General features: G+C 44.8%; 5 protein-coding genes, 1 long non-coding RNA gene and 1 other non-coding gene across 18 annotated transcripts; 4 read left to right on the plus strand and 3 right to left on the minus strand.

The window, feature by feature from the left end:
• Positions 1–547: 547 nt before the first annotated feature.
• MFSD8 (major facilitator superfamily domain containing 8) lies at positions 548–112,722 on the minus strand. Of its 4 annotated transcripts, none has more exons than XM_029590646.1 (13): positions 112,447–112,722; positions 91,276–91,367; positions 84,938–84,981; positions 80,842–81,082; positions 69,908–70,021; positions 64,855–64,999; positions 49,596–49,654; positions 46,475–46,583; positions 40,512–40,646; positions 18,654–18,757; positions 18,311–18,567; positions 10,190–10,355; positions 9,319–10,020 (listed from the first exon to the last, which is right to left on the minus strand). In XM_029590646.1, exons 1-12 carry the CDS (start codon positions 112,494–112,496, stop codon positions 10,233–10,235), a joined length of 1,473 nt encoding a protein of 490 aa, XP_029446506.1. In that variant the 5' UTR covers positions 112,497–112,722; the 3' UTR covers positions 9,319–10,020; positions 10,190–10,232. The 4 variants fall into 4 exon arrangements, with proteins under 4 accessions (XP_029446336.1, XP_029446592.1, XP_029446506.1 ...); XM_029590555.1 differs by having other exon boundaries at positions 9,319–10,025; XM_029590476.1 differs by lacking the exons at positions 9,319–10,020; positions 10,190–10,355 and adding an exon at positions 548–1,021 and having other exon boundaries at positions 112,447–112,720.
• Positions 112,723–112,803: 81 nt separating this feature from the next.
• On the plus strand, positions 112,804–351,544 carry ABHD18 (abhydrolase domain containing 18). Of its 4 annotated transcripts, none has more exons than XR_003854765.1 (13): positions 112,804–113,246; positions 140,634–140,742; positions 147,633–147,717; positions 178,224–178,324; positions 190,060–190,138; positions 190,237–190,321; positions 194,944–194,971; positions 223,101–223,239; positions 269,747–269,836; positions 287,751–287,852; positions 319,015–319,399; positions 319,498–319,625; positions 339,697–339,825. XR_003854765.1 is itself a non-coding variant. In XM_029590941.1 (13 exons), the coding sequence occupies exons 2-13, from the start codon at positions 140,651–140,653 to the stop codon at positions 350,782–350,784; spliced, it is 1,383 nt and encodes a 460-aa protein (XP_029446801.1). In that variant the 5' UTR covers positions 112,808–113,246; positions 140,634–140,650; the 3' UTR covers positions 350,785–351,544. The 4 variants fall into 4 exon arrangements, 3 of the variants coding, with proteins under 3 accessions (XP_029446801.1, XP_029446710.1, XP_029446929.1); XM_029590941.1 differs by lacking the exon at positions 319,498–319,625 and adding an exon at positions 350,751–351,544 and having other exon boundaries at positions 112,808–113,246; positions 339,697–339,859; XM_029590850.1 differs by lacking the exon at positions 319,498–319,625 and adding an exon at positions 350,747–351,544 and having other exon boundaries at positions 112,813–113,246; positions 339,697–339,859.
• A 9,184-nt stretch (positions 351,545–360,728) lies between these two features.
• LARP1B (La ribonucleoprotein domain family member 1B) lies at positions 360,729–940,574 on the plus strand. 5 transcript variants are annotated; one of them, XM_029591184.1, is made up of 19 exons: positions 360,733–362,207; positions 377,927–377,988; positions 487,279–487,338; positions 526,629–526,803; positions 557,672–557,815; positions 580,517–580,654; positions 620,760–620,928; positions 653,462–653,606; positions 663,613–663,787; positions 665,650–665,822; positions 761,237–761,593; positions 792,922–793,048; positions 829,333–829,502; positions 854,721–854,827; positions 867,133–867,293; positions 885,886–886,030; positions 890,084–890,193; positions 890,317–890,444; positions 938,477–940,574. In XM_029591184.1, exons 1-19 carry the CDS (start codon positions 361,880–361,882, stop codon positions 938,717–938,719), a joined length of 3,117 nt encoding a protein of 1,038 aa, XP_029447044.1. In that variant the 5' UTR covers positions 360,733–361,879; the 3' UTR covers positions 938,720–940,574. The 5 variants fall into 5 exon arrangements, with proteins under 5 accessions (XP_029447302.1, XP_029447386.1, XP_029447131.1 ...); XM_029591362.1 differs by lacking the exon at positions 360,733–362,207 and adding an exon at positions 362,314–362,388; XM_029591271.1 differs by lacking the exon at positions 487,279–487,338 and having other exon boundaries at positions 360,732–362,207.
• TRNAP-UGG lies at positions 758,079–758,150 on the plus strand. The gene has a single exon. It is a non-coding gene; the product is annotated as a tRNA-Pro (tRNA).
• Positions 843,841–854,523, minus strand: LOC115085504. The gene is made up of 3 exons (XR_003854873.1): positions 854,273–854,523; positions 852,039–852,196; positions 843,841–843,962 (listed from the first exon to the last, which is right to left on the minus strand). It is a non-coding gene; the product is annotated as an uncharacterized LOC115085504 (long non-coding RNA).
• Positions 940,575–996,322: 55,748 nt separating the features above from the next.
• On the minus strand, positions 996,323–1,082,106 carry PGRMC2 (progesterone receptor membrane component 2). The gene is made up of 3 exons (XM_029591734.1): positions 1,081,507–1,082,106; positions 1,016,270–1,016,425; positions 996,323–997,589 (listed from the first exon to the last, which is right to left on the minus strand). Exons 1-3 carry the CDS (start codon positions 1,081,880–1,081,882, stop codon positions 997,492–997,494), a joined length of 630 nt encoding a protein of 209 aa, XP_029447594.1. The 5' UTR covers positions 1,081,883–1,082,106; the 3' UTR covers positions 996,323–997,491.
• Positions 1,082,107–1,128,412: 46,306 nt separating this feature from the next.
• Positions 1,128,413–1,131,751, plus strand: LOC115085600 (histone H2A, sperm-like). 2 transcript variants are annotated; one of them, XM_029591946.1, is made up of 2 exons: positions 1,128,413–1,128,565; positions 1,131,093–1,131,751. In XM_029591946.1, the coding sequence occupies exon 2, from the start codon at positions 1,131,105–1,131,107 to the stop codon at positions 1,131,516–1,131,518; it is 414 nt and encodes a 137-aa protein (XP_029447806.1). In that variant the 5' UTR covers positions 1,128,413–1,128,565; positions 1,131,093–1,131,104; the 3' UTR covers positions 1,131,519–1,131,751. The 2 variants fall into 2 exon arrangements, with proteins under 2 accessions (XP_029447806.1, XP_029447721.1); XM_029591861.1 differs by lacking the exon at positions 1,128,413–1,128,565 and adding an exon at positions 1,130,319–1,130,390.
• The last annotated feature ends 21,682 nt before the right edge of the window (positions 1,131,752–1,153,433 follow it).

The following is a 1,153,433-nucleotide window of genomic DNA, read 5'->3' on the forward strand; positions in this document are numbered from 1 at the left end:
GACGTTGGTGATGCTGAATGGCTTCCACAGGCATCGGGGCAGGCTCCTGCCTACCCCTCCCGAGTAGTATTGAGGAAATAAGCTGCCGATTAAGGCAGGAAGAAATCAGCTGAGTAGAATAGCAAAAGTCCAGCTGCCTCGGGTAACCAAAGTAAGCTCTCCTCTCCTCTCCTCCTCCAAGCTTCTTTTTTTAACTATTTTTCAAAGGTGGTAGGCAATCCTTTTGCCCGAGGAAAGTGCAATTTTAGTTATTGTAATGCATTAAACCCCAGAAATTACAGTTTCAAGTTAAGTGCTGATACCTACTTGTTGCCTATTCAACTCATTAAACTCACCACTCCCCAAATTAATAACACTGTACAAAAACTGCAGTAGTTACATTTAGTTCTAAAATACCATTTCACAAGATGCAAAGAGCCTGAGTATCCACACTTCCCTAGGACTTTCTCTCCATCTAGCCCAGGCATGGCAGCATGAGAGGTGCAGAACATGGTTTCCTCTGCAGAAATTTCAGATCAGTATATTTATGGAATTTGTAATACCAAGCTTGCAGCCCAGAATGTTTCATATTTATTACTGAGCTATTTTATTAGGAACACAGCTCACTTATATAGCAAAGAGAAAAAGTGAATATGCACAATCCTTAATTCAATTTCATGTGAGAATTCAAACAATTTATATCAACTGTGTCAATGGGACTAAGTGCTGCACGGTTTTATTGATCCTGATTCATGGACTGTGGAGATCCATTAAATTAAATAAAAAATCTGTTCATTTTTTTTTTTTTTACAGTTCGCTTGGTAGAAAGATTACTTCATTCTTGTATTAGTCTGTATCTGACAGAGAAAGCAACAAGTCTCTTGTATACTGCTCCCAAAAGTATTATGGTCAGTAAAATGATTCCACAATTCAGGCCAAAGACCCAACGGGGTCCCAGATGAGTGTATATCTGGCTGACAAACACAGGCCCAAGTGTGCGTGCGCCACTTCCTGAAGCTGTTAACCAGCCCATATAAAGTCCCTGAAAGAGAAAGAAGAGGGCTGGGCTCAGGAGGGGCAAGATCTCTGCCATCAGTGGTTAGTACAGATGCATTTTACTCCTGAGCACCAAAAGGCATTTTCAGCATCTAGACTTCTGAGACAAACACCAATATCACTGGCCTCATAAGCATCTAAGCGAGGGCTAATCCTCATTTACTTAGTACAAAAAGACAGGCATGCTAGAATCAATCAATCAACATATTTCTACTATTCTTGTTCTGTCCCCAGCAGTGGGTACATGTTTGTATCTGTATATACTGTAGTTTAACTGTGTTTAGTGCAGTCCTTCCTTCTGAGGATTCTTGATACTGAAACACTTTTTGTAACCCATGATAAACATCTGTGAGCCTTGCCTTTAAGAGAAGCCTTTGCCCTTAAGAGAAGCTCCCTCCCCCCTCCACTTTCTCTCACTATCGGAAGAGCATGAATGCCCCTCAATCTAACTTGAGTCATCCTAGGTGCCTTATAGGTTCAAGGGACTGCCCTTCATACTTCCCCTGCGTCACATGGTTCTTAGGCTCGCTGCCATTGGACCTTGCCCCCTGCCCCCAGCTTGTGGAGGCCTTTCCTTCAGCAGCTCTTGATGAGAGTTCAGTTCACCCCACACTTCCTTCAGAGCCAGCAGCGCTCTGTAAAACTCCCTGAAACAATCGAGTTTTTACATTTTCTCTTACTGCCTTCTTCTGAAGACTAAATCAGACTCATATCCCTCATGCTTCCTACCTCTACCATAAACTAACTTCTGCAACATAAAGACTCCCTCTCCCTCCTGCTACCCTGTCTCCAGTTACCAAAGATCTTTGCCTTGGGGCTTACATTTGAGATGCAACAACTGTAAGTAGAATCTACCTGTACAATAAATAATTTCAAACTTAAAGAATCTTTGTCTTGAGGACTGATTGGAGAACAGGTTTAGCTGCCTGGATGGCAAACTCGGATGTCTGCCTGACGCAGAACAGTTCTATTACAATACAGTAATTAAAATGACTTGAAAGAAAACTGACAAAGCAGCTGGAATGACAACTGATAAAAGCCTAACAAATGTTTGAAGACGAAAGATGTCTGAATAACTAAGGTCCCTTCCTTAGGAGTTGAGGCTTGTGTGCACTTGTATGCAAAAGATTAGGCACCCCTGGTCAAACTGTATGTTTCAATGCAGGGATAACGACAAAAACATAAGGAATCTATACTATGTCATATCAATCTTTTATTTTATTATGTAACTAACAATTCCATTGTTAAACAAATGTGCAACACTAATGCAAACAATACTTTGAAAGGCTAATCAATTTTTCCAACACCAATATTTTAAATTAGTTACCTCTTAAAAACAATACATCATTCATACTATCCTATCCATATCACATTCATACATCAATAACTCGTTAAAATTGCACAAAATACTAACCATACAAATATTGGTTTTATATTGATTGCCCTTGAGATAGCAAATGTTGCTTACCTGTAACAGGTGTTCTCACAGGACAGCAGGATGTTAGTCCTCACATATGGGTGCCATCACAGGATGGAGCCCAATCACGGAACACTTCTGTCAAAGTTTCCAGAACTTTGACTGGCCCCTACTGGGCATGCTCAGCATGGCACTAACCCTGCAGCCAGCAGGGGTCCCCCTTCAGTCTTGTTAAAAAGCTACAGGTAGTGCCGAAAATAGAAGAAGAAAACGTTACGAACCCAACACCGCGGGGTGGCGGGCGGGTTTCGTCCTTGAGAACACCTTCTACAGGTAAGCAACATTTGCTTTCTCACAGGACAAGCAGGATGGTAGTCCTCACATATGGGTGAGTACTGAGCTGAGGATGTCAGAGTATGCACCAAATGCAAGGCACTAGGTCTGGGATGAAATTTGGCAGAGGGCATCCTGCACCCCACCCGGCAGGCGGAAGGGTGTTGGTTCGTCACATTGTAAATAGGTTGTGCAAGATAGACTGGCCGAAGATGGAACCTTGTCTTCCGGCTTTGTCTAAGCAATAATGGGCTGTAAAGATATGGATAGAACTCCAGGTGGCAGCCCTGCAAATATCAGGAAGCGGCACCGAGCGTAGGTGAGCTACTGAAGTTGCCATGGACCTCACAGAATGTGCTTTAACACGGTCTTGAAGTGGAATGCCCACTGGCTGATAGCAAAAGGATATGCAGTCCAACCAGGAGGAGAGAGTCTGTTTACCCACAGGCTGCCTCAATTTGATAGGATGGAAAAGAGACAAACAAAAAACTGTGAAGGACTTCAAAGGGGCGTGGGATAAACACTGTGGATCCATCAAGTCTAGAGGACGTGAATGAAGAGGGGGTGGCTCGCGGGAATGAAGGCTACTACCTGGAGATAATACCCTTATTCAATATACATACACACGGTTAATGCGACTCCAACATTGCTCTAAGCTTCAACGATAAGAGGAAATGTGAAAAAAAAAAAAAGAATTTGCATTCACAAAAAAGCGGGGTGTAGCTTGCTTGTTACGGCGGTTACTACCCCCAAACCAAATAAGCCTGATACTTTACTTTCAATGTATATCTAGCATAGCTCTCTGCTTCAACGGCAGGGGAGAAAGTCTGTTACTTCACTTTCAACGCTTAGCCAGCATAGCTCTCTGCTTCAACGGCAGGGGAGAAAATCTGTTATTTCACTTTCAATGCATAGCCAGCATAGCTCTCTGCTTCAACAGCAGGGGAGAAAGTCTGTTACTTCACTTTCAACGCATAGCCAGCATAGCTCTCTGCTTCAACGGCAGGGGAGAAAGTCTGTTACTTCACTTTCAACGCATAGCCAGCATAGCTCTCTGCTTCAACGGCAGGGGCAATGTAGAAAAGAGGATCTATATATAGGCAACAACCAACAAGGACTGAATTACATAGTCGAGTAAACAAAAGCATGGGTGTAGCTTGCTTATTGAGGCGGTTACTACCCCTAACTAAGCTACATATTCAATTAGATACAGTTCCAACACTGCTCTCTTCATTAATGGTGGGGTGGAAGGGAAATAGAACTGAAAGGTACTAAGAGCCAAGCGTAACAAGGAAGAGGGAAAAAAAGTGTATAGCTTGCTGGGCAGACTGGATGGGCCGTTTGGTCTTCTTCTGCCATCATTTCTATGTTTCTATAATTGAGTGCTTTTCCTGTGGGCAGCTGTACGGTCTAGGTAGAACGCTAGAGCCCGTTTGCAGTCAAGGGTATGCAGAGCCTGCTCTCCTGGATTGGAATGGTGCCTGGGAAAAAAGGTAGATAGTATAATGGATTGATTGAGATGAAACTCTGAAACTACCTTAGGTAAGAATTTAGGGTGAGTGCGGAGTACTGTCCGGTCCTTCAGAAGTTCAGTGTAAGGTGGATAGGTAACTAGAGCCTGTAATTCACTAACTCTTCGAGCGGAAGTGATTGCCAAAAGGAAAATCACTTTCCATGTGAGATATCGAAGGTCACAGGATTGAAGAGGCTCGAATGATGGTTTCATGAGCCGACCCAAAACTAGGTTGAGGTCCCAAGAAGGGGCCGGAGGATGCAGAGGAGGCTTGAGGTGAAGCAAGCCCTTCAAAAAATGTGTTACAAGGGGTTGTACTGATATGGGAAAATCCCCGATACCTTTATGGAAGGTGGCTACCCCACTGACATGCATCCTGATGGAGGAAGTTTTTAGACCGGACTCTGACAAGTGCCAGAGATAGTCCAGAAACTTCGTGATTGGACAGGTAAAGGGGTCAAGGGACAGAGAAGAGCACCATGACGTAAACCTGATTCATTTGTAAGAATAAGATTTTCTCATGGAAGGCTTCCGTGAAGCAATCAGGACACGGGAAACTGGTTCAGAAAGGTTAAGTGGCTGAAGGATTAACCTTTCAACATCCATGCCATCAGGGACAAGGCTTGAAGACTAGAGTGGCGTAGGCACATGCCGTTTTGAATGATTAGAAGCGGGTCCTTTCCCAAGGGAACGTGCCTGCGAATAGAGAGATCCTGAAGTATTGGAAACCACACTTGGCGTGGCCAGTGAGGTGCTATCAGCATCATTTTATTTATTTATTTATTTATTTATTTATTTATTTATTGTTTTTGTTATACCGAGTTTCATGACAGGCATCACATCAACCCTGTTTACAATTAACAGAGTGTGTAAAGCATAACATAACGTAAAAACAATGTTCTCAATAAGAACCTTGAACTTTAAATACAGTGAATCAGATAAAGGATGTGAGAAAGTTACAATAAATCAGGGAAATCAACTTGGGACTGGAAAAGGGGAGAGATTGTACAGAGCAATATTTACATTTTGGCCTATTAATGTTCCCTTGGTTCCCTTGTCCTGACGTAACTTCACGAGAGTCTTCGAGAGAAGTGGAAGTGGAGGGAATGCATATAGGAGACCGGTTGTCCATGAGAGGGAGAACGTGTCTCATGGCTGATAGAGTTGGCTGCGAGTGAGAGAGCAGAAGTCTCTACTTTGCGGTTTTGAGGTTACGCAAAGCGGTCTATTTGAGGATAACCCCATTGTTGGAAGATCGAGTTTGCAACTGAGGAGTTGAGAGACCACTCGTGTGGTTGAAAGGTGCGACACAGCTTGTCTGCCAACACATTGTCCACTCCCGGCAAGTAGGTGGCCTGAGGTACATCAAGTGGGAGAGGGCCTCCGCCCATATCTGTGCAGCTTCCTGAAACAGAAAGTAGGAGCCCGTCCCTCCCTGTTTGTTGATGTACCACATGGCCACCTGGTTATCTGTCTGAATCAGGATGACTTGATTGGAGAAGCAATCCTGAAATACCCTGAGAGCATATCTGATTGCTCGAAGCTCCAGGACATTTATTTGGTGTTTGGCTTCCTCTGGAGACCAAGATCCTTGTGTCTGCAGATCGGCCATGTGGGCTCCCCAGCCGAGGTTGGAAGCATCGGTGGTGAGAGTTATTTGAGGGTCTGGAGCCTGGAAGGGTAAGCCTTGGAGGAGATTGACCTGATTTCTCCACCAGGCGAGAGACTGACAGAGTAAGTCGATTATGTGGACAATGTTCGACAGGGGCTGAATGGATTGAGTCCATTGTGACCTTAGAGTCCATTGCATGACTCTCATGGCCAAGCGGGCCATTGGGGTGACCTGAACTGAGGACGCCATGTGTCCCAGGAGGATGAGAAAGTTGTGTGCAGTCATATAGTGCTGAGACTGCAGCTGGTGTGCAAGAGACACGAGAGTGAGAGCTCACTGTCGAGGCAGAAAAGCCTTTGCCTGCAAGGTCTCCAAGTCTGCCCAAATGAACGATAAGGTTTGAGATGGGACTAAGTAGGATTTGTTGTAGTTGATGAGAAATCCAAGCAAAATTAGAGTGTGAAAGGCAAGATGTAGGGACGACAGAGCAGCTTGCTGAGTGGGAGCCCTGATTAACCAATCGTCTAGATAGGGGTAGACGTGATCACCTTGAGTCCTGAGGAAGGTTGCAACTATGACGAGGCATTATGTGAAGACTCGTGGTGCAGATCTGATAATCTGTCTTGTACTTCAGGGCGAAGGTCGGAAGACTTGAGCCAGGCCCATTGTCTTGCCGAGATAGCAGCTGCAGATACCCTGGTAGCAGTGTCAAAGATATCATAAGATGATCTGATCTCATGCTTGCCTGCCTCAAAACCCTTGTTTACTAGGGTTTGGAGTTGATCTTGAAATTGCTGAGGCAGGGAGTCTGTCAAGTCTTGTGTCTGCTTAAATAAGACCCTATTATATTGGGTCATATAGAGCTGATAAGAGGCAATTCTGGAGATGAGCATTGATCCCTGGAAGACACGGCGACCAATGGCATCTAGAAATTTCTGTTCCTTGCCTGGGGGAAAGGAAGTGTGAGGTTTTGATCTCCTTGATCTTTTCTGGGAAGATTCTACAACCACAGATTGGTGATCCAATTGAGGTTTGTGAAAGCCTGGAGCTGACTGTATGAGATAGGTGGTGTCAGCTTTCCTGTTGACTGGAGCAACAGAGCCAGGATGTTCCCAGTTCTTTTTGAGGAGATCCAGAAGAACCTGGTGGATAGGGATGGAGGTTATTTCCTTGGGAGCATCCAGGAATTGTAGCAACTCCATCATTTGATGTCTATCATCCTGTTCCGTCTGTAATTGGAAGAGAACCAATTCAGACATCTCCTTCACAAAATTTATAAAGGAAAGGTCCTTTGGAGGAGAATGCTTTCTGCTTTCAGTAGGTAAAGGTGGTGAAGGCAAATCATTGGTGTCTGGTGAAGATTTATCAGTCCAGGTATCATAGGGATCAGCACCTGCTCCTCTAGGGACTAGAGGAGGACGGGGCAGTGGGATCCCTGAAGGTCCTGGTCTAGGCTCCGAAGGACTCGAAGGAATAACTGGAGACACCAATGAAGGCATCGAAGGCACTGGTGCAGGCATCGAGGACATCGATGGATCGCTCGGTGGCGCCGACGGACATATCGGCATTGATGACTGAGGCATCAGCAGAACTCCTGATGGAGGGATGCGGAACGGTGTTTCTCCTCCCAATGACAAAGTAAGCGGGGAGGGCACCGGAGCCATCGGTGACCCAGGGTCCATCGGTGGAAAAGCAGCCATGAGCGCTTCCATCCTCAAGAGCAGCGGTGCCAACGCTGCTGGAATCGGGTCGGTGGTCAGTTCCACAATTGGTACCGGTGTCGGTGCCGGAGGAACTTGGAGTCAATGCATCGCCTTGTTGATGGCCTCCTGAACCATTTTATTTATTTATAGCTTTTCTATACTGGCATTCATGATATGATTGTATCATGCCGGTTTACAGGTAACAGGGGGTGCAATAACCTTGAGCATTTAACAAGTAGAAAAGAACAATAAAGTTACAATAAAACAGGGTTGCTGGAACTGGGGGAGGAAGAAGACAGTTCTTCTCGGAGACCTGGAGCAAGCAGCCCCGGCTCCGGAACAGAAGGAGGCAGAGGCATAGCCGGAGGGACCACAGTTAAAGGCGGAGTCGCGGAGGGTTGCCTCGGTGACCCGGTCTCCGAAAAGGTCGGTGCCTTTTCTGGACGGGGTTTCTTCAATGGCAGCTCGGATGATGGTGAGGTCGATGATTTCGCTCCCTCAATGGCCCGAGACTTTCGATGCCGGTGGCAATGTTTATCTCTACGATCCCCACGGTCCTGAGGGGGAGTAGAGGGTGTTAAAGGCCGAGAAGTCATCAATGCCGGACGGTCTCTGGCCAGAAGTCGATACTGGCGCGAAGTTGACGGTGCCAGTTCTGACGACGTCGATGCAATAGTCGGTGTCGGAGTTTGAGCATGGAAGAGAAGTTCCATCTTCTCCATTCTGGCCTTGCAACCTTTTGGTGTCATTGGGGCACATTTGGTGCAGGTTAGAACATAGTGCTCACATCCGAGACACATTACACAGACTTTGTGAGGGTCTGTGATGGACATGGTGCAATTACAGTCCGGGCACCGGCAGAACCCTGACGCCATGGCCATGAAAACGTTGAGCCATGGTACGGTCGACGGCCAGTAGGCCGCGAGGGCCAAACTCGACGGTAATAGACGGAAAACGGGTAAAAAAATTACTGGAGTACCGCGGCTTGAAAAAGTTGAAGGAGGGACCCCTGTGGGGTAAATTAAATTTTAGTAATTCCGTGAGGAAAATTCCTGTCAGGAATCTCTGCAGAGCTCCTTAACCGCGTGGCTACTGCTAAGCGGAAAAAAAAAGACTGAAGGGGGACACCTGCTGGCTGCAGGGTTAGTGCCATGCTGGGCATGCACAGTAGGGGCCAGTCAAAGTTCTGGAAACTTTGACAGAAGTGTTCCGTGATTGGGCTCCATCCTGTGATGTCACCCACATGTGAGAACTACCATCCTGCTTGTCCTGTGAAAAAATATAATGTACTCCATAATTTATAGAATAATATATATATGCTGTTACATTCTATTAATTATTCATCAAAATTGCAAACACTACAAATAATTTTGATCAAATTACCCTTAAAATACTAGAAAACACTTTATAATTCATCCAATGTCTACATGAATATACATGAGTATATTTGCATGTACAGTCTCCAATGTATGCAAATCTTTCTCATGCATATTCATTGTGGATGTAATGAAAACCAGACCTGTTTGGGGTACTCCAAGAGCAGGAGTTGCTTCATCTACTCTAAGTACACAGAAGCAGACAACCTCTACATGGTACTGCACAAAATTAAACAGGACATCTTTCTGCAATGTTTAATGCAAAATTACTATTTGCTAATTTTACCAGATTGAAAATAATAATAATAAAAAAAAATGCATGTGCAAAGGTTTGGATACGCTTTTGGCAGGAATAGTTCTCAAATGTTTCCTGTAACCAGCAAAGAGACTTTCTATTCTGCTTTTGGAATTTTTTTCCCCCCCAGTTTTCTTTGCGGAAATCTTCTAACAAAAACGACAAGAGGCAGGTGGCACCTTATAGATTGACCAATTTATTAGGGCAGGAGCTTTCAAAGACAGAGTTCACCTTGGTCATAAATCTTCTTAGGTTTCCTTGTAGGCACTGCGTGTTTGAGATATTCAGGCAGTATTTTCATTAATATTCAAGTCTGGGGACTATGCAGGCCATTTTCTTTTCTTTTTTATGATTAACTTGCATTTAATACATTATGATATAAAAACAAAAATAAAACAAAACCCAGGAAAATGTTAAATTAATGCACGACAAGTCCACATCCAAAAAGGAAGGGGGGGGGGGGGAGGAAAATAGAGAACAATTTCAATAGAAAATCATTATCACATGTAAAGCCAAAAAGAAAATGAATTCTCCACATATTTATCTGTAAGAAACATTTCCAAATGTAAGGAATCAAAGAAATAAACATGTTCCCTTATAACAGATTAAAAAAAAAAAAAAGCTCCCAGAGCAACAACCTGCTGCTTCAACTGGAGGAAAGATTTAAGCTGGGTCACCTGAGCAACATGCGGGAACATTTGAAACGTCTGTCCTCAACAGGAAACATCTTTCTGTTCTGAGCTGAAGGAGAGAATAAGCGCAGCTCTAGTTGTGACCTCATCTTGAGACAACTGCATGAAGGCAGACAGATCAATACTTTCAGCAGTGTCCAACATTCCCTACACGTCATTCATCCCTTGTTTTATAACAAGAAAATAATAAATACAAGAGTAGAATATGCTCACGAGAGATTTTCAGTATGTCTCTGGCGCATCTTAAACTCCTCTGTCAACAGCCACCTTGATTCTGAAAGTTGAGCAGACGCAGATTCTGGACTCTAGCTACATTCTCCAGAGCCTCCAACGTTTTATGGAGAAGCAAATTGTCTTCAACATGGGCCTCCCTAGAGGTCTGTAACACAGAGATTTGGGTGCTCACAGTTTGCCACCTTGGCCTTGCACAACTCACTGACAGTTCTCTGAAACACATTGCTAGGACACCAGCAGTAAAACAGCTTTATTTCAGACACTGAAGTTCTTTTCACACAAGTTTTAACTCCCTCTTTGAGATACCAGTGTCATCCCAGTAAGGTCCGTGACACTTCGCCGTATGCTACCCAATTCCTCAGCACTATCAATAAGTTACTTCCCCGACAGTGCCTTGTTGCAGATTCAAATCCCTAACAAAAGGGCTGCAGGGATCTCTGCTTCCAAGAACTCTTTACTGGCTGTCTCTTTCCTTCTCCCCCTTTCTGACTGCAGGCACAGCTTAAGAGCTTCGCTGATTGCCCTGCAGTTTCTAAATCAGTCTCAGATGTACTCCTAATCAGCACCAGACATTTTGTTGGCTGGATTCTGTTTAATTCTCTTTTCAGGACTACAATTCCCAACAGGCTTGTGCCTCCTGTTCTGTCTGGCTTCATAATCTCCTAGCCAACTCTTATTCAATTCTCTTTTTCCTTTTGAAACAGTGGTCCATGTGGACCTGCCTTCAGCACTTCATCTACCTACTGGAGTTTCTAGATGTCCTGTCGCTTTAGGTAGCTTCAGCATCTGTGAAGCCCCAGCTTCACCACTCTGTCCCTCCATATCTCCCAACATCTGTTCCATTTCTCTTAACTTAGGAGCAGCTTGCTTTCAAAAATCACAGAGTTTAACTATAGACTGAGCCAGTGTACTCTCAGTACATGTCTCCACTCTCCATACAGGGTTTACAATGGAAGGGGGAGACGAATGCAGCCCTTTGCAAGGTCCTTCCAGTCCTGGCAGAGGGCAGACTGCCCTCTTTGAACTTCGGGGTTCCTCACTAGTACCTAGTCCTTGGTGTTGACACTGACAAAGCTCAAAATCATGCAGGAGTCTTTCCGGGTACAAACAGATCATCCATGGCTCACAACAGGCTCAACACACCATTCACACTACCCCTCATCTGGGTCTTCACTCATCTTAAGGTGCTAATCTTACAGGACACTCATCCTATCAGTGTCCAAGAGTTCATTCAGGTTCTCCCAAACACCAGACCCAGCAGCCGCTGCCTGATCTCCGGATACACCACCACCAGTTGGTGTATCCAGAGTCTCAGGAAGTCTAAGAGCGAGCACAATCAGTGCCTAATCATGGAGGTGGAGGAATTCTAATACCAGAGATTAGTGAAACCTCTGTACCAGTCAAAGCCCCTCCGCTATTATCCCCTTGGGTATTAGAAGGCAAACGCTGATCATGCTTGTATATTGGACTCCAAGCCAGTGTAGAAACCATAGGTAAATCCCCAGCCTTCCCCTTCCTGTCCATACTAGACCACAAAGAAAAAATGAGGAAAAAAGAAACTTCGAGAGCAAGTACAGTGTTTTAAATTCAGCATCTGTCTCAAGCGGCTATCTTGATTCCTTTCATAGAAACACAACAGCAGTGAAAGACCATTATGGCCTACCTAGTCTGCCCAGCCACATCAACTATTCAGTTTTACAATCCCTACCACTCCCTCAGAGATTCCCTGTGTTTATTCCACAAATTCTTGAACTCAGATACTGTTCTGGTCTCTCTTTCCTCCACGGGGAGGCTTTTCCATACATCTAATGTTTTCTTTGTAAAAAAGTATTTGCTTAGATTCCTCCTGAGTCTGCCACCTTTCACTCTTATCCCATGATCCCTTGTTCTAGAGCCTCCTTTCCATTGAAAATGAAAATATTTAAAAGTCTCTATTATATTTCCCCTATCCTGCCTTTACTCTAGGATATATAGTATATGTTTAGATCCTTAAGTCTGTTCCCATATGATTTAGAACAAAGACCACTGATCATTTTTGTAGCCACCCTTTGGACCAACTCCAAGTGGTTTGTATCCTTTTGAAGATGAAGTCTCCACAATTGTACGTAGTATTCTAAATGAGGTCTTACTAAGGACAATATCACCTTTTTTCTGTGGACCATTCCTCTCGTTATGCAGCCAAGCATGCTTCTGGCTTTTGCCATTGCCTTAGCTTCCTGTTTGTCTACCTTAAGATCATCAGATACGATCATCCCCAGATCCCGCTCTTTTATGCTTAGAATGTCATCCCTTATATAGTACCTCTCCCTTAGATTTTGCATCCTAAATGCATAACTCTGCATTTTTTAGCATTAAATCTTAGTTGTCAGACCCTAGACCATTCCTCAAGCTTCACTAGATTCCTCCTCATGTTTTCCACACCTTCCTGGCTGTCAACTCTATTGCAGGTTTTGGTATCATCTGCAAAGAGACAAACCTTTCCATATAATCCTTCCGCAATGCCACTTCTGAAAATGTTTAAAAGAACCAATCCAACAACCTATCTGTGCAGTACACCACTTATAGTGCTCCTCTCCTTGTAGTGAACTCCATTTACCGTTACCCTTTGTTGCCATCTACTCAACCAGTTTCTAATCCTGTCAATCACTTTAGGGCTCATACCAAGGGCACTCAATTTATTTATAAGTTACCTAAATGTAACCATATTAAAGGTCTTACTGAAATCCAAGTATCTAATGTTCTCCTCTGATCCAACTGTCTGGTCACCCAATCAAAGAAATTGATCCCATTCATCTGCCAAGACCTATCTTTGGTAAAACCATGCTACATCGGATCGCATAATCCAGTGAATTCCAAAAACTGCACTATTCTCCATTTTAACAGTGATTTCATTAAACTGCTCACCACAGAAGTCAGACTAACCAACCTATAGCTCATTTTTCTTTTCTCTAAGTATTTCATGGTTTGAGGTATGTTTCAGATCATTGTCTTGCTGAAATATCCAACCTCTTTTCAGCTTCAAATTATTTATCGACTATGGGACATTAGCTTCTAGGACAGTGATGGCTAACCTATGACACGCCGAGACGTGTTTGCTGACACGTGCAGCGGACTATCGGGATTTTTTTTTTTTGGCTGTGCCGAGCCTTTTTTTTTTTTCCTGCTGTGCCGATCCTTTATTTTTTTTTTTTTAGCGGCTGTGCCGACCCTTTAAAATTAATTTAGTATTCCCCCCCCCCCCCCCCCCGGGTGCAGAGAGGCTCATGCGGCGCAACAACAGGCAGATAGGGATTGCATTTAAACGCGCTGATGCCCCTCCTCCTTCCTGCCTGTGCGGCCCGGAAGTAAACGTTGCCGGAGCCGCGTGGACAGGAAGGAGAGAAGCATCAGCAAGCGCAGAAGAGGAGCAGCACTTGAGCTTACGGGCCGCCGCGAATCCCACCCAAGTCGCAGCGGCCTGAGAAGAGGAAGAAGCCCGGTAGCAGGGCCGCCGCGGCCCGAGAAGATCAGGGCCGCTGCAGAGCCCATCCTGCGGCGAACCGTGAAGAGGCGGCCCAGAGGTGAGAGAGGCTGAGGGTCTGTAGAGGGTGTGTGCGTGTATGAGACGAGTTGAGAGATTGTGTTTGAGAGTGAATGTTTGCAGAGACAGCATGAGACAGCATGTGCTTGAGCAAGACAGCATATGGGAGTGAGAGAGAGCCTGTGTGTGTGAAAGTCAGACAGCATGTGCCAGTGAGAGACTGTGTGTGTGTGTGAGAGAGAGAGAGAAATGCATGTGAGAATGAGAACCTGACTGTGTGTTTGAGGGAAGAAGATGGAGAGAAAAGAAACAGAAAAAAAGACACTATAAAAGGAATTGGCAAAAAAAAAAAAAATAAGAAAGGGAAGGTGGAAAAAAAAAAAGCCTGTGACCAATCAATTAGAAAACTAAGATCAGACAGCAATGGTTAAAAAAAAAATATATATATTTTTAGTGATTGGCACATGTAATCTTTGGGAATGTGCAAGAATAGTAACATCCCCAATAGTCATGTGGCAGCAGTGACAGTGGCAGCAGAGGAATGAGAGAGGTTCCGAGGTTGCTGGCAAAAGAGAGGGGGGTCTGCCTTTAGTGTGTGCATATGAATGAATGGGACTCTGCCTGGGGGTGTATGTGTGTGTGAGAATGAATTGGTGCCTGCCTGGAGGATGGAGCGGGAGTGGTGTGAAAATGAATGGGAGCCTGCCTGGGTGTGTGTGTTTGTGTGTATGTGAGTGAGCCAGTGAGTGTGAGAGCATGAGTGTGTATGAGAAAATCCAGGGGAGTAAGAGTTTGTGTGGGAGGGGCGGTGGGGGGTGGAGGGGGAGAGAGTGTTTTAATTGAAGATTTAGCTGACGAAATTCAGCAACAAAAAAGTCACTAAGCAGGCAAGGTAAAGAATTATTTGGTTTTGCTTTATTAATAAATATAGTACATATATTAAAATTATAACTTGTTATTAATTAGAGCTACAAATATCACAATTATGGATTTTTCTAGAAGTGACACACCACCCGAGTTATGCTCGGTTTTTTTATGAATTTTGACACACTGAGCTCAAAAGGTTGGCCATCACTGTTCTAGGACATGTTGATATTTAGTCAAATCAATTCTTGCTTCCACCAGCACAATACTTCCTATGCCACTGGCTGCCAACACAGCCACAAAGCATACTAGATCAACCTCTGTACTTAACGGTTGACAAGATGTTCTTTTCTTTAAATGTTTCACCTTTTTTCTCCAAATGTATCTTGTGTGATTGTGGCTAAACAGTTCAATTTTCACTTCATCAATCCTAAGCAGTTTGTTTCAAAAGTTTCAGGCTTATCAAGGTTTTGTTTTGCATAGTTTAGATGACTTTTGTTTTGGGGTTGTAGAAAACGTTTCCTTCTGACAACTCTCCCATGAAAATCATTTGTTGTATAAGCAATGCTGAGCAACTATTCCAATGTCACCTAAACATTTCAGCAGGACGTTTGCAGTGATCTGTGGGTTTTGTTTTGCAGATCTGACCAGTTTTTGAGCAGTTAAGAGATTTTTCTTGGTTTTCCATATCTTGCCTTGACTTCAACAATTCCATGTAACTTCCATTTCTTAACAATGTTTCTGAAATTGCTACCTGGAAACATTTGGGGATTATTTTATAGCCTTCACCTACTTTGTAAGAGTGAATATCTTTGTTGTCAAATGCTCATACAACTGCTTTGAGGAGCCTATAGTTGTTGAAAGCAGACAGAAAAATTAGAACCTGAGAGGTTAGAAGGGTCAACGTATTTGTTCAACCATGGAATTGTTTTCACCTCAGTAACTGATGGCCTAATGAGTCAATCAACTTTTTGGGCCTTATTAACTTTTTAAAAAAAGGTATAATGTGGAAGGGTGCCCAAACTTTTGCACGTGCCAAATTCACTGTTTTATTATTTTCAATTTGTTAAAATCATCTAATAAATAGTAATTTTGCATTACAAACTGCAGAATGATGTTGTGTTTAACTTTGTCCAAATACAAAGAGATGGTTAAACACTTAAATCAATACAACTATAATGGATATATATAATTTAACAAGAAAATTATTATATATTGAATAAACTTTGGAATAAATCACATCTGAAAGATATAGTACATAAATACATAAATGGAAAAATCAACGCCATAATACATTTTATACCAAATAAAACATCAACGCAACAAAACACAACACATTATAAATGGAAAATATAAAAATACAAAAATTCCAAGACATGTAAACTTTACAACTCACATTTGCATAAAAGGTTACTCCACTTTTAAGTGAATGAAATAGCTGTTTTCACAAAGATGAAAGGAATCCTGGCTGTAGGTGCTTCCAGCTCAAATCTGTATAATTGCCTTCATTGTCATTAAGCCAGTGAAGAACAGACATCAAGCAAATGGAGAGTCTCAACACAAAAGCTGCAGACACATTCAAAGTTCCATCAAAAGGACAGCAAAGTATTTCTAAGCGATCAGTGTGCAGTGCTGCCCTCCTGCCAGTAGAGGTCCTCTGTGGGCTATGGTCTTGGCTGCTCAGTCTTCAAAGACCTATGGCTTGGAGGTCCTGCTGGCAGCCATGTTTGCAGCATGACTCGGCATTGCCCCACCTTTAAAAGCCTGTCTCACTCGCACCTTGCTTCAGCTCGGAGTCAACCTTGATCCCAGCTGTGGCTTTTTCTCCTAGTCCTTGTTCTTGCCTGAGTGGTTGACCCAATTATTTTGGCTTCCTGTCTATCCTGTGTCTTTGTGTGCTTTTTGTAGCCTGCTTATTTGGCTTTAGTTTTGGTCTTTTGATGTCCTGCCTGTTTCTGTTCTTGTTTTGGATTTTGCTCTTTTTGCCCTGCTTTTGGCCCCTGCTCTGTCTTCCGGGTTTTGTTCTGTTTTGTCTGTCCTATGATGCACTCCCAGCTCCTTGGTTTTTTGTGGACATTTTTAAGTATCCTGCAGCTCAGCTCTGCCTCAGTTGGTGTCCTTTAATACCCTGTTTCCGTGTGCACCTCCTGCCAAGTCCTGCCAGCTACCAGAACCTGAAAGCTCAACTCAAGGGCGGAGATGGCTGATCAGGCAGAAGATCCTACACAGTCAGCTGTACCTGGATCCAGCCTGCTCCTGCTTTAGAGGTTATCTTTACAAGCATGCAGTACTCTGACAATATTTAACTTTGTACCACTGAAACATACAATTTGACCAGAAGTGCCTAAACGTTTGCATACAACTGTATAAAAGGATCATTCTCTAACTACTTTGCTAAATTTTTTTAGGTGATTTAAATTCACAGTGGGCTGACATGACATTCTCGCCTGCATAATTATGAATAAAGCAATTTTAGAGTACCTGAAGCAATTAAAAAAAATAATAAATTTAACAAAAAGGCAAGAAATCCAGTGTTAAGAGTCATAGATCCTGATCAGGCAGAAGACCCTACCATCATACCATGGTTACCCTATATTTTATTTTTATTTATTTAAACAGTTTTATATACCGACAACCGTTTGCACATCGTGTCGGTTTACATGTAACTTACTAACCAAAGTATATATATAGGCATTGCCTTTACAAAGAACAGAGAACAATAAGATGCAGTAACAAAGCGAAGGCTAGATAAATTAATAGGTGGGATTCAACTGGGAGTAACATAGGTTGGGAGCAGGGAGAGAGTAAAAAACAATAATAATAATAATGAGATAATATATATTATCTCATATATATTAGCAAGTGTTTTCTTATGTTTACTATTATGCAACTGTTCCCCCCCGCCCTTTTTTCTCTTCCACCTTTCAGTAACCCACGTTCAATGTAACTTAACTCTTGTCTCACCTCCTCCAGTAGCCTCCTAGCTACGATTAATGTTAAAGTTCTCTTTACCCTCGTTCAATGTAAACAGATACCCATCATGAATGTCGGTATAAAAAAGGTTTAAATCGATCCTAAACTCTCTCATCCAACACTCACTTTCAAGCTATAGCATAATGACAGTATCCACCACAAAAAGCAATCAATTCTTGGTCACTTTATAGCTAAGATCTGAACTATGAGCTAAGGGTGGTTCCTTCATGGTGTTTAGCAGAGACTGAAAACCTGTACAATATGGCAGGGTTACTACCTGCCATCCTTCCTCACTTAGAACATAATTATGTTACAATCCTTGCCAAAAGCAGCAAGATTAAACCTCCTGTAAAAAAAAAAGCAAAAAAGCAAAAACACCCATCACAAAACCAAATAATTTCAAAATCCTCATCAAAATGTGCCGCTGATCAACTTTTTACTGCTGTAAATTTAAGAGCAATTAAACATACTGCTGTCTGGCAGACCAAGCTGGAGCTTTATTTCAAGAGCCACCCTTAGGTCTCTCGGTACTCACTGCTACTGAGCTTCAAAACGCTGATCCTCAAGGTCTACAAACAAATATGGTTTTCCGAATATCCACAATAAATATTCATCAGATATATCTGCAGATATCTAGCCTAAGAACAAGGTTATTTGCAGAGTTTGGCGACCCTAGAAAGCAGACCTATGATCAACCCTGAAGGATTGCAGTTGGAAACTTCTGCACTGACATAGCAACTTACCTGAGGCTTTGGACCAAGAATCTTGGAGTATAATGTATATGACATCACATGACACATTGGGTAACCCAAACCTATCAGAATGCCAGCTGTAAGGTACTGTGCCATGTAGATGATTGGTGTGTACAGACACCAGGACTGCTCTGCTGGGCATCCTGTTGGCTCCATGCTGTGATTGGACGGTGGCTCTGTGGTTGCTACTTGCAAATCTGTGCCATATATTGTGTGAACCGGTTTGGGAACGGAGCTGTTCTTTAAATCTGCAAGAGAGCCCAGATACCCAGTGCTTAAAGAGGCCGGAGGAACACTTCCGAAAGTGGCACGTTAAGACATGTTCATAGTTTACCTGCCCACTGAATCTGTGGAAACACTTTTCCCCATGGCAACAAGATAAAAAATCCAACAAAGACAATTATCAGACCTGCGAGTAAAGTAGCACGTTCCCCAGTTCTGTTAAAAAAAAAAAAAAACACAGAATTAATATTAATTTTGTACTTACATCTGTAAGGAACCTAAATGATCCAAATAATTATGCTAGTTTTAAAAAACAATGGTGTCAATATTACTAAGACCAGGTGATTCCTAAAACTGAGCCTCAATTTGTACACAAAAATGAAGTGGAATGGTAGAGAGGAGAAAATCTAGGGCTGGGTGTGAACTGTGCAGGAGAGGTGGAGCAGATGTGAACTCTCTCTCCCAAACATACACACACTCTCACTCTCTTCCCTCCTTACTCCCAAACCAGTGCTCAACGGTGGGCGAAGGATGGCTGGGGGGATGAAGGATCACTGGGGTAAGGAAGAAGAGGGTAGAGAATATAGGGCCCTTTCTCTCTATTCTCCTCCTCAATGCCCAGCCCCTCCCCCATGATTCTCCCAGTGATCCTAGAGGTCCCAAGTCTGACCCCCAATCCCCCACCCAAAACACCATCTCCAGCCGTTCTCCTTGGCTGGTTAGACACAGGCCTTCTCTTTGACTTGGAATCAGTTGGCTCTTCTCTGCCATGGGGGATGGGACAGGCTGGCATGCACTGTCTGCTCTCCTCAGTCTCCTTGGACCAGGGGCTGGAGGAGGTGTGGATGAGGGACTAGAAATGAAAAGTTCAGCATGTTCTTTGCCTCCTCTCCCACCGAAACCCCTTCTGGACCCTCCCGCCACTCTTTCCCTGCTCTCCTCACTCCAGGATCAATAACATTAGGGGAGACGCCCTCACATTTCCTTTCCCTCCCCTCATTAACATCCAGCGTTCACTCTCCTCCCTTACTCTCTTGCCTCTTCCCCCTCCCTCCAGTGTGGTCACCAGTGGCAAGGGCGGCAGGGCATGGGAAGCCAGCGTGAAAAGGAACAGGGCCAGGAAGCCAATACACCCAGTGGCAGAAGCATCGGAGCTGACAGGCATTCACTTCATGTCCCTGACCTTGTCCATTTTTTCCTCACAGCCTCCCTCAATTGTGCTGGAAAATCATGCAAAAATCAAGGCCAGGTGGCTACTTCCTTCTCAGAGTAAACAGCTCCAATACCTGTGGCTTGATTTTGCTTCCTCTGGGGGTTGGGGGGGGTGCCGTGCTAGCCAAAACTGATTTACACTGCCGGCTCTGCATTACTTCCTTTGTGCCTAGAAAAATAGTGATGAAATTCTATTCCAAATTGTTCCTCAGAAATTAAGTCCTAGGTAAATCACAAAAGGGGGTTGAATTAGCACAAATTTTAAACCTGTGAGCAGCAGTGCCAATAATCAAGGCCAGGATTGAAGCCTTGAAGACTGAACATAAGAAATGCCAGACTGGGTCAGACCAAGGGTCCATCAAGCCCAGCATCCTGTTTCCAAAAGAGGCCAATCCAAATCACAAGTACCTGGCAATTACACAAACATTAAATAAATCACAAGCTACTATTGTTTATTAACTAATAACAGTTTCTGTATTTTTCCTCTAGGAACTTATCCACACCTTTTCTAAACCCAGCTACACTAACTGCTATAACCACATCCTCTGGCAATGAATTCCAAAGCTTAACTATGCGCTGAGTGAAAAAGAATTTTCTTCGATTTCTTTTAAATGAGCTACTTGCTAACTTCATGGAGTGTCCCCCTTGTCCTTTTATTGTCTGAGAGAGTAAATAACCAATTTACATTTACCTGTTCAAGTCCTTTCATGATTTTGTAGACCTCTATCACACCCTCCCCTCAGTCGTCTTCTCCTTTAGCCTTTCCACATAGAGCAGTCATTCCATGCCCCTTTATTTTGGTTTCTCTTCTCTGCATTTTCTCCAGTGCAACTCTATCTTTTTTGAGATGCGGTGACCAGAACTGCACACAGTATTCAAGATGTGGGTTCACCATGGAGCGATACAGAGACATTATGACATCCATCCTTTGATTTGCCATTCCCTTCCTAATAATGCCTAACGTTCTGTTTGCTTTTTTGATCGCTACAGCAAACTGAGCTGATTTCAATGTATTATCCACTACGATGCCTAAATCTCTTTCCTGGGTAATAACTCCTAAGATGCACTGGTCCAAGTACAGATCCCTGAGGCACTCCACTGTTTACATTTTTCCACTGTGAAAACAGAATTTAATCCTACTCTCTGTTTCCAGTCTTTTAACCAGCTTGCAATCCACAAAAGGACATCGCCTCCTATCCCATGACTTTTTAGTTTTCTTAGAAGCCTCTCATGCGGGACTTTGTCGAACGCCTTCTGAAAATCCAAATACACCACATCTACAGGTTCACCTTTGTCCACATCTTTATTCACCCCTTCACAAAAAATATAGGAGATTTGAGAGGCAAGACTTCCCTTAGGTAAATCCATGTTGGTTGTGTCCCATCAAATCAAGTCTATCTACATGTTTTCTGATTTTATTCTTTATAACAGTTTCCACGATTTTTCCGGTATTGTAGTCAAGCTCACCTATAGTTTCCAGGATCACCCCTTAATCCCTTTTTAAATATCGGGGTTACATTGGCCATCTTCCAATCTTCAGGTACAACGGATGATTTTATATACCTTCATTCCAAGTGAATATCACAAAGGTTTACAAAAGTAACAATTGTCCATTAAGTTATTACATATTATGGTGTAGTATTTTTATAACATATTTTTGTAATATACATTTTGGTGTTACATATACTTTGGTAAGAATCATATTTTAGTATGATAAATATATTGGAAGAACTCAAGTGGGTCATATGAATCTAGGTAATGTTCTTATACGTTTCAACTGAGGATGGGGACAACAGGTTAGTCAGATAGGTATTCTGTTTGGTAATTTACATGGTTATAAGGGAGTTGTCATGAGCTACTTTGTTCTCTAGTTACTTGATTTTTTATTTGTTGCTGTTCTTGTTAATGTTAACTCTGCATTTGGATAGAATTTAAGTTTAGATATAAGAACTTGTTGACATAGCATTCTGATAGAATTTAAGTTAGATTATAAGCATTTTTAAAAAGCCAAGTTTTTAGTTCACGCTTGAATATTTTTCTTCCTGGGATCAGTCGTATTGTCTCTGGTAGTGAATTCCACAGTTTAGAGCCTGCTATGGAGAACACACGATCTCTTATCTGTGACAGGTGTGTGCTCTGGATCGTAGGTACAGTTAATAGTCCTTTGTTTTGGGACCTTAGGGTTCTTTGTGGAGTGTAGTCCTGGGTTATCATTATGGATGATTTCAAAAATTAAAGTTAAAACTTTGAAATATATTCGGTATTATATTGGTAGCCAATGCAGTGCTATTAGCGAGGGTGTGATGTGATCAAATTTCCTGGTTTCAATTAAAAGTCTTGTAGTACTTGTAATTTTTTTTAATAGGCTGGTTGGGAGTCCTAGTAGTAGGGAGTTGCAGTAGTCAATTTGAGAAAATTAGCGATTGTAAACTGTACGGAAGTCTTTGGAGGTTAGTAATGGTTTCAATCTATGTAAAATGCACAGTTTTGGATATCCTGTTGTGATTAATTTGTGTGTCTTTTCATAGTAACATTTTCATCTATCTGGATTCCTAGGTCCCGGACTTGATCTGCGGGTGTGATATCAAAATTACCTAGGTTTAGAGATGGAGATGTAAACTATGAGTTTGGGTTTTTTTGTATTTAGTGTTAATTTTAATTAGAGAGTTCTTGCTGTATTGCCTTCATATATTTTGATGCAGTATTTTCAAAAGATGAGTCGAACTGAATGTTGTCAGCATATAAGAAGGTGATTCCTAGTTTGTCAGTAATTTACACAGAGGAAGCATGTAGATGTTGAATAGGGTTGCTGAAAGCGCTGAGCCCTAGGAGACACCTGTATTGATGGGGAAGGTGTCAGCTATATTGATTCCCAGTTTTACTTGGAATGTCCTGTGAGACAGGAATGAGGAGAACTGTTTGTGGACTCTGCCATCTATTCCAATTTTTCTCAGTAGATGACATAGCAGGGTATGATCCACAGTGTCAAAGACTGCTGTTGGATCTATTAGCACCAGAATGTAGGATTCATTATTAAACCTGCGTAGTATATGGTCCATTAATGATATGAGTAAAGTCTTGTTTGAGCTATTTTTTTCTGAAACCGAATTGGTTTGGATATAGAATGTCATGGTCTTCTAGGTGGTTTTTCAGCTGGTGTAGTACTGTTTTTTTCAAGTATTTTTGAGAGGAAAGGTAGGGTGGATATTGGACGATAATTGTCCCAATCATCAATTCTACCAGTTTTATTTTTAAGGATTGATTTTATCACTGCTTGTTTTTCCAAATTTGGGATCAGTCCTTCTGACAGCAAAAGTCTGATAGTTGTTGCTATTGTTGGGGTGATTTCTTTACCAGTTTCAAGGAATTTGCTGGGATTGGCTTATGTAGATGTGTTGCAGGCTTATATTTAGAAATTATTTGACTGATTTCAAGTTTAGTTACTCTGTCAAATGTGGTCCAATTAGCTTGTTCATGATTTTTATCCAGTTCTTTTTGTTTGTGAGCTGTTGGTGTTTTCCATTTTTAATTTTTTGATTTTGTCTAATAATGAGATTGCATAATCATTGCAGGTGTTCTTTCAGAAGTTGAGGTTGTTTGAGATGGAGGAAGACGGGTCTTTGATAAAGGGGAAGATTTTAAAATATATGCGCGGGCATACATTTGTGTGTACATTGTACAGCCGCGTGCATGTTATAAAATCAGGGCTTGGTGCGCACAAGGGGGTGCCCACTACTGCAAATTGCGCGCGCCGAGCCCTTGGGGAGCCCTGCTGGCTTTCCCCGTTCCCTCAGAGACCGCTCCAAAATCGGAGCGGCCTCAGAGGGAACTTTCCTTCCATCCCCCCTTCCCCTCCTTGTCCCGGGGCTTTACATGCTCCGCCGGGCCTTTTGAAAATAGGCCCGGCGCGCATAGGTCTTTGAAAATCTATCCCTAAGTGTTTTACAACTTCAAAGAATAGTTTGGAATTGAATATGACTCCGTGTATCTGTTTCACATAGTATTCTTTTTTTTGCTTTATTTATTAATGTAAGGTATTTTGCTAGAAGGGATCTGTATTTTCCTAAGGAGTCTGTGGATGGGCATGTTTCTCATGTTTTCTGTGTTAGTTTAGTGCATCTTGGCTCTTCGTTGTACCATGGCTTCTTCTGTTTAGTGGCATTTTGTTCTTTTTGCACTATTTTTTCTGGACTGGGCTTAGATTGTCAGCTATTTCATTGACAATTTTATCCCAGGAGAAAAATGCTGAAGAGGCATTTGCCTGATTAAATTCGGTTTGTGTTTAATTGCTTCTTCTAGTACGTCTGATTCTATCTTTTTTCTGAAGATGAAAGGTTGATTCTTAATTATTATTTTTTGCATTTGGTTGAGGAAGGTTATTTTTGTTTTAATTAGTTGGTGATCAGACCAGGGCAGTATACTGTAAGAGATATTGATGAGACAGTTGTTATTTGCAAATATTAGATCGAGAATATGGCCTGCTTTATGCATTGGATAAATAACAAATTGTGACCATCCCATTGCTTCTAGGAATGTTTCATAAGTTGTAGTTTTTGGTGATCTATCTACATGTAGGTTAAAGTCTCTACTATTAGGGTAGAGTTAAGAGATGGAAACACTTTTGTAAATATTTCAATTAGTGGTAAGCAGTCGTTTTGAAGTATTCCAGGAGGGCAGTAGACCAGCCCTATGTTAAGTTGTGCTGATTTAGTATTGCTACCTCGTAGGGTGGATTAATCTCTAGTCTGTAGGGTTTTAGTTTTTTTTTTTTTTTTTACAGATTATTAATAGACCTCCTCCTTTACATTTAAGTCTTGGGAAGTGAAAGACATAGTTGGGATGTGTAATTTGATTTAGTATTACATTGTCTTTATCATTCAACCAGGATTCAGTAATGCAGAAGATAGAAGGATTTAATTCCTCTAGTAGATCGTTAATCAGTGGAAATTTTTTTTGACAGGGCTTGAACATTTAACAAAATCAGTGTAAATGTTAGGCAGGAGGATAAAGTGGGAGTGTTGTTACAAATTGTTGGTAAGACTATCTTAGTTTTCTTTCTTTGGTTGTTACTTGTGGTTCTTCTTGGGTTTCTATTTATATCTTGACCTAGTGTGGTTTTGATATAGGTCTGAAAATTCATGTTTTAGTTCTTTCAGAACCCTGGGATGTATACCATCCGGTCCAGGTGATTTACTACTCTTCAGTTTGTCAATCTGGCCTACCACATCTTCCAGGTTCACCATAATTTGGTTCAGCTCATCTGAATCATCACCCATGAAAATCTTCTCCGGAATGGGCATCTCCCCATAATCCTCTTCAGTAAAAACCGAAGCAAAGAAATTGTTTAATCTTTCCGCAATGGCCTTATCTTCTCTAAGTGTCCCTTTAACCCCTCTATCCTCTAACGGTCCAACAGACTCCCTCACAGGCTTTCTGCTTCGGATATATTTTAAAAGGTTTTTATTGTGAGTTTTTGCCTCTATAGCCAACTTCTTTTCAAATTCTCTCTTAGCCTGTCTTATCAACATCTTACAATTAACTTGCCAATGCAAATGCTTTATTGTATTTTCTTCCTCTCTCACCTCACCTTTTAACCATGCCGGTAATCGTTTTGCCTTCCTTCCACCTTTCTTAATGCGTGGAATACATCTGGACTGGGCTTCTAGGATGGGGTTTTTTTTTTTTTTTTTTTAACAATGTCCATACCTTTGGCACACTTTTTACCTTTGTAGCTGAACCTTTCATTTTTTTTTTAAACTACTTTTCTCATTTTATCAGAGTTTCCCTTTTGGAAGTTTAGCGCTAGAGCCGTGGGTTTACTTACTGTCCCTCTTCCAGTCATTAATTCAAAGTTGATAATATTATGATCACTATTGCCCACAGTTACCTCTCTCACTCCACTGAGAATAGGATTTAAATTTAAAATTGCTTCCACTCTCGTCAGTTCCTGAACCAATTGCTCCATAAAAACCGTCATTTATTCCATCTAGGAACTTTATCTCTCTAGCATGCCCTGATGTTTCACTTACCCAGTCAATATTGGGGTAATTGAAATCTTCCATTATTACTGCACTACCAATTTGGTTAGTTCTCCTAATTTCTCTTAGCTTTTCACTGTCTGTCTCACCATCTTGGCCAGGTGGTCAGTAGTATACACCTATCACTATACTCTTCCCCAACATACAACACACGATTTCTACTCAAAGATTCGATTGTGCATTTAGTCTAATGCAGGATCTTTATCCATCCTGGACATAAAGCGCCACACAGATGCTCCTCTCCTCTCTGTCACTGCGATATAATTTTTACCCCAGTATAGCACTATCCGATTGGTTATCCTCTTTCCACCACAACAGCTGGCTCCTCTCCAGCACGGTCTAAAATCCTATCTAGGAGACTGGCCAGAGGCGTAGCGAGGGTCTCTGGTGCCCGGGCGCCATTTTTTATTTATTAAAATCTTATATTAAGCAACTTCCTTGCACAAAGTGTTCAGTGTTGCCTCCCCTGCGGGGCCCCCCCTTTCTCCCCCCCATCATCTGCCAGTGCATCACCACAGGGCACTGCCATGCAGGGCCGGTGCTAACGTTTCTGCAGTCCGTTGCATACAATTACTGGGCTGGCCCCTTCTCATTCTGCTTTTTTTGGTATTTTTTTTAACATTTAATTTATATTTTTACTAATCAGGGTCAGTGCAAGGATATTTAGGCACTCTAAGTGAATCTTACAGCTTTGTGCCCAGCCTTCCCCTACCACGACCTTCTTCACATACAATTTACATGAAAAACACAATCAAAATACAGTCTTTTGAAGTAAAAATATAACAGCATGTATATTATGTTTACATGTACAGCTGTGGTGTCAAGCAGAAAACCCTGCATAAAAGCCCCTAGTAACACATATGGTATTAGGACTATCGTAACACATGTTGGGTGTGGGCTTGGTCCTCAGAAAGCTGTGAGAAAGCTAAATTATAATTACAATATAATAAACCTACCATTCCAAAACAGCACTAATCGCCAGCACTCAACAGTTACAACCCTATGAAAAGGTGACACTGCAAACATTATACCAGGTCCTAAAACCACCAATATATCTCCTAATATATATATATATATATATATATATATATATAGATCCCTACATAGAAATGATACATTAGCAGAATACATAACCTCAAACACACATGCAAAACACAGACAGATCCTCACCAAATACAGAATAAAGTGGCCATAAAGTAGTAATACAAATGTGCAGACAATAACTGAACTGTAAACCATAATAGGCCAGACCTATATATGCAGTGCAACAATGGAAAACCAGAAACATTACAATTCCTCATGGAACATTAAACAATAAAATCAGGAAATATATATCATCAATAAAAATAAAACCTACTAATAAAACAAATATTTCAAAACAGCTAACAAAAATATAAAACTTATATTAGACCAATAAAATATTTCAAAACATCAGACACACACACCATCCAATAGTAAAAAAAACCAAAAAAAAAAACCCCTGCTGTCCATACCTGGGATCTTTTGATTTCCAGATACCCTGAGATTGTTGTGGGATAGCAGAAGAGAGGAGAGGGCTTGTTACTCAGTCTTTCTCCTCACTCATATATACACGCACTTGCTGAATCACAGAACATGCTCTCACACACACACAGACATACTTTCACACATAGATATATTCTCGCAATCATACACAGACAGAATCCAACATGCATACACACAGATGTACTCTCAGGCGCATTACATACTCGTACTCTGACAAACTACATACACACACAGAGACATGCTCACACACACGCACACACACAAACGCGGTCACATGCTCACACACGGTCACACACACAGACAGACATGCTCACACACACAGACAGACATGCTCACACACACACACACAGACGCTCAGTTCCTACCCCACCTCAACAGGACACATTCACTTCCTCCCAACAGAAGCAGAAGTCCAGCGGGCGGCCTCCTCTTTTTGAGGCCGTGCAGGATGATGCTGCACTGTTTACTGCGTCTGCGGGGGGGGGGGGGGGGGGGGGAACAGCGCACTGTTGCTCCTACTGTGCTCCCACACTGCGAGGGCCCAGGGCTGATGCTCTCTCTGCCTGCTACGGATTGGAGGACACGTTGTTCTTTCCTCTAGCCATGACTGCATGGTCTCTCCTTCTTCCTTCCCACACAGACCCACCATTGCTTTTCCGGGCTTCGTGGTAAGGAAGGGAGACCATGCTGTCACTGCCCCCAGACTGGTGGCACTCTAGACCAATGGCTCCCAACCTTTTTCCCCCATTGTGACACACCTGACAGATAAAGCTTACATAAGTGACACTCCGCTCATTGCAATCCACAGCGGGGAAAAAAAAAAGGCCCAGTATTGTTTTCATTGTTAAGAATGACACAAGAGAAAGATAAGTACTCTCTCTGAATAGAAATTACATAAATGGTAAACCTCCCATACCAGAACATCACTAACTTCCAGCACTCAAACAGTAACCACCTTACCTAAGAAAAGGCAACACTGAAAATATTACACCGGATCTTAAAACACCAATATTCCTCCTATTAGGAAAACGGAACAAGCCAGGCTGCTATAAAGCCCTACACAGAAACCTCACGCCAGCAGAATACCTTACTTGACAATTTTACTCACTTCAGTCTCAATTGCAGACCCTCACCTAACAAAGAATAAAGACTTCCATCAGCAGGTGAAGCCGAATAGAATAGTCCTGAGACTGTGGGTCCAATGAGAAAGCAGAGTGTGCTGAAGAGGACGCATATTTATTTATTTAGCCATTTTATATACTGTTGTTCCAAATGAAGATCACAGCGCTTTACATCATGACATACATAATATGAACTGACAAATACAATCACTGTATCCATATAACATAAGTTTAAAGACAGACACATACAATCATTAAAGTTCTCAGGGGCACATACGTTGACTAGTGTTATCGGGGGAGAGAAGATATGCAAGGATGAGCTAGCATTTTTAACTCAAGATACCACAGGGATAAGAGGCTGGTGGAAAAGAAAAAGATTTCAGTTTCAGGTTGATTTATTTCGGAGGGTTTGGGAAGTGATGTGATATTGAGGATTGAAAAGTTCTGTGGTATTGAGTTCACTAGTTAATGTCTTAATACATTTACCCATGTAGGGGTAAGAATTGAGATCAGAAAAGTTTAAGTTGGATTATAGGCATTTTGAAATAACCATGTTTTTAGGTCCCATTTGAATTTCTTTGTTTCTAGAGTCAGTCGTAGGGTCTCAGGTAGAGACCCTGCATTGGAGAACATTCGGTCTCTTATTTTTGACAGATGTATATTCTGTAATGATAACCAATAATCCTACTATTAGGGCTATTCTTTCCTCACAATGTATGCCTATACTCAATATTCAACACAAATGAGGACTACCAAACTTCTCACTCAATTTCACAAAACATATTTCATAACTCAGGGAATTAGTATCAGAATATTTGTGCTCAATCGTTTAGGCTCTTGCCCTTACAGGGCTACAACCATATTCATGGCAACAACAGCACTTGATTGTTAACCTCATTTACCAATTCCCATTAAAACACAATTTTTATTTATCAATTTTTAAAAACTGCAATGATGGCACAGCTAGTAATCCTTTGTTTTGAGATCTTAATGATCTCTGAGGCTTGTATGGTTGTAACGCTACCCCAGCCAGACCTATACTGTTAAGAGTGGAGGGTGGTATGTATTAAGGTTGGGACCTTGTAATGGATTCGGAATTGCACAGGTAGCCAATAAAGCGCTATGAGTGATTGCGAGATGTGATCAAATTTCCTGGATCCTGTTAAGAGTCTAGCTGCGGAATTTTATAATAGTTCTAGTTTTTTTAGAAGACAGTTAGGTAGTCCGAGAAGAAGGGAGTTGCAGTAATCTAGTTTTGAAAAAGTGAGGGTTTGCAGGACCGTACGGAAGTCTGCGTGAGTCAGCAATGGTTTCAGTCTACGTAGTACATGCAGTTTAGCATAGCTTGATTTGATTAATTTATTTACGTGCTTTTCCATTGATAGGTTCTCGTCAATCTGTATTTCTAGGTCCCACACTTGGGGGCGGATTTTCAGAGCCCTGCTCGCGTAAATCCGCCCAAAACCGGGCGGATTTACGCGAGCAGGGCCCTGCGCGCCGGTGAACCTATTTTACATAGGCTCACCGGCGCGCGCAGAACCCCGGGACTCGCGTAAGTCCCGGGGTTTTCGGAGTGGGCGTGTCGGGAGGCGTGTCGGGGGCGGGGCCGGAGCGCGCGGCGTTGCAGGGGCGTGTCGGCAGCGTTTTGGGGGCGGGTATGGGGGCGTGGCTACGGCCCAGGGGCGTGGCTGCGCCCTCCGTACCCGCCCCCAGGTCGCGGCCGGGCGCGCAGGAGGCCCGCTGGCGCGCGGGGATTTACGCCTCCCTCTGGGAGGCGTAAATCCCCCGACAAAGGTAGGATGGGGGTTTAGACAGGGCCGGGCGGGTGGGTTAGGTAGGGGAAGGGAGGGGAAGGTGAGGGGAGGGCAAAGGAAAGTTCCCTCCTAGGCCGCTCCGATTTCGGAGCGGCCTAGGAGGGAACGGGGGTAGGCTGCGCGGCTCGGCGCGCGCAGGCTATACGAAATCGATAGCCTTGCGCGCGCCGATCCAGGATTTTAGCCGATACGCGCGACTACCCGCGTATCTACTAAAATCCAGCGTACTTTTGTTTGCGCCTGGAGCGCAAACAAAAGTAGGCTGTTCGCGCTCGTCTGAAAATCTACCCCTTGGTCTGAGGGTGCAATATTGAAGTTGCCCAGGTCTAGTGTCTGCGGAGTCGCTATAGGTGGGTTTCTTCTTAACAGAATGATTTCAGTTTTTTTGTGTTTAGAGTAAGTTTGAGCTTGAATAGTTCATGCTGAATAGCCTTCATGTGTTTTGTAAGAGTCTGTATTGTATTTTCAATGGAGATGGTGCATGGTATGCAGAGCTGAATGTCATTGGCGTATAGGTAGGTAGGTGATTCCTAGATCAGACAGCAATTTACATAGGGGAAGCATGTAAATATTGAATAGAGTTGAGGATAGTACTGAACCCTGGGGGACACCTGCCTTGATTAGGAAGGTGTCAGACATATGGTTGCCCAGTTTGTCTTGGAATGTCCTTTTTGATAGGAAGGATGTGAACCACTTTAATACATCACCATCAAATCCGATTTTTCTCAGCTGATGGCATAGAAGTGTATGGTCAACAGTGTCAAAGGCTGCTGTTAGGTGAATTAGTACCAGGAAATAAGATTCGTCATTGTTGTATCATGTAATATGGGGTCCATTAAGGCTATGAGTAAGGTCTCAGTTGAGCGATTTTTTTCTGAATCCGAATTGGTTTGTATGTAGAATATGATGGTCATCAAGATAGTCTTCTAGTTGTGATAAAACTGCTTTTTCAAGAATTTTAGATAAAAAGGGTATGTTAGATATAGGTCAATTTTCCCAATTGTCAGAACTGCTGGATTTATTTTTTAGGATAGGTTTTTTCACTGCTTGTTTCACCATGTCTGGGGCTAGACCTTCTAAGTGAGATTGATTGATAAAGGATGTGATTGTTGAGTGATAGTGCTATGTATGTTTTAAGGAGCTAGCTGGAATGTGCCCTCGCTCACGGCATCACTTCCAGGGTCGCTGCCATCAATCCGAGCACCTGTAGAAAGGACCATACTGTCGGGCACATTATATTCATCAACAGACGCACCTGCACCATCAAGCTTCTGAATATGACCCTCCAGAAGGAATACCCTGCTCTGCTTTGTGTCGAACCTGACACGAGGTACTCTAGAGACTGAGATGGCTGAAGACTGCTCTTGGCCAGGTTCACTACCCAATCTAGCTCTTGCAACAAGGAGATGAACTTGCACAACTCCCAGAGGCTCTCTTTCATAGTCTTGGCCGAATCATCCAGTCATCCAAGTATGAGTGTACCAGAATCCCATACTTTCTCAACCCTTTCGCCACCACCACCATAACCTTGGATAACGGTTTGGGCACAGTGGTCAAATCAAAAGGTAGCACTTAAAACTGAAAATGATGCTCCAAAACCACGAAGCGTAGAAATTGTTGATGCTCTAGCTGGAGGGGAATATGCAGGTTCGCCTCAGACAAATCCAAGAACGTCAGAAACGCCCCCAACTACACTGATATTGGGCACAACAAAATAAATGGAATATTGGCCCATATTCTTTTGAGACATGGGCACTGGGACCATAGTCCTCAGACTGAGGAGTCTTGACAATGTATACTCCACTGCCTGCCTCTTCTAGGGAGTTGCAGGGAGACACCATGAATACATCCCGAGGAATATTGTGAAACTCCAGCACATATCCATCTCGTATCACCTCCAGAACCCACTGGTCTAACATGATTTCGACCCACCTTCAAAAAAAGAGAGAAAGGCGACCCCCTATCTCCTGTTCCTGGGGATGGGTCACCACACCTTAACTGGGAGGTTTGGGGGACTCCACTACCCAAACCTGTGCCTCATATGGGCTGTCCGGGAAGAAAGGACGGAGACTTACCCAAAGGTTGAAAACATTTGGATCCCCTAGTATGACCTCTCATGCTAAAGGACTGAGGCATCTGTTTCTTATCCTCCGGTAACCAAGGAACATGGGATTCGCCCCAATTATGGGCCATTTTCTCTAGCTCGCTCCCAAACAACAGCGAGCCTTTAAAGAGCAATTTCGTAAGGTTAGACTTGGAGGTTGCACTGGCTGACCAATTTCTCATCCATAACTGATGCCTGGCCGCTATTACCGAAGCCACCCCTCTGGCTGAAGTGTGGACCAAATTGCAACTCGCATCTGCCAAAAAGGCAGCCGCTGGTTCCATCACTACCCTGGAATTCATACCAGAATCATCAACCTTCTGAGTGAGAATTAAACAAGAGCGAAGCACCAGAGAACAACAAGATGCCATCTGCAAAGTTATTGCCATTGCTTCAAGGGCTTGCTTAAGGATGGACTCAATTCCCTGATTGTGTGTATCCTTAAAGGCCGTCCTCCTGGTGATGGCATACACAAGTGCATCCACTTTCAGAAAACGTAATTGCTCTCTTGCTGATGGATCCAGTCCTTCCAGGGGATACAGTCCTTCCAAGACTCATCCCCCCTTTGAAATTAGAAGAAAAGGCAAAGGGATCCATGCCAAATCCAGCTGGCATCTGTCCTGTGCCTACTGAACTACCTTTCCTGCTGATGAATCAGCTAGAGGAGCTTCAAAAGTCAGGCAACCCTTCTGGCATCTCTTTACCCAGGCCCGCATCAGGTGGAAAGAACCAGGCTTACTAAAATCAGATGAAGGCAATTCCCCCTGGGCTTCCAAGCAGCGCTGACATAAGTTAGAGAACGCCAGGCTAAGATGCCAAATATGACAAACAGCACAGAGGGTAAGGTGCTTAGGTTTCTTTTTTATAGGCGCCACCCATCTGTCAGTACGACTGGGAAGTATGTGTCCAGCTGTATCCGTGCTGCAAAAAAGTATGTGCCCAAAAACTGAGCTCCTATAAGGCTGCTCAGATTGTGTGTGTAGGTACGTGAGTGCGCATAAATGCTCAGATAGATGCTCCTATCACTGGACGCCCAGGCGCACAAACTGGGTGCACAACTGGACGCAAAGCTGGACACACTCACATGAACCAACAGAATTGCAGAGGGCAGCCTAATGTGCAGGAAAAGCATGCGTAATGCCTCCATGCCCTACCACACGGCGAACAAGTAAAACCTGAGAGTAGAGCCTAGCTAAAAATGGCTGCTCAACCCATCAGGTTTGCCCACGGTTCCTAAGCTCCTCCGGAGGCAGGAACGAACATCAGATTGGCATGTGGAGCACGGACAGCGAAGGGGAAAGGAATCCCTAAAAAAAAAAAAAAAAAGCCCTTCTCTACTTTTTTTTTTTTTTTAATTATTCTTTACCTGAGCTCAGCCCGTTCCGGCTGAGTACACAGTCAGTCTGCGGCTGCAGGGGGTGAGGGCATATACATTCACCGCTGTGCTAGGCTTCCTGCACTCGCGCTTGCCTTTCAGCTGTTTGTTTATTTTTATTTTTTTTTACAGCTAAGTCCACACCAGTGAAAACCACTTACCGGACCAAGGCACTCGTCTGAGGGAGGAATCCAATATATTTCACCTCAGGAATTCTCAACTGAGGGAGGGAGTGGGCGAATTATTTTCCTCCTTCTTTTCTCCTTCTAAAAACTTTAAGCAATCCCCAGTAAGGAGATGCATGTCCACCATCTGCTGGAGACGGAGAATACTGGCAGGCTGATGTCACTGCAGGGGTATATATACTGTGATGTCAGCTTTCCTCCATCTCCATCTGCTGGTAGAGGTGCATAACTCACTTTTTCTGGATCCATCTGTCTAAACACTAAGAAATATACAGAACTGCCACAGAATCTTGAAAAGTCTGCCACTGAAAACCAGAGGCCTTTAGGTTTTGTCCAAGTATATTATATTTTTCATATAAGCTTCTTTTTTTGGAATAAAAAGATCTCCTTCCCTCTCCTCTCCCCAGATGTTCATATTATACGGTGGCACTGGTGGTTTCTGATGAGGGTCAGCAAGACAGCCCAGTGGAAAGGACATCAGCACGCCTGCAGGGAGAGAGGCGGTATCAGCAGCCACAGCAGAGAGAAGGGTGCTGGATAGCTGGGAGAGAGGCAGTGCAGGACATGGCCAGCCTCAGCAGGAAGAAGGGCACTGATAGCCCTTGCAAAGAGACAGTGTCAGCAGTCCAAGCAGGGAGGAGGACGCTGACAACCCCAGCAAGAAGAGAGGCAGTGTCTGCAGCCTAAACAGAAAAAAGGATACTGAAAGCCCCAGCAGGGAGAAGGGCAGTATCAGCAGCACAGGCAGGGAGAAAAATACTGACAGCCCCTGCAGGGAGTTAGAAATTTCAAACAATTCTCCAGAGGAAATCACATTTTGCATCAAGAGGTCAAATTCCATAGCAATTGCCATTTCTGCAGAAGTACAGGAAATTGGGGTATTTGACATTATCAACGGTAAAAAAAAAGGTGTTATTAGCAATGTAATTACCAAACAAAAACAGGTTTTCTGCCTGTACTCTTAATTTTTAAGCACCTACATATCCCAGCAGGAAGACTCCTGCCTGTGTATCTATGTCTCTCTCTGTTCCCACACCCACAAGCCTCTTTCTCTACTTCTAATCTCTATCTGTTGCCCTCAACTTTTCTCTCTCTAGCCCCCTCCTTGCACTGCAAATCTTCATCCAAACCTCTCTCTTCATTCAGCCTGCATCTGCTCCATCCTCACCTTCCCCCTAAATTTCTCTCTTTCACATTACAGACTCTTCTTTTCCCCTTCTCCCCTCCTGCTCCTAGCCTAGGCTTCTCTTTCCTACACACCCTGATCTGTTGCTCAGATTTATCTTGATTATCTTCCTCTTCTTTAACCCTGTCTGCTTCCTACTTCTCTTCCACCCCATCTCTGTCTCTTTCCACCCCAATATATCATGTCTCTTTTCCCTCCTTTGTTGCTCTCCTCTGCAGGGTTATTTCCTCTTACATCATTATCTTTCAGCCTCCTCTGCTCCCATCCATGACTAACCCCAGTCTCTTCTCATCTCTTTGTTTCTAAGCCTCTTTCCTTTTTACCAGCTGGAAGACTCGGCCTCGTCTACTAACCAGCTTCTCTTTTCCCCTTTAGCCTACCTCTCAGCCCATTCCCATCTCACAGATTTTCCCCATCCACTTGAAGGCCATTACATTTTCATGCCTCCTGCCCTCGTCTGTAAAAGAAAATTATTCCTTACCTGCTAATTTTCGTTCCTGTAGTACCATGGATCATTCCAGACGGTGGGTTATGTCCCCTGTCCAGCAGATGGAGTCAGAACCAAAAACTCCCAGGGGAGGAGCTATATAGGCACGCCTCCCTCGCCTCAATCCTCAGTAACTGGACTAGCAAAGCCAAGACGAGAAGAGACAGAACCAGAGGGATCAATTAATCTCAAAATATAGAGAAAATAACAGCTGAAAAACGACAGCAACTAACTTGTACTCAAAAAACAGTAACTGAGAACTTGCAAACAGTACTGTGTACAATGACACAGCTCGCAATAACTAGAGATACAGAGTGAAAATATTGTGAAGACAGGAAAGCAGGGATGGCCCAGAAAGAACCCCCAAGTAAGGGAGGGGTCTGGAATGATCCATGGTACTACAGGAACGAAAATTAGCAGGTAAGGAATAATTTTCTTTTCCCTGTACGTACCAGGATCATTCCAGACGGTGGGATGTACCAAAGCTTCCCCATCATGGGTGGGTCCCGGACAGCCCTGCCTGTATGACCCTGTCTCCAAGCTGACCGTGAGACGGCGCGAGGACGTCTAGACGATAATGTCTTGCGAAAGTGTGGAGCGACTTCCATGTGGCCGCCCTACAGATTTCCTGAGAAGAAACTGCAGAACTTTCCGCCCACGACGTCGCCTGAGCACGGAGAGAATGTGCCTTAACAGCTAAAGGTGGAGACTTACCCACTCCAATGTACGCAGCTATTATCGCTCCCTTCAGCCAGCGAGCGATTGATTGTTTGGATGCCATGTAACCCTTCCTGGGCCCTGACCACAGTACAATCAAATGGTCGGAGAGTCGAAAATCATTGGTGACCTCCAAATAATGTATCAAGGAACGTCGAACATCCAGCCGACGGAGGTCAGATGAATCAGAGGATACAAATGACGGAAGCTCTATAGATTGGTTGAGATGGAAAGCCGAGACCACCTTCGGCAGAAAAGATGGAACTGTCCGCAGGGAAACTCCCCCTGGCGTGAAACGAAGGTATGGCTCCCGACATGATAGAGCTTGAAGTTCAGAGATTCGACGTGCTGAGCTGATTGCCACCAGGAAGATGGTCTTAAGGGTGACATCCTTGAGTGTGGCCGAACTCAGAGGCTCAAAAGGCGGTGCAGATAGAGCCCGGAGTACCAAATTGAGATTCCAAGAAGGACAAGGTAGTCTAATTGGAGGCTTCAAGGGTTTTACCCCCTTTAGAAAACGTAGGATATCCGGATGTGAGGCCAGGAGCCCGCTGTCGTTACTACGTAGGAAGGCTCCCAATGCCGCCACCTGCACACGAAGAGAATTATAGGCAAGGCCCAAATCCAGACCAGCCTGTAGGAAGGAAAGCACTTGCGTCACCGAGGCCTGCGTTGGTAGAATCGATTTTGACTCGCACCATTCCTCAAAAACCTTCCATACTCTGACATAAGTAACTGACGTGGATGTCTTCCTAGCTTTCAAGAGCGTCGAGATGACAGATTCTGGATATCCGCGCCGTCTCAAATGACGCCTCTCAAAAGCCAAGCCGCAAGACAGAAGCGATCTGCCTCCTTGAAAAATATTGGTCCTTGGCGAAGAAGACATGGCAGATGACTGAGCCGAAGAGGGCCCTCCACTGCCAGATTGAGGAGATCTGCAAACCATGGTTGACAAGGCCACTCTGGTGCAACTAGAATCACCGGACCGTGATGCACCTCTATCCGTCGGATAACCTTGCCCACTAGAGGCCACGGAGGAAAGACATACAGGAGACAGTGTCGAGGCCAGGGAAGAACCAGCGCGTCGACTCCTTCCACGCCGCGCTCTTGCCTGCGGCTGAAGAACCGGGCGGCCTTTGTATTTGTCGCGGTTGCCATTAGATCCACATGGGGTCTCCCCCAACGCTGTACTATCCTTCGCATTGCGTCCACCGAGAGTTCCCACTCTCCAGGATCCAGGTGTTGTCGACTGAGAAAATCTGCCTGAACGTTGTCCACGCCCGCTATGTGCGAAGCCGCTAGACGCTGTAAGTGTAGCTCCGCCCATGTCATCAACTCGTCGGTTTCCAACGAGACCAGATGGCTCCTGGTGCCCCCCTGGCAATTGATGTACGCCACTGTGGTCGCATTGTCCGAAAGAATCCAAACCGCTCGACTGCGCACCAGTGGGTGGAACCCCTGCAACGCTAGACGGACTGCCCTGGTCTCCAGCCGATTGATGGGCCAGGTGGATTGATCTACCGTCCATCGGCCTTGGAGAGACCTGTCTTGACAAACCGCTCCCCAGCCGGAGAGGCTGGCATCCGTGGTGACGACCACCAATCCAGGTTCTGCAGAGACACTCCCTGAGCCAATCGTTGAGGGTACAGCCACCACTGTAGGCTGCTCAAGACAACACCCGGAATGGGCAGCACTGCCTGAAAATCTCTCGACACCGGGTTCCATCGTGAAAGTAGGGATCTCTGGAGAGGTCGGAGATGGGCAAAGGCCCACGGTACCAAATCGATGGTTGAAGCCATGGTTCCCAGCACCTGAAGATAGTCCCATGCCGTGGGAGCGACGAGAGCCATAAAACTGGTTACTTGAGCACGTATAGCCCGAGCTCTGTCCGGGTGCAGAAACACCTTGGCCCGGTTAGTGTCGAAGTGTGCTCCCAGAAAATCCAGCGATTGGGACGGTATCAGTTTGCTCTTTGAGAAATTGACGATCCAACCCAGAGATTGGAGAAGCTGTACCACTCTGTCGACTGCACGGTAGCCCTGCGCTCTCGACTTTGCTCGAATGAGCCAGTCGTCTAGATAAGGATGCACTAGGATACCCTCGCTGCGAAGTGCCGCCGCTACCACCACCATGATCTTGGTGAAGACTCGCGGAGCCGTCGCCAGGCCAAAGGGGAGAGCACGAAACTGAAAATTTTGTCCCAAAATCTTGAAGCGTAAGAAGCGCTGATGATGGGGATGGATCGGGATGTGAAGGTATGCTTCCGTAAGGTCTAAAGAGGCCAAAAATTCTCCTGGATGCACAGCTGCTAACACTGACCGGAGCGTTTCCATACGAAAACGAGGAACTCTGAGACACTTGTTGACCGTCTTGAGATCCAAGATAGGTCGAAAAGTGCCCTCCTTCTTGGGAACCACGAAGTAGACCGAATAATGTCCTCTTCCCAGTTCGGAGGCCGCTACCGGGACTATCACCCCTAGCTGTAGCAGACGATCGAGAGTCTGCCGAACTGCTAATTGTTTGAGGCGGGAACCGCAAGGAGAAAACAGAAAACGGTCTCGGGGTTCGTGTACAAAATCTAATACGTAGCCTTGTCTTAAGATGTCCAGCACCCATTGATCCGACGTAATTTGGACCCACTCTTTGTAGAAGAGAGTAAGGCGACCCCCCAGGTAGGGGATCTCCTCGAGGGTCCCTCTGGCATCATTGTGAAGCTTTTGAGGAGGCACCTGCCCTTTGAGTATCCTTACCGTGGCGGCGTCCACGAAAGGACCGGTTCCAGGTGTGCGATCGTGTAGAAGGCGCCCGAGGTGCCTGCTGTCTGGTAGGACGCGACCTCCGTTGATTCCGGTACCTGTTCCTGGAGGAATAAAAGGATCTAGAAGAACGTGGACGATCTTCTGGTAGCTTGTGCACCGCATTCTCATTAAGAGATTTGATGATCTGATCTAAATCTTCCCCAAACAGGCACGTCTTGGACGAAGCATCTGCCGCCCAGTTGCGTAGCCACAAAAGACGGCGAGCGGACACCGCTGCCACCATGGATCGAGCGAGAACCCTTAATAGATCATAAAAGGCATCAGCTCCATAGGCAACCACCGCTTCAAGTCTATCAGCCTGAATAGTCTCTGCCTGTGGCAAAGATTGGGATGTGAGAAGCTGTTGTACCCAACGCAGAGCTGCTCGCTGTGCTAGTGAACTGCAGATAGCAGCCCTCATCCCCAACGCTGAGACCTCGAAGATACGCTTGAGGTACACCTCGAGCTTGCGATCCTGAACATCCTTCAATGCCGTCCCACCCGTGACCGGGATGGTGGTATGTTTCGTGACCGCAGATACCGCCGAATCAACCGCAGGAACTTTAAGAATCTCTAGGAAATCAGTAGGCAGAGGATATAACTTTTCCATGGCTCTTCCGACTCGAAGATTGGCCTCAGGAGTATCCCACTCCCTTGAAATCAATTGCAAGATGTTGTGATGCGTGGGAAAAGCTTTCGCTAGGGGTCGTAAGCCCGCTAGCAGAGGATCCCCTTTCTTAATCTTCGGATCCTGAGCCGGGCAAGGAAGAGGAAAACAAAAGAATAGAGAGAGAGAAAAATGAAGTGACAGGCAAAAAACACAGCCTGTCAGCAAGTTCCTGACTGGAAAACAGTGTCTCTCTTAGAATGGAGTGGTCCTGGCAGTAAACACTATAAGACCTATTCTAAAGAAAAAAACCTCTCTTTCTTTTTTTTTTTTTAATTGATCCCTCAGAGAGAAATAAATTTAGAAAAGTGCTGGGGACCACCGTGTCCCCTGCTCACATCTGCTGGAGTCAGAACTATACTGAGGATTGAGGCGAGGGAGGCGTGCCTATATAGCTCCTCCCCTGGGAGTTTTTGGTTCTGACTCCATCTGCTGGACAGGGGACCTAACCCACCGTCTGGAATGATCCTGGTACGAACAGGGAACCCAGCCTCCCCTCCATCTCTCCTGCAGCAGTCTAGAAAACAAACAAACAACAAAAAAAAAATAGCCAACCCTGTGAGAACTGCACTGGTGCTGGTAAATGGGAGTCCGCACTTTGGGCACATGAGCTCCTGCTGGCAAGAGACCAAGCAGAATTACTTTTCCTAGGGAGGGAGAAGGGGCACTGATCTTTCCCTTCAGGTCTCACTGTTAGAGCTAGGCTGAGCACCGACGTATTTAATACAGTCTGGTGACTTACTTTTTTGATAGTATTTTAACTGTCAGGAACACAATCACTGATTCAACACCAACTGCGGCAAGGATGATGCCATTGTAAAACACTGCTTGTGTCCTGGTCCAGGAATACATGTCCATCGTCAAGGGAGTGACTATGCTGGAAGAGAAAACCAAAGTCAAAGTGAAAGCAAAGAGACTTGCATGCAAACCCCCACAGCAGAATATTTTCTTCCTTGCTTCTGCTTCAGAACTACTTAAGCATTTCCCTTTGGTAACTGGTTTGGTGCTTGGGACATAACACTGCCTGTTAATAATAATTTAAAAATCTTAAACTTTATGAAGTGCGAGGACTTCTCTCAGTAACAGCACTGTAAGAGTTAGCAGGGTACCCCACTATCCTCTTCCTGAGCTAAACTAAAGGAAAATTGGTTCTTACCTGCTAATTTTTGTAGTATCACAGATCAGTCCAGACTCCTGGGTTTGCCTCCCTGCCAGCAGATGGAGACAGAGAAAGTTTCACTGACACTGCTACATAACCCAGTGTGCCACCTGCAGTCCCTCAGTATTGACCTGTACCCAAGCCAAGATGACAGCAACAACCATAAATTTCTAACCAAATTTCTAAGCAAACGCCCTCCCCCTTCAACGAGCCGGAAGAAAGTGAAGGTGCCCAAAAAGACAATGGAAAAACTAATTTCCTAAATTTAACATAAGCGAGCATCACTGAAAGCCTCCAACAACTCTATGCTATATACAAAGCATTAGTATGAACGGTGGCCTCTCCCCCCTCCCAATAAATGGACGGGTCTCTGGACTGATCTGTTGGTACTACAGGAACGAAAATTAGCAGATAAGAACCAATTTTCTTTTCCCTCTACATACCCAGATCAGTCCAGACTCCTGGGATGTACCTAAGCTCCCCTTAACTCGGGTGGGTCTGGAAGAGTTCCACCAAAGCACATGGAAACCAGAGCCCCGATATCCAAGTGATAATACTAGTAAAAGTGTGCAATGATTTCCCAGTAGCCACCCAGCAAATTTCAAGTGAGACTCCTGTTGTGACTTAGCCCAGAAAGTCTCCTGAGAAGGTGTCGAGTGCACCCCTAAACACCTCAGCAGCGGGCACCCTTTAGAAATGTAAGTTTGACTTGATCACTTCCTTCAGCCATTGCACAACTGTAGCCTTAGACACCTTACCTCCCCTTTTTTGGACCACTCTAGAGTACAAAGAAGTGATCCGATCTACGGAAATCATAAATGTCCTTTAGATACCTCAATAATGCATACCTCCCATCTAAGAGCTTAAGCTCCCCTGGTTTAAGGCGTAGAGGAATCCAAATCCAGAGAAGCTGGAAGTTTCATTGCCTGACTAAGATGAAATGCTGAGTCTATCTTAAGAAGAAAAGAAGGCACCATGCACAAAAATACCCCTGAATCGGACATTGGTAGGAAGGGATCTCAACATGACAGTGCCTGGAGCTCCGAAATTCTCCTGGCTCAACAAACAGCCAACAAGAAAACCATTTTAAGAGTCAAGTCCTTAACCGTAGCCCTCTTTACTGGTTCAAACCGAGCCTCACACAATCCTCTAATGACTAGATTCAGTTTCCAAGATGGATAAATGTTACGCACCTGAGGATGTAAGTTCTTAGTTCCCCAAAGGAACCATATAACATCCAGATGTGTGGACAGAGGACACTCTTGCACCTTACCCGAGAGACAACCCAATGTCGCTACCTGGACTCAGAGTTAAAGACCAGTCCCTTGACTGGAACCTTTCTCTAGAAAAGCCAAAATATGTGACACCATAGCCTGAACAAGCTGAGGCTGCACTCCGTCAACAGCAGACCAGGGCTAGAAGATACTCCAATATCGCTCATATGACAAGGATTTAAGAAGGTCACTTAGCCTCCACAAAAGGACATTGCCTCCTATCCCATGACTTTTTAGTTTTCTTATAAGCCTCTCATGCAAGACTTTGTTAAACGCCTTCTGAAAATCCAAATACACTACATCAACCAGTTCACCTTTATCCACATGTTTATTAACCCCTTCAAAAAAACATAGGAGATTTGTGAGGCAAGACTTCCCTTGGGTAAATCCATGATGGCTGTGTCCCATAAAACCATATCTATCTAAATATTTTGTGATTTTATTCTTTATAACAGTTTCCACAATTTTTCACAGCACTGAAGTCAGGCTTACCAGTCTATAGTTTCCCGGATCACCCCTGGAGCCCTTTTTAAAATATCGGGGTTACATTGGCCAACTTCCAATCTTCAAGTACAATGGATGATTTTAATGATAGGTTACAAATTCATTGAAATAGGTCTGAAATTACATGTTTTAGTTATTCCAGAATCCTGGGGTATATATCATTCCGTCCAGGTGATTTGCTACTCTTCAGTTTGTCAATCTGGCCTATCCCATCTTCCAGATTCACCATGATTTGGTTCAGTTCATCTGAAACATGACCCTTGAAAACAGTCTCCAGAACGGGTATCTCCCCAACATCCTCTTCAGTACACACAGAAACAAAGAAATTGTTTAATCTTTCTGCAATGGCCTTATCTTCCCTAAGTGCCCCTTTAATCCTTTGATCATCTAACGGTCCAACTGACTCCTTCACAGGCTTTCTGCTTCGGATATATTTAAAAAAGTTTTTACTGTTTTCCCTCTACGGCCAACTTCTTTTCAAATTCTCTCTTAGCCTGTCTTATCAATGTCTTACATTTAACTTGCCAATGTTTATGCTTTATCCTATTTTCTTCTGATGGATCCTTCTTCCAATTTTTGAATGAAGATCTTTTGGCTAAAATAGCCTCTTTCACCTCACTTTTTAGCCATGCTGGCAATCATTTGACATTCCTTCCACCTTACCTTTTTACCTTTGTAGCTGCACCTTTCAGGTTTTTGGTTTTTTTTTTTAAACTATTTTTCTCATTTTGTCAAAGTTTCCCTTCTGAAAATTTAGTGCTAGAGCCGTGGATTTACTTACTGTCCCCCCTTCCAGTCATTAATTCAAAATTGATCATATGATCACTATTGCCAAGCGGCCCCACCACCGTAACCTCGCTCACCAAATCCTGCACTCTGATGAGAATTAGATCTAAAATTGCTCCCTCTCTCGTCGGTTCCTGAACCAATTGTTCCATAAAACTGTCATTTATTCCATCCAGGAACTTTGTCTCTCTAGCATGTCCTGATGTTTCACTTACCCAGTCAATATTTGGGTAATTGAAATCTCCCATTATTACTGCACTACCAATTTGGTTACCTTCCTTCATTTCTCTTACCTTTTCACAAACACACACATTTTTGTTTTTTGCCTGCCTTTCTGACTACCTATTCAATACAGACACACAAATACACTAAATAATATACCCCAATAATTTACTTCTCCCCAATACTTTTAAGTTTTGAAAATGTCCCCAAGCAGTACTTAATGATTCTTTTCAGCCACCAGCAAGGGGATCCTCTCCTCTCAGTGCTGCCACTGATGGGTGGTATAGACATTTTATAAATAAATACAATAATTCATAGGGAACAGGATACTATTTCTAAACTGTGCAACTACCATATCAAAAATTATTCCAGTTGGAAAACACTCTAACCTGGCATATGCATATTCCATAGACTATCTACGTTATTATACACCGGCAGCAGAATCCATCATAAAGATTTCACAGCCCAGTTGATTATAAAGCAGGAAACTGCAAGGAAGTTACTTACTGTTCTTGATTGTTTTATACCTCTCAGTACACCATGGGTGAATGTCACTGACTTGCCACATATATATAAAGCTGTGGGTTATTACTCTTGACAGCCAAATCTCAATTTTCAATTAACATTGTGCTGAATCTATAAATAATATATTTCCCTCAGAGTCACAATCTATAAACCAAAGTTCTAACCTGTAAAAATCACTTGGAGTACTTAGTACCTGCATGTGGGGGTAGAAAGACAATGGACTCCTTGTCTTTTCCATCTCTCCCTCACTACCTCACAATATGTTCTTTATTCAAATTCACAGTTGAAATACAAACTATTTTAAAGTTCTTCCAGAGCATACTTCATTTATTGTATATCGTCTTCTCTGTGATTCACTTATTTTACTCTTTTGATATTATATTATTAGGGAATAGTTGCATTTATCTTCCTATTTAGATTGACAGTAACACCTGCTCATACAGCGGAGGTGGCTGGGAGACACCCATAAGAGAATGTATATCAGATTTGTATTACCTAGCTTATATGTGCTTTGCCTGAATGGCTGATAGACAAGAGGAGAAATCTAACATGTAAGTGTACCTGTTATGCTAAGAAACAGATTTGCACCCTGTCTGGAGACAGACCAGTCATCTTGCTGAGAAAAATACAACAGATACAATATGGAGGCAGGTGTGTTTCCCTTTCACCCTCACCCAAGTGAAGAACTGAACCCCAGAACTCATACCTAAGAAAGTGTCACATAACTGCTATGCAGCACCAGACAATTCAAGCGATCCTATGATTTTTCTCCCTTTTACAGAGTAACTGACAGCAGATAAAGACCAAAAAGGATCATCTAGTCAGCCCAACAGCGGTTTTATGCACACCTACTCAAAGTAGATCAAATTCCCACATGGAATCCAACCCTCAATCCCGTTGCGTCCCTTTAAGGTTGAAACTGCTGCTCCATACAAGTTACCTCATGCCTTCCAGAAAGCACAAGGCAGACATATCACTTGAACAGCAATTGTCACTCAGTGTTTCATTATCATTCTCGTGCCACTAGGGTATCTATGTGCTTATCCAAGGCTTGCTTGAAGTCTGTTAATGTCATTGTCATCACCACCTCCCTTGGGGGGGGGGGGGGGGGGGGGGGGGAGGCATTTTCAGGCATCCACCACCCTCTCTATGAAAAAAAATACCTCCTGACATAGCCCCTGAATCTAGCCCTTTGAGGCTTCATATTGTGAACCCTAGTTCTACAGCTTCCTTTCCACTGAAAAAGCATGGTTTCCTGTACATCAATACCTTTCAGGAATTTAAATGTCTGTATTATATCCCCCCTGTTTGTAAGAAGTGGAGACAGCACATCCGACTGCAGCTTAAACGATATGCGGATGTTTTATCGAGAATTTAGGTATTACAAGTAAGATTGGTTTAAGACCATACTAGGTCCAAATTCATTATTCAGAGCCCCTGAGACAGCCACTAGATGAGGGGCGAAACTCGGCTGAGTCGGGCTTTTTATAAAAACACGTCTCCACTACAATAAATACGTTCAAAGATATCTGGCGTCTATTCTTCTGTTGTTTCCTTCCTGTACATCAATACCTTTCAGGAATTTAAATGTCTTTATTATATCCCCTCCCGTCTCGGCTCTTCTGACTGGGAGCATGATATTTGTGAAAACAAAAACTATGTACTAGGGTTTGGGTTTAGGATGGGTTTGCAAAGGGGTTAGGTGTGTTAGCATGGTTCGAGGGTTTAGGGAGGGTTTGTATGAAGATACAAACTAGAATGCTAACCTTGAGAAGCCAGACTCTGCATGCAGTACAACCCTGGAGCACTAGAAACACATGCATTTCTTCCTAGACTAAGCTGGTCCCCCTGCATTGTTCTTCTGGGGAGTGAGGGCTCTTACATAACACCCCACACGAGAAAAACGACAAAATCTCTATGGTGCCCAAATAATTTGGTATTATGTTGGGGTTGCTGAGCCTTTGTCATTTTTCTTGTGGAACTTAGGTAGGGGTGGGTCCAGGAGAGGAATGGGACAAGGGTCGAGAGCAGGAGGGAGATGGGGAGGGATGTGGGGTGCTGGAGGGGGGATGGTGAGGGATGTAGATGAGGGAGTGATGTAGAGTGCTGAAGAGAGAGATGGGGTTGGGGAGAGAGGTGGTATACTGAAGGAGAAGGGATATGTTCCTCGAGGATAAATCCATAAACTGCTATGATGGTAATCTTTCCTCTGAAGACTGTATGAGATGCACTTACGTTTCGAAGATGGCAAAAATAAACAAGATGACAAAAAAAATAATGTTGCTTGCTATCACAGCGACTTGATCAATTCTGCCCTGTTCATCTGGAACCATGTCATCACTGTCTGTGTAACAAAAAAAAAAAAAAAAATCAAAACATTTCATGTACAACAGTGTGCAATTCTAGTAAATGTAAACATACACATTTTCACTAGTCTCAAAAAACAGTAGTATAATGAAGTTTTCCAATAACAGTAAAATGTAGTTTCCTATTGTGTCAGGGGAATTCATTTAGGGATTTTGCAAATTATTTTTAAGTTTGCATTTTTTTTTTTAATCTCTCACCCATTTCATAAGAACATAAGAAGTTACCATATTGGGGGAACCTCAGCAGAGGAGAGGGAGAGAGGTCCCCAGTGTGCTGAGACTGTGAGCGGGTCTTGTTTTACCATCTTTGAGCCTTGGAAACAGCTGAGCCCCGTTTTGGAGGGGCGGAGCTAGTGACGTCATCGACAAGAGCCGGCCATAAAATCGCCGGGCCTGTGGCGTTTTAACTGGGGAACCTCAGCAGAGGAGAGGGAGAGAGGTCCCCAGTGTGCTGAGACTGTGAGCGGGTCTTGTTTTACCATCTTTGCGCCTTGGAAACAGCTGAGCCCCGTTTTGGAGGGGCGGAGCTCGTGACGTCATCGACGAGAGCCGGCCATAAAATCGCCGGGACTGCGGCGCATCGCCGCTGCCGGCGCACTCCTAAGCCGCGCGCTCCAAAGGGGCGCGCTTGGCTTTGCCCGGCTTAGCCCGGTGAAGACCAGAAGCCCGGAAGATCTATAGGTGAGTCCCAACACTGAAGACTGGATATTGGAAACTTTTTGCATCTTATTCGATCCATGTAATGGGGAGGAAAAGAAAAGTCAAAAGTTTCCCCATATCCCCTATAACACCTAAGGGCCCAATGGACAATCACGTCTTTTGACGTGTAGAATCGCCAATAGGGGATATCTCAGGAGGTCAGTTTTCAGCCTCCTTGAGCCCTGGCGCGGGACCATCACCCCCCCTCCAACCTTTGCCTTCATTACCAGAAGGGTTTCTTCATTTAGAGACTGCTAGTCAACCTAAGGGAAAGGACTGTGCAGTACCTAGTGATGCAGAAACTTTACAGAATCTGGAAGGAGAGTCAAGAGTGCCATATCAATGGCCTATTGACCCCCCTGAAGATGTTACATTAAAGGATATTTGGACAATGATGGCAAAAATGAATGAAAATGTTAACCAAATGAATATGTCTTTATCGGTCATAGTGAATTCAAATAAGTTGCAAATTGGTGAACAAAAACAGGATATTACCTGTTTAAAGGAAGATCTAGGAAAGGTAAATTCTAAAATTAGATTGTTGGAGGAAACAGAAACAGCACATATAAAAGATAGTCTATCTGTACATAGGGAGATGGAGAGATTGGAAAATATGATGAGGTATAAAAACCTACGCATAAACAACTTCCCACAGACTAGGCTATTATCCCCAATGGAAATGTTTAAAAAGTATATGAGAGATATATTACAGTATGAGGATAAAGATCTACCCTTGGTATCTAAGATTTTTTATTTTATAGATAAAGCTGAGGTACAGAGAGGGGAGAAAATAGAGACATCATCTATAGGTGTCTCAACATTTCTAGAAGAATCTATAGACCTTATTCAGAAAAGGGCAACTTTATTTGTATCATTGCAGTTAGAGTCTGATAAAGACAGATTGTTTAAGGATTTTCTTAAACATAAAGATCTTAGTTTCTGTGGTCAGAAGATATATATATTTCCTGACGTCTCTAGAGCCACTCAGGCTAAGAGGAGACATTTCCTCTCCCTGAAAAATAAATAGCTAGCAATTGGGGCTAGTTTTTTCCTTAAATATCCAAGTACATGTTATGTAACTTTTCAGGGAAATAGATTTAGTTTTTCTGACCCGTCACATTTGGAGATGTTTTTACAGGATAAAAATACAGAAGGTGGAAATGTAGATGGTCAATAAGTAAGAGTATTCTCCCTCTCCTCTTGAATTTCTTTATGTTATGGATTAAATATTTGTTTTTTTCCCCCAATTATAAGGCGTAATTAGTGAAACTAAACTTACTTATGTTGATGTAAAAGAATTATCTTAATTTTATTGTATTCACTATTACATACGGTATATTTTTGTTTGAAATTGTTTTGAATGAAAATTGAATAAAGAATAAATTTTAAAAAAAAAGCAGTTACCATATTAGGTAGGACCATGGGTCCATCAAGCCCAGCATCCTGTTTCCAACAGTGGCCAATCCAGGTTACAAGTACCTGGCAAGTACCCAAACATTAAGCAGACCCCCATGCTATTGATGCTGGTAATAAGCAGTGGCTATTCTTTAAGTCCAATGTGTCTTTTGGCAACAGAAGCAGGACTGATTACATGGGCCAACTTAAACACAGCCGTAATGTATGTCTCAGATTTTCATTTGAAGTCATGCTTCTCTTACTGCTTTATATGTCATGTCAGTTCCTATTGGTAAAAACAGCATGACAGGACTAAGTATGATAAAGATGCCTTGGGCAGAAATGGAGACAGAAGAGCAGCAGCTACTGATCTCAGTGGGACTGACCAGGAGAAGACAAATGTTGCAATATCACAAATTAAAACAAATCAACAGAAAATCTGCTGGGAAAAGACATTTTGGAAACATATTTAAATATGTCTCTAGATATTGCACTGCTGCTTCGAATTGTTCTTCTCCTTCAAGATCAGAAAGTACAAAGGCATATATCTCTTTAGGGTGCTCCTGACGATGTGCATACAGGAAATTAAGTGTGGTTGCCATGTTAGTCCATTTAGATAGGTAGAATTAAGAGTAAAACAAAGACATAGGCTATACCTTTTTAATGGACTTAACTTGACACATCAGTGACTAGCTTTCAAGAGTTATCCTCTCCTCATCAGGATAGTGAAGTCACTGACCTGATGAAGAGAAGATAACTCTAGAAAGCTACTCACAGATGTATAATATTAGTCCAGTAAAAAGGAATCCCCTTCAGCTTGTTTGTTGACCCTGGATTCTAAAAATACAGGAAATTCGACTCAACAGGACAGTAAGATTTCAATAAGAAAAGGTTACCTTCATCTTTTATGTTAATACTTTTACACAGTCGTCCAAGGTCATCCATATGATGCTCTCTTATAAAATAAGACAAAGAAAACTGAGTCAGTATTTCTGCATAAAGCAGACAGAAATCCACATCACATGTGCCTAAGTCTACATTAGTGTTTAGGATCAATGATTAAAGCCATGCCAGTTATCAAGTATATAAAAGCATTTTAGACCGTATATAATTAATAACTGGATAAAAAGTGCTACATAAATCCAAAACAGGATCATTCTGCATTTTAGAAGGAAACTTCAGAAGAAGTGTGTTTCAACAAGGCAAAGAGACATGTTCAGTAAAACTCAGAAGTCTCCCCAGTTTACCAGTACTAGGCCACATCTTCATATAAGAAAGTTATCTAGTGCCTGACATGAAAATTGTACTGCTGGGTTTCCAAACACCAAAGTTTGCATATCAGGCACCAGAAGTTTAAGATCACAATACTAATCTAAGTGCCAGTAGATCAGATAAGAATGCTCTTTTATACAACCACTCCAAAATAAAAAAGACTATTTTCAGCTGTCGTATAGGTTAGAAGGATTATAAAATTAGATTCCATCAAAGTCCTTATTAGATAATGAAGACTAGCCAAAGGCAAGATTTATCTGCATTCAATTCCGGTATATGACGAGAATGGAAAGGCTAGCACTCTTAAACTAAGCTCAGTATTGGTAGTTAGTTTGTTTCCTGGTATAAAAATGTGGTTCTTTAAAGACTCTTCCCTTTTTGGTTTTTACGGTAATTAGTATTGCATGAACTAGTATTAGTTCTGCTCTTGAAAAGGTCAAACATACAAAAGATAATTGGTTTCTGAAGTTTGTCTCTCTCTATAACTTTCAGGCACTAACACTACCCGGCCAAGCTACACCCCAAACATTACTAAATCGCAAAGCTTCCCCTTACAAAATGTCAATGAATTTAGGGCATGCATATTGATCCTAAGCCTCCACCATCTTCTCTCATATGGGCACTTTACTGCAAGCAGTTCCTTCCAGAATTATGTCCTGTGCAGTTGTGTGTGGCCATAAACAGAACTGCCAACTAATGCCCCCCTCATCCCCCAATGATCTTTTTTCAGGCCCTCCTCTCCCACCTAAGTAATCTCTTACTCATTCCCTCCTTTCTACCCCAGCACATCCATGATCCCCTTCCTCAAGTCATCCCTCCTTTACCGCTGCTGATACAGGCCAGAGGAGCAGGAAAGCAATGATAGTGCCTTGGGCCCTGTCCTTCTCTTCTGCCACCCTGGGTCTAACTCCTGCTTTGAACTGCGTAGTCATACAGTGTCCCACTTGGTTCAAAGTGGCAATCGGGCTCTGGGCAGCCGAGGATGACACAGTCTGAGTCACCACCATAAGAACATAAGACATGCCATACTGGGTCAGACCAAGGGTCCATCAAGCCCAGCATCCTGTTTCCAACAGTGGCCAATCCAAGTCACAAGTACATGGTAAATACCCAAACATTAAATAGATCCCAAGCTACTATTCCTTATTAATAGCAGTTCCTCTAGGAACTTATCCAAACCTTTTTTAAACCCAATTATATTAACTGCCGTAACCACATGCTCTGGCAATGAATTCCAGAGCTTAATTATGTGTTGAGTGAAAAAGAATTTTCTCCGGTTTTAAATGAGTTACTTGCTAGCTTCAGGGAGTGCCCCTTAATTCTTTTATTGTCTGAGAGAGTATATAACCAATTTACATTTACTTTTTCAAGTCTTTCAAGATTTTGTAGATCTCTACCATATCCCCCCATAACCATCTCTTCTCCAAGCTGAACAGTCCCAACCTCTTCTGCCTTTCCTCATAGGGGAACTGTTCCATCCTCTTTATCATTTTGGTAGCCCTTCTCTGTACCTTCTCCATCGCAATTATATCTTTTTTGAGATGCGGCGACCAGAAATGCACACAGTATTCAAGGTGCGGTCTCACCATGGAGCAATACAGAGGCATTATTTCATCCACTGTTTTATTTGCCATTCCCTTCCTAATAATTCCTAACATTGTTTGCTTTCTTGACCGCCATAAAACACTGAGCCGACAATCTTTTTCCTGGGTGGTAGCTCCTAATATGGAACCTAACATTGTGTAACTATAGCAAGGATTATTTTTCCCTATACTCATCACTTTGCACTTATCTACATTAAATTTAAACTGTCATTTAGAAGCCCAATCTTCCAGCCTCACAAGGTCCTCTGCAGTTTATCACACTCCGCTTGAGATTTAACTACTCTGCATAATTTTGTGTCAACCACAAATTTAATCACCTCACTTGTTGTACCCCTTTCCAGATCATTTATAAATATATTAAAAAGCACTAGTCCAAGTACAGATCTCTGAGGCACTCACTCCACTGTTTAACTTTTTCCACTGTAAAAACAGACCATTTAAACCTGTTTCCTTTCTTTTAACCAGTTTTTAATCCACAAAAGGACATTGCCTCCTATCCTATGCTCTCTTCCTCCTGCTGATTCATAGTAACATAGTAATGATAGCAGATAAAGATCACATGGTCCATCCAGTCTGCCCAACAATTTGCTTATGGTATTAACTGCCACACCATGCAGGTTACTACCATAAATGTGGAAAAGAGGATGTGCATTCAGACAACAACCAATAAGGACTGAACTTCACAGTCTGGGTAAACAAATAAGCGTGGGGGGTAGCTTGCTTATTACGGCGGTTACTACCCTAAACCAATTAAGCCTGATACATCACTTTGAAAGCATATACAGCATTGCTCTCTGCTTCAACAGCAGGGATTAATGTGGAAAAGAGGATTTACATTCAGACAACATCCAACAAGGCATTGATCTGTGCAGTCTGGGTAACCAAGCATCAGGGTAACTTGCTTGATGCGGCGGTTACTACCCTTAACCATTAAGCCTTATGCTCACCTTTGATACAACTCCAACATTACTCTCTGCATCAATGGCAGGGGATAGCAGGAAATTTGAATCAAACAGTTACCAACAAGGGCCCTGAATTTGGTGGTTGGTGAAACAGATAAGTATGGGGAAATAAGTATGGGAGCTTGCTGGGCAGACTGGATGGGCCGATTGGTCTTTTTCTGCCGTCATTTCTATGTTTCTATGTTACCCCATGCGTTCTGTTAAGGGTAGTAATTGCCACTTTATGCAGGTTACCCCCATCCCTTTCTTTATGCCTTTAGGGATCTGCAGTTCAGATCAATAGTGATGACATATCACTAGGGGAATGAAGAGTATGGCCCATGAGATTAAAACCTTTGGCCCTCACAGGCTACAAACAATTGGAGGGTGTCGGAGATAACATAAGCTTTGGTGCCCTGTATGCTACATATGGAGGGAAAGGGTTGTTGCCAGCAGCCAAAGGCAATGCAAAGTACTTAAGACTGAATCGATACCCAAATGGGCGTATCTTGACATTTTGATAATTAAGCTCAACAATCACGAAAGGCATTTCCTCCCTCCATTCAATCCTACAAAAATATAGAACATGAGCATAACTGAGATCCTCCTGTCCTTACAATGTGTACCAACCATGCAGGCAAACAACTGCACTGGAAGAGCCAAGGAAATACACAATACCGGTTGATTCTTACATGATCAGTGATATGCCTCCAGGTTTGTTTGTTTTTTAATCAAGGGGCACTTGCAAGCAATTTCACTTTCTCTCTCTGCTTCAGCCTTATCCCCACTCTTCTTATTTTCTGCAGAGAAAAGAAGGGGAGAGGCTGGATTAAGGAGCACAGCAGCTCTACCTTGCTATGTGCTATCTGTTTCAGTTAGAAACAGATAGCACATAGCATTGCTATCTGTTTAGGGGAGGGTCATAGCATTGCTTGGACCCTCCCCTTCTGGGTCTCTGTATACTGTCCGGGAAGGGAGAAGCTGAAGCAGAGGGCTGTTCCCTGTGGAGTGAAATTCAGTACAGCTAGGAGACAGCAAATCTTCAGCAGGCCTGCTGCCCCCAGATTTCCTTTGCCCTAGGCACAGGCCTGCCTGCAAGCATCAATGGCCATGGCAGAGGCTCTCAATACCATTTCAAAAAACATTGTAGGCTGTGAGGATCAAATGCTTTTTACACTCTGCCTGTTCTCTTGCGGGACAAAGGGGGTGAATTCCTGAGCCCCTTCTAGGACTGTGTCATTACTGCATCATGCAAATATGGGAGGAAATTTTCAAGACTGAAGCATAGTGTTCGGGTAATGCTTCTTTCCAAAAAGGTTCAAAGTTTGATATTCACATCCGGTGGGTACTGAGGCATGGGTTCTCAACTTCTTTGTCCTTATTAGGGCAGACTTGACTATCACACCAGTGAGGTAACTGGATCTTGTTGAATCCCTTAGACACAATACTTTGTGTTTGCCTTCTTACGAACAGAAAACTTGGTGTGTGGGATCTCCCACATTCTCTTCCATACCTGGTGAAAGAGAGGGTGGATGGGCACTGTCATCAACTCTTTACATATCCAGGTATTTGAGGAGGCTAAGAAGAGGTGCCCTGGACTCACTCTCAAGCTGTAACCCAAAAGGGTCATTCTTAGCCATCTTCTGGACAAAATCAAGAAAGGACAAGTCTTCAAGTAGAGACCTGTTTCCACTTGCGTCAATGCAGGTAAACAAAGATAAGGCTTACTCTCAGTCCAGATAATCAATCCAGGTCTTAGCACAATAAAATCCTTCCAGTAACAGCAGCTACACAATTGTAAACAGACTTTATAACTTGACAGTACAATATCACATTAATACATAGCTTGGTAAGAACTCACGGGTCTCCTCTGGAATCCCACAACGTCTAATTGCTGGAAACACCTGAGAGATGTCTCAGCACTCCTTTTGAGCCTCCTGACCACCAATCCAGATCCTCAGGGGCGGGGCCAAATGGCAAGCTTTCCCTGACTCCTCCCTGTGGTTCAGTGCACAACACACCCACCTTGAACCTGGTTCAAAACCAGGAAATATATCTTTTTCCCTGACAAAATATAAGCTGAAACAAACCTGAAGCTAAAGATCTTTGTGGTCTAAAAATCAATTCTTTGGTAGAGACAAAGCAGCATCAAGAGCTAGAAAAGGCTTCCCACTACAAACCTGCAATGACTTAAATCAGGGCTGGATTTAGGTATAGGCAACATTGATACGTGCTTTGGGCGCCAAATTCAGAAGATATCCAAAAACTACGACTTCACCCACTAAACTCTGCTTTCCAATGCGAGAGAAAGGAGCGAATTCTTTTCCCTGCCTATGGGCACCATCATCTTAAATCCGGCCCTGGACTCAGTGCAGATGCCGCTAAGACAGTTTGGGATGACAAATCTGTATTGTCATCAAAATGCTCAGCATTAAATGGTGACGGTGAGAGGAGGATCACTCAGCATACCAAAAGGCACTGGAACCTCAATGTGCTTGATGCACTGTTGAGGGATGGGCCCTTAGTCACAGTGAAACACTTTTTGACATGTCACAAAAGAAGTCAGTATTTCTGTTCTCCTATGTTTTTTTTTTATTTTGATCATAGGTAACCTTTAACAAGTTTAACATTATAACATGACATTTGTGCTACAACCTCGTACTTGTTTTCCTAGACAGATGGACGCTGTAAGCTAGATAAAAATGCAGAAAAATTGGACCACGAGGTCATAGAAACATATTTAGAACAAGGACAAGGCCAGTTGACATTTCATCTAAGGTTATAGAAAATATTCTTAGAACAGACATAAGGCTACTAATGCTGCAAAATTACAAGAAAACATTTACATATGAGGCAAGGATTAAATAGCAAGGAGACAGAGAGAATGACCATATGGCCATTTATAGGAGAAAGCCAATCACAGAAATTTTTGAAAATTATGTAACCTATTTTAGGGTTTGGAAATATACAACTGTAAATTCTATATAATGCTTTATCAGTAAAATCATTTGAGAGGGAGTTTATGTTGATGCTTCTCTGCCTCTCCATAAGGTACCTTATTATTTAATGTTTAAGATTTATATGATTTTATAGCATTTAATAAAAGCTTTTCTCTACAGCTGTTAGCTCTAAGCGTATATTTTCAGAGAACTCCAATTGCACTAAGTATTCTGGCAATTCTCCCTTACAACTCTAAAGATAACTGCCTTTTAGGAACTCACAGGTAGGGCCTGGTCACGAGGGAGTCAGTGCAGCTCTGTGGTTCTCATGTCGAGCCTTTGGTGCCTGCTTCGAGAAGTTGGACTTTTGTTCTATGGTAAGGTAGGCAAAGAGCCTGATTTTCTGGGCCCAAACCATTCCAAGTGGCATGCTTGGGCAGCTGCCATTGCCAGAGGCATAATGGCCTTAATCCAGACACTTGTTGTAAATTTAATGATGGTCAGTGATGGACATCTGTTTCTATGTTGGTCACAAATTGGACTGCAGTTCTGCTGTTCTGATACTGTGAAAAAAAAAATAAAAAATCAATGAGGCAAAATCAAATGGCCACAAATTTAAAAACTAGTATGGCATGGAACCTAGAATGACCAAATGGGTTAGACTCTGGCTGAGTGGGAGGCGACAAAGGGTAGTAGTAAATGGAGTTTTCTCTGAGGAGGGAGTTGTTACTAGTGGTTTGCCTCATGGATCGGTCCTTGGACCGGTTCTTTTGAACATTTTTGTGAGCGACATGACGGAAGGATTGTCAGGAAAGGTTTGGCTTTTTGCCGATGATACGAAAATATGTAACAAGGTGGACATCCAAGATGGTGTGAAAAACATGAGGATGGATCTAGTGAAGCTTGAGGAATGGTCTAAGGTCTGACAGCTAAGATTTAATACTAAAAAATGCAGAGTAATGCATTTAGGATGCAAAAACCCAAGGGAAATGTACAGTATTGGAGGTGAAATTCTTCTAAGAATAAAGGCAGTGCGATATCTGAGGGTAATTGTATCTGGTGATGTTAAGGTGAGCAAACAGGTGGATAAAGTGACGGTAAAAGCCAGAAAGCTGCTTGGCTGCATAGGGAGAGGAATGGTCAGCAGAAAAAGGAAGGTGATATTGCTCCTGTATAGGTCCCTGGTGAGACCTCACTTGGAATACTGAGTACAATTCTGGAGACCGCGCCTTCAAGAGGATATAAACAGGATGGAGTCAGTCCAGAGGGGGCTACTAAAATGGTCAGTGGTCTTCCTTCTAAAGCATGTGGAGATAAGACTTAAAGATCTAAACATGTACACCCTGGAGGAAAGGCGAGATATAATAGACATTCAAATATCTCAAAGGTTTCCATGCACTGGAAGTGAGCCTCTTTCGATGTAAAGGAGGCTCTAGAATGAGGGACATGCAATGAGGCTGAAAAGGGGTAGACTCAGGAGTTATCTTAGGAAAACTGTCTTTACAGAGGGTGAAGGCGGATATGTGGAATAGCCTTCCAGTGGAGGTGGTGGAGACAAAAACAGTATGTGAATTCAAGAAAGCATGGGATAAATACGGGGGATCTCTTAAGGAAGTGATGAGAATTATAATGCTAAATTATTTGGACAAATGGGCAGACTAGATGGGCCATAGGGTCTTTTTCTACCATCATGCTTCTATATTAAACTGCTGACTCAGCAAGATTTTATTTATTTAAAGCTTTTCTATACCGACGTTTGTGTACACATCACATCGTTTTACATAGAACAGGTAATATAAATAAGAACCGAACAATTACACGGAACAGTAGGTAACGTAACGCTGAGTAAGATGACAAAGAAAAGAAAACCTACCTGAAGTGACAGACATGCTAACTAGGAAGAACAAAGGGGAATTTTATGCAAAGCCTGAAGGAAAAAATGAGCAGTCTTAATGCAGCAGGGAAGCTGAAATCCAGGCTGTATCCAATGGTTTCAGTGGACAAAAGGAACTGAGAAAAGCTGTGGCCACATGGAACTCCTGTACCTGAGCAATGATAAAGGCCTTTATGCTTTTCTAGAAAGCTCCAGAACTATCCATCTGTCCATTCAGTATTGAGTGTGGTCATGTGATCCACCTACGAGACTTGGTGAACTAACTTGTCTTCAGAGGAAAAAAAAAAGAAGAAAAGAATGCTAATGATTGTGTGTTTGTTTCCACCTCAGTCATTTCAAATTCAAAAACTGCACAGTTTATTCCCCCCAAATCTCTACACGCATGAAGAAATTCTATTACGCACATTCCAAAACATTCTCTTGATATTTTGAATAAGCAGGCTGAGGTGGGTAACTGTAATTTACTACGCATACAAAAACTGACTAACTACTTCTAATGCGTAGGGAAAGCTGATTTAATTTGATTTTGAGGAGTACTGATGAAGGTTGATATGCCTTTAGAATGAGTTTTTTGTTTACAATATTTCATTAAAAAGTAGGTAAAGCAAAACACAACTGTGTTCAGACAAAAGAAAGGATATTTGCAAAGCAAGAGAAAAAAAAGCAAACTATGAAAAACAAGTGCCAAATGCACAAATATAGCAGGAAATAGTTACTTTAACAACCATTATGCAGATGGTTAAAAGAGAAGTGAACTTAAATGTAAAGATAAGATAACTACAGTACAGGAAAGATGACTACAGACAAGATGGTTTATAGCCAGCATAGAACAGCAGCAAAAGAGCTAAATGCAGATTCTGTAACACAGAACTGAAAATAATTACTCATCTTGTTGCTGGTGTGATGTGATGCCAGAAAGCCTGAACACCGATAGACATAAGGTGGCACGGCTTACCCAATAGAAACTGTGTAAGCACTATAATACCACAGCACCAGAAAAACACTGGGCTCACGACCCTGATAGAACTGCAGAGAACAAAGCAGTTGTGAACACTTGGGACATTCCCATTCCAACCAATAAAAAAAGCTTGATGCTAGAAATCCGGACATTGCGGTAAAGGAGGAAAAAACCCCCCAAGAATGACATTACCAATAGACATGTCTGAACCATTCGGCTATTCTATACTACATAGGGAGGGAGAGAAAAGATCAGATATCAAAAGATGCAAGCAAAGTTCCAGAAGACGTGACAGAAAGAAACAGAAATAGTCCCAAATGTACAGGATACCACTAGCTTTATTAAAAAGAACTTCCAAGCTTACTCTGATAGACGTTTGAACATATTACACTCTATGAACTGCAGAAGGAAGCTCTTTTTGGCACAATGCAAATATTGAGGTGATCACTAGCAGTAAATTAGTGAGATTGAGATTGTACCCAACACAGCCTGGCTTAGGAGTGAGGTTCATTCCTGTCATAGTGTGCGCAAAGCAAACCCATTTGGAAACTCTATCCCAAAAAAAGACCCTGTGGTCTTTGTTAGCTGAGAATATTCCATTTGAAGAGTAATTTTATAACAGCTTTCAGAAGATTGAAGTCTATATAGAAAGTAACATGGACTTCAGCCCTAATTTTCAAAGCAGACTTATGCATGCACAGTCACTTTGAAAATTAGCGGGAGCAAGGGGAAACTTGTGCAGCGAATGCACACATATTTATGCCTTCTTGGGTGTGGTGTAAACGTGGATGCATACATTTATCTTGCCTACTTTCGAAAATTTAAAGTATATATGCATATGGTTTCCCCGTCCCAACACCATCCCTGGGAACACCTCTTTGAAGTGCGCAAAGAAACAAGTGCAAAAATGCTTCCATGCATATTTTTATACAATCACAACCCCCAGGGTTTTGTGATTATCTGAAAATAAAAGTTTATAACCAACAACTGTAGAGAAAGCAGAGATGCTTACCTGTAACAAGTATTCTCCGAGGGCAGCAAGATGGCAGTCCTCACACGTGGGTGACATCGGATGGAGCCCGGTCCAAAACTTTGATCTCAAAGATTCTAGAACTTTCAACCATGCCCTACTGAGCAGGTGCAGCTGTAGTTATCACCCGGCCCCCCTAGGCAGAGTCCCTCGGTCCATGATATAGCTCATACATGGAGAAACCAACTCCCAGGGGAGGCGGGTGAGTTTCATGAGGACTAACACCCTGCTGTCCTTGGAGAACTCCTGTTACAGGTAAGCAACTCTGCTTTCTCCGAGGACAAGCAGGATGGTAGTCCTCACACATGGGTGATTCCCAAGCTATAGGCTGTCCAAGCAGGACAAAGTGGAAAATCACACAGTGCTGAAAGCATCACCTCTCTCCCTTTTGCCTGTGAGGCAGCAGACCCACAAAGGGATCTAGGTGGGAAAACAGTTGGGCTCTACAAAGAGAAAATCATAGAAAAGCCTGAGACACAAAACCCCAATGTGAGAAAGAGGCACTTAAGGCAGGGAAGTGATGCAAATGCTAGAAAACATACTTCGCATAACGGAAAACATTACAAGCAGGATTTTGTATCAGTAAACCATGACGACAGCAAGTCTAGAAGCTCCCGGATACAGGAAAAAGTCTAGAGATGTAAACAAGAAAAGAACTCTTGGACAAAGACCACATAGTTTCCTTTGGTGTTACAAGACAAACGAAAAACCAACTAGAGCCAGAGAGCTTTCCAGAAACAAACTGCGATCCACTGGCATCTGAAGGACAGAATGAATCTTCAGAAGTGTGCCCCATATTTAGCTGATAGGCACAATGGGTAGAAAACCCAAGCAACACTTGGAAGGATAATCAGCAGCAATGGCAGGGTCTGTGACAGATCCTACATGCCAAAGAGTCAGACATAGCTGACCATGCAGGACAGCATCAAGAGTTTCAGGGGTTGAAAGTCAATCCCTGAATGGGATGGCTAGTCCAAGCCCTCGAGCCTGAAGTTCACCCATACAGTATGCTGTCAAGGGCAGGGCTATCCAACCTGTCTACAGGATAGTTTAGGTGAGCAGGAAGGCACTTTGGACAACCCAGTGAAGTGAGAAAAGCTAAAGGCAATACTGGTCATAACTTGGCAAAACTATAGGGGAAAAAGTGTGTATCTTTCCCTGCAGGTATACAGTAAGATAAACCACGAATACCCTAGTTTTTCTTCCCCTCCCCTTGACATTCCAACTGAAAGTCGAAGGAGCGAAGAACATAAGGAGGCAGACCACTGGACTGCAGGGGTAAGAACAAGATATTATTTATTTATTTATTTAGCACTTTTATATACCGATTTTCCAGTAACAGAATTACTAATCAAGTCGGTTTACATTTTAAACAATAACCATGACAAAATGTTATCTTACAATAAACAGGAAGATTGAACTTGGATACAAATAACTGGGGATAACAACATAAAGTAAAAAAGTTATGGAGCCTAGTGTAGGCTGGAGTTAAGAACAGATGTTAAGATTAAGGCAAGGTTTTTAAGATTAGACTGCATAGAGATAAATAGCAAGAGCGTTCTCTTGGCGGGGTTACCAATGAAGAGGGATCATTGGTTGGAGTTCTAATAAAATGCTGAAGTTAGGAGGCTTGGTTGTATATCTTAACCCCAAGTGAATAACTCACTGCCGATGCCAGTGGGGAGTTACCTATGAGAGAGAGAGCCCTCAGCCTGCTTGGAACAGCTGAAACTAAGAGCAAATCCCCCCAGGAAAGAAATCCAGAAACACTCCACCAAGAGACAGGAAGCCAGGGTGTCACCAAGATTTATTCAACGGCCAGGAAACAATAAGGGTAACAAGGGCAGGGTCAGTGTGATCTCGGAACAGACTGTCCACCAACCTGGTTTAGATATTACTACCTCAGCTATGATTACAAACAATTCCAGTAAATGGAACAACCATTGCATGAACCTGAACTCTCCTGTCCGCAGACAGGGTTCTCCCTAAAATGGGGAAGTAGAGCTTGCAAGCCACGGCAACCAAAGAGCAGTACCTCTGTTGCGGGGTTCCTCATCCCACAACTCCCTCAGCCATGGAAATGGCAATAGATTGACAGGTAAGGTGCCGCAGGTGAGAATGACTGGCAATAGTAGTCCTCCATGAAAAATGCCCATTGAGCTCAGCAGGTATCAAAAGGTGACTCACAAATGGGAAAAACCCTAATTTTCACTGGGGAGCTACCCCGAAGTGGAGACTCCTAGTATGATGGGGAGGCCAAATCTGGAATGGCTCCCTCGTGAAATAAACCTGCTGTGCCTTAGGACAACCTAAGGAGAGTACTACCGCCCGACCATTTCTTGGAATTTGCGAGGAACACAAAGCAACTACCAATCAGAAGCAGTAACATCCCTTCTCCAGGAAACGGAGAATGAGGGACACCCACTGTAGGGGTAGACAACCAGGCATCCAGAGGGGGACCCATAAAGGTCACCCTGGAAACCCAGTCGTTCCTCCCCTTCCTGAAGTGACAGGAAAGCAACGGGAATCGGGGCCTCCCGATCCAGAAAAACTTTTCAATTCGCCAGGTGAGAGTTGGGTTATAGTTACTGATTGCTGAAGTTCAGAAGCAATTAAATCTGACACTTATGGCCACCCTCAGATGGGGCAGGCCACCATGGTAATCAACGGAGGGACCCCAGCAAAAATAGTTTAATGACCGCTGCTCGTGTCCCCCGGTCCTGGCCTACAAGGAGATACACCGATTCAAAAGAAATGAGGCTCCAGTTCGGCGATAAACCTGCAAGGGACAGAGCCCTAGGGGCTTCCCCACAAAGGGGATTTGTAACACGTGAGGGGTCGAAAGATTTAGTCCTCTTCTTAGGAATGGGAAGACTCCCGGACACTACCCTCCTGGTATTCACTCCCATTGAGGTTTGACCAGGAACGCAGTCTTAGGTCAGTCCCGTGGCTCCAGCGCACAACCTGTTGTGCTTGCCATGCGGGAAACACACACCCAGTAGAGGGCAACTGGAAGAATAGTGTTCTCCACTGTAAAAGCACGCTGACCAGTACTCATACAATGGTACCTCATCCTACAGATGATGGCACAGCTATGAACCCTCTTGCCGTGATTGTGGGTAGAATCCCATGACACAGCAAGCACCAAGAACCACATATTAAGAGTCAGTGGCTGCGCACTGCCAAAAAGCAATCACAGAGTGTGTGATGGTGTCTTACTCGCCAGTGCTCCCTAGCACCTTATGGTACAAAACAGAGGCTGCTATCTTGATGCGACAATGGCAGAACCCTGACATGGATGTGTACTGCACCAGCAGAGAGAATGCTGCCTGCCAACACCTGAGGCACTGGAGTAGATGATCCCTGCTGTACCCAATTGCGCATGCGGTGCTCCACTATCGCACTAACTCCCAATAGAGTGAATAGGAACAGTGTGATGATAGCGTCCCCAGTACCACTGGGGCTCTGATTATGGCATGTGGTGGGTGGTGTTATATGGCGTCACACCCATGGTACCCTCAGTAGCTGATAATAAAATAAATAAAAACTCATAAATAAATAAATAAATAAATAATGTTCCAAGAGGCTGAACAGAACCCTTGAAATTACGTCAGGAATGGCTCACCACTGTTTCGTTTATGGAACGGCAGCAGCGAAGTCCATGGCAACTAACGATGCCCCTGGTGTGTATACTGCTGAACTGGTCAAGACACGGTCAAGTGCCGAAGCCCTGAGTGCAGCATCGTTTACTGCTATTGATGCAATCCATCATTGGTAAGCATGAGCACGCTATGGGCCCCACAGGCTTCCCGGCACCTCTACAGCATCCTGGCACATTGATGGCGTCAAGGGTGACCATGGCGCTCAATGGCAGTCCTGTCCCCGACACGGTCCTGACATCGATATGACAGATCTTCAATGCACTGGTCATAGATATGCATGGGCAACCGATAATGGGCATGGCACCGAAGATGCAGCAGCAAGCTGCTTGCCCAGGTTCCTGCTCACCCTCTCTCACAAGCAGACTGTACTGCCATCACAGGCAAGTAGAAGGGGAGGCTACGTCATCCAGGGCTCCTGTCCGTGGAGACTAGTTCCTCTGAATGTGGGGAGGATGAGCTCTCCCCCTCACAGGAACGGTGTGGTCCTCAATCTCTTCACTGTCAAACCTCCACTGATGCCTATCAATCGGTGAAATGACATGGAACCCCTGCCCGGGTAGAACTCAAGTGAGTCCCCAGGCTCAGTGGCCTACACGGATCACCCACAAACTGCCTTCTGCAGTCTTACCAGCACCTAACAAAGGTACAAAACCAGACAGAGCAAGGAGAGGACACAGAAATAAATACTGCACCTGCAGTTTACCCTAAAGGATAGAATTAGACTGTCAGGCTGCACACCGACTAAGGTCCGACATGTAGCTGGCAGACAGTGGAACAAAGAGGAAAATAGGAAAATAAATAAGAAAATAAAACTACCCTAAGGTAAAGGAAAAAAACACAGCAGCAGCTCTAGAAAAAATAAATTTCAAAAACTGTGAGGAGAGAGCAAAACTGAATACTGTGACTGGGCTCCATCTGATGATGTCACCCATGTGTGAGAACTACCATGTTGCTTGCTCTCAGAGAAAAGTTTATTTAAATGCTATAACATAATATAAATCTTAAATATTATGTAATAAGGCACCTTGTGGAGAGGCAGAGTGCCATGCAAGACATCAAGAAACATAATGCATCAATGATTCACTGATAACAAGACTTTATATAGGTTTTAGAGTTATACCTTTCCAACCCCTTATCTAGGTTACATAATCATCAGGATTTCTGTGATTGGCTATCATAAACAAATAATCTGAATGGCCAAATGGTAATTTGCTCTCAGTCTCCATGCTAATCATCCTTGCCTCGTTTGTAAATGATGTTATCTAGGGTTCGCAATTAGTTGGAATGTCAACTGGCTTTGTATCTGTCCAAGAATGTTCAAAAATCTTAGATGGAATGTCAACTGGCCTTATATTGTTCTAACACTTTGTAGCTAAGCATCTTTATCTAACTTAGTGTCTGTGTCTCTAAGACAACAAGTCCAAGGCTGAAGCATAAATGTCACGCTTATAATATTGTTAGTAATTATAAAACTGCCTATGATCAAAAATGAAAAACTTAGGAGAACAAGAATAATGACATGTGTGACTGGTCAAAAAGTGTTTCACTACCTCTTCACCGCTTTCCTTCATAAGCCATGTCTGTAATGGGGGCTGCAAGCACCACAACAGGGGTAATTTTCAAAAAGCCTATCTGTGCGCATAAATGCTTTTGAAAATTACCCCCTTGCTGTATATAAGTAAAAGAAAGAATATTTGAATGCTGTTTACTAATTGTAAATTAAGAATGTGTCACTAGGGCGATGTAAAAAAAAAAAAAAAAAGAAAGAAAGAAATATTAATGAATTTGTAGATAAACTGTATGAAAAAGAAATAATTAGTAAAATCTGACTTTTTGGTTCAGAATCTCAAAGTACCTGAACTTAGCGAAGATTAAAACAACATTAAGAATTCCAAGGAGAGCTCCTAGCAGTGCTGGTGCGGTGTACATGTTCACTTGGAGATTCACAACTGCCAGCGTCACTCCCTTTTCACCAATCAGTGTAAAGCAAGCCTGAAAAGCTGGTAAACAAGAGACAACAGAACACCACAAAGTCATGAGTAACTTACAATTATAAAAATAAGCAAATCTTTCATGCATATGCCATCAGGGATACAAAAATTCTTCCATGACTTCCTCACCAGGGACGAAATGCACGCGCCATGTACTCCTTTCCCCTCTTCCCCAAAATAATTTGTTTTGGACAGGATTGAGGGAGGGCAATGGGGGAATATGAGTGCATTTCTATCCTGATAAATGCACCCCCCCCCCCAATTGTGCATCCCTTTCACTCTCCTCCTCCTTTCCATACCCCACCCCAGTACAGCCCTCACTCTCCTTCCCACCTCACCCGATCCATACGCAGCCCCTCTCACTCTCCTCCACAACTCACCCCACCTCTGTGCAGCCCTCCCATTCTCCTCCTTCACTTCCCACACTTCCTCTGTGCAAGCCCTCTCACTCTCCTCCTTTACTCCCCAGCCTACTCCTATGTGGGCCTCTCCTTCTCCTCCCCTACTCCCCAGCCCTCCTCTGTGCAGCCCTCTCTCTCCTCCTTCACTCCTCACCCTACCCCTGTGCAGCCCTCTCTCTCCTCCTCTACTTCCCAGCCTATCCCTGTGCAGCCCTCTCACTCTTCTCTCCTCCCTAGCCTACCCCTGTGCAGCCTTCTCATTCCCCTACCCTACTCCCCAGCCTCCCCCTTGCGGCCCTCTCTCTCCTCCTCTATTCCCCACTTTACCCTTGTGCATCCCTCATCATATCCTTCACTTCCTCCAGCTTCTCTCACTCTCCTCTTCCTCTTCCCACCACTCTCAAACTATTCTTTTCTTCCCCCACCCTCAGCCCTCTCACTTCCTCCCTCTCATCCTCTAGTCTCCCACTCCTGCTGCAGCTCGTTCTCTCCCCTCTCTGCAGCACTCCTACTTCCTCCCAACACCCGACTGAAGCCAAGGATGCATCTTTCAAAATGCTTCTACCCACCTCCCAGGCCCTAGTCGGGGGGTTTCTCTCTACCACAGCCAGCTCTGCCACACGGGGTGGGGAAAGGTTGCTCTCTATGGGTGATTTTGCTGTGATACTTCCTGTTCTAAATTGCCGCAGGGGTGTTTCCCATGGCAAGCTGTGCCAGCTACTTCTTCCTCTCAACTGGGCATGGATTCCTGGGCCTCACACTTCTTGTCAGCAATCAAAGTCTACCCCTTTTCCATTTACCTGCCTCTCTATTGTTCCTCCTCCCTTGTGCCTTTTCTGTCCCCCCTATCCTTTAATTTCTACTCATTAATTATGGATTTGAATCAGTTATTTGTTATTATGTAACTTTATTTCTTCCCTTCCTTTCCTCCTCTCTATCCATTTTATGTAAACCGATGAGATGTTCCATACGAACTTCGGTATATAAAAGTGTTAAATAAATAAAGTCAACTCTCCAGCAGCAAGCGAGAGAATTTTCAAATTCCTGATATCACTGTGAATCTGAGCTAAATACCCAAGTATCTTAGCAGATTGTATTACAATTAACCAAAAAATTCAATTTTCTCTTTGCTTCAGCAGCTGACTAAACATCAATTGTAATAACGTTGCCTTAGCCGCCCTGACCCCAAGCCCAAAATAGTGTCACTCATGTTAATACCAGGATTTAAGATGCTTTGTTGAAATCTGAGGTTCTCCATATTAAATAGACAGGTCTTGTTGACTGTTTGGATCAGATTGCTATCTTTAAGGACTAACCCAGATAAGTGGGAGACGCGCTGACCTACAGTTGTGTTGGTGGTGTGGCTGCATGTAGGCAGGCAGTTTTAGAAACATGCAGTAATGAAAGACATGGGAACTGAAATATATTCATCTGTTAGATTAAAAAACCTCATGGGCTGCACCAAGACATTGGCTTCATGAAGCCATTAAGGGATTTCTGTTAATGTATAGTTACACCATGGCATTAACACTGTTATTAAGTTATTTTGTATGAAATATGAAGCGTATGTCTTATTTGACCTAACAGTTTACCGATGTGATATCTCGATCGAATGTTGGTATATAAAAACAAATAAGTAAATCTTCTGGTACGTGCTGCTCTTAGTCCTGAGTCAATCTGTCTAAATGCTAGGAAAACTAACTTTTAATTAAGAGGTCTGAAGTTATTTTTAGTTTGAGATAGATAATTGCGATTGCTCTGAATTAAATCTGTGCAAACTTGCAGTTGAAAAGCTGTGAAACTGCCTCTATTTATTTAAAGCTTTTATATACCGATATCCGTTTACACATCACATCGGTTTACATGGAACGGGGTGATTAAATAATATAGGATAACGTTTACAAGGAACAATTGGTAACATAATATTAAGTAAAATATAAACATAATAATAAATGTAAAAATAGGGTAATGTGAATAATATCAGGATATCAGTACCTCTAGCTTTCTATATCACCTAAATGATTGTTATATCAATTATATTTTAACTGATAAAAACTCAATAAAACCTTTAATGTTAGACAATCTGAACGAGTCCCTAGTCTGAGTAATTAATTCATAAATTCTGTGCATGATACAGTTGGAGGTTCCAATATAATAATTACTCTAGATATGTATTGTTGTCATTTCCTACAGCCTGGTTTCATTCTCATCTCAACCATCATGCACAGTGTGTCTCTGTAGCAGATAACCAACATTGTGTATGCCTCACTTGTAGGCTTCTGGCCGATCTAAATTTGGGCTATAAAATATGCAGATGACACAGTTCTCTCTACCTATTTTGACATCAATAAAGAAGACTTTACAACAGGTGGGACATTTATTGATGTTATAGGGCAATAGCTTCTGAGAAATAAACTGGAATTAGACATTAAAAAGATGGAGATTATAACTTGGGTATCATTTTTGATACCAAGCTGTTAATTTCTCACACTAAGTAAATCACCCAGAAGGCATTTTTTAAACAGAAAATGCCAAGTAATCTTCAGCCTTTATTACAGATTGACCATTTTCATTTGATCATTCAAAATTTGTAATCGGTGGCATTGATTACTGTAATGCTGTCTATTTAGGTCTTCCAGTGACAATTATTTTATTTATTATTTATGTTATTAAAAGTTTTATAGACTGCCCAAACCAAACATATTCTATTAGGCAGTTTACAAATACACAAACATCATTTAAAAAAACCCCAAAACAATTCAATAAATAACATACAATAAAATTCATAACATTCAAGTGGTTCAGAATGCAGCAGTCTGATTGTGGATATATCCCCCATGTTACAGTCATTGCATTAGCTTCCAGTTATGTGGCATTGTAAATTTAAGGTAATATTAATGGTTTCTAAGGCTTTACATGGATCGGTGCCATCTTGTATCACTTTGGCCTTGACACTATGTTCCTATTCATCACTTCTGCTCACAAGGATGAAATTTCCTGGAAGTTCTTTCTTTTCATTATATTGGACCTTATAAAACAAGGGAACAACTTTATGCTGTCGCTGGCCCAGCTCTCTGAACTCTGAGGGTTTGAGGGCAGAGACCTGGATAAAAAACTTTCAGAAAAAGATTAAAGGCTTTTTGTATGAAAAGACTTACAGACAGTGATAGACCTGGTATTCAATTTGCTCAGCACAGCTAATTACATGATGGTTTCTAGTTTTGTCATGTTTTAAGTTTGATTTATGTTGGTTGATTGTTTATTTTATGTGATTATGTATATTTTTTATTGTAAAACAGATAGACAGATTGGCTAAACGTCCCAAGCGTGTACAATAAATTTAATCACCGTGTATTATGGAATTTTTTCTCATTTAATGGGCCTCATATGTGGGCATAGGTATCAATGCATATTAGCAGAGACTCTTAATGCCAGTAATATAATCATAGGACCAAAATGATTTTTTTTGCTGCTTGTGAATTCACCGTCCATTTATGATCAACAGTTCAAATGAGCCATTTCTCCATTTATAATCAACAATTCAAACGAGCAATTTCTCATATTTGACAGTAGATTAGTAACATATGGTAAATGTTACTTAGCTGGTGCGTCGCCTGCGGTAGAGGAAACGCATTACTAGCTGGAAAAAAATGCCACTGTTACCTCAACACGTCAGTATCACATCGTTTGACTTATTTTTTATTGCATTAAACATTTTGATCATTATGTTTATTTTACCTTTTGTAGATGAATTCGGCCCCTTGAAGAAGGCAGACGCCGAAACACGGTCCGTGTTGGGCTTGCACATCTTTTAGCCTCCTGACCCTGATAACAAGCGTTTCTTTGCACAATTCAGCTAAGTAACATTTACCATAATATGTTACTGATCTACTGTCAAATATGAGAAACTGCTCATTTGAATTATTGATTATAAATGGAGAAATGGCTCGTTTGAACTGTTGATCACAAATGGACGGTGAATTAACAAGCAGCAAAAAAATCATTTTGGTACTATGATTATATTACTGGCATTAAGAGTCTGCTAATATGCATTGATATCAATGCCCACATATGTGGCCCATTAAATGAGAAAACATTCCGTAATACACGGTGATTAAATTTATTGTACACGCTTGGGAAGTTTAGCCAATCTGTCTATCTGTTTAACATATACATGGCTAACATTCCTCTTTAAAAAGTAATTTGAGAGATTTATTTTTTATTGTAACCTGCCTAGAATAATAGACAGGTGGGATAGAAATATTTGAAATAAATAGTATCTAGTCACATCAGCACAATCTCTATGTACCGAATCATATAACTGTATTCATAATGTTTATTATTTTTCTATTTCAGTTTCTCAAATAAAGAATCATTGCATGCTACCACAGAAGAGATCTGAGTCATTTCTGTTCAGTGTTTCTCCCGGAGATGGGGGGATCCACATTGATCCTGAACAATTAGACTGGGCCAGACTGGTACTTAACAAAACCTACAAATGCTGCACAAATTGTACCTGGTCCCAGGATGAAACCTAGAGCTTGAAAAGCACTGATGTTGGCCATAACACTGGTTCTTTCTAACAGAGAAGTTGCACCAGCTACATAGGATCGAACGACTGCTACATTTCCTGAAAGAAATTTTAAAACAAAACAAAAATAAATGTTTTAGGACTCCACAGTATATTTTCTCCAATCACAGAAAATTCAACGAACTTCATCCTGACTACTAAAAGACAGTTACGAAGACACATTTACAGAAAAGGAAATCACCTAACCACAATCTGAAGTTCCAAGACGGCTCATCCAGTTTCTGCATTTTATCAAGAACTTAGTCAGCCTCTTTACATCATTATACAATTTATAGAAAGAAAGACAGCAGAGTTGCTTACTTGTAATAGGTATTCTCTGAGGACAGCAGGATATGAGTCCTCACACGAGTGACATCATCAGATGGAGTCCGGCACTGAAAAATTATGTCAAAGTGTCTAGAACTTTGACAGAGCCTCACTGAGCATGCTCAGCATGCATTATACCATGCATCCACGCGAGGTCCCCTTCAGTCTTATAATATAGAATTGAAGGATAAAAATAAAAAAGAAGAAATCCATGTAGTGGAAACCCCAACTCCGCGAGGGGCAAGCAGGTTTCATGAGGACTATCCTGTGTTCTCGGAGAAACCTGTTACAGGTAAGCAACTCTGCTTTCTCCGAGGACAAGCAGGATGGTAGTCCTCATACATGGGTGAATCTCTAGCTACAGGGTGCCCCCCCAACAAAAAAGGGGACAGAGAAAACACCTAAACTAGATGCCAATGGGCACAAAAACAGGGTTTGTTGGTAACCGGGGGGTAGCCTGAACACAAACAATGGGCCCTAGGCAGGAACAGATTTTGGTTCTATATCTCAAACAAGTTCTGAAGGTCAGACTGGCCAAACCTACTATTGCGTCGGCCATCCCTATCCAAACAATAACGAGATGTAAATGTGTGGAGAGAACTCCATGTCACAGCTCTGCAGATCTCCTCCATAAGAACTGCTTGCAAGTGGGCCACCGACGCTACCATGGCTCAAACAGAGTGAGACTTGACATGGCTCCCAAGAAGCAGTCCCACCTGAGTATAACAGAAGGAGATGCAGTCTGCCAGCCAACTGGAAAGCACTTGCTTGACAATGGCAATGCCTAGCTTATTCCTATAAAAAGAAACAAAAAATTGGGTGGACTGTCTATGGATTTCTGTCCGCTTCAAAGAGAAGGCTTAGGCTCTTTTGCAGTCCAAACTGTACAGGTCTTGTTTGCCTTGGTGCGAATGGGGCCTGAGAGAGAATGTTGGCAGGGCAATGGACTGGTTAAGATGGAAGTCCATCAACTACCTTAGGCAGGAACTTAGGGTGCGTACGTAAGACCACCTTGTCATTGAAAAAGTTAATGTAAGGTGAATAAATTACTAAGGCTTGGAGCTTGCTGATCCTGTGAGCTGAAATGACTGCTACCAAAAACATGATCTTCCAGGTCTGGTACTGCAGGTCACAGGAGAGCAGCAGCTCAAAGAGAGCTTTCATCAGCTGACATAACCCCACACTGAGGTCCCAAGACACAGCGAGAGGCCTTAGGGGAGGCTTCAACTGAAGCAGACCTCACATGAAACATACAACTATAGGCTGTTCAGAGATGGGTGTACCATCTACACTGTGGTGGTATGCGCCAATTGCACTCAGATGAACTCTAATGGAGTTAGTCTTAAAGCCAGCTTCCAATACATGTAGAAGGTAATCAAGCAGTTTTTGTGTGGAGCAGGAGACAGGATCTAGGGCCTTCTGCTCACATCACACAGAAATTCTTCTCACCTCAGTCCACAGGACTTTATAGTGGAAGGCTCTCTCAAAGCCACCAGGTCCCAAAACATCTTCTGAGGGATCAAGCGGTTGCAATATTAATCTCTCAACATCCAGGCTCTAAGCGACAGGGCCTGGAGGTTGGGATATTGCAACCTGTCTCTATCCTGTGTGGTGAGATCTGGGGAAGTCCCCAGACTGATTGATTTCCAAATGGACAACTCCCGCAGGAGTGGAAACCAGACTTGTTTCGGCCAATAAGGGGCTATGAGGAATATGGTCCCTTTGTCCATGCAAAGCTTCTTGAGAGTCTTTGTTACCACTGGAGCTGTAGGATTCTCGTAGCAAAGACCCTCACCCCAATGCTGGGTGAGGACATTGAGGCTGGTTTGCCACATGTCCTGTACAGGGAGCAGAAGTGAGGACCCTTCCAGTTCCAAGGTGCTGCGAAGAGATCCACAACTGGAGGTCCCCACAGGTGGAAGATCCGATTCGCGACCCCTTGGTCCAGAGACCATTCATGGGTCTGAAGGCACAACTCAGTCTGTTGGCTATCACATTCTCCTTTCCGGCCAGGTCTGTAGCCCTGAGCACCAACCCGTGGGACAGGGCCCATGACCACATCCGAACCACTTTCCTGGCACAGGACATACGATCCTGTACCTCCCTGCTTGCTGACATACCATATTGCCATTTGGTTGTCGGTTTGGATCAGATCAATTTTGTTAGACAGCCAATCTCTGAAAGCCCATAGAGTATACCTGATCACCTGGAGCTCCAAGAAATTGATTTGATAGTGACGTTCCTGGGCGGACCAAAGACCCTGAGTGCTGAGCTCATCCACATGAGCTCCCCAATCCAAGGTGGACAGAGCCGTGGTTAGGACAATTTGGGTAGGAGGACTTTGAAAGAAGATCCCTCTTTCCAGATTTGAAATTACACGTCAATAGGACAAAGAGTCCCAGAGAAGCGAGGTGACTCGGATGCGATCCTGGAAGGTTCTGTATGGTCTGGCACAACTGCAGCCTCAGGGTCCATTGGACCTTTCTCATGTATAAATGTTCCAAGGGTGTGACATGAACTGTCATCACCATGTGGCCCAACATCCTCAACATGTGCCAAGTTGACACCTGCTGACTCTGTTGAATCTCTGCCGTGATGGTCATCAGGTTGATGGCCCTTTGTTGAGGCAGGAAGGTCTTAGCCTCAGCCATCTCTAGCAGGAAACCAATAAAGTTCAATTGAGGTGACGGGCTAAGATGGAACTTGAGGTAATTGACGATGAACCCTAGTATCTTCAACCCCCAGATAGTCGAGTGCATGGACCTGTTGGCCCCCACCTGAGAGGTGTTCTTGACTAGCCAATCGGACAGATATGGGAAAACATGAACTAATAGTCTGCAAAGGTGCACCGCCACCACGGTCAGGCATTTCGTAAAAAACATGGGGCTGACACGAGGCCAAACAATAGAACGCAATTCTGGAAGTGCCGCTTTCCCACCACAAACTGGAGATACGTCCGTTGAGTTGGGAAGATCTCGATGCAAGTGTACGTGTCCTTCAGATCGAGGGAGCATAGCAAGTACTATTTTTGCAAAAAGGGGATCAAGGTGCCCAGGGAAACAATCTTGAACTTTTCTTTTTTGATGAATTTGCTCAAGGCCCTTAGGTCTAGGAGGGGACAGAATCCTTTTGTTTTCTTTGTTATCAGGAAGCACTGGGAATAAAATCCCCGCCCTTTTTGCTCTGGTAGAATGGATTTGACCACTCTGGCCATTAAGAGGGAGGAGAGCTCTGTTAGTAGTAATCCTGATGTGCAACTGGGCCCCAAAATGGGCTCAGGGGCAATTTGGCGAGGCATCCAATAGGTTCACAATCAGTACCTATGGTGGATGATGGACAGAACCCACTAGTCTGAAGTTACACTGGGCCACTGGTTCGCAAAGAACTGCAGCCTTCCCCTGACCAGCAGCTCCATTGCCAGGTGACTGGGCTTTGCTCCCTACAATCCAGTCAAAACCACATCCCTGGAAATGACTGATACTTCAAAGTAAACATTAACAACCACTGCTCTGATCCCATTCCCCCTGAAACCGGAGTACCCCAAGGATCAGCACTGTCAGCCACATTGTTCAATATATATTTAACGCCCCTCTGCCAACTTCTCACAAGCCTCGGCATAATATACTACATGTATGCCGACAACATACAATTAATCATACCCGTAACTGACACCATCGAAAACGCAATGAAAACTTCAGCTACATACCTCAACACAATAAGAAATATGCTAAACCACTTGAAGCTATGTCTTAACATGGAAAAAACGGAGTGTATACTACTCGAGAAAAAACAATCCGGAATCAACATGAAACACACAATACAAATAGACAACTCACACATCAAACTAAGCGACAACGTGAAAGACCTTGGATTATAGAGGCTCCCTCCAAGTTCCCCCAGCGAAAATGACCAGACACATTACCACAAGAGATCGCGCCACCTCCACAGCTGGCCCTCTTCTGTGGAATTCCATTCCCACAGACCTCAGACAGGAGCCCTGCCTCCTAACTTTTAGGAAAAAACTCAAGACTTGGTTATTCAAGCAAGCTTTTCCGGACACAACCCAATGACACAATCCAATGACTCCAAAAACACCATTCTCTTGTATTTAACATCTATTTTGTATATTAGTTTGTACACTATATTTAATTTGTATATTGTTTAACTATTTCTCTTCTCTCCTTTCTCTTCCTTCTCCAAGTTCGGCTTCCCTTGTTAAATGTAACTGTACCTTCCGTCACCACAGTTCTAGTTTTTGTATATAATGCACTCCTGTTCTATGTAAACCAGCAAGATATGTCTTCATGATTGCCGGTATATAAAAATCCTAAATAAATAAATAAATAAATGGTTAGACCCTGAATTTAACTTCAAAAAACACATATCAATGAAAATCAGAGAAGGCTTCCACAAGCTTTTAATACTCAAGCACCTAAAACCCCTTCTATACCAACCCGAATTCCGAACCATTCTTCAATCACTCATATTCACCAGCTTTGACTACTGCAACTCGCTTATGATAGGATTACCCAAATCTACAATCCGACCACTCCAACTACTCCAGAACGCAGCAGCCAGAATACTAACAGGACACAAAAGATCAGACCACATTACCCCAATCCTAAAAGGTTTACACTGGTTACCTGTGAACAGAAGAATCGAATATAAAACTCTTGACCATAATAAAAAATGCAGTTCACAACAGGGAAAACATAGACCTACATAACATAATTCAGATGCATGTCCCTCAACACAACAAGATCAACAAACAAATTAAAACTCAACATCCCAACAATGTCAACCGCAAAACACACTACAGTAAGAAACAGAGCCATCTCCATCGCAGGTCCCCACCTCTGGAACTCACTACCTGATCAACTAAGATTACAAAATAACATCAAAACATTCAAAAAAGAAGATGTAAGACCTGGCTATTCAGACAAGCCTTCAAAGACGGGATTGGTTAATCTACCCGTCTCAATCAACACCCATATCCTCACGGACACTTAATACTCTCAGACATATCTACAATGCATACCTTTACGGTCATCTAAACCATATAGCGATATACCCAATATACCCCTAGAATATATGCTAACCTGAACCCATTCTCACCCACTGTCCTGATCAATACCACAACATATTACCTTCTGTTGTATACTAATCGTTGAACAACCAGTTCTCAGGTTATATTGTTATAGTTAATCATTCTATTTTACCTTGTTTGATCTCGTTTTATACTATATCATCATATATAACTCCCGTCACCGCCAGTTTACAGTATTGCATTTCTATGGTTTCTTTACATGTATTGCGTTGTTCCAAATGTAAACCGGAGTGAAGGCATCTAGCTAAACTTCGGTATATAAAAACGCTTAAATAAATAAATAAATAAATAAATAAATGACTGAGGTGCTGGCTGGAGCTTCGGGCTCTTTGCTGTCTGGGTTGGCCGCGAGAGCACTGGTGTTGTTGAAGGGAGCAAGAGACTGGATGATGGTAGCTTCTCGGGCGGAAGGAAGACTTCCTTGGCCCCAATCTCGCCAACCTCAAATGAGGTTGGCGATATTGGTCCGGAGTACTGGTGGAGAGCTGATGAAAGGTTGCATGGTGGTCCCGGATTGGGGCCATTGTGTCCTTAACTTTATCTCCGAAGAGATTCTCTCCAGTGCACAGCACGAAAGTGAGTTGCTCCTGCACCTCTGGCCTGAGATCCGAGGCCCGCAGCCTTGCAATTCTGCAGGCACCATTCCTGCTGCAGAGACCCTCAATACAGTTTCAAACACATTGTAGTTTGAGTGGACCTCGTTTTCCACACTCCATGCCCTTATGCACCAGCAACAGGAATGTGTCTTGCTGCTGCTAAGGCAGTTGCTTAGCAACATCCTGCACCTGCTTTCGGAAGACCCGCATATACTGGCTCATACAGAGCTGGTAGGCAGCTATGTGAACAATAAGCATAGCCTTTGGAACACCTTCCTCCCAAGAACATCCATCGCACTGTGATCCTTCTCTGGGGGCACAGAGGAATGGGTCCGAGAATGCTTGGCTTTCTTGAGAGAGGATTCGACTACACCAATTGGTGGGGTAGCCAATGCTTGTCGAATCTGAGAGCCTTCTGGATGAGATAGACTTCATCCGCCTTCTTATTCATGGGAGGCACTGTGAGGGGTGTTTCCCACAACCTCAACAAGTCTGCCACAATCACCTTGGGAGGCTCCACGAACTGGAGGATATTGAGCATTTTGTGCCTGGTTTCCTCTTCAGTCATCAACTGAAAGGGTATGGCTTCAGCCATTAACCTGACAAATCCTGCGAAGGATAGGTCCTCTGACGGGAACTTCCTTCACTCCTCTGGAGGAGATCTGAGGGCATTCCATCAGAAGCATCATCAGAGGCCACTGATGATGCTTCTGATGGAATGCCCCCAGGGGTCATAGGTACTTTCATCCCCACTGCCATCAACTGGGGGTGGTGCCCTGGGCACCTGGCCTTCGTCCAGCTGCGCAGGCACCAATGGAACTGGACATGTGGCCAGAGGCCTCATGCCTTTGCCAGTCTGAGGGGAGCTGCTTCCTCCAAGGAACTGGCAAAGACCAGACTGGCAGGGGGAGATGGTAGTGCCACACAGGGCATCGATGCCATCCCAGCTGGGTCGGTAACATGCCAATGAGTGTGTGTAGAGATTCTAGCAGTGGCTTGAGGAGCAACAGTGTCATCTGTGCTGCAGCTCCGATGCCCCGCATCACCCTGCACACGCTTCTCCAGTTCCTTCTCGAACACTGCTGATGTCAAGACAAGTGGAGACAGAGGAAGTGTGACCAGATCCTCTTTGGAACCAAGAAGAGGATCAGTGGCTGGCATTATGACCGATGGAGTCTGTAACGTATGCCTGGCATCAAAGGAGGACTGACTCTCCTCGCCGTGGAGTCGCTTTGGAGGCATCACAGCCGAAGCTGGTGCATCCCCGTGCCCAGCACCATACACTGACAGGAACTGATACCGATGCTCCTCTGGCCTCCCTCGATGATTGACATGGTCCTTCCCTGGTACCGGGATCAATGACGAGGAGCCCGACGATGGTTGGTCTCCAGCATCCCTTCCAGCTGATGACGTTGACGAAACAGATGGCCCTATCAATGATGATGGCTCAGTGTCCATCGGTGCGGCTCTAAGGTCCCTCAATGCCAATGGCTCGGTCTTCTTCAGCCTGAAGAGACGCGCCATCTTATCGAGCCAGATCTTACGGCCCTTCAAAGTCATCCGGGTGCACCTGATGCAACCCCAGACATCATGCAATGCCCCAAGGCAGAGGACACATCTATCATGGGAATCCGTGATAGACATGGTCCTCGTGCACCAGTGGCATCGCTTAAATCCCGAGATGGACATGTCATGAAATAAAAGGGACGTGATGTCGAAATTGATGGCGGCAGCCATCAACAGCTGGCGGGCACTGAACGCATCGAAAACCCTATCTAGATTTCTAAACGGAGGGGTACCCCATGTCGACCGCGCAAGGCAGCGAAGAAATTGCTTGTGAAAACGAAGTTTAAAAAAACAAAAAACAAACAAACAGGACAAGTAGGTCAAAAGTTAGAAAAACTGAGACTCTCACCCGACTGTGAAATGACAGGCTCCACGGAAAAGAAGAGACTGAAGGGGACCCCACGTGGATTGGTGGTATAATGCATGCTGAGCATGCTCAATGAGGCCTAGTCAAAGTTCTCAAAACTTTCACATAAGTTTTTCATGCCGGGCTCCATTCAATGTCACCCATGTGTGAGGACTACCATCCTGCTTGTCCTCTGAGAATGATAAAAACACTAGGGATGTGAATAGTTTTTTGACGATTTAAAATATCGTCCGATATTTTTTAAATCGTCAAAAATCGTTAAAGAGTGCGATACAATAGAAATTCCCCTGATTTATCGTGAAAAATCGTTAATCGGGTTTGTTTCCACTAACGGGAGTTATTTGGGGGGGTGGGGGCGGGAAAACCGGCACACCAAAACAACCCCTAAACCCACCCCAATCCTTTAAAACTAATCCCTTACCTTCCCTCACCCTCCCAAACCCCCCCAAAACGTTTTAAAATCACCTGGTGGTCCAGTGGAAGCCCCGGGACCGATCGCCCGCTCTCGGGCCGTTGGCTGCCACTAATAAAAATGGCGCCGATGGCCTGATAAAAAAAAAAAACCCACCCCGACCCTTTAAAACTGACCCCTTAGCCTCCCCCACCCTCCCGACCCCCCCAAAAATGTTTTAAAATTACCTGGTGGTCCAGTGGGGGCGCCAGGAGCGATCTCCCGCTCTCGGTCGTGGCCCGCGCCATTTTTAAAGATGCCGCCGGCCATCCAGTGCTCCTACCATGTGACAGGGGCCGGCCAATGGCACGGGTACCCTGTCACATGGTAAGGGCAAAGGGCCATCGGCGCCATTTTTATTAGCGCAGCCGACAGCCCGAGAGTGGGAGATTGCTCCCCGCGCCCCCACTGGACCACCAGGTAATTTTAAAACGTTTTTTTTGGGGGGGGGGGGGGGGGGGGGGGGGTGGGGGAGGCTAAGGGGTCAGTTTTAAAGGGTCAGGGTGGGTTTTTTGTTTATCGGATCGGGCGCAGCTGATAAACAAAAAAAAAATCAGGCCGGACGATAAAAATTATAAGATTTGAATCGGAACCGGAACCGAACCGATTCCAGTTCCGATTCACATCTCTAAAAAACACAAAGCTAAAGCAAACAAAAGAGGAAGAAAATATTGCAAGAAAATGTTAAAGTGAAGTTGCTGACTTTTTTTTTTTTTTTTTAAAGATTCAGTTACTTGCCTTCCTAAACCCATGCTCCAGGTAAGTTACAAATTCAGATAACTTGCCCGGAGCATGGTCCCTGCCTTAGCAGGTTTAGAATCTAAGTTGGAAATCTGAAAAAATGGCAGGTGAAGTGAATTGTCCAAGGCCATGAGGACAGGATTTGAACCCTGACTTCTCTGGCTCTCAACTCATTGCTCTAAGTACTAGGCCACTCTTCCACTTGTAACAGATGCTCTCTGCAGTCAGTTGTTCACCAGTTACACAAGTGGGTCACATGACTGCACTCTGCACCAAATGGGCAGATTCTTCTATAGCTTTTTGGAAAGGGCAGATGCCTTCCGTTGCCTGTGTGTGATATTGTCCCTGTATAGGTCTCTGGTGAGACCTCATTTAGAATATTGCGTACAATTCTGGAAACTGCACCTTCGAAAGGATTTAAACCAGCTGGAGTTGGTCCAGAGGGTGACTACTAAAATGATCAGTGATCTTCAGTCTAAAGCACATGGGAATAGCCTTAAAGATCTAAACATGTACACCATAGAGAAAAGGCAAGATAGTGGCGATATGATAGATACATTTAAATATCTCCAAGGTTTTCTTGCACAGGAAGTGAGCCTCTTTCAATGGAAAGGAGGCTCTAGATTCGAACAAGGGTTCATGGGATGAGGGTGAGGGGGGTAGACTCAGGAGCCGAAAAGCAGAATATAAATAAATAAAAAATAAAAATCTTAGGAAATATTTCTTTACAGAGAGGGTAGTGGATGCATGGACTAGCTTCTCAGTAGAGGTGGTGAAGACAAAAACATTATCTGAATTCAAGAAAGCATGGGATAAATAGCGATGAGAACTGTAAGGGCTATATAAATTGGATGGATGGGCAGACTAGATGGGCCATGTGGTCTTTTTCTACCATCATGCTTCTATGCTTGTGGTAGCTTCCATGTTGAAGCAGCCCATCAGTTTCCCCTTAGCTTCATGAACCATATTAGCTTCTACTGGTAAAAGAAAAATTCTGAAGGGAAGGAGGGAAGGGACATCTTTATTTTTGCTGTGGTTGAATTTTCTTTTAAGATTGCATTTTGAATGTCATTTTGTCATTATTTGATTTTTTTTTTTTAAACATCTTTGGCGCTTTATCCTTTTAAAATACTCATTATGGGACTTTATGTCTACTTTGTTTTATTTGATATGGATTTATTTATGAAATTTTAAAATAAATTGCTTGTATTTGATATAATTTTATCAACAGAATCAGGAAAGAAGAGTCTTCGGGTGAAGTCTTTACAGCCAGTGGTGGAGCCAGTCAGTAAGTATTCCTCTGTGGAACAATACTCCTCTGACAAGGACTCCTCAAGACATTAGATTCATGGTAACCAGAGACTGCATCAATCCAAGAAACGAGGATCTGTGGCCTACATTTTGGCTTGTTGGGCTTTGGGAATGAGAGAAATGGAGGGACAGGAGACGTTTCCTGACAGATTTGGCCGAGATGATACAAACTCAGGCTCAGGAAGCTGTACACATGCCAGATCCATATTCATTTTTAACCATTTTTTTAATAGATGAAATTCGCAAAGTCTCCTTTGCTTCTATGTTTGCCTTGATTAGATTGCAAGATCTATGAAGAAGAAATTTTCTTATTTGTTTTTGTGTACAGTGCTGCATATGTCTAATAGTGATAGAGAAATAAATAGTAGTAAGTAGCAGTTGTAGTTTGCTTAATTGAATATCCCCTAACTTTACCTGCTCCAAATCCAACAAATGTCCGGGCAAGGAGCATGTAATATTTGTTGTGAGAAGCTGGCACATGGATATAAGAGTAAAGACAGCTGGCTGCGACGGAAATGGCAATGGAGACAGCAAGAGGTTCTCTTCTGGGCCTGTGGTTAGACCACAAGCCGAACAATGGTGCGGCTATCATCTGGCCAAGGCTGTACGAAGCAATAACCCAGCCTAGGAAACTTGCATCTGCTGTCTGATCAATCTGCAGGAAAGAAGCAGAAAGCTTTAGGAAGAGAACCACAACACACCAGATCCCTGACAGAATTATATCAACATACCGTTCCATCCGAACATCAATTACAACTGCAAAAACGAAGGGCTCTTTGAATAGTGTACGTCCAGTATAAAAAAAGGTTCCTCACCAAAAACTATAGCTATATCCGGGGCCTCAAGGGCTTTCACTTCTTGCTTGCTGCCAGTCATTTCCAATCCAGGCATTAGGTAAGTGAATGTGTTTTATTATACTCTCCACTTTCGATAGATTTTTTTTTTAAAAGATGACCGATTTATAAATGTGCTAATTCAACCCTTTTTTGTGTCTGCATGTTAAGTGCAATAGTACAATCACCATGGTATTGTCATTTTCAGTTGGTCTTTAAAGCATATTCGATATTGCCAGTAAATAAGCATGACTGTTACTATTGATAGCAGTCACCATAAATCGTAAGCATTTCAGGAAAACCTACAAAATCTAATCTCACTTGCCTGTTATAGAAAAGGGAACTAACAGTTTATCTGTCTTCATCCAACCTCCTTTTAATATGCAGGACTGAACACCATCCCAACTCCTGCCTTGAACAATAAGGCTGCAGGCCAGACCCACTGCACTTTCTGGTTAGAAATAAGAGGCAGAGGAGGGGCAGCCATAGGGACTGTAATTCACTCTGCCACTCTCTCCAGTACAGAGCCCTGGCAGTGGGATAAGGATGGAGAGGGCAGTGTTTGTGTGTGGTGGAGTACAGAACGGAAGGGGATATGGGAGTGAGAGACAGAGAAGGAATCGGGAAGAGAAGTGAAGGAGGGATGGAGACCAAAACAGGGATGAAAATTAAGAAACAGGAAGAAAGGTGGGAGAAAAGAAAGGTGAAAAGGAGAGCCAGGAGGAGGAGAGCTGAAGATAGAGAAGATGCTGGAGACTGGCAAGATACAGCAGCCATGAAGAATGTGCAGTAGAGAGAAGAATGAAGAAGAAAGAAGAGAAAGAAAAAGAAATGAAATGGAAAAATGAAGAATGAAAAATATAATGAAACAAAAAATGAGTCATTTTTTTTAAAGAAAGGATGAAAAAATGAAGAATTGCAGCTATTGTGTCAATAAACAATTACTTTAGAATGAAGGAATAAGGTGCACATTGTACAAAACCGAGGACTGTGCATGCAAGCCTGACAGACGAGTTCACAGGGAAGAATCAGGAGCAGCATGCAGAGGGTGCCCTGCTCAGCAGCACTGGACAGCACCTCTCTTCTGATTCTGGCATCCACACATTTATTTTTACTGCTTTATCAGTGCTCAGAAGGCTGCCCTGGGCAGACTATAAATCAGTGGTGGGCAAACTATGGCCCGCGGGTCAAATCTGGTCCTTAAAGGTTTTTAATCCAGCGCACCTATCTCCATTATGTGCGGCCCGCCAATGCTCCAAGCTGCCTACCCGCCGTCATCATCAAAGGCCAAGTTATCGCCCTTGATGACACTTGATGCTTGAGCAGGGAGATCGTAACATCATCGCACTTTAATGCTGCACTAGCAGGATTCCCAGCAAGGAAAGGTCCCATTTGTCAACGCATTGGCAGGGTTCCCACCCTCCGCCAGCAAGGAGACCCCGCCCCCCCTGTTCGTCGGCACTGGTGGGGTTCCCACCCCCTGCTAGAGAGAAGAGACGCAGCAGTGTCACCCACCAGAACCCAGGCCATCGGGGCCAAAAGATAAGAAAAGAGACGCAGCAATGGTACCTGCTGGAGCCCAGGCCAGCAGCGCACCCCCCAAAGAAGAGAAATCATATGGTCGGCTGCCGCTTTAACCCAGGCCAGCAGGGCTGAAGGATGAGCAGATGTACAATTGTATGTTTGAAAGCATGCTTGTGTATGTGCCTGTGAAAGATAGAGATTGGGAGCTTGCAAGTGCACCAGTGAAGGAAAGGGAGAGGGAGCCTTCCTGAGTGTGTGCCTGTGAGAGAGAAGAGAGGAATTAGAAATCTGCTTATGTGTTTGGGTGCCTGTGAAATAGAATGAGAGGGAGCCGACTTGTGTGTGTGCTCGTGAAAGAGAGAAAGACTGGGACCTGCTCCTAGATCAGGCCTCCGGCCACGTGAACCTAGCGCTGGGCTGCTACCACATGTAACTGCACAGTTATCTGAACTAGCTGCCACTGCTTGCTGTCTGCTACAGCCTGCAGCATTGCCCGCATCGCCCTCCCTTCCCAAACTGTGGGTTGGGACCCCAAATGGGGTCACAAAACCTCCAGCCGAGGTCACAAATACCTCAAAGGGCAGTCCTCTCCAGACATCACCAGCAGCAGAAGAAGTGGAAATCAGCATGGGATCTTTGAGCTAGCATGCACTCTCAGGTCCTGCAATGGTCCCACGTTAACAGGAAGCCACGTATGAGGAGGGACTGGGGCCACTGCAGGGCCTGTGAACTTTTACTGGCTCAAAGATCCTGTGTTGAATTTGATTACTAATGTCGCTGCCAGTTGCAGATCATCAGGCATTGGACCAGCCATTGGGGAAGATGGGCAGAGTGTGCATGGGTCTGTGAGGGTTGTCACTTGTTCTCTATCCTCTCCCATCACTGAGAAAAATGTTGCCCTTGTCATCAGCCTGCCCTCTCTTCCCACTAGCTGTCATCTACTTATCGCCTGAGGCCCAAAGGAAAATGTTGCTGCTGATCCTAGACAAGGGGATGTTTGGATGGGGCTGTTTGAAGGGAGGGATCAGATACAGGAAGGGTTGAGGGTTGGATCAGTGGGAGAAGGATTGGATGTGGAAGGTGAGAGGGGGGGTCACATTGGCTAAAAGTTTGGGAAGCTCTGCTCTGGAGTCCAGCAGTTCCATCTTTCTTCCAGCAGATGAGAGTTGCCCTGTGGGTTGCAGGAGGAAGTGCCTAAAAGGTGAGTGACTTGAGAGAGAAAAGTAATAGTGGAAGAGAGGAGGGTGAGTGACAGAGGGAAGGGAAGAGTGTGAGGGGATTGAGTGACAGAGGGAAGGAGGGTGAATGACTGAAGATGAATGAGAGGGAAGGGAAAAGGGAGGGAAGTAGAAGAGGGGAGTGAGAAGAAGAGAGGGTAGAAGGGTGCATGAGTGTGAGTGAATTAACATATGTGTATAAGAGAGAGAAAGGAAGTTTGTGTGTGCCCACCCTCTGGCCCTCATTGCGCTCGGTAACTTGTAATGTGGCCCCAGCATAAAAACGTTTGCCCTCCCCTGCTATAAATAAACCTGCCACTGAGATACATGTGGGTGCTTGAGGTTCTGTCAAAAAAGGGTGCCAACCCCCCAAAAAATGTTACAGATCATTTGATCACTGGGAAGTGCTGTCGAGACAATGTCAATGATTCTGAGATATACTTTTGTCTCTGACAAATAATATTACTGTAATCATCGACACAGGGAATCCAAAATCCTTATTCTTTTATCTTTTTTATTTGCATACTCAAAATGTCTAAGTAAGTGATATAAAACAGTTGAACAGGTTGCAGAATACTGATGAAAAGTAAATAAAGCTGGACTGCAAACCAACAGCTTAAGAGCCTCACCCTATGTGAGATCCGAGCAGCAGCAGGGAGGGAGCAGAGCCCTCCGCATCAATTAAAGGGGAGGGAGGGAGGGGCTTCCTGGCATCAGTGAGGGAAGAAAGGATGGGGCTCAGCATCGCCGAGTGTGCGTGCATCGAGGTGAGTCGCTATGACAAATATTTTGCGATGCTTGCACATTATTTTTCCATCTTATTTATAAAATATAATTAAACAGATATAAAGCATCCCGACCTCTGGGATATAAACTTCACATTTCTAAGAGCTTATCTAATAAAATAGTAAGTAAAAAATCGCAAAGTTCACAAACCTTTTGAAGATATGGCCATATCGAAGTAATAACAATGGAAAAACCTGTGGAAATAATAATTGCCAATGATGTCATCTGCTCCAATTTACTTTACCTTAACCCATAATTAATTGCATGCCTTCCTCAAAATAAACGTTCCTTGATATCAAAGAGCTGATAGACTTTGAGAAATATTTGCAAAACCCTCACTATTGTCTTGTAAAAAAGAAACTCCAAATCTTGGTCTGTCTGGTCAAAAGGGAAGGATTCAGTGCACTAACTAAAGACACCGTGCATTTTCTGAAATTCATTTTTACAAGATGAAATCTGGAATAGTTTATTGAGCCCTTCTCCAGAGTCTCACAATGCCACTTTTGCACTTATTACCACCAACATGCCTTTAAAAAAAACAAAAAAACCCACACGTCTTCTCTCCCCCCACAGCCTCCGATTTCCCATATTTACTCTTTTTTCTTCCATTTCCATCTTGGCTCTCCTATTTTCCCAGCTTCTCTTAACTCTTCCAGATTTTGTTGCCTCTTTCTGAGATCTCTTGTAGTTTATGAATGCTAACCTTTTATCCCTTACCTTTTCAATTACTCCTTTAGAAAACGTCATCAGCCTCTTTTTCCTCTCACCTTTATTTACCTTTCTAACCGAAAGGTTACTTGCCTAGAATTTCCCATCCAGCTGACGACTGCTTGAGGTGCTCCCCCCGCTTGGTCTTCCTGAAGTCTGGGACCTCGCCTGTGCTCTAATTCTGACACACAACCTAGTGACCACTGAATCCCAGACGATCGATCGTTCAGTACGACTCCAGAAACAGTGTCCCCCTCGGTAAGCACCAGCGCCCTCCCGTTTGAGTCCCATTACCAATGGACAGAACGGTTCTCCCTGCCTCTAAAACACATCCACAGCCAGAATGTCCCAATTAACACCTGACAGGCTGAACTCACCTAGCAATAATTTGAGATTTGGTGGGGAGGAGCCTGAGGGGGAAGCAGGAATGGGGAGAAAGGAGTGAGAATTAGGAGGTGTGGGATGAGAGAAAAGAAGAAAGGCCTGGTGATTGAATAAACACACACACACACACACACAATGGTAAAGGACGACTTTGGGAATTGTGTGTATTCTATGGAGCATAAGAACATAAGAACATGCCATACTGGGTCAGACCAAGGGTCCATCAAGCCCAGCATCCTGTTTCCAACAGTGGCCAATCCAGGTTACAAGCACACGGTTGCAATCTTATTTCTCATTGGCAGTAGCATTAAACCGTATCAGGCCGATGCAATATCGACGCGTGTTAAACGAATGCTCGTGATCCAGCGTCCGCTCCTTTAAAGCGCGCCAATCCACCTCTCCTGGGAGCCCAATTTAATATGTAAATTAAGTGCTATGGTAAAAAGGAGGCACATGGAGAAATTGGGCACCCCTAGTGCCTCATCGGCAGCAGGTGCCCTGGAGAGATGGCGGTCGGGTTAGAAAAAGGGACGCTCAATTAACGAACATCCATTTTCCTAACCTGTGGCTGTGCACAGGTTACAAAAATGGACGTTCATGAAATTGAGCATCCCTGTTCCTAACTTGACCGCCAGCATACTTTTTTTTTTTTTTAATTCTATTTCAGTTCCCCCGACTTACCGCAACGATATTAAGTCAGAGGAACCGAAAAAAGGAACCGAAAAGCAGTATTTTCTGCTTTTCTGTAATTTTTTTGGGCTCCTCAAGAATTAATGCCTATTCTGGACAGGCGTTAATTTTTGCAGGTTAAAATGTGCGCATACATTTTTTTAATTTATTTTTTTAAATCAGGGGAAAATAGGTAATAGCCTCATCAACATGAATTATATGTGATAAGTGCTATTACCTATGCAATCGATTGGACACGCGTTTTGGACATGGTAACCCCCATTTTGCATCGGGAGTTATAGAGCGCGTGTCTAGAACGCGCGTTGAGCTCAGCACTGTGGCCAGCGCACTGTATTGCATCGATTTGTATGTGATTTTCACTGAACTCTATTTAACAAAACTATACGTTGGATCCAAATACCATTAGAATTCCCTCATTAAAGCAAATCCTCACCTAATAATAGAAGAATGTTTGATGCCCCCACCAAAAAAACAGCCCTAAAAATACATATTGGGCTACTACATGTTCTACAGGATGATGGAAAAACACCAAAACCGGAACAGCAGATGTAGCAACACTCATGCATACTAAGAAGTCTAATAAGAGAGCTCCTGAAGAATTTGCCGAGACGTGGACCCAAACATGTGGCTCATTGCATCTGCTTGCCATCGAGGACAATGCTTCTTTTATTTTAAAATAAAACCAGACAAACAATTTTACCCTCTATCCTTTGGTTCTTCTAATTACATCTATCTTAAACTGATACATAGATTTCTGTATGCTAAGAATACTTGGAGAATATTTTCTTAGCCCCTTCCTGACCGCAAGTGAAAAAAATCACTATGACAGAATCAAAACTTGGAAAGATTATTTCAGGAGCTGATATTAAACAATAGAGAGTCATCATCAAATGACGGCAGCTCCTGAAAGAATCATCCAATCAACTTTAGATCTAATTCTCAGTGGAGAATAGGACTTGGTGAGAGAGGTAACGGTGGTGGGGCTGCTTGGCAATAGTGATCATAATATGATCAGATTTGAATTAATGACTGGAAGAGGGACAGTAAGCAAATCCACGGCTCTTGTGCTAAACTTTCAAAAGGGAAACTTTGATAAAATAAGAATAGTTAGAAAAAAACGGAAAGGAGCAGCTACAAAGGTAAAAAGTGTGCAAGAGGCGTGGTCATTGTTAAAAAATAGCATCCTAGAAGCACAATCCAGATGTATTCCACACATTAAGAAAGGTGGAAGGAAGGCAAAACGATTACCAGCATGGTTAAAAGGGGAGGTGAAAGAAGCTATTTTAGCCAAAAGATCTTCATTCAAAAACTGGAAGAAGGATCCAACAGAAGTAAATAGGATAAAGCATAAACATTGGCAAGTTAAATGTAAGACATTGATAAGACAGGCTAAGAGAGAATTTGAAAAGAAGTTGGCCACAGAGGCAAAAACTCACGGTAAAAACCTTTTAAAATACATCCGAAGCAGAAAGCCTGTGAGGGAGTCAGTTGGACCGTTAGATGATTGAAGGGTTAAAGGGGCACTTAGAGAAGATAAGGCCATTGTGGAAAGATTAAACAATTTCTCTGCTTCGGTGTTTACTGAAGAGGATGTTGGGGAGATACCCATACTGGAGAAGGTATTCATGGGTAATGATTCAGATGGACTGAACCAAATCACGGTGAACCTAGAAGATGTGGTAGGACTGATTGACAAACTGAAGAGTAGTAAATCACCTGGACCGGATGGTATACACCCCAGAGTTCTGAAGGAAATAAAAAATGAAATTTCAGACCTATTAGTAAAAATCTGTAATCTATCATTAAAATCATCCATTGTACCTGAAGTCTGGAGGGTGGCTAATGTAACCCCAATATTTAAAAAGGGCTCCAGTTAGCCTGACTTCAGTGCCAAGAAAAATAGTGGAAAGTGTTCTAAATATCAAAATCACAGAACATATAGAAAGACATGGTTTAATGGAACAAAGTCAGCATGGCTTTACCCAGGGCAAGTCTTGCCTCACAAATCTGCTTCACTTTTTTGAAGGCGTTAATAAACATGTGGATAAAGGTGAACCGGTAGATGTAGTGTATTTGGATTTTCAGAAGGCGTTTGACAAAGTTCCTCATGAGAGGCTTCTAGGAAAAGTAAAAAGTCATGGGATAGGTGGCGATGTCCTTTCGTGGATTGCAAACTGGCTAAAAGACAGGAAACAGAGAGTAGGATTAAATGGACAATTTTCTCAGTGGAAGGGAGTGGGCAGTGGAGTGCCTCAGGGATCTGTATTGGGACCCTTACTTTTCAATATATTTATAAATGATCTGGAAAGAAATACGACGAGTGAGGTAATCAAATTTGCAATGATGCAAAATTGTTCAGAGTAGTTAAATCACAAGCAGATTGTGATAAATTGCAGGAAGACCTTGTGAGACTGGAAAATTGGGCATCCAAATGGCAGATGAAATTTAATGTGGATAAGTGCAAGGTGATGCATATAGGGAAAAATAACCCATGCTATAGTTATACAATGTTAAGTGCCATATTAGGAGCTACCACCCAAGAAAGAGATCTGGGCGTCATAGTGGATAACACACTGAAATCGTCGGTTCAGTGTGCTGCGGCAGTCAAAAAAGCAAACAGAATGTTGGGAATTATTAGGAAGGGAATGGGAAATAAAAAGGAAAATGTCATAATGCCTCTGTATCACTCCATGGTGAGACCGCACCTTGAATACTGTGTACAATTCTGGTTGCCGCATCTCAAAAAAGATATAATTGCGATGGAGAAGGTACAGAGAAGGGCAACCAAAATGATAAAAGGGATGGAACTGTCTGATGTATTATAGGAAAAAAAAAAAAGTACAATATAAGGAGGAATGAAATGGCAACAGGAGGGCGGGGCCAGCTCTGTTTTTATCAGTCTTCAAATGCCACAACACATTGCAGAGGAGGATGTGGCCCCAATACCCACAGAAAGAAAGAGGAGATGTAGTAGAGGAAGAGAAGGTGAGCAGAGCGGGAGCAGGAAGGGATGGGATGGAGAGGAGTGGAGCTTGGCCCCCAACCAAAAAGGCGTTTCACTGCCCCTGGTCAGTAAAATCCATTGTTGATGCCAGCCTAAGATACATCAAATAGAAAAGAAAATTGGTGAATCACCTCTTTAAACACCATTAAGCCCATTTTAGCAACCAAATAGCTTTCTCAGAAGGGAATCTTCAAATGAAATAAAAACGAGTGGCCAGAACTTTGTTTTCTTGAAATTCTGTTGTAAATCTGTTCTTAAGTTTGCTGATCGAGATGATCTGAATCAGTAAAGAGGTTTACTTTTAACAATCCAGATCATCTCAAAGTACTTTTACAGGATAAGCCCCTCGCAACCAGCGAGACAAGGACCTAGGACCTGGATGTGTCAGTCTCCTTAGTTAGAGGGATTATAAACCTTTAGCTGCAGATTCATATGTAATTATTAGACTTTTTTTACCTTTTTAAGTAATTCTTCTAAGTTGGATTGCTCTTCCTCTCTCTGTGAACGTTAATATTCATTCATATCTATTCCTGATTTGTATTTCTAAATGTTTTATGATTCATTTGATATTCTTCTTTGATGTATATTTATTGAAATTACATTTAAAATAAAATTTTAAAAAATGATTGGACTTGTCCTGCGGCTCAGGCTGCAGCACTGTGTGCTGTGATGCAATACTCTAGACTAAACCCACTAAAGTTGAACGTGCCACAGAGATAACACACTTACAGTCCCAGAGGCTACTGTAATGGACCCTGACCACGGAAGGCAAAGCTTGGAGATCTAGTCTCAGAAGAGACTTTCCTCCACCCATTGGCCAGAGAGAGGTCTGGTGTTACCTGAGTTTTCTGTCTGTGGTACGGGGGGCTTACAGAAAGTAAAACAGAAGCAAAAAAATATCCAGAGCTTCATGCAAATGTTTTGTCTGTTCAAATATTGTCTAAACAGAGGGCTGAAATCACTAGAAAAGCCTTACTTGTGCATGATTCCTGTCCAGACAAAAAGCACAAATCTGGTCATTGGTAAAGAGATCTTTCAACATGACTCATGCTTTCACCAGCTGTCAGTGAAAAGATAAACTGGCAGTGCCTCAGAAAAGGACACCTATGCACACTCGAAAATTCATGTACAACACATCCACTCCAACTCAAAATGGAACCCTCAACCCAAACCTTCAAAAAACACCTCAAAACATGGCTATTCCAGAAAGCCTTCCCAGCAGAAACCTAGCCCACTAATTCACTCCTCAGCTTTAACCAACACCTTCAAGTGAAAGCAGCCCCGCCAGCCCAAACCATGCAAACCACCAGTTTCACCTTGGCACATGAATTATAGCTAGTCTTCTTGTTATTCTATTCTGTCCTAAGTTATGCTCTAAAAATCAACCTTTCCTAAGCCATGCTTTCATATGCTAACGCCAAACTGGACATTAGCACATGTATTATAGTTAGTTTCTTGTTAACTGTTCCAAGTTATACTGTAAAAATAAGCAACCCATGTCTTATTTACTGTTCAGTTTGTAATGTGAACCAATGTGATATCTTGATCGAATGTCGGTATACAAAAAACAAATAAATAAATATAGATTATTGTTATGCTAGGCCAATAAACAGTGTCACAGCTTGCAAAGAATCCAAGTTAACCCAGTTATAGAAATGCAATGTTGTATTTCTGCAACGGGAATAATAGCAAGTTTACTCACCTATGCTGCTGAGAAACATAGTGAGGTACATAACCCGGATGGACCACCACCTGCTCCTGTGCTGTTCGCTGGTTTCTATCACATTCCCACTACTGGAGTTAAAAAAAAAATAAAAAAAAAAATAGATAAGCCTGAACTCCATTTGTTAAAGCATTTGAGAAATTTAGTAAATGTTACTCTTCACACTCTCTGTTAACTATCCTGTTGCTATAAGCCATACAACATGCAATGTCTTGAAAAAGTCTTCACACTTGCAAATTTTTCCCCATTCTGCTGTCTAAAAAATACAAATCAAAATGTATTACAGCATGAGTGTGTCACTGATCTATGCAATATACTCTATGCTTTCCTCATGAAAGAACAATTATAGAAATAGTGTAAAAGTAAGAATAAAAACCAGAATTTTGATTGCATAATTCTTTATACCTCCTGACTCAATATTTGGTGGAAGCCCTTTCTTGCAGCAACAGCAGCCATTAGGGATGTGTGTTTGGTGACCATTCGCTCATTCATTACAATGTTTTGCACGTAACTTAAAGTGCACAGTTACATGCGCAACAGCGAGACGTATGAACAAATGGCTGCCGAATGCACATCCCTAACAGCCATACATGAATAATTTAGGATAAGTATTACCAAGTTTGCACAGTTGTATGGTGCAGTTTTTGCTATTCTTCTTGGCAGAAGAGATCAAGCTCTTTCAAATTGTCTAGGGATTGTCTGTGGACTGCAGTCTTCAAGTCTTGCCAAAGATTTTCTATGACATTAGGTCTGGGCTTTGAATGGGCCACTCGAAGGCATTCACTTTCTTCTTGCTGAGCTACTCCATTGTTGCTTTTGCTTTGAACTCAGGATGTGAAGAGTTTGCAAGGCACACTAGATAAGCAATTGGCACTGCTTGGTACTGGCTGGGGTAGGAAGCTAAGCATTGATATTAGGGGGAAAGAGGCTGAGAAGCTGGCTAATAGGGCTTTTAGAAGTGAGAAAGACAGATAAAGATAATAAGGAAGTTATGAGGACAGAAACAGAATGGGGAAGTTCAGTATGAAGCATAGGGAAATAGGAAAAGAGAAATGAAACTGAAAAAGGGGGATGAAGAAGCTGGGAGGTTAGTAAAATAAGAGAAAGAGAAACGAACTAGAGAGGAAAAAAAAATCAGGTATCACCTTTCTGGGTAACTTTGCAGTATAAGAGGGATATTAGGAGTAACAAAACTTTGTGCTAGAAGGTTTTGTCACTCATTCTTAAGAACAGCATTCCGTTTGACATTAAGTGATAGAAAATGAAACTTGGTACTTTAGTATCTTCCCCTAATTTGAGTACCTGAAAAAAAGATAACACGCAACCTTGCTCTTGGATCCGATTCCCTTCTCTCCCATCTATCATATGTTGATGAGACGAAGACTGAACAGGACCCTGCTTTTCCCCCTGTTCTAAGATCAACTGCAGATGTACTTGTGAACAACTACTTCTCCTCTTGGCTATCAGTGTTAAAAATCTTTAGTGAAAGAGCAAGAAGACTGGGAAACTCTCGGGGATTTAGTAGTTCCGTAGTGAGACAGTGGGAGCCGCAGGGCACCACTAGGAACTGGCGGGACAGTTCCAAGTAAGGCCACCAAGTGGGAAGAAAAACTGAAAAGATGAAAGAAGGCATCTGTAGGAGCGTGGTAAGATATACAGTCCTCTTTGGAAAAAGGACTGAACCATGAAAGAGATGCTTTTAAAGACAAAGATGGCAATTGTTACAGCCGCAGCCAGAACTGGCACGCATAACTGGGGGGGGGGAGAGGAATGAAAAATGCATGCTCTGAAACTAGGAGAAATCTCAAAAATCATATGACATGGAAAAGGCCTGGCATAAAAGACTGAGAATTATAAACTTATTACTTATGGCGTCTCAATAATTTATTTGTCCTATGGGGTAGGGGTGAGCAGAGATCAATCATTTCACTTTCTGTAAAGTACATTAATACTTGTTCTATTGGTAATAAGTCCAAAGTGTACCATTTAACCACTGATTCTACTTCCAAAACCAAAGGAGGAGCATTCGTGGGGGTGTCCTTAATGGTAGTACTAATCTTGGATAATTTAAGATTACAATATCGAGCAAAGGCATCAAAAATCCACCCTCTGATTCCTCTGCCCATATGGATACTCAGTTAAACAAGAGACTAGGATGGTTTAAAGAAGTTTTCAAATGAGAAGTAATGTATAATTTCATCGCTTTTTCAAAATCAGTTTTAAAGGCCAATCTGGCAGTGACAAACTTTCCCCTAGTCTCCGACCTAGGCTCTTTCCGCCAAGCATTTTCTGCTTGCCACGTTTCCCTCTTCCTATTTACCAGTGGGGCATTATCCCATGGAACACATGGTCTCACTAAAAGAAAGTTAAGAGTCTTTAAAGGCACTGGCAAGCACACCGGAAGAACCATACACAAGCTTATTCTTAACCAAATCCCATTCCAGACCAAATTTAGTTACATCCTCCTCCCAATGTGTTTGTTTTGACACCGGTTGAAATGAGAGGCAATGAATACATCTCCAGCTTAAATTTAAAGTTAATGAGAAAATGATCAGACCATAATACTTCTTTCAGATCTATGTTTGAAATAACATTCTTTGATATTTGGTCCGTTGGGTTCAGTAATAAATTCAAAGTATGTCCAGCATGGTACATAAGATGATCTATTAACTGAGATAAGCCAATCAATGCAACAGAAGATAAAACAATGTCTTACTTGCCCAATTGATGTACAATCCACACAGATATTAAAATTCCCAACCATCAATAAATAATGATAACAGAGATTTAGGGAAACAAAAAAAATCTAAAATTGGCCCAGAGGCTAATACACCTGCCCAATTGCCCATGACAAACTACTAAACTTCCCCACCAGAGCTCATTCTGGGGTATATTTAATAGATAAAGTGGAACGAAAAATAAGAACCAGCCCTGTGCCTAGTCTTAGCATAATGAAAATAGGAATTCCCAGGAGGGCAAAGTTGGTTCAGAGCCACATCATCAACATCGGTATGCCAGGATTCAGTTAATAAAACCATATAAATATTACTTGTCAGACAGTTGCCTCTACTGAGATTAGTGTCGCAATTGCTAAGTTAAAGTCTTTATGCTGCCCCCCTCAATGCGTGCCCTTTTTGGCTATTACATAGCTTAAGTGATAGCTTTTTAGGAATTCAACTGAGTTAGTAAATCTTTCTTTGTCTGGGGGGTGTTTCCAGATCACTTTAAGAGAGGGATTGTTCACTATAAAACTTAAATAATTGTAGTCTTCCAAGTAATGTACCCCTCCAGTTATAGGCCTATCTACTATGTTCTTTCTTCCTGTGGTTGAGAAAGTGATTTTCACCCAATTAGTTGATTTTCTGGATAACAGAAAGATAAAAGAAAATTATTACTTACCTGCTAATTTTCGTTCCTGTAGTACCATGGATCAGTCCAGACAGTGGGTTATGTCCCCAGTCCAGCAGATGGAGTCAGCACAAGCTTTGAGGGGGCGTATCCATATATCCTACTACCCCCTCTGCAGGAGTTCAGTATCGAGTATATCAAAGCCCGAGTAGAAACCCCCGAAGGATCAAGTTTGTGGAAACAGATAATTAAAACAATTGTAACCGCAACAAGTAACTGCAAACATCCTACCAACTTGTAGGGAGCTGTGAAAAACAGCGAAAAGAAACGACTGTGAAGACACAGAGCACTGTGAACAGGAAATAGCACAGAGCTGAGCAGGATCAAGAACCCAAATGCGGTGGGCGTCTGGACTGATCCATGGTACTACAGGAACGAAAATTAGCAGGTAAGTAATAATTTTCTTTTCCCTGTACGTACCTGGATCAGTCCAGACAGTGGGATGTACCCAAGCTTCCCTAAATCGGGTGGGGTCCTGCGAGGCCTGCTCGGAGAACCTGCTCGCCAAAGTGTCCAGAGACCAAAGAGGCGAGGTGCAGACGATAGTGCCTCGAGAACGTGTGTAACGATTTCCAGGTGGCTGCCCTACAAATTTCCTGCGAGGATACCGAGTGAACCTCCGCCCAGGAAGCCGCCTGAGAACGTGTAGAATGCGCTACGATGCCGGGTGGGGGAGTCCGTCCCGCCCCAATGTAGGAAGCAGCAATGCCAGCCTTCAGCCATCTGGCAATGGTAGTCTTCGAGGCCTGAGACCCCTTCTTAGGACCGGCCCAGAGTACGCAGAGATGGTCAGAGGTCCGGAACTCATTTGTAGCCTCCAGATAGAGGCGCAGAGTGCGCTTGACATTCAAGAGACGGAGAGACTTCGGCTCTGAGGAAGAGAAGGACGGCAACTCCACCGTCTGGTTCACATGGAATGCAGAAACCACCTTCGGAAGGAAGGAGGGAACGGTGCGAAGCGAGACTCCAGAGTCGGAGAAACGGAGATAGGGCTCTCTACACGACAGAGCCTGCAGCTCCGAGATGCGTCGAGCGGAACAGATGGCCACAAGAAATACAGTCTTGAGAGTGAGATCCTTTATCATTGCGCTGCGCAGCGGCTCGAACGGTGGTCCCGATAGGGAGCGAAGCACAAGGTTAAGACTCCAGGAGGGACAAGGGCCCCGTAACGGAGGACGCATATGCTTGACACCCTTGAGAAAACGAGCAATGTCAGGATACTGTAGAAGAGAGCCCCCATCGTTCAACAGCGAACCAAGGGCGGCCACCTGAACCCGTAGTGAATTATAGGCGAGCCCTTTTTCCACCCCCGCCTGTAGAAACTGAAGGATCTGAGGTACAGAAGCCTTAGCGGGTCTCGTGGCCTGGCTGGTACACCACAGCTCGAACACTTTCCAGACTCGAACATAGGCCGCCGACATCGATGTCTTTCGTGCCCGCAATAGCGTGGATACTACCGCCTCCGGGTAGCCCCGACGCCGGAGGCGGCGCCTCTCAAAAGCCAGGCCGCAAGACAGAAGAGTTCTGCCTGCTCGAAAAATACGAGGCCCTGATGTAGGAGCTGGGGGAGGTGCCCCAGCCTGATTGGCCCGTCGATCACCAGCTGTAGCAGGTCCGCAAACCAGGGTCGCCTGGGCCATTCTGGGGCGACGAAAACCACGGTCCCCTGATGGCTTTCTATTCTGCGGAGTAGCCGGACGAGATGATGCTCCGCCCATTGCATCAGCAGCTCCGCCTCGAGCGCGACCTGCGGGCTGCGCGTGCCTCCTTGTCGGTTGATGTAGGCCACGGTGGTAGCGTTGTCCGATAGGATTCTGACTTCCCGGTTCCGAAGAAGAGGGAGGAAATGTCGCAGAGTTAGCCGGACCGCTCTGGTTTCCAGACGGTTGATTGACCACTTCGCCTCCACCGTGGACCACGTCCCCTGCGTGGCAGACTGCACCCCAGCCTGCTAGACTGGCATCGGTGGTCACCACCACCCAATTTGGCAGATCGAGGGACACGCCACGGGCCAGGTTCGGCGGATCCAACCACCAGCCCAGACTGTCCCTGGCATTCTGCGGGAGCGGGAGAATCATCTGGTAGTCCTGCGATACTGGTTTCCAATGGGAGAGGAGCGCCCACTGTAAGGTCCTGAGGTGCGCGAAAGCCCAAGGTACAAGGTCGATGGTGGACCCCATCACTCCTAGGAGTTGCAGGTAGTCCCAGGAGGTGGGCTCTGGTAACGCAGAGAACCGTCGTGTGTGATCCCGCAAGGATTGAGCTTTGTCCTGGCGCAGAAAAACTTTGCCCAGTAGGGTGTCGAAGGTCGCCCCCAAAAAAAACCCAAGCGTTGCGAGGGCATGAGGGAGCTCTTGGAGAAGTTCACTACCCATCCCAGGGAATGTAGAAACCGTACTACTCAAGTCACCGCTGAGCGTCCATGATTGAATGACTTCGCCTGGAGGAGCCAATCGTCCAGATAAGGATGAACCAGGATGCCCTCCTTCCGGAGAACTGCCGCCACGACTACCATGATCTTGGTGAAGGTGCGCGGCGCTGTCGCCAATCCGAACAGGAGAGCCGTGAACTGAAAATGCTGGTCCAGAATTTTGAAAACGAAGGAAACGGTGGTGGTCCGGGCGGATGGGAATGTGCAGGTAGGCCTCCGTTAAGTCCAGGGAGGCAAGGAACTCCCCCCGATGCACCGCCGCAATCACTGACCGGAGCGTTTCCATGCGGAACCGAACGACTCGAAGGGATTTGTTGACTTCCTTGAGGTCTAGGATAGGCCGGAAGGAACCGTCCTTCTTTGGTCCGACGAAATAGATGGAATAGTGGCCCGAGCCCACCTCTCCGAAGGGCACGGGCGCAATAGCGCCTATCTCCCGGAGTCTGTCCAGAGTCAGCTGCACCGCTCCTCTCTTGAGGTCCGAGCCACAGGGGGAAAAGATGAACCCTCCCTGCGGGGGGCGGACAAATTCCAATGCGTAGCCGTGTTTTATGGTATCCAGGACCCACTGGTCCGAGGTGATCCGTGCCCACTCCGCGTAGAAATACGTTAGTCGGTCCCCAATCCTGGGGACAGGGGAGTGGGCGAGACTGGCATCATTGTGAAGACTTGGTATAGGGGTTCCCGGTTCCGGGAGTAGTGCGTGCGGGCCAACGCCCGCAAAAGGAGCGCAACCAGGGCTGAGACATGGGGGCGGATGACCGGGAGCCCGCCTGTCTGTATCCCCTGTAGCGCCGTTGCACTCTGGCTCTGGTCCGAGAAGAAGAAAATGCTCTGGATGGTCGAAACCTATCCTCCGGCAGCTGATGAACAGCGTTCTCCCCCAGGGACTTGATGATCTGGTCCAAATCCTCCCCGAAGAGGAACTTGCCCCTGAAGGGAAGAGAGCCCAGACTCGACTTAGAGGACATATCAGCCGCCCAATTACGTAGCGACAGTAGTCGTCGTGCTGCCACTACCGAAACCATGGATCTTGCGAGGACCCGAAAAAGGTCGTACGAGGCGTCCGCCCCATACGCCACTGCGGCTTCTAGCCGATCTGCCTGGGCAGCCTCATCGGACGGCAGGTTCTGAGACGTGAGGAGTTGTTGCACCCAAAGGAGACTAGCCCGCTGGGCAAGCGAACTGCACATCACCGCCCGCATACCCAGAGCGGAGACCTCGAAAACCTGCTTAAGGAAAACTTCCACCTTACGATCCTGTGTGTCCTGCAACGCCGCACCTCCCGTCACTGGGATAGTCGTCCTCTTCGTGACCAACGACACTGCGGAGTCCACCTTTGGGACCTTGATGAGGTCCAGAAAATCTTCGGGGAGCGGGTACAGTTTTTCCATAGCCCGGCTGCTCTTCAGGGAGGCCTCCGGGGTGTCCCATTCCCTGGTGAGAAGTTGTAAAAACGAGTCATGAATGGGAAAAGCCCAAGCCCTCGGCCGGAGTGCCGCCAGGACAGGATCTCCCTTCCTTGAAGAAGTGACGACAGCGGGAGCTACTGGGGCAGGCGGGTCTGGTGGCGGGTCCAAATCTAATTCTTGGATGATCTGCGGAATGAGGTCGTCCAGCTCTTCCCTCTGGAAGAGGCGTAGGGTACGCGGATCATCCCCCTCCTGCGTGCCGTCCCCTTGTCCCCCGTCCGGGAGGTCAAGTCCATGTCCCGCTGGGTCTGGCACCGCCCCCACTGCCGCGGGCGTGGATCGGACCCAGGTAGGAAGGCGGGAGGCCCCCACTCCCGGAGGGTCGGGGGGGGGCCGGCGTCGAGGGCGACATCCGAGGGATCTTAGGAGGGGGGGGGTCCCACAGGTGCTTCCAGCCCCTGCAGATAAGTGGTATGCATGAGCAGGATAAACTCCGGAGAGAACCCCGGCCTGCTCGGGTGCGCTTCGGGGGCGGCGTGGTTCCTGCTCCCTGGCTCTGGGTGCTTGGTTCCTGCACCAAAATCGGGGGAACACCCCCGCTGGTAGAGTCCTCCAGGGATCCGTTCCCCCTCATGGCCTGCGCCTCAGGGCGCTCAGAATGTAAAATGGCCGCCGTTCCCGCCAAAAATGGCGGAGTGGCCGGCCCGCGCCGCCCGGGCAAAAAAGAGAAATCAGTCAGGGACTGTGAGGTACCTTCCCCCCCGGGAAGGCATCGTGCACAGATGTCCGGGAAATCCGGGACCCCGGGTCTCCGCAGGCCGCACAGCGGGACGGCCGCGGCATCGCTGTAGGAGAAAAGAAAAAGCCACGGGGGGGGCCACGCGCACAAAAGCGCCGCTGCGGGGGGGCCCGATCGGCCCGCACTGCCCGCTGTCCGAAAATAGAGGAGGGTGCCGCGGGGGGGCCTTCCTGGCCACACGACCCGCCCCAGACATCTTTCCCTAAATGGCTCAGCAGCCCATGAGGAGCTGTAAAATGCCCGCGGGTGAGGGAGTAAAAGCGAAGAGGCCGGGTCCACCGGCTTTCGCGGGCACCGGGGGCTGAGCTGTGAAGGAAAAAACTACAAAGGAAAAACAAACTTACCCCTGGCTGCAACAAGAAATAAACAGCAAGGCCGCAGAGAAGAGACAAGGAAGAGAAGCCACTCCCCAGAAGTTGAAAGAACTCTGCCTTTTTTTTTTTTTTTTTTTAAACTTAATACAAACTTGATACAAACTTGATCCACAGAAAAAGACAACAACAAGCCATAATCAAGCAAGAAAGTGAAGAAAAAGGAAAAGGAGGGGAAGCCTGATTCCCCTACTCGCATCTGCTGGAGTCAGAAGATACTGAACTCCTGCAGAGGGGGTAGTAGGATATATGGATACGCCCCCTCAAAGCTTGTGCTGACTCCATCTGCTGGACTGGGGACATAACCCACTGTCTGGACTGATCCAGGTACGTACAGGGAACAGAAGAAATTTTCAATGTGGGTTTTGACAAGGTCACGGAGCTGAGACCTTGTTACACTCTATGACTGATTTTATTCTGCACAAATTAGATCAGAAACATCCCTTTGTGTTATTATATGTATCTGCTACCTTTGATTCTCTCTCTCATTCCATCTTGCTGCAGAGACTGACAGATATAGGTATGGTAGGGTTTAGTAGGACAGTGGTTTGCCTCCTTATGTAGTTGATCTGAGTAGGTTAGAATGGACAGCAAACATCTGCATGGATCCTTATTTGTTCTTGTGTGCCTCATAGTTGATCTTTATCTGCATCTTTAATATTTAGTTGGGTCCACTTTGTCGTTATCTAGAAGAACTCGGGATCTTTTTTTTTATTACAGTGTACGCTGATTATATTCAGCTCTTGTTTCCTGTTGTGACTACTATGGCTGATGCATTTGAAAGAATCGTCAGTACTGCATCTTTTGTGAATTGGAGGTTGAATGGTTTATTATTAAATGTGGCTAAAACTGAAGTATTATGGATTGTACAATCTCCCCTTTCGGCCCCTTCTCCATTTTTATAGTTTGAGGGGTTCGTAATTCCATTTTTTAAATCTGTATGGGATTTAGGGATTCAGATTGATTCAGCATTTAATTTTTATTTTCAATTGTGAGCTGAAGTTAAAATTGGATTTTTTAAATTGCGTAAGCTACGCTGTTTAAAATATGTCCTTGATAAAAGTAAACTTAGATCTGTGATTCAGGCATTTGTCCTGTCTACACACAACTACTGTTAGGACTCTTTATATTGGTTTGTCCAAGTGTCAACTATGAGCCTTATAAGTTTTGTTGAACGCTGCTACTCAACTGGTGTCCGATTGCCCATTGCGAGAGCATATTTCTCCGGTTTACAGGCCTTCCATTGACTCCCCATTGAACAAATAGTTAAATTTAAAATCCATGTACGATATCCTACAGATCTTGCAAGGGGGGTAACCAGCCTATTTGAAGAATTTGCTCACTAGTTATCACCCGATCCGTGCCTTGCATTTTGCTAGCCTACAGTTTGTTTTTTTTAATTTTTATTTACAATACTTTTATACTGTGCAATCCATGATTCCTGGCGGGTTACAACAGGTACATACATAATAGTAAATTCCAGACATAAAATTAAAGCAACGCTTATATTAAACAAACATTCACACACCACCATTTCTATCTTCAGACAGAATGACATATTAAAATGCGTATACCTAGCTACTTCCTATCCCCAAATGCCTGCTCGGAACCACCCCCCCCCCCCCCAAAAAAAAAAAAAAAAACAACCTTTGCTTGTTTTCTAAAGGTTAAGTAACATCAATGGACCTAACTTCATCCAGCAAACGATTCCAGATTAGTGGCCCCGTGACAAAAAATTCCACTTCCTGATTGCGGTTCACCTATCTTAGCATTCACCCTAGTTTATACCCATGAGGCAACAAACTATCACTGAAATATGGTTTAAAGTACGATGAATCAAAGTCACTATTTTTAATTGAATTCTCTAGTAGACAGGCAGCTAATGTAAAGATCTCAGCGCTGGAGTAATGTAAACATATAATCTTGTTAGAATTATCAGTTATCAATCCCAGTTTTCAATTGCCTGACATCTTAATATTACTGCTGGTATATCAAAATAAAGAGAGTTGCAATAGTCTATCTTTGACAAGACCAAAGACTGCAGAACTACTTGGAAGATACTAGCTGTTTAATCTCAACATCTCTACACCAAACAGATTCAGGCAAATTAAAGAAAACCTAATTAATGCTATCAACATTGACTTTGTTAGCTATTCCCAGTGGAGACGAATCACCAAGCTTTTTCCCAGATTGCACAGGCCTCCTGGAATAATCTTCTTAATTGAGTTATGTCAGGTTTCAGAGTATAAGATTTTTAGAAAGCTTTTAAAATCATAACTGCTCTATGAGACTTTTGTGCCTGCATAAATAGGGTATTTTTACTTTTATTGTTATTTTATGTTTTAATATTTCTTTATTGTTTGAATGTTTGTTAATGCAATTATTTATATGATGTAATCTGCCCAGAACAGGAGTGCTGGCAATCGGGCAGAACTATAAATTGCTATAAATATATAAATAAATCAGTTATATAACAAGTTAGCAAATATAATTTACATTACTAATAGGTGTATTCAAATCTTGCCTACAATTGCTTAAGTACGTCATAGAGGTATGTCTTAAAGTTATAGGAAAGGGATTCTGTCACCCAGAAGCTGCAATCTGTGACTAATGAGATATAATAAATGATACAAGAGAGCCAGCTCAGTAGTTGGCAGAAGGTTCCCATTTTGATCCCTAAATCAAGTCTTCCGCTGTCTGGGTCAGCTGGGAATAGCATTCACAGCCCCTTGGTGGGGGAGAATGTGTGTATGTGGGGGTGGGGGGGTGGGGCAAGGAGTTATAGTCATCGCTCAAGGGTGACACCTAGTGGTTGGATTAAGGGCCCATAGTTGCATGGTTCCTGGCAGTAAAACTGTCACTTGAATGACTAACCCAGCCATGTTGGGCAGGGGGGGAGGAGAGTGTGGAAGGAAGTGTTTATAAAATAGGGGAAAAATTCCCAGAGTTGTGTGAATGAAAGTTCATGGTACCAGGATCCCAGCTCTGGTTCCAACTGAGCTGGAAGCCCAAAGGAAAAGCAGGAAAATGAAGTGTTAAAAAAAACCTGGTACAAGAATAAGAGAAAAATAGTGGAAAACAGGGGTTTATATACACACACTGTCACTTTTCTGAATTTTGTCATATTATATTCAAATTTGCCTGGGGATTATAAAAAATATTGTGTTTCAGTGTGTCTGCAAGGCATTTTGCCAGCCAGAAGCTGCAACCTATGAATAAGGAATTTATAAAAAAAAAGTACTTGAAAGAGGAGAGCCTGGGAATTGCTGGTAAATAGTAGATCACATGTATGTGAAGGATAGCTGAAATGCATCCGACTGGCATAGATGGGAACAGGGCAGACTGGATGTGTCACTTGGTCCTTATCTGCTGTCATCTGCTATGTTACTGTGATCAGTTTTCTAAGAGCGACCATCAATATCATTGCTCAAAATTGCCTGAGTATTATAAAGGAGCTATAACAAATAGTGAAAGTATGGGAAGGGAATGCTGAGAAACACTACGACTATTAATCATCACTTCTATAGTGCTACTTTATGTATGCACTACTGTACAATCCCTGCTCGGCAGAGCTTACAATCTAATCAAGACATACATGCAGGGAAAAAAAGACTTTGGGAATTTAATTTAATCTACCTTATAAATGGCCTGTGACCGACGGCCCGCAAATGCGCGGTAGAGACCAGCTCTACCGCGCATGTGCGGGCGAGCACGTCGCTCTGAGGCAGCTTCAGAAAGAAAAAAAATGGCGGCGTCCAGTGGCAGCAGCGGGCGGCGGCGGCGGTACCGGCAGCGGGCGGCGACGGCGGTAGCGAGCGGCGGCGGTAGCGAGGGAGGGAGAAGAGAGAGAGAGGGAGGGACGGAGAGAGAGAGTGGGAGGGAGTGACTGAGTGGGAGGGAGGGACTGAGTGAGAGGGAGGGAGTGGGACTGAGTGAGAGGGAGAGGGGGGACTGAGGGAGGGAGTGGGACTGGGAGAGAGGGAGGGAGTGGGACTGAGGGAGAGTGAGTGGGACTGAGTGAGTGAGAGGGAGGGGGGAGGGAGTGACTGAGTGGGAGGGAGGGATTGAGTGAGGGAGTGGGACTGAGGGAGAGAGAGGGAGGGAGGGAGTGGGACTGAGGGAGAGGACGGAGGGAGTGGGGACTGAGTGAGTGAGAGGGAGGGAGAGAGGGGGGAGGGAGTGAGTGAGACTGAGTGGGAGGGAGGGACTGAGTGATAGGAGAGGGAGGGTGGGGAGGAGTGGGTGAGGGAGGGGGTGGTGAAGAGTGAGGGGAGAGAGAAAGAGGGGGAGGTGAGAGACAGAGGGATGTAGCCCGTTTTAACGGGCTTAACGGCTTGTTTATTAAGAAAATGGTTAAAATCAATAAGGCTGTAAGCACAATTATTTGGTACACTGATCTCCTCTCATGGCTACCAGTGCTATCTTTATGGTGATAATTCTCAGATTTACCTCTCTGTACCAGAAATTTCATCCGGAAACTTGCCTGTCTGACATTGCTGCTTGGATGTCCCACTGCCACCTTAAACTCACCATGGCCAAGACAGAACTCCTTATCTTTTCCCCCAAATCCATCTCCCATTTTCCTCCTTTTTCTATTTCTGCAGGTAACACTGTAATCCTTCCAGTCCCCTCAGTCGGTAACCTTGGAGGTCTTCTTCACCTCCTCTCTCTCTCTCTCTCTCTATATATATATACAAACACACATATATATACAAACACACATATCCAAAACTCTGCTAAAATGTGTTTTTTCTCTATATCATCAAAATGCATCCCTTCCTTTCTGAACACACTACCAGAAACCTTATCCACTCTGATCACCTCTTACTTAGACTACTGCAACCTGCTCCTTGCAATCACTAATGTAAATTGAACCTCTCTCCACTACAATCTATGCACAAAATTCAGCTGTGCGACTTATCTTTCACCAAAGTTGCTACACCCCTGTAACCCTTCTCAATACACCGGCTCCCTACTCTGTTTCTGCATACAGTTCAAGCTCCTCTTACTCATAAGAGCCTTCACTCTGCAGCTCCTCACTACCTTTCCTCTCTTATCTCTCTCTGCACCCCTCCATGTGAATTCCACTCGTTGGACAAATCACGCCAGCATGACAGGGGCTTTGCCCGTCACTAAATTCAATACCCAGTATTTTTCCATCATTAGGCACTGGGCGTGGGTTTTGCTTTTTTGAATTCTCCCCTTGCCAAAACCCCACCTTTTGGGGGATAGGCTCTGGGAGCATATAATCCCTTGCAGCATGCCCAGTAGCTTAGATGGTTAGGCACTGCTGAAGAAGCCAGGAGTAGGAGCTAGAGATCCCTTCAAGATAGCTATGGTGTGGTTAAATATTTTTTGCAGAGAGAAGCAGGAGATCTCCTCAAAATCTCAACCCAGCGATTTCTGGATTTTGACTTTGAGAAGATTTTTGGAACTGCGACCAATCTGGAAGGATGGGCACCCCCCCCTCCCCCCAGTTATCTAGAAGGGCTGGGGTCATTTTTGTTCTTTTTGCCCAAGCGACCAGGAAAGAAAGGGTGAAAAGAATAGTATTTTGGACTTTTGAACTGGAGATAACAAAGATGACAGTTTGAACTCTTGTACTGGATACCTTTGAACAAATCTGAATTTGGATTGCAAGTTGAGAAGTTTTGACCCACATTTTGGGAGTTTTGCTATTTATCTTTTTTCCTGGTGGATAATTTATTTTTTTTTTTTTTATATACAGACATTCGATCTGAGATATCACATCGGTTTACATTCAGGTACTGTAGGTATTTCCCTATCCCCAGAAGGCTTACAATCTAAGTTTGTACCTGAGGCAATGGAGGGTAAAGTGATTTGCCCAAGGTCACGAGGAGCGACAGCGGGACAAGGGATAACATACCTCATTTTTGTTACCTGGTTGATGCTGATTTATATTTTTGTACTATTGGGACTGAATACTTTTTCTTAATTTACAGTAAAGTATTTTGAAACACCACTTTTGGCATCCTTGCTCTTATTTTGTTGATTGCACCAGGGGCCCTTGTGATTAACTTCTCCCTCCCTCCCAGACTCAGACCCAAACCCATGGCCATTCCTGAATTGTCTTCACAGCCCAAGACAGGGGCCAGCTCCATCCATCTATGTCCTTCTCTTCGGCCAGCTCTGCACCACATGCCTGAATAGACCTCCTGAATTGAGTGTCACACTCCCTCTCTTGCCTTATTCAAATCCAGTCTATAATCCCACCTTTCTGAGGCTGCTTTAAAATCATAATCCCTGGTTAGTTTACAAAGAAAAAAAAAAAGAGGGCCAGGACAGAGCCTTGAAGGATGGCAGTAAAGGAGATCTTGAATTTCAACACAATAGCATTTGAAAAATTCTCTCTTTAAGGCATACTCATTAGCAGCACAAAAATATTTAAGGAAAAAAAAAACCAGGAACCATCATACCATCCGTGTGTAGAGTGGCTTGCAAAAGTATTCAACTCCCTACAAGTCAGCAGATTTATATGGATTACAAATGACACACAGATTGTTCCAAGCAGTATGTTTATTGCAAACCAGTATGCTCATAAAGTACATTTTCATAGTCACAATTCATTATTTTTCTGCATGTTTTGTAAAATAAAATTAAAAACTGAAAAAAGCAAGTTTGCTTACCGTAAACGGCAGAAGACCAATCGGCCCAACCAGTCTGCCCAGCAAGCTTCACACTTCTTTCCTTTCATACTTATCTGTTTCTCTTGGCTCTTAGCAACCCTTGGTTCTATTTCCCTTTCACCCCCACCATTAATGCAGAGAGCAGTGATGGAGCTGCTCTCTGCATTAATGGTGGGAAAGCAGGATGAATTAGCCATGCTGTCATGGGGACTGTCAGTCTTGCGTTGGAGGCGGAGCTTCACAAAGCTGATACAGAGCTTTGCTCTGTGCGGCTGCGCGAGTGTTCCCGCGCAGAAATCAGCTTCTCCTCAGTCTGTATTGTAGCAGTTATAAATACATGAGGTTGTCCAGGGAGGTGGGAGGGTAGATAGCAGGATGAATTAGCCATGCTGTCATGGGAGTCCCAAGCTCCCTTGTCACGCTAAGAAAGTGATGTACCCTTTTTTTTTTTTTTTTTTGCGTGACCTGTCTTGAGTGGACAGCCGACCTGGAGTTCTTAAATCAAATTGTCCAATACCACTCGTCCCAGCTCAGCATCTTGAGACTTCTGCTCTAAGCAGTAATGAGATGTAAAGGTATGCAGAGATGACCAGGTCGCTGCCTTACAAATGTCAATAGGTAAAACTTGATTTAGGTGGGCTAAGGACATGGAGATTGCTCAAAGTTGATGAGCATTTGGTTTCACAGGTAGTGTCACCTGCTTTTTATTGTAACAGAACTGAATGCATTGAGCTATCCAGCTAGAAATTGTTCGTTTTGCATGTGCCGAAACTAGAGGCTCAAACGGGGAAAGCATTAGTTGCTCAAGAACTAGGTTAAGGTTCCAGGCTACTGGTGGCTTAGAAATCGGGGGTCGAAGGTGGTAGAGACCTCTGATGAATCTAGAAACATTGGGTGTTGTGAGATTGGTTGTCCCTGGAGCGGCCTATGATAGGCTGCAATGGCCCTAAGATGTACCCTGACTGAAGCAGTCGCTAATCCTGACGAATATAAAGAAAACAGGTAATCCAGGAGATATGTAGGAGCACAATGAAAGGGATCATGGTGATTGGTTGAACACCATGATTCGTAATGCTTCCATTTATATTGGTATGCTCTCCTGGTAGAAGGTTTTCTGGCCACTAAGAGAATTTTCTGGCTATCCTCAGATATTCCCTGTTTCCTGAATAGTGACCATTCAATCTTCACGCTGTCAAGTGGAGGGAGTCTTGCATTGGGTGGAGGAGAGCTCCCTGGTCCTGGGACAGGAGTCCTTCCTTGTTGCCCAAGGGAATGGAGGTTTCGATCGAGAGACAAAGACGGTAAGAGTATCATGGTTGTCTTGGCCACACCGGGGCGAAGAGGATGAGGTCCGCCACCTCGGCCATGCATTTTTGTAGCGTGCGAGTTATCAATGGAATTGGAGGGAAGGCATACATTAGACTTCCTGTCCACGCAAGTAAGAAGGCGTCTTGAGCTGTCCTGAGATGACTTGGAAACAAAGAGCAGAAATGAGGTACTTTCTTTTGCTTTCCGTGGCAAAGAGGTCCATGGAGGGTGTTCCTCAGTGTGCAATAATGTGGTCAGCTACCCGCTGGTCTAGAGCAGTGGTTCTAAACCTTTTTCCCATTGTGACACACCTGACAGGCCACGCTCAAATGTGTGAAACACCGCTCATTACAATTCACTGCGGAAATAAAAAGTAAAGGTCCGGTAATTATTTTTATTGTTTAAAATGACACAAGGAAAAGATACGTATTCTGTCTGAACAGAAATTGCATAAATAGTAAACATCCCACACCAAAACAGCACCAATTTCCAGCACTTAAAACAGTAACCACCTTACCTAAGAAAATGCAACACTGAAAATATTACACCAGGACTTAAGACACAATAAATCTCCTATTAGGAAAACGGACCAAGCCAGGCTGCTATAGAGCCCTACACAGAAACTACACACCAGCAGAAAACTCACCTAAATCACATGTGCTGACCCTCACCTAACAAAGAATAAAGAGACCAAAACACAGAACTAGAAGCATGCAGAAAAAACTGAATTGGAAACTGCAACAAGCCAGAGTCTCTTTATGCAGTGTAATAAAGGAAAAAAGAAACATCACCCATCCTTATAAAACAAATCAAGAAATATAAAATCAGTAGCAGTAAAACCATGTTAACAAAAAGAACAGATTATTTCAAAACAGCATATGAGTGGAATATCCAATAATTAAAAACTCATATGAAAATTTTCTAGATACCAATAAAGTATTTCAAAATAGCAGACACAAAGACCCATAATGAAAAATAAAGATACAAAAATGTTTTTGCTCTGCATACCTGGGAACGTTTGATATCCAGGTGTCCTGAGATTGTTCTGAATTAGCAGGAGGAGGGGTGGTTTGCTTGGAACTTTCTCCTCTCTCAGTCACATACCAGTGCTCTCTCTCACACTGGCTCTCAATTACACACCTATACACACATGCTCTCAGTCACTCACATATACACATGCTTTTTCTCTCACTTATATAGGCTCTTAATTACACATTTACACACATGCTGTCTATCTTTTCAGGCTTACACACAGGCTTTCAATCACACACATACATGCTGTCTTTTTCTCTCATACACAGACTCTCATTCACATGCTTACAAACATGCTCTCTCTTTCTCTCATTTACACACAGGCTCTCAATCACATACTCACATGCTCCCTCACCTAAACCAGCTCTCAATCACACACAGACACACATGCTCTCTCTCTTACTTATACACACAGGCTCTTAATCATACATACACATGATCTCTGTCACACACAAAGGATCTCAATCATACACACATACTCTTTCACACAAACAGGTTTTCAATCACAAACTTACACATACAGGTTCCCAATCATAAACTTGTATTCATGCTCTCTTTCTCACAGGCAGGCTCTCAATCACAGACATGCTCTCTTTCACATATACAGGCTCTCAATCATTCACATACATGCTATCTCACTCACACACATACACACACAGGATCTCAACTACACATGCTTGCTTGCTCATTCACTCTCTCTCCCTCCCTCTCTGGAACTAGCGGCAGCAGCAGCCTCCTCCCAACCCTAACCTCCTTCATTTTCAGCCCTCTCGCGGAGAAAGGGTCCCATCGGCCTCGGGGGTTGACGCTCTTCTTCATTTTTCTCTCAGCCGCGCTGCTCATCGCTCAGGGCGCGCCTCTCTTCTGTTCTTTGGGCCGACACTGACCACACTAGCATGGTCTCTCCTTCCCGCGCACGCACCCGCTGCTCACCACTTCCTCTTCCGGGCCATGGGGGGGGGGGGGGGGGCGGGAAGAAGAGAACATGCCGGTGCCGCTGACTCCAGCTGTTCTGCCGCGTTCCGCCCGGGCTGACAGCATTTTAAGCCTGGGTGGAGGAAGACCAGGGAGCAGCTGGGTTAGTGGGGGACCGGGAAGTGTGGCGACACACCTGCGTGTTCTTGGCGACACACCTGTTGGGAACCACTGGTCTAGAGACCATTCGTGAGGGTGAAAAACTCGACTCAACCTGTCCGCCCTCGTATTGGCTATACCGAGAAGATAAGTTGCGTGCAAGTGGATTGAGTGACTAGATGCTCAATCCCATATGAGAAGGGCTTCTCTGCAGAGTATCCATGAACCGGACCCTCCTTGTTTGTTTATGTAAAACATGGCCACTTGATTGTCCGTATATACAATTACTCTTTTCCCTTGTAGTTGCATCCGAAAGGTTCTGAGGGTATAGCGGATTGCTCTAAACTCGAGGTTAATTTGATAAGAAGTTTCGCGAGGAGTCCACAGTCCTTGCGTTTCTAGGTGACTGAGGTGAGCTCCCCATTCCTTGTGGGAAGCAACCGTTGTGAGTACGATGTTGTTAGGTGGTGTTGTAAATAGTGCACCTCTCTAATCAACTTGTCCTCTGAGTCAATAGGTGACTCTGGTTGATGAGTGTCTTGTCCATGAAGAGAGGAAGCAGAAGGTGGAGTGTCCTCTTCTGGGTTTGGAGGACTTAGGTTATCTCTTGAAGAAGAAGGCCTAGGGGTATTTTCCAAGGTCCTCGATCGATAAGGAGGATGAGTCGGTGCCCCGTGAGATAACGGTTCGAGGGCATAACTAGAGTGCCTTGACTGATGTAACTTCAGTTGTTTAACTGGATGCTTTGACTGCGTTGATGACTTCGGCTGTAGTGTTGAAATGTGCATCGACGGCTGTGATTCCTTTCGCTTCGATGCATGCGCCGGAGTATGCATCAAGGTCTGCGTCGGGATCTGCGTTGACCGGCGCTTGCTTCGATCCCTGCATTGGCAAATGAGTCGCGCGATCTTCCGCTCGGTGAGTCGATAGGCGCTTCTGAGTTTTGGATGAGTGCTTCGGATGAATCGACGCATGTTGTTCCCGAGCATGCTTCGAGGATTTTGACTCGGAGAGCCCGATGCTTGTAATCGATAACTGTACTTTTTTCGACGCAGAGGAGGACTCGGCTGAGTCTTCCTTATGATGCGTCAATGATTTTGATGTTACTCATTGTTTTGAGTGGATTTTCTCTCTCTGAAGTGCCTGGCTCCAGCGACGCAGCACGTCAAATGGTTGGCACATGCTTTGAGCTTGGACCCGGGGAGGAGTGGGCCTCCGACAGGGGGCATAGGATCCAGAGAGAGAGATATTTTCTAAATTTCTCAATTTTAGCCGCTCTTTGGCATTGCGCCCGCGGCGACATCCGACCACAGCGTTCACAGACTTTTTGGTCATGATTTGGGCTTAGACAGAGGTAGCAGGCCTCATATCAATCCGTTATGGACATTATTTTCCCACAAGCGCATGGCTTGAGACCGAATGGTCTCGGCATACTTGTACTTGTTGTCTTCACCTGTAGGATCAATTCAAATAATTTTCTCTATTTTTTAAACCAAAGCTGAGGAGAGTCGTGGCTCCACGTGCGTTCCCGCTCGCGGAAAAGACAGACTGAGGAGAACCTGTTTTCTGCGCGGGAACACACGTGCAGCCACACAGAGCACAGCTCTGTATCAGCTTTGTGACCTCCGCCTCCGATGCAAGACTGACAATCCCCATGACAGCATGGCTAATTCAGCCCTACTATCGACAGAAAAATGTTGCTTTCATAAGTATTCAATCCCTTCTGACTAGAATTTGAAAGAAGCATCTATTGCCAGTCTCTTGGGGTAAGTTTCTACCAGCTATGCACACTGTTTGGGAGTGATTTTTGCCCACTCTTCCTGGAAGATTTGCTCCAGGTTGTTCAGGTTAGTTGAATCATGCAAAATTGCACGTTTTTAACCCTGGAAATAACTACACCTTTTTTCTTGGCATTAAGCTATGCCCGAAGCTGCTGTAATGCAATTTGCAATAAAGATTGCAATTGCATTTTGGCCATTTCTGGGCTTGGGAAGAGAGAGAGAGAGAGAGCGAGCCTCTGTTATAGAGTCCATCAAGTTATAGTGAGCGAACATTGTAGAAATCTCATCTTTGGGAGACTTTCCTCACTCCAAATGACCTCAAATCTTCACTGAGGTGTACTGTGCTGTTCGTAGGTCTCACTCTGCATGTCAAACTGGCTCCAAAACCCTAAACCACCACAAAAACCTAACCTCAAGTTATTAGCTGACCCTCCTATATTCATATACATAGCTGACTACCGTGAAAGCCGCCTTGTCGCGGGTATTATCCATGCGAAACCACAGCATTTTGATTAATCTAGGGGTATGTTCTTGAAGTAAAAGGCAGATTGAAGCAGTACTGCAGTGTCAGGACCATATGACAGCTATTATCATCAAACTTAAGTCAGAAAATCATTTTGATTTACAACTTGGATCTTTTTCTTTGGGGGGGGTTAATATTTTGCACCCTTTTACATTATGTAAGTAGTAACAGTAAAAATGTCAACCTGTCAGTAAATATGTTTCTCGGGAGTTAGCAACCTGTAAAGGAGGAATAGGACTCGCCCCCTGGCGGAAAGCAGGGGAGCGAGGAGGGAGAGTCCCCTAGGGACCAGAAACGACTGGGAGGTGTGAGCTCCACTGTCCCGTCACTTATTGCAGTGCAGCGGAGGTCCTCTGCTCCTTACCTGACGGCCTCATCCCCCAGCAGCGGGGTTCTCTCGTCAGCCGACGCCATGGCCGCAGCGCCTCCCCCGCGGCACTGGCCCGGGCCGGACACTACCGGTAGCAACGCGCGAACAGCAAGGCACCTGCCTTAGGCACCGCAACAGCATCGCTGCCGGGCGCGCGCGCGCGCGCCAGACCACACCAAACCCCGCGAGATCCGTTGCTCTCGCGCACGAGCGATCCTCAAGCCAATGGTAAGCGCAGGCGCTTAGGCTAAGGACTGCCTCCGGCGCGCATGTTGGCTAGGAGCTAGCGCTGAACACGCGCTATTTCTCCCCTCCCCGCCCCGCCCCCCGCGTCAGAGCGTCCAGTGCTGTGGCGCTAGCTCTCTCTCCAGGCTGATCTTGAGACGAGGGGGCGGAGCGTAAACGGGACGGTTGGAAAGTCGCGCGGTCTGTATGTGTGTGTGTGGGGCACGCGCCTCCCTTCCTCCGTGACGTTGTGCGCGGCGTTCATGGTCTCCCGAGAGGCGGAGGGCTTCTGTCTTTGCCCGCCCTCCTCTCCTTTCTGTCAGCGGTGGCTGCCCCGTCTCGGTGAGAGTCCGTACCCTGGGTACTACGGGGCGGAGCTGGGCTCGCCGACTGTCACGCAGCCCTCTGCCCTCCCCGCCCCTGGCGGGAGGTGAAGGTCGGGGCCTTGCGGAGCTGCCCCGCGGGTGCCAACCGCAGACTGCAGCCAGATCTGAGCGTAAGCTCCTGTTTATGGAGAAATGGTTGGTGCACAGTGGCCCCTTGGCAAATAATTTTATTCCAGGGCGCAGGTAAGGGGGTCTTTTATTTCTCTCTCTTAGGTTGTATTTTTTTTTTTTTTGTAACTTTTTGTTTAACTTTTTTTCATTTCAAAGCCTTGCAACATTGTTTATGGAATAGTCCAGATTCAACTCCACTGTCTTATTACTCAAGTGTTAGAAAACATTTGTTTTCATCAAATTTGCCGTTCGCTGACCAGTACCATTGGTTTCTTGACTGCTATTATAATCGTGCATTTTTTTTTTTAATATGCTTGGCATTGTAAAAGATTTGTTACTTAGAATGATTTTAACTCCGGTGGAATTCAAGAGACAAGAATCGTGACACCTTTCGGCAGACAGTTTGCACTTCAGCCGTAAGTAGACTTTTGCAGCTTGAAGGGGAAATACCGTCTGCACAAGCTTTTAGAACTGTTGCAAAAAGTCAGAATTTTTTTTTTTAATAGAAGATTACTAAACCTTTAGATCAGCATACCTATAGGCGTCTTGAATTCTAGTTGCTGATCCCAGGGAGCACGTATCTTTGAGGCAGTATTGCTGCAGCTCTGGAGCTAGCAGTCTGTGTAAAAGCATTTCTGTTGTTTTTAATGATTTTAGAGTGAATTTTGTTTTTTCTGATAGTAGGGATGGGTAGATGCCTCCTTCACAAACGTGAAAGTAGGGAGAAGGCTGGTACCTACAAGTCAGTTTGATTTCAGTGGTCTTTAAATTATTGGAGTCAGTAATAAATGAAAGGAAAATGGAGCATCTTGTAAACAGTAAACTATAGTATCTGATAATTTCTTTGGGTGATCAAATAGAGCAAGGGAGAGAACTGCATGGTTTGCACTATAGCTGTTGATACTGTTCTGCTCAGAGACTAATAAATAAGATGAGAATTGTAAGGATTATTATAAAGGTATATTGTAGCTCCTGCAATACTGCCTGCTTCCCTTCTCCCTCTCTTGTAGGGACTGGCAGTGCTGCGAACAATCACCACTTATTTCACCTTTCTATACGACCCGATCAGCCCAGGAATTCACACCCGTTTGTTTCAGAAGAGAGATCTTTCTATTGTAAAGTATAGGTTACCAAAGTAATACCAACAACATATGGGCCGATACAGAAAGAAGCATGGGAGAGCTGGCGAGCGTGCTGGCCAGTGTCCTGGGTGCACGATTCAATATCGGCCTGCATGCAAATGAGGGCCCACAGTAAAAGGAGGCGGCGGCTTTCAGCGGGTTTGACAGCCAACTCTCAAATTTTACCAGTGTCGGTTCTGGAACCCACTGACAACCACGGGTTCGGAAAACGGACGCCGGCTAAATTGAGCATCCGTCTTCTAACCCGCGGGCAGATTTTTAATTTTTTTTTTTTTTTAGGGCCTTTTTGTTTCTGCTTTTCTGTACACTTTCCTGGTGCCGGCCGAAATTAACGCCTGCCTTTGGACAGGCGTTAATTTCTGAAAGTAAAATGTGCGGCTTCGCTGCACGTTTTGCTTTCTGTATTGCGCGGGAATGACTAATAGGCCCATCGACATGCATTTGCATATTGTGGGCGCTGTTAGTTTCGGGGGGGGGGGGGGGCTGCGTGTTTTCGACGCGCTGTTACCCCATACTGTATAAGGGGTAAAAATAACGTGTCGAAAATGCGCGGCCAAACATGGGCTAACAGTGCGCTCCACTGGAGCGCATTTTACTGTATCGGCCCGATAGTGATCTTAGAAACTTGTAATAAATCATTAGCATAGAATACAGTTCTGGTAATTAGCTTAGCAGATATGAATTTATAAGAAGAAATATAATTAATCACCTTGGCTGCAACTTTCTCATGCTTTAAAACAGTTCTAACTTGCTAGCCCATAGATAAACCAGGAATTAACCCTTTCTCACCACTTTGAAGATCTCTGAACTGTGAGGGAAGCTGACAGTGTGACCTCTCTCTCTCTGAAGCAAGATATGGGTCTCGCTCCTGAATGAGGGCAGAGAACTCGGAACTTGCCTATTTCCTTGGGAAGTGTGACTCAGGATACCATAGCAGGGCTGGAAAGCTCTTCCATACAGCACTTCAGGACACTGGATCTTGTCAGCGCATGTTAATTTAGTGACATAAGTCCAATTCTGTTGTAGTCCTTTTATGTAGACTTCTTGACCCCCCCCGCTTGACCAACAGGCAGGACAGAGCGGACAAGGCCTTCTGACAGGGCCTTGTCTAATAAGACTCCTTTTCGTGATTGGAGAGTCCCGTTTCCAGGCAGAACTGGGCCATGCTGACAGGCTTGGATCTGTTTTTACACATATACATCTGGTTTATAATGTCTTTCTGAGCCCCCTTTTTGAAGGACTCAGCATCTTAAGTACAGGCTTGCTTGTGCTCTCTGCTGTGTTTTCTGGAACAAGGCTCCTGTCGTCATCAGTGACCCATGTAAATAGTACCTGCTTGGCAATCAGCCAATTCAGTCACAACTGCAGCTAGTTAGAAATTCTGCATTTGTGTCTCTCTGAAATAGAGATCAAGACTCCATTAGAGTCAAAGAATCAGTTTTGCTGCATGTACAATAGTGAAACTTAGGGTTTTATTCCTACAGAACCCTAGGTAGAAAGGTAAGAACATGCCATACTGGGTCAGACCAAGGGTCCATCAAGCCCAGCAACCTGTTTCCAACAGTGGCCAATTCAGGCCATAAAAACCTGACAAGTTCCCAAAAACTAAGTGGAACTTAGGTACTGCTGCTAGTAATAGCAGTGGCTATTTCTAAGTCAACAATGATGGACTACTCCTCCAAGAACTTATCCAATCCTTTTTTAAACCCAGCTACTCTAACTACACTAACCACATCCCCTGGCAACAAATTTCAGAGTTTAATTGTGCGTTGAGTGAAAAAGAACTTTCTCCAATTAGTTTTAAATGTGCCACATGCTAACTTCATGGAGTGTCCCCTAGTCCTTCTATTATCTGAAAGAGTAAATAACCGATTCACATTTACCCGTTCTAGACCTCTCATGATTTTAAACATCTCTATCATATCCCCCCTCAGCCATCTCTTCTCCAAGCTGAAAAGTCCTAACCTCTTTAGTCTTTCCTCATAGGGGGGCTGTTCCATTCCCTTTATCATTTTGGTCGCTCTTCTCTGTATCTTCTCCCACGCAACTATATCTTTTTTGAGATGCAGCGACCAGAATTGTACACAGTATTCAAGGTGCGGTCTCACCATGGAGCGATACAGAGGCATTATGATATCTGTTTTATTCACCATTCCCTTTCTAATAATTCCCAACATTCTGTTTGCTTTTTTGACTGCCGCAGCACACCAGTTATTTCAATACATATTCCTGGGGGAATTCGCACAAAAACTTAAAATTCTGGATATTTTATATTGGTCAGAATAACGCAATTTACATGACAGTCTTTAAGTAATTAACTTTTTTCTGTATTGATTTAAAATGTATTACTTAAAGATGCAGAATTCACTGTAAGTCTCTTATACTCGCTCTCCCTACTCTTCTGGCCACTTTGCCCTCTCAGGTCCAACTCCTCCACCTCTAGGTTCATCCGCTTCCACTCTTTTGTCACTCCCAGAGTTTGACCCCATTCACAATACTACCCCTCACATAGGCTCCCTCTGTCACTCCTTCTCTCTAGTGCACATACACACACCCTCATACAGGCTTCCTCACTCTCTCGCGCACACACATCCCCTCGTACAGGGTTCGTCTCTCTTGCATATATATACCCACACAAGCTCCCTTTCTCTCTCATGCATACACCCTCACACAGGCTACCTATGTCTTTCTCGCACACCCCTTCACATAAGCTCTATTTCACAGATACACAATCCCTTCACACAGGCTAGCACCCTCACATACACACAATCCCTTTTTCATACACACCAGCTCCCAATCTCTCTCACTCCTTCACAATTTCCTCATATACACTTTCTCTCTTTGGCACCCCCCTGCTCTCTCACACCCTCTGCTCTTTGTCACACCCCCATGCTTACCCTCCCTGCTCTCTCACACCCTCCTGCTCACCCCCCAGCTCTCTTTCTCTCTCTCCTCCCTTCCCCTGCTCTCTTTCCCCCACAGCTCTCTACACACATTCACTCTCACCAGTGCCTTCATCTACTCCGCAAGCAGAGCGCATCCCGCTGGGGCCTTCATCTTTGCGAACGCACATACTCCATTTGCAGCATGCCAGGGCCTTCATCTTCGCCACACATGGTGCGCTGAGGCCTTCATCTTCACTGTCAATGGTGCACTCGGTTCGCAGTATGCCGGGGCCTTCATCTTCTATGCCATTTTCTGCAAGGAATTTGGTGATTCTGCACCGGGGGGGGGACTCTGAGCTCCGCAATAGTGCAGAATTTCCCCAGGACTACAGTACACTAGACAGGAGTCTAAAAACACTAGATTAACTAGAGATTTCAAAACATGCAACAGGCAATATAGGAGAAAAGAGAACGGTGTCAGCAAGAAATCAGTCTATATTATGGCAAGCAAAGATTCTGGACAAATACATCTTGAAATTTGTGTGGAGGAGTGTGAAACCGAGAATTCCCATGTCCGAGTTAAAATATTACAGGAAGAAGTGAGGGATAGGCCTTCCAAATATTGAAATCTACAATTTGGCCTGCATTTCCAGGCTACTTAAAGATTGATTATAAGTGAAACAAATTATCATAATCTGCAGTATCCAAACTTGTCAATCTGTGCGACTTACAAAATTAACTATTCATAATCTTCCACACATAAAAAAACAAACAATTTTTAAAAGACAACCAACTATAAAAATTATGTAGCTAATAAGGTTTTAAAGATTTCCTAAAACATTTCTTGTCCTCCATTTTTCTCAAATCATTGTTAATTTTATTCCACAAATTTGGTTCTCTTATAGAAAAGAGTGTTTTGCATTTCCTGATAATTATAATCCTTAAAATTTGGTTCCCATTTAGCTCCATCAAGCGTAAAATGTGAACATTACTATAAGGTTGAATTAACTTTTGATAATGAATAGTTTTTAACGTGCAATGCTTTAAACAATACCAATATTTTAAAATTTATCATTCATTGACAGACAGTGTTTGTTGTGTAATACTGGAGTTATCCCAGGATAAGCAGGATGCTAGTCCTCACATATGGGTGACGTCACCGATGGAGCCCTAGTGCGGGAAAACTTTCTGTTAAAGTTTCTAGAAACTTTTGACTGGCCCTGTGAGTCCACTGAGCATGCCCAGCATGCCATGATATTCTCTGCCACAGGGGTCTCTCTTCAGTCTTTGTTTTTCCGCGCTGCTATAGGCATCGCGGGACAGGAGCCGTTGCGAGTCTCTCACAATTTCTGACTGAAAAGTCACATAAATTTCTCTATATTCTCTCTCATCGGAGTCTCTCGGGGTTTTCCACCGGCTGGTGAGTACCTTGGTCTCATATTTTGCTCTTTGAGTAAAATAATTTTTTTTTCTCACGATCTCTCATTTTTTCATCGACGGACATCTATTTAAAAATGGCTACAGGCTTCAAAAAATGCCCTGTATGTAACCGAACAATGTCTATCACCGACCCACACTTAGAGTGTGTCATGTGTCTCTGTGAGAAGCATGATGTTAATACTTGTCCAAAATGCGCAGAGATGACGGCGAAGGGAAGGAAAGCGAGGCAAGAGAAAATGGAACATTTGTTCCACCTACAACTTATACCATCTCCCTCGACGTCATCGAAGTCATCTCCGGCCGGAGCTACTAAGCGCGTCTTACTTAAAAAACCTCGCCCGGAAGGATCGGGAGATCATCCTTCCCCACCGTCGTCCACAGCATCGACGAAGTCTGCCGATCAACACAAAACCAGACATCGACGTCCAGTTCCATTCCCCAGGAGGAATCGACAGCGAAGCGGCCACGGAACCAAGAAACATCAGTTCCCTCAGTGCCTGAGCCTCTTCTACCGCAACCATAGACACCAGATCCTCCACAGGGCTCTGTGCAGGATCTGATACCTCAGCCTCTGCCACCACTTACAACTGCTCTGGTTCCATCAGTTGTAACGCCGGAATTGTCTGATCTCATCAGACAAGCGGTCATACAGGCTTTAAAAGATCAACAACCAATTCTGGCGGTTCCGCTGATGCACACAGCACCGATGCCAGTAAATATGCCGGTGTCTATATCGACACCGACAAGCATGGAATCGATGCCTGCATCGATATTCATCACGGCATCGACATCCATCTATGCGCAAATACCATCGACCTCCTCGAGGCCGATCTTGATGCCAACACTGTCAACGTCTTCGACACAGTTACAGACACTTCTAACAGCGCCTGCATCGTTACCAACTACTATTCCATCGATGCAACCACCATCTGAAGATCCTGAACCCCATGATCTGGCATTTTTTCAGCGTCTCTTACAGAGATATCAAGATGTCATCGACAAACTTCCACCAAAAACGCTGGAGGGAGTTTCTCCATTAATCTCCTCTGATGATCCACAGCCAGGCCCTTCAGGCCTTCATCACCCACCTAGGTCTCCCCCAAGATCTCCATACAATGCTCCATACAAGGCAGAAATGCTCCATACAAGGCAGAAATCTCCATACAAGGCAGAATACATTAACTTGTGTTAATGTATTCTGCCTTGAGGCGACTGTTTTAATGTATTTCCGCCCTGGAGGCGACTGTTCAGTTCCTTGTAAACCGGTGCGATATGTATTCTTTACAGGAACATCGGTATATAAAAATTAAAAATAAATAAATAAATACAGAGACGATCCAGATGACTCCTGGGATGATCAGCAGACTGACACATCTTCTGAGGACTTCATGTCTGAGCCTTCACCTCCAGACCAGAGAAAAAAGTCCCCACCAGAAGATTTGTCTTTTTCCAACTTCATACAGGACATGGCAGACACCATTCCCTTTAAGCTGACTGCAGAACAAGATACAAGGCAACAAACTTTAGAAGTCCTGCAGTTTGTTGACCCACCAAAGCAAGTATTTGCTATTTCAATACATGAAGTACTCTTGGATCTCCAACACCGCATCTGGGAACACCCATGTTCTGTCTCAGCAGTAAACAAGCGTGTAGACACTACATAGAAACATAGAAATGACGGCAGAAGAAGACCAAACGGCCCATCCAGTCTGCCCAGCAAGCTTCACACATTTTTTTCTCTCATACTTATCTGTTTCTCTTAGCTCTTGGTTCTATTTCCCTTCCACCACTATTTCCCTTCCACCCCCACCATTAATGTAGAGAGCAGTGATGGAGCTGCATCCAAGTGAAATATCTAGCTTGATTAGTTAGGGGCAGTAGGGGTAGTAACCGCCGCAATAAGCAAGCTACACCCATGATTATTTGTTGTACCCAGACTATGTTATACAGCCCTTATTGGTTGTTTTTTCTTCTCCCCTGCCGTTGAAGCAGGGAGCTATGCTGGATATGCGTGAAGTATCAGTTTTTCTTCTCTCCTGCCGTTGAAGCAGAGAGTTATGCTGGATATACGTGAAGTATCAGTCTTTCTCCCATGCCGTTGAAGCAGAGAGCCATGCTGGATATGCATTGAAAGTGAACTATCAGGCACATTTGGTTTGGGGTAGTAACCGCCGTAACAAGCCAGCTACTCCCCACTTTGTGATTGCGAATCCTTTTTTCTTCTCCCCTGCCGTTGAAGCAGAGAGCTATGCTGTATATGCATTGAAAGTGAAGTATCAGGCTATTTGGTTTGGGGTAGTAACCGCCGTAACAAGCCAGCTACTCCCCTCTTTGTGAGTGCAAATCCTTTTTTCCACATTTCCTCTTGCTGTTGAAGCTTAGAGCGATGTTGGAGTCACAGTAAGCATGTGTATGTTTATTGAATAAGGGTATTGTGTCCAGGCAGTAGCCATCATTCTGGCGAGTCACCCACTCTTCATTGGCGGCCTCTTGACTTTATGGATCCACAGTGTTTATCCCACGCCCCTTTGAAGTCCTTCACAGTTCTGGTCTTCACCACTTCCTCCGGAAGGGCATTCCAGGCATCCACCACCCTCTCCATGAAGAAATACTTCCTGACATTGGTTCTGAATCTTCCTCCCTGGAGCCTCAAATCGTGACCCCTGGTTCTGCTGATTTTTTTTCCTACGGAAAAGGTTTGTTGTTCTCTTTGGATCATTAAAACCTTTCAAGTATCTGAAAGTCTGTATCATATCACCCCTGTTCCTCCTTTCCTCCAGGGTGTACATATTTAGATTCTTCAATCTCTCCTCGTACGTCAACCGATGAAGATCCTCCACCTTCCAGGTCGCCCTTCTCTGTACCGCTTCCATCTTGTCCTTTGTCTTTGTCTTTTTGTAGATACGGTCTCCAGAACTGAACACAGTACTCCAGGTGAGGCCTCACCAAGGACCTGTACAAGGGAATAATCACTTCCCTTTTCTTACTCTATATTCCTCTCTCTATGCAGCCCAGCATTCTTCTGGCTTTTGCTATCGCCTTGTCGCATTGTTTCGCAGACTTCATATCATTAGACACTATCACCCCAAGGTCCCTCTCCTGCTCCGTGCACATCAGCCTTCCCCCCCCCCCCCATCGAATACAGTTCATTCGGATTTCCACTCCCCATATGCATATATGGGGAGTGGTACAGGCAGCTCCAGGATACCAAACACAACAACTACCACACCAATCTGTAGTAGTGGAATCTGCCCAGAAAAAATCTAAGCGTATCCGCCCACACTCATCAACCCCCACCAGGTAAAGAGCACCGGTTTCTAGATTCCCTGGGAAGAAAGGTGTATCAAGGTGCCAGAATCTCTTCCTGTCAACTGTATATGACACAGTATCAGAGAAATCTCTGGAAGCAGATGGAAGAATTTGTCACCTCTTTACCAACACAATTTCAAGAAGCAGCACAGGCCATAGTCCATAAAGGCCTAGAAGCCAGAAAACATGAGGAGAGAGCGGCCTACGACAGTTTTGAGACAGCTTCCAGGACAGCAGCTGCTGGAATCACCGCTCGTAGATGGGCAAGGCTCAAGGCCTCGGACCTCAGGCCTGAGGTCCAGGATAAACTTGTTGACTTGCCGTATGTCGGGGACAGCTTGTTTGGCGAAAAGGTCCAAGAGGCAGTACAACAGCTTAAGGACCATACAGAGACCTTACACCAGTTGTCACAGGTTCCACAAGAACTCTCTTCACAACCTCCTCGTCAGCAACCTAGGAGAGAAGCCAGATGCCCATACTACCGACCAAGGCGATGATACCCCCAAGCCTCTCGGGGTAGGTCAACCAGACCACAACACCGTTCCCAAACCAGACAGCCAAGAACCACTCGCCCACAGCCTCCTCCACAGACAGGCCCTGCTGCGGGTTTTTGAAATACACACCAGAGAACAAGTCCATCTCCTGAATCCTCGACCAGACCTGCCAGTAGGAGGAAGAGTGTCCTATTTTCACACACATTGGCTAAGAATAACATCAGACCAATAGGTACTCTCCATAGTCTCTCGAGGTTACAAACTCATTTTCCTCTCAATTCCTCCAGAATCTCCACCGAGCTTCTTTCCACAGCAAGAATCTCAACTAATTCATCTACAAACAGAATTATTCATCCTTCTGAGAGCCAGGGCTGTAGAGTTAGTGCCCCGGACTCAGCAGGGCAGAGGATTCTGTTCCCATTATTTCCTCATTCCAATGAAAACAGGAGGCCTACGTCCCATCCTAGACCTCAGAAATCTCAACAAATTTCTGAAAAAAGAAAAGTTCAGGATGGTTTCTTTAGGCACCATGCTTCCACTTCTTCAAACAGGAGATTAGCTTTGTTCTCTGGATCTTCAAGATGCTTATGCTCACATTCCAATATTCCCTCCTCATCGCAAGTATCTGCGTTTCATGGTGGGCCATCAACATTTCCAGTACAGAGTTCTGCCATTCGGTCTAGCCTCTGCTCCCAGAGTATTCACAAAATGTCTGGCAGTAATAGCAGGACACTTGCACAAACAAAGTGTCCATGGTTTTCCATATCTAGACTGGCTCATCAGAAGTCACTCTCAACAAGGAGCTCTCACTTCTCTGTCGAACGATTTCTCTACTTCACTCCATGGGTTTTCTCATCAACTATCAAAAATCCCATCTCACTCCGTCTCACCTACTTCATTTCATAGGTGCAGTCTTGAACACTATCCTTTCGAGAGCATTTCTACCCGTAGATCGGGCAAAGACACTTTCACTCCTGGCAAAATCCATTTGCTCACAGAAACAAGCAACAGCTCATCAGTTTCTAATCTTACTAGGCCACATGGCCTCCACAGTTCGTCACTCCTATGGCACGGCTTGCCATGAGGGTTACCCAATGGACTCTAAGATCACAATGGATCCAAGCCATTCAACCGCTTCATTATCCAATTCAAGTGACCCACCAACTAAGGTTATCTCTACTTTGGTGGGCGAACATGGACAACTTGCGCAAAGGCCTCCCTTTTCAGCAACCAGTCCCACAGATCATGCTAACTACAGATGCATCCACCTTGGGTTGGGGAGCTCACATAGACAATCTCCAAACCCAGGGTACGTGGACAAAGCTTGAAGCAACTTTTCAAATAAATTTCCTAGAGCTTCGAGCTATACGTTATGCGTTGCATGCGTTCAAGGACTGCCTTTCACACAAGACTGTTCTGATCCAAACAGACAACACAGTAGCCATGTGGTACATCAACAAACAGGGAGGTACGGGCTCGTATCTCCTGTGTCAAGAAGCTGCTCAGATTTGGGCCTGGGCCCTAACACACTCATTGTTTCTCCGGGCCACTTATCTGGCAGGCATACAAAATGTAGTGGCGGATCGACTCAGTCGTCAATTCCACGCACACGAATGGTCCCTGGATCCCTCAGTAGCGACCAGGATTTTTCAACATTGGGGTCAATCAACAATAGACCTCTTTGCGTCACACCTGAATCACAAAGTGGACAGCTTCTGTTCTCTACACAAACAGAAAAACCAGCCAGCCAAGGACACCTTTGCTCGCCCTTGGAACTCAGGCCTACTATATGCGTATCCTCCGATACCGCTCATAACCAAAACTCTAGTGAAGCTACAACAGGACAAGGGGTCCATGATACTCATAGCCCCATGTTGGCCTCGACAAGTATGGTTTCCCACACTTCTAGACCTCTCGATCAGGGATCCCATTCGCCTGGGAGAGGCTCCCACTCTCATAACTCAGGATCAGGGTCTGTTGCGCTATCCCAACCTTCAATCCCTATCCCTGACAGCATGGATGTTGAAAGCTTGATTTTGCAACCACTCAATCTTTCCACCAATATATCTCAAGTGCTTCTAGCTTCACGTAAACCTTCAATACGTAAGAACTATTCTTCGAAATGGAAAAGGTTTACTTTGTGGTGCAGGCAAAAGAATATTGATCCTTTCTCCTGCTTCACAACTTCTCTACTAGAATACTTATACCATCTTTCAGACTCTGGTCTCCAGACTTCATCTGTAAGGGTATATTTAAGTGCAATCTCAGCTTACCATAACAAGATGGGAGATGCACCAATTTCCACCCAACCTTTCGTCAGTAGATTTATGAGAGGTTTAATGCACCTAAAACCACCAATTCGGCCACCAGTCATAGAATGGGACCTGAAATCTGGTTTTAACAAGGCTCATGCGTTCTCCTTTTGAACCCATAGATTCCTGTGATCTTAAATTTCTCACATGGAAAGCTATCTTCCTTATAGCCATCACATCAGCTAGGAGGGTTAGTGAGTTACAAGCACTTGTCACGTACTCACCCTCTACAAAGTTCCTACATGACAGAGTGGTTATCCGTACACATCCAAAATTCCTTCCCAAAGTAGTTATGGAATTCCACTTGAACCAATCCATAGTTTTACCCACATTCTTTCCAAGGCCTCATTCCCATCAAGGAGAAACAGCCTTACACACCTTGGACTGTAAGCGTGCACTAGCATTTTACATAAACCGCACTGCAGTCCACAGGAAATCTACACAACTATTTGTTTCTTATGATCCAAACAAACCAGGTAAAGCAGTGGGTAAACATACTCTATCCAACTGGTTGGCAGATTGCATACAGTTTTGCTATGAAAAAGCAGGCCTTCCTCTGCAAGGGAGTAAAGGCACATTCAGTAAGAGCAATGTCAACCTCAGTAGCACACTATCGTTCAGTGCCAATCCTTGACATATCTAAAGCAGCAACATGGAGGTCTCTTCACACCTTTGCAGCTCATTACTGTTTGGACAAGCAGGGACGACGACAAGATTCAGCCTATGGATAATCTGTTTTAAAGAAATTGTTTCCAGTTTAATCCCAACTCCTTCTACATCCAATCTGCTGTGATCTTCGGCTGACTCATTTTCAACAACAATACTTTACTGGTGCTTCACTACAAAATGACTCAGCTTCTAGCTTGCTAATCACCCATATGTGAGGTCTAGCATCCTGCTTGTCCTGGGATAAAGCAAAATTGCTTACCTTGTAATGCAGTTATTATGTGAACCGGTATGATGTCCCCACTAATACCGGTATATAAAAGTTCCTAAATAAATAAAAATAAATAAATAGGTGTTATCCCAGGACAGCAGGATGTAGTCCTCACGAAACCCACCCGCCACCCCACGGAGTTGGGTATATTATTTTATTTTTGCTAAAGCTTATTGCTACATAAGAGACTGAAGAGAGACCCCTGTGGCAGAGAATATCATGGCATGCTCGGCATGCTCAGTGGCCTCACAGGGCCAGTCAGAAGTTTCTAGAAACTTTGACAGAAAGTTTTCCCGCACTAGGGCTCCGGTGATGTCACCCATATGTGAGGACTACATCCTGCTGTCCTGGGATAACACCTATTACAAGGTAAGCAATTTTACTTTATATGCTCATGGGGCTGGGATCCCATAATCACTTTTTCTGCCCCGTTCATAACTAACTGCAGAACCTTTAATAGGTTTTGTGGTATCCCCACATTCAAAGCAGTGCAATAGTTAATTTTTCTAATTACTAAAACCTGGACGACTGTCCTAAAATTTGATATAGATAATAGAGGCTGCTTTAGCTATGAAGCCTCAAATACAGAAGATAGCTAATCTTGAATCTAAAATCACTCCTAAGTTATGGACCTCTTCCACAATTGGAATAGTTTGTACCCAATACATATTTCTTGTCTTGCATCCTCATCATTTCTATTTACTTTTAAAACCTTGAAAAGACAGGTGACGAGAGAATTTGAAATGAAGTTGGCCATAGAGGCAAAAACTCATAATAAAAACTTTTTAAAATATATCCAAAGCAAGAAACCTTTGAGGGAGTCAGTTGGACCATTAGATGACCGAGGGGTTAAAGGGGCTCTTAGGGAAGATAAGGCCGTTGCAGAAAGACTAAATTAATTCATTACTTCCATGTTTACTAATGAGGATGTTGGGGAGATACCAGTTCCGGAGATGGTTTTCAGGGGTGAAGAATCAGACGAACTGAACAAAATTTTTTATTTATTTATTTAGACATTTTATATACCGAACATATTGTATACACCTCATGTCGGTTTACAAAATTTACTGGGCAGTCTTTAATGACATGTTCATAAATTCATTCAAGAAAATAAAATAACAATCAATAAAATTAAAATCAATAAACTAAAAAAATAAATAAAATATATAAAATAATAAAATCACTGTGAACCTGGAAGATGTAGTAGGCCAGATTGACAAAGAGTAGCAGATCACCTGGACCAGATGGTATGCATCCTAGGGTACTGAAGGAACTCAAAAATGAAATTTCTGATCTATTAGTTAAAATTTGTAACCTATCATTAAAATCATCCATTGTACCTGGAGACTGGAGGGTGGCCAATGTAACCCCAATATTTAAAAAAGGCTCCAGGGGCAATCCGGGTAACTATAGACCAGTGAGTCTGACTTCAGTGCTGGGAAATATAGTGGAAACTATTCTCAAGATCAAAATCGTAGAGCATATAGAAAGACATGGTTTAATGGAACACAGTCAACATGGATTTACCCAAGGGAAGTCTTGCCTAACAATTCTACTTCATTTTTTTTTTGAAGGGGTTAATAAACATGTGGATAAAGGTGAACCGGTAGATGTAGTGTATTTGGATTTTCAGAAGGCGTTTGACAAAGTCCCTCATGAGAGGCTTCTAAGAAAACTAAAAAGTCATAGGATAGGAGGCGATGTCCTTTCATGGAATACAAACTGGTTAAAAGACAGGAAACAGAGAGTAGGATTAAATGGTCAGTTTTCTCAGTGGAAAAGGGTAAACAGTGGAGTGCCTCAGGGATCTGTACTTGGACCGGTGCTTTTCAATATATATATAAATGATCTGGAAAGGAATATGACGAGTGAGGTTATCAAATTTGCAGATGATACAAAATTATTCAGAGTAGTTAAATCACAAGCAGATTGTGATACATTACAGGAGGACCTTGCAAGACTGGAAGATTGGTATACAAATGGCAGATGAAATTTAATGTGGACGAGTGCAAGGTGTTGCATATAGGGAAAAATAACCCTTGCTGTAGTTAACACGATGTTAGGTTCCATATTAGGTGCTACAACCCAAGAAAGAGATCTAGGCGTCATAGTGGATAACACATTGAAATCGTCTGTTCAGTGTGCTGCGGCAGTCAAAAAAGCAAACAGAATGTTGGGAATTATTAGAAAGGGGAATGGGTGAATAAAACGGAAAATGTCATAATGCCTCTATATCGCTCCATGGTGAGACCGCACCTTGAATACTGTGTACAATTCTGGTCGCCGCATCTCAAAAAAGATATAATTGCGATGGAGAAAGTACAGAGAAGGGCTACCAAAATGATAAGGGGAATGGAACAGCTCCCCTATGAGGAAAGACTAAAGAGGTTAGGACTTTTCAGCTTGGAGACGGCTGTGGGGGGGATATGATAGAGGTGTTTAAAATCATGAGAGGTCTAGAACGGGTAGATGTGAATCGGTTATTTACTCTTTCGGATAATAGACTAGAGGCACTCCATGAAGTTAGTGTGTGGCACATTTAAAACTAATCGGAGAAAGTTCTTTTTCACTCAACGCACAATTAAACTCTGGAATTTGTTGCCAGAGGATGTGATTAGTGCAGTTAGTATAGCTGTGTTTAAAAAGAATTGGAGAAGTCCATTACCTGCTATTAATTGAGTTGACTTAAAGAATAGGCACTGCTATTACTAGCAACAATAACATGGATTAGACTTTAGTTTTTGGGCACTTGCCAGGTTCTTATGGCCTGGATTGGCCACTGTTGGAAACAGGATGCTGGGCTTGATGGACCCTTGGTTTGACCCAGTATGGCATGTTCTTATGTGTTGTTGGAATCTAGGAAACAGTCAACTAGGCGCAATTATGGGTTTAAGTGGAAACACTATACCAACTGGTGCACATCTAATAAAATTCCCCACTTGGACTGTTCCCCGGATCAACTCCTGGACTACCTTTATACATTATATGCTTCGGGCCTCGCGATCGCCTTGATTAAGAGTTCATCTTAGTGCAATTGCGGCTTACCATAGGCTGTACCAGTATCAGCCCATCTCCACTCACCCATTGGTGTCTCATTTCATCAAAGGCCTCATGCATCTTCGCCCACCAATCGCTAAACCACCAGTGCCATGGAACCTGAACGTAGTATTGGAACAACTAATGTTGCCACCATTTGAGCCCATGGACTCGGCTCACATAAAATACTTAACCTGGAAAGTGGTATTCTTAACAGCAGTTACTTCTGCAAGAAGAGTCAGTGAATTGCAAGCCTAAGTTCATTACGCTCCCTATCTACAGTTTTTCCACCAAAAAGCAGTTCTTTGAACTCATCCTACTTTCCTTCCAAAGGTAATATCACAATTCCATTTAAATCAAATGATAGAATTACCAACATTCTTTCCCAAGCCTCATTCCAGTGACAGGGAGCTTATGCTACCCACGCTTGACTGCAAACGGGCATTAGCATATTACAAAGAAAGAACGCAATCTGCTCAACGTGCTTCTCAACTTTTTGTTTCCTTTAATCCTAAAGCACCAGGGCTACTGGTGACCAAACGAACAATATTTAGCTGGATAGCACAATGTATAACCTTTTATTATGACAAACAAGGTCATACTTTACCCATGTTTCCAAACGCTCATCAAGTTGGCTTGTTACGGCGGTTACTACTCCAAACCAAATAAGCCTGATACTTCACTTTCAATGCATATCCAGCATAGCTCTCTGCTTCAACGGCAGGGGAGAAGAAAAACTGATACTTCACGCATAACCAGCATAGCTCTCTGCTTCAATGGCAGGGGAGAAGAAAAACTAATACTTCACGCATATACAGCATGGCTCTCTGCTTCAACGGCAGGGGAGAAGAAAAACTGATACTTCACGCATAACCAGCATAGCTCTCTGCTTCAACGGCAGGGGAGAAGAAAAACAACCAATAAGGGCTGAATAACATAGTCTGGGTAAAACAAGCATGGGTGTAGCTTGCTTATTGCAGCGGTTACTACCCCTAACTAATCAAGCTTGATATTTCACTTGGATGCAGCTCCATCACTGCTCTCTACATTAATGGTGGGGGTGGAAGGGAAATAGAACCTAAGAGCTAAGAGAAACAGATAAGTATGAGAAACAAAATGTGTGAAGCTTGCTGGGCAGACTGGATGGGCCGTTTGGTCTTCTTCTGCCGTCTTTTCTATGTTTCTAAGTTAGAGCTATGGCAACATCCATAGCACATCTTCGCCACGTTTCACTAGTAGACATCTGTAAAGCGGCTACGTGGTCATCTCTTCATACCTTCACTTCTCATTATTGCTTAGACCAGCAATCAATAACTGATGCGAAATTAGGTCGAGCTGTACTGCAGTCCTTATACATGTAAACAAAAAACATAGAACTTATGCAGTGCAACAAAGGGCCGACTACCATTCCAAGACCACGCTCAAAATGGTCTCAAGTATGACAGCGTGATAGGGAGCTTTGGACTCCCATGACAGCATGGCTAATTCAGCCCTGCTATCAACGGAAACACCGTTTATGGCAAGCAAACTTGCTTTTACATCCTTATTGACTAACAGAACTCAGATTATAAAGATTGGCGATAAGGTATCCTCATGATAAGTGAAAACCAGGGGTGCTACAGAGGTCATTCTTGTCCTCTCTCTTCAACATTTATCTGAGCACAATTGGTAAACCTTTTCAGAATCTGGATGTTCAGTATTTCATATACATGTATTATTTGCAATTTTGTTTTATTATAAGGTTCAGATGAAGGATTCCCTGAAAAAATTTTTAAAGAATGTATAGAAGAGATACCCAATGGGGTTAATTGGAGGTTAGGACTGAATGTTAAAACAAAAACAAAGCCGAGCGCACCATACTCAATCGGCCTGCTAGTTCTTAAAACTGCAGGGTTTTTTACATTTTTTTTTTTTTTTAAACATTCAGTCCTAACCTCCAGTTAACCCCATTGGGTATCTCTTCTAAGAACATAAGAAATTACCATGCTGGGTCAGACTAAGGGTCCATCAAGCCCAGCATCCTGTTTCCAACAGAGGCCAAAGCAGGACAAAAGAACCTGGCAAGTACCCAAACACTAAGTACTTAGTACTAAGACATTCTTTAAATTTGTTTCAGGGAATCCTTCATTTGAACCTTATAATAAAACAAAATTGAAAATAATAAATATATATGAAATACTGAACATCCGGATTCTGAAAATTTTACCAATCGTGCTCAGATAAATGTTGAAGAGAGGACAAGAATGACCTCTGTAACCCCCCTGATTTTCACTTATCATGAGGATACCTTATCGCCAATCTTTATAATCAGAGTTCTATTAGTCAAGAAGGATGTAACCATCTTAATACTATAGTAGAGATCCCTAGCCCCTGAAATTGTTCTAATAGCTCATGAGTCGAGGTCGTATACTGCTGATATATTCAGCTGTACCAGTAGTATTGTTACCCTTATTTATTTCTCCATGCAAAAAATCAAGTACCGATAGCAACAAAGGTTCACTTCCACCATTTTTTCAAAACTCTAGTTAATGAAAGGATAATGAAACCATTATATCCTTGCTATGTGCTTCATGCAGAGTTGAGTAAATTGCCAACCCTATGGGCCCTCAACAGGTACCTCCAGCGAGAAAAGTTCAAGATGGTCACCTTGGGTTCGCTTCTTCCTCTTCTACAAAGAGGAGACTGGCTCTGCTCTCTGGACTTCCAGGACGCATACACCCACATTGCGATAAGTCCAGTTCATCGCAAATACCTGAGATTCCTAGTAGGCCTCAAGCACTATCAATAACAAGTGCTTCCATTCAGCCTAGTGTCTGCTCCACGAGTCTTTACAAAATGCTTTGTAGTCGTCGCAGCATTCCTCAGGACACCAGGTGTTCACATCTACCCCTATCTGGACGACTGGTTAATCAGGGCTCCCACTCAGCAAGCTGCCTTGTCGTCCCTCAATCTAACCTTACACACTCTAATTTCAACTACGACAAATCCTACTTAGTCCCATCTCAAACCTTATCATTCATTAGGGCAGACTTGGACACCTTACAGGCAAAGGCTTTCCTGCCTCAACAACGAGCACTAACCATCTTGTCTCTTTCTCACCAACTGCAGTCTCAGCACGCTGCGACTCCTCGCCAATTTCTCATCCTTCTGGGTCATATGGCGTTCTCAGTCCATGTCACACCAATGGCCCGCTTGGCCATGAGGCTCATGCACTGGACTCTGAGGTCTCAATGGACTCAACCTATTCAGCCTCTGTTGACCATTGTCCACATCACCGACTCACTCCATCTGTCCCTCGCCTGGTGGAAAAATCAGAACAATCTCCAGGGATTGCCCTGCCAGGTTCCGCATCCTCAAATCATTGTCACCACCGACGCTTCCAACCTCTGGTGGGGAGCCCATGTAGCCGATCTGCAAACACAAGGCTCTTGGTCTCCAGAGGAAGCCAAACACCAGATAAATTTCCTGGAACTTCGAGCAATAAGATATGCTCTCAGGACTTTTCAGGATCGCCTGTCAAATCAGGTCATCCTAATTCAGACGGACAACCAGGTGACCATGTGGTACATCAACAAACAGGGAGGCACAGGCTCCTTCCTTCTGTGTCAGGAAGCTGCGCAGATTTTGGCGGAAGCCCTCTCCCATTCGATGTACCTCAGGGCCACCTACTTGCCGGGAGTGGACAGTATGCTGGCAGACCAGCTGAGTCGCATCTTTCAATCGTACGAGTGGTCTCTCAACCCCTCAGTAGCGAACTCCATCTTCCAACAATGGGGATATCCTCAGATAGACCTCTTTGCTTCCCCTCAGAACCACAAATTGGAAAACTACTGCTCCCTCATTCGCAGCAAACGCTCTCAGCCTAGAGACGCATTCTCCCTCTCATGGGCAACCGGCCTGCTTTATGCATTCCCTCCACTTCCTCTTCTCTCAAAGACTCTCATGAAGTTGTCAGGACAAGGGAACCATGATCATGATAGCACCTCACTGGCCACGCCAAGTGTGGTTTCCAATATATAAGGATCTCTCCATCTGCAGGCACATTCCCTTGGGAAAGGACCCGCTCCTGATCACTCAAAACGACAGGAGCCTACGCCATCCCAATCTTCAAGCCTTGTCCCTGACTGCATGGATGTTGAAAGGTTAATACTTCAACCACTTAACCTTTCAGATCCAGTTTCCTGTGTCTTGATTGCTTCGCGAAATCCTTCCACGAGAAAATCTTACTCTTACAAATGGAAAAGGTTCTCGTCATGGTGCTCTTCTCAGTCCCTTGACCCTTTTCCTGTCCAATCCCGAAGTTTCTGGACTATCTTTGGCATTTGTCAGAATCAGGTCTAAAGACCTCTTCCATCAGAATGCATGTCAGTGCGATAGCCGCCTTCCATAAGGGTATTGGGGATGTTCTTATATCAGTACAATCCCTTGTAACACGCTTTTTAAAAGGCTTGCTCCATATCAAGCCTCCATTACGTCCTCCGGCCCCTTCTTGGGACCTTAATCTAGTTCTGGGTAGGCTCATGAAACCACCATTTGAGCCTCTTCACTCTTGTGACCTCCGTATCTCACATGGAAAGTGATTTTCCTTTTGGCAATCACTTCAGCACGCTGAGTTAGTGAATTGCAGGCCCTGGTTACCTATCCGCCTTGCACTAAACTTCTGCAGGACCGGGTGGTACTCCGCACTCACCCTAAATTCTTACCTAAGATAGTCTCGGATTTTCATCTAAATCAATCCATCATACTATCTACCTTTTTTCCCAGGCCCCATGCCAACCCAGGAGAACAGGCTCTGCACACCCTTGACTGTAAATGGGCTCTAGCTTTTTACCTAGACCGTACAGCGGCCCACAGGGAAAGCACTCAATTGTTCGTCTCTTTCCACCCTAACAAGTTGGGAAAGCCTGTGGGTAAGCAGACTCTCTCCTCCTGGTTGGCGGACTGCATATCATTTTGCTATCAGCAAACGAGCATTCCATTTCAAGACCGTGTTAAATCACGTTCTGTGAGGGCCATGGCGACTTCAGCAGCACACCTACGATCGGTGCCGCTTCCGGACTTTTGCAGGGCTGCCACCTGGCATTCTCTCCACACCTTTGCAGCCCGCTATTGTTTGGACAAAGCTGGAAGACAGGATTCCATCTTCGGCCAGTCTGTCCTTCGTAACCTGTTTACAACATGACGTACTAACACCCTTCTGCCTGCCCAGTGGGGTTCAGGATGCCCTCTCCCAAATTCCACCCCAGTTGTTGTGCCTGTTGCACGCCTTTGGGTACATTTGGTGCAGGTTCGGACATCCTCAGCTTGGTACTCACCCATATGTGAGGACTACCATCCTGCTTGTCCTGTGAGAAAGCAAATGTTGCTTACCTGTAACAGGTGTTCTCACAAGACAGCAGATGTTAGTCCTCACGAAACCTGCCCGCCGCCCCGCGGTGTTGGGTTCGTAACATTTATTATTTTTATTTTTCAGCACTGCCTGTAGCTTTCAAATAAGACTGAAGGGGGACCCCTGCTGGCTGCAGGGTTAGTGCCATGCTGGGCATGCCCAGTAGGGGCCAGTCAAAGTTCTGGAAACTTTGACTGAAGGTTTTCGTGATTGGGCTCCATCCTGTGATGTCACCCATAACATCCTGCTGTCCTGTGAGAACACCTGTTTACAGGTAAGCAACATTTGCTATATGCCCCATGAGACCATATAACATTAGACCTGTTTCCAGTAGGTCTAAAGTTATGCAGCTAACGTAGCCGGATATACCCAATATTCGGCTAAGTTAGCTGGATAATGGGACCCCTCCCCAGAATGCCCTCAAAATGTCCCTTTTATATCTGGCTAAATTATAGCCGGATAATAATATATTTTTCCCCTCGATAGCAGGGCTGAATTAGCCATGCTGTATGGGAAGCGCTGCGATCCCGGGTAGGCGGAGTTTCTCTTAGTTAACCACAGAGTTTTGAACTCTGTGCGTCTGCGCGGTCGTCTTCCCGCGCGGTTCTCTCACCTCTTCAGTTTCTTTTCTTCCGCGAGCCGTTCACACGCGGGGTTGTTTTCTCTTAGCGAATTTCTTATCTGACTGGATTTTTTTCGCCGCTATTTCGCATTTTTTCACAAGATTTCACATCTCAGATAGCTCCGAAGCCATCCGGATTTAAATATTGTCAATGTGGCAAAATTATGTCCATCACGGATGGACATAATTATTGCTACATTTGTCTAGGCCCCGATCACGATCAAAAATCATGCCGGGACCGTGGCAGGATGTCGCTGAGGGCCCAGCGGCACCGGGCCATGAAGATGGAAAGGCTCCGCTTAGGATCTTTGGCTCCACCACCATCCTCCATCCATTCCTCGCCGGGACCAGCGAAATCGGGTAAGCTACACCCGAAGAGAGCATCCTCGCTGGGACCAGCAGGACGTGAACCACCCGAAAAGAAATTAAGGCCAGGGTCTCACACACCCTCAGAGCCTCGTTCAAAAGCCGGGGATCCGGCGGGTGAGCCACGGTGCAAAGTATCAGAGAGTACTTTTTCAAAAACGGCGCCATCTGCGCCGAAATCGCACCACGATGCTTCAGGAACGAAGCACGGACACGGCGCATCGAAGCGTCATTCAAGGCACAAAGCATCTGCGAAGCACGGAGCACCTTAGACACAAGGGACAGTTTCAATGCACAGAGTTACGGTGCACGGAGCAGATACGGCGCAAAGCCCATTCCACGATGCACCTACGGAGCATATATTGATTAGGGATGCTCCAACAACATATGGTGCCAAAACAATGCACTTACAATCAAGTGTATCACAAAAGCATCAACAGAAGTCTTCAAAATCAAGAAGTTCATCAAAAATATCATCAACTTCTGAAATTGATATTCAAGGCCTCTCATCATCGGGATCTTCTCCTAGTGGTAGCTCCTTCGTGAGTCTCTCATCACTTTCCAGAGAGAAGAGACGTTCTTCTTCATTACAAATACCATTAACAAAACGTATTCGACCTTCCCCGGTTATACCTCCTCAAAGTCAATCTAAAGGACAGGTACCAAAAGATATTTTGCTTGTGGCAATTCCAACACGAATCCCAAAGCAAAAGATTCACATTCCTCCACAAGGTACTTTGTCTGCATCAACTATGACGAAAATCTCAGATATTCTCTCCTCTTTTTTCCAAGAATTGGAAACCACAAGGGAATTACCACCTCAGCATTCTCCAGAAGATTCTCCTGAATCGCCTACAGGGTTACAACCTCTAAAACCCGCAAAAGATGATAGCATGACTCAACCCATCAGCCCAGGCTCTCCGGAATCAGTCTATTCCGAAACTTCCTCAACGAGTATGCCATCTGACCCTCAGGAAGGTTTACCTGAATCATATTCTCCTCCGGAGGATCTCACTTATTCAAAATTTGTTGAGAAAGTAGGCAGTCTTCTTCAAGTAGAAACGGGAAGAATTCCTGATCCAAGAGCTGAAATGCTCGGTATCTTAAAGATCTTCGAATCTCCTCCCGAGCCCACCGCTCTCCCACCTCATTCGGTATTAGAAAACCTACTCTTCAAGATTTGGAAGACTCCTTTCTCATCACCGGCTACCTCTAGAAAAATTGATATCAAATATAGGATGCGTAATTCAGTAATTTACGAGTCTGCCCAACTACCACACCAATCAGTGGTAGAATCAGCCTTATCCAAGGCAAAACGAAATAAGTTGCACTCAAATACCCCACCGGGCAGAGAAAATAAATGCCTTGATGATTTTGGAAAAAAGATCTATCACTCCTCTATGCTTACGAATAGGATACAACATCACCAATTTTACACCACGCAGTACTTATTTGAAACACTCCAAAAACTGCATCCACTGTGTATATCGGAAGACAACACACCACATCAGTCTTTCTTGGACATGGAAGAAGGACTTAGGCATTTATTACGCTCTAATTATAAATAATTCGAATCTTCAGCAAGAGCGTCTGCTTCAGCTATTGCGGCCAGGCGTATGGCTTGGCTTAGAGCCAGCACTATTTGGACAGATGTCCATGAGAAGTTGGCCGACATCCCTTGTATGGGTGACAATCTCTTTGGAGATAAATTCGGAGATATAGTATCACATTTGAGAGAACAAAGTGCAGTGGTGCAATCTCTCACCACTCCTACAGATCCTCAGAAGTCGCAACATCGATTCTACCCTTACCGTCGTCGGTATTATTCGAGACCTTACAACAGACCTTATACGCAGTATAGGTCTCAACAGTACGTACCTGCGAGAAACAATTACCAACTCTTCAGCAGAAACCTACTTCCTCTTTTTGAAATTGATGCAGCCACCACAAATACCTGCTTTCATAGGAGGACGCCTTCAATTTTTTCTCCAAAATTGGGATTCCATCACTTCAGATCAGTGGGTACTCAACATTATCAAAAACGGTTATTCTCTGAATTTTCAATCCACTCCATCTCTTCCTCATATTCCTCCGAAGAGGATGATATGCTCCCATTCCACATTCCTAACAGCGGAATTGAACAACCTACAGATTCAACAATCGATACAAATTATCCCCTTTCATCAACACCAAGGATTTTATTCCCAATATTTCCTCATTCCAAAGAAGTCGGGCGGCCTACGACCCATTCTAGATCTCCGACTTCTCAACAAGCACAAACAGAGGGAGAAATTCAAAATGACTTCTCTCAAAAATATTCTACCACTGATTCAGCCCAACGACTGGCTATGTTCCATCGACCTGAAGGATGCATATTCCCATATACCAATTCACCCGTCTTCGTGGCGTTACCTATGTTTCCAAGTTCAGAATATACATTACCAATACAAAGTTCTCCCTTTTGGTCTATCTTCAGCCCCAAGAGTATTCACCAAATGTCTAGCAGTGGTGGTGGCTCACCTCAGAAAACTTTCGATCCAAATATTTCCTTATCTGGACGACTGGCTAATAGTAGCATCGGACCAATCTACACTGAAAGAACACACGATACGCACGATCAAATGCCTTCAGAAGTTGGGATTTCTAATCAATTTCAAGAAGTCTCACCTACAACCGACTCATATACTTCAGTTCATAGGTGCTCTCATACACACCGTCAAACAGAGAGCATACCTTCCCCAGGACAGGATGCAGAACATACAATCATTGGCACACAACCTGCTTCACAGAAACAGAGCATCAGCACACCAGGTGCTTCAGCTTCTCGGTCATATGGCAGCAGCAATCTATGTGGTTCCCCACACCAGACTCCACATGCGTCTGTTGCAATGGGGATTAAAAACTCAGTGGACTCAATACACACAACCACTCAACACCAGGATTCAAATTACAAACGCAATGAAAGAGGACATTTGATGGTGGCTCCCTTCCAAGAATCTTTCCTCGGGTGCTCCATTCCGTCTACCACCTCACCGAATCACTCTGACCACAGATGCCTCCAACAAAGATTGGGGAGCACATCTGGGCGAACTGAAAACTCAAGGTCTGTGGACCCCTCAGGAATCTACATACCAGATCAATCTCCTGGAGCTGAGAGCCATATGGCTGGCACTTCAAACGTTCTCGGATCAGATAAGGGGATCAAGCCTCATGGTATATACAGACAACCAGGTATCCATGTTTTACATAAACAAGGAAGGAGGGTCCGGTTCCTGGACTCTGCTAGGAAGCAACACGAATTCTGCATTGGGCAGTCAAGGCCCAAGTATCAATTCAAGCAACATATCTTCCAGGTCTGGACAATGTGACAGCAGACCGTCTCAGTCGGATTTTTCATCCACACGAATGGACCTTAAATCCACAGGTGGCACAAAAGATCTTCAAACAGTGGGGATTTCCCATAGTAGACCTCTTTGCCACGGAAGCAAACAGACAAGTCCAAACCTTTTGCTCAATTTACCCCAGCAATCAAAGGATAGCTCCAGATGCCTTTCTCATTCCATGGACACCCATCCCACTCATTTCTCGAACAATTCAGAAATACATCCAGGACGTATCAGACATGATTCTAATAGCCCCGGCATGGCCGAGACAGCCCTGGTACGCTTATCTCTTGAAACTCTCCATTCATCCACCGATATCACTTCAAAACCTTCCACATCTTCTGACACAGGAAGAGGGGGCTCCTTACTTCACTCCATGAACCAATCACTTCATCTCACAGCGTGGAGATTGAAAGGCAAATACTAACTCCCTTAGGGTTATCTTCTCAACTAGAGGATATTCTTATTGCATCATGTAAACCTTCAACCAGACGTAACTACAAAGGAAAGTGGCAACGCTACTTGGACTGGTGTATTCCAAAGAACATAAACCCTTTCTCATCCACAGCCACTCAATTGCTACAATACCTACACACTCTCTACGAAGCAGGATTAGCCACCACTTCGGTACGAGTTCATATCAGTGCTATAGCAGCCTTCCGTGATCCTTTTAATAACCTCCCAATGTCTAACCATCCGTTGATTTCTAGATTTATGAAGGGAATGATCCGACTTTGTCCACCAGTGACTAAGCCTCCAATTCCATGGGACTTAAATGTAGTACTTGAACAACTAATGTTTCCGCCTTTCGAACCATTAGAATCTAGCCACATCAAATATATGACATGGAAAACAGTTGCCATAACTTATGTTGCCATAACTTATGTTGCCATAACTTATGTTGCCATAACTTCTGCAAGGAGGGTCAGTGAGTTACAAGCCTGAGTTCATTACTCCCCTTATCTTGAATTCTACCATGACAAAGTGACCCTTCGTCCTCACCCTTCTTTTTTACCTAAGATGGTAACATCTTTTCATCTCAACCAAACCATAACTCTACCTATTTTTATGCCAAAACCACATAATAATGATCGTGAAAGACTCTTACAAACGTTGGACTGTAAAAGAGCGCTGGCCTACTATAAAAACAGGACTCGATCAACTGCGAGACCTTCTCAACTATTCCTTTCCTTTAACCCGAATGATCCTGGTCAATCGGTCTCAAAAAGGACTATAGCCAGCTGGTTATCACAATGCATACTTTTTTGCTACAACAAACGCTCCATCAAACTACCCTCTAAGCCTCAGTCGCATCAAATTCGCGCCACTGCAGCATCAGTTGCACACTTAAGTAAGGTTCCATTGATTGATATCTGTAAAGCGGCAACATGGTCATCACTTCATACTTTCACATCGCATTATTGCCTCCAACAGCAGACTACCTCTGATGCAGCACTGGGCACAGCAGTCTTATCACTAAAAAGAACATGAGACTGTCTACCACTTCAAAGGTTGATGTCCTAACCTAAAAACAATAAATATACAAGGACACAACTGGATAGCTGGGGACTCCCATACAGCATGGCTAATTCAGCCCTGCTATCGATGGGGAAAAAGCAAGTTTGCTTACCGTAAATGGTGTTTCCATAGATAGCAGGATGAATTAGCCATGCTGACCCACCCACCTCCCTAGACAGTCTCGAACAGTCAGACACACCTCCTAAACTTACCTCTCGCTTGGCTGCAAAGAAACTGAAGAGGTGAGAGAACCGCGCGGGAAGACGACCGCGCAGACGCACAGAGTTCAAAACTCTGTGGTTAACTAAGAGAAACTCCGCCTACCCGGGATCGCGGCGCTTCCCATACAGCATGGCTAATTCATCCTGCTATCTACGGAAACACGGTTTACGGTAAGCAAACTTGCTTTTATTTTAGTGCATCTTTTATGTAGTAGTGCAATAACATTTAAATATGGGAAATAAAAAGGCACATCAGGAAATAATACATTGGCATTCAAGAACATTTTTTGGAAGCTTAAACATTTTAATGATTTCCTGCTGGGATTTGTGTTCTCAAAATGGATTAAAATGCAATAAAGTCCTAATTGAAAAATTTACCTTTTATTATATTTTTTTTTCTTCCAGATGTTTGATTGCTGCTAATGGGTGTTAGTAAGCTGGATGTATTATATAGAAGATTACTTCTCACTAAACTTTTTATACAAGGATGGGGGAAACCGGAAGATCTCAAAAGGTTTGGCATTGTCAGTTTTTTTTATGCAGCTTGTCAATTCATTGTACATAAATCAATAAATGCTTTATTTACTAATTACATTTATAACTTATCCCAGGACAAGCAGGATGCTAGTCCTCACATATGGGTCTCCCTTCAATCTTCGTTTTTCCGCGCTGCAGTTAGCATTGTGGTGAAGGAGCCCTGTGTGAATTCTTCACACACCTACTCTGAGAGTTAAAGTTAAAAAAAAAAAAAATCTCTCATTTCATCTCCTACATAGGGGTCTTCCTACTCTACTGGCCGGTGAGTACAATTTTTCCCATTTCGATCCGGGTTAAAGTAATTTTTTGGTCAGAAGACCATTGACAGCTGTCCGACCTTCACCATGTCCACGGGCTTCAAAAAATGCCCGAAATGTCCTCGCACAATGTCTATCACCGACCCGCATGTCGAGTGTGTTCTGTGCCTGGGAGAGTCGCACGATGTTTCTTCCTGCTCTCAATTTGCTGAAATGACCCCAAGGGCAGGAGGACCCAACAAAAGATGGAACATCTCTTCCATATACAGCTTATACCATCGACGTCGACTCAATCGTCTCCGGCTGGAGCGTCTAAAAGATTGGTCATCCGCAAATGTCGCATTGTCTGCGCCGGAGACCGGCTATCACCAACTCCATCCGCGACATCGGTGAAATCGACATCCGGGCTTGAAAAAGCCACGGAGCATAAACAAAAGTGTCATCATAGGCATCGACGGACGTCGACGCCAGAGGCCTTACTGTTACCAAGAGAGCCATCGCCAAAGAAATCTTGTCTGCAAGAGCCATCAAGGCCTTCTACTCAGAGGCGATCCCCCACCTGCAAAGGTGCTGGGCATCAAGCTACTACAGGGATCTGTGGAAGTGCCGATGATGCCTTCTCTGCCATCACCTATAGCTGCTTTGACCTCACCAGCTATCAGGGAGGAACTGGACGGATTTATCTGCCAGGCAGTGAAAGAAGAAGCTCTCCGGGATCTTCATCCATCAACACCGCTGGAGCCTGTGCTGTCACCGATGCCTATGCCTGCTCCGATGCCGGTACTGGACTTTTCAATATTCCAGCCTCTGATCTCAAAGTTCGATGCCCTAATCGGAGCTCTTCCAGTGCAGCCTATTACTCTGATTCAAGTCGGTGATGATGATGCCTCAGGGACTTCTCTACCTTCTGAACCCCAGCCAGGACCCTCTGGACTTTCTTGACCGAGAATCCCAGTCTCTCTGTTGATACCATTCTTTTCCCCACAAAAGCCACAGATACCATTGTTGCCTCCTCATGTTTCTCCTCCAGGATGCCTTCCATCAGACTCTTGGGAAGACAGGGACACTGACACATCTTCAGAAGACATCCTATCTGAGCCGTCCCCACCTGAAGACAGAAAAAAGTCACCCCCAGAGGACTTATCTTTTACCAATTTTGTAAAAGAGATGGCTGACACTATTCCTTTTAAACTAGTGTCAGAAGAAGATACCAGACAAAAGACCTTAGAGGTTCTACAGTTTGTGGACCCTCCTAAGGAGGTACTAGCAATTCTGGTACATGAAGTCCTAGTAGACCTACAACACAGGTTGTGGGAACACCCATGCTCAGTACCAACGGTTAACAAAAGGATGGATACCACATATCTGGTACAGCACATTCCTGGGTATCAGAGGGCCCAACTTCCACACCAATCTGTGGCGGTAGAATCCGCTCAGAAAAAATCAAAGAGAATATGCCCTCGTTCATCAACCCCACCTGGCAAGGAACAAATGTTCTTGGACAGAAAAGTCCTAAGCAGAAAAGTCTTTCAAGGCTCAATGCTTGTTTCCAGAATAGCGTCATATCTGCTTCATATGACGCAGTATCAGCATAATCTCTGGAAACAAATGCAAGAACTATCTGAGACTCTGCCTCAGCAATATCAGGATTCAGTCAATGACATCATTCACAAAGGTTTGGAAGCAGGCAAGCACAAGGTCCGTGCTGCTTATGACAATTTTGAGACCTCTTCATGGGTAGCGGCAACTGGTATCTGTGCACGCTGTTGGGCCTGGCTCAAAGCTTCTGACCTCAGGCCTGAAGTTCAAGAGAAGCTGGTAGATCTACCTTGTGTAGGTGATAACCTTTTTGGAACAAGAGTTCAAGACGCCGTAGCCCAGCTTAAAGAACACTCTGAAACTCTGTGTCAACTGTCTGCTATCCCACAAGATACGTCATCTGTCACATGTTGCACAGCACGTAAGGACACCAGAAAGCCCTACTATAGACCACGTAGGTACTATACTGCAGCACCCTGTGTTAGAGCATCCAGACCAGTGCAAACAACCCAGCCTAGACAACCGAGAGCTTCTAGGCCTCAACCTCCTCCTCAAACCGGCCCGGCATCAGGCTTTTGAAAACCAGCCAGAGGGCAGCAGCCACTCCACCAACCCGAACCCAGAGGTACCAGTGGGAGATCGGGTCTCTCTCTTCCAGCCCCATTGGTCAAACATCACAACAGATCAATGGGTACTATCAATTATAACACAAGGTTACCATCTGATTTTTCTCACAGTACCAAAAGACTCCCCACCAAAGTCTCTTTGGATACACAAGGATCATACCACTCTTCTGCAAGCAGAATTATCCACCCTTCTGAGAGCCAGGGCCGTGGAACTAGTTCTCCGACTTCAGCAGGGCAGAGGATTCTACTCCCGCTATTTCCTCATTCCAAAGAAAACAGGAGGCCTACGACCCATCCTAGACCTCTGAAATCTCAACAAATTTCTATGGAAAGAAAAATTCAGGCTGGTCTCCTTAGGCACCATGCTTTCCCCTTCTTCAGACAGGAGACTGGCTCTGTTCTCTGGGTCTACAAGATGCTTATGCTCACATTCCAATATTCCCTCCTCATCGCAAGTTTCTGCGTTTCCTAGTGGGTCATCAGCATTACCAATACCGGGTCCTGCCATTCAGACTTAACTCAGCACCCAGCATGTTCACAAAGTGCCTAGCGGTAGCAGCGGCTCATTTGCACAAGGAAAGTGTACACGTTTTTCCTTACCTAGACTGGCTCATCAGAAGCCAATCAAAACAAGGAGCTCTCACCTCTCTCAGGCTCACAATCAATCTGCTCCACTCGCTGGGATTTCTAATCAACTACCAAAATCCCACCTCATTCCATCTCGCCTACTGCAATTCATCAGAGCAGAGTTGAACACCATAATGTCAATAGCGTTCCTCCCGGAAGACCAGGCGGAGACACTCTCCTCATTAGCAAACTCTCTGCGTTTAAAGAAACAGGCGACAGCACATCAATTTCTAACTCTGCTAGGCCACATGGCCTCCACAGTTCGTCACTCCTATGGCCAGATTAGCAATGAAAATAACCCAATGGACATTAAGATCACAGTGGATGCAAGCCATTCAACCGCTGTCGTCCCCAGTTCAAATAACCCACCAACTACGTTCGTCTCTCCTCTGGTGGGCGAGCAGGAACAACTTGCGCAAAGGCCTACCCTTCCAACAACCAGTTCCATAAGTAACTTTAACTACAGATGCATCCACCTTAGGTTGGGGAGCACACATAGGTAATCTCCAAACTCAAGGTACTTGGACAAAACTCGAAGCAACGTTTCAAATCAATTTCCTGGAGCTTTGAGCTATACGTTATGCTCTACATGCATTTAAGGACTGCCTTTCACACAAGACTGTTCTGATACAAATGGACAACACAGTTGCCATGTGGTACCTGAACAAACAGGGAAGTATGGTCTTGTATCTCCTTTGTCAAGAAGCTGCACAGATTTGGGACTGGGCCCTGATACATTCCATGTTTCTCCGGGCCTCTTATCTGGCAGGAATTCACAACTTATTAGCAGACCGTCTCAGTCGTCAATTCCAACCTCACGAGTGGTCCTTGGATCCCTTAGTAGCGACCAGGATATTTCAACGTTGAGGTCAACCAACGATGGACCTCTTTGCATCCGAGCTGAATCACAAAGTGGACAGATTCTGCTCTCTGCACAAACAAACCAACCAGTTAGCCAGGGACGCCTTTGCTCGCCCCTGGAATTCAGGTCTTCTGTACGCGTATCTCCCGATACCGCTAATAACTAAGACTCTAGTGAAGCTGCAATAGGGCAAGAGGTCCATGATACTCATAGCCCCGTATTGGCCTCAACAAATGAGGTTCCCCATGCTTCTCAATCTCTCGATCAGGAACCCGATTCGCCTGGGTACAGCTCCCACTCTCATAACTCAGGATCAGGGCAGATTGTGCCATCCCAACCTTCAATCCCTATCTCGAATGAACAGCCTGGATGTTGAAAGCTTGATCCCTCAACCACTCAATCTTTCAACTAATTTCTCTCAAGTGCTTGTAGCTTCACGTAAGCCTTCCACACGAAAAAACTATAGTTCGAAGTGGAAAAGATTCAGTATTGACTCTTTTTCCTGCCCCATAACATCTTTGTTGGACTATCTCTGGCACCTTTCAGACTCTGGTCTCCAGAGATCGTCAGTAAGGGTACACCTAAGTGCAATCTCAGCTTACCATCATACAATAGGGGATGCACCGATATCAGTGCAACCCCTTGTTAGTAGGTTTATAAGAGGTTTAATTCATCTAAAACCCCCTATATGGCCACCAGTCACAGATTGGGATCTTAATGTGGTACTAACAAGGCTCATACGTTCACCTTTTGAACCCATGAATTCCTGCGATATTAAACTTCTTACATGGAAGTCTATATTCCTAATAGTCATTACATCTGCTAGAAGAGTTAGTGAGTTACAAGCACTTGTCACATACTCAACCTATACAAAATTCCTACATGATCGAGTGGTACTCTGTACACACCCAAAATTCCTTCCCAAGGTAGTTGAATTCCATTTGAATCAATCCATAGTTTTGCCGACGTTCTTCCCAAGACCTCACTCTCACCAAGGTGAGAGGGTTTTGCACACCTTGGACTGTAAATGTGCACTTGCATATTACCTGGATCGCACTGCAGTACATAGGAAATCCACTCAACTCTTTTTGTTTCTTTTGATAAAAACAAACCTGGTAAAGCAGTGGGCAAACAAACTCTCCCCAACTGGCTTGCAGATTGTATAGAGTTCTGCTATGAAAAAGCAGGCCTTTCTCTCCAAGGACGAGTCAAGGCGCACTCAGCACGTGCAATGTCAACCTCAGTAGCACACTGTCGTAGCTGCAACATGGAGTTCTCTTCACACCTTTGCAGCTCATTACTGTTTGGACAAAGAAGATGGCAAGATAACTTATTTCCAGCATAATCCCAACTCCTTCTACATCCAACCTGCTGTGATTTTAGGCTGCCTCAATTTTTCCAACAGTACTCTAGTTGTTGTACCCATTGCACAAGTTGTTGCTGTTGGTCCACTACAAAATGACTCAGCCTGTAGCTTGCTAATCACCCATATGTGAGGACTAGCATCCTGCTTGTCCTGGGATAAAGCTGTCCTGGGATAACACCATGTAATAGGTGTTATCCCAGGACAGCAGGATGTAATCCTCATGAAACCCACCCGCTACCCCGTGGATTTGGGTCCGACACGTTTTAGTATTTTATTTTTGCTAATGCTTATTGCTATACACTGAAGGGAGACCCCTGTGGCTCGAGAGATCATGGCATGCTGGGCATGCTCAGTGTGCAAGTCAATAGTTTCTAGAAACTTTGACAAAGTTTTCCGTGATAGGGCTCCGTCCAGTGACATCACCCATATGTGAGGACTACATCCTGCTGTCCTGCGATAACACCTATTACAAGGTAAGCAATTTTGCTTTGCCTTTCCCAAAGCTCAAGGTGAGGTAGAAAAGAATTAAAATTACAAAAACATTTGCTAAGTACAACATTTTAGATTTGTTGTGATGGTGGAGTTAAGGTCTGTTGATTTTACTGTTATAGACAATGCAAAACATTTATGTTGTAGCAGTTGGCATATAATTAATTGTCATTAAACAGGTTTTCTATTGCTAAGCAAGATATCCATAAGAGAATTTTTTTTTAAGACCAGCAGCTCAAGCCACACAAGTGAGTCATGTAATCCGATAATATATGAAACACTTTAAATAGGATCCCATCATGCTTTACATGTTAATTGTAAAATATACATGCAGCCACTTCTTAGGTGGATGAATGGCCAACACCTTTAACACTTGTCCCAAATAAAAGCTTTCAAGGAACAGAACAAACAGTGATAATGATCAGTTTCATCTGAGTGAAGCAAGTGTTGGTGCCTTTCTCGATTTTCCTGGAGAGTCAACAGTATTAGAGATTTGACCCAGTTCACTGATGTGGTTTAATCCCTGAATTGCATCTTAAAGAACATAAGAACATGCCATACTGGGTCAGACCAAGGGACCAACAAGCCCAGCATCCTGTTTCCAACAGTGGCCAATCCAGGCCATAAGAACCTGGCAAGTACCCAAAAGCTAAGTCTAAATCCATCTTGCTCCTACCTGGCTACTAGTCAAAGGCAAATTAATATACTATATTCTGTAGTAACAAGTTCCATTTTTATATATTTGTAAGGTTAAATTCTCATGTAATAAACAACCATGACAGAAGTAACTTGTGCCAAATGACTTGCATCATGTCATAGGATGCTGTGTCTCAAAACAAAGAACATGAGGGTTAAAATGAAAATCAGGTAATACAAACAACAGATGTTAATAAAAATGATATAAATATTACAATATTAAAGCATGTTAATGTCTTATTTTGGAAATTACAAGCCCAGTCGCTCTGGAAAACCTAGCTGCTCAGTTGTACAGCTTGTGTTGCTGTCTGTAAATGAGGCCATGCTCTAAAATGCAAACAGTGTACAATTGCTGATTCAAGAATGATTCTGAAATTAAATTTTTGTATATACCATTTTTTCCAGAATATTTGAATTTAGAAAGATTATTGGGAATAGAGAAAAATGTCAGCATCTGGTTCCACAGGACTATCCAGTGTCCATTGACAAGGTAAAAACTTTCTTGTACCCTGCAAGCAAATGAAACGCATATCCTAGGATGAGGTAGAATTATGGGAAAGTTTTTGTTCACGTGCAACAGGTTGGTTTTTTTTGTCAGCACCCACTGCAGCTCACCCTTGTGGCAGAGTTGAATCCTGCTTTGCCTTAACATATTAAATAAAATTAGTTAACATTCATAATGGCTACCAAAATGGTATTCAAAAGCTGGAATGAAAAAATATTAAGCAATTAATGCTTCAGTCTAGATATGAACTGGACACACAACAAACCCTGCAGAACAAACAAACATGGTTCTTTCTTCCCTACGTTTTTTTTGCCTGTTTATTGTAAATATTTTTTTCCTGCAGATAAGCGGGCTGAATTAGCCATGCTGCCTGGGAACGTCCTCTAGGTGGCAGAGCTTGTCAAAGCACACAGAGTTCTGCTATGTGTGTCCTCTCCCATGTGGCTCCCAGCTTGCCTCAGTCTTGATCTTCTGCATTGCAGGCTGCACATGGAGCTCCTACACTGTTAAATAATAAGATACTCTTTTACGTTTTTGATGATTGTAAAGCTATATATTCAAGATGACGTCAAAACAGAATTGCCTTTATATTAACTATAAGAACTATATTAGAATCCCAACATTCATGAATTTCTTATGTATTTCAAAGACGACCTTCATAACACCCTGAAGTATTATTGGGCATTACTGCTCCATTATTAAACTGCTAAAGGGCCATTTTCAGGGCTGGTGCGAGGGGATTTGGCGCCCTAGGCGAGCCTTCTCCCTTGCGCGCCCCCCCCCCCGGGCTGCGTCGCCACCCCCCCAGTCTCGGCCCCGACTCCTACCTCATTCTCAATCACGCCTACCGACTGTGTGGTTTTCTGGGTCACAAGCAGGTTAGGCACTGCTCGCGGCCTGCCAAATCTCCACTCCTCATTGCCACCGCTTGCGGCCCCATATGGCTCGCACCCAGTGGTGCACCAAGGGTCTCCGGCGCCCGGGGGTCAATGCATTTGTGTGCCTCTCCAGCATCCCCCCCCTTAATCCTATTGTACTAATGCTTAAGATCACAGAAAATCAGTGGCGTCTCTAGACAGAAGAATTGTTGGAGGAGGGGGGGAGTCAAAATGACATTTCTTCATCACACCCACCTCTATAGCATGGATCCTGCTTTAAAATTGGTTATATAAAAAAAAGTGTTGTTAATGTCCAAAGGGTCTTCTGCGTAATTTTAAAAAGCTGGCCAGTTTCACACTATAAAATTGTTTGATAGTCTCATTCAACTAATTCTATATGGCTATTAAAAGTGAAGTCTGGAATATATAGGAAGGAACAGAATGTCAATACAAATCCTGCACTTCCAGTTCTGTAACTCTGTGCATCCACTGAAATTCCCCCAAACAATGGAGCTTGGATGTTTCCCTTACAGCTCATCATACTAAAAGCTATTTTCAAATTCTGGTGTCACCTCATAGTAACAGCAGCACAAACACCTTCCACTGCCAGGCACATTGTGAACTAACACACAACCCCACAAAAGAGACACTCAAAATCTATACTGCAAGGACTCAAACAACAATAACCCTACCTGTGAAAAAACAAGGGTAAATATTACACTGGGTCCTAGAATACCAATGCACCACCTACTGAGGAAACAAAACAAACCCGATTGCTATAGATCCCTATACAGACACTATATGCTAGCAGAATTTCTCATCATGGTCATACACACAGAGCAGAGACAGACCCTCACCAAATACAGAATAAAACCACATAAAGGAGAAATAGAAATGTGCAGACAAAAACTGAACTGTAAAACACATCATGCCAGACTCTATACAGTGTAACAATGGAAAAACAAAAATTTCACCATTCCTCGTGAAACAAATCAATAAAATCAAGATATATAAATCATTAATCATAATTATAAAATCATACAAATAAAATAATTTCAAAACAGCTGATGAATAGAATATCCAATAATTAAAGACTCATGCAAATTTTGAAAGCTTTACCAAACACCAATAAAATATTTCAAACAGCAGACACATCACATATTACCCAATAATTAAAATGGTAGTCAATCAAGAAAAATGAACTTAAAAAGCCACCTTTACTTACCCTCTCCAGCAGTTCTCCTACTCCTTTCCCTTGCAGGCCATACCAGAAGCAGCAGTAGCTGCTGAGGCTGTCCTCACAGTCCTCTTCCTTAGGGACCACAACCAGTCTCTTCTCTCTCTCACACATACACACACCAGTCACACCCTCAGGACCAGTTTCTGTCTTTCACACACCAATCATCTCCCCAACCAGTCTCAGTCTCAGTCTCTCTCTCTCTCTCTCTGGCTAGTCTCTCTCAATCACACAATGCTCTCGCTCTCTCTTACTTACACACAGGCTTTCACTCACACACATGCTCTCTCTATTTCACTTACAAACAGGCTCAATCACACACATGTTCTATCTCACAGCCACAAGCCAGCCAAAAACATGCTCCATCTCTCTCGCACACACACAATGACACACACAAGCACCCTCCGATTCACATATACACCACACTCATACAGAAGCACCCTCCCTGTCTCACATACAATTTACACTCTCACAGAAGCACCTTGCTTTCAGACTTGCAGCATTTTTTACTTTTACTAAAAGTGAAAGTGATGATCCCAATCGTTAAATAAGAAAACCACAATCCTATCAGAAGGCGAAATGACACCCTTCCTTCAGGTTATGTCCTTCCAAGGGACAGCCACCCACACCGTACAGCTTCTCTTGTTTTACGCTTTCAGGCAATAAAGCAAGTGTCTTTCTTCAAACTATCAGTCATATGATTATTCATGTGGGTGAAGCTTGCTGGGCAGACTGGATGGGCCGATTGGTCTTCTTCTGCCGTCAATTCTATGTTTCTATATGGAACAGAAAGACATCCTTAGTCATCTTCCCTTTTAAATGGGAAGATTCCAGTCTTAGTCATTTAAAAATATACATTTTCTAAAGGCTTAGAGAAAAAAAAGCAAAACCATTTCAGGTTCTATTCTAGTCTTCATGCTTAAATTATACTTAAAAAAAAAAAAAAAAAAACCCCACCTGGCATCAGTATCTTAAATTTGTGATTTTGCTGAGATGAACATTTTAAATACTTTAATTTTTTTTTGCTTTAGTATTTGTCTCTACCCACTTTAAGTTAAATTTTATTTTCCAGAAGAGGGATGCTTAAAATTCAATAATTTTATCTTTCATCCAACTTTTCAAAAGTTCAGGTATATGTATTATCATATTTCATTTTTTTAAACTGGCAGATTCCTTTCTCACATACACACACACTCACAGAAAGAAGATCAGCGCCGAGACTTAGGGGGCGCCGCGGCAGGCAGCCAGCTCCCGACTCGCCCTGCCTCCCCCCGAGTGTCACCCTCCTGACACCCCCCTAGTGGTCCAGCGGAGGTCCCGGGAGCGATCTGCCGCTCCCGGGGCCTCGGCTGCCACTAAGCAAAATGGTGCCGGTGGCCTTCAGCCCCTACCATGTGACAGGGACTAACGGTGCCATTGGTTGACCCCTGTCACATGGTAGGGGCTGAAGGCCACCGGCGCCATTTTGCTTAGTGGCAGCCGAGGCCCCGGGAGCGGCAGATCGCTCCCGGGACCTCCGCTGGACCACTAGGGGGGTGTCGGGAGGGTGACACTCGGGGGGAGGCAGGGCGAGTTGGGAGCTGGCTGCCTGCCGCGATGCACCCTAAATCTCCGCGCTTGGTCTCCATCTAGGCGAGTCGAAGGCTGGCAGAATTTTGAAAGGGCACTTTTTGCCCTTTCAAAATTCTGCTGCCTGCCACGGCGCCCCCTAAGTCTCGGCGCCCTAGGCACAGGCCTAGCTCGCCTAGTGGTTCCGCCGGCCCTGGCCATTTTTAATCATTGGTCGTGTACTGTCCAACACTCAAATATTTTTTCTTTTTTTAAATTATATTAAAACTCTGTTATCATAATGCACAGTAATTTTAAAGCATTTGCTATTCGCCAATGTTAGGTACTTCCCTTAAATGGCGGAGCTCAGTTCAGCTCTATTCAGTATGAGTTCGAATGTTCCTCTTGAGGAGATAGTAGAGCTCGGTCCAACATGATCCTGTTTCACATCCCAGCTGCCTCAGGGACCTCTCTGATATCAGGTTTGTATTCCGGTACTCTGGGTTTCAAGGGATTATTTCTCGATTTTATTTCATATTGATTTCGTCCATGGGTGTTATCATTATGTCCCCGCGGTATTGGAGATACCTCCTACTACACCATCTACCTAGTCTCACTTTTATACACATGGCCGTGATTTGGTCTGGAGGCGGGCTGTTCATGATTGTGTGCAGATGATTTCAACTGAGATTATTTGAGTTTGAGAGTGAATTCACATGAACTGTGTCCATTCTATTTCTCAGTTGAGCCCATAGGGAGAAACGATACGTAATTGAAAAATCCAGCGCTGTTCTTGTTAGCAAAGCTGCTTCACCCTGCCCCCTCTGTGCCAGTGTTTTGGAATGTATTCTAGGATGGTCCATGTCAGGTCCATGAAACTGTGTTGATGATCCAAAAAATGAGCCACTAGTGGTGCCTCCATTTTTCCAGTTTTTTAGCAGCTTTTGTGCTCTGTTAATCTAGTTTTAATTAGCCTCTTAGTCATTCCAACATATATCAGCTTGCAAGGACAAAAAATTGCATATACAACATAGCTGTCTTGGCAAGAATTTTTCTGGTAGGTTTATTTGGCGACCCGTGGCTAATCAGATGGTGGTCTTGGAAGATTTCAAGATGCAGAGACTGCAGCCCTTACATTCAATCATTGGTGGGGGTGTGCTAGTAATTTTTTTTACTAGCAAGTACAACGTGATTTTTGACGTTCGAGCCTCTGCTATATGTAAAACGTTTAGGCTCTTTGAAAATCGGATGCATTGTTTGTAAAATTTTCCAATGGTCTCGGATGATCTGGCTTATGTTAGCGGACTTTATGGTATGTCTTAAGCCCATGGTCTGTCGTTGAGTTGTCTCGGCTGACGCCCCTTTCAGAAACAAATAATCTCTATTTGCGTACAGTGCCCTCCAATACGCCTTTTTCACGTGGGGGATAGGGTAGCCTCTCTGTATAAACCGATGAGCCATTCCTATGGCTTGATGTTTGAAGTCAGCTTTATCCGTGCATAGGTGCCGCAGTCTCAAAAATTGTCCCACTGGCAGATTCTTTTTAAACTCAGTGGGGTGAAAGCTGTCAAAGCGCAACAGGTTATTTCTTTCATTTTCTTTGCGGTGAATACTGGTACATATTCTAGTGCCCTGTTTCATAATAAGGATATCCAAGTATGCAATTTGTTGTTTGTGATAATTAACGGTAAACTTCAAAAATGAATCAAGGGAATTGATCTATGCAAAGAATTCAAGGAGTTTGATTTGAGAGCCATTCCAGATCAACAGGACGTCATCTATGTATCTCCTCCGTTTGAAGCAACACTCATTCAGAATTGTGAATGGCAGAAATATATGCTTTGCTGGAGGAGATACATAGATGACAATGAACAGCGCTGGATTTTTCAATTACATACCGTTTCTTCCTATGGGCTCGACCTAGAGTTAGAATGGACACAGTTCATATGAATACACTCTCGAACTCAAACAATCTCAGTTGAAATCATCTATACACAATCATGAATAGCCCGCCTCCAGATCAAATCACGGGTATAAAAGTGAGACTAGATAGGTGGTGTAGTAGGAGGTATCTCCAATACTGCGGGGACGTAATGATAACGCCCGTGGACGAAATCAATATGAAATAATTCCTTGAAACCCGGAGTACCGGAATACAAACCTGATATCAGAGATGTCCCTGAGGCAGCTGGGACGCGAAACGTGATCACGTTGAACCGAGCTCTATCTTCTCAAGAGGAATACTCAAACTCATACTGAATAGAGCTGAACTGAGCTCCGCCATTTAAGGGAAGTACCTAACATTGGCGAATAGCAAATGCTTTAAAATTACTGTGCGTTATGATATAACACAGAGTTTTTATATAATTTAAAAAAAAGAAAAAAATATTTTTGTGTTGGACAGTATATGACCAATGATTAAAAATGGCCCTTTAGCAGTTTAATAATGGAGCAGTAATGCCCAATAATACTGCAGGGTGTTATGAAGGTCGTCTATGAAATACATAAGAAATTCATGAATGTTGGGATTCTAATATAGTTCTTATAATTAAAGGCAATTCTGTTTTGACGTCATCTTGAATATATAGGTCCTACACTGTTGCCATTTTTTGGCTACAAATTTAATTACTGTGCTGCAAAACAGCAAAGTGATAATACCAAGGTCGCCTGGTTTTAAGTTTTGCCAGTGTGGCAAAGTGATGTCTGTAACGGATGCCTGGGGCCAGACCATGACCCATCCAGCTGCAGGGACTGTGGCCGCATGTCTCCAAGAGTGCGCAAGCAGCGGATAGCGAAGATAGAGAACCGGAAGCAGGCAGCGACAGGATCCTACGCTCCAGAGCCATCTCGAGGATCCACGCTGTCCTGTCCGGGGCCCAGCTGGGAAACCCCGAGACTGAGGTCAAAAAGGGCCTCATCAGCAGGCCCCTCAGGTGACCTAAGGGCCCTGCAGAAGCACGCCCATGCTGTCTCAACACAGGGAGCGCCAGAAGATCCGCAGCTTCCACAATCCAGGCAAGTCTCGGGCGATGCAGACACATCGACACACAATTCCACGCCGATGCACATGCGTCGAGGCATAAGAAATACGACGCAGGATCAAGGCACCGACGCAGGGATCCATCCCTGAAACACTATGCATCAGCGAAGAGTGCATCGAAGCATGGCAGACCCACAGACCATCTGATCCCATGTATGTCTCCGGCAAATAAGGGCTTGTCACCTACAGCTCAGCCACCAGCCTAGCCCGGGGCCCCTGTTCCAGATCTGGAGCTTGTATTCTCAAAGGTGGAACAGACATCGGTCGACGGGATCTTCCCGTTCATCCAGGGTCTTCTCCAACCTGTCTTCAGCGTCAAGGCGCAAATGTGAAAGGTCACATCTTCAAGAGCCCTTGGGGGGAAAAAGGCACAAGCGGGGCTCCCATTTGACCCAGAGGCCCAGACTCTGATATTCAACTGGTGGCATTGCTCCCCCAGAGGGCTCCAAGGGAACCCTTCCCTAGACCACAGGGAATCCTGGCCTCCCAGGCAATGACACAAATCTCGCAAATACTGACACAGTTTCTGTCATCGCTGGAATAACATTACAGGCAGGGAAGAGCGTTTCCCCACCCCCCACCCCGCAGGATTCCATCTCCACTGAGTGAAGGTGTCAACCAGCTGGCACTAAGCCCCCCCTCAAGATGCACCGCAGGAAGCTTCTGCATACGAGTCATCCTCTATATCTCCTGACTGTTCGACAGGTTACCCTCACATGTGGTCCTGGATGAGGTAATGACCAGAATGTGGCAGTCTTCCTTGAGGGGGCCAGCGACATCCCGCAAAACAGACCTGAGGTTCCGGATGCGTGCATCACCTTTTTAAAGTACAGTCCAGCTCCGCCACTCTTCCATTCTTGTGGAGTCAGCCGTGAAGAGGGCGAAGAAGTCACGACTGCACTGTAATACCCCTCCAGGGAGAGACGACAAGTATTTGGATAGCTTTAGAAGGCATACTTTCCAGGCTGCAATGTTGAATGCCAAGATACAGCAGCACTAGTTTTATATCACCCAATATGTGTACGAATGTCTCCAGTCCCTGAAGCCTGTAGTGATGAGTGCTTACCCGGATGGCAACCCACTGGCCCAGCTGCATGTGATGGAGGAAGGCCTACGCCACTTGCCATACATCAGCTAGAATCTCCGCGGTTGCTCTTGCAGCCAAATGTTTGGCGTGGCTGCGGGCGAGTGCTATCAGGGAGGATGTCCATGAGAAGGTTGCTGACCTCCCCTGTCTCCCAGACAACCTCTTTGGAGATAAGCTATGGTAGACGGTGGTCCAGCAGAAAGAACAGAATGCCGCGGTGTAGTCCCTTACTTCTCCAAAGGATCAATCGTCAGGTAGAAGATATTATTATGCCCCGCCCGGAGACCACACGTTCAGTCGCATACGGGCAGACTTTACCCCTCCTTTCACCCGCAGTTGTACCAACCACCCAGGGGACCGCAGCCACAGCAAGCACAAAGCCATGGTTGACGACGCAACTCTCACCTTCTACATGGCCACACGGACCCAACCAACCCCAAACCCCCAGCTGGGGTTTTAGCGGTGGAGGTGGTTTGGGTATTCCTAACCATGGGAGGAAACCTCTCCCATTTTTATTAGTCCTAAGAGAAAATTATGACCGACCGCTGGGTACTTCAGATCTCAAGCGGCTATAGGGGAATGGAGCATACAGTGGGAATGCCCTCAAGGAGGAAGTCTCCAGACTGCTTCACCAGGGCTGCATCCGCTGACTTCCCGGCTCCTCATGGAATCCGGGATTTTATTCTCCATACTTCCTTGTTCCCAAGAAATCAGGAGGCCTTTGCACCATCCTGGACCTATGGATGCTCAACAGATTCATTTGCAAGGAGAAGTTCAAGATGACTTCTTTCAAGTACATCCAACCCTTTTTACAGCCCAACAACTGGATGAGCGAGCTAGACCTAAAAGAGGTGTATGCCCATATCCCCATCCACCATACCTGTTGGCAGTACCTCTGCTTTCAGGTCAATGAGAACCATTTCCAGTACAAAGTACTCTCATTTGGACTTTCGTCATCCCCGAGAGTCTTTATCAAGTGCCTAGCAGTGGTGGTGGCCCACCTGAGGAAACAGGGAATACAGCTGTTTCCTTACCTTAACGACTGGTTGAGCTTCCATTCTTGGGGATGGAAAATCCTGCTGAGTGTGTCTGCTCTGAGTTTCCGATACCGGAGAGGTATGTTGCTTGGAGTGCGCAGCCTACAAATCGCCATCCGATTCCTGGAAGAGTTGGGCTTGCTGGTCAACTACGAAAAGTCCAACCTACAACCAACCCAAACCCTTCAATTTATTGGAGCAGTAATAGACACAAAAGTAGGCAAGGTGTCCGTGCCGGAATCCAGGGGGCATGCTCTGTGGACCTAGGCTACACAACTGCTGGCGGCCGCATACACCCCAGCCTGACAAGTATTGACTGTCCTAGGACACATGGTGGCGTCAGTCTATGTGGTGCCACACACGTGCCTACATATGTGTCGACTACAGTGGGGCCTGATAACAGTGGACACAGCATCTGCGCCCTCTGTCACGACAAGTCAAAGTCACCACGAGCATGAAAAGGGATCTTCAATGGTGGCTATGCCCTATGACACTGGTCATGGGAATGCCTTTTCGACAGCCAGCTCATCAGGTCATCCTCACCACAGGCGCCTACATAGATCAGTTTCAAACTCAAGGCCGATGGTCGGACTGGGAGAGAATGCAGCAAATAAACCTGTTGGAACTGCAAGCGATCAGGTACACCTTGCACACATTCGGGGACACCCTACAGGGAACGACAGTCATGGTCGACACAGACAACCAGGTGGCAATGTTTTGCATAAACAAAGAAGGGAAATCCGGTTCACGGAAGCTCTGCTGAGAAGCTGTACGCATCTTGGAATGGGCGGAAGGGGAGTCCATCGAACTCCAAGTGACTTACTTCCCTGGTATAGGAAACTCAAGAGCAGACAGACTTAGCAGGATTTTCTATCCCCACGAATGGGAACTCAACCAGGAGGTGGCAGACCTCTTTCAAGTGTGGGGCCACCCCTCCATAGATCTCTTAGCCATGGAAAATGACAGGAAAGTGCCCGCGTTCTGCTCAGTCTACCCCAGCAAGCACCGCCTAGCACAGGATGCTTTCCTCATCCCATAGACGGAAGGACTGCTATATGCCTCCCCCCCACCCCCCCCCATCCTTCTCATTTCAAGGATCATCCAGAAGTGCATCACGAACAGAGCCAATCTCATTCTCATAGCTCTGGTGTGACCCCCGACAACTGTGCTACACCTACCTAGTCCGCCTGTCAACCAGGCAGCCAGTGCCCCTTGGGCATGTTCAGAACCTGCTTTCACAGGACAGAGGGGTCCCTTCTTCACACCATGTGCTCCTAAACTTACCACTACCAATTCGAGATGTATTGGTGTTCTCCAGGAAGTACTCCACCAGGTAAAACTATCAATCCAAGTAGATCAAATATTCAAAGTAGTGCGGAGAGCACAGAGTAGACCCTTTCTCCTGCCCTCTGGAACGCCTTTTGGAATACCTCCACTCTTTATTCCAGGCAAAACTGACAACGGCATCTGTCAGAGTACATGTCAGCACTATTGCAGCTTACCACCTCCCTCATGATGGCTTCCTGGTATCATGCCACCCCGCTTGTCTCTAGATTCATAAAGGGCATTCTACGGCTGTGCCCACCAGTTCAGAAGCCACCAGTTCTGTGGGATCTCAACCTAGTTCTACAACAGTTGATGCTCCCATCCTTCTAACCTTTGGACAACAAGTCACATGAGGTATCTCTCCTGGAAAGTTCTCTTCCTGGTCACCCTCACCTCAGCAAGGAGGGTCAGCGAACTGCAAGCATTAGTCCACTATTCACCATACCTTTAGTTCCACCATGATAAGATGACATTAAGAGCTCATCCTTCCTTCCTTCCCAAAGTGGTATCAGCATTCCACCTTAACCAGACAATCACCTTACCGATCTTCTTCCCGAAGCTGCACAAATCTGAAACGGAAAGATGGCTTCACATGCTGGATTGCAAGAGTTCCTTAGCTTACTACAAACGCTGCACACGTTCTGAGTCTAGGGCCTCCCAACTCTGTCTCCTTCAACCCAAATACCCCCAGACTCCCTGTCTTCAAGAGAACCATATCATCTTTATCTCCCAATGCATCCTTTTTTTTTGTGGTGGGTGTGTGTTTTGGGGGTTTTTTTTGTTTTTGTTTTGTTTTTTTTTTACAACAGAAAACTGGAAACCCTGTCCACCTAACCAAAGGCCCACCAAGTCAGAGCAATGGCAGACTCCATCACCCACCTAAATGAGGTCATCACTGCATACTTTCACTTTACACTACTGCCTCAACCACCAGGCGGCTGCAGATGCTGTGGTGGGTCAGGCCATCCTTCTGGCAGGAACAACTAAAGAGACTGCGCGCAACGGAGTATCAGGTTGAGCGCACCTACTACAAGAACCGGAATGGACGGCACACCACTTCCAGAAACCATGTGGTGCTCAACCTTCCAGCTGGGGACTCCCAGGCAGCATGGCTAATTCAGCCTGCTTATCTGCTGGGGAAAAAAGCAAATTTGCTTACTGTAAACAGTGTTTTCCATAGATAGGGTGAATTAGCCATGCTAACCCACCCACCTGCCCAGATGGTCTCCTAACTGTACAGTACAAGCTTGGATAGCAGACTGAGGCAAGCTGGGAGGAGCTGTGTGGGAGAGGACACCTAGAGGCCCGGAGGACATTCCCAGGCAGCATGGCTAGTTTGCCCTGCTATCTACAGAAAACAAAGTTTATGTTAAGCAAACTTACTTTTTTCTATGCCTTATGTGCTCTCTTTTTTTTTCTCTGGTGGGAGCTGGAGTGAAGTTAACAAATCAAACTTTTTTTGTTTAAAAAAAAAAAAAAAGTGCTGAAATTGAATTTGTACTATAGAGCATTGGTTCTCAACCTTCTTTTTTCTGTTGGGACACATGATAGTTCTTACTTGTGTGACACACTGAACACATGATAGTCGCAAGCCTAAATGTACACCTTTGCATAAACAGGAATCCCACCCCTGACCCTCAGCAATGGGTATAAAGCAGAACTAGAACATTCCCTGTACAGCTCACTGTACAAAAGATATTTTGATATCTGAATAACAGCAACACAAACTCCAACTACTAGGCACAGTAGGCTGACTTTTAAAAAGACAGCTGTTCACCAATGCATGTCCTATTGAGGAACCTCAACAAATAAGATTGATATAAATGCCTACATGCTAGTAAAATTCCTCACTTCTGTCATACATACAAAATCAACCTTCAAGTACAGAAAGACCACAAATTAAAAATATGGAGACAAACTGGAATGGAAACCCAAAAATGCCACTCTGCAAGCAGTACAAAACTGAGAAATAGAAACAGAAATATAGCAACTAACACAGTACCAGGATCTGCAATAATGTACACAAACTCATCCACCTGCATTCGCATCTTCTCAAATGGAACAGTCCTACCTATAAAAAGGCAACACTACAAATATTAAACCAGGCCCTAAACACAGATACACCTCCAATTAGAAAAATAGAAAAAGCAAAGCTGCTATAGATTCCCACACAGAAATAATTTGTAAAACTATATGGTTAAATGTTTTTGTTTTTTTCCAAACATTTCAATTTAACTCAAGAATTCCTTGCATAGAAATATTGAGAAGGTATACAATATAATATAGTCAGCAATACTGTAAAAAGAAAATATTTTTAGTATACACACTCTCTATATAAAAGAAAATTGGGGGGGCGGGGGCTCATATCAAGAGCAATTCAAACTAAAAATCACAAAATAAAAAGGAAATAAGGGATGATATAATAGCTCTAATCGTCACGGCCGTACCTGCAAAGAATGATTCTAGGTGTGCGTATCTAAGAACGCCCGGAGTTGTAATGGTTCAAAGAAAATATGGTTGCATTCTGATAACTGATATGACATTTACAGGGATATCGAAGAATAAATTGAGCTCCCCTGGATATCACCTTGGGGTGCATGGACAGGAAATTTTTTTTTTCTACAGGATAGCGTTGATTTGGTCACATCTGGATACATCCATAATTTTTGTCCATAAAATATGTTCTGTTACGTAAGAAGAACTTAAGAATATTATTCTGATCGGAGAGAGAGGCAAAGGAAACCAAAAGAGCTTTTCTATTAATCTCAATATCATGTGATGATTCCAAAATTCCAGGAATAAGTGTAGATGCCTGAGATGCTTCATCTGCAGCATTCAATGAAGCTTGTGGCAAATAGTAAACCTTCGTCAAGAGAGGCATCGCTGGTTCAGGTATTTTAAGCACCAGAGAGACATAAGATTTAAACAAATCTAACGGAGATATTAAATGTATAACTGGGAAATTCAATATTCTTAAATTATGACTTCTCAGAGAATTCTCTATATTTTCCAGTTTTTTTGAATAAATCTGTTCAGATTGAGCCAGTGACTTGTATTCTTTCAACTGTAGTCAAACAAACATCAATACCTTCCAATTTAGAGCCAATAGATGATATTAAATTTGCATTTGCAGAAACTTGTTGATTAGTGTCCAAAGAAATCTGAGATAAAGAAGCAATAGATGATTCCAGTGACTTCAGTACTGTTCAGATCACCTCCAGTGTAATTCCGGGGGAGCCTGTCAGATTTTTTCTTAGGTTCCGAGCATCGAGAGACACACTTCCTACATTCAGAGCAGTGCTTGCTCCAGAGTCGTCAGTTATAGATGTTACAGCCAAAATAGGGAGACCAACTGAACTTAAGGACCCCTGACTCAAACACCGACCTCCAGTTGAAGTCAGGGATCCCAACTCTGTAAATGTCATCCGGCCTCCAACTGCAGCTTCCCACCCCCGTTCCACTCTCGGGTCACCTCTATACACCTCTGAAGGGGTTTCAATGAGGCCCAAGAACACGGAGGAGTCTTGATGCGATAGAGAAGGCGTGTTCGGCGCTCCGGGGCTCAATGAGATGTCGACGGGTCAGCGGGGACTGCATTCACTCTACTGCAAACCCTGCAGTGACCAATGCTCCCAGGACTGTAGCCGTTGTTGCTGTTATCCTTCGATACGAGGCTGAGATGGATCCAGTGAGGGAGAACTTGTAAGGTTCTCCCTCAACCTTGCTTTCCGCTTAGTGTAAGTAAAATACAAAAAGAAGAAAATCAAGCAGAGAGTGACCCTGCAGCATTCCTCACTTGGCGGCTATCTTGGGCTCCTCCCCTGTGAATAAATGTTTCAAAGCAAATGATGAATAGAATAACATCTAACAAAACAATTAAAAACTCTTAATTATTCTCCAAACACGAGAGAAAATATTTCAAAACGGCACACACATCATATAATACCTGTTTGAATAAAGCTAGAAGGAAAAAAAAAAAAAAACCCAAAAAAGAAACCTCCAAGCAGACAGCTCTCCAGCTTTTAAAACAGCTTTTCAACTCTCCCTTGGAGTTAGTTGGCACAAAAAATCGGTTCAAACTAAAAATTGGGGCATAAAGACTGTTTTTTAAAACAATTGACCAAAAGCAAAGGCAACAGTCCAGAAGTGCCCTACTTTACCCAGCTTGTCCCAGGCTAAACTATTTGACTCCCTCCCTCCCTACCCCTCTACCCACCCACCCCTGGGGCTTGTTTTCTAATAAAGACTGCCTAACTTCCCATTGGCAGCGAGATAAATTAGTACATTGGTAACAGTCAAGGAAATACAAATCACAAACTACCAAGATGAGGACTATCCAATGTAACTGCTGTGGAGCCTTTATTCTGAGGGAAAGCATCTGGAAACTTAGAGCTTGCCCAATTTGTGCACAACTCTCTTCCTTGAAAATGGAGCTGACTGAGATAAAAGCTCAATTAGCTTCAATTAAAAGTATTACACCCACATTGCATTACACAGATAATAATTCCCCAATATCACGGAAAAACCAGGAGTCAAGAAAAGGAGATCCATTAGGCTCAGGTAGGACCCACAGTCATCCATTCTTGACAGATGAGCAGCCAACAGGTACACCCTCCCACTCAAACAGGTCATTAAGAAATTCTTTACAATCCAGGATTACAGTGGGCTCTGGTAGAATTAGACCTGTGATGAGGAGACACACAATGTACCAAATGCAAAAAGAACAAGCCCTCTCTATATTAAAAACTGAGGAAGTTCTTGAGAAAAACATTGCAGTATTACCAGAAAAGAGAGAAAAAAACACAATGCATGCAGTATTTCAAGATCCATAACCAAAAGAAAAATCTAATTGAGATGGATAACTCTGTCAACAGTGGCACAACTACAAACAGAAAGAGTAAAGTGAATAACAAATCTCAACTAATATCTCATAAGGAGTCCAGGAAAAGCAATAACCTTAAAGAGAGTACCTGGAAGGCTATGACCACAAATGCTCATAGTTTGGGAAATAAAATCCCAGATCTGCAGGCCCTAATGGCTGAGGCAGAATTGGACATTGTTGCTATCACAGAAACATGGTTCACAGAATCTCATGAATGGGATACAACAATACCAGGCTACAACTTGTTAAGGAAGGACAGAGAGGATAGAAATGGGGGAGGTGTGGCTCTTTATGTCAGAAACAACATCCAAGCATCTGAGCTACAAGGAAGTTGGGGTAAAGAAGAAGCTCTATGGGTCGACCTAAAAAAAGATGACGGAGTGTCCATTTATATTGGAGTGGTTTACAGGCCTCCAAACCAAAAGGAAGAGCTGGACAGAGATCTGATTGAAGACATCCATAAGATAGGCAGGAAGGGAGAAGTGGTGATCGTGGGTGACTTTAATATGCCAGATGTAGACTGGAAAATCCCATCTGCAGAAACTAAAAATAGTAGAGCAATAATGGATGCCATGCAAGTATCTTTGTTCAAACAAATGGTTTGGAACCCACGAGAGAAGGTGCTATACTCGACTTATTGCTCAATAATGCAGATAATGTCTCAGATGTCCAGGTGGGCGCCCACCTCAGCAGCAGTGATCATCGAACGGTATGGTTTAATATCACTAATAGAATAGGGAAAAGAACCACAAAGACCCGAGTTTTACAGTTCAAAAACACAGACTTTGAGGAAATGGGAAAGTACCTGGAGGAAGAACTTAAAGGATGGGAGAACGAGAGAGATGTGGATCAGCAGTGGACCAATCTAAAAGGAGCAATCACCAAGGCAACTGTTCTATATGTTAGAAACATAAAGAAAAGCAAAAGAAAATTGAAACCTATCTGGTTCTCAAAGGAGGTGGCTGACAAAATTAAAGCTAAAAGAACAGCATTCAAGAAATATAAAGGATCCCAAAGGGAGGAGCACAAAGAAGAATATTTGTATCAACTGAGGGAGACGAAGAAAACAATCAAGTTGGCAAAAAATCAAGCAAAAGAGAGGATTGCCAAGGAAATAAAAAATGGTGACAAAACATTTTTCAGATACATCAGCGAAAAGAGAAAGGTCCAAAGTGGTATAGTGAAATTGAAAGGTGGTAATGATCAATGTGTGGAGACAGACGAAGAAATGGCAGAAATATTAAACGAATACTTCAGCTCTGTGGTCACTAAAGAAGACCCTGGAGAAGGACCATCTCTACACAACAAGAAACTGGAGGGAAGTGGAATAGATGAAAATCCTTTTACAGTAGAAAATGTGTGGGAAGAGCTAAAGAACCTGAAAGTGGACAAAGCCATGGGGCCTGATGGGATTCATCCAAGGATATTGAGGGAGCTCAGAGATGTTCTGGCGGGTCCGCTGTGTGACCTGTTCAATAGATCCCTAGAAACGGGAGTGGTGCCGAGAGATTGGAGAAGAGCGGTGGTGGTCCCGCTTCACAAGAGTGGGAACAGGGAGGAGGCTGGCAACTACAGGCCGGTTAGCCTCACTTCGGTGGTGGGAAAAGTAATGGAGTCTCTGCTGAAAGAGAGAATAGTGAACTATCTACAGGCCGGAGAATTGATGGACCAGAGGCAACATGGATTCACCAGGGGAAGATCCTGTCAGACAAATCTGATTGACTTTTTTGACTGGGTAACCAAGGAATTGGATCAAGGAAGAGCGCTCGATGTCATATACTTGGATTTCAGCAAAGCTTTTGATACGGTTCCGCACAGGAGACTGGTGAATAAAACGAGAAGCTTGGGAGTGAGTGACAAGGTGGTGACCTGGATTGCAAATTGGTTGACGGACAGAAGACAATGTGTGATGGTAAACGGAACCTTCTCTGAAGAGAGAGCGGTTTTAAGTGGTGTACCGCAAGGATCGGGTTTGGGACCGGTCCTGTTCAATATCTTTGTAAGCGACATTGCGGACGGGATAGAAGGTAAGGTTTGTCTTTTTGCGGATGACACTAAGATCTGCAACAGAGTGGACACGCCGGAAGGAGTGGAGAGAATGAGACGGGATCTAAGGAAACTGGAAGAGTGGTCGAAGATATGGCAGCTGAGATTCAATGCCAAGAAGTGCAAAGTCATGCATATGGGGAGCGGAAATCCGAATGAACTGAATTCGATGGGGGGGGAAAGGCTGACGTGCACGGAGCAGGAGAGGGACCTTGGGGTGATAGTGTCTAATGATATGAAGTCTGCGAAACAATGCGACAAGGCGATAGCAAAAGCCAGAAGAATGCTGGGCTGCATAGAGAGAGGAATATCGAGTAAGAAAAGGGAAGTGATTATTCCCTTGTACAGGTCCTTGGTGAGGCCTCACCTGGAGTACTGTGTTCAGTTCTGGAGACCGTATCTACAAAAGACAAAGACAAGATGGAAGCGGTACAGAGAAGGGCGACCAGGAAGGTGGAGGATCTTCATCGCATGACGTACGAGGAGAGATTGAAGAATCTAAATATGTACACCCTGGAGGAAAGGAGGAGCAGAGGTGATATGATACAGACTTTCAGATACTTGAAAGGTTTTAATGATCCAAAGGCAACGACAAACCTTTACCATAAGAAAAAAATCAGCAGAACCAGGGGTCACGATTTGAAGCTCCAGGGAGGAAGATTCAGAACCAATGTCAGGAAGTATTTCTTCACGGAGAGGGTGGTGGATGCCTGGAATGCCCTTCCGGAGGAAGTGGTGAAGACCAGAACTGTGAAGGACTTCAAAGGGGCGTGGGATAAACACTGTGGATCCATAAAGTCAAGAGGCCGCCAATGAAGAGTAGGTGACTCGCCAGAATGATGGCTACTGCCTGGAGACAATACCCTTATTCAATAAACATACACATGGTTACTGTGACTCCAACATCACTCTAAGCTTCAACAGCAAGAGGAAATGTGGAAAAAAAGGATTTGCACTCACAAAGACGGGAGTAGCTGGCTTGTTACGGCGGTTACTACCCCAAACCAAATATCCAAATTACTACCTCCACCTTCCTCTATTCCTGATGCCTTTCAACTAGCTTGATCACTCCATTCTTATACTTCACTTTCAATGCATATACAGCAAAGTTCTCTGCTTCAACAGCAGGGGAGAAGAAAAACTGTTACTTCACACATCCAGCAGAGCTCTCTGCTTAAACGGCAGGGGAGAAGAAAAAAGGGTTCGCACTCACAAAGCGGGGAGTAGCTGGCTTGTTACGGCGGTTACTACCCCAAACCAAATGTGCCTGATACTTCACTTTCGACGCATATCCAGCATAGCTCTCTGCTTCAACGGCAGGGGAGAAGAAAAACTGATACTTCACGCATATCCAGCATAACTTCAACGGCAGGGGAGAAGAAAAAAGGATTCACACTCACAAAGCGGGGAGTAGCTGGCTTGTTACGGCGGTTACTACCCCAAACCAAATGTGCCTGATACTTCACTTTCGATGCATATCCAGCATAGCTCTCTGCTTCAACGGCAGGGGAGAAGAAAAAAACTGATACCTCACGCATATCCAGCATAGCTCTCTGTTTCAACGGCAGGGGAGAAGAAAAACTGATACTTCACGCATATCCAGCATAGCTCTCTGCTTCAACGGCAGGGGAGAAGAAAAACTGATACTTCACGCATATCCAGCATAGCTCCCTGCTTCAACGGCAGGGGAGAAGAAAAACTGATACTTCACGCATATCCAGCATAGCTCTCTGCTTCAACGGCAGGGGAGAAGAAAAAAACTGATACCTCACGCATATCCAGCATAGCTCCCTGCTTCAACGGCAGGGGAGAAGATAAACAACCAATAAGGGCTGTATAACATAGTCTGGGTAAAAACAAATAAGCATGGGTGTAGCTTGCTTATTGCGGCGGTTACTACCCCTACTACCTCTAACTAATCAAGCTTGATATTTCACTTGGATGCAGCTCCATCACTGCTCTCTACATTAATGGCGGGGGAGGAAGGGAATTAGAACCAAGAGCTAAGAGAAACAGATAAGTATGAGAGAAGAAATGAGGGAAGCTTGCTGGGCAGACTGGATGGGCCATTTGGTCTTCTTCTGCCGTCATTTCTATGTTTCTATGTTTCTATAATTAAAATGGTAATCAGTCAAGAAAAATGAACTTAAAAAGCCACCTTTACTTATCCTCTCCAGCAGTTCTCCTCCACCTTTCCCTTGGAGGCCACGGCAGAAGCAGCAGTAGCTGCTGAAGCTGCCCTTGCGGTCCTTTTCCTTAGGGACCACAACCATATCCTCCCCCTCTTTCCTCAGAACCTGTCTGTCTGTACATGCACCGATCTGCAGGTAATACGTGACACGCGGGTTGAGAATCGCTGCTGTACAGCATGTGGCTGCTCTTGCTCATTTCTAGCTTAATGTAAATTTCCCTGTACGTACCAGGATCAGTCCAGACTGCTGGGTTATGCCTCCCCTCCAGCAGATGGAGTCAGAGAGAAAACTGAAAGCACCCCCTAGATATACTGGTGTGCCACCTGCCAGCCCTCAGTATTTCCTCTGACTCCAGCAGATCGGGAGACATAACCTGCGGTCCTGTTCTGACTAAGTTTCCTATCAGGTGTTTTCTTCTATTTTTCTAATTAGAGATCCCCGCGCCGCAGCAGGACGCAGATACATCTACAGGGGATGTAGCGATGGCGGGTCTGAGGGCCCCCCCTCGAACTTTTCCCTTACATCCCAAGGTGGTACAGCTTGTATCTAAAGAATGGGAGGTCCCAGAGGCATCCCTGCGTGTTAGCAGGGCAATGAATAAGTTATATCCCCTGCCCTCACATTCTGGTTGAGAATCGCTGCTGTACAGCATGTGGCTGCTCTTGCTCATTTCTAGCTTAATGTAAATTTATTTAACAATTCTTATATTACACAATTCTGTTTTATTAATTTCATTACTTTGAAAAAGTAACAGCCACCTTCTGTAATGAAAATGTATAAAACTGCTTCCCAAACTGTAGGTGGAGACACCAAATGAGGTCATGAGGCTCAAACAGCAGCACTGTTCAGGTACCAGCTTCAGCCTTAGTAGTGGAAGTCAGCATTGGGGGGGTTTGAGCCAGCAAACACGGGCCCTGTAATGGCACTGCCTTTGCATGAGTTTCTGTGATGACAGGAAGCCCTGTGAGCCCCACTGCAGGGCATGAAAGCTTGCACTGGCTCATAGACCCCATGCTGACTTTCATTGCTGCTGCTACTTACAAATCACCATTGGTCTAGGGACCAGCCATGAAGGGAGATGAGGGAGAGGGCTTGGTATGAAAGGGCTAATAGAGATTACCACCACTCCTTTCCCTTCACCCAACACTGACCCTACCCAAGAGAAAAATGTTGCCCCTGTCAGCCTGCTCTCTTTTTTTTCCCACCAGTTGTCAACCACCTTTGGCCAAGGGACAATAGGAAAATGTCACTGACCCTAGCCAGTGGGATGTTTGGAGAAGGGGCTGTTTGAAAGGAGGGATCAGATGGAAAAAACTGGCTGTGGAGGCTGAGAGAGGATGAATAACAGAAGATAGACAGGGGAGGAGAGGAGATGAGGTTGGGAGGTTGATGGGTGATGGAAATGAGAGTGAGGAGAAAGGGCATGATAGAGGCTCAGTTGGAGTTAGAAAGGGTTTTTGGGGGGGGGGTTGACTGAGGAAGTGCTGGTGGGATATGAAAAGGGCTGGAGGAGGTTGGGGAGGTAAGGGGATCAACTGGAGGGGCAGAGATTGGAGAAGGGGGTCCTTTGGAAGGGAAGGAGGTTTAAAAAAAAAAAAATCCACTGGAAAGGGATGGAGGTTGAGAGAGAATTGATTGGAGATGTTGGAGGTTGAGAAGGGATGTGCAGGAGGGAAAATTGTGGACTGATAAGGGGGGACCACATCCTTGCTAATTTGTTTTGGTCATCCTCTGGGGACTTGTGAACTTTCAAGTGCTAAAATGGGGTCAGACAGATCATATTTATTCACTTATTTGTAGGTTTTTATATACCGACCATCATCAGAGATATGCCGGTTTACAATTAACTAGGGAAAAAGAAAGTGGGAAGATATCAGTTACAAAAAAACAGGGGTCTTAAAACTGGGGGTGCGAGAGAAGAGGCGCATGGGCGGGATAGAAGAAGGCACGAGGATAGATAAACTTAATACTAGGGTACAAATAAGGATATACAATAGCTACACAATAGCTGAAACTAGCTGCTGTGTGGTTACGTGCGGTAAACGTAACAAATGTTAACACAGTGAACCTATTTACAGGAGAACAATTCTATAACATGGGAGGAAACTTGAGAGTTAATAGTGCAGCAGCAATTTAACAAGGTGTAACGTCATAAAGAATTATCAGGAGTACAAAGTACAAGGTTATATTTACAGCCAGATTTGCGATTACAGTATTTGAGGTTCCAGAAATTGAGAATCTGGATTTGAGAATCTAGTATCTGTCAATGTGTTCTGCATTAGGAAATTAACGTTGCAACGATTAATTTTGTGACATAGTATCTACATGTGAGTTCTGCAGCAGAGAGTTACATGGCAGGGTTAGGGGAATAGAGGAGCCGATAGCGGGGGTGACAGAGCCAGGCAGCCTGTATGCCACATCACGGTACATCAGAAGAAATGGCGAAGTGACCCCCTAAATCAAAATACAGGGAGGCCTCGATGCACTCAGTGTATGAGGCATCTGCACCCACAAAACAGGCAAAATTGTCGACGCAGCATAGACCAAACGCCCAAGGCAGGAGGCTCAACATCGGGAGCTGAAGTATTGGTGCCAACGCAAAGCCACACGCTTCATCAAAGCCAATGTACTCTATGCATCCTCCAGCTTGATTTACTCCAAAAAAAAAAAAAAAAAAGACGACACTCAAAGCATCCAATTGTTAGGCCCAAGGCGCATCCCAGACCAGCTTCAACACTGCCAGCTCATCCCATTTTAAATGCTAACCCTCAGAACAGGCTTTGGGTATATCCACCAGCTTGGATAATGAATCTGACCTATACCCGCCCCCCTCCCAATCACCACGTTCCACAGCGTTGAGAGGATCACAGCAAAGGGACCTGTACTACCCTGTACTCCCGGGAGAAGTGGCTAGAGATTTTCTGGGCTGCACTATCAGCGCAGAGATACACAGCTCTGCCCCCTTCCACAGCATGATCCTTCACTGCATCTGCCACTGCTCATCACCAGGGCCCTTTCCCAATGCTGCACCTTTTATCTCAAGGTCTCTACCTTTAGGCTCTGAACTCCCAGTGTTTTATCCTCCCATTGCCTGAGAACCCATACTGGTTTCCAAGGAAGATGCCCTTCCGCTGACCCTGGTACAACGTTCTCAGCATGCAATGGAACAATTCAAGGACATCATTCGTACTTTCTTTTCCTCGCTGTTCTCATTACTGGAGCCTCCAACTTTTCCTCCATCCTATCCAATAGTACCAGCCTCTATGGAAAAAGTCAGATCAGGACGCCGCCTTGATCTCCCTGCTTACAGCCTCGTTCCTCAACATGGGGGGGACACAGAACTAATTCACTACTGCCTTCATCTCCGCGGAGCCCTCTTATGTCATCTTCGCTCACTTGACACCCATATTGCCAGTTAAGAAGCTTGACTAGTATCCCTTCGGATCCAGCACCAGAGCCACCTGACCACTCTTCCCCTATGGAGGATCTTACATACTTCCATTTTGTGGAGAAGATGGGAGCTGCACTGAAAGTGGAGGTTTGGAAGGATCCAGACCCAATATTGGAGGTCTTAGATATCCTGTCAGAACCTACTGCGCTACCCACATATCAGGTTATGGACACTGTACTGCGGAAGATGCGGGAGACCCGCTTTTCGGGACTCTGTTTCCCAAAAACTAGATCTGAAATTCCACATGAGGAATGCCCCCAGATATGGGGTCGTCCAGCTACCCCACAAGTCGGTGGTTGTAGAATCTGCTATGAAGAGGGCAAAGCGACCTTGATCACCCTCCCTGGGAAGGATAACAGGCTGCTGGACGAATTTGGCAAAAACGTTTTCCAAGGATCCATGTTTGCGGTCCAGATAACCCAACATCAATTCTACATGGTCCAGTATATCTATGAGTGCATCCAGAACCTAAAACCACTTTTTTTTGTAGAGTTGGAGCTGATCACTTCCATGCCATTATATGACCTGGAGGAAGCCGTATGTCACGTGCTTCATTCTGTGTATGAGGATTTCAATACCTCTATCGCACATCGGCGGCCTCCATAGGCGCTTACCACATGGCCTGACTACAGGCTAGCGCAATTCGAGAAGATGTACATGAAAAACTGGCTGATCTTCCCTGCCTGGTGGACAACCTCTTTGGTGAAAAGCTCCGAGAAAGTGTCTCAAATTAAGGAGCAGAATGTGGCTGTGTAGTCCCTCTCATCCTTGGGGGGGGGGGGACACGACGACAAATCCAGCTTCCATACTTCGCATACAAGGCCTTGCTACCCCAGGAAGTCTTACAGACCCTATTATCAATATTGACTTCCCCCTCTGTCACAGGCCAGACAGGCTTCTCAGAGACTGATCTCCCAATCTTGCCCCAGAGAACGCTGCCAACCAAAGCAGCCACAGCAGCAACTACCCTCCAAACTGGCATCTAGTTTTTGACCTCCTTGCTCTGGCGCTGATTTCTCGAGTGGGAAGGAAGATCCGCTTCTTCTTTCTGGCCTGGCAACTGGTCACCAGCGACCAATGGGTATTGAGCATTCTGGAGCACAGATATCGCTTATCCTTCATGTCTTGGCTGCCTGCTCCGCACATGGCCATGCCTCCAACTGATACATCCCAAACTCCTCTTCTAACCCACGAGGTTCACCAGCTCCTTCAACAAAGTGTAATCCAGGAGGTGTCCTAACCCGAGGTCCCCAAGGGGTTCTATTTACAGTACTTCCTCATCCTCAAGAAGACTGGGTCTGCGACCCATATTGGATTTCCACAACCTCAATCAACATGTCCACTGGGAGAAGTTCCAGATGGCCCTCTCTGGGATCCATCCTCCCTTTTCTTCAGCCCAAAGATTGGATGTGCTCGCTGGACCTGAAAGATGCTTATGCTCATATTTATAGCCACCCATTTTACTGGCGCTTCCTCTGCTTCTAGTTGGCCGATCACCACTAGCAATACAAAATGCTATCATTTGGCCTCTCCTCTGCCCCGAGAGTCTTTGTAAAGTACTTGGCAGTGGTTGCAGCGCACTTCAGATGTCAGGAGATTCAGGAATTCCTACGTCTGGACCATTGGTCATAGTGGCCCCATCACTCATATGCACTCCACTGTTTGCCTCCTTCAGTCACTAGGAGTCCTAGTCCCTGTGCAGAGATTTCAATTTGTAGGAGCACCCATAGATACAACTCTGGCGAGAGCATTCCTGCCCCCAGACAGGATAACAAATGTTCACAGAGTAGCTACACCACCATTTCACTGTTCTTGCACAACAGCTCGCCATGTTCTCAAATTGTTGGGTTATCTTGCTGCGGCTATCCACATGGTGCTGTTCACACATTTGCACATGTGATGGATCCAATGGAGGGAGGAGGAATAGCCTAGTGGTTAGAGCAATGGACTATGAACCAGGAGACCAGGGTTTGAGTCCTGCTGTTGCTCCTTGTGACCTTGGGCAAGTCACTTTACCCTCCATGCCTCAGGTACAAACTTACAGGTCGATCCAGTAACGTGCAGTTAAAGATTTCCCGTCTGTAACGTGCTGGGAGCACACAATACAGACGAGTAAGGCCATCCAGCCATACAGTCTCCAGTTTCACGCGTCCTTAGCGCTTCCTAAAATAAACACCTAACCCTTTCCGCACCCAGCATGTAAATGAACGAAAAAGCTGTATAATGAAGGAATTAGCTATTCCCCTCCGATACTGTAACGGGCGCTGATATTATCTCCTTAGGAACGCGCTGTTTTGCCGCGGCCTTAACCTGTTAGTTTACCGCCTCCCCCTAGTAGGAGTTAGGACTGTGTAACGAATCCATCGACACCGCTTAAGATACTCAAACACAATAAAACAATAAGCCTGGCACCTTCCTTGATGTAGTACGTCCCGGATGCCCCCCCCAGCGCGCCCGCCACTACCCCTTTCATCAGCTGCATCCACCCATTATGCCCCTCACGGGCATGTCCCGCTTCACAGAGCGCTCCCACTCAAATCCGTTCATGGGTATATACCCTTTCGCCCCCCTCACAGCGCCATGCTACCACTGCGACCCGGAGGAGGTGAGGCACAGCGGCGAAGACAGACGGGAGAGGAGAAAAAGCAGAGCCGAGCAAAGCGAAAGCGTGCAGCAAGCCGGCGAAATAGACCTGCGAGCAGAGGCAATAGCAGCGGTTCGGTAAGCCTGGCACCCTCCTTGATGTAGTACGTCCCGGATGCCCCCCCCTCCCCAGCGCGCCCGCCACTACCCCTTTCATCAGCTGCATCCACTGTGACCCGGCAGTCCCGTGAGGCCTACAAAAAAAAAAAAAATCCCCGGCTCCCGCGCCCCCACACTGGCCCGCCGACTCTACCCCCCCCCCCCCCCCTCCCGATCGGGCAAGGAGGCGGCGGCGACGAAAACCAAAGCAATTTTTTTTTTTCAAAAAGCAACATCACACATTGCATAAAATAATTTCTCCAGCCTTAAAGCGACTTACTTTTGGGATCTGTCAAGATCCCAAAAGTAAGTCGCAAAAGTAACTTACTTTTCTGAAGCCATCAGGAACATGATCTTAGCTCCTCCGGACGAAGACGAAGATGGCCGCCTGCACGGGGAAAGCGTGCAATTGGCCGCTGAAGACGTCACGTCTTCAGCGGCCAATTGCACGTCACATCTTCAGCGGCCAATTGCACGCTTTCCCCGTGCAGGCGGCCATCTTCGTCTTCGTCCGGAGGAGCTAAGATCATGTTCCTGATGGCTTCAGAAAAGTAAGTTACTTTTGCGACTTACTTTTGGGATCTTGACAGATCCCAAAAGTAAGTCGCTTTAAGGCTGGAGAAATTATTTTATGCAATGTGTGATGTTGCTTTTTGAAAAAAAAAATTCTTTGGTTTTCGTCGCCGCCGCCTCCTTGCCCGATCGGGAGGAGGAGGGGGGGGGGGGGTAGAGTCGGCGGGCCAGTGCGGGGGCGCGGGAGCCGGGGATTTTTTTTTTTTTTTTTGTAGGCCTCACGGGACTGCCGGGTCGCAGTGGATGCAGCTGATGAAAGGGGTAGTGGCGGGCGCGCTGGGAAGGGGGGGGGCATCCGGGACGTACTACATCAAGGAGGGTGCCAGGCTTACCGAACCGCTGCTATTGCCTCTGCTCGCAGGTCTATTTCGCCGGCTTGCTGCACGCTTTCGCTTTGCTCGGCTCTGCTTTTTCTCCTCTCCCGTCTGTCTTCGCCGCTGTGCCTCACCTCCTCCCGGAGCAAGGCTGCTTTCGCACCCTGCTCCGGGAGGAGAGACATAGCGACGAAGCAACAAAGACTTTTCGTGTTTTTTTACACTTCCTGGTTCCTGTCATTCCAAATGCCATTTGAAATGACATTTGAAATGACAGGTACCGTTGCACCCTGGTTACTGTATAGGCGCTGTATTAAGCGCCTATACAGTAAAATGGGTTACGCGGCCATAACCCTTCCCTACCGCTTTAAAGCCGCGGCATGCATTTGCATGCGATTAGAGGAGAGTATCGGGGAGTTAGTGAAGAGAACTGTGGGTGCGGGGAGGAAGGGTGCGCCTGACACTGCCGCACTGTTTCTACCGCGGCCTTACTGGATCGACCTGTTAGATTGTACCTGAGGCATCCCCTCTGGGGATAGAAAAATACCTACAGTACCTGAATGTAAACCGGTGTGATATCTCGATTGAGATCGAATGTCGGTATGTAAAAATAATAAATAAATAAAAATAAATAAAAAAACAACTTCTCCAACCTCTCCACACCAGAGTGTGAGATGGTGCAGGAGATTTGTTGGTGGCTCGGTCCATGCTGCTACAAATCCAGTGCCCCACTACACCCTCCTCCTCGTCAGATGGTCCTAAGCATAGATGCCTCAATTTACAGGTTGAGCTCACACAGGGTCCCTAAAGTCACAAGATCTTTGGTCAGGATGGGAGAATCAGCTACAGGTCAACCTGCTGGAATTCTGGGTCATTCTCTGCACCCTTCATGCTTTTGGCCATGTCCTCCATGAGAAGAACATTGTGATCTGGATGGACAATCAAATAGTAATGTATTATATAAACAAATAAGGGGGCATGGGCTCTTGGAGTTTTGCCAGGTCTGGCAGTGGGTAGTGTCACACAGGGACTCACTGTAAGCAACATACATTCTAGGTGTGGTCAATACAGAGGCGGACAGACTCAGCAGGGAATTCCACCCCCATGAATGGTCAATGGACATCTGTCCTCAATCAGTAACAGAGTGCTTTTGAATTTACAACTACCCATGTGCCCTTACTTGGTTATTTGAAAATCAAAAAAAGGCAAACAAAATAGCAAATAAAAAGGGGAAACAATCTAAACTAATGCACACTGTGAAGTCACTAAAGGCATGCCACTAAATAGTGGGGTTTCATGCAAAAGAATAAGATCAAACATGGAAAAGACACACCATGGAGAATATTCAGCAATCTATTTCAACACTGGAAAACACCATGGATAGATCTGCTCGTCACAGAGGATGATAACAAAACTGGATCGCTTGTGCTCCGTGCTCTATAGCCACTAGAGGGAAGCCTCTATACCTTCCTTCTATTCTGGGAAGAGGGCGTAGTATACATTTTTCCTCCCACTCATTGCTCGCACTATCCAGAAACTCATCAAAGACTGAGCCAGGATGATACTAATAGTCCCTGCTTGGCCCAGACAGCCAAGGTTTGCTTATCTAGTTTACTTATTTGTCAAACCTCCTATTACGCTCTGAGAAAGCCCCTTCCTATTAACTCAGGAGGGAGGAACCTGCTACACCTCATGCTTCGGTTGCTTCACCTCATGACGTGGATGTTGAGCAGTCTGTCCTGAGTCAATTCTCTCTTCTGGAGCCATTTCAGGAGGTTCAACTTTCGGCTCGGAAGTCTTCAAAACATCGTAATTATTCCTTCATGTGGAAATGTTATGAAAAATGGTGTACCACACGTGTGGTGGATCCCTTTACTTGTGGACCTGCATTGCTACTTGATTACTTGCTCCAGTTATCTAAATCCGGTCTGGTGGCTTCCTCTGTCAGAGTCCACATGAGTGCCATAGCAGCATATGTGCATGATAATGGAAATCCCATCTCTCTTCACTCTCTGGTATCCAAGTTCATGAAGGGGCTTTTGTGACTTTGTCCACCGGTCACGAAGCTCCTGGTGCCCTGGGACATCAGTGTGGTCCTTGCTGCTCTATTGAAGGCCCATTTTGAACCACTCAAGTTGGCTTGTCTCAGATACCTGATCTGGAAAGTACTCTTCCTGGTTGCGATCATATCTGTTCGCTGCATTAGCGAACTTCACGCTAACTTTCCACCCTACCTGCAATTCTTTCAAGACAAAGTTGTGGGCAAACGCATCCTGAGTTTCTCCAGAAGGTGGTCTCCACTTTCCACTTAAATCCATTAGTATGCTTCCCACCTTCTATCCAAACCCCATGTGCATGAAAGCGAAAGACTCCTCCATGTGCTTGATTGCAAGCAAGCCTTGGCATATCATAAACTTACACAGTCACACAGACTCCATAGCTGTTCGTCACTTAAGTCCTTAATAGATTGAATATAGTGGTATTCAAGAGGACTCTGTCACATTGCATTCAGCATTGCTACACGGCAGATGACCTTGCTTTACCAGGACCAGTAAATGCTCACCAGGTGTGTGCGACTACTGCATCTATAGCGCACCTAAGGAGCATTCCTATGAGGACATCTGCAAAGCTGCCATCTGGTCATCTGTGCATACATTCATCCCCCACTACTGTCTGCACACTTTCGCTTCCCGAGTTGGTACAATGGGACATCTATCTTGCGACACACTGAATCCAAGTAGTCTGCTCTCCATGGTGGAGTCTGGGTTGCAAAAAAAATCATTCAAAAGGAAATCCATCTGGCAACGCAAATTACTGCAACCCCCAGTTATTGGACTCCCCACAGATCATGCTAATTTAGCCCTCCTTATCAACAGAAAAAGCAAGTTTGCTTACCGTAAAAATTTTGAAGGGTAAAACCTTTATACATTAAGCACTGTATAAAACATTGTTTAGTGTATTAGCTAGTTTTTCCTGTATTTGTTGTATCTCGGCATTAAGCAAGGGACTTATGAGACTGGATGTTAGGGCAATGGCCATGCTAATATTGCAGGCTATTTAGATTACAGAACTTTGCGGTTAGATATAGAAAAGGTGTGGTGCGGGAGGGACCTAAGTAGAGATCTGGTATACTCTTATACTTAAGATGGTGAAGTACAAAGGAACAAGACAATAAAAAGATTGTTCTGGATAATGCATGATACCTTGCAGGCAGTCGCACTCTCTGGCTAGCAGTTGTGTGTACAGAGTAATCAGGCAGGGAAGGTCATTTAGTATTTTTCTTCCGTCATCTACTATGTTTGAATGAGACAGTATTTGCCTCAAATGCAGTCTCTTCAGCCCCTTTAGCTTAATGTCTTTCGTTACTTGGAAGGCTTTCTTATATCAACAGTGGTAACGATCATGTGTGTGAACTGCCAACGTTGACTTGCTGAGGCCTACAGAGATATGAGATGAGACCTAAGAACCTATGTATAGCCTAGAGAAGAAGAGAGACAAGATGGATATAATAGACGTTCAACTACTTTAAAGATGTAAATAGTGCACAATTAGCAAACCTTTTTCAATAGAAAGTTCTAGAACTAGAGATCACAATATGAGGCTCAGAGGGGATAGACTCAGAGTACCTTTTCAGTGTACTGTTTTACGAGCACGTGGCTATCTGCTCTCTGACGTGCTAGAACCTCATCAGGCCCAGAATAGAGAGGGTGTATACCATGGAGGGAAGGAGGTAAGGTAGAAACATTTAAATACCCCCAAGGAATAAATACACAGGAAGCAGGCCTCTCAATGGAGTTGAAGGTCATTGGAATGAGGGTAAAAGGAGAGAGAGAATCAATAGTAGTCTAAGGAAATATTCCTTTACAGAAAGGGTAGTGGATGCATGGAACCATCTTTGTTTGGAGGTGGTGGAGATGAGAACACTTAAGTTCAATAAGACATGGGACAAGCACAGGGATCTCTGAGGGAGAGGAAGGGACTATAAAGCTTAACAGGAGATCTGTATAGTCTTTATCTGTTGTTTATATTGTATGCTTCTATGAGATCCAGATACTAGCTACAGTGCTGCCCCCAAGTCAAAACTGTAGCCCCAGGTGCAAATTTTAACTCCTCTCCCACTTGTTTTCTCCTCTTTTAGGTGGAGGAACAGACAGACTGTAAAATCCTTGATGGACATTTTATTTCTCCCTTGGCTCATTATGTTCCAGAGGTCATGCCATCAGAATGCATTACAGCAAGGTATTGTAACTGTGCTTTGAATTTTTGGCAAATGTTATTTTAGAAAATATAGCAGTCATTGTGTTGTAGCACAATTAAACAAGAAATCATTTAAATTGTAAATACTAGTGATATTGTCAATATGAGAGAGGCCCATCATACTAAGCACTACTGGTACTGTAGACCTTCATTGTTTTATTAATAAGCAGTCCTGAAGTTCAAATTGTATTTTTTGGTATTTTTTATGCAAATAAAATAAAGTTGTGTATCTGATATTATGCAAGACCGTCCCGTGAGGCAGAGTTCTAACTTGAAACACAGCGTGTGTCGGGACTAATGGGATTTGTTTCACCAGATACTTCATGGATTATTTGAAAACAAGCTAACAAAGATAAGTGGTGGTTCAACTTTATTTTATTTGCATAAAAAAATAACAAAATACAATTTGAACTTCAGGACTGATGATTATTAATAAAGCCATGAAGGTCTACAGTACCAGTAGTGCTTAGTATGATGGTCATTTCTCCTATTGTCTATCACTAGTAATTACAATTTCTAAGTGATTTCTTGTGATTTTCTAAGTGATTTTCTAAGTGATTATTTTAGAACATTCCTATGCTGTTAGTGTGACACAAACGTTTAAAATACCATCTATGATCTTAGGAGGCTTACAACACAACATTCGTAAGTTTTTAAAAAGGCATAAAGCAAATACCACACAAAAACGGTGTCTTTACATTGTATATAACTGACAGCATTGAATAAAACTTATGTAAAAGCCTTCTCAAATAGTTTAACTCTTTCTTTAATGCTTGAAAATACTCTTCAGACTGTAAAGAATCAAGCAGGCTATTCCATGCTACTGCACCAGCTACTGCAAACATCCTCGCACATGAGACCATGAGTCTATCTGCTGAATAGATGGTACATCCAATAAAAATAAATACATTTCCCAGCTGATCTTAAGGTCCTTTCTGGCGTGTATAAATAATAAGCAAAAAATTGATACACTGTGGAGCTTTGTTATTCAACATCTTGTGAACAAAGGCCGGTATCTTTAAAGTAATTCTGAACTGAACTGGCAACCCATGAAAAGGAAAATAAAACGAGTATTAGGATCCAGTAAAAATATATGCTGCAAAATTCTGGAGCGCATGAATTGTACTTCAGGGAAGATCCAGAAAATTACGTTTCAGTAATCTAAACCAGCTAATACCAGTACCTGTAAGACTGAATGAAAGTCACCAGGACTTAAAAAGGTTTAATTTTTCAATGCATCCTTAATTAAAGAAAGAGCTCTTCAATACTAATTTGATATGGGGCTTAAAACATAGTGCACTATTGAAAATAATGAAACTGCAAACTTGATCTTTAAATGTAATTTGAACTCCTAAATAATTTCAGTACTCCAGATTTGTTTTATATATATATTGTACAGTACCTTGCAAAAGTTTTCATACCCTTACACATTTTTGTAAGAACATAAGAAATTGCCATACTGCGTCCGACCAAAGGTCCATCAAGCCCAGCATCCTGTTTCCAACAGTGGGCAATCCAGGCTACAAGTACCTGGGAAGTACCCAAACACTAAGTAGATCCCATGCTACCTCTGCAAGCAATAGCAGTGGCTATTCCTCAAATCAACCTGATCGATAGCAGTCAATGGACCTCTCCAAGAACCCATCCAAACCTTTTTTTAAACCCAGCTACACAAACTGCTCTAACTTAATCTGTAGTAACGAATTCTAGAGCTTAATTGTGCGTTGAGTGAGAGAATTTTCTCAGATTTGATTTAAATGTGCTACTTGCTAACTTCATGGAGTGCCCCCTAGTCCTCCTATTATCTGAGAGAGTAAATAACCCATTTACATTAACCTTTTCATGACTTTGTAGACTTATCACATCTCCCTTCAGTCATCTCCCTTCAGTTGGCAGCCAGAATTGCACACCGTATTCAATGTGTAGTCTCACCATGGAGCACAGATCCAAGTACAGATCCCTGAGGCACTCCATTATATCTACCAGTTAATCTTTATCCCCATGTTTATTAATCCCTTCAAAAAAATGAAGCAGATTTGTGAGGCAAGACTTCCCTTGGGTAAATCCATGCTGACTGTGTTCCATTAAACCATGACTTCCTATATGCTCTGTGATTTTGATCTTTAGAATAGTTTCCACTATTTTTCCCGGCACTAAAGTCAGGCTCACTGGTCTATATTTTCCGGGATCACCCCTGGAGCCCTTATTAAATATTGGGCTTACATTGGCCACCCTCCAGTCTTCAGGTACAATGAATGATTTTAATGATAGGTTATAAATTTTAACTAATAGATCTGAAATTTCATTTTTGAGTTTCTTCAGAACCCTGGGATGCATACTATCCAGTCCAGGTGATTTGCTGCTCTTTAATTTGTCAATCTGGTCTACTATATCTTCCAGGTTCACAGTGATTTGGTTCAATTCATCTGACTCATCACCCTTGAAAACCATCTCCAGAACTGGTGACTCTCCAACATCCTCATTAGTAATGTAGGTAGGTTGGGGGGTGCAGAGATCTGTCTGCTACAGGACAGTGCTAGCTGCCCTCCCACCTTCCTTGCGAATCTAAGTCAACATGTATGCTCCTTGGAAATAGACTTTTATTTAGCAGATTTTGGCAGATTTAGCATTTAGAAAATAATAATACCTATCTTTAACATCCTGGCTGCTAAGCACCAGTTTTCCCTTTAATAAAAAAAAAAAAAAAAGGTCTGTATCATGGATGGTAAAAAAACATGCCATAAACCTTAGCCCGCTTGAGATATTAACACTAATGACTGACTAACTTACCCCTGATTCGAACTTTTAGGTGATTCTTCTGATCATCTCTGAAGCAGGGTCCGGCTCATGGGCAGGGGAGAGGTTTGCTTTCTGGGCTGATTCTCACCCTTCGGGATAGCAGGGAGATCTGGTTGGTCTTGGACCCTCCTTTTGCTTCCAAGGAAATCTCCGCACTGGTTCTCACTCTCAGGGTTTTCTCCCCGAGTTTGCATTCAGGATTTGGGACTCCTCTTCCTCTGGTGGTCCGTACCTTGCTTCCCAGCTCCCTTTTTGGCTTCCAGGTTGCTCTGCCAGAAGGTTCTTTTCTTTCTTCTTTTTCCGCCCTTTCTCAACCTTACCTCCCCCGTCTTATACTTCCCAGCTGATAAATATGCATAAGCTCATGCATACCCTCATGGTGGGTGGAGGGTCTCTTGCCACATTGCAGGCCTTTTTCTCCCTCTCCCCATTACTTTGGGAGGAGTCCTGCTTGTTGCAGGTCCTTTCTCCCCCCAAATAAATGGGAGGGGGAAACTGCCATGTTGGCATACGAAGCTGTGTCAGTGTCAACATTGTCTCAGGTGGCCCCCCCCCTATTGCAAAGTTAGAGGTCTCTGCTTGCCTTCTTGACCCTTGTTTAGGATCTTAAGTCGTATTGTTTCTTCTGTCTGGTTTCTTTATTTGCACATGAACTGACAAACAGGCACAACTGATAAGGCATCCTTCACTGCTTTAGAACAAAACCTCTACTTTCCATTGATGCAATGCAGTTTAAAGTTCACCTGGGTATAATTCCTTCTCTTGCTGTAGCAGGGTTTGGGCCTGTCAGAATTTATCCTGTACATGGCTATTATAATTCAGAATTGGTGCATTGTTGGTAAACAGGAAATATCGCCCTACAGTAAACACAGAAGCAAAACATTCTGCAATGGCCTTATCTTCCCTAAGAGCCCCTTAAACCCCTCAGTCATCTAATGGTCCGACCGACTTCCTCACAGGTTTCTTCCTTCGGATATATTTTTAAAAGGTTTATTATGAGTTTTTGGCTCTATGGCCAACTTCATTTCAAATTCTCTCTTAGCCTGCCTTATCAATGTTTTACACTTAACTTGATAATGCTTATGCTTTTTTCCTATTTTCTTGAGATAGATCATCCTTCAAATTTTTGAAGGATATTTTTTGGCTAAAATAGCCTCTCTTACCTCACATTTTAACCATACTGGTAATCGTTTTGCCTTCCTTCCACCTTTCTTAATGCGTGGAATACATCTGGACTGTGCGTCTAAGATTTGTATTTTTAAACAATGTCCATGCCTGTTGAACACTGAGCCTTTGCAGCTGCACCTTTCAGTTTTTTTCTAACTATATTCCTAATTTATCAAAGTTTTTTCCCTTTTGAAAACTTAGTTAGAGCTGTAGATTTACTTATTGTGCCCCCTTCCAGTTATTAGTTCAAATTTGATCATGTTATGATCACTATCGCCAAGTGGCCCCACCACCGTTACATCTCTTACCAAATCCTGCGTTCCACTAAGAATTAAATCTAAAATAGCTCCCTCTCTCATTGGTTCCTGAACCAATTGCTCCATGAAGCAGTCATTTATTCCATCCAGGAACTTTGTCTCTAGTATGTCCTGATGTTACATTTACCAGTCAATATTGGGGTAATTGAAGTCTCCCATTATTACTGCACTGCCAAATTGGTTAGCTTCCCTGATTTCTTCTAGCATTTCATCATCTATCTGACCATTTTGGCCAGGTGGACAGTGGTATACTCCTATCACTATACTCTTACCCAACACACTTGAGATTTCTACCCACATAGATTCTACTGAGCATTTAGTCTCTTGTATGATCTTTATCCTGTTAAACCAGTGGTGGCGAACCAATGGCACGCATGCCAGAGGGGGCACTCAGAGCCCTCTCTGGGCATGCGTGCCGTCGCTAGGTTTACCAACCGTCCAGGTTTTCTCCGGACAGTACAGCTGCCTAGCTCCACAGCTGCCTACTGTCCGTGCCAGTGGCGGTAACTGCGCTGCCGTCACTGGTTTTCCGACCATCTGCGCCTGCGCAGCAGTCTGCTTCTCTTCCTGCGCCTCCGCCAGTGGCGGATGTTGCCAGGCTGCTGTCTGGCTCTTCTTCCCTGGTGTTGGTGGCCACAGGTGGCCAGAATCTGGGCACTCCCCAGCATCTGCCCCTTGCTCCTCGCGTAGGTAGTGTAGATACCTGCGCTCTCCATTTTCTGATATTTAAAGCCCCCGGCATCGGGGCAGAAATTGTTGAATTGAATTTGTTGTAAATCACTCATCTTCTTGTTAGCTTCCTGCCAGCCAGTGCCCACTTTCTGATAGTCTTGGTAAATTAGTGCGGCTATTTCAGGAGCTGCAAGTCTCTTCATTTTTCCAGTAATTTTTTTTTATATTGAACAGTTTTATTGATGCATAGAAAGACAAAATACAATGTTGGCAAGAAAAAACATATAGCAAAGAATACAAGGCATCCCTGTGTTTTCAAAGTATACAACCCCTCCCCCCCATTTTTCCAGTAATTTAAGGTCACACTAAAGTTGTGCTGCCTTCTTATGTATATAATCTCCCTTGGGAGGGAGGAATCTGAAGTTGAAAACTGGCCTAAAACGTGGTCACCCCTTTCCTAAAACATGATCACCCAGTTATATTAGCGTGCGAGGAGTTCCGAACGTGTATTTAAAAAAAAAAAAAAAAAAGAAAAGTGGTGGTCTCTGTTTTTTTTAGGTTTCTAAATGCTCATGCAATGTTTTTCTGTTGTTAGCCCAAATTTAATAATGGCAGGATTGTAGCAAAAGCATTGGAGCAGTAGCTGTCCAGTTTACTGCTCAGCAGGAACTCCTCCCCTCGATACTCTCAATCACAACTGAGGAGACCTTGCTCCCTGAGAGTTGCTATAACGACAGCCAATCAGTGAGCTGCTGCGCTTGTCAGTACTTGCAGAACGTGCTGTTGGTATCTTACGTAGAGGTGGACTATTTTTGAGGCCTTGTAGGTTGGCGCTGTCGCAGTTTGAATGCTGGCCTCGATTAGGAAGAGCTTACGGTAGTTCGTGGCAGAACTAAACTAAAACCTCAGTATTCAGGTTAAATTGCCATGTTGGCACTTTGCGATTAAATAAGTGGGTTTTGGGTTGCAGTTTGGGCACTCGGTCTCTAAAAGGTTCACCATCACTGCTCTATACCCTCCTGGACATAAAGTGCCACACTCCCACCAAGTTGATTCTCCCTATCATTGCAATATAATTTGTATCCCGGTATAGCACTGTCCCATTGGTTATCCTCCTTCCACCAAGTCTCTGAGATGCCAATTATGTTAATCTCATCATTTACTGCTTTACACTCTAACTCTCCCATCTTACTTCTTAGACTTCTGGCATTGGCATACAGACATTTCAAAGTGTGTTTTTTGTTTGTATTAACAACCTGCTCTTCAGATGATAGGGATAATTTGGAATTTTTTAGCTCACGTGATTCTTTACTTATAGGCACATGAAATGTTTGCTTTTATTGGAACCTCTCTGTTGGGAGGCCCTAATTCTCCTGTTTCATTAGTATCCTTCAAAGATACATTCCTCCGAACCATGCACTGCTGAGTGACTGTCTGCTTTCTCCCTTGTTCTAGTTTAAAAGCTGCTCTATCTCCTTTTTAAAAGTTAGTGCTAGCAGCCTGGTTCCACTCTGGTTAAGGTAGAGCCTGTCCTTTCGGAAGAGTTTCCCCCCTTCCCCAAAAGGTTGTCCAGTTCCTTACAAAACTGAATCCCTCTTCCCTGCACAATAGTCTTATCCACGTATTGAGACTCTGGAGCTCTGCCTGCCTTTGGCAACCTGCACGTGGAACAGGGAGCATTTCAGAGAATGCCACCCTGGAAGTTCTAGATTTCAGCTTTCTACCTAAAATCCTAAATTTTGGCTTCCAGAACCTCTCCCACCTTTTCCACACTCTCTCTCCCTCTTCCCCTGAGCCTGCTAATGAAGGAGCAGAAATTATGCTTCTGGTCAAAAGGAGTGGGAGCACAGGGAGTATCGTCTGCCACAGGGGTAGATGGAGGCTGGCTAGGCTCAATAGTTTAAAAAAAAAAAAAAAAGGTACAGCTACAAAGTTTGTGTGCAACAGGCGTGGACATTGTTTAAAAAAAAAAAAAATCTTAGCACAGTCCAGATTTATTCCACGCATTAAAAAAAGGTTGAAGGAAAGTCAAACAATCTCTAGCATGGCTAAAAAGTGAAGTGAAAGAGGCTAGTTTAGCCAAAAGATTTTCATTCTAAAATTGGATAAAGCATAAGCACTGGCAAGCTAAATGTAAGATATTGATAAGTCAGGCTAAGAGAGAATTTGAAAAGAAGTTGGCTATACAGGCTAAAACTCATAAAAACTTTTAAAAGTATATCCGAAGCAGAAAGCCTGCGAAGGGAGTCAGTTGGACTGTTAGATGATCGAGGGGTTAAAGGGGCACTTAGGGAAGATAAGGCCTTTATGGAAAGACTAAATAAGTTCTTTGCTTTGGTGTTTACTGAAGAGGATGTTGGGGAGATACCTGTCTGGAGATGGTTTTCAAGGGTGATGATTCAGATGAACTGAACCAAATCACGGTGAACCTGGAAGATGTGATAGGCCAGATTGACAAACTGAAGAGTAGTAAATCACTTGGACCAGACGGTATATACCCCAGGGTTCTGAAAGAACTAAAAATTAAAATTTCAGACCTAACATTAAAATCATCCATTGTACCCGAAGACTGGAAGGTGGCCAATGTAACCAATATTTAAAAAGGACTCCAGGGTTGATCCGGTAAACTATAAACCATTGAGCCTGACTTCAGTACCAGGAATAATTGTAGAAACTTGTAAAGAATAAAATCACAAAACATTTAGATACACATGGTTTAATGGGACATAACCAGCATGGATTTACCCAAGGGAAGTCTTGCCTCACAAATCTCCTACATTTTTTTGAAGGGGTGAATAAACTGTAGAGAGATATCACATGTTTTACCACTGAAAGCAGCAAATATGAATCATAATAGCCAAGAAATATGCAGGCCAAGGCACTGTCGCAGTGAAAGAGAGACCTTGCCCAGATGAGAACTTTACACTGAAGGATACTTAATCAAGATATGCCTGTTTGTATGCTCCTGTGTAACTAAAAAGAACAAGACAGACAACGCAGCAGCTAAGCTCATAATCACGAATCCAGAGGTCAGAAGGACCCCCCACCCTTGAAAGAAGGGGGTGGTCTGAAACAGAGAGAAAAACACTGACTCTGGCATACAGCTTGGCGTACAGATGTGGCAGTACTTCCCCTGAAAAAGTAGGGAGAGGGAAAAGACCTGCAATGTGGCAAGCACCCCCCTTCCCCAAAGAAATGGAGGGGGGGGAAAAGACCTGCAGTGCAACAGACCCTCCACCCACCATGTTGATTATGCATGAGCTTATGCATATTTATCAACTGGAAAGTATAAGACGGGGGCAGATTAGGAGAAGGAGTGATCCTGAAAAGGGCTCCCTGAAAGAAAAGGAACCAAAAGAGTGAAAGGGGAACCCGAAGCATACCATCACCCCTTGCTATCGAGGAGGGAGAAGACTAGGTGTACCCAGGAGACCGGAGAGAGGAGTTCAGAGAATGACATGGAGTCTGAGATGGTAAGGGCGAGAGTAAGTCCCAGATGGACTGGAAGTACCAAAGCCAGAAGCAAGTCTCTCTCTTGGACCTCCTGCCGGCGCTGCCAGTACCAAGCCCAGGAAGCCAGCCTTCTCCCCTACCCACCTTCTCCAGACCTCTAACCAGAGCTGCTTCAGAGGTGAACAGGGGGATATCGCCTGAATTTGGGAACAGGGATAAGTAAGATAGCCATAAGCATTAATATAAGCAGGCTAAGGTTTATGGCATGTTTGTAACCACCCATGGTACAGAACTTTCTTTAGGGTAAACTGCTGCTTAGTGGCCAGGATGTTAGAGACAGGAATTGTTGTTTTCTAAATGCTAAATCCTGCCAAATCTATTTATTTTATTTATTTATTTAATTTCTTTTACTATACCGATGCTCAAGACTAGGTCTTATCGTACCGGTTTACAATGTAACTAAGGGGAAACCAATTAACATCAAGGTAGAAAGTAAAGTTACATTAAACAGGGAGCGTAAAACCTGGGCAATGGAAGACAGTACAGAATTTAAACTAAGAAACAATTAGAGAGAGATAAATATATCTGATGAATCTGATGAATAAGTCTATTTCTGAGAAGAACGTGTTGTCTTTTTCTTGAGCTTAGGATCGTGAAATAAAGTGGGAGGGCAACTGGAAGTGTCCTGTAGCAGACAGGGTCCTGCACCCCTTAATTTGCTTACAAAACATGGACAAAGGTGAACCGGTAGATGTGGTGTATTTGGATTTTCAGAAGGTGCTTTGACAAAGTCCTGCATGAGAGGCTTCTAAGAAAACTAAAAAATCATGGGATAGGAGACGGTCCTTTTGAATTGCAAACTGGTTAAAAGATGTGACACAGAGTAAGATTAATTGGTCTATTTTCACAGTGGGAAAAAAGGTAAACAGTGGAGTGCCTCAGTGATCTGTACTTGGTTCAGTGGTTTTTAATATATTTATAAATGATCTGGAAAGGGGTATGATGAATGAGTTGATCAAATTTGCAGATGACACAAAATTTTGCAGAGTAGTTAAATCTCAAGTGGAAGAAGTAAATTGCAGGAAGACTAGGCTTCCAAATGGCAGATGAAATTGAATGTTGTCAAGTGCAAGGTGACGCATATAGGGCAAAATAACCCTTGCTGAAGTTACACGATGTTAGGTTCTATCTTATGAAAGAGATCTAGGTGTCATAGTGGATAATACATTGAAATCGTTGGCTCAGTGTGCTGTGGATGTCAAAAAAAAAAGAAAACAGAATGGTGAGACTGCACCTTGATACTGTGTGCAATTCTGGTCGCCACATCTCAAAAAAGATATAGTTGCACTGGAGAACGTGCAGAGAAGGGCAACCAAAATAGGGCAGCCGTTCCATCCCCTTATGTGGAAAGGCTAAAGAGGTTAGGCTGTTCAGTGTGGAGAAGAGATGACTGAGGAGGGATACAAAATCATGAAAGGACTTGATCAGGTTAATTTAAATTGGTTATTTACTTTCTCAGATAATAGGACTAGGGGGCAGTCCATGAAGTTTAGCAAGTAGCCCATTTAAAACAAAAATTCTTTTTCGCTCAGCGCATAGTTAAGCTCTGGAATTCATGGCCAGATGATATGGTTATGGCAGTTTAGTGTAACTGGGTTTAAAAAAGTTTTGGATAAGTTCCCAGAAGAAAAATCCATGAACTGCTGTTAATCAATAAGGAATAGTAGCTTGAGATCTGTTTAATGTTTGGGTATTTGCCAGGTACTTGTAACTTGGATTGGTCACTGTTGGAAACAGGATGCTGGGCTTGATGGACCCTTGTCTGACCCAGTATGGCATGTTCTTATGTTCTTATGTAAAGCTTGTACTCTGATGAAATGAGACAGTGCTGATAAAGGAGGTGGAAGTCTGGCACAGCAATTGTGTGATCCCACCTGTGTCTATGCCCCTGCCTAACCTTCCACTAATAGCATTATAAAAAACAACCTATCCCCTGCTCTAGCCCCTCTCATTTCTCCCACCTGGAGCATAGCTAGGGGAGGTAGTAGTTCTTTTCTTTTCTTTTCTTTTTTTTTTCTTCTTTCATCCTCAACCTCTAAAGGGGTTGGGATGTGGCAGTTTGGAACAGGTTAGAGGAAGAGTGGGTACTGGACTGATGTTTGCTACTAGTACCTTCCCTCCCTTTCCACCCCTCTTCTGTTGTGCTGTTCTCATGAGAGCAAGGATTCAGGCAACAAACGTTATCAATCTTCTGCCCGCTCTTTTCACCATGACCATCAGCTCTAGTATGCTCTCCCTCTCATTGTGACCACTGGTTCCAGCATGCTCTGCTTCCAGTCACTCAGTGGTCAGGGAAGTGAGTTTAGTGTATTTAGTTATAACCAAAAATGCAACCCCCTCACTGGGGGGTGTTTTGTTGATGTTTTTGAGAAGCCTTGATTTTGGCTTGACTTCACACAGGTTTCTCCCTAATCCCTTCTGATTGATCTCTATGGATTCTGGAGTTGAACCTCATACTGTAGGAGTGACATTTTATGCTTTGCTGATGGCAGTAACCATTGGGGGGGGGTGGGCCCTTCTGTGTTAGATGCTCACAGTGAGGGTAGATCGTTTTTCGGGCAACCTCACAGTGAATAACTTATGTTTGCAGCTTACGGCTGAGCTTTAATAATAATAGAATAGAACATAAGATTGCCATACTGGGTCACATCAAAGGTCCATCAAGCCCGGTGTCCTTTTTGCAACAGTCGCCAGTCCAGGTCACCAGTACCTGGCAGGATCTGAAGGGGTACATAGATTCCATGCTGCTTATCCCAGTGGATTTCTGCAACTCCACCTTAATGGTTTATGGACTTTTCTTCCAGGAACTTGTCCAAACCTTTTAAAACACAGCTACACCAAGAGGACAAGAATAATAAAAATGTGTGGTAGAGATGAGAGCATTTCCCTTTATAAAAAAAAAAAAGCAAAGAAAGCTAGTGTCTTTTCACCAAGACTTGGAGTGGCTTATAAAAACAAAGATTATAGCATAGAATAAAGTAACACATTTATAAACCACAATATAGTAAACCGTTAAACTTTTTTTAAAATAGAACAGTATTTCTTATTACAAAGTAGCTAGAAATAAATCCATCTCAAGTCTCTTCCCTTCTTTATCCCAACCCTCCTCTTTCACAAAAGGGTTGGGGCAACCTCTCCCACCACTTTCATAGAGGGAATGGGACAGAGGCTTCCTCAAATGTGTAACTTTTTTGTGTGACTTACTGTGAATTTGTTCTTACTTGGTGTATTCTGCTTGAATTATGATAGATTCCAGTTCATTGTGCCCAAAGAATGGAAGAGCAAATACAGACCAGTATGCATTCATCTTGCAGGCACAGGAGACCATGTAAGGAAACAAGACTTCTATGATGTGTAAATGCATTCAGTTCGCATCACTACTAAAATAAGCTGCATCTGATTTCTTTATTATATTTCTCCATTCAGCATTATTGGAGACGACGCACACTAATGGCTCGCCCGATGATCAAAGAAGCCTGCATGGCTTCCTTGTTGCTAGAAAATCCATATTATATCCTTTTTGTTGAATAATAAAAGTTCTTTCTTGTGGAATGGAGGGTATGTGCCAGAGGAACCTTCTTTTATGTGGAGATGGTGCAGACTATTTCCATCATTATACAGTTCTGGTGTGCTAAGGCAGTGGTTCTCAAATTTTTTTTTCGGTCGGGACACGCCTGACAGATGGTTCTCACATGCATGACACACTGAAAACATGACACTCACTGGGCTAAATGTAAACATACACTCTGCATCCACAGGAACCCTCCTGATCCCCCAACAGTGGGTGCAGAGCAGAACTAGGACGTTCCTTGTACGATTCACCATACAAAAAAAGATGTTCTGGTGTCATCTCAGTAACAGCAAAACAAACTCCCTCTACTACCAGGCGCAATAGCTTTCCTTATGAAAAGGCAGTAATTTACCACGTATGCATGTCCTATTGAGAAAACGCAACATTTAAGACTGATACAAATGCCTACTTGCTAGTAAAATATCTCACCTCTTTTACACATCAAAAACGACCTTCAGGTACAGAAAGACCACAAACTACAAATATGGAAAGAGAAACTGAAATGAAAACCCAAAAAAAGCCACTCTGCATGCAATGCAAAATTGGAGAAATGGAAACAAATATAGCACCTAACATAGTCCCAGGATCAGCAATAATGTACACAAACTAATCCACACAAAGTTACACCTGCATTATGGAACACACTCAAACAGTAACAATGCTACCTATGAAAAGGCAACACTACAAATATTAAACCAGGCCCTAAGCACCAATACACCTCCAACTAGGAGAAAAACATGGCCTATTATAAACAAGTAATCCTCAACGCAAAGAAACAACATTACAGTATTAAAATAGAAAAATTTGCAAATAACCCAAGAACACTTTTCAACATTGTAAAAAATCTCACTAATGATAAAACTGATGCTCCCCAAAACCTACCAGTAAATAGATGTAATGAAATAGCAACTTTTCTCAATGAAAAAATTATAAACCTAAAAAATAAAAGTCCAAAAACAACCAAACAAAATATTAAAATGCAAAAAAGAGACTTTAATCAATGACAGAATTCAATGAAATTTCAGAATTAGAAGTTGAATCCATGCTAAAAAGAAATAAACCCCGCCCCACATGCAGAAGACACAATACCAACCATGGACATAAAAAAAAGTAGCCAATACAGTATCCCCGATTCTAACAAAGATTATTAATCTATCCTTATCAGAAGGATCCATGCCAGACACACTAAAAGGGGCAATCGTAAAACCGATTTTAAAGAAAAAAAAACAGTGATCCGAGCATCCTAAGCAATTATAGGCCAGTATCTAACTTACCACTAATCGCAAAATTAATAGAAAAATCAATACAAAAGCAGCTAGCTGAACACTTAGAGAACAACAATATCCTTTACCCATCACAACACGGCTTTCGTAAAAACTACAGCACAGAAACCCTACTGCTTGCCCTAACAGATAACGTCATGAGAGGTTTTGATTGCGGTAAACGGTACATCTTAATGATGCTAGATCTATCAGCTGCATTCGATACTGTAAATCATAATATCCCACTAAATAGTTTAGAAGAAATAGGATTAAGTAACTAAACAATCAAATGGTTCCAATCATACCTAAACAATAGATACTACCAAGTACAGGTAAAGGACACAATGTCAAAAAAAATAAACCTTCAAACAGGAGTCCCACAGGGATCAGCCTTATCAGCCACTCTATTTAAACATATACCTACTACCACTATGTCGCCTACTAGCTGGTCTAGGCATCTCACACTACATATACGCCGATGATATTCAACTTATCTTACCAATTGATGACACAATTGAAGACACTGAATATAGCCAACATGTATCTGGATATCATCAAACAATTACTAAACCAGATGGAATTAGTTATTAACATAGAAAAAAACAGAATTCCTACACTTGGAACGTAAAAACATTGAAATCATCCAAAACCCAATCACACTCAAAAACAACCAAAAAATAGAACTAGCGGAGAAAGTAAGAAACCGTGGAGTTTAATTGACACAGAACTTAACCTGAAACAACACATATCATTAAAATTAAGGGAAGGATATGCCAAACTCATTACTCTTAAAAGACTAAAACCCCTGCTCACAACAAAAAACTTCCGATCAGTATTACAAGCCCTAATTTTCTCTAGCACTGATTACTGTAACGCCCTCCTACTTGGTTTACCATACACCACGATTAGACAACTCCAAATACTGCAGAACACAGCCGCTAGAATTCTGACGGGAAAAAGCAAAAGACCATATCACTGAAACCCTAACTGAATTACACTGGTTACCCGTTGAACAAAGAATACAATACAAAACACTATGTACCATACATAAATTAATACATAATGAAAAAGCTGAATGGCTCAACACTGCACTCCACGTACACGTCCATCACAGAAAACCGGAGATCAGCAAATAAAGCTTTACTGACCATCCCCTCAATTAAAAACAGCAAGGCTAACCCAGGTAAGGAAAGAGCGCTTTCCTTAGCAGGACCTGTGCTATGGAACTCCATGCCTGTCGAGATCCGCTTACAAAGAGACATCAAAACCTTCAGAAAAAATTTAAAAACATGGTTATTTAAACAAGCGTACAACATAGAGAAAAGAGAATAGAATACAAGGAAAATGGGAGGCAATCTGAAGAACACACACGAACACCACCCGTGTGATACGGGTATGTATGTTATTTTTATGTTTTATATTTTTCACTCTCTTCCAAAGAATAAGATATATAAACTCTCTATTTTAATCTGTCACTAAAAATAATGGACATGATGTATCACATCCACCTATAAGTAATTATAACAAACTGTTACCGTAAATAATTTCTTTGTACACCCCTGTTATTTGTAAACCGGCATGATGTGTTTGCAACATGAATGCCGGTATATAAAAATTTTAAATAAATAAATAAATAAATTGTTGGCACCTGTTTAACAGATTTCATTTTTTCCAACATTGTTTGTGCCTTGTTGTGAACCGTTGTGATGGTACCTAACTTAACGATGGTATAGAAAAGTTTTTAAATAAAATAAATAAATAAGCAACCAGCCAAGCGGCTATAGATCCCCACACAGAAATAATTGTTAAACTGTACTAATAAATAGAATAAATGTTTCAAAACACCTGATGAACAGAATAACATCCAACAATTAAAAACTCATAAAAATTATTAAACATTGTCCAAATACCAATAAAATATTTCAAAACAGCAGACACATCACGTAATACCCAATAATTAAAATGGCAAGCCAGAAAAATAAACTTAAAGCCACCGTTACTTACCCTATCCAGCAACTCTCCTTGCAAGTCAATAGTACACACCAGAAGTAGCAGTAGATGGTGAAGCTCTGTCCTCATGATCCTCTTCCTTAGGGCCCATAGCCAGTCTCTCACACACACCAATTATACGCCACGGCTAGTCTCTGTGTCTCACACACCAGTGACCTCCCCGACCAGCAAAGCATGTGCAAAGAACGGCATGTATTTCCCCGGCAGGAGCTCACCATCGTCCCGCGCGGGTAGAGAAGATTAGGAGTAGTAAACTTTCTGTGGCTGCGAGACACTTCCTGGTGCTTCACGACACCAGTTGAGAACCTCTGCTCTAGAAGAAGGAAGGGAGAGAGATGATACACACATTCAAGTATCTAGCAAGCTTTGGTAAGGTACCAGAAGATAGCATATTCCATAGAATGAAAAACTCAATGACAAGGGAAGGCGGCTGAAAAGAAATGTGAGAAAATGTTTTCACTGACAGGATGATGTACAGCTGGAACACATTTCTAGCAGCGGTGTGGCAGAATCCAAGCATGCATGGGATAGACATTTAAAAGGTTTTAGTAGCAGGAGGGCGGCAATCGGACTAGTAGGCAAATACAAATGAGCAAACTTGGGGGAACAAATTGAAATAAAACTGTAAATATTTAATTGATAACAAAAAGTAAGGCTTTTTAGTAAAATGAAATCTAGTTCATCTGTGAACCTTCTTTCGAAGATTGACTCAACCAGCTTTGTTCCTTTCTGGAAAAATATTTTTTACCCTAATTTTCTCCTGCTTAAATCATTCTTCCCAGATAATTGGGCCGGGTGACTTGAGGTCACCCTTGCTTTCCAAGGACTGGAGAGGAAATCTGACACTGAATCCCTCAGCTCCACTGTTGTGCTAACAAGTTTGCTCAGATAGGTACTGTTGCAAGGCCTTCAACCTGGAGACTGGTGGTGGTGATGTTACTATCTCAAAAATAAGTGCTACACAAGGCATTTTCAGAGTGTCGTGCCATAACCTGTGAGCTATGCTGACAAGGCTGTAGTGAACAGTATTGATTATTGCAGAATAGAAATATTTTAAATAATCTTGCTCTTATTCAGCTAAAGTCTTTGTTTGCATGATAATAGATATTTACCATTTTAAGTATAGTGCAAGTATTGTCAGTTCTAAAATGTAGTGACCACTTATTTTGTTTGACTGAACCTCTTGATCTGTTGAGTTGAAATGTTCTCTACTATATGTAAAATAGAGAAGTTCTGTTGATGCTTTGAAGGAAGAAACATTGAATCATTTTCTTTAACTCCAATCCTTACATGGCTGCAGAAAACCTAAAGACCAACTGTGAGTATTACTTTGTATGTGTGCATATATATGTATTTTTACCTGTTTTTAAAAATTGTTAAAAACATATGGGATGCATAAGTGCTCAGTTAAAACCTTTCCAGCTCAGAGCTGAAGCAGGAATATTATTCCTGGGGGAATTCTGCACAAAAAAAATGTAAAATTCTGTGCCTAAAATATATAAATTCTGCAGACTTTATATTGGTCAAATTAACACAATTTACATGACAGACCTTAAGGTAATCAAAACAACTCTCCAAAAAAAGGAGGAAATATACTTTACCCTTACTACCACACAGAATGTTTTGGGAAATTGTATCAGAATAAATGTGCCTTCACAGTCACTTGGCTCTTGCCCTTACAGGTCTACAACCAGTATCGTGTATATAGCATACACAGTCACCTCATTTACTCTTTCCCAATTCACTTTTTTTTATATTTTAAAACCCCATCGCGTGACCCACTACTTTCTAAAAGACCTGTTTCTCATTCACTATTTAAACTTTACCCACACCTGAGTGCTCCACACAAGTCCTCAAAACGTTTCTTTCAAATTCTCAAATTTTTGATCATTTTAAATCTTAAACACGTTAAAATGCTTCTCTTTCTTTTGCTGTTCATTCAGCTCACAATCTCGTAGTGCCGCCATTTTTGAAGCAGAGCTGGGGAAAGGAGCCGGTTGCGGCCAGTACTGAAAGAGAGATCCCCTGAAGAAGGCGGGTGTTTCCGCCGAAACATCGTCGATGTCGGGAGGCACGGGAGTGTGTATATAACAGCAGCACTACGGTGATAATGGGCACCCTTGCCTGAACCCCCTTTGAATATGAACCACCTCTGGCAGTCTCCCATTTGCTAGAATACGTGCCTTCGGGTTGTAGTACAGTAGGGTAATATAATTGAAAAAATCCCCTCAGATTCCATATCTTTGTAATACTGAGGATAAATACGGCCACGCTACTCGGTCGAAGGCTTTCTCCGAATCAAATCCAGTGGCTAAAGCCGGTATGTCTTGGTGTTGACAGATATTAAGGGCCGTAAGGAGCTTAATTATATTAGCATTCGGATATCGGCCCCTGACAAAGCCTGTCTGATGATGAGATATCAAACGAGGAAGAAAAACATTCAAACGTTCTGCTAGTATCTTAGTGAGGATCTTTAAATCGCAGTTGAGGCAAAGAATTGGCCTGTAAGAGGACTGATGCTGTGGGTCCTTACCGGGTTTGGGCAGGACTGTTATATATGCTTCATTAAAGGAAGCGGGGAAGGATTCTTGTTTTAACCCATCTGTGTAATACGCCGTCAATGTAGCCCCGACATTGTATTGGAGTATTTTATAAAAATCATAGGACAGCCCATCGGGACCAGGAGATTTCCCCGCTTGTGTGGCCGTAATGGTCTGCAATACTTCGTAAATCTGAATGGGACGATTTAGAAATCAAGTTGAGAGGTAGTTAGAGAGAGGCAGGGTCAGATCTTGGAAAAAGGTGTCCTCCTCCACCTGTCCCCCTGAGATATCTGGTGTATATAATTTGTTATAAAACCTCGGAAGATTTCACAAATCTCCTTTTTCTGTAGTTACTAACCCCCCTGATTGGGACTTTAAGGGACGTTATAAAGGATTTTCGTCTTCGTATTCTAGTGAGATTGGCTAGTAATCTGCCTGGTTTGTTACCAAATTTGAATAAATGATGTTCCCCCTTACGTAGATATCGTTGGGCTCTGGTGTCAAGAAGGGTATTCAAACGGCCTAACACAGTGTAAAACTCCTTTCAGTTGTGGTCAGAGTTATTCCGGATCAAGGTAGCTTTTGCTTGATGAAGTACTTGCTCCAGGTTGAGAATATGCTTATTTAGTTGCTTATTGCGGAAATGAACATAGGCTATAATCTCTCCCCGGAGCACTGCCTTCCCAGATTCCCAAAATAGCTGGGGTGTCGTTATGTGTTGCTGGTTGTTCTTAGCAAAATCATTCCATTTCTCCCGAAGGAAAGCCTGTAAATGAGCATCATCCTTGAGGAAGCTTGGAAACCCTGGAGCCCTTAAATATTGGGGTTACATTAGCCACCCTCCAGTCTTCAGGCACAATGGTTGATTTTAATGATAGGTTACAAATTTTTACTAATAGGTCTGAAATTTCATTTTTTGAGTTCCCTTGGTAGAGTATACTCAGTTCTTCTGTCAGGGCAGTGGTCTGTGTGTTGACTCCCTTGGTAGAGCAAGGCTCATGACTCCTGGAGCAACAATTCATTTGTTTTCCTAGTTGAGCAGAATTAGTCTGGGCTCTCTGGGAAGTCCCCCGCCCGGTTGAGAAGGTTCAGGGTTGGCTTCATGGTGCTTTCAGGCCCTGGGGAGGGAGGTGTCTCTGGTAGGAATGCTGCGGCCCGCATGTGTTTTGTGCCTGGACTGAGGGGAGCAGGGCCCAATCGTGCAGTCCAGCAGCCAGAAAGTGTATAAGATGTGGGAGGAGGGGCAGAGTCAGCCTCAATCCGTGGGGGCCATAACAGATTATAGATATCATATTGGCAGATGTGGAGACTGGCACATCTCGTGTGGCCAGCTTGTTCTGCCCTGTTTGCAATGTAGTAGGGATCCGGCGCAGCAATCCCTGGCTTCTCTCGCATGTGGAGAAGCTTCTCAGAAGGAATGTCTGGCAGTTCCCGTGATCGTGATGGACAGGGCCGGCTCTAGGCTAACTAGTGCCCTATGCAAAAACCCCAGGATGGTCTGCGTTTGTGAAGACACGCCGCCAGGACCCATTGGGCGGCCCACAACCACGTGACCACTGCCGGACCGGACTACCACCACAACCTCCCAAGGACCCCGCCGAACCCACCGCGACCGGCACAGGACGCCATCCACCCCCACCGCGACCAGCACAAGCGGAGCTTCAACCCCAAGGCCTACCTGATCGCCGCTGGAGCACCGACGAACTCAAGGAGCACAGAGGACCACCCCCTCCTGACGTCAGAGGAGGCGCCGATTGAATGAGTTAAAGCTTCCGTCACAGCAGGCCCTTTTGCATGCCCCTTCGCGCTGCCACTACTCTTCTCAACCAGACAACCAGCCCTAGCTCAGGAAAACACAGAAAAACTACCATACCAATTAAAATAATGCAAACTGCCTAGGCAACCATCAAACGAAACAACGATTTCAGCCACGAACACTCCCAGCACTCCCATTCATCAAACAAGACCGTTCAACCTCAACAAACATGCACCCATTTTTCAACATCTCAACTCTACCATACTACGAGAACATCACTAAGATAGAAAATCACAACCTCACCAGATCATGCTCCCTGACCAAAGTCCCAATCCACAACAACTCATACCTCACAGCCCTAACATTCCTCACACTCACACTCATCAACGCACAATCAATCACAAAAAAACTACCATTAACACACGATTTCTTAATTGACAATCACCCTGATCTCCTCTGCATCACCGAATCATGGCTCAAAGCCACCGACTCAGTGTTTATCAACCAGCTACCCACAAAAACCTACAACATATTCTCACTCCCTAGACCTAAGAAAAAAGGTGGTGGCCTGCTCTTCATTGCATCAAAGAAACTCAAATTTAAACTACATCCCACCAACCTCTCTCCACCACTCGAAGCAGGGCTCTTTAAATCAAAGAAGCTACAAATCCTCCTCATCTACTTTCCCCCAGGTCACCTAAAAAATAATCTATCCCCACTAATAGAAACCATTGCCAAAAACATTGACATGAACGTCCCAGCAATAGTACTGGGAGACTTCAACTTACATATGGACCAAACTCCCCCCACAGCCACCTGTCAACTCCTCTCTGACGCCATGAATGCTATTGGATTCCAACAAATAATAAAAACTCCCACCCACAAAGCGGGCCACACACTCGACCTCATTTTCACAAATGAAAAAATTGCGAAACACACAACAGCAACTGCTATTTCTTGGTCAGACCACAAACTTATACAAACCAACCTACAACTAAAAACCCCCACCCAAGAGCTTAATAAGCAAAACAAACAAATCGAATTCAACAAGTCATGCACCAGCGAAGACCTAATCGAAACACTTCCAAACTCCCTCAAGTCCCTAAACACAACAGACACCAACTCCGCCATAGACTCATGGCTCAACATCATTTCATTTTCATTTATTAAAATTTATTAATCGCCTAACACTTAACAAGGCCTAGGCGATATACAAGGGTACATACATAATAAAAACAAAATAAAATACAAACAACAGATTTCAGCTTCACAGAAACCAAGCCGCAAAATACCAAATATTAATGGTACATTTACTATTTTAGACATAAGAGCATATTCCAAAAATTGAATATTCAATTAATAAATCGTCATATATCTTTTAATGAGCAGATTAAGAACATTCATGCAGCCTCATTTATCATTGAACGCACGATGAAGCAGATATTCCTTAAATGCCGTTTTAAATTTTTTAACATCTTCTAAAGATCTGAGGTCAAAAGGAAGAAGGTTCCATTGAATGGGTGCCGCAATGGAGAAAGAAGTCTCCCTAGTACAGGATAAACGGGCATGGCGAATTGAGGGAATCTCTAGCAAATTAAATTGTGAAGATCTCAAACATCTAACTGGATTATAAATCCGTAACAGTACATTAAACCAAAAGGTAGAATCTGACACACGAAGCTTGTACACTAACATGCCTATTTTGAACACTATACGTTCATTCACTGGTAACCAGTTAAGTCTACATAGGGTTGGCGAGATCTTTTCAAAGCGCTTTGTGTGAGAAACCAGCCTGGCAGCTGAGTTTAGCAAAAGTTGTACTGATTGAATTAAACACTTCGGTAAACCAATATATAACCCATTACAGTAGTCAATGTGCGGAAAAATAATGGCACGAACAACCATCAAAAACTTTGTCATACAACAAATGACGAAGGCCTCTTAACAGCCGAAGTTTAAAGAAGCCTGTTTTAATCAGCAATTTTATTTGAGGTTTAAAAGATAAGGTAGAGTCAATCATGATGCCTAGACTCTTGATAGGTTTAGTAAGAGAAAATGAAAAATTGTCTATTGAGATAGTGTCTTGTAAAGGTTCGGAATGAGGTCGATGAATTAACAACATTGTGGTCTTACCAGTATTTAGCAACAACTTATTGTGCTTCAACCATCGCTTAATAGTATCCAAACACAAGGATAAAGAATTCACTGTGTCCTGCCATGAATTCTGAACTTTTATATAAAACTGAATGTCATCAGCATAGATCTTATACCCATCTGAGATGGTAGCTAGCAATTTGGTAATGGGGGCGAGATATATATTAAACAACATCGCCGAAAGGGCTGAACCCTGTGGCACCCCAACCTTCACCTGCTGAGACAAAGAACAAGAGTTATTAAATCGAATGACTTGAGAATGCTCAGACAGGTAACTCTCAAACCAATCAAGTACTGTTCCTGAAATACCACATTCCCGAAGACGAAAAAGTAAAATTTGATGATCGATGGAATCAAAAGCAGAGGAGATGTCAAGTGAAACTAGAAGAAACTGTTGACCATTATCAAGACTCCGTTTGATAGAGTCGACCATTGAGATCAGGAGTAATTCCAGTACTAAGACCACGGCGAAAGCCGAATTGATGAGGGCTCAAAATTTCATTCTTCTCTAAGAAATCCGTTAATTGCTTTAAAACGATCCCTTCAATTACCTTTGCAATAAGGTCAATGCTGAAGTCGCCAAAATCAAATGCCCACTCATCAAAAAAGAAATCAAACCATTCACCAAACAGAAAGCACCATGGTATACCCCTGAACTGAGGAAGACCAAACTCCTAAGACGAGATGAAAAGAAATGGAGACGAAAACCCACCCCCCAGCTAAAAGACAGCTACAAGACCATGCTATACATCTACCAAACTGATATTGACACAGCCAAGTGCAACTACTATGCTGCCAAAATCCACAAATACCAACACAACACAAGAACCCTATTTGCATATGTCAACAACCTCACTCAACCAATCCAAAATTCACTCAACAGCCAAGCAGACAAACACCAGCAACTTCCTGGCCCGATTCTTCAATAACAAAATTCTAAATCTACTTGCAAAAAACCCTAACCCAAACATAGAGGCCACAACAGATCCACACACAAACAACAACAAATGGACTCACTTCGACTACATTGCTTCAACTGAAATTGAATCAATCATACAAAACATTAATCCTGCAGCTCATCTTATTGACCCAATTCCTATAAAAGTCCTTAAATACCGAACCACATTGCCAAACCAATAGCAACCATAATCAAACTTTCACTCGACCAAGGCATCTTCCCCGAAAACCCAAAATGCGCCATCATCAAAACGATTCTCAAAAAACCTCATCTCGATGAAACTGATCTAGCAAATTTTAGACCAATATCGAACCTACCCTTCATAGCCAAGATCCTTGAGAAAATTGTAAACCGCCAACTCGTTGAACACTTGGACTCTTACAATATTCTCTTCCCCACGCAACATGGCTTCAGAACCTTCCTCAGTACTGATACACTACTACTCTCATTCTCAGACACAATCCTCAAAGGACTCGACTGTAACACCTCCTACCTACTCATCCTCCTCGACATATCAGCCGCATTTGATACCGTCAACCACAAAACGTTAATGCACAGACTACAGGAAATCGACTACAAGACACAACGCTCAACTGGCTTAAATCCTACGTATCCAAAAGGTCATTCAAGGTCAAATTCAACGACACCGAATCCAAGCAAATCCCCCTCCTCCACGGAGTTCCACAAGGCTCTTCTCTATCCCTCCACCTTATTCAACATCTATATAACCCCACTATGCAAACTCCTCAATGAAGCAGGTCTGTTGCATTACGTATATGCCGATGATGTACAAATCTTACTCCCAATCAAAGACTCCATCGAACACACCCCCCTAGAGCGATGGAACACACCTTTCATCTATAAAACACCTACTTTCACAACTATCTCTTACTCTCAATCACGCAAAAACTGAAATCCTATACATATCCAACAAACCCCCCCCTACCACCCTCCACCGACCCCCCTCCACACAACATCTTACAAACCAAACACTCTCTACAGTCAAAAACCTTGGCATCATGCTTGACAATCAACTGAACTTCAAGAAACACATGAGCAACATAAAAGGCAGATTTTACAAACTCCAAATCCTAAGAAAGCTCAAGCCACTGCTATACCCTCAAGACTTCCAAACAGTTCTACAGGCTCTTCTCTTAACTTGACTGCTGCAATGCCCTACTACTATGTCTCCCAGCCTCCACCCTCAAACCCATTCAACTACTACAAAACGCTGCAGCCAGAGCACTCACAAACAGCAAGAGATCAGACCACATCACACCCATCCTCAAAGACCTACACTGGCTTCAAATCCCTCAGAGAATACAGTACAAAATCCTAACCATCATTCACAAAATCCTCTACAACAACAAAACCAAGTGGCTGCCCACCTCCCTTCTCCTCCATACTCCCACACGGAATCTTCGCTCATCAAACTCTGGCCTCCTACAAACGCCGCCCCCTAAAGCCACTCAATGGTTATCAACAAGGGAACGAACATTTTCTTTTGCCGGCCCCACCCTATGGAACAAACTCCCCACGGAACTAAGAACAGATCCATCCACCCAATCTTTCAAGAAAAATCTTAAAACATGGTTATTCTGCCAAGCTTTTCGAACATCACACACGAATCAACCCTAAACTAGACCCTAACCCTGCACTCAGAACAATCCCTCCCCCCCCACCACCACACCAATAAATTCACCCCTCCACTCAATAGACACCCTCCACTCCTCCCCATCAAGCTCCCTCAAGATAATCCCCCTATTACTGTCTTTGATACAAAATATACCTAATGATAATTGTTGTTACTCTGTTACTATAATGCTAATTATTGCTATTATATTACTGTTTATGCTATCTATTCCTGTTTTGTTACACTATTTATTTATCTATTCGTCCATTGATGCCAATAGTTTCCATTATTGGCACTGTTTTTACCCATGTTGCTGCTATAACATCTTATTACATTTCTCTAATCATTTACTGTACCTGTCAAAAGGAAAGGACTTCCTTCCTGCACCCCTCAATTTATTTGTAAACCGATGTGATATGTAAATCGAACACCGGTATATAAAAACAAATAATTATTAGCGGCCTCTTCCACATCACCAGTAAAAAAAAAAAAATCATAAGTTCACCCAGGGCCAGCTCTGAGGCAGATGGTGCCTTAGGTGAAAATCATTAATGGTTCACATCCCCTGCAACTGATTGCTGCTTCTCAGGGGCAAAGGGTAAGGTAGACAGACTGAGGGGCGTGGGGAAGGGAGAAGGGCGACCCCCCCCCTTCAGATTCCCATGGATTAGCAGCAGTGAGTGCACTTGCTGTCTTTCCCTGACCTCAGCATTCTCATCATTCCCCCACCACCATTCCAGTGGTGGCTGTAGACACACAGAAATACACATTCTCTAGAGAGAGAAATGCTACATCTACAAAATTTAAAAAGGCATTTTTTTCATTTTCTGTCAATCATGTATCCCTGGATCACACATCAGCAGAACTGAACAAAAAAAATATCCAACACAAATTATAAATTTCCTGTCGTGAAGCCAGATGGACTCAGAACAAGTGGGTATAGTGTGCTCGTGCTAGCAGTTGGAGACGGATCTGACGTCAGCACGGGTACATATACCCCACAGGAAGTGAAGCACTTCAGTAATTTCCGTCTCCAAAGCAGTTTGGAGAGCCTGCACGCTCGCTGAGCGTGTTTCCAATCTACTTTCTATTTTCTACTTTCTACTTACTAAATTTCTACAGGAACATCGAGCCCCGCACTCCTGCGGTGATGCCCTCGGGTCCCTCCCCCAGTTGAGTTTCCCGGGGTGATTTCCGCGATCCCTCGGAGGTTTAGGCCTCCGAGGGAGAAGGGCTTGGGTCGGGCTGAGAGGCGCCTCGGTCCCAGCATGGACCTAGAAGCAGCGGGTGCATTTCCTCAAGCGCGGCGGTGAAGGTATTTCCCCTCTCCCCCCGCAGCCGGAGACCGCCCGGGTTCTAGCCGGGAAGCGCCGAGGATCAGGTAAGGCGTACATCTCTTACTTTTGGTCTCCGAGGTACGAGGATCGGCGGCGTTGCCTTTTGCAGCACGCCGCGGAGGTCGCCATTTTGTCGACCTTGTTAAGGTATTGAGCGCCCATGATAGGCGCCTGTATCGTATTGAGCGTATATTTGCTGATTTAGCGTATATTACTGACCGCATATTATTGAGCATATATTGTATTAAGCGTATATTGCTGACCGCATATTATTGAGCGCATATTGTAGTGAGCGTATATAGCTGCCGCTTATTATTGAGCGCATATTGTATTGAGCGCATATTGCTGCCGCATATTGTTGAGCGCATATTCTTCAGCGCACAATGGAACATTCGAATGCCCCGGCGTCTCTGGCAGCGGCGCCTCCTGATTCCGGCGTGAAAGCTCTCGGCCTCTGCTCAGCATGCCAGCGAAGAGCCACGCACAGCGAAGAGCCAGACTCCCTTTGTGCCCAATGTGAGGAGGCAGTGGGAGCCTCGGGCCAGGACCAGTCTCAACCGAGGTTTGCTGACAGTTCCCCAGGGCCACCCCGGATCTAGTGGGCAGTCTCGAACAACCTGGGATCCCGGGGGACCTGGTACCCCGACGACTTGAGACCGCTTCCATTTCCTGGGTGGATCTCTTTAAGGGGATCCATGCCTTTGTACAGATGCAATCAGCTTCCCGTCCAGGCCCTGCTGCTGCTGCTCCAGCGGATCCTGTCCCTGGACCTTCGCGCCCTTATCGTGGGCAAGAACATCCACCTCCGGGCAGTCCGGTTCAGGCGGACCCTGATGTTTCAGAGGACGAATCCGAACCCTCCGAGGAGGGGGAACTTCCCTCGGGGATTGAGCCAATATCGAACCATGAGGCGGTTCTTTCCCAAGGAAGGTCTTTCCGACCTAGTATCTCAGTGCCTGGCGGAGTTGGATATTACAGGCCCCAGCACTACGGTGCCATCTACACAGAACCCTCTGCTGGAAGGTCTTTGTCCTACAGCCCGCCATTTTCCCTTCTTGCAAGCCGCACAGCAACTGATAGATCTGGAATGGGCTGCACCAGCGGCCTCATTCAAAGGGGGTCGGGCCCTGACGGGCATGTACCCACTGGATCCGGCAATCAAGGAGATGCTGGCGTGCCCTCAGGTAGACGCCTTGGTTAGTGCGGTGGTCAAGCGCACTACCATTCCAGTTGAGGGGGGGGGGGGGCGGCCCTCAAGGAACCTCACGACCGGCGACTAGACGTCATCCTGAAACAGATATTTGAGGTGGCAGCTCTGTCTTTGCGAATCGCAACCTGCTGCACTGTGGTGACGCGTTCCTGTTTGTCACAGGTCAGGAACAATGCTCCAGCAGCGGACATGGAGTCCGCTCTGTCATTCCTCACGGATGCTGCATCCGACCTAGTCCGTACAACAGCCAAGGGGCTGTTGTACGGATCCAGAGCTGCCAGGAGGCAGCTCTGGATACGGAACTGGTCAGCCGATGCTCCTTCGAAGACATGCCTCAGCAGAATGCCCTTTAGGGGTTCTCTCCTGTTCGGCAGCGACCTTGATAAACTGGCCAGCACATGGGGTGCCTCTCCAATACCTCGCCTGCCGGAAGATAGATTCAAGAGGAACCAGCGCGCCTTTCCGAGGCCTTCCAGAGGCAGAAGCTCTCAGCGCTTCACTCCCTTTAGGAATCGCTACCAGGCACCCCGTCCTCAGGCCAGGAATCAGTCCTTTCGGACCAAGCAGCATAAGAGGGGAGCCGGCTCGGGTTCAGGGCCCGGCCGTGCTTCCCAATGAGAATCAGCCGATCCATCCGGGGGACGGAGCCATAGGGGGCAGGTTAACCCTCTTCTACCCCAGATGGGTCGAGATTACGTCAGACCAGTGAGTCCTCGCCATTATCCGAGAGGGGTATTATCTAGACTTCCATCATCTCCCTCCGGACAGGTTTGTGGAATCTCCGTGTCCAATCCACAAGACGGCAGCATTGGAAGCTACCCTGGCGAGGCTCCTGTCCTTGAAAGCCATAGTCCCAGTACCTGCATGAGAAATGGATTCTGGACATTATTCCATTTATTTCATGGTACCCAAGAAAGAGGGCACTTTCCGGCCCGTACTGGACCTCAAGTCAGTCAATCGATACTTACGGGTCCCGAGGTTTCGCATGGAAACTCTGCGCTCAGTCAAGACCGCAGTACAGCCAGGAGAATTCCTCACGGCCTTAGACTTGTCAGAAGCCTACCTGCATATCCCGATCCATCCGGAACATCAGTGCTTTCTACGCTTCAAGGTTCTGGGACGCCACTTCCAATTCCGGGCTTTGCCCTTCGGGCTAGCCATGGCACCGCGGACCTTCACCAAGGTGATCGTAGTGGTAGCAGCGGCGCTCAGACGGGAAGGAATCCTGGTCCGTCCCTACCTAGACGATTGGCTGATCAGGGCGAAATCACGAGAGGAGAGCCATCGGGCAACCAACAGAGTGATCGTCCTTCTGGAAAGCCTGGGATGGGTAGTCAACCTAAACAAGAGTTGCCTACAGCCTTCCCAATCACTGGAATACCTGGGAGTCCAGTTCGACACCCAGGCAGACAAAGTCAGTCTCACCACCAAGAGAAGGTTAAAACTTCAGACGCGTCTCCGGTCCTTGATGGGAGCCAGCCGGCCCATAGCTTGGGATTATCTGCAGGTTCTCGGCCTCATGGCATCCACCCTGGAAGTGGTACCCTGGGCAAGGGCCCATATGAGACCTCTACAAAGCTCCCTGCTCTCTCGCTGGAGTCCCCGCTTCCGGAACTACTCCGTGCATCTACCTCTACCAGCCAGAGTGCGTACCCAGTTACGGTGGTGGTTGCAGTCCAACCACACCAGCAGGGGGTCGAAGATGTCCTCCCCCACGTGGATTCTGCTCACCACAGATGCCAGCCTGAGCGGATGGGGAGCACACTGCGAAGAACTCACCGCCCAAGGGCGGTGGAACAGAGAAGAAGCGGGGTGGAACATCAGCCGCCTAGAGGCACGGGCAGTCCGGTTAGCCTGCCTGCAATTTTCTCACAGACTGCGGAACCGGGCAGTCAGAGTGATGTCCGACAACGCCACCATGGTGGCATACATCAACCGCCAGGGCGGAACCAGAAGCCGACAAGTGTCCCTAGAGATAGCCCCGCTGATGGCTTGGGCAGAGGCGAATCTTCAGGACATCTCCGCCGTCCACATTGCCGAGAAGGACAACACCACGGCAGACTTCCTCAGCAGAGAAAGCCTAAATCCAGGGGAATGGCAGCTGTCGCCCACAGCCTTCCAGATTGTGGATCACTGGGGGATTCCAGACATGGACTTACTAGCGGACAGGTCCAATGCTCAAGTACCCAGATACTTCAGCCGCAAGCGAGACCCGTTCTCTCACGGGATCGATGCCCTGGTTCAGCCATGGCCTCCAGGGACCCTGCTATACGCTTTTCCTCCGTGGCCCCTGCTGGGCACCCTTATCCACAAGATTCAGAAGCACCGAGGCCTAGTTCTTCTAGTGGCACCAGACTGGCCAAGAAGACCCTGGTACGCGGACATGAGAAGACTACTGGCAGGGGAGCCCCTTCCCCTGCCTCCGCTCAGGGACCTGCTACGTCAAGGTCCCATCCTTCACGAGGATCCAGCTCAATTCTCTCTTACGGTCTGGCCATTGAGAGGGCTAGACTGAAGAAAAGAGGTTACTCGGAGCCGGTGATAGTTACACTTCTCCGAGCTCGCAGGTTTTCCACATCCCTCACCTACGTCAGGATTTGGAGAGTGTTTGAAGCTTGGTGACTCGGTTATTTACACTTTCGAATAATAGAAGGACTAGGGGGCATTCCATTAAGTTAGCAAGTAACACATTTAAGACTAATCGGAGAAAATTCTTTTTCACTCAATGCACAATAAAGCTCTGGAATTTGTTGCCAGAGAAGGTAGTTAGTGCAGTTAGTGTAGCTGGGTTCAAAAAAGGTTTGGATAAGTTCTTGGAGGAGAATTATACTTAGGGAATTATACTTAGGGAATAGCCACTGCTATTAATTGCATCAGTAGCATGGGTTCTTCTTAGTGTTTGGGTAATTACCAGGTTCTTGTGGCCTGGTTTTTGGCCTCTGTTGGAAACAGGATGCTGGGCTTGATGGACCCTTGGTCTGTCCCAGCAAGGCAATTTCTTATGTTCTTATGGTGCGACACTCATGGCACCAATCCACATGCGACTACTATCCCTATTGTTCTGGATTTCCTGCAGGATGGGCTTCAGAAGGGTCTCTCCCTAAGCTCCATCAAGGTTCAGGTGGCTGCGCTGTCTTGCTACTGTCCCCGGAGGGATGGCAAGACTATTGCCACGCACCCAGATGTTTCTTGCTTCCTGAAAGGAGTCAAGCACATTCGTCCGCCACTGAAGTGGCCAGTACCTTTGTGGAACCTCAACATAGTTTTGGATTTCCTCACGGGATCCACCTTCAGACCCCTTCGGGACCTATCTCTCCGTTCTCTAACTTTGAAGATGGTGTTCTTGCTGGCTGTGTGTTCCGCACGCCGCATTTCGGAACTACAAGCGTTGTCCTGCCGTGATCCCTTTCTTAGAATCACTCCAGAGGCTATCCATCTTCGCACGGTTCCCATCCTTCTTGCCTAAGGGTAGTCTCACAATTTCACCTCAACCAGACCATATCCTTGCCAACCACGGCGGGTCTGAAGAAATCAGAAGAAGGGCGTTTGCTACGCCATCTCGACATCGGCAGATTGCTGCCCAGATATCTGGAAATGACAGAAACAGTACGAAAGACTGACCATCTGTTCGTCCTTCACAGCGGGAAGAAACAAGGAGAAGCGGCCTCTCTGCCCACCATTGCCCGCTGGATTAAAGAAGTTATCAGAGCGGCCTACGTAGAGGCCGGGAAGTCACCGCCTTTACAAGTCAAGGCTCATTCTACCAGAGCCCAAGCAGCATCTTGGGCTGAATCTAGGATTCTGTCGCCTGCAGAAATATGTAAAGCGACGACGTGGTCCTCCCTCCATACCTTCTCCAGGTTTTACCGTCTGGATGTCCAGGCCAGGGAAGACACCGCATTTGCGAGGGCAGTCTTACACAGTCCTCACGCAGCTTCCCGCCCAGTCCGGGAGTAAAGCTTTTGTACATCGCACTTGTTCTGAGTCCATCTGGCTACACGACAGGAAATGTTGAGATTACTTACCTGATAATCTCGTTTTCGTTAGTGTAGACAGATGGACTCAGCATCCCGCCCAGCTGCCAGTATACATTGGTTTCACCGATTCAAGGTGAGCCTTATCACTTCTTACGTGAGTGCGTCCACTCTGCCAGGTGTCGACGCCTTCCGGTTGGGAATGCTGGCGGTTTCCAGCTACTATCAATCGGTCAGGGGAATCCTGTTTCACTATTTCATTGATCGTCAGTACACATATATCCATAACAGCTTTTGCAAGGAAGATTACGGAAGTGCTTCACTTCCTGTGGGGGTATATGTACCCGTGCTGACGTCAGATCCGTCTCCAACTGCTAGCACGAGCACACGATACCCACTTGTTCTGAGTCCATCTGTCTACACTAAGGAAAACGAGATTATCAGGTAAGTAATCTCAACATTTTGTCTAAATCACCAAGAATAGCATACACCCCTAGACTATTTATACCTTGGCCTGTCATTAACTTTATCTGGCATCTTGGTTGTAAGGCATTACAAGAAAAAAAATCCTAAGGGTCCTATATGCAATGAAGAAAGCCCTAGACAGTTTTAGCCAAGTAGAACTATTTTAAATAGTCTACAGCACTGCATAAACAATTTTAGAAAATGGATACAAGATCTTATTCAGATGATATATTAAAACCTCAGAGGTTACACAAAATATACCCACAAGTGTCCGTTAACTGTTGGAGACAAATGTAGAATAAAGCAAACAATGTTAGGAAATATTAGGAAGGGAATGGTGAATAAAACATAGAATGTCATAATGTTTCTGTATAGCTCCATGGTGAGACCGCACTTTTTATTCAATTCTGGTTGCTGCATCTCAAAAGATATAAATGCATTGGAGAAGGTGACACTCACTCCAGAAGGAAAAACTATGTGGCCAAGTGTCACAGGCATCGCCGCTGGTCCTCATCGGTGACTCTTGATCCTTTCCAATTTTCGCCAGAGCAACTGCTCCATTACCTGCACTTGCTCTTCAAATCTGGTCTTGCAGTTTCCTCCATCCGTGTACATCTCAGTGCTATAGCAGCATACCACCCGCTGACGCAAGGTGCCCCATCTCTACACACCCTTTGATATCTCGCTTCATGAGGGGGGAGCCTTGCGACTATGTCCCCCAAGACTGCAACCTGCCATGCCTTGGGACCTAAATATAGTCTTAGAAACCTTGATGCTCCCTCCGTTTGAATCTATGCGGACATCCGCGTTGAAATACCTCATATGGAAAGTGCTGTTCCTAGTGGCAATAACATCAGCACAGCAAATAGGTGAACTACAGGCTTCGGTGCACTATGCTCCACCATTACAAAGTAACCTTGCAGACTCGCCCTTGCGGTAATGGGACGAGAAATACTATGTCATGTTGGGGATCCTCTGTGTGGCCAGCTCTACGTAGACCAGAACACTCAGTGTTCGTTCTTTCAGGTCTGCGCTTACTGCCATGCTTCGTAACTTTGGGGCTGGGGACTCCCAGACAGCAAGGCTAATTCAGCCAGCTTATGTATGCGGAAAAAAGCAAGTTTGCTTACCGTAAATGGTGTTTTCTGTAGATAGAATGAATTAGCCATGCGTTCCCACCCTTCTCCCTGGACAGTCTTTATCCTTTCCGGTCCTGCTCTTCTTCTGGCAATGCATTCTTTCTGCGTTTTGAGATCAACTGTGGCAGAGAGGGCAGTCGTGCGATAAGGCACCGTGCAGGAACAAAAGCTCTGCACGTAATTGGAGAAGTTCCCATCTCGAGCTGCCAGGGGGTGCTCCCAGACAGCATGGCTAATTCATACTGCTATCTACGATAAACACCGTTTATGGTAAGCAAACTTGCTTTTTCATGGGCTACAGTAGCTACTTGGATTAAGGAGGTAGTCATGGCCGCACATGTGGATACTGAGCAGTCGTTGCCTAGTCAGGGCTCTTTCCACTAGGGCTCAGGCAGTGTCATAGGTAGGGTTAGATTATTTCCCGACGACATTTGCCAAGCTGTGTCGTGTTTTTCCTTAATCACCTTTTCCAGTTATCTGGATGTGGAGGCCAGGAGGATGCAGCCTTTGCATATGGAGGTTTTGACTGGACCGTGGGCAGCTGCCCACCCTATTCAGGAGTAGCTTGGGTACATTCCACTGGTTCTGGATTCATCTGTCTAGACACTAAGCAATGAGAAATTACTACTTACCTGATAATTTCCTTTTCTTTAGGATAGACAGATGAATCCATCTTCCCCGATAACCTAAAATGCGCCATCATCAAACCTATACTCAAAAAAACCTCATCTTGATGAAACTGATCTAGCAAACTTCAGACCAATATCGAATCTACCCTTCATAGCCAAGATCCTTGAAAAAATTGTAAATCATCAACTCGAACACCTGGACTCCCACAATATTCTCTTCCCCGCCCAACACAGTTTCAGAACTTCCCTCAGCACTGAAACACTACTTCTCTTCCTCTCAGACACAATCCTCAGAGGACTGGACAGTAACACCTCCTATTTACTCATCCTCCTTGACATATCAGCTGCATTTGATACAGTCAATCACAAAACGTTAATACACAGACTAAAGGAAATCGGACTTCAAGACACAACCCTCCAGCTGGTTTAAATCCTACCTCTCCAACAGGTCATACAAGGTCAAATTCAACGACACCGAATCCAAGCAAATCCCCCTCCCTCACGGAGTACATCCTCCACGTTGTTCAACATTTACATGACCCCACTGTGCAAACTCCTTAACGATACAGGACTGTTACACTACGTATATGCTGATGATGTGCAAATCCTACTCCCAATCAGACTCCATCGAACACACCCTAGAGTGATGGAACTCTCACCTATCATCAATAAAACACCTACTCTCACATCTATCCCTCACTCTGTCACACTAAAACTGAATTCTATACATATCCAGCAACCCCTCCACACAACCTCTTATAAACCAAACACTCTACAGTTAAAAACCGTGGCATCATGCTCAACAACCAATTAAACTTCAAGAAACACATCAACAACCTACTAAGACGGTTTCCACAAACTCCAAATCCTAAGAAAACTCAAGCAACTGCTATACCCATAAGACTTTCAAACAGTTCTACAGGCTCTTCTCTTTTCTAAACTCGACTACTATAATGCCTTGCTACTAGGTCTCCCAGCCTCCACCCTCAAACCCATTCAACTACTCCAAATCGCTGCGGCCAGAGCACTCACAAACAGCAGAAGATCAGACCACATCACACCCATCCTCAAAGACCTACACTGGCTACCCATCCCTCAGAGAATACAGTACAAGACTCTAACCATCATTCACAAAATCCTCCACAATGACAAAACCAACTGGCTGTCCACCCCCCTTCTTCTCCATACTCCCACACGAAATCTCCGCTCCTCAAACTCTGGCCTTCTACAAACACCGCCCCCAAAAGCCACTCAATGGATATCAACAAGGGAACGAACACTTGCAGTTGCCGGCCCCCACCCTATGGAACAAACTCCCCACAGAACTAAGAACAGATCCATCCACCAAATCGTTCAAGAAAAATCTTAAAACATAGCTATTCCGCAAAGCTTTCCCAACAACACACACGAACCAACCCCAAACCATGCCCTAACCTTGCAGTCAGGGTAAACACCACCTACAACCACCACAACAATGAATATTCATCCTTCCATTCAATAGCCATTATGCTCCCCCTAATACATATCCTCCACTCCGTCACGATCTATTCAACATAATTCCCTTGTTACTGCCTTCGATACACCATATATCTAATGTTATTTATTGTTATTGCTATTATTTATGCTGTTTATTCCTTTTATTAATACTGATTATTGCCATTGTTAACACTGGTTTTTTTTTACTCATGTTACTGTTATTCCATCATGTTACATTTCTCTAATCATTCTTTGTACCTGACAAAAGGAAATGCCTTGCTTCCTGCACCTTCAAGTTATATGTAAACCGATGTGATATGTAAATCGAACACCGGTATATAAAAACAAATAAATAAAATAAATAAATTATACCGGGAATTGCAGACATTTTTACAGGGCCAGTCTGCTGAAGTGGCAGTTCCTACTAAGATAGGTCCAGGCACTCTGAGTGCTCCTCTGCCTGTCTCCATGATCAAGTGCCATAGTGCAGTATGGTCTAACAGATCTCGAATGCAGGTGGATCAGGATGATACCAATAATGAGGGTAGGGGCTCTCCTGGTGAGGAAGAGGATAGTACCCCAGATTTGGAGCCATATACAACTCTTCTATGTTACTTTCAGATAGATGAGTTGCCGAGTCTGATATCTCAGACCCTGAAGAACCTAGGAATAACTGGGCCTGACTCCTTGGGAATGCAGAAGGAGGATCCTGTTTTGGACACCCTGCACAAGGCTGTTTGTTTCTTTCCTCTTTTGGATGTAATCCAGGAGTTAGTTGATCTGGATTGGAGTGCGCCAAAGGCGTCTTTTAAAGGTCACGTCTTAGCAAGTTTATATCCCTTTGAACCACAGGCCAGAGAGCAATTGTTTCCCTAAGCTGATTGCCTTTGTATGTTCTGTCATAAAATGTACCACCAGAGGGAGGTGCGGCTCAGAAGGATGCTCGGGATAGGAGGATTGAGGCTATTCTGAAGCAAGCCATTGAGACAGTGACAGTGAACTTGCAAATTGCTTCTTATTGCACCTTGGAAGCTCGGCTACCTTGCAGCTTTGTCAAGAGTCTGGTGGCGTTGATTCCGATTTAGGGCCTATGGTAGAACCAGGGGCAGCCTTCTTGGCTGATGCGGGCTGTGATTTGGTACGCACAGCCGCCAGAGGAACCACTAAAGCTATTGTGGCCAGGCGACAGCTGTGGTTGCGCATTTGGTCCACAGATACTATTTCGAAGTCCAATCTTACTAAGCTGCCTTCCAAAGGCTGGCTTTTGTTTGGCAGATAATTGGAAAAAATGGCAAGTAAATGGAGAGAGACGCAGGTCCTGTGTTTACCGAAGGATAAGAAGCCAGTTTCCCAGACTTCTCAGGCCAGTGGTCGCTCTCGAGACTACCAGCGTTTCAGGCCTTATAGGGGAGATTCTTCCCAGAAATCCATCCCTTCTATAGATCTGTCCTTTCGCCCCTGGGGTCCTTGAAAGGATATGGGCTCCAGAGGTAGAGCCCCTTGGTCTTCCCAATGAAGGTTTGAGGGCTCACCTGATGATACGAGAGAGAGGTGGTTATTTATCCCGGTTTTATCACAAGTGGGTCCAGATTGCTACAAATCAATGGGTCCTTGAAATGGTTCAGAACGACTATGTTCTAGAATTTCTTCGCGTTCCTCCAGATGCCTTCATGGTCTCTACATATAACTCCCTCAGAAGATTGTAGAAGTGGAAGCACTATTACAATGGCTGATTCTGAAAGCGGCAATTCCCATTCCTGAATCCCAGTGAAATATGGGCCGATATTCCATTTATTTTGTTGTGCCCAAGAAGGAAGGCTCGTGCCCTGGATCTCAAGGGCATCAGCGGACATCTACAAGTCACGCGTTTCAGGATGGAAATGGTGTGCTCTGTCATAATGATGGTTCAAGCATGGGAGTGCCTCATATTTCTGCATCTGATGGAGGCGTATCTGCATATTTCTATCCAGCAGGGACATTAACTGTTCCTCTGATTTGTCATCCTGGGTCGTCATTGCCAGTTTCAGGCCTTGCCTTTCACACTAGCCAGGTGCCCAGGACCTTTTCCAAGGTCATGGTAGGTAGTAGGCAGTGGCCCTTTGCAAGGAGGGTATTGTAGTTCACCCCTGTCTGGATGGCTGGTTGATTCAAGACAAGACCATGGAAGAGAGTCTTTGCATTTCCCGCAGGGTGGTTTCCTTGCTACAAGAACTAGGCTGGGTGGTGAATCTTGCCAAGAGTAATTTGCAGCTGTCTCAGACCCTTGAGTAACTTGGAGTTTGATTCAACCAAGACAGAATGTTTCTGCCGGAGGCTCGGGACCACTCGTGATGCTGCAAAGTCCGATCCCTGCGGAACTCTGTTCGTCCGACTGTGTGGTCTTATCTACAGGTCCTGGGGTTGATGGCTGCCACATTGGAAGTGGTTCAGTGGGTAAGAATACATATGCACCCTCTTCAGCGTGCCCTACTCTCCCGATAGAGTCTGCAGTCACAGAACCATGTGGTGAGGCTGCTCCTTCCATTAGAGGTGAAATCCCAGTTGGACTGATGGTTACATGCAGACCATCTCAGGAAGGGAATTTCCCTGATGATGCCGGATTGGATGGTACTCACGACAGATGCAAGCCTCCAGGGCTGTGGGGCTTATTGGTGTGGTGCAAAGTATTGGAATGCAGTGGAGCGGCAGTGGAACCTCAACAGATTGGAGGTACAAGTGGTTCGGTTGGCGTGCCTGCAGTTCACCGAGCGACTAGAGGCTCAGGTAATCAGGATAATGTCAGACAATGCAACAACGGTGGCTTACGTCAATTATCAGGGTGGAACCAAGAGATGACAGGTGTCTGAGGAAATAGATGTCCTCATGGTATAGGTGGAGCAGCATCTCCTAAGCATATCTACCTCTCACATTGCCGGAAAGGACAATATCAGAGCAGATTTCCTTAGCAGGAGAAGATTTGACCCAGGAGAATGGGAGCTGGCGGATGAGGCCTTTCAGCTCCTGATGGACTGCTGGAGCCTACCGGATCTAGACCTGTTGGCGAACTTCAGCAACGTGAAAGTTCCACACCTCTTCAGACGCAGGCAGGACCCAAAAGCAATGGGTATAGATGCACCCATTCAGAACTGGCCACATGGCGCCCTACTGTATGCGCTCTCACCTTGGCCTTTGATAGGCGGGCTGCAACAGAAGATTGCAAGTCAAGCCAACACCATGCTTTTAGTGGCTTTGGATTGGGCTCAAAGGCCATGGTACACTAAGAACATGACATACTAGGTCAGACCAAGGGTCCATCAAGCCCAGCATCCTGTTTCCAACAGTGGCCAATCCAGGCCAAAAGAACCTGGCAAGTACCCAAAAACTAAGTCTCTCCCATGTTACTGTTGCTAGTAAAAGCAGTGGCTATTTTATAAGTCAACTTAATTAATAGCAATCCTTTTTTAAACCCAGCTACACTAACTGCACTAACCACATCCCCTGGCAACAAATTCCATAGTTTAATTGTGCATTGAGTGAAAAAGAACTTTCTCAGATTAGTTTAAATGTGCCACATGCTAACTTCATGGAGTGCCCCCTAGTTCTTCTATTATCCAAAAGAGTAAATACCTGATTTACATTTACCCGTTCTAGACCTCTCATGATTTTAAACACCTCTATCATATCCCCCCCTCAGCTGTCTCTTCTCCAAGCTGAACAGTCCTAACCTCTTTAGTCTTTCCTCATAGGGGAGATGGTCCATCCCCTTTATCATTTTGGTCACCCTTCTCTGTACCTTCTCCATTGCAACTATATCTTTTTTGAGATGCGGCGACCAGAATTGTACACAGTATTCAAGGTGTGGTCTCACCATGGAGCGATAAAGATGCATTATGACATTTTCCGTTTTATTCCCAATAATAATTCCCAAAATTCTGTTGCTTTTTTGACTTCCGCAGCACACTGAACCAGCGATTTCAATGTGTTATCCACTATGACGCCTAGAGCTCTTTCTTGGGTGGTAGCTCCTAATATGGCACCTAACATTGTATAGCTATAGCATGGGATATTTTTCATTATAAGCATCACCTTGCACTTATCCACATTAAATTTCTTCTGCCATTTGGATGCCCAATTTTCCAGTCTCACAAGGTCTTCCTGCAATTTATCACAATCTGCTTGTGATTTAACTACTCTGAATAATTTGTATCATCTGCAAATTTGATTACCTCACTCATCGTATTCCTTTCCAGATCATTTATATATAAATTCAAAAGCACGGGTCCGAGTACAGATCCCTGAGGCACTCCACTGCCCACTCCCTTCCACTGAGAAAATTGTCCATTTAATCCTACTCTCTGTTTCCTTTTAGCCAGTTTGTAATCCACGAAAGGACATCATCACCTATCCCATGACTTTTTACTTTTCCTAGAAGCCTCTCATGAGGAACGTTGTCAAATGCCTTCTGAAAATCCAAATACACTACATCTACCGGTTCACCTTTATCTACATGTTTATTAACCCTTTCAAAAAAGTGAAGCAGATTTGTGTGGCAAGACTTGCCCTGGGTAAAGCCATGCTGACTTTGTTCCATTAAACCATGTCTTTCTATATGTTCTGTGATTTTGATGTTTAGAACACTTTCCACAATTTTTCCTGGCACTGAAGTCAGGCTAACCGGTCTGTAGTTTCCCGGATCGCCCCTGGAGCCCTTTTTAAATATTGGGGTTACATTTGCTATCCTCCAGTCTTCAGGTACAATGGATGATTCAAACCGACAACCAGGTAGTGATGTGGTACATCAACAAGCAAGGGGGAACGGGCTCCTACCTTCTCTGTCAGGAAGCTGCACAAATATGGGCATGGGCTCTTTCCCATTCAATGTACCTCAGAGCAACCTACTTGGCGGACGTGGACAAAATGTTCTAGCGGACCAGTTGAGTTGAACATTCCATCCGCATGAATGGTCTCTCAACCCTACGGTAGCGGACACAATCTTCCAACATTGGGGGTATCCACACGTAGACCTCTTTGCGTCCATCCACAACCTCAAAGTAGAGAACTTCTGCTCCCTCACTTGCAGCCGCCACTCACAGCCGAGGGACGTTTTCGCCCTCTCATGGTCCAGCGGTCTCCTCCACTTCCACTCATATCGAAGACTCTCGTGAAGTTACGAAGGGACAAGGGCTTAATGATTCTGATAGACCCTCACTGGCCATGCCAAGTCTGGTTCCTAATCCTCGGGGTCCTATCAGTTCGCCGGCACATCCTTCTAAGGAAGGATCCGCTTCTGATAACTCAGAACAACGGGTGCCTGCGCCACCCCAATCTCCAGGTCCTGTTGCTGACAGCCTGGATGTTGAAAGGTTAATACTTCAGCTCCTTAACCTTTCAGAGTCTGTATCCCGAGTCCTGGTAGCTTCCCGAAAGCCTTCCAAGAGATGCTGTTATCATTCTAAGTGGAAAAGGTTTACGGTCTGGTGCACGCCCATGTCCTTAGACTCCTTGACTTGTTCCACCGCAAAGTTTCTGGACTATCTCTGGATTCTGTTAGAATCAGGCCTGAAAATTTCCTCTAAAAGAGTGTATGTTAGTGCGGTAGCCGCTTTCCACAACGGCGTGGGAGATGTCTTGATTTCGACACAACCCTTAGACACATGCTTCATGAGAGGTTTACTCCACCTGAAACCTCCATTGCGTTCTCCGGCCCCTGCTTGGGACCTTAACGTGGTCTTAGCACGGCTCATGCAACCTCCGTTCAAGCCTCTTCACTCCTGCGATCTCCGCTATCTTACTTGGAAAGTGATTTTTCTTCTCGCTATCACATCTGCTCGCAGAGTTAGTGAATTACAGCCATTAGTTATCTTACCCGCCTTTCACTAAAATTCTGCATGACAGAGTGGTCTTCTGTACACACCCTAGGTTTTTACCAAAGGTGGTGTCGGATTTTCATCTTAATCAATCCATCATCTTACCTACTTTTTTTCCAAGGCCCCATTCAAACCCAGGAGAAAAAGGCTGTACATTCCCTGGACTGCAAACGTGCCCTAGCCTTTTATCTAGCACGCACGTCAGCCCATAGGAAGTCCACTCAATTATTTGTTTCTTTCGATATCATCAAATTGGGAAATCCAGTGGGAAAACAGACCTTTCCTCCTGATTGGCAGACTATATCTCCTTTTGCTACCAGCAAGCAGGCATTCTGCTTACAACACCATGTGAAAGCACACTCTGTTAGGGCCGTAGCAACCTCAGTGGCACACCTTCGTTCGGTGCCACTTATTGATATTTGTAAGGCTGCGACCTGGAGCTCGCTCCATACCTTCGCAGCCCATTATTGCTTAGATAAGGCTGGCAGGCAAGATTCTATTTTGGCCAGTCTGTTCTACGCAACTTATTCTCAGCTTAACTACCCAACATCTTACCAGCGAGCCGTTCAGGGTTTTCAGGATGCCCTCCTACCTAAATCACCCCTATTGTTGTACCTGTTGCACGTCTTCAGGTGCATTTGGTGCATTGCTCGGGCATCCTCAGCTCGCTACTCACCCATATGTGAGGACTACCATCCTGCTTGTGCTGTGAGAAAGCAGAGTTGTTTACCTGTAACAGGTTTTCTCACAGGACAGCAGGATGTTAGTCCTCACGAAACCCGCCTGCTACCCCGCGGAGTTGGGTTCGCTTGCGATTTATTTTATTTTTCACATGTACTTCTTGCTATACACGAGACTGAAGGGGGACCCCTGCTGGATGCAGGGTTAGTGCCATGCTGGGCATGTCCAGTAGGTGCCTGTCAAAGTTTTAGAAACTTTGACAAACATGTTCCGTGATTGGGCTCCATCCATATGATGTCACCCATATGTGAGTACTAACATCCTGCTAACCTGTGAGAACACCTGTTACAGGTAAGTAACTCTGCTGTACCCCGATATAGCACTGACCCATTGGTTATCCTCCTTCCACCATGTCTCTGAGATGCCAATTAAATCTGTCATTCACTGCTATAGATTCTAATTCTCCCATCTTACTTCTTAGACTTCTGGCATTAGCATTCAAACATTTCAAAGTGTAAGACATTGATAAGAAAAGCTAAGAGAGAATTTGAAAAGAAGTTGGCCATAGAGGCAAAAACTCACAGTAAAAACGTTTTTAAATATATCCGAAGCAGAAAGCCTCTGAGGGAGTCGGTTGGATCGTTAGATGATTGAGGGGTTAAAGGGGCATTTAGAGAAGATAAGGCCATTGCGGAAAGATTAAATGATTTCTTTGCTTCAGTGTTTCCCTAAGAGGATGTTGGGGAGGTACCTGTACCGGAGAAGGTTTTCATGGGTAATGATTCATGTGGACTGAACCAAATCATGGTGAACCTAGAAGATGTGGTAGGCCTGATTGACAAACTGAGTAGTAAATCACCTGGGCCAGATGGTATACACCTCAGAGTTCTGAAGGAACTCAAAAATGAAATTTCAGACCTATTACTAAAAATTTGTAAACTATTATTAAAATCATTAATTGTACCTGAAGACTGGAGGAAAACTAATGTAACTCCAATATTTAAAAAGGGCTCCAGGGACGATCCGGGAAACTACAGACCGGTTAGCCTGACTTCAGTACCAGGAAAAATAGTGGAAAGTGTGCTAAACATCAAAATCACAGAACATATAGAAAGATATGGTTTAATGGAGCAAAGTCAGCATGGCTTTACCCAAGGCAAGTCTTGCCTCACAAATCTGCTTCACTTTTTTGAAGGAGTTAATAAACATGTAGATAAAGGTGAACCGGTAGATGTAGTATACTTGGATTTTCAGAAGGCGTTTGACAAAGTTCGTCATGAGAGGCTTCTAGGAAAAGTAAAAAGTCATGGAATAGGTGGCGATGTCCTTTCATGGATTACAAACTGGCTAAAAGACAGGAAACAGAGTAGGATTAAATGGACATTTTTCTCAGTGGAAGGGAGTGGGCAGTGGAGTGCCTCAGGGATCTGTATTGGGACCCTTACTTTTCAATATATTTATAAATGATCTGGAAAGAAATACGACGAGTGAGATAATCAGATTTGCACAAATTGTTCAGAGTAGTTAAATCACAAGCAGATTGTGATAAATTGCAGGAAAAACTTCTGAGACTAGAAAATTGGGCATCAAAATGGCAGATGAAATTTAATGTGGATAAGTGCAAGGTGATGCGTATAGGGAAAAATAACCCATGCTATAGTTACACAATGTTAGGTTCTATATTAGATGCTACAACCCAAGAAAGAGATCTAGGCGTCATAGTGGATAAAACACTGAAATCGTCGGTTCAGTGTGCTGCGGCAGTCAAAAAAGCAAACAGAATGTTGGGAATTATTAGAAAGAGAATGGTGAATAAAATAGAAAATGTGATAATGCCTCTGTATCGCTCCATGGTGAGACCGCATCTCAAAAAAGATATAATTGCGATGGAGAAGGTACAGAGAAGGGCTACCAAAATAAGGGGAATGGAACAGCTCCCCTATGAGGAAAGACTAAAGAGGTTAGGACTTTTTAGCTTGGAGAAGAGACGGCTGAGGGTGGATATGATAGAGGTGTTTAACATCCATGAGAGGTCTAGAACGGGTAGATGTGAATCGGTTATTTACTCTTTCGGATAATAGAAAGACTAGGGGGCACTCCATGAAGTTAGCATGTGGCACATTTAAAACTAATCGGAGAAAGTTCTTTTTTACTCAACGCACAATTAAACTCTGGAATTGTTGCCAGAGGATGTGGTTAGTGCAGTTAGTATAGCGGTGTTTAAAAATGGATTGGATAAGTTCTTGGAGGAGACGTCCATTACCTGCTATTAATTAAGTTGACTTAGAAAATAGCCACTGCTATTACTAGCAACGGTAACATGGAATAGACTTAGTTTTTGGGTACTTGCCAGGTTCTTATGGCCTGAATTGGCCACTATTGGAAACAGGATGCTGGGCTTGATGGACCCTTGGTCTGACCCAGTATGGCATGTTCTTATGTTTTCTTATTATTGGAACCTCACTGTCGGGATGCCCTAATTCTAATGTGTGATTAGTATCCTTTGAAGATACCTCTCTCCGAACTATGCACTGCTGAGCAACCGTCGGCTTTCCCCTTTGTTCTAGTTTAAAAGCTGCTCTATCTCCTTTTTAAAGGTTAGCACCAGCAGTCTGGTTCCACCTTGGTTAAGGTGGAGCCCATGCCTTCGGAAAAGGTTCCCCAGGTCTTTACAAAACTGAATCACTCTTCCTTGCACCATCGTCTCATCCACGCATTGAGACTCTGGAGCTCTGCCTGCCTTTGGCGACCTGCGCGTGGAACAGGGAGAATTTCAGAGAATGCCACCCTGGAGGTTCTGGATTTCAGCTTTCTACCTAAGAGCCTAAATTTGGCTTCCAGAACTTCCCTCCCATATTTTCCTATGTCATTGGTACCCACATGTACCATGACAGCCTGCTCCTCCCCAGCACTGTCTAAATTCCTATCTAGGTGATGCGTGAGGTCCGCCACCTTCGCACCAGGTTATTTTCTTTGCTAGGATTAATTACCCTTAATTTGATAGTAGGAATGATGGCATTTTCTTTATAATTATATGTATAGGCCTTACAGTCTTAAAGACTTGCTGACAGTTATAGCTGTTCTGTTAAATTAGAGGCTCGGTTCAATATAACCAATTTGACAGTTTTCTATATTGTTTTTGCATGGATGTAGTTCTGTAAACTTAGGCTGAAAAGACTGAAAGTTATTTGCTTGTATAATGTTCAAGATATACATGCAGTGGGTTCCAAGTTCCCTTGCCGACCCTGAGGAACTGCTTCCCCGCCTCCCTCCCCCCTAGAAGGTAGAAGGTGAAAATGCTGGGAGTGCTGTACCTAGAACTGGCACTGAGATTAGAGAGATATAATTTTGGAATGAAGTTACCTCCCACAGGTGTATGCTGCTGTATGTATAACGTTGCAGTACAATTGCTCACAACTGTTCACCAGAACTGACTTTTGACTTGGCTTTATAGATATTTGCATTGATTGGAGTTAATTTCTAGACCACTTCAAATGCTGCCCATTGTGCTAACCTAAATTATGTATTTGGTTGCATTTTTAAAAGTGGGGTTTTTATGTTTATTGCAGTTTAAGAAATAATCTGTATGCACTTATTTGATCTGCATGATAAATCCTTTTCTTTTTTTTGTATTGGGGGAGGAAAGGAGATCAAGCCTGAAAAATGTCTCTGATCTGTTCGTGATGGGAGGAGCTCTTGTTTTGGAATCAGCTGTCCTTTTGCATTGGTTGGAGAGAGAGGGTTATGGACCACTAGGACTGACAGGAATATCCATGGGAGGACATGTAAGTTTGTCTGTAAGATTTTTATTAGCTAGAATTGTATCAGCTCTCCAGGCTGATAGAAAATAAAACTGAGGACATATATTGAATGCAGAAACATATACGTGTGACTCAACTTATTATAGCAGCACATATTAAACCAAAAGTAGAATTACACTTCAGAGATGGCTTACAGCCAAAAGGTAAAGTGTCCCAGAGATGCTTGTACACTATGTATTTTACCTCACACTTGTAGCCATGTGTGAAATAGTAAGAAAATATATTAATTCAGGGAAGTGTGGCTTTTTAAAATGTAAGAGAGAATTAATCATTGCAATAGTTTCGAACCTTGCTTATTCTGAGAGTAGAAGAATCTGAAGTGTAGAAATGTTTCCTTTTTTTAAAAACAAATGTATACCTTTATGTAATGTATATATATACCTTACTGAACTGTACCCACTTAGATAAAAATACTCTAGGAAATACACAATTAGTAATAAGGACTTGGAGTAGCCCATTAGTCATTCATGTGGTGTTATTTTGTTAACAATTCAAAAGTTTCTTTTTCTCAGGGGTAGTGTCTCCAAATAAGCTTATTTTGTGCCAGGAATGAACCTCATGTTGGGAATGATTTCAGTCTTCCAAACTTACTAATGTCCATAACACTTGCATTGTACCAAAGAGAGCCACTGCTTGGAGTTCGTATATATTTAGGGGCCACATCAAGTTGCGCCTGGAAATTCTTTTAAATTAGGCCAGTGGTGCCCAAAACAATTGGGACTATATCTGTATTTTTCTGCCACCTTTTCTTGGTCTCTGATTGTATCAGTTGGTACTTGAGAATCCTCTTTCCATTCATTCCACAGAATAGCCACTTGGTACTGACACTTCTATTAGCAAAGCTGTTCATGCGTTTTGCTCCTTTACAACAATGCAGCTTTTCAATCATAAAGTTTATCAGTTGGAGTGGGAATGTCCAAGGTGATCACAACTTTTTCATTCTCTATAGTTCTCTTAGTCATGATTGTAGTGATATTTTGGTACAGCATTGTTAGTGGTGACAGTTTCCAGTGAATAAGCCACGCCATCTTATTGTACAGGCCTACTAACATTAGCATGTCACACCATGCAGTAAGATATGTAACAGTTTCCAGTCTTATTTTACAGAATCTGCATTTGTCTGTTTTTATCTATTTATTTAATTTATATTACGCTCAGCCACTTCAACGCAAATTACATATGGTTGCTCTGTACCATCTTGTTTGTAATCCACTGTCTTGTGTTGAAATCATCTCTTATCTTTTTCTTACATAATGGCATTATGCAATATTACCTGGTCTTTGGTTCCATACACTCCCTGTTGTTACCCTTTTGTTCTATCGTCATGATGATGGTAGTTCATGTATATTCTATTGGTATCTCTTGCAATAAACAGCTTATAGATTGTAGGTAGGCAAGTTTTTGGTTGGTAGGGGTTTTTTTTAGAATATTACTTGGGTCTCCCTTTGGAAGGAGAAGTGTTTTTCCTGTTTAACCATTGTGGTATTAGCTCTTGCTGTTGACTTTTGCAGTTTGCTACGTCTTGGTGAGATATTAAATGTTTGAGCTAAAAATTGGGCAATCCATCAGGGCTGGGGTACTGATGAACCTGGTTTCCAGCCTTTTGTTACTTCTGCCTATTCCAGAGTTTTGATATTTGCCTTTTCTCTGTTTGTCTGTCTGTGCTGGTTTGGGTTTAAATTTCTGTGTTATTTTTATTTATTTATTTATTTATTTATTTTTATATACCGGCAACCGTTTGCACATCGTGCCGGTTTACAGATAACTTACAACAATGGATATATAGGCAAAGCCTTTACAAGGAACAGTGTTTAACATAAGCTCAGAAACAGAGCAAAAACTAGCAAACTTGTGGAAAGAGGGGTAGGGGTGGTCGAGACAGGGGAGGGGGCGGGGGGGAGGGTGAAAACAGGTACAAAAGGAGTAATATGTACAGGGGTCGAGAGATTATTGACGTATACATAGGTTATATTATTGACATCTATATACATTGGCAAATTGACATAGGTTATATTATTGACATATACATAGGTTATATACAAGACTGTATAAGCATGTAGTAAATAAGTATTTGAGGTGAGAAAATGGGAACGGTAGAGCTATGTGTCATATTATGTGCTAGAGGTTAGGTGTAGGGTTTGTAAGTCCTTAGAGGGTGTGGGAGTAGGTCCAGTGGAGGGGGTGTTAGTACGGGAAGGTGGTAGGGTTAAGGTGTTAGTAGGTAAAGAAGACGATTGGGGTAAGCTTGGAGGAAGAGCCAGGTTTTGAGTTTCTTTTTGAAGGTGGGTGTGGAGGTTTCAATGCGTAGGTCAAGAGGCATGGAATTCCAGAGGGAAGGGCCTGCGAGGGAGAGGGCCCTGTTCGTGGTGGAGATGAGTCTGGAGGATTTTGTGGAGGGAGGGATAAGGATTCCACGGAGGGAGGAGCGGGTGGGTCTTGTGGAGATACGAAGGGTGAAGGGTGGGTTTAGCCAGTTGTAGTGTTCATTAATTATGCTTTTGTGGATGAGGGTAAGGGTTTTGTATAGAATTCGTGAGTGGATAGGAAGCCAGTGGAGGTTAAAGAGGGTGGGAGTGATATGGTCTTTCTTTTTGGCATTGGTGAGGATGCGTGCGGTAGCGTTTTGAAGGAGTTGTAGAGGCTTGATGTAGGTAGCAGGGAGTCCCAGTAGGAGTGCGTTACAGTAATCAATTTTTGAGAAGATTATAGATTGGAGTACTGTACGGAAGTCAGAGAAGTAGAGGAGGGGTTTGAGTTTTTTGAGGGTTTGTAATTTAAAGTAGCAGCTGCTAAGGATGGATTTGATATATGGTTTGAAGGTGAGTTGGTTGTCAAGTATGACACCTAGGTTTCTTGTATCAGAGAGAAAGTTAGAGGGTTGGAGGGTGGAGGGGGAGGGTGTGGAGGCATGTCTAGAGGAGATGAGGAGGAGTTCAGTTTTTTGCGGGTTGAGGGCTAGGTGCATGTCAGTGAGGAGTTGGTTTATGGAAGCGAGAATAGTGTTCCATTTTTGGAGAGCGGTGAGAGCAGAATTAGTAAAAGGAATGAGGATCTGGACATCATCTGCGTAGATGAAGTGTGTAATCCCAAGGTTGGAGAGGAGGTTTGTAAGGGGGAGCATGTAGATGTTAAACAAGGTGGAAGAGAGGGAGGATCCTTGGGGGACGCCACAGTTGAGATTAATAGGGGGGGAGGTGAAGTTGTCGGTAAGGACTGTGTAGGTACGTTTTTGGAGGAAGGATTTTACCCAGGAGAGAGCAGTACCTGATATTCCTATACCGATGAGTGTGTTGATGAGGATGTTGTGATCTACAGTGTCAAAGGCAGCGGATATATCTAGCATAGCGAGGAGATAGGAGTTGCCGGCGTCCATTCCTTTGATGATGGTGTTGGTAAGGGAGAGGAGTAGGGATTCAGTGCTGAGGAGCTTGCGGAAGCCATATTGTGAGGGTGGGAGTATATTGGATTGTTCGAGGTAGTCGGAGAGACGGGAGTTTACTAGTTTTTCAATGATTTTGGAGAGGAAGGGGAGGTTGGAGATGGGACGGAGGTTGGAAAGGTTGGAGGGGTCAAGGGAGGGTTTTTTTAAGATGGGTTTGACCACGGCTTGTTTCAGGGAGATAGGTACTAGGCCGTGTTCCAGGGAGCAGTTAACGATTTTGGAGAGTGAGGTGGCTATGGTTTTGGGGATAGAGAGGAGTAGTTTAGTGGGGATGGTTTCAGAGGGGTGGGAGGAGGGTCTCACTTTGAGTGTAAAGGGATTTTAAAAAGGGACTTTAAAAGGGACTTGAATCTAAAGGTTTTTAATTTTGGGTCCACCTATCCACAAGGTCTTTTCTTCATAAATAGTTTTTAAAGGACTTATGTCAAATATCATTCACTTAAATTAGGTACTAATCTAACAATCCATAGATTGTCACAATAATACAAATGTTCCTCAGTCACAAACTAACACAAAGACTATTATTCGGTGTAATATCCATAGTGCTTTAATCCTAAGGTATATCATCTGGTGGCTTAAGGCTTGTCCCATTTGCCTTCAGCTGTCTGCAATAAAAAAAAAAAGCTGACTCTCCTGAGAAAGGAGTTGGCTCTGATTTTAAAATACCTCCGTAACTATACAACATTCAGGATATCTGCCCCCATTCCCACAGAGGATTCAAAAACCCAGAAATAAAGGGGTTACAGTAGGATTTGGCAAGATCAGACCTGTGACACAGACATGTCCTCCCCCAAACAATACCCATACAAAATGCCTTTTCTGCACTGGAAAATGAAGATGCTCTAGAAATGGAAATTGAAGTGGGATCTGAAAGGAAAGAAGACACCCAATGCACACAATCTTCAAAATACTGTCAAAGGACCTCAAACTAGAAAAATTCCTTCTGCTGGGTGACTTGTATCAAAGGCATTAAATTGGGCTCATTTTTTAAGGGATACACAAAGGTTAAATGCCTCCCTAGATCTTCAGCTAACAGAAATGCAAACCAGAATGTTGGTGAGATCAGAGAAAAAAGTAAAGTATTATAAAGTAAAACTATTATAATCTACTTGGGGACCAGTGACCTGATTTGAAACAGCATCTCTGCAATAAAGATATTTTCAGATTCTGGAGGAGGGGCTTAGGCAAGAATATTGTTTTGTTAATTCATGGAGTCATTTCTTTGTCTGTGTTGTATTTCAATTATGTTTGTAGAATTTGTAAATCGCTTAGCCTCAGCAAGTAGGCGACTAACATGAATAAAATAAATTACTTTTTTCATAAGTGCTACCTATTCAGGGAAAGAAAAGGCTAAATTATGTAGATAACTGCTACTGCCTAGCACTTTTATAGCCCTACTTGACTTACACAATGCTGTACAAAAACATATAGCTGTCCCTTCTCAATAGAGCTTACAGTCTAATCAAGACAAGCATAATCACAAAAGAGGCTTTGGGAATTTCATTTATTAAGGAAATGGTTAAAAAATTATCTCTGACAGTATTTGAGTTTGTGTGCATTGGGTGTCTTCTTTCCTGGGGGGGGCTCAATAATGGGGAGGGGCTCAATAACTGGTGGGGGGGGGGCGATAATGGCGGGTAGCGTTAGATCGTCGCCTTCCCCCTCTGCTGATGTGTCTGAAAAGAGAAAAAGTGAAAGCGTTACTGCTGTCGCACATGCACACATCCAGAACGGTAGGAAGGAGAACTTATCGACATTTTAAACAGGACCCTAACCTCTAGCATTTCAGTGAGCATAACATTTAACAATGCAAATATGATCGGCGTGCCACACGGCATTAAACATCCACATACTTTTACTATGCTGATGCTATTAAAGGCTAACCTTGCTGTTCTTCTGGAGGAGCAGGTTCTGCGGTCTATGACCCCTCCGTGGTCTCTCTGAAAACAAAAATAGCAAAAGTGTCACAGATGCGCATGCAAAGATCCAGAATGGCACAAATGTTAAATTTCTTATTGACATTACTAAAGAAGACCTTGCCACTTGCATGGCAACCATGACAATTGCTAACAGCACATACCTTCCTCCGCTCTGCGGTGGGCCTGCAGGTACTTGGGCTCCTCCCACCTGATGCGCCTTGCACGCTTTTTCAATGCCTCAACCTGGAGGGAATATAACAGAAATAGGAAACACAAGTTGATATAAAACTTTTATATTGCTTTTGAGGCAAAAAACAATTCAAACCAAACAAATCAAGTGTCAGTTTTTCTTTTCTCATCCACAACAATACAAAACAACCCCAAAATACTAAATGTAATTTAACTCGGATTTTTCCCTGCTACCAGAATTATAAGCTGTGTCATTCTTACAAGCAACATAGACCAGACCTTTGCCAACCACAACATAGGCCAATGAACTTACCTCCCTCGGGCATGAAGCCTGGGCATTGTATCGCACCCGCCAGGCCTCGTCGGCCCAGTCCTGGTCCCGCGGGCACTCAGGGCGGAAGTAGAGGTCACCTTCATTGTCAACTATGAGTGTGGCCAGGAGCCTGACGACCCCCTCCGAAAATTGGGAAGCCTCCCATGCGGCATCCTTGCTGTAAAGCATTTATTTATTTATTTATTAAAGGCTTTTCTATACCGAATTTCTTGATACAAATCAAATCAACTCAGTTTACATCAAACAATTAGGAACTATAACCAACCAAACAGTAAATACAATTTGAAGGAGAGTAAAGTAAACAAAATGGCTGTCCGGGCGTGCCGTTCCACGTGCAAGTGTCCTGCCACCTGCTCCCGGCATCTGTACAGGTGATGGAGCCGCTGGGATGCCTAATTGTAGACACCGGAAAAAGGCCTGGCGCGGCGTCCTTCACCTGGCATCTATACAGGCGTCCATGTCTGCGATGGAGCCGCAGGGACGCCAAAATAACTTAACGTAAGAAACTATAATAAAAGAAAAGGAAGCTATTTATTGAGGATTAAATGGGAACACAATTCAAGAACTATAAATTATGCAATGGAAAACACAGAAGACAAGGAAAAATTCAGACTTTAATTTATTTGTCTCACAATTATTTGTTATTTTAAATCGACTTTTCTGCTTGCTGGGAAATGGTTTGATGGATGGATGGATCAGCTTGCTAGGAAATAGTTAGATGGATGGATCACAGCTCCTGAAAGAAACACAACACAAGATTTAACAAACTGTACAGGCATTAAAAGTATTATATCTTGAATTTTGCAGAGCTATGAGCAACAATAAAAGCACCATATGAGTATGGAGAAATGAATGTATAACAGATAAGAACTTACAGGAGAAATAAGTTTCAATGATCCTTCGGACATCATTCCCCCATGCAGTGTTGTCCGCCTCAGCAGCCAGTTCCATGGGCGGATCTGGTGGCAAGTTTTCTGCTACCTCTGCATCCACACCAAATCGCTGACAAATGTGTAGCATGCAGCAGGCAACAATGATGTTTGCCACCTTTTCTGCACTGTACTGCAGGGCTCTCCCAGAGTGATACAGACATTGGAATCGTCCTTTCAGAACTCCAAAAGTACGCTCGATAACGTTTCTGGTGCTGCCATAAGCCTCATTGTAGCGTTTTTCTGCTGCAGTGCGTGGAGACTGAAGTGGAGTTAGCAACCAGTGTTTACAGCCATAGCCGCCATCACCTATAGGGGGAATAATCAGGAATGCATCAAAAACAACATCACATATATAAATGCACACTTATTGTATACCGGACATCCCAGATATAGAATCCCAGGCTATAGCCGATGTCACTTACCAAGTAGCCAGCCTTCACCATACTTCCCCTCTGGGACATGAGTGCCCATAGACGAATGTGCCAGAATGTAGGCAACATGGCAGCTCCCAGGATACTTGGCTACAACATTTAGAATCCAAAGGTGTGCATCGCAAATGACTTGAACATTCATTGAATGGAAGTGCTGGTGATTCCGGAAGGAACTCTCTTCCTCCGACCTGGGGGTAAACTCAATATGGGTGCAGTCTCTAGCACCCAACACGTTCTGCATCCCTGCAATACCCATGAACCCACTGCAGATCTGTTGCAGCTCCACTGGATCGGTAGGATACATGATAGACTTCCTCATCCGCTTCATCATGGCCTTCAAGACCCGTGCCAGATGCCGTGAGAAGGAGGCCTATGTCATACCCGCAACTTACTTATTTATTTATTTTGAATTCTTATATACCGACATTCCTGCATGAAAATATACAGATCACACCGGTTTACAATAAAAAAACAGAACTGCCGCCGGAGGGCGTTGCATAAAACCTTAAGACAATTAGAGTACGTTAGAGAGACCTGAAAACATAAGAGCATTAAACATTGCTCATAAGAACTTAAGAGCAATGACACGGGGGTTTGAAAACTTCTGGTACCAAAAAAATTTAAAGTACCAAGAAGTTTCGTCAACCCTGGCACAGCATGGTGGCGATTGACCAGGGGATTAATGTCGCAGCGCAGATCTTCATAGAGGAACAGGATTGCCCGTGAGCTCAGCCGGTAGGTTCGGACTACATCTTGCTCCGACATACCAAAGATAGTTGTCCATGGGCGAATGATACATCTAGGTCTGCCGATGGCCCGTCCTGGTCTACAGATGTCCCTTTCCTGTGCACGGACGACTCTGTCCTGCTGTGCCTGCGTGAAAAACAACACAAGAAAATCTGCATAACCTAATACATCTTGATTATTCATTTATTCATTTAAGAAATAGAAGTGGAGCCTCAGGGATGCCTAATTCGAGACGCCGGAGGAAGGTCGAGTGCAGCGTCAGTGATGGACCTGCAGAGCCGCAGGGACACCTAATTGTAGATCCAGAGGAAGGCCTGGTGCTGCGTCCTTCTCCTGGTGTCCGTACAGGCGTCCGTGTATCCGCTGGACCTGCGGAGCCTCAGAGACGCCCAGACAGAAAAATGCTACATTTAGATATTAAAAAAAACAACACACATACATACCTCCTCCGGTCTTTGTGCTGGGTTCTCCCGTTGGCTGTTGTCTCCAATAGGCCGTCTAGAATTCATTCGCAGAGCATTTCTTAATCTCGTTCTCACCCGTAGAAAAAAGATCGCCAAAGCCAATATATACATGTAGTCCAATGCGCTGTCCGATGCTGTCCATTGGATATTCACGACTGTCAAGAGCAAGGCACCACACTAAAGCCAGGGTCAGAGTAGGCAGTAAATATTGAGGGTAAAGAAGCAGAACGTGCAGGTTAAAGATGCGCTATTTTGGGCGCGTTACTGTATCGAGGGGAATAGCTAATCAGGTCATTAAACACCATTATCATACCATCTACATGCGGCGAGCGCCAATTGTCACGCGTTTTCAGCACACGCTAAGGACACGGTAGAGCATATACTGGATCGCGCATCCAATTCGCATTAAAAAGCGCGCAAGTCGGGCCGCGCTTTACTGATCGGCCTGAAGTCAGCTTAATAGCAGGTAATGGACTTCTCCAAGAACTTATCCAATCCTTTTTTAAGCACAGCTACACTAACTGCACTAACCACATCCTCTGGCAACAAATTCCAGAGTTTACTTGCGCATTGAGTGAAAAAGAACTTTCTCCGATTAGTTTTGAATGTGCCACATGCTAACTTAATGGAGTGTCCCCTAGTCTTTCTATTTGAAAGAGTAAATAACTGATTCACATTAACCTGTTCTAGACTTCTCATGATTTTAAACACCGCCATCATATCCTCCCTCGGCCGTCTCTTCTCCAAGCTGAAAAGTCCTAACTCTTTAGTCTTTCCTCATAGGGGAGCTGTTTCATTCCCTTTATCATTTTGGTCGCCCTTCTCTGTACCTTGTTTTGAAATATGCTTTTTATTAGTATGGTTTCCTCACTGTTTTGATTTATATTTCCTGACTTTTTATGAGGCATGGTGATATTTCTGTTTTTGATTTATTGCACTGCATATGAATCTGGCTTTTAGTGGTTTCCAGTCCAGTTTTTTGTCTGCACCTTACTATTTATATTTATGGCCTGCATTTGTGACTGATGTTAGATGGTCTGCTAGCTGCAAAAATGCCTTATACCTGTTGGGTTGAAGGTTTTTCTGTTTTTGGTAGAGGCTGGGGATCCATGATTGAAGTGACTCCTTGGGTGGTAAAAATGATTGCAGTTAAGCCTGCTAGATACTGAAATGCCTGCATCAAGTGGTTGAGATTTGATTGCTGTGTCGAGGACCCACCCCACCCTCAGGCCCTCGTTGCACTCAAATTGAAATGTGGCCCCAGCACAAAATGTTTGCCCACCCCTAGTCTAGGAAGTATTATCTTTGCTAGTTATTTTAATTCGCTGTGTGATTTTAAAAGAAATACAGGGCTGTACCTAACTGACTTGTGGGTGTTGTGTGTAATCAATTGCACAGCAAGGGACTTTGAACCAAGGAAAGAAAATCTAGATAGAGCTACAAATTGAGAGGCTGTTTATTCCCTCCCACCCCTAGGGTCTTTCATTCTTAAATAGTTCTTCAAAGGACTTAAGCCCTATATTTCTCACAGGACAAGCAGGATGGTAGTCCTCAAAACAGCCTTTCCGGAAAGAGACTAAGAAGTCCCTTCCGTCCAAAAAAAAATCCTACCCGCCACCGGCTAGAAATCGCTCTATGAGACCATTTCAAAAAACCCAGTCTCATCAGATACGAAAACAAAAGCCGCAAGCAGCTCTCAGCCGGACCCTGCTTCCGGTTTTTGACTCCTGCATAGAGAGCAGCAGTCAGCTTCCACTGCCTCACATACCAGTGGGAGGTCAATTGTGCCATTTCAACAACAGGTGGCACTCAATCACCTCAGACCAGTGGGTCCTAGCAATAATTGCTCAAGGTTATCATCTCAACTTTCTCTCCATCCCACCGGACTCCCCACCTCTACCGATGTAGAGAACATCCCATCACTCCATCTTTCTGGAACAGGAGGTCTCCCTCCTTCTCCAGTCCAAGGCAATAGAACCAGTACCCTACTCTCAGCTCGACCTAGGGTTCTATTCCCGGTACTTCCTAATCCCCAAAAAATCAGGAGGCGTTCGTCCAATTCTGGATCTACGTGCCCGCAACAAGTACCTCCATCGAGAAAAGTTCAAAATGGTAACTTTGGGTTCTCTTCTTCCTCTTCTACAAAGAGGAGATTGGCTTTGCTCTCTAGACCTCCAGGACGCATAGACTTATATTGTGATAACTCCATCTCATCACAAATACCTGAGATTTCTGGTAGGCCCCAAGCACTATCAGTACCGAGTGCTTCCATTTGGCCTTGCGTCTGCACCACGAGTCTTCACAAAATGTCTCATAGTAGTTGCAGCCTTCCTCAGGACTCAAGGTGTTCACGTCTACCCCTATCTAGACAATTGGTTGATCAGGGCTCCCACTCAGCAAACTGCTCTGTCGTCCCTACATCTTACCTTACACACTCTGATTTCGCTAGGATTTCTCGTCAACTGCGATAAATCCTACTTAGTCCCATCTCAAACCTTATCATTCAAAGGGGCAGACTTGGACACCTTGCAGGCAAAAGCTTTTCTACCTAGACAACAAGCTCTCACTCTCGTCTCTCTCGCACACCAGCTGCAGTCTCAGCGCTACACGACTGCACGCTGCTTTCTCATCCTACTGGGACACATGGCGTCCTCAGTTCAGGTCACCCCAATGGCCTGCCTAGCCATGAGTCATGCAGTGGACTCTAAGGTAACAATGGACTCAATGCATTTAGCCCCTATCCACCATTGTCCACGTCACAGACTCACTCCATCAGTCTCTCGCCTGGTGGAAAAATCAGATCAATCTCCTCCAAGGCTTGCCCTTCCAGGTTCCAGACCCTCAAATAACTCTCACCACCAATGCTTCCAACCTCAGCTGGGGGAGTCTATTGGCCAATCTGCAGACACAAGGAACTTGGTCTCCAGAGGAAGCCAAACACCAAATCAATTTCCTGGAGCTTTGAGCAATCAGATATGCTCTCAGAGTATTTCAGAATCGCCTCACCAACCAAGTCATCCAGATTCAGACAGACAACCAGGTGGCCATGTGGTACATCAACAAACAGGGAGGCACGGGCTCCTACCTCCTGTGTCAGGAAGCTGCACAGATATGGGGGGAGGCCCTCTCCCACTCGATGTACCTCAGAGCCACCTACTTGCCGGGAGTGGACAATGTGTTGGCAGACAGGCTAAGTCACACCTTTCAACCGCACGAGTGGTCTCTCAACCCCTCAATAGCGGACTCGATCTTCCAACAATGGGTTTACCCTCAAATAGACCTCTTTGCGTCACCTCAAAACCGCAAAGTAGAGAATTTCTGCTCTCTCGCTCGCAGCCAAACACTATTCAGCCAAGAGATGCGTTCTCCCTCTCATGGGCAACCGGTCTCCTATATGCATTCCCTCCACTTCCCTTCTTTCAAAGACTCTCGTGAAGTTACGTCAGGACAAGGGAACCATGATCCTGATAGCACCTCACTGGCCACACCAAGTGTGGTTTCCAGTACTTCAGGATCTCTCCATTCGCAGACACATTCCCTTGGGAAAGGACCCGCTTCTGATTACATAAAACGACAGGTGCCTGCGCCATCCCAATCTTCAAGCCTTGTCCCTGACAGCATGGATGTTGAAAAGTTAAACCTTCAGCCACTTAACCTTTCTGAACCAGTTTCCTGTGTCCTGATTTATTTAACGCTTTTTATATACCGGCATTCATAGGACACATCATGTCGGTTTACAGGTAACTGTGAAAGGAAATTACAATGAACGATGAAAGAAGGCTAACTAGATAATATACGACAGTGCAAAGATAGAGAGTCAACGAGCAGAAATACAACTTGGTAGAACGAAATGGATTTTGATTATCCATATTAAAATTAGATATGCAAATGAACTTATAAACAATGTTAGGGAGGCGTGTGCACTTATGAACTTAGCATATGAACTTATAAACAATATAGAAACATAGAAACATAGAAATGACGGCAGAAGAAGACCAAACGGCCCATCCAGTCTGCCCGCAAGCTTCACATTTTTTTCTCATACTTATCTGTTTCTCTTAGCTCTTTGGTTCTATTTCTCTTCCACCCCCACCATGAATGTAGAGAGCAGTGATGGAGGCTGCAACCAAGTGAAATATCAAGCTTGATTAGTTAGGGGTAGTAGGGTAGAGTAAACCGCCGCAATAAGCAAGCTACACCTATGTTTATTTGTTTTACCCAGACTGTGTTATTCAGCCCTTATTGGTTGTTTTTCTTCTCCCCTGCCGTTGAAGCAGGGAGCTATGCTGGATATGCGTGTAGTATCAGTTTTCTTCTCCCCTGCCGTTGAAGCAGAGAGCTATGCTGGATATGCGTGAAGTATCAGTTTTTCTTCTCCCCTGCGGTTGAAGCAGGATATGCATTGAAAGTGAAGTATCAGGCTTATTTGGTTTGGGGTAGTAACCGCCGTAACAAGCCAGCTACTCCCCGCTTTGTGAGTGCGAATCCTTTTTTCTTCTCCCCTGCCGTTGAAGCAGAGAGCTATGCTGGATATGCGTGAAGTATCAGTTTTTCTTCTCCCCTGCCGTTGAAGCAGAGAGCTATGCGTGAAGTATCAGTTTTTCTTCTCCCCTACCGTTGAAGCAGAGAGCTATGCTGGATATGCATTGAAAGTGAAGTATCAGGCTTATTTGGTTTGGGGTAGTAACCGCCGTAACAAGCCAGCTACTCCCCACTTTGTGAGTGCGAATCCTTTTTTCCACATTTCCTCTTGCTGTTGTAGCTTAGAGTGATGTTGGAGTCACAGTAACCATGTGTATGTTTATTGAATAGGGTATTATCTCCAGGCAGTAGCCGTCATTCTGGCGAGCCCACCCACTCTTTATTGACGGCCTCTTGATTTTATGGATCCACAGTGTTTATATCCCACGCCCCTTTGAAGTCCTTCACAGTTCTGGTCTTCACCACTTCCTTCGGAAGGGCATTCCAGGCATCCCACCACCCTCTCCGTGAAGAAATACTTCCTGACATTGGTTCTGAATCTTCCTCCCTGGAGCTTCAAATCGTGACCCCTGGTTCTGCTGATTTTTTTCCTATGGAAAAGGTTTGTCGTTGTCATTGGATCATTAAAACCTTTCAAGTATCTGAAAGTCTGTATCATATCACCTCTGCTCCTCCTTTCCTCCAGGGTGTACATATTTAGATTCTTCAATCTCTCCTCATAAGTCATTTGATTAAGACCTTCCACCTTTTGGTCACCCTTCTCTGGACCGCCTCCATCTTGTCTCTGTCTCTTCGGAGATACGGTCTCCAGAACTGAAACACAATACTCCAGGTGAGGTCTCACCAAGGACCTGTACAAGGGGATAATCACTTCCCTTTTCTTACTCGATATTCCTCTCTCTATGTAGCCCAGCATTCTTCTGGGCTTTAGCTATCGCCTTGTCACATTGTTTCGCCGACTTCAGATCATTAGACACCATCACCCCAAGGTCTCTCTCCTGCTCCGTGCACATCAGCCCTTTCTCCCCCCCCATCGAATACAGTTCATTCGGATTTCCACTCCCCATATGCATGACTTTGCACTCTTGGCATTGAATGTCAGCTGCCATGTCTTCGACCACTCTTCCATCTTCCTTAAATCCCGTCTCATTCTCTCCACTCCCATACTCCCACACTCCCATACTCCCATATGGGAGTATGTGCACTACTGTACAATTGAATGCAGGGGCGGGGGGGCAGGGAGGGAGGGAGCGAGGAGGGAAAAAGGGCGGAAAGGATGGGGGAATAGTGCGGGGGATGAAAGTGGGGCAAGGGGAAAAAAAGGGTACTTTGAGGCAGGGGTACTTTCGAGGAAGAGTTGCTAGGGGGTGAAAAGGGTGGGGTAAAGGGAGGCTGCAGGGTGCTGGAGAGGGTGAGGGGAAAAGGCAGGGAGAGTCTTAGCTTTGCAGGGGATGAGGGTGAGGGATGGGGCAGAGGAGGGGATGGGGCAGGGAGGGTGCTAGGGTGGTACGGAGGAGGTCAATGAGAAGGATAGTGGGCCGGGCGGGAGCTGTGGTGGTTCAGGGGGAGGTCATTGGACTAGGATTGAGAGGAGTTGGGGTATGCCTGTTTAAAGAGCCATGTCTTGATTCCTTTTTTGAAATGGCTCAGGGACGGTTTCTAAGCGGAGTTTGGGCGGGAAGGGAGTTCCAGAGGGTAGGACCAGCAATGGAGAAGGCTCTATCTCTGGTGGTAGTAAGGTGACCAATTTTGAGTGAGGGGGTTTGGAGGGTGCCAGCAAGGGAGTTTCTAGTGGGGCGATTGGATTGACGGAATTGTGGCATATCTTCAAGCCAGGGGGAATTGTTTTTGTATAACGTGTTATGGAGGATGGTAAGTGTTTTGTATTGGGAACGGAAGGTAATGGGAAGCCAATGGAGATCTTGTAGTATGGGAGTGATATGATCAGTTTTTCTGGTGTTTGTTAGGATTCTAGCCATAGCATTTTGAAGGATTTGCAGGGGTTTAATGGTGGAGGCTGGGAGGCCTAAGAGAAGGGAGTTTGCAATTTTCGAGTTTTGATAGTATAGTGGTTTGCATAACAGTGCGGAAGTCGTGGGCGTGGAGGAGAGGCTTCAATTTTTTGAGGGTTTGGAGTTTGTAGAAACCCCCTTTTAGAAGCGATTTAATGTGGGATTTGAAGCTTAGTTGATTGTCTAGGGAGACTCCTAAATCTCTGACATTGGGCGGTAGTGTGTGAGCTTGTGAGGCGTTTTGAATCATTTGGTGGATCGAGTCGATTGGTTGATTTGTTAGTATAAGGATTTCAGTTTTTGAGGCGTTGAGTGCAAGGTGGAGATTGGAAAGGAGGGAATTAATGGATGTCAGACATATTTCCCAGTACTGCAGGGTTTCTTTGAGGGATTTCTGAATGGGGATAAGTATTTGTACATCGTCTGCAGATAAGAAGAATTTTAGTCCTAGTTTAGTTAGTAAGTGGCAGAGTGGGAGTAGATATATATTGAAGAGGGTGGATGATAAAGAGGAGCCTTGGGGTACGCCTTGTGTAAGGGGAATGTGAAAGGATTCGAAATTATCAATCTTGACTAAGTACTTTCTGTGGTCAAGGTATGAGGAGAACCAGGATAAGGCTGTATTGATATGCCTATCTCTGCTAAGCGTGATATTAGGATTTGATGGTTCACGGTATATCGAAGGCGGCTGAGATATCAAGAAGGGCAAGTATGTAGGATTGGCCGTGGTCCATGCCTTTGAGGATGGTATCTGTTATTACAAGTAGGAGTTTTTCGGTGCTTCGATCTTTACGAAAGCCATATTGAGCGGGGTGTAAAATATTGTTTTCTTCTAGGAAATCGGTGAGTTGCGTGTTGACCACTTTCTCCATGATTTTGGATATAAACGGTAGATTTATTTATTTATTTATTTATTTATTTATTTAAAGGCTTTTATATACCGGAGTTCATGCACTAGTGCATACCACTTCGGTTTACACAGAACAAGGATCAGAAAATTACATCAAACAGATTGAACAATTAAACAAATATACATTACATCCAAACGATTGGGTATAATAACATGGCTAACTTAGTAGGAACTTGGAGTTTGAGGTAAAGGAAGAGAGATAGTACCAAGTGGTTAACAGAACCAATGTTAATAGCTAAATAATAAAATAAAATAGTAAATACAAATTCTTATAATAAATACAGATGCTTACAGATTACAGTCTTCATGAAAAGTTTACGTCTACAGAATAGGGTTAAGTAAATAAGAACTGGCGGTTATTTCTTTAGGAGTGAAGACTTCAAAAACTGAGGTTACATCTGGATTAAGAGGTATTGGTGTAGCATGCTCAAATATTTAATGATTTGGAATTGTGAGATCAAGGATAAAATTAGGAGTTGTTTGATATGATTATAAAAGCGAGAATGATTCAGGTTCTGGGACGTGGTTCTGAGCTAGACCTTTAAGTGTAGGCTTTTGTAAAGAGCCAGGTCTTGAGTTTCTTTTTGAATGTTCGAGTACACGTTTCGAGGCGAATGTCCGTGGGGAGGGCATTCCAATGAAGGGGGCTGGCAGTCGAGAATGCACGTTTCTTGAGTGAGGACTTGGCTGAAGGTACGTGTAAGGTGCCTAAGTATCTGTTTCTGATAGGTCTTGAAGACTCGTGTAGGCGAAGTGGAAGGCTTAGATCTAGCGACGTGTGTGAATGGATGTTCTTGTGTGTTATAGTTAGCACTTTGAAAATGATTCTGGATCTGATGGGGAGCCAGTGTAAGTGTTTTAGTATGGGTGTTATGTGTTCACTTCTGCTGGTGTTAGTAAGAATCCTTGCGGCGGAGTTCTGCAACATTTGTAGAGGTTTTGTGGTAATGGTTGGAAGGTCTATAAGCAGAGAGTTGCAGTAATCGATTTTGGAAAATAGTATTGTTTGAAGGACTGTTCTGAAGTCCTGAAAATGTAGGAGAGGTTTCAGCTTTTTCAGAATATGTAGTTTATAATAGCATTCTTTCGTTGTGTTCTTGACAAATTCTTTGAGGTTCATTGGAAATGGGCCTGTAGTTTGCAGGGTCATTTTGGTCGAGGGTGGGTTTTTTTTAGTAGTGGCTTCACGATGGCAAGTTTAAGTGGGTCAGGGACTTTCCCAGAGGTGATGGAGCAGTTTATAATATCTAACGGTTTTGCAATGGCGGATGGAATGGTGAGGAGAATTTTTGATGGGATGGCGTCTGCGATGTGGGTGGCCGGTCGCATCTTTTTTATTGTGGATTCAACTTCCTTCAAGGAGGTAGGGTCAAGGGAGTCGAGGTTAACTTTATTGTCGATAGGTAGTGGGTCTGTAGGGGCGGGATTGGAGGGGAGTCGAGTAAGGATTTTGGAAATTTTACTTTTAAAGTAGTCTGCTAGTTTATCACATTTTTTCTATGCTGTTTCTTCTTGGGAGGAGGGAAAGGGGGACTTTGTGAGTTCTGCAACAAAGGAGAAGAGGGCGTTGGGATTGAATTTATAGCTATGGATTTTTGCTGTGTAGAAGTCACGTTTGGCGTGGAGTGTTGCTTGTTGGTATATATGCAAGGTATATTTGTAGGCCGCTTTGTGTGTGGGTGTGGGTTGTTTGCGCCAGGTACGTTCTTTGGATCTGAGGTATTGCTTTAATTTTCTTAGTTCGTTGGTGTACCATGGTTTTCTCTTGGTTTGTGTAGGGGTAATTATTTTGTGGATGGTGGGGCAGATGTCATTGGCTATGTTGGAAATAGACTTATCCCATGACAGTAGAGCGGTATCTGGGTTAGTTAGGTCGAGGTTTTCACTTACTTTGTTGAAGGCTAGAGATAGTTCCTCCGAAGAACATGGTTTACGGAAAGAGATCGTTTTTTTATGTGAATTTGAGATCGGAGTGTTGGTATTGATGGTGAGGTGGGCATTGATGAGAAAATGGTCAGACCAAGGGATAGGGGTGGTGATGGGTGCTTGGGGTGCTGTAATGCTTGTGTTAACAAAAAGGAGGTAGAGTGTGTGACCAGCTTTATGTGTAGGCTCGGAGATTAGCTGTCTGAAGCCCAGGGCTTTGAGGGTGACAAGTAGAGTTTCGCAAGCAGGCGTAGTAGGGTGGGTATCTACATGGAGATTGAAATCTCTGAGTATCACTGCGGGTGTATCCGGCTTTATGTTGTCAGTGATGTAGTCAATGAAGGGGGATGGGTCCTGTTCAAGTATACCAGGAGGGGCATAGACAAGGCAGACCTGCAGGGATTTGGATTTAAAAAGACCAATTTCAAGTCTTGGGGGGAGGAGCTGGTTTGTAGTTTGAGGTTAAGGTGTTTCTTGGTAGCTAGGAGTATGCCTCCTCCCCTTTTTTTGGGCCTTGGGATGGAGAAAATGTTGTATGTCTGTGTTGGGAGTTGATTGATGAAAACATGGTCTGAGTTCTTTAGCCAGGATTCTGTGATGGCACAGATATCAGGGTTGGTGTCAGTGAGCAAATCTTGGAGGATAGGGGCTTTCTTTAGGATGGATTGCGCATTGAAGAGGGAGATGGCTAGCGTGGCTAGGCCTAGTAGCTGTGTGAGAGGTGAAATCATGATGGGCACTAGGGATTTATGCTGGATAAAGGAGTGAGGGTGTGCTGGGCGGAGGATCCGCCGATGGGGGTGGTGTATAACAGGTATAGTAGGGAAGCACATTTTAGGAGGAGAAGGACGGGTAATTGGGAGTAGGGTGGGTAGAGGTCGGTCTCAGAGATTTTGGGAAAATTAGGAGAGAGAGTGGGTACGGTGTATTCAGTGGAGGGTTAGATCTGACACAGTTTAGGATGATGAGTAATTAGCATTTGCTGAGGATACAAGCATTTGCTGAGAATACAAGTTACAAAGTACAGTTACAAGTTACAAAGTACAGTTAGATGCAAGTAGATTAGATAGGAGGGTGGGGGTTAAATGACTAGTAGGTGGTTTCAGTAAGTACAGGAGTGGCAATAGTTTCATAGAAAATGTGGAGGTTATCATAAGTTACTTGCGGTTGGAGGGATTGGTGTCTTAACAGTTGCTATCACGGGTAGAAGAGTTGTGCACTGACTTCTTCTGGGGGTTTGCGTGGGTTGCGGAGACTGATGCAGCTGTCTTGTTGGGCGGGAGGTTGATGCGGTAAGCTGTGGTGGAGTTCAATGGTGCTCTTCGGGGCTGCACGAAGGGGGCACATGATTGCTTCATGGAAGCCTTCCACGAGAAAATCTTATTCTTACAAATGGAACAGGTTTCAGTCATGGTGCTCTTCTCCCTTGACCCCCCTTTACCTGTCTAATCACGAATTTTCTGGACTATCTCTGGAACTTGTCGGAGCCAGGTCTAAAAACTTCCTCCATCAGAATGCATGTTAGTGCGATTGCCGCCTTCCATAAAGGTGTCGGGGATGTTCCCATATCAGTACAACCCCTCGTAACACGTTTTCTGAAGGGCTTGCTTCACCTCAAGCCTCCACTGTGTCCTCCGGCCCCTTCTTGGGACCTCAACCTGGTTTTGAGTCGGCTCATGAAACCACCATTCGAGCCTCTCTAATCCTGTGAACTTCACTATCTCACAAGGAAAGTGATTTTCCTTTTGGCAATCACTTCGGCTCGCAGAGTTAGTGAGTTACAGGCCCTAGTTACCTATCAGCCTTACACTGAACTTCTGCAGGACCAGGCAGTACTCCACACTCACCCTATGTTCTTGCCTAAGGTAGTATCAGGGTTTCATCTCAATCAATCCATCATACTACCTACCTTTTTTCCCAGGCCCCATTCCAATCTAGGAGAGCAGACTCTGCATACCCTTGACAGTAAACGGGCTCTAGCGTTCTACCTAGACCGTACAGCTGCCCACAGGAAAAGCACTCAATTGTTTGTCTCTTTCCATTCCATCAAATTGGGGCAGCCTGTGGGTAAACAGACTGTCTCCTCCTGGTTAGCGGACTGCATATCCTTTTGCTATCAGCAAGCAGGCATTCCACTTCAAGACAGTGTTAAAGCACACTCTGTGAGGGCCATGGCGACTTCAGTAGCACACCTACGATCGGTGCCGTTTCCTGACATTTACAGGGCTGCCACCTGGAGTTCTCTCTATACTTTTACAGCCCACTATTGCTTGGACAAGGCTGGAAGACAAGATTCCATTTTCGGCCAATCTGTCCTGTGTAACCTATTCACAACTTGACGTACCAACACCCTTCCGCCTGCCCGGTAGGGTTCACTATGCTGTCGGCCAAATTTCACCCCAGTCCTTGTGCCTTGCACACCTGGATACATTTGGTGCATACTCGGACATCCTCAGCTCAGTACTCACCCATGTGTGAGGACTACCATCCTGCTTGTCCTGTGAGAAAGCAAATGTTGCTTACCTGTATCAGGTGTTCTCACAGGACAGCAGGACGTTAGTCCTCACGAAACCCGCCCGCCGCTCCGCGGTGTTGGGTTCGTTACGTTTCTTATTTTATTTTTCGGCACTTCCTGTAGCTTTTTAAACAAGACTGAAGGGGGCCACTTGCTGGCTGCAGGGTTAGTGCCAGTAGGGGCCAGTCAAAGTTCTAGAAATTTTGACAAAGGTGTTCCGTGATTGGGCTCTATCCTATGTCACCCATATGTGAGGACTAACATCCTGCTGTCCTGTGAGAACACCTGATACAGGTAAGCAACATTTGCTATTTGCTTAACCTATGTACCAATCTCACAATTTGTTTTGTAAACACTAACAAAATATCCTTTATTTAGTGCACCAGTTATGGTGTTGATGTCCCAAGTCCTGTTTGGACTATTAAAGATTGCCCACTTTGCCTTCAGCTGTCTGCCATGAAAAAAGAACTAATTTATCTGAAAAATTATCCAGGTTTTAAAAATCCTCCCCTTCCTTGCAGTATCCAGAATATCTCTTCCTTCTCCCACAGAGGAGTGAAAAACCCAGGCATAAATGGTTTACAGTGTGCTCTGGTAGAACAAGACCTGTGACTCTGAGACACCCCATTTCCTTATCTTTGAAGCATTCTGTGTATCTGCTCCCACTTCCACAGAGAAGTCAAACATGCAGGATTCAGAAACTCTGGAATAATTGGATAACAGTGGGTTCTGGCAGAATAAGGCCTGTGATGAAGACACCCTCTCTCTCCCCGCTGTTACCCTTATATAAGGCCTTTTCTGCATTGGGAAATGAAGCCCAGCAATAGAATATGAAGTGATGTCTGAAAGGGAAGTAGTCACCCAACACAAAATGTTTTTTGGGAAGGTTTTGAATATGTTTCTAGAGTAGAAATTACAAGTTAATTGATTAGGGTAAAATCCACCATGTGCTCATTGGATTCCTGCCCAACCAGTATTTTGGAAGCAATTGGGGAATTCTTTATTGATGTATCTGCTCTGATCTATCACTTGAGGAAGGGATGGTCCATGATAAATTAAAGAGATCAGTGATTCATCCAGTTATTATTATAAAAGGGAAATTTCTAAACTAGATATCCCTATTGATACTTGGTCTGCACTCTTTTGTATTCTTGATTATATTGAGAAATGCAGAGGTTAGAAAACACCAAAAAATATTACTTGCCAACTGCTGTTTGGTGGCCAAGAAGGGGAATATTAAGTTTGGCTTGAAAGTTCCGGTCCTGTATTGGATGTATGGAAACTGGCTGTGATAGATTTAATTTTATTGGAATTTCATTCAGTAGATTTTACACAACCTAATTCTGTTAACGGTTTCCGAGCAGTTTGGAGACCTTTATTTCCTATTCTCCCAGTTGATATGAGAAACAAACTTTCATAAGAGGCGATACCATTCCTGTCAAATAACATTTGTCTGTTAAGCATCCTGCAAACTAACTTTTGAGTGCGCTCTATTGCTTGGTAGGGAATGGGGAAGGAAAAAAAAAGTTGTGTGCTTGCTAGGCAGCCATATGCTTAATTGGTGGGAGACTCTTGAGAAGATATCCTGCAAAATGGTTACATGTGCATGATATCCAATTGCTAATGTTATTGTTGGTATAATGGTACCCTTCTTTCCTTTGACTGTGGATGTTATAGTGTTATAAAACGGGCAAAAATACCCACTGGTTGACAGAGGTACGTTTGTCCCCTTTAAGGGATTGTCTTATGAAAATTAATAAAAATGATACATCAAAAAAAGGGAAATTTCCCTCTGATGCTTTCACAAACTATTGGCTTATTTCAAATCTAACTTCGCTGGGTAAACTTTTAGAGAGAGCTGATACAGTACAATTGAATGAGTTTTTAAAAACCCATAGAATCTTGCATCAAAATGAGGTTTTCGTGAACTAGTTTCTGTAAATGATTTTGTTAAAGTATGGATGTTGGAGGCACAGTGATAGTTTATCTGGACATAATTTTTTGCCTTCGATTCAGTTAATCATAATATCCTACTATCTAGACTTTCTGATATGGGGTTAAGGGGAATGGTTCTTCAGTGGTTCAGATTGTGTTTATCAGAAAGGAAACAGCAAGTCAAGATTGGGCACGAGGTGTCAACTGGTTTTCTGTCAAAGTTGGAGTCCCTCAGGGCTCAGTTTTTATCTCCAACACTTTAATATTTACTGTATTTTCCGGCGTATAAGACGAGTTTTTAACCCCTGAAAATCTTCTCAAAAGTCGGGGGTCATCTTATATGCCGGTGGTCGTCTTATAGGGCGAATAATTACCGTATTTTTCGCTTCATAAGACGCACTTTTTCCCCCCAAAAGTGGGGGGGGGGGAATGTCTGCGTCTTATGGAGCGAATATAAAAAATAAAAAATAAAAATCTAACACAACCCCCTACCCTCCTGACCCCTCCAAGACCTGCCAAAAGTCCCTGGTGGTCCAGCGGGGGTCCGGGAGCGATCTCCTGGACTTGGGCCGTCGGCTGCCAACAATCAAAATGGCGCCGACGGCCCTTTGCCCTTACTATGTCACAGGTGTCACCTGTGACATAGTAAGGGCAAAGGGCCGTTACTATGTCACAGGTGTCACCTGTGACATAGTAAGGGCAAAGGGCCGTCGGCGCCATTTTGATTGTTGGCAGCCGACGGCCCAAGTCCAGGAGATCGCTCCCGGACCGCTCCTGGACCCCCGCTGGACCACCAGGGACTTTTGGCAGGTCTTGGGGGGGTCAGGAGGGTGGGGGGTTGTAGAAAACTAATTTGGCAGATCTTGTGGAGGGGTCAGGAGGGGGGGGGGTTGTATTTAATTTGGCAGGTTTTGGAGGGGTCAGGAGGGTAGGGGGTTGTATTTAATTAATTTGGCAGGTCTTGGAGGGGTCAGGAGGGTGGGGGTTGTATTTAATTAATTTGGCAGGTCTTGGGGGGTCAGGAGGGTGGGGGAAGCTGAGGGATTAGTTTTAAAAGGTCGGGGTGGGTTTTTTGTTTATCGGCTTGGGCGCAGCCGATTAAAAAAAAACAAAAAAAACCCCCGATTGGGCCGGACGAAAAAAAAAAAAACACGATGTGAATCGGAACCGGAATCAGAACCGATTCTGGTTCCGATTCACATCTCTATTACTGGTACCTCCTTCTCTGCCTCTCAGATCTCGCACATGCACGTCTGCGCCGCTTCACTGCAGTCCTCAGGAGCGAGCTCTGAGAGGCAGAGAAGGAGGTACCGATAATAGGATACAAGGGTGGGCCAGAGGGATGCGTTACCGCTCTGATAGTCTTGGAGACAGGGAGGGCTGGGCAAGCAGGGAGAGCTGACCAATCCAAGCAGGATTTGTATACAATAACCAGCCAATCGCCGGTAAGGTACATCACTTGCCGTAATTGGCTGGTTGTTGTATACTGGGTACCACATACAGTATGGTTATGTAGTGATACAGAAGGGTAGTCTTATACGGCGAGTATATCCCAAACTCTATATTTTAACTGGAAAAGTTGGGGGTTGTCTTATACGCCAGAAAATACGGTACATGGTCTCCACTTTGCTGCTTGAAGATTGATTGAGAAATTTTAAAATATACTCAGATGTACAGTTATATTTTCAGGTAAAAACTATTCGACTTTTATGTTAAAGGAATTCTCATTGTGTATGTTAGCAATTCATAACTGGTTGGCTAATAACTGTTTAGTTCTTAATGCTACAAAAACAGGATCTTTGGATTTCTAGAAACCGACTACCAACCGAGTTGGCCGGAATTAATTTTAATGGGTCAGTAGTCCCCTTTTCAGAAGAAGTGCAGAATTTAGGATTTCTTTTTGATTCTGATTTAGTTTGACTCCCAATTGCATGCCATAGTGGCTTCTGGGTACTTTAAATAAAAATTGCTACAGCACCTAAAGTTTTGATTGATTAAAACTGATCATATTAAATGCAGGCCTTTGTATTAACCTCAGTTTACTACTATGGCCTCCCAAAATATTGTATTTGGGCATTACAATTGCTGCAGAATTCTGCCGCTAGGTTGGTCTTGAGTGCGATCCCACTGCTGGCCCATTCACATTGGCTAACAGTGGACCATTGACTAAGGTCCTTACTATTGTTTATAATTGCCTGCATAATTCTGCTCCAAGCTATTTATCAGATCGTTTTTCTGCATATTTTCCAGGAATGTCATTTTACTCTTCTAATAACTATTGATTGGATGTTCCTACCTTTAAGCATGTTCATTCCCAAGAGATTAGGAATCGGGCCCTCTCTTATTGGGCCCATACTAAGGAATGCTATTCCTTTGGAGGTTAAGTCCATTCAAGAGGTGAAATTCTTTAGGAAAAAGCTGAAAGCTTTTTTATTTGAGGAAGTTTTTAAATGATTTTTAGAACTGTGATGTTTTAATTTGTAAATTTTGAGGGTCATGTGGTGTGGTGAACCTGGACAGATGCAGGGATCCGGGTGCCGTCTCTCTCCCCCCCTCCCCCCCCCGAATCAGAAAACATCTGGCTGAACAGGAGCTCCCCTCTATCACAAAAAATATTTATTCAGCATATATAGCGATAGATGGAGTATATGCAGCGATTTCCTGGGGTTATGCCAGCAAAAGCCAGAAGAAAAAAAATCTCCTCACTCTGGACTATCCAAAATAGCGGCCACAACGGAAGCGACACTGGTGCTTAGATCTGTGACAGAGGAATCGATGGTGATTGATGTAAAGGTGGCATTGGTCTCCGCTTTAAATGAGAAGCTAACTGCAATTTCTGATCAGATAAATCTAAAAGAACTCCCTATATGAAACTAGTTCCCCACTTGGATATTGCAGAAGGTCGTATTTCCACCTTAGAAGATGATTCCTTGGCATTTGAAACCTAATTTAAAAAAAATGAAAAAATGCTGGAGGTGCAAGATAAGCTGGATGATCTTGAAAATCGTGCAGGGAGAAATAATTTGTGTTGTGGAGTTTTGTGAGTCTGTGGAGGAACATAATTTGGCAGACATCTTGGCCATGTGGCTGCTGGAGGCCTTGGGCTTACCCGAGCTGCAGAGAGCTCTAATTATTGAAAGAGCTCAATGTTTGGGGCCACAGAATGCTACTATATCATGACCTTGAGCAGTAATAGCAAAAATTTTAAACTTTGCACATAAACAAGCCATCATGCAGGCTTATTGAAAGAAATCAGAATTATCATACCAATCAGAATATATTTGCGTTTTTCAAGATTACTCATCGAATCTGACCCAACAGAGAAAAGAATATAACACTATTTATTTGGCGGCTGTTCAGAAGCAATAGCACTTCATTTTACAATTCCCAGCCCGACACCTCATTTGGCAAGCAGCACACTGTGGGTTTTCGAATGCACAGATGCTGAGAGGAAATTTCTGCAAAATATATCCTGATGCTCTGGGGGAAAAAAATTTGCCAGTGTTCTTGCTTGTGCACTATGTCTTTCTCATATTTTCTTATGAGACACATTGCAGTTTCCTGTGTTTATTCTACTCTGATGGGACAGTGGTTATGGCTATCTGGAACAGCCTTGGCTATTGACACAAGCTGGGAAGGAGTGGCATTGTTGCTAAATTGGCCCAAGAGGCATATATCTGCTGTAGAATTTTGTTGGATCAAGTGGAGTCAGAAGTGTTATAAGTTCAGCAAGTTTTGAACGCTTTGCCTCAGGTCTTTTGTCAGCTCTCATGAAGATTTCAACAACTAGGAACATAACTTACAGACCTTCTGTGATATTGACAGAGCGATATGCTCACTACAGTGTGAAGTTTTGAGATTTTATTTGCATTGATATGTTTGTTGATGTGTTGATGATTAATAAGATGGGGGTATCGATCAGAGGTTGAGTTATGTGCTTAAGCGGGGGATGGCACCCAGTCACACCAATTTACCCAATGCTCTTACTTGGTGGGAGTTTTCGTAGAATGGGGAGGAGGTTGGTGGGACGGGGGAGGGAGGGAAGTGGGAGGGAAAGGTTGGGTATTTGTGGTCATTTGAGAGAGAGATGTACTATGAATATATAGGCATTAGGTAGACTTGAGGGAAATACATACCAGTACACCTCATTTTATGAGAGAGCTTGATGGAGTAGTGTCCAGGCTGGGGGGATACCTCTTAATAATGTGATGAGTGAGTTCAATCAAATTAAATGTTTTCATGTCCCAATATGACATAATTCCAGGTTAATATTTTAGTATTGTATGTGGTATAGGCTATTTAAAGGTACAAGCTGTTAAGAGCAATGAAGTGATTCAAAACAGTGCATTTCTCCAAGAGACTAGATTAACAGAATTAGAATATTCCAAATTGCGGCAACATTAGGTGGGCAAGTTCCCACAAAGTAGGAGTTGCAATTTTGTTAAATCGCTAAATTTCTTTTCAGATGAAAGAGCAAGTTTGCTCACCCTAAATGGTGTTTTCCGTAGATAGCAGATGAATTAGCCATGCTGTCTGGGATGTCCTCCGTGCCACTAGGTGGCGGAGCTCTCAAAGTTGAAATCTTGTCTTTGATAGTGAGGTGCGCCTGCTTGCCTGATGCCACGCTGCCTCAAGTCTCCTCAGTCTGTATCAAAGGAAGACAAGATGCAAAGGTAACAAAACTGTCCGGGGAGGCGGGAGGGTCAGCATGTCTAATTCATCTCCTATCTATTATTTATTTATTTAAAGGCTTTTATATACCGGAGTTCATGCACTAGTGCATACCACTTCGGTTTACACAGAACAAGGAACAGAAAATTACATCAAACAGATTGAACAATTAAACAAATATACAATTACATCCAACGATTGGGTATAAATAACATGGCTAACTTAGTAGGAACTTAGAGTTTGAGGTAAAGGAGAGAAATAGTACCAAGTGGTAACAGAACAATGTTAATAGCTAAATAATAAATATAAATAGTAAATACAAATTCTTATAATAAATACGGGGAAAACACCATTTACGGTGAGCAAACTTGCTCTTTTCTCGTAGATAAGCAGCTGAATTAGCCATGCTGTCTGGGAATCCCCAGCTGAAGCATTGAGCTCATGTAGTACAAGGCAAGTGTCCCTGATGTAACCAGGAAAAAATGCGCTCAAGGTTTAGACCATAGGCAGACAGTTTTATGATGGTGCGGTCTTAGTGGTTTAGATATGCATAACACTGGGATCGTGTCTGTCCCACGTGCGTTATGTGCAGTCTGCTCATGAGCAGTAACGTGAGGCTATCAGACATAGCGAGGATCCTGGGTTTGTGACGTAAGTACCAGGGAAGATCATTCATGGAGATTATCCATGAAGCAGTACAGAATGGACATGGTTTGAGATGGGTGGTAAAGCGAGTCTTCGAATGCTGCTGACAGCATGCAGAGATCCAAGTCAAGGGAGTGTCATTAAAGATAGGTAGTATCAGGTATTCGGGATGAAGGAGACATAGAGCTCTGGGCTCTGTAGTCAAAGGATTGCAACATCTTGAAAACGAACGTTTGGTTACAAAAATATCATATGGAGGGTAAGCATGCCATGGTAGGCTCGAGGTTTTGGGAACCATGAGGTGGTGGATTGCTTGACATGGAAACGAATAGGCGACTGTGTGTGATAGGAGGGATGCACAAGCGGCGTAACCCTGTCCTGGTGAGCCCAAGAAGGGTTGCAGTGCACAATGTGCCCGGCTGAGGTGGAGGCAATCGAGAGGCTGCCTGTAGGCGACGGACGTGGGTGAGAAGTGTGAAGGGGTACCCGTGGTGGAGCATGAATGTGGTATATCACTCTGCGTATGTCTCATGGAATTACAGTCCCGTCGGGCCGTAATCGGAGACGGAAGATCCCCGACGTGAAGTTGGAGGTGAGTGGGTAGAGAGCAGACACAGATTGAGAGATGTCTGAGTCGAAGCTGATCTGAAGCTACGGAAAAGGAGGTGGAGGAGGACTGGAGACAGTGTGGTGGACTGGCAGTGATGGTAAAAAATGCACGAAGGTGCAGTGTGTTTTTTTTGGTAGATTTATGCGAAGGAGAGTGCACTCTGCGACAAGAGCAGAAGAACTCCATGCTCAGGGGAGAATCGGATCTGGGTCTGAAGCGTGAAATTTTAATGGGTGAAACTGTGTAGAAATTACCGCTTAGGCGAGTAGGAGTTGGAGGTTTTCCAAGGGATTGGAGCACCAACAATAACTGCCTTAGGGAGGCGTAACATGACTCTGTGGTTTAACATTAAAAATAAGGTATGCGCCATTTGTGATGTAGTTTTGAATCGTTCTGGAGGCCGGTAATGGAAGTAGAGCTTTGTCAGTCTACAAGGACTGCGGCGTGTGAGAGAGGACGGGCAGCGTCAGCAAAATAGAGTAGATTGTGATACTCTGATGCGAAGAGGTCAAGATGGGAAAAAGGCCTTGTGCGTCTTTCCATTTCCTGTTTTCTCTTTTTTATTTTTTATATTTTTTTTTTTTTAAGTTATCACCTCTTGAGAATGCCAATACGGTGTGAAAAAAGTAAAGGTGAATGCCTAGAAGTTATTTACTTCAGGTATAAATAGGGACACAGGGAGATGGATCTGTTTCCTTCTTGCTCGATGATTCTTATTGGAACTCTGTATGGAATGCGGGACTCTGCCATCCTTCTTTGGTGAAGCAGAATGGGAAAAACGTGATTGTTTGGGCGGAGCATAAGGATAAGTGTATGAAGGGTTCTCTGGAATGTCTGAAGAGCGGGTCTGGCCCAGAGCTTCGCTCGGGTGATGTGTCGCATCCGCTGTAAGTAGGCATAGTCTGCGAAACTATAAGTAGGTGAAACAGGGAATTGCTGTTCACGGTAGTGACGTAGCTTAATAAGGAAAATAAGGCTTGCCATACTGGGTCAGACCAAGAGTCCATCAAGCCCAGTATTCTGTTTCCAACAATGGCCAAGCCAGGTCACAACTACCTGGCAGAATCCCAAGGGGTAGATAGATTCCAGGCTGCTTATCCCAAAAACAACTCTCCCTTAATTGTTAACAGACTTTTCCTCCTTGAATTTGTCCAACATAAGAAAATGCCATACTGGTCAGACCAAGGGTCCATCAAGCCCAGCATCCTGTTTCCAACAGTGGCCAATCCAGTCCATAAGAACCTGGCAAGTACCCAAAAACTAAGTCTATTCCATGTTGCAATTGCTAATGGCAGTGGCTATTCTCTAAGTGAACTTAATAGCAGGTAATGGACTTCTCCTCCAAGAACTTATCCAATCCTTTTTTAAACACAGCTATACTAACTGCACTAACCACATCCTCTGGCAACAAATTCCAGAGTTAATTGTGCGTTGAGTAAAAAAGAACTTTTTCCGATTAGTTTTAAATGTGCCCCATGCTAACTTCATGGAGTGCCCCCTAGTCTTTCTACTGTCCGAAAGAGTAAATAAACCTTTTTTAAATGCAGCTATACTAATAGCTTTCACCACATCCTCTGGTAATGTGGAATATGGTAAGCCCGCAGGTAACGCCAGTGTATTCTGCCATCTCTTATGAGTTCTGTTGCTCCTGGGTGGAGTGCGCCAGCAGCAGAGAGGAAATGAAAAACTGATTCCATTGGGTCCAGTGTGAAGGGCACATGTGGTCTTGTACGAGACTCGAGGTAGAATGAAGATATCCTGAGATCCAGAATGGAGAGGACTCGTCGTGTTGAGGCCCTTGGTAGTAGCTCCAGTGATGGGGCTGAAGGAGGAGTATTTTAAGCTGAATGATAGAAAGAGAGGCTGCCATGAACTGTAAGACCTGTGTGAGTGTCGCGGATGGGATTCTGCATACGCGAATAGTGTGGATCAAGCCAGAAGAAGAAGATACATTTCTTATATTAGAAGGACTCTTATTTGGAAAGCAAATAGTTCTAGGTAGTGTATATGCTACGAATGTTTACTTTCACGCGGTTTTTGTGGGTTTGATTAATCTTCTTACACAGTGCTCTCATTTACCTATTGTATTGGGGTAGATTACAATCTTATTTCTGATCCAGCTATGGATAAAATTCCTCCTAATTTGGGGGTGTCCATCTCACAAACTAAGGGCTTTCTTTATCTATGTGACTTACTACATTTGGTGGATGTTTGGTAATGTTTATATCCTAGGAACAAAGATTTCATTTATTTATTTTATTTATTTAAAGATTATTTATATTCCGCGGCACGTGTGGCACATCACCTCGGTTTACAGACAACATTAATTCAGCAAAGCGCTTTACAATATAAAACATATTAACTGGCAAAAAAACAAGTAGTATGTTTAACCAATAACAAGGAGAATAAATATCAAAGTTATGACAATGGTATGTAGGAGAGAAAATGGAATCTAGGAGAGAAAAAAAATCAATTATCAAAGGGTAACCAACATTTAATAACAGTAATAAATAGGGAAAGGGAGACTGGGGGAGGTTGTAACAGCGACGTAAATGGATTGTATGGGTCCCAGTCAGTTAATGGTAGGCTTTTTTGAACAGCCAGGTTTTTAGGTTTTGTTTAAATTTTTTGTGACAAGGTTCCTGGCGCAGTTCAGAGGGCATACTGTTCCATATAGTGGTTCCAGCTATAGTGAGCGATCGTTCTTTTGTAGAAGCAAGTTTGGTCAGTTTAGGGGAGGGGGTCGGCAGTCTGGCTTGATGCTGGGATCTGGTTGGTCGGTTTGACTTTATGAAGTATAGGTGTTCGGACAACCAAAGCATATCAAACCAAAGCATACCTCAGGTTAATATACTATGTTAAAGTTCCTATCATTTCTTCTTGCTCCTAGTTGTACGCCTCCCTGTTTTATTGTAACTGTAACTATTTTATGTTTAGCACCTATTACTTATTTCGTTCACTGTTCCGTTTATCACCCCACTGTTTATTGTAAACCGGCATGATGTGATACTCTCACGAATGCAGGTATAGAAAAAACTAAAATAAATAAATAAAATAAATAAATATTTCGGTTATGGATGGCTTTATGTATTAGTGTAATGGATTTATATATGATCCTGGATGCAACGGGTAGCCAGTGTAGCGACTGGAGTGCGGGGGTGATGTGCTCGTGGCGGCGTGTGTCGGTAATGATGCGGGCAGCTGCATTTTGTAACATTTGCAATGGTTGTAGCGTGGTTTTTGGTAAGCCTAATAGAAGTGCGTTGCAGTAGTCAAGCTTTGATAGAATAGTTGCTTGCAGTACTGTGCGGAAGTCATATGGGTGTAAGAGCGGTTTGATACGTTTTAGCGTGTGGAGCTTGAAAAATCCATTTTTAACAGTGTCCAATATGAATTTTTTAAACGTAAGATTGCTGTCAATGATGATGCCAAGGCTGCGGACTTGCTGAGCCATAGGAGGGCTGGCTTGTGATAGTACAGTTGTGCTCAATGTCGCATTTTTTGGAGGTGTGATGATGATCAGCTCGGTTTTGTTGGTGTTAATAGCCAAGTAGTTGTCTGTAAGTAGTTTAATTTCTGTGAGGGCCGCGTTCCATGTGTTCAGGGCATTTGATAGAGAACTAGTAATAGGTATGAGGATCTGTACGTCATCAGCGTAAATGAAGTGTTGAAGACCCAGTTTTGAAAGTAGCCGGCAGAGTGGTGTGAGATAAATATTAAACAGAGTTGAAGAAAGTGAGGATCCTTTGGGGACTACTTGTGCGACACTTCTTGGCTTGGATTCGCATCGTCCACTTTTAACACTGTAGGTCCTGTTGCTCAGGTATGATTGGAACCAAAGTAGCGCCGTGCCGGTAATTCCTATTTCAGAAAGGCGGGAGATGAAGGTGTTGTGATTTACAGTGTCAAAGGCGGCCGATATATCTAGGAGGGCGAGGATGTGTGAGTGGCCGGAGTCTAGGCCTTTAGGAGCGACTCTGATAGTGATAGAAGAAGCGTTTCCGTGCTGTGGAACTTTCTGAATCCAAATTGGGAAGGGAAAAGTAATTGATGTTCATCTAGGTATTCGGTGAGTTGTTTATTGATGATTCTTTCCATTACTTTGGATAGGAAGGGGAGGTTCAATACTGGACGATAGTTCGCTGGGTCAGATGTATCCAGGTTTGATTTTTTAAGGGTAGGTGCTTTGATTGCATGTTTGAATTGAGAAGGAACTATGCCCGATGCGATAGATTTGTTGAGTATCTTAGCGATGGGTTTTGCTATTGAGGAGCATGTAGAGAGTAGAGTTTTAGTGGACATTATGTCTGCGGGGTGCAGAGCTGGTTTAATTTTCTTTAGTATAGACTCTACTTCTATATAAGTAGTATTCTGGAGATTTGTAAGCTTTGTTTCGAAGTTTTTTTGAGTAGCTGGTGCCGATTGGTTGGTGAAAGTAGATGCAGCAGTGAGATGGGTAATGTTCTTGTGAGTGTTGCTGAGATTTAAAGTTGAGTTGGGCAAGATTTGTGCCTTGAAACGTTTTAAAATGGTTTGTATTTTGTTGAAGTAAACAGCTAGTTCCTCACATTTTGATTCATCATCGTCGTTTGAGTTTGTGTGGACTGGAGCAGTAACAAGGCTTTTGACGTATTGGAAGAGTGCGCGTGGGTTGAATTGGAATTGGTGGATTTTCGCAGCATAATAGTCTTTCTTTGCTTTATCAGTGGATTGTTGGTAGTTGTGAGGTAAAGACTTGAATTTTAGTAGTGTTGTTGGATTTTGGTTTCTGCGCTATTCCTTTTCAGTTTTGCGGAGCTCACTTTTCATTGATTTTAATTCGGGTGTATACCATGGTTTTTTGTTTATCTTTTCCGTGTTGATTTCTTTGGTTTGTATGGGGCAGAATTTCTCTGCTATGTTACTTGTAATTTGGACAACCAACAAAAATACAAAAGGTATCGCCACATACATAAACTAATCACACCGTGTGTGTCAGAATTAATTAGAACTGTAATTTGAAATAATAATGATTTAGAGGGAACAGGACTGCATCAGCAAGCCTTTGACAACGTGCACAACAACTGTTGTTGCGCCGTCCGGTCTTTTCAATCATTTGCAGCCTGTGTTTTCCAAAGTGTTCAAAAGCCCACGGTGAATATCTCTCATTGGGGCAGTGCAGGATTCAAAGCAAGTGTTCAAGAGCCCACAGTGAATTCCTCTCAATGGGGCAAAGCAGGATTCCAAACCCGATATCTCTAGCAGCAGTCTCCGATGTGCAACAATTTCTAAAGTTGAAATGCTTTAATAGGATGACATCATAGATTCATATCTCAAACACTCTATTAAATTCCATTCATACACAAAACATCATGACGATGCATTCTCATGAACGGTGTCTGAGATGCCGACTCGACAGCGGCCGTGTTTCGCAGCCTACCGGCTGCTTCTTCAGGAGTCTGATTTCTAAACAAGAAATAGATACAACATAGCACATAATCAGCATGTAACTCTTGATAGGAAACTGGTACTTAACTGGCTACGGTGCGATCACCTCTTGAAAATAGGACCAGAGTCTCAAATCATCCTTTCCAGCAAACGCCGAGCTAGAGACCGCATCAAACTAGCCTGATTGATTAAATAGCCCGCTCTTTTGCGGACGTCATGACGTCATCAAGGACGTATACGATCGTCAAAATGTGTTTGCACAGAACTGAAAAAAACCATCATAAGAATACATTGTACTCCAAAGTGTTGTTAAGACCCTGAGGGTGGACAGTATTTAGTTGGTGGATCCATTTTTGTTCAGCTTGAAGCAGTTTTTTATCAAAATCTCCGCCTCGCCAGGATTTTGGAACCATGATGAGGTAGCTGTGTCGGCGTCTGTGAGATCTAATCTTTTGAGATCTTCTGATAGTGCATTAATGATGTCTTCCGTTTGACCCTGTTTTCGGAAGTAAATCGTTTTTCTGCTGTGAGGATTAGTTGGGGAGTGCTTGATTGTGCAACACGTATTGATCCGGTAGTGGTCTGACCAGGGGATGGGAGTGCAGCGGGGTAGGTCTGTTTGGATATGTGAATTGGTAAATATGACATCGAGGGTGTGTCCAGCCTTGTGAGTAGAGCTAGTCACAGCTTGTTGAAAGCCTAGAGCGTTCGGAGCGGTCATTAAGGCTTCGCAGGCTTGGGTTAGTGGGAGACGATCAAAGTGAAGATTGAAGTCCCCTAGAATAATAGCTGGGGAGTGTATTTCGATGTGTTTAGTGATGAATTCTGTGAGCAGAGAAGGGTTACTTTCGAGAAGGCTAGGGGGGGCGTAGATTAGGCAGATTTGAAGTTCCTTGGATTTAAATAGGCCAGTGTCAAGTTTGTGAGGGGGGGAAATGGCTTGCATGACGAGGTTAAATTTCTTTTTGGCAGCCAGAAGGATGCCGCCTCCTTTATTTTTATTCCTCGGTATGGAGAAAACATTGTATATGTCAGTGGGTAGTTGATTTATTATGGCTGTGTCGGTGTCTTTTAGCCATGATTCGGTAGTCGCACAAATGTCTGGCGTTTCTAATGTGAGAATGTCACTCAGTAGTGTGGCCTTTTTTAGCAATGATTGTGTGTTTAATAGCAAGATAGAGTGATAGGTGTTACCATAATGGGAGTTAGTGTTCTGTAAAATGGTGTGTGTTGGTAGAATCTCCCAGATTTGTAATTCGTGTTGAAGTGTTTGATAGTGGGTATGTGGTGGGTGGTCATCTTGGAATAGTGCGGGGTAACCCGCAATTCTGTTGATCTCTTGGGTGGTAGGCTCGGGGTGGGGGGTTTTTTTTTCTCTGTTTTCTTATGCCTCTTCTTTACAGGTAACATAGAAACATAGAAATGACGGCAGAAGAAGACCAAACGGCCCATCCAGTCTGCCCAGCAAGCTTCACACATTTTCTCTCATACTTATCTGTTTCTCTTAGCTCTTTGGTTCTATTTCCCTTCCACCCCCACCATTAATGTAGAGAGCAGTGATGGAGCTGCATCCAAGTGAAATATCAAGCTTGATTAGTTAGGGGTAGTAGGGGAAGTAACCGTCGCAATAAGCAAGCTACACCCATGCTTATTTGTTTTACCCAGACTATGTTATTCAGCCCTTATTGGTTGTTTTTCTTCTCCCCTGCCGTTGAAGCAGGGAGCTATGCTGGATATACGTGTAGTATCAGTTTTTCTTCTCTCTTGCCGTTGAAGCAGAGAGCTATGCTGGATATGCGTGAAGTATCAGTTTTTCTTCTCCCCTGCTGTTGAAGCAGAGAGCTATGCTGGATATGCGTGAAGTATCAGTTTTTCTTCTCCCCTGCCGTTAAAGCAGAGAGCTATGCTGGAAATGCATTGAAAGTGAAGTATCAGGCTTATTTGGTTTGGGGTAGTAACCGCCGTAACAAGCCAGCTACTCCCCGCTTTGTGAGTGCGAATCCTTTTTTCTTCTCCCCTGCCGTTGAAGCAGAGAGCTATGCTGGATATGCGTGAAGTATGTTTTTCTTCTCCCCTGCCGTTGAAGCAGAGAGCTATGCTGGATATGCGTGAAGTATGTTTTTCTTCTCCCCTGCCGTTGAAGCAGAGAGCTATGCTGGATATGCGTGAAGTATCAGTTTTTCTTCTCCCCTGCTGTTGAAGCAGGGAGCTATGCTGGATATGCGTGAAGTATCAGTTTTTCTTCTCCCCTGCCGTTGAAGCAGAGCGCTATGTTGGATATGCGTGAAGTATCAGTTTTTCTTCTCCCCTGCCGTTGAAGCAGAGAGCTATGCTGGATATGCGTTGAAAGTGAAGTATCAGGCTTATTTGGTTTGGGGTAGTAACTGCCGTAACAAGCCAGCTACTCCCCGCTTTGTGAGTGTGAATCCTTTTTTCCACATTTCCTCTTGCTGTTGTAGCTTAGAGCGATGTTGGAGTCACAGTAACCATGTGTATGTTTATTGAATAAGGGTATTATCTCCAGGCAGTAGCCGTCATTCTGGCGAGCCACCCACTCTTTATTGACGGCCTCTTGATTTTATGGATCCACAGTGTTTATCCCACGCCCCTTTGAAGTCCTTCACAGTTCTGGTCTTCACCACTTCCTCCGGAAGGGCATTCCAGGCATCCACCACCCTCTCCGTGAAGAAATACTTCCTGACATTGGTTCTGAATCTTCCTCCCTGGAGCTTCAAATCGTGACCCCTGGTTCTGCTGATTTTTTTCCTACGGAAAAGGTTTGTCGTTGTCTTTGGATCATTAAAACCTTTCAAGTATCTGAAAGTCTATATCATATCACCTCTGCTCCTCCTTTCCTCCAAGGTGTACATATTTAGATTCTTCAATCTCTCCTCATAAGTCATTTGATGAAGACCTTCCACCTTTTTGGTCACCCTTCTCTGGACCGCCTCCATCTTGTCTCTGTCTCTTCGGAGATACGGTCTCCAGAACTGAACACAATACTCCAGGTGAGGTCTCACCAAGGACCTGTACAAGGGGATAATCACTTCCCTTTTCTTACTCTATATTCCTCTCTCTATGCAGCCCAGCATTCTTCTGGCTTTAGCTATCGCCTTGTCACATTGTTTCGCCGACTTCAGATCATTAGACACCATCACCCCAAGGTCTCTCTCCTGCTCCGTGCACATCAGCCTTTCTCCCCCCATCGAATACAGTTCATTCGGATTTCCACTCCCCATATGCATGACTCTGCACTTCTTGGCATTGAATGTCAGCTGCCATATCTTCGACCACTCTTCCATCTTCCTTAAATCCCATCTCATTCTCTCCACTCCTTCCGGCGTGTCCACTCTGTTGCAGATCTTAGTGTCATCCGCAAAAAGACATACCTTACCTTCTATCCCTTCCGCAATGTCGCTCACAAAGATATTGAAAAGGACCGGTCCCAACACCGATCCCTGCGGTACACCGCTTAAAACCGCTCTCTCTTCAGAGAGAGTTCCATTTACCATCACACATTGTCTTCTGTCCGTCAACCAGTTTGCAATCCAGGCCACCACCTCGGCACTCACTCCTAAGCTTCTCATTTTATTCACCAGTCTCCTGTGCGGGACAGTGTCAAAAGCTTTGCTGAAGTCCAAGTAGATGACATCGAGTGCTCTTCCTTGATCCAATTCCTTGGTTACCCAGTCAAAAAGGTCAATCAGATTTGTCTGACAGGATCTTCTAATGGTGAATCCATGCTGCCTCTGGTCCAGCAATTCTCCCGACTGTAGTTATCCCGCGTGTTCTGATGGACTTCTTGGAGATAGAAAAGTTTGTAGGTGATTTGCATGTAAAGAAGCGAGTGTAGATAATTATGGGCGGGAGTCCGAGATTTTAGTCAATCTAATATGAAACAGGGCAAGCCATACTTAAATGTAGCGCTTCTGTTTTGAGGCTGGGCTTGGTAAAATGCACCAGGGGCTGCACGAAGGGGTGCACAAAGGGGCAAGCTCCTTTGTCGCGCGGAGCCCAGAGGCGTCGCCTGCTTTCGAGCAGGTAGGCTGACCTTTGCAGGGAGATCCTCCAATCGGCGGGTGATGAGGTCAGCGGGAGGGCGGGCTCACGGGCCGGCAGGTGGATCTGGTTCTCTGGGCAAGGCCGCAGGGGCTGCGTGGAGATGAGCAGGCCGGGCCGAGCGCCGGCAGAGAGGCACCCCGACCCCGGTGGGTCTGTGCCGAGAAGCACGGGTGCAAGAGCAGCGGCGGCGTTGCGGTGGGGAAAGGGCCTTTGATATCTCATATTTCATGCATATCTCTAGAGCACATGACACTCATTCTAGAATAGACTATCTTTTCTTGACTGTTGCTAATTTTTCACAAGTGTCTAGATCAGAAATTGGTCCATTAGAGATCTCATATTATGCCCCAGTATGGATTGACTTGGAGGGTTTGGTGCTGTTTGACCAATCTTGCTCTTGGAGGTTTCCAATTTATCTACATGATGATAAAAACTTTCAGGATTACTTAAAAGAAAAATGGGAGGACTTTAACAAATTCAATAAACACCATTCCGAACCACCATAATTTTGGCAAATGGTGCACGTCATACTGAAAAGGTACATTATGGCCTATACATATACATAACCGAGATAGACATGGACATGATTAATTACATTTAACATTATTGATCACTAACCATGTTACCGAACCTTATGGCACTCTTGTAAATGTGCAAAATTACAGTATCATTAATTTTATGTGCCTCAATGTAAACCGTTGTGACGGTCTCCTCCAAACGACGGTATAGAAAAGATTATAAATAAATAAATAAATCATAGAAAGCAGATGATGGCCAAAGAAATATTGAAATTGGAACGTTAATTAAAAGATAAATATTCCAAAATAACCCAACACAAAATATAAAAATGCAGTGTTTAACAACACAAGTTGCATTGAAACTCTTAACCACCAAAGAACAAAAAAGACTTGCTTTATTACAAACATTAGATTTTTTTCCTCTTTGAAAATAAGCCTGGATGTATGATAGCTAACTTAAGCAGAAGATGGGTAAAACATATTACTCCTATGAGGGGCAGGAATGGGATCTTGGTGCATTTGACTAAGGAGATTAGCCAGATATTTTATCAATATTACAAGCCGTTAAGCCCGTTAAAACGGGCTACATTACATTTTGTTTTCAGTCCATTTTCTAACACAGCACCCTTCTACACTTTTTCTCCCTCTCTCCCCCTTCCCCTCGTTCACTCCTCCCCTTTCCTCCACTCAGTCTTACTCACCCTCTGTCTCCCACTGCCTTCTTCCCCTCACTCTCACCTCCCTCCCCTTCCCTCAGTCACTCCCACCTCTCTCCCCTTCCCTCAGTCACTCCCCACCCTCTCTCAATCCCATCCCCTCCCCCTCAGCCCTCCTCCACTCCCTTTTTCTCTGCTCCACAACTTCTTACCTTTCCACTTACTCACATCCCTGTCTCTCACCTCTCCCTCATTCTCCCTCTCCCTCTCCCCCTTCCACTTACTCACATCCCTGTCTCTCACCTCTCCCTCATTCTCCCTCTCCCCCTTCCACTTACATCCCTGACTCTCACCTCTCCCCTCACTCTTCCCCACCCCCTCCCTCCCTCCCTCCCACACACTCACCCACTCCTCCCTCCCTCTCACTCACCCACTCCTCCCTCCCTCTCACTCAGTCCCTCCCTCCCCCTCCCTCTCACTCCCCCCCAGTCCCTCCCCCTCACTCCCTCCCTCCCTCCCACTCAGTCCCTCCCTCCCTCCCTCCCACTCAGTCACTCCCTCCCACTCTCTCTCTCCGTCCCTCCCACTCTCTCCCTCCCACTCAGTCCATCCCTCCCTCTCTCTCTCTCCTCCCTCCCTCGCTACTGGCCGCTGCTGCCCGCCGATGCCGCTACTGCCGCCATGTTTTTTTTTTCCTGACGCTGCCTAAGACCGACGTGCTCGCCCGCACATGCGCAGTAGAGCTGCTCTCTACTGCGCATTTGCGGCACGTCGGTCAAGCGTCGTTTATCTAGTTAGATAAGGACTTGGACACAGCAGAGCTGGGGGATACAATGGCCATGAGGGATTATCTATGAGCGGCCTCTTCACCCAAATTGACACTAGCCCAACTACAGGCTTTGAGTTCTGCAGTCAATGCTGGGGAAATATGGTGAGCCTTTAAATCTAAACCTTTTAAATCCCCAGGACCTGATGGATTGCCAGGAGAAGTTAGCAAGTAGCACATTTAAAACTAATTGGAAAAAATTATTTTTCTCTCAATGTACAATTAAGCTCTAGAATTTGTTGCCAAAGGATGTGGTTAGTGTAGCTGAATTTAAATTGTTGACTTAGGGATTAGTCACTGCTATTACTGGCATCAGTAGCATGGGATCTACTTAATGTTTGGGTACTTGCCAGGTAGTTGTAGCCTAGATTGGCCACTGTTGGAAACAGGATGCTGGGCTTGATGGACCCCTGGCCTGACCCAATATGGCAGCAACTTATTTTCCTATGAAAATTCTGTAAATTGATGATAGCCGAAGTAAGTGGTCCATTGGCCTCAGTTTTTGAAGCCTTGCTTCAATGAGATTAATTACCTTATGGGGCAAATAGAGCCCCCTTTGTAGTCTTGCTTAAACCAGGCCAGGTACCTCTGGTTCCTGGAGCTTACCCGCCAATTTCTTTATTGAATTACAGTATGAAACATTTTGCTAAAATAATGGCTGACAAGACTAGCTCCCTTTTTAAGGACGTGGTGGGGGTGGAACAGGTGGGTTTTATGAAAGGGAGAGTCCCAGTTATGAATGTACGGAAAATACTTGCCACTATGGATTATGTGTCCCGGGAAAATTTGAGGTCTTTGATCAATTTTGATGCCAAAAAGGCATTTAATAGGATGAACTGGACTTTTTTTGTTTGAATCGCTAAAATCTCGTGGGTTGGAGGGGCCTTTTTTGCATTTTCTACAAATTATATAAAAACCTAAGAGCAAGAATTTTGGTAAATTATCCCCAGAATTTTTTTTATGTAGAGAAACTAAACAAGGCTATCCTCTATCTCATCTATTATTTGTTTTGTCCCTAGATCCCCTGTTGCACAATATCATTCGGAACCCATGTATAAAATGCATACAATTAAAACTGGAACAATTTATCTGCTTTTGCAGAAGGTCTTTTGCTCCATGTATTGAATCCGGAGGGTTCATTGGAAGCACTATTGGAAATTCCAATGCTTTGGTCAACTGGCAGGGTTTAAGTTAAATCTTGTCAAATCTGAAGCCCTGCCAGTGGGGGACTGGCCAATGCAAAGATAGTCAGGGGAGTTTCCTTTAAAGTAATGGATACCAAGATAAAATATTTTTTGCTTCTCTAGCACTAACGTGTCAAACTGTACATAGTTTTTACCATGCTTGTTACCCCCATACCCTCCCCATTTTAGAAACATGTTCGTAATTTTCAATTATATGTTTATCCCTATTTTTACCAATTGTTCTATGTAATTATGTTACAATATATAGTAGCGCAATGTCCCTTGTAAACCGATACGATGTGCAAACGGCTATCGGTATATAGAAGCTTTAAATAAAAAAATAAATATTTGGGGATTCTAATATCCAAAGATTTGAACTTTCTTTGAGTTGAACATATAGAAATTGTTACAGAGAAGGGCAACTAAAATTATAAAGGGGATGGAACAGCTCCTCTATGAGGAAAGACTAAAGAGGTTAGGACTGTTCAGCTTGGAGAAGAGACAGCTGAAGGGGGGGTATGAAGTGTTTAAAATCATTCAACAGTGACTCACGGGAAAACTAGATAGTGAAATATTTAAAGTACTATGGTAGAATATAAATCTGACAGACAGAATACCAAAAGTACTGAAAAGTTGTGAAATAGACGCTTCTGATGAATATTGACCAGTCATAATAGGCTTCGTCTCTCAAGCATATATTGCTAGATGATACACCTTATTTATAATCATCAGTCAAAGTCCCAAATGATGGTTACATTTTTCAAGTATTTTTTCCAATGCATATAAAATGACTTAACTTGTAAATATCGCTGAAGCCGTAAGTAATCAGACCGCCTGACATGGGTCCATGTTTCGAACGTTCGCTGTTCTTTCTCAAGGGCTAATGTTCAGCGTTGTATTTGTAGTCCTTCGGAATTATAAAATTCAACAATGGCGTTTCCGCTTGGATAGAAATCCCATGTGTGTTGGGTACGAGTATAGTGATAGGAGTATAACTACCATCCACCTGGACAAAATAGTTAGACAGATGAAATGCTAAGAGAAATCAGGGAAGCTAAACAATTTGGCAGTGCAATAATAATGGGAGATTTCAATTACCACAAAGTATTCGTACAATTAGTCCAGTGGACAACGAACAATACAAAATACTTCAAACAATCACGTTGTATTGAAAAGATTTTTACTTTCAGTGTGTCAATTTTTGTTTAATTTTTATGTAGGACCATCATAACACCCGCTGTTTGCAAGTATGTAAACTTGTGTTTTCAACCACTGCGGGTCATTTTTAATCATCGGTCCATAACCTCAATGTCCTTTTTATTAACAGCAATCATTTTTTCTTTCTTTATATTATTTTTCTTAGTTTTTTTTCTTAAAAGATGTGAAACAGTACTTCCTTTTTTGATGGCGCTACCGCGCTTTGGAGATCCAAAGATTTTGATACAAGTCCAGGGAAGTACTGTTCCACATCTTTTAAGAAAAAAAAATAATATAAAGAGGGAAAAAATTACTGCCCAGGAGGGGAAGGGTTAGGTCGGCCGTCATAGTTGGTGATTCGATTATTAGGAATGTAGACAGCTGGGTGGCTGGTGGGCATGAGGATCGCCTGGTAACATGCCTACCTGGTGTGAAGGTGGCGGACCTCAAGCGTCACCTAGATAGGATTTTAGACTGTGCTGGGGAGAAGCCAGCTGTCGTGGTACATGTGGGCACCAGTGACATAGGAAAATGTGGGAGGGAGGTTCTGGAAGCCAAATTTAGGCTCTTAGGTAGAAAACTTAAATCCTCTGTTCCTGGCGAAGAGGCACTGAGACGCTACGTCCATTCCAGAATGGTAGCCTGATTTGTGTTCAGATAAGTACTTTTTACTCTTATCCTTATGACAAAAACGGATACTAATATTGATAACGCTGTTTTTAGGTAGAAGTGATGTGACTCTATATTATTCATACCACTGCATGCCCCTGAAGAAGCTATACAGCAAAACATGGGCCGTGTTGGGCTCGTTGAAAATGAATGTTGAAGAGTCTCTCACTGTATTCTCGTCTTGAAAAATTAAGGACATTTTAAAAAACCAAAAAAATGTTTTCATTAAAATGATTTTTTAAGGTGGATGATTAGTAGACCGGTTGGTTACTTTTTAAGTTTCACAATGCCTGGCTTGCTGACACCTTCTAGGCTATATTAAAAATTATTTTCTGGTTTCCACTATTTTTTGGTGAATATATATTGTGTGGTTTACCACTGACTCTTTTTGATTTAGCAGACTTCAATTACCCCAATATTGACTGGGTAAATGTATCATCAGGACACGCTAGAGAGATAAAGTTCCTGGATGGAATAAATGATAGCTTTATGGAGCAATTGGTTCAGGAACCGACAAGAGAGGGAGCAATTTTAGATCTAATTCTCAGTGGAGAACAGGATTTGGTGAGAGAGGTAACGGTGGTGGGGCCGCTTGGCAATAGTGATCATAATATGATCAAGTTTGATTTAATGACTGGAAGGGGGACAGTAAGCAAATCCCCGGCTCTCGTGCTAAACTTTCAAAAGGGAAACTTTGATAAAATGAGAAAAATAGTTAGGAAAAAACTGAAAAGAGCAGCTACAAAAGTAAAAAAGTGTGCAAGAGGCATGGTCATTGTTAAAAAAAAAAAAGAAAACCATCCTAGAAGCACAATCCAGATGTATTCCACACATTAAGAAAGGTGGACAGAAGGCAAAACGATTACCGGCATGGTTAAAAGGGGAGGTGAAAGAAGCTATTTTAGCCAAAAGATCTTCATTCAAAAATTGGAAGAAGGATCCAACAGAAGAAAATAGGATAATACATAAACGTTGGCAAGTTAAATGTAAGACATTGATAAGACAGGCTAAGAGAGAATTTGAAAAGAAGTTGGCCGTAGAGGCAAAAACTCACAGTAAAAACTTTTTTAAATATATCCGAAGCAGAAAGCCTGTGAGGGAGTCAGTTCGACCGTTAGATGATCGAGGGGTTAAAGGGGCACTTAGAGAAGATAAGGCCATCGTGGAAAGATTAAATGATTTCTTTTCTTCGGAGTTTACTGAAGAGGATGTTGGGGAGGTGCCCGTACTGGAGAAGGTTTTTATGGGTAATGATTCAGATGGACTGAACCAAATCACGGTGAACCTAGAAGATGTGGTAGACCTGATTGACAAACTGAAGAGTAGTAAATCACCTGGACCGGATGGTATAAACCCCAGAGTTCTGAAGGAACTAAAAAATTAAAATTTCAGACCTATTAGTAAAAATTTGTAACTTGTCATTAAAATCATCCATTGTGCCTGAAGACTGGAGGATAGCTAATGTAACCCCCATATTTAAAAAGGGCTCCAGGGGCGATCCAGGAAACTACAGACCGGTTAGCCTGACTTCAGTGCCAGGAAAAATAGTGGAAAGTGTTCTAAACATCAAAATCACAGAACATATAGAAAGACATGGTTTAATGGAACAAAGTCAGCATGGCTTTACCCAAGGCAAGTCTTGCCTCACAAAACTGCTTCACTTTTTTGAAGAAGTTAATAAACATGTGGGTAAAGGTGAACCTGTAGATGTAGTGTACTTGGATTTTCAGAAGGCATTTGACAAAGTTCCTCATGAGAGGCTTCTAGGAAAAATAAAAAGTCATGGGATAGGTGGCGATGTCCTTTCGTGGATTACAAACTAGCTAAAAGACAGGAAACAGAGAGTAAGATTAAATGGACAATTTTCTCAGTGGAAGCGTGTGGGCAGTGGAGTGCCTCAGGGATCTGTATTGGGACCCTTACTTTTCAATATATTTATAAATGATCTGGAAAGAAATACGACAAGTGAGGTAATCAGATTTTCAGATGATACAAAATTGTTCAGAGTAGTTAAATCACAAGCAGATTGTGATAAATTGCAGGAAGACCTTGAGGCTGGAAAATTGGGTATCTAAATGGCAGATGAAATTTAATGTGGATAAGTGCAAGGTGATGTATATAGGGAAAAATAACCCATGCTATAATTACACAATGTTAGGTTCCATATTAGGTGCTACTACCCAAGAAAGAGATCTAGGTGTCATAATGGATAACACATTGAAATCATCGGCTCAGTGTACTGCGGCAGTCAAAAAAGCAAATAGAATGTTGGGAATTATTAGAAAGGGAATGGTGAATAAAACAGAAAATGTCATAATGCCTCTGTATCGCTCCATGGTGAGACCGCACCTTGAATACTGTGTACAATTCTGGTCGCCGCATCTCAAAAAAGATATAATTGCGATGGAGAAGGTACAGAGAAGGGCGACCAAAATGATAAAGGAATGGAACAGCTCCCCTATGAGGAAAGACTAAAGAGGTTAGGACTTTTCAGCTTGGAGAAGAGATGGCTGAGGGGGGATATGATAGAGGTGTTTAAAATCATGAGAGGTCTAGAACGGGTAGATGTGAATCGGTTTTTTACTCTTTCGGATAATAGAAAGACTAGGGGGCACTCCATGAAGTTAGCAAGTAACACATTTAAAACTAATTGGAGAAAGTTCTTTTTCACTCAATGCACAATTAAACTCTGGAATTTGTTGCCAGAGGATGTGGTTAGTGCAGTTAGTATAGCTGTGTTTAAAAAAGGATTGGATAAGTTCTTGGAGAAGAAGTCTATTACCTGCTATTAATTAAGTTGACTTAGATAATAACCACCGCTATTTCTAGCAACGGTAACATGGAATAGACTTACTTTTTGGGTACTTGCCAGGTTGTTATGGCCTGGATTGGCCACTGTTGGAAACAGGATGCTGGGCTTGATGGACCCTTGGTCTGACCCAGTATGGCATGTTCTTAACAGTAATCTTGACTATATGCTATGGGTGCTTATATAGATAAACCTCATACTAGCTCATTTAATTGGCAGTTTGCTTGTGCATGTAATACTGTGTGTAACAGGAGATTTGGGGGGGAGGGGGAGGTATATGGTGGGTTTTGGTATGCTGAGTGCACAAAGTGAAGTTGTTGTACATTAGCCCAAGTGTTCTGCTCATGCCTAGCGGTTAGTGAACAAATGGGAAACTGGCTTTTAACCTAGGTGGGATGAAGAGATCCTTGTGGTCCCCAGAGTGAGCTGAAAGTATACAAATAATATGGACGACTCTCTTTAATTGTGCTAAAGACAAAGTTTTGCTAAGTCTTTTTGAATTTTAAGGTTCATTAAGATAATGTTTTCTCAAGTTACTCTAGCACATTTCTCAAGTTTGTGTGTATAAAAAGATAACTACTACTTTGGGGGACCTGTTTTATAACCTTTTGTGTTTTTGTGTGTATATTGGGGAAAAAAATATGGTAATATGTTGGTTTCCCAATTTAAGAACCAGGGACAGGCAAACCTTCACCTCTAGGTTACTATTGTGAAAGGAGCTGATGGTTCTTATTTGAGCCCTAAATAAGCAGTCCCTTTATCAGGGCCAGGATAGGCATTGCAACCAAGACATGAAAAGCCTTTTATGTGCCACTTCTAGAATTCAGTAAGATTGCAAGACAGTTGTAAAATTCATGCACAGGGCTTTGCTAGTGTCAAAGTGATCTAGAGCCTACAGTAATCTTGCCTTCTGGTAATTAATGCTTGTGAATTACAGCTGTTAACTTTGAATTTTACAGATGGCTTCCTTGGCGGTAACAAACTGGCCTAAACCAATTCCACTGGTTCCCTGTCTCTCCTGGTCTACTGCCTCCGGAGTTTTTACCACGGTATTTGTATTAACTTTCCTTTTCAGATGGGGTTGAGAGGAGAATTCTAAGGTTCACTAGGGAATTGGTGGTTTTGATTTGGATGTTTTTTTGCGGGACGGGAAAGGGGGTAGATGTTAAGAGTATATATTTAAAAAAAATATATATTTTTTTTTTTTGCCTTGCTGCTTTGTGTCCTTTCTTCTTGACATTCCGGCCATAGCACCATGGACCTATATTCACAGCATCTTGGGTTTAACCTCCCCAATTGCTTGCCTCCCCTTCCTACAGTTGATCCAGTGCCATAACAGCCCTCTAAAACTTAAAACAAGAAATGGCCAACCGCTGTCACACTTTGAGTGAGACTGGGATCACATATGTCAAACTCGATAATTGCTTGAAGTAATTTTATTCCATTATGGTAGTTTTTCAGTGCTGCTTAGTTACTGTTTGTCCTGCCATTTAGCGGTAAATCAGGAAGCCACATCTCCTTTTTAAACAGATCTGAAGTTCTTCAGCCGATTTAGTAAACTACTAACATCTTTGGGAAGGCTAGAGAGAAGTTGTTATCCCTATCTATTTTTCTCTGTCCCACATGTGTAGGAAAAGAAGAAAGGTGCTGCTCAGCAGCATTAAAAGGCTTTGCTGAAAAGAAAATGCAAATCTTTGCTTAAAACAAAGCCTGTTTTACCTGTGGTATCTGTAGAGATGTGCTGAAATGAGCCATTTTGGTACTCTGAGCTTCAGTTTGAGAACAGAGGCCAAATTACCTAATCCAGCTTATACAAACTGGTAAGCATGAGGGTGATCTGCTTGGTGCAGCAGATACTGGCATGAGCTTGCTGGACAGACTGGGTGGATCATTTGGTTCTTTTCTGCCATCATTTCTGTTTGTTTCTAAGTATTTTTAATTCTCCGCGAGAACTAAACAACAAACTGAATGGCAGGAAAAAAAAAAAAAGATACGGAACCAACAACCAACAGCAGGAGGTGAGGGAAATTGAATGACTGAGATCTATGACCACGCCCCCCCCTGACGTCACTGGGAGCTCCGGCGACGGTTGAAGAGTGCCTCACCATCAGGCGCCGGCGAGTGGGGAGGCCACCCTCCATCCTGGGCCCCCGCGAGAACTAAACAACAAACTGAATGGCAGGAAAAAAAAAAAAAGATACGGAACCAACAACCAACAGCAGGAGGTGAGGGAAATTGAATGACTGAGATCTATGACCATGCCCCCCCCCCGACGTCACTGGGAGCTCTGGCGACGGTTGAAGAGTGCCTCACCATCAGGCCCCGCGCGCCGAAGGGGCACGAAAAAGGGGCCCTCCCCTTTGTGCACCCCTTCGTGCAACCCTTGTGCTTGTAAAAAAATATATATATATCTTTTATATTTTATTTAAATTTTATTCCAATTCTTTACCTTTTTTTTTTCGCTTGTTAATAATTTTAATTAGAAATGTTCTTTGTATTAGACTATGGAAATGTATTTCCTGCTATTCTGTTTAATGTAAACCGGTATGATTTACATCGGATGTAAGAATGTCGGTATATAAAAATTAAAAATAAATAAATAAATAAATAAATATCATTTGGTAGACATGCAACCCTGTGTTCAAAGTGATTCAAAACAAAATTAATTTAATTTGCTCTAGATGTGACAAGTATTCAAACCTAGCCTGAGTTCTGTTCCCAGCCAAATTTAGTTATTTTGAACAATAAAACACATTTCTTGATCTCATCAAGCAAAAACCTTTCTGAACACTAAATTGACTGAGACATGGTATTTCAGTGCCTGGTTAAAATCTTTAAAAGCTTTATTTAATGTCTAGAATTTTATATATCTGACTGAAGTCCAGGATATAAATGTTAGTGGATTTAGGTGACTGCTTGCTGCTTACCATTTATACTACTTTTTTATTCTCTCTTGTGTGTCTGCAAAATGTTAGTAGTGTCCTCTTACTTTTCTTTTACTGTCACTGAGGATAGGCCAATAAGATTAGTTGTTAATATTCTTTTTCTTTTTTTGTTTTATAATTTAATCTTAAACTTTTTCAAGGATAACAGTACCACCTATCAACAACCATCTACAATTTATTATAATACCAAAAAATAATAAAAAAAATCTCCCCCACCCATACCAACCCTATCCCCTCACTCCCCAGTGCCTAGTTTTCTTTCTTTTGAACATTCTATAATAATCTCAGGTTTGTAGATGCATATTTATTTATTTATTTATTTATTTATTTAAGGTTTTTCTATACCGGCATTCATGATAAGATCATATCATGCCGGTTTACATATAACAGGGGGTGCAAAAACTGTTCTTTTAACAAGTGCAACGGAAGCAAAAGTTACAATAAAACAAGGTTGTAGAACTGGGAGAGGAAGGAAATAAGGATAGTAGCGTAAAAATTTACAGAGGTAACTTATTTACATTGTGCAGTGATGTCTCTTTATGGATATTAACATTGTGCAGTGAGGTCTCTCAATGGATATTTGACTCCGGAAAGGCTTGCCTGAATAGCCAAGTCTTAAGTTTTTTTTTTAATGTTGGTAAGCAGGGTTCAAGTCTAAGGTCCGGTGGTAAGGTATTCCAAAGAGAGGGGCCCGCTGTAGAAAAGGCCCGGTCTCTGAGTGCCTTATGGAGTGTAGATTTAGTTGGAGGAATGGTCAGGGAGCCTTTGTAGGCGTCTCTGATAGGTCTGGATGATGAGTGCATTCTGAGGGGGATTTGGAGGTTGAGAGGGGCCTGTGAGTGGATGGATTTGTGGATGATGGTGATGGACTTGTGTAGGATTCTGTAGTGTATTGGCAGCCAGTGAAGATTAGATAGAATTGGCGAGATGTGGTCTCTTCTTCTGGAATTTGTCAGAATTCTGGCTGCCGCGTTCTGTAGCATCTGAAGTGGTTTTATGTATGAGGCTGGGAGACCTAGCAATATTGAATTGCAGTAGTCCATCTTGGAGAAAATTACTGATTGCAAGACTGTTCTGAAGTCATGAAAGTGTAGTAGTGGTTTCATTCTCTTGATTACCTGCAGCTTGTAGAAGCAGTTCCTGGTTGTATTGTTTATAAATGCTTTTAGGTTCAGGTGTTTGTCTATTACTACCCCTAGGTCTCTTGCATGTGTAGCAATGGTGTTAACTGTTGCAGAGTGTGGGGAGTTGCTATTTTCAGGGGAGATGAGGAGGAGTTCTGTTTTGGCCGAGTTTAGAATCAGGTTTAGGTTAGCGAGGAGTTGGTTGATCTCTTGTAGGCAGTTTTCCCAGTATTTGAGGGTTTTAGAGATGGTTTCTTTGATGGGTATCAAGATTTGTACGTCGTCGGCTTATAAGAAATGTTTTAGTTGTAGGTTGGTTAACAGTTGGCATAGAGGAAGAAGGTATATGTTGAAAAGGGTTGGGGATAGTGAGGAGCCTTGAGGAACTCCTTGTGAGGAATTGTAGCGGTGAGATTCTTTATTATTGATTTTAATTTTGTAGCCTCTGTTACAGAGGAAAGACTTGAACCAAGTGTAAGCAGAGCCTGTAATTCCAATGTCTGAAAGGCGGTTGAGGAGGGTGGCATGATTGACCGTATCGAAGGCTGCCGACAAGTCCAGTAGAATTAGTAGGAACGATTGTCCTTTGTCCAAGCCCATGGTGAGATGGTCAGTTAGTGATAAGAGTTTCAGTGCTTAAGGTCTTGCGGAACCCGTATTGTGTGGGGTGAAGTATTTCATGATCTTCGAGGTAGGTAGAGAGTTGCGAATTGACCAGTTTTTCCAGGATCTTTGCTACAAAGGGTAGATTTGAGATTGGGCGGAAGTTGTTTGGGTTCATGGGGTCCAGATCTGGTTTCTTTAGTAGAGGTTTAAGAGAAGCTGTTTTTAGTGCCTCTGGGAAGATTCCCTGTGTTAAGGAGCAGTTTATAATGTCCGCAAGTGGTTTAGAGATGGTTTCGGGTATTAACAGAAGACGTTTTGACGGTATTAGATCGAAGGGATGCGATGAAGGTTTCATTTTCTTTAGCAGGGATTGGATCTCTTAAGGCGGTGGTAGGTTCAAACGTGTCCAGTGAGATTGTCTTGTTGGGGATGTGTAGGGGGTTAGTCAGAGGGGTGGGGTTAGGTGGGAGGAGGGTTAAGAGATTGGAGATTTTATTTTGGAAAAATAGGGCTAGTTCATTTGCTTTAGCTTGTGCTTGTTCACTAGGGAAGGAATGAGAGTTAGGTTGAGTTAGTTCGGATACGTAGGAGAAGAGGGCTCTTGCGTCAAAGATAATGTCGTGGATCTTGAGAGCGTGGAAATCTCTTTTTGCCTTTAGAGTGTTGTTCCTGTAATGGTTGAGGGCAGATTTGTAAGTAGACAGGGTACTGGCACAAGGGGTTTTGCGCCATAGGCTTTCCTTTTTTCTGAGGGTTTGTTTGAGTTTCCGTAGGTCCTTGGTGAACCATGGTTGTCTCTTATGTGAATTCAGGTTGAGTGTTTTTGTTGAAAGAGGACATAATTTATTTGCTATTTCCTCTGTGATATTGCTCCAGGATGATATGGCTGCGTTGGGGTCTGCAAGGTTTAAGTTTGGAAGTTCTTTAGCCAGGTGGAAGTTAAGGTCATCGGAAGAGCAAGATCTTCTGTAAGGGAATGGAGATTGAGGGGATTGAGGTTTGTGGGTTTCTGTCATTAAGAAGGTGGCGGAGATTAATGAGTGATCTGACCATGGGACTGGAGTGCAAATGGGATGGGATGAGTGCTTGATGCCGGAGTTTGTGAAAATGAGGTCCAGAGTGTGGCCTGCCTTGTGGGTGGGCTTATTGATAATCTGTTGGAAGCCCAAGGCTGAGAGTGTGGAGAGGAGGGTTTCACAGTTGGTTGTGAGTGTGGTGTTATTGACATGAAGGTTGAAATCTCCTAGGATCAAGGCGGGGGAGTCCAGGTTTATGTGTTTTGCAATTACTTCTATTATGATGGAGGCATCTGCGTCTAGGAGTCCAGGAGGGGCATAGACTAAGAGGATTTGGAGTTCGTTGGTTTTGAATAGGCCTATTTCCAATTTTGAGTCTGATTTTATTGGGAGTTGGGAGGCTCTCAGTTCTTTTTTGGTTGCTAGCAGTAGGCCTCCTCCCCTTTTCTTTAATCGGGGGAGGGAGAAGAAGTCGTACATCTGTGTGGGTAGTTGATTTATTAGGGTTATATCTGTTGGTTTAAGCCAAGTTTCTGTTATGGCACAGATGTCCGGTTTGTTGTCTAAGAGATAGTCATTGAGTATCAGAGTTTTCTTAGTGATAGATTGTGCGTTGAAGAGAGTTAGGGTGAATAGCGAGAGACCTAGTAGTTGGCTGAAAGGGGTGAGTAAGATCGGAATGAGGGTTTTGGAGGAGCGTGGCTGCGGTTGCATTGTTGCTTTATCTGTGTTGCGGAAGCTGCGGTGAAGAATAGGGATTGAGAATTCTGGTGGCATGGTGGTCTAGTTGTGCTATCAATGACGGGATGGATGCTGGATGTAGATTGGCAGAGGCTGGATGGGTGCTGGATGGATGACTGTTGATGCTGGAGGGTGCTGGATGGAAGTTGCAGGAGGCTGGATGGGTGCTGGATGGATGTTGCAGGAGGCTGGATGGGTGCTGGATGGATGACTGTTGATGCTGGAGGGTGCTGGATGGAAGTTGCAGGAGGCTGGATGGGTGCTGGATGGATGTTGCAGGAGGCTGGATGGGTGCTGGATGGATGTTGCAGGAGGCTGAATGGGTGCTGGATGGATGACTGTTGATGCTGGAGGGTGCTGGATGGATGTTGCCAGGAGGCTGAATGGGTGCTGGATGGATGTTGCAGGAGGCTGAATGGGTGCTGGATGGATGTTGCAGGAGGCTGAATGGGTGCTGGATGGATGTTGCAGGAGGCTGAATGGGTGCTGGATGGATGACTGTTGATGCTGGAGGGTGCTGGATGGATGTTGCAGGAGGCTGAATGGGTGCTGGATGGATGACTGTTGATGCTGGAGGGTGCTGGATGGAAGTTGGAGGAGGCTGAATGGGTGCTGGATGGATGACTGTTGATGCTGGAGGGTGCTGGATGGATGTTGCAGGAGGCTGAATGGGTGCTGGATGGATGACTGTTGATGCTGGAGGGTGCTGGATGGATGTTGCAGGAGGCTGAATGGGTGCTGGATGGATGACTGTTGATGCTGGAGGGTGCTGGGTGGAAGTTGCAGGAGGCTGGATGGGTGCTGGATGGATGTTGCAGGAGGCTGAATGGGTGCTGGATGGATGACTGTTGATGCTGGAGGGTGCTGGATGGATGTTGCAGGAGGCTGAATGGGTGCTGGATGGATGACTGTTGATGCTGGAGGGTGCTGGGTGGAAGTTGCAGGAGGCTGAATGGGTGCTGGATGGATGACTGTTGATGCTGGAGGGTGCTGGGTGGAAGTTGCAGGAGGCTGAATGGGTGCTGGATGGATGTTGCAGGAGGCTGGATGGGTGCGAGGATGTTGGCTGTGATTCTAGTGTGTCTCTGTTGTGGTGAGGTAGGCTGTTGAAGGGGGCCTTATTTCTATTTCCTGGGGCTCACCAAGGGGCGCACTAAGGGGCAGGCCCCTTAGGTCGCGCTCCTTCGTGCGCGCGACGCCGCCGGTGAGTTCCGGGTATTTAAAGGGCTGTTGCCGCCCTCTGATTGGCCCGTTGTTCCTTTTAGGGGCGCGGTTCCCTTCTCGCGAGGCTCTCAGGGCCTCGTGCGGTTTGGATTTTTTTTATAAGTATTGTTTTGGCTCTGTTTGTCCCCCCCTGCGCGGCTCACCTTTGCTGGAGGTAGGTGAGCAGGCTCTCGCCCCGAATGGGCCGCGCCGACCGCGCGAGACTCGGCAGGGAGAGGAAGAGGGTAGCTGCAGGGAGCTGGAGTGCGCCGGGAAAGAACGCCGCCGGTGAGTTCCGGGGATTTAAAGGGCTGTTGCCGCCCTCTGATTGGCCCGTTGTTCCTTTTAGCATATGAAATATTGTGAATAAAAAACTTGTAAGAAAAGGTATATATGTTTTCAAATATGCACTAAGTAATATTCTGAAATCAGCAATACAAGGCAAATTCCTCAAAATAGCAACTTAATAGTTTGTTCTCTCTCTCTATATATATATATATATATTTGGTCTTATTCCTAACTAGTCTCCTTTTTTTTCTCCTAATATATTTTTCTTTTATTTTTACACTTCTGGAATAAAATATATACATCTTTAAAGCTGTATGCTCTGTATTGAACAGCCTCCTTTACACTGCCCACACTTCAGCTCTTGCTGTGAGAGTTCTGACCAGGATCAGCTCATCAGTGACCCAATTTACTGAGATTTTTGAAGGTGGGAAGAGAGCGTTTAAAAAAAACAAACAAAAAAAAAACTTTAAAAGAGTAATATCATCATCTTTGGCATGAAGTGGAATGGAGCAGTAGCTTAGTGGTTCAACCAGTCAGCTGTGAACCAGAGAAGCCAGGATCCAAATCCTGCTTCTCCCATTGACAAGTTCTTTGACCTTGGGCAAGTCACTTCATCCTCTATTGTCTTAGGTGCAAACTTAGGGCCAGATTTACTAAGATTTTCCCCATAGACACAGAATGGCAGAAAAAACTTAGTAAATGACCTCCTTAGCTTGAAAGACCTTTGGGCAGGAAAATTTTATAACTCACTTTCAGCGTAGATTTTTGGAAAGATTAGTAATTAAACTTAAAATCCAAATCCATAATTATAATGAAAGAGAAATTCGATTGATTTTGTTAACTATCTACCAAATTATGTGAAAGACTTGTATTTTTATTTTGTTTTTGCTGGCATTGAGTAAGTCACATTTGTTAGTGACTGTGCATTAATGAATAAGAAAGTTGGTGTGTTGTATAATACACAGCAAATGTCTGGTCTTGGAGATGACTGGATTCTTTGCAAGTTGTGATACTTTTCATTACATCAGCATATGAGTTCATCAGAAATGATGAGCTATGAATTTATTTCAGATGTTTAGATGCAAGCCACCTTTCAGGCATTATATAGACTACAAGATTGGTATATATTGTCATGGTTGTATAATTCTTTTGTTGGTCTGATAAAATGTGCTGGAGTCTGTAGTTTGTTCCATATTTTCTGCATTCCAGAAAAGCATTAAAAAAAAATCAAAACTTTGTATCACCTTACAGCCTGCAAGATTGTTTTCCTTTCACCCCCTCCTCTTCTCCTACTCATTCCTCAGTAAAAAAGAAAAACAAGTTCAACTGTTTGGTCCTATTATTTCTCAGAGGACAAGCAGGATGGTAGTCCTCACACATGGGTGACATCAGATGGATCCCTGATGAGGAAAACTTTTATGTCAAAGTTTCTAGAACTTTGTCTAGGCACAATGAGCACCCACATGGGGTCCCTCTCCAGTCTCTTCTTTTCCGTGGAGCCGTAAGCCTCACGGTGGGAATGAGTTCATTTTTGGCTCTTTTTGGCCTTGTGGAAAAATTTTCCTTCTCGCATTTTTTGCATTTTTTTTCCATGTTATTCAATCATGAGGTCCCTGTCTGTGCCTTCCCGTAGTGCTCCTAGTCATGATTTTTGGCAGTTCTGGTAAGTTTCCTTTTGCAGTACATTCCCTGTAGCGGTCCGCCATTGTTTTCGGTTTGTGCCCCTTTTGTTTCGTCCGACATGGCCCCATCCAGTTTTCAGTGGTACACCCAGTGCCTGAGGACCATATCCATCACTGATCCACAAGAGATATGTGTTCTCTGCCAGGGGCATCGCATTATGTCCAGATTTGCCGCTTATCCGTCTAGAAGACCCTGAAGGGACTTAGACTCGACAAGATGGAACAGCTCTTTGGGTTGAAGACGTTCAAGCCATCATCGGCGGCATTGGCAGGAAGGACAAAGGAGCTGCACTTATGGACACAGATCCATTGACATCAGCGGGACAGTCAGTGTCCTCGGAGGATAGGGGGGCCAGAAATCGACCATTGATCTCCTCCAGGCAAGGAAGTCTGGTTCCTCGTAATAGGCCTCGGCACCGGGGAAGGACTGAGCTGAGCATCAAGGGAAGCAGAAAAAAAAGTTTTGGCATAGTCCCTGTTGATGCATGGTGCCGGGTACGGAGATGCACTGACTCATGCAGTGATGCCCTCGAAGCGAACCCATGGTGAGGAGTGCCAGTCCTCTATCGGTGCCCGGTGTCCACGACGGTCTCCACTGATCCTGGAGTGCGGAAAAATTCGAGGTCTGAACAACCTATGATGTTTCTGAGATGGCATCAAGTCTCTGCAGTGGGAATCAGCACCTGCAGAATGGCATGGCAGTGGGCCTCGATCTCTGACTGGAGGTACAGGAGTGACTTGCCGACATGCCGTGTACTGGGGAGAATCTCTACAGAGATAGGGTGAGGGATGTCGTGGCCCAACTTCGGAACTACCATGAAACCCTCCAACAACTCTGTGCCAGCACTCCGGACCCGTTCTCCTAGGAGGCCAGCGAGTCGGGCCAAGGAAGTCTTTCTTTCGCCAAAGGAAGTACTATCCTCTGCCCCCTCAATCCCATCAACACAGAGATGGGGGCAGCAGAGAAGCCCCCAAGCCTCAGCCGGCTCCTTGGTCAACTCCAGGGATGTAGTTTTAACTGGGTCAAAGGGAGCGTAGGCTAGTTGCCTGTACCCAGAATGTTGGATCCTCCAGTCGGGGACAGGATACGGTTCTTTGCAAACCAGTGGCCCAGAATAACCTAGGACCAGTGGATTCTTTCCATCATCCATCAAGGGTATCAATTGCACCTATTGGGTGTCCCGCCAAATTGCCCTCCGTGCCCATCTTGGGGCCAGTAACGCACCAGGAGGTACTACTAGCAGAGCTCTCCTCCCTCTTAACTGCCAGTGCAGTCAAGCCCATACCACTAGGGGAAAGAGGGAGGGGATTCTACTTCAGGTACTTCCTGATTCCAAAGAGAACAAGACTCCTCCATCCCATCTTAGACCTAAGGACCTTGAACAATTAAAAAAAAAAAAAAAGTTCAAAATGGTTTCCCTGGGCACCTTAATCCGCCTTTTGTAAAAAGGGGACTGGCTATGCTTCCTCGCTCTAAAGGATGCATATGCTCATGTGGAGATCTATCCCGGTCACAGGAAGTATCTCCAGATATGTGGTGAGAAAACAGCACTTCCAGTACTGGGGGGGTGCCGTTCAGTTTAGCATCAGCCCCAAGAGTCTTCACAAAATGACTGGCCATGGTGGCAGCGCACCTCGTATGCTGGGAGTACGTGTTTTCCCTTATCTGGATGATTGACTGATAAAGAGCACATCTCAGGCAGGAGCAGGGACCATTTGTGTATTGGAGTCACTAGGGTTCATTCTCAATTACCCGAAGTTGCATCTCAAGCTGTCCCTTTAATTAGACTTCATTGGATCCATGCTAGACATGGATCAATCCAAGGCCTTCTTGCCTTGTCAGAGGGCAGTCACCTTGACAACCATCGAGGCAGAAATTCAGCAGAGCAGCAGGTGTCAGCCTGGCACATGTTGATGCTGTTGGGTCATATGGTCGCAACCATCCACGTCACTCCCTTGGCACATTTACACATGTGCAGAGGCCAATGGACCACGAGGTCGCAGTGGCGTCAGGCCACTCAGCCTCCAGGATTGCATCCGAGTCACCCTGTCTCTCCGGGACTCATTGTCCTGGTGGCTGGTACTCTTAAAACTGTATCAGTCACAAATCTCACCCCAATACCCCTGTACTCCAGTCACCCTGATATATATATCCACAATTCAAACAATGGTTCAACTGGTCAATCTTAATGTCTTACACTGCCAAAGTCAACATAAAGTTTCATATGTGGGCCCCTTACTCTCAGGGTCTGTAATCACTTCAGACTCTAATCTGGTATAGGGTCACCTTTACTTTATTATTGTAACAACAACTTTTCTCATTTTTTTATGTCCACTTTTTTTGTATCCATTTTTTTAAAAGACCATTCTTTCATTGCATGCTACTGGATTATTAGTGCCGCCTCTAGATCAAAAAATTTTTAACACCAACTTTGGTTCAGATTAATATATATGCCAAAAAAGCCAAGAACTTGAATACTCATCCATTGATGTTTCCCGACACGATCGTGTTTCGGACAGCGTCCTGCCTCAGGGGATTCGCTGTAATCTCAGCACTCTTCCACAAACATCATCCATGGTCCCACACTTCGAATTCTGGCTTCTACCACTTTATTCAGCCCGCGCGGTTTCTCCTTGACCGCGCCGTTTGGCATATATATCAATCTGAACCAAAGTTGGTGTTAAAGATTTTTTGATCTAGAGGCTGCACTAATAATCCAGTAGCATGCAGTGAAAGAATGGTCTTTTAAAAAAATGGACATAAAAAAGTGGACATAAAAAAATGAGAAAAGTTGTTGTTACAATAATAAAGTAAAGGTGACCCTATACCAGATTAGAGTCTGAAGTGATTACAGACCCTGAGAGTAAGGGGCCCACATATGAAACTTTATGTTGACTTTGGCAGTGTAAGACATTAAGATTGACCAGTTGAACCATTGTTTGAATTGTGGTCTCTTAAAACTGTAACAGGGAATCTCTTTTCAAAGTCCCTACCCAAATTGTCCTAACCATGGATATGCTCACCTTGGGGTGGGGAGCTCGTGTAGATAGGTTCAGCACCTAGGGTCTCTGGTCCGCTCAGGAACATTCTTCTCAGATCAACTTCCTGGAGCTTCAGGCGATCAGGTATGCACTATGGGCTTTCAGAAATCAGCTGTCCAACAAAGTTGTCTTGATCCAGTTAGCCATGTGGTACATCAGCAAGCAGGGAAGCACAGGATTGAACCTCCTGTTTCAGGAAGCTGTCCAGATTTGATCATGGGTCCTTTTCCACGGGACAAAGAACATGGTAGCGGACAGGCTCAGTCGAGCCTTCAGACCCCATGAGTGGTCCCTGGACCAGGTGGAAGCTAATCAGATTTTCCGCCTCGGGGGGAGCCTGGATGTAGATCAGTCCACGTCCCCTTGCAACAGGAAGGTGCTCAGTTCTGCTCCCTGTACAGGTCAGATGACAAACCAGCCTCAGATGCCCTGACCCGTCAAAGGGGAAAGGTCTTCTGTACGCGTATCCTCAGATTCCCTTAGTGGCGAAGATTTTCTTGAAACTTTGCAAGGATCGGAGGACTATGATCCTCATAGTCCTTCATTGGCCATGACAGATCTGGTTTCCACTCCTTTGGGAGTTGTCCATCTGGGAACGTCCCCCAGATCTCATCACAGAAGATAGAGGCAGGTTGCTGTATCCCAACCTCCAGGCCCTGTCACTCAGCCTGGATGCTGAGAGGTTAATCCTGCAACCACTCGATCTCTCATAGGGATATATCTCTGGTCCTGGTGGCTTCTAGAAAGCCTTCCACTAGAAAGTCCTAATGACTGAAGTTTGCCGTTACCAAACAGACTATCCAGTTGGCTAGCAGATTGCATCTCCTTCTGTTTATGCCCAGGCAGTACTGCATTTTGGGGGCTGCCCATGGCTCATTCTGTCAGAGCCATGGGCAGTGTTGGTGGCCCACTTGCGCACAGTTCTTGTAGAGATCTACAAAGCTGCGACATGGAGTTCTCTCCACATATTCTCATTGCACTATTGTCTGGATAGGGATGGCCAACTCGACAGTAGGTTTGGACAGTCTGTCCTTTGGAACCAGTCTGAGGTGTAGAAGCCAACTCTCCCTGCCTAGGGCCTGTTTAGGTTCAGGCTGTCTTCCCACCTCTGTTACCAACAGCACCGTTGTTCCCATTGGCACTTGATTGGGTGTCTGTTGTCCCCTTTTGTATGGGGGAGCAGCTGTAGCTAGGGATTCACCCATGTGTGAGGACTACCATCCTGCTTATCCTCTGAGAACGCAGAGTTGCTTACCTATAACAGGTGTTCTCAGAGGACAGCAGAATGGTAGCCCTCACAAAACCCGCCCACCACCCTGTGGCATTGGTGTTTTAATTATTTTTTGTTTTAATTATAATTCTATGCTAGAATGCTGTGGAGAGGAATCACACATGATATAGGGCATGATGGGCATGCTCAGTATGCCTAGCCAAAGTTCTAGAAACTTTGACTTAAGTTTTCCGCATTGGGGCTCCATCTAAAGGCCCTGATTCGCACCCTTGCCCCCAGCGCCGGCCACGAGGCGCAGAGGCGCAGAGCCGCGAACCGAGGCGCCACCCACAGCCCTCCTCCGGGCCGTGAAGCGGCCAATCCGTACCCGCACAAGCCGCCAATAGCAGCAGGGCCAGGAGCCCTTTAAATCGACCACAGCGCCTAGGCGTCGCACGCCGTGCGTCGCACGCCTAAGGAGCACGACAAAGGGGCCAGCCCCTTTGTCTCGCCCCTTCGTTGCAGCCCCGAGGAGCCCCGTTCTCCACCCAGGGAAGCCCAACAAACAAACAAAGGCCTCTTGCAGACGACACCACCCACCTGCGAACAACTACAGCTACGTGAAACTCCACCAATCTACAACCACATCTTGAAGCCTAGGCTCAATGAGGACCTTTTACATTCTGTTCAAATAGCCCTGAGACCAACGCAATCATCCAGCGCTCTTCCTTCCACTCCAGCAATCATCCAGCGCTCTTCCTTCCACTCCAGCAATCATCCAGCGCTCTTCCTTCCACTCCAGCAAGCATCCAGTGCTCTTCCTTCCACTCCAGCAAGCATCCAGCGCTCACCCCTCCAAGCCTCAATGCATACTGGTCTCCCTATTCCAATTCTCCAACAAAGGTCATTTCTCATTAGAAACCCATCAGTGTTTTCACGGCCAACTACCTATAAATCACTCATCCCTATCATGATTTCCCCCCTTACACAGACACTAGGCCTGGCTCTTTTCTCTCTGATTTTATTCAACGCTCAATCCCTTACCAAAAAAACACTAATACTTAATGACCTTCTACTGGACACCAAACCCGACTTCTGTGCAATTACTGAAACATGGCTTAAACAGACGGACACCGCACTAATAAACCAACTTCCTACGGAATCCCATGACTTCTTCTCTATTCCCAGACAGAAAAGAAAGGGTGGGGGTATTCTCCTTGCAGCCAAAAAAGAGCTGAGACTTACTCAATTCCCAATTCATTCTCCCACAAAAATTGAAGCCGGATTTTTCAAATCTGACCAGCTACAAATCATTCTAGTCTACGCCCCTCCGGGACTGCTGGAATCAGATGCCTCCCCCATTCTAGAAATAATAGCTACTAACCTAAATCTTGCGGTTCCAGCCATCATTTTGGGAGACTTCAACTTACATGTTGATGACCCCTCTCCATCTACAAACTGTGAAACTTTCCTAAATGCAATGACCGCCATGGGATTCAAGCAGATAATCAACAACCCTACTCACAGAGCAGGACACACTTTGGATCTCATTTTTGTAAACTCAGGCATCGCGTACTCAGCACCCCCCATATGCAAAATAGTCCCCTGGTCAGACCATGCTTTAATTTCTACCACTTTTTCGCTGGCACAATCTAACATCAAACAAGATCTTCAACCTCAATTTACTTACAGAAACCTATGTTCATCAGATGAACTTCACGAACACCTTGTCCTAGAACTCCCCCACATAGACATCTCCACTCCCAACACGGCTCTCCACTCATGGTCCAACATCACAGAATCGGCAGCTAATAAACTCTGCCCACTGGCAACAAAAAAACCTAAACATAATGCCGCCAGAAGACAACCCTGGTTTAATGACCAACTACAAAAACTCAAGCTTTCACTGAGACAAAAAGAAAATAAATGGCGTAAAGCACCATCACCGACCTCCCTCTCAGCTTACAAACTTGCTCTTCACATCTACAAGAGCGCCACACTAAAAACAAAAAGGGACTACTACGCTCACAAGATACATCACCTCATCTTCGATTCAAAAGCCCTCTTTACTTACGTCTCGAACTTAACTCAACCCAATTCTCCGGACATCCCACTCAACCAAGCGCACGAAAAAGCTGAGGAGCTGGCCATCTTCTTCAGTAACAAAATTTCCAACCTGCAATCTCAACTAAAAACGAATACCCTAGCCCCACCCAGCACATTCCGCCATCACTGCAATGACATGGCTATACAAGCCTTCGAACCCATTGCAATATCAGAGACCAAGTTAGTATTGAAGAGAATGAAACCATCATCCCACCCATTTGACCAGATCCCTCCCAAACTACTGCTGCTAATTCCAGATACCATCTCCAAAACCCTAACTGACATTATCAATTGTTCCTTAGCCCAAGGAATTTATCCAGACGACCTGAAAGTTGCTTCTATCAAACCCCTATTAAAAAAACCGAACCTTAATCCTAAAGATCCATCCAACTTCCGCCCAATATCCAACCTTCCTTTTATAGCCAAGGTTACAGAAAAATTAGTCAACACCAGATTATCAGAATACCTCGAAGACAACAACATATTATTCCCCACTCAATACGGCTTCCGAAAATCTTTAAGTTCAGAATCACTTCTCATATCTCTGACAGATTACCTCATCATGGGCCTCGATAAAGGTCACGCCTACTTGCTGATACTCCTCGACCTATCGGCGGCCTTTGACACCGTGAATCACTCCCTTCTCCTAAATCAACTAGCGAACATCGGAATTACAGGCTCTGCTCTTGCCTGGTTCAAATCATTCTTGGGAAACAGAGGATATAAAGTCAAAATACATAACAAAGAATCACAGTTTTACCCTTCTTCGCTAGGTGTTCCACAGGGCTCCTCTCTCTCCCCCACGCTCTTTAACATTTACCTCCTACCCCTATGTCAACTATTAACTAATCTTAACCTCAAATACTTTCTATACGCAGATGACATCCAGATTGTCATCCCTATCAAAGAATCCCTTACAAAAACTATCAAAATCTGGGAAAACTGTCTTCAAAATATTGACAACCTCCTCTCCAGCCTAAATCTAATCTTAAATTCCTCTAAAACCGAAGTCCTCATAATTTCCCCTGAAAACAGTAACCTCACCTCAAATCCTCCAACCGGCTTTCAAACTTCACATGTAAGAGACCTAGGAGCCATTATCGACAATCGGCTAAATCTAAAATCTTTTATTAATCAAACCACGAAGGACTGCTTTTATAAATTACACGTCTTAAAAAGAATCAAACCACTTTTCCATTTCTACGATTACAGAACAGTTTTGCAATCAATAATCTTCTCTAAGTTAGATTATTGCAATTCTATTCTATTAGGTCTCCCGTCTTCTCATACTAAACCTCTTCAGATGGTTCAGAACACGGCGGCCAGAATTTTGACAAACACAAGAAGAAGAGACCACATATCTCCGATTCTCAAAGACTTACATTGGCTGCCAGTGCACTATAGAATCTTATATAAATCCATTACTACCATCTACAAAGCATTCCATCAACTCTCTCCGCTTAACCTCCAAATCCCATTTAAAAAACATACCTCCATCAGACCTATCAGAGAGTCCTACAGAGACTCATTACAGGCGCCTCCTGCAAAAACCTTTAACCATAGGACTCTCAGAGACAGGGCTTTCTCTACAGCAGGACCTACCTTGTGGAATTCTATACCACCAGAACTGAGACAGGAACCTTGCCTCCCCACTTTCAGAAAAAGACTTAAAACCTGGCTATTCTTGAAAGCCTTTCCAGACACCAACTGAACCCACTCTCAACTTAAGCAACTAAGAACTCCCGTCAGAGTAATCAACAACCTTTGACAACTCAATAATGTTCTCTCTTTTTTAATGAGGCAGGTTTATTTACCTTGGTTCTATTTACCTTGGTCATTCTTTTGTTATCTCAGTGTTAATCTCTCTTTTGCCTTCTCTTCATTCCAAGTTGCATTTTATCCCTGTTTTATTGTAACTGCTACCTTATTCTTCTATCACATGTTAATGTTTTTAAGTTATTAAGTATTTATTCTGTTGTCACACCTTGTTATTTGTAAACCGGCATGATGCGACTCCCATCGCGAATGCCGGTATATAAGAAATTTAAATAAATAAATAAAATAATGTTACTCATGTGTGAAAACTAACAACCTGCTGACCTTGGAGAATACCTGTTACAGGTAGGCAAGTCTGACTATCATGGTTGGACAGACCATCTCCATGTTTGTTTTTCTGAATTGGTTGTCATGTAGTTAAGCAGTGATGCTATCGTACAGGGTTACTTGTTTGGGAAATTGACATTTAGGGGATCAGTGTTTGTTTATTTAAAAGATGTATATTCCATTTATATGGACCAGCTGTTCTAAACAGATTACAAAATACATAAACATCTGTTTAACATACACCATAAGATACAGAAATATTCAAACTCCAGCCCACACTCCATACCAAAAGTATGCAAAATAGGAAGATAAACTAGAGACAGCTTCTAAAAATAACAATGATTTCAAATTCTTCTGAAACAAAACATAATCGGACATTATCTGCAGTTCAATTGGCAAACCATTCCAGGGGATGGTTCCTATTACCGAAAAGGCCCTGCTTCTGGTCTCTTGGAGACATACCTCTTACCAAGGGAATTACCAAAAGTTGCTTTGTCTCAGAATGAAGACTCCATCCAAGTACATATGTTAGAGCATCCGATAAATAATTTGGTCCATCCCCATTAATAGCCCAAAACACCATGTGGATCAATTTGTGTTATTCAGAATTAATAGTTTTCCATACACAAATATCCTGATAGTTTGCCATTAAAAATAACTAATTTTGCTTTTTAAAAATTCATTTTTAGTAATTTAATATAACATGGGTGTGAGAAATGGTTATTTTAATCTGCAAGAATTCATTCACACATGAAAACAGAGAACATGCTGGATCAGTAAATTTCAATGGCACAACTGTAAAAATGTCAAGTGCTTGACTTGATCATGCATGTTTTTGTTATTGTTGTATTCTTGATTTAGTTGTCAATATACTGAGTAATGATGTTGTTGTTTCAGGGTGTTTTAAGCAAGGCAGTTAACTGGCGAGAACTGGAGAAGCAGTATACTACCCAAACAGTATATGAAGAAGAAATTATCCAAATGCTTGAATATTGTGGAGTAAGTGTAAACATTTTTCACATGGTGATTTGATCCCATAGTGTAGTTCTAGTGGCCATATTGGTCCTGGAGAAAAACTGAATTTTTAGTGGGCAATTAAGGACAAACTGATGTAGTACATGAGATATAACATAAGATTTAAGTACCACTAGAGGAGATGACATAAGATTTAAGTACCACTAGAGGAGATGACATAAGATTTAAGTACCACTAGAGGAGATGAAGGGGGAAGGGGTATGGTAGACATTCCATCACCTCAAAAGCTAAATAATGCACAAGTAACAAATGCTTATTAGCAGAAAGGAAGTTCTAGAACAAGGTCATGATAGGTTCCATGTGGGTAGACTCAGGAATAACATCCAAAAACTATTTCTTTTTAGAAGTAGTAGTAGAGGCATGGAATGGCCTTCAAGGAAGGGGAGGTGGTTGAAGTAATGAAATTCAAGAAAGCCTGAGATAAGCATGGAAAATCCCTAACTGCACAGAAGTGAAGGAAAAGCCAGAGATCAACTGTACTGTATGGGGTGCCCCAGGAAATAAATTGTGCACAGTATATAGGCCTTACAGTCTTTATCTGCCATAATATTCTGTATTATATGAGCTTTTGCAGCTCCATAGGTCCTTCAGATTTTGTAGTCTTTATGCAGTTTCAGGTGTCATACATATACAGATAAGGATATTAAATAGGCAGTAACAGGAATTTAACTCATCTCAGCTGCTTTGTAAAGGAAGAGATCAAGGACTTATGTCAGAATCCTGCAGCACACGTGCTGGAATTTCTCATATAAAATGACCTAGAGCCAAAAAAATGCACTTATTTTTATAGTCATCTTGCAAGCCTTTTTATTTGTTACATCAGAGGTTCCTAAACCTGTCCTGGGGGATCCCCAGCCAGTCAGGTTTTCAGGTTATCCACAATGGGTATGCATGAGATAAAATTTGCATGCTGTAGAGACATTAAATACAAATTTACCTTATGCATATTCATTGTGGATATGCTGAAAATCCAACTGACTGAGGCTCCTCCAGGATAGGTTTGGGAACCACTGTTTTACATTTATCTACTGTATCTTGGCTGACACGTCAGAATTAAAGCACATTCCAATGCCATCCAACTTTTGTTACAGCTGCATTGCCTTTGACAAGTGTCTGATATGCTCACTTCATATTTAAGAATTTTGACTTAGTCATGTGATGCTGTCTGACAAGTTGGTGCTTCTGTTTCTCTTTCAAGTTAGTTTGGACCTCAGGAGTAGAATGCTACTTGCAGTAGTACAGATGAACAGCTCTAAGCTGTGTGAAGAGGATCCGAGACTCCAGTCTTTTCCTAGGACAAGCAGGATGGTAGTCCTCACAGATGGGTAACATAATCAGATGGACCCTGGCATGGAAAACTTTTTTGTCAAAGTTTATAGAAACTTTGACTAGCACACTGAGCATGCCCAGCATGCCACTATCCACGCATCCCCCCTTCAGTCTCTTTTTTTTTTTTCCTGTGGTGTTACTTCCCTTGCGATTTTGGAGCTCTGTTCTTCAGAGGTTTTCTCATTCACAAGTTCTTGTTTTTTTCAGCATCTGTGCCCCTCAATGGCGTGGTAGGGTTTTTTTTTCTTTCTGCCTCCTTGCAGTTGATTCTCGACGTGTTGCTTCTCGGTGGCCGCCGGCCATAGACTGCTTGCCGATTTTTATGGCGTCCAGTTTTTGGCAGTACCCACGGACCATGTCAATTACTGATCTGTACGAGGTCTGCATCCTCTGCTTGGGGGCATTGCATGACATCCAAGGGTGTCAGCTGTGCAATCAGATGACCCCCAAAGGCCATCATGCTCGGCTGGACAAAATGGAGTAACTGTTTGGTTCTAAAATGTCTACTCCATCCATGCTGGCATCAGGGGGGACGACACTCGGGGGACGAGGGGACCCCTTAGATCACCTTGTCCCTCTGTACACTCCCTTGAGGGTCTTCCCGAGAAAGAGGAGCCGGGGATAGGCATCTCCGACATTGATGCTCTCAAAGGCATTGGGATCTTCAGCGTGCTTGGCGCCGGGGAAGGACTGGGCCGAGCATCATGGGAAATCCAAAAAGCACCATCAACTGTTGCCATTGGCTCTGGATCCGGTGAGACATCGGCAGCTGCCGAGCCACCACCAAAGCGAACCCATGGTGAGGAGGTCCCATCCTCCAATTAAACCCGGGAATCACAAGCGTTCCCCCACCAATATCAGTGCTGGGCACCGGGGCTCTGAGAAGGCTCCAGTGACACCTCATCCCCCTTAATCAGTCCTGGCTTCCCTGAACTTCCAGGAGGAGTTGGACTGCAGTGTACAGAGTGCCGTGCTCCGAGCCCTATGAGGCATCAAACTGCCCCGGCACTGGCCCCCTTACCAGTGCCAGAGCCTGCGCCTTATCTGTTGGCGCCCCTGCTAGAGCATCTGGACGTCCTCCTCTGTCCTTCCAACGCAGCCAGTGCCCGGGGACCCTCAATTCCCCAGTGGCCACCGATACCCTGTTCCGGAGTGATTCCCATTATCGGGTCCTCTGAGGAGGAAGATATGCTGCAGCCAGTGGCACCCTCGGGTCCTTTGGTCCTGCGGCCACAGTTCCCTGAGCCTGTGCCTGGGGCGTCGAGAACCTCCCTACCCATTAGTGCCTTTACTGTCTTCGAGGCCACTGGTGCCCTCTGTGCCCAAGCCGAGCAGCTTTGACAGGGCCCACCCAAGCAGGCCCTCTAGGGACCTTAGCGAGGAGGAGGGCCCCTGTGACCCCTGGAGAGATAATACTTTGGGCTCCTCTTCTGAAGGACTCCAGTGACCTCCTCTCGGAGTCTTCACCACTGGATTAGAGATGCAGGTCTCCGCCAGAGGACCTCTCCTTCCAGGGATTCGTCTGGGCCATGGCCGAAACCATCCCCTTCCACCTTCTCACGGAAGAGGATGCTCGACACAAGATGCTGGAAGCTCTCCAGTTTGTCAATGCGCCAAAGGAGGTAATGGCTGACCCAGTCCATGAGATCAAGGAACTTCTGAGGATTTGGGAACATCCAGTGTCAGTTCTTCCAGTCAGTAGGAAGGCGAACGCCATCTATTTGGTTCAACGGGTGTTGGGATTTGATAGGCACCACCTCCGTCCCCAGTGGGTGGTTGTAGAGTCCGCTTTCAAAAACGCCAAGGGCTCCCACACCCATGCCTCCGCCCCTTCCAGTTGAGATCACAGGGAGCTGGATGCCCTCGGTAGGAAGGTGTTTCAGGGCGCTATGCTTATCATCCACTTCACCTCCTACAACTGTATATGACCAATACAATTGGAACCTGTGGAAACAGGTCCAGGAACTGGCGGAGTGCCTGCCACAGCAGCAGCAGGCGATGTTCTCTGCTGTGGTACAACAGGGTCTGGAGGCGGGAAAACATGAGGTAAGATCCACCTACGATGTTTTTGAAACACAGCTAGGATGGCTGCAGTGGGCATTGGCACCCATAGGATGGCTGGCTCCGGGCTTCAGACCTTCGTCCGAAGAAGAAGCTAACTGATCTGCTCTGTACAGGAGAGAATCTCTTTGGGGACAAGGTCATGGATGCGGTAGCCCATTTGAAGGATTACCATGAGACCTTTCAACAGCTATCAGTTAGCGCTTCCGATCCACCATCCTCTGTCAGGAAGGCCTCTCAACAGAGCTTGAGAAAATCCTTCTATTGGCAAAGGAAGTATTACCCTCCTGCCTCCCTGACTCAGACCCCCCCCCCCCCCCAGCTGGTTCCAGGGGTTGTTATCGCCAGCCACACACCCCCAGGCCCCAGCCAGCCCCCCAGCAGACCCCCACCATAGGGATTTGACTGGAGACAAGGGAGCTTGAGTCAGTCTGCCATACCCTTGGCAGCATACCCCCCTGTAGGAGGCAGGCTGCTTCACTTCGTCCACCTCTGGCCGCACATCATGTCAGACTGGTGGGTTTTCGCAATCATTCGCCAGGGGGATTGGCTGAATTTCAGGGCTGTCCCTGCTTTCTTTCCTCCCAAGTCCATCGTGGAGTTCGTCCACTCTGCTGGAAATACATCGGAGAGAGCTCTCCACCCTTCTAATGACAGGAGCGGTGGAACCCGTTCCCCTCCGCCAACAGGGCCAAGGATTCTACTCAAGGTATTTCCTGATACCAAAGAGAACTGGGGGATTACGCCCCATTCTCAATCTCAGAGCCTTGAACAAATTTCTTCAGAGGGAAAAGTTCAAAATGGTCTCTCTGGAAACCCTGATCCCGCTTCTCAGAAGAGGAGACTGGCTCTGCTCCCTCGATCTCAAGGATGCCTATGCCTACATTGCGATCTTCCCAAACCACAGGAAGTATCTTCACTTTGTGGTAGGGCAGGCTCATTTTCGATATTGAGTTCTGCCGTTTGGTTTGGCATCAGCTCCTCAGGTCTTCACCAAGTGCCTGGCTGCAGTGGCATTGCACCTCAGGCATCAGGGGGTAAATATGTTCCCCTACTTTGACGACTGGCTGGTCAAAAGAACCTCTCAGCAGGGAGCGCTCTGCGCCGTGAATCTGACTATGCAAGTGCTGCGATATCTGGGGTTTGTCATAAACCACACAAAGTTGCACCTCTGCCCATCTCCCCGTCTGGACTTTATAGAAGCCAGACTGGATACGAGTCAGGCCAAAGTGTTCTTGCCTCGCGATCGGGCTCTTGCCCTGTCCTCGCTGGTGAGCACAGTATGTGGCAGTCAACAGGTTTCTGTTCGCCTGCTGCTTCATCTGTTGGTCCACATGATTGCCTCTGTCCATGTCACTCCGTTGGCCCGCCTTTGCGTGCGCAAAGCGCAGTGGACATTACGGTCGCAATGGCAGCAGGTGTCCCAGGTCCTCGAGGCACGTGTCTCCATTACGCCACCTCTGCAGGTTTCCTTTCCTGGTGGGAGAACCTCTACAGTCTGGAATAGGGGATCCCACTTCAGGCTGCCCACCTCAGGTAGTTCTTACCACCGATGCCTCCACCCATGGGTGGAGGGCCCACGAGGACAGTCTCTCAATGAAGGGACGTACAGCTCAGGAATCTCTATGCTAGATAAACCTCCTGGAGCTTTGGGCGATTCGTTATGCTCTTCGGGTGTTTCAAGACCGCTTATCCCACAAAGCAGTCCTTATTCGGACAGACAATCATGTAAGAATGTGGTACATCAGCAAACAGGAATGGGGTCGTTTCTCCTCTGTAAAGAGGCGGTGCAGATTTGGTCCTGGGCTCTAGCGCAGGGAATGTCCCTGCGAGCGATGATTCTAGCCGGATCACTGAATGTGGTGGCGGACTGCCTGAGCCATGCATTTCAACCGCAAGAGAGGGCCCTGGATCCAACAGTGCAGCCCGGATTTTCCATCAGTGGGGAACTCCAGATGTGGATCTCTTTGCCTCCCCATGCAACTGCAAGGTGAGTAATTTCTGTTCCCTGAGGACAGATGGACTTCCAGCAACTGACACCTTTGCTTGTCATTGGGGCACAGGTCACCTGTACACATATCCTCCTCTTCTGCTAAGCATGCGGATTCTCTTGAAGCTCCAGCAAGACCGGGGAACTATGATCCTCATGGCCCCATACTGGCCCAGGCAACTCTGGTTCCCTCTCCAAGACCTGTCGATCAGAGATCCTATCAGTCTGGGGACTGCACCCGATCTGATAACACAGGATCGGGACAGGCTGCGCCATCCGAACCTCTGGGCATTAGCCTTAACGGCCTGAAGGTTGAGCCTCTAGTCCTTCAGTCCCTGGTTCTGTCTGATGACGTGTCTCAGGTGCTGGTTGCTTCCAGGAAGCCTTCCACAAGGAAGTCTTACCAATTTGAAGTGGAGGAGGTTTTCCATCTGATGCGAGGGCCATGGCTTAGATACATTCACCTGCCCCCACCAAGGTTCTTGGACTAATTGTGGCACCTCTCCGAGGCTGAGCTTAAAACCACCTCGATCAGGGTCCATCTGAGTGCTGTCAGTGCTTACCATCAAGGTATCGCTGGCATGCCCATCTCTGTTAAGCCCAAAGTAGGTCGCTTTCTGCAGGGCCTGCTTCAATTGAAGTGCCCCCTCCAGCCTCCTGTTGTGTCCTGGGACCTCAGCATTGTGTTAGCACAGCTCATGCGCCCTTCCTTTGAGCCTATGCGCTCCTGTGATCTGAAGTCGCTCACTTGGAAAGTTCTATTCCTAGTGGCGATAACCTTAGCTCGCAGGGTTTGTGAGCTTTCAGGCCTCTGTCACGTACCTGCCGTACACAAAATTCTTTCATGACCGGGTGGTCCTCCATACGCATCCCAAGGTGGTGACAGATTTCCACCTTCTTCCTGAGGCCCCATTTGCACCAGGGCAAACAGGCTCTACACATGGATTGCAAGAGGGCCTTAGCCTTCTGTTTAGAATGCACAGCAGGCCACAGGCAATCTACTAAGCTCTTCATCTCCTTCGATAAGAATAGATAGAGAATTGCGGAGGGCGAACAGACTGTCCAGTTGGCTAGCAGATTTTATCTCCTTCTGCTGTGCCTAAGCGGGCCTTCAGCTAGGAGGCTGGGTCAAAGCTCACTCATGAGGACTATGGCGGCGTCAGTGGCCCACTTATGGGCAGTTCCCATCACCAAAATCCTCAGGGCTGTGACGTGCAGTTCTCTGCACACGTTCACAGCCCACTACTGCTTGGTCAAGGATGGCCGGCAAGATAACTTCTGCCAATCTGTCCTTTGCAACCTCTTCCAGGCTTAAATCCAACTCTTCCTACCTGAGCCCTTTGTTTGGGACCAGGCTGCCCCCCGGTCTTCCTAACTGCACCGCAGTTGTTTTGGTGCTTGTTGGCACCTGTTTTTAATGCAGGTTACTCATATATGTTTCCGGGGTCAGCCTGTAGCTTGGTTTTCACCCATCTGTGAGGTCTGCCATCCTGCTTGTCCTAAGAGAAAGCAGAGTTGCTTACCTGTAACAGGTTTTCTCCTAGGACAGCAGGATGGTAGTCCTCAGGAAACCTGCCCGCTTCCCCGCGGAGTTGGATTCTCCTGCGTTGTTTTATTTTTCATTCATGATTTCTATATTACGAGACTGAAGTGGGACCCTGTGTGGATGCGTGGACAGTGGCATGCTCAGTGTGCTAATCAAAGTTTCTAGAAACTTTGACAAATGTTTTCTGTGCAGGGCTCCATCTGATGATGTCCTAGGAGAACTCTGTTTCCTGCCCAGATTTTCATTACACTTGGTAATATTTTGACCACATGTGATTTGCTCCTCTTCAGAAATTTTCTTTAGTTAAAGATGTTTCAGAGAGCTCTATTATTGCAAGCCATAATAGATATTTAAAGTGATTCTGCCATGATTCATGAAGTTTTTACCTTAGAAAGCTATTGCACTACAGCCTGGGAGTCCCCACTTGGGGCTGTACAGCTATTAAAGGCAGGGCTGGTTCTTCCATTAGGAACTAGGCAGTCACTCAGAGTGCCAAAATTTGTGGGGTGGTAAAATCCTAGAAGCCTCTGCAAGTTTTAAGGTGAACAGAGGTTAGTACAAGGGATTAAAAAAGCTAAACTCTTGAAGGCCCCAGGTCCAGATGGTTTCTCTGCCAAATTTGATAAGCTACTGGCATTAAAAGTAACCACCCCATTGGGGAAAATGCCTAATTGAATTAGAACATTTCCCATTGGTACTGAATAAAGTAGTTATTATTGTTTTGCCGAAGCCAGGGAGGGACTCCGTTCTCCTGGCTTCATATCATCCAATTTTGTTACTAAATTTTGATGCCAAATTATTTGCGAAAATTATGGTGAATAGGTTAGTAAAAATCATGCTTAAAATACTGAGGAACAATCAAGTAGGCTTTGTGCAGGGTCGTTCGGCAACAGTAAATATCCATAGAATTCTTGCCTCTATAGAGGTGAGTAAAGGGCAAAAGGTACCATCTATGCTTTTAAGTCTAGACACAGAAAAAGCATTCGATAGTCTAGAATGGGACTTTGTTTCAGGAATTACAAGCATTTGGAATATCCCAGTACTTTGGACAGGTGGTGAGAACGCTATATAGCGATCCACAAGCATATATATCAGTGAATGGCTGCAGTTCAGAAATTATGTTAGGCAGGAGCACAAGACAAGGGTGTCCATTGTCCCCATTATTTATTTTATCTTTGGAACCACTCCTTTAAAAAAATGTTGGGTAATACATCAATTAAAGTTATACCTATAGGAGTCCCTGTGGTGCATCGTTTTAAATTAGCTGTTTTTGCGTATGACCACCTCCAACATATAATGGATCCAGAGGCATCCTTGAAAGCTTTGTTGGAGGAAATTGATGAATATGGCAAAATAGCAGATCTCAAACTAAATATAGATAAATGTGAGGCCCTTCCAGTCTGGGGTCAAGTAAAGCAGAATTGTAAAGGGAATTTCCTGATGAGATGGGTAGAGGACTCATTTATTTATTTGGGAATAGTTCTCCATAGAGATCTGGCCTGCTTTTATAAAGTTAACTTTCAGAAACAAATTCAAGCAACAGAATTGTTACTCCAACAACGGTAGGACTTCCCATTATCGCTAGCTGGGAAAGTAAATCTCTTTTAGATGATTATATTGCCAAAATGGCTTTATATGCTTCAAATGGTACCTTGCTATTTATCAAAAAAAGATCTTGGCCAGTATGAGAAATTATTGTGAGGTTATTTGTGGAAGGGAGGAAAACCAAGACCAGCATTGACAAAATTGGTACATAAATGGCAAAACGGAGGTTTGAGAATGGCAGATTTGAAGCTATATAATGTGGCTTGTAATTTAAGGCATGTAGCTGACTGGTTGCAAGATTCCCACCTTAACATTCCTACAAATTGGGGAAAAAGCTTTCTTTTCTCCAAATAATTTGATATATGTTGCATTCCCCAGCAACTACACAGCCCCGTAATATTAACAATAGCCCTTTAGTAAAACCTCTAATTCACTCATGGAGATGTTTGTGTTTCATATTATACCTGGAAAGTTCTGTCACTATTCCTGCCAATAACTGGTAGTAATTTCCACCAGGAACTCAAATCACACATTTGTAATCTGGGATACACGGGGCTTAAAGGTGATTGCCAGCTGTTAACTGAAGAAGGGAATTTAAAAACATTTGAAGAATTAACTGCATTTGAGTTGGAACTAAAACATTGTTTTGCATGTGAGCAGCTTCAACATTATATTAAATCACTGAAAGTGAGTGATTGGACTCATGAAAATAGAGAATGGCTGGAAAAAATAACATAGATGCCAGATGTCCAAGTCTGTTTAAAAATTTATTGATAAAAAATGAAATAAAAGTAGCCTGACTCCAGCCGAGTTTCACCACACCGTGGCTGCCTCAGGGGCTATAAAACATAACAATAGAAACATGGACATAAATACATAATAAATATAATACTAACAAACAGACATAAATAACAACTAAAAAATGTCAGTCATGTTTTGATATTGAAAATTTTTTAGTTGTTATTTATGTCTGTTTGTTAGTATTATATTTATGTGCGGCAGCTCACGGTGTGGCGAAACTCTGCTGGAGTCGGGCTACTTTTATTTAATTTTTTGTCAATAAATTTTTAACAGACTTGGACATCTGGCATCTATTTTATTTTTTCCAAATAGAGAAGGCTGTCAGACATGTTAGATGTAGAGGATCTGAATTGCCATTCAGTTTCTCACAGGACAAGCAGGATGGTAGACCTCACATATGGGTGACATCACAGGATGGAGCCCAATCACGGAACACTTTTGTCAAAGTTTCTAGAACTTTCTGTCACCTACTGGGCATGCCCAGGATGGCACTAACCCTGCAACCAGCAGGGGTCCCCCTTCAGTCTTCTTTTTTACCGTGCAGCAGTAGCCACGCGATTAAGGAGCTCTTGGATATTCCTGACAGGAATTTTTCCTCACGGAATTACTTCAAACTTTCATACCCCACAGGGGTCACCCTCTTGAATTTTTACTTCCACGGTACTCCGGTAAGTTTTTACCCAGTTCCGGTCGATTCCTGTCTGGTTTCGCCCTTGCGGCCTATTGGCCGTTGACCACACCGCAGCTCAAATTTTTTCAAAGGCCATGGCGTCGGGGTTCCGTCGGTGCCCTGACTGCACTCGCACCATGTCCGTCACAGACCCGCATAAAGTCTGTGTAATGTACATAGGGTGTGAGCATGATATCCTGACATGCACCAAATGTGCCTTAATGACACCAACAGGTCGCAAAGCCAGAATGGAGAAAATGGCACTTCTCTTTTGGTCTCAAACTCAGACGCTGCCCATAGCTTCGACGTCGTCCGAACCAGCACCATCTACGTCGCGCCAGTATCAGGCACCGGCCGGTGATCTTCCAACGTCGACAACTTCCCGGCCATCAACTACCTCTAATCCCCTTCAGGACCGAGGGGATCATAGAGAGAAACATCGACATTGGCACTGAAAGGCTCGGACCATCGATGAAGGCAAATCATCGTCCGAGCCGCCATCGAAGAAGCCCCGTCCAGAAAAGGCATCGAACCTTTCTGAGACCGGGTCACCTAGGCAACCCTCACCCAGACGGGTAATGGGAGCCGTGACTCTGCCTTTAACGGTGGTCCTTCCAGCTACGCCTCTGCCTCCTTCTCCCCTTCTGGAGCTGGGGCTGCTTGCTCCAGGTCTCCGTGAACAGCTGGACCGGATGGTTCAGGAGGCCATCGACAAAGCGATGCACAGATTCCAGGTTCCTCCGATGCCGAACCCGGTGCCAAGTGTGGAATCGATCATGACCCCATTCTGGCAGCGCTGGCATCGCTGCTTTCGAGAATGGAAGTGCTTATAGCTGCTGGGTCACCGATGGATCCAGCGCCCTCTCCACTTCACTGTCATCGGGAGGAGAAGCACCGTTCCATCTGCCTCCATCGGGAGTCCTGCTGATGCCTAAACCATCGACATCTTCGATGCCGTTAATGCCATCTGTGCCGCCGACTCATCCATCGATGCCCTAGGTGCCCCAGGTAACTCCCTCGATGCCTTCGGAACCTAGACTGGGACCTTCGGAAATACCTTCGTCCCATCCCTCTCAGGTTCCTAGAGGGACCGGAGTTGATCCTTATGATACCTGGACCGACGATTCATCACCAGACACTGATGATTTACCATCACCACCCTCTCCTACTGAAAGCAGGAAGCGTTCTCCGGAGGACTTGACCTTCATCAATTTTGTGAAGGAAATGTCTGAGTTGGTTCCTTTCCAACTACAGACTGAGCAAGATGATAGACATCAGATGATGGAGCTGTTACAATTTCTGGATGCTCCCAAAGAAATCACCTCCATCCCTATCCATCAAGTTCTTTTGGATCTTCTCAAAAAGAATTGGGAACACTGTGGTTCGGTAGCACCAGTCAACCAGAAAGCAGACACCACATATTTGGTCCAGTCAGCTCCAGGGTTCCAAAAACCTCAATTGGATCACCAGTCCGTAGTTGTTGAATCTGCACAAAAGAGGGCACGTCGTTCAAGCCCCATTCTTCCTTCCCTCCAGGCAAGGAGCAGAAATTCTTGGATGCCATTGATCGGCGTGTCTTCCAGGTATCAATGCTTATCTCTCAGATCGCCTCTTACCAACTTTATATGACCCAGTACAACAGGTCCTCTTCAAACAAATACAAGAATTTGCAGAGTCCCTGCTTCAGTAATTCCAGGAACAGCTACAAACCCTGGTTCACAAAGGTTTTGAAGCAGGGAAACATGAAATAAGGGCCTCTTATGACATCTTTGACACCGCTTCCAGGGTTTTGGCAGCTGCTATTTCTGCAAGAAATAGCAGCTGCCGAAACCTCTCTTTCCAGCTGACTAAGCTTCCAAGTTCATACCCCTTGTTTGAATGTAACTTTGCCTCTTCCACTTCATTTGCTTATTTATTCTAGTTGTCATTCCAGTTATTACCCTGTTCGATGTAAACCGATCCGATATGGTTTTTACTATGAAGGTCGGTATAGAAAAGTGTTAAATAAAAGAAGAAGGGCCTGGCTTTAAGTCTTCGGACTTACGTCCTGAAGTCCAGGACAGATTATCCGATCTGCCTTGCATTGGAGACAATCTGTTTGGGGAACAGATCCAAAAAACAGTGGCGCAGCTCAAGAATCATCATCATGAGACTCTTCGCCAACTCTCTCTGATGCCTTCTGAATACCCGGCCAAACAACCATTCAGGAAGGACTCCAAAAAGTCGTTCTGTCGTCAAAAGAAGTCCTATCCACCACCGTCTAGAGGTCGCTCCACAAAGCCTTTCTAAAAGGCCCAGTCTCATCAACCTATTAAACAAAAACTGCAAGCAGCTCCTCAGCCGGGCCCTGCTTCCGGTTTTGACTCCTACATAGAGAGCAGCAGCCAGCTTCCACTACCGCATGTACCAGTGGGAGGTCAATTGTGCCACTTCAACAACATGTGGCACACGATCACCTCAGACCAGTGGGTCCTTGCCATAATTTCTCAAGGTTATCACCTGAACTTTCTCTCCATCCCACCGGATTCCCCACTTCGGCTGAAGTGGGGAACATCAGACCATTCACTACTCCTGGACCAGGAAGTCTCTCTCCTCCTTCAATCCAGAGCAATCGAACCAGTGCCCTACTCCCAACAGGGCCTTGGATTTTATTCCTGGTACTTTCTAATCCCCAAAAAGTCAGGCGGCATTCGTCCAATTCTGGACCTACGTGCCCTCAACAAGTACCTCCAACGAGAAAAGTTCAAAATGGTAACCTTGGGTTCCCTCCTTCCTCTTCTGCAAAGAGGGGACTGGCTCTGCTCTCTAGACCTCCAGGACGCTTACACGCACATAGCCATCACTCCATCTCATCGCAGATTTCTGAGATTCCTGGTTGACCCAAAGCACTGTCAGTACCGAGTGCTCCCGTTTGGCCTAGCATCTGCTCCATGAGTCTTCACCAAGTGTCTCATAGTGGTAGCAGCCTTCCTAAGGACCTAAGGTGTTCACGTCTACCCCTATCTCGACGATTGGTTAATCAGGGCTCCCACTCAGCAAGATGCTCGGTCGTCCCTACGTCTTAACTTACACACTCTGATCCCTCTAGAATTTCTCATCAATTACATGAAATCCTGCTTAGTCCCATCTCAAACTTTGTCATTCATAGGGGCAGACTTGGACACCTTCAGAGCTCTCACTCTCACGTCTCTCGCACACCATTTACAGTCTCTACAATGCTCAACTGGATGCTATGTCCTCATCCTGCTGGGGCATATGGCATCCTCGGTGCATGTTACCCCGATGGCCCGCTTGGCTATGAGAGTCTTGCAGTGGACTCTACAATCAAAATGGACTCATTCCGTTCAACCACTATCAACCATTGTCCACATCACCGACCCACTTCGTCAGTCTCTGGCTTAGTGAAAAAATCAGACCAATCTCCTCCAAGGCCTACCTTTCCAGACTCTAAATCCTCAAATAACCCTTACCACCGATGCTTCCAACCTCGGCTGGGGAGGACATGTTGCCAATTTGCAAACGCAAGGAACTTGGTCTCCAGAGGAAGCCAAACACCAAATAAATTTCCTGGAGCTAAGAGCAATCAGATATGCTCTCAGGGTGTTTCAGGATCGCCTTTCCAACCAGGTCATCCTGATCCAGACGGACAACCAGGTGGCCATGTGGTACATCAATAAACAGAGGGATGGGCTCCTACCTCCTGTGTCAGGAAGCTGCACAGATATGGGCGGAATCCCTCTCCCACTCGATGTACCTCAGGGCCACCTACTTGCCGGGTGTGGACAATGTTGGCGGACAAGCTGAGTCGCACCTTTCAGCCGCACGAGTGGTCCCGCAACCCTACAGTAGCGGACTCAATATTCCAACGTTGGGGTTACCCTCACATAGACCTCTTTGCGTCACCTCAAAACCGCAAAGTAGAGAACTTTTGCTCTCTCACTCGCAGCCAACACTCACTACCAAGAGATTTATTTATTTATTTATTTATTTATTTAAAAACTTTTATATACCGGTGATTAGTATGCATACATCATACCGGTTTACAATGTAACTTTAAAGGTAGAAATTACAATGAACAGGGAGGGCGAACAAGGAGGAGTATACAAAGAGCAGGAGGTGGAGGAATTAAAGCAATAAATAAAAACTGCAACGGACTATTTACAGGAATATACAAGGCGTAGGCAAGATACTTGCAGAAGTCGGTGTACTTAATCAGGGTAGGCTTGTCGGAAGAGCCATGTTTTAAGTTTTTTTCTGAACTTGGCGTAACATGGCTCTAGCCTGAGAGTGGTAGGGAGGGCGTTCCATTGTTTAGGGCCTGCAATGGATAGTGCACGGTCCCTAGTAGAGGAGAGGTGGGCTTTTTTCAAAGGGGGAATGGAGAGGGTGCCTTTGTTGACAGTGCGAGTGGGTCGCTCAGTGCGTATAGGACGAAAGGGTTCATCCAACCAATTGGAATTGTGCGAGTGGATGGACTTGTGCACTATGGTTAGAATTTTGAAGAGAATTCGGGATGCGATGGGGAGCCAGTGGAGTTCTTTGAGTATTGGGGTAATGTGATCAGCTTTCCTTGAGTTGGTGATGACCCTGGCGATGGCATTCTGGAGCATTTGTAAGGGCTTGGTGGTGGAGGAGGGTAGGCCAAGGAAGAGGGCATTACAGTAGTCCAGCTTTGAGGAAAGGGTGGCTTGGACGACGGTGCGGAAGTCATGATAGTGGAGGAGGGGTCTGAGTTTCTTCAGGATGTGAAGCTTGAAGAAACCTTCTTTGAGGATGGAGTTGATCTGTTTTTTGAGATTGAGTTGTTGATCTATGATAACCCCAAGGTCTCTTACTGTGAGTTGGGGTGTTATGACGTTGAAAGCTGGATCGTTGGAGATCGGTGGTTTGGGAGGGAGGTGAGGAGAGATAAGGAGCAGCTCTGTTTTGGAGGAGTTTAGAGCGAGGTGGATGTTGGTGAGGAAGTCATTGATGTTGGCAAGACGTGTGTTCCAGAAGGCAAGGGCATCTGAGAGAGAGTTGTGAATGGGAATGACGATTTGAACGTCATCTGCATAGAGGTAGAATTTGAGGCCGAGGTCTGTGAGGAGCTGACATAGAGGTGTGAGATAAATGTTGAAAAGGGTGGAGGAGAGGGAGGAGCCTTGTGGGACACCTTGAGACAAGGGATAGAGTGTGGAGTTGGCGTTTCCTATCTTGACAGAGAACTTTCTGTTAGATAAGTAGGATTTAAACCATAGTAGGGCTAGGCCTGAGATGCCTATTTCGGATAGCCGGTTGATGAGGAGGTTATGGTTGATGGTATCAAAGGCAGCTGAGATGTCGAGTAGGGCGAGGAGGTAACAGTTGCCTCGGTCCATGCCTATGAGTAAGTGGTCTGTGAGGGAGAGCAGGAGGGTTTCTGTATTGAGGTATTTACGGAAGCCGTATTGGGCTGGATGCAGAATGTTGTTGCTTTCTAGATATTCTGTAAGTTGGATGTTTACAATCTTTTCCATAATTTTGGATAGGAAGGGCAGGTTAGAGATAGGGCGGAAGTTAGCGGGGTCTTTAGGGTCTAGTGTTGGTTTTTTTAGGAGGGGCTTGACAATAGCTTGTTTAAGAGCATCTGGGACAGAGCCTGAAGAGAGGGAGGAGTTTATGATGTCTGCGATGGGTTTGGATATAGTGTTCGGGATGGAGAGGAGGGATTTTGTGGGAATGGTGTCTGAAGGGTGGGAAGCTGGTTTGAGTTTTCTGAGAATAGATTCCACTTCTTTAGCGGAAGTCAGGTCAAGGGTTTGGAGGGTGGGTGAAGTGGGGGAAGGTTGGAGGGAGGGGGAAGGGGAGGTGGATGGAGAAGGGTGTTGAAATCTGCGGAGGATGTTGGTGATTTTTGTGAGGAAATACTGGGCGATTTCTTCGCTCTTAGTGGAGGCATCATTCTCAGGGATAGTGGGCTGAGAGGATTTGGTGAGGTTGGCAACATAATTGAAAAGGGCTTTCGGGTTGTACATGTATTGGTGGATCTTAGCTGAAAAGTAGTCTCTTTTTGTTTTGAGGGTGGTTATTCTATATTGGTGAAGGGTAGTTTTGAAACTTGAGGCGAGTTGGGGTGAGGGGGCTTTACGCCAGTTTCTCTCACGCTGCCTGAGGGTATTTTTTAGGGATCTTAGTTCAGTCGTGTACCAGGGTTGATGATTTTTTGTGGGTTGGGTAATGTTACGTCTGGAGATGGGGCATAGTTTGTCAGCAATTTCAAGAGTCATGCTGAGCCAGGATTTGATGGCAGTCTCTGGACTGGAGCAGTCAAGGCTAGTGGATGTGTTGGAAATGGCAAGAGCCAGTTCATCTCCAGAGCAGGGTTTCCTGAAGGTGAAGGTGGTGTTGTTTGAGGGAGTGGGGGTAGTAGGGAAGTTAAGGGGGAGGAGGGCTTTTATGAGGAAGTGGTCGGACCAAGGTACAGGGGAGCAGGTGGGGGGAGTGGGATGGTAGGAAGCAGTGGTTGATGAATATAAGGTCAAGAGAGTGACCAGCTTGGTGCGTGGGGGAGGCAACAATTTGTCTAAGGCCTAGAGCTTGGAGTGCAGTAAGGAATGCCTCACAAGAAGGGGTAAGGGGGGTGGCATCGACATGGAGGTTGAAGTCTCCTAGTATGATGGAAGGGATTTCAATGTTTATGTTGGCAGATAAGAATTCAATTAAGGGGGAGGGGTCCCGTTCGATGGATCCAGGAGGGGCATAAATGAGACAGATTTGCAGTGAGGGGGCTTTGAAGAGGCCAATTTCTAGCTTGGAGGGTGATGTGGTGTGGGAGAGTTTGAGATTAAGGTGTTTCTTGAAGGCTAGGAGGATGCCACCTCCTCTTTTCTTGGGTCTTGGAATGGATAGGAATTCGTAGGATTGTGTAGGTAGTTGGTTCAGGAGGACAATGTCTGTTTCTTTGAGCCAGGTTTCCGTGATGGCACAGATGTCTGGCTTGGTGTCAGTGAGGAGGTCATTTAGGATGGGGGTTTTTTTGGAGAGTGATTGGGCGTTGAACAGAATGATGGAGAGGGTAGTGAGTCCAAGGAATTGGTTGAGGGGGGTAGTGAGGATAGGGAGGAGGGATTTGTAGGGGGGGGTGGGACGGGGGGGATGGGAATGGGGAGTCTGTTGTGGGGGAGGTGGATGCGGTTGATGTGTTGTGTGGTCATAGTGGGTGAGTAGGCAAAGGAGGAGGGAGGGAGAGGGGGTAGGTAAAAAGGAAACTGAGAGGATATAGGGTAGTACAAGGCGGGGATTAAGGTATCAAGGAGTTAAACTGAGAGAAGGGCACTGAGGGAAGGGCACAAAGCTGATTAGGTAGGGTAAGAGGTGTAAATAGTGTACCATGCAGGTTATACAATGCAGGTCAGACAATGCAGGTTATACAGCTTAGATAACATGCACAAATAACAGAATAGAGCAATTTAAGGTGTTAGGGGGAGTAGTCCAGTGGCTGGGAGGCAGGCTCATGAGCACCTGTGAGAGGTGAGATAGGCACTTTGAGGAGGTGCCCACTCACTCGGAGGTCCTGGAGCTGGATGGGTCTTGGCTGAGAGGCTGGCAAGTGAGCAGCGATACCTCAGGGTCAAAAGGGACTGCTGGGTGAGAAGTTCTCCCTTTCATGGGCAACCGGTCTCCTATATGCATTCCCTCCACTTCCACTTCTCTCCAAGACTCTCGTGATGTTACGTCAGGAAAAGGAACCATGATCCTCATAGCTCTTCACTGGCCACGCCAAGTGTGGTTTCCGATTCTTCAGGACCTCTCCATTTGCAGGCACATTCCCCTGGGGAAGGACCCGCTTCTGATCACTCAGAATGACGGGTGCCTACGTCACCCCAATCTTCAGGCCTTGTCCCTGACTGCCTGGATGTTGAAAGGTTAATTATTCAGTCACTCAACCTTTCGGAGCTAGTTTCCAGTGTCCTGATTGCTTCACGGAAGCCTTCCACGAGAAAATCTTATTTTTACAAATGGAACAGGTTTAAGTCATGGTGTTCTTCACTGTCACTTGATCCTTTTACCTGTTCCACCACGAAGTTTCTGGACTACCTCTGGTACCTATCAGAGTCAGGTCTAAAAACTTCTTCCATCAGGATGCATATCAGTGCGGAGCTGCCTTCCATAAAGGTGTGGGGGATGTACCCATTTCAGTACAACCCCTTGTCACACGCTTTTTGAAGGGCTTGCTTCACCTTAAACCTCCACTGTGCCCTCCGGCCCCTTCTTGGGACCTTAACCTAGTTTTGGGTCGGCTCATGAAACCACCATTCGAGCCTCTCCAATCCTGTGATCTTCGATATCTCACATGGAAAGTGATTTTTCTTCTGGCAATCACATCTGCTCACAGAGTTAGTGAGTTACAGGCTCTAGTTACCTACCAGCCTTACACTAAACTTCTGCACGACAGGGTAGTACTCCGCACTCACCCTAAGTTTTTGCCTAAGGTAGTATCAGAGTTTCATATCAATCAATCCATTATACTACCCACTTTCTTTCCCAGGCCCCACTCAAACCCAGGAGAACAGGCTCTGCATACCCTTGACTGTAAACGGGCTCTAGCATTCTACCTAGACCATACAACTGTCCACAGGAAAAGCACTCAACTGTTTGTTTCTTTCCATTCCACCAGATTGGGGCAACCTGTGGGTAAACAGACTCTCTCCTCCTAGTTAGCGGACTGCATATCCTTTTCTATCAGCAAGCAGGCATTCCACTTCAAGACCGTGTTAAAGCACACTCTATCAGGGCCATGGCACCTACGGTCGGTGCCGCTTCCTGATATTTGTAGGGCTGCTACCTGGAGTTCTCTCCATACCTTTACAGCCCATTATTGTTTGGACAAGGCTGGAAGACAAGATTCCATCTTCGGCCAATCTGTCTTGTGCAACCTTTTTGCAACTTGATATACCAACACCCTTCCGCCTGCCCGCTAGGGTTCAGGATGCCCTCTACGAAATTCCACCCCAGTTGTTGTGCCAGTTGCATGTCTTTGGTACATTTGGTGCATATCTCAGACATCCTCAGCTCGGTACTCACCCTATGTAAGGATTATCGTCCTGTGAGAAACCCGCCCGCCACCCCGCGGTGTTGGGTTCGTTACGTTTTCGTATTTTATTTTTGGCACTTAGTATAGCTTTTAAACAAGACTGAAGGGGGACCCCTGCTGGTGCAGGGTTAGTGCCATCCTGGGCATGCCCAGTAGGTGCCAGTCAAAGTTCTTGAAACTTTGACAAAAGTGTTCCGTGATTGGGCTCCATCCTGTGATGTCACCCATATGAGAGGACTACCATCCTGCTGTCCTGTGAGAACACCTGTTACAGGTAAGCAACATTTGTTTTCTTCTTGATATAGTCATCTGTTGGGGAAGAAACAAGTTACAGATTTTGGAAAGATTTTAAGAAGTTGGAGCACTGAGCTTGATCCTTGGTTATCAGAGATTCAATATGCACGGTGTTTTAAGAAAATAAGATCTTTTTATTGTAACATTGGGGTACGAGAAGTTCAGTATAAGTTTTTAATGCAGTACTACTTTCCCCAAAAGTTAACGCACACGATGGGAATTGCCACGTCAGAGACTTGTGCTAAATGCACAATAGCTCCTGGTACCCTGGGTCATCAATTTTGGGGCTGTGCCGTTGTAAGCAAATTTTGGCAGTCTGTGTTATGTTACAAAGTTACAAATATAAGAGTGCTTTATCAGGCTAAAGTATTGCTAATATTTTTGGGGTGGCAGTGGGAGACAGATTTATCAGAATGTGGATACGTGAAGCCCTGGTCTTGGCAATGCTGGTTAAGGGAGATTTCACCAAACATAATGCAGTGGAGGAATCAAATTCATCATGTGTGCATTTGTGAAAAATATGTGGAGCAGATTACTTTATATATAAAGAAAAAGGTCTTTTTGCAGATTTGGAAAAGATATTTACAATCTTTTCTGCATAAGGTGAAAAGCTTAGTTCTTAATGATTATGGTTGTTAAATTGGGGTGAATTTTGATACCTCTCACATAGAGAGTAATTGAGGAAAACTGAAGCTTTTATGATAGGGGATGCCCCAGAGGGAGGGGGCGGAGGGAGGGGGCGAGGGACTGTACGGGATGAGAAGGTTAATTGTAATGCATACAGGTCCTTGAAGTGTCAACCAGGAGACCTGATCCTATGTATTTGTGTTTACTTTGGCTTGTATGTATTGTTGAAACTTAATAAAAGAAATTTAAACATAAAATGAACAGAGTTGGTGTGCCTCTGAAAAGTGTCCCTTCCTCCATTTCCTTCCTTCCAGACCCTTTACTCCCACATACCAGCTCTATTTTTGGCAGCCCAGCACTTATGGGTCCATAATGCTGACTCTGCAGTCCCCACAGATCAGACAGGGGCAACAGGAACCATTGAAAGTACTCCTACTGCTGTTTCAATCCATGCCTCGTCTCCCTGGGGCGATGCCAAACAATATCGTGTGATCCAACTGTTTTCACACACACGTGCGTCTTTTTGGCTGCCTTCTGCCACAGTGAAACACCCCCCCCCCCCCCCCCCCGCAGCAGCAACATATGGCAGGTCACAGCAGAAGCCATCAGCAATGCTCCTGCTGCTACTCTTCTCTCCCTTGCTGTGGCCCAGGCCCCAAAAAAGAACTGTAGTCTGCCTGAAACTGTAACCATAGATGCTGCCTCCCCAGCAGCCTCAGGTCCACAGTGCAGATATTACTCCTGGGGGAATTCTGCAACAAAAATGTAAAATTCTGCATACTGTATATTGAGTCAAAATAACACAATATATATGCCAGACTTTAAGTAATTAACTTAAAATGTAATACAGAAAAAAAGTATTACTTAAAGATGCAGAGTTTTAAATATTTTGAGCAGACTTTCCCTAGAGCTTCACTGTAAGAGTGTCTCTTCTACCCTCTTTCCCTACTCCCCTGACCAGTCTCTTTTCTCTTTGCCCTCTCAGGCCCCAACTCCTCCAATTCCCGCTATCTCTTCCTTCCCCTTCTAGGCTCATTCCCTTCCACTCTATCTCCACTCCCAGAGTTGGATCCCTCTCTCAATACTGCCCCTCACCCAGTCTCCCTCTCTCCCTCTCTCTCTCTCTCTCTCACACACACACACACACACACAAGCTCCCTCTCTAGTGCACATATACACCTCCTCATACAGGCTTCTCGCGCATGCTCTCACTCGCGTGCTCTCTCGCACACACATCCCCTCATACAGGCTCCCTAAGAACATGCCATACTGGGTCAGACCACTGGTCCAACAGTGGCCAATCCATGCTATAAGTACCTGGCAAGTACCCACTAAGTCTATCCCATGCTACTGATGCTAGTAATAGTAGTGGCTATTTTCTAAATCAACTTGATTAATAGCACACATACTCTCATACAGACTCCCACCTCTGGCGCACACACAAACCCTCATATAGGCTCCCTTTTTCTCTTATGCATACATCATCACACAGGCTACCTATGTCTCTTTCTCACACACCCCTGCACACTGGCTCCCTCTCTGGCTCACCCCCACACACTTATAGGCTCCATCTCTCTCTCTCTCACACACACACACACACACCCCTTCACATGGGCTCTTTCTTACACATCCTCACACAGGCTCCCTCTCTCACAAACAAGCACCCTCGTACAATCTTTTTCACACCCACACCAGCTCCCAATTTCTCATGTATATACATATTCCTTCACAATCTCCTCACATAGGTTTCCTCTGATACCCACACCCAGGCACCCTAACACATGCTGTTTCACCCCCATGAGAAAGAACATAAATTTCCCACACTGGGTCCATCAAGCCCAGCATCCTGTTTCCAACAGTGGCCAATCCAGGCTACAAGTACCTGGCAAGTACCCAAACACCAAATAGATCCCATGCTAGTAATAGCAGTCGCTATTCCCTAAGTCAATTTCATTAATAGCAGTTAATGGGACTTCTCCTCCAAGAATTTATCCAAACCTTTTTTAATCCCAGCTACACTAACTGCACTAACCACATCCTCCGGCAACAAATTCCAGAGCTTAATTGTGCATTGAGTGAAAGAATTTTCTCCTATTAGTTTTAAATGTGCTACTTGTTAACTTAGGCTCGCAGTCTCTCAAACACTCACTGTCAGCAAGGCCTGCTCCTTCTTTGCCACAAGTGGAGGCCATCCCTTTCGCGGTGAAGGAGCAGGCTCCAGTGTGCCATAAGTGCAGGCCGGCCCACTCGCGGCACGTCAGGGCCTACCAAATTCTGTGCAAACTCTGCGCAACTGTGCAGGAGGAGAATTCCCACAGGACTAAGATATGCACCAAAAACATAACCCCAGGCTATAATGCTGCACTGAGCTGCTGCGTAGGTGGGAGGGGGAGGAGACAGGGAGGGTGCTTGGCAGGTTTGGGGATGGCATTTAGAGAAAGGATAATGGGTGATTTCTTAGGATCCATCCAGATGAATCCAGAACCAGTGGGTTATGCATCTCTACTAGCAGATGGAGTCTGAGCAAAGCTGACATCACAGTATATATATATACTCCTGCAGTGACATCAGCCTGCCAGTATTCTCCATATCCATCAGATGGTGAACATGCATCTCCCTACTGGGGATTGCTTCAAGTTATAGAAGGAGAAAAAAAAGGAAACTTAATTTTCCCCACTCTCCTGCATGATACCAAATAGTCCCTTCCCACAATTGAGAATTCCTGAGGTGATTTCTGTGGTCCCTCAGATGAGTTCCTTGGTCCAGTAGCTGGTTTTTCACCAGAGTGGACTTAGCTGTTGAAACAGCTGAAAGGCAGCAGGTGCAGGAAGCCGAACGCAGCAGTGATAGTATATGCTCTCTCCCTCCGCAGCTGGAGACACTCTGTGCTCAGCCAGAACAGGCTGAGATCAGGTAAAGCTTAAAACTAAAATAAATTAAAAACAAAAAGAGAAGGAAGGCTTTTTTGTAGGGCTTCGTCCTTTCTCCAGTCTCTGTGCTCAACACGCCGATCAGATGTGTGTTCCCGCTTCTGTGGGAGTTGGGGAATGCGGGCAACTGATGGGTTGAGCGGCCCTGTGGCCTAGGCCCACTGTCAGGCTGCTTTCTTGCTCACCGTGGCGGTGTTCGCGCGCTTTTTCCCTGCGCGTTAGGCTGCCCTCTCCAGTTCTTTTGGATTGTGCAAGTGCGTTCAACTGTGCTTCCAGATGTGCATCCAAGGATGAGTGTAATTGGATGTTTTGTTGAGCATCCATCTGAGCGCCTAAATTTTTGGACTCCTAAATTCAGATGCCTGTATTTTGACACTTGGTGCTTGCTTCGGTAGAACATATGCTAAATTTTGGACGTACAAGATAATTCAGATACCTAAATTTTGGATGCCTAGATTTTTTTTTTTTTTGGCATCAGCTGGATGCATGCTTTTCAGATGCTTATTCAGCGTACTGATAGACTGATAGTGCTTATGACTAAAAAGACCTAAGTGCCTTATCCTCTGTGCTGCTTGTCCTGTTCGGACATCTTAGTTGGGCGTTCCCCATAATTGAGCCAGTGTTGTTTGGAGGCCCAGGAGAAATTGCCTTCGTCTGATTTTACTAACCTCTGGTCTTCCCAGCCTGATGTGTTTAAAAAAAAAAAAAAAAGCCAGAAGGGTTGCATAACTTGGACCTCCCCTAACGTGTTTGTCAGTGGGGGATGGTTCAGTGGGCTCAGGATATGTGCCCCTGGTTTTGGCACAGATCCTTCTGCTTTTTCAGGCGTAGTCCTCTGCCCCAACCTCTATTGTCTGTTCTGGGTCATAGGTGGTGAAACTCTGCACGCATGGTGGGAGTTCAAGTTCAAAAGATACTGCTAGTATCTTATTGCTGTAGGTGCTGGCCTAGATTTGAGCATCAGGCCATGGTGGTCTTTTTGTGGCACACCTGACCAGGTTTTGATGTTAGGTTCCAGATTAGGAGCTACCAACCAGGAAAAAGATCTAGGCATCATAGTGGATAATACTTTAAAATCGTCGGCTCAGTGTGCTGCAGCAGTCAAAAAAGCAAACAGAATGTTAGGAATTATTAGGAAGGGAATGGTTAATAAAACGGAAAATGTCAATGCCTCTATATCGCTCCGTGTTGAGACCGCACTTTGAATTCTGTGTACTATTCTGGTCGCCGCATCTCAAAAAAGATATAGTTATGATAGAGAAGGTACAGAGAAGGGCAACCAAAATGATAAAGGGTATGGAACAGCTCCCCTATGAGGAAAGGCTGAAGAGGTTAGGGCTGTTCAGCTTGGAGAAGAGACGACTGAGGGGGGGATATGATAGAGGTCTTTAAGATCATGAGAGATCTTGAACGAGTAGATGTGACTCGGTTATTTACACTTTCGAATAACAGAAGGACTAGGGGGCATTCCATGAAGTTAGCAAGTAGCACATTTAAGACTAATCGGAGAAACTTCTTTTTCACTCAACGCACAATAAAGCTCTGGAATTTGTTGCCAGAGGATGTGGTTAGTGCAGTTAGTATAGTTGGGTTCAAAAAAGGTTGGATAAGTTCTTGGAGGAGAAGTCCATTAACTACTATTAATCAAGTTTACTTAGGGAATAGCCACTGCTATTAATTGCATTAGTAGCATGGTATGATCTTGGTGTTTGGGTACTTGCCAGGTTCTTGTGGCCTGGTTTGGCCTCTGTTGGAAATAGGATGCTGGGCTTGATGAACCCTTAGTCTCACCCAGCATGGAAATTTCTTATGTTCTTATGCCTTTGAAATGAAGAGCTGGCTTTGGCGATGATGCAGCATGCCAGCTTTAAAGGAAAGTGGCTGAAAAATTAAAGCCTTTCACGCACCATGCAAACCAGCAGACCCTTAATTCTCTGTTTGGGGGGAAATAAGTGTATTTCTGTGCCATATATTAAGAAGAAAATCACAGAAAAAAAAAAAAACCAGGGAAAAATAGCCCTGTGGCAAAGAAAAAAAAACTCCCCTCTGACAGCAGAAGGTTAAAGCATGTGGGGTGGGGAGGAAGATCTATTTTGAACAATTGAAAAAGTTTTGCTTTGGCAAAGTCTGTCTGAAGGGGTGAGGCCTTTAAAGCACAAATAGAAGTGGTGCAGTACACTTTTTGCATGATCCAGTCCTCACCTCTTGAGCTGCAAAGTGCCAGAAAGCAATGCTGTCTGACCAAGAATAGTGTTTCCAGTGCTAAAGAAACCTCTCTGCATTGGGAGTAATACTTATTCCTAGCGTGTAGCAGATGGACTCAAAACAAGTGGGTATAGTGTGCTCGTGCTAGCAGTTGGAGACGGATCTGACGTCAGCACGGGTACATATACCCCCACAGGAAGTTAATTTTATTTATTTAAGGTTTTTATATACCGGCAATCATGAGAACATATCTTGCTGGTTTACATGAAACAGGAGTGCATTAGATACATCAAACTAGAACTGAGGTGACCGAAGGTACAGTTACAATTAACAAGGGTAGCAGAACTTGGAGAAGAGGAAGAAATAGGAAAGAATAAATGGTTAAACGATATACAAGTCAAATTACAAGTTATGTACAAATGGCATGATTAATGGCTGAATGTTTTGAGGAGTCCTTGGATTGTGTCATTAGATTGTGTCTGGGAAAGCTTGCTTGAATAACCAAGTCTTTTCCTAAAAGTTAGGAGGCAGGGTTCCAGTCTGAGATCTGTGGGCATGGAATTCCACAGAAGGGGGCCAGCTGTGGAGGTGGCACGATCTCTTAGGGTAATGTGTCTAGTCGTTTTCGCAGGGGGAACTTGGAGTGTGCCTCTATAAACATCTCTGGTAGGTCTTGTCGAGTTGTATACTTGGAGAGGGAATTGAAGATCGAGGGAAGTGCGTTGATGTATAGTTTTGAAAATGATACATATGGCTTTGTATATGATACGGAAGTATACGGGTAGCCAATGTAGCTCTTTCAGGATGGGAGATATGTGGTCTCTTTTTCTTGTGCCTGTTAGTAGTCGGGCTGCTGAATTTTGCACCATCTGTAATGGTTTGGAATAGGAAGAAGGCAGACCTAGCAATAGGGAATTGCAATAGTCTAATTTTGAAAAAATGACTGCCTGGATGATCGTTCTGAAGTCTTGAGCATGGAAGAGAGGTCTTATCCTTTTCAAAACCTGGAGTTTATAGAAGCAGTCTTTGGTTGTTTTGTTGATGTGTGCCTTGAAGTTTAGCCGGTTGTCCATTATCACTCCTAAGTCTCTAACTTGTGTGGTAGGTAGGTTGGTAGGAAGAGTAATGTTAGGTATTTTGTTCTCAGGAGAGATGAGTAGGATTTCTGTCTTGGAGGAATTTAAGATGAGGTGAAGGCTGTTGAGTAGTTGTTTGATTTTTTGGTGGCATGATTCCCAGTAGTCAAGAGTTTTAGAGTATGTGTCTTTGATGGGGATGATGATTTGAATGTCATCTGCGTATAGGAAGTACTTTAGATTGAGGTCGGTGAGAAGTTGGCAGAGAGGAAGAAGGTAAATATTGAATAGAGTCGGAGATAATGAAGAACCTTGTGGGACTCCTATGGCAGAGTCAAATCTTGAGGATTCCTTGTTTTGGAGTTTAACTTTGTAACCTCTGTTATTGAGACAGGTTTTGAACCAAGATAGGACGGTGCCACAGATTCCTATGGACGACAGCTGGTTTAGGAGGATGGTGTGGTTGACCGTGTCGAACGCTGCGGATAGGTCTAACAAGATCAATAGGAAAGAGTTTCCTTTGTCGAGGCCCAGTAAGATATGGTCTGTCAACGAGGTGAGGAGGGATTCTGTGCCTCGATTTTTTCGGAAGCCGTGTTGTGGAAGTGCAGCAATTCAGTAATTTCCGTCTCCAAAGCAGTTTGGAGCTACCTCACACTCACTGAGCGTGTTTCCAAATTCTAAACGACTAAATTCCTAGAAGAAAGGGCTCGCTACCAAGCACCTCGTTCTCAGGCCAGGAACCAGCCCTTTCGGGCTAAGCACAGCAAGAGGAGAACAGGCTCGGGTTCTGGTCCCGGCCACAATCCACAATGACAATCAACTGACCCATCCGGGGGTAGCAGCCATAGGGGGCAGGCTAATCCTCTTCTACCGCAGGTGGGTCGAGATTACCTCGGACCAGTGGGTCCTCGCCATCATCCGAGAAGGGTATTACCTGGATTTTCTTCGGCTTCCGCCGGCCAAGTTTGTGGAATCTCCTTGTTCACCTCTCAAGAAGGCGGCACTAGAAGTTACCTTGCAGAGGCTCCTGGCCCTAAAAGCCATAATCCCAGTGCCTGCAGGGGAGATAAATTCTGGGTATTATTCCATTTATTTCATAGTAGCCAAGAAGGAGGGCACTTTCAGGCCCGTCCTGGACCTCAAGTCAGTCAACCGACACCTACGGGTCCCCAGCTTTCGCATGGAAACTCTGCAGTCTGTTAAGAATGCGGTACAGCCAGGGGAGTTTCTTACCTCCCTAGATCTGTCGGAAGCCTATTCACATATCCCAATCCATCGGGATCACCAGCGCTATTTACGCTTAAAGTCCTGAATCAGCACTTCCAGTTCTGAGCTTTACCCTTCGGGTTAGCCGCCGCGGATCTTTACCAAGGTCATAGTAGTAGTGGCGGCGGCACTCAGGAAGGAAGGAATCCTCGTCCATCCCTACCTGGACGATTGGCTGATCAGGGCAAAGTCACCGGAGGAGAGCCACCAGGCAACTTGAACAAGAGTTCCCTACAGCCTTCTCAGTTGCTGGAATACCTAGGGGTCCGATTCAACACCCAGGAAGACAATGTCAGCCTGACCTCCAAGAGAAGATTAAAGCTCTGGAATCGTCTGCAGGCCCTGCTGAGCACCACCCGGCCCACAGCTTGGGATTACCTACAGGTCCTCGGCCTTATGGCATCCACTCTGGAGGTGATACCATGGGCGCGGGCTCATATGAGACCATTACAACGCGCCCTCCTATCTCGGTGGAGCCCACGATCACAGAACTATACCACACACCTACCTCTACCAGCCAGAGTGCGGAATCAGATACGGTGGTGGTTGCAGCCCGGCCACATGAGCCGGGGGTCGAGAATGTCCTCCCCAACCTGGACCCTGCTCACTACAGATGCCTGCCTGAACGGATGGGGAGCACATTGCGAAGAACTCACCACCCAAGGGCGGTGGAACAGAGAAGAGTCGAGGTGGAACATCAACCGACTAGAGGCACGGGCAGTCAGGCTAGCGTGCCTGCGATTTGCCCACAGACTTCGCAACAGAGCGGTCAGAGTGATGTCAGACAACGCCACCACGGTGGCATACATCAACCGACAGGGCGGAACCAGAAGCCAACAGGTATCCCTAGAAATAGCCCCCCTGATGACTTGGGCGGAAGCGAATCTCCAGGACATCTCCGCCGTTCACATCGCCGGGAAGGACAACACCACAGCAGACTTCCTCAGCAGAGAAAGCCTAAATCCAGGGGAATGGCAGCTGTCGCCCACAGCTTTCCAGATGATTGTGGATCAATGGGGGACGCCGGGCATGGACCTACTAGCGGACAGGTCCAACGCTCAAGTACCCAGATATTTCAGCCGCAGGCGGGATCCGCTATCCCAGGGGATCGATGCCCTGGTACAGCCATGGCCTCAGGGGATCCTACTATATGCCTTTCCTCCATGGCCCCTGCTGGGCGCCATTATACACAAGATTCGGTGGCACAGAGGCCTTGTTCTTCTAGTGGCCCCGGATTGGCCAAGAAGACTCTGGTACGCAGGCATGAGAAGACTACTGGCAGGGAATCCTCTACCCCTTCCTCCACACAGGGACCTGCTGCGGCAAGGTCCCATCCTACACGAGGATCCAGCTCAATTCTCTCTTACAGTCTGGCCATTGAGAGGGCTAGACTGAAGAAAAGGGGATACTCTGAGCCGGTAATAGATACACTTCTCTGAGCACGCAAGTTCTCCACATCACTCACATATATAAGGGTCTGGAGAGTTTTTGAAGCCTGGTGCGACACTCACAGCATCAATCCACATGCCACTAAAATCCCTATCATTTTGGATTTCCTGCAAGATGGACTTCAGAAGGGTCTGTCCCTCAGCTCCATCAAGGTTCAGGTGGCAGCGCTGTCTTGTTACGGTCCCAGGAGTGACGGCAACACCATTGCCAAACACCCAGACGTCTCACGTTTCCTGAAGTGGCCAGTGCCCCTGTGGAACCTCAACCTAGTGTTGGAATTTCTAGCGGGATCCGCCTTCAGACCCCTTCGAGGCCTGTCTCTCTGTGTGTTAACCTTGAAGATGTGTTCTTGCTGGCTGTGTGTTCAGCACGCTGCATCTCAGAGCTACAAGCACTGCCCTGCCGTGATCCGTTTCTCAGAATCACTCCAGAGGCTATCCATCTTCGCACGGTTCCTTCCTTCTTACCCAAAGTAGTCTCACACTTTCACCTCAACCAAACCATATCCTTGCCAACCACGGAAGGTTTGAAGAAGTCGGAAGAAGGTCGAATACTGCGCCATCTCAACATCAGCAGGCTGTTGTCCAGATACCTGGAAATGTCAGAAGCAGTACGAAAGACGGACCACCTGTTCGTCCTACACTGCGGGAAGAAGCAAGGGGAAGCGGCCTCATGGGCAACCATCGCCCGCTGGATCAAAGAAGTTATCAAGGCAACCTACGTAGAAGCAGGGAAACCACCGCCTCTACGGGTCAAGGCTCACTCTACCAGAGCGCATGCAGCCTCTTGGGCAGAAACTAGGATGCTGTCGCCTGCAGAGATATGTAAAGCGGCGACGTGGTCCTTCCTCCATACCTTCTCCAGATTCTACAGTCTGGACGTTCAGGCCAGGGAGGACACAGCATTCGCAAGGGCAATCCTAAACGGTCCTCGGGCAGCCTCCCGCCCAGTGCAGGAGTAGCTTTTGTACATCCCACTTGTTTTGAGTCCATCTGCTACACGCTAGGAAATGTAGAGATTACTTACCTGATAATCTCCTTTTCCTTAGTGTATGCAGATGGACTCAGCATCCAGCCCGGCTGCCGGTATACATGGGGATTCGCCGACTCACGGTAAGCCATGTTTTTCTTATATAGGGCATCCACCCTGCCGGGTGTCTACGCCTTCCGGTTGAGAACACTGGCGGTCTCCAGCTACTATCAATTGGTCAGGGTAATCCTGTTCATTTAATCGATCGGTCAGTCACACATATATCCATAAAGCTTTTGCAAGGAAGATTACTGAATCGCTGCACTTCCTGTGGGGGTATATGTACCCGTGCTGACGTCAGATCCGTCTCCAACTGCTAGCACGAGCACACTATACCCACTTGTTTTGAGTCCATCTGCATACACTAAGGAAAAGGAGATTATCAGGTAAGTAATCTCTACAATGTCTTCCTTTGCATGAGATTTCCATGCAAAGGCACTAAGCAGGGCACACAGTTTTGCATGCACATTTTGTGTATAAAACTCGTTGCTGCATCAGCAAGAAGGTTTATGCGCAGATAACTGTGAGTAAAACTGTGCATTCTGCTGAATGCACCTTATTACATTGGCCTGACAGCAGTCCGTTGGTGCCACCGGGTGATATCACCCAAATGTCATAGCTAATTCATCCCACTGTCTGGAGAACACAGTTTACAGTAAGCAAACTTGCTTTAGCTATCTTGTTGCCTTTTCATTATCTTTTCTCATCAGACTTATACATAAAATAAAATTAGATATGCTAGCCTTCAGGTAAGTTTGCATTGTCTTTTGTTCTTTTGCTATTTTCTGTCATATTTTCTCCTTCTCCCAAACAATACCTTTCCTTCAATTTGTGAAAGAAGAAAGAATCTTCTCCTTTTCTCTCCCCAGACAGCCTCATCTTTCTGCTTTCCTGTGCAGCTCCTCTCACCATCCTTTATTCAGCTCTTTCTCTCCCCCTTCCTTGTGCTGCCCTCTCACTTCCCTTAATATCAACTCCTTTGGTGTGGCCCATGGCGCCCCTCCCCATGGACTATTTCTTCCTGACAAATCCCAGGTGCCAGTATATGCTTTCTAGGCACTAGTGACTTGGTGCTCAGGATTTGTCCCACCCTAGCTTAAGTGGAATGAAAATGATAATCACCCATCAAGGTATACAGAGAAGAAATGGTCCTTCAACATTTTTCAGGCAAAAAATAACTGCAGTAGAAACTTTGTTTTAAATGACTTTAAACTTCTTACTTTAATAAAAGTTCTGTGTTGACTATTCAGACAGATTCTTTCAGAATGGGACAAGAATTTGTCAAAAATTCCCCTGCCATTGTGGACAGCCTGAGAAGCCTAAAACTGACCTCCAGTATGCTGAGCCTCGATACTACAAGCAAATCCATGGCAGCAGAATCAATTCATCACCTCAGTGCTAGCAAAACCACACTCAGTGCCTCAGAAGGAGGTCTCTTCTTTCAAGAAGCTTCCAAATTGCATTTCTTAAAACAGATGTTTCCAACCACCATGAGAAGTGGCAACAAAAGCTATACTAATACGTCAGAGACCGAAGAAACAAAACAAGAGAGGAGACGAGAAACTTTCCAAAGAGAATCCCTCTTGTTCATGAAAGGAGTCATGGATGAGTGTACTCATGTGGCCAACTTCTCAGGTACTGCTTATGGAAAATAACACTTTAGAGAACAGAAAAAAAGGGGGATCCAAAAATAAGAAGTACCTGTTCCATTCTTTTTTTTTTTCCCGCTTTAGTTAATATCACTACAAAGAAAAATATACAATGAAGGTCAAGAAATATATGCTTGAGTTATCAACATGTTGAGAATGATTTTATGCACCAAAGCTCGGCAGAACTTGTACTGGGAGGCGCAAGTTAAAAGGTAGCATGATAGACATCCAGGCAGTGTAACAGGGCATGAAGTGGTTTATTGCTGTCATATTGTAATTTGAATGAATTTGTGTTAGAGTTGTCTCATTAATGTTGTACATTTCTGACTTTTGGGATTTAAAACTGACAGGCCGATGCAATAAGATGAGTGTTAAAAAAAAAAAAAAAGGTGCTGGTTTCTAGCACATTTTTAATGCACAGGTCAAATTTTTTAAACTCCTGATGCAGTAAGCTAATTTTATGCAAATGTATTGGGAGTTGAAAAAAAAAGAGCAAAAACTGTAAAATGTGCATTCTGCATTCGCCAAATGCACATGTTGACTCAGGAAAGTGAGGGGAAGCATCCTGGTACGGAGAGAAGAAAAGGGGAGCCCACCCAATTCTAAAAAGTGGGCTAAGGATCTCTTTTGCCTTAAACAATGCAAACTTACTTGAAGGCTAGCATATCTAATTTTATTTCATGCAGAAACCTGTTCTTTATTTTGCTGCATTTAACTGGCAGGCAAGCAAGATTGAGGTTTTGGTGCATTAGTATGACAATAATTGTTGCATCATTAACTTCCTAGGCCTTGGTTTTAATTTGCAGTGAACCAAACAGATATTTGCAATTTTAAAATAAGAATTCTGTTTAATAAATGGGAACATTGTACTCCTCTCCGGGTGCCTGTTCTTTATCTGGGTAAATAGTGGCAGCTGCCACCACTTACCCAGATTAGTATGGATCTATCTGGCAATGACAAGCTGCTGTTACTTAGCCAGATAAGTAGGTACTTATCCAGATATCAGGCACAGGTTAGTGCTTGTTATCTGGATAAGTGACAGTGGTTCACCACTGCCACATAGCTGGATAGATCAGAACATAGGTTGAGAAAGCAACAAGGAAGGCTATCTAATAAAGCCGTGGAGGCAACAAAATGAGGATTAGAAGCGAAGATGTCAAATTTTAATCCTTTATTGAAGACTTGGAATTTTCAAATTTTCAAATTTCCAGCACTAGCTAAATGGGAGCTATTCCAGTCCATCTCTGCTTTCGGACGGAATAGCTAATGTTCTCATTTGAATGGTATTTCCATGCTAGAGTGCTAAGACACCAAAGTTTTACCTGCATATTTTCTGCACATAAAAGTCCTTGCTGTATTGGCTGTTACTTTTATGCACAGAATATGTACGAAGGATAGGAGGTAAAACTACACTCAACTCACAGCTGTCACAAATTCCCTTGTTACTTATGCTGATATCTGTTTTAAAGATCTGAGACTACAGTGCTGGAAACTGCTAAATGTCATAGAACCAGAGATGACGTATAGCTATTACATGCTAAGTTTTAATTTCAATATATATTTCTTTACAGGCTAACATTTTACCTTGTATAGAAGTAAATTTTGCTGGTTGTCTGTTAAAACACTTAGATAGAATGTAAGCATATGCATAGGTATTAGTTCCAAGAATTAAGTATAAATTCTAGGAATCTAATAAACATTGAGGTATTTGGTTACTGATTGGTTGAGAGCTTATCAATGTTTCTGGATCATATTTAAAATGTTAATTTCATCTGCAGCACTCAGAGCTCTCCGGGCTTAGTCAATGATTGTAACATGTTTATTACTTTGCATGCAAATTGATAAGATCAATATAAGGAGCTTTAACTGGCCTCAGCTGATTGCATGGTATTATAAATTTGTCTTTAAGTTTTTAACATAGATTTCAGCTGAGGTATAATTTCCCTTGGGATTTTCCACACAGCGCACCTTATTGCATCAGCCTGTGAGTTCTTTGGTAGAGACAACTAGCATGGACCAACCACATGTAATACATCTAAGTAATTGTGATGCAGAGGTTACGTGACTGGGACGAATGCCATCTTCCAGTCCTATCATTCAATTACAGAATCCCATTTTAGATGCAGGGCTTAATTTGTGAGGGAAGATCCTGGAAAAGAGTTCCACCAAGCTGCAGGAGTGTTCTGCTCTGGGCCCTCCCCTCCAGGCAGACTGCAAAGAAAGTGGGGTGACCCTGAAGCCAGAGGGCAGCCACTCCCTAAATCAGGCCTTCCCCATCCTCTATTGTTCAGCCCCCCTCCCTCCCTGTTTTGTGAGTGTGATCCTGAAGCAGACACTGCACAAAAAAGACACAAAAAGGGGTTGAATTAGTACATGTTTGAAACTTGAGATCAGTAATGCCAAGGCTTCAGCACTAGCTATTACAGTACTGCTCACAAGTTTCAAGTGTGCAAATTTTATCTCCTTTTTATGTTACCCAGGGCTTAATTTCTGACTGAATGATCTAGAACCGTGTTCTGCCACAACTTTTCCCAGGACCTGAAGAAATGGAGCAGAGCCAATGGTGAAAATTAGTTTTGGTGGGCATAGGACAGCTGGGGGTTGAGCCCTGGTTGGGACTGAGACTGGAAGATCACTGGCAAGGGGGAGGAAAAGTATGAAGAATGTTTGGGAGAAATTTCACACCCAGTCTTGGCTCCACCCCTTTGCACAGGCTACCCCTGTCCCTGTTCTCCAGTGTCCCCACTCCACAGTTCCACTTCCTTTTTCTCTACAAATTAAATGCTATTTAGACAGCTCAAATGGTGAATATGATTGGATGGGGGTGGTTAATCCTGCATTTATTATGGAATTTGGTCCATTGCCATATTCGAAGATATGTACAATTAAGAACATAAGAAATTGCCATGCTGGCTCAGACCAAGGGTCCATCAAGCCCAACATCCTGTTTCCAACAGAGGCCAAACCAGGCCACAAGAACCTGTTAATTACCCAAACCCCAAGAAGATCCCATGCTACTGATGCAATTAATAGCAGTGGCTATTCCCTAAGTAAACTTGATTAATAGCAGATAATGGATTTCTCCAAGAACTTATCCAAACCTCTTTTGAACCCAGCTACACTAACTGCACTAACCACATCCTCTGGCAAAAAATTCCAGAGCTTTATTGTGCGTTGAGTGAAAAAGAATTTTCTCCGATTAGTCTTAAATGTGCTACTTGCTAACTTCATGGAATGCCCCCTAGTCCTTCTATTATTAGTACAGATATTGTAGTTTAACTGGATTAAGGTACTGCACAGTATATGAGCTAATGCCAGATGAAATACTTCCTTGTACAGATTGCCTATTGTGTGTGTGGCTGCAAGAACTATAAAAAGCATGACATGTTCCCAGCCCAATCCTATAAACACAACAGTTATGTAGCATAAGTCCTCACAGGTAGGAATATACATTTTTAAATATGCTTCCAGGCCACAGTATTGATTTGCACTGTTCCTTTGATTGCCCATGGTATTACTTATTGAGAGTAGAAAGTGACTGTTTTCCTAGCATGTAGACAGATGGACTCAGGACCAGTGGTTTATGCACCTCTGCCAGCAGATGGAGACAGAGCAAGTTGATAACACAGTATATATACTCCTGCTGCGACATCAGCCCACCAGTATTCTCAGTCTCCAGCAGTTGGATGTGCATCTCCCTATTGGGGTTGCTTCAAATTTTAGAAGGAGAATTAAAAAAAAAAAAAAAAGCCTTCTCTCCTGCAGTGATACCAGATAGTCCCTCCCCCAGTTGAAAATTCCTGAGTTGATTTCCGTGGTCCCTCAGATGTGTGCCTTGGTCCAGGAGTTGGTTTTCCACTGACATGGACTTAGCTGGTTGTACAGCTGTTGCGCCCGTCTGTCGCAGACGGCTGCGCCCTCTTGCGCACCTTTTTTCTGCCTGACTCAGTCCATTTTGGCAAGATGGCTGCCTCCGCTTCTCCACACCGAACCCTCTGGCATTCCCGGTCCGGCATGGGCGATTGCGTTTGCCATCTTTCTTCAGGATTCACCTAAGGCACACGCGTGCAGGCCCGTCCTTTACGTGCATCATGGCAGGAACCTCGGGGGCACCCCCACCGCATGACGTCACTAGCTCTGGTATTTAAACTCCATTCTCGATTCACAATACGAGTTAGCAAGGAATCCTCCATGCTGATCTCTCCACGTTACCAGACACTCCAGCTTTGTGTACTCTCGCTCCAGGACGTCTTAGGTACCTGCTCCTCAGGGCCTTGCCTCGCTCCTCTTTACCCTCCGGGGTTATCTGCTAGCAACAAGGACGCCTAAGGTACCTGCTCCTCGGGGGCCTTGCTTCGCTCCTCTTTACCCTCTGGGGTTATCTGCTACCAACAAGGACGTCTAAGGTACCCGCTCCTCGGGGGCTCTGCCTTGCTCCTATCTACCCTTCGGGGTTGCCTACCTATTACCAGGATGCCTACGGTACCCGTTCTTCAGGGGCCTTGTTTAAGAACATAAGAAAATGCCATACTGGGTCAGACCAAGGGTCCATCAAGCCCAGCATCCTGTTTCCAACAGTGGCCAATCCAGGCCATAAGAACCTGGCAAGTACCCAAAAACTAAGTCTATTCCATGTAACCATTGCTAATGGCAGTGGCTATTCTCTAAGTGAACTTAATAGCAGGTAATGGACTTCTCCTCCAAGAACTTATCCAATCCTTTTTTAAACACAGCTATACTAACTGCACTAACCACATCCTCTGGCAACAAATTCCAGAGTTTAATTGTGCGTTGAGTAAAAAAGAACTTTCTCCGATTAGTTTTAAATGTGCCCCCTAGTCTTTCTACTATCCGAAAGAGTAAATAACAGATTCACATCTACCCGTTCTAGACCTCTCATGATTTTAAACACCTCTATCATATTTTATTTATTTATTTGTTTGTTTTTATATACCGAAGTATTAGTGTTGGCCTTCACTCCGGTTTACATTTGAACAACATTATACATGTGAACTCAAGAACATATGTTCTTGAGTTCACATGTATAATGTGAACTCAAGAACTCATATCCCCCCTCAGTCGTCTCTTCTCCAAGCTGAAAAGTCCTAACCTCTTTAGTCTTTCCTCATAGGGGAGCTGTTCCATTCCCCTTATCATTTTGGTAGCCCTTGTTTGTCCAAGACCTCCGCTTCTTGGGGCTCTCTCCTTCTAAAATTACCAGCATCAGAGTGAGTACTGCCGCTCCAGTTCTGTCTTTGCTTTGTCTCATCGCTTTTTCCATAGATCCTCGGCCTACCCCGCACCGTGGGCCTGGTAGACTGTGGGAACTGCCTTTTCCACTCTGCAACCTACAGACGGAACGCTGCCATCTGGTTTCTCCTCTCCTAGCTGGAATCATCACCCGATCCTCGGGTTACCATCTACGTTGCAGTACAATAAAGCTATATCTCGGTGTCCATCTCTGCCTATCGCTGCAAGTCCCCACAGGGCTCCACCCTGTGGGAGGTGTCATCTCTTACAGCGACCAAGGGCCCACTCTTCAATGTCCAAAGTACAGCAGATTGCTAACTCCATGGGCATGGGCCTGGCCCAGCAGATTACAGAACAGAAATCTCTGGAGACACTAGCCGCCGCCTTCGACCAGTTGAATGCCCAACTGAATACGCCGTCTGTTCCAGAGAAAGATTCTTCACCTCAAATGGTTGCAGTTTGCACCACTGTACCACAACCAGCTCCTACATGCTTCACTGGTGATGCCCAGATGTGCAGGGGTTTTATTAACCAGTGCTGTATGCACTTCTAGTTGCAACCAAACTACTTCCCAATGCTGTTTCCAAGACTACGTATATCCTATCGCTACTTGTCGGAAGAGCACTGGCCTGGTCTTCACCTCTCTGGGAACGCAGCGACCCTGTTTTGAATGATCTGACTGACTTCCTGAACCTGTTCAAATCCGTATTTGATGATCCAGCATGTCAGACCATCGCAGGGTCTACTCTTCTTCACTTTCAACAAGGAAGCAAGCCTTTACCAGACTGTTATTGAATTCAAGACACTAGTATTTGAGCTTCATTGGGACTTGGGATGTCTACGTGCTATATTTTTAGAGGGCCTCGACACTCATATAAAAGACGAACTAGCAGCTCGTGACTTGCCAGACACTCTGGAATCTCTCATTGATTTAGCTGGGAGAGTTGATCGTAGGATACGCGACCGGACTCAAGAAGCCAAGTGTCACAAGAAGCACTCTACGGGAGGTAATCGCCCTCGAGCCACGCACAAGACTTCAGCCCAATCTTTTTGAAATGTATTTTCTAATCTTTCAGTTATTATGTGAACCGGTATGATGTCCCCACTAATACCGGTATATAAAAGTTTCTAAATAAATAAAAAAATCTTTTGCACCCAGTGAAGAAGAAGAAGAACCTATGCAGTTAGGACGCAGTCACCTGACTTCTAAAGAGAGACGTTTTCGCAGACACTCAGGTCTCTGTATATACTGCGGCCAATCTGGCCATTCTGTCTAGACCTGCCCTATCTGTCCGGGAAAAGGCCAGATCTAGGATCTGCTGGAGGACTCCTCCTAGGTCTAACTGCACCTTTTCCTCCATTATCTCTCCCCTTCTCTCTCATCTCTGGAGGCCTTGAATTCTCAACACTTGCACTCATGGACTCGGGTGCGGGAGGAAACTTTATGCTAAAAAGAATTGCAGACCATCTGCGAATTCCTACTACACCAATTGCTACCTCTCTACTGCTGTCTTCTATATCTGGAGAACCACTTCCAGGGGAGGTATCGCTTACCATGCAGCCCATATGCCTTCGCACTGGGGCCTTACACACTGAGAACATCTCTTTCCTGCTCCTTGAGAAGGCCATTCACCCCGTGGTACTCGGCCTACCATGGCTACAGGAGCACACACCTCAGTTCAATTGGACCACCATGGAGCTCTCTGGGTGGGGTCCTGGCTGCCATGATTGTTGTTTGGCCAAAGTTTCACCGCTGCCCTGCATGTCAACAACTCCCTCATTACCTGGTCTACCGCCACAATATGCGTCTTTTCAGGACGTCTTCTCCAAACAAGCAGCAGACGTGTTACCTCCTCACAGAACCTTTGATTGTGCGATAAATCTCAAGCCTAATTCGGAGCCTCCCAAGGGAAGGGTTATCCCCTCTCAATAAGAGACTGAGGCCTTGTCGGCCTATATCCAAGAAAACCTGCAAAAAGGGTTTATTAGACCACCTAAGTCCCCGGCTGGCGCAGGGTTCTTTTTTGTTGGAAAGAAAGACTGATCTCTTTGCCCTTGTATCGATTACAGAGGTCTCACTGAAATCACCATCAAGGATCGCTACCCCCTTCTGTTGATAACCGAGCTGTTTGACAGACTCCAGGGGGCCAAGGTGTTTACTAAGCTGGACTTAAAAGGGGCCTACAACTTGGTCCGAATCAGTCACGGGGATGAATGGAAGACAGCTTTTAACACCCATGACGGATACTTTGAATATCTAATCATGCCTTTTGGATTGTGCAATGCGCCAGTGGTGTTTCAGAATATGATGAATGATATTCTGCAAGATTTACTGTATCAGTGTGTGGTGGTCTATTTAGATGACATCCTGATTTTTCTCTTAGGACCTCCAGACTCACCAAGCTGATGTGATAAAGGTACTACAAAGGCTACGTGACAATTCCTCGAGAAGTGGGCTTTTCACCAGGAGTCAGTGCCATTTCTGGGGTACATCGTTTCCAAGAATGGCTTCCAGATGGACCCTCAAAAGCTGAAAAGCAATCAAGAATGGCCTCAACCCACTAGCTTAAAAGCCTTACGCCGTTTCCTCGGCTTTACTTACTATTATCATACCTTCATCAAGCACTACTCCACCCTAACAGCACCACTCGCGGCCATGACCAAAAAAGGAGCTGATCCATCTCGATGGTCTGCTGAGGCTGTTGCAGCTTTCCAAACTCTCAAAGAAGCCTTCCAAACTAAGCCTTGTCTTCACTATCCCAATCCGCAGCATCCTTTCATCGTCAAGGTCGACACCTCCAACGTCGGCGTGGGAGCAGTACTAAGCCAATATTGTGATGCCAATGTTCTCCATCCCTGCTCTTTCTTCTCATGACGATTCTCGCCCGCCGAGAAGATTTATGGAATCTGAGAGAAAGAATTGTTAGCTATAAAATTGTCCTTTGAAGAATGGTGTCCATGGCTAGAAGGTGCGCAGCACCAAATAACGGTGTATACCGATCATAAAAATTTGGAATATCTACGACATGCCCAATGCCTTAATCACTGGCAAGCGAAGTGGTTGTTGTTTTTCAGCCGCTTCGACTTTTTACTGAAATACCGTCCTGCAGAAAAGAATGTTAGAGCAGATGCTCTTTCACGCTCCTCCTCTACTGTGGACGTACCCGATGAGCCTCATCACATCATCAGTCCGGAGAAGGTGGTGTTAGCGGCCACTCATACCATCCCCTCTGGGAAGACAGTGGTGCCACTGGGAATAGGAAGAAATTACTAAAGTGGGCCCATGACTCTCATCTGGCCGGCCACCCCGGGCAAGAACGTACATTGGCTATGCTCCAACGTTTCTATTGGTGGACTACCATGAAGACTGATGTCCAAGCCTACGTGGCTTCCTGCGCTAGACAAAAACCTCCTGACTGATGTCCCTGGGATCTCCTCCAACCTCTGTCTGTACCAGAGGAACCTTGGACACACATCGCAACTGACTTCGTGATGGACTTACCCCCTTCTGCCGGAAACAATATGATCTGGGTGACCGTTGATCGGTTTTCAAAAATGGCACATTTTGTGGCCCTGCCAGGATTACCATCCGCTGCGGAACTGGCTAAATTATTCGTGAAGCACATCTTTCGCCTCCATGGCATGCCCAAACACATTCTGTCTGATAAAGGCGTCCTGTTTACCGCAAACTTCTGGAGAGCTCTGTGCCGGAAGTTCAACATTGCATTGGATCTGACCTCAGCCTATCACCCGCAGTCCAATGGCCAAACAGAACGAATGAATCGGACGCTCAAACAATTCTTACGCTCATATGTGAATACTAGACAAAGTGACTGGGCAGAATTACTTCCTTGGGCTGAATTCGCCCTAAACTCACATCCAGCTGCTGCCACGGGATCAACACCCTTTCAAGTGCTGTATGGCTGTCAACTATTACTTCCATTACCTCTGCTACCTCTGCCACTCTCCGTGACTTGTCCAGCAACTCAAGCCACTGCAATGGAATTACGACAATTGTGGAAACAGACTAGGATCTACTCCTCAAGGCAGGAGAAAGAACCAAAAAGACTTACGATGCTCACCACAGGAAGGGTCCTCAATTTCAGCCTGGGGATAAGGTATGGCTTAGTACAAAGTTCCTCCGCTTAAAGCTGCCATCTGTATGTTTTGCTCCGCAGTACGTCGGACCTTTTGCTGTCCTCTGACGCCTTGGGAATTTGACTTACAGTTTGAAGCTACCGCCATTCATGAAAATTCATAATGCTTTTCACATGGCCCTACTGAAACCTCTTGTACTGTCTTCTTGCAGAAGAAGATATTGCATATACCGTTGATGACATCCTGGATGTACGCAAGAGAGGTAAACAATGGGAGAACCGTATCTCCTGGAAGGGATATGGACTGGAGGAGAACTCCTGGGAGCCCATGGCCAATATCCTGGATAAAGACGTGCTCCGTCGCTTCCATCAGTCTCATCCTCGTAAGCCGAAACCCCCTTGGGGGGGGGGGCTCCTTGGAAGGGGGGTACTGTTGCGCGCGTCAGTCAGAGACGGCTGCACCCTCTGTTGCTCACCCTTTTTCTGCCTGACTCAGTCCATTTTGGCAAGATGGCTGCCGCCACTTCTCCACACCGAACCCTCTGGCGTTCCCGGTCCGGCATGGGCGATAGCGTTCGCCATCTTTCTTCAGGAGTCACCTAGGGCATGCGCGCGCAGGCCCGTCCTTTATGTGCGTCATGGCGGGAACCTCGGGGGCGTCCCCACTCCTTGACATCACTAGCTCTGGTATTTAAACTCCATTCTCGATTCACAATACAAGTTAGCAAGGAATCCTCCATGCTGATCTCTCCATATTACCATATTACTCTTCACCCGGACGACCCGACCCGAGGGGATCGCAGGCCTGCGCAATCGGCGCAAGGAACCCACCGGGGTAAGGCCTAGATTTTGAAAACTCTTACCCCAGCGGGTCCACCCGGCCGACCACGCGGCTCCCTCTGCCCCGTCGAGCCTCCTCCGCCGGCAGCTTGCTCCGCCCATGTCCTCCTGACCAATCTGAGCTCTTCATCTTCAGACAGCCAATCAGGCTGCCCCGACCGGGCCATAAGAATCTGCTCCTCCCGGCGCCGAGCGTCGCACACCAAAGGAGCGCGACAAAGGGGCCAGCCCCTTTGTGCGCCCCTTCGTGCAGCCCCTTCGGACTGCCCTGAAGGACCCCTAAAGGACCCCTGAAGCACCACCTGGCCCTTCCGTTCTTCGATCAGAAGTCCCTTTGGCCCTGAAGTATCGCTGCCAGCCTGCCAGCCCTCAGCCAAGACCTACCCGGATCCAGGAACTTCGGAGTGAATAGGCACCTCCCCAAAGAACTTAACTCCTCTCTCACTGGAGCTCGTTAGCCCGTCCCCAGCCGTTGGACTACTCCCCCCTTGCCCTACTAGCCACCCTAACACCTCGAAACGCTCTGCTTAATCAGTATCGTACAACCTGCACTGTATAATCTTATGGTCTAACCTGTGTTTCATAGCGCTGTATAATCTGTGTCTCATAGCACTGTATAATCTGCACTGTTCAACTAGCATATATAACCCTCAATTTATATCCTAAACCGTACAACCTGCACCTTATCTCTACATCATATATCCTAAACTGTATTATCTGCATTGTCTAATCTGCATGGTGTACTTTTTTGCACTGTCTAATCGGCATTGTGCCCTTTCCCTCAGCTAAACACCCTGATACCTTAACACCCGCCCTGTATTGACCTACACCTACACAGTCTCCATCCTGCCTACCCCTCTCTCTCTCTCCCTTCACCCCCTGCCTCCTTAACCACAATGACCACACAACACATCCGCCGCATTCACCTCCCCCACAACAGACGCCCCCATTTCCTTCCCCTCCGATCACCCCCGTCTTACAAGTCCCTCCTTCCTATCCTCACGACCCCCCTCAACCAATTTCTAGGACTCACTACCCTCTCTATCATTCTGTTCAATGCCCAATCACTCTCTAAAAAAACCCCCATTCTAAATGACCTCCTCACTGATGCCAATCCAGACATCTGTGCGATCACGGAAACCTGGCTCAAAGAAACAGACATAGTCCTCATGAACCAGCTACCGACCCACTCTTACGAATTCCTATCCATTCCAAGACCTAAGAAAAGAGGAGGTGACATCCTCCTAGCCTTCAAGAAACACCTTAATCTCAAACTTTCCCACTCCACCTCACCCACCAAACTAGAAATCGGCCTCTTCAAGTCCCCCTCACTACAGATTTGTCTTATTTATGCTCCTCCTGGCTCCATCGAACGGGACCCCTCCCCCTTAATTGAATTCTTATCCGCCAACATTAACATTGAAATTCCTTCCATCATACTAGGAGATTTCAATCTCCATGTTGATGCCACCCCACTTACCCCCTCTTGTGAGACATTCCTCACTGCACTCCAAGCAATAGGCCTTAGACAAATTGTTGCCTCCCCCATCCATCAAGCTGGACACTCTCTGGACCTCATATTCATCAACCATTGCTTCCTACCATCCCACCCCCCCACCTGCTCCCCTGTACCCTGGTCAGACCACTTCCTCATAGAAGCCTTACTCCCTCTTAACTTCCCCACTACCCCCACTCCCTCAAACAACACCACCATTACCTTTAGGAAACCCTGCTCAGGAGATGAACTGGCTCTTGCCATCTCCAACGCCTCTACTAACCTTGACTGCTCCAGTCCAGAAACTGCCATCACATCCTGGTCCAGCATAACTCTTGAAATTGCTGACAAATTATGTCCCATCTCCAGACGTAACCTTCCCCAATCCACAAAAAAACATCAACCATGGTACACGACAGAATTAAGATCCCTAAAAAATACCCTCAGGCAGCGAGAGAGAATCTGGCGTAAAGCCCCCTCCTCCCAACTCGCCTCAAGCTACAAAACCGCCCTTCACCATTATAGAATAACCACCCTCAAAACTAAACGAGATTTCTCTGCCTCCAAGATCCACCAGTACATGTACAACCCGAAAACCCTCTTCAATTATGTTGCCAACCTCACCAAATCCTCCCAGCCCGCTATCCCTGAAAATGAAGCCACCGCCAAGAGCGAAGAAATCGCCCAATATTTCCTCGCAAAAATCACTAACATCCTCCGCAGATTTCAACACCCATCTCCTTCAACCCCCCTCCCCCCCCCCCTTCAACCTTCCCCCACTACACCCACCCTCCAAACCCTTGACCTGACCTCCTCTAAAGAAGTGGAATCTATTCTCAGAAAACTCAAACCCGCATCCCACCCCTCAGACACCATTCCCACTAAATCCCTCCTCTCCATCCCAAATTCTATATCCAAACCTATCGCAGACATTATAAACTCCTCCCTCTCTTCAGGCTCTGTCCCAGATGCCCTCAAACAAGCTATTGTTAAGCCCCTCCTAAAAAAAACCAGCATTAGACCCCAAAGACCCCGCCAACTTCCGCCCTATCTCTAACCTGCCCTTCCTCTCCAAAATTATGGAAAAGATTGTGAACATCCAACTTACAGAATATCTTGAAAACAATAACATTCTGCATCCAGCCCAATACGGCTTCCGTAAATACCTCAATACAGAAACTCTCCTGCTCTCTCTCACAGACCACTTGCTCATAGGCATGGACCAAGGCAACTGTTACCTCCTCGCCCTCCTCGACATCTCAGCTGCCTTTGATACCATCAATCACAACTACCTCATCAACCGCTTAACTGAAATAGGCATCTCAGGCCTAGCCCTGCTATGGTTCAAATCCTATTTATCTAACAGAAAGTTCTCCGTCAAGATAGGAAACGCCAATTCCATACTCTACCCCCTGTCTCAAGGTGTCCCCCAAGGCTCCTCCCTCTCCTCTACCCTTTTCAATATTTATCTCACTCCTTTATGCCAGCACCTCACAGACCTCGGCCTCAAATTCTACCTCTATGCAGACGACGTGCAAATCATCATTCCCATTCACAACTCTCTCTCAGATGCCCTTGCATTCTGGAACACATGTCTTGCCAACATAAATGACTTCCTCACCAACATTCACCTCGCACTAAACTCCTCCAAAACAGAGCTGCTCCTTATCTCTCCTCACCTCCCTCCTAAACCCCTGATCTCCAACGACCCAGCTTTCAGCACCATAATGTCCCAACCCACTGTAAGAGACCTTGGGGTAATTCTAGATCAACAACTCAACCTAAAAAAACAGATCAACTCCATCCTCAAAGAAGGTTTCTTCAAACTCAATATTCTGAAGAAACTCAGACCCCTCCTCCACTATCATGATTTCCGCACTGTTGTCCAAGCCACCCTCTCCTCTAAGCTTGACTACTGTAATGCCCTCCTCCTCGGTCTACCCTCCTCCACTACCAAACCCTTACAAATGTTCCAAAATGCTATCGCCAGGGTCATCACCAACTCACGGAAAGCCGACCACATCACTCCCATACTCAAAGAACTCCACTGGCTCCCCATCGCATCCCGTATTCTCTTTAAAATCTTAACCATATTACACAAATCCATCCACTCTTACAACTCTAACTAGCTTGACGAACCCTTTTGTCCCACATGCTCTGAACGACCCATTCGATCTGGCAACAAAGGCACCCTCTCTACTCCCCCTTTAAAAAAAAGCCCACCTCTCCTCTACTAGGGATCGCGCACTATCCATTGCAGGCCCCAAACAGTGGAACGCCCTCCCTACCACACTCAGGCTGGAGCCATGTTACTCCAAGTTCAGAAAAAAACTTAAAACGTGGCTCTTCCGACAAGCCTACCCAGATTAATCTTCACACCTCCTCCCCCCTCCCCCCTACCAGCCCACCTAAATTGAACCCATTTGTATATAGACTTCTGTAAGTAACTTGTTTAAGCCTTTATATATAGACCTGTAAATAGCCCGTTTCAGTTTTAATGCTTTAATTTCAATGCCTTCTGCTCTATGTATATTCCTCCCGGTTTCCCCTCCCTGTTGATTGTAATTTCAGCCTATTAGTTACAATGTGAACCGGTATGATGTATGCTTACTAATACCGGTATATAAAAGTTTCAAATAAATAAATAAATTACCAGATGCTCCCGCTCTGTACACTCTCGCTGCAGGATGACTTAGGTATCTGCTCCTCGGGGGCCTTGCTTTGCTTTTCTTTACCCTCCGGGGTTATCTGCTACCAATAAGGACGCCTATGGTACCCGCTTCTCAGGGGCCTTGTTCGTCAGAGACCTCCGCTCCTTGGGCTCTCTCCTACTACAACTACCAGCATCAGTGTGAGTACTGCCGCTCCAGTTCTGTCTTTGCTTTGTCTCATCTCTCTTTCTATAGATCCTCAGCCTACCCCGCACCGTGGGCCTGGTGAGACTGAGGAACAGCCTTGTCCACTCTGCAACCTACAGCTGGAACACTGCCATCTGGTTTCTCCTCTCCTAGCTGGAATTATCACCCAATCCTCGGGTTACCATCTACATGGCAGTACAATAAAGCTATATCTCTGTGTCCATCTCTTCCTTGAGCTAGCCTATCGCTGCAAGTCCTCACAGGGCTCTGCCCTGTGGGAAGTGTCATCTCTTACACAACCAAAGGCCCACGCTTCAATGTCCAAAGTACAACAGCAGCTTAAAGGCAGCAGGTGCAAGAAATTTGAGGTGGTGACAGCAGATGCCCTCTCCTCCCGCAGCTGGAGACAGTCTCTGTCCTCAGTCGGGAAGGGCTGATCTCATGTAAGGGTGGGGGTTTTTTTGTTTGTTTTTTAAGTCACAGCGTAGAGGGGTTTTGTTGGACTTCCTCAGATGTCCATACTCAGCACACCGTTGACGTTCATTCCCGCTTCCATGGGGGTTAAGGGAACTGGGAAGCCTGGCAGGTTGAGCTGCTTGGGTGGGCTAGGCTCCATTGTTAGGCTTTTTCCTGTGCGCCGCGTAGTAAGCCATGCCAGCATTTTCTCACACTTCTGTGCGTGTTCGACTGCCCCCTACATGAATGTCTGTGTACGCAGTGCATCCAGCTCTGTGTATGAATTGTGTGCTCAGTTTTGGGCGCACTTGCTGTGCGTACATTTTTAAGCATATCGGTGGTGTGCCCAGATTTTGACGCACTATTTGTGCATTTGCGCTTACTCTTTTGGTGCCTAACTTTTATGCACACAATATTTTGTGCACTTGAAATTTTTCAGCGCTAGCCAGCTGGACGCACATTCTCAGTCAACTGATGAACTAATGGCACTAGTAAAGAAGAAACTTAAACACCTTTCTCTTCATGTTGCCTGTCATATTTGGGCCTTTCTGCCTGGAGTGCCCTCTAACCTGTGTCAGTGCTGTTTAGAGGCTCAGGGAGAATTGTCTTCCTCTGATTTTACTAAGCCTGGTTCTTCCCAGCCTGATTGATGGTCTGGCTAAGGATTTATCTGGAGGTATGCTAGAGCTCAGAACTCCCTTAACTGGTTCCTCTGCAGGAGATGGTAGCTCAGTGGGCCCTGCTCCAGTACCTTCTGGGTTTGGCCTGAATCCTTCTGCCTTTTCTTGGGTAGAGTTTTTTCAAGGATTATAATCTTTTCTTCAAGTGCAGTCCTCTGCTTTGACCAATCCTTTCAGGACAGATCCTCAGCAGGTGCCCCCCATTTTGGTTTCTTTGCATAAAGCCTCTTGTATTTTCCCTGTTATAAAAGCCATTCAAGAATTGATTGATCTTGAATGGGGATGCTCCAGAGGCAAATTTCAAAGGGGGTCGGACATTGGAAGACCTGTACCCACTGGATCCAGCGGTGAGAGAGCATTTGCATTTTCCAAAAGTGGATGCACTGGTCTGTGCTGTCTCTAAGTGGACTACTATTCCCGTGGAGGGAGGAGCGGCCTTGAAGGATGTGCAGGATAGGAGAATTGAGGCCATTCTGAAACAAGTATTTGAAGCAGTGGCAATAACATTGCAAATAGCTTCCTGTTGTGCCCTGGTGGCTCGCTCATCTGCTTCTCTCTCAGGAGATTGATGATTCTGGGGTGAACTCCAGAGCAGTTATGGAACCAGCCACCACCTTTTTAGAAAACGCAGGCTGCAATTTGGTCCGTACCTTGGCTAGGGGAGTAGCTTCGGTAATAGTGGCCAGACGTCAATTATGGCTGCATAATTGATCAGCCAACACTGCCTCCAAAGTTACTCTTACAGAGTTGCCCTTTAAAGGTTCCCTCTTGTCCAGGAACAAGTTGGAGAAACTGTTAAATAAGTGGGGCAAATCCCCTGGTTCCTCTTGCCAGAGGATAAGAAGCAGTTGCAGTGCCCCTTTGGTATGAGGGGTCATCTTAGGGGTTCCAAGCAGTTTCGTCCCTACAGAGGGTCAACCTTTCAGAGAACTCAGCCTTTCAGCCCAGACACCCCAAGAGAGGCACGGGCTCAGGTGGTGGATCTTCCCGAACCTCACAATGAACGTTTGCTGACCCTCCTCCGAAGACAAGAGATAGGGGGACGTCTCTCTCTTTTATCAGAGGTGGGTCGAAATCACATCGGATCAGTGGGTGATATGAAAGTGATATATATGTTGGAATTTTGCAGTGTTCCTTGGGATGTGTTCATAGTGTCTCCTTGCCACTCCCTGCAGAAGAGGCAGGCAGTGGAATCTACCCTGTCAACGCTCCTCAATCTGAGTGCTGTGGTTCCAGTACCTACATCTCAGGAAAGTATGCGGTGATATGCCATTAATTTTGTTGTGCCCAAAAAAGAGGGCTCCTTTTGTCCTATCTTGGATCTCAAAGGAGTCAACAGTCATTTGTGGGTGACTTATTTTTGCATGGAAACCTTGCATTTGGTGATAATGGCTGTGGTGTCGAGAGAATATCTGATCTTTCTGGATCTGTCAGAGGCCTACTTCCATCTGATTGGAGCACCAACATTTTCTGCATTTCATGGTGCTAGGGCACCATTATCAGTTTCAGGCAATGCCATTTGGTCTAGCCACCGCTCCCTGAATTTTTTCCAAGCTTCTGGTGGTGGTGGTGGCAGCAGAGTTGAAAGAGGATAGGTTCCTAGTACACCCATATTGGGACGACTGGCTGTTTCAAGCCAGGTCTCTGGAAGAGAGCTGCCTGGTGGACCCACAAGGTGATCTCCTTGTAGGAGTTTGATTGGATAGTGAACCTAGCCAAGAGCAGTCTTCAGTCTTCTTAGTTGTTGGAGTACTTGGTTGTTCAGTTCAACATGAGGCAGGGCAAAGTTTTCCTGCCAGAAGCTCAGATTCAGAAGTTAATGTTGCAGGTGCGTCTTTTGGTGAACACTATATGCCCGACAGTGTGGGAACTCTGATGGCGGCAACCCTGGAAGTGGTGCTGTGGTTAAGAGCACATATTCATCCTCTTCAGCGCTCCCTGCTGTCTCGTTGGAACCCACAGTCGCAGGACTGTCTGTTCCATTTGCTGATGGAAATCTCTTATCTGCAGTGATGATTGCAGGAGATTTGTCTGAGGGAGTTTCCCTAATGTCACCGGACTGGTTGATACCACAGATGAGTCTCCAGGATTGGGGAGCACACTGTCAGGAACTAATGGCGCAAGGGTGCTGGAACACAGAAGAATCTCTCTGGAACATCAATCGCCTGGAAGCCAAGGCGGCCCGGTTGGCATGCTTGCAGTTCAGAGACAGACAGCAGGGTCAAGTGGTGTGAATAATATCAGACAATGCAACGACAGTGGCTTACATCAGTCAGCAGGGAGGAACCAAGAAGCCAGCAAGGGTTGCTGGAAATAGACCAACTTATGGAATGGGTGGAAGGGCACCTCCAGGTGATCTTGGCCTCTCGCATTGCAGGAAAAGACAACATAAGAGCAGACTTTCTCAGCCCGGGAGAGTCTGAATCCAGGAGAATGGGTCTTGTGGGACGAGGCATTTCAGCTGATAGTAGATCGCTGGGGCCTTCTGTTCCTAGACCAGTTGGGCGACTTATCGCAATTTGAAGTTACCTCACTTCTTCAGTCGCAGGAGAGATTCAAATTCCTTGGCTGACGATGCTCTTGTATGAGTCTGGCCGGAAGACAAGTTGCTGTATGCCTTTCCCCCATGGTCCCTGTTGGGCAGAATAGTTCGCAGGATCAAAGGCCACAGGGGACTGGTGCTCCTGGTGGCACCAGATTGGCTCAGAAGACCATGGTATGCAGATCTGCAAAGACTTGTGGTAGACTCCCTTTGTCTTCTGCTGCACAAGAATCTGTTGTAGCAGGGGCCTGTCCTTCACGAAGATCCAACTCTATTTTGTCTTACAGTATGGCCCTAGAAAGGACTCACTTGTTGAAGCGTGGTGGTTATTCTGTGGTGAATGCCACCTTACTGTGTGCTCGGAAGTTTTCCACTTCCTTAACCTATGTGTGGGTTTGAAAAGTGTTTGAGGCTTGGTGTGAGGACTGAGGTGTTCTTCCTCATTCAGTGAAGATCCTGCTCATTTTGGATTTTTTGCAGGATGGGTTTAAATAAGGAGTTGGCCCTTAATTCCTTGAAGGTACAGGTTGTGGCTCTTGCTGGTTTCAGAGGCCAAGTCAAGGGTGAATACTTATCTCATAGTTTCTTGAATGGAGTGAATCATCTTCATCCTCCCTTGCGGTTACTAGTTCCCTTGTGCAGTTTTAACCTGGTGGTGGATTTCATGGCAGGTTCTATGTTTTGACTGCTGCATAGCCTTTCTTTGCAGCTATTGACCTTGAAAACAGTGTTTCTGGTGGCAATATGTTCTGCATGCCGAATTTCCGAGCTGCGTGCCTTGTCTTGCCGGGAGCCATTTCTTCAGGTGACTCCAGGAGCGATAGTTGTGTACTGTTCCCTCTTACTTGCATAAAGTGGTCTCAGATTTTCACTTGAATCAGTCCATTTCCTTGCTGTCATTGGTTAAGGGAAAAGATGTGGAAGAGTTTCTCCTATTGCATCCTTTGGATGTCAGGAGACATGTTGTGCAATATCTGGAGGTTTCTAATCCTTTCTGAAAGACAGATCACCTGTTTGTCCTTCATGGTGGAAGGAAGCAGGGCAAACCAGCTTCACGGGTTACAATAACTCGCTGGATTAAGGAGGTAGTCACGGCTGCATATGTGGAGGCTGAAAAGCCATTGCCTACTCAGGTTAGGGCTCATTCCACTAGGGCTCAGGCAGAGTCATGGGTGGAGGTTAGTTTGTCTCCCGTCGACATTTGTCAAACTGCAACGTGCTCCTCCTTACACACTTTTTCTAGGTATTATAGTTTGGATGTGCAGGCCCAGGAGAATGCAGCTTTTGCACATGCAGTGTTGATTGGACCATGGGCAGCCTCCCACCCTAGTTGGGAGTAGCTTGGGTACATCCCACTGGTCCTGTTTCCATCCGTCTATACGCTAGGAAAGAAGAAATTACTACTTACCTGGTAATTTCATTTTCCTTAGTGTAGACAGATGGATTCAGCTTCCCGCCCTTGGCTGCCGCATAGTTGGTTTAATGATCCTCCTGTGGGGCTATGTGTTCCAGAGGTTTACTGGTAAGTGTTCATCCAGTCCCTAGATTGGGGAACATACATTAATTACCTGAGTTCAGTGTTTCCTGTTGGTTGAGTACAGTAATGGTTGACTGTTTTTAATTGTTTTTTTGCTAGTCTGTTCACAGTTCTCTTTTGAAGAGAATACTGGCAGACTGATATCACTGCAGGAGTATATATACTGTGAAATCAACTAGCTCAGTCTTCATCTTCTGGCAGAGGTGCATAGGTCCTGAGTCATTCTAGTCTAGACTAAGGAAAATGAAATTATCAGGTAAGTAGTAATTTCTCCATTGCATGTCTTGTCAGATCTGTGTGGAGTTTATACTAATCTCTCAACGACCACTAAGTGTGCTTGTAAAAATGTATGCTGAGTACTGTCAGCTTCAATTTAACTTGCTTTCAACAGACCTTTTACTTCATCCACCACATAATAGTTAAGTAATTGGTTAAAATGGTAACATTTATTTTTAAAAAACTGGTGGTGTTTATTGAAAACCATTGAAACCCATTTCTTTCTCTTAATTATTTTGATCTCCCATACAGTACCAGTGGACCCTAGTCTGATCATAGTTGTTCAAGCCAAGGAGGATGCCTACATTCCTCGGATTGGTGTTCGCAGCCTGCAGGAAATCTGGCCAGGATGTGAGGTTAGGTACCTGGAAGGGGGCCACATAAGTGCCTATCTCTTCAAGCAAGGACTGTTTAGGTGAGACTATAAGATGAAAAGGTCCGGTGGTCTCCCCCATTTGTTTTGGAATCCCTTCAGAAGAAAGCTTGGTGTATTATGCAATAGGGATGTGAATCGTTTTTGAACGATTAAAATTATCGTCAGATAATTTTAGAATTGTTCTAAATCGTTAGAGTGCACGATACAATACAAATGCCCCCGATTTCGTCAGGGGCATTTGTATTGTATCGTTAAATAGGGCACGGGAATTATTTGGGGGAGGGCGGGAAAACCGACACACCAAAACAACCCCTAAACCCACCCCGACCCTTTAAAACCAATTCCTTACCCTCCCCCACCCTCCCGAACCCCACCAAAATGTTAAGTTACCTGGTGGTCCAGTGGGGGGGGGGGGGGGTCCCGGCGCGATCTCCCGCTCTCGGGCCATCGGCGCCATTTTGGCTACCACTGATAAAAATGGCGCCGATGGCCCGATAAAAAAAAAAACCCACCCCGACCCTTTACAAATTACCCCTTTGCTTCTCCCACCCTCCCGACCCCCCCAAAAACCTTTTACATGTACCTGGTGGTCTAGCGGGGGGTCCGGGAGCCATCCCTTCAATCATACCCTTGGTGCCTGTGCTGGAGGTTTCAAAATGGCGCCGATCGCCTTTGCCCTCACTATGTCACAGGGAGCGACCGTCGCCCCAAGATCAGCCTTGCCTAAGCATGTGGGGGACTTTCCATATATTGGGGCGTGTAGGATGGCCTGGAAAAGACTGTGCTGTGGTTGGTGGTTATTTTATACCAAGTTTATGCAAGAGCGTATAGATATACTATGCTTCTACATTAATCTATGGTTGCTCCGTTGAGCTTTTGGTTACTTGCTTGATCCTATTCTTATTTATTTATTTATTTAAAGGCTTTTATATACCGGAGTTCATGCACTTGTGCATACCACTTCGGTTTACACAGAACAAGGAACAGAAAATTACATCAAACAGATTGAACAATTAAACAAATATACAATTACATATAAATATACAAACATACAATTACATATTCTTGGTTTTATTGTTTTCTGCTTTGACATACGTTATACTGAAGGGTGAGAGGATAGGCTCTGTCCTGATATAGGGCATCCTGCAAGTTTTAGTCTGTCTCCACCTGCTGGAAAGGAGGCTCAACCCACTGTCTGGACTGATCTGCGGTACTACAGGAACGAAAATTAACAGGTAAGAACTAATTTTCCTATAGCATATAGCTTTAAAAAGGGAAAGCAGACCCAAATGAAGAAAAGAGGCAAAAGCAGAAGCACTGGCAAGTTCAATGTAAAATGGTAGTTAGACAAGCCAAGAGAGACTTTGAGAAAAAGCTTGCCAGTGAGGCAAAAACTAATATGTTTTTTCAAGTACATTCAAAGCAAAAAGCGTGTGAGGGAGTCATTTGGGCTGCTAGACAAGTGAGGGGAAAAAGTGGTGCTCAGGTAGGGCAAAGAAAAAGCAGAAAACTGAGTGAATTCTTTCCCTCTGTCTTTACTGAGGAGGATGTTGCAAACATACCCTCTCCTGAAACATTCTTTTATGGTGGAGATTCTGAGCAACTAAAACATATGTGACAGTGTAGGATGTAATAGATCAGATTTTCAAACTAAAGAGTAATGAATCACCAAGACCGGATGCCAGAGTCCTTTTAAAAAAAACAAACAAAAAACTATGAAATCGCTAAGCTATTACTAGTAATCTGTAACCTATCATTTAAGATGGCCACAATTTCTGAAGACTGGAAGGTGGCAATTGGGACACCAGGTTTTTTAAAAAGGGGCTGCAGGGGTGATCTGGAATAGACTGGTGAGCCTGATGTTGGGGCCAGGCAAATGGTAGAAGTTGTTCTTAAAAATCACTGCCCATATAGATACACCTGCCTTAATAGATAAGAATCAACATGTTTTTAGCAAGGGGAAGTCTGGTCTTGCCAGTCGTTTTTAGAATTTTTTGAAGGTGTAGGTAAGTGGGTGGGGGTGGTGTATTTGTAATTTCCTGAGGAGTCTCTCATGGGCAACTTCGTCAAATACCTTCTGAAAATCCAAAGTCATGGGATAGGAAGCAGTGTTCTCTTATGACTTGGTAACAGGTTAAATGGTAGGGATATGCATTTGTGCTGCCATTTGTTTGGAATCTAACAAATGAACGAATGTACGCACAATGAATGGTTTGCACCTATTGGATGCATTTTAGATGGATGTGTATACCATTCCTGCTCTAAGAGCATTAATCATAGGGAAAGCCCTCCCTGATTAATTATCCTTAAGTAGCTGCGTCACACAGACCCATTACAGCTGGCATTTGCCAACAGCCTCTCTTTCTTAAATATGATAGCACTTCCATGTTAAATATACATCAGCCCCTCCACCCCTGCTACCAAATCTCCCACCTCTAAACATTCGCAAATATTATCTCAGTGCTCCCAATCATATCCTTGCCTGCTTTTAGAAAAATTGAATGGTTTTCAGGATCGATGAGAGAAAAGTTTAACTTAAAATAAAATCTATTTTTTTGCTCTTTTCTAGTTTAAAAACAATAATGTAAAATGTGAAACTTAAGCAGGTATTTTTTTTTTATTTTTTCATATTTAGAGGTTTTCAGAAATTTGTGTTTAAAAATATTGCTCTCTTAATAATACTGTAATTCTCACAGGACAAGCAGGATGGTAGTCCTCACACATGGGTGACATCATCAGGATGGAGCCCAATCACGGAACACTTGTCAAAGTTTCTAGAACTTTGACTGGCACCTACTGGGCATGCCCAGCATAGCACCAACCCTGCATCCAGCAGGGTCCCCCCTTCAGTCTTCTTTTTTTCTGCGCAGCAGTAGCCACGCGGCTTAAGGAGCTCTCTTCAGATTTCTGACAGGAATTTTCCTCACAGAACTTCTCTCAAAATGTTTACCCCATATGGGTCCCCCTATCAATATCTATACTCCGCGGTCGAAAGGTAAGGCTTTACCCTAGTTGCAGTCAATTCCCGTCGAGTTATTCCTTTGGGGCCTACTGGCCATCGACCGCACCGTGGCTAAAGTTTTTGTCGAAGTTATGGTGTCAGGTTTTCATTGGTGCCCCGACTGTTCTCGGACAATGTCCCTGACTGACCTGCATAGGGTCTGTATTTTATGTTTGGGGTCCGACCATGATGTCCAAACTTGCGCCAAATGTGCCCAAATGACACCGAAGGGCCGCAAGGCTCGTTTAGAGAAAATGGAGTTTCTCTTTCAGTCAAAAAACCCAACTCCATCGATAGCTTCGACCTCGTCTGAGCCAGTTCCATCGACCTCTCGTCAGCACCCGGGTCACAGCTGCTGCCTGACCGGCATCGACGATTCCAAGAGTGTCGATCGCCTCCTTGCCTCCTCAAGAAAAGGACCGAGGAGACCATCGTGAAAAACGTCAACATTGTCTTCGTAAGGCTCAGTCCGCCGATGCAGGCAAGCCCTCGTCATCGACGTCGACGGAGCCACCGACAAAGAAGCCCCGTCCAGAAAAGGCCCCATCCTCTTCTGTGACCGGGTCACCAAGGCATTCCCCACCTTCAGTGGTGCAGGGATCCATGATTCCACTTTCACCGGTGGACCCTCTGGCTACGCCAATGCTGCCTCCTACTCCGGAGCCGGGGTTACTCGCCCCTAGGTCTCCGAGAGGAATTGGATCGGATGATCCAAGAGGCCATTGGAAAAGCATTTCAGGGCTTCCAACCTCCATCGACGCCGGTGCCGGTTCCCAAACCAGTCACCGATCCGATTCCCGTAGCGCTTGCACTGCTACTGGGTAGACTGGATCTGTTGATCGGAGCCCTTCCACTGTTGGAACCGAGAGCACCGATGGATCCAGCACCTTCTACTCAGATTCCATTGTCATCGGATGAAGAGGAAACACCGATACCCATTCCACCATCTGGGATCTTACCACTGACTTGTCCAGCGATGTCACTGGTTCCGTCAGTGCCTCCATTGATGCTGTCGGTGCCTTCATTGATGCTGTCAGTGCCCCCATCGATGCAGTCGGTTCCACTTCCGATGTCATCGATGCCTAGGCCTGATCCTTCAGGATTAACACCATTCCTCCCTTCTGGAGATCCTATGAGAGCTGGTGACCAGCCTTATGATCCTTGGACTGGTGATACTTCCCAGGATACCGATGATCTGCCTTCAGAGCCCTTTCTTCCAGATGAAAGATGACGTTCTCCCCCAGAAGATCTTTCATTAATTTCATCAAGGAAATGTCTGAAACCATTCCCTTTCAACTTCAGACAGAAGAGGACTCTAGGCACAAGATGCTGTAAGTACTCCAGTTTCTTGATGCTCCTAAGGAGATAATGTCTATACCTATTCATGAAATCCTGATTGACCTCCTCAAGAGAAACTGGGAACACCCAGGTTCAGTTCCACCTGTCAATCGTAAGACAGATGCAACTTACCTCATACAGTCAGCTCCAGGATTTCAAAAGTCTCAGCTGGATCATCACTCTGTGGTTGTTGAATCAGCACAGAAAAAGGCACGACATTCAAAACCTCATTCCTCCAAACCTCCAGGAAAAGAACAAAAATCCCTGGATGCTTTTGGTAGACATGTCTTCCATGGCTCAAATCTCGCATTGCCTCTTACCAGTTATACATGACACAGTATAACAGAGACCTTTTTAAGAAGAACCAGGATTTTTCTGAATCTTTACCAGAGCATCTCCAAAGTCAGCTTTATGCCCTGGCTCAAAAAGGTCTGGATGCTGGAAAACCCGAGGTACGCGCTGCATATGACATTTTTTACACTACCTCTAGAGTGTCTGCAGCGGGTATTAGTGCAAGAAGATGGGCCTGGCTAAAATCCTCAGACTTAAGACCAGAAGTGCAAGACAGGTTAGCTGATCTACCCTGTGTAGGTGATAATCCCTTCGGTGAAAAAATCCGAGAGACTGTGGCGCAGCTGAAGGGACCATCATGAAACGCTCCGCCAGCTTTCTTCTGTGCCGTCTGAGTTTCCATCTGCCCCAAAGAGAACTTTCAGGCGCGACTCTAAGAGGCCGGCCTACAAGCCAAGAAAATTCTATCCTCCGGCTTCTAGAGGTCGTCCTTCCAGACCTTACCAAAAAGGGCAGTCTAGACAGTCTAGGCCTCAAAAGTCTCAGCCAGCCTCAGCCTGGGCCAGCGTCAGGGTTTTGACTCCTTCCTAGAGAGTGTAAGCCAAATTCCTCTTCCATCCATACCAGTCGGCAGTCGGCTCTGCCACTTCAACAACATTTGGCGTACAGTCACCACAGACCAGTGGGTGCTTGTGGTAGTCACTCAGGGTTATCATCTAAATTTCCTGACTGTTCCACCGAACTCCCCACCTCGGCTGACTTGGGGAACTTCCGACCACTCTCTCTTGCTCGAACAGGAGGTCTCATACCTCCTCAACATCGGAGCAATAGAATCAGTGCCCCCCTCCCAACAGGGGCAAGGGTTCTACTCCCAGTATTTTCTGATACCAAAAAATGTCAGGTGGTGTATGTCCAATACTGGACCTTCGCGCCCTAAACAAATTTTTACAGAAAGAAAAATTCAAAATGGAATCCTTGGGCTCTCTACTTCCTCTTCTACAAAGAGGAGATTGGCTATGCTCTCTAGATCTCCAAGACGCTTACACACACATCTCCATAACTCCTCATCGCAAATTCCTGTGATTCCTGGTCGGCCCTCGTCACTTCCAGTACCGTGTACTACCATTCGGCCTAGCGTCCACTCCACGAGTATTCACCAAGTGCCTGCTGGTGGCCACAGCCTTTCTCAGGAATCAGGGAGTGCATGTCTACCCTTATCTCAACGATTGGTTGATAAGGGCCCCGACTCAGCAGGATGCATTAACCTCCCTGCATCTCACTACCAACATCCTGATCTCCTTAGGATTTCTAATCAACTATCCCAAATCCAAGATAGTTCCATCCCAAACCCTATCCTTTATAGGGGCCGACCTAAACACACTACAGGCGAAAGCCTTCCTCCCCCAGGATCGCACTTTCACCATAACATCTCTGGCGCATCACATGCAAACTCGAGCATCTTCAATTGCTCGTCATTTCCTCATACTGCTGGGTCACATGGCATCCTCGGTGCATGTCACTCCAATGGCTCGCCTTGACATGAGGGTCATGCAGTGGACCCTAAAATCCCAGTGGATTCAAGCTTGTAAGCCAATGTCCAGCATTGTCCAGGTTACCAAACAGCTCCGTCTGTCCCTAGCTTGGTGGATGCACCACTCCAATCTCATTCAAGGCCTTCCATTTCAGGCTCCAGAACCTCAAATTGTCTTAACAGACGCATCCAACCTAGAGTGGGGTGCACATGTTGACAACCTGCAGACTCAAGGAACCTGGTCTCCAGAGGAAGCCAGACACCAGATAAATTTCCTGGAGCTTCGGGCGATCAGATATGTCCTCAAGGCCTTTCAGGACTGCCTATCAAACCAACAATCAGGTTGCGATGTGGTACATCATAAAACAAGGGGGAACGGGCTCCTACCTCCTGTGTCAGGAAGCTGCACAGATATGGGCATGGGCCCTTTCCCGCTCGATGTGCCTCAAAGCAACCTACTTGCCGGGAGTGGCAGACAAGCTGAGTCACACTTTCCATCCGCATGAGTGGTCTCTCAACCCCACGGTAGCAGACTCGATATTCCAACATTGGGGCTACCCTCGCATAGACCTCTTTGCGTCGGTCCACAACCACAAAGAAGACAACTTCTGCTTTCTCATTCGCAGTCACCACTCGCAACCAAGAGATGCCTTCGCCCTCTCCTGGGCCAGTGGTCTCCTTTATGCGTACCCTCCACTTCCTCTCATCTCAAAGACTCTCGTGAAGCTATGGAAGGACAAGGCCTTAATGATTCTGATAGCTCCCCACTGGCCACGCCAGGTGTGGTTTCCAATCCTCCAGGACCTATCAATACGCCGGCACATTCCCCTGGGGAAGGACCCCCTTCTGATAACTCAGAACGACGGGTACCTGCACCATCCCAACCTTCAGGCAGTGTCTCTGACAGCCTGGATGTTGAAAGGTTAATACTCAAACCTCTTAACTTTTCAGAGTCAGTAACCCGAGTCCTTGTGACTTCACAAAAGCCTTCAACGAGAAGGTCTTATCGCTCTAAATAGAAGAGGTTTACGGTCTGGTGCACTTCCATGTCCATAGACCCCTTCACTTGTTCCACTGCAAGGTTCCTAGACTATCTCTGGCACCTGTCAGAGTTAGGCCTGAAAACTTCCTCTATCAGGGTGCATGTCAGTGGAGTGTCTGCATACCATGAGGGTATAGGAAATGTCTCCATTTCGACACAACCCTTAGTATCACGCTTCATGAGAGGCTTGCTCCATTTAAAACCTCCACTGCGCCCTCTGGCCCCTGCTTGGGACCTTAACGTAGTGTTGGGACAGCTTATGCAACTTCCGTTTGAGCCTCTCCACTCCTGTGATCCCAGTTATCTCACCTGGAATGTAGTTTTTCTTCTCGCGATCACATCCGCTCGCAGAGTTAGTGAATTACAGGCATTAGTTACCTATATCCGTCTTACACTAAAATTCTGCATGACAGGGTGGTACTCCACACCCACCCTAAATTTTTACCAAATGTAGTATCGGAATTTCACCTTAATCAATCCATTATCCTACCTACCTTTTTTCCCAGGCCCCATTCCAATCCAGGAGAACAAGCTCTGCATTCCTTAGACTGCAAACGTGCTCTAGCCTTCTATCTAGACCGCACGTCAGCCCACAGGAAATCCACTCAATTGTTTTTCGTTTGATACCATCAAACTTGGAAATCCCGTGGGAAAGCAGACCCTCTCCTCCTGGCTGGCGGACTGTATCTCTTTTTGCTACCAGCAAGCAGGCGTTCCACTCCAAAACCGTGTCAAAGCACTCTCTATAAGGGCCATGGCGACATCAGTAGCGCACCTTCGTTCAGTGCCACTTACTGGCATATGCAAGGCTGCTACCTGGAGTTCTCTCCATACATTCGCTGCCCATTATTGCTTAGATAAGGCTGGCAGACCGGATTCCAACTTCAGCCAGTCTGTTCTACGCAACTTATTTTCAGTTTGACTTCCCAACATCCTTCCACCGACCCGTTAGGGTTCAGGATGCCCTCCTAATCAAATTCCATCCCTGTTGTTGTGCCTGTTGCACGTTTTTGGGTGCATTTGGTGCTTTGCTGAGGCATCCTTAGCCCGGTACTCACCCATATGTGAGGACTACCATCCTGCTTGTCCTGTGAGAAAGCAGAGTTGCTTACCTGTAACAGGTGTTCTCACAGGACAGCAGGATGTTTGTCCACACAAAACTCGCCCGCCACCCCACAGAGTTGGGTTTGTTTACGTTTTCTTTTATTTTTCGCACGTAATTTTGCTATATTACCAGACTGAAGGGGGATCCCTGCTGGATGCAGGGTTGGTGCTATGCTGGGCATGCCCAATAGGTGCCAGTCAAAGTTCTAGAAACTTTGACAAAAGTGTTCCGTGATTGGGCTCCATCCTGATGATGTCACCCATATGTGAGGACTAACATCCTGCTGTTCTGTGAGAACACCTGTTACAGGTAAGCAACTCTGCTATTCCCATAGTGTTTTGTAATACCAGCCCAAGCGTAGCATAGATCAGCTCCTTGTCAAATTCAGATCCACTGCTAAATGGATATAAATTGTGTGTAGTATATTTTCATAGTCTACACATATATCCTCATCCTTCAGACAAAAAAGGACTTCTACTCTCAGAAAATTCATAACTTTATATTTGATCCAAAAGCCCTCTTCGCTTTAGTGACTTTTCTCACCAAACAACCCGCCTTCGCTTTCCCGGACGATAACGCAGCAAGTAAAGCATCTGATCTTGCCACCTATTTTAAGAACAAAATTCCTAACCTCCTGGACCCTATCAAGAAAATGAAAGTCAACACCCCACCTCATCTACTCCCCTCCCCTCCACAAATCACAGCAAGCCTTGAGATCTTTGAACCAGTCTCTACTTTGGAAATTGAAAACGTTCTAAAAAGACTTAAACCTTCATCACACCCACTAGATGCTATTCCAGCCAACCTCCTTATTTCAATTGCCAAAGACATCTCTTACCCTATATCACAGATCATCAATTCCTCTTTATTAGAAGGCCTCGTCCCCACTCCACTCAAACTCGCCATCCTTAAACCATTACTAAAAAAAACCAAATCTTTTCCCAGATAATCCAGCCAACTTCCGCCCTCTAGCCAATCTCCCAATTATCTCCAAAATCATGGAAAAATTAGTTAACAAACAACTCGCCGAATACTTAGAAAACAACAACATCCTCTCTTCTTCTCAATTTGGTTTCCGAAAATCTAGAAGCACCGAATCCCTCTTTTCATCACTTTCAGATAAAATTCTCTTGAACCTAGAAAAAAAACAATCCTCCCTCCTCATTCTACTCGACTTATCAGCAGCTTTTGACACAGTGAACCATGATATCCTCTTAGATCGTCTAACAGAGATTGGCATAAAAAACACTGCACTCAATTGGTTCTCATCTTTCCTCCAGAATAGATTCTACAAAGTCAAGATAAACAGCAAAGAATCACCACCTTTCAGATCCACTATGGGAGTCCCGCAAGGTTCTTCTCTATCCCCAACATTATTCAACATTTATCTTCTCCCTCTGTCAGCTCCTCTCCAAATTTAACCTTATTCACTATGTTTATGCAGATGACGTCCAAATCCTTATCCCGATTAAAGATTCATTGCAAAACACCTTACAATTCTGGAATTCCTGTCTTCTATCTATCAATAACCTCCTAACAAATCTTAATTTGATTCTCAATTCCAACAAGTCAGAGTTCCTGCTCATCACCCCATATGGTAACTACACCGCTCCCTACTCACACACCTTATCTCCTCCAGCCTTTTCCACTCAGGTCAGAAACCTTGGGGTCACCATGGATAATCAGCTGAACTACAAAAGCTTCATTAACAACACCATAAAAGATTGCTTCTTTAAACTTCAAGTATTAAAGAGGCTAAGACCACTCTTATACTTCCAGGACTTCAGATTTGTATTACAAGCAATCATTTTCTCGAAGATAGACTATTGTAATTCTTTGCTGCTTGGTTTACCCGCAAACACTCTGAAACCTCTGCAAATGTTACAAAATACCACTGCGAGGATCCTAACTAAATCTAATAAAAGGGACCACATTACTCCCATTTTAAAGAACCTTCACTGGCTCCCTATCAAACACAGAATCCTCTATAAATCCCTATCAATAATCCACAAAGCCATCTATAACTCCACTCCAATGGACCTCACCATCCCTTTACAGCTTCACTCCACCTCTCGTCCGACTAGACAAGCTCAGAAAGGCACGCTAAGAGCCCATCCTCTCAAGACTTCACTTAGCAAAAGAGCTATTTCCACTGCCGGTCCTAATCGTTGGAACTCACTCCCACCAGACCTTAGAATTGAACAATCGACTCCCACCTTTAAAAAAAAAAAAGACTAAAGACCTGGTTGTTCAACCAAGCATTCTCTTAATCTTAAACTCAATATCTAAGCTTTGATCTCCAGGACGGTCCACTACTCTGTATATAATTACTCTCCTTCCCCTTATTAAGTTATTATTATTTATTTTTTCCAAGTTCTATTTACCTTGTTCATTGTAAGACATTATTCTATATACTGTCAATCTATTGTTGTAATGTAAACCGAAGTGATTAGTAACTTTGTTACCAGAACTTCGGTATATAAAACTGTTAAATAAATAAATATATGTAAAAGGTTTCTTCAAGAACAGTATGACTAATAATACTGTTATGGACTTTTATTCTTAAACTGTTTTAATAATTAACATTTTTATTTCCCTTCCCCCTCTCTCTGTTCTAGACAGGCAATATATGATGCCTTTGAGCGTTTTCTCCTGAAGTACCCAGTTTAATTGGGCTTGTTCATCTGTGTTCATTTCTGTCCTGTTATGAAGAGCACCATGTATCTTCCGTGCATCCTGTCTCTCCAAAGAACAAACCTATTATACAAACATGGCATCGAGAGACATGTTCAGATTGACCAGCCCAAGAGTTATGAACAGTGGACCTTTGTACAACAAACCATTTTACTGCAGCAGCACAGCCAGTGAAGGATAAATGTGTTTTTGTAATAACTTAATAAAAATGTTGTTTCTAAAATTAAAAAAAAGTAAATGATTACTGTGTATTGCATATGAAATGTAACCTAATTAAGGTCTGGATGATGTGTACTTACCACTGTGTTATTTTTATACATGTTTTGTAATCACCTTGCTTTAATTAATACTTGAAATTCTCAAATTAGTTTTAAATGAGACTTTTTATATTATCTGACAACTGCTGCTGATTGACTCATAGCTTTTTTGGTTAGTGAAAAGATCATATGAATTCTATGGAATTAGTCTTATGCTGGTACTAGTAGTTTCTTTAACAGAGACCATCGGTGACTAGAACAGTGGTTCTCAACCTTTTTCCCAGTGTGACACTAATGATGGACAGCACTCACCTATGTGACTTATTGCTCATTACAATCCATAGCAGAAATTTAAAAAAAAGGCCCCATATTCCTTTTATTGTTAAGAATGACACAAGGGAAAGATAGGAGTACTCTCTCTCAGAACAGAAATTACATAAAAAGTAAACCTCCCATACCAAAATAGCACCAACTTTCAGAATTCAAACAGTAACCACCTTACCTATGAAAATGCAACACTGAAAATAGTACAGCAGGAGCAGGCCTTAAAACTCCAATACTCTTCCTATTAGGGAAACAGAACAGGCCAGTGTGCTATAGATCCCTACACAGAAACTACATGCCAGCAGAATAGCTCACCTCAGTCACATGTGTAGACCCTCACTTAACAAAGAATAAAGAGACCATAAAAAATAAACAGAAACTTGCAGACAAAAACTGAACTGGAAACTGTTACAAGCCAGAGTCTCTGCATACACTGCACCAAAGAAAAAAAGAGAAGCATCACTAGTCCTCATAAAACAAATCAAGAAATATAAAATCAATGGCAGTAAAACCATAAAAAGAACAGATTATTTCAAAACAGCTGATGAATGGCATACCCAATAATTAAAAACTTATATAAAAAAATGTATAGACACCAATAAAATATTTCAAAACAGCAGACACAAAGACCCACTAATTAAAAATAAGGATTAAAAAAAGTTCTGCTCTCCATACCTGGGAACATTGGATTTGCAGGTATGCTGAGATTGTTGTGAATAAGCAGGAGGAGAAGGGGGGTTTGCTACCAACTTTCTCCTCTCCATCACACACAAACACTCTCACTTACATAGGCTCTCAATCATACACATATACACATTCTCACATAGGCTCTCAAGCGCACACAGACACACATGCATGCTCTCAGTTATACACAGTCTTTCAATCACACATGTGCTCTCACAAGTTCTCAATCACATACATGCTGTCTTGCACACAAAGGATCTGTGTTACACACAGATGCTATGCTCTTGCACACAAACGGGTTGTCAATCACACATGTGTGCTCATACAGGCTCTCAATGACATGCATACAGGGTCTCAAACACACGCTTACTCACTCTCTCCCCCCCCCCCCCGAAGAGCAACAAGGCAGCAGCAGCCGCAGCCTCCTCTTCCTACAACCCTCAAGGCCTTGAGAAAGGAATCCCAATGGCCACAGGGGCTGACATTGCTCCAGGCCATGCTGCTCTTCTCCTCTGGGCCGATGGTGCACACACTTGTACCTTAGCATGGTTTCTTCTTTCCGCACGCGTGGCCACTGCTCACCACTTCCTCTTCCAGGCCACGGGGGTGGGAAGAAGAGAGCATGCTGCTAGTGCCACTGCCTCCAGCTCTTCTGCTGCATTTTGCCCAGGCTCTCAGCATTTCAGGACTGGGCAGAGGAAGAGTTTTGAAGCTCACTAGGGCAGGGGGGAGCAGCTGAGTCAGTGGGGGCTGGGAAGTGTGGAGACACACCTGTGTGTGTTTGGTGACACACTGGTTGAGAACCGCTGGACTAGAATAACAGACTTGGCGTAAGATACACAAATAGTGCCACAGCAGTGTGCTCAAAGTATTGCCTTGTAATACAGATTAAATCAAAGCCAGTGGCTATGTCAGTGCAGTGACTGTATTTTTCATTGTGAAAGATCTTAATAAACTACCAATAATTTTAGTGGGTTTTAGTCATTGGTCTAACAAGTTCAAATCATACTTTGTGATTAATGTAAAAATGAATATAACTAATTTTATTCTGAAATGGAGATGGTAAAACATAGTTCCATTAATACATGGAATTCCAGAGAATGAAGAAGTGATCACCTGGGATGCTCTCATTCCACAGGGTCAGCACTTTTTTCCCCACATGCTTTACTATTTAGCCCTTTTATCATATTTTATCCTACTTGGGTGTGAACTACAGACTCCATACTGACAATATCTAGTTCTTCTTTTTCCATAGCATCATCTGCAAAGACACTTTTCAGTTTCTATCATTGTCTGTCCATGGTTGTTGCATAATAGATTCTCACTGACTATTTCCAAGACTGAGATTATGATTTTTTATATTTGCACTGGGAAGGATAAGCCCTCTTTGTTTGTCCCTGAGGGAAGTTTAATTCCAATTTCACTACAAATAAAAAGCTTGGGAGTCATTCTGGACTCCAAGCTTTCTATACACCCCCAAATAGATAAGGTGGCTAAGATTATTTTTTCATATTAAAAATGCTCTGACAACTTAAACCTCTTTTAGAACCATCAGAGTTTTGAACAATTTTACAGACATTAACTTTGACAGGAATGGATTATTGCAATTCCCATTATGCAGGGCTCCCACATTGTTTTCCAGGTGGCACAAAACTTGGCTGCATGTCTTTTAACATGTGTTGAGGCATAATAAACTTCCTCCTAGCCTGCTGCCTTGACTGGTGGTATAGAGCCTCACAATGGCATTCTTATGTATTGTTCTCCGTGGACAAGTACTGAAGACCTATTCCCTTCCCATAATCACTTACTAACTACACGCTGGACTACTTCTTGGAACATTACTAATTATTGGATAAGTGGACAAAAGGCAGTTGATCATTTCCTGCCCTCTTCCCCTAGAGGGGACCATTTTGAATTCAGAACTACAAATGTTTCTCAATGTCAAAAGCTGACATGTGTATGATAGGCCAATGGGAATAGGCCAACCTGCAATAAGATTACACTTTGTATTCCAATGGCCCAAGGCTTGGAGCTACTCTGTCTCAGTCCCAAAGAAGATATTATTTGCCATTTGAATCATAAGATTTGCCATATTGGGTCAAACTAAGGGTTTATCAAGCCCAGTATCCTGTTTCCAAGTGGCCAAACCAGATCACAGATACCTGGCAGAATACCAAGGGGTAGATTGATTCCAAGCTGCTTATCTCAAGAATAAGCAGTGGATATCTGCAACTTTACCATAATAATGGCTTATGAACTTTTTGTCCAGGAACTTGTTCAAACCATTTTTAAACACAGCTACATGAATAGCAACAAATTCCAGAGCTTAATTATGTGTTGAGTAAAAAAATATTTTCTCTTATTAGTTTTAAATATATTACCCAGTAACTTAATTGTAAGTGCCCTAGTCTATATACCTTTTAAAAAGTAAACAACTGATTAACGTTGACTTGTTCCATTCCACTTATTATTTTATAAACCTCTATCATATCTCCCCTCAACCGTCTCTTCTCCAAGCCGGAGTCCTAACCTGTTTAGCCTTTTTTCATAAGGGAATTGTTCCATCCCCTTTATCATTTTGGTTGCCCTTCTCTGTACCTTTTCTAATACTGCTATATCTTTTGTGAGATGTGGTGACAAAAACTGCACACAATACCCCTGACGAGGTTGCACCATGGCACGATACAGAAGCATTATAATACTCTGTTTTATTCTCTATTCCTTTCCTAATAATCCCCAGCATTCTGTTTGCTTTCTTGGCTGCTGCGGTACACTAAGCAGAAGATTTCAACGTATTTTCAACGATGACACCCAGATCCTTTTCCTGAGTGGTGACTCCTAATGTGGAAGCTTGCATGTGTAGCTTTAATTTGGGTTACTCTTCCCTAATTGCATCACTTTGCATTTGTCGACAATAAATTTAATTTGCATGTCCAGTCTCCCAGTTTTGCAAGGTCCTCTTGCAATTTCTCACAATCCTCTTGGGATTTAACAACTTTGAAAAATGTTATGTCATTGGCACATTTGATCACCTCACTTGTTGTTCCTATTTCCAGGTTTTTTTTTAAAATAAATATATTAAAAAGCAGTGGTCCCAGAACAGATACCTGGGGCATTCCACTATTCACCTTTCTCCATTGGGAAAATTTACCATTTAGCCCTACTCTCTATTTTCCATCTTTTAACCAGTTTGCAATCCTCTAATACAAAACTAAAACAATCATTCCAAACACTCCCCCAAAATCCCATCCCACAGCTGTCCATCTAAATACTAACTTGGGGTTTTCAAACATTTTTTTTCTCAAGATCTTGGGACACAATAAAAGAAGAGATCACATTATGTACTGAGATCTGACATTTTTATGTAAAGGTTAGCAAACACTGTTTTGTGATGGGCTGGGGTAGACTTAATACAGTGCCATAAGTATTAAAGCGACTTGCAACGCTGTGGCCACTGCGAGTACAGCCCATACCAGCCCCACAATACATTCGAAATCCCTCCAGAGTTACTAGTGCCTCAGAAACGGTCACCTGGGGAAAAGTGCGGCTGGGAAAAAAGACTTACAAATAATGTTAAGTACTTTATTTAGCAAATTCTCAAAAACAGTTACCACCGAGTATCTTTTTAAGATGACCGTTTAAAGAGAGAGCACAGACACAGGGTTATGCTTCAGCAACAAACGTTTTACAATTACAACCATACAATGAGTCAAGCAGGCAAAACTATAGCTCAGGGAAAGTCTGAGAGTTCTCTCGTTTACCATTTGCATCTACGGGATTAAATACCCTGAAAGAAATTCTCTCTCTCTCTCTCAGTTTTTCTTCACAGTTTACATACAGGTTCAAAGCCCCACCAGGTCTGGAATGCCTCGGATGGCATCCTGTCTGTGAGAGAGGGTGTTACTGAATCAAATGAGTAAAAAGAGGTAGTCTTAAGGCGTGGGGGAGGGAGGGCGCCTCCTCCTCTAGAAGGAACCGCAGGAGGGGCTCTCCCCAACGGAGGGCGGGAACAGGTCCCAGTCCCCTAGGCCGGGGGAAGGGGGCGAGTGTGAGTGGGTGTGCAGCCGAGGAAAAAGGGCCGCAGACCGGCATGGGGTCCGCAGGCCTCTCGGCCCCCACACTCCCCCGACAATAGCTTCCTTCGCCATGGAGGTTGATTTAGCATGGCATAGTCGGGGAGGGGGATGTGAAGCAGGCAGCGGCACCCGCGAGCCGTCTCCCTCCCTGGCAAAGAGAGAGCAGGGAGGGAGACGGCTCCGGAGGGTGGGGCCGACTGTCTGTGTACCTGAACCCCCCCCCCCTCTTGACAGAGAATGGCTTTAACCTTCTGCACCCTCAATGCCCAGGGCTGCAGGATGGGGTTCTGAGGGCACTGGGTGCTCTCCGCCATCAAGCGTGGTGGGTACTTGGTGACCTTTATACAGGAGACCCACACCGCTCTGGATGCTGAAGGGGCCTGACGTCTGGAGTGGGACAACAAGATGGCCTTCAGTCACGCCTCAGGAGCGGCTGACAGGGTGGCCATCTTGATTTCGAGGGTCCTGCAGGCGGAGGTGCTGAGCATCGTGGCCGTCATGCCCAGCAGGATGCTGCACGCAAGGCTGCGGGTCGAGGGATGCACGATTAATTGCGTTAATGTGTTTGCCCTATCCCCAGTCCGAGCAGACTGCATTCTTTCACCGGTTGTCTGTTTGGCTCCGCAAGCTGGATCCCGATGAGGAAGTGGCACTCGGGGGCGACTTCAAAGTCACCCTCGGACGCTCGATTGCGGGGGAAGCGAGTGGAAGGCGTGGCCGGCCAGACTCCTGAAGGAAGCTGTCTTGGGCTCCTCCCTGACAGACGTCTGGCGTGAGCAACACCAGAATGCTTGCTCCGGCTTCATTTATATAATGGAAGAGGGGGAGTGTGTGCATTGTTCCCGAATTGACTGGTGGTATCTGTCCCGTTGGCTGATGTACCGGGCCACATGGTGCACGGTGGAGCCGGCTGCCCTCTCAGACCACAACCTTGTGATCGTGAGAGTTGTGCTCAGCCCCACGCAGCCCAGGTTGACCCACTGGCACTTCAACAACTCGCTCCTGGCGGACGAGGCGTTGGTGGCGGCGGTGCAGGAGTTCTGGGTGAACTGGCACCACCTGGAGGCAGATTTACCTTCCCTCACTCAGTGGTGGGACGTGGGCAAAGTCCGCCTCCGGGCTCTCTGTCAAGAACATGCCAGAGGCGTGAACGCTGAGCAGCGCCTGATGATCCAGCACCTCTCAGAGGTGATGGACTTGGAGAAGTGCCTCAGCGACATGCAGGACCAGGGAGGCGACCCAGCTGTGCTCCTTGAGTACAAGGAGAAGCAATCTCTGCGACTCCTCGAAGAGTGGCAAGGGCACGGAGCCTACGTGAGGTCGCGGATCCAGTTCCTGGAGGAGATGGACCGTGGCACACCCTTCTTCTAAGGGCTGGAGAGGTGGAGGAGGAACAAGCAGCAGATAGCTTGCCTGCTGGCTGCCGACGGGACCCCTTTCGCTGAGCCGAGTAGGATCCGGGCAGAGGTCCGTGATTTCTATATGGTTCTTCTCTCCGGACCCAGTGGACCCAAACGCCTGCAAAGCCCTGTGGGAGGGGCTTCCAGTGGTGGGCGAGGCCAGCTGGGCTTGACTGGACCTACCCCGGACCAGGGAGACCTCGCTGAGGCTCTCTGGCGGAATGCCAAGAGGGATGTCTCTGGGCATCGATGGGCTCACCACCGAGTTTGTCGCTTTCTTTTTTGACATCCTAGGATCCAACCTCCTGCGGGTCCTAAACGAAGCCCTCGAGATGGGGTGCCTGCCCTTCTCCTGCAGGCACGCGGTGCTCACCCTCCTGCCCAAGGGAGGGGGGACCTGCGCAGCCTCAGGAACAGGCACCCCGTCTCCCTGCTCTGCGCGGACTATAAGATCGTGGCCAAGGTGCTTTCCCTGCGGCTGGCATCCGTGCCGGCAGACATGATCCACCCGGACCAGACCTACACGATCCCCGGATGCACCATTTTTGATAATATCTTTTTGGTCCGGGATCTGATACATCTAGCTCGTAGGTCTGGCTTGTTGGCAGCCTTTTTGTCCCTCAGTCAAGAGAAGGCCTTCGACAGGATTCGGCTTCGGACCCGGGATTGTGGGGCACCTCCGCCTCTTGTACTCGAGGGCAGAGTGTCTCGTCAAAGACAACTGGTCCTAGTGGTGCCTCTGACTTTCGGGCACGGGGTGCGTCAGGGGTGTCCCCTGTGAGGTCCCCTGTGAGGTCAGCTGTATGCCATCGAGCCGTTCTTGTCTCTTGTGCAGGCGGCTCACTGAGCTAATGCTACGAGAAGCCAACACGTGGGTCACACTCTCGGCTTATGCTGATGATGTGCTCCTAGCGGTCCAGGACCCGGTTGACTTGGAGAGGGTGCAGGATTGCCAGCAGATCTATTTGGCGGCATCCTTGGCCAAGATCAACTGGGCCAAGAGTTCCGGCCTTCTAGTAAGACCATAGAGGGTGGATGGTCTCCCTGACCTGTCATGGGACAGGGAGACCCTTAGGTACCTGGGAGCCCACCTTTCCGTCGCGGAAACCGTTAACCGGTGCGAGCTCAGAGTGAAAGTAGAAGCTTGTCTCGGGGCGTGGAGGGGTCTCCTGCGACTGGTGTCCTTCTGTGGTCGGGCCCTGGTGGTGAACCAGCTGGTAAGTAGTATGCTGTGGCATCGTCTCATCGCCTTGAGCCCGACCCAGGAGTTCCTCGCCCGACCCTGAAGAAGTTGCTGGATTTCTTCTGGGCTGGCGGGAAGCACTGCATCTCTGCGGGGTCCTGGCTCTCCCTCTGGGAGAGGGTGGGCGTGGGGTTGTGTGCCTGAGAAGTCAGGTGCACACCTTCCGTCTACAGGCCCTGCAGAGGTATCTGTATGCAGCCCCCGCTCCGCGATGGCACCTGCTGGTGACGCATTTTTTCCGCCAAGTGGGCAACCTGCGGTACAACTGGCAGTTGCTCATATTAGACACAAGAGGCTTGGTGCCTCTTGCGGCTGGCGGAATTCCACAAGGAAGTGCTGAAGGCCAGGAAACTGCTGGGCGTGACCAGGGGATTGGCTATCAGGTCCAGTGACCTCCTGGGTGAACTCCTCATGTACAACCACGCTCTGGGTTTGGAGGGGACGGAGGACCTGGCCCTGAGACGCCACCTAGTCAAAGCTCAGGTGACCAAGGTCGGGCACTTGCTAGAAGCCCTGGTCTCTGTTGTTGAGCGCCTCTGTGTGAAGGTGCTTGCGCTCTCCGAGTTCTATCAAACACCATGCTCGAGAGGGCCTGCGCACCCCCCCCCCCCCCCCGCTGCTGGTAGGGCCTAGGTTGCCGTAAGACGGGCCCTCTTGGGAAGCTCAACCTCCTCAGGCCCACAGCTTTAGCAAGCTGTGGGAATGGCCCCTAGCGAACTTCTGAACTGTGTCTCGGAAGGTCCTGGGCCGACTGGTGACCCATACTGAGCACCGCCTTACCCTTGCCTCTCGGCCCGACACGCCCTGACAGGTGGTGTTGGCACTTGGTGGCAGGGACGGGGGGCGGGGGGTTCCCCACTGGGGATCATTCTATTCTCGGATGATCCCCGATTATGAAGGGGACCGCTCCTAGAGGCTGGTGCACGGGGCAGCAACCTCTGGCCAGTTCAAGGCACGTGCGTTCCGGGCAGACCCCTCCTGTCCTTTCTACGGGCAGTAGGAGGATGCTTTCCACCTGGGGCTTCAATGTCCCAGGTTAACCCCGTTGCTATCCTTTTTAAAGGCTTTATTTCTGGGCTTTTGGTTACATTTTACCCCACACCTCCTGCTCTACGGGTGCGTGCCCAGGAGAGGACCTCTGCGCCAATGGGACGACCTGGTCAACTTTCTCCTGTCCTCCGGCAGACACTCAATCTGTTGAGTTGATCAGGGGCAAGTCCTTCGACTGAGAGGTCCTCTCCAAGGCATGGTGCACGCCGGGGTCAAGGCAGAGCACTTCTATGCTGCATCCGCCAGCTGGGTGGAGGAATATGCCAACCGGTTGGCAGTGGATGGGGTACTCTGCTCCCCTTTCTACCTTCCCCACTTTGAATTAATCTTTAAGATTTAAGTTTCTTCAGTTCTAGTTTGAATTTCTGTTGTGCACTTTTTGGGTGCCCTTCTTTCTCCCTCACCTTATCCCCTACAAGTAGTGAGGGGGTAATAGAACCCACCCTGTCCCATGTCTCTAAGAGGGGGACCCCCCCCCAACCTCTCCCCTACCACAAATAGTCGGTGACCTCCGCCCCCGAAGGCGGATAGGGGCCCTAGCCTGGGTTGTCGGACCTCCTCCATATCCCCCCCCCTGAGGGGACAGAATGACGACTGGGGCATCTAGGGGCGGCTAAGAAACAGACACCTGCCGCTCTACCCAATTATTAGTCTCCGGTGTCCTCACTAGAGGGCACCGGAATAGTGAACTTCCTTTCCTGTTACCTTTTCTTTTACCAGAGGCCGCCCCGCCCCTTTCCATGCCTTGAAAATAGGTACATGGATGTCACTTAAGAATCCTCTCCCACGCATTGCGTTGAGAAGCCCTTCCCCTTCCGGTACCAGACACTCGCCGGGGACCACGTGGAAGACCACAAGACCAGGAAGAGCAAGTAAACAGTAGACGGGGGAGAGCGGCGCTGGACGCGCGCGATTCACCGCAGGCCCTCCCCATCCACGAAAGTGGGCGGGACAGCAGTTGACGCATGCGCGGAGGCACCCCCCCTCCTCGGCCGGCTGCTACCGCGGATAGCGAGCGTGGCCTGGCGTGGCCTGACGTGACCCGCTGCCCCTCCCCCCCCCCCCCGCCCGGAGGGGCGGGGCTGTAACGGCCTGCGAGGAGCCCGCCGATACCGGCACCAGCGCAGAGGGGGCGGGGAGGAGACCGCCGTCCCTTCACCCCCGCGGGACTGCCTTCTGGACTCCTCGTGCCTAGTTAGAGAGGAGAGTATCACAGGTTGGGAGGGGGGGAGAAGTAGGTAGAGCGAGAGAGACCCCCGTCCTCCTCCTCAGGGGAAACCAGTTTGAACGCGGCTTGGCCGTTACCCAACGGCCGCAGTCGCTTCTGGTGCGCGAGGAGCTGGCCTGGGACCCGGCGCCGCCCCCTGAGCGTGTGACCGCGGCGCCCCACCCCCACCCCCCCTCCTCCCCCCCCTGTCGCCAGCCCGGGCAGCGCCTTTGTAAGTAAATAAAGCGGCTCCGGTGCCTTTCCCCTCCCCATCTCATTTGCCGCTTAGGGTGGCGGACACGCAGGCGCTGGGTAGTTACGGGTGACCTGTGGTCGGGGGAGGGGGGGCGTAAGTTGGTCAGGAGTGGTTTTTGATAGGGAGGGGTGCTGCGGGCGCTCTTGCCGTCGGGGGTGGCGGGATAGATCGGCGCGGGGAGGGAGAGTCGCTGCCGGCGGCGGGGAGCTGTGTCGGTGTTGCTGTTGCTATTGCTATGGGAGCAGCGCTGGGGCGAGGGATCCGGGCGGGTATTGTGCCGTTGTCGTGAGGGGAGGCTCCGCCGTGTTTTGGTGGGGGTCTGTGCGTGCTCCCGGCGGGCCGGGGAGGGGGTTGGTGGGGGAAGAGGTCCGGTGTACGCCTGTCTTGCGCTGGGTGGCAGCCCCCTCGGGATGTCCGCTCCCGCCGCGCCTTGAGGAGCCCTCCAGGCGGTTTGCTCTGTCCTTGCTTCTCGCCGCCTTACTGGTCCACCCCCCCCCCCTTCCCCTCGCATTTGTGGCTAGGTCAAGGAGTCCGGAGGTGGGGTGGGGTGGGGGTTCCCGATGTCCGCTGAGGTGGGGTTGCCGGCCGGGGGCCCCGCTACTAGCCTCCGCCCTGGCAGAGGGGAGCAGGAGGAGGAGGGGAGCCCGGAGGAGGAGCCGGCCGTGCCGCCGGTGATGGCGAAAGCCTTGCTGGAAATCGCCCACCGCCCAGATGAGGGAACGTGCCCCCCGGAGTACGGCGAGCAGCAGCAGCCGCCGCCCCAGGAAGAAGGGGAGAGGGCCAAGAAAATGCTCATCGAGGCCCCCCCGCCCAAGGTGAACCCCTGGACCCAGAAGAAGAACCTCTGGCCCGACAATAACGCCCTGAACCTGAGCGGCCAGGACGCAGGTGGGTACCGGAGCCCTGAGCCCGGCTCATTGTTGCATGGTCTGACGCCAAAATGGACCCAGGGCCAGCCAGACTCGGTCCGGATGGCTTGGTCGGGGGGATCGCATTTTGACTTCCTTCCCGGTGGGTTCAGGGAAATACCTGACACCAACTTGCCAGCTGTTTATGATCTTATCTCAAGGTACCGGGCGCTAGAGAGGGCCGAATCTTTCACCCCCTTGTGCATGGAGTCTGATTTTAGACTCTAAACTACTGCTCTTCAACAAGTATGGACTTTGGCAATGAAAATTTAGAGAAAAAAATAATCGTTACGCCAAAGTACATAGTGACTTTTAATCTATATTTTCCCCATTTTTATAGTGTTGAATGCTAACTAAATTATTGTGCACAATAAGGCAAACTTTCATGGAAGCTGATCTTGCAGACACATTTGATTGCCAAGTTTCTGCTTAGCAAATTAGCAAAGAACCCACGTTGCTTGGAATGCACATAATCGGTAAATGTTAAGGCAATATTGCATAGGTTGATGTTCGTGGAGCTTGAGCGAATTCGTTTGTTCAGGGATCGAATTATTGTTACATTTAATTGGGGTATTTAAGCTAATATGCTGATGGTGGTACATTCAGTAAACTGGTCTTGCCAGTTTCAATTGGCTGCTGATCCTTGGTCCCCTCTCTCTCCAGTACAGATCAGATTACACTACAGTCCTGGCAGTGCTGACCAGCTCCTAACACAACCTTTCCAAAATAGAGCTGTGAACCTTGGAAAAGTTCGGTTAGAAGAAAACACAATCTGAAAAGTTCATGGCCCAGTAATGCTCTCTATCAAACACAAATTGTACTGCTGAATACATTAGAACTGGACTGGTAGGTGCACATGGTGTATGTCCTTGTAGATAATGTAGACTGATCCAGTTTTAAGGCAGATAGTTTGGGGGAGGGGTGGTTCTATTTAGTAAAGGTCAATAACATTTTTAATTTCTACACCCAGAAAATTTGTGGGGGGTTTTTTTGTGCCTAAGCCTGACTTTTTTTTTTTTTTACCATGAAAAAATTACTGCATAGTACCTTGTGTCAAAATATCATTAAAACATTGTTTGAAATGGTTTAACAATTTTTCTGCAAAAACCTCTAGCAACAAGTTCCTGGAGGAAAAGTCTATTAACCCTTATTCCCTTATTGAGGTAGAATTGCAGAAATCCACTGCTTTTCCCTGAGGTAAACAGCTTGGAATCTTATCTTCCCCTTAGAATCCTGCCAGGTACTTGTGACCTGGATTGGCCACTGTTGGAAACAGGATACTGGGCTTGACGGATCTTTGGTCTGACCCAGTATGGCAAATCTTATGTTCCAGCCGTGTTAGCAAGTTATTTAAATTTACATAACCACTCGGCAGTGTAAATTACAACTTGATAGACTTGTGTGATCATATTACACCTGTTCTCAAATCACTTCACTGGTTGCTTGTATCATGGCAGATTAAATTTAAAGTAATTACTATCCTTTATAATGCAGTAAATAAACAAGCACCTTTATGTATTGTTTTGGCACTATCAACCTTCCCATGTGTTGAGATCTACTGGGTTAGCTCTTCTAGAAAGATGTTCCATCAGCTAAGTTGGTTCGTTTGATTGAGGCACTGGAAAAGGGCCTTTTTTTGTGGCTTGCTGCAGTTTATGGAATATGCTACTCACTCAAATGCAGTTGATTCCATGTTTCAGTACGTTTAAAAAAAACAAAGGCATGTTTTTTTGTGCAGGCATTTGGTTCTTGATATAATGTTGGCATCACAACAGTGATTGGAACTGACAGTATCTATTTTAATATTTGGTTTGTTACTTTCCTCAAATGGTGGAGAGTGGGAGAAATGAGTTTTATTATTGCTTGCTGTGTGTCTACGGTTTTTAATGGTACCAGCAAAGAGGAGATTTACATTTACTGCAAATCAAGATGAACTGGAGAAGGCAGGGCTGACCTAGGGGAAGGAGTATAGGGAGCTTTTATTTTTGGAACAGAAATACGTCAAGTTAGATGTCATCTTTACTTTTATGAATCGCCCTCATTTTTTTATGTGTAATATAGTTTAAAACTTGGTTCAGTTTTAAAAGGTGTTTGAGAGCTTCTGTGTTAAACAGTCTGTTTACTTTAGTAGGACTTGCTTGCCCAGTATTGGACCACTTAGGAAGTGAATAGTATTGATTTCCAGCCCATTGTAAAAAGTTGTTATATAGTATCACCATCTGGGTGAGAAATAATGACATTTTTTTTTTTCATATAACCTTAAAGCTAGGCAGTTCTACACAGTCAGCACCGGGGCTGCCTTGCTGTGTCCTTTAGATTACTGAACTTTCTCCAGTAACTGAAAGTGTAATAAGCACACTTGCTTTATTATGACCAGGATGGCATTACATAACCTATCTGTGTACTTCTTAGGAGACAATGTTGTAACTGCCCCTCTGTATAGGTTACTTCATTGCCTTCTTGAAACTCTGATGTAGGTGTTCCACAGATGCCGCTCCCTGCAGGTCACTGTGGTGCTTCTCTACCATCCTGGGTAAATGAGTGTTCCAAATCCCATGCTTCATCTAGCACTTTGCCCTCTTCCCCCCTTCCTGCCATCTTAAAGCTAAACTTTGTAATAATCTAAACCACTTTCAAACCTAGCAAGGACTGGACAGTACCTGGCACTGACCTAGTTGATTTCTGGGAAGTTGGAGTCCACTGTTAACTGCAGGCCAGCTATAGTTGGGTTGGTATCGCTAGCTTGTGCTTTGCTCTTTTTGTTTTGACCTTATCTCTCCCCTTGACTTTACTCTTGAGGTTGCAGTACTGCAACCACCCAACCCTGCTCATACCATTGTAATATAACATGACAGCAGATAAAGGATCATTTGGCCATCTACCCTGCCCAATTCCGCCCGGCGCAATGCCACATACCTTCACCTTTTTTGCCCCTAGGGATCCTATGTGCTTCTCCTGCTTTTTTTGAATCCTGTTTCCATGTTTTTTTTTTTTTTTTGAAACTGTGTTTTATTAAGGTTTTTTCAATGCATACATCATCCAAACCTGTTTCCATTTTTATCTGCACTACTTCCCTTGGATACCATTCCATTCATCCAGCACTCTTTCCTTGATGATGCTCTTGAGCTTGCTTCTGGAGCCTCATAGCACAACCTCCGTGTTTCATAGGACTTACGACACTGAAAGAGGTTTGTACTATACAGGTATGAATGGACTGGACTACACTAATAGAAGCAAGGATATACTTTTTAGGAACTTTGTTAGCCTTCCATTCAGAGAGGACTTTTCCCTTGGTGAGTTGAGATTTGCATGTGATTAGATGGTGTCTCAAGGTTAAGGAGAGTTTGCATAGTGGGAGGGCCACAGTGACAGGTTATCAGCTCACTTCCTCCATTTTGCTGATCTCTATTTTTTGTAACTGATTTCTCTTTCTATTTCTCCCTGTTTTTGCAATGTAATGACATGATGTCTGACGAATGTCGGTAAAGAAAAGCCTTAAATGACTGAGCTGCTAATAAGCAGGTTTTCATTTTGTTAAAGGGGCAGAACCCCTCTGTCCCTTCTCTTGAGCCCTCTAGTACTACTTGGTGTTACGGAAAGGCTCCTAGAAAATTTTGGGATTTTGTTGGAAGTAAGATTGCTGTGTTAGACCAATTGAATGCACAAAAATAAAGGTAAATAAAATAAAATGTGATTATAAAGAAGCATTGTGATTACCATATATTTTTTTGGTTGAGCTTTATTTCAGAAGTTCAGTTTGCAAATGAGATGCACTTTTGAAAATGTTATCCGACCTTTTCTCCTTTAACTGTTAAAGCGTCAATTTTTTGCCATCTTTTTCAGATTGATAGCATCACTGGTGTTGTAAAAGCGCAGATGCTTGCTAGGGTGCCCATAACTGCAGTTCCTGACTTTTGTGCATTTGTGGTAGAATTGGTACAGCTCTTATTAAGCTTTTCTTTATACAGTGGCTTCATATTTCTTCATGGCTTTGTGCTGCATGGTCATAAAATTACATGAACTTAATGATTTTATTCATTTTAGATTTTATGTTTACAAGACAGTTTCACCCACCAAGTATGGTCCCATTATACTGGTATTAGTGTAACGCCATGTCTTATGTGCTATGAGCTTAGTTCTGATTTTCTCTTGACGTTGAGGTATAGTTGGGTTCATATTTTCCTTCATAATGTATTAAGCTGTGAGCTATAAATTAAGGACTAGACTGATAACCCATGACATGGAAGCAGCTCTGGGTATAGTTTGGTCTGTAATCAAGGTAAACAGCTCCAGTCCTTGCGTGCCTCAAGCAAGTATGGTTTTCAGGATATTCCCAGTGAATATGCATATTCACTGTATATATCCTGAAAACCAGATTGGTTTGTGACACTCAACTGGAGTTACTCCAATCTACACAGAGAGGGATAGCTTTCAGCCTTAATGTCGTCATTTCAAATCCTACTTCATCCATTATTTAAGCTAAGTAAAGGGTTTGAAGGAGTAGGGAAGGATACAAATTGCCATGCCCCACATGCAGTGTGCTAAATCTGGTAAAACCTAAAGGAATAAAATCCCCAATTGGCTGGGAAACTGCAATCAAAATTTGAGGAGGATTAGCTACTTTAATAGTTACTGTTAGAATAGAACAAAAGAGAATCGGAAGAGCAGCTGGCAGTGAATCTCCTTGGAGAGTCTTGTGTAAATTCTCGAAATTTCGTAAATAAGATTGCAGGCCACTGTGGCAGACTCCATGAATCTGGTTGCATTCGTGGAGTCTTGCTCCAATGGGGATGTGAACTGTCCAGGCTATAATCCCTTCAGAAAAGGGGGGGGGGGGAAAAGAGCAGGCATAGCTCATATCAGGGAAACAATTATAACTGTTGAATGTGTGTGATATACAGCCTCCTTGCTAACCTTGCTTTTACTTCTGTCTTTACCATTTTTTCTTTCACATCCACAAGTGCATAGTGTGTGTGTGTGTGAAGGAAAACAGTAAATACAGAAGTAAAACCAAGGTTAGTGGGGAGGAGATGGCTGTATATATCTGTTATCTATAGATACCCCCTGCCCACACACACACACGCTTTAATCTTTTCCTTTTATTGGTTGGGAAATATTCTCCTCTTTGGGCCTTTGCATGACTCTCTTCTCTACTTCCCTTTGGTTAATTTGGGAAAACCTAAAGAATGTACATAACACATACCTGCAATTTGTAGTCCTGGGAATTCTGTGCTACTGTGGAGCGCAGAATTGCACAGAATTCCCCCCCCCACTGCAGAATTGCCAGAGGAGACTCTGGCATGCAGCAAACAGAGCACGCCATTCGTGGCTAAGATGAAAGCCCCGGCACGCCGTTCGCAGCAAGGATGGAGGCCCCCACGTGCCTTGGGACCCGCTCCACTTGCAGCGAACATGAAGGCCCCGGTGAGGTGTGTGTGTGTGTTTGAGAACAATTGTTAGGACCAAAGAGAGGATGGCATGGCTACAGAGGCAACTGTAAAAACACAAGGAAATACATATTTATTTTTATTTATTTATTTATTTATTTATTTAAATTCTTTTAATATACCGATGCTCAAGACCAGGTCTTATCGTACCGGTTTACAATGAACTAGGGGGAAAAAAAACCAGTTAACAATGGAAGCAAGAAATTACATTATAACAGGGAATGTGGAACTTGGTTGTTAGAGAAAAAGGATAGGTTAAACAATTTCTAACTGGAGAACAAAGCAAATAAGCAGAAACGTGAGTGTTTACATGGTAAGCATTATATACAAAATTACGTCGTGTGTAATATAAGGCAAGTTATATTAAAGTGCAGTTAGCCGAGAAATAGTTCCTTTTTTGAGTTGCTGAAGGAGGACGCAACCGCGGGGTATGTAACTGTGGGGGTGATCCTGCAGTTTCTTCAGGGGTATGCTTGGGCGAACAGCCAAGTTTTTAATTTTTTTCTGAAAGTGATATGGCAATGTTCCTGGCGGAGATCTGGCAGAAGAGAGTTCCAGTGATGCGGACCGGCAGTTGATAGAGCACGTTTTTCAATGGTGTTGTGGAGAATGGACTTTTTTGGGGGAACCTGGAGGGAATCTCTGTATGCAGATCTGGTGGGTCTTGCAGAGGCGTGTGGTTTGAGGGGTATGGTAAGCTGGAGCGAGGATTCCTGAAATAAGGTTTTGTGGATAATAGTAAGTGTCTTGAAGAGAATTCTGTGGCGAATGGGTAGCCAGTGGAGTATTTTTAGAATCGGGGTGATGTGGTCCATGCGGCGAGAGTTTGTGAGGATCCTGGCTGCAGCGTTTTGCAGCATTTGAAGAGGTTTGGTAGAAGAGGCCGGGAGACCTAGCAACAAAGCATTACAATAGTCAATCTTTGAGAATAGTATGGCTTGAAGGACCGAACGGTAGTCGTGGAAGTGTAGAAGAGGTCTTAACTGTTTTAGTACCTGTAGTTTATAAAAACCTTCTTTGGTGGTGGTGTTGATGAATTTTTTGAGGTTCATTCTGGAGTCTAGGAATGCCCCCAGGTTTCTCACTTGACTTGTTAGTGGTGTGTTGGTATTGAAGGCTAGCGGGTTATTATCATTGGGGGAAATGATTAGCAGTTCGGTCTTGGACGTATTGAGTACGAGGCAGAGACTTGTGAGAAGGAGGTTGATGGTGTGGAGGCAGCTATTCCAGTAGTTTAGGGTGTCTGAAACTGGATCCTTGATGGGGATTAGGATCTGCACATCGTCTGCATAGATGAAGTATGTGAGGTTGAGATTATTGAGGAGTTGGCATAGGGGGAGAAGATATATGTTGAATAGGGTCGGCGAGAGAGAGGAACCCTGGGGAACTCCTTGTTTGGCAGCTACAGGGTGAGACTCTTTGTTGATTATTTTAACTTTATAGTATCTGTCGCTTAGGATTTTAACCAGAGGAGTGCAGCCCCTGAAATGCCTATTTCCATCAGACGGTTGATGAGGATTGTGTGGTTAACTGTGTCGAACGCTGCCGAGATATCTAGCAGGGCTAGTAAGTATGATTGACCTTTGTCGAGACCCAACAGGATGTTGTCCGTTAATGAGAGAAGGAGAGATTCTGTATTTCTGCATTTCCTGAAACCGAATTGCGATGGATATAGTATGTTGTGGGATTCGAGGTAGTCAGTGAGTCTGGTATTGACCAGCTTCTCCATTAGCTTGGCTATGAAAGGTAGGTTAGCGATAGGGCGAAAATTTGTGGGGTTAGATGGGTCCAAGTTGGGTTTTTTTAGTAATGGTTTCAGCGAGGCTGTTTTTAAAGCATCCGGGACAGTACCGTTTGAGAGTGAACAGTTTATGATGTCGGCCAAAGGTTTGGCGATGATGTTAGGGATTGTGAGAAGGAGTTTGGTCGGGATTTGGTCTATAGGGTGCGAAGAGGGCTTCATTTTCTTGATGATAGATTCTATTTCCAGGGATGATGTAGTATCAAAAGATTCTAGAGACCGTTTGTGTGTCAGTGGGGCATGGTTTTGGTCAGGAGGAGGCTGGGAGTTGGGAATGGGGTTGGAAGATAGTAGCGGGATAAGTAAATTTTTTATTTTGTTGTCGAAGAAGACTGCCAGCTCGGAGGATTTGTTTTGTGCTTCTTCTTCCGGGATGGCTGGAGGAATAGGGGTGGTGAGTGTGGCAACATATGAGAAGAGAGTTTTTGGGTCATACAGGAAGCCGTGTATTTTTTTGGCGTAGAAGTCCCTTTTGGTACGAAGAATAGTGGCCCTATAGTAGCTCATTGTGGTTTTGTAGGAGGCCCGTGCAGTGGTGGTGGGATTCTTCCGCCACTGTTGTTCTTTGTGTTGAAGGCTTTGTTTAAGTGTTCTTAATTCTGATGAGAACCAGGGTTTTTTGTTAGTACGGGCAGGATTAATATGTTTGGATGTCAAGGGGCATAATTTATCAGCTGCTGCGTGGGTGATAGTTAACCAGGAGTTCATGGCGGTGTCCGCATTTGTGAGGTCCAGGTTAGCTAGTTCCTTGGTGAGCGTGTTGCTGAGAGCATCCATGGAGCATGTTTTTCTAAATTGGATCGTGGATTTGGTGTTGTTGGTGGTGGGTTTTTTCTTTATGGATATTTCAGTTTCAATAATCGAGTGATCTGACCAAGGGATGGGGGTGCAGGTAGGAGGATAAGTGGTCAAGATCTGGTCATTCGTAAATACTAAATCTAGCGTGTGTCCTGCTTTGTGCGTGGGTTTGTTAATGATTTGTTTGAAGCCCATGGCCATGAAGGAGGAGAGGAGGGCTTTGCAGTTGGCTGAGGGGGATGGGGAATCAACATGAATGTTGAAGTCTCCTAGCAGGATCGCTGGTGAGTTGGTGTTGATGTGTTTGGCTACAAGTTCTATGAGAGGCGATGGGTCGGAGTCTAGGAGCCCAGGCGGGGCATAGATGAGGCAGATTTGGAGTTGAGTGGATTTAAATAGCCCGATTTCGAGTTTGGTTGAGGTTTTAATTGAGTGCTGGGTTAGTCTTAATTCTTTTTTTGCAGCTAGCAGTAATCCTCCCCCTCTTTTTTTAGTTCTGGTGATGGAGAAGAAGTCGTATAGCTGAGTTGGTAATTGGTTGATTAGGGGTGTGTCTGTGTTTTTCAACCATGTTTCAGTTATAGCACACAGGTCCGGTTGAGTGTCCAGTAGGTAGTCGTTGAGCAAATGGGATGTTTTTGACAAAGATTGGGAGTTGAGGAGGGTTAGTGTGATTAAGGATAGACCAAGGAATTGGTTTAGAGGGGAAATCATAATGGGGATAAGGGTTCTCTTAGAACGTTGTGTCTTGGGTAAGGGTGAATTAACTCTGTTGAGGAATGAGTGCGGAATGATAGGGATAGGGAGGGTTTGCATCATGTTGATTAACTGGTGAGGCTGGATGCCTGTTGGTGAGGCTGGATGCCTGTTGGTGAGGCTGGATGCCTGCTGGTGAGGCTGGATGCCTGCTGGTGAGGCTGGATGCCTGCTGGTGAGGCTGGATGACTGCTGGTGAGGCTGGATGACTGCTGGTGAGGCTGGATGCCTGTTGGAGCGGCTGGATGCCTGCTGGTGAGGCTGGATGCCTGTTGGAGCGGCTGGATGACTGCTGGTGAGGCTGGATGCCTGTTGGTGAGGCTAGAAAACTGCTGGAGAAATGAGCGAGGGAGGAGAGGGTGGGTGCGTGATTATGGGGAGCTGTGGCCGGTGCGTTTAGGTTACTAGAGGGAGGGATATCGGTGGATGATAAGCGTGGGGTGGCTTCTTCTGTGATCTGGTGCACACTAAGGGGCACACAAAGGGGCAGGCCCCTTTGTCGCGCTCCTTAGACGCGCGACGCCAGGCGCGAGACGCCTGGGTGGGTCTTGAGCCCTTTAAGGGCACTTTAGATGACGTCGGGAGGTGGGCGGGCTTACCGCGTGTCCCTCCTGCGCTGGGCCGGTTCGGGGCTCCTGCTCTTTTTTTCTCCGCGGGCCGCTAGCCGCGCGGGAGGCCGAGGCCTTGTCTGCCTCCCCTGACCCCGATGGGTCCATGCCGATCGCGCGGGGAGGGTGGCCAGCCAGGAAATGGCCGGCCTGGGAGCGTCTTGAGCCCTTTAAGGGCACTTTAGATGACGTCGGGAGGTGGGCGGGCTTACCGCGTGTCCCTCCTGCGCTGGGCCGGTTCGGGGCTCCTGCTCTTTTTTTCTCCGCGGGCCGCTAGCCGCACGGGAGGCCAAGGCCTTGTCTGCCTCCCCTGACCCCGATGGGTCAGGGGAGGCAGACATATCCCATTAGATATATCAAGGGGAATTTCCAGAAGATAATTTGGGGGGGTTGAACCAATTACCTGAAATAAAACATCACTCAAGTTACAACAAATTTCAAAGGAACAATTACAGATAAACAAAGGCTCTTGACGCTCACTTTTCTTCACTCTGTCCCCTTGATCCACTCTTTATAGGAGATGCAGTGATTTTATCAACCTGCTTCTTACTGCCATTGTTTTCTACAATTTAACATCCTTCTTTTCACACATTAGAACGGTGTTCTTCTAATTGTAAGTTCTCTTTAAGTTTCCATTTGAGCCTTTGTTTATCTGCAGTTGGTCCTTTGAAATTTGTTTTAACTTGAGTGATGTGTTATATTAGGCAATTGGTTCACGGTAAGCAAATTTGCTTTTTCTGTTTTACCAGTATCCCTTGAATATACCTGCTTGTGAACCATGCCTGATATTGTTGAGCTCACTGATCTGTTTCCCACATCACCTTTCGAGCCCTTTTTAAAAACTGTCTTTACATTGGCCACCTTCTAGTTTTCAGGCACAGTGGCTCTATTTTAATGACAGGTTACAAATTGCTAATAAAACTACAGTTTTCATTTTTGTGTTTTTAGAACTTGGGGGTTGAACACCATGTGGCCCTGGTTATATTTTTTAGTTTGTCAATTTGTGCTATTAAATCTTCAAGTTTCACATTTATTTGTTGCAGTTCTTCTGAATCTTGTTCAAAGAACATTTTGGGTGTGGGATTCTCCCAGCATCCTGCTCAGTAAAAACTGAAGCAACTCATTTAGTTTTTCTTTTATGGCACTGTGCTGTCTTGCATGCCCCTTTCCATCCTTGTCATCTGATGGTCCAACTGAGTCCCTCACAGGCTTCTTGACTTTGATGTACTTCTTAGTTTTTGCCTCCTTACTTAGAAACATAGAAATGTGATGGCAGAAAAAGATTGTATGGCCTGTTTAGTCTGCCTGTCCACCCAACTGATGTAGCTTTACAATTCCTATCATTCCCTCAGAGATCCCCAGTATTTATCCCATGTTTTCTTGAATTCAAATACTGTGTTTGTCTCCATCTCCATGGAGAGGCTGTTTTATGCATCCACTGCCCTCTCTGTAAATGTTTCCTTAGATTAATCCTGAGTTTACCCCCCTTCTTGGCCTGCCTTATTAATATTTTACATCTAACTTACTAATGGTTTTGTTTCCTATTTTAATAAATGGAATGCATCTTGTCTAGTCTTCTAGATGTTTAAAACAGTGTTCATCTCTCATACAAACCTTTAACCTTGGTAACTGCTCCTTTTTTAGGTTTTTCCTAACTTCCTCATCTTATAGTTACCTTTTTAACATTAAATATTGCAGTATTTTACTTGATATTCTTTCCAGTATTTGTCATTTTGATTTTATGATCACTAATGCAGTGTCTTCACTACTTTTACCTCTTTTTAGCAGGTTCTGTGTTCCGCTGAGAACTAGAATTAAGTAGTTTCCAACCCACCCGCATCCTATCAGTTCTAAGAGCAGTTGCTCATTGAAGCCAGTGGTATCTAGCATGTTCTGATGAACTGTTTGCCCAATCAGTATGGGGGATAATTTTAAATCTCTCATTATGTTGTCAATTTTTATTAGCATGTTTAATCTTTGTTAGCATTTCCCCACTTGTTTCTTCATCGCAGGCAGTAGTATATCTCCACTGCGGTACTATTCTATGTCACACTTGAAACTTCTGTTCATAAAGATTCGAGTGTGAATTTTGTTTCTTCAGAAATTTTATCTTGCTTGACTCTTACCTTGAGTTTCATCTGGTTGTGACCAGAGAATAAGTAATCTTTGGTGCAAAAACTCCCCTCCAACACAGACCTGTAGCGCAGTGGTGGTCCCAGATAGAGAGCAGCAGCAGCAGGAGAACAGGTGCTAGCAGCAGAGTTTAGTTTGCCTATCTTTTTTTATTTTTTGTTTTTTGTTTTTATGCAACGGAGATAGCAGGGGAAAGGTGACTTAAAGCCATGTCATCAGAGGGCCCAACTTCTTAGGGCATACAAAGGCACGCAACATTGGGCCTTTGCTAATGATGTCAGCAGGGGCACGGATGGACTACTACAGCATCAGTGGGCAGGTAAATTAGCAATTTTAAAAAATGAGGAGCAGGTCAGTTAAAATGGTCCCATGGACAATAGCAGGCATGCCCAGGCTAGTAGGCTGGTCTTGCTGGATGTCAGCTGCATCTTGCTGGTAATATGGTATGGTATGCTTCAGGCAGGCAGGGACCAGTCTGTCTGCTTCTATGATTGGCTTCACAGAGGAGTCATCCCTGAGACATTGCTGACCTACTGTGGTGTGGCCAAACACTGAAGGTGTAGAGAATAGGGCTTGTAGCTGAGCATCTAAAAATGTGAGTTTAGTCTCAAACAAGTGTATTTAACATGTTGCTAAAGGCTAAATATTCACAGGATAAACTATTAAAACACCAAATAATCTTGACTAACTTGCCCCTCCATGAATGGATATTGTACTGCCGATCATGCATTCTAGCCCCTTTTTTGTATTAGTGCCTATTAGTTGGCCAAAAATTATTCTTAAATGACCCTGATGGAAGTTGAATCTTGTTAAGGGGTTGGTACAATACTTGACCTGAAAGAGAAAAATGGGGAGAATGCCAGAGGGCCCTGCATGACTACTTCTTTAGAGCTGAATAGTCTTGCAATGACCAATGAGCAAACAGTGCTATTTCTATCTCCAAGGAATGAGTGCTGTATCATATTTGTTTTTAGTGTTGCAAATTTTTCCTGAAGATGCTCATTACCATCATGAAAATAAAATAAGTTTAAAATTTTAGAAAGAATGTTGTATGGACGTTGTATTCAAGAACTTCTATGGAATTTCATGGACAAGCTTCTGAAATTCTAATCTTTCAGACATGTCACTTTTGAAATGGCATGCTCCACAACTGTTCTGGAATAATCCCTGTGACTGTATCTTATTTTTTAGTACTGTACTTCCTTAGAAAATAATATTCAAACATTAAAAAAAAAAATCAGAATAAAGCCTACCTATAGACTGTTATACATAACAGCAGGTCTTAACCACAAAGGTTTCACGGTCTAGTATGTGTGTATTAGTAATTCATATGACATAATTGTCATTTGTTTCAGTGGGCCTCAAACCTGTCTTCAGAGACTCCCCTCCCAACCAGTTGGTCTTCAAGATATCCACATTGAGCATGCATATGAGAGATTTGAATGCACTGCCTCCATTCTGTACATTAAGGGGCAGATTTTATAAATCTGCGCACACGCGTACTTTTGTTCGCACCAGGCGCGAACAAGAGTACGGGGGATTTTAATAGATACGCGCGTATCCATTAAAATCCGGGGTCGGCGCGCGCAAGGCTGCCCAAAATCGGCAGCCTGTGTGCGCCGAGCTGAGCGCCTCGGAGGGAACTTTCCTTCCACACCCCCCCCCCCAACTTTGCGCGCGCAGGGCCGGCTGCCGCGCTCCATGTTCCGGTCCAGGGGCTGGTCCGGAGGCTGCGGCCACGCCCTCGGGCCAAAACCACGCCCTGCGCCGCCGCCCCCGAAACGGTCACTCCCGACACGCCTCTCCATGCAAGCCCGCGACTTACGCGCGTCCCAGGGCTTGCACGCACCGCTGAGCCTATGCAAAATAGGCTCGGCACGCGCAGGGGGGGTTTGGGGTAGGTTTTCAGGGGGTACGCGCGTACCCCTTTGAAAATCTACCACTAATTGTGGATATTCTGAAAACTTGCTGGGCTGAGGATGGTGTGGGAACCACTGATTTATCTGTGCATGGAATTTTAGTGTGCATTTAATATGCGTTTTCTGCTTTTTCTTCAATTGGATGTGTGATGCATGGGCATATCTGTTTTCCGTCGATAAGCAGGGTAAATTAGCCCTGCTATTTGGATGACGTCATCAGACATTTTCTTCAAGGATCAAAGTTTTTTGAGCTATGCATGTGTGGCACTTGCAGCTCGCGGCTCCTCTGCTTCACTTATTTTTCTTCTGTGCTCGGGCACGGACACTTTTTTTTTTTCTTTTCTTATCTCATCAGAGACCGTCTACATTGACTTATTAAAAAAAAACAAACAAAAAACCCCCAAAAAAATCACTTTTCAGTGCTCTAATGGCCACAAAGAAACACAGCTTCAAATATTGTCAGTGCAGAGACACAATGTCTATCACTGACAACCACAATTATTGTATCATTTGTTTGGGCTCTGACCATGACCAGGCGTCATGTCGGGATTGTGGACGCATGTCCCCAAGAGCCCAAAGATAGAGGGCCGCTAAGATAGCTAGCCTTTGACAGGACCACTCTCCAACTTCGGGCTCATATGCCCCCCACTCTGGGATGTTCTATTCAATCATCCCCGGGATCCAGGTCAAAGACTCTCAATTTACCCAGACGGTCCTCTTCGGCTGAACAGAGACCAAAGAAGCATCGATCCATATCGGATGCACAAAAGGTTAAATCAAAGCGGCAGGATTGTGGTCCTGACACAAATGTGCTGTATGCGCAGCAAGATATCCAACGCACGATGCAACAGCTGGTGCAACCAGTCAAACCAGATATCGTGTCAAAAAAGAAACAAGATGTATCGATGCCATCTGGTGCCCATAAGCCGAAGCACTCCAACTTGGTGCAAAATGCATCGCATCCAAACACGACGCATACACGAAGCAAAAACCAAGATGTACAGACGCACTCATGCCACCAATTCAAATTAATTATTCACCTTACCGGCAATTTTTTCATGACAAGGTAGTTCTAAGAACTCATCCAAAATTCCTGCCCAAAGTAGTATAAGCTTTCCATATCAATCAAAGCATCACACTTCCAATATTCTTTCCTAAACCTCCATGCTAACAAGAGAATCTCAACTCCATACACTGGACTTCAAGATAGCACTAGCTTATTATAAACAAAGAACTCAAACCTTTTTTTGCAAATCTTAATTGTTTATATCTTTCAACCAGAGCTTACTTGGGGTTGCGGTCTCAAAACGAACCATATCCAACTGGATCTCAAACTGCATTCAGTTCTGCCATAACTCATCACAAATTTCCTTGTCAAGCTCAGTCTCAGTACACCAACTTCGAGCAAAGGCATCTTCCATTGCCCATCTCAAAAACATACCAATGGAAGACATCTATAGAGCTGTGACTTGGTCTTCAGTTCATACTTTCATACATTAGTTTTACTGTTTAACAACTGCAAAGAAAAATATGTACTGTTCACTTGGTTTTTACTGTTGTTTAACTACTAAGTTATACATAAGCTGTAAACCGTTATGATGGCTCTACCAAATGACGGTACAAAAAACCTCAACAAATAAATAAAATACTTTCACAGCTCATTACTGCTTAGACCACTCCGCAACTTGCAACAGAGTACTCTGTCAAGCAGTTCTCTCCTGTGCTCTAGATCATTAAACCATGTCCACCAAGGAGTGTAAAAAAAAAAAATCTGTATAGAATGACAAGTATCACAGATCAATATTTTATTCCATGCCTGCACTTATTAACCATATGCTTGGGGAATCCCAGATAGGGCTAATTCAGCCTGCTTATCAACGGAAAAGCAAGTTTGCTTACCGTAAATGGTGTTTCCGTAGATAGGATGAATTAGCCATGCTTCTCACCCTCCTCCCTGGACATGTAGTTTTCTGCTCCTTTACTCTGTTTTGAGGCCACCTAGCTTGGATATTAACTGAACCGGAGGAGCCGCGACCTGTGCGCGGGACGTGCCGCATATATGCAGCTCAAAAAACTTTGATCCTTGAAGAAAACGTCCGATTGCATGCGCCGTCTGATGACATCACCCAAATAGCATGGTTAATTCATCCTGCTATCTCCGGAAAACACTGTTTATGGTAAGCAAACTTGCTCTTTCCTTATTTGTAAATTAACATTTTCTCCTTTTCCTCTTCCAGAACTCCAAAGTTCCACCAAAGTTATAAAAGCAGGAAAACCTAAACTGAGGAAGCCTGGCAAGGTACGTGCCCAGAACAGTGACAACTTGAGTTTAGTTTCTGTACCTGTGCGCATAGAGTGGCAGAAAACTGATATGGGAAGTAGCCCTTATATCTTAGGACGGTTGAAGGGAAGAAATTAAAAGTAAATTAAAGATAGCAATTTCTATGGGGCTGTAATAAGGAGACGATGGTACTACAGCGGAAGGGGTCTGAATAGTAATTTAATGGGTGGAAATGAAGCTAACAATCTGGAGTCAAAGGGTCAAAAAATCGGTTACACCAAAGAACTCCTTTTAAGGCATAAATCCTTTTTAGAATGCTGTTACTGTCTACTCTCTTTTGGGAGATTAATACCCCAACATGACAGGAAAGCAGTAGTGCTCCAAGCAAAGCTTTCAGTAATCTGTTTCTCAGACTGCCTCTCACTAGCCAGCAGTAGAAATCTCACCTTAGTTTTTCCAAGTACATATTCCAAATTCAGCTGAATTTGCTTTGAGAGGTCACTACCCCAGTATAGTGCTATGGCATGTGCAGTCCTTTTGGGGATGCATGTGTATGAATGAATATGCCGTAGGGTGTGGATTAAGGGATTGCCTTCAGCAAGCACATCAGAATTCTTTTAATGTACAGGCTGGAGCATGAAACATCTTTATGACAAAATCCCTACAGATTGTTTTTGAAATAATAAAACACCTTGTTCACAAGGAATTGTTTGTCTTCAATGTACTTGGTTGACAGTTCATATTGGAGCACATTGTGATGTCATCGATCAGTATAAAATTTGGCTAGTGTCTCATGATGTGCTGAACATTCATTAAGAAAGCAATAGGCATTAAAGAATTAAGCTGCCTCTGATTGCTTTCATCAGTCAGGAAGTGTATAATATTCCTTCTTTTCTAGCACACAAATAGATGAGTTCAGGATCAGTGGGTTACGCAGCTCTACCAGCAGTTGGAGACAGAGCAAACTGATGTTACAGTTTCTCCTGCCAGTATTCTAGTTCTCCAGCAGATGGTAGATGTACATCTCCCTACTGGCGATTGCTTATAGTTTTTAGAAGGAGAAAAGAGGATAGAAATTTAATTTGCCCTGCTCTCCTGTGGTGATACCATATGATTCCCCTCAGTTGACAGTTCCTGAGGTGATATATTGGATCCATCCCTCAGAGGAGTGCCTTGGTCTGGTAGCTGGTTTTTCAGCCGGCGTGGACTTAGCTGCTTGGACAGCTGAAAGGCAGCGTGTGCAGTATGCCGAGTGACAGTGATGGCATATGCCCTCTCCCTCCGCAACTGGAGACAGTCTCTATACTCAGCTGGGAAAGGTAGAGCTTAGGTAAGATAAAAAAAAAAAGAAAAAATATATATAATATACAGAAACGCATAAGGAGGATTTTTGTGTATGGCTTTCTTATTCCTGGTCTCCGTGCTCGGCTCACAGTTCCGACGTTCGTCCTGATCAGAGAGAGGTTTAAGGGACGTGAGCAGCCTTATTGGCTAGGCATCGACCTGAGACATTTTTCCTCTGCGCCGTGTTTTGCTCACTTTGTGCATTCGTGCTCTCTTCAGGAGCGTCAGTTCAAGCAGTGAATCTGTTCATCCAGTTTTTGGAAGCTTAGGTGGGCACCAGTGTGGGCGTCCAGGTTAAGTGGTGTCCAGGCTAGATGCATGCTTAAGCTGTGTACTTAACTTTGGGGCATTGCTTGGAGGCTTATCTTTGGGGATGCCTAGGTTTAGGATGCCTAAAATTGTGGACACCAAAAATTATGGACGCTTAATTTTTAGACTCCTAAATTTTGGATGTATATTTAAAAAAAAAAAAAAAAAATGTGCTACTTGTCATATTCAGGTATCACAGCCTGGTGTGTCCTCTAGCTTATACCAGTGCTGGTTGGAGGCTCAGGGAGATTTATCTTCCCCCATATTTTACTAAACCTGGTTTTTCCCAGCTTGATGAGGGCCAGGGTGAAGACGTGTCAGGAGGAAGGCCTGATCTTTGAACTCCTTTAACTGATGCATCAGCAGGGGAAGGTAGCTCAGTGGGCGCAGCACAGGTGCCTCCTGGTTTTGGATCCTATCTTTTCTTAGATAGGATTGCAACCTTTGATAAAATCCTTTCTTCAGACATAGTCCTCAGCCCAGCTCAATTTTGCCAAAGGAGAGCTGCAGCCTGTTACTGCTGTTAAGCACTGGATACACCTAGATCAGCAATAGGACTTCCAGATAGGGATCTGGATGCCACGGATGACGAGGCTGATCGTGACTCTGGAGAATGGTGAAATTCTACAGAACTGGAACTGTATAGGACTATGTTGGGGTTCTTTCATAGAGATGAGCTGCCGGTTCTGATTTCCCAGACTTTGAAATGCTGGGAATGCCTGGGTTGGAATCCAGTTCTGAGCCAAAGAAAAATCCAATTTTGGTCTCCTTCCATAAAGCTGCCCCCCCCTCCCCTGTCATGGAAGCCATTCAAGAAGTGATTTGATCTTGAGTGGGGCACCCCGGAAGCTAATTTCAAAGGGAGTCTGGTATTGGAAGGCCTGTACTCTTTTGGATCCAGTGGTGAGAGAGTGTTTACATTTTCCAAAGTTGGATGCACTTGTTTGTGCAGTCTCCAAATGGATGATGGTTCCCGTAGAGGGAGGAAATGCCTTAAAGGATGTTCATGATAGGAGGATTGAGATCATCCTTACAGTGGCAATGATGTTACAGATAACTTCTTGTTGTTCCCTGGTGGCTTGCTCTTGTTTACTTCTTTCTCAGGAGGTCAGCGACTCTGGAGTGAATTCCAAGGCAGTTATGGAGCAGGCAGCCGCCTTTTCAGCAGATGCGGGCCGCAATTTAGTTTATGCTTCGGACAGAGAAGTAGCTTCGATAATAGTGGCCCAGCATCAGTTATGGCTGAGACATTGGTCTGCCGATGTGACTTTGAAGGCTTGCTCTTATTTGGAAGTGAGTTGGAGAAAATGGCCAGTAAGTGGGGGAGTATCCCCGGTTGCCGAAGGATAAGAAGCAGACACTGCTCCTTTACCATGAGAGGTTGTGCTTGGAGATCTAGGTGGTGTTCATACCTACAGAAGAGCGACCTTCCAGAAGACTTTTCCTTTTGGTAGGTCTCAGTCTTTTTGTCCCACACAACCCAGATGGAGTGTGGGCTTGATTGGTGCAACCTCCAGAACCTCCCAGTGAAGGTTTGCTGACCCACCCCTGGGAACAGGAGATGGGGGGGACCTATAGGTGGATTGAGATCACATCAGAGTAGTGGGTCCTGGAGGTGAAATGAGAAGGATATGAGCTGGAGTTTCTCAGCATTCCTCAAGACGTGTTCTTGGTGTCTCTCTGCCACTCCCTGCAGAAGAAGCAGGCAGTGGAGTTTACCCTGTCAAGGCTCCTCAGTCTGAGGGCTGTTGTTCCGGTACCCACGTCTCAGGAAAATACAGGGTGATATTCTATTTATTTCATTGTTCCCAAGAAGGAAGGCTCTTTATTCCAGGACAAGCAGGATGCTAGTCCTCACATATGGGTGACTACATTGATGGAGCCCTATTGCGGAAAACTTTGTCAAAGTTTCTAGAAACATTTGACTGGCACTCTGAGCCCACTGAGCATGCCCAGCATGCCATGATATTCTCTGCCACAGGGGTCTCCCTTCAGTCTTTATTTTTCCGTGCTGCTGTTGGCATCAGGGAGCAGGAGCCTGTGTGAGTTTTCTCATATACTGTCTGACTAAAATCAGATTTAAAAAAACATTTATTTCTCTCCCATTGGGGTTTCTCATGTTACCACGGCTGGTGAGTAAATTTAGTCTGTTTTTTACTCTCTTGAGTAGAAATTATTTTTCTCTCAATTTTCATCGACGGCTGTCGGCGAAAATATGGCCACGGGATTTAAAAAATGTCCCAATTGTAATAGGACTTATGTCCATTACAGATCCACACCTCTAGTGTGTCCTTTGCTTAGGTCAGACACACGACGTAACAACCTGTCCCAAGTGTGCTGAAATGACCGCGAAGGGTCGAAAGGCCTGCCAAGAAAAGATGGAACACTTATTCCATCTACAACTTTTGCCTTCCCCGTCGACGTCAACTCAGTCGTCTCCGGCCGGAGTCTCGACACGTTTAATCCTAAAAAAAAAAAGTCGTCCAGAAGCCTCGGGTGATCGTTCATCGACACCATCTGTGGCATCGACTAGGTCAGCGGCGGAACATCGACCCAAGCATCGGCACAGACACCCATCGATCCTGGAGGCACTTCTCTCCCCAGAGAAATCTATCGCAAAACGGCCTCGACTTCAAGAAACACAGAGGCCTTCGCTGAGGCCTTCACCTCCTCTCAATGCACTGATCATCGAACCTCCACAGGGCCCTGTGGAAGGACAAACACCTCCACCGCCACCACGTGTAGCTGCTCTGCCTGCACCAGCTATCATGGAGGAATTGACAGATTTTATCCGTCAAGCGGTGCTCTTAAGTATTGAAGGACCAGTAAGCGTCTATGCCGGTGCCTGCACCGATGCCGGTACCAATACCGAAGTCTGCGCCTATGCCGATGCCTCTACCATCGCCGATGCCCGGCCCAATACCGTAACCAATTCTGTCGATGCCGACGCCAGTACCTGGGGCCCCAGGACAGCCAGAATTAGTGTTTCAGCTTCTGATGAACAGATTTTGACGCAATCGTCTGTGCTCTACCATCGATTCCAGCCAAGCCACAGGAAGACATCCTTGGACAGATACCACTAGATGATCCACAGCCAGGTCCTTTCAGGGCTTTCTCGACTGCCAAGGTCTTCTCCCTCGTCTCCATGTCAAGAAGACCCTTACGATTCCTGGGAAGACAGACATACGGATACAACTTCTGAGGGATTATGTCTGATCCTTCCCCTCCGGAAGAAAGGAAAAAATCTCCACTGGAAGATTTATCCTTTACAAATTTTGTTAAGGATATGGCAGACACCATACCATTTACTTTGGTATCAGAAGAGGACACAAGACGACAAACATTGGAAGTCCTACAATTCGTGGACCCTCCAAAAGAAGTCTTGGCCATCCCTGTCCACGAAGTTCTGCTAGACTTACAACACAGACTCTGGGAGCATCCATGCTCAGTACCATCCATAAATAAGAGAGTGGACACCACTTATTTGGTACAATCTGTCCCCGCATACCAAAAATCGCAACTGCCACATCAATCAGTTGTGGAGTCTGCACAAAAGAAATCTAAGCGAATAAGACCTCATTCCTCCTGGATTCCTTAGGCAGAAAAGTGTACCAGGGAGCCATGCTCAATACAAGGATTGCGTCATATCAGCTATATATGACGCAATACCAGAGGAACCTGTGGAAACAGATGCAAGATCTCTCAAATTTGTTACCACAGCAGTATCAAGAAGCAGCTCAAACCATAATACACAAAAGGCTTGAAGCTGGTAAGCACGAAGTCTGAGCCGCTTACGACAATTTTGAAACTGCTTCCAGAGTAGCAGCCTCAGGAATAAATGCACGTTGCTGGGCATGGTTGAAGGCCTCTGACCACAGGCCTGAGGTCCAGGAAAAACTGGTTGATTTGCCATGTGTAGGTGACAACCTCTTTGGCTCAAAAGTGCAGGATGCTGTAGCCCAGTTGAAAGAACATACAGAAACCTTGCGTCAACTGTCAGTTCTGCATGATACTGCTGCATCTTCATCTCGCCACCCTCCTAGGAAGGAATCTCGAAGGCCTTTCTACAGGCAGAGGCATTATTACCCTCCAGCATCAAGGGGCAGATCTTCTCATCCGCAGCAAAGATCTCAGCCCAGGCAACCTAGAGCTGCTAGGCCTCAACCTCCACCGCAGACGGGACTGGCTGCAGGCTTTTGAGGCCACCACCAGAGACCAAAGCCATCTCCACAATCCACAACTAGATCTACCAGTAAGAGGCAGTTTCCTCCTTTTACAACCATTGGTTACAGATAACAGACCAATGGGTACTCTCAATATCTCAAGTTTACCAACTCATTTTCCTCTCAATTCCAAGAGACTCTCCTCCAAGACCTCTTTCACTAAGCGAAGATCACATTAATTCATCTACAAGCAGAATTATCCACCCTTCTGAGAGGTAGAGCCGGTGCCCCAGACTCAGCAGGGCAGAGGATTCTACTCCCATTATTTCCTCATTCCAAAGAAAACCGGAGGCCTACGTCCCATCCTAGACCTCGGAAATCTCAAATTTCTGAAGAAAGAAAAGTTCAGGATGGTATCTCTAGGCATCATGCTTCCACTTCTTCAAACAGGAGAATGGCTTTGTTCTCTGGATCTACAAGATGCTTATGCTCACATTCCAATATTCCCTCCTCATCGCAAGTATCTGCGCTTCCTGGTGGGTCATCAACATTTCCAGTACAGAGTACTACGTTCGGATTCGCTTCAGCTCCCAGAGTATTCACAAAATGCCTGGCAGTAATAGCACACTTACACAAAGAAAGTGGCCACGTCTTCCCTTATCTGGATGACTGGCTCATCAGAAGTCAATCTCAACATGGAGCATTAACTTCTCTCAACCGAACAATTGCTGTACTTCACTCCTTGGGTTTTCTCATCAATTATCAAAAGTCCTATCTCATTCCGTCTCACCTGCTTCAATTCATCTGAGCAGAATTGAACACCATCCTCTCGATAGCCTTTCTACCTGACGATTGGGCAGAAACACTTTCCCTATTGGCAAACTCGCTACACTCGAAGAAACAAGCAACAGCTCATCAGTTTCTAACCTTACTAGGCCACATGGCCTCCACAGTTCATGTCACTCCTATGGCAAGACTAGCCATGAGAATAACCCAATGGACTTTAAGATCACAATGGATTCAAGCCATTCAACCATTGTCCTCTCCAATTCAAGTAACCCACCAACTGCGTTCATCTCTACTTTGGTGGGCGAACAAGGACAACTTGCACAAGGGCCTACCCTTCCAACAGCCATTCCCACAGATAACTTTAACTACAAATGCATTCACCTTAGGTTGGGGAGCTCACATAGACAAGCTCCAAACCCAGGGTACTTGGACAAAACTCGAAGCAACATTTCAAATCAATTTCTTGGAATTTCGAGCTATACGTTATGCTCTGCATGCATTCAAGGACTGCCTTTCGCAAAAGACTGTTCTCATTCAAGCAGACAATACAGTAGCCATGTGGAACCTGAACAAACAAGGATGTACGGGCTCGTATCTCCTTTGTCAAGAAGCTGCACAGGTTTGGGACTGGGCCCTAACACACTCAATGTTTCTCTGGGCCACTTATCTGGCAGGCATTCACAACGTAGTGGCAGATCGCCTCAGTCATCACTTCCAACCACACGAGTGGTCCCTGGATCCCTTAGTAGCGACCAGGATATTTCAATGTTGGGGACAACCAACAATAGACCTTTTTGCATCACACCAGAATCACAAAGTAGACAACTTCTGCGCTCTGCACAGACACAAACACCAGCCAGCCAAGGACACCTTTGCTCGCCCTTGGACCTCAGGTCTTCTATATGCGTATCCTTCAATACCGCTCATAACCAAAACTCTAGTGAAGCTACAACAGGACAAGGGGTCCATGATACTCCTAGCCCCATATTGGCCTCGACAAGTACAGTTTCCCATACTCCTCGACCTCTCGATCAGAGAACCAATTCGCCTGGTTGTAGCTCCCACTCTCATAACTCAGGATCAGGGTCGGTTGCGCCATCCCATCCTTCAATCCCTATTCCTGACAGCATGGATGTTGAAAGCTTGTTCTTACAACCACTCAGTCTTTCAACCAATGTCTCTCAAGTGCTTATAGCTTCACGAAAACCTTCAACGCGAAAGAACTTTTCTTCGAAATGGAAAAGGTTTTCCTTGTGGTGCACAGTAAAGAACATTGACCCTTTCTCCTGCCCCACAACTTCTCTACTAGACTACTTATGCCATTTTTCAGATTCTGGTCTCCAGACATCTGTAAGAGTACATTTAAGTGCAATCTCAGCTTACCATAACAAGAAGGGAGATGCACTCATATCCATACATCCTCTTGTCAGTAGATTTATGAGAGGTGTAATTCACCTTAAACCACCAATTCGGCCACCTGTCACAGAATGGAATCAGAATCTGGTATTAACAAGGCTCATGTGTTCTCCTTTTGAACCCATGACTTCCTGTGCTCTTAATTTTCTCACATGGAGGACTATCTTCCTCATAGCCATTACATCAGCCAGAAGGGTTAGTGAGTTACAAGCATTTGTCATGTACTCACCCTATAGAAAATTCCTACATGACAGAGTGGTTCTCCATACACATCCAAAATTCCTCCCTAAAGTAGTTACGGAATTCCACTTGCACCAATCCATAGTTTTGCCCACATTCTTTCCAAAGCCTCATTCTCACCAAGGGTAACGGGCCTTACATACCTTGGACTGTAAACGGGCGCTAGCATATTACTTAGACGCACTGCAGTCCACAGGAAATCCACTCAACTCTTTTTGTATCTTTTTTTTTTTTTTTAATTCTTTATTTATAATTTTAACACAAATTACAAACGTATTTAATTGTTTGCATCAGAAACACATGGAATGGATAAGGATGAATAACAGAGAAAAATAGAAACATAAATCCATAGCATTTTATAATCCTTTACCAATACCATTAACATATCAAGCTAAAAATGGAGAGTATTTTACCTGTTGATGAAAATCAAGGGGAGTTTATCTATGAAATAATTCCAAAAATGACATTTAGCATATAACCTGCACTTCTCTTTACTTTCTAATCTTTAGATACTGGGGATGAAGTGGTAATTTTCTTTCAGCAAGAAAGATTTTAACTGATCAGGCATGAAAAATATATATATCTTCCTGTTTTTTAATCAGGCATTTACAGGGATAATGTAATGTAAATGAAAATCCCAAGGAGACAACCTCTTGTCGAAAGGCTAAAAAAGCCTTCCTCCTTATCTGGGTAGATGCTACTAAGTCTGGAAATATTTTGACGGATTTTTCAAAATATTCAATAGGATACTTATTAAAATATCTTTTCATAATTTGATTTATTTCTTCGGAAGAGGAAATAGAAACTAGTAAATTACCCCATTCTATAGCTTGTGCAGATGAGTCTTCCAGAAAATTAGTGAGATCACCCTGAAAGGGTAATTCAGATCTGTTATTTACGTTTCTAGACTTGGGTAAAAAGTAACAATTATTAACTGCAGGAGTGTTTTCAGAAGTAAAGCCAAGCATGTCTGTAAAACTTTTTTACTGTAATTAAAGGTACTTCCCCCCACAATTCTGGGAAAGTTAAGAAATCTTAAATTAAGACGCTTGGCGTTATTTTCTAAGGACTCAATTCTCCTTGCCATTATCTCCCTATCTTTCACCACTGCAGCATTGAAATTTTTTACTATTTTTTCCCCTTCTTCCAATTTTTTAATTCTTTCTGTTGTCTCTTTTATTTGTTTCTGAGTCAATAAATAATCTCTTTGATTACCAACACTTAGTGCATCTACTTTTTTATCTAAACCTTGAATATTAGACATCATACCAGCCATCATTTCCCAAAGTATATCTAAAGTGACCACTTCAGGACGAGTTGGGAGTTCTGAAATTTTACCATCAGATAGATGTTCCTCTGTCCCTTCGGAGAAAGAAGGTATTAATCCTTCTAAATTCTCTTCAGGAATTATACCCGTGGTAAAATCATTTCCTCCTGTTGCCAGTCCTTTAACGCGGGTTGAACTTTCGCTTCAGGAATGGTAACGCTGTTATTGGGGTTTACCCCTTCCGGAGTCCCCTCACTAACTCTGTGCTGGAGGTAATCTGAAGTGGGGGCTCAAGGATGCCTCCTCTGCCAGGCCAGGTAGTTCCCCCAAACTACTTGGCACATCAGTCTCCTCTGTTCCTTGTTTTTTAAGTGCAGGAGAGAGCAAAAAATGGGTGATCTCCTGTTGAATAGGAGAAGGTAGGGAAAGGGAGGGAAAAACCCTCACCTTTCCCTTTCGCTTAGGAGGCATAATATTTCTTATTAACTGTTTTACCAAATTCAAAGGAGAACATACACTTTGTCTCAATCTATGCTTACCATTTAATCAACAAGTATAAATAGTGAGAGGGAGAAACGACAAATATTCAATATTACTTCAAGAAATAAGCAATCTACTATTTTGTAAAAGATAAACAATTTTAAGGAGCAAGACTACCTTGAGGCAAAGCCCAGCGCGCGCGCGGCTTTGGCAGCGCGCCGGTGTCTGCTGCGCGCCGCAACCAGGCTGATGATATAGTCCACTTCCGGGTCCCGCCTCCTGGTCCGCCCCTTGACGTCACAGCTCTCAGCAGTCAGCGATTACCGTCGGGGAAAGCTCCAAACGCTTACCCCCGGGTCGAACAGCTGCTGGAAATGAGGTAGGGAAGCAAAGTTCTTTCTCCTCTCGCTTTCCTTTTTGTATCTTTTGATCCAAACAAACCGGGTAATCCAGTGGGCAAACACACTCTCTCCAACTGGCTAGCAGATTGCATAGAGTTCTGCTATGAAAAAGCAGGCCTTCTTCTCCAAGGGCGAGTAAAGGCGCATTCAGTAAGGGCAATGTCACTGCTACTGAGGTTGCAGCTTGACATATGTAACGCTGCAACATTGAGCTCTCTTCACACTTTTGCAGCTCCTTACTGTTTGGACAAAGAAGGACGACAAGATTCAGCCTATGGACAATCTGTCTTAAAGAATTTGTTTCCAGTATAACCCCAACTCCTTCTACATCCAACCTGCTGTGATCTTCGGCTGCCTCATTTTCACCAACAATACTTCAGTGTTGCTTCACTACAAAATGACAGCCTCTAGCTTGCTAATCACCCATATGTGAGGACTAGCATCCTGCTTGTCCTGGGATAAAGCAAAATTGCTTACCTTGTAATAGGTGTTATCCCAGGACAGCAGGATGTAGTCCTCACGAAACCCACCTGCCACCCCGCGGAGTTGGGTCCGATACGTTTTATTATTTTTTTTGCTAAAGCTTATTGCTACATACGAGACTGAAGGGAGACCCCTGTGGCAGAGAATATCATGGTGTGCTGGGCATGCTCAGTGGGCTCAGAGTGCCAGTCAAAAGCTTCTAGAAACTTTGACAAAGTTTTCCGCAATAGGGCTCCATCAATGATGTTACCCATACGTGAGGACTACATCCTGCTGTCCTGGGATAACACCCATTACAAGGTAAGCAATTTTGCTTTTTGTCCCATCTGGATCTTAGTGGTCAACTGTCATTTGCGGGTGGCTCATTTGGAATGATATCTATGAATCCCTTCCAGATGACATTTTTTTGTATTTAGTCTGGGACATTGGTGAGATTGACAGTTTATTGAATAGATTATTTAAATGGCTATCTATATCAAACTTTTTTTATTCCTAATGATTTACAAGACAAATGGGCAGTTTGTGACATCAGTCTAAAAAAAGATTACAGATAACATGCTATTACATTATCCCCTATTCACCCTAGGGAATTAAAGAATAACATTTCGATCAATTTTTGCATCTTTATACATTGTTCTGTTCAGGAATATAAATTTTCAAGCTTTCACAGATTTATGGTTTGGGGATATTTGCAAAAATGTATTAGATGTACCTATAAATGGGCACTTTATACAGATTAGGATAATCTGTTGACTTGTGAAAAACCCTCTTTGACTCTGTATGTGCTACCCTTTTTCCAATGCATTTGGAATCAGAGCCATTATATGAAAACATTGGCAGGTATTGAAGGAGAAGGAGACTTCCAAGGAGTTACCTACTTTTGCATTAAAAAAAATAGGAGTTTGATTTAGCATCATCTTTGCTTTCTATGGAATTACATACAACCTTTTTGTAAATTTTCATGTGGCATTTGTGCAATATGTTCATGTGATATCATTGTCTCCCCCTCCACTGCAGGATTCACTTCTGCTATAGTGGAATTAGCTTGGAATGTGGTGCTATCCACTGGAACGACACTGGGATAATCGATCCTATTTGTTCTTGAAGAATGTTCAACATCAGACGGAGAATAAGCATGGAAATGCTTAAAATTATTTAATCAAAATACAATAAATCCAGCACAAGCAAAAGAAAAAGGAAAATGTTTGTTAAAGCTCTGGAGAAACCTCATATAGTGCCACTAGGGGCTAATGGCTTGTCAGCTCTAGAAGGCGCTAGGGCTTTTTAATCATTGGTAACCCAGAGAGATGATTCTTCCATAAGAAGCTATCAATTGCTTAGGAGAAGAGTGCCCACTTCGGACACTATAATTTACGTTGACCAGTTCACAATCTGGTCAAGCCAGGCTTCGTGCATAGAAATATCTTATCCTGTGCGGCTTTTATGTTCACTCAACTGGGTCCGGATCCATCCCTTGGTACGGCCAACATATATCAATGGTCAGGGGCAAACTAAGCCGTATACAACATGAGTTGTATTACAGTCCACCTCTTGTTTTCTGTGTACCTTGACACCACTTATTGGGTTAATCCATTCTGTGCCTGTAAGTGCTTGTATGCAAAAGATACATCTCCCACATTTAATTTGTCCTCGTGTGCTGTTAGTTTGCACTGGTGAACTGTCCTGACAACATGTTGCTTAATGTTGATTCCTTGGGAATAAGTAAACATGGGGGGAGATTGAAAAATGGAATGTGGATTAAGAACATGCCAATTCCTTGAAATGATGCTTTTAATTTGGTGCGTTGACACGGTATGTGGGAAGACACATATTAAGTTGGAAGTTTGTGGTCTGTGGTGGTATTGTAACAATTGTTCTCGGTCAGAGAATTTGGCTCTTTTTGAATGCTCTTTTGATAGTATAGTCTGGGTAGCCTCTTTCACGAAATCTGTGTCCAAGTGTGTTGGCCTGATCAAAAAACTCCTTTTTCTGAGCATATTATGCGGATTCTGAAAAACTGTCCAATAGGAAGCCCTTCTTTGTAGCGATGAGGATGATGGCTTTCAAATCTGAGAAAGCTGTTCCTGTCTGAGGGTTTGCGATGAAGAGTGGTCTGTATTCCTGTTGGTGTTTTTTTTTAATGAGAATGTCTAAGAATGCCAATTGATCTTGTTGAAAAGATAAAGTAAACTTTAAGTGAGGATGTGAATGATTGAGCCAGTGATGGAATTGTCGCAATGATCTTCCATGCTCGTCCAGATGAAAAATATATCGTCTGTGTACCGGGACCATTGCTGTACATGTGCAAAAAATTGAGATGGGTAAACTGTGGTTTCTTCACATTTTGACACAAATAAGTTGGCAACATCTGGGGCCACTGGGGACCTCATGGCGACTCCATGTATCTGTAAAAAGTATTTATGTTCAAAAGAGAAGAAATTATTGAATAAAATCAATTCTGTTAATGCCAATAAAAATTTGGAAAATTAGTTACCCAATGATTAGTGGTAGACAGCGTCTACCACTAATCATTGGGTAACTAGATTCTTGAAGAAATAAGCCATATATACTATGATAGTATACAGTATTTAAGACTTTAGACTTACAATTACATCCTGTAGTCTTGCAAGTAAAAGTTATACAATATACTGGACCATTTTCAGAAACTATTGTTTTTGTGGGTTTTTTTTAAATTTTTATTGGCACAATCAATATAAACATTCCAATAATGTTGAACATTGATGTGATATGTAATCAAATTGCAATAAACTTTGAACATGTTAGTGGTGCCTGTTTCTTTTGTTTCCCCATTTTCCCCCTCACCCCCACGGTGTATACTGACTCCACTTTTTAGGTGCATGATATCTCGTCATATCTATGGGACTCAAACTCTCCCATCTCCTGGCTCTTGGCCAGGATTATCCTGCCATTACCTTCCTCATGGGGCTCTGATATAAGTAGTTTCTTATTCCCCATCATAAACTCCCTGTTTCCAAAGACTCTTTAATAAACCTTATACCAGAGGAGAAAAGGTTCCCAAATTAATACATGCCTCGCCATCTTATCTTGTTGCTGAGCTCTAAGATAGTACCAATAGTGCATTTGCCAAAGTCTGTGTGATACAGAAGTAACTGTTGGCAGCCAATCTTTTTTCCAGTGTGCCGCCAACTCCTGCCGTGCCGCATTGAGTACTTGATGTATTAGGGTCCGTTTCATCGCTGCCCATGTGGCCGGATAGGTGGATAGCAAGTAGATCTCCGGACGTAAGGAAATATTAACGTTCAACATCTGAAAAATCATGGTCTGTATCCATTGCCAATATGGCACTAATTTAGGACAGTTCCACCAAATGTGAAGAAAGGTACCCTCTTGACCACATTGCCTCCAACAATTTACCCCCTGGCTGGGGTAAATTTTGTGTAGTTTAAAGGGGGTTAGGTACCATCTAGACAGCAATTTATAATTAGTCTCCATAAGGTTTGCAGAGATAGAGCGTTGGGTCAGGTAACCACAGCATTGTTTCCATTGTGTAGCTGTCCACTGTAGTTAGGTCCTGTTCCCATTCCAGCTGATAACGAGCCACGACTGGTGACGAACCCGCCAGCCAGACATATATATTTGATGTAATGCCTTTCGTTCCCGTATGAGTACAACACACAGATTCAAAATTCGTTTTCCTCCGGAACATATCGTATGTGTGGTGCAAATCCTGAAGAGAATGCCGCAATTGTAAGTAATAGTAATACTCCATATCTGGTAGTCCATGCAGGTGCTGTAGTTCCTCAAATGGGATGATACATTGCTCTGGTATCAACTGACCATAATACCAGACCCCCCCCCCCCCCCCCCCCCCATGGGGCACCCAACATTTTTATAGAAACCAATTGGTAATAGAGGTGTAACCAAACTTGACCCCAGATAATAAAAATCTACATTTCTGCCAAATCCGCATTGTAACTTGCGTAAAGGGATTGCCCGGATCCTGATCGATCAGTTAGAAACTATTATTGTCTAATCTCCAGATCAGCAACTTGTCTAATTGTAAAGACAGTTTTGGGTGGGTAAGAGGCCAACGTAAAAGAAGTAACAGATTGTTCTTTACTTTGTCCTTCATATATCAGAATAGAAAATGGACCTGGAATTTGGATCATTTCGCATCCCCTGGAATGAAGCTTCTTGTGGCTCCAATTTGGATGAGGTAGCCTGAGACAAACTTCAAAAGAATAACACACAGAATAATAAGTCAACAGTAAAAATGTAGGTTTAAAATATAGGAGAATAGCTGTAACAACCTTTCAGTGAACCAGATAATACATTTCTCTCACCTTTTGCCAGTGAAGAAATTCCTTGCGCTGTCATTGGAAACACTTCTTGAAGAGCTTCCCCTAATTGTCTTAACCACTCAGGCAAGTCTTCTTTGTGCAGATCCACCTCAGAAGCTCAGTTCTTGTCAGTGAAAATGTCCTGAAGAGAATCCCAGATAGAATAGTCTGATCTTGGTCTTTTTAAATTGTGTGAATATACCTAAGAGGCTTGGTAATTGCAAATGTAACACTGGAACATGAATGATAAACTTTTGAGTTGGAAACTTGGAATTGTTTTCTTAATGTCCAGTTAAAGCAGGTGGTTGTCTCATTAAAAGTAACATATACCGGTACAAAGGATGGAATTCTACAATTTTTGGTTTGGCCTCTGTTGGAAACAGGATGCTGGGCTTGATGGACCCTTGGTCTGACCCAGCATGGCAATTTCTTATGTTCTTAAAGCAGACTAATTATCAGCAAGGTCAGCATAGCTCCCATTATAGAGAGGATATATTTCTAGAGAGGGAGACTTAACGAGTTTTGACATAACAGGGCAGTTGGTATTCTCGATTTAATTACCACATGTTGCAATTTCAGCTACGATATCAGTTTAGATATTCTTGTAAAACACAACTTCTCACATTCAAATGTTTTATTGATTGGTAGTCCTGGCTAATGAATTGAAAAGGATTTTCATTAAAGCTGTGCCATATTGATGCAAATGTCCTATATTATAAACCTTCCAATTATGATAAATACGGTCTGGAATTAAACATTCAAGTAGAATGCCAATCTCCCATATTCTTCTGTTACCTGGTGTGATAGAGTATATGACAGAGAACCTCGGACTGCTTTAACGGACCGGCTCCAGCTATCTGGCCCAGTCCACCTTAAGACAGACAGGAAAGGGATCCTCGGGTGGGGGCATTTCTCTGAGGTAAGGGATACAAATGTGAGGCTCTGAGAGAGTTAGGCCCAGGGAGAAGAAGGAAGCTGTAATGGAGTGCTGTGCTCTTTGGAAAAACTGTTCTTGTGCATTGTCTGTCTGCTGAGGTAAGCAGCCATTTTGATTCTGTCTTGCTGAACGTTTTGTAATTAAACTGTTGAAAAGCAGAATAGACTCTAGCCTGGTCTGTTCTCCGACCTTCTCCTCTCTTAGACTGCTCCAAGGACATCACATATGGTGGCAGAAGCGGCATTACCTGTTCTAAGCATCACAGACAGGGACCCACACTAGCTGAAAAAAATTTTTTGGGGGGGGGGGGGGCCTGGCTGCAGTGGTAGCCACACAGGATTTTTTTTTTTGTTTGGTACCCGGCTAAGGAGAGAAGCTCGCCAGAGGGAGGGAACAGAAGAAGTGTTAGAGCTGGTGAAGCAGCTTTTCTTTGTTTGGAAGAAGGGGAAATGTTGTCTTGGTCTTGAAGGGGCAGGAGCTCAGAATAGCCTCGCAGGACACTTCCCTGAGAAATAGAGCAGCTACGCAAGCCCTGGTGGAAGGACACAGCAGCTCCGGGCAGCTGCTCACACCCAGTATGCACAGTTACTGCAACATTGCAGCAACACTTGAAACCCAAGCACAGCTTAATGGCCAGTTTACTACTAAGGACACCAGTGCCAGGGACCGATGGGGTACACATCGGAATGGAACAGAGTCCAATCCCACCTGGAAATTCAACTGAGAAAGATAGGGCCCCAAGATGACCCGGAAGCATTCCTGGTCACCTTTGAAAGGGTTGCAGAGGCCTTGGCCTGGCCTAGGTCCCAGTGGGCTATGGGAGTGGCCCCACATTTAACCAGTGAGGCCCAGGCTGCATACCGGCCCTTGACAACCAGTAAGCCTAAGACTATCAGGAGGTCAAGGCTGCCATACTCGATAGATTGGGGACTATCTAAGGAATCTTATCGGAAAAGTTTCCGGGGCTTAACCTTTACACCAGGAGAGAGACCCGGGTTCTGGATCAGAAATTAAAGGACCGGTGCTGGCGGTGGCTAGAACCCAGTAATAAATGGGAAGTTGAAGTTGTGGAGACTTGTCGTGGCAGAAACAGTTTGTGGACGTTCCTCCCTCCCGAGTTCATGAATGGGTGCGGCGACAGACAGCGGGGACCCTGAAGGATGTGGTTTCCCTAGTAGAGCTTATTTGGATGCTGCAGACACAGCCATGGGCTTACTCTAGCAGAGAAGAATTCCCGAATAAAGGGCTTGGAGAAGAAGGAAGAAGAGAATCGAGGGGCGGAACCCTAAGCCGCTATATCGGCCAAGAAGTGAAGTCTCCCTACCTTATGAGACTCTGTTAACGCATTTAGAGGGACTGAGGGCGGAACGAGTAAACACTTAAGACGCAGTGAAGCCCAAAGGGACCTGCTTCAACTGTGGAGAGAGGGGGCACTTTGCTCAGGACTGCAATCAAGTGGAGGATTAATTTATGGACATCAATTTGGTGGCCCCTTACTCCTGCTAGTTTGTGGACATTCCCTGCTCAGAGTTTACAACTTTCGTGGTTCCGGTGGAGCTAGATGGCAAATCGACCCAAGCCTTAGTAGACTCGGGAAGTGTAAAAAACTCTCATTCGGAGGGAACTGGTCAAAAGAACACTGATTATGAACACAGTGACCCTCGCTTGTATACATGGAGACCAGAGACAATACCCGACCAGTCAGGTCCTATTGAAGATTCCAGTGGGACAAGCGACAGAAGTGGGAGTGCTCCCCTGGATACCATTTCCGGACTTTGGGACTCTTTGGGCCTGGCTCAGGAGGAGCGCAGATGACTTCAGCGAGGAGAGGACTTCATTTCCGGAGGTCTTTCCGTTAGAAGACCTGTACTTGTATATTAATGAATCCTAAGATACCCAAGCCTCGTAGACAACGTAGGATAGAAAAGTATAATTATTCCCAAGGTTTAGAGGCAGTCGTGGAGTTAGAGGGGGCTCCACAACCCATAGAGGTTCCCTCAGACTGGATAGGTGAGGGAAACCCTGGGAATTTTAGGCAGGCCAAACAAGATGGGACACTAAAAGGGGCCTGGGAGAATATACAGATAATCGATGGGGAATTAGTCTCTGGGGTGGAGGGTCAAAAGCCAGCCCCCTCTTTTTTTGTACTCAAGTAAAATCTAGTATGCAGAGTAGCAAAGGGGAATCTGGAGGGTGAAACAGTTGAGCAGCTTTTGGTTCCCCAAAGTATCGTCAGCAAGTGTTGCGGCTTGCCCATAGTCACCTTTGGGGGGCCACCTAGGGGAAGAGAAAACACGAGAAGATTTTAGCTCAGTTCTATTGGCCTGGCTTGTATAGACACATTCAGGACTATTGTCCTCCCTACCTGTCAGCTGACCAGACCAAGCAGCAATTCACATAGCTCACCTTAGTGCCTATGCCAATTATGGACACACCTTTTGAGAGGGTCGCTATGGACTTGGTAGGCCCCTTAGAGAGATCTAGCTGCGGAAACAAAATATATCCTGGTCATTCTCGATTATGCAACCAGGTATCCGAAGCTATTCCCCCACGGATATGAAGACTCAAAACAGAGCCATGGTCTTGGTGGAGGTGATTTTGGGTAACCCCCAACCCGGGAAGAAGAGATATTAACCAACCAAGGGACCCAGTTTGTCTCTAAAGTGATGAAACAAGTTTGCAACGATTATGCTAGGTGATAAACCCTGCGGCAATCAGTTTACCATCCACAAACTGATGGGCTTGTGGAGCGTTTTAACAAAACTCTCTCAAACAGATATTTAGGAAGTCCATTGCGGAAGATGGCAAGAATTGGGACTTACTCTTGCCATATATGTTTGCCATTCGAGAGGGTCCCTCAAAGTTCGACTGGGTTTCCCCATTCGATTATTGTATGGTAGAAGACCACAGGGAAATTCCTGGATGTAGTACGAGAGACCTGGGAGGAGGAACCCAATTCTGGAACGGAATTTGGCCGACTGTGATCCAGATGCAGGACAGACTAGGGAGGGCAGGAGAGGCTGCCCGACTATGCCTGGAAAAGGCCCAGGCTACCCAAGCCTGGCAATTTAACCAGTCCGCTGTTCCTCGGGTCTTCCAGCCGGGAGACCGCATACTAGTGCTACTACCGACGTCGGAAAGTAAATTGCTGTCCCATTGGCAAGGTCCGTATGAGGTGCTGGAGAAGATGGGCCCAGTGGATTATAAAGTGGCCCAACCTGACAGACAGAAGAAGGCCCAGATCTTCCAAATGAATCTACTAAAAAAAAAATGGGTTGCTCCAACTTGCAGTCTGGTCCAAGAAGAAGACTTTGGTCCAGACGTTTCACAAACTTCAAAACCCCAGATGATCCCATATGGGGACCAACTTTCCACAACGCAGAAAGTGGACCTGGATAAACTAGTGACTCGGAATAAAGATGTCTTCTCGACTATGCCCAGGAGAACTCACTTCTCTTGTCACGATATTATTACAACCCCAGGAATAATAGTTAAACAACGGCCCTACCGGATTCCTGAAGCCAATAGGCAAGTGGTAGAAGCTGAGGTGAAAGAAATGCTTCGACTTGGAGTAATAGAGGAATCCAATAGTGGATTGGTCCTCGGCCTATTTAATGGTACCTAAACCGGATGGTAGTATCCGGTTCTGTATTGACTTCCGGAAGGTCAATGAGGCTTCGAAGCTGGATGCATACCCGTTGCCCCGCATGGATGAACTTATTGGACGCTTGGTAACTGCCCAGTTTATCTCCACGCTTGATTTGACAAAAGGGTACTGGCAAGTTCCCCTGGCGCCAACTGCGAAGGAGAAGACTGCTTTTTCAATACCGAAGGGACATTTCCAGTTTACGGTCCTGCCGTTCGGACTTCATGGGGCTCCAGCTACCTTCCAACACTTAGTAGACCGCTTACTACACCCACATCAGGGTTATGCAGCGGCCTATCTTGACAACATCGTCATTTACAGTGGGGACTGGGAGACACACCTAAGGCAATTACAGGCCAGACTTACAAGTCTACGAAAGGCTGGATTGACATCCAACCCCAAGAAATGTAAATTAGGGGGTCAAAAAGTACAATATCTGGGATACTCTCTTGGGAGAGGGAAAGTCCACCCACAGACATGGAAAATAGAAGCAATTACCAGAGTCCCAATCCCACAGACAGATTAAGGTGAGAGCCTTTTTTAGGCCTCATTGGTTACTATCGACGGTTCATACCAAACTTTTCAGAAAAAGCGGAGCCCCTCACATGCCTATTACAAAAGAAAGCCCCAGAGAAGGTTAGATGGTCTGCAGAGGCGGAGGAAGCCTTCCAGGGTTTAAAGAAAGACATATGTTCGGAACCTGTTCTAAGTCCGGACTTTGCCTGTACTATAAAGGGCTAGGTAGACTCATCAGAGGTGGGGCTAGGAGCCGTCCTCACACAAGAGAAAGAAGACTAAGAACACCCAGTAGCCTTCATTAGCAGGAAGCTTCTACCCCGAGAGAGACGCTATTCAACGATAGAGAAAGAGGCCTTAACTGTCAAATGGACCTTGGAGGCTTTTCGTTATTACCTACTGGGCTGCCAGTTCATGCTGTTAACAGATCACCAACCCCTTGTCTGGGTCGCTCAGAATAAAGAGTCCAATGGACAAGTAATGAGATGGTTTCTGGCACTCCAGCCATTTGACTTTAAAGTCCGACACACAGCAGGGAAGGCGAATATAAATGCAGACTTCCTTTCTAGAGAAGTCTTCCTTGTACAGGCAGGTGCTCAACTAAGGAAGATTGAACTGAGGGGGAGGGAATATGATAGAGTAGCCTCAGACTACCTTAAAGGACCGGCTCCAGCTATCTGGCCCGGTCCACCTTAAGATAGACAGGAAAGGGATCCTCAGGTGGGGGCGTTTCCCTGAGGTAAGGGATACAAAGGTGAGGTAAGGGATACAAAGGTGAGGCCCTGAGAGAGTTAGGCCCCAGGGAGAAGAGAGAAGCTGTAATGGAGTGCTGTGCTCTTTTGGAAAAACTGTTCTTGCATTGTCGGTCTGCTGAGGTAAGCAGCCATTTTGATTCTGTTTTGCTGAACGTTTTGTAATTAAACTGTTGAAAAGCTGAACAGACTCCAGCCTGGTCTGTTCTCCGACCTTCTCCTGTCTTAGACTGCTCCAAGGCCATCACACCTGGATAAAGGGTTTCTCTGACCCTATACAGGTTTTCACATGTCAATCTTCTCATCAGTTTAACTTGTGCATCTGTGAGATTCAAACCAGTCTGTAGTATGGATATATTAAAACACATCCAATCCATCATCTCATTAAATAAATGGTACTTCTTGAAATTTAGTTTTTCTGATAAGCTGTAAAATAGCAAATTCATAAATACCTTCTACATCATGCAGGGTGGCTTTGAATACCTGTACAAGATGATCCTGAAGGATATACCAGCCATGTGCTAATAAATTATCATTTAGGTCAGATGTTTTTGCAATTCTTTGAGAGCTTCAACTGTTTTCTCAGTTATTTTTCTCTGAATGTGCCAATTTATGTCCACTAACCTTTGTCCTTCCTGTCTGTGGCATCTGTAGGTTCCCTGTACATACCAGGATCATTCCAGACGGTGGGTTATGTTCCATGTCCAGCAGATGGAGTCAGAACACAAAATTCCCAGGGGAGGACCCATATAACCACGCCTCCCCTGTAACAGCTCTCAGTAACGTTCTGACTCCAGCAGATGTGAGCAGGGGACTTGTGGTCCCCAACTTGTTAGCTTAGGGCTACCTCCTCAGGGGGATCAAGTTAAAAAAAAAAAAAAAAAAAAGTTTTTAATTTACAGTTTAGGTCACTTTGCTAAGGCTCCTCTACAGCAGGGGAGAGCTCTCCACTGGTGCTGGCTCATCGCTCTCTAGCCTGGTGACTTGCTGACAGGCTGTTGCCTGTTTTCTTTCTTTCTTTTCTCATTTTCCTCACTGAGGGCTCAGTTGGGGTAAGTGTATTTTTGTTTCATCTTCTTTTTCAGCAGAAGACTGCAATTCTTTGGACTCCGTTCGGCTCTCTGAGGTGAAAGTCGGTAGCGCCGGCCTCTCCCTCCTGACCCAGGTTTTCCCCCCTCCCTTTTGGGGAGCAACAGACGTCCCGACCTGCGGCCCCGCGAAGCTCCATTCCCCGGGGCCGCCTGCTGTCGGGAGGGTAATTTCCCATCAGTTCTTCAGGTCGGTGGGGGACCGAGGCAAGTGTCCGTTGCTGGGTTGGCGCTCATTTTAGGCGCGAGCCACCTGTAGAGCCTCCCCCCCCCCTCTCTCTCCCTGCGGCGATGCAGTCCGCGGTGCCTTGTGAGGGCTCCGGGGCCGGTTTATTTTCTGAAGAGGGTCTGTGCTCAGGCTGTTTCCCCGAGGGGGAATGTGCGCCAGCTACTAACAAGGACGTTTGAGCTGCAGAACGCGTGGGAAGGAAGCGCCAGGCCCGTTCCCTCTCAACGTGGGAACGGCGGCCATTTTATTGCAAGATTCTGATGCCGCGCTTTCTGAGGAGGACACGGATAATCCGTTCCCCACTTCTAGGCCCGTTTTGGACCCTTACTCCAAGTCTAATCCTGATAGGCAGAGGGGGGATCCCCCGGGGGGTGACCCCTCAGGATGCCAGGCCTTTTCCCCTGAATTCATAGTCCTAATGCACAGGGCTTTTCTTCAGAGCAGAGACACGACCTTCGGGAACTGGGGACCCTCTCCCCCCAAGATACCATGTCCTGCCCCCCTCCTGGGTGGGACCCTCCCTCAAGCTCGCCCCCCTTTAGTAGGTGGGGGAGTGGGGACATCTCGTGGCCCTACCGGGACACCATCGATAATACAGACTTCGGGGGAAGGACAATCCCAGGACCCTGACGTGGACGACCCCACCTTGGCGGCCCAGGTGGAGGGCGACGACCCTAGGGTCCTCCGCATCTTCCAAGCGGCGGAGTTAGATGACCTCATTCCCTACATCCTCCAGGAAATGGATATTGATCGCCCTCCGGAACCGGTGGGGCCTGACCCGGCTCTCAAGAAGGGGGACCCCCTCCTAGCAGGTCTGCGGCCTCTAGCCAAGTCTTTTCCCACTCATCACAAGATCTTGCAGTTGATCACTTCTAACATCCGCCAACTTTTGATCAGTACTGCAAGCGCTAATATTTGCAAGCACTGATTATTGCAATACCCTTCTACTAGGTTTACCATACACCTCCATAAGACCACTACAAATATTGCAGAACACGGCTGCAAGAGTATTAACTGGAAAAAGGAAAAGAGACCACATTACGGAAACACTGGCTGAATTGCACTGGCTTCCCATTGAACAAAGAATACAGTACAAAACACTATGCACCATACACAAATTAATACACAACGAAAACGCAGACTGGCTTAACACAGCCCTTCGTGTACACATCCCCAACAGAAATCTAAGATCAGCCAACAAAGCACTTCTAACTATTCCATCGGTCAAAACAGCAAGACTAACCCAGGTAAGAGACAGAACGTTATCCTTAGCGGGACCCATACTATGGAACTCCATGCCCTTGGAATTAAGACTACAACGAGAAAACAAAACATTCAGAAAAAAATCTAAAAACTTGGCTATTTAAACAAGCCTTTCAAAAAGAGAAGGAGAATAGATTCCAGGGAATTGCAAGGTTCAAACCAGGGAAGTGTGAGATACAAAACACCCACACAAACAGGAATCACTAAGGGTGTACGTTTTTAATAGAATTCATCACTAAAGGATAAGTTAAATCTATAGAATGAGTCCCAGACTCAAAACTGCTATAGAATTGACCTGGACACAATAGTCATCACACTCATTTAACAACTAGCATTGATTAAAAACTATGTAACCGAACCTAATGGTACCTGTGTAAACTGTTAGATTTTAATAAAATTACTGTAAACCGTTGTGACGGTACCCACCTTAATGACTGCACAGAAAAGATTTAAATAAATAAATAAATATATGAAAATCACTCGGGAATGGGATTCCTCGGAGGCCAACCTTAGGGTCGGTAGAGCCATGGTAAAATTGTATCCTCTGCCGTCCGATTTTTTGGAAATTCTCAAAGTTCCTGCCGTAGATTCTGCGGTATCAGCGGTCACAAAGCATACCACTATTCCTGTCACTGGAGGGACGGCGTTGAAGGATATGCAGGATCGGAAGCTGGAGGTTTACCTCAAGCGTATCTTTGAGGTCTCGGCCTTAGGGATGCGGGCGGCTATCTGCAGTTCCGTTGCACAGCAAGCGGGTCTTCGGTGGGTGCAGCAGCTTCTCACCTCCCAGTCCTTACCAGACGCTGAGGCTCACCAGGCGGACAGACTGGAAGCCGTGGTTGCCTATGGAGCGGATGCTTTATATGATCTTTTAAGGGTCCTAGCCCGAACCATGGTGGCAGCAGTCTCAGCGCTTCGGCTCCTTTGGCTTCGCAATTGGTCGGCTGATGCCTCTTCCAAGACACGTTTGGGGTCCCTTCCTTTTAAGGGTAGGTATCTTTTTGGTGAAGACTTGGATCAGATCATCAAGTCCCTTAATGAGAACATGGTGCACAAGTTGCCCGAAGATCGACCCTGTTCGTCAAGATCATATAATTACTCCAGAAACCGTTATCGTAACCAGCGGAGAGCGCGTCCTCAGAGGCAACAGCCACCTCGGGCTCCCTCTTCTCATTCGCACTCCTGGAACCGGCCCTTTCGTGGGCGCCGCCAGGGTAAGGAAGCGCAGGGTGCTGGTACATCCGCTAAATCTACCCAATGATGCCAGACGGACCCGCGAGGTGGTCCCTCGACTGGGGGGTCGCCTTGCTCTCTTCTACGAAAAGTGGGTCCAAATCACGACGGATCAATGGGTTCTGGATATTCTAAGACGCGGTTACGCTTTGTATTTTGTTTGCGCTCCTCGGGACCGGTTCCTGTTTTCCCCTTGCGGGTCCTTAATCAAACAGGGAGCCGTGCGGCAGACCCTCAATCGTCTCCTTCAATTGGGGGCCATAGTGCAGGTGCCAGCCGCCGAACTGGGCTGGGGGCATTATTCAATCTACTTTGTGGTTCCCAAGAAGGAAGGTACTTTTCGTCCTATCCTGGACCTCAAGCAGGTCAACCGGTCCCTCAAAGTCCATCGTTTCCGCATGGAGACACTCCGTTCAGTGTTGGCGGCAGTTCATCCGGGAGAATTCTTGGCTTCGTTGGATCTCACGGAGGCGTATCTCCACATACCAATTTGTCAAGCTCATCAGCGTTACCTACGCTTCAAAATTTTGGGTCAACACTTCCAATTTCGCGCTCTTCCCTTTGGCCTGGCCACAGCTCCACGGGTTTTCACGAAGATCATGGTGGTCGTGGCGGCAACCTTGCGCAAGGAAGGCATCCTTGTGCATCCTTACCTAGACGATTGGCTCATCCGTGGAAAGTCACGAGCTCAGTGTATTCTCGCAGTCGACAGAGTGGTACAGCTTCTCCAATCTCTGGGATGGATTGTCAACTTCACCAAAAGCAGCCTTGTCCCGTCCCAGTCGTTGGATTTTCTGGGAGCTCACTTCGACACCAAGAATGCCAGGGTTTTTCTGCATCCGGACAGAGCTCATTCTCTGCGTCAGATTCAAGGATTTATGGCGCTCGAGACGCCCACTGCCTGGGACTACCTGCAGGTACTGGGGACCATGGCCTTGACCATCGATCTGGTTCCTTGGGCATTCGCACATCTGAGGCCTCTGCAGAGATCTCTACTCTCCCGGTGGCAGCTGGTGTCGAGATTTCCAGGCAATCCTTCCGATTCCGAGAGGAACCTTCATCAGTCTCCATTGGTGGCTGGAACTGCGGCACCTAGCTCAGGGGGTGTCGCTGGAGGACCCGGATTGGGTGATTATCACCACGGACGCCAGCCTCACAGGCTGGGGAGCAGTCTGTCGGGACAGCTCAATCCAGGGTCGATGGACAGAGGAACAGTCGAAGTGGCCCATCAACCGCTTGGAGACCAGGGCGGTCCGTCTGGCGTTACAGGGTTTCTTCCCCATAGTACGCCATCAAGCAGTCAGGGTGCTATCGGACAATGCGACTACAGTGGCGTACATCAATCGCCAGGGAGGCGCGAGAAGTCGGTTGGTCTCTCTGGAAACCGACAAATTGATGGAGTGGGCAGAGCTTCACCTCCAACGACTAGCGGTCTCGCATATAGCGGGAGTGGACAACGTACAGGCGGACTTTCTCAGCCGACAAAACTTGGATCCCAGAGAGTGGGAGCTCTCATAGCAGGCGATGCGGATAATAGTACGGCGATGGGGGACACCGCACGTAGACCTAATGGCAACCGCCGGAAATGCAAAGGCCGCCCGCTTCTTCAGCCGCAGGCCACTGTCTCCTATATGTTTTCCCACCGTGGCCCCTCGTGGGCAAGGTCATCCGCAGGATAGAGGCACACCAAGGGTCAGTGATCCTTGTGGCGCCAGAGTGGTCCCGACGACCGTGGTTCGCGGATCTGCGCAATTTGACGGTGGAGGGTCCCCTTAGTCTCGGTCAGCTGCCACGTCTTCTACGCCAGGGACCAATATTTTTCAAGGAGGCAGATCGCTTCTGTCTTGCGGTCTGGCTTTTGAGAGGCGTCAGTTGAGGAGGCGCGGTTATCCGGAGCCGGTTATTTCAACGCTACTGAAAGCACGTAAGATGTCCACTTCTGTTACCTATGTTCGAGTCTGGAAGGTCTTTGAGGATTGGTGTGGAGCGAATGACATTCTTCCCATGCAGGCCTCAGTGTCACAAGTCCTTTCCTTCTTGCAGGCAGGTTTGGATTTGGGTCTTGCTTACAATTCTCTTCGGGTTCAGGTGGTGGCCTTGGGGGCTTTTCTTCGCAGTGGAAATAAGGAGTTTCTGTCCTCGCACCCGGACGTCTCCCGTTTCCTTAAAGGAGTGAAACACTTGAAGCCTCAGATTCACCCACCTTGTCCATCGTGGAATCTGAATCTGGTGCTCCGAGTCCTCTGTGGTTCGCCGTTCGAACCTCTAAGCTCGGCTACCATCAAGGACGTCACTCTCAAGACCATTTTTCTCATGGCAATCAGTTCAGCAAGACGTATTTCCGAGCTGCACTCCCTATCCTGTCGTGAACCATACCTTCGTTTCACGCCTGAAGGGGTTTCGCTGAGGACGGTTCCTTCTTTTCTCCCTAAAGTGGTTTCGGCATTCTACCTCAACCAATCGGTGGAATTACCATCTTTTGCCTCTTCTGAGTCTGGAGACCTGCGTAGACTGGATGTACGGCGGTCTCTGATACGCTATCTGGAGGTGACTAATGATTTTCGGGTCTCCGATCATCTGTTTATCCTCTGGTCTGGACCCCGGAAGGGTTGCATGGCCTCCAAACAATCTGTAGTACGGTGGTTGAAGGGAGCGATCATAGCGGCGTACCTTGGCATAGTAAGTCCCCTCCGCTGGCTGTCAAGGCTCATTCTCTTCGAGCCCAGGCGACATCTTGGGCGGAGAGCTCCTCCGTCTCCACTCAGGAGATTTGTAGGGCAGCCACCTGGAAGTCGATCCATACTTTTACAAGACATTATCGCCTGGACGTCGGTGCTCCGTCGGGCGGTCAGCTTGGAGACAAGGTAATACGAGCAGGGCTGTCTGCGGCCCACCCGTGATGGGAAAGCTTTGGTACATCCCACCGTCTGGAATGATCCTGGTATGTACAAGGAAAAGAAAATTATTCCTTACCTGCTAATTTTCGTTCCTGTAATACCATGGATCATTCCAGACACCCTCCCTTGGTTTGGGGGTTTGCTTGTGGAACATCCCTGCCTACCTGTCTTAACAATCTTTTACTCTGTATTTCGAATACTGCTCGTCTTTTTTGTTCACGCACTGCTGTTCGCAAGTTCACTGTTCAGAATTTAGTTGCTGTTTATTTGGACAGCGGTTATTTCAATTCCTTCTTTGATTACTTGATCCCTCTGTTTTTAGTCTCTCTCTCTTTTGGGCTTTGTTAGTCTAGTTACTGAGAGCTGTTACAGGGGAGGCGTGGTTATATGGGTCCTCCCCTGGGAATTTTGTGTTCTGACTCCATCTGCTGGAAATGGAACATAACCCACCGTCTGGAATGATCCATGGTATTACAAGAACGAAAATTTAGCAGGTAAGGAATAATTTTCTTTTGTAATTGCAGATCTCTTCTTTCTTGTTTTACTAATTATGGCTGTTTTACCTTTAAAAAAGCAAATGCTTCTTCCTGTCCCTAAGTTACATAGTTCATTTTTAAAGCTGAAATATTGAATTCTCATTTCTTGTAAATGTCTCAAAGGATTGTCAGGTTAGCATCTTTGCATTGTAAATACAAGCTATATACCCTTTTAATTTTACTCAAATTGCTTAATGCATACTGGACTAGGAAAATTTTGAAACCTTAAATAACTAAAGTCTGGATTTTCATTACCATTCATCCATTTAGCATGGTCCTCTATGGACACATTTCCTTTCCAAAATCAACATGCATATGGATGTAAAGGGATAGATTTATCTGAATGCTCACATCCTGACACCTTATTGTGAATCCGTTTTGGTTGACAGATCACAATCACCTTCATATAATGACTACCAATATCCTGTAGTATGTCATCATTGTCCACTCTGGATAGGTGCAATAGGTAGCTGGAAAGTTTGCCTGAAGAAGCTTTGCCAATCTTTTAATTCTCCATTATTCTTGTCACTTTTCAGTTTTTTCAATTTCAAAAAAGTAAAGCTTTATTCTGAACATAAGTTTTATCACGGTTCCACCAGTCCTCATAAAAAGAATGGTCACAAAATATGACACTAGTGATATTCTGAGCCCATTTGGGAATCTCCCAATCTGTGTACCATTATAATTTAAAAAATTGGAATCATATCTATAGTTCTGACTAGGGAAATCGTTTATAGTTCAAAGGATTATTTTTTCCCTAAGTAAGGATTTGAAATTGGACAATGGTTTGCTATAATAGTGTTAGCTGGCCAGTTTCTGGGATGATCAAATGTTATAATGTAACAAAGTGCAAACTCCTGGCAACATGCCAATTCATGATATATCTCCTAGTACATAGTAAGTTAAATTCAGAACATATTTACTGTTAGAAAAGTTATTATGTAAAGCAAGTTTTCTTTATATTTACTTGGTTAATCTGATATACTGTATCATGTCACCAAAAGGCTTGCCTTTAGACATCCTGTTGTATGTAAACTGATATGATATTTCAAATCAAATATCGGTATAGAAAAATAAAAAAATAAATTATAAAATCTAAGAGTATATCAAATTCCAGACCTGTTTGTTGAATCCCTTAACTCTTCATTAATTCACTACTTGCTGTAGTTGTTTAAGGCCATTATGTGTCTGCATCCCTAAAGTATGTCCTAATGTTTCAGCATCTATTAGAATTATTGTTGATTATGGCCAGAATCCTTTCTTTAACAACTATGGGGTATGGATAAGGCTGAAAGATCAGTCCTTGAGACAGGTGAAATCTTAATTTATTCCAGGACAAGCAGGATGATAGTCCTCACAAATGGGTGACTTCACTGGACGGAGTCCTATCATGAAAAACTTTGTCAGTTTCTAGAAACTTTTGACTGGCATACTGAGCCCATCCAGCATGCCATGATCCCTCGAGCCACAGGGATCTCCCTTCAGTCTTTCGTTTTTCCGTGCTGCAGTTAACATTGCGGTGAAGGAGCCCTGAGTGATTTTTCTCATACAAAATACTAAGAGAAAAATGCGCTGAAATGACGGCCAAAGGCAGGCGAGCCCGTCAGGAGAAGATGGAACATCTCTTCCATATTCAGTTAATACCATCGATGTCCACATCGCAGTCGTCTCCAGCTGGAGCGGCTAAAAATTAGTCATTTGAAAGCATCACCCTGTCGGCTCTGGTGACAGATTATCACTGACTCTATCCCGGTCATCTGTGAAATCTACATCGGTGCTTGAGAAGGAAAGCACCGGCCATAGTCATCGATGGACGTCGACAGCCGATGTCTCATTGATTCCGGGAACCCAGTCGATGCCAAAGGAACCATCACTGAAAAAGTCTCGAGTGGAAGAGCCGTCAATGCCTTTCACTCCAAGGTGTTCCCCATGGTAACTGTGCCGGGTGCCAAGCCACCACAGGGACCTGGGGAAGTGCCGGTTCCACCTTCTCTGCCACCCCCTAGAGCTGCTCTGACCTCACCAGCTATTCGGGAGGAACTGGATGGTTTTATCCACCAGGCAGTTAAAGACACTCTCTGATACCTTCAGCCATTGACGCCATCCGAGCCGACACCCTTGCCGATGCCGACGCTGGACCTTTCAATCTTCGTACCAATCCTGTCGAAGCTCGATGCCCTCATCTGTGCTCTCCCCATACAACCAAAGTCACTGCAAATACCGATCCCATGAGTGAAGACGAGGCCTCTAGGGTTTCTCCCATGCCTGAACCTGTTCAGGACCATCTGGGATTTCTCGGCCAAGAATTCTGGTGTCTCCATTGATGCCTTTTTCTCCTCCATCGATGCCACTGCAAAAACCATCTATGCCTTTGTTCATACCTCACTCTACTCCCCCACGATGCCCTTCATCAGACATCTAGGAGGAGGGAGACATGGATTCCTCATCAGAAGATGTAGTGTCTGAGCCATCCCCACCTGAGGAAAGGAGGAAGTTACCTCCAGAGGACCTCTCCTTTTCAAACTTTATGAAGGAGATAGCTGATACCATTCCCTTTCAACTAGTAGCAGAAGAGGACACCAGGCAGAAGACCCTGGAAGTTCTGCAGTTTGTGGATTCTCCTAAGGAGGTTTTAGCAATTCCAGTACATGAACTCCTGGTTGACCTGCAGCATAGACTGTGGGAGCACTCATGTTCAATCCCACCAGTGAATAAGGGGATGGATGCCACCTACCTAGTTCAGCATATTCCAAGTTACCAGAAGGCCCAACTCCCACACCAATCTGTGGTGGTAGAATCTGCCCAAAAGAAGTCGAAGAGAATACGTCCCCACTCATTGACACCACCTGGCAAAGAACAAAAGTTCTTAGACACTCTGGGCAGAAAGGTCTTTCAAGGCTAAATGCTTGTTTTCGGGATAGCGTCATATCAACTATATATGACTCAGTATCAACACAACCTCTGGAAGCAGATGCAACAACTGTCTGAGACTTTACCTCAACAGTATCAAGACTCAGTAAATGACATAATACACAAGGGCCTAGAAGCAGGCAAACATGAGGTCCGTGCAGCCTATGATAGTTTTGAAACCTCATCCAGGATGGCTGCAACTGGAATCAGTGCACGTAGGTGGACCTGGCTGAAGGCCTCTGACCTCAGGCCTGAGGTTCAGGGAAAGCTAGCAGATTTGCCTTGTGCTAGTGACAAACCTTTTGGAGGAAAGGTTCAGGATGCAATGGCACCATTAAAAGAACACTCTGAAACTCTGCGCCAGCTCTCTGCTGTTCCAACACGTGCTTCTGCACGTAGGACAGTACGGAAAGACACCAGAAAGCCCTATTACCGAACACAGAGGTATTATCCACCAGCACCCCGTAGTAGGGCTTCTAGACCAGCACAGAGAAGTCAGCCTAGACAACAGAGGGCACCTAGGCCTCAACCTCCGCCTCAGACGGGCCCTGCATCAGGATTTTGAGAACCCACCAGAGGACACCAGCCACTCCACCAACCCGATCCCAAATCTACCAGTGGGAGGTCGGGTCTCTTTCTTTCAACCCAAATGGTCAAACATTACAACAGATCAATGGGTACTATCCATTATAACATGGTTACCAACTGGATTTTCTCACAGTACCAAAAGACTCTCCACCAAAAGTCTCTTTGGATACACAAAGATCATATCACTCTTCTGCACACACAATTATCCACCCTTCTGAGAGCCAGGGCCATGGAACCAGTTCCCTGACCTCAGCAGGGCAGAGGATTCTACTCCCGTTATTTCCTCATTCCAAAGAAAACAGGCCTACGTCCTATTTTAGACCTCCGCAATCTCAACAAATTTCTACAGAAAGAAAAATTCAGAATGGTTTCCTTGGGCACCATGCTTCCCCTTCTTCAAGCAGGAGATTGGCTCTGTTCTCTGGATCTTCAAGACACTTACGCTCACATTCCAGTATTCCCTCCTCATCGCAAGTTTCTGCGTTTCCTGGTGGGTCATCAGCATTTTCAATACTTGGTTCTGCCATTCAGACTTGCCTCAGCACCCCCCAAGTATTCACAAATTGCCTAGAGGTAGCAGCTGCTCATTTGCACAGGGAAAGTGTACAAGTTTTTCCTTACCTGGATGACTGGCTCATCAGAAGCCAGTCAAAGCAAGCAGCTTTCACTTCTCTCAGGCTCACAATCAATCTGCTCCACTCATTGGGATCCCTAATCAACTACTAGAAATCCCACCTCATACCATCTCACCTACTGCAATTCATCGGAGCAGAGTTGAACACCATAATATCAAGAGCCTTACTCCCATAGGATCGGGCAGAGACACTCTCTCCTCATTAGCGAAATCTCTGCGCACAAAGAAACAGGTGACAGCACATCAGTTTCTAATGCTGCTCGGCCATATGACCTCCACAGTTCATGCCACTCCTATGGCCAGATTAGCCATGAGAATAGCCCAATGGACATCAAGATCACAGTGGATACAAGCCATTCAACTACTGTAGTCTCCAAATCAAATAATCCACCAACTATGTTCATCTCTCCTCTCGTGGGCGAACAAGAACAACTTGCGCACTGGCCTACCCTTCCAACAACCAGGTAGGTTGAGGAGCACACATAGGCAATCTCCAAACTCTAGGTACTTGGACAAAACTCGAAGCTACATTTCAAATCAGTTTCCTAGAGCTTCGAGCTATATTTTATGCTCTGCATTCATTCAAGGACTGCCTTTTACACAACGATTCTTATACAGATAGACAACACAGTAGCTTGAACAAACAGGGAGATATGGGCTCATATCTCCTTTGTCAAGAAGCTGCACAGATTTGGGGACTGGGCCCTGACACATTCCATGTTTCTCTGGGCCACTTATCTAGCAGGCATCCACAATGTTGCAGATTGTCTGTCGTCAGTTCCATTCCCACAAGTGGTCCCTGGATCCTATGGTAATTCCAACGCTGGGGCCAACCAACCATAGACCTCTTTGCATCCAAACTGAATCACAAAGAACAAATTCTGCTCCCTATACCAGCGGACCAGCAAGTACGCCAGGGACGCCTTTGCTCGCCCCAGGAATTCAGGTCTTCTATACCTGTATCCCTCGATACAGCTAATAACCAAAACACTAGTAAAGCTACAACAGGACAAGGGGGCAATGATACTCATAGCCTCATATTGGCCTTGACAAGTGTTTTCCCATAATTCTTGACCTCTCGATCAGAGAGCCAATTCGCCTGGGTACAGCTCCCAATCTCATAACTCAGGATCAGGGCAGGTTGCGCCATCCCAACCTTCAATCCCTATCTCTAACAGCCTGGATTTTAAAAGCTTGATCCTTTAACCACTCAATCTTTCAACTAAGGTGTCTCAAGTGCTGGTAGCTTCATGTAAACCTTCCACATGAAAAACCTATCGATCTAAGTGGAAACGATTCACCACGTGGTGCACGCAGAGAAGTATTGACCCCTTGCCTGCTCCACATCATCTTTATTAGACTATCTCTGGCACCTTTCAGACTCCGGTCTCCAGACCACGTCAGTAAGGGTACATTTAAGTGCTATCTCAGCTTACCATCATACAATAGGGGATGCACCGATATCCGTGCAACCCCTTGTCAGATTTGAGGTTTAATTCACCTTAAACCCCCGTTTCGGCCACCAGTCACAGAATGGGACAATGTTGTACTAACAAGACTCATGCGTTCTCCTTTTGAACCCATGGATTCCTGTGATATTAAATTTCATACATGGAAAGTTCTATTCTTAGTAGCTATTACAACTGCTAGAAGGGTTAGTGAGTTACAAGCACTTGTCACATACTCACCCTATACAAGATTCTTACATGACAGAGTGATACTTTGTACTCACCCTAAATTCCTTCCCAAGGTAGTTACGGAATTCCACTTGAATCAGTCCACAGTCTTGGCCACATTCTTCCCAAGACCTCACTCTCACGAGGGTGAGAGGGTTTTGCACACCTTGGACTGTAAACGTGCACTAGCATATTACCTAGACCGCACTGCAGTCCATAGGAAATCCACTCAACTCTGTTTGTTTCTTTTGATAAAAACAAACCAGGTAAAGCAGTGGGCAAACAAACTCTCTCTAACTGGCTTGCAGATTGTATACAGTTCTGCTATGAAAAAGCAGGCCTTCCTCTCCAAGGGCGAGTAAAGGCACACTCAGTAAGAGCAATGTCAACCTCAGTAGCTCACTATCGTTCAGTGCCAATAGCTGACACATGTAAAGCTGCAACATGGAGTTCTCTTCACACCTTTGCAGCTTATTACTGTTTGGACAAGGAAGGGCGACAAGATTCAGCCTACGGACAATCTGTCTTAAAGAACTTGTTTCCAGCATAATCCCAACTCCTTCAGCATCAAACCTACTGTGATTTCAGGCTGCCTCATTTTTTCCAACAGTACACCAGTTGTTCCCGATGCACAAGTTGTTTGCTGTTGGTCCAGTACAAGAATGATTCAGCCTGTAGCTTGCTAATCACCCATATGTGAGGACTATCATCCTGCTTGTCCTGAGATAAAGCAAAATTGCTTACCTTGTAATAGGTGTTATCCCAGGACAGCAGGATGTAGTCCTCACGAAACCCGCCCGCGGAGTTGGGTTCGGTACATTTTATTTTTGCTAATGCTTATGGCTACACACGAGCCTGAAGGGAGACCCCTGTGGCTCAAGGGATCATGACATGCTGGGCATGCTCAGTGGGTTCAGTATGCCAGTCAAAGGTAAGACCGCACCTTGAATACTGTGAACAATTCTGGTTGCCACATCTCAAAAAAGATATATTTGCGATGGAGAAGGTACAGAGAAGGGCAACCAAAATGATAAAGGGGATGGAACAGCTCCCCTATGAGGAAAGGCTGAAGAGGTTAAGGCTGTTCAGCTTGGAGAAGACGGCTGGGGGGGGGGGGGGGGGATATGATAGAGGTCTTTAAGATCATGAGAGGTCTTGAACGAGTAGATGTGAATCAGTTATGTACACTTTCGGATAATAGAATCCTTGGCAGTCTTTCGGATAATAGAATCCTTGGCAGTCTAAAAATCAAATACCCAGCCTTATACCTATCACCTATTTCCTTAGCCAACATTTGGCTCCGTAGCATTTACGTTATGTTATTAACCCCATATATCTGTATCCAAGTTCCTGCTACCTGTTCATTGTAAGACATTAACTTGTCAATGTTTCTGTTTAGAATGTAAACCGAATTGATCAGTAACTCTGTTATTGGAAAGTCGGTATATAAAAGTGCAAAATAAATAAATAAATAGAAGGACTAGGAGGCATTCCATGAACTTTGCAAGTAGCACTTTTAAGACTAATCGGAGAAAATTATTTTTCACTCAACACACAAGCTCTGGAATTTGTTGCCAGAGGATGTCCATTAACTGCTATTAATCAAGTTTACTTAGGGAATAGCCACTGCTATTAATTGCATCAGTAGCATCGGGATAATTGCCAGGTTCTTGTGGCCTGGTTTGGCCTCTGTTGGAAACAGGATGCTGGGCTTGATGGACCCTTGGTCTGACCCAGCATGGCAAGTTCTTATGTTTAGTCGAATGTGACTTGATGGCTGAGCCATCTGTGTGGGTTTTTTGTTTTTTTTTGACTCATTCTACTAGAGAATGGAGAGGTATCAAATGTTTATCTCCTATCACTTCTACAGCTTCAGGGAGTATGTAAATCTGCTAAAGTTGCATCGTAATGAAAGGTCAGTTGTGGGTCTTCAAAGACAGCTAGCCATTTCAATCAACTGCTTTGCAAGGCCATTCTGTCAGATTTATTTATTTATTTTATCTATTGAGTTTTATATACCGTCATTCGGTTTTGCCATCATAACGGTTTACAAAAAATACGATGTTTACAAGGTTAAGGAGGTTAAGGTTTTCAAGAAGGTTCAAATGATTGTCAACATAGACATCATATAAGAACATAAGAAAATGCCATACTGGGTCAGACCAAGGGTCCATCAAGCCCAGCATCCTGTTTCCAACAGTGGCCAATCCAGGCCATAAGAACCTGGCAAGTATCCAAAAACTAAGTCTATTCCATGTAACCATTGCTAATGGCAGTGGCTATTCTCTAAGTGAACTTAATAGCAGGTAATGGACTTCTCCTCCAAGAACTTATCCAATCCTTTTTTAAACACAGCTATACTAACTGCACGAACCACATTCTCTGGCAACAAATTCCAGAGTTTAATTGTGCGTTGAGTAAAAAAGAACTTTCTCCGATTAGTTTTAAATGTGCCCCATGCTAACTTCATGGAGTGCCCCCTAGTCTTTCTACTATCCGAAAGAGTCAATAACCGATTCACATCTACCCGTTCTAGACCTCTCTTGATTTTAAACACCTCTATCATATCCTTCCTCAGTCGTCTCTTCTCCAAGCTAAAAAGTCCTAACCTCTTTAGTCTTTCCTCATAGGGGAGTTGTTCCATTCCCCTTATCATTTTGGTATAGCCCTTCTCTGTACCTTCTCCATCGCAATTATATCTTTTTTGAGATGCGGCGACCAGAATTGTACACAGTATTCAAGGTGCGGTCTCACCATGGAGCGATACAGAGGCATTATGACATTTTCCGTTTTATTCATCATTCCTTTTCTAATAACTCCCAACATTCTGTTTGCTTTTTTGACTGCCATAGCACACTGCACCGACAATTTCAATGTGTTATCCACTATGACACCTAGATCTCTTTCTTGGGTTGTAGCACCTAATATGGAACCCAACATTGTGTAATTATAGCATGGGTTATTTTTCCCTATATGCATCACCTTGCACTTATCCACATTAAATTTCATCTGCCATTTGGATGCCCAATTTTCCAGTCTCACAAGGTCTTCATGCAATTTATCACAATCTGCTTGTGATTTAACTACTCTGAACAATTTTGTGTCATCTGCAAATTTGATTATCTCACTCGTCGTATTTCTTTCCAGATCATTTATAAATATATTGAACAGTAAGGGTCCCAATACAGATCCCTGAGGCACTCCACTGTCCACTCCCTTCCACTGAGAAATTGCCCATTCAATCCTACTCTCTGTTTCCTGTCTTTTAGCCAGTTTGCAATCCACGAAAGGACATCGCCACCTATCCCATGACTTTTTACTTTTCCTAGAAGCCTCTCATGAGGAACTTTGTCAAACGCCTTCTGAAAATCCAAGTATACTATATCTACCGGTTCACCTTTATCCACATGTTTATTAACTCCTTCAAAAAAGTGAAGCAGATTTGTGAGGCAAGACTTGCCCTGGGTAAAGCCATGCTGACTTTGTTCCATTAAACTATGTCTTTCTATATGTTCTGTGATTTTGATGTTTAGAACACTTTCCACTATTTTTCCTGGCACTGAAGTCAGGCTAACCGGTCTGTAGTTTCCCGGATCACCCCTGGAGCCCTTTTTAAATATTGGGGTTACATTTGCTATCCTCCAGTCTTCAGGTACAATGGATGATTTTAATGATAAGTTACAAATTTTTACTAATAGGTCTGAAATTTCATTTTTTAGTTCCTTCAGAACTCTGGGGTGTATACCATCCAGTCCAGGTGATTTACTACTCTTCAGTTTGTCAATCAGGCCTACCACATCTTCTAGATTCACCGTGATTTGATTCAGTCCATCTGAATCATTACCCATGAAAGCCTTCTCCATTACGGGTACCTCCCAACATCCTCTTCAGTAAACACCTAAGCAAAGAAATCATTCAATCTTTCCGCGATGGCCTTATCTTCTCTAAGTGTCCCTTTAACCCCTCGATCATCTAACGGTCCAACTGACTCCCTCACAGGCTTTCTGCTTCGGATATATTTAAAAAAGTTTTTACTGTGAGTTTTTGCCTCTACAGCCAACTTCTTTTCAAATTCTCTCTTAGCCTGTCTTATCAATGTCTTACATTTAACTTGCCAATGTTTATGCTTTATCCTATTTTCTTCTGTTGGATCCTTCTTCCAATTTTTGAATGAAGATCTTTTGGCTAAAATAGCTTCTTCCACCTCCCCTTTTAACCATGCCGGTAATCGTTTTGCCTTCTTTCCACCTTTCTTAATGTGTGGAATACATCTGGACTGTGCTTCTAGAATGGTATTTTTTAACAATGACCACGCCTCTTGGACATTTTTTACTTTTGTAGCTGCTCCTTTCAGTTTTTTTCTAACAATTTTTCTCATTTTCTCAAAGTTTCCCTTTTGAAAGTTTAGCACGAGAGCCTTGGATTTGCACACTGTTGCTTTTCCAGTCATTAAATCAAATTTGATCATATTATGATCACTATTGCCAAGCGGCCCCACCACCGTTACCTCTCTCACGAAGTCCTGTGCTCCACTGAGAATTAGATCTAAAATTGTTCCCTCTCTCGTCGGTTCCTGAACCAATTGCTCCATAAAGCTATCATTTATTCCATCCAGGAACGTTATCTCTCTAGCGTGACCCGATGATACATTTACCCAGTCTATATTGGGGTAATTGAAGTCTCCCATTATTACTGCACTACCCATTTGGTTAGCTTCCCTAATTTCTCTTAGCATTTCACTGTCCATCTCACCATCTTGACCAGGTGGACGGTAGTATACCCCTATCACTGTAGTCTTCCCTGACACACAAGATTTCTACCCATAAAGATTCAATTTTGTATTTAGTCTCATGCAGGATGTTTATCCTGTTGGACTCTATGCCATCCCGGACATAAAGCGCCACACCTCCTCCCGACTGCTCCTCTCTGTCATTGCGATATAATTTGTACCCCGGTATAGCACTGTCCCATTGGTTATCCTCTTTCCACCATGTCTCTGAGATGCCAATTAAGTCTGTCATCATTTACTGCTATACATTCTAATTCTCCCATCTTACTTCTTAGACTTCTGGCATTAGCATACAAACATTTCAAGGTTTGTTTTTTGTTTGTATTTTTATTCTGCTTTTTAATTGATAGGGATAAGTTAGAATGTTTTAGCTCAGGTGAGTTTTTAGTTACAGGCACTTGGACTACTTTTCTAATTATTGGAACCTCACTGTCGGGATGCCTTAATTCTAATGCATCATTAGTATCCTTTAAAGATACCTCTCTCCGAACCATGCGCTGCTGAGCGACTGTCGGCTTTCCCCTTTGTTCTAGTTTAAAAGCTGCTCTATCTCCTTTTTAAAGATTAGCGCCAGCAGTCTGGTTCCACCCTGGTTAAGGTGGAGCCCATCCCTTCGGAAGAGACTCCCCCTTCCCCAAAAGGTTCCCCAGTTCCTAACAAAACTGAATCCCTCTTCCTTGCACCATCGTCTCATCCACGCATTGAGACTCCGGAGCTCTGCCTGCCTCTGGTGACCTGCGCGTGGAACAGGGAGCATTTCAGAGAATGCTACCCTGGAGATTCTGGATTTAATCTTTCTACCTAAGAGCCTAAATTTGGCTTCCAGAACCTCCCTCCCACATTTTCCTATGTCGTTGGTGCCCACGTGTACCACGACAGCCGGCTCCTCCCCAGCACTGTCTAAAATCCTATCTAGGTGACGCGTGAGGTCCGCCACCTTCGCACCAGGTAGGCATGTTACCAGGCGATCCTCACGCCCACCCGCCACCCAGCTAGCTACATTCCTAATAATCGAATCACCAACTATGACGGCCGACCTAACCCTTCCCTCCTGGGCAGTAGGCCTTGGGGAGATATCCTCAGTGCGAAAGGACAATGCATCACCTAGAGAGCAGGTCCTTGCTACAGGATCCTTTCCTGCTACACCTGGTTGGTGCTCTCCCATTATGAGACCTTCTTCCTCCAAGGCAGCACCAGGGCTGCCAGTCTGAAGTTGGGACTTGACTACTATGTCCCTGAAGGTCTCATCTATATACCTCTCTGTCTGCCTCAGCTCCTCCAGGTCTGCCACTCTAGCCTCCAGAGATCGGACTCGTTCTCTGAGAGCCAGGAGCTCTTTGCATCGCATGCACATGTACAACTTCTCACCGGTGGGTAAAAAATCATACATGTGACACTCGATGCAAAAGACTGGGAAGCCCCCCTCTTGCTGCTGGACTGCTGCCTTCATCTCAATTTTGATCAGTTCCTAGTTAAGTTTTAGGTTGCTATGGGAGTAGGAATGTGTCTAACTTCCTTTAAATGTATTAGTGAATTCACTATGTGTCTGGTAGTGGCCTACCGGGGTCTGATCGACTTCTCAATAAAGTTTTTGTTGATGTTTTTTTTTTTTTTGTGAAGTGGCACCTGCCTATAAATTAAGGGATGAGCTAGGGGTGGGAGGGTTGGGAAATACAAACAGTCTAACTTCAGTTAGTCAGCCTGAGTGACTCACTGCTCCCTTGATTAACAAATGTTGATCCCTATTCAAACCCAATCACACTACCTCAACACCTTTCCAAGGTGAGTAACTGAGCTGAACTATTCAACTTTTTTACTTTGGTATATACTGCTCCTAGCTTATTTCTAGATTCTGGCTACTTTTTTGTGGGTTGTTTTTTTTTTTTTTCAATACAATGCACTCAGTTAGTATTAAAACAGTCAGCTCTTTAAAAGTCTGCAGAACACTCAGTTCTGCAGACTTTTAAAAATAAACACACTATCTACTGCTACCTTATTGACTGACTAAAAATACAAACAGTCCAACTTGTTTATTCACTGCCTACCTACTGCTACCTTATTGACTGACTAAAAATACAAACAGTCTAACTTGTTTATTCACTGGTTTCTGACCATTAAAGGCACAAACACACTAAATAATATTCCCAAATAGTTAACTTGCCCCAATACTTTTAAAAAAGTCAATGTCCCAAGCAAAAACTTACTGATTCCTTTCAGCCACCAGCAAGGTGATCCTCTCCTCTGTTTTTTACATTTCAATTCTTTGTTATACTTGTGTTGAGTTTCAGTTTAAGAACATAAGAAATTGCCATGCTGGGTCAGACCAAGGGTCCATCAAGCCCAGCATCCTGTTTCCAACAGAGGCCAAACCAGGCCACAAGAACCTGGCAATTACCCAAACACTAAGAAGATCCCATGCTACTGATGCAATTAATAGCAGTGGCTATTCCCTAAGTAAATTTGATTAATAGCCGTTAATGGACTTCTCCAAGAACTTATCCAAACCTTTTTTGAACCCAGCTACACTAACTGCACTAACCACATCCTTCTTAAGGTTAGGCCGGAGGGGGTTGGCTTTGTTTTGTTCATTGGGTGAGTTGGTATACTTTGAACATCCATCATGTTAGATCTTTTTTGAAAGTTTTTAGGTTTTCTTGAGTTCTGAGTTCGGTTGGGAGGGAGTTCCAGAGTTTCGGGCTTGCTAGAGAGATTGCTGTCTTTTGGGTTGAGGTGAGTTGTTAGGAACGAGTAGGTGGTGTCTTTAGAAGTCCTTTATTTGCTGATCTGAGGTTTCTGTTTGGGGTATGTAGTTTTATGGAGGAACTTAACCAGTTTTCTTGTTTATCATATGTGATTTTATGAAGTATGGATAGTATTTTGTATTCAATCCTGAATTTTGGAATTGGATGGCATTGCAATTGGGCAGGCAAGATTGAGGAGTAGAAAAATATTTTCTGTCCCTGTGCTAGATCTCATACCTTCAAAATCCCTTTAAAAATTGCTGCCATCAATTTTTCTACTATGGAAAACTTTCTCAGCTGAGAAGTACCCAAAAACTTAGTTTTTGGGTACTTGCCAGGTTCTTATGGCCTGGATTGGCCACTGTTGGAAACAGGATGCTGGGCTTGATGGACCCTTGGTCTGACCCAGTATGGCATTTTCTTATGTTCTTAAGTGAATAACCAGGATGCAAACGGTTCTAAAATTTCTATAATATGATTTTGGAAGCAAAAATATCCAGCTGTGCCTGAAATATATACTATCATATGTAATGCTTGAGCAGGATCATGTTCTGAAAGCACAGCAGCCTGATTCAAATCATCTATCAGGAATGTTAAACTTGCTTATGCTTCTAGGGTCTAATTAATTAGCAGTTCTCTCTTAGCATCAGTTAAAATTCTATAAAGAGGTGCTATTTTCACTGAAAAATCCTGTACAAAACTACCAAAATTTAAAAACTCTAATATAGATTGTAATTGCTTTAGTGTGGTTGGAGGCTACAGCTGAAGCAATTTTTCTTTAAAGCTAGTGGTCAGACGTCTGCCTTTTGATATTGTGAATCCCAAAAAAAATGCACCACGTTTAACTATAGAGGATTTTTTTTTTAAGGGAGACAACATATCCAGCATCTCTTAAAACTAACCAGACTCGTGATAAAGTTTCTAAATGCTTAGTTTGTGTGATCAGTAATGCAGATATCAACTACATAAACTGCTTCATTAGGAAAGTGTTTTAACAGGTTTGCAACAACTGCTGAAAAAATAACTGGGGAGTTTTATTTATTTTTATTATAGTTCATAAAAACCTTGCAGGAGGCATGTCCAGACAAGCTGTGCCACACCACGTAAAGGCTAACCACTGACTGTCAGCTGTGATTGTTATAGCCCAAAACCCGTTAGACAAATCCAACATAGTTTTGTAGGTATACCTTGGGAGGAGTTGCAAAATACTGCTAGAATGATAGTGCTGTACCCCATTTAATTGTTACTGTTTACCTCTCTATAATCTAAAGTCATTCCCGAAGCCCCATCTGGTTTAGGGACTGGAAAAACACTAGTATTCATAAGGCTGAATTTTTGGATGAATACCCCTTGTGTGATTAAATCATCAATAACGTTTTGTAAAACAGATATGGCTAGGTAATTAACTTTAAATTGCTTCTGTCTCTTAGGAAACTCTGTGCATGTAGCTATATGTATAGGTTCGATCTTGCGATGTCCTACCTGATTCTCCCAGGACTGACACTAATCCATATATTGGTATAACAGTTCTTTCAATTTCTGCTTACCATCAGGTGAAAAATCAGTTATCAATCAGTCTTTTAATTTGTTCTTCAACATTAATACGGGTAGTGAATTGTAGCACAGGTTCCTTTTGTATCTTGTACCATGGAATATCTTGATAGGAATTAATAGGTTCTTCTTAATATATATCTATCACATGGCTGTCCCTCTTTTTTTTTTTTTTTTCCTCTATCTGGGTAACACGTGATCAAATAGACATCTGTCAGTTGTATCCCATGTATGGTTGTAATATTCCACTGATCTTCCGCAGTATCCTTGGAGGGAAACAAGTAGTTTCTGCCATTGTATCATAATGTCCCAAAGCTGAATGGTTCCCATATTTACACGTAAGCCTTTTCATGTCAGTCTATTATTCTTCACGATTAATAGGTTTGGGACCAGAACTTCCCTGTGTACCTGTCTTCAGACCTACTTCAGGGATGGTTTGGTTTGATTTGGACCAGTAGAAGCGGGCTGTTGAATTCTGGTTTGGGTTCTTGGGGGACAATTATCTGAATATCACCTGTATGATGGAGGTTGGAACCCAGGATCAGCTCTGTATCGCTGGGGGGCATATAACCTAGGGCAAAGATCATGCTTTGGTGAGGGTTTCATTTCAGATGTACCCACTCCTTGCGGTTTAATCTCTTGGGGCCGGTCTCTAGGCTTCCTGGGCTGTTGGTCATACACCTCTAGCTTCACTCCTTGCCACTGATCTTGCCTTCTGGGTTGATTATGTCCCCTAGATCCTGGTTCCTCCCTGGGACACTTACAATGGGAACGACTCAAAGGATCAAGGCCAAAAATGTGAAATACTTCTGACCGTATCCATTCTGTGTCCCGCTTTTTCTGCATCTGTGGCATATTTCTCAATTCTCCTGTTCATTACTGCCACCAGATGAGAAGAAGCTATTACGGTGGGCCCTTAGGTTACGAACTTAATTGGTTCCAGAGGGCTGGTTGTAACCCAAGTTGGTTGTAAGTCAAGACTATTTTTTCCATAGGAAACAATGGGAAAACCAATAATGTGTTCTGATCCTTCGAAAAGCACCCTTTGCCTAAACATTTCTATCATATCACCAATGCTGCCGCCGATGCTGTTCACAGATGCTGTTTGCATTTCCGTGCCGGGTCTGCCCACGTGCAACACTAGCCATCCAATCTCTGTTTAAATCTTGCCTTCCAAGACCAAAAAAATGCAATAGGCAGCAACAACTGGCCAATTACAACCAATCCAGAAAAAAAATCAAAACTGCACATACGTGGCACACGGGTCGTAACACGAAACCAAAAATTGTGTTCGTAACTCAAAATTTGTTTGCAACCCGAAACCTTGAATGTTGGTCGTAACCCGAGCAGTAACCCAAGGGCCCACTGTATATTTCTCAGTATTTCCCAAACTATCCCCAAACATCCTTGGGTGAATATTAGGCCCATCTTAAAGGCTACACATAATCTATTCTTCTGAGATATTGTTCTTAGGGTGTCCTCAACCCTGGAACTAGGAACTCCACTCATTGACTTTGTATATAGGGCTGAAATAGCTGTTTCCCATGTAGCTGTTTCTAACTGAGTGAGTTCACTTGAGTCAGGAGCTAGTGCATTAATTATTCTCAGTCTGGTGTCAGGGTTATTAACATTCACCACCCCTTCAATTCCAGCAATCTTACTACCTAACCATACCACAATATCCCTAATATTAATGGGTGTTGATCCAATAACAGCCCTTATTTGAGTGATAGGTAATATAGCAATTACAGCTGGTGCAGCAGCATATTTTACAGTGGCGGCTCCTACTACAGACCTCATATCTATTTTCTATAATACTTCTTATTAATGCTATTCCAGTTCTACACTGATTAGCATTTAAATTATCTACTTCAGCTGCTGTAGCTGGGGAGCATCTTTCTGAGACAGGATCTCCTGGAGTCCACGGTTCACTAGCAATCTGTCCATGCCTGTTTAATTGAGGCAGGAAAACTTATTGCACCTCCTATCCAGCTTGATTCAGTTAGCTTAGATTGCAAAAGGGCCTTAGCATTCTGCCTAGAGTGAACAGGCAATCCACGCAACTCTTCATCTCTTTTGACAAGAACCGATTGGGAGTTGCCATGACCAAGCAGACCTTGTCCAATTGGCTAGCGGACTGCATTTATTTCTGCTATATGCAGGCAGGCTTGCAGTTGGGAGGCCATGTCAAGGCTCACTCTATTCGAGCCATGGCAGCTTCGGTGGCCCACTTGCAAGTGGTCCCTGTGAACAAGATCTGCAAGGCTGCGACATGGTGTTCCCTCTACACCTTTGCCTTTCACTACTGTCTGGACAGAGATGGCCAATGTGATAGCAGTTTCGGCCAGGCTGTCCTCATCCGGAATCTTTCAGATGTAAATCACCCACATGTGAGGACTACCATCCTGCTTGTCTTAGGAGAAAGAGTTGCTTATCTGTAATAGGTGTTCTCCTAGGACAGCAGGATGTTAGTCCTCAGGGCACTGGGGGCTTTGGCAGAAACCAGACGACACAATTAAAAAAATCTGACAGGCGGTAGAGGGCTGGTGGCCACTGGAGGAACAGCATTGTGTGTAATCGACCGCAAAGAACAGGTAACTTACCGCGATGCCCTCTAATCAAGACTGGGAAGAATCAAGGGACCTAGTGAAGAAAAAAACGAGAACTTGGACATGGCAGTTTTCCAAAGAACAAAACAGTGAGAGCTCTACATCCGCAAGATGATAGCGCCATGGAAAAGAAGAGACTGAAGAGGGTCCCTGTATGTATAGTGGCATGCTGGGCCTGCTCAGTGTGCCAAACTTTGGCAGACGTTTTCTGTGCTGGGTTCAATCTGATGTCACCCACTTGAGGACTAACATCCTGATGTCCTTGGAGAACACCTTTTACAGGTAAGCAACTCTATCTCCTATAATAGTTCTCATTAATGCTATTTCAGTTTTAAACTGATTAGCATTTAAATTAGTCACTTCAACTGCTGTATTTATTTATTTTATTTATTTATTTAAAATTTTTATATACCGACGTTCATCGGGGATATCACATCGGTTTACAGTGTAACTGAAACAGGCGCCTGGGAAGGCGTTTTACATCGAACAGATATAACGAATTAACATATGAACAAATGAGGAGGGGAGATAAGGGCGGGGAATAATCAAACAAAACGTTATGAGCAAAATTTACAAATATATATAGAGTATCAATATATACAAAGTATTCATAAAAAATAGCAATGTCCTAGAAAGACAATTGTGTAGAGTTAGAAGAGAGAGGAGAGGGGACGGGGAGGGGGTGGGGGCGGGTAAGAGGGGAGGAGGGGGGTTAAAGGAGTAAGCGAGCTGAGAAATAAGGGGCAGGTAGGAGGACTGAACAGATAAGAGGCGATGAAGGATCTTAAGGTGGGGGTGAGGAAAGGGGGAGAGGGTAGGTGGGGATGAGTGGGGAAAGTGGGGAAATTAGGTGTATGCCTTGGTAAAGGTACTCCCCAAGCTGTAGCTTGGGGAGTACCTTTGAGACAAGATCTCCTAGAGTCCAAGGTTTGCTAACAGTTGGTCCATGCCTCTTAATTGAGGCAGGAACATTTATTACTACTCCTAGCCAGCTTGATACAGTTAGTGATGTGGCAGTAATAATTATAGAATTATGTCTGTCTACTTCTCTATCTACTATTCTCCAAGCTGGTAAGTGTAATTTGACAAGGGGCTCCTGAGCAGTATCTTGGGTACGTATTTCAGTAGTTAAATACTACTCGCCTGCATTCCATCCTCCATGCTGAATTCTAAAAGTAACATTTTCTTGATCACCTAAAACTGGATAGCTTTGTGCAGTGACTTCCAGTTGAAATGCCAGCCAACTCCTGAATTGTTGAGCCATTATGTAGGGTTTATTTCTACCCTTTCTAGGTACCTAAAACATCATAACATAAGAAATTGCCATGCTGGGTCAGACCAAGGTTCCATCAAGCCCAGCATCCTGTTTCCAACAGAGGCCAAACCAGACCACAAGAACCTGGCAATTACCAAACCCCAAGAAGATCCCATGCTACTGATGCAATTAATAGTGGCTATTCCTTAAGTAAGCTTGATTAATAGCAGTTAATGGACTTTTCCAATAACTTATCTAAACCTTTTTTGAACCCAGCTACACTAACTGCACTAACCACATCCTCTGGCAACAAATTCTAGAGCTTAATTGTGCGATGAGTGAAAGAATTTTCTCCGATTAGTCTTAAATGTGCTACTTGCTAACTTCATGGAATGCCCCCTAGTCCTTCTATTATCCAAAGTGTAAATAACTGATTTATATCTACTCATTCAAGACCTCTATCATATCCCCCCTCAGCCGTCTCTTCTCCAAGTTGAACAGCCCTAACCTCTTCAACCTTTCCTCATAGGGGAGCTGTTCCATCCCCTTTATCATTTTGGTTGGTCCACCGGCTAGGCTTGAGTATGGAGACACACACATTAGTTCTTTTATTAAACAGGTTTTGGAAACCACCAGAGGTGGCAGTAGTGAGTTGATATGCCTGGCAGGGCTGTAGTCCCTCAGGCACTGGAACCGCGATCCAGGATGGCTGAGCTGTTGAGAAACTGAAGAAAAGTGAGTAGGTAGAGTAGACTATTCATGAACAGAACTAGATGACAAAATTCACATAAGGTCTCAAGGAAGCTCAGGAGCTGGAAAGGTTTAGGCCTTCGAGGAGCAAGTACCTGGTTCCAGAGAAAGCTCTGAGAGAGCAATGTTAACTCACAATTGTTTGTAGCAGCGATAGCTTCCAGGCAGTAGAGAATCTTCAGAGTGTCCAGGAACATGGGCCCTCGAGGAGCGAGTACCGGTTCCTATCTGTAATCTGAAAGTAAAGAAAAGAGCGAGGCCCCTGAGGAGCGGGTACCTCTGGTAAGTCCAAGGAAGCAGAGTAGCTTGGGAGAAAAGCCGAAGCAATCCCCACCTTGCTAACTCTGTTCGATAGTGAATTAGAGTACTTGTACGTTTGTCTGCATAACTTGCGACCGGCTTGTCTCTCGGATCAAGACTCCTTGCCACAACCCTTCCTTGATAAGGAAGAGGGCCTACGCCATCTAATTAGATCTATTTACGAAGCCTTTGAATCCTCTACTAGGTTGTCTTCAGCGGCAATTGCTGCCAGATGCTTTGCCTGCTTGAGGGCAAGTGCAATTTGAGGCTGTCCATGAAAAGCTAGCGGACATACCTTGCAAAGGAGACAATTTATTCGGACACAAGTTTGGAGAAACAGTCTTGCACCTCAAAGAACAAAGCACTGCAATACTGTCTCTTACTTCCCCCTCAGAACATCACGCAACATCTCGGAAGTACTATCCTTCCTTCAAACGCAGTTCTTATCCAAGAAGCCAATTCAGACCCTTTCCCACATACCAGTCGCAACATAACAATCAAGCAAGACCTTCTGGTCATTCCCCATCAGTCTCGTGGATATCCACGTCAGCAGAGACAACTCAGGTCCACAGAAGCAGCCACCTAATTTTTGAAACTCACTGAGCCACCCCCACCGCTTTTCATAGGATGACGTCTCCAACATTTTTACAACACTTGGGAGGCTATCACCTCGGATTGTTGGGTTCTCGAGCTCATCCGAGAGTGTTATCGCTTGAACTTCGTAACTTCTCCATCTCTTCCTCATGTAGCTCCTGTTCGAGAGGCATCAACCCAGTTACCATCACTCCAAGCAGAAATCTCAAGTCTATTAATGCAGAGGTCTGTTCAAAGGATTCCGCAACAATAGGATTAGGGATTCTATTCCGAATACTTTCTCATCCCAAAGAAGTCAGGTGGGCTTCACCCCATTCTAGACTTACGGAACCTCAACAGACATATTCAGAAGGAAAAGCTCAAGATGACCTCTCTCAAGAACATCCTCCCTTTCCTACAACCCAACGACAGGATGTTTTCCATCGATCTGAAGGAGGCATACTCGCAGATACCCATGCACCCCTCCTGGCGCTACCTCTGTTTTCAGATACAGAACAGACACTACCAGTACAAGGTCCTACATTTAGGCCTTTCCTCAGCCTCAAGAGTGTTTTTTCAAAATGCGTGGCGGTGGCTCATCTTATGGAAAGGTCTGGATTGATAGTTGTCTATCTGGATAACTGGCCTTTAGTAGCCTCAGACCCAAATATTCTGAGTGCACACACAGTACACACGATCAATTGTCATCAAAATCTGGGTTTTCTAATAAATTACGAGAAATTGCACCTACTACCTACCCAGTCACTACAGTTCATTGGAGCTCTAATCAATACAATAGCGGGAAGAGCCTACCTACCACAAGACTGACTCCTGCCTCTCTCCTGCTTGGCACAATGCTTGCGCAACCAATCTCATTTCTCTGCACGTCGAGTACTTCAGTTGTTGGGTCATATGGCAACAGCTATTCATATCTTGCCTCACATGAGACTACACATGCGTCGCTTACAATGGGGCCTAAAAGAACAATGGTCTCAATTCCTACAACCACTAACACAAAGATCTAGGCATCATAGTGGACAATACTTTAAAATCGTCGGCTCAGTGTGCTGCAGCAGTCAAAAAAACAAACAATGTTAGGAATTATTAGGAAGGGAATGGTTAATAAAATGGAAAATTGTCATAATGCCTCTATCGCTCCATGGTGAGACCGCGCCTTGAATACTGTGTACAATTCTGGTCGCCGCATCTCAAAAAAAGATATAGTTGCGTTGGAGAAGGTAAAGAGAAGGGCAACCAAAATGAAGGGTATGGAATAGCTCCCCTAATAGGAAAGGCTGAAGAAGTTAGGGCTGTTCAGCTTGGAGAAGACTGCCGAGGGGGGGATATGATAGAGGTCTTTAAGATCATGAGAGGTCTTGAACGAGTAGATGTGAATCGGTTATTTACACTTTTGAATAATAGGACTAGGGAGCATTCCATGAAGTTAGCTAGTAGCACATTTAAAACTAATTGGAGAAAATTCTTTTTCACTCAATGCACAATTAAGCTCTGGAATTTGTTGCCAGAGGATGTGGTTAGTGCAGTTAGTGTAGCTGGGTTCAAAAAAGGGTTAGATAAGTTCTTGGAGGAGAAGTCCATTAATGGCTAATAATCGTTTACTTAGGGAATAGCCACTGCTATTAATTGCATCAGTAGCATGGAATCTTCTTAATGTTTGGGTAATTTCCAGGGTCTTGTGGCCTGGTTTAGCCTCTATTGGAAACAGGATGCTGGGCTTGATGGACCCTTGGTCTGACCCAGCATGGCAATTTCTTATGTTCTTAAAGAACTGCTAACCAAACCAATGATCGAAGATATTCAATGGTGGTGCTCTTCCACCAATCAATCAACAGGAGCTCCCTTTAGAGTTCCTCCTCATCAACTAATACTCAACGACAGATACCTCCAGGAAGGGTTGGGGAGCCCATCTCGCCGATCTCAGGACACAAAGCTTGTGGTCTCCCAAGGAATCCAAATACCAGATCAACCTCTTGGAACTACGGGCAATCTGGAAAGCACTGTAGACCACCTCCTCTCAGGTAAAAGGAAAACGCCTCATGGTGTACACAGACAACCAAGTTGCCATGTTTTATATAAACAAAGGAGGAGGATCTGGTTTATGGACACTGTTGGGAATCACTTCGGATACTCTATTGGGTGGAGGCAACCAATGTATCCCTCCAGGCCACCTACTTGCCAGGTCTGGACAATGACGCATTGGATCGCCTGAGCAGAGTTTTTCACCCACAAGAATGGACATTAAATCAAGAGGTAACCCTCACCATTTTCTAACAGTGGGGCTTCCCAACAGTTTGACCTCTTTGCCACGGAAGAAAACCGGCAAACAATTCTTTTGCTCCATTTACCCCAGCAAGATTTGATACGCTCCTCACGTCTTCCTCATTCCATGGACGCAGGGCTTGCTGTTGCCTACCCTCCCATCCCTCTAATATCAAGGACCGTTCAGAAATGTATTCAAGACATAGCGGACATGATCCTCATAGCTCCAGCTTAGTTGAGACAACCATGGTATGCGTATCTCATCCGGCTTTCCATAACCCCACCCATCCCTCTAGGCGTCGACCAACAGCTCCTCACACAGGAAGGGGGTTCACTCCTCCATCCGATGCATCAATCCCTCCACCTTATGGCATGGATATTGAAAGGCAGATATTAAAGCACCTTGGCTTTCCTTACCAGGTGGAAGATATGCTTATTGCCTCAAGAAAACCTTCAACTCGGTGCAATTACACAGGAAAATGCCATCGATACTCCGAATGGTGCAGACCACGGAATCTTGATCCGTTCTCCTGTACTGCTACAGATCTCCTGGAGTACCTCCACTCTCTCTCTACCAAACTGGTCTAGCTACCACCTCAGTTCAAGTGCACATCAGACCAGTCAGCCTCACCTCAGTGGTGGGAAAAGTAATGGAGTCACTATTGAAAGAGAGAATAGTGAACTATCTACAGTCAGGAGAATTGCTGGACCAGAGGCAGCATGGATTCACTGGGGGAAGATCCTGTCAGACAAATCTGACTTTTTTTGACTGGGTAACCAAGGAATTGGATCAAGGAAGAGCGCTCGATGTCATCTACTTGGATTTCAGCAAGGCTTTTGATACGGTCCCACACAGGAGGCTGGTGAATAAAATGAGAAGCTTAGGAGTGGGTGCCGAGGTGGTGGCCTGGATTGCAAACTGGTTGACCGACAGAAGACAATGTGTGATGGTAAATGGAACTTACTCTGAAGCGAGAGCGGTGTTAAGCGGAGTGCCGCAGGGATTGGTGTTAGGACCGATCCTGTTCAGTATCTTTGTGAGCAACATTGTGGATGGGATAAAAGGTAAGGTCTATCTTTTTGCGGATGACACTAAGATCTGCAACAGAGTGGACATGCCGGAAGGAGTGGAGAGAATGAGACGGGATTTAAGGAAGCTGGAAGAGTGGTTGAAGATATGGCAGCTGAAATTCAATGCCAAAAAGTGCAGAGTCATGCATATGGGGTGTGGAAATCCTAAAGAACTGTATTCAATGGGGGGAGAAGGGCTAATATGTACAGAGCAGGAGAGAGACCTTGGGGTGATAGTGTCTAATGATCTGAAGTTGGCGAAACAATGTGACAAGGCGATAGCTAAAGCCAGAAAAATGCTGGGCTGCATAGAGGAATATAGAGTAAGAAAAGGGAAGTGATAATCCCTTTATACTGGTCCTTGGTGAGGCCTCACCTTGAGTACTGTGTTCAGTTCTGGAGACTGTATCTCCGAAGGGACAGAGACAGGTTGGAGGTGGTCTAGAGAAGGGCGACCAAAAAGGTGGAGGATCTTCATCAAATGACTTATGAGGAGAGATTGAAGAATCTAAATATGTACACCCTGGAGGAAAGGAGGAGCAGGTGTGATGTGATTCAAACTTTAAGATACTTGAAAGGTTTTAATGATCCAAAGACAACGACAAACCTTTTCCATTGCAAAAAAAATCAGCAGGACCAGGGGTCACAATTTAAAACTCCAGGGAGGAAGACTCAGAACCAATGTCAGGAAGTATTTCTTCACGGGGAGGGTGGTGGATGCCTGGAACGCCCTGCCGGAGGAAGAGGTGAAGACCAAAACTGTGAAGGATTTCAAAGGGGTGTGGGTAAACACTGTGGATCCATAAAGTCTAGAGGATGTGTATGAAGAGAAGAGGCACGGGGGCGGCTTGCTTGCGGGAAAGACTGCTACTACCTGGAGATTAATATCCTTATTCAATAAACATACACACAGTTAATGTGACTCCAACATTGCTCTATGCTTCAACGGCAAGAGGAAATGTGGAAGAAAGGATTTGCATCCTCAAAAAAAAAAAAAAAAAGAGCAGGGGAGTAGCTTGCTTGTTACAGCGGTTAGTACCCCAAACCAAATAAGCCTGATAGTTCATTTTCAATGCATATCCAGCATAGCTCTCTGCTTCAGTGGCAGGGAGAATGAAGAAAAGACTATTTATTTATATTCAGACAACAACCAACAAGGAATGAATTACATAGTCTGGGTAAACAAATAAGCATGGGTGTAGCTTGCTTATTACAGCGGTTACTACCCCGAATCAATTAAGCCTGATACTTCACTTGGAATACATATCCAGTGCAGTTCACTGCTTCAACGACGGGGGGAATGATGTAAAGAGGATATATATTCAGACAACCAACAAGGATTGAATTACACAGGCAGGGTAAACAAGCATGGGAGTAGCTTGCTTATTACGGCAGTTACTACCCCAAACCAATTAGCTAGTTACTTCACTTAGATGCAGCTTCAGCACTGCTCTCTACATCAGTGGTGGGGGGTGGAAGAGAATTAGACTTCAGCGGTCAGAGTAACAGATAAGTATGAAAACAATTAGGTGTGAAAGCTTGCTGGGCAGATTGGATGGGTCGTTTGGTCTTCTGCTGTCACGTCTATGTTTCTATATATGTTTCTGTGTTTCTTTTGCAGCCTTTCATCACCCCCACAATGGCCTTCCCATTTCCAATCACCCTCTGGTCTCCAGATTCATGCGAGGTATGCTTCACTTCCGACCACCAGTAACAAAACCTCCTGTACCCTGGGACCTTAACATTATCCTAGAACAGCTAATGATGTCTCCTTTCGAGCCTTTGGAAACTTGCCACGTAAAATACCTCACCTGCAAATCAGTATTTCTAGTGGTGATCACATCAGCTAGAAGAGTAAAACTTGGAGTTTTACCACAGCAATTACTCTTCGACCTCACCCCACCTTCTTGCCCAAGGTGGTATCCGCTTTCCATCTCAATCAGACCATCAACTTGTCGATCTTTTATGCCGAAGCCTCATCACAATGAGCGAGACCGCCTCCTACTCTCGCTGGACTGTAAACGAGTTCTGGCTTACTATAAACAGAGAACTCAGTCTCCTTCCTGACCACCTTAGCTCTTTCTCTCCTTTAACCCCAACGACCCTGGTCAACCAGTCTCTAAAAGAACTATTGCCAGTTGGTTATCGCAATGCATTAGGTTTTGCTACGAGAAACGCTCTATTAATCTAGAGAAAAGACCTCATGCGCACCAGATACGGGCCACAGTGACATCAGTTGCCCATCTCAAGAAGGTACCATTGATAGACATCTGTAAAGCAGCTTCTTGGTCCTCCATTCATACTTTCTCGTTGCATTACTGTCTGTCTGTGGCACTTGGCTCAGCAGCCTTGTCAAATCTTCAACACCGATAAGACTATCTACTCTTTCTACGGGTTAGTGTCCTGAGCTTCTGAAATGTACTTTGCATGGATACAACCTGAAAGCTTGGGACTCCCAGACATCATGGCTAATTCAGCCCTGCTATCGATGGGGAAAAAGCAAGTTTGCTTTCCGTAAACGGTGATTCCCTAGATAGCATGGATTAGCCATGTGATCCCGCCTGCCTCCCTAGACAGTTGAAGAAAGGACACTGTAATTCATGAATTTTTGCTTAGCTACAAAGAAACTGAGGGGAGACTTTGGTTCGCACGGGAAAACTACCACGCAGCCACACAGAGTTCAAAGCTCTGTGACTCACTTGAGAGAATCTCTGCCTACTTTGGTTGCATGCACGCTCCCAGACAGCATAGCTAATTCATCCTGCTATCTACGGAAACACAGTTTACGGTAAGCAAACTTGCTTATCTCTGCTTTTGTTTAGTGGGAACAAGGGTTTTTTTTTTTGTGTTTTTTTAACATTTTAAAACTTAAGTAGTTAAATCAAGATATTGAGAGGGCTGTTTTTTTGTGTTCTAGTCCTGTGGGATACGAGCACTGAACTCATTCACAAATATTTTATCATCAATCTAACTCCATTATTCGTAATTAAGTTTATTAAAGATGGAGCAGTTATTCAATATTCAATTGCTTCCAAGGCCTTCGACCTCAGCGCAATCTTCTCCATCCGCTTCAGTCAGTCAACTAATGCTGAAGCAGAAACGTCCGGAGGCGGGAGATGCCTCAACGCCATCCCCTTCGGTTTCATCAAAAGCATCGACCTCGGGGAGCGAAAAGCAAAAAGAAAAACACCGCCACCGGCATCGAAGACGCCAGGTAACGATGACCGAGGATCCATCGTCGGGCACGGCCTCTCCTGCAAAGAAACCCCGGACGGGGACTGAGGCTCCGAGGCCTAGTGATCCAGGGCGATCCCCACCGATATCGGTGCCGGGCTCCATACCTCCTCAGGGCTCTGAGGAGGTATCGGCGTCGCCAACGCCGCCTCCCTCCATAGCTGCTCTGTTATCACCAGCTGTGAGAGTGGAACTTGACTCTTTTATTCGTCAAGCGGTGCAACAGGCTCTGCGCGATGCGATTCCGCCTCAGCCATCGACACCTCCATCGATGCCGATTCCATCACCGAGGGATCCAGCGCCATCGATGCCGCAGACACCAAGGCCACGGGAACCGGTCCCGATGCCTACTCCGGTACATTCACCGGTGCCACAGGTACCTCCACCGATGCCAGCACCGGTGCCCAAAGAAGATGTCTCCATGCTACATCCAGTTTTTACTAAACTGGACACACTCCTGGACATCCTCACTAATAAATTACCAGGGGAACTGATTCCAGGCCCATCTGGAGTGCCAAGACCCCCAAGGCCTCGTTCTCCTGTCTTACCACCACAACCTAAGGAGCCAGTCACTCACCACACACCACGTGGGATGCCTGTGGACACCAGTTCTGATTATTCTTCGGATGAAGAAATATTTTCAGAGCCTTCTCCACCTGATGACCACAGGAAGTCACCTCCTGAGGACCTCTCCTTCACAAATTTTGTTAGAGATGGCTGAAACCATCCCCTTTCCCATTCAAACAGAGGTGGATGCATGTCAAAAGACCTTGGAGGTCCTCCAGTTTGTGGACCCTCCCAAGGAAATGCTGGCAGTCCCTGCCCATGAAGTTTTCCAGGAGCTGCAATATAGGATTTGGGAGCATCCAGGATCGGTGTCAGCAGTAAACAAAAGAGCAGAGGCAACGTACCTAGTGCAACCTATCCCAGGGTTCCAGAAAACACAGTTGCCTCACCAATCAGTGGTCGTCAAATCCGCCCAGAAGAAGGCGAAAAGACAAAAGTCCCACTCCTCTGTACCACCTGGGAAAGAGAGTAAGTTTCTGGAGAACCTGGGAAGAAAAATTTATCAAGGTTCAATGCTGGTCTCAAAGATATCATCTTATCAACTATATATGAACCAGTACCAAAGGAACCTTTGGAAGCAGGTTCAAGAACTCTCTCTCTCTTCCTGAACAATATCAAGAATCCTTACAGGATATCATTCATAAAGGCCTCGAATCAGGTAAACATGAGGTCCGAGCCACCTATGACTGTTTCGAGACTGCTGCACGACTATCAGCATCTGGTATTGCTGCAAGAAGGTGGGCATGGCTCAAGGCCTCTGATTTACGCCCAGAGGTCCAAGAACATTTAGCAGATCTGCCTTGCTTGGGGGATAACCTTTTTGGAGAGAAGATAAAAGAAGCTGTGGCAACCCTGAAGGACCACACTGAAACATTAAAACAGTTATCTTCTCAACCACAAGAGACTCAGCCTTCTACAAGGAAGTTTCCAAGGCGTGACACTCGACGGCCTTATCGCCCACATCGATATTACCCCCCAGCAAGTAGGCCCAGAACTGGCCTGCCATCTTCAATGCCAGCAGCCTAGACAAAGGCCTGCAAGAGCTCAACCACCTCCACAAACTGCCACTACATCTGGTTTTTGAAAAGCCCCAGAGAGCAGCAGCCAGATCAACCCATTCCCAAATACACCAGTAGGAGGTCGAATAAAATACTTCCACAGCAATTGGACCTCCATCACCACCGACCAGTGGGTGTTATCCATCACAACTCACGGTTACAGATTGGATTTCCTTACTGTCCCAAAAGAAAACCCACCACTTCCATCTTGGACAGTAAATCAACATTCCATAATTCTTCAAACAGAACTATCCACCCTTCTGAGAGCCAGGGCCATAGAACCAGTTCCTGGACCTCAAAAGGGCAGAGGATTCTACTCCAGATATTTCCTCATTCCAAAGAAAACAGGAGGCCTTCGTCCCATTCTAGACCTCAGACAACTCAACAAATTTCTCAAAAAAGAAAAATTCAGGATGGTGTCCCTAGGCACCATTCTACCTCTTCTTCAAAGGGGAGATTGGCTCTGCTCTCTGGATCTTCAAGATGCATACGCTCACATCCCCATCTTTCCTCCTTATCGCCAATACCTGCGCTTTTGGGTACTGGATCAGCACTTTCAATACAGAGTGCTGCCATTCGGCCTTGCATCAGCACCACGAGTATTCACAAAGTGCATGGCTGCAGCAGTGGCACACCTCCACAAGCAAAGAGTGCACGTGTTCCCTTATCTGGACGATTGGCTCATCAAAAGTCAATCAAAAGAAGGAGCTCTCGCTTCTCTCAAGCTCACCATCCAAGTGCTTCACTCCTTGGGATTTCTCATCAACTACAAGAAATCCCATCTGTCACCAACTCATCTTATACAGTTCATAGGTGCAGAACTGAACACTGCGATAGCAACAGCTTTTCTTCCAAGAGACCGTGCTCAAACACTTGTCCTCTTGACTCATACTCTGCGAAACCAACTTCAAGTAACAGCTCACCAGTACCTCATTCTTCTAGGGCACATGGCTTCCACAGTTCATGTAACTCCCATGGCCAGATTGACCATGCGCCTACTGCAATGGACACTCAAAGCTCAGTGGATACAAGCCACTCAACCAATGTCCACTCCTATTCACATAACACCAGAACTCAGATCTGCACTCCTCTGGTGGACATCAATGAACAACCTCCTCAGAGGCCTACCTTTCCAGCAACCAGTTCCACAAGTGACTTTGACTACAGATGCATCCACCTTAGGGTGGGGAGCACACATTGGTCATCTAAAGACACAGGGCAAGTGGACAAAGCTCGAAGCCTCTTTTCAAATAAACTTCCTGGAGCTTCGAGCTATACGCTATGTGCTACATGCGTTCAAGGACTGCCTATCACACAAGACTGTTCTGATCCAAACGGACAACACAGTAGCCATGTGGTACATCAACAAACAAGGGGGAACAGGTTCCTACCTCCTTTGTCAAGAAGCAGCACAGATTTGGGACTGGGCCCTGACACACTCAATTCTTCTATGGGCCACTTACCTAGCAGCATCCACAACGTAGTAGCAGATCGCCTCAGTCGTCAGTTCCAACCGCACGAATTGTCCTTGGATCCAGCAATAGCATCCAAGATCTTCCAACGCTGGGGTCAACCGACGATAGATCTCTTTGCATCCCAGCTCAACTACAAAGTGAACAATTACTGCTCTCTACTCCAACAACAGAGCAGTCTACCAAGGGATGCATTTGCTCGCCATTGGAATTCAGGCCTGTTATACGTGTATCCACCGATACCACTCATAACCAAAACGCTAGTGAAGCTACAACAGGACAAGGGGACCATGATACTCATAGCCCCATATTGGCCTCGACAAGTATGGTTCCCCACACTGCTAGATCTCTGTCAGGGATCCAATTCGCCTGGGAGTAGCTCCCAATCTCATAACTCAGGAACAGGGTCAATTGTGCCATCCCAACCTTCAATCCCTGTCCCTGACAGCATGGATGTTGAAAGCTTGATCTTACAGCCTCTCAACCTTCCATCCGCTATATCTCAAGTACTTATAGCTGCACGTAAACCTTCCACTAGAAAGAATTATTCCTACAAATGGAAACGGTTTACTCTGTGGTGCACTCAGAAAGATTTAGATCCTTTCACTTGCCCCACTACCTCGCTTCTAGATTACCTTTACCATCTCTCAGACTCTGGTCTTAAGACGTCATCTGTAAGGGTACACTTAAGTGCAATCTCAGCTTACCATAACAAGCTAGGGGATGCACCTATCTCCACACAGCCTCTCGTCAGTAAATTCATGAGAGGCCTCACTCACATTAAACCTCCAGTTCATTCCCCAAGCACATTATGGGACCTGAACGTAGTATTAGCCAGGCTTATGCGTTCTCTATTTGAACCCATAAATACCTGTGACCTTAAATACCTTACTTGGAAAACGGTATTTCTCATAGCCATTACATCAGCTAGGAGGGTCAGCGAACTACAAGCTCTAGTCACATACGAACCTTTTACAAAGTTCCTACATGACAGAGTAGTACTCCGTACACATCCAAAATTCCTTCCAAAGGTTGTCACGGAATTTCACTTGAATCAATCAATAGTTTTACCAACATTCTTTCCTAGGCCTCATTCCCATCAGGGTGAAAGAGCCTTACACACTTTGGACTGTAAGCGTGCGTTGTCCTTCTATTTAAACCGCACTACAGCCCAAAGGAAATCCAGTCAGCTGTTTGTATCCTATGATCCAAACAAACCAGGTAAATCAGTGGGGTAAGCATACTCTGTCCAACTGGCTAGCAGATTGCATACAGTTCTGTTATGAGAAAGCAGGCCTTACTCTTCAAGGGCGAGTAAAAGCACACTCAGTCAGAGCGATGTCAACCTCAGTAGCACACCTTCGCTCTGTACCTATTATAGACATTTGCAAAGCAGCAACATGGAGTTCTCTTCACATCTTTGCAGCTCACTACTGTTTAGACAAAGAGGGAAGACAAGATTCAGCCTATGGACAATCCGTCTTAAAGAACTTGTTTCCAGTTAAATCCCAACTCCTTCTACAGCCAACCTGCTGTGATCTTCGGCTGATTCATTTCATCAACAATACCTCACTGTTGCTTCACCGCAAAATGACTCAGCCTCTAGCTTGCTAATCACCCATATGTGAGAACTAGCATCCTGCTTGTCCTGGGATAAAGCAAAATTGCTTACCTTGTAATAGGTGTTATCCCAGGACAGCAGGATGTAGTCCTCACGAAACCCACCCGCCACCCCGCGGAGTTGGGTCCGATACGTTTTATTATTTTACTTTTGGCTAACGCTTATTGCTACAAAACAAGACTGAAGGGAGACCCCTGTGGCAGGGAATATCATGGCATGCTGGGCATGCTCAGTAGGCACTCCGGTGCCATTCAAAAGTTTCATGGAAACTTTTAAAGAAGTTTTTCCGTATATAGGGCTCCATTACCGATGTCACCCATATGTGAGGACTACATCCTGCAGTCCTAGGATAACACCTATTACAAGGTAAGCAATTTTGCTTTACGTCATAAATATATCCCAACAAGGCCCTTGTTTGACCAGAACAGCTTCTTGGGGGGAAATTAACTATCTGAGAGAACACCCCACTCATTGCTGGCAATAGCTACAAAAATAATCAAACAAAATTACTTTAAAATATCAAATTCCCCATAACAATCCCTTATTTTATATCCTTAAACAAATTTATGAAAAAATACCTCTATGTGAAATAATTAATATGATGATTTCCTAGCATGTAGCCAGATGGACTCAGAACAAGTGGGTATAGTGTGCTCGTGCTAGCAGTTGGAGACGGATCTGACATCTGCACGGGTACATATACCCCCACAGGAAGTGAAGCAACTCAGTAATTTCAGTCTCCAAAGCAGTTTGGAACGCCTGCACGCTCGCTGAGCGTGTTTTCCAATACTACTTTCTACTTTCCAAATTTCTCAGAAGACGAGCCCCGCACTCCTGCGGTGATACCCTCGGGTCCCTCCCCCAGTTGAGTTTCCCGAGGTGGTTTCCGCGACCCCTCGGAGGTCTACGCCTCTGACCGGTGGCCGAACCGCGGCAGGGATCTAGTCCCCGAGCGAGAAGGGCTTGGGCCTGGCTGAGAGGCGCCTCGGTCCCGGCGAGGACTTAGCCCCGAGCGAGACGTGTTCGGCGGCTTAGAGGCAGCGGGTGCACTTCCTCAAGCGCGGCGGTGAAGGTATTTCCCCTCTCCCCCCGCAGCCGGAGACCGCCCGGGTTACAGCTGGGAAGCGCCGAGGATCAGGTAAGGCGTATATCTTTTACTTTGGTCTCCGAGGTACGAGGATCGGCGGCGTTGCCTGCATGCGGCACGCTGTGGAGGTCGCCATTTTGTCTGCCTTGTTCAGGTATTGAGCGCCCATGGAGAGGCGCCTGTTGATAGGCGCACAACGCAGCATATAGATTGCTAAGCGTTTATTATTGAGCGCATATTGCTGAACGCATATTATTGCGTGCATATTGTTTATTGAGCGCATATTGCTGAACGCATATTATTGCGTGCATATTGTTTATTGAGCGCATATTGCTGAACGCATTTTATTGCGTGCATATTGTTTGTTATTGAGCGCATATTGCTGTACGCATATTATTGAGCACCTATTGTTTCTTATTTAGCGCATATTGCTGAACGCGCGATGGAACACCTAAACGCCCCGGCGTCTCCAGAGGTGGCACCTCCTGCTTCCGGCATGAAAGCTCTTGGCCTGTGCTCAGTGTGCCAGCTTAGAGCCACGCAGAGCGAGGAGCCAGACTCCCTTTGTGCCCAATGTGAGGAGGCCGTGGGAGCTTCGGGCCAGGACCAGTCTCAACCGAGGTTTACTGACAGTTCCCCAGGGGCCACCCCGGACCTAGCGGCCGGTCTCGAACAGCCAGGAATCCCGGGGGACCTGGTACCCCGACGGCTGGAGACCGCTTCCATTTCCTAGGTGGACTTATTTAAGGGGATCCACGCCTTCGAACAGATGCAGTCGGCTTCCCGTCCAGGCCCTGCTGCCCCAGCTGACCCTGTCCCCGGACCCTCTCGCCCTTACCGCGGGCACCCGCCTCCGGGCAGTCCGGCTCCTGCGGACCCTGATGTCTCGGAGGACGAGTCTGAACCCCCCGAGGAGGAGGAACTTCCCTCGGGGATAGAGCCATATCGAACTATGAGGCGGTTCTTTCCCAAGGAGGATCTCTCCGACCTTGTCTCTCAGTGCCTGACTGAGTTGGCTATTCCAGGCTCCAGCACCATGGAGGCATCTACGCAGAACCCCCTGCTGGAGGGTCTTCGTCCCATAGCCCGCCATTTCCCCTTCCTGCAAGCGGCGCAACAGCTGATTGATTTGGAGTGGAATGCGCCGGAGGCCTCATTCAAAGGGGGTCGGGCCCTGTCTGGCATGTACCCCCTGGACCCGGCAATCAAGGATATGCTGGTGTGCCCTAAGGTGGACGCCTTGGTTAGCGCTGTGGTCAAGCGCACTACCATTCCAGTGGAGGGGGGGGGGGGGGGACGGCGGCCCTCAAGAAGGCTCATAACCGACGCCTGGTCGCCATCCTGAAACAAACCTTTGAGGTGGCAGCTCTGTCTCTGCGAATCGCAACCTGCTGCACAGTGGTAACGCGTTCCTGTTTGTCACTGGTCAGGAACAATGCTCCGGCAGCAGACATGGAGTCAGCTCTCTCGTTCCTTATGGATGCCGCCTCCGACCTAGTCCGTACGACAGCCAAGGGGGTCTCATCCTCAGTAGCAGCCAGGAGGCAGCTCTGGATATGGAACTGGTCAGCCGACGCTCCTAAGACACATCTCACTAGAATGCCATTCAAGGGGTCTCTTCTGTTCGGCAGCGACCTAGATAAACTGGCCAGCACATGGGGTGCCTCTCCAGTACCTCGACTGCTTGAAGACAGGTCCAAGAGGAACCAGCGCATCTTTCCGAGGCCCTCCAGAGGTAGAAGCTCCCAACGCTTCACTCCCTATAGGAGTCGCTACCAGCCACCTCGTCTTCAGGCCAGGAACCAGTCCTTTCGGACCAAGCAGCACAAGAGGGGAGCCGGCTCGGGTTCAGGTCCCGGCCACACCCCACAATGAGAATCAGCCGATCCATCCGGGGGACGAAGCCATAGGGGCAGGTTAACCCTCTTCTACCCCAGATGGGTCGAGATTACGTTGGACCAGTGGCTCCTCGCCATCATCCGAGAGGGGTATTATCTGGACTTCCATCACATCCCTCCGGACTGGTTTGTGGAATCTCCGTGTCCAATCCACAAGAAGGCGGCATTGGAAGCTATCCTGGCGAGGCTCCTGTCCTTGAAAGCCTTAATCCCAGTACCTGCATGGGAAATGGATTCTGGGCACTATTCCATTTATTTCATGGTACCCAAGAAAGAGGGCACTTTCCAGCCCGTATTGGACCTCAAGTCAGTCAACCGATACTTAAGGGTCCCGAGGTTTCGCATGGAAACTCTGTGCTCAGTCAAGACCGCAGTACAGCCAGGGGAATTCCTCACGGCCTTAGACTTGTCAGAAGCCTACCTGCATATCCCGATCCATTGGGATCATCAGCGCTACCTACGCTTCAAGGTTCTGGGACTGCACTTCCAATTCCGGGCTTTGCTCTTCGGGTTAGCCACGGCGCCGCGGACCTTTACCAAGGTGAAGGTCCGCTGCGACCACTACGATCACCAAGGTGATCGTACTGGTCGAGCGGCGCTCAGAAGGGAAGGAATCCTTGTCCATCCCTACCTAGACGATTGGCTGATCAGGGCGAAATCGCGAGAGGAGAGCCATCGGGCAACCAACAGAATGATCGCCCTTCTGGAGAGCCTGGGATGAGTAGTCAACCTAAACAAGAGCTGCCTACAGCCTTCCCAATCACTGGAATACCTGGGAGTCCAGTTCGACACCCAGGCAGACAAAGTCAGCCTCACCACCAAGAGAAGGTTAAAACTCCAGACGCGTCTACGGTCCTTGATGGGAGCCAGCCGGCCCATGGCTTGGGACTATCTGCAGGTTCTCGGTCTCATGGCATCCACCCTGGAAGTGGTACCATGGGCAAGGGCCCATATGAGACCGTTACAACACTCCCTCCTCTCTCGGTGGAGCCCACGCTTACAGAACTACACCGTGCATATACCTCTACCAGCCAGAGTGTGGACCCAGCTACGGTGGTGGTTGCAGCCCAACCACACGAGCAGGGGGTCGAAGATGTCCTCCCCCACGTGGACTCTGCTCACCACAGATGCCAGCCTGAGCGGATGGGGAGCACACTGCAAAGAGCTCACCGCCCAAAGGCGGTGGAACAGAGAAGAGTCAGGGTGGAACATCAACCATCTAGCGGCACGGGCAGTCCGATTAGCCTGCCTGCGATTTGCTCACAGACTGAGGAACAGAGCAGTCAGTGATGTCAGACAACGCCACCACGGTGGCATACATCAACCGACAGGGCGGAACCGAATCTCCAGGACATCTCCGCCGTCCACATTGCCGGAAGGGACAACACCGCGGCAGACTTCCTCAGCAGGGAAAGCATAAATCCGGGAGAATGGCAGCTGTCCCCCACAGCCTTCCAGATGATTGTGGATCAGTGGGGGACTCCGGACATGGACCTATTAGCGGACAGGTCCAATGCTCAAGTACCCAGATACTTCAGCCGCAAGCGAGATCTGTTCTTTCGCGGGATCGACACCCTGGTTCAGCCATGGCCTCCAGGGACCCTGCTATATGCCTTTCCGCCGTGGCCCCTGCTGGGCGCCCTTATACGCAAGATTGAGAGGCACAGAGGCCTGGTTCTTCTAGTAGCACCAGACTGGCCAAGAAGACCCTGGTACGCAGACATGAGGAGACTACTGACAGGGGAGCCCCTTCCCCTGCCTCCTCTCAGGGACCTGCTTCGTCAAGGTCCCATCCTCCACGAGGACCCGACTCAATTCTCTCTTACGGTCTGGCCATTGAGAGGGCTAGACTGAAGAAAAGAGGTTACTCGGAGCCGGTGATAGATACACTCCTCCGAGCTCACAAGTTTTCCACATCCCTCACCTACATAAGGATCTGGAGAGTATTTGAAGCCTGGTGCGACACTCATGGCACCAAGCCACATGCGACCACAATTCCTATTGTTCTGGACTTCCTGCAGGATGGGCTTCAGAAGGGTCTCTCCCTAAGCTCCATCAAGGTTCAGGTGGCTGCGTTGTCTTGCTACGGTCCCAGGAGGGATGGCAAGACCATTGCCACGCATCCAGATGTTTCCCGCTTCCTGAAAGGAGTCAAGCATATTCGTCTGCCACTGAAGTGGCCGGTGCCCCTGTGGAACCTGAACCTAGTTTTGGGTTTCCTCGCGGGATCCACCTTCAGACCCCTTCGGGGCCTGTCTCTCCGTTCGCTAACTTTGAAGATGGTTTTCTTGATGGCAGTGTGTTCCGCACGCCGCATCTCAGAGCTGCAAGCGCTGTCCTGCCGTGATCCCTTTCTCAGAATCACTCCAGAGGCTATCCATCTTCGCACGGTTCCCTCTTTCTTACCTAAAGTAGTCTCACAATTTCACCTCAACCAAACAATATCTTTGCCAACTACGGCGGGTTTGAAGAAATCATAAGAAGGGCGTTTGCTACGCCATCTCGACATCCTCAGATTGCTGCCCAGATACCTGGAAAAGACAGAAGCAGTACGAAAGACGGACCATCTGTTTGTCCTCCACAGTGGGAAGAAGCAAGGGGAAGCAGCCTCTCGGCCCACCATAGCCCGCTGGATCAAAGAAGTTATCAGAGTGGCCTACGTAGAGGCCGGGAAGTCACCAGCTCTGCAGGTCAAGGCTCATTCCACCAGAGCTCAGGCGGCCTCTTGGGCAGAATCTAGGATGCTGTCGCCCGCAGAGATATGTAAGGCGGCGACATGGTCCTCCCTCCATACCTTTTCCAGATTTTACCGTCTGGATGTTCAGGCCAGGGAGGACACAGCATTTGCGAGGGCAGTTCTACGCGGTCCTCAGGCAGCCTCCCGCCCGGTTCGGGAGTAGCTTTTGTACATCCCACTTGTTCTGAGTCCATCTGGCTACACGCTAGGAAATGTTGAGATTACTTACCTGATAATCTCCTTTTCCTTAGTGTAGACAGATGGACTCAGCATCCCGCCCGGCTGCCGGTATACATGGGTTTCACAGATTCAAGGTAAGCCATGTCCTTTCTTACACGAGAGCGTCTACTCTGCCAGGTGTCGACACCTTCCGGTTGGAAGCGCTGGCGGTCTCCAGCTACTATCAATCAGTCAGGGGAATCCTGTTTCACTAATTCATTGATCGGTCAGTACACATATATCCATAACAGCTTTTGCAAGGAAGATTACTGAGTTGCTTCACTTCCTGTGGGGGTATATGTACCCGTGCTGACGTCAGATCAGTCTCCAACTGCTAGCACGAGCACACTATACCCACTTGTTCTGAGTCCATCTGTCTACACTAAGGAAAACGAGATTATCAGGTAAGTAATCTCAACATTACCTTTGCAATTCTCTATTCCTTCTAATAAACCATAATTAAAGTTCTTTTGGAATCACTTTAACCTTCCAAGGTTTTAGGTCACATTAAAGCTACAAATGAAAGCAAATATGTCTGTTTTATATTAAGATGCTCACCAAACAAATCTAATTTAAACTCCTATTTCAACATGAATTCTACAAATGTTCTTACATTTTCAAAAAAAACCCCGTGAGAAACCACCTATACACCCGTTTTGTATACTTTAAATATACCACTAGACTCCGCAGAACCCCAGTTGGCTTCTCTAACAAACAGTATTTAGTGCAAAAACTGACCCAGTTTTCCTCAAATGTATTGCCGGCTATCGTCTGTCTCAAATATCTTCAGATAATTCACTGCCTGCTCGTTCATTAGTGAGGCATATCATCATGCCAACCTCCGGATCAAGAGCACGTTTGCTCGAACACTTCTCCTTCCTATAGGTGGACAAACATCAAATACATTAATTACTGCCCGCTAAGTTCTGTAGCCTTATGGCTTTGTATATCAAAGAAGTAATCTTACCGCTCCTCTACTATTGTGATATGGTGTAATTAATTATGTCATGGTATAACCACATATAAAACTGTTTTGTAGTAAATGTTTTTTTTGATAATATACTCTTGTAATAAAACTTAATTATGAATAACGGAGTTGGGTTAATAAAAAAAAAAAAAAAATTAATTTGTGGATGGGTTCAGTGCTCGTATCCCACTCTAGTTAGTGTTTTTTGTATTAATTAGTGAGCACAATTTAGGCAATATATTGACTGATTTGTTTAGTTTTCTCTCTATATATAGATAGGTCAAAGGAGGTGATGCAAATTCATTTTTTATTACCAGTACATTAGTCAGAGGAAGCACCAGAATTGCTGCAACGAACTGGCACACTTCTTTAAAAATAAAGTCTCCTCCCTCACCGTGCAATTTGCCCTTAACTCCAACAGCGTGATTCTATCCTCCTTTAACTTTACCTGTTAAATACTATATCTATAAACACATTATAAACATATATCTATAAACACATTACCTGTTCAATACTATATCTATTGTTTAATGTAACGCCTTACGGCGAAAGTTTTGTTCTTTGGAAACCGTCTTGATTTGATTTGTATATCGAGAAAGTCGGTATATAAAAACCCTAAATAAATAAATAAATAAATAACTTCTCGGCTTCCCTGTCTACTTTTGACCCATTCTCCTCCCTGGAAATAGAAAATATCCTGAGAAAGATGAAACCCTCCTCCCATCCCTCCTCCCATCCCGTCCAAACTTCTTCTTTCCATTCCCAAAGCTATTTCCAAACCTCCTTCTGACATTTCCAACAGCTCCCTAGAACAGGGCACAGTCCCCAACATACTAAAACAAGCGGTAGTTAAACCCATTCTCAAAAAACCTAATCTTGATCCCTCCACCCTCTCCAATTTCAGACCCATTTCCAATCTCCCCCTCTTGGCTAAAATCCTAAAAAAGCTAGTAAACGCTCGCCTCTGACTACCTCGAACAACACAACATTCTATCCTCCACGCAATATGGTTTCCGAAAGCTTCTGAGCACGGAGACCTTATTACTGTCCCTAACTGACACCATAATCAAAGGAACTGATACTGGTGGTACTTATCTCCTTGCTATGTTGGACATCTCTGCGGCGTTCGACACTGTTAACCACATCATCCTTATCAACATCCTCAGTAGTATTGGCATTACTGGAACTGCACTCTCCTGGCTTAAATCTTACCTATAAAATCGTCATTTCACAGTCCTCGCTGATAACAATGAATCTGACGCTATTAGTTTGGATCAGGGCGTTCCCCAGGGCTCCGCACTCCCTATTCAACATTTACATGCTTCCCCTCACCACCCTCCTCTCCAACTTTGGTATCAAACACTTCATCTACGCAGATGATGTGCAAATTCTCTTCCCCTTTATCGACTCACTCCAATCTGCTCTCCAAAACTGGGAATCATGCCTTACCCCCATCAACAAACTCCTCACAGACATGCACCTAGCCCTCAAAAAACAGAACTCCTCATCTCCACCAAACTTCCTTTTCTATCTGTTCCCCTCGCCTACTCTTCCACTACCTTCCACTCGCACACCCGTAACCTGGGTGTTCTTCTCGACAACCAACTCTCCTTCAAACCCTTCATCAAATCTATCTTAAGTGACTGCTATTTCAAGCTACAAACTATCAAAAAACTCAGACCTACTGCATTTCTCCGACTTTCGCACAGTACTTCAGTCTATTATATTCTCCAAAATCGACTACTGTAATACTCTCCTCCTTGGCCTCCCCTCCACGCACACTAAACCTTTGCAACTTCTACAGAACGCCGCAGCATGTGTTCTTTCAAACACTAAAAAAAGAGACCACATCACACCAACTCTTATTGAGCTTCACTGGCTACCAATACAATCACATATCCTTTTCAAAACACTATCCCTCATCCACAAAAGCATTACAAATGAAAACCTCCATTGGCTCTGCCCTCCCCTCCTTCCTCGCACCTCCACAAGACCCACTCGTCCCGCCCTTCATGGAACACTCCGCACTCCCTCTATCAAACCCTACAAACTGATCTCCACAATGAATAGAGCTTTTTCCCTTGCTGGCCCTTCTCTTTGGAACTCCCTCCCCCCAGATCTGCCCTCAGAGACATCCACACCTAAATTAAAAAAAAAACAAACTAAAACATGGCTTTTCCTACAGGCCTACCTGACTTCTAATCCCACCATATGATTGATATATGAAATCTCTGTGATACAGTCACTGATTATTTTTGTAATTTAGTTTTCCTTTTTTGTAATTTGGTTTTTCTTTTTTAATTATAGTTACTGTTCCATGTAAAGGCCTTGCCTATAAGTTCCAAGTTATTTGTAAACCGATACGATGTGCAAACTGTTGTCGGTATATAAAAATGCCAAATAAATAAAATACATATTAGACTTTAGTATATTTCAAATATTCTGTACATTAGTTAACAATGACAGTGATAGATAATTAAAGTTTGAAACGATTAGACTAGATATACAGAATATTGGTGCATTTTTATGTTTTCGGTTTTACCTATTTTATCCATTTGTGACATTGGCATCACAAATGGGTTAGCACACCAGCAGACAAAAAGAAAACAAGCACAGTCCCCAGTGGCGAGAAGTATGGTGGTGTGGAGCCCAAGCCCTGACAGCCAAAGAAGAGGAGCAGTAGCTGATACGTGAGGTGGAGAGCTGATTCCATATGCACTATGTGTTTTTGAATGACATACTGCTTGAAGGTCTGAGTGGAATTTATGTGCAGAAGCTGGCCTGTTTCTAAAATAAAAATGTTTGTATTCAAGTGGTTTTTGTTGGGGGCTGGGTCGTTTTGTAAGTTTAAAGTGAAATGTTTGTAAGATGTAAGTTTAAATGTGTTTAAGGTTATGATTTCATGTTGCTGGTGATGCTTTACATTTGTTATATGAACAGTGTTTTTCATTGAGGTACAATTTTTTTGGTGTAAAAGTGGTCTGTGAATTTAGTATTCAAATTAGCTTTTATTTTATGATTTAACAGCAAAAATCTTCTTGGAATGCTATAGCAAAAAAGCTCTATCTGTCTTAAGCGGAGTGCGTCATTTGAAGGATTTACAAATTTTTATGTGAAGACACTGTCTATAGTTTTCTGCATTATGAAGAAATATATTTATATCCGAAGAATGTGGGTGATACTGTTTTTTCCTTACGAGTGTCATTGTACCCCAGGGATCTGTTAACATTAGACTCTATGGAATTATCCCTGAAGAAGCCATAGGTTGGCAAAATAAGGGCTTCTTGATGGGATCTGTAAAATTGTGATCAATGGGGTTTTGAATAGCTGAGAGTTTGTGTAGGTATTTGGAGAGTATTTCACTGTTTTGTTTTTTTTAATTGGTATGTATAGTAATGTGACTTGTATAGATGAATCTGTATAACGTCTATCATACACCACTGTATAAATATGTAATTTTGGATGTAACGTGACTGTTCTTATCCAGTTTTTATGTAAATGTTTTGTATGTATTAAAAATTTGGAGAAATTTTGTTGAAGATAGATAATGGATTTCCTTTATCTGGTATAAAGAAAATGGTTTACCTTTGTTTCTTGTCCTATATACAGAGTCTGGCTTGTTGGGGTTTTGTTCCGTGTCATGTCGTGTGTGGATGTGCAAACACAAGAACACAAAGGGACCTGAATCATGCAACCGCTGCCTCTGGCAGGCTTCGGTATACTTCACACTATATACTACATACTAACTCGCACAACAATCCAGAATGACAGCAGATACCAGTATAATTCATATTTATTATTCCCTGTACGTACCAGGATCATTCCAGACGGTGGGTTATGTCCCCTGTCCAGCAGATGGAGTCAGAACAAAAAACTCCCAGGGGAGGTCCCTTATAGCCACGCCTCCCCTGGCTCAATCCTCAGTATAGTTCTGACTCCAGCAGATGTTGAGCAGGGGACACTGAGGTCCCCAGCATTAAGCCTTAGGGTTTTACTCTTTTAATTTATTTTATTTTTCTGTGAGGGATCAAGTTGTATTCTACTAAATTTATTAACAAAGATTTAATTTTCAAGGAAAGCAGTTCCTTTTTGTTCCTGAGAGAACAATTTCTTGCTGACAGGCTGTGTTTCTGTCTTCTCTTTCTTTTCTTTCCTGCCTCTTCCCTTTTTGTTACAGGGCTGGAGGTAAGTGTTTATTTTTATGTTTTAGGGCGCCGTAGGTTTTTCTACTTCGGGGCATTCAGGTCCGAGGGAGCACATCGGTGGGGCCGATCCCTCCCCTCTTGCCCGAGGTCGTTTGTACCCGCCCCGCCCTTGAGGTGCGAGAAGTTTCCCGCCCTGCGACGTAATATTCCCCGGGGCCGCCTGCCGTTGAGAGGACACATTCCCCGACGGTTTCATCGGGTCGGTGGGTGGGTAACCGGGCCGGACCTTCAGTCTCTCAGTACCGTTTTGACTGTTTTTATTTTTTCGCGCGTGCTGCCCCTCCTCCCTCCCTCCTGACAGGATTCAGTGATAATTCAGCGGTGAGGGCGACGGTGCACAGGGAATTCACCTGCACCCAGAAGAATTTCTGTCAGTATGTCTTCAGAAGGGGAGGACAGCCCTCCTGTGAGGGAGGTCGAGCGTCTTCAGGACCGTGGGGACAGAAAGAGACACGCTCCGTTTCCGTTGTGCACGGGAATGGCAGCTATTTTGTCCCCAGCTGCAAACGGCGGTCTCTCCGAGGAGGACACAGACGCCCAACTCTCGACTACTCTGCCTTCTTCGGCTGCCGGACTTCAGCCTGTGTCTCGGCTTGGGGCAAATTCGAATGATTTTTTTCTCTCCTGAATTTGTAGTTTTAATGCACAGAGCATTTGTATGTAGCAGAGACAACCTGCTGGGGGGAGGGGGACCTCCTCCAGCTAAGCTACCTTGTCTGATACCCTCTCTGGGGAGTCTTTTACCCCAAGGTGGCACCTCTCCTCCAGAGGGACGACCAGGTACGTCTCGAGGTTCCCTGTCCACTCCAGCAGCTCCGTAGCCAGTGGGGGGTGGAGATCCTCCCCTGGATCCACTCGCTGATGACCCCTCCCTGGTGGCTCAAGTCGAGGGAGATGATCCTAGGGTTCTCAGAATTTTTCAAGCCGGAGAACTGGAGGAACTTATTCCACACATCCTGCATGAGATGGATATTGACCCTCCTTTGGACCCAGTGGCTCCAGATCCTAATATCAAAAAGGGGGATCCTCTTTTAGCAGGTCTTCGTCCATTAGCAAAGGCTTTTCCTACTCATCATTCTATCCTACAACTAATTGCTAGAGAATGGGATACCCCTGAGGCTAATCTTAGGGTTGGTAGGGCTATGGACAAATTGTATCCTCTACCAGCGGATTTTTTGGAATTTCTTAAGGTTCCTGCTGTGGATTCGGCAGTTTCTGCTGTGACTAAGCACACGACCATTCCTGTCACCGGCGGGACAGCGTTGAAAGATATTCAGGATAGGAAATTGGAAGTTTTCCTGAAGAGGGTTTTCGAGGTTTCAGCTTTGGGCATGCGAGCTGCTATCTGCAGTTCGTTAGCACAGCGAGCAGGACTCTGATGGGTGCAACAGCTGCTCACCTCACAGGCCCTGCCGGATTCTGAGGCTCAACAGGCGGACAGATTGGAGGCAGTAGTAGCTTATGGGGCTGATGCTCTCTATGACCTTATCAGGGTTCAAGCTAGAGCCATGGTGGCAGCGGTGTCGGTGCGCCGCCTCCTTTGGTTAAGGAATTGGTCGGCAGATGCTTCTTCCAAGACACGGCTGGGGTCTCTCCCTTTTAAGGGCAAGTACCTGTTTGGTGAGGACCTGGATCAGATTATTAAGTCTCTCAATGAGAATACAGTTCACAAATTGCCAGAGGATCGGCCACGCACGTACAGGTCATTCAATACTAACAGAGGCCGATATCGTAATCAGCGTAGAGTGCGTCCCGCCAGGCAACAACCGCCTCGGCCCCCTTCATCTTGCTCGCACGCTTGGAATCGGTCCTTTCGAGGCCGTCGGCCCGGTAAGGATGGCCACGGTGCGGGCACCTTGGCGAAGTCACCTCAATGATGCCAGGCGGACCCACGAGTCGATTCCCCGGCTGGGGGGTCGACTTGCGCTCTTCTACAAAGCGTGGGTCCAAATAACCTCAGACCAATGGGTTCTAAGTATTCTAAGACATGGCTACGCGTTGGATTTTGTACGTACTCCACCAGACAGATTCCTGTTCTCCCCCTGCGGGTCCCTTCTCAAGCGCCAGGCAGTTCGACAGACCTTAGATCGTCTACTTGCCTTGGGGGCAATTGTGCCGGTGCCGGCCTCCGAATTGGGTCGAGGTCACTATTCCATTTATTTCATAGTGCCCAAGAAGGAAGGTACGTTTCGTCCAATTTTGGATCTCAAGGCAGTCAACAACTCTCTCCGGGTCCCTCTGTTTCGCATGGAGACGCTACGTTCGGTCTTGGCGGCTGTACATCTGGGAGAGTTTTTGGCCTCCTTGGATCTGACAGAGGCATACCTGCATATCCCGATCCTTCACGCCCATCAACGATATCTTCGCTTCAAGATTTTGGATCAGCACTTTCAGTTCCGGGCTCTACCTTTTGGGTTAGCCACGGCACCCCGAGTTTTCACAAAGATAATGGTGGTAGTAGCAGCGGCGCTCAGAAGGGAAGGAATTCTGGTACATCCTTACCTGGACGATTGGCTCATCAGGGCGAAGGCGCAGTTGCAAGGGATTCAAGCGGTCGACAGAGTAATTCAGCTTCTTCAGACCCTGGGGTAGATAGTCAACTTTACAAAGAGCAAGCTACAGCCCTCTCAGACATTGAACTTTCTGGGAGCCCATTTCGACACGAGAGCAGCCATGGTGTTCCTCACCCAAGAGAGAGCGCAGGCTCTGCGCGAGCAGATCCTCAGGTTCTTGGCTCTCGAGTTCCCGATGGCGTGGGACTATCTTCAAGTGCTGGGAACCATGGCCTCCACCATCGATCTAGTGCCGTGGGCTTTTGCTCACCTACGACCACTTCAGAGAGCATTGCTTTCCCGTTGGAAGCCAGTGTCCCGGGATTACCAGGTGATCCTTCCAATCCCAGACTTTGCAAGGCTCAGTCTCGGGTGGTGGCTGGACCCCTTGAGTCTAGCTCAGGGTGTATCCCTGCAGTCTCCAGATTGGATCAAAGTGACCACAGATGCCAGTCTCTCAGGCTGGGGAGCGGTCTGTCAAGACAGTGCGCTACAGGGGAAATGGTCGAAGGAACAATCGTCTTGGCCCATAAACCGTCTAGAGGCCAGGGCAGTTCGTCTCGCACTACAAGGCTTTCTACACCTTCTCCGTCTCAGAGCGGTTCGAGTTCTATCGGACAACGCTACCACGGTGGCATACATCAACCGTCGGGGGTACAAGGAGTCGGTTGGTGTCATTAGAGATCGACAGACTAATGGAATGGGCGGAGCGTCATCTTCTCCGTCTGGCAGCCTCTCACATAGCAGGCGTCGAAAACGTACAGGCGGATTTCCTCAGCCGACAACATCCGGGAGAGTGGGAGCTCTCGGAGGAAGCGATGGCTTTGATCATCGAACGCTGGGGAATTCCTCACTTGGACCTTATGGCAACGGCCAAGAATGCAAAAGCAGCTCGCTTCTTCAGCCGCAGAAGGGAGCACGGTGCAGAAGGAGTCGACGCGCTGGTACTTCCATGGCCTCGACGGTCCCTTCTGTATGTTTTCCCACCGTGGCCTCTGGTGGGAAAGGTCATACGAAGAATAGAAGCTCATCAGGGTCCAGTAATACTCGTGGCACCGGAATGGCCCCGACGTCCGTGGTTTGCGGATCTCCTGCAGTTAGCGGTGGGGAATCCGCTTCGGCTAGGGCACCTCCCGCGGTTACTACGCCAGGGTCCAATATTTTTTCCAGAGGCAGATCGCTTCTGTCTTGCGGCCTGGCTTTTGAAAGGCGCAAATTAAGGCGTCGCGGTTATCCTGAACCAGTTATTTCCACTATGTTACGTGCACGAAAGACGTCCACGTCGGTTACCTATGTCAGGGTGTGGAAGGTCTTTGAAGAATGGTGTGTTTCGAAGGGCATTCAGGCTCCACAGGCTTCAGTGGTACAGATTCTTTCCTTTCTACAGGCGGGATTGGATCTAGGGCTAGCCTATAATTCTCTCCGAGTTCAGGTGGCGGCTCTGGGGGCTTTTCTGCAGGGAACGGACGGCAGTCTTCTGTCCTCCCATCCGGATATTCTGCGCTTCCTTAGAGGGGTCAAACATTTGAGGCCTCCAATCCGATCGCCTTGTCCATCGTGGAACTTGAACCTGGTCCTTCGGGCCCTCTGCGCCTCTCCCTTTGAACCTTTGCGTTCGGCTACCCTTAAAGATGTCACTCTTAAGACAGTTTTCCTGGTGGCAATTAGTTCAGCGAGATGGATTTCGGAGTTGCAGGCTCTCCTCTGCCGAGAGCCATATCTTCGTTTTTCGCCTGATGGAGTTTCCTTGCGGACCGTTCCATCTTTCTTACCTAAGGTGGTTTCCGGGTTCCATCTCAATCAGTCGGTGGACCTTCCGTCCTTTTCTTCCTCTGAATCGAGTGATCTTCGCAAGTTAGATGTAAAGCGAATCCTAATGCACTATCTGGAGATAACCAATGAGTTCCGGCTCTCAGATCATTTATTTGTTCTTTGGTCGGGACCTCGGAGGGGATGCATGGCCTCAAAGCAGTCCATTGCTCGCTGGTTAAAGGGAGCGATCATAGCGGCATATCTGGGAGTAGGTAAGTCTCCGCCGTTGGTCATTAAGGCTCACTCTCGCCGAGCCCAGGCGACCTCTTGGGCTGAGAGTTCCTCTGTGCCAATTCAGGAAATCTGTAGAGCAGCCACTTGGAAGTCAATTCACATTTTTACCAGACATTATCGCCTGGACGTCCGAGCTTCGTCTCACGGACAACTGGGGGACAGGGTTCTTCGGGCAGGGCTGTCCACGGCCCACCCATGATGGGAAAGCTTTGGTACATCCCACCGTCTGGAATGATCCTGGTACGTACAGGGAAAAGAAAATTATTCCTAACCTGCTGGTACTACATGGTACTACAGGTACTTCATGGTACTACAGGAACGTACCTGCATGGTACGTTCCTGTAGTACCATGGATCATTCCAGACACCCTCCCTTGTTTTGGGGGTTGTTGTTTTTTTTGGGGACATCCCTGCTTACCTGTCTCTAGATTCAGTTTCTTTCTGTATTTCTGGTACTTCAGACTGTTTTTTCAGCACAATACTGTTTGCAAGTTTTACAGTTATGGTTTTTTGGTTCCAAAACTAGTTTCTAGTTATTAGCCATTTGGCTTTTTGTTTAGTTCACTTGATCCCTGTGTTCGTATAATCTCTTCTCTATTGGCTTTGATAGTCTTTTACTGAGGATTGAGCCAGGGGAGGCGTGGCTATAAGGGACCTCCCCTGGGAGTTTTTTGTTCTGACTCCATTCCGTCTGGAATGATCCATGGTACTACAGGAACGAAAATTAGCAGGTAAGGAATAATTTTCTTTTTGCTCAGTTATGATAACGCAAGAAGTCATGATAGAAGGTAACATATCTTATGTAAAGCTGCCAAGTCTGAGGAAGAGTGCAGGGTCATAGTGTGTTTCTCAGTCCATCTATTGTCTTTTTTTTTTCTTGTCTGTCAATGTATTCTTTGTGATTTTGGGAGGGGGTGGGGTGGAGTGAGTGATTATTCCCTCTTTCTGAAACCCATAGAGCAGCTTTTTGCCACATAAAACACTGGCTGTAGCTGTGCCAGTGATAAAGTAAATTTTTCACCTGAATCCTGTGCCTCTGTATATTCTCTTTTGCTACTATCATCTGAGGTCTGTGATGTGAGAAGAATTTGCCAAAAGATACTCATGCTAAGTAATCCCAATTCAGATTTCCAGTTCAGTTTGTCTGCACATTGAACAAGCCTTTTCGATTTTGAAAAGCTTGTTCAAGAGATGACCTGGTTACAGCCCTCACCAATGACCTCGTCAAACTAGATCTTACGCAGACTCTGCCCTCTCCTCTTGGCACCACCTCACTAACAATATTGCTGATAATCTCTGCCCACTACAATATAAAAAACTCAACCCTTCCAATAACACCAAGAAACCCTGGTACTCTCCACAATTAAAGATGCTAAAGTGCAACCTTAGAAAACAAGAAAGGAACTGGTGAAAAGACCCTTCCCCCACACAACTCGCCAAATACAAATACTCCCTACACTTATACCGTGAGAACATCCTTAAAACCAAACGAGACTTCCATGATCAACGCATCCGTAACTTTCACTTCAACCCCAAAGCCCTTTTCAACTATGTTGCTGACTTTACTAAAACTTCCCCCCACCCATGCCTGACGAACAGGCAGCTACTAAATGTCAAGACCTAGCCCAATTCTTTAATGACAAAATTTTAAAAATCGTCTTGCTTTCCCACAACCACTCCCTCATCCAAGGCCCTCACGAAGCACCCTCAAGTGACCCTAAACTCATTTGAGACTACAGCTCCCTCCGAAATAGAATCCCTTTGAAGAAAAATGAAACCCTCAACTCGCCCATCTGACACCATCCCCACCAAACTCCTTCTTTCTATACCCGACACTATCTCACAATCTTTAACATACATCACAAATCAATCTATCACTATGGGATACGTCCCTACCTCACTAAAACAAGCATTAGTTAAACCTATCTTAAAGAAACCAAAACTCGACCCTACCGAACTGACTAACTACCATCCAATTTCTAACCTACCCTTCATATCAAAAGTTCTGGAAAAAGTCAACATACAACTTACTGACTACTTAGAAGAGAATAACATCCTCTACCCCTCACAGTTTGGTTTCCGTAAACACTTCAATACAGAAACCCTCCTTTCTCTCACAGACTACCCCCTCAAAGGACTAGACAAAGGCCATTCATACGTTCTCGCACTTCTAGACATATCCTCGGCCTTTTGACGCCATAAGCCATAATCTCCTACTTGATCGGCTATCTGAAATTGGCATCTCTGGTACCCCCCTTCACTGGTTCACATCCTTTCTAAAAGACAGACAATATAAAGTGAGAGTTGGTAACCATGACTCTAAAGCAATTAACCACCTTCAAGGAGTTCCCCAAGGCACCTCAACTCTCAAACACTATTCAATATATACCTCTTGCCCCTCTGCCACCTACTCTCTGACCTTGGTCTTACCCATTTCATCTTCGCAGATGGCGTACAAATCGTCATCCTCATCACGGACTCCCTACATAACACACTCAAAACCTGGGAATCCTCCCTCTCTTCCATAAACAGCCTCCTCACTAGCCTTAACCTTGCACTCAACACCGCCAAAACAGAATTCATGATAATCTACCCCCAACACAATCCCTCCACCGCTAACCAAATCAACTCCCTTCCAACGTCAATCCCAACCCATTACTTTAGAAATCTTGGCGTCATCATCGATGACCAACTCAACCTTAAAAAATTCATCAGCACCACCATGAAGGACTGTTACTTTAAGCTACAAATACTAAAAAAACTAAAATCCCTCCTACACTTCAATGATTTCAGGACAGTGCTCAAATCCATCATTTTTACAAAAGTAGACTACTGCAATGCTCTTCTCCTCTGCCTTCCCAAAATCTCCATCACCCCCCTCCAAATTATCCAGAACGCAGTCGCTCGTATCCTCACCAACACACGCAGGAACGAGCACATCTCCTCCATTCTCAAAGATCTCCATTGGCTCCCAATCCAACAACGCATCCAATACAAAACCCTCACCATTATACACAAAACACTATACAACCAAAACATGCAATGGCTCAATAACTCTCTCACTTTCTGCAATATTTATTTATTATTTATTTGGCACTTTTATATACCGATATTCATGTAACAAGTTACAAATCACCTCTGTTTACATTCTAACAAAAACCTTTGCACAAGGATGCATTACATCCTTGTGCAAAGGATGTAATGCATCCTTTGCACAAGGAGATCAAGACTTGGAACTAACAAAATGGGGATAACAATTAGATAACTGGGTTAGAGTATTACAGCTGAAGAACATTGATGGTATGTCAGTCCTCAGAAATTACAATACCAACAGACCCACGCGCTTCCACCAGTCAGCAACCCTAAACACTCCCTCACCTAAACTTACCCGCTACAATTCCAGTAGAGAGTGCGCCCTCTCCATTGCAGGTCCCACCCTATGGAATACACTGCCCACTGACCTTCGCCAAGAACACACCCTGCAAAAATTCAAACAAAAACTAAAATCCTGGCTTTTCCTACAAGCATACACATGATCCGCTCTCTTCCCTTCCCTCCCCTCCTCCATTTTGCCTTCTTCCCTCCCCCCCAATTCCCCCCTAGCAACCTCCCTGACCTGCTAATCTGTATAAACGTTGTAAATAAGTTCTAATCTTTATTTATAGTTAACTTAATTCCATCATCTATAATGGCTCCCCCAGCTCCCTTTTCCTCCCCCTCCCCCTCTCTATGTTATCTATTGTTAATGTTTTCAATCTTGGTTCCTCTGTAAAGCAATTCTGCTGTTATGTTTTCATTGTAAACCGATGTGTATCTAATGAATGTCTGTATATTGAAAACCTTAAATAAATTTAAATTTGTACTTTGTCTCTTTATTCTGTATTTGGTGAGGGTCTGTCTGTGTTTTATGTGTGCCCAAGGTTAAGTATTCTGCTACTATATAGTTTGTGTAGAGATCTCTAACAACCTGGTATCTTCTGTTTTCCTAATTGAATGTGTATTTTGTGTTTTAGAGTCTAGTATTATAATTGCAGAGTTGCCTTTTCCTAGCGTGTAGCAGATGGACTCAAAACAAATGGGTATAGTGTGCTCGTGCTAGCAGTTGGAGACGGATCTGACGTCAGCACGGGTACATATACCCCCGCAGGAAGTGCAGCAATTCAGTAATTTCCGTCTCCAAAGCAGTTTGGAGCTACCTCACGCTCGCCCAGCCGTCCCAGTCGCTGGAATACCTAGGGGTCCAATTCGACACCCGAGAGGACAAGGTCAGTCTGACCTCCAAGAGAAAATCAAAACTCCAGAGTCATCTACAGGCCCTGCTGAGCGCCAGCCGGCCCACAGCTCGGGATTACCTACAGGTCCTCGGCCTCATGGTGTCCACTCTGGAGGTGGTGCCATGGGCACGGGTTCATATGAGACCGTTGCAACGTGCTCTTCTATCTCAATGGAGCCCACGATCACAGAACTACACTGTACGCCTACCGCTACAGGCCAGAGTGCGGTATCAGGTACGATGGTGGTTGCAGCCCGGCCATATGAGCCGGGGGTCAAGAATGTCCTCCCCAACCTGGATTCTGCTCACCAGAGATGCCAGCCTGAATGGATGGGGAGCACACTGGGAGGAACTCACCGCCCAAGGGCGGTGGACCAGAGAAGAGTCTAGGTAGAACATCAACCGACTAGAGGCTTGGGCAGTCAGGCTAGCGTGCCTGCGATTGGCCCACAGACTTCGTGACAGAGCGGTCCGAGTGATGTCAGACAATGCCACCACGGTGGCATACATCAATCGTCGGGGCGGAACCAGAAGCCAACAAGTGTCCCTGGAAATAACTCCCCTGATGATTTGGGCAGAAGCAAATCTCCAGGACATCTCCGCCATCCACATTGCCGGGAAGGACAACACGATGGCAGATTTCCTCAGCAGAGAAAGCCTAAACCCGGGGGAGTGGCAGCTGTCACCCACAGCCTTTCAGATAATTGTGGATCAATGGGGGACGCCAGCCATGGACCTCTTAGCGGACAGGTCCAACGCTCAAGTACCCAGATACTTCAGCTGCAGGCAGGATCCTCGGGCTCAGGGGATCGATGCCCTGGTACAGCTGTGATCCTGCTATACGCCTTTCCTCCATGGCCCCTGCTGGGCGCCATTGTACACAGGATTCAGCGACACAGAGGCCTAGTTCTTCTAGTGGCCCCGGACTCGCCAAGAAGACCCTGGTACGCAGACATGAGAAGACTACTGGCAGGGAACCCTCTACCTCTGCCTCCCTACAGGAACCTGCTGCGGCAAGGTCCCATCCTCCACGAGGATCCGGCTCAATTCTCTCTTACGGTCTGGCCATTGAGAGGGCTAGACTGAAGAAAAGGGGATACTCGGAGCCGGTAATAGATACACTCCTCCGAGCATGCAAGTTCTCCACGTCCCTAACATATATCAGAATCTGGAGAGTTTTTGAAGCCAGTTTTTGAAGCCAGGCGTTTGACAAAGTTCCTCATGAGAGGCTTCTAGGAAAAGTAAAAAGTCATGGGATAGGTGGCGATGTCCTTTCGTGGATTGCAAACTGGCTAAAAGACAGGAAACAGAGAGTAGGATTAAATGGGCAATTTTCTCAGTGGAAGGGAGTGGACAGTGGAGTGCCTCAGGGATCTGTATTGGGACCCTTACTGTTCAATATATTTATAAATGATCTGGAAAGAAATACGACGAGTGAGATAATCAAATTTGCAGATGACACAAAATTGTTCAGAGTAGTTAAATCACAAGCAGATTGTGATAAATTGCAGGAAGACCTTGTGAGACTGGAAAATTGGGCATCCAAATGGCAGATGAAATTTAATGTGGATAAGTGCAAGGTGATGCATATAGGGAAAAATAACCCATGCTATAATTACACGATGTTGGGTTCCATATTAGGTGCTACAACCCAAGAAAGAGATCTAGGTGTCATAGTGGATAACACATTGAAATCGTCGGTTCAGTGTGCTGCGGCAGTCAAAAAAGCAAACAGAATGTTGGGAATTATTAGAAAAGGAATGATGAATAAAACGGAAAATGTCATAATGCCTCTGTATCGCTCCATGGTGAGACCGCACCTTGAATACTGTGTACAATTCTGGTCGCCGCATCTCAAAAAAGATATAATTGCGATGGAGAAGGTACAGAGAAGGGCTACCAAAATGATAAGGGGAATGGAACAACTCCCCTATGAGGAAAGACTAAAGAGGTTAGGACTTTTTAGCTTGGAGAAGAGACGACTGAGGGGGGATATGATAGAGGTGTTTAAAATCATGAGAGGTCTAGAACGGGTAGATGTGAATCGGTTATTTACTCTTTCGGATAGTAGAAAGACTAGGGGACACTCCATGAAGTTAGCATGGGGCACATTTAAAACTAATCGGAGAAAGTTCTTTTTTACTCAACGCACAATTAAACTCTGGAATTTGTTGCCAGAGAATGTGGTTAGTGCAGTTAGTATAGCTGTGTTTAAAAAAGGATTGGATAAGTTCTTGGAGGAGAAGTCCATTACCTGCTATTAAGTTCACTTAGAGAATAGCCACTGCCATTGGCAATGGTTACATGGAATAGACTTAGTTTTTGGGTACTTGCCAGGTTCTTATGGCCTGGATTGGCCACTGTTGGAAACAGGATGCTGGGCTTGATGGACCCTTGGTCTGACCCAGTATGGCATTTTCTTATGTTCTTATGGTGCGACTCTCACGGCACCAACTCGCATGCCGCTACGATTCCTATCATTTTGGACTTCCTACAAGATGGACTTCAGAAGGGTCTGTCCCTCAGCTCCATCAAGGTTCAGGTAGCAGCGCTGTCTTGCTACGGTCCCAGGAGTGACGGCAACACCATTGCCAACCACCCAGACGTCTCACGTTTCCTGAAAGGAGTCAAGCACATTTGCCTGCCACTGAAGTGGCCGGTGCCCTTGTGGAATCTCAACCTAGTATTGGAATTTTTGGCGGGATCAGCCTTCAGGCCCCTTCGAGGCCTGTCCCTCCGTTTGTTAACCTTGAAGATGGTGTTCTTGCTGGCTGTGTGTTCAGCACGCCGCATCTCAGAGCTACAAGCACTATCCTGTCGTGATCCATTTCTCAGAATCACGCCAGAGGCTATCCATCTTCGCACAGTTCCATCCTTTTTACCCAAAGTGGTCTCACACTTTCACCTCAACCAAACCATATCCTTGCCTACCACGGAAGGTTTGAAGAAGTCGGAGGAAGGTCGAATGCTACGCCATCTCGACATCGGCAGACTGCTGTCCAGATACCTGGAAATGTCAGAAGCACAGCGAGAAATGTCAGAAGCACAGCGGGAAGAAGCAAGGGGAAGCGGCCTCACGGCCAACCATCGCCCGCTGGATTAAAGAAGTTATCAAGGCAGCCTACATAGAGGCGGGAAAACCACCGTCTCTACAGGTCAAGGCTCATTCTACCAGAGCACAATCGGTCTCTTGGGCAGAAGCTAAGCTGCTGTCGCCTGCAGAGATATGTAAAGCGGCGACGTGGTCCTCCCTCCATACCTTCTCCAGATTCTACCGTCTGGACGTCCAGGCCAGGGAGGACACAGCATTTGCGAGGGCAATCCTAAACGGTCTTCGGGCAGCCTCCCGCCCAGTCCGGGAGTAGCTTTTGTACATCCCATTTGTTTCGAGTCCATCTGCTACACACTAGGAAATGTAGAGATTACTTACCTGATAATCTTGTTTTCCTTAGTGTATGCAGATGGACTCAGCATCCCGCCTGGCTGCCGGCATACATGGGGATTCACCGACTCACGGTAAGCCATGTTTCTTATAATAGGCCTTCCACCCTGCTGGGTGTCGACGCCTCCCGGTTGAGAACACTGGCGGTCTCCAGCTATTATTAATCGGTCAGGGTAATCCTGTTGATTAATCGATCGGTCAGCTACAGCTTTTGCAAGGAAGATTACTGAATTGCTGCACTTCCTGCTGGGGTATATGTACCCGTGCTGACGTCAGATCCGTCTCCAACTGCTAGCACGAGCACACTATACCCATTTGTTTTCAGTCCATCTGCATACACTAAGGAAAACGAGATTATCAGGTAAGTAATCTCTACATTTCATAAGTAAGCTGGTTACTATTTGAGAATTGACAGTTTTACTATACTATAATTGTAATTCCTCTTCCTTCTGCTCCACCAGACCCAAAACTATGGGATATCCTGTCATTCAGCACACATGAAGACAGTTTTATTTTTTTTAAATGACATCACCAGCTTATGTCATATTTAGAACTAAATCAGCCAGTGTTCTCTGCCTCCAGCTGCTGGATGGACATTTTTGAGTTGCCTGTGCAGAACAGAAGGTTTTATTTATTAGGAAGCCTCTCACTATTTTCTTAGCGTGAATTTTAAGGCTATTTAAGGGCCATGCTCCTGTGGATTTTTCTCCTGCAGTGAAGCATGCTCAGAGGCATTTATTTCTCTGCTCCCTTCTCTTTTATTTGACAAGGTTGAGCACTATTTGGCTTATTTATACAAGTTAATTTTGAAAAAGAAAGAGGACAAAGGTAGTTACTAATTTCTTAAGCAGATTGCCTTGTTATAGCCTTATACTTGAAATTTTTTAAGTTGATTTGATGGTTGAGAAAAGTTGTTGCAGTGTTTGTGGTGCTAAGTTCACATCTGCTGAAGGAAGTCTGTTCTCTTTGTCATGGTAAATCTGAATTGCCCAATCTGACCTGGGTAGCTACTTCTGAGGCTCCAGGATCACAAAAGTCTTCACCCAGGACTATTTCTGTCTCTAGAGAACTTTTAGCTTCAGCCGTTCTAACAGCTAACGTGGTCGTAATGGCCATCTTAAATCGGCCTCCCAGGATGTCTGCATTGAAGACTGGACCAGTATCAGGTCCAGTGCTGGGCTGGACTTCCTTAATGAAACAAAGCAGGAAGTTCCTAGCACTAGTGAAGGTGCCTCTTCGCCTGACTTCTCTAAGTTTTTGTATCAAGCTTTTCAAACCTTACAGGATCAGCGAGAAGGTATAACAGATCAAGGATAAGATGAAATTTCAGCTGCTGAAATTTCCAAGTCTCAGAAGGAGATTGGAATTAGAGGATCTGGACACTCTTTCCTTAGAGGTGGATTGCCCCTCTTATTGAAGATTTGAAGATGATAGAGGTGGACTGGACTCATTAGTAGAAGGTAAAATTCAGTCTGGAGAAGATGAGGAGGAACAGATCAGATTGTTCCATAAGGAGGAAATGTTAGCATTAATTTTGCTGGATATGTCTGCGGTACGCCTTGAAGAAAAATATGAATCTGCGGGTTGGTATCCAATCTTGAGAGGAACATAGAAGACGGCTTCTTCATTTCTTCTGCACCTGGAGATTGAAACTATGATTATCAGAGTGAGAATCTCCAGAGGCAGGCTATGGTCACCTAAGAATTTATAATAGGTTGTATCCTATGCTGGCAGAGGTGTTGGATCATCTTTTCCAACAACCAAGAGTAGATGTGATGGTTGCTGTGGTAGCCAGGCGAACTCCACCCTTGTGGAGGGAAGTGCAACCCTTCAGGATGCTCAAGATAGGAAGCTAGAGTCAGTTCTTAAGTGTTGTGTAAACTGTTTTAAAGAATAAAATCACAGAACATTTAGATAGACATGGTTTAATAGGATATAACCAGCATGGATTTACCCAAGGGAAATCTTGACTCACAAATTTCCTATGTTTTTATGAAGGGGTCAATAAACGTGGACAAAGGTGAACGGGTAGATGTGGTGTATTTAGATTTTCAGAAGGTATTTGACAAAGTTCTTCATGAGAGGCTTCTAAGAAAACTAAAATGTCATGTGATAGGAAGCAATGTCCTTTTGTGGATTGCAAACTGGTTAAAAGACAAGAGTAGGATTAAATGGCCTGTTTTCACAGTGGTAAAAGGTAAACAGTGGAATGCCTCAGGGATCTGTACCAGGCTGGTGCTTTTTAATATATTTATAAAATCTGGAAATGGGCACGATGAATGAGGTGCTTAAATTTGCAGATGACACACAAAATTAGGCCGAGCAGTTCAATCTTAAGGGGGTTGTGATAAATTGCAGGAGGATGATTGGACTTCCAAATGACAGATGAAATTTAATGTGGACAAGTGCAAGGTGATGCATATAGGGAAAATAACCCTTGCTGTGGTTCCACATTAGGAGTTACCAACTCAGGAAAGAGATCTTGGCATCATAGTGCATAATACATTGAAATCGTCGACTAAGTGTACTGTGGCAGTCAAAAAAAGCAAACAGTGTTAGAAATTATTGGGAAGGGAATGGTTAATAAAAATGAAAATGTCATAATGCCTCTGTGTCGCTCCATGGTGAGACTGCACCTTGAGTACTGTGTACAGTTCTGGTTGCCGCATCTCAAAAAAGATAGAGTTGCGATGGAGAAGGTACAGAGAAGGGCAACCAAAATGATAACGGGAATGGAGCAGCTCCCCTATGAGGAAAGGCTGAAGAGGTTAGTGCTGTTCCGCTTGGAGAAGAGACAGCTGAGGGGGGGGATATGATAGAGGTCTTTATTTATTTTATTTATTTAGAACTTTTCTATACCGACTTTCCAATAACAGAATTACTGATCAATTCGGTTTACATTCTGAACAATAACATTGACAAGTAAATGTCTTACAAAGAACAGGTAGAAATAACTTGGAAATAAATATATGGGGTTAATAACATAAAAGTACATGATACGGAGCCTAATGTAGGCAGAGGTAGTAAATCATAGGCATAGGGCTGGGTATTGAATTTTGGACTGCCAAGGAGTTGAAGTTGGTTTGAAAAATTCTTTGTGGAATTCTTTGGGGAGTTCACAGAAGTTCTGGAGCTGACCTGTATAGTTCTCTTGTAGGTTGTTTAAAAAATAGAATAAAGGGGTCCTTGGCAGGGATAATTCGGCAGGTTGATGTTATGGAAACGCTTGGTTGAAGAGCCAAGTCTTAAGTCTTTTTTTGAAAATAATGGGGCATTGCACTGATTTGAGTTCTGGCGGGAGAGTGTTCCAGAGTTTGGGACCAGCTGTGGAGAATGCTCTTTTACTTAACGCTGATTTCATCGGTGGAACCTGGAGGTTGTTTCTGTAGGCTTGTCTCACTGGTCTGGTAGAGGTGTGGAGTTGGAGAGGGATTTTGAGCTCGAGTGGGGCCAAGTTATGTAGTGCTTTGTGTATTGATGAGAGCACTTTGAAAAGTATTCTGAATTTGACGGGCAGCCAGTGAAGGCTTTTTAAGATGGGAGAGATGTGGTCTCTTTTGTTGGTCTTGGTTAGGATCCTTGCCGAAGCGTTTTGCAACATCTGTAATAGTTTTATGGCGTTTGCGGGGAGGCCCAGTAGAAGAGAGTTGCAGTAATCTATTTTCGTGAGAATGATTGCTTGTAGAACCAATCGGAAATCTTGAAAATGGAGGAGTGGTCTAAGTCTTTTTAAGACTTGTAGTTTGAAGAATCCATCCTTTACAATATTATTGATGAGAGCTCTGTAATCCATTTGGTTATCAAGTATAACTCCAAGATTTCTGACTTGTGGGGACAATGTTAGTTGAGTGGAGAGGTTGGTATTGGGAAGTGTGTAGGTTCCATCTTGAGAAATGAGTAGGTATTCTGTTTTGTTTTGATTAAGGATAAGATTTAGGCTTGTGAGTAAGTTGTTGATGGCTTGTTGGCATGTATTCCAGAAGTCCAGAGTTTTTTGGAGAGATTCAGTAATTGGGATCAGTATCTGGACATTGTCTGCGTATAAGTAGTGGATGAGATTTAAGTTGAGAAGGAGTTGGCATAGTGGGAGGAGGTAAATATTGAATAATGTTGGTGAGAGTGAAGATCCTTGTGGGACTCCCAAGTTGCAGGTGACTGGTTGAGATTCCTCTTTGTTGACCTTGACCTTATATTGTCTGTTCTTAAGGAACGATTTGAACCAATTGAGAGCCATATCTCTAATTCCAATGTCTGATAGACGATCTATTAATGTGTTATGATTGACCGTATCAAATGCTGCTGATAGGTCTAGGAGGATGAGCAGACAAGGATGTCTTTTTTCGAGATTCAGTAAGATGGAATCCATTAAAGAGATTAGGAGGGTTTCTGTGCTTCGGGATTGGAAACCAAACTGGGCTGGAGAAAGAATGTTGTTATTGTTTAGGTATTCTGTTAGTTGTTTATTTGCTACTCGTTCTAAGATTTTAGCGATGAATGGTAGATTAGCTATTGGGCGAAAGTTGGCCGGGATATCTGGTGAAAGATTAGGTTTTTTTAGAAGTGGTTTTATGATTGCCATTTTGAGGGGGTTAGGAACTAGCCCTTGAGATTTATTTATTTATTTTATTTATTTAAAGTCTCTTATATACCGATGTTCGTATGCACATCACATCGGTTCACAAAGAACAAAAGCTTTTGGGCAGAGCCCTTACATATAACAGCAGAATATAAATAACTTTCGGGCGGGGGCCCTTACATGTAACCATAAGAATACATTAAACAGGGGGGGGGTAAAATACTGGTAAGGCGATGCAGTATTCCAAACATTAAATGGATACAATCAACTATATACAAAAATAGGTGAGTACAAAGTACAAAATCAGCAGGCATTCTTAGTCATACATCGATAAGGCATTCCTGGTCAGTTACTTGACTTGTTACACGCTTGTTGTTGGTGATGTTTCTGCGTGGGATGGGGGGAAAGTGGGTAAGCTTGAAGAAACAGCCAGGTTTTGAGGTTCTTTTTGAATTTAGGAGTAGAGGTCTCAATGCGGAGTTCAGGCGGTAAGGAGTTCCATATAGTGGGGCCAGCTAGGGAAAATGCTCTGCTCATGGTAGAGGAGAGTTTGATAGATTTGATAGATTGTTTACAGAGGGATCCTTGAAGGGCTGGGCGAGTAGGTCTATTCGATGTGCGGGGGAGGAGAGGGGGGTTGATCCAATTAAGGTTATCATTCAACAGACTTTTATGGATGAGGGAGAGTGCTTTGTAGAGTATTCGGGAGGGTATTGGGAGCCAGTGTAGCTCGATAAGCGTGGGGGTAATGTGGTCTCTTTTTCTAGAGTTAGTCAAAATACGAGCTGCGGCGTTTTGCAAAAGTTGTAAAGGTTTAGTATGCGTTGAGGGGATGCCAAGGAGGAGTGCGTTGCAGTAGTCTATTTTAGACAGGATAATAGACTGAAGAACTGTGCGAAAGTCGGAAAAGTGAAGTAATGGTCTAAGTTTTTTTATCGTTTGAAGCTTAAAGTAGCAGTCCTTTATGATAGAGTTAATGAATGGTTTGAAAGTGAGATGGTTATCAATGAGTACACCTAGGTTGCGAGTGTGTGCAGAGAAAGATGTAGATGCGTGAGAGGGTGGGATAGCTGGGAGCGGGTGCTTATTAGAGATGATTAGAAGCTCAGTTTTGTTGGGATTTAGTGCCAAGTGCATGTCTGTGAAGAGTTGGTTAATGGCTGAGAGGCATGATTCCCAGTTTTGTAGGGCAGTTTGAAGGGAGTCAGAAAAGGGGAAGAGAATTTGCACATCGTCTGCATAGATGAAGTGCTTGATGTGAAGTTTTGAGAGGAGGGTGGTGAGGGGAAGCATGTAGATATTAAAGAGGGTGGAGGAGAGGGAGGAGCCCTGGGGAACACCTTGGGGGAGACTAATGGGTTCAGATTCATTGTTATCCACTAGGACAGTGAAAAAGCGATTTTGGAGATAGGATTGTATCCAGGATAGTGCGATTCCAGAAATCCCAATGCTACTGAGGATGTTGAGGAGGATAGAGTGGTTGACAGTGTCAAACGCAGCAGAAATGTCTAGCATGGCAATCAGATAGGAGGATCCTGAGTCAGTTCCTCTGATAAGAGTGTCAGAGAGAGAGAGTAGCAGGGTTTCGGTACTTAAATGCTTCCTGAAACCATGTTGGGTAGGTGGTAGAATGTTATGTTGTTCAAGGTGGAGAGAGAGGCGCGAGTTAACTAGTTTTTCAAGAATTTTGGCGAGTAGGGGCAGGTTGGAGACTGGTCTGTAGTTGGACAGTGTGGCAGGATCAAGATTAGGTTTTTTGAGGAGCGGTTTTACTACTGCTTGTTTGAGGAAATTAGGAACTGTGCCTTGCTCTAGGGAGCAGTTGAAAATGTTGGATAGGGGTTTGGCAATAACTTTGGGTATAGATAGGAGAAGCTTAGAGGGGATAGTTTCAGAGGGATGAGATGAGGGTTTCATCTTTCTTAGGATGTTCTCAACTTCTAATGAGGAAGTTGAGTCGAAAACGGAGAGATTTGCTGCAGAGCTGATACTGGGTAGAGGAACATTGTTGTCATTGTGTGAGAAGTGTGCCGTGATGGATGCAACTTTATCTCTGAAGAAGTGCGCTAAGTCGTTGCATCGGTTTTTGTGGGTGGTTGCTGGTTGCTGGTTGTGGGCGGGAGTGGTAAGGTCCGCAACCATAGTAAAGAGGGCCTTGGGGTTGTTTTGGAGACCGTGTATTTTTCTAGCATAATAATCGCGTTTAGTATGGAGGATGGCATTTCTGTATTCGTGCATGCGTTGGTAATAGGTGGTCTTGGCTGCAGGGGAGAGGTGTTTGCGCCAGCACCTCTCGGCAGCTCTAAGCTGAGTTTTAAGTATTTTGAGATCATGTGTGTACCATGGTTTTCTGTTTCTATGGTTAGGGTTGAGTGTTTTATTTGTGATAGGGCAATGCTTGTTTGCAATGTTCTGTGTGATGTTAACCCAAGAGGAGAAGGCGTTATCTGGGGATGAGAGGTCAATTTGACTGTCTAAGTCAGAGCATGCTTGTGTAATAGTTTCCACATTACAGGTTTTACGGTATCTAAAAGATATGGGCTGGGCAGGTAATGTGGGTGAGGCTTGCGGGAGAGTGAGTTTAGTAAGAATCAAGGAATGGTCAGACCAGGGTACTGCCAGGAATGAGGGGGGATTGCTTATGTTGATAGGTGAGTTGATGAAAATCAGATCTAGGGTGTGGCCAGCTTTGTGTGTAGGGGATTGAACAATTTGATAGAAACCCATAGCTTCGAGATAGGGAGCAATTGATGATTTGTGCAATGGGTTTGGAGATGGTTTTAGCGCATGAGATGAGGAGATTGGTGGGGATGGTATCCTGAGGATGTGAGGAAGGTTTGATTTTTTTTAGGATATTTTCTATCTCTAAGGATGAGGTCAGTTCGAATTCTCCAAGGCATGTCTTTTGTGATGGGAAGGTGATCTGTGGTGTAACTGGCGTGTAATTGTTGTTGTTCTTGAACTGTGTTAGTAGGTTTGGGATCTTATTCTTGAAGTAGGTTGCAAGTTCTTCTGCTTTGCTTGCCGCTTTATCATCTGGTATGGCTGATAATGGAGGTTTAGTGAGGGAAGAGACTAGTGAAAAAAGCGCTCTGGGGTCAAAGATGAAGTGGTGTATTTTTTTTGAGTAAAAGTCTCTTTTTGCTTGGAGGATGGATGTTCTGTATAGGTGCATCGTGGACTTGAATGTCGAGAGGTTGGTAGATGTTGGGTTTTTACGCCAAAGTAGTTCTTTTTTTTCTGAGTTCCTGTTTTATGGATTTTAGTTTTGGGGTGTACCAGGGTTTTCTGTTGTCTTTGTTTGCTTGAGCAGTTTTGGTGATAGTTGGGCATGTAGAGTCGGCCACTTTTTTGGTGATGTTGTTCCAGGACAGTATGGCTGAGTCTGCGTTTGTGAGGTCCAGATTGTTAAGTTCTACAGATAGGCTGTTGTTGATTGTCTCCTGGCTGCATATTTTCTTGAATTGGATAGTGTTATTTTGCTTTTTTGGGGGGGTCGGTAGGTTTATTTTTAGTACGGTGTTGATCAGCTTGTGGTCTGACCAGGGAACTGTGAGGCATGAAGGGTGGGAGGAGGGAGAAAGTTCCTAGTTTATGAAAATGAGGTCCAGCGTATGACCTGCTTTGTGGGTAGGTTCTTTAATTATTTGTTTGAAACCCAAGAAGTTTAGTGCATTTAGGAATGTTTCACAGCTAGGAGAGTGAGGAGATACATCCACGTGGAGATTAAAGTCCCCCAGGAGAATCGCTGGCGTGTCGGAATTGATGTGCTTTGTTATATTTTCTATCAAAGGTGATGGATCGGTTTCAAGGTATCCTGGGGTAGCGTATATAAGACCTATTTGTAGGTGGGCGGATTTAAATACTGCGTATTCCAGGGAGTGTGAGGATGTTGTGGTTTTTAGCTCCATTCCTAGTGTTTTTCTTGCTGCAAGGAGAAGACCACCTCCTCGTTTTTTGAGTCTAGGAATAGAGAATATGTTGTACGAGTGAATAGGTAGTTGGTTGATTGTAGCGATGTCTTCTGGTTTTAACCATGTTTCAGTGATTGCAAATAGGTCAGTGTTTGTTTCTAGAAGGTAGTCATGCAGGAGGTGAGTTTTCTTAGTCAAAGACTGTGCGTTCAACAGTGATAAGGTGAAGAGTGAGAGGCCTAGTAGTTGGTTTAAGGGTGAGATGATGATAGGAATGAATCTTTTTTGTAAAGAGTGTGGTGTAGCTTGTTTTTTTGCTGCGAGTCTCTTGACATTGTGAATGATGGGGATGGTTGATATAGCCATGTATGGTTATATCTTTAAGTCTTGGTCTTTAAGATCATGAGAGGTCTTGAACGAGTAGATATGAATCTATTATTTACACTTTCAGATAATACAAATACCAGGGGGCACTCCATGATGTTAGCAAGTAGCACATTTAAGACAAATCTGAGAAAATTCTTTTTTACTCAACGCACAATTAAGCTCTGGAATTTGTTGCCAGAGGATGATGTTAGTGTAGCTGGGTTAAAAAAAGGTTTGGATCAGTTCTTGGAGGAGAAGTTCATTAACTGCTATTAATCAAGTTTACTTAGGGAATAGCCACTGCTATTAATTGCATCAGTAGCATGGGATCTTCTTGGTATTTGGGTACTTGCCAGGTTCTTGTGGCCTGGTTTGGCCTCTGTTGGAAACAGGGTGCTGGGCTTGGTGGATGCTTGGTCTGACCCAGCATGGCAATTTCATATGTTCTTATACCAAGCTATTGTTTTGCCCATGTTCTCTCCAGGACCTCATGCACACAAATGGTAGAAGGCCCTACGTTCGCTGGATTGTTACTATTTGATTTGTTTCTGCTTTTTGTCACGTGAAAGCAGATTACATTCATAAGCTAAGTTTGTACCTAAGGCAACAGAGGGTAAAGTCACAAGGAGCAGCAGTGAGATTTGAACCCTTGTTTTCCTAGATCATAGCCCACTTCGCTAACCACTAGACTACTCCTCTACTAGGCTTTGGCCTGCTACCTGAGGAGAACTCAACTTCATTGTCAATCCTCTGTTTCTTATGATCCTAACAGACTAGGCATAACTGTTACTAAATACACCTTGTCTAACTGGCTAACAAATTGTCTTGTGCATTGTTTTCCATTGGTTGGCCTTCAGATGGAATATATCAAGGTTCATCAAATGAGAGCCATGGCTGCTACAGTGGCTCATCTAGGAACTATCTCAATTAAAGACATTTATAAAGCTACAACTTGATCATTAGTTTACACATTAGCATACCTCTACTGTATGGACAATCTTTCAAGCAGGAGATACGGGTTGATTATTCATTAAATGCTCTGCTGCAGCTCAGCTCGCAATGCACCAAGTGTCATAGCTAATTCAGCCTTGCTTATTAACAAGAGAAAGCAAGTTTGTTCACTGTAAATGATGTCATCCATAGGGTGAATTAACCATGCTTAATACCCGCCTGCCTCCCTGGAGAATTGATTGCCTAGCTAAAATTAAGCTCTAAAGTCGACTGAGGAGCTCACGAGGGCCTGTGCGAGGAACTCCCATGCATACTCAGTAGGAAAACATTACTGAGTTAGAGAGAAAGATCTGTTTGGTGTCATTGGATGATGTCACCCACATGACATCATCCTACTGTTTAAGGAGAACACCATTTAGTGTAAGCAAATTTGCTTTTAGTTTAAAACTTATCAGATTGAAAGTAACAAAGCATATAGACCTTCAAAGCAACAGATTCTCTTATGTACTCCAAAGGTATCTGTGAACATTACACTATCACATTTGTACCTTTATCATAAGAACATAAGAAATTGCCATGCTGGGTCAGACCAAGGGTCCATCAAGCCCAGCATCCTCTTTCCAACAGAGGCCAAAACCAGGCCACAAGAACCTGGCAATTACCCAAACACCAAGAAGATCCCATGCCACTGATGCAATTAATAGCAGTGGCTATTCCCTAAGTAAAATTGATTAATAGCCATTTATGGACTTCTCCTCCAAGAACTTATCCAAACCTTTTTTGAACCCAGCTACACTAACTGCACTAACTACATCCTCTGGCAACAAATTCCAGAGCTCTATTGTGTGTTGAGTGAAAAAGAATTTTCTCCGATTAGTCTTAAATGTGCTACTTGCTAACTTCATGGAGTGCCCCTTAGTCCTTCTATTATTCGAAAGTGAAAATAACCGAGTCACATCTACTCGTTCAAGACCTCTCATGATCTTAAAGACCTCTATCATATCCCCCCTCAGCCATCTCTTCTCCAAGCTGAACAACCCTAACCTCTTCAGCCTTTCCTCATAGGGAAGCTGTTTCATCCCCTTTATCATTTTGGTTGCCCTTCTCTGTACCTTCTCCATCGCAACTATATCTTTTTTGAGATGCGGCGACCAGAATTGTACACAGTATTCAAGGTGCGGTCTCACTATGGAGCGATATAGAGGCATTATGACATTTTCTGTTCTATTAACCATTCCCTTCCTAATAATTCCTAACATTCTATTTCCTTTTTTGACTGCTGCAGGACACTGAGCCGACGATTTTAAAGTATTATCCACTATGATGCCTAGATCTTTTTCCTGGGTGGTAGCTCCTAATATGGAACCTAACATCGTGTAACTACAGGAATGGTTATTTTTCCCTATATGCAACACCTTGCACTTGTCCACATTAAATTTCATCTGCCATTTGGATGCCCAATCTTCCAGTCTTGCAAGGTCCTCCTGCAATGTTTCACAGTCTGCTTGTGATTTAACTACTCTGAATAATTTTGTATCATCTGCAAATTTGATAACCTCACTCGTCGTATTCCTTTCCAGATCATTTATAAATACATTGAAAAGCACCAGTCCAAGTACAGATCCCTGAGGCACTCCACTGCTCAACCTTTTCCACTAAGAAAATTGACCATTTAATCCTACTCTCTGTTTCCTGTCTTTTAACCAGCTTGTAATCCACGAAAGGACATCGCCTCTTATCCCATGGCTTTTTTGTTTTCGTAGAAGCCTCTCATGAGGGACTTTGTCAAATATATTGGAGTAAAAAAAAGAAAAAAAAACCCCATCTCTTACCCCCTAGTTCTACCCCCACCCTTCTCCCAAAGTAACATATTAAGTTCACAAACACTCTGCATATTAATTACATATTCCTATGCTAATAAAAATTATGACAGATCAAAATCCAAAGAAAATATAACACAGAAAAATACCTAGTAGATGTTCTTGACCATATTAGTCCAAATATTTCTAAGAGAAAATTAAACTCCTTGTTCTCGGTGGTAGTCTGAATATATTTTTCCTAGATGGCCGTAAACAGTAAACGTTGCTTAAGACAGGCGTTCGATGCCATATTTTCCATCTGCATCATTTTATGCAAAGAATTGTGCCATTGCCAAAAAAGATGGTGCTTCTGTCTCCAATTTATAAGAATGGACATTTTACCTAAAATATCGGATTTTCCAGCAAATAATCCATCTCCCTTGTTTCGAAATGACCTTGGAGAATAATCTTCAAATAACACTGCTTCAGGAGTTTCCACCAACTCATAACCTAGTATCAGACCAATAAAGTACAAACACGCTTAAAAAAAAAAAAAAAAGCGCATCCATTTTTGGTGCACGCCCCCTCTCCTGGGCATGCAAATGAGGGGTTGCACTAAAAGGAGGCGGTAGGGACAATTGCATGCCCCTTGCACCTCCTTGGCCCAGGAGAGGTGGCTGTCAGCGGGTTAGGAAAACGGACGCTCAATTTTACAAGCGTCCGTTTTTCCTAACCTGTGCACAACCATGGATTAGGATAACAGATGCTCATAAAATTGAGCTGCTGTTTTCCTAACCTGACCCACTGGCACACTTTTTAAAAAAAAAAACATTTTCTTTATTTTTAATTTTTTAACCTTTAGTTTCTCTGACTTATCACCATGATATTAAGTTAGAGGATGTACAGAAAAGCAGTATTTTTGAGGTGCACTTTTTTTTTTTTTTTTTTTAGCAGTAACTGAGGTGAAAGACTAATAGCCTCATCAACATGCATTTGCATGTGATGAGTGCTATTAGTTTTGGGGGGGTTTGGACACGCATTATGGACGTGCCAAATCCCTTAGGGGCAGATTTTAAATACTTGCGCGAGCACGTACTTTTGTTCGTGCAGCAGGCGCGAACAAAAGTACACTGGATTTTATAAGAATTGCGCGTAGCCGTGCGTATCTTATAAAATCCAGGGTCGGCGCGCGCAAGGGGGTGCACATTTGTGCAACCTGCGCGCGCTGCCTGTTCCCTCCGAGGCCGCTCCGATTTCGGAGCGGCCTCGGAGGGAACTTTCCTTTGCCCTCCCCCCACCTTCCCCTCCCTTCCCCTACCTAACCCACCCCCCCCCCCCCGTCTTAAACCCCCCCCCCTTAACTTTGCGCGCGTCAGCCGGCTGCCCAGCTCCGTGGTCCGGTCCCGGGGGCTGTTCCGGAGGCCGCAGCCACGCCCCCGGAACGCCCCCGGGCCGAAACCACGTCCACGTTGCCGTCCCCGAAACGCCGTGCCCCGCCCCCTAAATGCTGCGTCATCCCGCCGCGCCCCCGCCACGCCCCCAACAGGAAGCCCCGTGGCTTACGCACGTCCTGGGGCTCTGTGCGCGCTGGCGGCCTATGCAAAATAGGTGCGCCGGCGCGCGCAGGCCTTTTAAAATCCACCCTTTATTGTATAACGGGTTGTGGATGCACGTCCAACCTGGCTTAAACAGTCCGCTCAGCTGGACAAGCTTTACAGTATTGGCCTGTATATTGGAAATGTAATGTACTATCTTTGCCCAGAAAGACTGAATCACTGAACAAAGACAATGGGTCAAAGAGCCCTCTTCCACATTAAATTTAATATAGAGCTCTGTATGTGATATACCAGCTTTGAAGGCCTGTGTTTGAGACACTTAAGCCCTTCACAGGAACTTATATTGTAGTTCTTGTATATCCATATTGAGAGAAAGTTCCTTGATATTTTTATATGGCAGTATAGTCGAGATTGTTAAGAAGTTAACAGCAACATGAAAACGAAAAAAAAAAAAGGAAACATCAGGAGGTGAGGGGAAAAGGTGAGATGTGTGACCACGCCCCCCCCCCCCCTGACGTCACTGGGAGCTCCGTCGGCAGTTGAAAAGCGCCTCACCACCAGGCGCCGGCGAGCAGGGAGGCCACCCTCCATCCTCGGGCCCCCGCAGGAAGTTAACAGCAACATGAAAACAAAAAAAAAAAAAAATAGGAAACTAACATCAGGAGGTGAGGGGAAATGGTGAGATGTGTGACCACGCCCCCCCTGACGTCACTGAGAGCTCCGTTGGCAGTTGAAAAGCGCCTCACCACCACCTTTGTGCAACCCTTTGTGCTTCATTTAAAATTCTTTCATTTATTTTTTCTGTTAATTAACTTTTTTTCCGAGTTCTTGCCTTATGGCTTGTTAACAATTTTTTATAAATGTTCATTGTATTTGACTATGGAAATATATTTCCTGCCTTTTCTGTTTTATGTAAACTGGTATGATTTGCATTTGATGTAAGAATGTCAGTATATAAAAATAAAAAATAAATAAATAGTTCGGTAATAAGAAAACCACTCCAAAGAATTTTGAAATCAGCATCAGATTCAAATTTATGAAGGCCTTGACATATTGTAGATAAAGGCAATTTCTTTGGCTCTTGATGTTTAATGAAAGTCTTGATGGAATCAAGGAAGAGTGAGTCCATATCTTTCAGAGATAACGAGTTTGCATAACCTTTTTCTTATATTCAGTTAAGACATCATTCAGGGTGTATTTATTTTTCATCTCTTAAAGACAGAATCGTACCCCCCTTCCAAAACATTTTGTAACTGAGTTATGCCCTTAACTTTCGAATGTTGCAAAACTGATGCATTGCCACCTGGCGTAAAATATGAATTTCCTTGAATTGGTAATAGTTGTGAGCAGATGGAGGATCTTTTAAGCATTTTAGTCAATTCACCCATGCCCACTTTAAGGGAGGCTATCAAAATAGACTTAGACCAACCACCTGTTAATTTACCATATGGAGCATGTAGAACAAATTTCAGATCAAGAGGGGTTGTTAATGCTTGTTCACCCATCAAATTAACATAAATAGACTTGTTATAGATCTAGCCTTGAATTATTCTTAATAATGCCAAATTTATGTCCTCAAATCTGGAAGCCGCCCCCCCCCCCCCCCCCCCCAAGCATTCTTCAGGCATTTCAGATGGACTCTGGGCTTCTTGCCCCTCCAAAAGAAAGTAATCAAAATGTGTCTAGTTTTCAAATATTTTGGTTTTTAAATGAAGTGGTAGATTCTGAAGAACATATAGCCATTTTGGAAACACTAGCATGTTAAATTAATTCTTCCCACAAGATAATCGCAAACCTTGCCAAGCTTGAAGCTTTGTTTTGGTATAATCTAAAAGCAGGGAAGCATTTAAGGCATAAAGAGGTCCTAAATCCATGGTCATCCACAAACCCAAATATCTAAAGCTATCCATAGCCCATTTCAATAGAAAATTATCAGCCCAGTGTTCTTTGAGAGAATTAGGGAAAGCCAAAGCCTCAGATTTCTCTTTATTGTGGTGGAAGCCAAAGAAATCTCTAAACCTGGAAAATATTTTCATTAAAACAGACAGGGATGATTTAGGGTTAATAAGAATTACAAGAATAACAGCAAATGCATATTTGAAAGCTTGGTTCCCAGTTGAATCCCCTCTATCTTCTGAGACATTTGAATAAAACTCAACAGTGGTTCTAAGAAAAGCAAAAATAAAAGAGAACGTGGACATTCCTGTCTAGTTCCTCTCCCTATGGGGAAAAATTCCGACTGAATGCCATTAGCCACTGCACTCGCCCTGGGATTCCTATACAACAATTGTACTGACTGTAAAAATCTATCAACCCCATATATTCTAAAAGATATGACCACGCCACTCTATCAAAATGCTTTTTTAGCATCAAAACTATCAAGTAGGGGGATCTGTCAGTCTACTCTCAAAGACATTAGTCAGTAAAAGATGTACATTCATCAATGCATATCTCTTGCAGATGAAACCAACCTGCCCAAATTTAATAATGTTAGGTAAAAGAATCGCCAATCTATCAACTAACAACATAGCCATTAATTTCTGCTCAAAATTTGAGAGAGATAGGGCGATAAGATGTAGGTGTCATGAGATCCTGCCCTGGTTTGGGTATCACTATAATTTGTGCCACAGTCTCACTAGGTTGATATCCCCACCCCGGTCTAATAAGGCTTGGTAGTTGTGACACGAAGGTGGAAATTTTGTCCATCAGAATCTTATAAAATTTAGCATTATATCCATTGGGACCCAGAGCTTTTAAAAGTTTCGCCTCCTGACTACCCACCATTATCTCCTCTGGACTACATGGCCTATTCAACCAGACTAGATTTTCCTCAGTAAATTTGGGCAGATTTATACTATTCAAAAAATCTTTACATCAATCCATATGACCCCCTTCTGAAGTATATAACTTTGTATAAAAGTCCTGTAAAATTCTAACAGTCTCTTGTTTAGAGTTAGCATGATGCCTCTTAGGTGATTTCAATGTGGCATTAAATCTAGAGCCCAAAGTAGTTTTTATTAAATTCACCAAACGTTTGCTGGATTTATTCCCATATTGATAGTTTAAACTTATAGTAATTAATACTTTTTATAGTTCGCTGATGTGTCAGAGAGTTTAAATGAACACGAAGAGATAGATCGGAAAAAAGGACTTTTATTGAATCTTGCCAGACTCTGGCCGAGTTTCGCTCTTCTAGGAGCTGCCTCAGGGGCTTAACAGCCACATCTGTTGGCTCTTCCACGAGCACACTATTTTTTTTAAACTGAAAGGTATTGAGAATTCGGTCATCTCATACACTGAAGCTATGTATGAGAAGTCTATTCATTGGTTGAAACCATACTGTTGTAGTGATTGTTTCAAACGCCAGTATGTGAACACTTGTTTGTCAGTGGCAAGGCTGCAGCGCAATGTGGAATGTAGTAGTAGTAAATCTCCAAACTCAAGGTACTTGGACGAAACTCGAAGCAACATTTCAAATCAATTTCCTAGAGCTTTGAGCTATACATTATGCGCTACATGCGTTGAAGGACTGCCTTTCACACAAGACTGTTCTAATACAAACAGACAACACCGTTGCCATGTGGTACCTGAACAAGCATGGATGTACAGGCTTGTATCTCCTTTGTCAAGAAGCAGCACAAATATGGGACTGGGCCCTGACACATTCAATGTTTCTCCAGGCCACTTATCTAGCAGGCATACACAACGTCATTGCAGACCGCCTCAGTCATCAGTTCCAACCTCACGAGTGGTCCCTTAGTAGCGACCAGGATATTTCAGTGTTGGGGTCAACCAACAGTGGAACTCTTTGCATCCAAGCTGAATCGCAAAATAGACAAATTCTGCTCCCTATACCATCCGACCAACAACTTTGCCAGGGATGCCTTTGCTCGCCCCTGGAATTCAAGCCTTCTATACGCTTATCCCCCAATACCACTACTAACCAAGACTCTAGTGAAGCTACAACAGGATAAGGGGTCCATGATACTCATAGCTGTTATGCTCTCCTCCTGCAGAGGGGAGGAGATAGCAATCTGTTATCACTCACCCCGCCAGGAGGGCGGAGTTAGCAATCTATTCTGCTTTTCTCCTGAAAGGGGGAGGAGTTAGCAATCTGTCATGATCTGCTCCTCCAGAGGGGAGGAGTTAGCTATTTGTAGAGCTTACCCCACCAGGAGGGCGGAGTTAGTAATCTGTTAGCGAACTCTTGTTAGATGCTCCTGTAAGGGAAGGAAGTAGCAATCTGTTATGGGTGAACTCCCCAGGGAAGAGTAGTTGGCAATCTGTTCAATGATACTCTTCTGAGGAGAGGAGCTAACAATAGATATATTGTACTTCGCTACTGAGATAGCAATCTATCATGCCTCCGCTACAGAGTAGCAATCATATATAGGCTGCTGGCAAGTCCCATAGAAAGAGAAGGTAGCTATCTATATAATACTTCCGTAAGCGGTGTTAGTAGTCGGTAGTGGTTAGCTCCCACAGAGTGATAGTAGTGTAAGGAATGACCACTTGGAGGAAATGGTGAATCCCTGGGCCGATGGCAGATGACAGCGCCCCCAGGAGGAGATCCTGAGAGGAACCACCAGCTAGGCTAGAATATGAAGTAAACACAAATAGTTCTTTAATAGACCGGAAGCTGGACCACCAGTGGTGGCAGTAGTGAGTCGATGTGTCCGGTAGGGCTGAAGTCCTTCTGATTCTGGAATATAATCTCTGGGTCACTGAGCTGTAAAGAGAGACTGGAAATAGTGAGTAGACATGGTATACTGGATACAAGATGGTACCCTCACAGTAGTAGATGTCTGCAATGGTTTCTATGCCACAGAGAGTCTTCAGTATATTCAGGAACAGGAGCTGTAGGCGAGCACTGGTTCCTTTGAACAGTCTGTAATAAGAACTCACAATAGCTGTATATGAAATGGCTTGTAGAGTAGAAGAGAGTCTGTAAAGGATTCTAGGAACATGGGCCCTCGTGGAGCGAGTACCGGTTCCTATCTGTAATCTTGCCAATATAACTCTCGATCTCCATACCTGCAATAACGTCTTGGACGGAAGGGAGTCTTCAGAGCTATAGGAATGTAGGCCCTCGTGGAGCGAGTACAGATTCCTATCTGCAATAGGACTTACTGTGTTCACGTCCGCGATGAGCTCCAGGCAATGAGGAGTCTTCTGAGTATTCAGGGACGTAGGCCCTTGAAGAGTGAGTACTGGATCCCGTCTTGGAAATCTGAAATCAAGAAGAGAGTGCGGAGCCCCCATGGAGCGGGTACTCCTGGAAAGTTTGAAAAGGCCGAGCAGTGGAGAAAGATTCCCCTCGCTGACTCGGATCGTTGTTGCAAGTATTGTGGATTGCCGAAGAAGTCCTGTTGGAGTTCCTTGCTAACTCGTTAGAGGTTAGCAAACAAAGACCTTTTAAAGTGAAAATGGATGAAGTCACTACGGGGGGACGCCCCCGAAGTTCGCGCCCTTGCTGGTACAAAGTCTGGAGTGCACGCCCTTACGTCATTAGGAACATGGCGGATCCGTAGCGTCAAGCCAGCCCGGGGTCACTGGGACCAAGAGGCAGGGAGAAGCTGTGGCTGCATCTGTCTGTCAGAGCAGAAGGGAGTCGCTCCCAAGGTAGAGAGGGTGGAGTGAGGGGCGAGAAGAGGCACGAATGCAACAATAGCCCCGTATTGGCCTCGACAAGTATGATTTCCCATACTCCTCGATCTCTCAATCAGACAACCAATTTGCCTTGGCACAGCACCCACTCTGATAACTCAGGATCAGGGCCGGTTGTACCATCCCAACCTTCAATCCCTATCTCTAACGGCCTGGATGTTGAAAGCTTGATCTTGCAACCACTCAATCTTTCAACTAATGTCTCTCAAGTGCTTGTAGCTTCATGTAAACCTTCCACATGAAAAAACTATCGTTCTAAGTGGAAAAGATTCACCACATGGTGTGCACAGAAAGGCATTAACCCTTTTTCCTGCTCCACTTCATCTTTATTAGACTATCTTTGGCACCTTTCGGACTCAGGTCTCCAGACCTCATCAGTAAGAGTACATCTCAGTACAATCTCAGCGTACCATAATACAATAGGGGATGCACCGATATCAGTACAACCCCTTGTTAGTAAATGGGACCTTAATGTGGTACTAACAAGGCTCATGCGTTCTCCTTTTGAACCCATGGCTTCCTGCAATATTAAATTTCTTACATAGAAATCTATATTCTTGATAGCCATTACATCTGCTAGAAGGGTTAATGAGTTACAAGAATTTGTCACATACTCACCCTATACAAAATTCCTACATGATCGAGTGGTACTCCGTACACACCCAAAATTCCTTCCCAAAGTAGTTAGGGAATTCCATTTGAATCAATCCATAGTCTTACCCACATTCTTCCCAAGACCTCACTCTCACCAAGGTGAAATTGTTTTGCACACTTTGGACTGTAAACGTGCACTTACATATTACCTAGATCGCACCGCAGTCCATAGGAAGTCCACCCACTCTTTGGGGCGGATTTTCAGAGCCCTGCTCGCCTAAATCCGCCCAAAACCGGGCGGATTTAGGCGAGCAGGGCCCTGCGCGCCGGTGAGCCTATTTTACATAGGCCTACCAGCGCGCGCAGAGCCCCGGGACTCGCGTAAGTCCCGGGGTTCTCCGAGGGGGGCGTGTCGGGGGCGGGCCCGGTCGTCGTAGCGTTTCGGGGGCGTGTCGGCAGCGTTTTGGGGGCGGGTATGGGGGCGTGGCTACGGCCCGGGGCGGTCCGGGGGCGTGGCCGCGCCCTGCGTACCCGCCGTCAGGTCGCGGCCCGGCGCGCAGGAGGCCCGATCGCGTGCGGGGATTTACTTCTCCCTCCGGGAGGCGTAAATCCCCGGAGAAAGGTAAGGGGGGGGGGGTGTAGACAGGGCCGGGCGGGTGGGTTAGGTAGAGGAAGGGAGGGGAAGGTGAGGGGAGGGCGTTAGAGGATTCCCTCCAAGGCCGCTCCGATTTCGGAGCGGCGTTGGAGGGAACGGGGGTAGGCTGCGCGGCTCGGCGCGCGCCGGCTATACAAAATCGATAGCCTTGCGTGCGCCGATCCAGGTTTTTAGCAGATATGCGCGGCTCCGCGCGTATCTACTAAAATCCAGCGTACTTTTGTTTGCGCCTGGAGGGCAAACAAAAGTAGGCCTATTCGCGGAGTCTGAAAATCCGCCCCTTTGTTTCTTTTGATCCAAACAAACCAGGTAAAGCAGTGGGCAAGCAAACTCTCTCCAGCTGGCTTGCAGAATGTATACAGTTCTGCTATGAAAAAGCAGGCCTTCCTCTCCAAGGGCAAGTAAAGGGGCACTCAGTAAGAGCAATTTTAGCTTCAGTAGCACACTATCGTTCTGTGCCAATAGCTGATATATGTAAAGCCGCAACATGAACTTCTCTTCACACCTTTGCAGCTCACTACTGTTTGGACAAGGAAGGAAGACAAGATTCAGCCTACGGACAATCTGTTTTAAAGAACTTGTTTCCAGCATAATCCCAATTCCTTCAGCATCCAACCTGCTGTGATTTTAGGCTGCCTCATTGGCTTGTTACGGCGGTTACTACCCCAAACCAAATGTGCCTGATACTTCACTTTAGATGCATATCCAGCATAGCTCTCTGCTTCAACGGCAGGGGAGAAGAAAAACAACCAATAAGGGCTGTATAACATAGTCTGGGTTAAAACAAATAAGCATGGGTGTAGCTTGCTTATTGCGGCGGTTACTACCCCTACTACCCCCTAACTAATCAAGCTTGATATTTCACTTGGATGCAGCTCCATCACTGCTCTCTATATTAATGGTGGGGGGGGAAGGGAAATAGAACCAAGAGCTAAAAGAAACAGATAAGTATGAGAGAAAAAATGTGTGAAGCTTGCTGGGCAGACTGGATGGGCCGTTTGGTCTTCTTCCGTCATTTCTATGTTTCTATGTTTATTGTGCCTGTTGCACACTGTGTTCCCTGTTGATCCACTACACAATGATTCAGCCGAAGCTTGCTAATCACCCATATGTGAGGACTAGCATCCTGCTTGTTGCTTACATTGTAATAGGGGTTATCCCAGGACAGCAGGATGTAGTCCTCATGAAACCCACTCACCACCCCGCGGAGTTGGGTCTGATACATTTTATTATTTTATTTTTGGCTAAAGCTTATTGCTACAAACGAGACTGAAGGGGAGACACCTGTGGATCAGGGAATTATGGCATGCTGGGCATGCTCAGTGGCCTCTGTGTGCCAGTCAAAAGTTTCTAGAAACTTTGACAAAGTTTTCCGTGATAGGACTCCGTCCAGTGACGGCACCCATATGTGAGGACTACATCCTGCTGTCCTGGGATAACACCAATTACAAGGTAAGCAATTTTGCTTTCCCCCCCCCCCCCCCTGTGTCATATGAGTTCTATCCAAATTTGGATCACGAACTAGATTAAAATCTCTTCCCACCACAAAACCATTGTCTAAATAGGGAAGAAGATGTTGAAAATTTTCAACAAAAAAGGAGTGGTCATTATTGTGGGGAGCATAAAGATTACACAATACCAATGATATATGGTATAATTCAGCAATCAAAATCACATAACGGCCCTTGGGATCTACAGTTTCTTGCTTGATCATAAAAGAAAGAAACATTTTTTTTCAAATTAGAATGGCTATTCCAACTGATCTAGTAGTGGCTGAAGCATACTAGACTCTACCAACCCACCACTCTTTAACTTTTGGTGTTTCAGAACACTCAGATGGATCTCTTGCAACAGAGCAATATCTGCCTTCCTTTTGTTCAAGACTGTAAGTATTTTTGTTGTCTTGATCAGGGTCATTCCCACATACATTCAAAGCTATCTTAACATCAGATTGAGTCATTTAGCCACCCATTAAAACAAGGACATAAGCAATATCAATAAACATGTCATGAAAGGTAAGAGGCTCTCCCAGCTTAAGCCTCTCCTAAGAACAAGCCCAATAACTTCAATCTTCCTGCAGCATGGAAATATGAAAATCAGTATTGGATCTTCTACTGCAATTACCTCAAAAAATGTTACCTCCTCAAGTACCCTAACTCCCTCCCCTGCCTTTCCACTCCATGTAGCAACCATACCTTACAGAAGATTACGTTTGTGTGTAAGACACCTCCCCTCACCACCTTATGTCTTAAAATTGCATAAGCCTCGCAAAACAAAAGGTGAGGTTCAGAATCCAAAACATTAGTTAACCATTAACGGATCAGTTCAATCACAAATTACAAAAAGCTCTGTATAACTGGATTTTTCCTACGTAGTACCTCAGCAGAACTAACAGTTTGAAGCCCAGATTCAATGATTAATATTAAACCAGCTCAAGGGAAAATCTGTTCACCCATCTGATCCTGGCTGACCGGTGCTTGTCTTCCCCCCCCCCCCCCCCCCCCCTAATTCTTCCACAAAACGTTTGGCTTCTATGACTGAGTGGAACCATTTTACTCCATCAGCATGAGAAGCTATGTTTGGCAGGGTAAAGTAACGCTGAGCGTATGCCCATCGAAAAAAGCTTTGAGCACAAAGACGTAAACTCATGACATCGGGCTGACAATTTTGCTGAATAATCTTGAAAGACAAGGATTTGTTTCTGTTGTAGCTCAGTTGTTTCCCCACTCTGAGAGACTTCATGATTTCTACCTTGTGTGAAGTTAAGCAGTTGGGCAATAACCGCATGTGGCCTGTCCACATTGTCTGTGAGGGGCTAGCCGATGGGCCCATTCAGTATTCAGGTTACCATGTGTTCCAGAAATATGAAGCTACTGAGGCAACTACGATTCCAGAAAACCCATCAGATCTTTCTCCCAAAGATTCAGGCAGTTCAATGAACAGTAAATTATTGCGGTGAGACCTATTTTCCAGGTCTTCTAGCCGCTTGTCATGTTTCGCAGGGCCACATGGAGCTCATCTTCCTCCATCTTGGTCTGGTGCAAGGTGTTCTGCGTGTCCGCACATTTTTACCTCGATAAAGCGGCATTCAAACACAGTCAAGGTAACCGAGTTCGTCAAAGATTCTTTTTAACTCTGGTTCCAGTGCTTCTATAACTGCTCTTTATTTCAGAGATCACCACATTTTGTACCGCTCCATGCTCTGCAGTAGGACAGGCATCTGCCATTTTGGAATCCCCCGATTTCGGCTTATCTTTCTTTCTCTTTAGTCAGATGGGTTGACATACCCATTGTAATTTAACAGAATCTGATTCTGGATATTTTCACCATTGTATTTTCATCATTGTATAGATGTGTTGATTGCCAGAAAATATAGCCAGGAGGAGGTGGATGAAGGATGGAGAAGCTTGAGAGAAAAAAAAAATCTCTTCCCTCATAACACCACGTGATCTCCCAAATTTGCTTTATTAACCTATCTTACACCTGCCACTGTTGGGAAAACTGAACATGCTGTTCATCAACTTCAGGAGTTCTTAGATGAACACATTTTATATCAGGTTCAGTCAGGCTTTCATAAGCCTCATAGTACTGAGACCTTGTTTGTATCTTTACCGGATACATGGAGGACCAATTTAGATCAAGGGAATGTAGTTTTAGATATCTCAGTTGCATTTGATTGAATCAACCACATTCTTTTAACATTTATGGTCATGAGGAATTGGTCCTTTAATTCGACATTGGTTTATGTCTTATTTTTCCCATCAGGTGCAATAAATTGGTTCACAGATGTTATTACCTAAAATTCTAAAAACAGGTGTCCCTCAGGGATCATCTCTTTCAGCAGTAGAGTTTAATATCATCTTGCTTGTCAGTTGTCATCTTCAGATTTTCTTCTTATTTCCAGAGACTAATATCAGTATACCCCCTAAGGTATTGAGGAGTTTAAATATTTTTCAAGTGTGGATTCAAAATAATTGTTTAAAACTAAATTTTGTGAATTTAGTGAAGCAATTAGTAGTTGATCTGTAAATGACACCATGTGATCTGGTGTTAATAGGGGATGTGGCTCTGCCATTATGTTCTGAGGTACGAAACTAGGATGTGCTGTTTGACAGGCACCTTACTATGAACTTTAAAAGTTTATGCCTTGGATAGTACTGCTTTCTTTAAATTGAAAAGTGTAGCAAACCTAAAACAGCTAATTTCATGGTATAACTTTCGTGTCACTGTCCAGGCTTGGTGATGCCTGGGGTGGATTATTATAGTGCTGGTATTCCTTTGTGAGTGATTCAGGTTCAGAATGCAGCAGCTAGACTAATCTCACAGGTTGTTGCATATAACCCCCATTCTCTATAAGCAACATTGCCTTGCTATCATATGGTGTACTAAATTTAAAATTCTCTCACTTAGTTTTGAAGTGCTTCATAATGTAGGTCCCTACATATTTGAGCAAAATGATTCAAGTTTACTCTCCTTCCAGATGCCTCTGATCTGGGAATTCTTGAACTTGTAGTTTCCCCTCTGTTCACCATGCTTGATTTTGTGACAAGATCATATGCCTTTTCAGTCGCTGGCCCTAAACTTTGGAGCTCACTTCCTGAAAATCTTTGCTTTGAAGGTGGTTTAATTTTAGGAAGAAAGTGTAAGGCTTATTCCAACAGGCATTTCCACTTTGACTCGTTCAGACAAAAATCTAAGTCATGGCTTTTTGGCAAGGCCTTTCCTGCAGAAACCGTCTTCAGTCTTCCTACCTAACTACCTGAACTTAGAATACCATTAGGAGTCCTTATTCAAACTGTAAATCTGATTTTAACTATTGAATTGATTGAAATGGTATTGGTTTGCTTTCATTTTGTTGTAATCCACCTTGAGATCATACTTGGTAAAAGGTGAAATATAAAATGTCTATAAATAACTACTGACAGATGGACTTTGGTGCATTTTCATGAGACCCAATGTTGTTGTAAGTTACTGTTTTGTTTCATTGTTTTATGTTGGTTTTATTTATTATGGGTGTTGGTTGTGCCTTGCAAGGAGTAATTTATTAGTTATAAATGTTTTAAATACCCTTAGATTGGGTCCCTCTGGGGCAGGAAAAATACTTATTGTACCTGAATTGTAACTAGAACTTGAGGTCATTTGCAAAGGTTGGTAATTTAAATCCAAATTCATTCACAGGCCTTGCCTTTTAATTAAAAAAAAAAAAAACCCCAACAAAAAACCATTGACTTCAGGACCAACTAGTTTTTCCTACCTTTGTCAAATCTATTGTTTTGTAAAAATGATTCAGTAATAAATCAGCATACTTTGTTTAATTTACAGATGTGAGTTCATGTGAAGATGTGAGTGCATATATAAATTATTCCACTGAAATTGTAGGGCTGCTCTCTGCCTTGTGTGAGTTCCATGTGTTATTTCTAGGCCCAGCCCCTGCTTATTAGTCGGGGGCCGGAGATGTTGTGGAAGCCCTGGGTATGGGGCAGTCAGAGGTGGACAGGAATAAAAGTACATGACTAGAATTCAGTGTGTGTGTATATCAGGATCTGAAGGGAGCTGGACTATCGCTGCAATGCTAGTTACAAAGGAGAAATGGGAAAACCCCAGGTAATGATAAATAAGGCTCAGGAAGTTGTAGCTCCAGTAGGGGTCCGTTCTGATTGAGGTGGAATCTCAAGAGCAGTAGGAAGCTGCCAGGCAAAATAACCCCTAAATTAGAATTGCTGAAGTGTTCTGATTATTTGTAAAGCAGCCTTTATATTAGGAGGTGGATGAAGATTTTGAAAGTAACAGTTTTTTGTTTGGTTTGTTTTTACAGGCTAGCGACTTTAGTGACATAACAAACTGGCCTACACCGAGTGAAATCGCAAACAATGAAGTGAGTATTCTCATTAGGAATGGCCGGGGCTCTGGCTCTGGAGCTCAGAGCCAGCTCCAAGACCTGAGGTGGATTTGGTTATTTATTTTTTTAAAGCTATATTCCAGAGCTGGAATGTAGCAGGGCTTCTGAACTTGGAGCCAGAGCTGAGGTTCTGGACTTGCTCCTCTTTTAAAATACGGTTAGCTTGCTGAAAGTAACAAAATGTAGTACATAATTCATTTCATAAGAGTGAAATAATCAAATCTCATTCCAATTATTTGGGAAAGAACATTTTTATTAATGTAATCTTTTTGATGCTTTCCTTTTATTTGGTTCTAGAGCTGATTAATCTATTAGAATTCCTAACCATGTTTGGGGATTGGGTGGAAGTCAGGTGACAGTATGGATGGAAAAAGGCACTGGAGGGAAAAGGTTATTCATTATGCTGTATTTCCTGACTTGTTAGATATACAAATAAAATAATTTAGGTTTGACAAACAGCTTTTATTTATACTTTTGCATTCAAAATCATAATTATCTTGGAATATTTATTATCCAGTAACATCAGAAAATGTTAAGCTTATGGTACTATGCATACTTCTACATTTTTTTTTCTCCCGTGGCTTCGGAGCTGGAGCCTGGTAAAAGCAGACAGAGCTGGTGCTGCAGTTTGGAGCTGCTTAGAAATCTGAGCAGGGGTTCTTGGAGCGAGCTGGAACTAGGCTACTGGAGCCACTCAAGCTGGTACTGGCAAACTCCTAATTCTCAGGAGAACAAAATTTGACTAGAAGCAGGTGGTAGACTCTGATTTTCACCCTCTTTACTGGACACAGCTTTCAGTAGTTATCATTTGAGTAATATACCTGTCATTTGTACTGTCAAATAGGTTTCTAACCTTGAGTTGGGAAATAGGTTGGACCTTCTACTACCAGATCTTATTTTTATGCTTGAATTCACAACTGTGTGTGCTGTACTTTGAGCGAGGACGTGCTTTTCTCATGGAACATCGTGGTTTGGTGTCCTCAGAAATTCAAAATTTCACATTTTTCAAAACCTCTCCCATAATTTAAAAAGGGCTGACCCAATCTATGTCAAATTTTAATTGGCGAGTCTTGGTTACATCCCCTACCAATGTTTCGATTTTAGATAATTTATGGTGCTTAAGATAGAAATATGACAGTCCCATGCTAGAAGAAACATACTGTAGATAATTACATTGGACAGAACTGAGGGAACTTTCTGATTTGTTTTGGAATAATTTTTCTCTATTCATATCAATCTTGGACTGCACAGTTCTGTGCTAGTTATCCCAGGACAAGCAGGATGCTAGTCCTCACATATGGGTGACGTCACTGACGGAGCCCTATTACGGGAAAAACTTCTGTCAAAGTTTCTAGAAACTTTTGTCTGGCACTGAGAGGCCACTTAGCATGCCATGATATTCTCTGCCACAGGGGTCTCACTCTAGTCTTCGTTTTTCCGTGCTGCTGCAAGCATCACGGTTATCGGAGCCCTCTGAGACTTACTCTCAGTTTCTGACTAGAAAAGTCATTATTTGAAAATCTCTCCCTCACGGGATCTCACTCTTTCCTCTTCTTCACCGGCTGGTGATATATTTCAGCGTTTATTTTTAATACTCTAATTCAAAATTTTCTCTCAGTCATCGACGGCCGTCGATGTGACCATGGCGTCGGGTTTCAAAAAATGCCCGACCTGTAATCGCACCATGTCGATCACAGACCTGCATCTAGAATGCGTCGTCTGTTTAGGTGAAAAACACAACATTTCCTCCTGTCAGCAATGTCAGGAGATGACACCAAAAGGAAGAAAATTGCGACAGGAGAAAATAGAACAACTTTTTCACCTGCAATTGATTCCTTCACCATCGACTTCATCAAAGTCATCACCGGCAAGAGCTCCCAAGAAAAGTTTGCTCCAAAAATGCCGATCGGACGGTTCGGGAGACAGAACCTCCCCAACACCGTCGACGGTATCGATACGTTCAGATACGGAGGTAAGGCCTAGACATAAACATCGTCATCGATATACCTCGACATCACTGTCCGTTTCCTCTCATGAGGAACCGAGCGAAAAACGGCCTAAACACAAAGATACCTCGCCGTCGCCTAGGTCTCCCTCGGTAGAACCGGCTCCACCACAGGTAATACTCTCTCCGCCTACACCGGTGTCGAGCGTTCCCCCAGTACCACAAGACTTGACATCGTTCATAAAAGAAGCGGTACTGCAGGCCATAAAGGAACATATACCGGTGACTATACTGATGCCGGCGATACCGCCGATGCCGGTGACGTCTTCGTTGCCTCTGACGTCACCGATGCCGGTACAGCCGATACCGATGACAGCTTTAATTCCGGCGCCGGCGCCAATGCTGGGTACCTTCCCGATGCCAGGGGAATCCCTACTCCATCGATACCGATGTCGATGCCTCCTCTTTTTTCGGAGATCACATTGATGCGAACTACATCTTCTGTTCAAATCTCGGTGCCTATTGTCACTTCTGCACCGTCACACAAGAAGACTGGAACATCAACGATGCCATCGAAACACACATTGAAGTCTTCGATACCATCGATGCCGCACACTTCAGCGACGGTGCCGCTTACTCCTGGGGGCCCAGGATCATCAGAAGCAGCATTGTATTCCATCTTACAGAAGAAATACCAGGATTTATTAGACTCTTTGCCATCAAATCCACAAGAAGAGGACTCTTCTCCTCAGGACCCTTTACCAGGGCCCTCTGGATTGATTCCTCCACCAAAACCTGTGATAAAACCACAGCAAACTCCAGAATATGACACATGGAGTGATACTGCATCAGACACTTCTTCTGAAACCTTTATGTCTGATCCTTCACCACCACACCCTAGGAAACAATCCCCTCCAGAGGATCTTACTTTTTTCCACTTTGTGCAAGAGATTGGCTGACTCTATCCCCTTTAAATTGGAATCAGAGCAGGATCTCCGCCAACAGACCATAGAGGTCTTACAATTTGTTGACCCTCCTAAACAAGTAATGGCAATACCCATACATGATGTTCTCCTACAGCTACAGCATCGACTTTGGGAACATCCCTGTTCTGTTCCCTAAGTAAATAAAAGGATGGACACCACGTACTTGGTTCAAGCCACGCCTGGCTATCAGAAATCACAGCTACCCCACAATTCAGTAGTTGTGGAATCTGCACAGAAAAGGGCTAAAAGAACAAGAGTTCACTCATCCAAGCCTCCTGGAAAGGACAACAGATTTTTAGATTCTCTGAGCCGCAAGGTTTTTCAAGGTGCAATGCTCAATTCTAGGATTTCATCCTATCAATTGTATATCACACAATACCAGAGAAACCTCTGGAAACAAATGGAAAAATTTGTTCCATCTCTTCCACAAGAATATAGGGAGGCTGCACAAAACATCATCAATAAAGCTTTCGAAGCTGGTAAACACGAAGTAAGAGCTGCATACGATGGTTTCGAGACAGCTTCAAGGGTGGCGGCCTCAGGCATTAGTGCCAGAAGGTGGGCCTGGCTCAAGGCCTCAGACCTTAGGCCAGAGGTCCAGGATAAATTAGTGGACCTCCCCTGTACAGGGGACAATTTATTCGGTGCCAAGGTACAAGAGGCGGTATCTCAGTTGAAGGAACATAATGAAACATTAAGACAACTTTCCTCCCTTCCCCAGGACCCCACTTCACATGCCACCCGTAGACCTCCAAGAAAAGACATGAGACGACCCTTTTACCGTCAAAAAAGATATTATCCTCCTGCGTCTAGGCCCAGGCAATCCAGAACCCAGCAAAGAACACAGTCACGTCAGCAAAGAACAACTTGGCCCCAACCTGCTACTCAGACAGGACCTGCGGCGGGCTTCTGAAAATCCATCCAGGGAACTCAGCCTTTCCAAAAATCCTCGACCAGAACTCCCAGTAGGAGGCAGGTTATCCAAATTTTACCACAATTGGAGTGCAATATCAACAGATCAATGGGTTCTGTCCATAATATCTCGAGGATACCAACTCAATTTTCTCTCAATTCCCACAGAATTTCCACCGACTCAAGTTCATCTCAACAAAAATCACATGTTTCAGTTACAGGTAGAATTGTCCACCCTTCTGAAATCCATGGCTGTAGAACCGGTGCCTCTATCTCAGCAGGGCAGAGGATTCTATTCCCGATATTTCCTCATTCCAAAGAAAACCGGGGGCCTACGTCCCATCCTCGATCTCAGAAATCTCAACAGATTTCTCAAGAAAGAAAAGTTCAGTATGGTATCCCTAGGCACCATGCTTCCACTTCTTCAAAAAGGGGATTGGCTTTGTTCTCTGGATCTCCAAGACGCTTACGCTCACATTCCAATATTCCCTCCTCATTGCAAGTACCTGCGCTTCATGGTGGGTCATCAATATTTCCAATACAGAGTTCTGCCATTCGGACTTGCCTCTGCTTCCAGAGTGTTCACAAAATGTATGGCAGTAATAGCAGCACACTTGCACAAGCAAGGTGTTCATGTCTTCCCATATCTAGACGACTGGCTCATCAGAAGTCAATCTCTACAAGGAGCTCTAACTTCTCTCAATCAAACAATTACGATACTCCATTCCATGGGCTTTCTTATCAATTATCAGACGTCCCATCTCACACCGTCTCATGTACTGCAATTCATAGGAGCAGAACTGAACACCATCCTTGCAAAGGCATTTCTACCCGAAGATCGAGCAGAAACACTATCCCTATTGGCAAACTCGATTCATTCAAACAAACAAGCAACAGCTCATCAGTTTCTAACCTTACTAGGCCACATGGGACTCCACAGTTTCATGTCACTCCTACGGCAAGACTAGCCATGCGAGTAACTCAATGGACTTTAAGATCACAGTGGATCCAAGCCATTCAACCACTGCATTCTTCAATTCAAGTAACCCACCAGCTACGTTCAATTTGCGCAAACGGCCTACCCCTCCAACAACCAGTCCCTCAAATAACTTTAACTACAGATGCATCCACCTTGGGTTGGGGAGCACACATAGACAATCTCCAAACCCAGGGGTACTTGGACAAAACTTGAAGCTACTTTTCAAATCAATTTCCTGGAACTTTCGAGCTATATGCTATGCGCTGCATGCCGTTCAAGAACTGCCTTTCACACAGACTGTTCTGATCCAAACGGACAACATAGTAGCCATGTGGTACATCAACAAACAGGGAGGTACGGGATCGTATCTCCTTTGTCAAGAAGCTGCACAGATTTGGGGCTGGGCCCTCAACCACTCAATGTTTCGTCTCCGGGCAACTTAATCTGGCAGGCATTCACAACATAGTGACAGATCGATTCAGTCGTCAATTCCAACCACACGAATGGTCCCTGGATCCCTCAGTAGTGACCAGGATATTTCAACGTTGGGGACAACCAACAATAGACCTCTTTGCGTCACATCTGAATCACAAAGTGGACAAATTCTCTTCTCTACACAAACAGAAGAACCAGCCAGCCATGGACGCCTTTGCTTGCCCTTGGAACTCAGGCCTACTATACGCGTATATCCTCCGATACCGCTCATAACCAAAACTCTAGTGAAGCTACAATAGGACAAGGGGTCCATGATACTCATAGCCCCGTATTGGCCTCGACAAGTATGGTTCCCCACACTTCTAGACATCTCGATCAGAGATCCAATTCGCCTGGGTGTAGCTCCCACTCTCATAACTCAGGATCAGGGTCGGGTTGCGCCATCCCAACCTTCAATCTCTATCCCTGACAGCATGGATGTTGAAAGCTTGATTTTACAACCACTCAATCTTTCAACCAATGTATCTCAAGTGCTTATAACTTCATGTAAACCTTCCACAAGAAAAAACTATTCTTCCAAATGGAAACGATTCACCTTGTGGTACAAGCAAAACAATATTGATCCTTTCACTTGCCCCACTACTTCTCTTCTAGGCTACTTATACCATCTTTTAGACTCTGGTCTCCAGACTTCATCTGTAAGAGTCCATTTAAGTGAAATCTCAGCTTACCATAACAAGATGGGAGATGCACCTATATCCACAGAACCCTCTTGTTAGCAGGTTTATGAGAGGTTTAACTCAAATTAGACCACCAGTTCGGCCTCCAGTCACAGAATGGTACCTAAATCTGTGTTTTGACCAAGACTAATGCGTTCTCCTTTCGAACCCATAGATTCCTGTTATCTTAAATTTCTTCTCACATGGAAAACTAACTTCCTCATAGCCATTACATCAGTTAGAAGGGGTTAGTGAGTTACAAGCACTTGTCACGTACTCACCCCTATACAAAATTCCTACATGACAGAGTGGTTCTCCGTACACATCCAAAATTCCTCCCCAAGGTAGTTATGGAATTCCACTTGAACCAATCCATAGTTTTTACCCACATTCTTCCCAGGCCTCATTCTCACCAAGGAGAACAGGCTTTACATACTTTGGACTGTAAGCGTGCATTATCCTTTTATTTAAACCCGCACTGCAGTCCACAGGAAATCCAATCAGCTATTTGTTTCTTATGATCCAAACAAACGGGGTAAGCGTGGGTAAAACTACTCTTTCCAACTGGTTAGCAGATTGCATACAGTTTTGCTATGAAAAAGCAGGCCTTCCTCTCCACGGGCGAGTAAAGGCACATTCAGTAAGAGCAATGTCAACCTCAGTAGCACACTATCGTTCAGTGCCAATCCTTGACACATGTAAAGCAGCAACATGGAGTTCTCTCCACACCTTTGCAGCTCATTTCTGTTTGGATAAACAGGGACGACAAGATTTAGCCTACGGACAATCCGTCTTAAAGAACTTGTTTCCAGTCTAAACCCAACTCCTTCTACATCCAACCTGCTGTGATATTCGGCTGACTCATTTCAACAACAATACTTCACTATTGCCTCAACCTGAAATGAATCAGCCTCTAACTTGCTAATCATCCATATGTGAGGACTAGCATCCTGCTTGTCCTGGGATAAAGCAAAATTGCTTACCTTGTAATAGGTGGTTATCCCAGGACAGCAGGATGTAGTCCTCACGAAACCCACCAGCCACCCCGCGGAGTTGGTTCTCAGTCCATTATTAGTTTATTATTTTAAATTTGCTAAAGCTTATTGCTACATACGAGACTAGAGTGAGAGACCCCTGTGGCAGAGAATATCATGGCATGCTTGGGCATGCTCAGTGGCCTCTCAGTGCCAGTCAAAGGTTTTCTAGAAACTTTGACCAAAGTTTTTCCCGCAATAGGGCTCCGTCAGTGACGTCACCCATATGTGAGGACTACATCCTGCTGTCCCTGGGATAACACCTATTACAAGGTAAGCAATTTTGCTTTTTGATTCTCTTCATATCCTTAGAACCAGCTGTCAATCTAAATCATCCAAGGACAATTCATCAGCCCTCATGAAAAGGCTAGCTAACTGCCTGAGCAAAAAATAAGAGCTGGGTCCTATTACAGTCCTCAGCAGCTAATACAAATAATTACTGCCACTTGGGGAATGTAACAGACCACCAGCTAGTAGGTCTTGAAACCAAATAACTTCCAGTCCTAGCCTCTCCTACTTCCTTTGCATATAGTCCTCTTGTCATCATCTAGTCTCCAATGGAGAAGAGCAAGCACATTCACAAAACTCTTGTTTTTCTCATCAAAATGTGAGAGTTCTGATTGCACTGGGCCATGGGGGAAGTCTAATTGAACCAAGGGTTTCGACTATTGAGAGTGAAACCTTACACAGTGTCTACGTGCAGGTCAGGGGGTAAACTGTGAATGGGACTATGAGCCAGACCTTTTATGCAGTCTGGGGCAAAGACAAGTATGTTGAATGTAGCACCAGTATGTGGATGTTTTTGGGTTTTTTTGGCAACAATTTTTGGCTTTAGGTTTCCATGCCTAGATTTAATCCTTTAATAATAAATCCTGTGAAATGTGTGAGTGGGGGAACTCAAAGTGACCTCATATGTGGTGCCCAAAGGCTACAAGCTTATACAAGCTTTCAGTGGCAAGAGCCTTTTTAATCATTGATCACTGTGAGCTATTTTTTAGGAATGCTTCCGTGTCTGAAGCTGTACCGTCTATGTGTACTTATCTTGCATCGCTCTCCAGTCCAATTTTCATGTTAGAGAGCTTTAGTATGGTGCGGCTGGGCGGGTAAATCCGACATTATACCGGCACTCAGTGTTTCGGAGAGAGCCTCCTTCTTCAGGGGGTCGGATACGAATCTTGCCGGCCTAATAGATGCAAGAGAAACACTCTTATCTGGCTGTGCATTTGGCGTCGCAGTGTGGCTTTCCGCGATGCTGGTAATCAGTCTGTCGCCTTGCCTTGAGTAGTCTGTCAGCAGCTGAGTGTCGGTATAACGTTGGATTTACCCACCCAGCCGCACCATACTAAAGCTCTCTAACGTGAAAATTGGACTGGAGAGCGCTGCAAGATAAGTACACATAGACGGTACAGCTTCAGGCACGGAAGCGTTCCCAAAAATAAGTGCATACAGACGGTACAGCTTCAGGCATGGAAGCGTTCCCAAAAATAAGTGCATACAGATAGTGCAGCTTCAGACACGGAAGCGTTCCTAAAAAGTAGCTCACAGTGACCAATGATTAATTTAAAAGGCTCTTGCCACTGAAAGCTTGTATAAGCTTGTAGCCTTCGGGCACCACATATGAGGTCACTTTGAGTTCCCCCACTCATACATTTCAGAGGATTTATTATTACAGTATTTATCATTATTTCCTGTTGCTAATGGATCTTATAATTTTTGTATAGATTTAATCCTTAGCACATGTGCATGTTGAGTTCATGTAGCTGTTATTTCTGATGTCGGCTGAACGAGCGATGGAATATCTCTATCCTTGCATCCCAGTGAAAGAAGGTTTTTTTTAAAAGCAGAGAAACTAAAAACTCAAGGTGATGATACTGCTGCCATTTAGGAATACCTGGACTTCCCTGTGGAACCACTGCTTGAACTCTTTGGGTCAATTTTTTTCTGTTTCTTAAACATTCACAGGTGAATCTTTAGAGGAGTTATGCATATAAATATAACATACTAGCAATTATCAAAAGCCATTTACCTGAGTAAATGCACTTAATGCAGGTAAAACCCAATGATAGCTAAATGGTTTTTACTAATCTAAGAAATTTTTGGGAAAGAAACTGCATTTTATGCTATATAGCAGAATGTGCAAGCTTACTGTTATGAGTTTGTTTTACCTATGGTATTTCTATTCATGCTTTGTTTTCTTTTATGATTTTATGAAATATTGATTTGCGGTATATATATTCCTTTAATAAAATAGTGCATATTGTAGAAATTTTCAAAAGCCTGCTTACACAGTAAAATGCATTTATATAGGTAAATCCCAGTTTTAAGTATGCAAATGCTTTTGAAAATCAAGCCCTATGGGAGTATTTAGATTTGCTAGGTTTTTATAGCTTATAGAAACATAGAAACATATTAATCTAAATATGTACACCCTGGAGGAAAGGAGGAGCAGAGGTGATATGATACAGACTTTCAGATACTTGAAAGGTGTTAATGATCAAAAGACAACGACAAACCTTTTCCATAGGAAAAAAATCAGCAGAACCAGGGGTCACGATTTGAAGCTCCAGGGAGGAAGATTCAGAACCAATGTCAGGAAGTATTTCTTCACGGAGAGGGTGGTGGATGCCTGGAATGCCCTTCCGGAGGATGTGGTGAAGACCAGAACTGTGAAGGACTTCAAAGGGGCGTGGGATAAACACTGTGGATCCATAAAGTCAAGATGCTGCCAATGAAGAGTGGGTGACTCGCCAGAATGATGGCTACTGCCTGGAGTCAATACCCTTATTAAATAAACATACACATGCTTACTGTGACTCCAACATCGCTCTAAGCTTCAACAACAAGAGGAAATGTGGAAAAAAGGATTTGCACTCACAAAGAGGGGAGTAGCTGGCTTGTTACGGTGGTTACTACCCCAAATCAAAAAAGCCTGAAACTTCACTTTCAATGCATATACAGCATAGTTCTCTGATTCAACGGCAGGGGAGAAGAAAAACTGATACTTCACACATCCAGCAGAGCTCTCTGCTTCAACGGCAGGGGAAAAGAAAAGAGGGTTCGCACTCACAAAGCGGGGAGTAGCTGGCTTGTTACGGCGGTTACTACCCCAAACCAAATGTGCCTGATACTTCACTTTCGATGCACATCAGCATGGCTCTCTGCTTCAAACAGCATGGGAGAAGACTGATACTTCACGCATATCCAGCATAGCTCCCTGCTTCAACGGCAGAGGAGAAGAAAAACAACCAATAAGGGCTGTATAACATAGTCTGGGTAAAACAAATAAGCATGGGTGTAGCTTGCTTATTGCGGCGGCTACTACCCCTAACGAATCAAGCTAGATATTTCACTTGGATGCAGCTCCATCACTGCTCTCTACATTAAAGGTGGGGGTGGAAGGGAAATAGAACCAAGAGCTAAGAGAAACAGATAAGTATGAGAGAAAAAATGTGTGAAGCTTGCTGGGCAGACTGGATGGGCCATTTGGTCTTCTTCTGCCGTCATTTCTATGTTTCTATGTTTATAGCTGATGATTAAACCCCTAAAGTGACTGGAAAAGTTTCAATTTAATGTCTTAGAACTGAATATATATATATAATACCACATACTACATTAGTTAACCTCCTATCCCCCACAATCGGAGGCTTATAAGAGAACGTTTTATAGTATTTTCTACTTCTTACAGTGGTATTTCCTTTGCAGTGATTTGTAAAAGGTACTTATATATTTTATGCACTCACATTTTCTCCATTAAGTCCATTCTAGAATATTCTGTGCACGCCCCTGGTCCCCTCTGATTGAAGAAAGAGCTATATCTTCCCTTTTAGTCAGTACAGCACAGTATCTGACCAGCATCAATTTTTGTAATATGGGGCCTGTTTCTGAAAAAGCAGGGTTCAGACCCAGAATTTATAACTTAGAATCTTGTGGGCATTTCAGCTTCAGTATTTCTTTAATTACCCTGGTCATAATTTCCCCAAAGCTCCTGAGACAGGGAAAGTGACAAAACAATGTATTCTTTCCCTCCCCCCCCCCCCCCCCCCCATTCTTAGTAGGAGATATTACTTACAGGGGTCCAGTAAACTCTTTGTATTTCTGTACTGCTGTTTGGACATTTTTGCTGGTATACAGGATTGCTTCCTAAATATATTTTTTGCTTTTTTTTCCTGGATATATTACACTCCAGTTCCAAGCCCTAGGTTTTCACTGTTGCTAAGAGAAAATCTTGACTCTGTTTACTAAGCCCTATAGATTTGGCTGATCTTCAAGATCACAACCTCATTTCTGTGACAGCAATAACTTGTTAATGGGCCGATATAGTAAATGTCGCGGGAGAGCAGGCGAACGCACAGGCCACTCTCTTGTGCGTGCGATTCTGTATTCAAATGAGGGCCTGCTGCAAAAAGAGGCACTAGGGTCACTAGCGCATCCCTAGCGCCTCTTTTTGGACAGGAGCGGTGGCTGTCAGCGGGTTTGACAGCCGACGCTCAATTTTGTCGGCGTCTGTTCTCAAACCTGCTGACAGCCACGGGTTTGGAAACTGGATGCCGGCAAAATTGAGCGTCCGGTTTTCAAGCCGCGGGCCGATCAAAAAAAAATGTTTTAAAAACTTTTTTTAACTTTCGGGCCTCCGACTTAATATTGCTATGATATTAAGTCGGAGGGTGCACAGATAAGCAGTTTTTACTGCTTTTCTGTGCACTTTCCTGGTGCCCGGAGAAATTAACGCCTACCTTTGGGTAGGCGCTAATTTCTGAAAGTAAAATGTGCGGCTTGGCTGCATATTTTGCTTTCTGAATTGCGCAGGAATACCTAATTGGGCCATCAACATGCATTTGCATGTGATGGGCACTATTAGGTTTGGGGGGGGGGTTTGGACGCGTGTTTTTGACGCGTTATTACCCCTTACTGAATAATGTAAAGCACACTCTATGCTTATGGCCAGGGACACAAGAACACTTAGACTCAGTAGAAAGTATAATTTCTTTTTATTAATCAGTATAAGTGTTCTCGGGAGATGCTGGGTACTGGATGCCCTTAGTCTTACAAACTGACCAGCATTTCCTCGTATACAGGAAGTGACTCTTCTTTTATAGATAACATTCAATACTGGAGAAGGATAGAAGGTTCTAGAGATTTGTGTGATTGCCCAAAGGATCATTTACATAAGTTGTGATGTCAAATGCATGATTAGATCATCCCTAACTATCCCTGATTAGTTTATCCAGGACTTGTAGCCCATTTCCCATGGCTTTTGAGATAGTTCTTTGTTCTGTTAAACTCTTACTGGTCAAGACAATCAACACGTCTGTAGCCGTGTTGATTACAAACTCTTGAGAATAGTGCCTGAAGCTCCCCTGTGGTTTCTTCTTTGTGATCCTATGAATAGGCATCACCTGTCTGGTGCCAGCTTGCCTGCTTTTGTAGATATCCAGGGACATTATGCACATCATGCTCAGAAAGTCACTCAGAGTCCATTCAGCCCAGGCAAGCCAAAGAAAAGCAGAGGCTTCTGGGGATTTCCTTCTCCATGTTGGTTTTCTGTTCAGGCATACTTCTCAATAAGGGGTAAAGCTACCACGTCGAAAACGCGTGTCCAATCACGGGTTAACAGTGCAATATCTGTACAATATGGCGATTACAGGTAGTGCATAGAAAAGATAACCCACCATTTCCATTGTCCTGACACATGCAGTAGTTTTTTCTTATCAGTTAGTTTGGCAATATTTTAAGGAGGGCTAGTAGACAAACCTGCAGGTCCAGACATGGAGATAAGACCATAGCACACAGTGGGATGGGCAGGTTCGCTGCTGAGAGCAGAATAGACCACTTCAACAAACTAATCTCTGCAATGAAAAAAAACCTCTAGCACTGTTCAGTCTGCCCACAAACTCCCTGCTTTGTTGATTCACTCGTCTGGAGAGCCACCGGCAGACCCTCTTTTCAGGAAGTTGACAACTTTTGCTAGGCCGAGAGAGAGAGAGAAATTTCCCTGTTAGCTGGGGAAGATTTACTCTGCTCATTAGTGCTGATAAATAAACTGTTTTGTTATTGTCAGATGTTCTTATAAGCGTTTATGCATTTATTATACAGAAGAATATAGCTTTTCATATTTTCACGTAAGCCATAGCCAGGTGTCATTTTCTTAATGTGTATGTGTGAGCCAAACTACAAGGCAAAGCCTCCCATTCTTCCACCCACTACAATATCCTAAAAACCAGGCTAGTTTTGTGGCTTTTGAGAACCAGAGTTGGCCACCCCTGCTCTTCAAGTTATCGTACAAAGTTAGAAAAGCACAATCAACTAGATCATTTAAGCAAAAAACTTTATTTTTTTTATAGGGCAACTTTTTTGCATTTAGTTGTTTGTGTTTTTCTAGTATTTGAAAGATGTCTTTGCTACATTTTCTCATTGGATTGTACAAATTTAAACATAGTCACACAAAAAAAGGGAAAATGATATGAGTTACCCACTTACGAAATTATGAACATTGTCACTAAATATTTGTATTATTTTTTTATTTTTATTTTATTTTTATATCCAATATAAAAATAATAAAAATTAATACAAGATTAGTGACAATGTTCATAATTTCATAAGTGGGCAACACCTTTGAGTAACTCATATCGTTTCCCCTTTTTTTGTGTGATAGTATATTTTGTGGGATTTCTTCGCTCTTTTTTTGTTTTTTGACAAATTTAAACATGACATCTTTCTGAATTTAATGAGGAATTACTATTTACTAATTTTAAAAGATTGAAAATAGTTGATATGGCATGTGCAAAAGTTTGGACATCACTTTGTAACACTATCTCTGGCAGAAATAACTTCTAAATTTCTGTAGCTAGCTAAAAATTTCTCTAGTCTTGCTTTTGGAATTTTTTTTCCCCTCTTATCTGTAGAACTCTTAGCTCAGAAATCTTCTTGGGTCTCCTGCCCTGCACCGCATGTTTGAGATCTCCCACAGATTTTCAGTCATGTCTGGGGACTGTGAAGGCCATTCAAAACCTTCATCTTTCTTGTAAGTACTTCATGGTTGGTTTTGAGGTATGTTTTGTGGATCCATTGTCTTACTAAACTATCCAATCTCTTTTCAGCTTCGGTTTCTTTACTGACCGTAAGACATTAACTTGATAATTGTTGAATCCATTCTTGTTAAATCCATTTGTTGATATTTGTTGAATCCATTCTTGCATCCACCTGCACAATATTTCCTGTGCCACTGGCTGCTGCACAACACCAAAGAGTGATAGATCAACCTCCTTGCACTGTTCTTCAAATGTACTATATCTTGTGCGATTGTGGCTGAACAGTTCATTCATCTTTTAATCTGTCCAAATCACTCTGTTCCAAAAATTGCTCGTTTTTCCTTCTTTCCATAATTATTTAGAAGTAATGCACAATAAAAATGATAAAAGGAAAAACATGCAATTTTATGTGTTTCTATTGTTTTGAAAACTATACAGTGTATTTGACGTTTTCTGTTTCAAATGAATTCACATCCCTAATGCATAGTGGTGGGCAGCAGAATACCATTTTCACCCTCACTGCTAGAGTGGGATGAGTTATATAGTGCTTCACCACCACAGAGTGAGCTGTACAATGCAAACTGATATCCCTTTTTCCTCTTTACATAGCATTATATCTGTAGAAGGTAGTACATAAAAAAAAAAAAAAAGCTGACCTATATTTGGCAGCTCAGAACCTTTCACGCACTACCCCATCCAGTCCACCCATTCTCTCGTTTGATAGAGGATGTGGGAAAGGGGACTATTTTAGAAATAGTGTGCACTTTTCTGGGAACCTAAAAAAAACCCCCAAAAAATAATTGTCAAAACCTAAAATGGAAATTTTCCTCCAAATGACACAATGACATGAGACAATTTTTTTGGCCTGCATACCCATACTATGCCATGTTCTATTTATGATGACTGGGTTGTATATGTCATAGTTTGCTGAACATTCAAGTGGCAACAGAGCAGCTTTCACAAAGACTGAAAATAAAAGGACACGCTATTTCTGTATTTGACCAATATTTTCTTTTACTTTTGCTGCGCTTGGTTTTTTTCTGGGTGTTCTTCCCTGCTGGCTGGAAAGAGATCTGCACCAAGATTGATGCAGAGAGGTCACCCTAATGCTAAACAGATGTCAGCCTCGATGGAGCACTAAGAAGTTGAGAAACTGTGCAGCTGCTTTGGGTGTTGTGCACAGTTGAACCCAACTGCTACATTGTTTGCACAGTGCTTAGACTGGCTGGCTCAATCAGTATAGGAACCACTGCTGCCTTGTTTAAATGCTGCTTTAGAAAATAAAATGTCAAGACTTCTCTATATAAGACTGTTGTATTGAGACAGAATTTAGAAAGTTTTAAGGACCAGGTGGCTAAAAATAGCTAAAGAAGCATAAAAGTCAATGCAAGAAACGCTGTTAGAACATTTTCTCCCATTCCTTGATCTATTTGCCTCTAGTTTTGCATACACAGCAGAATATTTTCTTAATTTTTCAGGGCCTCTTAAAAAGAAAGACCTTGAATTTCCCATGGAACTTGAGAAGGTTTCCTTTGAATGCTTGTCTTAGAATTAGGGAGTTGGTTTAAAACAAGTACAAGTTTTGAAGTCTATCCGCATGACACAGCAATACTTCTGGGGCTGTCTAATTTATAGATGTACGTTTTTCCTTTGGTTTATTTTGCCATATTTACTCTTAATATATGACTCTTAAGGCTAGTGTTGTAGGAATGATTTACAATTTTGGTTTGTCTGTGAGAACAAGGCCTTCAGCACCAGCTTCCTTATCTTTGGTCCTTTTCACCTCCATTGAGCCTGCTGCTGGGTTCAGTTTCCTTACTTCATTTGTAAGGGAAGGCATCAAAGACTTCATGCTAAAGTCCAGTTTCTCCTAACACCATTTCAGAAATGACTTGAGAAGCCCAGAACCTTGGGTCCATGCAATAGTTTTAGCTGTAGCATGCTTCTCATCTGTTTTAAGGGAGCATTGGATGGTGCAGGGGATTTTAATCTTGCATGTTTTACCTGACTTTTAAACCAGATAAAATTTTAAGCAGAATATCTACACCTTTTTTGAGGTGGTTAATGGGATTTTGGGGAATTCTGTTCGATTGAGCATCTTTGGCCTGGCTCATTCAGAGGTGTTGGGGAGAGAGCAGCGAATCAGCTATGAGCCTGCACTGACGTCATCTTAATTGCACCAAAGGAGCTTTAAATCATTGCAGCAGTCCACCAAAGACATGCACCTAAGGGCGTGCCCCTCCTCTCCCTTTTTTTTTTCTGAAGCAAAATAGGAAAAGAAAGAGGAAGGTTGTTTTCTCCCCGATGAACATCAACTCTGGTGAGTGGTCTGATGGTCCTCCTATTTAATTTGTTTAAATTTCCTCTTGTAATCCTATGGTGAGTCCTACTTACGCTTTACTAAGTTTTGAAAGCCATCTGCCACCTAAAATGTCCCTCCAATCACTGTCAGCTGGGTGAGAAGTGCTCAGAGTCTGGTTTGGAACTCCAGGAAGTGTGGCAGGGGTCCGTACCAGCCTGGATGCATGGTGGACTCTGTCCTGCAATGGTTCTTCGCAGGGAACTCTGTGAGAATGTTGGCGCCTTCTGGTCCTGCTCCTGTTCTGATTGGAAGTTCCGTGGAGCAGAGGGTCGCTGTTCCATAACCATTTTATTGCTCAGACTCATCTTCATTCACTTCAGAGTTTACAAACCAGAAACTACCGAAATTTTTCTCCAAGACAACAGGATGTAGTTCTCATACATGGGTGACATCAATGAGCCCTGATGTGGAAAGCTTATTCAGTTTCTACAACTTTGACTAGCTCACTGAGCATGCCCTATAATACCATGTGTCTGGCGGGTCCCACTTCAGTCTCTCTTTTTCCATGGAGCTGGAAAGCCTTGTGGTGGTGACTGAGCTAACTTTTGTTTTTTGCCTTGTGGAAAACTTTTTGCTCTTTGTGGGTTTTCACATTTTTCCCTTTGATTTGTTGCAGGGTCCTCTCTGTGCCTTCCTGTAGTGTTCCTAGTCAGTTTTTCAGAGGTTCGGGTAATTTTCTTTTCGTGGTTGATTTCCGCCCCCCCCCCCCAATGGTGGCAGTGCCTCAGTGCCTGCTGCCATGGATGCCCGCTGCCATTGCTTTCGACTTTGACCCTTTTGTTTTGCCCTGTCATGGCCATGTCCCGTTTTCGCCGATGCCCCCAGTGCCCAAGGACCTGTCTATCACCGATCCTCATGAGCTGTGAATCTTCTGTCTAGAGGCATCTGCATGACTGGGGTTGCTGCTTGTCCTTTCAGGTATCTGGGTGCACATTGATTTGACTCTACAAGATGGGCCAGCTCTTTGGATTGAGGAAGTCTGAGCCATTGGTATCAAAGGACCGTGGAGTCGCACCGATAGACGCCATCGGTGGGACTGTTTGTTGATGCTGCCGGTGGATAGGGGCTGCAGAGACCAACTTTTGTCGATCTCCCCCGGGCTGAGGTAGCCGGGTTCATAGTATTTGACCTTGGAACTGGGAAAAGACCGGGCCAAGCATAGAGGGAAGCCTAAGTATCTGTGCCGGTCCTTGTCGATGCACCAGCTTTTTCCACAATGCCCTGAAGCTGCCCCATGGCGAGGAGAGCTTATCCTCTATCAATGCCCAGGGTCCTGGTGCCTGTCACTGATCCCCTCGTGGGTCCGAAGAAGATATGGCCACCCCTCCTTCCAATCAGTTGGCATTGGCAATGTTTGAGCGGGTGCTGCAGGGCTTCGGTCCTGTGGCACTGACAGCACCGGAGCTGTTGCTGCCCGTTCTCATACCGCTTCTGAAGAAGCTGAATGTACTCATCAGTGCGTTACCGACCCAGCTGGCATCTGTTTCTGGGACAGTATTGGTGCTCAGCAGGGCACAGAGGCCTTCCCCTACCAATATGGTCATTCCCAGTTCCTCATAGAAAGCTTCACTGAGGCCTATAGCCCCCCATCCAGTTCTACCGGTGCCTGCACCTCTGGACATAGGCTGAGCATCTATGGCCCCATCCATTGTAGCAAACAGCAAGGATGAGGGTCCCTATGACTTCTTGGGGGGGGGGGCGGGGAATGATCTGACAGAGTTCTCCTCTGAGGACTGATGGTCTCCAGTTAGATCCTTTTCCAGATGAATGAAGGAAGTCTTCATCGGAGGACTTAACCTTTGCAGGGTTTGTATGGGTGACCCGGAGACCATCTCATTCAACTTTTGACAGAGGAGGATGCCAAGCACAATATGCTTGAGATCCTCTGGTTTGTGGAGCCTCCTAAGGAGATTGGGTGGTCCCAGTACACAAGATCCTTAAGGAGTTGCTGCTGAGGATATGGGAACATCGCCTCACAGTGCCTCCTGTTAACAAGAAGGTGGACGGGGGCTCTACCTCATCCAGAAGGCTGCTGGATTCGATAAGCATCTGCTGTCTTACCTATCAGTGGTTGAATCAGCTCTCAAGAGGGCCAAGTGTTCTCAGACCCATTCCTCAGCCCCCTGAGGAAGGACCACAGAGCAACGGATGCTCTTGGGAGGCAGGTGTTCCAGGGCATCAAGCTTATTGCCCGCATCACTGCCTACCCAGCTCTACATGAGCCAGTACTCGCAGGACAATCTGGAAGCAGGTGGTAAGATGTGGCTGAGCAGGCTGCCTCAATAGTAGCAAGAACCTCGTGTTGCTAATGCACAAGGGTTTGGAGTGTGCAAAACACTAGGTTCCGTGCGACCTATGATGTTATCGAGATGGCATAGAGAGACTCTGCAGTGGAAATTTGGCGCCTGCAGAATGGCATGACTATGGGTCTTGGATCTCCGACCGGAGGTACAGGAAAGACTTGACGTGCTGTGTGCTGGAGAGAAGTTTTTCAGAGATAGGCCACAGTATCTTTCATCCTAACTTTTTGGGCCCACCATGAAACCTTCCATCAACTCTCAACTAGTACTCTGTACCCATCCTCCTCATCCAGGAGACCATCGAGACCGGGGCCAAAGAAGTCTTTTTTTTTTTTGCCAGCGGAAGCACTATCTTCTGCCTTCTTGATCCCATCAACACCATCAGAGCTCCCATGGTCATTCCAGGCAGCAGAGGACCCCAAACCCCCAGCCAGCTCCTCAGTCAACTCCAGGGATGGGGTTTTGACTGGACCGTAGGGAACATAAGCTGGTTGCCCTTACCCAGGATGATGGACCCTCCTGTTGGGAGCAGGCTGCAAAGTTTGCGAACCAGTGACCCAGTGTAACCTCAGACCAATGGGTTCTGTCTCTTGCCGTTGGGGATACCAATTAAATCTATTGGGTGTTCCACCAAATTGCCTTCTGTGCCTGAATGGGGGGCCTGTAGCGCATCAGGCGGTACTACAAGTGGAGCTCTCCTCCTTCTTAATGGCCAGGGCAGTTGAACCTGTTCCACTAGGGCAAAGAGGGTGGGAATTCTACTCCACGTACTTCCTGATTCCAAAAGAGCACAAGAAAAAACTTCAAGATGGCTTCCCTGGGCATCTTGATCCCCCTTTTGTAAAAAGGGGACTGGCTATGCTCCCTTGACCTAAAGGATGCATACACTCATGTCGAGATCTTCCTTGGTCACAGGAAGTATCTTCGATTTGTGGTGGGAAGACAACACTAAAGTACTGAGTGTTGCTGTTTGGGCTTGCGTCCTCCCCACCGGTCTTCACAAAATGCCTGGCCATGGTAGCAGCGCACCTCCGCAGACTGGGAGTGCATGTCTTCCTGTATCTGGACGATTGGCTGGTCAAGAGCACCTCTCAGGCAAGGACCATGAGGTCCATGTGCTTGACCATTTGGGTGTTGAGTCATATGGGTTCGTTTTCAACTACCTGAAGTCCCATCTCAGCCAGTCACCTCAACTAGACTTCATAGGAGCCCTGCTAGACATGGCTCAGGCCAAGGCCTTTCTGCCCCATCAGAGGGCCATCGCTGTGGCGACCATTGCGGCAGAGATCCAGCAGGCCTGGCACATGTTGAGCCTGTTGGGCCATATGGCCGCAACCATCCGTGTTACATTTATACATGCGCAGAACACAATGAACCCTGAGGTCCAGCGCTAGGCCATTCATAGCCTCTAGGATTGCATCTGAGTCACCCTGTATCTTTGGGACTCATTGTCCTGGTGGCAAGTACTTTCCAATCTGAAACAGGGGATCTTGTTTCAGAATATCCCCATTCAAATTGTTCTAACCATTGATGCATCTACCCTGGGATGGGGAGCTCATGTATATGGGTTCAGCACCCAGAGTCTTTGGTCCACTTCCTGGGGCTTCAGGTGATTAGGTTCGTGCTATGGCTTTCAGAGATCAGCTATCCAACAAAGTTGTCCTGATCCAGACCAACAACCAGGTAGCCATGTGGTATGTCAACTAGCAGGGAGGCAAGGGGTTATACCTCCTGTGTCAGGAAATCGTCGAGATCTGGTCATGGGTACTTGTCCCACGGGATGGTGCTCAGGGCCATATACCTGGCTGGGACTGAGAATGTGGAAGCAGATAGGCTGAGTTGAGCCTTCAGACCTCAAGAGTGGTCCCTGAACCAGGGGGTAGTGAATCAGATATTCAGTCTCTGAGGGAGCCCAGACGTAGATAGATTTGCGTCCCCCTGCAACAGGAAGGTGCCTCTATTCTGCTTCCTGTACAGATAGACTGCAAAGCAGCCTCGGATGTTCTGGCCCGCCATTGGGGCTAGGGTCTTCTAGTGGCGAAGACTCTCTTGAAGCTTCGCAAGGATAGAGGAACTATGATCCTGATAGCTTCTCATTGGCCGAGACAGGTCTGGTTTCCACTCATGCTGGAGTTGTACATCTGGAATCCAATCAGTCTTGGGTCCATCTCAGATCTCATCAAGCAAGATCAGTACAGGCTGCAGCATGCCAACCTCCTGGCTCTGTCGCTGACAGCCTGGATGTTGAGAAGTTGATTCTGCAGCCGCTTGATCTTTCAGAAGATGTCTTGGGTCCCGGTGACTTCTTGAAAGCCTTCCACTAGAAAGTCCTCTAGACTGAAGTGGAGGAGGTTTTCCGTGTGGTGTGAGCAGAAGGCACTAGATCCATTCTCCTGCCCCCCACAAAAACTGTTTTATTACCTTCTACACCTATAGGAGGCTGGCTTGAAGACCAACTGAGTTCATATAGAAATGATGACAGAAAAGGACCAAACAGTCCACCCAGTCTGCCCAGCAAGCTTATGGTAGTATCTACTGCACCATACACGTCACCCCTATGCTTATCAATTTCCCAGACTGTCAGTCACTGCCCTTGGTTGCTGTTTGAGTCCAATTCCTCGTTACCTCTTGCTGTTGAAGTGGAGGGCAATGTTGGAGTTGCATCAAAAGTATCAGGCTTATTGGTTAAGGATAGTAAATGCCACACCAGCAAGTTACCCCCATGCCCTCTTTTCTTCATTCCCATCCTCTAGCCTTTAGGGATCCACAGTGTTTATCCCATGCCCCTTTGAAAACTTTTACTGTTTTTGCATTCACCACCTCCTCTGAAAGGGCATTCCAGGCCTCATCCACCTTCTCCATGAAGAAATATTTCCTGACATTGTTTGTCATCCTCCTTGGAGTTTCATTTCGTGACCCCTAGTTCTACTGATTTCTTTCCAACAGAAAAGGTTTGTTGATTGTGTATCATTAAAACCTTTTAGGTATCTGAAGATCTGTATCACATCTCCCCTGCACCTCTTCTCCTCCAGGGTATACATACCTAGATCCTTCAACCTTTCCTGATAAGCCATTTGATGGAGACCACCCATCATTTTAGTTGCCCTTCTCTGGATCGCCTCCATACTGACTCCATCCCTTTTCAGATACGGTCTCCAGAACTAAACACAGTACTCCAAGTGAGGCCTGACCAAGGACCTGTTCAAGGGGATTATCACCTCCATTTTCTTACTGGTTATTCCTCTCTCTATGCAGCCCAGCATTCTTCTGGCTTTAGCTTTCGCCTTGTCAGATTGCTTCGCTGTCTTCAGATTGCTAGACACTATCACCCCAAGCTGTCTCTTGCTCTGTGCACAACAGCCTTTCACTCCCCCATCACATACAGCTCTTTTGGATTACCGCACTCCAGATGCATGATTCTGCACTTCTTGGCATTGAATCCCAGCTGACATACCTTCAACCACTGTTCAAGCTTCCTGAAATCATGTCTCATTCTTTCTACTCCTTCTGGCATGTCCAGTGTTTTGCAGATCTTAGATCTGCAAATAGACAGACTTTACCTTCTATCATTTCCACAACGTCGCTCACAAAGGTAATGAACAGAACAGGTTGCAACTCTGATTCCTGTGGCACTCAACATTGTTCTCTCCTCAGAGTAGGTTTCATTTACCATTACACGCTGTCTTCTATCCATCAACCAGTTTGTAATCCACGCCACTACCTTGGTGCTCACTCCCAGGCTTCTCATTTTGTTCACGAGTCTTCTATTTGGGACCGATCAAATGTTTACCTGAAATCCAATTAAATCACAACGAGCACTCTTCCCTGATCTAATTCTCTAGTCACCCAATCAAGAAAAACAATAAGATTTGTCTGGCAGGACCTTCCCCTGATGAATCCATGCTGCCTTGGATCGAGCAACCCACCAGATTGTAGATCACTATCCTTTCCTTCAGCAGAGTTTCTATTAATTTTCCCACCACCGAGGTGAGGCTAACTGGCATGTAGTTTCCAGCCACCTCTCTACTTCCACTCTTGTGAAATGGGAGTGCAATTGGCACATGCCACCATGATTTTTTCGCTCCATAAGACGCACTTTTTTTCCCCCAAAGGTGGGGGGAAAATGTATGTGCGTCTTATGGAGCGAATATAAAAAAAAAACCAAACAAAAATCTAACAAACACCCCCCCCCCGACTCCCCCAAGACCTGCCGACTTAATTTCCTACAACCCCCCCCCCCCCAAGACCTGACAAATTAATTTCCTGCAACCCCCCACCCTCCTGACCCCCCCAAGACCTGCCAAACGTCCCTGGTGGTCCAGCGGGGGTCCGGGAATGATCTCCTGGGCGTGGGCCATCGGCTGCCAGTAAACAAAATGGCGCCGACGGCCCTATGCCCTCACTATGTCACTGAGACCGACCGCTGCTATTGGTTGGTCTCAGTGACATAGTGAGGGCATAGGGCCGTCGGCGCCATTTTGTTTGGCTGGCAGCCGACGGCCCTATGCCCTCACTATGTCACTGAGACCGATCGCTGCTATTGGTCGGTCTCAGTGACATAGTGAGGGCATAGGGCCGTCGGCTGCCAGTAAACAAAATGGCGCCGACGGCCCTATGCCCTCACTATGTCACTGAGACCGACCGCTGCTATTGGTCGGTCTCAGTGACATAGTGAGGGCATAGGGCCGTCTGCGCCATTTTGTTTACTGGCAGCCGACGGCTCACGCCCAGGGAGATCGTTCCCGGACCGCTCCTGGACCCCGCTGGACCACCAGGGACGTTTGACAGGTCTTGGGGGGTCAGGAGGGTGGGGGGTTTGCAGGAAATTAATTCGGCAGGTCTTGGGGGGGTCAGGAGGTGGGGGGGTTGCAGGAAATTAATTCGGCAGGTCTTGGGGGGGGGTCAGGGGGGTGGAGGTTGTTAATTTAAAGGGATGGGGGGGGGGGGGTTTGGGGGTTCCCACAGAAAGAAAAATTTGCTGATCTGGGGAGTGGACCGAAATGGCCCTCCCCAGACCCGAAAACAAAATGGGGAGAAAAAAAAAAAACTATGCACTCCCTAATTTGGGCTCCATAAGACGCCCATACGCAGAGCCGGTTTAGCACAATTTTTTTTTTTTTAAATTTTCCCCCTCTGAATCCTAGGTGCGTCTTATGGTCAGGTGCGTCTTATGGAGCGAAAATACGGTAGATGGTTGCCCATCTCTGTACAGCCTATAGTTGTATGTTTTATGTGGGCCTGCTTCAATTGAAGGCCTCCCGCTGTGTCTTTGGGACCTCAACGTGGTGTTAGCTCAGCTGATAAACTCCTTTTGAGCCACTGCACACCTGTGACCTGAAGTAACTAACTTGGAAGGTCATATTTTTGGTCACAATCACTTTAGAGTGTAGGGTCAGCAACCTTAGTGACTTATCCACGTTTTACAAAATGTTATCACAACAGGGTGGTCTTGCATACCACACCCTAATATCCTGCCTATGGCAGTGATAGATTTTCATCTTAGTCAGTCAGTCCTGCCAGTATTGAGCATTGCTGTTGCCAAACACACTATCCAGTTGGCTAGCAGATTGCATCTCCTTCTATTATGCCCAGGCAGGACTGCATATTGGGGGTCATTTCAAGGCTAATTCTGTCAGAGCCATGGCAGCGTCAGTAGCCCACTTGCAAGCAGTTCCTGTAGATGAAATCTGCAAGGCTGCAAAGTGGAATTTGCTCCACACATTCACATCTCTTTACTCGTTGGATAGGGATAGCGGATGTCACAGTAAGTTCAGCCAGTCTGTCCTTCAGAACCTCTTTGAGGTGTAGAACCCAACTCTCCTAACCTAGGGCCCATTGTTTGGGTTCAGGCAGTCTCCTCCTCTGTTACCAACAGCACCAGTAATGATGTGCCTGTTGGCACATGGTTAGGTGTCTGTTGGTCCCCTTTTTGTGTTTGAGAGCAGCCTATAGCTAGAAATTCACCCATGTGTGAGGATTACCATCCTTCTTGTCCTAGGAAAAAGTTGTTTACTTGTAATAGGTGTTCTCCAAGGACATCAGGATGTTAGTTCTCACAAAAACTGCCCGCCATCCCGCAGAGTTGTTTCTTCTATTTTCTTTTAATTGTAATTCTATGTTACAAGACTGAAGAGGGACTCCAGCATGCCCTATACCACGCGTACACATGGGCATGCTCAGTGTCCCTTCTCAAAGTTTTAGAAAATTTGATGCAAGTTTTCTGCATTGGGACTCCATCTGATGTCACCCATGTATGAGGACTAACATCTTGCTGTCCTTGGAGAATACCAGATGTCACATATGCAATATTCTTGTCCAGTCTATTACACAGCTTTTGTCAATTCTAATCTGAATCATCTTTGAAATGTATAGAACTTGATCAGAGGCTTGATCTGTTGCCATTAATGAAACCACTGTCTAAACTGCAAGCTAGTGCAGCTGCAGTAATCAGATATGTTTGCATTATAAACTTGAACTGATGGAGAATAAAGCAAGGTCTAAAAAACTTGGATTTGGCAACTTTCCTAACACTAGATTTCTATCTGTTTAGAACTATTTAAGAAATATGCTACGGAAACTGACAAACTGAAGAGTTGTAAATCACCCGGACTGGATGATATGTACCCCAGGGTTCTGAAAGAACTAAAAAATGAAATTTCAGACATATTACAATTAATTTGTAACCTATCACTAAAATCATTTGTTGTACCTGAAGACTGGAAGGTGGCCAATGTAAACCTGATATTTAAAAAGGGCTCCAGGAGTGATCCGGGAAACTAAAAACCAGTGAGCCTGACTTCAGTGCTGGGAAAAATTGTTGAAACTGTTATAAAGAATAAAATCACAAAACATTTAGATAGACATGGTTTGACGGGACACAGCCAGCATGGATTTACCCAAGGGAAGTCTTGCCTCACAAATCTCCTACATTTTTTTTGAAGGGGTGAATAAATATGTGGACAAAGATGAACCGGAGATGTGTGGATTTGGATTTTCAGAAGATGTTTGAGAAAGTCCCTCATGAGAGGCGTCTAAGAAAACTAAAAAGTCATGGGATAGGAGGCAATGTCCTTTTGTGGATTGCAAACTTGATTAAAAGGCAAGAAACAGAGTAGGATTAAATAGTCTGTTTCCACAGTGAAAAAGGTAAACAGTGGTGTTCACCAGTGATCTGTACTTGGACCAGTGCTTTTTTAATGTATTTATATATGATCTGGAAAGGGGTATGATGAGTGAGGTGTTCAAATTTGTGGATGACACAATTATGAAGAGTGGTTAAATCTCAAGCGGATTGTGATAAATTGCAGGATCACCTTGTGAGACTGGAAGATTGGGCTTCCAAATGGAATGGCAGATGAAACTTAATGTGGACAAGTGCAAGGTGATGCATATAGGGGAAAATAACCCTTGTTGTGGTTCCATCTTTAGGTGTTACCACCCAGGAAAGAGATCTAGGCGTCATAGTGGACAATACATAGAAATTGTCTGCTCAGTGTGCTGTGTTGGTCAAAAAAGCAAACAATGTTAGGAATTATTAGGAAGAGAATGGCAAATAAATCACCATAATTCCTGTGTCTTGCTCCATGGTGAGCCTGCATCTTGAAAACTGTGTGCAATTCTGGTCGCCGCAGCTCAAAAAGATATAGTTGCACTGGAGAAAGTGCAGGGAAGGGTAACAAAATTAAAGGGGGTTTGAACGTCTCCCCTATGAAGAAAGGCTAAAGGGGTTAGGGCTGTTCATCTTGGAGAAGAGATAGCTGAAGGGGGATATGATAGAGGTCTACAAAATCATGAAAGGAATTGAAAAGGTTAATGTAAATTGGTTATTTACTCTCTCAAATAATAGGATTAGGGGGCACTCCTTGAAGTTAGCAAGTAGCTCATTTAAAACAAATTAGAGAACATTTTTTCACATAATGCATAATTAAAGCTCTGGAATCTATTGCCAGAGGATGTGGTTATGGCAGTAAGACTAACTGCCATAACCACTATTAGACACAGGATGCTGGGCTTGATGGACTTTTCGTCTGACCCAGTATGTTATATCTTATGTTCTCATGAAATATTGCAATACTCTTTGAATAAATAATTTGTGATCTCTATTATGGGCCAGATGTTAAAAGAATTAATTTTACAGAAGGATCCTCTTATTTGCCCCAATAAGTAGAGCTGATATCTCAGTTTCTGCAGAACTCTCAAGATGTGTTTTCAACTTAGAGGTACATTTTGTTACCTTTGTTCCTGAGTCTGATAATTAATCCATTTTTCATCTATGCTTAAATTTTAAAAATTCTTTCTTTGGACAAAAGATCCAGATTTTCTCTAACATTTGCAGCGAGAATCGGGGAAGAAGGAGGCTTTTTCTTCAATTTAAGTCTCATGTTCTCCAAATAGGAGTTACCTTCTTCCTGAAGTTTCCTGGAAGTGTGAGGTGGTTTATTGGAACAAACTTATTTTTGTTGACACCACCCGTTTGGGAACCTTTCTATCAGGTAAAGAGTAGGATATTTAAGGTATTGATTATGTGGTAACGCTTGAACACTGAGAAGCCTTTTTTTTTTTTTTTTTTTAAACTTATTCTTGAGTATTTTCCCTAATTCTCCCTCTTGTTGTAAATGAGGATTTTTGTGATATGTTTTGTTTTTTGCTATTTTTGCCTTCTTTGTGTTCCATTGCCTGAATTGTTTTGATTGCATTATAGTAGTAGAAGCATGGTTTAATGAGGTATCCCCACTAAAGCCCTCTTGACTATCCCTAATATCATCTCCCAACCCATATCCAACATTATCAACAGTTCCATTACACTCTGCACAGTCCCAAACCCCCTTAAACAAGCCATAGTAAAACCCATTCTAAAAAAAACCACAGTTGACCCTGCCGATCCATCTCAAACCTACCATTTATAGCAAAAATCTTAGAAAAAACAGTTAATCGACAACTATCTGACCTTTTAGATGAACATCACATCCTCTTCCCATCCCAATATAGTTTCTGAAAACACCACAGCACTGAAACCCTCCTCCTCTCTCTAACTGACCACATCTTAAAAGGCCTTGACAAAGGGCAATCATTTATCCTGGCCCACCTAGACATTTCTTCCACATTTGACACCGTCAACCACAACATTCTAATTGAACGACCCAGAGAAATCGGCATATCTGGAGTTCCTCTTCGCTGGTTTAAATCATACCTAAACAACTGGCAATACAAAGTTAAAATTGGAAACTAGTCCAAACCAATCAGTCTGACACAAGGTGTCCCACAAGGATCCTCATTGTCCTCCACCTTATTCAACATATATCTACTTCCACTATGCCATCTCCTCTCGGAACTTGGTCTTCCACATTTTATATATGCAGACGACATACAGATCCTTATACCTGTGACCGACATCTTGCCCAATGCCATTAAGAACTGGGAATCTGCCCTCCTGGCATCAACCTTGCTCTCAACACTGCTAAAACTGAGCTCCTAATGATCTTGCCCCAAAACATCAACATTAACTGCCCATCGCTCTACACTCCACCCTCCATCATCTCATTTTCACAACATGAAAATTCATCAACTCCACCCTAAAGGACGGCTTTTTCAGACTTCACACACTAAAATAAACTGAGACCTCTACTACATTTCAAAGACTTCCGCACAGTTCTTCAATCCACTATACTATCGAAACTTGATTACTGTAATGCCATCCTGCTAGGTCTGCCCAAAAACTCTATACAACCCCTCCAAATGCCCCAAAATGCCACTGCCTGCATTCTCACCAGCTCCCATAGAAATGACCACATCACCCCAGTACTCAAAGAACTACACTGGCTCCCAATCACATCCCGGATCCAGTACAAAACCCTTACGCTCATCCATAAATCCCTACACAATCGAACATGCACTGGTTCAATGACTCTCTACTATTCGCACCTCTGCAAAACCCACCAGAAACCAATACTTGGCAACACTAAACACCCCATCACCTAAGCTCACCAACCTTGACTCCACCAAAGGCCGTGCTCTCTCCATTCGGTCCTACAATATGGAACACTATGCCCATTGAACCTATGCCAAGAACTCTGCCCGAAAAAAATGTAAGCAAACCTAAAGACCTGGCTATTCAAGCAAGGCCTATACATGAGCTGCCCCCTTCTCGCAAAGCCCCCATTTCATTCCCTCTGCCCCACCCCATCCCTTGGTTCTACTCCTGCAGCACCAGTCACCAATCAAACCATACACCCATTTACACAACATTCCTCTATGCTATTTCCCCTAGACTGTAAATTTTGTCACCATATCTCTTGGACTGTAAATACTAGTTACACTGTATAACTATATATGCCTTGATTTTATTGACAAACTGGCACCCCTCACTGTTCTATATTACTTGATGTTAAAGTGTGAATTTTATACCCCTATCTATTGGTCGATATTGCTAGTTTTTAAGCTGTTGATACCCTGATTTTCTTGACAAGTTGTCACCCCTGACTGCGCCGATTTGCTATTTTTGAAACTGTTCATAATCCAGTTCATAGTGCTTAATCCAGTTTATAGTTCTATGTAAAGCCTGTTTGCTACTTTTAGTTCCATGTAAACCAATATGATGTTCCCCTACGAATGTCTGTTTACAAAAATGTTCAAATAAATAAATGTAATCTACTTTGTTTTCAAGTTAACAGAGCAGAGCACCATTGGAAGTATAAAACTCCAGTGTCTAATCTAGAGCCAGCTTGCATTTAACTGCAATGCCAAATGATTAACCCAAGTAAATTTAATTAAGCCAATATTTGAAATATGTTGTATTTGTAAAGATTGTACATTGAGAGATTTTTAATCTGGAAAGAGCGACTCATAAATATTCTCTCTCCACATTGTGGAGTTGCTTTCCCTCTGAAGATCCGGAATCTTGTCTTAAGATGGCGGGCAGAAGATCAGCTCTTCCTCTGGCAGGCAATGACAGCTTAAGATGGTTTCAGGGAAACCCAGAATTCTCACAGAAAACACTGCAAGAAATGCAGGCAAGAGCGGGGTGAACTTGCCTGACCAGGCCTTTAGGCAGGCAGAAAGTAGAGTAATGTATAGCATTGTTCCTATTACATAGATTTGTATTTGTTTCCTGTTACTTAGATTTGTATCTGAGATCTTTATCTGTACAAGGTTTAGATATTTTATTGCAAAACTCTCCACTCCCTACCCCCGCCTCAATAGACAGAAACCTGCTTCCTTGTCATTCTAAAAAAATTCCAAGATGGGGAGAAAATAATCACTCAACAAAGATGGCCGCGTGAGGCTTGAGACACCCAGAAGATGCTGTCTTGAAACTGAACTGCAACATGATTTTAGTTTCCTTAACTGAATGCAATTAATAAGTAGCAATTATCAACTTGATGGGCTGCCTGCAAGAAAGTCATTGACTTTAAGGACTTTTCCTTTACCGGTAGTGGCATTGGGCCTAAGGAAGCACAAGCTGCCACCATCTTGTGCCCTGTGGAGAAAATGGAGCCATCAAAGGAAACTGTAGAGTCCTGAGTTGGAACATGGAAGCCACAGCTGACTCATTTGGTTCCGGTACTTGAAAACCTGCATAGCCGCTGTTATGTTGGCAGACTTAAAATGTGATGACACCTTAAATCAATAAAAGGCCAGGAGGAAGTGGGAAGCAACCAAGGGATGATCAGGCAAGCTACAAAAAGAAGTTTAAAAAAAGCCTAGACAGGCCAGTGGAGAATCAGGCTGATGAAGTGGAAGATATTGAAAACCGTACTAGAAGATGTAACCTGCGCATGTAGGGATTACCAGAAACCGATAAGTATTCCAATTACATTGAAACAGCACAATCTATCTGTGAAACTGTTTTAAGGCTAGAGGTTTGATTTTTATTTATTTATTTAAAAACTTTTCTATACCGTTGCTAAGTAGATACCATCGCAACGGTTTACATGTAGGCACATATTTAATGAGGGGAAAAGCGTACTATAGTACATTCTAACAGGTGCCATTAAAGGTTCGGTTACAATATATCATTAGACATAGACATTTCGCGAAATAGTTCATGACCAGTTGTACCAAGGTACTTACATGGGTAGTTTTATCACACATAGTATTATAGTTATGTTTGTTGTGGTGTAGAGTTCATAGACTAATCTATTGTAAAGTTCTACTTACTGTGTGTCTGTGCCTTTCTGTTTTTTTCCTGAGTAATTTCTCTCTATTCTTTTGTCTCTTTGTAAAATGCTTGTTTAAAAAGCCATGTTTTTAAACTTTCTTGAATGTCTTTAGATTACTTTGTAGTCTGATCTCTGGAGGCATTGTGTTCCAGATGATGGGTCCTGCTAGTGATAGGGCTCTCTCTCTCACTTGGGCAGTCTTGCTGTTTTAACTGATGGAATGGTTAGGAGTGCTTTATTTTGCTGATCGGAGGGATCCTGTGCGCGGTGTGTACCCATAATGCTTTGTTTAGCCAATCTGATTTCTCATCATAAATTAGTTTGTGGATATACATAGGGTTTTGTATTTAATTCTGTGTTCAATTGGTAGCCATGTAACTCTGCTAGAGTTTCAGTATATGGTCCGCCTTCTTTTTCCCAGTTAGTATTCTAGCTGCTGTGTTCTGTAGTATTTGCAGTGGTCCTTAGTGTTCGTATTTGGTAGTCCAGCATAAGGGCATGGCAAGTAGTCTGTGCTGGAGAAATTAGTGCCTGCAGTATCGTTCGGAAGTCATTTTGAGTTAGTAGTGGTTTAAGTTTTCTGAGTACCATGAGCTTTGCCTAACCTTCCTTTATTTTAGTGATATGTGTTGTTTCAGATTGATTTCCAGGGTCTATAATTATTCCCAGGTTACGTACTTTTCCAGTTAGTTTCAATTTTCTGGTTTTCTTTGCGAGTTATTGAGGTTTGACTGATTTCCAAGTTTTTCGTTCTAAGTATAGAAATTCTGTTTTATCAATATTAATTACAAGTTCCAGTTGTGTCAGTAAGTTGTTTTATAATGCTTAGATACATGTTGGCTAGGTTTAATGTTTCATCTAAAAGTGTCCGTCTATGGGTTAGAATTAGTTGGTGTCGTCGGCGTAAATGTAGTGGATAATTCCTAGTCCTGCAAGTAGGTGGCATAATGGCAGCATGTATATGTTAAAAAGGGTCGCTGATAGTGCTGATCCCTGTGGAACTCCTGTTTTGAGATTAATTTTTCTGATACTGTGTTGTTGATCTGAACCTTGGAAAAACCCTGTTTTTTTAGATATGAACTGAACCATTTTAATATTTGGCCGTGTAATCCGATTTCTTCCAGTCTATTTAGTAGTATTTTATGGTTTACTGTGTCAAAGGCTGCCGATAGGTCAAGCATTAGTAGAATATAGTGTTTACCACTATCAAAGCCTCTCAGGATGTTATCTGTTAGAGAGAGGAGAAGAGTCTCAGTGCTGTAGTGTTTTCGAAAACCGTGTTGAGATGGGTACAGTATGTTATTGTTATCCAGGTGTTCAGCTAGCTGTTTCTGTACTGTTTTTTCGATTAGTTTAGCTATTAAAGGAAGATTTGATACTGGTCTGTAGTTGTTTAGGATAAGGGGATCACTGTTTTTTTTAATGATTGTTAAAACAAGATAAAATTGCGCAGTCACATAGCTTATTGGGTGCCCCTATTAAAGACAAGCCATGTGACATGGCATGTTTCCATCGCTAATCAACTAAAGAGGACATAATGTAGAAAGTCCAGTCTCTGGGATCTATACAGTGGAAGGGGAATGCCATTGAGATATATCAGCCATGGATGCTCTTAGGATGGCTGATGTCCTGTGTAAATTGTCTTTTTCCTTTTGGACTGGCCATCACAATTAATGGAACAACTTCAAGAGTGCACTCCTTGGCGGCAACTTGCAAAATATTTTAAAAAATAAGTACTAAAGTAAAGCACGGACCCTCAAAAAGTAAACTGACTGCATCAGAGAGTTGGCAAGAGTAGCAGAGACTGCCAAAACTGAGTAATTCACAGTTTGACTATTCCACCACCTGAACCTAATGTTTATGACATTTTTTTTTTTTGTTTTTGATCACATAAGCTGGGAACTAGTTCTTCATGTATCCCAATGGGCAAGTAGTGTGGAGTGTTTCTCAGATCACTTGTGCTCTGAGAAGGGTTAATCTTGTTTGATTTTACTTTTTACTTTTAAACTTGGACCCATTGCATATGGGTAATCAGGTTGAAAGTTTGAATATGATATTGATTGGGGAGGGGCATCTTGAGGGGGCATCATTCCTTACAAGAGAGAGAGGTAGGGAAAGGTACATTTTTGTTTGTGGGTCGGAGGGGAGAAATTTTTTGATTGTTTCAGAAATTCATAGCCTGTACATGCTGGATGAGTTGACCAAAAGATATTAAAGATGGTTGTTTTACTCAGGGGTAGATTTAAAAAAAAAGAGCGTTCGCGTACTTGTTGTTGGCGCACCAGGCGCAAACAAAAGTACGCTGGAATTTTAGAAGATACGCGTGTAATCTTAATAAAATCCTGGATCAGGCGCGCGCAGTCTGCCTGATTTTGGGCAGCCGGTCGTGCCGAGCCGCGCAGCCTGAGCGGACTCGGAGGGAACTTTCCTTCGCCCTCCCTCACCTTCCCTCACCTTCCCCTCCGTGTCCCCTACCTAACCCAGGCCCCCCCGTCCCTTATCTAACCCCCCCCCCGTTTATCCATGGATTTACGCCCCTGGAATTGCCCCGGGCCAAAACCACGCCCTCCGGGCCCCCCCGTCGTTCGGCCCTGCCCCCGACACGCCCTGACACGCTCCCTTCCGAAAACACCCGGACCTACGCGGTGTCCCGGGGCTCTGCGTGCGCCGGCGGCCTATGGAAAATAGGCGCGCCCGGTGCGCAAGGCCCTGCTCGCGTAATCCGGGTGGATTTACGCGAGCAAGGCTTTTAAATCCGCCCGTAAGTTTTTAATATTTGGTTTAAAATGATTTCCCTAATGTAAAGGTGTAAATTCCCCAATGAAACGCCAGCTTTTATTGAAGGAAGCAAAATATTTGGGAGAAGTCTCTGGTTTTGTTTTGGAAATCTACTTGGAGAAGATGACAGGTTGATGATTAAGCAAATTTTTTCCTTTTTTTTTTTCTTCCCTTTCTTCCAGTTTAAATTCATTCTAGCTCGTGGAGGTGTGGGGTATCCTGGCCTGCTACAGGCTTTTCATGTTATGAAATGAAAAAGGAATAGAAGAAGGAACATTTTTATTTTGAAAATGAAGAATGGGAACACTGTTCTCTTGTTAATCTATATGCTCCTAGTGTTATCAGTGTGATCGTTTTCCTGATTTGCGGTGCCAACTTGGTGATTTTTTTGGGAGGGTTATGTGATCATTGGAAGAGATTTGAATCTCACTATCTCCCCTAGTATAGATAACTCTATAAGTAGTAATATAGAAATGGGCTCTCAAAAATGGAAATTACAATCTTTTATATGTTCCCTCTGGAGACTTTACAATCCCTCTGTCAGATTATACGTTTTATTCGGCACTTCAGGATATATACTCGCAAATTGATTTTTTCCTGGTTACCAACTCTTGTGAGGCTGGTCTTGTTTCTACTAGTATAGTCTGACCATACCCCTATTGAATGTCTTTTCATTTTGTCAAAATGGAGTATGGGGAAACCCTATTTGTCTGGTTGGCCACGGCCTGCCTTGTCTTTGTGGTGGGAATTGGGGAAACAAGCAGAAAGGCGTGGCATTAACATCATCATCCAGTAGCGAAGGAGCATACAACTTCAGCTATGTGGCAGAATTCTGGTGCACCAAAGCCGCACACCTAAGGGATGTGCCCCTTATCTCTGTTTTCTGATGAGACAACATGAGCAGGAAAAGAAAGGGAAAGGTTTCAGTTCCCTTGATTATATCAACTCTGGTGAATGGTCCAATGGATTTTCATCTAGTTTGTTTAAATTCCTCTTTAAATGCCTCTGGTGATTCTTTAGATGCTTTGCTGAGTCCTGATTGTCATCTGCCTCCTAATTTATCCCAACATCCATTGTTAGGAGTGGGTGAGAACTGCTCCAGAGTTAGTTTGGTAACTTCGGGAGAAATACTGAGGTCCTTACCTCCTGGAGCACAAGATGACACTATTCCTCATCGGGACTTTCCCCTGGAGGCTCTTTAAATTATAAATGTTGGCACTTTTACTCACTTCTGTCCTTGGAAAAACATTTCTTGATCTCAGCTTATTATATGCCAGACTCTAGGAAGATTCTTAATCCTACAGAAGAATCATTAGATGTTTTGGTGCCAATTGATAGCTTAGATGTATCTTTGTTTTTGCAGACTTTTCAAGATACAATCACAACTAGAAGGATGCTTATTGTTACATTTGTACTCGACTGATAAAAATTCTATTGTTCAGCAATATTTTAAGTTTAAAAACAGTTATTTTTGTGGACAGAAGATTCAAATCTTCCCTGACATTTCCAGAGAAATTCAGGAGAGAAGGACACTTTTAAAAAAATTTTTTCCTTAGGCTTAAACCTTGTGTTCTTGGTATTAGAACTTCCTTCTTCCTGAAGTTTCCTTGTAAGTGTAAAGTTGTATATTGGATGAACAAGTTTGTCTTTGCTGACCCCTTCCATTTGGAAACACTGATAAAGTGCAGGATAGTTAAGTATTATTGGTTAGGTAGTATCACTTGAGCATCCAGTCAGAGCTTCTATGTTTTGAATACTTTTTCTTGCAATATCCCTCTCAATTTCTTCTATATATGAGGATTTGTGATTTTTGTTTTCCTTAGATTTGTGCCTATTAGTCTTGAATGTGTTGAATCTTTCTTGGATTTTTGATTGCATATATATATATATATATATATATATATGTATATATATATATATATATATGTAATAAAATATATAATTGAAAAAAAATGGAGTACAGCATTTTTGGAGATTGAATAACTATTGAGTATTAAAAATATATGTGAATAGTTGCACTCAGTGATATAGAAGTATTTTCAATTTAATGATTAGTTTGATGATTCTGCACACACGTTGTTAGATTGTCTCAAAATAGTTCTCAAGGAGCAGCTGATCTCATGGGAAGTGGTTAAAAAAGATAGTTAATATCACTAATTCTATTAAACAGCTTGAACAACTGCATAAGGCAAAAGGTAATACCAAAATTCTTAGGTGACTAGAAACTGAGAGAGGGAAATTAGCTACATTTAACACTGAGGAAATCCAAGTACAAACTGGACATTACTAAACCTATTTTGAATTTGGAAATATAGCCAGTAGAGACTTTTGGCATGAAAGTTGAAAATTTCAGTAAACTTTAACCAAATAAGATTAAAAAATGAGGAGGGGGTTTCCTCGTATGATAATTATTCAATTGGGGGAGCGATATATAGAATTTTATGGCATCTTTTTATTAAAAAAAAAAATAAAAATTAGCAACCACCTAGTTCACACATCCACCTAGCAAAGTTGTTTTATTCTTTATTATTTAGACCCACATTTGCCTGTCTCAATGACCTTGGCAGGGATTACAGTAATTCCCGAAACAGAGAAAGGTAGGTACATTATATAGTTCATATAAGCCTATCAGTTTGGGGCCAAGATCTTGACGACCTGCTTGGGTTATGTGATCACAGATTTAATTCTTAAGGATTACTTAGGTTTCATCCTAGAAAGACAAGCGGCTGATAGAAAAACTTTGAAATCTGGTATGCATGAGAAGGAACTCTCCCTTCTATCTTGCTTGTGACAGATGCAGAAAAGACCTTTGATCATATGCATTGGGCCTTTATGAAGTGTTACAAAAATGAGGCTCGGACTTAATTTTATGACATAGTTAAAGGACTATACACTCAGCCAGAGGCTTGGATTAAAATCAGTGGTCGTTCCTTATTACCTCTTCTATTTGCTATTGTAATGAAACTCTTGGGTGATATAGATGAGATCACTGTGGGAACCCCCATGTTTAATTTTTCACTGTTTGTAGATTCTTTACTCTGACAAAACCTTTTTTCACATTTCCTATATTAATGAGGGAGCTGTTGGTTTTTGGGAAAATTTTGGGATCTAAGGTAAATATAAGGAAGCCTGAAATTTTGAATTATCTATCTTGAGGGGTAGGTCACTAGTTTGAAAGCACAGTTTCCTTTTAGATGGGTGTGGAAGTGTATAAGGTACTTAGGTGTACAAATTGGAGCAGATTGGACTAATCTTGTTAAATTTAATTTTAGAAACCTAAGATTGATGGCAGAAAAGTACCATTCAGTCTGCCCAGTAAACTTCCCGTTGCAGTATCTGCTGCGCTGTGCAGATTTACCCCCATGTATCGGTCAGAGTAATGATGTGGAGACTTGGATGCATTTTGCCATGTCTTTAGTGGGCAAAATTGCAGCAGTCAAAATGTCATATTAACCAAAGTATTCCTATAGTATTTCAAGCTATTCCTATTGCCTTTCCTCATAAAATGCTAAAGCTGTTGCAACAATGGGTATTTAGTTTCATTTAGAAACTTAGACCAAAGAGGACTTGCTGTACCTAATTTTTAGCACTATTATATTGCTGCCTAGCTGAGGGTCCTTTGTGATTGATCTTTTCCCAGAATACTCAAACAATGGGGGCTAGTGGAACAAGAAACTCTAGGGAATGTCCCATTGAATAGTAGTTGCCATAATCGCTTAGAATACCTAAAGTGAATAACTCATTTGTGGGTTTAACCATTAAGCTGTGTGATGCTTATAAGGCCGTACTATCTGGATGTTGGTTATTAGCCCCAATTGCTTTTAATAAGGCCTTTCCTCTTGGGAACAGGAATTCTATTTGATGAACTGGGCAAGACAAGATGTTGCACATGAGGGGCAACTATTTCAGAACAAATTGTTGGTCAGTTTTGAAAGTCCTGCCATGCAATTTGGTCTCCTGGAAAAAGATAAATCTGGCTATTTACAAATAAAACACATTTACTGAATAAGAGAATCCAACAGGAGGTGTCTAGAGCACTATCTCCATTTGAGAGCCTTTGCTCTAAATTTTCTACATCCAAAGGGCTTATTTCTATCTCCCTCACTGAGCAATAAAGGGGTAGATTTTTAAAGTTATGAGTGGGTGTAGATTTGTTCGCGCAACCCGGCGCGAACAAATTTACGCCCGATTTTATAACATGCGTGCGCTTCTGCGGCATGTTATAAAATCCAGGGTTGGCGCGCGCAGGGGGGTGCACAATTGTGCAACCTGCATGCGCCGAGCCGAGCAGCCTGCCTCCGTTCCCTCCGAGGCCGCTCTGAAATCGGAGCGGCCTCGGAGGGAACTTTTTTCCGGCCCTCCCCACCTTCCCCTCCCTTCCCCTACCTAACCCACCCCCCAGCCCTAACTAAATGCCCCCCCCCCACCTTTGTTCAGAAAGTTACGCCTGCCCGAGGCAGGTATAACTTGCACGCTCCAGCTGGCTGCTGGCGCGCCATTCCCTGGCCTGGGGGCTGGTTCGGAGGCCTCGGCCACGCCCCCAGAACGCCCTCGGGCCGGCACCATGCCCACGGCTCCGCTCCCGGAACGCCCCCGAATGCCGCACCGCCCCCCAAGCAAAGTACCGGGACTTAAGCGTGTCCCGGGGCTTTGCACGCGCCGGTGGCCTATGCAACATAGGTGCGCCGGCGCGCAAGTCCCCTGCGTGCATAAATCCGGCTGGATTTACGCGCCCAGGGCTTTTAAAATCTGCCCCAAAATGAGACATTTGTTGGAATGGGAAAGGGATTTATGATGTGAATTGGAGGAGGCAGAATGAGACTTTTTTTGGTCTGCCAAGAGCTCTATTTCTGCATTAAATCATTGAAAATAGCTAGAAAACACCTTCGGTGGTATCTTAAACCAATAAACTGCACAAGATCTTTCCCTCTGTCAGTGATTTTTAGTGACAAAATTATCTGTGAAACTGGCTCCTTTTTCCATATTTGATGGACATGTGTCCATGTTCAGTCCTTTTTAGCTATGATAGCTTTAATAGTGCAAGTGTTGAATATTCAACCTACCAAAGCTCCACAAATTTTCTTTCTCTTTTTATTAATGAAATTCCTCTAAAGCAGACAATTGTTGGGTCACATTGTTTTCACAACTAGATGTGAGATAACTGCATCTTAAAGGAGGGTTTCTTTACCTACTTTATTAAGTCTACACAAACATAGTTAGAACGTATTTTATATTGGGAAAGTAAGTACATTATGTAAAGATGCATAATAGTAATACGTAGTTGCTCTGTGTTAGGGATTGGTTTTTGTTCTGGAGGGTTATGTTCTGGTGTTTTGGGGTGATGGTATAGTGGTTTATATGAACCATATGTATGTCTGAATATTTTGCTGCTGAACATTGTACATGCACAGTTTTGAGAGTTCTAATATGCTGGTTCTATAACATTTGAATTAAAAAAACAAAAACAAAACCCCAAACCCAAAAACATTCCAAGATTGCATTGTGTTTTGTATAAGCCAACTGGAGAGATGAATGTTTACTAAGGTCAAACAAATGTAGTTAGCATTTTTTATAACCTTGTAATAGTTACAATTTGTGCTTAAATCATGAAAGATTTCATATGCTTACAGTGTCAAAACATCATAAATCAGCAACCGAAAAAGCTGCAGAGCAGAAAGGAAAGGAAGGATGAGAAGGTGGAGAGAAAAGACAGCAGTGAAAGCAAGGAGAACAGAGAGCTCCAACCAAGTGCAGGAGAGTACGGCAGTGAGGATGAGGCACAGTCGTCCATTCAGAAGAAAAAAGGTCAGTCTTTCAAAGAGCTCTTCGATTTTCTAGCAAAGCTTTGCAAATGCATCTCTTCCTAGGACAAGCAGGATGATAGTCCTCACAGATGGGTGACATTGGATGGAGCCCGGCACAGAAAACTTTTGTCAAAGTTTCTAGAAGCTTTGACTGGCCCGCTGAGCATGCCCAGCATACCATTATCTGCTCGTCCACGTGAGGTGCCCCTTCAGTCTCTTTTCCGCGGTGCATTTGCCTTACGGTTTTGGAACTCAGCTTGCTTCTTCCTGGGTTTTTCTCTGTCCAAACACCAGTTCCCCCTTCTCCAGACAATGTCCCCTCCTCGGCACGGTTGGTTAATTTTTATACCTTCTCTGTGGTCGATTCCCGGTGCGTCCTCCTCTGTGGCTTGCTGGCCATCGATCGCTCGCTGGATGTTTTTTCTTTCATGGTGTCCGGTTTTCGCCACTGCCTCCAGTGCCCACGGACCATATTCATCATGGATCCACATGAGGTTTGTATCCTCTGCCTGGGGGCATCAAACTATGTTCGAGGGTATCAGCAGTGTGACCAGATGACCCCCAATCTTGATAAAATGGAGAAACGTTTCAGCTCCAATAGTCTGCTCCATCCACGCCTGCGTCGGAATCAATGCCCTGGGGTCGAGGGGAGCCGCTTGACACGCTTTCCCTTTCCGCTCCTCTGGCGACCATTGTCTAAGGACTGTGGATACTGTGACTGCTCTTCCACTTTCAAGGGCCTCTGGATCCTCAACTTCCTCAGCGTCGAGGAAAGACTGGGTCGAGCATTGTGGGAGATCCCAGAAACACACATTGGTCGCCATGGTTGCATGGCACTAGCGGCTGCCAGGCCGCCACTGACGCGACCCTATGGCAAGGAGGCCCCCCCTCTGACAGGCCTGGGAGTCCTGGGCGTTCCGCACTGGTGCTGGGCTCCGTGCCTTCTCGGAGCTCCAAGTAAGTGCCCGTGATGCCTCGTCTCCCTCCATCAGTCCTGTCTTCACAGGACTTCCAGGAGGAATTGGACCGCACGGTACAGTGTGTGGTGCTCCGAGCCCTACGGAGCATTGAACTGCTCCTACCATGGCCCCCATACCAGTGCTGGAGCCCGCGCCATCCATCTTGGTGCCCCTGCTTGAACATCTGGATGTCCTGCTTGGCGTACTCCCTATGCAACTGGTGCCCGAGGGACCCTTGGCTCTCCAGCAGCCACCGATGCCCCCGTCAGGTATGATTCCCATTATTGGGTCCTCAGAGAAGGCATATAGGCACCAACCGCCGCCGAGGCCTTCGTTTCCCGAGCCCTTGCCTAGGCCATCTAGCCTCTCGAGACCCTCTGTGCCCCCGCTTCCACCAGGGCCGTCGGCTCCATCGGTGCCTTCGGTTCCCTTGATGCCCTTGATGCCTAGGTCCGGGGATTGGTACAGACCTCACTCAAGTAGGCCGCACGGGGGACCTCAGCGAGGAAGAGGGTCCCTATGATCCGTGGGTAGATGACTCTTCGGAGTCTTCCTCAAGGTTTCCGATAATCCTCTCTCGGAGCCTTTGCCTCTGAAGGAAAGGCGTCTGTCTCCCCTGGATGACCTCTCCTTCATGAGCTTTCTATGGACCATGGCTGAGACTATCCCATTCCCGCTTCTCATGGAGGAGGATTTGTGGCATAAGATGTTAGAGGTCCTCCAATTTGTCAGTGCCTCAAAGGAGATAGTGGCTGTTCCCATCCATGATATTTTTCAGGACTTCCTTCTTCGGATGTGGGAAAACCCAATATCCATCATCACAATAAATAGGAAGGCGGATGCCACCTATTTGGTGCAACAGGCCTTGGGCTTCGAGAGGTGCCACCTCTCCCACCAATCTATGATAGTGGAGTCTGCTCTCAAACGGTCCAAATGCTCCTACAGCCATGCCTTTGCCCCTCTGGGACGAGAGCATAAGGAAGGTTTTTCAGGGTGCCATACTCTTGGCCCAAATAGCCTCTTGCCAATCGTACATGACTCGGTACAATCAGAACCTATGGAAGCAGGTCCAAGAACTTGCGGAACGTCTCCAGCAGCAGCTGCAGGAGTCGCTGTCTATCACACAACAAGGTCTCGAAGCGGGAAAACACGAGGAGAGATCCACCTATGATGTGTTCGAGACCACTGCCAGGGTGGGCATTGATGCCCATAGGATGCCCTGGCTCTGTGCTTCTGACCTAAGGCCAGAGGTCCAGGAGAAGTTGGCTGACCTCCCCTGTACAGGAGAGAATCTTTTTGGAGACAAGTTTGGGGATGCTGTAGCCCAGTTGAAGGATCACCATGAAACCCTTCAACAGTGCTTCAGACCTGCCGTCCTCCTCATGGAAACCTCCCCGACCCAGTTCTAGGAGGCCTTTCTATAGGCAGCAGAAATATCACCCTGCCTCCCAGTCTCGCTTGCCTTGTACTGCTTCCAGGGGCCACTCCTAGGCCCCAGATGGCCCCCCAACAGGCCCCGGCTACGGGGTTTTGACTGGAGGCCAGGGAGCATGAGTCAGTACATTGTACCCCTGCCATCCAATCCCCCAGTGGGGGGTGGGGGTAGACTTCCCTGCTTTGCCCATCGTTGGTCGATCATCACCCCAGAGTGATGGGTCCTCACTATTGTTCGTCAGGGGTATCTGCTATACTTCAGAGAAATACCGGAGGACTCCCCCTCCCCCATGTCCATCGTGGGGCTTGTCCGCCCAACAGGACATACTTCTTGCAGCACTCTGTCTTCCTACAGGTGGAAGCAGTAGAACCCGTTCCTACTCACCACCATGGTATTTTCTGATACCCAAGAGAACTGAGGGCTTGCACCCCATTTTCGATCTCGGGGCATTGAACAAATTCCTCAGAAGGGAAAAGTTCAAATGGTTTCTTTGGGTACTCTAATCCCCCTGCTTAAAAAGGGGGACTGACTCTTCTCCTTTGACCTCAAGGATGCCTACACTCACATGGCTATCTTTCCTAGAGTCATAAAGTATCTGCATTTTGTGGTGGCAAAGGCTCACTATCAGTACAGAGTCCTGCCATTTGGTTTGGCCTCAGCCTCTCTCATCTTCATCAAATGCCTGGCAGTGGTGGCAGTGCACGTCTTCCCTTACCTAGACAACTGGCTGATCAAAAGCAACTCCCAAGCAGGAGCGCTGGATGCTTTGGCCCTGACCATGCGGGCGCTGCAGTCTCTGGGATTTATCAACTACCTGAAGTCCCACCCTCTACCCATCTCCCCAGCTGGACTTCATAGGAGCCAGACAGGACACGGCTCAGGCAAAAGTTTTTTTGCCCCACGATAGAGCTCTTTCCCTATCCTCGCTGGCATCTTTGCGCAATAGTCAGAGCCGTGAGTGCTCGCCTACTGCTTCACTTGCTGGGCCACATGGCAGCTGCTCTTTGTTACCCCATTAGCTTGTTTCTGCATGCACAAAGCACAATGGATGTTGGGGTCTCAATGGCAGCAGGCATCCCAGGACCTCATGGCCTGTATCTCGATCACGTAACCTCTGAGGGGGGTCTCTATCCTGGTGGGCGAACCTCTCCAATCTGGAGCAGGGGATTCCCTTCCAGGCTGCACCGCCTCAAATAGAGCTTACCACCGATGCTTCTCCCCAGGGCTAGGGGCCCATGTGGACAACCTCCAACCAGAGGGTCCATGGCCCACTCAAGAAGCTCTGTGTCAGATAAACTTCTTGGAGCTTCGGGCAATTTCTTACGCACTTTGGGCATTCCCGAGACCATTTGCCCCGCAAGGTGATCCTGATCTGAACGGACAGTCCGGTTGCAATGTGGTACATCAAGAAGCAAGGAGGCACGGGATCATTCCTCCTCTGCCAGGAGGCTGTGCAAATCTGGTCCTGGGCTCTGTTGCAAGGCATCTCCCTGCGAGGAACATACCTGCCCGGGACACTGAATGTGCTGGCACTCGTCTAAGCCACTCCTTTCAACCGCAAAAGTGATCATTGGACCCGAAAGTGGCAGCCCAGATCTTCCGCCTGTGGGGAACTCCGGATGTGGACCTGTTTGCCTCCCCGTTCAACTACAAGGTGAGCAGTTTTTTTTCTCTCTATTCAGGATGGACAGCCGTAAACCCACTAATGCCTTCATCCTTCAATGGGGCACGATTCTTCTGTATGCGTACTCTCCTCTTCTGCTTCTCCTGAAAACTCTCCTGAAGTTTCAGCAGGACCAGGAGACCATGATCCTAGTAGCGCCTCACTGGCCCAGGCAGATTTGGTTTCCTCTTCTTCAGGACCTGTCTATCAGGGATCCCATCAGCCTGGGACTGCGCCTGATCTGATAACAAAGAATCAGGGCACCCTGCACCATCTGAACTTCCGGGCATTAGCCTTGATGGCCTGGATGCTGAGTGCCTAATCCTTCAGCCCCTGGCTCTCTCAGAAAGCATCACCCAGGTGCTGGTAGCTTCCAGGAAGCCTTGCACTAGGAAGTCTTGCAAATTGAAGTGGAAGAGGTTCTCAATGTGGTGTGCAGGGCATTGATTAGATCATAAGAATATGCCATACTGGGTCAGACCAAGGGTCCATCAAGCCCAGCATCCTGTTTCCAACAGTGGCCAATCCAGTCCATAAGAACCTGGCAAATACCTAAAAACAAAGTCTATTCCATGTTACCATTGCTAGTAATAAGAACATAAGAACTTGCCATGCTGGGTCAGACCAGCATCCTGTTTCCAACAGAGGCCAAAACCAGGCCACAAGAACCTGGCAATTACCCAAACACTAAGAAGATCCCATGCTACTGATGCAATTAATAGCAGTGGCTATTCCTTAAGTAAAATTGATTAATAGCCATTAATGGACTTCTCCAAGAACTTATCCAAACCTTTTTTGAACCCAGCTACACTAACTGCACTAAGCACATCCTCTGGCAACAAATTCCAGAGCTCTATTGTGCGTTGAGTGAAAAAGAATTTTCTCTGATTAGTCTTAAATGTGGTACTTGCTAATTTCATGGAATGCCCCCTAGTCCTTCTATTATTCGAAAGTGAAAATAACCGAGTCACATCTACTCATTCAAGACCTCTCATGATCTTAAAGACCTCTATCATATCCCCCCTCAGCCGTCTCTTCTCCAAGCTGAACAGCCCTAACCCCTTCAGCCTTTCCTCATAGGGAAGCTGTTCCATCCCCTTTATCATTTCGGTTGCCCTTCTCTGTACCTTCTCCATTGCAACTATATCTTATTTGAGATGCGGCGACCAGAATTGTACACAGTATTCAAGGTATGGTCTCACCATGGAGCGATATAGAGGCATTATGACATTTTCCGTTCTATTAACCATTCCCTTCTTAATAATTCCTAACATTCTATTTACTTTTTTGACTGCTGCAGCACACTGAGCCGACGATTTTAAAGTATTATCCACTATGATGCCTAGATCTTTTTCCTGGGTGGTAGCTCCTAATATGGAACCTAACATCATGTAACTACAGCAATGGTTATTTTTCTCTATATGCAACACCTTGCACTTGTCCACATTAAATTTCATCTGCCATTTGGATGCCCAATCTTTAAGTCTTGCAAGGTCCTCCTGTAATGTATCACAGTCTGCTTGTGATTTAACTACTCTGAATAATTTTGTATCATCCGCAAATTTGATATCCTCACTCATCGTATTCCTTTCCAGATCATTTATATATATATATTGAAAAGCACCGGTCCAAGTACAGATCCTTGAGGCACTCCACTGTTTACCCTTTTCCTCTGAGAAAATTGACCATTTAATCCTACTCTCTGTAGGATTCAAGGTGCGGTCTCACCATGGAGCGATACAGATGTATTATGACATTTTCCGTTTTATTCACCATTCCGTTTTATTCACCATTCTGTTTTATTCACCATTCCCGACCCCGCAACACTCCTCCCCCTACAAAACAGCACTACACAGCTACAGATTTTCAACCCAAAAACACAAACGAGACTTCTACGCTAAAAAAATCCATGATTATAGATTCAACCCCAAAATGCTTTTCTCCTACGTCTCAAGTCTCACCACCCACCATACCAGACTCTGATGCAGCATCCAAATGTGAAGAACTGGCCAACTACTTCCAGAGTAAAATCTCCAACCTCCTTTCGAGATTTCCCCCCTCTACCACCTGTCCCCCCCCGCCCCATCCATCTTACCCACACCATCCCAACCCGCAATGGGTGCCCTCGAGTTTACTTCCTCCAAAGAAGTCGTAAACATCCTTAGAAAACTTAAACCTGCCTCTCACCCCAATGACGCCATCCCCTCTAAAGCCCTTCTAGACATCCCTAACGCTATAGCTAGGGCTATAGCAGATATCATCAACTGCTCTCTCGCCCATGGGATTGTCCCAGACACACTCAAGCATGCGGTAGTCAAACCCCTCCTAAAGAAACCCTCCCTAGACCCAAAAGACCCATCCAACTTCCGACCAATCTCGAACCTCCCACTTATTGCCAAGCTAATGGAGCAAGTTGTTAATTCACAACTCATGGACTACCTTGAAAATCATGCAATCCTCCATGTCTCACAATTCGGTTTCCGGAAACATTTCAACACTGAATCGCTTCTCCTCTCCCTATCTGATCACCTACTCAGAGGTATGGACCAAGGCCACAGCTACCTCCTCGACCTCCTTGATATTTCGGCAGCGTTCGATACCATCAGCCATCATCACCTCCTGGCCCGTCTGCAAAGTATTGGCATCTCAGGCCTAGCCCTTGCCTGGTTCAAATCCTACCTCTTGAATAGAAAGTTCTCTGTTAAAATAGGTAACACCATATCCGCCCTACATCCCCTACTACAGGAGTCCCGCAAGGCTCATCACTCTCTTCCACCCTCTTTAACGTCTACCTCACCCCACTCTGCCATCTCCTCTCTGATCTTAAACTCAAGTTCTATCTCTATACTGATGATGTCCAGATCCTCATTCTTATCCACAACTCCATCTCTGACGCCCTAGAACACTGGGAAAAATGCCTCGCAGCTATCAACTCTCTGCTCACCAATCTCCACCTTGCTCTCAATACGAACAAAACCGAACTCCTACTTATCTCCTCCCACTCCTTCCCCTCCCCCCCTGTCTAACGACCCCAAGCTTAACCTTCTTACAGCGCAACCTTTCGTAAAGGACCTTGGAGTTCTTGACCACCAATTAAGCATGAAGAATTATGTTAATTCCATTCTTAAAGCAGGTTTTTTCAAACTCAACGTACTTAAAAAAATCAGACCACTACTATACACCCAAGACTTCCGCACAGTGATCCAAGCCACCATCTCCTCCAAACTGGACCACTGTAACACTCTCCTCCTAGGGCTCTCCCACTCCTCGATAAAACCACTACAAATGTAACAAAATGCCACAGCAAGACTCATCGCAAATACCCGTAAACATGAACACATACCCTCCCATCCTCAGAGACCTACACTGGCTCCCCATACTCTCCCGCATTCACTACTAAACTCTGACCATAGTACATAAATCTATTCACGTCCACAATTCCAAATGGCTTGACATTCCTTTCGATGCTCCCCAGTCTACCTGCCCTACCAGAACCGCCAACAAAGGCACCCTACTTGTACCCTCATTGAAAATAGCCCATCTCTCCTCGACACGTGACCGTGCCCTCTCAATTGCTGGCCCCGCCCTCTGGAACTCCCTGCCCCCAAACCTGCGCCTTCAACCATGTGTGGTCAAATTTAAAAAGAAGTTAAAAACTTGGTTATTTAAACGAGCCTATCCAGAATAGATCTTCCCCCAACTTGTTACCCTACATGCCACTACATGGTGATTATACATTCCTTATGTTAAGGATCTTGTTGTTTTGTTAACCTATATTTTCCTCGCTGCACTCTGTTCCCCCCTCTCCCAGTTTCATTTCCCTGTTAACATGTATTTTCCAGGCTAATAGTTCAAATGTAAACCGGTATGATATCCCCTACTAATACCGGTATATAAGTGTTTCTACATAAATTAATAAATAAATAAATTCCCTTTCTAATAATTCCCAACATTCTGTTTGCTTTTTTGACTGCCACAGCACACTGAACCAATGATTTCAATGTGTTATCCACTATGATGCCTAGATCTCTTTCTTGGGTGGTAGCTCCTAATATGGAACCTAACATTGTGTAACTATAGCATGGGTTATTTTTCCTGTATGCATCACTTTGCACATAGCCACATTAAATTTCATCTGCCATTTCAATGCCCAATTTTCCAGTCTTGCAAGGTCTTCCTGCAATTTATCACAATCTGCTTGTGATTTAACTACTCTGAACAATTTTGTATCATCTTCAGATTTGATTACCTCACTCATCGTATTTCTTTCCACATCATTTATAAATATATTGAAAAGTACGGGTCCCAATACAGATCCTGAGGCACTCCACTGCCCACTCACTTCCACTGAGAAAATTGTCCATTTAATCCTACTCTGTTTCCTGTCTTTTAGCCAGTTTGTAATCCACAAAAGGACATCGCTACCTATCCCATGACTTTTTACTTTTCCTAGAAGCCTCTCATGAAGAACTTTGTCAAATGCCTTCTAAAAATCCAAATATACTACATCTACCAGTTCACCTTTATCTACATGTTTATTAACTCCTTCAAAAAAAGTGAAACAGATTTGTTAGGCAAGACTTGCCTTGGGTAAAGCCATGCTGACTTTGTTCTATTAAACCATGCCTTTCTATATGTTCTGTGATTTTTTTATATTTAGAACACTTTCCACTATTTTTCCTGGCACTGAAGTCAGGCTAACTGGTCTGTAGTTCCCCGGATCGCTCCTGGAGCCCTTTTTAAATATTGGGGTTACATTAGCCACCCTTCAGTCTTGAGGTACAATGGATGATTTTAATGATAGGTTACACATTTTTACTAATAGGTCTGAAATTTCATTTTTTAGTTCCTTCAGAACTCTGGGGTGTATACGATCTGGTCCAGGTGATTTACTACTCTTCAGTTTGTCAATCAGGCCTACCACATCTTCTAGGTTCACCGTGATTTGGTTCAGTACATCTGAATCATTACCCATGTAAACCTTTTCCGGTACTGGTACCTCCCCAACATCCTCTTCAGTAAACACCGAAGCAAAGAAATAATTTAATCTTTCTGCGATGGCCTTATCTTCTCTAAGTGCCCCTTTAACCCCTCGATCATCTAATGGTCCATCTGACTCCCTCACAGGCTTTCTGCTTTGGATATATTGAAAAAAGTTTTTACTGTGAGTTTTTGCCTCTACGGCCAACTTCTTTTCATATTCTCTCTTAGCCTGTCTTATACATCTTACATTTAACTTGCCAACGCTTATGCATTATTCTATTTTCTTCTGTTGGATCCTTCTTCCAATTTTTGAATGAAGGTCTTTTGGCTAAAATAGTCTTTCACTTCCCCTTTTAACCATGCCGGTAATCATTTTGCCTTCTTTCCACCTTTCCTAATGTGTGGAATACATTCTAGGATGGTATTTTTTAACAATGACCACGCTTCTTGCACACTTTTTACCTTTATAGCTGCTCCTTTCAGTTTTTTTTTCTAACTATTTTTCTCATTTTATCAAAGTTTCCCTTTTGAAAGTTTAGCACTAGAGCTGTGGATTTGCTTACTTGTCCCCCTTCCAATCATTAATTCAAATTTGATCATATTATGATCGCTATTGCCAAGCGGCCCCAGCACCATTACCTCTCTCACCAAATCCTGTGCTCCACTGAGAATTAGATTTAAAATGTCTCCCTCTCTTGTCAGTTCCTAAACCAATTGCTCCATAAAACCTTCATTTATCCCATCCAGGAACTTTATCTCTCTAGCATGTCCCGATGATACATTTACCCAGTCAATATTGGGGTAATTGAAATCTTGTCCAACCAAAAGTGCTGACAAACCAGATCAAGTCCCAATCGAAAAAATTTCAAATACAAATTTTATGAAAATAATTGTGTTGTTTTTATTGCGGCAACTTCACTGACTTAAATTACAAACATCTTTTTGCAGAAGTCCCCCTACACGGTCCCGTGTTTCGCCAGAGGCTGCATCGGGAGGGACCAAAGTTTTCACAAAACAATCTAAAAATAAAATATATAAACGATCAGGACAAAAATGGACTTAATATCAACCCAACAAGAGGAACACGTATCACATTGAACAGGTTACCATACCTGGATGCGGAAACTTATAACATAGCAGGTAGTGCATTAGACCTCAATTCACACAGGTATTTATACCAAAAAGAGTTAGGCGCGAAACTCAGTGAAACGATCGCGATGCTCCAGGGAGCCAATCACCGGCTCTCCTGACCCTGAAGCGCCAATAGCAGTCAAGCGAACAGGTGTCATTTAAACATCAAAGATGTTCAAGTGAACAGCTGCCATTCAACTTCTCGATTCAAACCCTTAGGTGTTACAGTTCCTTTCGCCCCATCCTGGACCTCAAGAGTGTCATTCGTCATCTACGGATAATTAATTTCTGCAAGGAAACTCTATGCTCCATCATAATGCCTTTACTACCTGGACCTCTCTGAGGCATATCTTCATATTCCAATCCAAGGCCGCCAGCGTTTCCTAAGCTTTGCGGTACTGGTCTGCCATTATCAGTTCCAGGCGTTGCCCTTCGGCCTGGCCACCGCTCCCAGAACATTTTCCAAAATTATGGTGTTCGTGGCGGTGGCACTGAGGAAAGAAGGGATCCTGGTGGACCCTTACTTGGAGGACTGGCTGATCTGGGTGAAGTCGTTGGAAGAGAGCCTCCAGGTGATCAGGGTGATGTCCCTGCTTCAAGAGCTTGGTTGGATCGTGAACACGGACAAAAGAAGTCTCAAGCCCTCCCAGTCCTTAGAGTATCTGGGAGTCTGGTTAGACACCAAACAGGACATAGTCATCCTCCCACCCTCGAGGATAAGGAAGCTGATGAGCCAAGTGTGTCGGTTGATGAGCACAACCCGATAAATGAGTATTTACCGCTAAAATTCATGTTCATGAGATTGAAAAAGGGACTGTGTTTACTACATTGTCAGTACATTGACTTTCATCTTAAATGTAATTATTGGGAGCTTTCATCAGTGAAAAATACAGTGTAAGGATTATTAAGCAAAAAATTACTAAAATTTACAAAAAATATTTACAAAGTAAAATGGACCTGAAACCATAAGAGAGTCTGGTAAAATACCTCGACCCTATGAATAGTGGTCCTACAAAAATTATATAGTCTCCTATAGTATGATGGCTGGACTAAAAAATATTAAAGAGAAACCAGACACAGTAGTAGTTTGTTATATGGTCTATATATTGGTGCCTGGAGTACATTGGATGTATAAGAGCCGTTGAATGTGATTGACATTGTTAAAAAATACCATTCTGGAAGCATAGTCCAGATGTATTCCACACATTAAGAAAGGTAGAAGGAAGGCAAAACGATTACCGGCATGGTTAAAAGATGAGGTGAAAGAGGCTATTTTAGCCAAAATGATTTTCATTAAAAAATTGGAAGAAGGATCCAACAGAAGGAAATAGGATAAAGCATAAGCATTGACATGAGAATTTGAAAAGAGAAAATTTGAAAATAGAGAATTTGAAAAGAGAGAGAGAATTTGAAAAGAAGTTGGCTATAGAGGCAAAAACTCACAGTAAAAACTTTAAAATATATCTGAAGCAGAAAGCCTTGAGGGAGTCAGTTGGATCGTTAGATGATCGAGGGGTTAAAGAGGCACTTAGAGAAGATAAGGCCATCGCGGAAAGATTAAATGATTTCTTTGCTTTGGTGTTTACTGAAGAAGATGTTGGGTAGATACCCGTTCCGGAGAAGGTTTTCATGGGTAATGATTCAGATGGACTGAATCAAAGCACGGTGAACCGAGAAGATGTGGGAGACCTGAAAGTCAAACTGAAGAGTAGTAAATCACCTGGATGAGATGGTATACACCCCAGGGTTCTGAAGGAACTCAAAAATGAAATTTCAGATCTATTAGTAAAAATTAGTAACTTATCATTAAAATCATCCATTGTACCTGAAGATTGGAGGGTTGCTAATATAACCTTAATATTTAAAAAGGGCTCCAGAGGCGATCTGGGAAACTACAGACCAGTTAGCCTGACTTCAGTGCCAGGAAAAATAGTGGAAAGTGTTCTAAAGATCAAAATCACAGAACATATAGAAAGGCATGGTTTAATGGAAGAAAGCATGGCTTTACCCAAGGCAAGTCTTGCCTCACAAATCTTTACTTTTTTGAAGGGGTTAATAAACATGTAGATAAAGGTGAACCGGTAGATGTAGTGTATTTGGATTTTCAGAAGGCATTTGACAAAGTTCCTCATGAGAGGCTTCTAAGAAAATTAAAAAGTCATGGGATAGGTGGTGGTGATCTTTCGTGGATTGCAAACTGGCTAAAAGACAGGAAACAGAGAGTAGGATTAAATGGACAATTTTCTCAGTGGAGGGGGGTGGGCAGTGTAGTGCCTCAGGGATCATTACTAGGACCCGTGCTTTTCAATATAATTATAAATGATCTGGAAAGGAATACGACGAGTGAGGTAATTACATTTGCAGTTGATAAAATTATTCAGAGTAGTTAAATCACAAGCAGATTGTGATAAATTGTAGGAAGACCTTGTGAGACTGGAAAATTGGGCATCGAAATGGCAGATGAAATTTAATGTGGATAAGTGCAAGGTGATGCATACATGGAAAAATAACCCATGCTATTGTTACACGATGTTAGGTTCCATATTAGGAGCTACCACCCAGGAAAGAGATCTAGGATAATACATTGAAATTGTTTGCTCAGTGTGCTGCGGCAGTCAAAAAAGTAAACAATGTTAGAAATTATTAGGCAGGGAATGGTGAATAAAATGGAAAATTTCATAATGCCTCTGTATTGCTCCATGGTGAGACCGCACCTTGAATACTGTGTACAGTTTTGGTCACCGCATCTCAAAAAAAGATATAGTTGCAATGAGGAAGGTACAGAGATGGGCAACCAAAATGATAAAGGGGATGGAACAGCTCCCCAATGAGGAAAGACTAAAGAGGTTAGGGCTGTTCAGCTTGGAGAAGAGATGGCTGAGGAGGGATATGATAGAGGTCTACAAATCATGAAAGGACTTGAATGGGTAAATGTGAATCGGTTATGTACTCTTTCGGATAATAGAAGGAGTAGGGGGCACTCCATGAAGTTAGCATGTAGCACATTTAAAACTAATCTTAGAATTTTTTCACTCAATGCACAATTAAACTCTGGAATTTGTTGCCAGGAGATGTGGTTAGTGCAGTTAGTGTAGCTGGGTTTAAAAATGTTTGGATAAGTTCTTGGTGGAGAAGTCCATTACCTGCTATTAATCAAGTTGACTTAGAAGCCACTGATATTACTAGCATCAGCAGCATGGGATATACTTAGTTTTTGGGTACTTGCCAGGTACTTGTAGCCTGGATTTCCACTGTTGGATACAGGATGCTGGGCTTGATGGACCCTTGGTCTGACCCAGTATGTCAATTTCTTATGTTCTTAGTTACGGTTATCCGTTTTTAATCAAGCTTTTTTTTTTTTTTTTTAAGTTGTAATCAAATTTTAATCAAGTTTTTTAATTTGTCCACAATGGCTTTTGAAGAGAATACTGAATGGCTGAGGTCACTGTAGGGGTATATCTAAAGTGATATCCACTTTGAAACCTGACTCCATCTCCATCTGCTAGCAGGGGAGCACATAACCTATTGATCCCGAGTCCATCTGTCTACACTAAGAAAAACAAAATTATCAGGTAAGTAATCTCTCCATTTAATCCTACTCTTCTGTTTCCTTTCTTAAGCAGCTTGTAATCCACAAAAGGACATCTCCTCCTCCTATTCCATGACGTTTTAGTTGTCTTAGAAGCCTCTCATGAGGAGCTTTGTCAAATGCCTTCTGAAAATTCAAACAGACTACATCTCCTTTCTCTGACTCGTCTCTTTAGATCCTGAGCAGTCCACAGTTCGTAAGGCAATCAATATATATATTTGAGCTCTGACCGACGTGCCGCGAATGTGCGGAAGAGAGCAGCTCTGACCGACGTGCTGCGAATGCGCAGAAGAGAGCAGCTCTGACCGACATGCTGCGTATGCGCGGAAGAGAGCAGCTCTGACCGATGTGCCGCGCATGCGCGGACCAGAGAGCTATGACCGACGTGCCGCGAATGCACAGAAGTGAGCAGCTCTGACCGAAGTGCCGCTCATGCGCGGAAAAGAGATCTGTGACAGACGTGCCGTGAATACGCAGAAGACGTAGTATATAAAAGTGTACTGTAGACATCAACTCTAATTTTCTTCTTCGGCTCTTCCGTTACACTGTTCCAAACAAACATCTCGCCCATTTTAATGGGCTCAACAGCTTGGTAAATATATTGAAGACTGTGAATGATGCTTGGTCTCCTAGGTCTCTGAAGCTTTTGACACCATAACAAGAACTTTGGTGGCTACCATTAGGGTCCATAAACTGCCTTGGTTACATGCTAGTGGTCTGAGAGTCTTCCATAATGGACATGCAGATGTCATTTGCATGAGAGACAACTTTGTTTGGGGAGAAAGTCAAAGACTGTAGCACAGATTAAGGAGCATCGGACTACTATCCAATTACTGTTGATGGGAGGAGTCGATCAGCTTCCTGCTTCAAGGCACCAGTAATTCTCTTATAAATGAACATACTGCCTTGCAATGTTGCATCTCCCCTGCAATATTAGCATCCTTGACTTCGCCCCTGCCATGCAGTAGCAACGCTTCCTGGCTAGATGATTGCAAAGGGAAAGGCGTCAACCCCAACTCCATAGCAGCTGCAGGTGAAGTCTGGGTCTAATTTTGATGTGCCTCAAACTTCAACAACGCCTCTACCTAGTATGGGGGGGAGGTGCATTTCCTTTCTTTGAGTGGAAAAAGATCACGAAGGATCATGCGGTCTTGAAAATTGTGGAATGTGATTCTCTTTCTCTTGTCTGATCTCATTTAGTGCCTTTATATTCAATTCATATCCATCTCAGATGACTTATCTCAACTAGAGGTGGAATAATTTTATTAGGGTTAGTTCCTTGCCAGCAGTGGGACCAGGGATTCTATTCCTTTTAATCCCTTATTCCCAAGAAGACTGGAGCACTTGGCTTATTTCTGGATTGACGAAGACCAAACAAGCTGCTATTGCAGGAGAGAAGTTCAAGGATGAACTCCCTTTACTTGGTCCTTCTCTTCATGCATTCTAGAAGGGGACACATTACCGGAACAAAGTCCTTCCTTTTGGCCTATCTGCAGCCCAGAGATGTTCAAGGGCCTGGTGGTGGTGATGGCAGCATATCTGCCCCAGAGGAGAGTTTGTGTCTTCTACCTGGATGATTGGTTGGTTATGGATGCATCCTGGGAAAGAGTTATGGAGTCCTTGGAGAAAAACCATTTTACTCCTTCAGTCTCTAGTATTCTGATAAACTTTGCCAAGTCAGAACTCACCCCTTTCTGGAGGATTCAGTTCAACAGAGCATTGATAGATTTGGTTTGGCTACCAGGCTTCCTCCCAGCTGAAAGGGCCATAGTGCTGAGGGGATTGATAAAGGTGGTCCTTGCAGTGGGATCAGACTCCATCAGGAACAGTCCCTGTTCCTTCTGGATCACATGGCAGCAGCAGTGTCTTTCTAGTGATTCAGCTACACTTGAGAGGCTTCTTATGGGGACGTTGATGTCTGTGGAACCAGCTGTGATATCCATTGGGCTACCACATCATGGCTATAGCTGGAATGAAGATGGCTCTTCATTGGAGTTAAAACTGTTGATTGTGGATATGGGGGGCTTCCTCTGTGGGTACCATCTCAAGTGGTTCTATCTTCGGAAAACTCCACCTGGAGGTGGGGAGATCATATCTATATGGTTTGAACCCAGGGAACATGGCTGTTAGTAGAGAGCAGTCTTCAGATCAACTTACTCGAGCTATGGGCCATTCAGTATACCCTGAAGTCTTTCTCAGCATCTAGTGGGAAATTGAATCTTGATTCAGGTGGACAATCAAGTAACCATGTTCTTCATAAACAAGCAGAAGAGCACAGGCTCCTTCACCTTCTGTCAAGAGGCTTCACAGATCTGGAAATTGGTTCTCGTACACAAAGTTCATCTACAAGCAATGTATCTTCCAAGAACCCTCAACACTGATGTACTGCTTCAGCTGAGTTTTACTACCCACGAATGGTCTCTGATCAGCGAGTGGCAGACAGTTTGTTAAACCTCTGGGGTCAGTCAGCAGTTGACTTGTTTGCTTCAGAGAGCAACAAGAAAGTCAAAAGTTTTTGCTCCACACTTCCAAACAAGTTCAGCTCCTGACACTTTTCTGTTATGCTGAGATGCAGATCTTATTTATGTATATCCAGTTCCATTAATTGCAAGGACAATCCAGAAAATCCTTTGCGACCATGCAAGAATGATTTTTTTTGTACTGGCATGGCCAAGGCAGGTGTGGTTTCCTTACTTTCTCTAGTCTGAATGTCCTCTAATTTCATTGGGGATGTCTCCATCCCTCATCTCTGCCATCCAAATCGATCCTTCCTAGCACCTATGATATGGATGTTTTTTCTCTGCTTCTCCTAAGGAAGTGGAAGAAGTCTTGATTGTCGTAGGGAAGCCTTCAACCAGAAAGTCTTATTGTTTCAAATGAGAGGTTTGTGGCCTGATAATGGGCTAGCTCTTTGGATCCTTTCACTTGTGGCCTAAAGGATCTGCTTCAGTATTTTTTTTCCTTTTTTCACTGAGGCTTAGTACATTTTTTGTGAAGGTGCATCAAAGCTCCATTGCAGCATACATTTGACAGGTAGAAGGTGCTCCAATTTCCTTGCGTCCTTTGGTATCCAAGCTTATGAAAGGATTGTGACATTCCAAATCTCCTTTAACTAAATCTGTTACCTTTAGGATCTGAATATCTTGACTCAGCTTATGAAGCATTCATTTGAATCTTGAGTCCATTTTTTTAACGTTCCCCTCACATGGAAGGTAATATCTGCATGACGAGTTGGTGAATTGTAAGCCTTGGTAATGTATTCACCAATCAGGTCTTCCACAGCAGAGTAGTCCTGTGTACTCACCCTAAGTTTCTTCGTAGGGTGCTTTCGGCTTTTCACATCACTCAAACCATTGTTCTTCCTACCTTTTTCCCATGTCCTCATGGGCGTGAGGGTAAGAATGTTTTTCACTCATTGCAATCAGAAAGCCTCCCAGTTGTTCATGGCTTTTGATCCAAATAGGCTAGGAGTGGCAGTTGCTAAAAGGACTGTCAAATTGGCTAGCAAAGTGTCATGCATTATGTACTGGCTGGTCTACAAATCACAGCCTATTGAGGCTCATCAGGTGGGAGCCATGGCAACTTTGGTGGCCCACCTAAGGGCCACTTTGATCAAAGTTACATTATCTATAAAGCTGCAACTTGGTCATCTGTGCACACATTCACATCCCTCTACTGTTTGGACAGCATGTCAAGAAACAGTAGTTAGGGCAAACAGTTTTGTGCAACCTGTTCCAGTACCACTCTCTTCTGATGGGGCTTTTGTGCTTAGTGCTATGCTGAGCAACCCTCAGCTTGTGAGACCCCCACATGTCATGGCTAATTTAGCCTTTCTGGTCGATGAAGAAAGCAAGTTTGTTTACCTGTAAAAGGAGTTCTCTGTAAACAGAATGAATTAGCCATGCTTATTTCCCTTCTGTCTCCCTGGAGAGTCGACTACCTCACTGAAGTTCACTAAACTCTGAAATTGACTGAGGGGCTCAAGGTGTAGTGCAGGTTGGGAACCACCGCACATACTCAGTAAGCTTTTACAGAGCTAGAGAGGTGGATCCATTCAACACTGTCAGCTGACATCTTTCACATGTGTCATGGCTAATTAATCCTGCTGTCGGTGGAGAGCTCTGTTTACAAGTAAGTAAACTTGATTTATTGGGGGCTTTAAACTGTAAGAAAAGCTACTTTTAAGGTTCTCTCTTGACTTTTCTACATCCATAATAAAGTCCTAAAGGTGTATTTCAACCTCTTGGTTTCTAAAAAGCATATGTTTTAACTAGTGTAGAAGTAAGCAGCTTCAGTCCTGGCATGTCACGAACAGATCTAGTTTCCAGGATATCCATAATGCATATGTATGAGGTATAATTACATGCACTGCTTCCATTGTCTGCAGATATCTTATACATATTCATATCCTGAAAAGCAGAACTATTTATGGCACTTCAGGGGTAAGCAATTCCACTTCCGGTCTAGTGTATTCTCCTAGGTCAAGCAGAATGGTAGTCCTTACACATGGGGTAACATCATCAGATGGAGCCCAGTATGGAAAACTTCTGTCAAAGTTTCTAGAATTTTGACTGGCACACTGAGCTTGCCCATCATGTCACTATCTGCACAGCCACGTGGGATCTTCCTTCAGTCTCTTTCTTTCTGTAGTGCTGTTGCCTCGCAGTGGTGGAGCTCTGCTCTGTTCTCAGAGTTCTCTTGTTTTTTCTTGTGTTTTCATATGCTGTTGTGCTGGGGTCTTCCCTTTCTGGATACCCCCCCACCTTAGTCAGTAGGGCAGCGTGGTGAGTTTTTACCTTCTTTGCGGTCTTTTCCGGGGGTTTTTTGGCATCTGTGTCCACCCTGCACCGACCGCTCACCAGCTCGAGGCATGGCCTCCTCCAGGTTTCGTCAGTGCCCACAGTGCTTATGGACCATGTCTGACTGATCTAAATGAAGTTTGTATTCTTTGCCTGGGAGCATTGCATGATATCTGGGGTTGCCAGTTTTGCGACCAGATGACCCCTAAAGGTCATCAGGCGTGCTTAGATAAAATGGAGAAACTTTTTGGCCCCAGAAAGTTGGGGCTCTCCATGCCGAGCACGGGGGGAGATTGAGGAAAAACAGTCACTGGTTGCCATCGGTGCAAGGCACAGACATCGGCTCTGTTGCTTCCAAAGCGGCCCCATGGAGATCAGGCTTTGCCCTTGGTCGGGCCCTGGAGTCCGAGGCGCTCCCCACCAAAGCCCATGTCGGTGCCAGGCACCAATCCCCCTCATTTCGAGGGTGATCCGGTGGCACCTGCTCCTCTTCAACCCGCCATACCCAAGGCGACCTTCGAGGAGGAGCTAGATCATAGGGTTCAATTGGCAGTGCTCGGAGTCCCCAGGGGTATCGAACCACAGGCCCCTTCGGTGTCTCCACCGATGCTGGAGCCCACTCCCTCGTCAAAGGTGGTGGTAACTGTTCCCGTGCATGAAATCTTCAAGGACTTGCTCCTACACATTTGGGAACATCCTGTATCCGTGTCTCTGGTAAACAGGAAGGCTGATGCAATCTACCTCGTCCAAAAGTCCCTCGGTTTGAGCAGTGCCAGTTGGTAGTGGAATCCGCTCTCAAAAAGGCTAAATGGTCCTGGACCCATTCTTCTGTATCTCTAGGTCGGGAACATAAGGAATGGGATGCACTGGGTAGGAAAGTGTTCCAAGGGGCAATGTTAATAGACTGTATCGCCTCCTACCAGTTGTATATGGCCCAGCATTCACTGTACCTCCTGAGGAAGGTTCAGGAATTGGTGGAGTGCCTCCCCCAGCAGCAGCAGGATGCGTTCCTGGCACTGGTCCAGGGTTTTGAGTGTGGTAAGCATGAGGTGTGTTCCACGTACAACGTTTTTGAGACATCAGCTTGCATGTCCGCAGCGGGCATTGGAAGCCCGCAGGTTGGCCTGGCTCAGAACTTTGGACCTCTTGCCTGAGGTCCAGGAGAAACTGGCGGACCTCCCCTGTACAGGGGATAACCTTTTTGGGGATAAAGTCTGGGATGCTGTGGCTCAGCTCAAGTATCATCATGAGACCCTCCAGCATCTCTCAGCTAGTACCTTGGATCCCCCACTCCTCTGCCAGATTGGCAAGGCAAGAGGTGTGTAGGTCCTTCTAACATCATAGGAAATATTACTCTACGGTTTTCCACAGATGTTCTCAACAGGTGTCCTCTAGAGGCCGCTCCAAGTAACTGCGAGCACCTAAGCCCCAACCAGTGCCTCAGCCGAGTCCTGCTATGGGGTTTTGACTGGCAGAGAGGGAGCACAAGTCCAGTCTCCATGCCCTCTGTGCCGGACCCTCCAGTAGGAAGCCGTCTGCGGTTTTTTCTAGATCGCTGGCTAGCGATCACGTCAGATTGGTGGGTTCTATCCATCGTTCACCAAGAGTATCGTTTAAACTTCTTGAGTGTGCCCGGGGCTGCTCTCCTGTGCCCCTCTTGTGGTCAGTCTCCCCATCAGGAAATACTGTTGTCCAAGCTCTCTGCCCTCATTTAGGCCAGGGTAGTCAAGCCAGTTCTTCTGCGGCAGCAAGGAATGAGGTTTTACTCCTGCTATTTCCTGATCCCCAAGAGGACTGGGGGACTCTGTCCCAGACCTGAGAGCTCTGAATTGTTTTCTCAAACGAGAGAAATTCAGGATGGTCTCCCTCGGTACTCTGATCCCTGTCTTGCAGGGGTGGTGGGGGGGGGGGGGGGGGAACGACTGGCTTTGCTCCCTCGATCTCAGATGCGTATATGCACATCAAGATCTCCTGTGGTCACTGGAGATATCTCCGTTTCCCGGTGGGCAGCTGGCATTTTCAATACAGGGTGCTGCTGTTTGGCCTTGCCTCTGTGTCTTCACCAGATGCCTAGGAGAACACTTGCGTCTGGGGGTGCTTGACCATTCAGGTGTTGGAGTCTCTCAGGTTTGTCATCAACTACCTGAAGTCCCATCTGACTCCATCACTGCACCTGGGTTTTATCGGCGCCTGCCTGGATGCGGCAATGGGCAAGGCCTGTCTTCTTTGCGATCGAGTGTTCACCCTGGTGACCTTGGCGGGCTTGGGGCACCGGAACCAACGGGTCAATGCTCATCTCATGCTCCGCTTTCTGGGTCACATGGCGGTCAAGGTCCATGTCACACCCTTTACCCGCTGCATATGCTCTGGGTGCAGTGGACCCTGCAGTCCCAGTGGTGGCAAGCCTCCCAGGACCTCAGTGTGTCCCTCCGCCACTCCACATTTCCTTACCCTAGTGGGAGGACCGAGCCAATCTGGAATAAGGGGTTCTTTTTCAATACCCCCTCCTTCCAGGTTGTCCTCGTCACCGATGCATCCACACTGGGCTGGGGTGCCCATGCGGAGGGACTCTGCACCCAGGGCCTGTAGTCGGCTCAGGAAGCTCAGTGCCAAATATACTTCCTGGAGCTCCAAGCGATCCATTACAACCTTTGGGCATTCTGGGACCGCTTGGTGATCAGATTGGTCCTCATCCAGACTGACAATCAGGTAATGATGTGGTACATCAACAAACAAGGAGGCACGGGATCGTACCTCCTGTGCCAGGAAGCGGTTCAGGTTTGGTCCTGGGCCCGCTCTCAGAATTTATTACTTCAAGCTATGTACCTGGCAGAGACTCACAACGTGGTGGCAGACCGTCTCAGTCGGGTGTTTCGGCCCCATGAGTGGTCCCTGGCGAACATGATCTTCTGTCTTTTGAGGAACCCCAGATCTGGGTCTGTTTGTCTCCCCCTGTAACAACAAGGCTCCCTCTCCAGGGAGGATGGCAAACCAGCCTCGGATGCCTTTGCCTGCCATTGGGACAAGGAGCTTCTGTACGCGTATCCTCCACTTCCGCTGGTGATGAAGGACGCTCCTGCAGCTCCAGCAGGACGGAGGAAACATGATCCTCATAGCCCCCTGTTAGCCACTGCAGGCTTGGCTCCCAGTCCTGCAGGACCTCGCAGTGCAGAACCCGATCACTCGGGGGAACTCTCATACCTTAGTCACACAGGATTAGGGCAGGCTGTGCCATCCGAACCTCAGGGCATTGTCTCTGATAGCCTGGATTTTGAAAGCTTAGTATTGCAGCCTCTGGCATTGTCTGACGATATCTCTTGAGTTCTGGTTGCCTCCAGGAAGCCTTCCACTAGAAAGTCATACAGCCTGAAGTGGAGGAGGTTTGCTGTCTGGTGTGAGCAGCATGGGTTGGACCAGTTCACACCTGTCAGAAGCTGGTTTAAAAACCAACTTGAACAGAGTGCATCTCGATGCCATTGGGGCATATCATCACAGGTGAGTGGTGCGCCTGTCTCAGTGCAATCCTTGGTTGGGTGGTTCATGCATGGTCTGCTTCAGTTGAAGCCCCTCTTCATCCTCCGCCTGTATCCTGGGACTTTAATGTGGTCTTGGCTCGCCTCATGAAGGGCTCCTTTAAACCTATGCACATGCGACCTGAAATATCTGACCTGGAAGGTCATATTCTTGGTTGCGGTTACCTCAGCACATGGGGTCAGCAAACTTCAAGCATTGGTGACGTACCCACCTTATACGAAGTCCTTCCATGATAGGGTGGTTCTCCCTACTCTCCCTAAGTTCCTGCCTAAGGTGGTATCGGACTTTCATCTGAATCAGTCTGTTGTCCTACCTACCTTCTTCCAGAGACCTCATTTGCACCCAGGTGAACAGGCCTTGCATACTTTGGATTGTAAGAGGGCCTTGGCATTCTACCTGGAGAGGATGGCAGGCCATAGACAGTCCATGCATCTCTTCATCTTGTTTGATAAGAACCAAATGGGAGTTGCTGTGGCCAAGCACACCCTGTCTACCTGGCTAGCAGACTGCATCTCATTCTGCTATGTGCAAGCAGGATTGCAGCTTGAGGGACATGTTAAGGCTCATTCCATCCAGGCCATGGCAACTTCAGTGGTTAACTTGCGAGCTGTCCCCATGACTGAGATCCTCAGGGCTGCATCATGGAGTTCTCTCCATACGTTCGTAGCTCACTATTGCTTGGATAGAGACAGCCGCCAGGATAGTAGCTTTGGTCAATCTGTCCTCCATAACTGTTTTCAATGCTAAACCCAACTCTTCTGCCTAGGGCCCTGTTTTTCACGTTCAGGCTGTCTTCCTCCATTACCAACAACACCTAGGTTGTTGTGCCTGTTGGTACCTGTTTGGTGTCTGTTGGTCCGCTGTGTTTGGAACAGCCTGCAGCTAGGTATTCACCCATGTGTGAGGACTACCATCCTGCTTGTCCTTGGAGAAAGAGTTGCTTACCTATAACAGGTGTTCTCCTAGGACAGCAGGATGTTAGTCCTCACGAAACTCACTACGCTGCAGAGTTGGGTTTCATTTTATTTAATTTTTGTAATTTTCTGTAACAAGACTGAAGAGGGACCCTGCATGGATAGTGGCCTGCTGGGCATGCTCAGTGTGCCAAAGTTCTAGAAACTTTGACAGAAGTTTTCCGTGCTGGGCTCTATCTGATGATGTCACCCCATGAATGAGGTCTAACATCCTGCTGTCCTAAGAGAATATCTGTTACAGGTAAGCAAGGCATTTTATTTACCAGTCAGGTGTCCAAGTTGGCTTTTGTTTTGATCTTGGCATATTATATAGCAAAGGGGATAGTTGCCAATTCATTTTCTGGATTAGCTGGGGTAGGCCAACCTCCTTTTTCTGTGCAGCATCACCATGCACAGAGCAGAACTTTTGGAATATTTTATTAAAGACTCTAGGAGAGCATCCCTTATCCCAGGACAAGCAGGATGTAGTCCTCACATATGGGTGACGTCACTGACGGAGCCCTAAGGCGGGAAAGCTTTCTGTCAAAGTTTCTAGAAACTTTTGACTGGCCCTGTGAGGCCACTGAGCATGCCCAGCATGCTATGATGTTCTCTGCCACAGGTGTCTCTCTTCAGTCTTCGTCTTTCCGCACTGCAGTTCGCATCGCGGTGTAGGAGCCATTGAGAGCTTCTCAATACTTTTGTGACTTAACAGTCATACCTCTCAGATATTCTCTGTCACAATCTCTCAAGGAGTTTTTCTTCACCGGCTGGTGAGTACCTTGGTCTCATTTTCTTGTCATTTGGAGAAAATAATTTTCTCACAAAATTCCGTTTTTCCCTCGACAGCCGTCAATCGCAACATGGCTACCGGTTTTAAAAAATGTCCGGTATGCGCCCGTAAGATGTCGTTAACCGATCCGCATCTCGAGTGCGTTATCTGTCTCTGTGAAAAACACGACGTACAAAATTGCCCGCAATGTGCCGAGATGACGCCGAAAACAAGAAAATCTCGACTAGAAAAGATGGAACACTTATTCCACCTTCAATTAATACCATCGCCTTCGACGTCATCAAAATCCTCTCCGGCCGGAGCGACAAAGCGCTTATTGCTTAAAAAGTCCACCCCGAGACCGTCAGGGGATCATTCGTCCACATCGACGAAATCCATTGACCCGCAAAAGTCGAAACATAGACATCGACATCGAAGGTCATCGACGACTGAATCAGCGTCCCAGGATCCGTCGACGGCAAAGCGGCCACGCTCGGAGGAAACCTCGGGGTCTGGGCCTCATCCTCCGATCTTGACACCTGATCCCCTGCAGGGCCCTGCAGCGGATCCAATGCCTCAGCCTTCGCCACCGCTTACAACTGCTCTGGTACCAACAGTTGTAACGCCGGAATTGTCTGATATCATCAGACAAGCGATATCACAGGCTTTGAGGGAACAGCTAATTCCGACGGGCTCGTCGATGCCGATGCTTCCAGCATCGATGCCGGCAACTTTGCTGATGCCGGTGGGACCACCGATGCCGGTGTCCACAGTGACGCTGAGAACAATAGAAGAGTCGACGTCGACACCAAGGATAATCACCACATCGACGTCGATCTATGCGCAACTACCATCGACTACTACCGTATCGATGCCCATGTTACCGCCTCCATCGGGAAAACGGCCGCTCTCGACGTCGACGTCGAGGCCAACTTCAGTGCCATCGAGGCCGACACCGATGGATGATGATGATGATGTTCACGACCTATCATCTTTTCAACGTCTGCTTCAGAGATATCAAGATGTCATCGACACCTTGCCCAAAAAACCTGGGGAGCACGTTTTTCCACCCACACCTGTTGATAACCCATTACCAGGTCCATCAGGTCTACATTTTCCACCAAGATCCACTCACAGACAGGAAGAAGAGGAATCCTGGGATAGCCAAGATACAGAATCCTCTTCAGAGGACTTCATGTCGGATCCCTCACCTCCAGAGCCCAGAAAGAAGTCCCCACCTGAAGACCTGTCTTTCTCTAATTTCACTTAAAGGTTATCAAAGTGAGGATATGAACCGATTTTGTTCCAAACTGTATCGGAGATCAAATATAACACAACAAGAGAGCAAATACAAATTTGTGAATAATCCCCAAAAATTCAGACGCTGTGACTGGTAATGAATATTATCTTATATTATCATGACCTTCATAATAGGCTTCATCGTGTGAGCTTTCGCATATATAAACTCAGCCTTATATATAACCATAGGTCATTACAGTCCTGATTTCAACTGTGATGTTAACTTGCATTTTTTAAAGAATTTTTTCTGCACATAAAATTAAATTTCTTGAAGAGTAAAAACTATATTGTGCTGAAATGCTGCACTTATCTTAAACGACACGGGACCTTGTTTCAGACTGCTACTGAATTTCCTCAGTCCTTTTTCAAGGGTGGTTATTTAATTATTTTCGTGGTTATTTCAAAATGATCAAGCAAATGGCGACCCAGCGTTTTTTGAGTTCTTTCTCTAATTTCAATCAGGATATGGCAGACACCATTCCTTTCAAGTTGGAAGCGGAACAGGACTCAAGACAACATACTTTAGAAGTCCTGCAATTTGTGGATCCCCCAAAACAAGTTTTGGCCATCCCTATACACGAGGTGCTCTTAGACCTACAACACCGTATCTGGGAGCACCCATCCACAGTGTCAGCTGTAAACAAGAGAGTGGATTCGTCTTATTTAGTACAATCATCTCCAGGATACCAAAAGGCACAGCTGCCACATCAATCTGTGGTAGTTGAATCTGCCCAGAAAAAATCAAAAAGAATCCGTCCTCATTCTTCTACCCCACCGGGCAAAGATCATCGTTTCTTTGATTCTATGGGAAGAAAAATGTATCAATCTTCTATGCTGAACTCCAGAATCTCTGCATACCAGCTGTACATGACACAGTATCAGAGAAATTTATGGAAACAGATGGAGGATTTTACAAAATCTCTACCTAAACAGCTTCAAGAACCTGCACAAACCATTATACTTAAGGGCCTGGAAGCAGGTAAACATGAAGTGAGGGCGGCCTACAACGGTTTCAATACTGCCTCCAGGACTGCAGCTGTAGGTATTGCTGCACGCAGATATGCATGGCTCAAGGCCTCTGACCTCAGGCCTGAGGTCCAAGAAAAACTTGTTGATCTTCCATGCAAGGGAGATAACCTTTTTGGAGAAAAAGTTCAAGAGGCAGTCCAACAACTGAAGGATCACACAGAGACTTTGCGTCAATTGTCTCAAATACCTCAGGATCCTTCCACACAGCCTCCTCGTCGACTTCCTCGCAGAGAAACAAGGAGGCCCTACTATAGGCCACGTAGATACTACTCCCAAACATCTAGGGGTAGATCCACTAGGCCTCAGCAACAACGTACCCAAACTAGACAACCCAGGGCACCTCGTACTCAACCCCCACCTCAGACAGGCCCTGCCTCTGGGTTTTGAGATACCGCTCAGGGAACAAGCCACTCCTTTCAATCCTTACACACAACTTCCAGTAGGAGGAAGAGTAACCCACTTTTACACTCACTGGAAAACAATAACAACAGACCAATGGGTGCTCTCTATAATTGCTCAAGGATACAAGTTAAATTTCCTGTCAATTCCACCAGAATTTCCACCGAGAGCTATCCCACAACAGGAGTCTCAACTAATTCTTCTACAAACAGAATTATCCACCCTTCTGAAAATCAGGGTAATACAGTTAGTGCCCCATTCTCAGAAGGGCAGAGGATTCTACTCCTGTTACTTCCTCATTCCAAAGAAAACAGGAGGCCTAAGGCCCATCCTAGACCTAAGAAATCTCAACAAATTTCTAAAGAAAGAAAAATTGAGGATGGTTTCCCTAGGCACCATGCTTCCTCTTCTTCAACAAGGAGATTGGCTTTGTTCTCTGGATCTTCAGGATGCTTATACTCACATCCCAATATACCCTCCTCATCGCAAGTACCTGCGCTTCATAGTGGGTCATCAACATTTCCAATACAGAGTACTCCCTTTCGGACTCGCCTCTGCACCCAGAGTGTTCAAAAATGTCTAGCAGTCATAGCAGCACATCTAAGCAAACAAGGGGCTCATGTCTTCCCATACCTAGACGACTGGCTCATCAGAAGTCAGTCTCTACAAGGAGCTCTCGATTCCATCAATCAAACAATTGCAACACTACATTCAGTGGGTTTCCTGATCAATTATCAAAAATCCCACCTCACACCATTACAACTGCTTCAGTTCATAGGAGCAGATTTGAACACCAACCTTGCAAGAGCTTTTCTACCAGAAGATCGTTCAGAAACAATCTCACTGCTAGCAACGTGGCTCAGCTCACAAACACAAGTAACAGCTCACCAGGTTCTAACTTTACTAGGCCACATGGCCTCTACAGTTCACGTTACACCCATGGCACGTTTAGCCATGAGAATAACACAATGGACTTTAAGATCACAATGGATCCAAGCCATTCAACCACTGCATGCTCAAATTCAGGTAACCCACCAACTACGTTCTTCTCTACTATGGTGGATGAACAAGGACAATTTGCGCAAGGGCCTATCCTTTCAACAACCAGTTCCACAAGTAACTGTAACTACAGATGCATCCACCTTGGGTTGGGGAGCTCACATAGACAATCTCCAAACACAAGGAACTTGGACAAAGCTCGAAGCCACATTTCAAATCAATTTCCTGGAACTTCGAGGTATACGTTATGCTCTGCATGCCTTCAAGGACTGCCTTACACACAAGACTGTTCTGATCCAAACGGACAACACAGTAGCCATGTGGTACATCAACAAACAAGGATGGACAGGCTCGTACCTCCTTTGTCAAGAGGCAGCTCAGATATGGAGTTGGGCCCTGAGCAACTCCATGTTTCTCAAGGCCACTTATCTGGCGGGCATTCACAATGTAATGGCGGACAGACTCAGTCGTCAATTCCAACCACACGAATGGTCCCTGGATCCCTCAGTAGTGACCAGGATATTTCAACTTTGGGGACATCCAGCAGTAGACCTCTTTCCATCACATCTGAATTACAAAGTAGACAACTACTGTTCCATATACAAATTGAACAGCAAGCCGGCCAAGGACTCATTTGCTCACCCTTGGAACTCAGGCCTACTCTACGTGTATCCTCCAATACCGCTCATAACCAAAACGCTAGTGAAGCTACAACAGGACAAGGGGACCATGATACTCATAGCTCCATATTGGCCTCGACAAGTATGGTTTCCCACACTCCTCGACCTCTCAGTCAGGGATCCCATTCGTCTAGGAGTAGCTCCCACTCTCATAACTCAAGATCAGGGTCGGTTGCACCATCCCAACCTCCAATCCCTAGCCCTGACAGCATGGATGTTGAAAGCTTGATCTTACAACCACTCAATCTTTCCTCCAATATATCTCAAGTGCTTATAGCTTCACGCAAACCTTCCACACGGAAGAACTATGCTTCCAAATGGAAGAGGTTCACTTTGTGGTGCACGCAAAACAACATAAATCCTTTCACTTGCCCTACAAATTCATAACTAGACTAATTATACCATCTTTCAGAATCTGGTCTCCAGACGTCATCTGTAAGAGTACATTTAAGTGCAATCTCTGCTTACCATAACCAGGTAGCAGATGCACCTATTTCCACACAACCTCTCGTCAGCAGGTTTATGAGAGGTTTAACTCACCTCAAACCACCAATTAGACACCCAGCCACACCATGGGATCTCAATTTGGTTTTATCAAGGCTTATGCGTTCTCCCTTTGGACCCATACATTCCACTGACCTAAAATTTCTTACATGGAAGACTATTTTCCTCGTAGCCATTACATCAGTTAGAAGGGTTAGTGAGTTGGAAGCACTTGTCACATATGAACCTTTTACTAAGTTCTTACATGACAGAGTGGTTCTACGTACACATCCAAAATTCCTTCCCAAAATAGTCACGGAATTCCACTTGAACCAATCCATAGTTTTACCCACATTCTTTCCAAGGCCTCACTCTCATCAAGGAGAAAGAGCCTTGCATACCTTGGACTGTAAGCGTGCTTTATCCTTTTATCTCAACCGCACTGCAGCCCACAGGAAATCCAATCAGCTTTTTGTTTCCTATGACCCAAACAAACCAGGTAAACCAGTGGGAAAACATACTCTATCCAACTGGCTAGCAGATTGCATACACTTTTGTTATGAACAAGCAGGCCTTCCTCTCCAAGGGCGAGTAAAAGCACATTCAGTAAGAGCAATGTCAGCTTCAGTAGCACACTTTTGTTCAGTACCAATCCTTGACATATGCAAAGCAGCAACATGGGGTTCTCTTCACACCTTTGCAGCTCATTACTGTTTGGACAAAGAAGGAAGACAAGATTCAGCCTATGGACAATCTGTCTTAAAGAACTTGTTTCCAGTTTAATCCCAACTCCTTCTACAACCAAACTGCTGTGATCTTCGGCTGACTCATTCAGCAACAATACTTCAATGTTGCCTCAATACAACATGACTCAGCCTCTAGCTCGCTATTCACCCATATGTGAGGACTAGCATCCTGCTTGTCCTGGGATAAAGCAAAATTGCTTACCTTGTAATAGGTGTTATCCCAGGACAACAGGATGTAGTCCTCACAGAACCCACCCGCCACCCCGCGGAGTTGGGCCTCATACCTTTATTACTTTATTTTTGCTAACGCTTTTGCTACATACGAGACTGAAGAGAGACACCTGTGGCAGAGAATATCATAGCATGCTGGGCATGCTCAGTGGCCTCACAGGGCCAGTCAAAAGTTTCTAGAAACTTTGATAGAAAGCTTTCCCGCCTTAGGGCTCCGTCAGAGACGTCACCCATATGTGAGGACTACATCCTGCTGTCCTGGTATAACACCTATTACAAGGTAAGCAATTTTGCTTTTTCAGCACTTTTTAAAAGTGATTGCTTATAAGATGCCTACAGATAGCTTTTTACTGTACCTGAATGGTAATAGTAATGAGCTTACAATGAAAAGGCGTGAGTTGAATGCACAATAAATAAAATAAATGAAGTCTGTTGGTTCTTTCTAATAAGATGTTTGTGTTGGTACCATTACTATGAGTGTTGCCATTTGCTTTTGACCCAGTAGAATTGCCAGTGTCTTAGTTCTCATTGTCTTCTTACCAAACAAATAGTGACTTTTGTTTTGTTTTGTTTTTTTTTTCCTTTGGATTTTCAACCTTTAATTATGCATGCATCAAGGCAGATTATATCCAAACTAAGCATTTCACACAGTATAATACACCTAGGGCCTGATTTTAAAAAGTTTACTCATGTAAATATACTTTACCCGGGTAAGTGGGCTTTTTAAAACTGCTACAATACATGCCATTATATATGTTGTTGAATTGTCCATAGGATATTCACATATATTACATTTACATGTGTAACTCCTTTTAAAATGACTTCCTAATTGCATTTTCACAATTTCTAAGTTCCAGTTCATTTAAGCAGAAGTTAATCACAGGTCTAAAAACATTATTAAAAAAAAATCTACCACAACTTGTTCCTTGTAAACCGGTACGATGTGCAAACGGTTATCGGTATATAAAAAAATGTTAAATAAATAAAATTTATGTTCGAATAAAGGCATGAATTAGTAAGAGTTAGCAGCCCCAGCACATCTTGGCTTCTAGTATTGTGGTGTATCACAAATCAGTGTACTTTAGCAGCTGTCCTAAGTGTTTTCTAGCTTAGCGTTTACAACACATATGCATTTCCAGTTTTTCAAAAATTTTAATCTAAACCTTTTTATTGCAATATTACAAGTCTTCAAGCAAAAGTGGGTGCCACTTCACTTAGAAGATGTAAGACCAGATAGCCAGGAGAGACCTAACTCCCGCAGTAGCTTGCGAGCACAGTCGGAAGCCAACAGGTCCACACAGAATAACAGGCGGAATGATTATGCACGAGGTAAGAAAAATATATTATACTTGCGATGCTTTGTGCTTTATAAAATCTGTTTACTTATGCAGCTGCCAAGACTGCTTTGAATTTCTGAACTAATGGTAAGTAACTGATGTGGATGTCCCGAGGAGCATCCAGCATAGATAGATCTCTGCTATGCTCCCAAGCATAGCACCAGATGTCAACCATTTACTTTGTGAGGAGCTTTTACCATTTGCTCTGCTTTACTCATTTATTTTAATTTGTATTAGGTTTCTCTCTTGCTTTCCTAAGTTCTTTGAGAAATCCAGGTATCCAGTTACATTTCTCTACTAGAAGTTTGCAGTCTGAGGATCTCTTTGGGTTCTGATAAAGTTGTTGGCTGCAAGCCTTTTCTGACTGCTAGTTCAAATGAAGTTGTCACTCCCCGGCAACCTGTCATGCAGTATTTGTGTTTCCTTTGAAAACTGCCTTTCCTAAGTCAGTCCTGAGACAAAACATCTTAAAAGCAAGAGGCCTATAAAATTTCAAAGACCTCTTACAGAATTTCTCTTCTGATATGCAGATAAGCGTACATGCATACTGCTTGTTCATACATAGCTACACAGATTGAGTGGTAGCATTCCTGACGTCAGAGTTGTAGAAAGTTTTAGACTTGCATACATAAGAACTACAATTCTGTGTCATATCAAGGGTCCCTCAAATCCTGTATTCTTTTTCCAACAGTGGCTGATCCTGAGGGATCCCAAATAGTAAATGGTTATATTTGGTTGGTTATGGTTCTATTTGTATGCTGCCGAAATCCTAGGTGGCTTACAACATACACAATAAAACATTAAAAATGCATGAAACACAGATATAAAAATGTTAAAACATGACACAAAAAAGGAATAAAATGGCATTCAGACTAGATTCCATATTGCTTACACACAGGGATAATAAGTAGTGGTTTTCCCCAAGTCTATCTGTTAATAACAATTTATGACCAGAATTGCACACACTATTTAAGTATATACGCACGCACCATGGAGCAATACAAAGATATTGTGACATTGGGTTTTTTTTCTCCATTCCTTTCATAATAATTCCTAGCATTCTGTTTGCTTTTTTTTTTGACCACCTCCACACACTGAGCTATTGTCCACATGATGCCTAGATCCCTTTTCTGGGTGGTGACTCCTAATACTTATCCTAACATTGTATAACTACAGTTTTGCATTATTCTTCTTATATGCATCATTTTGCAGTTGTCCATATTAAATTTAATCTACGATTTGGATGCTCAGTCTCAAAAATATGTGCATAAATTTACCCCAAAACTTTTTATATACATAATAGATGTAATTGTGGGGGTAAATTTGGTGAGATAATTTTCAAAGTGGCCTTTTGCGCACAAATCAGCTTTGAAAATTGTTATGCACATATTTGCTTCCTAAATTAGCCATGCCGTGTTAAACTTACCCCTAAGGAAGGTTTTTCCATTGCTTTTCGGCAAGAGTGCAAAGCCAGGGGTTCTGAGCACCATTCTACCACCTAATCAAAACTGGGGGTTGAACGTTTGACTGGGTTGAGATTTATAGTTAGTATTCTGGCTCAGTTTTCTCATAGCGGGTAGTTTCTGTGAAGTCAGAGATTTTTAATAGACCATTTCCTAGCGTGTAGCTAGATGGACTCAGGACCAATGAGTATGGTGCTCGCCTGATAGCAGATGGGAGATGGAGTCAGATTTCAAAGCTGACATCACCCTACATATACCCGTGCAGCAAGTTCTTCAGTATTTCTCAGTCTCCATAGCAGATGCGGACACTGTCCAAAAGAGAATAGTGTAACATTTACAACAAGAAAGAAAAAAAGGAAAATTACCTGCAAGAAGAGAGCCCCGCTTCTCCTGCGGTGAAACCTAAGGGTTCCTCCCACAGTTGAGACTTTCCTGAGGTGATTCTCGATATCCCTCAGAGGTGAGCCTTGTAGATTTAGCCCCCAGGGTGGCTGAAAGGCAGAGGGTGAAGATTCGAGCGCGGCGGTGAAGGTATTTCCCTCTATGCCCGCAGCTGGAGACCGCCAGGCATGCGACCGGTAAGGTACAAACCTTTACTTTTAAGTCTCCGGTCCCCAAGGCTCGAATAGCTGTATCAATCTTCCTCCCGACGAGGTTTAAAATCGGGTTGAGCAGCCCTCATTTGGCTAGGCCCTGATTCGGTGCGAGGGTCCACACATGTGGAGACCCTCCGAGGGGGTCGTCTGCGCCATTTTCCTCCCTCGATTGGCGGTACGTTCGGGACAGGCCGGAGGGCCGAGGTGCCTAACTTGTGCGCACCCGTAAAGGTACACACTGAGCTGCGTACAAAACTGAGCCGTGCACACAACTGTGCTGCACGCACATCGGAGTCGGACACACAAACTCCGTAGCCCGTGCGCATAACTTCTGCGCACCCGGCGCGCAAAACTAAGCGCATCCACGCGGACACCTCCACGCACAGACGAGGTTGAAGCTCTACATGCGCACAAACAATGGCACCGTCATCCAAAAAGGCCAAGGGACACCCCCTTTGCCCAGCCTGCCACTTAAGAGCAGCGCAACCTGAATTGGAATCTCTCCTATGCCAGCAGTGCGAGCGGTCTCAGGGGGAACCAAGGCAAGACCCCCTACAGCCGGGAGAGGGATCCGGAACCACTGATGATGGTACTTCAGACATATGTATTTCCAACTCTGCGCCCCCACAGGAAGGCACCTCTGGGGCTTACACTACAACCTCTCCTGGGATCAACATGGACCCAGGAGCCTTCTCCTGGGTGGAATTTTTTAAAGGGCTGCAAACCTTTGTCCAGGCACAACCAGCCCCTGCGGCGCACCCAACTCAACCCCTGCTGGAAGCACAAGCCACTCCTGGCACCTTCTGGGCTCCTCAAGACATTCCTCTCCTAACCAACAGTCTCCCTGATGGGGATCCAGATACCTCAGAGGAAGAAACTGACTCACTGGAAGAAGGTGAAATCCCCCCAGGGATGGAGCCATACCGAACCATGCTCCAATTCTTCCACAAGGATGTTAACCAGCCCTTGTGTCCCAGACTAAAGATGCTGGGCCTTCCAGGCACAGACCCTATAACAGAACCAAAGAAGAACCCCATTTTGGTGTACCTCAGTAAGGCCTCATGCTACTTTCCTATGTTGGAGTCCATCAAGGAACTGATTGACCTGGAATGGAATTCTCCAGAGGCCAGTTTCAAAGGGGGGGGAGGGGGCGGGCCGGGCCCTAGAAACCCTATATCCGCTGGAACCCATGGCTAAGGAACTCCTACGCTTCCCTAAAGTGGACGCTATGATCTGCGCAGTCTCAAAGCGCACTATGATTCCCAAGGAGGGAGGAGCGGCACTGAAGGACACCCAGGACAGACGGCTGGAATCCATCCTTAAGCAGTCCTTTGACGTATCAGCAATGACGCTACAAATTGCTTCCTGCTGCTCATTGGTGGCACGCTCCTGTTTGCTCCTCTCCAGAGACGCAACTACGTCCGGAGAAACGATGGAGCCTGCGGTCTCCTTCCTCATCGATGCCACATCAGATCTCGTGCTCACCTCAGCCAGGGGGCTCGCCGCGGCAGCGGCAGCCAGAAGACAACTATGTGTCTGGAATTGGTCGGCTGACTCGACATCCAAAGCGAACCTCACTAGAATACCTTTTAAAGGATCTCTCTTGTTCGGAAGCGAATTGGAGAAGTTAGCCAACAAATGGGACGAATCTCCAGTACCCCAACTACCAGAAGACAGGAACAAAAGAATATATCAGCGCTCCTCCCCCAGAAGAACTAAGGGCAGAGGATCGAAGCGTTTTAGACCTTACAAGAACACAGTCACAAGCACCTCGCCCCTCAGGACGATCTCATTTCTTTTGGAACAGACACATTAAGAGGGGAGCAGGCTCCGGCCGTACCCCACAATGTGAAGACGCAGACCCATCCACAGGAAGAAGACATAGGTGGCAGACTTGCCCTCTTCTACCAAAGATTGGTCGAGATAACATCGGACAAGTGGGTCCTAACTATCATTCGAGAAGGGTACTCTCTGGAATTCCAAAGCACCCCTCCAGACAAATTTAAGAGATCACCCTGCCACTCCCACTCCACGAGGCTGGCAGTGGAAACCACACTAGCAAGACTACTCAGCCTGAAGGCAATAGCCCCGGTGCCCATGCTCCAACAAAATTCTGGCCATTATTCCATCTATTTTATCATCCCCAAGAAAGAAGGAGCATTCTGGCCCATCCTGGACCTCAAGGCCATCAACTGTTACTTGAGGGTACCACACTTCCACATGGAAACTCTATGCTCTGTTATAATGGCGGTACAACCGGGAGAATTCTTAACCTCCCTGGACCTATCTGAAGCCTACCTTCACATCCCGGTCCATCAGGACCACCAGCGATTTCCTGTGCTTTGCGATACTGGGTCATCAATACCAGTTCCGGGCGCTACCCTTCGGCCTAGCTACCACTCCCAGAACCGTCACCAAAATTATGGTAGTTGTGGCGGCAACACTGAGGAAAGGAGTAGTCCTGGTACAACCTTACTTGGACGATTGGCTGATCAGGGCAAAGTCTCCTGAGGAGAGTCACCATGCGGCCACCAGAGTCAAGAATCTACCTCAGGAACTCGGGTGGGTTGTGAACACAGCCAAGAGCTGCCTACAGCCCTCCCAGTCACTGGAGTACCTGGGAGTCCAGTTCAATACCAAACAGAACAAGGTCTTCCTCCCCCCTCCAAGGAGAAGGAAACTGATGGGCCAGTTGCGAAAACTGTTGACCTCGGTTCGCCCCACGGTATGGGACTACCTCCAAGTCCTCGGCCTCATGACATCAGCTCGGGAAGTCGTTCCATGGGCAAGGGCCTATATGCGACTGCTACAATGTTCCCTACTGTCAAGATGGAACCCAGTATCCCAGAACTACTCAATTCACCTCCAGCTACCGACAGAGGTTCGGGACCAGCTCCAACGGTGGCTACAGGAAGGACCACCTAAGCAGAGGAGTAAGTCTATCCCCAACGAACTGGATCGTACTCACCACAGATGCGAGCCTGCAAGGGTTGGGAGCTCACTGTCAGGAACTTACGGCCCAGGGACAATGGAAAAAGGAGGCGGCGAGAGAGAACATAAACCGCCTGGAAGCTCGAGCGGTCAGACTAGCCTGCCTATGATTCAGCCACAGACTCCGAGGCGAGTCAGTCAGAGTCATATCGGACAACGCGACAAAAGTTGCCTACATCAACCGCCGGGGAGGAACCAAGAGCCAGCAGGTGTCTCTAGAGACAGACCCCCTCATGACGTGGGTGGAAATAAATCTGCAAGGGATTTTGGCGTCCCACATCACGGGAAAAGACAACCTCTTAGCGGACTACCTCAGCATGGAGATCCTAGACCCGGGGGAATGGTCGCTAGCGGATATGGCCTTCCAGCTGAACCTACTGGCAACTCATCTCAATTCCCAGGTCCTCGGGTTCTGCAGCCACAGACGAGAACCACAATCTTAGGGAATTTATGTTCTCGTCCAGAACTGGCCAGAGAAAGACCTCCTGTATGCCTTCCAACCCTGGCCACTACTGGGCAGGATCATCCACAAGATAGAGCACCTCAGGGGACTAGTTCTTCTAGTCGCCCTGGACTGGCGAAAACGGCCATGGTACGCGGACATGCAAAGACTACTTGCTGGGAACCCTCTGCGTCTACCCCCACACAGGGACCTTCTTCAGCAGGGACCGATCTCCCACGAAGATCCGGCTCGATTCTCTTATGGTATGGACCTTGAGAGGACTAGTCTAAAGAAGCGCAGCTACTCAAAAACCGTGATTGACATCCTGCTCCGGGCACACAAGTTCTTCACATCTCTGTCTTATATACGGATCTGGAGAGTATTTGAAACCTGGTGTGAAGACCACGGTCTCCTCCCGAGGACAGCCAAGATTCCCATGATCCTGGAATTCCTACAGGACGGCATGAAGAAGGGGTTGTCTCTCAATTCCCTCAAGGTCAAAGTTGCAGCAGTGGCCTGCTTCAGGTCTGAAGTGGACGGTCTCAGACTATCAACTCATCCCGATGTATCTCGCTTCCTGAAAGGAGTTAAGCAACTCCGACCACCCCTAAAGTGGCCAGTGCCTCTATGGAACCTCAACCTAGTACTAGAATTCCTAGCAGAGGACTCCTTCAGACCAACACGCGGTCTGTCCCTACGTCTCCTGACCTTAAAGACAGTCTTTTTGGTCGTAATTTGCTCAGCTCTGCGCATCTCCGAACTTCAAGCACTATCCTGTCGGGAACCGTTCTTCAGGTTCACCCCGGGCACCATACAGCTGCATATTGTATATCCTTCCTACCAAAAGTGGTTTCGCAGTTCCACATGAACCAAACCATATCCTTACCATCTCCAGAGGAGCGCAAGGACGCTGAAGACTCACGCCTCCTTCGCCACCTGAATGTCGGCAGAATCCCGAAAAGATTGGAACCCTTACGCAAAACAGATCACCTGTTCGTTCTTCACAGCGGGAAGAAACAAGGGGAAGCGGCATCACGGGTGACCATAGCCTGCTGAATCAAAGAAGTAATCAAGGCCGCCTACATAGAGGTAGGAAAGCCATTACCTCTACAGGTCAAGGCTCATTCCACAAGGGCCCAGGCAGTCTCCTGGGCTGAAACCAAGCTGCTGTCACCGGCTGAGATCTGTCAGGCGGCGACATGGCCCTCCCTACACACCTTCTCCAGGTTCTATTGCCTGGATGTTCAGGCTATGGAGGATACAGCTTTCGTAAGGGTAGTACTAAGTGGGCCACGGGCAGCTTCCCACCCTGTAGGGGAGTAGCTTTTGTATATCCCATTGGTCCTGAGTCCATCTGGCTACACGCTAGGAAATGGAGAAATTACTTACCTGATAATTTCGTTTTCCTTAGTGTAGACAGATGGACTCAGCATCCCGCCCACGGCTGCTCCAGAAATCGAAAACCTCGGATAACAAAAATCTCAAGACTAAGCAAATACAGGTAAGCCACAGCCTACCTCTAGTTCAAGACACCTTCAGTTTGTCTGGTGTTGGCGTTTATTGTTTGAGTGCACTGGCGGTCTCTAGTTTAAAAAAAAATAAATTATATATATATATATATATATATATATATATATATATATAATCAATTGAACCAGTTCAAGGTTAATCAAGTATTAAGCAACATATATCCACTCTGGCTTTTCGAAGAGAATACTGAAGAGCTGAGCTTGCTGTATGGGTATATGTAGGGTGACATCAGCTTTGAAATCTGACTCCGTCTCCCATCCATCAGGAGAGCACAAGACCCATTGGTCCTGAGTCCATCTGTCTACACTAAGGAAAACAAAATTATCAGGTAAGTAATTTCTCCATTAGTTTCATTGCCTTCCAGGATAAATAATCAAGATTGTCAGTGGCTTACAGAATTTTTCTTTAATGGATAGGTTCTCTAATTGGATCCCTAAACATTGTCAAGACATTTTGTTCAGTAGTAATTTCTGAAGCTTGAAGTCTCTTGTTGGCTAATGTTTCCTCACAAGAAAGGAAAAAGGGATTTTATTTTTACTATTTAGTAATGCCTCCAAAACCTTCATTTTCAAAATGGCATCAAGAGTGTCTGATGTGTGGGGATTGGCACCTGTAGACTCGCTGGGCTGCGGGCCTCAGATATTTGACATGAGGTTCAGGAAAAACTTGCTGATATGCCATGTACTGGAGAGCATATTTTCAGAGACAGGGTTGGGAAGCTGTGGCTCAGATCAGAGAACAGCATGTTTCAGAAACTCTCTGCATTCCATACTTATCATCTTCAGCTAGCAAGTACCAAGGCTACACTTCTGTCAGCCAAGGAAGCATTTTTCTCAACCCTCATCACTCAGGATCGGAGGTTTCTGGCTTTCACAGTCTGGATGTTGAGCCGGTAGCCTTGACAATTCTAGACCTTTCAGAGGATGTCTCATGTTCTGGCTTTAAGAAAGGACTCCTTGAAGAAGTCCTATGGATTAAAGTGGAGCATGCTTGACTTTTGGTGTGAGAAAAATGCCCTATCTCTAGCTCTACACAAACGTTTTTTGACGGACTTCTGCATCTATCCAACTCTATTCTCAAGACCAACTCAATAAGAGTTCATCTTAATGCAGTTGTCTCTTAACACTATGTAGAAGGTAGACCCATCGCAGTATAGCCTTTGGTTGTCTACTTCCTGAGTCTTTCTTCATTTGTATCCTCCCATCAATATGGTACTCACCCAGTTGTTGAAAGCTCCCTTTGAGTCTCCATATTCTTGTGAGCTGAAATACCTCACCTGGAAAGTCATATTGATAGGAGTGACTTTGGCACGCAGAGTCAGTGAGATCAAGGCTCTATTGACTTTATCATCTTATATCAAGTTTCTTTCAGGACAAGCAGGATGGTAGTCCTCACATGTGGGTGACGTCACTGGACGGAGCCCTATCACAGGAAACTTTTCGTCAAAGTTTCTAGAACTTTTGATGGCACACTGAGCAAGCCCTGCATGCCATAATCCCTGTAGCCACAGGGTTCTCCCTTCAGTCTCTTTTTTTTTTCCGCGCTGCAGTTTGCCTCGCGGTTAGGAGCTCTGTGAGAATTTTCTCACACAATTTTCATCACAGAAAAAAACTTGAAGATTACTTCATTAAACAGTTCCCTCTTAGGGCTTTTCCTATCGCGATAGTGTTTTTCATTGCTCGGTGAGTAATGTTCACTGTCCCCAGTCGGTTCCCGTTCCCACCTTTTTTCGGTGTCTCAGGCTATCGTCCGTTTTTAGGCCTCAACCTCTGCCATTATGGCAACAGATTACAGAAAATGTCCGGAGTGCCCCCCATACTATGTCGATTACCGACCCACATGATGTCTGTGTGCTGTGCCTCGGCTCATTACACAATGTTGTGTAATGAGCCGAGTAACACTGCCCAAGTTGTAACACTGCCCAAGTTGTGTCCAGATGACTCTGAAGGGTTGGCAGGCTCGCCTCGACAAGATGGAGACCCTGTTTAAAATCAAGTTGACTCCTTCGACATCCACCCAATCGTCACCGGCAGGAGCATCGAAGAAATTAGTCATCAAACCTCGCCGGGAGCACCAGGGCAGCGGTGACCGTCCGTCACAGACGCCGTCTAAGGCATCTATATCATCTACCTCTGTGCTGGAGAAAGACCGGACGGAGCACAGAGGGAAGCACAGACGCGAGTCTACTCCCGGTGCCGGCACTGACACTGCATCGGCCTCGATGGCTATGGAGCCGCTTGCGAAGAGGACACGGGTAGAGGAGCCTTTAACATTCTCTCCACCTGAAAAAGCAAGGCGATCCCCACCAATATCGGTGCCGGGTACTGAGTCCCCACAAGTCCCTGTGTAGGTGCCAGTAGCGCCTTGCCTGCCACCCCATGTAGCTGCGATATCTACACCAGCTTTCAGGGAGGAACTGGATGGTTTTATCCGCCAGGCAGTGCTTGATGCTTTCAGAGACCTACAGCCATCGATGCCGGCCCCCACGCCGGAGCCATCGATATTTGCACCGTTGCTAACCAGACTGGATACACTCATCGGTGCCCTTCCAACACAACCTGGGCCACCGATGCCAAAGCAACCTGCAAAGCCTCTGAAAGCCCTGATTCCCATTCCAGGGTCCTCATACGATGAAGGCATGGATTCCAGTCCCCTTTCACCGATGCCGGAACCAATGACTGGTCCATCAGGGCTCTCTGGACCGAGAGGCCCTCGATTTCCATTTATGCCTCCGGTGCTGCTGAAACCCACATCTGTGCCACCGCATCTTCCATCGAGGCCATAGAAGGATCCATCGGTGCCAAAACATCCTACCGTACCAACCTTTTTCCCTCCTTCAGGATCTCGACTAAAGACCTTTTCTGACACATGGGAAGATGTTGTCACTGATTCATCCACGGAGGATATCTTATCAGAACCATCTCCTCCAGAAGAAAGGAGAAAATCTCCCTCAGAAGATCTCTCCTTTGCCAGTTTTGTTAGGGAGATGTCAGAAACAGTTCGCTTTGATCTGATCAGAGGAGTGCACACACCATAAAACATTTGAAGTTCTCCAATTTGTTGATGCTCCAAAAGAAGTCATGGCTATCCCTGTACACGAAGTGCTAGTGGATCTGCAACATCGTCTCTGACAGCATCCTTGTGCTATTCAGCCAGTAAATAAGAGGACAGATGCAACTTATCTGGTCCAACATATTCCTGGATTCCAAAAACCACAACTGCCCCATCAGTTGGTGGTAGTTGAGTCTGCACAAAAGAAAGCCAGAAGACTGCGACCACACTCTTCAACACCTCCTGGCAAGGACTAAAAATTCCGTGATATCTTGGGTCACAAGATATTTCAAGGTTCCATGCTAGTGTCACAAATAGCTGCATACCAATTTACATGACACAGTATCAAAGGAATCTCTAGAAGCAGGTTCAGGGAATAGCCGACTCTCTTCCCCAGCAACAACAAGATAGTCTCAATGCCATACTACAGAAAGGCCTTGAGGCTGGGAAACAGGTTCATGCTGCTTACGACTCCTTTGAAACAGCTTCTTGCATGTCAGCGACAGGAATCAGCGCCAGGATGTGGGCCTGGCTAAAAGCCTCTGACTTGAGACCTGAAGTCCAAGTCAAACTTGCCGATTTGCCGTGTACCGGTGAAAACCTATTCGACAACAAGAAACAAGACACAGTGGCTCATTTAAAAGACCATAAGAACATAAGAACATGCCATACTGGGTCAGACCAAGGGTCCATCAAGCCCAGCATCCTGTTTCCAACAGTGGCCAATCCAGGCCATAAGAACCTAGCAAGTACCCAAAAACTAAGTCTATTCCATGTTACCATTGCTAGTAATAGCGGTGGATATTATCTAAGTCAACTTAATTAATAACAGGTAATGGACTTCTCGACCAAGAACTTATCCAATCATTTTTTAAACACAGCTATACTAACTGCACTAACCACATCCTCTGGCAACAAATTCCAGAGTTTAATTGTGCATTGAGTGAAAAAGAACTTTCTCCGATTAGTTTTAAATGTGCCACATGCTAACTTCATGGAGTGCCCCCTAGTCTTTCTATTATCCGAAAGAGTAAAAAACCGATTCACATCTACCCGTTATAGACCTCTCATGATTTTAAACACCTCTATCATATCCCCCCTCATCCGCCTCTTCTCCAAGCTGAAAAGTCCTAACCTCTTTAGTCTTTCCTCATAGGGGAGCTGTTCCATTCCCTTTATCATTTTGGTAGCCCTTCTCTGTACCTTCTCCATCGCAATTATATCTTTTTTGAGATGCGGCGACCAGAATTGTACACAGTATTCAAGGTGCGGGCTCACCATGGAGCGATACAGAGGCATTATGACATTTTCCGTTTTATTCACCATTCCCTTTCTAATAATTCCCAACATTCTGTTTGCTTTTTTGACTGCCGCAGCACACTGAACCGATGATTTCAATTTGTTATCCACTATGACGCCTAGATCTCTTTCTTGGGTAGTAGCACCTAATATGGAACCCAACATTGTGTAATTATAGCAATGGTTATTTTTCCCTATATGCATCACCTTGCACTTGTCCACATTAAATTTCATCTGCCATTTGGATGCCCAATTTTACAGTCTCAAAAGGTCTTCCTGCAATTCATCACAATCTGCTTATGATTTAACTACTCTGAACAATTTTGTGTCATCTGCAAATTTGATTATCTCACTCGTATTTCTTTCCAGATCATTTATAAATATATTGAAAAGTAAGGGTCCTTATACAGATCCCTGAGGCACTCCACTGTTCACTCCCTTCCACTGAGAAAATTGTCCATTTAATCCTACTCTCTATTTCCTGTCTTTTAGCCAGTTTGCAAGCCACGAAAGGACATCGCCACCTATCCCATGACATTTTACTTTTCCTAGAAGCCTCTCATGAGGAACTTTGTCAAATGCCTTCTGAAAATCCAAGTATACTATATCCACCGGTTCACCTTTATCCAGATGTTTACTAACTCCTTCAAAAAAGTGAAGCAGATTTGTGAAGCAAGACTTGCCCTGGGTAAAGCCATGCTGACTTTGTTCCATTAAACCATGTCTTTCTATATGTTCTGTGATTTTGATGTTTAGTACACTTTCCACTATTTTTCCTGGCACTGAAGTCAGGCTAACCGGTCTGTAGTTTCCCGGATTGCCCCTGGAACCCTTTTTAAATATTGGGGTTACATTTGCTATCCTCCAGTCTTCAGGTACAATGGATGATTTTAATGATAGGTTACAAAGTTTTACTAATAGGTCTGAAATTTCATTTTTTAGTTCCTTCAGAACTCTGGGGTATATACCATCCGGTCCAGAAGATTTACTACTCTTCATTTTGTCAATCAGGCCTACCACATCTTCTAGGTTCACCGTGATTTGATTCAGTCTGTCTGAATCATTACCCATGGAAACCTTCTCCATTACAGGTACCTCCCCAACATCCTCTTCAGTAAACAAATATTTATTTATTTTATTTATTTATTTATTTAAGGTTTTTTTATACCGGCATTCAAGAACTCGTTCTCATCATGTCGGTTTACAGAAAACAGGGGTGCAAAAATATAACCGAAAACATAAATAAACGTGGAGAAGAGAAGCAGTTACAATTAACAAGGGTTCATGAACTGGGATTATAAGAAATAAAAGAGATAGAGGAGGATAATTATATACAAGTGTACAATGTAAATAAGGAGTCCTCTGTATATACAAGAGAACAAAATAAATATGGAGTCCACTATATACAGCTACTTAGCATAGGAGTCATTGATGGATCTTGTTAGGTGGAGTTTGGGAAGGCTTGCCTGAAAAGCCATGTCTTAAGTCTTTTCCTAAACATTAAGAAGCACGGTTCGTTTCTTAGATCTGGTGGGATAGAGTTCCATAGCGGAGGGCCTGCTGTTGAAAGGGCTCGGTCTCTCAAGGTTCTGTGATTAGTAGTTTTTACGGGTGGAACAACCTGTAGCTTGCTAATCACCCACATGTGAGGACTACCATCCTGTTTGTCCTGGGAGAAAGCAGAGTTGCTTATCTGTAACAGGTATTCTCCCAGGACAGCAGGATGTAGTCCTCATGAAACCCACCCAGTCCGAAATGTTTTATTTTATTTTTTTGCTCACACCTTTTGCTACAAACGAGAGTGAAGGGAGACCCCTGTGGCTACAGGGATTATGGCATGCTAGGCAAGCTCAATGTGCCAGTCAAAAGTTCTAGAAACTTTGACAGAAACGTTTTCCGTGATAGGGCTCCTTCCAGTGATGTCACCCACATGTGAGGACTACATCCTGCTGTCCTGGGAGAACACCTGTTACAGGTAAGCAACTCTGCTTTTTCATGATAGGGCGTTCTGTACACCCATCCTAAGTTTCTGTCAAAGGTAGTGTTGGACTTCCATCTTAAGCATTCAGTTGTCCTTCCACATTTTTTTTTAGGCCATATGTCCTCAAAGGTGAGCAAGTGCTGCTGCATAGTTTGGACTGCAGTAGAGCCTTGGCCTTCTGCCTGGAGTGGATGGGAACAGTCTACCCAGCTTTTTGTTTTTACACCAACAAACCTAGGATTGCTATTGGCAAACATATTCTATCAAATAGTCTATTGGAGTGCATCTCCTTTTTATACCCAGGCGGTTCTGAATCTGGTGGGTCATAGGAGATCCATGGCATTGTCAGTTGCCTACTTGCCATCAGTCTTCATGGAGGCAGACTGCAATGTGGGGTTTTCTGCACATTCACAAAGCATTATTGTTTGGACAAGGACTCTCGACCCAGCAGTAGATTTGGCCAGTCCGTCCTTAGAAATTCTTTGAGGTGTAGAACCAAACTTCTTCCCTTCTAGGGCTAGTGTTTGTTCTAGACTGCCCCCTATAAAAGACAAATATACAGAAAAAGGCTTGTTGCCACCAAAAATAGTTAACTATTGGCACTATTTTGGATTTTCCCTTGTTCATTTGGGGCAGTTTGTAGCTATGTATTCCCACTTGTGAGGATCACCATACTACTTGTCCTTGGAGAAAACGGAATAGCTTATCTGTAACAGGTGTCCTCACAAAACCCGCCTGCTTTCCCTTGGCCTTAGCTTCTCCAGGTATAAGCTAAAGAATTAAATTGAAAGGTCCCTACATGGACGCATGGCAGTATGGCATGCTACACACACCCAGTGGAGTCTGCTCAAAACATCTAGAAACTTTGACAGAGGGGGGCTGCATCTTATAACATCACCCCACTGCTGTCCTTGAACACCTGTTGCAGAAAAGCAACTTTGCTTTTTAATTTTCTGCTATTCCATAAATTAGTTTTTTCTTATCCCAATAGCCATGTTTCTGCACCATACCCCAGTCGCCTGCTTCTGGGTAAAAGTCATTTATAGTTATCCCATTTAGCAGTTGCAACAGAAAGTGGGGTTGGTTTTTTTTTGTGCTCCAGTTTTAGGAAGCTGCTTCTTGCCAGTTATAAACCTGCAAACTCAGTCATATAAGTTAATCATAGATGACTACATTTTGTTATAACCAGTCAACAGGGAAAACTCTTAATGATGTATATACCAAAAATTCAAATACATTTAAATGCACAATTTCCATTTAGTTTCTTTATTCAACCCTTGAGGCTTGAATAAAGAAATTACCAGTAAGATTTATCATCTTTGGCATATTGCAGATTGTCAGTGTATTTGTTATATATATTGTATAGTGCCCATGCAAGCTTCTGTATGTGGGAAAAATAAAATGCATGATTAAAACTAGGATTATCGAGCATAAATGTTGCATAGTCACAGATGTAATGAAATCTCCTCTAGTACTTCCTTGCATAGAGAAATCACATTTTTTGAGGATTTTAAGAGGCATGTATGTTGGATTACATAACAGACTCTTGGAAAGGAAGAGATTTTTTTTTTTTATTCATCTTGAACAATTGAGTTTTAAGCTCAGGATTGTGCATCCTCAAGTGTTGAATAAAACAAATTTGAATGGAAATCAAGTGTCTGTGACATGTGGCTATATGAGTGCTCCACACACTCCTAGTTGAACCATTCTTTATTTGAAATTTTCTGTAAAACCTAACGTTTCTTTGGAGGTTTTTTTAAAATCATTATTGTCTAGATAAATTCTAAGTGAGGAGGTAGTCAGATATTATACAATTCTCAAAATACAGCTTTTTTTATTTTTATTTCCCACCTCTCCCAACCACCCTGGACAATAGGACAGGCAGGTCCCTTTGCTGCCATATTAATGCTCAGTCAGTAAGTGAAAGGAAATGCATGAGGTACATAGCATGGCTGCTATAGCCATTACCACAAGGACAGCTTAAAGGTCCCTAGTTCTTTGAGCACTGTTGAAAGCCAGATGTAGAATTTGAATTAATTACCACTCTTATTTATTTATTTATTTTATTTAGTAGTTTTTATATGCCGATGTACGTTGGGAACATCTCATCGGTTCACAATAAATGAAATGCAGCAAACAGGCTTTATAATGAAACACGGAACTAGGAGCATAACATTAAGCAACAATAAGATAATGGGGCATAAAATTAAGATTAAGAATCAACTATTAACATATTATATTACATGATATATTACAATCAGGGGGTTGGAATATATGAGGGTAGAGGACGAACTGGACGGGTTGAAAGGAGGAGGGAGGGCGAAAATTTAAAGCATGAGGGCTAAACTAAAGGGCTTGTAAGGTAGAAGGGGGTGTCAGTGAGCAAGGAGTGGGCAAAAGGCTAGCAGAGGAGAAGGTGTGCCGTTAAGTGTATGTTTGTTTGAAGAGCCAGGTTTTCAGGATCTGTTTGAATTTTTTTGGACATGATTCTTGACATAGGGAAGATGGGAGCTTGTTCCATAGGGCGGGCCCGGCTAAAGTGAAGGCCCGGGCTTTAGTGGAGCAGAGCTTAGTATGTTTAGGTGATGGAATATGCAGTGTTGCTCAGTGTTGCTGTCTGGTGGGTCTTTTGTGTTGTGAAATGTGAGATGTTCTTTGAACCAGTGCATGTTTTGGTTGTATGTGATTCTTGAAGTAACTGGTAACCAATGCAGGTGTTTGAGGACAGGGGTGATGTGGTCGCTTTTATGGGTGTTAGTGAGGATCCGGGCAGCAGCATTTTGGAGTAATTGAAGTGGTTGCAATGAGCTTTTGGGTAAGCCCAAGAGCAGGGTATTACAGAAATCAATTTTCGATAGAACGAAGGCTTGTAATATGGTGCGAAAGTCACTGAGGTGTAGTAGGGGTTTTAGTTTTTTTAGGGTGTGCAGTTTGAAGTAACAGTCTTTAAGTGTGTTGTTAATGAATTTTTTGAAGGTAAAGTGGTTATCGATTATAATGCCGAGACTGCGCACATGTTGGGGGGGGAGGAGGGTAGTGTTGGAGTGGGGTGTGTTGACTGCCTTTAGGGGTGGGGAAATGCTTTGGAGTGAGATAAAGAGGAGCTCTGTTTTGGCAGTGTTGAGTGCATGGAAATTGTTTGTCAGAAAGGTATTAATGACCAAGAGGGTGGAATTCCAGGTCTTGGTAGCATTGTGTAGTGTGTCAGTTACGGGTATAAGGATTTGCACATCATCCGCATATATGAAATGCGGTAGGCTTAGTTTGGATAGTAGGTCGCAGAGTGGGAGGAGGTAAATATTGAAAAGAATGGAGGAGAGGGAGGAGCCTTGAGGAACACCTTGAGAGAGGGTGATAGGTTTGGATGTACAGTTGCCAATTTGGACACTATATTGTCTATCATGCAAGTAGGATTGGAACCATTGGAGGGCTGAGCCTGTAATGCCAATGTCAGTGAGGCGTTCTAGTAATATTTTGTGGTTGAACATGTCAAAAGCCGGTGAAATATCAAGGAGTATCAAGATATGTGAGAGACCTTTTGTCAAGGCTTTTTAGGATGTAATCTGAGATAGAGATAAGCAAGGTCTCTGTACTGTGATGTCAGCAGAAGCCGTATTGTGAATGTGAGAGAATGTTGTGTTTGTCCAGATAATCAGTTAATTGGCGGTTGACTGATTTTTCTAAGATTTTAGCTATGAGGGGCAAGTTCGAGATGGGGCAAAAGTTGGCGAGATCGGATGGATCAAGAGTGGGTTTTTTAAAAATAGGTTTAATAATGGCATGTTTAAGATTTTTGGGGACATAGCCAAGTGAGATGGATTTGTTGATGATATTCGAAATAGGATTGGCGATGATGTTAGGGATGGTGAGAAGGGCTTTTGTTGGGATGGTGTCTGATGGGTGAGTGGAAGGTCTCATTTTTTTTATGATGGATTCAATTTCTAATGATGTGGTTTCGAGTGCAGGTAGTCTCGCGGTGGTGTTGTCAAAATGGAAATCAGTGGAGGCTTGTGTGGAGGGGAAGCGAGACATAATGTCTATTTTCTTGTGGAAGAAGGTAGCTAGGTCTTCACATTTATTTTATTTATTTATTTATTTTAAACTTTTCTATACCGACATTCATGTGCAAAAGAACATATCAGATCGGTTTACAGTGAACATTTGTCCTGATCGTCTGTGTCCGGTGTGAAATTTGGGCTGGTTTTCGTTAAGTTGTTTATTAATTCAAATAGGGCTCGAGGATTGAATTGAAGGTGGTGGATTCTACGAGCGTAGAAGTCATTTTGTTTTATCGATGGTTATTCGATATGTGTGGAGGTAAGATCTAAAAATAGCCAGTTGTGCAGGGGTGGGATCTTTGCGCCAGTTTCTTTCCAGTTTTCTGAGGTTGTGTTTCATGGATTTTAGCTCAGGGGTATACCAGGGTTGTTTTTTTTCTTTTAGCTGGGTCAATCACACGCGATTGAATGGGGCAGCAGAGCTTGTTAGCTATTGTATCGGTACTGTGGTTCCAGGAGGAGAAAGCCGTATCCGTGTCAGGTCAAGCTTATTGAGTTCAGTTGAGAGGGCTGTTACTAGGTCTTCTTGTTTGCAGTTACGTCTGAATTGAATGTTTTTTTTGGATTGAGTGGGCGTAGAGGTATTATTTATAGTACAGGTGATGTCAACGCAGTAGAGATCAGACCCTCCTTTGTTTATATAAAACATGGCTACTTGGTTGTCTGTGTACACCATGATATGTTTTCCTCGAAGTTGGGCCGAGAAGGTTTGAAGTGCTTTCCAAATGGCTCGAAGCTCGAGGAGATTGATTTGAAAATTGGACTCCCATAGAGACCAACGGCCCTGAGTCTTTAAGTTGTTCAGATGGGCTCCCCAGCCTTTCCGTGAGGCATCTGTAGTGAGAGTGACTTGATAAGGAGGTTGCTGAAACGGTGCTCCCGAGTCCAGGTGTTTGACATTCATCCACCATTGAATGTCTGTTCGCATTTGTCTGGTGAGGCGTACTCTGGTTAACAGTGGTTGCCAAAACTGTGACTACTGGTTCTTGCGACCCCATTGTAGGCGACGCATGTGGAGTCTTGTATATGGGACTACATGGATGGCAGCTGCCATATGACCCAACAGTTGAAGAACTTGTCGTGCCGATGCCTGTGATTGATTGAACAGATGTTGTGCCAGAAAGGACAGAGTTTGTATCCTGTCTTGTGGAAGGTACGCCCTTTGATGTACTGTGTTTATGAGGGCTCCAATGAACTGTAGAACTTGAGTAGGTTGAAGATGGGATTTTTCGTAATTGATTATGAATCCCAGTTTCTGAAGACAGTTGATTGTTTGGAATGTATAAGTCTTTAAGGTAGTCGGATCTGAGGCTACTAACAGCCAGTCGTCGAGATAGGGAAAAATCTGTATCGAGAGCTGTTGGAGATGAGCCACCACCACCGCTAAGCATTTTGTGAACACCCTTGGGGCTGAGGAAAGGCCAAAGGGTAGTACTTTGAACTGATAATGGATGTTCTGAATTTGGAAACAAAGGTATTGCCAGGAGGAAGGGTGCATGGGTATTTGGGAATAAGCATCCTTCAGGTCTATGGAGCATAGCCAGTTGTTGGGTTGCAGGAGGGGTAGGAAACTCTAGAGAGATGTCATCTTGAATTTTTCTTTTTGAATGTGTTTGTTGAGATTTCTTAAATCTAAGATGGGTCGAAGGCCTCCTGACTTTTTTGGAATGAGAAAATATGGGGAGTAAATTCTTGATTTAGTAGCGAATTCAGAAGAATTCGGATGGATCTCTGCGCCTGCAGATTGACTAACTGTTCCTGTAGATTTGTTGAATAAGTTGATATGTTCTTGAGAGAAGGAATTTGTGGAAGTGTGGGAAGAGTTAACAGATTTAATCGGTAACCCTCTTTTATGATGTTTAGCACCCATCGATCCGAAGTAATGTTTTCCCAGTTGGAATAAAAAAGCTGAAGGCGTCCTCCTATGTAGTGGGGTGGAGGTGGCTCTGGGTAACTCAAAGACTGAGCTGGTTTTGGTGGTGCTGCCTGAGTTGGTTTTGGTGGATGTGGTTGGCGGGGTCGCCCACGAGACGCCTGTGGTTGTGGTTGGAAACGTTAGTGCTGATAATACTGAGATCTGTATGTGCTGTAGGGTCTAAAGGGGGTCCTTCCTTAAGGTCTTCGTCAATATGAAGGATAAAAACGCTTAGCAGAATAATGTGGATCTGAAGAAGTCAGAGATTGCATAGCTGTATTTTGCTCCTTGAGAAGAGTTACGGTTTCCCCAAACTTGGTACCAAAAAGATTGTCACCCAAACAAGGAATATCCACTAGTTTGTCGTGGACATCGTCCCTTATGGAACTAGCCCTTAACCATGCCATTCGACGAGCCACTATTGCTGTCACTGAGGAACGAGCCGATGACTCAAATGACTCGTAAACTGAACGCAGTAAGGGTCTGAGCCCCTCCTCCATATCTGTGAATGGTTGTGGAAAAGAATTATCTTCTGCCATACATACTGGATGTAATCTCTGCAAGCATTCGAAGAGATACAGTATGAAATAAAACTGATGGTGTTGTATCTTCGTGGCCAGCATGGAGGAGTGATAGACTTTATGGCCAAAATCATCCAGGGACTTGTGATCTTTTCCTGGTGGTGAATTTGCATGGATTTTCGATCTCTTGGCCCTTAACAGGGCCGATTCCACCACTATCGAATTGTGAGGTAACTGGGTGGAGTCATATATTGTGGAATTCCGCATCCTGTATTTTAAATCAGTTTTTCTTGAGACCGCCAAGGTACAAAAAGTTTTCTCCCACATTTTGTGTAAAACCGCATCCAACACCGCATGTGGTGGTAAGGCAGTTGGTTCAGGTGGCATTTCAAAAGTTTTCAGGATGCCTAGAACTTCCGCCCGAGGGTCAGGAAGTTTCCTCGTTTCAATATTTAGCAAAGATCCTACATTCTCTATAAATTTAGCGTAAGAGAGATCCTCTGGAGGAGAATATGGTTCGGGAAGACCTTCGGGTGGGTCTGATGGAAAACCCGTAGATGAAGAAGGGGAAGACGTGGACCATTGCGAATTTATTTATTTATTTATTTATTTTTGGTTTTTATATACCGGAAGTTCCTGTATAATATACATATCACTCCAGTTCACAGATAACAGAGATAACTATCGCCGGGATGGCGGTTTACATGGAACATATCGAACAGTAAATCTATTATAAAGCGAATGTGGAGAGTCTGGCCGATCGGGATTTGGAATTGATTTTTCACTTTGCTTTGGTGGTGGGACAGTTGGGATATGTGGAGTAGAAATTGGAGATTGAGAACCCGGGTCCCTTGGATGTAACTTATCAAGATCATGGAAAAAAGATGACAAAGCAAGAGAAATTTGAGACATCGCCTTTGAAGCTAAAGTATGATGTGAAGGCGTAGGAAATGGTTCTGAAGGAGGAGGTGGTGCCCCCATAGAGAAATCTTGAGAAGGGCGACTTGGTTCCATATGGTGACTTGATTGAGATCTCAAGGAAGATTGAGAACTCTCCCCCTCTGAAGAAAGTATGTCCACATCAGAATCCGTACCTGGTGAATTAGCCATTTGGATATGTTTTGTCTTGGCCTTTTGCTTGACATGGTGCTCCTGTTGAGATGCATCCTGGGGAGAGGTGAAGCTATAGGTGGGTCATGATGTTTCGCACGCTTCGCCGTAGCATGACGGTGATGGTGAACAAGTTTTCTTTTATGAACATTGTGATGGGATGACCCAGTTAGCGAAGCAGCTCTCCTTGAAGGAGCATCCGAAGCACTTAGCCTCTTATCTTCGTCTTGAAGTATTCTAGGTGCCGATGTGCAGTGCGTTGTTGCGCCGTGAGATGCGCCGTGTGCCGTTGCGCTGTGAGGTGCGCCGTTGCGCCATGCTTCGTGTGAGTACTTCTGCTCTTCCCGTGCTCCGAGTGCTTCGGCGGCGAGCGGGAGCAAGGGGGCACAGAGCCCTGTGTCCCCAACGGCGCAGTCGACTTATCTGGTAAGGGAGTCGAAGCCTCGATCTCCCTTCTTGGCCTTGGTGGTAACACCGACCTGGCAGAGTCCCCTTCCAACGATGTGGATCGTCTTGGCTTGCTTTTTGTCTTCTTCGCCGGGCCTGGCGAGGAGAGAGGGGACCGTAGGCGCGCGATTTTTTCGGCGCACTGTCTTCAGGCCTGGGGTGACATCCGACCACAGTCTCTGCAAGAGGCCGTGTCGTGCTCTGGGCCCAGGCAAATCTAGCAATAATTATGCCCATTGGTGATGGACATAATTTTGCCACATTGGCAATACTTGAATCCCGATGGCTTCGGAGCCATTGTGAAATTGAAAATTTCTGAAAAAATTCAGAAAAAATTCGAAGGATGAAGAGAAGAGGAAAAGGAGAAAAACCGCCAGCAGACGCACAGAGTTCAAAACTCAACTCTAGGAGAAGCTCCACTTGCCGGTCATGCGACGACGCTCCCAGACAGCATGGGTAATTCAGCCTGCTATCACCGGGAAACCACTATACTACAACTTTACATATTCTTATGATAGTTTATTGCTGATGGATCATGTGATGCTTAAAAGACAATCCTATTAGTCATCTTAAATTTTCCTGGCAGTATCATGTGATTATATAAACAGGCAAGGAGCACTTGGGATGTATACTTGCATTGTAGACAGAGTAACTAGGCAGACTGGATGGGTCAATCTGTTTCTTTCATCTATTATAGTATTGTTATGTGCTAAAGATATCTTCTCAAAAAATAAAAAAAAGAGAGAGAGAGGGGAGATATGATTGAAATATTCAGTTGTCTAGCAGTCTTCCGTAAGGCACCAGAAGATAGCATTTTCCATAGATTGGGAAGCTGCACTGACGGAGGTGTAAAGTATGTGAAAATATTATTTTTCTCTGAGGGAGTGGTAGACCAGCAGAAGTGGTAACCACCAAAACTGTGACAGAATTAGAAGTATGCTTGACAGACAAAAATAGACCTTAATGACAGAGAACATAAGGGAAAAGACCTCAAGAGTAGGATCTGTGGCAGCACAACTGAGAAGTGAGTAGAGCTAAGTGGTTAGCACTAGGAAGAGCTTACATAGTTGTACCAATGCCTTGTAGAGGTGAATGTAAACATGTATCCTGTATATACCAGTACATTGTATGACATCCACAATCCAGTGTAATTGCATAAGAACATGCATTCAAATTTGTTTCAGATCCAGAAAGCTGACTTGTGGCTGGCTGTTAGTCATGTTATAAAAAAAAGCAAATACAAAGACCAGGGATATTTTATGTCAATCTTAATTATTGTTTCTAATAAGGCTGGAGACGTGAGAAGAGAGATGACTTTGATGAGGTATCCAGTGTGAGAAGCGAGGGTGGCAACGTCCGAGGAAGCTTCCGAGGTCGGGGTAGAGGTAGAGGAAGAGGCCGAGGACGTGGAAGAGAGAACTTGCGAAGTAAGTATAAAACCACTGGTAATTGTGGGAAGTGACAACGCATCTGTATAATCAAGAGCTAAGTACCTGTTCATTTCCTGCTGTAGTGTACATCATAAAAAATAAAATCTATGCCTTTTGTAGACTTGCAAGTCCTGGTGATTTTCTTCAATCTGGTATCTGTGATACAGTTAGAGAAGTAATTCCTTATTTAATATTTTACATATAGTGGCTTCTGAACTACAAGGAGGGAAGTGCTTGTGTAAATTAGTGTGACATTTGGTCATAGAGAACAAGCAGGGCTGCTGGAGAAAGGAGGAACTGGAGAGAGAGATGGAAGAGCATTCTGCCTTGAAGGAGGAAGAGCAAAGCTGCTGCAATTACTCTAGGAGTGCCCAAAAATCATGTGCATGGAGTAATTCCTTAATAGTGTAGAGTTTGTAGCTATGATGTATAATTAAGGCTGTCAGTTTTCACCTTTTACAGCTACATATAGACAGACCCCTAACCACACTTTCAGCTGTATTTATTTTTTTAAGCAGAAATATAAATGAAGCAAGGATATATGTGGGAAAGGTGATCTATTAGTTAAATAAACTAAAATCTAAAATTATATGATTAATTCAAAATCTCCAAGTGAGGAACAAATAAAGCATATACAAACAGCAATATATCACAATTGTACAATTTCCAACTATACAAATCGACCTTAACTAAAGTACATTCAAAACTACGTGATAAAACGGAACAAAATAAACCACCAAAAACAAACTTAGTAGAAAAGAAAGAACTCTAAAAATATTTTTTAAAAAGCCCTAAGGCTTCCACAATAAACAAGATTTTAATTTGTTTCCTAACTGTCAGAAGATCTCTTTTCTCTAGGGAGCTGTTTTCAGAGGTATGGGCCAGTGCTGAAAAATGTTCTTGTTATAGGCAATCATGCATCAAGAGGAGGAACCATTAAGCCCTTGCCCTGAAACCAAAGCACTTGACTTGAGAAATAAGGGGACAGTTTATCACAAAGATAACTGGGACCAAAACCATTCATATATTTAAAGATCATACAAAGCAGTTTGTTTTGCCTGCTATCTCACAGGAAGCTAATGCAGAGATTCTTATCGAGGACTAATATACTCTTTAATACTACTACCGGTGAGGAGGCAGGCTGCAGTATATTGCACAAGCTGAAATCTATTGACAACTATGTCAAGTAATCCCATTTAAAGGACAGTGCCGTAATCCAGTTGTGAAAGGGCTAATGCCTGAATAAGCAGAATCGAAGCTGAAGACTAAAACCATTTTCTGTTTCCTGGTGATATCCTTCCTCCACCTATCATTGTAATTTCCTTTCTCAGTTACCTGTAAACCGACATGATGTTTTTACGAATGCCGGTATATAAAAGCTATAAATAAATAAATAAATAAATAAATAAAATAAATATGTACCTGGAAAAAGCATTCCTAATAATCTTAGCAATGTGTGCCCTTCTCCTCTACTACCAATTTCAAACTTCATGTGTGGAGGAGGAACAGGGGCTTCAGACTCCAGATATTCCTGGATTAATAAGCCTTCCTGAATTGGCTAAGTAAAGTTTTTGGGTTTTTTTTTACTGATTGTTTATATATATTTGAGCTTAGTATAGAAGTAGTGTATAATTGCATAATTGTGTGTCTTGGTTTTTAAGAGGGGGCAGGTCTTAACTGAAACCTAAAAGTGTGCAATCTAGACTTCAGGGTTTGAGGGGAAAAAAAACAAACCCTTCACGTCTAGCCACTGTTTGTGATCTCTCCCTCCCTACCACTCTACCCATCCACCCCTGAGTTTACTTTCTTATATACTGTTCCCTGGACTCCGAATAATTAGCTTCAATTCATCTCCCATTACTTAGTAATTCCTTACAGCTCAGATAATTGTAACTTAAATTGACATATTAAATATTGCTTGTAAAAATTGGTTTCATACCTTACCTATTAATCTTTACTGGCTTACACTAATACTTGTAGTTTTTATTTCAAAGACCTATTAAAAATCTTTACTAGAGACTAAATTTTACCTTACCTTATCTATATAATTTTAAGGAATTAGCGATAATCAAAGGTTGTCTCTTTTGCCTTCAGCTGTCTGCAATTAAAATGGAGCTGATTCATCTAAGGGAGGAATTGTCCATGTTTAATTAACCTCCCCTACCTTGAACTATCCAGTATCTCTTGCCCATCTCCCACAGAAGCGCAGGAAAAAATGGTTCACAGTGGGCTCTGGTAAAACAAGACAGTGGCAGACACCCACCTTCCCCAACTTTACAGCATCCTGTGCATCAATCTCCACTCCCACAGAGATTGACATCCAGGATTCAAAAACCTAGGAGCAATTGGATAACAGTGGGCTCTGGTAGAATAAGGCCTGTGATGAAGACACCCACTCCTCCCCACTGTTACCCCTACAAAATGCTTTTTGTACATTGGAGAATGAAGAAACCTCTGCAATAGATTTTAAGTGATTTCTAAAAGTGAAGTCACCCAATGCACCAAGAAGCCCCTCAACAAAATCAAATGTCATATAAGAAAGCTGTTTCTGCTGGGAGATTCCATCAGAGGAACCAGTTTGGGGGCACATTTTGATGGTGACATTAGTTAAATGCCTTCTAGGATCCTCAGCTAGTAGAAATGCAAACCAGATAGTCCAAGTCATTGAAGAAGAAAGTAGGAACTTTGATATCAGTATTATCATCCATCTGGGGATCAATGACCTCAATAGAAATGGTATTCATGAAGTACAAAGAGATTTCCAAAATCTAAGAAAGATAAGATACTAGAAAGACTATTGCCTTTTCGGAAGAATTACCTGTTCATGGAAAGGGAAATGAGAAGCTATGTCATATAGATAATTTAAATTCCTGGCTCAAAACCTGGTGGGAAAGTGGTTTTGGATACATTGGAGGCTGGGATCGTGTATGGAGCAGTGAAAGGCTTTATGGAAAGGATGGCCTACATTTGTCTGTAGCAGGAAGAAGGATGCTAAGTGAGAAATTCAGATCTATTATCAGACATGTAAACTAAAGAATGAGGGTGGCAGGAGATGGCCAATGAAACTGACATGTCATGCCCCAGGCAGTACAGGAAGTGTGAAGAGAAAATAATCAGCACAAAAAAGCAGAAAAGGTGTCTAGGAAGTGCAACAAATCAAGAGAAAAAATGGAAAGCTATGACTGCAAATGCTCGTAGTTTGGGCAATAAAATCCCAAACCTGCAGACCCTAATGTTGGAGGCAGACTTGGACATTGTTGTGATTTACTGAGACATGGTTCACGAATTCTCATGATTGGGATATGGCCATACCGGGCTATAACTTGTTAAGGAAGGGACAGAGAGATCAGAAAAGGGGAGGAGTAGCTCTTTATGTAAAAAACAATACCCAAGCAACTGAACTGCAAGGAATATGGGGTAGAGAAGAAGCATTATGGACCAATCTAAAAAAAAAAAAATATGGGGCATCCATTTTTTTCTGGAGTAGTTTACAGGCCTCCGACTCAAACGGAAGAACTAGACAGATCTGGTCGAAGACATCGAAAAGGGGGGAAAAAAGTGAGAAGTGTTTGACTGTTGGAAATTTTAATCTGCCGGACGTAGACTGGAGAATCCCTTCTGCGGAATCTACCAGAAATAGAGAGAGAGTGGATGCCCTGCAAGGGGCTCTGTTCAAACAAATGGTAATGGAACCCACGAAGGAGGGAGTTTTACTCGACCTAGTGCTCACTAATGGGGCTAATGTCTTTAATGTCCGGGTGGGTGCCCATCTCAGCACCAGTGATCATCAAACGATATGGTTTGATATCGCAAATAGGATACAGAGAAGTCACATGAAGACCTGGGTTTCAATTTAAAAAATACGGACTTCGTTGAAATGTGGACGTACCTGGAGGTAGAACTAGAAGACGGAGAAAATGAGAGAGGTGGAACAATGGGCCAAACTAAAAGGAGCAATTATAAAGGAAACAAGACTATATGTCAGAAAAGTAATCAAAAGAAAGAGAAATAAGAAACTGATCTGGTTCTCAAAGGAGATGGCTGATAAAACAAAAAAGAACAGCGTTCAAGAAATATAAAGGATCCCAAAATAAACTGAGGGAGATAAAAAGAAATCAAGAAAGCTAATAGGTGGAAGAAAGGATTGCTAAAGAGGTGACAAAACATTTTTCAGGTATATCAGAGAAAGGAGAAAAGTCCAAAGTGGTATAGTGAAATTGAAAAGATCCATGTATGAGAGAGATGAAGAAATGGCCAAAATATTAAATAAATACTTCAGTTTGTTTACTAAAGAAGACCCTGGAGAAGGACCATCTCTAGTTAACAAGATTGTGGATGGTGGTGGCGTAGACGAAACTCCATTTACAGAAGAGAATGTATGGAAAGAGCTAGGAAAACTGAAAGTGGACAAGGCCGTGGAACTGGAAGAGCTACATCCCAGGATACTGAAGGAGCTCAGAGATGTGCTGGCGGGTCCGCTGAAGGACCTGTTCAGTAGATCCCTGGAAACAGGAGTGGTGCTGCAAGATTGGAGAAGAGCAGTGGTGGTCCCGCTTCATAAGAGTGGGAGCAGTGAAGAGGCTGGAAACTAAAAACAGTTTGCTTCACGTTGGTGAGAAAATTAACGGAGACTCTGCTGAAGGAAAGGTTAGTAACTTATCTACAATCCGGTGGGCTGCTCAATCTGAGGCAGCATGGTTTCTCCAGGGGAAAGTCATGTTGGACAAATCTGATTTTTTTTTTTTTGTTGGATGACTAGAGAATTGGATCAGGGAAGAATACTCAATGTGATTTTACTTGGATTTTAATAAAGCTTTTGTTACGGTCCCACTTAGAAGACTTGTGAACGAAATGAGAACCTTGGGAGTGGGAGCCAAGGTAATAGCGTGGATTGCAAACTGGTTGACTGACAGGAGACCGCGTGTAATGGTAAATGAAATCTACTTTGAAGAAAGAGAGGTTTTAAGTGGAGTGCCACAGAGATCGATTTTGGGACTGATTCTGTTCAATATCTTTGTGAGCAACCTGGCAGAAGGGATAGAAGGTAAAGTTTGTCTATTTGCGGATGATACTAAGAAGCAACAGTGTGGACACGTCTGAAGGCGTATAGAGAATGAAAAGTGATTTAAGAAAACTTGAAGCGTGGTTGAAGATTTGGCAGCTGGGATTCAGTGCCAAGAAGTGCAGTGTCATGCATCTAGGGAGCAGCAATCCAAAAGAGCTTTACATGATGGGTGGTGAAAGACTAATGCGCACGGACTGGGAGAGTGTGTGTCTTATCTGAAGATGGCGAAGCAATGTGACAAGGCAATAGCTAAAGCCAAAAGAATGCTGGGCTGCATAGAGAAAGGAATAACCTGTAAGAAAAAGGTGCCAATATGCTTGTACAGGTCCTTGGTGAGGCCTCATCTGGAGTACTGCATTCAATATCTTAAAAAGGATAAAGTCAGGATAGAGGTGGTCCAAAGAAGAGCGACAAAATGGTGAGGGGTCAGCATTGGAAGACTTATGAGGAGAGGCTGAAGGATCTGAATATGTATACCCTAGAAGAAAGAAGGTGCAGGGGTAATATGATACAAACCTTCAGATATCTGAAAGGTTTTAATGATGCACAATCAAACTTTTTCCATTGGAAAGAATTCATTAGAACTAAGGGTCATGAAATGAAACTCCAGGGAGTATGACTCAGAACCAATGTTAGGAAATATTTCTTCATGGAGAGGGTGGTAAATGCCTGGAATGCCCTTCCGGAAAAGGTGGTGAAGATGATGAAAGCAGTGAAGGAATTCAAAGGGGCAAGGGATAAACACTGTGGATCCCTAAAGGCTAGAGGTTAGAAATAAAGAAAAGAGTGCATGGGGGTAACTGAGGTTAACTTGCTGGTGTGGCAGTTGCTGCCCTTAACAAATAACCTTATCAAGGCTTAATGCAGCACCATCATTGCTTTCTGCTTCAACGGCAGTGAGTGAGAAAAGGGGAGTTGGATTCAGACAGCAACCAATAAGGGCCGCAACCTTTACGATTTGGGGAACAAATAAACATGGGGGTAACTAGCTGTTGCGGTGCTTACTACCCTTAGGGGCGGATTTTCAGAGCCCTGCTCGCGTAAATCCGCCCAAAACCGGGCGGATTTACGCAAGCAGGGCCCTGCGCGCCGGGAAGCCTATTTTACATAGGCCTCGCGGCGCGCGCAGAGCCCCGGGACTCGCGTAAGTCCCGGGGTTCTCCGAGGGGGGCATGTCGGGGGGCGGGCCCGGTCGTCGCGGCGTTTCGGGGGCGTGTCGGCAGCGTTTTGGGGGCGGGTACGGGGCGTGGCTACGGCCCGGGGCGGTCCGGGGGCGTGGCCACGCCCTCCATACCCGCCCCCAGGTCGCGGCCCGGCGCGCAGGAGGCCCGCTCGCGCGCGGGGATTTACTTCTCCCTCCGGGAGGCGTAAATCCCCGGAGAAAGGTAAGGGGGGGGTGTAGACAGGGCCGGGGGGGGTGGGTTAGGTAGAGAAAGGGAGGGGAAGGTGAGGGGAGGGCGTTAGAGGATTCCCTCCAAGGCCGCTCCGATTTCGGAGCGGCCTTGGAGGGAACGGGGGTAGGCTGCGCGGCTCGGCGCGCGCCGGCTATACAAAATCGATAGCCTTGCGCGCGCCGATCCAGGTTTTTAGCAGATATGCGCGGCTCCGCGCGTATCTACTAAAATCCAGCGTACTTTTGTTTGCGCCTGGAGCGCAAACAAAAGTAGGCTATTTGCGCGCCTTTTAAAATCCGCCCCTTAATCAATAAGCCTGATACTTTTGATGCAACTCCAACATTGTTCTCTGATTTCATGGCATCAGTTAAGGGAAATTGGGTTCAAACAGCATCCAAGGGCCTTGATTTTTATGGTCTGGTAAACTGATAAGCATGGGGGTAACCTGCACAGTGCAGCGGATACTGGCATAAGCTTGCTGGGCAGACTGAGAGGATCATTTGGTCCTTTTCTGCTGTAATTTCTATGTGCTTTCCACCTGTCTGTGCCATGTGCTTGGAATAGTCTTCCTGAACTGGTGCATCATTCTCTCTTGCCATGTTTAAATCCCCATCTAAAGACCCACCTTTTTGAAACTGCTTTTAAATGTTATGCCTGATTGTCTGTCTGCTTTTAGTCTTAACTAACTTTCTTTTCTTTTTAATCATTGTCTTGCTTTATACCCCAAGTCTCTTGTCCTGTATAGTTTGTCGTATTAAATTGTAAGCTCTGTTGAGCAGTGACTGTCTTTGTATATTTGTACAGCGCTGAGTTTGTCGTGTAGCGCTATAGAAATGTTAGGAGGTAGTAGTAGTACATCAAAACAAGTTAAACAGACACATGTAAATATCCATCCAAAACAACTTGAGAAAAGAAGAAATGAGGAAAAATACTACATTTAATATAGATGAGAGAACAGAAAAAAATAACATAAACCAGAAGGCTCTGTAATGTAATATATTGCCATCTAAAGAAGGTGTGGTGTTTCAGTCCTCGCTGGATTTGTATTTTACAGTCAGTTTTGTATCCAGTACAAGGTTAACATCAATTTTTCTGTGTGTTTATGAATGTGGCTGATCAGATATTTCTGGGCCAATCAAGAATGTTGCCCTTTTAGGATTCCTTTCTGCTACTTAAAGAGAAACAAAAGTCCTAGTTTTAGCCAAGAGATGTCTCTGCATCTGTCCTGGAATTGTGTTGAGAAAGATATGCCTTTCTGTGCACAGTATCAGACTCGGGGGGAAATGTGACACACAAGAACATAAGAGATGCCATATATTGGGTCAGACAAGCATCCATCAAGCCCACTATCTTGTTTTCAACACTGGCCAATCCAAGTCACAAGTACCTGGCAAGTACCCAAACATTAAATAGATCCCATGCTACTAATGGAACCCGAGTGATGGTATATATAAGATCCAAATAATGCCAGCAGCAAGCAGTGACTTCCCTATTGATTAATATCAATTTATGGACTTCTCCAGGAATTTATTGCCGAACTTTTTTAAAACCCATCTACACTAACTGCCGTAACCATATCTTTTAGCAATGAATTCCAGAGCTTAATTGTGTGTTGAGTATGAGAGAATTTTCTCCAATTTTTTTTTTTCCCCAAATCATTTTTATTAATGGCAACATGCCTGTACAAACACAACTCTCCTCAGGGGAGAGCGCAAAATCAAGCAGACAAAAAAAAAAAAAAAAGGAAAACAATTAAAAGATTATCCGTTATACAAGGCTGTAGTACATTCCCTTTTTGTTTTTACAAGTATTGCAACAAGCATGTTTTCCTTTTTCGTTTTTTACACCTTCCGTACCATGTAACCCCTAGGCACAGGGTACGTCAATCTTAACCTCACACATGCCACACTCATACCCCACACATACTTACAACTTTCAACTCCCCCCCCCCCCCCGTCAAAGAGCCACACAGGACCATACAGTGCAATATCCCCAGCACATAACCAAATAGAAGCTGGTCCCAAGCCACTAATCGCTAAACAGTTCATGTCAGGGCTAGACCAAAAAGTCCTGAATGTTCCGGAAGTAGGGAAGAAACTAGTGTGATCAAATACTATGTTATTGCTATGTAGTGTTGTAACCAGTTGCCACTAGTTGTGCCCGCTGATCCTGTGGTAGAAGAGCAAAACAGTTGGCCCAATAAGCACAATATTGCGTGTCCAGAGGGTGGGTGGCCGTGAGAGCGGCCAGTCGTTCCATCTGCATTGTCGAGATGAGCTGAAGGTACCAGGCCCTTTGTGTGGGTTGGACGGTGGGTTCAATCCATAGAGTTAATATTGTTCTACAGGCTAGCAAGACAGCGATATGACCGAATTGGCCAGCCGCGGCATTATATGGAGTTATGTGGCCTCGTATTCCAGACAACAGGATCTTGCCTGAGCGCACAATGGCGACACTTAAACATTGAGCAATGAATGCAAGTACTCCGTCCCAAAACCCTCGGAGAGTGGGACAGGAGAATAGTCTGTGTGTGAGTGTACCAAGATCACCTCCACACTTGATACACAGCGCCGAGGGTAAGCGATTCATGCAATAGCGGCGGACATCATCGCAGATGATATGATGTAAGATCCGGAATTGAAGTTCACGCAGGGCGGGATCCGGAAGGGATTTGTACATATAGCCAAAACACTGACTGATGTATTCAGAAGTAATTTCTTCGCCCCAAGCCTCAGACCAGTATCCAGCCAAGTAGCGAAGATGATGGGGCTCCCGATACTCCTTTCCCAGGGCACTTTATCCTCTAATAGAGTTGTGGAGTAACGAGGTGTCAAAGAAGCGCTGGGCAAAGGCCGACTCCCGGCGAAATGCCTCCGCCGTCCAATGTAGTGATTGAAGGTAATGTTGCACCTGCAGATAAGCAAAGAAGTGCTTCCGTGGGATCTGATATTCCCGGGCCAGGGACGCAAAGTCCAATATGATAGGAGCATCCAAAGAATAAAAATGAAAGATAAACGGTAGTCCACGCTGAAGCCAGTCATCGTAAATGGCATAGCTATCCAATCCCGGCAAAAACTTCTTGTTGCCCAGAAGTGGCAAGAGCAGCGACGAGAGCCCTCTCAGACTCCCTTGGCATCTAAACCATCGCCAGGCCTGTCGACAAGATTGTATGAGCACTTTGGGAATATCCAAGGTGCGATAAGAAGCAGCATCAGCCTATACCACATACACCGGGGACCAAGGGGCAGTCATACTTATTAATAATCCGTCTTCATAATACTGATATTGATCCACAATTCATTCCCCCAGAAACCTGAGTTGACACGCTGCGTTATATAGCCTAAAGTCAGGCAAACCTAACGCCCCATTCTCCCGAGACTGCAGCAGCACTTGATTTCGTAGCCGAGCTTTCTTCCCCGCCCAGAGGAATTTCTGAAAAATGCGCTGGAGCCACTGAATATCTGCTTGAGGGAGCCAGCAAGGAAGCATATGTAATTTGTTTAATAATTTTGGAACTAATACCATCTTTAGAAGAGCAGTGCGCCCAGACAAGGACAGCGGCAAAGATTGCCAAGCAGCCAGTTGGGCCCCCAAATCCTTTAAGGTGGTCTTAATGTTAAGGGTATATAGGTCCGCTAAGTTTCGTGGAATCCACACCCCTAAATATTTAATTTTCCCTTGAGCCCACATAAAGGGAAACCCATCTGTCCAATCCTGTAGAGTGCAGGGGTCGAGCGCTAAGGCTTCTGATTTGGCATAATTAATGGTCAGCCCTGCAATCATTTTAAATTGAGAGAAATGTTGGACGATAATAGGAACACTCGGCTGGGGTTTACCCACAAAGAGTAAAATATCGTCCGCAAATAGTGCCAGTTTTAGCTGGTGGCGGCCAATACCCAATCCGTAAAAATCCTTGTCTAAGCGAAGCTTGATAGCCAGAGGCTCCAATGCCAATACAAACATAAGGGGAGAGAGGGGGCAGCCCACAATGCAGCAGGAATGACTCCGACAAAGTCCCATTAATAAGGAGCTGCGCGCTGGGAGTGCGATACAAGGCGGCCAGCCATGTTATGAAGTTGCCTTCGATACCATATTGGCCTAAACTCCAGAAAAGATAGCCCCATGAGAGGGAGTCGAAAGCTTTTTCAGCATCCAAACTCAAAATAATGGCATCTGTCTGGCGATGGAAACTAAGGGCAGCTATAAATCGGCGAACATTCCTCACCCCCTGCCTGCCTTTTATAAAACCAGTTTGATCAGGGTGGATCAGGTGGGGAAGAATAGTGTTCAACCGGGCTGCCAATACCGCTGCGAGAATTTTTAGGTCACTATTGATGAGGGATATGGGGCGATATGAACCCACCTCATGAGGATCTTTTCCAGCTTTAGGGAGGAGCATGATGGTGGACTGATTTTCAAACTCATTAAGAGATTGACCCTGGACCAGACTGTTATAATAGGGAGTAAGGACCGGCAATAGTGGGAACTTCAAGATCTTATAAAATTCCGGTTCCAAGCCATCTGGACCCGCTGCCTTTCCATGTTTCAACGTGTGTATAACAGCATGAATCTCACTATCTGTGATAGGAGCGTTCAACTTGTCCAATTGAGCCGTTGCATACCCCACCTCCAGCCTCCAAAATTCGCCGGAGACGCGGCGATCGACCGCAGCACCGTCCGGATCATTGACAGAGAAGAGCAGGGGGCCCAGCGATTAATATTGCAGGCGATGTTAGAGGATCGGAGGAGAGGGGATCGCGGAGCAAGCTTCTCAGGCTTCCGCTTCAGGTGACGTCATCCCCGGAAGTCCCAATTTGTTTTAAATGTGCTACTGGCTAGCTTCATGGAGTGCCCCCTAGTCCATGTATCATCTGAAAGAGTAAATAACAGATTCACATTTTCCCGTTCAAGTCCTTTCATGATTTTGTAGACCTATCTCATATCCCCCCTCAGCCATCTCTTCTCCAAGCTGAACAGCCCTAACCTCTTATAGCCTATCCTCATAAAGGAACCATTCTATACCCTTTATCATTTTGGTCTCTCTTCTCTATACTTTCTCCAGTGCAACAATATATTTTTTTAAGATGCGGTGATCCAGAATTGCACACAGTATTTAAGGTGCAGTCTCACCATGAAGTGATAGAGGCATTGACAATCCTCAATTTTGCCATTCTCTTCCTAATAATTCCTAATATTCTGTTTCAGTGCATTGAGCCGACGATTTCAATGTAATATCAACTACGATGCCCAGATCTTTTTTTCTGGGTGGTATCTCATAATATGGAATCTGACATAATGCAATTACAGCATGGGTTATTTTTCTCTATATGCATCACTTTATACTTGTCCACATTTTTTTTAAACTATTGAGTTTTCCATGATATACAATCAAAATGCATTGAATACATGTTTGCAACTCTGAGCATTCAGCATAAACAATAGTCATGTTCATAACAATCTGTCAAACTGTCAGGCCAAGTCATGCATAGGCCAATCAATTAGAACAGAGGGGCTAAGTAAATCTACCCATTAATGTATCGATGGTATTTCTCCCAGATACTGTTTTTATGTTGCTCATGCTTCAATGAATAGTGCAACTGTTCGATATCTGCAATCAAACGCACCTGTTGGCGCCAATACTCTAGACTGTGGTTTCTTTTCCAGTAAGTAGCAATAGTAAAATAGGCAGCCAATAATAGCTGCCCCACTAGAGTCGTACACTTATGGGAAATCATTGAACCTTTCTAATGCCCCAATAAGTCTGTTAGTGGGGTGATATATATTGGAAGGTCCAGCATATTATCAATTTCCTACATCACCCTGGTCCAAAACTGTTTAACCCACTGACAGTGCCACCACATATGTATATAGGAGTCATTTTCATCACATCCTTTCCAGCAACCATGGCTAGCATCAGGAGACACCCAGGTCTGTATTCCATTTAGTAATTAAGTTCTTAGATGTTACTTCACTATATTTGCCCAACAATATGCCCCAATAGATCAATGAAATATGTTTTACATAAGCATCCAGATCTGACAAGTATCTTTCCATCCCAGTTAATTCCCTAACGGGAACTCAGACATCTGTAAACCTAGACAAGGCTTGGTGCAAGTGTAGGTAATTAGCATATGTTTGATTCGGGAGATCAAACTCCTCACTAAGATTCAAAGATTCAAAATATTGAAAAGACCATCTTCTCACAGTTGAGCCAGGCAAAACAGACCACACTGTCTCCAGCTTTGTAGGGTTGGAGAGAAAGATAGGCTGGGATTCCCATATATTGGAACCAAGGGGGCCACTCCCTCACCTACCAACCCCAGAAACCTTTGCACTTGTTGCCAAACTAGTATTGGGCTGCTTCTCGTAACTCTTTGGATGGGAGATGTGGGTACAGGTCAGCTACATCTTCCTCTAACCTTTCCAATTGCACCCAAGGTGCATCTTTATGTCCAAACGAAGATTTAAAGTGCAATAGCTGGGCTGCCAAGAAGTATACCCTTAAATTAAGGAGTGCTATACCACCCTGCTTTTTGGGGAGCCAGATTTGACTCAACCATATATGTGCCTGACAGTATCTAAACAAATTTAAACATTAACCCATGAAGCTCGTCAAATACACATATAGGGACATTACACGGTATGTGCTGAAACAGAGAAATCTGGGAAGAATATTCCTTTTTAAGAAATTTATATGTCCTGCCAATGAAAGTGGCAGTTCTACCTATTTATGCAAATTTTGCTTAAGTTTGGTGATTACTGTAATAGTTTTTGGAGAATACATTTTTTTACATCTCTTGGAACAAAATTCCCCAAATATGTAAATCCCGTTCTTAAAATTTGACAGACATTTGGGAATATGTTCTTTCGGTCCTACAGGAAAAAGGTCAGACTTGTTGAAGTTGATTTTATACCCTGATAAAGTACTATACTGAGCTGGTGCAACTATCAAAACAGGTCCTGATGTCTTATGGTTAGACAAATAGATTAGGACATCATCCACATAGAGGGAGATAGTATGTGCATGTTTTCCAAACTGAAAGCCTGTAATTTCCAGGGTCTGCCTAATCGGGGCCGCTAACAGCTCTATCGCCAGGTCAAACAATAAAGGGGATGGGGGAAGTCCTGTCTAGTCCCCCTTGCAGTTGGGGAAAAATGGAAAAAAGAGCCCCATTAATCAAAATGCATGGTCTAGGCACAGCATATATAACTTTAACCCATTGTATAAAAATATCCTGGAAACCAGCCCTTGTCAGAGCAACAAATAAAAAGGACTAGAAAATATGGTCAAAGGCCTTTCTGTCTGAGATGACCAGACCATTCTGATCCATCCTCTTGGAAAGGTGCAAAATATTAAACAGCCACCTAGTGTTTTAGGTAGAAACCTGCCCCTTGACAAATCTGGTTTGGTTATAAAGCACTAGCATAGGGAGCATTTACTCCAAAGGAAGTTGCAGTATTTTGGCCAAAGTTTTTGTTGGAATTTAAGAGCGAAATAGGACAATACACCCCACGATCTGTGGCCTTCTTCCCCTTCTTATAAATCAAAGAAATAGTAGTATCTAGCATATCAAGCGATGCTCTGCCATCTCTGCTTTATTACAGGACCGAGCTCTAACAAAGATTTCTTTAAAAGATCCACAGGGTAGCCATCCAGTCCTGGACATTTGCTATTTGGTAAATCCTGGATCACAGTCTGAATTTCTAGCATAGAAATAGATGCAGCCAATTTATCCCAGCATGTGCCTAACATTGGAAGCTACTGGTGATCTAAAAAGGCATTAATCACCTCTTGCCCAGTCAGGTATGGATCAGAAAATAACCTAGAAAAATACTGAATAAATGCTCAATTTCTTCCGGAATTACTGTATTTGTCCCATTGGGATCCTTAAGCAACACAATGTGGGTGCAGCAGGCTTTCCTTTTGACCGCCCTGGCTAACAATGTGCCTGCCTTATCCCCATGTTCATAGTATTTTAAAGAAGTGTACTTAATTGCCCTCTCTATATTATGCACCTCTAAAGCGTGAAGTTCACGACAGTTATCAAGTTTGTCTTATTGAAGCAATCTATTTTATGTTGCGCTTCCAAGTTTTAATAATCTCTGTTAACCTTTTCATAGTTTCTACGCTCTTTTTGAAGGAAACTTGAATAACTTATTTTCTCCTAGGACAAGCAGGATTGTAGTCCTCATACATGGGTAACATCAGATGTAGCCCAGCATGAAAAATGTGTCTGTTTCTAGAACTTTGACTAGGCACACTGAGCATGCCCAGCATGCCCTATACCATGCATCCAAGCAGGGTCCCTCTTTGTTCTCATAACAGAGAATTACAAAAAATGTTAAAACAAAAAATAGAAGCCCAAATCTGCAAGGTGACGGGCGGGTTTCGTAAGGGCTACCATCCAGATAGGCTAAGGCTCTCTTGCAATCCAGACTATGCATTGCTCATTCGCTTTGGTGCGAATGGGGCCTGGGAAAGAATGTTAGCAGGGTGATCAAGATGGAAGTCCATCTTCACCTTAGGCAGGAACTTAGAGTGCGTACGCAAGAACACCCTGTCATGATAAAACTTGTTATAAGGTGGATAAGTTACTAAGGCCTGGAGCTCATTGACCCTGTGTGCTGAAGTCTCCGCCACCAAAAATATGACCTTCCAGGTCAGGTAATTCAGGTCACAGGAGTGCAGTGGTTCAAAGGGAGCTTTCATCAGCTGAGCTAGCATCACATTGAGGTCCCAAGACAGTGTAAGTACTAACATCCTGCTGTCCTTGGAGAACACCTGTTAGAGGTAAGCAACTCTGCTTTACCACATAAACAGGCCTTTAGAATTTCCCATCGGAGCATGGGTGTATAGTCTCTCGGGGTTGCATTCATGTCGATGAATTTTAAATTTCCAAGCAAGAGACGTTAAATCACCAAGAAAAGGGTTTAGGTCTGCTAGGTTTCAAAAACAATGTTATGACCACGGACTAGGATCTGAAATCATGCAAGATAATATAGCACTCCTCTGTGTTCACCAGAAAGTTAGGAGAACACACAAAGTAATCTAATTACTGTATGTTCCTTGACCTGGAGAAAATTAAGTATAGTCCCTATCATGTTGGTGATAGTGCTACCAGATATCTACTAAGTTAACAGTAGTCATTAACTCCGTATGTTCTGGACTCAACACTGGCAATCTTGGGGGCATTTGACCTATCCATTAGTGGATCCCTAGATATGTTCCTTTCACCCCCCAAAGCAACGTTTTTAAAATCCAAAGTGAAGGACAACACTCAGTAAACATTTGTAAAATCCAGTCTGGTCCTGATTAGCACCGTATATGTACATGAAATTTTCAGAATATAAGGAGCAATCTAGGATATCACAGTAGACCACAGGAGAATGTGCAGAAAAATTGGATGCCCACACTTCTTAATAAAGAAATAGTTCTTAAACTTTAAAACTATTTCTTTATTAAGAAGTGTGGGCATCCAATTTTTCTGCACATTCTCCTGTGGTCTACTGTGATTTAATACGTGCAGAACGCTCCCGTTTTTGTCTTTTGGACTGCAATCTAGGATATATCACCCCTCTATATCTTTCAAGGACCTATGTTCAGTCAATGGCAGATCTTTAATCACCGACACCCAAACACCTCTGCTGTGTGAGTTAATGAGGAGTAGTATACATTGTCAGTCCATCCACCCTTAAGCTTTTCGTGCTCCGCATTAGTCAGGTGTGTCTCTTACAAGAGTAAAATTTGAATCTTATTCATGTGTACAAATTGTAATATCCATTTGCATTTTATTGGTGAGGATATCCCCATAACATTTAATGACATGCAATGAACCATGTTATCCAAAGACATCATAGAAACACTTGTTAACGACTTCCGGCGATGACGTAGAGGCGCCGGCAGCACGATTTTCGGGCTCTGAAGTCCCGCTCCCAGCCTCAGCGAAAAAGCCCCCTAATATCTAAACGGAACGCCCCAAATTTTTGCCACTTTACCCGGGACGCGTTGCAGCAGCGCTGACCTGAGTGTGGAGGGCCAGGGATGCGGCAAAGAAACCTCCGAAAGGCTGCGGTTCGACGACCTTGCTGTACTAAGATGGCGGCGGCCCCTTCTCCTCCCTCCGGCGTGAAAGTTTTGGAAGCGGTCTCGGATGAGGCACTGGTGCAGATTTCGCAGAGCGTGACAGCGGCTCTGGATGCGAGGCTGATCCGCATTCAATCCACGATGGAAGACCTTAAAGCAGCTGTGGAAGGACAGTCCAAGCACCTAGACAAGGCAGAACAGATTCTCTCCGATCATGGCGATTGGATGGTGGAGGCCGAGCGCCACGTGGCTGAGCTCCGCACACAACAGCGTGAGCTGCTCGATAAGGTAGAAGACTTGGAGGATCGGGGGCGCCGAAACAATTTAAAGATCGTGGGGCTGCCGGAGGAGGTAAAAGATATTGCGCTCCAGGACTGGATTGAGAAATGGCTGCCAGCCCAGATAGGCCTGGACTTGCCCCCGGGAGAGCTGAAATGTGAGCGAGTCCACCGGGTCGGGCCTTTACGTGATGGGGCGGCCAGACCTCGGCCGGTAATGGCAAGGATCTTGAACTGGGATTCGAAGACTAAATTGCTGAGAGCTTTTAAGCAAATGGAAGTAGTGGAGTATAATAGCCACAAGATTTTGCTATTTAATGACTTTTCAGCAGCTACTGCCGCGAAAAGGAAACTGATGACGCCAGCCTGCTCGGAGCTCTACAAGAGGGGCATAAAATTTGGCTTGCTGTACCCTGCTAAACTCCGGGTGTCTCATAACAATAAAGTCCTCTTTTTCAATACCAAGGAGGAAGCAGACGGATTCATCGCCAGTTTACCTGGAGCGGCAGGGGAGTGAGAGAGCCGGGGACTACACTAGATTCACGCGCAATCTTTCCCCAACAGATGCAGCAGTGAGTGGGCTGTTCCCCTAGTGGAGGAGGGGATGGAGCTCATATGGATTGTTTTTTCGGGTTGGGGTGACTTTCAGTTCGGGCTACAATCCCTGTTTGTTTGCCTTTTGGCTTTTTTCTTCCTTTCCTATATCTGAAGTCCCGGTTGTTATCATGAACCTTATTGCTGCTGGCTACGGGCCCATGTGCCCAGGGACGCTATTCGGAACACGGACTTGTTTCAATAGACTTGGTGGTGGATGTGTTCTGTTGTTCAGATCTTGTTCCATTTACTAGGCAGGATGGGGGCTTCGCTGGGCTGGGGCGGGACGGAGGGGGGTATCTTGTCCCACTGGAGAGGCTGGGGGGGGGGGGGATACCTCTGTACCTCCTCGAGCGGTTTTGGGTATGTGTGGGGACGTGTGTATGGGTGTGTATGTGGGATCGGGGGGATATACTGTGTGGGGGCGGGGTTGGAAGGATGGGGGTTGTACAGGGTTGGGGGGGATGGGTTCAGAGACTAGGGTATCATAGCTCTTCTGTTGGGTTTCATATCTCCTTGTGGTCTAGGCTGGGGGGCCGTGGGGGGAGGTGGTACTGGTTGCCAGAGCCTACTTGTTGGGCTCCCATATTATTTGGCTGGGTCATGGCGCGCCATGGCAAAGGTTAGGATTACCACCATGAACGTCGATGGCATACACTCCCCCGTTAAGCGGAAAAAGTTATTGGCTATGTTTAATCGCATGCATTCACAAGTCGTTTTCCTTCAGGAAACACACTTAAATGATGCTGAACATCTTAAACTCAAACGGGAGTGGGTGGGTCAGTGCATATATTCGTCCTACACGCCTCGTAAGAGGGGCGTGGTCATCCTTATCCATAAGCAGTTGCCCTTTCGCCTTACTAAAACTTGTCATGATAAAGAGGGTCGGTATGTGATTGCAGCTGGGGTATTAGGTCACCAAAAGATAGCCTTTTGCAACGTTTATGGGCCCAATGTTTTTTCTCAGGAATTCTTTTCGTCCCTGGTGGGCTTGCTCACTGGGTTTTTGGATCATGTATTGGTGCTTGGGGGCGATCTCAATGTGGTAGCGGATAATCAGCTGGATCGGAAGCCGCCCAAACCTGCTGATGCCCGTGGCTGTTCATTGGGAATTCCATTTCTGTGCGACGAACTTCAGCTTTTGGACGTTTTACTCTAACCCTCACCAGGTTTACTCTCGCCTGGACTATTTGCTTGTCTCTGATAAGTGGTTTGCCCGGGTGGAGGAGGCGACCATAGGTGTACGTTCGATCTCTGATCATGGCCCGGTGTCTGTTTTGTTGCGGAGCGATATGGGAGACAGGCCTCCATTCTCCTGGCGCATGCGGCCGGATCTTTATTTTGATGAGCAATTTCGGGAGCATATCCAGGGGGGCTGGAAGGAGTATATCCTGCATAACTCTACTCCGGATATTTCCGCGGCTACCCTGTGGGAGGCCTGGAAAGCGGTGATGCGTGGGGAGATTATTGCATACGTAGCTAAGATGAACCGTCAACGGAACGCTGAAATTGTCTGCCTTTCTCAGATTCTCAAAACAGCACAACAGCGTCATGCGGTTGATATGACCCCAGACGCTAAGGGACAGGCCGACCAGGCGCGAGCTACGTTAAATACGTTGCTCCATCACCGGGCGTCGAAATCACTTAAATACTACCAATACCAACTTTATAAATATGGCAATCGGGCTGGACGATTGTTGCTTACTTGGTTCGGCCTAGGGGCCAGCGGAAGGTCATTGTTAGTATTAAAGATGGCCGAGGCGTCCGGCGAACGACCTCTGGGGCTATTGAGGCTCGGTTTCTTGAATATTATCGACAATTATATGAGGCGCGGTGCAGCAATCCACTGGTTCGGGAGGCTTTGTTTCAACCGATTGAATGGCCCAGGGTGACTCTGGATCAGTTGACTGCTTTAAATGCCCCTGTCACCGACCAGGAGGTGCATCGGGTTATTCACAGCCTTAAGTTGGGCAAGGCTGCGGGTTCGGATGGGTTCAGCTCCGAGTTTTATAAATTATTAAAATTCCAATTGCTCTCCCCGCTTGCGGCTTTGTATAATGAACTGCTGGAGGTGAAGGCCCTCTCGCCTGCGCTCAATCACTCAGTCATAGTTGTCCTTCCCAAACCGGGTAAGGATCCGGAGGAGGTGGGGACCTATCAACCCATCTCCTTACTAAACGTCGATATCAAGCTCCTGGCGGCTATCCTGGCAGCCAGACTTAGTGTTATTCTTCCCAAACTCGTTCACGACGATCAGACTGGGTTCGTCCGCGGTCGACAGAGGGTGCGGAATGTGCACCACCTCATGGCTTCCCTTAGTTACTCTGCGGGGGCGGACGCGGTTGTGCTAAGCCTTGACGCGGAGAAGGCCTTCGACTCCTTGTCTTGGGATTTTCTCTTTTGGGTGCTGCGACAGTACGGCCTTGAGGGGGCTTTTGTACAGTGGGTTGAGGTTCTTTATTGAAACCCCTGTGCTAGTCTTTTGTTGAATGGGGCTGTGTCTTCCACTTTCGATTTGCATTGTGGAGTACGACAGGGCTGCCCCCTCTCCCCCTTGCTTTTTGTTTTAGCTCTGGCACCATTGGCCATTCGGTTGCGGGAGGAGCCACAGATTTGGGGGTTGCGGGTGGGTCATCAGTCCCTTCGTACTGCTTTGTTTGCCAATGATATCTTGCTCTTCGTCGGCAAGCCACAAGCCAGTGTTCCAGTCATCATTAATCTATTCGATCAGTTTCAGGCGGTGGCGGGCCTCCGAATTAACTTTGGGAAGTCGGAGGCGCTGGCCCTAAACTCCCAGCTGCAATCATCGTGGGTGGGCTCCTTTCCGTTTCGTTGGGCGCCCGACAGGCTGAAATATTTGGGTATTTGGATTCCGAGGGATTTAAGGCACCTGTATGAGCTGAATGTTACTAGCCTCTTGGAGCGGATACATACACAGCTGGAGGCTTGGACCTCACTTCCCTTGTCCCTTTTCGGGCGCTGTGCTCTTATCAAAATGACTATAGCTCCTAAGATATTGTATGTCCTGTCTATGGTCCCCTGTTGGTTGCGAGATAAGGACTTAAAGGGGCTGTACAAGGCCTTTCAGCTTTTTCTTTGGAGGGGAAGGAAAGCCCGTCTGAGCTATCAGACTATGACCTCTTCACGGGCCCATGGGGGTTATGGCCTGCCTGATTTTCGTTTGTATAACGCCGCCTGCCAGCTGCGATTCATAGGGGAATGGCTAACGGGAGACTATAAATTTTGCGCACAGGGGCTTCTATCGGACATGGCTGCCCCTTGGTCGCCACTGAGTCTCATCCAGTCTAGCGCAGTGGAGCGGCGAGGGCTTGAATACCTAGAGTCTTGATATCTCCCTGTATTGCAGCCTGGCGGTGGTTACGGGGACAGAGGGGGCTGGAGGGGGTGGTTTCTCTCCTCCTGCCCTTGACTGGAAATGTGGGATTTTTGCCGGGTAGGGACTGTGGGGCTCTGTTTTCTAAGTGGGCGAATAATGGTGCGATATTTGCCTTTCATTTCTATGACACGGATACCCATCTACTACTGGACTTTAATACTTTGGCCAACACCTACCGCCTTCCGACTCATCAGTTTTTTGCGTATCTGCAAACCAGGCATTATTTGACCTCTTTTCACTGGACACCTGAAAGGGTTGGATTGGAGTCTGCTTACGCTACTAAGATCTTCGACACGGCTCTTCTGGCAAATACTATAACGGGCTGGGCTGCGCTTGGCAGATCGTTGCTTGCAACCCCGCGCTTGGAAGTCCTGGCGGCCAAGTGGTCTGGCACTTTTGGAGAACCCATTACCGTGCAATATTTGGTGAAGTGTTTCGATGCAGTACATCGTCAACTACCAGATATTGGCCTTCGCGAGGTACAGTTTCGTATACTTCAGCGGATATACTGCGACGATGTGCGACGCTTCCAGATGGGGAGTACGGATTCTCCTCTTTGTATTAAATGTGGCCATGAGGAGGGTACTTTGGTACATAGACTGTATTCTTGCCCTATTCTCCAATCCTTTTGGACTACAGTGGTTGGAGTGATTTCTCAGTGCACAGGTGTATTGCCGCCTACAACGGGGAAGTTTCTTCTATCCAGCCCACAAGCTTGCACTGCTGAGGTCAGCCGATCGAAGGATCGCTTTGGACGTATTGCGACTATGCTGGCATGTCGCACCATACTGTCCGGATGGGCGGAACCTGTGACGGCCCCCACTTCAGCAGCGTGGTTCCAGCATATGGCCATGGTTTTGCAGATGGAACATTTAGATTTTTTGAAAGGCCATCGAAAGACTGATCAGTTATATGGGGCTTGCTGGACTCAATGTGTGTCAATGTTACCGGCCTCAGTTCAGGCCGGACTGCGGGAGAGTGGGTACAGTAATGACTGGATACAATCAATGGTCTCTGGAGGGAAGGGAAGGGTTCAGGGGGGGAAGGGGGGCCAGGTGTGACTGCAGTGTGAGTGGGTTGGCTGTGGGGCGGTGAGGGAGGGAGGGAGGAGGAAGGGGGGGTCTTTTCCGACATAAGTAAAGGGCAGAGAGCGACTGATGGCCTAGGTGGCTACTGATATCTGGGAGTGTTATATGCCTTCTTGTTACAGTTCCCTCCTTGTGTGGGATTGCTCTTGATTTGTTATGTTCTGTAATTGGCTGGTTGGTTGTCTTTCGTGCCAATAAAAATTATTCTGATTAAAAAAAAAAAAAAAGAAACACTTGTTAACAATTATCAGCCTATCATCTTGCCATATACCTTCAAGTTTATCAATTTAAGTCTGTGCAAATACTAGTAAAGTCTATAGAGGCAGTGTCACGTAATGCTGCTGCACCAGCCCTAATACCCACACAGGGTAACCCTGTCGCCACTTAAAGGATCCTGTCGAGCACTGCAAGGCCTGCCTGCACCTGCACACATGCTTCTACACTGGCAACTTCCCACCCATCTACTGGGCAAGTTTCTCGCCTGCAAGCTATCCCCTGGTGGTTTCTAGGGACATTGAGAACAGTCACAACCAAGGGTCACACAATTCCTAGAAATACCCACAGACCAAATATACACAATGCTAGTATTGCTAGTCAGTCTAAGACAGGCAGAATTAACAAACTAAGGGCCTCATTTACCAATATCGCATTGGTAACGCATTAAGGGGCGTGTACCATGCAAATGAGGCTTTTTTCGTGCAGTGGGGAAACATCGCGTGCGGCGCTGTTTTTGCGATTTGTGTTCGCAAATCGCGAAATATCCCAGACAGGCATATATATATGAGAGAGAGAGAGAGAGAGAGAGAGAGAGAGAGAGAGAGAGAGAGAGAGAGAGAGAGAGAGAGAGAGAGAGAGAGAGAGAGAGAGAGAGAGAGAGAGAGAGAGAGAGAGAGAGAGAGAGAGAGACTTGCTATAGATCCTACTCCCTAGACAGGTATTTGTATCCCCATGGTAGGCCCACCTAGTAACTCGAGGTGGGGATTAGGTATGAGCGTAGGGGGTTGGGGGCCACGTTCACATTCAACATGAGACGTACGAACAGAGAACAGTGGTCTCTTGTGAAGATTTGATGACCTTCGGAGTGAGGAAACTCACTCCAAGAAGAGATTTGGGCAACGTTCTCTCAACCTAGCTTTTTGTTGCCCAGGTAGAGTGTCCATCAAGCTAGGTTGAGAGAACGTTGCCCAAATCTCTTCTTGGAGTGAGTTTCCTCACTCCGAAGGTCATCAAATCTTCACAAGAGACCACTGTTCTGTTCGTACGTCTCATGTTGAATGTGAACGTGGCCCCCAACCCCCTACGCTCATACCTAATCCCCACCTCGAGTTACTAGGTGGGCCTACCATGGGGATACAAATACCTGTCTAGGGAGTAGGATCTATAGCAAGTCTCTCTCTCTCTCTCTCTCTCTCTCTCTCTCTCTCTCTCTCTCTCTCTCTCTCTCTCTCTCTCTCTCTCTCTCTCTCTCTCTCTCTCTCTCTCTCTCTCTCTCTCTCTCTCTCTCTCTCTCTCTACTGAAATAAGCTGTTTGGAATTGTCATGGACCACGATAAACCTTTACTGGCCCCTAGTGCACAATGTAACGCGAATGAAAGGGTTGTAGCTATTAGCCGCGCTAACACTGCGACTGTTTCCCGCTTTACATATGCTCTGCCCCCTGATTTACGAATTTATCTCCTGCGGTAACTCCTTGGAAAATGACCCCTTAAGTAGGAACAGTGAATTGTTAAGTTTTAAATTGCAAACAGGTAAAATAAGGATTATATAGCAAAAGTTAACTGAACACTTTTTACTACCTAGCTAGTGCCTGGGAAGGTCAGGAAAAGATTGTCCACAGGGCCTGAGCTCTCAAATTTGCTCCCTCTGCACTCCTAGCAGAGACTGGAGAACTCCAGACCTCCTCAGGGTGAGTTCTGTCTCCAGGGCCATTCAGTGCATTCAGTGTTAGCTTTCTGGCCAATGGCACTGCAGGGTGTTTCAATGTTACAATGCAGTTAGAGCTGCTGGGATGTGTATGCCAATCAAAGCCACTTTCAGTCAAGGCAGCATACAAAGCCTCTGCTTGAACTACAGGCAGAGGTCAAACACCACCTGCATGGCATCACACAGGAAATGAGCTCCCTGGGGAAACGTGTCACAGGGCAGAACAATAAAATACAAAGCATGCAGGAAGAGGTGCTGATGTCACCAAGAATGGCTGCCTAACCCATGAGCTCCCTCACTAACCCGTTAGAATCTGTCGGGAACCCAACTTGGTTATTTTTAGGTGCAGGAGTGCTGACAATATAATGGCTGCTAAGAATAAAATTGCTGATATTACAGTTTTCCTATAATAAACTAGTAGCGGAGCCGCCGGAGTCTGGCGGGCAGGCCACGCTCAAGCCTGGAGATCACATTACTGAAAGCGATCAACTTACTGGCCTGTCCGATATCCTGACTCCTGATTAATTAAGAGCTGGTTCATGGATATTCGGTTCAACATAAGCAGTACAAACAAGATCTTTAGCCTCTATTTCGGAAATCCGGGAAGATTTGGTGGCTTTGGGCTTGCTGGCCGATGACCTGGATGTCCGCGTGGAGGGTCAGGAGGACTCTATCCGGAAGATCGTGACTCTACAAAAAAGTTTGCAGGCTGAGCAAGAGGCTCTGGCAGACAAGACGGAGGATCTGAAAATCACACAAGAAGGTGCAATCTGAGGATCCGTGGTGTACCGGAATATAACGACTGCCTCTCAGCATTAACAGCGATTTGTAAATTCCTGCTTTCATTGTCCTCCCTTACTGCGGCAGTTGAGCCCGGGATTCAGGAGGTAATAAAAAATAGAATGAGCTCACAGGACTTTGGGACCCAGGATTGCAGGCAGCGCTTGAGACACTGTAATCTGCTTGCATAGTATGCTAAATAGCAGACTTATGCAGCCTCCAGAAAGCAACACGAGTGGCTTTGGGAATTGCATAAGATCACTATTTTCAATGACTTAGCGTCCTCTACACTGCAATAAGTGTTTTTTGATTTGAAGGTGGTGAATGCTGTGCTTCATGAGGGTAATAGCCATTACCTCTGGACATTCCTGTTTCGGTTTTCTTTCATCGCAAACGGTGTGACCTACAAAGTTAAAACTGCTCGAGGCTGAGAGCTTTTAAGCAAGTTAAATTGCCGGTGCACTTCCAGGTCCAAAGGGCAGAAGATGACAGGATCAAGGTTGACACATTCCCGGGGTGGCAAAGAGCTGGCAATCACCAGAGGCTAGAGCATCAAACATCAGTAAGCGCCTGCTCTGCCCCATCTGAGAAGGGATGGAATGCCTGACCCTGTTTCTACGGGTCACAGTGTTTGCTTCATGTTTTCTCTTAATGTCCGCTTTGCTGTTGCCATTTGTTATATCTGGTTGTTTTGTTATGATTCTTGATGGGGCTCCTATTATAAAGATGAACCGCTACTTGGTTCTGGGCTTATATTGGTTCACGGAGTTTACTTATTTGCTGTCAAGGGTTGCTGGGGTTACTGGTTGGGAGAGTTCCTCAATTTGTGTGACTTATCCCCCAAGTTGGGAGGCATCCACAGTATATCTCACCTCGATCAATATACTATAACCAACTTTAGACCTATCTCTAACCTCCCCTTCACAGCTAAAATACTTGAAAAAATTGTTAATCACCAACTTCAGGAACATTTAGAACAACACAAAATTATTTTCCCAGCTCAACATGGCTTTAGAAGTTCTCTTAGCACTGAAACCCTTTTAATCTCACTCTGATTTAATTCTAAAAGGACTAGATAGCCAAAAATTCATCTTGATATTCCTCGATATCTCAGCAGCTTTTGACACCGTAAATCATATTATTCTTTTGAAAAGACTAACAGAAATTGGCTTATGTGATACCACTATCAACTGGTTCACATCATACTTGCATAGTAGATCATATATTGTTAAAACTAACTACAATGAATCTAAAAATATACCTCTTCCACATGGAGTCCCTCAAGGTTTCTCACTATCCTCTACTCTATTTAATATTTACATGCTCCCATTATGTAAACTACTATCAGATCTTAAATTAACTTATTATATATATGCAGATGATGTACAAATTCTCCTCCCGATAACAACTAATATTACTAATACACATAATCTTTGGAATTCATATCTTACTACAGGGGTCCCCAAACCTGTCCTGGAGGGCCACCAGCCAGTCGGGTTTTTGGGATATCCTCAATGAATATGCATGAGAGAAAATTTGCATGCACTGCCTCCATAACATGTAAATTTTCTCTCATGCATATTCATTGAGGATATCCCAAAAAGCCGACTGGCTGGTGGCCCTCCAGGACAGGTTTGGGGACCACTGCCTTACTACAATCCAGAATCTATTAATACAAATGTCCCTCTCGCTCAATCATAATAAAACTGAAATACTATATATTTGTAACAAATCCTCACCTGAACCTGACCTACATCTTAATAATTATTTATCTAGCAAAACAATTTTACTCAATGTAAGAGACCTTGGAATTAATGTAGACTCTGAAATATCTTTTAAGAAGCACATTAACAACATTATAAAAGTTGGCTATTTCAAATTTTGAAAAGGATTAAACCCCTCCTTCACCATTTTGACTTTCGCATTGTTCTGCAAACTCTATTATTTACCAAAATAGACTATTGTAATACATTACTCCTTGGATTACCTGCTTCTTCCATTACTCCTCTTCAACTCTTAAAAATGCGGCTACAAGATTACTCAGTAATCACAAAAGGTCAGATCTCATTTCCCCAGTTCTCAAATTTCTACACTGGCTACCAATATATTATAGAATACAATACAAGACTTTATATCTTATTCATAAAGCTTTATACAATAATAAGTCTAACTGGATGGATACAACACTCACTTTTCAATCATCAAAAAGAACTTTACGTTCCACAAACACTGGCCTCCTCGAAATTCCCTCTCCTAAAAGATACCGTCTCATCTCAACAAGACAACGTGCCTTCTCAATTGCTGGCCCAATACTATGGAATTCCCTACCAATTGATTTAAGACTTGAGCCTTCTTCACAATCTTTTAAAAAAGAACTGAAAACATGGCTTTTTCAAAAAGCATACTCAACATGATGAATCGTATTCTTCTATTCTCATTTTAACTATTTCTCATTACTTCTTTTTCACACTTTTTATTTTTCCTTTTCTTTTTACATTTAGTCTTCTCACTGTTATGATTATTACAATGTAATAATATTTCTAACTTTTTGTTATATGTACACCGATGTGATGACCCTAGTTGAATATCGGTATATAAAAAACAAATAAATAATCAGGAGGAAGAATGGGGAGGGCGACACCTGCAATTGCACTAACTGTATGATGTTGTTCTGGATCTTTTTTTTTCTGTTTGTGCTCTAGAGTATAGCCTATATTAAGAACATAAGAAAAGGCCATACTGGGTCAGACCAAAGGTCCATCAAGCCCAGCATCCTGTTTCCAACAGTGGCCAATCCAGGCCATAAGAACCTGGCAAGTACCCAAAAACTAAGTCTATTCCATGTTACTGTTGCCAGTAATAGCAGTGGCTATTTTCTAAGTCAACTTAATTAATAGCAGGTAATGGACTTCTCCTCCAAGAACTTATCCAATCCTTTTTTAAACACAGCTACACTATATTCCTTTTTTATTATCATGATGACCATGCGTATTTGGTCCTTTAATGTTAAGGGGCAAAATTCTCATAAAAAGAAATGCCGCCTTCGCCAAGATTTGCTGCACCATAAAATTTCCATAGCCCTAGTACAGGAAACTCATTCAAAGAGAAGGAATGAGCGTGTGCTGTATCTTAAAGATTATCCTTTTAAGTATCTAGCAGCTAACACGCAAGGAGCAAAATACAGTGGGGTAGGCATCTTTATTTCCCAGGATCTCATTCATGAGTATCTTTTTCATATTTCAGATCCCCAGGGGCGCTATATACTTTTGAAATTAAAAGTTGGTGGGGAAATCTTTTTTAAAATATTTATGCCCCTAATTCAGATCAATATACTTTTTAAAGAATGTTAGTGTGCTTGAAAACTATGTAGAGAGATTGGTAGTATGGAGTGGGGATTTTAATTTTGTCAGAAATTATCGATTGGACACCTCACACTCTAACTTCTGGTTCTAAGGTGCGAATGGAATTGACTTCCTTGCTGGCCTGGTGGGGTTTTATGGACATCTGGAGGCAATGGGTATCCTACCTCCAGATCATATACTTTTAGAATTGACTATTTTTTAATAGATAAAATTATTACAGAATAGTGTTCTGGAGCTTGGGATTGGTGACATCACGTGGTCTGATCTTGCCCTTATTTGGGTTATGATACAGTTTACGGATTTTGATTTTGGGCAAAGATTTTTGCGCCTAAATGGTAGCTTGCTACAAGATACAGGGTTTTGTAAAACTTAGTTCTAGCTCAAAGATTACTTTCATTTGAATATTTCACCCACTGTATCCACTGGCACTGTTTGGGAATGCTCCAAAGCTGTTGTGAAAGGTCTCTTTATAGCTTATGCTTCTTTCCACAAGTAAGAGAAGGAGAAGTGCAGGACTGCCCTACTGGATAGAATAGCCACTCTTTCACGACTTCACATGGGGGTCACAAAATTCATCAGTGTTACAGCAGCTGAATACTGCTCAAAGTGAACTAAACCTTTTGGATTTCACTCAAATAGCATTTAAACTTGAATGCATCAAACAAATCTATTTTGAGGGGGGGTAACAAAGCGGGGAGAATCCTGGTTAGGAAATTACTCTATCCGCCCAGAATACCATTGCCAAAATAAGTCGCTAATGGCAAAATAGTGACTTCCTCTCCTGCTATATGGGAATGCTTTTCTGATCTTTATACCTCCCTATAGAGCAGGGACATTGATAATGCCGCCATCCCAGAGTGTTTGAAATTGGTGTCACTCCCTTCTTTATCAGAGGATCAAATGCAATATTTGGATGAATCTATTAGCTCAATAGAAGTTTTACAGGTAATTAAGTTACTTAAAACCGGGAAATCCCTGGGGCTAGACAGGTTTACAAGAACAGTTTTCTTCCATATTGGTGGGACCTTTTAACTAATTTTTTGAATAGTATTAGCAATGGAGCTTCTCTTTCAAAGCATTTGAATATTGCGGGGATCAAGATTATTGTTAAGCTGGGCAGGGATCCCACTTTGTGCGGATCCTATTGCCCAATCTCTCTAATGTAGACCTTAAAATTCTTGTCAGAGTGTTGACGGGACGATTAAATGGGATTCTCTCAGGTTTTTGGTGCACATGGACCAGGTGGGTTTCATCCACCAAAGCATGGCGGCAGACAATGTCTTTAAAGTTACAGATATTTTATGGTGGGTCAAGGAGAACATCCCTTTCTTACTTCTGTCAATTGATTCAAAAAAAAAACATTTGACATGGAACATTGGCCATTCCTTTTTCAAACCTTTGAGAAAATGCAGTTTGGCCCTTTTTTTTTTTTTTAGTGGATTAAACAACTATATCATAACTCGCAGGCATGTGTTAAAGTTAATAGGGGTTATGGTAGTAGTTTTCCTGTGGAAAGAGGAACGTACTAGGGGTGTCCCTTATCCTCACTCTTGTTCGCTTTATTTTTAGAACCCTTTGCTTCTAGAATTCGGGCTTCTGATGGGGTTACTGGGATTCAGAGGGGGGCCCTGAATCTTAAATTATCCCTCTTTGCAGATGATATTTTATTCACCTTAATCAATCCCTTGCTTTCGCTGTGGGGCATTACAAGTAAACTCAAACTCTTCAGTGCGGTCTCTGGATTTAGAGTCAACCTTGACAAATCTGAAATATTAAATGTTACTCTAGCAGAAAGTGAAGTTTGTCAATTGAAAGTTGCTTTTCCTTTTAAGTGGGCTAATATCTCTATTAAATATTTAGGGATTCAGATTGGTCCTGATGTGCAAGATCTTTTTTACTTTAAACTACTACCCGTTAATGAAGGTGGTGGAGAAAGATTTCCTTAGATGGGATAGACCAATTTTCCTGGCTGGGTCTTATTGCTATTATAAAAATGAATATTCTTCCTCATTTCTTGAATGTATTTACTACTCTTCTAGTTCTCATTAGTTCTGCCATTCTTTGCACCTGGCAGAAGAAGATCTTTGATTTTATTTGGAGGAGGCATCCCCCAAGGGTTTTGTGTCATCTTATGTATCAGCCCAGGGATTAGGGGGGTTTTGGGGTACCTAACCTGGCCTGGTATTATGCAGCTGGTCAACTTATGGCCCTTGTAGACATACATAGAAACATAGAAATGACAGCAGAAGAAGACCAAACGGCCTATCCAGTCTGCCCAGCAAGCTTTGCATTTTTTTTCTCATACTTATCTGTTTCTCTTGGTTCTTAGTAACCTTTTGTTTCTATTTCCCTTCTACCCCCACTATTAATGCAGCAAGCAGTGTTGGAACCGCATCTAAGTGAAATATCTAGCTTAATTAGTTAGGGTAGTAACCGCCGCAATAAGCAAGCTACACCCATGCTTATTTGTTTACCCTATGTAATTCAGTCCTTGTTGGTTGTCTGTATATAGATACACTTTTCTTTATTCCCCCTGCTGTTGAAGCAGAGAGCTATGCTCGATTTTCATGGAGTATTGATCTTTCTCCCCTGCTGTTGAAGCAGAGAGCTATGCTGGATATGCGTGAAGTATTGATCTTTCTCCCCTGCCGTTGAAGCAGAGAGCTATGCTGGATATGCATGAAGTATCGGACTTTCTCCCCTGCCGTTGAAGCAGAGAGTTATGCTGGATATGCATTGAAAGTGAAGTATCAGGCTTATTTGGTTTGGGGTAGTAACTGCCGTAACAAGCAAGCTACTCCCCGCTTTTTGTGAATGCAATCCTTTTTTCCACATTTCCTCTTGCCGTTTAAGCTTAGAGCAATGTTGGAGTTGCATTAACCGTGTGTATGTATATTGAATAAGGGTATTATCTCCCGAAAGCCACCCACTCTTCATTCACATCCTCTAGACTATCCATATAGGATACCTACCACTAAACAGTGCTTTCAGTTTGAACAGCATATAGCGGGGTGGGGGATGCCTTTGGTTGCATTGCCATGGCAAATATGAGCACCTGGCTCCCGACCTCCTATCACAGAACCAGAGCACCCTGCGCCACCTGAACCTTTGGGCCCTGACCCTCACGGCGTGGATGTTGAACGCATGATCCTCCAGCCCTTGCAGCTCTCGGATGGTGTTTCCAGGGTCTTGATTGAATCCCGGAAACCTTCCACTCTGCGATCTTACAGCTCGAACTGGAAGCATTTCTCCACCTGGTGTGGGGGCCACGGACTGCACTCTTTCTCCTGCCCGCTCCCCCGCCTGCTGGATTATCTGTGGCACCTGTCCTAGTGTGGCCTCCCCCGCCTGCTGGATTATCTGTGGCACCTGTCCTAGTGTGGCCTCCAAACCAGTTCAGTCCGAGTACACCTCAGCACCTACCACCAGGGGGTCGCTGGGGTGCCCATTTCAGTCCAGCCGTTGGACGGGCGAGTCATGCGGGGCCTGGTTCAATTTAAGCCCCCTCTTCACCCGCCGGTGACCCCCGTGGGATCTCAACGTTGCCCTGGCGAGGCTCATGCGGCATCCGTTTGAGCCTTTCAAATCCTCTGACCTGAAGTTCCTCACTTGGAAATTTATGTTCCTGGTGACAATCACTTCAACTCGCAGGGTCAGTGAGATGCAGGCCCTGATTACGTATGCTCCCTACACAAAATTCTTCCATGATCGTGTGGTGCTGCGTATGCATCCAAAATTTCTGCCTAAGGCAGTGACTGCTTTCCACATCAACCAATCAATCGACTTTCCCACGTTCTTCCCATGGCCTCATTCACACGTGGGAGAACGTGCGCTTCACACCCTGGACTGCAAGCTGGCGCTCGCTTTCTACTTGGACCATACAGCGAGTCATAGACAGTATACCCAGGTCTTTGTGTCCTTCTACACCAACAGACTGGGAGCAGCATGGGGAAGCAGACGCTATCCAACTAGCTATCGGATTGCATTGCCTTCTTCTATGAGCAGGCAGGCCTCCAGCTGGCTGGCAGGGTGAAGGTTCACTCTGTGTGAGCTATGGTGGCGTCGGTGGCCCATCTGCTTGCGGTCACTGTTGTCGAAATCTGCAGGGCCGTGACCTGGAGTTCTCTCCACACATTCATGGCTCACTACTGTCTCAACAGGGATAGGCGCCAACACAGCGCTTTTGACCAGTCTCTCCTCTGCAATCTATTCCAGTCTTGAACCCAACTGTTTTCATCGTGCTCTCTGTGGGGCCAGACTGTCCCTGTTTCTCCCACAGCGCTGCAGTTGTATTGTGCCCATTGGCACCTTGTTTGGCTACTGTGGGTCCCTTTGATCACAGGGGGCAGTCTGGAGCTCTGTCATCACCCACATGTGAGGACTACCATCCTGCTTGCCTAGGAGAAAGCACAGTTGCTTACCTGTACCAAGTGTTCTAGGACAGCAGGATGTTAGTCCTCAGGAATCCCGCCCCCGTCCCCACGATGTTGGGTTCACCTTCGGTTTGTTGTGTTATTTTTCTCGCTTGTATTTTTGCTATGTTAAGAGACTGAAGGGGGTCCTCGCATGGACGGGCAGATAGTGGCATGCTGGGGATGCTCAGTCTGCCAGTCAAAGTTTCCCATGCTGGGCTCCATCTGATGATGTCACCCACATGTGAGGACTAACATACTGCTGTCCTAGGAGAATACCTGTTACAGGTAAGCAACTGCGCTTTTCTTCTGATCTCCAGAGATCTCCTCTTAGGCTCAAGGGAAAACCCTTTTTGAGCACCTTTGTTCTGAGGTTGATTTAAAAAAAAAAAAAAAAAAAAAAGTTTGGTTTCAGAAGTATATACTTTTCTTATTGAACCCGTTGGGAAACCATTCCCACCTCAGCACCAGTGATCATCAAACGGTATGGTTTCATATCAAAAATAGGATACAGAAAAGAACACGAAGACCTGAGTTTTGCAGTTCAAAAACATGGACTTTGATGAAATGGGGAAGTAGTTGGAGGAAGAGCTAGAAGGCTGGGAGAACAAGAGAGATGTGGAACAACAATGGACCAAAATAAAAGGAGCAATTACCAAGGCAACTAATCTATATGTTAGGTTTCATTTTTCTTTTGCTTTTCTATCTGGTTCTCAAAGGAGGTGGCTGACAATAAAAGCTAAAAGAACAGCGTTCAAGAAATATAAAGGATCCCAAAGGGAGGAACACAAAGAAGAATATCTGGTGGAACTGAGGGAGACGAAGAAAGTAATCAAGACGGCAAAAAGTCGAGCGGAAGAAAGGATAGCCAAAGAGGTAAAGCGAGGTGACAAAACATTTTTCAGATACATCAGAGAAAGGAGAAAAGGATCAATGTGTGGAAAGAGACGAAGAAATGGCAGAAATATTAAACGAATACTTCAGTTCGGTGTTTACTAAAGAGGACCCTGGAGAAGGACCGTCACTAGTTAACAAGAAACTGGAGGGGAGTGGAGTATATGTAACTCCGTTTACAGTAGAGAACGTATGGGAAGAGCTGGGGAAACTGAAAGTGGACAAAGCTATGGGGCCTGATGAAGTTCATCCAAGGATACTGAGGGAGCTCAGAGATGTGCTGGAGGGTCCACTGTGTGATCTGTTCAATAGATCGCTAGAAACCGGAGTGGTGCCAAGTGATTGGAGAAGAGCAGTGGTTGTCCCGCTTCACAAGAGTGGGAGCAGAGAGGAGGCTGGAAACTACAGGCCAGTTAGCCTTACCTCTGTGGTGGGAAAAGTAATGGAGTCTCTGCTGAAAGAAAGAATAGTGAACTATCTACAGTCAGAAGAATTGCTGGACCAGCGGCAGCATGGATTCACCAGGGGAAGGTCCTGTCAGACAAATCTGATTGACTTTTTTGACTGGGTGACTAGGGAATTGGATCGAGGAAGAGCGCTTGATGTCATCTACTTGGATTTCAGCAAAGATTGTGATACGGTACCGCATAGGAGGCTTGTGAATAAAATGAGAAGCTTAGGAGTGAGTGCCGAGGTGGTGGCCTGAATTGCAAACTGGTTGACAGACAGAAGACAATGTGTGATGGTAAATGGAACTTATTCTGAAGAGAGAGAGCGGTGTTGAGCGGAGTGCCGCAAGGATCGGTGTTGGGACCGGACCTGTTCAATATCTTTGTGAGCGACATTGCGGATGGGATAGAAGATAAGGTTTGTCTTTTTGCGGATGAAACTAAGATCTGCAACAGAGTGGACATGCCAGAAGGAGTGGAGAGAATGAGACGGGATTTAAGAAAGCTGGAAGAGTGGTCGAAGATATGGCAGCTGAGATTCAATGCCAAGAAGTGCAGAGTCATGCATATGGGGTGTGGAAATCAGAAAGAACCGTATTCGATGGGGGGTGAAGGGCTGATGTGCACGGAGCAGGAGAGAGACCGTGGTGTGATAGTGTCTAACGATCTGAAGTCGGCGAAACAATGTGATAAGGCGATAGCTAAAGCCAGAAGAATGCTGGGCTGCACTGAGAGAGGAATATTGAGAAAGAAAAGGGAAGTGATTATTCCCTTGTACATGTCCTTGGTGAGGCCTCACCTGGAGTACTGTGCTCAGTTCTGGAGACTGTATCTCCGAAGGGACAGAGACAGGATGGAGGCGGTCCAAAAAGGGCGACCAAAAAGGTGGATGGTCTTCATTGAATGGCTTATGAAGAGAGATTGAAGAATCTAAATATGTACACCCTGGAGGAAAGGAGGAGCAGGGGTGATATGATACAGACTTTCAGATACTTGAAAGGTTTTAATGATGCAAAGTCAACGACATACCTTTTCCATTGGAAAAAAATCAGCAGAACCAGGGGTCACGATTTAAAACTCCAGGGAGGAAGACTCAGAATCAATGTCAGGAAGTATTTCTTCATGGAGAGGGTGGTGGATGCCTGGAATGCCCTTCCGGAGAAAGTTATGAAAACCAAAACTATGAAGGATTTCAAAGGGGCGTGGGATAAACACTGTGGATCCATAAAGTCTAGAGGATGTGCATGAAGAGAAGAGGCATAGGGGGGCTTGCCCTTAATACCCTTATTCAATAAACATACACACGGTTAATGCAACTCCAACATTGCTCTATGCTTCAATGGAAAGAGGAAATGTGGAAAAAAGGATTTGCATTCACAAAAAAGGGGGAGTAGCTTGCTTGTTGCGGCAGTTACTTCCCCAAACCAAATAAGCCTGATACTTCACTTTTAATGCATATCCAGCGTAGCTCTCTGCTTCAACAGCAGGGGGGAATGAAGATAGATGATTTACATTCAGACAACTACCAACAAGGACTGAATTGCATAGTCTGGGTAAACAAATAAGCGGGGGAGTAGCTTGCTTATTGCGGCGGTTACTACCCCTAACCAGTTAAGCTTGATACTTCACTTAGATGCAGCTCCAGCACTGCTCTCTACATCAGTGGTGGGGGTGGAAGGTAACTAGAACAAAAAGTTACTAATAAGGGCCAAGAGTAACAGATAAGTATGAGAAAAAAATGTGTGAAAGCTTGCTGGGCACCCTGGATGGGCCATTTGGACTTCTTCTGCCAACATTTCTGTGTTTCTATTCTGCCATATCAGGCTGCTCAAGAAATCGTCAGCTGAATCACAAGTGAAGTCTTGGGGTAGTGAAGCCTTGGGGTTCGCCTTCGTCCAAGGGTAGAACAACTTTAGAGGAACCACATACAGTGTTAACTTCTAGGGACCAGAGTTCTTACTCATACGATTCTGATTATGAAGACTCCACTGGTCTTCTAGGAGGCTATGGTGAGGGGTTAGATGGAAGTTCATCTCTACTAGAGCATTGACATATCCTGCCCTTTTCCAGAAAATGGCAAAAATTCCATTTGCCTTACATGAAGAGGCAGAACCAAAAGAGGCCATATTTTTGTGATGAAATAAATTCAAGCACCAGAAGTAGTTATGGCAGTGCTGGTTTACAGAGTGCTACAAGAGTTGCAAACTAGAATGTGGCAAATGCCATTGACTTCAATATCAGTGGCAAGGAAGCTGGATCTAAAATGCAAAGGCCAACCTTGGCCAGGTCATCAAAAAGTGTAACTATCCCATGAATCTACAGTAGTGGAACCTGCCATGAAATGAGCAGAGAAATCCAAGACTCATTCTAGTACCCTTCCGGGAAAAGGTGCAAAGTTTTTGGATACTATGACTAAAAGGATATTCTATTTGTTAACATCTAGAATACCTGCCCATCATCAATATATGGTGCAATACATGTGTAATTTGTTGCAGAGGTTACACAGTGATACAACAGCTTCCTTTAGATGCCATGGAATGTTTCACACCTATGTTTCTGGAAGCAATGGAATGTGGAAATCATCTGATCTGATCAAACTGATGCACTTCATACTTCCTCCATGACATTTGTAGTTTGTCTAGTATGGCTCTGGGCTTCAGATCTTCATTAGGATTTCATGACAAACCTGCTGATGCTCTTTTTTCAAGATGGAATCTGAAAAAAAAAAGTTAAAGTAAATAGTAGTTCCTGTAAAAGATTACTGCTCCTACGTATCCTCTCAGCTGCTATGCCTGACCAGTCATCTAGAGGCAGAAAAGGGCAATCTCAGCAGGATAGAAATTAATTAGTTTTCAAAGTCCATATTGCCAGCAGCAACGGAGAGGGCCACATGTTAGAGAGAACCCAAGTCTCTTCAACATACACAAGCAAAATCTAGCCCTGCTTTTTGACTATCAAATCAGAGATAGCTTAATTACATTTAAACAACTTTCCACTGGAGTAGGGGAACATATAAGAACATAAAATTGCCATATTGGGTCAGACCAAAGGTCAAATCAAGCCTAGTACTTGTTTCCAACAGAGTCCAATCTAGATTACAAGTACCTGGCAAGATCCCAAATGGTAGATTCCATGCTGCTTATCCCAGGGGTAAGCAATGCATTCCTGCAATTGCACCTTAATGGACTTATGGACTTTTCTTCAAGTAACTTGTCCAAACCTTTTTTTAAATGCAGCTACACTAAGAAATTTCACCACATCCTCTGGCAACAAATTCCAGAGCTTAACTGTGTTGCATAAAAAATATTTTCTTATTAGTTTTAAATGTACAACTTAGTAACTTCATTGGGTGTCCCCTAGTCTTTGTACTTTTCAAAAGGATAAATCAATTCATGTTTACTTGTTCCACTCGTTATTTTATAGACCTCTTATATCTACTCTCAGCAGTCTCTTCTTTAATCTGAAGAATCCTAACCTCTTTAGCCTTTCCTCTTAAGGGAATCATCCCATCCTATCATTTGTTACCCTTCTCTGTACCGTTTTCTAAATCTGCTATATCCTTTTTGAGATATGGTGACCAGAACTGCACACAATACTCAAGATGAGGTCACAGCATTAAGCAATACAGAATTAATATGATATTCGCTGTTTTATTGTCCATTCCTTTCCTAATAATGCCCAGCATTCTTTTTGCTTTCTTGGCTGCTCGTGCACACTGAGCAGAAGATTTCAACATGTTATCAATGATGCCTAAATCATTTTCCTGAATGGTGACTCCTAATGTGGAACCTTGCATTGTGTAGCTATAATTTGGGTTACTCCACTACTTAAGTCCATTATGATCTTTGATAACCACTATCATTTGATATTAAGGTTAATACGACAAGGGGTAGTACTTAAATTTCAAGTATTTTCTCCCAGACAACTCACCAAGGAATCATTCTATGAGAGCAGAACAGTTCAAGCTTCTATAGCAAGAGCACTCAGCCCTCATCAATGGAAATGAAATAGAATCAGTTCTAGTATTTGGAATAAGCTTTTATTCCAAATATTTTCTCATCCAAAGAAACGTGGAGGTCTCAGTTTCAATTTGACCACAGGGATCTCAAGAAAGACAAATTAAAAATAAACTTGTTGGACAGTCCTATCTCAATTAAAGATCAAATATTGATTAACCATGTTAGACCTTCAGGATTCTTACACACATCATTCTCATTCACAAGGATCACAGATTTCTGCATTTCATCATAATTGGTGGATCATTACCAGTATTGAGATTTTGCCTTTGGCCTTTTTGCAGCACCCGGGGTGTTTACAAAATGCCAAGCAGTGGTTACTGTTCATCTAAGAGAGAGTAATGTATTTTCTTTTATATTGGGATGATTGGCTCATATCCAGCCATACTATCCAAAAGGCTTATTCCTCCATGATCCATACGATGAATGTTCTTCAATTCTGAGTTCATTATTGACCTCCCAAAATCCAATTTGGAGTCGACACACATGACAGATTTTATAGGAACCTGCCACAGTACCATTCAAGAGAAAGCATTTCTCCCTTGACAAAGAGCAAATGAGCTGACCAAGATAATAGTAACCCATTAACATCAGAAACAAGTTTCTGCCCATTTTTGTTTTTTCATGAAATTTCGGCCACATTACGACAATGGTCCATATTACACCTTTTGCACATTTCAATATGAAACAATTGCAAGGGCATCTGAAGTCTCAGTGGAACAAACACATCCCTTCACTTTCACATAGAGTGAGTCTGTCCGGCAATCTTGCCCAGTCTCTGGCATGATGGCTGAAGCCTAGAAGCCTGCTGAAAGTACAATTTTCCACCAACCTCTAGTTCAGGTTACAGTAACCAGATACCTCCAATCAAGGATGGGGAGCTCATCTATACAACCTTTTGTTTTCAAGGAACTTGGTGTTGATGACAAGAAAAATTACACCACATAAATCACCTAGAGTTGAGAACAATGTTCCAGGTCTTCAATCCTTGGTTGAATGGGAACTTTATCTTACTCTAAACAGACAACCAAGTAGCAGTGTTCTGTATCTACAGACTAGGGAGGAAAAGGCTCTTTCTGTCTGTCAAGAGATATGTAAAAGTATGGAAATGGGCAATTTCCCAAATCTCCCTAGAAACCAAAGCTGGATAGTAGACATGCTAAGTCAACAGCTATATCATCATGAAAGATCATTAGACCATCAGCACAAGATTGGTTTCAAATTTGGGACATACTACAGATAGATCTCTTTACCTTACCATTGAACAACATAATTCTTATCTACTGCTCCAGGAGACCAGCAAGATAACTTTTTAATTTCATGGAATCAGGGGCTCGTTTATGCATTTCTTCTGATTCTATTTATAGTTAAGATGGTTCAAATATTGAGAGAAGCGTCTACTGATTTAAATAGCTCCTTTTGGCCACATAAAAGTTGGTTTCTATGGTTTAACACTTAGCTGTTCATAAGCTTATAAAATAACAAGTATTCCCAGCCCTGATTACTCAATGCAACTGAAATCTTCTTGGTTCCAACTTTCAGCTGCTAGCTCTGTCAGCATGAATGTTGTCAACTGGTCTCTTCTGTGCACATTCCTGTTCAAGTAAGTAAGGTTTTTCCAGCAGCAAGAAAATGCTCTACTTGAAAATCTTACTTTAAATGGAAAAAAATTTGGTGTTCAGAAATAAATTGAGGACCTTGTAAGTATCCTGTTCCTTACTTCAATACCTTCTAAAATTAACTGACATGGGTTTAAAAACCAAATTGTTGGCAATCATCTTAGTGTTATAGGAGCATAATATCAGAATTTGGGAAGAATTCATATCTCCCAGTACCCTACAGTAGTCAGATTTATGAAAAGCTTAAATTATCTTAAGCCTCCATTTAGCTTGGGCGTTCCCACTTGCGTAACTGATCATTATCCTGCTTGTCCATGGAGAAAGCAAAGTTTCTTAATTGTAGCAGATGTTGTTCATGGACATTAGGACAAATAGACTGCATAGTCACACCCACCTTTCCTTAGAGTAGTTTAGCTTGCTAAAAAAAAACAAACAAACTAAGGAGACTTGTGTTGGTAGCTGAACAGAGCCACTTGTGCATGCTTGGATAGGCCTTGGTCTTTATGAGGTCTGAGAGAGCCTCTTTTTGTCTTGGAGCTGTTGGATGACATCACACACTTGTGTGGCTGATTTGTCATGCTGTCTACAGAGAATACCTGTCATAGGTAAGCAACTTTGATTTGTCTTCTACATATTGATTGTGGGTATTAAGAGAACTAGATCTGTGATATTTGTAAATCAGATGTACCCAAAGATAGTGATATGTCTGTTTTATTCTCTTCTCCCCCTTATTCCACATTTGTGAAGTGCACTACGACTACTTGTATGGTTACGAAGAACAGTATGGAGAAAGGACCGATCAAACGTATCCAGCAGAAGTGAATGCCAATATGATGTATTATTATGACGATGGGACGGGTGTACAGATGTATACAGTGGATGAGACCCTGCTGAAAGAATACATCAAACGACAAATGTAAGTAGGCAGTGTGTAACTTGCTGATGGAGGTACTCCTTTAGCTGCCTGTTTTGGTGTGAGTGTTATATTACACATTTGGGCATAGTGACAGAGAATGGTTGTATTGCCTTTTCCTTGCATAATATGAGGTTGTACGTGACATGTTGAGAGGCATATTAGCCATACTAGGGATTGTGACTGTATACCACCAGGTGCCTATAAATAACTCTTAATTCGAGCTTCAATAGAAAAGAAAGTGATATATTGAAACACACATTATGACATGCTGCTGCTTGAAAGGGAGAACGGAGGCTTGTCTTGGCATATTAAGGGCCTTAACCTTCTTTACTGGCTTTTTGTTTTTGAAGACTTGGAGAGTCAGCGGAACCCTGGTAATGTGAATGTTACCAAGCTACAGTTTGTGCATGAATTTCTTGTGTTTCTTGAATAATTTACTGGAGAGTAGCCAAGACCATGGTTGTCCTCCCATCTGTTAGTTGGACACAGACCAAAACTGAAGCAGAGGAAGTCTCTTGGTGGAAGCTAAAAGTGTCTGTAGAGAACCTGTGAACCATAGTATTTTATAGAAATTCACTAGTAGAGTGCACTGGCAGAATCTTAAATAGTTACCATAGCAGTAATTACTGCAAAAAAAAGAAAAAAAGCATAGCTTCGAAGAGGTAGCATAAAGGAGTCACCATGGGTAGTGGTTTGCTTGCCATCCAAGCCATTGGAAGGGAGCCATTACAGTAGGGGCACTGACATCAGCAGAGTCAGAGAAACAGCTGCATTGGAGGAATAACTACTACAGCCAGTATGTTTTCAATTGTCAGTCTTGCAGCAGCATTGCTGGAGTAATATCCACAGTAGCAGCAGGCCTTCAGTAAGCCCTATAGAAGGTATATTGGAGGGTCCAGAGCAGTAGTGTCAGGGCACCTCTTCAAGCAAGCCCCAACAGCACCAGTACAGGGAGAACCACTGCAATAGTGGCAAACCTTCATATCAATCTGCAATACAACAGGAATGGAAGACTCAGGCCAATGTGGCTTGTAATAATAAACTACCACAACAGAAGAGGATTAGGCAATGTTTCTCTTTCCATTCTGGGACTGCTAAGCTGTAAATCTTTTATTACTTTGGCCTAATCTGAAGTTTATGAAATGTCTGAGACAGGTATTGGGGATATAGATGAGAAACCCAGAAAAGAGCAGTGGTAAATAGGCAAATATTTAAATCCATACAAAAATACATTTTATCACATATTTAATCAATTTAATAGCAGAATTCAAATACAAATTCATTGCAGCACATAATAAATTATGAACAGAAAATACAAGAGGAAAATTCTCCATAAAAAAAACTGCATCCATTCGCTGCTGTCAAGAGGGAATGTAAACAGGTCCAATAAATTAATGAATATAAAGTTCAAATAATCCACAAAATTCTTAAATGGTTATGAAGAGAAAAGGTCCTAAGAGAATGTTTCAGAATTTCCAAATGTTCAAATAATGCTCCCAAATATTTTTCAAGCGGTCCAAAGACAAATGCTGGTAAATATAGATAACTATTTATTAGACTCAGCAAACATTTCCTAACAGCTTTTGCAAATTCAAACAATAGTTGCAACATGGACCATGTTTCACTGAATCAACAGCTTCAACAAGGGAATTATAATCCAAAGAATTTTTTCACAAAAATTAGAAAAGAAACCCCAAACATAAATGAAAAAAAGAACTTAAACATCCTAAAGTAAATAATAAAAAAAAAAAAAAAGAAAAGAAACAAACTCACTTAGATAACAAAATGCCGAGGCTTGCAAAAGACCGTTTGTAGTTTAAAGCCCAGGAGATCATATGATATGCCCATTGACCCAACATTGGATTTCTAGTGAGCAGTTGTGGTTCTTTGCTTTGCAGCAATCTGAAGTCTATTTATGTAGCAGTAGTAATAAATCCCACCTGCTGCATGCCAAGCAAAAATGGATTTACTATTGCTCCTAATGGGGTAGATTTTCAAATAGCGCAAATTGGCCTACTTTTGCTGGCGCATCAGGCGCAAGCAAAAGTAAGCTGGATTTTAGTAAATACGCGCGGAGCCGCGCGTATCTACCAAAAACCTGGATCGACACGCGCAAGGCTATTGATTTTGTATAGCTGGCGCGCGCCAAGCCGCGCAGCCTACCCTCGTTCCCTCCGAGGCCGCTCCGAAATCGGAGCGGCCTTGGAGGGAACTTCCTTTTGCCCTCCCCTCACCTTCCCCTCCCTTCCCCTACCTAACCCATCCACCCGGCCCTGTCTAAGCCCCCCCCTTACCTTTGTCGGGGGATTTACGCCTCCCAGAGGGAGGCGTAAATCCCCGCACGCCAGCAGGTACGGAGGGCGCGGCCACGCCCCCGGACCGCCCCGGGCCGTAGCCACGCCCCCGTACCCGCCCCCAAAACGCTGCCGACACGCCCCCTAAACGCCGCGACGACCGGGCCCGCCCCCGACACGCCCCCCTCAGAGAACCCCGGGACTTACGCGAGTCCCAGGGCTCTGCGCGCGCCGGTAGGCCTATGTAAAATAGGCTCACCGGCGCGCAGGGCCCTGCTCGCCTAAATCCGCCCGGATTTGGGCGGATTTAGGCGAGCAGGGCTCTGAAAATCCGCCCCAATGGATTTAATTCCAGGATTGAATGGGGATTTTCTTGTAAAGATTTCTATGCATCCTGGGGCGGTTCTTTAATTTGTATGATGGCTATGGGTCCCCCAGGACAAGTTTGGGAACCACTGCTCTAGATTTTCCATGTTGGAAATTTTCTCCTCATAACGCTTGAGCATTGATTATTTGAACTTTACATTCTTTACTTTTTCCATGGACAAGCAGACAAGTGGAGTGATGTTATCTAATGATGCTGTTGCAGAAAAAAATAGCTTTCTCTAGCTCTGGAAGTTCTAGAAGTCTTCAGAGCATATGTGGTAGTTCCTGCGCTGATGCTGTTTCACGAGCCTCTCTCAGTTTTTTTTCGCTGAAACTTTTCAGTCAAGGAAATTTTCAGCTTGCTCCTTTTTTGTGCTGTCATGATTTTTCATATACATTTTTCTTTTCAAATTCTTTACTTTTGTTTTTCAAGCTATGTTTAAAAAACAGCTTTTCTTAGAAAAAATGTTAATCTTCAAAATGTTAATCTTCAAAGATGGGTAAGACACCTTTTAAACAATGTAAAAAATGTAACAATATGGGGAATTAAGATTTGCATAATATACGTCTCTTATGTCTGAGCCCATCTCCTGATCTTGTAGGAAAATGTCTCAAAAGACTTTAAAATACTAAAACATGAAACTGCAATTGCAATTTTCTTCTCTCTGACAGACTTATAACGAACTCAGTTGGTTATAAGTGGGCTATAAATGTTTTTAAAGAAAAAGTACTTGACCATGGACAAAGCCAATATATAGCAGTATCTTGTGCCAAGACATTCTCCTATTATGATTTCAGACTGCTCATTCAAGCTACTCAGAAGACTCTTGATTTAATATACTTATAGAATGAAGACATAAATATTCCTTTAGACCCTTCACTAGAACCACATAGAGATTCCACCCTTACGGAAAATGTCATACCCTGCCTTTTTTTCAAAAATTGGCAGACGATATGCCATTCAAGTTGTAGGATGTGGATGACAAGACTGAGGACTTTTAGGACGTTTTAAAATTTGTTTAACTTCCAAAGCAAATAAGAGCAGTACCGGTACATAAAACATTACACAAGATCTTCAGTTAAAGATAAAATATCATTGTCAGTATTTCCTGTTGCAAAACACATAAATGTTAAATGACTTGGCCATGAAAGTCTACAACTACTGCACAATTCCATAGTAGTGGAATTAGTGCTGAGAAAAGCATAGAAGTCAAAGGCTTTTATGACTGTCCCACCAGCAAAATATCAAAAGTTAATGGATGTTATTCAATCAAGTATAGCAGCTCATCAGCTTCAGATGATGCAGTATTTATAATGCACATTATAAAAATCAAAGCAAATTTCCATTTATTTTACAAAAAAAAATCTGGCTAGAATGGCTCCCTATCTAACGGAGGTGGAACAATATACTAAACATTTACCAAGATCAGTTTGATGCATATGATACTTCTAGATCAGCAATAATAGTTATAGCTATAGCCACTAGAGATGTGAATCGTGTGCCAGATCGTCTTAACGATCAGGTTTGGCGGGGGGGGGGGGGGGGGGGGGGAAATCTGATCGTTAAGATATGTGAATTGGAATCGTTTCCGATTCCAATTCACATCGCTAATTTTTTTTTTTAGGGAGGCCCGCGCCGCTAAAAAAAAAACCCTACCCGACCCTTTAAACCAACCTCCCTTAGCCTCCCCCACCCTCCCGACCCCCCCAAAACCTTTTAACATTACCTGGTGGTCCAGGGGGGCCTCGGGGGAGGATTTCCTGTTCCCAGGCATCAGCTGCGCTAAAATAAAATGGCGCCGATGCCCCTTTGCCCTTACCATGTGACAGGGTATCCGTGCCATTGGCCGGCCCCTGTCACATGGTAGGAGCACAGGATGGCCGGCGCCATCTTTACTCATCAGCCCCTATTATATGTATAATAGGGGCTGGAAGCAGGTGTAACTTTGCGCATGCCAGGCCGGCTGCCGCACTCCATGTTCCGATCTGGGGGCTGGTCCAGGGGCCGCTGTCATGCCCCCGGAACGCCCCCAGGCCGGAAACACATCCCCGAAGCACCGCATCACTCCCGACACGCCCCTGAAACGCCGTGTCACTCTCAGCACGCCCCCGACACCACCCCTCCATGCAAGCCCCGGGGCTTGCGCGCGCCACTGAGCCTATGCAAATAGGCTCAGCGCGCAGGGGGGTTTGCGGTAGGTTTTCGGGGGCTACGCGCGTATCTTACACGCGGACCCCTTTGAAAATCTACCCCTAACTGCACTAACCACATCCTCTGGCAAACAATTCCAGAGCTTTATTGTGCGTTGAGTGAAAAATAATTTTCTCCGATTAGTCTTAAATGTGCTACTTGCTAACTTCATGGAATGCCCCCTAGTCCTTCTATTATCTGAAAGCGTAAATAACCGATTCACATCTACTCGTTCAAGACCTCTCATAATCTTAAAGACCTCTATCATATCCCCCCTCAGCCGTCTCTTCTTCAAGCTGAACAGCCCTAACCTCTTCAGCCTTTCCTCATAGGGGAGCTGTTCCATCCCCTTTATCATTTTGTTTGCCCTTCTCTGTACCTTCTCCATCGTAACTATATCTTTTTTGAGATGCGGCGACCAGAATTGTACACAGTATTCCAGGTGCGGTCTCACCATGGAGCGATATAGAGGCATTATGACATTTTCTATTTTATTAACCATTCCCTTCCTAATAATTCCTAACATTCTGTTTGCTTTTTTGACTTCTGCAGCACTCTGAGCTGACGATTTTAAAGTACTATCCACTATGATGCCTAGATCTTTTTCTTGGGTGGTAGCTCCTAATATGGAACCTAACATCGTGTAACTACAGCAAGGGTTATTTTTCCCTATATGCAACACCTTGCACTTGTCCACATTAAATTTCATCTGCCATTCAGATGCGCAATCTTCCAGTCTTGCAAGGTCCTCCTGTAATGTATCACAATCCGCTTGTGATTTAACTACTCTGAATAATGTTGTATCGTCCGCAAATTTGATACCTCATTCATCGTATTCCTATCCACATCATTTATATATATATATTGAAAAGCACCGATCCAAGTACAGATTCCTGAGGCATTCCACTGTTTACCCTTTTCCACTGAGAAAATTGACCATTTAATCCTACTCTCTGTTTCCTGTCTTTTAACCAGTTTGTAATCCACGAAAGGACATCACCTCCTATCCCATGACATTTTAGTTTTCTTAGAAGCCTCTCATGAGGGACTTTGTCAAATGCCTTCTGAAAATTCAAAATCCAAATACACTATATCTACCGGTTCACCTTTATCCACATGTTTATTAACTCCTTCAAAAAACTGAAGCAGATTTGTGAGGCAAGACTTCCCTTGGGTAAATTCATGTTGACTGTGTTCCATTAAACCATGTCTTTCTATATGCTCTACGATTTTGATCTTGAGAAGAGTTTCCACTATTTTTCCCAGCACTGAAGTCAGGCTCACTGGTCTATAGTTACCCGGATTGCCCCTGGAGGCTTTTTTAAATATTGGGGTTACATTGGCCACCCTCCAGTCTTCAGGTACAATGGATGAACCACAGTCCACAAAAAAGGATACTTTGTAATTGTTTCACAGGAATGTTGTGTAGAGTCCCGTCCATATGTTTATCACTTCATATAGGTTCCACTACTATTTGTGTCCTACAAAGGCCTCTGTTTCGCCATATAGGCTTCTTCAGGGGAAATTATGGTTCATAACTATTCTTGCGTTGATACTATGGACTGTATTTAGTGAAGAGAACTCGATCTTATTGTTTGATTCTACTTTATATGTCTGTTTGCCAATTCAGTGTCTCAAGACTTCAACTGTTAATAAGCAACTTGCTAAATACAGCATAATCATATGTGAACTTCCAGTGACTTCTCAGTGTGTTGGAAACCTTCCCTTATCTTGTTAGCAGATTTCAGTGCCTCCTTGCAGTTAAAAATGAAGAGTGTGAGGGTAACCTGTACAGAGTGGCAGTCACAGCCCTAAACACTATGCTGGGCAGATTGGATGGACATTTAGGTCTTTATCTACAGTCATTTACTATGTAAAAGAGGAACCTGTCCTGCTTTGGCGCCATATTTGAAAGTGTTGGGTTGAGACAGTGTTTGTCGGGTATTGAAGAATATTGGCCGTTCTGATTAACTATTCTTGAGAAATTTCCCCTGATGAAGATTGTTCTCTGCAATCGAAACATGAATTATGTTGGGAGCACTTAATCTAGACTTCATGTTGAACTGGCTAAGTATTCCTCTTTCCAACATTTGTTGTTACAAGTTTTTAATGTGGTGAGAAGCATTATGAGCTTTGTTCTATATTAATAGATATACCTTTTTCTGGGTGATTTGAAAAACTTTTTGGACAAAAAGATTAGATATTTAAATAAAGTTACTAACTGGGATGAACAAATGGACAATAAATGATTGAATTTTCATATTTTGCTTTGTAAGCTGATTGAAGCTTGCGGCCCATTGCGAGGCGAGAGGCTGCAGATTGAAACTCCAAAGCAAATATTTTATGATATTGTCATTTGTCATTATTTGGGTTTGATGGTATCTACTGGACTTTGATCCTTTTCCCTCTCTCTGTTCTATTTTTGAATCATAATAGAGAGAGGTTTTGCCTTTGTGGTTGTTTGATATGCATTTATAATGTCATTATATTATTTGTGCCAACCTCAGTCCAATATCTCAATCTTTCTGTGACGCTGATTATATGACAATGTTATTGTTCATGAAAAGTGACCATCATACTAGGCATCAACAATGTAACTTTTGTACTGTAGACTTTGCCTTATATATAATCATCAGTCACTGGTAACGCATAGTGATATATCCACATCAAATTTTTTTTAGCTTTTTTATATGCAAAAATATTTTTTAAAAAGTTCGTTTATGGATCACTTAACTTAATGGCTCAGTGGTTCCCATACCACTAGTATCATTCTGGATGGTCGATCTTCTCTACACCTACGGAAAGGTGTAGAGAAGATCGACCATCCAGAATGATACTAGTGGTACCCAATGAAGTCCAGGTGGGGGACGGGACCAGCTAGGACCTTCCGTGAGGTGAATGGACTCTGCACAGCCTAGATTGCAAATGGGCCTTAGCCTTCTACCTGCAGTGAACAGCAGGCCACAGACAATCCACGCAGCTCTTTATTTCTTTCGACAAAAATAGATTGGGAGTTGCTGTATCCAAGCAGACTTTGTCCAGCTGGTTAGCGGACTGCATCTCTTTCTGCTATACGCAGGCAGGTCTACAGCTAGGATGCCATGTCAAGGGGCATTCCATTTGAGCCATGGTAGCCTCTGTGGCCCATTTACGAGCGGGTCCCTGTGGTGAAAATTTGGAAAACTGTGATATGGCGTTCCCTTCACACCTTTGCTTCCCACTACTGCCTGGACAGGGAAGGTCATCATGACAGCCATTTCGTTCAGTTGGTTCTGCAAAACATTTTCAGTAATTAAATCCAATTCTTCCTTCCTCAGGCCCCTTGTTTGGGTTAGACTGACTCCCTCTATTGCCACCAGCACTAAGATGTGCCCGTTGGCAACTAGTTAAATGCTGTGTGGCCCATCTATATATATGAGCAGCCTGTAGCTAGCTATTCATCCACATGTGAGGACTACCATCCTGCTTGTCCTAGGAGGAAAGCAGAGTTGCTTACCTGTAACAGGTGTTTCTCCTAGGACAGCAGAATGTTAATCCTCATGAAACCCACCTGCCACCCCACGGAGTTGGGTTTCTCCTGTGCTTATTGTAGTTTTGTGCGTAATTCTATATTACAAGACTGAAGAGGAACCCCTCGTGGATAGTGGCATGCTGGGCGTGCTTAGTCATAGTTTAGAAACTTTGACAGAAAGTTTCCGTGCCGGGCTCCATCGATGATGTCACCCACATATGAGGCCTAACATCCTGCTGTCCTGGGAGAACACCTGTTACAGGTAAGCAACTCTTCCTTCATGCCCACCATTTAGCAGCCATTTTTGTTGCCTTTTCCTTATTTGAAGACAGTTCTTAAATTAGAGAGTCCAATTTTGTATGGCTCTGTTGAACCTGTTTGTCATCACTGAAAATGAAATTGCTTATTTGTGACAAGTAATTTCTAGTAATCACTTAAGTTTCATAATAAAACTATTTTTAACATGAGAGCCAAGATCAGGAGGAGTTGGGATTTTTGCATTGAAAAGCAATCTTGGAGGTGGGTCTTTAAGCAGGACTCGAATATGGCCAGAGATGGAGCACATCACAATTCAAAGGCCATTCCAGGCACAAGGTGCCACAAGACAGAAAGCATGGCACCTGGAATTAGCGGTGGAGAAGGGCACAGATAGGAGCAGCTTGTATAATGGAAGTCCTGAGTTGGGATATGGGGAAGAGAAGAGGCATCAAGGAGCTGCAAGTGTGTGAATGCATGTGTAGGTAATAGTAGTAGATTGAACTGAATATGACAGTATATAGGGAGCCAGGGTAGAGCTGTGAGAAGAGTAGTAACATGGTCACAATGATGCTCGAGGAAGATAAATTGTGCAGCTGAATTTTAGATAAACTGTAATATAGAAAGATAGTTCAGCGGTAGACCTTTGAACAGGAGTTTGCAGTAGTTCAAGCAGGAGTTGCTGAGAGTGTATAAGGCAGTATTTCCCTATTTGAGATCATGACCCATAATATGGATAGAGAATCAATGGGTCACAAGAAACAGGATTTCTCCCTCCCTCACCGTGGATGTCCACTTGAACCTGCAAGTAGCAGCGACAATAGTGTGGTGCCTGTGAATCTCTGTACATTCATAAGCTCTACCTCTCCTCTCTTCATGGGCTTTTGTTATAATGGAATCCTGTGCAGAGGGCCTGTGAGTGCACAATGACTCATTGTCATTGCATTGACTGCTGCTGCTCTGCCAACACAGCTTGTTTCCTGTCTTGGGTAAGTGAAAAGGAGAGGTTTTGTGGAGGTCTTCTATTTTGTTTTGGTCATCATCTGAGGTTGTGTGTTTATTCAAGTGTTAAAGTGGGGTCATACTGGATAAAAGGTTAGGAAGCACTGGGATATGAATTTTAATAGTGTTCAGAAAAGAAATGGCAGATTTTGGAGATAACAGATATGCCATACTAGGTCAGACCAAGGGTCCATCAAGCCCAGCATTGTGTTTCAACAGTGGGCAATCCAAGTTACAAGTACCTGTCAAGTACCCAAACATTAAATAGATCTCAAGCTAATATTGCTTATTAATTAATATCAATTTATGGATTTTTCCTCTAGGAACTTATCCAAACCTTTTTTAAACCCAGTTACACTAACCGCTGTATCCACATCTCTGGCACTGATTCCAAAACTTAACTATGCGTTGAGTGAGAGAGAATTTTTCTTTGATTGTTTTAAATGAGCTACTTTGCCAACTTCATAGAGTGCCCCCTAGTCCTGTTATCTGAGATTAAATAACAGATTTACATTCGCCTGTTCAAGTCCTTCCATGATTTTGTAGACCTCTATCAATCCCCACCTCAGTCGTCTCGTCTACAAACTGAACAGTTCTAACATCTTTAGCCGTTCTTCATAGGAGAGCCGTTCCATGCTCCTTATTTTGGTTTCCCTTCTTCACTGCACTTTCTCCAGTGCAACTATATCTTTTTGAGATGTGGCGACCAGATTGCACACAATATTTAAGCTGCAGACTCACCAGGGAGCGTAGAGAGACATTGACATCCACAGTTTTATTTGCCATTCCCTTCCTAATAATTCCCTAACATTCTGCTTGCTTTTTGACCTCCACAGCCCACTAGTATTTCATTGTATTATCCACTCTGACACCTAGATCTCTTTCCTGGGTGGTAACTCCTAAGATATATCCTAACATTAAGAAAGGTGGAAAGAAGGCAAAAAAATTACCGGCATGGTTAAAAGGGGAGGTGAAAGAAGCTATTTAGCCAAAAGATCTTCATTCAAAAATTGGAAGAAGGATCCAACAGAAGAAAATAGGATAATGCATAAACGTTGACAAGTTAAATGTAAGACTTGATAAGACAGGCTAAGAGAGAATTTGAAAAGAAGTTGTCCATAGAGGCAAAAACTAACAGTAAAAACTTTTTAAAATATATCCGAAGCAGAAAGCCTGTGAGGGAGTCCGTTGGACCGTTAGATGATCGAGGGGTTAAAGGGGCACTTAGAGAAGGTAAGGCCATCGCGGAAAGATTAAATGATTTCTTGCTTTGGTGTTTACTAAAAGAGGATGTTGGGGAGGTACCCGTGGAGAAGGTTTTCATGGGTAATGATTCAGATGGACTGAACCAAATCACGGTGAACCTAGAAGATGTGGGTAGACCTGATTGACAAACTGAAGAGTAGTAAATCTTCTGGACCGGATTGGTATACACCCCAGAGTTCTGAAGGAAACTAAAAATGAAATTTCAGACCTATTAGTAAAAATGTGTAACCTATCATTAAAATCATCCATTGTACCTGAAGACTGGAGGGTGGCTAATGTAACCCCAATATTTAAAAAGGGCTCCAGGGGCGATCCGGGAAACTACAGACCGGTTAGCCTGACTTCAGTGCCAGGAAAAATAGTGGAAAGTGTTCTAAACATCAAAATCATGCATACCTCTGGGTGAGCATGAAAGGTTTTGCTCTCGGCTCATTAAGAAGCATATGTAACTTAAACACTAGACCCTGTATAGTATTAGCTTGGGCATCGAACTTTTGAGCATGGGATCTATTCCCTCTGTGTGTTTAACCTCTGAGAATCTATGAAGTGTTTGACCTGGGCATATGCCAAAAAATCCAGAGATCCAAGGTGGTATGCCTGCACAAGTGCATCCATCGTTATTAAACTACCTTGCCTGACCAGATGCCCAATGGTAATAACCCCAGCTGCTTTCCATTTGTTAAAAAGTTTTGTCTGGAATCCTGCTGGAAAGTGTACATTATGTGAAAAGAGAAGTCTGATAAAAGTAGACATTAATGCCAACCAGTTTATCTTACATGTGCTCAGACTCTCAAGGTGGTGTGGAAAGCAAAAGGGTAAGCACTTTAACGGGCACCAGGAAGATCAAGGTTGCCGTGATAGAGCAATTAGAGGCATCACTCCCATCAAAGTCCCTGTCTATGGCTTCATTAAGGGTACATAATTGAGGCAAACAGCTCTGAAGTCTGGGCATCAAGATGCACTCCCAAATACTTAAGAGAAATTTTGGCCCACCTAAATGGGAATTGCTGTTTTGTGAGAGACACATCTGTATCTGCTAGATTAATATTCAGAAGTTCAGATTTATCAAGGTTTACCTTAAATCCAGAAAACCTCCTGAACAATTCTAGTTTGTTTTCAACATTCTTCAAGAATGAGCAGGGTTCAGTGAGAGTAAACATAATATTGTCAGCAAATAAAGATTACTTAAAATGTGAATCACCCAGACTAACCCCCTTTATCTGAGGAGACATTCAGATTCTAGAGAAAAAGGGTTCCAGAAACAATGCGACTAACAATGGAGAAAGAGGGCATCCCTGTTGGTACCTCTACCAATATCAAAACTATTCCTATTCCCTCCGTTTATTTTTGCTCTAACCTTAGGAAGCTTATATAATTTCATTAACCATTGAAGAAATAAAGGGCCAAAGTTCATTTGCTGTAAGGTTTTAAATAGAAATTACCAATGGACCATGTCAAATGCTTTCTCAGCACCAACAGAAGGGATGTTTTCCTGGTCAACCCACCACATGAGTTCTCTGATTTTAGGAATGTTATCTGCAGCCATATGCTGCAGAATAAAGCCCACTTGGTCAGAGTGAAGAAGTGCTGGCAGGAAATTATCCAACCTCTGAGCTAAAACCATAGCCAATATTGTAAAATGCAGATTGATCAATGTGATAGGTCTATAAGACCTATAAGATCCCTGCCTGGTTTGGCTGTAACTGAAATCCTAGCAATATTAGAGTGTTGAGGAAAAGAACCACCTCACATATAAAATTAAACATGTCGGAAGTCACTTGATGTGGTGATCTGGGGAAGACGTGTCTCTCCCGGCTCCAGGTGTCTGTCCCCGTATCTGTGTTTTATTTGAAATCATTTTTATTTAGTTTTGAGGCATAGAATAGAAAACATCAAGGTAACGTATGGTACATAATTGGTTCTGTTACATACCATAACCATACGTATCGGTGTTTTAAACGGGCATCCACTCTTCTTTACATAACTTCACGCTCATGCTGAGTATTGCTTATGAACATCGACCACTATATGAGTAATTCGCCTGCCACGATGCCTGCCAAGTTGGCGAAAACGGACAAAGATAAACTGAAGGCCAGCGAGGACAAAATGGCGGCTGGCACAGACAAAGGATCGCTGGGCCTAGCAGATGAAACCGTGATTGCGGCCTTAACGACGGCAGTGACTGCAGTGCTATCAAATAAATTAGATAAAATATCAGAGCAGATTTTGGAATTGAAGTCCGCATTCGCTGAATTGCTTCCCCGAATAGATGCACTCAAGCTTCGCGTCTCGGCAACAGAAGACGAGGCCCTGTCAGTGGAATGCAGGATTCTCAAATTGGAGCAGCACATTCAAATGCAGGATGACAAGATAGACGAGCTGGTGAACAGATCTCGCCGCAACAATCTCTGTTTTGTAGGCTTGCCGGAATCTATCCCAGACTGTCGACCTGGCCGACCAGCTTTCTCAATGGCTTCCTGAAGTGCTAGGAATCCCAAATCCAACTTGTTCTCTAAAATTGAAAGGGACAACCGCCTCGGAATGTTCGCGCCATACCAACCAAAGAGCACAGATTGTGATTGCCCGAATACTGGATTTTGCAGATCGACAAAGAATCTGGCAAACTTCACGCAAAATTTCATCCTTAACATACAAAGACCAGCTGGTAAGAATTTTCCAAGACTTTTCAACGCGGGTGGTCGGCTAAGCTTAAGGAATTTGGCCGTTGTGCACTCAATTGGCAGTGAAACAAGTACGCTTTGCACTTCAATACCCAGCTAAATTACGCATTTGGCACAATGGCCAAAACCAGGCATTTGAATCATTGCCTGAAGCCCAAAAATACATGCAGGATGTAATGAATGTTTCAGATGCTGAGAGCAGACAGGATCAATATCGGCATGCCCCAGCTGAACACTGTCTTTTCTTCTGCTGAACTTGAATTCCTGTTATATCACTACCAGAACTATGTAACTTTGTGATGTTCGGCGGCCATGATCCCGGGGGAGGCCTTGTGGCTCACATGCTACCTTCGGACATCTTTTGGCTTTGGGGCATCATATTTCTTCTCATTACTATCTTCTATAATGTACTGCTCCCCAGCAGTTATGGCACGTTGCACTGTGGCGCCAGTTGGCTGCGCTTTGATAATGGGATATGATGGATCTCATCCTATTTGCAATTTTTTATGGTTTCACTTACTGGACGGGCACCTGACCACACCCTTATGACTCCGGCGCTTGACACGGAGAGCTCTTTCAGTGTTGAGATGGGGTTGAATATGGGACTTGATTTTGGACTGTGGGAAGGGATGGGGGGGTGGGGGGGGATGCACCTAAAGCTTGGACTGGGAACTTTGTGTGTGAGAGGTAGGCTGGTTTTGATGTTGTCTTTGCTTGAGTTTAATGTGTGGCTATAAAATCGGCATCTCAGTGCTCATTTGCATTGTTTTGGTGGGGAAAAATATACCTGGCATGGGCTAACTCCAGTTGGGCAGGCTTGGGAGTCCCTGGATTAATTCAACCGCTCTGGAATTTGGTCAACAGTTGCACCTGGGGCATATGATTGGCTATCTCTGGTTCAATGGGACCTAAAGTCAAATACATGACTTAGAATGTTGCAGGTCTGGGCTCCCCCATAAAAAGAGAAAAAGTTCTGGCACATTGTCACAAGTCTAGAGGAGAAATTGTGTTTTTTACAAGAAATGCACATGCTAGACAGGGAGCACATTAAGTTAAAAAAAAAAAAAGAGGGTATAATCAAGTATACTTTTCCTCTGGCACACACAGACGCAATGGGTGTAGCTATCTTAATACATAATCTATCTCTTTTCAGTTAGATTCTCATGGACCGATGAAGAGGGAGGAGCGTACTCCTTAAGAGTTGCCTGTTTGGTAAGCCTGTACTCCTTGCGTCTGTATATGGCCCCAGCAAATATAATCATAATTTTTTTTACTAGTTTGGTCACCTGTATATCGGATTTTGGACCCCTTCCAGCTTTGATAGCAGGGGATTTTAACTGTACAATGGATCCCACCTTAGGTGTTTCCAACAGCCCTCCACAGGTACTAGGACCTGGGAAGGGACTCACCTTTCTATGCAAAACACTACAACTGCTTGATGTTTGGGTGCTACACTCAGCAGAAAAAGACTACACCCACTATGCTAGGGCCCACCCGGCCAAGTCAAGAATTGATAATATCTTTATATCAGAATCTATGTTCCCCACAGTGGACCGAGCAGATATAGGGTATTTGGTGATTTCAGATCATTGCCCAGTTTTTTGTATCACAGGATCGGCGAATGTATGTATTGCCTTCTTTATTTCAGTGGCGTATGCCTGAATGGTTGGCTATGGACCTGGATTTCGGGGAAAATCTTGAACAGAGGTGGAAACAGTATGACTAATTCAATGTGCAACATAAGGGCAACCCGGTCCTGTACTGGGAAGTGGCAAAAGCTGTAATAAGAGGTGATATTATCAAATATACGATACAATAGAAGAGACAACAGAACCACTCGATTTTGACCTTAGAGAAAAAATTGGTCTATTATAAAGCTCAATGGAATCGCAATAATACTGATGTTTGGAAAGACAGATTTCGGCAAACGCAGGCAGTATTGAACGATCTCCTGCATAGGAAAGCCATGGGAAGTATATTTTCTTTTAAGCATAGATTATTTCTCCATGGTAACAAGCCGGGGCAGCTTTTGGTTCGGCTGACCCGAGCTCAACACTCCTCTAAATTTATCAGTCATATCAGGAGACCGTTTGACTGCTGTTTCCACCTCTGATATAGGGCACATTTTCAATAAATTTTACGAAACTTTGTATGCTTCAGATACCCCAAATGAGTTCAATCAGCAAAGCTTTCTTGCCGATTTGAAGCTCCCAAAACTCACTGACCAACAGTTGGAAGGCCTAAATAGGCCAATTCTGTCCCAGGAAGTTATGAAGGACATATTAGATCTTAAGCTTCATAAATCGCTGGGTCCCGATGGCATAACTTCCTTATTTTATAAAACCTTGCGGGAACAAGTGACACCTTCTCTGGCTTCATTGTTTAACCATATGATAACTCAGGCTCGAATCCCCAAGACTATGAAAGTAGCAGCTATTACCATTTTGCCTAAGCCTGGGAGGGATCCTGCAGATCCAGGGTCATATAGACGGATCTCCCTCCTCAATCAGGATGTGAAGATCTATGCTAAAATACTGGCAAATCAGTTAAAGTACATCCTACCAGATTTAATATCCCTAGAGCAAACTGGATGCGTGTACAGTTGGCGATCAGTCTCTAATTTTATTTTATTTATTTATTTATTTATTTAGCATTTTCTTATACCGACCTTCATGGTTAAATACCATATCAGATCGGTTTACATCGAACAGGGAAACTGTAACAGAAAACAACTATTTTTTTTTATATAAACAGAAGAATCAAAGTTACATTCAACAGGGATAGTAAACTTGGAAGCTTAAGCAGCTGGAAAGAAAGGCCTAAGAGGGCAGTGGATTAAGAACTTAATACCATCGCGGTAACATGGCTAGTGCTTATTAAGTAGTTAGATGAAAGTACTAGAGCTTGTAAGATGCCTACTCGTGGCACAAGAGAGTTGCAGGCTTCACCAGACATCCGACCCTCTGTTAGCTTTGATGCCGAAAAAGCTTTAGACAGAGTGGCATGGTCTTATCTGTTTGAAGCTATGCGAAGATTTGGTTTCACAGGTCATTTTCTCATGGCTATTCAATTGATATACCAAGACCCCAAGGCGTTTATCTGTATCAATGGAACCACATCCCCACTTTTTACCCTAGGAAGAGGTACGAGGCAGGGTTGCCCCCTATCCCCTCTCCTTTACATTCTTTCATTAGAACCCCTGATTCACAAAATAAAACAGACCACCCGGATCCTGGGTATTCTGACATGGAACAGTGAGCAAAATATGATGCTTTTTGCAGATGACATGCTAATGATTATTTCTAAGGCTCGCCACTCCCTACCAGTCTTACTTGACCTTATACATACTTTTGGTACGTTTTCGGGTTGAAGTTAACAAAATCGGAGGCCATGGATATTAATGGGCATCTGCAGACTCAATGGCCTGACTTCCCTGTACTATGGGTGGGCGACACAATCAAATACCTAGGGATCAAGATCCACAGTGATCCGCAGAAATGGTACAGTTACAATGTAACCCCATTAATAAAAACATTTCAAGAGAAGCTGTCGAGCTGGAGCTCTTTTCCTTTATCTCAGGGAGAATAGCATTGGTCCAAATGATGTTGATACCAAGTTACTGTATATTTTACAGATGACTCCCCTTTACTTGCTCTCTAAAAATATTCAGAAAATATTTTGGAAATTTTTCTGGAATTCTAAAAGAGCCTGCTTAAAAATGTTCAAGCTGACCGCGCCAAAGGGGGAGGGGGGCATGGGAGTCGCTAATCTTCGATATTATAACATAGCCTGTTTGATATCAACTCTGCGGGAGTGGCTGGGATATGGTTACTCTTCTTTTGTATTACATTTAGAAAGCAACCAAGAAGTCTAGCCTATATACCACATGCACCTCGCGACTCCCTCCCGTTTCATATAACCGGTAACATATTAGCTACATTTGTGAGGAGCTGCTAGAGATTTTTGAGACAACATCTGCATTTACCCTGGAAAATTCATACTGCTTGCCCTTATTAGGGAATCCTGATTTTCCAGCGGGTTTCCTTGGGAAAAAATACTCTGATTTAACAGCTGCGGGTACCTCTAACTTAAGACCATTTATCGATCTGTAAGCTGGGTGTGTACATTCATTTACCTACTGCTGCCAACATCTTGGTTTTACATGTATAGATTATTTGGTATATCTACAGATCCGCAGCTATATACACTTTCTTCACGCCACTAGCATGGGTGACTTGACAAGCGGACCTTTCCAACGGTTCCTGCATATGGGTACCAAGTGACCTGTAACCATTTCTTTGTCCTACAAATTTCTGCACACCACCTCACAATATGTAATATATAATTCACTGGCAGTGAGTTGGTCAGGTGATTTCACGAGGACTATCACTGCCGCTCTATTGCGAGTGTGCCACCAAATAAACCACAGAGTGGCCCTCAGTATGACATTATGGGACATGCACTTTAAAAAAATGCATAAACTTATTGTATGGCCTCATAAAGCATATCTGGCGGGTATTTCCTCATCTCATGCATGTATTAAATGTACCCAACCAAATGCCTCCTTGGTACACTGTCTATGGGAATGTACCCCTATTCAAAAATTATGGTTTCAGGTTTCCCAGGACCTTGGTATTACTGCGTCATGGACCTTGCCATGGGATGCACAGTTCTGCGTGCTGGGCATCCGAGTAAAGCAATGCTCAAGATCCAGCTCTCATCCACTACTACTACTACACAAAGGATGCTTGGTGACCCTATGGTTGATTCTGCGAGACTGGCTGTCCCCATCCTCACCAACCATACAGGAATGGAAAACCACCATGTTGGACTTACATCTGCTGGATCGGAAATCCACACCTCCTAACTCAAAGAAAAAACAGAAGCAATTTCAGGCACATTGGTCTGCATTTCTGCAATCCCTGCCTTTCAATGCAACATCTAAGATTACTTAAGACTCAATCAGTGCTAACCTATCGGTATCTCATTGATCTGGCATGGGCCTACATGATCATCATGGACTTACTGTCTGTCATTATTGGTTGCTGCGGTCTAGGTCCTGGACTTTAAATCTCGTTCTGGTCAAGGTGCTGGGGGCGGTGGGGGGGGGGGGGTTTCATATGCTCCATAGGTTTAGTGAGAATAATATGCTTAATAAGGATACTAGGCACAATCACCATTAAGAATTTTCACAGGTACTGATCTTCAGGCAATATTGAACTGTAGAGACAATTCTAATTACCACTATGCTATTGGAAAGCCAATGCCTTATGTTCTTTTCACTTGCCTTGTTAGTGTGTTAATGTGTTCCTCATTGTTATTGTTATGTGTTAAATGGTATACCTTTCACAAACCCGTGTGAGAGGAGCAGTTCATTTTGTTAGTTCTCTATATGGCAACACCATGTGCAGATATATGATATGACTACTTTGAAATGTTTATTCCACAGAAAATCAATAAAAATGATTACAAACAAAAAAAAAACCATGTCAGTCAAAGGTGCAACTAGGATATGGGAGAGTCGTCTGTAATATTCACTAAAGAAGCCATCTAACCCTGGAGAGCCAGACTTGAGCTTTATAACCTGGAGAACTTCTGGCATAGTAATAGGACTGTGTAGGTACTGCTGCTATTCATGTGTAAGCAAAGGCAAGGAAATGGCTTGGAGATAGTGGTCAATATCTATATCACTACTGGCTGTATTCTTATTAAAAAGAGAGGCATACAACTCAGTAAAACATCCCTGGATCTTAGCCGCTGTATTATATATAGTTCCCTATGTGTCCTTAATTTTGATAATGGAACTTTGGGCGATTGTGCTTTTAACTGCTGGGCTAAGTGACTACCAACTTTATTTCTTCTTTCATTGTTGGCCTGTTTGGCCATATCCAAGTGATGTGCTAACAGATCATCATCAAGCCATTGCAATTCAGATTTGGCTCCTATCAACAGTCGATAGTCTGTGGGCAAGGTGTTCTATTTTAGCTAACAATAATAACCTTTTTCTTTCCTTTGCCCTCTTACATGAGACATCCTTTGAAATAAAACCTCTCGCCAAAGCGTTAGAGCATTCCCAGACTACTCCCTGGGAAACAGAAGAGTGGTCCCCCCGAGTTTTCAAAATCATCTTTAAGTAAGTTTTCATTCAGATGCCAAAAATGCTGCCCATAATCCGTCTCAGAGAAGTAAATTTATCCATACAGGGGCATGATCAGACCAAGTAATGGGACCAATCCCCATATTGGACGTCCGAGATTGTAAAGTTTTATCTGCTAGGAAGTAATCGATATGAAAATAAGTTGTATATGGGGAAAAATAAAAGGTATAGGTAAGCGAGTTCGGAAACCTTTGCCTCTATAAATCAGCAAGATTCCAGTCTCACATAAGAGATGTCAATAGCTTCCTCATACCTTTCAATGAGGTGTACTGGTAGGGTGGGAATTATCTAAGATTGGTCGAAGAGTGAAATTAAAGTCCCCACCTAAAATTATAAATCCCTCCCTGTAAGAGTCCAAAAACTTCCTTATAGAACGAAGAAAGGACTCTTGATCCTGATTAGAAGCATAAATGGAAACCAAAGTAATAACATTCACCCCCAAACATATTTTTATTAAGCCATATCAGCCATGTGGGTCTGAGAATTGAAATACATCTTGAACCAGTTGAGAAGAGATATTAGTATACCCACACCTGAATATTTTGCTCCCTTAGCACTAGCAGTTAAAAATGTATGTGGGTATTCTTTAAATGCCAAGAAATATTTCTATCTCTTTCGGAGGTGTATCTCCTATAGAAAGGCGATAGCTACCTTCTGGGAAACTAATTCTCCGGAAATGACGTTTCTTGAGGGAGTTAAGACCATTAACATTAAGTGATAGTAACAGGCCGTCATAGTTGCATCCCAACAGAGAGGTTCCATTAAAAGCAAACATAGTCCATATGCCTATATGTAAAAAATCACCAAAGCTAATGATTTCTGAATTATCCCAAACAACTGAAAAGCAGGTTGTTAAAACAAACAAAAAACACACTTTGAAATGTCTGTATGCCAATGCCAGAAGTCTAAGAAGTAAGATGGGAGAGTTAAATTGTATAGCAGCAAATGATGAGATTGACATAATTGGCATCACAGAAACTTGGTGGAAGGAGGATAACCAATGGGACAGTGCTATATCAGGGTACAAATTATATCGCAATGATAGGGAGGATCAACTTGGCGGGGGTGTGGCACTTTATGTCCGGGAAGGTATAGAGTCCAACAGGATAAAGATCATACAAGAGACTAAATGCTCAGTAGAATCTATATGGGTAGAAATCCCATGTGTGTTGGGTAAGAGTATAGTGATAGGACTATACTATCGTCCACCTGGACAAAATGATCAGACAGATTATGAAATGCTAAGAGAAATCAGGGAAGCAAACCAATTTGGCAGTGCAATAATAATGGGAGATTTCAATTACCCCAATATTGACTGGGTAAATGTAACATCAGAACTTGCTAGAGACATAAAGTTCCTGGATGTAATAAATGATTGCTTCATGGAGCAATTGGTTCAGGAACCAACAAGAGAGGGCGCTATTTGAGATATAATTCTTAGTGGAACACAGGATCTGGTGAGAGAGGTAATGGTGGTGGGGCCACTCGGCAACATCGATCATAACATGATCATATTTATTTATTTATTTATTTATTTAAGGTTTTTATATACCGGCAATCATGAGCACATATCTTGCTAGTTTACATGAAACGGGAGTGCATTAAATACATCAACTAGAACTGTGGTGATCGAAGGAGCAGTTACAATAACAAGGGTAGCAGAACTTGGATAAGAAGGAAGAGATAGGAAAGAATAAACGGTTGAACGGTATACAAATAAATTAAATGCTATGTAAAAATGGCATGATTAATGGCTGAATATTTGAAGTCCTTGGTTTGTATCTATGACGTGATATTAGATTAGATATTAGATATTTAAACTAATAACTGGAAAGGGGACAATAAGTAAATCTGCAGCTCTAACACTAAACTTTCAAAAGGGAAACTTTGATAAAATGAGGAAAATAGAAAAAAACTGAAAGGTGCAGCTGCAAAGGTTAAAAGTGTTCAACAGGCTTGGACATTGTTTAAAAATACAATCCTAGAGGCACAGTCCATATGTATTCCATGCATTAAGAAAGGTGGAAGGAAGGCAAAATGATTACCGTCATGGTTAAAAGGTGAGGTGAAAGAGGACATTTTAGCCAAAAAATCATCCTTCAAAAATTGGAAGAAGGATCCATCTGAAGAAAATAGGATAAAACATAAGCATTGTCAAGTTATGTGTAAAACATTGATAAGACAGGCGAAGAGAGAATTTGAAATGAAGTTGGCCATAGAGGCAAAAACTCATAATAAAAACTTTTTAAAATTTATCCAAAGCATGAAACCTGTGAGGGAGTCGGTTGGACCATTAGATGACCAAGGGGTTAAAGGGGCTCTTAGGGAAGATAAGGCCATTGCAGAAAGACTAAATGAATTCTTTGCTTCCGTGTTTACTAATGAGGATGTTGGGGAGATACCAGTTCCGGAGATGGTTTTCAGGGGTGATGAGTCAGACGAACTGAACGAAATCACTGTGAACCTGGAAGATGTAGTAGGCCAGATTGACAAACTAAAGAGTAGCAAATCACCTGGACCGGATGGTATGCATCCTAGGGTACTGAAGGAACTAAAAAATGAAATTTCTGATCTATTAGTTAAAATTTGTAACCTATCATTAAAATCATCCATTATACCTGAAGACTGGAGGGTGGCCAATGTAACCCCAATATTTAAAAAAGGCTCCAGGGGCGATCCGGGTAACTATAGACCAGTGAGCCTAACTTCAGTGCCGGGAAAAATAGTGGAAACTATTCTCAAGATCAAAATCGTAGAGCATGTAGAAAGACATGATTTAATGGAACACAGTCAACACGGATTTACCCAAGGGAAGTCTTGCCTAACAAATCTGCTTCATTTTTTTTGAAGGAGTTAATGAACATGTGGATAAAGGTGAACCGGTAGATGTAGTGTATTTAGATTTTCAGAAGGCGTTTGACAAAGTCCCTCATGAGAGGCTTCTGCGAAAACTAAAAAGTCATGGGATAGGAGGCGATGTCCTTTCGTGGATTACAACCTGGTTAAAAGACAGGAAACAGAGAGTAGGACTAAATGGTCAATTTTCTCAGTGGAAAAGGGTAAACAGTGGAGTGCCTCAGGGATCTGTACTTGGACCGGTGCTTTTCAATATATATATAAATGATCTGGAAAGGAATACGACCAGTGACGTTATCAAATTTGCGAATGATACAAAATTATTCAGAGTAGTTAAATCACAAGCATACTGTGATACATTACAGGAGGACCTTGCAAGACTGGAAGATTGGGCATCCAAATGGCAGATGAAATTTAATGTGGACAAGTGCAAGGTGTTGCATATAGGGAAAAATAACCCTTGCTGTAGTTACACAATGTTAGGTTCCATATTAGGAGCTACCACCCAGGAAAAAGATCTAGGCATCATAGTGGATAATACTTTAAAATTGTCGGCTCAATGTGCTGCAGCAGTCAAAAAACAAACAGAATGTTAGGAATTATTAGGAAAGTCCCTCATGAGAGGGACTTTCCTAATATTTATTTACATATCTATTTACATCCAAATCCCTGCAAATCTGCCTAGTCTACGCCCCCCCAGGCCTAATCGAACAAGATCCCTCACCCATCACAGAATATTTTACAGTCAACATCAAAACAGACCTCCCCACTATCATACTAGGAGACTTCAATCTCCATGTAGATGCCTACCCTGCCTTCCCCGCCTACGAAATTCTACTGGACACCCTCAAAGCCCAGGGTTTCAATCAAATCATCACCGAACCCACACACAAAGCAGGCCACACACTCGACCTAATCTTTGTGAATTCCAAAATAACTATTAATACCCCCCCTGTAGTCACCCCAGTACCGTGGTCCGACCATTTCCTCATTAATGCAAGCCTTACAACCAAATTCCCCACTCCCACCACACAAAAACACCGTAAAACCATCTCCTTCCGTAAACACTGTAGTACGGAAGAGCTTACCCTTGCTTTCGACAAAATAACTAATAACATCGATCTCACCAACCCAGACACTGCACTACACTCCTGGAACAATCTTACAACGACCATTGCCAACGAACTATGCCCCATCATCCACAAAGAAATACCCCTAGCACAACTTGAAAAAAGAAAACCATGGTTCTCCACTAACTTAAAAACAATTAAACAAGACCTAAGAGCTAAAGAACGCGCCTGGCGCAAACAACCATCCGCAACACTTAAAGCTACATACACGCATACCATCATGCGATTACCCAAGCCAAACGAGATTTCCACGCGGCAAAAATCCATGACTACCAATTTAATGCGAACGCCTTATTCACATACGTCTCAGAACTCACAAACTCCAATACGCCTACCCTCAGCGATACAAGCTCCAACAAAAGATGCGAAGAACTAGCTCTCTACTTCAAGAACAAAATTGATAACATTCTACTTCGCTTCCCCTGCCAAACCCCACCCCCCCTCGCCCCACTTCCCAATGACAAAAAGATCACCCTTGGAACATTTGGACCTCACTACCAACATGGAAGTAGAGGCTATTCTAAAAAAGATGAAACCTGCCACCCCACTCCTCAGACACCATTCCTCAAAAACCCTCCTCTCTATTACCCCCGCCATCACCAACCTATTACGGACATAATCAACTGTTCTATCACCGCAGGCAGAGTCCCCAGACCCACTCAAACTGGCCATAGTCAAAGCCCCTCCTAAAAAAACACACCCTCGACCCCACAGACCCTGCCAATTACCGACCGATTTCCAATCTCCCTTTCTTATCCAAAGTCCTAGAGAGGGTAATTAACAAACAACTGACTGACTTTTTAGAAGACCACAATATCCTCCACCCTCTACAGTTCGGTTTCCATAAAACCCGAAGTACTGAAACCTTATTACTGGCCATGACAGATACCATACTTAAAGGTATAGACCATGGAAACTCGTACTTACTCGCCCTACTAGACATTTCAGCAGCCTATGATACAGTCAACCATCAAATACTAATGACCCGCTTGGCAGAAATAGGTATCGCCGGCACAGCCCTCTCATGGCTCTCCTCCTACCTCACACACAGAGAATATCTAGTAAAAATCGACAAATACGAATCCCCACACATACCTATCACGCAAGGTGGTCCCCCAAGGCTCATCCCTTCCTCCACCCTCTTTAATATTTATCTCTTACCTCTATGCCACCCCTCCTCGCTGACCTAGGCCTGAAATTTTTTCCTATATGCAGATGACGTGCAGATTCTCATCCCGTTTCAAAAATCCATAAGCGAACCTTTGCAAACGCTGGGAATCTTGCCTCACCACTATAAGCGCCTTGCTATCTGAGCTACACCTAGCTATAAATACATCAAAAACAGAATTACTCGTCATCTCTAATCAGCCTGAACGTTTCCCTCTCCCCACGCAACAGAACACTCCTCAGAATACAACCACAACCCTCTCTCAGCCCCAGTTTGTAAGAGACCTAGGCGTCTTCATAGATCAACCTCCTAAACTTTAAACCACACATCAAAGCTCTCCTAAAGGGGAGGTTTCTATAAACTAAAACATCCTGAAAAAGCTCAAACCCCTCCTCCACACACACGATTTCCGCACAGTCATACAGACCACTATGCTCACGAAACTAGATTATTGTAACTCCCTGCTACTAGGACTCCCTGCCACCACCATCAAACCCCTTTAGATTCTACAAAATTCCATGGCCAGAATCATACCGGCACTCGTAAAAGGGACCACATCACCCCTATCCTAAAGGACCTACATGGCTGCCCATCTCCTTCCGCTCACAATACAAAACTCTTACCATCCTTTCACAGCTCCCTACATAAACACAATCACACCTGGCCTCGATGAAATGCCTCATTACCGCTCCTCTGACCGCCCCACAAGAACAACCCTTACAGGCACTCTCCACACCCCATCCCTCAAATCAGCACATATCCTCAAACCAGAGGGAGAGCTTTCTCCCGTCGCTGGCCCCACCCTCTGGAACTCCCTCCCCCACCCCCCTACGCCAAGAGACATCATTTCAAAACTTCAAGAAAGGAGTCAAGACATGGCTCTTCCGACAGGCCTACCCCGATACTAACCAAACTTAAATTTTCCCCCTAACCAAATTTTAAATTTTCCCCCTTTCAGCCCCTCCCTGCTCAACCACCCACCCCCCTGCTCCCCCCTCCCCCGCTCGACCCATCCCTACCCCCACTACCCTCCTAGTTACCCAACGATCCCACTGCCTCCCGGCCGCCCCCTAATCCCTCCAGTATACCCCTTACCTCCAGTACACCATCCAGTATACCCCGTAAATAAGCTATATCTTAGTGAATACCGTCGCCCAGTAATACTGCTGGTTTTCAATACTTCCTTAGTTCCACTTAAGTTAATAGTACCTGCACATATTGTCAATTGTACATAGTTCCCTCTATTTTGTTTCTTTACTTCCTCTATCTTTCTGCCTTTTTCCCCATCCCCTCCTTTTCCCCTCCCTCCTACTCCCCCTACCTCCTACCTCCTACCCTCCCTCCCTCCCCTAGTCCCGCCTCCCCTGCTTACCCCTAACCCCCCCCTCCTCTCCTTCCCCGCTCCTCCCTTATATTATTGCTTCTCTGGTTTTTATTGTTATTATTGTTTTATTGTATTATTGTATTATTGTTTTAGTGTATTTTCCTCCTGAGTTCATTGTAAACCGGCATGATGTGCTTCACGAATGTCGGTAAATAAAAGTTAATAAATAATAAATAAATAAGGGAATGGTTAATAAAACGGAAAATGTCACAATGCCTCTATATCGCTCCATGGTGAGACCACACCTTGAATACTGTGTACAATTCTGGTCACTGCATCTCAAAAAAGATATAGTTGCGATGGAGAAGGTACAGAGAAGGGCAACCAAAATGATAAAGGGGATGGAACAGCTCCCCTATGAGGAAAGGCTGAAGAGGTTAGGGCTGTTCAGCTTGGAGAAGAGACGGCTGAGGGGGGATATGATAGAGGTCTTTAAGATCATGAGAGGGCTTGAACGAGTAGATGTGACTCGGTTATTTACACTTTCGAATAATAGAAGGACTAGCGGGCATTCCATGAAGTTAGCAATTAGCACATTGAAGATTAATCGGAGAGAATTCTTTTTCACTCAACGCACAATAAAGCTCTGGAATTTGTTGCCAGAGGATGTGGTTAGTGCAGTTAGTGTAGCTGGGTTCAAAAAAGGTTGGATAAGTTCTTGGAGGAAAAGTCCATTAACTGCTATTAATCAAGTTTACTTAGGGAATAGCCACTGCTATTAATTGCATCAGTAGCTTGGGATCTTCTTAGTGTTTGGATAATTGCCAGGTTCTTGTGGCCTGGTTTGACCTCTGTTGGAAACAGGATGCTGAGCTTGATGGACCCTTGGTCTGACCCAGCATGGCAATTTCTGATGTTCTTAATAAAAGTAGGAAACCCAGTATGCCAGAGTTAAAAAAATAGTTTAAAATAGAACAAGGACAGTAGAGTATAAATAGATCAAAAAGAAAAACTCCGGTCCCCCAAGACCTCCCCTCACTCCCCATGTAGCATCTGATCCGCTCAATCCATTCAATGAATCCTGCCCCACAAAGGGGCTAATCTTCAGACCAAAATGAATGCCCAACCGTTCCGTCCCTCCCAAACATAGCAAACAATGGCTAATACTGACCAACACCATAGTCAGAGTATAGGATGCAGAAATATAAAAAACATGTAATACAAAAAACATTGTATATATAATACCATACAGGATAGCACAACATCATGTGCTGGAGAAATACTGGACGCAGAGATCTTAGCAATGAAGCAGAACCTCAGCCCTGATCAGAGTGTGCTGAGCGTGACTCTTTAGAATGGCGTTGCAAATGTCTTCCTCCTTGTCCCGCTCGTTGCCTTCTTGGAAACATGTCTATTGCCGTCGTACTCTGAGCTGCATTTGGAATTGTGAAAGCAACAGATAAGTCCGCTTGCTTGAAGACTGACTCAGCTTCAGAAAGGAATCTTATCAGGTAAGAAATCGCTTTATACAGGAACTGAAGAGAAAAAGGGAAAGCCCATTGGTATCTACCCTCCTTGCGCAGTGCACCAATGACTTCTTGTAGCTCATAGTGCTTTAGGAGCATGGTTGGTGCTGATTCATTGTAGATGGCATTCTCATGACCTTTCCAGCACCAGTCAGCTTTTTTCTGTGCTGCTTTGACGATGTTCGACTTTTGAAGGAAGCTGTGTAGGCAAAGAATATCTCTGGGCTGATTATTACGTTTAGGGCCCAGTGCTCTATGCACCCATTCTATTTTGATGTTCTGTTCAGATCGGGTAAGATTGTCCATGGGTCCTTCTTTTCTGCTAAGGATAAAGGCACAAATTGTACCTGCTGTAGCTGCACAGTTATACTCCTCCTTCTTAGGAACACCTCTAATCCATATATTGCAATGTCTCGAAGGTTTCTACAGATCTTCCATTTTATCTGCTAGGAGGGAGAGCTCATTGACCATGATTTTATGCTGAGCACTGAGATTATTAAGTGCTGTGCCATGACTCAACCCGGGAGTCCAGCTCGTCCACTTGGTGCCCCATCACCGCCAGATCCTCCCTTACCACTGTTATAGAGGCAGGGAGATCAGTTTTATGCTGTTGCATACCTGCTCTGAGCTCAAGGGACCACTCCTTCAGCTCTGATCGGGATGGGAAGTCCTTAAGTTCCGCTTCATGCTGGAAGGGGTTGGGTAAAACCTCTGGATCTTTTCAACTGAGATCCTCAGCCACTTTCGCGGTCTGTTCGCTGTCATAACTGTTTTAGCTCCAAAGTATGTTTACTTATGGAGAAAAGCTTCAAATCCATCGTTTTTCTCCAGGTAGCCATCCTGAGAGATAGACTAGAATTGCAGCAAGGGCACCAATTAAATAAATTAGAAGTGCTGGTTTCAAAAGTTAGAGGTAGGGAGCTCCTAAATTAAGCATCCATCTTGGTTCACATTGTTAGAACACCCCCCCCCCCACCCTGAAATTTCATTTTTTAGTTCTTTCAGAATGCTGGGGTGTATACCAGTATACCACATGATTTACTACTCCTCAGTTTGTCAGTCTGGCCTACCACATCTTCCAGGTTCACTGTGATTTGGTTCAGTTCATCTGAATATTCACCCTTGAAAACTGTCTCCAGAATGGGTATCTCCCCAGCATCCTCTTCAGTAAACACTAAAGCAAAGTATTCTTCTTTTGATACTTTTTAAAAAGTTTTATGAGTTTTTGTCTCTGTGGCCAACTTTTTTTCAAATTCTCTCTTACATTTAACTTGCCAATGCTTATGATTTATTCTGGTTTTCTCTGATGAACCCTAGTTTTGAATGACGGTCTTTCGGTTAAAATAGCCTCTTTCACCTCACTTTTTAGCTACGTTGGCAATCATTTGACCTATTCTCCACGTTTCTTAATGCATGGAATATATCTGGACTGTGCTTCTAAGATTGTAATTTATAACAGTGTTCACACTCTTAACCTTTGTATCTGCACCTCTCAGTTTTTAACTATTTTCTCATTTTCTCATTTTCCCTGATAAAATTTAGTGCTAGAGCCGTGGATTTATTTTTATTTAGTTATTTAATTTTATATACCGTCAATCTGTAGACAATCTAGATGGTGTACAGTTTACTTTGTCTCCCCTCCAGTCATTAATTCAAATTTGATAATATTATGATCACTATTGTCAAGCGGCCCTGCCACTGTTACCTCTGTCACCAAGTCCTGCGCTGCACTGAGAATTAGTCCCCTTCTCGGTTCCTGAACCAGTTGCTCCATAAAACTGTCATTTATTCCATCCAAGAGCTTTATCTTTCTAGCATGTCCTGATGATTCACTTATCCAGTCAATATTGGGATAATTGAAATCTCCCATTATTACTGCACTACCAATTTGATTAGCTTCCCTAATTTCTCTTAACATTTCACTGTCCTTCTCTTCATATTGGCCAGTTGGATGATAGTACTGCTATTGCTATATTCTCCCCCAACACACAAGGGCTTTCTACCCATAAAGATTTGATTGTGCGTTTATCTCTTGCAGGATCTTTATCCTGTTGGACTATATGCCATCCCGGACATAAAGCACCAGCCTGCCACCAAGTTGCTCCTTTCTATCATTGTGATATAATTTATACCCTGGTATATCACTATCCCATTGATTATCCTCTTTCCACCATGACTCTGAGATGCCAAGTAAGTCTGTCATTCACTGCTGTACACTCTAACTCTTCCATTTTACTTCTAAGACTTTTGGCATTAGCACACAAATATTTCAAAGTGTGGGTTTTTTTTGTTTATATTAACATTCTACTTTTCAGTTGACAGGGATAAATTGGAATCTTTTTAGCTCAGGTGAGTCTTTAATTATAGGCACTTAGACTAGTTTTCTTATTATTGGAACCTCTCTGTTGGGATGCCCATACTAATGCTTCATTAGTATCCTTCGAAGATACCTCCCTCTGAACCATGCGCGGCTGAGTGACTGTTGGCTTTCCCCTTTGATTTAGTTTTAAAACTGCTCTATCTCCTTTTCAAAGGATAGTGCCAGCAGCCTGGTTCCACCCTGGTTAAGGTGGAGCCCTTCCCTTCGGAAAAGACTCCCCCTTTCCCCAAAAGGTTCCCCAGTACCTTACAAAACTGAATCCCTCTTCCTTGCACCATCTTTTCATCCACACATTGAGACTCTGGAGCTCTGCTTGCCTCTGGGACCTGCATGTGGAACAGGGAGCCTTTCAGAGAATGCTACCCTGGAGGTTCTGGATTTCAGTTTTCTATCTATGAGTCTAAATTTTGATTCCAGAGCCTTCCTCCCACATTTTATGTCTTTGGTGCCCACATGTACCATGACAGCCAGCTCCTCTCCAGCACTGTCTAAAATCCTATCTAGTTGATGTGTGAGGTCCGCCACCTTCGCACCAGGTAGGTATGTTACCAGGTGATCCTCATGCCTACCAGCCACCCGGCTGTCTACATTCCTAATCAAATCACCAACTGATGGCCAACCTATCTCTCCCTCCTGGGCAGTAGCCCTGGGAGACAATCCGTTATACAAGAGGACAGTACACCACCTGGAGAGCAGGTCCTTGCTACAGGATCATTTCCTTTTGCACCAGGTTGATGCTCTCCAGCCAGAAGACCTTCCTCCTCCAAGGCAGCACCAGGGCTGCCAGACTGGAGTTGGGACTTGGCTACTATGTCCCTGAAGGTCTCATCTATATACCTCTGTCTGCCTCAGCTCCTTCGGATCTGCCACTCTATTCTCCAGAGATTGGACTCGTTCTCTGAGAGACAGGAGCTCTTTGCTCCAGGTGCACACATGCAATCTCTCACCAGTTGGTAAAAACAATTATACATGACAATCTGTGCAAAAGACTGGGAGGCCTCCCTCTTGCTGCTGGACTGCTGCCTTCATCTTAAATTTGTTCAGTTCCTAGTTTAAGTTTAGGTTGCTGTGGGAGTAGGAATGCATACATTCAGGGTTCTTAAATGTATCAGTATATTCATTGTTTATCTGGTAGTGATCTAAAAGGGAATGTAAAAATACTTGATAAGGCATGGGGAATTTCTGATTTTTTTTTTAAAGTGTGAATGTGTCACCTGCCTATAAATCAAGGAATGAGCTGGAGTGGGAGGGAGGGAAAGACAAACACACAAAACTCCTGCTTCCACTGAGAGGAGAGGATTATTGCAACAATAGTAATGTATTTTTAAATTGCAACAAAAAGACAAACACTGGAAATATTATGCAAAGTAAGAATTATTATTCAAAGGCATACAACACTAATTTGTGCATCAACATTTTGTAAACGACGAGCAACAAGGTGTATGTACTGCTGTAGATTTCTGTCTCTGAAAGGTCCTAGTACACTCTGGCACCGGAATCTGAAATCTAATCTCAGACCTTGCTTGTTTATTGAACTCAACTGCCTGGATACCACCCTTCCAGATTTCTGTTTTAATTGATAAGTCATTCTCAGTGTTCATTCAGCCTGCAATCTTGGGATTGTCTTTGATGCCTCTCAACCCTCCACTGCTCAAAACACTGCCAAATCATTTATTTATTTATTTTTAAATTTTTATATACCGAGGTTCTTGTATGAAATACAAATCACTCCGGTTTACATAAAATGGTGAAACGCCCAAAAAAAGGGGGGGGGGGGAGGGGGCTTTACATAGAACAATAGAACAAAGTAAAAATTGAACATAGTACATAGAACAATAGAACAAAGTACAAATTGAACATAGTACAGTTACAAGCAACATTTGAACTCCGTATCATAGTACAGTTACAAAAAAATAATTGAGCACAGTATCTTTAATAAGGGAAATAATTGAGCACAGTATCTTTAATAAGGGAACAAGTCGACGGTCAACGAGAATGACTACGGAATATATAGTATGTGAGAGCAAAAACTTGAATAAATCAGCTCTGAGCTGAAATCTGTTATTGGCATTAGTTCCGGGAACTGCGAAAAAAGGTTTTCAAATTAGAAAAAGGGGAGGGGAAGTATATTGTGTAGAAAAAGGGCGGGGAGAGAACCTTTAGGAGAGGGGGCAAGGGACAAAAGATGAGAATAGCGATATAACATAGTCCTATGACTTGATAGAGAACATTTAGATGAATTGAGTGGAAGACTGACCAGGAACAGCGACTGATCAAGAGAGTCAGAATAAGAAAAGAAAATCACAGAGGTATTATGGTGTTAGATATGACTATTATAGACAGATTATGTGGATTGTTTTCTTTGACTCTCTTTAGAGTATATTACTTGTCTCTTATTTACTGAAGATATTTCTCTTCCTCCCCAGTGAGTATTATTTCAGTATAGAAAACTTGGAGAGGGACTTCTTTCTCCGAAGGAAAATGGATCTGCAGGGATTTTTGCCCATTTCCCTGATTGCAAGCTTCCATCGGGTACAGGCTTTGACTACAGATGCCAATCTCATTTCTGAGGTAAGATTTATTTATTTTCCAGGTCTTATATCCCTCTATTTCCTATATTAGTGTTCAGAGAGGGTTGTTATAATAAATAGTCATGAATAAATGAACATATGCAAAATAAACACACAATAAAATTAACACATTTTAACACAGTGAAATTAAGACATCTAATAAACTATATTACCACAGCTGATAATGGGCTTTATCACAGAAAGAAAAATCTTATATAACTGGTGAAACTAAGGGAGATGAAGAAAGAAAGCAAAAGGTCAGGTAGAAGAAAGGATTGCCAAAGAGGTAAAGCGAAATGACAAAACATTTTTCAGATGTATTAGAGAAAGAAGAAACGTTCAAAGTGGTATAGTGAAATTTAAAGGTGACAAAGATCAATGTGTGGAATGAGACGAATAAATGGCAGAAATATTAAACAAATATTTCAGTTTGGTGTTTACTAAAGATGACCCTGGAGGAGGACAGTCTGTTTGACAAGACTGTAGGTGGGGGTGGGAGTAGACAAAACTCTGTTTACAGAAGATAATGTACGGGAAGAACTAGGAAAACTGAAAGTGGACAAGGCATGGGGCTGGATGAGGTACATCCCAGGATACTGAGGGAGCTCAGAGTTGTGCTGGCAGGTCCGCTGAAAGACCTGTTCAATAGATCCCTGAAAATATGAGAGGTGCCGCGAGATTGGAAAAGAGCGGTGGTGGTCCCACTTAAAAATGGGAGCAGAGAAGAGGCTGGAAACTACAGGCTGGTTAGCCTCACCTCAATGGTAGGAAAATTAATGGAGACTCTAGGGAAGAAAAGAATAGTGAACTATCTATAATCCAGTGAGTTGCTCAACCCAAGGCAGCATGGATTCACCAGGGGAAGGTCCTATCAGACAAATCTGTTTTGGTTTTTTTTTGATTGGGTGACTAGAGAATCGGATCAAGGAAGAGCACTCTGTGATCTACTTTTTTGAGATGTGGTGACCAGAACTGCACACACTATTCAAAATCAGGTCTCACCATGGAACGATAGAGGCATTATATTCTCTGTTTTATTCTCCATTCCTTTCCTGATAATCCCTACCACTTTATTTTCTATATTGGCTGCTGCTTCATACTGAGCAGACGATTTCAACGAGGACCATTGCCACACCATTTGAAGTGGTCTACGAACGACTACCATTACCACCACTACCACTTCCACTGTCAGTGTCATCCCTGGCAGCTCAATCTACTGCCAAAGATATTCAACAACTATGGACTCAGACCAAAGAGATGCTTCTTAAAGCAGGACAACAAGCAAAGAAAGTCTATGATGCTCATCACTGTAAGGCTCCAGATTTTCAGCCTGGTGACAGTCTGGCTATCCACTAAGCATTTAAGACTCAAGCTACCTTCAGCTCGTTTTGCTCCATGCTTCGTTGGACCCTTTCCCATTCTCCGATGACTAGGCAATCTTACATACAGTCTGAAGCTCCCACCAGCATTGAAGATTCATAATGCGTTCCATATCTCACTATTGAAGCCACCAGTCTTTAGTGAGTTCTCAACCAAGACATCTGAACCTACGCCCATTGATGCAGAAGAAGACATTGAATACAAGGTAGATGCTATCCTTGACGTAAAGAAAGAAAGGCAGAGTATGGGAATATCTCCTGTCATGGGAGGGTTATGGACCTGAAGAAAACTCTTGGGAACCTTTGGCAAATATCATGGATAAAGAGATGCTTCAACAATTCCACAGAAACCAGGACCATGTAGGAGGTCTGGAGGGGGCCCTTTGAAGGGGGGTACAGTTGCATCTGTCGATCTCAGACGGCTTCGACCCTTGTGCCTCACCTTTTTCTCAGCTCTCCCCGCTAGCCTTGGGAAGATGGCTACCGCTGTGTCTGCAAGCCGCACTCTCCGGCGTCCCTGGAACGGCTATGGCGTTGCCTCCCACCATGTTTCTCCCAAGGGCCTCCTAGGGTGCGCGCGCTACCCACATCTTTAGTCCAGCTATGGCGCAAACCTCGGGGGCATCCCCCTCAAGTGACGTCACGCCATCTGGGTATTTAGCCTGTACTTGTTTGCTAGCTCATTGACAGGCCGATACAGTACAGTGCGCTCCAACGGAGCACACTGTTAACCTGCCCTTGGATGCACATTTTCCCTTACCCTTTATTCAGTAAGGGGAGGAAACCGCTTGTCCAACCCGCGGCACCTAATAGCGCCCTCAACATGCAAATGCATGTTGATGGCCCTATTAGGTATTCTCACGCTATACAGTAAGTAAAATGTGCAGCCAAGCCGCACATTTTACTTTAAGAAATTAGCGCCTACCCAAAGGTAAAAACTGCTTTTCTGTGCACCCTCCGACTTAATATCATGGCGATATTAAGTCTGAGGTCCCGAAGAGTAAAAAAATGTTTAAAAAAAAAAATTTTAAATGGGCCGGTGGCTGTCGGGCTGAAAACCGGATGCTCAATTTTGCCGGCGTCCGGTTTCCGAGCCCATGGCTGTCAGCGGGCTCGAGAACCGACGCCGGCAAAATTGAGCGTCAGCTGTCAAACCCGCTGATGGGTTAAAAGGAGGCGCTATGGACGTGCTAGTGTCCCTAGCGCCTCCTTTTGCCTGTTTCTACCGCACCACCTAATTTAAATACTGAATCGCGCGCACCAGCGAGTGGCTCTCCCGCGGGCTTTACTGAATCGGCCTTTGAGTTAGCAAGGATTGGTCTTGGCCGGTCTAAGCTACTCTGCCACTTCCCTGCTGCCGCTGGAAGCTCTCTGCCCTTCGGGGTATTGTCTAACTTGGGTACCCGCTCCTCGGGGGCCCTCTGCTTTATTTCAGGTGCCTTACTGGGATCAGGTACTTGCTCCTCGGGGGCTCGCTCTTCCTGCCTTGGTACCTGTACCATCTACTTCAGCCTGGTGGAATCGCCAATCTACAGCTACCATCTTGTGAGTAATCTAACTCTGTCTGTCTCATCTACAGCATTGCCTTGCCTGGGAAACCTACACCGGAATCCCCTATACCAACGTGGTGAGACGGGTTCCCTCTGCCGAGGGTCCCGGGACTGCTACCTCTGGATCACCTCACTACTGCCACCTCTGGTGGTACACATCAAGCTGTACAATAAAAGCTAAATTCTGTGTTTGTGTGTCCTGAGTCTAGCCCAGTACTGTGGCTCACCACGGGGCTCCTCCCCATGGGCGTGGTCATCTGCCACAGTACCCAAGAATCCACCCAAACACCGCTAAACCATAACAGGGAGTGGCAGAAGGAAATTGAAATGTTGCCCCCAATATACCCAAGAAATGGGTGAAGAAAATAACAAAAGTCAGCTGAGTAAGGCAGAAAAGTCCAAGAAGAACTGTAACCGGAAGGAGAGAAGCTGGAAAGCTATGAGCTCAAATGCTAGTAGTCTGGGCAATAAAATCCCAGACCTGCAGGCTCTAATGGTGGAAAAAGCATTATGGGCTATCCTTAAAGATGATGATGCTTACATTTACATTGGTGTGGTCTACAGGCCTCTGATTCAGACAAAAGAGCTGGACAGAGAGCTGATCAAAGATACCAAAAAGATGGAGAAGAAGGGAGAAGTGTGGCTTGTTGGAGATTTTAATCTGCCGGATGTAGAAGTATCCCTTCTGCGGAATCTATGTAGAGAGAGAGTAAATGCCCTCCAAGGAGCTATGCTCAAACAAATGCTAATGGAACCTATGGGGATAATGTCTCTGTCTGAATAAGTGCCCACCTTTGTACAAGCGATCATCGGCATGTATGGTTTGATATCACAAATAAGATGTAAAGAAGACACATGAAGACCCACGTTTTGAATTTCAAAATTTCTTAGCGTCCAGTCAAATGAATCCAGAAGAAGTGGGTTATGCACCTCTACCAGCAGATAGAGATGGAGCAAACTGATGTCACAGTATATATATATATATATATATATATATATATACCCTTGCAGTGACAGCCTGCCATTATTCTCCATCTCCAGCAAATGGTGGATGTACATCTCCCTACTGGGTATTGTTTCCTTTTGAGAAAGAATTAAGGAAAAACATTACCCCGCTCTCCAGAGGTGATACCAAATTGTCCCTCCCCCAGTTAAGAATTCCTGAGGTGATTTCTGTGGTCCCTCAAATGAGTGCTTGGCTGGTAGCTGGTTTTCAGTCGGTGTGGACTTAGCTGCTTAAGCAGCTGAAAGGCAGCACGTGCAGGAAGTCGAGTGTAGGGGTGACAGCACATGCCTTTTCCCCCCGTAGCCGGAGTCCATCTCTGTGCTCATCCAGATAAGTCTGACCTTTGGCAAGTTTAAAAAAAAAAAAAGAAAAGTAATATACAGAGACTTATGAAGAGGCTTTTGTTGTGTAGGGCTCGGCGCATCGTTCTGATGTTTGTCCCACTCCATGGGAGGTTGAAGGACGTGGGCAGATTGAGCAGCCTCCCTCGGGTAGGCCCTGCTCCAAGTCTTTTTCGCTGCGCCTTGCGTGGGGCAGATGCAGGCTGTTATTTGGTCCGCACTTTAGTCAGAGGGATGACTTCTGTAGTAGTGGCCAGGCATCAGTTATGGTCTGGCCACCGCTCCCAGAACCTTTTCCAAGGTAATGGTAGTAGTTGCGGCAGAGTTGAGAGGATGGAATCCTAATACACCCGTAATTGGATGACAGGCTGATTCAAGCCAAGTTGCTGGAAGAGAGCCGCCTGGTGACTCACAAGGTGATTTCCCTATTGCAGGAACTTGGCTGGGTGGTGAATCTAGCCAAGAGCAATCTTTAGCCTACTCAGTCGCTGGAATACTTCTGGGTTCAGTTCAACATGAAGCAGGGCAAGGTGTTCTCTCAGAAGCTCGAATTCAGACACTGCTAGCTTAACTCCATCTGTTGTTGAACACTCTGCACCCAACTGTGTGGTCTTACCTGCAGGTACTTTGCTTCAGTGCGGTGACCTTGGAAGTGGTACTGTAGGCAGGGCGCATATGCATCCTTTTTAGTGCTCCCTGCTGTCTCAGTGGAACCCGCAGTCTGAGGTATTCGATTTGACTCCACCTGCAGATGGAGGTGTCCTCCCAACTGCATTGGTGGCTGCAGACGGATCATCTATGGAAGGGAGTTTCCCTGACTCCACCGGACTGACTAGTACTGACAACAGATGCAAGTCTCCTTGGTTGGGGAACTCACTGTTAGCTGACAGCTCAAGGACGCTGGAGTGCAGAAGACTCTCTCTGGAACATCAATCGGCTGGAAGCTGGGACTGTCTGGTTGGCATGTTTGCAGTTCGGCAGCAGGCTGCATGGTTGATTGGTCCGAATGTCAGACAATGCAACGACTGTGACTTGCATTAATCGGCAGGGAGGTAGCAAGGGCCAACAAGTTTCGCAGGAAATAGATCAACTTATGGAATGGGCAGAGGTGAATCTCCATATGATCTCAGCCTTGCATATTGCAGGCAAAGATAACTGAAGAGCAGACGTTTTCAGCAGGGAGGGTCTGACCCAGGAGAGTGGGTGTTGTCAGATGAGGTGTTTCAGCTGATTCAGTATTGCTGTGGTCTCCTGTTCCTAGACCTGTTTGCCACTTTGCATAATGTGAAGGTTCCGCATTTCTTCAACCACAGGAAGATGTCATTGAGGATCGATGCCCTCATGCAGAAGTGGCCAAAAGACAAGTTGCTTGTATGCCTTTCCTCCATGGCTCATGTTGGGCAGACTGATTCAAAGGATTGAATGCCATAGAGGGATGGTGCTCTTGATCACTCCGGATTGGCCCGGGAGACTGTGGTGTGCAGATCTGCGGAGGCCCCTAGTGAATTCGCCTCTTCAACTTCCAGTGCGTAGGGACCTGTTCTTCACAAAGATCCGACTTGATTTTGTCTTACAGTATGGCCCTTGATAGGACTCGCTTGCTGAAAAGTGGATAGTCCACGGCAGTGATTTCCACCTTGCTAAGAGATAGAAAGTTCGCCACTTCCTTGGCCTATGTGCAGGCTTGGAGAGTGTTTGAGGCCTAGTATGAGAATCAAGGTGCTCTTTCTTCCTTGGTCAAGTTTCTGCTCATTTTGGAATCTTTGCATGATGGCTTGAATAAAGGCTTGGCTCTCAATTCTTTAAATGTACAAGTAGTGGCACTCGCTTGTTTTAGGGATCAGGTAAATGCTGGATCCTTGTCAGCTCATCCTGATATAGCCCATTTTCTGAAAGGAATGAAATATTTTCTTCGTCCTTTGCAGTTTCTGGTGCCCACATGGTTGTAATAACTGGAGCGATGGTCTGTGTTACTTTTTTTTAGAGTGCTTATTGGAATTTCATCAAGTGAATGATTTGCAGGATTTAAGGACTTAATTAGGCCTTCAATTTCTACAATCGAGACCATTTCGAAGTTGGACCATGTTATTACATCTTTACTGGTTAGTTTGTCTTGCTGGGGGGTTTTATCTAGATTTTCCATAAGTTTAGCAATTTTGTTTTTAAAAACTTTTGCCAGGTCTTGACTCAAGTTTTGTTTGTAGTAGCAGTATCTGGGTTACTATCAGAAGTTAATTTACAAGGAAAAAGAAACCAATTTTGTTCCCTGAAGTGGTTGCAAAAATAAAGGCAAAAAGATCAGCGTTTAGGAGATATAAAGGATACCAAAAAGAGGAACAGAGGGAACAATATCTGGTGAAACTGAGGGAGACAAAGAAAGAAATCAGAAAAGCAAAAGGTCAAGTGGAAGAAAGAATTGCCAAAGAGATAAGAGGGTGACAAAACATTTCTCAGATATGAGAAAGTAGGAAAGCCCAAAGTGTTATAGTGAAATTGAAAGGTGGTGAGGAGCAATGTGTCGAGACAGACAAGGAAATGGTAGAAATATTATTAAACAAATAATTCTGTTCAGTATTCACTAAAGAAGACCCTGGAGAAGGACTATTGCTGGTTGACAAGACCATTAGAAGAAAACGGGCCAGACACAACTCCTTTTGCAGAAAACTAAGTATGTGAAGAACTAGGAAAACTAAATTTAGACAAGTCCATGAGGCTTGATGAGGTACATCCCAGGATACTACGAGAACTCAGATGTTCTAACAGGTCCGCTAAATGACCTGTTCAACAAATTCCTGGAAATGGTGCCATGAGATTGGAGATGAGCAGTTGTGATCTAGTTTCATAAAAGTGGCAGCAGAGAAGAGGCTGGAAACTACAGGCCAATTAGCCTCACCTCAGTGGTGGGAAAATTAATGGAGTCGCTGAAAGAAAGGATACTGAACTATCTACAATCCGGTCAGCTGCTGGACCTGAAGCAGCATGGATTCACCAGAGGAAGGTCGTGGTCAGACAGATCTGATTTTTTTGATTGGGTGACTAGAGAATTGGATCGAGGAAGAGTGCTCGATGTCATCTACTTGGATTTCAGTAAAGCTTTTGATCCCGTATCTCATACAAGGCTTGTGAACAAAATGAGAAGCTTGGGAGTGTGTGCCAAGGTGGTGGCATGGATTACAAACTGGTTCACTGTTAAACACACTCTAATGGTAAAAGGAACCTACTCTGAAGAGAGATGTTTTAAGTGGAATGCCACAGGGATCAATATTGGGACTGGTTCTGTTCAGTATCTTTGTGAGCGACTTTGTTGAAAGGAAAGAAGGTAAAATTTGTCTATTTGCAGATGTTACCAAGATCTGCAACAGAGTGGAGACACTTTAAGGAGCAGAGGGAATGAAAAGTGATTTACAAAATCTTGAAGAGTGGTCGAAGATTTGGCAGCTGGAATTCAATGCCAAGAAGTGCAGACTTATACATCTGGGATGTGGTAATCCAGAAGAGCTGTATGTGATGGGGGAAGGGGGGGAGCTGATATGCTAGGACCAAGAAAATGGGATCTTGGGGTGACAGTGTCTGATCTGAAGATGGCAAAGGTGATAGGTAAAGCCAGAAGAATGCTGGGCTGCATAGAGAGAATAACCAGTAAGAAGAAGGTGGTGCCAATGCCCTTGTATAGGTTCTTGGTGAGGCCTCACCGGGAGTACTGTGTTCAGTTCTGGAGCCCTTATCTCAAAAGGCATAGAGACAGGATGGAGGCGGTCCAAAGAATGACTACGAAAATGCTCTGGGGTCAGTATCAGAAAACCTTTGAAAAGAGAATGAAGGATATGATTATGTATACCTTGGAAGAGAGGAGGCACAGAGGTTATGATACAGACCTTCAGATATCTGAAAGGTTTTAATGATGTACAAACGTCAAAGTTTTTCTTTTGGAAAGAAATCAGTAGAACCTAGGGGTCATGAAATGAAACTCCAGAGAGGATGTCTCAGAACAAACATCAGAAAATATTTCTTCACGGAGAGGTGGTGGATGCCGGAATGCCCTTCTGGCGGAGATGATGAAAACCAAAACAGTGAAAGAATTCAAAAGGGCATGGGATAAATACTGTTTCCCTAAAGGCTAAAGGATGGAAATGAAGAAAAGAGTGCATGGGGGTAACTGGCTGGTGTGGCGGTTTCTACACTTAACCAATAAGCCTTGATACTGTTGATGCAACTCCATCTTGGTTCTCTGCTTCAACGGCAGGGGAGAAAGGGGAATTGGAATCGTACAGTGACCCACAAGGGCCCCTCCCATTCCTTCGGGGGTAGAACTACCACGTCTGTATGCCAAGCTGTGTGTCAGTGTTTTTCTCAGGCTGCTCCCCCCCCCCCTCCACCCCCCGAAGGGTGAGGGTTTTTCTGGTATTCTCTTCTCTCTGAGTACCACAGAGCTGAACACTCCTATTTTCTAGTTCAGGTACAGACTGCTGGCACTGTAGGGCTGAACAAGCCGGCAGACTGAACTTGAACATTGGACTCAGCAGAGCCCCAGATTTCCCCTTATCTGTCTCTGTAAATAAATAAAAATATCCAATGGGTTACTGGATATACAGTTATAAATACCTGCTGGAAGCAACAGGACCCTTTAAGTTTGGGCAGCTTCCACCCCTACTGCCACCAATGTAAGTATTTTAAGCTCCTGGCAGTTGTCCCACAGTTTATTGCTTGCACTGTCCACTCCATGTTCTCTTCACCTTCCCAGCTCAGCCAATTTTTTATCTTCACTTTCCCCATCTTTGGGATTCTCTTCATTTGGCAGAACCTACACTCCTCACTAATCCATCTCTATGTCCTCTTTGATTGGTGGGGCCTGGGTTTCTTGCCAACCCCACTGGTCATGTTCCCTAGCTTTGGATCCTCTTCACTTGGAAGGACTTGGGCTCCCTGCCAACACTTAGGCTGATTTAGGTGGCTCCAAAGTTGTCTTTAGGATGGCAGGGCCTAGACTCCCCATCAAGCTTGTAGCTCACTTGAGCCAACCCCAATCTGTTCATGCTACACCCTATGGGTGACACGCATGCATACAGATAGACAAATGGATACACCCTCAAAAATAGACATTCCTGCTATGGTGAAGTGCACCTAAAACGCAAATTCTTGAACATTGTTAGCCATATCCTTGATGAGGCATAGCAAAGACAGTAGAAACAACTTGGTATAGCTTTAGCATACACTTCTCCCAGCATAACTGAGATAAGTAACTATTTTAAATTACATGTCATCTTGTTAATATATATAGCACTGTGAGTTATTCAGTTCAGAATAACTTTACTGGGGAGTTGCTTATGTTGGCATGCTTCTCCTTCTGCAGAAAGAGGTTATAATGATGGACTATGGAGATGTTCCATATATTTAATCTTTTCCCCTTTTCATTTCCTACTTAAGAGATTATAGGGAATGTTACTGAATACTTGCAGCTTTAAACTTTTACTTGAAAATTTTTCAAACAGGATTGGGGGAACGATGAAGCGAGGCTAGATAAGTGCATGAGAGTTAGTGTTGGTGATCTCCCCCAGGACCTGAATTAACTGATTTTTAACACATGCACTGTTCATTGAGATGATTTCTCAGTTATAAATGTAATTTTGAGATTGATAATTAATGACTTTAGAGCCTTATGTTTAAAAGAATAATTTGATTCATGAGATGGTAGTGGAGGCTTTTTCATTAATATAGACTTTTTCTGGCATAGGCCCTAAAGGACAGCACGGAGGTGGAAGTAGTTGACCAGAAAATAAGAAGAAAGGTTGAACCTCAGAAGTGGCCCATTCCTGGTCCTCCTCCACCTGACGTCTCTCGAACAGACTTCTCTCGTCTTGTTGACTGCCCGGAATTCATACCAGGCAAAGCCTTCAGCTCACACACTGGTATTTGCTATTGTCATTTTTAGTGGCGTGAGTAAGCACAATAAAGTTCAGTTCTTGTCCTCTGCAGTTGGATTTGAAATTATCTGCACTGTCGCTCTGAATTGTGTATTGGCTATGTCTAGAGAAACCAAGCCTAGAATATGAAATAGGTAAAAGATTTAATGAACACTCAGGTTTTATTCAGCTTTCTTTTTTTTTTTGGGGGGGGGGGGGGGGGGGGGTGAAGCAGACACTTAAATTCTGGACCCAAAACCATGAAATTCTGACACATGCATTTTTCTGAGTTGCCTTTCACAGCCCACATGGTGAGGCCTTGAAAGAGGAAAACTTTGTTTTTTCCAGGCCTTCACCAATTTTTATTTATTTATTTAGTAAAAGGTTTTTATATACTGACATTCGTATGTACGTCATGTCGGTTTACATGAAACTGTAATAACAAGGAAAGAGAAATACATGGAACTGTAATAACAAGGCGAGGGGAATACATGAGAAAAGGAGTAATAAAATAAAACAGGATTAACGGCAATTTAAGAGAAAGAATAATGTATATTAACGATAAGCATGAGACAATAATTGTGAATTCAAGAGAGAGTAATATAGTGTATTAACGATAAGCATGGTAATAAAACTGGAAAGTTATGCTGGCGACGGTAGCATCTCATGCATTCAGTGTCTTACCGGAGGTGTCAGCATTTGCAGCACCTGAAACTCCATCTGATATACAGTGGAGCACTTTATATCTGAAAAGGTTGGGTTCATTGTTCTGGATAGCAGATATCTGAGGGTAATAGAACTGCTCTCATGTAAAAAAAAAAAAAGCAAAAAAAGCAGAGAAACAATGACTTGACAAAGTGCAGTTATTTGAATATTATATTACCAGCAGTTCAGCTTGCACCTGATACACAATAGAACGTTAGTTATTCAGGTGCCATCCATGTGTATAAGAGCGGTGTGGTTTCAAATCTCGGATAACAGAGCCAGACCAAAGCTTATTTTTCCATAAAGTAACTTTGTATATAAGATGCTCTACTGTATTTGAAAAATCAGCCTTAAAAAAATCTGCAAGTCTCCTGCAAGTCCGAAAACTTCCTTGGATTATGTGAGATTTATTGCTCATACACATGAGGTAGGTGAAGCCAAAAAGCAACTGGCAGCGATATTTAGCTGTGAGCTAAAGAACAGCATTGGAAAGAGTTGTGGAGTGAATTGGGACATAAGGGATGCAACTCCAAAACCAGTTATGCATCTAGACTTTCAGAACAGTTGAAAAGAAGAAATAGGAGCCTTGCTGTGTAGGCTAAAAAGCAGAGAGAAGTCTTTAAAGGTTTAGATGTGAAAGGCTTGTACTATCTCTGAATCAGCAGCTAGCCATTATCCAGAAAATTATACCTATATGATCCTCATCCTCACTTTTATTTTCATCCACCTTTTCTGATCTCCAAGCACAGGGCTTGAACTTCTGGAGACCACAGGAAAAAAAAACTGAGATTATATACACACAGTTCAGTTTTTCTATTTGTGATATCAACCTTTTATATTTTCCTTCCATGTTTATGGAGAATTTGTGTAAAATTGATATTTTTTTCTTGGCATTTTGTCTTTTCATCATTCTTAGAAGTCTTAATCCTAAACAGGACTTCATCTGCAAATGCTGCTATTTACTTTTGATGGACATTGGAGAAAGACTTTTGTAAGTCCTCCAGAAAGGATACTTACTGTGAATTAGTTGTGCTGCCATCTTGAGTTGGCTTGTTTTTTGTTTTTATTTGTTTTTTTAACAATTCAGCTTTCAGTCCTTGATTGTAAATTGAAATAGTATAAGAGCTAAAACAGCCTAATGTCACATTGAATTTAACACACAGAGTCTGCACCAAGTTCTCCAAGAACAGGAAGTCAGCCCAGCCCAAAGAAGAGCGCTGAATTGAGTAGCCTTCAAGTCATGTCTAAAGGGCTGTCTGCTAGTTTGCCAGATTTAGACTCTGAACCGTGGATTGAAGTTAAAAAGAGACAGCGTACATCTCCAGTCAAACCAAAGGTGAGTGTGTGCTTCAGTACCAGTGCAGACATCTCTACAATTGCCAAGAATGTGCATCCTGTCTTTGGAAAGGTCATCTCTCAGCTAAGTCAGTTCTCTGTCCTTGTTCTGACTGTTTGATGTTGATAGTGATTTTTTTCTCTTAGGGTACTGCAACATTTGATTTTTAACTTTTCAACATTGGTATTTCCCTATTGTAAAATTCTCTTTTGGCTATGGCAGTAGGAGGCCCCAAAGATTAAAATGACAAGTAGACTAACCATGCTTTGGATCTCAGCAGCTGGAGACAGACAACTCTACAACATTTTTGTACCTGGTCTCTTTAGGATCATTAAAATATGAAATCTGAGAGCATTCTTAAAAGAAAACTGTACCCTTGCACTACCTAATTTTTCATAATATATATAGCAAGGATTAATTCCCTTAAGTAAAGGCACATTTTTAAGTAGCACTTCTGCAATTCCATGTTGGCTATCGTGTTTCAGCTTGTTCCACATGAAAGAATCTTAATGGTTCATGCAGTATGCGAGGTATGTGATATAGCTAACAGAGTCCAATCAGATCCAATGAGTAGGAAATCATTTGTGATTTCTTTTGCTAACATGGCTGCTCCCAGGCGTACAAGGGAATTATAAGGGAAGGGATGAAGTTCCAGCATAGCTCTCTGCTTCAACGGCAGGGGGAAAAAAAAAAACCAAAAACAAAAAACTGATGCTTCACGCATATCCTGCATAGCTTCAACGACAGGGGTGAAGAAAAAAAGGATTCGCAATCACAAAGCGAGGAGTAGCTGGCTTGTTACGGCGGTTACTACCCCAAACCAAATGTGCCTGATACTTCACTTTCAATGCATATCCAGCATGGCTCTCTGCTTCAACGGCAGGGGAGAAGAAAAAAACTGATACTTCACGCATATCCAGCATAGCTCCCGGCTTCAACGGCAGGGGAGAAGATAAACAACCAATAAGGGCTGTATAACATAATCTGGGTAAAAACAAATAAGCATGGGTGTAACTTGCTTATCGCGGCGGTTACTGCCCCTACTACCCCTAACTAATCAAGCTAGATATTTCACTTGGATGCAGCTCCATCACTGCTCTCTACATTAATGGTGGGGGTGGAAGGGGAATAGAACAAGGAGCTAAGAGAAACAGATAAGAATGAGAGAAAAAATGTGTGAGGCTTGCTGGGCAGACTGGATGGGCCATTCGGTCTTCTTCTGCCGTCATTTCTATGTTTCTATATGTTTCTATAAGTTAAAGAACTTAAAAAATGCTGACTTAAATTATTCCTGTATTGCTTAATAAAATATTCTAACTGCACACTATTTGGAGTTCTGAAATACTACATAATACAGTGTACAACTTTTCTTCTTCCCGTTTCTCTCCACACAGCTTTTAGTGATTTTGCTCTTATCCCAGGACAAGCAGGATGCTAGTCCTCACATATGGGTGACGTCATTCACGGAGCCCTAATGCGGGAAAACGTCTGGTAAAGTTTCTAGAAGCTTTTAACTGGCAGCCTGGGGCTACTGAGCATGCCCGGCATGCCATGATATTCCCTGCCACAGGGGTCTCACTTCAGTCTTCTTTTTTCCGCGCTGCTAACGACATCGCGGGTCACAGGAGCCCTGTGAGGTTTTCCTCACAACTTCACAATTTTTTGTGTAAAATTTGCCCATCGCGGGTCTCATACACTTTGTCACCGGCTGGTGACAAATACCTTAATTTTCGCTAAGAAAATTCCTATTTTCCATCGACGGATGTCGACCGAGAAAACATCAGGCTTCAAAAAGTGCCCGGCCTGCAACCGAACAATGTCCATAACGGACCCGCATACCGAATGCGTTCGGTGCCTTGGAGGAGAACATGACATCGCTGCCTGTTCAAAATGCCAAGAAATGACGGTAAAAGGCAGAAAACTCCGCCAAGAAAAAATGGCACAAATTTTCCAAATTCAACCAGGGCCTTCACCGACGACGTCCACAAAATCATCGCCGATAGGCCTCTCAAAGAAGATACTGATTAAGAAAAGACTTCCGGAGGGTTCGGGGGATGCCTCCTCTCCAACACCCTCCACATCATCAACAAGGTCGGTATCTGAACCACGTTCTAAGCATAAACACCGACGGCATCGATCGATTCCACTGCTTCCGCCGCCGGAGGAACCGATCCATAAGAAGCAAAGAATTTCCTCCGCTTCGGTGCCATCGGTTCCGGAATCGATACCATCGACATCGCAGCAAGTATCAACTCCGATTACCGACTTGACTGCTTTAATTAAACAAATAGTCACTGATGCCTTGCAGCATCAAATTCCGGCGTCATCGCCGATGCCGACCACCGTGTCGATGCCGACCACCGTGTCGATGCCGGCGGAATCGCCGATGTCTCTACCTTCGATACTGGCTTCACAGCCGATGCCGGCGACTCCACCGATAATGCCGATACTTCAGTCGATGCCGGCATATACGCCGATGCCAGCAATGACTTAATCGATTCCGCTGATGACTTCTTCGATGACAGTTCCATTCTCATTACACGCACCATCGATGCCATCGGTTCCTTCACAAATTCCGATGCCCACGATGACTCCCAGGCCAATTTCATCGATGATTCCAATATCGATGTTCACCTTCAATACTTCATCGATTCCACCTATTTCACAATTGATGTCTCTCTACACAATGGCACCGTCTAAAGCACCTGTGCCAAGAAAAACATCTTGAACTCAAAAGTCATCGGGAAAATTTAAACACTCTTCATTTACAGCTCCAGACACTTCCACTTCTGAAGCACAGTTACATAGCATCCTCACTAAGAGGTATCAAGACCTCCTGGCCTCATTGCCCATAGCACCTGGACAAGAAGAAGAGGACAGAGAACATTCACCGGATCCTCAAGATCCCTTACAAGGACCTTCAGGGGTTCCTCCACCTCAAAGGCCGGAACCTCCTCAGTATCATCTTCCTACTTCGGATACTTGTCAGACACAGAATCTGAGCATTCCTCAGAGGATTTCTTGTCTGACACTTCTCCACCTCAAGCTAAAAAGCAGTCACCTCCAGAGGACCTTTCATTTTCCTCTTTTATTCAAGAAATGTCTGAGTCCATACCCTTCCAACTCCAGGCTGAAAAGGATGAGAGGCAGCAGACGCTTGAAATTTTACAGTTTGTAGATCCTCCTAAGCACTATCTAGCCATTCCAGTGCATGAAGTGCTATTACAGCTTCAGCAGAGGATATGGGAACACCCATGCACAACCCCTGCTGTAAACAGGAGAGTAGACTCTACTTATCTCGTTCAAGCAGCCCCAGGATTTGAGAAACCTCAACTTCCTCACAATTCCCTGGTTGTAGAATCTGCTCAGAAAAAATCCCGCAGATCCAGAACTCATGCCTCAATCCCTCCAGGAAAGGACAGTAGATTTTTAGATTTAATGGGCAGAAAAATCTACCAGGGAGCCATGCTCAATTCTAAAATTGCTGCATATCAGCTCTACATGACGCAGCACCAGAGGAATCTCTGGAAACAAATTGAAGAGTTTCTACCATCTCTGCCTCAGCAACAACAGGAGGCAGCACAACAGATTGTCCAAAAGGGTTTAGATGCAGGAAAGCATGAGGTAAGGGCAGCCTATGATGCTTTCGAAACATCATCTAGAACAGCAGCATCCAGCATCAGTGCAAGAAGGTGGGCCTGGCTAAAGGCTTCAGATTTACGCCCTGAAGTCCAGGACAAATTAGTAGACCTTCCTTGTCAGGGGGATAATTTGTTTGGTACCAAAGTGCAGGATGCCGTCGCCCAGCTTCGAGAGCATTCGGAAACATTGAAACAACTCTCAACGTTACCTCATGACACTGCAACTCATACAACTCGCAGACCATCATGTAGAGAGGCTAAACGTCCCTTCTATCGACCAAAGAGATACTATCCTCCGGTCTCTAGGTCAAGACCTCCAAGGTCTCAACAAAGACCGCAACAGAGACAACAACGGTCTGCAAGGCCACAGCCACCTCCTCAAACAGGTTCAACCTCGGGCTTTTGAAATAAATTTCAGAGCACAAACCCAATTACCCAATCCCTATCCCAACTTACCAGTTGGAGGGAGAATTTCCCATTTCTACAAAGAATGGACAAAAATTACAACCAATCATTGGGTCCTGTTCATCAAGGATACCGCCTAACTTCTTATCTCTCCCTCAGGAGTTTCCACCACAAAACTCCCATCTCAATCACATACCTCAGTTACAAACAGAATTATCTGCTCTTCTGAAGGCAAAAGCTGTGGAACACGTACCACACGCTCAGAAGGGAAGAGGATTCTATTCCCGGTATTTCCTAATTCCAAAGAAAACCGGAGGCCTACGTCCCATTCTAGATCTCAGAAATCTCAACAAATTCCTACGGAAAGAAAAATTCAGGATGGTTTCGCTAGGCACCATGCTTCCACTAATACAAAAGGGAGATTGGCTTTGTGCTCTGGATCTTCAAGATGCATACACACACATTCCTATATTCCCGCCTCATCGCAAGTATCTGCGATTCACAGTAGGACATCAGCATTTCCAATATAGAGTGTTACCATTCGGCCTGGCTTCAGCTCCCAGAGTATTCACCAAATGCCTGGCAGTGATAGCGGGTCATTTGCACAAACAAGGTGTTCATGTTTTTCCTTATCTCGACGATTGGCTAATCAAAAGTCAATCACAACAAGGAGCAGTAAACTCTCTGCATTACACAATACAGTTACTTCACAAGCTGGGATTCCTCATCAATTATCAAAAATCCCACCTGAACCCTTCTTATCTACTCCAATTCATAGGAGCAGAATTAAACACAAACATTGCACACGCTTTTCTTCCAGAAGATCGTGCAATCACACTGTCCCGGTTGGCGTACTCAATTTCCATACAACAACAAGCGACAGCTCACCAGTTTCTAATCTTACTAGGCCACATGGCTTCAACGGTTCATGTCACTCCTATGGCGAGACTTGCCATGAGACTAACCCAATGGACTCTTCGATCACAATGGATCCAAGCCATTCAACCACTACATTATCAAATCCAAGTAACCCACCAACTACGCTCATCGCTACAATGGTGGACAATCAAGGACAATTTACGCAAGGGCCTACCCTTCCAAAAACCAGTCCCTCAGATAACATTAACTACAGATGCATCCACCTTGGGGTGGGGAGCTCACATAAACTCTCTTCAAACTCAAGGAACTTGGACAAAACTCGAAGCCACATATCAAATCAATTTTCTGGAACTTCGAGCTATACGTTATGCGCTGCATGCGTTCAAGGACTGCCTTTCACACAAAACTGTGCTGATCCAAACAGACAATACGGTAGCCATGTGGTACATCAACAAACAGGGAGGTACGGGCTCGTATCTCCTTTGTCAAGAAGCTGCACAAATTTGGGACTGGGCCTTGAGTCACTCAATGTTCCTACAGGCTACTTATCTAGCAGGAATTCAAAATATACTAGCAGACCGACTCAGTCGCCAGTTCCAACCACACGAGTGGTCCCTGAATCCCTCGATAGCGACCAAGATATTCCAACGTTGGGGACAACCAACAACAGACCTCTTTGCGTCGCATCTGAACCACAAAGTGGACAACTTCTGTTCCCTACACAAATAGAAGAACCAGCCAGCCAAGGACGCTTTTGCTCGCCCTTGGAACTCAGGCCTACTATATGCATATCCTCCAATACTGCTTATCACCAAGACGCTGGTGAAGCTACAACAGGACAAAGGGTCCATGATTCTCATAGCCCCATATTGGCCTCGACAAGTATGGTTTCCCACACTGCTAGACCTTTCAGTCAAGGATCCAATATGCCTGGGAGTAGCTCCCAATCTCATAACTCAGGATCAGGGTCGGTTTCGCCATCCCAACCTTCAATCCCTATCCCTGACTGCATGGATGTTGAAAGCTTAATCCTACAACCACTCAATCTTTCAACCAATGTTTCTCAAGTACTCATAGCTTCACGCAAACCTTCCACAAGAAAGAATTATTCTTTCAAATGGAAACGGTTCACTTTCTGGTGCAAGCAAAACAATATTAATCCCTTCACTTGCCCCACGATTTCTCTTCTAGTCTATTTGTACCATCTTTCAGACTCTGGTCTTCAGACTTCATCAATCAGAGTACATTTGAGCGCAATCTCAGCTTATCATAACAAGATAGGAGATGCACCTATATCCACACAACCTCTCGTCAGTAGGTTTATGAGAGGTCTAACTCACCTTAAACCACCAATTAGGACTCCAGTCACAGAATGGGATCTGAATTTGGTTTTAACAGGATTAATGCGTTCTCCTTTCGAACCCATAGATTCCTGTGATCTTAAATTTCTCACATGGAAGACTATCTTCCTAATAGCTATTTCATCAGCTAGAAGGGTTAGTGAGTTACATGCACTTGTCACGTATGAACCTTATACGAAGTTTCTCCATGACAAAGTGGTTCTCCGTACACACCCAAAATTCCTTCCTAAGGTAGTTACGGAGTTCCACTTAAATCAAACCATAGTTCTACCCACATTCTTTCCAAGGCCTCACTCTCACCAAGGAGAAAGAGCTTTACACACTTTGGACTGTAAACGTGCATTGTCTTTTTATTTGAATCGCACTACGTCCCTGAGAAAATCTAATCAACTTTTTGTCTCTTATGATCCAAATAAGCCGGGTAAAGCAGTGGGAAAGCATACTCTATCCAATTGGTTAGCAGATTGCATACAGTTTTGCTATGAAAAAGCAGGCCTTCCTCTCCAAGGGCGAGTAAAGGCGCATTCAGTAAGAGCAATGTCAACTTCAGTAGCACATTTTCGTTCAGTGCCAGTCATTGACATCTGTAAAGCAGCAACATGGAGTTCTCTTCACACCTTTGCAGCTCATTACTGTTTGGACAAGCAAGGACGACAAGATTCAGCCTATGGACAATCTGTCTTAAAGAACTTGTTTCCAGTTTAATCCCAACTCCTTCTACAACCAACCTGCTGTGATCTTTGGCTGCATCATTTCCTCAACAAAGCATCACTGCTAGCTACATGGACAATGACTCAGCCTCTAGCTTGCTAATCACCCATATGTGAGGACTAGCATCCTGCTTGTCCTGGGATAAAGCAAAATTGCTTACCTTGTAATAGGTGTTATCCTAGGACAGCAGGATGTAGTCCTCACAGAACCCACCCGCCACCCCGCGGAGTTGGGCCTCAGACTTTTATTATTTTCCTTTGCTAACGCTTATTGCTACATACCAGACTGAAGTGAGACCCCTGTGGCAGGGAATATCATGCCGGGCATGCTCAGTAGCCCCAGGCTGCCAGTTAAAAGCTTCTAGAAACTTTACCAGAAGTTTTCCCGCATTAGGGCTCCGTGAATGACGTCACCCATATGTGAGGACTACATCCTGCTGTCCTGGGATAACACCTATTACAAGGTAAGCAATTTTGCTTTTTATTGGAAACATTAACAGACCGATGCAATATTGGTGCGCATTAAATGGGTGCTCATGATTGAGCGCCTGCTCTCTTAATGCGCGACAATCCACCTCTCCTGGGCACCTGATTTATTATTTAAATAGGCTGCTGCAGTAGAAAGGAGGCACTAAGAAAAAATTGTGTGTCCCTTGTGCCTCCTTGGCATTGGGCACCCTGTCAGCGGTGCACAGCCACGAGTTTGGAAAATGGACGCTCGTTAATTGAGGGTTTGTTTTCCTAACTTGACTGCTGGCGACACTTTTTTTCTGTTCTCCTTTTTTTAGGTTCCTCCGACTTAATATCACCATGATATTAAGTCCGAGGAACTACAGAAAAGCAGTAATTTCTGCTTTTCTGTAAACTTGGGGCTCGTCATGAATTAACACCTGCTCCTAGGCGCACTATTTTATTTTTTGGCATCCGGGTGTGTTTGTGTTTGTGTGTGTGGGGGGGGTTAATAGCTAATGGCCTCATCAACATGAATTGACATGTGATGAGTGCTATTAGCTTCGCTCTTGTTTGGACATGCGCTTTGGACGCACTTAATCCCCTTATTGCATGCGGAGTTTTGGACACGCATCCAAAACGCACGTTCAAGTGGCAGTAAAGTGGTGCGCTCAGCTGAGCGCACTGTATTGCATCGGCCTATAAGTGAGCTGATGGAATGAGCCACACTCCAGAAGCACCCAGGTTTTGGTCAAGGGCATGACCAAAAAAAAAGAGGGAGATGGAGGCTTGGGGTCCACTAACCATTTCCTTAATAAACAACTAATTGAAAGTTGGGGGAGGGGATGTTTATATGGGATTCTGTAGACCGTTGTGATGGTGCACTACTAAACGACAGTATAGAAAAGATTTTAAATAAATAAATAAGTGGGATTATTTTTGGAAAGTAATCCCAATAGTTCTGCCTCTACTGCTGTAAAGCATAACTTCTAAGGCAAGTTTTCCATGTTCTCTTTTCTTCCTCATGCCTTTAAGTCCTCCAGACAGTTAATCGGCCAGGAAATACCTATCTATTTGTGGTCACTCTAGGGGCCAATGTAATAAGACCTGTGCTTAAATACATGCTGATTTTTCTGCACGGATTTCTGGGCACGTGCGACAAAAACCAGCGGAAGCGCAGGATGTAATAACGGCTATGTATGCTAATTAGATACATGCATAAAATCTACGTGCACCAAGCATATGCACCCTAATGAGTTCAGTAACGCGTGCTAATGGCCCTGTGCACGGACACCCATCTGCGTGTGAAAGTCTTTCTTTTTAAAAAAAAATGAATAAATTAGTAGTCCAGAAGTTGGTGTGAAGGTGGGTAGAGCAATATCTAACCCCTTCATGGTTGGACTCTGCTGGCAAGAGCATGAAATTCAGATCAGCGATTCTGCCTCATTGAAAAGTTGCCTTCTCTCTATTTGTTCCATATGCCACTTGGCTGACCCACAAAAGCATCAAAAGTTTGTCTCCACACTGGCACTTTCACTTACCTCCTGCCCTGACCTAGGCGCTAAAAATCCGAATTAAAAAACCCGCACTAACCAGATATCCCTGCTACTGTGGCTCCCTGCATTACCTGTAGATAGATAATCACCTCCTTTGCATGCCATTTTAGCATGCACTCGTGCAGAAAAGCTGCAGGTCTGTAAACACGCTTGTATGCACTTTTTTCCTGCATACGAAAACCTTATTACATACCCATATAGGGCTTTGTGTGGGAAAATGTGGGTACAAACGCAGGTATAGGCGCACACAAACCCGCAGCATCAGCGTATCTTATTGCATCGGCACCTTAGCTGACAGCTCATTATAGGTTCTTGCAGTTAACAAGCAGTTCTATATTCACCTGTTTTTTGACTGCTGCATTGAGCATGGATAATGCTACTATAATCTTTCCTTCTCTTTGAATTACATGGAAGGACAGCTAATGGATCAGGCTCTATAACATAACCCTTACTTGTACTTGATATGAGTTTTTAGAGGGGGAAAACTGGTATCTAGGGCATGCTACAAGAAGTTTCCACCTTGACTACATAAATCATTACTTAGCAGTATACACCCTTTGTGTATTAGCTAGAGCTGGGAGTAAAGAAGGAGAATTATATACTAGAATTATGCAGTAGCTTTTCATTTCATGACTCGTTTGGTTTCTCTGTACTTCTCATCTACCACATAGTACAGAGTACTAGTACTGTGGCTTGCTCTAGCATCATTTTCATGTTCCATTGAAGCAGGAAAGCAAGGTATGCCAACATATCTAGACAGCCATGGAAGCCAGCTTCTGCCCGTTACTGAGAAAGCTTAGCAACTGTCGCTAAAGGAATAAGACACATTATTTGGTCAGAATCTAGTCCCTAAAGTGCATAACCTCATACTTAGTGAAAACTTGTAATTGAGGTATCGCCAACACTGTAAAGTTGTATGGCAGCCTTTGAAAGCACCTCTCTTGTGTAAGTGTCTGCATTTTATTTATTTATTTATTTATTTAATTCATTTCTATGCCGGAATTAGTGATTACATCATACCGGTTTACATCCAAACTGAAGGTAGAAAGTACATCAAACAGGGACAGGGGATGGGACTGTAAGGAACAGGAGAGAAAGGTAGCCATAAGATGGCAAACAAGAGGTCAGAATAAATAGATAATAAGTTAAACAATGTAACATAACTTAACAAATAAGTTCAAAGTAAAGCTTTAATATTGTTACCTATTTCTTCTATTTCTCAATAAAAAGACCATGCTCTTGTTTATTTCACTAAACATAATTAGCACAAACATTTTTTTCATCTAGTTTAAACTGCTTAATTGTTGTATTGGTTTAGTTATAAACTGGAAAGGATAGGAAGTTGTATATGTCCAGTTATATCTAATTTAATTTAAAAGCTTATAACACTTTTCCATAAGAATAAAAAACAGAAAATTAATCTGTGATAACATAAAATGATTAACCTGCAATAAATATTCCATCCACCATACTCCTACCCGTAAAACCTCCCTGTACATTAGTATTAAAACTGCAATACTCCCATTAGCATCAGAACATAAGCACATATCTTTAAATATAATCTTATACTATATTTTTTATCAAAACAAATCAGTTCATCCGGTGTTTATAAGTAGCATTGGCTCACAAGCATCAGTGCAAAATTTATTAGTAGAATTAGATAAGATAAAGAACTCTCTACATTCAGGCTCAAGAATATTAAGCTATTTATAGATGCGACTCCTTGTTACCCACTTACTGAGAGCCAAACTAAAGGGAGAAGGTTCAAGCTTGGATATATCCTTGCAGTGTAGACAGGAATAACTTGACAGAATGGATGGGCCAATTGGTCTTTTCCTTATTTCTTTCTGCTACATCAGTCCAGAATCATTGGGTTAAGTCCCTTTTCTAGCTGACTGAGGCAGAGGACATGCCCCTTTCTTTTTTTTAAAACATTTGTGACATCACTACTACATATTTGGAGTGCAGAATGTATAAGGCCAGGATTCTCTGCCTCCAGATGATATAAGAACTATTGATGGAGCAACAGTTTTTATGAATCTTATGGGAAAGCCTATGATTTTAATTTAAATAAATTAGGCTTCTTAATCAAAATTTTCATAAATGAACTAAGATAATTCTTTATCACTGAAATATATGGATTCCAGCATTAATAAAGAAAGAAAAAAATACAGTAGAAACCAAATAAATGCAGTCCTCCAAAACCAAGCGGTAAAAGGAGTATCAAGAAGGAAAATCAAATATTACAAAAGAAACAGCTTAACATAGCTATACAGCCAGCAGTTAATTTACATTTAGCCCTAAACTAGTCAGTAGGCATTCAGGAAGAGGTTACTGGCCTTTGGGCCTCCAAAAAAGATTTCAGTTGTTCAGGCAGGAAAAAAAAAACAGCGTTCATTACTGCGCTTAATGGGGTAGATTTTCAAAAGGGTACGCGCGTACCCCCCCGAAAACCTACCCCAAACCCCCCCTGCGTGCGCCGAGCCTATTTTGCATAGGCTCGGCGGCGCGCGCAAGCCCCGGGACGCGTGTAAGTCCCGGGGCTTGTATGGAGGGGCGTGTCGGGGGAGTGCCGCGAGTGACGTGGCGTTTCGGGGGCAGGCCCGGGAGTGTGGCCACGGGGGCTTGCGCGAGGCCTCCGGACCTCGACCACGCCCCCGTGGTCGAGGTCCAGAGGCCTCAACCACGGGGGCGTGGTCGAGGCCTCCGGACCAGCCCCTGGGTCGGGTGATGGCGCGCCAGCAGCCCGCTGGCGTGCGCAGATTTACGCTTGCTTTCTGCAGGCATAAATCTGCCAACAAAGGTAGGGGGGGGTTAGATAGGGCCGGGGGGGGTGGGTAAGGGAGGGGAAGATGAGGGGAGGCGCGGAAGGAAAGTTCCAAGGCCGCTCCAATTTCGGATCTGCCTCGGAGGGAACAGGCAGCACGCGCTGGGCTCGGTGCGCGCAGGTTGCACAAATGTGCACTCCCTTGCGCGCGCCGACCCCGGATTTTATAAGATATGCGAGGCTACTTACAAACAAGCAGATATAGATAATGTATCCTTCAGTGTAAAGTTCTCATCAGGGCAAGGTCTCTTGTTTTTCCACTGAAACAGTGTTTTGGGGGCCTGTCAGACTTGTCTGCATAATTCTTTGGCTACTATGATTCATATTTGCTTCTTTCAGGGGTAAAACATGAGATATCTCCTTACATTTCCCCTTTCTTATGTGGGATGAGCCAGCAATTGAGCTTATCTCGCTTAAGCTGAACTATCAGCTACTGTGCAGGCCTCAGCTGTATGAAATGGCATGACCATCAGTGATGACATCAACATGAGGTAGGAATAATGCAACAATAGTAATAGTTATGGTACTTATAAGGAATCATAATAGTAATTATAGAATGGGTTAGTGTAAAAATGTAATGGAATAATAGTGAATAAAATTGTTATAGTGAGGAAAGGCAAAAAGTAAAATGAAGAAATAAATGGGGAATAATTACAAAAAATATATATAAGGGTGATAAGTCATAAGAGAATAATGTAGGTCCCACATAGTGCATGCTGTAGAAATATGCGGTAGGGACATCATTTCAGACTTATCTTAGTGTATGTGTGTGCAACCCTCCTTTCCCTAATCTGGAAAGTGACTAAGTGTGATCACTGATTGTCTGGTGCCTCATACAGTTCCAGAGATGGGGGCTGTGAGAGGTTTCACAAGTGCAAAGCTTTACCCTGAGACCTTCCCCATGTGTCTCTCTTTAGGTCCCTTACTCTTTTGAAGAGGGTGATTGAAAATAGAATGTGGGCTACGATCACCATGGCTAGGGCAGGTAAGGCATAAGACAGATATAGTCAGTTTGTAAAATATCTTCATCTCTGGAATCATAATTGTAATCAGCAATTTGTGCTGTGTCTTATTCTACAGACAGCTCCACATTGTGAGAGCCTTTATAGCCTAAAAGATATACTACGTTATCCCAGGACAAGCAGGATGCTAGTCCTCACATATGGGTGACATCGGTAATGGAGCCCTATTCGGAAAAACTTCTGTCAAAGTTGACTGGCACCCAGAGTGCCCACTGAGCATGCCATGATATTCCTGGCCACAGGGGTCTCCCTTCAGTCTTTTTTTTTCCGCGGAGCCGTTAGCCTCGCGGTTAAAGTGGAGTCCTGTGGTGAAATTTCACTACAATTTAAAACTTTAGAAAAAGTTAGAAAAAACTTCCCACCGCAAGGGTCTCCCTTCCTTACCACCGCGGTAAGTTTTTCTTCTTCATTTTCGTCGGTTCCGTACCATTTTTTCGCGCTAACTAACCAAACATTTACAACAGCAACTTTGGTTTCGGAGAATTCATCATACTTTGTCATGGTAATCTTACATTTCTCTTGGATGTCTGAAGATAAACCACACAGAGCTTCTGTAGTATCCTTTAAGGAAAGGCTTACTGAGAAATAACCAATGTATTTCCTTTGTTGGCATAGGCCTAAATTAGGAACTAAATATTGCTGTGTGTTATCGCTCTGATAGGCTAGAAGGGCAGAGGTGTCTACGCACAGGTATACATTGTTTGTCAAGATACCTACATAAATTGTTTCAATTGGTAAATATTCTCAGTTAAAATGAAAGGCAAATTTAAAACAAATGCAACCTCCATATTCTCACTGTCCAGATACAGAGGCATAGCATTACTCCAATGCTAAGCAATCTGGACCTGGATAGGTTCGATGTTACTTTGGGTAATTTTAGCGAAAGCATTTGTAATGACATCTGGAGAGACTAAATGGTTTGAAATCAGTCCTTTCATTAAGTTACTCATGCCGTTGTCCAGCTCTCTAAACAAGTCATTGGAGAGTGCTAGAATGGGCTGGATAAAAGTACAGCCTTCATTTAGCACAGTTTTAATGGTGGTAATGTCCTCTTGGTTATGCTTAATTGCTTGAGAATGTAGGTTAACCAAGGTGACTTTGTATTTTACCTTTAGAAGTTAACTGTTCTTGTTGGTGTCACATCTGTTTAGAGATACTTTTTATATTGTCCTGCGACTCTTTAGCCGTGTTCTGCAAATTTTTTTTTTTACAGATACTGTATTTGCAATGGACATAAATGCACCAAAGAGGGAACCTAGGGCAGAAAAGATAGCAATTAGTCCAATAAACCTTTTTGGGTCAGTCTAAGTCTTTTCTAACAGGCTGGTTCATAATTTTGTCCAGTTGGCTAAGAATGTTCTGGGTAGCATATTTCAGATGATCCCTGAACCAAGCTTTAGTTTCAGGCAAATGAATGTTAGTGAGGTTAAAATATCTCTGGATGACATGGGGTTCCAGCAACAGAGAGACTTTCTGGGTGACAATCTGGACTGCGTGATGAGGATGCCAGGGGTGTCTTACATCCCGATGCTGGAGGGAGGACCAGGCTCGATCAACTTGGCAGCTTCTGCTTCTGACACCAGCAGCACTAGGACGATTGCCCTCAGGGACTGGCTCTTCATCCGAAAAACAGAGAACTACTCTTCTGCTTTAGTGTTAATGTCAGTGTCACTGGGCACGGCATTCTGATCCACAAATTTACAAGGGTGACAAGGTCTGAGCTGGTTAATGTGGATCCATTTAAGGAAATCTTCACCATCAGGATTTGTCTTAATTTGAATAAGATATGCGACTGGTGAGACTTTATCCACAATTATAAAAGCTCCTTTCTAACGAGGCAAAAATTTGCTTTCCCTGTACGTACCAGGATCAGTCCAGACAGCTGGGTTATGCCTCCTGTCCAGCAGATGGAGTCAGAGAGAAAACTGAAAGCACCCCCTAGATATACTGGTGTGCCACCTGCGATCCCTCAGTATTATCTCTGACTCCAGCAGATTGAGAGGCATAACCTGCGGTCCTGGCCTGGTCAGTTTGTCAGTACTGGGAAACAAATTATTATAGTACGCTAGTTATACTTAGGACCGGATCAAGTGGTTTCTTCTCTCTCTTGTTGTGTTATTCTTGTTAGACTGTCTGTTTCTCTCTCTCTCTCCCTGGCAGCGCAGGAGCTTAGAGCGTGGCAGGCACAGAGGGCTTGCCCTCTTATTTTCCCCGGCTTAGAGTGTCCATGAGGCTGGGGGAGAGTTTACCGGTGGGCCGGTCACCCTCCCCCCATTTTCCAGGGTCCTAGCCCTGAAGGGGGTTTAGAAGTGGAGAGCAAAGCTGAAAAAAAAAAAAAAAGACAAAAAAGTGTTTGAGCCATTTAAGGCCTGTTGGTGACAGGCAGTGAGCTGGTTTGTTGCTTAGCCCCGGCCTGCCAGTGCCTCTACGGACATCGGAAGGGGTGGCTGGGTCACCCGGCGCAGTTCTCTGGTACAATTTACTTACCTTCTTTTTTGGCGCGCTTTTCTGGCAGCTCCTCTGCCGCTGCGATGCAGCGTTCTTCGGCCTGCACGGCCTGTGGGGGGGCGGGGGCGCGACTCTCCCGGGAGGGTCTCTGCTCCCACTGTCTTCCCGGGGGCGGGGGACCTTCCCGGGGGTCAAGCGCTGCCCGCAGCGATTCTTCTCTGCCCCCGACGCCGCGGCTTAGCACAGCTCCGAGCAGCCATCCTCCGGCCCCTCCTCCTTCGGGGAGGTGAGCGGCGGCCATCTTGGCCACGAGGCAGGCGGATCACTCGGCTGCAGAGGAGGAAACCTCTCCTCCCCCTTCCCTTCCCGACCTCAACCCGTGCCCACGGGGCGATTTGGGGGATTTCGGAGCCCCCCCTTCTCCCGGGCTCACATAAGTTGAATTAAAAAAAAAAAAAAAAGGTCGGTGCCGTTTTCGTCTGTCTGTGTGCTCCTAAAGCACAAAGCTCTACTGCAGGCAGAATCTGGTGGGGAAGCAGCAGGTCCCTCTCCCCCGAAGACTCCCAGGACAGGAGACCCCGCTGGGGGCGGGGATCTACAGAGACGCAGGCCACCCGCCCGAGGGGGGGGGGGCCGGGAGTGCGGGGGACTCAGTAGCCGCTCCGGGCCCTCCAGGGGGGGCACCAGAGTTGCATGCAGCGGACGACCTAGAGGTCTTAGAAGGGATGCCCCCAGGTGCTACATTTATTTGGGAAGGATGAGTTAAGTCCCTCATCCTCCATGTCCTGCAAGGGCGGGAGCTGCCTGCTCCACCTTCCAATGTTGCTACCTCCACGGGGGATATTGCTATGGCCAGCCTTCGGGCCCCTCGATTTTCCCTTTACATCCCAAGGTTTTCTAAATTTTTTCTAGGGAATGGGAATTACCGGAGGCTTCCCTGCGGATGAACAGGGCCATAAATTAAAAAAAAAAAAAAAAAAATTTGTATTCGTGACCCGCGGTATATTTGGATCTGTTCCAGACGCCCGCGGTGCATTCAGCGATCACGGCTGTGGTCAAACATACGGCTAGTCCGGTTACGGGGGGAATAGCCTTGCAGGATCTCCAGGACCCTAGGTTGGAGGCCTTATTGAAACGCATTTTTGACGTGGCGGCCTTGGGGGTACGAGCAGCCGCGTGCAGCAGTCTCGTCCAGAGGGCCATCCTGCGCTGGGTCCAACAGCCTTGACCGCGCAGGAGCTCCCTCCGGCTGTGGCGGAGCGGGCAAAATTGTATTGAAGCGCCGGTCGCATACGCAGCGGATATTTTATATGATTGCTGCGCACTTCAGCGAGAATTATGTCCTCTACAGTTTCAGTGCGGCAGTTGTTGTGGCTCCGTCGTTGGTCGGCAGACGCCTCCTCCAAGGCCAGGTTAGGCTCCTTCCCCTCTTAAGGGCAAGTTGTTATTCGGTGAGGAACTAGATCAGATTATTAAGGACCTGGGAGATAAATAGGTTTACAAATTCCCCGAGGACAAGCCCCATTGGTTTCGGCCCTCTGGGAATACCAGGGCTCGGTTTCTGGGTCAACGGCGTTTCCGTACGGGTATGGGTGATTTCTTCCCCAGATGCAGCAACCCACGACGTCCCAGTCCTGGTCTTCTTCCTTTCATGGTAGGCGGTCTCCGCGGGGAGGTGCCTCGCAAGTATTTCTGCCGGCAAGCCCGCTCATTGAAGACGCGCAGTCCCGCTCCTCCGTTCCTTTAACCGGAGATCGGCTGTCCCGTCTTTGGGAGGAGTGGGTCCAAATAACTTCGGATCTATGAGTGCAAGACGTGACTCGGCGAGGTTACGAGTTGGATTTTGCACGTTCACTCCGGGATCTCTTCATAACATCGCTGTGCGGGCCCCCGGAGAAGCAGCAAGCTGTACTTCAGTGGTCCCGGTCCCACCGGACGACATCAAGACAGGTCGGTATTCCATATACTTTCTGGTTCCCAAGAAGGAGGGCACCTTCAGACCGATCTTGGATCTCAAAGGGGGTGATCAAGGCCTTACGCGTGCCTCGTTTTCGGATGGAAACGCTACGGTCGGTTATTGCGGCCGTTTACAGGGGAGACTTTTGGCTTCTTGGCCCTGGCCGAGGCGTATCTTCACATCGGTATCCGAGAGCGGCATCTGAGGTACTTGTGGTTCATGGTGTTGGGACGTCATGGCCAATTTTGTGCCCTTCCATTCGGGCTGACGACCGCTCCTCAGGTATTCACCAAGGTTCTCGTAGAGGTTGCGGCCTCTCTCAGTCGGCAAGGGGTTCTAGTGCATCCCTATCTCGACGATTGCTTCCTCCGGACGAAGTCGCGAGACTCTTGCAATCGGGCGGTTCCTTGGTGGTGTGGCAACTTCAGTTGTTGGGTTGGGTGGTCAGCCTCGCGACGAGTTGACTCGAGACGACCCAACAGTTGGAATGTTTGGACGCTCGCTTCAATACCCTAAAGGGCAAGGTTGTTTCTCCCACATCAACGCATGCTCAATCATGGCTCAGGTGGGGCGCCTGATTGCCCTTCCCATTCCTACGGCTTGGGATTATTTAAAGATCATTGGTCCTTTGGAGTCTACTGCGGAGTTAGTGCAGTGGACTTTTGCGCAAATGCGGCCGTTACAAACCGCATTGCTTTCTCGTTGGGATCTCAGGTCCGAGGTTTACGGCCTGGAACTGCCCTGGCTGGACCCGGCCCACTCCAGTCCTTCCAGGTGGCTAACTCCCGGTCTTCTCCTGCAGGGTGCGGACCTGGAGCCTCCGTCTTGGATTGTGGTGACGACGGATGCCAGCCTATCGGCCTGGGGGGGGCGTTCTGTCAGGCCCGAGCAGTCCAGGGCGCGTGGACAGCGCTCCAGTCCACTTGGTCCATCAATCGCCTGGAGACCAGAGCGGTGCTTCTGGCCTTACGCCGCCTCCTCCCGATCGTCCACGACCGAGCGGTCCGGATTCTGGTGGACAATGCGACTACAGTGGCGTAAGTAAATCGACAGGGGCGGCACTTGTCGAGCATAGCGGCCACTCACATTGCCGGCGTGGACAACGGGCAGGCGGATTCTCTCAGTTGTCGGCATCTAGATCCCGGAGTATGGGAGCTGTCGGCGGAGGCGATGCACCTCATCGCCCAGCGTTGGGGGACCCCACGCTTGGATCTGATGGCGACCAGACTAAATGCGAAAGCGGTGCGTTTCTTCGGCCGAAGGCGGGAACACGGGTCAGAAGGAGTGGACACGTTGGTGCTTCCGTGGCCCCGTCAGTTTCTTCTTTACGTGTTTTCCTCCATGGCCTCTGGTCGGAAAGGTGTTGCGGCGCATAGAGTATCACCAAGGCCTGGTGATTCTTGTACCTCTGGAATGGCCGCGCCGTCCGTGGTTTGCGGTTTCGTCAACTGGCCGGTCGACGGTCCACTACGGCTGGGGCATCTTCCAAATCTTCTCCGTCAGGGCCCGGTGTTTTCGATCTGGCGGATCACTTTTGGCTGGCGGCCTGGCTTATCAGCGGAAACAGTTGAGGTAGAGAGGCTATTCAGACGCGGTTGTTTCAACTCTCCCTCAGGCGCGAAGGTCTTTGGAAGATTTCCACGTTTGGTGCGCTGCGCTACCTGTTGCGCCCCGTCATTCGTCTGTGGGTCACATTCCTTCGTTTCTGCACGATGGCCTGCAGAAGGGGTTGGCGTACAGTTCGCTCCGAGTTCAGGTTGCGGCGTTAGGTTACTTGAGAGGCAAGGTCGAGGGGTTTTCTCTTGCGAGTCACCCTGCTGTTGTGCGGTTTTGTTTTGAGAGGTGGTCGGAATTGGCGACCTCTGGTGCGTGTTCCTTGTCCTTCCTGGAACTTGAGCTTGGTACTCCGTGGCCTGTGTGCGGCACGTTTGAGCCTATCAGGATGGCTTCCTTGACGGACCTACCTCTCGAGACGGTTTTCCTAGTGGCCATCTCCTCGGTCCGTCGTGTTTCTGAGCTGCAAGCTCTTTCCTGCAGAGCACCATTCTAGCATGTTTCCACGTCGGGAGTCTCCTTACAGACCGTACCCTCCTTCTTACCTAAGGTGGTTTCTTCGTTCCATGTTAACCAGATGGTTGATTTGCCCTCTTTCTCGGAAGAGGAGCTCCGGTCGGCTCCAGGCAAAGACCTGAGGCGTTTGGACGTCCATCGGGTCCTTCTGCGTTATCTGGAGGTTATCAACGACTTTAGTAGGTCAGACCACCTGTTTGTCTTGTGGAATGGGCCCAAGAAGGGGCTTCAGGTGTCCAAGTCTATTATCGCCGCTGGTTGAAGGGCGCTATCGCGTCCACGTATATTGGTTGCGGTAAACCGGTTCCAGATGGGCTTACGGCTCATTCTTTGCGTTCTCAGGCGACTTCGTGGGCGGAAAACGTCAATTGGTCTCTAGTCAAGAGATCTGCATGGCGGCCACTTGGTAATCATGGTATACGTTTTCCCGGCATTATCGGTTGGATGTCCGTGGTCCGTCCGCTCAGTCGTTTGGGAGCAGCGTGATTCGAGCGGGACTCTCAGGGTCCCACCCCAGTTCAGGCGGCTCGGGTACATCCCAGCTGTCTGGACTGATCCTGGTACGTACAGGGAAAGGAAAATTAGGTTCTTACCTTTGCTAATTTTCGTTCCTGTAGTACCAAGGATCAGTCCAGACGCCCGCCCACGGTTCTGGGAGTCCGCTCGTCTTCTCATATTCCACGGTCCTTCCTTGGCAGATTGTGTTCGCTACGTTCGGACCAGTTTTTAAGGGTAAGTTGTAATTCCTCAGTTTGTCTTTTACACTATTTGTGTTGTATTAGTTCTACCTGGTCTTCTATGTTGTCCAGGAAGTTTCTGTTTGATCTAGTCTTTAAGTACCTACATGCCTACAAAATTACAAGGGGTACAGGAAATTTTTGAGGAAGTTGTCTGAAGTGGTCAATTACTTATTTCTGCTTTGATATCACATATACTGAGGGATCGCAGGTGGCACACCAGTATATCTAGGGGGTGCTTTCAGTTTTCTCTCTGACTCCATCTGCTGGACAGGAGGCATAACCCAGCTGTCTGGACTGATCCTTGGTACTACAGGAACGAAAATTAGCAAAGGTAAGAACCTAATTTTCCTTTCTTTGGCTTTGTTTTTACTATATAGTAAAAGACCTTGTCGCCATTTTTATATTCTTTAGAGGTAGCTTTTAAATCATAATAGGCTTTTCTTCTTCTGGCATTTGTCTCCAAATTCTTTTGAACAATGGCAGAAGTGTTTTGCAAATGTTCCCGCAGATGGATAACATATGCGCAGTTGTACTAACCAAATTATTATTGTGTTTTACTGCATCTAGTTCTGTCTTGCCTTTCATCTTGTGGAAGAGGGACTTGCTCATTAAGGAGTCCTCGCTACTGAGCATCAAGAATACCTATATGTTTTGTGTGTCTGCTAGCTGGATATACACTGAAATGGCATCTTTACTCCGGTGTATGTCGGTCAGCTTCCTGGGTTTTACCAGGTGTGTATTTTTGGCTACAGGTGGACTTACCTCCTGAGCTCCTGAGTCTGCTCGGCTCTGGTCAGTTGAAGGTGGGTTTTGGTTGAGGCAAGTCTCCATTTGATCAGTATCTAGAACAATGCTGAGTATGGTTTCCTTTTCAAGAGGATAATGTCATTATAGCCCCCTTTTTCAGACTGTTTGTACTGAAGTACTAGTAGCAAAGGATCTGCTGAACTCTGGAAATGTATTCTGAGGGTAGTCTTTCTGCTGTATGGAGCAGGAACTACAGGCCTCCTTCCCCATTTGAGCCATTCTTCCATACGGGAGAGGGCACCTGACCTGAGTCCAAATGACCTCATTTACATAATCAAGGACGGGGAAGAGTCTCATGAGGAAATCATTCCCAATTAGGAATTCTTCATCAGGGGTTTTGGTGATCAGACCTGGGTGCTTCACTTTAATCTTCCCTGTCTGATCTCAACAGGCATTCCTCCATATTTCCCTAAGACCACTTCGCATGGGACCATTCTTGGAGTGGACCTACTCTGTAAGGAAGAAGAGAGCCTGTCAAATAAGCTCTGCGTGATTAGAGTGACCTCTGAACCTATATCTAGGAGCCCCTCACAATTGAACACCTTTTGTATTCTGATAGGAATCGTGTAGTGGTGTCCTTGAGGCTTCAGTTTCCCTAAAAAATACTTATGTTTCCTGACAGAGTCCACATCCAGGGGGGGGGGGGGGGGGGGGGGCGCAGGACTCTCCTGCGGTTGGATGTCACCTGGTACTGTAGAGGTATAAGCATCTCTGGGTTTGAACAGGGAAGGCTCCTGGGCACTTATGGCAGAGACCTGCAGATTGGATAGTCATTGTATGCTAGGAGAGGACCCAGAGGTACTGGGGCATTCTTTTGGTGTGTTAGGCCCAGTGTCACTTAGATTCCTCAGACTTTTTCTGGCGGACCAGGGGCACTGTGGCTTTGGTCGATGAGCTTCTGGATAACTGTTGTCAGCTTGGCCAGCTGATTCTCCATGGGAGGTCTTTGGTTATATTTTTGCAGCTGCCCCTAGTAGCGATTTCTTTTGGGTGACTGCGAGTCTCCTGCATCCTTTTCTGGGTTAGCTGCTGTGCCTTCAGATTGCTCCTGGAGAGGAGGCGTCCAGGGCCTGTCAGACTTAGGATAACAAGACAGGGGATCATTTTGAAAGTGAATCTCTGGACTCTGACTCATGGTGGACCCTTGCTTCCTCTCCTTATCTGTCTTTTGCTCCTTAGGGATGGGCTTTCCTTTATGACAAATGGCATATAGTTTTTCTGCTTCCTCAACAGGGAGGCGCCCTTAAGTTTCCTCATAGAGATGTAATGGAGTTCACAGAGTAGAGGGAAGAGCCTCAAAATAGAGATTTTGGAGAGCGATCATGTCTGCTTTGGTGGCACAGGGCTCCCCATAAAAGAAAGTCTGCTTTAAGCGATAGCGAAAAGCTCGGGGACTTTCTTCAGAGCCACATCTTAGATTGTAGGCAGCTTGCCATGCCAAAACACTGTTAGTTTAAGTCCCAAAGTTCTTTTCAGGGCGAACTCAAATGTGTCTAAAGACAGTCTTACCTCAGTGGGGAATGCTGGCTATGTATTGTCTAGCTCCTTAACTGAAACTCCATGGGAGTAGGGCCACCTGGTCTTTTTCAAAATGGGCACCTACTACCTCAAACATTTCATGCAACATTGTTAAATGCTGCAAAATATATGAGCCAGAATTTTCTCTAAGCGGAGTGAGTAATGTGTGAAGGAGTTTAATTTGTTTAGTGAGGTTTGAAGCTCCCTCTGGTGTTGGCTGGTGGTAAGCCTGTTGGGGTGTAGGTCTTTGATACCAGTCCCCCTTCTGGGAGGATGGGAGGGGCAGCTCCTTCTCCCCGTCCCAGGCTGTATAGAGGGGGGCAGGTGTGTACGTCTCTTGCCTTTGTACTGGCAAGAGACTACAGCTGTATTTAGAAGCTAACACTTTTGCCTTGTCCCACGCCTTAAGCTTTTCCCATGGTTTTGCTAATCTCTCCCAGTCTTGGGAACAAAGCGGTCTCTTTCCACTTCTACTGATATTTAGGAAGGTGTGGGGTCAGGGGCATTTCTTGAGCTGTGTTGGGATACTCTGCTGCCTGCATGCTCTGCTTCGGAGAGACAGAGCTGTGCATGCAATAGCTATTTTTTTTTCTAATAATTGAACCATACTTTGGGACAGCTGTAATTGATACCTAGATTCGTTTAAATCAAATAATTCTTGTTTTTCTTTTTCTAAGTTTAAATTGTCTTTCTGCAGCTGACAGACGAGCTGCATTTTGTTTGCTTTGTTTGATTTAATTTTTTTCTGACTCTTGCTTTCTGAATTTTTTCTGCAATTCCTGAATTTGTTCAAAATTTGCAGGTACCTTATCTAAATGAGGGACTGTGTGCTGAGTTCCAGTAATCTGTTTTTCTAAAGCTTGTATTTTTTCTGTTAACTCAGGTTCTCTTTTGCTATTAACTTGCGATCTGCTTCTTCCCGTGCACAGTTTTCAATAATGCTAACTACTTCTGTTCTTAGCTGACTAACATCATTTTGTAATACCTGATTTGTTGCCTCTAGATGTGAGTTATCACTTTGCATTAATCCTCTTAAGAGCACAGTGGTAACATATTCAGCTAATGTCTTAAGGGTTAATTTAGATTCACTAATCAAAAATTGCAACGTGGTCAAATAACTAGTAACATTTCCTAACTGTTGATATGTTTGTTTTTAAGTTCTCACGTAACCTAGAGATCTGGAAATGAACATCTTTTTTTCAATGAAAACCTGTGTAATATTCGCTAATGCTTCGTTTTCTAGTTCTACTAAATCTACCTGTGTATCTGATGTCATTTCTGTGGATGGGCGTGGTCTTCCTATCTCAAGGAACCTCCAGACTATAAGCAAGTTTAGGGCTGCAGGGACCTGTCTGCTACAGGACACTTTCAGTTGCCCTCCCACCTTACTTCATGATCCTAAGCTCAGGGAAAAGACAATGTGTTCTCCTCAGAAATACTTTTATTTCTCAGATTTGGCAGGGTTTAGTATTTAGAAGATAACAGTAATACATGTCTAACATCCTGGCTACTAAATACCAGTTTACCCTATAAAAGGTTCTGTACCATGGATAAGTTCACACATGCCATAAACCTTAGCCTGCTTAATATATTAATACTTATGGCTAACTTACCCCTGGTCCAGACTTCAGGCGATCTCCCCTATTTACCTCTGAAGCAGGCTCCACCTAAAGAACTGGAGAATGTGGCCAGGCAAGGAGATTTGACTCTGGGACAGGTTCTGGCAGAGCTACCGGCTTTCTGGGGCTTGCTTCTGGGTTCCTCCCTTTCTGGCAGCACTGTTGGACTGCTTTCAGCTCCTCATTGCCTCAGACAGCTTACCACCGTCTCTTGTCAGGACATTTCTCTCTGGTCTCCTAGCCACACTTAGTCTTCTCCCTTGTTTGCAGGGAGTGCTGGTCTGCTTCGGACTCCCCTTTTGATCTTCCTTTCCAGGTCGCTCTCGGGGGTTCGCTCCCCCCAGGGGGTCCTTTGCTCCCAGTCTGATTTTACCCCGTCTTATACTTTCCAGTTGATAAATATGCATAAGCTCATGCATAATACTGGTTCCATTTCTTTGCTAATTTCTCTGTTCCTATGTAATTCCCCCTCCCCCAATACCTGTTTATTGTAATTTCCACCTGCCGTTCTGCTGTAAACTGATATGATGTCGCCACTAATATCGGTATAGAAAAGTTTATAAATAAATAAATAAAATAAATAATCACATGGTGGGTGGAAGGTCTTTGCCACATTGCAGGTCTTTCCCCCCTCCCCATTTCTTCAGGGGGAGAACTGCCATGTCTATTTGGCAAGCTGTTATGCCAGAATGTTTTTCTTCGACTGCTCCCCCTCCCTTTATTCCAAGGGTGGGGGTCTTTCTGACCTCTGAATTTTGACTCCTGCTTAGGGGCGTAGCTGCTTTATTGTCTTTTTGTCATCTTCTTTTATTTAAACAGGCAGATTTAGATATCGTATCCTTCAGTGTAAAGTTCTCAGGGCAAGATTTCTTGTTTTTCTACTGAGACAGTGGGGCCTATTAGTTTTGTCTGCATATTTCTTTGGCTAATATTCATATTTGCTGTTTTCAGGGGTAAAACATGAGATATCTCCCTACAGGACACTATAAGCTAGATAAAGATCCCGAGCTTCAAGGTTGGAGAACATTTTGAACTGATAAGAGGTTAGTTGACATTCCATCTATATTATAGAAAGATATCTAGAACTAGAACAAGGCGAGGCCAATTGACATTCCATGGAGAAATTGACTTAACTGATAATTTTGCTTTTATTACTACTTCTACACTAGTCAAGAACCTATGGGTTTAGTCCCCTCATCCAGCAGTTGGAGGCAGAGGGTTTTTTTTCTTTTTTGATGACATCACCTGTTGGGCTGTCATGCATGGAACAAAATACAGCCAGCGTATTACTGGGAAAGCTAAATTTAAATTATAGCAGCTAGCAAACACAAAGCCATAATAACTGAAATCTAAAATTTTGACCTAATCTCAACAAAAATATAATATCTATCCTTTGAGATAAAACATCAACTTTCATAGCGTGTAGCCAGATGGACTCAGAACAAGTGGGTATAGTGTGCTCGTGCTAGCAGTTGGAGATGGATCTGACGTCAGCACGGGTACATATACCCCCACAGGAAGTGAAGCCACTCAGTAATTTCCGTCTCCAAAGCAGTTTGGAGCGCCTGCACGCTCGCTGAGCGTGTTTTCCAAATCTACTTTCTACTTTCTACTTTTTACTTTCTAAAATTTCTAAGAAGATTACCAGAAGACGAGCCCCGCACTCCTGCGGTGATACCCTCGGGTCCCTCCCCCAGTTGAGTTTCCCGAGGTGATTTCCGTGGTCCCTCGGAGGTCTAGGCCTCGGTCTGGTGGCTGAACCGCGGCAGGGATCTAGCCCCCGAGCGAGAAGGGCTCGGGCGTGGCTGAGAGGCGCCTCGGTCCCGGCGAGGACTTAGCCCCGAGCGAGACGAGTTCGGCAGCTTAGAGGCAGCGGGTGCACTTCCTCGAGCGTGGCGGTGAAGGTATTTCCCCTCTCCCCCCCGCAGCTGGAGACTGCCCGGGTTACAGCCGGGAAGCGCCGAAGATCAGGTAAAGCGTACATCTCTTACTTTTTGGTCTCCGAGGTACGAGGATCGGCGGCATTGCCTGCATGCGGCACGCCATGGAGGTCGCCATTTTGTCTGCCTTGTTCAGGTATTGAGCGCCCACAGATAGGCGCACACGGGTAGGCGCCTGTGGATAGGCGCACAACGCAGCATAGACTGCTAAGTGGAGCGCATATTGCTGAACGTATATTATTGAGCGCATATTGTTTAGTATTGAGCGCATATTATTTATAATTGAGCGCATATTGCTGAACGCATATTATTGAGCGCATATTGTTCATTATTTAGCACATATTGCTGAACGTATATTATTGAGCGCATATTGTTTATGCTTGAGCGCATATTGCTGAACGCATATTATTGTGCGCATATTCTTTATTCTTGAGCGCATATAGCTGAACGCATATTATTGAGCGCATATGGTTTATTCTTGAGCGCATATTGCTGAACGCATATTATTGAGCACATATTGTTTATTATTTAGCGCATATTGTTTATTCTTGAGCGCATATTGCTGAACGCATATTATTGAGCACATATTCTTATTGGGCTCATATTATTATTATTGAGCGCATATCGCTGACAGCATAAGCGCCGGCGCCCTGCATTTGCAAGACGCGATGGAACACCTAAACGCCCCGGCGTCTCCAGAGGCGGCACCTCCGGATTCCGGTGTGAAAGCTCTTGGCCTGTGCTCAGCGTGCCAGCTTAGAGCCACGCAGAGCGAGGAGCCAGACTCCCTTTGTGCCCAATTTGAGGAGGCCGTGGGAGCCTCGGGCCAGTACCAGTCTCAACCGAGGTTTACCGACAGTTCCCCAGGGGCCACCCCCGATCTAGCGGGCTGTCTCGAACAGCCAGGAATCCCGGGGGACCTGGTACCCCGACGGCTGGAGACCGCTTCCATTTCCTGGGTGGACTTATTTAAGGGGATCCACGCCTACATACAGATGCAGTCGGCTTCCCGTCCAGGCCCGGCTGACCCTGCCCCCGGACCCTCTCGCCCTTACCGTGGGCACCCGCCTCCGGGCAGTCCGGCTCATACTGACCCTGATGTCTTGGAGGACGAGTCCGGACCCCCCGAGGAGGGGGAACTTCCCTCGGGGTTAGAGCCATATTGAACTATGAGGCGGTTCTTTCCCAAGGAGGATCTCTCCGACCTGGTCTCTCAGTGCCTGATGGAGTTGGCTATTCCAGGCCCCAGCACCATGGAGGCATCTACGCAGAACCCCCTGCTGGAGGGTCTTCGTCCTACAGCCCGCCATTTCCCCTTCCTGCAGGCGGCGCAACAGCTGATCGATCTGGAGTGGAATGCGCCAGAGGCCTCATTCAAAGGGGGTCGGGCCCTGTCCGGCATGTACCCCCTGGACCTGGCAATCAAGGATATACTGGCGTGCCCTAAGGTGGACGCCTTGGTTAGCGCTGTGGTCAAGCGCACTACCATTCCAGTGGAGGGGGGGGGCGGCCCTCAAGGAGGCTCATGACTGACGCCTGGATGCCATCCTGAAACAAACCTTTGAGGTGGCAGCTCTGTCTCTGCGAATCGCAACCTGCTGCACAGTGGTAACGCGTTCCTGTTTGTCACAGGTCAGGAACAATGCTCCAGCAGCAGACATGGAGTCAGCTCTCTTGTTCCTTACGGATGCCGCCTCCGACCTAGTCCGTACGACAGCCAAGGGGGTCTCATCCTCAGTAGCAGCCAGGAGGCAGCTCTGGATACGGAATTGGTCAGCCGATGCCCCTTCTAAGACACGTCTCACTAGAATGCCGTTCAAGGGTTCTCTTCTGTTCGGCAGCGACCTAGATAAACTGGCCAGCACATGGGGCGCCTCTCCAGTACCTCGACTGCCGGAAGACAGGTCCAAGAAGAACCAGCGCGTCTTTCCGAGGCCCTCCAGAGGTAGAAGCTCCCAACGCTTCACTCCCTATAGGAGTCGCTACCAGGCACCTCGTCCTCAGGCCAGGAACCAGTCCTTTCGGACCAAGCAGCACAAGAGGGGAGCTGGCTCGGGTTCGGGTCCCGGCCGCACCCCACAATGAGAATCAGCCGATCCATCCGGGGGACGAAGCCATAAGGGGCAGGTTAACCCTCTTCTACCCCAGATGGGTCGAGATTACGTCGGACCAGTGGGTCCTCGCCATCATCCGAGAGGGCTATTATCTGGACTTCCATCACATCCCTCCGGACAGGTTTGTGGAATCTCCATGTCCAATCCACAAGAAGGCAGCATTGGAAGCTATCCTGGCGAGGCTCCTGTCCTTGAAAGCCATAATCCCAGTACCTGCATGGGAAATGGATTCTGGGCACTATTCCATTTATTTCATGGTACCCAAGAAAGAGGGCACTTTCCCGACCCGTCTTGGACCTCAAGTCAGTCAATCGATACTTACGGGTCCTGAGGTTTCGCATGGAAACTCTGCGCTCAGTCAAGACCGCAGTACAGCCAGGGGAATTCCTCACGGCCTTAGACTTGTCAGAAGCCTACCTGCATATCCCGATCCATCGGGATCATCAGCGCTACCTACGCTTCAAGGTTCTGGGACAACACTTCCAATTCTGGGCTTTGCCCTTCGGGTTAGCCACAGCGCCGCGGACCTTCACCAAGGTGATCGTAGTGGTAGCAGCGGCGCTCAGACGGGAAGGAATCCTTGTCCATCCCTACCTAGACGATTGGCTGATCAGGGCGAGATCACGAGAGGAGAGCCATCGGGCAACCAACAGAGTGATCTCCCTGCTGGAAAGCCTGGAATGGGTAGTCAACCTAAACAAGAGCTGCCTACAGCCTTCCCAATCACTGGAATACCTGGGAGTCCAATTCGACACCCAGGCAGACAAAGTCAGCCTCACCGCCAAGAGAAGGTTAAAACTCCAGACGCGTCTACGGTCCTTGATGGGAGCCAGCCGGCGCATAGTTTGGGATTATCTGCAGGTTCTCGGTTTCATGGCATCCACCCTGGAAGTGGTACCCTGGGCGCGGGCCCATATGAGGCCACTACAACGCTCCCTCCTCTCTCGATGGAGCCCACGCTTCCGGAATTATTCTGTGCATCTACCTCTACCAGCCAGACTGCGGACCCAGCTACGGTGGTGGTTGCAGTCCAACCACACGAGCAGGGGGTCGAAGATGTCCTCCCTCATGTGGACTCTGCTCACCACAGATGCCAGCCTGAGCGGATGGGGAGCACACTGCGAAGAGCTCACCGCCCAAGGGCGGTGGAACAGAGAAGAGTCGGGGTGGAACATCAACCGTCTAGAGGCACGGGCAGTCCGGTTAGCCTGCCTGTGATTTGCTCACAGACTGCGGAACAGAGCAGTCAGGGTGATGTCCGACAACGCCACCACGGTGGCATACATCAACCGACAGGGCGGAACCAGAAGCCAACAGGTGTCCCTAGAGATAGCCCCGCTGATGGCTTGGGCAGAGGCGAATCTCCAGGACATCTCCGCCGTCCACATTGCCGGAAGGGACAACACCGCGGCAGACTTCCTCAGCAGGGAAAGCCTAAATCCGGGAGAATGGCAGCTGTCCCCCACAGCCTTCCAGATGATTGTGGATCAGTGGGGGACTCCGGACATGGACCTACTAGCGGACAGGTCCAATGCTCAAGTACCCAGATACTTCAGCCGCAAGCGAGATCTGTTCTCTCACGGGATCGACGCCCTGGTTCAGCCATGGCCTCCAGGGACCCTGCTATACGCCTTTCCTCCGTGGCCCCTGCTGGGCACCCTTATACACAAGATTCAGAGGCACAGAGGCCTAGTTCTTCTAGTGGCACCAGACTGGCCAAGAAGACCCTGGTACGCGGACATGAGAAGACTGCTGACAGGGGAGCCCCTTCCCCTGCCTCCTCTCAGGGACCTGCTTCGTCAAGGTCCCATCCTCCACGAGGATCCGGCTCAATTCTCTCTTACGGTCTGGCCATTGAGAGGGCTAGACTGAAGAAAAGAGGTTACTCGGAGCCGGTGATAGACACACTCCTCCGAGCTCGCAAGTTTTCCACATCCCTCACCTACATAAGGATCTGGAGAGTATTTGAAGCCTGGTGCTACACTCATGGCACCAATCCACATGCGACTACTATCCCTATTGTTCTGGATTTCCTGCAGGATGGGCTTCAGAAGGTTCTCTCCCTAAGCTCCTTCAAGGTTCAGGTGGCTGCGCTGTCTTGCTACGGTCCCAGGAGGGAGGCCAAGACCATTGCCACGCACCCAGATGTGTCCCGCTTCCTGAAAGGAGTCAAGCACATTCGTCCGCCACTAAACTGGCCAGTGCCCCTGTGGAACCTCAACCTCGTTTTGGATTTCCTCGCGGGATCCACCTTCAGACCCCTTCGGGGCCTGTCTCTGTTCGCTAACTTTGAAGATGGTGTTCCTGCTGGCAGTGTGTTCAGCACGCCGCATCTCAGAGCTACAAGCGCTGACCTGCCGTGATCCCTTTCTCAGGCTCACTCCAGAGGCTATCCATCTTCGCACGGTTCCCTCTTTCTTACCTAAAGTAGTCTCACAATTTCACCTCAACCAAACCATATCCTTGCCAACCGCGGCGGGTTTGAAGAAATCAGAAGAAGGGCGTTTGCTACGCCATCTCGACATCGGCAGATTGCTGCCCAGATACCTGGAAGAGACAGAAGCAGTACGAAAGACGGACCATCTGTTCGTCCTTCACAGCGAGAAGAAGCAAGGGGAAGCGGCCTCTCGGCCGACTATCGCCCGCTGGATCAAAGAAGTTATCAGAGCGGCCTACGTAGAGGCCGGGAAGTCACCAGCTCTGCAGGTCAAGGCTCATTCCACCAGAGCGCAGGCGGCCTCTTGGGCAGAATCTAGGATGCTGTCGCCCGCGGAGATATGTAAGGCGGCGACATGGTCCTCCCTCCATACCTTTTCCAGATTTTACCGACTGGATGTCCAGGCCAGGGAGGACACAGCATTTGCAAGGGCAGTCCTACGCGGTCCTCAGGCAGCCTCCTGCCCAGTTCGGGAGTAGCTTTTGTACATCCCACTTGTTCTGAGTCCATCTGGCTACACGCTAGGAAATGTTCAGATTACTTACCTGATAATCTCCTTTTCCTTAGTGTAGACAGATGGACTCAGCATCCCGCCCGGCTGCCTGTATACAGGGGTTTCACCGATTCAAGGTAAGCCTTATCACTGCTTACATGAGTGCGCCACTCTACTAGGTGTCGACGCCTTCCGGTTGGCAACGCTGGCGGTCTCCAACCTCTATCAATCGGTCAGGGGAATCCTGTTTCACAATTAATTGATCGGTCAGTGCACATATATCCATAACAGCTTTTGCAAGGAAGATTACTGAGTGGCTTCACTTCCTGTGGGGGTATATGTACCCGTGCTGACGTCAGATCCGTCTCCAACTGCTAGCACGAGCACACTATACCCACTTGTTCTGAGTCTATCTGTCTACACTAAGGAAAAGGAGATTATCAGGTAAGTAATCTCAACATTATACTATGGAAGCACTTTAACTAAGAAATCTAGTCTTAAAAATCTTTGGAGGAATGAAAATTCTCCTCAAACCATTTCCCTCTTTTATTAATCTTTTCTTTTTATGATTCACAACATTTAGTCAGTCAGATCTCACTCTCATGGGGTAGATTTTATAAATTTGCGCGAGCGCATACTTTTGTTCGCACACCAGGCGTGAACAAAAGTACGCTGGATTTTATAAGATACGTGTGTAGCTGTGCGTATCTTATAAAATCCAGGGTCGGTGCGCGCAAGGGGGTGCACATTCCCTCTGAGGCCGCTCCGAAATCGGAGTGGCCTCGGTGGGAACTTTCTTTCCAACCCCCCAGCACCTTCCCCTACCTAACCCCCCCCCCCCCCCCCGGCCCTATCTAACCCCCCCTACCTTTGTTGGCGCGCCATCACCGGATCCGGGGGCTGGTCCGGAGGCCTCGACCACGCCCCTGGGCCGGCGCCACGCCCCCGGGCCCACCCCGAACCGCCCCCTGACCCCGGACACGCTCCCTCCCCGCCCCTTTTACGAAGCCCCGGGACTTACGCGCGTCCCAGAGCTGTGCGCGCGCCGGCAGCCTATGCAAAATAGGCGCGCCGGCGCGCATAAATCCAGCCGGATTTACGTGCGCAGGGCTTTTAAAATCCGGCCCATAGAGATATCCCAATTTGCACATTCCAGGGTGGGCTTCTTGACTGGTGTAAAGGAAAGGAATTTATCAATTAAGTTTGAATTTCTCCTTCCTTGTCCTTCTGCTCCACCAGTCAAGAACCTGTGGGATGTATCAAAGCTGTCCTAAAATTAGCATCTTATCTCACAAGAACATCCAACCTGTAATGCTTGGCAAATGGACTTAGAGTTGTCCAAGTTGCCGCTTTACCCATATCAAATGCAGGTATTTCCGCTCACGATGAAAACTATGCTCTTGTCGAATAGGTTGTGAAGCCTTGCAATAGTAAATATGCCGACACTATGGCTTTCTTAATCCATCTTAAGATGGTTGCCTTTGAGGCAGTCTCCCTCTTATGTGCACGACTTAACACAATCTATTAATTAAGAAATTCACTTGCCATCTTTAAATATTCTCTTACACATTTCGTTATATCTAAGAATTTTAAAGATTGTACGCCCTGTTGCGGTCTGCACCGCTTCCCCTCGCTTCCCAGTGACCGGCGCCTACCTCCATGTCAGGAAACGCCGCACTCCGCGGTCTCCGGGTCCCAGGGACGCGCATAGGCCCATGTGGCATCCGCCATTTCCTTGTCTCTCTCGCAGTGGCCTCGTGCGCGCGCGAGTACGGCCACTTTGTGCGTCCAGAACCCGGAAGTCCGGCTCCGCCTGCGCTGATGACGTCACTCTCCACCCAGATATAACCGGCGCCCGGACCTCTCCTCATCGCCTTGCAACGAGGTTCACTACAGTCCTGTAGCTCTGAGTTGCGTGTCTACTTGCCGTGTTCCTGCCTGCCTTGACTTCGGTTCGTCCTGACTACGCTCTGCCTGCTGCCTGCCTTGACTTCGGTTCGCCCTGACTACGCTCTGCCTGCTGCCTGCCTTGACTCCGGTTCGTCCTGACTACGCTCTGCCTGCTGCCTGCCTTGACTTCGGTTCGTCCTGACTACGCTCTGCCTGCTGCCTGCCTTGACTTCGGTTCGTCCTGACTACGCTCTGCCTGCTGCCTGCCTCGACTTCGGCTCGTCTCTGTTCCTGCGTCAGCTTCCAGTCCTGCCTTCTCCTGGTTCCTGCGGACCCCACTCCAGGTTCTACTTGCATCCACCTACACCTGCTCTATAGACTCTCTCTCTCGCTGCTACTCAAGTCCCAAGGTGCCAGAACCCTATGGGCCCCTCCTGGGGGGTTCTGGGTACCCGGGTGAAGATCTTGCACTGGACTCTATCCTCTCTGGTCTGCTTAGTTCTCTGTTGCTGGACTCTCTCGCTGGTACTCAAGTCCCAAGGTGCCAGAACCCTACGGGCTCCTCCTGGGGGATTCTGGGTACCCGGGTGAAGACCTTGCACTGGACTCTATCCTCTCTGGTCTGCTTAGTTCTCTGTCGCTGGACTCTCTCGCTGGTACTCAAGTCCCAAGGTGCCAGAACCCTACGGGCTCCTCCTGGGGGGTCCTGTGTACTCGGGTGAAGACCTTGTACCAGACTCTATTACTATTGGACTTCCTAGCTCTCTGAGTCTTGGCTCTGCCTCCCAACCTACCCCGCCTCTTGTAGTAGGTTGGCCCAAGGGTCCACTATTCTACCGCAGAACCCGGCTGCAACAGTTTGCAAGGCCATGGACTCGGCGGAGGCCCCGAGCTTACAGGCTATTCCAGGAATGGCTCAGCGCCTTCAGCAGCAGCAACACTGTATAGACACCCTAGCAGCTACCGTGGAACAATTGGCCGCCCACCTGGAGGTCTCGGCTCGGGAATCACGTCAGGTGTCTCCTGCCTTTAAAGCCTCAGCTACGCAGTTACCTACACCCCCCCCCCCCCCCCCCCGGTATGCCGGGGACAGCAAGTCCTGTCGAGGGTTTTTAAACCAGTGTCAGGTACGGTTTACCCTCCTTCCGGCCCAGTTTCCTTCAGACGCAGAGAAAGTGGCGTTCATATTTTCCCTACTGGATGGTAAGGCTCTTAACTGGGCTTCACCCTTGTGGGAACATCGGGACTCAATGCTGCAGAACCTGGAGGAGTTCCTCACTAATTTCCGGCTTGCCTTCGACGACCCTGCTCGCCTAAGTACAGCAGCCTCAGAGCTCCTCACCCTTCGGCAAGGAGCACGCCCCGTGGCAGACTACGTTATTGAGTTTCGTACGCTAGCCATAGAGGTCGGTTGGCAGGACGATTGCCTGAAGGGCATCTTCCTTGAAGGACTATCCGGCCGTATCAAGGATGAGCTGGCAGGTCGAGACCTCCCGGGGGACCTCAATGACCTCATCGACATAGCTGGTAGGGTGGACCGTCGTCTCCAGCAGCGAGCTAAGGAGACTTGCGCGCTCCGCAGACCACCTCCTTCGTCACCTACCACCGCGAGGTCCAGGGGTGCCAGGGCGCCTCTCACGCCGATGTCCAGTGGGGAACCCATGCAAGTCGGCAGATCGCCATTAACTCCTGAGGAGAAGAGAAGACGCCGTACCTTGGGCCTCTGCCTCTATTGTGGAGACAAGGGGCACTTTCTCTTGGCTTGCCCGGAGCGTCCGGGAAACGCCACTGCCTAGGCTATACTGAGGAGCTACACCTAGGCACTTCTGGAACAGCTCCTCTTTGCACATTACCGGTAACCCTGAGGTATCCTGGAGGGGAACTCCAGGTCCGTTCGTTCATCGACTCAGGTGCGGAAGGGAACTTTATAGTGGCCGACCTGGTGGCCCAGCTCGCCCTCCCCACAGTACAAAAGATCCCTCTGCTGCGGATCTCCTCCATCCGAGGTACTCTGCTCCCCGGAGTCATTACCAGCTCTACCGTTCCCATTACTTTACAAACAGGATTACTCCATTCGGAACAGATCTCCTTGCTCGTCCTGGAGCGGGCAGTGCATCCCTTGGTTCTGGGCCTGCCGTGGCTTCGTCTGCATTCACCCCTTATCCAATGGGATGATTTTCAGCTGGTTCGTGGGGTCCAGCCTGCTTTGACCGCTGCTTGCAACTTCCGCATCCGCCTAGACCTCTGAGCGTCTGCTCCTCCCAGCTCTTGCCAGAACCATACCGGTCCTTTGAGGACGTCTTCTCTAAGGAGATGGCGGAGATCCTCCCACAGCATCGGCCGTTTGATTGTTCTATTGATTTGCTGCCCGGGACTACTCCACCTCGCGGCCGAGTATACCCTTTGTCCTTACCCGAAACCAAGGCCATGTCGGAGTATGTGTCAGAGAATTTGGCCAAAGGGTTCATCCGGCCCTCTCATTCACCGGCAGGTGCCGGCTTCTTTTTCGTGGCCAAGAAGGACGGGACTCTCCGGCCATGCATTGATTATCGGGGCTTGAATGCGATTACTAAGCGGGATCGTTACCCTCTCCCGTTGATCCCGGAACTGCTGGACCGCCTCCAGGGTGCTCAGGTTGGACCTCAGGGGGGCCTACAACCTGGTGCGCATCCGTCCTGGGGATGAGTGGAAGACGGCGTTCAACACTCGGGACGGGCATTACGAGTACCTTGTAATGCCCTTCGGACTCTGTAACGCCCCAGCTGTCTTCCAACATCTAATGAATGAGGTTCTGCGAGACTTCCTGAACTCCTTTATGATAGTATACCTGGATGACGTTCTCATTTTCTCAAGGGATTTGGAGTCTCATCGCCAGCACGTGAAACAAGTCCTCCAGGTCCTCCGAGAGAATCATCTGTACGCCAAGATGGAAAAGTGTACCTTCGAGGTAGAATCCCTGCCTTTCTTAGGTTATATTATCTCCTCTACCGGGTTCCGTATGGATCCAGAGAAAGTAGCTGCCATCACCCAGTGGCCCCAGCCCAAGGGGCTCAAGGCCCTCCAGCGATTTTTGGGCTTCGCGAATTTCTACAGGCACTTTATTCCAGGCTACTCCCACCGGGTGGCACCACTCATAGCTCTGACCCGCAAGGGCGCTGACGCCAAGAACTGGCCGGAGGCTGCTGTCGCTGCGTTTGCCGATCTCAAGAAGGCCTTCCTTTCAGATGTCTGCCTCCGGCACCCGGACCCCTCCAGACCTTTCATAGTGGAGGTCGATGCCTCCAGTGTCGCCGTGGGAGCTGTATTGAGTCAACACTCGGACTCTGGGAAACTCCTACCCTGCTCCTACTTCTCGAGGAGGTTTTCCCCAGCTGAGAACAACTACTCTATTGGGGACAAGGAGTTGCTGGCTATTAAGCTCGCCCTGGAGGAATGGAGGCAGTGGCTTGAGGGGGCTTTGCATACCACCACGGTTTTTACTGACCATAAAAACCTTGAGTTTTTATCGCAGGCCCAATGTTTGAACCCCCGCCAGGCTCGCTGGGCCTTGTTTTTTGGCCGATTCAATTTCGTCCTGCAATATCGCCCAGCGGCCAAGAACGTCCGGGCGGACGCCCTCTCCCGGACCTCATGTAACGAGGGGGATCCAGAGCCGCCTCAATTTATCTTGGATCCAAGTAAGGTCCGCCTTTCAGCCCTGACGGTCCTCGCCCAGGATAGAACCATAGTCCCTCGCAAGGATCGCCTCACGGCACTACAATGGGCTCACGACTCCCTCATCGGAGGGCACGCCGGACGTGAGAGAACATTAGAACTCCTCAACCGGTATTATTGGTGGCCCAATCTCCGGTGGGATGTTGCCACTTACGTGCAATCCTGCCCTACCTGTGCTCGCCAGAAACCCAGCCCGGGTTCTCCTTGTGGTCTCCTCCAACCATTACCTATACCCACGGAGCCCTGGACACATTTAGCCACGGATTTTGTGGTGGACTTGCCACCATCTAGCGGCCATACTGTAATCTGGGTGACGGTAGACCGCTTTTCAAAAATGGTGCATTTGGTTCCCCTTCCGAAGCTCCCATCAGCTCCCGAACTAGCTCTCCTTTTTGCTCAGCACATTTTTCGCCTGCACGGCCTTCCCCAGGATGTCGTCTCGGACCGAGGACCCCAGTTCGTGGCACGTTACTGGAGAGCTCTCTGTAAATGTTTTAAGGTAAAACTCAATTTCTCCACGGCCTTCCATCCGCAGAGCAATGGACAAACAGAGCGGATGAATCGTTCCCTGAAGTCCTATCTCCGCTCTTTCATAAATGAGAAACAGGACAATTGGTCCGAACTACTGCCCTGGGCTGAATTCGCCTACAATAATCAGGTCCACACGGCTACTGGCATGTCTCCTTTCCAAGTGGTATACGGGAAGCCCCTAAGACCGCCACTCCCTCTCGATACTTCTAGCGCCTCGGCAGCTGCCCAAGCCACAGCCCAGCAACTTCAAGTTCTATGGCATGGAACCCAGCGCAAATTACGCCAGGCAGCTGCCTCCGCCAAGCAAGTGGCCGACCGCCACCGACGGCCAGCGCCAGACTACCAGCCCAGAGATCGGGTGTGGCTCAATACCAGGAATATTCATCTCCGCCTTCCTTCCCGGAAATTTGCACCCCGGTTCTGCGGCCCGTTTCGAGTGGCCGAGAGAGTGGGCCTAGTATCCTACTGACTAAGACTGCCATCCAGATTTCGGATCCATGACGTTTTTCATGTGTCACTACTCAAACCCGTGGTTCTTTCCTGATTCCACCGCACACCTCCGGATCCCGTGGCTGCACCCATAGATGATGATCCGACATATCAAGTGTGGGAGGTTGTGGACATCCGCTTCCATAACCGCAGGTGGGAATACCTCCTAGCCTGGGAGGGTTGTAGCGACGAGGATAATACGTGGGAGCCCAGCCGCAACATTCTCGACAAGGATCTTCTGCGCCAGTTCCATCGGGACCATCCCGAGAAGCCCGGACCTCTCAAGAGGGGCCGTAAAGGGGGGGGTACTGTTGCGGTCTGCACCGCTTCCCCTCGCTTCCCAGTGACCGGCGCCTACCTCCATGTCAGGAAACGCCGCACTCCGCGGTCTCCGGGTCCTAGGGACGCGCATAGGCCCATATGGCATCCGCCATTTCCTTGTCTCTCTCGCAGTGGCCTCGCGCGCGAGTACGGCCACTTTGTGCGTCCAGAACCTGGAAGTCCGGCTCCGCCCGCGCTGATGACGTCACTCTCCACCCAGATATAACCGGCGCCCGGACCTCTCCTCATCGCCTTGCAACGAGGTTCACTACAGTCCTGTAGCTCTGAGTTGCGTGTCTACTTGCCGTGTTCCTGCCTGCCTTGACTTCGGTTCGTCCTGACTACGCTCTGCCTGCTGCCTGCCTTGACTTCGGTTCATCCTGACTACGCTCTGCCTGCTGCCTGCCTTGACTTCGGTTCGCCCTGACTACACTCTGCTTGCTGCCTGCCTTGACTCTGGTTCGTCCTGACTACGCTCTGCCTGCTGCCTGCCTTGACTTCGGTTCGTCCTGACTACGCTCTGCCTGCTGCCTGCCTTGACTCCGGTTTGTCCTGACTACGCTGTGCCTGCTGCCTGCCTTGACTTCGGTTCGTCCTGACTACGCTCTGCCTGCTGCCTGCCTTGACTTCGGTTCGTCCTGACTACGTTCTGCCTGCTGCCTGCCTCGACTTCGGCTCGTCTCTGTTCCTGCGTCAGCTTCCAGTCCTGCCTTCTCCTGGTTCCTGCGAACCCCGCTCCAGGTTCTACTTGCATCCACCTACGCCTGCTCTATAGACTCTCTCTCTCGCTGCTACTCAAGTCCCAAGGTGCCAGAACCCTACGGGCTCCTCCTGGGGAGTTCTGGGTACCCGGGTGAAGACCTTGCACTGGACTCTATCCTCTCTGGTCTGCTTAGTTCTCTGTCGCTGGACTCTCTCGCTGGTACTCAAGTCCCAAGGTGCCAGAACCCTACGGGCTCCTCCTGGGGGGTCCTGTGTACCCGGGTGAAGACCTTGTACCAGACTCTATTACTATTGGACTTCCTAGCTCTCTGAGTCTTGGCTCCGCCTCCCAACCTACCCTGCTTCTCGTAGTAGGTTGGCCCAAGGGTCCACTATTCTACCGCAGAACCCGGCTGCAACACGCCCCTGCAATCCTTCTCATGAAAAAATGCATTGTTTTAATGTTTTTGTTTTGTCATACTGTATCAGCATCTATCTTGTTATGGAGACTGCGGAATATAAAACATTCTAAATATATATAAATAAAATATGTGCTCATTTAAATGGAATGCTGAAACTACCTTAAGTGAGAACGAAGTTGGGTTTCCCATTACTACTGATCCCTGGTGAAGGAGACCCCCCCCAATGCCTTGAAAATGAAATAATTGATCTAATAGCCTGCTTAGATCAGCATACTATGGTCTTCTTGGCCCATGTGATTCTACTAGAACCTCATATACATACTCCTTCCTGAGCTTCTTTATTATATGGCCTATTAACTGCCAAGATGGGAAGAAAGCATAAAGCAACGTTTCCCTTGGCCACTCCTGTATTAGAGCATTGAGTCTCTTTGTTGGCTGAAGAACCTTCTTGGCTTTGCATTCTAGTAGGTTGCTGCTAGAACCATCTATGGTTCACCCCATTTTTGTATCTTCTGCTTGCATGCTCAATGGCCTAGCAACTTGGCCTTTGTATTTTGTCACAATAAATCTGCTTTCCCATTCTCCTAATCTACAATGTGTAATGCTGAAAGCTGTAGGAGGTTTTTCTCATACCATGCAAATAGTAGCTGTTTCCTCTCAAACTTTTGGTTCTGGTACCCTCTTGTATATTTATGTAGGCTGCTGCTGTTGTATAATTGCAAATTATACATACTGTTTCTCAACTAATCATTGTCTGAAAATGGAGTAATGATAGCTTTATGACCTTTGACTCTAAGTGATTTATGTACCCCGTACTTATCACTTTGCCCAACCTTGAGGAAATGGATCTGGCAAAAGGCACCCCAGTCTTTTAAAAAGGGCATCTGTTGTCTTAATATCCAATCTAGATACTCTAGTGATATTCTCCTCTGCAACATTCAGGGAGTTTATACACCAACAAAAACTTACCATTTACTTTCAGGTGATTTTTTTTTTAATTATGCATGCAAATATAGCATACTATCATATTAATTTACATAAGAACATAAGATATGCTATACTGGGTCAGACCAAAAGTCCATCTAGCCCAGTATCCTGTCTCCAACTGTAGCCAATCCAAGTCACAATTACCTGGCAAGTTCTCAAACATTAGAGTCCATGTTACTAATGCTGGCAACAAGCAGTGACTATTCCTTAATGATAACAGTTTATGGACTTCTTCTAATCCGGACAAAAACCTACTGACAAAACAAAGGCATACATTATAGCAGTTTTCAAAAGCCTACTTCTATGGATAAAGTGCTTTTACATGCAATAAAGCTCAGCATTAAAAATATAATTACTTTTGAGCATCAGGCCGCCAGCATTAAACAGTTTTCTTTGTGAGTCCAACAAACTATCCCAAATGCAACATACCCCAACTTAACCACCCTTGCTCTCACCCCAGATCATTACTACCAATCATGTTAACCCCACTTACACAATTCATTGGCCTCACTGCTTTTACCCTCATTCTCTTCAATTCCCAATCCATTGTAAAAAAAAACCACATATTCAATGATATCCTTCTAGATGACAAACCCGACATCTGTGCCATAACCAAGACTTGGCTCAAAGAAACTGATGCAGTACTACTAAACCAACTGCCTACCCACACATATGACATCTTCTCCATACCAAGACTCAAGAAAAGCGGCGGAAGTCTCCTACTTGCAGCAAAAAAAAAAAACCTCAAACTGATATCACAAACTGTCAACGCTGCACCCAAATTCGAAATTGGTCTCTTCAAATCACCACAACTACAAATTTGCTTAGTCTACAACCCCCCCCCCCCCCCCGGTCTCCTCGACAGAAACTCATCCTGTCTCATTGAATTCATAGCTGAGAATATAGCAATGGACACTCCTGGTATCATCCTCTTAGATTTCAATCTCCATGTGGACTCCATACCACTCTCACCCACTTGTGATGCACTCCTGGCCTCACTCAATGTGATGCGCTTCAAGCAAATAATAACAAGCCCCACACACAAAGCAGGCCACTCCCTAGATTTAATCTTTATAAACTCTCAAATCCTCTCAGATGCTCCCTCCTGCATCCACATTCCCTGGTGTGATCACTTCCTCATTAGAGCAAATTTTTCCTTAAAAAACACAGCCACACTCTCACGCTCAAAAAATAATACCATCCTCTTCAGAAAGCCATGTACCAGAGACGACCTAATCACAGCCCTTTCCAATGATCTTGATAAACATGACCTAACTGATGCTGAATCTGCACTTTCATCTTGGAATCACCTCACTAGCAACATTGCTGACAAAATCTGCCCGCTACATACCATAGACCTAAACCCCTCACACAACACGAAAAAACCTTCGTACACTCCAGAATTAAAAATGATGAAGCACGACTTAAGAAGCCAGGAGAAGAAATGGCGTAAAGATGTTTCTCCTACACAACTTGCTAATTACAAATCTTCCCTTACACATCTACTGTGAGACCATCCTTATAACTAAGCGAGACTTCTGCGCTCAGAATCCATAATCTACAATTTAACACCAAAGCCCTATTCGCATACGTCTCAGATCTAACCAAAACTTCCCCTCACCCATACCTGACGAGGACGCCAAAACAAAATGTGAAGACCTAGCACAATTTTTCCACGACAAAATTTCTAAACTCATGACATGTTTTCCAGCAACCTCCTCACACACTAAAGCCCTTCCAAGAAACCCACATACCACTCTAAACTCCTTTGAGACCACTGCCTCCACCGAAATAGAATCACTCTTAAAGAAAATGAAACCCTCATCACACCCATCAGATACAATTCCTACCAAATCCCTCCTGTCCATCCCCAACTTAATATCACAACCACTAGCCAACATCATCAATCGGTCAATCACTCTTGGAATTGTTCCAACCCCACTAAAACAAGCTATAGTTAAACCTATACTAAAGAAACCGAAGCTTGACACTGCAGAACTGGCTAACTATCGCCCAATCTCTAACTTACCCTTCCTAGCAAAAATTCTGGAAAAAGTTGTAAATCTACAATTAACTGACTATCTAGAAAAACATCATATTCTGTTCCCATCACAATTTGGCTTCCTTAAGTACCTCAGTACAGAAACCCTTCTGATCGCCCTAACGGACTCTCTCCTCAAAGGATTGGACAAAGGCCACTCATACATCCTGGAATTGCTAGATTTCTCCTCCGCCTTTGACACCATAAGCCACAACATCATACTCGACTAGCTCACGGAAATTGGGATTTCAGGAATCCCGTTTCGCTGGTTTGAATCCTAGCTAAATAACAGACAATACAAAGTTAGAATAGGTAACAGTGAATCCAAAGCAATCGACCTATCACGAGGCGTTCCACAAGGCTCTTCCTTATCCTCCACACTTTTCAACATCTACCTACTGCCACTCTGCCACCTCCTCTCTGAGCTTGGACTTCCGCACTTCATATATGCGGACGACGTACAAATCGTCATCCCTATTACTGATTCCTTACCCAAAGCCCGTTGAAAACCTGAGAAACTTCTCTCTCCACAATCAACAATCTACTCACTTCCCCAACCTCGCACTCAACACATCCAAAACAGAAATCATGATCATTTCACCCCAACACAACACCATCAACTCTCTCATCCTATCACCCCCCTAACACAATCTCCACTTCACAACATGTACGAGACGTAGGCATCATCATTGACAATCAACTTAATCTAAAAAAATGTATCAACTCCACAATGAAAGAATGCTATTTTAAACTTCACACCCTAAAAAAACTAAGACCCCCTCCTACACTTCAACGAGTTCCGCACAGTACTCCAGTCCACTATTTTCTTGAAAATCGACTACTGCAACACCCTCCTTCTAGGCCTTTCCAAAAATACCATCTCCCCCCTCCAAATGCTGCAAAATGCCGCCGCCCATATTCTCACCAACACACAAAACGAACATATCACCCCAATTCTCAAAGAAATATACTGGCTCCCAATCTCATCCCGAATCCGCTATAAGACACTCTCCATCATTCACAAATCCTTACACAACAAAATATGCACTGGCTTAATGACTCCTTACATTTCCGCACCCTCAATAGACCCATTAGATCTCAATATTTGGCAACCCTACACACACCCTTTCCTAAACTTACACATCATACCACCACAAAAGAACGTGCCCTATCCATCGCAGGACCAGCAATCTGGAATACTATGCCCACCGACCTACGCCAAGAGCACTGTTCAAAAAAATTCAAACAAAAACTGAAAACTTGGCTATTCAAACAGGCATTTATTTGATATACTCTCACTTACATGCCTCCCCCGCAATAATACCCCCACACCTCTACCTTGCCTCTACTTCGTATCTCCCTCTATTTCTCATAGCCCTAAATATCTGATTTTATATTATATTTTACATTTTATATCTAAACATATTACTTGTATTATTCCCATAGTTCAATGCCTGTTATTTATTCAACCTGCCTTATGTTATTGTTTAGATTTGTTTGAAATCAGTTCCTTGTAAAGCCTATATGCAGCATTTTGTGTTCCTTATAAACCGATGTGATGTTCCCAATGAATGTCGGTCTAGAAAAACTTTAAATAAAAGACCAAAGCATGAAAATGCAATTCTGAATTTATAAGGAGTGCGAAATCAGATTGCTGACTCCATATTTTTAAATGGAAATTCAGTATTCAGTAGTCTATTTTCATTTATTGCTCTGATAGATCTAGCAAATTCAGATACCTATGAAACCCAGAATTGGTCTGTGAGAGCCATCATTTTTTTATTTTAATTTTTTTTATATCTTTTAGAATTTAAATATGATTAACCTCCTTGCTCTTGCTTTTGAAATGGAGGAGGACATAACAGTGTTGGCTTTATTAATTTGTTTAGTGTTGCCAGTATAGCAGTTGTCTTTGGTGATACACATAGAAAAGAAAAACATGAATGTGTTGGGGAAACCAATTCTAGGGCATATACATGACCTACTAGTCTTTGGTAATGTGGATCCACTTTTTGTAAAAATATTTGTTCTACGTTTTCCGGCACCCTCTGTAAACTCTTAAAATTTAACCTCAGGAAGTCTCTATGGTTTTGACATATCTTGACTCAAGACTAGTTTTTCAAGTATCTCACCAAATTCTCTTTGCAAAGCATTTGCAGATATGCAGTTTGAAGCAAGAACTAGCAACCTAACACATGAGTCAGAAGTCTTCTAGCTTCTAATATGCTAGTGATCTGGAAGAACTAAAATTCATTAACCTTGACAAAATGATAGGCAGCTGTGGGTTCAAATTGTGCTGCCTGTTCTCCATCAGAAAGCTCCAGATTTCTGCTCAGTAAAGCTCTTTCTTCCCTCTTACTAGTGCAGATGCCATCCACACAGAAAGTTGATTAAAAAAAAAAAAGTGAAGCATAATTCCTTACTTTTGCAGTGCCTCCTTCCACAAGGATTGATGATTTCCTGCTTAGTGATGAGAATCTGGCAGCAACTTGTCTCTTAAAACAGATGTTGCTTTATCTGTGAGGAAGGTCCATTCTGAAAGTAATCTCCAATTCTGCATAGAGTGGAATGGTTGTGGATGCCTTCTGTGTCCCTCTCAGAACTGAATATCAGTTAGCAGAATTTTCATACCTAAACTTCAGCTTAGTGAAACAGATGGATCATTGAGATCTCCTAGTGCTCAGAATTAATTTTTTTCTTTAAAGGCTTTGTTCGGAAATCTTAAGGATCTGGAGGAGAAAAATCCCCAGAGGCAGGTCTGCTGGCAATAATCACTTTGTCCTAGCACTTGGAGAGTTAAACAGAGTTCTTGTTTTTAATCATGTCTGTACAGAGCCTGTAACTGCTCCAGAGCTCTCAAGATGGCAGCATTCCAGACACAATGGAAGAAACCATTAGCTGCTCTCCCTGGGAATGTCTCTGAGAGTTTAAAATATACTTATGCACGAGGTTCAGGCTAGTAAGACCCCAGATTATAAGCGTGTTCCGTTTGATGTACACTGTTTTATCGTTGTATTGGCAAGCTGAATACTATGTGCTGACAGAAACTGCTGCCTTTTAATGGTCACAGAAAGCACAGCACTCAGACCTATGAACTGGCACATGGCAATCCTCAGAAAATATCTCCTAGCCTTAGAAAACCATTCCCAATACAAACTGAAAGTATCGTTTCCCCTTTCCTTTTTATTTTATTTTTTTTAATGTTTCAACAATTTTATTATAAAGGAATCAACAATGCCAGCTGGGTAATGCCGCCCCCGCTGGGATAGATATCACCAAAATAAGTTACATGAAAAAGATACAATAGTTTCCCCCCCCTACCCCCCAAAATAAAGAGAGGAAGCTCACATAATCTTAAAGGTAAGTGTGTAGCACAGTTAAGAATCGAATGAACGAGCCTTGTATCTATCAGACTTTCACTATGAGGCTCCGAGAATGATGCGTAAAAGATTGAAGGTAAGTGTCCTAAATATGTTGGAATAGCCTCCGATGAGTTAGGGAGATGTTAGACGCCATATGTTCTCACAAGACAAGCAGGATGGTAGTCCTCACAAATGGGTGACATCGAGGATGGAGCCCTGTACGGAAAACTTTTCTGTCAAAGTTTCAACAAGCTTTGACTGACACTGGCACACTGGGTGCACTGAGCATGCCCAGCCTGCAATTATCCCTGTGAGCCACAGGTGTCTCCCTCAGTCTTCTTTTTTCCGCTCTGCAGTCAGCATAGCGGTTGGAGCTCTGTGAGGATTTTTTTAACTAATTACCTCATGGAAACACTTAACTTTTCACTTCAAAAAACACTTTTCCCTGCACAGGTCTCCCCTCCGCGTACGTTTTTACGACGCTCGGTGAGTACTAATTCTTATTTTTCGGTCGGTTCCTGTCACTATCTTAAGGCTGTTAACTGACTGAAGCCTTCCCTTCCCCCATTTTTCAGTTAGCTTTAAACAGCTTGCGAGTATCTCTGTGACACTCTGCTTGCTTATGCTAGTGGGGTAGGGATTTTTTCCTTAACTTTAGGACCTCTGTAGCTTCAAGTCCTTCGTTCCCTGGTACCCTCACGCAGTCGATACCCTATCGCTACACCGGGACCCTCCTAAACCGCCCTGGGCTTTTATATGTCATCAGCGCCCCTCCCCCCACGGTGCCCTGATGCCTTTATCCATGTTTTTTGCTTTTCAGTGCTACCAGGCTTTTTCCTCCTACGCACTGTTTTTTTTCCTTGGGCTTCCTCGGTGCCGTCCCTACCCGGATGCATGCCATTGACGCACACGCTGTTAGTCACTGCCATGCATACTCGGGTCGCCGCCACCGCTGCCCGAGACACTTTTTAACGATCCCAGGGTCACTTCATCGATGCCACCCCCCCTTTTTGGGGATGCCATCGATGCCCCATCCTCCCCACCGATGTCCAGCCTTTTTCCATCGGTGGGCATCGGTGCCACATCGATTTGTCGGTGGGCATCGATGCCGGATGGTCCCCATCGGTGGACATCGGTGCCGGATGGTCCCCATCGATGGACATCGGTGCCGGATGGCTTGTCCGTCGATGGCATTGGTGCCGGATGGCCGTCCGTCGATGGCATCGGTGCCAGGTCCTTTTGCATCGATGGACACCGATGCCCAGGTGTTTCATCCATGGGCATCTATGTTAGAATGCATCCATCGAGGGCAGTCGATGCCAGGCTGCTCCCATCGGTGAAATTCGATGCCCAGGTGGGTCCCATCGGTGGGTATCCATGCCGGCTCGATTCCGTGGATGGGCGTTGATGCCAATGCCAGCCTTATGGCTGGCATCGATGCCCATGCCGATTCCAGGACTGGCGTTGATGCCGGGATGGAATTCATCGACTGGGAGATCCTTGCCATCGATTCCATACGTGTCCATATCGATGCCACCGACACACGTGTCTGGGGCACCGATGCCATGTACACTTGGAAATCTGAGTCTGTCCAAATCGATACCGTCAACGTCTGTGGCCCTATAGTTGATGCCCGTGGCCATGCCACAAACGGCATAAATGCCCGCCTCCATGCATCGATGCCCTCGACACCTCCGTTTTCCTTCGGTGTCCTTGACGCCCTATTGATTCGACTTCGACTCAGTCGATGCCGGTATCTTTTTCAATAACGGCAATGTTTTTCGATTATTCGATTCCACATCGTTTCAAAGATACCTATGCCACTGCTGTCAGTGCCCGTCACTGTCATCATTCTCCTGGCCAGTCATCGACGATTTTTCATACCCATTTTGATGATATCCTCGAAGCCCCTTAGGTTGCCTTCAATATCGTCAATACCGACATAGCACCGCCACATAATACCCTCGCCTCCTCACATTGCTCCACGCTTTGGGTTCTTTTTTAAGCCCCGTATTAGCTTAAGACACTCCATTGTGTCAGGAGCAGAGCAGGCGTGCTGACAGTTTGTCATCGATCGCCTTCCAGGACGACGAGGGCTTCCATCTCGGCGCTGGGGAAAGACCGGGCCGAGCACCGTGGCACCCATCATCGCCGACATCGTGATCGTCCGCCGCTGATGCCATCCAGCACATCGGTGCCATCCTTCTCCAGGCTGGACAACGCTCGGGCAGAGCAACATCACCACTGCCATCAGCACTGTTCCTACAGTTTTGGCAGTCCTTGGTGATCCAGAACTTCCGGATCCAGGTCCGACAGCTTTTGCATTGGCGTCACGACACATCGAGCCGCTGTGACGAGGGAAGGGAACATGAGTTCCGTTAGGGCTCCTCTGTTCCTGGCGTGCCCCACCGTCAAGTGGTGTGGGAATATGGCCATCTGTTACACTTAGCAGTCTAAACGCCACTCACGCCTGGCCTGTCTCCTCTGTACCTGTGCCACCATACCGGGTTTCAGAGCGAGATGGACGTTTACGTCCCCGGCCTTACCCTCGAGGACTCCGGAGACCGTCGGAGTCAACAATCTTCACCGGCTCGTCTTGCGGCGATCCACGTCGGATGGTAAGTACCCACTTCGGCGGCATTCCCATAGAGTTGTGTTCTCCCATTCGGACCGTGGTTCGAAAAGTTCTGGGTCATGTGCCTTTTAGAACTGTATTAGTGTCACATATCGCTATGTTAGCTATGTTAGCCACAATATCAGGAGAACCCCTCTATCTTCTTGGGATTGCAGCAGGGCTTCTTCTCTTGTCAGTAACAAGTCCCTGTGCCGACCAATGCTCTGACTCTTGGTTCCCTCCCAACCAAGGTCCAGCTGCATTGGCTGATCTGCTAAACATGAGATTCAGCAACCATTGCCCCATGTACAAGTCCACCTTGAGGCCTGGCCACAGGTCTCAGTGTCTCCTTGTACAGCATACAGAAATGCGGGTACCACTTACCGCTCACACACCTGCAGGAGCCTACATGATATCCTCCATTGGGACACCTCCTGGTCAGATATCAGAGCGGCCACCCCACCTTGTACCAAAGTCCCGGTACACTCCCCCAGGCGCTACGAAGTGCAGAGGGGAGAAGGGAGGGGGGTTGGGGAGTTTTAATTGCACTATTCTTTCTTTTAACAGAAAATAGTTACTCTCCGCACATCCTGGACCTAAGAAAATCCAACTTTCTTTAGACGTCACAGGTACAATGGTATCTTTGGTTACCATCACTCCATACTGCAGTAAGTACATTATTTTAATGTTTCTATGTGCTTTATGGTGAGTCAACATTACAACCCCAAGCTCTGCCGCTGGCACCAGCTTCGGTAAGTGAACTGTCTCTTGCATCACTGTTGGTGAATGCTGTTTTCTCTGCGGAGTGTAACATCATTCACTTTCCTTGCATAGACTACTGCTAACCACTTTCAGTACATGCAAGGAGCTCTCACTTTTTTCAGGACTCACTATACATTTACTAACTGGGATTACTGTCACTGCCATAAATCCCTTCTGTAACACTTCTGGACACCACAGTCTTAAGACCCTCTTGTCCAGCATGCGCACAGACATTCTGATACATTGTTATATGTCCCTGCGCATATTTTCCATAAACTCAGCCTTTCAACTTTTCATGGTTGGGCTATGGGGTTTCTTCCCACTATGCATTTTTCTCATAATTCAAAACTGCTATGGGTTATATTCAGTGACATTCTATACTCAATGGACCTAAGTGGTTTCATTGCTTTCGTCCCTGATTCTTATCCCAGTTCGAACTAGGACCTAGTCTCCTTCGACTCATGCTCGCAATTCCTTAGGGTTATAAAGTTTCTCCTGAAAGCTGTCAACCCATTATGCATCTATTGCACTCCAGCATAGTTTCTCATAAACTTCCTGGACGTTGCACCCATGAGTTATGCCCTTATGCCTTCCAATACTGCTTTTGCAACAATTCTTTGTGCATACAGACAGACAGCATAGGGACAATGTGCTTTCCAACTCATAAGCACGCATTACCTCTTAGCTGCTCTGCTAGACAGCTGCGCAGCTCTACCCTTGGCCCTTGTTCACTTCATGCGTCCTTGGGCCACATATCTAAGAGATTTAATGAACGCTCTATCTGACCTTCTCCACGTAGGTTCTATCCTCTCGAATGGTCTCAATTACATGTGTACAGGGCAAATCTTTTAACGCTGAGTTTAACTAAACTTTCCTCGGCGTCTGCATCATTCCATACGATGCACAGGTTCTGCTCCCTGCACATGTTTCCTATGCGTTCCCTTAGATGCCTTTTCTTCCATCAAAGGCCTCTTCAATATATCTCTTCTGCTGCCTCTCGTAGCCAGCATTCTTCTAATGTTGAACTGGGATGGGGTTCAGTATTCTTTTCCCCACTCCCTGACTGAGATCAGTATGCTTCCCATACTTCTCAATCCATCATATCAGTAACCTTTTATTCCCTCACCAGTCAGTCCCAAATCATAGACTTACTGATGTTCTTAGGTTCTGGTAGCGTCACAAACCTTCTAAACATAAATCTTGCCGTTTAATATGGCAGGCTTTACCTCCTGACGCTAAAAAAAAAAAAAAAAAAAAAAAAAAAAGAGGTATTACCCCTTTTACTTTTCCACCTTTTTTTCTTACTCCCTCGGATTCTGTTCTCCAGACATCCTCCACATAGATACACCTTTCTCTTAGGAGGTGTATCGTTTTGGGAGTTGGGTTCCCGTTTTCGGTAATCCTCTCTGAGTCGGCTTACCATGGATTATCCACTGATCAAGCCGCCTCTATTTCTCTAATCACGGAATGAACATATATATTCTCCTTATAAGTCTCATACATTCTACGTTTGAGCCTTTCCATTCCTCTCTTCCACAGTTTGGCAAGGGAACTTCTTTCCCTCTTAATGTCATTCCTGCCAGCAGGGTCCGTGAGTTATGCACTCTTTCCATACTCACCTGACTCCGTTCCTCTGCCACTGAGTAGTTCTACGCATTCAACTTTCTATCCTTTTCAGGTAGATGTTGTATCTCCTTTCCTCAGGAAATACTCTATTAATTTTTCCTAACCTCTCTCTCTCGCCCTAGGGAGAGACTGGGTTTTCCACATTCCTGGACAGTAATGCTGCGCTTACATTCTATCTACATTGCACTGCATTCCATGTGAATTCCACTTGACTCTTTCCTTCATGCAAGGGTCAAGCTGCTACTTCCAGTGGCCACACAGACCTAATCCTTCTGATTAAGTGGTCTATATTTCCTTTCCTACCAACAAGCAGACATTTCACTACAACACTGTGGGTATCCACATACTGTTGTGTCCGTCTTAGCCTTAACAGCTTCCCTTTGGTTACTGCTGCTTGTACTTTTTTATCAGGTTGCAGCCTGGAGTCCTCTCCATACCTTCGCAGCCTATTATTGCTTACATTTGACTAGCCGGCATGCTCCATGTTTGGCCAGTCCGCCTACTCTTACTTTTTTCAATTCACTACCCAACATCCTTCCACGAACCCATTATGGTGTTGCGGATGCCCTCCGTTCCCATTTCCACCTCAGTCGTTACGCCTTTGCGCATCTGTGGTGTATCTGGTGCATTCCCGGGCATCCTCAGCTCGGTACTCACCCATTTGTGAGGACTACCATCCTGCTTGTCCTGTGAGAAAGCAAATGTTGCTTACCTGATGTAACAGGTGTTCTCACAGGACAGCAGGATGTTAGTCCTCACGAAACCCCGCCCGCCACCCCCGCGGAGTTGGGTCTGTATACTTTTATTTTAGTTTCGCTTGTGCTTTTTAGCTATAAGACGAGACTGAGGGAGACACCTGTGGCTCACAGGGATAATTGCAGGCTGGGCATGCTCAGTGCACCCAGTGTGCCAGTGTCAGTCAAAGCTTGTTGAAACTTTGACAGAAAAGTTTTCCGTACAGGGCTCCATCCTCGATGTCACCCATTTGTGAGGACTAACATCCTGCTGTCCTGTGAGAACACCTGTTACATCAGGTAAGCAACATTTGCTTTCCATCTGTGTTAATCGGTGTAACGAATTCCTCCACATCCAAAACATAGGAGCTTCAACGCCTTTCCAAAGTGTAAGAATGAGTCGCTTCCCAACCAAGCAAGCCTTCCGCACCAACATGCGGGCTGCCCGACTCCGGATAGTAGTGGGGGAGATGTCAAACAAAAGTGCCTCCGGGGCTACCAGGATTGCAACGTTTAACAGGTCTGCAAGATACTGAGTAATATGGTCCCAAAAAAATTTGATCTGGGAGCAGCCCCAAAACATATGAAGAACAAAACCAGGAGCAGCAGTGCATTTAGGACATTGTTGTCACTGTTGTCACATTCCATGAGCTAATCTGTTAATTAAGGTTCTTTGTTTCTATGTAATAATAATAAGGCACCGATGTAATATGCCATATTGAATGTTGGTATATAAAAAATAAATAAATGAAGCACTTGTAGACAGTTTGGCAAGGAACAAGACACGAAGGGCTAGATAGGCTCTGTACAAAAACTTGAATTGCAGTTCTCGATAATACATATTGGTGGTGATGCTAGCAATTTGCCAGAACCTGGACTGCACAATAGACGAGATGAGGGCCAAGGGACCATCTTTGTTCCATCTTTCCGCCAACACGGAGCTAATATCCATCCGGACATGACTTTGCAAATGTTTGTAGAAGAAAGACAAAGAAACAGAACCAGGCCGATCCAAATAGAGAACAGAATCCAAAGATTGAAATACTGTGGGCTGGCATGCCTCTAGCGGGATGGAGAGGATATAGTGTTGTACCTGTAAATAGGGAAATATCTGGGATGTTTGAAAAGCATACAATTCCTGTGGTTGTTGAAAAGTGAGAATCCTCCCTTCACCATCAAGCATGTGACCCAATGGCACCAGACCCTGGGCTGCCCATTTAGCAAAAGCACCTGATTGCATACCCGGAGGGAAAGCAGTATTGCCCCAAATAGACACTGCCGAGGGAGACCCAAGTGTGTAGTTAATTGGAGCCATGATTGGCGTAGTGGTTCCAACAGAACATGACTGTAGGGACTCCGGAAGGCCACTTGCCGGTGTCTGTAAGACAAAATGGAGGTCTAAGGGGGCCACCAACGATTGTTCGGCAGAGACATTTATATAAGTGGGACGGCCCACCATCCAGTCCCATATAATCCGTAAATTTCCCGCCAAGTTATAGGTGGCCAGGTACCCCCATGCCTCTTCTCCCCCATTGCTCCTTCAGCCATTTCAAGGGGATACGAGCTTTCCTGCCACCCCATGTAAAGGAGCATAAAGCCTGGTCGTGTGCCCTCAAGTCACGATATTTAAGTTGGAGTGGCAAGTTTTGGATTAGATATAACCACTTGGGGAAAAGCATCATTTTGAAAAGATTGATCCGTCCCCCCAAGGACAGTGGCAGAGAGTGCCAGGTGCACAATTTACTCAGGGTGTACTGCAATACTCTAGGCACATTAAGTTTATAGAGACGCTCGAGATAAGATGTATATGCTTAAATACCGGATGGCCTTGCCTGCCCATAGTAGTGGAAAATTAGGGCCCCAATCTCGCTTCAATGTCTTGGGAAGGCCAACACTTCTGATTTGTCCTGGTTTAATCGAAACCCTGAGCATTCCCCATATTCCTGGAATAACTGTGAAAGGGAATGAGAAGGGTCAGTAAAAACAACCAGGATATCATCCGTGAAAGCTGCATATTTAAAAATGGTCTCTCGAAATTTAATCCCCCGTATCTCCCGAGAAGCTTGAATAGCAAGGAGAAGAGGCTCCAGGGTAAGTATAAAAAGCAACGGCGAGAGGGGGCACCCCTGTCTGGTCTCTCTATGAATAGCAAAGGGCTCCGACATCTGTCTATTCAATGACAGCTGCCATCGGGTGCGTGTACAATAAGGTCACAGCTCGATAAAACAAACCATCAAAATCCACAACCCCCAAACATTGAAAAAGATAGTCCCACTCCACTTTGTCGAAAGCTTTTTCAGTGTCAAAGCTTACCACTAGATAGGGAGCTGCTACTCAATTACAAAGAGCCATGGCGTTTAACACTAACTTAATATTGGTTAAGGCATAACGGTGACGCACAAACCCAATTTGACCTGGAGCAATCATAAGGGGCAAAATAGTAACCAGGCGATCCGCTAATATTTTGGCCATTAATTTTTTATCAAAATTTAATAAGGAGATGAGGCAATAAGTGGGTGAAAGAGGGTCCTTGCCTGGCTTGGGTATAAGGGTGATATTGGCACAATTAGTATGGGGAGGGTACTCACCCCTCTGTATTAGACTATTAAATGCTTGTGCTAAGGGAGCACCAACAGAATCTATCAGGGCCTTGTAGAATTCCGCGGAGTAACCATCCGGGCCAGAGGCCTTTAGATGAGGTGCTAGGCGAATAGTCCCTCCAACCTCCTCCGCGGAAATAGGTGCATTTAATAAAGCGTGCTGCGCATTAGTAAGCTGAGGCAAAAAGGAGTGGGGATGCAGCCTAGCGGACCCCTTGCCACGTCGTCCCTCAGACATATACAGGGACGCATAGTAGTGCCGAAACATTGACACAATAGTTGGAGTGTCATTAATAGCCCGACCCGAATTATCCTGTGGGGCTGCCACATGCCTAGAGCTATGCGTAGACTTTACCAGGTTGGCCAGCATTTTCCCTTTTTATTACCATATTGGAAGAGCTTAAATTGGTAATAGACCAAACTTTTCTTAGTTCTTTGAATTATAGTGTTAAGAGCACATTGAATGGTCATGTATTTTTCCCTATTCGCAGGTGAATGAGCAATCAAAAGCTCTTGTTTTGCTTTATGCAGCTGGATACTAAGAACCAGGAGACTTTTATCCAGCGTCTTTTTCCGATGCACTAAGTAAGAGATAATGTCTCCTCTTAAAACAGCTTTTGCTACATACCAAAATGTAACAGGAGAGTCAAAGGAATCCTTGTTGAAGGATACATACTCAGCCATTTAGTGCGTATAAATTCTTGAAAGTGAGTATCCTCTGCTACATAATATGGGTAAAGCCAAGGAGGTCGATCAGAATGCGGCTGTCACTAAATTCCACCCAAATAGGGGCTTGATCGGATATAATAATGTCTTCTATCCCCATTGCCTGAATTGAGGAGAAAGCCTGAGCACTGACCAGTAGATAGTCCAGCTGTGAGTGAGAGGAATGAGTGCGGGAGATGTGTGAACTCCTTGTCAGTTGGGTTTAAAATTCTCCAGGCATCTAACAAGTGAAGTGATTGCTCAAAAAACGGAATCCCTTTACTTGGCCTTCGCACCGCAGCACTAGATTGAGAGGCATCCAGCCCAGGATCCCTAACAGCGTGCTGGCCACATAAGGTAACAAAACACTATAGAAGTTCTGAAAAAAAGATGGGTCATAAGTATTAGGTGCATAAATATTACAGAGGACTATCGGAATCGCATCTAATTCAGCGACCAATACAATGTAATGCCCTAAAGGATCCTGAATGATAGTCCGAACCGTTAGGGTCAGGTTTTTATGAATCAGGATCGCCACTCCGGCCGATTTAGATGTGGCTGACGCATAGTATACTGCTCTCACCCAATTTTGAGAGAGTTTTTTGTGCTCCAGGTCCGTAAGATGCGTTTCCTGCAAGAAGGCGATGTCTGCCCTTTTTCTTTTTAATGTTATCAATATTTTAGTTCATTTAATGGGTGAGTGAATACCACCGACATTCCATGAGACAATACACCGTCCGTTCCCTATCATCTATTCATCTGAGGGCATACGTACTGCCACAGAAGTGTATTATGATAGAAAAGGAGGGCCTTCCCAGCTGAGACCTTCCCTGCCCACAGACGAAGAGATATATATCGGAACTTCAACCTCAGTAAACATACATATACTCTATGTAAGGTACATAACATATGTGAATCCCCCCACCCCACTCTGTCATCCCAATTTCTTCTTTCTTTAACCCCCACTAAAGACCCCAAAAGGGGGGTATCAAGATCACAGCCAATTATGCAGGGTACGTCCCCACACTCCATCCCCTGTTTTTGATTTCCCTGGACCAGGCAAGGCCCCCCCACATGAAGAGCCCTTCCTTAGAGATGGAGAAGAGTGCTCTTAAGCGAGAAAAAAACTGAGAACAGTCGTAATAACAATCAGGTCGATACAGTTATGCTGCGTTAGAAAGAGTGCGGCAGTGCCAGGCGCACCCTCGTTCCCTGCACGCACAGTTCTCTTCACCTACCGCTCGATACTCTCTTCAAATTGAATGCAAATGCATGCCGCGTCTGCGAAGCGTTAGGCAAGCGTTAGGCCCGCGCAATCCATTTTACTATATAGGCGCTAATACAGCGCCTATACAGTATCCTGGGTGCGCTGGTACCTGTTATTTCAAATGTCATTTCAAATGACATTTGAAATGACAGGCACCAGGAAGTGGATGGTTCCCCCCCTCCCGAAGCAAGGCGCAGGGCGAAAATTAAAACGGGAATAAAGTGTAAAAAATCGTAAAACCAAAGGGAGTAAAGTGTAAAAAAACCATGGACGACCTCCATATTAACATTGCAGCGTAAGTTGTTTATATATATGTATCAATACCTGTCACTTTCCTGTCACTTTCCGAATCCCCCAGGCGTGCGGTCATCGTGGCAGGAGCCGGCGGGCGGGTGGGCGCCTGTTCATCCAGGCGGCGGCGGCGGTGGGAGCCGGCGGGCGGGTGGGCCCGCGTTGGATCCAGGCGGCGGCGGGAGCCGGTGGGCGGGTGGGGCGCGCGTTGGATCCAGGCGGAGGCAGGAGCCGGCGGGCGGGTGGGCGCCCATTCATCCAGGCTGCGGCGGTGGCGGCGGGAGCCGGCGGGCGAGTGGGCGCGCGTTCGATCCAGGCGGCAGTGGGAGCCGGCGGGCGCCCATTCATCCAGGCTGCGGTGGCGGCGGGAGCCGGCGGGCGGGTGTGCGCGCGTTCGATCCAGGCCGGAGCGGGCGGGTGGGCGTGCATTCATCCAGGCAGAGGGAGCCGGTGGGGGCTGCCGGAGGCCGCTTTCACCGCCGGCTCCCTCCGCCTGGATGAATGCACGGCCCCCGCCGGCAGTGAATGAATGCCCGTGAGATTTCGGCGCTCAAGGCGTGACGTCACGACGCTTGACGTCACAGCATGTGACTGCCTTGAGCGCCGAAATCGCACGGGCATTCATTCACTGCCGGCGGGGGCCGTGCATTCATCCAGGCGGAGGGAGCCGGCGGCGAAAGCGGCCTCCGGCAGCCCCCGCCAGCAGGGGCTGCCGGAGGCCGCTTTCGCCGCCGGCTCCCTCCGCCTGGATGAATGCACGCCCACCCGGCCGCGGCCTGGATCGAACATGCGCCCACCCGCCCGCCGGCTCCCACCGCCGCCTGGATCGAACACGCGCCCGCCTGCCCGCCAGCTCCCACCGCCGCCGCCTAGATGAACGGGCGCCCACCCGCCCGCCGGCTCCCACTGCCACCTGGATCGAACGCGCGCCCACCCACCCGCCGGCTCCCGCCACCGCCTGGATGAACGGGCACCCGCCCGCCGGCTCCCGCCACCGCCTCGATGACCACACGCCTGGGGGATTCGGAAAGTGACAGGTATTTATACATATATATAAACAACTTACGCTGCAATGTTAATATGGAGGTCGTCCATGGCTTTTTACACTTTACTCCCTTTGGTTTTACCCCCATTTTTTACACTTTATTCCCGTTTTAATTTTCGAACACCACACTAACACCAAGTAGAGGGTAGGCGGTAAACTAACAGGTTAAGGACGCGGCAAAATAGCGGGTTACAAAGGAGATAATCTGAGCGCGCGTCACAGTATCGGAGGGGAATAGCTAATTCCTTCATTATACAGCTAATTCGTTCATTTACATATCATGTACATGCTGGGTGCGGAAAGGGTTATGCGTCTGTTTTAAGAAGCGCTAAGGACGCGTGAAACTGGAGACTGTATCACTGGATCGCCTTACGCGTCCGAATTGTGCGCTCACAGCAGGTTACAGACGGGAAATCTTCAACCTCACGTTACAGTATCGATCTGAATGTTGTTACAGTGAGTTAACAAGTGAAACTAACTAATAAACGGCAGTGGAACCGGCAGCTTGGAGAACTATGGACTTGCAGTGAGTCTTAAGAGATGTCTTCTAACTGAAGAAAAATCAAATCAGATTGTTGGATCCCGCAGTGAAACCTTACATTCCAAAATGTACTCGGAGGCTCACTACAACAGTTGATTCCCTGAGAGAGCAAGAAGGAAAAAAAAACCCTCAAGTCCCCGATGTTGCATTGTGATCTGGCTCCTCCGAATGGCCTATTTACACGTTGCTGCTCCGCTACAAAGCGGTGTAAAGAATCCAGGTCAGAGAACCAACGAACCCCTTCCGGGGTTTGTATCCGAGCCTTGGCGGGGTAAACAAGAACCGCCCACATGCCCAGGTGGAAGAACTGGCTACAATGGGGTGGGGTAAGTGCTCAGCACTGAGCTGCCAACGCAGCCAAAAAATCTTGAAAAAGCAGGATTTTGTGATTGTTGTAAATCAAGTTCTTCCCGGAGCGCACCACTCGCAATATTTCAGCCTTTTGTGTATAATTTAGGATTTTAATGATGACTACCCTGGGCACGTGTAGGCCCCAGCCGATGGGCCCTCTCCACGCGGAGGGGGCCATATTTCAATGAAAACCCCAATTCCTTAGGCAACCATTGCTCGCGAAATCCTGCAAGGCCCTGTTACTCCAACGTCTCCGGTAAGCCTACCTGCCGCAGATTTGACTGGCGGGATCGATTTTCATGATCCTCCAGGCGGGCCTCTTGTTTCTGTTGGGAAACGTTTAACTGTGCGATTCCCACCATGGCTGCGGCTAAACTATCTTGCACATCAGAGACTCGCTGTTCCACCTCTCTGATGTGAGCCTCATATTTTAGTAAAGCGCCCGATAATTCTAGCAGCTGATCCGAGATCTTTTTTAATTCCGGCGCAAGCGCTGCCGCTACCCCAGTCTTAATTTCAGTTGTCGCCGCTTCAGCTTCCTGGTGGCCACCATTTTCTGCTGGAGGGGGGGGGGGATCACCAGTTCAGGCCTTGTCGCATTCGCGGTCTTTGCAAATTGAGACACCATCAAAGTCGAAAAATAGAATACTTTACTCACTGATAGCTGATAAGCCAGGTACTTGTAAAACTTGGATGTACAGAGTAGGATGGAGCGGGATGCAAGGCTCAGGACCTGCGAGGGGAACCTACATCCATTCCCCTCAGTGCATCATGTGATCCCCCCCCTCCCTTTTTTATTTTTTTTTTAATCATAGCCTGTATGACTTACCTTAGCCAGCTGAATGCTCTGGTTCTTTTTTTTTTTGTCAAAATAATTTTTATTAACAGGTGGGAAGTAACCTTCGCCACCCAAGCGAGAAACATAGTACAGAATGGAACAGTAACATCATGAATAACACAGTACAACCATAGTCGCAGCATACTTCCCACCTTAATTTTTTATTTTCACCCCAATACCCTTTCCCCTTCCCAGACCCCAACCCCCCCACAGACAACACATGCATTCTCCAGTCATACCTTAACCCCCCCTTTCCCTTTCCCCCTTTCCTTAGATGACCATTGCGTGGTGTACCCAGTGTGGCGTAAGTCCTCTTGAAGAGATTTAGGAAGATTGTTAAACCAAACATCCCAACAAGTGCAATAATGTTTATCAGGCTGCCTCCTGCCAGCCATGTAGTCCAGTCTTTCCATTTGTGCGAATGCTCTGGTTCTTTTTCTGCCTTGAAAAAGGTTAAAGGCAATTTGGATAATGAGTTACCTTCTCTTGTCAACTCCTTTATTGCTCAACCTATTATCATATTCAATTGATGGGAAGCAAGATGGAAGCCCTTGAGTTAGTGGGCTTCCTTTCTGACCTGACGAGGTAGTGAGCTTTCAAATTGTGAACGGCATGCTTCACTGCAAGGCTTATCAATTGCAGGAGCTTGACTTTCTCAAGCATTTCAGCTCAGAGTAAGCAGACAATCCCTTTTTTGAAGAGGGCCTGCTCAAACTACACATGTGCTCTCTCAAAGAAAACAAACCCTATCAGATGGGTACTGAGCTGCTTTGCTGTCCTGGATCACATCACTGCAGAGAATAATACACAGGAACTTGGCCCATAAAGATAAATTTGACTCAAAACTAGTTTAAGGGTTATATCACAACCGTGAAATAGTCATAAAAATTCTCTTCAATTAAAAAAACCGGGCCAAGGCTTGTTCACAATTGTCCATCTAATAGCTGGAGGCAGAGAACACTGGCTGAATCTGGTTCCATGCATGACATCCATACAGGTGATTTCATCAAAAAGAAAAAAAAAACTCTGCCTCCAATTGCTGGATGAGGGGACTAAACCCACATGTTCTTGACTGGTGGAGTAGGACAAGGAACAGATTATAGAAAATATTCTTAGAACAGACACAAGGCTGCTAACACTGCAAATTCCAAGAAAACATTGCTTTATTTAAAAGCATTTATTACCCACCCTTACTACATTCAGAGTGGGGTACAGTATGAACATATACAGTTAGGCGAACATGATAGAACAAAATACATAATTCTTCCTTTAAAGGGGGGGGGGGTGGGTTGGCAGAAAACACATGGAGGTTCATTCTGACATGACAGTATTGTTGCCAAAAAAACTGCTCTGTATCATTCCCTGAGGGATATGTCGAGAGAGATCCATTATCACTTGGGTTTGGGAACGCTTTTTTGAAGAGGAAGGATTTTAGGGCTTAAAAAAAAAATTCTTGGAGACATCTTACTTCCTTCTGTAGGCTGTTCCATTGGAGAGGGCCTGCAGCAAAGAAAGCGTGTTCTCTGGTTTTATCAAGGCGAGTAAGCTTAGGAGATGGGACATCTAATAGCATTAGGTTTGCTGATCTGAGGGGTCATAAGGGAAAGTAGATTTTTATTATTGAGGAGATCCAGGGGGAGTGTAAATTGTAAATGGAATGTATGATCATTGAGAGTTTGTAATGTATAGGGTAGGAGATTGGGACAATGTAATGATCAAAGTACAGGAGTTATATATTCGTGACTGAGAGTGCTAGTTAGGATTCGTGCCACTGAGTTTTGAATAATCTGCAGAGAATGAGAAGTATGCCTGAACAGAAAACCAACATGGAGAAGGAAATCCCCAGAAGCCTCTGCTTTTCTTTCTCCTGCCTAGGCTGAATGGACTCTAGGTGACTTTCTGAGCATGACTTACAGAATGTCCCTGGATATCTGTAGAGGCAGGCAAGCTGGCACCAGACATGTGATGCCTACTTTTAGGGTCACAAAGGAGAAACCACAGGGGAGCTTCAGGCACTATTCTCAGGAGTTTGTAATCAACACAGTTATAGAAGTGTTGATTATCTTGACCAGTAAAGATTTTAACAGAACAAAGAACTATCTTGACAGCCATGGTAAATGGGCTACAAGTCCTGGATAAACCAATCAGGGATAGTTAGGGATGATCTAATCATGCATTTGACATCACAACTTATGTAAAAAATTCTTTGGGCAGTCACGCTACTCTAGAAGCTTCCACAATATTGCATGTTATCTATAAAAGAAGGGTCACTTCCTGTATATGAGCAGATGCTGGTCAGTTTGTAAAACTAAGGGCATCCAGTACCCAGCATCTCCCGAGAACACTTATACTGATTAATAAAAAGAAAGTATACTTTCTACTGAGTCTAAGTGTTCTTGTGTCTCTGGCCATAAGCATAGAGTACGCTTTACAAGGACAGGTCATATGCAATGATAGGCCTACTAAGAGTGAGTTACAGTAGTCTATACCGGAGAATAGTAGGGATTGAAGGACCGATCGGAAATCGGAATGCTCAAAAAGGGGCTTAAGCTGACTGAGAAGGCATAGTTTGTAGGTGGAGGAGTTGGTAATAGTTATTTATTTATTTTATTTGTTTGAAATCTTTTCTATACCGCATATACAAATTAAGATCTAGGCGGTTTACAGAATAAATATTCATAATTAAAATAGAGATTACTTTACAACATAAAACTTGGTATACAATAAAATACACAACTTGGCATAGAAAAGTTAGTTGGTGTGTAAGGTGTTGAATGCAATGGACCATAAGTAGGTTTATAATTTCTTTTCTGAATTCTTTAGGATTGGTCAATAATCTTAGAGTCACTGGAATAGAGTTCCATAGAGATGGTCCTGCTATTGAGAAAGCTTGTTTGCATGTTAAATCAAGCCTGGCTATTTTAACTATTGGAATAGTTCTTTATGGGTGCACTTTGGGAGATGGAGTGGGTTTCAAGAGAAGTTTCTGGGTGTGTTTTCAATAGGGAAACGTGATAAAACAATTTCTGTGTTAGAAATGTTGAGGACTACTTTATTGTTGAGTCATTTTTGGATGGTTGTAAGACAGTTGGTAAGGAAAGATTCTGTAAGGGCCCATGTTTCTTTAAGTGGAAAAGAATTGGATATCATCGGCATAGAACTGGACTCCAAGGTCAGCAAGGGTGCAACATAATGGTGTAAAGTAGAGGTTAAATAGGGTGGGGAACCCCAGAACTCAAACGTCACAGAGGAAGTAAGGGTCAATATGGACTTGTTGGGTCCTGTTATTGAGGTACGAGGAGAACCAGGTCAGGACAGCACCAATCATACCAATTGAACGCAGTCTGGAAGGTAAGATGGAATGATTTACAGTATCAGATGCGGAGGAGATAAGAGACATGAGAAAAGCTGAACCCTGATCAAAACCTTGTCTTACCATGTCAAAGCTGGAAAGCAGCAGTAATTCAGTGCTGTAATGTTTCCTGAATGAATTGATATTGTTAAGGATGATATTAGAGTAAATGTTGCAGAGTTGGTGAAGATCTGCTGTTTCTAAGCCTTTGGCCATGAAGGATAGAGAGGAGATCAAGCAGTAATTGAGATGAATTGGGTCAGCTGATGGTTGGGGTTTTTTTATTATTGGCCTGACGGAAACTTGTTTTAGTAGGTCGGGAACGACACCATGTTGTAGTGATGAGTTAATGAAGTTAGAAATAAAAGGAGCAATATCCAGTTTGAGCAGTGAAGTGTGGCAGGGGTTCAGGGAATTAAATGATGGTTTCTGGTTGGAGTGGCAGTGGTCAATTCATCAGTTTCTTCAATATGGTAATTATTAAAGGTATTGTTCACAATTGCTGTCTTATTAAAGTGAGATGCAAATGTCTCTGTGATGTTCATTCCCGAGAGTGTGGGTGGTAGAATGGCAGGAGCTGAGCTGGGGTTAATTTTCTTTACGGAGGCATATAATTCTCTGGGGTTGTTTAGTGTAGAAGACAGTTTTGTGTAGATATAAAACATTTTTTAGCAGAATTGATGGCTTCTTGATATGCAATTTTACTGTCATAGAGTGATTTGTTTGTGTGGTTAGGGTCTTTCTGCCATTTCCTCTCATATTTCCCCAGCTCACATTTTTTGGTTTGGAGCATGGCACTATACCATGGGGCTGAGTTAGTTATCTTGGTTGAGAATGATTTCAAAAGGACCAGTTGATCAAGGGTGGATGTAAGGGAAGTGTTCCAGAATTCTGAGAATTCTTTGGGTGAGTTACAGGAGTTTATTCAGAATAGGTGTGAGGTTGGTTGCAATTAACCCCAGCTCAGCTCCTGCCATTCTACCACCCACACTCTCGGGGATGAACATCACAGAGACATTTGCATCTCACTTTAATAAGACAGCAACTGTGAAAAACAACTAAAAACATGGCTATTCCGACAAGCCTTCCCGGAGTCCCAAGAACACTCTGACACCGGTCAAAGGGCCTAACAGTCCACTACGGGACTCATAACCATCCACACTTCCCTTAGGGCCTGCTCACGCCTAATTTGGACAGTCCATATGTTACGAAAATTACCTTAGTAGATGCATTAATTCTTGTTACGCCCTCTAACATGTATTATTTTATTTTATTTTATATTTATTATATTTTATTTTATTTTATTGATCTTATTTATTTTGTTACGTCTATTAACGTTCGATGATTCATTTATTACTACTTAACATCTACGTTCTATGTTCAGTCACCTTGTTTAATGTAACGCCTAACCGCGACTGTTTTGTTATAATGGAAACCGATTTGATTTGATATTTGTATCGAGAATGTCGGTATATAAAAATTCAAAATAAATAAATAAATAAGGGTCTCTGGATCTAAATTTCCTCGTTTCATGGCAGTGATATTTTTGTGTGAGGTTCATTCAAGGCGTTTGGATCTGAGAGCGAAGATGATGAGGCAGTAGTCACTTTAAGGAATTTCACTTATGTCTACATTTGCTTCGTTTATGTAGAAGCCGGTGGGGTTAACAAAAACCATGTCTAGGCAGTTGCCTTTCTTGTGAGTGGGAGAGAAAATGATTTGCTTCCAGCCACAGGAGTAGGGTATTGAACAAGATATGAGTAGGGGATACTATTGAGGAGGTCAGAGGGTGTATGTTAGTCACCTGGAATTATGGTCATAGAGGAGTTTAAATTGAGGTTAAGGATCGATTCGCATAGGGGTGATGCGTTCTTGGCAAGTAGCCCTGGAGGGCAGTAGATCAGACAAAGGTTAATATGTTGACATTTCAGACATAACAGTTTGTATGGAACTGGAATAGAGACATCTAACATGGAACATTTCAGGTGATATATAAAGAATACAGCTAAACTTTACCCTAGTCTGGATTTATTTTTATTTTATTTTATTTAAAAAATTTTCTATACCGTCATTTAGTGATATACCATCACAACAGTTTACCGTTGTGATGGTATTTATGAAGGTATGAGAAGTTTGGTGGGCAGCAGGAATTAAGAATTGGAATGTCATAATCTCTTAACCAAGTTTCAGTAACACAGATACAGTCATAGGTTCCAGAGGCTAGAAGGTCATAAATGACAGCAGACTTTTTTGTGATGGATTAGGGAAGTACTTGCAATGACAGGCATCAAGGTGTTCAAATAAATGTTAGTGAGGGTTCTAGCATATGGAGGGAGGAAATGTTCGAATACCTCCTGCACCATAACGACCTTGGCTTGTGATTACAGTGATGGAGTATTGAAGTGGTATAGACGGCAAATTGTACTCACTGTTGTCCATGACCATCATGGTAGTTCAGTAATGAGGCTTGAACGAGGAGGAAGCACCTTTGGCGTCAGCGCCACAATTTTTTAAGTGGCACTGTGGCGGCTGATGACGGGGGTGGGCGGAGTGATCCCATGAGGCACGGGCACCCTCCCTCAGGGTAATAGGGTGGGCAGAGAGTTGTTGCTGTAGCCTGGCTGATGAAGGAGGCCAGGTGGGAGACGCAGCAGTGATGAAGGTTGGTTCCCTTTGGCATCGGGGCCGTGATTTAAGTGGTGCTGCGGCAGCTAATGATGGGGGTGGGTGGAGTGATATCATGAGGTGCAGGAAGCCTCTCTCCCTCCTTCAGAGTAATGGGGCAGCCAGCGGCCGGAGAGTTGTTGCTGTAGCCTGGTCAATGAAGGAGGCCAGGTGGGAGACACACCGGTGATGGCAGCTGGTTCCCTTCAGATTACATATGAGACGGTTAATTAACTTGAAGAATAAGAGCAAATTATTGTTTATAAGAGCCAATCAGAGAAACTGACCATTATGTAACCTAGTTTAGGGGTTGGAAATATACAACTATAAATTCTTTGTAATGTATTATTATCAGTAAAATCATTTGAGAGGAACTTTATTCTAGCGCCTTGCAAGGTACTCTGCCTCTCCGTAAGACATATTTTATTATTTTATAGCATTTAAATAAATTTTTTCTCAGCTAGTGGCTTTAAGCATTCTTATTTCAATGAGCCACAACAAAGGAAGCAGAGTGTCAGAGAATAGCGATATTAGAAAATTTAGGTTGGAAAATCAATTTTGCAAACAGCAAACATCTCCCATCCCAGGCAATGGAATATCTGGGTGTACAGTTTGATAGTACAGAGTTGTGTATGTCATGTTGGTTGCCTCAGTATCAAAATTACAAGTCTTTTCTCTCTTCCATTTCAATGAGAAGTCCAGTTTGGTGCTCAAAGAATGCAAACTTAGAAAAAGGGGTCATGCTGGGATCTCCATCCCAGATGATAACCACAGATGCAAACTTAATGGGATGGAGAGCACACTGTCAAAATCAGTTGTTCGAGGACAATGGACTTAGAAGCATTATAGGCAATCAGCAGATTAGAGGCCAAGCAATAAGGTTAGCATTACATCACATTTTTCCGCTTCAGAAAGGAAAGGCTGTGAGATTTCTCTGTGACAATATATAATGGCAGTGGCGTATATAAATATACAAGGAGAAAGAAATCTGCAACAAATATCTACACTGTGTATTGCAGGACAAGAAAACATATTGGCTCCTCAGCAGAAATCTGGATCCAAGTGAGTGGGAGCTCAGCCAAGAGGCATATCAGAAGATAGTAAAATAATGGGCACCTCACAGATAGATCTAATAGTATCTCACCAAAATGCTAAGGTGAAATGATTTTACAACCAACACAAAGAATACTTCAGTAAAGATGTGGCCAAAGGGGGAGTTAATGTACGTTTTTCCATCCTAGCCCTTGATAGGGTGCACTCTAAGGAATATAGAGAAGGAGAAAGCTCAAGTAGTACTAGGGGAGCTGAATTGTCTGAGGACTTCTAATATAGGGTCCAGTATTAATGGACTCATCTTCATTCTATCTTATGGCATGGCTTGTGAGAGGTCAAGATTAGTTAGGATACTCTCCCTCTATGATATCTATTCTAATAAAGGCTACAGAAAAATTAATTTAGCATATATATGTGTGTAGGGTTCTTTTGAGGCACATTGTAAGGATTATTTAGTATCACCTTAGCATGCAGAAATTTCTAATTTTAACTTTTTTTTTCAAAAGTGTTATGTTTAGCACATAATTCTTTAAAGGTGCAAGTATCAGCAATTCATGTTACAGAGGTAGTCAAGAGCATCTAAATTTGTTAGCAATATTGTTTTATCGTTTTGTAATGTGAAATGATGTAAACCGATATGATGGTTCCCACCAAGTACTGGTATAGAAATTGTAATAAAAGAATAAATAAAATCCCATCCAGATGTTGCTCATTTCTTGAAAGGAGTAAAGAAATTACATTCTACCTTTAGAGCGATTATACCTCAATGGAACCTTGAGGTCCAGATTCATTAAGGCTTTTCTCCCATTTTGTGTCTATGGGAAACACCCTTAGTAAATCAGGTACTAAGCTTGGTATTAAGAACCCTAGTATCCGCTCCATTAGAACCTATAAAACAGACAAATTAAAGATCTTACTTTAAAAACAGTTTTTCTAGTATACATTACATCAGCAAGATGTATTTCTGAAATGTAAGCATTATCTTGTACAGATCTGTTTTTAAAATTTACTACAGATTCAGTAACAAGTAGGCCAAGTCCCATCCTTTTTTTTTTTTTTTTTTAACCAAAATATGAATGTGAAGGGAAAAATAGGTCTTTCAAGTATTTTAATGTACGATGAATTCTAAGATATTTAGAAGTCACAAATTCTTTTCAAAAGACAGATAAATTATTCATATTATTTGGAGAATCATGCAAAGGTGAGGCTGCATTCAAAGCTACCATAGCAAGATGGCTGGAGACAATTAGCACACAATGTTGAAAGGCAGGTTCCAGAAATAATCGAGCCCATTCAACAGCAGCACAGTCATCCTCTTCGGGGAGTAGGGGCTGTAAATTCTGCAGAAATTTGTCAAGTAGCCACATGGTTACTACATTTGTTTATTAAACATTATAAAATGGATGGTCTCACAGAAGATGCTGTTTATAGAGCAAACATCCTTGTGGGTCTAACATCCTTCCTTCCATAATAGTTATTGGGCTTTGGTACTTCCCAATAGTTCTTGACTAGTGTAGTAGAAATTTAATCCTACATGATCATTTTCTTTTATTTCTGCTACCCCAGTCCAGAAACCCACCTAGGAAGCTAAATAGAAATAAACATTGTTTAGTTAAAGTTTAATCCTTTGAAATTTTCTTTTAAAAATTGAAGTAAATCATTTTAAAAAATGCTGGCGCTTTTGAAGATTTTAATCTGGTTTGACAAAGGAATACCGGCTTGATCCATTCTGTGATCCAAGTAAGTAGTAGTGATAATGCAGATTGAAAAAAAGTCAAGTACTCTGCTTCCATCAGCTGAAAGAGGGTCTTAATCATTCTGGAATGGTTTAACGTAAAGGAAAAAAAATTATCAAGTAAGATGAAATTTTTTTCTTGCTTCTGTTACTATGTTAAGATAGTCTTATAAGCAAAGACTCGGGCGGATTTTAAATGCCCTGCGCGCGTAAATCTAGCCGGATTTACTCGCGCGCCGGCGCGCCTATTTTGCATAGGCCGCCGGTGCGCGCAGAGCCCCGGGACGCGCGTAAGTCCCGGGGCTTCGTAAAAGGGGCGGGGAGGGGGCGTGTCGGGGGCGTTCCCGAAATGACGCGGCATTTCGGGGGCGTGACGTGGCGTTTCGGGGGCAGGCCCGGGGGCATGGTGCCAGCCTGGGGGCATGGTCGAGGCCTCCGGACCAGTCCCCAGGTTGGGTGATGGCGCGCCAGCAGCCCGCTGGCGCGCGCAGATTTACATCTGCTTTAAGCAGGTGTAAATCTGCCAACAAAGGTAAGGGGGGGTTTAGATAGGGCCAGGGGAGTGGGTTAGGTAGGGGAAGGTGGGGGGAGAGTGAAGGAAAGTTCCCTCCGAGGGAACAGGCAGCGCGCACGCTGGGCTCGGCGCGCGCAGGTTGCACAAATGTGCACCCCCTTGCGCACGCCGACCCCGGATTTTATAAGATACGCGCGTATCTTATAAAATCCAGCGTACTTTTGTTCGTGCCTGGTGCGCGAACAAAAGTACGTGATCGCGCAAATTTTTAAAATCTCCCCCTATGCTTTTACCACTGGTAACTTGTGTGAATAAGTTTCATCATCAAATAAGTATCTGTTTTCTGGTGGTTTTAGAGCAAAGATTCTCACAACAGATTTTTTTTATGGCCTCAGTGTGGTCACCAGATTTTGCTGGTGGCTGAATTGGCAAAATCTATGTTTTTATCCTACTTTCGGAAGGAAAAGAAGGGTTATGAGATTGCTGTGACTGTTTCTATCCCTTTAATAGCTTTTCTGTTTGGTGTTCTGTCTATACTAAATTTTCAGGACAAGTCAGGGGACATGAGATCTCTAATAGGATTGGGTTTCTTTTTTAGTTGTGTATATTAGGGATGTGCATTTGTTTTCAATGAATGTGAAATCTGCAATGAATAGGGACCTATTTGTTGCATTTGTGGGTCTGTGAAACGAATAGCAATCCTCCATGAATGAAACATATCATTATGTGTCATTCAGGAGAGAGAGAGAGAACACCTAGCCATAATGCCCTCATACTAGGTAGGTATTTATACTCCTCTATGAGGCCCACCTAGTTACTCGAGGTGAGGTGTAGCGGTTAGGGGCCACTTTGACATGCAGAGTGTGATGTACGAACAGAACAGTGCACTCTTATGAAGATTTGATGACCTTCGGAGTGAGGAAACTCACACAAAGATGAGATTTGTGCAGTGTTTTTTCAAACTAGCTTGATGTTACCCATGTAGAGAGTCCATATGCAGAGTGGAGGAGTAGCCTAGTGGTTAAAGCAGTGGGCTATAAACCAGGAGACCAGGGTTTGAGTCCTGCTGTTGCTCCTTGTGACCTTGGGCAAGTCACTTTACCCTCCATTGCCTCAAGTATAAACTTAGATTGTAAGCCCTCTGGGGATAGTGAAATACCTACAGTACCTGAATGTAATCCACTTTGAAATTGTTTCTAGTAGGGTAGGCATATTTTATAACTTTTTGGTGAGTACACTAGGAAGTTATTGGTGTTTCTGGTAATTATAGACATTATACAACCATTTTTTATTATAGAAACAAGCTATTAAGCCTGTTAAAATGGGCAAGGTGTGCTGGCCAGAGCTGTCTATTCCGCGCAGTCACAGCTGCTCATGGGCCCGTTAAAATAAGCGAGATGTTCGTGGCACGTCAGTCAGAGCTCTCTTCCGCCCAGTTAGAGCTGCTCCCTTCTGCGCATTTGCAGCGCAGGTGTGGCACGTCGGTGAGAGATGTCTCGTCCGCGCAAGCGCGGCACGTCTGTGAGAGCTGCTGTCTTCTGCGCATTCATGGCATGTCGGTCACCGCTCAATTATATAGCTGATGGTTAGGTAAGGGGTGCTTTTGGGAGGTTTGGAACACATTATGAGTATTTCCATTATTTCCTATGGAAAAAAGTCTTGACTTACAACCAACTTGAGTTACAACCAGCCCTCTGGAATCAATTGAGTTTGTAAGTCAAGGGTCCACTGTATTTCTACCTTAAGCAAGCATAGCACACAGTGCACTTTCTTCTTGGGTTCTATCTGAGAAGGTTGTTTCCTAGACTACCTCTGCTCTGCCATCCTTTCTTGCACCTATCAACTTTCTGCCACTCTGCCTTGCTGCCATACACCAGACTATTCTACTCCTTGTGGTGTTCTTGCCACTATTATGGTTCCTCAGTGTGTTGATGCTAGTTTTCTGCTGCTTTGTCCCTTTATCAGCACCTTGTGATTTTTTCTGACACTCTTTCTGCTTGCTATGTTTCCCCTTCTTTGTGCTGCAGGATGTTGATGCCACTTTGCCTGTCATGCTGCCTTCGAGGGTTCATGCAACTTTTATTAGTGCTCTCTTCTGAAGCTGTGGTGTGTTTTTGACACTCTCGCTGCTGCATTGCACCTCTGTTAAAGCACTCTTGCCATTCCTGGTACCCCTTTTCCCCTTTACAGTGCCTTAGGCTATTCATGCCACTTTGGTGCCACTTTGCCACAGTCTACCTAGGAGCTCTTTTCTCATTCTGATGATTGCTCCCCAGAAGTTTCATCAGAATTGATAAAAGAACCCCCATTGACTTTAATGGCAAAACGAATGAAACTAATAAACAAATTGGTTTTCCCCCCATGAAACTAATGAAACGAATTTGGGTCCCAGCGAAACGAAAAACGAAACAAATATTTCCTTCTGCACATGCCTAGCGTATATAAGCGGGCTGCAGACGTGCATGTCCCAGAAAATAGGCTCCTTTAGTTCTGAATGGAACTTCTGGTCTCCCCTTTCTCTCTTTAGGTAGAAGCAGTAGGATTACTACTCCTACTACTACTCTAGCTTTACTTGATGTGCCCAGCACTCTACATATACATATGAGGCAGTCCCAAACAGTCTGATCAAGACAAACACACAGTAGAAAAGAGACTTTGGGAATTTCATTTATTTAAAAAATGGCTAAAACTAATAAAGCTGTGAGCAAGAGAATCAGGAAATGTGCATTGGTAGAAATTTTGTAAAAAAGGTCATTTATGTCAGGAAATAAGTTTCAAGGTACTTAATGCTAGCATCCAGCACATCCAAGCTGTAACCCATTCTATCTTCTGATATGCAGGCGCTATTGTAGAGCACCCATCTGGGGCCATTCTCTGAATGATGGGAGGTGACTAATAATGCCTGAATCTGTCAGAAAGGGATACTGGAACATGGAGAGGTTTCACCTGGGAAAAGAAGAGAAACACAAGAAAGGACAGGGAAAGAAAGGCAAAAGAATCAGACTCAAAACCGCAGCATTTTAATAAATACAGAATAATTCTGAAAAATTAGAAAAGGACAGAATCAAAAAAGAGGTAATGAAAATGCCATGGAAAGGTTGAGATTTTTAATTAATTTAAAGCTGGAAACAGTCCCCCTCCGGTTCACTCGCCCCCACTGGAGCAGGAGCCCATGACCAGGGACAGCAGCAAGTAAAAAAAAAAGAAATCTTAAAAACAAAGTACTTGGTTTGTTTTTTGGCCTTGCCGACTCTCCGTTCTTCGGCGTTTTCGTCGCGGTTCGGGGCGTTTCATTAATTTTAATTAATTTTTACTTTCGGCAGTTTGGTGCTCCGGCAGGGCGGCGGATGCCGCGGGGATCTTCTTGCCGCGCGATGGCATCTGTTCAAATTGCGTTTCGGGCGGCGAGGGGCCGTCCGAGGTCAGTCGGGGGGGCCGGTCTCGGCCGGCGCGATCGCCCCCGCTCGCAGCTCTGCACGGGGAAGGCAGCTCGGATCTGTTCCAGCTCAGCGCGGGAACGGCAGCCATTTTGGGGGCAGTGCGGGAGGCCACGCGGAAGGCTGCCGGTAATGGTGGCATGCCTCCCGCGCTTTCCCCGCAGCAGCGGCCCCCCAGGGGGGGCAGCATCTCCGGGGGAGGATAGTGGAGAAGATGTATCCTCGGGGTCAGAGGCTTCGTTTTCTTCTGATTTTGCGCTTCTCCTGTGCAAGGTGCTAAAATATAAAAGATTCAGGCGAAAGGCGGGTAAGGCATTGGGGGGCTCGGACAGTCAGCCGGGCTCCCGGAAGAGGAAAGCTGGGGATAGGTCCAGGAGAACCTCGGACCCGCCTAGGGGGAAGCGTCCTGTGCGGGGTATCTCTCAGGACAAGGACAGCAAATCTATGTCATCGGCTGAAGCGGATCCGCCCGTAGAGCCCCTGGGGGGGCCAACGGGCCGGATGCAGAGGGGCCAGCCCGGTACCGGCAAGGGAATGCCGGCGGTGGATGGTGATGATCCAAAGGTAGTCCGCTTGTTCCAAAAGGAGGAACTAGCACCGCTTATTCCGGCCATTCTTCAGGAACTTGGTGTGGAGGCTCTGCCGGTGGAGTCCCGGCCGGGGGCCAAAATGGATCCGGTGCTGTTGGGCCTCATGGGTCCGGCAGTGGCCTTCCCGTTCCACTTCTCGGCGTCGGACATTCTATTCCGGGAATGGGACACCCCGGAGTTGGGCCTGAAAGTGAGCAAAGCTATGGATAGGCTGTATCCACTGCCAGAGGACACGCTGGAGCTTCTCCGCCTTCCCAGTGTGGACGCAGCGGTATTGGCAGTAACGAAGAGGTCAACGATCCCTGTCACAGGGGCCACAACGCTCAAGGATATCCAAGATAGGAAGCTGGAGCTGCAACTTAAGAAGGTTTTTGAGGTTTCGGCTCTGGGGGTCCGCGCGGCTATTTGTAGTAATTTTGCCCTGCGTGCGGGGCTGCGCTGGGCCCAGGTACTTCAGGCCAATGCAGGTCTCTCGGAAGAGGAGTCTGCACAGGCGGATCATCTGGAAGCGGTGATCGCGTACAGTGCAGATGCTCTGTATGACCTGCTTCGCACGTCGGCCAGAGCCATGGTCTCAGCGGTTTCTGCGCGCCAGCTCCTTTGGCTTCGCAATTGGGCGGTGGATGGGTCTTCTAAGGCTCACCTTGGTGCGCTACCGTTTAAAGGAAAGTTATTGTTTGGTAAACAGCTGGATGACCTGATGCAGTCGCTCGGAGAAAACAGGGCTTTTAGGCTGCCTGAGGACAGGCCCAAGTCTCGCACTTCTTTCTCCAATAGGCCCCGGTTTCGGGGCAGTAGAAGGTTGCAGCTGCAGAGATCGTCGGGGTCTTCCTACAGGTCCGGCTCCTCCAGGTCGTCTTCGTGGCCTCAGTCCTTTAGGGGGAAAAAGTTTGGGAGGCAAGGTGGACCCTCGTCGGGGATGGGGGCCAAGACCTCCCAATGAAACGCGGACGGTCCATTCCTCACGGCAGATCCCGTCGGTCATGCCAAACGTAGGAGCCAGGTTGGCATTTTTTTCCGAGGAATGGGCCAAAATAACATCTGACCAATGGGTCCTCAGCGTGATAAGTCAAGGTTATGCCTTAGATTTTGCACGAATTCCCGCAGACAAGTTTCTCGTGTCCCCTTGCAAGGGCCAAGTCAAGCGCGTAGCGGTGCGGGAAACTCTTCGGCGGCTGGAGGGCCTGAGCGCAATAACCCCCGTGCCTCCGGGGCAGCAACGAAAGGGCCGGTACTCCATTTACTTCATCGTACCAAAAAAAGAGGGCACGTTCAGACCAATTTTAGACTTGAAAGGAGTGAACAAGTGTCTTCGCATTCCACGTTTCAAAATGGAGACGATCCGATCGGTGGTAGCCTCGATTCGGCCAGGCGAATTTCTGGCTTCGTTGGACCTCACGGAAGCTTACCTTCATATAGGCATTCAGCCGTTCTATCAGAGGTTCCTCAGGTTTTGCATTCTGGGCAGGCACTACCAGTTCAGAGCTCTTCCCTTCGGTCTCGCCACCGCTCCCCACACATTTACCAAGGTGATGGTAGTGGTGGCAGCCCAGCTCCGGAGGGAGGGATTTCTGGTGCACCCCTACTTGGATGATTGGCTCATTCGGGCCAAGTCCGAGATACAGTGTCGGCGGGCGGTCAACAGAGTCCTACAGCTCTTGCGCTCCCTCGGATGGGTGGTCAATCTCGCCAAGAGTCGTTTGGTCCCCACCCAGTCCTTGGAGTATCTGGGGGCGCTGTTCGACACGAAACAGGGCACGGTGTCTCTCTCCAAGGAGCGTGTCTGCAAGCTTCAGAGTCAAGTGAGACGTTTAATGTCCCTACGGCTGCCTCTGGTGTGCGATTATCTGATGGTTTTAGGCTCTATGGCATCAACGCTTGCTTTGGTTCCCTGGGCCTTCGCTCATCTACGTCCATTGCAATCCACTTTGCTCTCCCGTTGGAAGCCGGTGTCGGAAGAGTTTCACCTCCCGCTCCCGCTCACGGACAAGGTGAGGGCCAGTCTTCACTGGTGGCTCAATCCCGACCATCTGACGTGCGGCATTTCACTGCTCATGCCCAACTGGACAGTGGTCACGACGGACGCCAGTCTCTCTGGCTGGGGAGCGGTCTGTCTGGGACGCTCGGTACAGGGATGGTGGTCCAGGGCTCAGTCACGGTGGTCCATCAATCGCCTGGAGACCAGGGTGGTAACACTAGCGCTGCAATCGTTCCTCCCGCTGATCCGGGGGAAGGCGGTCAGAGTGTTGTCGGACAATGCAACGACCTTGGCGTACATCAATCACCAAGGAGGGACAAGAAGCCAGCTAGTGGCGGAGGAGGCGCAACGCTTAATGGGCTGGGCGGAGCAGAATCTCAACAACATTGCGGCGTCTCACATCGCCGGAGTCGACAATGTCCAGGCAGACTTCCTCAGCCACCATCATCTGGATCCAGGAGAATGGGAACTGGCGGAGGACGCGTATCGCCTCATCTGCAAGAGGTGGGGACCGCCACACATGGATCTGATGGCCACCGCTCAGAACACGAAGGCTCCACGCTTTTACAGCCGGCGGAGAGAGCGAGGGGCTGAAGGTGTCGACGCGCTGGTGCTTCCCTGGCCCACAGACGTGTTGCTGTATGTGTTCCCTCCTTGGCCCCTGATAGGCAAGGTCCTTCGGCGGATAGAGTTGCATCCGGCGGACGTGATTCTGGTAGTGCCGGATTGGCCACGGAGGCCCTGGTTTGCAGATCTATTTCACTTAGCAGTGGAACCTCCTCTGCGTTTTCAGGGGTCCGCAGCTCTCCTTCGTCAAGGCCCCGTTTGTTTGGAAGACGCGGATCACTTCTGTCTCGTGTCATGGCATTTGAGAGGAGACGCTTGAAGAATAAGGGATACTCGGATGCGGTAATAGCCACCTTGTTGAGATCGAGGAAACAGTCTACGTCCTTAGCCTATGTTCTGGTTTGGACGGTGTTTGAGGACTGGTGTAGGAATCATAGGGTGGATCCTATGTTAGCGTCCGTATCCGATGTCCTCGCCTTTCTTCAGACGGGTCTTTCGAAAGGTCTCTCTTGTAGTACCCTTCGGGTCCAGGTAGCGGCACTAGGTTGTCTCAGGGGTAAGGTGCACGGGGTGCCCCTGGCACTTCACCCAGATGTAGCTCGTTTTCTTTGGGGGGCTAAGCACTTACGTCCTCCGTTGCATCACCCTTGTCCTTCTTGGAATCTCAATTGGGTTCTTTCCGCTTTGTGCTCATCGCCGTTTGAGCTGATAAAGTGGGCGACGCTAAAGGATCTTACTCTAAAGGCGGTCTTCCTCGTAGCAATCGCGTCAGCGAGACGAGTTTCGGAGATACAGGCTCTGTCATGTAGGGAGCCGTTCTTACGGATCTCGGATTCAGGGGTATCCTTAAGGACGGTTCCCTCCTTTTTGCCGAAGGTGGTGTCGGTGTTTCATTTAAATCAGTCAGTGGAACTTCCCGCTTTTCCTGAAGGAGAGAGATCGGAGACGGGGGCTAAAGATTTACGGAGACTCGATGTTCGTAGGGTTCTCCTCCATTACCTGGAGGTTACGAACCTTTTCCGAGTCTCAGACCACCTCTTTGTTTTGTGTTCCGTCCTAAAGAGGGGTGGTGCAGCTTCCCGGACCACGATTGCGCGTTGGCTCAAAGAGGCCATTGCTTCGGCGTATATTCTATGGGGGAAGCCTGTTCCCGTGGGCCTTCAGGCTCACTCGACGAGATCACACGCCGCTTCTTGGGAGGAATCCTCTCAGGTGTCGCCCCAGGAAATTTGCAGGATGGCGACTTGGAAGTCGTTGCACACTTTTACTAGACATTATCGGCTGGATGTCCAGGCCGCAGATTCGGGGGGTTTTGCAGAGAGAGTACTCGGAGCGGGACTCTCTGGTTCCCACCCTCGGTAATTTGGCTCTGGTACATCCTAGGTGTCTGGACTGATCCGGGTACGTACAGGGAAAGGAAAATTAGTTTCTTACCTGATAATTTTCGTTCCTGTAGTACCACGGATCAGTCCAGGAGCCTGCCCGAGTAGTCTGTGTTGTCGGTACTGTTTGTTCTGAAGTAACGGAGAGTCCGCACGGTGGATTCAATTGTTAATATTGGTTATAATTCGGTTCTCCTCTGGTTATGGACGTTCTGTTTCAGCTGGGGGTTTTTGAATCGGCCCTAGTCAGGGTGGTCTAGTTAGATAGTCTGGTTGTTCAATTTTGCTTTGACATTACATAAGACTGAGGGGCTGTGGGTGGCACCTTACTATATGTAGGGAAGCCCGAGAAGTTTTGCTCTGTCTCCATCTGCTGGTGCGGAGTCACAACCCAGGTGTCTGGACTGATCCGTGGTACTACAGGAACGAAAATTATCAGGTAAGAAACTAATTTTCCTTTACAGGTAAGCAACATTTGCTTTTTTTAGCTTTGACAGTAGCAAGCCGGCTGAATTGGTTCTGACATCACATATATTCTAGTGATGTCATTTAAAAAAAAATAGATTTAGATATAGATAGTGAGAGAACTCTGCCTCCATATGTGCTGGTTGAGAAGATACACCCATAGGTTCTGGACTGGTGTAGCAAAAGGAAAGGAAATTAACAGATAAGACACAATTTCTTTCCCACCAACCTTTTAACAGATCACAGATCTGTTTTTAACAGATTTTAACAGATCACAGGTTGCATGTTCCACTTTGATATAAACACAGTGAATAGGAGTGAGTGCTGAGGTGGTGACCTGGATTGCAAACTGGTTGACGGACAGAAGACAATGTGTGATGGTAAATGGAACTTTCTCTGAAGAGAGAGCGGTTTTAAGTGGTGTACCGCAAGGATCGGTGTTGGGACCGGTCCTGTTCAATATCTTTGTGAGCGACAATGCGGACGGGATAGAAGGTAAGGTTTGTCTTTTTGCGGACGACACTAAGATCTGCAACAGAGTGGACACGCCGGAAGGAGTGGAGAGAATGAGACGGGATTTAAGGAAACTGGAAGAGTGGTCGAAGATATGGCAGCTGAGATTCAATGCCAAGAAGTGCAAAGTCATGCATATGGGGAGTGGAAATCCGAATGAACTGTATTCGATGGGGGGGGGGGGGGGAAGGCTGATGTGCACGGAGCAGGAGAGAGACCTTGGGATGATAGTGTCTAATGATGTGAAGTCTGCGAAACAATGCGACAAGGCGATAGCAAAAGCCAGAAGAATGCTGGGCTGCATAGAGAGAGGAATATCGAGTAAGAAAAGGGAAGTGATTATCCCCTTGTACAGGTCCTTGGTGGGGCCTTACCTGGAGTACTGTGTTCAGTTCTGGAGACCGTATCTACAAAGAGACAAAGACAAGATGGAAGCGGTACAGAGAAGGGCGACCAGGAAGGTGGAGGGTCTTCATCGGATGACATACGAGGAGAGATTGAAGAATCTAAATATGTACTCCCTGGAGGAAAGGAGGAGCAGGGGTGATATGATTCAGACTTTCAGATACTTGAAAAACTTTAATGATCCAAAGACAAAGACAAACCTTTTCCGTCAGAAAAAAATCAGCAGAACCAGAGGTCACGAGCTGAGGCTCCAGGGAGGAAGACTAAGAACCAATGTCAGGAAGTATTTCTTCACGGAAAGGGTGGTGGATGCCTGGAATGCCCTTCCGGAGGAAGTGGTGAAGTCTAAAACTGTGAAGGACTTCAAAGGGGCGTGGGATAAACACTGTGGATCCATTAAGTCTAGAGGGCATGAATAAAGAGGAGGCAGCAAAACACTGCACGGAGCGGCAGTAGCCACAGAGGCATTCACGGAGCGGGATGCCAGTGGTTGGTGTTCCACCTTCACGGAGCGGAAGGCTGGAGGGCTGCCATCTCCAAAAAAAAACAAAAACAGGGGTGGGTGAGAGTATGGGGCAGGGGTATGGCCTGCTTGTTACAGCGGTTGCTACCCCTAATTGAGCTGGATGTTCACTTGGATGCAGATATGGCGCTGCTCTCTACATTGGTGGTGGGGTGGAGGGGAATTAGGGCTGGAGGGTACTGGAAGCCAATAGTAACAGGTGGGAGAGAGAAAAAGGGAAATAAAAAAATGGATAAAGTGCGTAGCTTGCTGGGCAGACTGGATGGGCCGTTTGGTCTTCTTCTGCCGTCATTTCTATGTTTTCTATGTTTCTATGTTAATACTTACACGCAGCACTCAGCTTGGGAGTCCCCTAATTGTACGGCTAATTACTAATCCAGCATGTCCACAGAGAAAGCAGACTTGCTTACCTGTAATAGATGTTCTCCATAGACAGGAAGACAAATCAGCCACACGAAACCAGCTTCCTCCCTTGTACAGGTGAAAGTTGGCTTGCTATAAATAGTGAGGAAACCATGTATGCTCAAAAATACCACCTTGGTCTCTCTTAGCTCTGAGAGCTTTTCTTTCGGCGCCGTCAGATGTCATCCACTTTTGTAGCTTTTGTCTGTCTACAGAGACTACTCATTATAGGTAACCAACTTTGCTTTCTCTTGAACCCTGGGAGCAGCCAGGTGTTCTAAATTACCTCTCAGGTAGTATTGTGTGGATCATTTGGCTCAAATGTGAAACATGCCATTTATCTTTGAGATGCAAGTGAGTCAGAGGAGAATTGCTTAAAGAATGAATGGCTAAAAGAAAAATTGTAATTAATGCAATTTAATGTGTAATTTGGAATACCATATATATAGTGGCTTACAAAAGTATTCTATGCCCCCCCCTCCCCACACACACACACACAAAAAGTCAGCAGAAATGTGTGGATTACAAATGACACACAGATTGTTACAGACAGTGGGGTAGATTTTAAAACGAGCGTGAACAGCCTACTTTTGTTTGCGCTCCAGGCGCAAACAAAAGTACGCTGGATTTTAGTAGATACGCGCGTAGTCGCGCGTATCCGCTAAAATCCTGGATCGGCGCGCGCAAGGCTATCGATTTTGTATAGCCTGCGCGCGCCGAGCCGCGCTGCTTACCCCCGTTCCCTCCAAGGCCGCTCCGAAATCGGAGCGGCCTTGCAGGGAATCCTCTAACGCCCTCCCCTCACCTTCCCCTCCCTTCCTCTACCTAACCCACCCGCCCGGCCCTGTCTAAACCCCCCCCCTTACCTTCCTCCGGGGATTTACGCCTCCCGGAGGGAGAAGTAAATCCCCGCGCGCGAGCGGGACTGCTGCGCGCCGGGCCGCAACCTGGGGGCGGGTACGGAGGGCGCGGCCACGCCCCCGTACCCGCCCCGGGCCGTAGCCACGCCCCCGTACCCGCCCCCAAAACGCTGCCGGCACGCCCCCGCAACGCCGCGCGATCCGGCCCCGCCCCCCGACACGCCCCCCCCCCGACACGCCCCCCCCGACACGCCCCCTCCGAAAACCCCGGGACTTACGCGAGTCCCGGGGTTCTGCGCGCGCCGGTGAGCCTATGTAAAATAGGCTCACCGGCGCGCAGGGCCCTGCTCGCGTAAATCCGCCCGGTTTTGGGCGGATTTACGCGAGCAGGGCTCTGAAAATCCGCCCCAGTATGTTTATTGCCAACCAGAATGTGCTTAAAGTAATTTTTCAAAGTCCAACTCTTTTTCTCTGCATTTTTTGTATAAAAATGCTGTGTGCATAATTATTCAGCCTTTTCAGACTAGTACTTGGTAGAATCACCTTTTGCTGCAGTAATAGCTTTGCCTCTTGGGGTAGGTTTCTACCAGCTTTGCACACTGTTAGGCAGTGATTTTGCTCATTCTTCCTGGCAGATTTGCTCCAGGTTGTTCAAGTTGGTTGAATGATGCTTATGGACTGCAATTTTCAAATTGTGCCACAGATTCTTGATTGGATTGAGATCTGGACTTTGACTTGGCCATTGTAGAACATTCACCTTTTTATTCAAGCACCTTGTTTTGGAATCATCGTCTTGCTGAAAGGTGAACTTTCTCAAGTTTTAGTTTTAAAGCAGACTGAAACAGGTTGTCTTGCAGTATCGCTCTGTATGTTGCACCATCCATCCATCCATCCTTCAATTTATTTTTTTAATTTGACAATTTTTATTAAAGACAGAATACCAGTAACAGGAAAACTAACTGGGGGCATATGTACGAATACATAAGACAGATATAAAACAATATTGATGAACTCATTAGCCCTCAACACATTCTATGTTTTCAGAATTTTTCCCATGAAAATATACAAGTACTTCCCCCCCCCATCCCCTTACCCCCAAAATCAACAGTGCTTAGCAATATTATCACCAAAGCAAAAGCACCTGAAAACTCTCCAGATAAGCTTATAAAATTTCATCTGTTTTATATTCCCCTACAAGTGGGAGCGGAACATAATAAGGCATCATAGAGGATTCCCCAAAACTGAACTTTAATAAGATGATCCCCGTACCTCATCAACCCTCTTAAAAGCTAGAATCTTGCCAGAGAACATAAGTGGACCACACTTTGTCAAACTTTGCCATAGTATTTCTTTGATAGGCAGTAATGTTATTCATACAATACAAACTATGTATACGGCTAAACAAATCCTATAGGGAAAGGATCTGCGAGGATCGCCAATATTTGGCAATCTCATAATATGCTCCCGTGAAAATCTGAATTACTACTTTTGTTGGAATTTATTACCTTCAGAAATGTGTACATTCAATAGTACTTGTAAGGGATACAATGTAAAGGTAAGTCCCAACCTGCCCTGTAGCCAGGTTAAGACTTCGCCCCAGTAAACTTGAATGAACGGACACTCCCACTACAGATGCAAATATGTTCCCACACCCCCACACTCCTTCCAGCACCTGTCAGAAGTGATCATGGAAAAACGATGTAATTTAACAGACGTATAATGCCATCGATATAAAACTTTATATCCATTTTCAATTAGGCTAGCAGCAATCAGCCCTCTTCCCATTTCTGAAAAGATGACCCTCCATTCCTCATCTAGCAAGGGATGCCCCAGATTCTGTTCCCAGGCCTTGATATAGTTTGGAGTAGAAGGAGGGTCTTTATTGATCAAGGGATAACATTTAGAAAGTAATTTCCCCATCTTATCCGCATTCCGGCACCAAGATTCGAACATGGAGACTCCCTTCGCCAGATCCTGTGCAACAGGAACATTAGACAAGAAATGCCTAACCTGTAGGTAGGCATAAATTTCCTTTGCTGAAAATTCATAAAACCCTGAAGATCAGCGAAACTCAGAGGGCCATTTATCCCCCACACGTTCGATACGGGGAAACCCCTCGCTGTTTCCATAAGTTAAAGGGGAAGAAAGACCTGAGCCAAATGCTAAGTTGTCAGATAAAGAAGAAAAAAGATAAAAATCCCGCTACCCTGTTAGTGAGCTCTTTCAAGCTCGCCACACTGAAAGGACATGTGAAACTGTAGGGGGCATCTGGGCAATGGGTCTCCACATTTTCCTGTGTTGCCAAATTAAAGCTGGAAGTGGCATTTTCCCAGTCATCTCCTGTTCTAAGATAACCCAAGATTTAATAGGATTTGTTTTATGCCAATCAAAGATGGTTCTGAGATGGACTGCAGCATGATACTACAGCAAGTTAGGAAACCCCAGACCTCCCTGTTTCTTAGAAAGGAACAGGAACCATTTAGCCACCCTCTGTGGCTTTCCATTCCAAATAAAGTGAAAAAATCTTCTTTGCCATCTTTTCAACAACAAAGGTGGAACCGCAAATGGTATAGTTTGGAATAGATAACTGATTCTCGGCAAAATGTTCATCTTAAATATAGCAGTTCTGCCCAACCAGGAGATGTGATATCGATCCCATTCTTCCAGATCCTTATATGCAGGACAAGAGAAAGGGGGTAATTTAGTTGGAAAAGCTCCTTAGAATTTCCATTGTAGATCCCCCAAATAATTAATTTGTTTATCCAACCATTTAAAAGAAAATTGAGATTACAATACTTTTACCTGATTCACTGGGGTCGTAAAATTTAAGATCTTAGTTTCTCCCAATTAATGGTGAACCATGATACTGCACTAAATTGAGCAATCTCATTTGCTGTCACGCTCAAGGAGTCTACTGAGTGTGACAATGTAAATAAAACAATGTCTGCAAATAGGGACATTTTAGATGAAAATGACCCAACTTGAACCCCACAAATCAAAGGATTCTTCCTGATTTTTGTTGTGTGAGGTTCTAAAAAAAAATTGCGAAAAATAAGGGAGATAATGGGCATCCCTGTCTCATCCCTCTAGCCACTTCAAACGTATCTGAGTATCCCCCATTAAACTCAAGGCCTGTATTAAGATTATCATAAAGCTTAGTGATCCATTGCCAAAAAAGGACCCAAACTACATTTACTCCAGTGCTTTAAATAGAAAATGTCAATGAACTAAATGAAAAGCTTTTTCAGCATCTATGGTTAATAAAAGAAATGGATCCTTCTGCTTCTGCTCCCACCAAATGATATCCATGATTTTTCTGACATTGTCTGATGCTATACAGCCCAGTATAAATCCTGACTGGTCAGGATGTATGATAAAAGGCAGATTATTAAGCCTATCAGCAAGGATCTTGGCTAAAATGTTTGTCTAAATTTAACAAGGAAATCGGTCTGTAGGACCCACATAAAGCTGGATCTCTGCCAGGCTTGGCCAGGACTGTTATATCTGCCATATTGGAAAAGCAAGGAAGGGCATAATCCCCTCTGAGAGTATTATATATTTTCATTAGTGATAAAGCCAATATCAACAAAAACCTGGTAAAAGCATGCTGTATACCCATCGAGGCCTGGCGCTTTGCCTGGTTTCAATTTCTTGATGGGCCTGCATTACTTCAAGCTGTGAGATCTCATGATCAAGCTTTCTCGCTGAAGTTCTGTCAGGCCCAGCAGAGAAACTTTTGACAAATATATATCAATATCTTCTGGTTTTATTGAAGGTTTTGAACTATAAAGAGCAGAATAAAAGGGCAGAAAACGATTTCTATTATCTTGGTTTGTTGTTGGAATGTTTCCTTTTGCATCTTTTATTTTCACATTATTCAGGCTACGCTGACCCCTCAATTTATTAGCCAGGATTTTACCTGCTTTATTATCTCCTTCAAAATATCTCTGTTTTACTAAATCTAACTTGTGGGCTATAGAAGCTGTATCTAGCTTCACTAGTTTAGCCTTACAGATTTAGTACCCATTTTTAGTACCCAGTTTTTGGGTACTTGCCAGGTTCTTATGGCCTGAATTGGCCACTGTTGGAAATAGGATGCTGGGCTTGATGGACCCTTGGTCTGACCCAGTATGGCATTTTCTTATGTTCTTATGTTCTTATTTGGATATTGTGATATACTCAAGGTAACAAGTCTTATGACAACTCTCCAAACCCTTGAGTTTAGAGAGCAACTCATTCCTGATCTTCTCTGCACTTTTTCTCATGAGACACCTTAGCAATAAAGTGGCCTCTCAATGCTGCCTTGAGGCATGCCTATACAGTAACCAATGAAACTTTTTGGGTATCGTTCATCTCCAGATAGAAGCTAATATGATTCCGAATTTGTTCCCTAAAAACCTCATCGGCAAGCAAACTATCATTTAAGTTCCAAAATAACTGCCCTCTATCGTAATCCTGAAACTAAATATTAAACCAGTCTGGGGTGTGGTCCGACCAGGTCATTGATTCAAGAGAAGAGACGGCTGAGGGGGGATATCATAGAGGTCTTTAAGATCATGAGAGGTCTTGAACGAGTAGATGTGACTCGGTTATTTACACTTTCGAATAATAGAAGGACTAGGGGGCATTCCATGAAGTTAGCAAGTAGCACATTTAAGACTAATCGGAGAAAATTCTTTTTCACTCAACACACAATAAATCTCTGGAATTTGTTGCCAGAGGATGTGGTTAGTGCAGTTAGTGTAGCTGGGTTCAAAAAAGGTTTGGATAAGTTCTTGGAAGAGAAGTCCATTAACTGCTATTAATCAAGTTTACTTAGGGAATAGTCACTGCTATTGATTGCATCAGTAGCATGGGATCTTCTAGGTGTTTGGGTAATTGCCAGGTTCTTGTGGCCTGGTTTGGCCTCTGTTGGAAACAGGATGCTGGGCTTGATGGACCCTTGGTCTGACCCAGCATGGCAATTTCTTATGTTCTTATGTTCTTAATATCTGAAGAAGTAATTCTATTAATAATGCCCTTATCTACTAGTAAAACGTCTATCCTAGAGCACGATCTATGAGTACATGAATAGGAAGTTTAATTACTTGATTCAGGGAAACGCGAGCACCAAACATCTACCAGGATAACCTATGATGTGATTTCAATCTGCCCCTCCCTCCTCTGGAATCAGATGATTATGACCCAGGAGAATTATCTAGTAACGGACTCAGAATAACATTAAAATGCACCCCACTTATTAGGGATCCCTGTGTGTGTTCCCTATTGGTTTCATTCAGTGAAATATAAAAGGATCTTTGTTGTGTATTGGGGGTGTAAACCGATAAGTGTACATCCGTCCTTCAATTTTAACAAGATGCCCAGTCCTGTTGGAAGAAAAGCATCCCCATAAATTGATGCTTCCACCCCCATACTTTACTGTTAGGATGGTGTTTGCTGAGGAATGGATGTGTTAGGTTTGTAATTTATTCAACCAACTTAAAAAATCTTGGAACAAGGATGTAGAGCCCTTCCAAAAAATAAGTATGTCATCGATGTATCTTTTCCATACTTTTATGTGGTGAATGAAAGGATTATTGTTGTAGACCCAGTTGTCTTCGAAAACAGCCATATAAAGTTGGCTAAATCTGGTGCCATAGTTGCACCCATGGCGGTGCCGCAAATTTGTTGATTCTATACACCACTTCGATCAGATCCCACAGATGAGATTTTTCACACAATAGAACACATTGTTCAAATTGGGATAGATCAAGGTTTTTTGACAGCACATGAAATTGCTTTCCTACTGAACAAGCATCCAGTTGTCCCGGTTTTTTATCACTTACCAAAAATTCACAAAAATATCTTAAATCCACCTGGAAGGCCAATAGTTTCCAGTAAAGGATCGTTATTAGAACCTTTATCCAGATTCATTGATTTTTTCCTAGCCTCGTTCGTTACGGCACAAGAGTCATACATCAGAGACTCTCAACAGATGATTCAGTTTTTAGAATCTTTTGAAGAAGATACATCCCAGCTGTTGTTGGTGACTCTGGATGTTGAAGCATTATATACCTGTATTCCCCAGGATGAGATGCTACAAATAGCAGAAAAATGTTTTGAAGACAGACCACACCCCCATCGAATTCCAACTAGTTTTTTATCTGCATTATTAGACATTGCTTTAACGAAAAAAATTTTGCATTCAAAGGAGATTTTTATCAACAAATTTGCGGTACCACCATGGGTGCAACTATGGCACCAGATTTAGCCAACCTTTATATGGCTGTTTTCGAAGACAACTGGGTCTACAACAACATAAGAACATAAGAAAATGCCATACTGGGTCAGACCAAGGGTCCATCAAGCCCAGCATCCTGTTTCCAACAGTGGCCAATCCAGGCCATAAGAACCTGGCAAGTACCCAAAAACTAAGTCTATTCCATGTAACCATTGTTAATGGCAGTGGCTATTCTCTAAGTGAACTTAATAGCAGGTAATGGACTTCTCCTCCAAGAACTTATCCAATCCTTTTTTAAACACAGCTATACTAACTGCACTAACCACATTCTCTGGCAACAAATTCCAGAGTTTAATTGTGCGTTGAGTAAAAAAGAACTTTCTCCGATTAGTTTTAAATGTGCCCCATGCTAACTTCATGGAGTGCCCCCTAGTCTTTCTACTATCCAAAAGAGTAAATAACCGATTCACATCTACCCGTTCTAGACCTCTCATGATTTTAAACACCTCTATCATATCCCCCCTCAGTCATCTCTTCTCCAAGCTGAAAAGTCCTAACCTCTTTAGTCTTTCCTCATAGGGGAGTTGTTCCATTCCCCTTATCATTTTGGTAGCCCTTCTCTGTACCTTCTCCATCGCAATTATATCTTTTTTGAGATGCGGCGACCAGAATTGTACACAGTATTCAAGGTGCGGTCTCACCATGGAGCGATACAGAGGCATTATGACATTTTCCGTTTTATTCACCATTCCTTTTCTAATAATTCCCAACATTCTGTTTGCTTTTTTGACTGCCGCAGCACACTGCACCGGCGATTTCAATGTGTTATCCACTATGACACCTAGATCTCTTTCTTGGGTTGTAGCACCTAATATGGAACCCAACATTGTGTTGCTATTCCATAATAGCATGGGTTATTTTTCCCTATATGCATCACTTTGCACTTATCCACATTAAATTTCATCTGCCATTTGGATGCCCAATTTTCCAGTCTCACAAGGTCTTCCTGCAATTTATCACAATCTGCTTGTGATTTAACTACTCTGAACAATTTTGTGTCATCTGCAAATTTGATTATCTCACTCGTCGTATTTCTTTCCAGATCATTTATAAATATAAATCCTTTCATTCACCACATAAAAGTATGGAAAAGATACATCGATGACATCCTTATTTTTTGGAAGGGCTCTACATCCTTGTTCCAAGATTTTTTAAGTTGGTTGAATGGGCTATATTCCCATCTTCATTTCACTTCTGACACTAGTACCACGGTCATCCATTTTCTGGACATTAAGATTTTGAAAAGACCTTTTGGCTTTGACACTACTATCTATAGGAAAGCAGTTTCATCTAATACTTTTTTACATTTCACTAGTGCGCATCCCCGTCCTCTGAAGGAGAATCTTCCAGTCAGCCAATTTTTTAGGTTAAGAAGATTGTGTACATCAACAGAAGAATTTTGCCATCAAGCAGTTTCATTGACAGACCGATTTATTAAAAGAGGTTATCCCCCACGATGTGTCAAACGGGCGTTCACCCGTGCCAAATTTATTAATAGAGATTGGTTAGTTTTATCACGTCCTCCGGAATTGTCTGACATTTCGACTTGCGTTTTGCCTTTCTCCACTATGACTCAGACTATGAAGCAGATCATGTATCAGAATTGGCACATGCTACAAATCCATAATGAATTTCAAGATGTTCCCAGATTCGCTTTCACTCGGAGTTCCAACATTAAAGATTTGTTGGTACACTCCGATTCTTCTGTGCCTCAGTCTGCTATCACGATAGGAGCACACACATCTTGTGGCACATGTACAGTTTGCCATGTCATGATTGACACGTCAGCCATTCATTTTACAAGAATTGATTTCACTTTTATTTTAAGGAAATTCGCAGATTGCCGTTCAACAGGGGTGGTTTACATTATACAGTGCCCCTGTAACCTTTTATATGTAGGCAAGACACAACGGGCACTTAAGACCCGTCTTATTGAACACCGGTCATGCATTTCCACGGGACGATTAACAGCTCCATTAACATCCCATTGTATTCGTTTTCAACACACTTTTGATGACTTAAGAGTCTGCGTACTCAAACAATTATCACCTAATTGGAGAGGTGGGGACTTTAATATTCGGCTACTGCGTTCAGAACAACGTTGGATCCATCGACTTGGCACTGTGGAACCCGTGGGCTTAAATTCAGCATTAGAACTCCAAGTGTTTCTGTGAACACACGGTAATCCACAATCCATTACAGCGCATACGTATAAGCATTATTGTTTACAAGTTTCACCATGGTAACGTTTCTTCAGTGACGGAGGCACGTGTGACGTCATCACGCGCGAAAAGCGGGGCTTTTTTAAAGGCAAAGGAGTTCAGGGCTCCCTCTGTCCCGTTTTCAATGAAACAGCGTTGGAGACATGCGGGTCCAGCATGAAGGTTTGAGTCGCTGTGTCACCTAAGTTAAGTGAATTTTTCTATCTGAGGATTTAAAATGTTTGACTTGATGTTTTCTCTAATTATTAGCATCTGTCCTGACAACTCACCTTTAAAACACTCCTGAAGAAGCGATTGATACATCGCGAAACACCGGCCGCTGTCGGGCATATTTCTTCAATTTCAGTATCGGGGAACAGATGAAGTTTATTTTGAATAGATATTTTCAAAACCCGTAAACCTTTGAGACTTTCACAAAATATACCTCACCGCAAATGACGAGTGGTCCGGACGGCAAGTTGCCCTACTGCCTTTGTTTGGCTTGCTGATGCGGTATCTCTTCAACAATTTAATAATTTAAAAAATTTGTTGTTAATAGTAGATGATCACAGTATGGAGAATTAACACACTTGGTCTTTCTGTTGTGTGGAGTGTGTTAGGTTTGTGCCACACACATCATTTTGAATTTTGGCCATAAAGCTCCATTTTTCTTATCTGACCACAAAACCTTATCCTACATTTTAACAGGGTCACACTGATGCTTTCTGGAAAACTCCGGATGTGCTTTGAAGTGTTTTTTCTTCAGTAATGGCTTCTTTCTAGCCACCCTCCCATGTACCTCCACTCTGATCTTAGCCAATGAACTCTGTGATTGTTGGCGCCTCTGCAGCTTCCTTCACAAGTCTCCTCCTTGCTCTGACACTGAGTTTTGAGGGACCGTCTTGTCTTAAGGGACCAACACCGGTAAAACTGGGTGGTTGATGCAGCTACCATTTCCTCACAATTGATCACTGGGATATTCAAGCACTGGGATATTATTTTATAGCCTTTTCCTATCTTGTGCGTGTCTATAACTTTATCTCTAATTTCCTTAGGATGTTCTTTGATCTTCATTTTCACAGCTTTCCTTCAGATTCAAAGCCTCACCAATGGTATTTTAATTAGGGGGTCCTTTATCCAGAAAAGCTGACCTTTTTTTTAATAATTCACAGGTGGAGGCCAATTGTAACCAATTGTTAGGTCAATTATTTTTCATCTGTGTAAATTTGGAGCTTCCACAGTACAAGGATTGAATACTTATGCAAAAGCAGCATTTTTCATGTTTTAATTTTATATTAGAAATAATGAATTGTGACTTTGAAAATGTATTTTAAGAGCATACTGGTTTGTAGTGAACATAGTGTCTGAAACAATCTGTGTAAGTGTCATTTGTAAACCACATAGATCTTCTGACTTTTTAGGGGATTGAATCCTTTTGCAAGCCACTGTAAATCAATTATTTTGATGAAAAATTTCTTAGTACAACAAAAATTGCATATTACAATTTTTTCATTTCTATGTTTTTGCATGGTTTGATATCTTGATAGTTGTCCTAAATTGATAATGTCTTTGTAAGTACTTTGTGGGTTAAGTTTAAATAAATAAATAGCTTCTATTCTCTTGGTCTGGTGAATCACAGGGCACTCCAAGGGGTCATCAAGAACTACTTACAGGTTTCTCTATAGAGCCGCCCATATCCACTGAGCTTGTGGCCGGATAAGTTGAATACTAATTTGCTAGCCATGATATAGATTGATTTCTTCCTGACATTTAGGCCGATACAGTAGGTGCGCTCAGCTGAGCGTACCATTTAGTACCCATTTGGCCGCGCGTTTTCGACGCGTCTATTACCCCTTATACTGTAAGGGGTAATAGACTCCTTATACATTATACATTTAAAAAGAACTAGCAGACTTCTTTGACAATAAAATCACCTCACTCCTAGCCCCCCTCAAGGGATCATCTACACATTCAAACCACGTAATCAACTTCAGCTCCCAATCATCGCACTCAACCGTTCAACAACCATCGCACTCAACAGATCAACAATCATCGCACGCAACCGTACAACAATCATCGCTTTCAACCATCCAAAAAACATCACTTTCAACCACCCAACAATCATCGCACTCAACCACTCAACAACCCAACACTTCCCCAACAGTGCTCGACACTTTTGAGCCCACATCCACATTAGAAATAGAGAATATCCTCAAGAAGATAAAACCATCCTCTCATCCATCAGACCATATTCCTTCAAACTTACTGAGTCTGATCACCAACACCATAGCCAAACCTGTTGCAGACATCATTAACTGCTCTCTCACCCAAGGCCAAGTCCCTAACCAACTCAAGTTAGCCATGCTCAAACCGCTCCTCAAAAAAACCCAACCTTCCCACCTCAGACCCAGCTAACTTCAGACCCATAGCAAACCTCCCTATGATAGCCAAAATTATGGAGAAAGTTGTTAACAAACAACTTACAGAATTTCTTGACGAAAACAACATCCTCACCTCAAACCAATTTGGTTTTCGTAAGTCTATGAATACCGAATCGCTATTAGCCTCATTATCAGACACTATTATCTTTAATCTAGAAAAAGGCCAACCTTGCCTCCTCGCTCTCCTGGATCTCTCATCAGCGTTTGATACCGTAAACCACCCGTGCCTCCTGCAACGCCTAACGGACATTGGCATTACAGGAGCAGCATTCAACTGGTTCAAATCGTTTTTGGAGAACAGATCATACAAGGTCAAGATAAATAACAAAGTCTCACACCATCGAATCCAAGAGGGGGGTACCGCAGGGATCATCCCTCTCTCCGACTCTCTTCAATATTTATCTTCTCCCGCTCTGTCAACTACTCACCAACCTCAAGCTAATACATTTCCTGTATGCGGATGACATACAAATCCTCATCCCTATAGAAGACTCACTCACAAAGCCATGTCATACTGGAATAAATGTCTTTCAGCTATCAACGACCTACTCACCAGCCTCAACCTGGTCTTAAACACAAACAAAACCGAAATCCTCATTATAGCACCGGAAAACTATGCCCCACCCACACCTCCTAACACTAGCCAACGTCCGGATACCTCCGTGCACTCCACCTCGCAACAAGTAAAAGACCTGGGAGTCATCATAGACAGCGGATTCAGCCTCAACAAATTCGTTAATAACACAACAAAAGAATGTTTCTTTAAACTACAAACCTTAAAGAAACTAAAACCACTCCTTCTATACAGAGACTTCCGCATGGTACTACAAGCCATCATACTCCCAAAACTGGACTACTGTAACTCTCTCCTCCTAGGCCTACCAGCATGCACCACCAAACCACTCCAGATGGTCCTGAATGCCTCGGCAAGAATTCTCTCAAATGCCAAAAAAAGAGATCATATCACCCCAATCCTTCATCATCTCCACTGGCTTCCGATTAAATACAGGATCCAATTCAAGTCCTTAATGATGATACATAAGGCCTTACATAACATCGCTCCTCTCAACTTAACGTTTCAAATTCAGCTACACACATCCATGAAACCGACTAGAAGCGCGTATCAGAACAGACTAATCACCCAACCGGCGAAATCCTCTCTGAGGAAACGCGCACTATCCACAGCGGGCCCTTCACTCTGGAACTCGCTTCCTCCCGACCTTCGCCTTGAACCATGCCATGCTACATTTAAAAAGAAACTTAAGACTTGGTTGTTCAAACAAGCATTCCCTTAGAGCTAAGAGCAGGAAGAAAGGCATTTTCACTTTATTCGCTCTTTCCCCAGCCCCCAGCATATAACTTCCTGAAGAGATAAATAAATATTGAATTGTACTTAATCATATAATCGTTATGGACTCATTATATAATCATATATACATATATTCATGTTGACAAACATATTACCATGTTATTTATTTATTAAATCGTATGTTTTAACTGTTTAGCAATATACACTAATTTGTTACTTTGATTAATCTGTTCAATGTAAACCGCTAAATGAAGCGATAGTTACTGTTCCTTGTAAACCGGGGTGATGTGTATATTATACAGGAACTTCCGGTATATAAATCCTTTAATTAATTAATTAATTAATTAATTAAATGACTAAATAAATAAATAGTGTGTCGAAAATACGTTGCCAACCCCATGAAAACTAATAGCACTCATCACTTCCAAATGCAGTCTGTGTGCTGGTGGCTGGGGCAGCAAGGGATGGGTCCTCTGAACTTCAGAGGCTGTAAGTTTGAATCTAGCTTAGGGAGGGGGGTGAAAAGTAGTTATTAGTCAATTTTAGTTGTCATGATGGCTGAGTGGTCTAAGGCGTTGAACTTAAGTGATCTTTCTTCTCTGTGCTGGTTGTTATGGAGTCGTGGGTTCAAATCCCACTTCTGACATGCTCATCTTTCATCGTGATACCTTAATCTTTCAATCGGCTATTCTTTCTAATCGAAAAAGTAGAATTTTTAAAAAGCCAAAGAAAGTCCCTTCCAAGTCCCAACTTTTAGTGGCTCATTGGTCTAGGGGTATGATTCTCGCTTTGGGTGCGAGAAGTCCTGGGTTCAAATCCCAGATGAGCCCTTCACTTTATCCGGGTGCAGCCTCTGCAGTACTGCTTCAGATCTCCACCTGGTGAAAGGAGTAGTAAATCAGGTACTAGTCAAGCTTTTTTTGCGTCAACGGCAGGGGGAAATGTGGAAAAGAGGATTTGCATTCAGACAACAACCAACAAGGACTGAACTTCACAATCGGGGTAAACAAGCATGGGGATAGCTTGCTTAATACGGCGGTTACTACCCTAAACCAATTAAGCCTGATACATCACTTTGAATGCATATATAGCGTTGCTCTCTGCTTCAACGGCAGGGGGGAAATGTGGAAAACAGGATTTACATTCAGACAACATCCAACAAGTCAATGATCTGTGCAGTCTGGGTAAACAAGCATCGGGGTAACTTGCTTGATGCAGTGGTTACTACTCTTAACCATTAAGCCTTATGCTCACCTTTGATGCAACTCCAACATTACTAGCTGCATCAATGGCAGGGGATGGCAGGAAACTTGAATCAAACAGTTACCAAGGGCCGTGAAACTGGTGGCTGGTGAAACAGATACGTATGGGAAAATAAGTGTGGGAGCTTGCTGGGCAGACTGGATGGGCCAATTGGTCTTTTTCTGCCGTCATTTCTGTTTTCATGAGCCTATTAGTTAGTTGCCCAGGATACTGAATGTAAAATGTGCAGCCAAGCCGCACATTTTACTCAGAAAATACTATGTAATTCAAATTGTATACTTGGTTTTTCTTCTCTTTGACTATGTTACTTAAAGTTGCTTAAATGTTCATTGTTCCATGTAATGCCGTCAGGCAAGTTATTGTTCTTTGTAAACCGGTTTGATTTGCATCTAATGTAGGAAGATCGGTATAAAAAAACCAAAAAATAAATATAGAAACATAGAAATGACGGCAGAAGAAGACCAAATGGCCCATCCAGTCTGCCCAGCAAGCTTCACACATTTTTTCTCTCATACTTATCTGTTTCTCTTAGCTCTTGGTTCTATTTCCCTTCCACCCCCACCTTTAATGTAGAGAGCAGTGATGGAGCTGCATCCAAGTGAAATATCTAGCTTGATTAGTTAGGGGTAGTAGCCGCCGCAATAAGCAAGCTACACCCATGCTTATTTGTTTTACCCAGACTATGTTATACAGCCCTTATCGGTTGTTTTTCTTCTCCCCTGCCAATAAGCAAGCTTCTCCCCTGCCAATAAGCAAGCTACACCCATGCTTTTTTGTTTTACCCAGACTATGTTATACAGCCCTTATTGGTTGTTTTTCTTCTCCCCTGCCGTTGAAGCAGGGAGCTATGCTGGATATGCGTGAAGTATCAGTCTTCTCCCATGCTGTTGAAGCAGAGAGCCATGCTGGATATGCATCGAAAGTGAAGTATCAGGCACATTTGGTTTGGGGTAGTAACCGCCGTAACAAGCCAGCTACTCCCCGCTTTGTGAGTGCGAACCCTCTTTTCTTCTCCCCTGCCGTTGAAGCAGAGAGCTCTGCTGGATAAATAAATAAACTGAGAAAAGTGTATAGAAAAGCAGAAAATACCTCTTTTCTGTACACCCTCAGACTTAATATACTAGCGATATTAAGTTGGAGGAACCAAAAATTAAAAAAAAAAATTATAAAAAAAAAATTTAAAAAATCTGCCCACCAGTCAGTGGTTTAGAAAAATGGATGCTCAGTTTTACCGGCATCTGTTTTCCTAACCTGTGGCTGTCAGCGGGTTCAAAAACCGACACCTGTAAAATTGAGCATCAGTTTTTAGACCTGCTAACAGCTACCTCTACCGCTAATAAGGAGGCGCTAGGGACGTGCTATTGTCCCTAGCGCCTCCTTATTAGCACGACCCCTCTGCCCAGCAGAGGTGCCTGGGTGCATGTCGGGAGAGCGGGCGCTCAACACGGAGTGCCGGCTCTCCCGCACGTTTTATAGTATCGACCTGATTGGGTTTTTTTTCTCTTGCATTTCTATGTTTTTGCATGGTTTGAAATCTTGATATACTAGCCGTTAAGCCCGTAACAACGGGCTACATTTAAAAAAAAATTTTCGGTCCATTTCCTTCCCACTCATTCTCCTTCCCACTCCCTCCCCCTCATTCTCCCTTCCACCTCCCCTCCCCATTCTCCCTCCCACCTCTATTCTCCCTCCCACTCCCTCTCACCCCTCCCCCCTCTAGTCCCTCTCACCTCCCTCCTCTAGTCCCCCTCCCCTCACTCTCTCCTCCCTCCCCTCAGTCACTCCCCTCCCCTCACTCTCCCCTCAGTCACTCCCCCTCTCTCAATCCCCTCCCCTTTCCCCTCATCCACAACCCCTTCCCTCGGCTGGCGCAGACGGAAGATCTCCCGGGGGGGGGGGGGGGTGGTCCATCCCTCGTGCGCGCCTCTGCCGCCGCTACTGCTCCTCGCCGCTGCTCCTCTCCACCTCCGCCGCCGCTACTGCCCAGCGCCATTTTTTTCAGGCACGCTCCGCTCTGACTGACTTGCTCGCCCGCGCATGTGCGGTAGAGCTGCTCTCTACTGCGCATTTGCAGCACGTCGGTCAGGGCTCCCTTATCTAGTAGATTTGTCCTAGCTTGACAGTGTCTATTGAATCCTTGCTAGGATGTATTTTTAACTTACAAAAGGGACTGGGATTTATTTGAGAGAGGGAGATCATTTTTTGCTTTTACATTTTTGACCCTCTGGACTTAATCTTCAGGAGGAAGGTTGGCTTTTATACATAGTTTGTATAAAGGATTTCACTGGTTGCTAGGAGCCTTTTTTTTTTTTTTTTTGCAGACACTGTACTCGCACACAGAAAACCAGGTGCCATATATAAAATTATATTTTCATCTGAATATATTATATCCGCAAAATGCTGCCACAAGATTCAGTCCTGATTTGAATTGCTCATTTCAGTCTGATATGTGTGATGTGTTCACCAGGGCTGTGCTGCACTCCTTTTCAGCTATCAGCAAATGCCATGTTCTTTTCTACCTTAATGCGCATGGCCAGAACTGATGTTGATGTGTAAATTTCTCAAATTCACCTTGCTGTTTGCTGTTAAAAAAAAAAAATGTGGCATTTAGTGCTTCAAACAAAACTAAAATACAGTCTTGTTGCTCCTACAGGATTCTGTGCCTAATTCCCCACAAACCTCAAAGCAGCCACCACCAGCTGAGGAACAGGAGGAGCTGGATTTTATGTTTGATGAAGAGATGCAGCAAATGGAGGGCCGCAAGAACAACTTTACAGACTGGTCTGATGATGACTCGGACTATGAAATTGATGACCAGGACCTGAACAAGATTTTGATAGTGACGCAGACCCCGCCTCATCTGCGGAAACATCCTGGTGGAGATCGCACCGGCAACCATGTGTCCCGTGCAAAGATGACCTCTGAACTTGGGAAAGTCATTAATGACGGCCTATACTACTACGAACAGGATTTGTGGATGGATGGGGGTGAGAATGAGTCCACTTTAAAGGTAAGCTTTTGGTCATGCAATTAAACTATTAAAAATCTCATGGGATTTAAAATGAGTGCTCAAAAGCCAGGATTGTCTGTGAAGGAAAGAATATTTAAAATCTTTAAATTTCCACATGGGGGGCTAAGATGATTACTAATTCATTTCCCATGAATTATGTATGAATATTACAGTATAACGAAATTGTTTTACAATAGTTGATATCTGGAAAAATATTTAATGAATAAAGGGACGCTTTGAATGAGGGCCCCACATTCAAAGACCTTTCTGAATCCAGCAAGACCCACCAGACGACATAACACTGTCAGACAGGAACACTGCTGCATACTTTTTTTAAATTCAAACTTTATTCATACAAAACAGAGGCAAATATACAAATAAAATTGTACCAAAAGATATATATCCCATCACATATGACATCATGAGGAGTATTGTATCAGCATACAATAATAAAGGACATGCCCTCAGACACATAATCACCAATAAGTTTCATATTTTCCAAAGCATAAAAAACCTCATGTGCAAAACATCCAAAATTCCAAATGAAACTCCCTCCCACCCATACCTTAACTCCATGAATAATCTGACCCATTGATATCTAATGAGGAGACATTTAACACCAGTATATATTACCCACAGAGAAGTGCAAGCGAAGTTTGTTAGCCCAATATATCATCTTCCACATCTAAATAGATCACGTCATACCTTAAGCACGTGTTCTTCTTTCTTCGTAAGTAACAAGCCAGAGTTTTTTCGAATTTACCAAGGTTCCATTTTTTATAAACCATAATCCTACTGAGATAAGAACATAAGAACATGCCATGCTGGCATGGCATGCTGGGTCAGACCAAGTGTCCATCAAGCCCAGCATCCTGTTTCCAACAGTGGCCAATCCAGGTCAATAAGAGCCTGGCAAGTACCCAAAAACTAAGTCTGTTCCATGTTACTGTTGATAGAAATAGCAGTGGCTATTTTCTAAGTCAATTAATAGCAGGTAATGGACTTCTCCAAGAACTTATCCAATCCTTTTTTAAACACAGCTATACTAACTGCACTAACCACATCATCTGGCAACAAATAACAGAGTTTAATTGTGCGTTGAGTGAAAAAGAACTTTCTCCGATTTTTTTTAAATGTGCCACATGCTAACTTCATGGAGTGCCCCCTAGTCTTTCTATAATCTGGAAGAGTAAATAACCGAGTCACATCTACCCGTTCTAGACATCTCATGATTTTAAACACCTCTATCATATCCCCCCTCAGCCGTCTCTTCTCCAGGCTGAAAAGTCCTAACCTCTTTAGTCTTTCCTCATAGGGGAGCTGTTCCATTCCCCTTATCATTTTGGTAGCCCTTCTGTGTACCTTCTCCATCGCAATTATATCTTTTTTGAGATGCAGCGACCAGAATTGTACACAGTATTCAAGGTGCGGTGGAGCGATACAGCGGCATTATGACATTTTCCGTTTTATTCACCATTCCCTTTCTAATAAGGGAAAACTCTTCAGGTAAAACTTCACCAAAATCCTTTTCCCAGGCCTTAATATGAGTAGGAAATTCACAAAATTCTTGATTCTAAATAACATACAGTATATCTTTGATATAACCCCTTTTATCGTATCCGCATTACAACACGTTAAATTTCAAAGTAGAATTTCCCTAATAAGTTTTCTTTCATTTTAACTGCTCCTATAAAATGTCTGAGTTGTATATGTGTGAAAACTTCCTTCTTAGGTAAATTATTCTTGCTTTCCAAATAGACAAAATCCATTATCCTCCCATTTCCCAGATGTGCTCCAACCTAGCCACCCCTTGTTCTTTCCGGTTTCAAAATGTATTAAGGGGCAAACCTGGTGGGAATAATACATTATGATACAATGAAGTACTCAAAAAATAATCTTCATTACCAACCAGTCTATTCTCCACTGTGATAAAATATTTAATCTATTTTGCAATGTAGGGGGTAAACTTCCTATAGATCGCTAGGACCTCTTTGGAGGCATTAAACCTATCATGGTCTTTTTTAAGCATACCCATTGTTTCATCTCCTCTCCTCTAATGCCAATTCACAATTGCCCTTAATTGTGTGGCCCCATAAGACCAGATGATATTAGGTATTCTCAGTCTACCTCTTAATTAAGAGTGGAATAATACTAATCTTGCCATCCTAGGTGGCCTCTGTTGCCATATATAATGCATGATTCGTCTTTGCCATATTTTAAACATGCCATTAGAAACCCATATAGGCAGAGTCTGGGTGAGATGATCATTTTTACCGAGGTAATTCTGCCTAACCAAGAGATGTGATAACTATCCCACCCTTCCAAATCTTTAGTTTCACAAGAAGGCAGTGGTAGATAGTTGAGATGAAACACATCCTCCACCCCTTTTCCTAAATATACTTCAAGATATTTAATATTATGGTTAGCCCATTTAAATGGAAAATTTGTCCTCATCCATCATTCTTTTTCTATAGGGGCAGTAATATTCAGTATTTCAGATTTGTCCCAATTTATCTTAAATCCAGAGACAATAATGAACTTATCCATTTCTTCCATTACTCCCTCCAAAGCCCTTAATGGGTTTGTAATTGTGAAGAGTATAGCATCCACAAAAAGTGATCATTTGGACGAATATTCTCCAATTTGAACTCTCTCAATTTTGGGATTAGCTCGAACTTTAGTTGCAAATGGTTCTAAAAAAAAAATTGCACAGAGTAAAGGAAATAATGGGCATCCCTGTCTCATATCACATCCCACATTAAATTTATCTGAATATTGCCCATTTACTTTAATAAATGCTTTATGCAAATCCAATTGCATATCCATTGTATAATAAAAGTCCCAAATTTCATCTTTTCCAAGGGTTTAAAAAGAAAAAGCCAATGGACCATATCAAATGCCTTCTCAGCATTCACTGTAAGAAATAATGAAGGAATACCTTCCCTTTTCACCCACCACATAATGTCCACTATTTTGTGACATTGTCTGCATTCATGCGCCCCAGAATAAAATCTACCTGGTCCAAGTGAATTATAGATGATTAGGTCATCTAAAAATTTTGGCTAAAATTTTAGTAGTAAATTAATAAGCGAAATTGGATGGTAGAACCTACAAACTGTCGGATCTCTGCTGGGCTTATCCAAGATAGTTATACCGGCTATATTAGAATCCAGAAAGAGAGAACATTCATTTCTTTAAAAAATTAAACATCTGAGTCAAAGGAGCAATTAAAGGGAAAATTGTTAATATAATTTTGCAGTGAATCTTTAAAAAGCTGGAGATTTTCCAGGTTTCAGGTTTTTAATGACCACTGCAACCTCTAACAGCGATATTTCCTTATCTAACATTACTTGATGGGAATCTGTTATAGCCAGCAAGCTGATACCATTCAAATATTGATCTATCTCTGCTGTTTCAATCACACAGTTTTTACTATATAATTCAGAATAAAATTGCAAGAAACGTAATCTAATATCTCTATTTGCAGTTAACATTGCCCCATTGTTGTCTTTAATCTTATACATTGTTCTGAATACTCCTTTTCTTTAATTTATGAGCCAATAGTTTTCCAGCTTTGTTGCAACCCTCAAAAAAAAGTTCTTCATTCTAATTCCAATGTATGTGCATTAGTGTCTGTATCTAACTTCAATAGCTTATCCCTGGCTGCATACAGTTGGCAAAGAACAGAATGCATTAATGTCGTCTTATGTATTTGTTCCATCCTTGAAGTCTGACTCTTCAATAATTCCCTGCTTTTTTTTGTTTATAGAAAACTCTGGAAATCAATTTACCTCTAACCATAGCCTTTAAGCAATCCCATATAATAGGGGAGGTGTTTTCATTTAATCTCAAGTATTCTTGAATTTCTGCTGTCAATTGTGTGGCATATTCCTCGTCTTCCAATAAAGTCATTTAACTGCCAGTAATGTTTCCCTCTATCATAATTTATAAACACTGTCAACCCACACTGGAACATGATCGGACCATGTGATTGATTCAATAACTGCCTCATTAGCTCTGTTAACCAATCCTTTATCCACCAGAATGATGTCAATTCTAAAATATGAATTATGGGGACAAGAAAAAGTATAATTCCTCAGTTTGGGATTTACGGGTCCTCTACACATCTATTGAATCCCATCTGTCCAATGATGAGTTGTTTATTGCACATCTATTGGGAGTCAGAGCGTCGTCCAGATGAATTATCTAAAGTGGGGTTCCTAGTGAGATTGAAATCACCCCTGATAAGTAAGTGGCCTTCAACCCTCATTTTCAAACAGGCTTACCCTGAGTAGATCCCTTGCATCTCAACCCCTCTTGCAGCATCAGTATGTGAATTGAACCCATTTGTTATGTCATGTTACACTGTTTAACTTATTTTCTATAGTCTGATTCCTTGTTTGCCAGTTTCCGGCTACCCTCCTCTCCTGTTCCTGTAGTCCCATCCTCTATCCCTGTTTGATGTATTTTCTACCTTCAGTTTGGATGTAAATCGGTATGATGTAACCACTAAAACCGCTATAAAAAAAGAAATTAATTAATGAATTAATTAATAGCTCCCCTAGAGAATAAAATAAAACCCTTGAGCCTTATTGGGAAAATGTTAACCAGTATGTGTCTTCCCTCGCCCTACCACAATAACCAGTAAGAGAACATATCTACCTAAAGGGTCCTTTATGCATCATTTCAATTCAAAGAGAAAATCCTTAGCAAAAGGAATCCCTACACCAGTCTATTTTCTTTGTTTGGTACAAGCAGTCTAAAATCTGATGGTATTTATCAGATTTCATCAAATGCTTGTGTCTGCCTTTCAAGTGGGTCTCCTTTGTCATCACCCTTGCTGTCTGTAACCCATCTAATTCTTTGTATAATAGCTGTTTCCGATAGATATTTAAATCCTTCACACTCATTGATAGTAATTTAAAATGTGACATTCTCAAAATACAGTCACTAGATATCTCTGACTCTTGTGCCTTCCTTACTGTACACCCTCTCTCATTCATTATGTCCCTACTATCCTCCAACTGTCCCACTTCAGTACCCAGACATTTCCCGATATAACAATTTCCCCTCCCCTCAGCAATAGTCCCACTCCCCATAATAAAACAATTCCTTGTACAAACCTGTTTCCCTTCCACCCCCTCCACCCCAATCTCTAACGTCCACGTATCCTTGACCCTCTATGAACTGCTTAACACCCTGCAGATCTGCTTCTTTCATAGGAGGAAATAGTCATCAACCCAGATGGACCCAAATCCAAGCTAGCCCTCCACAACTGGTGGACCATATTTCACCCTAAATGATGAAAATAGGAAATATTTCCCTACTTACAATATCGGAAACATTTTTCGAAAATAAACTACTACTGGAAATATCAGAACAGTAAACTCAGGTGCAAGTCACATAAATATGATTTCCTTCCCTTAAATAGCAAGGCAGAATTTATATATTTGTGTCTTTCAAGTGGCCTCTTTAGAGGAAGCAGACCCTCCAGAATTCCTTGGTAGATGCCTGCCACCCTTGCCAAACGTTGCCATCTTGGGATATCGTCCTTTTGCAGTGGCACTCATACATGAACCTGGCTCCTGATGATATTAGAATATCCAGCTTCCTTCAAAACCGCTACTGCTTCATCTGCCTTCTTGACCCTGGACGAAGTCCTTTTTATGGTAAACAGTCCAAATGGATGCAACTAACTGTATCTATTTTCCTTACGAAGAAATGCTGTAATGTCTCTGAGGTCTTGCCGATTACAGAGGGTGATTTGGGGTATATCAGCAGATATAATCTCCTGGCCCTCCCACTTCCATACCATTTGCAATTTTATATACATAATCTTTTAAGCTGTAGCTATGGATTCATGCTAGAATATCCTTTGGCTTGTTGAGTATAAGTTGGCCAAGAGCATGATGAGCTCTCTCCGGTTCAGTCAGGAGATCTGAATCCTGATGATCTGACTCTTACTTTAATATAGCTCTACAGATGCTAAACATTACCGATGCACATTCCCCATGCCCGGGAATCTCTGGCAATCTCTGAAATCATAATTTGCAGCTGCATGATCTATTTTCAAGATCTTCTAATTTGTGGTGAACTAGTTCACATTGTGATTTTAAGACTTTCTGTTCGTTCTGTAAACAATTAATGGAGTTGGCCTGGGCATCCAATCTATTTGTTTTATTTTATTTTAGATTTTTATATTCCGCTTTTCAGCACTTCTACCTGCCTCCCCATATCGATCATTTCTCCTAGGACAAGCAGGATGGTAGTCCTCGTACATGGGTGACATCATTGGATGGAGCCCGGCACGGAAAACCTATGTCAAAGTTTCTGGAACTTTGACTAGGTACACTGAGCATGCCCTATTCCATACATACCTCTTCAATCTTTTTTTTTTCTGCGGAGCTTTCACCTCGTGGTTAAGGGCGCTCATGGCTTTTCCTTTGTAACTTGCCTTGGAAAAATTTTTCATTGGTTAATTTTGTCTTTTGTCACGTTTCTCTAATACTGGATCCCTCTGTCTCCCTGTAGGCTCCTCAGGCTTTTCAGTGTTTTCGGTAAGTTTATTTTCACTCCATTCCGTCCGTGGCGGTGGTGCCTTGGTGCCTGCTGGCTTTGACTGCCTGCCAACACCGCTCTGTTTTTTCCCCTTTATTTTCATTCGTCATGGCCTCGTCTGGTTTTTGACAATGCCCCCAGTGTCTGAGAACCATATTCATCATGGACTCCTATGAGGTATGTGTCCTCTGCCTGGGGGCATCACATGACGCTTGTGTGCCCAGATGACCCCCAAAGGATGTCATGCTCAACTCGATAAGATGGAGAAGCTCTTCAGGTCGAGGAAGTCTGAGCCATCGACATCGAAATCAGTGAAATCAGCATCAGCAGCACCTGCACTGATGGACACTGCGCCATTGACATCGGTGGGGGCTGTTGGTTCTGTCGATGCCGCTGGTGGATAGGGACGCTGGGGACCATCTCTGTCTCTCTTCCAGGTCCAGGATGTCTGGTTCATCATCAACATTGGCACTGGGAAAAGACAGGGCCAAGCATCAAGGGTCACACAGAAAGCATCTGCAAATGAAGCATCGTCTATGCACGGTGCCGGACTCAGGGAGGTGCCAGCTCATGTCGTGATGCCCTCGAAGCCACAAGAACTGCCAATTCTCCATCGATGCTGGGGGTCTGTGCCAGTCACTGATCCACCTCAGGGATCCAAGCAAGATCTGGCCACCCCTCCTGCCTCCCAGTCAGTTTTGGCATTGGCAACTTTTGAGGAGGAACTGGAGTGAGGAGTCCAGCTGTTGGTGGCGTGAGCACTTCAGGGCGTCGTTTCTGTGGCACAGACGGTACTGATGCCCACGTTCTCTGTTCTGGAACAGCTCAATGTGCTCATTGGTGCATTACCGACCCAGCTGGCTTCTGTTTCCAGGAGTCCGATGCCCAGCAAGGTACCAATGCTTCCCCCAACCAATACAGTACTCGTTGCTGGTTCCTCTGAGGAGGAAGCTCCATCAAGGGCAGCATGGACACCGAGGCCTGCAGCCCCCCGTCCAGCAGAGCCGGCACTTGTGCCCATGCCTCTGGACGAAGGCCGATCACCTAGGACCTCATCTCCTGTGGACTACAGTGAGGATGAGGCTCCATATGACCCCTGGTGGTCGAATCCGCTCTTGAGGGCCAAGAAGCTCAGACCCATATCTTGGCAGCCCTGGGGAAGGATCACAGGGCAATGGACACTCCTGGGAGGAAAGTATTCCAGGGAGCCATGCTATTTGCACGCATTGCCTCCTACGAGCTCTACATGAGCCAGTATTCGCAGAACCTCTGGAAGCAAGGGCAGGAGGCAGCTGAGTAGCTACCTCAATAGCAGCAAAACATCTTCATGTCACTGGTGCAGAAGGGCCTGGAGTGCGGAAAACACGAGGTTCATACAACCTATGATGATTTCGAATCGGCATCAAGAGTTTCTACAGTGGTAATCGGCACTCGCAGAATGGCATGGCTGCAGGCCTCAGATCTCTGACCGGAGGTACAGGAAAGACTTGCTGACTTGCCGTGTATAGGAGAGAATCTTTTCAGAGATAAGGTGAGAGATGCGGTAGCCCAGTTGCGAGTCCACCATGAGACCCTCCAACAACTCTCTGCCAGCACTTCAGACCTGCCCTTCTCAGCAAGGAGGTCAGCGAGACTGGTTAGAACCAATTCTTTATTATAAATATAAGGAAAAGTATTTAAGGAAAGTAGTTGGGAGGATTTAGTAATAAAGGGGGAAAATAGTTGGGTGGAATTAGTAATAATAGTTGGGAGAATTAATAATTGAAAAAGAATTACAAATTATATTTTAATTGTAAATGTTTAAAGAAAATTGTTATTGTTTAATTGAATTTATATTTAATTTGTATATTATGAAAATTTCAATAAAAAATATTAATTACCATTCTGCATGTCCTAGGAGAAAGCAGAGTTGGTTACAGGTGCTCTCCTAGGACAGCATGAAGTTAATCCTCCCAAAACCCGCCCTTTACCCTGTGGAGTTGGGTTTCTCCTATTTTTATTTTATCTTATTTTAATTCTATGTTACGAGACTGAAGAGGGACCCCACGTGGGCACGTGGAATAGGGCATGCTGGGCATGCTCAATGTGCCTTGTCAAAGTTCCAGAAACTTTGACATAAGCTTTCCGTGCTGGGCTCCATCCGATGATGTCACCCTTGTGTGAGGACTGAGTATAGAGGTATAACACTCCTCTAGGTTAATTGCAGATGTAGTTCTCCATCATGGCCGCTGACATTGAGGTCCGTCCTAGATTACGAAAACATTCCTCCCATTTACCCCGATCCCAGGTGGTTCCCAGATCTGTCTCCCATGCTGTTAAATGATTTGCGGTCTGAGAATCCCCTCCCACCAATAACTGATAAACCTTAGAGATAATTTTCTGCATTTTGCCCGCCAGAATGCAATATCCCTCAAAAATGGAAGGCCCCTGTTGCCAGTCGGGTTTAACTCCACTCCTAGAAATAAAATGCCTTAGCTGGGCATATGCTAAAAACTCTGTCTTGGGCAGGCCGTATGTTTGTTGCAATTGCTCAAATAATAACATCCCATTATTCCACACCTGTTCCAAGCTAGTGAGGCCCCTCTCTCTTCCCAGCGGTGAAAGACCTTATTGGTTTGTCCAGTTGAGAATACTCGCAGATACCGAATGGGGGAGAGGGCCGAGTATAACATACTACTCACCAGTTTTGGTCTCCAACCTTTTCCATAACTGCAAACAATAAAGGCCAATACACATGATCAAAGGCCTTTTCGGCGTCTATAGTCAGAAAAATTTGCCGGTGTATCCACTAGTTTGGAACTGGGGATCAAGTTTATCAATTTCCTGATATCTGCTGTTGTCCGGCCCGGCATAAATCCGGTTTGATTGGTGTGAATAAGCCCATCTATTCTCCCGCGCAGTCGAAACGCCAATATTTTGGCCAATATTTTCAAATCTATATTGATTAATGAAATGGGCCTATATGAGGCACAGTTCGTGGGGTCTTTCCCCCACTTTGGAAGGAGGGTGATACCCGCCACATTTCCAAAAGGTAACAGGTTACCCCCTCCCGAATTTGTTGAACATTTGTGCTAGAGGACCCTGTAAAATGGGCCTGTATTTTTTGTAGAAAAGGGGGGTAAAACCATCTAGAAACAAGTTTTAAAGATCTTTTTATCAACCACATTCCTCCATGTCATCACAAAACATTAAATATAAGAACATAAGTTGCCATACTGGGACAGACCAAGGGTCCATCAAGTCCAGCATCCTATTTTCAGCAGTGGCCAATCCAGGTTACAAGTACCTGGCAAGTATCCAAACACTAAGTAGATCCAATGTTACTAATGCCAGTAATAGCAGTGGTTATTCTCTAAGTCAACTTGATTAATATCAGTTAATGGACTTGTCCAAGAAATTATCCAAACCATTTTTAAACCCATCTACACTAACTGCCCTAACCATATCCTCTGGCAACAAATTCCAGAGCTTAATTGTGCATGGAGTGAGAGAATGTTCTCTGATTAATTTTAAATGTGCTACTTACTAACTTCATGGAGTGCCCACTAATCCTTCTATTATCCAAAAGAGTAAATAACCGATTCACATTTACCTGTTCTAAACCTCTATCATATCCCCCTTCAGCTGACTCTTCTTCAAGCTGAACAGCCCTAAGCTCTTTAGCCTTTTCTCATAGGGGAGCCATTCCATCCCCTTTATCATTTTTGTCGTCCGTCTCTGAACCTTCTCCAGTGCAACTATATCTTTTTTGAGATGCAGTAACCAAAATTCTATACAGTACTCAAGGTGCGGTCTCACCAAGAAGCAATACAGAGGCATTATGACATTTTCCGTTTTATGCACCACTCCCTTCCTAATAATTCCTAACATTGTTTGCTTTTTTTTTTTACTGCTGCAGCACACTCAACTGACTATTTCAATGTATTATCCACTATGAAGCCGAGATCTTTTTCCTGGGTAGTAGCTTCTAATATGGAACCTAACATCGTGTAACTACAGAATGGGTTATTTTTCCCCTATATGCATCACCTTGTATTTGTCCACATTAAATTTCATCTGCTATTTGGATGCCCAGTCTTCAGTCTTGCAAAGTCCTCCTGCAATTTATCACAATCTGCTTGAGATTTAACTACTCTGAATAATTTTGTATCATCTGCAAATTTGATTACCTCACTCGTCGTATTCCTTTCCAGATAATTTATAAATATATTGAAAAGCACCGGTCCAAGTACAGATCCCTGAGGCACTCCACTGTTTACCCTTTTCCACTGAGAAAATTGACCATTTAATCTTACTGTTCCTTGTCTTTTAACTCGTTTGTAATCCACAAAAGGACATCGCCTCCGATCCCATGACTTTTTATTTTTCTTAGAAGCCTCTCATGAGGGTCTTTTCAAATGCCTTCTGAAAATCCAAATACACTAAATCTACTGGTTCACCTTTATCCACATGTTTATTAACCCTTTCAAAAAAATGAAGCAGATTTGTGAAGCAAAATTTCTCTTGGGTAAATCTATGCTGTGTTACATTAAACCCCTCCTCCCAACATAAAGCAGTGTATAAGCAATCACTGCACAACTACCGACAAGCCACAACCAATGCCAAAAGGGACTTCCATGCCAAAAAAATTCACGACCTACAATTCAACGCCAATGCCCTCTTCTCCTACGTCAATAACCTCACTAAAACCCCCCACCCTGCTACGACGGAAGAAAGCTCCAAGAAAAAATGCGACGATCTTGCTAAATACTTCCAGCACAAAATCTCCAGTATCCTCCTACGTTTCCCCCACCACCCCATGACCACACCCCCCTCCCCAAAACACAATAGCTCCTGCATCAAAGCCTTCGACCCCACCTCCACGCTAGAAATCGAGACCATCCTTAAAAAAATGAAACCGGCCACACACTTCCTAGATGCAATCCCCTCCAAAACCCTCCTCTCCATACCCACCACCATCGCCAAACCCCTAGCCAACATTATTAACTGCTCCCTCACCTTCGGCAAAGTGCCAGATCCCCTCAAACTCGCCGTTGTGAAACCCCTCCTAAAAAAACCATCCCTTGACCCCTCTGACCCTGCAAGCTATCGGCCCATCTCCAACCTACCCTTCCTTGCGAAAGTCCTCGAGAAAGTAGTCAATACCCAGCTCACCGACTATCTCGAGGACCACAACCTCCTACACCCTTCACAATTTGGTTTTCGGAAAGGCCGAAGTACCGAGAATCTCCTCTTAGCCATCACTGATGCCATACTCATCGGACTTGACCAAGGAAAATCCTACCTACTGGCCCTACTAGACATATCGGCAGCCTTCGACACTGTCAATCATCAAATCCTTATCACACGCTTGACAGAGATAGGAGTCACCGACACAGCACTGGACTGGCTCACCTCTTACCTCACTAACAGAGAATACCTTATAAAACTCGAAAACTTTGAATCCGGCCACGTCCCCCTCAGACAAGGCGTTCCCCAAGGATCTTCCCTTTCCTCTACCCTCTTCAATATATACCTCCTCCCCCTCTGCAACCTACTCTCAAACCTAGGCCTGAACTTCTTCCTATACGCCGATGACGTACAAATACTCATACCCATTCAAAAAACCCTCAATGAAACCATCCTTTTTTGGGAATCTTGCCTAGTCACCATCAACGCCCTACTAACCGACCTTCACCTTGCTCTCAATGCAACTAAAACCGAACTACTCTTTATATCCAAGCAATCTGAGCATGATTCCTCCACCACACCACCGCCCCCTAACATCTCCCCCACTCTACCCCCCCGCCGTAAGAGACCTGGGAGTCACCCTTGACCAACACCTCAATTTCAAACCTCACATCAAGTCCCTCCTTAAAGCAGGTTTCTACAAACTTCAGATCCTCAAAAAACTCAAGCCTCTACTCCACACTCAAGACTTCAGACTAGTCCTACAGTCCACCATCTTCTCCAAAGTGGACTACTGTAACGCCCTGCTACTAGGCCTCCCTTTCTCCACCATCAAACCTCTCCAAACCCTCCAAAACGCCATGGCTCGAATCCTTACCAATACACGTAAAAGAGAGCATATCACACCCATCCTAATAGACCTACACTGGCTGCCCATCCATTTCCACTCCCAATACAAAACCCTTACCATCCTTCATAACACCCTCTACAAAAACAACCCCCCTTGGCTTAAAGAAATGCCCCACTTCCACCTCTCAACCCGCCAGACAAGATCCACCTCCACAGGCACCCTTCACACCCCCCCCCCTCAAACAGCCCGATTATCCACCACCAGAGAAAGAGCCTTCACCATCGCGGGCCCCGTCCTCTGGAATTCCCTCCCTACACACCTCCGTCTTGAACCCTCCCTACCCATCTTCAAAAAAGGCATTAAGACCTGGCTCTTCAAGCAGGCTTACCCCAACTCCAGCCCCTCGTAGCCTTCCCCCCTAGTCCACCCAGTCTCCCCCCTCTAGCCCCTCCCTAGTCCCTCCTCCCTTATTCCACCCCAGCCTCCCTCATCCACCCCAGCCTCCCCCCTCACCCCCTCCCTCCCCTCACCTGTTCCTATATCCCCCCCAGCCCACCTCTCACTCCTGCGCTACCCATTACCGTCCTCCGCTGTATTATCAATTTTAAAACATTTAACCTGCGCCAAAAACCTTAAATCAAGCTCCCTTTTAGTACCTGCTATAACCATAACTGTTGTAAATAAGCTAATATTTTACATTTTTGTGTTTTTAAATGTTCAAATAAGTTTTCATTATATCCCATAACTGTTGTAAGTAAGCATCCATTTTTCTCCCCTATATAATCTTTTACCCCCCTTAACCGCTGTAATTAAACAACAATGTATAACCCCGTTAAGCAACCTCTCTTGTAAATACTGCTACGTTCCTTTTACCTGCTCAGCTGCTCTCTTTCCTCCTTACCTTCCTCCCTCTCTCTCCCCCCCCCCCCCCCCCTTTTTTCGCTCCTGCTCCATCCCCCACTCCCTGTTTTTTGTAATTTCCTCCTTTCTCAAGTTTATTGTAAACCGGTGTGATGTGCTTGCACGAACACCGGTATATTAAAAGCTGTTAAATAAAATAAATAAATAAATAAACCATGTCTCTCTCTCATATGCTCTGTGATTTTGATGTTTAGAATAGTTTCCACTATTTTTCCCAGCACTGAAGCCAGGCTTACTGATCTATAGTTTCCCAGATCACCCCTAGAGCCCTTTTTAAATTTTGGGGTTATATTGGACACCTTCCAGTCTTCAGGTACAATGGATGATTTTAATGATAGGTTACAAATTTTAACTAATAAATCTGATATTCCATTTTTTAATTCCTTCAGAAACCTGGGGTACAGACCAACAATTCCAGGTGATTTGCTACTCTTTAGTTTGTCAATCTGGCCTACTACATCTTCCAAGTTCATAGTTATTTTGTTCAGTTTATCTGATTCATCACCCTTGAAAACCATCTCCAGAACTGGTATCTCCCCAACATCCTCATTAGTAATAACAGAAGCAAAATTCATTTCGTTTTTCTGCAGTGGCCTTATCCCTAAGAGCTCATTTATCTCCTCGGTCATCTAATGGTCCAACACGCCCAACTTCATTTCAGATTCTCTCTTCGCCTGTCTTATCAGTGTTTTACACTTACCTTGTCAATGCTTATGTTTTTTCTTAGTTTCTTAAGATGGATCCTTTTAGGCTAAAATAGCTTTTCACCTCACCTTTTAACCATGCCGGTAATCATTTTGCCTTCCTTCCACTTTTTTCTTAATGCGTGGAATATATCTAGACTGCACTTTTAAAATTGTATTTTTAAACAATGTCAATACTTATCCCAGGACAAGCAGGATGCTAGTCCTCACATATGGGTGACATCGATAATGGAGCCCTATACGGAAAAACTTCTATCAAAGTTCCTATAAACTTTTGACTGGCACAGTGTGCCCACTGAGCATGCCCAGCATGCTATGATATTCTCTGCCACAGGGGTCTCCCTTCAGACTTCTTTTTTCCGTGGAGCTGTTAGCCTCATGGTTAATTTGGAGTCCTGTGTGGTAAATTTACCATACCTTAAAAAAAGCTTAGAAAAACTTCTTTCCGCAAGGGTCTCCCATAAAATTCCATCGCGGTAAGTTTTTTCTTTTTCCCGTCGGTTCCGTGCCGTTTTTTTCTTAGCCTAGTCGTCGACGGCTGTCCGACTAACCATGGCTATGGCTTCAAAAAATGCCCTATTTGTGGCAGAACTATGTCCATCACAGACCCACACTTAGAGTGTATGCTCTGTCTTGGTGGGGACCACAATGTCCAATCTTGTGAAAAATGCGCAGAGATGACACCGAAAGGACGATGACTCCGGATGGAGAAAATGGAGCAACTATTTCGTCTTCAGTTGCTCCCATCAACATCAACGTCAACACAAACGTCTCCAGCGGGAACAATTTGTAAAGTAATCCTTAAAAAACGAGTTCTGGATGAAGCGGGAGATAGATCCTTATCATCCCCCTCAGCTTCTTCGATGAAATCGGCATCGAGCATCGAAAAAGGTAAAGAGAAGCATCGGCATCGTCATCGAAGGCCTCACGGTTCCGGCATCGATCCAGTAACTGGTCAGCCATTGAAGGATTCTGGATCTCCATCTAAGAAACCTCGGACGGAAGAGGTTCCTTTGAGGCCTTCGACTCCACGGCGATCCACACCGATATCGGTGTTGGGAACCGTTCCTCCCCAGGGCTCTGCGGAGGAATCGGAATCGCCATCGCTGCCTCCCCCCAAAGGTGCTCTGGTTTCACCAGCTATGCGGGCGGAACTGGACGGATATATCCGCCAGGCAGTCAGGAATGTGCTCCTCGACACCATACCAGGACCGGCTCAGCCTTCGAGGCCAGCGCCATCGACATCGCCACCGATGCCTCCAATTCTTCTATCGACGCCGATACCAACACCGTTCCCGGCTCCATCGGAGACGCCTTCGATGCCCTTACCGATACCATCGCCGGGCACATCACCGATACCACTGGTACCAATTACGGTGCCACTATCGGTTCCACCAGAAATTCCTTCGATGCCGGCACCTGATCTATCCATTTTTGCACCTATTCTAGCAAAATTGGATGCTCTGATCGATGCTCTTCCTCCAAAACCTCAGGAAGCACTATTGCCACCGAGGACACCAGTTGTTCCTCCGGAATTACCGATGCCTGATCCCATTCCTGGCCCGTTGGGGATTCCCCGTCCGATTCCCTCGAAATCTCCACTATTTCCATCGATGCCTAAGACTCATCCATCGATGCCTTCGAAAGCCAAAACAACCCATACACCTGACACATGGACAGACACAGATACCGATGTCTCCACAGACGAAGAAGTCCTCTCGGAGCCTTCTCCCCCGGAGAAACTCAGAAAATCCCCTCCAGAGGATCTGTCTTTTTCTAATTTTATAAAGGAAATGGCGGATACCATTCCTTTCCAGCTGCAGTTAGAAGAAGATGTCAGACAAAAAACACTAGAAGTGTTACAGTTTGTAGACCCACCGAAGGAGGTCTTAGCCATACCAGTCCACGAAGTTCTTCAGGAACTGATGTATGAGCTATGGGAACACCCTGGATCAATTCCTCCTGTTAACAAAAGGACTGATGCAACATACCTGGTTCAACACATCCCAGGTTTCCAAAGGGCTCAACTGCCTCATCAATCAGTGGTAGTTGAGTCGGCGCAAAAGAAGGCCAAGAGATTAAAGACAGTCTTCAATTCCACCGGGAAGGGATAACAGATTCCTAGATAATCTAGGAAAGAAAATGTTTCAAGGATCTATGCTGGTCTCCAGGATTGCTGCCTACCAGCTATTCATGACACAATACCAGCGCAATTTATGGAAACAAATGCAGGAGATCACTCACACTCCCTGACCAGCTTCAAGAACCTGTTTCCAACATAATTCACAAAGGCTGGTAAACACGAGGTTCATGCAGCGTATGATAGTTTTGAAACAGCATCTCGACTATCGGCAACGGATATCAGCGCTCGCAGGTGGGCATGGCTCAAGGTCTCAGATTTGAGGCCTGAGATACAAGAGAAACTAGCTGATCTCCCTTGTCTCAGGGACAACCTCTTCGGGGATAAGGTGAAGGAAGCAGTTTCCTTGTTAAAGGTACATACAGAAACTCTGAAACAGCTATCTTCGATACCTCAAGAATCTCAGCCATCATCCAGAAGAATCCCAAGAAAGGATTCCAAACGCCCATATTATAGACAAAGGCGTTATTATCCACCTCCTACACGTGGACGCTCATCTAGGCCGCCTCAAAGATCACAGCCTAGGCAGCCAAGAACAGCCAGATCTCAACCCCCTCCTCAAACGGGATCTACTTCGGGGTTTTGAGACTCTACCAGAAAACAGCAGCCTCTCCTCCAATCCGATCCCAAGCTTACCGGTAGGAGGTCGGATTATTTTCTTTCAACACAATTGGAATCCCATTACCAAAGACCAATGGGTACTCTCCATCACCACTCAAGGGTACCACTTAGACTTTCTTACTGTACCAAGCGACACTCCACCCACTCTGTCTTGGACAGTAAACAATCAGTCCACACTCTTACAAACAGAATTATCCACCCTTCTGAGAGCCAGGGCCGTGGAACCAGTTCCCCGACCTCAGCAGGGCAGAGTGGTTCAATTGGAATTCCGTAACTACTTTAGGAAGGAATTTTGGATGTGTACAGAGAACCACTCTGTCAAGGATGCAATTCGTCTGGGAATAGCTCCAACTCTCATAACTCAAGATCAGGGTCGGTTGCGCCATCCCAACCTTCAATCCCTATCCCTGACAGCATGGATGTTGAAAGCTTGATCATGCAACCCTTCAATCTTTCAGCTGATGTATCCCAAGTGCTTGTAGCTTCACGTAAACCCTCCACCCGGAAGAATTATTCTTCCAAATGGAAACGATTCACCTTGTGGTGCAAACAAAACAATACTGATCCTTTCACTTGCTCCACATCTTCTCTTCTAAACTATTTATACCATCTTTCAGAATCTGGTCTCCAGACTTCATCTGTACGAGTACACTTAAGTGCAATCTCTGCTTACCATAACAAGATGGGAGATGCACCAATCTCAACACAACCTTTCGTCAGCAGGTTTATGAGAGGTTTAATTCAACTTAAGCCACCAATTCGGCCTCCAGTCACAGAATGGGACCTGAATCTGGTCCTAACAAGGCTTGTACATTCTCCTTTCGAACCCATAGATTCCTGTGATCTTAAATTTCTCACATGGAAGACTATCTTCCTCATAGCCATTACCTCGGCTAGGAGAGTTAGTAAATTATTTATTTATTTATTTCGGAGCTTTTATATACCGAGGTTTAGCAATTAGCCTTCACCCCGTTTTACAGTAGAACAAATTGTTACATCGAACAGGACACGGAACATAGAGTGGCAGAGAATACATCGAACTGTTAGCAGAAAATCATAGAACAAAACTTAAACACTTGAACAAGGTCGCGACATGTTTATTTTAAACTTTACACGGCAACAAAAGAACTGGGAAAAGGGTTTCTCAAAAAAAACAAGACTCTAGAGTATCTTAGTGTGTTCATCTTGTATGGGAGGTGCTGGTGGAGGGGTTATGACGTTTAGCCTACGTCATTACAAGCACTTGTCACGTACGCACCTTATACGAAGTTCCTACATGACAGGGTGGTTCTCCGTACACATCCAAAATTCCTTCCTAAAGTAGTTACGGAATTCCACTTGAACCAATCCATAGTTTTGCCCACATTCTTTCCAAGGCCTCATTCTCACCAAGGAGAACGGGCCTTACATACCTTGGACTGTAAACGTGCGTTATCTTTTTACTTAAACCGCACTGCAGTCCACAGGAAAACCAACCAACTTTTTGTTTCTTATGACCCGAATAAACCGGGCAAAGCAGTGGGTAAACATACTCTATCCAATTGGTTAGCAGATTGCATACAGTTTTGCTATGAAAAAGCAGGCCTTCCTCTTCAAGGGCCAGTAAAGGCACATTCAGTAAGAGCAATGTCAACCTCAGTAGCACACTATCGTTCAGTGCCAATCCTTGACATCTGTAAAGCAGCAACATGGAGTTCTCTTCATACCTTTGCAGCTCATTACTGTTTGGACAAAGAAGGATGACAAGATTCAGCCTATGGACAATCTGTCTTAAATAACTTGTTTTCAGTTTAATCCCAACTCCTTCTACATCCAACCTGCTGTGATTTTCAGCTGCCTCATTTTCACCAACAATACTTCAGTGTTGCTTCACTACAAAATGAATCTGCCTCTAGCTTGCTAATCACCCATATGTGAGGACTAGCATCCTGCTTGTCCTGGGATAAAGCAAAATTGCTTACCTTGTAATAGGTGTTATCCCAGGACAGCAGGATGTAGTCCTCAAGAAACCCACCCGCCACCCCGCGGAGTTGGGTCCGTTACATTTTCTTATTTTATTTTTGGCTAACGCTGATTGCTACAAAAGCGACTGAAGGGAAACCCCTGTGGCAGAGAATATCATAGCATGCTGGGCATGCTCAGTGGGCACATTGTGCCAGTCAAACGTTTATAGAAACTTTGATAGAAGTTTTTCCGTATAGGGCTCCATTATCGACGTCACCCATATGTGAGGACTACATCCTGCTGTCCTGGGATAACACCTATTACAAGGTAAGCAATTTTGCTTGTTGTACACTTTTAACCTTTGCAGCTGCATCTTTCAGATTTTTCTATTTTTCTCATTTTATCAGTTTCCCTTTTGAAAATTTAGTGTTATAGCTGTAGATTTACATATTGTCCCCCTTCCAGTCAGTTCAAATTTGATCATGTTATGATCACTATTGCCAAGTGGCCCCATAACTGTTACCTCTCTCACCAAATCCTGCATTCCACTAAGAATTAGATCTAATATAGCTCCCTCTCTTGTTGGTTCCTGAACCAATTGCTCCTTGAAGCAATCATTTATTACATCCAGGAACTTTATGACTCTTGCATGTCCTGATGTTACATTTACCCAGTCAATATTGGGGTAATTGTAATCTCCCATTCCATTACCTTCTGCTCCACCAGTCCCGAATCTATGGGTATATCCCCTCATCCAGTCAAATGGAGGCAGAGCTCTAAAATTCTTTTCTAATGACATCACTAGAACATAAGTGTTGTATGGAACACATTCAGTCAGTGTTCTTTGCCTCCAGCCATTGGATGGAAGTTGGAAGTGTTAGCTCTTGAGTTTTTAAGATTTATTATTTTGTGTTCAGCCTTTACTGTTAATGCTGCAGCTAGTGGCCATGCTCCTGCGGACTGCTCTCCTGCAGTGAGGGAGAGCCCTGAGACTTCCTATTTTGACCAGGTGGACGGTAGTATACTCCAATCACTATACTCTTACTCAACACACATGGGATTTCTATCCATATAGATTCTACTCTGCATTTAATCACTTGTATGATCTTTATCCTGTTGGACTTTATGCCCTCCCGGACATAAAGCACCACCACCCCACCAAGCTGATCCTCCCTAGCATTGCGATATAATTTGTACCCTAATTATAGCACTGTTCCATTGGTTATCCTCCTCCCACCAGGTCTCTGAGAAGCCAATTATGTCGCTGATCATTCACTGCTATACACTCTTAACTCTCCCATCTTATCTTTTAGACTTCTGGCATTGGCATACAGACATCCTACTTCATCACAGAACATAGATATGAGGTTTGACATCACAATTCATTAAAGCTGTACACCCCATTCAGTATTGCAGTTCAAGCCTTGAGGTGACACTGTCTGAAAATTAAAAATCTATTGTTGGTCATGTTGTGCCAGAATCTGCAGCCTGTCCCCAGCCCACCAATTCAATGACGTGTTCAAGAACATGTCACTAAATATCATCAAATGTATGATTGCACTGCAAAATGTTACACAAAAATAAATTAGAATTGTGGAACAATGATTATATTTTGCTGGCAAGAGGTTTGAAACTGTCAGCCAGAATAAGGCTTTTACTACATTGACCATTTGCTTGTTTGTATGAAGGTCCTTTCTCATGCATTTAAAAAAATATATATTTTTATTTGATGAAAAAGTGTTGCCATAGTATGAAGGAATTTGAAAATTGGATGCTTTAGTATTATGGATTAGTGGTCATTGTCAGAGCAGTGCTTGTTGGCAAGCTAGCAGAAGGGGAAGAGAGAATATTCTGCCAGTTCGGCTAGGGGTGAACTTGGTGAGGTTTTTAGGGGGGTGTTTGTGAGGTGTCAGGAGGTGGAGAGGGATTTTGTCTAGGAGCACTTTATTACACACTGGGTGTTAGGAGGAAGGGAAAGTCAGACAGATTTAGACCTGCTCTTGCAGCACATGGACTTGACTGACCAAATTTGAATCCCTTGCCCCAAGCGTACTTAGACCCAGCAGGCCTTTTAAGGTCTGAGTAAACCTGTGTGCACAAATCAACAGGCCAATACAGTGCCGGAGCGCACTGTTAACCTGCGTTTGGATGCGTGTTTTCAACGCGCTAGCTTTACCCCTTATTCAGTAAGGGGTAATAGCGCATCGAAATCTCACATCCAACCCTCTCCTCCCCCCCCCCCCCCCCCCGAAACTAATAGCGCCTGCAACATGCAAATGCATGTTGATGGGCCTATTAGTTATTCCTGCGCGTCACTAAGTAAAATGTGCAGCCAAGCCGCACATTTTACTTTCAGAAATTAGCGCCTACCCAAAGGTAGGCGTTAATTTCTGCCGGCACTGGGAAAGTGTACAGAAAAGCAGTACAATCTGCTTTTCTGTACACCCTCTGACTTAATATCATGGCGATATTAAGTCGGAGGTCCCAAAGTAAAAAAAAATTTAAAATCGGCTCGCGGGTTGAAAACCGGACGCTCGATTTTGCCGGCGTCCGGTTTCCGACCGGACACCGGCAAAATTGACAGCTGACAGCGGCAAAATTGACGCCGGCAAAATTGACGCCGGCAAAATTGACAGCTGACAGCGGTTCTCAAACCCGCTGTCAGCGGGTTTGAGAACCGACACCGGCAAAATTGAGCATCTGCTGTCAAACTCGCTGACAGCCGCCGCTCCTGTCAAAAAAGAGGCGCTAGGGACGCACTAGTGACCTTAGCGCCTCTTTTTACCGTGGGCCCTCATTTAAATACTGAATCGCGCGCACAGGAGTGGCCTGTGCGTGCGCCGGGAGAGCGGGAGCTTGCCCGTTCTCCCGCGACTTTTACTGAATCGGCCTGTTAGCTAGGCAGTAGAGGGGATGTTTAACTAGTTAGATTTATGCATTTAAAAGCTACTTTTAACCATGTAAAACTTTGAATACCAATTTCTTGCCGTCATTTTGTGAATGAAATGGTATGATTGTTGTGTTAGCTCAGTTGGTTGTACACTGTAGAAATAAAGCTCAACAAATCAGTTGTGATATTTTGTTGGACTAACTTAATAAATTATGACCTATATTTTAATAACTTGGGTAGCCGGGACCAAAGCTATGTACCCAAGTTATAACATGGGTCAAACTATCAAATGCACCCTTGTGGTAGGTAGTACGACACCTGTAGACCTGGGGCACAGCTAAGCAAGGCCGTGTCCTATGGGGAGGTAATTCTCCTGGAAGTTTCTGGTCACCCACCTCACCCAAGCAAAGTGACTACTCAGTCGAAGTTGAGGGGGGGGGGTATGCTGCTGCTCCAATCCCCCCCCCCCCCCAGTACCTCGAAGTATGTGGTACACTGCCTCCAAATGTTGAAACCTACCCCGCTGTGATGTAAAACAAACAAATCAAGCTCTTACTGACATCAAAATCTGACTAACATATGTAACCGCAGCATTATAGGGTGGGTGGGTTCACAGAGAAGGTAGCGGCATGGGGAACAGGAGCCAAAAGGGATGGAATCAAGCCATGCAGCTTGGTTACCTCCCCGCTCTGCTTGTCCCACCCTAGAGAATGGCCCACCCGCTTCAAATTTCCCAGTAGGCTATCCACCTGGAACTCCCCTGAATGATCTGGCCCCTCCCGAAAGGCCTCCCCTTCTTCTCTGCTTCAGCCCAGTGTGAGGTCCCACACTCGGGTGCGAATGCCTGTGCAGGCAAGTGACGCCACCACGTTGGCAACGTCATCACGCTGCCAATACTGCTTGCATGTGTAATGTCATCGTCCATGCCTGACATCTACCCAAACCAGGCCCAGCCCAGCCAGTGAGTTATGACTCTCCCCACCTACACTCGTTCTGTGCACGGGGCCGGGTCACCAGTGGTGTCCGTGCACTGGCCCAGTGCCGCATCTTAACCCAGGTAGCTGTGACCAGTTGTTGCTGGGGGGAGGGGTTTGACGACAGCACTCACATTTCCAAAATATCACAAAGACCAAATGTGGGCAAAATTGGTCACAGCGAGCCCTGGCAGCAGACAGTCCCCCAGTGCCTCGAAGTATGTTGTATTACATGTGGCACACTGCTTCCAAATGGTGACCCCCCCCCCTCCCGGCTCAGGTACCCCGCCATAGGGGCTGTGTAGCAATAAGGCTTACCCGGGACCTCCTCCCAAACCTATCTGTGGCCAGTAGACTGCAGACTCAGCAGCACTCTGTGAATAGCCCACATCAAGATATTCAAGAACAAGAAGGATAGTCCAGGTGTCCTTAGATAAAGGGATATTCATCTTTAAATCTTAAAACCATAAAACAGCATGTGCCTGACTCAGGCTGACTGTACCCCAGAGGCTGGAGCTGTATCTGCGATGGTGGTGGTCAGAGTCATTCGAACCCAAGGGCCCAGTGCACCTATTTGTAGTCTGAACCATGCACACCTCAGGGTGCAGAGGAACAGGCGCCATATGCCCAGGCTGGGCAGAGGGGCTACTAATCTGTGCTTGCGGGCATGGAGCATACCCAGAAGCACAGTGCTCCAGGCCAGGGACCCCCCCCAGGTTTCCATTGTGATTGAGCTCCCTAAAAAAACTAGGGGGCCCTGAGTTTGGCCACATTGGTCAGGCCAGTGGTACAGCCTCAGCAGCTCTCCAAAACGGTAACTGTAAGGGAAAAACGGGGTAGATGTACAGTTGGGCTCCCCCAGCCGGATACCACCCTGCTCCCACAGGGATGAAACTGCATGGGTGGCCAGCTGCATTATCCCCAGGAAGCCCCCATCCAACTGGCTAGGGGGCCTGTAGGGAGAGCTGAGGAATGCAGCTGCCTCCAGCAGGGTAACTATCCCCAGGATGCCCTGATCCTGCCCCCCCCCCCCAACCGTTCTGCCAGTCCCTGGGATGGTTAAGTCATTTAGCATGTCCCTAACTAGGAGGGAACTAGGGCCTGCACTTGACTCCTCCAAGAAGGTTCCTTGCGACCTCTCCACCCTGTGCCACAATGGGCAGGTTTGGGTGGCAGTACACCCATTGATTCATCAGCAGGCGGAGCTGTGCTATTGGATTCTCCCCGTGGGGCCAGGCAGATGCTGAGAATCTTTGCTTGTGGCTGCATGGCATGGCTGTGAGATTAGAAGGGAATTAAATAAACTGATAGTCACCAAGTTGTTTTCTCCCTCTGTCAAGTTTTTTTTATTCCCTCTTCATTATGTGGTAGATTTTCAAAAAACGCGAATAGGCGTACTTTTGCTGGCGCATCAGGCGCAAGCAAAAGTACGCTGGATTTTAGTAGATACGCGCGGAGCCGCGCGTATCCACTAAAATCCTGGATCGGCGCGCGCAAGGCTATGAATTCTGTATAGCCGGCGCGCGCCGAGCCGCGCAGCCTACCCCCGTTCCCTCCAAGGCCGCTCCGAAATCGGAGCGGCCTTGGAGGGAATCCTCTAACGCCCTCCCCTCACCTTCCCCTCCCTTCCTCTACCTAACCCACCCGCCCAGCCCTGTCTACACCCCCCCCCCCCCTTACCTTTCTCCGGGGATTTACGCCTCCCGGAGGGAGAAGTAAATCCCCGCGCGCCAGTGGGCCTGTTGCGCGCCGGGACGCGACCTGGGGGCGGGTATGGAGGGCGCGGCCACGCCCCCGGACCGCCCCGGGCCGTAGCCACGCCCCCGTACCCACCCCCAAAACGCTGCCGACACGCCCCCTAAACGCCGCGACGACCGGGCACGCCCCCGACACGCCCCCCTCGGAGAACCCCGGGACTTACGCGAGTCCCGGGGCTCTGCGCGCACCGGTAGGCCTATGTAAAATAGGCTCACCGGCGCGCAGGGCCCTGCTCGCCTAAATCCGCCCGGTTTTGGGCGGATTTAGGCGAGCAGGGCTCTGAAAATCCGCCCCACTATATATACAGGTACATATATTTAATGAAGCCAGTCTGTCAAATTGCATTAATTAGAGCCGAATTAGCAGCTGTAGAGGACCTACCAGCTGTTGAAAGCCCATTCACAGACAAGGCAGCAGAGCAGGAGCTTAACGGGATGAAATTAAGCCATGCAGCTCAGTTACCTCCCTGCTCTGCTGCCCCCACCCCAGGGATGACCCATCTACTTCAGATTGTCCAGTGGGCCATCCAGAATCCACCCGGCACTCCTCCAAATGGTCTGGCCCCTCCCAGAGTCCGCCTTCTCTGCTGCAGCCCACCATTAGGTCCCGGCGCCCAGGCATTCATGCCCATGGAGGTGAGTGACACCATCGCATCAGCGACATTATCATGCCTTCGCATGGCCCACGTCCAACATCCATGCCCAGCCAGTGAATCATGACGCTTCGTCTCCCCAACTCATTCCAGGTGTGGTGCCTGGTTACTGGCAGTGCCCGTACACCTGCCCAGTGCCATGTCTCAACCTTTATTTCTCCTAGAAAAAGGAGGATGGTAGTCTTCACATGTGGGTGATATCATCCGATGAAGCCTGGCATGGAAAACGTCTGTCAAAGTTTCTAGAAGCTAACTCAACAGACTCTCTCAAACTCTAGGGCTCCTCTGCTGCAGGTGGGAAGGAAGATGCTCGTACATTTGCCCGACAGGACTTGGATATCCTGCCGGCTCTCTACTTACAAGATGTATCGTCTTCTGCGGTCTCTTCCGCGGTGCAGTTGCCTCGCGGTTCGTGGCGCTCCAATCTTTTTGAGTTTTCTTCGATTGTTTTTTGATCTCTTTTTGATCCTCGTCTGGTCCCCCTTCGCGGTCGGTGCCCCCTCGGTACGGAAAGACTTTTCATCCGTTTTTTGCTCCAACTTGCAGTCAATTCCCAACTCCCCACCTTGTGGTGTCTGTTGGTCATCGACCACGTGCTGTATGTTTTTCATGGTGTCGACCAGTTTTCATCGGTGCCCCCAGTGCCCGCAGAATATGTTCACAACGGATCCGCATGAGGTTTGCATCCTCTGTCTGGGGGCCTCGTACGACATCCGAGGATGCAGTCTGTGTGATCAGATGACACCCAAAGGGCATCGGGCGCGCCTCGACAAAATGGAGAAATTTTTTGGGACCCCCAAATCTTCCACACCTATGTCAGTCTCTGATGCCCAAGGATCGTGGAGAGCTGTCTGTCGCTGTCTCTCGTGACCCCTCTAGCACCCCAAGGATTGAGGAGAAGGAGCTTGATCCTCAGTGGTCTCTCCACTCCCACAGACCTCGGGGTCACTGACTTCCACGACGCTGGGGAAAGACCGGGCTGAGCACCGGAAGTGGTCCCGGAAGCACTGGCACGGATTACTGTCCAGACAAGGTTCCGGTTTCGAAGTGGCATCGGCTGCCACAGAGCCGCCATCGAAGGGAACCAGCCATCGGAGGCCCCATCCTCCGGTGCTCCTAGTAGCCCGAGGCATTCCCCACCAATACCAATGCAGGGCACCGTGCCACCTTGGGGACCAGAGGTTGAGCCGGCGATACCTCGTCCTGATCACCCAGGACGTCCAGGAGGAGCTGGCCACAGGATGCAATCGGTGGTGCTCCAGGTGCTGCAGAGCATTGAGCTGCCGGTGCCACTGGTCCCCATACCGGTTCCCGAGCCTCCGCCATCGGTGTTAGCACCTCTGCTGGAGTGTCTGGATGTCCTGCTTGGTGCCCTACTGAATCAGCTGGTGCCCGAGGGCCCCTCGATGCCTCTTCGGCCACCGATGCCTTCCACCAGAGCGATCCCCATTCCCGTGTCCTCCGAGGAGGAAGAGGCAGCCGGGACCATGCACCCTCGCCCACAGTTCCCCGAGCTGTTCCCAGATCCCTCAGGCTTACCATGGCTGATCACCTCGATGCCGGGGGACCCGTCGGTGCCCCTACAGTCTCTGAAGCACTCGGAGGGCCCCTCGTGGCTCTCACCCTCGGCGCCCTGGCCCAAGTGAGGAAGAGAGTCCTTATGACCTTTGGGGTGATGACTCCACAGACTCGTCCTCCTCCCCCTCTTGGAGCTTTCCCCTCCAGAGGAGCGATGCCGGTCACCGCCAGAGGACCTTTCATTTGTGGGGTTTGTCAGGGCTATGCTAAAGCCATCCCCTTTCAGCTCCTCACGGAGGAGGATGCACATCACATGATGCTGGAAGTCCTCCAGTTCATTGATGCTCCTTAGGAGATCGTTGCAGTTCCAATCCACAATATTTTTAAGGAACTCTTCCACATGTGGGAACATCTCATCTCCGTCTCCCCAGTTAACAGAGAGGCCAATGCCACCTACTTGGTGCAACTGGCCCTGGAGTTTGAGAGGAGGCAGCTCCCCCACTAGTCGGTGGTAGTGGAGTCCGCCTTAAAAAAGGCCCGGCGTTCCCGTACCCATGCTTCCGCTCCTCCGGGACGCAAGCATAGGGAACTCAATGCCATAGGGAGAAAAAGTTTTCAAGGCGCCATGCTGATTGCCCGCATAGCAACCTACCAACTTTACATGACTCAGTACAACTGCAATCTCTGGCAGCGGGTCCAGGATTTTGCGGAGGGCCTTTCCCCTCAACTGCAGGAAGTTCTTGCCGCCATTGCCTCACTGGGTCTGGAAGCAGGAAAACACAAGGTGCATTCCACCTATGATGTTTATGAAACTGCAGCCTGTTTAGCCGCCGTGGGCATCGGCGCCAGAAGGATGGCTTGGCTCGGGCCTTGGATCTCCAGCAGTGAGCCCCCAGATCCCAACCGGTGCCCCAGCTACAGGCTTTTGATGGGCGGCGAGGGAGCATAAGTCAGCTGGCAGTTCCCCTGGCGCCCAATTCCCCAGTCGGCGGCAGGCTCATCAGCTTTGCCCGATGCTGGGAAGAGGTCACATCGGACCGCTGGGTCCTCTCCATCGTCCGCCAGGGGTGCGTCTGCATTTCAGTTGGCTCCCAGAGACCTCTCCCCCCCGTGTCTTTCATGGGGTTCATCCACCCATTTGGTCGTTCTTCAAATGGAACTCTCCGCCCTCCTTGCAGGAGGCTCAGTGGAACCAGTCCCTCGCAAACAGGGCCAAGGGTTCTATTCGATGTATTTCCTGCTCCTGAAAAGGAATGGCGGCTTGCGCCCATTCTCGACCTCAGGGCGCTGAACAAGTTTCTCATAAGAGAAAAAAATTCATGATGGTCTCTCTGGGCACACTGATCCTGCTCCTCCAAAGAGGAGACTGGTTTTGGTCCCTCAACCTCAAGGAGGCGTATGCACGCATTGCGATTTTCCCCAACCACAGGATATACCTTCGCTTCTTGGTGGGGAATAAACATTTTCAGTCAAAGTGCTGCCCTTTGGGTTGGCATTGGCCCCCCACGTCTTCACCAAATGCTTGGTGGTGGTGGCTACCTATCTCCAGTGTTGCTCGGTCCATGTGTTTCCATACCTGGACAACTGGTTGGTCAGAAGTGACTCTTGCTCAGGGACCTTGCATGCTCTGGCCTTGACAGTGCAGATCTGCAGACAGTAGGGTTCGTCATCAACTTCCCCAAGGTGCACCTCTGCCCGTCCTCCCAGCTGGACTTCATCAGCGCCAGGTTGGACATGGCGCAAGCGAAGGCTTTCCTGCTCAAGGACCAGGCAATCACCCCTGCCTTGCTGGCTACCCTAATCTGCAACAGCAGGAGGGTGCCAGCTCGGCTCCTGCTCCTCCTACTGGGCCACATGGCAGCCTTTGTCCATGTGAATCCCCTGGCCCACCTCCACATGAGGAGCTGTCAGTGGGCCTTACGGTCCCAGTGGCAGCAGGCATCTCAGGATTTAGAAGCTCTGGTCATGGTCAAAGACCCTCTGGAGCTTCGGGTGATACGGTATGCCCTGTGGGCCTTCAGAGATCAGTTGTCGTCCAAGGAAGTTCTCATCAGGGCAGACAACCAGGTTCTGATGTGGTACATCAACAGGGCAGCATAGGCTCATTCCTCCTCTGCCAAGAGGCGGTACAGGTTTGGAACTGGGCCCTCTCCCATGGACTGTCTCTCCAGGCCACCTACCTGCCAGGCCAACTCAATGTGCTGGCAGACCGCCTCAACCCGCCAGTGGCGACAGACATGTTTCACCAGTGAGGTGCGCCAGATGTGTGGACCTGTTCGCATCCCCTCTCAACCACAAAGTGAGCAGGTTCTGCTCCCTGACGGTGGGGAACAGCCATCTGGCCTGCGATGCCTTCTCCCTTCACTGGGGACAGGGCCTACTGTATGTATACCCCCCTCTCCCTCTGCTACTGAAGACCCTGTCAAAGCTCCAGCGGGGGGGGGGGGGGGGCATGATTCTTGTGGCACCCTCCTGGCCAAGGCAGTTTTGTTTCCTGTTTCTCCAGGACCTGTGAAATGAGGTCGGGTGCCATCCCACTGGGGATGGCACCCGACCTCATTTCACATAACCAGGGCACATTGCGCCACCCCATCCTTCGGGCACTGGCCCTCACGGCTTGGTTGTGGAGCGCTTAATCCTCCAGCCCTTTCAGCTCTCGAACTGTTTTCAGATTTTGGTAGAATCCAGGAAACCTACAGCTCCTAATGGAAACGTTTTTCTATTTGGTGTGGGAGGCATAGGTTAGACCCCCTTCTCGTGCCCTCTCCCCCAGCTATTGGACTACCTGTGGCACTTATCCGAGTTTAGGCTTCAGGGTGCACCTCAGCGCAGTAAGCGTGTATGACCAAGATGTCGCTGGTACGCCCATTTCAGTCCAGCCCCTGGTTGGCCGTTTCATGCGGGGTCTTCTCTAACTGAAGCCCCCACTTCGACCGCCGGCAGTATCCTGGGACCTCAATGTCATCCTGGTGTGACTGTTACGGCCTCCCTTTGAGCCTCTGCAGTCCTGTGACCTGAAGCTCTTCACCTGGAAAGTCATATTCCTGGTGGTGATCACTTCCGCTCGCAGGGTTAGTGAGCTCCAGGCTTTGGTTAAGTACATACCTTACACAAAGTTCTTCCATGACTGTGTGGTTCTACGTATGCATACTAAGTTCCTGCCCAAGGTGGTGACTAAATTTTCTTATTAATCAGTCCATTGTTTTACCCACTTTTTTATCAAGGCCTCATTCCCATCCAGGGGAACGGGCTCTCCATACCCTGGACTGTAAACGGGCTTTGGCCTTCTACCTAGATCGCACAGCAAGCCATAGACAGTCCACCCAGCTCTTCGTGTCATTTGATCCCAACAGGCTGGGTAGGGCGGTGGGAAAACAAACCTTGTCTAACTGGCTGGCAGATTGCATCGCCTTCTATTACGCCTTTCAATTAGCCGGCAGAGATAAGGGTCAATGGCGTTGGTGGCTCACTTGCGTGCAGTCCCCGTCACGGAAATTTGCTGGGCCGCAACCTGGAGTTCTCTCCGCACGTTTGCAGCCCATTACTGCCTTGACAGGGATAGCCCTCAGGACAGCGCCTTCGGTCACTCTGTCCTGCACAACCTGTTCCAGACCTGAACCCAGCTCTCTCTGCTTGTGCTTCTTGTGTGAACCAGACAATCTCCTGTTATCCGCCACATTTGTGTTATGCCTGTTGGCATCTTGTTCAGTTTCGGTTGGTCTCTAACTGAACATGACGCTCTGGAGCTCTGTACTCACCCACATGTGAGGACCACCATCCTGCTTGTTCTAGGAGAAAGCGCAGTTGCTTATCTGTAATAGGTGTTCTCCTAGGACAGCAGGATGTTAGTCCTCAGGAATCCCGCCCACCTCCCCACGATGTTGGGTGCACCTTCGGTTTGTTTTATTTTTTTGCTCGTCCATTTTGCTATATTACGAGACTGAAGGGGGACTTGCATGGACGCGTGGATAGTAGCAGGCTGGGCATGCTCAGTCTGCTGGTCAAAGCTTCTAGAAACTTTGACAAAAGTTTTCCATGCCGGGCTCCATCAGATAATGTCACCCACATGTGAGGACTAACATCCTGCTGTCCTAGGAGAACACCTGTTACAGGTAAGCAATTGCGCTTTCTCTGCATCCTTCTGAAACTCAACATACTGCTTAAAAGTGAAGCCCCAGCATCTAAACCACATCTTTATGCCTGGAAGGCAAGTTAAGAGGAAATAAAAAGCAAACTGTCTTGAAAATCCTGCTCATTTGTTGCTGGGCGCATCCATTTTGTATACATTAGCAGGTTCAGTGGAGTAAATGTTGTCTGCTTGTTTCAGTGGAAAGGGAGAAGAGCTGATATGAGACTGCTCCTGCTATTGACTCCTATCTGCTGTACTAGCAGACAGTTACTAGCATCTAACCAGGAAAGCACTTATGTCTGCCCAGATGCAGGGGCTGCCCTTGTTCGGTAGTGTGAAAGTCCCAGTAATCATTTTAAAACTTTTATATCTGTTCATGTCAGTAAGAAATGCACATGTGAAGGCCTAAGGTACACTATCCACTTGAAGAGAGATCAATACAGCACTATTTTTGTTAATATTGGACTGTTAATTCTGATTATCTACTCCCTCACATACAGCAAGAGGCTGAAAACTTCAAGAAGCTAAATCTAATCAGTAAAGAACAGTTTGATACCCTTGCACCGGAGCCTCAAGTTAGCCTAAACCTGGAAGAGTCTGCGCAAGAGCTGCCCCGATACCTGCAAGGTAGGAACGTGCTTGGATGTCAGGATCCCTACTGCAGGAAAGCTTTATGGGGGTAATTTTGTAACAGCCTGCAAAAGAAAATAAAAAAAATACATGCATAAGTTACACCAGTTTGCAAAGCCAGCCTATGCGTGTTAGGTTGCTTGAAAATTATCCCACTACCCCTACACAATTACACCTGCTAATTTCAGTGCAGGAAATTTATACACATACTTTAAGAAATCCATACTTATTCACATAAATTAAAATCCCTTCCCAGCTTTGCCTCAAGAAGTGTAGACACCCCTGGCTAAAATGTATGTTTCACTGAATCTGTAAGTGAACGAATACTGATACAACTTCTACATAGTACAAAGTTAAAACAGACATAACGGTAAATGCAAACTACAATATATTTAATTTAAAAAAAAAAGAACCATCATAAGCTGAACCCAAACCCAAAAAATGTTTGTAGGGGTCTTAACTGGTATAATCATAGGTCCTGTATCTGAATTTGGAAACTTTCATTGTTCCACATGCAGTGATCTCTTCTCTATCTATCTATCTATCTATCTATCTATTTATTTATTTATTTAACAGTTTTATATACCGAAATTCTTGTAAGAGGTTACAAATCAGTTCGGTTTACATTGTAACAGTAACAGTGCCTCAGAAGAGAGCAATTACATTGAACAAGGGATTACAGGAAAAAGAAACGGTTAACATTGTATCATTGTACATTAACATTGCCTCCAAGAGAGCAATAAAAATTGAACACAGGAAGGCAAAAAACTAAGATCATGAAACTGAAAGAAAAACCCAGAGATTGCAGAAAACAATGGATTGCAAAGAACTAAGATCAAGAAACTGAAGAAAGACAAGGGTATAACTCAACAATATATTAACAGGCTAGTAAGGCTATGATTAGGTTTGAGACCGTGGAAATGGCCAAAGATCTAGGTAAAGGAACTTAAGCTGGATAAGTAGTGTTCATCTACTCTATAGCCACTAGTGTATTTCACATACCTCACTCATATTAAAAGTGCTTCAGACCCCTCAATTTGAAAAAAAACATAACAAAATACTTGCAAAAAAGAAAAATCTCGACATGAATTTGTTTTGAGATTATTCTGCATCAGGGGACATGTTTGAGTCTTCAATCTCTTATACACTGTGTTTTAAAGCTTCTCTTTCCACATATATCTGAATGAAAGTACAAAAATGCTATTGAAGCCACAGGTATTTAAAAGGCCTAATCACTATCTAAGACTTGCCTCAATGGTCTTGGTAACCCTCTTAAAATGTATCTGTCTAGTTGGTCTAAGAGACTGATCTTGATGGACCTTTGATCGGACTCAGTATGGCAAGTCTTATGACTAATTATTCTCTGTCATAAATTGATGGAACTCTACCATGTGATTATACCGTATTTTTCGCTCCATAAGACGCACCTGACCATTAGATGCACCTAGGATTCAGAGGGGGGAAATTAAAAAAAAAAAAAAAGGTGTGCTAAACCGGCTCTGTTCCCGGGCATCTGTGCGTCTTATGGAGCAAATTAAGGGAGTGCATAATTTTTTTTTTCCCCCCCCATTTCGTTTTCGGGTCTGGGGAGGGGCATTTTGGTCCACTTCCCAGATCAGAAAACTTTTATCATTCTTTTTCTGTGGGAACCCCCCCCCCCCCCCATCCCAACCCTTTAAATGTAATTCACTACAACCCCCCACCCTCCTGACCCCCCCCCCCCTCCCAAGACCTCCCAAAAGTCCCTGGTGGTCCAGCGGGGGTCCGTGAGCGATCTCCTGCACTTGGGCCGTCGGCTGCCAGTAATCAAAATGGCGCTGACAGCCCTTTGCCCTTACTATGTCACAGGGACCGACCAATGGCATCGGTAGCCCCTGTGACATAGTAAGGGCAAAGGGCCGTCGGCTGCCAGTAATCAAAATGGCCATTGATCGGCCCCTGTGACATAGTAAGGGCAAAGGGCCGTCGGCTGCCAGTAATCAAAATGGCCATTGATCGGCCCCTGTGACATAGTAAGGGCAAAGGGCCGTCAGCGCCATTTTGATTACTGGCAGCCGACGGCCCAAGTGCTCTCAGGAATTCAGTCGAGCCATATGGTGTTGAACTCGATCTGATTGTCCATCATAAATCAAAGTATCAGTGTCCTTTGCCAACACAATGTAAAATTATGGGAGCTAGTAATTTACCAATCAGAAGGCAAATTTTGTGTTCTGTGAGGTGTGTATTATGTTTGAACTCTGTGGCACCAACTGGACTTAATGATATAATGGAAATGAACACAATTATAATTTTTTTTTTATGTAAGTATATTCACATGGGGAAGATATCATTGCATATGGAATAATGAAAGTTTTCCAATTTTGGATAATGGATACCTGTTAAAACCCTTACAAACATTTTTTGTTTGTGTTCAGCATATGGTCTTGCTTTAGGAAATAAGGATCATATATATATGAATATCCCATAACAGCATAACCAAAGGAACACCTTTTTTCCAGAATTGGGACTTTACAACAGTATAGCCAAAGGAACTCAAAGAATTGTTAACATCTGGGTACTTTTGTTTTTTATGTTGTCATTATAATTGATGAATTATATCTCAGATCAGGAGTTGTTTTCATTTGTATTTGTGATTTATACCTTAATAAAATATCATAGCTATAAATCACATTGCACTTTGTTTAATCCCATATGTGCTTTTGCCCCACTCCTATTATATAATCATATTATAGCCATACCTGAAATTCATTAGAGCATTCGCACTTAATATTACGCAAGGTTAAACATGACAGCTTTCTGCAATTTTTAATGCAAAATAGCTATTTGCTGATTTTAACAGATTGAAAATAATAAAGTGAATATCACGTCAAAGGTTTGGACATCCTTTCAGTCAGTACTTTGTAACACCTACTTTGGCAGAAATAAGAGCTTCCAAATATTTCCTGTAGCCAGCTAAGAGTCTTTCTAGTCTTGCCTTTGGGATTTTTTCTGATTCCTAGCTCAGATATTCTTGAATTTCCTTGCATAAATTCCCTATAGATTTTCAATAATCAAGTCTGAGGACTATGAAAAGGCCATTCCAAAACTTCATCTTCCATCTCATCCTGCTACACCAGTCCAGCCTTTAACAAGTGAGTTGTTTCCCCCACCAGCACATGGAGGCAGACAACACTGTTTTCCTTCTGGGACATCACACCCAGTACTTAGAAGTGGTGCCAAGCAGCAGAAATCCAGTATTTTCTGCCTTCAGCAGATGGTAGGACTGGGTGGTGCAGCAGCTCATTGTTGGACCTGGGTTTAGACCCTAGGCCAGTCCACTGGTTTAGGCTGGCAGTGCGAGCCTGTACATTCATTCCCGGACCCAGAGGCATTCTGGTTGAGCTTATTTGGGGGGGGGGGGTGACAATAGAGGGGAAAAAAAGGAAATTCTGAGGGGAAGTTTGCTTTGAGGCCAGCCTCATCTTTTCCCCCAGTCTCTTCTCCCTGCCCCCCTTCCCTTTACCTGCCTTTGCTACTGTCTGCCTGTTTGTCCTTTATATAAAGGTCATAAAAAAAAAAAGCCAAGAAAGAGAGAGAAGACAAGACTTCAGAACAGTGAGTCTCAGCTGGCTTTCTGAAGCAGGGGAGGCAATTGCGGCTTGGGAGGGCGCCATGAATGTGAGGGCGGTGCTAAGGGAGGCTCAGTTACACTCGAGGGAAGAGCACATGGCAGCAGCAATGAAGCAGTCCGCCTGCGGCAATGCGAGGTCTGTTGGCTGTTCGAGCAGCTGCAGAAAATGGCCCAATGTGTCCTGCATGTGTGCGTATCAGTGAGAAGCTGGGTGAGTCCTCTGTTTCTGGATTGGCTCTCCACTGTGCAACAGTTAGGTAACTGCACTGCACTTGGAGGGCCTGGACATGCGGTCAGACACGAGTACTTCAGTCTAGGTGTCCATTTTGGGTGCGGTTCCTATGTGGGCAGGTCTTGAATTTTTGAACCGGTCAGGGCCTATGGGGCTTTTGATGCACTGCCTACTCAGATGTATTGTTTGAGTGAGCTCCTCCATAGTGCCCCTACTGTAGATCCGTGGGGATTTTTCTCCTGAATTCTTTTGATTCCTACACAAGGTGTTTTGCACTCACAGTCTGGGGAGGTCTGGCATGGCATAGAGGGTAGGGCATGGAAGGTTCTCCCCTGCCCTTATCCCGCTATGTTTCTCCTAAGAGAACGCAGGGGGCTACTGAAGCACTGGGGCCCTCATTGGAGGTTTCTGGAGTGGCAGATGACCACAGAGATGTAGATAGCTTGGCCTCCTTAGAGGAGAGAGAGATTCTCCCAGGCTTGGAGGATGATTGTATGATCTGTTTGTTCCCAAGAGATGAGATAGCTGCCGTAGAGCACATGCTCTCTTGGCTCCGATTGGAGGAGTCATAGCCCCAAGAGAATCCGATGTGGAACACCATTATTAAGGGAAAACAGATGTCCATGACTGCATTTCCCCTGCACCCTTAGGGGGAGGAAATGATTATGGCAGAGTGGGAGTCCCCTGAATTAGCCTTGAGGGGAGTAAAGCTCCTGCAATGGTGGTATCCCCTTCCAGGTATATTGCAGAAGTTTTTTCAGGTGCCAATGATGGATGCACTGGTCATCACAATAACATGATGCATCATCATCCTGGTGGAAGGTGGGGCATTGTTATAGGATCTGCAGGATTGCAAGATGGAGTTTTGGTCTCTTCGGCCACGGCCATCCAAGTCTTTATCGGTTCTGTGCTGGTAGTATGTGCACTACTCTGTTGGATCCAACAGCTTCTGGAGAGCGATAAAGTGGCATGGATGAAGTCCGCCACCTTTTTAGCTGAAGCTCTTTACGATTTGCTGCAAAGTTCTGCTCGGTATGTGTCCTTTATCCTGAAGGTAAACTCAGGGTTTCATATTAATCAGACTGTTTCTCTCCTGGCCTTTTCCCAGGAGGAATGTGGAGCTGAATATCATTCTCCGGTGCTTGGATGTGCGAAGGCTTCTCCTTATAATTGGAGGTGACCAATGAGTTTCGCAAGTCCAACAGGCTGCTTGTCCTGTTCTGGGATTCTGCATAAGAGAGAGTTGGTTTCCAAGGTTACTCTGCCTCACTGGATAACAGAAACTATTGTCTTGGCTTATATGCTGAAGGGCAAGAAGCCCCAGAATCGGTTCGAGCCCACTCGACCAGGGCGCTGTTGGCGTCTTGGGCAGATGTGCAGGCACTTTTGCCAGTGGACATTTGTCACATTCCTTTGTGAGGCATTTTCGAATGGATGTTCTGACTAAGGAAGTTATGGCTTTTGGAGCCGGGGTTCTTCAGGCAGATCTCACTTCCTCCCACTGGCATAGGGCTTGTTAAGGGCTGGACTGGTGTAGCAGGACAAGATGGAAGGAGACATTTTCTTATCTGTTAATTTCCTTTCGCTACCCACTCAGGAAGCGAGACTGTCTTATTCCAGTAACTTTGCAGGCTTTCATCTCAGAAGCTTGCAGGCTGTCCTAATTTGGGCATAGTTATTTTGTTTGTTTGGACTATTCTGCTTTTACTGTTAGCTTCCTCTTTCTGGTTGCAGGCTACAGGAAGCTGCTTTTCAGGTTTCTGGTTCAAATAATCAGTTGCAATTATGGGGCTGATCCAAATATTTGACAGAAGGATGCTGGATTCCTACTGCTTGGCATTACCGCTAAAATAGTGGCTGTGATGTCACAGAGGGAAAACGGTGTTGCCTGCCTCCATTTGCTGGTAGGGGGAAACAACCCACTTGTTAAGGGCTGAACTGGGGTAGCTGGACTAATGGAAAGAAAATTAACCGGTAAGAAAAGGTCTCCTTTCATTCCTTTAAGTACTTCTTGGTTGATTTTGAGAGATGTTTCAGATCGTTGTCTTTCTGAAATATCCAGCACAAACAAAACCAAACCCAAAGCAAAATACAATGTAACCAAAAATATTGCTCTGAAAAATGTAAACACAAAGTTTATGAACTAGAATACTAAAAAAAAGCTTAATTTTAAATGACCAACATATGATGCCAGAAGGACTGTATTCATGTTTTAAATGACCAGTGTTCAAGATGGTATGAGCAGTGAAATCTTGGGTCATTATATCAAATGAAAAGATCTTGAAAATCTTATTAATATGCAAGAATTTTTTAAGTCTATTTTTTATATGCATATAAAAGGTGGCTGTAGCACTTATCTAGGAACGCTTCAGATGACAACTGTAAATTGATGAAGAGTCCTGGAAGACAATTCCTGAGGTGGCTACTGAAAGTTTTAGTTAATTTGTTTGCAGGCTGTCAGCAATCTAATCTGACACTGCAGCGTTTTGAGAGCATGGAGTGCTCTGCTTCAGGAAATATGAAGATGACTAAAAGTGGCCTCCATTACAGATGATAAGTTGCAGCCACAATTCAATCTAAATCAAAACAAATAAAATTATTTTTTTTACCATGCACTGCATTGTCAATACATCAAAAGTTCAAAACTGTCACTAATTGGTGAAAATGTGTACAGATAATTTACGGGACTATGAAAACTAAATAAAAGTAAACGCATTGTAGCAAACTAAAATTACAGGAGCAGATTGTGGCAAATTTAAAACTTAATGTAGCTTCATAACTTGTCTTACAGGCCAAGGGAACGTGGACGGTCTGATTGTCTATTGCATAGCTTTGACAAACAGCTGACTAAAGTCAACAGCTGCCCCGTCAACAGCTGTTGACGTGGCAGCCATTTTTAAAGGGGTGGTTTGCCTTTTAAAAATGGCTGCCTTGTCAGCCAATTTTTTTAGACTTCACCATGTTTGCATGGATTTAGAAGAGTTCAAGCTTCAATCAGTTTTTTACAGCGAGGTTATCCATGGAAATCAGTTCGTAATACATACTTTAGGGTCAGATTCTCTGATAAAGATCAGTTACACCAATACAAAGCTAAACCTCCATTGCATATTTAAATTTTCAAATATGGCACATCACATTACGTTTTTGATTAGACATTACTGGCATGTTTTGAGTCATAAGATATAAGAACATAAGTTATGCCTTTCGGGATCAGACCAAGGGCCCATCAAGCCCAGTATCCTGTCTCCCCAACAGTGGCCAGTCAAAGTCGCAAGTACCCAAACATGTTACTAATACTGGCAACAAGCAGTGGCTGTTCCCTATTGATTAATAGAAGTTTATGGACTTCTCCTCAGGAACTTATCAAAACCTTTTTTAAATCCAGCTATACACTAGCTACCTTAACCACATCCTCTGGCAACAAATTCCAGAGTTTAATTATGCATTGAGTGAGAGAGAATTTTCTCTGATTTGTTTTAGTTTAAAACAGTTTATTGACAAACAAGAAAAACACCATATATACATTTTACACTGATACACATCTAGCAACATTCAAAAACAGTCTTGCAAACTTAACATTTTTACATAATTTTTACCCTCCCCTCCCTCAACCTTTACTATCATAAGTACAAGGAGAGGTTCAGAACAAAAAGACATCTGAGTATAGAAAACATACCTGCAGTATACTGATAGTAACCTCCGAAAGTCTATTATAGTCAGATTGTAACGAATCTCTAACACACACACACACCCCCCCCCCCCCCCCCCAACACACACACACACCTAACTTCACAGAGCATTACTCCAGGAAAAAGAAATAACTTCTAACCAACTGCTCAAAGTAAAGGTACATCATCCGACAAAATAACAATCATAGTCATATCAGAATGTAAGGCTTCAAGGATAATTTATCACTTCACTTCTAGCCCTGGGTGAAAGTTGTCGAATATGCAGGTCCCATATCGCAATAAACTTAAGCTTACTCTTATAGGATCTAGTCACACCTTGATTTTCCATTTACATTAATCTATGCATTTTGTTTCTCCAGTCCCAAAAAAGAGGATGGATATTGATCACACCAAACCATAAGAATCACTTTCTTCCCTATAAGAAAGGCTTTCCTTAAGAGTAGGCCCTTTACCTCTGATTGACAGGGATGTAGCCATATCAAAAAGAGCTCCATCAGGTGTAAACATCAATTTTTGATTTGAGAGAGGAAGAATATTTGCAGATTTTGCCCCCAAATTGTTGGCTAACAGGACAGAGCCAGAAATAATGAATCACCATACCCCTGTTCTGGTGACACTTAATACAAAGGTTAGAGTCAGTATCCCTCATTCTATGTAACCATGTAGGTGTTAAGTAAGCTCTATGTAAAAATGTATATTGTAATTCCCGGAGGTTTGCATTTTCGGACAACTGTGGTATGCAAGCAAAGGCTGCAGACAACTGAAGCCTCATCCAAGGCTATCGACAAGTCAGATTGCAGCTTGCTCGACAGATTAGCATAACTAGCCTTGGGCCTCAAAAGCACAAGAGCCTTATGGATACATGACACCCTCAATTTCCTTCTAGCCTCTGTTTGGAAAAAAAATCCTCAGTCTGCTCTTGGAAGGCCTCCTGTAAGTTAGCCCCTTGAAGAGTTCTAATGTAATGCTGTAGTTGAAGATAGGTGAAAAAATATTTAGGGTGTAAAGAAGAATTTAAAAAAGAAAAATTAGACTAATTACAAATAGGGTAACATTTTCCCCTGATCATCCACCACCTGCGACACCCAGTTTAAACCCCTGTGCAACCCAATGGACAAAGGCTCCAGGGTACATTCCTGGAGAGAAATCTAAATTACCTCGAATTAGGAGGTATCCCAGTTCTCTGTCTATATCCCAAGTTATGGCAAAGAAAACCCCCAGGTCCTCCGTAATGTAATTAGTAAAAGATTACCTCACAGATTTCTTGGCAAACTTTTAGCCTTTATTTGAAGAATATAAGTAAATTGAGAAGGAGCTATCAGACTTTTTTCAAAATCCAGGAGTGTGAAGTAAAGTGTTAAAGACCTAGTCTCTGACATGCCGTGTTATAGTCCTCAACATTTAGGATTTCCAAATCTCCTTTCCTCCAGCTACCCACCTTCTTGTCTATAGAAATTCTGGCTCTTACCCCTCTATAGAAACCTTGAGAGCATAGCTTCTCCTAGGACAAGCAGGATGGTAGTTCTCACACATGGATGACATCATCAGATGGAGCCTGGCACAGAAAATGTCTGTCAAAGTTTGTAGAACTTTGATTAGGCACACTGAGCATGCCCAGCATGCCATTATACATGCGTCCTCGCGGGGTCCCCCTTCAATCTCTTCTTTTCTGTGGAGCTGTTGCCTTGTGAAATTTTGGAGCTCTACTGTTTAGTTCCTTTTTCTCAGTATTTTTGTGCGCCGGGTCCCCCTTCTCTCGATGGTGCTTCAGGGCGGCATGGTAAGTCTTGTGTACCTTCTTTGAGGTTGATTCCTGACTGAACCGTTTCTCGGTATCCGCCTGTCATTAACTGCTCGCTGACTCTTTTTCATGGCATCGGGTTTTCACCAATGCCCCCAGTGCCCACGGATCATGTCTATTACGGATACACATGAGGTATGCATCCTCTTCCTAGGAGTGTTGCACGATGTCCAGGGGTGTCATCTTTGCGACCAAATGATCCCAAGGGTCGTCAGGCTTGGCTTGATAAAATGGAAAAACTATTGGGGTCTAGAAAATCTGACCCTGCCACTCGTCAGGTGCCTCTACTCCCAAAGACTGTGGGGAACTGATGGAGCTGCTTCCCTTAGTGTCCACTCCCCCTCCGGCGCCCTCACGTGAGCGCGGGGCCAGAGATAAGCCGCCTTTAGTGTTGTCATGCTCCAGGACCTCAGGATTATCGCCATCCTCGGCACCAGGGATAGACAGGGCCGAGCAATGTGGGAAACCGAGGAAGCATTAGCACCGATCACCATCATCGCATAGTGCCTTGCTCGGGGCAGCACTGGGGTCCACCATGCTGCCCCCAAAGTGACCCTGCGGAGAGGAGGCATCGACTTCTATCGTACTCGGGAGTCCTGGGCGTTTCCCACAGACATCGGTGCCGAGGAGACTCTGGTGACTCCTCGTCCTGCTCCTCCTCCCTCTGTCCTCATTTTGGCAGAGTTCCAGGAGGAGCTGGACCGCAGGGTGCAACAGGCATTGCTCCATGCCCTTCAGGGTATTGAGCCACCGTCTTCACCAGTGCCCCTGGTGTCCGAGCCTGCCCCTGGGATGCTAGCACCGCTGCTGGAGTGAGGCGTCCTGCTAATGCAGCCACCACTGGTGGCTAGGGGTCCCTTGATGCCCCAGTGGCTGCCGAGTCCTCCTCCCTCTGGTGACATCCCCATTATGGGGTCCTCAGAGCAGGAGGATGCCTCCCGTCCAGAGGCACTGTCGGGGGCACTGGTACCACACCCACTTGCCCAGGGGTCTCAGGCAGGAGCCCTCCTCAGAGTCCCCCAGGGGACTTCAGTGAGGAGGAAGCCCTGTATGATCCCTGGGGAGATACCTCGGAGTTGTCTTCACAGGACTCTGGAGACCTTCCCTCGGATCCATGTCCTTCGGATGAGAGGTGTAGGTCCCTGACGGAGGATCTGATCTCTGTGGGCTTTGTGCGGGCCAAGGTTGAGTCCATTCCCTTCTAGCTTTTGGCGGAGGATGAGGTCTGTCACAAGATGCTGGAGGTTCTCCAGTTTTTAGATGCCCCAAAGGAGGTACTCACTATCCCCATCTATGATTTCTTTAAGGAGTTGCTCCTCAGGATGTGGGAGCAGTCGGTCTCTGTGTCGCCAGTGAACTGTAAGGCAGACACGCACTCTGCCTGGTCCAGCCAGCCTTAGGTTTTGAAAGCCGCAAGCTCCCACACCAGTCAGTGGAGATGGAGAACATAAAAAATACCATACTAGGTCAGACCAAGGGTCCATCAAGCCTAGTATCCTGTTTCCAGCAGTGGCCAATCCAAGTCACAAGTACCTGGCAAATATCCAAATATTAGATAGATCACAAGCTACTATTGCTTATTAATTAGCGTAATAGCAGTTTATCTTCTAGGAATTTATCCAAACCTTTTTTAAACACAGTTACACTAACTGCTGTAACCACATCCTCTGGCAATGAATTCCAGAGCTTAACTATGCGCTGAGTAAAATAATTTTCTTCAATTTGTTTTAATTGAGCTACTTGCTAACTTTACGGAATGCCCCCTGGTCCTTCTATTATCTGAGAGAGTAAATAATCAATTTACATTAACTTGTTCAAGTCCTTTCATGATTTTGTAGACTTCTGTCATATCCCCCCCCCCCCCCAGTCATCTCTTCTCCAGACTGAACAACCCTAACTTCTTTAGTCTTTACTCATAGAGCAGCTGTTCCATGCTCCTTATTTTGGTTGCCCTTCTCTGCACTTTCTCCACTGCAGCTATATCCTTTTTGAGATGCGGTGACCAGAATTGTACACATTATATTAAAGGTGCGGTCTCACCATGGAGTGATACAGAGGCATTATGACATCCTCCAATTTATTTTCCATTCCCTTCCTAATATTCTGTTTGCTTTTTTGATCACCACAGCACACTGGGCCGACTATTTCAATATATTATCCACTATGATGCCTAGATCTCTTTCCTGGGTGGTAACTTTTAAGATAGAACCTAACATTTTGTAACTACAGTAACGATTATTTTTCCCTATATGCCTCACTTTACACTCGTCCACGTTAAATTTCATCTGCCATTTGGAAGTCCAATTTTCCAGTTTCACGAGGTCTTCCTGAAATTCATCACAATCCGCTTGAGATTTAACTACTCTGCATAATTTTGTGTCATCTGCAAATTTGATTACCTCACTTGTCATACCCCTTTCCAAATCATTTATAAATCTATTAAAAAGCACCGGTCCAAGTACAGATCCCTGAGGTACTCCACTGTTAACTTTTTTCCACTGTGAAAACTGACCATTTAATCCTACTCTCCTGCCTTTTAACCAATTTGCAATCCACAAAGGACATTAGCTCCTATCCTATGACTTTTTAGTTTTCTTAAAAGCCTCTGATGTGGGACTTTGTCGAACGCCTTCTGAAAACCAAATACACCACATCCAGTTCACATTTGTCCATACTTACCCCTTCAAAAAAATGTAGGAGATTTGTGAAGCAAGACTTCCCTTGGGTAAATCCATGTTGGCAGTGTCCCATCAAACTATGTCTATCTAAATGTTTTGTGATTTTATTCTTTATAACAGTTTCCATGATTTTTCCTGGCACTGAAGTCAGGCTCACCAGTCTGTAGTTTCCCGGATCATCCCTGGATCCCGTTTTAAATATAGGGGTTACATTGCTCATATTACAATCTTCAGGTACATCGGATGATTTTAATGATAGGTTACAAATTTTTACTAATAGTTCTGAAATTTCATTTTATAGTTCTTTCAGAACCCTGGGGTGTATACCATCTTGTCCAGGTGATTTACTACTCTTCAGTTTGTCTATCAGGCCTACCACATTTTCCGGGTTCACTGTGATTTGGTTCAGTTGATATGAATTATCACCCATGAAAAGCTTCTCTGGAGCGGGTATCTTTCCAACATCCTCTTCAGTAAACATTGAGGCAAAGAAATAATTTAATCTTTCTGCAATGGTCTTATCTTCTCTAAGTGCCTCTTTAACCCCTTGATCATCCAATGGTCTAACCGACTCCCTTGCAGGCTTTCTGCTTCGGATATATTTAAAAGGTTTTGTGAGTTTTTGCCTCTATGACCAACTTCTTTTCAAATTTTCTCTTAGTCTGTCTTATCAATGTCTTACATTTAACTTGCCAATGCTTATGCTTTATCCTATTTTCTTCTTTTTTTTTTTTTTTTTTTTTTATAATTTTATTCTTTATTGATTTTTCATTGTCATTACAACAAATAGTGTTAACACTGCATAATACAGGAAAATTATTGTAGCATCTCTAATTCAAAACAACAAAATTATCTTATAACTCAAGGTAATTCCTCAAAACTAATGCTACAATAAACAAATAATATGAGAGGAGGCCCTTCTTCTAATCTTGTGACTACATACATCTTTAAAAATAAAGAGTTAGAGAGAGAATATATCTACTTATCTCTTTTAGGCTAACATTGATGGTAAGTCCTCCTCCAATCTTGCCTGATTTTTATCTCTCAGAAAATTTTCCAGATGAGACGGTTGTGAAAAAATAAACTTTTTCCCTTGATAATTAATAAAGCATTTACTGGGGTACTTTAAATAAAAAGTTGCCCCCAGCTCTATAACTTTATTTTTAAGGGACAGAAATTGCCTTCTCCTTACCTGTGTCGGTTTAGAGACGTCAGGAAAGATGAAGACTTTATGTCCACAAAATAATATGTCCTTATTTTTAAAAAAAAATTTCCAAGATAATCTCTTTGTCTCTTTCTGAAATAAATGATACAAACATGGTTGCCCTTTTATCAATCATATCTACAGATTCCTCCAAAAAGGTTGATATTCCTGGGGATTCCACTTCCCTACTCCCTGGAACATCTCCTCTTTGAAGAGGAAAGTAATAAATCTTAGAAACAGCAGGTATCTCATTTAAAGCTAGTACTTCCTTTACATATTTAGCAAACATCTCCATTGGAGATAGTAATCTCGTATATGGAAAGTTCACCATACGTAAGTTCTTTATACGCATTAAATTTTCTAAATTTTCCACATTAGAATGTATAATAGTATTATCAACTGTATGCATTGTTTCCAATTTTTTAACATTCTCAATTTCTAAATTCACATTCTGTATAGAAGTTTCTACATCATTTAAACGTTTTCCCTGCTCCTGTATAAGTATCTTGTTCTTGTTAACTATTGCACCAAGAGATACATTTATCAGAGAAACATTAGAGTCCAGCTTTATCATCATTCTCCACAGATCCCCCAATGTTACATTGGTAGCGTCTACGGCAGATAGCCTAGCGCTATCAATGGTGGGTACTATATCTACACCTGCTCCTTGCCCTAAAGTCTCCGGGCAGGGTGGATTCAATATATTCGGTGGTTGAACACCTGGTTCAACTCCACTTACTATTGACGACCCGTTGATGGTTCCATCTGATATTCCCATTGGAGGCTGCAGAGGTGTTTGCCTTATGCCAGGACTCAGAGAGACTTCCAAACCGTCTCTCCCGCTGTCCTCATGTGGCGATAATTTGTAGATATGAGCGTCCATCGGGCCAGATCTTACACCAGCCGGGGAAGATGTTACAACTTTAGCTTTCCTTTTGCGCCCCATAAAGACTTACAAAATTATATAAAGAAGCAATTAAGCAATCAAGTGATCCAAGTCGATCAAAGTCGCGCGCGCCCCTTAGGCGCGCGCAGCTTAGGCGACGCGCCGGCGGCTGCGGTGCGCCGCAGTTCCGCGGTCTTTAAACCCCCGGGTGCAGGCGAGTGATGTCACGAGGGGCGGGTTCGCCAATGCGATTGGTGTTACAGCAGTCTCCTCCGCCTCCTCACCGGTCAGCCAGGCTCTGTTCCTCTCTCCTCTCTCTCACAGTCGGGCCCCAATATTTCACCGCAACTCCGCGGTCTTTAAACCCCCGGGTGCAGGCGAGTGATGTCACGAGGGGCGGGTTCGCCAATGCGATTGGTGTTACAGCAGTCTCCTCCGCCTCCTCACCGGTCAGCCAGGCTCTGTTCCTCTCTCCTCTCTCTCACAGTCGGGCCCCGATATTTCACCGCAGCTCCGCGGTCTTTAAACCCCCGGGTGCAGGCGAGTGATGTCACGAGGGGCGGGTTCGCCAATGCGATTGGTGTTACAGCAGTCTCCTCCGCCTCCTCACCGGTCAGCCAGGCTCTGTTCCTCTCTCCTCTCTCTCACAGTCGGGCCCCGATATTTCACCGCAGCTCCGCGGTCTTTAAACCCCCGGGTGCAGGCGAGTGATGTCACGAGGGGCGGGTTCGCCAATGCGATTGGTGTTACAGCAGTCTCCTCCGCCTCCTCACCGGTCAGCCAGGCTCTGTTCCTCTCTCCTCTCTCTCACAGTCGGGCCCCGATATTTCACCGCAGCTCCGCGGTCTTTAAAACCCCCGGGTGCAGGCGAGTGATGTCACGAGGGGCGGGTTCGCCAATGCGATTGGTGTTACAGCAGTCTCCTCCGCCTCCTCACCGGTCAGCCAGGCTCTGTTCCTCTCTCCTCTCTCTCACAGTCGGGCCCCGATATTTCACCGCAGCTCCGCGGTCTTTAAACCCCCGGGTGCAGGCGAGTGATGTCACGAGGGGCGGGTTCGCCAATGCAATTGGTGTTACAGCAGTCTCCTCCGCCTCCTCACCGGTCAGCCAGGCTCTGTTCCTCTCTCCTCTCTCTCACAGTCGGGCCCCCTATCCTATTTTCTTCTGAAGGATCCTTCCAATTTTTGAATATCTTTTGGCTAAAATAGCCTCTTTTACCTCACCTTTTAACCATTCCGGTAATCATTTTGCCTTCCTTCCACCTTTCTTAATGCATGGAATATATCTGATCTGTGTTTCTGTTTGTTGCCTGACTTTCTGACTACCTATTTAAAATCAAAAACACAAACTTCTGTTTGTTGCCTGAAACACACGAACACACGAAATATACTCCAATAGTTTACTTCTCCCCCAATACTTTTTAAGATTTAAAAATTTCTCCAAGCAGTACTTCTGATTCTTTCCAGCCACCAGCAAGGTGATCCTCTCCTCTCAGTACTCCCACTGCCCTCAAAAAAGCCAAATGCTCCTGTACCCATGCTTCAGCGCCTCTGGGGTGGGAACACTGGGCTGCAGATGCCCTGGGTAGGTAGGTGTATCAGGGCGCGATGTTGGTTGCTCACATCTCCTCCTACCAGCTTTATATGATCCAGTACATTCGCAACCTCTGGAAGCATATCCAGGAGGTAACTGAACCCCTCTCCCAGCAGCAGAAGGAAGCCCTCCTGGCCATTGCCCAGCAGGGCTTGGAGTGCGGCAAACATGAGGTTCGTTCCACCTATGATATTTTTGAGACCGCAGCTCAGGTGGTGGCGGCAGGCATTGGAGCTCATAGGTTGGCATGGCTCCGATCATCAGACCTCCGGCTGGAAGTTCAAGATAAGCTCGAAGACCTGACCTTAACTGGGGAGAACTTCTTTGGGGGCAAAGTGCAGGATGCTATGTGGCTCTGCTGAAAGACCACCATGAGACCCTCCAGCATCTCTCCTCTAGCACTTAAAATCCTCCATCGTCTGCCCTGAAGTCCTCACTTCAGGGCAGCAGAAAGTCCTTTTATTGCTAGAAGAAATATTATCCTCCAGCCTTGTGTACTCGTGTGCCGTGAGGGAATTCTAGGGGCCGCTCTCAACAGCAGCGGACTCCCAGGCCTCAACCGGCTCCCCAGCAAAACCCCACCACGGGGTTTTGATTGGTCCCGAAGGAGCATAAGCCCACAGGTCACCTTGGACCAGTGGGTCCTGTCAATCATCTGTCGAGGGTATCGGTTAAACTTTGAGTGTCCCGGCGGACTCTTCCCCCCTGTTTGTCATGGGGCCAGACCCCACATCAGGAGGTTCTTTGGACAGAGCTCTCTGCCCTGTTAATGGCAGCAGCAGTAGAACCCGTTCCTCAAGGTCAGCAGGGACTAGGATTCTACTCCAAATACTTCCTGATTCCAAAGAAAACGGGCATTATGCCCCATCTTAAACCTGAGGGCATTGAACAAACATCTGCAAAGAGAAAAGTTCAAGATGGTCTCTCTGGGCACCCTGATTCCCCTCCTGCAAAGAGGGGACTGGCTTTGCTCCCTTGACCTAAAGGACACCTATGCCCACATAGAAATCTTTCCTGGTCACAGGAAGTATCTATGATTCCTGGTAGGCGACAGTCACTTCCAGTATAAGGTGTTGCTGTTCGGCCTGGCCTCGGCCTCTCGTGTCTTCACCAAGTGCTTGGCAGTAGTGGGTGCACACCTACGTCAACTAGGGGTGCATGTCTTCCCCTACTTGGATGATTAGCTGGTCAAGGCAGCGACACATGAAGGGGTGCTTTGTTTGCTCAACTTGATCAATACAGGTGCTGGAATCCCTCAGGTTTGCATCAATCACCCGAAGTACCATCTTGTTCCGTCGACTCAGTTGGACTTTATTGGGGCCCGCCACGATACGACCCAAGGCCGGGCTTTTCTTCCTCACATCAGAATGCTTGCTCTTGTGCCTCTGGCGAGCTTAGTCTGCTGCAGTTGATGCCTTATGCTTCAGTTGTTGGGTCACATGGCCTCCTCTGTCCATATCGCCCCCTTGGCCTGCTTGTACATGCAGGCAGCCCAATGGACTCTGTGGTCATAGTGGCATCAGGCCTCCCAGGACCCCTCTGCATGTGGGTGTGCATCACGCCACCTCTCCAGGACCCCTTTTCCTGATGGGAACTTCTGCCCAACCTGAGCAGGGGATTTCCTTTCAGTCCTCTCCATGCCAGGTTATGCTCACTACGGATGCTTCCACACTGAGCTAGGGGGGCACATGTGGTAGCCTCTGCACACGAGGTCACTGGTTGGCCCAGGAGGCTTCATGCGAGATCAACTTCCTGGAACTTAGGGCGATCAGGTATGCACTCTGGGTGTTTCAGGATCGCCTGTCCGGTTGAGCGGTTCTGGTCCAGACCAACAACCAGGTAGCGATGTGGTACATCAACAAGCAAGGAGGTATCGGATCACTCCTTCTCTGTCAGGAGGCTGTCCAAATTTGGTCCTGGGCCTAGTCCCAGGGAATTCTGCTCCGGGCTGTACACGTAGTGGGGTCAGAGAATGTGGTGGCGGATCGCGTGAGTCAAGCATTCCATTCCCATGAGTGGTCCCTGCCCAGTCAGTGACGAATCGCCTTTTACGCTGCTGGGGGGGGTGGGACAGGACATGGATCTCTTCGCCTCCCCCTACACCAACAAAGTGAGCAATTTCTGCTCCCTACACAGGGGGACCGGGAGGCCAGCCTGAGATGTTTTTGCCCACCATTGGGGCAAGGGCCTTCTGTATGCATATCCTCCACTTCCACTGGTGATGAAGACTCTCCTGAAGCTCCAGCAAGACAGGGGAACCATGATTCTTGTAGCCCCCTGTGGCCGAGACAGGTTTGGTTCCCAAACCTTCAGGATCTCTGTTAGGGAACCAATCAGTCTAGGGACCTCCACCAACCTGATCATGCAGGATCGAGGTAGTCTGCACCATCCCAACCTTTGGGCACTATCTGACAGCCTGGATATTGAAAGGTTAGTCCTGTGGCCCCTTGACCTCTCTGGTGACGTATCTCAGGTCCTGGTAGCTTCTTGAAAGCCGTCCACCAGAAAGTCATACATTCTGAAGTGGAAGAGGTTTTCCATTTGGTGTCAGTCATGGCTTGGACCCATTCTCTCGTCCTACTCACAAGTTGTTGGGACTACTTGCTATCTCTTTCCGATGCTGGTCTGAAAACCAACTCGGTCAGGGTGCACCTCAGTACTATTGGAGCCTATCACAACACGATGGATGGTTTGCCTATTTCCATGCATCCTGTGGTGAACCGGTTCTTGCGGGGTTTGCTTCAGCTGAAACCTCTTTGGCCTCCTGTTGTGTCCTGGTATCCCAACGTGGTTCTGGCTCGTCTCATGCGAGATCCCTTCAGGCCACTGTGTTCCTGAGAGTTGAAGTACCTGATGTGGAAGGTTATCTTCTTGATTGTAATTACTTCAGCACGCAGAGTCATTGAGCTTCAGGCGTTGGTAAGATATCCACCTTACACAACATTTTTGATGACAAGGTGGTGCTTCGCACCTACCCTAAGTTTATGTTTAAGGTGGTGACTGATTTTCATCTCAACCAGTCAATTGTCCTGTCTACATTTTTTCCCAGGCCACATTCTCACCACGGCAAGCAGACTATACATAGCCTGGACTGGAAAAGAGCCTAGGCTTTCTATCTGGAGTGAACAGCAGGCCACTGACAGTCCAAGCAGCTCTTTGTCTCCTTCAATAAGAACAGATTGGGAGTTGCGGTCACCAAGCACATGTTATCTAACTGGCTGCTGGATTGCATTTCCTTCTGCTGTACCAGGCGGCCTTCAGCTTGGAGGCCACATCAAGGCTCATTCCATCCGTGCCATGGCAGCTTCGGTAACCCATTTGCATAAGGTTCCTGTAGCTGACATCTGCAATGCTGCAACTTGGAGTTCTCTCCACATATTCACGGTCCATTACTGATGATGTCATCCATGTGTGAGGACTCACATCCTGCTGTCCTAGGAGAACACCTGTTACAGGTAAGCAACTCTGCTATACCTGAGAGTAAAATCACATTTTTGCAACAATAAGGGAATTGTTTGTAAGACATATAGCCATTGGGGCCAGAGAATCATTTTAAAAAGATTCACTCTGCCAGTTACAGAAAGCGGCAGGTCACGCCTTGCCAGAAATTTCAGTTTTTAATATATTTAGTAATAGCAGTATTTTCAAATCATATAACGTATCCAGATTGATTAGAAGGCCCACTCCCAAATATGTAAAAGTCACCAGCCCAACGCAGTGGGAGCTTTTCTCTCCAATGTGACTTAAGAGAAGCTTGTGACACCATTGCTTTCAACTTGTGTAAGTTTAATTTAAATCCACTAAAGGATCCAAATATAGAGAATTCTTCCATCGACACTGGCAAGGACAGGCAAAGCTTACTCAAATGCACAAGATCATCATCTGCAGATGCCACAATTTTAAACTCTTTAGCTCTCATTTAATTCCGGTAATATCATTTTGTGGAATTACTCTTAAAGGTTCTATAAACAAAATGAAAAACAAAGGTGCGAGGGGACAACTCTGGTGTGTACCTCTTTGTAAAATGAACTCTTGTACGATTGCCATTTACCAAGATCTGTGCCCGAACTACATTCAGCCAAAGCGTTCAAGAACATAAAAAATGTAATCCCATGCCAACTGGTCAAAGGCCTTGTCAGCATCAAAACTAATTAGCATGGAGAGAATATCATGGCCCTTGCTCCAATATAAGAAAGACATCATCTTCCTTACATTCATACCAGAATGCCTTCCTTGAACAAACCCAACTTGATGTTCTGCTATTAATTCTGGCAGAAAGATTGCTAGGCGATCTGCAAAAATCTTAGCCAAGAGCTTCAAATCAAAATTTAGAAGGGATATAGGCTGATACAATTCCAGTAAGAGCAGATCTTAACCCTTTTTTGCCAATTTTGTAATCAAGGCTTTATTGGTTTGGTAAGGAAAGCTCTGTCTATCACACATTCATACATAGCAGGTAATGGTAATGTAACCTTATCAATCAAAATTTTATAAAATTTCCTGCCAAATCCATTAAGTCCCTGGGCTTTATAGTTGGTGTCTTCCGGATCCCCATTTGAATCTCTTGCACACTAATCCGTGCATTCAGCTTAGCAAGCTGTGATTCATTGAGCTGCGGAAGTTCAAGTCTCTGAAAAAAAAATTTTCTAGCTTCTACATCCACTGCCTGCCTCGAGTAAAGCTACTAAAAATATCCAGAAACACATCCTACAGTTCTGTATTAGCATTAACAATCTTATTCCCCCTGCCCTGTAATGCAGCAATATATTTTGTCCCCAGCTTACGTTTGACTAGGGAGGCCAATAATTTCCCCACCTTGTTACCATGTTGGTATCAGTGAAACTTGTAATAAAACATAGACTTCTGCTGCCTTTGAAGCAGCAAGTTAAGAGCTGGCAGAGAAGAGAGATAATTTCTTTGACTCTTCAGTACGATTATTTATTAGATATAACCTGTCTTTACGAACATTCCACTCCAATCTTGGGATTTTAGAATCCATAGTCTTAACCCCTATGTTTTAAATAAGCAAGTAATTTCCCCTGTAAAACTACCTTCGCCATCTCCCAAAACAGTGCAGATTCTGCTATATGAATCTTATTATTCTCTTCAAATTCCAGCCATTTTTGGCCTAAAAAATTTTGGAAACATTATCCCGAGCTAAATATGCCGGAAGTCGCCACTGTTGAGTCCCCTGAAGAGTCTCCAACCAGCAAAGCTCAACCCAAATAGGTGTATGATGAGAAACCTCCAGTAGGACACTTTAAAATATAATCCAAATGGTTTGGGATGGAGGACACGCCAAGCATCCAGAAGATCCATTTGCTTGGATATAAACTGTATACCTTTACTTCCCAACAAGCTTTCAGAAGATTTAGGGTGAGACTTATTATTTTCATGTAAATATTCTATTATCATGCACAGAGTTTCTAACATAAACAACTGTTCAAGTTTGTCCTGTTACAATGTATTCAGTTTTACCTTGTTTGATGTTAACTGTTGTTATTGCTGTAAACCGTTGTGAAGGCTTGCTCCAAACAACGGTATATAAAAACTGACAAATAAAATAAATAATGTGGGATCATGCACAATGGGGTAGATTTTTAAAAAATGCGCGTTCGCGTACTTTTGTTGGCGCACCAGTCGCAAACAAAAGTACGCTGGATTTTAGTAGATACGCGCGTAGTCGCGTATCTACTAAAATCCAGGATCGGCGCGCGCAAGGCTGCCGATTTTGGGCAGCTGGCGTGCGCCGAGCCGCGCAGCCTGCCTCCGTTCCCTCCGAGGCCGCTCCGAAATCGGAGCAGCCTCGGAGGGAACTCTCTTTCGCCCTCCCCTCACTTTCCCCTCCCTTCCTCTACCTAACCCCCCCCCCCCCCCCCGGCCCTATCTAACCCCCCCCCTACTTTTGTCCACGGATTTACGCCTCCCAGAGGGAGACGAAAATCCACGCGCGCCAGCGGGCCGCTGGCGCGCCGAGACGCAACCCGGAGGCGGTTCCGGAGGGCGCGGCCACACCCCCGGACCGCCCCAGGCCGAAACACCGCCCCCGAAACGACGCGTCCCGCCCCCAAAACGCCGCGTCGATCGGCTCCACCCCCCGACACGCCCCCGACAAAAAACCCCGGGATTTACACGAGTCCCGGGGCTCTGCGCGCGCCGGCAGGCCTATGGAAAATAGGCGCGCCGGCGCGCAAGGCCCTGCTCGCGTAAATCCGGGCGGATTTACGCGAGCAGGGCTTTTAAAATCCACCCCAATATTTAAATCGCCCCCAAGCATGATGAACCTTACTGTGTACTACATAGCTTGGTTAATAAGATTAAAATGAACTGATGGTTATAAACTTTTGGAGCATAGACATTACACAAGGTTAAAGGTTTCCCCAGCAAACAACTCTTAAGAATAACATATCTACCTCCCGGATCCTTAATGGATATATTCTGAAAAGAAACAGTCTTGTTAATTAAGATACCTTACTCCAGCTTTGTGTGTACCCAAAGAGGCCCAATATGCTTCCTCAATCCACCACCTACATATTGACTATGCTCTGTCATTGAGTTGTCTCTTGGAGCAGTGCTATATCCGCTTTGTGCCTTTTTAACAATTTCAAAATTTTTTGCTGTTTAACTGGGGATCCTAAGCCTGATACATTCCATGAAATTATTATTTTATTCTGTTTAGCCGACACTACAGATTACTTTATAACAGGAAAATAGCCAGCTTTACCACCAGTAATGAAGGACTCAGCGTTGGGCACCCCCCCTCTTGAATCAATCAACAGTTTCACCCCTATCACAAAAGAAAAAAACAAAAGTGCATTGATCAGTTAAGAACATTTCTTACTCTTTATGCTCAATCCCAATGAAAAAGCTCCCTAACCATTCATCCAGTTGCCCATCAACTTTTCCCTCCCTCATAACCTTTATCCCACCCCTCTCCACACCCAAACCATCTTGGAAGGAGATCACAGGCATGATGCTAAGGGACCCCCATCTCCCACCCCAAAAGAGCAAATCATAGAAACATAGAAATGATGGCAGAAAATGACCAAATGATCCATCCAGTCTGCCCAGCAAGCTTATGCTTATGCCAGTATCTGCTGCACTGTGCAGATTACCCTCATGCTTATCAGTTTCCCAGACCGAAAAAGTCAGGGCCCTCAGATTCTGTTTGAATCTAATTTCCCTTAACCCTTGCCGTGGAAGCAGAGAGCAGTGTTAGAGCTACAGAAAAATATCAGGCTTAGTGATTAAGAGTAGTAAAAGCCGCATTAGCACGTTACTGTTATTTGTGGATCCTTAGGCCGGTGGCAGATGACCACGCCCCCGGGGAAAGATCCCGAGAGGGACCACCGGTCAGGATCAGAGGTTGGAGACAGACACACACCAGTTCTTTTATTAAACAGTATATATAACCACCAGAGGTGGCAGTAGTGAGCTGGAAATGCCCGGCTGGGCTGTAGTCCCTCAGATACTGGAACAGCGATCCCAGGATGGCTGAGCTGTAGAGAAACTAAATATAGTGAGTAGGCAGGGTATGCAGAGTTCTGGTACCGAACCTTGATAGTAACACTCACACAATAGTCTCATAGAAGTAGTCCAGGTGTTGGAATGAGTTAGGCCCTCGAGGAGCACGTACCTGGTTCTAGGGAAAGCTCTGAGAGAGAGATGGTGACTCACTGGTGTAGTAGGCAGCGAAGACTTCCAGGCAGAAGAGGTATTCAGCAACCAGTCCGGGAAAATGGGCCCTCGAGGAGCAAGTACCAGTTCCAGACTGTGACCTGAAAAACAAAGTGAGAGCGAGGCCCCCGAGGAGCGGGTACCCCTGGTAAGTCCGAGGAGGCAGAGTAACTTAGGTAGAGAACTCCTGTCCTTGCTAACTCCATAGTTAGCGATTTCAGAGACCTTATATATCTGGTACGGATGACGTCATCTCAGGGGAATGCCCCTGCGGTTCACGCCACTGCTGGTACATCAGTCGGGTCCGTGCCCCGCACGTGCCCTTAAGCTCTTGTGAAATAAGGCGGATTGCAGCGTTGAGCCGCTCCAGAGATGCCGGAGGGAGTCGGCAGAATGACGCCGCGGCAACCAACCTTCCACTTGAGCAAGAGGGAGTCACCAAGGAGGTAAGGAGGGCAGAGTGGAGACGTCGGGTAGCGACGGTCGCAACAGTTACCCTCATGTTTATTTGTTCCCCATACCATAAAAGTCTGAGCCCTTGTTGGTTGCTGTCTGAATCCAATTCCCCTTTTTCCACTGCTGTTGAAGCAGAGAACAATGATGGAGTTGCATTAACAGTATCAAGGCTTATTTGTTAAGAGTAGCAACAGCTCACCAGCAAGTTACTCCCATGCAGGGGTGGCTCAAGGCAATCTGCTGCCTGAGGCGAAAGATGAAATGGCGCCCCCTCCTCCCCATGGCCCAGTGCAGGTGAAATCACCGAGGGGCAGGGGGAAGTAATGGTAATAGGATTTGAACCTTGGCTTCTCTTGTTTGCAGCCCACTGCTCTAACCCCTCAGTTTTGGGCCTGTTATTTTTTTGTTCTCAGTCTTTGGAGTCTGCACTATGGGTCGCCATAGAAATGTTCAATAGAGTGTGGCTGGTCTAGAAATAGACCCAGGAAATAGAGCTCCATTCCCTATTGCCTGCCTCCCACCTTTCTCCAGGATCTGCCCCCTGGTGGTGTGTGAGGTTGGTGAATGGTGAGAGTCTGTGTGTGTGACACAGGTGATACAAGGGTGATACAAGGGTGATACAAGGGTATTAGATTCCCTAGACAAATCTTACATCCTTTCATTCCCCCTTCCTTCCCCTCCCCACATAATTAAAACTTGTACTTTCTTTTCCATTTTAAAATGTATTAATTTCCCCAACCTAAAAAGGCAGATTTCATGTGGAAAATAGACATTCAAAGTACAATTTTCTGAAGTAAAAATATCACTTAAACAGCATATTTATTTTGTAGGCATACACTGCAAAAAAAACACACTTTAAATAATAATAATTTAATAGACTTAATAAAATACCTTTCTCATATAATCAAGGCAGTTTACTGGATCCCATATGGAATTAGACCTCTAGTAAAGTGCACTAGGTGTGGACTTGGCCTACAGAAAGCCAGGAATAAACTGAACTACAATTCCAATATAGTAAGATTTCCATTTCATAATTGCTAGCACTCAGCCTATGAAAAAGCCATACTACAAATATTATATCAGGCCCTAAATACCAATACACCTCCTGTTAGGAAAACAGATTAAAGCCAGGTTGTTGTAAATCCCTGTACAGAAACTACAGGTTAGCAGAATATCTAACCTCAGTCACACATGCAGAACACAGATAGACTCTCACCAAATACAGAATAAAGAGATCATAAAATATAAATTGAAACGTGCAGACAAAAAGTGAACTGGAAATCACAAGAAGCCAAATTCTCTAAGCAATGCAAAGAATCAAAAAATATAAAACATTGATCCCTCTAGGGAGAAACAAGATGGCTGTCACACCATGAGCACGGAAACTTCCTAGCTCCGTGAATTTATGCAATCCTTTCCTTTGTTGCATTGCCTAATCTTATTTTTCTGATGCCACGCACCAAAAAAAGGCAAGGATTCGAGACAACCTTACCTCAACCCCCGATGCCTCATTGCGACAAACGGGGATTGAGGACGCTTTCTGGACCATGCTGCAGTCGCCGGAAGGTGCAGCCGCTAGCGTCTCTGGTGGAGAGCGGCCGCCGGACGCTATGGCCGAAGAAGCGTCACTCATTCCCGGAGAGCCAGCAGTTCCACCCTTGATCTACAGGCCTCTAAATGAAGAGGGGACGGAACAGCGAATACTAATTCCGAGGATACAAACTGCTGAAAGATCTGTTGACCCCCAGAGAAGAGACGGAATCTCACCGTCGTCTTCGGAGAGTCCGTTGTTTTTGGGCTCAAGGGGGAGTAAAGACGAAGCGTGGCGAGTGGATACAGACAAGAATGGCCTCTTGGAGAGGGGAAGTAAGGAATCTGATGTACATGTGGTTTTGAATACTCTGTTGGAAATGCCAAATAAAATAACTCTTGAAGAAATTTGGAAAGCACTTACCAAAATGAATATGGCTATAAATGACTTAACTAGTGTGGTAAAACGTAATTATGGAAGAGACATATAAATTGGAAAGTAAGATCCAATTGGTGGAAACGTCTTTGAATAAAGTGGATACTGAAATTAAAAATATAAAAGAAGTGCAATGCAGTTTAATAAAATCTGAGAATCTGGTAATGAAAAGAATGGATTACTTTGAGAATGAGATGAGAAGAAACAATTTAAGATTCTTGAATTTCCCCAAAACAAAATGGATGACATCAAAGGACCTTCTTAAAAATTACCTTATTAATATTCTAGGTTTCTCTGAGACAAGTATTCCAATGATTTCCAAGATATATTATTTGCCTGGAAAAGAAGCAAAGAAGCAGCAAGAAGAACAGGTTACTATTTCTTCTGACAATCTCACAAATATTTTGGAAAAATCTTACGAGGGCAAAATAGAAACTAGAGCAATATTACTTGTAACTTTTATACAGTCTTCTAATAGAGATAATGTTCTAAGATTATCCTTTCGGAATCAATCGCAATTTTCTATGGTTACCAAGTAAGGTTATTTCCTGATATTACTAAAAAGATGCAGGAAAAAAGGAAATTGTTTCTATTAATGAAGAATGAAGTGGTCTCACGAGGTGCCAAATTCTATTTAAGGTTTCACTGTAGTTGCATATTGGTACATCAAAATGATAGATATATTTTTTCTGAGGCAGAACAACTACGTATATATTTAGATTCGCACTCCTAATTTAATCCAAGCAGTGTTGATTAAATGAGAATTACTGTTGCATGACACGGTGTTTCAGCTTAATATTTAAGAATTTATATTTCTTTTGAATCTGCTTGAATTGATTCTCCCACTACTCTTAAAATAGGTAGTTAGTCATATTTCTTGAATTATATCTAAATAGTGTTATATTTCTACTTTTTTCTGTAAACATTGTTTTCCATGTATTATAATATTGAAACCAATAAAAAAAAAAAAAATATATATATATATATATATATATATAAAACATTAAACATACCAATAAAAAGAATGTCAAATCTGTGATAAATTCAGCTAATTAAACTCAGGTATAAAAATGTTTAAAATATTACTAAATACTAAGAAAATATTTCAAAACAGCAGATACATCACATCTAATTAAAACTAACAAGGATAAAAAAAAAAAAATCTCCCACTCTCCATACCTGGGAACTTTATATTTCCAGTCTTCCTGAGATTGTCTTAGATTGGAGGAGGGTGCACAAACTAACCTCTCTTACACATGCACACACACAAATACACAAATTCAGTGCCAGGAAAAATAGTGGAAAGTGTTATAAACATCAAAATCACAGAACATATAGAAAGACATGGTTTAATGGAACAAAGTCAGCATGGCTTTACCCAGGGCAAGTCTTGCCTCACAAATCTGCTTCACTTTTTTGAAGGAGTTAATAAACATGTGGATAAAGGTGAACCGGTAGATATAGTATACTTGGATTTTCAGAAGGCGTTTGACAAAGTTCCTCATGAGAGGCTTCTAGGAAAAGTAAAAAGTCATGGGATAGGTGGCGATGTCCTTTCGTGGATTGCAAACTGGCTAAAAGACAGGAAACAGAGAGTAGGATTAAATGGGCAATTTTCTCAGTGGAAGGGAGTGGACAGTGGAGTACCTCAGGGTTCTGTGTTGGGACCCTTACTGTTCAATATATTTATAAATGATCTGGAAAGAAATACGACGAGTGAGATAATCAAATTTGCAGATGACACAAAATTGTGCAGAGTAGTTAAATCACAAGCAGATTGTGATAAATTGCAGGAAGACCTTGTGAGACTGGAAAATTGGGCATCCAAATGGCAGATGAAATTTAATGTGGATAAGTGCAAGGTGATGCATATAGGGAAAAATAACCCATGCTATAATTACACGATGTTGGGTTCCATATTAGGTGCTACAACCCAAGAAAGAGATCTAGGTGTCATAGTGGATAACACATTGAAATCGTCGGTTCAGTGTGCTGCGGCAGTCAAAAAAGCAAACAGAATGTTGGGAATTATTAGAAAAGGAATGATGAATAAAACGGAAAATGTCATAATGCCTCTGTATCACTCCATGGTGAGACCGCACCTTGAATACTGTGTACAATTCTGGTCGCCGCATCTCAAAAAAGATATAATTGCGATGGAGAAGGTACAGAGAAGGGCTACCAAAATGATAAGGGGAATGGAACAACTCCCCTATGAGGAAAGACTAAAGAGGTTAGGACTTTTCAGCTTGGAGAAGAGACGACTGAGGGGGGATATGATAGAGGTGTTTAAAATCATGAGAGGTCTAGAACGGGTAGATGTGAATCGGTTATTTACTCTTTCGGATAGTAGAAGGACTAGGGGACACTCCATGAAGTTAGCATGGGGCACATTTAAAACTAATCGGAGAAAGTTCTTTTTTACTCAACGCACAATTAAACTCTGGAATTTGTTGCCAGAGAATGTGGTTCGTGCAGTTAGTATAGCTGTGTTTAAAAAAGGATTGGATAAGTTCTTGGAGGAGAAGTCCATTACCTGCTATTAAGTTCACTTAGAGAATAGCCACTGCCATTAGCAATGGTTACATGGAATAGACTTAGTTTTTGGGTACTTGCCAGGTTCTTATGGCCTGGATTGGCCACTGTTGGAAACAGGATGCTGGGCTTGATGGACCCTTGGTCTGACCCAGTATGGCATTTTCTTATGTTCTTCTTATGTTCTTCTTACATATACACACACAAAAACCCTCTCATACATACACACACCCCACCCCCACTAGCCTCTCCTACACACACCCCACCACGCTCTTATATGCACCCCCACCACCCTCTCATGTGCAGACACACACACGCCACCCCCACTAGCCTCTCATACACACACCCCACCACGCTTTTATATACACCCACACCACCCTCTCATGTGCACGCACACACACGCCACCCCCACTAGCCTCTCATATGTATATATATATATATATATATATATATATATATACATACACATACACCCCATCGTGATCCCCGGGAGTCTGGGCTGCAGCCGCGTGCTGCACTCTGCACCGGCACTGCCACAGGATTTTTCTTTTGCTGGTAGGGAGTAGAAACCCTGCCAGCACATTATAATTGCAGACCGCCGGAACCTTTCTTTTGCTGGTGGGGAGGGGAAACCCCGCCAGCATGTTGATGCTCCACGCCGCCAGAGTTTGTCTGCATGAAGGGTGAGACGGCTATGGCAGGAAGGTTTCAGGGGACAGTTTTGCTGCCTCAAAATCTTGCCACCTGAAGCAGCCGCCTCACCCTGCTCATTGTAGAACCACCCCTGCTCCCATGCACTCTTTTCTATATTTCCATCCTCTAGCCTTTAGGGATCCACAGTGTTTATCCCATGCCCTTTTGAAATCCTTCACCATTTTATTTTTCACCACTTCCTCCGAGGGCATTCCAGGCATCCACCACCCTCTCCGTGAAGAAATATTTCCTGACTTTGGTTCTGAGTCATCCTCCCTAGAGTTTCATTTCATGACCTCTAGTTCTATTGATTTTTTTCCAGTGGAAACACTCTCCCAAGCTTCTCATTTTGTTCACGAGTCTCCTGTGTGGGCCCTTATCAAAAGCATTACTGCAATCCAAGTAAATCACATCCAGCGTTCTTTCCTGATCCAATTCTCTAGTCACCCAATCAAAAAAAAAACCAATCAGATTTGTCTGACAGGACCTTTCCCTGGTAAATCCTTGCTGTCTCGGGTTGAGCAACCCACTGGATTATAGATAGTTCACTATCCTTTCCTTCAGCAGAGTCTCCATTAATTTTTCCACCTCCTAGGTAAGGCTAACAGGCCTGTAGTTTGCAGCCTTCTCTCTGCTCCCACTCTTGTGAAGCGGGACCACCACCGCTCTTCTCCAATCTTGCGGCACCACTCCTGTTACCAGGGATCTATTGAACAGGTCCTACAGTGGACCCGCCAGCATATCTCTGAGCTCCCTCAGTATCCTGGGATGTACCTCATCAGGCCCATGACCTTGTCCACTTTGTTTTCCTAGCTCTTCCCATGCATTCTCTACTGTAAATGGAGTATCTACTCTACTCCCATCCACAGTTTCCTCAACTAGCCATGGACATTCTCCAGGATCTTCTTTAGTGAACACCAAACTGAAGTATTTGTTTAATATTTCGGCCATTTCTTTCTGTCTCTGCACAGTTAGGGGCGGATTTTAAAAGGCACGCGTAAAGCCCCGGGACGCGTGTAAGTCCCGGGGCTTTCGAAAAGGGGCGGGAGGGGTGTGTCCGGGGGCGTTCCCGAAACGACGCGGCGTTTCGGGGGCGGGCCCGGGGGCGTGGCACTGGCCCGGGGGCGTGGTCGAGGCCTCCGGACCAGCCCCCGGGACCGGAGGACGGAGCGGGGCTGCCGGCGACGCGCGCAAAGGTAGGGGGGGGTTTAGATAGGGCCGGGGGGGTGGGTTAGGTAGGGGAAGGGAGGGGAAGGTGGGGGGAGGGCGAAGGAAAGTTCCCTCCGAGGCCGCTCGAAATCGGAGCGGCCTCGGAGGGAACAGGCAGCGCGGATTTTATAAGATACGTGCGTATCTTATAAAATCCAGCGTACTTTTGTTCGTGCAAGTATTTAAAATCTACCCCTTAGTGAGCACTAGGTCCAGTATAACTTCCTCCCTTATGAGTTCCATTACCATTTGTTTGAATAGAGCCCCTTGAAGGGCATCAACTATCTCTCTACTTCTGTTAGATTCTGCAGAAGGGATTCTCCAGTCCACGTTTGGCAGATTAAAGTCACCAACAATCCACACTTCCCCCTTCTTTCCCATCTTTATAATGTCTTTGATCAGATCTCTGTCTAGTTCTTCCGTTTGAGTCGGAGGCCTGTACACCACTCCAGTAAATGCTTCTTCCCTACCCCACTTTCATTGGAGTTCTGTTGCTTGGATATTTTTTACATAAAGTGCTACTCCTCCCCCTTTTTTGTCCTTTCTGTCATTCCTTAAGTTATAGCCCGGTATGGCCGCATCCCAGTCATGAGAATCCATGAACCATGTCTCTGTGACTGCAACAACGTCCAAGTCTGCCTCCACCATTAAGGCCTGCAGGTCTGGGATTTTATTGCCCAAACATTTATTCCTGGGTTTCTGAATCCTAGATGTCTGACTTCTCTGTGGGAGTGGGAATTGAAATTCAAAATGCTGCACAGTTAGGGAAATTGTAGATACCAGCCTTTTTTTTTCCTTTTTTTAATTAACAAACACAGCTACTTAATACAGACTAACAATATCAATACTTGGGAAAAATAGAGATTTCAAAGCATGCAATACAGAAATGCAGGAGAATATATCACCAAGAAAGCAATCTATGATATGGCTAACTTTAATTAATTATGTTGACTCAGAAAATAGCCACTGCTATTACTAGCAGCGGTAACATGGAATAGACTTAGTTTTTGGGTACTTGCCAGGTTCTTATGGCCTGGATTGGCCACTGTTGGAAACAGGATGCTGGGCTTGATGGATTCTTGGTCTGACCCAGTATGGCATGTTCTTATGTTCGTATGTTTAAATTTTTCAGCTTAATTGGCTGCAAGAACAGGTAGCAGTATGTCTCCTTGCAATCAATGCTGACTAAGGATGTTCTTGATGACCTCCTGCAATGATCTGAGTCACCTGCCCCAAAGGAGAAAAGCCCAATACTTTTTTTTAAATTAACAAATACAGCTACTTAATACAGACTAGTAATATCAATATTTAGAAAAATAGAGATTTCAAAGCATGTAGTTCAGAAATGCAGAATGTCACCTTACCAGAAACCTAATCCTAGAAAACTCAAGGCATTGATTAAATAAAACAATGATTTATGCAAAGTGCAATAAGGAGGTTAACAGAAAGAGCCAGGATAAGTCTGAATGTAGAAATCAAAACAACCTTAACACAGCTCTTTGTAAAGCAGGTCCTGCAAGCCAAAATGTTCTTAATAGAATGAACTATACAACACATTAGTGTCAGCAAGCTATATTGGACCCACATCCAGTCTGGAAACACATACTAGGCCATTGTGATGCTTGCAATAAAATTGAAAATGAAAACAAACCTGCTGCCTATGCCACTCACCGAGTCAGTAATAGCACCTCTTGGTGGACATCCAAAAAAAAGTAAAAGTCAATCATATCCAAAGATATTTAGAATTGCCTCATTCATATCCAAAGGTATTTAGCTGTGCCTCATTCCTCTCCCAATGATTGCAAAAATCGACGAGCCTTTTCTGGCATGGAGTATTACAACCGTGTTGCCAGCATGAGTTATCCTCAGCTTCGCTGGGTATTGGAAGGTGAAATGCACCTTCTTCGTAAAGAGGATATTGCAGATCAGGGAAAAAGATTGGCACAGGTTAGCAAATTTAACAGAATAGTCCTGAAAGATTAAAATCTTCCATTTCCTCATTGTCGGCTGGATGCCTTTACGCACTGCATGCAGCACTGCAGCTTTACATGTAAAGTTCAAGAAGCTTGCAATCACTACTCATGTTCGGTCCCGGTTCTCAGTTCTAGGGCTGATTCTGTGTGCTCGCTCTCTGTAGCGGGCCTAAAGACTCAGAAAGTTACATAGAAATGACGGCAGAAGAAGATCAAATGGCCCATCCAGTCTGCCCAGCAAGCTTTCACACTTATTTTCTCATACTTAGCTGTTACTCTTGGCCCTTATTGGTAACTTTTTGGTTCCAATTTCCTTCCCCCCTGCCATTGATGCAGAAAGAAGTGCTGGAGCCGCATTGAAGTAAAGTTTCTAACTTAATTGGTTAGGGGTAGTAACCGCAACAATAAGCAAGCTACTCCCACTCTTATTTGTTTATCCAGCATGTGCAATTCAGTCCTTGTTGCTTGTTGTCTGAATATAAATCCTCTTTTCTTCATTCCCCTGCAGCCATTTTTCTGGAAATTCGCACAGTTCATTTCCAGCAACGTTTCAGGGAGCCCTATAAAGTGAAGGTTGTTGCGGTGTGCACGGTTTTCTAGGTCTTCAATCTTGGCTTTCATTTGTTCAAGTCTCTCCTCCAGCCTACTCACAGTTGTCTCCACAGTGCAAGCGCCATCAATCGGATACCCGCTGTTCCACCATGTCTAGCCTCTGAGATGCCTTTTCCAGGACTCCCGACAAAGCATCAGACTTTAGAAGGGTTGCCTTGAATTTCCCATCTGGCTTAACATCCAGTACTTTTTGCACTGCTTCAGTAACCCCTGCGACTAAGGCTTCCATGTTAAGTGTCTGGTGAGGCCCCATTTTTGCTAGCATCAGCTATCTTTGGATCCTCTGGTTTCACTTTTTCCTTGTCTTTTTTTCATGAGTCTGCTGGACATGACTCGCCCAAAAACACCACGGGCACTAACTACTAATGACCCTCATCTGCACGGAGGTAAATTCAAAGTACTTTTAGGCAGGATGTGCTATGTTAAGGGTGGATTTCAGGGAGGCCCCTGGAGAAGGACAAAAACACGTCCAGCACCTACCACAGCATCACGTGATCGCTGTCCGATTTGTTTTAAATGTGCTACTTGCTAACTTCATGGAGTGCTCCCATAGCCCTTGTATTATCTGAAAGAGTAAATAACCATTTTTCTCATTCTGTTTTTAAAGATTTGCTTTTTGTTTTTTTCATTTTTAAGAAGTACCAACATCAAAGAACACTTTCTGCATGCAATGCTTCCTCAAATTGCTGCCTTTGGATTCCTCTGCACTGGGTCATTACAGCTATGGGCCCTGTGATGTGTGCGATCTCAATGAAAGGTCCTTCCTGGCAGCATCCTAGTGCCCTTGTCAGAGTATTTGTGGGACATACAATAAGAAAGATCGGAGTTCGCCTCATACAGCACAGCAGTCAGCTTAATGTTAAAGACTTTCATGCACCAATCATCCAACATTGTATTACATATAATCAGAAATTTTTGGAGCTGTGATGGTTAGTATTAGAGCAGTTACGTCAGTCATCGCAGGGATGTGATTCTATGTCTGCACTCAACAAACGAGAAACATTTTTGGATTTTTTCCTAAAAACAATGACACCACATGGTCTCAACGAGCATATTAACTGGTATGCACTATATAATTTCTCAAATTTGGTATTCAGTATATTTTTGTCTTTCTCTGAGGAATGATTAACATCTGTGGTATTTTTCCTGTGGTTTGCCCCTTTAAAAATGGCTGCCACGCCAGTGGTTGCTTTAGTCAGCTGTTTGTCAAAGCACAGCACACAGTTTTAACGCTCAGCTTCCTGCATCAGCCTGTTAGCTTGGTCAATCATAAATTGAAAGCAGTTGTGAGGCTGCTAAAGTACAGCAATTTCTACACATGCTCAGTAAAGACATCCGTGTTTATCAGAAAGCTCTAGAATACACAGTCACATGATCCATTTGTGTGAGTGGAGAAGTACTGTAAGAGAACACCTGTTATGGGTAAGCAACTTCACTTTATTACTTGAATAGGGTCCATGGACAGTTTGGACTCTGTCCTTCCTCCAGTACTAACCATATTCTCCCTTAACTCTCTGCCCCACTCACCTGCACAGTGCAGTATTTACTGGGTATGGAACACAGCTTGTTTCCTTGTTCCTCGGTATTGAAGTTTTTATTTTATTATTTTTTTTGTTACAGTTGTGTATCAACTAATCATAAAATCAGAGGGGAATTGCAATCCAACAATTAAGTAAGGAACATAAATACTCTCAGAGCTGATTCTATATATGAAAGCCCTTGGCACTTTGAATTGGATGCCTCTGGTTTAAAGTTGCAGACTGGCTCTGGTAAAGGTCACTACAGCTTCTAGATTATGCTGTAGCTAGTGAGCAGCTTTGACTGTGTCATGCTAGCCTATGTCAGTGCCTTGTTTGGGGGTTATGCTTTTCACTGTCATCAAGATACTGAATCTCCATTAGAATGTGGGAGGTATTTTCAGCAGTACTCTAAAATAGAAGCTCAAAGCTTTAGCCACCTTAGACACCAGATTCCACACTTGTTACAGGAAACGCAATTGCACACTTCTCTGTTCACCTGCAGTGTAATTTTGGCTTGTTTGAAGGGGTGTGAGTAATAATGAAAAGATTGTGTTTAATTGCCCCTCTTGTATTATGTGAGAAGTTATTTTTTTCTTTGAAAATAATGTGTGAACTGTGCAAAGGCACTAGCAGAAGTGTCATCTTTGGGTCAGAATATGAGCAGCAGCTGGGATTAGCAAGGGCCCACTCAGGCCAAGAGATGAGCGGTGCAGTATTAAGGTGAGGGGGGTGAAAGGATGATTGGAGGAGCTAGGGGGGAGTAAGAAGGGGGCGAGAGAAACTGATGGGGAGAGGGAGAGAGAGACTGGGCTGTGGAATTTGACTACAAAAACATTAATTTAACAGCAAATCTTGTGGATTTTGACCAGTAAGAAATTAATATTGGGTGGGTGGAAACTATTTTTTTTTCATCTGGAAAACAAAAATAGTATTGGGTGCATCGCTGGAAACAGAACACCTTTTGGATTAAATTGGATGTGGAGAGACCTAATCAATTACATGGATGGAAGTTGGGGGTAGCTTGGGCCAAAATGTTTGCCTGCTACTACTCTTATATATAGTATTTGTGCTTGGCCATATATAGTGGAGCTATGCCAAAAAGAGTCAGGAGACCGCATCCCAAATGGGGCAATCCAGCATTAATGAATGAATTAGTGATTCCAGTATGGTGTGTACATGGTTTAAAAAGAGTTTGGGCAAATTCTGGTGGACTGGTCCATTAACAATTATTAGCCAGGTAGAGTGGGGATTGCCATATCTAACTTTTGGGAGTAACAGGAAATGGATCTCTCCATTAGGATCTGTTGGGTATTTCCAAGTGGCCTGGATTGGAGGAAAAATGTTGGGTTCAATTGACCATTGGTTTGACCCATCATGGTACCTCTTATTCTTATGTACTTTTTGTCAGAATGGAGGGAAGCGATTGGCACAGAGAATACTGAGCCTTTCCACCTCTCTAGGTTGTCATCTCTGATATGGCTCACATTGGTAGTAACTGAAGATAATTACCATTTATGAAGGTTGCCTGTGATCTCTGTCCACTTCCTAGTGACCACGTGTCTAAATTGCTAAAGAGCCGTTCTTTTATAGGTAGGTTAAGAAGCGTCAACAGGACAAACAAATTGTTGTTTGCCTCTAGATGTGCTCTTTTTCAAATAAGGTTGAAGCACAGTGATAGGACAAGGTGTTAAAGCTTGCACTGCTACTGCCCATGGTGGATTAGTCCTGCAGATAAATGGAAAACTTCATTTTCCAGTGCTGGTACCATCCAAGACAATCTAATTCATCAAGCCAGGCCATTTTTATTCTAATATAATTATTCCCTTTATCCAGTATTTTAGAAGAAATATACCAATAGTATGATGATGTCTGCAGGTTGCTAATTATACAGTTTTGATATGGAATGCCTAATCACTGTGCTGACTTCTCATTTGTTTGGTATTCCAGAGTTATCTTCGGCATCGATGGCCCGTTCTTTGCCTGCTTGTGTTCCAGAATCTCCACGAATTTATCCTGTAAGGACACCCAGAACACCTCGTACCCCTCGGCTACAAGATCCTAACAAAACCCCAAGATTCTACCCTGTTGTCAAAGAAGCAAAAGCTCTTGATGTAAAAGTAAGTACTGGCAGTGCTGGTCAAAATGAAGGTATTCTGTCTACATGTTGAAGCTAGCATCTGTCAAAAGATGCTACATCTGTATATTTTAAGGATGGCTCTATGCGGTTCTCCTGCCAAAGAGCTGCTATTTTACAAAATGCTTAATGTGCCCTGATTTCAGTTGGTTCAATTTGGCTATAAGCTCACGAACATTTCGCATATTGTACTCTTATTGGATCTGTCTTTTTTTATATTCTGCTAAAAATGGGTGATCACAGCTAGTTATGGGGTTTAAAGGGTTGAAGAGAATCCTTGCCATCACATAACTGCAACACATAAAGATGCCAAGGTGCACCTGTACCACATTCTGAGAGGTGTAACTGTGGTGGGGCCGCTTGGCAATAGTGATCATAGTGATCATAATATGATCAAATTTGATTTAATGACTGGAAGAGGAACAGTGTGCAAATCCAAGGCTCTCGTGCTAAACTTTCAAAAGGGAAACTTTGATAAAATGAGAAAAATTGTTAGAAAAAAACTGAAAGGAGCAGCTACAAAAGTAAAAAATGTCCAAGAGGCATGGTCATTGTTAAAAAATACCATTCTAGAAGCACAGTCTAGATGTATTCCACACATTAAGAAAGGTGGAAAGAAGGCAAAACGATTACTGGCATGGTTTTGAAAGTTTAGCACGAGAGCCTTGGATTTGCACACTGTTCCTTTTCCAGTCATTAAATCAAATTTGATCATATTATGATCACTATTGCCAAGTGGCCCCACCACCGTTACCTCTCTCACCAAGTCCTGTGCTCCACTGAGAATTAGATCTAAAATTGCTCCCTCTCTCGTCGGTTCCTGAACCAATTGCTCCATAAAGCTATCATTTATTCCATCCAGGAACGTTATCTCTCTAGCGTGACCTGATGATACATTTACCCAGTCTATATTGGGGTAATTGAAGTCTCCCATTATTACTGCACTACCAATTTGGTTAGCTTCTCTAATTTCTCTTAGCATTTCACTGTCCATCTCACCATCTTGACCAGGTATACTCCTATCACTATAGTCTTCCCTGATACACAAGGGATTTCTACCCATAAAGATTCAATTTTGTATTTAGTCTCATGCAGGATGTTTATCCTGTTGGACTCTATGCCATCCCGGACATAAAGCGCCACACCTCCTCCCGACTGCTCCTCTCTGTCATTGCGATATAATTTGTACCCCGGTATAGCACTGTCCCATTGGTTATCCTCTTTCCACCATGTCTCTGAGATGCCAATTAAGTCTATGTCATCATTTACTGCTATACATTCTAATTCTCCCATCTTACTTCTTAGACTTCTGGCATTAGCATACAAACATTTCAAAGTTAGTTAGTCAGCCTGAGTGACTCACAGCTCCCTTGATTAACAAATGTTGTTCCCTATTCAAACCTAATCACACTACCTCAACACCTTTCCAAGGTGAGTAACTGAGCTGAACTATTCAACTTTTTAACTTTGGTATATACTGCTCCTAGCTTATTTCTAGCTTCTGGCTACTTTTTTGTGGGGGGTTTTTTTTGTGTGTTTTTTTTTGTTTTTCAATACAATGCATTCAGTTATTTATTAAATAAAACACTTAGCTCTTTAAAAGTCTGGAGGACACTTTAATAGTCAGGCAGACTTTTAAAAAATATCAACTCAATTTCCTCTCAATTCCAACAGATTCTCCTCCGAGACCTATTTCTCTCAGCGAAAATCACATACTCCAATTACAAGTAGAATTATCCACCCTTCTGAAAGCCAGGGCTGTAGAGCCAGTGCCCCGGACTCAGCAGGGCAGAGAATTCTATTCCCGGTATTTCCTCATTCCAAAGAAAACCGGGGGCCTACATCCCATCTTAGACCTCAGAAATCTCAACAAATTTCTAAAGAAAGAAAAGTTCAGGATGGTTTCACTAGGCACCATGCTTCCACTTCTTCAAACAGGAGATTGGCTTTGTTCTCTGGATCTTCAAGACGCTTACCCTCACATTCCAATATTCCCTCCTCATCGCAGGTATCTGCGTTTCATGGTAGGTCATCAACATTTCCAATACAGAGTACTGCCATTCGGACTTGCCTCTGCTCCCAGAGTATTCACCAAATGTCTGGCAGTAATAGCAGCACACTTGCACAAGGAAAGTGTCCATGTCTTTCCCTACTTAGACGACTGGCTCATCAGAAGTCAATCTCAACAAGGAGCACTGACTTCTCTCAGTCGAACAATTACTCTACTTCACTCCATGGGATTTCTCATCAATTATCAAAAGTCCCATCTTACTCCATCTCACCTGCTTCAATTCATCGGAGCAGAATTGAACACCATCCTCTCAAAAGCCTTTCTACCAGAGGATCGAGCAGAAACACTTTCCATACTGGCAAACTCGATTAACTCAAAGAAACAAGCAACAGCTCATCAGTTTCTAATTTTACTAGGCCACATGGCCTCCACAGTTCATGTCACTCCTATGGCACGACTCGCCATGAGAGTAACCCAATGGACTTTAAGATCACAGTGGATCCAAGCCATTCAACCACTGCATTCACCAATTCAAGCAACCCACCAGCTACGTTCCTCTCTCCTTTGGTGGGTGAACAAGGACAATTTGCGCAAGGGCCTATCCTTCCAACAACCAGTCCCACAGATAACTGTAACTACAGATGCATCCACCTTGGGTTGGGAAGCTCACATACACAACCTCCAAATCCAAGGTTCTTGGACAAAACTCAAAGCAACATTTCAAATCAATTTTCTGAAACTTCGAGCTATACGTTATGCTCTGCATGCATTCAAGGACTGCCTTTCACACAAGACTGTTCTCATCCAAACGGACAACACAGTTGCCATGTGGTACATCAACAAACAGGGAGGTACGGGCTCGTATCTCCTTTGTCAAGAAGCTACACAGATTTGGAGCTGGGCCCTGAACCACTCAATGTTCCTCCGGGCCACTTATCTGGCAGGCATTCACAATGTACTAGCGGATCGACTCAGTCGTTAGTTCCAACCACACAAGTGGTCCCTGGATCCCTCAGTAGTGACCAAGATATTTCAGCGTTGGCGGCAACCAACAATAGATCTCTTTGCTTCACATGTGAATCACAAATCGGACAAATTCTGTTCTCTACACAAACAGAAGAACCAGCCAGCCAAGGACGCCTTGGAACTCAGGCCTTCTATATGCGTATCCTCCAATACCGCTCATAACCAAAACTCTAGTGAAGCTATAGCAGGACAAGGGGTCCATGATACTCATAGCCCCATATTGGCCTCGACAAGTATGGTTTCCCACACTTCTAGACCTCTCAGTCAGGGATCCAATTCGTCTGGGAGTAGCTCTCACTCTCATAACTCAAGATTTCGAACATCAATTACTCTTCCCATCTCAATATGGATTCAGAAAACACCACAGCACAGAAACTCTCCTCCTATCACTATCGGAATCACTCCTAAAAGCCCTAGACTCTGGCCACTCATACATACTTGCCGTTCTGGATATATCTGCTGCCTTTGACACTGTTAATCACAACACACTTATCACACGCCTTTCTGAAATAGGGATTTCCGGCACTGCACTACTCTAGTTCCAATCCTACCTGAGCAACAGGACTTATAGTGTTAAAAGTGGACAATGTGAATCTAAACCGAGAAGTCTCACACAAGGAGTACCCCAAGGATCTGCTCTTTCATCAACGCTGTTTAATATTTATCTAACTCCTCTATGCCGCCTTTTATCAAAACTGGGTTTCCAACACTTTATCTATGCAGATGATGTGCAGATTCTCATACCTATAAAAAACTCTCTTTCAAGTGCTCTGAACACTTGGAATGCAGCCCTCACTGAAATAAAAAAAACTTCTCACTGACAACTTTCTAGCTATCAATACTAACAAGACAGAACTTCTCTTCATATCACCTGCAAACAACTCCACACGGAACACAACAGTCCTACCCCAAGGCTACCCTCCGGCTGCACAACAAGTCCGCAGCCTTGGCGTCATTTTAGACAATTTTACCTTTAAAAAATTAATCGCTGACACTGTTAAAAACGGATTTTGGAAACTTAACACACTAAAGCGTATCAGACCTCTATTACACCCATACGACTTCCGCACGGTTCTACAAGCTACAATTCTATCGAAAATTGACTACTGCAACGCTTTGTTATTAGGCCTACCAAAAAACACGTTGCAACCATTACAAATGCTTCAAAATGCAGCGGCACGCATCATCAACAACACGCACCGCTATGATCATATTACTCCTGTGCTTCAGTCCCTTCACTGGCTACCCGTAGCATCCAGGATCATTTACAAATCGATTACTCTGATTCATAAGGCCATCTACAACCAAAACATGCAATGGTTTCCTGAGCACCTATATTTCAAAAAAACAAACCGTCCAAGCAGAACCCAACATCAGGCCAGACTGCCGATCCCTTCTCCTAAACTAACCAAACTCACATCCACTAAAAAACGTTCTTTCATCATAGCAGGAACCAAAATGTGGAACAGTATGCCCGCTGATCTGCGCCAAGAACCCTGCCACCGAAAATTTAAACAGAATCTAAAAACATGGCTGTTTAGAAAAGCCTTTCTCTGAAGGATGAAAATCATGCAATTACATACTTCGCTGCTCAACCTACTCCTGATTTCCTCTATTCTACATTGCCTTTCCTCTTTCCTGACTCCCCTTCCTCCCACACTGACTCCCTTCCTCCGCAATATGATTCCTCCACTCCCTTACCCTCTTTTCCTCACAAATAATTCCGTATTGTTAACATTGTTACACATATGTATTTTGATATGTATTCGCCTAGTTTTCTGTTAATTTAGCACGTTGCTTGTTCCTTCTGTATTCATTGTAAAGCCTTTGGCTGAATTACTGTTTGCTGTAAACCGAGGTGATGTGCATTACGTGCCGCGGTATATAAAAAACTATAAATAAATAAATAAATCAGGGTCGGTTGCGCCATCCCAACCTTCAATTCTTATCCCTGACAGCATGGATGTTGAAAGCTTGATTTTACAACCACACAATCTTTCAACCAATGTATCTCAAGTGCTTATAGCTTCACGTAGACCTTCCACACGAAAGAACTATTCTTCGAAATGGAAAAGATTCACTTTGTGGTGCAGGCAAAAGAGTATTGATCCTTTCTCCTGCCCCACAACTTTTCTACTAGACTACTTATGGCATCTTTCAGAATCTGGTCTTCAGACATCATCTGTCAGAGTGCATTTAAGTGCAATCTCAGCTTACCATAACAAGATGGGAGATGCACCAATATCCATACAACCTCTTGCCAGCAGATTTATGAGAGGTTTAACTCAACTTAAACCACCAATTCGGCCACCAGTCACAGAATGGGACCTGAATCTGGTCTTAACAAGACTCATGCATTCTCCTTTTGAACCCATGAATTCCTGTGATGTTAAATTTCTCACATGGAAGACTATCTTCCTTATATCCATTACATCAGCTAGAAGGGTTAGTGAGTTACAAGCACTTGTCACATACTCACCCTATACAAAATTCCTACATGACAGATTGGTTCTCCGTACACATCCAGAATTCCTTCCCAAAGTAGTTTCAGAATTCCACTTGAACCAATCCATAGTTTTACCCACATTCTTTCCAAGACCTCATTCTCACCAAGGAGAACGGGCCTTACATACCTTGGACTGTAAGCGTGCACTGGCCTTTTACTTAGACTGCACTGCAGTCCATAGAAAATCCACTCAACTCATTGTATCTTTAGATCCAAACAAACTGGGTAAAGCAGTGGGTAAACATTCTCTATCCAATTGGCTAGCAGATTGCATACAGTTTTGCTATGAAAAAGCAGGCCTTCCTCTCCAAGGGCGAGTAAAGGCGCATTCAGTAAGAGCAATGTCAACCTCAGTAGCACACTATCGTTCAGTGCCAGTTATTGACATATGTAAAGCTGCAACATGGAGCTCTCTTCACACTTTTGCAGCTCATTACTGTTTGGACAAAGAAGGACGACAAGATTCAGCCTATGGACAATCTGTCTTAAAGAACTTGTTTCCAGTTTAATCCCAACTCCTTCTATATCCAACCTGCTGTGATTTTCGGCTGTCTCATTTTCAACAACAATACTTCAGTGTTGCTTCACTACAAAATGACTCAGCCTCTAGCTTGCTAATCACCCATATGTGAGGACTAGCATCCTGCTTGTCCTGGGATAAAGCAAAATTGCTTACCTTGTAATAGGTGTTATCCCAGGACAGCAGGATGTAGTCCTCACGAAACCCACCCGCCACCCCGCGGAGTTGGGTCTCATATATTTTATTATTTTATTTTTGCTAAAGCTTATTGCTACATACGAGACTGAAGAGAGACCCCTGTGGCAGAGAATATCATGGCATGCTGGGCATGCTCAGTGGCCTCACAGTGTCAGTCAAAAGTTTCTAGAAACTTTGACAGAAGTTTTCCCGCAATAGGGCTCAGTCAGTGACGTCACCCATATGTAAGGACTACATCCTTCTGTCCTGGGATAACACCTATTACAAGGTAAGCAATTTTGCTTACTAAAATAACTTATCAAGCTTCTAGATCAGCAAAGAGAAAATAATCAGTAACTGACAAACCGTTGCCTAAATTTATAAAAGGTAATATCTCATTCTAAGCTTCATTCCCCCCCCAGCCGCTTCTGAAAAGGAAGGAAAAATGTGCTCTTCAGAACTGAAGCATGCAGGTGCGCAACCAGGCCCCTGGTGGCACCATTTGCACATAGAAAAGTGCCTTTGGGGGCGCAATCGAGCAGCGCTTAGAAATGGCCGCTTAAACTTTCTGCTCCCTTCAAGCCCTACTCACAGAGGTTGTGCCACCATTCTTAACCGAGGATATTTGCTCGCAATGTACAGTCGCTGAAGGGATCTATAGCCAGGATGGCTACGAAGCGAAAAACTACTGATCTTAAACAGTTTTCTTTTAGTAAACTGTCTGAAGAGATTCTAGCTGATGCGGAGATATAGGCCGCGAAACCACGAGGCGAACCGCAAGTGCTAGAGGAGTCGGGCAATTCTCCAGATTACCCTGGTAAATCGAGCGCAGGAACGCTACACCCGGACATACCCACCAGAACTGAAATTCGAAATTGGTTCATTGAACTCAGATCCGACATGCAAAGCCATAAAGATGAATTACTGGCTCGAATGGAAGAAATGAAAGAGGACTTAAACAGCATGGGGCACCAAGTGGACGAATTAGACCTCAGAGCGGATAATCAGAGCTCTTATATTGATGCTTTAAACCAAAAAACAACCCAGCTTGCAACGGATGTGGAAACCATGGCCGAAAAAATAGAGGATCTCGAGAACCGATCCCGACGCTCTAACATCTGCATTCGGGGAGTGCCTGAGTCGGATCAGTATTCAGATTGCATGAAAACAGCAGCGGCCATTTGCACTGATCTCATTGCGACTCACGGGGCTTCCTCGGGTGAGATGGCTTCTCCTCCGTCGATAGAGTTGGAACGGCCCACTGTGTGCTAGGTCCCCGCCATGACAACAAACCTAGGGATATAATACTTAAGTTCCTGGACTTTCATCAGAAAGAGGAGGTCATAAACTTGGACAGGGCTGACCCACGTTGGAAATGGCAAGACCTGGACATCGCTATATACAACGACTTAGCACCCTCGACTCTTCAAAAAAGATATCAGTTAAGGGAAGTGACCGCAGCCCTGCGCGCTGAGGGAATAAAGTATCGGTGGGCTTTCCCTTTCGCTCTGCTATTTCAGCGACAGGGCACTACCTATAAATAAAGTCATTAGATGATACGGCGCGATCCTTTGCAGATGCAGGACTTAAGTTGGAGTTCGCGGCTCCAGCACCCGTCACTTCACAAAAAACTCCGGATACGCTTCCAAGATGGTGGCGGCCTGGGACGGGACGAGGACGTCTCCGCAGGCAGCCCAGTCGCTTGGGCGGCATTTTCGCTGACAAGGGATGAGTATGAAATGCCTCTGATGCTTCAATGTGCAGTCGCTGTTGACTGTTTAATTGCTGTTCTTTGAGATCTTTCGTGGATCAAGTTAGCTGATGTTGGAGCTGTATTTTGACATAGTACTCACCAACTCATGCCAGAAACCCGATGGTTATTTAACAGTTAACATCACTTCACAAACAATTCTGGATTTGACTCCAAGATGGCGGTGGCCTGGGATGGGACGAGGACGCCGCCGCAGGCGGCCCAGATGTTCGGGTGGCATTCTCGCTGACAAGGGCTGAGTATGAAACACACCTGATACTTCAAATTGCAGGTGCTGTTGACTGCTTAATTACTGTTCTATGAGATCCCTCGGGGATTAAGTTAGCTCATGTTTGAGCGATATTTTGACATTGAACTCTCCAACTCATGTAAGAACCTCGGTGGTTGTTTAACAGTTAGCAAGACTTTTGGAACCTCATATTGGATATTAGCAAAGTTTTTTGGGTTTTTTTATGACACTGGTAGGAAAGGGCTGAGGGGACCGGTTTTCAGGCTATTGCGTTGTTCCATAAACTAAGATTCGCAAGAAATTGCGAGCGAATCTCCCCAAGTCCAATTAGTGGACATGACACAGTCACCAAAATTACGGGATATTGTTGATGGGTATCAGATAAAGTTATTCTGTATGATTGCTTATCTAATGTTATGGTTTTCTCTTCTCACTCTGTTTTTTCATCTCATGGGAATATCTCAGTGGTCTCTTTGTAGCGTTACTATTAATTCCCTTAGTAGCTATGGTTAAGATCCTCTCTCTTAATGTAAAAGGGCTAAATACCTATAGAAAACGCTTTCTTCTTGAAAAAGAAGCCCTACGGCAGAAAGCGGACTTAGTATTTGTACAGGAGACTCACTTAAAACGAAGGCACGACCATCTCCTAAACTTTAGAGAATTTCCACACACATACTTGGCGGCAGCTGATAAACATCATAAATAAGTGGGCACAGGGATACTAATCTCAGCTCAGCTAGTGTTTGAATATATTTCTCATGTAGCGGATCCCAAGGGACGTTTTGTGCTCCTGACAATTCAGGTGGGCAACCAACTCTATAGGCTAGTATCTCTCTATGGCCCAAATCGAGATCATGAGATATTCTTAGATAGCATTAAACAGCTATTATTGGCTCACACTAAGGGCGTCTTAATTATTGGGGGAGACTTTAACCTCACCTTAAAGCAGGACTTGGATAACTCTGACCCGCATTCCCACAACTTAGGGAAACCCAGAAAAGCACTGCATGATATCATGGATGGTTGTAGTTTGATTGATGTATGGAGGAATCTGTTCCCCAGATCTCACTGTTATACATTCTATTCTGCGCCTCATGCGAGTTATTCTCGTATAGATTATTTTTTGCTAGATAAGATACTTGGAAATCGAATCATAAGTACTGAAATAGATGCCATCACATGGTCTGACCATGCGCCTATTAGCATAGAAGTGGACATGAGTAATAATGATCTGGGAGACGGATTCTGGAAGCTTAATGAGTCTCTATTTCAGGATGCAGCTTTTACTAAGCAGTTTGAGAGTCAAATGCAGGAATATTTTGAGATAAACGACGTACCCACTACCACGTCCAGTATTCTTTGGGACTGCTCTAAAGCGGTGGCCAGAGGTCTGTTAATATTTAGAGCCTCTGCTGTCAGGAAACTCAAACAACAAAAACGGGATGAGTTGTCTCATAAATTGCAGATCATATCCCAGGAACACATGCGACACCAATCCTCCCGCTGTTATCAGAAATTACTAGCATTACAATCTGAATTGTACAAACCAGATCATGCACAATTAATCCACCAGCTGGAGTTACAAAGCAGGCGTACTATGAGGGTGGGGATAAGGCTGGCCAACTGCTCGCTAGAAGGCTCAAAGCCAAGTCCGCCCAAAGTATTATACCTAAAATTAAAAATAAAGGGGGAGATATATTAACAGCTTCCCAGGAGATTCGCACAGCATTCTCAGAGTTTTATAGTACCCTTTATAGTACAGATAGCAATATTCAGCAGTTAGATATAAATAACTATCTGCAGGATGTTAACCTGCCATGTGTCTCTGCTGAGCAACAGCGTTTCCTGGATGCTCCATTTACAGTGAAGGACGTATTATAAGCACATTGACTGGCATATATGTTATATATATTTAAACCCCTGCTTCTTTTCTCTGATCCAAGTTATATTACTCCCTTGTTTTATTGTAACTGCATTCCTTAGCCTTCTCTTGTTTAACGTTTTTTTACTACTATTACTATTATTTTATTATTATTATTACTTAGATCAATGTTATTTATTGCCTTTTGTTCCCTATCTACTTGTTAATTGTAAACCGACATGATGCGATATTTATCGCGAATGCCGGTATAGAAAAACTTAAAATAAATAAATAAATAAATAAATAAATAAATAAATAATCAGTGATCAAATCCCTTAAACCGGGTAAGGCACCTGGACTTGACGGACTTTCAGGTGTATATTATAAGAAGTGTGCCCACACACTTGCTGAACTGCTAGTGCGATTCTTTAATGGACTGTGGGAGGTGGACACCCTTACCCCTCAGGCAAATGTGGCTGGCATAACTGTGCTCGCTAAACTGGGCCGCGATCCTACACAATGCGCCTCCTATAGGCCCATCTCATTAATAAACCTAGATCTTAAACTTCTTGCCCGTATTCTAGCAGTACGGCTTAATAACTTTCTCCCACAGTTAGTACATTCTGATCAAGTTGGATTCGTGCCACAACGAATGGCCGCAGATAACATCCGCAAAGTTTTAGATCTGATGTGGTGGGTGCAGAAGGAAAAAGAACCGGCCGTATTGCTTTCTATCGATGCCAAGAAGGCATCGATAGAAAGCAAAGGCATCGATGCCAAGAAATGGCCAGTGCCAATGGCACTGGCCATTTCTTTTTAGCGTTCTGCAAAAGATGGCATTTGGACCGTACTTTGTACGCTGGATACGAAAACTTTATAATCAAGCAAAGGCACGAGTTAAAGTGAATAATGGCTATGGAGCAGTATTTGATATAGGCCCCGGAACAAGGCAGGGCTGACCTCTATCCCCTCTCCTCTTTGCTCTCTATCTTGAATCTCTCACCACTGCTGTTAGGAGGGCTGACGACATAAAAGGGGTGCCTTTAGGGGACTCTCACTATAAATTATCCTTGTTTGCCGATGATGTGTTATTAATCTTAACAGACCCGATTACTTCTTTGCAGGGAGTCATGAGAGAGCTCAATAGGTTTAGTGCTGTATCAGGCCTTAGGGTAAATTTTGAAAAATCCAAACTGCTTAATATTAATTTGGATTCATCCACTGTGCAACGCCTTAGAGGGAATTTTCCCTTCAAATGGGAAAAGTCACATATTAAATACTTAGGAGTGCAAATATCCTCTAACCTGTCGGACCTCTACCGCCTCAACTACCAACCTTTATTAGACAAACTTTTCGTGGACCTGAGCCAGTGGAATAGTGGCTCCTTTTCTTGGTTCGGCAGAGTCACTATTGTCAAAATGACAGTACTGCCGAAGTTCCTTTACTTATTTGCTGCACTACCAGTATATCTCCCGAGACCAATATTGCGTAATTGGCAGAAAAAAAATATTTGATTTTATTTGGAGACGGAGACCCCCCCCAAATTTCTAGAGATATATTATATTTACCTAAAACACAGGGAGGCTTGGGAGTTCCGAATTTAACATGGTATTATGCTGCCTCGCAGTTACGAGCCCTGTTGGACATCAATAGAACCAGGTCCCCTAAGCAGTGGGCACAGATTGAACAAATAATAGTGGGCCAGATGGCGATAGTTGCAATGCCTTGGCAACCTCGGAACTCCTGGCACCCGGTGAAACATATCCCCTGGTCGCTGGCTACCACTTTGCGTATATGGGCTCAAGCAAGGAAGAAATTGGTTGGCCCTCACAAGTACTTCTACCAAACGTCCTTATTTCATAATGTGCAATTTCCCAGTGGATATCAGAACATAAATATTGGAGGGAGAAGGGAATAACGACTATTGGTCACTTACTATCACAGGGATTGCTTATTTCTAGGGATCAGTTAATTACTAAATATCACCTCACATATTGTGAATTCCTGGCTTAAGCCCAGGTTACACACTTTATATGATCACAGTGGGTAAACAGTTACGATCTGGGAGATTGCTGATTGAATCTTACTGTTTAAATAGCGATTTTATTACTGGTTCAATATCTAAACTGTATCAGTTATTTTTTTCCGTCAGGAAGAGGCCATTGTAAATATAAAGGCAGTTGGGAAGCCGACTTACATGTCAGCCTGGATGCTAGTAGTTGGCAAGAAACATTGCGGATGGCCCGGATTTGCTCCATATCAGCGACCATGCAAGAGAACTGCTATAAGATGATTTATAGGTGGCATCTTACGCCTGATTTATTTATTTATTTATTTGGAATAATTTATTTTTTTTATACCGACATCCGTTTGCACATCGTATCGGTTTACAAATAACTTGGAACTTTTAGGCATGGCCTTTACATGGAACAGTAACAATAACTATATGAGACAAGGAACAGTAACTATAACTATATACAAAACAAGGAACTATATAAAACAAGGAACAGAAACTATTGATAAATAAGGTAAGGTGTAGCAAAGTTACAGGATCAGTGGCATAGTGAAAAATAAAGATTAAGATTTGAGAAAGCATGTTGTTTACATAAAATTCAGGAGAAATTAGATCAAGGGGAATTAACAGTAAATAATACAAACATAATTCTGTGAATAAGTTGCACGAGTTTCAGGGATTCATCAAAGGGTGGGAGGAGTTAGACAGCAATAATGAAATGGTAAATAATACAAAGTTAATCAGAGAGGGTACTTGACTTGAATAGTGAAAGATCAGGAGGGGAAAGACAGAGAATATTACAAAAATATTCAGTGACTATATTACACAACATTCAGGTATTTGTCACAGCGTGGGAAGAGTTAGAGGGGTAGGCCTGTAGGAACAGCCATGTTTTTAGTTTTTTTTTTAATTTAGGTGTGGATGTCTCTGTGCGTAAATCTGGAGGGAGGGAGTTCCAAAGGGTAGGGCCAGCTAGGGAAGAAGCTCTGATAAGCTACACAAACTCTATCCCCCGGTTGATGACAGTTGCTGGCGCCAATGTGGAGGGAAAGGTTCCTATATCCACGTTTGGTGGTTATGCCCCAAAATTGAACCTTTTTGGGTGACATTGTTTACTTGGTTAAGCAAAATGTTGGGGATGGAAGTGGCTCCATTGGCAGCCATGGCTTTATTAAACATATTTCCAGATATCATCCCGAAGATGCAGGCCCGGCTTTGCGCCCAACTTTTTATAGCTGCGCGCAGTTTAATTGCAGCGCACTGGAAATTGGTTCGTATCCCTACCGTAGATAAGGTTATAGAGCGGTTACACGCTTACTATAGACTGGCCTCTTTGACAGCTATTAAAAATAATCGAGTGGCGATATTTCACAAAACATGGCAACCATTTATAAACCATATCACAAGCTTATGATCATGATTACTGAATCATACGTTATGTCTTGATACCATTGTATACCTATCTCGAACATTTGTCATTTGCTAAACATTCGGTGACTGGGTCATGCTGGGTAGGGGAGGGGGGGATGGGAATGGGGATTGGGACGAAGGAATTCACAAGTTTTTCCATTTTTGACTAACTGACTCTTCGATTCTTATGTTCTGCTTGCAAATGCAGTTGTACATTTCTCTAGTATGATCAATGTATGTACATATGGTTATAAGTCGGTGTACTCCTTTATGTATTACAGTTTGGATTATTGTGGATTTGAAATATAAAATGAATAAAACTTAAATTTAAAAAAAAAAAAAAGAAAAGTGCCTTTGGCATCATAACTCTTTGCTCTGAATTTTTACCAGCACCATCGTCAAGCCAAGGTATCATATCTTTGTCAGTGCCATCAGCTTCTCAGTATTAGGATATAGATAGTACTGATCAAACAATATACCATATTTTCCACCATCTCCATCCCACTTAGAGCTAATGTGGTGAAAAATCTTCAGAAGGATAGCCATGTTAGTCTGGTGTAGCAAAAATGACAAAATTTGTTAGTCTATAAAGTGCCACCTGACTCCGTCAATTAGAGCTAATGTCTCTCATTTTGGAGAACATACCTCCAAAGCATGAAATTCAATCCACTATTCCACCATATGAAGTCGGGCATGAAATTCTGCAAATTGGGTCACAGATTATCTCAGGGTTCACCTTAGTCCAAGGATAGGGCAGCCTCAGAAGAATCATCTATAATAATGTCTGACACTCAAAAAGGATCACAGTCATATAATTCTGTCATACCATTCTGTCATTGAAAGATCCATTGGTCTTCCATCAGACCCCTCTCCACAGCTTCCCAGTACACCACCTCCAGAAGGTATGTCATATCCTGCCTTTGTCAAAAAAAAATGACACAATTCAATTTACTTTGCAAAAATAAAGTAGAACCAAAAGATATTTGATATACTACAATATATTCAAGCCCCAAAATAAGTAGTGGCTGTTCTTGTTCATAGAATACTACAGGAACTCCAACCCATAATTTAGCAGACACCTTTGTCTACATTACCAGTAGCAAAAACATTAGATTTCTGCTACAAAGTTCAACCTTATTCTAGTCATTATCCCCACCATGAATCAGTCTTGAAAAAAGCAAAATGGTCTAAAATATATTCTAGCACCCCTCTAGGAAAAGATGCAAAGTTACTGGACACAGTGGCAAAACTTGTTTTCCAATCAACTATGTTAACATCCTGTCAACTATATGTGGTACAGTACATGTATAACTCCTTACAAAAGTTGCAAGATTTAACCCAGCTGCTTATGTCAGACATCATGGTTCATTTCACTCTTACGTCGCAAGAAGCAGAGGAATGTGGAAAACATCAAATTCGATCAGCTTATGAAGCATACATTCCTGTTCCAACCCCAGATCAGTCCAGACGAGTGGGTTTATGCATCCCTACCAGCATATGGATGCAGAGAACAAAACTTTGATGCACTGCTACATAACCAAGAGTGCCACCTGCATTCCCTCTGTATTTCTATCTCCAGCAAATGGTAGAGGTGCAAACCAGTCTGGAGTTTCAAAAAAATAAACAGCTATATTTTTGAGAGAAAAAAAATTGGCTCCTCGAGATTTAGGTTCCTTTATGGGGGCCATCCCTCGGGTAGAACAGGGCAAGCAAGGGGTTGGTGATCTCTGGAATATCTCTGCCCTTATCTTCAGGGAGGGTGATAGCCAGTGGTTTCGGCTCCCTCATCCCTTCTGGGTCTCTTGTCGCTGACCTGGGCTCAGCCACCTTCGCAGAAGCAGGGAAGTATTTCAGGTTTTTTTTTTCAGTTTTTCTTTCCCTTCTATGTGTGTGACCCTTAAATTGCTTTGGGTTTTAAAAAAAAAAAAAAGAGAGAGAGAGAGAGAGAGAGTAGGGGACAAAGCAACTTTTAGCTTGTGCTCCAGCGGCTGAGTTCAGTTTTGCTGCCGAGAGGCAGCTCAAGGTGAGCAGGGCCAAATTGCCATGTGTGTTGGGGCCAGGAGAGCTTGTTCAGCACTCAGACAGCACCACCTGTAGTGCTCGTAGGCAGAGTTTATTTTTAGGCTGCTTTTTTGCCGGCATGCGCCTCCTGCACTGTGTGGGAAAGTTTGCTGCTGCTCAAGACGCACTCGCCTCGATTTGGACACACTTTGTGGGAAATGCTTCTCCGGTGGGGCGGGGACCTCCACAGGTGCCCCAAGTGGTCATAGGAGTCTGTTTTTGGCAGGGCAGGTTTTGGAGGCCGTAGGGAGGTCTGAGGACTCAGCGGCTATTTTGTGCACACGTACTCGGAGCCAGGCTACTGTTTCAGAGCCTCAGGACTCCTCTCTCATGCTTTTTCTTGCAGAACAAGACCCTGCTGGTGGCAGATCAAGGGAACAGGTGCAGGGAGACACGGATCCGGACCCCCCTCCTTCGTATCTGGAATCTTTTTCTCCAGATTTGACCTTTTGATGCATAAGGCCTATATTTGGCCAGGAAGGGAGCTGGGATCAAGTGGCTTTTGCCTAGGAAGTCCTAGGCGGCAAAGAAGCCTAAGCAGGCGAAATCAGGAGGTTTCCTGAGGCTTTTGGGTTTCAAGAGGTCTGCGGTGGAGGAGGGACACATCTGATGAGGTGGATGATCTGGACCAGGTACAAGGGGGGGGGGGGGGGGTCCGAGAAGGGACCCTGCTGGTGCGTTGCTGGATCCATTATAGGATCCGGGTCAGGATTCTATTGGTGCTGGAGGGGATCCTATGCTGGACCTTGACGAGATTCTGGCGGCAGACGGGGATGATTCTTGGATGGACCATTTGTTCCGCAGGGATGAGTTGGGCCCACTGATCCCCTAGGTTCTGGAGGAGCTAGGGATTAAGGTCACTCAGGAAGAGTCTGACAATGAGGGAGTGAACCCAGTCATGGAGGGATTGCGGGGTTCCCCTAAGGTGGGTGAAGAATGGGGATATGCAGGTAGGCTTCTGACAGGTCCAGAAGTTGGTGGATCAGGAGTGGCAATCTCCCAAGGCGGGCTTGAAGGTTGTCAGAGCTATGGCCAGATTGTATCCCTTGCCGCATTAGACCCTGGAATCGTGGAAAGTCCCCCAAGATGGATGCAGTGGTATCTAAGGTTACCAAGAAGACTACCATTCCGGTGGCAGGAGCAGCGGCCTTGAAGGATATACAGGATCAGAAATTGGAAATCTTCCTTAAAAGCTGTTTGAAGTTTCGGCTCTGAGCCTGCATGCTGCGGTTTGCGGGAGTCTGATGCAGAGAGCTTGTTTGTGCTGGGTTAAGAAGGAGCATGATAAGAGGTCGGGAACCGACCGTGGAGGCACCCCAAGTGGCTTGCTTGGAAGCAGGAAAAGCTATGTGGCTGATACCCTGTACGACTTGTTTTGGATGTGTGGTCTAGCCCAGCTGTCTAACCTGCCTTTTAAGGGGAAGCTGCTGTTTGGAAAGGATCTGGAGCAGCTCATGAAGCAATTGGGAGAGTCGGAGGGTAACAAGTTGCCTGAGGACAAGAACCGCAAGAAGTTTTTTCCTCCGCATTCTCTATTTCGGGAGGCGAGGTTTCGCACTGGCAGGAGTCAGGCCCTGACGGCCTCTAAGCAGAGTTCTGGACAACAGCAGTCCTTTTGAGCCCAGTGCAGGCCCTCAACAGACGGTGGGGGTAGAAACAAGATCAGGCAATGAAGATGTACCAGTTCACTCCTCTCCAGAGGCTATTGGATGGAGGCTGGTCCTCTTTTATGAAGAGTTGACCAAGCTCCCGTCAGACCAGTGGATCCTTCAAGTTGTGAGAGAAAGCTATGCCTTAGAATTTTCTCGGCCACTCAGGGACACCTTTGTAACCTCCCTCTGCGTTTCCCGGGGCAAACCGGAGGCAATGCAGGAGACGTTGCAAGGTCTACAGCTTCTGTGCACCATTGTTCCAGTGCCTCCCCTGGAGAGGGGACAGGGTTGTTACTCCGTGTACGTTGTGATGCCCAAAAAGGAAGGGACTGTTCGACCCATTCTCGATCTGCAGAAGATCAATGTGACCCGCCGGGCTTTAGGAAAGAGACATTGCACACAGTGATAGCAGTGGTTCACAAAGGGGAGTTTCTGGCGTCGCTGGACTTGTCAGAAGCCTACCTGCATATCCCCATTCGAGCCGACCACCAGAAATTTGAGGATCATGGTACTGGGGGAACACTTCCAGTTTCGAGCTGTTCCCTTTGGGTTGGCGACAGCATCACACACTTTCACAAAGGTGATGGTGGTAGTGGCGGTGGCTCTTAGGAGGGAAGGTATCCTGATGCATCTGTACCTGGACGATTGGCTGATATGGCAAAGTCGGAGGAGGAGTGTGCTCGCTCGGTCCAGCAGCTACTGCAGCGTCTGGAGTTGCTGGGCTGGGTGGTGAACCTTGCAAAAGGTCATCTGGGCCCGACCCAGTCCTTGGAATATCTGGGAGCTCGCTTCGCTTCCTGTCTAGGGAAGGTGTTTCTGACTATGGAGAGAGTCTTCAAGTTACAGGGTCAAGTTATTCGGTTGCTGGACCTGTCGGTGCCCAGGGTCTGTGATTACCTGCAGGTGCTGGGTTCCATAGCATCTACACTGGATTTAGTGCCTTGGGCCTTTGTTCACATGCATCCCCTGCAGGGGGCTCTGTTATCCTTTTGGACTCCACTGACTGAAGAATTTCAGCTTCTTTTACCGTTGCCGGGGGATGTAAGGTACAGTCTTTTGTGGTGACTGTCTCAGCCCAATCTGGAGAAATGAGTGGATCTGGAAGTGCCCGACTGGGTGTTGGTGACCATGGATGCCAGCTTCTCTGGCTGGAGGGTGATTTGTCAGGGCAAATCAGCCCAAGTTCCATGGTCGCTGGAAGAGGCAACTTTGTCAATCGGCTGGAAACCAGGGCGGTGCGCAAGGCCTTGTTAGCGTTTCTTCCACTCGTCCAGGACAAATCGGTCCAAGTGTTCTCCGACAATGCGACAACAGTGGCGTACATCAATTGGCAGGGTGGCACGAAGAGTCGTCTAGTGACGCTAGAGGCAAAAGAATTGTTCGAATGGTCAGAGAAACATCTGGTGTGGATAGCTGCTTCTCATATGGCCAGAGTGGACAGTGTGCAGGCGGACTTCCTCAGTAGATAGTGTCTGGATCCTGGGGAGTGGGAGTTGTCGGTGGAATCCTTCACCTTGCTGCAGGCAAGGTGGGGTACTCTAGTGGTGGACCTCATGGCAACTCCAGCGAATGCCAAAGCGGATCAATTTTTCAGTTGCAGAAGGGAGGTCATAAGAACATGCCATACTGGGTCAGACCAAGGGTCCATCAAGCCCAGCATCCTGTTTCCAACTGTGGCCAATCCAGGCCATAAGAACCTGGCAAATACCCAAAAACTAAGTTTATTCCTTGTTACAGTTGCTAGTAATAGCAGTGGCTATTTTCTAAGTCAACTTAATTAATAGCAGGTAATGGACTTCCAGTTCAGAGGGCATCGACACTCTCGTTAAACCATGGCCGGCATTCCTGTTGCTGTACGTGTTTCCCCCATGGCCTCTCGTAGGTTGGGCGCTGTGGTGCATTGAACTTCATCTGGGCAGGGTGATCCTGGTGGCGCCTGAGTGGCCACGTCAGCCATGGTTTGTGGATCTTCTGCATCTGTCGGTAGACTGTCCCGTTGCTTGTTTCACCTCTCGGGGTTGCTGCGGCAGGGTCCTGTATTTTCAGACCGGGAGGATCGCTTCTATCCTAATGGCTTAGCTTTTGAGAGATGGTGGCTCTGAAGGGCTATTCGGAGCCAGTGATTGCAACTTTGCTGCAGGCAAGAAGATCTTCCACTTCGATGGCCTATATCAAAGTGTGAAGAATCTCTTCAAATCTTGGTGTGTGCAGAACAGGTGCAGCCTTTAAAGGTGGACATTCTTCAGGTCTTGACCTTTTTGCAGAGCGGTTTAGCGAAGGAATTGGCCGATAATTCCCTTAGGGGTCTGGGTGGCAGCTTTGGGTTCCCTGCGTGGCAAGATTCAGGATAGGCCGTTAGTGTCTCATCTGGATGTGGTTCGTTTTCTGAAAGGACCAAAACATCTGTGTCCGGTGCAAAAAATCTGTCCAGATTATCTGGATTTGGTTCTTCGCGTTCTGTGTGGTCCTCCCTTCAAGCCAATGTGGAAGGTGTCATTGAAGAATTTTACCCTGAAGACTGCTTTGCTGGTGGCCATCTGCTTGGCTAGACGAATATCAAAGCTGTAAGCGTGGTCGTGCAGGGATCTCTTCCTTCGCTTTTCAGAGGATGGAGTTTTATATAAGATTCCTTCCTTTTTGCTGAAGATAGTGTCCTTTCAATTTGATCAGGTTGTTGAGCTTCCAGCTTTTCCGAACATGATGGCCGATACTCCTATGGCTAGGGAGCTTCACTTATTGGGTATGCGTCAAATTCTTTTGCGATATCTCAAGGTAACAAATGGCTTTCAGAGACCGGATCATCTTTTTGTTCTGTTCAGTGGAACAAAGAAAGGAAATAAGGCTTCCAAGGGCACTATTGCTTGATGGTTAAAAGAGATAACTTCTGTTACATCTGTAAGGGCTGGTCGGTGCCAGAGGGATTGAGACCACATTCCACTGGGGTGCAGGCAACCTCGTGGGCGGAGTGTCAGCTACTCTCTCTGCAAGAGATCTGTTGTGCATCGATGTCTTCTCTTCACACTTTTACCAAACATTATCGTTTGGATGTGTGAGCCCCAGGGGAGGCGGCGTTGGGGAGAGGGTGTTACGTGCGGGTCTTTCAGGTTCCCGCCCAGAATAGAAGGGCTTGGGTATATCCCACTCATCTGGACTGATCCAGGGTACGAACGGGAAAGGAAAATTGGATCTTACCTGCTAATTTTTGTCACTGAAGTACCACAGATCAGTCCAGAGGCCTGTCCCCACATGTCAAAAGACTTCCTCTCTTCTGGATGAGCTGACTGTGCTGGCCTCTGATAGACTGAGTAAGAAGAAGTGTACATACTTTGGTTTAATTTTATGTTAAATCAAGGGGGCCTAATTTAATCTCTGTTCGCCCAAAATTGTTAAGGTAGACATCTTGGCTTAAGTACAGGTCAGTACTGAGGGACTGCAGATGGCACTCTGTTATGTAGCAGTGCCTCAAAGGTTTGTTCTCTGCCTCCACCTGCTGGTAGGGATGCATAAACCCATTCATCTGGACTGATCTGTGGTACTTCAGAAACAAAAATTAGCAGGTAAGAACCAATTTTCCTTTACTTTATCCAGAGCATCTGCAATTGCCATTGGAGGCAGAAGGCTAGCATTGCTGCAGGCTTTGGGTCTTCATGAAGGTATTGACAAGAAATTTGCTGGTGATCCATGCACAGGGGATACTCCTTTTGGAGACAAAGTTTAAAGAAACTGTAGGTCCAATTAAAGATCACTGTTCCCCTCTCTCCTTACCCTTTCAGCAGCAACAGCTGAGTAGCCATCTACAAGCAAGAAAGTCAACCTCAGCCTCAGGAAGGCAGTACTACTATTCAAGAAGAAGGTACCAAGCCTGTTCTTTTCAACAACCTTGCCAACAGAGCAGGCCCATGTGCAAGGGAAAGGACACAACCCAAGCCTTTTAAAGAACCAACATCTAACTCTACTTTTTAAAACTATAGTATCAAAATGGTTTTCCAGTTAGATTTAAACTGCCTTCCAGTGGACGGGAGGCTCAGACACTTCATCCCATCATGGTCTTTGATAACCATAGACCAATGGGCATTAAAGGGGCACTATGTGAATTTCAAGTTCTCTCCCCCAAACAATCAACCAAAAAAACACTTCATAAATGCATGACCGCTCCAGTTCCCCCAATAAGAGCAGTCAGCCCTTCTTCCTGTAAATGTATTCCAGTACACAGTGTTCTACTCCCAAATAGTTCCTCATTCCAAAGAAAACAGATGGTCTCTGATATTTCAAAAAAACACATGAAAGAAAAGTTCATGATGAACTCTTTAGGGATAATTCTCCATCAATTGAAGATCGACTGGCTAACTGCTCTAGACTTCAAGGATGCCAACACTCATATCACGATTCACAAAAATCACTGAAAATGTTTCACTATAGTCCACAATCATTACCAGTATCAAGATCTTTTTGACCTCTACGCAACACCCAGAAAGTTTGCTACTCATCCAGATATGCAAAAACAAATATATTGCTCTTCCTTAGATGAGAGGCTCATATCCAGCCATACTCATCAAGAAACTTGTTCTTCCACTCTTCATACAATAAATACCCTCCAAACCCTAGAATTCATCAATTTCCCAAAATCCAGTTTGGAGCCAACTCATGTAATGTACTTCATCGGGAGCCTGTCTCAATACAAAATTAAAAAAAAAAAAAGCATTTTTTTTTCCCAACAGAGGGCAGACATTCTGACCAAGCTAATTCTTGCCCTTTCACATTAGAAAGTTTTCTTCCCAATTCTTCATGAAAGCATTGAACCACATGGCAGCAACAGTCCTTGTTACCCCTTTTGCACATATCAGTATGAGACAGGCCAGTGGCACCTGAAATCTCAATGGAAGCAACACCTACAATCGCTTTCCCGCAAGTGACTAGGTCCAGCATTCACATCGTGTCTCTGGCATGGTGGCTGGAACTTTCACAGCTGCTGACAGGTCAGTCTTTTCACCAGCTTCAGTCTCAAGTTGCAGTATCCACAGTATTCTAATTGAGGATGGGTAGCTCATCTGAACAATTTTTGTTTTCAAAGAATTTTGTTTCCACAGGAGACTGCTGTCAACTTTAGGTGATTTAAGTGAAGTAATCTTCAATAATTTAAAAGTATTCAGTCCTTGGCTAAAGTCAAAAGTGGGCTGATCTAAACAGCGAACTAAATAGTGGTGAATTATATCAACAAACGAGCAGGCTCTTTCAGTCTCTGACAAGAGGCATGAAGATGTGGAAAGAATGTATCTGGTACCTGTCTATTTCGCCAAAATCAAATAGTGGACACACCAGGTCACCAGCTGCAACCACACAAGTGTTCATTGGATCATCTAGTAACACGGAAACTGTTTCATCTTTAGGGTACTCTGCGGGTAGATCTCTTTGCAACACCATTCAGCATCAAGGCCCCATCTGGAAAAAGACACAGCTGAACTAGAAAAGGTGCAGAGGAGGGCAACAAAAATGATAAAGGAGATGAAATGGCTCCCCTATTATGCTACTGAGGTTAGGGCTTTTTAGCTTGGAAGAGAGCACATGAAAGAAGTTTATAAAATTATGAGTGGGTTGAATGGCTAATAAAGGACAGTTATCTACGCTTTTGAATAATACTAAACAAGAGGACATGCCATGAAATTAACTACCAGAAGATTTTAAACAAATCATAGGAGAGTACTTTTTTTTTCCAACATACAATCAAGCTGTGGAATCTATTGCCAGAGGATGTGGTCAAGGTGACTAGCAAAGCAGGGTTTAAGAAAAGTTTAATCAAGTTACTGGAGGAAAAAAACATGCAACATTGTTAGCCAGGTAAACTGGAGAAAGCCATTGCTGTGAGTAACAAGAAATTAGATCTATTCTGAGATTTGCTGGGTACTTGTGACCCAGACTGGCCAGTGTCAGAGACAGGATGTTGGACTTGATGGACCCTAGTCTGACCCATTATGGAACTTCTTATGTTCTTAAAGTTAAACCAAATTTCAGGAACAACCCCTGTGATGCATCTTGTTGGCTATGTCGGGATTTGTCCAGCTAAAAATGACTTACGAGGAGAGATTGAAGAACCTAAATATGTATAACCTGGAGGAGAGGAGGAGCAGGGGTGATATGATACGGATTTTCAGATACTTGAAAGGTTTTAATGATCCATGGTCAACAACAAACCTTTTCCGTTGGAAAAAAATCAGTAGAACTAGGGGTCACGATTTGAAACTCCAGGGAGGAAGACTCAGAACCAATGTCAGGAAGTATTTCTTCACGGAGAGGGTGGTGGATGCCTGGAATGCTCTTCCAGAGGAAGTGGTGAAGACTAAAACAGTGAAGGATTTCAGAGGGACATGGGATAAACATTGTGGATCCATAAAGGCTAGAGGATGGGAATGAAGAGAAGAGCCATGGGGGTGGCTTGCTGGAATGGTGGCTACTATCTGGTGATTACTACCCGTACTCAATAAGCCTTCACATGGTTAATGCAACTCCAACATTGCTCTCTGCTTCAACAGCAAGGGGAATTGTGGAAGAGAGGATTTGCATTCAGACAACAACCAACAAGGACTGAACTACACCATCTGGGTAAATAAATAAGCGTGGGGGTAGCTTGCTTATTGCAGCGATTACTACCCTAAACCAATTAAGCCTGATACTTCACTTTGAATGTATATACAGCATTGCTCTCTGCTTCAACAGCAGTGGGAAATGTGGAAAACAGGATTTACATTCAGACAACATCCAACAAGGCATTGATCTGTGCAGTCTCGGTAAACAAGCATTGGGGTAACTTGCTTGATGTGGCAGTTACTACCCTTAACCATTAAGCCTTATGCTAACCTTTGATGCAACTCCAACATTACTCTCTGCATCAATGGCAGGGGGTGGCAGGAAATTCGAATCAAACAGTTACCAACAAGGACCCTGAACTTGGTGGTCGGTGAAACAGATAAGTCTGGAAAAATAAGTTTGGGAGCTTGCTGGGCAGACTGGATAGGCCGTTTGGTCTTTTTCTATTGTCATTTCTATGTTTCTATATAATTCCAAATATCAATCACATTTTTTTTTTGTTTTCGAATGGCCTTTTTTTTTTTTTTTTGCATCAATGCCCAAGTTCTTAACAGCATAATAAAGTTAACTGTTTAAACCATAGTAAATCCTGCTAGTTATACAGTAGCCATTGAGTATCTCAATAACTGCATTATCTGCTTGACACATTTGAAAACTAAGCATGTTTTTAAAGACTTTGACTGTTCTGTTTTTATATTTAACATGTGTACTCTACCATCTCTTATGACCCAACTGACAAACATGACTTTTGTCTTAATCTAGCATTTTTAGTCAAGAGGTTTGCAGATGGGTCTTCTGCACCTTGCTTACATTACGGCACTATATCATGCATGACAAAAATAACTAATCCTTCAATTTGAATTGAAAGATTTAGCTGTTTTATACCCCATCCCTTCTCCATGATCATTATATTGATGTCAGAAGTTATCTTACGCAGATATGATCTCACGTGCTCTGTCAATGTTGGAGCTCAGTTTCACAGTCTCATTTCATGCAAATACAAGCAGATACCTCAGAATGCCAGTAAAATAAAAATGTTCTTATTTTTCCATACTTCAAGATGGAGATTTTGTAACTGTTTCATTAATGTTCTTTTGCACCTGAAAAATCTTCCATGGGATTGGTGAACATGAAGAATAACTAGATGGCAGCAATGAAGTGCAGAAAAGAAACTATCCAGTGCAGCTGAGTCCCTTTTCCTAATGTCAGATTTAATGGCTTGGTAAGCCATCAGACTTTTGTGACTTCAGCTGATGTCATGATGATACGTACAGCCTTAGTGCAGGAGCCTGTGAGATGCTTTAGTGTAACCTGAGTGATCCTGTGTCTCTTTTTTCTGCAAAGAAAAAGGTGACCACAGCCCTTTTCTTTTATCTTCTAGACACCAAGGAAAAGGAAGACACGGCACAGTTCAAATCCACCTTTGGAATGTCATGTTGGTTGGGTAATGGATTCTAGAGACCACAGGCCAAGAACATCCTCTGTCAGGTAACCTGTTTTAGGACTCGGAACAAAACTGAGAGTCGCTCAAACGTGTAGGCAAGAGACAGTGGTGGAGCCCTGAAATGTAGACTTTTCTCATGGAGAGGGATCAGAGAAGAGAGGGAAGAAAGTAACATGTTTACGTGGTAAGCAGAAAGAAGGCCAAGAGAAAATGGAATTAGGACACTAAAGAGTGGAGTAAACAAACTGAAGGATTTAAAATTGGGTCTGATTTTCAGAAATAGTGACAAACAGGATGGATATCCTAGTACAGTGTTTCTCACCCTTTTTATGCCAGGGACCAGTAGATTGACCACCTAAATTGACATGTTCCAGCTGGCTGGAAGAGTGGGAGAGGAGTATCCTCCTTTGGCTGAATAACCTGGGGGTTCCTTCCATGGCTAAAGTGTGTGGGGGGTGGGTTACATGTTGTGCCCCCAGTTTTTGCCCAGCCCAGAGGAGCTGTGCTTCTTGCACCCAGAGCAGGGAAGAGAAAAAGATAAAGTTGTCTTATTCCAGAGGATAGTGTAGCCAGGGGCTAAAGATCTCAGTATTGGTGGCAGCAGGGGTAAATTCTCCTTGAAGAGACCTGGTGCTTCCAGTAGCCTTTATGGCTGCTTAGCCAGCAACCCATGGGATTTTTATTTATTTAAAGAGCCAGAGAGGGGGAGCAGTCTGGGGCACAGCTGAGCCCAATGTTCTTGTTTAGTATACCTGCCCAGTCAGCTGTTCACTGCCAGTGGTAGTGAAGACCTGCAGTGTGCCAGCAGTCTGTTCCTCCTAGAAATAGCAGCAATGTGCAGCACTGTGGGGCCTGGAATGAAGCTGCTACCAGGTGTTTTTGGACAGTAGAGAATGTCCCCCACTTGTGGCTGTGGGCAACCAGGTGAAAGCCGGTACCTGGGTGGCTGCAACATGGGTCTGCTTCCTCCTGCAATGACTGCCACTCCAAGGACTGGCAAAAAATGCTGCCAGGGACCAGTGGTTGACAAACACTGTCCAGTAATTAAAGCATTGAATTAGAAAACTGGGAGAGATCCTGACTTGAATTTGTCTGTCCTGCTGCTTGCGCAGTTAGTGACTCCCAGATCAGTTGCTTTTTCTTTTATGCCTCCCTTTGCTCTGTTGTGATTGGTTGTTAATATTGCTGCTGTTCCACTTTGGCACTTTTCTGTAGTCCAGATGCTGGAGAGAGGATGCTTCATTTTCAGAATCATAGATTGCAATGTTCTTTTGCATCCTGATTAGATGAAAGATCCTTACCCCCAGGAACAAGCAGGTTATAAGAATTTTATAAATAAATTAATGAATCCAGTCTAGTAGTATTGTACATAATGTGTTACTTAAGCTATAAAAAGCACCAGTTTAAAAAAAAAAAAGCCTGGTGTGCTGCATTAAATAGAGATGATATTGGATTGATGCTCATTTACACATCTAAGTAGCTTTTAAATATTTATGGCTGATATTGATCCTACTTGTTTGTAGCATGGGTTTTACAGATTGCAATAGGACTCTGTTTAATCTCTTAACGTAGGGATGCAAGACTGCATCGCTTGCTTTTCCCTCCTCCTTGCAAAAGACACTAAACACATAATGGCTTTACAAATGGCCATAGGTTGTTATGCAATAAAACATAACCCGAGCCTGAAGAACAAATTAACATGAAGTGCAATCATCATCGGCACCGCCATTCGCATGCCACCACGTCCCAGTGGCATACAGAGTTCGGCAGTCCTCCAGTATTTTACCCCGCCGCATCCCGGCGAGGGTAAGTCTATAGTCTGAGCAGCAATCCCCACTGATCACCAGCTGTCTCGTATAGCAGACCCCCAACTACACGAGTCCCCCCCCCCTTCTGATTGCCCTCCTTATCATCACAGTTATTCACAATTGACAGTTTTGGGCTTGGTTTTCCACCACAAACAAGGACAACCTTGTTTGCCCTTGTTTCCCCCTACTCTGCGGCCCAACTACCTCTCACCAATTTATTTCTCAAGAGCCTCCTGCAAGGTATTAAACAAGTCCAGCCCCACCTCCAACAAATGCACACCATCTGCCCTCAGAAATATCCCATACCCACTCATGTCTTACCCAAAAAACCCCTTGACTAATAACCCATCTCCCAATTTGCCTATTCACTTTTTTTTAAACACCTCTCTTCCATAAAGGCTTGTTCTTCAGTTTGAGAGACCAAGCCACCCTCGTATTGGGCATTCCATCCATAACAAATGCAAAACCTTTACTTACATAGAAACATAGAAACATAGAAATGACGGCAGAAGAAGACCAACCGGTCCATCCAGTCTGCCCAGCAAGCTTCACACATTTGTTCTCATACTTAACTGTTTCTCTTGGCTCTTAGTAACCTTATGTTCTAATTCCCTTTTCACCCCCACCATTAATGTAGAGAGCAGTGCTGGAGCTGCTTCCAAGTGAAATATTAAGTTTGATTAGTTGGGTAAGCGGCAGCATAGCTCTCTGCCATGAAGCAGAGGGCAATGCTGGAAATGTGTGAAGTATCAGTTTTTCTTTTCCCCTGTCATTGAAGCAAGGAGTCATGCCGGACATGCACCGAAAGTGAAGAATGCCTTGAAAGTCACATTAACTATCATCAAATATTGAAAAGCCTAATAATTGGTAATACCTATAAGCCCATGAACCCATCCCATCCCATTGCCACAAAGTCCTTGCAGGAACAGGCCCCTATATTGTTGCCCCCAAGATGAACCAAAATAATTTCTGGAACTCCCCACGTCAAAACCAGCCCCTGCAAAAATGACAATAATTGCCCCCATTTCATTCCTTGATTACCAAACCAGCAAATCCTCCACTTCTTCCCTTCCAAAGTCAGATGTTCCCCATAAGGTCTCAACAATTCAGGCACACCCCTGATCAATAGAAAACCCTCCCACGGTTCTGAAAGAAACACATGCAGAATGAAATTACTCCTCACTAAAACCAAAAAATCCACGCCATTACTTTCGTATATATGAAGCGAAGGCCCCAGATCGCCACCTCCCTAAGGACCGAATCAGGTTTTCAGAAAACCCCACCTCCACAGCCGTAGTGGCAGCCCTTATATGGAAGGAATGCATACTATAAGCCTCTGCATTCCATCCTAAGCTCAAAACTACCAATGCAAAACTCTTGCAAATTGGAACCTGGTTAAGGGAAGACCCATGAGCATGCACCAGGAAAGAGGCACAGACCGATGGTCTCATGCTCACAAAAGCTTGCACACAAGAACTGGGCAAGACAACGCATCTGTTGAAGGGACCATTGTGACCACATGCCCCCGGCCCCTCTGATCCCCTTTTGACTTTTGTATATGAAAACGCACAAAATTCGTAAATATCCAAACATTGATTAACTGTAACCCTGCCCTGCTCACATTACCCCTGGAATCATCAATTAAATCCCCAGTTCTCATAGCGCCAAAGATGAATACAAACGCCACCCTGAAAAGTAAAACCTCATACTCAGTCCAACACACTGCACTCCAACTGCCCCGAAATAATAACCAGCTCCAAATACTTTATCAGTTGCCTTTTGTCAACCACACGACCACAAAGCCCATCCACCTAACCTGCGTTTCACTATAAAACTCAAGGCTGGGTTACCCCAACCTTCAAGCTTTTGAAAAAAGGAGAAAACCTGCAATGTGGGATCTGGCAGATGACATGGAATAATCACTCTGCCTAGCCCACAAAATGCATTGAATAATACCAGCCCCCCCCCCCACCATCTTGCGAGCTGCAAAAAGCGCAAAACAGCACCCCTGCCCACAATGTAGGACGCCCAAGTTGCAGGTGCCACTGACATCCGGATCATTTTCCATGCTTCAGCAGGCCAAAATGCCAAAGATGCTCCAGGATTGCCTCTTCCTTCTGGTTCGCCTGCGGGGCCAAACGCCAGAATACATCCCACTTGAATCGAGAGGGCACCAGCGATTAAATTCTCTGCACCTGGAACGTTTAGCTGTAATCAAAACATAGGAAGGGCGGAGTAAGCGGCACACACATATAGAGAAAATGCAACGTAAATAATGTGTGGCAAACAATGTTCACTGGTCAATACATATTAACAGCAAACTTTTTATTGTGAGTACAGTCACATCGGTGATACATGTTCAAAAGCAAAATAGTAATACGGTGGTGTTAGAACAAGGACCCCGACACGGCCGTATTTTGCGTCAGGGCTGCGTCAGGGGGACCAGACGTTCCATATATCTATAAACCAAAAAGAGTAAATGAAATGTTGAGCAGTTGGCGATCACTTAACTTAAAAGTAGGGAAAATCATGATAATAAATCGAGGAAGATGTATGGGAGAGGAGAAGAAAGAACAGGGGGAGGGACAAGCTAGAAAAGGAGGGGGAAAAAGAAAATACATTTGAAATAGCAAAGAGTTTGAAACAACAAAGCAGGTAAATAAGATATAAATTGAGATATAATACAATTTAAAGCCAAGCGGGTGGGGGTGAACAGGGAACAAGGAGAGAAAAGGGGGTGGGATGGAGAAGGGAACACAGGGATGGGGCGGGAGGGAGGGAGGATAACAGGAAAATATGGAGGAGGAAAATGTGATTAGTCTACCTTGAGTAGACTGTAGCTTCATACAGTCAGCTATATGGTCCTTCTGCATTGAAGCGCTCCAGTACTCAAGGTAGACTACTCACATTTTCCTCCTCCTTCCCCCCCTCCCCAAGACGGGCTCGGAGGACTCTAGACTGCTCTCCCTAGATTCTTCACACGGAAGAGGTTTGGCCCTTAAAGCACCCACCCCAGCGGGACCTCGCATGCATGAAAAGGGAGCCAGAGACCCAGAACTTGCCTGGCCAGAAGGAAGTGCAACTCTAGGAGGAGCCGCAGGAATGAGACGACCCACTGCGTGGAATGCTGAGAGGGCCGAGTGGAAAGAAGCCGCAGGCTGCACTTGAAGGTGGGTCGCTCAGCACGTCTGCCTCACAACCTATTCGCGCACACAAACCTGGAACCTGAGAATGGAGAAATAGGAAAAGAGCATGAAAATACAAAAATGGTGACTAGCAGGATACCGCCAGATGTGAAGGCAAAAAACAGCCAACCATTGCCTGGCTCCCGCCGCAAAGTACCAAAAAATCAAGCTCGAATGAGGCAAGAAACCCCACGCTGCCCTCAAGGACCAATAACCTTGCAGCATTTCAAAAATGTTTTGAAATGCTGCAATGGTCCCTGTGGCGCAGCCCTCCCGCCCCCCCAAACTCCCACCGCGAAAACATGCCGCGCACGATGCATGTCCTGCCCCTATGTTAATGCCAGCCTTTAACTTCTATAGATGATTGGATTACACTTCTAAGGCTCTACAAGTAGATTTGAATGGGGTTCTGCTGTTGTGATATTGCCTACACTCTTTAAGTGGAGGCACAAGGCTGTAGTCTGTTAGGATCTGCTTATACTTTCATTACCGATGCTTTATTTTTTTCTATAATCTATTGGATGTTACTTAACCACATGTATCCATGGGTTTTAGTAATAGAATGGCCTAAGCCATTTGTTTGCTTTTAAATCTTAAACCCTGGCTCTATCTGATCATGGCCTTGTTGATTTTAATCATGTTTTTCTATAATAAATATATTTCTTGAAGGCTCTTGTTTGTCATGTCTGTGTATCTTGACTAGATGGTAAGCTCCAGGGAGCAGGGACTAATCTCTGTATCTGTACAGCGTTGCATATTATAGAAATAAATAGTAATGTAGTATTTGTTAATGTGCTTCTATTTTGTGTTTGCCCCTAGTACTGGGGAATCTTGATTCTGGAATTGTAGGGTTTAGAACCGATTTGCCAACCTTTTCAAGCCCAAATCATGCCTACATTAACAAAAATGTTGTGTACACACCTACTTCCAAGGAGCAGGCAGGGTAGAAATGACAAGAACTTAAATGCTTTTGTATTTGTTCTTTCATTGAATTCCCTCCATCATCTGCCTGGCCTCTCTGCTACTGGAGGATAAAGTCCAGGTTGCATTTGTGGGTTACCCATAGCTTCAACAGGTTTTTCAATTAACAGTTCCCCGGGCTTCAAGCACAGTTTGGCCCTGTTGTTGTGCACAGAAGAGCCTTGCCTTGCCTTAGGGCTCCCTCCTGCTGCTCTCTACTTCACTTCCTCCACTGTCAGCTATCTTTTAACTTGGTACATTTTCCACATGCTCCTGTTCCATCCCTACCCCTCAGCTCCTCACTATGCAAGGACTCGTTTACCTTATCCCTTCAGTTCCTTGTATTCAACAGACCTTCCCACTCAGTCGTCCTTCCTCTATATGTAGATGAAAAACTGTTTAATGTGTGGGGCAGGCAGCTGGCCTGTTTACCTTGGCTGCCACATGTGCTGGTTCCAGAGCTCCACCACTGCAGCTGCTTAGCATTCAGTGAATGACATCCAGTGCTCTGTGTATGCTCTCCCCATCTCACTGAACCTTAGGGGTAAGTCAGAGGCAGGAAAGAATCAAAGGGGGAGTGGAGGAAGTGCTGAGTGCAGTAAGTATTCTGCTTAAAGTGGGACCCAGCTATCTCTGCCCTGCATGCTGCCTCCAGGGATCATGCTGCAGCTAGGAAGAAGAGGCATGTGTAATCACACATGTTGAGAAAGGAGCTCCTACACATTTAAGTGTCTTAGTGCTGCGAGGTGCTGGGCATACTAGTCTGCTTCTGAGCACCAGGCAGGGGTGTCTTTTCCATGGCACTTTGGCTAGGAAATGCTGAGCTAGGCGAAAGCAGAGATGCTTACCTGTAACAGGTGTTCTCAGAGGATAGCAGGATGTTAGTCCTCACACATGGGTGACATCATTGGATGGAGCCCCTGTCCAGAACTTTGATCTCAAAGATTCTAGAACTTTCAAACATGCCCTACTGTGCATATACAACTGTAGTTATCACCCTGTGCCCTAGGCAGAGTCCCTCAATCCATGATATAGCTCATACAAGGAGAAACCGACTCCCAGGGGAGGCAGGTGGGTTTCGTGAGGACTAACATCCTGCTGTCATCAGAGAAAACCTGTTACAGGTAAGCAACTCTACTTTCTCCGAGGACAAGCAGGATGGTAGTCCTCACGCATGGGTGATTCCCAAGTGTAGGCTGTCCAAGCAGGAAAGCACCACCTCTCTCTCCTGTGAGGCAGCTGACCCACAAACAGGTCTAGCTGGGAAAAGAGTTGAGTTCTACCAAAAGAAAACTGACAGAAAACCCTGATGTATAGCAGAGGCGCCTAAGGTAGGGGAGTGATGCAAGTGCTGGCAAGAAACATAGTCCGCATCACAGAAAACATTACAAGCAGGGTTTCGATTCATTAAACTCTATCAACAATATATCTAGAACTTCCTGGATTCAGGAAAGTCTAGAAATATAAACAAGAGAAGGACTCTTGAACGAAGACCATATAATTTCCTTCAGTGTTACAAGACAACAGAAAACACAACTTGTGCCCAAGAGCTCCCCAGAAAGAAACTGCGGTCCACTGGCATCTGAAAAACAGAATACATCTGCAGAAGTGTATCCATGTTTGACTGATAGGTACAATGGGCAGAGAAACCCAAGCAATGCTTGGAAGAATAATAAGCAGCAAAGGCAGACTCTACATGCCAAAGTACCAAACATAGCTGACCATGCAGGCAGGGTCGAGAGTTTCAGGAGATAAATGGTAATCCCTGAATGGGATGGCTAGCCCAGACCCCCGAGCAGGGAGATGTTAGGCCTGAAGCTCACCCACACTGCACCCTGTCAAGGGCAGGGCCATCCATCCTGTCTACAGGATAGTTCAGGTGAGCAGGAAGGCACTTTAGTTTTTCTCACTTCATTAAGTTGTCCAAAGGCAGTACTGGCCATAACTTGGTGAAAATATAGAGGAAAAAGTGATTAATCTTTCCCTGCAGGCATACTGCAGCTTTTCTTCCCCTCCCCTTGACTTTCCAACTGGAAGTCGGAAGGAGCAAAGAACACAAGGAGGCAGACCGCTGGACTGCAGAGGTAAGAACAAGTCGCTAGATTGTATATCTCAACCCCCAAGAGAATAACTCACTGCCAATTGCAGTAGGGTGTTGCCCACCAAGATAGAGCCCCACAGCCTGCTTGGAACAGCTGAAATTGAGGGCAAGTCTCCCAGGGAAGAAATCCAGAAACACTCCACCAAGAGACAGGAAGCTGGGGTGCCACAAGTGCAAACCCCTGTTGAACAGAATTTCTTCACTGGCCTAGAACCCTAAGGGTACCAGGGCAGGTCAGTGTGAGCTTGAAACAGATTGCTCATGAACCTGGCTTAGGTATTAATACCTCTACCATGATTACATGTACTTCTCCCAAGGGAGCACGCGGGCCAGTAAATGGAACAATCATTGCATGAACTCCTATCTACAGACAGGGTTATCCCTAAAATTGGGACGAATAGCTTGCAAGCTACTGCAACCAAAGAGTAGCACCTCTGTTGCGGGGTCCCTTATCTCCCAACTCCCTCAGCCATGGATATGGCAATAGATTGAAAGGCATGCTTGTCAATTAGATGGACTAGAACCTTCCTCATTGAGGTAGGGACCCATCGGTGAGAATAACTAGCAATAGTGGTACTCAACAAAAAATGCCCATTGAGTTCAGCAGGTATCAAAGGTGGATGGGAGAAACCTTTAATCTTCCTTGGGGAATTGTTTATTTATTTAAATTCTTTTCTATACCATCACTAAGTTATATACCATCGCAACGGTTTACATGTAGGCACATAAATTATTGTAGGTGGATGCGTACTATAGTACATTCTAACAGGTGCCACAAAAGGTTCAGTTACAATAAATCGTTAGACAATCAGTTGTTTAGTGAAGTAGGTCATGACCAAGTGTACCCCGAAGAGGAGACTCCTAGTACAACAGGGAGACCGAATCTGGAATGGCTCCCTCATGAACTAGACCTGCTGTGCCTTAGGAAGACCTAAGAAAACCTCTACCACCCGACCAGCTCTTGGATTCCCGAGGAACCGAGAGCGACTACCAGTCAGAAGCAGTGACATCCCTTCTCCAGGAAACAGAGGACACGCTTTGTAGGGGTGACAACCAGGCATCCAGAAGGGGGACCCATAAGGATTGCCCTGGAAACCCTGTCATATCTCCCCTTCCTGAAGGGACAGGAAAGCAACAGGAAATGGGGCCTCAGGATCCTGAAAAATCTTTTAACTCTCCAGGTGAGAGCTGAGTTACAATCACTGATCGCTGAGGTTCAGAAGCAACCAGTCTGTGACTTGCAGTCACCCTCAGATGGGGTAGGCCACCATGGTAATAAATAGAGGGACCCCAGTGAAAACGGTCTGTGACCACCGCTGCTGCTGTCCCCCAGTCCTGGCCTACAAGGAGATGCACAGATTCAAAAGAATCGAGACTCCAGTTCGGTGAAAACCTGAAGGGGATTTCTAGAATGAGAGGGAGCAAAAGACACATCCCTCTTCTGAGGGAAGGAGAAGACTCCCGACACTACCCTGGTATCCATTTCCACAGGAGTTCGACCGGGGACGCAGTCTTAGGTCCATCCTGTGGCTGCAGTGCACAACCTGTTGTGCTTTCCACGAGAGAAACACACACACACCCATACAGTAGAGGGCATCTGGAAGAATAGTGCCCTTCGCTGTAAAAGCACACTGACTAGTACTCATACAATGGTATCCCATCCTATGGATGGCGGCACACCTAAGAACCCACTAATCCTGCTTGTGGGTAGAATCCCATTGTACAGCAAGGACTGAGCACCACCTTTTAGTCGATGGCAGCGTGCTGCCAAAAAGCAATCTGAGTGTGAGATGGCAACTTACACCAGTTACAGAAAAGATGAGGAGGCTGATAACTTGACGCAACAATGGCAGACGATGGATTGCATCAATGGCACCAAACGATGTTGCACCTAGGGCTTTGGCGCTTGACTGTGTCTTGATCAGTTTGGCATATAGTGCCATCCCTGGCGCCACAGGCGGCCGCAGACATCAATAGCCCAGCGGCACCCGATAGAGACACCCCGGTGCCCAAAGGCATCGAAGGACAGGCAGTACTGAGGATGCCAGGAGCGCCTGCAGGCAGAGGTTCTGCAGCTCCAAAATGCCTTGTGGGTGCCCAAAGGAACCGATGACTGCTGGCGCCATCGACTGTTCCTCTCGACTCACCTATACATCTGAGGGCATCAAAGCTGCAAGTTTGATGGCATCCTTCACCAGCGGCTATGGCTGATGATAGCCTCGCTAATGCTCATTAGCACAGATGGTGCACAAAGCCAGGCGGGGCCTCCAATGCCCCCCAAGCTCAGTGGCTCAGGGCCCCCAAGATCATCGGCATCCATGGTGCCTGATAGCCGTAGGCCAATGATGGGACAACCAATGCAGAACTGCACCTGGATGCCTCGGCTCTCCAGGGTGCCTTGAGTAGATGGTGACCCCGGCACTCGACAGCACCAAGTCTGTCAAAGGCCGAAACCCCTGTACCCAAGGGCTTCAGCAGCACGTGAGGGCCCTCAGGACCTAGTGGTCGATGGCCTCGAGGATGACTAAGGTGCTCAGTGGTGATCCCAGCGCCATCGTCGACAGTGGCAACGAATGGCATCGCTGGCTAACATGCTTGATGGCCTCCATGGCGGCCCTGCAGCTCTATAGCATTGAGGGTGTTGATGGTATCCAGGCAGCTGCACACCTCGACACTAGAGGTCAGTGCAGATACTCCACCACATTGAGGCCCTTATGGCTCAGAAGGCCCTTAAGGCATGGAGGGCACCCTGGCACCTCGACGGCATCAAGGGTGACCATGGCGCTCAATGGCAGTTCTGGTCCCCAATGCAGTCCTGACATTGACGTGTCAGATCATCGGTGCACTGGTCACAGATGTGCGTGGGCAACTGTTACTGGGCACAGCACCTAAGGTGCAACAGCAAGTTGCTTGCACAAGTTCCTGCTCACCCTCTCTCACAAGGAGCCTGTATGTGGGGAGAATGAGTTCCCATCCCCAAGGTCCTCGATCTCGTTACTATCTGAATCTCCATTGATGCCGATCGGTGAAACGACCTGGAACACCTGCCCGGGTAGAACTCAGGCGAGTCCCCAGGCTCAGCGGCCCCTACGGATCATCCACAGACTGCCTTCTGTCAGTATTTAATAAAGGAATAGTATTAGACTCTGCCAGGCTGCACAGCGACTAAGGCCAGCCATGTGGCTGGCAGACAGTGGAAAGAAGAGGAAAAAAGGAAATAAAACTACCAAAAGGTAAGGGAAAGAAAAACAGCTGCAGCTCTAGAAAAAATAACTTACAAAAACTGAGAGAGCAAAGCTGAATACCGTGACACACACGGCGAGACTAAGGGACTCTGCGTAGGGGGCAGGGTGATAGCTACATCTGCACGTACATGTTTGAAAGTTTGAGAATCTCTGAGATCAAAGTTCTGTGCCGGGCTCCATCTGATGATGTCACCCATGTGTGAGGACTGCCATCCTGCTTGTCCTCAGAGAAGCACATTTTGAAGCACACTGACAAGTATGTTTTGTAGTTTTTGTACTCTTATTTCTCTTTCCTGTTAAGAATGTAAAAGGCTTGGGCTGTTACTCAGTATTCCTAATTCTGGAGTTCTGGTCCTGTGGTAGTGCCATTTTACAGACCCTGTAAATGAATGCAATAGAGTAAGATTATTCTACCTGCAAAGTGAGGGCAGGCAGCAGCATTTTAGGATCATAACATTTACTGACATTTTTGTCCTGGTTAAGGTGTAGGGCAAAGAAAACTTAGTTAATATCATAGAGGCAGAATTCAGGATTTGTGTCAGCTTTTATGCTGGAGGGTCTTTCCCTGATGTCGCTTTGTGAAAGTCGAAGTCTAATACAAGGCAACTAATAAAAAAAAAAAAAAACAGAGATATAACTTATAAAACATATTTATAAGGTAACATATAGAACTTAAATTAACGGAAAAAATGGGGAGGCTGGGAGGGAAAAAATATAATTTGAAAGAGAAGGCCAAGCAAGGCGTTGAAACTTAGAGAAAGCATATGGACGGAGAGAAGGACACGATAAGAGAGGCGTAGCGATTACATTAAGGATGGAGAGAAAGACATGCCTAGGGAAGCGTAACAATTACATAATGGGCTATGTGGGGTACATGGGTAGCAAAGACGAGCGAGAGAAAGTGACATATTATAGGAAAATATTTATTATGAGGGGGGGAGAAGAAAGGTGTAGCAGAGCATTTAGTTATTTATTTGGCACTGCATGTGCCAAATGTATTTATTAAATATTTATTTAAATAAAATTTATTTATTTATTTACTTCTTACAGCAGTTCAAATGCATCCCCCTCAGAAGGGGCTCCACTCCTAGGAAACTATGGCTGCACCCCGAATTCGCTGCCCAAGTTCCAGCATCCCTCTCATGAACTGCTAAAGGAAAATGGGTTCACCCAGCAAGTGTACCACAAATATCGCCGACGATGCTTAAATGGTAAGATTGCGTCCTTTTCCCAACACACAACACCTGAGAACAGCTGCTTTGGCTAGCAGCACAGCCTCTCGATTTGCTACAGTACAAAAGTAGCGCCGAGATTTCTTTTTCTGATTCTGCTTTAGGATGTGATAATGCTAATTCCTTGGCCTGCTCCACAAGTCAAGAACCCGTGGGTTTAGGTCCCTCATCCAGCAATTGGAGGCAGAGGTTGTTTTGGTTTTGGGTTTTTTTTGATGACATCACCTGTATGTATCAAACAAACAATAACTCCGCGGATATCCAAATTTGAGGCAAGTGATCGAGGTCACCAGTCAATACACTATAACATAAACCATCTAACCTCAAACATCCTGGCTCCCATCCTTGAATGTGGTAATAGGTTGAGCAATAAAAGACAATTTGACAAGAAGGTAGCACTCTTTTTTTTTTTTATTTAAATTGCCTTTAACCTTTTTCAAGGCAGAAAAAGAAGCAGAGCTTTCAGCTGGCTAAGGTAAGTCATATAGGCTATGATTTAAAAAAATAAATAATTAAATAATAGAAAAAGGAAAGGGAAAAGATACTTTCAGTTTGTATTAGGAATGGTTTTCTAAAGGCAGGAAATATTTTCTGAGGATTATTTCTAGTGCTGTGCTCTCTGTGACCATTAAAAGGCAGCAGTGTCTGACAGCACATGGGGTAGATTTTTAAAGGTGTGCATGCGCGTCCATGTGTGCGCGGTTCCCAGCATGCACATTTGGATGTGCAGATTTTATAACATGGATTTTCATTTCTCCAGTGATTGACAGAATCTGTTTGTTTTCAGTGCATAAAAGTGCATATAAATGTCAAATGTTATTTGGACTGTTAATGACCTATGATTATATATTTATTTATTTATTTGCAAGTTTTTTTATATACCGTCATTCGGTGGGTTCCATCATAACGGTTTACAACAATTTCATTAAACCTAATACGTTAATTCCTAAAACATATTAGTTAAACATCGATAAAATATTAATACATAATTAAAATTATTAGCATCACTATCATAAACTATCAGTTCATAATCAAAACAAGTATATAAATAAAACATCAATGTGCACATGAATGCTATTTTATGCTCAGAAAGCTAATGGTATGCTACTACATCGGGAGTTAAAAATTCACAGAAGCTCAAAAATGCACACACTTAAGGGTGAATTTTCAGAGAACTACGTGTGTACAAATTAGTATATATAGATGCAAGAAGCCTGTACTTGCATAATCTGCATTTTATAAAAAGTTAACGCACATAATTTACATTTGGCGCACTTATACACACATGCAAAAAAGGGGTGTTCCAGAGTGAGGAGCAGCAGTCATGCACATAAGTTGCAATTATAAGAGAGTCACATGTACATTCGGCAAATTTGCGTCATTTTACACCTGCTAATTATCTGGCGTAATTGTCATCAGACTTGTTTATTGAGTATTATTGGGTGGGTAGAAGCGCTGGGTGAACTGGGAGGGATGGCGGAGTTAAGGCTGAAGAACCAGGAGGGTGCCAGTCATCTGGAGAAGGAGTGGGCAAACTGGTACAGTAATTGGTAAATTGGTTAATTTCAAGTAGACATGCATGTTTTAAAATATGCCAACTTAAGCTTGTAAATTGGGTTTTATGTGACTAAGTCCTACTTTATTTCCGTGCATAAATTTTGTTTAAATAGGTTGGAAAAGTATGAGCTTCTAATGCAGCGCATGTATTCGTGAGTAAGCATACATATACGCATATGCTCTGCGGTAAAGATATGTGTATTTTATGATACACATGAGCTATAAAATACTATCATAGATCTACACGCAGCCCTACTCCGCTGCACATAGTTTGTAAGTTATCCTCTTAGTGCACACAAATATAAGGCTGAGCTGCAAAGTGGTGGTTCACTCTCGATGATGCCTAGTAATGCCAGTGTCTTTTATATATTCTTTTGTGATATGTTTGAGGTTAGATGATTTATGTTGTAGTGTATCACCTGTATGTATGTCATGCATGGAACCAGGTACAGCCAATGTTCCCAGCTTCCAGCTATTGGATGGACTGTTGTGGATAAGCCTCAACCCGGTTTTTTTTAATTGAATAGAATTTTTGACTATTTCATGGTTGTGATATAGCAGTAAAACTTATTTTGAGTCAAATTTATTTTAATGGGCCAACCTCCTGTGGATTGTTCTCTGTGTTGCTAGCCAGGATAGCAAAACAGCTCAGTACCCATCTGATGGGGTTTGTTTTCTCTGGGAGAGCACTACATGTGTAGTATGAGCAGGCCCTTTTCAAAAAAGGGATCATATGCTTAATCTCTGAGCTGAAATGCTTGTGTAGGCCAGGCTCCTGCAATTGATAAGCCTTGCAGCAAAGTGTGCTATTGGCAATTTGAAAGCTCACCACCTCATCAGGATTCAAAGGAAGCCCACTAGCTCAAGGGCTTCCATCCTGGTTCCCATACTTTGAATTTGGTAATAGATTGAGCAATAAAAGTCAGTTGACAAGAAGGTAGCACTCTTTTATTATTTAAATTGCCTTTAACCTTTTTCAAGGCAGAAAAAGAAGCAGAGCTTTCAGCTGGCTTAAGATAACTCATATAGGCTATGATTTAAAAAAAAAAAAAATAGAAAAAGGAAAGGGAATGTTTTTCTAAAGGCAGGAGATATTTCGTGAGGATTGCCACATGCCAGTAAACATTTCTAGTGCTGTGCTCTCTGTGACCATTAAAAGGCAGCAGTGTCCAACAGCACATGGGGTAGATTTTAAAAGGTGCGAGCGCGTCCATGTGTGCGCGGTTCCCAGTGCGCACATATGGACGCGCAGATTTTATAACATGCGCACGCTAGCGCAGGCATGTTATAAAATCTGTAGGTCGCATGCATGCACGGTAGGGGAATTATGTGCAGTGACGCAATCGGGCCTTCCGCCGTTCCCGCCCAGTCCGCTCCAATTAAGGAGTGGACTGGGAGGGAATTTCCCTACCTAAACTCCCTCCCTCTTCCCCTCTCCTCCCCACCCCCTGAACCCTTCGTTGAAACTTACTTTTTTTTTTTTTTTCTTACTTGTTGCTCCTTTGGAGCAGAAGTAATCTGCGTGCGCCAGCCGGCTGCCGGCGTATGCTTCCCTAGGACAGCGGCTGGCCTCTGTCCTGCCCAGAACACACCCCTCAGCTGCCTCTTTTTCAGGGCTCGGCACTTGTGTGTGTGACCAGGCCCTTTTGAAAATGCGCGAGGTGAGCACAGGGCAGGCCACGCGCATAACTGACGGTATTTGCGCACGTGGCCATTTTAAAATTCAGCTGATAGTGTTCTGCTTACAAATGCGATGATAAAACAGAGTACATCAAACAGAGCACGCTTACAATCTGGGGTCTTACTAGCCTGAACCTCATGCATAAGTGTATATTAAACTCACAGAGACATTCCCAGGGAGAGCAGCTAAGGGTTTCTCCGGTTGCATCTGGAATGCTGCCATCTTGAGCTCACAGTGGTTACAGGCTCTGCACAGCCACATAGAATTAACTCTCCAAGTGATGGGATATTCCCAGAGAGAGCAGCTAAAGGTTTCTCCAGTTGCATCTGGAATGCTGCCATCTTGAGCTCGCAGCGGTTACAGGCTCTGGACAGCCACATAGAATTAACTCGCCAAGTGATGGGATATTCCCAGAGAGAGCAGCTAAGGGTTTCTCCGGTTGCATCTGGAATGCTGCCATCTTGAGCTCTCAGCGGTTACAGGCTCTGCACAGCCACATAGAATTAACTCGCCAAGTGATGGGATATTCCCAGAGAAAGCAGATAATGGTTTCTCCGGTTGCATCTGGAATGCTGCCATCTTGAGCTCTCAGCGGTTACAGGCTCTGCACAGCCACATAGAATTAACTCGCCAAGTGATGGGATATTCCCAGAGAGAGCAGCTAAGGGTTTCTCTGGTTGCATCTGGAATGCTGCCATCTTGAGCTCTCAGCGGTTACAGGCTCTGCACAGCCACATAGGATTAACTCGCCAAGTGATGGGATATTCCCAGAGAAAGCAGATAATGGTTTCTCCGGTTGCATCTGGAATGCTGCCATCTTGAGCTCTCAGCGGTTACAGGCTCTGCACAGCCACATAGAATTAACTCTCCAAGTGATGGGATATTCCCAGAGAAAGCAGATAATGGTTTCTCCGGTTGCATCTGGAATGCTGCCATCTTGAGCTCTCAGCGGTTACAGGCTCTGCATAGCCACATAGAATTAACTCTCCAAGTGATGGGATATTCCCAGAGAGAGCAGATAATGGTTTCTCCGGTTGCATCTGGAATGCGGCCATCTTGAGGGCTCTCAGTGGTTACAGGCTCTGCACAGCCACATAGAATTAACTCTCCAAGTGATGGGATATTCCTAGGAAGAGCAGATAATGGTTTCTCCGGCTGCATCTGGAATGCTGCCATCTTGAACTCGCAGCGGTTACAGGCTTTGGACAGCCACATAGAATTAACTCGCCAAGTGATGGGATATTCCTAGGAAGAGCAGCTAAGGGTTTCTCCGGTTGCATCTGGAATGCTGCCATCTTGAGCTCACAGCGATTACAGGATCTGTACAGCCACATAGAATTAACTCTCCAAGTGATGGGATATTCCCAGAGAAAACAGCTAAGGGTTTCTCCGGTTGCGTCTGGAATGCTGCCATCTTGAGCTCGCAGCGGTTACAGGCTCTACAGAGCCACATAGAATTAACTCTCCAAGTGATGGGATATTCCCAGAGAAAGCAGCTAAGGGTTTCTCCGGTTGCATCTGGCATGCTGCCATCTTGAGAGCGGTTACAGGCTCTGTACAGATGCATATGATTAAAAACAACAACTCAGCTGTTAACAAAGTGCTAGACAAAGTGTTTATTGCAAGCAATCCTGCCTCTGGGGGGTTTTCTCCCCCAGATCCTTAAGATTCCTGAACAAACCTTTCACCCTTTAAAGAAAAAAATTAATTCTGAGCAATAGGAGAAAATTCTGCAAACTGATAATCAGTTCTGAGAGGGACACAGAAGGCATCCACAACTGTTCCACTCCATGCAGAACTGGAGATTAAACTACTTTCAGAATGGACCTTCCTCACAGGTAAAGCAACATCTGTTTTAAGAAACTGGTTGCTGCCAGATTCTCATCACTAAGCAGGAAATCATCTATCCTTGTGGAAGGAGGTGCTGCAGGTAAGGAATTATGCTTCGCTTTTTTTCCATCAATTTTCTGTGCGGATGGCATCTGCACTAGTATAGTGGAAAGAACAATATTAAGCAGAAATGTGTAGCTTTTTTGATGGAGGACAAACAGCACAGTTTGAATCCACAGCTGCCTATCATTTTGTCAAGGTTAATGAATTTTAGCTCTTCAAGATCATTAGTGCATTAGAAGCTAGAAGACGTCTATGACTCAGGTTCTTGCTTCAAACTGCATCTCTGCACATGCATTGCAAAGAGATAATTTGGTGAGATATTTGAAAAACTAGTCTTGAGTCAAGATGAATCAAAACCACAGAGATTTCCTGAGGATAAGTTAAACATTAAAATTTAAAAAGGGTGCCAGAAAACCTAGAACAAATGTTTTTGCAAAAAGTGGATCCACATTACTAGAGACTAGTAGGTCTTGGATATGCTCTAGAATGGATTTCCTCAACACATTCATGTTTTACTTTTCTATGTATATCACCAGCGAAGATAATTGCTATTCTGGCAATGCTAAACAAATTAATAAAGCCAGCACTGTTATGTCCTCCTCCATTTCAAAAGCAAGAGCAAGGATGTTAATCATTGTACTTTGAAATTCCAAAAGATATAAAAATAAACTAAAAAAAAAAAAGGGATTAGCCCTTGTATATAAAACCCAGATTTGGTCTGTATCTGAATTTGCTAGACCTATCAGAGTAATACATTTAAAATAGACAATAATACTGAATTCTGAATTTCCATTTAAAAATATGGGGTCAGCAATCTGATTTCGCACTCCTTTTAAATTCAAAATTGCATTTTCATGTTTTGTCTTTGGTTGGAGTCACAAGAAAACTGTTTAATGCTAGCGGCCTGATGCTCAAAAGCATTTACTTGTTTAATGCTGAGCTTTATGCATGTAAAAGCACTTTATCCATGGAAGTAGACGTTTGAAAACTGATATAATATATGCCCTTGATTTGTCAATAGGTTTTTGCTCGTATTAGAAGTCCATAAACTGCTTTTAATAGGGTATAGCCGGCATTAGTATTATGGGATCTATTTAATGTTTGGATACTTGCCAAGTACTTGTGACTTGGATTGGCCACTGTTGGAAACAGGATAGTGGGCTTGATAGACCCTTGGTCTGATCCAGAATGGCATATCTTATGTTCTTATGTAAATTACTATGATAAAATGCTATGTTTGCTTGCATAATTTTAAAAAAATCACCTAAAAATAATGGTAAGGTATTTTATTGGTGTACAAACTCCCTGATTGTTGCAGAGAGGAATATCACTAGAGTATCTAGATTGGATATTAAGGCAATAGATGCCCATTTTAAAAGATTGGGGTGCCTTTTGCCAGAACTGTTTCGCTCAAGGTTAAGCAAAGTGATAGAGTACAGGGTACAGAAATCAGTCATAAAGCTAACATTACTCCATTTTCAGTTAATGATTAGTTGAGGAACAGTAAGTATACAGTGCATCTATGCAACAGCTGTAGCCTATATAAATAAACAAGAGGGTACCCAAAGCCAAAGAGTTTCAGAGGAAACAGAGCTACTATTTGCATGATAGGAGAAAAATCTGCTACAGCTTTCAGCATTACACATTGCAGGTCAGAAGAATGGGCAAACAGATTTTTTGAGCCAAAATACGAAAGCCAATGTGCTAGTCCATTGAGCATGCAAGCAGAAAATACAAAAATGGGGTGAACCATAGATGGTTCTAACAACAACTCACCAGAACGCAAAGCCAAGAAGGTTCTTCAGCCAATGAAAAGACTATAAATGCACTGATACAGAAGTGGTCAAGGAAAATGTTGCTTTATGCATTTTTTCCACCTTGGCCGTTAATAGGCCATGTAATAAAGAGGCTCAGGAAGGAGTAGATATATGAGGTCCTAGTGGCACCAGACTGGCCATGAAGACCATAGTATGCTGATCTAAGCAGGCTGATAGATCAACCATTGCATTTTCAAGGTATAGGGGTCTCCTTCACCAGGGATCAGTAGTAATGGGAAACCCATCTTCATTCTCGCTTATGGGATAAAGTTAAATGTTAACAAAGTTTAACTGTTTTAATTGTTATAACATGCATTGTAAGAAGTTGTTACATTTGTAAACCGGAGTGAAGGCTTGCACCAAACTTTGGTATAAAACACACAAATAAAATCAGTTGTTAAAACAAGGTTACGTTTTAAAGAGAATTTAAGTGAGGATATTCAAATTTTTGCAATATATTGTAGACAGATTAGCCATTCGTCACAGTGTTACTAATAGGAGATATTCTAACATTCTTACAGAAGAGTCTCAACAAGGCCTTGAATTCTTTAAAGGTACAGGTTACAGTGATTTTTTGCATTAAGGGGAAAGCTTAACAGCATCTATATTGTCTCACAAGGAGATATCACGTTTTTCGACAAGGAGTTAAATGTCTTAATCCTACATTGTAGTCTATAATACTGTTATGGAATTTGAATTTGGTAGTAAGTGCATTAGCAAGTCCTTCTTATGAGCCATTAGAATAAGCAACTCAGAAGGAATGGACATTGAAAACTGCGTTGTTATTGTCAATTACCTCAGCAAGATGCATTTTGGAGTTGCAGTCTTTGTCTTGCAAGGCTCCCTTTTTAAGGTTTAGTAAGGATTCTGTAATGCTTCAGTGTTCCATTTAAATCAGCACATAATATTTATTTATTTATTTAGCATGTTTTATATTCCACACTCTCCATAACAAGAGAGATGCTGAGTACAGTAAAACAATAAAAGCATTAAAATAATGCGTCTTTTGATGAGAAGGATTGCAGGGGCCTACAGTCTTTAAAGTTCTTAGATGTCAGGAAATGTGTAAGAGAATATTTAAAGATGACAAGTGAATTTCTTAATTGATAGATTTAGTGGTTCACATAAGGGGGAGACCACCTCAAAGGTGACCATCTCAAGATGGATTAAGAAAGCCATAGTGTCTGCATATTTACTACAGGAGCTGCAATCGCCGGAAGGCATCAGGACCCATTCGACAAGAGCATAGTCGTCATCGTGAGCGGAAATACCTGCAGTAAATCCAGTTGATATGGGTAAAGCGGCAACTTGGACAACTCTAGGTCCATTTGCCAAGCATTATAAGTTGGATATTCTTGTGAGATAAGATGCTAATTTTGGGACAACTGTCTTAAGTGTGAATTTGCAGTCCACCCACTCTGTAATGGGGCTTTGATACATCCCACAGGTTCTTGACTGGTGGAGCAGGACAAGGAAGGAGAAATTAAGACTTAGCTGATCATTTTCTTTCCTTTACTTTTGCTACACCAGTCGAGAAGCCCACCCTGGGATGTGCAAATTGGGCTACCTCAGAGTGAGATCTGATTGACTAAATGTTATAAATTGTAAAAAGAAACAGATTAATAAAAGGGGGAAACGGTTTGAGGAGAAATTTAATTCCTCCAAAGATTTTGAAGCCTAGATTTCTTAAAGTGCTTCTCATAGTGTAAGTTGATGATTTATATCAAAGTATAAATATTACATTTTTGTGCTTGTAGTTGAGATTAAGTCAGCATTTTAGATTTCAGTTATTACATCTTTGTGTTTGCTAGTTGCTATAATTTAAATGTAACTTTGACAGTAGTACACTGGCTGTATCTGTTTCCATGCATGACATGTCATCAAAAAAGAAAAACAAAACTCTGCCTCCAGTTGCTGGATAAGGGGACTAAACCCATAGGGCCTGATTTTAAAAAGCATTTACTCGAGTAAAAACCAGGTTTACTGGAGTAAATTCACTTTACTTGAGTAAGTGGGTTTTTGAAAATTGCTACAATATATGCCATTGACTTGTCTATAGGATTTACTCACATAAGTGCACTTTACTTGAGTAAATGGCTTTTGAAAATTGCTACAATAGTAGCTACATTTACGCATGTAACTCCTTTTGAAAATTAGCCCCCCCAGGTTCTTGACTTGTGTAGCAGAAGTAAAGGAAATTATCAGGCAAGTCTTAATTTCTCCATACTGTGCTCAAGCTGACAACCTGTACAACCACTGACTTGTTTTCAAGACCGCCATTCAGTTTGGGATAATTGAAACTGCAGTTCCAGTTGTAGGTCAGTCTCTCTCTTGGCTCCTCCTCCGTGACCTCTGAGATACCAAGTGTCCAGGCTGTTGTAAAATTGTGATTTATCAACAGTGATTGGAGAGAGCGTAATAATTACTTTGCATGGAAGAAAGTCACCAACCATATTGTTTGGAACTTGGTAGATCTGCTAATAAATAATGGTCAGTGCAGAAACACTGTGCACTCATTAGGGAGAACCTCCAGAAATATATGTTGCTACCAAATCTTGCATGAACTATAAATAGAGAGAATCTGTGCCACGCTGCTAAGCATCACATTTATTTTATTTCAAAATGTATATACCAAACCATAAGCAAAACTATCAAAGAACTGTTGATGCTCTTAGAAACAGGGAGCAATCGCTGATCTGTTAATCAGATTCTGTTTTGGTAGTAAACTCCAGCCTCAGATTATGGTAGAAAACATAGTATTGATGGCAGAAGAAGACCAAATAGTCCATCCAGTCTGTCCAGCAAAGTAGAATGCAGTGCTGATCTTTTAAATTACATTTGTACACATGCCAAAAAGGTTTCCTACAAACGGGTTTCAGCCTTAAAAACTGCGCCATAGCTGGGCTGAACATTATCTGGCTAATCACTACAGTCAAAATGCACTACTTAATTGACCAGGGATGTTCTGGTTTTGTGACAGTGTCACTTCTATGGTGATTATGCCAGATGTTGTGTGGTCTGGTTTCAGAACACACCCCAGCTGTTGTCTTGCTGATATGAAATTTACAGATACATTGATATTTTCTTCAGATAAACAATTTTATTGTCGGTAAAACTTCTGTTTTCCTACTTCACTTTGTTTTGAAGAATTTATTGTAGTGCAATTGGAAGTTATCGGTTACTGAGGGCCCTTTGTTTTCACACTCTGGGGGAAGATCAGGATATTGCAGGATTCGATCTTTCAAGCCATTCTGCCCCATTTGGAGCAGACTCTTGAGTCTCCTAAAGCCTTAACAAAAGACCTGGGGTTGTAGATGTGCTTGTGGTCAACACTTAAATTCAAAGTCATCTTAGTGAGGGGAATGGTCTTGGGATGTAAACTTGGCTACCTGTAGGAGCTTCTCTGGTTCAGAGAGCATTAAATATTTAATGGTGAAGTCAAGATCAAAGCATGTTGATAGATCATGCTTTTCTCAGAGGACAAGCAGGATGGTAGTCCGAAAACATGGGTGACATCATCAGATGGAGCCCCCATGCGGAAAACTTATGTCAAAGTTTCTAGAAATTTGACTAGGCACACTGAGCATGCCCTCTACTAGGCATCCACGTGGGGTCCCTCTTCAGTCTCTTCTGTGGAGCTGTAAGCCTTGCTGTCTGAGCTCACTTTGGATGTTTCGGACCTAGTGGAAAACTTTTTTTTCATCAGTCTTTTGCAGTTTTCGGTACCGTTCCATTGCCGGGTTGCTCTCTGTGCCTCCCCATAGCGTCATAGTCAGGTTTTCGGCATTTCTAGTTAGTTTCCTTTTGCGGTTGATTTCCACCTTCAGCAGCGGTGTCCCGGTGCTTGCTAGCCATCAACAGCTGCTGCCATCGTTTAATGTGTACGGCCTCTTTTCTTTCTTTCCGTCATGGCCACCATGTCATTACACTGGTCTACATTTGAAAAAATGTTTTCTGCTGACCTAATTATTTTTGCTGATTTTACCCAAATGAAAGCTGCTGATTCCAAATATGAAGTCAAAAAATAAGCAATAGGTCAAATTTTTTCACAAATGAGAAAAGCTTGATTAAAGACTATAAAGTCGAATATCAAGGGTAATAAGTTCTGAAGAAGCAATAGCATGTAATATATTTGTTTCATGCAAAAAATGAGTCTATCGTCTAACCAAGAGAGCAATAGTTTGTGTAAGTTTTAATTGTTAGGCAGAAATTTTCTCTTTTTGGATGCTCTGGAATAGTTATGAGACTTTTTCTCTGACCTTTAGTCCACTGTCTCAGGTTTTCAACACATGTCCTGCACACTTTATGTGGTGCCCAAGGTTTGTCCTGGTCACCCAGTTTAACTCTGAAATATGCATGATAAGCCTTTTGTACAAAGTCAGATATATTTGTCCTTTGGGTGTTGTAAAACAACCACAAATGTAACAGAATATATCAGGATCATTCCGGCACCGTCCACAAACTATTCGAGTGTTGGAGGACATATTCAACAAAAGCAGATTTAACAGAGTTAAATTTGCTGCGACTTCTAAGCCTCTTGAACGACTGAATGCTGCCGTCGGTTTTCACGCTGCTTATATAGCCATAAAATGCCGACGTCAGCAGTTTTAAACTGTTTAATAAGCAGTCTTCCTATTGGTTATACCGATTGCGTATTCAGCATGTCTTTCTGCGCATTAATTATTTTTTTGCGTATTCAGCATATCTAAATAATAATGTTACGTTATTGCTATAAGAGTTTGAGTAGAGTTGAGTAGTATAAGCGTTTTGCGGAAAAAACGGACGTGACTGGAGGAAACTGATGTGATATTTGTATTCAGCACATTAAAATACATAAAGATCACGTTATCTTGTAGTCAGCAAAATTGATGTAAACCAGTGTTATGGATCCTCATGAGATGTGTCCTCTGCCTGGGGGCATCACATGAAGTCCAGATTTGTCGCTTGTGCGCCCAAATGACCCCAAAGGGATGTCTGCTTCAACTTGACAATATGGATCAGCTCTTGGGGTTGAGGAAGTCCGAGCCATCAGCATCAGTGGCATCAGCATCAATAGACCTTGGAGTAGCTTCGATGGACACCATGCCTATCGACACCAGTGGGGACCATTGGTGCCGTTGGCAAATAGTGGCGCCAGAGACCAACCGTTTTCGATCTCCTGTGGGCCGAGAACACCAGGTTCATGGTCTTCGGCTGCAGCACCGGGGAAAGACTGGGCTGAGCATCAAGGGAAGCCTAAGAAGCATCGGCACCAGTCCCTGTCAAAGCACGGTACCGGACGCGGGGATGCACTGGCTTTTGCTGTGATGCTTCCAAAACGACCCCACAGTGAGGAGAGCCCATCCTTTATTGGTGCCGGGAGTCTGCAGTAGTCTCCATCGGTCCTGGTGCAAGTCACTGATCCACCTAGTGGGTCCGAAGAAGATCTGGCCACACCTCATTTTTCCCAGTCAGTGTTGGTATTGGCAATGTTTGAGGAGGAGCTGGAGTGTCAAGTCCAGCTGGCGGTAGATCGAGCACTGCAGAGCATCGGGCCTGTAGCACCAACGGCACCGGAGCTAGTGCTGCCAGTCATCCTGCTCATCAGTGCATTAGTAACCTAGCTGGTGCTGGTTCCCAGGACTGCACCAGTGCTCGGCGGGGCTTCAAGGCCTCTCCCTACCAATAAGGTAATTATTGCTGTTTCCTCAGAAGAGGAAGCTCCACAGAGGCTGGCAGATGCTGAGGCCTGTAGATCCCTGTCCAGTTCTACCAGTGCTTGCACCTCTGGAAGAAGGCCAAGCACCTAGGGCCCCATCCCGTGTAGCATACAGTGAGGATGAGGGTCTCTATGACCTCTGGGGAGATGATCCAACAGAGTCCTCTGAAGGATCTTGATGATCTCCTGTCAGACTCTTCTCCTCCAGATGAGCGAAGGAAGTCCCCGCCTTAGGAGTTTGTGAGGGTGATGGCGGAGGCCATCCCATTTCAACTTTTAAAGGAGGAGGATGCTAGGCACAAAATGCTCAAGATCCTCCAGTTTGTGGAGTGTCTTAAGGAGATCGTGGTGGTCCTGGTACACAAGACCCTTAAGGAGTCGCTGCTAAGGATATGGGAGCATGCCCCCCCCCCCCCCAAACACACACTGCCTCCCATTAATAAGAAGATAGACGGGGTCTGCCTCATTCAGAGGGCTACTGGATTCAATTAGTGCCAACTGCCTCACTAGTCCATGGTGGTCGAATCCACTCTCAAGAGGGCCAAGTGCTCTCGGACCCATTCCTCAGCACCTCCAGGTAAGGACCACAGAGTGATGGACACTCTTGGGAGGAAGGTGTTCCAAGGCGCCATGCTTATTGCCCTCATCGCTGCCTACCAGCTGTACATGAGCCAGTTCTCGCAGGACTTCTGGAAGCAGGTCCAGGAGATGGCTGAGCAGCTGCCTCAACAGCAGCAAGATACCTTATGTCGCTGGTGCACAAGGGCCTGGAGTGTGGAAAACATGTCATCCATGCGACCTACAGTGTTTTCGAGTTGACATCAAGAGTCTCTTCAGCGGGAATTGGCACCCGCAGAATAGCATGGCTGCTGGCCTCGATCTCCAACTAGAGGTACAGGAACAATTCACTGATGTGCCATGTACTGGAGAGAATCTCTTCAGAGATAAGGTGAGGGATGCTGTGGCCCAACTTCGGGACCATCATGAAACCCTTCAACAACTCTCCGCCAATACTCCGGACCTGTCCTCCGCATTCAGGAGGCTATCAAGACTGGGGCCAAAGAAGTCTTTCTTTTACCAAAGGAAGTGCTATCCTCCGCCTTGTTCCTGTCAACACCCTCAGGTTCCCGCCACCGTCCCTGGCAGCAGAGAGCCCCCAAGCCCCAGCCGGCTCCTCTGTCAATTCTGAGGATGGGGTTTTGACTGGGCCTCAGTGAGCAAAAGGCAGTTGCCCCTACCTGGGTGTTATTGTTTGTAACGTTTTGGGTGGCCCCTTGGACACTGTGGCAGCTGACCACGCCCACGGGGGGAAGTCCCGTGAGGGGCCACAGGTCAGGCTCAGCTTTGGGACACACACACAGTTATATCTTTTATTAGACAGAGTTGTTAAGCCACCAGAGGTGGCAGTAGTGAGTAGAGATGAAGCTCGGCTGGGCTAGGGTTCCTCAGGATACTGGAACGGCAATTTCCTCTATGGCTGTGCTGCAGTGGAGAAAACTGAGATAGTAAGTACAGTGGAGCATACACAGAGTTCTGGTATAGAGCCTTGTTGGTAAAGGTACTCACACAGCGGTTTCTCCCGGAAGGTAACACAGAAGCTGGAATAGAGGCAGGCCCTCAAGGAGCGAGTACCTGGTTCCAGGGAACAGCCCTGAGGAAATAAAGTTGGTAACTCACTGATGATGTAGGCAGCGGCTTCTTCCAAGCAGAAGAGATAAGTTCAGGCAGCGAGTCAGGGAACATGGGCCCTCGAGGAGCGAGTACCGGTTCCTGATAGCGACCTGAAAGAAATGAGAGAGGCCCCCGAGGAGCGAGTACCACGTTAGGATAAAGTCCAAAAGTTGGAGAGGCAGAGTAGCTAGGTATGGAGAGCGAATCCCATCCGTAAGGAGATCCCACCTTGCTAACTTGATTAGCTAGCAAAAGGTGTAGGCTTTTGTATCCGGAATGCATGACATCATCACGGGGGGACGTCCCTGAGGTTCACACCAAAGAGAGAATAAGAAGCAGGGCCACGCGATGCGCGCACCCTATGGTACCTGGACAACAAGGCGGGATGCAGCGTCCAAGCCGGACCGGGGACGCCGTAGTGGACAGGCAGACACCACGGCAGCCAGACGTCCATCAACTGCAGGAGGAGTCGCAAAAAAAGGTAAGGTGGGCGGAGTGGAGATGTCGGGCAGCGACAGTCATAACACTGGGACGATGGCCCCTCCAGTCAGGGGCAGGCTGCAGTTTTTTGTGAACCAGGGACCAGTGGGTTCTCTCCATCGTCCGCCAAGGGTACCAAGTGAATCTATTGGGTGTCCCACCAAATTGCTCTCTGTGCCCATATTGGGGGCCAACAGAGCATTAGGAGTTACTACTAGCGTAGCTCTCCTGCCTTTTAACAGCCAGAGCGGTCGAGCCTGTACCACCAGGGCAGAGAGGGTAGGGATTCTACTCCAGGTACTTCCTGATTCCAAAGAGAACAGGAGGACTCTGACCCATCCTAGACCTAAGGGCCTTGACAAGTTTCTATAAAGAGAAAAATTCAAGATGGTTTCCTTGGGCACCTTGATCCCCCCCCCCCCCTTTTACAAATAAGGGGATTGGTTATACTCCCTCAACCTAAAGGATGCATACACTCATATCAGGATCTTCCCCAGTCACAGGAAGTATCTCCGATTTGTGGTGGGAACATAGCACTTCCAGTACCAGGTGTTGCTGTTCAGGCTTGCTTTCGCCCCACGGGTCTTCACAAAATGCCTGGCCATGGTGGTGGCACACCTTCGCAGACTGGGAGTGCATGTCTTCCCGTATCTGGATGATTGGCTGGTCAAGAGCATGTATCAGGCAGGGGCCGTCAGGTCCATACGCTTGACCATTCAGGTGTTGAGGTCACTAGGATTCGTTCTAGACTACCCAAAGTCCCATCTCAGCCCGCCACCTCAATTGGACTTTATAGGAGCCCTGCTAGACACAGCTCAGGCCAAGGCTTTTCTGCCTTGCCAGAAGGCAGTTGCCTTGCAACCATTGCAGCAGAGATTCAACAGAGCCAGCAAGTGTCAGCCTGGCACATGTTGAGGCTGTTGGGCCATATGGTTGCAACTGTCCATGTTACTCCCTTGGCACATTTACACATGCACGCAGCCCAATGGACTCTGAGGTCACAGTGGCGCCAGGTCACTCAGAGCCTCCAGGATTGCATCCAAGTCACCCCCATCTCTCCAGGACTCATTGTCCTAGTGGCGGGTACTTTCCAATCTAGAAAAGGGTATCTTGTTTCAGAGTCTCCGTACTCTAATTGTCCTAACCACGGATGCATCTATCCTGGGGTGGGGAGCTTATGTAGATGGGCTCAGTACCCCTGGGTCTTTGGTCCGCTCAGGAATGCTCTTGTCAAATCAATTTCCTGGAGCTTCTGGCAGTCAGGTACTCGCTATGGGCTTTCAGACATCGGATGTCCAACAAAGTTGCCCTGATTCAGACCAACAACCAGGTAGCCATGTGGTATGTCAACAAGCAGGGAGGCACGGGATCATACCTCCCATGTCAGGAAGCAGTCCAGATATGGTCATGGGCCCTGTTCCAAGGGATGGTGCTCAGGGCCATATACCTGGCCAGGATGGAGAAAGTGGTAGTGGACAGGCTGAGTTGAGCCTTCAGACCCCACGAGTGGTCCCTGGACCAGGGGGTAGCAAATCTGATATTTCGTCTCTGGGGGATCCCGGATGTAGATCTGTTTGTATCCCCCTGCAACAGGAAGGTGCCTCAGTTATGCTCCCTGTGCAGGTCAGACGGCAAAACAGCCTCTGACGCTGTTGCTCGTGATTGGGGCAAGGGTTTTATGTATGCGCATCCTCCCATTCCCTTAGTGGCAAAGACTCTCTTGAAGATTCACGAGGACAGAGAGTAAGATTCTCATAGCCCTTTGCTGGCCAAGATAGGTCAAATTTTCACTTCTATGGGAGTTGTCCATCAGGAGACCAATCAATCTGGGGACTTCCCAGATCTCATCACGCAAGACCAAGACAGACTGTGGCATCCCAACCTCCAGGCCCTGTCGCTCACAGCTTTGATGTTGAAAGGTCAATTTTGCAGCCGCTTGATCTTTCAGAGAATGTGTCTCGGGACCTGGGGTGGTTTCTAGAAAGCCTTCTACTAGAAAGTCCTATTGACTGAAGTGGAGGAGGTTTTCCATGTGGTGTGAGCAGAAGGCCCTAGACCTGTTCTTCTGCCCCACACAAAAACTGCTTGATTACCTTCTATACCTATCAGAAGCTGGTTTAAAAACCAACTCCATTAGAGTTCATCTTAGTGCAATTGGCACATACCACCAAGGTGTAGACAGTATGCCCATCTCTCTATAGCCTATAGTTGTACTTTTTATGCAAGGCCTGCTTCAATTGAAGCCTCCTCTAAGGCCTCCCGCTGTGTCTTGGGACCTCAACATCATGTTAGCTCAGCTGATGAAAGCTTCTTTTGAGCTACTGCGCACCTGTGACCTGAAAGGTCATATTTTTGGTGACTGTCATTTCAGCGTGCAGGGTCAGCAAGCTCCAGCCTTAGTGACTTATCCACCTTATACTAAGTTTTATCACGACAGAATAGTCTTGCATATGCACCCTAATTTCCTGCCTAAGGTGGTGGTGATACACGAGATCATTAAGGAGTTGTCGCCAGGGATATAGGAACCCCCCCCCAGTATGTCCCATTAATAAGGCAGACGGGGTCTGCCTCATCCAGAAGGCTGCCGGCAGACCATTGTTTTTAAAATATATTTAAAGAGCTGGTGTGGAGGCAGTCTAGGGCGCTCAATCTGCTGTTCAGTGCTAGCAATAGTGAAGAGCCAGAGAGTGCTAGCAGTCTGTCTCATACCTGGAAGCAGCAGCAGTATGCAGCATTGTGGGCCTGGAGTGAAGCTGCTAGTAGATCTATTTTAGCCCAGGTGTTTAAGGAAGTAGAGAATGTCCCACTCGTGGCTGTATGCAACTGGCTATGATCCTGCATCATAGATAGCTGCAGTGGGGGGTCTGTTTCATCTTGCAGTGACTATCATTCCATGGACTGGCAAAAATGCTGCCAGTACCGTTCTGCCGGTTCATGGACCAGTAGTTGAAAAACACTGCTTTAGTGTATCGTAGTAGTGACTCCTGTGAAGAACAAATGTTACACTCAGCCTTTTTCTATTGCAAATCTTTCTTCACTCTCTATCTATTGTGTCCATAGAAGATTAAGGAGTTCAGGTAGAGTTTGATGCAGAGTATAGACCTGCTGGTTGGGGGCCTGGGAGACACTTTCATAGTAAGGGACCAGGCAGAAATCACTTGTTACCTTTCTTTACCATCATCGTTTGTGCTGGGAAAGGCCTTGGGTTTGGAAAATCTTAGAGATTCCAAGTCAGATGTCATTGTCTGCTACTCCTGTAACTCAGAATTCTCTAATTTTTGATGGCAGCAAACATTTACTTTATTCATACTACTTTGCAAAGTCACATTTGGTAGCCCCTTTTTCTCATGCGTAGATGCTGAGCATGTGATGGGGTACTACTGCCAGAGTTCTGTTGGTCAGTAAAGCTTGATGGTGCTTATGGCTGATTATTGGTCTTCAAGCAAACAGAACTGCATGTTAGAATTTTCTGAACTTGCCCCACAAGATAGACAATTTTATTTCAAGATCCCAAGAGAAGAGAACAAATGGGGAAAACCTTTGGAGGAGAACTTTTTGGTTACTGGGTGTGGTGTCTTTTTTTTTTTTTTAAACAGAAAATGACAGAAACTCCCCTTGTAAGAAGAGTCCTAATTTGAGCTTTGTAATTTTGAGGTAGTAGTGCTTAAAAGTATGGTCCAACAGTTTAAGCACATTGAAAATATACTTTTTGCAGACCAGGAATAACAGGTAAGCAGCAACCCTTCTTAATCTGCTTTACCCTTATTTTTTCAGAGCGGAAACGGTTGGGAATTGGCCAGTCCCAGGAAATGAACACTCTCTTCCGTTTCTGGTCCTTTTTTCTCAGAGATCACTTTAATAAGAAAATGTATGAGGAATTTAAACTGCTCGCTGTGGAAGAAGCAAAAGAGAACTACAGGTAAGAGCTTGCTTATCTCCAGAAAGAATTTTTATACATTCTGGTTAGATAATTATGTTTCCATGTCCTAACTTTTGTTTTAATTTGTGCCAACCTTTATAATTTTACTGATATACAAAGATTAAAGATCCCAAAAGTACAGGACAAGCAGAATGACAATCCTCAAACACGTGTGACATCATCAGATGGAGCACAGACAGAACTTTTACTTCAAAGTTTCTAGAACTTTGAACATGCCCTCTTGCCACATGTCCATATGGTGGTCCCTTCAGTCTCATCTTCTCAGCAAAGGCCACAGGTTTCAGATCTTCTCTCTCCTGCTATTTCCTGGATCCACTGGTTATCTGTGAAGGAGACATTCGTCGCAGGTACCACGGTCTTATTTTTCTTCCCTTTAGTTTTCTAGATAGTTTTGCAATTGGTTCTTAAGTTTCCTTTCTTTTTTGGCATCCATACAGTGCACCAACATTGATTGCATTTGTGCCATTGTATTGTTTGATTTTGCTGCACTGGTTTTCATAATGGATAAGAGCATGAGCAACTTCCAAAACTACCCATTGTGCGAGAGAGCTATATCTATTACAGACCCCATGATAGATGTATCCTTTACCTGGGGGCCAGTTATGATGTCTAGGCTTTCACCTTTGTATGACCATGATCACTAGGAGTTGCCACTTCTGACTTTACCTCATGGAAGAGCATGTCAGGAGCCATAAATCCAGTCCATCAGTATCTGTATCGAAGGCATCAACATCAATAGCCCAGGAGGTGCATTGGCATCAAGAGGGCATCGAGCACCAGGAAAGACTAGGGGATAGACAATTGTCTATTTCCTCCCACCCAAAGAGGATGAAGGGTTCAACCACTTCAGTTCCAGCAATTATGGGCATCAGGTGAAGGCCAAGAATCAGACATTGATCTCTGTTGATGCACAGTGCCAGGAGTGGGAATGTTGTAATGGCACCTGTGAAATCCCCTATGCATCCTCTGTTCAATCCGGATAATTACACCGGTCTCCAAGAGTCCAGGTGTCAGCTACCGATATCTCTGGTATTGCAGGAAGACATCGCCTCCCCTCCTGTTCCTAACCTACATGTGTGGACATCAGTCTTTGAAGATGAGTTGGACAGGAAGATCCAGCAGGCCTTAGACAAACCAATGTGGAGCAATGGTGCACGAGTATGAAAGGTATCGCCAGATCTCAGTACCCGTGCCAGAGAGCATTCCTGTCTGAGGCAGGCTGAGGTTTTACATAAACCATTGGCCTTATGTAACTTCTGGTTAGATACTTTTTGCCCTGGCTTTACCCACGGCAAGTCTTACTTCACAAATCTGCTTCACTTTTTTGAAGGAGTCAATAAACATGTGGATAAAGGTGAACCGGTAGATGTAGTATACTTGGATTTTCAGAAGGCGTTTGACAAAGTTCCTCATGAGAGGCTTCTAGGAAAAGTAAAAAGTCATGGGATAGGTGGCGATGTCCTTTCGTGGATTGCAAACTGGCTAAAAGACAGAAAACAGAGAGTAGGATTAAATGGACAATTTTCTCAGTGGAAGGGAGTGGACAGTGGAGTGCCTCAGGGATCTGTATTGGGCCCCTTACTTTTCAATATATTTATAAATGATCTGGAAAGAAATACGACAAGTGAGATAATCAAATTTGCAGATGACACAAAATTGTTCAGAGTAGTTAAATCACAAGCAGATTGTGATAAATTGCAGGAAGACCTTGTGAGACTGGAAAATTGGGCATCCAAATGGCAGATGAAATTTAATGTGGATAAGTGCAAGGTGATGCATATAGGGAAAAATAACCCATGCAATAATTACACAATGTTGGGTTCCATATTAGGTGCTACAACCCAAGAAAGAGATCTAGGCGTCATAGTGGATAACACATTGAAATCGTCGGTTCAGTGTGCTGCGGCAGTCAAAAAAGCAAACAGAATGTTGGGAATTATTAGAAAGGGAATGGTGAATAAAACGGAAAATGTCATAATGCCTCTGTATCACTCCATGGTGAGACCGCACCTTGAATACTGTGTACAATTCTGGTCGCCGCATCTCAAAAAAGATATAATTGCGATGGAGAAGGTACAGAGAAGGGCGACCAAAATGATAAAGGGAACGGAACAGTTCCCCTATGAGGAAAGACTAAAGGGGTTAGGACTTTTCATCTTGGAGAAGAGACGGCTGAGGGGGGATATGATAGAGGTGTTTAAAATCATGAGAGGTCTAGAACAGGTAGATGTGAATCGGTTTTTTACGCTTTCGGATTATAGAAAGACTAGGGGACAGTCCATGTAGTTAGCATGTGGCACATTTAAAACTAATCGGAGAAAGTTCTTTTTCACTCAACGCACAATTAAACTCTGGAATTTGTTGCCAGAGGATGTGGTTAGTGCAGTTGGTGTAGCTGTGTTTAAAAAAGGATTGGATAAGTTCTTGGAGGAGAAGTCCATTACCTGCTATTAATTAAGTTGACTTAGATAATAACCACCGCTATTACTAGCAATGGTAACATGGAATAGACTTAGTATTTGGGTACTTGCCAGGTTCTTGTGGCCTGGATTGGCCACTGTTGGAAACAGGATGCTGGGCTTGATGGACCCTTGGTCTGACCCAGTATGGCATGTTCTTATGACAACTAAGTAGTCCTATGAGTGCTGCTAATTGTGCAGTTGCTTTCTATCATAGGAAAGGTGAGTGCTTGGCTAAAAATTATAGCTTTTGGACATGTGGTTCAGCGAGCCACACTACCCACCCACTCCCTGAATGGGAGTGTATAAGTTTAGCTACGTTATGCAAGGAATTGAAAAGCAGCAAAGGTGCAGTAGCGTGGAGGAAACCTCTTCACATGTTCAGAAGCTTTCAGAGAAAGCTGTAGAAGAATGCTCAGATACTGCCCTATATGCAGTTATATAGTCAGTGTAGTTTGATTTACTCCTATCATTGGAGAGCAGTTAACAGAAGTAAGAATTTACCTTTTTTTGAAACTGCAGCCTTATCTGTTGGCAAGTTCCCTTCTGATGCATATGTTTACAATAGCCTTACAATAATGTTCCCTCTAATTTTTGAAAGACTGCATGCACAAAAACGTTTTGTGCAACTTTTATAAGCCAAGTTCTGATTTGTGCACTATGAGCCAGTATAATACAACTAATATGTGTTTTTGCTGTGTGCACAGGGTTTACAACCTCTGTGTGCATACACAGCTTAGAGGGAACAGTGTCTCACAGTTACCTCTGTTCACTTGTTTTTCCATAAATTTTTGAAGATGTGGCTCCTGATGGTAAGTTGTTAACTGAAATCTTCTGCTGTTAAACTTCTAAATGTAAAAATAAATGTCATAACAGTGTGAATCTGTGCTGAGTTACTCATGCCAGGACTGACTCTTGCAGCTCTCTGATATATATATATATATATATATATATATATTGCATTTCTAATGTGTTAAGTTTTATTCTGTAATCCACCTTGAACCTTTATGTGACAAGTTCATACAATAAATTTTTAATAAATAAAAAATAGAAATAGAAGTTTTACTTTTCAGATTTTTATAATCTGCCATTCACTGATAAATTTTTCTCTGAAAACTGGTGTCTTGTCTCAATATGGATACAATCTCCTTATGACATCAGAATCTTGCTCTGTGGTGGTATTTCAGTAAGAACATCTGCAATGATACGATCTTGTGACCTGCTACTCCAAGGAGCTTTCAGGCTTACAGCTAAAGAACTTACATTGGTGACTCTTCACTAATCCATCAGTTCCTCTCTGGCTTAGAGCAGGTCTAAAGGGACCAGAAGGTGCAGCTTCCCAAGGAGTGAAAGATAACTTCTGTTAAATCCAGTAACAGCTGTAATCATACTTTTGTTCAGATGCAGTGATTTTATGATGTGTACACGGTGTCTTAATACGGGTACCAGACAGACATGCAGCATATGAATTGGTCACAGATGCTGGGAGGAGAAAATATGTAAATAAAAGCAACCATTCAATTCCTCAAGAAAAATTGTATTTGATTTTCATAGTGTTCTCTGTTATTCACAGATACGGGCTGGAGTGCCTGTTCAGATTTTACAGCTATGGTTTAGAAAAGAAATTCCGGCATGAGATTTTCAAGGATTTCCAGGAAGAAACAATGAAAGACTTTGAAGCTGGTAATTACGGTATTTATGAAGGTTTTAGGATTGCTAGTGATAAAAAGATTTTATGCTGAAAAGCGGAAAATAAATCAAATACTTTTCAAGGTATAACTTTTGTATGTATTGGTTTTCTATTAGGTCAGCTCTATGGACTAGAAAAGTTTTGGGCCTACCTGAAATACTCCCAAGCCAAAAACCAGCCAGTTGACCCAAAACTGCAGACTTACCTCTGTAGCTTCAAGAGATTAGAGGACTTCAGAGTTGATGTAAGTTTGAAAATCTTGTCCATCAAGTACAGTTTTGTTAAATTCTGTTTTTATGCAGTGTGAAAACCCTACAAACATCATCCCCTTTTATTTTTTAAGGGAAAAAAGTTACATTTATATCTATCCCAGGAATGCTTGAATTCTGCTGGCAGTTTATTACCACCTTCGCAGTAAAAAAATTTTTTTTCTCATGACTCCTCTGAGCCTTCCTCTCTCCATTATATCATGACTCCTTGTTCTTGAAATTCCTTTTCTAAGGAAACTCCCCCGTACTGTAGTGTTTCTTTCCTTTCTTTGCTCCAACAAGCAGTGTTTGGAGTTGAAACCTTTCTTTGAGTTGTGGGTTGCAGGAGCTGTATCCATTTAGTTGCCCCTTTTGAACTTCTTCCACCTTCTCCTTGTCTTTCTGAAGGTATGGCCTCCAGAACTGTACTCAGGTTGGAAGTCTCTCTAGTGATGTATACAAGGATAATGTTACCTTTTGTTTCCTGCTGATAACATCTGCTTTTGCAACCAAGCTTCTCCTTTTGCTCTATTAAATTGGTGGCTAGCGGAATTTTGTACCCCAAATGCGTTGGTGTAGATGGGCAGACTAGAGAATGGTCTTTCCTCTGCATGCAGCCAGTCCACACCAGAAGGTTATGTACTACCAGCACATGGAGATGAAGTAAACTGACTTGCTGACATTATCGACATATAGCCCTGACCCGCCGACAGCCTGTCAGTATTTCCCATCTGCAGCAGATGATGGACATGCATCTCCCTAGTGAGGATTCCCATGTTAAAGAAAAAAAAAAGAAGAGATTGTGCTCCTGAGGTGACACATGGCTGTTCCTTCTCTCAGTTGAGTGGTTGAGCCTCTGTGCCTTGCCAGGCTTAAGCTCCAAAAAAAAAAAAAAGTGTCTGAAGCAAAGCAGTACTCAGCAATGAAGGCTTGTGCCCTCTCCCGCTGTAGCCGCTGGCCCAGTTATGCCTTCAGTTAGGGAAGAGCTGAGCTCAGGTAAAAGAGCAGAGGAAAGTAATAAGCCCCTTTTCCTTACCAGGTCATTTCTCTCCCTCAGTGCTAAGAACCCGACCACACACATCTCGGGGTAATTTGTGGAGGTTGCGCAGGCACAGATTGGCAGATAGAACAGCGTTCAACCTAGGCCCCATTTTGTAGGTTGACTGTGTGGCAGGCAGCTAGGCTGCAGAAAAGTGCACTTAGCCCCCACAGTGGGCGTCTTTTTTTTCCCTCATGTGAGTATGTGCACTGCGGCTCTGGCTTATGGTCAGCACGCATGTATGTGCAGAAGCCCGTGGCCTAGATTTGAGCGCATACTTGTGCGGGTATATCTGCGCGCGCATTGGTGTATATGCAGGAGACTGTATGGAAGGAAAGTGACATTTTCATGACAGATAATGTCGCCAGGGGTAAAAAATCTAAACGCCTTTCTATTTGTGCGGCTTGCCATATAAGGGTAATCCAGCCGTCACTCTCAGTTTGCCTATGCCAGTGATGCCTGGAGGCGCAAGGCCCTTGGGGCATCCCCTCTACCACTGGTAGACTCTGTGGGGGGCACAGGAGGTGATATGGATAATTCTCCTCGTTCCTGATGGGAGGCACATCCTCAGGGGAGGTTCCAGTGCACCATGTTCAATTCTGTGGGTTCTGTTATGGATTCATCCTCCTCCTGGATGGAGTTTTTCCAGGGGTTACAGGCCTTTCTGAAAGGGCATCCAGTGGAGACTAAGCAACCTTGGTTACCTTGTGCAAGGTGTCCTGTTTCTTTTCATTCCTGGAACTAGTATAAGAGTTAATTGACTTTAAGTGGAATGCTCCAGAAGTGAGTATTAAAGGCGGGCTTACCTTGGCGGGTTTGTATGCCTTGGATCCGAAGGCAAATGAGCAATTACGATTCCCGAAGGTTGATGCCTTGGTATATGCTGTCACCAAGTGGACCACCTTCCTGGTCGAAGGGTGAGCAGCACTGAAGGATGTCCAGGATAGAAGGATTGAGGCAATCAATTTATAAATAGCGTCTTGCTGCTGCTTGGTGGTATGAGCAGGTTTGCATCTCTCTCAAGAGACTCAAGCAATGGGAGCCGATAGTGGGCTGGTGATAGAACCAGGAGCCACAATTATAGCTGATGCTATAATTGTAGCTTCTGTGATAGTGGGAAGATGCCTGCTGTGGCTGCGGAACTGGTCGGTGGATACAATTTCTAAGTCAAATTTGACAAGGTTACCCTTTAAGGGTTCTCTCTTGTTCTGGAGTGAGTTGGAGAAGATAGCAAATCAATAGGGTGAATCCAAGATTCTGCGATTGCTAGAGGGACAAGAAAGCGGTGTTGCATTCTTTTACGGCAAGAGGCTGCTCTAGGAAATTCCATCATTTTTACCCTTACAGAGGTGCAGCAAATTAGTCATGCCCCTTCAGAAGATCCCAGTCCTTTTTGCCTAAGAAGCCAAATAAGGATGAGGACTCCTGGACTGGAGCATCCCAATCTTGGCAATGAAGGTGCGGGGGCCCACCTACTGGTTCCGGAGATAGCCCGATGACTATCTCGCTTTTATCACAGGTGGGCCCAAATCATAACAGACCAGTGCGTCCTGGATGTAATAAGAGATGGCTGTGCTCTAGAATTTCTCCGAATTCCTCTGGATGCATTTATGGTCTTTCTGTGTAACTCGCTAATGAAGAGAGTGGCAGAGAAGGCTGATAGACCTCAGAACTGTAATTCCAGTTCCCAGATTGCAGGAAAATACAAGGCGATATTCTGTTTATTTTGGGGTTCCTTCTGACCGGTCCTGGCTTTGAAGGGAATCAACTGGCATTTGCACATGACTCACTTCAGGATGGAAAGCTTATGCTCTGTAATCATGGCAGTACAGAAAGGGGAGTTCCTCATGTCTCTCAATCTGATGGAAGCCTATCTATATATTCTCATTTGACAGGAGCATTAGCAGTTTCTTTGCTTTGCTGTTCTAGGGCACTATTATCAGTTTCAAGCAATACTGTTCAGTCTGGCTATGGTGCACAGAATCTTCTCCAAGGTCATGGTGGCATCTCTTTGCAAGGAGGGCATTCTAGTCCATGCATATCTGGACAACTGGTTGATTCGAGCCAAGAGTGTGGAAGAGAGTCAATTGGCATCTCACAAAGTGATCTGCCTCCTTCAGGAGCTTCGTTGGGTGGGGAACTTAGCCAAAAGCAGTTTACAGCCGACACAGAGCCTGGAATACCTCGGAGTATGATTCGATACAACGCGGGGCAGAGTGTTCCTGCCAGAGACAATCATCCGGAAGTTGGTGACTCAAGTTCAGACCTCGAGGATGGCATTCATCCAATGGTGTGGACTTATCTGCAGGTCTTGGAGTCACTGGCGGCCACATTGGAGGTAGTACCCTGGATGAGGATGCATATGCTGCAATGTGAGGGCAGATTTTCTCAGCAGGTGGGCCTTAGACCCAGGAAAATAGGAGCTGACAGACAACTTTCAGCTGATGGTTTCTCGGTGGGGTTAGCCATATATGGATTTAATGGTAAACTACAGCAATGCGAAGGTGCCATGGTTCTGCGGTTGCAGAAAGGACCCGAGAGCACTGGGAATTGATGCTCTTGTCTAACAGTGGCTTCAGAACGGGCTGTTTTTCCTCCCTGGCTGATGTTCGGCAGGGTAATTCATAAGATTGTGAGTCATGCCGAGACTGTGCTTTTGGTGGCTCCAGATTGACCACAGAGACTGTGGTACACCGAACTCCAACAAATCCTAGTGGGCAGTCCTATGAGACTGTTGGTTAGGGAGGATCATGCATGAAACTCCAGATTGGTTCTGTCTGGTTTGGCCCTTGAGGGGTCTTGTCTGCTAAGACATGGTTATTCTCCGGCAATGATATCCACATTGCTTTGCACTAGAAAGTTTTCTACATCCCTGGCTTATATTAGGGTTTGGAGAGTATGTGAGAACTGGTGCTGGGTGAGAGGTTCTCACCTTCTAAGTAGAGATCCCACTTATTTTGGAATTTTTGCAGGAGAAATTGGTTAAGGGCTTGGCCCTAAACATCTGAAGGTGTAGGTAGCAGGTCTTGCATGCTGTAGAGGGCGGATTAATGGTAGGCCCTTGTCCACCCATCCAGATGTGTCTAGGTTCTTGAAGGGAGTCAAGTATCTACAGCCTCCCTTATATATACTGGTGCCTCTTTGGGACTTTAATCTTATGTTGAACTTTTTGGTGGGCCCTATCTTTCGGCCACTGCAACTAGATAGGATTTTGGACAGTGCTGGGGAGGAGCCGGTTGTCGTGGTACATGTGGGCACCAACGACATAGGAAAATGTAGGAGGGAGGTTCTGGAAGCCAAATTTAGGCTCTTAGGTAGAAAGCTTAAATCCAGAACCTCCAGGGTAGCATTTTCTGAAATGCTCCCTGTTCCACGCGCAGGTCACCAGAAGCAGGCAGAGCTCTGGAGTCTCAATGCGTGGATGAGACGATGATGCAAGGAAGAGGGATTCAGTTTTGTTAGGAACTAGCGAATCTTTTGGGGAAGGGGGAGTCTCTTCCAAAGGGATGGGCTCCACCTTAACCAGGGTGGAGCCAGACTGCTGGCGCTAACCTTTAAAAAGATAGAGCAACTTTTAAACTAGAACAAAGGGGAAAGCCGACAGTCGCTCAGCAGCGCATGGTTCGGAGAGAGGTATCTTCAAAGGATACTAATGATGCATTAGAATTAGGGCATCCCGACAGTGAGGTTCCAGTAATAAGAAAAGTAGTCCAAGTGCCTGTAACTAAAAACTCACCTGAGCTAAAAAATTCTAACTTATACCTATCAATTAAAAAGCAGAATGAAAATACAAACAAAAAAAAAACTTTGAAATGTTTGTATGCTAATGCCAGAAGTCTAAGAAGTAAGATGGGAGAATTAGAATGTATAGCAGTGAATGATGACATAGACTTAATTGGCATCTCAGAGACATGGTGGAAGGAGGACAACCAATAGGACAGTGCTATACCGGGGTACAAATTATATCGCAATGACAGAGACGAGCACCCGTGAGGCGGTGTGGTGCTTTATGTGCAGGATGGCATAGGGTCCAACAGGATAAACATCCTGCATGAGACTAAATGCACAATTGAATCTTTATGGGTAGAAATCCCTTGTGTTTTGGGGAAGACTATAGTGATAGGAGTCTACTACCATCCACCTGGTCAAGATGGTGAGACTGACAGTGAAATGCTAAGAGAAATTAGGGAAGCTAACCAAATTGGTAGTGCAGTAATAATAGAGGCTTCAATTACCCCAATATTGACTGGGTAAATGTATCATCAGTACATGCTACAGATATAAAGTTCCTGGATGGAATAAATGACATTTCTATGGAGCAATTGGTTCAGGAACAGATGAGAGAGGGAGCAATTTTAGATCTAATTCTCAGTGGAGCACAGGATTTGGTGAGAGAGGTATCGGTGGTAGGGCCGCTTGGCAATAGTGATCATATGATCAAATTTGAATTAATGACTGGAAGGTGGACAGTAAGCAAATTCACGGCTCTTGTGCTAAACTTTCAAAAGGGAAACTTTGATAAATTGAGAAAAATTGTTAGAAAAAAACTGAAAGGAGCAGCTATAAAGGTAAAAAATGTGCAAGAGGTGTGGTCATTGTTAAAAAAAATACCATCCTAGAAGCACAGTCCAGATGTATTCCACACATTAAAAAATGTGGAAAGAAGGCAAAACGATTACCGGTATAGTTAAAAGGGGAGGTGAAAGAAGCTATTTTAGCCAAAAGATCTTCATTCAAAAATTGGAAGAAGGATCCAACAGAATAAAATAGGATAATGCATAAGTGTTGATAAGACAGGCTAAGAGAGAATTGATAAGAAGTTGGCCGTACGGGCAAAAACTCACAGTAAAAACATTTTAAAATATATCCAAAGCAGAAAGACTGTGAGGGAGTCAGTTGGACCGTTATATGATCGAGGGGTTAAAGGGGCACTTAGAGAAGATAAGGCCATCGCGGAAAGATTAAATGATTTCTTTGCTTCGGTATTTACTGAAGAGGATATTGGGGAGGTACCCGTACTGGAGAAAGTTTTCATAGGTAATGATTCAGATGGACTGAACCAAATCACGGTGAACCTAGAAGATGTGGTAGGCCTGATTGACAAACTGAAGAGTAGTAAATCACCTGGACCGGATGGTATACACCCCAGAGTTCTGAAGGAACTAAAAAATGAAATTTCAGACCTATTGGTAAAAATTTGTAACCTATCATTAAAATCATCCATTGTACCTGAAGACTGGAGGATAGCTAATGTAACCCCAATATTTAAAAAGGGCTCCAGGGGCGATCCGGGAAACTACAGACCAGTTAGCCTGACTTCAGTGCCAGGAAAAATAGTGGAAAGTGTTCTAAACATCAAAATCACAGAACAGATTGAAAGACATGGTTTAATGGAACAAAGTCAGCATGGCTTTACCCAGGGCAAGTCTTGCTTCACAAATCTGCTTCACTTTTTTGAAGGAGTTAATAAACATGTGGATAAAGGTGAACCGGTAGATGTAGTGTACTTGGATTTTCAGAAGGCGTTTGACAAAGTTCCTCATGAGAGGCTTCTAGGAAAAGTAAAAAGTCATGGGATAGGTGGCGATGTCCTTTCATGGATTACAAACTGGCTAAAAGACAGGAAACAGAGAGTAGGATTAAATGGACAATTTTCTAAGTGGAAGGGAGTGGGCAGTGGAGTGCCTCAGGGATCTGTATTGGGACCCTTACTTTTCAATATATTTATAAATGATCTGGAAAGAAATATGTCAAGTGAGTTAATCAAATTTGCAGATGATACAAAATTGTTCGAGTAGTTAAATCACAAGCAGATTGTGATAAATTGCAGGAAGACCTTGTGAGACTGGAAAATTGGGCATCGAAATGGTAGATGAAATTTAATGTGAATAAGTGTAAGGTGATGCATATAGGGAAAAATAACCCATGCTGTAGTTATACAATGTTAGGTTCCATATTAGGTGCTACCACCCAAGAAAGAGATCTAGGCATCATAGTGGATAACACATTGAAATCTACCACCCAAGAAAGAGATCTAGGCTTCATAGTGAATAACACATTGAAATCGTCGGTTCAGTGTGCTGCGGCAGTCAAAAAAGCAAACAGAATGTTGGGAATTATTAGAAAGGGAATGGTGAATAAAACGGAAAATGTCATAATGCCTCTGTATCACTCCATGGTGAGACCCCACCTTGAATACTGTGTATAATTCTGGTTGTCGCATCTCAAAAAAGATATAATTGCGATGGAGAAGGTACAGAGAAGGGCGACCAAAATGATAAGGGGAATGGAACAGCTTTCCTATGAGGAAAGACAAACGAGGTTAGGACTTTTCAGCTTGGAGAAGAGACTGCTGAGGGGGATATGATAGAAGTGTTTAAAATCATGAGAGGTCTAGAACGGGTAGAAGTGAATCAGTTATTTACTCTTTCAGATAACAAAAAGACTAGAGGGCACTCCATGAAGTTAGCATGTGTCACATTTAAAACTAATCTGAGAGAGTTCTTTTTCACTCAACGCACAATTAAACTCTGGAATTTGTTGCCAGAGGATGTGGTTAGTGCAGTTAGTATAGCTGTGTTTAAAAAAGGATTGAATAAGTTCTTGGAGGAGAAGTCCATTACCTGCTATTAATTAAGTTGACTTAGAAAATAGCCACTGCTATTACTAGCAACAGGGTCATTCCATGTCAAGTGGACCAGTGGTCCCCACTCGACCATCTCTGATTTTGCTGAAAATTTATAAGGATGTACATGTATGTTTGAAACGAGGTTCTGTAAAGTTTTAGGGCCAGATATCAAATACTTGGGGCACTGTTGCCCTTTCACTGGAGGTCCCACCAAGCCCGCGGCTTCAGCTACAAGGATTTTGCAAACTTTGGCACATAGCCATTATAGAAATATAGTGGCTATGATGCTGAAATTGGACATACTAGCTCAACCTTTGCTGGTGAACACGAAAAAATTAGTACCAGCAATCACAAAACAACATGTCGGTCTTAATTTAGTGTCAAAGTGGCTTAAAAATCACGCGACATGACATTTAAGCCATACTTTGACCAAGTATAACTCAAAACCAAAAACCACTAGTAACTGGTGCTTTACCCTGTATACCAAACAGCTACATGACTTTGCATTGCTGCAATATCAGGGTCAAAGCATATGTATTTGTGGAGATATTCACACCCACATATGATGAAAAACGTTTAATGATCAAATCTGACCTATTTTCAAGGTCAAATATCTCAAAAAGGGTACCCCTAAAATCTATTTATTTTGATATCAGTGGAAAGAGCAAATTTTTCTCTACAAGGATCATCATTTTCTTTTTTGGAGTCTCTCAGTTTAAGAAAAGAAAAATGCCACTGAACATGGCGTTTTTTAATCATATGCAATGAATGGTAACTGCACTATTTAAACCCTTGCGTTGGTCCATGGTGGTTATACCACTACCAATTCCCTAAGAATTGGTATTATAATCCTATTAAGAATTGTAATAATGCCAAGTCTTTTGAGAATTGGCAGCCCCATCGCCTAGGGGCCACGCCCGATAGCCGTGCAAGGCCAGCCACGGGCGGTCTCTTTATCGCAGGTTCCGAAGCCTCAGGAGCCTCCCATTCCCGCAGGATAAGGAGCTTAAGCATGGGGTGGAAGGGAGAGGCCGGAGCCCGGAGCCCTCCCAGAACCGGGTTCATATCCTTAGGGAGCGAGGCCATGAGATTATCCACGGAGGGACTCTCCAGACCCAGCTCCTGCAAAACAAAAGGGAGGAGGAGCTCTAATTCCTCCTTACGAAAAAGACGGAGGGCTCTAGGGTCATCCCCTTCTGGGGGGGGGCATCCGCCGAATCCGAGGAAGCAGCGGGGTCCAAGGGCACGGGAGACACCGGGGGGGGGGAGGAGCACCCCCGGGACCACCCGCAACAGTCCCTGGGGCTCCGCGGCCGGTCCAGTGGTCAACGGCGCTGAGTGAGGGATTTTTGGTGGGGGGGGCAAGGGGGGGGCTTTTGTCCAGCTCATGCAGGCTAGCTAGATAAGATTTGTGCATGAGGAGGACAAAATCCGCTGAAAAAGGGACGCTGGATTTGGCGGGGAGGGGAGAGGGAAGGTCAGGACCCCCCTCCTGGGCACTTTATGGCTTGGGAACCAACAAAAGATACCCAATATTAGGCTTGGGATCCTAGGCTAAGACACCCACCCTCAGGCTTCGGAACCTGCGATAAAGAGACCGCCCGTGGCTGGCCTTGCACGGCTATCGGGCGTGGCCCCTAGGCGATGGGGCTGCCAATTCTCAAAAGACTTGGCATTATTACAATTCTTAATAGGATTATAATACCAATTCTTAGGGAATTGGTAGTGGTATAACCACCATGGACCAACGCAAGGGTTTAAATAGTGCAGTTACCATTCATTGCATATGATTAAAAAACGCCATGTTCAGTGGCATTTTTCTTTTCTTAAACTGAGAGACTCCAAAAAAGAAAATGATGATCCTTGTAGAGAAAAATTTGCTCTTTCCACTGATATCAAAATAAATAGATTTTAGGGGTACCCTTTTTGAGATATTTGACCTTGAAAATAGGTCAGATTTGATCATTAAACGTTTTTCATCATATGTGGGTGTGAATATCTCCACAAATACATATGCTTTGACCCTGATATTGCAGCAATGCAAAGTCATGTAGCTGTTTGGTATACAGGGTAAAGCACCAGTTACTATTGGTTTTTGGCTTTGAGTTATACTTGGTCAAAGTATGGCTTAAATGTCATGTCGCGTGATTTTTAAGCCACTTTGACACTAAATTAAGACCGACATGTTGTTTTGTGATTGCTGGTACTAATTTTTTCGTGTTCACCAGCAAAAGTTGAGCTAGTATGTCCAATTTCAGCATCATAGCCACTATATTTCTATAATGGCTATGTGCCAAAGTTTGCAAAATCCTCGTAGCTGAAGCCGCGGGCTTGGTGGGACCTCCAGTGAAAGGGCAACAGTGCCCCAAGTATTTGATATCTGGCCCTAAAACTTTACAGAACCTCGTTTCAAACATACATGTACATCCTTATAAATTTTCAGCAAAATCAGAGATGGTCGAGTGGGGACGATTTTAAAAACTGGTCCACTTGATGTGGAATGTCCCAACAGTAACATGGAATAGACTTAGTTTTTGGGTACTTGCCAGGTTCTTATGGCCTGGATTGGCCACTGTTGGAAACAGGTTGCTGGGCTTGATAGACCCTTGTTCTGACCCAGTATGGCATGTTCTTATCTGTCCTTGCGGCTGCTTACTTTGAAAACTGTTTTCCTGGTAGCAGTCTGCTTAGTAAGGCATGTTTTCGGGCTGCAGGCTTTTTTTGCCCTAAGCCATTTCTACGAATAATTCCAGGGGTGGTGCAACGCAGGACTGTACCTTCCTTTTTACTGAAGTTGGTATCGGAGTTCCATTTAAATCACTCTTTTTTTCTGCCCACGCTGTTACATACCTTAGATATGAAGTGGCATTTGATGCAGTACTTGAAGATTATTCATTCTTTGAGGAAGACTCATCGGCTGGCTGTTCTCCCAGTGGAGGTAGACAAGGAGAACCAGCGACATATGTGACAGAAATCCTTTGGGTTAAAGAGGTCATCATGGGTGCCTATATGGATGCAGATGTTCCATTTTCTAGGCAAGTCAGGGCACATTCCACTAGAGCACAGGCGGTCTCGTGGGTGGAGATTGGTTGTCTCTGGTCGAGATTTGCAGGGCAGCAACATATGTTGGTCCTTGCATACTTTCTCCAAGCATTACCGCTTGGATGTTAAGGCAGTGTTGATGGGTAGCATAGGCAGCCTCCCATATGTTTCGGGAGTAGCTTTAGAACATTCTGAGTGCAGAGGAAAGTGAAATTACTACTTATCCCAGGACAAGCAGGATGCTAGTCCTCACATATGGGTGACGTCACTGAACGGAGCCCAGCGCGGGAAACCTTTCTGTCAAAGTTTCTAGAAACTTTTGACTGGCCCTGAGAGGCCACTGAGCATGCCCAGCATGCTATGATATTCTCTGCCACAGGTGTCTCTCTTCAGTCTTTGCTTTTCCGCGCTGCCGTTCGCATCACGGAACTACAGCCCTCGCGTTTGGCGATTCATATGACCAAAAAAAAAAAAAAGTCAATATTTTTTCGTGATATTCTCTCTCATAGGAGCTCTCAAGCTCACCGGCTGGTGAGTACCATTTTCATTGTCATATTTTTCGGAAAAAATTTCCCTCACACTCGCATTCATCGACGACCGTCGGTTCCAAAATGGCGACGGGATTCAAAAAGTGCCCTGTTTGCAATAGAAATATGTCGATAACTGATCCGCATTTGGAGTGTGTACTGTGCCTCGGAGAAAAACACGATGTCAGTACATGCGCCAAATGTGCAGAAATGACAGTAAAAGGACGGAAAGCCAGACAAGAGAATATGGAACATCTATTTTCTCTTTAGCTAATCCCTTCTCCCTCGACATCATCGAGGCCGTCTCCAGCTGGAGCAACAAAAAGGGTCTTACTTAAAAAACCGCGTCCGGATGAATCCGGTGATCGTCCTTCCTCTCCATTGTCGGTACTATCGACAAAATCGGCAGAGCACCAGAAACCAAAACATCGCCATCGACATTGACGTCCATCATCTTCTGCATCGATGTCCCAGGATGAATCAATGCCAAAGCGGCCTAGACAGCAGGAAATACCAGCACCTTCGATGCCTGGGCCTTCGCCGTCACCGATACCAACCACTACATCGATGTACCTCGGTACCGCCACCGCGTACACCATCGGTGTCTTCACCAATTGTACAGCCAGAATTGTCTACACTAATAAGACAAGCGGTTCTACAAGCTCTTCAGGAGCAAAATATTCCGACGATTCCGTCGATGCCGACCTCCGTGTCGATGCCGACACCGTCTGTGTCGATATCGATGCCGATGCCTCCAACATCGATGCCGGTAATAATACCGATGTCGGTGGTACCACCGATGACGGCACCCTTCTTGCCACCCAAGTTTTCAACTGGTTTCATAACCACTACACCAAGGCTCGGGACACAGTCCACATCACTTTTGACACAGATTCCATCGAGCCCCTTAAGATTCATACCATCGGTGCCATATCCACTAGCTACTACATCGACAGCATCCCCGCTACCATCGGACCAACCTCCACTGGAACCTCCAGAAATCCAAGATGAGGCCTTTTATCCCAGGACAAGCAGGATGCTAGTCCTCACATATGGGTGACATCACTGACGGAGCCCTAAAGCGGGAAAGCTTTCTGTCAAAGTTTCTAGAAACTTTTGACTGGCCCTGTGAGGGCACTGAGCATGCCCAGCATGCTCTGATATTCTCTGCCACAGGTGTCTCTCTTCAGTCTTTGTCTTTCCGCGCTGCAGTTCGCATCACGGTGTAGGAGCCATTGAGAACTTCTCAATACTTTGGTGACTTAACAGTCATACATTTCAGATATTCTCTATCACAATCTCTCAAGGGGTTTTTCTTCACCGGCTGGTGAGTACCTCGGTCTCATTTTCTTCTCCTTTGGAGAAAATTTTTTCCTCACAAATTTCCGTTTTTGCCTCGACGGCCGTCGATCGCAATATTCCTACCGGTTTTAAAAAATGCCCGGTATGCGCCCGTAAGATGTCGCTAACCGATCCGCATCTCGAGTGCGTGATATGTCTCGGTGAAAATCACGACGTACAAAATTGCCCGCAATGTGCCGAGATGACGCCGAAAACAAGAAAGTCTCGACTGGAAAAGATGGAACATTTGTTCCATCTTCAGTTAATACCATCGCCTTCGACGTCATCAAAATCGTCTCCGGCCGGAGCAACAAAGCGCTTGCTGCTTAAAAAATCCACCCCGGGACCAGCGGGGGATCAAACATCGTCCTCGTCCACATCGACGAAATCCGTTGACCCGCAAAAGTCGAAACATAGGCATCGACATCGAAGGTCATCGATGACCGAATTCACGTCCCAGGATTCGTCGACGGCAAAGCGGCCACGCTCGGAGGAAACCTCGGGGCCTGGGCCTCATCCTCCCATCTCGACACCTGATCCCCTGCAGGGCCCTGCAGCGGATCCAACGCCTCAGCCTTCGCCACCGCTTATAACTGCTCTGGTACCATCAGTTGTAACGCCGGAATTGTCTGATATCATCAGACAAGCGATATCACAGGCTTTGAGGGAACAGTTAATTCCGACGGGCTCGCGATGCCGATGCTTCCAGCATCGATGCCGGCAACTTTGCCGATGCAGGTGGGACCACCGATGCCGGTGTCCACAGTGACGCCGAGAACAATAGAAGAGTCGACGTCGACACCAAGGATAATAACCACATTGACGTCGATATATGCGCAACTACCATCGACTACTACCGTATCGATGCCCATGTTGCCGCCTCCATCGGGGGAAAGGCCGCTCTCGACGTCGACGTTGAGGCCAATATCAGTGCCATCGAGGCCGACACCGATGGATGATGATGAGGTTCATGACCTACCATCTTTTCAACGTCTACTTCAGAGATACCAAGATGTCATCGACACCTTGCCCAAAAAACCTGGGGAACACGTTTTTCCACCTACTCCCACTGATGACCCATTACCAGGTCCATCAGGACTACATTTTCCACCAAGATCCACAACAAAACACACTCACAGACAGGAAGAAGAGGAATCCTGGGATAGCCAAGATACAGAATCCTCTTCAGAGGACTTCATGTCGGATCCCTCACCTCCAGAGCCCAGAAAGAAGTCCCCACCTGAAGACCTTTCTCTAATTTCATACAGGATATGGCAGACACCATTCCTTTTAAGTTGGAAGCAGAACAGGACTCAAAACAACACACTTTAGAAGTCCTACAATTTGTGGATCCCTCAAAACAAGTTTTGGCCATCCCAATACACGAGGTGCTCTTAGACCTGCAACACCGTATCTGGGAGCATCCATCCACAGTGTCAGCTGTAAACAAAAGGGTGGATTCATCTTATTTAGTACAATCAGCTCCAGGGTACCAAAAGGCACAACTGCCACATCAATCTGTGGTAGTGGAATCTGCCCAGAAAAAATCAAAAAGGATCCGCCCTCATTCTTCCACCTCACCTGGCAAGGATCATCGTTTCCTTGATACTATGGGAAGAAAGATCTATCAATCTTCAATGCTGAATTCCAGAATCTCTGCATACCAGCTGTACATGACACAGTATCAGAGAAATTTATGGAAACAGATGGAGGATTTTACAAAATCTCTACCTGAACAGCTTCAAGAACCTGCACAAGCCATTATACATAAAGGCCTGGAAGCAGGTAAACATGAAGTGAGGGCGGCCTACGACAGTTTCGATACTGCCTCCAGGACTGCAGCTGTGGGTACCGCTGCACGCAGATATGCATGGCTCAAGGCCTCTGACCTCAGGCCTGAGGTCCAAGAAAAACTTGTTGATCTTCCATGCAAGGGAGATAACCTATTTGGAGAAAAAGTTCAAGAGGCAGTCCAACAACTGAAGAATCACACAGAGACTTTGCGTCAATTGTCTCAAATACCTCAGGATCCTTCCACACAGCCTCCTCGTCGACTTCCCCGCAGAGAAACAAGGAGGCCTTACTATAGGCCACGCAGATACTACTCCCAAACATCTAGGGGTAGATCCACTAGACCTCAACAGCAACGTGCCCAAACTAGACAACCCAGGGCACCTCGTACTCAACCTCCACCTCAGACAGGCCCTGCCTCTGGGTTTTGAGATACAGCCCAGAGAACAAGCCACTCCTTTAAACCCTCACACACAGCTTCCAGTGGGAGGAAGAGTATCCCACTTTTACACTCACTGGAAAACAATAACAACAGACCAATGGGTGCTCTCTATAGTTGCTCAAGGATACAAGCTAAATTTCCTGTCAATTCCACCAGAATTTCCACCGAGAGCCTTCCCACAACAAGAGTCTCAACTAATTCCTCTACAAACAGAATTATCCACCCTTCTGAAAATCAGGGCAATACAGTTAGTGCCCCAATCTCAGAAGGGAAGAGGATTCTACTCCCGTTATTTCCTCATTCCAAAGAAAACAGGAGGCCTAAGGCCCATCCTAGACCTAAGAAATCTCAACAAATTTCTAAAGAAAGAAAAATTCAGGATGGTTTCCCTAGGCACCATGCTTCCTCTTCTTCAACAAGGAGATTGGCTTTGTTCTCTGGATCTTCAGGATGCTTATACTCACATCCCAATATACCCTCCTCATCGCAAGTACCTGCGCTTCATAGTGTCATCAACATTTCCAATACAGAGTACTCCCTTTCGGATTCGCCTCTGCACCCAGAGTGTTCACAAAATGTCTAGCAGTCATAGCAGCACATCTACGCAAACAAGGGGCTCATGTCTTCCCATACCTAGATGACTGGCTCATCAGAAGTCAGTCTCTACAAGGAGCTCTCGATTCCCTCAATCAAACAATTGCAACACTACATTCAGTGGGTTTCCTGATCAATTATCAAAAATCCCACCTCACACCATTACAACTGCTTCAATTCATAGGAGCAGATTTGAACACCAACCTTGCAAGAGCTTTTCTACCAGAAGATCGTGCAGAAACAATCTCACTGCTAGCAACGTGGCTCAGCTCACAAACACAAGTAACAGCTCACCAGGTTCTAACTTTACTAGGCCACATGGCCTCTACAGTTCATGTTACACCCATGGCACGTTTAGCCATGAGAATAACACAATGGACTTTAAGATCACAATGGATCCAAGCCATTCAACCACTGCATACTCAAATTCAAGTAACCCACCAACTACGTTCTTCTCTACTATGGTGGATGAACAAGGACAATTTGCGCAAGGGCCTATCTTTTCAACAACCAGTTCCACAAGTAACTGTGACTACAGATGCATCCACCTTGGGTTGGGGAGCTCATATAGACAATCTCCAAACACAAGGAACTTGGACAAAGCTTGAAGCAACATTTCAAATCAATTTCCTGGAACTTCGAGCTATACGTTATGCTCTACATGCCTTCAAGGACTGCCTTACACACAAGACTGTTCTGATCCAAACGGACAACACAGTAGCCATGTGGTACATCAACAAACAAGGAGGGACAGGCTCATACCTACTTTGTCAAGAGGCAGCTCAGATATGGAGTTGGGCCCTGAGCAACTCCATGTTTCTCAAGGCCACTTATCTGGCGGGCATTCACAATGTAGTGGCGGACAGACTCAGTCGTCAATTCCAACCACACGAATGGTCCCTGGATCCCTCAGTAGTGACCAGGATATTTCAACTTTGGGGACATCCAGCAGTAGACCTCTTTGCATCACATCTGAATCACAAAGTAGACAACTACTGTTCCCTATACAACTTGAACAACAGGCCGGCCAAGGATGCATATGCTCGCCCTTGGAACTCAGGCCTACTCTACGCGTATCCTCCGATACCGCTCATAACCAAAACTCTAGTGAAGCTACAACAGGACAAGGGGACCATGATACTCATAGCCCCATATTGGCCTCGACAAGTATGGTTTCCCACACTCCTCGACCTCTCAGTCATGGATCCCATTCGTCTAGGAGTAGCTCCCACTCTCATAACTCAAGATTAGGGTCGGTTGCATCATCCCAACCTCCAATCCCTAGCCTTGACAGCATGGATGTTGAAAGCTTGATCTTACAACCACTCAATCTTTCCTCCAATATATCTCAAGTGCTTATAGCTTCACGCAAATCTTCCACACGGAAGAACTATGTTTCCAAATGGAAGAGGTTCACTTTGTGGTGCACGCAAAACAACATAAATCCTTTCACTTGCACTACAAATTCTTTACTAGACTACTTATACCATCTTTCAGAATCTGGTCTCCAGACTTCATCTGTAAGAGTACATTTAAGTGCAATCTCTGCTTACCATAACCAGGTAGCGGATGCACCTATTTCCACACAACCTCTTGTCAGCAGGTTTATGAGAGGTTTAACTCACCTCAAACCACCAATTAGACACCCAGCCACACCATGGGATCTCAGTTTGGTTTTATCAAGGCTTATGCGTTCTCCCTTTGAACCCATACATTCCACTGACCTAAAATTTCTTACATGGAAGACTATTTTCCTCGTAGCCATTACATCAGTTAGAAGGGTTAGTGAGTTGCAAGCACTTGTCACATATGAATCTTTTAATAAGTTCTTACATGACAGAGTGGTTCTACGTACACATCCAAAATTCCTTCCCAAAATAGTCACGGAATTCCACTTGAACCAATCCATAGTTTTACCCACATTCTTTCCAAGGCCTCACTCTCATCAAGGAGAAAGAGCCTTGCATACCTTGGACTGTAAGCATGCTTTATCCTTTTATCTCAACCGCACTGCAGCCCACAGGAAATCCAATCAGCTTTTTGTTTCCTATGACCCAAACAAACCAGGTAAACCGGTGGGAAAACATACTCTTATCCAACTGGCTAGCAGATTGCATACACTTTTGTTATGAACAAGCAGGCCTTCCTCTCCAAGGGCGAGTAAAAGCACATTCAGTAAGAGCAATGTCAGCTTCAGTAGCACACTTTTGTTCAGTACCAATCCTTGACATATGCAAAGCAGCAACATGGGGTTCTCTTCACACCTTTGCAGCTCATTACTGTTTGGACAAAGAAGGAAGACAAGATTCAGCCTATGGACAATCTGTCTTAAAGAACTTGTTTCCAGTTTAATCCCAACTCCTTCTACAACCAAACTGCTCTGATCTTCGGCTGACTCATTCAACAACAATACTTCACTTGCCTCAATACAACATGACTCAGCCTCTAGCTCGCTATTCACCCATATGTGAAGACTAGCATCCTGCTTGTCCTGGGATAAAGCAGAATTGCTTACCTTGTAATAGGTGTTATCCCAGGACAGCAGGATGTAGTCCTCACAGAACCCACCCGCCTCCCCGCGGAGTTGGGCCTCAAACCTTTTTATTATTTTATTTTTGCTAACGCATTTGCTATATACGAGACTGAAGAGAGACACCTGTGGCAGAGAATATCATAGCATGCTGGGCATGCTCAGTGCCCTCACAGGGCCAGTCAAAAGTTTCTAGAAACTTTGACAGAAAGCTTTCCCGCTTTAGGGCTCCGTCAGTGACATCACCCATATGTGAGGACTACATCCTGCTGTCCTGGGATAACACCTATTACAAGGTAAGCAATTTTGCTTTATCGACGCCTTTTACAAAGGTATCAAAATGTAATCGATAATTTGCCACCTATTAGGCCACGTACAACATCTGCAGATGTATTCATCGATGACCCACAGCCTAGTCCTTCAGGACTCCATGTCCCACCTACACCAAGGCCAAAATCACCTTACAGAGAAGATTCAGAAGACTCCTGGGATGATGAACCCTCTCAATTTTCTTCAGAGGAGTTCATGTCTAACCCTTCTTCTCCTGATCGAAGAAAGAAGTCACCCCCAGAAGATCTTTCCTTCTCCTCATTCATACAAAGCATGTCTGACTCAATTCCATTTAAACTTACAGCAGAGGAAGACACAAGAGCATAAACCCTTGAGGTGCTACAGTTTGTGGATCCACCCAAACAAGTACTGGCGGTCCCAGTACATGAGGTTTTACTAGATCTCCAAAAACGAATCTGGGAACACCCAGCTTCTATTGTGCTATTATCAGGTGTTGGTGAGAGCTACCACCCAAGAAAGAGATCTAGGTGTCATCGGTTCAGTGTGTTGCAGCATTCAAAAAAGCAAACAGAATGTTGGGAATTATTAGAAAGGGAATGGTGAATAAAACGGAAGATGTCATAATGCCTCTGTATCGCTCCATGGTGAGACCCCACCTTGAATATTGTGTACAATTCTGGTCGCCGCATCTCAAAAAACATATAGTTGCGATGGAGAAGGTACAGAGAAGGGCGACCAAAATGATAAAAGGAATGGAACAGCTCTCCTATGAGGAAAGACTAAAGAGGTAGGACTTTTCAGCTTGGAGAAGAGACGGCTGAGGGGGGATATGATAGAGGTGTTTAAAATCATGAGAGATCTAGAACGGGTAAATGTGAATCGGTTATTTACTCTTTCAGATAATAGAAGAACTAGGGGGCACTCCATGAAGTTAGCATGGGGCACATTTAAAACTAATTGGAGAAAGTTCTTTTTCCCTCAACGCACAATTAAACTCTGGAATTTGTTGCCAGGGGATGTGGTTAGTGCAGTTAGTGTAGCTGTGTTTAAAAAAGGATTTGATAAGTTCTTGGAGGAGATGTCCATTACCTGCTATTAATTAAGTTGTCTTAGAAAATACTGCTTTTACTAGCAACAGTAACATGGAATAGACTTAGTTTTTGGGTACTTGCCAGGTTCTTATGGTCTGGATTGGCCACTGTTGGAAACAGGATGCTGGGCTTGATGGACCCTTGGTCTGACCCAGTATGGCTTGTTCTTATGTTCTTAATATTTTAAAAAGAAAAAAATAAGATTTGATGTGCAATTCAATAATCTCCCAAAAAAACTATAAGAGACCAATGTTTATATTAAAAAAAAAAAAAAAAAAAAGCTTGGGTTAATTTGACTTCAGTGGTTTTGAGATAAAATGTTTAGTCTCAAAAACTACAGTTGAGTGACTATTTAGCCTGTTCCTTTCATATGAAGGACTCAGTAACAGACCTAGGTTCCTTGATTTCTTTCAATATGGTTCATATTGTTTGAAAAGAGAAGCTGTGGCATAAACTGCAATATTCTGCTATATACATTCGGGGAGAGGTATACCATCTTTTCCCTGTATTTTTGGATATATTCTGGATAGTAGTACTGCCTTTGGCCTTCCGTACTTCGCTTGATTGGCCAAGGTGCTTTCCTTTTCACTTGAGCATATCCTGCCAAGTGAAAGGGAGGTGCTGGGGACAGGGTGCTCGGCAGTCGCAGCTTGCCTTCCGTACTCGAGATCTTGTCTTCGGAGAACACCTGTTACAGGTAAGCAACTCTGCTTTCTGTTTGGACCTTTACTTGCCTATATGCCCTTCCTGCCTCCCTTCATTTTTTCCTAATAATTCAGTTTAGTTTTTGCTGTTACTAGTTCTGTTCCTTCCTTAGAAAACTATATTGGGGTCTCTCTTCCTCCCCTTGTTTACCTGCCTTATACAGATTTATTGCCTTCTCAATATTCCCTTCTGATGCTGACTAGAGTTGCTCCATGTAATTCAGTTCTCAGATTCCAGATAAGATGATCTCAGCATTATCATGGAACCCATTCATCCTGAAGTCCAGGACCTTTAAGTTTTAGTTCAGGTCAGAACTTACTTTGTAACCACACCAATTACTAGACCTTACATTTTCCCTTTCAATAAGGTCTGTGACACTATCTTCATTTATCAGTACCAGATAAATGAAGATAATGTCAGTCTTCCTCACATGCACTCTTACAGTAGGGCATTCAGGATTTCTCCATTCCTAGCCGATGCTGCAGCAGGTAGGCTCCAAACCAAATCTAATAAACTGAGGATCACCTTCAAGCCGGACCTTCTTTTTGGATGTCAGCCTGGGGTGATGCCTGTTCCCTGTATGTACCCGGATCAGTCCACACTCCTGGGTTCTGTCCACTCACCAGCAGATGGAGACAGAAAAAGTTCCAACTGACTCCGCCCCTTCCTTGAGGTGCACCCTACAGTATGTCAGTATTTTTCTGCCTCCAGCAGATGGTGGAGGTGCAAAATCTACAGTCAGGATTTTAGTCAGTTTTGAAAAATACAGACAAAATAGATATTTTTGTAAGAACATAAGAACATAAGAACATAAGAAATTGCCATGCTGGGTCAAACCAAGGGTCCATCAAGCCCAGCATCCTGTTTCCAACAGAGGCCAAACCAGGCCACAAGAACCTGGCAATTACCCAAACACCTAGAAGATCCCATGCTACTGATGCAATTAATAGCAGTGACTATTCCCTAAGTAAACTTGATTAATAGCAGTTAATGGACTTCTCTTCCAAGAACTTATCCAAACCTTTTTTGAACCCAGCTACACTAACTGCACTAACCACATCCTCTGGCAACAAATTCCAGAGATTTATTGTGCGTTGAGTGAAAAAGAATTTTCTCCGATTAGTCTTAAATGTGCTACTTGCTAACTTCATGGAATGCCCCCTAGTCCTTCTATTATTCGAAAGTGTAAATAACCGAGTCACATCTACTCGTTCAAGACCTCTCATGATCTTAAAGACCTCTATGATATCCCCCCTCAGCCGTCTCTTCTCCAAGCTGAACAGCCCTAACCTCTTCAGCCTTTCCTCATAGGGGAGCTGTTCCATCCCCTTTATCATTTTGGTTGCCCTTCTCTGTACCTTCTCCATTGCAACTATATCTTTTTTGAGATACGGCGACCAGAATTGTACACAGTATTCAAGGTGTGGTCTCACCATGGAGCGATATAGAGGCATTATGACATTTTCCGTTTTATTAACCATTCCCTTCCTAATAATTCCTAACATTTTATTTGCTTTTTTGACTGCTGCAGCACACTGAGCTGACGATTTCAATGTATTATCTACTATGACGCCTAGATCTCTTTCTTGGGTGGTAGTTCCTAATATGGAACCTAACATCGTGTAACTACAGCTAGGGTTATTTTTCCCTATATGCAACACCTTGCACTTGTCCACATTAAATTTCATCTGCCATTTGGATGCCCAATCTTCCAGTCTTGCAAGGTCCTCCTGTAATGTATCACAGTCTGCTTGTGATTTAACTACTCTGAATAATTTTGTATCATCTGCAAATTTGATAACGTCACTCATTGTATTCCTTTCCAGATCATTGATATATATATTGAAAAGCACCGGTCCAAGTACAGATCCCTGAGGCACTCCACTGTTTACCCTTTTCCACTGAGAAAATTGACCATTTAGTCCTACTCTCTGTTTCCTGTCTTTTAACCAGTTTGTAATCCACGAAAGGACATCGCCTCCTATCCCATGACTTTTTAGTTTTCGTAGAAGCCTCTCATGAGGGACTTTGTCAAACGCCTTCTGAAAATCCAAATACACTACATCTACCGGTTCACCTTTATCCACATGTTTATTAACCCCTTCAAAAAAATGAAGCAGGTTTGTTAGGCAAGACTTCCCTTGGGTAAATCCATGTTGACTGTGTCCCATTAAATCATGTCTTTCTATATGCTCTACAATTTTGATCTTGAGGATAGTTTCCACTATTTTTCCCGGCACTGAAGTTAGGCTCACTGGTCTATAGTTACCCGGATCACCCCTGGAGCCTTTTTTAAATATTGGGGTTACATTGGCCACCCTCCAGTCTTCAGGTACAATGGATGATTTTAATGATAGGTTACAAATTTTAACTAATAGGTCAGAAATTTCATTTTTGAGTTCCTTTAGTACCCTGGGATGCATACCATCCGGTCCAGGTGACTTGCTACTCTTTAGTTTGTCAATCTGGCCTACTATATCTTCCAGGTTGACAGTGATTTCGTTCAGTTCGTCTGACTCATCACCCCTGAAAACCAACTCCGGAACTGGTATCTCCCCAACATCCTCACTAGTAAACACGGAAGCAAAGAATTCATTTAGTCTTTCTGCAATGGCCTTATCTTCCCTAAGAGCCCCTTTAACCCCTCGGTCATCTAATGGTCCAACCGACTCCCTCACAGGTTTCTTGCTTTGGATATATTTAAAAAAGTTTTTATTATGAGTTTTTGCCTCTATGGCCAACTTCATTTCAAATTCTCTCTTCGCTTGTTTTATCAATGTTTTACACTTAACTTGACAATGCTTATGTTTTATCCTATTTTCTTCAGATGGATCTTTCTTCCAATTTTTGAAGGATGATTTTTTGGCTAAAATAGCCTCTTTCACCTCACCTTTTAACCATGACGGTAATCGTTTTGCCTTCCTTCCACCTTTCTTAATGCGTGGAATACATATGGACTGCGCCTCTAGGATTGTATTTTTAAACAATGTCCAAGCCTGTTGAACACTTTTAACCTTTGCAGCTGCACCTTTCAGTTTTTTTCTGACTATTTTCCTCATTTTATCAAAGTTTCCCTTTTGAAAGTTTAGTGTTAGAGCTGCAGATTTACTTATTGTCCCCCTACCAGTATCTTTTTCTTTTAAGTATTTCTTATTTTACATTAATTTTATTTAAAAAAAAAAAAGAAAGTTTTTTTTCTGGAAGCAGGGCAAGCGGAGACGAGCCTCCCAGGGAGTTGGCAGGTCCTAAGGGGACCATCCTCCCTGGTATTTGAGGCTTTTGGCTTTAGGGGTTGAGAACCCTTGGCTTCAGTTTGCTGCAGCTTTTGGGGTGATACTGGGGAGCCCGGTTCACTCACCCCATGGAGCAGAGGACCCAGCTTCTTTCAGGTCGTATTAAAAAAAAAGTTATTTATAGCCTTTTTACTTTGCCGGTCGGACTCTCTGTTACCTCTTTAGCTGCGTTGGGCGAACGGCTGGCTTTTTTCTTTCGCTTTCATTTTTGCCTCAGCTGGCTCATTTTTTTTTTCACAAATGCCGCGTGGTCCGGCCTGCCATGTGTGTGGAGACACGCGGACTAGAGTCTCTCGCGACAGTCTATGCTTCTCCTGCCTTCCCAGGGGGGGGGAGGGATCTTCAGGGACAGCTGGGGGTGTTATTTCTTCCTCGCTCCATCGCTCTGTCAGACTGGGTCGCCCGCATCTTTCTGCTGCAGCCTCCTTCCCATTTCCTGCTTCATCTGTAGCTATTTCTGTCTCTGTTCAAGCTGCTCCGCTCCAGCAGAGGGAGGAGGTGTTTCTCCTCCTGCTCTTTCTCCACAGCAATTAGCCTCTGAGGGAGGTGATTGTTTTGCTAATTCAGCTGCTGCTGCTGAGGAGAGTCCTGAGGGGACTTCAGACTCCTTTTCTTCTGACTTTATTATGTTTTTACATAAAACTTATAAGGCCAGAAAGTCCTCAAAAAAGAATTCTGAGGGGATTTCTTTTTCAGTACCATTGTCTCAAAAAGCAGCTTCTTAAACTGAACAAATGTTCGCGGGGGATGGTTGTTCCCAAGCTTAAACGCTCTCTTAGGACTCCGGTGTCTCGGCACTTACCTGACACTTCTTCTGATACCTCAGAGTCAGACCAGGGGGACCCAAGCAACATTCCTCCTCAGGACCATGATTCTGCTGTTGGTCAAGATCCCTTTCCCTCTCAGGGTCCTCATGTGGTCAAAGTCGATGATCCTAAGGTGGTCCGCCTCTTTAGGAAGGATGAGCTTCTTCCTCTCATTCCTGCAATTCTTGAGGAGTTGTGAATTGATTCCCCACCAGAGGATTCTCGTATGGGTTCAATTGACCCTGTCATGGTTGGTCTTCATGGTCCCACACGGTCTTTTCCTTTTCATCTTTCAGTCACAGACTTATTATTTTGCGAATGGGACACCCCTGACTTGGGATTAAAGGTCAGCAAGGCCATGGATAAGCTATATCCTCTGCCTGAGGATGCTTTGGACCTTTTGCATGTTCCCAAGGTTGATGCAGCGGTCTCTGCTATTACCAAAAAGACTACAATCCCGGATACTGGTACTACAGCTCTCAAAGATCTTCAGGATCGAAAGTTAGAGGTTCAACTTAAAAAGATTTTTGAAGTTTCGGCTCTTGGAGTCCGAGCTGCAATGTGCAGTAGTTTTGCTTTAAGAGCAGGACTCTGCTGGGTTCAGCTCCTGCAGAATAATTCTTCTCTTTCTGAGTCCGAGGCTATTCAAGCTGGGCATTTGGAAGCCACTGTTGCTTACAATGCTGACGCTCTTTATGATTTGTTACATACCTCAGCCAGATCAATGGTTTCGGCTGTCTCTGCCCGCAGACGTCTCTGGTTAAGACACTGGTCTGCAGATGTCTCTTCAAAAGCTCAATTGGGATCTTTACCCTTTAAGGGTAAACTTCTCTTTGGGAAGGATCTTGAGGACTTGATTCATTCCTTAGGAGAAAATAAGGTACATCGTCTGCCTGAGGATAGGCCCAGGACAAGGGGATCGTTATCTTCTGGAAACCACAGGTTTCGCTCCTCCCGCTCTTCAGGTTCTTCTTTTCAGCAACAGCCTGCTAGACTGCAATCTTGGCCTCAGTCCTTTCGAGGACACCGTTATGGGAGACCTGGTCCTTCCCAGTCCTCTGGTGGAGCGAAAACTTCTCAATGAGATGAGGCCGGTCCATTCCTCAGTTCTGGTAGTAGGAAACGGATTGTCTCTCTATTTCGAGGAGTGGGCCAAAATAACATCGGATCAGTGGGTCCTTACTGTGATAAAACAAGGCTACGCCTTAGATTTTGTATGGCACCCTCGCAACTTTTTTCTCATCTCTCCATGTTCTTACACTCTAAAGTGTCAGGCAGTGTGGGACACGTTACATCGTCTAAGAGAGCTCGGGGCCATTGTGCCTGTACCTCCATTGGAGCGACGAAAGGGCCGTTTTTCCATCTACTTTGTCGTACCCAAAAAAGACGGCACATTTCGTCCCATTCTGGACCTAAAAAGAGTCAATCCCAAGGTTTTGCATGGAAACCTTAAGAGCGGTCCTGGCATCCGTTCACAAAGGCGAGTTCCTAGCTTCTTTGGACCTGACCGAGGCATATTTTCACATAGGAATTCGGTCCGATCATCAGAAGTTCCTGCGGTTCTCGATTCTGGGGGACCACTTTCAATTTTGCGCTCTTCCTCTCGGTCTCGCCACGGCACCCAGGACCTTTACCAAATTAATGATTGTAGTAGCCACACAGCTCCAAAAAGAGGGATTCTTTGTTCATCCCTACCTAGATGATTGGTTCATTCAAGCGAAGTCTGAACATCTCTGTCGCTTGACTGTGTCTAGAGTTCTTCATCTTTTAAAGTCATTGGCTGGGTTGTCAACCCGGCAAAGAGCCACTTAGTAGCATCCCAGTCCTTGGAGTTTCTGGGAGCCTTGTTCGACACCCGGCGGGGGAAAGTTTTTCTCACGGAACAACGGATCATCAAACTACAGTGTCAAATTCGGGTCTTGTTGTCCAAGTCTCTTCCCAAAGTCTGGCATTATCTACAGGTTCTAGGCTCCATGGCCTCCACTTTGGACTTAGTTCTGTGGGCATTTGCTCATTTGAGACCACTTCAGTCAGCATTGCTCTTCCGCTGGAATCCGGTGTCGGAACAGTTTCATCTTCCCTTTCCTTTTACAGACTCTGCTCGTTCCAGTCCAATTGGTGGCTCCTATCGCAGAATTTGCGTCGTGGACTGGACCTAGAGGCTCCAGTTTGGACAGTAGTCACAACGGATGCCAGTCTCTCTGGCTGGGGGGCAATTTGTCTCGACAGGTCTGTTATGGGGCAATGGTCGCAGGAGGAATCTCGTTGGTCGATCAGTCATTTGGAGACCAGAGCGGTGAGACTAGCCTTACAGGCTTTTCTACCACTTCTTCACGGGAAGTCAGTCAGAATCCTTTCCAACAATGCAACGTCAGTGGCTTATATCAACCGCCAAGGGGGAACCAAGAGCCAATCGGTCACGTTCAAGGCTCAGCTGTTGATAGCATGGGCGGAACAACATCTCCTTCGCATTGCAGCGTCTCACATCGCTGGGCTCGACAATGTTCAAGCAGGCTTTCTCAGTCGCCATCATCTTGATTCCGGGGAGTGGGAACTTTCCAAGCAGGTGTTTCATCTCATATGCAAAAAGTGGTCCACGCCGAGCATGGACCTGATGGCAACGTTCCGGAACTCCAAGGCTCCATGCTTCTTCAGTCGACGTCGAGAGCCAGGGGCAGAAGGAGTCGATTCCTTGTTTCTTCGCTGGCCAGTGAGCATTCTGCTTTATATGTTTCCTCCTTGGCCTCTCATCAGCAAAATTCTTCGGCGCATAGAATCTCATCCCTCGGAGGTGATTCTGGTAGCTCTGGAATGGCCGAGACGTCCTTGGTTTGCAGACCTTGTCAACCTCATAGTGGACGGTCCGCTTTGCTTTCGGAACCTTCCGAATCTTCTCTGCCAAGGTTCCGTTTGTTTGGAAGAGGTAGCGGCATGGCTTTTGAAAGGTGGCGCTTGAAAGATAAGGGTTATTCTGATGCGGTGGTCGCTACTCTTCTCAGGTCAAGAAAAACCTCTACTTCCCTGGCTTATGTCAGGGTTTGGGGAGTTTTCAAATCCTGGTGCGAGGAGAATCAGGTGGTTCCTACTCGGACTTTGATTCCTGACATTTTGTCTTTTTTGCAGGCTGGTCTGGCTAAGGGCTTATCTTGCAGCTCTCTCAGGGTACAGGTGGCAGCTCTAGTTTGTTTCCGTGGGAAGGTAAAAGGAGTTACCCTGGCATCCCATCCTGATGTGGCTCGTTTTCTTCGGGGGGCAAAACGCTTGCGTCCTCCTTTCAAAAATCCTTGCCCTTCATAGAGTTTAAATTTGGTTCTTAAAGCTCTTTGTGCTGCGCCCTTTGAGCCTCTAAAGAGGGCTATTCTTAAAGACCTTACCTTAAAGGTGATTTTTCTGGTGGCTATTTCTTTGGCCCATAGGATTTCTGAGCTTCAGGCTTTATCTTGTAGAGAACCATTTTTAAGAATTACAGATTCTGGAGTTTCTTTGAGGATTGTTCCGTCCTTTCTTCCAAAGGTGGTTTCTTCTTTTCACTTGAATCAGTCGATTGATCTGCCATCTTTTCCTGATTCACAATCTTCGGATCCTCAGTCTAGAGATTTGAGAAAGCTAGATGTGCGGCGCTCTCTATTGCGTTATCTCGAGGTCACTAATAGTTTCCGCATGTCGGACCATCTATTTGTGCTCTGGAGCGGTCCCAAGACAGGGCACAAAGCATTTAGGCTACTATAGCCCGATGGCTAAAAGAAGTTATTGGTTCGGTATACTTACTTCATGGTTGGTCGCTTCTGTCTGGTCTTCGTGCTCGCTCTACTCGGCCTCAAGCAACTTCCTGGGCGGAGTGTCAGCAAGTATCTCTGCATGAGATTTGTAGGGCGGCGACTTGGAAGTCTTTACATACTTTTGCTAGACATTATCGCCTGGATGTTCAGGGTCCAGGATCTGGGGGTTTCGGTGATGCAGTGATCCGAGCGGGACTCTCAGGGTCCCACCCTAGGTAAAGGAGTTCTGGTACATCCCAGGAGTCTGGACTGATCCGGGTACGTACAGGGAAAGGAAAATTGGTTCTTACCTGCTAATTTTCGTTCCTGTAGTACCACGGATCAGTCCAGAGTCCCGCCCATTTTAGTTTGGAGATAAAGGAGAGTCCGCTCGTTCTTGTTATTTACTTTGCAGATAAGTATTTTCACATAACATATTTGTTATATGTTAGGTGCTCTGCTGCCATTTGGGTCAGTGAGTCTGGTTCTTATGGAATGTTCTCCCAGTTTATAGCAGTTAGCTACTTAGTTGGGTTTTTTAGTTCTTCTGCTTTCTTACATTTAAATACTGACATACTGTAGGTGCACCTCACGGAAGGGGCGGAGTCAGTTGGAACTTTTTCTGCCTCCATCTGCTGGTGAGTGGACAGAACTCAGAAGTCTGGACTGATCCGTGGTACTACAGGAACGAAAATTAGCAGGTAAGAACCAATTTTCCTTTATGACTAAAACATTTTCTTTTCCTGTGCTGGAGGTCTGTACTCCCATGTACATACAAATTCTTGTAGGTTTTTGCAGAGAAACACAGTAACACTGCTTTCCTTTTCAGTGGTTACTGTTGTGTTCCTAATATAAAGAGCTGCACTTCTCTCCTTTTCTCTACACTCTCTTCTGAAGAAACTGAAGCTTTAAAAGCATAAGCATTGGGTTAGACCTGTCTCAAACAGCAGCCAATCCACATCACAGCAATAAGTAGTGGTTTTCCCCAAGTCCACCTGGTCAATAAGTTTATGGACTTCTCCTCCAGGAACTTGTCTATACCGTTTTTTTAAAACCTGGCTACGCTAACTGCCTCAACCACATGCTCCAGCAGTGAAGTACAGAGCTTAATGCTACATTAAACGAAAAACCTTTCTGAGAGAACAAGCAGGCAGTCCTCACGCATGGGTGACATCATCAGCTGGAGCTCTGCTTGGAACTTTGATCTTAGATTCTAGCACTTTCAAACATGCCCTACTGAGCATGTGCAACTGTAGTTATCACCCTGCCCCCTAGGCAAAATCCTTTAGTCTTTTTTAATCACTGAGCCATTTGGTCGCAGGAGCCATGTGGTCATGGTATTGCTCTCTCCTCAGTTTTTGTTGAGATTTTTTTCTAGAGCTGCAGCAATTTTTCTTTTTTTTTTTCTTTACAGTAGTTTTTATTTTATTCTTATTTTATTTCTCTTCCTTTCAACTTTCTGCCAGCTGCATGGCAGGCCTTAGTCGTTGTGCAGCCTGGCGGTCTCATTCTATTCCATAATAAATAAATACTGCATCTGCAGTTTAGTTTGTGTCCTCTCCTTGCTCTGTCTGTTTTTGTGCCTTTGGTGCTGACAATGTAGGAATAAAACCCCAAATGTACTACTGTGCATGCAAAAAATGGATTCTCTGATTCAATGATTAGGTGAACTGTATTTCAGAGAGCACAAATGCTGAATTTCTAACTAGTTGAAGCTGTAACTGAATTTTTTGATTGCCAAGCAGGCACTATTTACATAGGCAGCCGATATCAGGAGTCTTGTGTTAGCAAACACAGCAGAGAGCACAAGCAAGTCTGAGCCTATATGAGTCGTCCTTCAGAAAAGGGCTCAAAGACATTACAAGCCAGGTGTGTATGTCTAAAAACAAATTCAAACCTGTCAGCATGACTCAGTTCTGCCTGGAGATGGGACCCTTCAATCACAAAGGGGCTTTGTCAGACAGATCAACTCGGTCACAAGACCTAGTCAGCTTTGGCATGCACTTGCCTGATGGTCAAACTAGAGGGGTTCAAGAAGTTAGTAAAGAAGGACCCAATCAGAACTGGATTCATGCACTAAATTAGTATGCATTAAGCTTTTAAAACCCATTGAAATAAAGGGCTCGGGATGGCGGCTCACCAGATTACACTCACCAGCAAGAAGACGTCTGAGATGCAGCTCCCTACCCCATCCTGCAACTATGCTGACCAACCAGATCCAGTGTCCTAAAGTGCTGTATGGAAGAGCTCTCCAGCCCCTGCTGTTGTATCCAGAGGCATGCTTGCCAGGGTCTTAAGAACATAAGAAATTGCCATGCTGGGTCAGACCAAGGGTCCATCAAGCCCAGCATCCTGTTTCCAACAGAGGCCAAACCAGGCCACAAGAACCTGGCAATTATCCAAACACTAAGAAGATCCCATGCTACTGATGCAATTAATAGCAGTGGCTATTCCCTAAGTAAACTTGATTAATAGCCATTAATGGACTTCTCCTCCAAGAACTTCTCCAAACCTTTTTTTGAACCCAGCTACACTAACTGCACTAACCACATCCTCTGGCAACAAATTCCAGAGCTTTATTGTGCGTTGAATGAAAAAGAATTTTCTTCGATTAGTCTTAAATGTGCTACTTGCTAACTTCATGGAATGCCCCCTAGTCCTTCTATTATTCGAAAGTGTAAATAACCGAGTCACATCTACTCGTTCAAGACCTCTCATGATCTTAAAGACCTCTATCATATCATATCAAATCCCCCCTCATCTTCCCAAGGAACTAGGCAAGTCTTCTGCCCTCTTTCAGAGGCGAGACCCACAACTGCTTCAGAGACACAGACTGTGTCTGGTACTATCACTTCCCCTGGCTTCTGAGCTGTTAGGGTCTTGAGAGTGGTGAGAAGGGCTTAACTCCTGACTTACTCTCTAGGGGCTAGCAAGATGTGTTTTAAAGAATGAGCAAGTTGCAGCCAAGGTGGGGATATATTTCTACTTATCTACTAAGCTAATTATCAGAAGGTTATTTTATGCTAAGGATTTATTATTATAAGTTTCCTGCCTAGCATAAGATGTTATTTTGTTCTAAGTGGTAAATCTGAAATGTCTGAAAATAAATATGTCTGATTCTGAGGCAAACAGGTGTCTGTTCTTGGGCTGTTCATATTGCATATAAGGGGGTGTACTTTAGTGCTACCCCACCAGAGATAATGAGAAACCAGAGTGGGGAATAAAGCGGGCTGTCCCCACAGGCTTCAGAATACCTTTTTCTTGCCTACAATAGGACTGAAAGAATGCCATCCGTGGGTGACACATGTAGGCCACTGAGTTTTACCTGGGCAGGAGTTCCATGTCGTTTCGCTGATCAGTCAGCATTGATGGAGGCTCGGACAGTGAAGTGATCGAGGACCACACCATTCCTGTCGGGGGGGGGGGGGGGGGAGGAGAGCTCATCCTCCCACATTCTAAGGAACTAGTCTCCATTGGCAGAAGCCCTGGATGATAGTCTCCTCTCCTGCTTGCCAGTGATGGCAATGTAGCTCCTTGTGAGAGAGGGTGAGTAGGAGACTGGGCAAGCAGTGTTGCTGCTGCAACTTCGGTGCCATGCCCAGTAAGGGTTGCCTATGCCAGCATACCGACAGTCTGTCGCGTCGATATTAGGACTATTGAAGACCAGGACGTCTGTGGAGTGCCATGATCATCCTTGATGTGGAGTGCCATGATCATCCTTGATGCCATCAAGGTGCCAAGACGCCCTCAATGCCATTGAGATGTATGACCACTATCGACCATGGGCACCATCGAGTACTATGCATGCTGTTGATTGCCCTGACTGGGGGTGGGAGTCCTTCCATGCCATAGGCGGTTGCAAGTGCCATGGTGCGCCATAGAGAAAGAGTGCCATGGGCTCTCGATGCTGCAGAGGAATGGCATCGACCTGAGTGTCATCGAGCACCATGGGCCTCGATGCAAGAGATTACAGGACCAGGACTGCAATCAAGCACCATGGTCAGTTTGTCGCCATTGAAACCGCCCTCAAGCACCATTGAGGTGCAGGGCCGCCCTCAACTGCCATGGAGGCTATCGGGTGTGTTTGGCAGCAATGCCATTCGTGGCTGTTCTCGACAATGTCGAGCACCATTACCACCAAAGAGCACCAGGATCACCGTTGAGTACCTAGTCACCCTCGAGGCCAACGACCGCTGAGGCACAGGGGTCCTGAGAGCCCTTAAGCTCTATGCAAGCCCTTGGCTAATGGCTTTGAGGCCTTGGACAACCGTGACACTGTTGAGCGCCAGGGTTGCTGTTGACCCCAGGATCCCTGGAGCGCCGATGCGTCCAGGTGCATCATGGACCAGTGTCCTCGAGGCTATTGAGCATTAGGGGTGTCAAGCCCCTTTGCAATGTCTGGATGGCATGGGGGCATCAAGGTGTGCCATCGATGGCATAAGGTCGTCAGGTGCCATGGGTGGTTACGTTGTTGGGTGTCTGGAACCGCTGTAAAGCACCAAAGGCACTGGGGTCATGGGGCATTGGCGGCCTTGCATGGCTTTGAGCACTATCTGTGCTGCTGAGCACCGAAGTTGCTGTTGAGGTTATCATCAGCCATAGGCACTGGCATGGACACCATTGAGCCCGCAGCATCGACACCCTCTGGCGCATAGCTGAGCTGACGGGAACAGTCGAGGACATCGGCTGTCATCTGTTCTTTTGGGCACCTATGTGGTATGTCAGTGCTGCGGGGCATCAAGTGGCACATCAGTGCCACAGAGCCTCTGCCTTCAGGCACCGATGGAGTCCTTGGTACCACTGGACCAATGACATCTTCGGGCAGCAGTCTCTATCAGTGTCGCCAATCCTTGGACATTTTTGGCATGCAGTGTTGTGAGTCATCTGTGCCTTTGGGCGCCATGTATTCCATGGGTGCTGGGGCACCATTTATAGCGCTGCATGCTGGGCAGCTGTGATGTGGTCAAGTACCATCTGAACCCTGGGCGCGACATCATTGGTACCATAGATGCAATCCATCGCTTGTGAGCACCAAGGACACTATTGGCACTGTGGGCACCAGTGGATGTGGTCAGATGCCACAGGGCACCACCGTAGAGCACCATGGGAACAGTATGTTTCGATGGGTTTCCCTTTTGCCATTATGCGACGGAAAGGGTGGTGAGCTGTTCATGACCCCAAAGCAAGGGCTGCAATCAGCATCATGGAGTGTGGTCAGGTACCATGGAGGGAAAGCCACCCACCACAAAGGACAGCCATAGTCAGAACCCCAATGGCATTGGGACACAGTCGTACTGTACATGCTGACCCATTAGGAGTTAGTGAAACAGTGGAGTGCATCGTGCACGATCTGGTACGGTGGGGGTAATCTACTTCTCCAAGTGCCTCAGGAGGAAAGGAGGAGCAGGCGTGATATGATACAGGCTTTCAGATACTTGAAAGTTTTTTTTTTTATATATAACTGTTTTTATTATTTAAAAACAAGCATACAATAACAGAGAGGGGCAGTACACTGAGCCCCTCTCTGAGAACAATTTATAACCAAACAGTATCAGTTACATCACCATCAACCCACACCATCCCTAGCCCTCCCACCCCAATCCATGAGGAACAGGTCAATCAGCGTGTGTGTGTGAGAAGAGACATCTACCCAGAAAATCATAGAGAAGTCCTCAGGAAAGCTGCCATCTGACATCACTCATTAATAATAGAGCTACGAGAATGTTGTGGTAAGGTTTGCAGATAAGAGTCCCAGATGACCATGAAGCGTTGCTTGTGACGAGAATACGTATCCCAGCTGCCTCCAGGAGCATCATACGATGAAAGCCATTGCGCCAACTCCAGTAAGAAGGGGGTGAAGCCTCTCTCCATTGTACCAAAATAACCTTCTTAACCACTAAACAAGCTTTGGGGCGGATTTTAAAAGGAGCGCGAACAGCCTACTTTTGTTTGCGCTCCAGGCGCAAACAAAAGTACGCTGGATTTTAGTAGATACGCGCGGAGCCGCGCGTATCCACTAAAATCCTGGATCGGCGCGCGCAAGGCTATGGATTTTGTATAGCCGGCGCGCGCCGAGCCACGCTGCCTACCCCCGTTCCCTCCAAGGCCGCTCCGAAATCGGAGCGGCCTCGGAGGGAACTTTCCTTTGCCCTCCCCTCACCTTCCCCTCCCTTCCCCTACCTAACCCACCCGCCCGGCCCTGTCTAAACCCCCCCCTTACCTTTGTTGGGGGATTTACGCCTCCCGGAGGGAGACGTAAATCCCCGCGCACCAGCGGGCCGCTAGCGCACCGGGACGCGATCTGGGGGCCACGCCCCCGGGCCGCCCCGGGCCGTAGCCACGCCCCCGGGCCCGCCCCCGGAACGCTCCCGACACGCCCCGAAAACACCGCGCGGTTCGGACCCGCCCCCCGACACGCCCCCTCCGAAAACCCCGGGACTTACGCGAGTCCCGGGGCTCTGCGCGCGCCGGGAGGCCTATGTAAAATAGGCTTCCCGGCGCGCAGGGCCCTGCTCGCGTAAATCCGCCCGGTTTTGGGCGGATTTACGCGAGCAGGGCTCTGAAAATCCGCCCCTTTGTGAATAAGCAAACGAGATCCCAAGTTCCGAATCCGCAGAGGAGAAATGCAATCAAAAAGTAACCATAGGGGCGAAAAGGGGATATGTACTTCCAGCAAAGCTGCAAGATATCGAACCACCCGGGACCAGAGCTGATGTACATCAGGGCATAACCAAAAAGCATGGGATAATGTGCCAGGAGACCCACCGCAGCACGCGCACACACGCTGAAGATGCAGAAATTCGTAAGTGGAAAGCCCCTTGCGCCGAGATGTAGCATCGACTCAAGAACTTATATTGCATTTCTCTAAAATAAGAATTCACTGACAGTTGGGATACTCTTCTGAAGCACGTTTTCAGAATAGGCACAGTAAGCGTAAACACCCCATTGCTATTCCAGTGCTCAACCAGGGTACTGCAGGGATCCTGGACCGTCATGTGCTTAAGGAGTTGGTAATACTGTGATAGAGAAGGGGTCTTAGTTCCCTCAAAGGAGAGAATAGCATCCAGTGACCGGAAATGAGAAGCTTGTCGGGTAGGAGAAGGAAGAGAGCCCACGTAGTGCTGAAGCTGTAAATAAGGGAAAACCGCCTTTGCGGGCAGGGCATAGATCTCCCGAAGCTCTGAAAAAGGGATAAGTTGACCTTCAGGCGTCAGCACATGCCCCAATAAGTGAATTCCCCTGTCCCCCCAGCCCCGCAATAAAGCTGACTGTGATCCAGGAGAAAAGTCTGGATTACCTCGAATGGGCAAAAAGTAAGCACATATGCAAGGTATTTTCAGCAATCATGTAAGCCGCAACCAAGAGGTTCGCATAGGTCGAATTAGAGCATTTTGTACCAAAAAGGTTGGCAAGGAAGCAGCCAGGGCCTGCAACACAAACTTAAGAAGAGAGAGGGGAGGCCAACTCGGTGTCGGCCTGGAGGCTTATGACTGTGGATGAATCCAGTAACCAATCTCTTACTATTCGAAGGTTGCTAGCTAAATTGTACAGCGCTAGGTTGGGGACTCCGAGACCCCCCCATTCCCCACCTCTCCCGCAACCAGGCCAATGAGATTCGAGCCTTCCCCCCTCGCCAATAAAAGCATCTCTGGGCCCTATCCAGCCTCTGCAACTCCACCTTACGCAACAGCAAAGGCAAATTTTGAAAAAGATACAGCCATTTAGGCAAAATGCTCATTTTAAACAAATGGATTCTGCCTCCCAAAGATATTTGCAGACGGGTCCACGAGAGCAACTTATCTTGAGTATGTTTCAGTAATGGGAAGACATTTAATTTATAGAGTTGTGAGAGCTCCCGGGGAATAGTGATCCCAAGATAAGTGAACGATATATCCGCCCACGCAAGCGGGAATTCATCACCCCATTCCTGCTGTAAGGTCGCTGGATAGGCCAGTGCCATAGATTTAAGCAAGTTTAAACGGAAGCCTGAAAAAATTCCAAAAGCCCATATATGTTGAAGTAGGGGGTGTAGGGACTTACGGGGATCTGTTAGAAAAACTAAAATATCATCTGCAAATTTAAATGTTGTAGATTGAAACCGCAAGCCCTTGACTCCCTTGGCCATTTGAATAGTTTGTAATAAGGGTTCAAGCTGTAGGACAAACAAAATGGGAGAGAGTGGGCAACCCTGCCTAGTGCCCCTAGTGATAAAAAAGGAGTCAGATTTGGACCCCTTCGCTATCACAGCAGCCTCCGGTGCTTGATATAGGAGCTTGACTGCATTGAAAAACAATCCCTCAATCCCCATTCGATGCAGCACAAAAAAAGAGATAGTCCCATTCCACTCTGTCAAATGCCTTTTCGGCATCAAAACTGACAGCGAGGAAAGGGGCCCCCATCTGCCAGCACATTGCCATGGCAGCGATCACCTTGTGAATATTAGTCAAGGCATATCGCTTCCGGACAAAGCCCACCTGCCCTGGTCCAATAAGGGAAGGGAGTACCTCAGGCAGCCTGTCTACCAATATTTTGGCAATAAGCTTTTGATCAAAATTCAAAAGCAAAATAGGCTGGTAGGACTCAGGGAGGAGCGAGTCCTTCCCCTGCTTATGAATGAGAGTAATATTGGCAGTATTGGTATGAGCAGAGAAGGATCCGATCTCCAACAGGTCAGAAATAACCCGAACCAAAGGGGGTCCCACTAGGTCCGAAATGCACTTATAAAATTCCGCGCTATATCCATCCGGCCCAGGGGTCTTAAGGGCTTTGGCCTTCTTGATCACTTGGGTGACTTCATCCAATGTAACTGGCATGTTGAGAAACTCTTTCTGCGCCAGTGTAAGATGGGGGCAGATTTAGGTGATCGCAAAAATGCTCACAGGCTCCCCTTTCCCATCCCTCAGTGGTATACAGATTGCTATAAAAAATCTCGAAAGCGGTGTAAAATATCCGCTGTGCCCGTTAATATTTTACTAGCTGAGGATTGCACAGCGGGTATGTACCGGGAGCCATGAGAACTGCGCACCAGATTAGCAAGCAACTTGCCAGCTTTATTACTATATTGATAGAGTTTATGTTGGTAATAGAAATAACTCTTCTTAGCACATTGGTGCAACAGAGTATTCAGTTCCCCTTGTACCGAAAGAAAGTGCATTCTGGCCTCATGAGAGTTAGACCGATTCAAGGTGCTCCTTGCCCTAGTCAGTTGATCAGTCAATAGTAAAATTATACAGTCCATAGCTTTCTTCCTGTGCGCCATATATGAAATGATATCCCCTCTTAACACTGCCTTTGCCGTGTACCAGAACAACCCCGGAGTCTCCACATGCTGAGCATTAAAAGTAGCATAGTCTTCCCAACGGGCGCGAAGGTATTCTTGAAATTTAACATCATTTAGCTAAATAAAACGGAAAACGCCAATGGGAGTTAGCAGCAGTAGCATTGTTCAAAGAAAGTTCTAAATGTACTGGGGCATAGTCTGAAATAACGATATCATCTATGGCCATGTCTCGCACCTGTGATACGTTCCGGGCACTAATTAGAAAGTAATCAATGCGAGAGAGTGTGCCATGAGCACGGGAGAGATGTGTAAAATCTTTCTCCCCAGGGTGTAAAACCCGCCAGATATCCACCAGATGCAAAGATTGTTCCAGAAAGGAAGGGCCCCTTCCAAGTCCCTCCAACCCACCTGATGCGGGGGATTTGTCAAGTTGGGCATCCCGGATCATATTAAAGTCCCCTCCCATGACTAGGCAATGATCCGCATAAGGCACTACAGATTGATAAAGTTCCCGAAAAAAACTGCGACTATAATTATTGGGGGTGTAAACATTACATAAAACTATTGGTGTCTGATATAAGGCGCCCACCAAGATTACATAGCGGCCCAACGGATCCTTAATCATGGTTGTAACTTGAAGAGGGACATGTTTATTAATCCAAATCACCACCCCAGCTGATTTAGTAGTGCCCGAAGCATAGTAGACCTCTCCTCCCCCAGCATCTTCGAAATTTGTCATGCTCCAAATCTGTAAGATGGGTTTCTTGTAAAAACGCAATGCTCACCCATTTGCGTTTGAGCAGGGAGTGAATCTTAGATCTTTTAATAGGGGAATTTATCCCACAAACGTTCCAAGTAATTAATCCAGTGACTGAACTAGAGATAAAGCAGAAAATGGAGATTCCAAAAATAGTATAGCAAGATCATCCGCGGCAGTGACCTTCCCAGCTGAGACCACCCACCACAAGGAATTCGGTACCTGAGTGATCTAAAATTAGCTGAATAAATTCCCTGATATGACATTTCACATACCCCTGTACAGTAACATCCCTGATATGACATACCCCTGTACAGTAAATTCCCTGATATGACATTTCCCCCATACCCCTGTACAGTAACATCCCAATAATACTTAGAGATCACCACCATGCTGGTCGATCCCACCCCCATACAAACCCCATCTGCATCCAGTTTGAAAAGAACCAATATGAGACACATATTCACAAAAATCAGAATAATTTAATAAAACTTAACTTAATAAAAATAAAATCTGCTGCCAAAAAAGTGTGAGAAGAATTCTTAACAGTGAGAAAAGTCCACCTTGAGGGTATGAACAATCATAGCCTCATGTTATCCTGCAGGATATAAACAATTATAACCCGGCAAGTTTACCAAAAAGAGATATAGGTAGCCCATATTCCAAACTTCATGGGACCAGGGACACATGTAATGAACTCAGAAAAGGCTGAAGGTAGCCAATGGACTCATGACAGTCCCGAGAAGAAGTCATAAACATTGAAAAAAGTGGCTGGCAAACAGCAGCTCCCTCGTGGAAAAAAAAACGGTGAAATTTAACCACCAAAAGCCATCAGGCCTTGCAGCAAGCGTCCGGATGTTCCAGAGCAACTTTATAAACTGTGTTCAACTATATAATGTTGGAATCAGGAGTAATCTGTAACAGTCCTAGCAAGGCACACATCATCTCTTTTGGTAAGGAAACAGTGAACCAAACTCCGTCGCTAGCCCATGTAGGAGACAAGGCAAGGAAAGTGGTCTCTACTTCAAAGTTCACCCAGGGCCGGTCCCAACAGATTCTGGAGCCTTCAATAAACCTTTAGCTTCCTGCGGTGTAGTATACCACGAGACTCCCGCCTCCGTTTGCACCCGCAGACGAGCGGGGTATAGCAGAGTAGCTCGCAAGCCCTGGGCAATCAATTGGGAACACACAGGCGTCATGACCCTTCTCTGAGCCGCAACCGCTGCAGAGAAATCTTGAGACAAGCACCTTCACATTGTCATAATACAGCGCCCGACCCTTGCGCACAGCGGTCAGAATCTCTTGCTTGTGCGCAAAGTTAAAAATCTTGGCCACAGCGACTCTCGACCGCGTGGCATTTGGCTGTCGGGCGCCAAGGCGATGCACTCGTTTGATTCGTAAACGGCCATGTGTGTTAGTCAAGTCCAGCTCTTTTTCCAGCCAATGGGGGAGCATGCGATCGTTAATGGATTCTGAAATCCCAATAAAACGCAGATTGGATCTTCTGGACCTATTTTCCAGGTCCTCAAGTTTCGCCATGTTTTTCTCTACTGCTGCCTTCAGCGCTGTGATATCTGACTGCGTTGTCAGGAGGCCATTTTGTGCCTCTGACACATGCTCCTCCAGCTCAGCACATCGCGCTTCAAACTTATTTAAATTGGCTGATATTTCAGCAACCACGGCCGAGATATGCTTGAGGTCGGGTCCCAATGCCTCTAGTACTGCTGTTTTAATGTCGGCTAAAGCCAGAGCAGACGACGGCTCGCCCGAGTTGGTAGCGGCCATGACAGGGGCTGGAGGAGTCGGCGCAGCTTTTTCTTTTGCAGATTTCGGAAGGCGAGCGGGCATGCCGGGTTGGAAATAAAGAATCACAAAGATATAAGCTACCGCTCAAGGCAGAGTAGATGTCACTTATCTGGCTTGGCGATGTAGATGGGGCCCGATAGCGAAGGCCAGACGCCGAGGGAGAAGGGATTACATAGAAACATAGAAACATAGAAACATAGAAATGACGGCAGAAGAAGACCAAATGGCCCATCTAGTCTGCCCAGCAAGCTTCACACATATTTTCTCTCATACTTATCTGTTTCTCTTAGCTCTTGGTTCTATTTCCCTTCCATCCCCACCTTTAATGTAGAGAGCAGTGATGGAGCTGCATCCAAGTGAAATATCTAGCTTGATTAGTTTGGGGGTAGTAGCTGCCGCAATAAGCAAGCTGCACCCATGCTTATTTGTTTTACCCAGACTATGTTATTAGCCCTTATTGGTTGTTTTTCTTCTCCCATGCCGTTGAAGCAGAGAGCCATGCTGGATGTGCATCGAAAGTGAAGTATCAGGCCCATTTGGTTTGGGGTAGTAACCGCCGTAACAAGCCAGCTACTCCCCGCTTTGTGAGTGTGAACCCTCTTTTCTTCTCCCCTGCCGTTGAATCAGAGAACTATGCTGTATATGCATTGAAAATGAAGTATCAGGCTTATTTGATTTGGGGTAGTAACCGCCGTAACAAGCCAGCTACTCCCCTCTTTGTGAGTGTGAATCCTTTTTTCCACATTTCCTCTTGCTGTTGAAGCTTAGAGCGATGTTGGAGTCAAGCCTGTGTATGTTTATTTAATAAGGGTATTGACTCCAGGCAGTAGCCATCATTCTGGCGAGTCACCCACTCTTCATTGGCAGCCTCTTGACTTTATGGATCCACAGTGTTTATCCCACGCCCCTTTGAAGTCCTTCACAGTTCTGGTCTTCACCACATCCTCCGGAAGGGCATTCCAGGCATCCACCACCCTCTCCGTGAAGAAATACTTCCTGACATTGGTTCTGAATCTTCCTCCCTGGAGCTTCAAATCGTGACCCCTGGTTCAAATCGTGACCCCTGGTTCTCCTTCCTCAGTGCATCATGTGATCTCAGCCACTTGAAAGATTTTAATGATCCAAAGACGACAAACCTTTTCCGTTGCAAAAAAATCAGCAGAACCAGGGGTCACGATTTAAAACTCCAGGGAAGAAGACTCAGAACCAATGTCAGGAAGTATTTCTTCACAGAGAAGGGTGGTGGATGCCTGGAATGCCCTTCCAGAGGAAGTGGTGAAGACCAAAACTGTGAAGGATTTCAAAGGGGCGTGAGATAAACACTGTGGATCCATAATGTCTAGAGGATGTGAATGAAGAGAAGAGGCAAGGGGGTGACTTGCGGGAATGACGGCTACTACCTGGAGATTAATATCCTTATTCAATAAACATAACATGGTTACTGCGACTCCAACATTGCTCTATCCTTGAACAGCAAGAGGAAATGTGGAAAAAAGGATTTGCATCCACAAAAAAGCAGGGGAGTAGCGTGCTTGTTATGCTGGTTGCTACCCCAAACCAAATAAGCCTGATACTCCACTTTCAATGCATATCCAGCATAGCTCTCTGCTTCAACGGCAGGGGGAATGAAGAAAAGATAATTTATATTCTGACTACTACCAACAAGGACTGAATTGCACAGGCTGGGTAAACAAGCGTGGGGGTAGCTTGCTTATTACGGCGGTTACTACCCCTAACCAATTAGCTAGATACTTCACTTAGATGCAGCTCCAGCACTGCTATCTACATCGATGGCGGGGGTGGAAGGGAAATAGAATCAAAAAGTTACTTACATGGGACAAGAGTAACAGATAAGTATGAAAAAAATGTGTGAAAGCTTACTGGGCAGACTGGATGGACCGTTTGGTCTTCTTCTGCCATCATTTCTATGTTTCTATGGGCTTGTGGGTGACATTCTCTCTATCTGTGCCTTGCACAGCTTTGCCAGAGATAGTGGGACCGCTATAGTCATGTCAAGGTATCTGCTTCCTCAAATGTTTTGTACCTTAGGATGTGATGGGCACATTTAGTGCAGAGAGTGCCATCATACACTCTTGGATTGCGTTTTGGCAGTGCACAGCCGCCAAGACTAACAGTTGGTGCTTGATCCCTGCTATGCTGTGGGATTCTACCCTCAAGACAGGAGTACTGCTGCATGAGTACTGGTCATTGCATTTTTAAAAGCGGAGGGCAACATTTCTCCATTTGCCCTCTAATGTAGGGGTGTGTGTTTCTCCTCATGGTGAGCACATGTTGTGTGCCACTGCCACAAGACTGATCTAAGACTGCGTTCCTGGTCTTTCCTTCCCACAGAAGAGTGATATGTTTTTTGACCCCTCCCATGTTAGCTTACGTTGAATCCCCATTAGGGGGAAGCCTCTGGGGCTCTGACCCTTGCCGGTCCATTGCCAAACTGGACCTCAGTTCTTTTGAATCTCATTTCAGGCCAGGACCTGTGGGGGTTTGGGGGACAGTAGTGATGGTCATTGGACTGTTCTTGCTGGTGCATGGAGTACTGTGGTGGCCTACCTCGTTTGACTGGGTGGCCACCTGAGGCCAATTTGGGTACTTATGAACCTCAGCGATTAGCGACAGTAACTCACTCGGGAGAGTAGGAAGGTTTTTCAGGATCAGGGGGCCCCGATTCCTGTTGATTTTCTGTCCCTTGGAAAAAGGGAGATACAACTTGGTTTCCAAAGGTGACCCTTATTGGTCCCCCCTTGGATGCTGGGTTGTCCACCCCTACAAGGGGTGGTTCTTGTTTTCTGATTACCCAAAAAATGATTTCATTACCTCTGGTAGTTGCTATCTGTTCCCTGCAGGATCCAAGATCAAATCGGGTGTTAGTACTCGGTCATCCTCTTTTGTCTGGTACTTTGACAGGTAAGGTCTGCCACAGACCCGGCCACTGTTGCCACGTTTTCTTCTAAGTGTTGCTTAGGGTTTTCTGCCCCAGTCATTGGGCGTGCTTCTGCAAATGCATTCTGTCCTTCAGATTTTAGTGACCCACAGTTTCTTTCTGGAGGGCTTTCTGGCCCCAGTTGGCTTTTCATTTGTGTGCCACCGAAGGAAACTGAGACTTTATCCAAGAGTTCTTTTCTTGGTTGATTCTCTAGGCCTTTTCCTGTATCTAGGAGGATCTAGACCTACTTTGAAAGGGTTCGCTGATCCAAAACCCTGACTATAATAGTCCCAAAAGGCAAAGTATGCTTCTTGCTGGACTTCTCATCACGCTTCCGCATTAGGCGCTCTACTATGCATCAAGATATTAGTCTGTTCTATGATTTTCTTTTGTAGAACCCAACTCTTTTCCCACCTAGACCTGTTTGGGTCTGCTGCTTCCCAGGCAAATGGGAGAAAAGTGCTACTTTCTGCACTGTGGAGTTCCCCGTTTGTCCTGCCAGATTGCCTAAAGCTTGGGTGTCACCTATGTGTAAGGACTGCCATCCTGCTTGACCTCAGAGAAAAGAAATTTGCTACCTCTAACTGGTGTTCTTCAAGGACAGCAGGCTGTCCATCCTCACGAAATCCACCCGCCTCCCCTGGAAGTTGGTTTCTCCATGTATTAGCTATAGCATGGCTTGAGGGACTCTGCCTAGAGGGAGGGCGATAACTACAGCTGCAAATGCTCAGTAGGGCATGTTTGAAAGCTCTAGAAACTGAGATCAAAATTCTGGCTAGGCTCCATCCGATGATGCCACCCATGTATGAGGATTGATATCCTGCTGTCCTCTGAGAGCGCCTGTCACAGGTAAGCAGATTTGCTTTTCTCCTATTTGTTTTAAATGTGCTATTTGCTAACTTCATAGTGTCTCCTAAGCTTTTATTTTTTTTGAAAGAAGAAATAACTGATTCACATTTACCTGTTCTATTCTGCTCATGATTTTATAGACCTCTAACATACCCCTCTTAGCCATCCCTTCTCCAAGCTTAACATCCCTAATCTCTTTAGCCTTTTTGCATAGGGGAACTGTTCCATCTCCTTTATCATTTTGGTCACCCTTCTCTGTACCTTTTCCAGTTCAACTATATATATTTTTTTCTTTTGGTTTGTGATGACCAGAATTATACACAGTACTCAAGGGGGCCGACGCAAAACAAAATGTTGAAAGCGGGCACTGACATGCCCCCAGGCACCTTTCCTGCGGGTGCCATGCAATATTTTAATTAGGAGTCATGCTGTCAAGGAGGAGCTAGGGTCAATTGTGCGCCCCTAGCACCTCCTTGACAACTGGTGGCCAAGAGCGGGCAGCTGGTCGCCGGTTTAGAAAATGGACGCTGAATTTATCAGCATCCATTTTCTTAATCGGCGCACAGCCATGAGTTCAGAAAACGGACGCTGGTTAACCGAGCATCCATTGCCCAAATCTGACTGCCAGCACTTAAAAAAAATTTTTTTTTTAATCTTTCGTTCCTTTGACTTAATATCACCATGCTATTAAGTCGGAGGAAGTACAGAAAAGCAGTATTTTCTGCTTTTCTGTACAACTTTTTGGGTACTCAGAAATGTGTATATTGGGCGCACATTTTGTTTTGCATTAGGAGTGAATAACTAATAGCCTCATTCACATGTATTTGCATGTGATGAGAGCTATTAGTTTCCCGGCGTGTAGGACGCGCGTACACAACCCGCGTCCAACTGCAAGCAAAACAGTGCACTCAGCTGCGCGCATTGTACTGCATCAGCCCCAAAGTGCAGTCACACCATGAAGCCACACAGAGGCATTGACATTCAGATTTATTTTATTTATTTTTATTTTTTACATTGTTTGCTTTCTTGGCCACCGCCGCACACTGAGCAGAGAAATACAAAGTAGTATTCATGATGACTCCCAAATCCTTTTCCTGGGTAGTAACTCCTAATGTGGAACTTAACATCTTTCCCTATTTGCATCACTTTACACTTGGCCATATTAAATTTCATCTGCCATTTGGATGCCCAGTCTCACTTGCAAGGTTTTTCCTGCAATTTCTCACAATCCGCTTGTGATTTAACAATTTAAAATAAGTTTGTGTTGCCTGCATATGTGATCACCTCACTTGTTCCCTTTTCCAGTCCTAGAACAGATCCCTGAGGCACTCCACTGATTACCTTTCTCCACTGAGAAAACTGACCAACTTAGTCCTACTCTGCTTCCTGCCTTTTAACCAGTTTGCAGTTCCCAGTAGGACATTGTCTCCTATCCCATGACTTTTTCATTTTCTTTGGAGTCTCTCCTGGGGTACTTTGTCTGAAAGTCCAAATATACTACATCCACCAGCTAACCAGTATTCACTTTTACTAACCCCTTAAAAAAAAGTAGCAGATTGGATGGTCACCTCCCAATCTTAGCTTCCATTCTTTCGTCTGTGATTGCAGCTACATTCAAGGACACCTCTGCCTTGGTGGTGTCCAGTTCTTGATTTTTGAGCATTTGCACATATGACTCTCCAAGACAATGTGCCACCTCCATCTCTTTCCTTTGGTCGTCTTATTTTTTTCCCAGTAACTTCTTCAGCAGCTCTCTTTTACCTTGATGCCTGATTTATTTGGAAATTTTGTTTTCCCGTTTAAGGCTTGCTTTGTTTAGCTCACCTGATTTTTATTTGTGGGAGTGAGCAGTTTAAATTCTGGTCTAAGTAGGTTATCCTGGATGTATATAAACCATCCTATTTTAAAGAGCCCAAACTACTACTACTTTTGAATCTTGACTAGCTCATTATTTTCCAGGTATAAATGATATGCAGGTATTTAATACTTTTATGATTTGGTTTCTATTTATTATATTAGATGCATTATATTATTTTATGCTATTTTATATTTTACCATATGTTTTGTAATGCTTTTACGCTATTGCTGCTGTAATAGTTCTGTCTTAAGTTTTATTTTTCTGATGTAATTGTCTTGTGTATTATGGAAAGACAGAATATAAATGTAATATAAATGAGTTCATACATAATCTCCTTTCTGCTTTTCTCAAGCTATCTCTGGACACAAAGCCTGTCTGGAAGCTTTCCACAAGGCTGTGCAATCCCTGATCAGAATTGTTTAGGGTTTTTTGAGTACCTCTGCCATCTCTAAGGTTCTTACTATAGGAGACCCCCTCAGCAACTTTAATTGCTATGCCCGCCTTCCCTAGAGGTTGATCTGCACCACAAGCATGTGAGAAAATGTTTATAGAAGAGCCTGTGCCAGTACTGCTGGATAAAGCAGTTTCTAAATTGAGATTTTAGAAACTACAGGGCAGCCTAAGTGGATAAGGAGGAGTGGCCTAGTGGTTAGTGCAGCAGACTTAAAACCAGCAAAGCCAGAGTTAAAATCCCACTGCTGTTCATTGTGACCCTGGGCAAGTCACTTCCCCCTCCCTCGTCTCAGGTACAGACTAGCAGGTCTATCCAGTAACGAGCGGTAGGAAGAGCTGCGTTAGTGCCCGGCGCACCCGCAGTTGCCACACGCACAGTGCAGCTCACCTACCGCTCGATCCTGAATGTAAATAGCTTGCAAATGCAAGCTGCGTCTAAGAAGCGTCCGTGAAGCGTTAGGCCCGTGCAACCCATTTTACTGTATAGAGCGCTATACAGTATCCTGGGTGCGCGGGCCTAACGCTTCACGGCCACGCTGGTATCTGTCATTTCAAATGTCATTTGAAATGACAGATACCAGGAAGTCGGGATTGCCAGTCCCCTCTCCCCTCCTCCCGAAGCAGGGCGCGAAAAGCAGCCTTGCTCCGGGAGGAGGGAAGAAGGGACTGGCAGTGTGAAGCGGCGAAGCGACTTACTTTTTGCACCCCCCTCCGGACATCGGACGACCTCTCCTGCCTCCAGCTGCTCGCGAAGATGGACGCCTGCACGGCCGCTGAAGACGTGACGTCACGACGTTTGGCGTCACAGCATGTGATGTCACGTCTTCAGCGGCCGTGCAGGCGTCCATCTTCGCGAGCAGCTGGAGGCAGGAGAGGTCGTCCGATGTCCGGAGGGGGGTGCAAAAAGTAAGTCGCTTCGCCGCTTCTCACTGCCAGTCCCTTCTTCCCTCCTCCCGGAGCAAGGCTGCTTTTCGCTTTTTTTTGCTTCGGGAGGAGGGGAGAGGACTGGGGCTGCCCCGGAGACCAGCATCCATGGACGCGGCCAGGGCAGGTGAGCGGGGGGTGGGGGAAAACTTGCCGCCTACCCTTACCCCTGCCTCTAACGCAGGGGTAAGGGTAGGCGGTAAGTTAGCAGGTTAAACGTGCGGCAAAACGGCAGGGTAAAATAGCGATAGTCGGGGCGCGGGTTACTGGATGCTAGGGAATAGCTAATTCGCTCGTTTACATGCAGTATACATGCCGCGTGCGGAAGGGGTTGCCCAGGGATTTTAGGACGCGGTAGGAGTAGGTTAAAGGGGGTTGTGGATCGCAGGAAGGGCTAACGCGGCCGGAAAGTGAGTAGAACGCGGGTTAGGAGTGGGGTAAACGCGGCCGCACTTTACTGGATAGACCTGTTAGCTTGGGAGCCCTCTGGGGACAGCACCTGAATGTAACTCGCCTTGAGCTACCAGTGAAAGGACATGAGATAATAAGTTGGTCCTTTTTCTATTTAAGCACAGATGGGACAACTTCAAAGCTTCCACAAAGTTTGTCTGAATACTGCTGACCAACAGACATTGCACTGTACAATTCCTCTCATCCTTTCCCAAAATACCAGGGACTGTTTTGCCTAACTGAGCAGACACATCTGATATTCCTGCCCCCATTGGATCAGTCGTCCTATAAAGAGAGAGCTGGTGGGAGGGCTGGAGTGTAGACTTTCAAAGTACCAGCTGCAGGCCCCCTGCAGAGCTAGAAAACAAACAGCTCACTGAAGAAAAGACTGGAAAGGGAGAAGCTACCCCTCCATCTAGTGCTAGATCAGTTGTGTAAAAATTCAGATTGGTCAAATGCTTTAAAAACGTCTAACAGCAGCTTTTGCAAGAGAATGTTAGAGCATCTTAGCGCAGGAAGCTGCAGGAGCCATTGTTTTGAGTTGCATGCTCGTTGGCATGACAGACGTGGTGAATGAGAGTCGAGTGACAGGAAGCAGGCCTGGGGCTGCTAGTTGGGTTCAGTTCATTACAAAGCTTTCTGGCAGTGATTGGAGGACAGTGGGTAGCACTGGATGCATTACTGCAGTGCTGTCTAGTTGGCAGAAAAGTGTGGAAATCCTCAGGCCAGTTGTTTCTGATCCTGTTGCCAGATGGTCTGAGAATTCTAGGTAGTTTTCAGGCACTTGAGACTTCAGCTGTTAAAATGTGAATTGTAATCTGTTTCTGTGCAGCCCCCTATCAGTGAAGAATCTGGAAGGAAAAGGCATTCGTCAGCTTCTGCAGGTGAGGAGAGGGGACAGCGAAGACACTCATCAAACTCGGCTTCCAAGGCCATTCATGCTTCTAAACCCAGTGCCGCTCAGCAGCCTCAGCTTCCAGAAAATCCGCCGAAAGCGAACGCCGCGCAAGAGAAGTCCTTGGGTTACAGCAGCGCTGCCACAAAACCCACAGGAGGTGACATACCAGAGAAATAGACTCATGAATGTTTTGTGCCCTGGAAATCAAAGCTTTGCATCAGTATTTACCTCAAGGCTTTTCGGAGGCCACTCTGAATGCTCAATTAAACAAGAAAATGAAACAAATGCTTGCCGCCCCAAGATTAACTTTCAGCTATTTCTCTCTTTCTGACCCAATGGGTTATTCTTCCTAATTGTTGGGATTAGTGCTGGGTTCTTGGAAGCTTGTCCTCTATTTTAGTATTGCCGGTCTGGAGCTGTTTACAAAAACTGCATTCCTGTGTTGTATGCAAAGAAAAGAAATCAACCAAACTCCGAGATGCCTTATCTGTGAGCTCATGCTTCTTAAAGAAGATCAATTTTCCTCAAGTTAACAATTTTGCTTTGTTTCTCTCTTTATCAATGAATGTTTGTACTTATCAAAACCAAAAAGGAGAGAGAATATATTTTTAAGTGCTAGGCAGGTCTGGCTCGTGGATCTGCTAATGCTGAAGCTCTTTGTAGTGGTAAGGGAGCTGCGTTATTAGGAGGCCTAGAGAAGATGGCGTTTGTGCGTGAATGTGGGCAGAAATAGAATACAGAAGACTTGATCTACAGTGACTGTCCTGAATTCACTAAACTAATCTTGCACTGAATGAAACATATCTCCTGTTTGTACAGAAGAGGTAAAATGCTTTTAAAAACATATTTATAAAAAGGTCTGATATTCTCAATTTGAGGTACTTGGTTTTTTAAAATTTGTTTTATGCTTGTAAGTGTATTTTAACTAGAAAGCTTAGTGAATTGATATTTTTATTGACATTTTAAAGTGCTTTATATGATAGGTTTATTTTGGGGGGAAAATCTGAAGACAATGGAAGTATTGATTTGAATGCATTTAGATGGTTGAGGGATTGCTTCATTTTTATCAGATTGGAATGAAGTTGGTTACCCTAAGGGTTCTGGGCCGTGTTCCTTCCTTCTGACAAGCTAAATGAACTTTCATTCAAACAAATGTCTAGCATCTCACACACACATGAATGTTCAGGGGCACGGTTTTTAATAGCATCGAGAACTAACCCATGACAGCACTAAATTCTTCCTTGTCTGTTTGCATTTGCTTTTTTATTGGTTTGGTTGTAGCTTATAACATGGAAATTAGTTTACCCCACTCTCCTTCCTCAACCAGTCACAAATTCAACTAGGGCTTTGTGACCAGCTCTTCAGTCTGGGTCTGGCACTTGTATGCAAACTGTCCAGCTGGTAAGATCTTATTTTCCTCAGAATTGAAATGGACTGTATATTGTAGTAATTCAGTAGTTTAGTTTTAATTCGTAAGGGCTACTTCTTCCAAAGTCTTTTAGTTGATTACTAACTTACTAAAAGCAACTTCTGAATCACTGTTTGTCTGCCTTAAATCCCAAAGTGTATAAAGGGAAGTGTAATGTCCATTAAACCTGCAGTGGATTTCAGCAGAAGATGGAAGCTAAGCTTCAAACCTGTCGTTTTCTGCCACACTTACCTCCCAGATCTGCATAACCCAGTTATGGATTCTGTCATTCTCACCAGAAACTAGAATTCAGAAGTAAACATATACAATCTATTGGTTACAGCAATGGTCTCTCTAAAAATGGAAAGTAGCAGATTTCTGATAAACAGCCTGTTTTGATGTGCCGAACTCTCATACTTGATTAATTCATCTTCTGTCCATCAAAATGATGCAATTGTAAATTATTTGGATTGAAAATTGTACATAAAAATAATTGAATTAGAAATATTTACTTTTATTTTCTTTCATTCAACAAAAAGTGTGCATATTTAGCATTAGTGTGTGGAAATTGTGGTTACATCTTTGAAAATTTTATAAAAAGGTATAAAAAAAAGTTGCAAGATTCTTCCTGTGTGTTGGTTTATTTGAGCTCATTCATTACAGTTGGCTATCTGACAGAATGCAGAATCCTCTTGCATGGAAGACTTGCATAGCGGATGTACTCCATATATTGAGGCCAAATCTGTAAGAGTGCACATATTGAGAAGAGTGGAAAATATGAAAAGGGATTTGAAAAAGGAACAAATGATAAAGGGTTTATAAACTTGGTGCAAAATCATGCTTTTGGGGCCCAAAAATCCAAATTAATTAGGAGGGCAAGAACTGACAGCTACCAAACAGTGAATGAAGCTAGGTGTAATTCTCTCGGATTGCTAGTTGGTGTGATAAGCAGTGGGATAAGGTAACACTATTCCCATGTACATATGAGGCACATCCCTAGTGCAAACAAATGAATATTGCCCTTAATACAGGACTTTAGTGAAGACTTGATTTCTCACAGCTTTACCCAATTAAAGTGATTCCTGTCCTCAGTTATACCCTACCTGTTCACATATCTCTGTGTCCTCGGACTAGCTGTGGACCTTGCCTGTTGTAACACCACCCCCAATATCATATTTGATTATCAAAATCCTCAATTTAGCTCCATGCCCTTCTAGTCTTGACTCAAAGCTTATTTGTTCTGTGTCTTGTCTGTTTGCTCTGACTAGAATGTAAGCTGTAAGGCAGTGGTTCTCAACAGATGTATCGGGACACACTGGTGTGTTGCAAGGTCCCGGTAAGTGTGTCACAAGGCCAGCAGATGGCTGCCTCCTTATCAGCCCAGATGGGAGTTGGTTGACTTCTCTTGCATTGGGTCTGACAGGAGGTTACTCTCACTTCCTTCTCCTGTTTCTGGCCCAATGGGAGGCTGTTTCCTCCTTCATCTCCGGCTGTTCTGGGCCTGATGGGACATAAAATGTATCTTCTTCTGCTGAATCTGGGAGTGATGCTGTTGATGATCTCTTCACCCTGTGGAGGGTGAGGGAAAGGAGGCTGGGGATGCTGGGAAGATGAAGGTGGAATGGAGAGGGTGTGGGGGCTGCTGAACAGGAAGGGGTGGGAAACAGGGTTGGGGTAGCTGGGCAGGCAGGGAGATGGAATAAAGGGGGTAGGGAGAGAGGGAGCACAGGGAAGAGGATGTGGGGGGTGGGGAATGCTGGGCAGGGATGTGAGTGTGAGCGGATGATTGAAAGGGAGTAACTGGGAGAAGTGAAGGATGATGGAGGCATGGCAGGGGAGTGATGGGGTGCAAGAGCCATATGATGTCAGTTTGGGGACTGAGCATTTCTTCTCTCTTTGTACTTTGCTTAGTGTAGGAGGAGATGTATTTCTGTTTCTAGCTCTCCAGGTTTGCACTGCATGCAGAGTGGCTTTTTGAGGTTTCCATTCCAGTTTGTGTCTCCACATTTGTAATTTGTGGTCTTTTATTTTGTATTTGGTGAAGGTTGGATCTGTATGTGTGAGTGAGGTATTTCACTAGTAGGTAGGGATTTTTATCAGTTGTCTTTGTTGCATTTTCTCATTCTCAATAGGACGTGCACTGGTGCTGCACTGCTGCCTTTCAATAGGAAGGGATATTGCTGTCTGAGTTCTTGGAGTTAGTGTTGTGATGGTATTGAAGGTTTGCTACACTTGTGCTGAGTGGGTTTTTTTCAGGTTTTGTATTTTGGTGGTAAGGGAGTTTGTGTTTCAGTTACTGAGATAGCACCAGAATCAGAATATCTTTTTTCATATAGCGAGTTGTACTTGAAGTATCCTAGTTCTGCTCTGCATCCATTGTTTGGGGATAGGGGGAGGGGAGGGTGCGGGTTTCTGTGGATGCAGAGTATGTTTACATTTAGCTCCATGATAGTCAAGGGTTCAGTGTGTAATGCTTGTAAGCATTATTTACCAGGTGTGTCCCAATAGAAAAAAGGTTGGGAACCTCAGCTCTAAGGAATAGGTATGGTCTATTTTGTGTCTGTACAGTACTGTGCACTTCTGATATGAGTTTAGACAAATGATTAATATCTCCAGTACTATGTGCAGCTCTGCAGATCACGTTTTTGTTAAAAACAGTGAGAAGGAGGTGGAGGAGGGAGAGGTACTCACTTTTGCCTGGACAGCAGCCGTTCCAGGGGAGAAGCCAGGAGCCTGGCCCTGACAGTGAGCACAGCTGTTCCCAATGCTTCCGGATACGTCATCAGGGAGGGCCCGGCCGAGAGCCCTCAAAAACGGCCCTCCTGCAGTGCCTCTCCGAAGTGGAGGAGGGAGAGGTACTCACTTGCCTGGACAGCAGCCATTCCGGGGGAGAAGCCAGGAGCCTGGCCCCAATAGTGAGCACAGCTGTTCCCAATGCTTCCGGATACGTCATCAGGGAGGGCCCGACCGAGAGCCCTCAAAAACGGCCCTCCTGCTGCATTGCGCGCTGCCTAAGCCACACACGCCGAAGGGGAGCGCGGCTTTGATTAATTTTCTTGAACCTTTGTAATTCGGAAATATTTGTTCTCCCTACTACCTCCACCAGCTTGGGTGATCCAAGTAAAGAGATGCAAGGAAAATTGAAGTTGCCGGTTCAATGTTGAGTATTCCCAGAAGGCACAGTTTAATTTCTGTAAATGCCTCACTCTGTAAGGAAACGGAGGGCTAAAGAGAAAGAAGCCCTGCCGGGACCACATACCTCTGTTCTGGGCCCGATGGCGCACACATACACCGAGGTACGTTGAATCTGGATGAAGTCTCGCTGAGTGAGGGAAGGGAGAAAGAATTACCCGACCCCTATCTCCAGTAGAGTGGACACTCCCAAGTAACCCGGCAGAGACGAGGCCTCAAATCCAAACCCCTGAGTTACTGGAGTTGGGTGTTAGCCGAACTACAGGTGATCGAGGAAGAGGAGACACATCACAGGCCATTCCTAGTCTCTCCACATTTCCATCAGATACTGGGGGTGGAATCAGAAGCACTGCGCTAGCAAAGGAACCTGGTGAGAAATATGTTTCCTCAGCTTTTGAAAGCTGATTTGACAAAACCAACTGTCAGTTCTTTAGACTCCATTTGGGACGCTATCCAGGCATTAAATTCCAACATTTATAATCAGATGGCTCCAGTATTAGGGATGTGCAGAGGGACGCCATACGTTGCATTCGTGATTCGGATTCGTCGGGGAGCAGATACGTTGCATTCGGCCGTATGGCGCCCCGATGCGTTAATACGGCGATTTCTATTCATGTCCATGCTAAAATTCAAATTAACTACAACCCCCCACCCTCCTGACCCCCCAAGACTTACCAAAACTCCCTGGTGGTCCAGCGGGGGGTCTGGGAGCCATTCCCTGCACTCACACCCTCGGTGCCGGTTTCATCATGGCGCCGATAGCCTTTGTCACAGGGGCTACCGGTGCCATTGGTCAGCCCCTGTCACATGGCCATCGGCGCCATCTTGTGCTCCTACCATGTGACAGGGGCTGACCAATGGCACCAGTAATCCCTGTGACATAGTAAGGGCAAAGGCTATCGGCGCCATTTTGAGTACTGGCATCGGACGGCCGGAGTGCAGGAGGTCGCTCTGGGACCCCCGTTGGACCCCCAGGGACTTTTGGCCAGCTTGGGGGGCCTCCTGACCCACACAAGACTTGCCAAAAGTCCAGCGGGGGTCCGGGAGCGACCATGGCGCCGATCGCCTTTGCCCTCACTATGTCACAGGGGCCGACCGTCGGTACCTGTGACATAGTGAGGGCAAAAGCAATCAGCGCCATTTTGAGTACTGGCATTGAATGGCCGGCGTGCAGGAGGTCGCTCTCGGACCCCCGCTGGACTTTTGGCAAGTTTTGTGGGGGTCAGGAGGCCCCCCCCAAGCTGGCCATAAGTCCCTGGGGTCCAACGGGGGTCCCGGAGCGACCTCCTGCACTCCGGCCGTCCGATGCCAGTACTCAAAATGGCGCCGATAGCCTTTACCCATACTATGTCACAGGGGCTACCGGTGCCATTGGTCAGCCCCTGTCACATTAGGAGCACAAGATGGCACCGATGGCCATGTGACAGGGGCTGACCAATGGCACCGGTAGCCCCTGTGTCAAAGGCTATCGGCGCCATGATGAAACCGGCACCGAGGGTGTGAGTGCAGGGGATGGTTCCCGGACCCCCCGCTGGACCACCAGGGAGTTTTGGTAAGTCTTGGTGGGGTTCAGTAGGGTGGGGGGTTTGTTTAAATTTTTATTTAGGTGGCCGTATAATTCGGCAAAGATTCGTGTATTCGTGGGGAATCGCGATACGTTTCGCTTCCCCACGAATACTATGAATAGTGCAATATACGTTGCGGATCGCCAATACGGCGAAAACAAATGCACACCCCTATCCAGTATATACATATTTGAGAAAAATGGACATACGAATTGAGAATATGGAAAAGGAAATAGCTGCTGATAAAGAGAGTATTACTAACGTTAAATCAGATTTGGAGAGTAATTTATCTTTTCAAAATACTTTAATGAAGGATAATCATATATTGACCAGTAGATTAGAAAATATGGAAAATGTATTAAAAGGAAAAAAACCTTCGGTTTATCAATTTTCCGAAGTCAGTTTATATCGCCGAAGGAGATGTGGAAAAAATATATGTTAGAAATCTTAAAGATCCCAGATCAAGCCTTATCAGTAACATCGAGAATCTATTATATACCACCTAGTAAGGCTAGAATAGTCATAGATGGTAAAGAGAGAAAAAATACTACTTAATCCCAGAAGGACCAGATTACTCCAGCTACTTTAGTAGTTTCATTCCTGCTTGAGGCAGACAAAGAATGGACATTAAAAATGTTCTTCTGACATAGATTAGAGAGTTTCCTGGGGCTTAAGGAAAATATTTTTCCAGACCTTTCGAAGACCACCCAAAAAAGAAGAAAACGGTTTTTGTTATTGAAACCCAGGGCCTTGGAAATAGGCGCCATGTTTTTGCTTAAATTTCCCTGTAAGTGTTTTATAAAATATCAAGGATTATCATATGTTTTTCTACAATCTAATCAGTTTACAGCTTTTCTTGTGGGTAAAGATTCCTTACCAGGAAGTTCCTCTCCTTTTGAGTGCAAAGTATGATTATATATATAGTCTGCCATGTGAAATAACGTTCTTAATATCAATATGAAAGCTTCTTTTTCTATTTAGTAGTAAATTGTAAAATACAATTTCTTTTCTTTAGGTTTAAGTCTTGTGATCTCTGATTGTGGACTTTGATTTGAGCTACTAATAGTTTGAAATGTATAAATTTCAATTCCATTATGAATCAATACATTATATGATGGTATCAATTACTATGAAGTAACTCTGTTTTAAAACAAGATATGTTTTTCTTGAATATAATTTGTTCAAATTCAATAAAATATAAATTATTTAAAAAAAAACCAGTGAGAAGATGGAGGTGGTTCTGAGCACTACCACAATGAATAGGACTGCAAATCATGCCTTAAACACATTGGGCTTAAATAGTTCATAACACACTCTGGAAGAAAGTGATGTTTGGGGACACCTTTAATTCATAGCATAGAGAACTTAACCCATTAAAGCACTAAATTCTTCCTTGTCTGGAGACAGCAGCAACAAAATTACAATTATCGACACCCTCTTCCATGGTCAGTGAAGAAGAATCTACAATATTGGTCAAACAAAGTAAAGTTGACCAAAGGAGTAGTATTAAAATCTCCATCAAGGATGGTAGTAATGAAAAATGCAAACCTATTACGTTGGAGGGTGCACTGTCAAAATCAATACATCCAGGAATGGTAGAATCAAATAGAAGTTGCTTGGTTGATCAACAGATTAAAGATGAGCAAATATAACTTCAGAACCTGAATGTAATCTGTTCTAAAGTGCTTGAAAAGCAGCATATAAACCAAATAAATTTGGCATTGGTTCAATTCCAACCAATTTTGAGGAATCAAGCTATACAAATATTATACAATAATGCAACTACAGTAGCATATATAAACAAACAAAAGTGAACTCTAACATAAGACTTGCCATACTGGGTCAGACCAAAGGTCCATAAAGCCCAATATCCTGTTTCCAACCATGGCCCATCCAGATCACAAGTACTTTGCAGGATCCCAAGGGGTAGATAGATTCCATACTGTTTATCCTAGAGATAAGCAGTGGATTTCTGCAACTACACCTTAATAATGTTTTTTTGACTTTTCCTCCAGGAACTTGTCCAAACCTTTTTAAAATGCTGCTACACTAATAGCTTTCAGCACATCCTCTGGCAACAAATTCCAGAGCTTATTTATGCATTAATTAAAACAATATTTTCTCCTGATAATTTTAAATATATCACCTAGTAACGTCATTGTGTCTCCCCTGGTTTTTGTACTCTTTGAAAGAGTAAACAACCAATTTGTGTTTACCCATTATATGCCATTAATTTTATAGACCTCTATCATATCTCCCTTCAACCGTTTCTTCTCCAGGCTGAAGAGTCCTAACTTCTATATTCTTTCTTCATAGGGGAAATACTTTTATCATTTTTGTTGCTCTTCTCTGTACCTTTTCTAATTCTGCTGTATCTTTTTTTTGAGATGTGTTGACCAGAACTGCAAACAGTACTCAAGAAGAAGTCACACCATGGAGCGATACATGTGTAACCTTCCATTGTGTAGCTATAATTTGGATTACTCTTATCTAAGTGCATTGTTTTGCATTTGTCCACATTAAATTTAAATTGCCATTTGCATGCCCAGTCTCCAGGGTTTTGCAAGGTCCTCTTGCAGTTTCTCACAATCACAACTTGTGATTTAACAACTTTAAATAATTTTGTGACATTGGCAAATATAGTCCCCTCACTCATTTTTCCCATTTCCAGGTTGTTTATAAATAAATTAAAAGGCAGTGGTACCAGAATAGATCCCTGGGGCGGCGCACTATTCACCTTTCTCCATTGAGAACATTTACCATTTAGCCCTATTCTCTGTTTCTATCTTTTAACCTGTTCCGAATCCCCAATAGGACACTGCCCCATATCCCATTACTTTTTTAATTTCCTAAAAAGTTTCTGATGTGGGACTTTATAAATGTTTTCTGGAAATCTTGGCATTACGTTGGCAATCCTCCAGTCTTCAGGTATGTCAGAGAATTCTAACGATAGTTTACAAATTACTAATAGCAGATCTGTAAGTTCAACTTCAGCTCTTTCAGCACTCTGGTCCAGGTGATTCTCACAGGACAAACAGGATGGTAGTCCTCATATATGGGTGACATCACAGGATAGAGCCCAATCATGGAACACTTTTGCCAAAGTTTCTAGAACTTTGACTGGCCCCTACTGGGCATGCCCAGCATGGCAACAACCCTGCAGCCAGCAGGGGTCCCTCTTCAGTCTTCTTTTTTCTGTGCAGCAGTAGCCACGCGGTTAAGGAGCTCTGCAAGGATTCCTGACAGGAATTTTCCTCACAGAATTAATTAAAAGTTAATTGCCCCACAGGGGTCCCTCCGTTAACTTTTTTCAGTCCACGGTACTCTGGTAAGTTTTTACCCGTTTTTCGTCGATTACCGTCAAGTTTGGCCCTCGCGGCCTAGTGGCCGTCGACCATACCGTGGCTCAATTTTTCTATGGCCATGGCGTCGGGGTTCCGTCGGTGTCTGGACTGTACTCGTACCATGTCCATTACAGACCCGCATAAAGTCTGTGTAATGTGTCTTGGACGAGAGCACGATGTCTTGACCTGCACCAAACATGCCCTAATGACACCAAAAGGTCACAAGGCCAGAATGGAGAAGATGGGACTTCTCTTCCGTGCTCAACCCCCGACTCCGTCCATTGCATTGACGACATCTGAACCAGCACCATCAACGTCGCGTCAGCATCTACCACTGACCGGTGACCGCCCGGCTTCGATCACTTCTCGGCCTTCGACACCCTCTTCTCCCCCTCAGGACCGAGGGGATCGTAAGGAGAAACATCGCCATCGGCACCGAAAGTCTCGGACCATCGAGACATCGAAACCATCGACCTCGCCATCGTTCGAGCTGCCGCCGAAGAAACCCCGTCCAGAAAAGGCACCGACCTTTTCGGCGACCGGGTCACCAAGGCAGTCCTCACCCGACAGGGCGTCGGGAGCCGCGACTCCGCCTCTAACAGTTGTCCCTCCGGCTATGCCTCTGCCTCTTTCTGTTCCGAAGCCGGAGCTGCTTGCTCTAGATCTCTGAGAAGAACTGGACCGGATGGTTCAGGAGGCCATCGACAAGGCGATGCACCGACTCCAGGGTCCCCTGGCACTGATATCGGTACCAATAGTGGAACCGAGCACCGACCCGATTCCAGCAGCATTGGCACCGCTGCTATTGAGGATGGAAGTGCTTATTGCTGCTTTTCCACCGGTGGACCCCGGGTCACCAATGGCTCCGGTGCCCTCCCCGCTGACTTTATCATCGGGAGGAGAAACACCGTTCCGCATCCCTCCACCAGGAGTTCTGCCTCAGCCATCGAGATCGATACCGATACCTCCATCGGCGCCATCGAGCCATCCACCGATGTCATCGATGCCTGCGCCAGGGCCTTCATTGCTTTCATCGGTGCCTCCGGTTATTCCTCCAATTCCTTCAGAACCTAAACCGGGACCTTCAGATATCCAACTACCCCGTCCCTCTACAGTTCCTAGAGTGACAGGTGCTGATCCTTATGATACCTGGACTGATGATTCTTCACCAGACACCGATGATTTGCCTTCACCACCTTCACCCACTGAAAGTAGAAAGCGTTCTCCTCCAGAGGACCTTTCTTTCATAAATTTTGTGAAGGACATGTCTGAATTGGTCCCCTTCCAGTTACTGACTGAACAGGATGACAGACATCAAATGATGGAGTTGCTTCAATTCCTGGACGCGCCCAAGGAAATCACTTCCATCCCTATCCATCAAGTTCTTCTTGACCTTCTCAAAAAGAACTGGGAACATCCTGCCTCCATTGCACCAGTCCACAGAAAAACTGAATCTACCTATTTGGTGCAGTCAGCTCCAGGCTTTCAGAAACCTCAGTTGGATCACCAATCTGTGGTGGTTGAATCTGAGCAAAAAGGTCGAACACTCATACTTCCTTTCCCCTTGGCAAGGAACAGAAGTTTTTGGATACCATTGGTCGCCGAGTCTTTCAAGGATTAATACTGATCCTCCGAATTGCTGCTTACCAACTATATATTAGGGGTGTGCATTCGTTTTCGCCGTATTGGCAATCCGCAACGTATATTGCACTATTCGTAGTATTCGTGGGGAAGCGAAACGTATCGCGATTCCCCACGAATACACGAATCTTCGCCGAATTATACGGCCACCTAAATAAAAATTTAAACAAACCCCCCAACCTCCTGAACCCCCCCCCCCCCAAAGACTTACCAAAACTCCCTGGTGGTCCAGCGAGGGTCTGGGAGCCATCCCCTGCACTCACACCCTCGGTGCCGGTTTCATCATGGCGCCGATAGCCTTTGTCACAGGGGCTACCGGTGCCATTGGTCAGCCCCTGTCACATGGTCATCAGCGCCATCTTGTGCTCCTACCATGTGACAGAGGCTGACCAATGGCACCGGTAGCCCCTGTGACATAATATGGGCAAAGGCTATCGGCGCCATTTTGAGTACTGGCATCGGACGGCCGGAGTGCAGGAGGTTGCTCCGGGACCCCCGTTGGACCCCCAGGGACTTTTGGCCAGCTTGGGGGGCCTCATGACCCCCACAAGACTTGCCAAAAGTTCAGCGGGGGTCCGGGAGCTACCTCATGCACGCCGGCCGTCCGATGCCAGTACTCAAAATGGCGCCGATCGCCTTTGCCCTCACTATGTCACAGGTACCGATGGTCGGCCCCTGTGACATAGTGAGGGCAAAGGCGATCAGCACCATTTTGAATACTGGCAGCAGATCGCCTTTGCCCTCATTAAGCCCTGGGCATTAAATATAGGAAAGGGCAGCTTTTAATCTCTTATTTACTGTCCATGTCTATTTTAGTATTGTCGGCTAGCCCCCCCCCTTTTTTTTTTAAATGATATTGTGAATCATTGCACTATACATGCGATTCCTTAAATGAACTTAAAACAATAATGCTAGATACATATATACTAACATTTGCAGCGAGCCCCGCTTTTGGTAAAGTTGTTATAAATACCTTGGATGTCACTTTCCGAATCCCCCATCTCCACGCAGGCGGGCATGCGGTCATCGAGGCGGGAGCCGGCGGTCGCGCGTTCATCCAGGCACGGCGGGAGCCGGCGGGCGCGCTTTCATCCAGGCGGCGGCGGGCGGGCGTGCGTTCATCCAGGCGGAGGGAGCCGGCGGCGAAAGCAGCCTCCAGCAGCCCCTGCCGGCAGTGAATGAATGCACGCCTGTGTACGCCCGTGCAATTTCGGCGCTCAAGGCAGGGCATTAGAGAATGCCGACGTCACATGCCGTGACGTCAAACGTCGTGACGTCACGCCTTGAGCGCCGAAATTGCACGGGCGTACACAGGCGTGCATTCATTCACTACCGGCGGGGGCTGCTGGAGGCCACTTTCGCCGCCAGCTCCCTCCGCCTGGATGAACGCACGCCCGCCCACCGGCTACCGCCGCAGCCTGGATGAACGCGCGCCCGCTGGCTCCCGCCACCGCCGCCTGGATGAATGCGCGCCCGCCGGCTCCCACCGCGCCTGGATGAACGCGCTCCCGCCGCCACCGCCTGGATGAACGCGCGCCCGTCGGTTCCCGCCGCCGCCTGGATGAACGCGCGCCCGCCGGCTCCCACCAGTAAGTTTACTTTTTTTACACTTAATTCTTTTGTTTTAATTTTCGCCCTGCGCCTTGCTTCGGGAGGGGGGGGGAACCATCCACTTCCTGGTACCTGTCATTTCAAATGTCAGTTGAAATGACATTTGAAATGACAGGTACCAGCGCACCCAGGATACTGTATAGGCGCTGTATTAAGCGCCTATACAGTAAAATGGGTTGCACGGGCCTAACACTTCGCCTAACGCTTCACAGAAGCGGCTTGCATTTGCAAGCAATTTAAATAGAGTATCGAGCGGTATGTGAGCAGGACTGTGCGTGCGGGGAACGAGGGTACGCCCGGCACTGCCGCACTCTTTCTAACGCGGCCTTACTGTATCGACCTGATAATAGGGTCATTTTTAAGCAACTACAAGACTTGACAACCTCCATGCCTCAGTCACTTCCAGAAAAGTTCCACACCCTACTTAATAAGGGTTTGGAGGCAGGCAAGCTTGAGATTAGATCATGTTACGATATCTTTGACACTGCAACCAGAGTATCTGCAGCTGCTATTTCAGCAAGACGATGGGCTTGTCTCAAGTCTTCAGACCTTCATCCACAAGTGCAGGAGCGGTTGTCCGACCTCCCCTGCATAGGAGATAATATCTTTGGCGAGCAGATTCAAAAGACAGTGGCTGAACTAAAGGACCATCATGAGACTCTCAGATAGCTCTCTCTGATACCTTCGGATTATCCTTCTAAACAGCCTTTCTGTAAGGACTCTAAAAAGTCTTTTTATAGACCAAATAAGTCCTACCCGCCAGCAGCCAGATGCTGTTCTGCGAGACCATTCCTCAAATCACAGTCTCGTCAAACCCGAAAGCAAAAGCCACAGACAGCCCCCCAACCGGGCCCTGCTTCTGGTTTTTGACTCTCACATAGAGAGCAGCAGCCAGATTCCATTACCAAATGTCCCAGTGGAAGGCCGCTTGTGCCATTTCAACAACATATGGCAATCAATCACCTCGGACCACTGGGTCCTAGCAATAATTGCTCAAGGCTATCATCTCAACTTTCTCTCCATCCCTCCGGATTCCCCACCTCTAATGACGTGGAAAACATCCGAACATTCATTGCTCCTGGAGCAGGAGGCCTCCCTCCTACTCCAGTCCAGAGCAATAGAACCAGTACCATTGCCTCAGCAAGACCTCGGGTTCTATTCCCGGTACTTTCTAATCCCCAAAAGATCGAGAGGCGTTCGTCCAATTTTGGATCTACAAGCCCTCAACAAGTACCACCAGAGAGAAAAGTTCAAGATGGTAACCTTAGGCTTGCTTCTTCCTCTTCTTCAAAGAGGAGACTGGCTCTGCTCTCTCAACCTCCAGGACGCATACACTCATATTGCGATAACTCCATCTCATCGCAAATTCCTGAGGTTTCTCATAGGCCCCAAGCACTATCAATACCGAGTGCTTCCATTCGGCCTAGCATCTGCACCACGAGTCTTTACAAAATACCTCGTCGTGGTTGCCACCTTCCTCAGGACTCGGATTTCTTGTCAACTACGACAAATCCTCCTTAGTCCATCTCAAACCTTATCATTCATTGGGGCAGACTTGGACACCTTACAGGCAAAGGCTTTCTTGCCTCGACAATGAGCCCTCACTCTCGTGTCTCTGGCGCATCAGCTGCAGTCTCAGCGCTCGACGACTACTCATCGTTTTCTCATCCTTCAAGGACACATGGCGTCCTCAGTTCAGGTCACACCAGTGGCCTGCCTGGCCATGAGAGTCATGCAGTGGACTCTAAGGTCGCAATGGACACAGTCCCTTAAGTCCCTGTCGACCATTGTCCACGTCACCAACTCACTCCATCTGTCTCTCGCCTGGTGGACGAATCACACCAATCTTCTACAGGGCTTGCCCTTTCAAGCGCCAAACCCTCAAATAACTCTAACCACCGATGCTTCCAACTTCGGGTGGGGAGCTCACGTGGCCGATCTCCAGACACAAGGTTCCTGATCTCCAGAGGAAGCCAAACACCAAATAAATTTCCTGGAGTTATGAGCAATTCGATACGCTCTGAGTATTTCAGGATTGCCTGTCCAATCATGTCATCCTGATCCAGACGGACAACCAGGTGGCCATGTGGTACATTAACAAGCAGGGTCTGTGTCAGGAAGCTGCACAGATATGGGCGGAGGCCCTCTCCCACTCAATGTACCTCAGGGCCACCTACTTGCCGGGAGTGGACAGCGTGTTGGCAGACAAGTTGAGTCGCACCTTCCAATCACACGAGTGGTCTCTAAACCCTTCAGTTTCGAACTCCATCTTCCAAGAATGGGGATATCCTCAAATAGACCTCTTTGCGTCACCCCAGAATTGCAAAGTAGGCAATTTCTGCTCTCTCACTTGCAGCCAACATTATCCACCATGAGACGCATTCTCCCTATCATGGTCAACCGCTCTCCTATACGCATTCCCTCCACTTCTACTTCTCTCGAAGACTCTCGTGAAGTTACATCAGGACAAGGGAACCATGATCCTGATAGCACCCCACTGGCCCTGTCAAGTGTGGTTTCCAATTCTTCAGGATCTTTCCATTCGCAGGCACATTCCTCTGGAAACAGACCCGCTTCTAATCACTCAAAATGACGGGTGCCTTCGCCACCCCAATCTTCAGGCCCTGTCCCTGACAGCATGGATGTTGAAAGGTTAATCCTTCAGCCGCTTAACCTTTCTGATCCAGTCTCCCATTCTTGATTGCTTCACGGAAGTCTTCCACGAGAAAATCGTATTCCTACAAATGGAACAGGTTCACGTCATGGTGCTCTTCTCAGGCCCTTGATCCTTTTACCTGTCCAATCCCGAAGTTTCTAGACTACCTCTGGCACTTGTCAGAGTCAGGTCTTAAAACTTCCTCCATTAGAATGCATGTCAGTGTGGTAGCCACCTTCCATAAAGGTATCGGGGATGTCCCTATCTCAGTACAACCCCTTGTCACACGATTTCTGAAAGGCTTGCTTCACCTCAAGCCTCCACTGCGTCCTCCGGCCCCTTCTTGGGACCTCAACCTGGTTTTGGGTCGGCTCATGAAACCACCATTTGAGCTTCTCCAATCCTGTGAACTTCGATATCTCACATGGAAAGTGATTTTCCTTTTGGCAATCACTTTGGCTCGCAGAGTTAGTGAGTTACAGGCCCTAGTTACCTATCCGCCTTACACTAAACTTCTGCAGGACCCTGGGTACTTCGCACTCACCCTAAATTCTTACCTAAGGTAGTATCAGAGTTTCATAGTATCAGAGTTTGCATACCCTTGACTGCAAACAGGCTATAGTGTTCTACCTAGACTGTACAGCTGCCCACAGGAAGAGCACTCAATTATTTGTGTCCTTCCATCCTAACAAATTGGGGCAGCCTGTGGGTAAGCAGACTCTCTCCTCCTGGCTAGCGGATTGCATATCCTTTTGCTATTGGCAAGCAGGCATTCCACTTCAAGACAGTGTTAAAGCACACTCTGTGAGGGCCATGGCGACTTCAGTAGCACACCTACGATCGGTGCCGCTTCCTGACATTTGCAAGGCTGCCGCTTGGAGTTCTCTCCATACCTTTACAGCCTACTATTGCTTAAACAAAGCCGGAAGAAAGATTCCATCTTCGGCCAGTCTGTCTTGCGTAACCTATTTACAACGTGACGTACCAACACCCTTCCGCCTGCCCGGTAGGGTTCAGCATGCCCTCCCCCAAATTCTACCCCAATTGTTGTGCCTGTTGCACATCTTGGGTACATTTGGTGCATGTCCGGGCATCCTCAGCTCGGTACTCACCCATTTGTGAGGACTACCATCCTGCTTGTCCTGTGAGAAAGCAAATGTTGCTTTCCTGTAACAGGTGTTCTCACAGGACAGCAGGATGTTAGTCCTCACGAAACCCGCCCGCCACCCCGCGGTGTTGGGTTCGTTTTATTCTGTTTTTCGGCACTACCTGTAGCTTTGTAACCAGACTGAAGAGGGGCCCCTGCTGGCTGCAGGGTTGTTGCCATGCTGGGCATGCCCAGTAGGAGCCAGTCAAAGTTCTAGAAACTTTGACAAAAGTGTTCTGTGATTGGGCTCCATCCTGTGATGTCACCCATATGTGAGGACTAACATCCTGCTGTCCTGTGAGAACACCTGTTACAGGTAAGCAACATTTGCTTTTCCTACTCTTTAGTTTGTCAGTTTGCCCTATTACATTTTCCAGGTACACTGAGATGTTCTGCTGAATCATCACCTTTGAATATCATTTATGGCATGGGTATCTCTCTCACTTCTTCCTTACTGCTGATTGAAGCAAAGAATTAATTTATTCTTTATGCTATGGCTTTGTCATCCTTAAGTGCTCCTTTTACCCCTTAATCATCTAATGGTCCAAATGATTCGCTCACAGGCTTTCTACTTTGAATGTACCTTAAAGTTTTTGTTAAAAGTGTTTGCTTCTACAGCAAGCTTCTTTTCAAATTCTCTCTTTGCCATTGTTAAGGGATTTCAGAAAAGGCAGATCTGTTTTTTTCATTGGGCAGAGTTCAAGCTGCTTCAGATTTCAGCATTGCACATAGCTGCAAAGAGAATGTGAAAGCGATTTACCTAGATCCAGGAGAATGGGAATTGTTACAAAGCCATTCAGAAATGGAGAATTCCTCAGCTAGAACTAATGGCTGTATGCAAGAATGCCAAGGTAAAGCAAAGGCCAGCACCGAAAGAATTGATGCCTTAGTTCAGTCCGAAAGACAGATTTAGTATATGTCTTCCCATCATGGCTTGTGACAGACTGCGTACTAAGAAATGTCAAGAAAGAGGATGCTTGAGTAGAATTAGTGACACCAGATTCTCCAAGGAGGCCTTGGTATGCAGATTTAATGAGATTAAAGTAGACAACCCACTGCATTGTGCAGGTGCCCCAAGACTACTGCGCCAGGAGCTGATATTAATGGACGACCTGAAAACATCCCTGAGGGTGAATAGGATATAAAAATTTCCAGCTTTCCATATTTGGGCACGTTTAATTTCCAGCCACCCTGACATTGCCCTGGAGTAGTGGGGGAACTTCCTGCACTCTCTCATACGCACACACTTTATAACACAGATATATTCATTCTCTCACAGACACACGTGCACCCACACTCATACAAAGGCTCTCTCGTTCCTCTCCTTTCCATCCTCTCTCACCTCCTTTTCTTCCTTTCTTTCTCAATCACCCCACGTTTTCTTTCATCCACCTCACTCGGCCCTGTTTGCGTCCTTTCCCTCTCAATACACTCACTTATCCCCTCTCATGCCATGCCATTCTATTCCCTCTCAATCACCCCCATCTCTTCCCTCACACACCACCTGTCAGATTCCTCCTCCTTCCTGCCTGCCTACAGTGTTCCTGTCATAATTCTGCAACGGCCCGAGGTTTCGCTTTCTGCTCATGGGGCCTGCATGCCCCGTGGGCATGTCTTAATTTTGCACTGCTGCTATTTCCTGCCTGCAGGATGTAACAATTTTGCACTGCTGCTGCTGTCTACTTGCTGCCCGCGGGGCTTGGGCTCCCCACAGGCAGGTCACAATTTGAGGCCACCACCGCTGCTGTCCTGCAAGGCCTGGGATCCCTATGGGCAGGTATCAATTTCAGGCCACCACTGCTGTCTTCTTCCTGCTTGCGGGGCCTGGGGTTACCATGGGTAGGTTAGTGTCACACCGTAGCCATCACCTTCTGCGTGCCTCAGACGTTTCTATCTAAGAACATAAGAAAACACCATACTGGGTCAGACCAAGGGTCCATCAAGCCCAGCATCCTGTTTCCAACAGTGGCCAATCCAGGCCATAAGAACCTGGCAAGTACCCAAAAACTAAGTCTATTCCATGTTACCATTGCTAATGGCAGTGGCTATTGTCTAAGTGAACTTAATAGCAGGTAATGGACTTCTCCTCCAAGAACTTATCCAATCCTTTTTTAAACAAAGCTATACTAACTGCACTAACCACATCCTCTGGCAACAAATTCCAGAATTTAATTGTGCGCTGAGTAAAAAAGAACTTTCTCAGATTAGTTTTAAATGTGCCACATGCTAACTTCATGGAGTGCCCCCTAGTCTTTCTACTATCCGAAAGAGTAAATAACCGATTCACATCTACCCGTTCAAGACCTCTCATGATTTTAAACACCTCTATCATATCCCCCCTCAGCCGTCTCTTCTCCAAGATGAAAAGTCCTAACCTTGTTAGCCTTTCCTCATAGGGGAGCTGTTCCATCCCCTTTATCATTTTGGTAGCCCTCTGTACCTTCTCCATTGCAATTATATCTTTTTTGAGATGTGGCGACCAGAATTGTACACAGTATTCCAGGTGCGGTCTCACCATGGAGCGATACAGAAGCATTATGACATTTTCCGTTTTATTCACCATTCCCTTTCTAATAATTCCCAAAATTCTGTTTACTTTTTTGACTGCCGCAGCACACTGCACCGACAATTTCAATGTGTTATCCACTATGACACCTAGATCTCTTTCTTGGGTGGTAGCACTTAATATGGAACCCAACATTGTGTAATTATAGCATGGGTTATTTTTCCCTATATGCACCACCTTGCACTTGTCCACATTAAATTTCATCTGCCATTTGGATGCCCAATTTTCCAGTCTCACAAGGTCTTCCTGCAATTTATCACAATCTGCTTGTGATTTAACTACTCTGAACAGTTTTGTGCATTATGCATTATGGTTGAGGCGGCCCCCACAGAGGTGTGGGGGGTACTTTTTGCCTCCTCAGAATTTTGCCACCTGAAGCGGCTGCCTCATGCTACCTAATGATAGAACCACCCTCTGTTCTTACCTGTAAACTGGGTTCTCCGTAGACTGCAGGATAAATTACCCATGACTCATGGGTAACATCCATTAGCACCAAACAAACCTCTCTCTTATAGCTCAGTAAGAACTATACTGACTGCTGCTTTGTGAGCTCCTCCATAGTAACAAAAGGTAGTCAGTTGGTCTCTCCCCCACCCCCATCCTTTATATTGGAAGTTTGTTGTGGGTATTTCTATGTCATACTGCATTTCTTTTTTTATATGCCAGACACAGTGGCACTATTAGCCAAAGGCATTGTGGACCCAAGCCTGATTTCTTCCTCTAATCACCTTCTAATGTATGCTGTTGGAAATGGGATCTTGAATACGATTAATTCCAAGGTAAGAACATAAGCTGTCTTACTGGGTCAGACTGAGGGTCTATCTAGCCCAGCAGCCTGTTTCCAACAGTGGCCAATCCAGGTTACAAGTATCCAGAAAATACCCAAACATTAAATAGATCCCATGCTACTGAGGCCAGTCATAAGCAGTGGCTATTTCCTAAGTCAACTTGACTAATAGTTTATGGACTTCTTCCTAGGAGCTTATTCAAACCTTTTTTAAACCTAGCTACACTAAATGCCTTAAAACATCCTCTGGCAATGAATTCCAGAGCTTAATTGTGTGTTGAATGAAAAAGAATTTTCTCCAATTTGTTTTAAATGTGCTACTTGCTAACTTCATGGAATGCCCCCTAGGCCTTCTATTATCTGAAAAAGTAAATAACTGATTTACATTTACCCATTCAAGTCCTTTCATGATTATATAGACTTCTATCGTAACCTGCCTCAGCAGTCTTTTTTTCAAGCTGAACAAGCTTTAACATTGTTAGCCTTTTCCATGCCCTTTATCATTTTGGTCACCCTTCTCTGTACCTTCTCCAGTGCAACTATTCAATTTTGAGATGCAGCAGCCAGAATTGCACATAATACTCAAGATGTGGTCTCACCATGGAGCAATAGAGGTATTATGAAATGTGCTTTATTCACCATTCTCTTCCTAATAATTCCTAAGATTCTATTTGCTTTTTTGACAGTCACAGCTGGCGATTTCAATGATGCCCAGATCTTTTTCCTGGGCAGTAACTCCTAATATGGAACCTAACTGTGTGTAACTACAGCATGGGTTATTTTTTTCCTATATGCATCAACTTACACTTGTCCACATTAAATTTCATCTATCATTTGGAGGCCCAATCTTCTAGTCTCACAAGGTCCTACTGCCATTCTGGGTCAGACCAAGAGTCCATCAAGCCCAGTATCCTCTGTCCAACAGTGGCCAACCAAGTCACAAGTACCTGACAAATACCCAAACATTAAATGAATAGATCCCAAGCTACTAATCCTTATTGATTAATAGCAGATTATGGACTTCTACTCTAGGAACGTATCCAAACCTTTTTTAAACCCAGTTACACTAACTGCCATAACCACATCCTCTGTCAATGAATTCCAGAGCTTAATTAGTGAAAAAGAATTTTCTCTGACTTGATACCTTCAGGGCGTGCGCCCTAGTCCTTGTATTATCCAAAATAGAGTAAATAATAGATTCACATTTATCCATTCAAGTCCTTTCATGTTTTTGTAGACCTCTATCATATCCCCCCTCAGCCGTCTCTTCTCCAAGTTGAACAGCCCTAACCTCTAGCTTTACCTCACAGGGTAGCCATTCCATGCCCCTTATCATTTTGGTCGCCCTTCTCTGTACTTTCTCCAGGGCAGCTATATCTTTTTTGAGAACTGCACACAGGATTCAAGGTGCGGTCTCACCTTGGAGCGATACAGAGGCATTATGACATCCATTTTATTTGCCATTCCCTTCCTAATAATTCCTAAAATTGTTTGCTTTTTTGACTGCCACAGCACACTGGGCTGATGATTTCAATGTATTATTCACTATGACACCTAGATCTCTTTCCTGGGTGGTAACTCTGAATATGGAACTTAATATCATGTAACCACAGCAAGGGTTATTTTTCCCTATATGCATCACTTTGCACTTGACCACATTAAATTTCTTCTGCCATTTGGACTCCCAGTCTTCCAGTCTCACAAGGTCCTCCTGCAATTTATCACAATTCTCTTGAAATTTAACTATTCTGCATAATTTTGTCATCCATAAATTTAAGTGCCTCACTCGTCATGCCCCTTACCAGATCATTTATAAATATATTTAAAAGCACCAGTCCAAATACAGATCCCTGAAGCTCTCCTGTTTACTTTTTTCACTGAGAAAACTGACCATTTAATTCTGTTTCCTGTCTTTTAACTAGTTTGCGATCCACAGAACATTGCCTCTTATCCCATGACTTTTTAGTTTTCTTAGAATCCTCTCATGAGGAACTTTGTTAAACACCTTCTGAAAATAAAAATAAAAAATATATATATATATATACCAGTTCAACTTTATCCTTGTTTATTAATCCTTTCAAAAAAAAAATTATAGCAGATTTGTGATGCAAGAATTTCCTTTGGTAAATCCATGCTGGCTGTGTCACTTTAAACCATGTCTGTCTATATGTTCTGTGATTTTGATCTTTAGAATAGTTTCCATGATTTTTTCTGGCTCTGAAGTCAGGCTCACCAGTCTATAGTTTCCTAGATCACCCCTGGAGCCCTTTTTAAATATCAGAGTTACATTGGCCAATCTCTTGTCTTAGAAATATTAGACTATTTTAATGATAGGTTCCAAATTACTAGTAATATGTCTGAACTTTCATTTTTTTAGTTCTTTCAGAACCCTGGGGTGTATACCATCCAGTCCAGGTGATTTGCTACTCTTCAGTTTGTCAATCTGGCCTACTACATCTTCTGGTTCACCATGATTTTGTTCAATTCATCCAAATCATCACCTCCTGAAAACAGTCTCCAGAATGGGTATCTCCCCAACATCTTCACACCGAAGCAAAGAATTTAGTCTTCCTGCAATGGCCTTATTTTCCCTAAGTACCCCTTAGGGAAGATAATGGTCCTACCGACTCCCTCACAGGCTTCCTGCATCAGATATATTTTTAAAAGTTTTTATTATGAGTTTTTGCCTCTACAACCAACATCTTTTCAAATTCTTTCATAGCCTGTCTTATCAGGGTTTTACATTTAACTTGTCAATGCTTATGCCTTCTTCCAATTTTTGAAGGCAGTTCTTTTGGCTAAAATAGCCTCTTTCACTTCACCTTTTAACCATGCTAGCAAATGTTTGGCCTGCCTTCCACCTTTCTTAGTGCATGTAATACATCTAGCCTGTGCTTCTAATATGGTATTTTTAAACAATGTCCATGTCTGTTGTACACTTTTAACCTTTGTAACTGCACTTGTCAGTTTTTTTCTATTTTCTTTATTTTAGCAAAGTTTCTCTTTTGAAAGTTTAGTGATAAAGCTGCAGGTTTACTTATTGTCCCTCTTCCAGTATTAATTCAAATTTGATAATGTTATTATCGCTATTGCTAAGTGGCCCCACCACAGTTACCTCACTTGTCAAATCTTGCATTCCACTAAGAACTAGGTCTAAATAACTGCCTTTCTCATCAGTTCCTGAACCAATAGTTCCATGATGTAGTCGTTTATTCCATCCAGGAACTTTATCTCTCTAGTATGTCTGTTACATTTACACAGTCAATATGGGGTAGATTTTCAAATAGCACGAACTGGCCTACTTTTGCTGGCGAATCAGGCGCAAGCAAAAGTAAGCTGGATTTTAGTAGATACGCGCGGAGCCGCGCGTATCTGCTAAAAACCTGGATCGGCGCGCGCAAGGCTATTGATTTTGTATAGCCGGCGCGCGCCAAGCCGCGCAGCCTACCCCCGTTCCCTCCGAGGCCGCTCCGAAATCGGAGCGGCCTCGGAGGGAACTTCCTTTTGCCCTCCCCTCACCTTCCCCTCCCTTCCCCTACCTAACCCACCCACCCGGCCCTGTCTAAGCCTCCCCCTTACCTTTGTCGGGGGATTTACGCCTCCCGGAGGGAGACGTAAATCCCCGCGCGCCAGCGGGCCTCTTGCGCGCCGGGACGCGACCTGGGGGCGGGTATGGAGGGCGCGGCCACGCCCCCGTACCGCCCCGGGCCGTAGCCACGCCCCCGCCCCCAAAACGCTGCCGACACGCCCCCTAAATGCCGTGACGACCGGGCCCGCCCCCAACACGGGGGCGGGACCGGGCCTGCCCCCAACACACCCCAGACATGCCCCCCTCGGAGAACCCCGGGACTTACGCTTGTCCCGGGGCTCTGCACGCGCCGGTAGGCCTATGTAAAATAGGCTCACCGGCGCGCAGGGCCCTGCTCGCCTACATCCGCCCGGATTTGGGCGGATTTAGGCGAGCAGGGCTCTGAAAATCCGCCCCTATTGGTGTAATTTAAATCTATTACTGCACTGCCAAACTGATTAGCTTCCCTAATTTCTCTTAGCATTTCAACATCCGTCTTATCATTTTGGTCAGGTAGACTGTAGTATATTTCTATTGTTATACTCTTCCCCAACACAGATGGGATTTCTACTCACAAAGATTCTACTGTGCATTTATTTATTTATTATTTTTATTTATTTCTTTTATATACCGACATTCGATCGAGATATCACATCGGTTTCCAGATAACTAAAGGAATAGGGTGGAAACAGCCCTATTTTACATTATAACATGGTGATAAATAGATATAAGAATATTTATATATATATTTTATATATATATTTATATAATATATTATATAAATTTATATATAAAAAAATATATATATAAATATATATAAAATTATATATTATATATTTATATTATATAATATTTTATATATATATTCTTATATATAAGAATATTAGTCTCCTTCAAGATCTTTATCCCATCTTGGATATAAAGTGTCACACACACCCACCCCCACCACCACCAAGTTGAACCTCCCTATCATTGCAATATAAGCAAGTTTGCTTACCGTAAACGGTGTTTCCCATAGATAGAGAATTTAGCCATGCATCATGGATGACATCATCCGTGATGTCACGAGGCGGAGCTTACTCTCTTAGCGTGAAGAGCTTTGAAGTGCGCATGACCTCGGCTGCCCGCACTCCTCGAGCTTCTCCTCAGTTGGTTTTCCAAGCTAAGTGCTGGTGTAGGTGTTGACATGATGAATGGCTGTCCAGGGAGGTGGGAGGGAATGCATGGCTAAATTTCCTGCTATCTACAGCAAACATAGTTTATGGTAAGCAAACTTGCTTTTTTCCATCAATAGCAGGGCATTTAGCCATGCAGCATGGGAGTCTCAAGCTCATAGGTTGCGGAGTTGATATCGAAATATTAAATTATTTTTTTATTTTTTTTTTTGCAACCTATGGAACATGGACAGTCATCAAGGCTTTGAAACAGTTTGTAGAATTGCAGACCCTAATGAGGAATCTGCTGCAGATTGTTGATCAAGGCAGTAGTGTGAAGTAAATGTGTGAATGGAAGACCAGGTTGCTGCCCTGCAAATGTCTTGGATAGGCACTCCCTGGCTATGCGCTATGGAAGTTGCAATTGCCCAAATTTGGTGAGCCTTGAGTAAGAGATATTGATTTTTTAGAGTAGCAGTATTGTATACAAGCAGTAAGCCAATTAAGAGTCCTTTTTGATATTAGCTGACCTTGGTTGTTTGAGTTGAAGGAAATAAACAACTGAGAGGAAGGTCTGATTGGGTCAGTTCTGTTCTTGTAATAGGCTAAAGCTCTCTTACAGTCCAAGGTATGAAGAGGTTTTGGTCAGTCGTCAGAATGTGGTTTTGGACAAAAAAATTGGTAAGGAAATCATTTCGTTTAAGTGAAAAGTAGATACCACTTTCGGTAGAAAGGAAGGGTGAGTCTGTAGTAAAACTTATTGTGGTGAAATTGTAGATATGGAAATTTTATTACTAGTGCCTGTAAGTTCACTTACCCTTCTCGCTGAAGTGATGGCTACTAAGAAAAGAACTTTCCAGGTAAGGAATTTTAGTAAAGAGGAGGACATGGGTTCAAAGGGAGGATTCATTAATAGAGATGTGAATCGGAACTGAAATCCGAACTGATTCTGGTTCCGATTCACATCTCTATTCATTAATGCTTCGAGGACTAGATTAATATCCCATGAAACTACTGGTTTTTTAATGGGTGGGTGCAGGCAAAGCAAGCCCCTCATAAATTTGGAAATTAAAGGATGAGAAGGGATGGAGCAGCCATTATCTGTGACATGATAAGCCACTATAGGACTGATGTGAACCTTGATGGATGTTTCTGCTAGTCCTGAAAGGGACAAACTGTGCAGATAGGTTAATAGTGATTTTGGAGGACAAGAAAAGGGGTCGATTTTTCAGAGGTTGCACCAATTCAAATACCTTTTCCATTTGAAAGCATAATTCCTTCTGGTGGAAGGTTTTCTTGATGCAATAAGAACGTCTGTTATGTTTGGGGAGAGATCCAGTGAACTTAATATTTGCCATTCAGTCTCCATGCCGTCAAGTGAAGGGAGGACTACATGGGGTAAATTAGAGTCCCTTTGTCCTGTGAAAGGAGAAACGGGTCCTTGGGCAGTGGTTTGGAGGACTGATTGAAAGACGAAGAAGATATGCATACCATGGTTGTTTTGGCCATGCGGGAGCTATGAGGATTAAATCTGCTCTGTCCGCAATACATTTCTGGATTGTGCGTGAGATTAGTGGTATGGGAGGAAAGGCATATAGAAGTCCGGTCCCCCACGGAATCAGGAAAGCATCCTGCGACGTCCTGTGTATGCTGAGAAGAAGAGAACAAAATTTCTTTACTTTCCATTTGTCTTCTGATGCAAATAGGTCTATCTCTGGATACCCCAAGTTTGCGAAGATCTTGTCTGCTTCCATTTGTTTCAGTGACCATTCATGTGGGTGGAAAACTCTGCTGTTTGTCCACTCTTATGTTTGCAAGCCCCGGAAGGTAAGATGCTTGAAGGAAGATCTTGTTGTGTTCTGCCCAATCCCATATCTGAACTGCTTCCTTGCAAAGTATCAAGGAACAGGATCCTCCTTGTTTGTTTATATAGAACATCGCTACCTGATTGTTGGTATGAATCATTACTGACTTCTCCTGTATCCATGACTGGAATGCTATCAGGGAGTTCTTTATTGCCCTGAGCTCTAATAAATTTATTTGGAGACACTGTTTGGTTTTGGACCATAGTCCCTGAGTTTCTAGATGTAGGAGATTGGCTCCCCATCCCTTTGTTGATGCATCTGTTGTGATAATCAACTGATGAGGGGGATGTTGGGGTGGGCTTCCTTTGCTTAAGATGGAAGGTTGAAGCCACCATCTGATATATTTTCTCATGGAATCTGTAACTCGTACTTTGTGAGACATCTGCTGCATCAACTGGCTTCATTGAGATTTTAGACCCCACTGGAGACGTTGTATGTGGAGACGAGTGTTTTGGACCACATGAATCGCTGTGGCCATATGACCTAATAGTACCAAAATGTGAAGAGCCGGAACCACCTTCCGACGTAGTAGAGATTGAGAAAGGAGCCGTAAAGTTTGGATTCGGTCTGGAGGTAAAAAGGCTCTGGAAAGTGGGGTTCAAATAATTGCTCCTATGAATTGAATGTTTTGGGAGGGATGAAGCTGGGATTTTTCGTAGTTTATTATCCAAGTCAAGCTTTCTAGACAGAGGACTGTGCGTTCTACCTGGTTTTTTTTTAATAGCTGTGCATTGGAAGATACAATTAGCCAATCGTCTATGTAAGGAAAAATGTTTATCCCTTGTTTGCATAAGTGCGCCACAACAACAGCAAGACATTTTGTGAAGACTCTTGGGGCAGAGGAGAGACCAAAGGGAAGTACCTTGTATTGGTAGTGCTGATTTGCAACTTGAAAACAGAGGTAACGCCAGAAATTCTTGTGAATCGGAATGTGAGTTTAAGCATCCTTTAGATCTACTGAACACATCCAATTGTTTGTTTGAAGAAATGTGAGGACCGTTTTGAGAGAGATCATTTTGAATTTTTCTTTTGCGAGATGTTTGAGTTCTCAGAGATCCAGGATGGGGCATAGGCCTCCTGATATTTTGGGGATGAGGAAGTATTGGGAATAGAAACAGTTTTTCCTCTAGAGTGCAAGGCACCAGCCGGATTGCCTTTTGTTGAAGGAGCAGCGTTATTTCCTTCATGAGCGAGGGAATTTGAACCTGAGGAGTTTTGGGACAAATGAGATGGGGAAGTATGAGAAAAGAGCTGAATCTTAGCCTGTAGCCTTGCGAGAATATACTCAATACTCATTGGTCTGTGGTGATATGGGACCATTGGGGATGAAACAAGGATGGTCTCCCCCCTACATAATCTGCTGTTGTGGCAAGTGCATTTAAAAAGATTGTTTCGGTTGTTGAGAAGCTTGAGGTATTTGTTGTCTCTAGGATCTCTGCCATGGTCTTTGACCTTGCATTTGAGACTGAGGTCTTTGTTGCTGGTAGGGATTTTGCCTATAATTGGAGTGGTAGGGTTGATAATACCTGTATGGTCTTCAATAGTTGTAACCCCTTTTATATTGATTGAAGTAGCGCCTAGATGTGGAAGGCGTTTCCAAAGGAGATGCTAAAGATTGGACTGCAATGTTTTGCTCCTTAATTAAGGAGATGGTTTCCCTGAGTTTTTCCCCAAAGAGATTGACCGGCTTACATGCTAAATTTGCTAGTCTGTCATGAACGTTGTCTCGTATGCTGCTGGCCCAGAGCCATGCCAGACATCTAGCGGAGATTGAGGTCACTGATGACCTAGCAGATGTATCGAACGCTTCATATGCTGTTCTCAATAAGTGGCGCAAGCCTTCTTGTAGGTCCAGGAAAGGCTGAGGCAGTGGAGCATCTCCCTGTGAAGTGGTCAGCAAGGGTTAAAGCTGCTGAGTACAATTGAATAAATATTGGATGATATAAAACTAATGCTGGTTAATGCGAGAATTTAGCATTGAGTTTTGATAAAGTTTCTTGGCGAAGTCATCCAAAAGTTTATTATCCTTTCCTGGAGGAGTGTTAGAGCATAGCCTGTTCTTCTTGGCTCTTTTCATTGCCAATTCTACCACTTCCGAATTATGAGGAATCTGCACATTCAAGTAGTAGGAAGTTTTCTGCATTCTATACTTTAAATTCAGTTTTCTGGAGGTCGGAGTGAGAAGGTGTGGAGTATCCCAAGCTTTATCCATGAGGCCCTCCAAAATTTGATGAGGAGGTAGAGCAGTTGGCTCAGCCGGAACATCCAATATTTGAAGAATCCCCATCACCTCAGATGTCGGGTCAGGTAGTTTCCGAGTTTCTATAGAGAGCTAATCCTAGCTTTTCAAGGAATTTAGCATAGGTAAGATCCTCCGGTGGTAAAGTAGGCTGGGGGTGATCCTGCGGAGGGTCTGATGGGATGCCCATGGAACTACCCAGAGATGACAGCGGAGAAAGATTCTGGAAGATTGTGTGGATGGACGATGCAGGAGAATTAGAGTGCTGTGGAGACATTAGACCTTGAGGTGAAGAAGGAGAAATATGTGGTGATGTAGGATCTTGAGGATCCGGTAGTGTGGGGTTGGGATTTAATGGCAACCCTTGGAAAAAAATTGTGTAACAGCGAAGTGATTTGAGACATTGTCTCCTGAGCTGTTGGGCGCTGAGGCTGAGCAGGTATTTTGGCAGATTTTTTGGACCGCTTAATAGGTGTCTTAGGTAGTGGTAGTTGAGGAGGTCTCGGTCTCTTCTTAGAGTGGTGAGGGAGAGAAACAATATCCGGTGATGAGTCCCAGCTGCCCATTGGATCGTCAAGTACAATATCAGAAAATGTCGATGAGGGGGAGTGGAGTTGTAGGCTGTTAAAGAGCAGATCTGGTAGAAGATGGTGCACCAGACAGAGGTGTAACATGTTTTGTCTTCGTTGTTGACTTACGTGGTTTATCTTGCGATCTAGGGTTTGCATCTGGCTTCTCTGGTTGAGTATGAGAAGGTTTCTTATGTTTATGAGTTGGGTGCATTGTCATTTTCTTGGATGCGTCGTAGGTATTGACGCTTTTGAAGGTGTCGTCACATGCATCGATTGTGTTGTACAAGGCAGTACAGATGGAAGCGAAGCAGGTTTTGACGACACATGCGTTGTATGTGTCTGGTCGGGCACAGCACTCGATGCACGATGTGTGGACACTGACGCAGTCTTCAGTGCACGGCACTCCGAGGCCGAATGCACGCGTCCTGAAGCCTCGACTGGGGCTTTTGCTTGCCCGGTGAGGACTTTGTCTACCTTTTGTCAGCTGGAGAGGGGGCATATGAGTGCCTCATCCTTTCCAATTTTTTCTGCTCTTTGCCGTCTCGCCCACGGGGATATCCTGCCGCAGTCCTTACATGCAGCCTGATCATGATCGGGACCTCACTGACATGATCTTCCCACATGAACAATATTTAAAACCTGGGCTCTTTGGCATCATTGTCTTCTTTCTTCTGTAACTTTCTTTGGTTTTGTCTTCTGAGGAATTGATGAGAGAGCAACAGTCCGTGAAGTACCACAGAAAACAAAAACTGAGACGTTCAAGGAGCGCAGGAAGCAGAGGTTATGTGCACTTCAAAGCTCTTTGAGCTAAAAGAGTAATGGAGAAATTACTTACCTGATAATTTCATTTTCCTTAGTGTAGACAGATGGACTCAGGACCAATGGGTATAGTGTACTCCTGATAGCAGATGGGAGACAGAGTCAGATTTCAAAGCTGACGTCAGCCTACATATACCTGTGCAGGAAGCTTAGCTCTTAAGTATTCTCCTTGAAAAGCAATTGTGAACATATGTGTGCTTTAACAACTTGATTAATTTGATGAACTAGGACTGGTTCAACTGATTTCCAAATTGGAGACTGCCAATGCACTCAACAGAATAACACTGACACCCTGCAACTATGGGTGTCTTGAACTAGGGGTAATACCTGGCTTACCCATGCTTGTCTTGTTCTCGGTGTTTGTCACCAGAGTTTCCCGGATTCTGGAGCAGCCATGGGCAGGATGTTGAGTCCATCTGTCTACACTAAGGAAAACAAAATTATCAGGTAAGTAATTTCTCCATTTGCTACAGTGTAGCCAGATGGACTCAGGACCAATGGGATGTACAAAAGCTACTCCCGAACATGGCGGGAGGCTGCCTGTAGCCCACTTAGTACTGCCCTTACAAAGGTTGTGTCCTCCTAGGCTTGGACATCCAGGCAGTAGAACCTGGAGAAGGTGTGTATGGAGGATCACATCACCGCCTAATAGATCTCAGCAGGCGACAGCATCTTGGTTTCCACCCAGGACACTACCTGGGCCCTTGTAGAATGGGCCTTGACTTGTAGAGGTGGAGGCTTCCCTGCCTCTACGTAGGCCGCCTTGATTGCTTCTTTGATCTAGCGGGCTATATTTGCCCGCGAGGCCGCTTCCCTCTGTTTCTTTCCGCTGTGGAGAATGAATAGGTGGTCCATCTTTCGCACTGATTCCGATCTTTCCAGGTATCAGATTAGGAGTCTGCCGACGTTTAGATGGTGAAGACGGCATGAGTCTTCCATGTCCTTATGTTCGTATGGAGATGGCAGCGAGATGGTTTGGTTTAGATGAAACTGAGAAACCACTTTCGGTAGGAAGGAGGGGACAGTGCGTAGCTGTATGGTTCCCGGTGTGAACCTGAGGAACGGTTCCCGACAGGATAGTGCTTGAAGCTCAGAGATGTGACGGGCTGAACATATTGCCACTAGGAATGCAATCTTCAGGGTCAGGAGCAGTAGTGACAGACCACGTGTTGGTCTGAAGGAAGTTCCCGCTAGGAAGTCTAGTACTAGATTGAGATTCCACAGGGGCACCGGCCACTTTAAGGGTGGTTGGATTTGTTTGACCCCTCTCAGGAAGCAGGAAACATCTGGATGGGTTGATAGGCTGAGGCCGTCCACTTTGGCTCTGAAACTCCCTTGAGGGAGTTGAGGGACAACCCCTTCTTCAAGCCGTCCTGCAGAAATTCCAGGATCATGGGGATTTTGACTGTCCGCAGAAGGATCTCGCAGTCCTCACACCAGGCTTCGAATACTCTCCATATTCTTATGTAAGCTAGTTGATGTGGAGAACTTGCAAGCTGGAAGCAAGGTATCAGTCACTGCCTTAGAGTATCTGCTTTTCTTCAGGCGAGTCCTCTCAATGGCCAGACTGTAAGAGGGAAACGAGTCTGGTCTTCGTGGAGGATTGGTCCTTGCCAGAGAAGGTCTCTGTGTGGAGATAAGCACAGAGGGTTCCCCGCAAGAAGTCTTCACATGTCTGCGTACCATGGCCTTCTTGGCCAGTCCAGAGCCACTAGAAGTACTAGTCTCCTGTGGTGTTCTATCTTGCAGATGATCCTGCCCAGTAGTGGCCATGGGGGAAAGGCGTACAGCAGGTCTTCCTGTGACCAGGTCTGGACGAGGGCGTCGATTCCCCGGGATTGTGGTTCTCGTCTGTGGCTGAAGAACTTGGGAACTTGGGCGTTGGACCAGGTTGCCAGGAGATCCATGGGCTGGGGTTCCCCAGTGATTTACTATCAACTGGAAGGCTGTGGACGACAGCATCCATTCCCCTGGGTCTAGACTCTGCTGAGGTATTCCGCAGATACGTTGTCTTCCCGCCATGTGGGCAGCTGAGATCCCTTGAATGTTTGTTTCCGCCCACACCATGAGGGGGTCTATTTCCAGGGACATCTGTTGGCTTCTGGTTCCACCCTGGCGGTTGATGTAGGCAACTGTTGTGGCGTTGTCCAACATGACTCTGACAGACTTGCCCCGGAGTCTGTGGCCGAATCGTAGGCAGGCTAGTCTGACTGCTCGGGCTTCCAGTCGGTTTATGTTCTATCCCGCCTCTTCCTTGTCCCATTGTCCCTGGGCCGTCAGTTCCTGGCAGTGGGCTCCCCACCCTCGCAGGCTCGTATCCATGGTGAGCAGGATCCAGTTCGGTGGGGATAATTTTACTCCCTTGCTCAGATGGTCTTCCTGTAGCCGCCCTAGGAGCTGGGTCCGAACCTCTGCTGGTAGCTGGAGGTGAATGGAGTAGTTCTGGGACATCTGGTTCCATAGTGACAGTAGGTTGTAGTGGGCGCATGTGGGCCCTTGCCCATGGAACGACTTCTAGGGTTGATGTCATGAGACCAAGGACTTGGAGGTCCGTCCCATACCTTGGGGCGAGCATAGTTTAACAGTTTTCGCAGCTGACCCGTCAGTTTCCTTCTCCTTGGAGGGGAAAGGACAACCTTGTCTTGCTTGGTGTCGAACCGGACTCCCAGGTACTCTAGCGATTGGGAGGGTTGCAGGCAGCTCTTGGCTGTGTTGACGACCCACCCGAGATTCTGCAGCAAATTCTTGACTCTGGTGGAAGCCTGGTGACTTTCCTCTGGAGATTTTGCCCTGATCAGCCAATCGACCAGATAAGGATGTACGAGTATTCCCTCTTTCCAAAGTGTTGCCGCCATTACCACCATGATTTTGGTGAAGGTTTGAAGGGCGGTAGCTAGTCCGAAGGGTAGTACCCGGAACTGGTAATGATGATCCAGTATCGCAAAGCGTAGGAAGCGCTGATGGTCTTGATGGACCGGGATGTGGAGATAGGCTTCGGATAGGTCCAGTGAAGTCAGGAATTCTCCCAGCTGTACTGCCCTTATGACTGAGCGTAGGGTTTCCATGCGGACGTGTGGTACCCTCAGGTAACTATTGACTGTCTTGATGTCCAGGATGGGCCGGAACATTCCTTCCTTCTTGGGAACAATAAAATAGATGGAATAATGACCAGTATTTTGTTGGTGCATGGGCACTGGGGTTATCGCCTTTAGGCTGAGTAGCTTTGTCAGTGTGGTTTCTACTGCTGTCCTCTTGGAGAGGGAGTGGCACTGTGATCTCACAAATTTGTTTGGAGGGATGCTGTGGAAGTCCAGATAGTATCCCTTTCGAATGATGGTTAGGACCCACTTGTCCGATATTATCTCGACCCATCTTTTGTAGAAGAGGGTAAGTCTGCCCCCTATGACGTCTTCCTGTGAACGGGTTTGCTGATTCTCATTGTGGAGTGTGGTTGGAGCCTGTACCTGAAACTGCTCCCCTCTTGTTGTGTCTGTTCCGGAAGGACTGGGCCCTGCCTGTGGCGCAAGGTGCTTGGTAGTATGTATTTTTGTACGGTCTAAAGTGCTGGGCTCCTCTGCCCTTGGTTCTTCGGGGGAAGGAGCACTGGTTTCTTTCATTCCTGTCCTCCGGTAGACGAGGTACTGGAGATTCACCCCATTTGTTGGCTAACTTCTCCAATTTGCTTCCAAACAAGAGGGATCCTTTAAAAGGCATTCTCGTGAGGTTCGCTTTGGAGGTCGTGTCGGCTGACCAATTTTGGAGCCATTGTTGTCTTCTGGCTGCCACTATGAGGGAGACACCCCTGGCTGAGGTGCACACTAGGTCTGAGGTTGCATCCGTGAGGAAAGATATCGCCGGTTCCAGGTTTCAGCGGACGTGGTTGCATCTCTGGAGAGGAGCAAGCAGGCACATGTCACTACGGTGCAGCAGGAAGCGATCTGCAGGGTCATAGCTGCTACATCAAAGGACTTTTTAATGATGGATTCCTGATGTCTGTCCTGGGCATCCTTGAGTGCCGTTCCTCCTTTGACTGGGATGGTCATGCGCTTTGAGATTGCATAGACCATGGCATCCACTTTTGGGAACCGTAGGAGTTCCTTAGCCATGGGTTCCAGGGGGTATAGGGCTTCTAAGGCCTGTCCTCCTTTGAAGCTGGCCTCTGGGGCATTCCATTCCAGGTCAATCAGTTGTTTTACGGCCTGCAACATTGGGAAATAGCATGAGGCCTGACAGAGGGACACCAAAACGGGGTTCGTCTTTGGCTCTGCTGTGGTACTCGTGCCTGGAATGGCCAGCGCCTTCAGGGTCAGGGACACGAGAGCTGGTAACTCGTCTTTGGAGAAGACTCGCAGCATGGTTCAGTATGGTTCCATCCCTGGGGGGATTTCCCCTTCCTCCAGGGAGTCAGTCTCGCCCCCTGAGGTGTCTGTATCCCCTGAGGGGAGGCTCTTGCTTAGATGGAGCATGTCTTGAGAGGTCCGAGAGGTGCTTGGAAGGTCTTGTGCTTCTGGTGGGGACTGGGACTGCGCACAGTCGGTATCGATTGCGCCTGGATAAAGGTTTGCAGCCCTTTGAAGAATTCTACCCAGGAAAAGGTCCCTGGGTCCATATTGAATCCAGGTGGGGTTATGGTGGAGGCCCCCAAGGTGCCCTCCACTGTAGGTGCGGAGTCGGAGATACAGAGGTCCGGGGTACTATCATTAGATCTGGATCCCTCTAATGGCTGTGGGGGGCCTTGCTTAAGTTCCCCCTGAGCCTCTTCGCACTGCTGGAATAGGGTGGAGGCCACAGGTTGCGCAGCTCTCAGGTGGCAGGCTGGGCAGAGGGCTTGTCCCTTGGCTTTCTTGGCCGGCAGTGCTATGATTTGTGCACAGGGGTGACACAAAGCTCGTCTGTGCGTGTTGGTACGTGCGCCGGGAGGCTTAGTTGTGCGCTCTGGTTGCCTCGACGATGTGCGTGCGGGATGCACAAAATGTGCGCCTGGCTAAGATGCGCGCGCCGCTGTGTGCACAGGCCTATCTGTGTGCTCGGTACCGTTGTGCGTGCAGCTCTGCACACAAGTTGGTTGTGCGCATGGCTCAGTTGAGCGGGCAATACGGCAGTCAAGGGGGGGAAATGGCGCCAACCACGTGGACAAGATGGTGACCCCCGCCCAGAGGGTCTCCACCTGTGTGGACCCTTGTACCGGATCGGGGTCTAGCCCAGATGGAACTGCTCAACCCGATTTAACAGATGCCGGAAGGGACGATCTGTGCGGCTATTCGAGCCTCGGAGACTTAAGACCGCCCGGCCCGAGACTCTTGGCGTTTCCCAGTCTCGGGCCGGGCGGTCTCCGGCTGCGGGGGGAGAGGGAATTACCTTCACTGCTGTGCTCTATTCTACACCCGGTGCCTCTCAGCCGCCCTGGGGGCTAAGTCTATGCCGGGAGCCAGCTACCGGACCGAGGCTTGCCTCTCAGGGATCTCGGAAATCACCTCAGGAATTCTCGAGTGGGGGGAGGGACCATTAGGTATCACCGCAGGAGCGCGGGACTCATCTTCTAGAGGTAAGTTTTCTTTATTCTTTGGTTTAAAAATTTCTAACACTATTCTAGTGCATGTAGTGTCCCTATCTGCTTAGGAGACAGAGAAATACTGAAGAGCTAAGCTTCCTGCACGGTATATGTAGGCTGATGTCAGCTTTGAAATATGACTCTGTCTCCCATCTGCTATCAGTACACTATACCCATTGGTCCTGAGTCCAGTCCATCTGGCTACATGCTAGGATGCTCTGCCTCGTGACATCACGGATGATGTCACCCACGATGCATGGCTAAATGCCCTGCTTATCGACGGAAACAATTTGTATTCCAGTATTACACTGTCCTGCTGCTTATACTCCTTCCACCAGGTCTCTGAGATACCAATTATATCTCTCTCTTCATGCACTCCTATACACTCTAACTCTCCCATCTATCTTCTTAGACTTCTGGCATTGGCATACGACACTTCAAAATGTTTTCTGTTTGTAGTATGTATATAGGCCTTAAGCCTGAGCTGTGTATTTCCTGACTTTGCTGGCAACATATTTCACAACCATGTGCTTTGGCAAGCTCAGTACCGGAAGAAGCCAACACCCCAGAGACGATACCTGATTGGACTATAAAGTAACGTTCATAATTGGATATTAGAAGAAGATAATACACCCAGGATGCGCATCAATGTATTTCTATTGGACAATGCAAAAAGTTTAAAAACTCCAGCCCGAGGGCTCTGCGCTTTGAGAAGCAAGCTGAATGCCAATTGCCACTGACCTGCGTCTCCAGAGAAACAACGACTTCCTCTTTTTCCTTGTTCCTCTTAACTGTATTGTCTTTGTATTGCTATCAATAAATTTGCCTTTTAGATCATAAAGCTGTCTGAAGGTGCTTTCCGAATACCCGCCAATAACAAGTAACAACCTGCTTTTTCAGTTGACAGGGATAATTTGAAATCTTTTAGCTCAGGTGATTCTTCACTTTTAGGCATATACACTACTTTTTGCTTTTATTGGATTCTCTCTGTAGGGATGCCCTAATTCTCCTGTTTCATTTAGTATCCTTTAAAGATACCTTCCTCTGAACCATGCACTGCTGAGGGACTGTCAGCTTTCCCCCTTGTTCTAGTTTTAAAGCTACTCTACTTCCTTTTTACAGGTTAGTAGTAGTAGCCTGGTTCCACCCTGGTGAAGGTGGAGCCTATCCTTTTAGAAAAGATTCCCTCTTCCCCAAAAGGTTGCCCAGTTCCTAACAAAACTGAATCCCTCTTCCCTGCACCAGCATTGCAGCCATGCATTGAAACTTCAGAGCTGTGCCTGCATGCAGAATAGGAATCATTTCAGACCATGCAACCCTGGAGGTGTTGGATGTTAGCTTTCTACCTAAAAGCCTAAATTTGGCGTCCATGATCTCCCTCCCACATTTGGCTATATTGGTACCCACATGTACCATGACAGATGGCTCCTCCCTTGCACTGTCTAAAATCATATCTATGTAACATCTGAGGTCTGCCACTTTTGTACGAGGAAGGCAATCTTCATATCCACCAGCCACCCATCTACAGTCCTAATAAAGCAAAATTGCTTACCTTGTAATAGGTGTTATCCCAGGACAGCAGGATGTAGTCCTCACATATGGGTGACATCAGTAATGGAGCCCTATGTACGGAAAACTTCTGTAAAAGTTTCTATGAAACTTTTGACTGGCACCAGAGTGCCTACTGAGCATGCCCAGCATGCCATGATATTCCCTGCCACAGGGGTCTCCCTTTAGTCTTTGTATGTAGCAAATAGCGTTAGCCAAAAATAAAATAATAAAACGTATCGGACCCAACTCCGCGGGGTGGCGGGTGGGTTTCGTGAGGACTACATCCTGCTGTCCTGGGATAACACCTATTACAAGGTAAGCAATTTTGCTTTATCCCAGGACAAGCAGGATGCTAGTCCTCACATATGGGTGATTAGCAAGCTAGAGGCTGATTCATTTTGTGCTGAAATGACCGTAAGGTATTGTTATTGAAATGAATCAGTCGAAATCACAGCAGGTTGGATGTAGAAGGAGTTGGGATTAAACTGGAAACAAGTTCTTTAAGACGGATTGTCCATATGCTGAATCTTGTCTTCCCTCCTTGTCTAGACAGTAGTGAGCTGCAAAGGTGTGAAGAGAACTCCATGTTGCTGCTTTACAAATGTCCAGAATAGGTACAGAGCGAAGGTGTGCTACTGAAGTTGACATTGCTCTGACTGAATGTGCTTTTACTCGCCCTTGGAGAGTAAGGCCTGCTTTTTCATAACAAAATTGTATGCAATCTGCTAGCCAGTTTGACAGAGTATGCTTACCCCACTGCCTTACCTGGTTTGTTTGGATCATAGGACACAAACAGTTGATTTGATTTTCTTTGGGCTGCAGTGCGGTTTAAATAGAAAGATAACGCACGTTTACAGTCCAAAGTGTGTAAGGCTCTCTCTCCCTGGTGAGAGTGAGGCCTAGGAAAGAATGTAGGTAAAACTATGGTTTGGTTCAAATGAAATTCCGTGACAACCTTAGGAAGGAATTTTGGATGTGTACGGAGGACTACTCTGTCATGAAGGAACTTCGTGAAGGGTTCGTAAGTTACTAGTGCTTGTAGTTCACTGACCCTTCTAGCTGATGTAATGGCTATGAGAAATACCGTTTTCCAAGTAAGGAATTTAAGGTCACAGGTATTTATGGGTTCAAATGGAGAACGCATAAGCTTGGTTAAAACTACGTTCAGGTCCCATAGTATGCTTGGGGAATGAACTGGAGGTTTAATGTGAGTTAGGCCTCTCATGAATTTACTGACGAGAGGCTGTGTGGAGAGAGGCGCATCTCCTAGCTTGTTATGATAAGCTGAGATTGCACTTAAGTGTACCCTTACAGATGACGTCTTAAGACCAGAGTCTGAGAGATGGTAAAGGTAATCTAGTAGCGAGGTAGTGGGGCAAGTGAAAGGATCTAAACCTTTCTGAGTGCACCATAAAGTAAACCTTTTCCATTTGTATGAATAATTCTTTCTAGTGGACGGTTTACGTGCAGCTATTAGTACCTGAGATATATTGGTTGAAAGGTTGAATGGTTGCAAGATCAAGCTTTCAACATCCATGCTGTCAGGGACAGGGATTGGAGGTTGGGATGGCGCAACTGTCCCTGTTCCTGAGTTATGAGAGTGGGAGCTACTCCCAGGCGAATTGGATCCCTGACTGAGAGATCTAGCAGTGTGGGGAACCATACTTGTCGAGGCCAATATGGGGCTATGAGTATCATGGACCCCTTGTCCTGTTGTAGCTTCACTAGTGTTTTGGTTATGAGCGGTATTGGTGGATACGCGTATCACAGGCCTGAGTTCCAATGGCGGGCAAACGCGTCCTTTGGTAAGCTGTTCTGCTGGAAGAGGAGAGAGCAGTAATTGTTCACTTTGTAGTTCAGATGTGACGCAAAGAGATCTATGGTTGGTTGACCCCAGCGTTGAAATATTTTGGTTGCTATCGCTGGATCGAGGGACCACTCGTGTGGTTGGAAGTGACGGCTGAGGCGATCCGCTACTGTGTTGTGGATGCCTGCTAGGTAGGTGGCCCGTAGTAGAATTGAGTGTGCTAGGGCCCAGTCCCATATTTGAGCTGCTTCCTGACAAAGGAGGTACGAGCCCGTACCACCCTGCTTGTTGATGTACCACATGGCTACTGTGTTGTCCGTTTGGATCAGAACAGTCTTGTGTGAAAGGCAGTCCTTGAATGCATATAGAGCATAGCGTATAGCTCGAAGCTCCAGGAAATTTATCTGAAAGGAGGCTTCTTGATTTGTCCACTTGCCCTGTGTTTTCAGATGAGCAATGTGCGCTCCCCATCCCAAGGTGGACGCATCTGTAGTTAAAGTCACTTGTGGAACTGGTTGCTGGAAAGGTAGGCCTTTGAGCAAGTTGATTGGTGATGTCCACCAGAGAAGGGAAGACTTCAGCTCTGGCGTTATCTGGATGTGAGTGGACAGTGGCTGAATGGCTTGAATCCATTGAGATTTCAGTGTCCATTGCATTAGTCGCATGGTCAGTCTGGCCATGGGAGTGACGTGAACTGTTGAGGCCATGTGTCCGAGTAGGATGAGGCACTGATGAGCTGTGACTGTATGTTGATTGCGAATAGAATGTACTAGGAGAACGAGCGATTGAGCCCGGTCTTTCGGAAGAAAGGCCTTTGCTGTGATGGTGTTGAGATCTGCACCTATGAACTGCAACTGGTGAGATGGTGTGAGAAGGGATTTGTCGTAATTGATGAGAAATCCCAAGGAGTGAAGCAATCTTATTGTGAGATGGAGAGAAGTGACAGCTCCGCTCTGTGTATGACTTTTGATGAGCCAATCGTCCAAGTAGGGGAACACATGCACTTGTTGCTTGTGAAGATGTGCCACCGCTACTGCTAGACATTTTGTGAATACTCGAGGTGCTGATGCAAGGCCGAATGGTAGCACCCTGTATTGGAAGTGTTGACCTTGTACCAGAAATCGCAGGTACTGTCGATGAGGTGGAAAAATGGGAATGTGAGCGTAAGCGTCTTGAAGATCCAGAGAGCAGAGCCAATCTCCTTTTTGAAGAAGAGGTAGCATATTGCCTAAGGACACCATCCTGAATTTTTCCTTCTTTAAAAATTTGTTGAGATTTCTGAGGTCCAGGATAGGACGTAGACCCCCGGTTTTCTTTGGAATGAGGAAATATCGGGAGTAGAATCCTCTGCCCCACTGAGGCCTGGGAACTCTTTCGATGGCCCTGGCAGTCAGGAGGGTGGATAATTCTGCTTGCAGGATTGTGTAATGATGAGACACTGTCCAAGACGGAATAGGGGGATTGTGTCTTGGCACAGTGAGGAAGTCCAAGTGGTACCCTTGAGATATGATTGAGAGTACCCATTGGTCTGTAGTGATGGAGGTCCAAGTTTGAAGATGGTGAGCAACTCGGCCTCCGACAGGTACTTGTGGATAAGGATTTTGGGAATGACCCATGCCCTCTGGTTGTACTTCAAAAACCGGAAGTGGACGCCGCAGGCGGAGGTTGTTGAGGCCTAGCAGGTCTTTGGCGAGGCTGAGACCGTTGAGCAGGTCTTTGTTGTCTGGGCCTGGCTACTGGTGGATAATACCGCCTAGGGCGGTAATATGGCTTTCTTTGTTCCCTTCTTGGAGGCCTCCTTGAAGGTTGATGTACCTCTTGTGGCAGCTGAGAAAGCTGTTTGAGGGTTTCTGTGTGGTCTTTGATGGTGGCCACCGCCTCCTTGACCTTATCGCCAAAGAGGTTCTCTCCTAAGCAAGGCAGGTCCGCCAAGCGCTCCTGTACCTCTGGTCTCAGCTCTGAAGATTTGAGCCAGGCCCATCTTCTAGCTGTTATTCCGGATGCAGACAATCTGGATGCTGTTTCAAATGAATCATACGTGGCTCGAACCTCGTGTTTTCCTGCCTCTAGGCCTTTATGTACGAGGTTTTGAAATCCTTCCTGAAGATGGTCAGGTAACTGATGAGACAGGGATTCAACTTGTTTCCATAGGTCACGCTGGTATTGATTCATGAAAAGCTGGTATGAATTTATCCTAGATACCAGCATAGCAGCTTGGAAGATCTTCCGGCCAAGATTGTCCAAGAACCTATTATCCTTTCCAGGAGGTATGGAGGCGTGTTGCTTTAATCTTTTGGCTTTCTTTTGAGCCGACTCAACCACCACTAATTGGTGTGGTAGTTGAGTTTTTTGGAACCCTGGGATGGGTTGTACTAGATAAGTGGCATCCGCCCGCTTATTAACAGCTGCCACCGAACCAGGGTGTTCCCATATCCTGTACATAAGTTCTTGTAATACTTCATGAACAGGAATAGCAAGAATTTCCTTGGGAGGATCCACGAATTGAAGCACCTCCAAGGTTTTTTGCCTGCTGTCTACTTCAGAAATGAGAGAGAAAGGAATTGTTTGAGACATTTCTTTAATAAAGTTGGAGAAAGACAGATCCTCCGGTGGTGACTTTCTTCTATCTTCTGGCGGAGAAAGCTCAGAAAGGAGGTCTTCATCCGAGGAGAATTCTTGGTCACTATCATCCAGAGGGTGCTCCAACGGCCTAGTAGGCTTAGCTGGCATTTCGGATAGTGGAGTCTGAGGTCTAAGGGGTGGCGTGACACCCGAGGGACCTGGTAATGGCTCTTGATTCTCATCTACATCTATAGGTTGTGGTAAAGATGAGAAGCAATGGATCAGTGAGTCCAGCTTGTCCATTAATGGTTGAAAAATGGATTCTTGAGAAGGCATCGACGGTGCCATCGGGGTCGATGGCCGTGGTGGAATCGATGGTAACCGGGGAATCGGTAGTGCTGGAACCGGTGATTGCGGCCTAGGTAGAACCGGTGATGGAATCGGTGCCATCGAGGAGAGCGGTGATTTCCTTGGCATCGGTCGTGAAGGAATCGGTGATGGGACCGGAGATCCTCCTATGACCGGTGTCGATGGCAGAACCGGAGTGGCAGGCCGTGGCATCGCCTCGATAAAGGCATCCTTAACCGCTTGACTTATGTAACTGTCAAGTTCCGCCCGCATGGATGATGTGAACAGAGCACCCATGGGGGGAGGCGGTGGCGGCGATAGCAGTACAACCTCAGAGCCCTGAGGAGGTACGATTCCTTCCGCCGGAATCGGCGAGGGTTGGCCTGCTGGTGGCTCAGAAGCCTTACTTTGGAGCCGGGCTTTCTTAATCGGTGTCCCGTCTTCCGCCGATGGCTCGCCGGGTATCGAAGCGGTGGTTGCTGTGTGCGGCCTGCGATGCCGATGGCGATGTTTATCTTTTTCGCGCCCTTTTTCGCTGCTCGATGTGGACGCTCTGGACGATGGAGAGGGGGAGGAAAAGGGAGCGTCTCCCGACTCACCTGAGTGACGTTTCTTCAATACTACTTTCCTAATCGACCCAGCCGGAGACGATTGTGTGGAAGTAGACGGAGCAGTAATCAGCTGTATCTTGAATAGTTGCTCCATTTTGTCCATCCGTAGACGTCGACCTTTCGAGGTCATCGTAGCGCATAAGGGACAATTTTTTACATCATGACCTTCACCAAGGCAAAGTACACAGTCTTGGTGAGGGTCTGTGATAGACATATTTCTCGCGCATTTCGGACATTTTTTAAAACCTGTAGCCATTTTGTGGCCGGACAGCCGTCGACGGCCTAGGACTCAGGTAAAATTGTTTTTAATCAAAAAACGGAACGGAATCGCGAGAACGGTAAAAACTCACCGCAATGACTAAACTAAGGGAGACCCTTTGCGGTTGAAGTTTTTGAAGCTTTCCGTAAGGAAAAATATGTGGAGAATCCCACAGGACTCCTGATAACCGCGAGGCTAACTGCTTCGTGGAAAAAAGAAGACTAAAGGGAGACCCCTGTGGCAGGGAATATCATGGCATGCTGGGCATGCTCAGTAGGCACTCTGGTGCCAGTCAAAAGTTTCATAGAAACTTTTACAGAAGTTTTCCGTACATAGGGCTCCATTACTGATGTCACCCATATGTGAGGACTAGCATCCTGCTTGTCCTGGGATAATCAAATTGTCAACTATGATGTCCCACTTACTCCTTCCCTCCTGGGCAGTAGCCCTGTGAGCTTTGACCTTGGGTGAGAGGACAATGCTTCACCTAGAGAGCAGGTCCTTGCTATAGGATCACGTTCTGCTTCACCAGCACGATACTCTCAGACAAGAACTTCCTCCTCTAAGGCAGTACCAGCGTTGCCAGTCTTAAGTTGGGCGTTGGCTACTCTGTCCCTGAAGGTCTCCTATATATACCTGTCTGCCACTCTAGCTTCTAGGGATGGGACTTGTTCTCTGAGAGCCAGGAGCTCTTTATATTGGGTGCACACATTCAACCTCTCACATGTGATGCATGATGCAAAAGACTGCTCTCATCTTAATTTTGAGTTCTTTAGGTTGCTAAGGGAGTAGAAATGCATAAATTAGAGCAGGAGTGGGCAACTCTGGATGTCAAGGGCTGCATGGCAGTTGGGTTTTCAGGATAACTCTAGTGAACATGCATGCAAGATTTTCCCTGTACTCTGCCTCAGTTGTATGCAAATGTATTTTCTTGCATGTTCATTAGGGATATTGTGAAAACCTGATTGGTTTGCAACTTGCGAGGGGTGGAATTGCTCACCCCTGAATTATTGGTGTATACCCTATTAATCTGGTAGTGACCTCCAAAGGGATAACTAAATTCTTGATAAGGGCTGGGGCAATCCTGTGTATTAGACAAAAGCCTGCTTGATTTTTAAGGTGAAATTGTCTCTTGCCTATAAATCTAAGGGTGAACGAAGGGTGGCTGGGAGAAAGGGAAAGACAACAGTAGAATTAACTTCTTTGGCTTGTGAATTGTTTTTTTCTTTTTTATAGCAGACCCACAAGCTCACCTTGACTTGCATTTTATAACAGAAACATACACACTAAAGGATATACTCCACTATTTCACCTCTCCCCCATTCTTTAAGTCCTAAAATTTCCCAAAGCAATACTTATGTTTTATATCAGCCACCAGCAAGATGATTGACTCCTCCCAATGCTCCTGCTGGAATAAGGTTGGCAGTAATGTTCTTTCCTTCTACTGACATCTGCAAGATTACTGGTTGTCACTCTCATTGCAAATGGATCGAGTGCAAGAGGGTGGCAACTGAGGCCAGAGCAGTGGGAACCCTGGTCTCAGCTGACTTCTGGAGCTTAGGAACCAGAATCATGGCATGTGTTTCACTGAGCTGTTGCCCTAACGCCCTGGAGGGTGGACAGAAGTAGGGATGATCACCTGAAGACATTCTTCACAGGCATGAAGCAGCAGCAAAGGTTGGTACCCAAACATCTGGCAGTACAAGCTAGGCTATCCAAAGACACAGGCCATAGCCACTTGGCTGGTTTCGTCTTTACAAGGGCACCAAGCTGGCCAAACCTCAGCACTAGCTTTCCAGTAAAAATGTCACAACAGGCTCGGTGAGGGAGGTTAGGGCTACCCCCAAGGTCCATTATACGGAACCACTTCTTGAGGCTTTGGCAGGTCCGGTCTTCAATGGCAAGAGAGACATTTTTCTTAGGCCATCTTTGCTATAGTGAGAGTGAATGCGCTAGTGGCAGCAAAGAGATTCTCAGACTGAGTAGGGCTGCTAGCAACAGACCATATCCCTCTCAGGAAGCCGAGTCTTATTAATAGTGCAGTGGTCCAAGGTACACTAGCAGGGCCAAGGCACGTTGATAAGCTTGGTAGAGGTCCCAGATCTGGCCATCTGCCTGAGGGCCATTTTGGTACAAGGTTTGAGAGCCAGTTGGGGTCTTCCAATTTCTAATCCATGTAAGCATCCTTCCCAGACTAGATTCTAGCTTACCATGAGTTTCAAACAGACTCTGGAAGCTGCAGGGTTGTGTCCCAAGATATTTGGAACTTGTTCTTTCAGGACTAGTGCTGCCTTGAGTGCAATGGCATTGGGGTTGCTGGGAGGTGGCATTCAGGTCATGTCAGGGAAGTAGATGATAGTCCAGGCAATGTACTTAGTTAATGTCATTTTTCCTATCTTATTGTAGATGTTGAGTGGCCACAACAAATAGTTTGGAGTGAGGGTCACTCCATCTTCTGGGCAAGGGATGCAACAGGCCACAATTAAGCTCTGCACTTGAGCCTAGCAGCTGGGCATGTGTGGATGCAATGGGTCAACAAACAAGGGATGTGATGGATTGGCTACTCTCGCTCAGGTGGTAGCTGGTAGTTGTCAGCCCCCAAACCACCCCCCCAAAAAAAAATAATCTTAGAACAATGACCCTAGCCAGATTTCAAGCCACCAGCTACTTGACATTATTGAAGAATAGCAAGTTCACCACCAACTGGATCCCAAGAGCCCACATTTATGGTCTGAGATTAACCCTCATCTCCACTGCCTTTGGAAGCAAGGCACAACCACACTTAATAAGCAGGTAAACAATTTTGTCCTATTCCATAGCACTGTAGATTACAGTAGCAGTTTAAATACATTCTTGACTGCAGCTTTGAGAATGGGAGGGGGCTGACCTAGACAAGTGTGTTTATGGCTGCAGGCGGCCTGTGGTGGGGTACCCAAGGCTGTGGGTAGGGGATTTGTTAGGAGAATGGAGTGATCAAATATTGAACTTCCTGAACCTAGGTTTTGGCTGCTGTCTGGGGCACGCAGTCCAGCAACCGTTTGTACAGTTGCACAATCATCCAGTGGGCTGGCAGGCTTGCACAGGGATGCTGGTCACTACTCCCTGTCAAAAGGACCATGCCTTTGCTTGGCACACACCATCAAATTCAGGCCAGTGGGAGGAGTTTGTTGCCTAAGAAGGCAGCTCCTCCTTTTCCTGCCATACAATACATGGTTATGTTAATATTACTAATAAAGCTACAAACATCTATTCCAATTGATTTTTGTTCTGGTTGTTTTTTTTGAGTGTGTGTTCACATCAAGTTAACCCCCTCCTATCTCCCAATCATGGTGGGGTGGCTGAGAGTGGCCTGGTTACCAATGTGTTTAACATATCAGTCACCTAGTACAGATTTTACAAAATAACTTCACTATAGACCAAAAATATGCAACCAGAGCAAGTTGCATTAGCACTGCACAAAGATTTGCCAAAGAAAAAGCCATCAGCTCCCTAAAGGAGGCATACGCTTTAAGCAAATGCACTATGTGAAGTTTCTATAGAGAAAGCAGATTTATTTACAAAAAAGAAAGACAGCACAAGATTTTCATATAAAAATGTACAAATCTTTTTTTATTACATACTATAAAATAGCAAAATGTTTTCTTTTGTTCAGCTATTTTATATTATCTGATTTTCCTTATTTCCTCTCTTTAAAGGACACAACTAGCACACCAGAACATCTGAAGTTAATTCTGTAACAAGAACACTAAAGACTTTGATTTTAGATGCAACTCAAAAATGACTGAGAACCAGAACAGTAGTGATATAGATATGAATATAATGACAGCACAGTCTTACCATCCCACTTTCCAAACCAATTACACACATGAAATATGTAGTGCCTCACTGTTGCTGCCTTCCATTATGTACCAAAATCAAAACCTGTTTTCTCAAAACAAACGTGTCTGAAGGACTCCATGGACAGTAAGAAATGTTTTTCTCCCACAAACAGAATAGTCAAAACCCCACTGAAAGACTGACATCAGGAACACAGAACAGGCAGAGGGAATAAGAAAACCAGGAAGTAAACCTTGAAGCTGTAAGCCAAAACCCCTATTGTCAAGCTCAATTATATCACCCAAATAGCAAAGAAAAAAAAAAAAGATTTTTACATTTATAAATTCAAAGGTGTGGTAGTTGCAGGCTCTGAAACAGCAACCTATGGAATTCAACAGTAGCTATGTGCCATTGAGTTTGTTTGCATATTCAGTTTCCCATTAAAAGGAATTTGACCCAGATGATGGGGGTGGTCTTGCTGCACTGACTGACCACAAAGCTTGCACAGCAGTGCAACGTTAACACTTTCACAAACAGGTGCTGGCCTGAAGTCCTTTAGGTCTGCAGCTCCATTTCCTTACTAACTTCATTATAGGGTGTGAGACTTCTGCTTTGTTTTGAGCATTTTTTTCTGCAGTGGTACATTCTCTGCTAATGACTTATTCTCTTATCAAATGTCCAGGGAGGGTTTTTTGCATTTCTGTTTGCACATAAGTGTGTATAGCGGTGCTTGTGCACATATCTAATATTTACATTTCTCTAATTATAGCAGATGCAGCAGATGGGTATTAAACAAAGTGAAAGCCAAATACAAAGTGGTTAAAGAGAAAATAGGTTTCAAATGTTCAGTTTCAATGGATCTTGAAGGTTTTGTGCTTTGAGTGTCACACAGCTGCTGTGTGATGCCATTAGACACAATAGGAATTCAGAGTTTACTGACACAGCAGCAACATATAGCACCAAAGGTAAAAAATACTTAAGACAGCAAATATTAAAAAGTCAGCAATTATTATACCAAGTATAAAACAATTACATCTTTTAAAATGTGTTTCAATTATAGTAAGTTTAAAAATAATCAATGCATTTTAAAAAGAAATAAACATTGGGTTAAAAGGGCCCAACATCCAGGAAAATCTAGCAGGATGGCATCTCAAAATCAGACTAATAAGCAACATCAAAGTGCAACCGGGCAAGACCCCCATGGTTTCTCAGCACTGCTGGCTCTTCTCGAAGCAATGGCATTAAAGCTTGTGAAAGCGGTCTTGAGATCGGATGCTACCCAAATCGATAAGTGAACAAGTCTGTCAACAGTATACTGTACCACAGCAGTGTACACCTGAGAGCCAAAATTCAAGGTTTGCAACAGTAATCTGCAGCATGGGCACTTAGTGTTTGCTTGCAGGACAGCTCAAGCTTTGTGCTATAGGTTGGCATCATTGCACCTGTCAAAACACGTAAACATACCCTACTTTCATTCGTATTGATCCATGGGAAAAGGGCCAACCCAAGGGCAAGGAAGGCCAGATATGTACACAATTTGAATTTCAAATCTGTGCAGCCATTTTCCTGTCCACATTTTCCCCACAGATCTTGCAGGTGCAAGGGGCCGACAGGGTTGGATTTAAGAGTTTCACACACATAAGAGTTGGAGAGTGAAGTGGGTGGCGGGAGTCCCTTTTTCCCTACTGCTATAGGAGGGCCAGTTTGAAGTGGACTGGTGAAACAGGCTTTGGCACCTTCAAAAGCTGGTGCCCTAGGCAAGCAGCATAAATCCAGACCCATGTACCTTGCAGCTGTTTTCCACAGAAAACTACTTGAGCCACAGCCTCCAAAAGAGTGTGTTGTTCCTGGAGAGCCGTTTTTACTTGCTCCACAATGAAAACATTTCAAATTATCTAGTCATTTTTGCTCTTCGAACCTAACACTTTAATGAACTTTTAACAAATAACAAGTAAAGCTTTTTCTCGTCAATATTCTGCAGATTTGAACACAGTTTCTTGATTAAAGTGAAATGTAAAGATAACCTTTGGAAAGAAAGCAGAAACAGTTCCACAAACTAATTTGTCTTGATCTTGAAGAAAAACCTTTCTGCCGCTCTGGCTGCACAGACTGCTACCAAAGACACATTAATAGTCAATAAAAATGTATAGGGATAACAGAAAAAGACCATACAGCCTATCATCTTTCTGTGTTTTGAAAAGGAATCTCTCACAATGCTTCAAATATGACAAAGTCCCAAGTAGGAACTGGAAACAATATGCTTAGTCTTAATTTTGTAGTTTTTATGAACTGAATATTTGAGAGTTTAAATCCTTGCTATTTTCTCTCATTATATTGCTGTGTGTACCCTCAGCACTTGCTTTGAGGCCTAGATAAAGTCTGTGAAAAAAAAATTCCAAAATCGTCTTTATAGAAGGCTTCTGGGACTCTCTTGCTATTTTACAGCATGGCTAATTGGAAGGCTATTAAATCTGCTTAGCCAATGTGTTTCTGTATTCAGTTTCACCAGAGTGTGGAGTTGCTTAATAAATGTTAACAAGATTGTTGTGGTCACTTATTGAAACATTTTGAGTGCCTCCCGATTAGTTAAGGTAAGATAACCACAGTAAACTTGGCTGAACTGATCTTATAACAAGATGACTGGTTATGGAATTTCACTACCCAAATATTTATATTTAGCAGATGAAACTGAAGGATCTAACTCTGTATACACTCTAGAGGAAAGAGAAGAAAGGAATACAAAGGGCACTGCAATATCTCTAAACAAACAATGCACAAGAAACATTTTTCTTCCTGATAGGAGGGCAGAATCAGAAGCAGATTACAAAACATTTTTTCAAAGAAAGGATAATGGATGCATGTAGCAGCCTCCCAGCAGAGAAGACAGTAACAAAACTCAGGAAGGCATAGGATAAGCACAAAGGATTCTTAATTGCAAAGAAGTGAAAGGAAAGTCAGAGATCAACTGTAGACTGTAGCCATGATATTGCAAAAGGAAACCAACTGGGTAAACTAGATCAGGGCTTCCCTCAGCCAGTCAGCTTTTCAGAATATATATATATATATTGTAGCTAAGATAAATCTGCATATCATGGAGACTCCATATATGCAAATTTCTCATGCAACTGGCTGAAGGGGCTCCAGGACAGGTTTGGGATGGTCCTTATCTAGTGCCGTAGTCTCTCATTCTAATCTTGAACAGATCACTGCCCTTAAGCTAATTTGTTTGAACCCAAAGCTCTTAGCTACAGCTGTTGAAATACTAGATGCGATAAGATAAAGCCGTTAACATTTCCTGTACATTATTTTTGTTGGGTCACCAGCTGAGACTTCTGATATATACTTTTGTTTCTTTACAGAAAAGACATTTGTTAGTGGAATTGGCAATGCTCTTGAGTCCATTTTTCAAGTTCTGAAATGAAATTTGGCCCACAGAACCATGTCTGAAACCGAGGCCTAATACACACATGCAAAGCTTTGTTAACGAAAGAGACTTGACATCATGCCATGCTCCATAAGAGACGGAATCTTTTCTTAGGACTTGACTATTGCTGTTTGTATACAAACTCTAGATCCAAGAGGGTTAAGATCTTGTGATGGAATTCAACAGCCACCTGCCTATCAGTATAGCTTTTATTTTTGCCAGGATCATACCTTAGCATGATAGAGTCCTGATTAATGTTGTGGAGAGAAAGAAAACCAAAAATCAATAAAAGAACTTTGCAGAAGTTTTGAGAAGTGACTGAGAATTGCTGAAAGGCCGAATGGCATTGCTTTGTGTTGGTAATGTGGATCTAAAATTGCAAATCTGAAATATTTTTCATGGCACTTGGCAATGGGAAATTGACGATGCACCCCTTGTAAATCTAGCATCCTGACACCATTTGCTAATCTGATGACTTGTATTACAGACTAGAGAGATTCCACGTGAAAATGTTTTTGTAACAAATGCTTGGTCTTTTGAGGTCTAATACTGGCTGAAATTCCCAATCTCGCCAGCACCATGAAAAAATGAGTGTCTCCCCCAACCTTTCTTGACTTGGAACAGGAAGGGCTAAGGCTTGAATCTGAACTCTGCTGAGAACTGATGAAGCTTTCAGTTTCTTTTGGCAAAGTCATTCAAAAACTCTAGAGAACTCACAAGCTTCATTAGATACCTTGCTAATATCCAACAGTTGCTGGAGGTTTTATAGTCTTTCCTCCTAAACACACACCTCTTGATAGTCTTGACAGTGTCAACTTTCTTATTTACCTAGGTCAACCCTGTCTGCAATAATAGCACGACCCAGAAAAAACAAGCCAACCTCTAAAAGCTTGAAAACTCTCTTTTCTTAAAGTTTAACTGATGGAATCTACATTTTTTAATGATCTCACTTGGAATTTCATGAGGTACAAAAGCCTTTTGTGTAAATTCAGTTACATCTCCTCCAGCAGTGGACCAAAGCCTTATCAAACAGATTACCTTCCATTTAAGGCATATGAGAAAAATGAGCCATGGTGGAAAAACATTCAGCTGACCAATTTTTTTTTATCTCCTCTTCTTGCTGCCGCATCACTTATCACTGCTTTTAACAATTTAATACGTAGAATCAGCTACATAACTGGTTGATATATTTAACAAGCGTATAAGGGAGGAGACAGACGAGTCTAGTTTTTGCTCCAAAATCTGTACGCATTGTATAGACAGGTCCTTGCAGACTGAGGCTGATGAAACAGTGGAATAATTCTTCATCCTGCTGCGCTTCCATATTTCTTTACAGATATGTTTTCTAAGGACAAATATATTGGTATTACCAAAACGTCTGGTTACCTTCAGTCTCTGAATTAGACATATCTGGAACCCCAGGGAAATAATTCCTAAAATTCATGACTGCCCAATGATTGAGGAGGAGCTGCTCCTGCATTCTCTCATTTGGTCTAATTACTGGTTCTTTCAGAAAAATGAAGACATGATAGGCTTTCCAGATTTTTTTTTTCTTTTGGCCAGAAATTAATATTGGATCTAAGGCAGTGATCACGAAACTTGTTCAGAAGGTTCAGCAGCACATTCTACCTTCTCAACTCTTAACTGACAGGCATAGTCAAGTTGTAATGTCTAATGTTGTAAATAACTCTGCACTTTATTGCTTTTAACCACTACTAATGCTGTAAATAACTGCACTTTATCTTAGACACTGTTCGCATTCAATTGTCTAGTTAGCTAAGCCTTCTGTTACAAACTTTATTCTCTTAATTTGATTTCCATGTTATCTAATCCTACTGTTACAAATATTTTTACTTGTTCCCTGTAAAGCCATGTTTTGCTAAGTTAATGTTCCATGTAAACCGATATGATGTTCACAACGAATGTCTGTATATAAAAATGTTAAGATAAAAAATAAAAAGATACATTTTTTCTCTGGATATTTCCTTAACAGATGAGACAAAAAGATCTTGTCTCAAACTTGAAGGCAAGCTTCAAACTGAGCAACAGTGTCCCTCCTGCATTTGTCCTCATTTTGGTCATTTTCAAGCACTCAGAAAGGAGAAGAAGCTAAAAAGGTCCAGGTCACAACAGCAGCAAACCCAATCTCACTCTCATTAATAGAAATAGCAAATAAGGTAAAATGGGGACAAAAAACTTTTCTTTTTAAGATTTGCTAATGAAAGAAGTTAGTGCAAAAGTGGCACCGCGAGACACTGAGGTTAAGGGAAGAATACGTAAAGGCTAAAGAGGAAAATGTTGAGATTACTTACCTGATAATCTCCTTTTCCTTAGTGTAGACAGATGGACTCAGAACGAATGGGTATAGTATGCTCGTGCTAGCAGTTGGAGACGGATCTGACGTCAGCACGGGTGTATATATACCCCCACAGGAAGCGTAGCAACTTAGTAATCTTCCTTGCAAAAGCTGTTATGGATGTGTGTACTGACGCTCAGTGAAAAGTGAAACAGGATTCCCCTGACCGATTGATAGTAGCTGGAGACCGCCAGCATTCCCAACCGGAAAGCGTTGACACCTGGTAGAGTGTACACTCTTATGGAAACAGATGACATGGCTTACCTTGAATCGGTGAAACCCATGTACACAGGCAGCTGGGCGGGATGCTGAGTCCATCTGTCTACACTAAGGAAAAGGAGATTATCAGGTAAGTAATCTCAACATTTCCTGGCATGTAGCCAGATGGAATCAGAACGAATGGGATGTACAAAAGCTTTACTCCCAGCCTGGGCGGGAGGCTGCCTGAGGACCATGTAGTACCGCCCTCGCAAATGCGGAGTCCTCCCTGGCCTGGACATCCAGACGGTAGAACCTGGAGAAGGTATGGAGGGATGACCACGTCGCCGCTTTACAGATTTCTGCAGGCGACAGCATCCTAGATTCCGCCCAGGATGCCGCTTGTGCTCTGGTAGAATGAGCCTTGACTTGTAGAGGCGGAGACTTCCCGGCCTCCACGTAAGCTGCTCTGATAACTTCTTTAATCCAGCGGGCGATGGTGGGCCGAGAGGCCGCTTCCCCTTGTCGTTTCCCGCTGTATAGGACGAACAGATGGTCTGTCTTTCGTACTTCTTGTGTCATTTCCAGATATCTGGGCAGCAGTCTGCCTATGTCGAGATGGCGTAGCAAACGCCCTTCTTCAGATTTCATCAAACCCGCCGTGGTAGGCAAGGATATAGTTTGGTTAAGGTGAAATTGTGAGACCACTTTAGGTAAAAAGGAGGGAACCGTGCGAAGATGGATAGCCTCTGGAGTGATTCTCAAAAAGGGATCCCGGCAGGACAGTGCTTGTAGCTCTGAGACGCGGCGTGCTGAACACACCGCCAATAGGAACACCATCTTCAAGGTTAGAGAACGAAGAGACAGACCCTGAAGGTGGATCCCGTGAGGAAATCCAAAACAAGGTTGAGGTTCCACAAAGGCACTGGCCACTTCAGTGGCGGACGAATGTGCTTGACTCCTTTCAGGAAGCAAGAAACATCTGAATGTTTGGCAATGGTCTTGCCATCCCTCCTGGGACCATAGCAAGACAGTGCAGCCACCTGCACTTTGATGGAGCTGAGGGAGAGACCCTTCTGAAGCCCATCCTGCAGGAAATCCAGAACAACAGGAATTGTGGTCGCATGTGGATTGGTGCCATGAGTATCGCACCATGCTTCAAAGACTCTCCAGATCCTTACATAGGTGAGGGATGTGGAAAACTTGCGAGCTCGGAGGAGTGTATCTATCACGGGCTCCGAGTAACCTCTTTTCTTCAGTCTAGCCCTCTCAATGGCCAGACCGTAAGAGAGAATTGAGCTGGATCCTCGTGGAGGATGGGATCTTGACGTAGAAGGTCCCGGAGAGGAGGCAGGGGAAGGGGCTCCCCTGCCCGTAGTCTTCTCATGTCCGCGTACCAGGGTCTTCTTGGCCAGTCTGGTGCCACTAGAAGAACTAGGCCCCGGTGTTTCTGAATCTTGTGGATGATGGCGCCCAGCAGAGGCCACGGAGGAAAGGCATATAGCAGAGTCCCTGGAGGCCATGGCTGCACCAGGGCATCGATTCCGTGGGAGAACGGATCGCACTTGCGGCTGAAGTATCTGGGTACTTGAGCATTGGACTTGTCCGCCAGTAAATCCATGTCCGGAATCCCCCAGTGATCTACAATCATCTGGAAGGCTGTGGGTGACAGCTGCCACTCTGCCGGATTTAGATGTTCTCTGCTGAGGAAGTCTGCCGTGGTGTTGTCCTTCCCGGCAATGTGGACGGCGGAGATGTCCTGAAGATTCGCCTCTGCCCAAACCATCAGTGGGGCGATCTCCACAGATACTTGTCGGCTTCTGGTTCCGCCCTGACGGTTGATGTATGCCACCGTGGTGGCGTTGTAGGACATCACTCTGACTGCTCTGTTCTTCAGTTTGTGAGCAAATCGAAGGCATGCCAATCGGACTGCCCGAGCCTCCAGACGGTTGATGTTCCATGCTGACTCTTCTCCGTGCCACCGCCCTTGTGCGGTGAGTCCCTCGCAGTGTGCTCCCCAGCCGCTCAGGCTGGCATCTGTGGTGAGCAGAGTCCACGTGGGGGAGGACATCCTCGACCCCTTGCTCATGTGGTCGGACTGCAGCCACCACCGTAACTGCGTCCGGACTCTGGCAGGTAGAGGTAGGTGCGTGGAATAGTTCCGTAGACGAGGGCTCCAGCGAGAGAGCAGGGAGTGTTGTAGAGGCCTCATATGGGCCCTTGCCCAAGGTACCACTTCCAGGGTGGATGCCATGAGACCGAGAACCTGCAGATAATCCCAAGCTATGGGCCGACTGGAGCCCATCAAGTACTGGATACACGTCTGAAGTTTTAACCTTCTCTTGGTAGTGAGACTGACTGTGTCTGCCTGGGTGTCGAACTGTACTCCCAGGTATTCCAGTGACTGGGAAGGCTGAAGGCAACTCTTGCTGAGGTTGATCACCCAGCCCAAGCTTTCCAGAAGGGCGATCACTCTGTCGGTTGTCCGATGGCTCTCCTCTCGTGATTTCGCCCTGATCCGCCAATCGTCTAGGTAGGGATGGACCAGAATTCCTTCCCTTCTGAGAGCCGCTGCTACCACGACAACCACCTTGGTGAAGGTCCGCGGTGACGTGGCCAATCCGAAGGGCAGAGCCCGGAATTGGAAGTGGTGCCCCAGAACCTTGAAGCGTAGGTAGCGCTGATGATCCGGATGGATCGGGATATGCAGGTAGGCTTCCGACAAGTCTAATGCCGTGAGGAATTCTCCTGGCTGTACTACGGTCTTGACGGAGCGCAGTTTCCATGCAAAACCTCGGGACCCGTAAGTATCGATTGACGGACTTGAGGTCCAGCACAGGCCGAAAGGTGCCCCCTTTCTTGGGTACCATGAAATAAATGGAATAGTGTCCAGAATTCACTTCCCAGGCAGGTACTGGGATGATGGCTTTCAAGGACAGGAGCCTCGCCAAGGTAGCTTCCAATGCCGCCTTCTTGTGTATGGGACATGAAGATTCCACAAACTTGTCCGGAGGGAGATGATGAAAGTCCAGATAATACCCCTCTCGGATGATGGCGAGGACCCACTGGTCCGACAATCTCGACCCATCTGGGGTAGATTTGGAAAACACGCTCAGCGAGCGTGCAGGCTCTCCAAACTGCTTTGGAGACGGAAATTACTAAGTTGCTATGCTTCCTGTGGGGGTATATATACACCCGTGCTGACGTCAGATCCGTCTCCAACTGCTAGCACGCGGATACTATACCCATTCGTTCTGAGTCCATCTGGCTACACGCCAGGAAAAGTAGAATTACTTAAATATTTCAGTTCAGTGTTCAATGAGGAAGTGCCAGGAATAGGAGCACAGAAAACAAATGGGATTAGAAATGAGGTAAAGCTCAACTGATTTTCAGAAAACTCTGCTCATAAGAAGTTAGCTAATGCTGCCAGATGGGATACATCCAAGGGTTTCAAGGGAAGCTCTGCTAGCTGCCCTTTTCAATGCTTCTGTACGGTTGGGAGTAATTCCAGAGGACTGGAGACAGGTGGACAGGTGCCCTCTTCACAAAAAGTAGAAGTAAAGAGAAGACTGGGAACTACAAGCCTGTTAGCTTGACCTCTGGCTTAAGTAAATTAATGGATCGCTGCAGTTTACAGACTCCAATGGGTTAAAAGATCTGAGGCAGCATGGTTTTACCACAGATAGTTCATCTTGTCAAACAAATCTGATCAATTTCTTTCACTGGGCGACTAAAGAGCTGAACCAGGGAAGAGCACTGGATGTAATGTGCTTGGATTTGACTCTGTTCAACATAGGAGACTTATAAACTGAGCACCCTTGGTATGGACCCTAAAGTAACTGACTCCGTAAGTGGGACGTGATAAAGAGTAGCAGTAAGCAGAACTCACAGAGGGGGATCGGTTCTTTTCAACATTTTTGTAAGCAATACTGCACAAGAAGTTATCTGGAAAGTTTTGCCATTTTGTAAATAACAAAATATGCAACAGGGTAGACATCCAAGAAAACATAGAAAACAAGTAGGGATCAAGCAAAGCTTGAGGAACTAGAATCTTGTAGCTAAGACAATGCTAAAAAAAAAAAAAAAAAATGCAGTCATCATACATTCAGGCTACAAAAAATGAAGGGAGCAGTAGTGTCTAGGGGTGAAATTCATCTAGGCATGAAACAAAAGCGGAATCTGGAGGTGATCATATCCAATAGCCAAACAGGTGGATAAGGTGATGGAAAAAGCCAGAAAAATGTTTGGCTGCATCGGGAGAGGAATGGTCATTAGAAAAAGGGAGGCGATATTGCCCTTGTATGGATCCCTGGTGAGACTCTTTTGGAATACTGTGATTAATGCTGGAGGCCACACCTTCAAAAGGATATAAACCAGAAGTACCTGGTCCAGAAGATGGCTACTAAAATTGGCAATGGCTTTTGTTGTAAACCATATGGGGACAAAGATATAAATATGCATACCCTAGAGAAAAGTCAGGATAGGGGAGAGATGGAGGTTTTTAAATATCTCTAAAATATTAATGCACAAGAGGCAGGCTGCTTTCAATGGCAAGGAGGATCTGTACAAGACCTCATGGGATGAGGTAAGAAGGAGCAAGGAAGTATTTCTTTACATAAACAGGGTTTATGGATTCACGGAAAAGCCTCCTGTGGAAGTGGTGGAGACAATTGTATCTGAATTCAATAAAGTAAGGGATAAGCACAGAAGATGGCTGAAGGCACAATAGGGATTTCAGAGCTGAGCAGTTGGTGTAGATAGGCTTTATGGTCTTTCTGCCATCATCTTTCTAGTGACAACTTCCAGTCTGCATCACCTCTGCAGTAAAAAGTCACAGCCTCAGGCAATTTTGCTAATGCCATAAATTTTATTTTACAGACACACTTACTAGTCCAAAGTCTGTCAGGCACAGAAAAACTGTTGAACAGAATCTATAAGACTGTCTCTCACTGACATTAACAAAAACCTGGGTGCCAAACTACAGACCTGATGACATTACCATACAGCACAAAGCTCAACCAATCTCAAGAGACACACTAGAGTATCCACAGTACAGAATGGAGTATGTGCGCAATAAAAGGATCATTCAGTGGCCTGCAGAATTATGAAGCCTGGTCATCACATCCTAAACCACCACATAACAGATTCTACATAAATTCTGACTCCAGCACACTTTGGTTTATTGTACATGCTTTATTAAAACAGTACTCGTATTTACAATATCCACAGAAGCAGTGGCCTTCCAGGTCTCTCTCATGCCTACACCCAGACATACATACACCCAAACATACAACTCCACACCGGTGAAGGTTGCACTCCCAAATGGTAGGTAGCTCCTTGGGGAGGTTTTTTGTTTGTTTTGTTTTGTTTTTTTTTATTTAAAAATGAAAAAAGCAAGAGGGAAAGGGAATGCATTTGGCCATTACAATGCTAATCAGGTTTATGTATATTAACATATATGGCAGTAACACTGAGTATTCCTTTTACATTCTATATACAGAATGACATCAAGGTCTTCCAGTCAACATAGAACACACCACCTTCGGCCTCAATGCTGCTCATAGTGACTGAACTAATACATATGGGGCTTTCCCTTAAAACAATTCAAGTCTTTGTAAGAGAAATAAGGCACAATTATTATTGATTTGACTTAGGGGAAGGGAGGAAGGGGTAAAGACTGGCTTCAGAAGGCAACTACTGAAGAGAATATTTTGTTTACTCAAGTCCTTTTGAATAAGCACAGCCTTGTACCCCTCCTCCCAATCTGCAGTGATTTCTCTTAGGAAAGCTGAAGCAGCTTTCTCTGCCAGGGCCAACAGAGCCCACATACAAAACATACTTGGAACTTCACATCTGAACACCTGTTTCAGTAGTGCAGACTACTTGTACAAATGTACGTGAAAAAAAAAAGTCACACATCATTAATGCTGAAGAAAAGGAATACAGCATGCAAAGCAAAGTTTCCAATCTCTCTCAAAAGAAAGAAGCTCATCTAAATCAAGAGCCTTTTGATAGCCTCAATTTACTGATAAAAAAGTGAACATGTGAATATATATTTCATTTTATTATTTTTCCAAATTTTATCCCTGGACCTCCTATTAATGAAGTCTGTCTTGACATTACAACAACTGCAAGGGGAGGGAGAGGGGGAGTTGGCAGCATAAATCATAATGCCTAGTATTAAAATCTTCATTGTGAAAAGAAATTTCTCTTATTTCCTTGTACAAAATGTGTTGAATAGTTTGAATTCTACCCAGACACGCAGGATATTCTAGCAGGGAATAGAAGAGGTTGCATTTCCGAAGGCCCCTGACTTTGGTTGTGTACAAAGTTCAATCCTGTTTTGTATGATCCTTGGTATCTTCCTCATCTGTGTATTCTGATGGCTCCTCTCCTGGCTTTAGCAGTCGACCTACATAGTCATATTTTTCTGAAACAGAAAAAAAATGTTTATTTTTAAACTGGATTTTGTAAACTGTCCGTATGTAGTTAAAGCACATACTCTTCACCTTTGGTTATCTTAGCCGCCAAAGACTGCACTCGTTTATTTTTTGGGGGTTGGGGAGGTCTGGGTGCATGACAGTGTCCTCCTTTCTGCTTCCAGTGGAGTGGCACTATGAGGTAGATCTTTAAAAAGTACGCCGGATTTTATAAGATACGCGCGTATCTTATAAAATCCGGGGTTGGCGCGCGCAAGGCTGCGCAAAATCAGCAGCCTGCCTCCGTTCCCCCCAAGGCCGCTCCGAAATTGAAGCGGCCTCGGAGGGAACTTTCCTTCCTCGTCCCCCACATTCCCCTCCCTTCCCCTACCAAACCCACCCCCCGGCCCTACCTAAATCCCCCCCCTCCTTACCTTTGTTGGGCAAGTTACAACTGCTTGAAGCAGGCGTAACTTGCGCGCGCCGCTTCGCATCCCCCGGCACAGGCCGCAGTGCCGGGGGACTAGAGACCCCCCTCCCGGCCCGCCCCCGAACCGTCACCATGCCCCAGGACCGCCCCTGACACGCCCCTTTTACGAAGTCCCTGGACTTACGCGCGCCTGCGGCCTATGCAAAACAGCCCCTCTACATGAGCCCCAGAGTCCGGGAGGATTTACGTGAGCAGGGCTTTTAAAATCTAGCCCTATGAATGGAGTGGAGGAGGAGTAGCCTAGTGGGCTATGAACCAAGAGACCAGGGTTTGAGTCCCGCTGTCGCTCCTTGTGACCTTGGGCAAGTCACTTTACCCTCAGTTGCCTCAGGTACGAACTTAGATTGTAAGCCCTCTGGGGATAGGGAAATACCCACAGTACCTGAATGTAAACAGATGTGATATCTCAGATTGAATGTCGGTATATAAAAATAAATAAATAAGAAAAATAAATAAGTGTTACTCAAATTAATCGGGGGGTATTTCCCCCAATCTTTTTTTTTTGTAAAGTTTTCCATTCTATCTAGCCCAGCCACTGCTGTGATAATCCTTCAGTCAGAGACCAACTGAGGTTCTCTCTGGTATGCACACACCTTAAGTCTGTCCATAACAGCTGGAACTCCCTCCCCCGGAGCTGTGAACAGCCTGTTCATGAATGGCCTGCAGAGCAGGCGGCTTGAAAATCAAACCCAGAATCATACACAACGGCCCATCATACTGCCACAGAGTTATTGGGCTGGCCAACCCATTTTCCTTCTTCAATTACACTATCATTCCTGAAACATTTGATTCCTGTGGGCAAGAAAGTGAAGTTGCTTACCTGAAACAGGTGTTCTCTGAGGATAGCAGGATGCATAATCCTCACACATGGGTGATATCCATTGACTGAGCCCAAATCAAAGCTTTATTCAAGCTCAACACTTTTAAAAATGCTCCACTGAATGCGTGGGACTTTCTGTATCAGTAGTGTGCACATGGACCCCATTCAGTCCTGATATCAAGTTATAAAATTTATAGAAACCAACTCCTGGGGGAGACAGATAGATTTATGAGGACTATGTATCCTGCTGTCCTCAAAGAACACCTATTACAGATAAGCAACTCTGCTTTCTCCAAGGAGAAGCAAGATACAGCAGTCCTCACACATGGGAAATCCTAGCTATAGGTTGCCCTGATATTAAGGTGGAAAATATATCATCAATGGATAAAAATGATTTTGTTGGCAACAGACCATTAAAAAAAAAAATTTATGAGCCTTATGGGGGTGGATTTGGATTCTAAACCTCAAGCAATACAGAACAGGTTGATCAAACCTACTGTTGTGCCTGGAGTGCCTACACAAACAACAATGTGATGTGAATGTATGGATGAAACTCCTTGTCTGGGGACAGCATGACTAGAAGAGACCATCAAGCCATGCTGAGATCTATGAGGGCTATTTCTGAAGAAAGCAGTGATTTTCCCTGGCGACATCTCTGCTCCATGCAGCCCTGCGGCACACAGCCACCAGCATGCTGAAGCCACATACCCCTAGGTCCAGTTTTATCTAAGGCACTTCTCAAGATTTAGTTGGGCCCTCAGAGATGGGAGTGATCCGTATTCACCTACCAGAGCCAGTTGTGTCTTCCACCCCTTTGTAGCCCACCTTGGAAGACTTCAACTTTATACAGCGCCAAGGTACTGCATCAGCATCCTTTGAGCTTGCTGGTATTTCTGCCGCTTTTAATGGGACTCGGATTCTCCTGGCAGCATGTCTCAAGGCCAGTGCAGGACCTAGGACTGGGGACATTTTGGGCATGGTTCCTTATGGCTCTCTTTTTTCCTGCAGAAATGGATTCCAGAGCTGCGGTGTCTTTGGATCATGCAAGTTAAAACCCGCTGCTGTAACATTAGAGACACTGTGGTCAGTCACTGTAAGCACACAGAGGAATTTCACTTCCAAAACGGATAAGATGTTTACTTCGATTAATGATCTCACCGCTAATGTTAATGTGCATGCTCAGCATATTAAAGAGCAAGAGGAGAAATTAAGATAGATTGAAGATTCAGTTAAAGGTTTGATTTTACTTTAGAAAATGTAGATTATTCTTCTAGGAGGTCTAACTTGTGGCTTCTTATTTTCCCCAAGAGCTCCTTTATCATCACTTATGGAGATTTTTTTTTTTTATGGAAGCCCAATAGTTAGATCTTTCATATTTTCTAGAACAATCACAAGATGAATTAAGGATATTTGCCTGCATTTAATCCGGAGGGATTTGCCTGCATTTAATCCGGAGGGATTAAATGCTGAAATTGATTGGTATTCTGTGATTTGAATCTAGTAGCAAGTTCACAGCTGACATGTGTAGCAGATAATTCTGACGTTGCAACTTCTCATTGGATCATTTGTCCTTTAAAAATGGCGTCCTGTCACTCCTGCTTCCGGTTGAAGAGACGGATTTCTCAGAAGACGGAACATTAACTGAGCAACTAATATCGTTAGTACCGCGGCGAATAAGGTATAAAAAGTTTTTTATTAAGTCTGTCACAAGTTATTAACATTAGATGTTTTCATAGATGGCCCCATGAAGAAGGTGGAGAACCGAAACACGGACCGTGTTGGGCAAGTCATCCTCACGGCACAGAGCCGCTCAGATTCTTCAATCTTGATGTCTTGAACAAGCTAAGTTATAGTACTATTATGAAAAAGTAATAATATAAGAAGTTTTATGATGATGAAATGAGCACAAACAATGGTGAAACTAGCACAGAAAAAATCAAAAAATTGACGTTAGATGACCTATGATTATATATTGAGTGGTAGTGCGAAATATACTACTTGCTATGCAGCACACTCATCCAAATTGGCTCCAAAAAATGCCTATATGAGGTCATATCAGTGGATAAATTCAAAAAGAATTTCTTGTATAAACAAAAAAAAGAGAGGTGTTTTTGGTCCTTTTTAGTCTGTAATCTGTAGTAGTTTTGTATTGGAGCCAGATAAGCAGTGGATTCAAGATGTTTTTTTGCTTGAAGGAAAAGATTTTTAGATCAGAAGACTGCAATATTCCTTGATGTTACTAGGGAGACATAAGAGAGAAGAAAATTGCTCCTTCAAAAAAACAAAAACCAAAAGAAATCCAGAGTCCTTGCCCTGGATGCCATGTTTCTATTACAATTTGCTTGTAAATGTTCTATTAAGTTAGGTCGTCTTTGAGTCTGCAGTTAGGCTTTTTTCACAGAACTTGTCCTAAAGAGCCTGATTCACAGGCTGTGTTTGTATCCTAGTCCAAAATAACCTTTAGGCATGTATTTTTTTTCTTTTTAGTACACTCCCTTATTGCAGTCTAAGTAATAGTGGATTATCAAGTAATATTTTTCTCATGTTTCCCTTTGTTTCTTTTTATCCTTTTTTGATAATCATCCCTTTCTGTTAGAACATAAGAACATAAAAAGTTTCCATACTGGGTCAGACTAAGGATTCATCAAGCCCAGCATCTTGTTTCCAACAATGGCCTATCCAGGATACAAGAACATGGCAAATACCCAAAGAGATCCCATGCTACTAATGCCAGAATAAGCAGTGACTATTTCCTAAGTCAACTTGATTAATAGCAGTTAATGGACTTCTCTCCTCCAGTAACTTGTCCAAACCTTTTTTTAAACTCAGATAAGCTAACTGCCTTAACCACATCCTCTGGCAACGAATTCTAGAACTTAATTATGCGCTGTGTGAAAGAATTTTCTTTGATGTTTTAGATGCGTTACTTGCTAACTTCATGGAGTGCCCCCCATTCCTTTTATTATCTGAAAGAGTAAACAACCGATTTACATTAACCGTTCTAGTCCTCTCATGATTTTATAAATCTCCATCATATCCATGCTCAGCCATCTCTTCTCCAAGCTGAACATCCAAGGGAGCCATTCAAGGTTTTGAACTTGTAATTATTTTGAAACTGAATAAAGATTCAATTGGAACTCCTGTTGCAGCTTTGCACCTCTCTTCCATGGAGGCCGAGTTCAACTGGGCTATCCAATTAATGTACGTTTGGCTATGGTAAGTCCAGGTTTATTGGGATCAAAAGAAACAAAATGCTGGGAGAAATTTATAAGGGCTTCAGTCTGCTTCAGATAGAAAATTAAGGATCTTTTGTAATCCAGACTGTGTAAGGCTGATCACTTTTGTGAGCACGTGGCTAAGGAAACAATATCTCATGGAGAATTAAGGCAGTAGCCCAAACTATCTTACGGGCCGATACAGTAAAAAACGCGGGAGAGCGGACAAGTGCCCACTCTCCCGGCGCACGCACAGGACACTCTCCTGTGCACGCGATACAGTAAGTTAATGTATTTAAATTAGGCCCGGCGGTAAAAGAGAGGCGCTAGGGACACTAGCATGTCCCTAGCGCCTCTTTTTGGGCAGGAGCGGCGTCTGTCAGCGGGTTTGACAGCCGACGCTCAATTTTGCCGGCGTCTGTTCTCAAGCCCGCTGACAGCCACGGGCTCGGAAACCGGACGCCGGCAAAATTGAGCATCCGGTTTTCGGCCCGACAGCTGCGGGCCGAATTCAAATTTTTTTTTTTTTACTCTTCGGGACCTCCGACTTAATATCGCTATGATATTAAGTCGGAGGGTGCACAGAAAAGCAGTTTTTACTGCTTTTCTGTGCACTTTCCTGGTGCCGGAAGAAATTAGCGCCTACCTTTGGGTCGGCGCTAATTTCTGAAAGTAAAATGTGCGGCTTGGCTGCACATTTTACTTAGTGAATCGCGCGCGCATACCTAATAGCGCCATCAACATGCATTTGCATGTTGAGGGCGCTATTAGGTGCCGCGGGTTGGACGCCCGGTTTCCTCCCCTTACTGAATAAGGGGTAAGGGAAAACACACGTCCAATTGCAGGTTAACAGTGCGCTCCGGAGTGCACTGTACTGTATCGGCCTGTTAGGAAGGAACCTAGGATGCATGTGCAGAAACATCTTATAAAAAAAAACCTTGTATAAGGTGGATAAGTCACTAGAGACTGGAGATCATTGATTCTGTATGCTGAAGTGACCGCCACCAAAAATGACCTACCGGGTCAAGTAATTCAGTTCACTGGAATCTAATGGCTCAAATGAAGCTTTCATTAGCTAGGTGTGGCAAAACAGGGGTTTTGCATGCTCTGCAGTTTATTGTTCTGCCCCGTGACACTTTTCCCCAGAGTTCTCATTTCCTGTGTGCTGGCCTGCAAGTGGTGTTTGACCTCTGCAATGTAGTTTAAACACAGGCTTTGGATACTGCCTTGACTGAAGGTGGCTTGATCAGCATACACATCCCAGCTGCCCCGAGTACATGTAACACTGAAATAGCTTTCTGGCCAATAGCACTGCAGGGTAACTATTAAATACCGTGTGCCCCCATTGGCCTTGCAGACAGAGAACTCACTCTAAGGGTTCTGGAACTCTCCAGTCTTGGCGGCGAATACAGGAGTAGATCTCTGTACTGAGGTCCTGTTCAGCTTCTATAGACAGCCTTTTTCCTGACCTCCCCAGGCACTATAAAGTAGTGAAAAGTGTTTAGCTAGTTTCTTCTCCAGGACTCCAGTGATAAAGATGGTGACCAAGGTGGGGGTCTGTGGTCACTCAGAGGAAGTACATCAGACCTCTCTAAGTGACTAGAGTCTGCTACCAGAAAAGACTGCGACTTGAACTTTCTTGTCCCTACAACAGAATCCCTCTGTTGGCATGACTCCCTCTCGTGGGAGTAAAGTTGACATCCTGAAAAAGAGGTTGGATGGTACCCTCTTCATTAGCCACCAAAAAGAAAGAAATCTACTACTTGGTCAAGTGGCTGACGTGTCTTCTGACCTAGCCTGATTGGTGGAATATCCTCTTCTAAGACTAGGACTTTAATATCTTCCGGACTCTGTAAAATTTGAAACAGAGGTCGGTCAGAAATAAGAGCACTATAGAATAGATGGGATCTCGATTTTTTAGATACAGTCCTTGGTCTAAGTAATTTTCTTGGCAAGACTATTCTAGTGATTTGGGGGGCAGAGAGAGGTATATCTCCTGATCCTGTAAAGTGACTTTTGTGACCCATGTACAATTGCATATGGAGAGTTACAACCCATGTCGATGCATCTAACTGCAAAGACGTCAACAAACATTGCATCAACAGTGCTAGAGATTTGTAGGTTGATGGTGTTGACTGTGCTCCATGGGTCGACAATGCTGATGCAGTTCCATGCGTCAACAGAGCACTCAAGCATCAATGCTTCTTCGGTACAGAGTGCTCAGACTTCTGCAATGTGGCGCCTCATTCTTCAAAGCATATCAACTGTGTCTACTCGATTCAGAGGATTCGGCCTGTTCTGTCAGGAGAGATTTTGAAGTAGCTTCTGCCTATCTCCCTTCCCAATGAGGCAGATGACACTGCACTTCAGAAGGAAGATTGATTGTGGCTTCCCCAAGCTTCATCACAGTTCCTTGCTTTCTATATTTATTTATTATTATTTATTAAAGGCTTTTATATACCGACTTTCTTGATACAAATCAAATCAATTCGGTTTACAATGAACTAAGCAGAATATACAGTTAACCAATCAACAAGAGATACGGAGCATACAGTTACATTATAACAAGGAAGCCTTAACTTGGAGTAGGAAAATAAAGAAGGGGTGAACGGAGCAATAAATATATAAATAAAATGAAATAAAATAGAATAAATACTATATACAGAAGAGGGGGCAAGGGGCCAACCTCTCTTTAATGGATATTATACATGTGGGGACATCCGTATGCAGTTATAACAATTCTCCTGATTATGGTCAGGATCCAGGCAAATGTAATAAGGCCATGTCCATCTGTAATGGATATTTTTCTGCCACAAATGCAGTCTTTAAATCTACTTACTGTGGTTTTCTTCTTCCCTAATATTGTGAGGAAGAAATCTTTTTTTTTTTTTTTTTTTAAGATGGTAGCATTGGAAAGTGCTGTTGGGTGAACTGATGAAACAGCAAGACAAATTTTTAGTTAGAAAAACTATTGATAAAAGAAGAAATGTAGAGAGAGGGAGAGGTTCAAGTCCGTGCCATTGCTCAGACAAAAAAAGACTGAGCGGACTCATAAGGCAACGCCTGAGCAGGAATTCCCACATATGCACAGAACAAAAATGTTACTAGGTAGGGTACCAATGCAATAAGTTGTGCTCAACCCAGCGCAGTTTAATTTAACCTCCTGTTTTGTGGGCATAATTTGTGTGTGCAGATTTTTACTGTTGATGCAGTGACTTGTGCGCACCAAAAATATGCACATAGAAATCCTTAGCGCCCTCTCATGCAAATCCCATGCTATAATTGTTATAATTGTTTTACATTTCTGACAAAGGTAATGTATGCTTTTTAGTATAATTTGTTGATTGTTCTATGTAACACTCACAGGCGAAGTTATGTTTTATTGTAAACCGGTGTGATTTGTATTTTATACAGGAATGTCGGTATATAAAAGTTAAAAATAAATAAATAAAGGCATTAGCTATTACTCACCAATGCAAAAAGATTTTTTTAGTGCTGGAAATATAATGCTTAATTCTAAGGGAATAAAATTGCCAGGGCTAATGTTGGTCTATGGATGAAAGCTAGAGTTCTGATACTGGAACCTATAGTCAGGATTTTATGCACAGAAAACATGCTTTGTGCATAAAAATCACGTTTTCTGCACAAAAAATTATTTATGCACACGAAAAGCTTTCTGCACTAAAAACAGTGTGTGTTGGGAGCACAACAAAAGATATGCTCCTCTCTGCTCTTAACACATTTTTTGAAGTACCAAAAAGTGGAATATAAATCAAAGTTTTTCACATTTTCTGCACATAAATCTTGTGTGGAAAATGTGTTGTGTGCATAAACATGTTTTTGTGCACACATTTTCTTGTTTATGTGCTTTTTTTTTTTCTAACTCCCAATGCATTAACATACCATTAGCCTACTGATTCAAGAGTTTAAAAAAAAAAGCTTGTGAAGTAGAATCAATGTCCTGAATTTCAGTGCATGGTTTTAACACTCAGCTTTTTGCATTGGTCCTTAAGAAAGAGGTCCACTCAGTGCCGCCGGATGACGTCGCCCACATTCTGACTAATTCAGCTCTGCTTATTGATGGGGTGGGGGGATGCTAAAATCTTTTCCTAACACCAAAGTATTCCAAATAATTTATTAAAATTCAAAATGTCATATTTATCCTCTTCAGAACCTTAACAGCAGCAACCTCTCTTTTAAAAAGAACAAAAGAGAGTCAATTTTGTAAAGTCAGAAAACTTCTGCTCATTAAAATGTACGGTTCAAATCTATACTTTCCATGTATACTAAATATAATGATGTTGATCTTCTCCAATAGTATACATTTCCACTCAAAAAGATTGTTCACTTGCAACTACGCGGACATTTTTTCCCTATTTTATATCCTGTCCCAATCACGGCAGCAACATTCCACTGCCGGAGGCCAGGCATCAGGGCTCTTTCTGGAATCCTACAATTGTAAATCCAGCCACTAGGTGTCACTGTTGTGTGATGACCAGGACCCTATTCCTCAGAGGCTCTGAATGCTTCCTCTACAACATCCTCCTCCCAGAATGGAGCTGGCAATGTGCATCACTGCCACTGAGCTACCAGGCTAAGCCTACAAGCACCACTTAATGTTAATTTAAAACTTATAAAACAGAAATCAGCATTATGCAAAACTACATTTGATGTGATATTTCCATGATGAAAAGCTGTATGTGTGTCTCGAGTGAATTCTGGTGGAAGTACATCCTCAGTGCTAACTGCCTCCTCCATCTTATCTGAGGAAACACCAAAAAATCAAATGATGAACCTAATTTTTATCATCATTAACTTTATGGCAAGTGAGAAAGCTAATGTTGCGTCAGAGGTGGACCCTTGGACCGAGGTGGGGTTGACGCAACCCGCAGATAGGAGACCTACGGGTCCCCACCGTCGGCAGGCGGAGTGGGCTGATGGACAGAGGCCAACTGGAGCTTCACCAATACCAGCCCTCGTTCCCCGTGGGTTGAGCCTTTGGGTGCCAGGGCCGGCTGGACTTAGGTGGGCCTCTGTAGGTATTCGATGTAGAAGTCGGGTCAGTCCAGAGACAGCAGATGAACGATGGTACAGTCTTACTCTGGACAAGGTTGTGTCCCGGAGACTCGGGCGCCAAAGGAACGAAGGCAGACAGGGGGCGCCTGAGCAAGACCAGGCCGAAGCCTGAATAGATCAAATCCAGGATGTAAGCTGAAGAGGCGTCGAGATACAGGCTTGAATCAGGGCTGGCAGCAATCCAGAGGCAGTGGCAAGCAAGGCTGAGGTCTGATCACTGAGAAAGTAAAACGTAGTCAAATGAAGCAAAGGTCTGAGTCTGGAGACAGGCAATGCGTAGTCAGGCAAAGCAGAGGTCAGGGTCTGGAGATAGGTAGTAGCGTAGTCAGGCAAAGCAAAGATCTGGGTCTGGAGATAGGCAATAGCATAGTCAGGCAAAGCAGAGGTCCAGGCTTGGAGAGAGTCAATGGCGTGGTCAAGCGAAGAAGAGGTCCGGGCTTGGAGAGAGTCAATAGTGTGGTCAGGCAAAGCAGAGGTCTGGGCTTGGAGTGAGAGTCAATGGCGAGGTCAGGCGAAGCAGAGTCAAAGTCCATGTAGTCAATCCAAGGTATGAAGCAGGACAGGAACAAGGAGACAGGAACAAGGAGACAGGAACCAGGAACAAACGAGGAACAGGAACACAGGAGTGAGACGAATCTCTAGGAGGCAACAAGTACTCGACCAGCGAGAAGCGGAGCCTGCGCTTAAATACTATAGCTCTGCTGACATCATCCAGGGCCGTAGCTAGGTTCCTACCACAGTCCCTACTTAAACATCAATGATGTAAGGGCGTGGCGCCGAGTGGCAGTGTCTCCCTCCCCACGGGCCATGTGGAGAGACACGATGAGCAGCAATGGGCGCAGTGGCTGGAACGGGAATGCCGGGGGCTGAAGCAGGGTCGGAGGCACCGGGGTAAGCCCGAGGATGGAGCTGACAGCCAACTGCCGCCAGCGAGGAGGAAACAGGAGCTGGAGTCACTGTGGCAAGGTGAGGGGGCCGTGCCGCAGGCCTGCCATGGATGTCACGCGTAACAGTTAAGATAGCAGCACAGATTTTATATCTTTCCTAAGAAGAACAAAACACTTTCCCACAAAATATCCTATGCTTTGAAAATTATAGCATCCATGAGCTGTGTTTTTTGTTTGTTTTTTTTAAATAATTATTTAAAGTTTTAGTATACACATACATACTCTCATGGTACAAAATAAATTGAAGTTAATTACCACTAATCACTACAATAATCAAAACTACAAAACTGGTAATATAGTAACAATTCAAGTAAGGGCATTCACATCTGTTTTCTTAAAAATTGAGTAGATTCACAATATTTGAACAATTATGTGGCTAATAGTAATTATAGTTGATTTATGTACTAATGTTTTATTTGTATTTTAGAAAAGTTACATTTTGGACATATGTGCAAGCAATAATATCTGATGCAATCTTCAATGGTTCCTGTTTAAAAGTCCAGATAAGTTTGGGTCTTCAAATCAATTTAAATTTACTAAGTTTTATGACCACATAAATTGTTTATTTCACCTGAGAAAGCCATTACTGTGCAGAAACAAAAGTTTACATTTTGTGGGAGTTTACATCTTCTACCAAAATTATGTGATACTTGATCTTGGAATAACATTTGTGGAGCTTACAAAAATGTACATATCATTTAGTCAGATAATATTTAGATAGGGAAAGAACAGATGGCTTTTATAGTGTTTGATCATTTTTGTAATCGTTAACTTAGATTTCAAAGGCTTGTTATAAAAATTGGTATGCATATTTAATGCTCTATTTAAGGGATGAGTTTTTTTTTATGGAACACTGCGATTAGCTAAAAGTCACTTCATCATCATTAGTGACAGATTTGGCAATGTGTAATGCACAATTCACTTTAAGATCATTCATTAGTCACTTAAAGATCATTAGTGATACCTTTCTGCAAAATACAGTGTGTTATATGAATATTCCATTTTTTCACAAACCCTACAGTAAAGGTTCCCTGGGAGATAGAAAGTATATGTATTAGCACATTGTGTTTATTAAAGTTATATTACCACTTTTGTAATTTTGATTATACAAAACACAAAAATACCTGAAACAAAGGAATATATTATAATGATGACATTCTGCATCAGACGTATAAAATACGCAACCATTGCCTGGAAATTTTACAAAACAATTCAGATGAATTAACTGATTCAGCCCACAGTAATCTCATAAATTGCTCCAAATCTGTTCATACTTAAATCTTTCCCCTTTCAACCCACATCTTCTCTCTGTATCAGCATTACCCTGAGCTTGACTACTTAGCCAATACTCAAAACATGGATTAAACTTCTGAAAAATAGCTATAGTAAATCAATCTGCAAGGAGCAACTGGGACACCAATATCCTATATTTATGTGGAACCAATGATTGCTGATTTATTTCATATTGAAAACTGCTCAGAACTCATGTAACTAATCTGCTAAAATTTTCTTTTGGCCTGGTAGCTTCCTCCTGTTCCTCTGAACTTATACATCAATTGGAATCATACATCAGTTGAAACCAGATCCTAACTAAACTTCACCATCATGTGCCTTCACTTACATACCCAGAAATGTTTCCTATTTTATAACCCCTTTCCTCTCCCATTTAGGCTAGTGACTGCAGTAATAATCCTTATTGGCCATAGCCCCACAGCTCCTTCCAGAATCTGATATGCATGCACCTTAAGTCTGACCACTAGATGTCATCAATATGCAATAACTAAAACTCCCTCTCCACCAGGGACTGTGAAAACTTATACCACATAAAGGCAGATAAGGACTCAGTTTATAGAGATGTGAATCGTGTCCTCGATCGTCTTAACGATCGATTTCGGCTGGGAGGGGGAGGGAATCGTATTGTTGCCGTTTGGGTGTGTAAACTATCGTGAAAAATCGTTAAAATCGTGAGCCGGCACACTAAACCCCCCTAAAACCCACCCCAACCCTTTAAATTAAATCCCCCACCCTCCCGAACCCCCCCCCAAATGCTTTAAATTACCTGGGGATCCGGCGGTGGTCCAGAACGGCGGCGGTCCGGAACGGCCCCCTCAATAGAATCGTGTTGTCTTCAGCCGGCGCCATTTTTCAAAATGGCCGCCGCAAAATGGCGGCGGCCATAGACAAAAACGATTCGACGGAGGAGGTCGTTCCGGACCCCCGCTGGACTTTTGGCAAGTCTTGTGGGGGTCAGGAGGCCCCCCCAAGCTGGCCAAAAGTTTCCTGGGAGTCCAGCGGGGTTCCGGGAGCGATTTCTTGCCGCGAATCGTTTTCGTACGGAAAATGGCGCCGGCAGGAGATCGAGTGCAGGAGGTCGTTCAGCGGCGGTCCGGAACCCCCGCTGAACGACCTCCTGCAGTCGATCTCCTGCCGGCGCCATTTTCCGTACGAAAACGATTCGCGGCAAGAAATCGCTCCCGGAACCCCGCTGGACTCCCAGGAAACTTTTGGCCAGCTTGGGGGGGCCTCCTGACCCCCACAAGACTTGCCAAAAGTCCAGCGGGGGTCCGGAACGACCTCCTCCGTCGAATCGTTTTTGTCTATGGCCGCCGCCATTTTGCGGCGGCCATTTTGAAAAATGGCGCCGGCTGAAGACAACACGATTCTATTGAGGGGGCCGTTCCGGACCGCCGCCGTTCTGGACCACCGCCGGATCCCCAGGTAATTTAAAGCATTGGGGGGGGGGGTTCGGGAGGGTGGGGGATTTAATTTAAAGGGTCGGGGGTGGGTTTTAGGGGGTTTTAGTGTGCTGGTTTTCCTGCCCTCCCCCTTCCCCCGATTTACGATTTTTTAACGATAAATCGGGGGAATTGGTATTGTATCATGGCCCTAACGATTTTTTGACGATTTAAAATATATCGGACGATATTTTAAATCGTCAAAAAACGATTCACATCCCTATCAGTTTATTTCCTGGTGCAAAGCCATAGACATACCGGAAGGCTGTTCCATCTACCCAGCATTTTCTGCTCTAGAGAAATCACACTGACAAAAGTTTGTTTCTTGTGCATTATTTATACTTTTGAGGTATCAATGTCTCTATTATAATTCTTCTCCCCCCCCCCCCATGCCATCTTTCTTCTCCTCTAGGTTAAACATACTGAAGTCCATAATTCTCATCTCATAGGGCTTTTGGAGAATACCCTAACCTGCACCATTCTGGTAGCCCTTTTCTGGACTGATAGCAGAGTTGCTTACCTATAACAGATGTTCTCCCAGATGTTAGTCCTCACAGATGGGTGACATCATCAGATGGAGCCAGGCACGGAATAATTTTGTCAAGGTTTCTACAAACTTTGACTGAAACACGGAACATGCCCAGCATGCCACTATCCCCACAGCCACATGGGGTCCCCCTTCAGCCTCTTTACAAAGCATGAAGACGAGCAAAAATAAAACAAGACACAGACGAACCCAACTCCGCGGGGTGGCAGGTGGGTTTCCTGAGGACTAACATCCTGCTGTCCTGGGAGAACACTTGTTACAGGTAAGCAACTCTGCTTTCTCCCAGGACAAGCAGGATGGTAGTCCTCACAGATGGGTGAATACCACCCCATAACATACAGGGCCAACAGACACTCAATAACGTGCAACAGGCACAACAACAAGGGTGCTGTTGGCAGCAATGGGAGGCAGTCAATCACATATTGGGCCCTAGGCAGGGAGAGTTGGGTTCTCACTCCTGAAATAGACTACAGAGGACAAACTGGCTGAAGACACTGACCTGTCAACCATTCTTGTCCAGACAGTAGTCTGCTGCGAACGTGTGGAGGGAACTCCACATCGCGGCCTTGCATATTTCAGCAATAGGGACTGCACCGAAGTGGGCCATTGACACTGCCATGGCCCTCACTGAGTATGCTTTCACTTGGCCTCCGAGCAGAAGGCCCGCTTGCTCATAGCAGAAAGCGATACAGTCCGCCAACCAATTGGACAGAATCAGCTTACCCACCGCAATCCCAAGTCTATTTTTGTCAAAGGAGATAAAGAGTTCGGTGGACCGCCTGTGGGCTGCAGTGCGCTCCAGGTAAAAAGCTAGAGCATGCTTGCAGTCTAAAGTGTGCAGAGGGAGGAAGTGCGGCCTTGGAAAGAAGGTGGGCAGTACAATGGACTGATTCAGAAGGAAGTCAGTCACCACCTTAGCATGAACTTAGGGTGAGTGTGCAACACCATCCTGTTGTGGAAGAACCTCATATAAGGCGGACAGGTCACCAGGGCCTGCAGCTCACTGATCCTGCGAGCGGAGGTAGTTGCCACCAGGAAGATAACCTTCCAGGTGAGGTGTTTCAACTTGCAGGAGCGCAGAGGCTCGAATGGAGATCCCCTCATGAGCCACGCCAACACTATGTTGAGGTCCCAGGCCACAACAGGAGGACACAGTGGAAGCTTCAATTTAAGTAAGCCTCTCATAAATTGCCCATTTAAGGGCTGCACTGAGATCGGAATGTCACCCACTCTGCAGTGGTAGGCACTGATAGCACTCAGATGAACTCAGATGGAAGAAGTCTGCAATCCCAACTCCGAGAGACACCAGAGATAGTCCAGAAGCTGAGGTGTGGGACAAGTGAAAGGGTCGAGACCCTGCTCCGCACACCAGACAAAGAACTTCCACCATTTCAATTGATAGGACTTCCGTGTGGAAGGCTTATGAAAAACTACCAAGACTCGAGAGACATCTGAAAGGTCAAGGGACTGTAACACTAGTCTTTCAACATCCAGGCCATGAGGGCCAATGATCGGAGGTTCGGGTGATGCAGCCTGCCCTGATCCTGTGTGATGAGGTTGGGAGAGGTGCCCAGGCAGCTGGGATCCTGGACCAACAGGTCACGATGATCGCAAACCAGACTTGACGCAGCCAATATGGGGCTGGAGGATCATGGAACCTCCGTCCAGTTGGAGCTTCATAAGGATCTTGCCTATGAGTGGAATTGGAGGGTACACATACAAGAGACCAGCACTCCAGGATTGGGTGAAGACATCCACGGCTGGTTCCCTATCCTCCCTGCACAGAGAGCAGAAGCGACTTACTTTGTGGTTCTGAGGGGACGCGAAGAGATCCACGTCCGGCCGACCCCACCTGCAGAAGATCTTGTCCACTACGGAGGGGTTGAGGGACCACGCATGAGGGTGGAATGTCCAAATGAGGTGGTCCGCCACCACATTCTCCATTCCTGCCAGGTATACTACTCGCAGGATCATAGCTCGCAATAGGGCCCAGCCCAAACCTTGCTGCTTCCTGACAGAGGAGATAGGAGCCTGTGCCCCCATTTGTTCACGTACCACATGGCCACTTGGTTGTCCGTCTGTAGTAGGACAACCTTGTGGGACAGGAGATCTTGGAATGTATAGAGGGCGTATCGCATTGCCCGGAGTTCCAGGAAATTTATTTGGCATCTCACCTCGGCCTTCGACCACACACCCTGTGTGCGGAGGCCATCAACATGGGCACCCCAGCCGATGTTGGAGGCATCTGTGGTAAGGATCACCTGAGTCGGAGGGGGCTGAAATGGAAGCCCCTTGCTCAGGTTGGCTTCTTGTGCCCACCAGGCGAGAGAGACCTGGAGCGGCTCTGTTATCCAGACCAGCGCAGACAGGTCCTGAGAGGCTCGCTGCTACTGGGAATGCAAGGTCCACTGCGTCACTCATGGCTAAACGAGCCATGAGAGTGACATGCACCGATGCCACCATGTGGCCCAGCAGCTGCAGGAGCAGGCGAACAGAGGCTGTCTTGTCTGTCAGCGATGAATGAATTGGGCCAGACCCGCTAGGGTCACCACCTGATCACTGGGGAGGAAAGCCCTGGCCACTGTCATGTCCAGGTCCATCCCAATGAAGCTGAGCCGCTGGGGACAGTATCAGCTGGGATTTGGGTAATTGATGAGAAACCCCAGCAACTGGAGCACTCCGATCGTGGAGTGCAGAGCATAGAGGGCTCCCTCCCTCGAAGGACTCCTGATGAGCCAATCGTTCAAATACAGGAACACATGCACCCCCTTGAAGTGCAGATGTGCTCCCACCATTTCCAAGCACTTGGTGAAGACCCTGGGTGCGGAGGCAAGGCCGAAGGGTAGAACCCTGTACTGAAAGTGCCGCTGGCCTACCACGAAGCGCCTGAACAAAACTGGCAAAGGACAAGTCCTCCGGGGACAAGCAGCACCTACCATCCCAGAGGTGAAGGCTCCAAAGGGAGGTCATCCGAGGAAAACGCAGAAGAATCATCGCCCCATGGATCAAAAGGAGCCTCCTTCCTTCCCCACTGACTTGTTTGGGGCAGGGAGGAAGGCCGAATTCTGGGTCCCGGGGTACCGGCATCGAGGGTCTGTCAAGGGGCCTCAGTGTCGGCCACGCAGGCATAGAGGGCCTCTGTGGGCCCGGGGCTCTGGGGCATCCATTGGCCCATGACCGGGCACAGTCGGCGATGCCCATGGGGCCGGTGCGGAACACCATCCTCTTCTTCCGATGAACCCGGAATCGGGACAATATCGGAGGGCGGCATCGGTAGCAGTCGGGCACCGGAGGACCTCAGGCACCGGCTGCATTGGCAAGGAACCAAGTAGCACGTCCAGCCTCTCCAATAGGGGTGCCAACATCGATGGCACCAGCACCGGTGGTTGCTCGAAGTCCCGAAGGGCATTGAGCACTGCCTGCTGGACCACGCGGTCCAACTCCTCCCGAAATTCTGGTGTAGTAATTGCAGAGGAAGGAGGAGACAGCTGACGGGGGCGTAACTGGCGCCTCCACAGGATTACGTGGAGGCTCGGTACCAGACACTGAGATCAGTGGGGAACACTCTGGGCTCCCGGGCCTGGAGAAGGGTGGGGCCTCCTCGCCTCGGGGTCGCTTCAGGGGGGGTTCGGCCAAAGCCGGTGCTCTTCCAGTATCGGTGCCGGTACCATGTGGTGATGACCATCTGTGCTGGTGTCTGTGCTTCCCTCAGTGCTCAGCCTGGTCCTTCTCCAGCACCAAGACAATCCTGAGGCCTTAGATTGGCCCGATGCTGGTGAAGGGTGATCCCCGCACTCTTGTCATTGCGCCGGGACATCAGGGTGACCGCCCAGGGTCAGAAGGAACCCCCTGGCTCGATGTCCCCGGTACTGGAGTTGATGGAGCCGATTGTCGGGAACTGAACAAGTGCTCCTTCTTGTCCAGGTGGGCCCGCTGACCTTTGGGTTTATCTGAGTGCAGCTAGGACACCAACAAACATCATGGGAAGGCCCCAGGCAGAGGACGCAAATGTCTTGCGGGTCCATGATGGACATAGTCTGCGGTCACTGGGGGCACTTTCGGAAGCTGGCCACCATCGAAAAAAGATGCGTGGTCGGTGGCCACCGAGCAGACACTCAGGAACAGACCGCAACTCGACAAAAAATTTGACTTACTGAACGCCGGGGGAACAGACACGCAAAGGAGGACCCCGGAATGGGAGGTACCGGTGAAAAATGGATCATTTTCCCCGTGAGGAAAAAAGAAGTGAAGGGCTCCAAAAACCCGCAAGGCAACAGCTCTGCGGAAAAAAGGAGACTAAAGGGGAACCTTGCATGGCTGTGGGGATAGTGGCATCTGGGCATGCTCAGTGTGCCAATTAAAGTTTCTAAAAACTTTGATAAAAGTATTCCGTGCCGGGCTCCATCTGATGATGTCACCCATCTGTGAGGACTACCATCCTGCTTGTCCTGGGAGAATTTACTTTCCCAGCCCCCTCCAGTTTAAAGGAGCAGCAATCAAGCTCAAAAACTGAATCAAGCGCTTCCACTGCCTACTGGAAATATTAAAAATTATCAAACTACCTCTTCTACAGGTTTTCAAAATCTGTTTCAAACTAATGCACATTCTACTTACAAGAAGAACTTTGAACTCAGTAAAATTATGCTAAAAAGCAATTACTTCAGTAAAAAAAAAAACAAGTTAAGTCGTAAGAGGAATTATCTTACAACAGGAGCTCTTTAAATAAGATTCAAATCAGTGCTGTTTCTAAAAGGAACAATTCTACAAAAACGTTATTTCATCCCCTTTCCCCATCCATAAAGTTTACACACATATTTAACAGCTACATATACTAGATAGTAATAAGCAAGCCATACATTACCTTTAATCTGCATTTCCCATTCTCTAACACTTTCCATTTGTACAGCATTTAAATCTGATAGGTCATCATATTCATCTCTGAGTGCATCTTTATCAAGACAAAATGTTGCTAGTCCTCGGGAAGCATCTCTGCCAGCAAATATTCCGTATGGACCCTCTTGAAATAGGAAAAAATACATTTTATTAGACTGTACCACTGGTCCATTTCAGACTTGATCCATCTTACAGTCATAAAATTACAAAAAATAGTGGTCCTGAATTTCATACTAGACTCATTGAAACCTGTCTCAATTATTATTGTAATAACATACATGGAATGACAGTAGATAAAAGACCAACAGCCCAGCTATTCCTGCCTATGCTGCTCAAACAACATGCTGGATATTTCTCCTTATCCACATTAGGTGTACTTCCTTCTTTTATCCTCTATAGATACTACTACATTTTAAAGCACTACTAGACATATGCAGAGCTGTGTAGATACACATAAGAGACTGTCTTTGCTCCACAGAGCTTACAATCTCATCAAGACAAACTAAAGTTTGACAAAAGTGTACTTCTTGCAGAGAAGTACTTAAGATTTTAAAGCAGGTTCAAAAAGGTGAGTTTTTAAACTTCATTTGAATAAAGTCAGAGAGGAAGCATGCTGCGCCAACTCTGCCCAGGGTAGAGGAGCATCTAAGTTCCAAGCTGTAGCCAACATTCAGCCCCACGCAGAATGTCTTTTATCTAACCTTAATACTCTAAGCATACTTAAATTTTGTCAGCGTTTGTTTCCAACACCTTTGCTGGTAGGTTATTCCAGACATCAATTACCATCTCAAAGATGTATCTCTTTTGTACCTCTATCCTTCCAAATTTATATCATAACACCTTCTCCTTGAATTTCTTTTTCTATGGAATATTACATCTTCCTCTATTTTATTGCAATCTGTTACATATTTGAAAGTTCAATCATATCTCTACTTTTCCTCCAGGAAATACACTGAGTTTCTTGAAGCACCATGTAGGGCAGGGCTTCCCAAACTGGGGGTCAGGATCCCAAATAGGGGGTCACAAAACCTTCAGCTAGGGTCACAAGTTCCTCAAAAGGCAGTGTTCTTCAGGCATTTATAGCAGCAGCATTAGTAGTGCAAATCAACATGGGTCCACACACTCATGCCCACTGACCTTGCCATGAGTTACTATAGTAACAGGAAGCCCTGCATGAGTAGGGTTTGGGGCTGTTTCCGGCTCTTAGCCTTCTCAGCCATGTTTAATGGAATTTTCATGATAATGCGATCGAGGAGGGGGTGAGAGGAAAGATATTATGAGAAACAAAAATTAAAGTTAAGGCTAAGCTACCTTGTCTTATGGGGTGGCCAATTTTGCTGCTAGATCATTGATTGGGCATGGCAGGCCCCTGTTAAGGAAGTTTCTTTTATTTCGGTTCTATCAAGTTGATATTACTTTTAAGATAAACCTTAAACACTGGGAATGTGGGATATAGGATAAAGGGGGTGGGAGAATATGCTTTTACCTAAAGAAATAATCATGTAAGTATAGAACAAGGTATATCAAGAAGAGTAAATGATACGTGGAGAGAAACCTAGCAGCAAACTGGAAGCCACAGCCAAATGTAATAAGTTTCACTACTCTGTGCCATGGTGAATCTAAAGATAGTGTCCTGGAATATTGCTGGCCTATGGTCACCTGTTAAAAGAAACAAGTTTTGAAGCCCTGAAGAAACAAGATACTCAGATGTCCTTATTGCAGGAATCGCATCTTGTTGAGACCAAATGTTCAGAGATAAGAGTAGGTTGACCAAAATTATTCTGCCTCATCAAGAGGGAAAAAAAATCTGGAGTGGCTATTCGATTTCATAAACAAGCCCTGTTTTTAAATAAAATAATTAAAGATTATGAGAGCAAAGCTTACTTTCTGTAATGTTTATGCCTCAAATGTATATCATTACAAATTTTTCAGATGTAGAGCTCATCCCAAAACTGGTCATTTTATAATAGGTGGTGATTTAAACAAATCAAAAAGATCAGGAGCAGATGAACTAGGCAAAACATCTGAGTAATAGATGTGTGAAGAGTGATTTCATTCAGTCTGCAAAGCACACCTTACCCAGTTGAGAGCAGATTTTATTTTTTTATTGGTAACTAAATCATTGTTTGCAAGGGTACCATCTGCAGAGATAGTTTCACTACATTTCTGACCATGCTCCAATTTGGATACACCTGTTAGTCAATATGGAATCCAAACAAAGTATGGAGATTCTTCACATATCTAGTGTCAGACCCCAATTTTAAATATTTCTTGATAGGAAGACTATGCTAAACAATGTAAGCCATTTAATACCTCATTTTATTGTAGGAAACAGCTAAAGCCATAACGCAGGATGAAATTACAACCTCTCTGATCAGGAGAAATGAACAAAAAATCTTGAGAGGAAGTTAAGGATCAAAAAAGGAAACTGGCATTTTACCCCTACACCTAGGCAAAAAGACATTTTAATTATGTGGCCCACACTTAACACTTATTGGAACAGAGTACGCAAATATCTATTTCTAAGCATAAATTGTATTTATACAGGAACAAATTTAGGAGCACACTGGCCAGGCAAACAAAAGCAAGAAAGATCGAGGTATGCCATTAAGTATGACTAGTGGGAAGAGGCATTCCTCTACAAAACGAGTCGACATTTTGAGACAGTACTTTCTTCAATTATACTCTGGGAAATCAGAAAATGTAAACACACAAGTCAAGATTTTTTTTGAAAGCTTGCTTCTTGTACCTGCTTTAAGGATATACATACATAAATATATATATACACATATGTATACACACAAACACACAATTCCTTAGATAGCGATGTGGAACCCCCACCGCCTCACGTGTACTGTACACCACTGTACATGTTAGTTATAGGCTAATGAACTGCACATCCTTGGTGTGATATAGAATCCCTATACTACATATCCTGGGGTATGATGTCAAGTCCCCAAGGCCCTTGTTTCGCCGATACTGGCTTCCTCAGGGGGAACCCCTGACATAAAGAACAACGTGAAATCTCTTATTGGCTCCTCACAATGGACAGCGGGAACTGCCTCGCCAATGAGTCCTGATCATCAATTAAAATACCAAGGACGTAAAAAGATGTTGCATCCAAAACGACTAACGAAACCGACCAGTACGTGTGAGATGCGTTCACAATATAGACAGACAAGGCCCTTGTTTCGCAGATGTCGGCTTCCTCGGGGGAACCCCTGAGACAAAGAACACCGTGAAATCTACAAGCCAAAACATCAGAGATTGTATAAATAACATTATATAAATAGGTATACAAAGTCAATGTGCCTCAAAATATGTGTCCTAAGAAGCAAACTGTACCCTATACTTTGAAGCGTATTTAAAGAAGAAGCTTGCAAAGTACCTCTTTTGGGCTCCTCACGATGGACAGAGGAAGCCGTCTCGCCAAGAGTCCTGATCATCAATTAAAATACCAAGGAGGTAAAAGCTAAAAGAATGAAACGAAATGATTCATAAAATAGAGAATCCTTGAAATTCCACTTATATGTTTAAACAATATCAAAAGATAAATCACAGACAGCAGACAGGAAACTAAGGTTCATGGTCTGTTATATGGGTGAACACTATTATTGAATACTAACCAACAGAATAACCATAGTGAAATAAATAAAATCCCCTTATACTCAAAGCTCTTCATCTGCATTGTTTCCTTTTAGGTTACACTCCTGAAAAATGTTGAAACACCCCCCCCCCCCACAAATCCATGGTGGAAAACAAGACCCACTTACATGGTACATCCACAACGGCTAATGAAACCACCCAGTACAAGCGAGGTGGATTCACAATATAGATATCGCCTCTTGTGGAGAGACCACCCCAGCTGAAAAGCCAGGAAAATAATCAAAATGGTGGAACACAACGCATACAAAGTGTTAAAAAAAAGAAAAGAAAAAATAAAAATGAGTAAAAATACTAGAAGTGAAAAAAAGTAATAATGCCAACCATTTGCAAATGAAACCAGGCAGTGAAATTACCTGGTCACCTGCCATGTTAGTGATGAGTCAAACCTCTAAAAAGCCCAAATAGGCACTGCTGCATAAAGAATTAATAACCAAACGCTAGCAACAGCACATCTCCAGATGGGACAAATTCTGCAATTTAATCATGTCTGGTTTTCTAAACATAAATCTTCAAAGGCAAGGGACCTTTGTTATTTATTTATTTATTTAAAAACTTTTATATACCGGTATTAGTATGCATACATCATACCGGTTTACAATGTAACTTTAAAGGTAGAAATTACAATGAACAGGGAGGGCGAACAAGGAGGAGTATACAAAGAGCAGGAGGTGGAGGAATTAAAGCAATAAATAAAAACTGCAACGGACTATTTACAGGAATATACAAGGCGTAGGCAAGATACTTGCAGAAGTCGGTGTACTTAATCAGGGTAGGCTTGTCGGAAGAGCCATGTTTTAAGTTTTTTTCTGAACTTGGCGTAACATGGCTCTAGCCTGAGAGTGGTAGGGAGGGCGTTCCATTGTTTAGGGCCTGCAATGGATAGTGCACGGTCCCTAGTAGAGGAGAGGTGGGCTTTTTTCAAAGGGGGAATGGAGAGGGTGCCTTTGTTGACAGTGCGAGTGGGTCGTTCAGTGCGTATAGGACGAAAGGGTTCATCCAACCAATTGGAATTGTGCGAGTGGATGGACTTGTGCACTATGGTTAGAATTTTGAAGAGAATTCGGGATGCGATGGGGAGCCAGTGGAGTTCTTTGAGTATTGGGGTAATGTGATCAGCTTTCCTTGAGTTGGTGATGACCCTGGCGATGGCATTCTGGAGCATTTGTAAGGGCTTGGTGGTGGAGGAGGGTAGGCCAAGGAAGAGGGCATTACAGTAGTCCAGCTTTGAGGAAAGGGTGGCTTGGACGACGGTGCGGAAGTCATGATAGTGGAGGAGGGGTCTGAGTTTCTTCAGGATGTGAAGCTTGAAGAAACCTTCTTTGAGGATGGAGTTGATCTGTTTTTTGAGATTGAGTTGTTGATCTATGATAACCCCAAGGTCTCTTACTGTGGGTTGGGGTGTTATGACGTTGAAAGCTGGATCGTTGGAGATCGGTGGTTTGGGAGGGAGGTGAGGAGAGATAAGGAGCAGCTCTGTTTTGGAGGAGTTTAGAACTAAGCAACACGAAAACACTGCATGTAGTAGTCTCAACCCGGTATGAGTCACGGAAGAGAAACTACTTACCATGGTTAAAGCCTTCCTCCCACTTGACAAGCTCAACTGCATGAACTGAAAACAAGGCACACATTGCATGTTGACTGACAGGAATTTATCTGCGTGGGAGAGGCATGTACATACTTATTTTATTTTATTTATTTATTTAAAATTTTTATATACCGGCATTCATGTTGCAAACACATCATGCCGGTTTACATATAACAGGGGTGTACAGTAAACAATTCAATAACCTATTTGTGTAGAAGGAAGCAGTTACAAATAACAAGGTAATAGAACTGGGAGGAGAGAAGAAAAGAAAGAGAATAACATTAGGTATAGGTATTTACATTAGTAATAACATTTTTACATGTGGAAGTGGTAGAATCTGGCTGAATAGAATTAATCGGTGTCCGGGAAAGCTTTTTTAAACAGCCAGGTCTTAAGTCTCTTCCTGAAGGTTGGGAGGCTGGGCTCCTGTCTAAGGTCCGGTGGGATGGAGTTCCATAGAAGGGGGGCCGGCTGTTGAAAAGGCCCGATCTCTCAAGGTAATGTGTTTGGTAGTTTTGGCTGGGGGCACTTGAAGAGATCCTCTGAGTGTGTCTCTTGTTGGTCTGGAGGAGTTATAAATTTGGAATGGGACTTGTAAGTCGAGTGGGGTGTGTTGATGGATGGTTTTGTATATTATGGAAAGAGATTTGTAGAGGATTCTAAAGTGAACAGGCAACCAGTGGAGATCTTTTAGGATTGGAGATATATGGTCCCTCCTCCTGGAGTTTGTCAGTAATCTTGCCGCAGCGTTTTGTAACATCTGGAGGGGTCTAGTATAGGAGGAAGGTAGGCCCAGAAGGATAGAGTTACAGTAATCGATCTTAGAAAAAATGATAGCTTGTAGAATGGTTCTGAAGTCCTGAGTGTGGAAGAGTGGTCTAATTCTTTTCAGAACTTGGAGTTTGTGGAAACAGTCCTTGGTGGTTCTGTTGATGTAAGCTTTAAGGTTCATCCGGTTATCAATTAATACTCCTAGATCTCTCACCTGTGTAGTAGTTGGGATAGTTGGAGGATTAGAGATGGCATTATTATCTGGGGAGATGAGAAGCAGTTCTGTTTTAGAGGAGTTTAAAACTAGGTTTAGGTTAGCCAGGAGATGTTTAATTTCGAAGAGACAGTTTTCCCAGTGAACCAATGTTTTTGTGTAAGATTCTTTAATGGGTATCACGATCTGGATGTCGTCGGCGTAGAGGAAATGTTTGAGGTTAAGGTTGGAGAGGAGTTGGCAGATAGGTAAAAGATAAATGTTAAAGAGTGTAGGTGACAGTGAGGAGCCCTGGGGGACACCTATGGATGCGTCCATTCGTGAAGATTCTTTGTTCTGTATCTTAACCTTGAAGCCTCTGTTGGAGAGAAAAGATTTAAACCATGAGAGAGCTGTGCCTGAGATACCTATAGAAGCCAGAATGGAAGTGAGAGTGGAATGATTGACCGTATCAAAGGCGGCTGATAGGTCCAGTAGAATTAAGAGGAAGGATTGGCCTTTGTCAAGGCCCATTAATATGAAGTCAGACATGGAGATGAGGAGGGATTCTGTGTTCAGTGACTTGCGAAATCCGTATTGTGATTGGAATAGGATTTTGTTTTCTTCTATGTATTCGGAGAGTTGAGTATTGACAACTTTTTCTAGAATCTTGGCTATGAATGGGAGATTGGCGATAGGACGGAAGTTGTTGGGGTCTTTAGGATCCAAGTTGGGTTTCTTGAGTAGAGGTTTGATGGAGGCCAATTTGAGGTCGTCAGGATATAGTCCTTGGGAAAGTGAGCAGTTTATGATGTCCGACAAGGTTTTAGCGATGGAGTCAGGGATGGCCAGGAGCAGTTTGGTGGGGATAGTATCCAAAGGATGGGAGGAAGGTTTCATTCTTCTTATAAGAGTTTGTATCTCTAAGATAGAGATGGGTTCAAGTGTTTCCAGACCATTGTTGTTGAGGGATGATTGTTGAAGAGACTGGTAAAGAGCAGGGTCGGTGGGATTAGAAGGCAGATGAGTTAGAAGGCTGTTGACTTTGTTGTGAAAATGAAGAGCAAGTTCTTCAGCTTTGGGTTGTGCTAGGTCGTTGGGAATCTCCTGTGGGATGATTTGGGTGAGATTGGAGACATAGGCGAAGAGGGCTTTTGCGTCGAAGATTAAGTGGTGAATCTTGGATGCATAGTAGTCCCTTTTGGATTTAGAGGTAGTTGACTTGTATTGATGGAGGGTGGCTTTGTAGATGGATCGTGTATTGGTGCTTGGGGATTTGCGCCAGTCGCTCTCTTTCTGTCTTAGATTTTGTTTTAGCTTTCTTAGTTCTTCCGTGAACCATGGTTGTCTTTTGGAGGCGTTTGTGAGTGATTTTTTGGTTGCTAGCGGACATAGCTTGTCGGCTATGGAATCTGTGATGGCTTTCCAAGAGCGGAGAGCTGTGTTCGGGTTTGAGAGATCAATGGATGGAAGTTGAGAGGCTAGGTGGGAGCTGAGGTCTTCTGTAGAGCAGGATCTTCTGTATGGGAAAGATGGTGAGGGCCCTTTGGAGGTGGAGGGTTTGTTCAATGAGAATGCGGTTGAGATAAGTGAGTGATCAGATTTGAAACCAGATTTGAAACCAGCAAATCAATGTTCAATGCCACAGCCCACAACAGTGCTGCAGTATCCATGTGTAAAAAGCATCAGGCATCTCTCTAGTGGATAAGCAATGACGATAAAAGAAATTTGCAGACTGATTTAAAATACCAAGAGACAACACAACCTTATTATAGAAAGACTTACCATTCAATCATTGAGTTCAATCCTTCCTGGGGGACAGTCTGCCATAAATAAATATATCTCTGTTCACAGCGTTGAAGCTGTAGAGAAATGTTGCCCCCTCTAGAGCAATTGAAGCACTCAAAGAATTTGAGTTGGTCAAGGGAATGATTCTGATCCATCCAATGTTTGACCAAGGGAGCTTCTGATTTGTGGATACAATTACAACTTTTATGTTGGATAATTCTGGTCAGTATAAGTAATTTGGTATGACCAATGTATAACCTCATACAGGGACAAATAATAGCATAGACAACCTGAAATATGCCGCAATCAAAGAGATCTCTGAGTTCATATATGATGGGCCAGGAAGATTGATGGAATGCTTGAAATGCATATATATTGATGCAAACTGAGCAGTGATTACAAGCGAATTGTCCCATGGATTCTGTAGTGGGACAATTTTGAGGGTTGAGAGAAACCAGCAGTTCACGCAGATTGCAACCTCTGGTGCAGGCAAAGATAGGTTTCTTTTGAAAAGATATGTCAGTATATGCCAATGTTCAAGATCACACAAGGTTCAAAACGTTCTCAAAGAGAAAGGGCCCACACACCAGCTGATTCACCGGGGAAAATGACAAGTTTGTAACAAGAGGTCTCGGTTAGCATAAAGCCCCCCATCTGTAAGCGCGTTTAACAGCCTTCAGAGGGTAGCCTCTCTCTAGGAATTTTTTTGCATATTCTAGGGGCCTGAAATTTGTATTCAGAAGTTGACTCACACAGCCACCTCAATCTAAGAAACTGCCCCACTGGGATATTGGTGTGCAAGTTAAATGGATGAAAGTTCTTAAATTGTAATAAGTTATTGCGGTCTGTGGGTTTAATGATGATAGTGGTGATCAATCTGTGTTGATGTTTTGACAATCAAATCCAGAAAAACAGGTGGATCGCGTATGAAAGTGATAGTAAATTGAAGATTTGAATCATGTGTGTTGATCCAAAATGAGAACAGGGTTAATGATTCAGCGGACCCTTTCCAAATGAAAAAAATGTCAATGAAACTGAACCATAAATGTATGTTTTGCCTCTGTTCCGAGGTATCTATGTAAGTTTCCTCAAATTAGGCCATGCAGATACACGCTAGTAAAGGAGCCATCGTGGCTCCCCATGGCTATCCCCTTGATCTGCTGGAAAAACTGGTCATTAAATTTGAAAACATTGTTGAGTGTATACACACACACACACTAAAGGGCTGTGTCCCTGCTCGCTTCGTTCACCACCCTGTCAGTCTGTTCTCCATTCTAGACTTCATGTTTGTGCCTTGGTGTCTGTGTGGGGATGTTTAGTGGGGAAGGCATGAGTAAAGGTGTGTCTGAAGGCTTGCAGAGTGTGTGAAAGTAGGGGTGCAGGTACAGTAGAAGTAGAGGTGCATTTTAGGTGTGAATATTGGATGTCTAAGTGGTATCAGGATGTGAGTGGAGTGTGTGTGTTGGATGGGAACCCACACATTTTCTATCCCCCCTCCTTCCCTTTCCTCCCCTGTGCATGTACTCTCTTTCACTGCACTCCCCATTCTCCCCCCCCCCTCCACCGTGTGTGAGCACACGTGTATGTGGTGGTGGTGGGGGAGGAAGGTGTGTGTTGTGAGGTGAGGAGATGAAAGTGAGGGCACGTGCACTGGGAGATGGACTCTCCTCTATGTGTACGTGTTTATGATATGGCTGGTATGAGTGGTAATAGGAGTGAACTGGGGGGGTATGTGCATGTCAGAAGGGAGTGAGCTGAGTATGTGTGTGGAAACATTTTCCCTCACACACTCTACTTTGCCTCTCCACCCTTCTCCTCCCACCATATGTGTGTGTGTGTGTGTGTAGGGGGAGGGGAATGTCAGATGGAGGTTTTGTGTATGGGTTATGGGGTTAGTGTAAGAAACCAGAATGTGCATACTGGAGAATAACTGAGGGCATGTGTGTATCGGGGAGTGGCTGGGCATGTGAGGTGTGTGTGGGGGGGGGGGGGCACGGAGGGTGTCTGGGAGTGATTGGGAGTGGAGAGGATGTTAGAGCTGACTGGGTGGAGAAGGTTGTAGGGGAATGATGGTGTGCATTTCCCCTTTGCACTCTCCAATTTCTCCTTTCTCTATTGTGACAGGGTTTGTGGTGGGGGATGTGCTGATAGTGTGTGGTGGTGGGGTGAGGGCATAGAGTAAGTTGGACAGGATTTTCAGAGGTATGCACACAGTACATGGCTGTGATTACAGATATGTGCAGGGAGGCAGCAAGTGGCAGTGTGTGAGAGAGTGTTTTTGTGGTGTGAGGGGCTGAGTTGCCGGGAAAGGTTTTGGAGGGGTTTGAGTGTTGCGACAGGATTTGCGGTGCTAGTGTGGTTGTTTAGAGGTGGAGGTGTACATCGCCTTGTGGCTGATGGTGCTGTCAGTGGTGAGAGAGGTAACAGTGTAAATTGGGTGAGTAGAGTGACAGGGTTTGATTTGGTGTAGGTAGTTGTGTGGGATGCATTGAGGATGATGATCCGAGTAGTGTGAGGGTGGTGGGTGAGTGGTATATGGTGGTGGTGTCAGTGGGGGTGAATGTTGAGAATTGCAGTTGTGTTGTGAGTGGCTGTGGAGGGTTGCATGCATGTAGGAGTGTGTGAAGATGTGGCAGAGGAAAGGTTTCTGTGCTGTGTGTTGGCAAGAAGTGGTGAGTGGACAGTGTGGGTGTGAATGGTGTAAAGTGAGGGTACCAATGTGTTTGTGGGTTGACTGTGATAAGGGTGTGGGAGAAATGGCAGATGCGGGGGTGTGTTTAGGTCTGTGGACACTTCTTGCATTCTGCACTTTGTCATCCTACTGTCTTCTCTCACCCTCTGCGCCTCCCCCTCCAGCACCCACTATGCACTTGTCCCTTCTCTTCCCTCCCTCCCACTCTCTTGATCACATTAGCAGCTGTTTGCTGATGGCTCAAATTAAACAATTTGTTTGCCTGCACATTATCTGCCTGCTGTCCCCACAGATACCATCAGTGACTGGGAATGTTGTAAAGCCCTGGTAGGAGTGTGTTCTGTCTGTATCTCGTCTGCCACTGCTGTTTCTGGCAGCCCATCACCAACTCAACACCTGTCCTAAACCACTGAAGTCATGCAATTACCTCCCGTGGTCTCTCCTGCTCTCCCACATTATTTGCTGGTTTCTGTATGCACTGCGGCGTACACATGCCCAGATGTGCTGAATGATTACCCAGTGCTCCTAATAATACTATAAATATGTACAGATTTCTCTGTCTTTATCTCTATATCTAAATATTTAATAAGATGATTAGGAGCACCGGGTAATCATTTCTGTACATCTGGGCATGTGTACGCCGCAGTGCATACAGAGACCGGCAAATAGTGTGGGAGAGCAGGAGAGACCACGGGAAGTAATTTCATGCTTCCCAAAATCTGCAGAACAGTTGGCAGATATGAAGTCTCCAGTCTCTGAGAAGTTAAAGCTACTATTAAGAGCCTAAATCATCTTAAAGACCCCAGAACTTGATGGGCTAGGTGTTAAATTTTTTAAGCTATTATTGGATTGAGTAGCTGTGCCTCTAAAGATGTCTGGCTCGACAGTTGAGAATGGACAAATAGCAGGGTCTTCAAGTTTAGGTCTAATTAAGCTAATCCCTAAAACAAAAGGATATAAACCCATGTTTGTATTGTCCAATACTGGTCCCTCAATCAAGATAATTAAAATCTTTGCTAAAATATTAGTCAACAGAATTCAAAACATTTCTGCCAACCTAATTACAAAGGAACAGACTGGGTTTGTTCAAAACAGATGTACCTCACTTACTGTGAGGAGTATTGGCAGCCAATAAATAAGGATTCAAATATAAGTCACAACTGATGGAGAAAAAGCATTTCATGGTATCTCCAGGATGCATTTAAAAATTTTATGCTCCAGAAATTTAGCTTCATAAGGTAAATTTCAGACAGGATTGCTTTTATATTTGAACCCCAAAGCAGTAGTTTTGATAAATATTATCCCAGACCCCTTTATATTTGAAAGAGGCACATGCTAAAGGTGTTCTTTATACCTAGATGTATCATTCTTGTCAAAAATGGATGAAAAGCATCAGTCAGTAGGCTTGAGGATTTTCGGCAATCTTTGGACGTCATCTTAGATTTTGGTACCTGGCAAACAGCACACTTTCTGGGATAACTCATCTGGTTGGCAAATGGGAGCCTCCATGCCCCTCAAAAGTGAGCCGCCACCACCACTGCTCTCAACCTTCTAGGTGCAATGGTTATCGAGCCTGCAGCATTAGGGTTTTTATATTTCAGATTCCTCCTCATCCTGAGATGATTTCTCTTCCTTTGCTTCCAGAGTGAGGTGTAGGGGTCCAGTGGCTATTAATAATCTGGGTCTTGTGGTCCAGTTTCACCTGCCTCTCTACTTGAGTTTTCTTTCTTTGATGCCTCAATAAGAATTTCATCAGTGTAGTCCTCTTTCTCCTGGATGCTTCTCAATCTTGCCATCACTTCCCCCAAGGAGTCAATCTGCAGACATCTTTCACACTGAACCAGTTCCCCGTTATGGATGAGGACATTTGTCTGGACAGAAGAAGTGTTTCCTGGGAGCTTTTCGTACTTATCGAAAAATCAGAAAGAACTACCAAAATCCCTGCCTTTGCCTCAACTGAAAGTAAAATTAGCTAAGTTGTGGAATCTAACTTTCACTTCCACACACTGAATCCGGCTTGTAGTACAGTTTTACTTGTTTAACTTATTGATAGGAAGTATGAAGTGTTTTATCTTATTCTTTCAGTCTACAAAATGTATTTAAAAAAAATTTTTTTTCAATTTATTCTTTATTGATTATAATAGCAAGTTGAAAAGAAACAAACAAGTCAATAATAAGGTTATTAATTACATCCAATGGAAAACCATTTTCTATAAAAATATGTAATATTACTACCCTAATAAAATTTTTAATATTTAATATCCTTGGTACTATGCAATAAAGGGGAAGCAAGATGCAAAAAAGAGCAATTACTAAAAATTAAAAAAAAAAAAAAAAAGAAAGAATAAGGAGAGTTTCCCGGTTATTTCCTCTATGCGATATCAACTTAGTTTGCAGTATTCCCAATTAAAGCTTTAGCAGCTAGAAAGGTCTTAAGATCCAAAGGTTCATTATAATTATATATATATATTTAAATTATAAATTTTCATAATACATTTACAGGGATACCGAACAGTAATCTGTGCTCCTATTTGTCTAGCTTGTTGACAAAGAGCTAGAAATTCCTTCCTCCTTTGCTTTGTAGATTTTATAATATCCAGGAAGATCCATAATTTCTGTCCATAATATAAAGTCAGTCTATTTCGTAGAGATATGGTTCTCAAACTATTTCTATCAGATGGAAAAATAAATTTAACTAGTAATGTTCCACGTTTTTCAACTTGCTCTTCTCCCGAAGTTTCCAAAAAAGCTAACAAATTAGCAATTTGAGGTTCTATGCCCTGTTCACTGGATGGTATTTCTTATGAAAAGAAATAAAGTAAATTTTTGCAAGGGGTGGCATAGCGTCAGGTGAAACTTTTAAAATTTCTTGAAGATATTTTTAAACTGTTCAGGAGGAGAAACATACTGAATCAGAGGGAAATTCAAAATTCTTAAATTTAGGTTCCTCTCTTTGTTCTCTATTTTCTCAAGTTTCCTTGACTGTGCCAAATCGTCCTATATCAAACCAACGTGGATCTTCTGCACTTGAGAGACACTCTGCTCCATTTCTTCCATTTTGTAGCTTGAAAACAACCTGTTCAGAAGTTTGAGCGCAATTATTTGTATCAGCAACTGAAGATATCAAAGAAGAAATTGACTTCTCAAGAGTCATTATTGCTGACCATACCAAATCCAAAAGTAATAACTGGAGGTTTTACAATAGTCAATTCAGGAACAGAGCCTACTAAATTCAAGCCGCCAGGAATTACTTTACTGTGCCCACTGGCGGTTCCTCCTTTCCCCCTTGGAGTCAACGCTACCAAATCTTGGTGTCTTAACTCTCTCCCAGAAGTATGTTGATATACAAGGTGGAAACCGTTGTTAATATTCCCACTTACTTCGGGTTTCTCAGGGACTGTAGGATTCGCCTCGTCAACCTCCGGGGACATCTGACCTGTTCCTAGGCATTCCTCGAGCCAGTTTAATCAAAAGGTCATGTCGCTGAAGGGGGGGGGGTGTTATCAGCGCTCCAGGACTTACTGAGATGGATGAAGCAAGAGACGCCGCCATTTGCTCTACGGCAGGAGTCACAAAGCTTCCGTTAGCTGAAGTTCATCCGGGATCAAAAGAAAAAAAAGCCCTCGATTTTCTGCTGGATCAGGCCCACTGGGGAAGGAATTGAGGCTACTTCCCATAATTTACCCTTACATTTAGTATTATTTAAAGGCTTTTATACACCGGCATTCATAAGAACATCATGTCGGTTTACATGGAACTGTAATAACAAAACGAGGGGGATACATTTAACTAGGGAGAAATGCGGCATGTTGAATCTACAGTCACAAGAAAAACAGGCAATAACAAACAATGCAGAGCAGAGGGCCTCCAATACGTCTCTCCTTCAAGACGCCATCATGGCTCCAGGTAAAAAAACTATTTATAAATCTATAAGATATGTAGTTGTGTTGCTCCCTTTGTAGACTCTTGCTTCTAAAGGTATAACAGTAAACCAGTGCAACTATAAATTACACAAATATCAAATATGATGCTACTAATCAAGCTCACAAGAAATTTGCTTAAAATTGTTCCATTTGCAGATGACAGAATGACATCACTTGTTATCCCTCCCCTTGCTGGTACTAAGTAGTACTTTTTCCAACTGACTAATAATTTATCCTAATATATTATCTTTATCTATAATCTTTAATAGATCTATTTATTTTAAATTTTAGTTAGGGTTAAATTTTGCATTGTCATTTCCAAAACCCCTTTTTAGTTTATAAGATTAATCTTTAACTATACAAATACTATGGATTCATAAATTCTAACACACACTAACATAACAGGGGACCATATGGGTAAAGATGAAATTAAACGAGTCCCATTTGCCATCATTTTATTTCTTATGAATTCTATGTAGATTCTCTTATTAGCACTGTGGATCCTTAAAGGATTTAGAAATTCTCTGGTCTTTAAATAAATATTGATAAATTTAAACAGTGAAGGAAAAGAAGATCCTGGAAAAGAACTTATGTCATTGTGCAGGTTATTTTTGCTTCAAAATACATAATGCCTAATAAATACAAGGCAGTGATTGCAGCTAACTGAAAAATAATTAAGACTTCATGTTTTAAAGAAGCTTTAGAGCCAGCATGGTGGGGGGGGGGGGGGAGATTTTCCAACCTGCTCACTCCTACTTCTGCTTATGTGGTCCCAAAGGATGCTCCAAATCCCCCTGTTTTTGCTATCATGTACCGACAAACATGACCCACAGCAAGAAGCAGGACTCTGCTGAAAGGACAGCTCAAAAGGAGTCATCCCTTAGAATGCAACAGAGGTAACTATACTCAGTCATTAGGCTCTTTGGAGCTGTAGGACATTGGGGGGAGAAGGCATTACCACTAGGCTGGGAGATTTAGCAATTTTTTGTGTGGTGATTGGTTTATGCAAATTAATTTTGTTTGTTTTATTTTTACTGAATCTATTCCTTAATGAGCATAACATGTATAATCTAGCTGTCTAAAGGATTTTTTTTAATGAATTTTAATCAATTACTTTGAATTGGTATTTAATATTATGAATTTTATTTTATTTGTTGAGATATTTTACTGTATATTTAATAGTTTGTCAGCCACTTGGTACATTTCCACTGGGTTCGATAAGGCAGGATACAAGTCCAATCAGAAATAGAAACAGAATGCCTTGGACTTAGGAGGGAATTTAGAGAAAAATGGGCTGAAGATTCAATTACATTACTTAAGGATGCATTTGGTTAGGCACTTGTCAAAATATTACTCAATATCCTGCCATTATGTAACTACTTTTGTAAATTTTTATGAAACTGGCGCAATTTCACTTTTTTTTTTTTTTGATGGGGAGAATTCTTTTGATCAAAATGTTTATAATACTCAAAACTCTGAAAATTTAAAATGATCCAAACAGGATCAGACCAAATCTCTGCCAACAGACTAACCTCCACATGCCATAAGGTCTTTTGTTATTATGACCTTGTGTTCTGTAATTCAATTCTCAGGAAAATCCACATCAAAACAAATTTTCTGGTATTTAGAAAAAAGATCAAAGCCTGGTTATTTCTGCCAGCTTTTGGATAGGGGGATTGGTTTTAAATTTATGTCTGAATAGTTTTAATGTTGCACTTGCTTACTTAGATATACCAAAGACTGACCGTCAATTCTCAAACTTCTATGCATCAGAGATAGAAAAATATTTAGTGGGTTCTCTTAGCTTGAGTTTTGTATTACATGCAAAGACAAAATCTATCAAAACAAATCAGAAATAGCTTTCTGTTTGAACCAGTTAGATGAGCTTGGAATTCAGATCGGAAACTAGAAGGCTCAACAATGCTCTCTCAATTTGTCAATTCAAGATATCACTTGATGCTGCACATTCAACATAAGATTTTTGATTAATGTGAGAAATTGGGCCTTAAAGGAATCAAGGACTTCTGTTTGGTTGGAACACACATTTGATACTCCTTCCATAATTTAAGGATGTGCTTTGGGGTTAATAGGTAGTTTTATGCATTTTTGAAATTGTAGTATTTTTTTTAATTTATTTTATTTGAATTCTATCCTTCAAGCTGAACTAAATGCATTTCAGGAAGCCCCTTTTGACAGCGCAAATAGAGAACAATGGGGTAGATTTTCAAAGGGATAGGCTCGGCGGCGCGCGCAAGTCCCGGGACTTGCATGGAGGGGCGTCGGGGGCGTGCCGCGAGTGACGCGGCATTTCGGGGGCGGGCCTGGGGGCGTGGCACTGGCCGGGGGCGTGGTCGAGGCCTCCGGACCAGCCCCCGGGACGGGTGATAGCACGCCAGCAGCCCGCAGGCGTAAATCTGCCAACAAAGGTGGGGGGGGTTTAGATAGGGCCTGTTCCCTCCGAGGCCGCTCCGATTTCGGAGCGGCCTCGGAGGGAACAGGCAGCGCGCGCTGGGCTCGGCGCGCACAGGTTGCACAAATGTGCACCCCCTTGCGCGCGCCGACCCCGGATTTTATAAGATACGCGCGGCTACACGCGTATCTTATAAAATCCAGCGTACTTTTGTTCGCGCCTGGTGCACGAACAAAAGTACGCCCGCGCGTACATTTATAAAATCTACCCCAGCATGTGTATCTCTAGTATACGCAAAAATCTGATGCCATAAAACCTCATCACATGCATTAGGTTGAAAAATGGAAAGCAGACAGCAACATTGTCGTCTCAAAACAGTCTCTAGAAAAGAAGCTGCATACAAGATAGAAAAGGTGACTGAACATATTAAAAAAATTGCAATTTAGAATACAAAAGCGGATATGTATGTATCTAAAGTGCTGAAAGCAAGGATAGTGTGTTCATGTGCATGTTTAAAATATAACATTTATGACTCCACTCCTCTTCATTGTTTATGCTTTTGTCCTAAAAGTTCTGAAATGTGATGATTCTGAGACAGATACGTATGCTAATCAATTTCTGCCTGTATCTTGGACAAGCCAGTCACCGACAGTATTAAAGGAAATGGATGCAGATTATTTTTCAGGAAGGCATGTCTAATTACAAGAAATGTATTATGCTAAATTGGCTAGAACATTCCCCTCCAGACTTAACACAGTGGAAAATTTACAAGCATAGACTAATGATTATGGAAATATTAACCACAAAATAAGGCCTGAAAAATGATGAGAAAGCAACCATGACAAATGGGTGACTTCAATTACTGGCACCAAATGGACTCACCTCTCCCAGCAAGAAGTACTTTTAGCTTTATTGAGCACATGCAGGAATTCTCGTGCAGACACTGCTCAAAAGCCCCCTCAGCTGATTTTAAAGCTAAATTTAGTAGGTAGTCAACTATCCAGGAAGATGCATGGGTATTTAGCATGTTCAATTCATTCTGCTATCTATGGAAAATATCATTTATGGTAAGCAAACTTGCTTTTTCCATAGATAAGCAGAACTGAATTAGCCAAGATATGTGAGGAGACCCAAGCCGAGGGTTGAACCAGAGCAATTGAGTGAACAACATGGACCCCAATATGAAAAGTTTAGACTACTGGCCGAACAAACTACACAAAACCGCTTGTTCAAATTTACTGACACTCCTTGAGAGGTTGTTCACATAGTAAATCAGACATAGGTAGGTGTAATCCTTTCGTGGATTACAAACTGGCTAAAAGACAGAAAACAGAGTAGGATTAAATGGACAATTTTCTCAGTGGAAGGGAGTGGGCAGTGGAGTACCTCAGGGATCTGTATTGGGACCCGTACTTTTCAATATATTTATAAATGATCTGGAAAGAAATATGACGAGTGAGATAATCAAATTTGCAGATGATACAAAATTGTTCAGAGTAGTTAAATCACAAGCAGATTATGATAAATTGCAGGAAGACCTTCTGAGACTGGAAAATTTGGCATCCAAATGGCAGATGAAATTTAATGTGGATAAGTGCAAGGTGATGCATATAGGGAAAAATAACCTATGCTATAGTTACACAATGTTGGGTTCCATATTAGGAGCTACCACCCAAGAAAGATCTGGGCGTCAGTGGATAACACATTGAAATCATCGGTTCAGCGTGCTGCGGCAGTCAAGAAAGCAAACAGAATGCTGGGAATTATTAAAAAGGGAATGGTGAATAAAACGGAAAATATCATAATGCCTCTGTATCGCTCCATGGTGAGACAGCACCTTGAATACTGTGCACAATTCTGGTCGCCGCATCTCAAAAAAGATATAGTTGCGATGGAGAAGGTACAGAGAAGGGTGACCAAAATGATAAAGGGAATGGAACAGCTCCCCTATGAGGAAAGACTAAAGATTTAGGACTTTTCAGCTTGGAGAAGCGACGACTGAGGGGAAATATGATAGAGGTGTTTAAAATCATGAGAGGTCTAGAACGGGTTAATGTGAAACAGTTACTTACTCTTTTGGATAATAGAAAAACTAGGGGCACTCCATGAAGTTAGCATGTGGCACATTTAAAACTAATCGGAGAAAGTTCTTTTTCACTCAACAAACAAACTCTGGAATTTACCACCAGAGGATGTGGTTAGTGCAGTTGGTGTAGCTCTATTGTTTAAAAAAGGATTGGATAAGTTCTTGGAGGAGAAGTCCATTACCTGTTATTACGCTGACTTAGAAAACAGCCACTGCTATTACTAGCAACAGTAGCATGGAAGAGACTTAGTGTTTGGGTACTTGCCAGGTTCTTATGGCCTCGATTGGCCACTGCTGGAAACAGGATGCTGGGCTTGATGGATCCTTGGTCTGACCCATCATGGCATGCTCTTATGTTCTTATGTCTAGTGATGACCAAATAGCAGCTTTACAGATTATCTTTGAGAGGTACCACTCACAGATGAGCAATGGATGAGGCAAAGCACTAACTTAATGAGCTTTGACAGAAGCTGTAATTTGAAGGTCTGTGGCTATATAGCAGTGCTGGATGCATTCCAATATCTAGTTAGCCAATGTACATTTGATGATTGCTAAGCCAAATTTGTTAAGATCATAAGATAAGAGCAGCTGCAAAGGCTGGCGAGTTCTCTCATAGTAGACCAAGGCCCCTTTTGCAATCTAAAACCTGAAAGACTTTTTACCCTTCATGCACACGTGGCCTCAGATAGAATGTAGGCAATGGATTAATATGGAAAGTAGATACTTTTGGTAGAAACTTGGGGTGGGTACAGAGTACCACCCTATTGTGGAAGAACTATATGCATGCTGGATAGTGAACTAATGCTTGAAGTTTGTCAATTCTTCTGGCTGACGTTACCACTACAAAAAACACTACTGTCCAAGTCAAAAATTTAAGAGAAGCTGATTCTGATGGTTCAGCAAGTGGCTAAATCAATTGAGATAGAACAACATTCAGGATCCATATTGCCAGAGAATTCTGCACCGTAAGTTTAACCACAAAAGTGGTTACATAACAGTAGGATATTGAGAGTAAAGTTTAGACAATTGCCCAGCCAAATGCATCCCTATATAATTTCATTGAAACTTCAGCCTATTTAAGTGAGAAAACTACCTCCCACCCCTACACTTTTCCTCTAAATTCTCACCTAAGTCCAGGGCAATCTGTTTCTATTTCTGTTCTATTTCTGATTGGACTTTTATCCTGTCTTATCAAACCCAATGGGAATGTACAAAGTAGCTGACAAAAATATTAAATATACAGTAAAATCAACCAATAAAAGAATTCATAATAAAAATATTAAATATAAATTCAAATAGATTAAAATTCATTTTAAAAAAAAACCTTTAGACAGACAGCTAGATTCTACACTATGCTCATTAGGGAAAAGATTCAGTAAAAATACAATAAATGGAAACAATACAATAAATCACCATAAGCCATTCAAAAATGCTAAATCTCCCAGCCTGACGGTAATGTCCTCTCCCCTCAATGTCCTACAGCTCCAAAGAGCCTAGTGACTGGGTATAGTTACCCTGTTGTTTTCCAAGGGATGACTCCCTTTGAGCTGCTCCTTCAGTGGAGTCCCGCTTCATGCAGTGGGTCATGTTTTTTATGGCAGCACATAATATCAGCAGCTAGAGGGGGATTTGAACCATCCTTTAGGGCCACATAAGTTCACTTAGAGAATAGCCACTGCCATTAGCAATGGTTGCATGGAATAGACTTAGTTTTTGGGTACTTGCCAGGTTCTTTTGGCCTGGATTGGCCACTGTTGGAAACAGGATGCTGGGCTTGATGGACCCTTGGTCTGACCCAGTATGGCATTTTCTTATGTTCTTATGAGTGAGCAGGCTGGAAAATCTCTCCCTCCTACTGTGCTGACTTTCAGGCTTCTTTAAAACATTAAGTCTTAATTATTTTTCAGTTAGCTACAATTGCTGCCTTGCATGTCCACATAACTAGGCATTATACATTTTGAACCAAAAATAAACTGCACAATGACAAAGTTTAACTTTTATAAACCTCGATACAAACTGATGAAATGAGATAGTAAACCTATCAACTTGAATATGCACTCTTACGAAAGATGTGGCAAAGCCCAATTCCGAAAGATAGAGCGAGTAGGCTAGCAAATGTTTGGGTTCACACGAAAATGGGTCCAAGGCATATTCTATATGGAGAATCTTTTCTATTTAAAGCCATAGGTTTTCCTAGTTGATGGCTTCCTGGCAGATGCCATTGTGTATTCAATTTCTTTAGGTTAAAAAGATTTGTAATTATTAAGCAGTCAACATCCAACCGGTCAGGTTGAGGGATAAAAGATTTGGATGGAATATGGACCCCCTGCCTCTTCAAGTTAACAAGCTTGGGTCTGTCCCCAGATAAATCCAAGGACTGCTGGAAAGCTGTATGAAATATGCAAACAAAATCTGTCTGGGCCACGCTATGAAGATTATCTGAGCATGATTCTTTGGTACTTTTTCACTGTACTGGCTATTAGTAGAATTGGTAGAAAAGTGTACATGAGATCTGCACTCCAATCAAACAAGAAAGTGTTCTGATCTAACCCTAGCTTGCTGGGTAGAACTGAGCAAAATTTCTCCAGCTTTCCGTTTTGTTCTGATGCGAATAAGTCAACTGTGAGAAAACCCGAGTAAGTCGAATAGTGTTTTGACTAATGAATGTTGCAGAGACCACGCATATGTACAAAAGATTCTGCTGGTTCCACATTAGGAGTCACTATTCAGGAAAAGGATGTAGGCATAATTGATAATACGTTGAAATCTTCTCCTCAATATGCAGCATCAGCCAAGAAAGCAAATAGAATGCTAGGAATTATAAGAAAAGGCATGGAGAGTAAAACAGAGAATATCATAATGCCTCTGTATCACTCTATGGTGCGTCCTTATCTTGAGTATTATGTGCAGTTCTGGTAACCACAGCTCAAAACAAATATAGCAGAATTAGAAAAGGTACAATGATAAAGGGGATGGAACAATTCCCCTATGAAGAAAGGGTAAAGAGGTTAGGACTCTTCAGCCCAGAGAAGAGACAGCTGAGGGGAGATACAATAGAGGTTTATAAAATAATGAGCGGAGTGGAATGAGTAAATGTTAATCAGTTTATTCTTTCAAAAAGTACAAAAACTAGGGGACACATAACGAAGTTACTAGGTGATACATTTAAAACTAATAAGAGAAAATTTTTTTACTCAATGCATAATTAATAAGCTCTGGAATTCATTGCCAAGGAATGTGGTGAAAGCTATTAGTGAAGCTGAGTTTAAAAAAGTTTTGAACAAGTTCCTGGAAAAAAAGTCCATAAACCATTATTAAGATGGAGGTGCAGAAATCTATTGCTTATGCCGGGGATAAGCAGCTTGGAATCTATCTACCCCTTGGGATCCTGCCAGCTACTTGTGACCTGGCTTGGCCACTGTTGGAAATAGGATACTGGGCTTGATACTTGGTCTGACCTAGTATTGCAAATCCTATGCTCTTTTGAAACAATCTGCTAAAGTACTGAAGATCCCTGGAAAATAGGTGGCCTGGAGGACAGCTTGATGTTCATATCTCTATTCCCATATCCACATCACTTCTTGGTAGCAAGGCCATAACCCTGTGCATCCCTGTTTGTTCACTTAAAACATGGCACTTGGTCATCAGTCTGAATTAGAATGCTCTTACCTTGAAGATATGTGAAAACTCAGTGTATTTGACTACTCTCGGTTTTAACAGATTGATTTCATGATGTTTTTCTATGAGATATCAAGACCTTGTTTTTGAAATTGTCCAATGTAGGTGTCCCAATCTTTTGTGGAAGTATCTGTCGCGAAGTTTACTTGAGGAGGGAACCCACAGAGTGAAGCATCTTTCTGAAGAATACGGGGATTTAACCACCCATTGCATGTTTCTTGCAACTTGTACTTTGCTTGTCAAAAGTGGAGTTAGCTGGTGGAACTACAGCTAACTCCAAAAGTAGAGTTAGCTGTAGTTCCACTAACCCTGCATATCCATCACTGCAGGTGATGGATATGCAGGGTTAGTGGAACTACATGAATGGATGCCGTCATATGACTTAAAACAACCAGAATTCCTCTGGCTATTAAGCGCCACAAGTTCAATAGCTTATGAATAAGCACACTCAAAAGCATTTGCCCATTCCATCAGGAGGAAACCTCTCTCCTGCAGGGAGTTTATCCAAGTCCAAATAACTTTTATTCTGTAGGTTGGCATTAGATTCAACTTCTCGAAACTGACCAGAAAAACAAACTTCTGTAAAAGCTGAAATAACTTCTGTAGGCATATTAATTTGCCCTCTTAGGAGTTGGCCATGACTAGCCAATCATCTAAGTATGGGAAGACTTGGGACTCCATGACACAATCAAGTGTTCTGCTTCTACAGCCAGGAACTTGGTGAAAACTCAGAGCTGCTGACAGTCTGAAGGGGAGTATTCTTTATTGATAATGGGAAGAGTACACTTTGAAATGAAGATAACGTCAGTAGGTGGGATGGATGGGTGTATGTGCATACAGCACACATCCATTGCCCTGCTGTATGTGGGGAAGAATCGCGTGGAGGGACGTTTATTTAGAATTTCTCCTGAAGCAGATACTTGTTCAGATTTCTCAGACCCTCAGATTTTCTGGGGATGAGGAAGTACCAGGAATAGAATCCCTGTCTATACTGAGTAAATGGACTGGCTCTATCATTTGCTATTGAAGAAATGATTCCACTTCTAGACGGACTTCTGTAAGTGAGATGAATCCAGACTGAAAGTCAAACAATGAGGAAGAGATGGTAGTCTGTGGAATCTGGATGCTGTTTCGCAATTCTTCAATCTTGAGAATCAGTGGTCTTTGGTTACCTTGTGCCACTCCTCCAGGAAGGCCTGGATTCACCACCCTACTGGTGAGTATGTGGAATAATCAAAAACTAGGTGCTTGTTTGGACTGGATTCATTGCGTTGCTTTCAGTTGACAGAGTTTGCACTGACAAGCATAAACCAGAAGTTGCTGTTACTGCTGAGCCAGTATCTTTGAAAAGTCCGGAAGGGGTGCCAAGACCTATGTTTCAATGGCACTGGATGCTTCAAAAAGGTTGTTTGCGCATGCTTAGGTGGCACTGACTTGCCCTGCTTTGAGTGTGATGTTGATGGCACCGAGCAAGAGTGCGCCAATGGCGCATATGTTGATGGAGCCAGACTTCTCGCATCGATGGTGTACCGGTGCTGCATGTTGATGGTGCCAGTGCACCCTGCATTGAAGTACTGTGCAACAAAATGCCTTGTGTCACTTGTGCCAATGCAAACATCAGCAGTGCCAATGCACAGACTTGGAAGATCTATGCATCAAGAATTAAAGACTATGAAGACCATTGCTGGCTGCTCCAACAGCTCTGCAGAGTGACACCACTTCTTTTTCAATGCAGGATGGTCAGAAATACTCAACCCAAGGCTTCGGGGCTGTCTTACAAAAGGGGGAGATTTTGAAGAGCTCCTGTTCATCTTTTTTCCTGGTGAGTTGGACGATGTTGCACTGTGAAAGGACCATCATCTGGGGTTTCTAAGATTCTTAAGCAGTTCCTCCATTTTATGTGCCCTTGCACATTGAAAATGCTGTGACATCTGTATGCAATTATAGTAGTTCACATGTCCATGGGCCTGGGCCCAGGCAACAGTAGCACAGTTTATTGAAAATGCAGTTTTTAACACCACTTACTGTTGGCTTCTTTTTGCCAGACATTTTGAGGCAGCAATTTTTTTAAATTTTTTTTGTTGTAGCACTGATGAGTGCTATTGTAGGCACAATTGAGCAGTGAAAGTAAGTAGAAATTTATATTTAAGTAAATAAATTTGAATAAAAACACAAGGATTACAAGAAAAAATATGGAGACACCAAGTACATGTCTGTGCTGTGCTCGGACAAAAACTAACTGATGATGCTCACGAGGCAACAGTTGCATGAAAATTTCTGCACATTATCTGCAGAGCTAAAAAGTTCTGCTAACTAGCAGGCTGATGTTATACCATGTATTGGCTGCAGCACAGCATCCATAACCCCCGATGCAAAATGGAAAAATTACTTACCTGATAATTTTGTTTTCCTTAGTGAAGACAAAATGGACTCAGGACTAGTAGGTTTATGCTCCCCTGCCAGCAGATGGAGACAGAGCAAGCTGACGTCACAGTATACATAATCCCTCAGTGGCCCCAGCCTGCCAATATTCTCTTCAAAACCAACTGTGGACAGACTAGCAAAAAAAAAAAAAAAAAAATTTAAAACAGGTAACCAGAACATTACTCAACCAACCATAAACACTGAACTCACATAAAATGCTAGGTACCCCAAGCTAGGAACTGGATGAACACTTACCAGTAATCTCTTGGGACCCAGACCCCCACAGGAGGCCTGCTGATATAATTATGAGGCCGCCGAGGGTGGAAAGCTAAGTCCATCTATCTACACTAAGGAAAACGAAATTGTCAGGTATGTAATTTCTCTATTTCCTAGCATGTAGACAGATGGACTCAGGACCATCAAAGCTACTCCCCAACAGGGTGAGACACTGCCTGCGGTCCAGTCAACATCGCGCATGCAAAGGTTGCATCCTGCCGGGCCTGCACATTCAGACGATAAAACCTGGAAGAAGAGTGTAAGGAGGTCCACATCACAGCTCAGCGGATATCAATGGGAGACAACAGACTAACCTCTGCCCATGACACTTTCTGAGTCCTAGTGGAATGAGCCCTAACCTGAGTAGGCAACAGCTTTCCAGCATCCACATATGCAGCCGTGACAACCTCCTTAATCCAACAAGCTATGGTAGCCCACGAAGCCGGAGCACCCTGCTTACTTCTGCCATGGAGAACAAACAGGCAATTCGTTTTCCGAAAAGACTCAGACTTCCAGATACTGCACAACAAAATGCTTAATATCCAAGGTGCGCAAAAGGCGAAATTCCTCCACATCCCTGACCTTATCCAGGGATGGCAAGGAGATGGACTGATTCAAACGAAAGTCTGAGACTATCTTGGGCAAGAAGGATGGAACAGTATATGCAGCTGGTACACCCCCGGAGTCACCCAAAGGAATGGCTCCCGGCAAGACAATGTCTGCAGCTCAGAAATCCGACATCAGAACATATAGCCATCAGGAACACAATCTTCAAAGTCAACAACCATAAGGAAAGGCTATGCAGTGGTCGAAACACAGAGCCTGCCAAAAAGTCCAGCACCAAATTAAGATTCCACAATGGAACCGGGAACCTCAAGGGAGGCCTAAGGTGCTTTACTCCCTTCAAAAAACGGGCCACATCAGGATGAGATGACAAGGAAACACCATTCACCAGGCCTATGAAACAGGCAAGAGCTGCAACCTGCACCTTCAAGGAATTAAGGGCCAAGCCTTTATTCAATTCATCCTGCAAAATATCTAGAATGAGAGGGAACTTAACTGAACCAGGAAGAACATCCCACTCCTCACACCAGGCCTCAAAAACTCTCCAAACCCACATATAAGCCAAGGAAGTGGAGAACTTGCAAGCACAGAATAAAGTGGCAATCACCGCAGAGGAATAACCATGTTTTAACAGGCAAGCCCTCTCAAGAGCCAAACCATAAGACAAAATCGAGTCAGATCCTTATGAAGAACTGGTCCCTACTGAAGCAGATCGATGTGCAGCAGAAGACAAAGGGGGACCTCCATCAGGAATCACTGCAAATCCGCATACCATGGACACCTGGGCCAGACCGGTACTACCAGAAGAACTAGCCCCCTGTGGTCGATGATCTTGCTAATTATCCTGCCCAGTAAGGGCCACAGAGGAAAGGCATAAAGCAATCTGTCTTCTGGCCAGACCTGTACGAGAGTGTCTATTTCCAGGTACCACAGATCTCTCCTGCAACTGTAGAAGCGAGGAACCTTCGTATTTCAAGAAGTCGCCAGCAGGTCTAGGAACGGAAGGCCCCAGCAATCCACAATCAGCTGAAATGCTTTGGCTGACAACACCCACTCTCCTGGGTCTAGATTCTCCCTGCGCCCAAAGCGTACAATTTTACTCACCGAAATTAACACCTGCCCAAAGCAGGCGTTCATTTTGGAGGAGCCCAAAATACTGCTTTTCTGTACTTCCTCCGACTTAATATCTTGCTGATATTATGTTGGAGGAACTAAAAAGTTAAAAATGTCTCCCAAAAAAAAGTAAAAAAAAAAATAAAAAAAAATTGCCCCGGCAGTCAGGTTAGGAAAAGGGTCACTGTAAAACTGAGCACCCGTTTTCCTAACCAGCTGAAAGCCACCTCTCTCGCATGCCCACTGCCAAGGAGGTACTAGGGGCGTGCAATTTCCCCTAGTGCCTTTTTACCGAGGCAGCCCATTGCATTTTGCACTGGGTACCCCAGAGAGGTGGATCAGCACGCATTAACGGAGCAGGTGCTCAATCATGAGCACCCCTTTCACATGCACCAATATTGCACTGGCCTGTAGGAGAGATGAGAGTTTGGTGCTGATGGATGACCTCACCCAAGTCACGGCTAATTCAGCCCTGTTTATCGACAGAAAACTTAAATGGGAGGCATACACAATACTAATTCTAGTAAAGCAAAGAAGCAGTTTCCCCAATTGACTTGAGGGAACTGGGAACAATTCGGTTAGCTATATTATTCAAGTGAGTTTGTAGTTAATAGTCGATTTACATTAAAATAGCAACTGTATAGAGATTTGAAGTACTAAAATGTATGGCATTTTCTTGTAATCTATAAACATCTTCTGCAGGTGAAAGGGTGGGACAGATATCTGTCATACGTTCCTTTTATTCTTTGTATGCCACACAAATTTTTTATAAGAATATAAAATATGCCATACTGAGTCAGACCAAGGGTCCATCAAGCCTAGTATCCAGTTTCCAAAAGCTGCCAACCCAATTCACAAGTACCTGGCAGGTACCCAAAAAAATGCTTGACTAGTACAGGATCAGCAATTCCCTTCACCCTGTGAAGATGAGGTTCTACTACAGAGATGAATCTGTTCAAAGGGCTCATCTGAGTTTTGAATCCAGGATCTCTCACACACGCAAAGCAAGAATCATACTCCTAGACTAATCAGCCACTAAGCACTTCTTTGCTTCACAAAGCTAGCAAAAATGCTCTTTAAAAGCTTTGCTCCAACCAAAAGCTGTTTTTAGCTTGAGATGTAACTAGTGCTGGTATTCCACTTTAGAACGTGGAGCTCGATGTGAAAGCCTATCATACTGATCAGAAGTTAAAGATGACAAACTTGGCACAGCTATAGCAGATGCTATAGCTGTGCCAAGTTTGCTGAGCCACTCTTTTGAAGTGTTAAGATTAAGCACTTGCAGATTTTAAAAGTGAAACTCTTCCATGGAATTTTGCAATTTGGTCCAAATGAAAATTTATAAAAAGGTTTGAAAATAAATACAAAATGAGTGAAAACTTGAAATTTAATAGTAATTCTTTTAAAACTGCTCAGGTGCCAGTTTCTATAAAGTCTGCAGGAACCTGCCGGAACCGACCAATCTCTCTTGCAGGCCCCAAAATCTGGAATTCACTACCATTATGTCTCTGTACTCAACCCAATTCAAAACTATTCAGAGCAAATCAAAAAACATGGCTATTCACTAAGGGGCGGATTTTAAAACGAGCGCGAACAGCCTACTTTTGTTTGCGCTCCAGGCGCAAACGAAAGTACGCTGGATTTTAGTAGATACGCGCAGAGACGCGCGTATCCACTAAAATCCTGGATCGGCGCACGCAAGGCTATGAATTTTGTATAGCCGGCGCGCGCCAAGCCGCGCAGCCTACCCCGTTCCCTCCGAGGCTGCTCCGAAATCGGAGCGGCCTCGGAGGGAACTTTCCTTTGCCCTCCCCTCACCTTCCCCTCCCTTCCCTACCTAACCCACCCGCCCGGCCCTGTCTAAACCCCCCCCTTACCTTTGTCGGGGGATTTACGCCTCCCAGAGGGAGGCGTAAATCCCCCGACAAATCCCGCTGGCGCGCGGGGATTTACACCTCCCGGAGGGAGGCGTAAATCCCCGCGCGCCAGCGGGGCTCCTGCGCGCCGGGCCGCGACCTGGGGGCGGATATGGAGGGCGCGGCCACGCCCCCGGGCCGTAGCCACGCCCCGTACCCGCCCCCAAAACGCTGCCGACACGCCCCCGAAACGCCGCGACGACCGGGCCCGCCCCCCCGACACGCCCCCCTCCGAGAACCCCGGGACTTACGCGAGTCCCGGGGCTCTGCGCGCGCCGGGAGGCCTATGTAAAATAGGCTTCCCGGCGCGCAGGGCCCTGCTCGCGTAAATCCGCCCGGTTTTGGGCGGATTTACGCGAGCAGGGCTCTGAAAATCCGCCCCTAAGGCCTTTGAGGAAGCACCACAAGAAAAAAATCTCTTAATTGCTTTTTCCTTTCTTTTGAAATGACAACTTTAAAACATTTTTTAGTTCTACTCAATTGTTTTCATTCGCTATTTTAATGTTTTACGATTGTATCTTTTATCATTATTTTATTACCATTTGTGAATGTATCTTTTTACTATTACTAAATTTGTAAACTTATGATGGTCCGACCGAATGCCAGCATATAAAATCAATAAATACAATTTTTATTTTTATTTATAGTCCACCTTTCAGCCACTATAAAGCAGATTGCACTGAAGTACTGTAGGTATTTTTCTGTCCCCAGAGGTCTCACAATCTAACAGAGAAATGCATCAAGCAGTGGTAGTGCTCCAACGTGCGATAAATGTGATATTTTGATTCTTCCCGCCCAGGTTCCCTCCCCTATTACAATGATCTTCTTTGCATGCAATTTGCATGCATGAATGCAAAGTTCATGCATAGGAATTCCTATGCAAATATTTTATTGTGGGCAACCTTGATAAAACATCACCTCTTGGAAAAGCGGTAGATGTGAAGCGGGAAGGCCCAGGACCCTAACACAGATCCCAAGGCTCCCATCTCACATTAAAAGCGGCAGCAAACAAAAAAAAATTAGCATCAAAGAGGGGAGGGTTGAGCAGAGGTCAGGGCTGACCCCCGTCTCAACCTGGGTCCTTTCATTCAAGACAGCCCAGATTCCCTTAAAGTGTAAAAATAAAGAGCCCATGTGGCAAAAGCCCACCCCCACCCCTGAAAATTCCAGCAACACAGTTCTGAGCCCCTTGCCCCACCATCTCAAAGTCCATCCAAAAATAATAGTCCCAACACCAGCCTCCCTGCCCGTTCCCACATCCCGAGAGCTATTAAAAAAAAAAAAAAAAGTAAAGTCGGGTGCCCCCCACCTTCCCATACCTCCCCATCCCTCAAGGTCCAAATTCGGGGCCAGACCCCCTTTCCATATGCACTCCCCCTTCCCGAAAGGTTAAGCTGAGAAACAAGCGCCCCTTTAGCCACTCTATCCCCACTCCCCTCCCAAACCTTAAAAAGGATCCTGCGTCGGGGCCAGTTGCACCTTCACATCTGGCCCCATTTTCCAAAATGGCACCAACTTGACCTTGCCCCAGCCATGTGGCCACGGTCCAATCCCCAGACCTTACTCCAGTGCAAGGGTACACCCAGCCCAGACACGGGATCCTTTTTAAGGTTTGGGGGGGGGGGGGAGAGAAGGTTGCTGAAGCTGGGCTAGGGCCTTTCAGTTTAACCTTTTGGGGAAGGGGTGGATATGGGAAGGGGGGGCCTGGCCTTTAATTTGGACCTGGGGAGGTGAAGTGTAAGGGAAGGGGGCCTGGACCCTAATTTGGACTAGGAGGGTGGGGGAGGGAACAGGACCCTACTTTACTATTTTTTAGCTCTCAGGGATGGTGGGTGGCTACGGGAAGGGGAAGCTGGAATCAGGGCTGCTATTTGTTGGATGGACTTTGTGGGAGTGGGGCTGCCAGGGTAGGGCCTGTTACTGTTGGAAGTTGGGTTTTGTTTTTTTTTTTGGGGGGGGGGGGGGGGGGATCTCCGCACAGACTTTTAAAAATTTTTACACTTTGGGGAAAGTCAGGGCTGCTTTGAGTGGTGGCCCTGGGTCAGTCCTAACCCCCACGTTTTCTTGTATTTTTTTGGCCGGGGGGGGGGGGGGGGGGGAGGCCAGCAGCCCTTTAAAGCGATGGCAGTCCCTTGAGGATGAGTCACCATTTTGTTAAAGGGCTTCTAGGCATGTTCTTTTGCCCCACGGGGTTTGGCTGCAAGAAAAAATAAATGAATCATATAGCTGTGATGTATTTTCGGGGGAGAGGTGAACACAGTGGTGCCACAGCGGTGAACTTCCGGTGCATGCTTTATTTGTGAATACTCTACATTTTACAGATGTTTTGTTCTAATACGACAGTCTCTGCAGTGAGCAGCTATCTTGAGCAACATTTGTACTGCATTTATTTTCAAGTAACTGGGTTTTTTGTGTTTGTTTTTTTACAACTTGGAGCAGGTCTCATATAAAGACTTTGAACCATCATTTTCTCAGACATTTTGGGATTTTTTACTTTTCAGTATATAGTGCAAGCTAGTTCTTCCACATAATGTGATGTTTTATATAACTTAATTCTGAAAAAAAATACAGATTTTCGTTATTTCCATGTTAATTTCTATGGTGTTTCCAACTCTCTAAATCTATTGTATGTACACATATTAGGAACACAGGTAATCATATTTACTGTCTTATATTTCTGTATTATCTATATAGATATATATATATAAAATTTTATTTATTTTTTTTTAAGGACAGGTTGATCCAGTCCTATTTTTATGACATTGCAAGCATGAACTTGTAGCTCTGCTTTATCTAAGCAAACAGAAAAATGAATCTATGCAAGCAATTTGGTAAATCTAAGAATGTATCGGCCCACCCTGAAAAAAATGAATCTTGATGACAATCTTTCTACTACTTTTACTACTAAATACTTCTATAGCGCTACTCGTCATAGACAGCACTCCCAGGAGAGAGACCCAGCCACTGGACAAGACCACAACCATGTTACTTTACTGGACAAGCTCAAAGTACATGTGCCTGGTTCCAAAGGGTGCAACAGCCTATGGTCCTGACTAAAAGCTCTGCTATAAATGGATGAGCTACAAATGGAGGGCATAAAGACAGAGAGAGGGACCCTGTGATAAAAACTATACATTTTTACTATTTTTTCAAGTTTGGAATACTAACACAAGTCAGATGTACATAGTGAAACCAATTAGTGACTGTAGACAGGTTTCAGATTAACAAGCCCAAACACCACTACTCTTGACAAGTCTTAATACTACTAAATCTACAGGATATCACATTATCTCTGTTGAAGCAAAATATTCCACATACACAGGAAACAATTTCAGAGCACATTTACAAAATATAAAAATAAAGAATTTAGAAGTCAAAGTCTATACTTTTCTTTCCGAGAAAGGGCATGTTAAACTCTGAAAAAATATTTCAGACTTCTTAGTTCATAAGTGAAGTCGTCACAACTGGCCACTTGTTGGTCAATGAGAGCTGAATCAAATGTGAATGCAGACGAATAATAAAGTATCATAGCAACATGATCCTAGAGTCCGTGTTAACTAATGGAGTTTCCTCAACCAGTAATAAAAGAATGAAGGACAAAACTAAAATGGAATAAACCTCAAATCAGATTAACATTTACTTTGCAAAATTAATGCAAACTCCAAGCTACAAAAGCACCATTGCTCATTCAGGAGATTTATTGTTTATGTCTGCAAATGCCAACTCCCAAAGGAATGAAAGGCAGGAAAGAAGCATTGCATATTATGCAAAATATAAAGGAAAAGCAGCTAGCTACTGATATTTCAGTAAAATGTTTGCAAATGTACATATCAATTGTACTATCCTCTTGCTCTTCATATACTAGGATACAGTATGTACAGCTCAATTCAACTGACCTTGTTACTTGCGCTAAGGTCTTAATTTTCTTCTCCAAACATCAGTTATAACTGTGCTATTCAGGTGAGGACAAATATTCTAATCTGGAAAGAGTTTAATCCAAAACAGAGTTCTTGTGTGTTTACAAAAATTAGATTTAATGCCCTCTCAGCTGGGATTCTCATGATCTTTAATTTCTCTGTACTAGTATCACTTCTATGCACCGGTGTTCAAATGTTCCAATGATCATAACATTTTTCCAGTCTTACAAAGTACAGGAATGCAAATACTCAGCTCTGCTCCATTCCTTTTAGGTTATACTTTTCAGTTTCATAAGAAGCAATGAAGGAGTAACCTTGTGATAAGAACAGCATCCTATAAACCAGTTTTTAAATCCTCTCCTTATGACTGAGTAAATCACGTCACCTGCCAAAGCCTCAGGCACAGACAGATTTGTAAACCCTTGAGAGACAGAAATACCTACAGTACCTGAATGTAATCCACTCTGAAGATGGAATATAAACTTGCAAAAATCTGGTCATTTCTGGAAGAAGTCCAGCACATTTGGTTTTATACCAAAACATTATTCAATTAGCAATAGATGCCAAACTCTGCCAGCAAATGCTTTGCTTAGTCTCTTTACTGTTAAAAGTGAATAACCCTTTTTGTTTATTTTCTATAAAATTAACAAGAGTGTTCCATGCAAGTAATGCATTCTGAATGATCACATTCAGAAACTCTCAGCTTTAAATCAATGCCCACTGTGAAATCTCAAGTTAAAAACGATTTCTCTGCAAGGTGACATCAAACAAAAATATTCAAACATTTTTGGGGGTATATATACATACACTTGAGAGGAAGTAGTAGTAGGCGATATGATAGAGACATTCAAAAAAATATTTCAAATGATATAAATGCAGAAGAGGCAAACATTATCCATGAAAAGGGAACACAGATTCACAATATAATGTTGAAAGGGTTAGGTTCAAGATCATCATAAGAATAAGAACACATTTCTATCCTTAACTTTCATCTTATAATAGTTTTGGTACAGATAGTGCACTATTTTGTTAGTCCTCCTCTAGACCAGTGGTTCTCAACCTTTTTTCTATCAGGACTCACCTGAGAGATGACATTCACATGCATGACACACTGAACACATGACCATCATGGGAGTAAATATAAGCATATGCTCTGCATCCACAGGTGTCCCCCGTTCCTAACAATGGGTGCAGAACAGAACTAAGACATTTCCCTGTACAACTCACTATACAAAAATGATATTCTGATCTCATCTTAACATCACAAAGTCCCTCTACTACCAGGTGCATTGTAAAATAATGCAAACAAACTCCACCCTGTACACGTCTATCACACCTGCCACACCTCAGCAGCACTAACTCGAAGAAATGAAACAGCAATAGCCCTACCCATGGAAAGGCAGCAATTCACCCCAGTGCAAATCTTATTTTCCAGCATTCAATTGATACCCAGAAATTCTGCTGATTTTCGCTATTTTTTATACAAGAAAGAGGTTTCCAGGAACGCTACTATGAATAGATCATCGGCAAACATGGAACGTTTTATCATCCTAATCCCACATTTTAATCCCTTGAATCTCCTCAGTGGCCCGAATTTTAACTGCCAGTGGCTCAAGATATAGTGCAAAAAGTAGTGGTGAAAGTGAACAACCCTGCAGAGTGCCACGGCCAATGGGAAAAACCTCAGAGTACCCACCATTAATCTTTATGCAAGCACTGGGGTTGCTATAAAGCTTTTGTATCCAAGTGGAAGAATTACCTCCCAAACTCATTTTCTCTAGGAGAAAAAAAAAACAGTCTCAATGAACCAGGTCAAATGCTTTCTCAGCATCGAGAATCAGCAAAGCCAATGGGACCTGGGTTTCCTGAGACCTCCAAATCACGTTAATCACTCTCCTCACATTGTTGGCAGCAAGCTTTCCTGGCATAAAACCAGTCTGATCTGGGTGAATCAGTGAGTCCACAACCCCTCTCAGCCGGTTGGCCAAGAGTTTGGCCAGAATTTTTAGATCTAAATTTAGGAGCGAAATGGGTCGATATGAGCCACACAGGGTTGCATCCCTCCCCAGCTTTGGCAAAACTGTAATACCTGCTCTATTAGCTTTGGCAGCTATCTTGCCAGATAGTAGCAAGTCCTTAAAAGCCACTGTCAATGGACGTGCCACCACCGAACTTAGCTATTTATAAAATCCTGCCAAAAACCCATCCTGCCCTGGGACCTTACCCACCTTCATTTCTTTAATCACTTGCAAGACTTCAAATTCCAATATTTCTTTACGCACAATAAAGCTCTGGAATTTGTTGCCAGAGGATGTGGTTAGTGCAGTTAGTATAGTTGGGTTTAAAAAAGGTTTCGATAAGTTCTTGGAGGAGAAGTACATTAACGGCTATTAATCAAGTTGACTTAGGGAATAGCCACTGCTATTAATTGCATCAGTAGCATGGGATCTTCTTAATGTTTGGATAATTGCCAGGTTCTTGTGGCCTGGTTTGGCCTCTGTTGGAAACAGGATGCTGGGCTTGATGGACCCTTGGTCTGTCCCAGCATGGCAATTTCTTATGTTCTTGCTGTATATGATCTACTTTGGGTAAATTTAAATCCCTTAAATAATCAGCAATGTCTAATGGATTAATGTCCTGAAGCATAGCATACAACTCCCGATGAAACGGTAAAAAGCTAGCCCTTATCTGCTCACTATCTGACACCATTTCCCCATCTCTGCCTTTAAGTTTGAGAATTTGATTCTGCATGATCCTAACTTTGAGTTTCTTAGCTAACAACCTACTGGCCTTATCCCCCCCCAAAAAAATTGTGTTCCAAATGAATAGGGTTAAAAAAACAATCTCTTCCATATCCAGGGACTTCAACTCTCCCCTTAGCTGCTCTAGTTGCCTCCCTAATTGAGAGTCAGCCTGCCTGTTAGTTATGGCAAACCTCCAGGTTATATGATCTAGTAATTGCAATCGCCGCTCCTCCATTGCTTTCTTTAGATAGGATGCTCTAGCTACCCTGAGCAACCACTTTAAAACAATCCCATAATGTGCCCGCGGTGGCTTCCCCATTCTCATTTTCCGACAGATATTCCCCCATTTCTTTACACAAAATCGCACAAAACTTTTCATCATCCAAGATACTCTCATTAAGTCTCCAATAAAGTTGTCCAGAATGCCCCCCCAGTCCAGTTAGAGATATCCAAACAGCTGCATGATCAGACCAAGTGACTGGTCAATCCCTGATGACCCCACCGTATTTACTAAGCCTTTGTCCACTAAGAAAAAAAATCAATCCTAGAATAAACATTATGAGCCTTAGAGAAGGTATAATTTCATTCAGAAGGATGAAAAATCATAACAATGATTTCTATATTTTCTTTGCTCCTAAACAGCTTAAGGCTTTTTTTTTTTTTACTCTAAAACAGCCATTAACTTCTTCTCCAGCATCACTATAAGTACCAGCAGTAATGATAATGTATAGTTTGACTGCATGCTAAACTAATTTTTTTTTTCCCTTATACCACCCCTAGTTTGACCCCTTTCTTTTTGCTCTTTGTTTAAATGGATAATCTAAAATAATTATTTCTTTTATTGTTTTATATATTTCATTTAGAATCTTGTCTTGAATTTTTGTCCAGATATTTCACTGCAAAGGTGATTCTTTGTATGGTTTTGAAAATTTGAATTAAAAAACAAAACGTGGGGGTCCGTGAACATTTTGGAGATTGACAAGGGGTCCTTGCTCCAAAAAAGTTTGGCACCCCGGTCTAAGTCTTCCAAAACTTTTTCTATCCCTGCCAAAATATTGATTGCCTGAAGACCCACTTTCATGTGAGCACACACACTTCATCAGCATACCAAAGCTTGATGGCTGAATTTGAGGCAGTCCTGGTTTCTGGACGGGCTTGGGCTAAGATTAAATAGCTTACCATCCATTCCAGCTGAAACCTTGTCAGAGTTCAAATGTATCATCATAGTAAGGAATATTGGGAAGAACCCTGGAGCAATGATGTGGGGCCTTCCTCAACTCCCATCTTAACCTCAAAGATATCTGCAGTGGATCTCTTACAGAGAACCACTGTCACATATCATACAGCAGGCAAGGAGCAGTCAGAGAATGAAAATAAATCTTGGTGAACATCTGGTACTTCAGTCTCCAAATTCCCATTCTTAGGGAAGCTGGAAAAAATCCTCCCAGCTTCAACCCTATCCGGAAGCGATAAAAGAGTTGGACCCATTTCAGTCAAGATTCAAAGAAGGCTTCAGCACAGAGAGTCTTGCTGGGAGTAGTAGAAATACTGAAGTTTCATGTAGTTTGCAAAGACTGTTCACTGCTTATTTTGTTAGACCTATCCAATGTCTTCGACATGATACATCATCATACTATTCTGCTTCAAAGATTCTTGGAGCTAGCAGTCAGAAGTACAATCTTACAATAGCTGAGATATTTTTTGGCCAATAGATTTAAATAATCAGGTTAGGAGATGGGTCTTCTAGACCAGTGGTTCTCAACCTTTTTTCGGCCAGGACACAAGATGGTTCTCACATGCTTGACACACTGAACATATGAACATCACGGGGCTATATGTAACCATGCACTCTGCATCCACGGGAACCCCCTTGACCCCTAACAATGGATGCAGAGCAGAAACTAGGGCATTACCCATAGAACTCTCCATGCAAAAAAGATAATCTGTTTCTGATGACATCTCAGTAAAAGCAAAACAAACTCCCTTTACTACCAAGCACAATAGCCCTCCTTATGAAAAGTTAATAATGTACCACTAATGCATATCCTATTGAGAAAACACAACAAATAAGATTAATAGAAATTAATAAGTCCATTACCTGCTATTAATTAAATTGAGTTAGAAAATAGCCACTGCTATTACTAGCAACAGTAACATGGAATAGACTTAGTTTTTGGGTACTTGCCAGGTTCTTATGGCCTGGATTGGCCACTGTTGGAAACAGGATGCTGGGCTTGATGGACCCTTGGTCTGACCCAGTATGGTGTGTTCTTATACAATTGCCTACATTTATTTATTTATTTAAAGGTTTTTTTTATATACCGATTGCCGTTTGCACATTGTATCGGTTTACAAAGAAAACAGTGCAAATAAAATGGAGCAATTATAATGGAGCATAATACAAAGAAAACAGGGCGATTAAAATGGAACATGATACAGTGCAATTAAAAATGGAGCATAAATTAGAATGGAGTATAAAAGAGTGCAATTAAAATGGAGTATAATAGTTATGCATCATAATAGTTTACAAAAAGCCTAGAAAGAGGCCTACAGATACATGCTAGTAAAATACTTCACCTCGGGCACACACAAGTAACTTCACCAAGTACAGAAAGACCACACATTATAAATATGCAGACAAACTGGAATGGAAAACCAAAAAAAGCCACTCTGCATGCAGTGCAAACCTGGAGAAATGGAAAGAGAAATATAGCACCTAACACAGTCCCAGGATCTGCAATAATGCACAGAAACTAATCTGCACAAAGTTACAGCTGTATTATGGAACACGTAACAACCCTATCTATGAAAAGGCAACTCTACAAATATTTAATCAGGTCCTAAACACTAATACACCTCCTATTAGGAAAAAGAACAAGCCAAGCTGCTATAGATCCCATACAGAAATAACCATAAAACTATATTAATAAATGTTTCAAAACAGCTGAACAGAATAATGTCAAACAATTAAAACTAAAAAATTATTAAAAATTGTCCAAATATCAATAAAATCTTTCAAAACAGCAGACATCACATAATACTCAATAATTAAAATGGCAGTCAATCAAGAAAAATAAACTTAAAATGCCACCTTTACTTACCCTCTCCAGCAACTCTCCTAACTCCTTTCCCTTGAAAGCACATACCAGGCGCAGCAGCGGCTGCTGAAGCTCTGTCCTTACGGTCCTCTTCTTTAGGGCCCACAAGTCTCACACACACACACACACACACACACACCCCAATTAAACCCTACGACCAGTCTCTGTCTCATACACACACCCCAGTCACCCCCTGCCCAGTCTTATCTCTCTCTGTCTCTCACACACACCCCAGTCACCTCCCTGCCCAGTCTTATCTCTCTGTCTCTCACACACACCCCAGTCACCCCCCTGCCCAGTCTTATCTCTCTCTGTCTCATACACACACCCCAGTCACCTCCCTGCCCAGTCTTATCTCTCTCTGTCTCTCACACACACCCCAGTCACCCCCCTGCCAGTCTTCTCTCTCTCTCATGCACATCCCAGTCACCTCCCTGCCCAGTCTTCTCTCTCTCTCATGCACATCCCAGTCACCTCCCTGCCCAGTCTTCTGTCTCTCTCATACACACCCCAGTCACCTCCCTGCCCAGTCTGTCTCTCTCATACACACCCCAGTCACCTCCCTGCCCAGTCTGTCTCTCTCTCTCACATACACACCCCAGTCACCTCCCTGCCCAGTCTCTCTCTCTCTCTCTCTCTCACGCACACCCCAGTCACCTCCCTGCCCAGTCTTTGTCTCTCACACATACCCCAGTCACCTCCCTGCCCAGTCTTATCTCTGTCTCTCACACACACCCCAGTCACCCCCCTGCCCAGTTATCTCTCTCTGTCTCTCACACACACCCGTCACCCCCCTGCCCAGTCTTCTCTCTCTCTCTCATGCACATCCCAGTCACCTCCCTGCCCAGTCTTCTCTCTCTCTCACACCCCAGTCACCTCCCTGCCTAGTCTGTGTCTCTCATACACACCCCAGTCACCTCCCTGCCCAGTCTGTGTCTCTCATACACACCCCAGTCACCTCCCTGCCCAGTCTCTCTCTCTCTCTCATACACACCCCAGTCACCTCCCTGCCCAGTCTCTCTCTCTCTCTCTCACGCACACCCCAGTCACCTCCCTGCCTAGTCTGTGTCTCTCATACACACCCCAGTCACCTCCCTGCCCAGTCTCTCTCTCTCTCTCATACACACCCCAGTCACCTCCCTGCCCAGTCTCTCTCTCTCTCTCTCTCACGCACACCCCAGTCACCTCCCTTGCCCAGTCTTCTCTGTCTCTCACGCACACCCCAGTCACCTCCCTGCCCAGTCTCTGTCTCGCTCATGCACACCCCAGTCACCTCCCTGCCCAGTCTCTGTCTCGCTCATGCACATACCCAGTCACCTCCCTGCCCAGTCTTTGTCTCTCACACATACCCCCAGTCACCTCCCTGCCCAGTCTCTTGTCTCTCACAGCATACCCCCAGTCACCTCCCTGCCCAGTCTCTCTCTCTCTCACGCACACCCCAGTCACCTCCCTGCCCAGTCTTCTCTCTCTCTCACGCACATCCCAGTCACCTCCCTGCCCAGTCTTTGTCTCTCACACACACTTTGCTTAGAGCCCCAATGCTGTGACCCCCTTTAATTTCGCAGTGGCAGATTTCCCAGTGCTGCCGCTGCCTTCTCAGCCGCACTGAAGCAGCAAACATTTATTTTATAAAAATATGCCACAGCACTCAAGCCTTTCTTCTGGCTGTGGGGATATCCCTAGGCTCCTGCAGCCCCCCCATCTGCCTGCTTTTACGGCCACTGGGAGCTCCAATTGCCCCAACTACAATCAGCATGGCTGAGTGCCACTTTTACTTTAAACGCGGTTCTGCCGCACTCACTGTTGCATTGGGGGGGGGGGAATCCCCAGAGCAACCAGCCTCTTCGTGCTTGCGATTCACTGCCGCTTTGGGGAATCCCTACTCTATCGCGGTTCCTGGCGCGGCTGGACTCTTTTCTTTGTGGCTCGCCACTGTGTTTAATTTCAGCACTTCCAGCCCATGGTGGCCACAGGGTCGGGCTTCTTCGCTGCTACGAGCCTGGACACTGACACTCCTCCCAGCCCCCCTCAAACCACCCCAACCCCGGGCTATGAGATGCCCCCCTTCTTCCTGCCCCACCGGCCACCCAGAGGCTTCCTCCTCCCACTGGCAGGAAGAAGGGAGGAGGCTTCCGATTGGCCCACGGGGGCAGGGAGAAGGGATGGGGTTTCCTATTGGCCCGCGGGGGCAGGCAAAAGGTAAAGGGAAGTATAACTGGGGCTGTGGGACACAGGGAGCCGCGACACACCAGCTGGTGCTTGTCGCAACACACCGGTTGAGAAGCGCTGTTCTAGACCATGTAGGTAACATGTGGTACCACAAGGGGCTGTCTCCTATTCTTTTCAACATATGCATTCAGCCCTTTGATAAAATTATCAAATTTTGGATATACATGCTTTTGTCATCCATGTACCATTCAGATAGTTACTATATTGTCTGGCAACACCACAAAAGCAGTAAGATCACTTAACATATTTTGAGCTGTTTCAAACTGAAAAGTAAAACTAAATAGTTAAAAAAAAAACAACACAAGGTTCTTTGGTTGGGACAAAAAAAAAAAGCTTACTAGGGTAGGATACTACTATTTAACATTTCTATAGTGCTATTAGGCTTACCCAGCTCTGTACAGTCACTAAATAGAAAGTCTGCTCCTTGGAGCTTGCAATCTCCACACCATTAAGACAATGCAGAAGTTGACAACCTCAGATACCTTAAGTAACTAGGTTAAAAATCTAAGACTGATACTGGACTCCTGTTTTGAGACCCATATTTAAAATACTGAAAAATATATTTTTAATAAATTATAACTAGTTTGACCCCATTTTTGCATCATAGCTGCCTTAAGATAGTAGTTTAGCTATTTACCAATTGCCACCTGGACTGTAAATCCATAAGATCATAAGATATGCCATAATGGGTCAGCCCAAGGGTCCACCAAGCCCAGCATCCCGTATCCAATAGTGGCCAACCAAGTTACAACTACCTGGCAAGTAGCCAAAGATTAAATGAATAGATCCCAAGCTACTAATCATTATTGATTAATAGCAGTTTATGGACTTCTACTCTAGGGACTTATCCAAAACATTTTAAAACTCAGTTACACTAACTGCCATAACCACATCCTTTGGCAAGGAATTCCAGAGCTTAATTATATTTTGAGTGAAAAAGAATATTCTCTGATTTGTTTTAAATGAGCTACTTGCAAACTTCATGGAGTGCCTCCTAGTCCTTATATTATCCGAAAGAGTAAATAACCAATTCACATTTACCCACATTTACATTTTCATGATTATGTAGACCGCTATCATATCCCTCCCCCCCACTCTTCAGCTGTCTCTTCTCCAAGCTGAACAGCCCTAACCTCTTTAGCCTTTCCATCCCCTTTATCATTTTGGTCGCCCTTCTCTTTACTTTTATCCAGTTCAACTATCTTTTTTGAGAGGCGGCGACCAGAACTGCACACAATATTCAAGGAGCGGTCTCACCATGGAGCAATACAGAGGCATTATGACATCCACCATTTTATTTGCCATTCCCTTCCTAATAATTCCTAACATTGACTGCACACCGAGCCGATTTCAATGTATTATCCAGTATGACGCCTATATCTAAATATCTAATATATATATATATATATATATATATATATATATATATATATATATATAAATATATAAAAATAATAAGACAATTATTTTTTATCACTGTTTGTTCAAGGTTGCAATGTAAACCGGAGTGATAATTAACTCTGTTATTTGAACTTCGGTATAGAAAAGTTATAAATAAATAAATATCTCTTTCCTGAGTGGTAACTCCTACGATGGAACCTAACATCGTGTAACCATAGCAAGGATTATTTTTCCCTATATGCATCACCTTACACTTGTCCAAATTAAATTTCATCTGCCATTTGGACGCCCAATCTTCCAGTCTCAAGATCCTCCTGCAGTTTATCACAATCCGCTTGAGATTTAACTAATCTGCATAATTTTGTGTCATCTGCAAATTTAAGCACCTCACTCATCATGCCCCTTTCCAGATCATTTTTAAATATTAAAAACCACCGGTCCTAGTACAGATCGCTGAGGCACTCCACCATTTACCTTTTTCCACTGTGAAAACAGACCATTTTAATCCTACTCTGTTTCCTGTCTTTTAACCAGTTTGCATACCACGAAAGGACATCGCCTCCTATTCCATGACTTTAGTTTTCCTAGAAGCCTCTCATGAGGGACTTTGTCGAATGCCTTCTGAAATTCCAAAGACACCACATCTACTGGTTCATCTTTGTCCTCATGTTTATTCACCCCTTCATAAAAATATAGGAGATTTGTGAGGCAAGACTTCCCCTTGGTGGCTGTGTCCCATTAAACCATGTCTGTCTAAATGTTCTGTGATTTTATTCGTTATAAAACAGTTTCCACCATACTTCCCCATACTGAAGTCAGGGTCACCGGTATATGGTTTCCCGGATCTCCCCTGGAGTCTTTTTTTAAATATCGTGATTACACTGGCTAACCATCAGTTCTTAGATACAATGAACGATTTTAATGATAGGTTACAAATTTTTTACTAACAGGTCTGAAATGTCATTTTTGAGTTCTTTCAGAACCCTGGGGTGTATACCATCTGGTCCAGGCGATTTACTACTCTTTCAGTTTGTCAGTCTGGCCTACTACAACTTCCAGGTTCACCATACATAATTTGGTTGTTCAACTGAATCATCACCCTTGGGGAGATACCGGAACAGGTATCTCCCCAATATCCTCTTCAGTAATCACCAAAGCAAAGAATTTGTATAGTCTTTCCGCAATGGCCTTATCATCCCTAAGTGCCCCTTTAACCCCTCAATCATCTAATGGTCCAACTGACTCCCTCGCCGGCTTTCTGCTTCAGATATATTTTCAAAAGTTTTTATTACAAGTTTTTACCTCTTCAGCCAACTTCTTTTCAAATTCTCTCTTAGCCTATCTTAAACATCTTACATTTAATTTGCCAATGGCTTATGCTTTATCCTATTTCCCTCTGATGGATCCTTCTTCTTCCCATCTTACTTCTTAGACTTCTGGCATTAGCATACAAACATTTCACAGTGTGTTATTTGTTTGTATTAACATTCTGCTTTTCAGTTGTCAGGGATAATTTGAAATCTTTTAGCTCAGGTGAGTCTTTACATATATGCGCATGGCCTACTATTTTTTTTTTATTACTAGAACCTCTCTGTTGAGATGCCCCAACTCTAATGCTTCATTAGTATACTTCGAAGATACTTCCCTCCGAACCATGTGTTGCTGAGCTACTGTCTGCTTTCCCCTTTATATGGACGTCTAGAGTAATGAAACTGCAAGTAGTCCAGTATACGGAAGCAAGGATAGTACCTGGAAAGACTAGAAGAAACAGAGCTACACCTTTACTGGTTGAATTACATTGACTACGAATAATTGCTTGCATCCAATTTAAAATCCTGTCTTTAAGATCAGCTCAATGAGCTTTGTTGAGGATCCCTTCACTGAACATCATACAAAAATCAGATCACATGCTTTCTCACTGATGGCCCCTAGGTTCAGAATTCATTACCAGCATCCTTGAGAAAGGAAAACTATTTTGCCTTCCAAAGAGCTGTAAAAGCTCAATTGTTTTCTCACCTGGGATAATACTGATCTCTGCTCTTCTTAGTTGGACCTCGGTGTTAAAGGAGTTGGTAAGTGGTTCTGGGTACTGTAGGGGCTATAGGTACTGGCATATTGATGATGTATTCTGGGTTTTATGCCACAAGGTATTTCATATTTCTCTGTTGTTCAGAGGTAGCAATCGGTTAGACTTGGATTGGAGGGGAATAGTGGCAGTACCAAATTATGAATGGTGTCCCAAAAAACGGCTATTTCATTTTGATTGGTTGTTTGGATGTTTAGAGAGATTTCATCGGTATAAATAAGTCCATAGTGAGGGGTCAAAACGTCACAGTGTTTGAGAACTTCATGTTATAACTTTATAAGAGTGTATTATATTCTTATTATTTATTATCATTATGTTAAATTGTCATCCAGTTATAATGTTCCATATGTACCACTGTTCTATGTAAAGCCCCCTTATCTCTGTTGGGCAGTTTATCGTTATATGTAAACCGGAGTGATTTATAGTCTCTATAAGAACCTCGGTATATAAAAATTAAAAATAAATAAATAAATAAATAAATAAATTTGGTTACACGAGATTTTTGACTCAGCTTACTTACATCTTTATTTTAATTTGTTTGTAGCTGACCCCAGAAGAAATAATTTGGGATGTCGAAACATGGACCATGTTGGGGGACATTTTAACGGCACAAGTAAAAATTAAAAGGGAGACTCTTACAAGGGAGCACTAGTCGTGGTACACTTCAAATGGCGAATTATATGATAAATTGTTGGAGTTTTGCTATATTTAGCCATACTGAATCTGAAGTTGAATCACAGTTTAACTTGCAAAAGCTGGTAAATGATTTCATTATATGTGCTCCCAACTGATTTTCCCTAAAGCTCATTGCAAACCAAACACAACAGATTGCCTTATTGAGCACAAGTATCTGATACCAATCTTAACTTAAAAAAAAAGTAAACAATTTTAAAAGTTTGACAACTACAAAGTACATAAATTCTCCAAATTATTGTGGAAATACATTTTTAGAGTACATCAGTTATTCAGGAATTATAAGTAGGGGGTGTGCTGTTATAGTTTTGTTTTGTGCCTTTTATTATAACCATGTATTATTAAGTCCCACTTTCTGAGACTTAACCAACCAGAGAGGTTTTTTTTTTCTTTTTACATTGCTGCCAATGTGGTTTAAATAGAACACTAAACATCAGAGACACAGTAGCTTCTCTCTGCACTTCTACATCACTTCACCCCCTTCTATTCTCAGCAGAAGGTGGGAGGGGAGCAATTGGATTGGGGAGCAAAGTAGCTTTGCTCTGCTCTGTTCACTAATGCATCACCCCTTCCCCTCTTGTTTCCTGCGAGTTGCAGGAAGCAGTGAGGCGCTCAGATAACCAGTATATCTGATTGGGACTACTCTCCACGCATACCAGATAATGGGACTTTTGCTGTAATTTTAAAAAGCCATTTCCCAGAGCCCACTCATCAATTCAAGCTATGCTTTGGTGCACTATGATGCTTTTTTTTTTTTGGGGGGGGGGGGGGGGAAGAGGAGAGAGGATAGTCCCCTTGGTGCTATAAAGCACCAGAAGTAGCAATGCCTTATTTTACTTGGGTTCATATGGTGAGAGTGAATAAAGAGGCAGTGTTCAAAAGCTTTAAACAACATATCCTTAAACAAAAAATCAAATATAATGAATATGCTACTAACAGCCAGCCATATTATCTAAAACAGTAATGTGCGAATGGTAGGAAAGCAAAAATATTCCTGAAAGGAAGCATGCCAGTTGGCTGTTCAAGGAAGAAAAAAAATGTGCTGCCCTGTCTTGGTGCGGAGGAAGCACTGCAAGTTAAGGAGAGAGGGCACATGCCACGGTTTAGCCACACGTGTCTTTCGGTGTGACCAGAAGAGCCACTTCTGCTGTGGCAGGCCCAGACAAGAGAGGAGCTCCTACAGTATTCCATTACCCAGGAAGAGCTGCCACCTTCAGGCTGCAGCTCAAGAGAAGTTCCTGCTGTCACTGGGTCCCTACCTAGAAAGATTGCAGCTGGTGCTGCCTTCCCAGGGGAAAGAAACTGTGTGATAAGTGAAGGGATTGAGGAAAGGGGCCAGAAAGGAGGTGGTGAGAGGGAAGTAAGGGAAGAAGAAAAAAGGCAAACGATGTTAAAAAAAAAAATAATAATAATAAGCAAACAAAATAAAGAGGAGGACACTAAGAAAAAAAAGAAAAATTAGAGAAATATAGGAACAATTAGAGAAAATGGTAAAACAATGTTGCGCAAACTGGGTTGGAGTTTTTACCTTTATCTGTGTCCTGACTGGCAGGCCGATACAGTAAGGGCGCGTAAGAAAAAGTGCGGCAGTGTCGGGCGCCCGCTCGTTTGCCGCACGCACAGTTCGGATCACATACCGCTTGATACAGTATTTAAATGGCATGCAAATGCAAGACGCGTCCAAAGCGCATCCATGAAGCGCAATCCATTTTACTGTATAGAGCACTATACAGTATCCTGGGTGCGCTGGTACCTGTCATTTCAAATGACATTTGAAATGACAGGTACCAGGAAGTGGATGGTTCTCCTACGCTCGGGCATCGGGGATTGCCAGTCCTCTCTCCCCCCCCTCCCGAAGCAAGGCGCAGGGCGAAAATCGACTCGACATGTTATTAAAGCAAATAGAAATTGTAACAAAAGTAAACTTACTGCATGCTTCCAGCAGCCCCAGTCCTCTCTCCCCTCCTCCCGAGGCGCCCACCGCGGCTCCCCTGCCTCCCGGAAGCAGCCGGCGGTGAAAGCGGCTTCCAGCAGCCCCGCCGGCGAAGGTGCATGAGCACACGCCCAATTTGGGCACTCAAGCAGCGAAGGCGCACGAGCGCATGCCGTGACCTGAGCGCCCGGATGGACGTCCGAGGTCATGGCGTGCGCTCATGCGCCTTCGCTGCTTGAGCGCCTAAATTGGACGTGCGTTCATGCATCTCCCCTCCTCCCGAGGCGCCCACCACGGCTCCCCTGCTCCCGGGGGCAGCCAGCGGCGAAAGCAGCTTCCAGCAGCCCCGCCGGCGAAGGTGCATGAGCACACGCCGTAACCTGAGCGCCCAGATGGACGTCCGAGGTCACGGCGTGTGCTCATGCGCCTTCGCTACTTGAGCGCCCAAACTGGACGTGCGTTCATGCACCTTCACCAGCGGGGCTGCTGGAAGCCGCTTTCGCCGCCGGCTGCCCCCGGGAGGCAGGGGAGCCGCGGTGGGCGCCTCGGGAGGAGGGGAGAGAGGACTGGGGCTGCTGGAAGCATGCAGTAAGTTTACTTTTGTTACAATTTCTATTTGCTTTAATAACATGTCGAGTCGATTTTCGCCCTGCGCCTTGCTTCGGGAGGGTGGGAGAGAGGACTGGCAATCCCCGATGCCGAGCGTAGGAGAACCAGGCCCGAGCGTAGGAGAACCAGGCCACACCATGTTACTCGCTTGCTCCAACCCACCCACTTATTTGACCGGAGCCTGCCTATTGCTGTCACATCCCTCTAACGCCAGGGTCAGGGTAGGCGGTAAATTAGCGGGTTAAAGACACGGTAAAACAGTTGGTTAAAAAGGCGATAATCGGGCCGCACATTACTGTATGGGAGGGAATAGCTAATCCGATCGTTTACATATCATATACATGCCGCGGGCGGAAAGGGATACGCGTCGATTTAAAGAAGCGGTAAAGATTGGTAAAAACGGATAGTGAATCGCAGGTTAGACTTACGCGGCCAAATTGTGGGTAGAAAGCGGGTTAGAAATAGGGTAACCGCGGCCGCGCTTTACTGTATTGGCCTGTGGGTAAGCAGTGCACGTGTCTGTTTGTCTGGAATGTGTATGTGATGTATCTGCCTGTCTCTGTGTATTGGTGTGGCGTATCTGCCTATGTTTCTGTCTAGGTGTGGTGTGTGCCTGTGCTTCTCTCTGTATCTGAGTGTGGTGAATCTGTCAATGCTTTAACATACGTCTCCCCCTATGTGTGGGATATGTCTATTTCTATGTCTAAGTGAGGTGTGTGTGTGTATGAGTGCTTAGATTCCTGGCCTGGTGGCAAATTCTCTTGCCAACCAATAAGATTTTTGTGTGCATACATATGTGCACTTGTTGAGAAACAAAACAGGAGCTTTGAGCCATTGGTTACCAGCATGGCTCAGCAATCCGTCCAAAAGTTGATTGGTTGGCAAGAGAATTTGCCACCAGGCCAGGAATCAGACACCCTTCACACATATACAAATAGGTTTTATATTGGTGGGGGGCCCTCCAAGTAACTGCATGAATGCATGGCAGGCTGCAGCTCAAAATGTTTGCTCCTCCCCAATCTAAAACCATTTTCCTAGTACTGCAGCTTTAAGATACTGATGTCACATTATCATCTCGTAACATAAGTTTGATGTCTATCATTCTTTCTTAGAATGGGACAACGATAAGATGCAAAGATATTTTTCTAACTTGCTGATCTGAAGGTAAAAAATATATATATCTGAACTATGTGCTCAGTTTGAACTAATACACAAACCCTGACTAGGTGCTCAATGTAATAAAGTGTACTCAGCAGAGCACAGTTTCACCTGCAGTTGTGCATTTTGTTTACAAATGTTACTCATGATGCAGCAAAGAGTTTTGCGCACATAAAATGTGTGTGAAATTGTGTGTTTAGCGCCCTCGCATGGAAATCAGATGCTAATGAAGGCATTAACCAGCTCCCACCCACCCACACAGAGAAGTATGCTGGCTTAACTCAAATTTTCTTAGTGCTGGAAATTTTATTCCTGGTCAGAAGTGGAGTAGATTTTCTAGGGTTAGTATCAGTCTATGGGCAGAAGCTGTATTCCAGGATTGGGTCCTGCAATTAAAATTTAAACAGAGACATTCACTTTGAGCACACAAAGCATGTTTTATGCACAAAAAAATGATGTGTATGTACAAAAGTTTTCTGCACTGAAAGTTTGTGTGCGCATACAAATCACATTTTGTGTGTAGAAGTCTTATGTGCACAAAACATGAGTTTTATGTGCATATATGTCTGAAAGCCTACCGCAAGTTAAAACATGCAGAGCACACACTAACTTGGGTTTATGCGCACGATTTCCAGTCAGCACACACCAACTCCCAATGCATTAGCACACCATTAGTTTACTGCATCAGAAGTTAAAAATGTTTTTAACTTGTGTATTAAGAAACTATGCACTGATTTTCAGCATACAGTTTTAACCCACATTTTGTTACACTGGGCCTTAGATGAATCAAGTTCAACGAAAATATTTTACAGCCAAGAAATATCTTTTCACTTGGTCTTTCAAAGCTTTTTCTTTAGTATCAGGGTGCAAATGAATTTGTAATGAGAGCTGATCAGTAGTTTCTGTGATCTTTCACATACAAAAACTTTAATTTATATTCCGCATATTCCAATTGTCCGTAAGTTCATGTTTTCATCCAAAACATCCATTAAAAACTTTCTTCCTTAATTGTGCAACTTCTGTACAAACAACTGCTTCACAAAGCCACCATCATCAGTGCCTAACTGCATCTTTATTGCAAGAAAATATAAAGCTCTAGATGATTTTATGAGGAACTATCAGTCTTGTCAGCACTTGATGATCTTCCTAAAACAGAATACATTTTTTTGCTGCATGGTTTCCAATTTAGGAAACATTTTTAACCAATAAACCAAGCGGTTATAAGCTGTACATGAAAGATTATTTTCATTTTGATAATCCAAATGTTATTTTTATGAAGCTTATCACCAGAAGCCTGCCTCTTCTCCCTACATCTGTGGAGCAGCTGCAACCCTCACTCTTCATTCTCTCTAATCTTATTTGGCTAAAAACAAACTGACAAGCCAAGGATAACATTATCCCTTCAAAGTACAGTGAAATTCTTCTCTCTTAATTTTCTTTCCTGGAGTCCTGCCAGACCAGTCTTATAATGGGATTTTTCCTCTCCCCCCTCAGTTGACTGACACAGAAGACACACCTCTTTCATGGCCTCACTCTGGCTATAAAGGTGGTGTGTCCCCTGGCAATTGCCAGTATCCTTCTGCCACAGCATTAAAATATTTTAATTTAGTCCAGGGTCCGCATGGCTATATTCCCTAGGTGAAGGAAGAGGAGAGAGTAAGTTAGCACATGTTATGAAGACGTTATTTTACCAGCTCTATTTCCTGAGTGGGTCCTGGAATGGTCTAGCAAGACTCACTAAAAGAAAATAATCAGGTAAGAATAAATTTCACCTTCCTTTTTTTCCAGCTAGACCAGTCCTTACATATGGAATTTACCGAAGCTTGTGTCTCACTAGTGAAAGAAGACAGAGCGGTCTTTTTTCCAATTTAAATGTTCATTAAACCAATATATTCATAAAACAATAAAACTTCAAAGAGTAACAGATATACCGTATTTTTCGCTCCATAAGACACACTTTTTTCCCCCCAAAAGTGGGGGGAAAATGTATGTGCATCTTATGGAGCGAATATAAAAAAAAACCTAAAAATCTAACAAACACTCCCCCCCCCACCCTCCTGACTCCCCCAAGATCTGCCAACTTAATTTACTACAACCCCCCCTCCTGCCCCCTCCCCCCCCACAAAGACCTGCCAAAAGTCCCTGGTGGTCCAGTGGGGGTCAGGAGCGATCTCCTGGACTTGGGCCGTCGGCTGCCAGTAATCAAAATGGCGCTGACGGCCCTTTGCCCTTAATATGTCACAGGGGCTACCTCTGCCATTAGTCGGCCCCAGTGACATAGTAAGGGCAAAGGGCCGTCGACGCCATTTTGATTACTGGCAGCCGACGGCCCAAGTCCAGGAGATCGCTCCCGGACCCCCGCTGGACCACCAGGGACTTTTGGCAGGTCTTGGGGAGGTCAGGAGGGTGGGGGGGTTGTATTAAATTAATTTGGCAGGTCTTGGGGGGGGGTCAGGAGGGTGGGGGTTGTTAATTAATTTAAAGGGTTGGGATGGTTTGTTTGTTTTTTTTTGGGGGGGGGGGTTCCCAGAGAAAGATAAAGTTTTTTGATCTGGGGAGTGGACCGAAATGGCCCTCCCCAGAACCGAAAACAAAATGGGGAGAAAAAAATGTTATGCTAATTTACTCCATAAAACGCACAGACACCCGGGGACAGAGCCGGTTTAGCACAATTTTATTTTTTTTTTTAATTTTCCCCCCTCTGAATCCTAGGTGCATCTTATGGAGTGAAAAATACAGTAAACCAATTGTCTGATCTTTCTTTTTCTTTCCCTACCCCATCATTACTGTACTGCAGCTCACAACCAGGAGTAGAAAAGGACTAAGCAAATCAAACAAGAGCTCCATCTCATGAAAGCAGTTACAATCCCTTAGCACATAAGTCAAATGGTTATCAAATCTTCTGAAATTTAGAAACTATTTTTAACTACTGTTAAACAGCACATAAAATGTGCCTTCCATATCTGGCGCTGTAAGGATGCTTTTCCAGGAGGCCTAGAGATTTTTCAAAGAGGTGCTATAATTATTTGTAAAATAAAACTGCCAGCTTCTCCTAGGAATATCCAAATCTAAATACATGCTACCTAGTAGGAAGAACTTAGGATCCTTAGGCAATGTAAAGCCCATTATTTCAAAAATCTGTGAAATTACCCTCTCCCAATAAGCTTGAATCTTGGCTTACTCCCACCATGTTTGGAAAAGAAACCTCTGCATCATCACAATTTCTCCAGGAGTCAAATACCATCGATAATGGGTATTTTCAGTTTGGTCAGTTTTGAATTCAGGGTCACCTTGTTGCTTTGGCTGATTTAATGGAAAATTCTCCCTTGCTGACAGAGATAGAAATCTCCAAGTATGACATTTCATAGCAAATGGAAGTGTTTTGACAGACTTTAATAAGGGGAAATCATTATTTGAAGGTTTATGCTCTGCCCTTCAGACTTCTAAGGACCTTATTTCTAAGCTTTATTCTATACACAATAAAGAATTATCGGTTAAACTCAAACATATTGGCTTAGGAGAGAAAGCTTTGAGTGGAAACTGAAGAGGATCAAAATGAGTTTTATTTGGTCTCTGTTGAAAACTGATATAAAATACTTTTGTTTCCATTTCTTAAATGCCATAGAATTTAAGTCAGGTAAGAACTACTTATTGTGAGCAGTGGAAGTTAAAAGAATCCTCCTCCTCTCCAATTAAAGACACAACATACTTGATCCAACACTCAAAAAAAAATAATGTGAAGGGGCTAGCTGTCACTACAGGAAGGCAAGCCTGCTTAGGAAGACAAAGTCCGTAAAAGAGTACCACCTGCCAAGATTTGTTCAATATCTACCCATTGTCTAACTTTAACCCATGTATGGCAGTCTATAAATATATGCACATGCGCCACTATAATATATTTTACATTAGGCACCCCTCCCCCCAGGACCTATTCTGAAACAAACCCAATCTAGATACCTTAGGCTGCCTACATTTCAATATAAAGCCAAAAAAGTGAACCTGTAATAGCTTAAGCATCCTATCTGGACCCTCAACTGGCAGGACTCAAACAGCATAATTTAGGAAGCCAAGACATTTTAGTTGCCGCTATTCTCCCCAGCCAAGACAAATGAAAATCAGACCACACCTGGAACAGCTGCAACATCTCTTTAAGCAATGGGGAATAGTTTAATGAATATACTGTTATATCTGCTGGGATGTGAAGTCCCAAATACTTTATATGCCCTTTAGCCAATCGAAAAGAAAAACTGTTCAAAATATCAGACTTATCCATGTTCATTTTAAATCCAGATACCTCCTCCACCAGCGACAAGAGAACACAGAGTCCCTCAAGGAAAATAAGATGTGCAATAAGATTTTACATTCCAGATAATCTAGTTTTATGCCACAGATGGCTAAATTCCTCTGAATTCTTTTGGCAAAGGGATCCATAACTGAAGCAAATACAAGTGATAACAGTAGGCATCCCTGCCTAGTACTCCTCACAATGGGAAAAGATTGAGAAATGCCTCCATTAACCTTAACCCACACACACAGAGCTTCATACAGTTTACTCACCCTTGTGATAAAATGACCTCTGAAACCCAATTTATTCATAACTTTATAAAAATAAAGGACCAGTGGATCCTATCAAAAGCCTTCTCCATATCTATGGCTAGTACTAGAAAAGGGTCATTGCTATCCCTAGCATGCCAAATTAAATCTAAACCCCATCTGATATTATCAGTCATCTGACTTCCAGCAATAAACCCAAACTGATCCTCACTAAGTCTGCAGCTATGCTTCCAAACGTAAAGCAAGTATTTTTGCTAAAATCTTAGTATCTACATTTGAAAGATCAGACGATAAAAACTGCATAACGTGACATTCTTCCCCTCTTTAGGTATGACTGAAATTAATGCCTGCCATCTGCATGGAAGGTGGCAGACTACTGCCAGCCAATAACACATTGAACAGTCATGTCAACGGGCCTACCAGAACCTCACGAAATGAATCTATCAGATTTAAAGCTTAGCCTGTGAAACATCAAACTGAGATAACTATTGACTCTCTCCTGCATTTTTTTTTTTTGGGGGGGGGGGGCGACTTGGGCAAGGAGACCAGATACAAACAAATATATATTCACTTGCAAAATAGAAGAGACACTTATTAAACTGAGCAAACCTCTCATGCATCACAGAACTCTACAATCTTCCCCCACTTATCTTTGATCTTCAGAACCTGAGCCATCTGTTTTTGTCAATTTAAAAGTTAATAATTTACTTGACTTATTTCCAAAATTCAAAATATTGCTGATGAATACAATTCAACTTATAATATCTAAGGCTCTCAATTTACTTCTAGGAGTGTACAAATACCTAAAAACCTCAGTCTTTTAAGAGTTTGCTCCAAAGACTTAACAAGGGCTTCTAAGCTAAGCCTAGTTTGTATCTTTTCATTTTAATTCTGAACTGCTTGATCAATTAGTTTCCCCCAAATAACCACTTTAAAGCAGTCCCAAATAATTTGTGCTGTTTCCCCATTGTCATTCTCCCTAAAATAAAATAAGCATCTCCTCCTGAAACTACTGACAGAATTTGGACTTGTTTAGCAGACTTTCATTCATCCGTGAAAAGCAGCTACCTAAATCTTGTTGAGAATTACTAAGATCAAACTGGAAGGAGGGGCATGATCAGACAGAATTATTACCAATATCAGCCTTTACAACATGGGAGACAAACTATCAATGAGAAAAAAAATCTATCCTGAATAGGAACCATGAACAAAAACAATAAATAAATCTTGCTTAGATAGGTTAATCTCTATACATCCACAAGATCATATGCTGAAATTAGATTTTTCAATTTCAACCTAATTGTCTTCCCACACCCACAAAATTATCCAAGGAATGGTTCTTGTCATATTAAGATCACCACCAATTATAAGGAAGCCTCCTAAATGATTGCTTAACAGTGAGTTCAGGAGTCGAAAAAACACCCAGATCAATGTTTGGAACATAGATACTAACCAATGTATATAATTGCGTATTCAACTGTAATTTAACCAATATAAACCTACCCTCTTTATCCTGTATAACTTCTTGAATAGAAAACACCAAGTCTTTAGAAGCATTATACTCACCTGACCATATTTATTTCAAGTACAACATGTCAATAAGATACGAGGAAAAAGTTTGCTCCTCATTAGCCACTCATCTTTCTTCCTAAGATGCATAAGAAACATAAGAAATTGCCATACTGGGTCAGACCAAGGGTTCATCAAGCCCATCATCCTGTTTCCAACAGTGGCCAATCCAGGCTACAAGTACTTGGCAAGTACCCAAAAACTAAGTATATCCCATGCTACTGATGCTAGTAATAGCAGTGGCTATTTTCTAAGACAACTTTATTAATAACAGTTAATGGACTTCTCCTCCAAGAACTTATCCAAACCTTTTTTTAAACCAGCTATGATACAGGCTTTCAGATACTTGAAAGGTTTTAATGATCCAAAGACAATGACAAACCTTTTCCGTTGCAAAAAAATCAGCAGAACCAGGGGCCACGATTTAAAACTCCAGGGAGAAAGACTCAGAACCAATGTCAGGAAGTATTTCTTCATAGAGAGGGTGGGTGGATGCCTGAAATGCCCTTCCGGAGGAAGTGGTGAAGACCAAAACTGTGAAGGATTTCAAAGGGGTATGGGATAAACACTGTGGATCCATAAAGTCTAGAGGATGTGAATGAAGAGAAGAGGCATGGGGGTGACTTGCGGGAATGACTGCTACTACCTGAAGATTAATATCCTTATTCAATAAACATACACATGGTTAATGCGACTCCAACATTGCTCTATGCTTCAACGGCAAGAGGATATGTGGAAAAAAGGATTTGCATTCACAAAAAAGCAAGGTACTTGAGTAGCTTGCTTGTTATGGCAGTTACTACCCCAAACCAAATAAGCCTGATAGTCCACTTCCAATGCATATCCAGCATAGCTCTCTGATTCAACGGTAGGGGGAATGAAGAAAAGATGATTTATATTCAGACAACTACCAACAAGGACTGAATTACATAGCCTGGGTAAACAAATAAGCATGGATGTAGCTTGCTTGTTATGGCAGTTTACTACCCCGAATCAAGCCCGATACTTCACTTGGAATACATATCCAGCACAGCTCTCTGCTTCAACGGCAGGGAGAACAAAGAAAAGATGATTTATATTCAGACAACTACTAACAAGGACTGAATTGCACAGGCTGGGTAAACAAGTGTGGGAGTGAAGAGGTTAGGGCTGTTCAGCTTGGAGAAGAGACGGCTGAGGGGGGATATGATAGAGGTCTTTAAGATCATGAGAGGTCTTGAACAAGTAGATGTGACTCGGTTATTTTCACTTTCGAATAATAGAAGGACTAGGGGGCATTCCATGAAGTTAGCAAGTAGCACATTTAAGACTACTTGGAGAAAATTCTTTTTCACTCAACGCACAATAAAGCTCTGGAATTTGTTGCCAGAGGATGTGGTTAGTGCAGTTAGTGTAGCTGGGTTCAAAAAAGGTTTGGATAAGTTCTTGGAGGAGAAGTCCATTAATGGCTATTAATCAATTTTACTTAGGGAATAGCCACTGCTATTAATTGCATCAGTAGCATGGGATTTTCTTAGTGTTTGGGTAATTGCCAGGTTCTTGTGGCCTGGTTTTGGCCTCTGTTGGAAACAGGATGCTGGGCTTGATGGACCCTTGGTCTGACCCAGCATGGCAATTTCTTATGTTCTTATGTTCTTAAGTATGAAAAAAAATAAGTGTGAAAGCTTTCTGGGCAGACTGGATGGACAGTTTGGTCTTGTTCTGCCGTCATTTCTATGTTTACAATAACTGCACTAACCAAATCCCCTGGCAACAAATTCCAGAGTTTAATTGTGCATCGAGTAAAAAAGAATTTTCTCCGATTAGTTTTAAATGTGCTACATGCTAACTTCATGGAGTGCCCCCTAGTCTATTATCTGAAAGAATAAATAACCGATTCACATTCACCCGTTCTAGACCTGCCATGATTTTAAACACCTCTATATCATATCCCCCTCAGTCGCTCTTCTCCTTTCTTGCATAAATACAACTGAAGCCTACAATCTAACTGCTTTCTTAAATAGCTGCCTCTTAATCAGTATGTTAAGGCCTTTAACATTAATAGAAATGATCCTTATAGATTTAGTCATAAGATATTAGTAAAAGGAAACAAAGCAATAACTAATCCATCTTCACCTAAAAAAGCCCACAGTCACTTGAGAGATAAGCCAAAAATTGTGTGCCATGGAGATATCGTTAAGAATAAGGAAACTCATATTTCCCTATTCCACTCCCACAGAAAGAAAAAACAAAAGCCCATGATAATATATGCCATAAATCCACCCATATACCACTCATCTAAAAACACATCCACACAGATCTGTGCTTTCAAAATTACCATCAAATAGAAAGAATGGTGTCAGCAACCAGATGCCTCACTAAACTATCAAACAACTCTGTCCAGCCCCATTTGAATCTTCATCATTAGGAAAATTGCATAAGAGTCCAAGGGAATCATTTTGTTAATTCTCCTGAAACCAAATGACTGTTTTATGGAATAGCATAGCCTACTGCAAGCACTTTCCTCCCACGAAAAGGTAGAATAATCCAGACTAGAAGGAGCTTGAGGAGTACTCACTAAGCTACCTTCCCCTGCTGAGGAACCAGCTAGGGCAGAACCAAATACAGGCACCCCAGCTGAGTCGTCTTTACCCAGACCCACATCCGGCTGGGAAGAATCAGGCTTAGTGAAATCAGAGGAAGACAATTCCCACTGAGCCTCCAAACAGTGCTGGCACAAATCAGCGGGCACTCCAATCTGAGATGCCCAAATATAACAAGCAGTGCAAAGAGAATGACTCAGACATCTTAGGTACAGGCGCTATTTTAGCCGACCATGCACTGAGCAGCGGCCGGAGGCATGTGTCTAGCTGGTTTTTTTGGGTTTTTTATATTACACGCTCAACTAGGCATGGAAAAATTGTGCTTACAATGCTTAAGCACGCATACCTAGGCGCTTACCTAAGCAGCCAAAAAAGTAAACGCACAAAAAACGAAAGTGCACAATACCACTTATGCACAGAGAAACGAAACTTAATGAAGGCTTATAGACTACATGGCCCTACTGTGCACCCAGAAACGGAGCGCACCACTGGAAGCACAGCTAGATGCACATGCTGAACCAACAATCCTGTAGAGAGCAGCTTTAGTAAGCAAGCAAAAAGCCATAGCGGCCTACCACGTGACTTGCAGCAAAAAGCCTCGGTGCGGGGCCTAGGCTAAGGAGGCTACTCAACCTGCCAGGCTGCAAAGGGCCGTCGGCGCCATTTTGACTACTGGCAGCCGACAGCCCAAATCCAGGAGATCGCTCCCGGACCGCTCCTGGACCCCCGCTGGACCACCAGGAACTTTTGGCAGGTCGGGGGGGGTCAGGAGGGAGGGGGGTTGTAGTTAGTATGGCTCTCACGGAATTACATTTTAAAATATGTGGCGTTCATGGCTCTCTCAGCCAAAAAGGTTCCCGACCCCTGGTTTAATGGAATAAAGTCAGCAAGGCTTTACCCAAGGCAAGTCTTGCCTCACAAATCTGCTTCACTTTTTTGAAGGAGTTAATAAACATGTGGATAAAGGTGAACCGGTAGATGTAGTGTACTTGGATTTTCAGAAGGCGTTTGACAAAGTTCCTCATGAGAGGCTTCTAGGAAAAGTGAAAAGTCATGGGATAGGTAGCAATGTCCTTTCGTGGATTACAAACTGGCTAAAAGAGAGGAAACAGAGTAGGATTAAATGGACAATTTTCTCAGTGGAAGGGAGTGGGCAGTGGAGTGCCTCAGGGATCTGTATTGGGACACGTACTTTTCAATATATTTATAAATGATCTGGAAAGAAATACGACGAGTGAGATAATCACATTTGCAGATGATACAAAATTATTCAGAGTAGTTAAACCATAAGCAGATTGTGATAAATTGCAGGAAGACCTTGTGAGACTGGAAAACTGGGCATCCAAATGGCAGATGAAATTTAATGTGGATAAGTGCAAGGAGATGCATATAGGGAAAAATAACCCATGCCATAGTTACACAATATTAGGTCCCATATTAGGAGCTACCACTCAAGAAAGAGATCTAGGCGTCACAGTGGATAACACATTGAAATCATCGGTTCAGTGTGCTGCGGCTGTCAAAAAAGCAAACAATGTTGGGAATTATTAGAAAGGGAATGGTGAATAAAACAGAAAATGTCATAATGCCTCTGTATCGCTCCATGGTGAGACCGCACCTTGAATACTGTGTACAATTCTGGTCACCGCATCTCAAAAAAGATATAATTGCGATGGAGAAGGGCTACCAAAATGATAAGGGGAATGGAACAACTCCCCTATGAGGAAAGACTAAAGAGGTTAGGACTTTTCAGCTTGGAGAAGAGACGACTGAGGGGGGATATGATAGAGGTGTTTAAAATCATGAGAGGTCTAGAACGGGTAGATGTGAATCGGTTACTCTTTCGGATAGTAGAAAGACTAGGGGGCACTCCATGAAGTTAGCATGGGGCACATTTAAAACTAATCAGAGAAAGTTCTTTTTTACTCAACGCACAATTAAACTCTGGAATTTGTTGCCAGAGGATGTGGTTAGTGCAGTTAGTATAGCTGTGTTTAAAAAAGGATTGGATAAGTTCTTGGAGGAGAAGTCCATTACCTGCTATTAAGTTCACTTAGAGAATAGTCACTGCCATTAGCAATGGTAACATGGAATAGACTTAGTTTTTGGGAACTTGCCAGGTTCTTATGGCCTGGATTGGCCACTGTTGGAAACAGGATGCTGGGCTTGATGGACCCTTGGTCTGACCCAGTATGGCATTTTCTTTCTTTCTTTCTTATGCTTCTATCTTCAGGCAGTCTGAGGCTTTGACTCTTTTAGCTTCGCCATGTCTTCCTAAAGAGGAACTTTCTTCTGAAGGGTAGCCTGCTCAATTATGCTTTAGAGTTTGAGTCTGAAACCCAGTTCCTCAGCCATAGTGTCTCAATATCACTGACATGGCTACCTGCTTGGATGAGACTCTAATCAAATCAAACCATATAAGGTGTCTGCTAAGAAAGCTGCTCCACATTTCAGGAATGCCTTCTCATTGTCTGGATCTTGTGGATCCTCTGGATCTATGACTGACTGGCTCGGCTGTATCCAGTGTATCATGGCACTTGTCATATATCCACCACAAATTGCTGATTGGCACACCTGGCATTGCAATCTTTTGATCGTATCCTCCAGCTTTTGATCTTGTGGATCCCTTAAAGATGATCTCCCTACAACTGGAATCTTGCTTCTCTTTGCCACTGCTGAAACAGCTGCATCCACTTTAGGTGTCCTAAGCTTCTCCTTCTACTGTACAGGGTACAATCTGTCTATAGCCCGAAAATTCTTTAGGGCTGCCTCAGGGGAGTCCCACTTGGCTGTAATCATGTCCAAAATAGCAGAATGAACAGGAAACACTGACTAGGAACACAACAGCACCTTCACAGAAGTGGTGAAGACTAAAACTGTTAAGGATTTCAAAGGGGCATGGGATAAACCCTGCAGATCCCTAAAGGCTAGAGGATGGGAATAAATAAAAAAGCTTGGGAGTAACCTGCGTGGAGCGGCAGTTACAACCGTTAACAGAAATGTGGGGGTAAACCTGCACGGAGCAGCAGTTACTATCTTGGGAAGCTTGCTGAGCAGACTAGATGGACCATTTTGGTCTTTTTCTGCCATCATTACTATGTTACTATGTAGGAAACACCTTTGCCAGTTTCTTAATGCCCATGAGGACTGGATCCTCCCCTAGGTATTTCCTCTTTAAACTGATATTCCTTCAGTCTTAATGACTGGGAAACCTTTGAGATAAGGCTGCTCAGTTCCTACTGCCTGAACAATCTCACTGCGGAATCCTCTGCTTGGAACTGCAGGTTCTTCTCCTTCAATGCCTCTTCTTCATGCAAGTCTCTTGGGGGATCTCATCATACTCGGCTGGAGGACGGGGCGAGGGGAACTTGCAATATTGCGAGAATTTCCTCCAGTTAGCTCCACTCTAGATATCTTTTATAGTGAGGGCTTCCCCCGATGATGCCCTGTCCCTTTATATCCCAGTGTTGCCTTATGCATCATCATCTTAATGAGTTCTACAGATAATTCTGGGCTTTGTGATTCTTTGGGCCTCCAGCAGTGGCTCCAATGCTGCAGGTAGAGTGTTATGTCAGCTGCTGCTAGAAAGGACTGCCCTAACACTATGGGAAATGACGGGCTAGTGAGGCCATACTGCTCTGCGCAATCCATTTCTTCTTGTAGAGCCTGCATCGGCTTCTCCCCATCACCATGCTCTATAGAACAAGCAATCAATGTTTGCTGCTCATCTGGCCCCGCACTACCCGCACTTCCTCCCCCTCTCCATACCTGCACTCCATGGATGGTGGGGGGGGAGAAGAGAAGAGCAGAGTCTGTTGCCAATTTGTTTCAGGCTCCCAGGTCATACTGCAACTGCAAGCTGCCCCCCTTTTGTTAAAGGGACTTTACCACTCTGTGGGAAAAACAGGAGCTTGACCTCCTGATTGCCCCGAGGAGAGGAAGAGCAGTCTTATAATAGCTGGAACTCCCCTGACTTGGCCCTGGCTTATCCTGGAGGAACTAACCCACTGCCTGGGTTGTTGTCTCTGTGGCCCTTCCTCCTCCTTCCTGATGAACCAGCCTTCCTACCATCTGCTGGAAGCAGAGAACTACTGATGCCTTCCCTTGCTACACCAGATTATATAAAGGTCAAAGAATTTGTCCTCTGTCTCCATCTGCTCGTAGGAGAGATAAACCCATTTGTCTAGACTGGTCTGCAGGACGATGAGGAAAGAATGCTAGAAATTATTAGGAAAGGAACAAAGAATAAAACAAACTATCATAATACCTATCACCCTATGGTTTGACCGCATCTAAAGTACTACACGCAATTCTCGTCATCTCATCTAAAAAAAAAAAAAAAAGATATTAGCGGAACTGGAAGTTTCTGAGAAGGGTGACCAAAATGATAAAGAAAATGGAACAGTTCCCCTATGAGGAAAGGCTAAAGAACTTAGTGGTCTATAAAATCATGAGTGAATGGAATGGGTAAATGTGAATCAGTGTTTACTCTTTCAAAAAAATTAAAAAAAAAAAAAGACTAAGGGACATTCCATGAAGTTATTAAGTAGCACATTTAAAACAAATCAGAGAAAATACTTTTTCATTCAAAGCACAATTAAGCTCTGGATTGCTGGAGAATGTGATAAAGTCAGTTAACGTAGCTAGGTTTAAAAAAGGTTTGGACGAAAGTCCATAAACTTATTAACCAGGCAGACTAGAGGAGAGTCACTGCATATCCCTGGGCATAAGCAACATGGAATCTTATCTACTATTTGGAATCCTGCCAGATACTTGTGATTTGGATTTGAAAACAGGATACTGGGTTTGATGGACCCTTGGTCAGACCCAGTATAGCAATCTTATGTTTTAAGCAATGTTTCCAATATGTTTGGAGAAGTTTGCAGCCTTTCGCTTACAACTCCAATACATTTATTATTAAATGCCTTTTCTTGTCCCTTAACAGACAACCAACCATTCAAAAACATCAATTGTACACAAGCAAGGAGGCAGAAAAATAAAAGTGAATAACCCTGCAAATATATGGCTCATCACTATTTATGCTTTCTAAATATTTCAAATACAATTCAGAAGGTCATATCTCACTGAAAGAAAAGGGAGAGGTGTGCTGGAATCTGTAAAGGGAAGAAAAATAGCGAGTTGTGGACTTATTCTATCTTGGCACAAACTGCAGTGTATAATTTGCAGACGTGTACATAACCAGTCACCTGATTGAGTGCCTGATATGAGCATAGAAGGGAGCACAAAAATTCCAAAGAAATACCTCAGCAACCCCCACCCCCCCCTTGCACAAGGATGGCTCTTCCACCCGGGAACCAAATCACCACCTTGCCTCCACTCACAGAGACCCTGCTCAGCCTCACATGAAACAGAATATGAGAAAGAAGGCAATAGTGGGGCAGTACTAAGCACAGAACTGAGAAGAAAAGCCAAACTATGCTGATCACATCAGAAGGATCAGCAATGGATTTTAATTTTATAGGATAAACATGTTGTGGAAGTTTTGGTCAGCCCCAAAAATTATTCTAGTCTAAATCATTTAAATACAATTTTTAAAATGATACTTTCATGACAGTAAAGAACATATTCACAGCCCTAAGTTTGAAATCCTGTGCCATATTATCACAGGGTGTTTTTATGTTATTACTAACATACAAGATGTCTTGCAACTGGGACATTCCCTCTAACTCCCACATACTATCACACGCTTAAAATGTACTAAGGAAGGAGGTTTTTGGTAATTCCCAGTATTTTACATTTTCAAAACAAAAATAAGTACAGCACAAACCACCTGTGTAAAGATTTTAAAAAGTAGGTAAACAAACCTATTTACTCAAATGCAACAGCTCGCAACCCATACATCAATTAAATTGGTATCTTATGCGTTGTGCTATACCTTTTCAGTTCTGAAAGTCATTATAATCATTTACCAAACAGTCCATTTTAAATCTATGATGCAAAGCATATTTTTCAATCACTTAGGAGTGTAGAAAAAGCCAAAGGTCATTTACAGCTGAAAAACAAGCAAACCCAAAGTCGGATGTGTTTCAGAATAGTGCCTTGAGCACTATTTATAATCCAGACTGCTTTCGAACCTTTGTTTTATATGCTGTTCTAACATAGTATGCCAGAAGGCCAATCAGGGCCACCTATTCAGGAACATCTGGTTCATTCAAAAACAGCACATTCTCCAGAAATATGAGGTCACTCATAGCCTTTCTAAATCAAACTCAACTACATAATAGAAATGGAAATGTTATGTGAATGTTTTAGAAAGAATATAGGCACATAAGACTCCGAGATACAAACAGCTATCTTAAGAGACCTGTCCAATGTGAAGAGACTGCAAATGGAAGTTTTGTACAGCAAGCTGGATTACAAATAACTGATGCAGGAGTTGTGTGCTAATGGGTTCTTTGCCCCAGCTATGATTTTTGGTGTTTCATACATTCATAAGTGATTTTAAAATGTGTTGTGCATTATAGATAAAATTTTACTTTTTGGTAAATGACATGTGGTTCAGTGCTGGAACTGTATAAAGCATCATCACATATATCTGTAAGATACAAATTTAATTAATGAATTGAAAGCAACTGCACTTGAGAAACCATACAAGATTTTGATTTTCAACCCAGCACAATGTGGTATTTACAAGCCATGCTTCTTCCATTTAAAACAGTACAAAATCCACCAAAATGCATAGAGGATGTGCAGGGAAAACAAAACTACCAGTAGTTCTGCCACCCTTCAGAAACTGGGCCACTTGGCAGCCCTATTACACAGAATATTTCTCACAAGAGCAATATTCATATCACACGGTGCTTCACACAGAAACACTGCATATGAATGCCTTTATACTATCTCATAGTCTCACCAGAAATGTTATCACCTCAAATGTCAACCACCATCACAAGGATGGCTGCTGCCAATCTTCTACATTCTTACACAGGGTTTCAATCCCAGCAAGGGTGCAGCCTGGTGCATCATTACAGGGTAACTCATAACTTGAGATGCCTCTAACCCCGCAAACCAAAATATATAGAATTTCTCTGGCATCTGTCAGTCGCTCTCTCATTTCACACAGGTTGTTTTTAACTAGCAACATTTAACATACCTCTGCATACCAAATATCCCATGTATCACACCAGGGACATCCTCACCAATCCCACACACACTAGCACAGTACCCCATCACATAAGGTCATTCCTGCCGATCCCGGACAATGTCACTATCACACTCACCAACCCCCCTACACAATCAAGATCAAACAGGGCATGTCTTACACCCCCCCCCCCCCCCTGCTCCCTCCTATTCCAGGAAGCACTCTTCCATCACTATCAAAGGTTGCCTCTCATCTAATAACCACCACCACCACACACAAAAACTTTGTAGGTAAGATGTGATGCCTTTCACGTCAGGGGCTCCCCCCACTATTCCCCGACACCGTCGCCCCCTTCATAGGGTACCTTTCGCCCCAGACACACCCTCCCTCATGAGCCCCCCAGCAAATGTGCCTAACACCGGGGCCGCATCCTCCGCCGCCTCACCAGGCCCGTAGAACTTGCTGCCTTTGGTCACGTCGAAGACCTTGCCGTTGACGGCCATCAGCAGGCGGGGGTTGTCGGCGCCGTCGTACTCCCGCAGCTGCTCCAGGGTGAAGTCGCGCCTCTTCATCTTGGGCAAAGAGGCGGCGCGGGCGTCGCGGGCCGCCCCCAGCGCACTCGGCCTCTCCCACCAGCGAACGCACAGCCGGTAGGCCACGAAGAGCAACAGGACCAGCAGGCCGACTTTCAGCAACACGGCGGCCACTGCAGTCCCCAGCCACACGTCCTCCACGGGCGCCGCCGCCGCCTCCTGCGAAGGGCCCGACAGCGGGTCCGCCTCGCCACCGAGGCCGCTCGTCGCGTCCCCGCCGTCCGCCATGGCTGCCTCACTCCTCCCACCCAGCAGCAGCAGCAGCAGCCGCCGCCGCCAGCGCCACCGCGCGCGCGCGCACACCCACACAGCACCGGCCGCCAACCGAGCGCGCGAGGGACGCCGCACACGTCACAAGCAGACGAAGCGCGGCTGAGGCACGCGAGACGGCAGCGGGCTGAGGCGAAACAAACGCCTCGGAGGCGCGAGCGACGCTCGGAGGGGGGAGGGGGGAGGGGGCGTGGTCGTAACGTTGGAGCGAGCGCGAGCCTACCTTAGAGGCGCTGAGCACTCTGGGAGCTGAGGACAAGTTCTCGGCGCGTTGCTTGAGCGGCTGCGTGAATGAACTGACCCTGACTCTTCTAGTGCTCACCTGAAATCACTGACAGAGGTGATCAGGAAATTTGGCCTGCAGCACTAGCTTGCTGCCCCCTCGATGCGGCTTGGGCAGCATCCTCCAACAAGCTAAAAGGGAACCTTGGCAAAAAAGGGAGCTGCTAGGTACTAGGCAGCGGTTAGAAGAGCACAAAGCTGGCCGGAAATGGCCTGCTCCTGCGTGCTGGGCCGCTGCAAGAAAAATAGGTGCCTTCCCCCAGCTTACCTGTCGGTGGCATTGCACTCCCTGCTTTGGCAATAGTGGTTCTGTCATAGCACCCTTTTGGGCTTCGTGCTGGCTGAATTTTGGCATTCTAGTGACAGCCTATCTTGCTAAATGGAAGCACCGGCCTTGTGTGTGCTGTTAGGGTGGCTTACTTTTCCACAGCCCTCAAATGGACACTTGAGGACTGGGGGGGGAGGGGTCAGAATGTGCCTCTCACTCTCAAATGCATATCTATGCTCCCACTGCCCCTGTACCATGAGGCACCCAGTTCCTGTTATTTACGCTTTCTCTCTCAAATGTCCATGGACTCTCTCTTTCTTACTCATTCACATTCATGTTCTCATATGCTATCTGTCACAGACACACATACTCTCTCCCTTTCTCATACACACAAATTTCTCTCTCTTCCACTTTCTCCCACAACTGCCTCCCCCTCCCCCCAAGCAACAGGGCAACTTTATCTGGAGGGAGGCTGGAGCTGGACTCTGGATAGGAAGACCGGTGCACAGGGCAAGTGCAGCATAGCAAGGCAACGAGTGTACCTGCTAAGCACCACCAGCAAGGATTCGCATGGCCAGAGGGGATGTCTCCATCTCCCACTCTTTTTGGTTCTGGCTCAGCTGCACGCGGTAGTGAGGTAGCAGTGCGCTCCAGTCAGGTAAACATGAGGCAAACAGGTGGGCCGTAGCTGGGCTTAGTAGTCCAGTTACCAGTTTCTGGAGCCATAGCGATAAAGCCAGGCAAGCCACCAGCTAGGGAGGAGGCAAGATGCAGCAAAGTTGGTGAATAAAGGAACGGAGCTGTGGGAGGCTAGCAGCAGAGGTCAAGTTGATTTGCAAGAGGAAAAGATGGAAAATGCACACACTTAGGGCAGGCAAGAGCAAGACATGTGACTCCTCTCTTCTGCAACTGTATCAACAAGACAAGGCAAACAGAAGCTGCCTATTGCTTCTCAACCTTTTGGCTAACATAAAATGTGGTACTTCCACTGCTGATTGGCTACCTGGCTCAATGCAGAGCAGGCCTTGCTGACCAGGTTTTACAATAGTAACCGGACACTACAACAAGCTGTAAAACTGGGCTGTCCAGTTCAAAACTGGTCAGTTGGTCACCCTAGTGCTGTCCTAGACCCTGGGTTGTCTCTGGAACTCCTACGTGGCCAGGGAGCTCACTCCACCTAGTGAGGCAGCTAAGGTCATAGCTTAGCGTGGCCCACCTTGCCTTCCTTTTGCGTGTGTTTGCCATGTTACTTTGACTACTATATGGCATTTTGTTTATTGTATTTTCCTCCTTTCAGTTCAATGTAAGCTGGCATGATGTGCCTTACGAATGTCGGCAAAGAAAAGCCTATAAATAAATAAATAAATGTTGCAGATGGACTATTGTAACTCCATCCACATGGCTCTCTGCTTTGGGCATGTTCATGATTTTTAGCAGAATAGAAATATTTTTAAATAAATAAATGAAAGCTCTTAACAGTCTCCAGTTGGTAGAGATGATTGTGGATATCGGGAATATATTAACCCAGTCCCCTATTAAGCCCAAGTCAAGGCTCTTTATATTGCTTCAAGTCCCAGAATGGTCTGGGCCCTTTTTATCTAAACTGGAATGCCTTCATCCTCATAAACCATTCCGTGCCTTATGATCAAAAAACGAGGCAATGCTCCAAGGATTTGCCCTTAAAGAAGCCAGTCTGGCTAGGACACAGAAGGGTGCTGTCTCATTTTTTGCCTCCAAAGCTAGATGCTATCTGCTCTGATCTGTCTTTTTGTTTGCTGGCCAAAAGTGTTTCCTGCTAAATGCCACCTCCCTTTATGGCAAAAGGCCAGACCCAGGAGATTTAAATAGCCTTTTTTTCAACCTTTGTCTTACTGTGGCATAAATTCTACCTTGATATTTGACCTTCTAAACTCTTGTTACAGTTCTATTGTCGCAAATTTATTTATTAGAATGTCCATTCTTACTAATCATGACATACTTGTTAAGTTGCTGCTGGAAGTTGCTTAGAGTACTTGCACCAAAATAAACGTTAACAAAAACAAAAAAATGCATATGTATGTGTGTAAGGCAATACCTTTTTTATTGGATTAACAATACATTTCTTGACTAGCTTTCAAGAGTTAATACTCTTCAGGTCAAAATTCAAATGAGCAAAAGGTGGAATTACAAGGAAATATTAAGTAATGTGAATAAAATTACACTACTTTATACTTTGAGTACCTTAGTTATAAATGTTTGCAATAAATACATAACACGTAGTGGCAGATAAAAGCCATTTGGCCCACCTCTTCTGCCCTGTTGCCTTTGCCTATCTAGTCTGTTTAGCTGAAGGAGCCCCCATCCCACCTGTCAGTGGGACAAGCTTGACCACCCCAGGATATTAATATGGGAAAGCAAGTTTGTTTACCATAAATGGTGTTTTCAGTACAGATGAATTTATGCTGCCTGGGTGATGTCATCCGGCGCTCATGTGGATTCTGTCTCTCCAAAATGTAGAGCTTTGCTCTGCTGCGCGTGCATGGCACTTCCCACACAAAGCGCGTCATTGATCTCCTAAGTCACTAGTAAAGCATGACGACAGCGCTGTGGTCTGGAAGGATTAGAAAGGCATGTCCAGGGAGGAGGGAGGGTACGCATAGCTAATTCACCCTGCTGTCTACGGAAAACACCGTTTACGATAAGCAAACTTGCTTTTTTCCATCAATAAGCAGGCTGAATTAGCCATGCTGTCTGGGTGTCCCAAGCTTCGGGTTACAATAGAATAAAAATTGAATGGAAGGGTGAAAGGATGGGGGTGGAAACAACTCATCTATCTTTCTCATCCTTTCTGTTCTTCCTTTCGCTGTTTCTTCTTGGTTATTTTTACCCTCTCCCTCGGTGGACATGTCTTTCTGGTTAACCACACTTGACAGAACAGCCTGCCCTAAGACGCTATCTGAAGCTACTAGTTGGTCCAGGCAGTAGTGGGAAGTGAAGGTGTGGATAAGAACATAAGATTTGCCATACTGGGTTAGACCAAGGGTTCATCAAGCCCAGTATCTTGTTTCCAACAGTGGCCAATCCAAGTCACAAGTACCTGGCAAGTACCCAAACATTCCGAAGATGTACTACTGAGGATGCTGTGACTCGCACCTGATGCACCTTGACTGTTCCTGACAATGGCGAATGCGCTGATTTGAGGCAGAACTGAATGCAATCTGTGATCCAGTTGGACATTGTCCTCTTGGAGACTGCTACTCCCAGTGTATTAGTATTAAACGAGACGAACAACTGTGATGAGCACTGGTGAGGCTGCATTCTTTGTTTATAGTAAGCCAACGCTCTCTTGCAGTCCAAAGAATGTAATAATCTTTCTCGACTATTATTATGTAGTTTGGGAAAGAAGATAGGGAGTGATATAGCTTGACTGATGTGAAAAGCCGACACTTTCTTTGGAAGGAACTTAGGATGTGTCCCGAGTACTACCTTATGATAAAACTGCAAGTAAGGTGAGAAGTGCACCAAGGCCTGGAGTTCACCACTTGTTGAGCTGAGGTGATAGCCACGAGAAGAATCACCTTCCACATCAGGAATTTCAAAGCAACTGACTACAGTGGTTCAAAGGGATCTTCCATCAGAACTGTCAAGACCATGTTTAAATCCCAGGACATTGAAGGTTTTTTTATGGGAGGATGAAGGTGAAAAAGGCTTCTCATAAATCGAGATATTATCCTTTTTATGGTAAGCAACTAATAGCATTTAAATGAACCCTTATGGATGATGTCACCAGGCCAGATTCTGAGAGATGGAGCAGATAGTTGAGTATCTCTTTGGGCAATGATGAAAAGGAGTTAATCTATTGACATTGATACCCTTTCGCATATCACTTCCACTTGAAGGAATAATTTCATCTGGTTGACAGTTTCCTTGCTGCTATGATAATTCATTGAATACCCGTTGAGAGAGCTAAGCCTTGCAAGATCTCGCGTTCAACATCCAGGCCATTAGCCAGAGGGAGAATGGAGAAGGGAGCCCTCGTCTTGGGTTAGGAGATCTGGGTCCTGACCAAGATATACTGGACGGCTCATGGAATACTGCACCAGATATGCATACCACAGTTGTCTCGGCCATGCCAGTGCTATGAGTATCATTTGTGCGTTGTCCTGGATCATCTTCTAAATTGTCCTTGAGATGAGAGGAATTGGGGGAAATGCATATAGAAAATCCCTCGTCCAAGTCAAGAGAAAGGCAACCTGTGCCTCTTTGAGGTGGCTGAGACGGACAGAGCAGAATCGTGTTACCTTCCAATTTTGTTCAGTTGAAAAAAAAAATCTAACCAAGGATGACCCAATTGTAGGAAGATCCAGTTGGCCACAGATTGATTGAGGGACCATTCGTGAGGGTGGAAAATCTTGCTTAGGCAGTCTGCCTACATGTTTGCCACTCCAGGTAGATACATTGCACGCATGGTCATCAAGGTTTCGATGTCCCACTCACATATCCATACTGCCTCCCTGCAGAGAAGCCAGGAGCCTGAACCTCCTTGCTTGTTCTCATAGAACATGGCCACCTGATTGTCTGTGTGAATCATAAGGGTGAGGCCTCGCAGTAGATGAGTGAAGGCCCTTAGAGCGTATCTTATGGCTCTAAGTTCTAGCAGGTTGATCTAGTAGGACTGTTCTTCCACTCACCATAGGCCTTGTGTCTTGTAGTAAAGAAGATAAGCCTGCCCCAACCCTGAGTGGATGCGTCTGAGGTGATGACGAGATTGTTGGGGGGGCTCCTGGAGAGGAGGTCCCATCGCTAGTATCCCCGGTTCTAACCACCAATGAATATCTTTTCGCAAGGTTACTTTTTTTGTTCATTGATTGGCAGTATTGGGTCCATTGAAACTTCAAGCCCCATTGACGACACCTCATATGTAGTCGAAGTGAGATACTAATTGAATGGATGCTGCCATGTGTTCCAGGATCACAATCACCTGGTGCACTGTGACAACTGATCTGTGGAGTAATTTTGTACCCAGGTGATGGATCCTCACAACTCTCTCTTAAGGAAGAAAGGCGCTAGACAATGGAGTCTATCCTGGCTCCTATGAATTGCAGTATCTGTGTCGGTTTGAGTACCGATTTCTCATAGTTTATGAGGAATCCTAGAGATTCCAGGCAAGTGATCGTTTGCAGATGTGCTTGTAGGGATATCTGATTGAGGGAGACTATCAGCCAGTCATCCAGATAGGGAAAAACTGGGATTCCCTGGTGTCTTAGATGAGCCACTGCCACAGCCAAACATTTGGTGAAAATTCTGGGAGCTGAGGAAAGACCAAAGGAAAGACATTGTACTGGTGGTGCTTCAAAGCTACCTGGAAGTATAGGAATCGCTAGCAGGAAGGGTGTATTGGAATGTGAGTGTAGGCATCTTTGAGATCCAAAGAACACATCCAGTTGCTCTTTTGAATGAACAGTAGGATTGACTTGAGGGAAGTCATCTTGAACATCTTCTGAAGGTGTTTTTGAACGATCATAGGCCTAGAATGGGTCTAAGGCCTCCCGAGCATTTCAGAATAAGGAAGTACTGGGAGTAGTAACCAGTATTGATTCAGTGTTTCACTACTGGTTGGATGGCCTCCTGTTGGAGCAAGGTCTGGATCTCTTGTTCCAGTAAAGGTAGATGAGAAGCATCCTTCAAAGGGCCGGCATGACAGGAAAGTGAAGACTTGATCCTGAAATTCAGATGATAACATTCGTGGACGATCCTCAGAACCTACTGATCTGACGTGATTTTACTCCATTCCTAGGAAAAATGGCTTATCTTGCTTCCCACTGGCAAGTGAGGCTGTGGCTGAACTGTTCAAAAAGACTGAGGGGGTTTCGGGATTGACAGCTGCAAAAGTTTCTGCTGTTTGCGGTCTCTCAGATGAACTCTAGGCTGAGCAGGTTGGGACTGTGGGTGAGACTGCTGAAATTGCTGATATGACTGAGACCTGAATGGCTGAAACTGCTTGAACTGCTTTCTCTGATAATAGTAAGGTTTATGATAGTAATGATAAAACTGCTTTGCTGCAGCCTGAGATTCCAATGTCACCGACAAGGACTGCACTGCAACGTTTTGTTCCTTGATTTGGGATACTGTGTCTTTCAGCTTGTTGTCAAATAGGTTCTCGCCTGAGCATGGTAGATTTGCTAATCTGTCATGAACATCTTCCTTAATGGAGCTGGAATGGAGCCAAGCTATTCATCGAGCAGCAATAGCAGTGGTGGAGGTGCAGGAAGAGGTTTTAAAGGACTCATAGACTGCCTTCAGCAAATGTCATAAACCCTCCTCCAGGTCATAAAAAGTTTGAGACATTAGTTGCTGGCCCGTTTCTGAATGTAAGAATGGCTTCAATAACTGTAGTCATTCATAAAGATACTGGACCATGTAAAACTGGTGCTGTTGGATCCAGGATGTTAACATTGCACTTTGAAAAGCCTTCTTGGCAAAGTTGTCAAGGAGCTTTTGTTCCTTTCCTGGAGCAGCAGACGCATGCAGCTTTGATTTTTTCGCACATTTCATCGCTGATTCAACAACAGCTGATGTATGCGGTAGCTGGACAAGCCCATATGTCAAGGACCTCTGCAATCCAGCTTCCTGGAGACAGGAAGGTAGGAATAAGAGGACTCCCACATTTTTTACAGTACTGCATCCAGCACCTTATGGGAAGGCAGTGCTGAAGATTCAGCTGGAATTTCCAGGATCTTCAGGATCCCAAAACCTTCCTCCCTAGGGTCTGAGAGTTTTCGAACCTTACCCCCAGAAAGTTTCTCAACAAACTGTGAATAGGTTAGATCCTCTGGAGGAGAAGAGTGGTCTGGATGTTTTTCCGGAGGGTCAAATGGGATACCTATCAAGATGGTGGGCAAGAGGTCTGGTGGAGAATCTGGGTGGTCTGACTGTGATGATGGTGGCTGAGATCCACCCTGCCTAGCTCACTCCAGGGATGAAGGCTTCACTGGAGAAAAAGGGGGATGCTCCTGAATCCCTTCCCAACTTGGACCTGGAATATGGGGGGGGAGGGGGTGGAATCTCTGGGTGCAGTGAGAAAAGATTCTTTATGATTGACTAAATCTGGTCCATGGCTTGTTGGGAGTGACTTGGAGGTGGTTCCGAAGGAAGCCATTGTTTTTCCATGAAAACAGCAGCCGGAGACCATTTCCCCCAAGGGTGTATAGCCACAGATAGTATAACTGAGGGAGGTTGTCTTCGGTTCCAGGAACCTTTATCTGGTCCAGCCCATTTGTCTCTCAGAGAAAGCTCCTGGAGATTGTAGTCCCTAGGGCATGAGTGTGTGGACAAATCTGAGAAGACAGTATGTTCTCCCTGGGAGGAGAAAGATCTGGAACTGATTGAGACAGGCTTGGAAGGGGAAGCCCAAGGTGGTTGTGATAAGATATCAAGGATCGGGTCCACACTGTGCCTACCACTATTTGGTGAAGAAGGACCCACTCTCCTTTCCTTGTGATGCAGGCTTTGAGACTCTTCTGCCCAATCAGAAGAGGCAAAATTTCATCTGTCATCCCATTTAGACAACACGTGCTGAGAGATCCGGGAGTCGTGCCATGAAGGTGTTGTGTGTGGAAGGTTGCTGGGCTTGCGTCGATGTGCCGTGAGTCTTGGCACGTGTGGTAGCTTGCGCCCATTTAGTCTTCTGCACCGATGCCTCGTGGGTCGAGGCGGGAGCAACACAGTCATTCTTATGCGACCCCTTTGGAGTTGACTGAATGGATGCGTCCCGGAGATGCCTTGGCTGTTTCAAAATCGATGCTCCTGCCTGGTCAGTGCATCGATGTGAGGTCTTTGATGATGCCGACGGTGCACCTGCGCCCGATTCATGCTTGGGATGCCCCGCAGGGCTTGGCTTGGGTTTGCTAGTTGCCGAAACAACTCTTTGACCCACTGTTGTCAAGTGTTTAACCCTCGATTTTACCTGTGGCTCCATCGAAGATGACCTCCTGTGGACATTGTGGGCAGAAAGTTTAGAGCCCAGGGAAGAGTGCGTTGAGTGCTTCGGGGAGGGCGCATAGCAGCTGGAAGGTGAAGAAGTTTCATTCTTGTCCCGGAGTAGGGCTATCTTTGCTGCCCTCTGTCTCTTTGCCCATGGAGACATGTGGCAGCAGACTCGACTTGCCGTCTGGTCGTGATTTTTGGGGAATTGCTGGTGCGAAAAGAAGAGGAAAGTGAAGTCCAACATTGAGGAGATGCGATGAGAGAAAAATGTCCATGTGTGAGCACGGAAAAAAGAAGACTGAGGACACCGATGATGCACTTCACACTGGAAGTACCACACAGGTGCAGCAGAGCAAAAACATTTTGGAAAGAGAGAGAGTCCACACAAGCGCCATCAGATGACATCACCCAGACAGCATGGCTAATTCAGCCTACTAATCGACAGAAAAACTTATGATGGCAGATAAGGCCTAATTCACAATGGGGTAGATTTTCAAAAAGGGCGCCCTCGCATACTTTTGTAGGCGCATCAGGCGCAAACAAAAGTACGCTGGATTTTAGCAGATACGCACGTAGCCGCGCGTATCTGCTAAAATCCTGGATCGGCGCGCACAAGGCTACCAAGCCGCGCAGCCTACCTCCGTTCCCTCCGAGGCCGCTCCGAAATCGGAGCGGCCTCGGAGGGAATTCGCTATCGCCCTCCCCTCACCTTCCCCTCCCTTCCTCTACCTAACCCACCCCCCCGGCCCTGTCTAAACCCCCCCTACCTTTGTTGGGGGATTTACGCCTCCCAGAGGGAGAAGTAAATCCCCGCACGCCAGCGGGCCGCTGGCGCACCTAGACACAACCCAGGGGGCGCACCTAGACGCAACCCGGGGGCAGTTCCGGAGGGCGCGGCCACACCTCCGGCCGAAACCACGCCCCCGTGCCCGCCCCCGAAACACCACGACCCACCCCGAAAACGCCGCCCCGATTGGCCCCGCCCCCGACATGCCCCCCTCGGAAAACCCCGGGACTTACGCGAGTCCCTGGCTCTGCGCGCGCCGGCAGGCCTATGTAAAATAGGCGCACCGGCGAGCAGGGCTCTTAAAATCCGCCCCATTGGGTTTTGGGTGTTCCGTATAGGAATTTGTATGCACAGCTACCCAAAGTGGGCAAATTGTTACTGGGCAGACTGCATTGGCCATCTTGGTCTTTATTTGTTTACTACGTTATCACTGCGCCAGGTCCCACTTTATCCCATAGATAGCTTTGGGCTTTATATAAGAGCAAAGACAGAATGAATCCCACAAAAGTCAGGATTCTGGACTTTTAAGAGTACCCACTTAAGAAGGTATTGACAGCATCACACTACTCTCTCTTGCATCGAATCTCAGCCATCAAGTACATAACCACTCCTCAAACTTTCTTAGATCACTTCTCATTCTATCTACACCCTCAAAGGTGTCCACTGGATTTCAGATCCTAGTTTCATCTGCAAAAAGGCTTTTCCTTCTCATCTTTCCACAGTATTGCTCACTAAGATATTGAAAGGAACCTCAGTGAGTGGAGGTGTGGTAGGATCCAGAAAATGTGGACACCACATGCATAATTAGCATTTCATAGTGATGAGAAACTTAAGGCACAAAAACAAAAAAGATCAAACTTATAACAAAATAGCCATTGGAATTAGCAGAGTTCTCAACATATTCAGCCGCTGCCTTTCCGTTCAGTTCATGAGCATAAACTTCAGAGCAAAGATATGTCTGAGGTTCTTTGAAATATGCAGTCTGAGGAAATTTGTACATGAAGCTTTCAACTGAGGTAAAGCGGGTAGGGCGGCTTTTAGTGGCTCAGGAGCAGTACTGCCCACTGCCATGCGAGAGAGAGTTAGATTCGGTTCTTCAACCCTGTCTGTCCCTCATGTGGGCTGGTGCTGGTGACACCTTGGAGGGGGGGGGGCTTATAGCACCACTGCCCAGCAGCGGCCAGCTCCAGAAGAACTCAAAGCCCAAAGGAGGAGGAAGAGAAAATACAGAAATAAAGGAAGGGCACAGGACAACATCTAAAACAGGGGTGGGCACTTCCGGTCCTCGAGGGTCACAAACCAGTCTGGTTTTCAGGATGTCCCTAATGAATATGCATGAGAGAGATTTGCATGCACTCTGCCTCAGTGGTATGCAAATCTATGTCATGCATATTCATTAGGATATCCTAAAACCTCGACAGGTTTGTGGCCCTCGAGGACTGGAATTGCCCACCCCTGGTCTAAAACCTGCCTTCTCAAGTTTCCTGCCTTTATTCTATTTTTACTTTGTGGACCAGTGATTTTGATTAATGTCCAAATGTCTTAATGAATTACTTCAGACTGCTTTCATAATGGCCACAAAGTTTCTTTGGATTATTCACATAAAGGGGCGGATTTTCAGAGCCCTGCTCGCCTAAATCCGCCTAAATCCGGGCGGATTTAGGCGAGCAGGGCCCTGCGCGCCGGTGCGCCTATGTTCAATAGGCGCACCGGCGCGCGCAGACCCCGGGACTCGCGTAAGTCCCGGGATTTTCCGAGGGGGCGTGTCGGGGGCGGGCCCGAGCCGCGCGGCGTTTTGGGGGCGTGTCGGCAGCGTTTTGGGTGCGGGCCCGGGGGCGTGGCCGCGCCCTCTGGACCCGCCCCCAGGTCGCGTCCCGGCGCGCTAGCGGCCCGCTGGCGCGCGGGGATTTACGCCTCCCAGAGGGAGGCGTAAATCCCCCAACAAAGGTAAGGAGGGGGTTTAAACAGGGCCGGGCGGGTGGGTTAGGTAGAGGAAGGGAGGGGAAGGTGAGGGGAGGGCGTTAGAGGATTCCCTCCGAGGCAGCTCCGATTTCGGAGCGGCCTCGGAGGGAACGGGGGTAGGCTGCGCGGCTCGGCGCGCGCCGGCTATACAGAATCGATAGCCTTGCGCGCGCCGATCCGGGATTTTAGCAGATACGCGCGGCTACGCGCGTATTTACTAAAATCCCGCGTACTTTTGCTGGCGCCTGATGCGCCAGCAAAAGTACGCCTATTCGCGCGGTCTGAAAATCTACCCCCAAAGGTTTTTCTGCTTTCAAATCTAGCCACGTGATGCCAAGCTTTTTCAAGCTGTCATTTTTTAAAGGTTTATTGTGATGTAATAAGCCACTTGGAATCATCTCCCTGGAGCATTCTGAAGTTAGACTAATTGTTCCTGGGCTAGTGCTGGGATAGTTTGCCTGAACATCCTTATACCGTGTTCTGCAGCTGGACTTAAAAATATACATTGGTTTATTCTTAGTATTCGTTGTGGTTGGCTGATGGCCATCGAGTTCTTGCACTGTCCTCCAGCCCGAGAGAAGTCAGGCTCTGCTTACTGTACTCTTGGATCAGATTTCCTTTCCTTTGCATGCTCATATCCATGATATTGTTATAAATATCACTGCATATGCCTCTTGTAAAGGATGCCTTCGATGTTTTGAGGTCTACAAACATATTGAGGGTACATTTAAAGTCTCTAGGTGCTTTGTACCTGCAGACCGCAGCTATGCCCTGCGGTCTGTTTTGAAAAATGTAGCCTGCCGGCTGGTCTGATCGGGTGTAACTTTCCGGGTGTAGATTTACGGGCATACTTTAGAAAATTGAATGCATGTGCCTAAATCCTTCCCCCATAACAACCATTTGGTGCACTGGGGAAATGGCGTGCAAAATCAGGTTCCATGCACAGTTTTCCCTGCAGAACCCCTCGGTTGATTTTTCAACTCTCACTTTATGCCCATAAAACACTTTGAAAAGCTAACTCCAACATGTTTTTTGGTTTGGGGTTGTTTTTTTTTTATTTTCATTTGTAAAAGTTTAAGAACTGCCAAACTGGGGTAGACTGAAGGGCCGTCTAGTCCACCCTCCCATCACTTAACAGTAGCAAGCGGAAGGTGCGTATAACAAGTTTATTTTTGTTTTCAAACAGGGTTTGTGAAGAGTTGTCCTTCTGCTACTGTTCCCTTCCAGCTGAAATGCAAGAATTTTAACTTGGGGGTACTAGTGTCTAATTTTAAAGGAGAATATGGACATTCTTTTTCTTAATATCTACTATTGTAAACCCATCCGCTCTCGGTGGGTGTTATTAATTCATTTTTTATATAGAACAGGGCACCAACACAATCCCAGCCCTCTGAAATGAAGCAGCCTGCTGCACACTGGTGATGACATTGATAGGCAGCTTGAAAACTAGCACACAAAACTGTGAAGTCACCAGCTATGAGGCCACTGGCTCCACCATAACAGTGGGGATTTTAGCTTAAAACAGATGAAATGAGCACAAAAAAAAAAAAGCTGTGTATCCTAAGGTTTGGAGCACTTGTCCCTTTTCCCAAGATATCCCAACCCTTATCCCAACCCCTAGCTTATACAAAGAGAGAGAAAAGGTTGATTTTATGTATTACAACTCTTTCCTGTACTCTAGCTCCCTAATACAGGAGCTCAGAGCCCTTTTCAACTTCCAAAAATTTGGTGGACACACACACACACACATTTCTTTAAATTTTACAAGCAGTTAAATGCCATGCAGAAAACTGAGTGATAACAAATAGCATGCACTCAGAATCATTTGTAATATATCAAAGTTAATGTTAGATAAGGAATGGTTTCTGATATAAACTGTTCTTTCCCTCCTGCCCTCCCGTTATGGACCCCTCCTGAGTACTCTTCCTCCTGCTCTTTCCTCTCTGCAGTCCCTTCTCTGGTTCTGCCTTCCTTTTGTGACTCAGTACCGCTTCCTGAGTACTGTCTCTCCTGCGTTCCTTCCTCCCTCCATGTCCCCCTTTGAGTGCCTCATCCACCCCTAATGGCCACTTCCCAAGGGCCTTCTCCCTCCTGTGGCCCCTTCCTGAGTGCCTCTTGTTCTCCTTCCCTTGAAGGAACTCTTCCTCCTTCCCTTTGCCCACAGCCCCCATCCCAAATGCTCTTTTATTTTTAATTTATTATCCACTTCTTTAAATAAATTCACCCACGGCAGGGTACAACATGCTTGAAAAGTATCGTACAGTTTGAAGAAGACTTCAGTATGGAATAAACTTGATATCCATCAACAGGGCTAAGCTTGAAATAAGTTGACAGGACTAAGAAATACAACACATCTCAGTAAAGTCAACACGACTAGTTATTTATTGATTAAAACATTTATTATGCCACATTAACCACAATTCTAAGCGGCATACAGCATCGCATCCATAATTAGAGTAGAATACAAACATCTCAGTAATAGGTGGCAGCACGGTTGTCCTTATATGCAATATATAAAAACTTTTATTATTAATAATAATAATAATAATAATAATAATATGTATTTCAGCATGACAGATATGATAAACCAAAGTTTTATTAGAACATTTCATTTTTTATATTCTTCATGTCATTCTTAATTCCTCTCTCGTCATTGGTACTGGGCTATGGCTTCTCTTCAATCGCCTCTTTTCACTGTCATGATAAGAGGAGCACACCCTTCACTCTGCAAGGCATGCAGAAATGGGAAACACAATACCGTGGACTAAACCAGAAAGGAAGCTTAGGAATTAGATGAAAAGGCGGGAAAAAAAACAAAACAAGGAATAGGCAATTTGGGAATTTGAAGACTCTAGTTAGTGCAGCTGTTTTAATAGGTTACAGTTATTAGCATGCATACCTCACAGGAGTTCATGCGACCAGACAGAAAGGCTCTTGTTAATCTCTTAACATCAGAGGTAGAATTTCCTGCTGCTAAGTGACGGTGCAAAGTGCATTCGCACCAGTGCCCGTGATAACTGCCAACGTCAGGGAAATCAATGATTAACCCAAAATAGCAGTCTTCACAGCTAAAAGCCAAGGTTTCTTGTTCTGAGTTCCTTTGGTTGGAGTAAACGCAAAGGTCAGAGCACAACTGGCAATCTGTATAAATTTTTATTTTTTTTTTTGTCAATTAGGCAGCAAGTAGAGGTATTGCATTATTAGAACTATATCCATGCAGTCCTCTGCATCAAATCTCCTATCTTCCAAGCCCCCGCTGAAGAGCAAAAGTTAAGGAATGGACAAAGAGTCTCACAGAGCTTTTTCCAGTCATTTGTTTTTGTAACTTTCCCAAAATATATTGTTTCCTGTGGAATTTCTGCACAGGAAATTTAGGCCGAAGGTAAAAGATGCACTACTTCGTAATCATACACGCAAACTGGCCTGCAGGCTTTCTCCCCTACTCCTAGTAATGTGCTCCTTAAATCTGGTCCTTCAGTTTAATTGGTATAGAAATGTTAATTTCTTCTCCTTAGCCCTACTGCATGTTTCTTATAGTATTAGACTCCAAAGCAGAAACCTTGTACTCAGTTAAAGTGGCCCATTCAAATCCTGCATACAATCCTGCATCCCACTAGCTGCTTTTCTTGCATAGACCATTAAAAGGCATCAGTACTTGAGAACAAAAGTGGTGCCATGCACTGACGGACAAATCTGATTGATTTTTTTTTTTTTTTTATTAGGTGACTAAAGAACTGGATCAAGGAAGAGTGCTCAATGTGATTTACTTGGATTTCAGCAAAGACTTTGATACAGTTTATTTATTTTCTCTTTTTTCTATAGCGCCTTTAGTCATTCTAGGCAGTTTAAAAATTTTACATACATAAAATATTTAATAAAATATAATAATACAAAATAATATAAAACATACAACAGTAATAAGTGACTCTTGACCTTCCCCTCTAAGTCCTCTTGCTGCTTAACTCTTCAGCCCTGTCTCTTTACCTTTTAGGTATCATTAGAAGCCTCCTTAAAAAGCCAGGTTTTTAGCATTTTCCTAAAAGCTTATGTTCTCTCGTTATCTGCAAATCTTCCAGTATTGAATTCCAGAGTACCGGTCCTGCGAATTTCGGGGCGGGGCGGGAGGCATGTCGGCGTGACACCGGCCCGGGGACGTGGTCGAGGCCTCCGGACCAGCCCCCGGGTCGGGTGATGGCGCGCCAGCAGCCTGCTGGCAGGCGTAAATCTGCCAACAAAGGTAGGGAGGGGTGGGTTAGGTAGGGGAAGGGAGGGGAAGGTGAGGGGAGGTGGAGGGAACAGGCAGCGCGCGCCGGGCTCGGCGCGCGCAGGTTGCACAAATGTGCACCCCCTTGCGCTCGCCGACCCTGGATTTTATAAGATACGCGCGTATCTTATAAAATCCAGCGCACTTTTGTTCACGCGTGGTGCGCGAACAAAAGTACGCGCGCGCTGTTTTTTAAAATGTACCCCATAGTGAATACACTAATACATTTAAAGGACGCTAATTAGACACATTCCTAATCCTATAGCAATCTAAAACTTAACTAGGAACTGAATACATTTGAGATGAAGGCAGCAGTCCAGCAGCAAGAGGGGGGCCTCCCAGTCTTTTGCATCGAGTGTCACATGTATGATTTTTTACCTGCTGCTGAGAAGTTGTACATGTGCATCTGATGGAAAGACGTCAGAGGTCACGGCGTGCGTTCATGCACCTTCCCGCTGCCTTGAGCGCCCGACTTGGACGTCCAGGCGGGCGCTCAAGGCAGCGGGAAGGTGCATGAACGCACGCCGCACCCTCACCGGCTACGACAGCGGCAGCAAGCCCGTACAGAAAGGCGCACCCCAGCGCTAGAAATCGAGACGGGAGTCCTCGAAGCTGGAAGCGTCGAATCTGCGAGCCCCAGCCCGGATTGTCCCGCTCAGCCGAGGGAAAGAAAGCTGGGATCGGGAGCCGTCCTGGCCCGGACACCGTGTGCAGCTGCCACGTTAGCACGAACCCTACTGGAGATCGGGCTGGTGGGAGCAAGTCAGGGATTTGCAGCTTACCTGATGTGGAGGCAAAAGGGACGCTCCTGTCGAGTTGGACTGTGGATCTGGGCAGAAGCGGCCCTGCCCTGCAGGCAGCGGGGAGGTGCATGAACGCACGCCGCGCCCTGAGCGCCCGGCTGGACATCCGAGGTCACGGCGTGCGTTCATGCACCTTCCCTCTGCCTTGAGCGCCCAACTTGGATGTCCAGGCGGGCGCTCAAGGCAGCGGGAAGGTGCATGAACGCACGTCGCGCCCTGACCGGCTACGACAGCGGCAGCAAGCCCAGCAGCAACGGGTACAGCGGCATCGGCATGGGCTTCGACCAGCGGCCACGTCGGCCCTCGCTCCAGCTACTCGGACTCGCGCCACGGGGCCCCGGGTGACCCTGAGGCTGAGGGCGCCGGCCCGCCGCAGGCCAGTCCAGGCTCCAGCCTGTGCGGTCAGTCCCTGGAACTGGAGAAGGAGCTGGTGCTGCACATGAAGAAAGAGTATTTTGGTGAGTAACTAGTGTGTGGCACTTGCTTCAGTGCCGACAGACGTTCATGGGCCTTCCCCCTGCCTTGAGCGCCCAGGCTGGACGCCCAAGCTGCGACCTTGGACATCCGGCTTGGACGTCCAGCCGGGCGCTCAAGGCAGCGGGGTCTGTAGGAGAACCATCCACTTTCCTGGTGGAATGACATTTGAAACGACAGGTACCAGCGCACCCAGGATACTGTATAGGCGCTGGATACCGCTCTATACAGTAAAATGGATTGCACACGCCTACCGCTACATGGACGCACTTTGGACGCCGCTTGCATTTGCGTCTCATTTGAATACTGTATCGGGCGGTATGTGAACCAAATTGTGAGTGCGGCAAACGAGGGTGCGCCCAGCCCTGCCGCACTCTTTCTTACGCGTCCCTACTGTATCGGCCTGTTAGGGAAGAGTCTCTGCTATTACTAACATCAGTAGCATGGGATCTTCTTAGTGTTTGGGTACTTGCCAGATTATTATGGCCTGGTTTTGGCCTCTGTTGGAAACAGGATGCTGGGCTTGATGGACCCTTGGACTGACCCAGTATGGCATTTTCTTATGTTCTAGAGAGCCCTATCTCAAAACAATAGGATGCTAGAAGGATTAATGGAGTAATCTCTATCAGAAAGAAAATTACTAAAATAAATCCCTGACTCAAAACTTTAAATTCCTGCAAACTGCAACTCAAATAGTTTCAGGAGTGGAGGCAGGGTTTGAAACTAGCCTGCTATCCAAAAGTGATTTTAACTGCCCGGGTTAAAAAAAAAAAAGCAAACCTATTACTAGCAGTTTTAATTAGATATTTAGCTGGGTAGCAAAGAAAAATACACCCCCCCCCCCCCCCTCAAACTTAAAACAATGTCTCTATATTGGAGAAAACAACTCCGTGTACTTTGTGTCTCTTTAGAAACATCAGGGAAAATGACAATTTTATGCCCCATAAACAGAGCATCCTCCGATATGAAACAAATTTAAAAAAAGTAGCATGGTCAGTGATAACCTTGTTAAGATTGTTCAAGAAAATCTGTTAAGTTCAAAGCATCAGATGAAACAGCAGGAATAACAGAAACATTACTTGATTTTGGAACAGTAGACAAATAATATATTTTAGAAAAAGAAGGCAAATGCTCATTGGCAATACCTAGATTTTCTTTCAGAAACTTTACAACAAGGGGTTGAGGATAAATCATAGGAGTAGGAGAAAAATTAAGTAAACAAAGATTAAGCATTCTAGAACTGTTCAAGAATTTCAAGACGTTTCATAAACAGAAAATCAGAAGCACAAACAGACAAATTCCTGAGCAACCCGGTCATGAGATTCCAAAACATTTAGTCTTTCCTGACAGTTCTCTAAATCAGTTTGCTTGTAGTAACTTGTTCTGAAACAGTATCCACAAAAACATTAAACTTTTGCTTAATAATTTTTCCTAGATGAACGATCGTCTGCCACACATCCTCAGGGCCTGTGTTTGCAGGTCTCTGCAAACAGGACTCGGACAGCGTGGTCTAACCTTTTCCATTAGGGTGTTCTTCCATTCCTGATACTGTGACTTGATGCACAGACCCATGACCTAACTTGACAGCCTTCACAGTTAGAGTACCTGGTGCAGGAGGAGGATTGTGGATCTCAGGGCTCAAAGATGTTATAACTTCAAGATGGCTGTCCACTGCTCCTCTCGAGTTGCCAGCAGTGATGGATGCACCTGAGGAGACTTGCCACAAAGATCCGATTAGCATCTGAGGGATAGTTTGTTGTCGGGAGGATTGGGAAAACAGAAAATTTCTGAACCCAATTCTTCCTTTTGACTTTATTAAGGTAATAAAAGTAATGAAGCTGCAAAAAAAAAAAAAAAAAAAGGCAAATAAGTCAGGAAGCACAAATGGAGGCCAAAACCAAACTGGAACCTAGGGGCGTGTCCCTTTGACGCCCTGGTGGCAGTGTGCCGCTGAGATCCCATTTTTGCGCCGGCGCCATAGATGACATCACTCCACCGGCAGGAAGGAAGCCCAGCAGCATCCAATCCATAACACCCCGTGTTTAAATAGGGAAGTAGAACAGGCTATATTTTGAGTATTTTTGATAAGTACCGCTGTTGCGGTTTTATAACCACTGGCATCCCGCTCCGTGAATGCCACAGAGGCATTCATGGAGCGGGATGCCAGTGGTTGGTGTTCCACCTTCACGGAGCGGAAGGATGGAGGGCTGCCATCTCCAAAAACAAAAAAAAAAACAGGGGTGGGTAAGAGTATGGGGCAGGGGTGTGGCCTGCTTGTTACAGCGGTTGCTACCCCTAATTGAACTGGATGTTCACTTGGATGCAGATGCGGCACTGCTCTCTACATTGGTGGTGGGGTGGAGGGGAATTAGGGCTGGAGGGTACTGGAAGCCAATAGTAACAGGTGGGTGATAGAAAAAGATAAAAAAAAAAAAAGGATAAAGTGCATAGCTTGCTGGGCAGACTGGATGGGCCATTCGGTCTTCTTCTGCCGTCATTTCTATTTTTCTATGTTTAATTTATTCACACAAAATCCACAATTAGTTAGGTCTCAGTAAGCATTTAAATTGGTCGCAAACAATGGCCTTCAGCGACTGTTAAAAATCAAAATGTCCAATCATCAAAAACGCTGAAAGAGAAAGAAAAATCAATTTTTAGTAAGTTCACTTTTCAATTTAAGGAGTCAATAGAAAAATTCTTTGTTAAAAATTGAATCCAGGGGTCACATGGTGCATGAACCCAGATGGCCGCTTGAGCTCGGGCTCCAGGCTGAGCTCAAGCAATATCTTTGGTCTGAGATTTACCAGCTGCACCCGAATGCCGAATAAAATCGCCTAACAGTATATGGACAGATTTATTACAAGAACCAGAAAGGTAATGAGCACCAGAACCGCGAGAAAAGTGAGAGAAACCCCGCGACTCCTACAGACCAAAATGGCTGCTGCCAAAGAAAACCTGTGTGCGACACCACATAAAGAAGCAAATATCGAAACACTAACAGAAGCGGTGGTGAAGGCGCTGAGCGGAAGATTCGATGCGATAGCGACACAAATCATGGGAGTGCAGAATTCTATAGCTGACTTTAATGCGCGTATAGAGATGGCTGAAGGCCAAATCGGATTCTTGGAGGATGATGCAAATGCTAGTGTGCGAACAATACAGAAGCTGGAAAAAATGGTGGAAGAACAAGCAACAAAGATTGACAACTTGGAAAATCATTCCAGACAGAATAATTTACGAGCTGCTGGAATTCCAGAGTCTATAGAGGAGAAAAGCCTGAAATTATTCTTAGAAATGAGCCTAGTGGCCAGCCTCGGCTTTGCTGAGAATAAAGGCCCCATACTGGTCAAGCGAGTGCACAACGCCTTGGAGGAGTGATGGCGGGAAGAGTGAGACCGCGAGTGGTAATATTCAAGCTATTGAACTATACACAAAAAGTCGAGATACTACAGCGATAGCACCAGCAACAAGGACTGAGAATTGAGTACCAGCATAACTTCCAAGATAACTTGGCCGCAGTCTTGGCTAAAAGGAAAGAATTTGCGGCCTTATGCTCGAAACCGCATGCCCTACAAGCTAAATTTGCACGCCTATATCCAGCCCGCCTTAAGATCTGGCGCCAGAATACGCCACATATCTTTGACACAGTAGCAGATGTAACGAAGTTTATGGAGTCGTCATTAAATGCAGGAGACTGAAGGATTTTGAAGCAGAAAGAGCACGATGTGCCGGGAGACGGTCTATACAGCACTGACTATGACTAAAATGAACCGGACTCACCTGGCCTACTTGTCATGTAGATATGATCGCTGCTCCCCTACCTAGCTGAGACGAAATTGTTACCTATTTAAACTCCCTGGACTACTCACTACGAAGAAAGATCTTTGGAATGGAACAGGGATATTATGGAAATAAACAGGACTCTAAACCGGGTGCCGGGCCTTCCAATATGCGGGAGCCCTGATATAGAAATAAGCTATTCTGTTCACCTTCACACAGTTTGACATACAGCATCAATATATGAGACTCTTGGTGTAAGTTCGACTTGTTAAACAGAATGAGGCCCCGTGTGCTAGATGGGATTTGGCATTTGGAGATAGACTAAGGGGCAGCTGGGCCAGGATACAGTCCAATGGTTTTCAGCTGGAAAGACAACGGAAGAGAACAAGACACCCTGGACGACGGACCAGACCTGAAAGGACAGCAAATTGCCGAGGCAACGCCCAATCGCATCAAGTTTGAGCCCATCCCTTCGAGAAGGAAGGGGGGGGGGGGAGAGAAACAGGACACAGGAATCTGGAACATAAGGGAAGGGGGGGGGGATGAATGGGGATGAGGAAGGGGAAGGGGTAGATTACCCAGGTACACCACTGCAGGTATAGTTCTTTACTGGGAAGGTAGACAGAGAGGGAGAGGGGCTCGCTAGGGGACGCCCTTGCCCTCTACGAAGGACCAATTATATGTTATTAATCGATGTTTATGCATGGTATAAATAGATACTTTAATTGAACGTATATCATGGAACATGGCAGGTCTTGGTACGCCAGTGAAAAGGGCAAAGGTAATGACACAGCTTAAACGGTTAAAAGGTAACATAATATTTTTACAGGAAACACGTATGCTGGAGAAAGAATTTAGTAAGCTGCGCAATAAGTGGTTTATGCAAGCGCATGCGGCCTCTGGGATGACCAAAAAGAGGGGGGGTGGGAATACTAATCGATAAAAGTATTCCACTTCAACCGGTGACCATAAAACAAGATGTGGAGGGCAGATATTTGCTCATCAAAGGGCAATTAGAAGATAGGGAGCTTATCTTAGCTTCAGTATTGTTGGTATTTAGGAGAGTTGTGGGTGGATCCTTGGACCGGTGGCAGATGACCACGTCCCTGGGAGAAGATCCCGAGAGGGACCACCGGTCAGGCTCAGAGTTAGGAGACAGACACACACTAGTTCTTTTATTAGACAGTATACTGAACCACCAGAGGTGGCAGTAGTGAGCTGGAACGCCCGGCTGGGCTGTAGTCCCTCAGATACTGGAACAGCGATCCCAGGATGGCTGAGCTGTAGAGAAACTAAATATAGTGAGTAGGCAGGGTATGCAGAGTTCATGTACCGAACCTGATGGCAATACTCACACAATGTCTCATAGAAGCCCAGGAGCTGGAATGTATAGGCCCTCGAAGAGCGAGTACCTGGTTCCAGGGAAAGCTCTGAGAGAGCGATGGTAACTCACTGGTGTAGTTGGCAGTGATGACTTCCAGGCAGAAAAGAATACGGAGCAAGTCTGGGAACGAGGGCCCTCGAGGAGCGAGTACCGGTTCTAGACTGTCACCTGAAAAACAAAGGAGAGAGTGAGGCCCCCGAGGAGCGAGTACCCCTGGTATGTCCGAGGAGGCAGAGTAGCTTAGGTAGAGTAACTCGATGTGTTAGCAAATTCTAAGACCTTATATATCCGTCGCGGGTGACGTCATCTTCGGGGGACACCCCCGAGGTTCGCGCCATCGCTGGTACTTCAATCGGGGCCATGCCACGCGCGCGCCCCTAGGCCTCCAGGAAACGGCGGGTTGCAGCGTCTAGCCGGTCCGGGGACACCAGAGGACTTTGGCAGAAGGACGCCGCAGAAGCCAATCTTCCCGCGGGCGAAGAGGGAGGCGCCAAAGAGGTAAGGAGGGCGGAGAGAGGGCGTCGGGAACCGATGGACTCAAGTATGTGCACCAAATTCTTATATTCATGCATTTTTCTCTGAATTGGTTAACAAAATTCAGGAATTAGGAACAGCACCCATAGTGATAGGTGGAGATTTTAATATCGTGGCAGATTTGGATGTGGACAGAATTCCCAGTGTCCCTAATCCAGCAACTTATAAGGACAAGAGAATTAACTTTCTATGTGATACTTTAAATTTATTGGATATTTGGCATATTCTACACCCGGGGGAAACGAGATTTTTCGCATCTGGCGAGAGCGCACGATTCTAAATCCCGCATTGACTATGTTTTGATTAGTGAAGAGCTATTCCCCAAGGTTAGAGAAGCGAAAATAGGCCCACTTGTGATATCAGACCAGTGTCCGGTGCTCTGCACAATGGGAAAGCAGAAACGTAACCTTGAGCCCCTACTGTGGAAAATGCCAGTAGCCCTTAATAATGATGTGGAATTTAGATCATTTTTGGAAGATAAATGGAAAGAATATGCGCATCATAATGCACAGCACATAGCTACCCCGACTCTCTACTGGGAAGCAAGAAAAGCTGAAATGTATGAAGAAATTATAAATTATCTAGCTACCCCGAATCTCTACTGGGAAGCAAGAAAAGCTGTAATGCATGAAGAAATTATAAATTATCTAGCTATCAAAAGGAAAAGGATGAATGGCACCCTTTTGGAGTTATCTAAGAAACTGGCACATTGCAAGAAAAAATATGTAGATATGAGACAGTCACAGTGGAAAGATCAGCTTCTGCTTATGCAAAAAAGTTTAAATGATTTGCTACACCAAAGGGCACTTAATTCTGTTTGCCTTAAAACACAAATATTATCGCTATGGCAACAAATCCGGCAAAATGCTAGCAGATCTGACTAGGGTACAGAGAGGTTCAGCTCAGGTTAAAAAGCTGCGAGACCAAAATGGAAATTGGCACTCAGATAACAACAGGATAGGACGAATTTTCTGGGACTATTACCGTGAGCTTTATGCACGGGACCCAGAGGATGCAGGGATGAGAGAGAAATTTATGTCCCAAGTTGATCTGCCTAGAGTAGACTCCGAGAGGCTCAAAACCTTAAACCAACCACTAACCCTAGAAGAAGTAATCAAGGTAATACAAGAGCTAAAACTATTTAAATCCCCAGGACCCGATGATCTACATGTACTCTTTTATAAAATTCTATGAGGCTCAATATGTCTTTCCCTCCTAGAATATTTCAAAGACATGATCCAGAGAGGAACTATGCCAAGCTCTTCTAAAGCGGCGATGATAGTAGTTTTACGGAAGCCAGGGAAAGATCCCACATGCCCTATGTCTTATCGCCCAATATCGCTTTCAAATTTGGATATAAAAATATATGCAAAAATACTGGCAAATAGAATCAAAATGATAATACCCACTAATATCAGAGGACCAGGTGGGCTTTGTGGCAGGACGCCAAGCGAACTCCAATATTAAAAAATGTCTTTTGGCCATGGAAAAGAGCAAATTTGGGAAGATTCCTCAGACACTAATAGTTTTGATGCAGAAAAGGCCTTCGATAGGGTCTCGTGGTCTTTTCTACAATGTGCCCTAACTGCATTTGAATTTCAGGGATACATCAGAGATGCCATAGGGGTACTATATTTTAACCCGGCTGCTTACATACAATTTAATGGCACAATATCCAAGGAATTTTCATTCTTTAGGGTACCAGCAAGGCTGCCCAATGTCACCTTTATTATTTATCTTTACCCTGGAGCCGTTAATTAGAAGAATAAAGAACGAGGAAGAGATACGGGGTATCAAATTTGGGCCCATTGAATTAAAGATCATGCTGTTCGCCGATGATATCCTAATGACCCTATCTGAGGCACAGTCCTCTCTTCCAAAAGTACTAGACATAATTTTGGAATATGGGACATTTTCCAGGTTAAAATTAAATTTGAGTAAATCTGAAGACCTGGACATAACAGGGAAATTAGAGAGCCAATGGGGAGACTTTCCACTGCGATGGGCGACAGACACACTTAAATATCTGGGTATCCTTATTCATAAAGACCCATCTCAATGGTATGCCCAAAATATCAGTCTGCTAATACGGGAGTTCCAACAAAAAACAACAACATGGATGGAGTTGCCTCTATCTACCATGGGCCGAATGGCTTTATTAAAAATGGTCCTGATCCCCAAGCTTTTGTATATTCTGCAGATGGTGCCAGTTTTCCTCCTCAGAGAAGATATTAAAACCTTAAATTCTTTTTGCAACAAATTTATATGGCAAGGGAGAAGGTCGAAAATATCATTGATAAAACTGTTACCCAAAAGCTGCAGGGGAATTGAATTTTGCACATATTACGTGCTATAATATGGCAGCCCAATTAGGTAATCTGGGGGAATGGTTAACCAACCCTAGCTCTTCACTAACGATGCAAATGGTGATTAATTATGAGCCATCAATACACCCACGCTATGTCCTACATGCCCAAACAAGGACTCTCCCACAAGCTATAAGTCAATCCTTATATTTTACAACGATAAGAAAAGCATGGCAGTTCCTGCGTACCTTATTGGGGTTGGCATGGGACATTTCTCCCTGTCTGCTGCTCAGAGGTAACCTGGACTTCCCAGCTGGGAACACAGTTCGATATAAATGCTTAGAGAAAGACAATACCAACGAATTACAGACCTTTTATGACCTACAAGCAGGGAAGCCACATACGTGGCACTACTGTATGGAGCATTTAGGATTTGATAGCACAGACTTTCTGACATATAAGCAGATTGTCAGTTATATTAACCAATCTTTGAAAGCTAAAAGGGGGGGGGGGGGGAGTATACATCAGGAGCCTTCCAAAGATTTTTGCATCTGGGGAGGATAAAGAGAATTTCCATGTCTGAGGCTTACAGGTACCTGCATTCCATCACCCAGTGTGGGCCAGCGGATTCCCTGGTAGAAGTATGGGGTAGAGATTTGGGAAAACATCTTACCAAAATGGACCTGGTGAAGGGGCTGCAATTTACAAGTGCAGCTACTGAATCCATGACGGTAAAAGAAATGCAGCCCAAGTTGGTTTATAGGATTTACTCGTGGCCAATCAAGCCTACAAGGTCAAGGGTTGCTCTAACAGACAACTGTCTAAAATGTAACAGCCCGAAGGCTACATTGCTACACTGTTTATGGGAATGTACCAATATAATGGGATTCTAGATGGACATTAAACCATTTCTCCAAACATGTTTACATAGCGAAATACCGTGGTCGGTCACCTTTTGCCTATTAGGTGTACACGGGGAGAGGAATGCAAGATCTGGAACCGGGTCTCTATTATTAAAGGCAACTCTTATGGCAAAGAGATGTATTTTTACTAAATGGCTGGCGGACACCGCACCTACACTGGGTATGTGGAAAGGTAACATGGTAGAACTTCTGCTACTGGAAGCAAAGTCAGTTGACCCTTTGGTTGCAAAATCTAAACAAAAATTTTTAGCTGTTTGGTCTCCCTTGCTCCAACTGCTGCCTGTGAGTTGTGCAGACCCATTTAAGGAAGTGCGGTGAGATCCAACCATAGAGGGGAGGCGAGGAATGTCACAAGGCAATAGGTGTGACAAAATATACACAATAAAGACCTACTGTGGCTAGTCTACGTGTTAACATCATATTGTAGTGTCTCCGAATGTAATCGACTACCTGGGAATGACTGTACTAAAATGCTGGGGGAAGGTCTCAGGGAAGGGAAAGTACAGATGGGGTTGAAATTTCAGGATTACTGTATTCTACTGTTGTGATGTTTTCCAAAGTTGTATGGATATTGTCTAACTTGGTATCGAGAATTGGAAGCTGTTAAACTATATTATTATTGAAAAACATAATAAAGAGATTATACAAAAAAAGAACTTGAATCCCTAGGATTTTTAGGATATTGTCCCATTAATAAGATAAATCTTATGTTTGTTTAGAATAAAATGCTGTCATTAAGAGGAATGCCCCCGAAGCAGCAGTAGATGAAATGTGATATCACGTCAGGCCGAATACAATAACAAGTACTACTTTATGGGAAGTAACAAGCTTCTTTCTATTTTGTACATAAGATGAAAAGTTTCATTTTATCAGCATAGACAAATTCTAAAAAAATATACCTTTGGACCAGTGATTATATATGACTTCTAAAAGCAGCAAAAAAATATCTCAATGTGCTATGAAGGTCCTATTAAGGAAATATAATCTTGGCGCAATACAAAGGTATTTTTAATAACGAAATGCCAGTGCAAAGAAGATTTAATTTGGATGTTATTTTATTTAATCTTTTTGGTGCAAAATGTCCACGTTTACCAACTGGGGACTGTTAGTAAACGTGTTTTATATTCTGCCAGTAAATATCAGTCAAAAATGTTTGGTGCACCATGACTACTCTCTGGAACACTTTGCCTGGGGAGATGCGTGCCAACCAAGATTGCTTACTCTTTAGGCAGGCCTTTATTGACTAATAGAGTATACACGAAGGACTGTACATTCTGGTTTTTAATAGTCCTCTTGATTACTCGGCTATTGTGCCAACTTGAGGTAAACAAATGTAGGACTGTTTAATCAAGAACTGTTCGACATAAATTTAGGGAGTTGCTGTTCCTTTGGGACTGAAAATACTTTTAATATCGGGAACGTTAATATATTTACAATTGTTTTGTATAAGTGCATTCTTCTGTTCACTTTTATACTTTTATATTTCATATGTGCTTATAATTTATTTCATGTTCTTATAATGTTGTGCCGCATTTTGAACACATAGTCAGAAATAGGGTGTAATTGAATTGTTATTTTCAGTTTTACTCTGTCTTGTTTCCTCACAGCTAAGGAACCTCTGGGCTTGTCTCATGTTTGGTTCCATAACTGCGGCCACCACCTCCACTTAGAAGCCATTCCATGTGTCCACTACCCTTTCTGTGTAGAAATAGTTCCAGCCTGTTCTCATGACCCCCTTGTTCTAGAATTTCCTTTCCACTGAAAATATGATCAGCCATTAATCTTTCTGCAATGCAAACATCTTTTCTTTTAATCCAATATCTTGTTATATTTTCTTTGTGATAGCAGTGGAGGTCTGAGATACTTCAGGTCAAAAAAGTGTTCCTCTTCTGACCGAACCAGTCAGAAATGAAAACTTCAGACTCCTGCGATGGAGAAGTCACGTTGTATTTTATACTTCTCCTTTCAGCCAATTTTCAACAGATTCCATGTCGCCGGCTTGGAAGATTGGACCCTGGGACCGGGGAGTGATAGGCGAAGGTACTGTACAGAGTCGTAAGTCAGCGGTGAGGTCGGACAGGCAGAGTCCGTTCAGAAGCAGGAGATAAGGAAAAATCAGGGGCAGGTAGCGCACGGAAGCAAGGTCAGTAACGGTCAGGTGCAGAGAAATGAAGAATCAAGACTCATTCCTCAGGCACCTGTCCCAGTGGCGTGAGCTTCCTTTTTATGTTCACATCAGCACTGCTGTATCAGTCCACGTCACAGGAAATCCCGGGCACTGGGCCTACAAAGCTGGTGAGTTGCTACGGGGCCCTTACTCAGAGCAGCAGCAGAGCAGGACGCCAGGAGCCATGCTGGGAGGCCCCAGCAGGTCACAGGTCACAGCACTGGGCCTGGGACTGTGGGGTACAGGACGCCCAAGCGCAGTGCAGCACCCAGTGGTCAGCAGCACGTTACATTTCCAAAGCTTAAGGGTTTGATCACTTGCCATTCCAAACCCTTGCTTAAAGTGACTAACATTTCAGGGACAGAGCTGTTCCCTATTCCTGGAAGGCTTACAGTCGAACCGGCCCAAAGGAGAAAGGTACATTTAGGAAAATGCGCCTTTTGACCTGCACTTCAACGTACATTTTCTGCTCGCAAGATTTACCGCTGTTGCAGCAGTGAGTTGCGAGCGCAGAACATGTGCTCTGTCTAAAACAGGAGGACTGCTTAGCACCCTGACAGGAAAATCATATGCAACTAAGGGCATTGAGTAACACTTTGCAATGCAGAGAGAGGTGCTCTGGCCATAACCCAGGTTTCCCTAAGGCTGGAAACTTAACTCCTGGCCAGAGACAGAGTTAAGTTCCCAGTGCACTGTGCTGAAACTTAAAACCTGAATAAAAGGGGAAAAAAAGACAAAAAAAAAAAAAAAGTCAAGAACACTTAGCCGGATTAAGTACTGATTTATCCAGCTATCTGGCTGTGGTTTCGCCACTGCTTACCCAGATAGTTTCCTTTCCGTATCTGAAAATTACAGCTGCGAGGCTCCACCATGGAAATACACTGTTGCTGTACATTTATGGACAGAAAAAAATAGTTCCATTTTCTCTCTCTTTTGTTTATATAAAATATATGTGATTTCTGTGACTGTCCAGAAATCCCTTCTAACATAGTAACGATGGCAGAAAAAGGCCAAATGGTCCATCCAGTCTGCCCAGCAAGCTTCTTAAGGGTAGTAACTGCTGCTCCGTGCAGTTTAGTCCCATGTTTCTGTTGAGGGTAGTAATTGACTCTCTGTGCAGGTTACGCCCAAGCCTTTTGTTAAGTATAGTAATATGTATAATCAAAATCAAGCATCTGTCAAACCCATTACAAAATTATTGCTAGATAATTGGGTCCCCCAAGACTTGCCAAAAGTCCCTGGTGGTCCAGCGGGGGTCCGGGAGCGATCTCCTGCACTCGGGCCGTCGGCTGCCAGTAATCAACATGGAGCCGATAGCCATTGCCCTTACTATGTCACAGGGGCTACCGGTGCCATTGGTTGGCCCCTGTCACATGGTAGGAGCACATGATGGCGCCAGCTGTCCATTGCTCCTCTCCTCCAGGGTATATTTATTTAGATCCTTCAGCTTCTCCTTGTAAATCTTCCGATACAGGCCTCACAACATTTTGGCCACCTCTGTCTTGTCCTTATCCTTTTTGAGACGGGGGCTCCAGAACTGAACACAGTACTCCAAGTGAGGTCTCAGCAAGGACCTGTACAAGGGCATTATTACCTCCTCTTTTCTGCTAGTTATTCCTCTCTTTATTCAGCCCAGTATTCTTCTGGCTTCAGCTATTGCCTTGTTGCACTGCTTTCAACCTTCAGATCGCCAGAAACTATTAATCCAAAATCTCTCTCTCAATCCATGCACATTAGCTATTCACACCCCACATCCATGACTTTGCACTTCTTGGCATTGAATCCCAAATGCCAAGTCATCGACCACTCTTCAAGCTTTCCTAAATCACTTTTCATTCTCTGTATTCCTTCAGGCGTGTCCACTCTGTTGCATATCTTAGCATCATGCACAAACAGACAAACTTTACCTTCTATCCCTTCTGCAATGTTGCTCACAAAGATATTTAACAGAACCGGTCCCAAAACCAAGGCCTGTGGCACTCCACTAAATACCATTTTCTCTCCAGAAAAGGCTCCATTTACCATTACATGCTATCTCCTGTCCGTCAACCAGTTTGTAATCCACTCCACCTGCTTGGCAGCCACTCCCAAGCTTCAGGTAAATCACAATGAGCGCTCTTCCTCGATCCAATTCTCTAGTCACCCAATCAAAAAAAAATTCTATCAAATTTGTCTGACAGGACCTTTCCTTGGTGAATCCATGCTGCTTTGGACTGGTTTGTAGATAGTTTTCTATCCTTTCCTTCAGCAGAATCTCCATTAATTTTCCCACCAAAGAAGTGAGGCTAACTGGCCTGTAGTTTCCGGCCTCCTCCTCCCTGTTACCACTCTTGTGAAGCGGGACCACCACCGCTCTTCTCCAGGGATCTATTGAACAGGTCTTTCATCGGACCCACCAGGACATCTCTGAGCTCCCTCAGTATCCTGGGATGAACCTCATCCGGCCCCCATGGCCTTATCCTTTTTCGTTTTTCCTTGTTCTTCCCATACATTCTCTTCTGTAAATGGGGTCTCATCTACCCCCCTGCCATCCATGGTTTTGTCAACCAGTAACGGTCCATCTCCAGGGTCTTCTTTAGTGAACACCAAACTAAAGTATTTGTTTACTATTTCTGCTATTTCCTTGTCTTTCTCCACATGTTGCTCTTTGTCACCTTTCAGTTTCAGTATATCCCCTCAGGCCATCTTTGATATATCTAAAAAATGTTTTGTCACCTTGCTTTACCTCTTTGGTAATCCTTTCGTCCGTGTGACCTTTTTCCTTTCCTGATTTCTCTCTTCGTCTCCTTCACTTTCACTAAGTATTCTTCCCCGACTTCCTCTTTTTGGGATCCTCTGTACTTCTCGAACGCTGTTCTTTTTGCCTTTATTTTTTTTCCAGCCACCTCCTTTGAGAACCAGTTCGGTTTCTTTTTCCTCTTATTTTTGTAACTTGGAAATTGTTGGCTTAGTAGTAGCTCCTTTTATTTTGGCTCACTGTTGTTCCACCTCACCAATTTTCTCCCAGTTTTCTAGTAACCGGGCAGCCCGGACACCCCTGGGCTCTATTCCACCCCCACCCCACCCTAGCTGGACTCAGCCAAATACACACAAAGAACACGTGACACATAATTTGGATGCAAAGACCGCAGCTAACAGGGGAGTCTAATTTTGGACCAAGTCCAGTCAATAAGATTTACTAAACTGCCGCTGGGCAGGTGCCAATAACTCTGGTTTCCACTCAAGCAGAGCCGCGGGGTCCCGTGCACTGCGAGCCCCCGGAACTGGCGTCGTGACCGCCAAGCACGGATGGGATCTTGGCCCGGGCTGCCCCAAAGCAAGCCCCCGCCGGAGCCCGGCCGTCGGAGAGGATCTCGGCCTGGCCACCACAAAGTAAGCCCCGTCGGAGCTCCCCCCCCCCCCCCATAATCCAGCCATTGATTCGTCGAGGCTCTGAGCACGGGCCCGACATTGATCATCTGTGGCAAACAAGTGAGGGCCCTTAGGCCTCTCATGTACAGTTGGCACCTCCCAGCTTTCTTCTATGCCTCAGCATTTACAAATACTTTCCTGGACTCGGTCGCCACAGAATAACAGATAGGTGTAAACCTGCTATCTGACAATTAACTATCTACTCAAGGGTGGATGGGAGGAGAGACCGCTCCACTTGGGGGCCCAAGGATAAAAAGACTGAGCCGAGGGGAGCCGGCGGGTTTTAAATTGTCTGCGGGCTGTCCTTCCCCAGAGGCAGCGGCGAGCATTCTCACCCAACCAATCGGGCGACCCGGTGTCGGGGCGCATCCTGATGAATTTGCTGCCCCCGAGACCAGGCCAATCAGGCGGCGCCGCTGCGCTGACCACACGATGCCGGCGCCATTCCTACCACGAGGAGGGGGCAGGGTCGGAGACCCCCCTCTCCTCCGGTCAGAGGCAAGGCACCGGCGCAGCTGGAGCGGATGTCCGGGCGGGTGCATCGAGCGCCCTCTTACTCACGGTGCCCGCACATCCGTGCTGGGGGGGGGGGGGCCTGCCCATTTCGATAAAGTCCTCATTTTCGAAATTCAAAACTCAAACCTTCCTGCGACTTCCCTATATCCTGTTTGCTATATCAAACCTTACGGACTGATGATCGCTGCTGCCCAGGTGAGCGCAATAGAGTAGAATAGCTGAGAATAATAGAATATATGACTATTAACTAGGCTGGAATTTCCTCATCTGATATAGTTCAAACCAGCTTGGAGTTTTAGTTTTTGACTTGAATTTCTTCAGGCAGCATCAGTTTTGGATGTGTGCGTGTCTGTAGAGAATGTGTGTGTGTGTGTGTGTGTGTGTGCGCGCGCGCACGCGCATCTGTAGAGAGTGTGTGTGTGTGTGCGCGCATCTGTAGAGAGTGAGTGTGTGTGTGCGCGCGTCTGTAGAGAGTGTGTGTGTGTGTGTGCATCTGTAGAGTGTGAGTGTGTGTGTGCGCGCATCTGTAGAGAGTGTGTGTGTGCGCGCATCTGTAGAGAGTGAGTGTGTGTGTGTGCATCTGTAGAGTGTGTGTGTGTGTGTGCGCGCATCTGTAGAGAGTGTGTGTGTGCGCGCATCTGTAGAGAGTGAGTGTGTGTGTGTGCATCTGTAGAGTGTGTGTGTGTGCGCGCATCTGAAGAGAGTGAGTGTGTGTGTGCGCGCGTCTGTAGAAAGTGTGTGTGTGCGCGCATCTGTAGAGAGTGTGTGTGTGCATCTGTAGAGTGTGTGTGTGTGTGTGCGCGCATCTGTAGAGAGTGTGTGTGTGCGCGCATCTGTAGAGAGTGTGTGTGTGTGTGTGCATCTGTAGAGTGTGTGTGTGTGTGTGCGCGCATCTGTAGAGAGTGTGTGTGTGCGTGCGCGTCTGTAGAGAGAGAGTGTGTGTGTGCGCGCGTCTGTAGAAAGTGTGTGTGTGCGCGCATCTGTAGAGAGTGTGTGTGTGCGTGCGCGTCTGTAGAGAGAGAGAGTGTGTGTGTGTGTGCGTGCGCGTCTGTAGAGAATGTGTGTGTGTGTGTGAGCGTGTGTGTATTTTGCTTCAGTTACCTAATACCCTTCCCTTGACCACACGTTCCATTTGGGGGGGGGGGGCAGTTTTTAAAAAAATATAGATTGCTGGAGGGAGGTGGGCTGGGCGCAGGACAGAGACTGAATGATGCCGGCGGCGGGGGAAGCACAGTAATTGATCGCACAGGGCAGCAAAAAAAAAAAAAGTTAGCACCGGCCCCGGAGGCCTGCGAGGCCAAGGCAGAGCCCATCCTGCCACGGCCGGAAGATACACGAGGTGCAGGGAAAGTGCACGAGGGCGTCAGATACCCCATGGGCCAGTTTTGAAAAAAAATCTCCCAGCCCGATATTTTCCTGCATAGAAGCCCACAGAGAGGAAGGAGTTAAGGAGAAGCGATGAAAAAAAGGAATAAACGGCAGAGAGGAAGCTGGAATCTGAGACAGAAAAGGAGTTGGCAGGATCTGTGAAGGGACAGAGACAGCCAAACATGTCAATGAGCTGCAATCCCAGATTCACTGCATCCCTAAATCATGACTGGAGTGGAGTAACTGCTTAGTGGTCAGCACAGTGGGCTGCGAAACTAGGGGTCAACTCCCACTTCCACTCCTTGTGACCTTGGGGAAAGTCATTTCGCCTTCCATTATCTCAGGTACAAACTCAGATTGTGAGCCCTCTGGGCACCGGCAAATACCTAAGTGTACCTGCATGCAATCTGCTTTGAAGTGCCTGGAAAGCAGAATATAAATAAATGTATTAAAAAAAAAAAAAGTCACTGCTGAAAACTTGAAAAGGTCTGAAAGTAGATGGACAACTTTACACACGCCCTCTGTCACCTCTACTTCCTTCCTGTACCTCTCTCATTGGGGCTGATGCAATATTTGTGTGCAGAAAACGGGCACTCGGTGTTGAGCGCCTGTTTTCCCAATACGTGCCCAGCCACTTCTCCTGGGCACGCGACGCAATATTTTAGATTAGGGGTCACGCTGAAAAAAAAGGAGGCGCTGGGGAAAATTGGGCATCCCTAGCACCTCCTCCGTATCAGGCGCACAGTGTGGTTTGGGAAAACAGACGCTCAATTTACGAGCGTCCATTTTCTCCCGCTACTGGCATATACATGCACAAAATACACGGCCTGGGCCGTGTACTTTGTGTGTGTATATTAGGTCCAGAATTTTCTTTTTTTCAAAACCTTTTTTTTTTTTTTACCTAAAAGTGCCTGGGCTGGCGTAAAATCTGCCGCATTGCAATGGGAGCATTGGCCGCGCGGGAAATTCTTTGCATCGCGGCGATTAGCTAATAAGCCTCATCTACATGGAATTTACATGCAATGAGTGCTATCAGCTACGCAGCGATTTGGACCAGCGTTTTGGACACGCTAATCCCTATAGTGCATCAGGGATTATGGATGCGCGTCCGGTCACGTGTTAAAAGAAACAAACCGGAAACCGATCCAATATTGCAAGTAGCGACCAAACACCAAGGAATTTATTAATATTTCGTAGTAAACAGCCTTTTCACTTCTTCTTCGTGCAGTCAGGTGTTAAGCCATCTGCTAGCTGCTGCACACGGTATTGCACCGGCTCCATTGTTAGGGATGGGATGCTGAGTTAAAGGGATCATTCGTCTGAGCCATTAGTGTAGTTCTTAAGTTCAGCTGCTGACAGGGGTCACTGTGGCCCTTTACCATCACTGATTGCACTTCACGCCTAAGCAGCAGGAAGAGGACTTATTCTTTTGCTTGTTAAATCTGTGGCCTCACCTTTGGTAGAAATAAACTGAAGAGTCCAGGCTCTGCAGATTAACAGATATTAACACCTGAACCAGGCCTAAAGGATCCAGTTCAGCTCATGAACTCTCCCAGTTTGACTTGGTTTATCTGAGAGATTTCCCTCTCCTTCCCTATCGCCTCCATCCCCTCCCATTGCATGTGGGATTTGGCCAGCCCTATGTTTTCCCTACACACAAATTCCTAAAAAGTAGATTATATTTGCTCCTAAATTTAGCATCAGCAAAACCAGATTAAAGCCCTGCCCTGCCCCAGCTCCATCCACAAACTCCAGTGCAGAGGGTGGCAGATAATTCTTTCCTGAGTTCGATCTCCTTTTTACAGCCCATGGTTAGGAGTGTGGCTTATTATCTCAGGAGCAAGGATGGCGTCCTAGTGTTAACTGCTTCTGTTGAACCTCTGCTCAATAACACTGGCAAAGAATGCATTGCATTCTGCAAAGAGTTTGCATTTTGAAACAGAAGTCTTAGAAACAGTGAAGAGTTCACAAGCTGGCTCAAGGAGGTGGCACGCCTTTCACACCAGGGAATGTCCTTCCCAGCATTGTAAACCAACCCCTTGGGCAGGCCAGCCCAGCAGACGCCTTGTCTTACTTTGCTGAAATGCAGCTTTCAAAACATTAAATCTGGCAGCCCCCTTTACAGTGTTTAGATAACACCACCAGATGTTATGTTGTATATTGACAACCTAAGCTGATAACAGATAATGAAAGCCTTAAGTGGCAAAGGTGTGAGGTCCTCACTCTTTATCAGGCTTGTTAAAGCAGCAAGTCCCATGACTTCTCTGACTGCTATTCAAAGGAAGTTAAGTAATTTGTCTGGTTTCCAGAGCCAAATGGCTGTGCTTCAAAGACACTTAACACACTTTAGTAATAAACATCACTAGTCTGCTGCAGAAAAAAGGGAGCTGCAGGGCCGACATAAGCCTGGCCACTAAAGCTTAGCATACATGCTGAGGCCAGTGCACTAACCCGGGCTCAGAAGGCACTAGCATGTACACGCCTCATTTTGCATGTACATGCATGTAAACGAAGGAACATCAGGTGCAAATTAGGCTTTAGCAGGTGTGTGATAAATAGTACGGTCTGTTCTCCCCACACAATTTCTTGTGCGCTCGCCCAGGCCTAAATTTTAACACCTGCTCAAAGGGCCGGCACACTTACATTTAACACAGGGTGGGGGAGGCCCTACCCTCAAGCCCCTGCCCCATTGTGCTGCCCCCCTCCTTAAAAGATAAAGGGGCAGCTGCAATGCAGGGCCGGAGTGTCCCACTAGGCAAACTAGGTGGTCGCCTAGGGCACACCAGCCATTAGGGGGCAGCGGAGAGCAGCCACGTAGGGTCAACCAGCGGAGCCCATCCCGTTCACAGCCAAGAGGAGTAGAGACTCGGCGGGCCACAAGCAGCACCCATCCTGCTCGTGGCCGAGAAGAGCAGAAACTTGGTGGGCCGCAAGTAGCAGAGAGTTGGCAAGCCACGAGCAGCGCTCTGTGTGTGTGTGTGTGTGAGAAAGCAATGATGTTAGTGAGAGAGAGGGAGGGAGCCTGTGTAAGGGTGCATGTGAGAAAGTGAAACAAGGATCCTATGTGTGTGTGTGTGTGTAAGGCAGGGTGAATGAGATCAAGGCCTGGACTGGGGGGAGGGGAGGGGCAGGCGCAAGGCAGAAGATTCGCTTAGGGCCCCTAATACCCTTAACCCGCCCCTGCTGCCATGACTCAAATGCCATCCCAATACAAAGAAGAAAGGGGCTTTGATGCCCTGACAATCAATCCCCTCTGCTCTCTGACACCAAGATTAAAGTGCCCTTGGCAGGTCCACCCCCCCACCGCCAAGATTAAATTGCCCTCAGTGGCCTCCCAAGATCACCCATGCAGAGGGCAAGATAGTAGGTGAGGTCAATCAGTGCCATTTTGAAGCTTGGCAGGAGCCTTGCTCTCGCCCATCGGGGGAGGGGAGGGGGGAGGGGATGGGTAAGTGAGAGCATTGCTGGAAAGGATAGGAGATGTGTCGTCCCCCCGCACAGAAGCCTTTTGATCTTGGTGTCGGGGCGAGGAGCCACTGAAAGCACTTTGGGTCTTGGTGTAGGAGCAGGATGGAGGTGGGAGAATAGGGAGGACTGTGACCTGCCATTGGGCGATGGGGAATAAACGTCCCCATTCCTTCCGATTGGGACCAGTGAGTGCAGGGGGATCCAAGATGCAGCTCATGCCCGCTATACATTCAGGCCGATACAATATAAAGCACTCAGCTGAGCGCACTGCTTAATCCCGTGCATCCAAAACCGTGCGCAGTGGCCGTAAGGGGGTATATATTTTATATTATGTCCGTAGGAGCTATGCCTAGCAGACAGTTTAAAAACGTTTAAAACATTATTAAAGATGTGGTATTGTTGCAGGCTCATCTGCTCGGCCTTGGAAGGTCCTCACCGTCTGTGAATTATGTATATTTACATTTTATGTATGTTTTTACTCTGTACATTGCCTAGTCCTTTTTAGGTGATCAATACATTTTAATAAAAGATAAAGATGTCATAACACTAATCTGGTAAAGCTAAACTTAGTTTACTAAATGTTGTAAATATATGGATAATAAAAATCAGCAAAGATAAGTAATATCAAAATTGAATCCAGTATCACAGTAAACTGTACATAATCCAATACACTTATAGGAAACAGACATAGAAATGATGGCAGAAAAGGACCAAATGATCCACCCAGTCTGCCCAGCAAGCTTATGCCAGTATCTGCTGCATTGTGCAGGTTACCCCCCTGCTTATCAATTTCCCAGACCATAAAATCAGGGCCCTGGGATGCTGTTTAAATCCAATTTCCCTTAACCCCTGCCGTGGAAGCAGAGAGCAATGATGGAGCTGCATCAAAAGTATCAGGCTAGTGAGTAAGGGCAGTAAAAGCCACATCAGCAAGTTACCCCCATGTTTATTTGTTCCCTAAAACGTAAAAGTCAGGGCCCTCATTAGTTACTGTCTAAATCTAGTCCCCCTTTTTCCCACTGCCGTTGAAGCAGAGAGCAATGGTGGAGCTGCATGAAGCCTTGATACTGTTATTTGTTAAGGGTAGCAACTGGCACACCAGCAAGTTACCCCCAGTTACCCCATGCACTCTTTTCTTTAATTCCATCCTCTAGTCTTTACAGATCCACAGTGTTTATCCCATGCCGCTTTGAATTCCTTCACTGTTTTCATCTTCACCACCTCCTCCAGAAGTGCTTTCCAGGCATTCACCACCCTCTCTGTGAAGAAATATTTCCTGACATTGGTTCTGAGTCCTTCTCCCTGGAGTTTCATTTCATGACCTCTAGTTCTATTGATTTCTTTCCAATGGAAAAGGTTTGACGATTGTGCATCATTAAAACCTTCCAGATATCTGAAGATCTGTATCATGTCTCCCCTGCACCTCCTCTCTTCCAGAGTGTACATATTCAGATCCTTCAGCCTCTCGTCATATGTTTTCCAGTGCTGACCCCTCACCATGTTGGTCGCTCTTCTTTGGATCGCCTCTATCCTGTCTTTATCCTTTTTGAGATGCAGGCACCAGTACTGAACGCAGTACTCCAGGTGAGGCCTCACCAAGGACCTGTACAAGGAATTATCACCTCTCTTTTTCTTACTGGTTATTCCTCTCTCTGTGCATCCCAGCATTCTTCTGGTTTTACTACCTATGGCCTTGTCACATTGCTTCACCATCTTCAGATCATCAGACACTATCGCACCAAGATCCCTCTCCCAGTCCGTGTGCATTAGTCTTTCACCTCCCATCACATACAGCTCTTTTGTTTTACCACATCCCAGATGCCTGACTCTGCACTTCTTGGATCTGAATCCCAGCTGCCAAATCTTTGACCATTCTTCAAGCTTTCTTAAATCACTTTTAATTTTCTCTACTCTTTCAGACATGACCAGTCTGTTGCAGATCTTAGTATCAACCGCAAATAGACAAACTTTACCTTTGATTTCTTCCACCAGGTCGCTCACAAAGATATTGAGCAGAACCGATATAAAAAAAACTGATCCCTGCGGCACTCCATTTAACACCGATCTTTCTTCAGAGTAGGTTCCATTTACCATTACACACAGTATCCTGTCAGTCAATCAGTTTGCAATCCATGCTACTACCTTGGCACTCACTTTGGCTCCCAAGCTTCTCATTTTGTTCATGAGTCTCCTATGTGGGACTGTATCAAAAGCTTTACAAAAAGCCAAGTAAATCACATCGAGTGCTCTTCCCTGATCCAATTCTATAGTCACCCAATCAAAAAAATCAATCAGATTTGTCTGACAGGACTTTCCCCAAGTGAATCTATGCTGCCTCAGATCAGGCAACCCACTGGATTGTAGATAAGTCACTATCCTTTCCTTCAGCAGAGTCTCCATTAATTTTCCCACTACTGAAGTGAGGCTAACCAGCCTGTAGTTTTCAGCCTCCTCTCTGCTCCCACTCTTGTGAAGCGGGACCACTACTGCTTTTCTCCAATCTTGTGGCACAACTCCCATATTGTGTCAGACCAAGGGTTCATCAAGCCCAGCATCCTGTTTCCAACAGTGGCCAAACCAGGCTACAAGAGCCTGGCAATTACCCAAACACTAAGAAGATTCCATGCTACTGATGCCAGTAATAGCAGAGTCCATTAACTTCTATTAATCAACTTGATTAATAGAAGTTAATGGACTTCTCCAAGAACTTATCCAAACCTTTTTAAAACCCAGCTACACCATCTGCACTAACCACATCTTCTTGCAACAAATTCCAGAGCTTAATTGTGCGTTGAGTGAAAAATAATTTTCTCCAATTAGTTTTAAATGTGTTACTTGCTAACTTCATGGAGTGCCCCCTAGTCCTTCTATTATCCGAAACTGTAAATAACTGATTCACATCTACCTGTTCTAGACCTCTCATGATTTTAAAGACCTCTATCATATCCCCCCTCAGCCGTCTCTTCTCCAAACTAAATAGCCCTAACCTCTTTAGCCGTTCCTCATATGGGAGCTGTTCCATTCCCCTTATCATTTTGGTAGCTCTTCTCTGTACCTTCTCCAGTACAACTATCTATTTTGAGATGTGGTGACCAGAACTGTACACATTACTCAAAGTGCAGTCTCACCATGGAGGCTTTATGACATTTTCCGTTCTATTCACCATTCCCTTCCTAATAATTCCTAACATTCTGTTTGCTTTTTTGACTGCTACAGCACACTCAGCTGATGATTTCAATGTATTATCCTCTATGATGCCTGATCTTTTTCCTGGGTGGTAGCTCCTAAAATGGAACCTAACTTTGTATGACTGCTGCATGGATTATTTTACCCTATATGCCAGTAGTTCTCAACCTTTTTCCCATCATGACACAACTGACAGACCACGCTCACATGTGACACACTGCTCATTACAATTCATGGCAGAAATAAAAAATAAAGGCCCAATATTATTTTTATTATTAAGAACGACACAAGGGAAAGATACGTATTCCATCTGAACAGAATAGCATAAATAGTAAACATCCCACACCAAAACAGCACCAATTTCCAGTACTCAAACCATCAATTTCCAGTACTCAAACAGTAAAAGAAAAGGAAATACTGAAAATATTACACCAGGCCTTAAGACATCAATACACCTTCTATTAGGAAAATGGAACAAGCCAGGCTTCTATAAAGCCCTACATCTTAGTCACCAGATTATCAGTTTTCAGTCGTACTGGTTTCAGCCTTGACTGCAGTAGGGTGTAACACTGTCAACTTTAGGACCCATTCGTTTAGGATAGGAGCAGCCACAGCACTACTCAAGCAGGGTTGCAGATTGGCAATATACAGAGAATTGGCAGATGGAGGTCAGATGCAATTTATTCGTACATTAGAACTAACCGGGCAAGAATGCATAATCTGTTTTCTTCTTGTTGCGTCCGTCGGTCCTAGACGGCTTCGTCCCGTTTGCCTCATCTTGTTCACTGCTCCTCCAGCTTACCTTGGGAAAATGGCTACTGCCGCATCTGCAAGCCACCCTCTCTGGCGTCCCCAGAACGGCTATGGTGCTGCCTCCCGCCATGCTCCTCCCAAGGGCCTACTAGGATGCGCGTGCACGCGACCCTCATCTTTATTCCAACATTGGCGTGAACCTCGGGGGTATCCTCCTCATGTGACGATATGCCATCCGGGTATTTAGCCTGCCCTTACTTGCTAGCTAATTGAGTTAGCAAGGATTGGTCTCAGCCAGTCTAAGCTACTCTGCCGCTTCCGTGCTGCTGCTGGAAGCTCCTTCTCTGCCCTTCAGGGTATTGACTAACCTGGGTACCCGCTCCTCAGGGGCCTTACAGGGATCAGGTACTCGCTCCTTGAGGGCCTGCTCTCCCTGCCTCGGTACCAGTACCATCTACTTCAACCTGGTGGAATCGCATACCTACAGCTACCATCTAGTGAATAATCTAACTCTCAGTCTATCTCACCTACAGCATTGCCTTGCTGGGAAACCTACACCAGAATTCCCCCATACCAACGGGGTGAGAATGGTCCCTTCTGCCGTGGGACTGCTACATCCAGACTACCTCACTACTGCCACCTCTGGTGGTATACATCAAGCTGTACAATAAAAGATCTAATTCTGTGTTTGTGCATCTGAGTCTAGCCCAGTACTGTGGCTCCCCATGGGGCCCTTCCCTGTGGGCGTGGTCATCTGCCACAGTACCCAAGAATCCACCCAAACACCACTTAACCATAACAGATTGCTAACTCTATGGATTCGGCTCAGCTCACCGCATTGCAGGTCATTCCAGGCCTGGCCCAGCGACTCTCCGAACAGCAGAATGTGCAGGAGAATTTGACTGCTGCATTCAACCAGCTGCACGCACAGATTAACTTACCCACCACCTCAGGTAAAGAAGTTACACCGCCAGAAGTGATGGTCAAGACTATTGTACCTCTATCTGCTCCAACACGCTTCTCGGGGGAAGTTTGGAGATGTAGAGGTTTTATTAACCAGTGTTGCATGCACTTTTCCCTGCAACCTAGCCATTTTCCTACAGCTTATGCCAAGACCACCTATATTTTGTCTTATCTGGATGGAAGAGCGTTGGCTTGGGCCTCTTCGCTGTGGGAGCACGAGGATCCTATTCTACATGATCTTGATGGATTCCTCGAGTTGTTCAAATCAGTTTTTAATGACCCTGCCCGGTATACCACTGCAGGATCTTCATTGGTTCACCTTTAGCTCACTTCGCTATCGAATTCAAGACACTGGCGTCTGAATTACATTGGGACCCTAAATGCCCGAGGACCCTCTTCTTTGAAGGACTGAACTCTCGTTTGAAAGACGAGCTCGCTGCTCGTGAGATGCCTGAGACCTTGACTGAACTGGTGAAGTTGGGAACAAGGATTGATCGCTGACTTCGTGACAAAGTTCAAGAGACCAAGACTCCCAGAAAACCTTTTCAGGGAGAAGCTCGAGTTAAGTCCATGCCCAGGCCTGTTCCCTCGGGTCCAGTTGCTGGCAAAAAAGAACCAATGCAATTAGGCCGCAGCCATCTGACATCAAAAGAGAGAAGAACATGAAAGAAATTGAGGCTGTGCATGTATTGTGGACAAGCTGGCCATGCTGTTCAAACATGCCCTATATGTCCGGGAAACTGGCAGACCTAAGACCTGTGGGAAGACTCTTCTTAGGTCTTACTGCACCCTCTCCTCTGCTCTCTCTTCCTGTATATTTGATCTGCGGACCTTTAGAGTATCAGACTCTTGCCCTAGTGGACTCAGGGGCAGGAGGTAATTTAATTCTACAACAATTAGTGGAGCACTTGCAGATTCCCACTACCACCATGACAACTCCACTACTCCTGTTTTCAATTCATGGCGAGCCCTTACGGGGCGAAGTAACCCAGCTTACAGAACCAGGGATCAGGTACTCGCTCCTCGAGGGCCTGCTCTCCCTGCCTTGGTGCCAGTACCATCTACTTCAGCCTGGTGGAATCGCATACCTACAGCTACCATCTAGTCCCCTCTGCCAAGGGTCCCGAGACTGCTCCATCCAGACTACTTCACTACTGCCACCTCTGGTGGTATACATCAAGCTGTACAGTAAAAGATCTAATTCTGTGTTTGTGCATCCTGAGTCTAACCCAGTACTATGGCTTTCCACAGGGCCCCTTTCCATGGGTTTGGTCATCTGCCACAGTACCCAAGAATCCACCCAAACACTACTTAACCATAACACTTCTAATCTCTGTTCACAGATCTATCCCAGGGGCAAAGGACCATCTAGATTGTTGGACACTCCTTCATCCACTGGGCAACAAAGAAGGCTTTCGCTTGCTCACATGGGTCGCATCTGGGACTGGCTGCATGTGAAGTGCGTATATTGTGGATGGGAGAAAGAAGAATGTCCTGGGACCAGCTCCTGCCTTTTGTAAAAATCAAGAAGGATATGAAAGGATATGAAAGGTTTTAATGATCCAAACACAACGACAAACCTTTTCCGTCGGAAAAAAATCAACAGAACCAGAGGTCACGATTTGAAGCTCCAGGGAGGAAGACTCAGAACCAATTTCAGGAAGTATTTCTTCACGGAGAGGGTGGTGGATGCCTGGAATGCCCTTCCAGAGGAAGTGGTGAAGACCAGAACTGTGAAGGACTTCAAAGGGGCGTGGGATAAACACTGTGGATCCATAAAGTCTAGAGGACATGAATGAAGAGTGGGTGGCTCGCGGGAATGACGGCTACTACCTGGAGATAATACCCTTATTCAATAAACATACACACGGTTAATGCGACTCCAACACTGCTCTAAGCTTCAACGGCAAGAGGAAATGTGGAAAAAAGGATTTGCATTCACAAAAAAGCGAGGAGTAGCTTGCTTGTTACGGCGGTTACTACCCCAAACCAAATAAGCCTGATACTTCACTTTCAATGCATATCCAGCATAGCTCTCTGCTTCAACAGCAGGGGAGAAAGCCCGATATTTCACACATATCCAGCATAGCTCTCTGCTTCAACGGCAGGGGAGGAAGACCGATTCTTCACGCATATCCAGCATAGCTCTCTGCTTCAACGGCAGGGGGAATGACGAAAAGTGGATCTATATACAGACAACAACCAACAAGGACTGAATTACATAGTCTGGGTAAACAAATAAGCATGGGTGTAGCTTGCTTATTGCGGCGGTTACTACCCCTAACTAATTAAGCTAGTATTTCACTTAGATGCAGTTCCAACACTGCTCTCTACATTAATGGTGGGGATGGAAGGGAAATAGAACCAAAAGGTTACTAAGAGCCAAGAGAAACAGATAAATATGAGAAGAAAAAAGTGAGAAGCTTGCTGGGCTGATTTGATGGGTGGTTTGGTCTTCTTCTGCTGTCATTTCTATGTTTCTATGTTATACAAACCGAACGTCATAGTCATACACCTAGGCAGCAATGACCTAGGGACAGGGATTTGCATTACAGTTGATGCGCTGCATCAAAATGACTTAAGTGATTTGGCGGCCTGGTTTCCCAGTACATGTTTGATGTGGTCAGATATTATTCATTGGATAAAATGGAATGACAACTTGTGGAGGCAGGGTCGCAAAAAGATAAACCAACAGATAGGCGTATGGGTACGAAAGCTCGGCAGGCGACAGATATTGCATGAGTGGACAAACGAGCCCTGACATAGGTTCCAACCTTTTCAATAACGAGATACAGGAAGCTTTAGAATGCATCCTCGGGAAGGAACCCCTATGCGGCCTACAGCTGGATTGTTAGGGCAGGCTGAGGTCCAGGGGTGACTGTACACAGTCCATCGTTGCACGCCCACTGCCAGATGAACTCCTGGACTCTGTCTGCTGCCACAGCATGCTCAAATTCCATCATTAGCCTGGTCCGCACAACACCGCAGAAGATGGGCCAACAGGCTGTCTGTGTACCGCCATCCATCGCCGCTATTCTGGAATGGTGGATAACCTATTTGGCGGTGGCTAGAAGGAAATTGATGAGGCAGTCTCTCGCTCTCATCCTGGGGTTCTTGGCGGTGATGTGACCAAAGACCAAGAGGTGCGGACTAAAATGGACCCAGAAGCTGAGGAGGAGGGCTTTGAGGTCTGCGAGGAAGGTCGTCAGCCATGGACACCGGAGAAAAATGTGCTCCAGTGTATCCTCTTCCCCGCAGAACTCACACCCTCCTCCCGAGCCCCGGATACGCTCCAGCAGTCCCCCAGTAGCGATAGCCCCATGGGCGATGCGCCAACTGATATCCCCGGTGGATTTGGGGATCAATTCGGAGTAGAATTGTTCCCACCGAGGCTTCTGCGCACCGCCCAGCACCCTCCGCCATGGTGTATCAGGGTGGCTAAGGAGGGTACTCTGGTGCACCCAGTGGTGTACCAGTAGGTTGACCGCTGCCTTCGGGGCTTCCTGGAACGGCAGCTGCTGGAGCATATCCAGCCGACTGAGGCTGGGGGGCGGGGGACAGGGAGGCCGAGGGGGTCCTTGAAGATGTTGCGGTGGGCCGATTAGCAGGTCCGGGAGAATAGGGGGAGGGACGGGCAGGGGGGGAGTCTCCCGGCCTGAAGGACCCCCCTCGTACAGGCTGGAGGGGTCGGGGGTAAAAAGGCCCCGTATCTCCCTGAGCAGACGACCGGCTACGTACGGGTGCCCCATGCCCATGCGCCGGGCCAGCACTTCTGGGGTCACCCAACATCGCCGGTCTGTGCTCAGGAGATCACCGACCCGTGTGGTCCCGGACTCTATGAGCCATCGGCGCACCTGAGGGGAGCCCAGGGCATTCACAACCAGAGCGGGGTTGTGAATAAGGGGCTCCTCTGGAATCTCCAAACTCAGGGGCCCCGAGGGGTCTCGTGTTCCGGAGACCACACTCCAGGCTTTGAAAATGTCCTGGTAGAAGACCGGCAGCGCAGGGAAGTCGTGAGCGTACACTTCCCTGTCTATCACCAAGAGCTGCCAGTCGTACCGCAACCCGCCCACTTGCTGGAGGAAAAAGGCCCCCAACGGGCGCCACTGCGGAGGCGGGTCTGCGTACAGGAATCTCCGCAAGGCCTGGAGAAGCAGGGTGTAGTCTCTGCATCTGATGTCCAGCACCCCCTACTAGCATTTGTGAGTTTTTGCATCCGTGGCCAACTTCTTTTCAAATCTTGAATGAAGGCAAGGGACCTGTTACTGAGGCAGAGAAGGAACCTACTAGCATTTGTGGTAGGCTGTGGGCTGATTTAAGAGAGAGAGAGAGCAAGAGAGCACCTAGCCTAAAAAGCTTGACTAGTACTCACTTTCAACCTCCCTCCCTAAGTGGGATTCAAACTCATAGCCCCAGGCGCTGAGACCAACCTTCCTCAGTGCCTACCACCTCCAAGTCTTCCTACTAGCATTTGTCCTATTTCAGCCCAAAATGAAGTAGAACTGGGGGGAAGGTGTGGTAGCCGTCCCCCCTTCAAAATGAAAAATACAACTGGTGCGCCCCTGCATCCCGCAGGGTACGCAGAAAAAGACTGAAAATAAAGTCATAGGTGGTGTTTCCTACTAGCATTTGTGACTAGTATCAGCCTTCTCCTGGAGTTCCACACATACAAAGGCAAGGGTTCGTTGGGGAGTTGAACCCAGGACCTCTCTCACCGTAAGCGAGAATCATACCCCTAGACCGATAAGCCAGTGGATCCTACTAGCATTTGTGCCAGTAACAAAATTACAAGACTACAATTCCCAGAGTGCATTGGGATTTGGTCTAAGACAGTCAAGACTGATTACCTTGTTAAGGCTGACTCTGTTCAGGTGGCAGCAACCTTAACCATAATCCTCTCCAATTCATGTAACACTTTAGAGGTAGGGGAAAGGCGAGGATGATGTGTTGATTTTGTTAGAGGTGCTAATAAGAATGGGGACCTTCTAGCAGTTAAAAGAAGCAGAGCAAAAGGGTGGTTTGAGGAGTTTATTTATAGTGTGATCTTGAAGAGTTGGTGTGGGGGTGGTTTTTTGAGGTAAGTGGTTGTGTCTTAATTTTAGTTGTTTGTTTTTTTTGCAAATGGCTTTAATTTCTGTGCTTAGATGTCTTGATAAAGTGTTGTGTGGTTTTGGGGTGTGCTCACTTTGTGCAGCAGGCTTCAATATACTGTAAGGGGTAGTTGGGACTTTCTAGTTCTGTACTGGTGATTCTTTCTCTTGAGACTTGTTGTCTTGGGTGGAACAAGTCATCCTGACACAACTCCTCCAGGGATTCCTGTGAGCTCTTTATTATAATAATAATAATACCTTCTCTATCAGTATGACTTGATCTTATGTTAAGGGAGTTTCTTGTGAATGCTCTGTTAAAATAAATGTCCTACTCTAACTTGAGTTTCTTAATCCCCCTCCCCCTGCTTTTTTTTTTTTAAATTTGTCAAATGTGGCACTTCTAACCTGCCTTCTCTTCTTCATACCTCCTATGCTTGTGAATGTTCCTGTGCCTTTCTCTAGGCAGGGGTGAGGTCTCTGTTAGCCAGTATGGCAGCTTTTTACCTCTGGGTCACATCAAGCTAGGTTGAGAGAACATTGCACAAATCTCATCTTTGGGTGAGTGTCCTCACTCCAAAGGTCATCAAATCTTCACAAGAGAGCACTGTTCTGTTTGTATGTCTCACTCTGAATGTCACAGTGCCCCCTAACTCCTACACTAATACCTAAACCTCACCTCAGTGACTAGGTGGGCCTCCCATAGGGCTATAAATACCTATCTTGTGTGAGGGCATTGTGGCTAGTCTTGCTCTTGTTGTTTCTCTCCTTGTAGGAGAGCCCTGATAACTAGCCATGAGCAAAAACATCCCAATGCATGATAAAGCCCTATCTCACAGCTTTACACAAAAGAAAAAGGTGTAGTTTAAAATTCACATTAGAGCCATGCAATACAGCTTTGTAAAACTATGAGCCTAGCCCACTTCAGCTTTGAGCACCTAAGAAGTCACAACTTAAGTGAACTCTTAAGATTCCAGAACTAGAAAGAGGTGGGATAATGGTAAGTGAACAAGAAGCATAACTGGACCACTTCAGTGTGCAGTGACTGTGCTAATCTTTATCTATTTGAACACCATGGCTGCCCCTGTGTACTACTTTTTGTTCTTACTACTTTTTAAGCTTTGCTACTTAGCTACTCCCACCCCTATCAATCAAAGCGAATCTGGGTGTGATTGTATGGATTCCCTTTAGCATTCCATACATCTATTCTGCTAACAAGTATAGACTTGGTTGCTTCTGTTTAAGGATACTGTGTCCTTGTTCTAAAGCTATACTTCCTTATTCTAAATAATGAAATAAATTGTCTTTCTGCATTGAGAAAAACCATGGAAGTTGACATCTTAACTCCCCCCCCCTGGTTTTTAAGTTAGATGATAGTGGAAGCTCCATCCTTGTCCAGTCATAGACAGTAACCTTATCCAATGTGCCTACCACAAAGTTAGAAAGATCTGCTCTGAGGCTAACAATCTAAGTGGTAGGGTGAGAGGAAGGTACCTATATAGTCCAAGGGATCTTGTTATACCAACATGTTAATTGCCCTGTAATTACAGAACTTCATTTCTGTAACGAAACAGCAGCACATGCTCTCCTTCATGATCTCTGTTCAGTGCATTAGCTGAGCACTAACCTGCATCGCTGGTACTGCACTCACTATGGTGACACACTTAAGTGCTTAATTCCAGACCAGAAGTAACATGTGCACCCCACTTTGGGAACTGAGCTTCAGGTTGATAGGACAAAGGCCTTTTGTCCTTGGATATGCTATTACTGCTGCAGAGACTCAGAAAAACTGTCCCCACTTCAGTTGAGGGGAAGGTGAGCACATCCTGAATTTCTTCACTAAAATGTAGATTAGTTTTGGGGCAGTCCTCCCATCCAAATCTAAATTAAAAAAAAAAAATCCTTTAGGACAGGGACACTGGAATAACTTGGCATGTCATGTCTAGCCATTCCTGTTTAGAATGAGGTGGTTTTGTTTTTTTTTTTTTTTTTGTTAACTTGTTTTGCAAGTTTAAGTTTAGCTATGTGGTTGAGTAAGTCAAGATGTCTCATATCACTATTCTTCAATTCAATCAGCTGCCAGTGGCCATCTGCTCTGCCTTTATCTTCCCTCTACAGTGGATCAATCTAATTTTCCTCTACGTACATTGTTGTATCTCTGGCACCAGTCCATATAAAATTTGGGTTAAACTCCCAGGCCTGGCTTCAGCATCCCCTTTTGGCCTGAAGCTGTGGATGTAGAATTGCAACTCCTGGCAAGTGGGACTTTCTTTGCCTAACACTGGTCAGATCCAGGGTGTATTTCAGAAGCTGCTATGGTATGTTCCAGCCATTTTGCTAGGTTTGGGGGCTTCAAGTCAGGGCATGGTTAAACTGAGCTGAGCACTTAGATCTGAGACTGAGCTGGGAGCTAATAGGCTTTCTCAGCAAATAATATGCTGCACTTTCTTCCCAAGCTGGAGAAATGTTCTACATTGTAACATGATCTCATGCTCTCTCTCTCTCCTCTTTTTGTAGTACAACATTGCGATGTCTGAGCATGGGAAGACTGTTCAGAAAACCAAAGCTGCAGTCAAGTCCAGGTCAGCCAAGGCAGGTCTTGCGTTCCCCGTGGGCCGTATCCACCGTCTCATGAGAAAAGGAAACTATGCTGACAGGATTGGCTCTGGGGCTCCGGTGTATGCAGCAGCAGTGATGGAGTATCTCACGGCAGAGATTCTAGAGTTGGCTGGGAATGCTGCAAAAGACTGCAAGAGGACTAGGATCTTACCAAGGCACGTGCAACTAGCAGTCAGGCATGATGAGGAACTTAACAAACTGTTTGATGGCATCACCATTGCCCAGGGAGGTGTCTTGCCAAACATTCAAGCTAAACTTGTCCCTAAGAAGACATCAAAAGCATCAGCTCAGGAGAAGAAAACTGTAGAGTCCCAAGAATTCTAAGCTTACTGCTAGTCCAACCACCTAAGCAAACCCAAGTGGAGGACTTCTCTACAGTGTTTATAAAGATTTTAGCTTTATAATCATGGTATTAATGGAACCCAGAGCATAAGCTCGTGCCAAGTTCTAAACTGAATGTAGATACTTGTATCATAAGCACTTGCATGCCAAAATTTTACTTGGTTTTTATTCTTTGATATAAATTATAATAAAGCTGAACTTGTAATTATCCTGTCCCTTGTTTAAACTGTTCCTGTAAAATCTATAGAAAATATCTTAAATTTGCATACAGCTTTTCACCCAGAGCCTGGTTCAATCCATTAACTTGCCCCTTAGATTCTTATTTTAGGACAGGCTATGTGGTGAACCCTTATCAATGGATTAAACTCATTCATCCTTGCATCCCAAACTTGCTCCTCCAAGATCTGCACCCCAGTCCAGATTTCTGCACTGGGGTATATTTGTATGCACCCTTTGGGATAGGGTGTGATCCTATCTGATCTTAAGGTAGCCAATGGTGCCAGCACAAAAATTGAGTGCATGAAAGTGGGTAATGCCTCCTGTAAGTGATGAAAGACTTCATTTGGAGTACTGGTATAATTCAAAAAGATATAAACAAGAATTGGCCCAGAGGACAGCCACTAACAGTGTCGTCAGTCTTAATCCTAAAATATGTAGGGACAAACTTGAAGATCTAAACATGTATACCCTGGAGGGGAAGCAGCAATACAATAGACATCTAATTATTTCCAAGGTACAAGAGCACAGGTGTTGGGTCTCTTTCAATGGAAAAGATGGCTCTGGGATGAAGGTAAAAGGTAGTAGACTGAGATGCATCCACTACCATGTCTAGTCTAGGAGTAAGGACTCTCCTTGTGGAGATGACAGTATTGGATTCTAAGAAAACATGGACTAAGCACAGAGGATGCTTGCAGGAGAAGAAAGGGATTAAAAAAGATGACTGGACTTGATGATATTCAGGAGGGAGGCATATAGGCAAACTCCATGCCTATCTTTTTTTTTTTTCTCCCAGAAAACCAACTAGGCTGCAGTCCTTAAGGATCTCTGTATTAAAGCGGACAGGCTTGGTGCCTCACTGCCATAACAAAACCCGAGCAGGAGTCCCAGGTCAGCTTCTTCCTTTGTAGGGGTGCGTGAGTCCAAAATTGTATGATGGGCTAGTTACTGCAGTGGCATTTTTCATGTTTCTTTACTTTATATTCCTTGATGGATTCTCTTAACCCAGCAGTTAAGTCACTTTGGCTGGGGCTGTAATTCTATTGTTCAACAAGAGACCAGACTTAAGGCTCACATTAGATGGGTTCTGGGGAGGTCACGTGATGCAGTGCAGGGGAAAGCCGTGATTTTTTCCCTCGCAGCGCCGACCCTCCTGCATCCAGCCTCATCCACGGCTATTTTGGCTTAAATTCAATCCAGGACCTTGGGGAACCTGTGCTGATCTCACGCCGCTTCAGAGGAGCGCCATGGCGGCCCGTTTGAAACAAAAAGATAAGGAGAAGGACAAGCCGCGTGGCTCCGAGGTGCAGAGCAACATGGCGCCGGCCACCCCGCCCCCACCTACCAAAGCGGCGATCACTGAAATCAAGGCCGCAATATCAGAATTACTAGGTCCGGAGCTGAAGGGTATTTCCACTATACTCACCGAGCTAGCCGCGGCGTTTGCGGGCTGCGAGGCCCGTTTTTTCGACGTTGGAGCAGCGAGTCTCCGATCTTCAAGACGGCGCGCAAAACGTGGAGGCAGAGGTGACGGCCTTAAAACTGGTGGTGGCGAAGCAGGCAGACCGTCTGGAAGGACCTGGAAAACCGGTCTCTCGCCGCTCAAATTTGCGTTTCCTGGTCCTCCCGGAGTCTATACCTGATCGAGAGCTTGTGACATTTTTGGAGGGCTGGCTCACCAAGGAATTGGGCCTTACCACGGCGCACGGGCCCCTGCGTGTTGAGAGGGCACACCGGCTGGGCCAAAGGAAGGAGTCGGATCCCAGACCGCGCATCATAATCGCCAAGATTTTTAATTTTGTGCACAAAGGGGAAATTTTGCAGGCGACTCGGGCAGGTAAAACACTGATGTATGACAATAAAAAGATCATGGTGTTTCAGGATTTTTCGACCGCCCTGTCTGCGAAGCGCCGCGTTCTAGCCCCGGTATGCACTCAGCTTATTAACTTGGGATACCGTGCCACTTTGATATATCCGGCTAGGCTACGGGTGGTTACCCGAGAGGGAGTCCGGTGGTTCACGGAGCTCATGGAGGCGCAGGAGTTCGTGCGTACAATGGCCTCCAGAAGTCATCAGAGTTCCCCTCGTGCAAGTGAGGACCCAGATTGAGAGCAGCGGAGTGGCTAGCCATCACAGTTTGGAGCCCTAACTGCCAGCATTTGGAGTTTTCCCCTTCTTTTTTGGGAGTTTCTTTCTTTCCCTACAGCTGGTGTCAGCGCGGGACTGGGCTGAGTTTTTTTTTTATCTGTGCCCAGGACTTTGTTGCAGCGGTTCCCCGTCTTGGACTCCTATACAGTTTTTCGGTTCTTCTATCTGACACTAAGCCTATGCGAATGTCCATGTGCGGACCTCCCAGGGTCCATGTTCAGCATACATGGAGTGGATGAGGCTGGAATGCGTCGGGTAGGGGGGGGTGGGTGTTTGTATGCATGGTGGTGACTTCTTCTACTGTATGCATGTTGGGGTGGGGAGGTTTCGGGCACAGGGGGGGGGAAGGGGGGCAGGGGGGGGGAATTCATTTCAGATTCGGGGGGGTACCATGCACGTAGTTCGGGGAGTCAATTCTTGTCCTCTATTGGGATTGCTTTTACAGGAAGGTTTTAGCTGGGAGAACCTTCCTGTTTATGACCTATGCTTACCTGTTGTACTGTTTATCCTCTTTCTAGGTCATGTCAGTTAGTGGATTAAGGTTCATATCCTGGAATGTCTGTGGCATAAATTCGCCTATTAAGAGGTCAAAAATATTGAATCATCTTAAGAAAAAACAGGTGGACGTGGCATTTCTCCAGGAGACTCACTTGACAGATGTTGAGCATGCCAAGCTCCGCAAGGTTGGGGTGGGGGGATGTGTATTATGCCTCGGCCTCATCCAAATCCGCAGGGGTAGCTATACTTTTTGGTAAACATGTGCCCTTCACCATAATCCGGGAATTGAAGGATCCACGGGGTCGCTACCCTGATTCTAGTTGTTAAACTTTTCAATGTTTCAATCATACTTTGTAACGCCTATGCTCCAAATAATGACACGGTGGGATACCTGCGGGCCCTGCAGGGTCAGCTGCTGCCCTATCTTGATGATTTTGTTATCCTGGGAGGGGATTTTAATGCGATCCGTGATTTGCATTTAGATAAATCCAATAGTAGCCCACGGGATCGGGTTGTCAGCGCCAGTTTGACGCAGCTTGAGCAGTCGATGCATCTTCTTGATGCGTGGCGCCCTCTTACACACCCAAGTGAGAGAGACTTCACACACGTATCTCGGGCCCACGCGACATGGTCGCGTTTGGATTATTTCTTTATTAGTGATAAACATTTTACAAAGGTTAATGATGCATGTATTGGCGATATTCTTATTTCCGATCATGCTCCAATCTGGATGGATGTGCAGGTCTCCCCTTACGCTCCTACTCCACGGCAGTGGCGATATCCATATTTTTTGGCGGATGATATTCCTTTCCAGGAATATCTATGCTTGCGATGGCAGGATTACGCGACTCTTAATGAGGAACATAAATCTGACCCTGTGCTTTTTTGGTACGCCGCTAAGGCAGTGATACGAGGAGATATTATCTCCTTTGTAGCCCGTCGACGGAAAGCCCTAGATGCGAGTCTCCTCACTTTAAGTGCCCAGTTACAGAAGCTTAAACGGCGTCTAGCTCGTACTAGTATCCCAGAGGACAGGGAGGCCCATCGGGTATTACAAGGGAAAATTAACACTTTACTTCATCAAAGAGAAAAGAAAAGTCTGCTCTATTATCAATATCGGATGCATCGCTACAGTAATAAGTCGGGCAGGATGCTCCATAATTTAGTGAAGGCGTCTCGCTCCTCCAAGCACATCCCTGTAATCCGTTCAGAAACAGGAGTTATGCATACGGATGCTACGGCCATTCTTGCGCAGTTTCAGACCTTCTTCTCTCGCCTTTACACTAAGGGAGCTTGGAAGCCTGATGTCTGTACTCAATTTTGTGCAAAGCTGGATTTACCGGCTCTAACAGTGGCACAACAGGAGAAGCTAAATTTGCCCCTGGAACAGGAAGAAATCCATAAGGCCATCCAGCAGTCCAAGCGATTTAAAGCGCCAGGACCGGATGGGTTCACGGCTGAGTTTTATCGTAGCCTAGTGGATCAGGTTAGCCCCGTCCTGGCTCAGACGTTTACCACCTTGGTCGCTCAGGGGCAATATCCTCATCATGTCAATCAGGCCCACATTACACTTATAGCCAAGCCGGGGAAGGATGCTACTTCCGTGACTTCTTACAGGCCTATCTCACTCCTCAATGTTGACCAGAAGCTATTGGCCAAAATCCTGGCTGACCGCTTGGCGGAGGTACTTCCCTCCTTGATTGGGGAAAATCAGGTGGGCTTTGTAAGGAAGCGTTATGCGTTAACTGCTATCAGAAAGGTCCTGGCGGCCATGGAGATGAGTCAGATGATGGAAGAGCAATATCTTTTGGTCAATTTTGATGCAGACAAGGCCTTTGATCGTGTAGAATGGGGCTACCTCTTCTACATTCTGCGGGAGTTGGGCTTTGATGGCTGGTTCCTAGATGCCCTTCGCTTATTATATCATGAGCCCACTGCGGTTATTGTAGCTAATAATGCTCATTCAGAGGTGTTTTCTATAACCCGAGGCACCAGACAAGGGTGCCCCCTGTCACCTTTGCTTTTTCTGCTACAGTTAGAGCCTTTATTACTGTCAATTCTTGACATAGGGCAGATACGGGGTATACGCATGCACCATGAAATTTTTAAATATGTTGCATTTGCTGATGATGTGATGCTCTTTTCATCTAGGCCCCAGCGCTCTTTACCTCCATTAATGCAGCTTTTTGCGGAATTTGGCAGTTTTGCGGGACTTCGCCTTAATCCTACTAAGTCAGAGGCTTTAGCCTTTCCGGATACCCTTAGAGAAAGCTGGCAGGGTGATTTTCCATTAAAATGGGCTGCTGGTTCCCTCCGCTATTTGGGGGTGATCATTACCTCCCCTCTGACTGACCTTTACGTGGCAAATGTTAAGCCTTTGCTTCAGGTGACCCTGGATAGACTTCGCACTTGGCATGCCTTGCCTCTCTCCCTCTGTGGCCGTCTTAATTTGTTTAAGATGGTGCTTTTGCCAAAATGGCTCTTCCTTTTGCAAAATCTGCCTCTTTTGCTTAGTCGTCAAGATCTTAGATCCATTGACAAAGCCTTAAGGGTTTTTTTATGGAGGGGAGGCAAGGCGCGTATTTCATTGGTGGACCTTCGAGAGCGCTGGGGAGCGGGGGGATTGGGAGTTCCTGACTTGCGACTCTATAATCTGGCATGCAATCTCCGTATTTTAAGGGATTGGATGTTACATCAATCTTCCTTTATTCACATAACTGCGGAGTCGGCCTTGGTGGTGCCTTTTGCTCTTTCTTATGTTGTTCAAGCTCCTGCCCGGGAACTCCCTTTTGTGCTGCTTCATTCTTCCGTTGTCACCCCGATTCGAGCTACGTGGCGGCTAGTCACACAGCTGCTACGGACGCCTCGATTGTGTGTGCCCCTGCTACCTATTCAGGGGAATGGTGCTTTCCTTCCAGGCTCCCAGACCAAGGGGTTTCAAGACTGGCGAGCACAGGACCTTACTCGCATAGGGCAGGTTATCAATGATGATGGTCAGTTGCTCTCCTTTCCTGACCTGCGCTCAAGGTTTGGGTTGAATGTCTCTCATGTTTTCCCGTACCTCCAACTTAAGCATTATTTTCAGTCCTTACCGATGGACCCTGGCCCAGTGGAGGTCCTTACCTCCTTAGATAGGGTATTGCGGTTTAACGTCCAGAGGGCTCCCAAGGTATCCCATTATTACAAGATTTTACAAGGTGTCACGAGAATGGAGCCCTATGTATTACTACTTGAACGTTGGAATAAAGATGGGATATTTGCTCTTACAATCCCCATATTAAAGCAAGCTTTGGGCGAATTAACCTCATTACTATTAATATGTATTATAGAGAAATGCATTATAAGTTTCTGCGAAGGGCTTATATCTCTACCCAATTGGCTCATCGCGCCGGGTTGGTCCAGAGTGCAATTTGTAGTAAATGTCATGGAGCAATAGGGCATCTCTCCCACTCTTTCTGGGCTTGTCCTAAAGTCCGCCGCTTTTGGGGACGGGTTGCATCATATTTAATGGACCTTTTGGGGGTTAATCTGCCTATAACGCCACTACTGTTCCTTTTTGGCCATTTCCCACGCATTTCCTTGAAGCAGGGTCCCCGATATTTCATACACAAAGCTTGCTTGGTGGGGAAGAAGGTTATTTTATTGTACTGGCGGGATCCGGGTCCCCCCTCTTTTTGGACTTGGCGCAATCATTTACATCACTTGTTACGCATGGAGGAATTGGGCTCCCGAGTGGACCCACGCTCCCGCCGGAGATTCTTACTGATTTGGGACCCTTATTTGCAATCACTGTCTTCCCGGTCACGAAGTTTGGTTATCAACGATTGCTGAGGTTGTAGTGGAATCCACCTCTAGAAGATACATCTTGGCCTCTGGACGTCTCGAAGGAAGCTGTGTGCATGGACACTGACTTTGGACATTTATCTTTCATGGGGGGGGGGGATGGGGAGTTGTAGATTACTGTGGCGCTGTTGTTATTGCCTGGTCTGTGTAGAGGACAGTGTACCACCTCTCCAGACCTACTTTTTGGTTCTACATTTTGGTTATGTTCATAATAATAAAAACCGTTTGATACTAGATGGGTTCTGGAAGGAGCTGCCATTTGTGTGCTCCTAGATGAGAACAGTTGCTGATGGCAGGACATGGGGTGGGAGGGGATACTGGGTCATTTGTAAATGAAGGTTACTGGTACCATTTGCCCAGTAGACAATGGTCAGTGAGGTCATTTATAAAGCCACTGCTTTCTCCAGGACTAAATTGGATAAATGGCTAATTGAGGCCTACATGCTCTAATAGTGGCCAGTCCTGTCATTTGGCATTAGTGTGAATCTTTGCATTCCCACCCCCTGTTGCCTTTAAGCTGTACTGCTGGTGCTTATTGGGAGGAATTCCTTTACTTTGGCTCTCATAGCCATGTTGGCTGAAGGGAATAGTGCAGTTTCACTCCTTGTATCAACTCCCTCAACACTGGTATTGCTGTCAGATTCTAGGACACACTGGGCCCCTTTGGCCATGGCAGGATGGGATCTATTGCAGCCATGCTGAGTCCTGGATGATCGCCCTGCACAGACTTCATGTAGGCCTGATGGATATCATACACAGACCATGGCCAAAAATATAAAAGTATAACCCAACCACTAGAGTGGAACCAGCTGCTATACTATACTGACCTCATGCTTGGATTAACATAATACCCTTGCCTTCACAAGGGTTTAGTCAGATCAATAATTCATCAAGCCCAGCATCCTGTCTTCCAACAGTGCCCAAGGTAGGTCCTTTAGAAGTATGTGGCAGAGCCTGTTGGAGGGAACAATCCTGCTGTTACTCACCACTTCTCTAGCACTATTGGACATACAGAGCACTGTACAAATACACATGAGGGTCCTTTCTCTACAGAACTTACAGGTCATGTAAAACATACAGGACAAAAGGTACTCTGAGCATTTCATTTATTAAGGAAATGGTTAACAATAAGGTTGTGTGGGATAATTGGGGGGGCCTAAGATCACAAAGCAGCCTAAAAGCATTGAGCCTTTAAACTGGCTTTGAAAAAGGCCAGAACGGGTGCCTGATGACTGACTCAGTCTATTCCAAGCATACAAGTGACTTGCCTGATGAGCAGAATTCATGAGAAGGGATGTAGTGGGATAAGAGAAGATCACTGCAGATGTGGGAGAGCTTGAAGTGTGTGGGGGAAGAATAGGGAGCCAATGTGTGTTGAGAAGAAGGGATTACGGTGGTGTAGACACTGGTGAAAAGTCAGGCAGCTGAATTTTTGGAAGGATTGTAGTAGAAAGATGATTTGTTGGGAGACACTTTTGCTCCCAGAACAGAAGCCAATTCCCAAGTCTACCTAGCTAAATGTTAATGGGCCTGTCCTCCAGATCTATGTCCACACCTCTTTTAAACAATGTAATGCTTATTAACCTTGACTCAAGGCATGCAGGGGATTCAGCAAATACACAACATCCCCCTTCCCCGGCAGAATCACTTAACTGACACAATTGCCTACCTTTGCCTGCCCCCTATCCCAAAGAATGAGACTGAAGGCCAACGTGATTTTTTTCCCCCTGGTGCTATTTATAGTGCAAATCTGGAAAGATGTCAGTACTGTAATTGTTTTGCAAAGGAAAGCAATTATAAAGGATATTTAGCTTGTCATTTTTTAATCCCATACAAAACATTAGCCTCTCCTTGACACCATCCTAGTTCTCCTTCCCTTGGCTCTATCCTGGCCCCTTTCCTCATAGATTTTACTTGGAAAAATGGCATTCATAGTATTGCCTTCTGAGGTAAAATTATCACTTACAGCACCATGTATATCATATTTATATGCCCTGCTGTAGTGCCAACCTGAACACCCAGCAAAAAAGACACTGGGATCCTATGTGGCATTAGGCCTATTATAGCTAATAGGAAGTGGAGATGATGAGCAGTATATGATTAGGTGTAAACCATAGAGAAAGATATAGCGCTATGTAAGTTCATGGAATCTTATCTTAAATATTTCAGTGATTGAAACGTGAGAATTAATTAGATCAACATATCCTTGTTTTACATAGAGTTATACCATTCTCTATGATTAGGCCTATTATAACTTGTGTTGTATGTGGGCTTGGCCCTGGGAAAGCCATGAGATGGAATTAGAATTGCAATATAGTAAACCCATATCAAAACAGCCTTAACTGCTAGCCCTTAAATGGTAAAAACCCTACCTATGAGAAAGCAACACTGCAAATAGTGTTTAGGTCCTAAAATACCAATACACCCATCAGGAAAACAGAACAAGCCTGGCTAATAAAGATCACTATACAAACTAGTGCAATACACAACAGACCCTCACCAAATACAAAATAGACAGCATAAAATCTAAACACATATTCTCTAGCAGTTGTTCATGCCACATGCATGCCCCTTCAGGCAGACATTCTCTCTCAGGCTCACATGCATGTTCACTGATTCACTCACTCATGTTCTCTCATGCTTACTGCTCTAAAACATAATACATCCTCATACTAGGGGACGTAGACTGGCAAACAGAACAAGTAGGTCTGCTACAGATCCTGACACAAACTGTATGCTAGCAGAATACCTCACCTTGCTCCCCTATGCAAAATACAGACAGGCCCTCACCAAAGCCAGAACAATTAACTCCAAATTAGAAACCAACATGGAAACAAAAGCTGAACTGGAAACCCTAAAAGTCAGAATCTGCCAGCAGTATAACACCAGAGCAACATAAACATGTGTTTTTCCTTTCCTGTGTACAATAGAAATATTCCCAAAAATGAAACAGAATCAAGCTCTTTCCACTTCCCATCTCCGAGAGAGAGAAGCAAGAGCAGCTGCAGCCTGTCCCCAACACTCTTGCTCCCTCTCCCCTCTAGTCCCCAGTAGTTCTCAACCCCCTCTCTCCTCCCACTACCCAGTAGTCTGTCGCTCAAGTTGAGGTTCAGGCTGCTGGGGAGTGAGAATGAAAGCCTGCGTGTATGTGTGTGTGTGTGACCGAGAGCATGTTGTGAGTGAATATGATTGATAGCATGTGTGTGTTAATGTGTATGAATGGGATAGAGAAAGAGGTAAGTTTGTATGCAACAACTCCTCCTCCCCACCACATTAGCTAATCAATGACAATCTTGGAGCATCTGGAAATCAAATGTTCCCAGGTATGAAGAGGTGGATTATTTATATCCTTGGCTTTAATTATTAGGTGGTGTTTGAAGGTCTGAACTAAAATATTTTATTGGTGGGTTTTTTTTATCAGTTTTTAATTTTTGGATGTTCTATTTGTGAGCTATTTTGAAATCTTCATTCTATTAGTATGATTTTGCTATTATGATTTATGTGAAAATCTTTTAGATTATTCATCAAACAAATACGTTGTAAGGCAGGCAAGTGTTCCTGTTGCACACATACATGTAACAAATACAATAATAATAAAAAATGGTTATCATTCCCCAGTACAATCCCAACTTCACCCCACTCCTTCCCAACCAGAAGCTGAAGACACCAATAATTATATTTCTTTATTTTACTGTTTGTTTTATGAATGGTGATGTCTTTGTTTTTGCCTTGTTGCACTGCATACAGAGTCTGGCTTGTTGCAATTTCCAGTTCAAGTCTACATGTTTCTATTTATAATTTATGCTTTCTTTATTCTGTATTTGGTGTGTGACTGAGGTGAGGTATTCTACTGGCATGTAGTTTCTATTAGGGATGTGAATCGGGCTTCGGACGATTGAAAATATCGTCGATATTTTCAAAATCGTCAGAAATCGGGGGCTCCCCCAAAATGATAGGAAAACCCCGTGATATTGTTGGGGTTTCTCTTATCATTTTGGGGGAGGGCGGGAAAAACGGCACACAAAAATAACCCCTAAACCCACCCCGAACCTTTAAAACTAATCCCTTAGCTTCCCCCACCCTCCCAACCCCCCCAAAAAACATTTTACAGGTACTTGGTGGTCCAGTGGGGGTCCCGGGAGCGATCTCCCACTCTCGGGCCATCGGCTGCCACTAATCAAAATGGCGCCGATGGCCCTTTGCCCTTACCATGTGACAGGGTATCTGTGCCATTGGCCGGCCCCTGTCACATAGTAGGAGTACTGGATGGCCCACGCCATTTTTAAAGATGGCGCCGGCCATCCAGTGCTCCCTCCATGTGACAGGGGCCGGCCAATGGCACGGATACCCCCTCTCATGGTAAGGGCAAAGGGCCATCGGCGCCATTTTTATTAGTGGCAGCCGACGGCCCGAGAGCGGGAGATCGCTCCCGGGACCCCCACTGGACCACCAGGTACCTGTAAAATGATTTTGGGGGGGGGGGGGGGTCAGGAGGGTGGGGGAAGCTAAGGGATTAGTTTTAAAGGGTCGGGGTGGGTTTTTTGTTTATTGGCTCGGGCGCAGCCGATAAACAAAACCGCGATTGGGCCGGACGAAAAAAAAACCACGATGTAAATCGGAATCGGAATCCGAACCAATTCCGGTTCCGATTCCGATTCACATCTCTAGTTTCTATGTAGGGATCTATAACAGCCTGGCTTGTTCTGTTTTCCTGAAAGGTGTATTAGGGCCTGCTGTAATATTTGTAGTGATGCCTTCTCATAGGTAGGGTTGTTACTGATTGAGTGCTGGTATTTAATATTGTTTTGGTATGATAGGTTTACTATATTGTAACTGTAATTCTGTTGACTTTGTTTCACTATATCAATTGTAACATATTGTGAGTATGCAGACCAAAAATGTTTCTATGGCTGTCCATCAAAAATGTTTGACAAATGTCAAAACCTTAAAGCAACATATGCTCTTTAATTTAAGCTTCTTATTTACAAGAAAGTCAGCAAACATAGTAACAGTCCCCTAACATGATCCCTTGTTTCAGCCGAAGGCTGATTCCAAGGCAATATATTTCAAAACAAGGGAAGAAGCTCCATGGAAAGATACCTTAAACCAAGGTTGTATCTCACCTTTGATGTCCCTCCTGACACAGGTACATTGTTAGCCCCGCTTCAGAATGAGAAACATGAGCAAGGATGGAGTTTGTAGCCTGTCCGATTGATATCAGTTACTGATCAAATGCACAACCACATGAGTTTTAAGCATTTTTCTAAACTGTGATTATGGCTGATTCTACCTTTTAAACTCTCAGGTAACACATTGCAGAGTGTTGAACCTGCCACACAAAATAAACTCTCATGATTCAGCCAGCCCTACCAGATGCACAGATGGAACATCTAATAAATTATGAGAAGACATTCTTAAAGTATGCATATGAGAGACTTCTTAAAATGGAATGAAAATAAGGAATAACATTAAAAATCAGCAACAGCACTTTAGAAAGTATTCTCCAGATAACTAGTAAGCAATGTAATTTAATCAGGCCTGGTGTAACTTGTTCATAAATAGGTAGGGCACCCCTACGGATTGGCCACTAGATGTCACTAAGTCCCTGCGTAGAACTCTTACATCAGTGAGCCTTCCATCCCTCTTAGCCCCTCCCAACCCAGAGGTCTATGGTTGTGTTGCCTGCTCCTATAATGGTGCAGCCATTTTGAGTTTGCACTCTCTCCACTCTGATGCTATCTTTCTATTCCTGATGAGGCCTCCTAGCCTTATAATGAACCCTACCATGGGATTGTCCTGTATTTAGCTGCAGTGAGGGATTTTTGCCGAATTCCCTTTGGGGAAAAACAGCTCTCAAACCAGAGACCTGGAGACTTGTGAGCCCACATTATACCCTAGGTGAGGCAAGTACCAGTGACAAATCTTTCTGTGTGAGATTTTTGATAGCCAAGATGTATCCTGATTTTTTTTCAGAAGGGACTCCTGCTTAAAACTTGCACCCTTTGGAGAAGGCTCCTCTCTGACACAAAGGACAAGGGCTAAAGACATGTGAGCCTTAATCTACAACCTAGATGGGGCAAGCACCAGTGATAGGAAAGTGGCAGTTACTGAGATATTTTCAGAGAGCTTGGATATTTTATGGAGAGGCTTTTGACTTGCCCTCTCCTACGGGGTCCCAGGGCTGGTTCCCGCATTTTAAAGACTTTTCCTGCAAGAAAAGTCACCAGTACCACCACTGAGAAGGACCAAGATCTTGGAGTTTCCCAATCGGATCTCTACCTCATGGGACCAGGTCAGGCTGGGCAACTGTGAATAAATTGGACTTAGGTAAGACTTTTTTCTGTGTTTGGGACCTTCCAATAGGATTCTTGTTTGGCTCACTGGGAAAGCTTTGTGCACTTTGTTAAATCTGTTTTTATTTATCAATAAACCATTGACAAAGAAAACAGGGTGCATTTGTTTCTGATGCACCCCACCAGCTAACAATAATGAAACAAGTACATATATGTCTCCCATTACCTTCCCCCCTTTTAGGTTCCCCCTCCTTTTAAAAGTCAAAAGTAACAGCATAGTCACAGATAACTCCAGGTGTTTGAAATTGGAGGTTCAGTTGATATTATTCATCACTAAGCTCCTTGCTCCAGGAAATAGCATCTGTAGATAATGTCCTAAGTCACAAAGAACAACTGTCAATGTTTGAAGGAAGTCAGATAAATGTGAATTGGTTATTTACTCTTTCGGATAATAGAAGGACTAGGGGGCACTCCATGAAGTTAGCAAGTAGCACATTTAAAAATATCGGAGAAAATTCTTTTTCACTCAACGGAACAATTAAGCTCTGGAACTTGTTGCCGGGGATGTGGTTAGTGCAGTTTGTGTAGCTGGGTTCAAAAAAGGTTTGGATAAGTTCTTGGAGAAGTCCATTATCTACTATTAATCAAGTTGACTTAGAAAAAAGCCACTGCTATTACTAGCATCAGTAGCATGGGATATACTTAGTTTTTAGGTACTTGCCAGGTACTTGTAGCCTGGATTGGCCACTGTTAGAAACAAGATGCTGGGCTTGATGGATTCTTGGTCTGACCCCATATGGCAATTTTTTATGTTCTTATGACTCTGATGCTCTACTATCCATTTGCAAAAGATCATATAGGAAGTTTTGCCACTGCAAATACCGGTAAGAAGGACCCTTATTGCTCCAGGTTACAAAATAGCTTTCTTCCTCATCAACCACACTTTCCTGAAAAACAGGATATCTCCTTTATTTTTAAAGGACAACGGAGAAAATTGTTCGAAGAGTATAACTTCTGGAGATGTTGGGAGTTTGTAACCCAGGATTCTTGAGAGAGATCCCACCACTTTATAACAGAATTGTTGAGATTTCAGACATGTCCAAAACAAATGAGTCAGAGTACCCACTTAAGAACATAAGAACATGCCATGCTGGGTCAGACCAAGGGTCCATCAAGCCCAGCATCCTGTTTCCAACAGTGGCCAATCCAGGCCATAAGAACCTGGCAAGTACCCAAAAACTAAGTCTATTCCATGTTACTGCTGCTAGTACTTTCTTGCTTGTGCACTTGAACTCACCAGTTTGCTGGCACCTTTGCCAGTTCACCCAGACCCTCTAGCACAGGGCTACCTACACTGTGGGTTGGGACTCCAAATGGGGTGAGACAACCCTTCAGCTGGGGTTACAAGCGCCTCAAAGTGCAGCGCTCTTCCAGCAGCAGTAATGGTGGAAGTCAGGGTGGGGCCTTTGAACCGGCAAGTGCTCACAGGCATTGCCCTTGCATTCGTTTCTGTGGCTGAATGACAATAAGTTTGACAATAAGAATGACATTCGTTTCTGTGGCTGAATGACAATAAGTTTGACAATAAGAATGACATTCGTTTCTGTGGCTGAGTTTTTTTTGTATGGGCCGGGGGGGGGGAGGCTCTTCACTGCTCCTCTCTCACTGTCCACCACTGAGGTTTAGGAAACGTTTTTCCTGCCTGTGCCCTCGTCGTCCCTTTTCCCATGGCCCGCCTATGCTCTGTACTTTAATTTTAATGAGACTTTCCCTCTCTCAGCAAATACAAGGGGTGATGGCATAAATATATTATAATCCTATTATTATTTAGTTTCCAGTGATCCTCCAGAACTTCTCGTCATCTTCATTGTTTATTTATTACAGGCTCTTCCAGCACGCAGGAGTTCAAAGCGCGTTACTGAAAGTGAGGTTTGTCTTGGACGTAACCAGCAACATTTTAATCTACAATAGGTTTACATGAGCTGTAATGAGCATCTTACTTACAGGCCGATACAGCACTGTGCAGCCAACCCCCCCCCCCCCCCCCGAAACTAATAGCGCCCGCAACATGCAAATGCATGTCGATGGGCCTGTTAGTCATTCCCGCGCGATACAGAAAGTAAAATGTGCAGCCAAGCCGCACATTTTACTTTCAGAAATTAATGCCTGCCCAAAGGTAGACGTTAATTTCTGCCGGCACCGGGAAAGTGTACAGAAAAGCAGTAAAAACTGCTTTTCTGTACACCCTCCGACTTAATATCATAGCGATATTAAGTCGGAGGCCCCAAAAATAAAAAAAAAATTAAAAAATGGTAAAATGTGCTCGCAGGTCGGAAGACGGACGCTCAATTATGCCGGCGTCTGTTTTCCGGACCCGTGGCTGTCAGCGGGCTCGAGAACCGACGCCGGAAAAATTGAGCATCGGCTGTCAAACCCGCTGACAGCCGCCGCTCCTTTTACCGCGGGCCCTCATTTAAATACTTGATTGCGCGCCCAGGAGAGTGGCCTGGGCAGGTGTTGGGAGAGCGGGTGCTCGCCTCTGAGCGCCGGCTCTCCCGCGGGATTTACTGTATCGGCCCGTTAGTGAGGTCTGGAACAGTGTAACAAGGAGATTCAAATGAGTTGGGGGGGAAGGTTGAAGTATCACTTGGGGGAAAGTGAGTGTGGAAACCATGAAGCTTTATTTGGAGCTGGGAGTCCGACCGGGCGTAGTTATGGACCAAATGCTTCGATGAACTGCCAGGTTTTTAGCTTCTTCCTGAAAGTGAGAAGTTCAGGTGCAAGCCTCATGTCCAGTGGGGCCGAATAACATTTCAGTTTGGGGGGGAGGGGAATGAGGAGGAGGAGAGAGAAATAAAACAATTCCAAACCAATCAAACCTAGCATAATATTACTTACAGAAGAAAACGTAGCCTTCCACTGAGAGTTGCATTTTTGGAGACCCACCACAGGGTGGCAGCACTGCACCCTCTATGAATTCCCGGCGCCGTCTGTTCAGAGCTTCCGAGTTCCCCCTTCTGATTCTTAGGGCCAGGCAGGCTCACGGAGCAGCGGGACAAGACCAAGCTTATCTCCAAAATGAACGGAGCAGGGCGTATTTTTTTTTTAACAGGGAGCATTCTTGTCACATTGGAGCTGCCTGGCATGCTCTTCTCACACTGGGCCAAATGTGCCAAAGGGCTTATTACATCCGGCCCATGAGGGCCGAGCCATTGCCGACTCGGCTAAGCCATGCCACAGCCGGCTGGTATCACCCACCTCACCTCCTGTCACCCATTCCCGCCTCTTTCCTCCCTCTCCCCTCACTCATTTGAAAATAAATGCATAAATGCGTTCACAAGCCTGCCCCCGAGAACAACCTAACCTGGCCTCTTTCTTACGTGGTTAAACCTGTGCGATTTTACTACACCAATTAAGCCAGGTAAGATTTACGCGGCTACAACCCAGAAAATCTTTTGAATATTGGCCTCTGATCGCCTTTTTTTTTTTTTTTTTAAAGCCCTGAAGGATGCAAATGGCATGAAACATTGAATCCCCCCTCCTTCCAGGCGTCTCTTTGAAATAAATCTCTGAATTATAGGACTGCCCTATGCAGGCCCTTACCGTGAGCCGCCCGCCTTTCCGTGCTCCGATAACGACCGTCTGTGATGCTATTCTAATTTACTTTCCCCGTTACGCCGCGTTTAAACACTGCTCGTGTTCAGTTTCACGCTCCATCCGCTAAAAACCTTAACCCATTCAACTTAGTTATCCATTCTCCAGTCGCGGCAGATTATGGAGGGGGGGGGGGTGTTCTCTGCCTCCTTTCCGGAATGTTCTCTCCTACCTTCTAGTGATTTCCTCTCGGAGCCTTTCTCTCCTTTTTCCTTGTGACAAAGGACCAGGTAAATCACGAACTTCTGGAGTCCACAGGTGCCATTCTGGGGGGGGGGAAACGTGCAGATTCCCTCCCCCCCCACAAAGAAACTGAGACTTCAGAACTGCTGAAGGCCCTTCTAGCCTGGCATTGAGGGGTGGCCGAAAGCCGGTGCTTAGAGGAAGTGGATAAGAAAACGGGGCAAGTGCGGTGTGGCATGCTCCAGCCTTACATGCCCCGGTCCCTGCCCCGATGGCTCTTGGCATGCGGGGGCTCACGGGGGGGAAAGGTCCAGCATTGGGACTTGGGGTCCTGCCCGTGGGCCTTTCAAGGTGCAGGAGGGTTGTCTCTCCCTGCAGCTCCTCCTGTAATCAGTCTAGTAAAGAACAAAGCACACTGCTGCTATTGTTCCAAAAAATAAAATCCTTTACGGGAAGCAAAATCCACAGCCAGTGCTGAACAACTCGGTGCACGGAACACCACAGAAAAATAATGTTCATTAGCGCAAAAAAAACCAACCCCAAACCAGTCCCAAACAGTAGCAAGTGCTGCACAGCCTGGCAAGTAAGCTCTCTGGGTCAGGAATAGCCCTTTCCTGGGGCCTTCCTCTCGCACCTGTTTCTCTGGGTGCTGCTCTCTCCCTCTTTATCCCTCTCTTCCTAGACCGATGAACCTCTCTGGCTGCTTTTTTTTTTTTGGCTTTCAGTCAGCAGATCTGGGAACCTTCCCCTCAGGCCGATACAGTACAGTGCGCTCCGACGGAGCGCACTGTTAACCTGTCATTGGACGCGTGTTTTCCCTTACCCCTTATTCAGTAAGGGGAGGAAAATGCGCGTCCAATCCGCCGAACCTAATAGGGCCCTCAACATGCAAATGCATGCTGAGGGCCCTATTAGGTATTCGCGCGCGATTCAGAAAGTAAAATGTGCAGCCAAGCCGCATATTTTACTTTCAGAAATTAGCGCCTACCCAAAGATAGGCGCTAATTTCTTCCAATACCGGGAAAGTGCACAGAAATGCAGTAAAAACTGCTTTTCTGTGCACCCTCCGACTTAATATCATGGCGATATTAAGTCGGAGGTCCCAAAGAGTAAAAAAAGTAAAAAAAAAAATTGGAAGTCGGCCGGCGGCTGTTGGGTTGAAAACCGGACGCTCAATTTTGCTGGCGTCCGGTTTCCGAGCCCGTGGCTGTCAGCGGGCTCGAGAACCGACGCCATCAAAATTGAGCGTTGGCTGTCAAACCCGCTGACAGCCGCCACTCCTGTCAAAAAGGAGGCGCTAGGGACGCGCTAGTGTCCCTAGCGCCTCCTTTTGCCCGTTTCTACCGCCGGGCCTCATTTAAATACTGCATCGTGCGCACAGACGAGTGGCCTGTGTGTGCGCCGGGAGAGCGGGCATTCACCCGCTCTCCCGCGGACTTTACTGAATCGGCCTGCCTGTTAGGAAGCCTTCCCTCTGACTCCCACAAAGGACTCGGGGGCGGCACAGGAGCTTTGTTTAACTCATGCTACCTCCCACCGTCAAGCGTAAACCCTCTTCTTAACACTCCTGCTCTAACTTTCTGCTGAGACACTGATGCTTGCACTAATTTGGGGTTCGCATCAGGCTGATTTACTAAATCAGGAGCAATGGTCTCTCTGAGGCTGGCTGCCGCAGTGCCACCCAGGAACGTGCACGAATAGGCAGGTAATGGGGTTCAGACGGGGGAGCACCACAAAGAGAGATGCTCCTCAGAGAGGGAAACCATGACATGCATCCTCCCCCCCTAATCCAGGTCCAAAAGATACCACTGTCCAGAGGGCGGGAGGCAGGAAAAGTTCACAGACTTGACAAATCTCTGTTACAGATGCCATTTCTGTACATCTGTGTCGGCTCTGGCTTAGTTTACATATTAAAAGAAAACCCAAAACATGGCCAAAGGATTTTAAGATAGGGAAAGTCCAGCACTGCTGAGCAGGTGGAAATGTGCATTATTCACCAATGCTGAGTTTCATTACTCGAAGCCAGGGTCCTCTGAACAGTTGCTATCGTTACTTCTGGAATCAATCATCATCGTAAATTACCTATCGATTGCTTAGCTGAGCGGAAGAGTAATTGGAGGGCCGTTACATAAACGGGACCTGGTTTGCTTTCATAGCCCTGTCTGAAGATGTCCACTCCTGTCGGTGAGACAAGAGGCCTGGCACTGGATGCAGGAACCAGCAGTGCAGCCGGGAGAGCCGACCTGTCGTGTTCCGGCAGCCGCGACCCTTCCCTTTCTCGCGCTGTGCCGCAGGCGACGATGACCTTTCATAACCTTCTGACGGGATGTTGTCCCTTGCTTGGGTTCTTCCTGCCCCTGAGGTCGTCTGTTCGGGTGGCGGTAACAAAGGGGGAGGACTCATGCAGGAAGGGTCCGGCACAATTTACTCCGGCCACACAGTTCACAGCAAGCAGTGCCTGCTGCTCGCGGTCTCGCTTCTGCCTGTCCCCCCAATGCACATGGAGCACATCGGGGAAGCAGCAGCGTGGGGTGAGTGAGCCTGCTTGCAGGGAGACCCGTGGGCAGCGCATTCATAACAGCAGTAGGAAGGATAGAGAAAGAGAGATTTTATAGGCACATTCAAAATATAAATTAACAATAAACAATATATGTACAGGTGGATATTGAAAAAGTATAAATTAACAATAGACAATATATGTACAGGTGGGAAGAAACACTGTAATTTGGAGACTTTGCTTGGGGGGGAAGAAAGAGGAGAGGCAGATAGGAGGAGGGGAAGGTGATCTACTCTACCAATGTGTCGCTGTGTACTTAGACGACATCTTGATATTTTCCCAGGATCTGAATACCCATCTGGAAGATGTCAAAAGGGTACTGCAGAGCCTTCGCGAGAATCGCTTACATGCCAAGCTGTCTAAATGCGAATTTCACAAGGAATATGTGCCCTTCTTAGGGTACATTGTTTCAAACAAAGGTTTCCAGACGGACCCTCAGAAGCTTGAAAGTATTAAAAAATGGACACAACTCTTTGGTCTGAAAACTCTTAGACGATTCCTGGGATTCACCAACTACTACAGAACCTTCATCAAGAATTCACTCTTCACTCTTCACTGAATTACTCTTACATTAACTGCAAAGACAAAGAAAGGTGCCAACGTCGCCAATTGGTCTATGGAGGCGGTGACAGCATTTCAGAAGCTAAAAGTCACCTTCTCAAGTAAGCTATGCCCTCGCCATCTGGACCCTGCACGGCCCTTTATTGTGGAAGTCGATGCCTCGGATGTAGGCATAGGAGCCGTGCTAAGCCAGACCAGTGACTCTAAAATCTTTCTTCTCCCGACGTTTCTCTCCTGCAGAGAAGAACTACGGCATTGGGGATAAAGAAAGAGATCTAGGTGTCATAGTGGATAACACATTGAAATCGTCGGTTCAGTGTGCTGCGGCAGTCAAAAAAGCAAACAGAATGTTGGGAATTATTAGAAAAGGAATGATGAATAAAACAGAAAATGTCATAATGCCTCTGTATCGCTCCATGGTGAGACCGCACCTTGAATACTGTGTACAATTCTGGTCGCCGCATCTCAAAAAAGATATAATTGCGATGGAGAAGGTACAGAGAAGGGCTACCAAAATGATAAGGGGAATGGAACAACTCCCCTATGAGGAAAGACTAAAGAGGTTAGGACTTTTCAGCTTGGAGATGAGACGACTGAGGGGGGATATGATAGAGGTGTTTAAAATCATGAGAGGTCTAGAACGGGTAGATGTGAATCGGTTATTTACTCTTTCGGATAGTAGAAAGACTAGGGGACACTCCATGAAGTTAGCATGGGGCACATTTAAAACTAATCGGAGAAAGTTCTTTTTTACTCAACGCACAATTAAACTCTGGAATTTGTTGCCAGAGAATGTGATTCGTGCAGTTAGTATAGCTGTGTTTAAAAAAGGATTGGATAAGTTCTTGGAGGAGAAGTCCATTACCTGCTATTAAGTTCACTTAGAGAATAGCCACTGCCATTAGCAATGGTTACATGGAATAGACTTAGTTTTTGGGTACTTGCCAGGTTCTTATGGCCTGGATTGGCCACTGTTGGAAACAGGATGCTGGGCTTGATGGACCCTTGGTCTGACCCAGTATGGCATTTTCTTATGTTCTTATGTTCTTAATTACTGGCGATAAAGATGGCATTCGAAGAATGGCGCCCTTGGCTTGAAGGTGCACAACATCAGATCACTGTTTACACTGATCACAAGAATCTGGAGTACCTCCGTCATGCCCAGCACCTTAACCACAGATAGGCGAGATGGTCCCTGTTCTTCAACAGATTTGACTTTGTGCTGAAATACTGCCCTGGAGATAAGAACATCAGAGCAGATGCCGTATCTCACTCTTTTCTCTCTGAAGACATACCTGATGAACCCCAGCATATCATCGACCCGAAGAGAGTTATTTTATCAGCTACACATCCGGTACCTCCGGGCAAGACCATTGTACCCTGCAATCTAAGAAAGAAACTGTTAGCATGGACTCACAATTCGAAACTGGCTGGACATCCTGGTCAACAAAGAACTCTGGCAAAGCTACAGAAGTACTACTGGTGGCCCACCATGAAGGAAGACACTTTTGCATACGTAGCTTCTTGTTACAATTGTGCCAGACATAAACCTCTGCCCGGACATCCTTGGGGCCTGCTTCATCCCTTACCGGTACCAGAGAAGCCCAGGACTCACATTGCCACAGACCTTTTGGTGGACTTACCACTTTTTGGAGGTAACAATACCATCTGGGTTACAGTGGATCGTTTCTCGAAGATGGCTCACTTCGTGGCTCTCCCTGGCTTGCCTTCAGCCATGGTGCTTGCTAAACTATTCATAAGAGAATGTAGAAGAGCAGATACTGCACTTGAAAACGAATCAAAGTACAACACGAAAGTGCAGACAAAATATCATAGTACAAATTAATCTTGTAAACAAGTTGTATTTATTTCAATTTTTTCAAGCGGCAACTCCACTGTGTCAGAAAATCACAAATTCAGTAGGGGTCCCCCGACATGGACCCG

Source organism: Rhinatrema bivittatum, chromosome 1 (assembly GCF_901001135.1).
Source record: "Rhinatrema bivittatum chromosome 1, aRhiBiv1.1, whole genome shotgun sequence".
Taxonomy (NCBI): Eukaryota; Metazoa; Chordata; class Amphibia; order Gymnophiona; family Rhinatrematidae; genus Rhinatrema; species Rhinatrema bivittatum.

What these genes read in the sequence shown, in the direction of transcription:
- MFSD8 (XM_029590476.1), bottom strand. Translation starts at nt 112,496, where the DNA reads ATGGCGTCGGCTGACGAGAGAACCCCGCTGCTGGGGGATGAGGCCGTC. An exon ending in TTAATCTTCGCTAAGTTCAG is followed by an intron (nt 49,655 to 64,854) that starts GTACTTTGAGAT and finishes TTATTTTATAAG; the next exon opens with AGAGCATCATATGGATGACC. An exon ending in TATTAACATAAAAGATGAAG is followed by an intron (nt 46,584 to 49,595) that starts GTAACCTTTTCT and finishes TTTGTTACACAG; the next exon opens with ACAGTGATGACATGGTTCCA.
- ABHD18 (XM_029590850.1), top strand. Translation starts at nt 140,651, where the DNA reads ATGGGTGTTAGTAAGCTGGATGTATTATATAGAAGATTACTTCTCACT. An exon ending in ATCCAGTGTCCATTGACAAG is followed by an intron (nt 147,718 to 178,223) that starts GTAAAAACTTTC and finishes CTCCTCTTTTAG; the next exon opens with GTGGAGGAACAGACAGACTG. An exon ending in GTTGCTAGAAAATCCATATT is followed by an intron (nt 190,322 to 194,943) that starts ATATCCTTTTTG and finishes TCCAATCCTTAC; the next exon opens with ATGGCTGCAGAAAACCTAAA.
- LARP1B (XM_029591184.1), top strand. Translation starts at nt 361,880, where the DNA reads ATGTCCGCTGAGGTGGGGTTGCCGGCCGGGGGCCCCGCTACTAGCCTC. An exon ending in GCGGAATGATTATGCACGAG is followed by an intron (nt 557,816 to 580,516) that starts GTAAGAAAAATA and finishes GTTTCTAATAAG; the next exon opens with GCTGGAGACGTGAGAAGAGA. An exon ending in TCGCCGACGATGCTTAAATG is followed by an intron (nt 867,294 to 885,885) that starts GTAAGATTGCGT and finishes TTATTTTTTCAG; the next exon opens with AGCGGAAACGGTTGGGAATT.
- PGRMC2 (XM_029591734.1), bottom strand. Translation starts at nt 1,081,882, where the DNA reads ATGGCGGACGGCGGGGACGCGACGAGCGGCCTCGGTGGCGAGGCGGAC. An exon ending in CAGCAAGTTCTACGGGCCTG is followed by an intron (nt 1,016,426 to 1,081,506) that starts GTGAGGCGGCGG and finishes TCCTATTTCAAG; the next exon opens with AGGGTCCATACGGAATATTT. An exon ending in ATGGGAAATGCAGATTAAAG is followed by an intron (nt 997,590 to 1,016,269) that starts GTAATGTATGGC and finishes TTTCTGTTTCAG; the next exon opens with AAAAATATGACTATGTAGGT.
- LOC115085600 (XM_029591861.1), top strand. Translation starts at nt 1,130,334, where the DNA reads ATGCTATTACTGCTGCAGAGACTCAGAAAAACTGTCCCCACTTCAGTT. An exon ending in CCACTTCAGTTGAGGGGAAG is followed by an intron (nt 1,130,391 to 1,131,092) that starts GTGAGCACATCC and finishes CTCTTTTTGTAG; the next exon opens with TACAACATTGCGATGTCTGA.